The 1031372-nt window shown below is 40.0% G+C and overlaps 8 protein-coding genes, 2 long non-coding RNA genes, 2 other non-coding genes and 13 pseudogenes across 47 annotated transcripts; 11 read left to right on the plus strand and 14 right to left on the minus strand.

The window, feature by feature from the left end:
* Positions 1 to 1725: 1725 nt before the first annotated feature.
* On the plus strand, positions 1726 to 1832 carry LOC147823774 (U6 spliceosomal RNA). The gene has a single exon (XR_015443341.1). It is a non-coding gene; the product is annotated as a U6 spliceosomal RNA (small nuclear RNA).
* Positions 1833 to 20912: 19080 nt separating this feature from the next.
* LOC147823775 (small ribosomal subunit protein eS1 pseudogene) lies at positions 20913 to 32028 on the minus strand (annotated as a pseudogene).
* A 100186-nt stretch (positions 32029 to 132214) lies between these two features.
* Positions 132215 to 161661, minus strand: Tbx4 (T-box transcription factor 4). Of its 3 annotated transcripts, XM_087191451.1 has the most exons (10): positions 161472 to 161661; positions 157727 to 157915; positions 156904 to 156998; positions 149371 to 149490; positions 148424 to 148571; positions 138713 to 138865; positions 137697 to 137785; positions 137359 to 137594; positions 134662 to 135086; positions 132215 to 134511 (listed from the first exon to the last, which is right to left on the minus strand). In XM_087191451.1, exons 2-10 carry the CDS (start codon positions 157910 to 157912, stop codon positions 134467 to 134469), a joined length of 1497 nt encoding a protein of 498 aa, XP_087047577.1. In that variant the 5' UTR covers positions 157913 to 157915; positions 161472 to 161661; the 3' UTR covers positions 132215 to 134466. The 3 variants fall into 3 exon arrangements, with proteins under 3 accessions (XP_087047577.1, XP_004870436.1, XP_087047576.1); XM_004870379.3 differs by having other exon boundaries at positions 132216 to 135086; positions 161472 to 161660; XM_087191450.1 differs by having other exon boundaries at positions 132217 to 135083; positions 161472 to 161660.
* A 32847-nt stretch (positions 161662 to 194508) lies between these two features.
* LOC147823776 (uncharacterized) lies at positions 194509 to 196309 on the plus strand. The gene is made up of 2 exons (XR_015443267.1): positions 194509 to 195126; positions 195219 to 196309. It is a non-coding gene; the product is annotated as an uncharacterized LOC147823776 (long non-coding RNA).
* Positions 196310 to 196433: 124 nt separating this feature from the next.
* Tbx2 (T-box transcription factor 2) lies at positions 196434 to 206811 on the minus strand. 2 transcript variants are annotated; one of them, XM_087191882.1, is made up of 8 exons: positions 206680 to 206811; positions 204709 to 204822; positions 203405 to 203672; positions 202303 to 202449; positions 201100 to 201176; positions 200835 to 200998; positions 199792 to 200420; positions 196434 to 197519 (listed from the first exon to the last, which is right to left on the minus strand). In XM_087191882.1, the coding sequence occupies exons 2-8, from the start codon at positions 204729 to 204731 to the stop codon at positions 197067 to 197069; spliced, it is 1761 nt and encodes a 586-aa protein (XP_087048008.1). In that variant the 5' UTR covers positions 204732 to 204822; positions 206680 to 206811; the 3' UTR covers positions 196434 to 197066. The 2 variants fall into 2 exon arrangements, with proteins under 2 accessions (XP_087048008.1, XP_021104347.2); XM_021248688.2 differs by lacking the exon at positions 206680 to 206811 and having other exon boundaries at positions 204709 to 205218.
* On the plus strand, positions 204954 to 261779 carry LOC110346838 (uncharacterized). 15 transcript variants are annotated; one of them, XR_015443258.1, is made up of 6 exons: positions 224256 to 225855; positions 225984 to 227218; positions 229707 to 229854; positions 243523 to 243590; positions 258808 to 258962; positions 260240 to 261779. XR_015443258.1 is itself a non-coding variant. In XM_087191885.1 (5 exons), exons 1-5 carry the CDS (start codon positions 205061 to 205063, stop codon positions 260275 to 260277), a joined length of 414 nt encoding a protein of 137 aa, XP_087048011.1. In that variant the 5' UTR covers positions 204965 to 205060; the 3' UTR covers positions 260278 to 261779. The 15 variants fall into 15 exon arrangements, 3 of the variants coding, with proteins under 3 accessions (XP_087048010.1, XP_087048011.1, XP_087048012.1); XM_087191885.1 differs by lacking the exons at positions 224256 to 225855; positions 258808 to 258962 and adding an exon at positions 204965 to 205067 and having other exon boundaries at positions 225984 to 226197; positions 229707 to 229793; XM_087191886.1 differs by lacking the exons at positions 224256 to 225855; positions 258808 to 258962; positions 260240 to 261779 and adding exons at positions 204969 to 205067; positions 248676 to 254265 and having other exon boundaries at positions 225984 to 226197; positions 229707 to 229793.
* LOC110346836 (uncharacterized) lies at positions 207714 to 211768 on the minus strand. The gene is made up of 2 exons (XM_021248689.2): positions 209221 to 211768; positions 207714 to 209133 (listed from the first exon to the last, which is right to left on the minus strand). Exon 2 carries the CDS (start codon positions 209063 to 209065, stop codon positions 207893 to 207895), a length of 1173 nt encoding a protein of 390 aa, XP_021104348.2. The 5' UTR covers positions 209066 to 209133; positions 209221 to 211768; the 3' UTR covers positions 207714 to 207892.
* Positions 211908 to 795760, minus strand: Bcas3 (BCAS3 microtubule associated cell migration factor). Of its 15 annotated transcripts, none has more exons than XM_021248678.2 (27): positions 795645 to 795760; positions 793776 to 793863; positions 789268 to 789322; positions 782383 to 782458; positions 777688 to 777794; positions 754268 to 754349; positions 715753 to 715825; positions 677822 to 677929; positions 672316 to 672392; positions 658173 to 658249; positions 649266 to 649349; positions 641799 to 641969; positions 627218 to 627311; positions 598103 to 598236; positions 575065 to 575329; positions 553377 to 553527; positions 543625 to 543669; positions 535041 to 535165; positions 532612 to 532777; positions 530746 to 530846; positions 501678 to 501778; positions 498990 to 499186; positions 493083 to 493180; positions 233378 to 233545; positions 224193 to 224258; positions 215740 to 215872; positions 211908 to 212759 (listed from the first exon to the last, which is right to left on the minus strand). In XM_021248678.2, exons 2-27 carry the CDS (start codon positions 793856 to 793858, stop codon positions 212723 to 212725), a joined length of 2874 nt encoding a protein of 957 aa, XP_021104337.1. In that variant the 5' UTR covers positions 793859 to 793863; positions 795645 to 795760; the 3' UTR covers positions 211908 to 212722. The 15 variants fall into 15 exon arrangements, 14 of the variants coding, with proteins under 14 accessions (XP_021104337.1, XP_021104336.1, XP_012923105.1 ...); XM_021248677.2 differs by lacking the exon at positions 795645 to 795760 and adding an exon at positions 795173 to 795377; XM_013067651.3 differs by lacking the exons at positions 215740 to 215872; positions 795645 to 795760 and adding exons at positions 215910 to 216000; positions 795173 to 795375.
* LOC147823777 (target of rapamycin complex 2 subunit MAPKAP1 pseudogene) lies at positions 233372 to 316929 on the minus strand (annotated as a pseudogene). The gene is made up of 2 exons (XR_015443253.1): positions 308465 to 316929; positions 233372 to 233545 (listed from the first exon to the last, which is right to left on the minus strand). The product of XR_015443253.1 is annotated as a target of rapamycin complex 2 subunit MAPKAP1 pseudogene (transcript).
* LOC106008208 (RNA-binding protein 7 pseudogene) lies at positions 338681 to 339457 on the minus strand (annotated as a pseudogene).
* LOC147823778 (uncharacterized) lies at positions 373369 to 444316 on the plus strand. Its single transcript, XR_015443268.1, has 3 exons — positions 373369 to 373445; positions 374049 to 374133; positions 443515 to 444316. It is a non-coding gene; the product is annotated as an uncharacterized LOC147823778 (long non-coding RNA).
* Positions 378258 to 417008, minus strand: LOC147823779 (large ribosomal subunit protein eL15 pseudogene; annotated as a pseudogene). The gene has a single exon (XR_015443266.1). The product of XR_015443266.1 is annotated as a large ribosomal subunit protein eL15 pseudogene (transcript).
* LOC147823780 (ubiquitin carboxyl-terminal hydrolase CYLD pseudogene) lies at positions 606787 to 611147 on the plus strand (annotated as a pseudogene).
* Positions 624113 to 624780, plus strand: LOC106008209 (small ribosomal subunit protein eS8 pseudogene; annotated as a pseudogene).
* LOC106008210 (transmembrane protein 265) lies at positions 739891 to 744291 on the plus strand. Its single transcript, XM_021248733.1, is given in 3 exon segments — positions 739891 to 739991; positions 743948 to 743993; positions 743995 to 744291. Coding segments are annotated over 3 exon segments (444 nt in total).
* Positions 795761 to 804264: 8504 nt separating the features above from the next.
* Ppm1d (protein phosphatase, Mg2+/Mn2+ dependent 1D) lies at positions 804265 to 848790 on the minus strand. 2 transcript variants are annotated; one of them, XM_004870386.3, is made up of 6 exons: positions 847751 to 848790; positions 830082 to 830310; positions 822026 to 822150; positions 809406 to 809596; positions 808233 to 808475; positions 804265 to 805964 (listed from the first exon to the last, which is right to left on the minus strand). In XM_004870386.3, exons 1-6 carry the CDS (start codon positions 848208 to 848210, stop codon positions 805407 to 805409), a joined length of 1806 nt encoding a protein of 601 aa, XP_004870443.1. In that variant the 5' UTR covers positions 848211 to 848790; the 3' UTR covers positions 804265 to 805406. The 2 variants fall into 2 exon arrangements, with proteins under 2 accessions (XP_004870443.1, XP_087047578.1); XM_087191452.1 differs by having other exon boundaries at positions 830082 to 830307; positions 847751 to 848436.
* On the plus strand, positions 831641 to 832367 carry LOC106008211 (ubiquitin-conjugating enzyme E2 N pseudogene; annotated as a pseudogene).
* Positions 848791 to 878229: 29439 nt separating the features above from the next.
* Positions 878230 to 879329, minus strand: LOC101718112 (pre-mRNA-splicing factor 38A pseudogene; annotated as a pseudogene).
* Positions 879330 to 888446: 9117 nt separating this feature from the next.
* On the minus strand, positions 888447 to 888565 carry LOC147823781 (small nucleolar RNA SNORA70; annotated as a pseudogene).
* A 27986-nt stretch (positions 888566 to 916551) lies between these two features.
* On the plus strand, positions 916552 to 977195 carry Appbp2 (amyloid beta precursor protein binding protein 2). 2 transcript variants are annotated; one of them, XM_004870387.4, is made up of 13 exons: positions 916552 to 916984; positions 935269 to 935357; positions 940559 to 940710; positions 944473 to 944596; positions 957002 to 957170; positions 960790 to 960879; positions 962793 to 962860; positions 962939 to 963044; positions 963834 to 963958; positions 966941 to 967026; positions 968840 to 969030; positions 970007 to 970172; positions 972605 to 977195. In XM_004870387.4, the coding sequence occupies exons 1-13, from the start codon at positions 916847 to 916849 to the stop codon at positions 972856 to 972858; spliced, it is 1758 nt and encodes a 585-aa protein (XP_004870444.1). In that variant the 5' UTR covers positions 916552 to 916846; the 3' UTR covers positions 972859 to 977195. The 2 variants fall into 2 exon arrangements, with proteins under 2 accessions (XP_004870444.1, XP_021104327.1); XM_021248668.2 differs by lacking the exons at positions 940559 to 940710; positions 944473 to 944596 and having other exon boundaries at positions 916604 to 916984.
* On the plus strand, positions 917555 to 927368 carry LOC106008212 (ubiquitin-conjugating enzyme E2 Q1-like; annotated as a pseudogene).
* On the plus strand, positions 932967 to 935258 carry LOC110346850 (ATP synthase F(0) complex subunit k, mitochondrial pseudogene; annotated as a pseudogene).
* Positions 977196 to 982302: 5107 nt separating the features above from the next.
* LOC147823782 (T-complex protein 1 subunit alpha pseudogene) lies at positions 982303 to 990817 on the minus strand (annotated as a pseudogene).
* A 27363-nt stretch (positions 990818 to 1018180) lies between these two features.
* LOC101718802 (isopentenyl-diphosphate Delta-isomerase 1 pseudogene) lies at positions 1018181 to 1018710 on the minus strand (annotated as a pseudogene).
* A 7776-nt stretch (positions 1018711 to 1026486) lies between these two features.
* Positions 1026487 to 1026559, minus strand: Trnak-cuu (transfer RNA lysine (anticodon CUU)). Its single transcript has one exon. It is a non-coding gene; the product is annotated as a tRNA-Lys (tRNA).
* Between the last annotated feature and the right edge of the window lie 4813 nt (positions 1026560 to 1031372).

Raw genomic sequence — 1031372 nt, forward strand, 5'->3', positions numbered from 1 at the left:
GAATGTAAAATATTACAGCCACTTTGGCAAATATTTTGCCAATTTCTTAATAATCTAAACATGTTTTTACCATGCAATCCAACATTTGCACTCCTGGGCCTTTATCAGAAAAATGGCAACTTAGGTACAATGTGTGATATACCAACACATAGAATACTACTCAGTAATAAAAAGGAATAAAGTATTGATACACACAACTTGGATGGACTTCAATAACAAATGCTGAGTGGAGTGGAAAACTAATCTCAAAGGTCATATACTGTAATGGTTGATTTGGGGTGTCAATTTGACAGGATTAAGGGCTACTCAGCTAGTAAAGCATTATTTAGTCTCAGTGTTTTAGTAGGCCTCAGGTTTCTCTTCTGCCCAAAGGGAAACTCAGGTACTGTTTTTAATTATGAAATTCTTCAAGTGTGTCTGCAAGAGAGTTTCTAGATGAGACTGCGTTTACCCTGGATATGGGTTTGCCTTCCCTCCACACGATGGTTTTACTAAAACTACCATCTGTGGTCTTACAGAACTCCTTATGTGGAATACCAGATGGAAGTCCACACAGCGCTGCTTCTGGCTAAAGTGTGACAGTAGGCTCCTGTTCACAGAATTCACGGGTCTGCCAGGTTGCCATCATCCTGAAGCAGCTAGCTTGATTGAATGGTGGAACAACTATTTGTAGAATCAGTTAAGTATTTGTAGAAGCAGTTACAGTACCAGCTAGGTGACAATACTTTCCAAGATAGGGGCAAAGTTCTTGAGAAGGCCACAAGTGCTCTGAATTGATGTCCAATATATTGTAGTGTTTCTCCCACTGCCAGGATTCTTGGGTCCAGACTTCAAGGATAAACATGGTAGTCGTACCACACCTCATTCCCCTAGGGACCCAGCAGTAAATTTTGCTTCTTTTCCCCCTGATTTTATGCTCTGCTGACCTGAAGGTGTTAGTTCCAGAAGGAAGGATATTTTCACCAGGAGATACAACAATGCTCCCATTGAACTGGATGTTAAGACTGATTCCTAGCCGCTTTGACCTCCTCATGCCTCTGAATCGGGAGATTAAGAGAATACCGTAATGGTGTTAGCAGGGATGATTGATCTGGACTACCAAGAGGAACTGGGTTACTACTCCACAATGGATGTAAGGAAGAGTATTCTGTATACCGCAATCTCTTAAGGAAGCTTTTTAGTATTACCATCCCCTGTGATTCACGTCAATGGGAAATTACAATTCAACCCAGGCAGGACTTGAGAAGCTCTGATAGTTCAGGAGTGAAGGTTTGGATCACTCCACCATGTAAAGAACTGAGGTGCTTGCTGCAGGTAAAGGAAATATTGAAAGGGTTGTAGAAGGTAAAATACTAGCTAACTCCACTTGATCAGTTACAAAAATGAGGACTGTATTTCGTCCTTATTATGTTAAGAATATATATATATAAAACCTCTGGGGGTTTTCCCACTTTTAGTCCTTGTATTGAAGTTTTTGGTTGGTTGATTGATTGGTTGGTTGGTTTTGTTTAGTTTTTGCAGTACTAGGGATTAAACCTAGGAAGCACTGAATTACATCCTCAGTCCTTTTTTTTTTTTTTTTTTTGGTACCAGGGATTGAACTCGGGTCCTTATTATTTTGTTAAATTCTGAGACAGGATCTCATTAAGTTGCCCAGGCTGGCTTCGAACTTGCAATCCTCCTGTTTTAGCTTTCCAAGTGGCTGGAATTAAAAACAGAATTCTTGTGCTCACTTCGGCAGCACATATACTAAAATTGGAATGATACAGAGAAGATTAGCATGGCCCCTGCACAAGAATGACATGCAAATTCATGAAGCATTCCATATTTTAAAAAAAACAAAACAACAGCCTGGGATTTAGCTCAGTGGTTTCGCCACCTGCTGCACAAGTGCAAGGACCTGAGTTCGATCCCTGGTACCAAAAAACAAAAACAAAAACAAAAACCAACAGAATTCTTAATGCTGCCTGCCTCACAAGCATAGTACCAAAACAAAACAAAACAAAACTAAACAAAGCAAACCAGAATTCTTGAATGGTTAAATGTTGGTATTTAAAACATTCCAGAATTTGTGCTTTAAATATTTTGGATAAAACCTGCAATCCTCCTGCCTCAGTTTACTGAGTAGCTGAAATTACAGGAGGGCACCACTATACCTGGCAGAGATGTTTTTAACTTTATTGGTATTTAAGTGTTGAATATTTTACAGCATAGTATTAAGTTATGGGATGTCAGGAGAGAGGTAAACATAACTTAAGGACTTAAGGACTTTACCTCCTCTTCTGAGGAAGGAATTAGTGCATTTTTGGTTGTACACAGGATACAATGGACCCTTGACTTACAAACTCAATTGACTCATGAGGGCTGGTTGTAACTCAAGTTGGCCAGTTGAAGGCCCGGGCTCTTCTACACAGCCTTCAAAATCTCTCTCCTGAACATAGGCAGATCTCAGTGTCCTTAGAGAGACACTGGCCCAGGATTTCTCAGTTAACCCCACACAGGAAAGGTTGTTGTAATGTTCCTTCCAGAACTCTTTAAGGGTTGAATCTGTATCTGAGTCCCTCTGGAAGCACAAGTGGCTGGCATTCAGGTCATAACTCAAGACTTTGGTAGTAAGTTAAAACTAAAATTTTAGTCATAACCCAAGTTGTTTGTTTGTCAGGCCGGTCATAACTCAAGGGTCCACTGTAGTCATATCACATATGAAACTATGATCTTGTTATGGTCTTTATCCAGAGTGTAACTATAATTTAAGGAAATGCACATGGGTGCCCATTTGACAAAATGGTGAATTTGTTGTGTCAATTTGCCTGGTTTAAGAGATACTCAGATACAGTGATGCCTTGGTACTCATTGTTAATTGATTCTGTGAGATGTGACAAAAATAAAAATGGACAAATACCAAATTGTTTTGGCAGAAAAGGGTAGTGAGTCATAAAGCAATCAACACTGACAAGGTTGAGCTTGTGTGTTGAATACAAACAAATGAAGAATGCCAGGACAAAAGTTTCATATCATTTTTGATGGCTTCAAAGTAATAGAGTACCAAGGTACAGCTGGAGCTGATAAGGCATTGTTCTTCGTGTCTCAGGAGACACTGAGCCCATCTTTTCTGCTGGAAGAGAAACCCAGGTGGAATTGCTTGAAATTAGAATGACTAGGCTGCCCCAGGTGAGTCTTGAGGGTTTTTCCCAGGTAGATTGGACTGAGTGAGGAAGATCTGCCCTTTTTGTAGACGGACACCATGCAGTTGGCTGGAAGTCCACAGAGAGGAGGAAGGGCAAATCCTCTCTTCTTGGAGCCAGAACACCTTTCTCCTCCTACCCTTGGACATCAGAACTCCAATTTGTGTGGCTTTTAAATTCTGGGACACCAGAGGCCTCCCACACGCTCTTGGGGCTTCAGCCTTAGACTGAGAAGTATACTGTCAGCTTCCTTAACTCTGAGCCTTTCAGGGTTGAATTGAGCCATCCTACCAACTTTGGCTGTTTTCTAGCTTACAGATGGCCTATAGTGGGGCTTCTCAGCCTTCATGATCTAGTGAGCCAATTTCCTTAATGGAAATTGTATTTTTGTGTATATTCTATTGGTTCAGTTTTCCTGGGGAACCTTGACTAAGACATGCTATGTGATTCTACTGATATAACATCCATGAAATAGCAAAATTATAGAGGTAGAAATAACTAGTGATCTTCAGAGTTAAGAAATGGTGGCAAGGAGGAAGTGTGCATGGCTATAAAAAGATAGCTTAAGGGAGATCTTTACAGTAATAGAGTACTTCTGTGTCTTTATTGTATTGATAGTTGTTACTTGAATCTGTACTTAGGACAAAATATCATAGGACAATGCACATACTTTATAACAATGTCAGTTTCCTGGTTGTGATGTTCGTGATCAGCTGAGCCCTTGCATCTGAGCCTGTGGCAAGGCAGCACATCATGGCGGAACCACAGGGTGGAGCAAACCACTCACCTCATAGCCAAGAGAGAGGCATGAGCTCCCCATAGTCACCTCTGATGGTGTGCCTCAAATGACCGGAAGACCTCCCAGTTAGGCTCCACCTCCTGAAAACTCCAACCACCTTCCACCAGCACCAAGCTGGGGTGAACCCTTTACTACATGGGTTTTTGTGGGAATTCCAGATCCAAACAATAGCAATTTTGTACTATGATTTCATAAATATCATCAACTGGGATACACAGGATCTCTGTATACTAATTTTGTAATTTTCTTCAATCTGTAATTATTTTCTAAGTTGTTTTTTGTTTTGTTTTGGTACCAGGGATCAAACTCGGGTCCTTGTGCTTGTGAGGCAGGCGGAGCAACCACTGAGCTAAATCCTCGGCCCTTATTTTCTAAGTTTTAAAAAATTCAAGCAAAAAGAAAAATCATGGTATCATGATAAGTACAGAAAAAGCGTTTGGAAAATGCACCATCCTTTTACTTTGCACAAACAAGCTGAAAAAGAGCATCTATGAAAAAGCTACAGTCAACAACATGCTTAATTATAATAAAAAATGAAATGCTTTCTCCTAATAAAAGAAACAAAATGAGGATATCTATTGCCATCACTTCTGTTCAACGCTGTATTGAAAGTCCAGTGCGATTCAGGGAGAAAAAATTACGACATATGAGAAAGTGGTAAGTAAATCTATTTTTATTGACATGACTACCTAGAATAGAAAATCATAATCTACCAGAAAAGCTATTAAAACTAATTAGTGTGTTTAAAAAGGCATTAGCAAATATCAATGTACAAAAATAAATATTTTTATGTAACAATATTTCTTTTAGTATTGCTCCTCTGGTAATGAAATCTGTTTAATTGTCTAAAAAGGTTCTTTCCCATTCCTTTTTTTTTTCGTACCAAGGATTGAACTTGGGACCTTGTGTTTGTGAGGCAGGCGTGGTGCCACTGAGCTAAATCCCTGGCCCTTTCACATTAATTTTTGAAGGATGTTTTCACTGAGTATAGAAGTCTAGGTTGGAGTTTCTTTAATGACTTTGAAAATAATCTCCTGTCTCCTGACTTCCATCAGTTTTGTTGAAATACCATGTGTCCTTTCTTCTAACAAATTTAAGTTTTTCCCTCTGTTTTTCAGAATTTTTACCATGGTGTTTCTAGTGTGCTTTTATTTTTGTTTTTCCTGGGGATGTGGCATTTTTTGAATATGTGACTTGACAGCTTTTGTGAGTTTCAGAAAATTCTTAGGCATCATCTCTTCAAATACCACTTCTGCATATTCATATTCTCCTATCCTTCTGGGACTCTAAAATTAGTCTCAAAATTTTGTGCACAACTTATTGCATGTTCACTGGAAAAACTAACTCAAAGTACCCTTGTCTTTCTGTAGTTATATTATGGCATTAGTGTGTTACGTATCATAAAGGAAATAATTCCTGCTAGACTCAGTGGTACCTGATTGTAATCTCAGCCACTGCAAGTTTGATGTCAGCATGAGCAACTTGGCAAGATCTTGTTTTGAAATAAACACTTTTAAAAAGAGATAGGGATGTAGGTCACTGCTAGAGCACTCGCTTAGTGTGTGTGAGGTCCTTGGTTTGATCCCAGCACTGCATATAAAGAAATAAGGGCATTATAGTTTCTGAATAGCTTTCAAAGAATAAAATTTCATTATTTGATTTTTATCTTATGAATTAAACTGATGCTTTTGCTTTTTTTTAAAGACAGCATCAGTCTCAAATACTGCTTAGGTACTTTAACTGTATTGTATAAGCGTTAACTTCTATTCACCCACACTTATGGAAAAAGTCTGTATCCTTCATTTATTACTAACAGCCAGGGATATATGGTTATGGACGCATATTTCTGTTTCAGCTTTTGTTTGAGCAGCTTCCAAAACATCCTCCTTTAGGTTTTCGGAATCTGTGCCAAGTTCAGCTCAGATTAAGTTTCTTTGTTAGGATTGCTTTTTAAAGCATCTGGATCAGAAATCATATGCTTCTGCTGCATAGCAAGGAAACATTTGGAAATCATCAGAGACATCATAATAAAGGATGAATAGTATTGTATGTTTTTTCGTAGGGTAGGTAAAGGCTACAACAAAAAAAATAAATTTATCAAGAATTTAGAAAATGCTAGGCTGACATTGTTAAAACATTTTAAGCAGTCAGTGGCTTACTTTGAAAATGATATTATTTTACATATATTGTTTCTAAAGCTATCATGAAATTTCTCTGAGTAAAACTAGAGATTTTTTTCCTTTTACCTATTTTTACTCTCTCTCTCTCTCTCTCTCTCTCACACACACACACACACACACACACACACACACACTGGTTTAAAAGGCATGTAAGATTGAAAACTTCTGACAGCATCATCATTTTCATTTTGTTCCTAAATTTGAAGCAGAAACTTAAATGATTCTTCATAGCATTTCAACAAACTGCACCCATTTGAGTAGAAAGGTTGTCTTAGGTTTGGTTTAGATTTCCCTGGACAAAAATAATCCATCTACTTTAACAAAAATATTTCCATTTTTATTTTTTTAAATCTCCAAGGAAAGCATTGTGTCATTGTGTCACATTCCTAAGTGGGCCAGAATTTCAATGAGTCTCAGAACTTTGGTACCTGTAAAATAAACCCACACCTATGGTTTTGAGGATTTTCAGTAGTTTCCAAAATGATTGATGAATTCTGAAGAGATTATTTTATTATCCCATACATAGCCATGAGAAGGTACATTTAGGTTGTGGTCTAGAATCCCCATGATTTACTGGATAAGCTCTGAACTGTGGAATCAAAAGAAAATAATTCTTTTTTTGGTTAGAGGGTGACCTTTGTCATTTTCTCTTCTGTTTTACAGTTAAATTTAGAAATAATTTTCTCCTTCATGTTCTCTTAAAAATGTTAGTGTAAGCCTATGAAATTATCATGGTATATCTATATATATATTATATATATATCTTCTTGGGGCTATATAAGGGGTAATCAAATGGCCTTTTCAAAATTTCATCAATTGTGAAATCATCAACTGATGTTTGAGTGCTAATTAAAATGTCTAGAAAGGTGTGTGTGTGTCTGTGTGTGTGCATGTAGGCATGCATGTGTGCTAATGCACATGTGGGTGTGAATCAGATCCTTCATCTTATTGGAGCTCTTTTTCTAAAATTGCTGTTTATTTTTCTTCATCTAACTAACAGACAGTATTCGAGGAAAGAAAGGTAGACAGATCCTTCTGGGAGGAAGGAAATGTGCTTTTAGCCTACCTTATCTCCACCTTAAAGAATAGCTAAAATGTGATGTCTGAGATAAATGTAGCAATGAAGTTTTTATTGATTGATATAAATATGTATGGCTTTGTTCAGTTGAATCCTGCTGCTAGGAGTTACTGGCGTATGTAATACATTATCTTATTACACTCATTTTATGGAAGCTGATCCTGATGGGACAGTGGAAGGAGAGCTTACTCCAGCTTTCTGGAAAAGCAATTAATCCTGCTGCTTATGTAGCAGCCATGTCTTGGATCGTAGTGGTGTGCTGGCACCCTTTCTCTTTTTATTGAAACAAAAATGCAGCTGCTGACCAGAAGTGCAGCTCTACAAGTGGGCCTTTCATCATGTTGGGGAGAGATTCATATCCAGGGTTGACATCATTTTGGTTATGGCCTTTTCATTATTAAAGCTTGGAATTTCAAGTTTGTTTATTAAAGATTTAAAGCTATGGGTTAAATCACCACATTGAAATCCACTTATTTTCCTATATGACCATAAGTGGATAAAGTGTGCTGGAAAATGTATTTTTCAGATTTTCCCACCAGGTGAATTATTTTAATTGTGAAATACATTGTATCAAAAAGAAACGGATGCTTATTTTTCCCTCGAATCTTTAGCATTCTTCTAAGTAACTTTCACATCCTTCAGTTTTTAATAATTGCATCTAGCAAGTGTTTTATTTTTAAAAATTTTTTTTGAGTACTTTTGTTTTTTATTTGAGTAATGAAAATGCTCTGGAAGTAGACAGATGTGATGATTGCAAAGCATTATGAACATACTAAAAACAATGAACTTCACACTTACAAATTACTAAAGTAGTGAATATTATTATAATTGTATCTCAATGAAAAATTTTATATGCTGTCATGAACATCACAATATAAAATCTAGAGTTATAATGTTTCACTAGACACAGTTTTGAGATATAACAAACTACAATCATCTTTGAAGAGTCTTTTTAATTAAGATACATCCAGTAAAAAATTGTGCATTGTAAGAAAACTTTTCACAAACACATACAATTGAAACTACGCTTCTGAAATAAATGTTTGTATTTCTTTGAAAAACGTAATGACAATTTTATATTTTTCAAAGTTATTAGTAAAATTGTACTTAGGAAACATACTGCTAACTCATAGCATTAAATGAAAATGGTTCACCTTCTTTGTAAAAGTGATTTAGAGAACCATGAGAATGTTGCATGAAACATTTCTTTTGAAAAATCCCCTACATTGTGAAACTATCATTCTATATTCTATCATTCATATATTCATATACATATTCATATATATATAACTCATGTTCAAAGATTGAAACAGAATATATAGAAAGCAAAATTCACTGACAAATTTGAAAGCATATTTTTTATATATTCCACTACTATTGTCACAAATTTTTAGATTCAATTTCATGTTAGGCATTTTGTGACTAATAAAAAGTATGTGACTTGAAATGTCAAAAAAGTAGTGCTTATAAAATATGTGATAAAATATTTATCTCTTTTAATATTACATGAAGCTACATTTTACCAAATTATGAAACTATATAGGGCAGTTTTAAACAATATTCAGAGACTCTGTTTTCTATTTTTTCAACTTCTGTTTCAGCTTCATTTCCAACTTCAGCTTTGTTTTCATCTTCCTCTGTATCTCTCCTATCTTTCTCATCTCTTCTTCCATGTTCTTTTACATCTTCTTTGTCTTTTCCTTCATCTTTTTCTTTTTCCTTTCCATCTTCTTCTGCATTTCCACCTTCATCTTCCTGCCCATGTCTTTTTTTCATATTTCTTTTCTTTATCTCCTTTCTCTTTTCCATCTTTATCCTTTTTTCCATCTTCCGTCTCTTTCCCACCTCCTTTCTCTTTTTCATCATCTTTGTTTTCATCACCTCCTTTTTCTTTTCCATGTTTTCCCTCTTTTTTCCCTTCTCCCTCTTCATCCTCTTGATCTCTTTTTTCATTTTGATGATCTTCCCTTTCTCCATCTTCTCCTTTCTTGTTTCTATCTTTGTCTTCTTTTCCCTCTTGACCTTGTGTTTCATCTTCTCCTTTCTCTTCTTTACTTTGATCTTCCTTGTTTTTCTGATCTTTTACATCTTGTTTTTCTTCTGCCGTCACTGCTTCTTTCTTTTCTCCTCCCTCTTTTCCAGTGTCATCATTTTTTTCGTCTTTTATTTCCCCGATTTCTTTTTTAAGAGCTAGTGCCTCTATAATTTTTTTTTCTCCATTTTCAGCATTTTTATTGTTGCAGTCCTCTTTAACAACTTCTTGCTTGATTTCAGCTAGTATTTTCGCATTTGAATCTATGTTTCTTTCTGTCATACCATTTTTCATCTTCGCTTTAGCAAACAGTCTAGCTGATCTTCTCTTTGGCTCTTGCCTTATGTCACCTTGACCTGCAGCAGAGGCGAATTTTTCCCTTTTCTAAGACAGTTTGAAGTCTGTGCCGCCTAATGGCACAATATTACCATTTCATAGGCATCTGGCATGACAAGAAATGGAGGAGGGGATAAAAACAAAAAGAGGGAGGAAGCATGAAAGCAAGGAAGAAAGGAAGGGCGAGGGGGAGGTAGAGAGAGAGGAAAGAGGGAGGAAAGAAGGAAGGAAGGAAGAGAGGGAGGGAGGGAGGGAAGACTGGAGAAAGCTATGGCTTTCGCTCTCCCAAAACGAGACAGTGGCCGGAGAAAAGCCTCTAGCAAGTGTTTTAGAGCTGTTGACTCTTACATGTTAGTAAAAATAGTGATCAAGACTTTTACTTAGTCCTTGTGGCAACTTTACTATGTATTTCGCCTGTTTTTCGTCAGTCTCTAAAATGGATGATTCTTTAAGACACATGGCATTCACTAGTGTTTACAAAGATTTTTAACTTTCGGAATAGTCTTGTGTTCAGAGACTCTCTTCATTTGTAATCCAACCTTTTTCATGACAATTCATCCTTTATTGCAAACACAAAAATTAGCAGAATGTTTTTATATCCATGCTTTAATGTAAATTCTATTTTAAATAGCAGAATTAACATTGTATAGTCAGTAAAAACATTTATAAAAACATTAACAAAGCAAAAAGTTTATAATTTAACATTTCTAGAGTTTAGGACATTTTTGGCTTTTGCTTTTCCATTAAACCATTATCTATTGAACTTCACTTTTCACCTCTAGAAAAATTATTGTAATAAAGACCATTGAGTATATATACAATAGCTTTTATTTTCATGTCCAGTACATTCTGCAAATGTATTAGTAGGTAATAATTGAATTTTTTGTTGTTAACATTTGTTTTGTTATTGAAGATGATGCCACTGAGTACTCTCCCATTCAATTCAATTCTGGTACCAACTACTTGGAGTTATCATGAGACTCTGTGGGTTTAGAACAAAGTCCTTCACTGCCCGAATTTGGATTACCAGTCAGAAGTTTGGGATGTTACTAGCCAACTACAAACTGGGGCTTCCCATGACTCCTTTATGTTCCACAGTTTGCCAGGTGACTCACAGAACTCGAGAAAGCACTATATTTGAAGTTATTATTATTATTATTCTTTTTGGTACCAGGGATCGGACTCGGGTCCTTGTGCTTGGAAGGCAGGTGGCAGAACCACTGAGCTAAATCCCCGGCCCCTTAAGTTATTATTTTTATGAAGGATGCAAAAGAGCAGTCAGATAAAGAGCTAGACACAACACAGTGAGAAAGAGTCCTGCTCACAGGAGCTTTTGTCCCTGTGTGGCAGGATGTGCCATTAGTGGGCCCATATATTTACCACCCAGGAAGCTGAGCCTATTACCCTGAGTTCCGGTGTCAATATGTGGGCATGACTGGATAAATCATTGGCCCCTTGACGGAACTCTGTGGCACTCTCCCCGCCCTGCAGATTTGGGTGGTCCAAAGCTTCAGCTTTTTTTTTTTTTTTTTTTTTTTTTTTTTTGGTGCCAGGTATCAAACTTGGGACCTTGCGCTTTTGAGGTAGGCGCCAGAACCACTGAGCTAAATCCCTGGCCCGAGCTTCAGCTTTTTAATCAAGTGATAGTCTTTCTGATGAGCAGCCCTCATGCTGAACTGCGTACGGCCCTGCCTCTGTCACCGGTAGCGTAACATAGATACTCCTATCACAAGAAACCCCATTAAACCACTGTTGTCTTTTTTTTTGTTTTGTTTTGCTTTGGTACCAGGGATCAAACTCGGGTCCTTGAGCTTCCGCAGCAGGCGGCGAAACCACTGAGCTAAATTCCCGGCCCTAAACCACTATTGTCTTTGGCAGTGATTATAATTACAAATATTTGCTACCATTTTTGAAGGAAAGACAAAGAAATACTATGTTTAGAAAGATAAGTAGAGTTTTACATTCAGCGGTAATCAGTAAATCAATGGAGGTTACATTGGATAAGTCTCTTGTTGTTGCAGTTTTTTCTTTCAATATCTACATTTAAAGGAGATCTAAAGATCCATAATAACTAGTTCCTTCTTTTGAGTCAACTTATATTTTTAAAAACCTTAGGCTTAAAGGAAATACCAAACACTATTCAGGGTGCTTGAAACATGCAGTTTCTACCCACTGAAAATGGCCATTTAGCATTAGCCAGTTTGTCCTTATGATGTCTGCTTCACTGAAGTTTGCATATCCAGACACGAGTTTATTTCTCAGCCACACCTTGCTAGCACCAGTGCTTCAGTTGGGATTTGAATGGCCCCAAAGGTCCATATGTTAAGGCTAGGTCTCCAGGACGCTGCTGCCTGGAGGTAGAGGAACCTTTGAGTGCTGGGTCCTAGTGGAAGGTCCTGAGGTCCTAAGGGGGACCGTGGACTCTGGCCCGTTCCTTTTTGTCTTTGCTTCCTGGGGTTGAGATGAGCAGTTTTACTCCATCACATTCTCCTGCCATGATGTGAGCCTCATTATGAGCCCAAAGAAAAGGGACCAGTTGATCATACACTGGAAATTCCACTACTGTGAACCAAAATAACCCTCTCTCTTTATAAGTAATTGTCTCAGGTATTTAGTGACAGGAAGCTGACTAACAAAGCCAGAAGTACAAATCTAAGTACTGATCTTTCCACCAACCTGTGCTCAAAGTGCTGATCAATAATATAATTAAAATTGCAGAAATGTGGAGTTGGGGATATAGCTCAGTGGTAAAGTTCTTGTCTAGCATGCATGAGGCACTGGGTTAAATCCCCAGCACCATAATTAATAAATAAATAAATAAATAAATATTTCTTCAAAAGACTTTGATGCTCAAGTGATGTTTAACTTTTATATATACCATTACCAGATCTTATTTACCTTTGTTAATGTTACTCCAGATGGCACAACAGATTTCCTAATTAATCATGAATCTTACATACATAGAAACTAAGCAATCATGCTGTTCTTCGTTACTATGAGAACTAATAATATTAAAAATTTTAAGTAGAAAATGTGACATTGGTGAAATTATTGTTGTATTTTGAGATAATGTAGACCAATATTTGAAGACAACCTATGATTTTAGGGGGGAAATCAATTTAAGATAACCTAAAAAATGTTTATTTTTCTAGATGTCTTTTAAAACATTAAGAATAAAGTATACTCATTATTTATATATAAAAACTATAAATCATGGGCCGGGAATTTAGCTCAGTGGTTCTGCTGCCTGCCTCGCAAGTGCAGGGTCCCGGGTTCAATCCCCAGTACCAAAGAAACAAAACAAAACTATAAATCATGAATTAGATAAAATTATATAATTAATAATATAATTATTACACAATGTAATTATATAATATATCATAATATATTATAAAATTCATTATATAATTATAATGAATATAATTTTATATAATTCATATAATTATAAAATTTATAATTTATATTTATATAATTATATAATTTTATATAATGTTATACTTGGTGTTATGATTGTGTGTTTACCTACATATGTACTTGGATGTGTGTGTGTATGTGTGTGTGCACAGGTTCATGTGTGCACTTGGGGAGTAGGAAGAGAAAGAAAAAGGAAAGGATGAAGGAAAAATGAGATTCAGTAATAAGCAGAAAAAATAGACTTACATAATAAATTGGACTATAAAGGTAAAAAAATTGAACTATGAGGTAAAAAAAACTTTTTTAAAAGCAGATAAATGTCACTAGAATTTCACAATCAGTTATTTATTGAGCACATACTATGCAATTAGCGTTGTACCAATAAGGGAACGTCAGCCTTGCTTTCAAAGAATGTAAAATCCAGTAGCGGTGACCGAATGCTACATAAGAAAGTAGAAAAATAAGTCACATGGTGTTGGTAGGGAATGAGTTAACTTTTTAAAGAGGAAGAATTTGCATAGCATTATTCCCCAAATAAGGTCTTCATTGTTTTCACTAGGAAATTCTAACTTCTTTGCTAAAGGGTATAGTGGACCATAGCCCCTTGTACAGAGAAGCAGGTCTATTTTAATGCTATAGTTGTTATACTTTTCTAGAATGTAACTGCTAAAGGTTTAAAATTGTGTTTTTGAACGCTTCCAGTAACTGCTCCAAAAGCAGATAAAGTTAAGCTGCTTTAATTCAAACCTTAATGTTAGGCTGGAATGTCTCCTTCTTCGTTTTCCCTTGCCCTTTGTGCATAGAAAAAGAAAAGATATTAACAAAGGTGATAAAGAGAATCCTTTAAATAATCAATGAAGATAAATTTGCAAGAAATAATTTCTCATGTTATTCCTATACTATTAAAATTATTTCGGATAACATCAAATTTTGGTATGAAGACTAAAATTAACGTCTACTTGGTGAATGGATTGTTTCTGAAACTGTATAGATCAAGATTGTTTTACAATAGAGAAGTCATTTGTGGTCAATAGGGTATAAAATGTGGCCTGAGATGCCAAAGTATAATGAAATTAAATTTATGTCACTCTCATTTTGCTTTCTGTTCTATGAAGTAATCATCAATCTACTATGTCACTCGAGGTTGCCTAACAGCTGGTGTTGATAAAAGACACTAGTCTTAATATATTGTAAGGATGGTTATAATAAACCTTGTACAATATGCTGAAAATTTTTATGGTCAATTCATAACGAACATGTGAACTTGTCAAAAAATCAATACTTTAGTGAAGGACAAATTTGGGTGGGTCATTTTTAAGATGATAGTTTTTAGATTATTCTACCATTTTTAAAAAACAGCTATTTTTACCTAGCTATTTTGCCCTATTACATTAGTAAACAAATGTAAAATTTATTACTAGGCATCTTTTCCCAATCTGATAGAGTCTAGATGTTTAAAAAAATTAGGTCTGATGATATTAATTTTCTGGTAACTAATGTTGTACAACATTGCTAAATGACAGTCCATCTGTCAAATTAATGTCATGACATCCCACTTGTTATTTTAATACGTTATGAGGATGAAATGTGTTTTTTAGATATGTTTTACATTTGCACTAAGTAATGGAAAGTACAATATATTATGTGCCTGTGCCCTGAGGAGAGTTTTTAACAAAAATAATTGAAGGTAGTAAATCTTACTGCCTTTCCCTGTGCATTGGCCCTTCCACAATATACCTTCTGAATTGGATCTTCTAAACTTAGCAAGCCTCCTAGATAGAGATAAACGGTGAGCACTATTGTGTGCATTCTAGAATGAAACCCACAATACTTGCCAAAATTTTCTTTGCCCTGGAATGTTGATTTAATAAACATTCTCTATGATCACTTTTATGGTGTTTGATGCTCTTTCCTAAGATTGAAATGTGCTCTTGAATGATGTTGTTATTGAACACAAGTTTTTCAAATAATTAGGAACATCTACAAGCTAATCTCCAGTTTTAATTTGATTGTATATTTGGTTAGTGTTTTGCTTAAAAGAGTGTAGAGGGGGTGCATGATTTATAATGTGTTTGGTTATTTGTTTAAATTGTCATAGGCAGCAATGATAAAATTTGGTGCAGAGGAATAATGCAGTTCATGTTTGATATATAACTTATTATATTTCATTATGCCTTCAATAATTTGAGGATGACTTGCTCTAAGACACCTTAGCAAATAGTGTTGCTCATAGTGATTTGTTTTCATGTGTAAACATTCCGCACAGTTATTTATTACACAGTATCTTTTCAAAAATGATCACAGAGTTTCCTAGCTTTTGTGTAACATTATCCAGAGCATTTCCAAGCCTGTGTTTAAATGTGACAATATATGGTGAAAAGTGGATTTTTAAACTATTTAAATCGAATACTTTTCAACAAGAAATGATGTGAATGTAAGCTAATCCAATGTATATGAATGTACCCAAGCTTGCAATATTGGTTTATCCATTAATTTTCTTAGCACAGGTGTTTGTTTAGTGGGAAGTCATCTCACAAAGTGATGATAGATATATTTTATTCAGAGCTGGTTATACAAGCCCAACATCTTGTACATTTTAGGCTCAAAACTGTTGGGTTAGGAGCTATTGCCTGCAAAGCTTAAAAATCACCGTTGAAGAAAAATTATTCATGATGTTTCAATAAAAGAAATATTTTCTAAAGCTTTCAATGAACAAATTAGAACATTAAAAATCCAGGTAGGAAGGAATTTTATTATAAAATTCTTGTTGAATAGCTTTAGACCAGATTTTTTTTCTAAAATATAAATCTTTTACTGACTTTCCACACTTAAAAATTAACACATTTTTCACAAAAATTAGACAATACAGAAATCTCAAAAGTGGAAATTCCACCTATAATCTATCTCTCAGAGAAAAAACATTGTTAACATCCCACTGTACGTCCTTTAAAGATTTCTTTTACAAAATGCTTTTCAAATTTAATTATACTTAAGCATAGTACTTTGCAAACCACCTTTTCTTCACTTAATGAATATTTTCCCATGGTCCCATGTCAATATATGAAGATCACAGTAATTTTTAATGATGACATAATATTCTTTTGTTTGGTACCAGGGATCAAACTCAGAGTCCTTGTGCTTGCACAGCAGGTGGGGAAACCACTGAGCTAAATCCCCGGCCCAATGACATAATATTCTGATCATAGTTAAATCATGTGATAGGTAAAGCACAATTTATTTGATTAATTTCTCTATTAATGAACATTTAGGTCTTTTCAAATTTGGAGCTATTATTTAAAAAAAAAAGACCCTGAGGCAGGAGAATTGCCATGAGTTCAAGGCCAGCCTGGACTACATAGTAAGCTCATGGCCAACATGAGCTTCAAAGCAAGACCCTGTCTCAAAAAACCAAAAAAATTTAAAAATAATTTTTAAAACCATTGTATTGGTTTAATGATTTCCTTGGGGTAAATTTCTAAAACTTCAAACTGCTGGACTTAAGTGTTGAACTATTTAAAATTTTTGTATGTCTTGCCAAATTGCTCTTTGAATTAATACTGATCAATATACAAATTTACAGTGCCATCAACAGTGTATGAGATATTTTATCCTGCATATATCTGTTTTAATATTTGTGCATTAGTTATAAAAAACATTATATTTTATTAAGTTACAAATCTTCTTTTACTGAGGGGCTAGGACATCTTAAACATCTATTGACAATTTTAGTTTTTTTCATTTGTGTAATTACCAGAAAATGCATGCCTTTCACCCATTTTTCTATATGAGTATTCATCTTTTTCTTATTAATTTCTAAGAGCCTTTTATATAGTGAAGATACTATTTTTGTGTATCATACATTGAAGTTTATCTTTTAATCTAGTTTGTGTTATATGGTTAATTTTCAGTCAATTATACAGAAAATTTTTGAGTCTGTTTATTGAGACTTTCTAGTTTTAGTGAATGCCAAGAAATGTCTTCCTCACATAAGATTATGAAAATGATATTCTTTATTTTGGTCTACTGCTTTGATAATTTTCCTCCATTTATTTCTTTTTATTAATTTTAATTGACATATACAACAAATGGCACACATCAAAAGTGTATAATTTGATAGGTTTTGACATATTTATAAATCCATGACAAAATCAAGATGTCAAACACATCTATTAGCTCAAAAAGTCATTTTATGCATTTTTGTAGTCCCTCTCTCATCTCTTTTCCCCCAAATAATCACTAATAAGCTTTCTTTCACTGTAGATTAGTTTACATTTTGTAGTATTTTATGTGACTGGAATAATGCAATCTCACGGGAGGCTGAGATAGGAGAATTGCAAGTGGAGGGCAGCCTGGGTAATTTAGCAAGACTCTGTCTTAAAAATAAAGTAAAATGGGATAGGGATGTAGCTCAGCACTCTCTGAGGTCAATCTCCAGTGTTTCCAAGAAAACAAATTGTCCCTATATCTGTGGGTCTATTTCTGAACTCTCTCTTCTGTTTTTGCTTACTTTACCTTTATAATACTACATGTTTATTACTGCAGGGTTTTTAGTTTTGAGTTTGGGTAGTGTTCTTTATCAAAGTTGCATTGACCATTCTAGGTTCTTTGCATGTCCATATGACTTTTGGGATCAGCTTTTCTATTTGGAGTAAAAAAAATCATAAGAATTCTTATGAAGATCACATCGAGAAGAGATCTTAAGTATGTTGAGTCATCTAATACATGAAATAGCTCCATTATTTGGGTATTTAATTTCTTCCAGTAATGTTTCATAGCTTTTAGGGTTCAGGTTTTGCCCATCTTTTGTCCCATTTATTCCTAAACATTTCATATTTTATGCTGTTTAAATGTATTTGTTTTCTTTGTTGTTAATTGTATTAGTAAGATTTCCCATTGATTAACACAATACCCAACACCCATAACTTAAGGAGGAGAGGCTTACTTTGGCTCACATTTTAAGGAAATTCATTCCATGGTCAGCTGGCTCCAAAACAGAAACATCATGGTGGAAAGGCCTGGTAGAGCAAAGCTGTTTAGTTCATAGTGGCCAGGGAGCAGAGCAGGGGAAGAGTGCCAGAGAGGAAGGGGCAAAGGACCAGACATAGAGTTCAAGGCCACAGCTCCATGACCCATACAGATACACCCAGAAGTGTGCTCCAACAATCACCTGGGAAGATCTCAAAGCCAATCCAATTGACACTCCATCCTAATTGCCACATTAATATAAAGAAATATAATTGATTTTTGTATGTTGCTTTTGTATCCTATAACCTTGAGGAACTCACTTATTAGTTTTAATACAGTTGTGTATAGTATGTTGGCTATTCTACATATGTGTTCACATCATTTGTGAATAAATTCTTTATTTCCACCTGGATGCTTTTAAATTTCATTTTCTTCTTTCATTGCACTGTCTAAAACCACCAGTACAATGTTGAATAAACATGGTGAGAGGAAACAAATTTCCCTTATTTTTGATAAATAGAGATAAATAATACAGTCCTTCATCATTATGATGGTAGGTATACATTTTTTGTAATCAACTCAACATTTTCTTCTATTCTTATTTTCTTGGATTTTTTTCATGAGAAATGTATATTGGATTTTTATCAATTACTTTTTCTGTGTCTATGAGATGATCATATAATTCTTTTTCAGTTTGTTAACATGATGATTACACTGATTTATTTTTTAATATTAAACCAACCTTGCATTCCTGGAATAAACTCGATGTATTATTATTTCCACATGTTGGATTTTATTTGCTAAAATTTCATTTAGAATATTTATATCTATGTTCATGAGGAACATTAGTCTGTAATTTTCTTTTCTTGTGATATCTTTGATGGCACTGGTGCCAAGGCAATGCCACCCTCATAGAAGAACTTGGAAAATACTCCTCTATACTTTCCTGGAAGAATGTATGTCAAATTGATATTATTTTTTTCTTCAAATTTAGGTTAAATTCACACACATTGGCTCATTCTTCTGTGTAAGCTTTCAATGGTGTTTTTAATCTCCTGGAAATCTGTTTGTATCTTTTTTATGGATTCCATTTGTTTCCTATGTTGGGATTCCATCATGTTCCTCAGCTCCTCTATTTTTTTTATCTGTGTCCACTCTAGATTTATTAACTATGTCTTGGACTATGGGCACAATGTCTGCTGTTATGTGAGAAATTATTTCTGATTTCATTTTTTCCAGATCCTCTTTTGTTGCCAGTTCAGTGAGTCCAGGTATCAGAGTGTTCCATCTTGTTTCCCTTTGGGGTTGGTTTAGGTGATCTGGAAGTCTGGGGGGACTTTTGCTTTTTAAATTCTTTTATTGGTACATTTTAGGTACACAGTACATTTACATCTATCACTGGGTGCTTGTATCTTTACATGATGAATCTTGGTTCTTATTTTTTTCCCCATTACCTGTGCACCCTTCACCCCCTCCACCCTTCCCTATTTACGTAGATTTTGTTTCCATTTTTTTCTTTTCTCATAATTTTTCCTTTCCCCTTCCCCTCCCACTTCCCCTACCCCTTTGGACCTTTTCCTATTTCAAATTATCACATTTTAATCATTTTAATCCTTATTTACACTTTCAGTTTCTCATACTAGAGATACTATTCGGTATTTACACATGTGTGTCCTATTCATTTCACTTAAGAGTATGGCCTCAATATGCATCCATTTAGCTATAAATGTCTCTAGTTTCTCATTCTTTATGACTGAGTAGTACTCCATTTTATAAAAAAAAACACCACATCTTCTTTATCCAGTTTCCAGTTGATGGGCACTTGGGCCGTTTCCAAGCTTTAGCTATTACAAACTGTGCCACTGTAAACATGTGCGCACATATATCTCTGTGATATGATTCTTTTAATTCCTTGGGGAAGATACCCAGGAGGGGAATAGCTGGGTCAAATGGGACCTCTAGCCCTAGTTCTTTGAGGTATCTATCTCCTTACTGATTTCCACAGTGGTTGCACCATTCTGCACTCCCACCAACAATGGAGAAGGGTTCCTTTCTCCCCGCCAGTATTTGTTATTGGTTGATTGTTGATAGCAGCCATTCTTTGTGGGGTGAGGTGGAATCTCTGTTGTTTTCATCTGCATCTCTCAAATGACCAGTGATGTTGAACATTCTTTCATATATTTATTTGCTGCTTTTACTTCTTTGTCTGAGAAATGTCTGTTCATTTCAGATGCCCATTTTTGAATTGGGTCTTTGAATTTGGGGCATCTGATTTTTTTCATTTCTTTATATATTCTAGATAGTAGACCTTTGTCTGAGGAACAGCTAGTAAAAATTTTTCCCCACATTGTAGGTTGTCTCTTAGCTCTGTTGGTGGTTTTTCTTGCAATGCAGAAGCTTTTTAATAAGGTGAGATCCCAGTTGTTGATTCTTTGTGCTAGTTCCTGTGCTACTGAGGTTTTGTTCATAAAGTCTTTTCCTATGCCAATGTCTTCAAGAGTTCTACCTAACTTATCTTCCAGCAAGTTTAGTGTTTCTGACTTAATATTTAGATCTTTAATCCACTTTGATCTTAGTTTAGTGCATGGTGATAAGTATGGGTCTAGTTTTAATCTGTGGCAGGTTGAAATCCAGTTTTTCCAACACCATTTATTAGATAGGCTATTGGAAGTCTGGTTTTGAGACTTGTTTATGTGTCTTCTCATTTCAGTGGCGGGGGGGGGTGTTGCTGCTGGTGCCCACACTGCTCACTTTCTCTGTGCTGTGGGTGGGGGATGGAACAGCAGCCCGGAAGCCTCCTCCTGGGCGCTGGGAGTGGCTCACCTCTTCTGTGCTGTGGGGGATAGTATGGCGGCCCCAGAAGCCTGGGAGCGGCTCACTTCCTCTGCCAGGATTTTATTTATAACTATTAAAACTATGGATTTTAAATAGACTCTTTGGGTGATGCTTCATGTCTATCAGCTCCTGCAACTTTACAACTGGTCGCATCTCTAGTAACTATTTTAGAGCTACTACCTTCATCATGAGGCTCCAGGAGTTTTCCCAGTTCAAACTTGGGCTTCAGCACTTTTGCTTTTCTAACCAAGACATCATGAAGAGGTTACATAGACTGGCAAGCTTTTTCTATGTCTTTCCCAACACTGTCTGGAATCAATTTATTGACCACTTCCATTAGATCTTTATCTGCACCTCTCAGGTCATGATTTCCATCATTTTCTTCCAGATTTAGTGGACCTGTTAGAGTGTAAGAGGTCTTCTGTAATTTTTATCTGATTGTTGCATTTTCAGTAAAACCAACACTAACAAACAGACCAAATAATTGTCAATATGAGCTTCAATCATGGTCTGCCATGTTTTGACCTTGGAACACATTCTGTCACAGGTAAGATCCATGCCATGGAAGTTAGCCAGGCAGTTTTTGCCCTGAATATCTTCAGTAATTGGCTTGGATTTTCTTTCTTTCTTTCTTTCTTTCTTTTTTTTGTACCAGGATCAAATTCAGGACCTTGCGCTTGCAAGGCAGGTGCAGTGCCACTGAGCTGAATCCCCAGCCCTAGCTTGAATTTTCTAAATGCAATGTCATCATTCTGCAGGGCAGCAAGGTTCACTTCAAACGCACGACCTTTGAGCCCATCAGATGCAATTTTAGCTCTTTGAGTCCTTGTGACTAGTGTTTTTTCAATATTCCTTATGTTGAACATAGCTAGTGCCTTTGAGTCATACCATTCTTTCTTAGAAAATGGATCGACCACTTTTTGGCTCCATTTTGCTGCCTTTCGTAAAGCACTTGTTATTACAAAAGACTTGTGCCATGGTGCTCCTCAAAGAGTCAAAAGGGCCAATGTCTTTTGTTTGCTTATTTCTTTGTTTGAGACAGGGTCTCAGTCTGTAGTTCAAGCTGGCCTTCAGTAGCCCAAGCTTGCCTCAAACTGGTGATGATCTGTCTGCCTCAGCCTCCCAAGTGCTGGGATTACAGGCAGGATCCACAATGCCTGGCTTCAATATCAGGGTTTTTTTGTTGGGTTTTTTTGGTACTGGGGATTGAACTCGGGACCTTGCGCTTGCAAAGCAGGCACTGGAACCATTGAGCTAAATCCCTGGCCCTTCAGTATCAGTTTTTAAGCTAGTACTAATCATAACCCCTTAAATTGATTTAGTGACCAAGGGATGGATGGTAATTGCAGGTTGAGAAAGACCACGCAAGGAAAATAGAAATATGAATAGCATAGTTACGTCTTCAAGATCTTACATTTAATAGCAGAGGTATTCGCATAAACAGAATATAATAAACTGTGGGAGGGCACAGGCACTGGGGTAGTAGGGCTGGGGAAGGGAGAAAAGGAGTCACAGATGTCGTAACCGTGAGAGGAGAATAAGGGCTCAAAGTTGGAAGTAGAGAGTAGTTGGGAGATGAAGCTAGAGGGATAGGACCCAAGTCAGCAGGGCTTTTCTGAGGAAGTTGGTCTTCATCCTGCAGGTGATGAGAAGCCATCAGAAGGCTGTGAGAAGTGACACAAGCAGAGTGGTTATTTTGGAGGGATCACTCTGGGTACTGAGTAAAGGACAGTTGAGAGAGGCACAAGACTGGGGACGGAAGACCCTGGTAAGGAACAAGGAAAGCCTGAACTAAATCAGCAACAGTGATCGTTTTGAGATGAAATGAAAGCATTAGTTGTTGAATAATTGGTTTAGGGTAGGAAATAATGATGAGGGTAGAAGAGATTACGATGTGATCACTCCCATCCATTCGTGTAGCCATCTGAGTCAAAAAAACTTGTAAGTGGGCCGGGGATTTAGCTCAGTGGTTTCGCTGCCTGGTGTGCAAGCGCAAGGGCCTGAGTTCGATCCCCGGTACCAAAAAAAAACACCTTGTTAGGGGCCCGGGGATTTAGGAGCTCCTGGGTGCTGGAGATCCAGCGGTGGCCAAACAAACAGCCATTCTGACCCCTGTGAAGCCAACAAGCACTGGGACATCGCCTGCACATTGTCCCGTACATGGACACGCGAGAATGATTCCACAAACAGACACAAATGTTGTGATAACTACTATGAAGAAAAGGAAGAGAGTCCCCTGAAAAAGGAGAGCAATCTAAACTGTCTCCCAGTTAGAAGATAAAGAAAGGCAGTTAGGGGCTGGGAATTTACCTCAGGGACACCGAGCCTGCCTTGTAAGTGCAAGGACATGAGTTCAATCCCCAGTACCAAAAAGAAAGAAAAGAAGAGAGAGAGAGAGAGAGAGAGAGAGAGAGAGAGAGAGAGAGAGAGAGAGAGAGAGAGAGAGAGAGAGAGAGAGAGAGAGAGAGCAGTTAGTTTAGGCCAGGAGAAGAGGCTGCCAGGCAGATAGCTGACAGGGAAGACAGGCAATGTGGAGGAGCAGCATGTTTGACGTCTGAGACCGGAAAGAGCATAACATGTTCAGAATCCAAAGGGAGCCAGACTTGCTGGAGCTCAGTGAGATGTGGGGAGAATACCGAAAAACGAGGTTGGCAAGGCATCGAGGACCAGATGATGAAAAGTATTGTTAGGATTTTTAAATTTTCTTCTAAGAGCAATGGAGAGCAATTGAAGAATTTTAGTGGGAAGAGTATCAACATTAGATTTAAATTTTAAAAGATCAATGTGATTGCCATTTGGAGAGTATTGCCATTTAGATTCGATTGATTCAGATTTAGATTTAGATTGATTAGATTTAGATTGCCATTTAGAGTAAATTCAAGGATGCTAACAGTGGAAGCATGGAAGTTTCTGCAGTGGTATGAGTGAGAAAAGATATTTTAAAAAATGAAATGAGCCAGGCCCAGTGCCTATAATCCCAGGACTTTGGGAGGCTGAGGCAGGAGGATGGTAGGTTTGAGTCCCACTTGGGCAACTTAGCAAAACCTTATCTCAAAAAATAAAAAAGGATAGGGATGTAGCCTGGTGTGAGGGCCCTGGATTCAACCCAGTACCACAAAATACATACACATGTACATACATACATACATACACAGCCTGGGGGCTGGGGATGTAGATCAGTGGTACAGTGCCTATCTGGCAGGCATCCGTGAGGCCTTGGGTTCAATCCCTAGCACCACACATAAGAAAAATAGTTATAATTTAAAATACTTAATAACAAACCTTTGATTAGAAGTGATGTCAGAATAGCTGTATAGAAGTGAATAGAGCCAATATCTATTTGAGAAATAGCATTAACAGTACTTAATGACGAATAAAATGTGTGGGAAAATTAGAAGAATTACAGTTCCTTGGTTGCAAGATATAAAAGCCAAGTCTATCTGACTCAAAACATGAATTTTGAAGATATGGATATTAGACAACTCAAATAATTGAAAGTTTAGACAGCTAGGCTTAGAAAAGACAGAAACTGGATCCACAGGGGCTGCCAATCTGGAATGGAAGGGGAGGGAGGGAGGATGTTCTGTAGGAAGGAAAGAAGTTTAATGTTAAGTTGGGCAGGGAGGGCAGAGCATACAAAATACTGCCTAGACTTAGAGGTTCCTGGGAAGTTAAGGTTGATCATTTTGATATTAGAAGAACAGGGCCTGGGGTTTGGCTCAGTGGTTCCGCTGCCTGCCTTGCAAGCGCAGGGTCCTGAGTTTGATCCCCAGTACCAAAAAAGAAGGAGGAGGAGGAGGAGAAGAAGAAGAGAGGAAGAGGAAGAAGAAGAAGAACAACAACAACAACAAAGAAAAGTTCTGGGAAAAAGCACTTTGAATAGCTGAGTTTAAACAAGATGGTTGGCTTTTGATTTATCAACGCAATAAGAGTAAAAGTCTTAGACTGCAGAAGGAACCTGTATTTGCAGCTGGGAGCCCCATCATCTTTCATAAAGAGAGAATAAGGTATCCTGGCTTAGAGTCCTCAAGTCTGCACAAAATTTAGTAAAGGAAATTTCTGGCCCCCGCCCCAAAAGTTAAGGCAGTGTTAGGGTGGGAGTTTGAGTTTGGGATAGGCAAAGAAGCACCAGATACACATTATATGGGGAGACCAGGGATAGCTCCCTTTCACAGAGAATAGAGATTTCATACTTGAAATCACAAATGTTTGAGCCAGGAGCAATGGCACACACTTATAATCAGCTACTTGGGAGAATCGGGAGATCAAAGCCAGCCTGGGCAATTCATCAAAACCCTGTCAAAAAATAAAAAGGACTGAAGATGTAGCTCAATGGTAGAGTGCCCCGGGTTCAATACCCAGTGCAAGGCAGGGAGACCCACAAATATTTAGTAACCTTTAAGAGCTAAGAGCGCCTAAACGATGGAAACATTTGCTCAAGGACTCATGCTCCTTAAAGACTTTCTAGCTTAAAAGAAATTAAATTGTCAGGGACACTCTTCTACAAGCAGAAAAGAAACAATTTTTGTTTTTTTTGTGCTGGGGACCAAAATCAGACCTTACACAATGGGCAAGCAATCTATCACTGACTGATATCCCCAGTCCCTGGGAGCCAACTTCTAACCATTTGCATTTATAGTTCGCTTTAACTCTCAAAGTCTGAAAAACAGTTTCTTTAGTTCTCCCGCTATCAAAACCACTAACTTCAGCTTCCCAGTGACCTCAGTCCAGACAGTATTTTTATTTTCTCTTTCCTTCCTACCCAATATCCTCCCTTCCTCCCTGTCTCCCGCTCTCTTTCTCTCCCCTCCCTTCTCTGATCCAAGTGAGCAATGCAGTAGAACCTGAGGTCTGAACCATCTAGTGCTCCTTAGGGATATTCCTTTGCTAAGGATGACTTTCAGACCTTGGGACCTGCTGTGTGCAGCCAGAGATTTGTGCATCTGATTATCCACTCAGGGACCGTGAAGGGGGGAATGGTATTAGTACTCAGGTCAGAAATCTAGCTATTCCAATTTCTAGAGAACGAACTCAGTGTGGGAAACTCTGTGGTCTTTAAGAAATTGGAATTTGTCTCTAATGAAGTGATGACTGTATCTTTGAATCGCTCTTAAGAAATAGCTCTGCTATCTGGATATAGCTCCAGAAGGTACATTCATACAGGAGATAAATCTGGGTAAATGGGAATCACTCTAATAAACAGATCTTTTAACAACATCTCAGGGACAGGACTAATGTGGAAATATTTATCCTTCCTGCTTTAGAGACCATGATCTTTCTTTCCTTTTTTTTTTTTTTTTGGTACCAGGGCTCTAACTCAGGATGTTGCACTTGCGAGGCAGGCAGCAGAACCACTGAGCTAAATCCCCGACAGGAGACCATGAGCAGGAGACCATGAGCAGGAGACCATGATCTTTTTATCTTCAATCACTTATCAGTGTAACACTTGGAAGTCACTTTAGGTGCTTTCTTAAATTGTAGCTTCTCTTCCTATCTATAGTTGGAATCTAACCATGCTTCAGTCTGCCCTCTTTACTTACTTACTGTTGACTCTTGTCCCTGATCATATCCCAGTGGCCTTCTGCTGTAGATTGGAACTCTACCTGGTTAATACCACTGTTGGTGCATTTGTTGTCATTGTTGCTCTGCTGTTACCTTGCTCTGTCCCCTGTCACTTGACCATGCCATTTGCTTGATCTTACTGCAACCCGTTTGTCCACACCCTAGTGAAATTCACCTGGTGTCTACCAGTATTTGCAGGCAGGCAGCAGAGTGAACCCTACACTGGTTGATAACTTTCCACTGGTTTTGGAGGTCATCATTGCAATTTAACCAATGAATGCCTTTTTTAAGGCTGTCATGCCTAAAAAATATAATAAGCACTGGGTAGGAGGACAATGCAATGAAAAATCTTGGTTCTTGCCTTTTGTGCAGTTTACGGTGTAGTGAGGGAAAGTGGAGTATATTCGATTAAATACATTGTTAGTTTAAGTAGGAAAACAAGCCCAAGGAACACATAGTTGTACAGAGAGACAAGTATTAGGAGGATTAGGAGGCCTTCACAAAGGAGTTGGGCTAAAACAGGAGGATTGCAAGTTCAAGCCCAGCCTGGGTATTCAGTGACTGAGCAAGACCTCGTCTGAAAATAAAAAATAAAAAAGGGCCTGGGGATGTACGTCATTGTGAAGAGTTCAGTCCTCAGTACTGAAAAACAAGAAGAGCAAACATTTACATATTATCATATATCAGGTGCTTTACATTTCAAAATACATTATTAAAATTTAATCTATAACTGTAGAGGGGAGTGTGTAAAGCTTAACTTGTAAATTCTTTCTCATCTGTAAAAGGGAAGGGTTGGACTAATATTATCTCATTCTCAAATTGATCAGAAAAAGGTCTAAATTAGACTAATTGGAGAAGTAGGCCCTCTGACTTCACAGAAGTGTCTAGAAATAAGATCTTCCATGTTTATTCTCTGTGCTATAAGTTATAGTTACTCTACCTGCCTGCCATTATCAACCTATACTTGTATTTTTATAAATCTCAACAAGCAGTAGAGGACTTTTTCCCATTCAAGGAAGATCAGTATTTTGAAAGCACTGCTATGGGCACAAAAAGAAAGGAAGCGCTACTTTCCCAAGCTGGGAACACAGGACAGCAGCCCTAGGCCCTTGGGCAGTGGTAACAAGAGCAAGAATTTAGTATTTTATAACAGCATGCAAGCTTGTAATCTCCATTTATGTATGTAGAAATACAAGAGACCTAGACAATTTGTCTAATGCTTATAGAAATTTATTTTGAACAATGGATTAAATAGAAATCAGCTAATACATTTGATCAGATGAAAGTAGAAGAAACTTGCATGTAGATAGATAAGTAAGAGGTAGAATGTATGGCTCCATTAATTGTGGTTAATTTCACATTTCTGTCGCCTGCCTGTAACTGTAAGTAAACTGTCATTTTATGACCAGGGCCAGCCCTGCCATTTGCTGGGCTGTGAATCTCTGAGGTATATAAATGAATGCTGGCCAGTTATGGAGATCTCTCTGGGACCACTTATATGAAATGACTAATAGGGTTAAATTAAAAAAAAATGAAGTCCAGTGAATTTTCCCAGAAGTTATGTATAAACCTTCATTAGGTACACTTTCCATTTTGAATTCTTGTGTTTGCGCCAATAGGTTGGTGAAGCCAGCATCACATACTGTACTATACTCAGTACTTAAATGGTTGGTATTGCAATAGTTCATATTTTTGGCTGGGTATCGAGCAATATCTTTCAAGCCAAGTGAGAATAATGAAGTGCTTTTGTAGTTAAAACCACCAATTTTAATAAGACACTAACTAGAATCATGTGATGCTTTGACACCTATCTCCAGTTTTTTATTGCATGTAAAGGTTTATTTATCTTTGATGGCTTTTTTAAAGTCTTCAGATCTGAGCAGCTTTGCAAAGAGAGACAATATTAATACACACGTAGAATGCATAGCTAGAAAGCCAGTTCAGAAAAAGAGTGATGTGAATGAGAATGAACAGAAGCCTGATTGGCATCTTGACATTTGCTTTGCTGTTGCTCATTCCAAGAAAGCGATGCGTGCATAATGTCTTTAGAAGGGTAATGAATTGAGAAAATTGTCTTCTGGTAAAATCCTGAATTTCAGTGTAATCATGCTGGGGATAGAGCAGGCCTGCAATCATGACAGAAACTTTAGGTTTCCTAGGATGGAGATCCAGGAGACAAGGAGCAGAGAAAAGGATGCAATGTCTTTGGGAGCCAGCTGTCTCTGTCCAGCCCTTCTTTGCTTTCTCCCTCACCAGTTACACTGAAAGGAAAAACATCGATACTAGTGGAAAATAAAGTCCTCAAAACCTACATAAACTCAAACTTTCTAAACCAAGGCAGTGATTTCAGAACAATTTTAAGAGTTTTAATAAAGGAAAATAGGCCACCAAACCAGGAATTTTTAGATCGAAAAAATCCTCAGTGTTGATGCAAGGTATGGCTGCGGGGATTTGAGAAACTGACTCCCTGTGGAGTCACAGGCTCTGAAGTGTTCTCTCCCCGGCATTCCCTTTGAATGCTGTACATTTTTTCTTTTCCTGAAATTGCTGGCACAATTTCAGCTTTGGCAATTGGGACTAATTATATTCTCTTGTTCACTGCAATTAGAAAACTTTGTTTCGTTTTAAAACACAAAATTTATGTTTATCCAGAATTACTATACTCCTACTATGAGCCAATTTGCTGTCACTGGGTTTAAATCAAAATCTATGAGTCACGTAATTTTAGTTCGAATACAAATTCCACAACTAAAACTTAATTTCTCAAAAGATGGTGATGCCAATCAGTTCTCAGCTTCTAGAATTTAAGAGATAGAAAATTCACCAGATGTGGCTACAGCTTGCTTGAAAACAGTTGAGGATTTCAATTCATTTTGTTTTACCTTTACATTTGTCCAAGTTAAAAGGAAAAACAGGAGACAGATAAACACAAATTCTCATCCAGTTTGGCACTTACTACTAGCCAAGTGACACTGGGCAGATGATTTAACCTTGTGAAACCTCAATTGTTGTTTGTTTGTTTGCTTGTTTATTTTTGATGCGGGGGGTGGGGGGTGGACACATGCTAAGCACACACTCTACCTCGGAGCTGCGTCCTGACCCTGCGACCTCAGTTTTCAAGCTTGCATGATGGGGATAAGTATACCTATTCCGTATTCCTCATAGGCTAATTGTGAGGACCAAAGCAAACAAAGTGATTTTGTGTAAAAAATAAACAAGAGTTCAAATGAAAAGGATGACTCCCGTGTATAAAAGTTTATATAACTATTAAATAATTAGTATCAGAATTTTCAAACATAAATCTGATAGTGCTGTTTCCCTGCTTGTTAACTTCCAGGGATTTATGTTCAAAACACTTTCATGGCATGAAAGAAAAAAATCAGCGAGGGCTGGGGATTTAGCTCAGTGGCACCGCACCTGCCTCGCAAGCACAAGATCCTGAGCTCAATCCCCGGTACCCCACTCCCCAAAAAGAGAAAGAAATAAAAAGAGAAATTGGTGAATTTTACAGCTTACCTTGCGCCTCTTTTACTATCCCCACACATCTGTCAGCCGCACTGACCGAAATGCTCTGCAGCTGGCAAACCACACTCTTCCTCATTGCCAAGCCTTGGCCTGTTCCCTTCCCTGTCTGCCTGCCAGGCATATTCTCTTTACCTGTGAAGACTCAGATGGAAGGTCATAGAGAGTAGTGTTTAAGAGTGGTGGTGGTGGGGGTGGGGGGGGGGCCGGGGATTTAGCTCAGTGGTTTCGCCGCCTGCTGCGCAAGCGCAAAGACCCGACCCAGTTCAATCCCCGGTACAACTCCCCCCCCAAAAAGAGTGGTTGGGAGCTGGGTATGGTGCCTCTTATTCTAGCATTTGGAAGGCTGAGCCAGGAAGATCTCAAGTTTGAGGCCAGCCTGGCCTACAAGTGAGACACTTTGTAAAAAATAAAAAAATAAAAAATTTTAAAGAGTGGTTGGAGTAAAGCAGAGATTAGTTTAATTTCTGCACTGCTTCTTGCTAACTAATGTGGCATTGGAGAAATTTATTTCTCTATATTTCTGTTTCTTTATCTACCTTTCTTGCACTTACCAAGACAGGTGCCACTGAGCTACATCCCTAGCCCCTGTTTCTTTTTCTAAAAAGTGGAAGCATGAGATTTAGCTCATAAAATTGTGAAGCTTATATGAAATAAATAAAAATAGATTATAATGTCTGATACATAGTAAGTAATCAATGAGTGGGAGCTATTTTTATTACTAATTTTATTTTTTTCCCATTAACTTTATTGGTACATTTTAGGTATAAAATACAGTTACATTCATCATTGGGATCTTGTACCATTACATGAGTCTCTTGGATCTTATTTTTTTTCCCCTTCCCTTGCCCTCCCTTCACCCCCTCCACCCTTCCCTATTTGCAAAGACCTTGTTACCATTTTTTTCCTCTTTTCATATTTTTCCCTTTCCCTTTTTTCCCTTCCCCTACCCCTCCCAATTCCCCTGCTCTTTTAGACCTTTTCTTCCTGTTACACAATATCAGTTATACATTTTTAAAATTACAATATTAAGATCTAGGAGACATTACCACAGATTTTACAGAATTTAAAAGGATATAGAAAGCATATTACAAAAATCTTTTTTGAAATAAATTTGACAACTTCTAAGAAGTAATTTAGAAGACAAATTAATGAAACTAGCTCTGCAGGAAATATAAAATTTGAATAGCACCTATTAAAGAAAGTATATTCCTAGCTTGAAAACCTACCTATATGACAACAGCAGGCTCATAAACATTTTAACTGATAAATTATATCAAACAATTAAAGCAGAAAAAAGAAGGAACACTTCTCCCCTCATTTTAGGAACTCAACATTGTGCTAATCCTAAAACTGGATAAAGATAATAGAAGAAAAAGTATGAACATAGATAGAAATTTGTTTAACAAAACAAACTATTAGAAGTCAGATCTGGCAGGATGTAGAAAGTTTTATTATAGAGATGGCAGTGTCGGTTCATTATTGGAAGATCCACCCCCAAAAGTAATCATTTTAACAGAGGAAAGGAGAAAGCCATATGATCCTGTCACTAGTTGGAGAAAGAGTATTGGACTAAATTCTACAGCTGTTCATGGTAAAAGCTATCAGGAGACTAGGAGTAGAACAGAACCTTCTCAACAGATCAAAGTTTATTTCTAATTTTAGATATTTCCTTTTCTGTGAAAACTTTCCTTGTACCTCAGACACAGTTTTCCTTTAGCTTCATAGCATGTTGTCTCTCACTCTAGTGGCACTGTGGGAACACGTACTTGGCGTTTGAAATGACACGTCTGTTCATTTATTGATTGCTTGATTGACTGATGATCTTTAGTATGCGTTACAGTAACTTTAGAAAAGTGTTTAACCATAAATGCATATGATAATGGGTAATTATGAAGTGAAATGCATGACACCCTATGTTGGATAATTGTATTTTAAAGTGATTAATCTGGAAACTGTGTTTCCCAGAATCCCTTTCCCTGCAGGCCCTGCCTGAGAGCAGCCCGCGTGAGATTTAGGCAGAGCGGAGGCCCGCAGCCGTCACTCCCAGAAGGTGTGGAGACAGGTGCCTGCTTCTCTGCCCCACAGTAGCTCTTCTCCTCGGCCAGTGTCCCCCTCATGACCGATGTTTGGTTGTAGAGCTCCCCATAGACTTGTCCCCAAGTTGTCCCTATGTCTCTGTTCAGCAGCCCGAAGTGTGTGGCTCCTCAGGCAGATGGACTGGTGACTCCTCCAGTCGGCCACTTCTCTCTTGAGGAGCTTCACTTCCCCACCTCCTCCAGCAATCTTCTAAAGTCTGATTCCCATAATGAGTCCCTTGTCCTAAATCCAAAGTGGTTCACTTCCTTGATTAACAGGATGAAATACACCGCTATCCAGGGCAAGGAGTAGAATATCACCAGTGCCCCGGACATCCCTGTGGGCCCTTGTCTAATCACACTCCTCTCAAAAGTGGTGACCATGATATGGCTGCTATAGTTCCACTCTCTTGTTTTTCCATTTATTTTGTCACACACACACCTATATGTATACATTTCTAAAGTATACAGTTATATTTCATTTGTTTTCAAATTTTATACAAATGGAATTACAGTATACCATGCTTGTACCATGCTTCTTTCTTTCATTTTGGGGGTTAGGGGACTGAGACAGGGTCTTACTGTGTACCCGAGGCTGGCCTCAAACTTGTGCTCCTCCTGCCTCAGCCTCCCCAGAGCTGAGATTACATGGTGTGCCACCATGTCTGACTCTTGTTTTTATTTTTTTGATTGATAAAAATTAATGTCTTGGGCCGGGATTTACCTCAGTGGTTCTGCTGCCTGCCTCACAAGCACAAGGTCCTGAGTTTGATCCCTGGTACCCCTCCCCGCCCCCAAAATTAATGTCTTAACCTAGAAAGCCTTTGTAGATTTGTTTAGGCTTTTAGCTCTATGGCAGTATAATTAATATATAAAAAGTTGCAAACTTTTTCTTTTTTTTGGCACCAGGAATTGAACTCTGGACCTTGCACTCGCGAGGCAGGCGGTGGAACCACTGAGCTAAATCCCTGGCCTACAAACATTTAATGTATACATTTTGGTAGTTTTGGACATAAATCTGTCATGTGTAGATGCATACATCTGTGATATCAGCATTAAGTTTTTCAAGATTCATTCATGTTGCTATGGATAGACTACTTCACTAATTTTCACAATTATGTATTCTATTTACTTCTTTCTTTGGAAATTGTTGGTTTATGCCTCTCTTTGCCATCTGATTAACAGGAGGCCTGTTGTACCTGTCTTTGCTGGCTCCTCCCATTTCAACCCAGTGCTCAGCTAGCTCAGGCAGGCTCTCAGCACTGAACTGCAATCCCACAGTGCTCGCTTTCCTTCTCTGCAGTCACTGTTTCTCATCTTTTCCATTAGCCATAAAGCTTTAACTCTCTTGTTTTTCTCTCACTTTTCAAAAATGAAGAAATATTACCAGATATAAACTCTTTTGACTTTGTGCTACCAAACCTAACTTATCCTTACACCCAAATATATACTATTTTTCTTTCCTCTTATAGTGAAAAACATGCCTTTGTATTACCCACGTTTAATGGTCCTACATGAGCAATGAGTTCCATTCCTGCTACTTCTCAGGACCTTTACTGACCATCTTCCCTCTTGCCTTTACATTTTACCTCTCCTTGTGGAATTTAAACTTAAGTCTCTTCTGTATTATGAATATGTGTTTACCTCTCCCCCGACCCTGGTTGTGTCTTCACTTACTGTTTTCTTCTCTTTCACAGTCGAATTCTTGGAAGAGAGAGCTCATCCAATCTTTTTGTTACTTCAACTGCTACTTCTCAGCCCACGAAGCCCACTGACGGGTGCCGATAGCAGACAGAACACTGATAGCCAATATGCTACTGCCTAGCACAGACACACATGGATTTTTCTTTACCTCATTAGAGAGTTATAGCCTTATTCCAGGGTTACTTATTACAGTGATCACATACTTTACTTAATTGTTGTGTAAACCAATATATAACTGTTACATGAAATGCAAATAGGAAAAAGAAAATGTTTTTGTTTTGTTTTGTGGTACTGGGGATTGAACCCAGGGCTTCTGCACTGAGCCACATCACAAGCCTTATTATTTATTTATTTTTGTACCAGGGATTGAACTCAGGACCTTGTGCTTTTGAGGCAGGCATGGTTCCACTGAGCTCAATCCCCAGCCCAAGCCTTCTTTATTTTTTATTTTGAGACAGGGTCTCATTAAGACACTAAATTGCCCAGGCTGGTCTCAAACTTCTGATCCTCCTGCCTCAGCCTCCCAGAGAGTTGAGCTTAGTGGTGTGCTCAGCTGAAAATGGCTATTTCTATGGAAATTAAGTTAAATAATTTGGAAAGATTTTGAAAAAGAAAATGGCTTTGTGTTCCTTATCAGGGAAAGGGGAAAATGGCAATTAAGATGTATTATGTACATGTACCGGATCCACATAAGGAATGTAAACATTATGTACTACACATGTACTAATAAAAATAAAATGTAAATTTAACAATTACACACAATTCAATTTCATTGAATTGTACTGAGCAACAAAAGATTGGGGAAAATTATAAATTCCTAGGGTTTTGTACTTGGATTGCTTCCTGAGCACCATTAAGTTCTTATTTACTTTAAATAAACTAAGACAGGGACTCATAGGGCACTTATGGATAAGCTTTATACAAGAAAACTGAGGCTGAGCTAGGCTGATGGCACACACCTGTAAACCCAGCACTCGGGAAACTGAGGCATGAGAATTGCCTCAAATGTGAGGACAGCCACAGTGAGTTCAAGTCCAACCTGAACTAACCTGTCACAAAAAAATAAAACAAACAAATCAAAAGAAAAGAAAACTGGGGCCAGGGATTTAGCTCAGTGGCACTGCGCCTGCCTTGCAGGCATAAGGTCCAGAGTTTGATCCCTGGTACCAAAAAAAAAAGAAAAAGAATAGGAAACTGAGACTGAATATCAATAAACGGATCATCCTCAAAGGAAGGTTTAGGCCCCATCTCAAAAGATCAGCAAGTGAGCTGGGCATGGTGGCACACACCCATAATCCCAGCTCTCTGGGGGGCCCAGTCCTGCCTGGCAACTTAGAAAGCCATGTCTGTAAATAAACAAGTAAATAAATAAATAAATAAATAAGAGTCTGGGGGTGTAGTTCAGTGTTACAGGATTCAATCTTTGGTACCACCACCACGGAAAAAAAAAAAAGCAAATAAATTTGTAGTTATATTTTTGAGGTCAAAATATGTTTAAAAATGTAAATTTTAAAAACATTATCTCCCGTTTCATTACTTTTTCACTGAACTATTGACCAGTTCCCCAGGCCCACTCACAATACATTACATAAGAGAGTTTCTACCAGCCTCTTTCCAGGTCATCTATAACTTGTGTTCATAGCTCTAAGTTATATTCTTGTACTTTTCAGTTTTCCCTTTACTTGACCTCCGGGGAACATCTGACACATTGAGCAGTGTCTGAAATACTCCTTCCTTGAGCTCCAGGCTGCCATGCACTCTCGACGCTGCCCTCCCTCGGGCTCACTTTTCAGCCTCCCTTGTGCTCATATTTTTTCTGCACAACCCTTAAAGATGGGCGTGTCCCAGGGTTTGTCAGGGCCCTTATGTTCTTTGCACTGTAGACACACACCGTAGGCGGTGTGATTTTCTGCTCTCACTCATGACTCTCAAATTCATAGTTCCAAGCCCACCTTTGTCCCAAGACACAGACTTGTACATCCAGCCACCTCCATGATGTCTTCGTCTGAGTCCTCTGCTGCCTCTCCAACACAGCACAGCAAAAAGTGCACACGTCTTCTCTTCCCCTGGGGGTGACCACCCCCAGGATGGGTGACCATCCTCCCCAACTCTTCCCTGTTCCTCTTCTCTCACTTACGATAAATGTTCAAGTCCTGTTGCTTCTATCCCCTGAGCATTTCTCAAATCCATGTTCTCCCCATCTCAACTCCCATCATCTTCTCCTAGATTTTTGCAATAATTTTTATTAACAGTCTCCCTATCTCCAGTCACTTCTTCCTAATCCCTTCTGCAAGCAGAGTTGCCTATCTCCTCTTCAGGATTTGCACAACTCAATGAGTCTAGATTCTTTAACATGGCTTATTCCCCCTCCTATTTTCTGCCTTCTGCCAGGCTCCAGAGATTCCCCCAAACACTGAACCACACTGAACTTCTTTCTCCTCCTGCTCCTTTGCCCTCCATCTGTAACAATCCTGTATTCAACTCTGAAGTCTCAGCTTTAAAATACTTTCCTCAGGAATGTTTACCCTGATTGCTACACTAGCTAGGTTCTCCCTGAACTACGTTTCCATTACAGCTCCTCTTTACTACAATTCCTTGTTTAATATTTGACTTCCTAACTGGATGAAGTCTCTCTGAGAGTGTGTCCCATTCAGCATCAGATCCCCAGCCCAAAGCCTCCCAAGTAGGAGGGACTAATAAATACTTAGGGAGCAAATGAGTGGAAGCACAGCTCCACAGCAGTTAGCACTTGATAACTGTTTTTTGTTGGATGGAGGCTTAAAAACAAGTACATCACAACTAGAGAGTGGCCTGCAGCAAGCTCTTTGCCAAGGAGGATGTTATTCCAGCACATGGAATTGTCTCTAGGATGCCTTCGGAACATGTGATATGTTCTTCTAAATACCGTGCAGAGTGGCACATAGTCACATTTTGAGACTAGATCTTAGCTTGGAAGTGGGCAAACTCATTAGGAGCCAAGATGGATGTTTAAATTGGGTAATTCTATCAGAAGTGAAAAATAATGTATGACTGGAAATTAGTAAGTCTGGCTTTTTTGTATGCCTCATAAACTGGGTCATAGGGCAATTCAAATGGAGAAATTCCAAAAAAGTGTGGCTACGGCAGGAATGTTAGAATGTGTGCATAGCTTCCCAAGGGCATTTCTTCACAAGGGGCTCTGCTCATTTAGATGGATGCAGTCAGGGATTGTTTCAGAAATTCTTGTTTCATTTGGACACACTTTCTTCTTCTTTTTTTTTTGTATATCCTTTTATTGGTGCATTTTAGGTATACAATATAATGACATTCATCATTGGAAATTTGCACCTTTACATAGTCTCTCTTGGTTCTTATTTTTCCCCCTTCCCCTGCCCTCCCTTCAACCCCTCCACCCCTCCCTATTTACAAAGACTTTGTTTCCATTTTTTCATTTTCTCATATTAATTCCATTCCCTTCTTTCCTTTCCCCTACCCCTCCCACTTCCCCTTCCCCTTTGCCCCTTTTCTTCCTATTTCACATTATCTATTGTACCTTTTAGTCCTTATTTACACTTGCAGTTTCTTACACTAGAGAAACTACTTCATATTTACACGTGTGTCCTATTTATTTCACTTAAGAGTATCACCTCAATGTGTATCCATTTAGCAAATATATCTCTAATTTCTCATTTTTTATGGCCGACTAGTACTCCATCTTATTAAAAAACCACATTTTCTTTATCCAGTCTCCAGTTGATGGGCACTTGGGCTGCTTCCAAGTTTTAGCTATTACAAACTGTGTTGCTATTAACATGGGTGCACATATATCACTGTGGTACGATTCTTTTAATTCTTTGGGGAAGATCCCCAGCAGGGGAATAGCTGAGTCAAATGGGACTTCCAGTCCTAGTTCTTTGAGGTATCTCCATACTAATTTCCACAGTGGTTGCCCCAGTCTACACTCCCACCAGCAGTGGAGAAGGGTTCCTCTTTCCCCACAGCCCTGCCAGCATTTGTTATTGGTTGATTTCTTGATAGCAGCCATTCTTTCTGGAGTGAGGTGGAATCTCAGTGTTGTTTTCATTTGCATCTCTTGATTGACCAGTGATGTTGAACATTTTTTCATATGTTTATTTGCCATTTCTACTTCTTTATGTGAGAAATGTCTGTTCATTTCAGATGCCCATTTTTGGATTGGGTCTTTAAATTTGGGAGGTCTGATTTTTTTTAAGTTCTTTATAGATTCAAGATAGTAGACCTTTGTCTGAAGGACCGCTGGTGAAAATTTTTTCCCATACTGTGGGTTATCTCTTCACTCTGTTGGTGGTTTCTCTTGCTGTGCAGAAGCTTTTTAATAAGAAGAGATCCCACTTGTTAATTGTTTGTGCTAGTTCACAGGCAACTGAGGTTTTGTTCAGAAAGTCTTTTCCTACACCAATGTCTTCAAGAGTTCTACCTAACCTCTGTTCCAGCCAGTTCAGCGATTGTTTTAATATTTAGATCTTTAATCCATTTAGATTTTAGTTTAGTGCATGGTGAGAGATATACGCCTAGTTTTAATCTTTGGCAAGTTGAAAGCCAATTTTTCCAGCACCATTTATTAAAGGGGCTATCTTTCCTCCAGTGAGGTGGCTCCTTTGTCAAAGATGAGGTGGCTGAGTGTGTCTGGAGTTGTTTCTGCATCTTCTAATCTGTTCCACTGGTCTTCAGGTCTGTTTCTTTGCCAATACCATGCTGTTTTTATCACAGTAGCTTTGTAGTATAGTTTCAAGTTGGGGGTTGTGATACCCCCTGCCATGTCTCTGTTACCTAGAATTGCTTTTGCTATTCTGGGTCTCTTCTTGTTCCAAATGAATTTTTGGATTGTTTTCTCAAGGTCTGTGAAGTATGCTGCTGGGATTTCAACTGGGATTGCATTGAATCTATATAGCAATTTTGGAAGTATGGCCATTTTCACTATGTTGATCCTTTCTACTCAGGAGCAAGGGATGTCTTTCCATTTTCTGATATCCTCTTCAATCTCTTTTTTCAAAGTGCTGTAGTTTTCAGAAAAGATTTCTTTTCTTAGGTTGATTCCTAGGTATTTCAGTTTTTTGGATGGTATTGTGAAAGGAATTGTTTGCCCTATTTCTCTCTCAGTGACTCTGTTGTTCGTGTAGAGGAAAGCTGTTGATTTTTGTGTTGACCTTGTATCCAGCTACTTGACTGAATTTGGTTATTAAGTCTAGAAGACTTTTGGTGGAGTTCTTGGGGTCTTTGATATAGAGTATCATGTCATCTGCAAATAATGACAGTTTGACTTCTTCATTTCCTATCTTTATTCCTTTTACTTCTTTCTCTTGTCTAATTGCTGTGGCTAATGTTTCCAAAGCTGTATTGAACAGGAGTGGTGATAGTGGACATCCTTGTCTTGTTCCTGATTTTAGTGTGAAGGATTTCAGTTTTTGACCATTTAGTATGATATTGCCTGTTGGTTTTTCATAGATGGCTTTTATCAGATTGAAGTAGAGACAGTCTATTCCAATTTTTGTAGGGTTTTTATTATAAATGCATGTTGTATTTTGTCAAATGCTTTTTCTGCATCTATTAAGATGTTCATATGGTTTTTGTCCTTGGCTCTGTTGATATAGTGTATTATATTGATTGATTTGTGTATGTTGAACCATCCCTGCATCCCTGGGATGAATCCCACTTGGTCAGGGTGTATGATCTTCTTGATGATCTTCTGGATTCTATTTGCCAGTATCTTAGTAAGGATTTTTGCATCTATGTTCATTAGTGAGATTGGGCTATAGTTCTCTTTTTCGGATGGGTCTTTCTCTGCTTTGGGGATCAAGGTGATGCTTGCTTCCAGGAATGAATTCAGGAGTATTGCTTCCCTTTCAATTTTGTTGAAGAGTTTAAACAGTAGTGGCAGTAGTTCCTCTCTAACTGTCTTATAGAATTCAGTGGTGAAGCCATCAGGACCCAGGCTTTTCTTGGTTGGTAAGTTTTTAATTACATGTTCAATTTCATTGATATTGGGTTGTTTAGAATTTTTAGATCTTCTTCATTCAACTTTGGTAATTCATACATGTCTAGGAATCTGTCCATTTCTTCTGTGTTTTCCATCTTATTAGCATATAGTTTCTCGAAGTAGGTATTGATGATCCTCTGGATTTCTGCTGGGTCTGTTGTAATTTCACCCTTTTCATTCCTAATTGCATGGATTTGGGCCATTTCTTTCCTTTTTCTGATAAGGCTGGCTAAAGGTATGTCAATTTTGTTTATTCTTTGAAAAAACCAACTCTTGGCTTCATTGATTTTTTGTGTGTTATTTTCTTAGTCTCTATTGCATTGATTTCTGCCCTGATCTTTATAATTTCCTCCCTTGCATGAGCTTTGGGTTTTTCCTCCTCTTCTTTTTCTAGAAGCTTGAGGTTCAGCATCAGGTTGTTTAATTGGGCTCGCTCTGTTTTCCTAATATGAGTATTCACTGCTATGAATTTCCCTCATAAGACTGCTTTCATTGTTTCCCATAGATTCTGATATGTTGTATTATTATTGTTATTTATTTGAAGGAACTGTCTGATTTCTTCTTTAATTTCCTCTGTGACTCATTGGTTATTCAGAAGTGTGTTGTTCAATTTCCATGTGTTTATGAAGTTTTTGAGGTTTCTTTTGCTATTGATCTCCAATTTCATCCCACTATGGTCTGATAATATACAGGGGATAACTTCAATTCCTTTGCACTTAACTAAATATGTTCTATGAGCAAGTATGTGGTCTATTTTGGAGAATGACCCGTGTGCAGCTGAAAAGAATGTGTATTCTGATTTTGTGGGGTGAAACACTCTGTAAACATCTGTTAAGTTCATTTGTTCAAGAGTTTGATTGAGTTCTAGTATTTCATTGCTTTTTTTTGTCTAGTTGATCTATCTATTTCTGACAGTGGGGTATTGAGGTCCCCCACTACTATTGTATTAGTGCTTATATGGTTTTTCATGTCCATTACTATTTGTTTTATATAGTTGAGTGTACTAGTGTTTGGTGCATAGATATTTATGATTGTCATCTCTTCCTCTTGGATTGTTCCCTTTACAAGGACATAGTGTCCTTCTTTGTCTCTCTTAATCAGTGTGGGTTTGAAATCCACTGCAAAGAGGATAGCTACTCCTGCTTTTTTTCGGGTTCCTGTCACATGGAGTATTGTTTTCCACCCTTTAACTTTCAGTCTATGAGTTTCTTTTTGAATTAAGTGTGTTTCTTGTATGCAGCATATTGTTGGATCTTGCTTCTTGACCCATTCTGCCATTCTATTCTTTTTGATTGGTGAGTTGAGACCTTTAACATAGATGGTTATAACTGACATGTATTGAGTTATCATTGTCATGACCTTTTCTTTTTGTTTGATTCTCCCCCTTTGCTTTTAATTTCTTGTCATGCTTGGCAGATTCATTCTGCTGGGCTTCCTGGGATTGTGATCCTCATTGTCTTTTCCTAGGATTTTGTCTAAAATTTTTTGGAGTGCTGGTTTGGTATTCCTGAAGTTACTAAGGTGCTCTTTGTCATGAAAGTATCTTATTTCTCCATCAATTTTGAAAGATAGTTTTGCAGGGTACATCAATCTAGGTTGGAGATTGTTTTCCTTTAGGGCTTGAAATACATCACTCCAACCTCTGCTTGCCTTGAGGGTTTGCCTTTAGAAGTCTGCTGTGATTTTGATGGACTTTCCTTTGTATGTGATTTGTTTCTTTTCTCTAACTGCTTGTAGAATTTTGTTCTTCTGTTGGGTTTCTGGAATCTTAACAATTATATGCCTATGTGTAGATTTTTTTTGGTCAAGGCTAGTTGGAGCCCTATATGCCTCGTTTATCTGTATGTCAAGTTCCTTTCCCCTGCTTGGGAAGTTTTCTGCCATCACTTCTGTGAACAGTTTTTTTATGTCATCTGCACTGTCTCCTGTTTCTTCATTGACTCCGATTAGTCTTATGTTATTCTTCTTTGCATTGTCTAGCAGCTGCTGGATTGATTTCTCATGGTCCCTTAAAATTTTAAAGAATTTTTTCTTTTCCTGGTCACTAATTGCAATCTTTTCTTCTATATCGGAAATTCTGTATTCACATTGGCTCATTCTATTACATAGACTTTCAGTGGAGTTTTTAATCTCCTGGAAATCTGTTTGTATCTGTTTTGTGGATTCCATTTGTTTCATATGTTGGGATTCCATCATGTTCCTCAGCTTTCTACTTTTTATCTCTGTCCTCTCTAGATTTATTAATCATGTCTTGCACTATGGGTACAATCTCTGCTCTTATGTGAGAAATTATTTCTGATTTAATTTTTTCCAGATCCTCTTTTGTTGTTAGTTCAAGGAGTCCAGGTGGTTGAGTATCAGAGTGTTCCATCTCATTTCCCTTTGGTGTTGCTGTAAGTGATCTGGAAGTCTTGTTCTGAGGCTTGTTTAGGTGTTTTCTCATTTCACAGGTGGGGAGGCAGTCGTGCTGGGGCCTGCACTGCTCACCTCCTCTGTGCTGGGAGCTGTGCCATGCTGACCCGGAAGCCTCCTCAGCGTTGGGAGCTGAGGCACACCCACTTGGAAGCCTCCTCCATGCTGGGAGCCGTGGCACGCCTATCTGGAAGCCTCCTCTGGGCTGGGAGCTGTGACACACCTACCCGGAAGCCTCCTCTGGGCTGGGAGTTGTGGCACACCTACCCAGAAGCCTCCTCTGTGCTGGGAGCTGTTTCTGCACACACTTTCTATGCAAAGGTGAACTTTTATAAAAACTTCAGGAATAGCATAATACAGTAGACAGAGCCCATGAGTTAGAAGTAAATGTTATTTATTATCATTACAGTGAACACTTAATGTGCACAGCACTTAGAAATTCATCACCACAATTTGGCTACATGTCTCCACAGAGCAAAGTTATGTTAGCCCACCAACTTCAAACACCTCCCTAAGTAAAAATGTTATGAAATATAGACTAATCCTTTGCCAACTAAGATAGCTCTCCAGAGTACCTGCCACTGTGAAGTAGAGTTGGCTCAGTTTTTTAAAGTTCATGAGTGTGTCCAAGGCTCCCTCCTCAGACCCTGGTCGGCCTTCAGACCTTGGTCAGCAATCTCAAAATATGTATGATTGACCACAAGGAAAATTATGGTTGGGAACAGAACTGAAGAAATAAATCTATCTTTCTTAGTAAGAGCAACAATAGTAGATCTCATTTAGATGCCCTGCTATGTGCCAGAAATTGTGCTAAGCATAGCACTTAATATGCAAGTGTTACTTTTCTATCCTGAAACCAAAGCAAAGAGTAGTGACCTGATTCGCCTGTTATTGCACAGCTTGCAATTGGAAGATCTAAACTGAGAACTCAGTGTCTACACAATTTCATGTTCTTTCTCTTTCATTCTGAGTACTGGATGAGCTGGAACTGAGCCACCTGCATAAACAAAGGTGGGAGAGTTCAGATCCCGCATCTGTCACTGATTCATTTCCTGGCCCATCCTCTCCACAGTGTCTTCCTTCAGTTTTATCTTCTTCAAAAGAGCATCGGAGTTTTCTGTTATCTTTCTCTCAACCTTTTACTATACTGTTGAGTGTTTTCTGGCTGCGTTCACAGCTTCCTTTGAGACTCCCTCCTAACATCAATGCCCAAAAGTTGTTGTTGAGGCTCAGGTTCCACCTGTCCCCAGATGACCTGCCCAGTGGAAACTAATCTTTGTCTCATGTAGAATTACACAACACCAAGATTTCCTTATGGGTATTTTTTTCCTTGCTGCCTGATACCTGAGTCTGAAGTGGGAAAGGATAAGCTGGTGGCAGTGGTGTAGGACAGGATTGAAGGCCATTTCCAGTTACTAAGTCTGATGTCCATACCTTGTCCAAGTATGGACTCTGGTTAGGGTCTGGACCTTGCAACCAGACCATTAATCTCCCAGGAAGGAGCAGAGCATCAAAACACAAGCCTGTAATGCCAGCTACTCAGGAGGTTGAGGCATGAGGATCCCAGATTTGAAGCCAGCCTGGGAAAATTAGCAAGATCCTGTCTCAGAATAACAGGGCTGGGATGGGGCTGAAGCTCAGTGGTAGAGCACTTGCCTAGCATGTGGGAGGCCCTGGGTTCAAATCCCAGGACAACAAAACAAAACAACTCCTAGGGAATATGCCCATATCCCCATCTTGTGTATACATAAAAGAAATGAAACTTAATTAAGAGGGATATTTTCAAGGATATAAGGAGGAGAAAGAAAATATGTAATGAGGAGAATTAGTAGGAGCCTTAAACTGCTGTTCCAACAGGTCTCTCTCCATCTATCTATATATTTATCCAACATCTTGCTTAGAACAGAATATACAATATTATTAGTCTGCTAATACTCATTTTACAAGGGCTCTAGAAAGCAATTTAGTAGCAGGAACTATCGTTTTCACCAAATAAACTAGGGAAAGAAATTACAACAGGGCTTGTACAATGATGTTTAGACGTCTTGACTCCTAATTAGCTGTTTACTAAAAATAAATTGATTTCTAGGGAAGTTTGTTATCTGATACATATTTTTTCTTTCTTAAAACTTTAAGCATAGAAACTAAACTTCAGGATATGACAATGATTTTTTAAAAAGCTAAAGTTTACCAAAAAGGAAATCAAAGAAGAGAAGCATGCACAAAATGTTGAAGATAATTAGTAATGTTCATAATTGCTTTAATCTTACATCAGTGTCTTTTGAACTTAATCATGACTCACAGTAAAAAAAACATTTATCTTAAGAGTCAAAGTAGTGCTGGGTATTTAGTGCTCAGTGGTTCTGCTGCCTGCCCCACAAGCGCAAGGACCCAAGTTCAATCCCCAGTACCCACCCCCCCAAAAAGTCAAAGTAGTTATGTACACTGTCCATAATGGAGCTTTTATACTTTATGGTAGGACCTGATAAATGGGTCAAAATTCATAATTTGAAAATTTCTACTTTAAATTGTCCACAGCTTTAAAAAGTATAAGCTAATGATGACACAGGCTAAACCAAGCCAACTTTAGTAAGAGAGATATGTAACAATCCTCTTTTTCTCACTGACAAATATGTACATTTTCTTTGAAAGAAATCTAGTGTACTTGGATAGATATTCTAATATTCTTCTGGGAATGTAGAACATTTTGTTTACCATCTATGAATCATACAAGAAATATCTTTTCTGAATCTTTTATCAATTTTTAAACAAAGGAAGTGGTACAAATGGTATTCTAATTTCTTTGGGGGGGGGGGTACCAGGGATCGAACTCGGGACCTAATGCTTGCAAGGCAGGCCCTGGTACCACTGAGCTAAATCCCCAGCCCCTAATTCCATTTTTTAAAAACAACTTTTTCAAAAGAAGGAAGTTGTATGTGTTCAATATTTCTAGAACGCCAAAGAGTGTTTGCACAGGTTATTCTTATTTCATTGTAATAGTATGAAAGCAAAGCAGTATTTGTTGTTTGTTTTAAAATCAACTAGTGTGAATTTTAAATAGCAAATGTCTGCTTTCTCAAAGCATTTATATCAAAGTCATCTGACCTTTTGTACATGGTCTATCACAAGTGGGCTGCAGCTGGCTGCTTTACAAGCTAGTATTTGGATTCTTTTAATGACTTCAGTGACAGATTCCTCTCCACTATCTGGCCTTCATCATTGTGCTACACACTGAACATAGCTTTAGAATAATTACTTAAAGCTTCCTCAATTAGTAATTGCAAGATAGCTGTCATCAAACATGTGTTGTGGACCTGCCAAGTATCTGGCAGAACTGGAATGTGCAACAGATTAAATACAAACATTGTTTCCTCATCTTGAAGGAAATACGTTGCTGTTGTAGCTAATGGAAAAATCAGAAATGTTTCCATTTTCTTGGTTTAAAAAATACACATACAACAGAGCAAATCTCACAGTAAAATATGTGCCTTTAAAATATCCCATTTAGGAGATGGATAACATAGCTTTATTTTCATCAGAGTGAAACTTTAGCATTAGTTTTGAGACTTGAAATACAAAAATCACAAGGGATTGGTAGCTTTTGAATAAGTAGCACAGTTGGCATAATGCATTTTACTGTCTGGAAAGCCCATTTAAAATTCACTCTTCTTTTTAGCAATATTGTGTCATATATTAGAAAATGCATCAGGAGGTGTAGAAGGCGTGGGATTTGGTTTTAGCTCAGCTGTTAAGTGATAATGTAGCTGTAGGTGATTCTATTGACTTTTCTAGGCCTCGTTCAATTTCCTAATTTTAAAAATGAAGCTGTTGAACCACATGGTTTCTAAATCCCTAAACATCCTAGAAATAGTTTTGAAATAGTTATTTAGTATATGAAGGTTAACAAAGAAGAATTATCCACTTTCCCTTCCATATTAATTAGTGGGAATCTAGTGACATATAAGTAGAAAATAAAGCAGTATTTCTGAATACCAGGAAGTTGTATAAACATTTTTTTAAAAATTCCTGACCTGTATTAGAAACAAATAGAAAAGAGGTTTTTAAAAATCCTGTTATTGGGCTGGGGATTTAACTCAGTGGTTCTACTGCCTGCCTCGCAAGCGCAAGGTCCTGAGTTAGATCCCCGGTACCAAAAAAAAAAATAAAATAAAATAAAAAATAAAAGTCCTGTTATCTAGGAAAAGCTTGTGATCACTATTCTACAAGAATAAATCATGCAGAAAAATGCATTAACAAAGACTGAAGAGTAATAAAATAAAACAGTGTGCTCATCCACTCATATCAGTGAAAAGAGGCAATGTGTTTTGTACAATTGAATTGAGCAAAAAATATACTTACTTGGGAAGACTGGAGCTACCAGAGGGAGGGGATGGTCACCACCTGGAGCTGAGAAGTTTCTCCTTCGTGTAATCACAATGATGACATCATCCACAAGAGGCAGAACATAGTAAAGCATGTATCTTTCATTCCACAAGGGGGTGTGTTTTATGTAGAAACTACTTGGGATAGTGTTTTTATTCTGAGTCTAATGATGTGCTTTTAAAATGCTTTTCTTGTTTCTGCCTTGTTTGTACATCACTTAGAATCTTGCCTCTGGGTTTAACTATCAAACTGTCTGATGTGGATGCAGATAGATATACATGTTCCCAAATTGGTTACATATGCCAAGATTTTCAGTATCACCCTCAATAAACACACTTCTGGGTGTATTCTTGACCCTGGTCCCAATGAGAACTCCTAATGTGTTCCCTCTCAGCAAGAATATTAGCATCTTCTGCGGTTTTTCTACTGTGATTATGGTTTAAAAAATTAAATAGACTCCAGAGAAATGATATCCTTGACCTAGTGTGGTATTTGCATGTGATGTAGAACTGAACGAGGTCTGTGACAAAAATATTAGAATTATTTGATACAGGAGTTGAAGAATAATTGGTAAAAAAGTTCACTAGCTTTAACCTCTAAGAATTTACCTAGGACTTTCCAAATACCTAGGATTCTGTCACATATATATATATATATATATATATATATATATATATATATACACACACACACACACACACATATATATATGTATATATCATATGTATATATCATATATAGTATATATGATATATACTATATATGTGATATATATATGATATATACATATATATAATATTCAACTGAGCCCCCTCTCAAATAATTATTCTCAAATGAGTTCCAAGATTAATTTCAAAGAATCTAGGTTAGTGGTGTTTGATTTCTAATTCTTTATATTTCCTCCTACATGTTTGCTTCCGATGCAGCTGTAAACTGAATATCTGTGGTAGTGTATTGGCCATGTATTCATTGTCTCGCTCACTTGTCAAATACTTATTGAATGCCTTTATTGCTCAGGCATTCTGTTAAGCACCGATGTTTCAAAAATGGAATACACTGTCTCTTAAGAGTAATATTTTTTATTTTGCTTTATGTGGTGCTGGAAATTGAACTAAGAGCCTCATGCATGCTAGGCTAGTGTTCTACCACCTTAGCCCTGCTTACGTGTAATATTAGTGAGAGTAATATAGTTCACATTCAGCACAGTAAATGAAATTAACTTTTTATTTTAAAGTTCTTTATTTTGAATTATTTTCTCTACCGTTTTCTATTATTGATTTGAAGTTGTTTCATTTATTTTCTGCTCTCCTGTCTTCAATACAGTTTAAGCTAAGAGTTATTTATAACTTAAATACCACATCTTGACAGAAAAATCCAGTAAATGCATTTAAGCATTTTACAAGTTTTAATTGTTATTTCATTCTATGTTTTGCTTTAAAATAACTTTATATTTTTCTTGTAGGCTTGGATCCTAGAGTGCTAGTAGAATGGAAGGAAATGGTCTCTGTCAACAGGTCTTTGGGGAATGTTATTTCTTTAGAGAGGATTATAATAGGATGAGCTCAGAGATCGGGGACAGTACACACTGCAGAAACAAATATAATTATTAATAGAACGCATAATGGGGGCTTAACTGTATCCACCATAGTCCTCATTTGCCCCTCTGGGGGCCTGCCTGTCTTGTTAGGCTGTCCCTGTTGAAACACATAGCAAAACCAGTGATCAAATGCTTACCTAAGCTAGAGAGCAGCTCAGGCGTTTACCTTTAACAGTCTTCCTGCTCAGGGCATAAAAATGGCACCTTAAAATGAATAAAACCATTCTGTGTGCTGAGAGAATGACACTGCTAAACGGAGAGGTAATTCTTCTTCAAACTAAAAATGCCTCTTTCTCTTTCACTCAAATTGAGTTATCAAAACTTTCATTATTATGCTCAAGCCAATAAAAGGAGGATGGAATGAAATGTTCTTAAGTAAAACATGTCCATACTTAACACTGTTACAAGTTATAAATGGTTGGTTATCTTTTCTTAAAGATGTATTTCTTGTAGTTTTTGTTTCTTAGTGTATATTTGTAATACATAAAATTACATTTGATTTGAGGAATTGATATATATGTATATTTTTTCTTTTCTTGATCATTTTTGATCCCTAATTCCCCTCTGGCCCCTTCCCGCCCCTCTTCCTTCCCCTGTAATTATCTTATTAAGTTGCTATTCACTATAGTGCTTAGTGCTTTAAATTTCCAAGTACTACAGAAAATTAACACATTAACTCTTACTATACTTTCTATAGTTTGTTAGTGCTGTTGCTAAGATTTCTAAGTCTAAGGAGAAATTTCAATGAGTGTACACTGGGCTACAGGGACTGTAACAGGTTTAAGGTATTCTAAGTAAGTCATTCCTACTCTGTAGGTGAGATACACACTTCCGGAACAAAGGGAATAATTCAAGTTTGAACAGGATTACATGCCTAAATGGGCAATCACGGCTATAGATCAGAGCAGAGAGGTGGAAAACCAGATCCGCAGTCAATCTTTGAGCAAAGGGCTATTTTGCTCCTTAAGGAGTGAGAAGTGCCTGTGTGGAGCTCAGTATAGAGCCCGGACCTATGGGTTGTGAGGCCATGGGTTCAAGCCCCGCAGCCAGAACGAAACGAAAAGGAATCTGAAGCATTAATGGAGTTTGATTTCCTATGACACCTACCTCAGTCATTGCTCTGAGGTCAAGGCAGGCAGAGCAATTGCTGTTCCTCTTCAGCCAACTCTGAACGCACGGCTAACACGCCATCCTTGCACTCAAAGGCAGCTACTTCAGCAAACAGGATGGGTGCAACCCGGTTTGTCAGATTTTCCCCAAACAAGAGATTAAAAAAACTTCCATTCCCCAGGTGCAGATCTTAAGTTAGAGAAGTGACTGGGAATTTGGTGGATGGTGTGGATGGGTGGGAGGGTGGGGAGCTAGAAGGAAAAGAGCTTGGGACAAATGCTGTGCAGATTTCGACATGAGTTCCAGGCCCCTTAACTTTTTTTAGATAAATTAACTCATTCAGGAGATAGCCAATGCATTCTTTTGACATAGGGTAAGGGTGTAAACATACTGAATTTATTTCGGGAAGAAGTAACTGATTGATCCAAACAGTACCTCCAAATTTATTCAGTAATGTCAAAAGTCACAACTTCTTTTTATCACTTTGGATTCACAAAACTGCATCAGAGGAGGATGTATGCTTGAGTGTGATTGCTCCCAGATGCGCATTTTTCTTCCATCAAGAACCTGAAATAATACTGAAAAGGAAACTTGTATTCTTGTGGGCTTTAGTGGCAGCCTTCCAGGATGATTTCCCACTGCATGTTATGCTGAACCTGTAAAACAATAAGAATATATCCCCACACCAGTCATTTTCTCTCTGGCATCTGAAACTCGGGTTCTTCTGTTGACAGGACAACAAGTTTAACCAGTAGCTTGTGTTGCTTTTTCTGGGCAAGGATGGGGGTGAAGCTGTGAAACCTGAGGAGAACGAGAGAATTTGCTGAATAATAGAAGAGTTCTAATCCGGAGAAGATGATGTTCTTATGCTTCGAAATGAGTGATGCAAATTCAAAGCACATTTGACTTGGATGAAGAGGAAGTGTACACTGGAATGGAGTCCGTACTGCCAGGGAGAGAAGTCTCCCTTCCTTCTCCTTAGGACGAGGCCCTCCCGTGCGCGTGTGTCACCGGCGGCGGCAGCAGGAGACACTGTTGCACTGTGTTTTCTTCCCAGCGTGAGAGGCCCGGGATGACATCAGAGATCATCTGCTTGTGAATATGGGGAAGGAACCCGTTTGTACTGCACAGCTTTAATGTGATGTTGATGGTAGGTGACATGATCACTGAAAACAGATGCCATATGGAGTCGCCTGGATTGATGTGCAAATCTCTGACAGCAGGAACCCAGGGTTGTCAGTTTGCCTTCATGTTTAGATCCTTTCTTGAGATCCACTCAGGAAAGGATCCTCCTCATTTCAAATGTTGCGACATGAGTCACACTGACAGAGGGATAAAGCGTTCTTCTATCTGGCCTTACCGTTCCAGAGTGTAAGCAACAGGGAGAATTTCTCTAGAGGTGAGACTTAGGAATTTTGAAATCCCCTTAACAAATTCTCTTCTTAAGTGAAGAACATTTTCTTGTTCAAAGCAGTGTTTTATCATCCTTTAAAGTGCTTCCTGTTCTTCCAGATGTGGGTGACAACTTTGGTTAATTCGGGATTTTTGTGGCATGAGGGATTATGGTTCTACATGCTCTTGTGTGAGTTTACATGCTGTCACAGTACAAAGGAAACACATGACTTTACCAGGTGTAGTAAAGGAGGGGTGGACTTAAATCAAGAAACCCCTCAGGAAGCAGCCAGAAGGGTCTCACTACCTGAACTAAGTTTGGGAGGCATGTGCAGTTTGGTTCTCACTGATCAAGCAAATCAAAGGAATGAAGTATTTATAAACTCTAGAGGGAATGGTATTCTTTAGACTCTCAAAGAACTATTTATTATGTTAGATATTAATCATCCAGGATTCTGTAAAGAAAAGCACTTGACAACAACATGAGGATTGGGGCTGTGGGTTATGTGGTGTGGTAGAAAGGCATCTGAATCCAAAGCCATAGAGACTTTATCTCAATGTTAGGGTAGATACTAATTTTATCTTCTAGATTCGTTTTAGATTGATTGGTTCTTTTACGTTTGTGTTAATAACATTTATTAGATATTTCTCTACTCTAAAAGCCAGATGTATTTTCCATTAATAATTTGGAAAATACAAGAAAAACTACCCCAGTCAGGTATGATGGCACATGCCTATAATGGAATCTACTCAGGAGGCTGAGGCAGGAGGCTCCTGAGTTTGAGGCCAGCCTGGGTAATATAGCAAGACCTGTTTCAATAAAAGAAAAGAAAACTACTCCTATTTTAGTACACAGAGACAACCACTATATTTTCCTATGCAGTTTTTTATATTCTTTAAAAATAAACCATATATACAATTTTCTATTCTGCTTCTTAAACTTCACACTATAATCACATAAAAATATATTTTGTGTTCTTCTAAATTTTCTTTTATTAGCTACAATAATCATCATCAAATTAATATACTGTGGTATTCTTGACTATTCCCTTATTGATGCTTACCACTTTTTATCATTATAAGGAACACCGCAATGAACATTTCTCTGCAAAATTGTATCCCTAGGTCTCAGTTTGTTGATCTAATTGGCCCCCAGACCAAAGTCTTATAAAAGGCTTTAGATGGAATGTGTGAGATTGTTTTCCGGGGTGGTCACTGTGGTTTCCACTCTGCAGCATGGCCTGATAGTGCTTACTTCATGGCTCCTTCGCTTGGCTCAGTTTTGAAACTCTCTTGAGTTCACGAGGCACAGTAACTTTGGAAGAAGATGCGGTGGCTTGTGGCACTTTCTTACCCCCAATGCCTCCCAGCCCAATTTCTTTGTTACGATATTAATTACAAAAAACTGTTTGTGAAAAAAAGCAGTAAAAGTAATGGGAAATAATTTGTAATTTTAAAAAATGTCTTAGTATCTATGGGGCATGGGATTATGCTATATACAATGTTTTTTCTAAAAATTGAGAATGCTTAACAAATTTTTATTTTCCCAAGATGATAGTACAGTAGCGTAGGTCAGGAAAGGGTGACAAGGTTTGATTAGGAAATCGGGAGACACATTCTCTATCTGGCTCTTTCACTAACTTGCTGTTTGACCTTGGGCAAATGACCTAACCTGTTTGGGGCTCTATTTCTTCATCAAGGAGGGCACTGGATTAAACTAGATTATTTCTGAAGTGATTCTGACTCTAAGATTCTTTGATGCTATCAGAACCATTTTTCTAGAAAAGAATTACTCTTCTAACTGCTTCTTTCAAAATCCAAGCGGAGAGTGGCCACAATATTTATTTCCAAAAATTGTCAGTGAGTTCAAATCTACATTGCTATACTGGGGTATGTTCATGTTTCTATCTGGAATGGCTTTAAAGAAATATCATGATGAGAACATAACCTTCACCTGATCCTTTTGTCAGTGAAACAAAAGCAGAATGAAAGTTATAACAAGAAATCCTTTAAAACTATAAATGCACTGCAGAATGTGCCAAATTATACCCTAAGCTTTGAACTCTAATGTTATTGGTTTCTGTGGGAATTTCACACAAATCTTGGAAATCAGAACTTGAGTCTTGTAATTGCAGCATAAAAGACACCCTATTCTAATAGATGGCATCATCTTTGTGTTTATTTCACTTTTGTATTATACTCTTTAATATGGTGCTAGCAAGGGGGAAAACATGTTATTTATAAGAGGATTTTCTTACTGAGTATTTAGTTAAATGTATTTTTTAAAATAATAGCTTTGCTCAGATAGAATTCACCTCTTTATAATGTACAATTTAGTGATGTTTAGCTTATTCAGGGTTGTACAACCATCAGTATGGATGAGTTTTTAAAGTATAAAATGAAAATGTGCAGCCAATACAACAAGTTCTTGCTTTTGCTTATTGGATTTAGTTTTATGTATAGGTTTTTTCTTTTCCATTCAAGATCTTGCTTGATTCTAAGAATTTAAATGGGGGATGTAGCTTAGTGGTAGAGCATTTGGCTAACATGCACGGGGCCCTGGGTTCAATCCCTAGGACACCTTAAAACAAAACAAAACAAAACAAAAAATTCCTTGAGAAAAATATCTGAAGGCAATAAAGGGATAGGGTTAGTAGTTGCATTTTCTCTCTAAGCCATGAAAAACAACCAAAACATGCTTATATCTCAAGAAAGGATCTGTATGAGATATATACATGCTACCCTAAGTATTTTATCAGATCAATAATGAAAGAAATCATTAGTTTTTTTTTACTTAAGCCTTTACTTTGTAACAAGATTGCTAGCAGTTTTTTCTTAACACTTATAAACAAGTTGAGTAATTTTACACTGATCATCTTTCTAGTAATATATACTACTTCTAAAGCTATAAAAATGGAATGTTACCCATTTTAAAATTAGATGAGACCTTTTATTTTTTCATACTCAGTAAGTTTTCTCATGGGACATTTTATTTTCCTTCTCATAGGAACTAGATGGGTTGTTATGAATTATTTTCACACTATCCAATTTGAGAAATTGTTACCCATTTTGCAGACAGGAAATTCGCAGTAAACCTCTTGCTAGAGAAGGGAAAGTCTAATGTTCTTTGTAGGACCTCAGCACAGGCCTGAGGGACAAGAACCTCTAAGTATTCTTGCAGATCACTTGAGATGACCTCGACTAGGCAATTTAACCCTTACGTGCCTTACTTACTTTTTCCATCCACCAAATGACAGTAAAGATGGTCTAGAGAGAAGCTCAGCCAGTCCCAGAACCCGGAAGGAACCTCCTCACCTCCATCCCAGGCTCCTAGGGCAGAGAAGCTCAGCTGGTTCCAGCACCTGGAAGCTCCCCGCCTCCATTCCAGGCTCCTAGGGCAGAGAAGCTCAGCCGGTCCCAGCCCCTGGAAGGAAGGTCCCCGCCTCCATCCCAGGCTCCTAGGGCAGAGAAGGTGAGCCGTGTGGGCGCCAGAAGCACCCCCTCCGGTGGAAATGAGAAGTAAACAAGTCTCAAAAACAGACTTCTGGATCACCTACAGCAACCCCACAGGGAAACGAGATGGAACAATCTGATACTCAACCACCTGGACTCTCTGAACTGGCAACAAAAGAGGATCTGGGAAAAATGAAATCAGAAATAATTACTCAGATAACAGTAAAGACGGTCTAGTAACATGGTTGCTGATGTCAACCGTAAGTGGTGTAACATCAAGTACTTGTATCATGCTCTGTCATTCAGGAAGACATAAACAAATTAGTATTTTTAATGTGACCTGTAAATGTTGTGTTATCTCCGTCCACATTTGGAAAATTATTGGCACTCTTAATCTAAACTGTACAGAAACACTGCGAAGGTACACATAACTGAACTCAAATTATGATGTTTTAGAAAGATTGCAAACACTGATTTTTGTTATTTTGTTCAAGTGTTGAGATACATGAGAAGCAAACATCCTGAGGAAAACAACATGAGTCATATTGAGATGATAGAGAAATTTTTAAAAAGTGAGAGTAGCAGAGATCCAATGCTTAGCTGATAGAGGAAAAAAATATCAAATTAAACACTATAAATGTCAGGCATAATTTTCATTTTTGTAAAACTGGTTGGTTATTGCTGGAAATGTGTGTTTTATCAGTGTATATATTATTAAGAAGGCAGGGCCGGGTATTAGCTCAGTGGTTCCACCTGCCTCCCAAGCACAAGGTCTGGAGTTCGATCCCCGGTACCAAAAAAAAAGAACGCAGCATCGTCCTGTAGAAAATCACCCTCTATGATCTTCTTAGTTCCTTCCATTTGCTGTCACGACACAAGGGACAGGGCAAATCCAAGGCAGAGTGGACAGGAGCTACTCTGACATTTGTCCTCAGCACCCTCATGGTCACCTCTGGTCTGCATGGCTGTCTCACAACTGGCATCCAACTTGACTCTGAAGAGAGTTCACACCATCACTCAAGTACACAAACACAACCCTCTGAAGTGTTTTTTTTTTGTTCTGTTACTACAGATATTCCTCATTTAATGACCTACCTGTTTAACGACTGTTCACATGACCTGTCCTTTTTTGTTGTCATTGTGCAGTTCTGTACATCTTGTTGATACAGCCTCAGTGTCTTTTTTTGTACAGTACACCTTGTTTATACAGTACTGTAATATTTACTGATTATACTCTATAGTACAGTACTGTAGTTTTATTTTCTGTTATACATTACAGTACTGCAGGTAAGAGTTATGCAAATAAAAACAAAGTTATCAGGATGAGGTTTCCTTTGACCATTTTGGGGGGCTGAATATTGTAATGTACATACTATGTACAATTCCTACTTAGCAGCCAACTCATTTAATGACCTAGTTTACAGGACCGGAAGTTGGCCATTAAACGAGGAGAGTCTATAACGCCGTCTGACAGAGTGTGCAGTATGGAAGTTCAGGAAGGCTCCCCGTGGTGCACGCATCTTCTACATGAAATTTCTATTGAAGTGAAACGAAAATGGGTTCCTGTAGTAATCACAGGAAACCTCAGCCAGAAACTCTTTGGAGCTAATGAGCACCTCCTTACTCCATGAAGCGGCTTGTGTGTGCGACCCGAGGGACGGGCCTTAAATTAGTTTTCCTTACTTCATCTGGGCCCATGGACGACTCTGGCTGTAGGTGGCAGCATCGCACTAAGGCATCCTTTCTAAAGCCTCCTAAGGCTCATTTGTGGGAAAGATGCTAAAAGCCCTCTGGTGCATGGAGGACTGTGTTCATTGCAAGAAAAGAGTGCAATTTGTTGCTGCTGCTGCTGCTGCTGCTGCTGCTGCTGCTGCTGCTGCTGTTGTTGTTGTTATTGTTATTAGTGAAAACTTTCCTTGACTCCGCGGGTTGCCACCTCTGAAATCCCTGTGATCAGACTTCTGCAAAGCTTTGTCGTGGTCCCCTTCTTAAGGCTGGGGAGACACAGTGAATGTGTGTTTTATTAGAGCTTCTGAGAACACCAGTTGTAGGGCCTTTGAAAACACAGATTTGTCAGCATTTCACATTAATGGGCCTTTTATTTGTTTGTTTTTCTTCCTGATTTATAGACAGCACCCCATTATAGAGGCAATATATCTTCATTTAAATAACTTCCAAGTTATTTATGACTGGCTGTGACTTTGTGGCTGGGGTATTTTACTTTGTTTTATTTTTGTTAACAGGTTCATTCTGGTGCTGGTGACAACAGTGGAGCCTAAAATAAAACTGTTTAACCGAGTTCTCTGGAGGACTGAAATAATCTGAGTCAATTTTGCATGACAGATTCCAATTTTTCAGAAAAAGCCCTTTTCCATTGCCAGCTATAGTCTAATTTCAATTTATAACAAAAGAAAAGATTACATAGTCCATAAATGTTGAAAACCCATTTATTTTGTGTCTTATTTTATTTAATCCTTGCTACAACTCAGTTATTCTTATTTTGCACCTGAAGAAGTGAGGACAAAGAGATTCAATGACTTGCTCCGGTCGTCACATTGCGGAGTAGTGGAACCAGGCTGAGACGCAGGTTTTTTAAATTGTGAGATCAGTTTCTTCAGCTGGATTACAGCTGCTTCTCTGAGGAGACAGGCCAGCAGGTCAGTCAGGAAGGCTGCAAGACTGGGCAAGTGTGTGACATGCAAACACTTGGAATGGGTGGTGAGTGCTTGTAAGACTGTTTCTTCAGTCGATATTTATTGTGTTCCCTGAATATAGTGTATTCTCTTTCCCTCCTCCTCCTTCTTTTTTTTTTTTTTTTTTTTTTGTTGCAGAGATTGAACTTGGGACCTTGCACTTGTGAGGCAGAGGCAGGTGGCGGCACCACTGAGCTAAACCCCTGGCCCTCTTTCCCTCCTTTATCTGACCAGCTCCCACAGAACCCAACTCATCTTTTGAGGCCTAGTTTAATTGTCACCCTCCTCAGTGAAATCTTCCTCTGTCTCCCTGGGTTAAATTCATATTTCCTTCTTTATACACCCACAAAACTATTCCTTCCTTTATTTATTCACTTATTTTTTTTAAAAAAATGCAACAAACAACTTCATTTAACAAACATATTTGTCAGAGAGGCACTGATGTGAAGAGAAAAACTGACTGGGAGAAATTTTATGTGAAACACCTGACAATAACCTCCTTGCAGTGCTGCCCCTGTGAGAATGCTGCTGCTGCCCAGGGGTGGATGAAAGGAGTGTACATCTCTCAGGCATTCACTGAATACTGGATCATATATGCACATACACATGGAATATGAAAAAGATCTGATGGTCAGATGAACTTCATTTCTGTTGATCTTTGGAAGAAGATAACTAAAGCAGAGACTGTATGGTTCTGGTGCATAAATCCTGCAGTGAAGCCAGCCTAGACTCCGAGAGGTGCCCGCCCTCCTCCTTTTCCCTTCTGATGTCAGATGGGTTCTGGGTGCTTTGTTGGAAAGCTGTCTGGGCAGCATGACATGCTGGTATCACTGGTGTTTGTCAGAGTGCTTGTCCAAGTAGTAGATCTGCTTGTCGGGCCCTCCAACCACACACCTGCAGAGCAGGAAGAAGGTGAACTCTAAGAGTGGCGCACATCAGGATCCAGCTGGGGCAGATGCTTCACTGAGATTGTCATTTTATTTTTTCTCTAGCTTGTACATTTATGCTTGTTAAATTGAAAGTTCTTTCATTCTCACTTTAGAGTATAAAAGTCACTAGAAGTTCTTCATGCAGCTCTGCTATCTGAATTTGCAGAGGCATCAAAAATGATAAATTAGAGCCAGATGTAGCGACACACACCTGTAGCCCCAGCTACTTGGGAGGCTGAGGCAGGAGGATTGCAAGCTCAAGTCCAGCATGGGCAACCTATTGAGACACTGTCTCAGAATAAAATTTAAAAGGGCTGGAGATGTAACTCAAAAAGGTGTGGGGAGTAAGGAGGAGTGAGATTACTAGTGGCAACAAGCTGATTATAGCAAAAAATGATAGCTCTCAGCAACAGGAAGATAGAAAAATATATAAAACATAAATAACTAAAAATACCAGTCTGGAATTAGTTGCTGTAGAGTCAAACATCTCATTTATTTCAGTGGACCTTGAGGTGGCACTGTTATTGCAGAAACAATGTAATCGATACTAAGAGTAATGATCCTGCATCATTATGATCCATAAACAATATGTTGCATTGCTTTGTGTGATTTTTTTTATACCCACTCACTGCATTTTGCTTTTTCACTCAATATTTTAAGTATATCATAAAATTTGTTATGTAATTTTAAGACATTAAAAGACTCTCACAAACGTCTTCTAACTTGGTCTCCCTCCATTTGGTATCTTACTATTTTCCAGTACAGGCTTGTTTAACTCTGTCAGCAGTGGAAAGTTGTAATAATCAAGGCAATATATGACATAAAAGATAATTCTCTAATTCCAAAATGTAGTCGATCTTCTGCATATTTTTCTGTTACAACTAGGAATGCAGAATTTAAGCCATGAAACAGAGCATTCAAAGAAAAATGTCGTTAAAAGGTACAGTTAAGGGCGGGGGATTTAGTTCAGTGGCACCACACCTACCTTGTAAGCACAAGGTCCTGAGTTCAATACCCGGGACCCAGAAAAAAGTACAGTCAGTTACAGTACTCAAAAATCTTTACTTAATTACATTTAAATTTCTGGAGAACATTGGCCATATATGTAAGCAAGCACTTTATCAAAATTAACACTATTGAGAAATGCAAGTACATTCAAACTTTAAATGGCTTGGAAATACAAGTATGTAGCTAATCCTATAGTCAAATGTATAGGCTAGACCATAAGCATATTTAGTATGTACACACGGCTGTGTGCTTGTATCTTTAGATCAGAACTTGCAACATTTGTATTCACAGAACAATCTCTAGCTTAACTATATTTGCTTGAGAAACTAATTTTATGAGCCGGGTCAGTGTGTGATGATTTTATACATTCTCTAAGTGCGCAATGCCCAATCCCAGTCTAGCTACTGTTCATGACTTGTATACTTAACTAAGGCAACCTCTTTTGACTCAGGATTCACATTTGTTCTGACCTGATGTGTGATGCATGTCTCTGATCCTCTTCATCCCTCTCCTACTTTGCCTCTTTTTTATGCTCACATTGTCAGCTACAAGGACTCACAGGAGGGCATTTGGCTGGAGTTAGTACCCTCTGGTACCTGAGTCATTACTTTGGCAGTTCATTTATGCTTCTTTCTGGCTAAATGTTCCTCATGATCTCATTCAGTAACATTATTTTCTTGGGTGGTATTTTTTTGTTGTTGATCTTATGCTTAAATGTAGGTTCTTATTTTTCTCTGAATCACTAAATCAACACAGGTGTGGTTGGTTATTAGGTCAACACAGAGGAGATAAAGAAGTTAAACCTGAACCTGTAGAAACATTTTATTTTCAGTGCTTCTAGTAATGACTTGCACATTTGTAATATCTCTTTCTGACTTCTTTTCATGGTGGGTGTTGAGACTAGAAAAACACACAGACAAACAAAAATATTGAAATAGGTAAAGGTAGATGGGGAATGCTTCCCATCAACAACTCAAGACATCAAGAATAAAGGCTTGTTTTTGAGGAAAAAAAATTCACTTAAAGGAAAAACAAAGATACCTAATAGGTCTCAGGTAGAATTAGTCACCGTAACTTTGTAATATCTTACAAAATGTGCCTCTTCTTTCAACTTTTAATTGAAATGAAACCTGGGTTATTTAGCATGCAGCTTCTTGTCAGATCAACACATTTTTTAAAAATGGGCGGAGAAGTCAATTTCAATCTTAATCTGGGATGTTTGAAACACCTTTTAGCTTTAAAATGCTGGAATGTATCCAACCTCCCAGCTCTAGAGAAAAACAGGCATTTGTTAAGGAACTTTTCAGTTTGTTTTCACTGTTAGTTTCATAGAGATAATAGTTCCTAGTGGTAATTGTTTCCGTGAAAAGAAGTTCCAGGCAATTGAAAGTATTTTTGAATAAGCTCAGTCTACAATTCATGGAGAATGTAGTATTATTCATTCTGTACTCTCTTACTCATAAGTAATATTGTTTGATCATTGTTAACATGTTAAGTACAAGACCAATGATTTTGCTGGGTAATACCTTGCACTTTCAACTGAATTCAGTGTTTACTTTGTCATCTGGTTTTAATGTGGTAGAGGCATAATACATAAAAGAGACTGTTCAGTAGACCCATCTTCTGGGTTACACCCATTAACACAAAAGTTGTAATGTTTTCTAAAATGCCTTCATTTAATTACCAGTTATGCTGAACTTTTCACAAGTTGCATCAATAGGGAGTCACTTAAATAAAAAACCAACAGCATGTGCAATAGAACAAAAGAAGGGCCCAAAAGAAGTTTCAGCCTCTAGGACAGATGGAGACTTTTCAAAAGGTACAAAGGAATAACCTTTTATCAACTTCCTACCCTCTGGAAGAGCTGTAAGGAAAATACTACAGAGGTTAGTACCATGTAAACATCAACAGAGAGCAAATATTTCAGCAGGTGTGCATGTTGCTTTTTACATTGAAAACAGTAGTCCTTTGATCGCGTCTCTGAAAAGGTTTTCTTTCCTGATGTGTTGCCGTAACTTTTCTTAAAGGTACAGCTTCTTTTTCTGGAAATTACTTGATGTGCATATTTTTGTTTTAAAAAAAACTTTCATAAGCGCAATTTGGAAAGTAATTATTGACTCTTGTGAGAATATTTATTTTGCTTTTAGAATTTCCTCTATTTAGATCTATTTACTAACTTCTGTTATTAATCATCTCATAAACTATTAAGCTTCATTGTTGTCAAAATTGTACTTTGCTTATGAGATCATATTATATAAATAATTATCACTAATCAACAAGTCTTCATAGTACGCCTACTATATGTCCAAGACTGGACTCTGTACCATGTATATAAATGTAAGAGAGGCCTGGGGATTTAGCTCAGTGGTTTCACCACCTGCTGTGCAAGCACAAGGACCCGAGTTCGATCCCCGGTACCAAAAAAATAAATAAATAAATAAATGTAAGAGAGGGTGCTGGTGCCTTCAAGGAGCTTACAGTATAGTTGAGTGTATGACAATAGCATATATTAATGTAGTATTCCAGGATTAAAGATACATGTGACCCCAACATAATAGCCAGGTAAAAAGGGTCAACAATTGGAAATATCATTCAAAAAAATACCCCAACATATCAAATCGGAAGTATAATAGTGTGTTTGGAAGGTATCCCCAACTGCAAAGTATTTTGTTTTATTTGGCACACATCCTGAGTGTGTGGTTTGCCACTGAGCTACCCCCCAGCCCCCTACCATGTTCTTGCAGGTTTCACTCTTTACCAGGTTTTGTCAGTTCCCTGAAGACACAGCCTAAGGACCAACTTCTCCGTCCCTACCACTAAGCTCCCATTCAAACCTGCTTCCTGTTCCTCTGCCTTCTCCTCCTCTTCACTTGCCCTGCACTCAGAAAAGTCTGCCTAAAACTCTGTGCTGACCTCTCCTCTGCACTTTCTCGTTACTGATGAACAAAGCCCAAGCCCTTTCACATTGGACCCGTGGCCCCATAGCTCCCTCTGATCTTCAGCACCACCCTGTCTAGAATGTTATGCTGTAATAATCCCGGTTTCTTCCTCTACTGTTCCATACGCACAGCATGCCGTTTAGTCCCTGTGCCCTGTTTTCCTTCCCTGGAATCTTTGCTGGGCTAATTCTTACTCATCTTTTAGGGCCCAATACAGGTGTTTTCTCCTCAGGTCCAGGGTTGAATTTAAGAGTCCTTTTCTCCTCCACCCTTCAACAACTTCTGCAAGTCTCAGTACTATCCATTATATTGAATTTATTTTTGTGCATTTGAAGGACATATCTTTATTTTTGCATCATTAGTGATGTGAACAGAATGTATACATTTGTAGGTTTTCTATAGTAAACATAATAGCTTGACAAGTGGGTTTTTTCCCTTTCTGTTTATTATTTTAATTTTTTTAAGTTAAAGGGCCCTTTGGCAAATCACTTGCCTCTCTCTTATAGCTTTTTTTTTTTTTCTTCTTTTTCAAAATAAAGGTAATAGGGCCAGGGATTTAGCTCAGTGGTTCCACTGCCTGCCTCGCAAGCACAAGTTCCCGAGTTCAATCCCTGGTACCAAAAAAAAAAAAAAACCAACAAAATAAAGGTAACAAAACTAGTTCACATTTTTATCCACCCGCTACACTCACGTATCAATCTGAGGCAAGTAGGTGTTATGATCAGTCATCCATATTTTACATGTAAGGAGGCTGGAGCATGAGAAGAGAGCATGCCCAATGTTGCATCGTCAGTAAGTAGGAAAGCTGGACTTCTAAGCCAGGCAGCCTGATTCTGAAATCCACAGTTTTAACAGATTCACTATGCTGATCTCAGGCGTGGGGCTGAACAAGAGGCCAGTGAGGACATTTTGTAAAGGGCAGTATGTCATGCAAATAGTGTTAAGAATGATAACATTTTTGGACCATTAGTATGCAAAGTAATTTCCACACATTAGTGAAAGAGAAACCCAGGTACGATTGTGATCTCTACTAACTGTAAGACAATGAAGACAAAAACAGTTTGTATAGCAGAAGGTGGTAGAGCCTGGGTTCAAATACAGCAGGACAGGTTTGTAGCCAGAGCACTTAACCCTGATGCCCGGCAGCCTTTCAGATATTAAATTTTATAAGCATAGATACCATACCCTTCCTAGAAGATGATTTTTTTCCCAAAAATCTTCCCATTTACATTGTATCTGAAACATGTGCTTTAATCAAAGTGAGCTTATTCTACTTGGAACCCCCAGAAAAGGTGTAATAGAGAAAAATACACCTTTCAGTATAGTAAGGAAAAACTTTCCAGATGCCCCCTTGTAAATGACCTGCTTACCTCCTTAATATGCACACTCTCTGTGAACTCATACATGTGCTATTGTCAGTATAAGAAACCAATGAAAAATTCAACTGTGACTTAGATGTCAAAATGTCCGATTCATTATCTAATTCATTGCTTCTTGAATAATAAATACCAGAAATGTATACTTTTTTGAAGAATTTCAGCGTGTGAGACAGACAAACATTTTTTGAAATCCTAAAATTATGATCTCTACATTAATGGAAATAGACACGAACTGCAAATGTACCAATGTTGGAGGAGTTAGATGAGAAAATAGGGTAATTTCATTTTAGTTCTGGTTTTTAACATTTAATTTCCTTTTATAAAAATAGTTTATACAAGTAGTTTGTGGAACATGGGAAATGTAAAAGGACTGAAAAAATGTTAGAAACCAGGGTTTCTCTTTCACTCTTCCAGACCTGTCTTCTCCAAAGGTCCTTAGAAGCACCAATGGATGGGGTTGTATCTGCTAAGAGCAAAAATGCTAAATAAATGTGCTGCATAAGAGACTCACAGGGTAAAGTTCTCCTTAGCAGCTATATACTTGGTATAAGATGGCATGTTTACCTAACAGCTTGCTATGTGCTTAACATGTGAAGTTCCTTTTCATGGCTGTTTGCTTCTGTTAGACTGTATGTGTTAAAAATAATATAAGGTCAAATTCCATAGAAAAAAGCATGTTTTTGATTGAATTTCCAGGCCCCAAATCTGGAACTAAGCCAGGAAGATCTGGGAACAGGATAGGATGCCTTACGCTCCTATGACTACTTAGTGGTGAGCATAGTTCAGAACAGTATTTCAACCGGACTAATTAGCAAGCAGTCAGCTGTGACAGAAAAGTGGACAACATATATGCTACCTCTGGAAGGGAGCTAGAAGAATATACTGGGAAAAGGTGGACATAGGTAAAATATGTGTTGGAACCACAGTAAATGAAGTTAGCTTCAGTGTATGTCTCATACTGTTTAAAAATAGAAATAAGTGTTCTTAAAACTGATCTGAGTTCAACTAAAAGAGTCCAAACCCTAAATATATGTTTCTTAGCTATGTGATCTTTGGTACAATTTATTATATGCAATGTTGCCTTTAAGCCCATTTTAGAGTATAAATTAAGACATGAGATCTGGTTTTCTCTTTTTAAAAAAACCTGTCTGATGTATCCAAATTGCGTTAGTCTAAATTTATGTTATGGAAGGATCAGTTTCCTATCTTTTAAATTTCCGTTGTAAAGTACCGGAAAACACATGTAGTCGTGCGGATCTTTTTGGAGTTAAGAATGCCATTGTATAAACCGTCTGCCCAAGAATACCAACCTTGTCACACGGATTGTGATTGAGAATGTGATTATGAAGAGGGTGACTCCTCTTATATGATTCACACAGTTACGATTTTAACCGTTGCCTGATCACCTGCCTCAATTTTTATCTGTTCGATGTTGGTTCTCATACTTCAGTCATCTGTCTGGCAAGCTTTTCTTGGCTTTTTTTTTTAGCTTAATGAGATGCAACTTACCTTTCAAGGTATAGATTAAATATTATCTCCTACAGATAATCTTTATTCACCACCCTCCATTGTTCCCAAACAGAATTATCCCGATCACTGTATGGTTCCATACAACCTGGTGCTGCTTCTGTTAACGTTCTTATCAAACTGTATCATCAATAGTTTGTATTTGTGAGTCTCTCAAATTCATTGTAAGTTGCTTGAGGGCAGGAACTGTCTTTATTCCACAGCACCCACCTGCCATGTTCAACAAATTAATATGAAGTCGTGTACATGGTTGGCACTTGACCGTTCTTTGAAATCAACAGATCTTCAAAACAGAAATTGTTCTCTGGAGAGGTGGAGATGGAGAAAGCATCTTTCCAAATATTCTGCTGCTTTGTCATTGAACTGTTTGCCCAGACTCATCACAAGGTGGGTATGAGCTCCCCTGCCCCTTAATCTGTTTCTCCATTATTTATTCAGAAAGTATGACTTGACTATCTACTGTGGTATGGCTCAAATTTTTATTAACATTAATTCATCATTTTCCTAAAATGCTGCTAAATAGTCATATCCACTACTACCATCATTTTATAGCATTTGATAGCTTACAAAACATGTTCACAGCCATCATTTCAGCAACTCTTTCCAAAATGTATGAAATGGTATCATCATTTCCATCATTATCGTCATCATCATCTTCATGTTCTCAACTTTTGGGCCTTCCTTAGATTCCCAGCTACTGCTTCTGAAGAGTGCTTTGGATTAACCATATCAAGTTATAATATTTAAGAGTGCCAGGGACCTTATAGATTATGAAGTCCTGTTCCTTCCTCTTATAGCTAAATAACTAGGATAGTCCCATACTACAGATGAGAAAATGCGATCCAGACAGGGGAAGTGACTTCTCTGTCACATAGTCTTCAAAAATGGTAGAGTCCAAACTGGAACAGAATTTATCTTCTGAAACCTAGTTCAAAGTTTTAGCTACAATAGTGCCTCTAGAACACAAAGTTTGAATGTGTTACTTTCATTTTTGAGAATTTTATTCATTTTTCAGAAGGTTCAGTTTTGTAAATCTCTGTCCCTGCCATAGTCCTCTTCCTGATTTGTATTCTTTCTTCTCCTTCTTTGTCTGCTTTCACCATCTAAAATGGAACCTGTGCACGTGTACACCAAGTAGAGCACAACTCTTTTCCATGTAATTTTCTCTCTCTGGAAGAGTTTTATGTGTCTAGCTCATTAATTTCACTTTTTTACAATTTCCTAATTGCTCAGCCTTCAAGTTTTTGTTTTCAATTCTGAGAAAGTTAGCCTTTGCCAAAGGTCTGATGAGAGACCTGCGTAATGGATTTGGTGGGCTCCATTGGCCTTGCTGAACCTGGACCAAGAACTCAGAGAATTTTAAACTGGAATGAATTCTTAGAGATACCTCGTAGTTCCTTTGTTTTACAGAGGAAAATGAACTCCAGTGAAAAGAGACTAGCCTGGGTGCAAATCCAGTGTTCTAACTATGGTTTTTCTACTATATTGTTTTTCTTGTTGTTTGGGAATGAGAAAAGATTTCTGAACAAGGGCAAGAGTGTTAGCCTAGTACGGAGAAGGGAAGCCAGAGTCTAAGGGAATGGAGTCTCCAAATTTGATCATTCTAACTGGCCAAAATTGTGTAAAAATTGAGAACACTGCAAACCAGACCTTGGAGAAGTCTTCTGAAGATCCTGGCAAACCTTTTCTCCCTATTCCAAGTTATCAAATTATTTACAAAGGTTTTTTTTCCCCCTTAAGGAACATTATCTTTAGGTGACCATTTTCTAGAACTTCGTGGAATTGTAATTTTAAATTCAAGCCCTATTAGTCCTTTCTTGGCACATTCTAGAGAAATACTGATAATGCTTCAGCCAAAACTAGCTCCACTTAAACATACCATGTGAACCCTTTGTAATTTATTAACAAAATTTGAGCATAGAGCCTGATTTTTGTAAATTTGGTTCTGCAAGACAGAGTCTTTTGCCTTGATTTAGTATACCTAGCTTCAGACTGAAACTTTCCAGACTTGAGAGTGTTCACATTTTTGTAGTTTAATTGTAAATCATATTTCATTTAGAAGATTTAAAGACAGACTGAAGACCTAAATCTTTTCAGTCGCCTTCCTAACTGGGAAAAGTCTCTCGATGAACCTGGTTAGTTTTTCCTAATGGATTAGAACAAACAGTTTGATAATGTTCAAATAGAACAAACACTAGCATAAAGAAAACAACATTTTCCTCCAAGAGTTAAATGTAAAATTAGATGTCATTACAGGGTATTGGGAAGACGTTTGAAAGCGTCTAGCCCAAGCAGGCCAAACCGCTCGACTGTAATGGGCAGCAAATCAAAACCAGAGTGGGAGGCTTGTTATTCCCTTATTTGTTTTGCTTCATTCTGCTTGATTATTTTGGCAAAGCCAAGCTGAACCAGCAATGCTCTGAAGTTCTGTAAAGTTAAGCTTTTAATTAGGTAAAAGACTCCTTTGCAGCTCTTGTCAAATGCTCATTTTGCGCTTGGAATGCTATATTCCACACTCTGGTACGTTTTGGAAAGAGCTATGGTACTCTGAGATGCTCCCTCCCATAACTACGGAAACCCTCCGTGGACTCTTCTGGGCGTGGTCTGCCTGGACTGGCTCCGTGGTAGGCACTGGAGGCATCCAAACATCTCTGGGATTTTCTGTACGTGCGCACTGCTAAAAGTTCACACTGATGAAAAGCTTTCTATTTAGAAGTTATTTGTAATTTTTGAAGTTTTAAAACCAGCACTACCTATAAATGGTAGATTTTTTTTTCTCAAAAGAGGATATTTCCTACTTTTTCACTAACGTCTCAAAATGTTTAACTGATATGCACATCTTTTTATATCTGTGGTTTTAACTTAAAAAATGGAACACAAGAAAATAGTTATCAAATAATAGCATAAAGACTGGGATTGTGTGTGTTTAAGAAGAAGTTATGTGGTCTTTAAATAAATATTTTTTGTTTCGATGAAACAATCTTTAAATAATATTCTCATATATTAGGACTTGAAAAAGTTAGAATCTGCCTTATTTTAAAGAATGTAAGGTTTAAGAAAGAAATTTTTATTAGAATTAAATGGGATATGTGTGCGTGTGCACGTGTGTGAGCGTGTGTGTGTAAACATAAATCACTTGTAGCTTTTGTTGTTGTTATAAAAGGAAATCTCCAGGGCCAGGGGTGAAGCTCAGTGTGCAGTGCCTGCCTGGCAAATGCAAGGCCCTGAGTTCGAGTCCCAATACCAAAAAAAAAAGGAAATCACCTTCCTTCTGAAATAGGAAACATGTTGTTTATGAGTTGGTAACCACAGATGGAGGACACTATTTGTTCTCAATTATAATCTGGTCTGTTTTTGACCTGGAATATTACATTTATCTACATTACATAAAATATGAGAATGAATCATATATATGTATATTTATTCAAATAGTAAATTGTCTACCGGAAATAGCTGCCCCTCACAGGGATCTTATTGTACTTATTCTTGTAAAACTGGTGTCTGAACTGATTTGTGAGCTTTGGTGTTATTTTTGTCAGTTTTTAATTTCCTGGCATGTAGATGCACTTAGTGTTTTGAGATTTATGTGATTAAGTGTGCAAAATGACAAACAAGGTTGTCTGGTGCTCATCTTCCCTCTTTAGCCAACTAATCACCTTTGGCTTCTGGGCTCTGGCAGTGAGCCCCTTACACCAGTAAGCCACATTCATCAATCTCAACATTTGATCTCCCCATGACCACATTAGAGACGAGGTTAAAATAAAAGTTACACTTTGGATTGAAGATGCCAGTTTACCATCGGGTTTCGAGTAACTTCCTTGGTTAAATCTCCCCTCAGACAGTGACACCACAGTGCTGCAAGTGCACTCACAACAGTGTGGCCAAGATTTAAAGCCTCGAGGGAGGCGAGCTGGTCCAGACTATATCCTGTCATGGCTGCGAGGTTACTTAGAATTCAGAATCTCTAGCTCTTGGAAGCAAAATGTCCACAGTGAAGACTTGAGGCCACTACAAAATCATCCTGACACCAGAACCATAGTGTTCATATCTTTCACTCGCCTTGATGCCACCAGAGGGATTTGAGGCGATTAATGGCCTAAGCTCTTCAAGGGGGTGTCTGCCCCTGGCAGGTACTAGTGTGCCAGTGTATTAGTGGTAGTAATGACTGGGATTTACGTGACACTGTCTGAAGGAAGAGCCCAAAGTGTTTTATGCTTATTACCTCCTCCTTCTGGGGCACAAGACAGAATTGTTATTTAGAGCACTCTTGGGGGAAAATTGAAGCGCTGTATTTAAAGCGCTTTTCCTAGGTCCGACAGGTACACAGCTGTCATAAGCAAAGTTCAGGTTGTTCATCTTCTGATTGCTTTTCTTCTCCCCTTATTCCTTCAATCAGAATCCCATTATTCCTTCCCTCTTCATTACTCACCAGGAATAGGAACCATCAACTTTTAATTCGCCTCGAGTATTCAACAACACAACTTCTGGGCAGTATGAAAATACATGTGTGTGTTAGCTTGAATTTGTAATACAGCATACAGGTCTCTGCTTAGGGCTTGGCATATCTTTTTAACAATAGAACAACAAATTTGTAACAGGATGACCTAACTCTGAGTCCTCAAAGATGAGGCCCAGGAGCTGTTGGATGTTCTTTGTCCAGGGGGCCCTAAGGCACCTGTATCCTGTGAATGCAAAGGCACAAATCCCTTTTATATTTGGGGCTTCAGTTTCTGGTTTTCAACCTTCATAGGGTCTTTTCCTTCATCAACCTATGTACAAAACCTCCCAACTCACGATTGTAGGACCTGACTAAGCTCTTCTTAATCCTATAGAGTTCCTCACGAAAGACAGGTTTGTCTTTGGTACTTTGTGTACATCTGAGCTTTCAAACACTCAATTCCTTTTGTTGCCATCTGCCCTAATTTGAGAGTCTGTCTTTGTTAAAAACACAATGTGATGGTGTAAATACTGAATAGTTTCGCTAGTGTGAGAAACTGAAAGTGTAAATAAGGATACACATGGATGAAATGGCCTAATAACATATTTCTCGGATTGTGTTTCCATCGTGTGTCGTATGACTGTATTGAAATTTAAATTAGGGAGAAGTTTGGCTTATGTGGAGTCTGCTAACTACCTTGAGGTTTTTTTCCAGATCATTATTTCTTCAATGTTGGTTTTGGGGACCTTTCTGAAACAAATCACATCCTCTGGTGTCTTGTTGGTGCTTGAGATGCTTTTTTAAGTTATATGGAAAAATGTTTAAGTGCTTTTCAGTTTTGTTTTGGTTGAGTTCTACTGTATTTGAATATTATTGTAGGTTTTTTTCCCTTGCATTGTTCTTCTTTGAGTGTTTTTAATTTTTTGTATGTGTGTGTGTTTGATAATAAAGTTACTTAATAAAAAAAACACAATGTGATGAAGACACGAATTTGGTTTGACTCACATTTGGCTTGAATATATTTATTGATAAAGGACCCTGCATAAGCATATTGCTAAACACAGATATTTCTCATTTTGAATTTATTATCTAAAATGTTCTTTGTAAAGAGAAGGGAAAGGGAGAGAAGGGAAACAGATACACTGCACCTAATTTTGTGCCAGTCTCTGTCTTACATGTTTTTACAGATCTACCTAATTCAAAAATCCTTTAAAATAAATACTATTTTTCTCCATTTGAATAGAGAAGAAAATTGAGAGTCACAGATGTTAAGTAACTTGAACAAGTCCCTTAGCAATAAACTAGTAAGTAGCAGAAACCAAATTCAAGCCCTAGAGTGTCTGATAATTATTAGCCAAAATATAGCTGGCAAAGCCCTTCAGACATTTTAACTGCTATTAATGAGTGTCATGGAAATAGTAGACCTCGGTCTCTTCCAAGGAGCATGCGCAGTCTATACAGAGCCAGGCCCTTGCAGATATTAAACGTAAGAAAAAATATATCTCTTCCAACACCAAAGCTGTGGCATTGAGAAAGATTTCTCAAAGACCTCACCCTAAAAGTAATCATGCAGGGCCAGGGATTTAGCTCAGTGGTGCTGCGCCTGCCTCAAAAGCACAAGGTCCAGAGTTTGATCCCTAGTACCAAAAATATATAATAATAATAATAATAATAATAATAATAATCATGCTGCTTTAACATCTGAGATCACCGTGAGGAGACCCAAAAGAAAGCGTGTGTCCTCATCTTAGGGACATGGCTGAATCAAACGAGCTTTGGATTCAGACTTTGAGGGAGAGTAAATCGTAGGAGAATGTGATGCTTTTAGTCAACATTTCAGGATCTGGGTAGACTAAAAAAAATTATCTGGAAAAGGGAATATTTCTATTGCCCATTTTACATTTCTAAGCACTAACCACTTTAGATGGAGCCCTGCTCTGCAGAGGTAGTGAAGGAAAGAAGAAACACTCCCTTTTCTAAAGAGATCTAAACATGGACAAGGGGACATTAAATAATAGATTACCTCCAACTTTTACCGTCAGTGGATTGAAATCTTATACACATTCCATTGCTTTGTAATTGTGCCTCTAAAATCTTAGAAAAGCTGCAGCAAGCAGGCCCAGTACAGACTCAAACCATAAGACACCAACAAGACACGGGCCACCTGCAGGTGAGAGGAGACCTCAGTTCCACCTCACTGGCTTCTCTGCATGGACTCCAGAGACACAACTCCCCAGGTGCCTCTGAGGATGATTGCTGAACTTCAGGAAGTCCGTAATTGCCTAGGATTGTGTCTGGCTGTTTTTCTGAATATTTCATCCTAACAAGGGAGCCATTCATATTCTCAACAGTAGGGGTCCTCAGTACCACAGTTCTTCAACTGAGGTGCTAAAAAAAATTCTCCCACCCTTGAATTATCTGGCATTGAACCTTGCTTAAGGATTTTAAATTGTTTTATGGGCACAATTGTCTATTTTTATGTCATTAATAAATGAAAAAAATGTTAGTCCTCGTTGTTTAATCTCGGCTTAAAATCTCACACTCTTTTCTAACAGCTGAAATGTGTCAAAAATGGGTTGACTCAACAGTGGAATATTTGAAAAAAACATATAAACCATTCTCTTAAAATTTAGGAATAAAAAGATCATGCGAAAACATTTAGAGACGATCTTAAAGTTTCTCATTGAGGAGAAAAACAATAATTTGGGAAAGGAGAGTGGTCAGTTCTAGTTTTCTGAAAAGTTCCAGTGTTTTTATTGTGTATTGTATTTAGAACTATGAAGCTACGAGATACTTATGAGTTTTTGTTTCACTTTGCTTTGTTTCTGTCCCAGTGGTTTTATTTAAATTTTCTGCCTAAAAACACAATTTACTAAGAAAATCTCCATTTACTCTTTCTTTTCACCAAAATTTGAGTTTCCATTTAACTCTTCCCAATTTCTTACTTTCTATATAAGCAATCATCAAATTTTATCCATTCTCCCTCCTATATATTTTTTGTGCCATTCTTCATCTCTCTAGCATCCATTATCCGAGGCTGGGCTCTTAACGTGACTATTGTAACTGTCTTCTAATCAGTTTTCCAATTTCAGTGTCATCTCCCTTTATAGCATTCATTTCATTTTTACAAAACCCCCTGTCTAAAATGCCATTTCCCTACTCAATAACATCCTGTAGTTTGTCATTACTACTGAATGAAGCATAAATTTCTTAGCATAGGCTGCATATTCCTTTATGATCTTGTCCCTGACTACTTTTTGCTTTCTTCTGCTTTAACCACAGCCCTCAAATCTATGATCCAACCATAAAGCGAACTATTAAATGCATCAAATTATTTCAACCTTTCATTTTTTTAACTTTATTATCAAATACACACACCTTTCATTTTTACATGCATTTTTCTCTCTAATATTACTGTTCTTTATTCTCTTATTTCTTGTTTACCTGAAAACACCTGTTTCTTTAAGATATAGGCTAAGTAGCCAGGCATGGTGTTGCAGGCCTGGAATACCAGCTACTGGGGGAGGGGGGTGTGGGCCTGAGGCAGGAGCATTGCAATTTCAAGGTCAGACTGGGCAACTTAGCAAGACTTTGTCTCAAAATTAAATAAAAAGGGCTGGGTATGTAGCTCAATGTTCCCTATGTTAAATCTCCAGCACTGACAAAGAAAAAAGTGTGTGTGTGTGTGTGTGTAAAACCTATAACCCCAGGAAGGGTTAACTGTTGCTTTCTTTGTGCCAATACTGTTTTGTATATTTTCTCCCACTATCATACTCCATGTATTTATGCTAGTTATTTCTCCTGCTAGACTAAAAGTGAAAGAATTTATGTGTAGGGGTAAAGGGGAGCAGAATTTTGCCCATTTGGGGACTTATGACAACATTTGGTTACATTTTTTAGTGACCCAATGAAGGGGGTGTTAATAGCAATTATTGGGGAGAGGACAGACATGCTGCTAAACATACTGGAAGGCCCAGGACAATCTTCCATAACAAAGAAGTATCCAGTCAAAATGTCAGTAATGCTAAGTTAAGAAACTCTGGGCAAAATTATAAACTTGCATCTTTTAAAAACTTTGGATCCTTAGGAGCTAAAATGATATCAAGCAAAAATTAGGCATTAGATAAATACTGATCAAATGAGTGCAAAATTTCATAGGATTCTCTGAGGGGAACCTATCCAAAGACAGAAAAATAAGAATCCTTGGGACAATAGCCAGAAGTCTAATTCAATCACACTCAAATATTTGAAATTCAAAAATTTGAAATTTATTTTAAAATTTCCTTAATAATGGATAGATATTGGATTAAAATTGTAATCTAGTTATATGCCTACTTCTCCTCCCCCCAAATTCATAAAATGTCACAAAACGTAACACCAAATTCAAGAAAAAGTTCATCAGATTAGATACTTTGAGGACTCCTGAAAGACAACATGGAGGATGGAGGGAGGAAATACTTAAAGAAATAATAGCAGAAAATTTCCCAAATCTAAAGGAAGGTAGAAACCATATTCGAAAGACCCACATCATGGGCTGACATCAGAATACCCAGGATAAAGAGAGGAAAAAACAAGTAATGTACAAGTTAATACATAACAAATTGTCATTATATGTCTCATTACTAAGATTAGGTACTGAAATTATATTGAGATGAAATAATATTTCAATATAATGAGGAGAAATTATTTTAAAGCTAAAATCTTATTCCTAGGAAAGCTAACATTGAAGTAGTGGGACAAAATTAAAACATTTTCAGACATATCAAGATTTGGAAGTTTATTACCCACAAGGTTTGTCTTTAGAGAATTACTGAAAGATATAACCCAACTCCTCCTCTCTACCCTAAAAGGAATTCAGAGAAAGACAAGAGATAAGAGACAAATGAGCAAAGAAACAAAACCTAAAATTAGTATAATTATTTTCACATACAATGAAAAATAACTAGGAAATAAAATGTCAAATAGTTTCAACGTGGGAGGCAGAAGAAGAAAATGAGAGTAGAAGGAAATGAATGCATACTTACTGAGTCTTTTGTGTTGAAAGAAAAATGTATGTGGATATATACACAAGTGATAGAAAAAAGATAGAAAAAACTTAAAAATAAGCGTAAAAAATGTAAAAGTAGGTCTGAGAGTGTAGCTCAATGGTACAGAACTTGCCTAGGATTGATAAGGCCCTGGGTTCACTTGCCAGCACTGGAAAAAAAGTAAGAGTAACCATTAGAAAAATAGAATATATTGTTTCCATGACAATAAATGAAGGGGGAAAGAGAACTAAATCAAACAACAAAGGACATGGGCTGGGGAATGTAGCTCAGTGGTGCCATGCTTGCCTGGCAAGCACAAGGTCCTGAGTTTGTTCCCCAGTACCAGAAAAAAAACAAAAACAAAGGACAATAAATGAAAAAGAAATAAATTAATAAATATGAAGTATAAAAGAAGATGGCTAGATTAAACCTGAGTACAGTAGAGGTTACAATAAATGTAATTACTTGTAGGTTAAATTCTTCAATTAAAGCACAAAAAATCCAATTGGATTTTTTTTTCAAAATATTTGTCACATGCTATATGAGGCATTTATAATACAAAAGGATGAAGAAAAATCTAAATGAAATGGAAAAATAGATCCCATGTAAATGCTTTTAAAAAGAGAAAAGAAAGCATATATAGCAGTATTAATTTCAGACAAGATATAGTTTCAGTCTAAGAGGGGAAGAGCAGTAAAAGGGATAAACAAGTAGTTTTCATTTCAATAAAAAGTACAATCCATTAAGAAAAAACAAGAATTTGGAAATTTTATGTGCTAGAACATAGTTTTAAAATAGACAATCTTAAATAAAAATTTATAGAAATACAAAAAATTGGTAAGTCCACAATTAGAGTGGAAAATTCTGACAGCCTTCTCTCAGAAATCAGATAACCAAGCACACATACATAAAGATATAAAAGATTTAAATTAACAATCAAGCAAGCCTGTTGTAAAAGATACACATAAAACATTATACCCAATGATGACAAAATACATTTATTGTCAACCAGGCATGCAAGATACTCAAAATTTAACCATGTATTAAATTACAAGGGAAATTTTAAGTAATATGGAAAAACAGAAAATTTATGTGACATGAATACCTGACCACAATGCAATAAAATTAGTGGTTAGTTGACAGTAAAAGCATACCCACAAAAATCTCTCTACAAAGAAAACAATTAAATATCCTTAATGCTAGTGTATGAAATTATGAACTATTGGAAATGTAAACCAATAAAAACAACATATCAAAATCTAGTGGATGGAGAAAAAGTGATATTTGAAAGAAACTTTAGAATTTTATTAGAAAAAAGATTTTAGAAAGATTAAAATTGAACTGATAAAGCATTTGACTTAGAGAACTAGAAAAAAACCCCAATAAAGTCCCAAAATGAAGAATTAATCAATCAAGATGACAGCAGCAATTAATGGAAAAACCAACCTATTAGATTGAATTAATAGAACCAAAAATCAGATTCTTAAAAAACAGCAATAAAATACACAAAGCTCTTGCAAATCTGGTCAAGATGAAAGAAAGCACAGATAAACACATGAGAAGAGATTTAAATTTGTACCTACATACCAATAAATTTGAAAACCTAAATCAAGTGGAAGACTTTCTAAAGAATAAACCTTAACAATCTATTCCACAAAATAAGTAATTTAATATAAAAATAATAAAAGAAATTTAAGAGTGAGAAGTCTTTCTCTAAAAAGACTTCAAACTTAGCTTTTTACAGATGAATTCTATAAGCCCTTGAGGAATAACTGTTTCTATTGATAGATAAAATAATCCAGGTCATAGAGAGTAAGTTAAAGCTTTTAACCCAGCTTCATGGGCTGAAGTCAAATCTATAAAAGGGGAGCCCACATTTAGATACAAATATCATTTATGAAAAATTCAAAGTATTCAGAACCAAGACTGAGAATGTAACTCAGGGATAAAGAATTGCCTAGCATTCAAGAAGCCCTGGGTTCCATCCCCAGCACCAGAAAAAAAATAAAACTTAAAAAAAATATTTGGCAAAGGCATTCACAAATCGAACTCGGTGATGTACTAACAAATGCATTATGTCCAACTATGATATAGTTCAGGAATGCAAAGATGATTCAATTATCAGATTAACAGAGAAAAAGATAATTTTAACAGTATCCACTTCTAAAAATAAATTTTAATAAAAGTCAGCATACATTCATCATTAAACAAACAAAAAAGTCTCCAACCATTTTCAGTAAATTGGGAAAAGCAAACTTCCTTAACTTGGTAAAGTTTATCAGAAATCTATAGCAAATGTATACACATTCCCTTCAAAATCTGCAGCAAGATAGATGCCCACTATACTGCTTAATACTATAATGAAAGCCAATTCAATATGAAAAGGAAAAGAAATGGGGATAATAAATATGGGAAACAGAGACAAAAATGTTATTGTTTGCAGGTCATATGACAGTATAATTACAAAAATCAATAACTCTAGGAACTAATTAGAGAAATTTTGCAAGGTAGTTGCTGTGGTTTCTGTCCCCAAAGTTCATGTGGTGAACACTCACCTCCCAATGCATCAGTGTTGGCGGTGAGACTTCTAGGAGGTATCAGATCAGGAGGACTCTGCTCCCACAAGTGAATTAATACCATTGTTGTAGGAGTGGTTTCCTTATGGAAAGATGGATTTGGCCCCATTCTCCTCTCTCTTTTACCCATGGGATGCCCCACATCATGTCATGACACAGCAAGAAGGCCTTCACCAGGGCCGGGGGATTTAGCTCAGTGTTCTGGCACCTGCCTTGCAAGCACAAGGTCCCAAGTTCGTTTCCCGGTAGCCCCCCCCCCCCAAAAAAGGCCTTCACCAGAAATGGCCTCTGATCTCCAACTTTCCAGCCTCCAGGGCCATGAGTCAAATAAGTACTGGTTCATTATAAATTATGTAACCTGTGATAATCTATTCATAGCAGTATAAAACGGACCAAGTCAGTAGCTAAAGATCAATATGCAGAAAAACCAATGGATTTCTTGTAGCCAATGATTACATGAAATATATACATCTCTAGAAATAAACCCAACAAGAAATGTGCATTACCTATAGGAAGTAAACTACTGAACTTCAGTGAAAGCCATAAAAGACGAATCAATGGAGAAAAATACCATGTTTTCATATTGGAAGACCCAACACTGTAAAGATGTCAGTTCTCAAATTACTCATAAGTCTATTGCAATCTCAAAGAAAATCCCAGTAAGTATTTCCATGGATTTAAAAGTTGATTCTTAATTGTTTATTGAAAAGAGACCGAATGAGACCATAAAAGAACTACTTGATAAAGAGACTGAGGGGAAATTGTCTTACCAGATCTAAAAACTTACCATGAAGCTATGATAATAAAAACATCAAATAAAAGAATAAAAATTTTATACTATATACTCTCAGGCAACAATGGAATTAAACTAGAATCAATAACAGAAAGATAGCTGGAAAATACCCAATTACTTGGAGATTAAACAACACATTTCTAAGTAACAAAAGGCCAAAGAAGAAATCTGAAGAGAAATTTTTTTTGGGGTACTGGGAATCAAACTCAGGACATTATACTTGTGAGGCAGGCAACTGAGCTAAATCCTCAGCCCAGAGAAATTTAAAATATTTTTAACTAAATGAAATTGAACACATAACTTATCAAAATTTGTGGAATGCAGTGAAAGAAATACTTCATGAGAAATTTATAACAGTAAAGGTATATATTGGAAAAGAAGAAATGACTGAAATCAATTTTCTAAGCTTCCACTTTAGGAAACTAGAAAAAGAAGAGCAAAGGAAATACAAAATAAGCCAAAATAAAGAAAAAATAAAAATTAGAACACATCTGAGGGCAGTGGCAGACACCTGTAATCCAGCTACTCAGGAGGCAAAGGCAGTAGGATCAGGAGTTCAAGTCTGGCCTTGTAACCTAGTGAGTCTCACAATGAAAAGTAATAAAGGCTTGGGTGTAATTCAGTGGTAGAGCACCCCTGCGTTTGAGAGAGAGAGAGAGAGAGAGAGAGATCAATTGAAAACAGGAAATCAATGGAGAAAATGAAAATCTGGCCAGACTAACAAAGAAAAAAGAGAAAAGATACAAATTATTAGTATCAGAAATGAAACAGGGAACACCACTACAGAACTGTGGACCTTACAAAGAAAAGAAAGGAATACTATGAACACTTCTAAGGCAACAGATTTGATAACCTAGACAAAATTCCTTGAAAGACACAATCTGAAAAAGCTCATACAAGAAATAGACAATCTGACTATGCCTATATCTATTAAATAAACTGAATCAATAACTTTCCAAAATACAAAACACACAAGGCTCAAGTAGGTTCATGGGTGAATTCTTCTAAACAATTACTGTATTAGTCACCTTTCCATTAGTGTAAAAAATGCCTGAGATAAATCAACCTAAAAGGAGGAAAGAGTTACTTCGACCCTCAAATTTGGAGGTTTCTTTCCATGGCTGGTTGGCTCCATTGCTTCTGGGATTGTGGCAAGGCACTAAATGATCATGGAAGTGTGTGGCAAAGGAAGCTCATTTACCTCAAGGCCAGAATTGAAAGAAAGGAAAAGGAAAAGGCTGGAGTCCCATTGTCTCCTTCCGGGGCCCACCCCTAATGGCCTAAGGCCTCCCATTAAGCTCTTGCCTCTTAAAGTTTCTACATCTCCCAACAGTACCAAGCTTGTTTACCTTTCTTTGGGGGAAAACTTTATCCAAAATCATAGCATTTTCAGAAGGTAAAAGCAGAGGAGTTATTTCCTGTGTCATTTCAAGAGACCAGTGTATCTTAATATCAACACCTGAGCATGACATTACAAGGAAAGAAAAATATAAAACAATATTTCTCATGAATATTGATGCAAAAGTTCTCAATAAAATATTAGCAAATTCAATCCAACAATGCATAAGAAAGAATTATATAATTAAGTGGGAATTATTCCAGGTAGGTAAGGCCTAGAATTCATATTATATAATCCATCACATCAACAATCTAAAGAAGAAAAATTACATGATCATCAATAGATGCAGGAAAAGCAGTTTTGGAAATATAACTTCCCTTTATGATAACAGAACTCTCAGTAAATTAGGCATAAAGACGAATTTCTTCAACTTAATAAAAATATATACAAAACTTTACAGTTAGCATCTTATTAAGGGTGAGAAATTAAACATTTTCTCACTAAGACTGGAACAAGAATGTCTTCTCTCACCACCACCACTGCTTTTCAACATCAGACTAGAAGTCCTAGCTGGTGCAGTAAGACAAGAAAAGGAAATAAAAGATATAAAGATTGAAAAGGAAAAAATAAAGCTATCTTTGTTCACGAAGAAAATTTATATATGACAAATAAGGAATGATTTTAAATGTAGAAAATATGAAAGAATCAACCCAAAAAATCCCAGCACTAACAAGTAATTATAGCAAGGTTGTGGATTTAAAGGTAATATACAGGGGCTGGGGATGTAGCTTAGTGGTGCCGTGCCTCCCTGGTAAATGCAAGGTCCTGAGTTTGATTCTTGGTACCAGAAAAAAAAGGTAATATACAAAAGTTAATTGCTTTCTTATATACTAGCAATGAACAAGAGGAATTTGCATTTAAAATGCAATAGCATTTCTATTAGTGTTCCTCAAAATTGAATACTTAGGTGTAAGTCTAACAAACTATGTACCAGATCTACAAAACTCTAATGAAAGAAATCAAAGAACTAAAATGGAGAGATATTCTATGTTCATGGATAGGAAGGTCAATACTGCCAAGAGGCAGGTTCTCCACATGTTCTGTAGATTCAATACAATACCAACTTGATTCCCAGCAAGTTATTTTGTGAATACTTATAAACTGATTCTAAAATTCTTATTGAGAGACAAGCCCAGAATGGCCTATATGATATTGAAAGGGGGGAACAAAGTTGGATGACTGACACTACTCAAGTTCAAGACATATTATGAAGTCATATAATCAAGACAATGCAGTACTGGCAAAGAATAGACAAATAGGCAAATGGATCAGAATAGAAAGATCAGAAATAGGCCAACATAGACATAGCCAACTGATCTTTGATGAAGAAGCAAAGGCAACACAATGCAAAAAACATCTTTTTTTTTTTTTTTGGTACCAGGGATCGAAAGAAAACATCTTTTCAATAGATGGTGCTGGAACAACTGGACATCCATATGTAGAAAAATCTATATAGAGACCTTATACCATTTACAAAAGTTAATTCAAAATTGTTCATAGTCTTAACTTTAAAGCATTTAGTTCCTAGAAGGTATTATAGTGGAAATCTAGAGGACCTTGGGTTTGGCAATTTTTTAAATATGATATACCACAATGGAGTCCTACTCTGCCATAAAGAAAGATAAACTTGAAGCATTTGTGGGTAAATGGATGCAACTTGAGAACATAATGTTAAGTTAGACATACAAACTTTAAATATCATATGGTTTCTCTAAATACGGTTTTTCTTATATGAGAAATTCTCTGTCTCTCTCTCACCCACAAAATAGAAGATAAATAAGAAGTAGGGAGAAGTTCAAATAATTCCCCAAATTACCTATTCCATTGTTTCAAAAAAACATGTTAATGTATATCTTAATTTTTTTTCATTTATACTACTAGTTTCACTTAGTTCATTGAAAAGAAAGTTTTGTGCCATTATGTTTGTTTCGTCTTTGTAAGAGAAATTTTTGTCTATGTCTTGGACTCTGACATACTACCACTTTGAAGATAATGATACGCAGTGTATTAACTATTGTCACCCTCTTATTATTTTGTTTTGAAAGTGTTTTAGTTACTTTTCTGTTGTTGCTGAGACAAAATACCCAACACCCAAAGTTAAAGAGGGAAAGGTTTATTTGGCTTACAGTTGCTAGAGGTCTTTCTGCCCCCTTTATTCTGCAGATTACCTAGAGCGGGCAGCACTCACACCCTCAATCTTAGTCCCCTTGAGCCTAGCATTGCACCATGAATCAATTCCAGAAAAAGCTCCACCTATAACCGCATGAGGCTTCGGGGGAAATCAAGACACAAGCCATAACAAAAATTTTGTTTTATTTTTCATAAAATAAAAATATTAAAAAATAAAAAATTAAATATGACACCAAAAGCATGATCAATGGAAGAATAAGGTAGTCTTCATTAAAATTAATTTTTTCTGTTCTGTGAAAGACACTGGCAAGAGAAGAAACTCAAGCCATAGAGGAAAATATTTGCTGAAGACATGTCTGATAAAGGACTTTAATCCAAAGTATATAAAGAACTTCTAAATTCAACATAAGAAAGCAAACAACCACATTTTAAAAATAGCCCAAAAACTTTAAAAGACACTTCACCAGAGAAGATATGCAGATGAAAAACAAGCATATAAAAAGATGTTCCACGTACTATATCATCTAGGAAGTGTAAATTTAAACAACAATGAGATAAGTTACTCACTTGCTAAAAAGGCCAAAGTCCAGACCCTGACAATACCAAATACTAGGAATACAAAATGGTATAGCCACTTTGGAGGATGCTTTGGTAGTTTATTACAAAATTAAACAAGTTCTGACCATGAGCTCTTTGATATTTACCCAAATGCGTTGCAAACTTTTGTCTATGCAAAACCTACAGGTGAATATTTATAGCACCTTTTTTTAAATCTTGGGAGCAACCATGATACCCTTCAGGAGGCGAATAGATAAACTGTTATATATCTATACAATGAAATGTCATTTGGTGCTAAAAAAGAAAAAAAAAAAGTGAGCTACCAATGCATGAGAAGTCATGAGTAAATTGAAATGCACATTACTATGTGAAAGAAGCCACTCTGAGTCCAACTACATGACATCCTGGAAAAGGTAAAACTACTGTAAAACAATCTCAGTGGTTGCCTGTGATGAAGGGGGTGGGAGAGATGAAGAGGTGCAGGACAGGGGATTTTAGGACAGTGAAACTACTCTGTAGGATTCTATAATTGTCCTTATACATTTGTCCAAACTCACAGAATGTACAATACCGACATGTAAACTGTGGGCTTTGGGTGATAGCGTTATGTCAGTGTAGGTTCGTCAATTGGAACAAAGGTACCATGGTGGGGGGGTGGCTTTTCACACGCCCACTCTCTTCAGTCTATTTCTTCTGTTCCTTGATTTCATTCCAAATAAATTCTGACACCTGGGGCCAGGGATTTAGCTCAGTGGTTCTGCCACTTGCCTCACAAGTGCAAGATCCAGAGTTCGATCCCCAGTACCAAAAAAAAAAATTCTGACACCTTTATGCGTTAATATATATATGAGGGTGTTTAGGGCAGCATTGTTTATAGTACTGCTAGCAAAAGCTAAAAGAAATACTATAAATATTTATGGAGCAAAGTAGACTATGATTCTACAGATTCATACAATGCAGTCCAGTGTATGAGCAAAATTAATCAGCAAATATACACATATATTAGATATAAATATGTAGAAAAATGGTCAGGAAGAATATACCAAGCTATTAGCATATTATATGCAAAAGGAGTAGAATTAGGGATAGGGATGGAAAAGGACTTTCAATATTTGTGCTATCTACTTAGGTATTTTTTTACAATTTCAAAGAATATAATTCTTTTATAAATAATCTAAAGTTACATGTTTGAAAAATTCCCCTTATTTTGAAAGCAGTACATATTATTTTGGAAAATTCACAGAAGGAAAATAGGGAAGTAAAAATTAACCTGAACCTAAAAATAGCTACATTAATATTCTGATGCCTAGCTTACCATTTTTTTCACATGTATGGATTTAAAAAATAAAAATAAAAGAGTACTGTATATTATGATCATCTTCCCTCACATGAAAATATTTGTGTGCAGTATCCTTTTGAAAAGGATATATAGGACTGAGGATGTAGCCCTATGAGAGAACACTTGCCTAGTATGTTCAAGCCTGTAGGTTTGACCGCCAGCAACACATGAAAGAAAAAAAGAAAGAAAGAAAGAAAGAAAGAAGATACATATTTATTCACTTGTTTAATAAGTACTGGAAATACAATTGGGAGTAAAAGTATAATATATTTAACCATCCTCTGTTATTATATTTTTAGATTTTTCCAGTATTTCACCATTAGACTTTGTGTTGAAATACCTGTATAACTAAGTTCTTATTGTGATTATTTCCCTAGATTCCTAAGTTAGTAGAATTATTGATTCATTGGAGACAGCGTGAATTCTTTAGGCCTTTGCTATTTATTTCCAAAAGTATTTCAAAAAACTACTCCTTAATATCCATAAGTAGTGTGTGAGAGTTCCAGTTTGCCAATGCCCTGACCAACATGGGGTATTATATTTTTTAAACTTGAATTTGATAAATAAAACCTGGCACTTTCATTCATATTTATTAATTCTTTGATTAAGCATGAAGTTTAAATTAGGAATATTAACCCTTTGACAGTGTGTGACAAATACACATAAACTTTCTAGCCCTTAAAGTAGAAGCTTAGATTACATTTGATTGTCTTTAGGGATTATTGTTATATTAGTTACTTAAATATGTTAGTAAGCATGTACCTATATTACATATTTTGTGTGTGTATATGAACTATGTTGCTGTACATACCCAAAATAACATTATTATTTTGGCTTGGGATTTGCTCACATATTTTCTTATAGAAAAATTAATTTATTTTTATTCAGTTAATGATGTTAAAAAATTAAAATGTTCTCTGCAAAACTCCATTCTTTGAGAGAAAGCTTTCATTATGAGAGATTAAAATCTGCTTTAGAGTTTTACATGGATTAAGTTTTAAATTAGCAGAAGAATAACAATATGAATCAATTTGATCAAAGAAAAAGTGTCACTAATTATTTAAACAAGACACTTACAACAGGGATTTAAAGGCAAAGAAGCGGATTTCCCTTGCATGTGGATCAAATCAGAAGTATCCCATAATTGACTCTTTACAAGATCCTGCTTTAGTATAATGGACTAGATATTAAAGCTCTAAGTATTTAAAGCTAGTTTCCGTCTTTCTCTAAATGGAGGCCCGCCACTAAGAGCTATTTTACAAGTCTGACACATTAGCTGCATTGCAGGGAAATACACTTCTAGGGTCCGGAATTTCAAGTGCTTTCAATAGTTAAATGGTGTGAAATGGGTAACATTGAACCTGTGAGAAGCAATGAGCGTCTTAAAAAATAAATTCCAGATGGGAAAGTTGATGGGAAGGGATATAGATACTGTAATGGCCCTTTTCAATAAATTACTTCCAAAAAGAGCTCATATTCTTTTTTATTTTTAGCCAACTTATTTGTGCATGACTTTGAAAAAATGTACTCCCCCCCTCCCCCATTATTTGACATGGTTCAGGAACAAAGGAGGTTTTGTAAACTATTGCTGTCACATCAAACACAGGAATAGAATATAAGGAGTATTTTATAACTTTCTTACAGCAGTAAAGTCAAAAGGGTCAAGTGAAGACCACAGATCTTCCTTAGTGTTAGAGTAGACTACATAACCTCTTACTTTAGCATTCCCAATACAGGGGGATTCTGATGCCTACCACGATGGTAATTATTCAAGGAAATATGATGTGTCTTAATGCACCCAAATGTTTTGATCTCACAGCATTTAGTAGTCCACAGACAAAGTAACCCTGAAGAAGCATTATAGTGCACTGAAAAAAGTTTTAATGTTTGGCAAGATATTGCTTCAAATCCCAAATCAGCCCTTAGTACATGTGTGACCTGGATCAGGTTACGAAGTGTCTCAGGGCCTCAGTTTCCTCATTTGAGAACTAACTTTTAAGCCCTCAACAATCCTAGCTATTACTATTCATAATACATCCTTCTTGAATTAAGTTTCTGGTCATTTCTCTTCCCAATAATCACAGTATTAGGCTAAGAGGTACCAAAATAGAGGCCCCCTTCTGATACTCCCAAAACTAGCTGTTGTATGGAATACGAAGTATTGGGAAATATATAACTGCTTCCACCATCACTTATAACCAAGAGAACAGAGCCGAAGCATACCCTGGGCGTGGGCCTGTTAGGTCGCACTGTCCTGTTACCAGCCAACAGCATGACCAACTGCTCCAAAAGGCCCGCAGCGTTCCTGGCACCTGGGTGAGGATCTCACTGGCCCGCATGAAGCAGGGAGAGCGCACCGTGCAGCCCTGCCGCTACCCTGGCAGGAGCTCCTCGGAAGTGAAAGGTGCTGAAAGAGTCAGGATAGCAATCTGGCCCTGCCTCTACTTAAAGTTCTGTGTTTTCACTATCAACTCCACTTTTATGGTTTAGGTCTTGGCTTTAGTAAACTCCAGATTGAATAGACGCCTCAAATATACATCTGAGACCAGCATTTAGCCTTAAATAGCAGTCAAGTTGCCTGCAGATGCATTTTTTTGAAATAGGGCATAGAAAGAGTTTTGTTGTTTTTTTTAAAATGTCAGGCATCAAGCAGCCTCACAAATCATTTTTACGTGGCTTCCTGAACCTTTGTTTTTAGCAAATCCCTTAACGGGGGATTGACTCATTTGTGTATTTCTTCAAAGAAAGGGTTTTGCAGGTAGCTCTTCATGTGGCCTCCTGCCTTCTAGGATATGGGAGAGAGAGTTTTAAAAGCGTAGGTATGTTTATTTTGGGGAAGTCACTGTTTGGTACCTGCAGCCATTAGCTCAATAACTAAACTGCTAGCAATCGTGGGGGTAAAGTGTCTGTCTATATAGTCCTGTAAACCTAGCTACAGGTTTGGATCTCAGGACTAAACTGCAGGCGAGGTTGTGATGTTTCAGGATCCCACAGCGCTATTAATAAACCGACTTGGTCCTAAATTAACCTGAGACCTGATTGTGTCGTACTTTATAAACAGGAATTCTACCATACAACATCTCCTTCGAAAGCAAAACCATTTAAACACCATGAAATTATTTTTGTCCCTTCATGTTGAGCTTTTGGAATAAAAATATATATGAAATTTAGATGGCGTGTGCCTCTAACAAAGTTAAAACATAAGCAAATCTACTTAGCCAAAAACCCAAATTTATTCTCATTTTATTAGGCAGGTGGTGTACATATTAGATGATTTCCCTCTCAGGTTTTACATTTATTTCATATGTTTTTCTCCAAAGAACAGGAGTTATTCTGTCAAAAGTGGGGAGGTGAAACCTCGGTTAAGGGAATACTGCAAATTCTACCCTTTCAGCAGAAGTAATTTATAGTTTCATAATATTCCAGAGTTTCTCTTTGTCTTTTATATGACAATTTACGGCCAAGGTATTTTCATGTTTCCCTTACTCCTTGCTACAAGCCTGAACAAATAAACCGTGTGCATGTAGGGTCTGCTATTTCCCAGGTATCATTCTTTCTTTTCTTCCCTTGACCTCATGTGACATAAGTTGAATTTCTGCATTGCATTATTTTAATCCAGAAGGCGCATGTGAAACTTAGCTGGTGAGAATGAGCTTTTGTGTTAGTTTGTCTGAAACTATGCCTTAAAGGAATCCAACAGCTAAAATCTAATATTCTAACTATAGAAAAAGTATTCCTCGCTGCACAGAGAAAGTGTGTATCTTTGACTTTGTTTTAGACATTTGCCCTTGAGTTTTAAAAAATGTATTATGGTATGCATGAAATTGTTTTTAAAAATAACGTGGCCAACATTTTACCCACTGCCAGACTCAAAAAGTTAAACATGAACAATAAAAGTGAGGCCCCTTTCTTTGTCCCCCTCTGATTCATATCTTCCTTCCAATCTGGTGTTTATCATTTTCAGGGATTTATGTACGTTTCGTTATATCTGTGCATATTCCTCACCAATGATAGTATTTGTATCCATTTTCAAGACTTTGTGCACAAGTTGTTATGCCGTGTGTATTCTTAGGAAATTTGCATTTTTCCCCCCTGAATATTTTGCATCTGAGATTTGCCCACATTGATACATGTAGTGCTGACTCATTAACACACCGATGTGCCACAATCTATTTTATGTTTCCTGTGGATGAACGTTTTAGCCTGTCTACTACTTTTTGCTACTATTATCATTGCTCCTATGAAAGTTCTTGTGCCTCTCTCTCTGAGCACATGTACTAAAAGTGGAACTGGTACAAATGATAGAGTAACTGCATATTCACTTCTTCTATTGATTATCAATTTAGTCTCCAAAATGGTTGAACCAAATCACACACCCATCACCAGGTCCTGGTTCCTTATCTCCACCAACACTTGGCATTACACGACTTTTCAACTTTTGTTAATCTTATGGATGTAAAATATCTGTTTATAGTGAGGTTTAATATCTATTCACTTACTGACCACTCATATTTAATCTTCTTATAAAATATAAGTTTATATCTTTTGTGCCTTTGGAGGATTATCTTTTTCATATACACAAGTATTTGTAGAAATTCTTTGTATATCCTGCACTTAGCGTTTGTTAGTTTTCAAATATTTTTCCAGGTTTCTTTCCACCTTTTCTATGGTGTGTCATGTGATAAACTTTCAAAGTAGTTAAGTTTACCTGTCTTCTTTCCATTTGTGCTTGTTGTGTCTTAATTATTATAGCTTTATACTCTTAATTTTTGGTGGGACGAATTTTCCTGCTTTGTTTTTCTTCAAAATTATATCCTTAGATTTTGAAAGTGCACTTATTCCTAGCTTTTCTAGTAATGTTACTTTACTTGGAATATCAGTTTCTAGCTATCTAATGCTTTGCACATTTGGGCTGAGTATATCTTTTCTGAGTTCACACCGTAACGAACTTCTGTCCCTGCCTCTGCTCCTCCCCACCCTATTTCCATTACACCCTCTCTTCTACCCTTTTCAATTTTTAGGAAAGTGTAAAAAACTACATTAATCTCTATATAAATTGCCAAATAGTCAGTGACTCTATAAAAAGCCAAGAATTATAAAGTCTCAATGCCAAAAGGAATCAAAGAAATCATGATTTAAATCCCCCATAAGTGAAAAGAAAATGAAAGAAATTTTAACTAAGTCAGATTTCCCTAAACAATAGAAAATTAACACATAAACAAATACAAATAGCATACATTTTAGAAACAGACAGGGTTAATTTGGGGTTTGTTTTGTTTTGTTTTTTTCAACATGTGTTAGGCAAGAATGCTTCCACTGACCTGCATCCCAAGCCCTATTTGTTTCTTTTTTTTTTTTTTTTTTTTTTTGGTACCGGGGATTGAACTCGGGTCCTTGTGCTTGCGCAGCAGGTGGCGAAACCACTGAGCTAAATCCCCGGCCCCTATATTTGTTTCATTTTAAGGCAGGGTCTCCCTAAGTTGCCCTGTGCTCAAATTTGCAAACCTCCTGCCTCAGCCTCCCTAGTAGCTGGGATTATAGGTATGCACCACCAAGAACTGCTAGACAATTCTTATCAGCTACATTATTCACCCTCTCCAAAGTTTGATTTCCTCACCTATAAAATTATCTCACAAGATTTTTGTGAGCACTAAATATTAAATATATTGAAATACAATAGGGTTACCACCACCATCACCCCCAGGCTTGAGCATGATGGTAAGCCCAATGCTGTGGAAATAGAGTCTTAGGGGATTTGAGAAACTTCCTAGAAGTTGAAACTTGAAGATTACGTAGCAGTTAGGAGTAGAGAAGGGCCAAGGAACATTCTAGGACAGAAACAGTGTGTGTTTGGGAACAGAGTTTAGGTTGGTTATTCTACAGTGGCCGTAACTGTCGTTTGATGGCCAGTGAAGAAAAAGACTTCCTATATAGGTTCGGCACTGCAGTGATGAGAAGGAGCAAAGAGGCTGTCTTTCTTTCTCTTGCTGGCCTGGCCTCAGCTCCCTGACCCTCCATGTCTCCCATGGCTGTGCCTCGCCCAGTCACTGGGAGCCCTGAGATGAAGCCAACCCAGGGCTGCTCTGAGTCCCGGGTTCCCTTGGCCCCTCCCTCGAGCACCCTCTCCAGGGACGCTTGCACCAGACTCACTTGCCAGCTGCTGTGCACACAGCATCCACTGCTCCGTTCCATGGTGTGTTTCTCCATGGAGGCGTCTGGAGTCCCCCACATCACTGTGTCTCTGTAGATCCGAGCCTTCTCTCCCACACTGAGAGCGAGGAGCCATGGAGAAAGTGCAATTTGCCGCCTTTCTCTGCACTGAGGTCTGTCCCTTCACTTTCCCAGTGGGTCCCAATTCGCCCTTCAGATTCTTCCTGGGTCCTGGGGATCCACTTCCCTCTTTCTTTTCTTCTCAAGTTGCATTCCAATGTCTACATTCTGAATCTTAGAGAGGCTGACTTGCTGCTGTCTCCCACTCTGCCCTCTTCCTGGAAGTCGGAGACTGTCTTTCTTACTAAGTTTTGGACTTGAATTTCTCATTAAGCATTCCAGTTGGTTGTGGGTGCATAAGAGCATAAGCAGTATGATGCAGTGTATCTCATAGTATGGTCCATGGACCCCTGAAATTTTCTAAGATCTTTTCAGGAGGTCCTCAAGCCCAAAGCTCTTTCCTTAATACTGCTAAGATATTCTTTCCCTGTTTGTGTTTGCTATTTTGACATTTGCATTGATAGTTGAAAAGCAATGGTAGGTTAAACTGTTCTCCCTCAACTACATTAGAAGTCACTGTATTCCTCACCACCACAGACTCAGAGTAAAAGCAAAAAGGAAACAACTAATAAAAACAGCCAGTTTCACTGGTAAATATCCTGGATGAAGAAGTAACAATTATTCATTTTATTAAATCTCAATTCTTAGTACAGGACCTTTTAATTGTCAGTGTGACAAAGGTGAGAAATACACATGAAACACTTGTGCTACACACCAAAGGGCAATGCTGTCTCCAAGGAAAGCGTTGCGCAGTTGTTTGAGTTGTGAGTTGACCTAGATGCTTGCTTTCTTTTTCCTTCTTTCTTTTTCTCTTTTTCTATTGCTGGGGATCAAACTCAGGGCCTCATGTGTGCTAGGCAAACCTTTTTGTTTATTTATATATTTTTATGTTGAGACAGGGCCTCACCAAGTTGCATAGGCTGGTCTTGAACTTGCAATCCTCCTGCCTCAGCCTCCCTAGCATTACCAGCGTACTCCACCATGCCAGGCAACATAGCAGCTTTCTTCACAGAACTTTATTTTTACTTGAAAAATAACTGACAGACAAGTTGTGTTTACCCAGATTTGACAGACATTTTCTTAGTGATGAAAGACAGAGCTCATCACTTCAACCACTAATACATTACTTGTTGTCAATGGTGAAATTGCCACCTCCATGCAAAAATACAATTTTGGGAAACCTTGAGACATTTTTTAAATGACATCAGTGGTGGTATTAACAAATATGATGTTTTATATTGTATACTGGAATGTGTCAACATTTGGGAAGATCTGCATAATTTAGTGAACCAATATTTCCAATTGCCAGTTAATGATGTTAAAAAAGCATTCATAGGTAGATAACCCACTCAAGGTACATGAAAGTCCAATGATTTTAATGTAAATGAGTATAAAAGTTCATTGATAAAACTTCAGTCTATACACTATAACTTACCTTTAAGAAACTACTGCTTGTCAATTTTTTGGTGTGGAATTTTAAAAATAGCCATAATTATCTCAAGAAAAACAATAAACAACCAAACAAACATCTCACAACAGATCTAATGCAGAAGCAGATATCAAAATTCTATGAAGCTAAACATTAAGGAAATTTGCAAAAATAGATAATATCTGTTTCCACTCTTCTTGATATTTTTGTTTTGAAAATATGGTTTTTTTAATTTTTATTTTTTATTAGTTTGGTACATGTTTGCAGTACATTATGGAAGAATATTTTTTGGTACTGGGGATCGAACTCGGGTCCTTGCACTTGTGAGGCAGGCAGCGGAACCACTGAGCTAAATCCCCGGCCCTGCAGTACATTATGGATGCATTTCTCGTGGGGAGCTGGTGCATGTACATAACACATCTTCATTCTCTCTTCATCCACCTCTCTTTCTTCCCCTCCTCCCCCATCTCTTGGTCCCTCTTCATTTGAAAAAGATCAATCTCCCTATTTCCTATAATCTATCTTTTGTTTTGCTCTTTGTTTATATTTTAGGTTTCTCATATCAGAGAAACCATGCAATAGTTAAACTGGTGCATCTGATTTATTTCACTTAATATTACAGTCTCAAGGTACATTCATTTTCCTACAAATGACTCAAAATTTATCCTTCTTTATGGCAAAATAGTATTCTATTGTGCGTAAATACCACATTTTTTTTATCCAGTCATCTGTTGATGAACATACAGGTCTCTTCCAAGACTTAGCTATTATGAATTGTGCTGCAGGAAACATGGGCATGCATGAATCACTGTAATATGATGTCTTGAACTCTTTTGGGCAAATATCTAGAAGGGGGATATCTGGGTTGTATGGAATTTCTAGTTTTAGTTTTTTGAGAAATCGCTACATTGATTTCCACAGTGGTTTTACTATTTTACATGAAAATAAAGTTTTAAAAATAAATACATTAACATATAGAAGCTTATTGTTAGGGTTTATTGTTTTTAATTTCTTTCTCAATTTTAGTGTCTTGCAATTCACATACATAAGAACTCTTTGGAGTCCTTAATACTTTTTATGAGTAAAGGTCCTGAGGCTAAAACTTTCGCTAGTGTTTATGCAGAAGGAGAAGAAACTTTAGGATCTAAAGAAGAAAGTAATAGAATTAACAGTGGGGTTGGGCCAGGGATTTAGTTCAATGGTGCTGTGCCTGCCTCAAAAGTCCAAGGTCCTGTGTTCGATCCCTGGTACCAATAAAACAAACAAACAAAAAACCAGCGAGATTAAAATAAGACATAAGGTGGAAGATACTAGACACCTGAGCTGTGAATGAGTATGGTTGATGGATTGTGCTGAAATACAGCAGGACTATGATGCATCAAAAGGTAGCACAGTTGGGCCAGGGATTTAGCTCGGTGGTTCGGTCACTTGCCTTGCAAGCGCAAGGACCCGAGTTCAATCCCTGGTACCAAAAAAAAAAGGTAGCACAGTACTTGGCAAAGAAACAGACCCAAGGATGAGCGGAATAGATTAGAAGATGCAGAAAAAACTCCAGACATACTCAGCCACCTCATCTTTGACAAAGGAGCCAAACACCCTCACCAGAGGAAAGATAGCTTCTTTAATAAATGGTGCTGGAAAAATTGGGTTTCACCCTGCCAAAGATTAAAACTAGACCCATTTCTTTCACCATGTACTAAACTAAAATTGAAGTGGATCAGAGATCTAAATATTAAAACAGAAACACTAAATTTGCTGGAAGATAAGTAGAACTCTTGAAGACATTGTCATAGGAAAAGACTTTATGAACAAAACCTCAATAGCATGGGAACTAGCACAGAGAATCAACAACTGGGATCTCATCTTATTAAAAAGCTTCTTCACAGCAAGAGAAACTACCAACAGGGCTAAGAGACAACCTACAATGTGGGAAAAATTTTTAGCAGCTGTTCCTCAGACAAAGGTCTACTATCTAGAATATATAAAGAACTTTAAAAAATCAGATCCCCCAAATATAAAGACCCAATTAAAAAATAGGCATCTGAAGTGAAGACATTTCTCAGACAAAGAAGTAAAAGCAGCAAATAAACACATGAAAAAAATGTTCAACATCACTGGTCATTCGAGAGATGCAGATGAAAACAACACTGAGATTCCACCTCAACCCAGAAAGAATGGCTGCTATCAAGAAATCAACCAATAACAAATGCTGGCGGGGGTGTGGGGAGAAAGGAATCCTTCTCCATTGTTGGTGGGAGTGCAGACTGGTGCGACCACTGTGGAAATCAGTATGGAGACACCTCAGAGAACTAGGACTAGGGGTCCCATTTGACCCAGCTATTCCCCTGCTGGGGATCTTCCCAAAAGAATTAAAAGAATCTTACCACAGCGATATATGCACACCCATGTTTATAGCGACACAGCTGGTAATAGCTAAAGCTTGGAAACAGCCCAATTGCCCATCAACTGGAGACTGGATAAAGAAAATGTGGGGAGTTTTTGTAAAATGGAGTACTACTCAGCCATAAAGAATGAGAAACTAGAGTCATTTATAGCTAAATGGGTGCACATTGAGGCCATACTCTTGAGTGAAATAAATAGGACACACATAGTTTCTCTAAATACCAAATAGTTTCTCTGGTGTGAGAAACTGAAAGTGTAAATCAGAATCAAAATGTATAATAGATAATGTGAAACAGGAAGAAAAGGTCCAAAGGGGAGGAGGAAGTGAGAGGAGTAGGGGAAAGGAAAGAAGGAAAAGGAAAAAATATGAGAAAAGGAAAAAATGGATACAAAGTCTTTGTAAATAAGGAGGGGTGGAAGGGTTGAAGGGAGGGCAGGGGAATAGGGAAAAAATAAGAACCAAGATACATCATGTAAAGGTGCAAATTCCCAATGATGAATGTCATCATATTGTACACCTAAAATGTACTAATAAGCTTAATGAAGAAAAAAAAAAAAGGTAGCACTGTATAGTGAAAAAAATCACTGGTGTCAGAACTGATTTCTCCTTGTAACTCCACCATGAAACAACAGTTATTTCAAGTCAAGTAACTAAAAGTCACTTCCTTTTAGGGTTGCCAGATTTAGCAAATAAAAATGTAGGACACTCATTAAATTTGAATTTCAGATAAACAAATTATTAGTTAGTATAGGTATGTCTCAAATAGTGCATGGGATTCAAATTTAACTAGGTGTCCTGTATTTTATCTGGCAGGCCTACTTCCTTTTCCAAGTCTTAATTTCCTTCTAAGTAAAGTCAAGGTGTAGGGTAAACTCCTGCATGTTTACCCCTGCTTTGATGCTGAGTGGGGATGGTAACAAAAGAGGCATTAAGAAAATACAGTGTGAGCCAGGGATGTAGCTCAGTGGTGCCATCCCTGCCTGGCAAGTGCAAGGTCCTGAGTTCAATCCCTGACACACACACACAAAAAAAAAGAAAGAAAGAAAAGAAAAGAAAATACAGTGTGCTTGTGTATATGTGTTGATACAAAGTTGCAAATGATCCATTTTAAGAAGGATTATCATTTACTTTGAGATTGTTCTTCCTACATCTTTGGCATCATATACCTTCCTCTGTGAGATAATAGGTAGTATTTTTCTAGTATCTTTTTAAGCAAAATGTATTGTTAATCCTTACAATTGTGATAAAATTTTATTTGTACGTAAATCCAAAAGATCGGAAACCAGCGCACCAGATGGTATGGACATTTTTCTCTTAGCTTTCACTTTCTGCAGACTGCCTTTGCAAACCAGAAGAGATGAGGGGCGTGCAGGCCCTTTCACCAGACGCTCTGTGTACTCTAACATGATTTCTTTCTAGGCTGTTTTCCCTCAGTATGTAATACGGAGAGAAAAGCTCCGGCTCCTCTCTCCCGCACTGTTAGTGACTGGGAGAGTAAATGAAGTCATGTCTGGAAAGTGCGTTGAGCTCTTCAGAGAAGGAGCTAGAAGAGGAGGGAGGTGCAGTGGCCCTGATTTTTGGGTAACAGTTGAATTTTTAGGATGAACTGAAAAGCTGAAAGTATGTTTCAAGTATTGTTTTTGATTTGTACATCTTCAGCTTGATCCTTAACAACACGTTTGCTATGATTTCAGGAAGTTTGTGATCTTAGTTCAGTGTTGACATTTTACATCCTTCCCAGGACTCTAAGTACTCTTTAAGGAATGTGTGGTTAATGTAGTAGAGAGAAAAATCCAAAATCACACTGCATCAGAGAAGGCAAAGAGTCCAGCATTTTTTTATGGGCTTCCAATACTGGCTTTAATAAGCGTGACTCGTTCTTCTGGAAACACCTGTCAATTTAAAACATACAAGGGCAAAACCAGAATCATCAAGGTCGATCAAATAGCTAAGTCAGACATCATTTCCATTCTCCAAAAGATTGTAATTGTGTGTTTATTTTTCCATGCAATTTCCAAAACCAACCTTTCACCAAATATCAAAGCTAACTATGATGCATCACGGGCAGAGAATTCTTGGTCCAGAGCCCCAAAGATTACCTGACTTGATTATTCCACATCGTCTGTATTCTCCACCAAAATAGACTTCTTTTTCAAGAGAATCCAATTTCCAATGGGTTTATTCTAGAAAAACAGCGAAAAGCTAATAAAAGCTCAGAGGCTGGTCCAAGGAAAGCATTGTGGCTGCTACATGTTTGGAGTCCCGGTCCAGTGGAGAGGTTTGGAATAGCTGCCAATTCCTCTAGTGAATTTGCTGTTCTTTGGGATGTGGTATGGGGCACCTTGTAGACTCCTCATAGATTCTAAACCAGGAATAAATTATCCACGACCGCTTTCCTGTATTGTCAAAAGTTGGACTGATTGAAATACTGGAGTTGTTCACAGTCTTTATCTTTGGAAACAAAGTGTCTCCTCCAACTCACTTTTCTTCACCCCAGTTAGACCTGTGTTCATATTTTGTGGCACATCTGAGACAAACATACCTTAAATGCTTGGAGTAATGCCTGCCACCCCACCATTCATTCTCTACCATAGTATCCATAGTATTTCATACCAGGGGTTTTCAAGCATGTTACCAAAGAGATATAACTTACAATCATTATCCAACTGCTTACAGTCGTTGAACTGATTCTTCTGGTATCTGCAGCTAAGTAACCTCAGCAAGCATCAGATGAACTTTCCTTTTGCTTTTTTTAAATGATCTTTCCTTTCTCTCACTACCTGGTATTTATAGGATCTGTGAATCTAGGCTTGGTGTAAGCTCTTATTTTATTTTACTTCTTTGTGTTGCACAGGATTGAACCGAGGGCCTTGTGTATGTTAAGTAAGCGCTATAACCCCTGAGCTATAACCCCTCTGCTTAATTTCTTCTGTCAGACTTGGCCTTCATAGCTACATATATTGTACAGTAGATTTTGTACCTCATTTATTTATATATTGAATGATTTGATCAGGAATTTCTTCTTTCTTTCCTGCTGTTTCAAAATCCACCTTATTATCCTCCCGCTGAACTATATTCACTGCATATAAGGAGTTCCTACAAAATTGGCTGTCTGAACAGTTAAAATGAGCAAGATTGTGGGGGGGCTACATTTAGGGCTTAGTATATCCCGACACTGCAATGAGTACCAGATTTCTTTGGCTGTTTCTCAACATTTTAGAAAAATCGGTTACGCTCCCACTAGGTGAGATGTTCCACATGATAAGAATTATAAAGCTAACAGTTATGAAGCATTATGAACTGCAAGGAGCAAAGTAGATATCAAGTAGGAAATAATACACATCACTGTGTAAAAAGTTTCACTGAGGCTCAGATTCGTGCCACCACGAGATGCCTCACTCCTAGCATATTGTACACGTGGGATCCCAACGTGAGAGAGTAACTGGACCACAAGTGCCAAACAGAAGTTTTTATGTTTGGTGAACTCAACCTATTAGGTTATGAAGGCTCTGAATCACTCAAAAAAACCAACTCTCAAAATAGGTTCGGAGATCCTATCTCTCTGCTGCTAACGTAAATTTGCCAGATCTGGCCTATGGACCATAGATCAAATTGATAACCATCATCATTCAAAACAAGAAAAAGCAGAAGGCCAGGCATGGTGGGCCACACCTATAATCCCAGCTACTCAGGAGCCTGAGACAGGAAGGTCACAAGTTTGGGGCCAACCTGGGCAATTTAGTGAGACCTTGTCTCAAAATAAAATGTTAAAAAGGCCTGAGGATAGAGCTCAGCACTCTCTGTTAGTACCTCAAACAAAACCAAACAACAAACATATTTATTAGGAATACCACGTGATGGTAATTATGTATATGCTATTCAATTCTATTCTCTTTTTTTTTGGTATGAGGGATCGAACCCAGGACCTTGTACTTGTGAGGCAGGCTCGGTGCCACTGAGCTAAATCCCTGGTCCTATTCTTTTTTTTCTTTTTAAGTGGGTGAGATGCACTTCATTTATGGTGTCCCTTTTTTTCCATTTTCCTAATCCCACAACACAGTTCAGTCTCTTCCTGTTCTGAATCTCCATGGCATCTTATTTGCTCTTTTCTGATGAGATGTATTAGGTCTTGCTCTGCAAGACATTGGCAATCACAACCTGGCTGGACCTGCTAGACTGTGAACTCTTTGAAGGTGCAGTCAGTGTTTTGAACAAACTTGTTTCCTCCACCAAGTTTTGCAAGTTTGTTGAATGAATAAATATATGAATAAGGACATATACACAGGTAAAGTGACCAAAAGAATACAGTCCATGTTTATTCCTGTTTGAAAAAGCATTTGGCTTTTTCAAACCTGAAGAAGTTTCATCAGAATGCTTGAGACGTTAGTGCTTGAGTAAACAAATAAACTAAAATGATGAACTTTGCTCTACATGGAATTATCTCATAAAAGAAGGCCAGAAAGGAGCTGGAGAGAACCCTTCATGGCATTTTAGTGTGCTTGGCTTTGGGGAGAATGAGATGAAAAGGTAAATCGTGGTTGGGGACTGTTAAGAGCTTGCCTGCTCAGAATCATACCATGTTGGAAACAAACCATCCCGCCCAAACTCTTCCTGTTACAGATGGAGAAACTGGCAGTCAAGGGAGTGTCTTCATCCAAACCACTAAGCCAAATGGTGGGGTACCTCCTGGACTGAACAGTTTACAAATAAAGCAGTAAATGAAACAACATGTTAAAACCTTTCTGAAGAGTAACTGGGTTGGAATCCCTGCCTTTAAATCACTGGTGATATAGTAGCATTTAATCTGTGACAAAGTCGGCACTAAAACAAAACAAACAAAAACTAGACCTATAGGCTGTGCTTTTGCTGTTCTATTCTTCTTCTTCTTCCTCTTCTTCTTCTTCCTCTTCCCTTCCTTTCCCCTTCCCCTTCCCCTTCCAGTCCTTCCCCTCCTTCTCCTCCTTCTTCGTACCAGGATAAATCCCTGATATGCTGTTCTAGTCTTAAAACAACTCTGCAAATTATGATATTTTGTCCCCATTTTAAAGATAAGGAAATTTTCTGCAGCAAAATTAAGGAATTTGCTCAAGTTATTGAGAAAATTTGAGTTTAAAACTAGTCCTGCAGCCTTAGAAATCTTCTAATCTAAACTGTTTCTCTTTACACAAATAAGAACATTGAATCCCAGAGACGGAAAATAGATCTTCTAAGGCCATAGTATTAGTAAGCAGAAAATCTCAAATTAGAATCCAGTTGGATGGTGCTTTTTTTCTTATCATCTTAGCATTCTTCATGATCTGAGGAATCTTTAGCTACAACTAGAGAAAAAATGACCAAGATAGATCATATGCTATACAACAAGTCTCAATAAGTGTAGAAGGACAAAAATAACACAAAGTATGTTCTAATACAATGAAATGAAATTGAAAATCAATATCACAAAGAAATTTAGGGAACTCGCAAATATAAGGAAATAAAAATACTAGTAAATAACCAATGGACCAAAGAAGAAATCAGAATGGAAATTAGAAAATAGTTTAAGGTGAATGAACATGAAAATACAATATACTAAATCCTGTGGAATGCAGATAGAGTAATTCTTAAAGAGAAATTTATACCTATAAATGCCTATATTTTTAAAAAAATCTCTAAGTCATAACCTAACCTTTTACTTTAATACACTCAAAAAATGAAGAGCAAATTAAGCCTAAAGCAAGCAAAAGGAAGGAAATAATGATTACAGTAAAATTCATGTAATAAATTGGAAAATAGAAAGAATTAAAAGAAAATTGGATTTTTTAAAAGTTCAATGAAATTAGCAAATTTTTTAGCTAGATTGGCCAAGGAAAAGAGAGATGATTCAAATTACTAAAGTCAGAAATGAGAAAGGGGGTTATAAAATAATGCTATGAAGAATTGTGTGTCATTAAATTAGATAACCTAAATGAAATGGAAAAATTCCTGGAAACACACAAGTTACCAAAACTGACTCAATAAGAAACAGACAACCTGAATAAACCTATAACAAAGAGATTGAATTAGTAATCAAACTACTACACAGAACCAGAGAATTAATTCTCCAGATAATTTAATTCTTCACTGGAGAATTAAAACCAATTATTCACCAACCTTTCTTGAAAAGAAGAAGAAGGGGGAGAGGAGAAGAAGTGGACAGAAGCAAGCCTATCTCTGTGTGCTAATGACAACCTCTGTACAAAAGTCTAAAGCATCCACTAAGAAATTTTTGGAACTAATAAATGAGTTCAGCAAGGTTTCACAATATACAATATACAAAAATCAATTGCACTTCCAAACACTTGCAATAAACAACTTGAAAATAAAAATGTTTAGAAATCCCCCTGTAACATAAAAATTCACAGGGGCTGGGGTGCGGCTCAGTGGTACAATGTTTGCCTAGCGTGGGTAGGACTTGGGTTTGATCCCCAGAACCATAAAAAAATAAAATGAACTAGTAATTCAAAAAGAATGAAATATGTAGAAATGAATTTAACAAAAGAAGTGTAAAATTTGCACTCTGGAGCCACAAAAAACGAATGAAAGAAATTTAAAAGATCTAGATAAATGGAGAAACATGTCATGTTCAAGGAACAGAAGATGTATTGTAATGCTAAGAAGGCAAAACTCCCCAAATTGTGACCTACAGGCCCAGCACAGTCCCTATCAGAATCCTACCTGGCTCCTTGGTAGAAATCAACAAAGGTGCCGGGGATTTTACTCAGCAGCGCCACACCTGCCTGGCAAGCACAAAGTCCTGAGTTCAATTCACGGTACAGGAAAAAAAAAGTCAACAAACTGATTCTAAAATTCATGCAGAAATTTATTAGAACCTGAAATAGCCAAAACAATTGCGAAAAAGAACAAACTCAAAAGACTCACACTTTCCAATTCCAAAACTTACTAAAAAGCACCATTAATCAAGGCAGTATGCTACTGGCATAAAAGTAGACATATAGATTAATGGAATAGAATTGAAAGTCCCAAAATAAATTCTTATCAACTAATTTTTGACAAAGGTGGCAGGACCATCCATTGGAGAAAGAATTGTACTTCAACAAATGGAGATGAGACAACTGAATAGCCATATGCAAAAGAATAAAGCTGTGCTTCTACTACCTCATACTATATACACAAATTAACTCAAAACAGATCAAAAACCAAAATTTAAGAGCTAAAGCTACAGGATTCTTAGAAGAAAGCATAGAATGAATTTTCATGGGCTCAGATTTGGCAATGGATTCCTAGATATGACATCAAAAGCACATAGTACCAAAGAAAAAATAGGTAAATTGGACTTCATCAAAACTAAAAGCCTTTGTGCTTCAAAGAATGCTGCCAAGAAAGTGAAAAGATAACACACAGGATGGGGGAATATACTTGCAATCATATTTGCAATAAGGGATTTGTATCTAGAATATATAAAGAACTCTAATAACTCAATAATAAAAAGATAAATAACCCCATTTTAAAGTGGGTAAATGATCTGAATAGAGATTTTGACAAAGAAGATATACAAATGGCCAATAAGCACATAAAATGTTGTTCAACATCATTAGTCACTAGGGAAATGCAAATCAAGCCATAATGAGATACCACTTCATGCCCTACCAAGATGGCTAGAATCAAAAAAGTCAGATGTCTCAGTCTTAGGTTGTTGTGGTTGTGGATAAACTGGGACTCTTATACACTGCTAGTGGAAATGTGAAATGGGGCAGCCACTTTGGCAAGCCATGGAGGCTCTTCAGTTAACAGACGCTCTACCTATTCCATTCTTAGGTACCTGTACAAGAGAAGTGAAAATGTAAGTCAACACAAAAATGTATACTTGGCTGGGGATATTGCTCAGTGATCAAGTACTTATTTAGCATGCACAAGGCCCTGAGTTCCATCTCCAGAACAAAAAAAATTAATTTTTAAAAAAATCGATAAAGTTGTACTTGAATATTTATAATATTCATAATAGTTAAAATATGGAAACAACCCAGTGTCTGTTAGCTGATAAATAGCTAAACAAATGTAATATATGCTTAACATTGAATATTATTTGACTGTAAAAAGGATGAAGTACTAATTACATAGTACAACATGGATGACTCTGGAAAACATTATGCTTGGTGAAAAAACTCAGCCACAGAAAACTACATGTTGTATGATTTCATTTCCATGAGATGCCCAAATGGGCAAATTTAGAAATAAGAAAGCAGATTAGTAGTTGCCTGTGGTTAGGAAATGTAAGGGACAAGGACGGTGATAGCCAAAGGGTAAGGGGCTTAGTTTTGCTTTTGTTTCCCTGGTACCGGGAACTCAGGACCTTGTGCTCGCCAGGTAGGTGCGGCACCACTGAGCCACATCCCTGGCCCAAGGGGCTTTTTTTGGTTGTTACTGGGGATCGAACTCCGGTCCTTGCCTTGCACAGCAGGCGGTGAAACCACTGAGCTAAATCCCCGGCCCTAAGGGGGTTATTTTTGAAGTAACAAAAATTGCTAAAACTGATTGTGATGAATGCTGCACAACTCTGTGAAGATAGTAATAATCATTGATTTGTACATTTTAAATGCGTGAATTGTATGACATGTGAATTATATCTCAGTGAATCTGTTAAAAATACATGTGACAGACAGGATTATAATGAAAGTAACTAGTTATTACAAAGCCAAAAAATAAAAAGGATGCAGCAAATAAAACATCTCCAAAGATGAGATAGAGACACACGGAAAGGGGAGATGGAGAGGAAGGAAAGCAGGATAGGAGGAAGGACAGAAAGAGGAAAGGAAGGAGGCAGGGAGAGAAGAAGGAAGGAAGGGAGGGAGGGAGGGAATAAAGATTTAAATTTAAATAAGATTTAATGAGATACAAATCAAAGCTCACTAAATCAAGGCTGGCTGGAATCCAATCACCTAACAGAAGTTTCCATCCCATGTGTAGGGATCTTTCTACATCGTAAGAGCTTCCTCAGTCAGTTTCAAATCCTGTTGTTTCTTCATGCTTCTCTTAAAATGTGAAGATTTGATAGTGATGACAATGAGAGAAGAAAATGCCTTCCTGTGTAGTGGGGGCAGGGATAAAATTCACAAAGGCTTATTATGAGCCTACTGTGTGCTTTTGTATTAGACTTTGTAGGGAAAAGAAAGATGAATAAAACTGTCAACCTTGCTTATAAGGAAGGGGCTTACAGACTCTAGGAGAAATTTGGTAGACCAAGTGAACAGCATTTGGGCTAGAGAGATGAAGGGGAAGAGACTATCTAGCCTGAAGTTTCCTGGTCAGTTTTCTTGTTTCACAAGGTCAAAAAATTGAAAAACTCTAATCCAACTGTTACATTCACTGTCAGGTCTGGGAGGAAGACTTGCCAACAAAGGCAGAGGTCTGCTGCATGCATTGTGGTTTCTCCTCACCTCCCCCACTGTTTATCTCCCTTTCCTGTTGATCTCCCTGCATCTAAAAGGACAGCTCAGAACAGAGTTCTTCCTGACGCTGATGCTATCTAGCCTTGTCTGCAAGCTCAATCACAGGCTACCCCTTGGAGCCACAAATGGGCTACTTGTTGCATACAAGGTTTCTCTTGCCCCCTTGTTTTTTTTTTAATAGAGCCAATAATGTTCTGGCTGACTCTGCCTTAACTCTGGGATGACCCTGAACCTCAGTAGTTTTTATTAGCTGTGTGTTTGGTTCTGGGATCCTCTCTCTAGCTATTGTCATTATTAAGACTATTCGTGTCTCCGTGTCTCCATCGAATCTCTCCCAAATCCCAGCTGTTATCTGGCCTGGGTATGTGTGTGTCTACGAAGTGAGTACATTCTTGTCTGAAGTATGTCCTGGCTGTCTCTGATAGTAGCCACTGCTGACCTAACTTTACTAGGTACTCAGATTGATATGATTAAGATTAATGAGGTCTATGCTCAGTCATGAACCTACTCAAGGATAAACTTATAAATCCAACGGGTTCTGAAGATGACTAGTTACTACCTACCTTTCAGCCTTTATGGGATTTGAGGGATGATTTATAACTACTTTCCCCTCCTACGATATCATTAGGAAGATCTCAGGAAAGGTCATGTTTTTGCAACCCACAGATTATTGTTCATAAAGGTATAATAATTCATAAATTATATTTATATGTATGCACAGATTCTACTAGTAAATCCTGGGTCAATAAAGGCATTGGCATGAAGACAGAGAGCACTTACTCAGATTGAAAATTCTGTCATGCTCTTGGTTACTATGAGAAATTCCTTTCTGTATTTTCTTCTGTGTCCGCTGAGATGTTCGCATAAGATCATCTACAAGAAAGAGAAAATTATACCAATGTCAAGATAAAGGTGGGGGGCCGAGGATTTAGCTCACTGGTTCTGCCGCTTGCCTTGCAAGTGCAAGAGTTTGATCCTGGGTACCAAAAAGATAAAGCTGGGAAAGGTTTGTAAGGATTTTAATTATTTAGCAGTTCCTTGTTGTTATTTATCTGGTCATTCTGGAAAGCTGTTTTCCAGCTAGATGCTTGCCATTTAAGTACATTTTTTCCCAACAGTTTAACCTGTGCAATTTTCCTGGCTTCTTAAACAGTTATAAGTCGGTCTTCTTTTGATGATCCAGAGCTGTCACTGTCAATGTGAGGGCTTCGCCACAGGGTGGAAGAACACAGGTTCTGAAGTCGGTGGACCTTGACTAATACCGGCTCCTCTTTGATAGTTACAGGACCCTGAGCAAATTTCTTCATGTTTCTTAGCTCCAGTTTCTCATCTGTAAAACGGGAATGGTAGACTCAAACTTAACAGTGTTGAGGATTATGTGATATAATGCAGTTGTTTTTAAAGTACTTTTCATACCATACCACGCTCCTAGGGCAGAGAAGCTGAGCCAGTCCCAGCACCTGGAAAGAAGCTCTCCGGCCGCCATTCTAAAGTACTTTTCATCCCAAAATTGTTTTTACAAATGCGATCTTATGTAGAGCCTCATTGTGAACAAATAAAAATGGAAATCTTGAGTTTTTAAAATCATTTCATGTAGCACAGAGCCTGCCATTTAACAGATGCTATTTAAATTATAGCAGTTATTTGTACTGCCATCATTTCATGTGGAGCTTTATTCACTAATTGTTCTTATATCTTCTTATCCTTTCAGGACTGGAGATTGAACCCAGGGCTTCCCACATTCTAGGCAAGTGCTCTGCCACTGAGTTACATCTCAACACTTTTTATTTTGAGATAGGATCTCAGGAAGTTGCCCAGGCTGGCCACAAACTGCAGTCCTCCTGCCTCAGCCTTTCCAGTAGCTGGGATTATAGGCAAGCACCACCAGGTCCAGATCTTATATTTGCTTTTTAATGTGGTTTTCTGCCTTACTACCAAACTGTCATCTGTTTCTTTTCAGTATAATCAGTGTACTGCTCACAAAAACCCTTCTCCCATGTTTTAGTTTGCTATTTCTCTCTAATCCTCTTTGGTCTTAGAAAACAGACAATCATGATTTAGGATTATATGTAAAATAAAAGTTCTACATGAGTTTTACTCACTGTGTGAGTAAAATACCCAATTAAAATACCCAATTATAGTTTTTCAACCTTACAGTGGTATGATACATCCTCATTAGAAACTGTGCTTCAAATTTGAACTTTGATCTCCACATGCTGCCGATAAGCAGTGTGATACTGTCAGTCATGTGACCATGAAGGGAGAGAAACAGTAATCTACACAGTAATGGGTTGCCCAAGTTCTTGAGATACAAGCAGTCAATACATTGCAGGAGATGTTCAACACTGTATTATAAAATAGGCTTGGTTAGATGATTTTGCCCAACAGTCAACTAATATAAGTATCCTGAGTACTTTAGGTTGGTTAGGTTAGATTGTGATGTTTGGTAGGTTAGGTATATTAAATGCACTTTCAACCTAAGATATTTTCAACTTACAATGGGTTTATTGGGACATAACCTTGTTATTAAGAAACATCTCTACATGATCACATAATTTGGACTCAGATGTTGTAACACAACTAGTTGGTCAGAGATCTTTTTGGAAAACTATGTGGTGCAGTCAAAAGAATAAGAGTTTTGAAGTCAGACAGACCTATGTCTAAATTTTAACTCTTCTACTTGCTAACTGTGTGACCTTGGGCAAGCTACCTAATATGTCTGAACCCCAGATTCCTCATCTATAAAATAGAGAAAATAAATCTATATCATAGATTAAATGATTACAATGATTAAGTGAAGAAATACAGTGGACCCTTGATTTACCAACTCAATTCATTCTTGAGGGCTGGTTGTAACTCAAGTTGATTGTAAGTCAAGACTATTTTTCCCATAAGAAATAATGGAAATACCGATAATGTGTTCCAAACCTACCAAAGCACCCCTTAACTAACCTCTTTATAATAAAAAAAGGTTGTATAGTATGTGCAATTTACCAGAAACACCAATAATTTTCCTAGTGTATTCACCAAAACATTATAAAATCTGCCTAGTTTACCAGAAACAACAGTTTCATACTGTACTCACCATTCAAGTTGATATCTTTGGCTTGCAGGAAGGGAGGATGAAATGGAAGTTGGTTTTTGTTTGGAAGGAGAGTCTTCTTCTATAAGAACATCAGAAATCTGGCTCTATGTCTTTCTTTCCTTGGGAGAGTCTGTCTGGCTCACTAGGTCTCAACCTTTTAAGAATTTAAAACTGGCTAAAGTTGTCTGTTTCTGCCTTTTCTTTAATACTGTTCTGTTGTATGACATGACATTGTCATTAAGCAAGTGAATGCAATGATTAGCTTTTTCTCTGTATGGGTGGGTTTTCTTTATAAATGTTTGTATCTCTGTCCAGTTTTTCAGGATTCCCTTTATTTCAGAAGAACTTTGCTGCACTGATTGTTGATACTGCCTCTCCTCTTCAGAAAGCTCCTCAGCTGCCATTCTCTGCTGCTCAGCCAGAAGTTGCTGAAGTTCCTCTGTAGACAGTTTCTGAGTAGTGTTCCTCCACCAGTTCCTCAACATCACCACAGTCTACCTGGAACCCTATGGACTCTGCTATAGTGACAATGTCATCAACCACAGGGTTAATTGAAGGCTCAGAATCCTCTACACAGCCTTCAAAGTCTCTCTCCTATATAATTTTAGGCCACACTTTCTTCCAGGCAGATCTCAGTGTCCTTAAAGAGATACTGGCCCAGGATTTCTCAATTAACCCCATATGGGAAAGGATGTTGTAATATTCCGTCCAGAACTTTTTAAGGGTTAAATCTGTATCTGTGACCATCTGGAAGCACTTCAGGAATAGTTCCTTGGTGTATAGCTTCTTAAAGTTAGCTGTACATACTGGCCCATAGGCTGCAGTAGAGGAGTTATAGTAAGTGGGAGGAACTCAACTGAGAGCCATGGGATTTCTTCAGCCAATTCTTCATCCAAATTTCATGGGTGAGAAGGAGCATTGTCCACTATAAGGAGAGACTTACATGGTAACCTTTGTCCTCTAGATAGTTCTTAATAGTAGGACAGAAAGCCTTCCTGATCTACTCAAGAAAAGTACTCTTGTTACCCAGACTTTTGCATTAGATCTCCACATGAATCCTGGGCTATTCTTCATGACTTTATGTTTTCTGAACACTCTAGGGGTCTCAGAGTGATAAACCAAGAGAGGCTTTATCTTGAGGTTAGCACTTGCATTGGTACATAGCAATAAGGTTAGCCTATCCTTCATAGGCTTGTGGCCTGCCATTTTCTTCTCTTCCTGGGTAATGTATATTCTCCTGGGCATTTTCTTCCAGAAAAAGTCAGTTTCATTACAGTTGAAAACTTTATGGAAGAAAAAGCCATTTCTCTGTGTCATCATTTCAAAGTGGTGTATGTAATTTTCAGCAGCCCTTTTATCAGCACTGGCCGCTTCACCATCCCTAGTTACACAATGAAACGCAATTCTCGCTTTAAAATTGTGAAACCACCCCATATTAGTATGAAATGTCTCACCATTATCACTTATTTATAGATTATCTTTTATGAGATCTGCATTTATATCCCTAACTTTTTCACAAATTATAGACTCAGACTATAACCTGGCATCTGCCTGTCATTTATCCACACTAATATGTAATAGCCTTTCTACCTCATCTAACACTGTCGATCATGACTTACTAATTTGAGTAACACCTTTAGCAACACTAGCTTCCTTATACAGATCTTTTCTCTATAAGATTGTCAAGGTGGTGAATTTCAACATGCTCTACCTATTAGCAAGATTGGTCACATGACAGCCACTCATATTTCTCCACAATTTCCTTCTTCTTTTCTATTCTGATTGCTTTCTTTACCTTCCCTTCTTTTCTTAGCTTCTTTTCTAGCTTTTTGGGGGCCATTCTGATAGCAGTAATCATAGCAATTATAAAAATCACTAACCAAAATCACATCCACAAACATGTACATCTGGACTCAAACTGACGCTTATGTATGCTTACATACACTTTTCTGGCATTGCAAGTCTTTGTTTACAACCACGTAAGTGGCTGACATTTAGGTCATAACTCAAGACTTTGGTTGTAGGTTAAAACTAAAATTCTACTCATAACCCAAGTTGCTCATATGTGAGGCTGGTCGTAACTCGAGGGTCCACTGTAAATATAAAATACATCATGGAATCTTAGACACATAGCAGGTGATAGGAAGAAGCTTTGTTCTCTTTTTTTACATTGCCTACATTTTTTATTGCTCCCTGGCTTTTGTTATGTTTCTGGATAAATTAAATTTCTTACTGGCTCAAGTGAGATAAGTGACCTAATAGAATAAAGTATGGTCTATATTAGGAAAGGAGTAGCAGGGAGACCAGAAGATAGACAGACCATGAGAAGCTGAGAGATGGGGTATGGCTATAATTTCCCACCTGTAAAGGAAAAAAATGAAGAAAAAATAATCCCAAGATGTTAAGCCAACTTTGTAAAAGCCACAGCATAAAAAGCCAACAACACAACATTATTAGACTATAGGCTGCTGCAAGTGTGGTGCTATTCTGAGCTGTTTTTCTTGTCTAGCAATTTTTGACATCAAAACCTTGATTGTCGTTTTGAGCTGGAATCCATTTGGTTCCAGGATCATCACTAGTTAAGAATTTTGTCTGTTTGAACTCAAGACATCATAAAGACTTTTTAAAGGATCTGACTAATCCTTTTAATGGATAGACAAGATGTGCAATGATTAATTGTATATTACAGAATAAACTATTTTATCAAACAGTTCACTTAAACAAATCTATAAACACAACTATTATAATAAACAACACAGTTCTGATATTTGCTGCCAATCATTTTATATGGAGTTACTGGTGGGATGTCTCTCTCCTGGCACTGTTCAAACCCTTCTCTTCCTCATCTGGCAGACACTGCTGAACTTCTGCTTCCTCTGCCATCTTATGTTCCTCACTGGTCTACTTTATCCAAATGCTTTCCACTAATTGCAGAAAATTGTTAGCTTCTCTGTCTACAATGGCTCAAAGTTTTGTCTTTAACTACTGTCCTTTTGAAGTGTATTTCCCTGGCACAAGCCCCCCTGCCACCATCTGCTCCTGAACAGGGCCACTTCAAGCTGCACACACGAAGGTTCACTTTCTTCCACTGTGTCGCCTGCAAAGTACAAGCCTTGACCACCCAGTCACCATCCCGCACAGCTTTGATAGCTCTTGCTGTCACCCACTTGTTTGTGTTCACTCCCTTTTGCTGATTTTTTTTTTTAAAGAAAAGAATAATTTCCAGGTTGGAATCATGTGCAGAAGTCTTCTCCATTGGTAGAAGAAGGGTAGATGTAATGTCACACCACACCTTCCATTGAGACGATAGCAAATGAGTTGTATCATTTAACTATTTCATATCTAAGCAAATTGGACTGATGTGTGGAAAAGTTTTTCTTCATTTGTTTTTAATGCTGTTTTGTGCTATTATTTTCCAGTGAAATTCTGATCATGGACCTAAAGGTTTTATAAGATAATCTCTGAGAAAAAAAAAATTACTGAAGTTAAACTTGGGGCCCGGGGATTTAGCTCAGTGGTTTCGCTGCCTGCTGCGCAAGCGCAAGGACCCAAGTTTGATCCCCAGTACCAAAAAAATAAATAAATAAATAAAGTTAAACTTGGAGAAAGTAAAAAGAAAGAGATATTAAGTTAGAAACTCAGTTTAATTCCTATTTCAAATGCATGCCTGGTTGGAAGGGTAGCTCTGTGGTACAATGTTTGCATAGTCTGCACAAGCCCTGAGTTTGAGCCCCTGCACCACAAGACAGAAACAGCAACAACAAAGCTTAAAGTGCTCATTTGAGCCTTGCTGTTACCGATGCCAACCTACTTTTTGGGGTTCACAGTGTTAATAAACGGGATACAATTCCTTTAAATAGTGAACCCTTTTCTTGGTACCGGGGATCGAACTTGGGACCTTGCGCTTGCAAGGCAGGCAGCGGAACCAGAGCTAAATCTCCACGCCCCCCATGAACCATTTTTTTAAAGATATAAGAGCAGTCATTCAAATTAAGACCCTATAAGATAATGAGACTCCACGATCACCAGCAGCCATTTCTTCTAGCGCTGTGAAATCTATGAACCAGCAAAAAGACCATCAAACTTAGTATCAGGACATGGCTCAACCCTTGACTTTTCATTCACTATCTATATGTCTTTGGCTAAGTCACATAACCTCTCTGAGCCACATAGGGGTGCTGTGATTAAATGATGGGAACATAAACTGAAAAGCACATTGCAAATAAAATTTTATTTTGAAGTCCTCAATTTCCGTTCTCCTCTCCCTTAGGTTCCCTCAGATAGAAGCCCCCCCAGAGCCCTTCCTCACTGTTCCTGCTCTCACTTCAAGACAGCAGAGTCCCACTGTCACCTAACACTCATCTAGCAGGTATCTAGCACTCTCTATATGTTAACTCATTTAATCATCAAAACAATCCTCCAAGGATTCCATCCAGGCTGCCTGACTCAAAGTCCACACTCTGTTGGAGCTATGTCAGTTAGAGGTAAGCAATCAATGCTTGTCACTCTGCTGCCACAAAGGAAAAAGCTTTCAATAAGGGCTTTTTAGGAAGATGTGAACTCAGCTCCAGTCAAAAGCCATGATTAAATCCAAGAAAAGCCTTGGATGCCTCCCAAATGGTCCCTATTTACAGTCGTGGGAGGGACTCAGAAGAAGGTGGTGGCCAGTCCCAGAAAGACTGTGGCTCCATACAGTGAGTGCCTCTCGGGGCCACTTGGCAGGTTTGAGACAGCTGGAGCCAGGAGGACAGCAGCGCAGGGCAGCACTAGATAGCTCTGAACCTGACAGAGCCACCACAGGCTGGCTCTGCAGACAGCCCAGGCCCAACTCTGCACATCTCCAGATGGGTCTGCATCTGAACAGCCTCTTTTAACCAAGACAGAGCAAGGCTTGGGGAGGTCGGAGAAGAGAGCCAGAGGCCCCAAAGCAAAGAAAGCTGGACAGGAAGTTTCCTTGCATGGCAGGGGCCAGGAGCGGCAAGCAGAAAGCACCACCCCCACTAGCACTTGACATTCTATAAAGTGCAAAGATCGTGTCAGCATTTCCATTTTAAACCCCTAATTTCATAGGTTTACAGCTCAAGTTATAAAAATTCACTCTGGGCTGAAGTTTGGCATCCAGTCTCTTAGCCGTTTTCAAGCTGTATGCTCAAAAATAGAGACGTTTCTAGTTTCGGATATTTCGGGGACTTCTATAAAACCACCCCCAAAGCTTTGTTTGGTAAAAATGGGTTTCTATATTGTTGGTGGATGATGCAGCCTTTGCTTTTGCCTCAGTGAATTCTCAGAAAACGTGCTTTGAAAAAGCAATATTGCTCCGCCAGAGATACGGATTCCCTCCACTTTGATCTGGGGCAGGGGAAACGAGCAGAATGTAATGTTATAGCACATTCAGAGCGAGCAGCACGGTCATGTGACCCTCCGTGCTCACCACCAGGGCCTGGAGCTGTTGCTCTAAAACACATCTGGATTTCCAACCAGAGGGATCCTGGAGAGAGCTGGACTCAGCAATTGATTTAGATTTTTACAGGTTATCTTACCTTGACCAGTATAAATTGGAACCTCCATTTCCTTTGTTTATAAAGTGAAGATAATTAAACTCCCTTTACAGGTTTGGTGTAAACAGAAAGATCATATATATCAATACCGCCCAACATACAATAGGCTGGACTTTTTTGGTAGCGATTTACAGGTAACTCAGAGAAGCGAAGGTATCTATTGAGCTTATCAGTGGGAAGTTCTTGCCTCTTTAAGATTTCCACTCCTGGGCCGGGGATTTAGCTCAGTGGTTTTGTCGCCTGCTGCGCAAGCTCAAGGATCCAAGTTCGATTCCCGGTACCAAAAAAAAAAAAAAAAAAAGATTCCCACTCCTTCTGTACTTCCTAATACCTCCACTGGCCACTGAGCCCAGCAAAAGTATTCAAAATTAGGTTCACTGAAAATAGCTCCCAGAGGGCAGCTCCCAAGAGTGACATTATGAGCCCAGTGGATAAGAAATCAGACAAGTGATAGGAGTGCTTGCATCTACAGACATGGCAGGGGCCTGGGAGAGATGACTGTACTCAGGAGACCCAGTGTCCTAACCCAGCCGGCCTGATCGCACCAAGTTTGTAGCGTCTCAAGAACTGCAGCTTCAGCCATTCATTGGAAAGAAACAGTGGCCTAAGCTCAGGCTTAGGTCCAGGTGAGGGACGGGCAGAGCAGGCTCTGGGCCTTCACCATGTGGGACTTTCCCTTCCCCCGTAGGAGGTGCCTCTGGTCCCAAACAGGCCGGGACATTTTGGGGGTCAAGGCTGATCTCAGAGGAAAAAGGGGTCATCTGGCTGTAATGCCTAGTTTGGGATCAGGGAGAGAAATCTACGGTTTAGGAGCCCAACCCCAAGCCACCAACAGGATTTCTATCCTTGGAGACTAGGATTGTCAGCAAAGGGATTTTCAGAAATTTCTTCTTCATTGATAGAGGTACCACGGAAATTTCCAAGGAATGTTTCGAGGCCAGTCAAACCTGAGCTTTAGCTTTTGAAGTGTCAACAGCAAACTGCAGATCTACCAACAGTTCATTTTACCTACTACTGTCTAAAATCCTTTCATCCGCTGCAAATTCCATTCTGGAGAGTCACTAAGGCAAAGTGAAAGTATTTGGTGAGTACTGACTGATTAGGCAGGAAGTTAGGAAAGTTTCTATTAAAGTCAGTGCATTTCTAAACCTGTACTACTATTTTCATTGATGTTTTAAAAATCTTGCATTAAAAGGAATATGTAAATGTTTATATTAGGTGAAAGACTAATAAGATAAATACCTATATACCCAAAACATAAGCTAAGGAAAATATCACTCATGCCACCAAAGAGCCCTGTGCCTTCTTCCTCATTTCAGGTTTTCCTTCCTCTTCTCCGGAGAGAACTCTATCCTGAATATCATGTTCATTACTCTTTCTCTTTAGCATGTGGCTCACCTATGTAAGTATGTATCCCTGACCTATACTGCTCAGGTTTTTTTGTTGTTGTGAGCTTCATAAAAATGGTTTATTGTAGGTATACTTCTGCATCTTCCTTCTTTCATTCTACATGTTTGCAATATGTTGACAGGCACAGCCATAATGCATTCATTTTCATAGATGCATAATATTCTATTGTTTGACTATACTAAAATTTATTTGAACATTGTCTTCCAGATAGATATTTGCATTCATTCCAATGTTTTGTTATTGTAAATGATACTGCTTTGAACATCACTGTGCCTTCCCCCTTGGGGAACATGCAAAAATTTCTCCAAACATTTCTTTCTGCTGGATCATAGAGTTCTCACTTCTTCAGCTTCCCAAGTAATGCCAAATTTTTTTCCAAGTGATTGTTTATAATCACTGTCAGTATGTCCTGTGTTTGTTCTGGTTGTTCCATATCCTTTTGAATTCTTGGACTTGACACTTTTGAGTTCTGGCAATCTAGTTAACATGAAATGGTAATTGTGACTTTGATTTGCACTTTCTTGATTTCCAATGAGGTTGGTTGAACTTTTTTTATATGTTTATCAGTAAATCCTATTTCTTTTTCTGTGAAGTGCATTTTCAAGTCTTTTGCCTGGTAATCTGGGGTGTGTGTGTGTGTGTGTGTGTGTGTGTTTTGTTTGTGTGTTTTGGTACTAGAGATTGAACCCAGGGCTTTTGGACTGAGCTACCTCCCAGCCTTTTTTATTTATTGATTGATTGATTGATTGAGACAGGGTCTCACTGAGTCGCTAAATTGTATATGATGGGCTCGACCTTGCAATCCCTCTGCCTCAGCCTCCCAGAATGCTAGGATTACATGCATATGCCTAGCTTTTGGCCTTGTTTTTATGGAATTGTCTTTTTCTTATTAATTTGCAGAAGTTCCTTATATATGCTATATCTTTGTCAGTTAATGAGTTGCATTTATATTACTGACTTGTCTTTTCACTTATTTATGCTGAATTTTGATACGCAGGAGTTTTAATGTAGTTTGTTATTACTCTCTTCATTGTTTTCATACATAATCATTTCACAAAGGAGGAAAAATAAGGTAGGATTTACTTTACTCTTAGTAAGTGGCTCCCCTAGTCCCTCTCAGATAGTGTTAGTTGGGAAGAATCTGGAGTTGATTCAGTTTATTTTACACATATTTTTTTTCCAAAGCAGGAGTCTGTCTCCAGAGGCCCCCAAAAGTCCAGGCTTTTGTTGATAACTTTCACCTGTTCTGGGGGACTTCTGCTTAGTGTCAAACAGCCACCAGAGTCTCAAAAAGACTTTTTGTTCCCAAGAGTCAAGAAAAAATTGTGAAAAGGAACCTTTAGCCTTATTTAGGGCTCACAATCATGCAGAAATATGGAGCTGAACAAAGCTGGCATCCAAACCAAACCTCAATCCTGATCCACTATACCAGTTCTCAGATCCCCAGTCTCCTTGTCTAGTAAATGAAAATAATTGCACCTGCCTTTCTCCCTTGTGAAAATCAATCAGATGATGCAGGTGAAGCACCTACATGGCCCGTGGCTCTCAGCAAGCGTCTGTCCCCTTCACCCAAGAAGGGGTTGTCCCTGTGCCCCAGTCAGCCCACCCAGCCCCTGCAGTCTTGCCCTAAACTCTCTGCTCTCCCCACCTCACATCTGCTCACTTGGCCTATGTGAAGATGACAGTAGAGACGTAGTTGCTGGACGGACTTATGATTCTTCTCCTTAAATCCTCAGGAGTCTGCACACCATGCCCTTAGCCACCCTAATTCAGTTCATTCTCCACGTTCCATATATTCCTCAAGTGAAAAGCCAATGTTATGTTTTACTGGCACAAAATCTTAGGGAGAATCACTTAGGACAAAATACAATTGGACATTCTGATTGTCATTGTTAATCACAAAATTTCACTCACAAATTCCCCTTTGGCACTCTCTCCTTCCCGCCCTCTCCTGCTCTTCCTGTCACAAACAATGTACAGCCAAACTCAACACCGCATCTTGCATAGGTATCTGTAGGCTATGACAGTCTGATCGGAGGAGCCAGCTATGATCAGGATGAGCCAGAAGATTTTGGTTCAGAGCCTCCAATTCCATCTTCAGTGTTCTTTATTGCAGAATTTAAAAGGATCCGAAATACCTTGCCTCTTGGTCATGCCTTCATCAATTGACCTCAGGCTGGCTGGCTCTGGGATTCCTGCTCTTGATGAAGTAATTGACTCCTCAAATTCTACGCTGCTCATTCTTTCTTTAACCAGATTTATTTTTCAGTAAACATACCAACTGGAGACCTCAAATATTCCTTTATGAGGAAAGATGCCTCATATTCTTTCTCACTTGATCATTTACATTGGCTCACTTATCAGTTTCACATCCCTAATCACTTTTAACAAATTCTTCATTCATTCCTTTAATCAGCAAATGTTGAGGGTTAAGTTTTACTTTTAAAAACGTACTCTTACAGGGCACTTGCCTAGCATGGGTGAGGCCTTGGTTTCGATCCCCAGCACTGCAAATGAAATGAAATAGTGTTCTTAAATTTATTATGGCGTAAGTCATTGTTGTAATTTTTAGTAAATCGCAGCATGTTGATTTGTGTTCATGTCGGTGTGCGCATTGCTTTTATTTTACAGATGGATGGATAGATAGATATTCAGATACTTCTCTTTCTACTTTCATTAATATCAAAGCTCTCTCCTGACAGTGAACTCCAACAGTCCTTGCATAGACCTACCTGCCCTACAATGCCTTGTTACACAATTCCGATTCTGTGCCGCTCCCAGCCACCCCGCTCTGAGGGAGGGAGGACACTTCCTTTTATTGCCTTCATCCTTCCTTTCCTCCATCATCATTCACACAAGGCAGTGATGGACAGTACACTTTTATGGGAGACCTAGGAGGGCTAACTCCATAGCAAACAACGCAGAGTCAAATGTGACATGTCACTGTCCTAAAGTCCCGAGGCCATCTGCATTACAGAGAATTTTTTCCCAGAAAGAAAGGAACTTCACTCTGATTCTGGATTCCTGTCATCCCCCTAGGACCCCTCTTCCCTGGGCCCTCCGGTAGCCTGGCCTGTCCATCTTGGGGGCCTCCCATCTCTTTCACACCCAATCTCTGCAGAAAACCAAGTCCTTTCACTTCACTCCATAGAGAAATCCAGCTGTCTGCCACATCTAGGCTATGCCTCTCTCAGCCAAGAAGCTCCACTGAAGTATTTTCCCGAACAAAATTATCTACCCTGAAAATCAATTTTGCAGTTTCCCTATAGCTGAAAGGTCTAAAGTCAGTTTTCTTTTTAAACAGCATTTTTGTGTTTCCCACTACACACGTGGGGACCACATCTCATTTCCCATCACTCATAGTGACTTGCACATGAGAGGCTCTCATTTTGCTCTTCCAGTCTTTAGGTCTTAACAAAGGCACTTGCATTTCAGAAGTATGTGAAAGGAGAGGGAGGAAAAGGAAGGAGACAGCTGACTGTGAGGTGAAATCATCAGGCTCTGCTGAGAACACAGAAAAGGCACTTTCTTTGGCAGGAAGGAGTTGAAGTTTGAATGCATCAAGCTTGAGGTATTATCAGGTAACAATAACAGAAAGTAACAGGAATACAGATGTTGGTCCTCAAAAAAGAAGAGCTTGGGCTGGGGATTTAGCTCAGTGGTTCCTCCGTCTGCCTCGCAAGTGCAAGGTCCTGAGTTCCATCCCCGGTACCAAAAAAAAAAGAGAGAGAGAGAGAAAAGAGCTTGTCTCTTGGAGTTGGGCATCATTGGTGAGGCTATAAGAGAAGTAGCTTGGAATGCCAAGGAAAAGAAAAAAACAATGGCGAGAGATAAGATGAAAAATATGAGTCAGTGTGCTCCTGGAGATAACAGAACAAATGGGAACAGATGCAATAATTAAATTCATATAAAAGGAAATGTAAGAATAAAACGCTAGGAGGTTTTCAGTAAAAGTCAGAGTCAGGACAAGATCTATTATTACACTTATTTATCATTGTGGTCAAAGTCAGTTTCATTCAACACAAAATAGAAAGTAACCAAATAATGAAGGAGAGTAAGAAGGAAAGGAGAAAGGAGAGATGTTGAAATATCCATATCAGCAAATGATAAAACTAACTAGAAAATCCAAGAGAACAATTGGAGCCCAGAGAGTGGTAGTTGCCATTTACAAAATGAAAACTGCTTTCGTACTACATCTCAGAAAGAACCACTTAGAGGGCCGGGGATTTAGCTCAGTGGTTTCGGCACCTGCCTTGCAAGCACAAGGACCCAAGTTCGATCCCCGGTACCAAAAAAAAAAAAAGAGAGAGAGAACCACTTAGAAAGCACAAATGGAAATGTATTAAAATAAATACCATGAAAAGGATATACGATAAATAAATAAATAGATAGATAAATAAATAAATAAATACCACAAGCAATAAAAACACAAAGAAGGGCTGGGGATTTAGCTCAGTGGTTTTGCCACCTCCCACACAAGTGCAAGGACCTGAATTCGATCCCTGGTACAAAAAAATCAAAAAAAACAAAAAAAACACAAAGAAGGAGTTCACTCAGGTTGGAGATGCCCAGGAAGGACTTAAGGAAACTGCTCTCCGCTGGCCCATGTTCTAAGTGGTGATTGTGCCCCAGGTTTTGCTGTGGCTGCTGAGTCCCTCACTGAATAATGAGCTCCTAGACTATAGGACATTGTCTTCCCTCTGTTCCTCAGACAAAACAGACTAGACAGCTAAGTACAGAGGGAGAGGGCTGACACGACCTGATTCATCCTGTTTTGTGCATTTTTCTCAATTTAACTGAAACATTAGAGACTTGACAAAAAGAAACAATCACTTCGTGAACTAATGAGAAAATATCCCTAAATGGACATTTTTAATGTAATCTTCTCCCAGCCTAAGACCTAACAGTTCCACAAGACAAGATTTAGCGATCACGTTCCTGTTATGTTTTTTTCTTTTACTCAACTAAGCACATTTTATTAAAAGACTATAAAAATATATGGTGGTGCACACCTATAATCCCAGCACTTGGGAGGCTGAGGCAAGAAGATTGCTGTGAGTTTACAAAAAGTCTGTAAAAATGAATCCACTGGCATAACCAAAAGAACCAAAATTCTTAAACTAGGGTCAAGGAAAAGAGAAAGCAAACTCTTTCTAACCAGTTACTTCTCTCCTGTCATATCTCTCTCCTCATCTTCTTCCTGGCAGAACAGAGAATATATTAATATATCTCTGAATCCAGGGTGATGTATAATCACTTGAATTTAAGACTAATCTAAATCACCAATGTCTTTTGCCCCATGGGAGACTCAGCCTAGATCCCTGTCTCACTTAGAACAGAGGCGTTTGAGAAATAAAAATGCTTAGGAAATTCAAATAATAGGGATATAATAGAATGTGTTGTGATTATAATTTCCTTTTCTCTGAGGATAATTAAAGTTGAGCACCTTCATAGAAGACTTCTAAGTTTGACAATATTCTGACCTTGATAACCTGAGATTGCTCTTGGCCAAAACCTACTGAAAAATGGATAAAATATAGCAACTTTCATTTACATATGGAGCTGAGTTTGCAAGAAAGTAAGAGAAATCCTTAAAGACCAAAGGAACTACCTGGGATTAGAGGACCTACATTATTTATCAAGAGGCTTAAACTAGGTGGTGCGTGCCTGCAATCCCAGCTACTTGGGAGGCTGAGGCAGGAGAATCATGAATTTGGGTCCAGCCTAAACAACTAAGCAACTTAGGGAGAACCTGTCTCAAAATTTAAAAAAAAAAAAAGCCTGAAGATGTAGCCCAGGAGAAAGCCCTGAGTTCAATCCCTAGTACCACAAAATTAATAAATAAGTTATGTTTAAAATAGTATGCCTTTTCAAAGTGCAGCATGCACATAACAATGTACTCAAATCATAGGAGTAGCACGATGAATTGTCATGAAACGAACACACCTGTATCTCTAGTACCCACTCCACAAGCCCCTCTGGTGACCCATTCAGTCCCTAACCACACCTCCAAGAGAGACCCTCTATCCAACTTCAAACAGCATCAGATTATTTTTTGTGTAGCTGGATTTTGTATGGTGGAAACACACAATATGTACTCATTTATGCCTGGTTCTTTTGCTTAACATTCTATTTGTAAAATTTAGCTATGCTTTTACATTTAGTTACAATTCATTCTCATTGATATACAATGAACCAGTATATGACTATACCACATTTTTCTTATCCTTTCTACTGCAGATAGACATTTGGGTTGTTCCCACTTTGGGGTCATACTAAATAATGCTCTGGTAGCATGCTACGTGCCTTTTTGTTAGCATAGCTATGCATTTGGGGGTGGATATGTACCTTAGAGGCAAGTTGCCTGGCCACAGGGTATGTTCCTATGTACCTAAAAAACGTAGTTGTAAAGAATACACATTTTCCCCAGCAACACATGGAACTTTTCCCAAAATAGACCATATCTTAAGCCATAGAGCGTGCTTAAGTGAATACAAAAGAATTGAAATAATCCTCTACATACTGTTAGATCATAGAAATGAAGCTAGAAATAAATCAACAGCAAAGGAAGCCACGGAAACTACACAAACACGAAGATATTAAATAATACATTATTGAATAATCAATAGATCATAGAAGAGACCAAAAAAGAAATTAAAGTGTTCCTAGAATCAAATGAAAACAGCAGCACAACCTAACAAAACCCATCGGACACAGTGAAAATATTTCTAAGAGGGAAGTTTCTGGTTGTGACTAAAAAGATTAGAGTGATCCCAAATAAATAACCTCATGATGCATCTCAAGGTCCTGAAAAATAAGAACAATCCAAATTTAAAACTGGCAGAGGAATGAAATGAGAAAGATCAGAGTAGAAATTAATACTAAAAAACCCCCACAATATAAAGGACCCATGAATCAAAGAGTTGGTTGTTTGGAAGGATGGAAAGGGGACCCAGCAAAGGGCTAGAGGGGAGGGGAAGGGAAGGGTCAAGATGTGATATGTCCATGTACCAGTTCCCCCACAATGAATGTGTTTACTATGTATCGCAAACATATACTGATAAAAAAGGGAAAAAAGAAAAACAAAACCAAGAAGTGTATATAGTTGTAAAATACTGACAATTTAGTAGATATTGCCAGACAGTTTTCCAAAGTGGTTGTACCAATTTATATTCCCACCAGCTGTATATGAAATTTCTACTGGCACTCAGTATTGTATTTTTCATCTTAGCTATTGTCATGGGCATATAATAGCAGTGTACTGTGGTCACAATTTGCCTCTTCTTGATGGCTGTTGAAGATGATTGCCTTTTCATGCTTCTGACAAGTTGGGTACCCTCTGTTGCAAACAGCCCATACAAGTCTTTTGCTCATTTTTCTTTTGGGTTGTCCACCGTTTTCTTTCTTTTTTCTTCCTTTTTGTTTGTTTGTTGGTTGGTTGGTTGGTTGGTTGATTTTGAGACAGAGTCTCACTATGTAGTCCAGGCTGGTCTCGAACTCATGGCAATCCTCCTACCTCAGCCTCCTGAGTGCTGGGATTACAGGCATGCACCACCATGCACAGCTCACTTTTTTCTTATTGATTTATTCATTCTGAATTCAAGTCCACACATATAAAAAAAGAAAACTAATATCTTCTATTCTGCACTTGGCTTTTCATTATCTTGCTCGTATCTTTTGATACATATAAGTTTATAATTCAATAAAAACCAAACTGTCCATTTGTCCTAGTTACTTTTCTTGTTGCTGAGACAAAAATATTCAACAAGTTAAAAGAGGAAAGATTTCTTTCAGCTCACAATTTACAGGGGTTTCAGTCCATAGTCAGTTGGCTCCAAGGCAGGGTGGCATGGCAGAGGGACATTGCAGAGGAGAAACAGTTCATGGTGTGGCAGACAGAGGCAGCAAGTAGCAAGAAGCAAGGAGCCTGCCTGCCTTTTCCTTTTATCCCACCCAGACTACCAAGCTTTTGGGTGGTACCACCCAGAATTGTGCTAATTCCAATCAGTGGACTAATTTAGTATCACACACCCTTAATCCCAGTATCATACACCCAGATCCAGCCAGCTCCAAAAAGCCCCACCTATGAGGCCATGAGGCCTTGGGGGGACACCTAGGTATGAGCCATAACACCATTCCTTTTATTATGGTTAGTGTTTTTTGTGTCTCGGCTTAGCCCAAGGAGATACTCTTTCAAGTTTTCTTTTAAACATTCTACTCTTTTGTGTTTCCTATTTAGATAACAATCAATCTGGAATTTATTTTTGGATGTGGTATGAGTCAGGGATCAAACTTCATTTTGTTGCACATGGATATCAATTGACCCAGCTCTATCCTCTTCTACTGCCATACCACCTGTATGTATGAGTCCATTCCACTCTCTGTTCTGTTCAACTACTTTGCACTAGTGCCACGATTGCTATAGATTTATGATAAGTCTTTTTATCATGTTGTGTAAGTCCTCTAGTTTTATTCTTCTCTAGGATTGCCAGGGGCTTGAATTTTAAGTGATATATAAGGATGGGAAAGTAGAGGAATTCAGCTCAGGAATGGCTGAACACCCCCCCCCCCCAAAACCAAAACCAAACCAAAACCTTCTAGAACAAAAAACAAAACAAAACAAAAATCTTTGTCTTCCACTGGGTTTGGGGTCTGAATTTATCCTTTTTGAATAGTCTAATCTCTAAGCTAAAAAAAGCAAAATAAAGGCTGGGTGTGGTGCCACACACCTGTCATCCCAGCAGTCTGGGACTCTCAGGCAAGAGGACCCAAGTTCAAGCCCTGAGGACAACTTAGTGACTTAGCAAGGCTTGTCTCAAAATAAAAAATAAACGGCCAGGGATGTAGTTCAGTGTGAAGCCTCTAGGTTCAATCCTTAGTACTATAAAATAAATAAAAGAAAATGAATAAATAAATAATTTTAAATTAATGTTTTAAAGCAAACAAAACTGTTCTGAAGGAATCTAACAGGCGATAAAGGCTGGATTAAAATAAGTGCTTACAAAATTATAAAATAGTAGAAAGAAAAAGTCTGGTGTAAATATCAGTAAATCCTATAAATGGCAGGCTTAGTCACCCTCTCCAAGAATCTCAGATAACAGAATTATCATCTCGAGATTATTTTAAAGTATGTTTAAGATAATTAAATATATAAAAAGAAGAAAGCATGAACATCAAAGAAAGTAATATTTTTAAAGACTACATTGACTTAAAAAGGAATTTTTAAAAGAGGAATCAAACAGAATTTTAAAGAATGAAATAATATTCCTTTAAATTGAAAGTAGTCATTGATTCCATGAAAGTAGAAGGGCTTAGTTAAATAAATGACTGGCTTTAACCATAAAGGCACAACCACAACCCCTAATTAATGGAAGCTTTTGACTGCAGGCATCAAGCAACTGGCTATCTTTGGTTGTGACAGGCTCAGTACCAGCGGACATGAAATAAGCAGGGAATGTTTAATGGGCTGAACATCCCTTCCCACACTTCCCTAGGATATTTGTCTCTCTTAAACATTACAAGTGCATTTTTAATAAAACACCACAGAACAGGTAATGCTCAAAAATGATCCAGCAAAACAAAAGCTCAGAGAGCTTCCTAGTGACTAAGCAGTTAGTATTGGAGAGGTTTTTAATGCCACATAAGGAAAATGAGCCCCACCTCGCCTGGTTGAGGATTAGGCTGCATTGCAGACACCTGACTGACATGATTGTCCATATTTAATTTCAGCACTTTCCCCCATCTGGCTTGTGCGATCAGCACAGGTTCTGGAGTCAGACCTGAGTTCACACTGGTTCCATCACTGACTGCTATGTCTGGCCCAGAACGGGCTCTCAACCCTGAGGCCTCCCTTCTCCTCCCACCCGGAACCCTCTGCAGGGGCTCAGGATGAGATCACTGCACTTCTGCCCCTCCAAGTCCTGAGGCCCCCATGAAAGAACAAGGCAGCCACTAGGCACAAACAACAGTACCTGGCACTGCGCTAGACGTTTTGCGTTCATCAGATACATCCCTGAGATCTCGGGAACAACCCTGAGGGATCTACACATATTACTTTCCCCACTCCCACTCTTTAAATGAACAAACTGAGACTGGTTTTTTTTGGGGGGGGGAGTTGCCCAAGAACATGGCAGATTATGCCCACTAAATTATGCCAGAATTGAGATGTGAACACCTATCTGTTCTCAGTTCTTTCCATTACTCTAAGTTGCCTGCCCAGTGGCTTATTATGTATTTTCTAAGTTCACCTCCCTTCTGAAAAGACAATTCATTTGTATAAAGTTTTGAACACTGGCAAGTAAAGCCAAGGGCTCAGCTGATTTTCTTCTCAGTGGCTCTGTGGTCTTCGTGGCAGCCTTACTTCTGGGGCAGCTTGGGCTGCTCCCTCCAGGCTGAGCTGCTGTGGGTGAGTAGCAGCCTGCTCTTGGCCAGGACCAGCTTTATGGATGCTGCCTTCGAAGCCAAGGCGGCCATCCGAGAGGGTGGAAGAAATCAGTAAAAGGCGGGATTCAGGGGAGCCATCCCAGGTAGACTTGTGTTTTTATGCACATTTGTGGAGCGAGTTGGGTGTACTCCTAAGGGCAGGGAAGGCGCACAAGTGAAGTTCAGTTCTTTGTGTAAACAAGGGAGAGAGCATGCGTCTGAGTGTAATTCTGACTGCATCAAGGTCATTTTAGAGCTGGTGGAGCTCTATTTGTCTTAGGAAATCTCGAAAACGTTTATAGGAATTTGGAAAATATTTTGGACCAGCAGGAAAGATAAAATCCCTGCACACAAAGTACAGGCGTGGGCCCAGAGACTGAACAGACAGACTGCTGTAAAACCCCTGTTTAATAAGGCATTAAAATGCCATCGACCTGGGCACATTAAAAAAAAAAAAAGGAGCTATGAAAACAAATACCATTCAAATAATTAGGATCTTATGCCTGAGGCCAGCCTTGATGCCAAGCAGGGACTTCCCTGCAGGAATCGGAGCTGAGCCTGATCCCAAAAGGAAGAATCTGGGTAAGACAAAGGCAGCTCTGGGCTGGGGCTTTTCTCAGCCCCCATCCCAGCCACCTCTCAGGGCTGAAGGCAGGGCATTTGAAATCGTTTCCCTACCCAATATTTTTGGTCACTGCCCCGTGCAGTAGCTTAAGTTGGGGGGGGGGGGGGGTTCCCAGGCTCCAGAGGCGATTGCCCTGCCTGCTTCGGGAAGAGCAGAAGGCACGGACTGTAAGGGTGGGCACTTGTCCCTTTCAGTTCCATAAAGGACAAGGAGGCATTTGAAAGCCCACTCTACTGAGTAAATAGGTGCTGAATTGGGGTGAGGGCTGGAAAGTGAATATTTGTTTATGAACATAGCTCGGAGGGGAAAAAAGATGTCTTTTCACTGGCTGCAGCAAACACAGAAGCTGCTGCAGAGCCATTTCCTGCCCCCATAGCTTCTGAAGTGGAGGCCAGGCGCACAGCAGCACCTCCCCTCATTGCCCCCAGGGTAGTTTCCAAAAGCTCAGCCCCAGAAGTTTGAAAAAGAAAGAACTTGTCCTCTTATTATTTCTGGAATGATAATTTGTGGCCACCAGTATTGTGCATGGTTGTAGTTTAGCAGGTTTAATTGACAGCGCTAATTGAATATGAAACCAGATTGTGTCTCAGGTGCAATTTCAGAGGACCTTCTACTTTTTGCCTTCTTGTTCTCTCTTTTTAAAATTCTCCAATGAATTTGTGTCAGTGACCAGGAACTTTCCTTAAGGAATCCCGTAGAGAAACGTGTGACTATCTGAATGTGTTTCTCATATTTGAATTCTTCTTCTTCCTCTTCTTGTGGATTTCCTTCTCTTCCAAGACACCATAATCACCAGCAAAATTTAAAAACGAGAGCATGGAGAAAAGGAGAGAGGACGAGAAAGACAGAGAAAAAAGAATAAAGAAACTAATTAAAATCTATGGATTTTCTGGAGCTAATTTGAATTTGGACAGTTGGTTTCATTTTGCAATACAAAAGAAAAATTCAGGCCGTAGGGCCTAAGACTTTCATTAAATTCAGCTGAGTTCTAATAATATCGCGGTTTATTAGAAGCGTGAAAAATGTCATTGCCCAGGCCGTTTTGAAGCAGCAGCTTCACCTCTCGGCTATGACTCACGCTTCCTCCATGGCCGCCTGGGCTGTAAAGTTGTGGGCAGGATATCTAAGGTCCAGTGAACAGGCTCCTTAAATTTTTCTTGCCATTTGGCTAGGATTGTGTCCCAATTAGGAGTCTTGCCATACAGAGCAGTAGCTGGACAGCAAAAAGGGAAAGAGGGGCTGGGTTCTTAGGGCTGTTAGAACTTAGTCCCCGGCAGGAGTCTGCTGGAGGAAATGAAAGGATCAACAGCACAAGAGGAGCACTGTGGCTGATTGTGCCCGAGCACAGCTATGGGCTTTTCTGCTGCTATGGAAATTGACTTCCTCAAAGGCTGAGCATGCAGGCAGCACAAGGATAATGATAAGGCGTGTGACGATGCTAAACCTCTGCTTCTCCCCACTGACAAGATTGGTCAGTACCTCGGCACCCATTCCCCTCCTTCGACTTTAAAGGCAAGGGTGTTTTTCCATCAAAATGCAGACACGAGCATGAACTGGCACTAATTGGACTGAAAGCTCAATAGTTGCAACCTCTTTCATTTCTTACTGTTTTTAATAAGCATCTCATTTGGTCTATGGACCAAGCCTAGAAAACTGGCAGCACAGATATTACTCATCCCTTTTTATAACTCAGGAAACCAAGGCCAAAAATGACTGAGGGAACTGCCCATAGCCTCTGACAAGATAGTGGCAAAGCTGGACCTTTCTTTCAACTGTAGATTTAGTCCCAGGACCTCCGAGTTTGGCGGTGGACTTTGAATGAGAGAGCAAACCCTCAAGCTGTCCCTTCCTCAGACTGTTCCCTCAGCGTCTTTGAATGTTGCCCCGCATCCTGGATGAGCCCCAAATCCCTGGAAATGGGAGGTTCAGGGGATGGAAAGACCAAACAGGATTCTTCCCAGCACGGCCCTCCTGCCGCCTGCAGTTGGCATTGTTCACTCCACTGCACACAGATCTAGGCTTTGGCATCTGGTGAAGGAGGCTTAACTGTGAGACAGGAGAAGCAATAAAGTCCTGAAAACCAATAAATAGAATTTCCCAGAAAAAAAAAAGTCTCACATCTTTTAAGCATTGAAAATGAAACCTGTGCAGAGTGGGATTGCATTCTAGAGCAGGGTGACGACTGGAACCGAGTGCACATTTGTCTGTATCATCTCGTTGCTATGGCCTTGCAGCGGGAGTGGGGCAGTATTTTATGACCCTTAGTTCACATGCAGGGAGCTGGAGGGTCACGGAGGTTTGGCATCCATCTAATAAGTGGTAGTGTCCCTAGGGTGAGCCTGTGACTCAGAAGATGAGCTGCAGAAGTGATCTACTTTCTTACCACACCCACGGTGGCAGCCACACCGAGCTGAAAGGGACACTAGTGAAAGTAGTGCTCTTATTCTTGAGTAGCCTCATTTCTTCTGCCTGGGAGCTCCTGGCCTCCACATGTCCAAACAGCCATCACTCCATGAGTGACACGTTGGTGCTGCTCACACAGCCTAAAGCTCTGGGTAGGCAGCTGAGACTCATGGGTTGGCCAGCATGGCAGACACTACCAGGCCTGATGGAAGACAGAAGTGTGCGGATGAAAGAGAGCTTTAGCAGGTGGAATCTATCATTTGGCAAGTATTTGGGATGAGTTAGTAGAGAGTGGAAGGAGTTAGTACCAAGCCCAGATTTCTGACTTGAGCAACTGGATGTTGGACAGTGGTGCCATTTAAAAAAACAGAGAGCACAAGGGAGGAGTGGAGGGAGATTGAACAGGGTGAGATGAGGGGCCTAACATGTCCTAAGCTGAAATGTCCAGGAGGTGGTGTCAAGGGAGGGAAGTGAGATTAGAGTTGAGGTTCATGGGCCCATGTTGGAGAGAAGAGCCATGGGAACAGAGGGTATCATGTAGGGAGTGCACCCACTGAGAGAAAAGGCTGAAGTCACAACCCACACCCCACAGCAGTACTGAAGGTCTGGGCAGAAGAGGAGGTGTCTGGGAAGGACAGCTGGAGAGTCAGAAGGAAATAAAACTAAAAAGTAAACTGGGTACCGTGGCCTAGCACCTGCTCTCTGTTCATTTGAGCCCCCTGCAACCACTTCCTGCAGTTACTGCTGTTAACTTTGGGGCACAATTTCTTTAAGACTGTAATCTTCTTCTTCTTCTTCAGGGAGTTCTACAATCATAACTTAGTTTTCTTTTTTCTTTAATTATATCTTCTAAATACAGAAGTGACACATGCCTATTGTAATAAAATAAAAAAACAGATGTATGAGGTAACCATCATAAATGGTTCCTTCTAAATCTTCCCCTAACACACACACACACACAAACACACACACACACCCTATATACACTGTACCATACACACCTATTCTAGTATATGTGCTGCTGAAGTGAGCACTACCATACACACCTAAACATGGGCCCCTAGTTTTTTTGTTTTGTTTTTGTATTGCATATAAATGAGAGATCATACTAAGAAAAATTTTTGCATAAAATGCATCATGGATATATATATATATAATAGCTATATATATTAATAATATAATGTATATATAATTGTTATTTAATGATCTATCATTTGGCTACAACAAATTTTTTCTTGTTTTCATTTCAAATGTTCTTGAAATCATACTCAATATTATAATTCCCTTTTTCACTTAATTTTAAATCAATCCCCATTTCAGTAAAGACTCTTCAAACATAATTTAAGTGTCTGCATTATATTTCAGAATATGAGTACATCACAATTTACAAATGTACTTTCTGCCAATTTGGGGCTATGAACACCACAATGAACACTATAGAGTATGTGACTACTTATCCTAATTGTCAGCTTCATTGGAATAAGGAACACCTAGCAGTAGATCCATAGAGCATACTAGGGTAGAATGGATGTGTCTGGGTAGGTCATGGAGGCATGACTTTGGGTACTTTATATGAGCCCTCATCTACTCCTGGTACTGTTCCTCTGCTCTGTTCCCTAGCTACCATGAGCTGAATAGCTTTGCTCTACCATGCCCTTCCACAATGACCTTCCTTCCTTGGAGCCTGCTGTTCTTGAACTGAATCTCCTAAAATGTGAGCCAAATTAAACCTTTCCTCCTTTAAGTTGTGAGTGTCAGGTATTATGTCTCAGCACTAGAAAAGCTGACTAATATAGATAATTAGTACCAGGAGTTGGGTTGTTGCTGTGACTATACCTGACCAAGTGGTTTAGAAGCCTTTGGAACTGGTTTCCTGGAGGAATTTGGAAAGGTTTGGAGATATGGGAGAAACCTTAGAAGGCTGTAAGTAGAGCCTGGTGGGTGATTCTGGCCAGAGCTCAGAAGAACAGAATGCTAATGGGAAGACTGACAGTAAAAGCCAGGCTCAGGAGATTTTAATTGGGAACAAGAACTCCATTGGCACTTCATAGAGACTATGTCTGTTACACTTTGGCAGAAAGTTTGTCTGTATTTTGCCCCTGTCCTGAGAGTTTGCAGGAGACTAAGATCAGAAGTGGACTAATAAAATTGGTAGGAGAAATTTCAAGACAGCCCAACATTCAAGCTGTGGAATAGGTACTACTGGCTGCTTTTAACTAGTTTTATAATGACAATCAGGGGCAAAAAGCAGAGCAGAAAATTTTGAAAAACTCAAATTTTGACCCAGAAGGAAACATGTATAAAGTTGAGGCCAAAGAACATATGGCTGCTAAAAAGATCATTACCATTAAAAAGAAAGCAAGTATTATTTTTTTTTTTTGATACCGGGGATCGAACTCAGGTCCTTGCGCTTGTGCAGCAGGTGGCAAAACCACTGAGCTAAATCAAGTATTTTTTTATAGGCACAAGAAGAAAGATGACTTGAGGACATCTCAGGAATCAACAAGACCCCACACATTGAAGGCTAAAAAGTACAAAAGTATAAACATTTCAATTGAGAAGAGAGTTCCTGGGACTCCTGCTTGAAAAGAGTGTCCTAGGGAATTGGTTCCCCAGGATTCATTTCCCCATGCTCAACCATCCGGGGACTCAGAGGCCACTGCAGCCATAGCTCAAGGACCTGGCTACTGCTTCCACTGACAGCAGATCTTGGCATGGTCCACATGATGCTAGTTTTACTGGAATCCAAAATTCAAGAGACTCTGAAAAATGTTAGAACTGTTGAGACTTTGGGGAAGGGATTATATCCCAGCTATACATGGGATAGTTAGGCAGAATTATGAACTAGCTATTATCTTTATTTGGAGATAATTATGGTTTAAGAAGATATTTGGGGATGTGAAGTCATCAAGGGGTGGATTGTGAACATTAATCTTGATTGTAATCTTCATGGATTACAAAAAAACCTAGCAGATTAGTAGACCACCCTCCTATGTCTGGGTGGATCATGGAGGTGTGGCTTTGGGGACTGTATATGGCCCCTCACCCTTTCCTTTCTGGCACCCTGCTCTGCTTCCCAGCTGTCATGAACCGAGCAGCTTTGCTCCACCCTTCCACCGTAACCTTCCTACATTGGAGCCTACCAACCAAAAATTGAATCTCCTGAAGTGTGAGGTAAATTAGACCTTTTCTCCTGTAAGTTATATGTATAGACATTGAGTATTGTATCTCAGGAACAGGAAAGCTGACTAATACAGAGCATTAAGCTATGTCCACATTTCTGATTATTTTCTTTGGGATACAAACACTTTTAGAGTCTTTGTCCATGCTACCAAATTGCTTTTTCCAGAAGAGTTGCTCCCACCAGCAATGATTGAGAGAGGCCCCCACATCATTTCTTCATTGTTCACTAATCTATTAGACAAAAGTTGTATGATATCACTTTAATTTGCATTTGAGATTATTAGTGAGTTTAGGTTCTTTCTGGTTTGTCATCCATTCCTAACTCCTCTTTTAAGAACTATTTGGGTTCCACTGCCTGCCTCGCAAGCATAAGGACTCAAGTTCGATCCCCGGTACTGAAAAAAAGAACTGTCTTTGGGCTGGGGATTTAGCTCAGTGGTTTCACCGCCTGCTGCGCAAGCGCAAAGACCCGAGTTCGATCCCCGGTACCAAAAAAAAACAACACGCAAAAAAAAGAACTGTCTGGTCACATGCACCACCTCCATGCCCCCACCCCCCACCCCGTCCCAGGTCTCCAAGTTTCATTCCTCTGCGTCAGCCCTCGCTCACCTCCAGCCAGCCCAGCTCTGAGCCCACCTGCCCTGGGTGTTTATGCTCCACCCTTGGCTCCTAAATGGCCCTTTCCCTTCTGACTCTGCAGCCCCTGCCATTGCTCACAAGCCTCCCCCTTTTCCTCTATAGTCACCGGATGCTCTCTCATGGTTTCTGTATCCGTGGGTACCCCTTGCTCTGCCTCCCAGAAGCCCCCACACCAGAGGGCAAAACCACCATGTAGGAACCTAGAATTTTCTAGCAGGCTGGCAGAGACTGCTGTCTGTCTATGACTGGTGCTGACAGGAGAGGCCCTTGTCTCTGATCTGGGCTGAAAGTTGGGGGGGAGGGGCACCGAGGGGGCCTAACCTGGTGGGACTGCACAACCCTCTCATCTTTTCCTTCCCCACGTCCTCTCCTCCCCATTATTCAAACTCAAGATTTAATTTTCACAAACAATACAATTTGGTGGTTTGGGGTTTCTGTAAGAGAATTTCTGTGATCCTCCGAGCCCTGGGGTCTGTTTTCCCCTGTTGGAGAAGAGGGAGACTGGATGCTCTACAGACCTCATCAGGCTGTGGTAATAGGCAGGCACTGTGTGAGCAGCACACTGCAAAGCTGGTCCTCCTTAGTGAGATTTCACAGAAATCCCACTGGAGATTTTTTGGCCCCTGCCTTGTCTACTTTCCTTCATAATGATGAATGGCTGAAAAGAAAACTATCTAATCTCCAAACTGCTGACTTTTTCCCCCCTATTCTTTCTTCAAGGAGAGAAGGAAGAACACAGTCACATAAAACAGAGTCCTTCATCGCCTGCTTCTCAGGAGACGGTTCTTTCCCTTTTCATCCTAGGCCTGTTTCTGATCTGTGATGGGCTTGCACTGAAAGCTCCAGCCTGGTCCTTCTAATCAGCTGCGACAGACGCCGCAGTTGCTTGGGCTGCCCATCCGAATTGAATTGATTACCCGGCCCCTCTGCCATTTTGTTCTGTGCACAATTGCTTAATAGCTGTCACCTTGGGTTTCAGTCCTGGCTGGCTTCAGGCTGACTGGTTCCCATTACTCAGGATGGCCAGTGCAAGTTCATCACCTTTACAGGATGTCCCTGATTGATTCCGTATGCCTTGGAGACCTGCAGTACATTTGCATACGGGCAGCTGGGGGATGGAACAAGAATCGCATGGCCAGAGGACCTACCAGGTTTTCCCGCAGGGCTCGCCAGGTTTGACTCATTACCAGGACTTCTTGTCAGGAGTCTGGCCTCTGCTGACATAAGTGCTAATGAATTTGTAAATTTGTTTAAAAATACAAAACAATCCAGGCTGCTCTAACCTTTGCTGTCGCCACCTACCGCCCAGGTGGGGGCAGTGAGCAGAAACTGCACTTTTTCCTGCCTGAGCTTGTGCAGGTCTTTGAAGCAACTTACCCCCGTCTCGCCCCCTTTCCGGGTCCCAGGAGCAGGAGAACCAGGCTTGGAGGGAGACGTCTTTCAAGTGAAATCCTTTGCACTGGGAACTACTTCAATTAGACAGCAGGGGGAATGTTAACATGCCCTCCGGCCTTTTAAGTGGGTTTTAATTTTATGTTGTAAGATAAGACATTGCAAGGCTGGGCTGCTGCTCCTCCAGCAGGCTCCATTAGTGGGGCGAGCTGAGGCCTCTTGACCCTCTGAGGCCCAGCTGAGGCTGGAAGTTGGTTTGGTTTTTTAACAATTTGTCAGTCTGACCCAGCTTTGCTTTTTCTTTTCTCTTGTTATTTTGGCTCTTCTGTTGCTGAGAGCTGTTGGGTCAGTAGGCAAGCTGCCCCTAGAGGCCTGTCCCTGGGCTGGGAGCAGAGCCCTGGCGACCGCCTGCCTGTGGCCATGCAGCTGAATGGTAATCGGCTCTTTTCCTCTTTCCAGGCAGGGCACAGTGGCAGCAGACACTTGTCACGTGGCAGGCTTCTGGGCCGATGATGTATGACCTGCTGGTGCTACTGAATGGTGCCCTTTGTTCCCGGAGATCCCATGTGCCCCCTTTTTATGAAGTTGTTGATTCAGAGGGGCAGGAAAGCTCCACAAATCCCACTGCAGGCCTAGCTCTTGCCATGCCCAGGTGAGGCAGCGCAGGGACTGCATGTTTCCCAGAAAGCTGGTAGGAAGCTGTGGGCTCTCTCATGCCAAAATACCCCTTTAGGCACAGCTTTCTTTACCTTAGACTAAGCCAACTCACTGGAGAGCACCCAGAAAAAGACATCTAACCTTCTGCCCAAGTTCTAGGAGGTATGAAGTCTCCCAGACAGGGCACTAAGGTATGCAGTATTCCCCACAGGTTACCAGCTGCAAAAAAGGAGCCCCCTTCCCTGTTCGCTGGACCAAGAAGCCCAAGGTGGGAGCCAGCAGCTCAGGGAGGAAGGAACTTGGCCTCTATTTGCAGGACGAAATCCAGCCAGAGACCCCAGAGCCAGGTGGGAAGACTCCGACAACAGGAGATAGGGCTGACTTCTTAGCCAGCAGGAAATCTCTGCGTCCTGAGAGGATGAGGATTAAAAGGCACCCTTCCCCTGGCCTCTCTTCTCCTGGCTTCCAGACTTGGGTGAGCAGCCAGGAGGGCACTGGGCAAGAGGAAAAGGTACAAGCAAGGGGCACTGGCAGCATCTTGCTATACCTGCTTCTCTCTCATGCAGTGAGGTGAACCCAGAGTGGATTTCAGCTCATTCTTTCTCTCTCCATCTTGTGGCCCAGCTTCGGGGACCTAGCAAAGGACTGGACAAGAAAAGGGCTTTGCCAGGATTTGACTCAGCCTTTCTGGCATGGAGACAGCTGATGGACCTTCATATCTAGCTGCTCCAGGAAGCCTCAGGCTCTGGCTCTGGTGCTGACCCAGTCTTAAGTTCCTTCTCCAAAGCAGCTGCACAAATCCCACCAAGAATTCTCTACCTGTGAGACCACTTCCCCCAAACTGCTGGGTTTTGTGTTGACTGCTAATAGGTAACAGATTCTTATCACCTGAAAATAAGACCTAGCTGAGAAAGATTCAGCCTTCAAAAGTAGAGATCAAAAATGCCAGCCCCAGGGCCTGGGATTTAGCTCAGTGGTTCCGGCACCTGCCTTGCAAGCACAAGGTCCCGAGTTCGATCCCCAGTACCAAAAAACAAAAAATGCCGGCCCCAATCAGCCTATTCCTGCCTTACCTGCCATCACTGTTCTGGCTTGGTAGCTACTCTGTAAGGCAGTCTTTCCCAACTAGGTCTTATTTTCAGAAACATGGTATCGTGAGCTCAAAGGTACACTGCTGACTGATCCTCAATTACTTCATTCTGAACTCAGAGGCTCTGTGGCACAAATGTTCATAGACACTGAGGGCCCCACCTGGCACTTGAATAAAAATACAAGCAAAAGGGGAGACAGACACCATTGCCAGGCCAAGAAATGACAAGCCAGTAATAAAGAGCATCCACACACGTCACAGTTGTAAGGTGGCTTTATGTTCGAATATGTAAAATAAAATGTCCATGCTATATAACAAAACACTTGAAGTTCCATATCACCTGTTAGCTAATGTGTTTTCTAATAAAGCTTTATCTGGAGTGTGTGTTTATATAATATATATGCTTTATCTAAACCGTTCTTATTTTTTAATATCAAACATGTAATAAAAATTTAAATAGATGTCTTTCCAAATACCCCCACCAGCATTCGTTTTTATTAAGTTTATTCATTTGTAAAAAGCAAAGCTGAATTTGACATGTGGCCCGCATTTGTGAGATAGATATATATATATTTATTCATTTATTTATTTATTTATATAATATATAAATAGCTATTCAGCATGCAAAGAGTTTAGTGATTTCCCAAATTTAATGTAGAGTTCACCCCAGCCACCCTGACAGTCTGGTGATGTCTGATGCTAGAGGACAGGAGGGCTGAGGAACAAGAGGTCAGCCCCAGGAGAAAAATGATCTCTGCTCCTCTGAGCACACTGGCTGAATTTACTGCAAAAAATCAATTTTTAAAACATTCTCTTTGGCACGTCTCGCTTCATGGGCATGGGTTTTCTGGGAGTGGAACAGACCCAGGGGAGACTGGCTGTGACAGAACTCCCAGGGGTGCTGCCAGGCAAGGTTCCCGTCAGGACCACTGGCTGCGGGTGCAGAGGGTACTGGACAGGCCAAGTTGTGTATCCCAGAGAGAGATGGCATGTTGGGGACCCAGAGGGGAGGGCTCTGTACTTTACCACAAAGCCTGAATGATGCCAGAGATGCTACTGGTTGCATTTTCCCTACTCATGAAGGAAAAAGGAAGAAAATATTTTAAAATACCCATGAGGTGGCATCTAGCACTTGACCCTCTCTGAAAGTCACCCCTCAGACCTTACAGCTCCTGGATCAAGCTCCAGGCCACCGACTGAGCCGTCAGCTCAAATCTGAGAGCACTCTCGAACTCGGAGGCACAGGGAGTCTCAGAGACTCTCCAAAGCCATAGGAGGGGTCCTGCGCTTTCCTTGTGTGTAGAAGGCCAGAACCCCAAGGTGTGCACGGAGGCCTCCCACCCAGGCGGAGGGAATCTCTCCCTGAGGCCGAGAGACTTCAACTTCTGGCCCCTGAGTGAATCCAACTGTGTTATGAAAACCTCTAAATAACTCCAATGAATCCTCCACTCCTATCCTGAGCCTGGGCAGGTCAAGAGATGCCAGGTAACAGAGGTCCCAGGTCCTGCAGCCAAAATGACTTCTTAGATGATTGGGGTTTCTCTTGTCCTGGCCTCAGCTATGTGTCAGAAGGTAGATCCACACACATGCATTTGCACACACACACACACCCTTTGAAATACCTTCCTGGGTTTCTTGGTGTTGCGGGCCACCCACCGAGGTTAACACTGATTGACAGGTCCTGGGGCTGTCGGGGAGACATGGCAGTCATCCGTCAGTCCAGTTCTCCACAGTCCCCACTCCTGAATGATACTGTAAGGAAGATTCCCGGGTCAAGGAGAAGCCCTGAGAGTACAGAAACTCATTGGCAGCGTTCAGGTGTGGAGAGGACGGCTTCCTCTCACAGCCCAGGGGGAGGCCGCGCTCTCTGGGGAAAGAGGCCGTGGGACCCCGCTCCCGGACCTGAGACTGTGACAGCTGATTGTAGACACTGAAGTGGGCGTTTCCTGGTGGCTGGGAGCTCTGAGCGGAGATGGTGGGCAGCCGAGGCATCACAGTGGTGGCCGTGAAGTGCGTGGGGAAGGGCTGGTAAGGCACAGTCTCCATGGTCTGAACGCTGTAGCTGGTGTACGGCGAGACCGACGTCCACATGTTACAGCTCAGCGGGGGTGGGGGCAAGTCGTCCACCCCAGACACCCCGGCAATCTCGGGCCCAGAGCCTGAGTACATACAGGCTTCTCTGGGAGTCACCTCGCTGCAGTAGGAGGGGCTCAGCATCTGTTGGTCGTAGGGAGGGGGAGAACGGAAGTAGTGATCCTCTGCCACGGAAGAGGGAGCTTCCAGGTAGGATCGCTTGCAGGGTAACTCCAGGTGGCGGGCACTGTCTGCTGGAAGACAGGAAATATTCAGGAAGAGTCATTTTCACCAGCCTTGGGCCCAGAGCACCCCAATGGACGGCCTTGTGTTGCCCTGTTGCTCCCGGAACCATTTTAATCAGCTACAGCCTTTACAGGTGGCAGCAGTGAGGAAGTGGCCAGATTATGGACCCTACTCTAAGGCCAAGGGGGACACCACATCACTAGACACCGAGTGACGTGCTGAGCCAGGCTGCACGGAGCTCTGATCCTTTGTCAGCCTGACTTGCAGGGTGGTAAGAGGCCTGTTGTGCACTGGATTCTCAGGCCAGGCTGGCCCTGGCCAAGGAAAGTGGAAGCAACTGCCAGGCCAAACCAGGCCAGGAGATGAAGTGTCTGAAGCAGACAGACAATTAGAGCCATGATGTCTCTGCCTCAATCTTTGCTCCTGGGGAGGGCTGAGGTTAGCTGGAGGCAAGTTTCTGTTGTTTTTGAAAGAGGAAGTTAACCCTACCATGTTCAATGAAGACCCATCAGACAGTTATTACACAGATCCCAACACAACTGTGTCCAAATAATCAAGAAATGGAGTCGAGTTGAGCATGGTGGCACATACCTGTAATCTCAGCGCTTGAGAGGCTCAGGTAGGACAACTACAAGTTTGAGCCCAACCTGGGCAACTTAGTAAGACCTTGTTTACAAAAGAAGAAGAAAACAGGCTGGAGGGAAGCTAGGGATGTAGTTCAATAGGAAGGCCTTGGGTTCAATCCCCCCCATATAGCAAAAAGCGGAAAAAGAAAAAAAAAAGAAAGAAAGAAAAGAAAAGGAGCTGATAAGTGAAAAGGGTGATTTTTTTTAGTCTAAGTTGATAGTCTGGAGAAAGATGGCATCAGGTGCCACAAATCATATCTGAGGCTCTTTCAGCATCTTCAATTATGAGGCCTTCACTCTGGAGTGCCACACCCTCCCCTGGGATCCAGGGATGGCCCAGCCCTCGGGCTAGAGGAGCAGCCCACTCAACAAATTGCAGAACACTTGTCCCTGGCTTATCTTGGCCCCCTGCCTTCTGTTTTCTCCAGGGATTCATTCTGGGAGCTGTGTAAGTACACAGGGCAGGGCGGCTTGGGCGAGATAGAGCCAAGTTCAAAGCCTTTACTCGCCTCGCCCTTTGGGCATGGGGTGGGGGGCCGCTCACCTGCCAGGGAAACTCACTGCTCTCCCTCCTTTCTCCTTGCACTCAGCTCTCGGACTTGGCAGGTGGCCTAGTCACTCTAGGTCAGGAATGAGCAAAGGGCCAGAGAGTAACTGTCTTAGGCTCTGCAGCCCACACAGTCTGTGTTACAAGTACTCGGCTCTGCTGCTGTCCCATGAAAGCAGCCATAGGCAATGTGTAAATACATGACATGGCTGTGTTCCAGGGAAACTTATTTATGGATGCTAACCTTTCAAATTTCACACAGTGTTCTCATATCATGAAATAACCTTCTCTTGGCTTTTTTCAACTACGTAAAAACTATTTTGATCAGGCAGCAGCCTCGCTCTGGTCCAAGGGCTGCAGTGTGCTGACCCCTGGGCAAGGTCACTGAGTTCTAATGGGGCTTACGCAGAGAATAGTTGGAGCTCTGCCCATGTGGTTCCTAGGAACAGGGCTCAAAGAACATTCTGGATTATAAGGAAAAGTCCCTAGACTCGTTCCCAAGAGAACGTCAGTGGCCTGGTGAGGTCTTCCGGCGAGGCAACACTAGTCATCCCCATAGTACACATGGAGAAACCGAGGCCTCGCAGCAGAACATGCGGGGTTTTGGTTCCCAGTCCATGGCTCTTCACAAAGCAGCCCAGTGTGCAGAGTGCTGTTGTCCATCTTCCTGGTCCCTAGTCTGCTTCTGAAATAGCTCACTTCAGCCCCTAAACAGTCCATGCAGTTAGACAAAGGCGGAGAGCGCGCACACGGGCCTGTCGGTCTCCCTGCTCTGTGGCTGAGGCTGCTTTGATAAGTAAAGTGCCAACCCAAGACTGTGTGGGCCAGGAAGCCCCAGCTTCCTCCTGAGCTTCTAGGTAGAGCCCAGCTGGCTTTGTGTCTTCTTCCCACCCCACAGCATCTCCCAAAGCAGTGACAGCAAAGCAACACCCGGAACTCAGGGCAGGGGCCCAGCATGGGGTCGCCTTCTGGGCAGGTTCCAACGGTCACTTAAAGAACAGCATTCCTGCATGGGGAAAGGTGGCCCTGGGCCCACCCATGGCCCCCACCCTCAGACTGGCTCCCTGGTGGAGCCCCCGGCCCTTGCGGGGTTCTGGACCTGGGTACCTCGTCTCTTCAGGCAGTGATAGAAGAGGCCAGAGTCCCGCTGGGGCGGGAAGGAGTTGAGGGGCAGGTCCTGTGGCTCAGCTGCCGTGAACTGCATGTGCGCCCCGTTTTCATACTGATAGTGCTGCAGGGCCTGGTGGGCGCCGTGCAGGGGGCTGACGTCGGGCTTGGCGGACAGCTGGCCGGAGACGAGCCTCTGCCTCATGATGCTTTTGGAAATCACGGGATACTCCTTGCTGGAGGGGTGGAGAGCACAGGTGCAGAAACGGGAAGAGAGTGAAGATGCTTTGAGGGCTACCCAGTCTGTCCACCCTTCCCCGGGGCGGGGGCAGTCCCACCTCTGCAGCCGGGCCACACGCAGGTCACTGTCGTCACTGCCCCGGAACCCCTTGGCGAAAGGATTGTTCTCAATTTTCAGCTGTGTGATCTGTCAGGAGGGGACACACAGTAAAGCTGCTGGGAGGAGAGGACCAGGCTGCCTGTGCACCCCCCGCCCCCCAGTCCAGACACACTGAGCACTCAGGGGAGGCTGGGGAAGGGGCAGCCCTAGGACAGCGGGGGCTCGCGCTCAGTCCTCCTTGGCCTTGCTGCCCATGCCTGTCTGGTCACTGACTACCCTCGATTATGCTTGTTCCAGTCCCAGAGTCTGCCTCCTGCACCGTCCACCTCTCCTGCGGCCCGGATACAGCTTCCTGCCATGTCACCACACCTAGTACAACTGCCATCAGGTTCTGAGGGGCTATTCTAAATGCAAATTTGACTTTGTCACTTTTCTGCCTAAAATCCACCACAGCTGATGGCCCTGCCCACCTATCCAGTCCCAAAGTGCACATGGTGAAAAACATCCTGACAAAGAGGGCAGAAGCAAGGTAGAGAGGCAGCGGGAGGGCCCCTGAGGACCCCGAGGGGATGGCTGGGGCTGGAAAGGATGAAGAGCGGGGCAGGGGTGAGTGACATCCAGGCACCTGCCAACTAACAGCACCAGGGACTCCTCTCCTCCTTCTCTGCCCTGCTCTCCAGGCCCAGAATCTGCCTCTGCCGGCACCCACAGGAAGCGTAAAGAAAGGGGCCTAGCACTCAGACAAGGCAGGCTGCAGGCTCCCAGGCTTCACAGCTGCTGGCTGTGGGCTTTGGCCTTCCCTGGGCTCCTAGTTTGGCTCGGTGGCTCTGGGCACCAGGAACCGGCCTTTCTGCCTTCTGCACCTTACCCATCTCCCCAAATGCAAAGACTGTGTCTTGTCTCTGCTCATCACTCGTTGGTTGGGCTCACTGCTCTGGGGGACATGGCAGGCTGGGAAGCCCCACAACTCTGCAGTAGCGGCAGGCACTCGGGGAGCAGGGGGTGCACTTGTACCTTGTGATTCTGGTAGGAGGTCACAGAGATGAAGGAGGTTTCTGGGAACACGTGAGTGCAGAAGGCTGTGTTTTTGGAGCCGAAGGCGTTGTTCTCATCGGCTTTAACAATGTGGAGCCGGGGCTGGTACTTGTGCATGGAGTTGAGGATGATCTGGAAGGGAAGGTTGTCGTACTGAGCTCCAGGCCCCCACCATCTGCTCCTTGACTGAGTATAGCTGGCCCCGGGCTGGTTTCCTCCCCCTAAAAGCCTAGGCCCCAGGCCTAACCACCAGGCCTGAGCCCAGAAAGGTCTGAAGCTCCCAAGTGAATAACCAGTCACCTGGACCCCAGCTCTGGCCTCGCAGTTCCACGGAGCCCCAGAGCTCCCTGCTGTGACTGATGTTCACCCTGGGTATGAACACCTCAGGAAGAAGTCCTCAGTTTCAAAGCCCAGTGAGTGAAGCATAGTATAGTTGCAGCACTTCTGAGTTGGAGGCAGAAGTTCAGGATGCTGCTGACTCACTGTGTGACCTTCAGACAAGTCACCCAACTTCTCTGAGCCTCATATTCAAGTGTTTAAAGGCATCATAGTCTGTAACTTACTTCCCTCAAGTGTCCCCCTCCAGGGTGACCTGTCTTTCCTAGAAATGCCTACTATGAGTGCCGGGCTGCTTCTTCTCCCATCTGTCAGAGCCCAAGGCTTTGCAGGACGGGGAGGGGACAATCAGAGGACAAGGCCCAACTCTGTTTTCAGAGTGTCCCTCATTCTCCGCACTGGGTGTGGGGAGACCAGCTGCAGCTGCTCTGGGACCGACCAAGCAGCTCCATCCTGCAGGGAGGGTCGGCACAGGCCATAGTACAAAGTGGGAGGCCAGTGACGTTTTGAAAATAATGCCAGAGAAGGCTGGAAGCTCGGGCACCCCAGGGCCACAGGAGGGGAAGCAGGTAACCCCAGCTGGACAATGCTTACTTAGAGAGGCTCGGCCACTGGAGCCCGGGGAGTAACACACGGTAGTTGTTGCTGCAAACTTGATTGGTTTCTTTCGCTGTGCCCCACGGTAGCGGCTCCAACATGTGCCATTAAAATGTATTTTTTATCGTTGACATTTGCCAGACGCCCTCCCCATTGGAGGCAGGACCAGGAATGTGGAGCATTTTATCAGCGCCTCTGCATCTCTTAACCCTTTTGTTTCTGTCCTGGCTAGGGTTGCCCTTGCCCTTGGGTCCTATCCCCTCTGAGTTACTTCCTCCCTGCCTAAGGGTGCCCCTTCCTTGGGTTGGCCTTGCTGGCTCCCACCCTTCCTGGTTCCCAGGGGCCAGGCCCCCTGCTGCAGCTGAGTAAGAGATTTAACCCTTCTGTCACCAGAGTGTAAGAGAAAGGCCAGAGTCTGCCTCTTCCATGGCAGGCTTGGCTAAAGCCTGAGGCCAGGAAGGCTCTGCTCTCAATGTGCCCTGTGGGCAGGAACACCCCAGCGAGCAGGCTCAGCTAAAGACGAGAGTGGTCTGGTGGTCTGGTGGCCTGGGAACTGGCCGAGGCCTCTGCTCTTCCCTGGCTCCTCCATTGGCTCGGTGGCTCCAGCCAGCAACCACCAGTCTTCTGTCCTCTGTCGCCACTTGGTGACAAGCTCTGGGCCCTCTTGGGCAAGTAAAGAGCTTCCCAAACCGCAAGCCAGGTCCTGTAGCTGAGGGGCACTGCCCGTGCTGGGGCCTCTCAGAGGAGAAACTCAGAGCAAGACATCCTACCCTGGGAGGCCTCAGCCCATGTTCTTGTCCAGAAACCACAAAAATTGCCACAGGGAGAGGAGCTCATCTTGGGCAGCTCCTCCTAACCCCTGTAAGTCCTCTGTCACCCTGTAGGGTGTACCAAGCCACAGGAGCCCACAAAGAGCCTCAGTTCCCTGAAGACCTAGCAATTACACATCCAAGAGGGGCCCAGATCGCTGCCTCCTAGAGGGTTTTAGCACACCCTACTGTCCTGATTTTTCTTTCCCATCCTCTCACTTTCTAGGCCTGTCCTCTCTTCCGGGAAGGCCCAGCCCTTCTAGGAAACTTTCCCAGGACCTAGGGCCGGCTCTGAACTCTCAGTTCTGAAACTTCCTCCCTGTGCATTGTCTACTTGGCTGCTTCCTCTTTCTTCCAATTTCTTTCAATTTTTATTCTTTTCATTAGTGCACATTTGTGGTAAATGTGATCACATCCCTCATGGGGAGTTGGTACATGTACATAACACATCCTAACTCTTCTATTTCTCCTTTGCCTTCAGTTAAATGATAAAATCCTCCAGAGAAAAAGGTCCCTATCTTTCATTCCTTTTGCTACTCCAGGCTCCTTGGCCCTAAGACGGGATCTACTAAGTATGGGGTGGGGCTTGAGAGTGGGAAGATTTGGGCCATGACTACAAACCCCCTGTGGGAACCTCGATGAACTCCTCCTCTCTGGTCTTTACTATGCTCACTTGAGACAAGATAATCTCTGAGGCATTTTTCAAGCCAAAGATCAAGATGAAACACATGCGAAGAGAGTCTTTCTGTGGCCACTCACGCTGCCCTCCTCTGATGCAGGACCAGGCCCTGGTCCCTCTGGCTCTCCTGGGATGACAGCACAATGAGGGGACAGAACAGTGGTGACAGAATCCCAGCCCACAAGCATTGACACCCAGCGAGGCTGTGTAGGACCCTCGGGACAGCTGGACAGTCCTTGTCCAGTCAGATGGCAAGGCATCATCGCTGGCTCCCCTTCCCCTAACTGTCACCCACCTCCAAGTCCATGCAGTGACAAGGTCCCACGGGTCTATGAACAAAAGCCTCTCCTTCCCCTCCGCACACCCTGCCCAGGTCCCCACCTCTGGCTGGGCTCCCCTTGTCGTCTCTGGCTACTTCCTCAAACCAGGCCACTCTCTTGCTTAGAATCTTCTGGGCCACCCAGGAAAATGGCACATTGCTTTCGAGCAGGCCCTTTGTCGCCCCTCCTCTTGCCTCTGTGTCCTCCAATGCCACCCCTGCCCTCCAGTACTCAGTAAATGCCTTATATTCAGAATGCCACCTTTAATGGTTTCCTCCTGCCCCTTGGAGTAGGCCAAAGGCCTGATAACTGGGATGAAGACCGCCAAACATACCTTCTAGGGGAGAAAGGCAGACTGGCTGGCAGAGAGAGCTGGGAAGGGAGAAACTGCCAGGAGAAACCATGAGGAGAGTGTAGGCTTGGCCACGGAGAAGTGAAGAGGAGTCCAGAGGCTTCTGTGCGTTGCTGTGTCCTGAGCAAGCTCTTTCCCTCCGGCCACTGAGGTCCCCACTGGAAAGTGGGGCCTCTGACAAAGTGGTCCCCAATATCCTTCCCAACTCTGAGAGTCAGGAACCTGGACCGGCGTCTAGAACAAAGCCTTACTGGTTGAACCAACGCAAATGTAAACTTGAACCTCAGTCCCATCAGCCTGGGAGAACAGAAAACCAACTGGGTGACTGGCTTTTCACAGAATTTCCTCACACACCACATTCAACTTCTTTGCCAAGCTTCACACTTACATTTGCTGCAGAGCACACTGGGCCAAACGGGCCTGCCACGTCAACAGCCCTGCTCCATGACTGGTCCCGTCATCATCATTGTTTCACAGAAATGGGATTCATTATGTTCTGGCCATAGTTCAAAAGCCCGTTCTATTTTAACGATGGCAATAGCACCAAACATCCAACTCCTCAAGTGCTCGTCATAGCGTGCTTGGCCACAGAGGCCGAGATTCATCTCCATTGGCAACACAGAACACTGGGGCGTGGAAAGGCAGACCATAAAGGCCATCCTAGTCCAGCCCCCTAATTTTACAGATGCGAAGCAGAAGGCTTAGAGTGGGAACGTGACTTGCCCAAGGAGCCATGGCTGGTTAGACACGGTCTGAACGAGTCCAAATGGCCTTTGAGAGAGCAGGTGCTGCTCAGCCAGCTCAGGAACTAGTGACAAGGTCCTAACCACACAGTGTAGTGGACGTGGACCCAACAGGCCCTACTGTCTGCCACAGAACACAGCCTATCTGGATGCCACACAAACGTGCGGCTGATGTCCAAAGTGGGCTAATGTCCATTTTGGTGTATATGAAAACCAGATTTTTATTTAAAAAAAAAAACATATTTACCCTGCATTATAATTTTATCTTCTAAAGACTTTCCGTCATCCTTCTTAACTTCCCTCACCCCATAAAGAGGTTAGGTCAGAGACAAGTTCTGCAGCTTAAAGAGAAAAGAAAGAAAAAACAAACAACAGCAACAACAATTACAACAACAACAACAAAACCTCTGAGACTCAGAGAGGTACAGGACTGGTCTAAGAAAAATCTATACCAGAACCAAGGCAGGTGGCCCTTTAGCCCACTCAGGAGACTTGTCTGATAGGTCTTGGGTCTCACTCCCAGGGCAGCAGCAACCCAGGGTTCCTCCCACAAGGCCTGAAACCAGAGAATGCAATGCCAGCCAGGGTTCACAGAGTACATACTATGTGCCAGGCCCTGAGCTAGGTGTTTTATATACATCTTCATAATTAATCTTTCTAATATCTTTACAAAGTAGGCATCATTGTTCTCCTCATTTTAACAGACAAGGGACTGAGCACCAGAAGGAGAGGGCATTTTCCCAACAGCAGACAGGAGATCTGAGGCAAGGCTAGAATCAGTATTAATTTCCAAGTTTGTGCTCCTCCCTTTACTTGCCTGGGGAGAGCAGGCCTGATCTGGATTTCTAGGGCATCTGTAGCTTCCCAAAAAAACATCAAGAGCTTGGCACATTGTCAGGGCTCAGCAAATGAGAGGGGAAAAAAAAAGAGAAAAAGGGAGAGACACTGCTGTGGGTCACCACTGGCAAGTTAATACCACAAAGTTTAGAAGAACATCTGCCTCCAGCAGAAAAAGGGCCACCCTCTTCGGCAATTTGCTTATTCACTTGCTGTCTACCAGCACCCACTGGTTTTCAGACACGGTCCTAGGCTCTCACATATGATGGTGAGTAAAAACCTCATAGTGCACTATCTAGTGAGGAAGGCACACATTCATCCAAAAAATCAAGCAAAAAGAAGTGGTGAGAAAGTGGCTGGAAGAAAGACCACACTCACAAGGGCAATGCACAAGATGACCACCCACCAGGAAATGGGCAGGGCCTTAAGAAAGATTCCTGGAGGGCCAGGGATTTAGCTCAGTAGTTTTGCCACCTGCTGCTCAAGTGCAAGGACCCAAGTTTGATCCCCAGTACAAAACAACAACAACAACAAAAATTCCTGGATACACCTGATGGACGAAAAGGTAGCTGCAGCACAGAGAGGGGAGGTCCTATCACTCCTCCTGAAGTAAATTTTAAAGGAATTCCAATAAAAATACAAAGAAGTTTCTTTTAAGACCACAAGCTGATTCTAAAATTCGTGTGAAAAATGGACTAAACCAGCCAAGAAAAATCTGAGGAAGAAGAACAAGTAGGATGAGCCTTCCAGACATATTATAAAGTCTCCACAGTCAAGGACAGGAACTGAGCAGACACAAGTTCACATGGTGCTCATCCATGCAGAAATATGGGGTCCCATGCTGGGGTCAAGGGACTCTTCAATTATTGCTGCTGGGACAACTAGAGAGCTCTCTAGAAAAGAGAAAAGAGTTGGCTTCATGTATCAAATGCCAGGGTGGTTCCCAAAAGGATCAATAGTTTAAATGTAAAAATAAATCCACAAAGTACTAGAAGAAAATTGCCTTCTAAAAAAGGAGTGGATACAGACTTTTGATTACTCAAAATCCAGAGTGTAAGAAATGTGTAAGTTCAATCAGAAATTTCTGTGTGGGAGCAATACTATAACCCAAACCAAATGACAAACTAGGAAAATGTTCAACTCATATACACATAGAAGCTAAATCTTCCTAATTTGTAAAAGCTTCCAAAGTTCATGAGATCAAAAATCTAAAAGAAAAATGAGCAAAGGATAACAGCAATTCACAAAAGAGGAAACACATAGGAGAAGATGCTTAACCTCATTCATAATAAAGGAATTAAAACTAAAACTAATAAGTAAAACTAATGTTAACATTTCCCTATCAAACTGGCAAAAATCTACAGGACTGCCCTCCTACCCTGCAGAACAGAGCAGAGCTTGCTGGGAGCACATATTGGTAAAACTACCATAGAGAACAATTTGGTGATATTTTCAAATTCTCAAATCGAAATACACTTTAACAGGTATTGCTCAGATATCCCCAGCACAGTGCAAAATGACATATGTCCAAGCTTAATCAAAAGAGGAAAAAACTTAACAAGACACTTAATTCCTTCAATCAGAACTGGCTACATAATTTATAGAACAATATGTGATAAATTGTATGCAATCATACAAAAGGAAGATGCACGCTTTCTATGAATGTAATGATCTCCAAGATATGTCAAGGTGCAAAGAAGCATTTATATAATCCATCATCAAAGAGAGAATTTGAGGTTATATATTCTATGTGTGGGAAAAAATGCTGAAAACAACAGTGGTTATCTGTGCTGACGGATGCAAGAAACCGGCTGGATGGGAAATGAGTAGAGAGACTTGTCACACTGAAGACATTTTTATTTATTCAGTGATTTATTTTTAAACCCTGTGATTATATTTCCTATTTAAAAATTAATTTTAGTTGGGCACAGAGGTGCACACCTATGATCTCAGCTACTTGAGATCTGAGGCTGAGGTAGGAGGACTGTAAATTCAAGACCAGCCTCGGCAACTTAGTGAGACAGTCTCCATGTAAAAATTCTTAAAAGCAGCTGCACACATGTGTGTGTGTGTGCGCACGCACACACACGTGCAATCACGCACATGCACTGGGGATGTGTATCAGTGGTATAGCACCTGCCTAGCATGCTTGAGGCCATGAGTTCAATCCCAGTACCCCACACACACACACACACACACACACACACACATGCACGCACGCATGCACGCACGCACGGAAAGAAAAGACAGGAAAAAGAAAAAAATTAAAGCTACAAACAAGTATCAAATTACAACTCTGTTAAAGTGCTTGGATGAGAAAGTGCACAGTGCTCTGACAGCATAGGACAGAGACCCTGCGTTTTCTCCCTGTGAAGTTGCATCTGAACTTAGATCTGAACTCAGGAGTAATTAGGTGAAGAGGGAAGGAAGATCACCCCAAGCCCTTGTGGCAGCAGCAATCTGGGCAGAATCCAGGCCTGACTTAGGAGCATCTAGCCGCATTGTTTCAGGGGCCCATTCTGAGGTTCAGCTGCCACGCAGGACCCGATGCCAGGCCCACGTCTTCACGTGCACCCTGGTCAATGAAGAAGCAGGCTTCGTGATGAGGGAGTTTGGGAAGAGAGGGAAACTAGGAAAATACACACCATCCCAAACTGGGATTTTCTCCTGGAGGCTTTCTGTGCAGGTGGCTTTGCAGCCAGCCTTGGGGATGAGGAAACAGGGTGAGCTGGACTCGAGAGTATCTAAGCTTGGAGGACACTGAGTCCAGCTGGAAGACCTCAGGATGATACCACAAGCACTCAGAGTGGTTCTCGACTTCACCACAATGGTCACAGTCCCAGCTCACACCTGGGTCTGACTTTTCCCAAGGAGAGATCCTAGCCCTTCGGTGGGGGCACAGTAGGCTGACAAGGGGTGGCAGGGAAACTCCCAAAGTCCACCTGGCTAGAGAAAGTTCCTTGAGGCCAGGAAGCTTTTAGGGAAAACTGAAAAGGAGGAAGGTGACTTTTTTACCCTTCAGTAGGGCTCACCTTCTTCACTGGCACAGGCCAAGGAGCAAAAGGCCACGGTCCCAGTGAGCTGCCTTGCCCTGACTTGGACAGGAAGCTAGTTCACCCTCCATAGCCCTTGTCTGCATGGCCAGAAACTGCTCCCTCTTCAGTGATGTTCCAGATAGCTGAAGATAACACAACTGGGTCCAGAAAGAAAGGAAATGGGGCCATGACAGTGCATTGCTAAGAAACAGGAGATGTGGGCTGGGTCCGGGTCTGAGCACCTGCTTCCTTTCTGCTAGCTCCCGGGACAGTCTCCTCCTCTCCCTGAGCTTGCAGCCCACAAATTGCACATGCTGGCTAAGTGTGGGGTGAAGGGAGAAGCGAGACTCCCTAATCTCATCCCTCAGGGGAGAAAGCGGAAATGGACAAAATCCCTGTGCCAAGAAGAGGTGAACCAAGGCAGGCAGGGCAAGTGCACCCCCAGCCTGTCAGGCAGCCCCACTGACGCAGACTTAAGAGTGGGTGCAGGTTTATCAACAACCCCTCTTAGAACCGACAAAGAGGCACAGAGGTGGGAAACCCTGGTACAGGGCAGCAAAGCTGAGAGTGGCCCTATTTCCTAAAGAAGGCCCAGCTTTTCAACCCTTGGGCCCACCACCACCATTTCCACAGGTGTTGAGGTGACCAAGAAGTCCTCTGAGGTACCCTGCAGCTGGGAATCCTGACAACAGCCAAAGCATCCAGAATCCTGTCAGAGCCTTGATCTCTAGGTCCTTCTGGCCACTGAAAGAGTCAGCTCCTGCTGAGCTCCAGACTCACCCCACAGTCTGTCCTGTGCAGTCTGTGGGTGTCTGACTTTAGTTGTGTCTAGGTTCCCCACTGCCACCCTGGAGGCCCTCCCTATACTTTCAAGACTAGTGCCACAGCCTGGCCCAACAGAGAAAGTCCAGCAGGGGTCAAGAACAGATAAACAGAAGTTAATTAGGCTGATGTTATCATCACTGCTTATTTAGGCATCATCAATGACTGAGAGCCGGCCACTACGAGAAATGAAAACCAGGGAGCTGCTGCTTACCAGCTACCTACCAATTACATTGAAATGAAGCATTTTCTAAGAGGAACTATTGTTCACAGAATCCTTCTTTGCACATGGCTCCCCAGAGGCAGAACTGGGGCACAGAAGAGGGAGCTGCACACACCCCGCCACCCGCACCCTGAGTGTCATGTGTGCAGCAGTGTCGAGCATCCGGCAGCCTTCACCACCCGTTATTCCACCTCACCCCTGCCTGGGCTTCCAGAGTAACCACAGGAGTCCAGACAGGCAGGACCTGAGCCCTGACAAAAAGTACCAGCTCCCAGGCTTCTGTTTGCCACACACTTGAACTAAAAATTTCCACATAAAATCTGGACCTGCCAGGGCCAGAGAGAGAAAGAATGAGCTTGGGGCGTCAACAGTAGCATCCTTGGGGCTTCAGAATCCCCTTCCTGAGAACCAGATCCCAGGCAGCCAGGAGCTGACCCAGCAGCCAGAGTGAGGCTTAGCCCTCCGGAGGCTGTGTGGCTGTCAGGCCAGCAGCTGGTCCGCACCAGAGAGGGGCTTCCCAGTCCATTCTCAGGAGGCTTGTTCTTCGTCCTTCTCTTGCAAGAACAGACTTTAGAAAACTGAAGCTGGGAGATTTGGCCCCTCAAATCATAATCATCATTATAGTTACTATTTATTTAGAGCCTCCCATCTGCAGAGTGCTTCTTGCATATTCTCTCATTTAAGTTTCACTAGCATGCAAAGTACATATAGTCGTCTCCATTTTCCAGACAAGGAAACTAAAGCTCAAAGGGGCTCAGACGCTGGTGCCCAGGGAGTGGGAGTGGAGTGTTTCAGCTGTCTGGCCACAAACTGGTCCCCACGTGCCAAGACCTGTGGCCGGACCGAGAATGGACCCTCCCCATCCCTGTCCCTACCTGTCCCACCCCTAGCACTGATCCAGGACTGGGCTCCAAACATGAGGCTTCCCCATTCTTACATGGCCAAAGGGGTCCAGGTGGTTGTTTGTCAGCTTCAGCTTCTGGAAAGAGACCAGCTGCCGCATCCAGTGGGCCCCCGTGGCAGGAGAATCCGGGTGGACATAAAGCCGTCCTGGCATAGCTGGCTCGGCCTTTCCAGCCACCATCCTGTCAACAGAGCAGACAGAGCAGCAGTAGTTGATTACATTAGGGGACTGGGAAGCCCAAATTCCCTGCATCCTCCGAGAGCACATCCCCATTGACCAGGAGGAAAAAGAGAGCTGCTGCCCTTCACGCCTTCAATTGAGGAGGTGGGGTAGGAGGGAGGACAGGGGACAGTGTTCTAAGGGGGAAGGAGTGGTTCAGAGCCTTTTCTACTTCACTGCAGCAGTGACCATTTACTTGAAAGACTGAGGCTATTCACAAAGATCCTGGGAGATTTAGATATTGTGTGTTTTTTTGATTGATGGTTCTGGGCATAAAACTCAGGGCCTCGTACATGGTAAGCAAACACTCTACCACTGAGCTACATCCCCAGCCCCTACATTTATAACTTCGCAATGTTATAAATTGTATTAATTGGAGGGAGCTTCTCAAAGGATCTAGAAAACTTTTAAATTGCTTGCCTCACAAACAATGGTCAGAAATGAACTGAGTTCTAACCTGGCTCAGAGGAAGAATAGAAACGTGACCCTTGCCAGGAACTGGCCACCAAATCCTGCCTCCTCTGCCCCATCTCTACAGGCCCTGACCCCACCATGGAGCCTTGGCTCTGGTCAGCTGCCCTCCCCATGAGCCAGTACTGCTCTGAGCTCCAGGGGCAGACAGGGTGCTGAGGAGCAGGTGTGCGGACCCTGGCCGACCCTCCTCTCCCTCTGCAGACCCCGGTACAGGCAGCAGATCTGAGGACTTAACTTGGGCCAGGGGAAGGGGACAGCTGAGGAAAGGCAGGTCCCAGGCCTCTTACCATTTGTTGTCACAGAACTTGTAGCGATGGTCATCTGCAGGGACGATGTCAATCAGCAGGATGTACTTGGTCTTGGGGTTCATGCCTGTGACTTTTACCTTGTAGCTGGGAAACATCCTCCTGGTGGAGCCAAGGGGTTGGGCAGAGCATGGATAGCACCGGAAGAGATGGCACAGAGTGAGTGAAGAACAGACTTTTAGCAAGAGACCCTGGCCCTCTTGACAGCTGTGTGACTTCTCCCTTTGCCCTTGCTGCTCTGCAGAGGGCTTGCCTAGCTGCTTTCTCCAAGCCCCGGCAGCCATCAGTCTGTCCAGGAAGACAGTATACATAATGTGCCCCTAACCCTCAAAGGGTGGGGCCTCCTGTCTGTGAACCAGTGAAGCACAGAGACAGGCCCTGGTCGGGATGTGTGGGAGAGGATCTCAACACCAACCTCGCCACCTTAATTTCCCTCCTGTCCGTACACAGCTAAAGCACTGGGGCACCACTACGGGGTGCCAGCGCAGATGACCTGGAAGCCCCTGTCAGCCGCTTCCATAATCAATGAGATGCCGCCTCTGGGTCAGGTCTGGTGGAACCCTCTGGGCCTTAAACCAACACCCAGAAACCGGAGGAAGCAGCTGAAAACCCTGCTAGGTCTAGACTCTTCCGGTGTGTTTAGCAGAGGTCCTTCTCACTGTGAATGTCTTCCCTGGCCTATGTGCTCCCTAACTGGGAATCCAGAAAGTTGGTCCAGGAGCCTCATGTACAAGAGTGTGGATTCTGAAGCCAACCTACCATGATCCACAGCCCGGCCCCACCACTGATGCCCCTGAGGCCTTAAGCAAATTGCTCCTAGATTTCTGGGTGGGTTACAAGAGTTGATTTATGACTATTACCACCAATCCCTGCTGGGCTTCATCACCGCCAGTCAGTGCTACGACCTACTTCTATGAAAATGGATTCACAGAAAAAGAGAGCTTTCCAATTCCTGCAGCCCATGCTGAGGCTGTCCAAGACCCTGAGGCTCAAGGAACATTCTAGAGAAGGACTTCCCCAGGCCCCTCAGCACACACACAGCAGCATGTACACATCCTGCGGGGCACAGCTCCCTCCCCTGGTCACCAGGTCCCTGACACTGGGCTTCACCAGAAGGGAACAGACAGAGCTTCCTCACATTCCCTCTCCATGCTCCCTGCCCCTTCTCACTTATCTTCCCCAGAAGTGATTCTCAAGAGAGAGGCAGGATCCAAACCTAACTGAAAACACTTAGGGAAATGGGAACCAGCACCCTTGAGCTGGTAGGTCCTCTGCCTCTCCAACCCAAGACAGTATGGGGAGCCTCCTGAGAAGTTGCCCTAGACATCTCTAACAGATGAGCATCTCTGTTTTGTGAACAAGTGTCCTAGCTTACCTGGGTAGGGCAGGGTTTCCAGAAAGGATCAAGGCCTCCGTAAGCAGGCAGACCCTACAGCAAGCCCCCAGGACCCTGAGCGGGAGGTTTCCACTCCACCCCAGCAGGGCCCAGCCCAGCCTATGCTGTGGCTCTTGCTGGGGGAGAGGCGTAGCACATTGCAGGGGCAAGCGCTCAGGCGCATGCACAAGAGCACAAGGTGCGAGTGCGCATGTGTCCATGTGTACGTGCCTGCAGGGTGGGGGGCAGTTCTAGCCGCAAGTCTAGGGACTTATAAACCGTGTGGAAGAATTTGTCTCAGATGTCAACTGAAAGCATTTTCAAATGTCCACCCCACCCCCTCTTCAAAGAAGGGGGAAGTGAGAGGGCTCAAGAACCCACTCCTTCCTACTTCTTACCAGCCCCCTGCCCGGCCTGGTGCCACAGCTAGACCCTGTGCCACCCTCTGTCCTGGCCCTGCTTCGAATCTGGTGGCTCTAAAGCTGAAGGGGGAGGGCAGCATCTGCCTCCTCTCCCTTCTTCCTGAGGGAAGGCCAAGAATCCTGTCCCCTCCTGGCCACCATTTTGTAACTGCAACAGAAATGGCCACAAAATGGGGCAGTGTTGACTGTGCTTTGGCTAGCCTGGCACCAGAGGCCTACTCTTAGACTGTTTCTCCTGTAATCACCCCAGAGGGCAACAGCAGAGGGCAGCCATGGCTTCCTTCCAGGGCCAGGGTCTACACAGGCCGCCAGGAGGAAATGGCTGACTGCCACTTCGTCCGTCTTAAAAGGACTCTGTCCTCCTCCTCTCTATTATACTTTGCCTCCGCAGCTCAGGAGGCTGCGTGTTTTGTAGAAGCCCTTTGAGGAGCCTGTACTCAGCTGGAAACTGGTATCCAGTGATCTGGCCCTTCCCAGAAGATGACCATGAACCAGATTGCTGATGGATAAGAGTCTCAGAGAGGCCCTGATGCTAGGACATTTCCCCACCTAGGAGGCGCCAGGAGGATGAAGGGCTGGCCCAGGCTGGAGGGGGAGCTGTTCACGAGGGCAAGGCACGCTTCCATCCGAGCCATGGGCATCTGCCCTTGGTTACCCAAAAGGCTGAAGCTGGAGGCCAAAGGCCTGGCTTGGGGGTGTTTGCCAGGTTAGCGCGGCTCAGGAAGGAGGAGGGCTGCCCGCTCGCTCGGGAGCTGCCACTTCCTCTGGGCTCTAGAGGCAAAGTGAAGGGCTTCGCTGCTGAAATGTATGAAACCATGGAATGAGCCCTAAGTTATGGCTCTGATTTATGATATAAAATGTACCTGAAAACCAACGCCCTATGGGAAAGGGACCCCTCCGCGGGCTGGGGCGGGGGCCGAGGCTGTCCCTGGCCCGGCTGGCCCGTCCTGGCCCGTCCTGGCCCGCGCTCTCCCCGCGCCCGGCCAGCGTCCCCAGAGCCTTCTCACAGCGCCCGAGCCCCCTCTCCGCCCATCGGGCAGAACCCCAGACAGATGGGGGCTCCCCAGCACCCCACACGCAGAAACAGCCCCTCCAGGGGATAAACAAGCCGCCCTCGCAGACGCCCGCCCTGGAGCAGATGAAAGGTGGGGTCTCTCTGGTCCTGAACCGGGCTCCGAAAGAGTGCGTGCGGGGCTGGAGCCTTTATCTGCCTCAAACTCGGAAATGGTTTTCGAATGAACTGCTAAGTTAAGCTTCCTCCGGGGCTCGGAGGCTTGCGGGGCCCGGGCGAGGGTTTAGGGGGATCTTGATTGGGGCCACAAATCTGTAAACGCGAAGTTACTGCTGAGAGGGGAAGGTGGCGCTGGCTGGGCTCGGGGCGGCGGCTCCGGGTCAAAGTGGCTGTCACATTCGAGGTGCTGGCCCTCTCGGCCCCCTGCCCATGCCAGGGGAGAGGGCAGAGAACAGCAGACCTAGGGGCCCCAAGCCCCAGCCCCGCGCATCCCCGACTTCCCTAGGAGTTAGGGCTCCAGGAGTAACTACTTTGCCTTCCCCTAAATACAAGCGCAAAACCAAATCGCAGGGGTGAGAAGCTGGAAAGCAGTGTTCAGAGGGTCCGCAGTGGTGATTGGGGGGACGCACAGAGCCCTTCTGGGGGCTCCCAATGTTTTCTCCCTTTACCTGGACGTGTGTTCGTTTTGTGAAAATCTATACAGAGCTGCACGCTGAAGATTTCTGCACTCTTCTGCAGAAATATTCTACTTCAATAAAATGTACATTAAAAATCACATATGGTTACACCCACATGCCTTCGTGTCCAGAATCTAAAGGGGAAAAAAAATGGGCTGCAGGGAATAGGCAGGGGTCCTCTGGAAGCCCCACCCAACTTCTATCCCTAATGTCCGGGGTCTTCCGAAAAGCCAGAGCCAGCAACCGAGGCTGAGGTTAGGGTGGGGCTGCCGGGGCTGCCCAACCTGGAGCCAGATGATCCTGAGAGTCCCGCTTCACACATGCGCGTGCGCACATTTTTAAGAAATATTTTCCCTGAGGGAGGGGCAGGGTGAGGGTGTGTGGAATGGCTGTTGTTTGGGAAGGTCAGTTTCTTCTCTTAGATTTTTTTTTTTTAAGGCACTTCCTTCTGATGGACTTTTGCTTTCAGAAAATACTTTAAGAAGAGATCAAAGCACTCTCTCCCCAACCCACTTTCCCAGTGTCTTCAGCCCTTACTTCTCTTATCATCCACGCCACTGGGCTCTGACGCTCTGTATACAGAGCAAGGGCAATTGGCTTTGAAGCCCCGGATTAAGCCTGGCCAAATCCTTGCCTCAGAATAACAAACAATACAGGTTCAACAGGAGTTCTCATCGGTAGTTCATTTTTCAAACGCAAATTCACTGTCACTAACACAAGCAACATTGAACTCAACAGGCTCTGAAGGCTGAGAGTGGAGATTTATCTGGTGGCAAAACCATGACCTAGGAGTAGGGCAGTCAGACAGTTAGGAAATTTTCATCTTTGGGAGGTTTATATTTGAATTTTTGTAGCGCTCACTTTTATCTGTGTTTGAAAGAAAATCCAGTTTCTCACATGTATCAAGCTTGGCAGGGATATAAAGAGGCCAAGACAGAGGTCTGCTCTCCGCAGGAGCCCTAAGGGTATGGAGGCCTGGAAGAGACAGAGATTGCCCGGGGAGGGGCTCGCCACCACCCCTCTTCAACACCTGACGCAGGGGGTCCTGAGTGTTTAGAAATTAGTGTTTCACCCTGTGCTTGGCATTTATTCGTTAGATGCAATTGGGAAGTCAATTGCTATCCAATGAAGGGGACTCTTCTGTCCTTTGGCCTTCAGTCTTTCAAGGATGTAGTGGGCACAGGCAGGAGGTTTATGACCCAGGAACTCAAACTGGTTTGAAAATACTCTAAGTGCCCTTTCTGCAGGGCCCATCCTCCCACAGCCAGACAGCAATACTCATGTCCCCCACCCGCCAAGGTCTCTAACCCAGGTTGAACAGTGCTCTGTAAAAATTTAGGGTCTTGTTCTGGGGGTGAGGTACATCATCTGCTTGGCTTGTGTGGACTTGGCAATTGCCTAACTTTCCTTCTCTGGGGTTTGGTTTATGTTCTCTTGGTTCCCTTCCAGCCCTGGCAGTCAAGGAATCTATGATTCAAGGTTCAGGAGAAAGGTCCAGGCTATCTGCTGAGAAATGAAAGTCTTCAAGGAAAAGAGACACAGGGAGAGCACTGGATGGAATGCTGAGGAGCTACAAGCCCGCACAAAGCAAGCTGCATCCAGGGGCCGCCCTCGCACAGTGATCAGAGCAGTGAAAGTGGTCTCTGAAGATGGACACAGTAGTGCACACCTGTAATCCCAGCTACGTGGGAGGCTGAGGCTGGAGGACTGCAAATTCAAGGTCAGCCTGGGGAACTGAGTGAGACTGTCTCAAAATAAAATAAAAAGAATATAACTTAGTGGTATCATGCCCCTGGGTTCCATACCCAGTACTGAAAGAGAAAAAAAAAAGTGGCCCTATAAAAGACAGTGAAGAGCCAGATGTGGTGGTACACGCCTATAATCTCAGCACTGTGGGAGGCCGGGGCAGGAAAATTGCAAATCAGAGCCCAGCTTGGGCAATTTAACAATTTAGGAATACTCTGGCTAGAAATAAAAAGGTCCAGGGGTGTAGTCTAGTGAGATGGCCCTGAGTTCGATTCCCAGTAACACCATACCACACACACATACACATGCACACACACAGAGTAAGCAGCTATGCAAGAGGAAACTGGGTCTATGAGAACCATGGGGGATTGGGGTGCGGATGAGGCTAGCAGCTCTAAGAACCAGACCGTGTGCAAGGGTAACTTCCTGCCAAAAAAGTGAGAGAGCTGTAATTGGCCAGCATCATCACAGCTGTTTTTAAACTATTAACATCACTACCTGAGACCCAACTCTGAGCCTCCTAGGACCGGGTACAAACATCTGCCTGAAGCCACTCACCTCTGAAGTGTGCAAGTGGATGTACTGGTAGTGAGGAGGAAAAAGAACCCACACAGGTGGAGGAAAACCCCTAGGGAGAACCGCAAATGCCTTTTGTTTAAAATGGCCCAGCCAGCCAAGCTCAGAGAACATATGGCCATTTATTTTCAAGAGACAAGGTTACTTCTGCTGCCTAAAAATGGAAATTCTTTCTTCTTTCCTTCTCTCTATCCCATCAGACATGAAGAAGAAGGAGGAGGAGGAGGAGGAGGAGGAGGAGGAGGAGGAGGAAGAAAATGTCCCCTCTGCGCACCTGTAATCTACTTGATGATTTACCCCACACCTTTCACAGTCACCAAAAAGGAAGGCTGGCGGGCACATCTAGGCTTACCTGAGGCCGTGGAGTTACAGGCAGTGCAACAACTTTCTAGTGCACTCAGCCCGAAAGAGGTGGGGCAGGGCTTGTGACACCTGGCCCTCTTCCTCCTCCGACTGCTCCTTATGGACCCATGACCAACCCCTCTACTGCATCCTCCTTCCCCAACCCAAAATGCTGCCAACCAGGCCCTGAAGCCAACCTGCTTCCTCCCCTGCTAGGGGTCCTGCAAAGGACCTTGCCTTCTCCCTGACTGAGGCACGAGGGTGGTCCTGTGCCCAGAGCTCCACCCTCCACAAAGGAAACTGTACTGCCCGCCAGTGAGCACAGACAGGAAGGACCACAGCACCCCTACACTGCACAGCTTTTGTTTCTTTTTAATGGTGCTGTGCTAAGTGCTCTATGACGACTGTACAAAGTAGTTTTGCAGATGTAGTGGGGTGGGGGGCAGAGACCTTTAAGTCCCTTGTCCGAAGGTTACACAGATGGAAATAGCTGAGTAGGAACTGGAATGCTCTCCCCATCCATGGTCCGACTGCAGACCATGGAGGGTTCACCATCTTATTTCCCCCAAACCTCAATTTCGGACCCACAGACAAAGGGACATTTTCCCACCTAAGCTGTCCCTGGAGACCAAACTCAAGTGTGTGTTTGTGGAAGGGGCCCAGTGGGAGAGGAGAGTGTTCCTAAACCTGGACCTTCCCCTGTCTACAGCAACCTCCCTTCACCTGGCCACCACTCTCCTGGCTGGTCCTGCCCCACCCGGTGAATCTCTGTCATCCCCTGTCTGCCTCTTCCTCCTCACCTCCTGTTCTCTCCCACAGACACCAGCACATGTTAAAGATGTTTCCACTTTATAAATCATCCCTCTCTGGCAGCCACCCGAGAGCTGCTCCCCGAGCAAGGCAAACTCGGTGCCCCATGGGACCTTCCCGTTGGAAGGAGCAGCACCCCTAGGAGCAGACTTGGAGTTTGCATTGCTGGGGAAGAGAGGTTACTGGGAATAAAAAATCATAGTTTCCCGTTTTCTGAGGGGTATCTCCTGGCTCCCACGCCAAGCAAAGAGCGAAGGACAAAGCAGCCCTACAGGGGGCCAAAAGTGCTGGCCCAGGCAGGCGGGGACCGCCGTCGTTTGCATGTCATTTGCATGTTACTGCCCCTCCTCTCCAGCCTCGCGGTCGACCCCCTGAGGAGTACGCTTCGGCCCTGAGCAGCCTGGTCCCAAGCTGGGGGATGTGGATCTGAGACCCAAGTGGCAGCCAAACTCGCGCAGGCCCCCAGGCCCGAAAACAAAAACCGAGAGGACTGCTCGGGAGTCCCCTGGAGCTGGTGCCCTCGCTCCCACCGCCCGCGTAATCTCCCGCGCTGACCTGCCCGCCTTGGTAATGATCATCTCGGTGCCCGCCTCGTGGAACTTCTTCCAGAGCTCCTTCTCGTGCAGCCCCACCTTGATGTTCTCGATGGTCTGGGGGTGGGAGGGAAGGAGGGGGGCTCCTGTCTGCCTGGTCCGCGGCTCCACGCGGAGCCCGCGAAGGGAGAATGCGGACCCAAAGAAGCCCGCAGACCACGCCAGCCCAGGAGCCTGCGCCTCTAGATTCCGTTTCACAAAATGATGTTGAACCAATGGTGAATTTTAAAAATTTAGTCAGTGGTTCAAAGTCCTGCAGGGGACCCACAGTGACCGTGCCGGCGTAGACCACGCACCCCTACACAAACATCACCACTTCCCGTAGCCACAGGCCTGCGGGCCGACCCGCGGACCTGGGAGAAGCCAGGGCGGATCCACACACGGGAGTCACTCGTCGTGGGGATCACTGGGGTGACAGGGCTGTCTCGGGAGGCCTCGAAGCCCGGCAGCGCCTGTGCGCACCCTGGCGCGGTGCGGTCGGCTCACCGCGAGGCTCGGGGCTCTCGCCTCTGCCCTCGGGGGCCCTCCGAGCTGGGTGCTGGGCTCCGGCTCGCTCCCCTGCTGCAGGGCTCCCCCCCCCCCCCGGCTGCCCGAGCAGCCCCGTGCTCCAGGTGGAGAAGGGCCCGGAAGCAGAGGGCAGAGCTGTGCCCGTGGAGAAAGAAGGGGCAGAGCGTGCGGACTCTGCGGGTCCCGGGAGGCAGCGCAGCCCGCATCAGCCGGGCGTCTGGCGCCGGGAGACAGACCGACGCCCGCCGAGGACCACCGCGGGGATGGCGCAGCCCTACCTGCTCGGCGGCGGTGGCGGCGGAGACGTCGGTGCCTGGGGCCGGGGGGCTACCGAGCGCGGCTCCGCTGAGGCCCGGCGCTGCCAGCGCGGGCTCGGGGGCGGGGGCGGCGCTGCCCTCGCCGAGCGCTGGGCCCGGGGCCCGGAAGGCCTCCTCGCTCTCCGACAGGCCCTTGTCCTGCAGCATCTCCTGCGGGCACAGCACCAGGGGGTTACTCGCCCAGACGCGCACTGGCCGGAGGCCCCTCGGCCCTCCCAAGGAGCTGGGGGTTTCGCACGCGGGGCGTGGACCCCGCCCCCTTCCAGCCCGGAGTGGGGTGCGTGCTGGGAGGGCAGGACCCTCGCCTCCTCCCTGTGGCTCTGGACCTGGGAGGGTCTGCCTCCCCTGGGTGTGGGGCTGTGTGACTGGGGAAAGGACCGCCCTCTCAGCACAGCCCCAGCTGTACCCCCAGTCCCTCCCTCCTGCTGGGCTCCAGGGGCCTGGGTCTCCTTGTTCCTTCCGGGATAACTGGGGTCCAGGCCTCACTTTTGGCCTGGGGCAGCCAGGACCCTTCCTGGGCTGGGGTAAGAGGCAAGGCAGGCGAGGGAGGGCCTGGGCTTACGCAGTTCCACACCTGCAGAGAGAGCGAGAGCTGGGCGGCCCTTTCACCTCTGCTCACTCGTCTGCCCTCAGATGGCACTGGGTTCCTGAACCAAAGGCTTCACTCCTGCGCATTTCCACTGGGGCACACACATCCTCACAGGAGGACACAGCATCCACACGCAGCCTCCTCCTCACCTCACCTCGGGCCCTAAACTCTGCCAGGGCCCTCCCAGCCTGTCCGCACACTCACACCCACTGGCTCACCCTCTCACTTTAGTTCCAGAGGGCTCTCCTTGGGGCCAAAGGACCCAGACCCTTCCTGGATGGGGACAGGCGAGTAGCACGGGTCCAGCTCCCAGGCACAGCGTAGTTTTGCCTCAGCTCTATAGCCCCAAGTGCCTGGGCCTATTTTCCCACCCACCCTTATAACTGCTCCCAGCCTGCAGCTGGTCCTGGGATACCAGGAAAAAAGCTCAGCTTGCAAAGACCAGCATCCCCCCAGGAGGGGTGCAGCCTGCACTATCCCTGCTTTCCTTCCTCCCTGCCTGGTTGTCCATGCTCTGAATCTGGCCAAGTTCAGGTGGGCTCTCTGTGTGTCTGACTGCCTGTCTGTTGTGTGGGGCAGTGTCTCCGCTTTCTTCTACTCTTTTTCTGTTCTCTCCTGGATCTCCCCAGACTCCCCATCCTGGGTTTAAGTTAGGCTCCCAGGGCCGGCAAAGTAAACAAGCCAAGTGCAACCAGGAGATAAAAAGGGGCCGGGGCCAGCTGGGGCTGGGAAAAGCCCATAAAGATAAGCCTGACAGCCCAGAGAGTCCTCGGCCACAGCCAGCAGGGAACAGGGCTCCCGCCGGGACAAGGCTGTCCCCAGCACCCATCTTAGGCCACATGCGGGTTGTGGGCAAAGCACGGTTCCCACTCGATGTGGGCCCCGGGATGGAGGCTCCTAGGTGCGGCGGCTCGAGGGGCGGGGCGGGGACCTGGCTACCAAGTCCTCTGCCAGGCACTTGCCGCACCCGGAGCCGCACTGGGGAGCCGGTCGGCTCGCACCCCACACTCAGCCCTGCTGAGTGCAGAGCACAACCACGGACACAGGCCCTCTGCGCGCACTGGCGACGGAGGTTACGCTCCGCTCCCCTTCCCCTCCTCGGAGCTGGCCTCCTCTTCCAGGCGTCGGAGCCACACGCTAACCTCGAGACAACTAACTTTCTCCGAAGATCCCCGCCAGTGTCCTTTCCCCCAGCCCGACCCTGAGCGGCGGTCCCCGCAGTTCCCTCGGACCCCGAGCCCCGCGCGCTCCTTGGGGTCCCGCACCCCGCCGCGGGCCGGACTGGAGCTCTGCGCCGCACCCTTCCGTTGGCCCTCCGCGGCCGCGGCCGTGGGCTCCGCTCCTTCCGAACTGGGGTTTGTGGCTTTCGACTGCCTCATTTTCCAAGGACGGCAACATTTTTCTTTTCACTTTTAGATTACTTAGTAATATTTTTCTCACAGTGGGAAAATTGTTGCTATTTTTACTAGTTTTAATATTTGCCCCCATTATCAGAGCAGTATCAGTTCAAGTAACGTTAACTGTATTTACCCTCGCATGTGAATTGTCAGTGCTTTTTATCTTTAATAATGTGTGGTTAAAGCACTGGTTAGATTCATTAATTTATCAGTATTAAATATGTTGTCGTTGCTTTCCTGTAACCGCTTCAGCCTTCCAGGGAACCCTGGCCCATTAGTAATAGTGTTGCCAATATCTAGGTAATCGGATTCCAATAGGTCGGGCTAATCCTTCCTTATTTTAATTTTACTCTGTATCCCAAAAATGTTTCCGTTTCTAGCTCTTCATTGTCCTTAGACTTTGTCACATCTTTTGAATAACATGTTATTTTCCATAACTTGTAATAGCGTTGTTCTCAATATTCATATTAATTTTGTCAATCCTTATATTTCTTATTATCGTACTACAATTTGTTTTATTAGGATTGCTCCTAATACTCTAGGTAATATTCTTCATCACATCGTTACAGTATCTTGTTACTTTGTCATTATTTGTAATGTTACAGATCTTAATTCGCTCCTTATTTTTCATCACATCATTACTGCTTGTTACTTTGTCATAATTTGTAATATTGCTGTGGTTCTTAATAGTCTGATTATTTTTCATCACATTGAAACAATATTTCTTATTGCTCGACCATTATTTATAATGTTGTTGTGACTATTAATACCTTGGTCATAAATTGTCATATTACTCCAACAATTCTTATCACTGTGTATTTATATTGCTATTGCTCCTGAGATTTTGCTCTGTTTTAATACTTCACTATGGTGTCAATAATACATTATGCGATAGTAGTCTAGCAAAACTAATAGTATTTTCCTTAATAGTATTTTTCATAGTTCATCTTTTCCTACAATTTGCTTCTTCGAGTTGCCTGTAGTTTAGTACTTTGTTACATTATTATCATGTTATACAATTGCTATTCATTTTAATATACTACTCTTACATTGTTTCTATATCTAGTTACTTTGTTTTTAATCCTTATAAGCTATGATTACTATTTTCACTGGATTTTGAAAGTGACTATTATTGTATTATTTTGAAGTGCAAGTGTTGTGTCAGTAATGCTGTTTAGCCCTGTTTCTTTGGTAATTGCTCACATTCTGATAATCCTGATCATCGATCATTATTTATACATAATGTTCTTTGATTTAATTTTGACAAGCCTGTTGTATCAAAGACTCTGAAGCCCAGTGTTCTGATCACTCACATTTCTGCATCAATTTTCACTGCCAGTCCCCGGCCTTCTTTCTTTTCTTATTCGGCAAATATCAATTTCAAGGACATCACTCCTCCTGTCACAGCTTAACCTTGTTTCTAGGGTGCGGCCTCTGCCCTGTCTGTGCTCTGGAGTCTGAGACGCAGTTCGCCCCGCTACCCGGAAAGGAGGACTTGAGCCTCTCAGCCTCGGGGTGTCTGTCCAGCGAGGACTCCGCACCCGACCCGAGGCTCTCACCTTCCTGCAGCCTTGACCGCCCCGATGTTCTCACCCCGGCCGGCCGCATCACTGGTTCCTTTTCAGCTCGTCCTGCTCCACTCTGCAGCCTTAACCCGGGTCTGGGTGGCCCCAACCCCCGCAGGTCGGGCTTACCCCATCCGGCTGGAACCAGCACTCACCTAACTGCGCTGCCACATGCGGAGGCGCCTGCGGCCCGAGGTCCACTGCAGGCTCGGGACCGAGGAGCGCGGGGCAGAGCGGGCTCCTACTCTGGGCCGTGGGTCAGGGACTCGCAGCCCGCCGCGCCCTCGGGGCCGGACGCATCTCCGCTACGGAGCGGGCCCGTGGTCTCCGAGGCTGCACTTCGGGGCCGCAGCTCTCTCCTCCTTCCTCCCTCCCTCCCTCTCGCCCCCCCCCGGCTCTGACGTCGCCGCTGTCAATCAGTCCGCGCCCGCCGCCCCCGGGCAGGGGGGCTCCAGGGTCCCCGGCTCTGCGGCTCTCCCCCATCCCAAACCCCGAGCGGGCCGTCAGCTCCTCCACCGCGCGGCCTGGGGCCCTCCCCACGGCCCTGGGACCCCGCCGACCGGGTAGGGGCCGGGGGTCCGCATGGTTTAGATTAGAGAGCGAGGCGAGGGCGTGCGGCCCGGCTGCACCCGGGGGTGGACGGCAAGGACTGTTCTCCCGGCGCCTCCAGCCGCCGGCCCGCCGCGGCCCACTCCCGGGCAGCCGCCCACGGACCCCTCCGCTCGCCAACCCTCCCTGCCCCGCGCACCGTGGATTCTGCCCCATTTCCCGGGGTCGCGGGCGCACGAAGGCCTCGCAGCCCCACACGCCCTCGATCCACCGCGCCCACCCCGGCCTCACACCTGCAGGCTCCGGCCACCGGGCACGGCCCCTCCGTCCCCTGCCTCTTCTCTTCCCGGCCCAGGGCCGCGGGCGCCCGACCCAGCCTGGCGCGCCTCGGAGCCTGCGGCCGGCCGAGGTCACGGAGGAGGGCAGGGAGGAGGCCTCGTGGCCGGGCCTGGAGCGGCGGCGCCGGCGAGGTGCTGGGCCAGTCTCCGAGTAGAGGCCTAGGCCCGGTTGAAGGTGCCAGGCTTGGCAGAGCCTCTTGGGGAAACTGCAGCGAGGGCCAGGACTCCGCCAGCAGGTCCCTGATCCTACACAGCTGAGGACGAAGCCCAGCGCCAGCTACTGCAGACTAGGAAGCGGGAAAGGGAAAGAGCCCTGCTCTGAGCCAGCAGCCTCCGTGCCTCAGAAAGGAGCCCAGCTCGGCCGCCTGCCTGCTGCCCTCTGGGCCCTCTTGGCTCTACCTATTCCTTTCTTCTGTCTGTACCGCCGCACCCGCCCCTGAGCTTCCACAGGCGGACAGACCCACGGCGACCTCAGCCCATGCCCAGCCTCCCAGTTTGTCACACACTGGGGACATTGAGGCAATGATACACCTGCGCACCCATCCTCAAAGGCCCCAGAATCAACCAGGATCCCTAGATTGTCCCTCAGTTCTCAGCGTGTGCAACATCCCTCCCTCCACTAGGGTCCCCAGCCTCCCCAGTCAGCCATTTCTCCAGATTCTGAGCACAAAATCATATTGTGGGTAAAGGCACGGGTCTGTGCTTTTTTCTAACACTAGGAAGCATCCATACCTTCCTCCCCGGTCCGCACTCAAAGGAGGAGCCAAGACACCGCTCAGAAAAGTCAGCTTCTGCTCTCACGGCTCCAGAATCCCTATCACCCCCAGCAGCACCAGCTCTCTTCACCCCATCTTCCTTTCATGATTACTGGCTCTCGGAGAGTCCCCTAAGAGTGGAGAATCAAAGTCTTCCCAATCCTGTCTCGTCCTGGAATGGAGAGAGGAAGCCCTGGTGTTTCAGAACATGCCTTGGCAGTCACATTTCCTGTCAGGGAGAACTGGGTGACAGTCCCCAGCTTCTGCTCCCATGCCCCCTCCTGTGCTCCTCAACAGCCTGTAGTGAGATCCCTGGAAACTAAATGGTGGATGGGCCAGCAACCAACTGCGGTAGAGAACCGTGAGCAGGGAGGGCAGTGAATGAATCGCTAGGTCCTGGGGGAAGACCAGAATTAGACTAGACTCCCGAAAGAGTTTGTTGACAGTCACTGGAGGACCAGTAATGACACCATGTAGTGTAGCTCTAAAAAACAAAACAAAACAAAAAAACACAATGAGACAGGAGCCTTCCTATAAGCTCAAGTCTTTCCAGACTCACAGGAGACATTTTAAATTACTATCAACTGGTTCGTGATGATGTGAAGAAATGAGATATGGAGAAGGCAGGCAAGGTTCTGGCAGTGAAAAGGAAGTGGCAAAGCAGCCAGTAAGAGAAAGGTGAAGTACACATATTCTCCATTACACGAAGGGAATAGCTCATCTCATTAATACGTTCTTCACATTTTGACATCTCTGAAATTAAGACGCTTCTTATAACCAATGGTGTGTCAGTTTAACTAGCTGTGTTTTCTTCTTCTTAGTGGTACATAAAATAATAGGGTAGCTTATAATTGGAGAAGTATAGTATTTCTGATACATGGCCTGTTTAGAAAAGATCCACCCCCCAAAAAAACTTCTTTGAGGAATTCAATGTACAAAAACTCCCCTCAACTAGCTAAATAAAGGATGCAATGACCAAGCATCTATCATATTGATTTGGGTCAGCTTAAGGGAAAGTCCTTCGGTTTGGTGTCAGGTTGGCCTTGGTTTGGAAACCAGGCTTTGAATCCTGGTCCGCTGTTTAGCAGCTGTATGACCTTAGGCAAGTCCCTTACCACCTACACAAATGGGGCTAATCACACCACCCTAATGTGAGAGCTGTCAAAGCTGCATTAAGGGCCTGGCGTGTGAGGGGTGGTTAATGAAGGTATTAACTAGCCCCAAGTATTTTTAAATTAATTTGATTCCCCTCCCTCACCTAAAAAGGCTTGAGGTGCTTCATAACCAAAATAAGCTAATGAGAAAAAAACCCAAACAAACAGAAAGATAGATTAGGTTCTGGGCAAAGGAGAAAGCATATATGCTATTACTAAGTGCCAATGACATTGCTGTAACTGAGAGCAAATCTGGCCTACCAGCAGCAGGGGAAATGGTGTTTCTTCATTTTGGAAATCCTGAAGCAATAATTCCTTGGTGAAGGCTTGGGGAATAAACTTTCCCTGGCCCTTACTTTTTTTTTGTGGTACCAGGGATCAAACTTGGGACCTTGCGCTTTCGAGGTAGGTGGTGGAACCACTGAGCTAAATCCCCGGCCCGCTGGACCTTACTTTTGAAAGTAGTTTGTTGTATAAATTTTTATGCTTGTATCTTACATCTCCGGTCTTTTCATTTTTACAAAGTGGTCTTGCAACTTCTATCTCAGTTGAGCCTGTATTGACTCCATTTTAGAATACTATGGATTTATTCATCCAAAGAAATACTTATCAAGTGCACATTATGTTCCAGACACATAAATAAGAGGAAAGGCCAACTAACCATTCTATTGGTTAGCCAACTGATGGGCTACCTGGAAATTCAGTAACAATGATCTGTAGGTTCTGTAGGTTCACTGATTGATCACCTGAATAATGATTCCCGAGGGACCAGGGCTACAGGGTAAGCAGAGGAAGACCAGCCAGCTCAGCCAGGTGGCTCTTCTGGAGCCCAGGGTGGATGTGACTGAGAATGTCTGCCTAGCTGCCACCATAGTATGCTGAGAAGCAATTTAAAAAAATTTTTAAAAAGCTTTTTGGATCATTTAATAAATGCCAATGCCAAGCCCCAATATGGATCAACTGAGTCAGAATCTCTAAGAGCAGAGCCAAGGTGGAGACCACTGCTCTGAGCCAAGCATGGAAATCAGGGCTCTCCCTTTCTGGTCTCTCCGCAGCTGGGCTTCTCACATGACCCCGTGTTGGCCAATGACACCTTAGCGGAAGACTTGGGGGAGGAAGGCTGTGGGAAATGTTTTTGCTTTTTTGATAAAGAGGATGATGCCGTCTTCCGTTCTCCTCAGGGTGAAATCCTTGGCATTCTTACCCTCTAGTGGCCTTATGGGAAGATGAAAGCTAATATGCTAAGGATAGCGGAAAGGAAGAGCTGAGGTTCCTTGTGACACCAGTGAGCCGGTTCCAACTGCTTTTTGTAGTGTGAAAAAAATTAACCCTCTTCCTTTACGTCACTGTTAGTCTGGATCTGCTGCTTGCTGCAAAATACACTCCTAAGACTTATGCACAGTTTTAGGTAGTTTATGATGTCCCTGAGGGTCTGCATGTCCATCAAAGCCAGGAAACAAAACCCTCCCTAGCCTCTCCCCAGCTATTTTGTTCTTTGCGTGCTATGTCCAAAGCCTGGGATCCTTCTCAACCCTCTAGAAGGGAAAGGACAGCTGAGGCCGTCGGGGATTACCTGTCCCTGTGGCTTCATTGTCACTCAGTCGCCCCAAATCTTGGTTCCAGGTTCCCGACCCACATCCCACTGGGATCAGCCAGCTGGCGGCTGGGGCTGGAGTGGGGACAGAGAGCCGGCCACTCAGGGAGGCTGGGGCCTTACCAAGGGCTGGGCGTAGGTGCGGCAGCTGCTCCTGCAGGTGCTTCCTTCACACCACAGAGGGCTGCCCCCTGACCTCTCAGCGGGCCTCCCGGCTTTGGCTTTCTCCCACCAGGGAGAATTAGGAAACTTCCAGTCAGAAAGAACTGAGGACTGGGCTGCCCAGATGTCTGGAGGAGACAGGCTGGGGAGCCCCGTCGGGACTGAGGGCACAGTGACTTCAACAGCACAGGTGGGTCCTCCCGCAAGAGTAAGGAGAGGATTCCCAATCGAGGTGTGCAGAGCCTGGGCTGGCCAGCGATCTGGGTCTCCCCTTCCAGAGTCCTCCCGGGTGGTGGGACAGCCCGTTTACTCCCATTGTGCTATGTGCTCTTGAACCCGTCCTTCCTTCCATTTCCTCCCAAAACACGTCTCTGAAACACATGCTTGTTGTACCATCTGTCTGTGGAAAGTACATCTGCTAGAGTTGGCTTGGATGGCGCATACCTGTAATCCCAGCATGGAGGGAAGCTGAGGCAGGAGGATCATGAGTTTAGAGTCTTGGCTAGCTGACCTGAGAGACCCTGTCTCAAGATAGTAAATAATAAATAAATAAATACATACATACATAAATACATGGGCCGGAGATGTAGCTCAGTGGTAGAGTGCCCATCGATTTCATCCCCAGGACAGGAAAAAATATCCTAAATGAGAGAATTACTTAATTACCCAACCCCACCTTTTTTCCCTCTAGCTGTTCTTCCTAACCACGAAGAACCCAAAATTGGCTTTTAATTTGGCTCATCCCTGGATGAAGGACTGGAACAAATTAGAATTCAAAAACAAGAGAGCATGTGGGCTCTAAATCCTTGGGTTCAAATCTTGCAATCTGAACTGAGCCGTGCATGGTGGTGTCCACCTGTTGTCCCAGCCTAGAAAGGGTAAGGTGGGAGGCCTGCTTGAGCTCAGGAAGGCAAGGCAAGCCTGGGCCACAGCACGAGACCCCATCTCAAAAAAGAAATACTCAGGTGTTTGCAGAGAGACTTCAGGGCAAGATCAGTTTTAGCCTGTTTCCTCATCTGTCAAATGAATGTAACCGTGATGGCCACCTCACAGGGGAGCAGAAGGATGAAGCAACATAGAAGCCTTCAGGGACTCACAAAGAGCCATCATTTATTGAGCAACTACAATGTAACTGGAAGGATTTTAAGAACTTTACCGCTTTATCTTAGTTCAACTTCATCGCCCTATCAGATGAGTACTGTCATACACCCAATTTACAAACAGAGAAATTGAGGTCAGATAATTTGCCAAAGGTCATACAACCCAGGATATGAATTCAGGATTTGAAGCCAATTAGTCTGGATCTTCAGCATCCACACTTTTAAATATACTGCCCTATGGTCACTTAACCTAAGTGGATTTTATTTATTAAACAGAGACCACTCAGGGGGGTAAGACAAGGATCACTAGTTCAAGGCCAGCCTGGGCAACATGGTAAGACTGTCTAAATAAATAAACTAAGCCAGGTATGGTGGTGCACACCTGTAATCCCAGCATTTGGGGAGGCTGAGGCCAAGGGTCACAAGTCTAAGCTCAGCCTGGGCAACTTAGGAAGACCCTGTCTCAAATTAAAAAGGGCTGGAGATGTAGCTCAGTGCAAAGGCCCTGGGTTCAATTCCCAGTACTGTAGAAAAGAAAGACAGATTAATAGATAGGTAAGTAAATAACAGTACCTCTTTCACAGTGTTGTTTTAAGAGTAACAGAGTGCCCAGACAGGCACAGTGGAGTGGCACATGCCTGTAGTCTCTGTTACTCAGGAAGCTGAGGCAGGAGGATCACTTGAGCCTATGTTTTGGGGCCAGCCTGGGAAGCATACTGAGACAATATCTTTTGAAAAGAGAAAAAGTAACGCAGTGCCCAACACATAGCAACGCTCCAATACTAGTATCGTTATTGCAAAGAGGACTAGCCCAAGGTCTCATAGTAAGAAAAGAGGTCACTGGACCCATAGGACTCTAGAGTCCAAGGTTTTAAATTTAGTGGCTACATTTTTAACACTGGAGATTTAACCCGGGGCATGACACATGCTAGATTTTCTTCAAATTAAAAAAAATACAAAGTAAAATATCCACCCAGAGACCAAAGACTTAATCATCTCTGTCTTCAGACTCCCAAAAGACAGCCAACTCCAGCATCCTTCACTGTCTCAAGAACAGGATGCTCTCTCCCACTAACTGACCTCACCCTTGTCACCCATGCTCCATGGGCTGCGGGCATGCTGTTGACAGAAGGAAAGCATTGTGCACACACATTCTACTGCAGGTGTTTCATGTGCAGCGATGGTACTGATGGCCTATTGTAGCTGAGAACCCAGCCTTGGCCCCCCAAAATGACAATTCTTGACTATACCAAATATAAATGAGGATGAGGAAAAATATGCTTTCACCTGGAATAAACTCCTCTGTAACAGGACACTAGCAAAAACCCCTCCACTTGCTCCTGCTCCATACCCCATGCCCTTGGACATGAACCCACTACCCGGAGGCAATCCAGGCCTGGATATGTAGGGATACACTGTAAGGTTTGTATACTGGGCTTAGAACATCTCTCTTGCCCTTTCTGAGTCTGATTTGTTATTGGGAAGGTGCCAAACATGAAGCCTAATAACTCATAGTAACAATGCTGAATGTTCGCCAAATGAATCTCCAACAAAAGGCACATCCATGATGTTTTCCACTCCTTCACTACATTGCAGAGCTCTTCTCTCAGTTTGTACCAATCTCAAACCTCTTTTCCACTCACAGGAGACACGTCCCAGAGTTTTCTGGAAAAACCAACATCCCTCCTTTCTCCACTGCTCCAAACCTACCCAGCAGTCTTGGGCTCCACTCGCCTAGAGCAGCTTTATTTGCTTCATTCATGCTTGTTATAATCCCTGACTGTAAGGGTTAAGTAGAGTAGAAAAAAGAAGAGAAAGTGGCTTTATGTGGGCATCAGTGGGAAGATTTGGAAGAAATTGGAGAAAGGATCTTGCTTAGTGCTTAGTGACCAAAACCTTGCTGTAGCAGATTCCATGATGGAAAGATGCTGAACTGGAGGCCTAGGGAAAACTGTCCTTGTCTCCAAGATCCATAAACTTCCTCCATCTGGATAATGTTTGGAAAGTGCCTCCTAACATCCAGCTTCAACCCCTCTTGCTGCATTTGATCCTCTCTCTAAGGAATGAGAGCTTGCTAAGGCTCTGTTAACTTCTCAGACCTCCACAGTAAGAGTTTCCATTCCCTAATTCAGTCTCCAACACTGGGTGGATGGAGCTGTCCAAGGATTGCTATGTCCTGGAGCGAGGCCAACTTGTGCGTTCTTGCGAGGTAGGCCCGGTGCTGTGGCTTCTCCAGGAGACTCAACAGGCCCTAGTAGGGGTGAGCAGGAAGAAGTCGCTGGCCCAACTCCACCTCCTTGCATTTTCTGAGGTTCTTCTTTGAACACATTCCTGTATTGTATTTATTGGGCCCCATTTAAACTCCGCCATGACCTGGACCCGTTTATTTGGTAACTGTTACTCACTCTCCTCTGGCATCCTATTTCCTCCAAGCTAGTTGGAGGTTTTCCTGTCTTTTCTCCTGGGCCAGTAAAGGCTGGTTCTCAATTCTGTTCTGTCTAGGGATTCCTTCCTCCCACCCTTGCCTTTCCTAGCCAGCCGAAGATGGATTCTTCAGATTGCCTTGGTTGGTTAAGTGTGAGGTAAGATGACCAAGCACCAGCCACACCACCAGGAGCTCCCTGAGTAGCTACTAGGGCTGTCCTTCAGTTCAAAGGAGCTACACTTCACCAATCACAGCTCGGATCGGCCTGGAACCCCGCCCCTCTACGCCATCTTGGATTCAGAGTGGCAAGACCTCAAATCACGGAGGGGGAAAGAGCGAGGGTGGGGTCGAGACCACGTGGCCATCAGGCCAGTGCCTTCCCGCCACCTGCACCTGGTAGCCTGGCCCCTGTCGAGCTGCAGCTGCAGCTCCCAGACACCACCCCTGCCCGTCGCCAGGGGATTAGTGTCCGTCTGTCGGTTGGGACAGCCTCGGCGGGGGTTGTCCTGGCCCAGACAAGGGCCTCCACTTCATCCTTCCCCAGGACTCCCTCCCTCCGAGACCAGCATGGGCAGGGGGATTGTGTGTGTGGGGGGGGGGGGTTGGCTGCCTGGGGTGCTGATCCCTCCCAGAGCTGAGGTGTGGGGTGACCAGAATCCCCCTCCCTGCCAAGCCTGAGCCACATGTGCTGGGAAGTTCATTTCCCCTTGTTTTGCAGAACGGGCTCTAGGATTGACCCCAGGAGTGACCCCAGTGTCAGGAGGCATTAATGATCTCCATACGGGCAATAAACAGGCAGACCGGCTGGCTTGGTGTGGAGGTGCCCTGGAATGGGGCTGCCTTATTAGCCTCGCATTGGCTCATGGGTAGAGGCTTAATTAGCAAGGGCTCCCTTTCTCGGCTCTCCCTGCCCCCAAGCGTCCCGCCCTTGAGCTCCAGGGACCGTGGCTAGAGACACTGGAGGCTTCTGGCTGGTTCCTCTGCTCTTTGTGGGCTTTCTCAAGAGGAGGAAGTCAGCTCAGCCATTTGCCCACTTCTAGCAAAACCTCTTAAGTCAATCCTGATAAAGTCTATCTTGTTTTTAAAGCCTCTGAAGGCCAAGTCCAGTAGCATTCTGAGTCAGCTCATGTTTTTGCCTACGAGACCCAGGATCAAGATGATCTTCCTGTTATTTAAGTTAAATCCCTCCAGACCATTCAAGTTTGAGCTGGTTGAGCCCCATTTCCCCAAACGCAAAGGAAGATAACTGGTTACCACCGTATACCCTCAAAACAAGCTTTAGCAACCACCTAGATTATTACAAAGCACAATCTGATTTATCACAGCTCTTTCTCCAAACACATTTCCATTCAGAAAGTTACTCATTTTTAGCCCTGTGACTTAACCTCTTTGGGTTTCAGTTTCCTTATCTGTATGGTTCATTTAGGAGGAGCCAAACACTTCTGCTAGGTCCTGTGCTAAGCACTAGGGAAATGAAGCTTAGGAAAAGTCAGGCCTTACTTTAGGGGAGGTTCCCAGGCTAGTGTAGGAGACAGAGTTGTAAACAAGTGCAGTAATAAAACATGCTCCTGGCTACTATCTAAGCCCGTACTGAGTTCGATGAGAGTAGAAAAAGGATTTACCCAAGTTACCCTGGCTTGTTGAGGAAGGTTCCGTGAGAGATGTCCATCTCTGAAAGATGAATGTGCATGGGATCCCATGAGAAGGAAACTGTGGGGAGGGCCTCTGTTAGGGTTTATATGCAGACGTCCCCCAAGAGCCTTATGTGCTCACATGAAGGACTTTGGGAAGCTGATTGGATCATGGGGGCTCAGGGCTGACTTGCTGTTAGGGGGTGGTGTCTGGTTGGAAGAGTGGAGTATCTGGGGCGTGACTGAAGGGTTTATCTCCCTTCCGGCTCCTTCCTCTCTCTGCTTCCTGTCTGTGATGCCCTGAGCAACTCTTCTCTGTCCTGCCTTGGAGCCCAGCCTACTATGGACTGAAAGTGAGCCAAAATAAACCTTTCCTCCTCTCAGTTGTGGGTTCCCAGAAGTGTGTCTCAGCCACAAGGAAAGTGATTAAGACAGCCTCCTAGGAGAAGGGAAGAATGTATAGAGAGGCATACTGAAGAACTGTGGCACTAGAGTGGTGGAAAATGAAGCCATGTAGAAAGGTAAACCATATTAAGACCTTGAAGGGAAATGGGAAGTCATAAGGGGTTTTTAGTCAGGGATAGGTTTGGACTGACCAGATCTGCATTTTAAAAGATAATTGGTGGTACAGTGAGTATATTTGTGGATGGAGACTGGCAGGAAGGAATTATGAGGGCAGGGAAATTATCAGAAAGAAATTTAGAACAAGTAGAATATGGAAAAGCCAGGAGTTAATGATGATTTTGGACAGAAGTGTGCTGGATATTTCTAATTTTGTAAACCCAGAGTCCATTTCCCCTGTTCAAGTTCAGAATCCCAGTTTAGTTTTAGAGGAAAGGATCATTCCCAATGGGTACAGTTTGGTGGGGCCATATGATAGTTAACCTTGAGCATCAACCTGATTAGATTGGAAAAATGCCTAGCAAATTAGTAAAGAACTCTTCTGGGTGTTTCTGTGAGGGTGTTTCCAGAAATGATTGGCATGTAGGACATCAAATTGATGGGGAGACCCACCCTGAATGTGAGCGGCACTCTCCCACAGTGTGGGGGCCTGGATGGAACAAAAAGGGAAGAAGGAGGAAGCCGGCAGACACATCCAGCCACTCTGCTTCTGACTGCCATGAGTCGACTAACTTTCCTCTGCCATGCCCTTGTGCATTGCGGCCAGCTGGCCATGGACTGAAACCTCTGAAACCATGAGCCAAGATAAATTTTTCCTCCCTTAAGTTATTATTCTTGGGCGTTATGTCACAGCAACAAGAAGCTAACAGACCATCTATGAAGGAATTCTTCCCACCCCCAGTGAAGGCTATGTGGCTCTAGTTAGCCTAGTCAGATGCTGTCTTCCTGAAATTCTAATCTTGAAGACAGTGGCAAGAAGAAAGAAGGAACAGAAGTTGAATAATCCTCAGCTTCCTTACCTGTACACTACATGGTAGGTAACAAATACTACATGCTGGATAGCACCGCTGGGAAAACTGGATATCTAGATGAAAAAAGAATGACTTTGGGCTGCAGGTGGAAGGTACTCACTTGTAACCCCAGCTACTTGGGAGGCTGATGCAGGGGAATCACGTTTAAGGCCAGCCAGATCAATTTAGCAAAAATAACATGAATAGACCTGGAGGACATAATGTGTGTGAAAAAAGCCAGGCACAGAAAGATACTCTATGATCTCATTTATAGTGAAATCTAAACTAGTTGCATTCATAGAAGCAGAGAGCCGAATGGTGGTTACCAGGAGTGGGAAGGAGAGAGAAAATAGAGAGATGCTGGTCAGGGGGTAAAAAGGTTCAGTTATGCAAAATGAGTAAGTCCTGGCAATCAAATGTAAAACACGATGCCTGTACTCTACTGTACACTGGGTATCTGCTGAGGATTCGTCTCTCTCTCTCTCTCACACACACACACACACACACACACACACAGTAACTGTGTAGGTGGTGAAGATATTAATTAGCTTTACTATGTGATTATTTCACAATAATTAATATATATATATATATTCATCAAGTCATACACCTTTTTTTTTTTTTTTTGGTACCAGGGATCGAACTCGGGACCTTGAGCTTTCGAGGCAGGTGGTGGAACCACTAAGCTAAATCCCTGGGCCCATATACCTTTAATATATTCAATTTTAAAAGAGAGAGCTATGCAGGAGACTGAGGCAGGAGGATCCCAAGTTCCAGGCCAGCCTGGGCAACATGGCAAGACTGTCTCAAAATAACATTTTTAAAAGGGGGCCAGAGATGTAGCTCAGCATTTCCTGGGTTCAACCTCCAGTACCTAATTAAATACATACATGACTTTTTACTCTCTCTCTCCCTCTCTCTCTTTCTCTCTCTGGACCTGGCTGAGCAGGAAGAGCCACCAATGAAGCTGACATCTACCATGGGACCCAAAGGTGTGGCACAAGGATGCAAGAGCCTGTACATCTCCCTAAAACTGCAGATGGAGCTGTACAGGCTTCTGCCCAGAGGAACCAACTCTACCTTCAACCAAGTCGTGCTGAAGAGGTTGCTTGTGAGTCGCACCACCTGGCAGCCTCTGTTCCTTTCCCTGATGGTTCAGAGGATGAACTTCCTGGCCAGGAAACAGCCAGGCAGTGGTCCTGGGGCGGGACGGTTCAGGTGGTGCTAGCCAAAGGAGTGCACTGTGTGTGCCCGCAGCAGCATCCTCCGTCCTGCTCCCTGGTCTGGCCGAGGCTGAGCGGAAACAGGCATTTCAGCCAAGCCCGGAGCCCGCAGCACCCCACCAACCCCATGTCCACCTGCCAGCTGGAGTGCACCAGAGGCCACCAACCAGCAGTGGGTACAGAAATTAACCCTGGCTTTTACCCTGGCATTAAAAGATTTTAGATGCTAGAAAAATAGTAAAACAAACTTTTAATTTTAGAATAAATTTATAGGAAATACACAAAGATAGCACATAGACCTTCCATACACTAACACCCCGTTTCTCCTTTTGTTAACATCTAATATTAACACCTGTTATCATAACTAAAGTTCATATTTTTTTCAGTTTGCCTTCGTTCTCACTGAGTGCCCTTCTTTTTTGTTCCACAATCCCATCTGGGACACCACACTCCGTGGAGTCATAGTGTCTCCTAGGTTCCTCTGCCCGTGACAGTTCCTCAGACTTTCCGTTTCTGATGATCTTGACAGCTTTTAGGAGTGCTGGCTTAGGTGTTTTGCAGAACAAATGTAAGTTGGGGTTGGCTTGATGTTTTTCTTGTGACTAAGTGAAGCATCTTTCTCGTCACATTGCATCAAAGGTCTGAGGCTAACTTTGATCACCTGACTGAGGTCGAGGTTGCCAGGTTTCCAACATAAAGCCAACTCTTCTGATCCTTTTGGTTCTGGAGCAGTTGGAAGCAAACCACTCTACACAGCCCACACAGGAGTGAGAGTCCTTTTCCTTCTGAGAACGGTCTCTACATAAATATTTGAAATTCTTCCTCACAGATTTGTCTGGTCTCCCTCATTAATTAGTACATGTGCTTTGTCATTTATTTATACCAGTATAACCTCATGCATGTTTATTTTATACTTTGAGTTAAAGCCAATATTGTGTTACTGTGTTATTCCAGATTGTTCCAGCTTTGAGTTTTAAGAGCTCTTTCACTGGCTCCTGTGGTTTTGACGTAACATTATCACCCACCTTTTACAGGAAGGAGCAACATTGAAGTGAGAGAAGTCAAATAACAACCCAAAGGTTGCACACTGCTAGCAAATGGGGTTTCCCTTTAACTTCTGGGCAGCAAATGTGACCACTACATTCACCTCCTCTTTTTAAAAAACCCTCACTCACACATGCACACACACACACACACACACACACACACACACACACACAGATCATAGCCGAAGATCATAGATTAAAATAAATTAGAAAGGTTCTAAACTCCTAAGTCCTAAAAGTGTGTGTACATCTAGTTTGTCCCACAAATCCTTGTTGTTAGATATTTTCTTTGTTCCAATCAATCTTTATTGTTGGACATTTTGGTTATTCCAAGTTTTTGCTAATTTATAGAATATAGAGAAGAAATAATTAGCTACAAAAAGTTAGAAAATAAGAAATATATTTAAAACAGATGGGCAGAAATGCCTAAAGACATCTAAAGGTTGCAAAACCACTTTACAGGGAATTAAAAATACAAACACTTGGGGCCGGGGATTTGGCTCAATGGTTCCGTCACCTGCCTCGAAAGCGCAAGGTCCGGAGTTCAATCCCCAGTACCACACACAAAAAAACCAAAAAACAAAAAACACATTCGATATGGTGATTTACATAAAAATACAAACACTTTCAAAACAGCAGCTGCAGGGTCCGGGATTTAGCTCAGTGGTTTCACCGCCTGCTGTGCGAGCGCAAGGACCCAGGTTTGATCTCCAGTACCAAAAAAACAAACAAAAACAGCAGCTGCAAATATTAGTTTCCGTCACTGCACGGGGCCACGCTGATGAAGGACTGCTTGTGGCCAGGTGTGGCGCCCACACACTTCAGCCCCTCTCCCTGCTCCCAGCGCCATAGCAGGTGACAGGTGATCCACCTCCCACCCCTTCTGTCCGGGAGTCTCAAAAGAAAGAAGCATCCTCCGGTACAAAGCTCCATCTGCTGCCCAGCATCACTCTGCCACTGACCCCGTTGTGTGCAGGCCCCTGGAACTAGAGTGTGAGCCCCACGGGTGACATGTCTATCCTCGAGGCTCAGAGTCCCCTTCTTCCCCTCTTCCCCGAGACTCCTGTGTCCACGCTCCACATGCACAGTGACACTCCACTGGTGGTTGCTGCCTGACCTTTGTACTTTCTGCCCCTCATCCCAACCTCCATCTTCCTTGACCTCCACAACAACCTGTGAAGGAAGCAAGGAACCTGTGCCTGATGTGCAGAGGGGGAAACTGAGGCACAGAGGCTAAATGAGCAAATTAGAAGCAGAGTCAGCCTCTCTGTAAACCTAGCACTTCTTCCTACACGCTGGCTGCCTCTGGTCCCTGCTCTGGCCTCCTCCATGGAAACACCCATTCAAGACCTTGCCAGCCTCTCCAGGCTTGGGGTGGTATGTGGAGCACCTCTGGCTCTGCCGACAGAGGCAAGCACAAGAGAATCGAGAGGACCCGAGCTTCTCCCCTCTGATGGCAACATCAAGGCCACATCCCGAGCAGGCATGAGGAAAAACCAATGCTGCGACTGACACCTGGCGCCCACGAGGACAGCACCAGAGAGCCGAGAGATGGGATTCTTAAGCTTGACACATTGGCAGTTTGGGTGCGACGATTCTGTGTTGTTGAGGGGCCACCCTGTGCCTTGTAGGACCTTGAGCAGCCACACTGCTCTCTACCCACTAGATACCAAAAACAGGCCCTGTCCCAACCTGTGAAAACCAAAAACATCTCCAAACATTGTCCAATGTCCTTTGAGGGCCAAAATCACCCCTGCTAGAACCACTGGTCTGGATTTGCCAGGACAGAGTCTGCCTGCATTGCGTTCTTTTCCAGAAATCCCATGCATTCAACAGGTACTGTGACCTGATTTGTATAGAGTTATTCCTTGGTATCTGTGGGAATTAGTTCCAGGACCCCCACGGATACCAAAGTCCACAGAAGCTCAGGTCTCTTACATAGAATGGTGCATAGAACCCACATGTATTCTGTCATATACTTCAATCATCTCTAGATTTCTTATAATACCTAACACAAAATGCCATGCAAACAGTTGTTATATTGTATTGTTTAGGGAATAAATAATAAGGAAGAAGTCTACCTATTTAATACAGATTCAATTTTTTTCCAAATATTTTTAATTTGCTATTACTTGAATCCACAGGTGAGGAACCCATGGATACAGATAACCCACTACATCTGTCAAGTACTTTTTCATATGGATCAACTCACAAATTCTTTTTCTTTTTTTTTTGTTTTTTGGTACTGGGGATCGAACTCTGGTCCTTCCGCTTTCAAGGTAGGCGGTGGAACCACTGAGCTAAATCCCCAGCCCAACTCACAAATTCTTTATCAGGCATGATGTCCAGATTAAAATATGATCCCATGGCACGTACACAGAAAGGACAGGGCTTTCTGCTAAGGGGAAGGGCAGCAGCAAAGGCCCAAACTTCTGCCCTCTAGTAAAGCCTGGCAGAAGCCAAAGCGTTCCTCAACCAGCCTTAGGAAGGGGTCTAGCTGCTGTCACTGGGGTGTTCTCTGGCTGAGACACAATTCTCTCACACCAGCTCTCATCTTCCTGGCACCTAGGTTTGCCTATGAAAACAAAATGGCCACCTGCAGAGTAGCAGGTGCCATGCTGACCACATCTGTCTGGTTCCCCAGTGAGCAGAAGACAATTTCCCCACCCACTCACCCACCCTCCCAGTCCCATGCTCTGCATGAGGAATGTGTTCACTGGGGTTTCTAGTTTAGCTTTTCAAGGGTTTTGGGTCAGGAGGAGCATAAAACACAGGTTACTCGGAGGATTTGTACCTGTGCCCAAGTTACAGAACCACATAATAAAACTTTGAGAGATAGAGGGATGAGGAAAGAGGGAGCTGTTTTCTTTCTTCAGGATGAAGTCAAGGTCAGAAGCTTCTCCTGAGGAGGAGAGATTTAACTAGATTGGGCAACTTCTGGTAGCCAGCGAGAGAGAGGAAAGAGTTGGTGAGGCTTGCTGACCGGAGGGGGGTGGGAGGATGAAGTGTCACACCCCTTCTAGTTCACAGTCCTCTCTTTGGCTCCGGACAGCGATTCTCACCCAAGCCCAAGATGGAGATCCCGCCAAACACTTCCTGACTCAGCAGGTCCGCAGGGCCCCAGCAAGCACCTTGGGCGAGCTGGGAAACACTGAGGAGGCAAATTCATACTCTGCCCTTGGCATAACCTTTTCCTCCCAGCTCCTTTCTCTTTTTGAGAATTTGTCAAATTTGCTACAGCCCTGGGCCTTAACCCCAGTGCCAACCACATGTTCGGACTTGGTCCTCAATTCATATTTATTGACAAAGAAATTTTCAAATGGACCCCCAGCAAGCAAAATACATGTCCTTTTTAAATATGCTTTGTTTCTGGGGGGACAGGGTCTTGTGACGGATACTGGCCTCAAACTTTCAATTCTCCTACCACAGCCTACAAAGGGCTGAGATTACAGGTGTGCACCATCATGTCATCCTGAAAAAAAAATTTTTTTTCTGGTACCAGGGATCGAACTCAGGTCCTTGTGCTTGCAAGCCAGGTGGCGGAACCATCGAGCTAAATCCCCGGCCCCCCAAATTTTTAATTTTTTATCTTCTAGGCTTTATTGATGATTCAGAGTACTGGCTTTCCTTTTGGCATTTTTATACATGTCGATAAAAACCTTTATTCTTTAGAGCAGTTTTAGGGTGACAGCAAAATTGAGAGAAAGGTACAGAGATTTCGCTTAGACCCCTGGTCCCACATATCCACAGCCTCCCCCACTCCCAATGTCTCCTGCCAAAGTAAAACATTTCTTACACTGGCATCGATATTTATTGCAGGACAGAATGGAATATTTAGGCTCCACGGTTTTAGAAAATTTTCTTCTTTTTCATCACCTTTACACGTAATTATTGCCATCCATTTCAAGTATCAGTTGGAAGAGTTCTGATGAAAGTATACATTTGTGTAGCCATGACCACAGTCAAGATACAGAATATTTCCATCACCCTCAAGTGTCCCCTCCTGTCCCTTTGCAGACAGTCTGCACTCTCCAAAGCCCCAAGCAACCGCTGATCTTCCTGCCAGTGTGGACTAATTTGTATGTTCTAGAATTACATGTAGACAGGACCATGTCGTACATATCCTTCTACGCCTGGCTTCTTTCGGTCAGCATACAGATTTTAAGATTCATTTATACTCTTAGGTAGATCAGTCCTTCTTACTGCTGAGTAGTATTCCATTATATGGGTATACCGTCCCATTTTTTTTGTTCACTAGCCTGTTGATGGGGATTTGGATAATTGCCAGGTTTTGGCTATTGTGAATAAAGCTTCTATAGACATTCATGTATAAGTCTTCGTGTGGACCTATGTTTTCATTTCTCACAGAACCTTCTAGCACTTGGGCAGAGGTAGCCATGACTGGGGACATCAGAAAAACTCTTCTCTCATCTATTATGTCAATAAACATGTATTAGGACTACAACCTGCCAGGCTGGTGCCCCAGGCTGGGAAACCAGAACAAAGAGGGCTCTCAGATCCCAGCAGGGTACTCAGCCTGGCTTCGGGGGCCCGGCCAGCCAGGGAGGCAACAGAGGCATCAAAAATCTCTAGCTCATGCTCTGCCAAGCTGGCCTCATTTCCAATGCAGGTGTGTGAGGGAAGGTTCTTAATGGCTCAGAGGAAAAGACTTTTTTAACTTAATTATCATATTTTTTTCCACTTAACACCAAAGTAAATTTCTCTCAAAGTGGGAGTTTTCATTGGGAGGAGAGAGGAATGTGGGTCATAGATAGACCTTTCCAGGGAGAGAAAGCCGGGCCAGGCTCTGACAAACAAGAAGAAAGGTGTATTCAGTTCCTAGGACCACAGTAACAAATTGTCACAAATTTGGTGCTTAAAACAACAGAAATGTATTCTCACAGTAGAGCTACATCTCTCTGCAGAATTCGGAGAAGAATCTTCCCTTCCCTATTTGGCTTCTGGAGGCTCCAGAAGTCCTTTGGCTTGTGGCAGCATATTGCTCATCTCTGCCTCAGTTTCTCCATGGCCTTCCTTGTGTGTGTGTCTCTGTCTTGTATGTATTTATTTATTTATTTATTTATTTTGGTACCAGGGATTGAACTCAGGACCTTCTGCTTGCAAGGCAGGTGCCAGAACCACTGAGCTAAATCCCTGGCCCTGTTTTTATTTATTTTATTTTATTTTTTTTATTTATTTATTTATTTATTTATTTATTTGAGCTAAGGTCTTACTGAGTTGTCTAGGCTGGCCTTGAACTCTTGCTTCTTCTTCAGCCTCCTGAGTAGCTGGGATCACAGCTATGCACCACCACACCTGGCTGTGTCCTTTAAAGACACCAGTCATTGGAGTTTTACTTATTTTTTATCCAGGATGATGTCATCTTGAGGTCCTTAAACAATTGCCTCTACAAAGTCCCTATTTCCAAATAAGGTCACATTCGCAGGTACTATGAGTCAGGATTTGAATATATCTTTTCAAGGAGACAATTCAACCCACTACAGAAGGTAAATTACTATATGTGTGGGAAAACTCTAGGCTTGAGGTTAATAAAATCCAATGTTGGGGTTGGGGAGGTAGCTCAATGGTAAAGCGTTTTCCTAGCCTGCATGAGGTACTGAGAATCATTCCTAGCACCATTTAAAAGGTGCGGGGGAGGCCGGGGATTTAGCTCAGTGGTTTCGATGCCGGCTGCGTAAGCACAAGGACCGGAGTTCGATCCCTGGCACCAAAAAAAAAAAAAAAAAGAGAGAGAGTTCACATTATGAAGAGTTTGCTGTGTGCCAGGATCTGTCCTAAACACCAGACGTAGATATCCCATTTAATCCTCTCAGTGGTTCTGAGGCTGGATAATCATAAGTTCTGTTTTGACAAAGCAGGAAAGCGTGGCACCAGGAGCTTTGTTCCTGTGTCCCATGGCACAGTTGCTCTGCTGCATGTGCTTTAACTTTGTTCTTGTACTGGAGGCTTAGATCCCACAGGTGATGGTGTTGAAGCAGACTGTGGACTTTGTTTTTTTTGTACTAGAAATTGAGTTCAGGGCCTTCATACTGAACCATAAGTCCCAGCTCTTTTTTATTTTTATTTTGAGACAAGGTCTTGCCAAATGGCTAAATTGCCCAGATTGGGCTCAAACTTGTGATCTTCCTGCTTCAGCCTCCCAGAGTGCTAGGATTACAGGTTGTGTCAGAGCTGACTCAATGTCAATGGCATGTCCTTGAACCTCCAAATCTGAGCTAAAGAAACCTCTTTTGTTTATAAAGTTCACCTGCCTCAGGCATTTCATTACAATAATTAAAAAAACAGATTCATCAAACAGCCAACTAAGCAGGCCAACCCTGGAACCACACATCATTTTTCCTGCAGCAGGTATGAAAGAGAAGTGCAAGTGCGGGTGTTACCCCTAAATTACCCCTAAGTTCTCAGAGGCTTTGGATGACTTCCCAGGGGTGGGCACTCAGAGCCTAGGGCTGGGGCAGCCTTTGAAGAAGATGTTCTAGGGTACCAGGCAGGGTCCAAAACAATCCTGAGAAGCTGAGGCAGCACCTCCGTTGGAGATACACTTCAAGAGTAGGGTAGAAGGCGGGGCAGCTGAGGAGCTGTGGGAACGAGGGTGCTCAGGGTGAGGCCGGCCTGCACTGGGGGGCTACCAGGGCAGCCCCATCTGTCTAGGGCAGAGCCAGGCAAGGCCAGGCACCCACCTTCTTGGCCTGCAATCTAGGAACAGACTATGGCAAAGCACAATTCTGACAGCACCACAAAGTGCCAGGTAAGAGGTCAATGGGCTCAGTGCAGTGGTGCCCGCCCATAATCCCAGCTGCTCAGGAGGCGGAGGCAGAGCCCTCAAATTAGGGCCCAGCCTGGGCAACTCAGCAAGACCCAGTCTTAAAATAAAATTGAAGAAAGGCCAAGAATTAACTCAGGAGCTCCCTAGGTTCAATTCCCAGTTCTACTACCACCAAAAAATAACAGGAAGGAAGCAGTGGGCTGAGGGCCCCTCCCAGTTCAGCCAGTCTTCCCTCTTCCTTCCAGAAGGTTTTATCCTCTTCTCTCCATTCTTAGTCAATCAGCCCATTTTCTCTGGCTAATCAATTTTGAAACCCATCTTTTACCCAGATCAGCCCAAGAAAAGTGGAGGCCTGCATCTGTCTGACCCCTTCTTTTTTTTTTTTTTTTTTGGTACCAGGAATCGAACTCGGGGCTTTGCATTTGTGAGGCAGGCGGCAGAGCCACTGAGCTAAATCCCCAGCCCAGTCTGACCCTTGCTTTACCAGAGTATAGATGGATTATTTGGTAATGGCCTGTGCGCAGTTCTGAAAAGCAGCAAGCATGATTGATTAGCAGGAATATTCATGTAAGAAAGGACATTTGGGCTGCGGGTGCAATTCAGGGGCATAGTGCTCCTTGGGAAAGAACCAATATTTACTGATCACTTATTGCTAGGCCCCAAGCTAAGTGGGTTTTTTTTTTTGGTTTTTTTTTTAGGAACTGTCTTTTTATTTCAGCTACTGTACAAGGTGGGATTATTATCTACTTCAAAGTAAGGTTCATATAGGTCACAGTCTATCTGCTTCTTATCCTCAACCCTCAGTACTGAGGAAAAAAAATCAAGTGGGGCTGGGGATTTAGCTCAGTGGCTTGGCCGCCTGCAGTGCAAGCGCAAGGACCCGAGTTCGATCCCCGGTACCAAAAAAAAAAAAAAATCAAGGGAGGCCGAAGTCATGCATTTTCACCGGCAATTGGATGTCTAGGCTGGCAGATGGAAGTCTATCAGTAAAGCTTTTGATCATAGTCTATTGAAATCTTTATAAATAATGTGGGAAAATGTGAAGAAGGCCGTGACAACTTAACATTCTAGGAGCACAAGGAGGATCAGTGGAAGTTGGTTGGTCACACGCTAAGAATGTCACTTAGCAAACAGGCCAATGCAAAATGGCACACGGAGGACCCACAGGGTTTGACTTCAGGTGTGTGGAAGGTGACTTGGAAATCACAAAGCTAAGGGAGATAAGAAGTATGTAGGATAACAGAGTGGAGACCCAAAGTGATTTCGGCTGACTAGAAACACACAGGTAGAAAGCCCAGCACGTGGTCCCCACATGCCACTCTGCAGCCTTTTCACTGCCCAAATGCATCTGGCAGGGGTGCAGGACCAAGTGGGGACTAAAATTCAGCCTGCACTCCACGCAGGAGGACTGGGAGCCTTTTAAATGTTCTCACTGAGTGTATTTTATGAATTTGTATCAATGCTCACCCATCGCTTCTTCAAAATTGAAGCAAAATATATAGAACAAAATGTGTCAGTGACTATTTTAAAATGTATACTTTCTTCTAATCTACTTTCTGTTTCTATGAATGTGCCTAATGTAGATGTTTCATATGAAGGAAATCATGCAATATCTGTTCCTTTATGCCTAGCTTATTTCACTTAGCATACTGTCCTCGTTTTACCCATGTGGCAGCATGTTTCAGAACATGATGCCTTTTAAGGCTGAATAGTATTCCACTGTGGGAAGGAACTACATTGTCTTCATGCACTCACCTGTTGATGGACACTTTGAGCTGCAATGAATACTGCGTGCAAGTGTCTCTTTGGGGTGTATATAGTAAGAGTGGAGTTTCTGGGTCATGTTGTAATTCTATGTTTAGCCTTTTGAGAAACTGACAAACTGTTTTCCATGACAGCCACGCCATTTTACATGCCTAGCAGAATGTTTGGAAGTTCTAATCTCCATATCCTTGTCAATACTTGGACTAATTTTCCTTTTTTAAAAAAATTGTAGCCACTTTAAGTGTTACGTGCGAAGGGGTATCTTACTGTAGTTTTGATTTGTATTCCCCTAATTACTGATAATGTCAGATTATTTGAAACCTTCTTTGGATAAATGTCTTTTCAAGGTCCTTTGCCCATTTGTAATTGGGTTGTCTTTTGCTATTGAGTTGTAGGAGTTCTTTATATACCCTTATCAGATATCGGATTAGCAAAACTTTTCCATTCTGGGGGCTGTCTTTTTACTTTATTAATAGCACCTTTTGATGCACAGAACTGGATTGTGTGGAGTGCAATCTATCTATTTTGTCTTTTGTCATATATGCTGTTGGGATCATATTTAAGAAACCAATGTCAAATCTGAGGTCACAGGGCCGGGGATTTAGCTCAGTGGTTTTGGCCGCCTGCTGTGCAAGTGCAAGGACCTGAGTTCGATCCCCGGTAGCAAAAAAAAAAAAAAAAAAAAAATCTGAGGTCATGGAGTTTCTTCTATGATTTCTTCAAGGAATTTAATGACTTTAGTTCTTAAGTTTAGGCCTTGGCCCATTTTTGGTTAATTTTTGTGTATCATGTAAGTAAGGGTCCAACTTCATTTTTCTGCACACAGTTTTGCCGGCATCATTGAATGGCCTTAGAAATTTTGTTTAAAAGAAAAATCTTGTTTGTGTTACTGATTTAGTGTGGCAACTGGACAACTGGAGCCAATGGCTTCAAAGACTCTTTCACCCATGGAGAAGCCAGGGTAAAGAATCTTGTCCAGGAGTCCGGCCACCCTCTTCTTCCAAGGGATCTTCCAACAGCTGCTGCAAAGGATGGTGGGAAGGACATGGTGGTCAACAGGAATTACTTCCTCAAGTGATGTTTTAATGCAGCACTTTAAAAGGAGGCAGGGTGATGATCTGGGATGAGACAACAGACCTGGGTTTCCGTTCCAGCCGTGTCTCCAGCCCTATGGCCCTAGCAAATTACCCTATCTTTCTGAGCCATGGTTTATTGGTCTGTACGATGGGAAGGCTACACCAGCTAGAGCTGGCCATGTGCGATCTGTCTGCCCTGCCCCTGTTCTAGCAGTTACATACTGTAGCTCCGTCCCATCCTTTTGCTGCAAGGGTGGGCACAAGATCTAGCGTGGGAATTCTGCTGCAGATAAATGACCCTCACAGGGGCTGATCAGTCACCCAGGTGGTCGGGACAATGCATGAAGAGCAGGCCTCTCTTCCCCTGGGATTCTATCTGGGCCTAGGCTGCTTGGAATTTTTCCTCCTGTGTAGGGAGAATGTGTCTGAGAGCTGAGCTAATATAAAGGCAATTCAGGTTAAGAGGTGGAGGTAATGAGAGACAGCCCAGATTTATTTGGTTCCCTGGATCTAGCTATGCCTAAAGCCCGATCCTGCTTTCATCATTTACACAGAAGAACACATTCTCTTTTTTTTTTAACCTAGTTTGAGCTGGCCTTCTATTGTTAGGAATCCAGAGGTCCTGACCAACATGTCTTTCTGCAGGACAGTTGTGTGCATTAAAAGTCCTACTGGTACTCAGCAGCACTGTGAGTGACACCAGCAACCCTGGTTTTGTGGTGTAACCATTAGTGACGGTAGTGGCAGATGGGAGAGTTGTGTGTAGCCCCATGAGGGAGGTAGACCTGTGAACCAAGCGGGCCACTCAGAGTGCTGGGATGTGCTCACTGGGATTGATCCAAGGAAAGCATCAGAGACATTCTCTCTCTCTCTCCCTTTCTTTCTTTCTCTCTCTCTCTCTCTCTCTCTCTCTCTCTCTCTCTCTCTCGCCTACTGGCGACTGAACCCAGGCCCTTCATACTGAGCTACATCCCCTATTCTTTTTATTTTTTTCTTGAGACAAGGTCTGTCTATAAGAATCTCCTCCTCCCCCACAGAGAGTCACTAAATTGCCCTGTCTGCAGTACTCAAACTTTTGATCCTCCTGCTTCAGCCTTCCAACGTGCTAGGACTGCTGGTGTGCACCGCCATGCCCAGCTGAGCTGCTCTCTCTCCTAAGCTTGCGCTGGGTGTCTGCTGTGGTAACTGGAGGATTCCTGACTAATGTGTCCAGAGGCCAGTGGAGATGAGACCGTGAAGGACCCACTGGGTCCGCTGTGCAGCAGGGACAATCTGCCCCTTGTTCTTGGCGTTAGGAAAGGCCAGCAGCCATTCCTGTCGGGCAGTTCTCACTCCAGTGTCCAAGGCAGACTGAGTCCCAGGAGGAGATGCAAGGCTGATGTGCACTTGCCTGTCCCCTGCAACTGCCACCATCCAAATCCTGCAGCTAAACCACTTCGTTGTCTACAGACACTGTCCAGGCCAATTGATGGCCCTGTGGGAATGGTCGCCTGGCTCATAAACACTCCCCTCACCCTGACTGCTTTCAGAGAGGAAGTCCAGTTCCCCTTCTTTCCGGCTGGGGAGGGAGAGAGCATGGCCTGGCCAGGCCAGGCCTCCTAGCAGATCTGATGAGTGAAGAAATGTCCAGTCAGGAGGTCTTGGTGACACTTGGTCCCCTCCCTGTGGCCTCAGGCCATGTCCTACCTTGTGCACCCAGCACAGCACCCTACATTTCTTCATTCATGTGTTATTCAGCAAAGGTTTATTGAGCACATACTATGTGCCAAGCATTGTTCTGTGGGCAGTGATACAATAATGAACAAAACAAAGCCCAAAGCTCACATTCTAGTGAGTGGAAACAATAAACAAAATAAGTTAGTAAGGCAGTCACAGCATGTCAGATATTAACAACAAAACAATAAGAGAGGGACTGGGGAGGGTGAAAGCAGATGGATTATTAGTTTACATCAAATGGCTAAGGGTGGCTTCTCCAAGAAAAGTGGGGGAGTGAGGAGAAGCATTTCTGGCGTGCTCAAGAAGCAGCAAGATGCTACTGGTGGGAAGGTAGAGCAGTACCACTGCCCTGAAAAACAGTTTGGTGGTTCCTCAAAGTTAGTTACAGCCGGACATGGTGGTGCACAGCTGTAATCTTAGCTACTTGGGAGGCTGAGGCAGGAGGATGGCAAGTCCAAGGCCAGCCTGAGCACTTTGCAAGACCCTAGCTCAAAATAAAAACTAAACATGGGGGAGGGGACTGGGGATGTAACTCAACGGCAGTGTGCTTACCTCGAATTTCAAAGCCCTAGGTTTGATTCTCAGACGTGAGAAGGAGGAGAAAGAGGAGGAAGGGGAGGAAGGAAGAGGAGGAGGAGGGGAGGGAGAGACAGGAGGAGAAGCTGGTTACCATTTGACCCAGCAATTTCACTCTAGACCTATACTTAAGAAAAATGAAAATAAATGTTCACCCAAAGACTTGTACGTTATTCATAATACTCAAAATGTAGAAACAACTCAAATATCCATTAATTAATGCTGGATAAATACGACGTGGTATATCCATACAATGAAATATCATTCGGCCATAAAAAGGATTAGAGTGCTGAAACATGTCACAACGTTCAGTGAAAGAAGCCACTGACGGGAAAACACAGTGGTCCCATGTATTCGAACAGATGCCCAGAACAGGCAAAGCCAGAGAGATAGAAAGTAGATCTGTGGTTGTCAAGGGCTGGGGCAGGAGCAGGGGCTGTTCCAAGGTTACTTTTGCAGGTGACAAAAATGTTTTGGAATTAGATAGTAGTGATGGATATGAAATCTTGTACATATACTAAAAAACACTAACATATGTAGCCTGGTGCTGTGGCACACAGCTACAGTTCCAGCTACTCAGAAGGCTGAATCAGGTAGACTGTTGAGCCCAGGAGTTTGAGACCTGCCTTGGCAACATAGTGAGACCTAAAAAACCAAACAAAACACTGCAGTGTACACTTTAAAGGTGTAAATTTTGACCCAACTACTCAGGAGGGTGGGGCAAGAGGAATGCATGTTCAAGTCCAGCCTGGGAGCAAGTGAGGAAACCAGCTGTTTTCTCAGGTGGGAGGGTGTAGGGCGGAGACATGACCCCCAGAGAGGGTGTGAGGCTTAGAAGCAGCCAGCCTAGTCCCACCCCGCCCCCATCAGTGCTTCCGCTTCCGGTTTGGGAACTAGGGCTCAAGAGAGGCTGGTGTCCCCAGCCACCTGCACCCTCCTGGGCCTGGCCTCTGCTTACCTTGAGTAGGGCCCACACTGCTCTAAGCTGGGGACGGTCTCCTCTCCCCCACAACCCCAGTGTCCTGTCCCTGGACCTTGGGGATGCTCCCCCAGCGGCCCAGGATACCTCCTCCCGGAAGTCCTCCACCTCTCTGGCCACACTGCTCAAATGTGCACTGAGCATCTGCTCTGGGCTGTCCCTGCCCCAATCTGTGGCCCAAAGAGCTGGCAGCAGCGGAGAGGGACATACCAGGCATCCGGAGCCCAAGGCTGGAGGGAGGGCCCGATGAGGCCCGCCAAAGGGGAGGACATTTGGGGAGACAGGGCAGAAGGGCGCCGAAGACCGTACAGAAGACCCTTACTCCCGCCTCCCTGAGGACTTCCGGGTCTGGGTGGTGTTTAGCTGCGGGCGTGCGTGGGACAGAGGGGACCCGCCGGGGTCAGCCTAGCCTCCTCCTAGTAGTCCAGCCAGGTCCTCCGGGAGCGATCAGAGGACACAGGGCGCTGCCAAGTCCTCACTTTGGGAGCGACTAGAGCAGACGTATTTCCCCTTGCCCTCTGCAGACTAAAGAGACAGGAGTCCTACTTTACAGATAAGGAAACTTGCCGCTCAAGGGGACAACGTCACAGAGCTAAGGCGCAGCTGGGATTTGAACCTAGGTCCCTGTGCTGCACAAAGTCCAGGCTGGTGTTCACTTCCCTGGGCGTTACAGCCAGACAGCAGGACCGAGCCCGGGCGCAGAGAGCTGGCCGGATGCTCAGTCCCGGAGGTTGCAGCCAGGCCGCCTCGAACCCCAGGCCCGAGGCAGCTGCGGTGCGAGGGGCGGGGGCTCCAGGTCTGGACGACCCTAGAGCCCCACCTAGTGGTAGGAGGAAGCCACTGCCCGCGCGGCTCCCCCGACTCACGGGCGACACAGATCCAGCCGGGACACCGGCGACCTTCCAGCAGGACGCCCCTGGGCCCTGCTTCCTAGGACAGGGAGGGGGCCCCACCCGCCCGTGCGTACTGACGTTCATTGGCCTCAGGCTCTCTGCGGCAGATCAGAGGCTCTGGGGTTCACACAGGCTCCTCGGCCACCCCAAGTCTAGGCCAGATTCCTAGGGCTCAGGAACTTGGCAGCCAGTCACGCAAGAAGGCAGTGTCCCAGTGGCCGGCGCCTGGCCCCCACGGTAGGTGGAGTCACCTCCCTGTGACAGGTTGCAACCTTGGTGTCTGCCCTGGGTCTGGGGAATTTGTCCCATCCCTAACTGCCCCCCCCCCCCGCCCCACTCAGGTCTCCATCCTCAGGCTTCCTCAGCTTCACTCACCAAAGGGGCAGCACCTCCTCAGGAGGGACAGGGCTGGGAGCTGAGGTTGTCCCCTCCATTTCAAAGAAGTGCTGGGAGCAGGGTAAAGTGACTTGTCCTGCGTCACACAGTCACTGACTGCTAACTACAAAACAGCACCAATTCTGGGAGAAGCTTCCTGAAGGAGCCAGTGGGCCGCTTTTGAAGGAGGGCAGGAAAAGCCTCTTGGCAGAGGAAAGAGAAAGCCCTGAGCAAGGTCTGCAAGACTCACCTGGAGCAGGACAGTGGGTGCAGCTGGGCTGGGGGCCGAGTGTTCGGGACTCACCCAGGTGCTGCTCCCAGGCTAAGGAGGCTGGACTCCACCTGCCAGCACGGGACGCCTCTGGAGGGCTTTAAATGTGGCAGCCATGAGTCCCAGCTGCACCTCAGGATGGTCCTGTGGTCACAGGGAAGGTGGGAGGGCAGGAGGGGCTTGTCCTGCCTGAAGATGGGAGCAAAGGTGTTTCTGGGACCCAGAGGCTGGCAGACCCCTGGGGAGCAGGCGTGCATGGCCAGAAGCTTGTCCTGCAGAGGGAAGGCCTCGAAGAGATACACACCTGGGAGGAGGAGCCGGGCCCAAGGCTGGTACTGATGGCCAAGCCCTCAGCTCTCTACCGAAGACTCCAAATGAGCTGGGAGCAGGGACCAGAGTTCAGGGCCTGGGCAGGGGTATTCCGGGAGGGCCCAAGTGTGGCCCTGCTTTATTCACTCAGCAAATACTTTCTGTACCCCTGCCTGTGTTAAGGAATTTTAGGTCTGGGGACGAGTAATGAGGAAAACAGAGGCCAGCTCATCCCCACCCCTTGAGGGAACCAGGGATCTGAAAGAAGACAGAGACCTGAAATAAATATATCTCCTCCCAAGACGCACATGGCAGTGCATAGGAGTGGGGAGGGAAAAGACTTAGCCAAGCAAACTAAGGGGAAGGGAGAACCTCAGCCCCAGAGTGAGGAGCTGGTTACCAGCCTGGTTTCTCCATGGAAAACATGTCTACGGCATGTGTCTTCATGCAGGCAAATCTCCATATGCTCACATGCTGTGGACACGTGTGCATGTGTCCATGTGTGTGTATTTGAGTGCATTTCTCTGTGCGCACATCTCTGTGTGTCTGGCTGTACGCATATCCATGTTTGCATGTGGAGAGGTGTGTGTGCCCCTTGGGGGAATTTGTAACAGCTGTAGAGCAGGAACAATTGGGACCCTAGGAGAGCCCAGGCTTGGGGTCAGCCAGATACTGGTGTGACTTTGTGATCTGCTTTTTAAAAATAAATTTTATTAGTACATATTCGCAATACCCAAGAAGGGCTTCCCTGACCAGGAATCACACCTGGGCCCTGGTGGTGAGCACCAAATCCTAACCATTAGACCACCAGGGAACTAATGTGGGACAGGGCCAAGCCTTGGCTTTTCTCCTGTGTGAAACAGAAACAACCATACCAAGTGCCCAGGGCTGAGAAGAAAATAAAATGAAATGCACCTCAGTAGCAGAGTGCTTGCCTGGCATGGGCCAGACCCTGGGTTCTATCCACAGCACTGGGGGAAGAAGAAAAAGAAGAAGAAGATGGGGGAGGAAGAGGAGGAGAAGCAAGAGAAGAAGGAGAAGGAGAAATATGTTTGGCACACAGTGTTCCAGAGCTCCTCTGGATAGGCTGTGTCACAGATGTCAAGGGGCCAGAAGACATCCTGTTCTTTTTTTGGTACCAGGGATTGAACTTAGGACCTTGTATTTTCGAGGCAGGCGGTGGAACCACTGAGCTAAATCCCCGGCCCTAAAAGCACCTTTTGTGTTTTCTTCTGGGATGGTTAGGGACTTAAAAGCCAGTTTCCCTGAAAACCATAACTTTTCACCTGGGCCTACAAATACCCAAAAGATACTAAAAGTTCTTGACCTTCATTGGTATTTTTTTGTTACTGTAAATCTTTAGGACAAATCCTTCCTCAGCTCTGCGTCTGAGTATTTTGATCATTTAGGTAATGTTCATCTAACAGTCAGCAAAACAAGGTTGTAACATCCTGAATCTACACGATCGATCCCCTTCAAGACAGAGGTTAAGGGATTTCTAGGAACGTTCAACTACAGCCAGAAGTCTCAGCCATTGTCCTAGACATGGATTCTGGGAAAAGCAGAGCTCCACATGACTGAAATCCCAGGACCACAATCATTTCATGAGAATGGAGCTGCCCCTCAAGCCTGAAGTTTCTGAAACTGTGAAACCAGGACTGAGGTAATGATCCACCGACCCAGCCCACATCGAACCCTGAGGCGGCCAGTCTGGCTCCTCCATCAGGATGTTGTGCCCCTCTGGCTGCTCAACCTGGAGTCCTTTCCTATTGTTCTTACTCTCCTTTTTTAAGGGCCAGCCTAATCTTTGTCAGCTGCCCCAGGGAGAGGCCCTTACCATTTTCTAATGAAAGCTTTCTTTTGTAAATCTGTGCTTTAGTTTTAATTTCCACTATTACAAAAGCAAGGACCACATTTTTTGAGAAAGAAATAATGGTGGGAACCTGGGCCATGCCCTGAGCTAAGCCTGAGGCCCCTCAGCTGCCCCTGCTCTTACTGCCTGGGGACCCAGCGGGTCCCACTAGGCTCCCAGGAAGCCCAGAGCTGCCCCTCCCCGGGTCTCACCTATCGGTTCTGGTCTGCTGCCCTCCCATGGACACAGCTCCTGGCCAGGACTTCGGTGCTCGGTGCTCGGCGCTGACTGCAGACGGCCCCACTCGACCCCTTTGCTCCCCACCCTAGGCGACACTGACTCCCACCGTCATCACTTCATCAGCCAATGTCAAATGTCATCCAGGGCAGGAATTGTGAAAGAGCTCTGTCCTTCATGTACTGGAGGGCCCTGGGCACCTCAGTTCATCTCCCTGAGCCTCAGGCTCTGTGAAATGGGGATCATAATCTCTGTGCCTCGATGAGAGCCCACAGGTGAAAGTGCTTTGAATGCCACTCAGGTAAGGAAGGAGCCCATGGAGTATCGGGGACACCCTTAAACAGAGGTGCCTCAGTACGCTGCTCCACACATAACCCTTTCTTTTCGGAGGAGTCACACACAGCCAACAAACTGTGGCACTAGATGCCAAAGTCCCCAGTGTGTGGGGTGCGCCCAGGTGGAAGGTGGAGCAGTGAGCAGCCTCATCCCAAGGGAGGAGGCTGGAGCCGGCCAGTTCCCTGAGGGTTTCAGGATCTGGAATGCAATTTCCTAATTGGGAATTCATCCAGGCCACCAGCCCTACCCCCACCCCAAGAATCTCGGCGACAGCCAAGATCCCAAGGCCTGAGGCTGGGGCTCAGGTTCTCCGACAAGGAATGGGAGCATAGTCCTTGCCTCCTGTCACAAGTAGTTGAGGCTGGGGGGCGGGGGTCAGTGGAAACTGGGTCGAAGCCGACTGGTCATTCAGGAATCAGTTTGGTTTTAGTCCATACCACTTGTTTGGTTGAAGAGTATTCTGGGGCCCAGAGAAGAAAGTCACGTTGTCCAACGTCTCACAGCTAGAGGCAGTTTGACCTTGGAGGTATCTCCTACCAAGCAGCTGCTTCAACACTAGATGACCAGACAGATAAAAATTAAACTGAAGTTTTGGTCCAATCTCTGTTACACCGGAAGGGAAAAAATGCTGACAGAGAAGCTCAAGGAAGACACCTGACTGGGCTCAAACTGGCTGGTGTTTGTGTCCAGGAGGAAGTGACCCTAGTGTCAGCCTGGCTGCTTTCTGGCTGAGTGCCCTAAGCAAATGCGTGTAGGGTTCATTTCTGGGGTGGCTGAGCTCATCTGGGCACAGCGAGGTCCTCTGGAATCAGCGTCCGAGCCCCGTCCTCGACTCCACCTCCGACATTCATTCCCCTGTCATTCCCCTGTACCAGGCCTCCACCCCAGCCCCCAAAGTGACTTGGAACTTCGGTAGTTTTTAATCCAAGGAGATGTTCTCGGCTAACCCTCAGGCCTCTCCTTCTTCACCAGCTTCCCGCAGTCTCCCCCCGGCCTCTGGCACTCGCCCCCCCCCCCCGCAGGAGCCCAGGCCGGCCTCCACCCTGCAGAATGCGGAGCTGAGGTGGAGAAGCACTGCGTGCAGCCTCAACCTCTCTCGCATTCCCCAAGCCCGCAGGCCACTGGGCCGGCACCCGCGGGTCCCAGCCCGCAGCCCTGCTCCTGCGAGGCCAGGAAGGAGAGAGCGGAATCGCGATGACCCGGCCTCACCAGGCACACAGAAGCGTAGTTTGCAGCCGCCTCGCAGGTGGAGAGATCGCATGGCAGCGCGGCCGCAAGGGCACGGCCCCATTCTGAGCCTCGGAGCGTCTGGTCCAGGCGTCTGCAGCCTGGTATGGTCTCTGGGTCTGGATCTCCGTCCGTCGACGGCTGACTCGGTACCCATCTCCCGGTGGCTCCCTCGTCCACCTCCCCTCCGGCCCGGACGCGCTAGCCGCATACGGCCCGGCCCCTGGCCTGCAGCGCCATCTCGCGGGCACGAGAGGAGTTGCCGCGGCCTGAGCCCCGGGTGGGCTGCGGGCGGCGCGAGGAGCGGCTCGAAAAGGCCACCCGTGGCCAGGTCCTTCGAGAGCGGGATCCGAGCGCCCGGCCCCAACCAACGGGGTGGAGCAGGGAGCCCATGGAATCCGAGGCCAAAAGTCTTAGCGTGCCCCACCTCCTTCAGGGCCCGCCCTGCACCCCGAGGGCGCCCCCCTTTGCTCCCGACCCTCAGCGCCGAGAGGTCGTCCTCCCAATTGCTGCTTATTCCTTGAAGCACCGAGCTCTCAGCCCCTCGCCCTCCCCAACTGAGGATCCGAACTTAGGGTCAAGCACCACGAAGCGGGAGGGGGGAGTGGAATTGGATTTGGGGTCCTTCCCCAAGACAGGCGCCGAGTCTAAACCTCGGTGCCAGGGAGCCCCTGCCCCTCTAGGAACCTGGGAAGTCGGGGGTCGGCGCCCCAGCGCGCTCCCGCGCGGCTGTACAGGGGCGGGGGCGGAGGGACCCTAGTGCTGTGCCCTCTCCAGTGCTCGCCTCCCCGCGATTAACCGAGGAGGGAGGTTCCATGGATCTGGGGTCCCAGCAGGTAAGCTACCAGGCGACTCAGCCCACGCCCACACCCGTCTCCGAGTCCCCCGTGAATCACCCGCCCCGTCCAGCCCCGCACGGTCCCCTTTCAGACCCAACGAACGCTCCCAGCCCAGCGTCCCAGGGCGCTGCGCCAGGTCACCAGGGGGCCTCCGCGACCCCTCGGTCCCCACGGCGCTCACAGCTTTGCGTCTAGGGGTCCTGGAGGGTTAAGAAGGCCTGGGGGCACCGGAGGGAGCAGCGGGTACGCGGAGCGCCCGGACTAATTGGCCACCCTTGGGACAAAGAGAGCTGGGAGGCTGGGGAGGCGGGTGGTTTAACTGGGCCTGGGAGTGGCCTGGCCTTTGTCTGAGACCGGGCGCCGCCGCCGGCCGCGGCCTCAGGCAGCAGCGGGGGCCTCGCTCAGCGCCGGTGCGCGACTCCGAGACGGGACCCGGCGGTGGGGACCCGTCACATCAGCGGCGCCCGGAGCCCTGAAATCCCACCCACCCCACTCGGGTTGCTGCGGCAACCAGCGGAAAGCCCAGCCACCAGGCCACGCCGCCTGCGGCCGCCCCCCCCCCCCCCGCTTGATGGCTGCTGCCCCCTGGCGTTGGCGGCCGGCGCCCAGGCCCCGGGGACGCGCGTTCTGCTCCGCGCCCTTCCCAGCTCCGCGGAAAGGGAGACACCGCCGGAACCGGGCGCCCCTGCGCTCCGAATGCTAGAGACGCTTTAGCCCGGAGCGCCCTCGAATAAATACACTCTGAGGGTGTAAGTGTGGAGGGATCTACTGGGGCTGAGAAAAGGGCTTCCAGTCCCCGCCTGGCCCCTGGGCCTCCCTTTCCTCCACCCTCTAGCAGGTCAGAGACTGGGAAGCCGCCGAAGCTGGAACCCACCTTGGGGGTTGGCAAGGTCTCCTGCGGCCCCTCAGGGGCACTGGCCGCGCCCTGCCCTCCCCCACACACCCTGCCAAATTCACCCTGGCCTGGGCCAACTCCCTTCCCGGGAGAGGTGGGCGTGCATGGTTCTCTTTCCTTGCAAGTGTGTCCTTGTCGGCCAAGAAGAAGGCCGAAACTGTCAACTCCACCTCTGCCTTCACCCCTCATGTCACTGTCCTCGATGTGCGTGGGTGAGCTGGAAACTAGCGCCCACCCCAGGCGGGTACCCTGCTCGGCTAGGGCGTCAGGATCCCTGAGACGTAAACAGGTGAGAACTGGGAAGGAGATGGGGCGCAAAGTGACGGAGGAGCCCAGGGGACGTTGAAGGAGTGACCGCACATCTCCCACCCCTGCCGCTAGGATTTCGGGTTTAGGACACCTGCCACCCGGGAGAAGGGAAGATGCCGCTCTCGGACCTCACAGGCCGTCCTTGCAGGAATGGGTCGCAGGGAAGGACCAGCCTAATGAGGAGACTGACGGTGGAAACTCCAGGGAAAGCCCCAATTATTACACAGAGGAAACTGAGACAGAAAGGAATGATGTTGTTGCAGTGTTGGGAACAGAACTCAGAGCCTTACTCAAGACAGGCAAGCGCTGCACCACTGAGCTATACGCCCAAGGGAAAAGGTTGTTGCCCCACACTACTCACACTCCAAGAGAGATTTAAACGAGTTACAAGGAAGAATTCTTAGGCTTGACTTTGCCCCTCCATTCAAAAGCCCTGTCACTGACAAACTTTCTTTTTGAGGTCCAGAAAGCAGAGACGGGAAAGAATTCTGGGGCCCGCGGCCAATCCCTCCTCGAGGGCAGAGGGACCAAGAGCACCCATTTTCCAAGCCCACCCACCCAGAAGCGTTGAAAGGGGGTGCATTTCCTCTGTGGCGCCGCAGAACGGGAGTCGGCGATGAGGGGTCCCTCGCGCTTCGCCTGGCTCCAGGGCGCAGCTCCAGACGCCGAGGGGCAGGAGGGGTGGCGAGTGACCAGCAGGGGGCGCCCCAGCCCCAGCCTGGACGCGGCCCCCGCTGGGGACGCGGGGGGCGCGAGAGGCTCGGCGCCCCCTGACCCAGCCTGAGCCCCGTTCCCATGCAGGCCGGCCTCGCATCCCGAACGCGGCTGAGCCGAGCCACAGCCCCGGAACGCAGCTGCCGCCCCCCTAGGGGGCGCCCAGCCTCGGGTCCCACCTCATGCGCGTGCAGCGCCCCAGCCCCGCGCAACCCACAGAGCGCACAGCGCCGTTCACTTCGCATGGTAGCGTTTTATTATTTTCTCGCATTTTTGTCGTTGCGTTCTCGCTTCGGAGCGAAAAGTGAAAACCTGAGGTGGAGCCCGCGGGCCGGGCCAGCAAAGCCCGGGTGGAGGGGCTGAGGGGCCGGCGGGGTGGCTCCTCCTGCGGGGCTGGGGGCTGGGGGGGCGGCTCCCCCGGCCAAGGACCCCCACCCCGCCCTGTACAATACAGATGCTCATGGAGGATGAAAAAAATTAAATGCTATGAGTTAATCTCTAAATATATGTACACAGCAATGTACACCTTTGAATAAATTAATACCAATTTGCATATTCTGGGAATCTTAAAGCTTATTTACACAAATTACCATTTATTTTATAAATATCTTTTTTCCCCTGGGGACTCAAGGCAGAAGAGCCACTTCCTCCGCTGGCCAGGAGTTCGAGGGGCGCCTGTCTGGGGGCGAGAGGTGGGGGAACTAAAAGGACAGCCCCCCCCCCCACCGCCAGCTCCAGTCTACACTGACTTGGGTCTTTTCCCGCTCCAGCCCCCTCCCCCCAATTTCTCAGGAGGTCCAGGCCCAAGGCCAGGGGCCCGGGACTCACTCCGAAGCTCCCACCGCTGGCCGGAGCACCTTCGGGCTTCTGAAAGGACCTGGGGCTGGGGTGAGGCTTCCCACACAGCGCAGAAGACTGGAGATCCCACTGGTGTCACCTTGATGGATGCTGGAGCAGGTCTGGACCGAGTCCACTGGCTCCAAAGCGACTGTGTTCCAGGTAGCCTGATTCCTGGTTGAGGCCCGGGGAAGTGCCCCGGACGCCCGCTTGCCAGAAGAGGCTCTATTCTGGCTGCTGCAGCCCGCTGTTCTCCTTTATTTAAATAAATACCCATTCTGTGCTGTACACGTTCCAAGCAGTAGGGGCAGGCAGCCCTGGAGGCCTGCATGGCAGCGAGCAGCGAGCAGCGAGCAGCGGGGCAGCCCCTCACTTGGGCGACTCCCTGCCTGGCGAGAGGGCTCGCTGGCTCTCCAGCCCGCTCACCAGTCTCTGGATGTTCTGCAGTTCACTGGCTGCCTCCTTGGCGGAGACGCTGGGTGACAGGGCACCTCTCGATGGACCCCCGACTTTTCGGAGAGGCAGCTCGGGCAGGGGGCTGGGTTCCCGGCTGTTGCCACCTGCAGCCTTGGAGCCCTCCGCCGCCAGCCCAGTAGTGAGGAGACCGGGGCTAGGCGGGATGGTGACCGGGATCTGGTAGGGGCTGAAGCGCAGGCGGGGCCGGGCACTGCCCAGGAAGGGGCTCCGGGATAGGGAGCCTGCGGCAGCCGCGGCTGCAGCCGCAGCACTAGTGGCCGGCAAAGCGGAGGCGGCTGCGGCAGCTGCTGCCATGTAGGTGTAGGGGTATGGGAAGAGGCCTCCGAAGGTGGGCATTGGGATTCCCTGGAAGGAACAGAACAAAACAAGGGTTAGACACCTGAGGGAGGAGTTTCTGAGGGTGGCCTGTAGGCTACAGCTGGTAAACCTTGTCCCACTGTTTCAGGACAGAAAACCAGAACTCCAGTAACTAAAACCACAGGCAGCAGAGGAAGACATGAGCCAGTGTGCGCACACCCAAACCCAGTTAGGGTGCACATCACCCAAGGCGTGACGAAAAGGCCAGGTGCCATCAAGCTCTGTGCTGGCTGTCACAGCAGGTGTGAGGGGAAGAACATGGCAGGTGGCTGAACTGGCACAGGCAAAGGCCTAGAGGAGGACCGGGCAGGCAGAGCGCCAGGGGGGTGGCGTCTTAGGAGGTTCTGGTCATTTGCAACAGTGTCTTTCCTATTCTAGAAGAGCTGGGGGAGTTCAGTCTGAGGGAGGAGCCGGGTAAACTCTCCTGCCTGCTCACCTGCTCGAGCGTGGTCTCTTGCCTGGGCCAGGAGTAGGGCACAAGGGGCAGGGGTTTATAAATGGGCCTGAATGTTCCACAAGTAACTGGCAGGTTAGGGAAGAATGCAGTCTTTGCCTGTGGATAGCAGAGCTGGCCAGGAAACCCTGGACAAACACCCCTGAGCTCCCTAGGGCCGAGGGCCGACTTTTGGATTATCTGACCTTTGAGATAATGGCTCACTCTCTAGAGTGTAGGGGGAGTGGGGGAAGCACCTAGATGAGGGAGAAAACACGCTTCCTGAGAGGGTCAAGGCCCACAGAGCATTTCAGATCTGGTATCTTGGTTGGGAAGAGGTTTCAGATCTGCAAGGATCTGCTCTACCTGCTAGCACCAGCCTGGGAACTAACCCACCACCAGTTCTACCAACAGATGCCTCCTGAGCTGGGTACTCTCACGCTGGCCTTGCACCTGCTCACCAGGCTGTGTGCAGGAGCCCCGGCTTCCCTGGTGACCTCTATAATGCCCATGACCATCTCCAGAATTCGTTTATGGAGGAGGCATTCGCGTGCGCACACACACACACACTCAAGCACAGTCAAGGGGGCAGATGAACCTTCCAGACCCCAGACCAGATTCTCCAGGGCCTTCCACAGGATGCTGGTGCCTCAAACACTCCACACACCCAGATGCTGAGCTGGGTTGAAAACTTATTTCAGAGCCCCCACCCCCTGTCCCACTTCAAAAATATTTGCTCCTGAACCAAAGGCGCTTTCTCAGACCTGAACTCCTATTTTCCTTCCCTTCAGATAAGATCTCAAGGGTTCAATTTGCCAGAAACCTCAGAGGGAAGAAAATGAATGAAGAGATTCCAAATCTTTCCATAAGGAATATTCCACCCAAGTAACCAAAGAGGCCGCTTCCCCATCGGATCAAGTCCTTATTGTGCTGCTGGCCACATTTTCATAAACTCTCCCCTGGGAGGTCAGTTTCAAGGGGGCCCTGGGGGAACTGAGCCCGCTCCTTTCCTGAGATGTGGCTGGGAGTATTGGGAGGACTTGAGGTGGGGGAAAGACTGAGCCTGTCCTTCGTCAGGACAGAGGACTCCTTAGAGAGCTTGAAATAGGCTAGAAATATCTGGGAGGTGGATCCTTTTGGTTGTCAAATATCCAGAAAATAATGCAAATTTTCCTTTTCTCTTTGTCCAGCCAACTTAACCTTTCCAAACTGACATTGAGACAAAAATTATCTTCCTTCCCAAAACAAATTTCTTGAGGCCAGAAGCATAGACTACACAAAAGCCAGGGGCAACCCCAAGAGTCCCCACACACACACTTAGGGTGGAACCCAGGGCCTGTTATTGTGCTGAACAAGTGCTCTCCCACTGAGCTACATCCCCAGTCCTTTTTATTTTTTATTGTGAGACAGGGTCATGCTAAGCCACTAAATTGCCTAGGCTGGCCTCGAACTTCTTATTCTCCTGCCTCCGTCTCTGGAATAGCTGAGAGTACAGGAGTACACCACCTTCTATGGCTCAAGACTCTTATTAATGGGTTCCCACACTCCTTACTGGGGCTCTAGGGAAAGAAACAGGCCCAGAGACGGTCAGACACTTCACCAACGGTCACACAGTAGCCAGAACCTAGGCCAACAGCTTTAATCTCTCAGAACCTGGTTGTCTTTGAGACTGACCAGATAAGTGTCCACGGATTCTCCCAGAACTGTGATCTGGGCTCCTGGAGGGTCCAGGCACCTAAGACACCTGCAAGCCCTCTGCCCTCCTCAGCCCCCCCCCCCATCACCTTGGTTCCCTCCTTTGGGCTGCCTCCTGCTCCCCAGCCTTACCTGAGATGCCAGCATGTGCTGGGAGAGGTGGAATGGGAAGGGCGCGGTGCTTGCTGCGCTGGCTGCGGGACCCAGCCCGCCTGCGTCCAGCCCTGCGGTGGCCGGCCCGGCGCCTCCTCCACTGCCACCTCCTGCTGTCACCGAGGCCAGCAGGTGACCCATGCCCATGGCAGAGAAAGCGCCGGGGCCCATGGTGAACTGTCCTGGGTGTAGGAAGAGCGGCTGGCCGGCTCCTAGGGGCCCAAAGAACTGCTGGCCGTGCAGGTGGCTGGAGAAGGCCAGGCCCGGCAGATGTCCGGCGCCCAGGGGGGATGAACTGTCTGTCTGCACCACCAGTGGCGCCAGGCCGGGCTCCTTGCCCTCAGCTCCCTCCTTGCGCCCGTCATCCTTCCGCCGGGCTTCGGCGCGCTCCTTCTCCAGGCTCCTCAGGCCAAAAAGGCCGTCCCCGCTGCTCTCCCCCGGTTCCTTGCCTCTCTCGGGACTGCGTCGCTCCCGGGTGCGCTCCGGGTCTGTCAAACGAGGGGGGCTGGCGCTGTCCCGAGCTGGGCTGCGGCCCAGGGCCACCCTGGCGCGCTCCTCACCCAGCCGCTCGGGCTCAGGGTCGCTGTCTGCGGCGCACGTCTTTTCCGCTGTGGGGAGAGGACGCGCGGGGAAAAGGTCAGTTCTCGGGGAGGTCCAGTCAGATGCGCCTCTACAGTGGGACGCGGGGCAGCCCGCAGTCAGCTAATCCAAGACCTCATGTTTACAGTGGAAGACATTTAGGAAAACCTTACTGCCAGTGGAGAGGAAACCTAATTGCCAGAGTTGCACAGCCTGCAAGCCAAGCTCGGAATCCAGCCCGATGCTCTGGCCACCAGAAACCAGTCAGTCACACAGCAGACGGAGCCCCAGGTTGGAACCCTTCCCCCCCACACACAATTCACGCTTCTCCCCAGGGCTTGAAAATTAGCTGGGCTGAGCAAAGGACCAGGTTGGTGCCCTCAGGGGACGCCCTCCTGCTTGCCTGCTCCCTCTCCTCACCCCACCAACAATCCGACCCTCACCTCGGGCCCGGTGCAGGCGCAGGGGACTGGGCACTGCGCCCGGGGAAGGTGGGGGCTCCCGAGCAGGGGGAGGGTCGCAAGACGAGGCGTCAGACTCAGCACCATCGCGCTCCGGCTTACAGTGCTCCTCATACAAGCGCAGAGTGGGCAGCGTCAGCTGCTTCCTGGAGATGAGCAGAGGGAGCCAGTCAGCAGAGAGCACACACACCCTCCTCTGGCCTCCTGCAGCCGGGCACCCGCCACAGGCCGTCGGACTCTTCCTCACCTTTTCTCCCGGCGGCCATTCCCGGTGTCCCGGAAGCCCTTGGCAAACGGATTGTTGTCGATCTTCAGCTGTGTAATCTGTGGGGACCGAGAAGGCACCACTAGGTCAGGACCTGGCTCTTCCAGCCAGCCAGGGGCACCCCGAGGTCAGCAGCTGCCCGGCTGCTGTGTGGAGACCCAGGATTTGGTGACTCCCTGCCATGGTGACACCCTGAGGTGAGGCCGGCAGGCAGGTATCGAGGAAAGACACAGTTCAACAAATAATCCCTTAACACGCACACACAGGCCCAAAGCCGTGCTCAGAGTCGAAATCGGCCCAACCGAGCAAACAAGCCAGTGTGGTCTCGCAGGTTAAACTGCTCCGAGCCCGAGCAGGCACGCATGGACTCAGCAGCGCACACGCAAGTCTGCAGGTGCAGGCAGAGCCAAATCCTCACACCCCGGTCCACGCACCCACACATAAATACAGGGAAAAAACCACACACAGACCCAAACGAATTCACATGCTTCCACCCAGATCCGAGGCACCCTAAATGGTGCAGGCCTGCCAGGAAACACCCTGGTTCACGGAGACACAAGGACCTGCACAGACCCTCTTTCACTGGGCAGCAGGGCTCAGGGCCACAGGCCTAGTGGGGACCGTGCTCTGCTCCACTAGGAGAGAGTAGAAAAGCAGCAAGTAGAAAGCCCTTGAAATCGAAGGAAAATTCTCAGCATCTCCCAAAGGGTCTGGGTCCTGGACTGACTCGGAGTACTACCCAGGGGGTGCTTTGGGGGGCTGTGCCACCTGTCCCACCCTCTGGCTCCCTCAGGAGAATGAAATCGGGGCCCTGAGTTCTTAGCTCCGGCACAGCTTGGGCAGGCTGCCTGGGATGTCCTCTTTTCCTTTAAATTCCCATCCCTGAGCCAAGAAATAAACGAATAAAATGTAAAAATGTCAGCGCTGGTCAGAATCTCTGTTTATTGCTAGGTAAACATCTCCACCCGAGAACTAGCGAACTAGTGCCCAGCTGTTCGAGTGCCCTCGGGAGTGTGCCCACGTGTGGGTCTGAGAGAGGGTGTGGGGTTTTTCTGGGTGCAGCTCTTATGGATGAAAGACTCAGAGCTCAGGGATGGGCAGAGAGCACGGGAGCACAGAGGTGAACGTGTGTTGGGTTGGACCTTGCGCCATCTGGGGGCCGAGCCCACCACCCACCCAGCGCACCTTGTCATTCTGGTAGGCCGTGACCGCGATGAAGTCGGTCTCCGGGAACACATAGGTTCGGAAAGTGCTGTAGGGCAGCTTCAGGATGTCGTTGGCTCGCACGATGTGAAAGCGGGGCTGGTACTTGTGCATGGAGTTCAGGATGGTCTGGGGGGGGGCGGTGTGGGTCAGGCAGCAGCCCCCAGCCCTTGCTGGAGAGCAGACTTTTTCCTCCGCCTTTCTCTCCACCCCTTCTCTCTTGGTTCTGACTTTCACCCCTTTCTCTCCTCTTTTCTGCTTTTTCTCACTTGTATTTCTTTTTCTTCTATTTTCTCACGCTTTTCTTTCCTACAGCTTCTCTTTCTCCATTAAAATTTCCCCAGTTGGAAACAGAAATAAAATAAAGCAGAAAAAGAACCCAATTTCACTCTTCACCTTTCTTCCTCTTGGCATTGCTAAGCCCCAGAAATCGCACGGAGAGGACTCCTGGAGGGAGGGTACCGGCTGCCCTACCTCGGGACTGGCAGCTCCCCTTGCCCCACCCAACCTGGCCCTTCCCACCATTTTCTGGGACCTTGGCTCAGGCAGAAATGGAGAGGCCCCCACACTCTCTCCTCCCTGGTTGGCAACTTTCCTGTGAGGGGAGGGAAAGATCTCAGGGAGGCTGTAGGGGGGCTAAGTTCATATTTAAATCCCCTAGTCTTGGGGAAGGGTGAGAGTCACATGGAGGTCTTGGGCAGGTTTTTCAAGGTCAGCACCTCCGGGTCAAGAGTGGGGTGACCTCCCCAGGACCAATGTTGCTCAAGCCAGTCCCCACAGCACCTGCCTCTGGCTTGATGCTAGGAGAGGCACTCAAGGCCTTACCGGAATTGAGATTGTGAGAAGCTCGACCTTATCTGCCACCATCCAGCCCTTCCCCAGGCTGGTAGAGCAGAGCCCGGTAGAGCTGGTAGAGTCTCAGGCTCAGCCAGCCCAGGGCACAGGGCAGTGGCACAGGCAGGGTGCCCTGGGGGTTTGGCCAGTACTCCCGATGGATGTGGAATCCTGCTGCCCTCCTCTAACCACCTAGCTGTGGAGGGACGGCTCAGTTTCTCAACCCTCTCCCTGCACCCCCGGGACTCACGAAACCATGCTTGTCGGAGATATTGTTGGTCAGCTTTAGCTTGTGGAAGGCCACAGGCTTGGCCATCCACTGCTCCCCGGTGGCTGGGCTGTCCGGGTGGATGTACATGCGTTTGGGCATCTCTGGATCGGCCTTGCCTGCCACCATCCAGCGGGAGTTGTGGAATTTATAGCGGCAGTCATCAGCGGCTACAATGTCCATCAGCAGGATGTACTTGGCCTTCTTGTCCAGGCCACTGACTCGTACCTTGAAGGGGGGGAACATCCGCCTCGGAGGGAAAGAAGGGGGAGATGCCGCTGGGACAGGGCTCTTCGTGTTGGAGGACCCCTATTCTCACTGACCTCTACCCCAACTGTATGCAAAACAGCCTGGCGGGTCTCCATTTGCCTGTACTGTTGTCTGGCTGCCCTGTCTCTCGGGAGACCCAATCTATGGCAGCTACTCCAGGGAGATCCCATTTCTGCTGGTCAGACCCCTTCTCATAAGGCCTGCCCTTGTCCTTGGGCTCAGACCTGGGGACCCACTTCCTGATCTGAGATGAAAGCCACATCCAAGAAAGAAATCTAGGCCCTCTAGAAATACACTGATTTCTACTGAATCTCCCTGAAATTCGTTGAAAGTACACAGCAGGTACAGCACTCTCGGAAATAAATTTAGAAGGCGTTTGCTTTGGGGGCCAGGGTACAGCCCTGGTCAGGGAACTGACTCTGCAGCTCAGGGGAAGAGGGTGCGACTGAGGCCTGCATTCTTAATGGCTAAGTGGAAGGGCTGGGGATGGTGGCTTCCTTCTGGCTCCCAGGCCTGGGGCAGCGAATGGGTCCCTTGGGCCGAGCTCCCGGCCAGGACAAGACTCCCAGCCATCTGGCTGAGGGCTCACTCGGCTTGCTGCTGGGATCGGAGCTGGGGCCTGAGGCTAGTGGACTCTCAAGGTCGGGCCAGGGAGTCGGTAAACGCTGCACCTCCCTGGAGCTACAAATCGACCCACAGGCATAGAAGCCAGACCGCTGAGCTGAGGAGACCAGCAAGGCCGGCCGAGGGCGACTCTTTGGCTTTGAGACCCAGAACGGCTGGGGCTATTCTTTAGGAGTACGTTTTCGTTTTACTTCACTAAGGGATTTGTTCGCGTTATTTTTTTTTTCTTTTAAAATTCGCCCGGGTGGCAAACTAGAAACGCAAGTTGGTTGTCTGCGGAGCGCCGCGTGGCGCGTGGGCTCGGCGGGTGGGTGCTGTCGGATCCCCGGGCCCGCCCGCTGCCCGCTGCCCGCTGCCCGCTGCCCGCCGCCCCCAGGGCCCGGCCGCCCTACCTCCCGGACTTGGTGATGACCATCTCCGTGCCCAGCTTGTGGAACTGGTCCCACAGCTCCTTGGCCTCCAGCGTCACCTTCGGGTCGTCCTCCACCTCGTCCTCGGGCTCCAGGCTTTTGAGGGAGCGCAGATGCGCGGCGGGCGGGTGAGGGCCGAGAGCCGAGACGTGCAGCCCCGCCTCGGCCGCCGCAGCTGCAGCCGCCGCCGCCGCCGCCGCCGCCCCCGCCAGGCTCGGGTCGGGCAGGGGCTTGGCCAGCGCGCCGGGCGGCAGCGCGAGCGCCGGGAAGAAGGAGGGCTGTGCCGCCGCCAGGAAAGCGGACATGGGGAAGTCGGCCGGCCGCGGCGCGTGGAATGGGTGGTAAGCCATGGCGCTGGCTGCCAGCGCCGGCTCTCTCATCGGGACATCCGGCCCAGGCGCCTGGGGGCCGGGGCCGGGGGCGCGCGGCTCGGACCCCCGGCCCGGGCGGCGGCGCGCGCGGAAGACGGACGGCCCGGGCGGCGGGCGCGGCGGAGGCTCCTCCCGGCTCCCCGTCCCGCGCTCCGCAAGGGGCGCGGGGCTCTGATGCGGGGGCGGAGGGGCTCTGCTCGGGGCTGGGCTGGGCTGACCCGCTCCGGCGCCGGGGACCACGCGCGACTGGTTAGATCTTGTCGTGATCTCTGGAAAACTGTGACTATCTCACATGCCCTGCCCTGCTCCGATCCCCTGCGCTAACGAGCCAGGCCCCCCTTGATTGCTGATTTTACGCTTTTTGGACCAATTGTGGGTCTCCGGGGGCGGGGTTTTGACAGCTCAGGCCAAGCTCCGGCCGGGAGGGGGGGCCGGGGAGAAGGTGTCGGAAGCCTCAGCAGTAAGAAAACATGTCAACGGAATAAAATATTAACCAATGACGGCCCGACGGGCCTGAGACCCCTCCCCCTGGCCGGGCCCCCACCCCGCGCCCGCGCCCGCGCCCGCGCCCGCGGCTGCTAGCGCCGGGACTTGGAAGCGTGGAGGGCCGACCTGACCCGCCGAAAGGGCCGAGGCGGGGGGCGCCAGGGCCGAGGGCCTCAGGGAAGGACCCCTAGCCGCGTGCCGGCCCCAAGTGCAAAGCACTGACACGTCCCTGAGAGGAGAGGGGGCGCCCTCCTTCTCCCGCGCCCGGAAGCCCGGCTGCTCCGGCCGGCGCCCCAGCCTGGCCTCCGACTCGGCTCCTGGTCGCCGCCCGGGTCCCCGCACTCCACAGGGAGGCTGCGGGCGCAGGAAAGCGAGGCCAGTGGGCGGGCAAGTCGGGAGGCTCCGGAGGCTGAGGTCCCGGAGCGGAACCCAGGTGGCGGGAGCTGGTGAGTGGAGCCGTGGCACAGCCCTCGTGGGGCCCGCGAGGGCGGGAGGGACGCGGCCTTGCGCCGGGCAAACGCAGGGTCCCTCTGGCCCGCGGCTCGTCCCACAGGAAGACCCCGGAGGTATCCGGCGTTGCCGACCACCCCTGGACTCAGCCCGAGGTCGGTCCGTGTCAGCCCCCGGCGTCCGGGACGCAGGCGCTCCGGCCGGGAAGGTGAGCGCACCTTCGCCTGCGCCCAAGGCGGCCCCGCGCGGGCTGATCACAGCCGCCAGATCCTCCACCCGCGACCGAACGAATTTTCGTTTTCGCCGCATCCGGTACTGGGATCGCAAGTCTCCCTTTTACCAAACACTGGCATCCTGCCTCGGCTCCCAGCCGCTTTTCTAGTTTCTTTCCGTCTTTGAGGAGCGCTGGTCTCCCAAGTTCAGGAGTGCGGAAGTCGAAGTGTCTGAACGTCTGTGGTTGAAATCCCCCCTCCGCAATCAGTGCTCTCCCGTCTCGTCTTCCAGCAGCCCCAGGACCTCAACCCACGCCGCGGTGTGTGTGTGTGTGTGTGTGTGTGTGTGTGTGTGTGTGTGTGTTTCGAGCCCAGTGTGTGCAACGAAAGCCACAACTCCAGGTGTGCCCCGAGAGAGTAAAGCGACCACACACCTGCCTCAAATCGGACTCCGGCGGGCGGTCTCTTGGGCTGACTCCCGAGGGTCGTGTTCTGGAGGACAATTCAAGCCTGCCCTGGCCACGGGTGACACTCCCACCCGCGCAGCCAATCTGTGGTGTAGCCCGCCTGGGCCGGATGCCCGCTCCCACGTCCAGCGGTGACCCTCACAGCCTTCTGCGCCAGCCGGTGTAGGGACCCAGTTGTTAAAGGCCGATCGCTCCCCCGGGTGCGGGGTTGGGACCGGCAAGAGCGATTTGGCCTCTGCGGCCTTTCCCCCCACTTTTTCTTAGCCAGTTCCATGGCCTTTGTAATTCCCCATCGCCATGCACACGTGGGGGCCGGCCCCAGAGGGTTCTTCACGACCTCGCTCCTCTCAGTACCCTGTGTGCTCAGAGTGAGTCTTGCCCCCCACGCAGAACAGTCCACGCACCCAGGGAGCGATCCGCTGTAGCTTTGCATAGCCTTCAACTTGGAGGGGATGTGGCCCCCCGGGGAGGGAGGTGTGTGGCCGCGCTTGGATGGTCGGTGAGGCGACCAAGTGATAGCCAAGTGCTCAGGTGCGGGCCTGAGAATCCCTGAATACATTTGCAAAGTCGCATGTGTGTGTGCACGCGCGTGTGGATGTGTGCTTTCGTGCTGGTAAGGATGCGTGTGCATCTAAGCGTGTGCATTTTGGACATTTCCCCGGGTAGAGTCTGCAGCTGGCCCAAGAGATGGAAGACCCTGGAGTTGCAAACACGCAGGCCTGAGTTGTTTGCCCAAGAAACCCAAGGGCGATAGCGTAGTGGCTGCGTTTGGGATCCGCCACCCCACCTACAAAACCGCGGCCCTGCCCCGCGGCGTCACAAGCTTCGTCCCGGCCTGGGATCCCACCATCTGCCCCGCCCCGCCGTCCTGCAGTCGCCCCAGGTCGGGCCGCAGCGGCTCTCAAGGTTCTGTGCTGACCCCCGCCCCATCTCGAGCTTGGAGATTCAAGGCAGTCCCTGAGCGCCGCCACGAGGCTCCCAGCACCCGCCCCTCCCCCGCCTGGGCCCCTCCCTTCCCAGGAACTGACGCCCCGGGGGAGTCCCCGGGGCCGAGTGTGCGTGTCTCTTTAAGAGGCCCCGGGGGGCGCCTCGCGGGCCGCCCGGGGCTGGAGGGGGAAGACACGGGCGGGGGCGGCTGGCGCCAGGCGGCCGAGGCTCCACAACAAAGCTCCGGCCCCTGTCACTTCGCATCGCCCGGGCCCCGCAGACGGGCGGGGGACGCGCGGGCGGCCCCTCCCTCTGGGGCGGTCGGGCGCGGGCGTCGGAGCGGCCTCCGGCTGGGCCCGTCGCGCGTGGTCCCTGTCAGGAGGGGACAGCCCGCGCGGGACGGGGCTGCAGTCCCGAGCCTGCCCGTCTGTCCTTCGGCTCTGTAACCTCTTGCAGGGGCCAGGGACACTGCTGGGCCCTCCACAGGGTTGATCCTCAGAGCGGCAGCGTCCCCGCTGGTGTCCCCGCTGTGTGACGGGTGTGGGTTTGCGTGAGCCCGCGTGGCGTGGCTGGCGGGTGCGCTCAGCGCGTGTGGCCGAGGGGACGGACGTGCCTGCGAGTGACCCGGCGCCGGCCTGAGCCTGGCCCTGAGCTTCCGGCGGCAATGCACGTGCCAAGGCTGAGCTCGGTGACTCGAGTGGCCCTGTGTGGGTGACCAGCTGTGGGTGCCACTGGGCGCGTCTCGACGTGGGGGGGGGGACACGCCCGCGACAGAGCTGCTTCCTACCCGGCTTCTCTGCTGGACCCGCGCCTCCCAGAGTCTTGGCGCCAGCCAGCCCGGTTTAGCGGCCCGGCGGGGCTCCCCCGCGGTCCGGAGTCTGGCCGGGGTGTGGGCCGCGGCCTCGGTGACCCCAGCCCGCAGTGGCCTGGCCTGTCCCGTCCTCTTACACAAATTGTGGCTGACAGGCGCGCAGTTTCTCTGGAGCCGCCGCCCGCCGGTCGCCTCCCCCCCGCCCCAATTACACCGCGCAGGGTCGGACCAATGGGCTTGGGTGGGCGGCCCGACCCCCTCCTGGCCGCGGTCTTGGGCCGGGACTGGCCGGACCACTTCTTCCAGTTGGGTCTGGCCGCCTTCTCCCAGGACGATGCAAGGCGAGGGCCAGTCTGGCTGCGATGGGCCGGGATAGACTCGGCTCTCAGGGGCGTCGCTCTGCACCTGAGAGGTCCTGAACAAGCGGGGGAAACCAGGCCGCGAATCCCTGCCCCACTTTGGGCGACTTCCCAGAGTTTGGGGTACCCATAACCCTGGGACCTGCAGACTACTCACTGCTCTGGGCCGCGGTTTCGCGGGTCGAGGTTGTCCACTTAGGAGGCGGGGGACTGCAAAAGTGAAGTGCGCGTCTTGAACCTGCGTGTGCATGGACATGCGCAGCAGAAGATAGGGGTGCAGGTGTCTAGGATCGCAGGACCATGAACTGGCATTCTGCTGAGTGGCTAGAGAGAGGGGGTAAAGCTCAGGAAAGACCCTCTAGCACCGGCCCACCTGCGACAGAGGGGCGGGGTTGGTCTGCCAGCACTCACCAGGAAGTTGATTTGCTTTGGGATTCTCTGGAGCAGCTTTGGGGAAACAGTTTGGGCGCCAGCTGAGCCGCCCCAGACCCTCCTATGCCCCAGCCCAGTGATCTGCCTGGCCTGGCGTGTCATCCTCAGCACCTCCAAATCACCCTTTGCTCTTCTGACCTGCAGCTTCCCCTTAGCCTGCTTAAGCTGTCACTCTGCTCCTGTTCCCCACTCCTCTCTTTTATAGACAGGCACCCTGAAGCCCAATGGTGCGTTCTTTCACTCAAGGTCAGGTGGCTACTGGTGGCAGAGCTCACCTGGGGCCCTGGGACCTTAGGAGGATCACACCTAGATCCACTCCTTAGAAGATGATGCCACTGCTGCTGGCTACAGAGCCATGGGTGAGGGAGGCCACAGGGACACTCCAGGGCCCCCACCCTCTGCTGGGCTCCTGCTTTGAATACAAGATGTACAGGAAGCGCTCTTGCTTTGTCTCTAGGGCATACAGGTGCAGGTCTGCAGGAGCCACTGCTTCCCAGTTACACAGCAGCAAGGCAACAGCTTCAAAGCTAGCCAGGGACCAGGCGGGGAGTTGGAAGGGGTACAGCACAAGGATCAGCGGGGTGAGTCCCGTGGGAGCCCAGGACAGAGTTCAGCTCAGATTTTGGGCCCTTCTAAGGGGACTGGTTGGGGTGTGTGAGGCAGCAAGGTATAGAGGGGGCCAGCTGCCTGTGTCACTCCATGACCTTGGGCAAGGCCTTGCTCTTCTCTGAGATTCAGACTTGTCATCTGCTTAACAGGGACCCAAGAGCATTCTCAGGTCCCTTCTAGTTTACGAAGTCTCTGACCTTCCAAAATAAAAAATTAGCCTGGAGAAACCAGCCCCAGTCGTGGCTGTTGGCCTGGCCTCCACGCCTGCAGGGGAGCTGGCCCCGGTGTGGTGCTTGTGTCTGAACCTGCCTGGGAACCACTGGGCCTTTTCTTACCTCAAGCCCAGACAGTGGTGTTGCTTTTGAGTTGCCAGCCCAGCTCCCACCAGCCTCTGCAGATCATGAAGATACCTTCCCTCTGTGGGACTGAGAGGGCGTCCACAGTACTCTGCCCACTGAGCAAGTGGTGCTTTGAGAATCGGGGAGGTCACGTGGCTCCCTCAAGGTCACCAGGTCTGGCTGCATTTAGATTCATGTTCCGATGACCTTCTAGGTAATGCTGTCATGAGGTCTGCTTGGATGTGGGGGGAGGTGGATATGTCCTGGATCTTATCTGTGGGGGCCAGGGCCAGTGGGGCCAACTGCCTGGGGGCCCAGCTCTCACTTCCAGCTGATTACAGGTTATGGCAGGGTCTATAACCTTCCCAATTAGCCTGGGGCCAGGCCCAGGGCCTTTCTGATAACCTGAGTTCTAGTGGCAGCCGCCCTGGGGCCAGCTTATCTGGGCTCTCTGATCCTCACCCTTCCCCCACATACTCAAAGAAGTGCCCTGACTGCTGAGCAGATGAATAACCAGATTGTCCTGCAAGCTCAGCCAGCAAGTCCAGCCCTACACCCACCACTTTCCCTCACTGGAGGAGGCCACAGCTGTTTTACCCCCACTGGAGTGGAAAGGTTGGCTGGGGAGGACGCCTGACTCTAAGCTGCCCGTCGCTTCCCTGGGTGGGTGCAGAGGGGCTCGTGGTCCTGGGAGCTTCTGGACCCATCCCCAGGGAGCCCAGCCACGTACAGTACTTACTGGCAGCCTGGTGGCACCCACCCCCTTGGCCCCCCTTTTGACTGAAATGCTGCTCTAGCTGGGGGTGAGGGCAGTGCCAGGCACATCAGTTTCCAGTGCAGCCAAAATGGGGACAAGATACTGCTCCTGTGGCCACTGTCACCGGCTGGTCCACCCTGTTCCCCGAACGCCTCACTGTGGCATGGGGTTTCTTGCCCCAGGCCAGAAGGACCAGCTTCTCAGCCCTCGAAGCTAGTGTGACTCAGGTCCTTTCTCCCCACGTGCCCAACCCTGTGGAGGGGACTAAGAGTAAATCTCTCCTCAGGCACCCGGGGTGGGATGCCGGGCGTGAAGCGGGCAGAGCCCAGCTGGACGGCCTGCCTCTCTGTGAACTCAAGCCCTCTTCTGCTGTTCCATTAAACTTCTCCCCAAACCGCAGCTTCTGGCTCAGTGGGTTTCCTTCAACCCTTCAAGGCCTCCTGGGATATCTGGAGTATGGCCCAGGAAAGGGGAGACTAGGACCACCACTAATCTCCTTTCTGTTGAACGCACCCCTTTGCTCTCCTCGTCTTTTTGTTGCCATTCACTTAGGCCCAGACTGGGAGGAGGGAGGAGCAAAACAGGAACTTGTCATCCGGGGTGCCAGCCATGTCCCGTGACACACCCACCTTCACCTGACTGCCCTCGCACCTTCTGAGCTTGAAAAGAGGCTTCCCACAGGAACCCACCAAACTTCGGGCGCCAGACGTGAAGGCCCCCAGTAGGGAGAGTCCAAGCCCAGCACGCCCAGACTTCACCTGCTCTGGTAACAGGCAAGCAGCTTGGCAAATGGACTTAAATCAGGCCTCACCCAAACTGGAGAGCAAATATTCTCCTCGCCTTCCCTACTCCCCACAGGCTCCCCCTGTGTGTTGCACATGTCAGGGTGTGCTGGGAGCTGGGCCATGGTCAGGCCCACAGGACTCTGCTTGGTATCTGGAGAGGACCTTGACCCCAGCAACTGAGGGATGGACACCAATTGCAGCGTGATTTATTGGACAAGACGTGCACTTTTCAACAGGGCCTCAGTGACCAGTTTCCTTCACTGAACAGTACAGGACCAGGGTAAGAGGGCTTAAAGATAAGAAAGACAAATTCTTCCCATGAGCCATTGGGGAAAGCAAGGAGGAAGGGGAAGGTTTCCCTGTCTTCCTCCCTCCTTCCCTGTTATTGTGGGCCTCAGTTCACCCCATGCTGGAGGGGGGCGGAGCAAGGGAAGCTGGGGGCAGTGTGTATCACAGCCTGGAGTGGGCTGGGGCTGAGACTATCCATTCAAGGCCAAAATGCCTGGCTGGACCATCCTCCCTGTCCCCACCAGGCTCCAAGATCTGGTGGTCACTGTTCCAGGCCCCCTGTGGGGACAGTTAGAAAGTACAAAAGCAAGTCCAATGCTGGACATCATGTGCAAACAGAGAAGGGGACTGAGCTGCTGCAGTCTCTCTTGGCCACAGCTGCCACTGACAGCAGCAGAGGTCAGGGTGTATCAAGGTCAGGGGCTTTGGAGAAGGGCCTCCTCTTGATCCAGGTAGGATGGGTGGCTGTTGTCACTAAGCTTGGGGAAGGTGGTTGATGAAAGAGGAGCAGAGACTGAGGGCAGGGTCGGAGGGGGGCTTCTCCTCCCTCCAGGGGGCATAGGCCAGCCAGTCGGAAGCAGGTAGCTGGCACCTACGGGAAGCCGGTGGGGAAGACGCTGAGGGGCTGGCTCTCGTTGGTGGGGAGCGGAGATCGGTAGCCATCAAAGTTTCTTGGTATGCTGCCGCTGGTGGAGCCTGAGCTATTACTCAGAGTCTCGATGCTTCCCTCTCGCTGAAGCTCTGCAAGACAGAAGGGAGGGCCAGGGCTGGTCAAAGCGGGGGTGGATTGTGGAGGCACACCCTGGGCCAGGCTGCTCGCTTTGAGACACTGTTCTGGGTCCATTTACATCCTTCTGCAGGAGGGCTCCCACCTGTTCCCCAGATTGGCCAGGTGGCAGCTCAGGTCACAGGGAGGCTCAGCTGGGGGACGGAGAGGTCCCCCTGGCTGGCAGACTTGAGTGTTAGGCCTTGGTCTTTCCCTCACTGCGAGGAGACCCTTGAGGCAGGAAGTACGGCCTTCTTGATGATCTGTCTGCAGACACAGATGTTCATGGGGTGCAGTGCCTGCATACCTAGCGTGTTCAGCCAAAATGTTCCCTAACTCCAGTGTCTGCTGACTTGAATCTGTAGGTGAGGCAGGTGGGGAGAAGCCAGGACAGGCGATGGACCACAGCTTCCATGTCTGACCAGTCCCTATGCCCCTCTCCTGCCCCGCCTGCCCCTGGGGCTTCTGCAGCTTAGCCACACAATTGGCATGCTGGTCAAGAGTTGGCTTATCCTTGGAATACTGGAAAGTATTGTGCTTTCTGTTTTGTGTGGTGCCTGCTCCATGGAGAGAGGGCCCCTACTTGCCTGAGTGCTGCCTTTCTCCCTTCCCCTTAGCTCCCAAGTCACCTGGAGCCCCTCAGAATGGACATGCTCAGACTCAACCCATAAGGCTGGCAGGAAGCACCTCTTTCCTTGCCTTCCCTGGGCTGTACATCCACACTGCCATTTGGAAATGGCAGCTGGGCCCATCTTATTCAGCTATGGGGTACCTTAAACTGCCTACCATCTCTTTACTCAAGGCAGGAATGGGGCAGGGGCTTGGGAAGAGGATTCTCTGCTTGCTGAATGCAAAGAGGAAAGAAGCCCTTCTTGGCTTTGTGAAGGTGACCAGGCCCCATTCCCTGTCAGCCCCTCATTATGGCTATGAGATGTGGATGCACATGTGCCTGGCAGTCTCCCCAAGCCAAGATGTGACCTGCAGTGTAGCCTTCCCCAGCATATTCCTGTGACTGTGGTGGGGCAGTTTGTGTGTGTGTGTGTGTGTGTGTGTGTGTGTGTGTGTGTTCCTGTCTTCCTCAAGAGTGTAGGACCTCAGAGCAGGCACTTGAAACAGCAAGGTGTGCCCAATGTAGCACTCATCTGGTCTGGCTTGAGGCTGATCTCCCGCCCACCATACACATGCAGCCTAGCTGGCTTTGGTTACAGAATGAGTGGGTCATGGTCTTCACTCCGGGGCTGGCCATCACCAGCCAGTCAGGAACAAACCACTGACCCTGTCACCCTGCAGGCCACCCCCAAAGCACTACGGCTGTCTAGCAGCTGTGCCGCACAATGGAGCGGGGAAAGGAGGAAGCCTGGGCCAGGTTTGAGGGGCCCTCGGGCTGTAACAGTCACATCTGGGGACGGGCCAGGCTGGAGGAACATGCCAGGACACCAGAGGCTCGAAGCAGATTGCGGCAGTGGGAAGAGGGGGACTGCACACAGGCTGAAGGCCTGGCTGTGGTCCCTGATCTCCAAGAGACTCTGGCTGCCCCGTGGGCATCAGTCCTGGGGAAATCAAGAGATGTCTAGGTATGCTCAGAAAACAAGGCAGGAGGCTGAGGCAAAGGGTCCTTCCTTCCTCCTCATTCTTCAATGTCACTCTCGTTTGGGGTACGGGCCATTGAGCTGTGAGACAGAGAAGATGGGAAAGCAGAGTAGACCCTGGCTGTTTAGTATGGAAGTTTCAGACTGTAAGACAGCGCCTCCATTCACTACTTTCCCCACAAGCAAGCCAAGGAGTTTGGGGGAGATCAGAGGCCCTTGCCTTCCTGCGCAGCCATCCTGGCACTAGGGGGCGCTGACAGCAGGGCGAGGAGGACAGGAGAGGACCACTGCAGTAGCAAGGAAAGCAGAGGGCTTTCTCAGGATCTGGGCACCAGGCATGAGCGAGAAAGACCCAGATGAAGGAGCAGGAAAGGCTACCAGTATGGGGAAGGGTGACGCCTTTCCAGAGCAGAGAGACAGCCCCAACAGTCTTGATGTGAAATGCAACACATCCACACTGCCAAAGAAGCTGAGGAAACCAGATCTGGAACCAAGCGTGGCACCCCACCGCCCCTTGGCATAGCTCTCCAGCAACACCCCCAGCAGCCTCAGTGACCCCAGCACTCGAGTCTGAGCGGAACACCCCATGTCAGTGCGGGGACGCTTGACAAGGGGGCTTACAGGGGGAATGTGCTATTCCTGAGGGCCAGCTCCATTCGGCCTGAGCTGCCTTGGTCGTGTTTCTTCTTCTCTTAGGCCTGGGTAAGATGGAGGCTGGAAGGCTTCTCTTTGCCTCCGGCTCCCAGGGTAACCAAGGCCCTGCTGACTCTGCCTGTTCACCTCCCGCTGCCACCTGGGCCTCCCGATCTCCAGTCCCCACCCTCCCCCCACCCCTCCCCCAGCAAGAACTGTCTTTCTCCAGCGCACACCTCATCTTGCTGTTCCTCTCCTTAAAGACTGTCAACAACTCCGCAGGTCCACAGATAAGGTCTGAACAACCCAGCACTGGCAAACAGCCTCCCACAGCCTGCCTCCCAGCCCGCTGCATTAGCACGCCCCCTTGTTCTGTCCCAGGAACCAGTCAGGAAACTGTGCAGATGGCGGTAGGTTCTCTGGGGCCCCAACGCCTGCCGATCTTGCATGGGTGTCCACGCCTCCACAAGCTCGTCCTCTTCCCTGGGAGAGCCTGCCCGGCCGCACCAAGCTCCATGTTAACTCAGCCAGGCCCTCAAAACTACCAGGTGTTCCTCCTCCTCCACACCTGGAGAGGCTCTGGGTTTTTTGGGGGGGTTCTGTGCCCAATCTCTGTATCCCCAGTGGCAATCAGAAGGCCTGGAAAATAGCTAGTGCTCCGAATTCGCTTCCGGAATGATGAATGACGATGTGGTAAGGGGCACAGAGTAATAAAAAAGAACCAGGAGCCTACTTTTCTCTGTGTCTTCTGTGAAGTCCCCTCCTCGCTTCTTCCCCCGGAAGAGGAAGAGTGAGAATGTGCGGAAGTAGCCGTGGAGGAGGGGTGCACGCAGGATTCCCCTCTGAGTCATCCCAGCCGCCCAGCCCTAGGAGCAAGCGGCAAATGGAAATGTGTGGCCTTACCTTCCTCCATCCCGAACGCATGCTTTGTTACTGTTGGGTTGCTCACGGACGCTGGGCTGTTGGCATTGTTTTTTTTTTCCTTTTTTTTTCCCTTTTGGAAAGAAAAGCATTGAGGAATCTTTTTGGAAAAGATATGGACAATGACTGAGAAGTACACTGATCTCTGCAAGCAGGTGGAGGGGGTGTAAGGAGGCATTGGGGTGTCACACGGGGAGGAGGGGACGCTTGCAGTGGGACTCTGCAGTCAAGGAAGACAGTGACATGCACATGTAAGGAGCTGGGGACTGACCAGTCTTGGGGAGCCCGGACACGGAACCGTTGAACCCCTTCAGTGTGGGACTGGGGGAGGAAAAGTCACACCCTGTGAGCACGAGAACAGCTTTGGAAGAGGGAGAGAGAGATGGGGCCTCTGGCCCATGCAGTGCGAATGGGGCCCCATGCAGGTAGGTTGCCGGGAGAGGAGACAGGTGACACAGTTTTCAGGGACACCTGGGACCTTCTGACTCAGTGGCCCGGCTCTGGCTGCCACCCTCCTCCCCACCACTCCCAAGCCCCCCAGCTCTGAGAAGCTGTCCTGTGGTGGAGGTGGACATGTGGGGAAGGCCCACCCGAAGCCTGCCGGAGTCTAGGAGAGAATGCTGGGGGCGCTGGCCCTAGAGAAGTCCCCAGAAACCTCCCCTTAGAGATCTGGAGATTCTGGCAGTGGAGAAAAGTTAGCGCTAAGGCAGCTTGTGCTCGAGGGCCACTGAGTGGGCCAGGGAATGAGGAACTGGAAGCCCAGGGAAGTGGCTGGACCCAGACATAAGAAAATCTAATTGTGACCTCACATTCTCCAGGACTTGGTGCTCTTGGGAGACAGAGAGCAAAGCCAAGGATGAAGAAGCAGCACTGGTCCTGGGTTGCACACCACCGAAGAGGGATGCGGTGGTGCTGGCACAGGCCGCAGGATTCCAACACCCCAGGCACCATAAGCCCGGCCCCAGTGCCCACCTCTGGCTATTCTGTGTCCACCTGCTCCCTGCTGCTTCTTAGTGAAAAATGCTCTGTGCCATACGCTGGGATGGGCAGGCCACAGGGACTAGGGGACCAGGAAAGGGGCAGTAGCCAAAAGGTAGGAGGCTTCCCTCTGTTCTTTTGAAATAAAGAGATGAGAAGGTTTGATCCTCATGTTGTTCCCACTCCATATAGAGTCTGTCGAACCTCAAAGGTCGTTGAGGGGCAGAGACAGGTGGCTGGCCTTGTTAGGGAGAAGTGACTGGTTCCTGCAGAGTGTATGGGGAGAGACAGGCAGGGGCTGTGTGAGGAGGACGGCCATGACCGACTGCTCACAGCAGAAGCCCCTGCCCCTCAGTGCACGGTGGCCAAGGCGTGAGCAGCAGAGGGCCGGCTCCTGGGGCCTGAGGAGCATAGTGCTGGGGATGCACAGATGAAGGCCCCTTTTCACACACCAGCCACTTTACAGAACAAACATGCTCTCTGGTTCCCCTGTTCCCTGGGGAGGAGGGTGAACCACCGAGCACACTGCGCCTGAGGGAGAACTGGGGCAGGCTGGGAACGCTCAAGTGAGTGGGTGACCCTGACAGAGGACCAGAAGTGAAGCCCTACCTGGGGCTGGGTGTTCTCTGGGTCTGGCCAGTCTGGGACCTTGAGGGGGGCTCTTTTGGCTCCTGGTAGAGAGCCCAAGTCTTGTGGAGACCCCATCTCAGGGACCAGATGAAGGCCTGTTTCCAGGGCCCAAGGGGTCAGTGAGGGCAGTGCTGCATGTGGGAAGAGGGTGCCTGGAGCACTGGCTCAGCCTCAGGGCAGCCCTGCCACTTCCGCCACCACCAAAGGAGCAGCACCTACTGCCGGGCCCCTCTGGTTTCCTCCAAGGCTCCAGCCAGCCTTGCTTTATACAGGAGCGGCAAGGTGCTGCTCATTAAAGGGATTAGCCCTGGCTTTTATTGGGCCCTGGCTACAGCCATACACTCCAGTCCTAAGCAAACCACCCAAGCAGCCCTGAGGGGGTGGGATTAGACCTGGTGGGGGAGAGAGTCCTCCTTTGCCCCATGGCTCTGCCCACTTCCAGGGAGGGGACTGTACTAGCCTCAGCCTGAGAAGGCAGGTGGGTATGGGCCTGTGCAGGTTGGAGGTGGCCTAGGGAAGCAGCTGAGAGCACAAGCTCTGGCAACTTGCTCTCTGGGAGTCTTTGGGCAAATTACTCAAATCTCTGTGCTTCGGGTCCCTGAATATGAGGATAACAATGTCTGTTTCATAGCCTGGTTGTAAGAATGAAATTAAATACTGCATGTAGAGCACATCACAAAGTGCTTAAAGCTTCCAGTCAGCAAATGCGAGTTACTATTATTGTTGCAATTGAATTAGTCATTGTGATTATCCACAGGACTTCTGGGTCCCCCTCTAGCCTTCCCCCAGCAGGTGTCTCGCCATCCAGGCCCCTGCCAGCTCCACCTCCACTGGAGCCTGGGATTCTTTTTTTTAATCAAGAAATGGCCCAGGGAGGTAGATGGGAGATGCGTGTTTACAGCTTTTCATTTCCCTCCTTGCCTCTTTGCTAACACCCTCTTCCAAGATGGAAAATAAATTTCTAGCCCTGTTGACGTGCATTGATTTTTCCCTCCCGCATCTACCTCCCAGTTCTCCCCCATTAGCAAGGCCTGTGGTTAAGACCCTTGCCTGGGGTGGGTTTGATGGCAGCCCAGGGAAGGGGATGGCCACACAGCACAGCCAGCCACATGGCTGGCCTTGCCCAGTGCCTGGGTCAGAGGAGGTTTGCAAGAAACAGAACAGCTTCAGTTCCCTTCTGCTTGAGGGTTCTTGGGTGAGGAGTCAGGTGCTGTGTGTGGGGGAGGGTCCTCTTATTAAAGGTGGGAACCTTCAGTATTTTCCCTTAATGGGCTCTGCAATGAAGAAACCAGGGGACCACAGGACTGTCACAAGTGCAGCAAACTGGTTCAAATGGAGTCTGTCCCAAGCAAGCAATTTTGTCAGCAAGAGGCCTGCAAACAGGGCCAGGGACCAGCTATGCAAAATGGCATTTGAGAGAGGCTAGTGGGTGAGGAAGCTTGAAGGTGTCTCATGGGGCTAAGGAGGGCTGGCAGCTTCCTGAGGCTGGAAGCTAGAGAGCTGGCCCAGATGCCAACTAGGAGGTGGCCTTGGCAGACTTGGCTAGGGGCTACTTGTCTTACAAGTAGGCTGAGAGCCGCTACTCTTCTAGTGTGGCTGGTGAGGCGGGACCCATTCAGCGAGACCTACATGGAGTTGGCTGAGATTGCCTTTAAAACCTGATGGCGGCACTGTCGAGACCACACTTTGGGCAGGAGCCAACCTCAGCCCCCAGGGCGCTTTTTAGGAGGTTAAGAGTGCCGCTGTTACAGAAGGCAGCCTGTAGGAATGCCTTGCTTCTCCCCACACTCGGCATACCCATCTCGGGCCGCCTGGCTCCCCTACACCTTCCCTGCCGCCCCTCTCTGGCACCTTTAGGCTGCACAGCTCACACAGGTGCCAAGAGACCAGGGGGCCTCCTTGTCCATCCTAGTGGGGTCTTGGAGGCTGGGGGCTGAAGCCAGTGGAGACAGGTATCACCCTTTTTCTCTAGCAGGGCCTCCTGTCCCTTTGCCAGGCATGCTTGAGGAAGGGGGAGTGGGGAGAAGCTTCTGGAAGCTGAGAGGCCCAGGATGAAAAGGTTCTTCCTTTTCAGATCATAGGAATCCTGGTTTGGGCAGCTGGAACCAGGCCACAGATGAGAAGCAAGGCTATCTCTGGGCTCTTCTTATCTCTGGGGCTTAACACCTATGCCTGAGTCCAGACCCCTGGCTGGCTGACGCCACAGACTTCTGGTGTCTTACCACATAGACCGCCTGGGCTCCAGAGCCCTCTTGCCTGGGGGCAGCAAGTAGCTCCTTCCTGGCCAGTCTCTTTCAACTCAAAGGGCTCCCACACAAATTTTTTTTCCTCCTTGCCGAGGTTTTGTTTCTGACTCTCTCAAGTACAGAAACCAGAATATCATGACCGAAGGAGGCCAAGCTCCCGTGGCCCATCCTGCCTCCACTCTCAGCTGCCAACAGTGAGGGTAAATCTCGGTACTCTTGATTTAGGAAGCCTGGAACTGCTTTCCTTGGCCTAAGAGTCTCAGCAGGGTTTGGGGGAGACCTGAGGCCTAGGAGAAGTCAGATGCTCCCAGGCATTCGAGGCTCCCTGGAAGGTAAAAGTGATTACCAATACCTGGAAAGATGATGGACAAGCAGAAAGCCTCTTGGTGCCTTCACTTCCAGCCCGAGGAATGGGGCAAGAGGCACCTTCCTCTCATCCCCTCTACCCTCTGGCAGCCAAAAAGGAAAGGTTTCCAGGCCTCTGGGAGTCCAGTTCCTGACAGCAGGCCAGTGTGGCATTAACACCACGAGGTAGGCTAGATCTCTGAATCCTTGGTGGGCCCAGTAGGGACAGAGGAATGATGCCAAGAGAAGTGCATGTTAGAATACAGGGAGAGGGAGAAGGCTGAGGAATGAGGAGGACACAGGAGGGGGCTTCTCTCAGAGTCCTGCCCCCCATTCACCAGGCCTGTCCTTATGGCCTCCACCCCTACAATTCTGTGTGTGTGTGTATGTGATGTACTGGGGGCAGGGCTCCCAGCATGGCCTGGATTCTCCTTCACAATCTGAACACCAGTGACAGCGAGTGGGGTCTGAGCCTGAGGAGGCACTGGTCCGGGTGGGGACTGGAGCCTTTTGCCAGGTGCCCCCAACAACAGCTGCACCAAAGCCAGACAGGGAAAGACTTGAACCAAAGGGCTGCTATACTTCACTTCCAAGAAACCCTGTCAGCCTCAAAGAAGAGGGCAGCAGGATTACCCACCCAGACCACCCTGACTGGCAGCCCATGCCCAGTGACCCCCTCATGCCCACCACACTAGTATAACTAAATGCGGACCAAGGCAGAGCATCCTGTCAAGCATACTTGACGTGGGAGCAGAAAGGCTGAGCTCACTGGCTCACACTTCCTGGTCTGAGGTATTTGGTGACTAGGCCTCAGTTCTGCCCTGGACTGAGCCAAGAGGGGGAGGAGGAAGAGGAAGATAATGCTGTGGACCCAGCTGTCACAGACGTGCTGAAGGATCTGGGCAAGTCACTTTGCTTCTCCTCTGTTTTTCAGGAGGGGAAGGTGTTTTCTAGAGACTTCACTGGGCGTGTGCAGCTCTCATGAGGAAAGGACAGGAAGGGGCCCTAACCAGCCCAACACTGGCCAGAGACCACTAGAAGAATCGGTGTCCGTAGCAGGCTGAGGCCCCAGGGGCAATACGCATTGTAGGGGTGGGGTGGGGCCTGAAGTGCCCTTTCTAGCTCCAGGTCCTTGGCACAACACTGGGGGCAGAGCCTCAGCAGATCCATTTACAGTCCACTCAGAGCGAAGAGGCAAGCGGACATGACTTGGGGTCAGAGGAGGCCTGAGCGCTATGGCAGGCTGGAGGAGTCTCAGGAACTGGCATGTGTGCCCATTTGGCATGGCTCTGCGGAGGAGACTGGTCTTGGAAACGCTCCCTGGGAACCAGGTGCCTGGCAGCTGGCCTGGACCCACCCATTTCCTGAAGCCCAGCCTTGAGGCTTGGAAGCCCCTGCCCCAGCTCGCAGGCAGGGGACTTCCCAAGCTGGCCTCCAGCCTTATGAGATAACACAGGACCCGCAGACGACAGGACAGACGCTGCACTTTGAACGCTGCTGGCCGGCAGGGCCAGAGCCACATCTGGTTCTCATTCAGATGTCCAAATGTAATTAAATTCTCTGCGACGCAGCGGAAGAGTTTGGTAAGATGTGGCTTTCCCCCTGCTCCATCAAGGTTAAGAAATCAGTCCCTCATTCCACCAGCAGATTCACTCTTCCCTGCCACTGGCCTGTCCTAGTCTGTGAGGTCCATGCCTATGCTCTTACCTGTTCTCTAGAGCTTCTGAGGCTGGGCCAGTGTGGGAGATGGAGCTTCCCACCCCCTCCCACCTACCCACCCGAGGCCATGCGAGCCGGTAAACTGGGGGTTGGGTGGCCAAGGGACTTTGTGTCCCCACTTCTCCTCCCCAGCATTGATGGGGCAGCCGCTGTGCCCAGGCTCACCTCAGACTCGTGTCACACTAGGAAGCACTTAAGAGTTGATTCTAGAGGAGTTGGGACAAGAAGCCCTCACTGAGGGCCAGGGATTTAGCTCAGTGGTTCTGCCGCCTGCCTAGAAATTGCAAGGTCCTGAGTACGATCCCCAGGACCAAAAGGAAAAAAAACCAAGGAGCCTTCACTGCCCTGGCACCACAGCCAGTGAGGTGAGGTGATTTCCCCACACTTCTTACCTCCCACTTGTGGCCCCAGGGTGGATGGGGCTGCCTGTAAATTCCCTCCTCCGCCCATGCAGGACTCAGTCTGACAGACAAGGGCAAGAGTGGCATCTGAGCCTCGCAAGGACTCCCTCAGACTCCTCGGAATCTCACAGGACTGCTCATCATTTCTGCCCTGCAAGGGCTCTGAACAGGTTAAGGGACAGCAGGATCCAGGACCCCACCTGCTTAACGGGAGGGACACTGGCTAACTACAGGCTTCCGGGCCTCTCCTCCTGGGCCTCCTGCTCTGGACTTCCCTGTAGTCAAGCAGAACATTCCAGAGATGGCTGCTTTTTCCAGCTTCCCTTCCCACCTGAGTATCTTCAGTTTATGGTTTCTTTTTACTTAGGGATTTATGACTTTCATGGTAATGGGTTCCATTCTATTTCCTCTATGTCTATTTTCCTAATCATTGTGGTACAGACTTTATGAGAGTTTCTTAATAAGTGGGGGTATTTTTCCTTTTGAAATAAACTGTCCTGTGAGTTAATGACTTAATGTGGGTGTAGATGCTACCCAGAGACAAATGGGGGCTGGGGAGGGGCTGACCAGGGTGGGGGTAGGGCAGAGTATTCTAGATTATATAAAGTCGCGCTGAGGTCCCTGTAAGACCCTTGGGCAGCTCCTGTGTTAGAGTCCCACTGCTCACAAACATCCCAACCAGAGAACGAGAGCCACATACCAGTGACTATGACATTTGTGTGCCAAAGAATGCTTGCCGGTATGCACATGCGCACGCGCGCACACACACACACACACACACACTCACACATACAAGAGTTGGTATGAGCCAACCAATCACAATATCATTGACCTGGCTCTAAATAAGAATTTTTTTTGCATTTGTTTCCAAATGAAAACTTGAGTTTAGTAATGGATTTAATTTCTGGGAGGCATTTAGTGTTAGGGCCATGTATCTGGTCACGTTTACATCAATAAGGTTTTAAGGAAATTAAATGAGTTCTTGGTCCAGTTGTCTTGAGCATGTATAGCAAAAGGAACAGTGTTGGGGCGAGATCTCTATTACCCCTTGAGGGTGCCCACTTGTGCTTTCGAGCCCTGTGCTGTGGTGGGGACAGGATGGCGATGCCACTGAACAGCTGTGGTGCCACTGTCCACATGAGACAGAGGGGCTGCTGCTGGCTGTGCCTTTGTGCTTGTGCACAGACTGGCTGCTGGTGCCGGGCCGCTATTCATTATTCAATTCAGCTAGTTCAGACGAGCCTTTCCATTTGCTCCTCCAGGAGGAATAACAAATCTAGAAATGCAATTCCACTTTGGTGTATTAAGATATTGATTTGCCTGTCGAGGAGAAGTGCATTTGTTCTGTCAGCCCTCCCGTGGGGAGGAAGGGGTTAACCAAATGTTTATCACAAGGCTGGCTTCAGAGTTGAAAGTAATGTGATCAGTAATGAATTTTGTGTTACATTAGGTTGTATAAATGGACAGACAAGCGCAGACAACAAGTGGCCAGGAGTCGGGGCTAATCTAATGATGTAAAAATAGAGACAGCACCAATTATACTAGGGGCCAGCTCCAGGCTCCTGCAGGGACTGCAAATGAATAGGTACAAATCAAATTACTCACTAATAGACGCACTACAAGAGGGGCAGTCAATGGTAAATGCATTAGAGCCTAGTGACCTCTCTGCTCTGCACAGCAGAGTCCGAAAATTTGACTTCCATCTTCAGAGTGGGGGGCAGGGAGTGGCGTCCTCAAAGAAACTCTTGTTGGGTGAAGGATGGCAACTATTCCCCATCCCAAACCAGTGCCTGGCAGAAGGGACCTCCTGTCTGAGCTGACCTCTTGCTCCTACTCCAGTGGCCCCTGCAGCTCAAGCACCAGGGGCTAGGAGGGTACCCACTTGAGGGTCAAAAAGAACGGTGGGACCAAGCCTTCTGTGTAGGCAAAAACAAGAGATTACATACCCAAACACTTCACAGCCATGTGTCTCTCAGGGGTGATGGGTTCTACTGCTACTTCAAGGGCTGTGTCTGTATTGAAAATAAAACATTTCTTTAAGGAGAATCACACAATGGACCTTAATGTGTGCAGCAAGAACTGAGATCGAGCTGAGTAGCTGTCCAAATCTGGTTTGACTCCTGAGTGCTTTGCAGGGGGTGACTCTAGTCTGTTCCAAGGCACACCTCAGCCAGGCTCTACAGACTTCTCGCTAGCCTACCCGAGTGTCAGTCTCCCCGCTCCTACTCCTTCCAGTCATTGACTGAGTTCCTATATTCCTGTCTGCCACATGGGGCTATGGCAGGGAAGGATGTGGCAGGCAAGCCAGTCTCTTGGGGGGCCCCTCAGCATTTCTTCCTCCTCTTAGAGTCAAGACTACGTGGCAGTGAGGCCGGGCTACTTAGAGAAGGATCATGAAGACGTGCTCAAATGCACGATCTGTGTGCTCACAGGCAGCTCTGGGTGGCTTAGGGATGAATAAAGCATGAAACCAAAGAAGCTCCCAAGCCTTCCAAGGACCAGCCTTGGTGGGGACTGGGGGGCTTGGCTCACACTCTCCTAACCCACCCTAAGGGGTCACACACATCAAAGTGGAGATGTGCATTGGCCCTGGCCAACTGGGGCTTGGAGATGATGAGAAGATGCCCGTAAATGAGCATGGGGGTGGGGACAGAGAATGGAAAAAGCCGTCCTGAACAAATGAAGCAACTGGATGGCGAGTCTCCCCGAACCCAATTAAGTGCAGAGAGGGGTGGAACTGCAAGCTATCGTGCTACAGGAAAACATGTTGGGGGAAACTGGGTAGGTCTGGTGCTGAGGGATTCTGCCAGCAAACTTAAAGACATCTTAGGCAGTGGGCCTGCAGGTCCCTGGGGTAGGGGTGGGACAGATGAGGGCTGGGCCCGAAGAAATCTCCTAAGATTCTTCCAACCTCCTAACAGAGGTTGGGCAGCTGTTTCTGGTGTGGGCACTTCCAAATGTCTCCACTGTTCAATGCAGTCAGGTTGGCATGGCTTGGCTTTCTTGTTCTCTTCGGTAACTAAGATGCAAGGTTCCGGTTCCTAACTAGTCAGAGAGTCATTTCCAACTTTCCCTTTCTGTGTGTGTGCATGTCCCCTCTTCCTGCAGCCATCACATCTAGAGGGGTCTGCACACCTCCCTCTGGCTTCTGAGAAGGTGGGGCACAAGGGAAAGGTGGGTATTTAACCACCCGTGACTATGCCCTATGTTGGTCAGATCTCTCACCTCGAAGAAGGGCCAGTGATTAAAGGTGAATTCCCTGGCAGACGAGGAGGCACTGAGAACAATCCTCCCTCTGGTTAACCATTCACCTGTGCTAAAGCTTCCAGAGGAGGGGCCTGGCTCTCGGGTCCCACAGCCCTCCCCCACCCTCTGCCCAAGCCTGTACATTTCCCACTGTCACTCTTACTCCCATTTTGGGGCAACATCTGGAAAGGGACTCTGAAGGGCCACCAGGGAAGTCACACTGGCACTTCATGTCGACAAGATCGGGGCAGCTGGGCTACAGAGTTTCAAGTAGCCTTTAGGCAACTGGAGCTTCTCAGGACTAAACTCCTATTGGAGCTCTGCCTGTGTATGGGTCTTCCAGAGGGGAGAAGCAGAGAGGAGGTGAGGTGAAAGAGAAAGCAATCTATCTAGAATCCGATCCGAAACCACCTGGCCCCAAACTAACAAACATGTCTTTTAAGCATAACAATGATTCCCGTTGCTTTGACTGGCTTTCATTTACTTTTCAGGGGCCACGTGGTCATTCAACAAACGGTCCCAGTGGCAAGCTGGGGATAGAAGCTCGAGAGGAAGAGACCCACGGTTCTGGAACCACGGCTTGCCCGTTCTTCTCCAGCTGGTGAGGGATGTAGCAGAAGCCTATGGACAGCCTGGCTGCTGCCACCAGGCAGAGTGCACGGGGCCACTGAGGGAGTCATTGGGAGAAGAAGCCCAAGGCATTCTGTAAGTGCTGCAGGAGAAAAAAATCCTGCCTACATTCCCTGGATGATGGTGGTGATGGCAGAAAAACCTGGTCTTGAGGGGACAGTGGCCATTTTAGGAGCAGCAGGCAAATAGAGAAGCCCAGAGTCTCGCAAGAAAGTCAGACCAGGCCAGAAGCTTTGTGTGCCTGGAGCCTGGAGAAAGTGAGAGTCGAGTCAGGATCACCCTCTTCCTCTCCAGAGGGGGAAGCCAGAGAGGTGAGATTCAAGGCTGGGTCTCTCAAGCTTCCATAGCAGGCATCATGGAGAAGAGATTCTCTGTAACCTTCCTCAGCTCTGGGTGCCTGGAGTGAACACCATTTCAAAGCAGAAAGGTGTGGCAAGTGGAAGAAGATGCCACAGACAGATCAAAGTGGCTTGGTTGTTGTGCACAGCAGGTTTTGTGACCCACGGAGCTACTCGCCACGCTGGCCCCAGGGAGGCAGCAGGTTCAGCCCAAGAGCCCACTGGCCTTGCTTAGATGGGAGCAGGGTGGCTGCCTCAGCACCAGAGAGGGGCCCACCTTCCACTTAAAAACCTTAGTGTTGGGAAAGGGACTTCAGAGACTCAGACAGCGCCTTGCTGGCTGCCTGTGACATGGCCTTGCAGGGAAACACATCTCTGGGGTGCGAGTGGATGGGGCAAAGCTCTGTCTGAGCTGGAGATTTTTCATCTGTGGGATGGGAAAACTGTAATGACTGCTACAGCCTCAGAAATGTCTGCAAAGTCCAGGGTGGGCAAGGAGCTTTCTGGTGCACACCGATGATCTGATCATCTGCTTTGAACTCGGCGGGGCTGACCAGTGAGTAGAGGCGGCTGAAAGATCAGAGAATGGGCGCACCACCCTGGAGGTGCCTGCAGTTCCCGCCACCTGATTGGGTGGCACCTTGTGATGGGAAGCGGCTAATACAGCACCTACTAGAGATGCCCAAAAATGTTCCCAGCGCTCAGCAGTGGGACAAGCAGGAGCCCCAAGGCCCCTGAAGTTGCTACTAATCCTAGAGGTAGGGCAGGGTGTCCAACACGCTGAGTGACCTGGTTTAGGGTACACATCTGATCAACTCCAGCTGCAAAAGCTCCCATTTATTGAAGGTTTAGTCTCTATAGTCCTGAAATGAAGGATATTAGTAATGTAGAGCTTTAAGATCATCTTTTACAAAGCATAGCCAATCAACAGGTACTCGCTAATTAACTTACTAAACCTTCTATCATGATTCAAAAACTGTGCATAAAGCTCAAGATATGCTTTTCGTGTTAAAAAGGAAAACATGCACAGTCCTTTCCATAAATAAAAGTAGATCCTAACAGAAGTCTTTGGAAGAGCTTTAGTTGAAAATAATTGTAATGCCTTTTTGGCTTGGTAATTAACATACAGACAGGAAAACTCAAAGGATTTAGCAGAATAAGCTAGAGCATTTGCTTTTAAACTACAGATCATAATTCATCAAAGTATTATAAAATCAATTTAGTGGCTCATGACTACATTTTAAAAAAATGAAATAAAATAGAAAGTATTAGAATGCTTTGCCTGTAATATTGTGCTGTGAAGGTCTGAATATCTGGGTGAACTGAATTAGGAAGTAAAATATATTTATGACAGAAGAGGCAAAGGGTGAGCCTACAGTGTGCTGGCCAAGAAGAAGCGCTTCTGGTCTAGGGCAGGGACTGGTAAGGACAGGGTGGGCAGAAAAAGACAGAGTCTTGAAAGCCTGTCAGCTTTACAATTGAACAGGACTGTGAAGGAGAAAGGCACCCTAAGCCCAGGACTGGGGAGCAACAATTACTGGAAGGCCAGTCCCCCTTGGCCTGGACAGCTGACTTCATGAACTTTGGGAGTCAAAAGCAGCAGCCTGCAACAGAGATGTGTCCAGAATACTTGAACCGGGTGACTGGGACCTGTGCGTGAAGCCTGGGCTTTTGATATGACACGTGGGAGAAGGCAGAAAAGAGATAAGGTTTAATGAGTGACGGAAACAGTTAAAGTTTAGAGACAATGTACTTAATGTGTACCCAGGTGTTTATTTGAAAACTTTTTTTTTGGTACTAAGTTATATCTTTACCTAGACAGAAAGCAACTGGAATGTCAATGTTTCATTTATTTTTTAAAAATCTTTTTCTAGAAGAAGCAATATTGAAAGGAATGTCTGCTGAGCAGGGATTAGTCAAGTTATTTTGAGGGGGATGGTGGGGACAGGAAGGGGTTCTGGGAGACAGCATTCCAGGCAAAAGGAAAAGTGCACACAGAGGCCTGGTGGGCAGAGAGAGGGTGCATGTGCTCAGAGCCCCTGGGGTTCAGCTGGGCTGGGGCCGGCAGAGAACGGCGGGAGATGGGTCAGGGGAGAGGGCAGAGGCTGTTCCTGAAGGGCTTTCTACACACAGAGATGGGTGAACTAGAAGAAGGAAAAGGTCAGAGGAGCTCACTTTCCGGAAACGTGGACTTATTGGTAGATAACTGGACAAATGTTTCTGGAGATCAGGAGAGGAGCCAACATGAAAATTATTTAGAAACCTTCAGTTCAGGCATAGTAACTGGAGCCATGGAGGCAGAGGCTGCCATATACTGAGGGCGATGAGAAGGGGCTGAGATAGGACCTTGAGAAATCCACTTAAGGATGACACAGAAGGGAAACCCAGGAAAGGGACTGAAAAGTAGCCAGAGGCAGAAGAAAACCAGGAGCTTGTGGTAAAGCAGGCGCCACAGGGAGAGCACTTCCAGACACAGGGAGGGGCTGACAGGGCCAGTGTGGAGGTGACCCAATGTCCAGTAATGACCCTGGAGAGACAGCTGTGGCCGGCCAAGCTGGGACTGCAGGGACTGCTCCTTCTCTGCTGTGGGAGACCAGGGGACAGTTGACGCAGGGACGTTTAGGATCTGAGTGGCCGGAAGCTGAGAGATTTCTCGAATGATGCCTACCATTTCTCTCTGAGAGCAGATGAGATGGTGGGGTATGTGACTTGAGAACAGGGAAGCTTGAAATACTATTTATGTGGAAGAAAGTGATTGACCTCGAGATGAGGGACCGAGCACAGGAATATACTAAAAGAGCAAAATAGGAAAAATGTATCAAAAATGAGACATGCAGGGCCGGGGATTTAGCTCAGTGGTTTCGCCGCCTGCTGCGCAAGCACAAGGACCCGAGTTCGATCCCCGGTACCAAAAACAAAACAAAACAAACAAACAAAAAAATGAGATATGCACTCTTGATGGACCAGAGATCTGGGGAATCCCTCCAAGAATGGAAATTCAGTAGCCCCAAAGCCAGAGCAACAAGCAGGGGCTGCAGCAGCACTTCCAGCCCCGGGCGGAGCTTAGCACACACAGTTGCCAGCATCTGCCATGGGCTGGACTCTGTCCTAGGCTCCGTTTCTCTGCAAAGATGGTGGAAACTGAGAAAAGGAGGGGGGCGCTAGGAAACAGAGAACACAGCTCAGTGGCAGGTGACCACCTATTTGCAGAAGTACTAATCTGCACAATTTGTGATTTTTTTTCAGCAACCCAGGGGTACAAGCAGAGCTGGACCAACCTCAAACTGGAGTTTTACTGAAGGAGACAATGGAAGGGTACCAGGGGCAAAGAGTGTAAGGACTCGAACAAGAAAGCAACTCAGCCAGTTATATTAGAGCTGGACTTGCAAAATATGTATGTGAGCTCATCAGACTCCTTGCTCAGCAGCTATCACAGGGAACTGAACTAATACCTGCTTAGTTAACCATGTTTTAAAACAGACCTTCTCAAGTTTTACTATGCACAGGGCAAGGTGGGGGGCTTGTTAAAATGCAGAGGCTGGGCAGAGGGTGTGGCTCAGTGGAGCAGTGCTTGCCTAGTATGTCCAGGGTCCTGAGTTCAGTCCTCAGCACTGAAGGAAACCCCCCCCCCCAAATTCTGATGTTAATAGAGTAGGGCTGGATGGGGCCTGAGACCCTGCATTTTTCTCTTCTCTCTCTCTCCCTCTCTCTTTCTCTCCCTCTCCCCACTTTGCTATGGTAGGGATTTAACCCAGGATTTCACACATGCCAAGCACATGGTCTACCACTGAGCTACACCCCCGATCAATTCTGTATTTCTAATCAGCACTTGAGTAATGATGTTGCTGGTCTGCAGACCGCTGTCTTCTAAAAAGTGAATTTATTTTTAATTAACAAAAATGTGTGTATTCATTGTGTACAACATGATGTTTTAAAGTATGCATACATTGTGGAATGGCTAAATTGAACTGATTAACACATGCATTACCTCATACTTACCTCTTCTTTTGCGGTGAGGACACTTACAATCCACTGGCTTAGCCATTTTCAAGAATACGGTACATGTTACTAAGTACTGTCACGTTGCTACAGCATAGAATTCGAATTTATTCATCTTATCTAACCAACATCCTTTGCCCTCCCTCCCCTCTGAATAGTAGGGGTTTTTTGGTACTGGGGATCGAACTCAGGATCTTGTGCTTGGCAAGTAGGTGTGACGCCACTGAGCTAAATCCCTGGTCCTGAATAGTAGGTTTTTAAAGATTTTGCTTTTTACTTCTGAGGCGAGCTCATTTGTCCTCCAGTACAGGTTAGCAGTGAGGCACTGGCAGGCTGACTGCTACCTTTTCCGGAACTCAGCTCGCTGTCTGACGTGTTGGTAGCGTGAAAGTAGCAATAATAGGAGTTTTCATACTCCAGAAGTCCACAAATCAGGGCTTTCCATCTTCCCTTGGGGGGGGCTGCTTATTAAATGTTTAGTGACAGAGTACTTGCTCGCCCTATGTAACAGTGAGAGTGAGCCGGGTATACGATGGGCTTCAGTGGCACGGCTCGTGAGGCAAGTTTCGGGTCAGCCTCACTCATGCTTAGGTAAACTGAGAGCAGCCTGGTTGCTTTCTCGTGTGACATGCCTGCTGGAAGGGAGTGGCAGCTGACTTATCTCTGTGCATCAGAGCACCCAACAGAGGCAAACACTCAGTGTCACTCTGTTTGTCCTGTGAGCCACAAGAGGGGCAGGGTTGTGGGAAGAAAGATGGGAACAGAGGGTGAGATGGGCGAAGGGTGACTTGCTGGAAATTTTCCCCCATACGGCCCTGTACTTCCCTGGCTATGATTCTCACCAACAGAGAAGGAAACTGGTTAACTTCCATAATACCTACTTTATTCACTGGCCTTTAAAAATGGAGGCAGATTTAAAAAATCATTTAATACGATTTAAGAACCCCTTTTGGTGACAGTTTGAGGAAGAAAATGAAATCTCTGCTGAAAAAAGGGGAGTCTCCTATTTTCTGACCTGTGGGTCATGCAGTTTTAATTTCCTCTTTCTTTTTTTAAAAAATTCTTTTTAATTTCACAAACTTCCTTAAGGCCAACAAAGACTCTCCTGAGTCTCTCAGCTGTCTGGCAGATGAATCACTGCCAGTTTTGCTCAGGTTACTACTGTCCATGCCAGGCCGGAGCTCCACAACTCCGCTGAATGCACCTTCAAAACTGCCTGCCGGACACCACTGAGGTGACCTGGGGGCATCTGAGAAGGTGGCTGCAGAGGAAGCTGATCCAGAGCCTCTCTGGCCCTTGGAAGAGGGAGGCTCCTGGGAGTGAGTCCAGCAACACCAGACTCTGATTCTTACGAGCTGCAGCTGGCTGGGGCCCGCAATGTGCAGGGGAAGGCTAATGCTACTGGCAAGGTTCGGAAAGGGAGAAGCTTCTGTCCCTTAAGTCAGCCCCTCAGGAGACTGGCTCACAGCCCGGAAGTGACCCAGCTGCTCCTCGATTCTGCATCCAGGTTGGAGGGGAATGGCTTGAAGATGTATTATCCTTGAAGATGTATTATCAGTGGGGGGATAGGGCAGGTGAGGTCCTGCTGTGTCTGTGCATGTGTGCGCACAGCGGTGTGACACATAAGCTTGTTGTCACTTCTGACACCCACATCTTTCTTTCCAGGAAGAAGGGGGCTCAGAGGGGGCCAGTTCTCAGTGATGTCTGTCTCCTAGGGCCTGATAAGGTGCTGCTCCATCTCTAGACAAACTCTTCTCTTCCTGCCTTGTATCCATCTATTCCATTCTGTTCATTTGCCAGTGACACACAGACATTCAGGGCAAGCCAAGAAGCCAACCAACTATCAGTAGCACTGGCCTGGGGCTGGGGAAGAACAGAGGGAAAGCTGAGTATCAGGCCCAAACATCTAAAGACCTGGAGGATCCACAGCCCAGTGAGATGATGTCAGGTACTTTAAGCCCGAATCCAAGTGCTCTGACTCTAAATCTTGCTGGTCCTGGTTAGGATCTGCTCCACAGTTTTAAGTTTCTCCTTCCTGGGCTCTTCTTTCCAGGCAGGCATGCGGGGATGCAGCAATTCATAACAAAGAATAATAGTCTCAAAAGGAATCAGGCAAGCAGGAGCGGAAAGGCTCTTAGGCAGGGACTGCTCAACACGATAAAAAGTCCCCACTGACCTCAGAGAGCTGGGACAAGGCTTGTTGGGGCAGGCAGACATGCAGACTGGAGTAGTTATCTTGAGCACAGATGGAGAGTGCAGAAATGTTTTGGAGAAATGAGAGGCAGCCTGTATTATAGTCATGTGGAGATGGAAGGATTCTGGTCTCTTCTGAGTGTAGGGTGTGTGTGTGTTTGTTTGTGTGTGCATGAGCACGCTTGGTACAGGGCTCACTCCTAATCATGTAAGGATGTCTTCCGATCACCTAAGCACGCAGGAAGCCACTTGAGACCCCATATGCTGGACTCTCTCAGGGCAGGACTCTGGAGCAAAACGCAGTGTATAAAAAAGGCTGGGGCTGAGCCAGCCCTGGCTGCTTCAAGCCTGCTCCCTCCGGGGCTGGCGGGTCCACTGACACCTGTCCATTTATACAGTCTTGAGCAAGACTGAAGAAGGTGCGCTGCCTTAGTACTCGGTGCCCAGCACTGCTGAGGAACTTGGGCCTGCGTTTCCCTGGAGGTGTCCTTGGGAGAGACACAATACAATTGCATTTCTCATTGCATTTTTTGTATGCATTGTTCCAAGTGGGAGGGTACGGTTCCCCTGGGACTTCCAATACCACAAAGCTTCTAAAATGGACCGCAATCAGAATACTAAGAAACAGATGCTAAACACACACACACCCTCAGCCTGCCAAGGATGCTGTAAACCAGCAGGTACCATCATAACCAAGTCAGCCTAGACGTCCAATGACATTTTACCTGTTCCTGATCCCACGACGTCCCGGCTTGGTGACTCAGCCATGGCATCAGCCAGCCGCTCCCGGAGGCCCTCCTCTGTGTGCTCCATGGAGGACATGTGCCGAAGCCCGAAGCCCTCAGGCCAGCTCCCACACACCTCCAGCAAGGTCACGCTCCGGTCAAAGGTACCTGTGGCACACAGGGACAGCTGGCATTGAGTCCAGGCCTATAGAGGGCAGGCTGTTCTTTGTCTGCCCACCACCCATGCTCCTCCATGCACAGGGCGCCAGGAAACAGGAGTGTGCAGGCCTCCAGAATGGCCTCTATGTCACCGAGCTGAGTGGATTTAAAGCTGTGTCTGAGGACTGATAGGGCTCCTCTAGTCTTCAGGGTCTCCTGCAAGAACTGGGATGAGGGAAGGGGACCCAAGCCCTTCTACTTTTTCCTACTTGATACTATGGGCCTCCACCTAAAATTTTATTTGAAGAAGGTGTTGCATTCCTTAAAATTTAAAAACACAACTTGTAAACCATTGTATCCTATAACCTATACTTAATTTCCTCACTTTATACTTGACATTCTAAGAGGATATGGTCCAAGAATAAACTCAGGTTTGTGGCAGACTTAGAGCAAGAACTCAGACTTGCTGAGGCCTTCATCTAGAACTCGTTCTACCCCACTGCAGAGCGTCTCCTGGCTGCCCAGGGACATGGGCACCACTTCAGGGACTCCAGTAATGTGGTTGGGTGATAGCATCTCCAGCAAGGACCCTTCCTTAATCCAAAGCTGCACCCCAATTCCAAAGAGTACATGGTGTTCTGCTAAATGCCAAGATTAGATTTTACATGTAAGATCACTTCAAAGCCCCGAATTTAAATTATTTACTTTATTCTACAGCAAGTCTTCTGTGAAAGCTTATTTCATCCACTCACCCTTGGAAGGAGATTATAGTTATGCTCTGTTGCTTTAAGCACATACCATTTCCCCAGTGATTAGGTAACTGAATCCACTACATTTATTGGGCTTGGTTCCTGCCAGCACCAGGAAGATGAGGAAAAAATGCAAATGCCAATGTTTCCCAAAGTTAAAAGTACACGAGACACACACTCTTTATCAGGCCTTGCTTCTCCTCTTTGATCAGCCGTCAGAAACTATCTTCCCTCAGCGGGCAGGACTGCAGAGTGTCAGTGCACACTCTCCGCCACTGACAGGTGGTAATAGAGAGGGTGCGAGCCCCAGTCCCGGCGGGCGGCCCTGCCTCTTGATAATGGCCAAAGCGTTGTGGTGATAACCGTTAGTAAACACGCAGACAGCCAGTGGCTCCATACATCAGCAAAGTGGGCCAGATAATCCTAAACTCTCCTGACCAGACAAAGGCCCTTGGCCAGCCCGCTGGGATTTATATGTGTGGCAAGGGTCGCTACTGGCTCCTGAATTTCATCAGGCAAGTCTGGCTTTGATTTATCTCTTACCTAATTGTAGGGTAGATTCCTGGCCCTGGCAGATGGGCAGCATCCACACGTGCAGCTCCCTAAGAAGGAGCCCACGTTGGGTGTGCATGTTTGGGGACATGCTTGTCAGGGAGGGCTCCAGCACAGGGAGCTGCCCTATTCCCCCTTCTCTCTCCACTGAGTAGGGTTGGGATGTGGGTCTGGGAGTGAGTCACTGGGAACTGGGGTGGGGTGCTGAGTGTTAGCTGATCGGGCTGGGGTTGAGCTAGAAAATGTAAAGCCCAGAGCCAACACTCAACCAACATTAGCGAAAGCTGCTGGAGGCTTGGCTCCTTGAGGTCACAGACTAAGCACAGAACCTAGGCTTTTTGGTTATGTGCCTACTTATAAGCAAGTCCCTCTAACTCCTTTTTCTTTCTTTCTTTCTTTCTTTCTTTCTTTCTTTCTTTGATATAATGTATTTTAATCATTGCTTCTTTTGCAAAGAAAATCTAAAAACAATAATAGCTTTTTAAATACAAGGAGATTTCTTGCTTACATAATAGTGGTTTTTTCCCCATTAAGTTTACTGGTACATTTTAGGTATAAAATACAGTTACATTCATCATTGGGATCTTGTACCATTACATGAGCATCTTGGTTCTTATTTTTTCCCCCTTCCCCTGCCCTCCCTTCCCTATTTGCAAAGACTTTGTTTTCATCTTTTTCCTTTTCTCATATTTTTTCTTTTTCCTTCTTTCCCCTACCCCTCCCACTTCCCCTGCTCCTTTAGACCTTTTTTTCCTATTACACAATATCAATTATACATTTTTAAATTAAAATATCAAGATCTAGGAGACATTACCACAGATTTTACAGAATTTAAAAGGATATAGAAAGCACATTACAAAAATCTTTTTTTTTTTTTTGGTACCGGGGATCAAACTTGGGTCCTTGTGCTTGCACAGCAGGCGGCAAAACCACTGAGCTAAATCCCCAGCCCCTACAAAAATCTTTTTTGAAATAAATTTGATAACTTCTAAGAAGTACCTTGGAAGACAAGTTATTGAAACTCTGGAGGAAATATAAAATTTGAATAGCACCTATTAAAGGAAGTATATTCCTAGCTTGAAAACCTACCCATATGACAAAAACAGGCTCACATACATTTTAACTGATAAATTATATCAAACATTTAAAGCAGAAAAAAGAAGGAACACTTCTCCCCCCATTTTAGGAACACAACATTGTGCTAATACTAAAACTGGATAAAGATAATAGAAGAAAAACATATGAACAGAGATAAAAATTTGCTTAACAAAACCAACTATTAGAAGTCAGATCTGGCAGTATGTAGAAAGTGGTTTTGTTATAGGGATGGCAGTGTTGGTTCAGCATTGGAAGATCCACCCCCAAAAGTCATCATTTTAACAGAGGAAAGGAAAAAGCCATATGATCCTGTCACTAGTTGGAGAAAAAGTATTGGACTAAATTCTACAGCTGTTCATGGTAAAAGCTATCAGGAGACTAGAAGTAGAACAGAACCTTCTCAACAGATCAAAGAGGTGTACTCCATACTTCCAGCAAAAATGCTTTATATGAATGGAGAAGATACGATACTTTCTCCCTAAGGTGGGGAACAAGGGCAGATATGCGTACTCTTTATCTGTCCATTAAACTTTGAAGCATAGGCCCAAACCACAATAGTCTGGTGATAAAAAGAAACAATTAGCAGAGGATTGGCAAGGTAGAAGTATATATTTATATGCAGATGAAATGATTATCTACAGAGAAAATACTAAGAAATCTCTAGGAGCCCCTAGAACTTGTATTTGAATTTTAGCAGGATTAGAAAACACAAGGTACATATAAAAATTCAGGTCTATGTATACTTGCTATAAATGAAGAATGAATATTGAAATTTAAAAGTTATGTAGGATTACAAAGGACCTAGAAAAGTAAGACGAAAAAGAAAAAAAAGTGTTTGAAGACATTTAGTACCTAATTTTAAGACTTCCTCTAAAGCTACAGTAATCAAGGCAGTGTTGGTGTAAGGAAAGACATATAGATCATTGGAATAAAACAGAGACTCTAGAAATAGAACCACACATATATGGGCCACTGAGTTTTGAAAGATTATTTAACATTAACATTTTATAGAACATAAACTCAACTTAAGAGCAGAGGAAAAGATAGTGTTTTCAGCAAATGGCACTAGAACACCTGGTATCCGTATAGAAAAAATTAACCTCAACCATTTATTTCCATACATAAAAATAACTTGAAAGGATCTATGAACCTACACATGAAAGACTAAAACTATAAAACTTTAAGAAGAAATTATAAGGGAAAATGTTTATGAATTTAGGGTAGGCAAGAATTTCCTAGGATATAAAAAACATGATGTATAAAAGAAAAAATTGATAAATGAGATTTCATCAAAATTTAGAACTTTAAAAGATATTGTTAAGAAAATGAAAAGCAGCCCTTAAACAGACCATATTTATACTGCATATAACCTATGACCAGAATATATAAAGAATTCTTACAGCTCATTAATAGACAACCCAATTAAAAAGTAGACACAAGAAGATGATAAATAGCCAGTATAGCACAAGGAAAGGTGTGCAACTCTAGAATCAGAAAAATATTAATCAGTACAATAACAAGACTGAATTATACACTCATTAGGGAGATGAAGTTAAAAGTTTTAAAAGAAAAAATGTCAGCTTAGGTGTGAACCAGTTAGAACTTTCTAATACTGCTAATGTGAATGTAAAATGATAAAACCATTTTGGAAAACAATACAGAAATTTCTTGTATTACTGTTAAGAACCAACAGCCCTGTTCTGAAGTTTTTACTTGAGAGGAATGAAAACACATGTTCACAATAGATTTGTACATACAAGTTGAGTGTCCCTTATCTGAAATTCTTGGGACCAGAGTGTTTCAGATTTTTGTTTGAAGTCCACTTGATCTTCAAAGAGGATCACTACTCCTGCTTTTTTTTTCGGGTTCCTGTCACATGGAATATTGTTTTCCACCCTTTAACTTTCAGACTATGAGTTTCTTTTTGAATTAAATGTATTTCTTATATGCAGCATATTGTTGGATCTTGCTTCTTGACCCATTCTGCCAGTCTTTTGCTTGTGATTGGTGAATTGAGACCACTAACATTGATGGTTATAACTGATATATATTGACTTATCATTGTCATGACTTTTTCTTTTTGTTGGGTTCTCCCCCTTTGCATTTAATTTCTTGTCACACCTGATGGATTCATTCTTCTGGGCTTCCTGGGGTTGTGATCCTCATTGTCTTTTCCTAGGATATTGTCTAAAATTTTTTGGAGTGCTGGTTTGGTATTCATGAAGTTCCTAAAGTGTTCTTTGTCATGAAAGTATCTTATTTCTCCAACAATTCTGAAAGATAATTTTCACAGTTCATCAATCTGGGTTGGAGGCTGTTTCCTTTTAGGGCTTGAAATACATCACTCCAAGCTCTTCTTGCCTTGAGGGTTTGCATTGAGAAGTCTGCTGTGATTCTGATGGGCTTTCATTTGTATGATTTGTTTCTTTTTTCTAGTTGCTTGCAGAACTTTGTTCTTCTGTTGGGTTTCTGGAATCTTAACAATTATATGCCTATGTGTAGATTTTTTTTGATCAAGGCTAGTTGGAGTTCTATATGCCTCACTTATCTGTATTTCAAGTTCTTTTCCCCTGCTTGGGATGTTTTCTGCCATTACTTCTGTGGACAGTTTTTTTATGTCATCTGCACTCTCTCCTGTTTCTTCATTGACTCTGATCAATCTTATGTTATTCTTCTTTGCATTGTCTAGCAGCTGCTGGATTGATTCCTTGTGGTCCCTTAAAATTTTAAAGCAATTTTTCTTTTCCTGGTCACTAATTGCAATCTTATCTTTTATATCTGAAATTCTGTCCTCACATTGGCTCATTCTGCTGCATAGACTTTCAATGGAGTTTTTAATCTCCTGGAAATCTGTTTGCATCTGTTTTATGGATTCCATTTGTTTCCTATGTTGGGATTCCATTGTGTTTCTGAGCTCCTCTCTAGATTTATTAGGGCTGGGGATTTAGCTCAGTGGTTCTTGTGCCTGCCGCGCAAGTGCAAGGTCCCGAGTTTGATCCCTGGTACCAAAAAAAAGAAAACAGCTATCTCTAGATTTATTAATCATGTCTTGCACTATGAGCACAATCTGTGCTATTATCTGAGAAATTATTTCTCATTTCACTTTTTCCAGATCCTTTTTTGTTGCCAGTTCAGGGAGTCCAGGTGGTTGAGTATCAGAGTGTCCCATCTCATTTCCCTTTGAGTTTGCTGTAGGTGATCTGGAAGTCTGGTTTTGAGACTTGTTTACGTGTCTTCTCATTTTGATGGGGGGGGGTGCTGCTGGTGCCTGCGCGGCTCACCTCCTGTGTGCTGGTGGGGGTGCTTACATAATAGTTAAGCCTTTTTAAAAATTTATATATTAATTGGTACATTTTAGGTATACAATACATTTACATTTATCACTGGGTGCTTGTACCTGAACATGATGTATCTTAGTTCTTATTTTTTCCATTACCTATGCGCCCTTCACCCCCACCACCCTTCCTTATTTACACAGACTTTGTTTCCATTTTTTTTTTCCTTTCTCATAATTTTTCCTTTCCCTTCTTCCCTTTCCCCTTTAGTTAAGTATTTTTTTGCTAAAGAAGCATCTAACAATGTAAGACTCATTTAAGTTTACAGAGGTTCCATTTTCATTTACCATATTGCAACTTCTAAGAAAAATCTATATATCACTATTGCTGAAGACAAATGAGTAATAGTCATGCAGCATACATTTGTACACATCTTTCTGCACAAAACACTATTTCTCCCATGAAAGGAAAGGGTGTGAGGTTTCACCCACAGACTGCATCCAACTTAAAGTCCAGGATATTTCCTGGAACCCAGTTCTTTCCATTAAGACCGGACATGGCTTCCCAAGGCCTTGTGGTCTATAAGTGAAAATACAAGTGTCTGTACCATCTAAGTTACTGTGATGGAGCTCCCATTCAAAGATACAAATGTCTACATGACACTAAAAATAATACTTCTGTGAGTTAGGAAATGTCTTTGCTGAACTTATAAATATGTTTCCGAATGCAATTTTCCTACCCATTATCACTGTGACTCATAATTGTACCTTTAGGAATTTTCTGCTTTTTCCTGTATTCTCCTTGTCTTCATCTTAAATTGGGAAGCATGGGAGCATTCTTAGGAGGATCTCTGATTTGTGCCATTTGCAGCATTTGAGAATATTGTAATTCTTAGTATGGACTTTTGTGAATAGGCTTATGCTATCTTGGACAAATGGTCAGCTGGAAAACAATGTATTTGATTGCTTGCTTATGTGTTCATTTTATCTAGCTCTTTCTAGATCATTCTATACACAATAACTACATTCAAACTTCTTCAAGTCTTAATTCTCAAGTCTGCTTCATTTTCTTGTCTGTCCTTCTTCCACACTACTGTTTGAATATTTTAATGGTGAAAACTTTAAGATCATTTGATATTGAATACGAGGCATGTCAGAACGGCACACCACACCAAGTTAGGAGAATTGTTGATTCTCTGAAGATACTTTGTAGGCCCTTCATTTAAAAAAAAAAGGTCATTGTCCAGTCATTTTCCAAAATGACAAACATAAAAGGAAAGAGGAGAGGGATGCTGTATGTATTCTCCAGGCCTTTTGGAAAACATATTTGTTCTTTTACGCATATATATGCGAATCTTGTTATGTTGCTATTAATTCCTTTTCCTGAGTCCACACATTCATCTCTTTACCTCAGCATCTTTCATTTTGTAAACATTTCTCCATGTGTTTGTGTCTTTACTTGGCTTGCTCTGTGTCTTTCCTCTTCTTCTCTTGAAGTCACTCTAACTCCTTTTTTTTTTTGGTACCAGGGATCCAACTTGGGTCCTTGCGCTTTCGCAGCAGGCGGCAAAACCACTGACTGAGCTAAATCCCCGGTTCTAACTCCGTTTTCTATCTCTGAAGTAGAAGCAACAACTCTTGTCCTGTCTCAAAGGAGCAAGAGACTGAGCAAGGTTCTCCAGCACTCTGTGCTTTCTGCCAGTGTCCCCGCTGTCTGACCTGACAAGACTGAGAGCTACAGCCTTGTTTCCCTGAAGGGTCTGCCCGGGACATAGTGATGTCAGAAGAGAGGATGACAGGAACACCTGGGTCCCTTCTCTCTGGACACTCAGCTTCCTTGCAGACTCTCAGGTTTCAGAGGCTGGAAAGCAGTGAGGGGGTGAGCGCCGTCTCCCTTCACCCCAGCAGGATGCCTGCCTCTGAAAGGCACTCAGTCGGTATTTTGTGTGCCACGTTTAGGGGTCAGGGAAGGGGAGCTGGCAGCAGGACAAAGAGGGGTATCAGAAACCAAATGAGGAAGAAGCAGAAAGCTTTAGGAAAATGTTATAGTAAGAAAGGTTCTGCTACGAGGGCAGGCCTAGTCAATGACAGATGGTAAAGGCCAGACAAGTGTGTAGTACTGTGTAGTATTTTAATGGACAGAATAACAGTATACAGGAGAAAAGGATTGTGAGCTAGTGTAACAGTCGAGAATGGAAATAGATCTGGGCTTAAAGATTCTGTGACACATATTACCTGCCTGACTCAAGGCAGGAAGCCGAACATGGAGAAACAATATGACCTCAGAGGGCTGCTGTAAGGACCACGTTAGATAAACATAAAAGCACCTCGCGCACAGTAAGTGCTGTGGACGTAACAGGTGTGCACATGTACATGATAATCATAACAAGGGTGTCTACCTTTATAGCTTGTGAGGCCACGTGGTGAATCTCGAGTATCACAGCGATCCCAAGTGGTAGTACAGGTACCACCTTCATTTATGGGGGAGCAGCTGGGAGCTCAGAGAGATTAAGGGACATGTTCAAAGTCTCTTAAGTGACAGATCTAGAACACAGGCTTTTAATTCTTAGCTTGGAGCTCATTCTATCAGCTCCCACACCACTTCCCTTGCTGGCACATGCAGTGAACTGTTATGTGGAGAAATTGCCTCTTTCTTTCCTAACTTATTTTGAGAATTCTTGTCACCTTCAACCAGTGCCTTTCAAAAATTTTTCTACTCTCACCCAGCCCAAGTCCCTTGCAGTATCATAGTCACAAAGATGAGTCACCCCATCTACTGGATGGCACACAGAAGAAAACATATTGCTAGAGAGTCTAGCATCTCTCAGCATGGGCACGGCTAGGAAGTGGAAGAAACCAAAAGTGATCAGCCAAGGGTAACTTGATCATTTCTGCTGTCCTGAGAAGTCACAGAGATGAAACAGTCAGCGGTCCTGCTCACTCTGCTAGAAGGGAGCTCTGCAATACCCTCTTCCTGTCCTTACCTTCCACCCGTGGCAGCCCCTCAGCAGAAGAGAGCATGGAACATGGGGTCTCCCAGATCTGCAGTGAGGGTAGAGCTGCAGGTGCACATGGATCAGCAGGTGCTGCAGTAACGGGGCCAAGCCCTGGGAGGGTGAGATCACCTCCGGGCTTTTAGGAAACTTGTCAGCGCTGACAGCACAGCCCTCGATCATGTGGCTGGCCCAGAGAAGCTCCCTCAGATGGGGGCCCTTTGCGCGCCTTTCCATGGAAACATCCATTTGAGGGGAAGAAGGTGCTCAGCTCATACAAGCTGTTTGCAAAGCACAGGGTCCACAGGCTTAGCAACAAAGATCTTTTGCTGCAGCAACACTCTGCTGTTTATGAAGCCCTCTCACGTTTACTATTTCAGTTAACGCACACATTCATCAAATATTAATTAGTGTCCACTCTGATATGAGTCAAACATTGCAGTGAGGTATGGGGAAACTGTAAGGGAGAGAGAGAAAGGGAGGGGAGGAGGGGAGCGGGCGGGAAGGGGGGAGGGGGAGAGAAAGAAAAATAGGGGGGAGAGAGAGAGAGAGAGAGAGAGAGATTGATTCTGGTCCTTCGTAAAACTCCAGGAAGAAGCAGGCAGCAATTAGCACCATTTTACAGATTTGTACTTTACTGAGTTTAAGAGAGGAAAGATAACTGTTTTTAAATGTAACAGTTTTCCCATGATACCTCCAGGAAATCCTTCCCTTCAGGGTTGTCTCCTACCTGCTATTCCTTGAATACTGTTTTCCAAGACCTAGTTCCAGTCTGACCTGCTCATTGAAACCTTTCGCAACCAACTACCCAAAGTGAGACAGATGCTGTGCCACAGACTCTGACAGTACAACAGGTTCTTTACCTTTTGGAGTGAAGTTGATGGAAGCTATGAATTCACCCACAAAAACGTGTGCTGTGCGTATACAAAATTAGGCAAGCATTTCCAGAGTGCAGGTTAATAATCTGAGGTTATTCCCACAGCCTTATTCCCATACTGCTTAACAGGGTTCCCATGATGTGCTTTCCAAACTAGTTTAGTAGCTCCTGAAGGCTTGGATTTCTTCATAATGAAAAGAAGCATAAGACTCTCTACATCATCATCACTCAAAACAGATTTCTTTGTTCATTATGATCATCTGAGAAAATTGACAGTCACTTTGGAGTCAACATAATTTTTGTGGGGTACCAGAGACTGGACATCTAGGGCCAGGGTACATAGAAATAGAATTAAAATTAAATAAGAGGAACAAAGAAGATGGTAAGTGAGCAGAAAACAAATTCACAGTTTCACTCTACTGCTGTCTATGCACTTATTTTAGATCAGGAGATCCCGGGAACTGGATAAAACAACCTGCCTGGAATGGCACAGAGCGCTGGTCTCTTACAGGTGAGCATCCTGAACCCTGCTTCCCAGCTTGGCAGCTCCCCAGAGGAGGGGTGGGGCAGATTCTTGGGTTTCACAGAGCCATTAAAGGCATGCTGTGACAGCTGGTGAGCTGGCAGCTGCCGGGCAGGCTTGGGGAGCACATGCTCTGCCATTGTGTGCTGTTGTCAGAGAGGCCGGGAAGCTCATGGGTGGCAGTGGGGTGGGCCAAGTGGGATGCTCCCCTGTACTGATAGTGTCTAATCACACCTTTGCTGTGTAGGAGTCCATGGCACAGCCTCTGCTTTGCATCAATTACGCAGACAGCATTTGGACCCCGCTGATCAGATTTCTAGCCACCAGGGAGCCCGGATGCTAAAAGCAAAGGCTACATTAAACAATGCTCTTCAAAACATAAGCCCTTCTAGGTGAGCCTGTTGTAATAATGATGTCGATGACAACTAAGTAAAGATCCTGGACATCATAAAGGCAGCCACTGGAGAATATCCTTACCTAGCCCATCCAATTATTAACCAAACTGAGCTGAGGATTGGTGCCATGGGAACCTGGACTTCTTCCACTCCAGGTTGGTCCACATGAGCACAGGCTGAGGACCTTAGCTTTATGCAAAGCAGTAGACAGTTTTATATGGTAACTTGACTGGGCTGGAGGATGCCCAGATAGCTGGCAAAACATTATTTCTGAGTATGTCTGTAAGGGTGACTCAGAGGACACTGGCGCTTAAATCAGTAGACTGAGTAGAGATGATTTTCCCTCACCACTGTGAGGGTCTGAATAGAAAAAAAAGCTGGGAGAAGGGAAGATTTGTTCTCTCTCTCTTTGAGCTGGGACATTATCTTCTGCTGCCCTTGGAAACTGGTGCTTCTGGTTCTTAGGACTTTGGGCCCAAACTGTGCCTTACTCTGTTAGCAGCCTTGGTTCTCAGGCCTTTGGACTTGGATCAGGACTTACTACTCCACCAGTGACCCCAGTTACTCAGACTTTAGCCTTTAATGGCTACACCACTGGCTTTCCTGGTTCTCCAGCATGTGGGCGGGAGGCAGGACTTTGCAGTTCCATAGTCAGGTGAACAAATTCCCAGAATCAGTCAACCAACCAACCAAACAACGTCTGTGTCTTTCTTCCTCCCCTGCCCCACCTCCTATTGGTTGTTTCTCTGAAGAGCCCTGACTAATATACTCCATCACTGAGTATGTCTGCAAGGGCATTTCATTACATCAATATACACAATGTCATAGTAACAGATTGGCTCACTGTAGGAAAGCAGGTTCGCTGAGATATGAGGATGCCATCTTTCTCTCTCAATCTTTTAGGTTGCTTCCCAAAATAACTACAGCCATGAACTGCATAATGATATTCTGGTCAATGATAGGTTGCATTAAGGGTAGTGGTCCCATGAGATTATAATGGAGCCGAGAAATCTGTACCATTTGTGATGTTCAGCGTCAGAATATCACAATGCAACACACCACTTATGTATTTGTGGCGATGCTGGGTATAAACAAACCTACTGCACTGCCACTTGTACAAAAGTCTAGCGCATACATTTAAGTATAGTGTATAATATTGATACTGATAATAAATGATTAAGTTACTGGCTTACATAGTCACTATGCTTATTATTACTTTAGGGTGTGATCCTACTTCAAAAACATGCTATAACGCCGTATGTCATGGTATGCAGACAGCGGCCTCATAAGTCTCACATTTACTGTGTCTTGTGATGGGAAGCCATGTCCACTGACTGACCTATATCATCTAGGTTGGTGGAAGTACACCTTACGATGTTCACACAACTAAATTCCCTAACAATGCATTCCTCAGAATATATTCCTGTTGTTAAGTGACAAATGACTACAACTCTATATTCACAGACAGATGTGGCACATGGCAAAAGGGCAGGGACTCCAGTTTGCCAAACTTGTGACCATCAGTAAACCACATGTCCCATATTCATCTATTTGGCTGTGAACTTAAGTTTGGGCACTGGGCTATTTTTAAGGTGATAGTACTCCAGTGTGGAAGGGAACTGAGCAAAGAGAAAGGTAAAGGTACTAGCACAGCAAAGAAATGCCTGAGCAAATGGAAACATGCCAGGGGATGCTGATGTCCCAGGTGTGGTGCTGACATGCACATCTGTTCAATATAGACTGCAAATCAACACATCCAGTTATAACTGGATTTCTCCATTAACTTTTCTTGGTGGTATGGGCAAGCCACTGCTCCTTTCTGGGTCTTTCTACCTGAGAAATAAATGAGTGACTCCCATTTGAGGGGTTCACATTGGCCCTAATGGTTTCAATGTAATTAACAATAATACACTGACAGAGTAATGGTAAAGTGATGTTTGAGGTATCCTAGGGTAAAAGCTACCAAATTTCATTTTCCATGAACCAGACAGCATAATCAAGCACTAATACTGTAAGTCTTGTTTTTACCAAATTAAGCCATATGATAAGCAGAAAACCTGGGTCCCAAAACCAATCTCTGTTATTTTCTCATCGTATGACTTGGGGGAAGTCATTTCCCTGCTTTAGATCTGCAGTGGGTTGGTGTCCCCCATAAAATATCTCAAGTTGCAGACTCCAAATGTGACCTTATTTGGAAATAGGGTCTTCACAGGCATAATTTAAGGATCTGGAGATGAGACCATTCTGGATTTAGGATGGCGCCCAGATCCAATGACTGGTGTTCTTATGAGAGAGCAGGAGGGGAGATCACAGGCAGAGGGCAGAAAGCTGTGAAGACAGACCACAGAGTAACACCAAGAGCCACCAGAAGGCAGAAGGCAGTATTCTTCCCTAAAGCCTCTGCGGGGAGTGTGACCCTGCTAACACCTTGCTCTTGAATTTTTGGCCTCTAGAAATAATGAGAGAATTTCTGTTATTTTTAAATCACCAATAATTTTATGGTACTTTGTTACAGCCACCCTTGGAAAGTAATAAACCTATAAAATAGGGAAATGAATATTTGCCTTCCGGGGTTATTCTGAGTATCAGATCAGATACTATATGTAAGAGTATGTTAAATAAAAATTATGGAAGGGCATTATTTTGGACTGAACTCTAGCATTAGGCCTCAAGAGATCTGATCAGATCAAAATGGAGTCACTCATGCTAAATATCACATAATCAAACCAAATTGTTAAGGAAGCAGATAGATCTCATAACAGGAGGCTCCAGTCGCCTGAATCAGCTTGCTAAGGGAGCCCCTCTTTATCCCTTACAGAAAAGCAACCTGATATTAACCAGTCAGTGCTCCCCACCCTGTTCGGTTTCCTTGTTCCCACTTTACAAACCCACTGTTTGCTCTCTCCCAATGGGAACGCTCATTCCATTTTGTAGAATAGAGACTTTCTCCCATTCATAAATTGTAAATAAAAGGCAATTACATTTAAATAAATTTATTATAATTTGGCATATTGACAGCTGCTTTGTAAAACTGCACAGGGCCATTCAAACATACAGGATTATCCCTTGGCTCTGTGCACAGCTCTTCCTAGGAGCTGGGATACTCTGTAAAGGTTCAGAAAGTGATGGACAAAACCTTGGAACAGGAAAACAGCCAGAGGAGCAACGTTGGGGTTGGAGGCAGCTATATCAGCTCCTAGCGCCACTGAGATTGGTTATGTGTCAACTGCACAGCAGGGGCCTTTGATGGGGCATCAAAGCATACAGGTGGGTAGTGTACCCCACTTCTTGAGGATGCCTGTGGGAGCCCAGCAGAGTAGAAATGGCCTCTTAGCTCTGATAAAGGCCCTTACACCCCAATCATCTCCCGACATCTGAGGAAGGTGAAAGGACTTTTCAGTTCCCCCAATTCTTTAATAAAGAAACAGAATCATATTCAACATGGTAAAGTCAGAATCATACAGACCACTGCTGACAGGAATATCACTGGTATCCGCCATCTAGAAGGCCATTTGGCAATATGTATTAAGAGTTAAAATAAACCCAACTAGCCGGGTGTGGTGGTGAACACGTAATCCCAGCACTCAGGAGGCTGAAGCAGGAGAATGGCCATGAGTTTGAGGCCAGCCTGGACTATCCAGTGAGACCCTGTCTCAAAAAACCAAAACCAAACAAATGCAAACAAAAACACCCAACTACTGAACTAAGAATGCCATTTCCAGAACTTAGCCAAGGAAAGTAACTAGGAAGCCAAGAAACCTTCACACATAAAGATGCTTACTGCTATGGAACATAGATAGATAGCCTTAAAAGAAGGTACCCGTTAAGTAAATTTTATGTCATGCCAGCAACAGAGTATTAGGTAGTCAGGAAGAATGCTGTTTATAGAAGGAAAACTTCTTTCATTGTTACTGCTTTTTCTGGAGCTTGAACCTAGGGCCCTGCATGTACTAAGCATTCAGTCCACAGGGAAAATTCTTTACACAATGCTAAATTTTTAAAAAGACTAAAATATATAGCTAGTATTATTGAGCAACATAAAAAGTGCAAAGAAAACCATTCCAAATGATTCATGAAAAAATGTGAACCACGGTTGCCTCTGGTTATAGGGGACCTTTCTGTTACTTTATACTTTTCTATACATTTCCTATAATGTTGTAATCAATAAAAAGAGAAGGCAGCCGGGTGTGGCCAGCTTGAACAACATAGCGAGACTCTGCCTCAAAAAAAAAGAGAGAGAGAGAAAAGGAAACAATAAAATGGACCTTGAGAGCAACATGCATGCTGGGAAGCTGGTGGGAAGCACTGGAGGGAAGGGCTTACTCTGACTCTGCTGAGGGGGAGCCCGGTCCAGCCTGGGTGTGGCCTGACCCTTGGCAGGGAGGTGAGCCTATAGCTCTTCGGCCCATGTTTGACTATTCTCCCAGTGGCCCTGGCTGGCTGCACGCAATGATGACTCATCCCTGTGTCCATATGATATATTTCTCTTTAGCCTGTATCAGGAATGTGCACCAACTTGTGTGTGAAAAATGGTGGAAACAATTCTACCTCTGTACCAATTTCATACTTCAGATCAGAGGGTGACGGGGAAAAACTTCAGAGGGGTTGATTTTTCAAGTCTTTTACTTGTCTCCTTTGTCCCTCATTGCCTACTGTCCTTTGGATAAACATGACACAGCTTCCTAGGAGACACTTTTTCATGATGGTCAAGGAAAGTTTGAGTCCTCCACACATCCTGAGGTCACTGAGCAGGGCCCCACTGTCTGCCTCAGAGCCTGGAGATCAGTCACTACCATGCCCCGGAAGGAGAATCCTGGTGCTCTGCACTCAGCCCCAGAGTGGCTTCAGAAGATGAGAGTGATTTCAGAGATGGGGAGATGATTGCATTTTCCAGACTGGACCAGACACCTCCATTCCTCTGCTTTGGACCAGGCACAGTGATGATTTCTACCTCACCAAGCAGGAAGCAAAGAAGCACTCTGTAATGAGACTGCAGTAGAAATACTTCCTCCAGGATGCTGTGGCCTGCTTCTGAGGGTGAAGCAGAAATATCCGCACAACACCATGGTGTCAGATGCCTATAGCAAGGCTCAGAATAAACTGCAGGATAAACTGTATCTTCGGAAGCCTAACAATTCCTTGAATGGAAAAACTTCACGGAACTCTATCTCTCAAGACAGCAAGACACAAACTGGCCTTCCTAGGACGGTTCTGATTCCATGTAATTGGGTCTGGGGTCAGATCAGATAGCAGGAAAGATGAGAGAGCTAGCGTTGCTGAGCATCAACTGTGTGCCATGAGGCTGATGCTATCCTTCCCAATTTACAGATCTAAAACTGAGGCACAGAGATGTAAATAAAACATCTGGTCAAGATGACATCAAAGATGCAGCCAGGATTCTGACTCTAGGTTCATCTGGTTCTAAAGCCTGTCCTTTGCCCACTAAAACTCATGCAAAAATGTGATTTTGAAGCATGGGTGCAGGACCCCTGAGGAGGTTGTCAGCTGTCTTCCTATTCCAGCATCCCACGCCCAGCCCAGTGCTGGGATCAAAGCCAGGGCCTTGGGGATGCTGGGCAAACGCTCTACCTGGGAGCCACACCCCAGCCCCCTTTCCAAAACTGTAATGGAGTTCTTGGAGTTGGGCAGCAGGGGGAGAGGGAAGCAGCCGAACTAAAACCCTGTGACTTCTGTGCTCTACAAGCAAGGCAAATACAATGCTCTCAACTGAGGAGAACCTTGACGTCTGAAACCTGGGGCCAAGAAGACGTGTGCTTTTATTAATCAAAGATGTTTCAAAGAACATCAGATTTATCGTGACTGGATTCAGATGTGAAACCCAGTATACACATAGACATGAGAGGCTCGTCCTTCAGGATTATTTTTGACCCTTTACTCTCCCCTCTGAGAATCTGCTCTTCCTCAGTCTGAGACTCTGCTTCCTGATGGCTGAGTTGTCAGGAATTTCAAAGGCCGGGGAGGAGTCAGTGTTATTTGCTCCTCTAAGATCCTGGGGCAGCAGCTCTGGAAAGGGGAGGGAGGAACCAATCTGTCCCACAGGGGAGGATCCTAGATGTGCCTAGGGGAGGTGCTAGAGCTGGTGGGTTTGATGCCTGACCGTTTTTCGGTTCCATTAGACTACAGGCCAGCATTTCCGTTTGTAGTGTGGCCAGCCCACCATATCCTCCTGCCATCTAAACCTATCAACTCTCACTCCAAGGGGCAAATCGGAACCAGATTTTCAGCAGCGGGGGTCTTGTGATGAACAGCTGGGGCTGGCCCGCCCTGGACACAGGGGATGGTGTGTCTTTCAGGGCCCACCCACCGAAGCTGTGCAGCAAAGATGAGGCCTCAGGGTCACTCACTGCACAGCAAGACAGAGGCAGCACTGTTTGGACAGTGGAGGGAGCGCTCCTGAGCCTGGGGTGGCCTAGGCAGGGCGGGTATGAGCATGTCCCCTCTCAGGCAGTGAGGAGACCCCACGGGGTGGAGATGTGCAGAACACTTCACATAAGCCTTTTGTTTTGGATCCAGGATCCCAGGAACTTTTATCACAGGTAGAACTGATGCTGTCAGCTCCATTTTACAGACAAAGACACTGAGGCTATGGGGGGGTGTCAAATCATTTGCCTCTGTCATCTTCTTTTCTCACTTCACAGGGCAGTTGTGGAACCACCTGTGAGGTCTCAGTGGACACAGTTACATGCTACAGAAACAGTACCAGGGCGCCTGAGGAGGGCACAGAGGTAGAATCATGGGCTTGCTCAGGCCCTCATTTCGCTGGGGCTTCCTTGACCTGCAGCTTCATTTCCTGGTTTTGCAGCTTATGGGGATGGCATGGGGCTCACTTTGCTATGACTCGAAATTATCACACCAGGTGTGTTTGGGGCTCCTTCCACACCCCAAACAGTGGGTGCCTGGGAACTGTCATTTCCTGCCTTAACATGTCAGAGCACTTTGGCTGGTCACACTGACTCAGCTACCCAGGCGTGGCAACCAGGAAGGATGTAGGGAAAAGTTGAGAAGCTGCAGGCACACACAGCGTGAGCAATGAGGCGTAGAAATCTTAACAATGACAATAATCCCTTGCTGCACACTGCTTTCCTCTCCGGAAGGTGCTTTCACAGGCCTCTGCTCCCAAAATTCTCACGACACCCCTAGAGAGGGAGAAAGGGTAACTGTTATCAGGCTCCAGCTCACAGCAGGGAAGTGAGGTGAAGGGCAGAGCCTGGGTTGGAGAACCAGTCTTGCGCTCTCCATCTTTGCTAGTCAGCTTGTGCTCTACCTTTGGCTGCTGTGGCAGTGCCTGGCGTCTTGTTAGAAACCAGCCACAGGCCCTGCCCAGGCCTGCTGCATCACAATATGCAATTCATAAGATGCCCAGGGCCCCTTGCACATACTCAGGCTGGAGGATCAACTCTTATACTGTATGTCCCCTAATCAGTCTGTCCCCTAAAGTATTTGTTAGCTGTTGGTTGGTTCCTTAGATATACCTGGTTCTATCTACTCTTGTGAAAAAAGAAAATTGAGGGCCTGGGAAGGGATGGGACGTGGCCTGTGACAGAAGCAGGAGCAGACAGAACTGTGGTCTTGCAAACCAGTCTTGGACCCATTACTTCTGCTTATTTATCCAGCCCAGCCAACATTCAGCTGGCATCTCCCTTTGCTTCCTCTCTACCGAATGAGTTCAAGACTCAAGCTGCCCCACAGCTGGCCTCAGTTCCAGCCTTGTGTTAAGTGTTAACACAAGTTCCAGGGACAGGGTTAACACTCTATTAAGGCAGATTTCTAGAGAAATTCAGACCACCTGCGAATGGTCCAGGAGTCAAGTGGGAGTGTGGGGGCACCAGGGGCCTCCTCTACACAGCTGCACGAGGACAGGCCGAGGCCTTACTCCCCTGAGAGAGGGCTGGGGAATTCTAGCTCACCTAGTCAGGAGCCTCTGCTTAGGGCTTATAAAAAGCCCACTTCATTAGTAAGTGTGAAAAATGCCCCAATAACTGTGTTAATCTGGCTCTGACTTCCCTTTAACTCACTCATCTCACTGTGTGCCAAGTTTGGTGCCTGTGGGTAAAGAGATTCCTAGGCCACGGTTGGAGCCTGGGGCCAGGGTCCCTCTCCTTTCCCTCACTCCTACTCTACTGAGGCCAAGACGTTAGAAGAGCTTCCTCTTACCCTTTCCTTGCGTAAGAAATGCCAATTCCTCGCAGGATGAGGAAGCAACATATTTTGCTTCTGCTACACTCAGGCAAAGAGCAGATTTATAGAGTTTAGCCCAGAATGCCTGGGTTTGTGTGTGCACAGAAAGTTATCTTTTTATCTTTGGACCTAAAGTACACAGTGGATTAAAGGAAGATCAAATTCATTTATAAAGACAAGAAGGATGAATAAAAGCCAAGGCACCAAGGGGTCCTCAGGAGGGGCCTGGAGACCTCATGTTACTATGTCAGACACAAACCTGTCATTTAACCTTGAATTAGGGTTACAGCTGAACAAAGGAATAAACTTCTCATTCTGGTTCATCTGAGTTGTAGAGATGTCTTTAGAGTTGAAAAGCTACAAAAATAGCTTTCTCGTATCCCTTAAACTGCTTTTTAAATAAAAAGTAAATAAGTAAAAGCAGTGTTTGTTGTAGAAATATCTTCCAGCCAGCTCCATGAACTTGCAAATTCACCAAAACCTTCCTAGGAAAGTCATTAGCCCCCACTAGGTGAGATCTAGGGTCCTCTGAAGCAGGAGGTGGCTTTGCTGGTCTCAGGATCCAGAAAGGGTAGATGAACCCCCCACCCCTCTACTGTGCCTGCCCTTGGAGCTACCCTGAGGGCCAGTAGTAGCTGCTTATACCCTTTGAATCTAGGTGTAATCTCTTCTCTTCATTTGGCACCTTCTTATATCTTACTCTTTTTTTTTTTTTAATGGAGACAGAATCTTGCTATGTAGCTCAAGCTGCCCTTGAGCTTATAACACTCTTGCCTCTTACACAGAAAGATGGGGGTAGAGGCAGATCCTCTCAAGCAATGAGTTGATTATAAGGCCACTGAGCCTCCTATTGGTAGGAGGAACACTGGGCAAAGAGGAGGAAACTGTGTGCTGATTCTAGCTAAGTTAGGTCCTAGCCAGGCAACCTTGTGGAAATACCTGATTTCACAGAACCTCTGTTTTCTCCACTGTGTAAGATGGATAATAATGCTAGTTATTCAAGCAATAATATATGTGCAGAATCTTTAAGATTATCTGAGTAATCCCGATTTCAAGTTATACTACCAAGCTACACTGATAAAACTAGCATGGTAGCAGCACAAAAACAGATGCGAAGATCAGTGGAACAGAATAGAAGATGAAGAAACAAATCCCAGGCACATTAAGTCTGATCTTCAACAAGGGCCCAAAATAAACATTGGAGGAAAGACAGCTTCTTTAATAAATGGTGCTGGGAAAACTGGTTATACACATGCAGAAGACTGAATCCAGGCCTGTATCTATCACAGTGCACCCAAATAAAATCAAAACGAATTAAAGACACAAATATTAAAAAGCCTCTATACAGCAAGGGAAACTCAATATAATGAATATACCACCTACAGAATGGGCAAAAAATTTTGCCACCTACTCCCTGTACAGAAAACTAGTATCTAGAATTTACAAAGAACTATAAAAAAAAATCAGACCCCCAAAATAAAAGACCGGATCAAAAAATGAGCAACTGAAATGAATACACTTCTCAGAAGTACAAATGGCCAATAAATGCACAGAAAAATGCTCAACATCTTTGTCCATCAGAGAAATACAAATTTAAACAACACAGATTCCATCTTACCCTACAAAAAATGGCTATCATCAAAAAACAAACAGTAACAAGTGCTGGCAAGACTGCAGGGGGGAAAGGTACCCTTCTATGCTGTTGGTGGGAAAATAAACTGCTACAACCATTATGGAGATCAGTATGAAGATTCCTCAAGAAACTAAAACTAGAAATTCCATTCAAACTAGCTATTTCCCTTTTTGGTATCTTCTCAAAGGAATTAAAGACATCATTTCATAGTAATACATGCATATCCGTATTTATAGCAGCCCAATTCTTAATAGCTAAAGCTTGGAAGTGGCTTATATATCCATCAACAGATGAATGGATAAAGGAAACATGCTATTTATACACAATGGAGTACTACACCGCCATAAAGAATGACAAATTTGAGTCACTTGTAGGAAAATGGATACATCTTGGGACCAAAATGTTAAGTGAAATAAATCAGATGCACAAACTTAAATATTACATGACTTCTCTTATTAATGAGAAACCCAAAATATAAATAATTTTTTAAAAACTAAAGACAGGTAATAGGAAATTGAGAGAGAGCTCTTTTGCAAATGGGGAGGAGATATGGGGTGGGGGAAGAAATAAAAAGAATTAAGATATATTAAGTAATGTACCTTACATTGGTTGAATCAAAGAACAACCCTTCACTGTATAACATTTTAATCAGAAGATGAGATCATGGGACTAAAAAGGAACTGGCAAAAGCATTTCTCAGTCACCCTCCTACCTCCCTGCAGCAGCATCCTTAAACATCTTATTCTAAAAAAAGCCCAAGTGGGCCGGGGATTTAGTTCAGTGGTTCTGCTGCCTGCCTTGCGAGCGCAAGGTCCAGAGTTCGATCCCTGGTACCAAAAAAAAGAAAAAGAAAGAAAGAAAAAAAAAGAAGCCCAAGTTGTGGCAAATTGTACCTCTCCTTTCTTAAGGCTGAATATTTCACTATCACTATCTCACAGTTTCTTTATTTGTCCACTGACAGACACATAGTTTGTTTCCATATCTTGGCAACTGTGAACATCACAGCAATGGACATGGGAGTGCAGCTACCACAGGATGTGATGTGGTGTTTTCATCTTCTTAGGGTATATCTTAAATATATACAATAAAATTTATTCTAAAAATAAAACAACCCTCCCCCCAAGAAAAAGTCCTATGCTGCCTAGGGACACTTTGGACTTTTCTACTCAGTAGGTCCCTTCACTCTGAAAATTTGTTATTAAAAAAAATTTTTTTTTGAGACAAGGTCTTGCCATGTGGTTCAGGCCGGCCTTGACCTCACTATGTAGCCCAGGCTGGCCATGAACTCCAAGCAGTCCTCCTGCTAGCCGTCTAAGTGCTGGGATTACAGGTGTACACTACCACACCCAGCCTCACGCTGCAATTTTATTTATTTATTTATTTTTGGTACTGGGGATCAAACTTGGGACCTTGGGCTCACAAGGCAGGAGGCGGAACCACTGAGCTAAATCCACGGCCCCTGAAAATTTAAAGTATATATAATTTATGTTTCCATTTATCTTAAAAAGACAATGTCCTGAACAACTGTTTAGGAGAGATTATTTATATTGACCATTAATAAGTGATAAAATGCTTGAATTTCACAAAATTGCAATTTCACACAAGGGGGAACAGATCCTCTAAACTACTTCAATGCCTAGTAAGTACTTTCAGTAGAGATAAAGGCCTTATGTATGAATTTACTCTTGAGAGGAGATGTACAGGCAGACTTTATTTCACTGACTGCTGGGGACAGTGAGCACTTTTAGGTCTTAAACATATAAGCAAGTTGAGCCAGTTCTTTCTGTGGCAAAACTCCAAAAATGTCTTCTTTGTCTACATATGGGAGCTCTTCCACACTTCTTAACAGTCAGCTTTTAAACACATGGTGTTTTTTTTAAAATGCTGGATTACATTCAGGTCCACTGTTCACAAAGTGGGGTGGGCAGTCAGACTGCCTACACCAGCGGGCAATGAGGGGCTTCAGGCTAAATGCTTTCAGAGAAGTAGAGCAGGACCAATACTTGGTCTAAAGGCAGGATCTCCATTGGATTCCTGAATACTCAGCTCTCAGAGCCTCTCCTTTAGGTCAGCAGGTTAGCATTTCCATCCTGACAGTTGAGGGACTCATGACACAGCAACAGTGGGTCCTGACCAAGGGGACTCCCAGGAACCTCAGGTCAGAAGGTGTCTGTGTGTACAGCGCTGGTGTAACCCGTGTAGTTCCCAAGATCCCCCAGGCTATTACAAAATGAGCTCTGGTCTGGAGCATCATGCCCAGGCCTCCCAAGTGGGAAGCGTCACCCCAGATACTTTCTGAACAAGCAGATTCTTGGACCTTTCTCCTGGGTAGTCTGAAGTAGTACTTCTGATAGGGTCAGATTCTTACCTAGGGATTTTGAGATCCACTGCTCTAGGGCAGCAGGTCATCAAATTCAGTCTTAATCTCTAGCTGAGATTAGAAAAGCACGTGACTGTGCCCTCATGATCATGGCAGCTGAGCTATAACAACATGGTCCATGTGGGCAACCCGATGCTATAAAGGAAAGCTCCCAGCTGGGTACGGTGCTGCACACCTGCAATCCCAGCCGCTTGGGAGGCTGAGGCAGAAAGATCACAAGCTTGAGGCCAACCTAGCAACCTAGTGAGGCCCTGCCTAACTTGACTAGCATGTATAAGGGCCTAGGTTTGATCACCAATACCACCAGAAAAAAGAGTAAGAGAAAAGCTGATTTCATTGGGAAACTGCTGACTACTTCATCCTTCCTGTTTCCCAGTTCCCTCTACTTTCCTTCCTCTCCCCTTCTCTGACTGTGCCCTCACTCTACTCCATCTTCGCTCAGATTCTGGTGCTTCCGAGGGATCTACCCTTAGCCCTCTTCTCTTCTTTCTCAGCTTTTCCGGAGGGGGTTCATTTATTCCAGTAGGTACAAATACCATGTCTGTGTGATTGACTTCTAAAATTGTATCTTTAATTCAGTTTCCTCCTGGGCTCCAAGTGCATCTGTGTACAGCCAAACGCCTTCACAGGATGTCCTACTGGCTCATCCAACGGTACAACTCCAGTATAAACTCGTTACCTTACTTCTCCAAAACTCATTATCTTCCTTCCCTGCCTGCTGAGCGGCAATAACTCTTCTCAGCTGCCCCAGCTAGACCTTCCCATTCCTCACCCGGACATCGGCTAATGAGTAAGGACTGTGGAGTTTAGCTTTCTAAGCCTTCGTGAATCTGCCTCCTACTCTTCATAGCCCCTGGGCTCAGACTCCCACCAGTTGTGGCTGGGATCATTCCAACGACCTTTACACTGGCCTTCTAGTTGCTTAATATATGGGTTCCCTTCAGTTCATCCTTCCTAGTGCTCCCAGAGTGACCTTTTCTACAGTGCAGATCTGAGTGTCTTCCTCAGAACGAAGCCCAGCCTTCCTTGCACAACTATCTACCATCTGACCCCTCCCAGGTCTCCTGACTCTGCCCCACGTGGGGCCTTGACACTAACTTTGCAAGTGCAATGCTCCCCTCTGGCCAAGTCCTACTCATCTTTGAGGATGGGGTCACCTGGAGAAGTCTGCCGCTGCTGGGTCCTCCTCCTCCTCTTCCTTTGTTTTTCTTTTAAATCTCTGTGTATCCGAGGCATAGCACATTGCCTCACTTCCTGGCACCCAGGAGGAGGAAGGCAAGGAAGAAATCAACATCATTTAATCTGGAGAAGAGAGTAAAACAGCTATGATGCTAGTATTCAAATATCCAAAGAGATATTTTATGGAAAATAGACGTGCGTGCATGCGTGTGTGTGTGTGTGTGTGTGTGTGGCTTTGAGGGATAAAAAGACACGGAGGGAAAAGGAAAGGGTCTGGCATATTTCAGGCCAGGCCAGTGTGAGAAGTGGTGGCACATGGCTGACGAGCTGCCTGCTGCAGAATCGGAACTCACTCCCAAGCTCCAGCTCCTCTGTGGGTCTTCCTGAGAAATGGCTCCATTGCTCTCCCCACCCCACCATGGTGCCTGCACACCTCTGGCCATTGATACGATACATAGAGGATTGTGGCACCTACACCAGTGTCACCTTCTCAACTGCTTCTTCCAACTGCTAGGAGAGTGTGACCCTCAGGGGCATGGCCAAATCAGCACCGTTGGCCTTAATACTCACCACTCCTACACACACCAGTGACTTTCGCCTTTATTTTAGCAACCCATTTACCTGGATCTTCACACAGTACAATTGGTACACCTAGTATAAGCTTAGAGATCCCAAATTTTTACCAGGAAACTTCCTATTTGTCTCACTTCCTTATTCTTATTAACACTGTTCTGTGGCCACACTGAGCCTGCCAGCCCCTGGAGCCTGCGTATCGACTGGTCACTCCTCTTCACTGCCCACCCCGTGTTCAGGATGCACAGGTCTGATCGACCCCTCATGGGCCTGTCCTCCACTCCTGTTGTGCCAGGCCCTCCAGGAGCTTCCATATGAGCTTCCATCCAACCTTCCAGCTCCTCTGCTCCTGCACCTGGGCTGCTGAGCTATGCTGGAGAAAACCATGCACTGGTGTCAACTGGCACCATGACAAATTTATCAGCCAGACCCTCTTTGCTCCTCCAACTGTATTCAGTTCCTCTCTTTGTTGCTGGCCAGTTCCCTCCTGTATTTCCCCTCTTCTCAAGCTCCCCAAACCTGTCACTCCTCTCTCCTCATTCTTGGCAGGTGACCTGCCAACTCACTGCCTCTGGGAGTTCTTTTCTAGTTCTTTTCTTTTAAAGATTCAGAAGTCCATGCATCTTAAAAGCCACCCAGTGTAGGAGTGACAAGCACAGAACACAGCCCCTGAAGAGCTGCCCAGCAGCCAGTGAGGCATAGCAGGAGTGGAGTGTCCGCTGATGAGAAAGCAAGAGTGGCAGGGTGGCTGGGAACGAGAGAAGAGCTCTTCCCGTCTTTCATTTCCCACTGAATATATTCTGCAGTGTTTTTGATTTTGCCCTTGTCATTTCTACTCTTCATCAGAGAGCTGGTGCCATGGTGAGGCTGAGTGGCATTCTGAGATGGAAGGAGAAGGTTACAGTGGGCAAGGCCCTGCCCCAGGTGGGGGGTTGCAATTCACGTTGCCCTGTGCTTACTCCAAATGAGGAGGGACAGAGCAGCTATCGTTCCTGAGAGAGGTAGGTGGGCACGCGCGCGCGTGTATGTGTGTGTGTGTGTGTGTGTGTGTGTGTGTGTGTGTGTGTATCAGAGCCGAGCTCAGAAAATCCTGTCTGTGGTGGCAAACAAGAGGCTACAGTGACATCTCCACTCTTTGCCATGGCTGCCAAGTTTCTTGGCCCCTGCCCACTTTTCCAGACTCATCTTCCTCCGCTCTTGGCAAATCATATGGATCCTCCTTCTGTTTGTTCAAAGTACGGTGCTTCCTTTAGCCTCTGGGCCTTCACAGCTTTGCCTTGCTTATTCTGTGATCATAGCTTAGATAGAATTTCCTCCAGGAAGCCGTCTCTGATCCTCTCCTAGTTTGGGTCAGTGCCCCTAACCTACCCTGTTCAGAACATCAAACACTCCACTGTTGCCTCTGCTGTGTTTGCTTCCTCTTCTAGAGTGTAAGTCCCTCGAGGGCAGACAGGTCATCTGTTCCCTATGGCAGCCTTAAAGCTTAGGATCTGCCTTTTTAAAATCTACTTATTGGTCCCAGAGAATTAAGGTTGTCAGAGTACACAGAGAGATGATGTCCTCTTAGCCCCAAGCAGCTGGGGCTAAGAGGGATTCTGCCCTGGATCACCGGCCTCAGGTTTCAGAATGTGTGGCTCTAGCCCTCAGCACAGGTTTCTCTTTTTTTTGGGGGGGGGCGCAGTTTACCGGAGATCGAACTCAGGTCCTTGCACTTTCGAGGCAGGCGGCAGAACCACTGAGCTAAATCCCCAGCCCCAAGGTTTCTCAATCAAGAGGCCCATGTCTCTGGCAAAGGAGAAGCAACTGGCAAGAAGTTGGCCACTTAAGACCAAGGGAGTTAAGGTTGGAGGATGACTTGAGCAGTGTCCTCTAAGCCCAGAGGGTTTGCATGTTGCATTACGGTTCAGTGAGGCTGCTCTTAGGCCCTCTCACTAGCAGGCTCTCTCAGATTGGAGTTCTGTGCCAGTCTGCCTGCACCTCTGCGTGCTCCTGGGCTCCTGGCCCTAGTTACCCTGCTCACTGACCTTCCTCCTGACTCTCGCCTGACTTAGTCTGCCCAGAACTTCTTGCCAACCGCTCTTCATCTGGCAGATATGGAAGCCTGCGCCCAGCCAGGCCCCAGTCCTGCCAGGACAACCTGACCTCACCAACCAGGCACCACACACAGCACTGGACTTCGTAGAAGGAGAAGCAAGGAGGGGTGAGGGCAGGAGAGGGTACCCCATGGAGGCTGAATTGAGCACAGAACACTGATACAGATTTGCTTTTCTCTTTCTAGGCAAAATGCCCAACTGGCACTGTTTTCAGAAAAATTAAGCTGCTTTTGACTTAGAGGATAATCACAAGTTCCTGGAGGATAATATTGAGAAGGGAATCTGTCAGGAGAGGATCTGATCACACTCAGATCTCACGCACAGCATGGCAGTGGGATATTAGTTATCTTGCCATCCTGTTGTTTGGCACAAACCCTTGGATATACAGTGGTACCTCAGTTCACAAAATCAGTTTGTCTTATGATTTTAGGGAAGATGGCTGTGTTTGTGTTTGTGTGGGGAAGATGTCTGTGGCTGTGTCTGTCACCCAATGTGGGGTTTGTGAACAGAAGCAAAATTTTGCCAAATGCTTTTGTTTGCGAACTGAATTGTTAGCGAATAAAAGTATTTTGAACAGAGGTACCATTGTACTTCCTCCACCATTACTTCTTTTTTTTTTTTTTGGTACCGGAGATCGAACTCGGGTCCTTGTGCTTGCACAGCAGGCGGCGAAACCACTGAGCTAAATCCCCGGCCGCTCAACCAGTACTTCTTAACTAGGGCTACACCAACTAGGGAGCTTTTCAAATATATGGAGCTGTGGGGCCTACTCAGGCCACAGTCAGAATTTCTGGGGGATAAGATTGGGGCCTGGGTATCTGGCTGTTCTCGGGGAGGTTCATGGCGGAGAGAGCTGACAGAGGCATTTGGCATCAACCTTCCACTAACTGCTGATCCTCTCTGCTTTGGCCCAACACCCTAGTTCATGACTTCCATCATGGCCAACCACGTGCATATATCTGGTTATTGCATTTCTGCCAATTGTTGCTGTGACCTAAGGATGTTCTTAGACTCAAAAGTTCCTTAAAATTAAAATGCCAGCCAGGTGTGGTGGTGCACACCTGTAATCCCAGCACTCAGGAGCCTGAGGCAGGAGGATTGTCAAGAGTTCCAAGGCCAGCCTGGGCTACTAATAGTGAGTTCAAGACCAGCCTGAATTACATAATGAGACCCTGTCTGAAAAACAAACGAACAAACAAAACAACAACAACAAAGCAAAACAAAAATGCCATATTATTTCCATTTAAGACTCATCAAAGTCATTTCTGAAAAGGAAAGTCCATTTATGTCCTATTACTAGCTGCAAAGTTTAAGATATTCTGGGGTTCACAAAGAATGACTATTTATATCTAGATGGGTCTCAGAGGGCTGAGAGTAGGTAAACAATCGTCTCTTGTTTGGAGGGAACATGATGCAGAGCTGTGGCTCTGGATCAAGCATGTTTCTCACTGCAGCTTTTCACCAGCATACTTTACAGGTTCTACAGAAGGGCTGCTGGACCCTAGAGGAAGCAGCATGATGTTGTGTGCAAAGGACTGGACTTGGAGTCAGAAAACCTGAGTCCACCACCAGTGAGCTGAGTGTCACTGAACAACACTCTGCCTCTGCAAGCTTCAGTGTCCTCCTGTGTAAAGTGGGCATAATGCTATTGACCTCCCTTAAAAGGCTGTTGGAAGAACAAAATAAAATAGAAAGTGTACATGCACTCAGGCTCTGTGGAGATTCTAAAGTGATGCACTTTTGGGAAATATGAGGCTCTGTTTTAAGGACACTGCCTACTCAGCAGCTGTCTCCTGTAGTGGCTGATTTCTCTCCCTCCTCTCTCAGGCCCTGCAGTGGAGTCAGTGTTCTTGGTTTTTATAGAAGCAGACTTTTCTTCTCCAGTTCATAAAACCCTCGACTCTGATCCCTGTGTCATAAGATTATCCTCCTACACCCCCCACCCCCCGTTACGGCCTAGTCCCTGTGCCCGCTCACACACCCTCAGCCCAACCCCACCCCATATCTCTTAAAGATTTGAGGCGCTGGTCACTGCCACTCTGTAATAGCATCTCAACACTAATCCTGCCATAAGCCATACTGACAACAGCCTGGCCTCTTCATCCCCAAAATTCCTCACTTCGCTGCTCTTCCCTTTGCCACTCCTTTCACTGCGGCAGCCCTACCCTTATATAAATTACCGACAGTATAGGCCGACCCTCTGATTCTCAGCCCACACTGGTACCACACCACCTCTTGCCTTTCTGGTTCTCTGCCCGAGTTCAACCTCAATCGTCTTCAGGGATCTATAATCTAACCCATCGATCCTGCCTACTTTTCCCTGTACCTCTCCCCTGCGGTCCTCTCTTCCCACCCTACTCGATTGTTACAATCAGTCCCTTGCATGGACTCTCAGCCCTTGCTTCTCTTTCCATGCTATACTTGCCTGGGAAACCACAACCTTGATAAATCCAACACTCCACCCATTCCCTATCCCCATACAACTACTCATGGGTGGGGAAAAGGACACTATTTTAACTGGTCTTATCTTAAACCTGATGAGCTCTAACTTCAAAAGACCATTAGGACCCTTAGTGTCCTCTGGTTCCATAGCCTTAGGCCATTCTTAGATGATTACTTCCTATTTTCTCCTCTATACTCAAATTCCCAATAGCTTCTCCACTATTTTCACTTTCAGCTAAGGGCTTAGAATACTGTACTACTTTACCAAGAAAAGTAAGCAACCAAAAGGGGATTTCAAGTCCTCCTCACTCACATCTGCCTTCCTTCTGCCAAGGTCAGTTCTTCCATCTATGCTCTAGACCCCAGCCCCTCTTGCTATCAACCTGCTAATATTTTTTTCCCCATTAATAAAAGAAAGAAAAAGCGGGCCAGGGATTTAGCTCAGTGGTTTCGCCGCCTGCTGCGCAAGTGAAAGGACCCGAGTTCCATCCCCAGCACCAAAAAAAAAAAAAAAGAATAAAGAATAAAGAAAAAGCCAGGTATAATGATGCATACCTATAATCCCAGCACTCTGGGAGGGTGAGGCAGGGGGACTGTAAGTTTGAGTCCATCCTGGCCAATTCAACAACTTAGTGAGACTCTGTCTCAATATTTAAAAAAAAAAAAAAGGAGGAGGCTGGGAATATGGCTCAGTGCAAAGGCCCTAGTTCAATCCCCAATACTATTGAAAGAAAGCAAGAAAGAACCCCTTTGACCCATTTCTTCCTCCTCTAACTACTACCCCATTTCTTCCCTTCCCTTAATCAAAACCCCTTGAAGAAGATGTTTGGGTTTGTCATCTACCATTTCTTTCTTCCTTTCTTTCTCTGAATCCCCTCCAATCAGGTTTTTGCCTTCATTCTCTCCTGAAACTGCTATTCTATGACCTCCTCATTATTACCCTCACCCCAATTTCTCATTTATTGTCTAACCCAATCAGTCAACAGGTCAAGGCTGACCATATTTAGCTTCCAAGATCAGACAAGATAAAGCACATTCCAGGTGGTATGGCCACGGACTCAACCTTTAAATGCTGAGATTCCCAAGTTTCTGTGCCAAGCCTTGGTCTGGTCAAGAAAGAATTACAATGTCAAGGAAAGTCCCACTTTGAGCTCCATAAGCCCTCCCTCCCAATGTAACTTTAAGCCCCCGGAATCCAAAGTGAATCAGTGCCTGGTGTTCTCACTCACTGAACCAAAATGCTCCCTTCATTGGCTTTTTGGGGGTGACCTGGGCATGGGAGAGAGGTGGACTCAAGTGACAAAGTAGCAAAATAGAACAAGGCCAAGGGCCAAATGCCATTGTCAGATCGGTATCCAGGCTGAGACCTGTAGAAGATGACTTGCCTTCTGCCACTGCCACAGAACAACCTTGCCAGGGGGCCACACATCACCAGTTGTGTAATAGAGTCCAAAAGAACTTGAGATAATGGGAGAACCAGATGGGGTTTTGCAACTTTTTTTTTTTTTTTTGAAACGAAGATGTTAAGCTTTGTTTCACTGTGAAATGGAGTATGAAGAGGGATGTTACTACCATGAAGAGAAACAAGAGTTCATTTTATTATTATTAATATTTTTGGTTTTCGTAAGGGCACCAGACAGGCTTCTCATTTTGGGAATGGATAAAATTTGCTTTAAGATACTGAGAAAAATAACTTCTCAGTGTCACAGGGGAAAATGTATTCTTCCTGGGAAGTTGAAGGCTGAGGACAGCAGGAGCTACTGCTGTCCCACAGGCCTGGTTTGCCAGTCTCAGTGGTGATGGGTGGCTCCTGCCCCCAGGAAGGGCTTTCTCCTTCCAGGCTGGGCTTAGCCTGAGTCACAATAGCTCCCAAAGCCCCTACCTCCACCCCGCAAACAATGCCAGAAAACATCTGCTACCCTAACCCTCCACTTCCCAAAAGAAATGATTAAAAAGTTAAAGAAACACTTCCATATGGAAGAATCCAGTCCCAACAGGTCACCACAAAGATACTTCAAACACAATAAAACAGGAAGAGCTGAAAAAAGCAGAGACATTCACAGAACCCACACAATCTTTTATATAAGCGGGGAAGAAAAAGAAAAAAAGGCACTCTGGGTAACTTTACACAGTTCAGAACACTATTTGGCAGTTAAGTATGCCCTTAATCTGCTCACTTTGCTTATTATAGTAAAGGTTTAGCAGAATTTGAGACTGGTGGCCAAAAATACAGCAATAGTCTCTATTACTAAAGTGAACTTACCAAGTGATTAACTTCTTCCACTGAAATATTTCAAAGTTGAAAGTGTTCCTGTCCTGGGACAGAGACTGGCCACAGAGAAGACACGGACATTTAAAATCAGAACCACCTGAGTGGATTTATGGTTATCCATCCAACAAACATTTAATGGGCACCTGAAGTAAGCTGGATCCAGTATGAGTCACAGAGATACAACATTAAAGGTGACATTGAACCCACCTTTGAGGTCCTTACAACATGGGGGGGGGTGACAACAACAATGTACTTCCGAGGTCAGAGTTCAGACCACATGTGGTAGGAGAGGCACACACAAAGTACACAGGCATTATCACACAGATCTGGCTGCTTCAGGCTTACATCTGCCACTGCTGTGTGCTACTGGGCAAGGTCCCCTACCCCACTGAGCCTTGGTTTCCTCAACTATAAAACTGGGAAAGGACTCTCTTCCTCGATGGGTTGGTGTAAGGATGCATGGAAATATTCATAGGTGTGTCACAAATTGTTGGTACCCAAGACATTTTGTCACTGAAGCACTGTACAGTGCTATAAGGTTTTCAGCTATGAACCTTGTGAGATTTTGGGGGACACATGAGAAAATGGACAAAGAAGGGGACCTGTAAGGAGTGAGAGCAAAGGAAAAAGCAATACCAGCTAAAACCTTCCAACACTCAGTTTCAGGGTACTAGCAAGAGTCATTTTCTTTGGAGAATAACAAAAACAGAGTCAGGCAGATATAAGGCTGAGGAAGCCTGTCAGGAGCTTGGCAGATAGATGACTGGGAGTACTTTGTTGCTCCAGGGGGAAGACCTGTGGGCAAAGCTGAGCCTCCCTTCCAGGAGACTGCAGGCTGACTTCTCCAGCTACCTCCCTTGGGCCTTGAATTGCTTCCTGAGGCGAGGACCCCAGCTAATGGTTTATTTACAACAGGAAGAAGCAATTACCTTGGAGAACACTGAGTCATATACCCCACCATTAGCCAGCACACCAGCGCTCTCTACCAACAACCCCCAAGATATATGAACCAGCAATGGGTTCATTTAAAGACACTGCCATTTCTTACTTCCCCATCTCACTCAGGTGAGGGATTTTATATAAAGTAAGAGAAGGTGAGCCTGGGCAGCCACACTAGGCTTTGAGTTCAGTGAGTTTACCAAACTTGCCTTTGGTTCTGCTTATGCAATTTTGGTGTAAACTTGGGCAAGACCCTCATCTTCGCTGGGCAAAACAACATGATATATTTATGCCCTCTAATCTAGCTTTCCCAAAAGAATGTTGTCAGTGACGTGAAAACACAAAAATGGACCCAGCAAACCCTTGTGGATGAATGAATGAAACTGAGCATGAATGAGTACAGAGTACAAAGGATGGTGATGGTGGGAAGCGGCGCTTGGGATGAACCCACTGCACCTTCCAAACTAGAAAGTCAGAGTGCCTGATGTTATGGTGGCTGAGTTCAGAATGGTCATAGGAGCGTTAGATTTCTAGAAGAGCCACAGAGAACACGAGGGAAACTGGACCCTGTACGGGAGGAGGCTGACAATGAGAAAGCAGCCTCCAAAAAGACAGGCTGTCCTGATGCTTAATATCTAGGAACTAGAGGCAGAAGAGGTGCAAAAAGCTTAATAGTATTTGTAGTTCAAATTAAAGTGTTCAAAGCCCCGTTATAGAGCAGAGTAATGTATGCAATGACATCTGGGACTGTAATCAGCAAAGCGCTTTCAAGAGCTGCCAAAGCAAACAGCCAAATAACAAATCCACTTTACAGATCATCAATCCGGTCCTGGACTTGCCAAGGTAAATAGTAAAAGGCTGAAGTTTGCTTTGCAAACCAGGGAGCTGGGAGTTTAGCAAGGCCTTGATCCAGAGCAGCACCACTGGGGCAGGGCCTCCTGGGCTTCAGGAGCGAGGGGGAAGCCAACAGGTCTCTATCTGGTCAGAAGCACAGAGGGGCCCGGGGGTGAGGGTTAGGGCTCCCTGAGGTGGGATTCTGGCAGCCCTGGGGTGGGGTTTGAAGACAGCCATCAATCAGGTAGGCGGCCACAGCTGCCAGCCGAGGTGGGGCCTCGCAGGTGCCTGCCCACCAGCCCAGACTCTGGGTGATTTGCTCTCCTGGTCAGTCTGGAGTTTGTGGATTTCTGAGGAAAAAATACAACTCAGACTTGCTTTTTTCCCTTGATTCCAGTCTCTGTGAAAGGCAATTAATTCTCCTGGCCAGAAAGGCATTTTTCAGAGAAGGCAGTCAACATCTTGAGGAGAAGCTGCAGCCCTGGGGACTGGATGCTCTCCAGGTACATCAGCAGCACAAGGACCGACACCCTGCTGCTTCTGAGTCTGAGGCACCCCTGAAGGATCAGGGGCCAAGAGGCACCCTGGGGTCATGGCTGAGACGGGAGAAAGGGCTCCAGATCCAGCAGCCAGAAAATGGAGGTCTGGGGTGACAGGGTACATCTTGAGAGATTAGGTGCCTCAGCTGAGGACACCTGTAAATCAGCCTGGCCAGAGGGGCAAGTCCTGCTCCCCAAACCTGGGAGAAATCACTGCTTTGAATTTGCAGAGCACACACAAGGCCTTAGCACAGCAATGGAAGCAGACTTGACTAAAACAGGAGAGGAAAAGGAATGGAAATGGCTGAAAATGATGCCAGGCTCAAAGTAGGACAGTGCTGGACCAGGAGAAACCCTTCAGCCTGCTCCTGGAGCCCCAAGCCCTCAGAGCTTTCCTGTTGGTGGCTGAGGTCCTGTGTTGGGTGCAGGTCCAGGTTCTCTCCATCCAGAGACCAACTTCTGCTCAGCGAGCACAGTTTGTAGTACAGGGCACTGGGCCAAGGTCCTAAAATGGGGCAAGCATTTCCTGGGCACTTAATACCTACTAGCTGCTGTGACACTTCATTTTTCCAAACACCGTAATTCACTACTTCATGAGGCTCTTTTGTCCTCTTCTGACTTACTGTGTGTCAATGACTAAATTCATTATTATCCTTATAATATAGTTCTGTAACACAGGTTTGTATTGTTCCATTTTATAGATGAGGAAAGTGAGGCTCAGAGGAGTCATGTAACTTGTCTAAAGTCATCTAGCTCACTCTCGTCTCCTACAAGCTTTTGTGTTACCTCTAAGGAGTGAAATATTGATCCCCACATCCTCTTTCTCTCAACAGCTTTCAAGGGAGATAGTGTTGACGTGAGCCAGGAAGCTCTTTGTTGATGTTCCTACTGTATCATGATTCTCTGTTTACACAACTGTCTCCCTCACTAGACTGTGAGCATCTGGAGGGCTGAGTCATGTCTGCTTACCTTTTTACATTTCTAGGGTGTCTACTGAAGGCTCACCCAATTGTATGTTGAATGAATATATATGAATGAATGAATATGAATGAATGAATTGGAGAACACGTGTATGAATGTTGACTCATCTCAACCAGGGAAACAAAGAACCAGAAAGGTTCAAGAACTTGATAAAGCTGTACTGCTAGTACAGTGGACAAAACAGAGGTGCTCAGGCTCAGGGAGGCAGCAGGGGCTGGCATACACTGTGTAGCATGCACAGGATAGGGTTGGGGTGCCAGGGTGTGGGCTGAGAGGAAGTTATCTACTGGTAATGATGACATGGGGGCCGGCCTGCTTTACAAAATGACCCCATTTTGTACTAGACCTGCCTTGAGGTCATGGTCAGCTATTTCCTGATGAGAATGGGTGCTATTATAAGATCAGGGAAGAGATCAGCCACTGGGCCCAAATCCCTCTGAAGGCGAAGGTTTCCAAGACCTACAGCCACAGCCATGGTGGCTGACAAGCTCTGAGGGCCACCTGCTCCCTGTGAGGTATCAAAGCTCATCTCTAGGATGGTGAAGGGAGGAGAGAGGCTGCTGGTAGCAGAACAGGAAGTTCACGGCCTAGAGGACTCCTTGTCTGAGGGTGGGACATATCTCAGGGCCACTGTCATAGTGAGACACTGTTCTAGGTGAGTCACCACACATATCTGTTCAGACTGCTGCCTTCTTTTGCCCTTCAAAGCCCCAAAGTGAACTCATCTGGCTGCTTGTCCTCAGAGCCTCCCCGAGACAGGAGGCTTAAAGCAGCAGCTTTCCCTCCAGACAGCAGCCAGCGGCTCAGCCTCAGAGTCTGGTGGGCTGGGCGGGAACTCCACACTTGTCTGAGGCAGCCTCACCCTGCTCATGGGAGGTCAGGACCCACATGCCAAGCCAGACACACATATGGAAAAGATTAGCTCAAACATGCAAGAGACAGAGCAGCACAGGATGATACATGGAAAAGGCTGGCATGGTACAAACCAAAAAAAGGACACCACCCAAACCCATCACTGGTTCAATTACAGGGAGATAAAGCCCTTGTCAGCCTCGGCAATGGGCTGAACATTCGGAAGGGCAGTCACTTCAGGCCAAAAAGGACAAGTTGTCCACCTGCCATATGGCCATATATCCACAGTGACAAGCCCACACTGGACTAAAATGACAATAAAATGTGTTCTTCCTTCGTGGGTTCATTTCACCAGCATTCTCTTTCCATTACCCTTAGGTGTGGAATTTAAGAAGGGTTATAGTATTTGGACCTTTTACTTGAGGTTAAAGTTGCTTTAAGCCAATCTGCGCTTATACCAGGTGACCTTTTCCTGTCCAAGTGGATAGTCAGGTACTCTAAAAGGGGGGCGCGGATCTCTGGCTGCTTTCTCACACTCACCATACTCCCATGGGAATTCCACTAGCTCCAGTGTTCATACCCTGTTTGAAGCTTGTTCACAGAATGGGATATCCTCGCTGAAACAAGGCAGTAGGCCCTACAAAAGGGCAAATTCTCTGAAGATCAGCAGGAACCCTTGGAAACTGCCCAACCAAGAAGCCCACCTCTTGATGCCAGCCTTCACAGTCCCCGCCGACCCACCCTTTGTGGTGAAGGTGCTAGGACTGATACCATCTCCTGTCTATTACTCTTGTTTACAAGAAAATTGGAAGCTCTGAAAGTCAGGAAAGAGCCTCCTAGGCTTCTCTTGCCTCAACAACATGTAGCACTTGCAGTGGGAGTTCAATAAGGAGTTGTATTTTGCTCAATAATCAACAGGTGCTAAACATGGGTTGTGCCTGGTACTGTGCTAAGCCACCCTGTCAGGACTCAGAACATAACCCTAACCCAGACAGGCATGGAAGCCGATCCGGACTCACCAGGGAAATGGCAGAATTGTCTCACCATGATCACAGGATGTCAAAGCTGGTGGAGACTATACAGCATCAGCTGCTGCTTCTGCACATGAGGAAAGTGAGTCTGAGAGAGAGGAGGACATTTATCCCAGGTCAGGCTGTGAGCAGAGTAATAATCCTGGGATTAAAAGTCAGGTCTCCTTCCACCCAGGCCTGTGCTGCCCAAATCTTCTGTGTGTCCCCCGTGTGCTCTGTAGCATTTGCTGCCAAGGGCTGACCAGGCAGGCTGGAGGAGACGCTTGTGGGCCTGAGGCTGTGGAGGTCTGAGATGCCACTGGGTCTTGGGGAGGCAGTGTGAATTTGGGTTCCATCATCAGCTTTGCCAACTGGCCACAGATCACATACTGGCTTCCTCCATAAAACTTTCCTCTGGAAGAACAGCTTGCTGCTCAGCACATTTGCAGACCCTGGCCAATTCAGGAGTGAATTCAGGAAAAAGAAAGTAACTAGAGCCTTTTCCCCAGCCTGCGAAAAGAAACTAGAAATTTCAGGAAAGCTCTTCATTGAATTGATGGTTTTTCAACTTGGAAGAGACCTCAAGGAATCAAGACTAAATCCTGTACCGCATTAATTGTTTACTTGGCAATTTCTCCCACTTACAATAAGCTTCGGTAGGCAAGGACTAATTAATTTTCTACTTCCAGTGCATAACTGTGCCTAATAAAAAGAAATTCTCAATAAATTCTCTTAAAACAAATACTCTGAACTTGAAAATCAGGGATGAATTCCTGGAAGAGTTAACATGTGAGCTGGTCTCGTGGTCACAAAAGTGAGTGTGGAGGAGGAGGAGAGGATGTCAGGGGCACAAAACCATTTTCTCCTCCTCCAGAGGGTCACCTGGAGGAGCCATTCCGTAGTCAGTAGCTATTTCTGCCCCTTCCCTTTTGTTCCATTTAAAAAGTGCTATTTCTGATTAGAAAAGTGCTGCTGGACCCCTGACTGCTGATGTTTTAGTATTTGGGGGTGGGACCTTTGGCAATGAGTAGAGTTGAGGGTGGAACCTTCCTGACAGAATTAGTGCCCTTGTAAAGGGAGAGTTTGCTCCCTCCCCCTGGCTCTCCGGAATGTGATGACCCAGCATGGAGTCACAGCCACCTGTAAATCAGGGACCAGGTCCTCACCAGACACCAGATCTGCTGGCACCTTGATCTTGGCCTTCCAGCTTCCAGAATCATGAGAAATAAATTTCTGTTGTTTAAGTCCCCCAGTCTATGGAATTGTTATGATAGCCTGAACTGAGTATGATAATGATAATTGTAAAATACTCTACTCACTATCAATTGAGTTTGAGTTTTATGTTTACACTAGCACCTAGGTTCTTCCTCCTGTAGTGTCCTATCATATACACTGCTTTTCAGCTGTTTTTTTAAACTTGAAAATGTTCTTAAATGTTCTTTTTCATAGCTACATTCCATAACATGTACATACCAACATTTATTATTACCCTCTCCTCTGATGACTGAAATTATGTTCTTTTTTCCCTTTGCCATTAGAAGTTAAATGTCCTTTATCTGAAATACTTGGAATATGAAATGTTTCAGATTTTGAAGTTTTTTTGAACAATGAGATATTTGCATTAACTTCACTTATTGGGGACCCTAATCTACTAATCTGAAATCTGAAACTCTTGAAGCATCAGCAGATTTTGGAGCATTTCTGATTTTAGATTTTTAGACTAGGGATGTACAACCTGTACATTACTGCTTTTATCTACCTTAACATTTTTGTCTATATATTTTTTGGAATAATTTCCTAGGGAATAAATTGTTGGGTCAAAAAGAATAAACTATTAGTAATAATCATTACTACAAATTGCCTTCCAAAAGTTGTGTGCCACTTTATACTCTCACCAATAGCATAATAAAATTTAAATAAAGTCACATCTACTGCTGAGATGCTGTGAAGTGAATGTGGCCTTTGCAAGGATTCTCTGGTCAGATCTGCCTCAGTTTATGTCTACTTCACTACCTCACCTCTAAAGAACACACAGCTAGTTGCCTGTCATTTAACTTGGAAGACAATCTCATCATATTCCTATAAAATCATGAAGATTTTTATTTAATACATTTTTTTCCCTGTATTGGGGATTGAACCCAGGACCTTTGCACTGAGCTACATCTCCAGCCTTTTTTAAAAATTAAGTTTATTGGTACATTTTAGGTATACAATATGATGACATTCATCATTGGGAATTTGTACCTTTACATGATATATCTTGAGTCTTATTTTTTCCCCCTTCCCCTGCCCTCTCATCAACCCCTCCACCCCTCCTTATTTACAAAAACTTTGTTTCCATTTTTTCCTTTTCTTGTATCTACTCCTTTCCCTTCTTTCCTTTCCCCTACGCCTCCCACTTCCCCTTGCCCTTTGGACCTTTTCTTCCTATTTCATATTATTTATTATACATTTTGATCCTTATTTACTTTCAGTTTCTCACACCAGTGGAACTATTCGTTATTAAAACTAGACCTATATCTCTCACCATGTACTAAACTAAAATTGAAATGGATCAAAGATCTAAGTATTAAAACAGAAACACTAAACTGGCTGGAAGAGAGGTTAGGGAGAACTCTTGAAGACATTGGTGTAGGAACAGATTTCATGAACAAAACCTCAGTCGCACGTGAACTACCACAAGGAATCAACAGCTGGGATCTCATCTTATTATTTTTTTTTTTTTGGTACTGGGGATCGAACCTGGGTCCTTGTGCTTGCGCAGCAGGCGGTGAAACCACTGAGGCAAATCCCCGGGCCCTCATCTTATTAAAAAGCTTCTGCACAGCAAGAGAAACCACCAACAGAGCTAAGAGACAACCTACAATGTGGGAAAAAATTTTTACCAGCTGTTCCTCAGACAAAGGTCTACTATCTAAAATGTATAAAGAACTTAAAAAAATCAGACCTCCCAAATTTAAAGACCCAATCCAAAAATGGGCATCTGAAATGAACAGACATTTCTCAAAGAGGCAGAAATAGCAAATAAACATATGAAAAAATGTTCAACATCACTGGTCATTCAAGAGATGCAAATGAAAACAACACTGAGATTCCACCTCACCCCAGAAAGAATGGCTGCTATCAAGAAATCAACCAATAACAAATGCTGGTGGGGCTGTGGGGAAAGAGGAACCCTGCTCCACTGCTGGTGGGAGTGTAGACTGGTGCAAACACTGTGGAAATCAGTATGGAGATACCTCAAAGAACTAGGACCAGGGGTCCCATTTGACCCCGCTATTCCCCTGCTGCATATCTTCCAAAAAAATTAAAAGAATCATACCACAGGGATATATGTGCACCCATGTTTATAGCAGTACATTTTGTAATAGCTAAAACTTGGAAACACCCCAAGTGCCCGTCAATTGGAAACTGGATAAAGAAGATGTGTGGTTTTTCTTTTTTTATATAAATGGAGTACTACTCAGCCATAAAGAATGAGAAACTAGAGTCATTTATAGCTAAATGGATGCACGCTGAGGCCATACTTCTAAGTGCAATAAATAAGACACACATGTGTAAATACCAAATAGCTTCTCTGGTGTGAGAAACAAAGTGTAAAAAAGGATCCAGCTTTTTAAATTTTTTTTCTTTTAGAGACAGGGTCTTCCTAAGTCACTAAGTTGCCCAGGCTGGGCTCAAATTTGCAATCCTCTTGCTTCAGCCTCTAATCTCGGCCCACAGTGCTGCAATTACTACAGGGATGCACCATTACACTTGGCTCTTAATATATTAATAGCTAAATGTTTATAATCCCCTTAAAGGGCAAGATGGTATCTAATCATCTCTTTATTATCTCCCCTTCATCTTATCCGATCTGTCCCAAGGAAACTCCTGGTCCAAACATCTCTTAGGTCTCTCTATAGAGTCAATGTCTTGAGATCTCCCCTGGAAACTCAATGTGTCCAAGCCTCTTTCTGCGTATGACTGGCAACTTTCAGCGAATGAAATAAAATGAATAAAGTAAGTTAGAAAACTGGGGACCATCCTTAATGTCTCTACTCAATCAAAGCTCTACTGAATCCATCTTCTAATATCACTCCTATCTGTCCACTTTGATTTGCTACTGATACCGTTCATCATCTTCTACTGGATTTCTGAAACAGTCTCCTGTCTGCCACACCGTCACCAGAGTGACCTTCAAAACTCACATACCATCCTTTGCTGAAAACATGTCCCTCGTTGCTTTTTGCTTAAGACTAAGAGCCAGGTGAGCAGTGAGGCCCCACAGTTCCAGCCCACTGGATTCCCCTCTTCAGTCCTGAACTGCAGCACACAGGGTCCCCCTCAGCCTGTTGACCATTTCTTTTACCTCCCCCTCCCCTATCATCTTTGCTGACTTAACTCACCCATTAGGGGCTCAGCTTCCCTGTGACCTCCTTAGGGAAACTCCCTTTCAGATGCTCTCAGACCACAGAGAATTTTTTCCTTCATAATCTTCACATAAATTGTAATTTGGTTTATTAAGAATTTTTGAATAAAGTCTTTTTTCCTCTTTAACTCCACAAGCTCCACTGCATCCAAGCAGAGTGCATTTATAGTAACCAGAATAGCATTTCATAGATATCTGATGGATGCTGAACTCATGAATGGTGAATGTTCAGGAATGTACAACAATGTGATTTTCCTTTTTTTTTCTGTGAAGGCTTCCTTGCTGGATATTTTAGCCAGATTTAATCTGGATCTAGATATGGTGAACATTTAGTGGGAGAGGCATTCAGTGTGACTGGGTTGGGATGAGAGTCCTAGGGCCCACCCTATCCTGTTTATCCTGTCACAGGAGAAATGGAGACACACCTTTCAAAAACACCTCCTTAAAAGAGGCCCTGCTTTGTGGAGCTGGCCCATCTCTCCCTTTTGAATCGTTGGCAGGCTGGTTACTCCTCGAATCCAGCCAATCATTCTTTGAAAAGAAACCCGTCACTTTAAGATTTGAGTCCTTGCTTGGGCCATATATCAATGTTCCCTGCTGCAGGGGCTACGCTGCCTGCTGCTCAAATTTGTCCCATTAGACACAGCCCCATGGCGGTGGAATTCAGTGTGAAATGTGCCTGCCACTGACCAAGAGCTGACTGGTGTGGAAAGCCCTCAGGGAGAGCCAGCACAGGTCTCCTCAGATGGCTCAGCAGTGCCTGTCTCTGAGGCAGAGGGGCACCCGTTCAGTCCCCATGGGGCCTGAGAGCATTTCAGGTTAGGGCACCAAGTATGTGTGGGACAGGGTGGAATCTGAGTCAGCCCCACAGATAGGAAAAAGTCAAGGTGCTGTTTGGATGGTGGGCTGCTACTTGCGATGGTCTCTGTAGCTATGCAAGTACTCCTGAAATGTGACTGGGATACAGCCTGGGGCTTGCGCTGCACTTTGCCAGAGGAGTCAGCCATTCAGAAGCTGCCAACCAGTAAACTCAGTTGGCAGTGTGGGTGGTGGAGAGGGGCTTCAAAGGCAAGGGCAAAGTTGGGATTAGTGGAAATGGATTCTAAGATAAGAATTTTTGGCATCTCTAACAAAAAATTTCCTTTGCAATAACTCTCTTACTCTCTCTCTTTTTTTTTTTTTTTGGTACTGGGGATGGAACTCAGGACCTTGTGCTTTCAAGGCAAGTGGTGGCTCCACTGAGCTAAATCCCCGGCTCACCTCTCTTACTCTTTAAATATTTTTTATTTTTCCTTGAGCAGTTCAAGGTTTCTTCCAGAAACTCTTGAAATTCTTAGAACATCAGACTTTTGAACACAAAGAAATTTTACAGATCATGCAGTCTATACCCTCATTTCAAAAACGAGGCAAAGGAGAAGAGACAGGAGCTAAGATTTGGCCAAGATCAAACAACTAGTAACTGGTAATGTTAGACATCAAGCCTGGTTCTCGCCTTACTTCCTTTTGGAGTCTTCTTCAGTTTGATCTTTCAACACACAGTCAACTCTGAGTCAGAACCGATAAATACTCAGAGTCAGAACATTCTGGAACTGGGAGATAGATCTTTGTTCTATTTTCCCTTTGTGATCAATTCACATTTCCGCTACGGGCTTCAGCCTTGCCACTGTGTACAATGCAGATGGATTACTTTTATCTGTATTCCTTCATTGATCTAAACATTTACTGAGTATGTAGCATGTGTGCAGCACTGGGGACACACAGAAAAAGAAAGGAAGAACCTGAGCCACAGAAGAGTTTTCAGCCTGGTGGGAGGGAGCCCATATTACCCTGCGTGCCCAGCGCTCCAGCAGAGACCCTGAGAAGGCAGAGGAAGCAGAGTAGGGAGTAGAAGAATTCCAGCCGGAACTTAGAGTGAGCGACCCCCTACACCTCACAGACACCAACAGTTCCCATCTTGCTTCTTCCCCACCTTTTATGAGCCATCCCGTGCTTCCCGGAAGAACGGGTAAATATGAAGGGAAAGCTGTCTGGGAAAGAGGAGAATCAACAAAGTAGAACACTGGACAGTTTCTGCCCCGAGTGCCCATCAGGCCCCTTGCTTTCTAGGGACCAGTGACGAAGAGTCTCTGGGTCCTTGGAGGAAGAGGGCCCATTAAAAGAAACAGAAACGCACATTTTGATGAGAAGCCATGCGGAGGGAGGAGCTGGGGAGCTTGGTCACCAGTTTCCTACCCAAATGCGTCTCCCGTGTGCACCTCCAAGGTCAGACTTTTAAGACCATCTAAGATACTTCTCAGAGGAGCTTCAGTAATCAACTAACTTTCTCTTCCAAACCAATCCTCCCAAGAAGGAAGGATTAATGTTACTGCTTCACTTTACAGGGGAGAAACCACACCCTGGTAGGTGAGAGCCACTCCTGTGATGGCCAGGCTCTCTAGGAAGGATCAGAGCTGAGATTGGAACCCAGGGCTAGAAGCCTCACGTGCCAATCACCCACTGCTGTACTTAGCTGAACGGTGTCACTGAGTGCTCCGTATAAATTCATATTTAACTACTGAGGTTCAAGAGGAAAAGAATCATCGGAGTGGGTTATAAATGAGTCCTTCCCCTGGGGAAGTTTGGTCTCTATAGACAAAAGTCTTCTCATTTTTAAAAGACTCCCCTTTGTGAAATGAACAATCTGGCCCGTGGTCATCAGCTGTCTAAAAGACTGCTGGGTTACAGTGAATTCCCCCATGTGATGCTAAGTCCATGTGACTATTATCCGTTCTCTCTTTTTTTTTTTTCAAAGCTGACTTCTTAGCAGCTCAATCAAATTAATTGTGGCACTTTCAAAAGGCATCAAAATAGCCACAACTCTCCTTGAAAAGAAGGCAGGCGCCTTGTTTTCAGAAAAAAAAGATATAAAGTCCTCACCCTAAGGTCCTCAAACAGATATTCATTCCATGACAAATCCCCCCTTTCTCTCAGAGCTGCCTTTTTTTTTTTTTAAAGTAGGGCTTAAAAATATCAATACCAATGAGAGAATGAGAGGATACTTCTAGCTTACTTCTGGCCAAATTCTATTTTCAGCTTCAAGTAACTGGAAGTTCTTTATGGTCAAGGACAAAACAAAAAAAAACAACCAAAAAACAACCAAGAGGCTGGAAAAACCTCATTAGAAAACCAACTAACACAACTCACTTGTTTGAAATGAAGTGGAGGCAGGAAAAAGGAAAGAAGAGTGGGAGGGAGGGTGAGGCCATGTTCTTGGCGAAGCTTCAGATCTGAAGAAATGTCACAGTCAGAAAATGGTCTAGTTACAATCTCAGTTCTAAGAGGATGGCCCAGGGTCTGGTGAGATGCATGCAACCCAATGGGCAACACTGCTTCTCACTGCGTGTGCTAAGAAAGAATCCTTTCTGAGGGTGGAAAATGTTCAGTTTGGCAGCTCCTCCAAAACAGTCTTCTCAACTAGCATCTTCTACAGAGAACCTCACATTTGATCTTACCTCATAATACAACCAAGGGAAATATGTGGGGATAGGTGTTAGCCACAGAGTAAGAAACTAAGAGAGATCAGAGAGATCAAATGACTTGCCTACAGTCACACAGACTGAAAGGTCTCTATTCCAGCCCTCCAGGTCTTTACGGCTTTTCTTTCTTGTTTCCCAGCCAAAGCAATGAGAGCACTAGTCTGTAGGGAACAGGGAAAGGGGACGTTACTAGAACCTCTGCAGTAAGTCCTAGTCTCCTGCGACCCATGGCAGCACGAGGCGAATTAACTTATTATACAGGAAAGGTAGAAAACTGAGACTTTGAGAAGAAGCTCAGCTTTGGGCCTGATCGGTGCTGCTCTGAGCGGCAAAGACAAAGCCCCAGTTTACCCCACCTTTGATCCAGTACATCGGGAGAAACAGATGTAACAAATGACCTGCAGAGAGTTCAGTACATCGGGAGAAACAAAGTGTAACAATCCAAGAACAATGAGGAACTGAATAGATGTTTGTTCCTCCCAGGATGTCTTCAACTGGTGTAATCTCATCCTGGAGCATCACAGCATCACCGGATCACTGTGGTCTCAGTTGTGACCGGAGGCCAAAATGGAATTATGTCTCGGAATTCCATAGCTGGGCTGTAGGCAGGAGAACTAGGCTAACCAAGTGATTTTTCCCTAAAATTATGTAGCATTGCTCCCGACACTAGTTCAGCCTGATTCTCAGAATCTAGAGCAGCCACAGGACCAGTCTTCCTAGGGCTTGCTCCAGTGTGAAGAATCCCTGCTGACAAGGACCAAAGGTCATCCCTAGTGACAGTCAAGAAAGCAAGGCTTGGGCCGGGGATTTAGCCCAGTGGTTCTGTCGCCTGCCTTGCAAGCGCAAGGACCCGAGTTCAATCCCAGGTACCAAAAAAGAAAAAAAAAAAAAAAAAAAGCAAGGCTTCCTAAAGGTAAAGGATTGGGTATAGAGTTCCCAGTGGCCTTCAGGGCTACTCAGATGGCCCACAGGAACTACAGCCTCCTACCACCCTAGGTCTAATGGCCTCTTTTCAGGGGTCACTGGCCACCTGCCAGCTCTGCTTTTTGGCTCACATCTTTCTTCCTGGCCCAAGACGACAACCAAGCTCCATGGTCAGGAGTTTCCTTGGGAAGCCAGGGGATGGATGGTTAAGGAAAGTGGGGTAGGAGGGCTGTGAGTCCAACTCTTAGTCAAAAATAACAAGCATCTTTCTTCTGCTACTGCCATGTTCTTCCTTGGATTAACAAAGTGCTACTCTATTTCATGTCATGTCTATGGGGATTGGGTGCTAGAGGGAACCTGAGAACCTATTTTAAACAAATGAAGAGCTGGGTGTGGTGGTGCATGCCTGTAAAACCCGCACATGGGAGGCTGAGGTAGGAGGATTGCCATGATTTTCAGGCTAGCCTGGGCTACATACCTTATCTCAAAAAAAAAAAAAAAAAAAAAAAAGAATTTGGAGGTATATATTTGATTTTTATTTTATTTTTTGGAGATATATTTTAAATTATGTTTGTAAAGTTCAAGAAAAAAGGAGAGGATGGGAGAGCAAAAGATTAAGGATTCAGGAGACATGAGTTCTAGTCTCAGCTTTAGTGTTTATTAATTGCACGACATAAAAAATTCTCTAGATCACATTTTTAAAAAATCTATAAAATGAACTAATAATTATAATCCCTGTCTAAATCATAGCATGTTTTAAGGATTATCTGAGATAATATATAGAAAAACCCTTTGTAAATGTTTAAGCATTATACACATGTGATGTAGTTTATTAGGACTGAAGAGCTGATTACATATGTTTCAGGCAGATCAAAGAAACCCTCTTTGTCAACTAAGAAAACATGAAACATCCACAGCAAATAATAAAAAGTCTAATTGTACCTGCTGGGTCCAGTTGTCCTGTAATAAGAAAAGCAGGAGAGAAATGTACTGAAAAATGTTGCAGTTTTTTCACCAATATGCCCAGCTAAGAGGTGAGGGAACAAATGAGGCACTCAAGTCTTTTTGTTTCATAGTGAAGCTGTCTAGGAACAGTAAGAAAAGCTGGAGTAAATAAGGCTTGGTTCAAATTCCATTGGAAATTTGTATAACAAATGAATAGGAAAAATGACTGTTCTCTGAAAAATTGTGAATTTATGAAGAAGTGGAACTTTAAAATCTACCTTCAGAGATGCATACTACTTTTTCTTCTATGTCATTGTAGCTATTTAGCCTGACTGAAAGCTAAAAGAGATATAGTCCTGCAATAGAGAGGAAAAAGAAATCACTTTAGCCAATGTCAAAATGACAAGCCATCAAAAAATTGTGGTTTATTCAGAAAAAGATCTTTTAAACAGACCTAGCTGGCCTGGCAAACTTTTGAATTTAATCTTCTGATATACTCTAATAACAAAAGGCCTCTACAGCATATCAAGCAAATTTATAAGAACATGATCAATACATTTGACATATTATTTAATTACAATCTTTAGTGACATAGACAATATGAAAACCTAGCATCAACATTAGGACAGTAGAATAAATAAATAGATATAATTATTCCTTATATTAATCCCAGAAGAATGGTAGATTGTCAAGCTTAGATTGCAGATCTGAGTTCTAAAGTTTCCTAAATATGATAGAGTTTGATGTAGTGGGTGTCATATCACTAATATCATACCCTGTTAGGAGGATAAAAAGCTCTGTGAGGGTTTCAAGTTCAAATGTTCAGAATTGCCCTAAGTTCTCTGTCACTAGTATCCCCAGACCCTGGTTCGCTAGTGGTATCTGCACACAGGGAAGCTGCTGGGAGAGGCCTCTAATGAAGGCAGAGGGAGAAGTGGGAACTGGGAATAACTTCACATTCTCTGAATCATGGGATCACAGACTTAGATTTGGAAAGGTTTTGGAGATCTAGTCCTCACCCAGCATTTTACAGAGCAGGAAAATGAGGATCAGAGAAGAAAGAGGACATGCGCAACGTCACATGGCTTCCTGGCAGACATGGGTCAGACCTAAAGTTTCATGATGTTCAGTACAAAGCTCTTTCTATGTCATTCTGGGAGCAAAAGCAATTGCTGAGGTGGTCAGCTAGAATATAGCCAATGTAACTACGGCTATTATCATACCAACAGGAAGGAATGCACTCTCCAGCAAGGGCCAAGAGAAATTATAGTTAACATTTAACATTATGGGACCAACTTCAAAGACACTGCAGCTGGACTCTAATAGTGGGAGATGAAACTGCTAACACTAGCAGAAAGTTGCAGGTGGACAACTTTGGCTGGAAATAACACTCGTCCTCAGAGCAGGAGTGCTCTTCAGAAACCCCAGCAGTGGGCTGCCGCCTCACCACAGGGTGGGGAAAACATGGAAATTAGCCTGTAGTCTGTGGTCCAACATCTTAAGCTGTGTCTCCCTTGTTAGTGCTAGAGAACATTTACAAATGTCCACATGTGTCATGTGGGGGAGGGTGTGGCTGCAGATGACAATTGGGGAGGAAGAGGGTATTGTTTGGAGGGGCTTTGGGAAAGACAGGATGGTAGGAAGATGTGGAACAGAGGCCTCTCTCTTAAAAGCCTAGCAATGTAATGCATAAATCAGTCAAATACTGGCAGGAAAACAGCTAAATAAAACAAGTATAATGTGCAGCTGCCCCTCAGTATCCACAGGGCACTGGTTCCAGGTCCCCCTGCAGATATCAAAACCTGTGATGTTCAAAGCCCTTACATAAACCTGAGCACTGCATTACCCTATGCAATCCTCCCATACGCTTAAAGTCATCTCTAGATGATTTCTCATACCCAACATAATATGAATGCGATGGGAATAGTCATTAAAGTACATTGCTTAGGGAATAACCAAAAGAAAAAGAAAATAGTCTCTACATGTTCTATACGATACCTTTTTTTTTTTCTTTCCTATTTTTCATCTACAGTTCACTGAATCCACGGATAGGGAACCAGTTGATGTGGAGGGCCAATTGCACACATATATTAAATTTAGAGAAGACACTATTCTGTAGAAACCTAAAATTTTTAGGGCCTGGGATTTAGCTCAGTGGTTTCGCTCCCTGTTGCACAAGTGCGAGGACCCGAGTTCAATCCCCGGTACCAAAGGAAAAAAAAAAAAAAAGAAGGAAACCTAAAATTTTTAAGAAAAAAAAGCAGTGAAAGCTACACTCATCCCAGAGCTTCATAGGCCTTCCCAAACTCTCAGCATGTCACCAGGGGCTGATGCGAAAGGAATTTTGAATCATGCAGTAGCAGTTTCACAAATGGACTGGCAAAGGCTGGAGTTAGCTTCTTTGACAAATCGAGTGAACACATGAGGAATTCCTTAGGGGGAAAACAGCTACACATAATTTAAGTTGAAACTGTTAATGTAATAAACCTAAATGGCAAAATTGTTGCACATTACTCGCAGGAACCTGGCACAGGGCAGTCTTGCCTGTCAGCCCGAGCAGATGTTTGCCTAAGAAGGGGCCACGCCATTCTGCTAGCGTGGCTTAGATCTTCTTCCTGTTTCTTTTCTACTTCTTCCCTCTTCCTCTCCCTCTTTTAAAATTGAGCACAAGTGTCACACACTCTTAAAAACAGCCCTATGACCATTCTTTCTGCTGGTCTAAGAACGACATCTTCAAAATACATCTCCTATTCAGTATATATTTACAGAGCACCTGCTCTACATTAGACCCTATTCTCGGCATGACGATAAAATCCCGAAGAAACCCAGTGAAGGAGGCAGGCAGGTGGACAGGGGAGGCAGACTGAAGAAGGTAGTGCAAAGGTGTTGCCACCTGGTGTGACACTTGAAGGAGAAGCTGGTGGCATCTGCCGGAGGGAGGGAAGAAGGGATGAGGTGAAGGGCAGGGCAGGGGACATCTCAGGGGCCAGTACAAGCAAAGGCATCGGGGTGCGAAACGGGGCCCCAGTCAGAGCCAGGACCCATGGGGGTTGGGCTGAGGGCTGAAACTGCAGCCTCCTCAAGGTCAGGGAGAAGGCTGCGTGGGCGTTTGTTGGCCTGCAGCCCTGCTCTGTCATTCACCGGTGACACCATGCTGGCTCTTCCATGGGCTCTGCTCTTTGGGAAGCCACAGCTTGAGGTGAGAGCACAGCCTGAGGCTGAGGGTTTGACGGGCTCCACACAGGGAGTGCAGGCCAAGCGGTGTGGAGTGCAGAAGGGCAGCCACTGGAATGCTTGGGAGAGGATTAAAGGCATCTTCTGAGTAAGCCCATCCTCAGATGGGAGAAGAAGAGTTCCAACAACATCAGACAAATGCAGTTATTGCTAATAGCTTTCAAATTTGGAATTCCCTCTGGTGGCTCAAATCAGCACTTCTCACAAAGGAAACCTGGACAAGTATGATCTGCAAAGAGCATTATCCACTCCCTGTGTACAATTTATTGGCCCAGAATATCAGGTTAGCAAGCTAAAATAATTAAACATCAGGCCAGCTGTTTCAGGCAATTAGGTAACATTTTTTTATGTAGGAGACCACACAACAGGGAGGAGAGAATAGGGAGATAAGACCCGTGTTTTGATTTACTAAAGTCTCTGCTGCAGATAAAGCCCAGCTTTTTGGAACCCTTCAGGCAATTACTATTTCAGGCTTGGCAAGAACTCGAGTCCGAAAGTAACTATTGGGCTTGTCTTGGCAACTCTCAAAGTCACTGTAGTTGTAAGGTTGTCCCAGGCGGCGGTAAAGGGGAGAGTCAGTGGCAAGAGGAAGCCAGGCGCTGTAGAGCCATTAGCTGCAGGCCTGGAGCTCAGAGGAGGCCAAATTTGGTCCTCCCACACTTTCTTAGAGAGGGAGTGTGGTCAGATGGTGAAGGCCCAAGCCTGCTCGCTGGGATTCTGTGGTTCCTTTCCTGGCATCTGTTCTCGTCAGGCCTGTGGGCACTGCTCACCCTCCCTGCCTTAACATCTTTTCCTGTAAAAGAAGGGGACTAACAGCTCTGATGTTTGGGGGAGCAGAAGAAAAATGTGTGACTGGCACGGTGCCAAATGGTGTTGTCTTGGTGTAACAGGTGGGTTGGGAAAAACGGGCATCAGAAGATGGCGACTTTAATCTCTTCCCTGTCTCGAAGTGACAGGACCACTCTTAAGTCATTTACCCTGAGTGGGCCTCAGTTTCCATAGCATTAAACCCTGGAGTTAGACTAGACTAGATGATCTCTAAGGACCCTTCTGGTTCTGACATTCTCCTATTCTATGACGCCAAACAAGATAAATTGGTGGGCTGAAAGCAGGCAAGATTTTCTTTGAATGGAAAAGAGAAAAAGCCCGTGTGCTGCCAGCTGACTTCCCTCACAGGATTCTGGAGCCAGCACTAAGTATGGGGCTGGGTGAGTGGGGCCGCGTAAGGAGACAGCGGGCCCGCGTGTGGTCACGGGCTACCCTGTCGTGCAACTTCTCTTGCCTGAGCTCTTCCACTTAATTGAGAGCTTGCCTTCCCAGTTGTGTATTTTTATCCTGTGCTCTGGAACCCAAACCCTCAGGTTTGTAGCCAGAGGCTGCTGCTTGTTTTGTCGTTAACTGCCTCAGTACTGGGGCACTCAACCCTGCCAGTGGGCAAGAAGTCCTCACCCAGATGCAAGCAGGACTCCAGGGAGGATGCCGAGCTGCACCATCCTCCAGCTTTGGAAATAAATCCCCCACAATGCCTGGCCCACACAAATCCCAGTTCAGCCAGGCCTCTCCTGTGGGGTTATTCTGGTAACAAAATGCTTGAGATCAGCAATTCTTTTCTACTCTTACCCACTCTCAGAGAGGAGCCAACTGGGCTATTCCTTAGGCTCCACTTTCTGTGTCTGAAATGTGGTTGAAAACTAATATTCCAGATGTTTCCTCATATTTTAAGTAGAACCGCAGATTAAGCTTCCTATAGGAAGACAGTAGGGCACAATAGAAGGAGGACGGTCTTTGGAGTCAGATAGATGGGAGTTGAAGTTGTGGCTCGGCCTTTATAGTCCTAGGGCTCTGAGAAAGTACTAATTGTTTGAACCGAGTTTCCTCTTCTAGTGAAATACCATATCCACTCTTCTACCTGAAACCAAAGACTGTTTTGTTCGTCATCATGTAGGCTAAGCCTAACACGGAGTAGGCTTCTCAGTTAGTGCCACTGAGTCTGTGGTTATAAACCTCTCAGGATTTTTTTTTTTTTGGTACAGGGGATCGAACTCGGGTCCTTGTGCTTGCAGGGCAGGCGGTGGAACCACTGAGCTAAATTCCGGGCTAAACCTCTCAAGATTTTGAGAAGACAAAAACTAACAACGATGTGAAGTGTCTCAGCTTGTATGTTGTACATGGAAAGTGCTTGTTCACTGGTCTGCAGTGCTCGGAGGCATATTTTTCCTACCTGTGTGAAGTAGGTGCTCAAAGAGCGTTACAAAAGAGGCTGCCTTGTGGAAGAAAAGGTGCCCGTTTAGAAAGCACTTTGATTTGGGGGGTATTTTCTAAAATACTCAGTGCTGAGCCTGAAGCTATCGCTGAGGCTCTTCCTCTGGCAATGAAAAAAGAGGCCAGTCAGATATAAAAGCACCAAAGTCACTGATGATGGTAGGAGGTCCTTCAGTAAAGCAATGACTTCCTGGCCTAAGGGTCTTCCAAAGACATTCACAAAGCTAGATGCGGGCATAGAAACCAGATTCTCGAGGGCCCCTGGTACACTAGACTATTGTTCCAGGACAGAAGCAACTCAGATCAAAATGGTGAGTGGGATTTTCCTTGCATTGGCCACAATACATATGTTTGTTCAAGAAAAAAAGTTGGAGCAAGAAGGCATGAATGTCTGCTGCTAAAGAAAAGCCTGTCTGTGCCAGCCACAGTGGTGAGATTGTTTGGGGAGTTCATCCTGAAGTCCAATTACCCCAAGAGCATGACCAAGGCCAGTGTCAATTTGTGGTGTGCCAACCTCTCTGGCCACTTCAGTACCAGCTGTGAATTAGGCAGGGTATCTGTCACTTGGGAGAACCAGCACCCACTAGACTTGGCAGGCCATCTGGGCCAATACCACCTTTCTCCTTGCTCTCTTCCACTTCTCTGGACAGACCTGTCCAATGGACTCCTCCACAGATAGCAAATAACCACAACATGCAGATCCGGGACACACTTCGTTGAGAGCTGGCTTCCCTGTTACCTTCGGGGTGAATCAGGGAGAACAGTGTGATTTGGCAAGGGCCAGCACTTCTTAATGATGACCTAGGAGCAAAAGATCACAAGATTCCCTCCCTGCTTTGTTTCTGACAGAACACCCACAAACCACAACAGCCGGCAGAAGGACGAGCTTCCGAGGTCGAGATGTGAAGTGACCCATTTTCCTTACACTTGACATAAAAATGTGTTTTTAAAACACAGGATATATCAAATTCTCTCTGTCCTATATTTTAGGGAAATTTAAAAACAACAATTTAGCTTACAAGTTCTTCAAGCAGTCTAGAAATTCATACATATTATTTTCTCCAAACAGTGAATAACATGTCCTAATATGGATTTTAAAAACAAATATCTAAAAATTTCACAGACCAAACAGCCTGAATAGAGAGTGCAATTCTGGACTGTGAAGGATATAACTCTCTCAACCACAACAAGAGCCAATCTTGGAGAGTTGCCACCCTATAGAATCTCTAATCTTTGTTGGGGTCATTACAATTTTCAGTAAAAGTTAATTTGAATCAGTGTTTCAGGGTAAATCTACATGTGCTCATATGAAAAGCAAGTTAGGTTCTCTGTATATTATGATCTCAAATAAGAGAAAAAGGAAGGATATACGTACATCACAATTACATACATTGATAAATATATGTAAAAATAATACCCAATACTTACATGGTATTTACCGCTAGTTACATTTTTTTATGAGGGAGGCAGGCAATATTTTAAGTGTTTTACACATATTAACTCACTGAACTTTCACAACAACCTTAAGGTGTACATATACTATTTCATGGATGAAGAAACTGAGGCACAGAGAAGTTAAGTAACTTGTCTAACGTGACCTAACCGTTAAGAGGCAGAGCTAGTGTATCCAGTCTATGTAAGGAACTCCAAAAACTCAAAAGCAAAAGTGAAATCAAAATGCAATTTAAAAATGGGCCAATGATCTCAGTAGATGTTTCAAAAATATACAAATGACCAAAAAGTACATGAAAAATGCTCACCATCCCTAATCATCAGGGAAATGCAAATCAAAATCACAATGACAGTATCAATCTTACCACAGTTTGAAAGGCTGCTACTAAAAAGACAAAAAAATAAATGCTGGTGAGAACATGAAAAAAGGGGAAGTCATATACACTATGGGAATGTAGGGTAGTGCAGCCATTATGGAAAACAGTATGAAGGTTCCTCGAAAACCTAAAACTAGGATAACCCCGTGATCCAGCAATCCTACTACTAGGTGCATGTAGCCAAAGGACATGCTAGCATTATATCAAAGAGATACCTACCCTCTCACGTTTATTGCAGCCCTGTTCACAATAACCAAGATAAAGAATCAATCAAATTGTCCATTGATGGATGAATGGATAAAGAACACGTGGCATTCATACATAATAGAATATTACTCAGCCTTAAGAAAGAATGAAACCCTGTTACTTGTGGCCACATGGCTGGAGCTGGAGGACATGGTGTTAAGTGAAATAAGCTAGGCTTAGAAAGGCAAATACCACATGCTTTCCCTTATTTGAGGAAGTTAAAAATGATCTCATAAAAAAGGATAGAATAAAAGTCATTAGAGACTAGGAAGAGGAAGGAGGAGGGGAAGAGAAAAGGGGTTGATAACATGTACCCCAATTAGATAGGAAGAAGTAGTTCTAGTGTTCTATGGCACAATAAGGTAATTAGAGCCTACACTTACGAAACACTTCAGAATAACCGGAAAAGAGGTCAAAGGCTCCCAACACATAGAAATTACAAATATTTCAGGAGATGGAAATGCTAATTACCCTGATTTGATCATTACGCATTGTATACATGTACGCAATTACCATATTTTACCCCATAAATATGTACAAATATTACATGTCATTTTAAAAAAAACGGCAGAGCTATGATTTTTTGTTGTTGGTGGTGGTACCGGGGATCGAACTCGGGCCCTTGTGCTTGTGCAGCAGGCGACAAAACCACTGAGCTAAATCCCTGGCCCTTGATTTTTTTATTTTTATTTTTTTAGAGACAGGTCTTACTATATAGTTGAGGCTGGCCTTGAACTCACGGCGATCCTCCTGCCTCAGCCTCTCAAGTGCTGGGATTACAGGCATGCCCCACTATGCCTGGCCAGAACTAGGATTTAATGTCAAAGTGGGCTGCTGCAGTGTCCAGTTCTCATCCACTGGGTTAACCTGCAAGTTGTGTCCTAGAAGATACGGCCACCTAGAACATAGCATTGCCCCTTCTACAGTCTACCCATCCCCGGCTGCTTCTCCCCAGGCATAAAGGTTAACGGACTTGACAGCCCGCTCCCCATCAGGGTACTCACCACCCTAGCAATCTGTTTATATGCTGGTCTTTGCAACTAGATTGGGAGCTCCTGTGAGCAGGGCCTGGAGGTCTATTCCTCTTCCAGTCACTCACACCTCTAATTTTTGGTTCATATTAATACCTGGGCTTGGAGGGAAATATTAGTTCCTGAGAGGTAATTCACATGCAGGCTAGAAAGAGATTGAGAGCTCTTTAGATGGTCTCATTCCAGATTATTCAAAGAATTCTTCCAAATAGGATAGTGGACAACCAAATGGAAGCTCATCTGTATGACAGCATAGCAGGGAAAAAAAGATTGGAAAGAGGGAAGAGAAGAAGAGACGTGATATTTTTTGATCCATTCACCTGGCAAACCCACAGCAGTTCCCACTGATTCATTAAGCTCTGAAATCTTTTATTTATTATTACTAACCATATGGAAGACAGTGGCTAAATTCCTGATACATGGCTGAGACATGGCTTCCATATTAAGGAAACACAAGGTGGTAACCTAAATATTACAGCTTCTAATAGAAAACTGCTTTAAGCATAAGCCTTCCCCTTCTTTGGACACCTACAGCCCTAACCACTGAGCTCCTCCCTCAGCTAGTGTTCCAGCTTCCTTAAACACACTGTGTGCGACTCCTCTTCTCACAGAGGTGTCTCCGTGCATGGGAAGCTCCCGGTCATGTTGTCCAGACCTTCATGGTCAACCCGCAGACCTACACACAGGTCACCACTTTCCCACAGCCGCTGCTTCACAGTCCCTAAGCAACTGGCATCAGCACTTCAGCTCAGGTCTTGTTAGAGCGCGCTCTCCCTGGGAAGGAGGATGCACTTCAGGGATGGGAGCAGCACCTGTGTGTTCCTCAGAGAGGCAAAGGAATCAGATTCTTTCATTCATGATGATGCTGGGAAGTAGAAGGTAAGAGGGGCAGAGAAGGGCTGGGGCCATATTGTCGCAACAATTTCTCTAATACCCATGTCGGGCTCATAGTTATGCCTCTCTGAGTGGTTCCCCGCTACCTCGTTTACAAAAGGGGAGTTTGATCCTCCGGTGCTCTCCTCAGCCCACACCAGTTCTTCCAAAACATTTGCACTACTCCTGCTCTACCCCTCATTATCCCAGAATGAATGGGAAGGAGGAGATTCTAGTTTTCATTGCCATCTTGAAAATTCTGAGACATGTTTGCAAATCAGTAGAAAATGATCTAATTCCCTTATAAACATCCTCACACAGTCTAGAGTTCTTTCTTCCCTGACACTAAACCCAAGGCTGAAAAAAGCATTACTCCTTGTGACAGGGGTGGGGAGGGATTAACCTTTGTTTTGACTCAAGAATCATGGACTCTAAAGGAAAGAGGATTCCATGCCGAAAACACTCAGGGATGAGACAAGCAGGTCCTCAGAGTCTGCCGGAGGCCCCATGGCTGGACAGCGGAGACACACATAATACTTCCCCAACCTACTTATACTTTGGTACATAAACTTTAGAAGTATAATGCTGGCAGATTCCAGTGCATAAAAAAGTAGCTGCAAAAACTCAAACCATAAATAATGCCAAGTAATAAAGGAGGTGAATGTTTCTGTTATTAGATTCTTTCATTGTATAAATCTGTTTAATAAGCTGGCTCCGAATCACTGATAGAAAACAGACTTAGTATGGTGTTACAGACCAAGCCGTTCTAAAAGGCCAGCTTGGGAACTCGTGCCAAGTTACGTTTCTCTGTTCTTAACCAATGCAACTTAAAATGCAATTGTTGTTTCCTTGTTCAGAAATGGAAAATGTCCTAGGAGGCTGTTTGCAGGGAGAAAGCACAGTCCTCCTCTCAAACAGCACTCCCTCCCGCCCTCCCCGACCCCTTCCAAGGCACTTTACTGTATTTATAGATCATGCTGCCTTTTGTCTTACTCAGAGAGGGGCTGGGGTTTGGTGGAGTGCTATTTCTCAACATTTATATGTGTGTGTTTAGAAAAATCCCTCCAAATATCCTCCTTTGACCCAAGACCCAAGACCCATAGCAACCACTGGCTACAGAAATTCAATGAAGACTAGACGGGGCGGAGAGGGGAGTGTGGGGGATGGGGGTGGTGGAACCAAGGTCTCTGGGGTCACATTCATCTTCCCACACTATGGTTTCTAACAGCTTGTTGATGTTTTGCTGGGGTTGGTTACTATCATCATGATGGGCTGTAAAATGAAACGCTATAAACGAGCCGAAGGCTGGAGTAGAAATATTTGCCAAACGGCATAAACAACAACACCAGGAGTGCCCACATTCTCAGCCACACTATTAGGGCTTGGCCAGTTGCACCCACACTGTTTACAGCACAGTGAAGCACGAACTAACTCCACTGCCAGGCCCGTCTAGTTTCTGAACCAAATTCCCAGGTCCCTTGTTAGGAGGCCCACACACAGCTCTCTTATAAGGGCTTAGTAAATAGATAAAAGGTAATTAGATGAAATAGCTTATTTATCTGCTCAATTTAATTAGTGCTTGGAAAATTTAAGGCTCAACAATATAAAGGTGCATTATTTGGAGTTGCTCATATGACAGTATTTGTGTCACATCTGTAAGTAAATATTAGATGTTTTTCTATGCTCTGCATTTTATATAGTCACATGAATGTGGCTTATAGAAGGTACTGCAAACAATTAGCTAAAAGTTTGAATTAAATACTTTTAATTTGGTTATTTTCTGAGTTGCCATTATGTTCTTACTGAAGAGTTCTTGGGAAAAAGTAATCCAATATGGAACATTTGGACATGAAATTAGCTGGACACCCCCCCCCAAGTTTCTCAGAATTAGTTTATTTCTGAATACATACTAATTTATTTTGGCAAAATACCATTGAGGAAGATCAGGATTATTCCTATTTTATGCAAGTAGACAGATACCAAACACAGAAGATGAAGTTCAAAAGGGGCTGCTTACTTCTTAGCCAGAGGCTAAAGAGAGGCAATTCCACACTTATTAGACTTGCAGCTGTGGCAAGAGCCACAGAAGGAAGAAAGCAAGCATTAGAGTCTTCCCTGAGCTTCTCTCAAGGAACTTCAGTAAAATCCTAGAGAACCCTTTGAAAGTAGAAGGAAAACGAGGACACTTGCAGGTGGTACTCCGTTCCAAAAAACTGGCAGCAACACTTCCCTCTGTGGGGTGGTTCAAGAGAAAGCTCACAGCTGAGGCAGAAAGACGGAAATCACTCAGGACTGGCTGAGGGGACCAACATTCATTCAGCAGGTGCCAGCTCAAGCCCGGCACTGTGCTGGTGCTCACTCCGTCCATCCTTTTCTAATCCCCTGGCATGTTGGGGAAGATGTAGACGGAAAGTGCAGGGTGATGACTCTGATTAATTCTGGCAGACATGTGACATAATCGCAGAAGCCAGGGACACTAGCACGCAGGCTCTCAGTACAAATTGGCCAAGAAACCCAGAACTATTCCTTGAAAGATTTGACTCCAGGAAAATCAGAGTTAGAAATAATAATTTTACTTAAGCCTGGGGCAAAAAAAAAAAATCCAGTTACATTAGGGAATGATTAATGACAGTGAAGATAAAAAATACCTCTTATTTTTAAAGAAATAAAGAAAAGAGCTTCTTGAAATTAATATTTGGAGATATTTAGTATGTTCTTTTTTTTTTTATTTTTGAGACAGGGTCTCGCTATGTAGTCCAGGTTGGCCTCAAACTGTGACCCTCCTGCATCAGTCTCCCAAGTGCTGGGATTATAGGCATGCGCCACCATGCCAGGCTTATTCCAATTCTTAAAGTGAACTTTGATTTCATTTAAAACAAAACAAAGTCTGCTATTCTCTAACAGCTATATTTAAGCCTAAAGTCTGGCTAAAAAAAGTTACAACTAAGCCACTTCTATAGTGCTGAAGTACTTTAATTGTAAGCAAAGTGTCCACAGGGCAGAATGGAGGATAAGCCTCAGTGCCAGATTCAGTGAACCCAGAAGGAAGCCTGTAGACCCGGAGGATTAGCTCGTTTCACTGCACAGTGACCTCCAACCAGCAGACTCAGACAGGGAAAAGAACAAGATATGCAGCCATCAGTGTTGGTGGCCTTCTGTGTGCTAGTGGCTCTTTTGGTGGTTTGTTTTTTTTTGGTACCGGGGGTTCAACTTGGGACCTTGAGCGGCAGGCGACGGAACCACTGAGCTAAATCCCCGCCCCTTTGAATCCAGTTTTGCCAATCTTTCAAAGCCAGTGTCACGCGACAGACAAGTGGAAGTCAAAGTAAAGGTAAGAAGACCAGATAACTGCAATAATGAGCCAATGAACCAGGTAGTGGTGACAGGCAAAAGGACAAATTGGAGAAGGACTCAAAGGGAGAAAAATTAGAAGGAGCCGATGATCTATTTGTAGGAAGAAGTGATGAAGGAGGAATCCGTGGTGGTGGCAGCAGTGAGGATGCCTCCCATGTTTCTAGTTTTGTTGATGGGTGGGCCATGGCATTACCAGTTCAGATGGGGATTCAGATCATAACAACAAATGGAACTGCTAAGAGCAGGGAATGGTTAGGCCAAGTGCCAGGCACAGAACTTGGTGCTGCAGCCATGAGGTGAATTTTCAGCCTGTGCTTTTCTGGAGCTCACAACCCGGAACGAGGTCAGAGATGTTAGCAGAAAGCTACAGCACAGTGTGATAAGTACCCAACAGAGGGAAAGAAACGGGGGTGAACACCCCTGCTGCCTTAAGCCGTATAGAACCTGAAATGGGCATGAAAGAGAGAATGCATACTGATTTGTACCTGTGCCCTCTTCCTGTGGCCTGGCCACCACTCCCCACTGTACCCACGCCCCTATAAAGAAGTCAGGAACAGTAATGAGCAATGACAGCAGGAGGCGAAAGCACCAAAGTCCAATGAACAACAGGTGGTAAGGCTGTCAATTCAAATCACCATCTTGGAGGCTGAGCAGAGTCTAGATCAGTACTCGGCCTCCACTCACCCTCAGCACTGATTGCTTAGCAGAGCCCATGTGTTCCTTCTCACCCACGGGATGTTTCTCTGGCAGTTCAGATGTTCCAGGCTGCTGCTATGTCCCCAAACATAGGCCCTTGTTTACATTCTTTCCCCACTCTCACAGACGAGGGACTCTTTTTTCCTTATTTTAGGCAGCTCCAAAGATGCCCACAGACTTGGCCTCCTGCAGCTGTGTGCAGTGTTGGCTCCCCACCAATGCTCTCTCTGTCTCAATAAGATGACATTTCAATAGTATCTGAGAAATCAATACTCTTCCAGCTTTGCTGTATCAGCAAGCTTCTGAGTGTACAGCGCAATGGCTGTGTGGTTGCAGATCCATCTCAGAGGTTCCAGCATTAGGTGCGTCTCTGCTGTCAAAGGCCAGTCTGAAAGGCAGGCCAGGGAGCACATCACAAGTTGGGCCACCTCTACATCCTTTGCTTTAAATGTCTTAGAACCATGGATGCTGAGAAGGAGACTTCCAGGCAGTCTTTTTTCTTAAAGTCCTTATTTCATAGAAGAGCAAATTAAGAAGTAATCCAGGCCCTGGGTCCCTTAAGTCTATGGCCAGAACTATTCCATCTCATTGGCTTTCTCTACAAAGCTTGAACTACTATTGGATTCTCCTAAGGGAACACACACACACACACACACAGGCGATAGCTAATCCTCTAAAAGAAGGATCAGATAGAGAAAGGTGGTCTTTTCTCTGAAAATTGGAAAAAAAACCCCATGAATTCTAGAATCCTGTTACTCATCAAGATAATATATCTTAATTTTCTTACCAATAAAATGGGAATAAGGATAAGAACCTTGTGGTTCAAATAAGATAGCTTAGGTCTCCAGGTAAGGAGATTATCTGCTACAGCTCGGATTGCTGGATGTCCCCCAAAGCCTTGGTCCCCACTGTAGTGCTTTTGGGAGGTGGTGAGACTTCAGGAGGAGAAGCGTTGCAGGTCCATAGGTCCTGGTAGCATAACCTTGAAGGGCACTGTGAAACAGAAGTTCCCTCTCTTCCTCTTTGCTCCCTGGCTCCCAAGGAAATCAGTTTTGCTCCACACACATTCCCACCATGATAGGCTGCTGCAGATCCACAGCAACAGGGTCAACCTGAACATGGACTGGAAGGAAACCTACACAACTAAGATCCAGAATAAATCTTTTCTCTTTAGAAGTTGATTACCTCAGGTTTTGCTATAGTGATGGACAGCTGACTGATGGTCTATCTAAAATTATTGTAAAAAGATTCTATACCTTAATTTCCAGTTTTCAATTCATAATAAAGGATATTCTATTTATTACTCAAGAGTCTAAAAATGACCATACTAAGAAAGCACAGAAATTTGCATTTCATTATTGAAATGGTGTGGTTAGCATGTTAAAGATTCTATTAGATGGTACCAATTTTCACATTAAGTAGACATGAGTTATTGCTGAATACTGGAAGCTGTCTCTGGAGAATAAGACATCATAGCCACGTAAATGGCAAAGTCAGGTCCCGTGGTATGTCTTGATGTGACATTAAAAGAGAAGATGAAAAAAGTCAAGTTATACACCAGAGAGCACAGGAGAGGCCTGGGAAAGGGGTAGGAGGGAATTCTGGCTCTTTCTCCTAACAGGGTACAGATGGGATAGGACAGTGGGAATGAGCTGGCTAGTGGTACAGAATATCTGAAGTTTGTTTTGTTTTGAACATTAGCTGACAGCACTAGACTTTCAGCCAGGTGTGGTGTGAGGCTGAGGCGGAGACTGCAAGTTTGAACCTAGTCTAACCAACTTGGTGGCTTGGCAATACCCTGTCTCAACATAGAAAATCAAAAGGGCTGAGGATGGAGCTCAGTATGAAGGTCTTAGGTTCAATCCCCAGTACAAAAACAAAAAGCAAAAATCTTTGTCCATCAAGACACTGGGTCTTTGCAACATGGGAATAAGAGTCCAAAAGTGGCTCTGAGTCACCTAATTCAGGGATGATCTGACTTCTTTTTCATTTACTACTTAAAAATCCCTTATATTGAAGGCATACATAAATTTTTTAAAAGGCTGGAAATATTGCAGATTTTTCTTTACACTGTAAAGGAATTATTTCCTTCTGCTGAAAGGGCCTTTAAATTGTAATCCCATTCAGAGGTTACTAACCTGGATTCCACAGGTCTCCAAGGGATACATGAAGAGAGTTCAGGTGGTCTGTGGATTTGGATGGAAAACAAATCACACCTCTACCTGAAATTTAGCATTTATCCCAATGACGAATGTAGGAAAAAAACAGTAGCTAGCATCTCTTGTGACTGTCACCAATAAAGCTCAGTATGTTTACTGCAATTATTATTATTACAACTATTATTGTTGCAATTTAAACTAGCAATTTCGATAAGCTTTTTCCATAAGAAGCCAGATGGCAAATATTTTAGACTTTGAGGGCCAAAGCTAACTATTTACCTCTACTCTTGTAATGTGAAAGCATTCATAGACAATATGTAAATGAATGAGCATGGCTGTTTTTCAATAAAACTTTATTTATAAAACCAGTCTGAGGGCTTTAGTTTGCTGATACCCACTGTACACACATCAGGACTTTGAAAGTACAGTAGAGACTAGTTCTGGTGATTAAATACATTAAATAAGTACACATATTTCTATATTATAAATGTGTATTTAAAATATTTTAATAATTATGTTCCTATACATCTTATTCATTTCAAATTATTATGAGAAAGGGTCCATGGGCTCTGTCGGATTGCCGGTAGTCTAACGCACAAAGATAAAGACACCTTGTCATAGAAATATGTGTTTGTTTACAAATGACCTTTGGGCAGAGGCTAGAAGTGATGAGGAAAAGGAAACCTGGAGAAACAAAATTAGAGTGGTAAAACATTGCCCGTTGAAGTTAATCAGATAGAAAATAAAAATGGCAGTTGGGGCCGGGGATTTAGCTCAGTGGTTCCGCCACCTGCCTCGAAAGCGTATGATCCCGAGTTCGATCCCCAGTACCAAAAAAAAAAAAAAAGGCAGTTGACAGAAAACAAACCAAGAAACATTCTCTTCCCCATTTTCAGCGGCTTCCTCAATGTACCATGTTCTACATTTTGTAATTTCTTCTCTCATTTTTTTAAGTCATCACTCAACTATCCTTATCTTCCCTTCCCACGCCATTACTTATGGTGCCACATATTTTTCTGAAAGTTTACAATAAAGGTTGTTACATAAGCACAGTGTGCTTACAGAGCCCACATTAAAACTGGCCATACTGATGACTTCTGTCCCTGAGTGTCACCTGAATGATGTCCTCTGCTAGGCACAGGGAAAACGTTTTCTCTTTGAAGGGGCAGGGACGAGGTGCAGGGAAGGAGGGTGAGCAGGGGGACCAGATGCTTCTCTGTCCCCAGTCAAGGTCAAAGTGATACGAAAATATCCTCAAGGTCTTGGACTGGAGAACCAATGGGACTCTATGTAGCAAATCACATCCTTCTTATAGAAGACCGGCTGTTCTGTCCTGTAAGTATAGCTGCCTTTACTTCTAATAATGTAATAGTGAAATATAATGTGAGGAGAAAGTACCTTCTGCCTAGTACTGTGCTAAAGAGTTCTGGGTTACATTTACAATTTTAATAAACTGATTTGTCAAAACTGTCAGAATCAAGGGAGATCATCTGGACACCAGATGAACAAAAATATCTGTAATTATAAGTTGTCCATTTTCCCCTTTCATCTACTATATATGTATCTGTGAGTGGCTGCATATTTTCATGCACGTACATACACATAAATTTTAAATCATTTTTTAAAAAACCTGTCATAGGAGAATTCAGGGAAGTAAAAAATACAGTTCTCCTGAGAGAGGACTAGGTCTTGAAGACTAAGCTGTACTTCCCATCTTAGGACCAACATCCCTTTCCTGAACTGTGCTGTCAGAGCCAAAACACTTCAGTTTCATTACCACCGGACACTTCCTAATCCTTGCTGATCTCTTGCTATGTGACCATGGGAAAGTAACGTACCCTCTCTGGATCTCTGATATCTGTGTCCAAAACAAACATTTTGATACATGTACATGTTAACTACCCTACACATTTTGACACATGTTAACTGCCCTACATAAGTGGCAATTAATGAGATTTTTCAGAACCCCAAATCTTCTGAAAAATGTTTATAGAATTGCCATTTGTTGTCATGAATTAATTCAAATACCTTATCCCATGTTTACTCAGAATCCCATCTTTTCCAATGTAAGTTTTCAGTTACGACCCGTAACTACTTTCAACTGGAAAGCAGGCAGCATTTGAGGCCACTGAACTCTGTTGCCAGAGAAGCAGTTAGAAGGATGGATGGAAAGATGGAGGGTGAAGCCTGAGACACAGAAACTGAGCACCAGTGCCGCCTCATTGGTTAGTACTGAGGGAGGGGGGCTGGGCTGGGGTCTCTCTTGGAAGTAATTTGGAACTGCAGTAGGCTAGTCATCAACGATCATTTTCATCATTATTCTCAGGGTAGAAAATCCGAGCCACATAATGACTTCACATAGACAATGAAGATGCTGAAGATGGACACAAAGGTTGTGGCATTTGGAACCCTTTCCCCGCACTGTTCATTTTATTTCCTATTTATTTTAAGATCAATAAGAAATGTAGTCTTCTTTAGATGAAGTTAGCTAGGGAGCTTCGAAGGGGCAGGTGAAAGGGCGATAGCTGACTTGAAACCTGATATTCTAAATGAGCCCTGCTGGGTTAAGGGCTGCAGCGAGGGTCTCTCTGGAAATGTTCCAGCCTGGCTACATACCCAGCCATGAGGTGTGCTGGGAAGCACAATTTGCTCAAGTATTTTGGTGATGTCCAGGCCTGTGTCTTTGGTGAATGAGAAGTATCTGCCATTCTAAGCAAGACTTGTGGACTTTCCAAATCAGAACTGGACACAGATGCAGAATGAGAATTCTGTGTGTGACTCTGGAAGTCTGCTGGAACAGGTCCCTTAACTTGCTGGGGAGGAAGGTAAGGTCCAGAGAAGATGGTGACTTGAGAGAGCCATGGAGAAAGCTCAAAGGGTTCCCAAGTTAGCCTCTCACCTGCTGGTGCATTTTGCTCTGACAAAATGCCCATCGGTGATGATTCTTCGATGCTATTCTCCCTAGATAATTGGGAAAGCCTTTGGAAGGGAAGAAATCCCTTAAAAGTAGGACGTGCTACTAATAATGGGTGGAATAACAATATTCTGAGAGCCTAGCCATGAGGCAGAAGTTATTCTGAGTGAACACAAACATTGACACCTTTTCTAGATTCCCCATTTCACACTCTCCATCAGCCTTGTCTGGCCTTTAACTCTGCCCACACCCTCCTGGGAACCCACAGCATACTGACCGACTGACCTCCTTTCTAGCAAAACACCTGGGCTTCACTTTCTCCTAGCCCTGCTCTTTTGCTAATCCCCACAGGGGTCCGGGTCTCTGCCGACTGCTGCTTTAATCATTTGCTAATTTGTTTAAACATCTGGTCAAATTTTGGAAATAATCTCACCAGGAGGAGTTATGCTAAGTTTCTTTGGATGTTGAGGGTTCCCACCTGCCCTTGGGTGTGCCTACCTCCAATAAATCAGTAGGCAGTCTAAGCCAATAAAGAAGAACCCAGTAAGTATGACTTTGGCCTCTATTTCTCTTGGTTCTTCTTTAAACTCCTTCAACTTGCTATATTCCAAAGTAAACATACCTTCTCTCTTCCATCTCACCGTGTTTCCATACAAATGGTTCTGCTTCAGGCCAGGGATTTAGCTCAGTGGTGGCACGCAAGGTCCTGAGTTCGATCCCAGGTACAGGAAAAAAAAAAAGGTTTTGCTTTCCACTCAGTTGTCAAGTTAGAACTTGAGTATCATCCTAGACTCCTAGCTGCATCATATCCTGCATCCCATATGCTGGCCCTAATGGGGGTTGCAACTTTTCTTTCAGGCTTTGATACCTCTTCTCCATTTCTACTACCACCTCCTCACTGCAGGCAGTACTTGGTTTTCCTGGACCCAGTCTCACTTTATTTGGTCCATTTCCCCCCCTGTAGCCCAAGTGGTTTTTCTGAAACACATATCTGTCATATCACCTGGATTACAATTCCAAGGAGTCCCCTAAAACCTTCAGACTCTCTACCACAATACTAAACTCCTCGTGATCAGCCTCTAATTTCTCCTATATCATCTCCTTCAACTCCAAGCATGTATGCCCTGCATCATGGACGTCCTGAACTAAATTAAGCTCCCTATTTATGTTCTATCCTCTCCTGTCTATGCATCTGTGCATGCTGTTCCCTTTTCATTGCTGTCTGTATTAGAAACAGTCTCTACCATAAAAATGTAAAGAACTGGGCAAAGGAGACTTCACCTAGAAGGTACCATCTTGGCTCAGAGTGGCAGCAATGTCATAGAAAGGACCTCCTTCCACAGAGACAGCACTCATCTGACAGAACTCTCTCAGGCTGCACTCTGCCTTGGGGATAATGCTGAGCATGATTAGTCTCAGAGACTGAGGTTCTCTACTCAGTCCTCCCCCCAGGAGCCAGACTGCTCTTTGGCAGAAGTCTCCATCACCAACACCTTCTTGCCACCATCACCTGCTCCTTATAAACCACTTGGCTTGAGAATTCTAGGAAAGAAAAGGGTAGCTGGCTCTGCTGCTTAGGAATTTAGCAGTCATTCCAGATGTTGTGACCCACTTAAAGAGAGTTCCTCGTCTGGACTGCCCATCGCAGACAGCTTATTAGGGGCATAACCTCCAAAGGTTTACAGATAAGTCACAAGGGAAACACATTCCCCAGTCAAGGCTTCCTCACCCAGCAGGGGCTATTTAGAAGGTGGAATTCTCAGCTTGCCTACCCTGAAAAGTGACTCTAAGACCTTCCGGTCGGCCATAGTCTTGAATAGTGATGTTATCAAAGGCTTTGGTCGTGTGGATGGAGGCAATCTTTATGGTCTGGTTTACTGAGGTGGCTGAATGCTTAACTGGCTTGCTGTACTATAGCACCAGAGGATCAGACAGTACTGGCATAGGAGCAAAGGTCTCAGTTTCCCAAGTGAAACTGCCTTATTTTGTTGAGAAAAGACTGATCTTCTTCAAAAGACAAGCTGCATCAAAGCGAAAAATCCCAGAGACTGGGGTTGGCTGATGGCCCCTGCCTTACTGTGTGTCAATGCTGTTTTAAGAATCCTGAAAATAAGAGATAAGGGGAATGGAACAGAAACATGCTCAATGGAATCTGCCATTGGTGCCACCCAGAATGGGCCTGAGAGTCATCCTGTTATTGAAGGTCTTTCAAAGCCAGTTTGCCCACCAACACCTGAAGCAGTTCATTAAAACAGCACTAGACAAAAGCTCTACTTCTTATCCCTCCTCAAGCTTCCTGAACCCAAATGACCAGTGTGGAATTTTTTAATAACAAAAGGAATTCCAAATACCATCCTGTGGCTAGCATAACTCTGCTTGTTCCTCGTATGGCTTATTCAAAGGTTTAAAGATACTTAGCATGGGTGGGTCTTGTCAGGCTGGTGGGAAGTTCTGACCTGTGAACATGGGGACATCACAGTACTTCTACATACCCATGGGGCCAGAAAAAAACATGTTCCATTTTAGGTTCTCTTTTCAAATGTGATGACCAACTCTATTATGAATTTAACAGTGCTAGTTGGGCTCTTTATATATACTTATTGTTTTTTAAAATAAGAACTTAGTTTCGGTGACTGGAACATATGACAATGAAATGCTCGAATGTATTACTTGACTACTTTGGCCACCGACAGAACAGCCTACTTTGAAGTAAAATGAGGTGCTACTTCTAGCGGGTCTCTTGAGCCCTGCTGTACACAAAGAGCTGAACAAATGATTATTCACTCTCCCGCATCTTCCCTCACCAATGCCACAGTCTTCTCTCTTTGGACTTGACCAGTGCTGATCCTTGATCACGTAGCAATAACACAAGAGCTGTGATTTAATGTCTTAAAAATGCCTGGTTCTACATACCTTTCACTTCCAAGTGACAGAATAAGACCTTGTTCTGCCTTCCACTGCAGGAGTTTTCTGGCCTCTAGTTTTCTCATCTTAAAAATGAGCTAAAAGGGTGAAATGAGTAATTTTTTCCCCCTTCATTTCAACATGCGTGAGATATGCAGCAACAAAGGGAATGATTTTTAAACTGAGATCAGCAAGGTAAAAAATGAAAGAAGTTAACAGAATCTCCTGGGTTAGGGGGAAGAAGAGTTTTCTTGGGCTCTAAATGTGATTTCCAACCTACAGGATTTCTAAAGTTCCTTTTAAATACGAAACGACAACTATCACCAAACTCCTAACCCTATCATTCCTGTTTGTTCCCCAGGAAGGTTAGGGCCACATCTCTTTCAGGATTACATTAGTCATTTTTACTGACATGCTGCTGGTCTCTGAGCTTGCTCACAGAATCTGAGTTCATAGAAACTTCTCCAGTTGCCAATTTTCAGCAGTAATTGGCATTTATGCTTTGAGAAAAAAAATTTTATATACATATCAAATAATACATTTGTCAAGAATAGCTCCCTCACAAATGACCTTTCTTTTGGCTTAATGAACACTCCTTGTTGCTTAAGTTTATGTGATTTAACTGCAGATTTTTAAAGTTGAAGGGTTCAACTTTGCAAATATTCTATATGATTGATGAAAAGCAGACATCCCAGGTAGGTTTTTAAAAAAATGAAATTCACATACTTTGTTACTTGTATGATATCATATAAGGGATAGTTTCCAAGCTATGGCAACTTGTTCATCAAGTACAAACACAGGGTGGGGCAAGCTTTATAGGACCCTCTGTGTTCTTCCAACCTGGTCTTAACCTGCCCAATCCACTAGCATGACCCCTCATTTTTCTTCAAATCAAACTAGGGGACTATGCTCTCTTAATTCTTTGCAAGCCTACTTGAAAAAGAGAAAAATACAAGAACTGCTGTGAAAACATTTAGTGGCAAGGGAGGAAAGTGGGGATGGGGTTGGAACTTATCTAAGGAAAACACTGGGGTGATCCTGGAGCCCTATTCCTGCAGGAGTGGGTGGGTGCCAAGTTCTGCGTTTCTCCGAAATGATCCCAGCAGCTGCAGCACGTTATATGTGGCAACTCTTCTAGGATCTCAAAGAGGTTTCAGAGTCACGCTGGCAGCTGCCTCCTGTCGCCTCACTCTATAATGATTGAACCGCTTGTTCCTTTTATAGAGTTGTTCTCTCCTAATAAAACACTAAATGCTGGTCTGAGCAACTGTTCCAGGATCACTAGATGCAATCTTCCCTCCCTCTTGCTCCTCACCCTACATGCCTGATATTTTCTATCACAATGGGCCCCTGTATAAATGGCTGTCACTGATACATGGCCAGGGCACGCACACAGGCTTCAAAGTGTGCACACACAAACACCACACACAAGTTCCACTGAGCTCCTTTTAACCAAACCTGAACTCCACATCCATTTCCAGCTATTTTAAGAGCTGCTACTTTAAAACTGGGCAACAGTCCTAAACACATGAAAGCATACACGAAGCACAAACTGCCATAAACGAAGAACCGCAATTCATTGTGTCAGGAGTCTGCAGAGGTGATACCTTCAAGCTGTTTGTCAGAATAAAAAGCTGTGACTTGTCAGCTTTTGGATGGGAAGCACTGCAAAACAAGCCATCTTTTCCTGGCAAATACGAACCACATTTGTAAGGTGTGAACTCTTTTCATACTTCAAAATGCAGATGGAAACAACACCATACCAGTGCAGGAACAGGCTCAAAAAGGGTTCCTAGCTCATCTCCAATCTCAGCATCTTTCTTCAAGTCATAATCTGGGAGCTACGGCAAGAAGGCCAACGTCCTTTCCCACATCAAGAACAGCGACACTGAAAAATGATCCTTATTTTTAAGAGTTCATGCTCAGTTTATGCCCAATCTATCTTTTTATAACTCCATTTAAGACTGTAAACTTCTCAAGAGTGGGGAGCCTGGGTTACTCAGCTTTTTTTTTTTTTAATTACTGGCAGTTAGTAAAGTGTCTGGTAGGCCAGTAGTCGCTGGTTAAATGTTTGCTGAACAAATGGAACCCTATAAACAAAATGGACTTGGCTTGTGGGTTCTTGGCTAAAACAGGAAAACTAAAAGTCCCTCCATATTCGTTCCTCAGATTTTGAGGTTTTTTGCTGAGCTTTTAGTGAGGAGTCCAACCCTCTTGAAAAAACTGTTTTTAGAAACTGCCATTTGACTATAAGGGAAAAACACAGAAAGAAGCTTCAGGCTCTAATGAATTAGGAGCACCAAAATTCTCTGTAGCATTTATCTTAAGGTTATTATGTAAGTATAAATTAATATACTGTAATTGGTGATTTAATATTTTAGCTCACATTGTTTTTTATTAAGTGCTGAGTATTTTGTTTGAGCTGATTTATTTTTCTATTATTGAATTTTAAAAATGCATAAGCAGAGAGAGAGAATGGCATTAAAGAACTCCATACGCTCATCATTAGCTTTAACAATTATCAATTTATAGCCACCACTCTGATTTCATGTATATAAACTCATTTAAGTTTACTGACAGACATTTGCATTGTGCTCCCCAATTAATTTATAATTAACTACCAAATTCTTAGTTTTGAGAAACCTCCCACTCGGAAGGTGGAAGTTTTGAGCCAAGATATGACATCTGACACGGGTACGGCTGCCTAGAATACGTCTTCATTAAAGTCAGATGAGGGAGACAAGCTTGGTCTCAGCCTCCAAAAGAACACAAAGTTTGCATTTTTCTTTTAAGTATAAAAGTAGAACTTTTTCTGTCATCACAATCCCTCCTCTGCTCCCTACCTACGCACACATACACATCTACACACATGCGCACACAGAGTAAATACCCTCGTTTCTGAAAAATTTGATGAAGAGTATGCTCCCACTTTCTGGTCATCAGCACTCACGTGGGTTTCCCGGTTTCTCTGACACTTTGAAAGCAAGGATACGGGGCAAAATAAACACTCAAACAAACTGATTCTAAGGAACAGACCTTTGTACCTCTTTTTGTTTTTTATGGCTTAAGGTGGTGCAAAAATGTTACTTACTCCCTAAACAGTTATTAGTCTCTGTAATGTAACACAGCAGATACTTTCTAAATCCTTTTAGCCTTCTCCCCCTTACTGGAAAGATCATCATGTTTTTTGTATTTCAAAGTGGATTTAATAAAGAAAAGGAGTGCTGTTAAAGTAATACGTGAGGCTTTGACATTAAGCAGCGCAACCCTGCGGAGTCGGCAAGAACAGGGTCTCTAATCTCCAGTGATTTATAGAGGCTCTTCCTTCATCTCTGTACTTGGGGAGGGCCAAAAAGTTTAGAGACAGCCTGGCGTCCTTCTTACTCCACACCACTAACTCCTGCTGGCCAGTCTGCCTGCTAAAACTTTTAACCCTGTAGCTGCCACTTGCAGCACACACAGTAAAGCCTGTTTATTTGCTTCTAGAAGACAGAGTGATTTCATATTTTGGTAATGTATAGGGAGGTAAACATCTATGTCTGATGTTGAGACACTGTAAGCAAAGAGCAGAAAAGGAAGCTAAAAATCGTATTGGGCTCACTTGGAGATGTTCGGAAGAGAAGCCCTTTTTTAGGAGTGAGCATTTACTGGCTCAGCACCCCACTGCACCCTCACCACTCTGAGGGAAGCAGCTGAGTCGCTAGCACATTGTCTCCCGTGTAACACTTTCTGCTTGGGAATAGAAGCGAAGGTCAAAGTCAAAGCTCCACAATTTGATCAGAAGGATCAGACAACATGAGGAATCTGAAACAAGTTGTTCTAACAAGTGAACTAAGGGTAGGAAGGAAGATGCACTTGTACTGGGCCCTGGCAGGGAGGAAATGTGCCGTGGAGGCAGCGGGGCCTGTGCGGTCACTCTAGAACAGGGAAGACTGAAGGGCTGATGCCATGAAGCTGAAATTGGTAACTGTAAACATTTTTTGGTTGACAGATAAATATTATGAGCATGTTTCTCACTCTTCACCTCTATCTTCCAAAATGAAAATCTTCTGGGCCAAGGCTCCCTTTAACACCAAAGTACCTGCAAAACACCAGCCACCATCTGGGCCTAACCAGACCCGATGGTTCCCCCAACGCTGAGGACTATGCCTGTTGTGAGGACTGGCACTTGGAAATCACAGCTTCCTATGAGGCAGGTCTGCCTTACAAACTGTCAGAGAAACATCTCGTCCCTCTGGTTGACCGTATTTTGTGGTTGCTGCAGACCAGTCTCTGTTAGTCAAACAATGAGCTACCAGGAGTGAAAGACTTACCTTAGTTAAGGTTTTGGGTGGACCTGCTCTGATCTTAAAAGATCACAGCACCACATCTGCCAACAATCTAAAGTAGATGTACACGTCCATCTAAGGCCAGGGCAATCTGTAGCAGAGATGGCCCTGGGACAAAGCTCGTATATTCCATGAACTTGGGCCTCACTGCCCAGTCTACTTCCAACAAGGCAAAATACAAAGCCCTACTTTAAGGACTTTCTGGATTCAAATACACAAGTCAAGACAACTGACAAAGATTGATACTGCACACCTTAGGGCTGGCACAGAGCAAGCCAAGGCCACAAAATTCAGAACTGATAAGTAACAACAGCAAGCAAAGTCTTTTTTGCTATCCATAGCCCATGTAGTTTCTTTAAGAAGCTGACTGAGTGCCTCATTTGATGATGGGTCTAGAAAGGGAACTGAGGCAGAGACAAGCAACTTGCTCAAGAGCCCACAACCAGCTGGTGAGAGCCTAGTCAGTACCAGAGGCCAAGAGTTGTGACTCACAGTCTGTTACTTCCGGAGGAAGGGTGACAGTGGTTACCCAGGTAGAGCTGCAGAGATATAAGACTTAAGTTCAAGTTCTTCCATATCTGTAGGATCTTTGGTGAAGCGCTTTCTTTCTAAGCATCAGCTTACTACAGTACTTCTCTTAAAATAGGAGTAACAATTAAACTATCTAATGCTATGAAGATTATATGGGAGAGGAACAAAAGCATTAAGAATAGTACCTGGACAGTACAGAGTGAATAAATGTCAGTATTTTATTGTTTTTATGACTTTTTTCTGCAAAGATTCATGTGCTGGTCCCTGTTGAGTGAAGGAACTAACATGTGGCCCTCGAGCTGACTACGCTGCTCTGACTCAGGGCTGTCTGGCAGATAGTCTTCCCCTAGGCAGCCACCGCCATATGTTTTCTGATTTCTGCCCCAGCGTACGCCACACTCCCTTGAAATTATCTCTCCGGAGATCTGCTCCCCCATGAGTTAGAGCTCTTTAGGGCTCAAGACCAGAGCATAGTCCTAGCTGCATCTCGAGTGTGTGGCTCAGGAGGTGGTCCCTTAATGTCTACTCAATGAATAAATGAATGTAGTTTGAAGGGCTTAGAAAGCATTCTTTGTCTTTACTTGCTATGGCCAGGATTTCTATAACATAACTTGTCTAAATATGTGCCTTCTTACTCTGGTAGGGCAGAGTTTGGAGATTAAACATATTTAGAGCCCAACCTTCTCTGAAGGTTACACACTAAAGGAGCCCTCTGGCCGCCCCAGGAAACTCTCACAAGGGTGTGAAGTGAGTAGTTAACTCACTCTCCTAACAGCATTCCCACAGATCCTGGCACACTGTTAGCAGTCTCTGTTGTGTGAAAATCCCTATTATATCATGTTCTTTTTTGGTCCCACATCAAGCAGCAGCATGCTAATGGGAGAAAATCTGGAGAAATCCTATCTAGGTCCAGTTGTCAATGGCCTTTAGGGCCATCAACACTAAGTCACTTTCATACCCTGCTGCCATCTTCCAGGTTCCACTATGCAGAGGCCTTTCCATGAGTTAGCCTTCCCCAGTATGTGCAGCAACCCACATTAACACATACACACACACACACACACACACACACACACACACAATTGCTGTTTCATATGGTCACAGTGACTCTGCAAATTCAGAAAACTTACAGGCAGGGGGAAATGGACATACTCCCTCCTATGCAGGCTCCTCAAGGGTTAATTGCAAAGACCCATCCTTTGAATATTGCAAAGCAATCCTGGAGAAAGATGTGTGCAGGGTCCAGCTGCTTTGTAGAAGTCTGTCGATTTGCACTACACACAAGGAACTAACTCCCCACCAGTTATTTCCTTTCTGAAATGTTTCGGGTTCCCCGTAACAAAGTGTTAGGATACTCTCCTAACCAAAGCCCAGTGCTGGTTAGATCTAAGGTTTCACAAGGTAGACTCCAATATTCACTTAGTGTTATTATTAATTTATTTTTAAAGACCAGCTTCCCAAGTCTTGAATGTCAAAAAGCAATCGATGCAGGTCTAGGACTTACTACAGTAAAGCAAATTCACTCTAAGAAGGGACCAGAAGAAGGTGGGATGCTATGAGAAGCAGGAGTCCTCGCTGTAGGCTCTTTACATTTGGGAACTGCAGAGCCCAGCTCCTAGCTCCTAGCCTCTTCTCTCTGGGATAAACAAGCCTTATCGGCCACCCACAGTACTTCAGTTAGTAAAAGGCTTAGGAATGTAAATCACACTGGAGTGAAGTGTGATTCTAATTTGCACTTAATCAAAGCCAATTAGAGGTACATTATTTACACAAAGCCCATGCATCTCAATTATGCCCAGCACAACCCAAGACAGTTTTGAGTTCAGACCTTAATTCTGCTTAATTAGAGAAGTAAACATTTTCACTGTGTCAATCCTCTACTCTGGGCTACAGCCTATGGGTAAACTGAACCAAACACGCAGAGCTTTTCACTTTAGGGCCAAGAAACTGTAACTGACACCTGTTGAAAATGTGCAGAAAACAAAGATAAGTATTCAGACCTGGGGACTCCCCTAGGTGGACCAAGTAGCTAGCATTCCCCCTCTCTTTTATACACACTTACTAGCACCTACTGTGCCATGCACTAAATTTGACTATTTGTTTCCTTTTCCCTTTTTGCATTGTAGCAAGGAGTAACAACATAACCTCGGTGGATGGACAAAATAAAGGACCCCAGTTCAGCTCTTCTGGAAGATACTTTTTCTGTGCTGGAAGTTTCAGGGTAGCTGTTCTGAATCACTAGGGGGCAGAAGAGGCTCCAAGTCACCAAGTCACCTGTCAGCAGGTAGGCCATGAGACAGCAGCATAGTCTGAGTAGAGACTGAGGACATGAATTTAGGACAACAAAGCTTTGGGAAGCCTAAGACGCTTGAGAACTTTACTCACCCATCCACTGAACAAATAGGTGCCATGAGTTAGCTAGGTGCTGGAAAGGCTTCTGCTGTCCCTTCCGAGGTGGCTTTGGGTCACTCTTCGGTGCCCTGCCTGCCTGGGCAATTCTCCTCATTTACTGATGAGTGAGCACTGTCTCAGCAGAGACCCCAACAGGTCTGCCGAGGACTTTTCCTTTCTACCTTTGCAACAATTGGCATGGCCTCAGAGGAGGGGCAAAAAGGCCCTGGCAGGGTGAAAACTCAGTTACAGTGAAACCTAAATGCCAAGGACTGAACTGCTAATTGCAATGAGCCCTGAAGCAGCAGTAGAGGTCAACAAGTCTTCAGATCCTAATACCAAAGGTGCAATTAAAGCTGCCCAGGGAGTTAGTTCAAGTTCTCACTGCTTAAAACTCAATTTACTTTCCCAACCACATGTTGGTACAAATGCCCTCTAACTTTACTTGGCTAAGCCTTCGTCACCTCTCCCTCCTCCCAAGTAAGAACAGAGGGGGAGAATGAAAATATATAAAGTGCCTGCTATGGGGTGGGTGCTTACATGTCTAATGGATCAACTGCAGAAACCAAGACTAACTGGATTCAGGAGTACTTGTGCAACATGAACAATCAGACTTACATTAAGACATAAATAAAATGGTTAAGAACTAGACAGCACCACTGACTGAATGTCCTACTGCCTGACTGCTTTCAAAACATAAAGAAGGCCGAGGATGTAGCTCAGTGGCACTGCGCCTGCCCTGCAAGCGCAAGGTCCTGAGTTCGATCCCCAGTACCAAAAAAACAAAACCAAAAACAAAACATAAAGAAACAGCTTTGCAAGCACAAGGTCCCGGGTTCAATCCCCCCCAGTACCAAACAGAATAACAAAAAACAAAAACATAAAGAAACAAAATACAGTGAAATAACCATCACAACTTCTAGTATTACAACATCAGAGAATCACAGTATGACTTAGATACAGGATAGCATATCTGCTTTTGTTTTAATTTTAAAAGGGAAAAATCATATATATATATATATATATATATATATATTCCCATCTGTTAAGTCATTTAATGACACATATAAGATCTGTGCATTTCACTACATGAAAATTTACCTCAATAAAAGTGTCTACAAATGCATATTCTAGGTAGATAAAGTGATGATATAATTTGGCCAACCCATTAAACTAGGGTGGAAATGAAAATAACACTCTCCAGTTCCGGAGAGTTCTGGGAGGGTCTGGTCCACTGTACCCTTTGTAGATTGCCTTCCTTCCTTCTCAGCCAAGCCAGCTCCTTTATTTTACTATCAAGAACCAATCCAAACATAACACTTTCTTTAACTTGGGCACTCATCATTTCCTTGGAGCCTCCATAGGTCAAGCTAAGGAATTTTCCCTTGCTGACACAGGAAGTCACATCTGCCAAGGAGTAAACCAACTTTCTAAAAGACTTTGCCTTTGAACTCTTTCAGCACAATAAAACATGAACTGAGGTCTCTGTCCACGAATACTATCCAATGTCCTGCACATTTTTCCAGCTATCCAACTCTTAAAAGCTACTAGTCCAGACCTTTCAGGTGAACCTCTCACTGAAGGAGCTTCCCCTCCTTCATCAGCTCTAATCAAGGCTTAGGCAAGCCTTCCCATCAGCAAGGCATTCCCCAAGAAGCAATAAAAGAAAGCTTACATTTATAAGGTTGGCTTTTTCATACAAATTTTATTTCAACCCTGAGACCAATAATGGAGAAAAACAACAAAAACATCCATGAATGTGTTTGTTAAATAATTTTATCAAATGATTCCTTACACTTTAAAAAGTACTTTTTCAGGCCGGGGATTTAGCTCAGTGGTTTTGCTGCCTGCTGTGCAAGCGCAAGGACCCGAGTTCGATCCCCGGTACCAAAAAAAAAGAACTTTTTCATATATGAAATTCATTTAAGTAGATATGAACAAAAATTCAAGAGGCAGGTACATAGTAACTGATGGGTTTGAACATGTTACAGTAGTCAATGAGATCTTCCAAACTCAAATTCTGTGTCCCTTTCTCTATACGAGACGGCCCAAACTGAAATAGTTGTTGAGGAAAAAAGTTCCTGTACATCTATTATATGCACAACATTTTTGTAAAAAAAGAAGTAATGGAGAAGAAGGTGAAGGTTTACTATGATAATATTTTTTTACACAAGATAAATGGGAAAGCTACTCTAAGTATGATATAAATCCTAGAAACCAATAAAATTACTGATAAACATAAAATTCTAAAATAATGTATGGCAAAAATACCACAAACATGTTATTAGATACTGAGATACTTGAAAAATATACCTATCAAATAAGGAGGAAATTTACTCAATTATAGAAAGCTCCTCCAAATCAATGAAGACCAATAATCCAATAAAAAAATAGGAAAAGAAACATAAACAGAGAATGGAATAAATAAATGAAAAAATACAGCATTCAGATATGTGAAAAGACATGCAATGTCAATCTAAGAGAAATGCAAATTAAAACTACAATGAGGCCCAGGGAATTAGCTCAGTGGTTTTGCCGCCTGCTGCGCAAGTGCAAGGACCTGAGTTCGATCCCCAGTACCAAAAAAAAAAACCTCCAAAACCCAAAAAACTACAATGAAATAATACCCTGAATCTATCTACTGGCAGTGACTGAAAATCTGATAGCACACTATAATGGCAAAGTGTAGAGAAATAAACACTGTAATAAATTGTTTATGTGAATATAATTTAACATAGCAATGATGATCGGAAATATGACACTATATAATAACATTCTAAAAAATACTGAGGTCACATATCTTTTGACTTGGGAATGCTACTTCTAGAACTAATTGTACAATTGTGTTCAATTGTGTTATTATAAAAGTAAACAAATGCCGAAAGATGTAAAATATTTATTTTAGCACCATTTATGACAACAAAAGATTAAAAACCATCTACATGCCTAACAATAGAGGTTGCTAAGTAAATTTTGGAAAAGTACATTGTTTCTAAAAATAAAAAGGAAATTCTATAAATACTAAAAAAGGAGAAATGTTCAAGATATACTGACATATGGAAAGAGTATATATAGTAAGGTGTTCTTTTGGTGTAAAGAGAAAAAGGATTTCAGGATACCTTCAGAATGATATGCAGGAAACTGGCAACAATGCTTGGGGGAGAGACAGGCAGTGTGGGTATCTTTTCACCATGCACCATTTTATGCCCAATTTTGTTGTTAAGCATATGGTATATAATATTATCCAAATGTCAAAAAGCTGAGATGCCATGGGAATAAAGTGAGCCTATGAGTTGGGAGTTGCTTGATAAAGGCTTCCACATGTTAAAGGACAGGATGTGGCCAAATGGCTCCATCTCTGCTGCCCAAATGAGCAAGCATGAGTGAGTGCTAGCAGAGCCCTCAGCTCTGGTGCTACCTACTTAAGAACTAATCTCTTGTGAGAATATACTTGGAGGGGTTACCTCTTGCTGGGCACATACATGCACAACAGTACCAGTTTTTCAAGTGAATATACCCTTTGTTTCAAGTAACGATAAGTTTTATACCCATCATTTCATCAGAGATATACAACCGCATTCTGAGGTAATTACCAATATTCTTTCCTGCTACACAGATCTGTACACTAAGGCTCAGAAAACTGAAGTTACTCACCCAAGATATAAAATCTTTATGCACCAGATTGGTGACTCAACTAAAGACCCTGACTCCTAATTGGATATTTTTTCTACCAAGTTACATGCCTCTCATTCCATTCCTTTTCAGAGACAAATGTGCTAACTCCTCTGCAAGCTGGGTCCAGTGACACCCAAAAGCCCCTGGGGCTTAAAGAAATTATACAACTATCTTTGAGGTAGATGGTTGCTTATCCTATGTCTGTACCTATCACACAGAGAATGTCAAGTGCTTGGAACATGCTCAAAATCCCACTTTTTTTTTTGTTCTTTGATAAAGAGTACACCTGTTTATTAAGAGGAAAAAAAGAAATGTACACTCTTGTTCTTCGTTTGCTTTAAGAAATTTGATCAAGTTGCAAGGAAATGTCTGGCATGGCTATGTGCACCCTCGGGCAGGGTCGTCAGGCAGTGAAGATGGCCAGGCAGCCTGTGGCTCCCTGGGGCTGGTCTGGGCCTGGGCATCACTACTCAAAGCAACTGTGGTCCATGTCACATCCCCTGCACAACAGCCTAGGCACCCGCACCCGCACACCTTCCCCAAGAGCACCCCAGCCCTGGGCTCTGAACCTCCCCTAGGTACTGCAGGACTCGGGGTGGGCTCTGGGGCCACCTGGGCCTGGCAGGCAGGCTCTGAGCTGCAGTGGCAGATGGAGGATGGAGGCCAGTGTTACTGCTGCCCTGATTTCTTCTCCTTCTAGAAGCTGAAGCTTGTACGTCTGTTCAGTTTTTTTTGTTTGTTTGTTTCTGAGCAAAATAGTCATCCCGGGCAGTGCCTGCTCAGGATTCCAGGATGTAGTTAACCTTGAGCACAATTTCATTGATGGCAGCAGCATCAGATTCCAAGTAGAGGTGTTTACAGTCGTGATTGCTTAGATACGTGAGTTTAAATATTGTGGGACTGGGGCTTTTTTCTTCAGCAAGGTCACAGGCACAGAGCAGGTCAGAATTGATTGAGATGGGTTTCTGCTTAATCCAAAACTTAGTGCTGGCTTTCTGATTTGTAATGGAGTCTATCTCAACTTTGTCTCTAGAATACCTAACTGCATGTCGGTTGTGAAGTGGAGTCTGTGGATCATGCTGACTTTGAATGACTTGTAATGGTGGCTGCTGAGCATATCCTGTACTGTAGCTATGTCCATTTGCAAATCCTCCTCACAAACTCCATGTGACCTTGAGCTGTTCTTGTGGACCAGGCAGAACTCCCACATGCTCTGGCTCTCCAGTGTGCTCTCCAGGTTGACGTCGACATTGGGCTTGCTCTGCTTCTGCAGGCAGTACTGGGGGCCTGAAATTTTCTGGAAAATCCCACTCTTCTTAATGCAATGCATATATATTTTTTCATTCAGAAGTGGAAATAGTAGTAGAGTGTATATTTAGCATGCATGAAGCCTTGGATTCAATCCCCAGCACCACATTAAAATTTTTTTAAAAATGAAGAAAAACCACTTATGTAGTGGTGGGTTGTTGGGGAGAGCACTGAACCAGAAATAAGAAAATAATGGTACTAATAACTTTGGCATAATACTTCTTCTCTTTAGGTATCAGGGTCCTCAAGTGCAAAGTGTACGTGTGTTGTAGGGTATAGGACTATAAGGGTTCTGAGGTCTCTTACAACTCTATTCTTTGTTCATTTATTTATTTATTTTTGTTTTGTTCTGTTTTTTGAGGCAGAGTCTCACTATGTAGTTCAGGCTGGCCTTGAACTCACTATGTAGTCCAGGTTGGCATCAAACTCATGTTGATCCTCCTGCCTCAGCCTCCAGAGTGCTGGTATTATAGGCATGTGCCACCATGCCTGGTCTTCTACTCTCTGTTTAACTAGAGGATTTCTTGAGTTCTGCACTCAGTGGGGAGAGAATTAATGAGGGATGAACATTTAAGCAGATGAAAGTACTCAGCTCTGGAGTCACGCTAAATAAAGGGTTAAGGGAGAGAAACACTGAGAGAGGGAGAAAGCGAGCCAAAGGAGGCCTAGCAAAACTTGCACTGCCACACTCGTCCAGGGAGCCTGGAGCAGCCAAGCCTGACTTGGCTTGTGGTTACCTGCCTGGCATTTCTTTTTTACTCAAGCAGAGGGACCAGCGCCACCTCACCAAGGAGGCCCCATGGCTTGGCTCACTATTTTAAACATGGTTTGTGGTCTACACCAAGATGGACCGAACAACTCCGTGTCCTCCAAGAGATTAAGACTGAATGTAACATATGCTTATCCCAATGGGACTGATGGAGACTAATGAACAGGCACTGTGCCACATCAAAATCAGACCCATGGTTTTTCTAAAAGTATCCTCTGCTAAGGCCCAAGGGAAAAGTTTACAAAATACAAATTGGCTTGTGAATCTCTTGGCCACCAAGGCTAGCCATGGGAGAAGAAACAGAATGGTAAGGAATGGAGTGGAACTCCCTGCCTGCTCTGCTCTCATACCTGCCCACAAAGGGAAAAAATGAATGAGGAAAAGCAAAGAAATAAGCAAAAATTCTGTTCTGTTAGGTATGTCAATCTTAGGTTGCCTTAATAAAACATCCACAGAATTATTGAGAGAAACTAATCTACCATACCTTTTACCCAATTAAAGGGTAATTCACTAGCTTTTAGTGTATAAGAGAACTATGTAACCATGCTACAGTCTATTTTAGAACATTTTGATTACTAAAAAAAAAAAATGTATACCTTAACAGTCACTTCTCAAACTCCCTACACTACTAGCCCTAGCAATTACTAATCTACTTTCTGTCTCTACAGACTTGTCTATTCTGGACCTTTCATATAAATGGAACCATCCAATATGTGGTTCTTTCTGAATAGCTTGCAAAAAATGTTTGCCTATTCTATGGGCATGTTTACTTTCTAAATGCTGGGCTTTGAAATCCAAAAGTTTCCAATTTTGATGATATCCAATTTATTTTGTTCTTTTTTTGTTTGTGTTTTTGTCACATGTAAGAGAACAGTCACAAGATTTACACCTATATTTTCATACGAGAATTCTGTGGTTTTAGCTTTTATGTTTAGGCTTCAATCAATAAACATTTTGGGGTATGTGTGCTGAGGATAGATCTCAGGGCATACTAAGTATGTACTCTACCTCTAGATTATACACAAAGCCCTGAACTAATTTTTGTGTATGGTATGAGGATCAAACTTTATTCTTTTGTGGGTAGATACACACTTGTCACATCACCACTGTTGAAAAGACAAGGGAAAGGGCAAACTGGAGCCCATGAAACCAAATTAGAATCCACGTTTCTCAGTGGCATTAGCCTTGAGCTGATGCCCTACAGCATGAAGTGGCATTGGTTTTCATGGGTTCCAGATTGTCTATTCTTTTGCCAAATAATTGTCTTGGCAACCTTAGTGATGTTAAGGCCTCCAACTCTGTTCCTTTTCAAGATGTTTTGGCTATTCTGCCTCCCTTAAATTCACATATGAATTTTAGGACTAACTGGTTAAGTTTTTGCAAGGAAGGCAGCTTGGACTTTGACAGGGATAATGCAGAAACTGTAAATCAGTTTGGAGAGTACTGCCAGTTTAACAAAATTGTCTTCTGATCTGTGAAAAGAGGATATCTTTCCACTTTATTTAGGTTTGCTAGAATCTCGTCAGTTTTGTAGTTTTTCCCCTCCACCCCTCACTGCTTGGGATCAAACCCAGTGTCTTGCGCATGCTAGGCTATCACTGAACTGTATTTCTTCCCTTTTTTGTTGTTGTTTATTTCGAGACAGAATTTTGCTAAATGGTCCAGGATGGCCTTGAACTTGCAACCTTCATGCTTCAGCCTTCCAAGTAGCTGGGACCACAGGCATATACTACTACACTAAGCTTATTTTGTAGTTCTAGAGTATAAAGTTCCTCCTAAGTATTTTATCGTTTTTGATTCTATTGCAAATGGAATTTTCTTCAATTTTTTTGTATTTGCTCATTGACTCTATATAAAAGTATGTGATTTTTGCAGTATACAGATGTTATAACTTGTAATCTTGTACAGTGAGTTCCTTTTATAAAATAATATACCTAAGGTTATCAAAAACAACCAAGTATTATGGTAGCATACTACAGTACCAACTGAGCTCAGATGGAACTAAATTTCTGAGAATTCTTTTTCCTGTACGATTATGAGTCGGGGTTGGCAATAAGAAAATCTTGTGTGAGATATGGAAGACAGAGGTGCAGCAGCAGTGATTATACCGGGAAGGTTAAATGGAGAGCACACTGCACTGCAGCAGCTTGTGCACACATTGCTGATGTGCTGGCCAACCTGCCAGGCCTGCGAATCCCTCCAACTCTTACCAGATAGCCTTTTTCAGAGTCTCTGAGTCCTGAACTAGGTGCATGTGCTGCTCTGTAGTGAAGAATACCAGCCTGCTGCAGGTCAGTCTTCTAATTTAACAAGGTTAATAGCATTGGAAATACAAGGGTTCCCATGGGTTCCAGTTAGTCCTTTCCTCTGCTTCACACTGAGCTTTCTTCCCATTTTCATCCCCAATCTACATTAAAGACCAATGAGAGACTCAAAGGTAACAGATTATTATTATTATTATTATTATTGGCAGCACCGGGGATTGAACCCAGAGCCTCACACATGCCAGGCTAACAGTCAGTCTCTGAACTATGTTTCAGCCCAAAGGCAAGAGAATTTGTTAATAGCTTCCACAATCACATAATGTCATGTATAGTTCTACTTATATAATGAGGTCTCTATTCCATATACGTACACAGGTTCTGATAAAAAACTAAGTTTTTATGTTATAAATGGAATTGTTTTTTAAATTTCAACTTTAGAGCCTGCTGCAGACAGGTAGGTTTGCAGACACCGTACCAAGGTCGCGAGTCACGCGGAACACACCGAATCCACTGGACACCCCCCCGCCCGGCCTCTTCTCTGTACAGCCACCTGGTTCCACACTACAAAGACGCAGAGGACACTGGACCACCAGACCACTGTACTGGGTAAGTTGGAGTCATCTTCACCTCCCATCAGGACCGGGACTATCTTCAGGGGAAGGGCAGCTGGAACCTGCAATACAACCCTGCAGAGTTCAACCCTACGGGAGGACAGGGAGCTCAACTTGGGACTTGCAGCCAGAAATCTGCCTGAACCTCACGGGTCTGCGACTAGCTTGCTGAGACTCACTGACTTATATCTGCACACTGCAACCCACGTTGTCTATCGTGACAGCAGAGACATACCCTGAAAGAGGCCCTTCATCTTCACTGTTATTTTTTATTCCCAAAATTAGTATTATTAGTTTGGTTTTTTTTCTCTTTTCTTTTCTTTTGCTCCTCTTATCTTTAATTTTTTTCCTACTCTTTGCAAATATTTGTTTTTCTCTCCTTTTTTTCTTTTCTTTTCTTCTTTCTTTTCTCTTTCCGTTCTCTCTCTCTTACACTCACTCTCTTGCTCTCCCACATTGTTCATCTTCCCTTTTTCTCCCTGTTTTGGTCCTCATTCATAGTTCTTCTTTATTTTCCTATTATTCTCCTTTTCCTTCTCACCTGTGTCCTCTGGCCACACTGCTAACCTTCCCCTATCCTTCTTCCCACCTGCCCCTCCCTCCCCAACCTCTTCTAACTCCCCATCCCAAAGGGTAAAGTTGTTATATTGAAAAGTTTATTCACTATATGTTGGGTTGGTCCTCGATCTTGATTTAATTCACACAGCTAAAGGTGATAGATTAATAACTACCACAAAATGTCATTTTCGAAGATGTACTTGATGCAATGGTGTTGCTGATTGTATCACTTGGGCTAAGGTGTTGGTATCAATCTAGTCAATGAGCCTTCCTAGTTATAAGGAAAATGAGATAGCCTTAGAGTCATTAGAGACTCAAAACTTAAAGACCAACTATATCTGGAAGACACCTCTGAGAAGCAATCATTCCATAAGGGTTCTAATTACAAGCAACAAAGATACCTACAATAAGCAATTTCAAACTATCAACCCAGGAGTTAAACCAAGGACAGTACCAAAAACAAAAATGAGAAGACATTTAAGCAAGGCACAAACTCAGACTTCCACCCCACCAAGGGTAAATCCTGGGGGAAATGAGATGGAAAAGTCCCATAACCAACCACCTGGATACCCTGAACTGATAGCACAGGAAGTAACAAAACAGATGAACGAGGTTCTAGAAAAATTCAAAGCAGAAATAATCTCCCAGATATCTACAGAGATGGTGAGCAGAGTGAAAGACATGATTAGAGGATCTAGAACAGAAACAGATAAAAAAATAGATGAGCTCAGAAACATGCTGGAAGCCATGGATACCCAGCATAAGAAAGAAATGGAAGCCATGATCGCCCAACATAAGAAAGAAATGGAATCCATGAAACAGATTCAAACAGATATTCAGGAGATCAAAAACTCCACTGAAAGTATCCACAGCAGATTAAGGGAATCTGAAGATAGAATATCAGATATAGAAGACAGGATCGTGGTTAGAGACCATGAAAATAGAGATTTCTTAAAAATAACAAGGGACCACGAGAAATCAATCCAACAACTGCTAGACGATGCAAAGAAGAATAACATAAGACTGATAGGAGTCCATGAAAAAACAGGAGAAAGCACAATTGACATAAAAAAACTGTTCACAGAAGTAATAGTGGAAAACTTCTCAGACAGAGGTAGAGAACTGGACATACAGATAAGTGAGGCATATAGAACTCCAACTAACCATGATAAAAAAAAAACTACATCTAGACATACAATAGTCAAGATCCCAGAAACCCAACAGAAAAAAACAAAATCCTACAAGCAGTTAGAGAAAAGAAACAAATCACCTACAAAGGAAAGCCCATCAGAATCACAGCAGACTTCTCAACCAAACCCTCAAATCAAGGAGAGCCTGGAGTGAAGTATTTCAAGCCCTAAAAGAAAATAACTTCCAACCTAGACTGTTGTATCCTGCAAAATTATCTTTCAAAATCGATGGGGAAATTAGACACTTCCATGGCAAAGAACACCTGAGAAATTTCGTGAACACCAAACCAGCACTACAAGCAATTCTAAACAATATCCTAGAAAAAAGCAATGAAGGTCACAACTCCATGAGGCCCAACAGAGGGAAGCCACCAGGCAAGGTAAGACACTAAAGGGAAAGGGGGAAAAAATAAGAAATAAAAGAGCCAACAAAAGTAAAACATCATGACAAGGATAAATCAATATCTATCAATTATAACCCTCAATGTTAATGGTCTCAATTCACCAATCAAAAGAAATAGACTGGCAGAATGGATTAAAAAGGAAAATGCAACAATATGCTGTATACAAGAAATGCACCTAACTCAAAAAGAAACTCATAGACGAAAGTAAAAGGATGGAAAACAGTTCTCCACGCCACAGGAACCCAGAAGAAAGCAGGGGTAGCAATCTTATTTGCAGACAAAGTAGATTTCAAACCAAAACTAATTAAGAGAGACAAAGATGGTCACTATGTCCTTGTGAAGGGAACAATCCAAGAGGAAGAGATGACAATCCTAAATATATATGCACCAAATATGAATGCCCCCAACTACACAAAACAAATATTAATAGACATGAAAAACCAAATAAACACTAACACAATTGTAGTGGGAGACCTCAATACCCCACTATCACAAATAGACAGATCATCTAGACAAAAAGTTAACAAGGAAATTCTAGAACTGAGCCAAGCTTTTGAACAAATGGGACTTAATAGATGTTTACAGAGTGTTTCACCCCACAAAATTGGAATACACATTCTTTTCGGCTGCACATGGGTCATTCTCCAGAATAGACTACATGCTAGCTCACAGGACATGTCTAAGTAAATGTAAAAGAATTGAAGTTACCCCCTGTATTTTATCAGACCATAGTGCAAAAAAATTGGAGATCAATAACATAAGAAACCGCAAAACCCCAACAAACATATGGAAACTGAATAACACCCTCTTGAACAACCAATGGGTCACAGAAGTAATTAAAGAAGAAATTAAACAGTTTCTACAAGTAAATGAAAATGCCAGTACAACATACAGGAATCTATGGGACACAATGAAAGCAGTTCTACGCGGGAAATTCATTGCAGTGAATGCCCATATTTGGAAAACAGAGAAAACTCAGATAAATAACCTAATGCAGAACCTCAAGCTCCTAGAAAAAGAAGAGCATAACGAATCCAAAGCTCGTATAAGAGAGGAAATTATAAAGATCAGGGCAGAAATCAATGCAATGGAGACTAAGAGAACAATACAAAAAAAAATCAATGAATCAAAGAGTTGGTTTTTTGAAAGAATAAATAAAATCGATAAACCTTTAGCCAACCTTATCAAAAAAAGGAAAGAAAAGGCACAAATACATGCAATTAAGAATGAAAAAGGTGAAGTCACAACAGATTCAACAGAAATCCAGAGGATCATCAATACCTACTTTGAGAACCTCTACTCCAATAAAATGGAAAACACAGAAGAAATGGGCAGATTCCTAGATACATACGAATTGCCAAAGTTAAATGAAGAAGATATAGAAATTCTAAACACCCCAATTACAATGAGTGAAATTGAAAATGTAATAAAATATTTACCAACAAAGAAAAGCCCAGGTCCTGATGGCTTCACTGCTGAATTTTACAAGACTTTTAAAGAAGAACTAACACCATTACTCTTCAAACTCATCAAGGAAATTGAAAGGGAAGCAATACTTCCAAATTCATTCCTGGAAGCAAGTGTCACTTTGATTCCAAAACCAGGGAAAGACCCAACCCAAAAAGAGAACTACAGGCCAATCTCCCTAATGAACATAGATGCAAAAGTCCTCAACAAGATACTGGCAAACAGAATACAGAGGGTCATCAAGAACATCATACACCCTGACCAAGTCGGATTTATCCTGGGGATGCAAGGATGGTTCAACATTCATAAATCAATAAATGTAATACACTATATTAACAGAGTCAAGGACAAAAACCATATGATCATCTCAATAGATGCAGAAAAAGCATTCGACAAAATCCAGCACCCATTCATGATAAAAACCTTACAGAAAATTGGAAGAGAAGGTCTTTATCTTAACCTGATTAAGGCTATCTATGAAAAACCAACAGCCAACATCATACTAAATGGTCAAAAACTGAAAACTTGCATGCTAAAATCAGGAACAAGACAAGGATGCCCACTATCACCACTGTTGTTCAATATAGTTCTGGAAACATTAGCCACAGCAATTAGAAAAGGGAAAGAAATAAAAGGAATAATGATAGGAAAAGAAGAAGTTAAACTGTCATTATTTGCTGACGATATGATACTTTACATAGAAGACCCAAAAAACTCCACCAGAAGACTTCTGGACTTAATTGACAGATTCAGTAGAGTAGCTGGATACAAGGTCAACACTCAAAAAACTATAGCCTTCTTATACACAAATAAGAGACTCACTGAGAGAGAAATTAGGGAAACAATTCCTTTCACAATAGCATCCAAAAATATGAAATATCTAGGAATCAATCTAACAAAGGAAGCAAAAGACCTCTACACTGAAAACTACAGCACTCTGAAAAAACAGATCGAAGAGGATACAAGAAAATGGAAAGACATCCCTTGCTCCTGGGTAGGAAGAACTAATATAGTGAAAATGGCCATACTTCCAAAACTCCTATATAGATTCAATGCAATGCCAATTGAAATTCCAACAATAAACTTCACAGAACTGGAGAAAACAATCCAAAAATTCATTTGGAACAAGAAGAGACCTAGAATAGCTAAAGCAATTCTAAAGCAACAGAGACATGGCTGGGGGTATCACAATCCCCAACTTGAAAATATACTACAAAGCTACTGTGATAAAATCAGCATGGTACTGGCAAAGGAACAGACTTGAGGATCAGTGGAATAGATCAGAAGATGCAGAAACAACTCCAGACATGCTCAGCCACCTCATCTTTGACAAAGGAGCCAACCACCATCATTGGAGAAAAGATAGCCTATTTAATAAATGGTGTTGGAAAAACTGGATTTCAACCTGCCAAAGATTAAAACTAGACCCATACCTATCACCATGCACTAAACTAAGATCGAAGTGGATTAAAGATACAAATATTAAGACAGAAACACTAAACTTGCTGGAAGATAAGTTAGGTAGAACTCGAAGACATTGGCATAGGAAAAGACTTCATGAACAAAACCTCACCAGCACGGGAACTAGCAGAAAGAATCAACAACTGGGATCTCATCTTATTAAAAAGCTTCTGCATTGCAAAATAAACCACCAACAGAGCTAACAGACAACCTACAATGTGGGAGAAAAATTTTAGCAGCTGTACCTCAGACAAAGGACTACTATCTAGAATAGATAAAGAATTGAAAAAAATCAGACCCCGGAAATTCAAAGACCCAATTCAAAAATGGGCATCTGAATTGAACAGACATTTCTCAGACAAAGAAGTAAAAGCAGCAAATGAATATATGAAAAAATGTTCAACATCACTGGTCATTCGAGAGATGCAGATGAAAACAACACTGAGATTCCACCTCACCCCAGAAAGAATGGCTGCTATCAAGAAATCAACAAATAACAAATGCTGGTGGGGATGTGGGGAGAAAGGAACCCTTCTCCATTGTTGGTGGGAGTGCAGACTGGTGCAACCACTGTGGAAATCAGTATGGAGACACCTCAAAGAACTAGGACTAGAGGACCCATTTGACCCAGCTATTCCCCTGCTGGGTACCTTCCCAAAAGAATTAGAAGAATCATACCACAGGGATATATGTGCACCCATGTTCATAGCGGCACAGTTTGTAATAGCTAAAGCTTGGAAACAGCCCAAGTGCCCATCAACTGGAAACTGGATAAAGAAGATGTGGTTTTTTTAATAAAATGGAGTACTACTCAGCCATACAGAACGAAAAACTAGAGTCATTTATAGCTAAATGGATGCATATTGAGGCCATACTCCTAAGTGAAATAAATAGGACACGCATGTGTAAATACCGAATAGTTTCTCTAGTGTGAGAAACTGATAGTGTAAACAAGGGTTAAAATGATTAAAATGAATAACGGATAATTTGAAATAGGAAAAAAGGTCCAAAGATGAAGGGGTGAAGGGAGGGGAAGGGGAAAGTAAAAGAGGGAAAGGAAAAACTATGAGAAAAGAAAACAAAATGGAAATGAAATCTATGTAAATAGGGAAGGGCGGAGGGGGTGAAGGGCTCACAGGTAATGGGGAAAAAAATAAGAACCAAGATATATCATGTACAGGTACAAGCACCCAATGATAAATGTAAATGAATTGTATACCTAAAATGTACCAATAAAAGAACTAAAAACATAAATAAATAAATTTCAACTTTAGATTGCTGATAGCATAACAGCATTCAATTTTTACATACTGATTTCATGTTCTCTTTGTTAAACTTTATTATTTACAGTAGCTTTTTAAAAGTAGACTTCATAGGTTTTTTTGTTACATTATTTTAATAGGGATGGCACTAACTCGGTTTCTCTGTGGTATGACCAGAGTCTCTGTTAGATGATTCCCTTGAACACTGATGTTTGCCAGTGGTTACGTGAAGAAAGTTTTTCCCCAATATGAGTCCTTCAATGTTCACAGAGGCTTGCAAACTTGTGAAAGGCTTTCCCTCATCTCTGACTCTAGCTGCAATTTTCCTTGTGTGCATCCTTTGATGGTACCAGAGGGAGGAGCTGAGGCTGAAGGCCTTTCCACATTCATTACATTTATAGGGCTTATCTCCAGTGTGAATGTTGGAGCACTATATGAGGTTTGTGCTTTGTGAAAAGATTTACCCACATTCCATGCATTTGTAGGGCTTCTCTTCATTGTGAATCCAATTAATAGGATATTCTTCAGTGGACATCTTTGCTTCATTCCTGACATTAGGAAAGCATTCAATTTTCCTGCATTATGTATGATTTTTTTTTTTGGTACCAGGGATCGAACTCGTATCCTTGCGCTTGCGAAACAGGTGGCGAAACCACTGAGCTAAATCCCCGGCCCTCCATTACGTATGATGTTTGCTTCATGTGTTTTACAGAAGGGAGTTCAAATAGCTATTTAAAACATTTTCAAAGATTTAAAAGAAAACACAACCACAATGAAGATAGGAAATGGGAGATACATAAACTTTCAAAAATGGAAAATTCGCTGGATAGAGCTGGCAACAGATTGAACATTACAGAGACCTATAAACTTGAATATACAGTAAATAAACTATGCAAGCCAGGTGTGGCGGCACACGCCTGTAATCCCAGGTATTGGGATATACTGGGAAGTTGATGCAGGAGGATCACAAGTTTGAGGCCAGCCCAGGCAGCTTAGCAAAACACTGTCTCAAAAGTAAAATAAACCAGCCCAGGGATGTAGATCAGTGATAGAACGCTTGCCTAACATGTTCGGGGGCCTGGGTTCAATCCGCAACAATGAAAAAGAAAAGTATTCAAACTGAAACATGGTGAGAAATAAAACTTAGAAAAATAAGAACAGAGGGCTGGGGATTTAGCTCAGTGGTTTTGCCGCTTGCTGCGCTAGCGCAAGGACCCGATTTCAATCACCTCGAGAAAAAAAAGAAAAGAAAAAGAAGAACAGAGCCACAGTGAACTGAGAATAATATTAAGGATCTAAAGCATGAAACTTGAGTCCTAGAGGACGGGTTAGGTATAACAAATACTTGAAACAAAATAATGACCAGCAAAAATTCAAATTTGACGAAAATTATAAAGTTACAAACCCAAGAAATTTAATAAGCTATTATATAGGGTAGACATAAATAAAACCATTCCAGAGCACATCATCATCAAAATATTGACTAGATGAGGAGGATCTTAAAGGAAGACAGAGGTAAAAAGACATATTACGTACACACAAAGAATAACTGCTGACTTCTTGTCGGAATCAATACAAGCGCCAGAATGACATCTGTAAACTGCTATACATTTTTTAAAATGTTATATCCTTTAAAGTAAAAGCAAAATAGACATTTTTGGAGGCGCAAAAGCTGACAATTCTAGCTAGGATACTGGCATTTCAAATAATATTAAAGGAAATCTTGAGGCTGAAGGAAAATTAGGAAAAATCAAAACTCAAATGTATACAAAGGAATGAAGAACATTGGGAATGGACGCTCCAATAGCTTCCATGAAAGTGAGGCCAAACAGTAAAGGGAAAGTTTTTTTGAAATTAAATAACTAATTTATGTAATGTAGTGTACTGTACTGTTTTGTATTGTAATCAGTTCAGGGTCTTTTACTGAACGACATCCCTAGCCCACTTTTAAAAATTAAGTTTTGAGACAAGGTCTCACTAAATTAATTACTAAGTTGCCCAGACTGGGGTTGAACTTGCAGACCTCCTGCCTCAGGCTCCCAGAGTGCTGAGGTTATAGGCATGCGCCACTGTGCCTGGTTGTGAAGGGAAATCTTTTTTTTTAAAATTCTTTTATTGGTACATTTTAGGTGTACAATACGTTTACATTTATCATTGGATGCTTGTACCTGTACATGATGTATCTCGGTTATTTTTTCCCCCCTTATTTATTTCCCCATTTCCACACCTGTGCATGTGAAGGGAAATCTTAAATGATGGGGGTACTTTTAGTTATAAAAGAAAACAACCCCAGACTGTACCAGATATTAAGAGATAAGGCAGAACTGATTTAAATCCTAATCACAAAATTCTGAAAAATAATATAGTATTGTTTTAAAATTAATGTGCACCATGTTCATAGCAGCACAGTTTGTAATAGCTAAAACTTTTTTTTTTTTGGTACCAGGGATTGAACTTGGGACCTTGTGCTCACAAGGCAGGCGCTGGAACCACTGAGCTAAATCCCTGGCCCTTGTAATAGCTAAAACTTGGAAACAGCCCAATTGCCCATCAACTGGAGATTGGATAAGGAAAATGTGTTTTAAAAAAAATAAAATGGAGTATTTATTACTCAGCCATAAAAAATGAGAAATTAGAGACATTTATAGCTAAATGGATGCATATTGAGGTGATACTCTTAAGTGAAATAAATAGGACAGACATATGTAAATCTTGAATAGTTTCTCTGGTGCAAGAAACTGAAAATAATATAGTACTTTTTAAATTAACTGCTCAACAAGACTATAATTCTTTTTTCCTATGTTTTTGGCTATACGCTTATTGATTAATGATTAACTCTGCATACAATACAAATCTGAAACTATAGGACTAGAAGAAAATATAGGGGAGAAGCTTCATGACATTGGATTTAAAATTATTTCGTAGATATAACATGAAAAATAGTCAAAAAAGCAAAAATATACACACAGGACTACATGGAAAAATAGTGAAAGGGCAACCTACAGAATGGGATAAAATATTTGCAAACCTTATATCTGATAAGGAGTTAGCATCCGAAAATATATAAAGAATTGTTACTACTCACCAACAATCTAAAAGCCAAATAATTTGATTTTAAAATAAGCAAGGGATTTGAATAAACGTTTATTCAAAGAACATAAGTAATTGGCCAACAGACATATGTAAAGATACTCAACATCATGAATTATCAGGAAAATGCAAATCAAAACTACAATCGCTTTACAAACATTAGGATAGCCAATACAGAAAACAAACAAAATACAGAAAACAAACAAAATCCAGAAAACAAAAAGCGCTGACAAGGATGTAGAGAAGTTGGCATGCTTATGTACTACTGCTGGAAATATAAAATGCTGCAGCTTTTATTGAAAACAATATGAAGGTTTCTCAAAAAATCAGAAATAGAACTATATATAATTCACCAATCCCTCTTTTGGGTACATAGCCAAAAAAATTAAAAACAGAATTTTAAAGAGATATTTACATATCCATTTCAGCATTATTCACAACAGCCAAGATACAGAAGCAACCCAAATGTTCATTCATGGATAAATGTCTAAAAAATGTCATACATACATACAGTGGAATATTATTCAGCTTTATAAAAGAGAGAGATCTTGGGGCCGGGGATTTAGCTCAGTGTTTTCGCCGCCTGCTGCGCAAACTCAAGGACCCGAGTTCGATCCCTGGTACCAAAAAAACCCCCCAAAAAACAAAAAAACCCAAAAAACCAAAGAGAGAGATCTTGTCATGTGCTCCAATATGGATGAACCTTGAGGACATTATGCTAAGTGAAATTAGCCAGTTGCAAAAAGACAAATACAACATTATTCCACTGATATATGGTATCTGGAGTCAAATTCATAGAAACCCAAGTAGAACATGATTACCACTGACTGGGGTAGAGGGAAGGAGAAACAGGGAGTTGTTCAATGATTATAGAGTTTCAGTTATACAAGATGAAAATATTCTGGGGATCTGTTGCACAATAGTATGTTTACCTACTATTGTACATTTAAAAAGAGCTAAGATGGTAAATTATATGTTATGTGTTTTATACAATAAAAATACTTTGAATCTGGTAAAGGAAGACAAAAGAAAGGTGAAAATATGCTAGTGGTGGGAGTTGGTGGTGTTGATGCAAAAAATGAAGGAAAGATAGAAACTATCATTTACCATATAATTCTGCCTTTCCAACTGGACTGAGGGCTATACCTGAGAGTGTCATATTCATTTTCAAGTCTGAGTAGTCAAGAGAATCCCTAGTTCACAGAAAATACTGAATGAGTAAATGAATGAGAAGTGCATAACAAAAGAAGCAGAAGTACAAAGAATACAAAGAGCACTCAAGATCAAATATGACTGCAGATAATGAATGTCGGGTGAATGACAGCTTATCTGTGGCCTCAATGACATCTACGAGTGAGTAACAATTTCTCTCAAGGAACAAAATGTAGGACACGATATTAAATATTCAGGAGCTACATGACCCAGTTTTTTTTTGTGGGGGAGCAGGAGCAGGGTATGGATTTTCAGTTAGCTCTGAGAACATGCAGATCTAGATAGGACAGCTTCCTCGACACAGAGCACAGAGGAGAATAAAACAAGAGAGCCAAGTGTTTTTTTCCCTGATGGTCATGTTTCAGGTCAAATGGTCCTTTCTCACATAGCCCTTCCTGGCTCTGCTCTGGAAAATTCCACGTTTCACCTCCTTGCCACCTTCCCAAGTTCTGTATAAGACCATAAGCCTGTGGCCATCTCATGCTTCTTGCCAAGGATCACACTTTTTGATGACAGAGTATTCATTCATTTATTCACTCACTCATTCACTCCTTCACCCAACTGTGGCGAAACATTAGGAATTAAAGGATAAATAAGAGAGGGTTCAACACTGCAGTCATTGGTAAAGCGTCTGAATATTTTTGGGGGACCAGACAACCATTTGTTTATTTCCAAAGACACTTAGTTACCAATCACTCTGGAAATGTAAAAATTAACTTTCCTATCGTAAAAAGAGAAAGAAGAAAGAACCTTGCACTTGGAATTCTGGCTCTATAAGGAAAACATGAAGGGTCCCCTTTTGAATGTATCTCTGGCTGGAGATAATTCATGTTTGGCAGTAGATGAGTATGCGTGTGTGAGGACATTGTTTATTCTAGCCCTTGTGCAATTTACAAATTGAAACAAATAATAGTGGAGACATTTGCAACTATGGAAAAAGGGTGTTTACAAAGTGAAAGAAAATAGACTAAATAGGCTTAGATTACAGAAAATTCTAACATGGCATGGGATGGACTACATGACAGCAGAAGGTGCAAAGGGCTATGAGTCAGCCTTACTGTAGCAATTAGATCTTTAAAAAGATTTCCTAATTATGTGTCAGTTTCAGAAAACAGCATCTACATGTAAGGTCATCTCGGTAAACCCTGAGGACACAAGTCAGGAAAATTTTCCTAAGCCTCTTGTTTCATCTCTCCACTCCTAGATACAGCTTCTCAGATACCTGAGTCTTAACTGAACGTTAAATCATTCAAGCCTGAGGTGCTTCTCACACTTTCCTTTGGAAACTCATTCTCCTTTCCTGAACCTTTTCTCAGATGAAATTTCTCAGGTGAGATTTCTTGTGAGAAGTATGTTGGAAAGAAGACTGTCCTGTAAATATCCACACATTGCCATTTTCTTTGTCCACTACGGTGTGTGTGAGTGTGTGTGTGTGTGTGTGTGTGTGTGTTCTTCTTTGTAGCCATCTGTCTCCTTTACCTCTGCATAGGCTTCTTAGCATAGAATGTCATGTCTAACTTCCCAAGAGTAAAAGTGAGGTCAAATACTAAAACAGGATCTTGTATTAACATGGTTGTTGCAGAAGTGTTTATATGAAAAGCACCAAATTGTTTGTGAATGATCAAAAGAAGTGTGCCTAGAATAGGTATCATTTTAATGAAAGTATAGAAATGAATCTTGACTACAAAAGCTTTCAAATGGATTTTGTATTTTTATGAAAACAATAATCAAATAGCCATTCTTGTTAGTGACAAGGAAGTGACAAATTTTAGCATCCATGGAAGGTGACAGTAGGCTTTCACAAGATAAAGACCCTCATCGTTTTAGGAGGGAAAAGAATATTCCCCAGCTCAGTTAGCAAGAGAAGGTGTAAGTTCACAAGTATGTGACATAAAAAGGGTATAGTCAAAGGTCTTATTAGGATGAAGGTGAAGACCATGTTTGTTTAATTTTTCTTACACAGGGGCCAGGACAGCATCACACACCCAAACACTGGCAAATATACTACTCAGTAGAAAAAAGAGGGCAGTCGTTTTATATAGTAAGATCCTGGTGTTTCTTTATGACATGAGCTAGTTTCATTGAGTTTAGGCATGAATTGGCAAACTTTACTTAAAGTCAACATGAACTGTAGCAAGATAAGACTTACAGAAGCAGAAATTTGCTCTAAAATATTTTCCAAAGGGAATGTTGATTAGTCTCTTTTATTCCTTGTACACAAAATAAAAGAATGGAACAATTATTGAATACCTGTTATGTACCAGGCACTATACTTAATGATATACAAGACTTCATGTAACCCCTACAATATCCCAGTGAAGTAACTAATGTTAAATATCTTACATATAGTTAAACACCTCATAAAAATGAAAATAATATTGATAAATAGTGGAATTGAATCCTGGCATGTCTGCTTCCAAAGACCATATTCTTCCTTATACAAGGCACTTTCTATCAAACTTCTAATATCCCTTTTATATTTAAAAAATCTGACTATAATAACTACTTAGCTCTTTTTTTTTGGTTCAGATTTTTAAAAAATGTTTTAAATTTAAAAGAAATAAAGTATTACAGATCTAGCAGAAATACGTGTGCTTTTCTCTAGTAGTCCTATTTCTCCTGCTTTTCCAGTATGAAATCAGTCTTACCCCTCTGCAATCTATTTTTCTCTCAACATGTTTTTAAGTTTCATCCATGCTACTACATATAGGTCTAGTTCATTCATTTTTACTGCTATACAATAAATATGATAATTCTAATCTATTCTTTTGTTCATCTGCCATGAACATTATTAAATGAATCTTCTTATATACATAAGACAAGATTTTCTGTGTTCCTCACACCTAGGGGTAAAACTGCAAGACTAGAAAAACAGCAATGACTGACATTTAAATAATGCTTATTTTGTACTGACTATTACTCTAAGCACTTTATGTACATTTACTAATTTAATCTTTATAATAACCTTATGAGGATTCTGTTATTATCCTCATTTTCCAGATGGGGAGTAGTCTGGCTCTAAAATCTATGCAATTTTACCAGACATTGAAAATTACCTTCCAAAGGGGTTGCATCAATTCCATAGTTCTACAGAGTGTAAGTTTCCACATCCTTGCCAGTCCTTAGGGTCAGTGTTAAATTTCTGTCATCCTAATATGACATACTAGTTTTTCCTGTATGGTTAATCATTTGGCCCTAGCACAACTCACTGAATAGTCCATCTCTCAGCATTCGTTTGTAATATGTCACCTATGATGTTTCCAGATATATATGGATTTCGTTACACTCTGTCTCTCTAACAATACCATCCTGCCTTAATTACCATAGCTTTATATAAAACTCAGTGGAAAAAGCCCATATTGGAGATTCTCTCTTTCTAATTCTTATTCTTGTTTCTTGTTCCTATTTCATTGCCTTGGCCAGAACTTCCAGTACAATGTTGAAGAGAAGCAATATTAGTGAGTATCCTTGTCTTGTTCCTCTTAGCTTTTGCTTCATTAGGTTAAACCTCCCTAAATCGTAAGGTATAGCTAATTTAAACAATAAAGTTAAACCAATTCCTGTATATGTAACCATCAATTTGTGCACTAGAAATCATGAAGATGGTCACATCAAACAGCACATGATTTACTGTTTTTGCTTTTGAAACCTGGGGGGAAAACATGTAGAAAAGAAATAAACAGCTTTTTTTTTTTTTAAATGAATGTAATAACAGAAAAGTAATGAGGTTGGAAAACAGATGTGGACAAAGGGAAAGCTCATGCTACAGTGTGGCCCACACAATCTGGAAAGGAATGATAAAAAACTTTACAAGCTGTTTTGAGGCTTGAATTAAAAGGAGTAATCAAGCAAGGCTGACTTATAAAGGGTCAGGAGGTAGCATCCTGCAGCAGAGAATAAGCAGAACTCCTTTTCCTTAGCTGTCCCCTGCCCAGCTAAGTCTGGGAAGAAAGATTTTTCTTGGGTAGCAGCATTTCTGAACATAGTCTTGATTCAGTGTTTAATAACTGCCATCTAACCTCCTTTCCCTGCCCACCCGCTCCCCAGGGAGGTACTTCCCTAATGGTTTTTGCCCCTTTTTAGTCTGGTTTTAGTCTCTGGCTCTTTATATTTTGACGGGGGCACCTCAGTCTATTTCTATGACTTCCAGGCAAAATGTGTCAAATTAGATAAATGTGTTCAGTGCTGGTTTGGGAGCACACTCAGTCTTTAAATGATTTCTTCCCACACCCTCTTCACCATGTCTGCCTCCTAGGGTCAGTTAGAATGTGTATAAAATTCCAACTAAATCCCCACACAGTGTTGTTGTTGCTTAACTGTAACAGTACACATGTGGTAGAGCAACATCAAGATGTAAATGCAGCACACTGGTAAGCAGAAGATAAAGCCTGATCCTGTTTCCAAGGAGATTACTCAAAGATAATTTTCTTCTGCTTCTATGGGCACTGTTATTAGTACTATTTTATGGCAGAATTGTCAGACACTCATCAGTTTACCAAACTATGTTAGTCTGTACAAAGTGTCTCCCAAAGTAGTACTGTGAGAAATCAGTCTGCTGCAGTTGTCTGCCTCGGCTTCTGAAAGCTTTCAAACTCAACTACTGAAGTCCAGCCAGCATCTAATTTTACCCATAAGTTCTAGGAGAGAGTAAAGCCGGTGGGAAGATTACAGAGTTCCTTGAAGCTCTGACCTACAACAGGAAGAGAGTTGTCAGCCTTCATGTCTCTCACCCTAAATCCCAAAGAAAACAACAGTGGCAGGGCATTTTATAACACGTTCCCGTTGTAAAATTGCATATTTCAGAAACATGATGCTGGCTCCCTCATTTTCCATAGACCTCGTGTCGGTATAAACAGATGACCTTAAATTGAGTATTTTTACTTAAGCTTTTCAATTCCAATTTGTCTAATGTACTTGGGTTTCTTTGGATTTTCTTATAAAACTGTGGCCATCTACTGTTTTCAAATTGGCCAACGCCTCTACACATTCAGCTCTGATCACTGAATTAATGTCCTGGGATTCTCTGGTAATGTTAGTATGAAATACCACAGTGATTTCAGAGCTCCCCAGGCATTCTGAGCTTTCTCTAAACAGGGAGAAAACAGGGGTTTGAAGTTAAGTTTTGGCTTTGGTATTTGGTAACTGTTTAAACCTTGAGCAAGTTACTGAATTTCTCCAGTACTTATCTGTAAAATGGGTGTAACAATACCTATCTTAATGAACTGCTGTGAGGATTAGTGCCAATCTATGTTAAACAAACTGTACAATGCTTAACTAGTGGCCATTATTACTATCAACAGAAAGCACATCTACAGTTCTACTGTAAGATGTCTCAAAGTGACATTCCTTAGGCAAAGATGACCTCAGGTACCCCTAAAAGCACTAAGAAAGTCAGCCAACGAGAGCAGAAATGATAGCAAGTGGAAAAAAAAAAAAAAAGAAGAAGAAGAAATGATAGCAAGTGTCTGGTGTCTAGGGAGATCTCCATTATGTCCTGGGCCAGTGACAGACAACTGCCCACTCTAAGGCCCTGGAACCAGAACATGAGCCTCTACTTGCAAGTAGGCCGATGGAAAAGGGGGGTGGGCAAAGGAACCAGGAACCAGCTCTCATGTCTGGAAAACCTAAATGGGTTCACTACAATTTTTTTTTTTGTACCAGGGACTGAACTTGGGAACTTGAGCTTGTGAGGCAGGCTGGGGTACCCTCACTACTGAGCTAAATCTCCAGCCCCTTCATTACAATTCTTATGTTAACCAACTTGCTTTCTGGAGTCACAGCTCATTAGGTACCAATAACCTAAGAAAGGACCATGACTTAGACAAACTCAGCTTCTCCAGTGTTAAACAGGTCATCTGATGATATTCTCAGCCACTCTAGATAGGAACTGGAAATTACTGTGCTATCAGAGTTGGATTCTAATAAGAAAGAACAAAGCACAAACTATTTATTTCAAAGTTTTCCAATTCCCTTGAGAGGAAGAGAGATCAACACAGATTAGTTCTCTGAGATCTGTTTACTCTCCGCAGGCTCTTTCAAAATAATAAAGTAATAATAGTAACAACTGTACTAGTCTTACCTAACTCCATACCACTCTTCAGCACTGTACTAGAAGGAAACAATTTTCAAAGGGCTGGGATACTGAAAACCTCTTTCAGTAACCAATGGAGAATAACAACTTTAGTTCTGGCATCCAAACAAGCTGTTTAGAAGAAGAGAGAGGCTGTATAGACTTAGAACCTTGGGTTTAAGAAGGAAACTCATCTTTTAATCAGAAACGAAAAAAGCATCCCCAAGAGCTCAAGGCTCACTGCAATATCTGTCAGTTGAGAATGGATTAATAAAATTAAGAGGGATGGTGAAATCTTATCTTGGGGGAATTACAAATACAAACCTATATGTTAGAATAGGATGGGGAACGGTCAATTGTCAATATTAGCCAGTGTTCTGTGGTTCTTTCCCAAGTGACACCTGGCCTCCCAAATATATTACAGAGGTATATTCTAGACCCAATTATAGGATACGAACTTGCTAAGATTTATTATCAAAAAATTCCACTCTTTAGAAAACCATGGCATACGGAGTGAACATTAGTCTACTTATTTAATCCATTTTGTATTAAGAGCAAGGGAATATACAGGAGGACACTGCTGGAAGGAGGGCTCTTCAGAGGAAGGGGCCATTGTGCACAAAAATATAAAGGTGGGAAGGTAAAAAGCATGCTCAAGAGAATAAACAATTCAATTTGGTATGTACAGAGTTCATCTAAGGAAGAAGTAGGAGGTGAGGTAGAAAAGGTCAGTTTGAACCAAAGTGAAAATGAGAAGGGAAACTTCTGTTTATTGGATTCCTACTGATGCTAGGCACTGTGCTTGACCCATTTCATTTAATACCTGAAAGACTGATTTGGGGTTTGTTTGTCAGTTATGTGTGCACTGATGAAGAAATAGGCTGAGGACCACACATTTATTTCAGAGAAGAGTCATGCTTTGAATTATATTATTGATTCCAATCCCACTACACAATGCTACCTTAAACAAGATATTGAATGAATTTGCATTTCTATTATTTGAAAGTGGCAACATATCATGAAAGTTTTTGAGAAGAACAATTTTTTGACATGATCAAAACTTTTGCTCCTTTAGGATAATGACTTTTGGGGGCAATGGACATATTTCAGTTGAGAGGTGAGATGGCAAAAAAAGGTCTTGAAGAAATCACTTAGGACATGGATTGAATGTCTGAATTCTGATCTTTATTAGCAACTGATTTTTAGAGTTTCTCTAAACCTTGTCAGTAAAATGGAAATGACAATGTCTATCTCACAAGATTAGATTTAAAAGGAAAGAATGTGGATGGGAATGCTCTGTAACTATAAAGTAAAGCATAATATAAAATATTCAATCTTGGCTGGGGATTTAGCTCAATGGTTCTGCTGCCTGCCTCGCAAGCGCAAGGTCCCGAGTTTGATCCCTGGTATAAAAAAAAAAAAATTAAATCTTTTTTTTTTTAAGGTACTGGTGATTGAACTAGGCCTTTGCACTGAGATATCCCCAGCCCTTTTGAAATTTTTGTTTTTGTTTTTGTTTTTTTAAATTTTGAGACAGGATCTTGCTATGTCACTAAGTTGCCCCAGCTGACCCAAACTTGCAATCCTCCTCCTGCCTCAGCTTCCCAGAGTGCTGGGATTTCAGGCATGTGCCACTACATTTGGCCTGAATCCAAAAATTTTGATTTTGGTAAAGAAAATATCTCACAGAGAGCCTGAGTTCACCCCCAGCAATTCCAGAGCGAGCGACACATTTATGTCCAATTCTAAGGTCCACCCTTCGTTGGTAGGATGCAGGGCCTAGGCTTGAGTCTGAGATTTGGGTTCTTGTACCATGGAATACAAGTAGCCCAAAAGCTCTCAGATTCCATTTAAAATGATTATTTTTGTGTGTCCCTGTCTCCAGTTAACCTTCTGTATCCCACCCCTCTTCTAGCCTTGTGACTCAATTGTTTTAAAGGTAAGAAGTAAGCATCAGCCTTGAACATACAACATTCCATGGACAAAGGAATCTAAACCAAACAGAAAAGAAACTGCTTCTTGGCTTAAAGATGGAAGGACGATGACCTTTGTAGTCTGGTCCAGGTCAGGGTCACTTTGAAGGTTAAAAAAGGAAACCTCAGTTACATAAAATCACTGCCCATTTATCCTATGACTACCAACAGAAGTTGGCAACATATACTCACTGTGAAAGGATTTTTAAAGTGTCAGAAAATAAACAGCATATAATTATGACTAGAGTTTTGGAAAATAACTTCTAAGTTTGACCAGATTCAATTTTCAGGGGGTAAAAGGGATGGTGTAGTCTTTCCCATTCTTAAAATCCAGGAGTAAACTTGCATGCAGTAGGTTGGCACAAAAACCATCAAGGCCCCAAACCTCCTTAAGAATCAAACTCCATCCACTTAATAAAATAATAAGGTATCACTCACTGAACATCTAAACAAATCGCCAGGCTTTTACCACAAATAGCTCAGGGAAAAGAAAGCTGTGGTAAGGTTCTCCACATGAGAAATCCTTTAGTCTCCAAACCCTACACACAATATAGCTAAATGAAAGGAGTACATAAAAAGCTTCCAAAGAATGAGTGCTCTGATGGAAAAGCTTCACTCATACAGACATGGCACTTTAGCCAACTACCTAGATAGAGCCAAGAGGCCAAGTCTACTCTGATTTCAGGGCTCACACTGACTGAAGGATATGCACACTGTGGTTCCAGAGAAGGACAGAAAGACTTAAGGGGACTGAAGATGCTCAAAAGTCTCTGCCCCATTGGTAGTCACTGCCAGTTTCCTGTGATGCTTTCAAGACACTGTCAAATGAAGAAGATACATAGGAAACTGAAATGTGGACTATAAAGATGATATATTCTGGAGATCCTGAGGAGGTTTTTTAGGAAAGAAATTTAAGCACACTCATCCCAATTCTCTTCTTACCTTATTAGTGACCTTGAGGCCAGGAGTTACCTCTTGAGCTTTGGTTCTGCTCTTGGGCAAATCAGGAATAAGATAAGCTGGAATAGTATTTTTGACAAGCACCACAGAAGGAAAAACTCTGATATTTTCATCTGACTTTGGGTGGCGCTGAGGATAGAGACTGTTCCAATCTCTGGTAGCTCCAAAAAGAGCAACCTATGAAACTTCTATGAGTCATTGTATCTTGTCTGTGACAATACACACATCTTTGAAAATGTGTCTTAGTGCCTTCAGAACAAACTGAGATTAATAAAACCTAAGGCCCAAAGAGGAAGGTACCAGGAAAAGGAAAGTGAGATGATATAAAACAGGGCTGTTTCAATGTAGCCAAGCAATATCAGAATTTAACAACTTATAAGAAAAACAGCCCAAATGTTCTCATCGGAGATTGGGTGAAATTTAGAATTGATTTTTCTGGGTAAATAATGGTTTTGCTATTGTAGTACTAGTATTAGTAAGTATGAAAGACCTTTCCAGCAACTAAATACTATCATCATTGGCTATTTATAGCCGTATAAATTTCCTAATCTGAAACTTGATCAAACACTTTATTTATTTTTTTCCTTTATTAAAAAGTAACGGTACCAATGTTGTGATTAATATTTTAAAAGGATCCAAATTTTTCAAGGAATGAATTTTATAAACAATTCTGTCACGGAAGAGAAATAGTATCTTGATACATAAAAGTTTTAAGATTTAAAAATTTTAAAAGCAGAAAAATGTTAACATTAAATTCTTTCCGATATTCAAACAAAAATCAAGTTGTACAATCTCCGTGATCAAATGTGTCCTTAGGTAGTTAGAAAATGTTAAAAATTTCTAAAGTTTGATGGAGAGAGACAGCACACAAAGACTTCATGAACCTTTTTTCACCAAAAAGAATACTTTCAGTAAAACATTTTACCATTTTATCTGAGTATGCATTGATATTTTTGTTCCTCCTGAAAAAGGGACTTTACATTAATACTGTAATTTTCCATGTAAAAATATACATGTACAGATATTTCACATACAGATACTTAACTTCCCGAGTGGATAGTCATACATCAGACACGATTTAATGAAAAATTTCTCAAATTTTAGAATGAAATAGCATGTGTAGATTTATATTTGTATAGAGTAAAGCTACAAAGAACATCACATAGAACTTATACTTAAATTCTCTACGTTATCCAAAATGATTTATTCCCTAACAACCAATAACTTTCTGAAACTGGTAATAAAACAAGTCATTGAAAAATTATATATTCTAATTTATTAACAAAATACAGATAGCCATCTGAGACTAGACTATCAACTATTATATACATCACAACTGGATTTACTTAACACGAAATTTCCTGCAGTACAAAAAACTAAAATATTTGCTTTATAATACAACCAGGTCCGATCAAAGTATACAGGTATGTACAGATTTTAAAAATTTGTTACAGTAAAAGATACATTACCATTATAGCATTATAGCATGTGTCTTTTACTGTAAATTTTTTTTTCAAAATTTAAACATTGCATTTAAAAAAATCATACCTGGCATACAATCCACCTTTCTGAAGCTTTCTTTCTTTTTTTGGTACTGGGGATCGAACTCAGGTTCTTGCACTCGTGCAGCAGGCGGCAAAACCACTGAGCTAAATCCCCAGCCCTTTCTGAAGCTGTCTAAATGATTAGGAACTGTGGCATTTTCTTTTACATAAAACCCTTTCCTCTTCTTAAAACTCTGAGGTGAAAGGTTATTAATGAAATAAAACAGGAACCACAATTCTTCTCATTTCTGTATTAAACAGTAGCTGTAAGTTTTTTTAAAAAATGCGGCAATTTAAAAAGATGCTCTGTACAGTTTTTCAAAATATTGTCAGCTCAACTTAGTCAAAAAAGCCTCAAAAAACCCCATGAAACAATGTCCTTTTAATATTTGCTAGTGTTGAGATGAGTGTCATTTTCCATCTCTAGTACTGTCCCTTCTGTTACCATAATCATGGCTCGAGCCATCAGGATTCCTATCTTTACAGAGGAAATCTCTGCTTCCTCTGTAATGGTGGCCAGAACCATGCTCAGTGTAACGCTGTTCTCAGGTATAACGTCTATCTGCTAGGTAGGGATGAGAGCTGCAATTTTACACTGTGATGATCATGGTGTATTCTGCCCCTACTGGGAGCTTGAAGACTGGTTAAAAGTGTGATTATGTGATTGAACTGATGGTGAAAATCCTGATCGATCCACAGGCGCAGAACCAAATTTCCCACAATATGGCATCTGTCTCAAAACATTGTTCATCACTGCTTGTCTCTAATAATTTTCTGGAGAAGAGAATGATCTCTAAATTATCAGTGATGATCTGTGTCATGTTATCCACAGTCCTTTCATATCTGCTGTTAGGTGATATGGAGGTAGGGCTCGAAACTGACATCCTGTGAGGCATGACTACTTCCTGATCTAAACTGAACTTTGATGGGCCTTCCAAAAAGTTTGATTCCATTAAGCAGATTCATTGCATGAGGAACAGATAATTCATGTTTAAAATTCACAATGCAAATTGCTGTGGTTTACCATCCTTATCTTTTGGAATTTTTACCTTTATTACTGGCCCAGCGTGGTGGAACAGCTTGAAAAGCAGCTCCTCTGTCACTTTAGTTTCAAGGTTGCCCACAAAGAGGGTGCAATCTACCTCCATAGCCACTGCCCTCCCCCCCATGAAACACTTAGGAAAAGAGGAAAACTGACTTGACTATAAGGCAAAGGAGAGGTAAGAGCTCAAAGGAACAACAAATGAGGTATCAGCTAAGACAGTAATTTTAATTTCTAAACCAATGAGCCTTATATTAAGAAAGAAATGTGCTTGCCATAGTGGCTTAGCAGCCTGAGAGCAAGTTTTCTTGAGGGGCGCATTCTGTAAGGCCCTGCTGCGTTGAGCCAACAGCAGCCCAGCAGGGTTAAATCTCTTCAAGGCTTTAAACAAAAAACATCCACTTAACTTTTATAGAGGATTGTTCTCTAATAATACTCAAGGAAGGAGGCTGGCTCTCATGTTTTTTCCCTCAGGGTTGTCTCCATGCTGACTAAGGAACAAGGTCACTAGTGGGGTTTTAAATAGGATCCCACTGGGCCTGAGGTAGAAGAAAAGCTAAAGGATTTATGTCTTATAGGTATTATTACCTTAAGGCTCTTTCCCTCCAATGTTCCTTTTATATGTAAATTAGACAAGAGCTTTATTCAATGACCAAGTTATGCTGGCAAGGCTAAGCCAAGTCACCTTATCTTCTGAACCTCAGTCTTCGCATACGGAAACTGAGACTGAACTATATAATACAGACTTACTCAAGCATCTCTACAGTCTCTTCCAACTAAAAAGGTAAAACAAAATTAGGAAAGTAAAGTAAAACAACAACAATAATACCTCTGAACCTCTGCTCCTCAGCTGGACTCTGATGACAGGACTTGACAAAGCACTGGCCCAGGGTATTGGTGTCGTCATTCCCTTCACTCTCCCCTCTTGTGGTCCTGGCCTGATGGGCCTACTAAGGACAGACTCACACCATACAGCCTAAGGCCTGATTCCTGAGGGTGGCTCCTCAGGAAGCAAATGGAGAAATAAGAGTTGTAATAATGACAATGCGAATGGTAGTATAATGCTAATGGTACCATCATTCATGGTAACAGATAACACTGTTGAGCCTTTATTACATGCCAGGTACAATTAAATAATCAGTCCTTATAACAACTCTATGAAGTAGACACAGAAATCTCCACTTCACAGATGAAGGAACTAAGGCTGAGACAGAAGCAGTTAGGCAAGGAGTATGAGCAAATGGCACAGCAACAGATCACTGGCTGGTCATCCACAGGGAAGACCCCCCAGCAGTGCAGCTGGTCCCTATGGGCAGAAGAGAGCTCCTCAGACACAAGGCTTAACCCAGTGAGGTAGAAGCCAGCAGGGTTAGCAAACTGTGGAGAAACACAGACTCCATGGCTGGTTCTACCACTGAAGGAATAGGAGCGAGTCAGTTTCCTTGTCCATTGGACAAGGGCAAAGCATGAGATAACCTTTAAGGCCCTCTTCACCCCAACACTCTACATGAGGGACCGTGTTCCGTAAGGATTCAGCAACTGCTTAATTCTCAGGCCTTTTTTTTTTTTAATTCTTCATTTCTATTTTTAAAAAAATTGCATGTTCCCGTGGCCCCGGAATGCCTGCCTCCAGCCCCTCTGGAGCCCTGGGTTATGTGAAAGCGGCCGTGCCAAGCCGGTCCATGGGCGGGGCTGAATCTTCCTGGCTGGCTTGTGACATGTTCCTGACGTACTGTGTGGTCAAGGAGCTGGAACTGGGGGGGGCTGAACAAGGGCCAAGCCTTGCACTTCAGCTTCCTGACCTGGCAGCCATTCAGAGAGACCCTGCTAAGTGCTATTTCCTAAATACACTCTCTTTTCATAACAATCTTACCACATTGCTTTCCTTTACAAGCGCTCTTAAAAAAGGGAACTGGACTCCTTCTGGTTAATCTGCACAGACTACATTTGGAAACCATCAGAAACTGAACTCTAAACAAAACGTTATTAATGTGTTGTAATCTGCCCTCTATGTTGCAGATGAAAAGAAAATGTTTTATAGTTTCAGAGCATACATTTTAATTGCCTTTTAAGAGTGCATATACTTTTAGTACTTCATGTTATAAAACTGTAGTATCTGTTTCTTGATAACTGTTGAGTGATCTCAGCTATTTTTATTAGTTTTTTTCTTATCCTTTTCTCCCTTTCTCTCCTAAACTGCCACCCATGAAAAGTTCCTTTAGATCAACCTTGATATAAAGCTCACATATTTGGGATCTTCAGTATAAATAGCTTCTTTACAACCTCCACCTCACTATAAAACACGTGTCCCTGAAAATGAGTTCTATAAACAAAGATGGAGTGGGGGCTTTGTCTAATAACCCAGTATAGCTGGGAACCTAGAAGTCTAGCTTTTTCTCAGTTGCTATTGCTTTTTTATGGGGGCCAGATGACCTGCAGAGATCTGATGCTCTTGCTACTTTTCTCAACTGTACAGCCCTGTCCCAAGAGACTAATATATCAGTCATCAACCCGGAGGTTTTAAGGGCAGAGTCTTGGATGCACCAGGATCCAGTCTTCCCTCCCCCCTCCCCCCAGCAATGAATCCCAAGTTCATTAGAATCAGGCCTGGAGTTAACAGACTCTCCGCCAGCTTGTCCCTTGGCTGACAAATCCCTGGAAGGCCAGGTCACTCGAGAGAGTCTGTAGTGGTTAAAGCCTCCACTGTCTCACCTATGTGGACTAATAGTGCCCAGCTCTTTCTTACACCAGTGATGAAAGACTGGCTCACAGGAAGTGAAGGGTCTTTCTGGGCTAAGGATTTCTCTGGGGAGGGCCAGGGGGATGAAGGTATCTGATTATTGAAATTGTTAGCAAGGAGGAAACAGTGAAATTGGACATTGGTCTCCTGGGTGGTCTATGGTATTAGGTGCTCCCACTGATAGGAAGTACCACAATGGCAGCACAAATGATACAACCTTTCTGAGATTATTTAGCACTGAAACTGTTCAAAACCCAGATCCACAAAATCCGTGCAGATGATCTGCTTTACTATTCATTTTCAAGTAACAAAGTGGAAGCCGAAATGGGCTAATAACTTGCCCACAGCCTCATGGTCTGTAAGTATCCATGCCTCGACTTTGAAGACTGGTTTTTAGGTCTCTATACTGGCTCTTCATCACACCTACAACTTGTACATCAGTTAATCATCCACAAAATGCCCTTTAGCGCTCTGAAAATGGGAGGCTGTCCCTGTAATATCAGTTTATTTTCAGTGATAACCATCTTCCTTATCTCAAACATGAACTCAAATGTCTCTCACACTGTCTCCTATGCTTCCCTATAGCCTCCATGACTCACTGGTATTGTAGCTTGATACAGCACAGAGAGGTGCTCAGTTGCAATCCTAGATTCCTAGGCATTCTTTTAGGAAAAGCCATTCTCCTATTTCTCTTCTCAACCCAGACAATGTCTCAAGAAGTTTTCCAGGGGCCTATCAGGCCCTATTTTCACAATATATCAGAATGCACATGGTTTATAAATACTTGTTTATAAATCTTATGTTTAAAATGATTAGACTTTGTATTCTAAGTTAGATTTTCTTCCCTATCTTCCTTTTAGTAACCCTTTATTTCACATATGTGCTGAGGAGGACAAATGTACAAGAAACACTGCGGTCTTGTGTTTGTCAAACCACACACAATCATTAAGGCGAAGCTCTCCCTTGGGCCCAGGGTGTGGACTTTCCCTAAACTTCCCCCTAAAAGCCCCAAGGAAAGGCCCTTTTTCCCTATAGAAAAGCAAGGCCATTTCATAATCTTTTCTGGAAGGGCTACTGTTACTTACTATCTTGTTTTTGATCCTTTTCAATCCTACCTCATTCACTCTCTGATTCATAAACTTTGGGGCAGGTGACATTTTAATACCCTAGAAAATCATCTCAAAGAAAAGCTTTAAAAGCTTCAGACACGACTGGGTCATCATATTTTTATATTTTATGAGTTGATCAAATAGATATAGAAATTCTTTCTCCCTTTTGACAAATAATAGTTTGAAGGTAGGAATTATAAAAATATTGGGTAAAAGAGCAGCTACCTAAACATTCTTGAAAATAAATTTTGGTGCCATCAATTTACAAACTGTTATAAAGAATTCTCTTCTGAGATTTCTGAAACAATGCAGAAAGAATTTTTCCTTTGACTAGTTGAGGGAAAACTTGCATCCCGTAAGTTTGGGATTCGCTGTTTCTCCTACAAGAGTTTCTTTGGCCAGCTACAAAATTCTATGCTGGGAGACGAGAGCCCATCTCTGCTGCTGATACTGCTCTCCTTTTGATTTCAGCAATACCGTTTTTTGGGTGTGTTTCATGACCTTTTGTGCTAGCAAATATGTTTTTGGAGGATTAAAATTAACTTTTCTCATCCTAGTTTAAGGAGTGCTCTGGGAAAACACACACACACACACACACACACACACACACACACAACAAAAACAAAAAAAAACAAGGGATAGGCCAGAGTCAAATACCAGTCTAGCACTGCTGATATTACTTTCAAGATCTTTATTTTAAGAACAAATTTTTTCCAGGCATGGTGGTACCCGCCTATAATCCCAGTATTTGGGAGGCTGAGGCAGGAGGATTGCCAAGAGTTCCAGGCCAGCCTAGACTACATAGTGAGTCCCAGGCCAGCCTGGGCTACATAGTGAGTTCAAGGCCAGCTTGATTTACACAGCAATACCCTGTCTCAAAAAAAAAAAAGAGAGCGAGCGAGAACAAAGTTTTGTTGGTTATTAGAGAAGTAGGAAAGGTATATATTAATATAAACAAGGTACTCTTTATGATCAAAGAAGAATGAAGGTTTATGTTTTGTTTTGGTTTTTGGTTTTTTGAGATAGGGTCTTACTATGTAGTTCAGGCTGGCCTTGACTCATTATGTAGTCCAGGCTGGCCTCGAACTTGCAATCCTCCTGCCTCAGCCTTCAAAGTACTGGGATTACAGGCATGTACCACCAAGACTGGCTTAAAAATGAAGTTTTATGTTCCCAGTATTTGCCAAGTATACTACTTAAAGCTACTAGTAATGGCCAGATGTGTCAAAAGTGAATATACTGCTTCAAATTTCTTGATGCATAGATCTAAAATAGTCACTTGCCTTAAGTTCCTAAAATGAATCACATAGGATATTCCATGTAGGCTTGGTATCATATGTGACAGGAGTCTTAAAATGAGGCTATCAGGATCGGTCATCTGCCTGCGCAAAGCTGGCTAGTTAAATTCCCACAGTGACACACTTGTGGAATGACCATTCAGGACTGAGATCACTGCTACTTCCTCCCTGCTGAGGAAGCACAAACCAGGAAAATTCTCACCACATGCCCTCTGCTCTCTGATCTTATATCTTAGTCTTCCTTCCAAGCCTGAGGCTCCGTGGGAATTCTTGCCAGGCTGAGGCTAGATCCTCAACCTCTAGGATCTTTATAAGTTGTTTTCTTTGAAAGATCCTGGGAAATAGGCTGTAGTCATCATAGGAATGGCCCTTTAGAGTTCTTTTTTAAAAATGAAGTATCAACTACAACTCAAAATGTAATCCTTTTACCCAGGGACAAGGAACATAGAGAGAAATTATGGTAAATCATTCCATCCAACTCAGAAGCAAAATTAGGCCTTTCTTTAAGTGCTCTATTCTTCAGTCCCACCTACAAAAAAATGGATCAGAAGTGTTTCCCTCTGAAGCCTTGATTATGGAAAAGATCCGAGAAGTGCCCAGAAAGGAAAAAAGCTGTTCAAAAGAAGCTAACTCAAAAGAGATTTCCAAGTCAACATCCAAACTAAAGAGACGTGGAGAAATTCAGGAAAGCATCCTAACAAAACATCCCAACAAAGTACCCTAACTCCATTTTGCAAACCCACAATTGGTAGGAGCAAAGTTCCAATGTGACAGCCTTTTAAAGCAGCAAGTTGCAACCACAAGTGTGGTTGCTCTTCCAACACTATTTTCTTTGGGAAAATTATATGGGTGGATATAATTGAGCAAGCCCAAGAGGACTGTAGTTTACAAGTCCAGAGGCCTGGGAAGTAAGATACATAGAACCTAAGGCCGAGTGTGGGGGTGCAGGCTTGCAATCCTAGCACTTGCTTGCCTCCTGCTGAGGCAGGAAGACTGCCATGAGTTCAAGGCCAGCCTGGGCTACATAGTGAGTTCAAGGCCACCCTGAACTATATAGCCAGACCCTGTCTCAAAAAAAAAAAAAAAAAAATGCATGGAACCTAGAGTGGTTCCTGATGGTGGACGGGAGAAATCTAAGCTTACTGCACAAAGTAGCTAAAATCTCCAGCTACGGATCAGGTAGAGTATGTTGCTCTATATTTGTAAAACTGCTCAATAAAATTTTACTGCCAAGGCAAAAGGAGAAACATCTGCTCTAGTCAAGAGCAGCTGTGGTCAGCAATAAGGCAGCTGGCACATGGTCAATGCTGCTCTTGCTGGTAGGTGGTATTGTGGTCACCAGTAATTACTTTGGAGAATTTCATGGAGTCAAGGATAACTAAATGGACAAAGAACATTTTATTTTACTTTCTATCTTTAGTTCTGAAGCAGGAATCATGACATTTGTATAGAAATCAGAAGCCCAATGCAGTCTCTATTTTTTACAGCAGAAGTTTCTGCCTCAAACACTAGAAATCCATAATATAATTACTTTAAATAATATGTGCTTAACAAATGACCTTTTTACTCATTGTTTCTGACTGAACAGTTCCTGTAGATTGCATTAATTTTGTTTTGTTTTGTTTTTGGTACTGGGGATCAAACTTGGGACCCTGCACTTGCAAGGCAGGCAACAGAACCACTGAGCTAAATCCCCGGCCCTGCATTAGTTTTTAAATATTTCCCCTGTGAAAGATGTTATAGATGTTCTTTATACCATAAAGAAAATATGAAAATTATATTTAGCAAATCAATAAATGGTGCAAGTTGTTTCTTTATTTTTTTGTACCGGGGATCAAACTCCAGACCTTGTGCCTGCTGAGGCAGGCGGTGGAACCACTGAGCTAAATCCCCGGCCCAATGGTGCAAGTTTTTAAAAACTTTAGCTTCAAATTTGCACAGTATCTTCAAGGTTAATTCTACAGTGTGTGGGGAATGGAACGTAAATAAAAATCTGCTTAACGTATTCAGTTGTGATCATTTTCATGAAATGATGAATGTCAGAAAGTAGCAGTTAAATTAATATATACTGTACTTAAAAAATTAAACACTTGGGAAATAACCTTTTCAGCCACTGGAAATGACAAAGTATAAGGCATTTCAATCAAGTTAATTTCAGTATCAAAGCAATGCATTTGTCCCACCAGAAACGATACAAAAAAAAAAAAAAAACAAATTAAGCAAAATGGGTCTCCGAATGATGGGATAACATTAGGTTAAAGGAAAACTTCATGAGTGCTTGTCAATTAGGTTATTCCACACACACATTCTTAAAGGTGAAACTAGACATATTCATTTTAAATCATGCCAAGGCTGAATGATGTTGCATTAAAATGAAAGCATGGGCTGGGAGTAGAGCTCAGTGGCAGAAAGCTTGCCTAGCGCGCCGGAGGCCCAGGATTGATCTCCAACACACAAAGCAAAACAAAACCAAACACAAATGTCATAAAAGGAAAGTATGGCCTGCATTTGAAAAAAGAAAAGAGAATTCTCTTTTTGTTTTGTTTTGAGATGGGATCTTGCTATGTTGTTCAGGCTGGCCTTGAACTCCTAGGTTCAAGAGGTCCTGAACCTTCTGCCTCAGCCTCTCAGTAGCGGGAACTGCACCTGCTCAGAAATTCTCGTGTCAACCAAAACAGCTAAGCTGCAGTGCCTGATGAAATTCAGAGACACAGGCTCCCTGAGGCCATGCCAGGGAATCCACATCCAGAGTTTTTGCTCTGCTATCCCTAGGCTGCCCGGAATACTGAGGCTTCTAGAACACTTCTGGGGAGTTTGGGAAGTAGAAGGAGAGACCCAGGCGAACAAGTTCAATCCTCTGCTTCTTCTTTTTCTTTCTTTTTTTTTTTTGAGGTACTAGGATAGAACCTAGAGCTTCATGCATGCTAGGCAAGTGCTCTACCACTAAGCTACATCCTGCCCTCAATTCCAACCTATTTTAAATCTACTCCTGACTTGCCACCTCTAGAATGCCACCTTAGATGGCTCAGTTCTCCGGCTCTCCCCAGATAGAGAGAAGTGCTTGTCAGTGTGTGAGGCAGGCCATATCTGGGCACCGGAACACTATAGCCTTCTCCTTCACTGTGGGGCCATGGGTGGACACCTCAAGCCCGCAGAGTATCAGTGTTTTCTCCTGTCAGAGCAGGCAGACGCCCAAGTTTAACTTTGTTCTGACTCTACAAGGAACGTTCTCTGGATGCCGAAGAGCCACCCAGCTCCACGGCCCTCAGGACTTTGCAGAGGGCAAGAATTGTTGCAAAACAGTCTCCTGTTGACTATACTACCATGAAACAGAAGTACTAACTTGAGGTATTCTCTTAGGAACTGCTTTTCTACGAGAGCCCAACTTCTCACGGTTGTTATGTTAAACCCTACCCTTTGAAGCCACTGCCTGTTAGGCGGAGAAGGACTTTCTATAACTTGATCTTGTACATATAAAATTTTCTACCAGAGAGAAAAACTGATTGATACCAGATTGTTTGGGAACAGCTTTTTCACTTCTTGAAATAAGAGAATTTGAGCTGGGCATGGTGGCACACACCTATAATCCCAGCTCTCAGGAGGATGAGCCAGGAGGAGTCCAAGTTTATGGCCAGCCTGGACTACACAATGAGTTCAAGGCCAGACTTACTGTACAGTGAGATCCTGTCTCAAAACAGAACAAAACACAAAGTAAAACAAAAAATAAGAAATTTTATATTGGTCAATAATATTTGATTAAATACTTCCTAAAATTAAGAGTGTATTTCATAGTACTTATAAAGACCCATAGTGAAACCACTATGCAATTATAGTTAAATCTTAAAAAACTTGCTCTTTCTCTATATATTCCATTTGTTAATATGTAGAATAAACGGAACATATGAGCTTGGCAATTTTAATACTAAAGTAAAACAAAGCTCTGAATTTTACCTACTGTTATACTTTTATGTCATGTAGTTTTGTTAACTTCTAGTCACCTTGTTTCCAAACACATGCCTTTCCTCACATTATTTCCTTACACTAAATAGATTGTCATTATTATTATTTTTAATCTATCAGAAACCCATTTCTTTATCCTTTACAGATGCCATCTTCTAAAAGATTGGTAAAATTACTCTAGCAAAGAAACTGTGTGCCCACTAATAATGACACTGTAAAGTAGTGGTTACATCTGCGTAATGAAATGATGGGTGATTTTAATTTCCTTCTTTTTGCCATGGTATTTTTCTTAGTGTTCCACTAATAAATGTTTTCTTGAGTAAGAAAAAAAAGGTTTAAAAATGCTTAAATTGACACACTAGTTTTTAAAGTTCAAAATAATTATCATGCTACAGCTCATCCCAGCTATGTAAAACAGAAGTTATTACTATATTTTCCTTGGTATCTCTCGTAGTGACTTCCTCTAAAATGTCTATTTCAGGAACAGAACAGTCCTATGTGAAAGAACTTAGGAAAATGAAAATGCCAAAGGTCAGGATAATAGTACTTGCTCTAGATTCAATCAAACAGTGCTCATGTCTAAGTTTTCCTAAACTGGCTCTATATTTTCTTCAGATATAACTTTGGAAAAGTCCCATTAAATGTGACAAACTGAATCAAAGCTAGAATTCATGGATCTCTGAATTTACATTTGGGCCTCCGTTTCTGGTGTGTTGTTTTATTTGTTTGTTTGAGACAAGGTCTGTTTAAAATTTCCCAGGCTGGCTTCAAACTTGCAATCCTCCTGCCTCGGTCTCCCAAATGCTGGGATTACAGACATGCACCACCATGCCTAATTATTTAAAGTAGTTTATCATTGATATGATATACCTTGGTGTGGTGGCCCACACTGGTAATCCCAATTGGGAAGCTGAGATAGGAGGACCACATTGAAGCCCAGCCTGGTGACTGAGGGGACCCTGTCTCAAAACGAAAAGGGCTGGAGGTATAGCTCAATGGTAAAGTGTTCCTGGGTTCAGACCCAGGGTTGGTGTACAGGGTTGGTGTGGGGGGGGGGGGGTGCTGGTATTAGCAAATAACATAAGCAACAAAATGAACCCATGGAATAAGAGAAATGTTTGCAAACTATCTCTTTAGCAAAAGGTAAATATCTAAAATATGTAAGAAACACCTACAACTCAAGAGAACAAGAAAACAAAAAGCCCTCATTTAAAAATGAACAAAGGGGGCCGGGGATTTAGCTCAGTGGTTCCGTTGCCTGCCTCGAAAGCACAAGGACCCGAGTTTGATCCCCGGTACCAAAAAACAAAAAACAAAAACAAAGATGAACAAAGGAACTGAACATTCTTTTCAAAGAAGACATAAAAATGGCCAAGAGGTAACATGAAAAAACAGTTCTACATCACTAAGCATCAAGGAAATGCAAATCAAAGCAATAGTAAGATATCACCTGTTAGGATGGCCATTATCAAAAAAAAGGTAACAAAACAAATGTCAATTGAGGACATGTAGAACGGTGAACTCTTGAACACTGTTGGTGGGAATATAATTGGTACAGCCTCCATACCTAAATTTTCCATACCTAAAAATTAAAAATAAGACAACCTTACGATCCAGCAAGCCCACTTCTGGGCATATAGCCAAAAGGAATTGAAATTTGGGTTCCAGGTTCACTTTAGCATTAGTCACAGTAATCAAGACAAGGAAGCAAGTTAAATGTTCATCAGTGGATAGGTGGATACAGAAAGTGTGGTATATAGAAACAAAGAAATATTATTCACCCTAAAAAGAAAGAAACCTCGCTGTTTATGACAAGAAGAATGAAACCAGGTGGACACTATGCTAAGTGAAAAAGCCAGTTACGGAAAGGTAAATACTACATGATACTACTTATGTAATAAATCCAAAACAACCAGACTCCTAGATGAAGGAAGCAGAATGGTGATTACCAGGGGCTGGGGCAGAGGAAAACAGCGAGGTATTAATCAAAGAGTACAAAAAAAAAAAAAAAATCAAAGAGTACAGAGGTTTAGTTATAAGAGATGGGTAACTTCTGTAGATCTACTATAAAACATGGTGCCTTAGCTAAAAATACTGTATTGTATATTTAAAATTTTTTGAGAAGGATACATCTTATAGTTCCCTGTCCAATGTATACAGTAAAGAGGGCAGGAAGAAATTGTTGGAGGTTTTGGATAGATTTATGGCATAGATTTTTGGTGATGGTTTCATGGGTATAGACTTATCTCCAAACTCATTAGGTATAATGTTATGAATGTCAATCATACCTCAATAGTGGTGGGGGTTTTGTTTTGTTTTAAAGATTCTAAGCTGGGCATGGCAGCACATTCTTGTGATCCAGTTCTCTGAGAGGCTGAGGCAGGAGCATCCAAGTTTCAGCTCAGCCTGGACAATGTAGTGACTTAGTGAGACCCTGTCTCAACGTAAAAATTAAAAAAGGATTGGGGATGTAGCTCAGTTTACAGGCTCTGGGTTCAATCCCCAGTACTGAAAAAAAGAACTTTATGTGGAAGAAACCAACATTAACTCATGAAGAAGGGAAGAAGTCTATAATCTATACACAACTATGATCACTATTCTTTCAACTCAACGCTGGCTCAGAAAAAGTGAAATTAAATGTAACCAAAAAGCAGGCTGTCTGAAAAAGAGACTCTGAATGTGAACTTTTCCTTAGCCTCTAAATTCCAGACTCTCTGTACCTCAAAGATTGTAACTATGTGGCCTGTCACCGCTTTTTGCAAATTTACATTCAGTGATGTCCTTAGAACTGGAGAAAGGGTTTGGGAATCACAGGCTAATCAGTGAGGAAGCTCTCATTGTGTGAAAACACCTAGTATGATGAGAAAAGGGCCAGTCTCAGCAACACATACCACATACGGGCTTGTTCTAAAACTGACAGGAAAGTTTCTAGAACATCACTATTCGTGTCTTTATGTATTTTAAAGTACAGCGATTTGGCAAAGGCTAACCAGGGCACATCTAAAGGTCTCTGTTAGGTCAGATTCTGATTTTTACACTGTCTTCCTCATATAGTTGGGTTCTTTCACTTGGATAGGAAGAGCCATTTCTGGTCCTAAATATACGTATCACTAGGAAATGATTCCCCTTTCATAAAAAAAAAACTGAAAAAAAGTTTTATTCAGAAAACTTTTATCTGCGTGCTAAACTGGCTAGTAGGGGAAAAGTATAGGTAAAAATATTTTTAACTAGGTTTATCTCTGAGCTATTATTTTATTAGGCTTATTTTACTTTTATATCTCTTCCATTATTAGCATAGAATTGGCTAAGATGTTATGAGTATGTTTTAAATGATGGCATGAAACAAGAAGTAGAGAACCACAGAGCCAAAGGGAGATACAGGTACTGGGTGATCAGACAGGCTCATGCCCTGGCTTTGCCATTTGTTAAGCTACACACCAACCTCCATGTTGGCATAGTAACACCTCCCTCACTGTTGTCTGGAGTCCCATTCAAACAGTCAAGTCTCCAGTATCAAATGCACTGATTCACTGTGCCTACTGTACTTTGGGCCTCCTATCCAAGATAGTCAAATTGAGTTGTAATTGCTAGCTGAAATCTTTTGAAGGGTGAGGAATGGAGAGTGAGAACTGAGGAGGAAAAAACAGAGGATTTCTCATGGCAAAATGCCTTTCATGCCCTAACAAAGGAAAATTCCCAAGTCAGAATGGCATATTGAAATCTAATCAAATGCCCAAACTACTTTTACCTTTGACTTTATCAAAATCATTTAAAAAATAATAATCCTTTTAAGAGCGTTGATTTTTTTTTTTTGAATGAAAGGTTTAAGATATATTTCAGGGTTTTTTGTTTTGTTTTGTTTTTGGGACAGGGGCTCACTATGTAGTTCAGATTGGCCTTGAACTCATCCTGCCTCAGCCTTCCAAGTCCTGGGATTAGAGGTGTGCACCACCATGCCCAACACTTTAGTTTGTTTGAAATCAACTTAAAAGAAATGGACCCTTTAGTTTTAGGCTTCAGTGACATATTTAGATGAATTTTAATGAATAATATAAAATCTGATTTGAACTTCTTAGGGTATATATGCTAATGCTAATGTCTTTTTTTTTCTTTTTTTTAAAGACAGGTCTCTCTCTGAATTACACAGGCTCTGTATTACCCAAACTCCTGGGCTCAAGTGATCTCCCCACCTCAGCTTCCCTGGTAGCTGAGAATACATGTGTGTTTCACCATGCCCAGTGAAAGCCAGTGAGTCTTAAATAAGCAGCAGCTCCAACTTGTTTCTTTTTATAGTGTAGTGAAAAGAAGATGGACTTGAGTCAGAGGAACCTGGCTTCAAAGCCTGTCCCTAGCACTTATCTTCTGATAGGCTCAGCTTTTTATCTATGCAAGAAAAATACTATTCTGTCTGGCAGGATTGTAAGGATAAGAAATTGCACATAAAAAGTGCCTACAAGATTGCCTATCAGTGGCTCCTGCTGTATTTGTTGCTGTCTGCGGTGACATGGTTACAGACGCCAAACACCCAGAAGATGATTTTACCTACACCACAATAACTGCCCCCACAAACCACCCCTCCAGAATATTTTATATACACATATTTAAAACTCAAGTACAGGACCTTTAGGACTCTGAACTTCCAACACCACAGTTATGACTTCACATACCTGAGTGTTCTCCTAAAAAAATATATTCACATTTAAAAGGTCAAGTTGTAAAGCCATTTGATTAAAATAGTAATAAAAGAGTAAACATTAACTCACAATTTCTCCTTTGGTCTTTAGTATTCCAAGTGGTATCACCCCCAGAATAAGTTGCACCTTAAGATATTTTAGGATTATCTTGATTAAAATCTTTGAGTTCTCAATTTTAAGCAGGAAAAAGCTAATCTCTGAAAGCCAAGTTTAATACTTTTAGCATGATCTAGATCTTAACAGTTGCATGTTATCCTCTGCTACTCCTGAAACAGTAACGCATTGAAACATGATCACCCAGAGCAAATGAAGTCCTCTTTTTATATCTCAGAGCACTGATAAAATGAAAATGATTAACATCAGAAAGAACAAATGCTCATCACTAGACCAACACATTTCCAGAAGCATCGTAAGTTTCAGAAAGTTTGTCGCTAAAATTTTAACAGGCTCCCCAAAGGTCTCAGAGCTATCTGCTAAAGGCTGTGCAAACTGAATAAAACAAAAACAAAACCCCCAAATCTGCAGAGTTGCAGTCAGCATTTCAAACCTAGGCTTTCCTCTTGGGTAGACAACTGTCTTTGGTAGTACCAACCCTGGAGCTCAGGTCTCTCCAATTCCAGATGCAGAAAATCTGTCTTAATCTAAGTTAACAATGTTGGTGCCAAGTAACTCTCAGTATCCATGCCTTAATGACCTGCTATTTTATTTTCCTGCTTTCACATTGCAAAAACAGGTGGACTACATCAGCACCAGAGAACTGAACACCTCAACCCATCTTCTGTACAGATGAGCAACCTACATGAGGACAGGCTGCACACTCCTATTGCTAAAAATAGCCACCAGAGAGTTTAAAAACCTTAACTTTCCAAGCATATGGGCTTCTTACTTGCTTGTCTGGACTATCTGCAATATCCATTTTGAGTTCTGCTATTTCTAGCCATGAAGCCATCACAGGGCCCTGGGAGGAAATCTGGCTTCCACCTTTGGGACACACGTTTCAGTGCTTATGTCTGACTGACCCTGCCAATCACTCCTCCCAGAAGCCACAAGCCTGGCTTACAATAACAGAGTATATCAAAGAGGACAGGAAAGAAAACAAGGCAGTGGCAAGGTCAGCAGAGGATAAGAATATGGTGAAGACAGCCTGTAGAAGCCAGCAAAGTGACAGCCATATACTAAGTAGATCAAATGTTTCTCCGCAAAGCCAGTGTCTTAAAGGCTCTCTCTCCGCCACCATAAAATCACACTCAGAAGTGATAACTATGAGGGTAGACTGTCTTGTTATAATGAAATCAGTCAAAAAGACATACTCTTCTTCACAGGAATGAATTGGAACCCATATATTTAAACCAATTCAGAGTGGTGATCATTCTGACTGTATCTTATCTAGTAATCACCCATGTGAAGTAATTCTCCTCCCATAACTATCTAACCCAGGAATAGTGGTGATCCACTGCAGTCCAGCTTTCTGCTGCCATATAAAAATATGTGCTCAATACATTCTGCATTATGATCACAAAGTGAACAAATTTAAAAGGAAGAGAGAGTAGTATAGAGAAGTCGGAGTCAAAAGTCAGCCTGGGTGTGAAGTTTGACTCTATCACTTAGGATCTGTGTGGATTTAAGAAAGTTACATAGGGCCAGGGATTTAGCTCAGTGGTTCTGGCGCCTGCCTTGCAAGTGCAAGGTCCTGAGTTCGATCTCCAGTACCAAAAAAAAAAAGAAAGTTACATAGTTTCTCTGAGACTATTTTCTTAGAGACTTATTTTGAGACACAACTATCCCCATATAAGGCAAACTGTCAATATATGTTAATTAAAGATAATCAGGTAAAAGAGAAAGACCACTTTCAAACCCAAGACCTCACACAGGCTACCAAGTGCTTTCCCAGTAAACTACATCCCCAGCCCAAGAAAGGTAACTTTTAATTTCTTGCTTCACCAAATACCACTCTTACGCCTGTCAAAACAAGCCTTCTGCACAGCCTCAATCTACGTTTTCAGCCGTCGCTCACTACTTCCCTATACACTTGTATCCAATTTTCCAGCCTCAGTCCCGTTGTTGGAACTGCTTCCCCTACATAAAATCACCTTTAGACGAATTTTTAAAGATCCAATCCCACCTTTCATCAAAGGCAGCTCAAAAGACACCTTCTTGGGCCAGGGATTTAGCTCAGTGGTTCCGGCACCTGCCTTGCAAGCTCAAGGTCCTGAGTTCAATCCCTGGTACCGGAAAAAAAAAAAAAAAGATACCTTCTCAAAACCCCTTCTTTATCTTCTCCACCATTCCACTACGTTACTCATAATATTTTGTTAGCTTTGCATATTGGCTATATTATACTATCTATGTGTATACAAACAGAATATCTAGCATGGGGCTTTCTCCATAGTAGCACTTAATAAATGTAGTTAATGGAATAAACAAGTAGCAATTTTTCTCTCTCCAGTATAAGAGGTAAGAAAAAGAGTGACTTGCCTCTGCCCTCCCACTTTCCTACAGAACACCAGGAAAGCATCCCTGCCTCATTAACTCTGGCAGGGCAGGACGCAGATGTTGGCAGGAGTCCGGGCTATGATAGTTGGCACTGTTCTCTTTGCACCCAAGGAGTTAAGTAAAGTCCCGGGGAGATAAAAATCTCTGATTTTATTGTTCAGTGAGGCTGCCTGACAAACGAAGATCCAGCTGCAATTGGAACATTCCAGGCTCCTAAGGCGCCAAGTTTTACTAACTATAATTTAACTGGTCCTACTGCTGCTGTCCAAACTCTTGTTTGGATAATCAGCCTTTGTTTGAATATGTTCACAAACAGCACAGGCTAGCATTAGCCTCTGGGTATGTCATGTGAGCTGATTACCCTGTGGCTCCCAGTAGCAGCAACTCATACACAGAGGAGGATTATTTTCCTGGTATTACTGTTACACTAACATATAATCAGCCCCCCCGCCCCCAGTCTGCATATCTCATCCACAGCCTCCCCCAATCTTCTTCCCTGGTCTTCTTTTCCTTCTTTCTTCTCCTCTTTCTTCTTCTTTTTTTTTGCTAAAGAACTCAAAAGTCTTCTTTCCAAGTTCACACGAAGTTTAAAGGTGAAAAGGTCAGGAAAGTTTCATGGCTGTGGCTGTTTAGAAAGAGGTAGGACTAGCTGGGGTCTCGAGCTCTGCATGCACTAACGGCTCAAAACTTACATTTCACTGTACTTCTGCAGTGCACAGTGGCCTTGACACAATGTTTGGAATGAAATTAAGCCCTTGTTAATAAATTTTAACATAATAGAACACTAACTCCACCTGCCAAACAATCGTATTTATGAATAGGCAACTCAAGTGGCTCATTCATTTGTTGAAAACTCCAAATTCTCTAAATTGTACATTTAAACTGAGGGACAATCATTTTGGATCTGCCCAGCCTGCTTGCCTGCAAGTCACTGGCTATAACGAGACAAGAAAGATTCTGGAAACTCTGCACCTATCCTGTTCTTCAGCCTTTGCCTGATCAAAGAGCCAAAACTGAGTTAAGACATCGAAAGTGCTTAGGACAGAGCCTGGCTGAAAGAAAATGCTAAATAATATTTGCTATTCTTATTTTTGAAGTCACAGGCATAGTTTTAATTATCAAAGGAAAAGCTGCTGGCCTGGCTGGTAAAGGCCACGGCTCAGGACAGCAGAATGATCAGCCACAGGACCATGGGCTGATGACATGCCAGGACAGGAAACAGAAGTGGGAGCTCTAAGGTGGTCTGTAGCTAGGTGTCGACTGGCTCCCAGGCACTCCTGCATGGCCACAGGGAGCCCAGCAGAGGAGGAAGCTCTTTTCTGGGGAGCTGTCAGTTTTGTAACTGAAAACAGTTCTGAAATTTCTCCTGGAAGGTTCAGAATTTCACCTTACCATTGTTATGTAAGGTTTAGTACTGAATCTGCAAGGTCGTAGGTGAGACGACAGGGAGAAATCAGACAATTTCAGAGCTGGATCCAGTCAGAGAGAGGGACAAGGGAACCAAGAGAATCCCTTCTAGGTCAACATTTAAAACTGCTCAGCAGAAGTACAGGAATCTAGCAGTTGAGAGAACAAGGAAGAAAAAAGAAGGAACTGAACTCTAGTACGTACTCCACAGGAAATGTTCAGGAAGTGTGTTCGAATGGCTGCAGGGCTTATCAATGACCTCCTTCGTGGTATTCCTGCTCCATACATTTTGGGACAGGGGAAGAGAGTTTCTGCTGTGAATTTCCTTAACTTCTACTAGTCATAGGCTTAGATCTACACTCATCATAACATTAATGAATGACATCTTCTCCTACCTTAAATCATGCTGCAACTTAGGTCCTTATTTTTTCTTCCCTGATGTGGGTACGGCATGAAAAATAAAATCCAAATCCACTATTAACCATACTCAATTGGCTGGGGATTTAGCTCAGTGGTTTCGCCGCCTGCTGGGCAAGCGCAAAGACCTGAGTTCGATCCCCGGTACCAAAAAAACAAAAACAAAACCAATACTCAATTCACTTTAATTAGAATTATGGAATGCTGCAGCTGGAAGAGCTCTTAAAGAAAGCTCAAATAAACTAGACTAGGAAAGTGCCTCAGGGGCCAGAACTGGAGCCAGACAGGGCTTTTCCCTGTATCCTCCATTAACCAAAGCATCTCCACTTCTATCTGTTTTAGATATTGGTGTCCTACATAAAATTTTACTAGACAGAAGGCTCCGCTATTGGGAGGGGACAAATTAGAAGGGAAGTTGCAAACCACAGCCCAATCTTTTCATTTTAAAGTAAAAGAAATGTGGGACAGAAAGCCTGTGACTTGTCCAAGATCCCTCAGTGATGTAGGAAGGGTTAAGGTAAGAATTCCTCTGCAGCCAGCTGGTTCAGTATTTGCTTTAACTCTACACCTTCTAGGGAAGCCTTCCATTTACTGTGTTCTCACCAGAAGACTGCAACTGAAATAGAAACACTTCCTAGAAATATTTAACTCACACAATAAGTCATATTAACAATCATTTTTAGATCTGGACAATCCCAAGACAAGCCTGGGTGATGGCCATCTTTAGTTGTAAAATCACTCTGCAAAAGCCATTAGCCACACAGTGCTCTGGGAAGCTCAGATTTTCCTAGGAAATCTGTAAAAGCCTGGGGTCAAAACTCTTTCCTGGGGCTCAAAGGTGTGAAGCTTCCGAAAAGAAACTTGGGCATTTAGAACCTCCCCAATCAGCTCTAATCTTCACCACCTCTTTTCCATTATCCCCTAAGAGTGTTGCTAGATAATATGAAGAGGGGAGGAAAAAGTATTTTTAGAGCCTTCGTAAGTGGCAACAAAGTTTATCACACTGCTACTCAAATTAGTCACACAGGTTAGGCCCAAGGGACAGCAGTCTGGCTACAGATCATTGCAAAGGAATGACTTCTTCGAGGCCTAAAACAAACACTTAGGCACATGGTTCCATCTGGAAATACAGTCAGATAGAAGCAAATCCCATGAAATTCTCAAGGAACATAATTTTGTATCTTAGAATTCTAGCTCAAAGCTAGCTGCAGTGATCTGCTATATAGATACATGATTGTAAAATAATAAAGAAAACAGTAGCTTTAATAATTTTAATAATTAATAACAATAGCTTATATAATAATTATTAATTACTAATAGCTCTTTCTTTCTTTCCTTCTTCCTTTCTTTCTTCCTTCCTTCCTTCCTTCCTTCTTTTGGTTTTTGAGACAGGTTTTCACTATGTAGTCCAGGCTGGCTTTCAAATGCACAGCAGTCCTCCCACACATGGCTAATAGCTATTATTTCTAATAGGCATAGTCACAGGGACTTAAGAGGTGACTAAAGCAGCAATAGAAAAGACAGATCAATTGAGACTAAAATAGTACTTGCAAAGAATTTTCCACAATTTTGATTCTTAAACTCTTTTTTTGTTTTGTTTTGTTTTTTGTACTGGGGATCGAACTCAGGACCTTGCGCTTGTGCGGCAGGCGCCGGAACCACTGAGCTAAATTCCCAGAGATTCTTGAACTCTTAAGAAAGAGAACATTGGTGCTGGATTCTCAGGACGAAACTCAGAAATTTAGATTTTTTTCTTTGGATTTCTTTATGCACAAGGGTTTTCAGGGCAGGACTAGAACATGGACCTGAAAGACGTTATAGTCTAAGAAATTTCCATAGATATGAGAGTCCTACTTAAGGCTTTGTTTCTCTGTATATGAAAGAAAAATAATATCCTACCCTGCCAGATTGTAATTTTTGAGAAAAATTACCCCAACCCCCTTTCCTTAAAGTGTACTGAATTATAAAATGTTACTGTCAGTAGCTACAGTTACATATAACACATGTCTATCCAAAATTAATTGCTTTTAAAATATATGGGAAAAGAAACACCCTGTACATGAACAACACATAGCTAGAACTTTGGGGAATGTTTTTTAACCCACCTTCTCATTCCTCTTCAAAGCAGGAGATCTTAATACCCAGCATGGTTTTGCATTATAGATTTGGAACTCAAGAAAGGCATGGGTTAGAAACAGCTTTGCCAGGCATACAACTTTGAACAAACACCTGAAAACTTACCAAACCTGTTTCTTATCCGAGCAATGAGGATAAAAGAAAGTAACAAAAATACAACTTCTCCCAATGTTTTTGGGTTACTGCAGTGTTTCTGAGGGGCATGTAATAGTGGGACAGGAAGACCTATTTTGCCTAACAATATCTGGGGGAAAAGATAACTAAACAGACAAATAGCCATATATTAAAACCAATTATATATATGTATATGTATATATGACGATAATGTAATATTAACACTAATTTAAAGATAAAACCCTAGCTTCAAGAATTAAGCTGATAGCAGGCCAGGTTGGGGCTTTGGACGGGGGACTGGGCAAAAGAAATGCAGTAAGCATTTCGTCTCTATTACTAGACCTACTTACATGAAGAAGTTGTGGGAGAATTTAGAATTTGGACTGGGGCTGCCTAGGAGAAAAATTACTGTATTTAGACACAGAAAAGTGGACTGTAACTTTAAATGGTGATACCTTTCCCTTAACATAACCTGGGAAAATACTGTACTTACTGAACCCATTATTTTAGTAGTTTTAAGTCCTTTAAAAATATATGATAAATCATGATTTTCCATTATGGCAGCATTTCTAGTTAAAGGTTTCAATGTGTCTACAGTCTCCTTCATAATTTCTCAACATATTTGGATTAAAAAATCTCAAAGGAAAATAATAAAGGATTTTCCTATCACTGAAAGAGTTCAAAGCTTCAATTAAGAGCCTGGTGAACTGGTCCCCCAGAAAGGAGTTAGACTTGCCAAAGAATCGAGACGACCTTACTGCTATTGTCTGTAAGATGCAAACCCCTGCAAGGTGGGAAAGCTAAAAGGGTTGTCTCCAAACTGAAAGAGATTCTACGGCTACATCTGCAGCTAACCCTTTGACTCCGCTGCTCTGAGGCTTCACTCTCAAACACTGTAGCAGGAAAAGCGCTGTTAAGCCCACTGAATCACAATCACCTGCTTTTCCCTTTACGGAGGCCTAGATGCACATTTGCAAACCCCCTTTCTATGCATGACCTGAGTGTCAACTTTACACAAAACCAAGGAAGAGGAAAATCATTACAGAAAATGTAAACAGTACAGAAAGTTGATTCCTAGGTATAGGCTTCTAATTCTAGAAACTGCCCTTCAGAGTATCAAGAACATTTCCGAGCTCTGAGCAATGTGTTCCAACCTGATGGACTGGTATAACTTGACAGGATCTGTGCCTGACTTCTGGTTTCTTGGAGAACATACAGGACTGGCTCTCCTTTCTACTTACCTATCTTACCTTATTCCAGGGTACACACAAATTCCTCCCAAAAGCTGAAGCCCTTTTCTGTTGTAATCTTCCACAATTGTTAGGGATCTCTGTCTTTGGTCTTAGGGACATATTTAGCTTACAAAAACATTAGCAATTAATGAGGCCAAATTAATTATCTTAATCTTGGTCCCAGAAAAGATTTCAGAGGACTCTTGAAATCTCCAGGCATATGCAACGTTGTGCATGCCAGAGTGCCTGTACTTTACTTTTTGTCTGCAGTAATGGGGATTCAACTCAGGGCCTCAAACATGTTAGGCAAGCACTTTACAACTAAACTACATCCCCAGCCCTTATTTATTTTTTTATTTTGAGACAGAATTTTACTAAGTTGCCCAGGATGGACTTGAACTTGCAATCCTCCTTCCTCAGCCTTCCAAATAGCTGGGATTAGAAAGCCATGCCACCCTCCGGCTGTCTGTACATTTTTTCTGGAGAGGATTCCTAAATTTCACTAGCTCCTCAGAGCAATCTGTGACCTTTCTAGAGCAGTCTGCAAGGACTCACTCAAGTAGTTCCTTTATTTCTAGACAAGAAAATGACCACTCCATCCTGGTTAAATATGTAAAATTAGCTCAACAATGGAATAGCTAGAACCTCTATGAAAAGGGCATTAGCACCAAGATAAAGAAAAAAAAGTCATACACATGAATAAATACCGAATAGTTTCTCTGGTGTGAGAAACTGAAAGTGTAAATAAGGACGAAATGTATAATAGGTCATGTGAAATAGGAAGAAAAGGGGCAAAGGGGAAGGAAGTGGGAGGGCTAGGGGAAAGGATAGAAGGGAATGGGATTAATATGAGGAAATGGAAAAACAGGAACAAAATCTTTGTAAACAGGGAGGACTGGAGGGGTTGAAGGGAGGGCTGGGCAAGGGTGAAAAATAAGAACCAAGAGAGACTATGTAAAGGTGCAAATTTCCAATGACGAATGTCATTATAGTGTATACCTAAAATGTACCATTGATTAGAATGAATAATTAGAATGAATAATGAATAATGCAAAATAGGAAGAAAAGGTCCAAAGGGGTAGGGGTAGTGGGAGGGGCAGGGGAAAGGAAAGAAGGGAAAGGAAAAATGATGAGAAATGGAAAAAATGGAAATAAAGTCTTTGTAAATAGGGAAGGGTGGAGGGGGTGAAGGGAGGGCTGGGAATGGGGAAAAAATAAGAACCAAGATGGATTATGTAAAGGTACAATTCCCAATGAGAAATGTAATTGTGTTGTATACCTACAATGTATTGATAAAAGAATTTAATACAAAAAAAAAAAAAAAGGAAAAAAAGTCATACACCTGGATCTAACTTGGATCTTCTGTCTCAGTCCTCATCATCCTATCCACTGAGAGTACAGCCGGGAAGACTCAGCAGGGCATGTTTTATGGTATATGTACTCTAGTTACCTGAATTTCTGGTCCCCAGAACTAAAGGGAACAAATTAAAAAGGAAAGAGGAAAGAGATATTATCAGGTATAGGTGAGGCAACGAGAGCAGTAAGAACAAACACTCTCACTGAGCCGCAGTCCCCTCATGTGTAAATTTGATACAGTCGCAATTATCTCGTAGGGTTGCTGGGAGAATTAAATGAGGTATTTCATGTAAAGCTATGGGCATCCAGCATACACCAAGTGGAAAATAAAATGTTTCTCTGTCTCAAAAGATAAAAGCATTTTAGGAATCAGGCTGTATTTCTGAACACAGAGCAATATAAATCTGAATTAGCATGTGATGGGGAAAAAGCTGAACATTAATTTATAAAGGTAGGTATAATCACATATTCTGAGAATAATATAGTTTGTCTCCAGAACACCATTTGAAAACAGATTCTCTGAATTATCACTTATAATTAAGCCCCAGTCCCCTCTCCATCCTTGCTTGTACCCATTTAAAATAAAAACAAATATGCTCTTCATCACTGCACTAGATCAAGCTAAGCTTTGAGGTAGAAAAAAAGAAGCTGGGAGAATAAACTTGATTAAGGATGCATCAAATACAAGCACACCTAAGTGTTTCTGGATTGTGGGGATAAGACGCTGTGGGCTTACTGCTTCTTGATCCAGAGAGATTTAAGGATCTGTTTTCAATTAGATGCTTTAAGCTGGTAAAACTACATCCACAAGACACACTTACAGAAGAATTTAAAACTAAGATAATTAAGATACTGAATAAATTGATGAATTCCATTCCTTTCCTGTCTCCTTTGTCCCCATTTGCTATTCATTTGAAAAAAGACAAAAGGCCTTATAAGTTTATGAATTGACTAATGGCAGCAAAATTTTAAAAGCTCATCTAGAAGGCTCCTGACAAACTGGACACAGACACCGTGAATTTCTGGGGAAGAAGTATACAAGTTCATGACCTTTGACACAGTAGGCACTGGGTAAAGCTAACAAGTGTAAAAGGTATACGTTAGAAGCAACTGGAATTAGATCAGCGCTGGGAATTCAGAAGGCCACTTACTAAGTGAAAAAGAGTAACTTTTATTTAGTACATTATCTGTGTTCTTCGAAGGTTATTAGACCCAAATATAAAGGCAGGCATGGCCCAGAATCAAAAAAGGAGAGTGAGTTTATTTCACTTAAAAAAAAAAAAAAAAGCCAGACAAATATTCCATATCCGCAAGGATGACCTTGCTACTGGTGATTACTTTATTTCTATATAACTACTGACAAATCTCATGGCCAACTGAAAACTAAATTTACTTGTATTATCTTCTAGCATCTCAAAAACATCTGTTAGTGGTAGCTATGGATATCAGCATGGAATGACTTTCAAGTTTAATCCTAATGCTTTTCTCAATGTGTTTGTAAAACCGAAGGCAGAATGTGAATGAGTTCTAAGTGTTCTAGCTCTAAGCTGTTCATCATGGCAGCCACTAGCAACATGGGGCCACTGAATGTTTGAAATATGGATTGTTTGATTAGAAATGTGCTGGAAATATAAAATATACAGCAAGACTGAGCATGAAAACAATGTAAAATATTCTGTTAATGATTTCTACATGCACAAATCTTGACATGGAAACATTTTAGACACAGTGCATTAAACAAAATATATTCTTAATTTTCATTTCACCTATTAGCTTTTCTTTTTTTTTTAAACAAAGAAACTGAAGGTACAAAGATGTTTAGGAACATGCCCAGGGTCACAGAGATAGGAAGTGATGGAACCAAGATTCAGATCCCAACTAACCAACTGGTTTCAGAGATACATGAAACCCCGCAGTCTTCAAAGCTCCATGCTTTCCAGTCTAACTTTTCAAACCTCATCACCTTCTTGGTTGTTCTTTTTTTTGGTACCGGGGATCGAACTCGGGTCCTTGTGCTTGTGCAGCAGGTGGCGAAACCACTGAGCTAAATCCCCGGCCCCTCATCACCTTCTTGTATCCTTGTCACTCACACCTTGTCCTACAGGCGAACCAAGTCACCTGCATTTCCCCATTTATTTATTGTATTTTTAGAGCACTGTTCTCTTGCGGGGAACAACTTAGCTTTCTTATTTCCACACAGTGAAACTCAGCTCCAATGGTACTTCTCCCAATAAGCCTTTCCTGAACTTCAGGAAGAAACTGATTCCCCTCCCTCTAAATATCCCCATCACTTCGCGTGCACTTTATAGCATCACTTGTGGTACCTACCACAGCAATGGACATAATAGGTACTCAAAAAATTCTTCTATAAATGCATTGGTAAATTGTAAAAGCTGCTTTGAGTGCAGATGGACTATCAAATCAATATGAAACAGATGCTTTCCTACTCTCAATTAGAAGTGGCTAAAAGAACTGAAGAATGTCAACTTCACCCACTTCCTTCTATTCAAATCCAACCACTTGATGATCCTTAGCCAACTTCCTTCAGTCATGATCATGCTGTGGTCGGGTTGTAGCCACATTGCCTGATATCTGCAGATACAACTACACTCAACACAAGAACTCGAGAGTAGAAAATCAGCTGCTTTGAAAACACACAAGCTGAAACTTGGAATTACATGTGCCACTCACCAGAGGCCCTCAGAAATGCAAGCATAAATCTTTCTAAGAAAGCAAGATTTCCTCCTTTCAAGTGTATACTAGCTGCTTTTATTTTACTTTACTATTTTTTTGGTACCGGGGATAGAACTTGGGACCTTGTGCGAGGCAGGAGGCGGAACCACTGAGCTAAATCCCTGGCCCACTTTAGTATTTTCTTTAATTTTATTTTATAGATAGGATTTCACTATGTAGCCCAGGCTGGCCTCAAACTCAAGATCCTCTGGCATCAGCCTACCAGGCAGTTGTGATTAAAATGAGCTTGGCTAATTTTAAATTTGTAAAAAGCTTCCCGCCATATAAAGATACTTCATAGTTGTTGGTGCTCAGAAACCCTTATGCGAATGTATGCTTTGACGATCCGAACTGGAGAAACAAGCTTAGAATCAAGCCTTCGCCGATCTGTCCTGCTCCTTCTTGTGATGTCTCTCCTGAAGTGCAGAAGGGCTCTTTGAAGCTCCTTCATCTTCCTAACGACCAGATCCTCCAAGGGGGGGGAACCCAACTATCTAATCTTATTGCTGAAACTACACTAGCCAAGAAAAAATAAGGGGGTGGGGATTAGCTCAGTGGCACTGGGGCTCCCTTGCAAGCCCAAGGTCCTCAGTTCTATCCCTGGTATGGGGGGAAAAAATTAAATCCATGATACAGAGGAAGAAACTGAAAAATCAAACACTACACAGACAGCAGAGGAACTTTGTCCCGGGACACAGTCTCTTCTCCAAGGTCATTTATCTCTCTATCATTTACTACTGGTATCCCTCTAAAGTTGAACACAGGCTCCCTACTGCCCTGTCCCTAGAAGACTGTATTTAAGCTTCAACCATCTGGCTCCTTCATATTCTAAAGGACTCCGTATACATGTGCCTGTTAATAAATTTGTGTGCTTTTTCCTCCTCTGGCAATTCACCCACTTCAGTTTAGTTCAGAAGATCAAAATGACAACTCTTTAGAGGGAAAGTCTGTATATTCCTAAGGAATCCTTTACAATGACCATGGTTAGAGACAACTTTTACTTGGACACTGGCAGGTGGTAAATAAAGTAGGGAAAAGCATTGGCACAAAGAGAGAAAGCACCCAGGGCAGATAGGAGAGTGACTAGCTCAGACAGATACCAAGCTCTCCAGGACCTGACTAGAGGTGTCTCTACTAACTCTTTGCATCTTTTGATTATTTATTTAAAAACCAGCTCTCCATCCTGTAACATATTGAAAGTAAGATTAGTATCAGCAGGAAATGAATTCCACAATTACAAAGGAAATGGAAAGATCACATTGGTGTTCTTCAAACTCCCCACCCCACCTCTTATATGCTAGGCAAATGTCCCCAGCCCACTGTGTTGTTCAAATGTGGAAAATTTTGTTTTGTTTCGTTTTTTTGAGACAGGGGCTCACTACATTATGTAGTTCAGGTTGGCACTGAGCTCACTCACTATGTAACCCCAGGCTGGCCTTGAACTTGAAGTGATCCGCTTGTCTCGGCCTCCCAAGGGCTGGGATTACACGTATGTGCCACCATACTCAGCTAAATGTGGAGAATTAAACTAGTAAATTTGGGAACAATCACACTGGGAAAAGCGAAAAGCTTGCTATGGTGGGATACCACCACTGAGAGAAACCTGGAGGGTCAGTCTCAATGCTACCAACCACATATAATCCCCCTCTTTTGGAAGAACAGCAAACATGAAAGCAGAGGAAATCTATCAAGGAAGCTCAACGAGGCAAAAGGAAACTTCAAAGCAAAAATCCTTTAAGGTCCATCAGACACAGGCATCAACCTGGAGTCACAGAGTGGCCCTGGCCTGCCTTGTCCAAGACCACTGGTAACTGAACAAAAATTCAAAAAAAATTCCTACTCACATATGATATGAATCACCCAATCAGCAAAGGAACAGAATAAAGTAACCAGGTTAACAACACAGATTTGGGGCAAGAGCTATCAGGGGAATCAACAAAACATCTGTACCTCAGGCACAATATAGCCAAGCAATTGAAAATAAAAAAGAGGAACGCTACTATCTCTTTTTCTTCTTTAACAGACTTACAGGATTTTGGACCAGAAGATACCTGCCAGACCATCTACTTCAACTGTCTCATTTTGCAGAGAAAACCGAGGTTTAAACAAAGGAAGAATTCATCTCAAGACCAATCGAAGTAGTTTATTAGGCCGAAGTTTCTTGATTTTAGTATGTAATGAGAACACAGGTTCTCAAAATGAAATTTAAACTTCGACAAACCTAGGAATGCTTTTCCAATCAGAAGTCTGTGCTAAGTTCTTATTCTTATCATCTCTTTACAGCTCCCCACTATTTGCTTGTGTCTTGGTTTATCTCCTCTATACTTTTATCTACGTCAGTAGGACCCCTGACAAATTCCACAAAACTAAGCACTCTGAACTCATGGGAGGATTATATACAGATAATCCTTGAGCACATGGCATGTTTACTCTTTTTTGTTTTTTGGGCACCAGGGATGGAACTCGGGTCCTTGTGCTTTTGAGACAGACAGTGCAACCACTGAGCTAAATCCCCAGGTGGCATGTTTATTCTTAACAGTAATAGTAATATCAGGCTCTGTTAACCAACTACTTAACTACTGTCAGGTACTGCGATATAATGCATTATCTTGATCCTTAATAAACTTATGAGCTAAGTTATACTTTTCACCATAATGAGGAAATTGAAGCAGAGGGCTTATACTTTTCTCCATTATAATCTCTTGTAGCTCATATTCCTGCAGCCTTCTTTATACAGAGCCTTGTGGAGGACCCTAAACATGGGCACAAACACAATCACACTGTTCCCAGAGCAGCCCAGTAACAGTAGCTTTAGCAAAGGTACCAAGTTCTAAGAAAGAGATGGGCAAACAGGCTTGGGCCTCCCAGGAATCTGTTCCAGAATATTTCCTAGAGGTGTACTGGCTTCCCCTGCCCTTGATAATAAGATTTATCTCTCAATAGCTAAAGTCATGCCTGTGCTGGTGACAAGAAGTTAAGAATCTTAAATCTCTGAAGGGCAGATGATAACCCAGTACTATCAATTTGGTTTAGGAAGAGGAGGTTGTGAAATGGCCTTAAGTGTCTGATAGGAGATTTTTCTCAGGCAGCCTGAAAACACTGTGGAGGGTGATAATGATAAAAGCCAATTCTAAGTAGGTAGAGCTTGAAGTGAATGAAACCTCCCTCTCTGACAGTAAAAGGAAGTATTCTTAGATCTCCTTTAAAAAGAGCCAGGCAAACTACTGTTTCCATAACCCTGACAAGGGAAAATGATGGGGAGCAACTGTTCCAGCAGCTGAAGTCTGCACTAATCTTTCTATACACTGGGATTTGACTTCATTTTCTAGATGGAACACACACATCCTTCCTTCCAGAGGCCCCTTTTGATTAGACCAAGCTTTGTGTTACACCAATCACTTTGCTATTTGGGCTGCCATTTTCTTTCTTCATTCTCACCACTGCTTGCCCTTTGGACACCTTGTTGTCTTTGGGCACAAGAGCTGTACTGTTGCCACAAACAGGAGATTAACATAGTATTGTTTTGTCACCTCATTTCATTACCTCATTTTTGTAAAGAGAATTCTATGAAGAGTGGATATCCGGTCTCTTTCATCCTAAGATTTAAAGTTTTAAATTACTGGTTATGCACTCTACTTTGTTGAACCTAAAGATCAGATAAAAGAATCAAAATGGAAGTAGCATTAACTCACTCTGCTTTAACTCTTGAAATGTATTCCATAAGGTCAAAGAAAATCCCATTGCACCATGAAATATTTTTTAAAAATTGTATATACATCGAAAAGGTAGTTTTCCTCATCTATGTGTCTACTAGCCCTAAATGAAAGTCTAAAACGTGTGTAAACTAGAAAACAGGGGCTTGGGCGTGACATTCTGCCAACAGATTCCTGTAACTCCATCAAATAAGGAAACTTTAGTTTTAATGACACAGTAGGATTTTTCCTGAAAGGTTCTGGGAATGGCAGAGTTATACCCAGTTAGCCCCCTTTTCCTGCCCCATAACCTGCCTTGTTTTTCTGCCCCCAACAGGATGGGAAGAAGACGTCCTTAGAAGACCTTTCCTTTTTTATATTACACAATCTCATCTCTGGAATTCAAGTCCTAGTACTGCTCAGCCCAAATAAGAAGTGCTTGTCACCAGGAAGGCGGCCATCTAAACAAGCAGCAGCTGGATGAGAAAAGAGGGCATGTCAGCCCAGAGCAACACAGAGGGTTTCTCACGGCAGCTATTTGCAACCCTCCAAGGAGCTACAGCGGCTGCCCATTAAAACCCTGTTAAAACACTTCTGATGTTGTCAGCAGCAGAAAGCTGAAATAGCACAGTGAGCGCTGAGATGCTATCTGCCTCAAGCAATTCAGAGGTACTGTCAATACTATGAGCAAGAAGGTACAAGATAAGTAACAACCTAATTTCTACATCAAAATTTCATAAATTCCCTGAGCTGGCAACACTAGTAATGTGGGCACACACAGACTAAATCAATGGGCCACCATGGGGAGAAAAGATCTTTGTGTTGAGATCTTCCCCCAAAGCCCTGAACCTGCACATTGTATGACCTCTAAACTCTGAAGGAAATATGTCTAGGAATTGCTGGAATGTTTCTCTCCAGGGCACTGCTGGGCACCACTTGAGGCATGGCATTTCTGAACAGGGGTCTTTTTCCAGAAACAGCATGTTTGAAGACAATGTGTTTTAGCATCTTCTACGCATCTCTATCCCCTAGAGGAGTCCAATCTTATTGAAAAGGCTACAGAACCTTCTTGGTTTTGCACTTTATTACTGTTTCAAAATTCCTATACAATTTTTAGTTACAGGGCTCAATGCTAATTCTAGAGAGACTTGCTTTGTCAGCCAAGAGAAAATGGAGGAAGATGTCCTACAACTCTTAGATTCAAGTGACACTGTATCTATGTTGAAAACAATAGGATATACAGGCTAATTCTAATATTTCAAAAGCATAGATCCTAGTATCATTCCCTTTACAGTAGTAGCTCTTTCTTTTAGTTCTGCTATGTCTATCATGGACCATTAAGTAGGGTGACTATCATGCAAACTGGCACACTTTTGGGGGTAAAATGAGTTTCAACTGGCACACAAATGAAGCCAGGAACCTAAGTAAATTGGGACCTAAAATAGCCCTAGCTAAGTCCCTGTCCTTACAGCAAATTAAGACCTGAAAAGTTATGCGACAATACAGGAAATGAATAAATGGCTATTTTATCACAAAAGCAATGGCAAGATGGAATGAAGTTGTTCAGCTCATAATACTACAAATATGAGGCTATTTGAACCAGTGTTCAACTGGCCCAGTCCTCACTCTCCTTAGTGAGAGGAAGAGAGCCATTATCAAAATAATTATACTGTGGTTGTCATTGTATCTTTGCATACAGGACCACAGAAAGGAACATACTTCTGTGGAATATAACTGATACCAAGAACATGCAAGTTTCAGAGTGCTTTTCTCTTGGGCTGGGATATAGCCCAAGGGTAGAGCACTTGCTGAGTGTCCATAAGGCCCTGGGCTTGATCCCTAGCACAGCAAAAAATGTTCTTTTCTCCAGCTCCAAGGACAGACAGACTGGGGTTTGGGAATCTTCTACTTCGATGGAAGAATTTAAGGTAATGCCAATGATTTAAGAGGGAACCCTCAGGTCTGAAGTCTTTCAGCTAGGGCATTGCCTAATCTTCTTGGTGCTAATCACCATGATAATCACCATGATAACAGACACACACTGGTCTACACATACAGGGAGAGAATTTAAGACTGAGAGAATCACAGCAACCAACTTCATGAAGAGCAAGTAACGAGGTGCTCAACTTTCACCTCTCAAATCCAACAGCCAGCATTTCTTCCTTCAATCATCTCAGTTCACTTTATTCTGGGTGGGTCAAGACTGTGATACTATAATAGGTCTGTGAATACAGCAATATTAAATGGAGAACTATTTGGAGAAGATCAGATACTTCCAAGAACACTGGTGGTAACTGGTCCACCTAAATTACTGGTGACCAGTTTTAGCAGTATTCATTCAAAAGCATCAAGGCCTCTCAGAGGAGCAATCAAGTCAGCCAGCAAGATGATTTTAGAGAAGTCTATAATATAGTTTATTTCATGCTTAATGCTAGGAATATTTTAAATTGCTTTGAGAAAGGGAAGGGGAAAAACTTAAGAGTAGAGGCAAAGCAGTATAGTATAGTAGGCTACATGGTCAAGAAAAAATATTTCTCCAGCAAATCAACAAGTCAGAGGAATTTGCCTCATGATATCAGGTCTGTAAAAATCAAATAAAAATGGATAAAAATGAGGAATTTTGGAGTGTGCCTAGGTCCTGGGAATATGCCCTTCATTTATTTGCCTGTTCTTTAAATAGCTCCATGTAACCAAAACAGGAGGTGGGGAGGAGCATTTGCACTCTTGGTTCCTGTTTATCTTTTTCAAGAAAGGTTTTCTATAATTTACGTTACTGGAGCAAGCCAAACTAAGCCACACTGATTTTGGGGCTACAATATTCCTACCAAATGCTTCCAAACCATTGTAAGGACTGGAAATCATCCAGGTGGAAAAACAGTCTGTTCTTTCCAAGAATTTAGATTTTCACTATCATAAAAGTAGAGGACACTGTTAAAACTAGAATTAACTTCGAAATATACATGGGGTAAACAACTTTGCACTTAGGACCTCAAATTTAGAGAATCTATAAGAAAATATATGGGTTCATGCAAGTTAACATTTAAATTCTGTACTTTAACGGAACGATGTATTTGAAAGTGATCTCACTTCACATAAAAGGAACGAAAATTGAATCAGTTCACAGTGATACACACTAGGATGGTTATATGTTTAATTAGGTAACCCCTTTTTGAGCTCTACATTTTTGCTTTTGTTTTTTATTTAAACTTCTGCTTTGGACAGAGCCAACTGATGGAAGAAAGTGATGCTTCCCTTCAATACCTTGAATATACTCGACTTAAGGAAAATCTGACAAAATGGTGATGTAAATCCCAGCAGGAGCTTGTTCTTAACCTCATCTTAGCCGGCCCGGAGGTCCACTTGTCTTAGGCCACGCCCAGTCTCTATCTACCTCATGATACACAAAGTATTCTCAAAGAGCAGAACAGGGAGAACCAACATAAACGTATATTTTATATTTTAGAAAAATGGACTTAGACATTGCATTCTGAAGAGCAGTATGAGAGAAGAGAAAGGAAAAGTAAGGAACAGAAATTCCACTAAGAGAAAAGTTTTCAAATCTAGCTATACACCAGAATCAGCTGGGGAATTTGCAAAACATCCATGCCTAGGCTTCCACCTCAACTGCTCTGAGTGTAAGCTGGGTGGGGAATTTTTAAAAGTCTCTAAGGGATTCAAATGTGGCGTCAAGGTTGAGCGCTACTGCACCAAGAATTGGTGTTCACAATGAATGGAGCCTGGATACCATGAACTGACAGGTAGCACAGTAAGGAGGTAAGTACAAAACAGACGGAAACTGGGAGAGATCAATTTTCCACAGTTTTTCTAACAATTTTAATCTGAGCTCAAGTAGCCTAAAAATATGTCAAAATAGACTCCTCTTGATTTTAGAGTCTGCAGCACGATAGTTGCTGGTTCTAATCTATGGAGGTTTTTACATCTAAATGCTGCCCACTATAGATTCTAAAAAGGAAGTCAGGAATCTTACGATTTTGGTGTGTCAGAAAATATGAAACTAAAGAAGAGAGGGATTCAGTGGTTTTGCTGCCTGCTGCGCAAGTGCAAGGACCCGAGTTTGATCCCCGGTACCAAAAAAAATAAGAAGAAGAAGAAGAAGAGAGGGAGATGGCACAGTAGCCTGTAGTCCCAGCCATTTCAGAGGCAGAGGCCAGATCACTTGAGTCTAGGAGTCGGAGATCCAGCCTAGGGAACCTAGCAAGACTCTGAGTCAAAACAATTAAAAAAAAATTTTTTTTAAAGGAGGGAGAGAGAAAGAGAAAGAGACAGAGAGAGGTAAAAACTCAAATTTCCAGATTCTCCATTTTCAGATTTTCTCATTCAAGGAACAACTGAGCAAATTGTTATTTTATTTTGCCCTATGCTGCTAGTGACTCCTAAAACTTTTCTCCAACTACTGGGTTTCAAAACAGATTTGCTTCTCTCTAAAAAGAGTTAAAGCATTAGACATAGCTGAAAAACATTTTTTTGAGACAGAATCTTGCTATGTAGTTCAGACTGGCCTTGAACTCACTGTGTAGCCCAAAGCTGCCTTGAACTTAGAATGATCCTCCTCCCGAGTACTAGGATTACAGGTGTGCGCCACCATGCCCAGCCAGATGAAATGTATTTTTGTGTGTTTTTTTCCTTTGGAGTCAAGGTCTCTTTGTAATCCAAGCTGGCCTTGAACTGACAGTGATCTTCCTGCCTCAGCCTCCTGAGTTGCTGGGATTACAGGTATGCACCATTATGCCTGACTAGATAAAATGTGTTCTTGTCCTCCATTTCCAGGAAGCTAGCTTTCTGAACAGAAAAGAATTAGATCAAGCAAGGAGTAGATTAGGAAAAAAACTAAAGTAATGAACAATGTGTGAAATTAACCCTCGTTAGTCATATTTTCTGCTTATCTGTTCCAGTTATCAAGAAATTATGATCAGTTCCTTAAATTCTATCTGTCTAGTGGTGTTCTTAAGAGGTATCATGCAGGTTGGTCTTTTACTTGAGGGCAGTCTGTGCTTTAAGTACATGCAAGTGAAAATTTTTCTGAGATGAGACCAATAACAAACAACATTACTGAACACTGCTTACTACCTGAATAGTAAACTCTTAGCCAGCCAGAACATATGCTTTTCAATCATTATCTTTCAGGATTTTCCAGAAAGACCACTGGCTTGTGTATCTGCTAATTCCAAATAGCAATTCCATCCAAATATTCCTGTAGTAGGAATGAGCTTTGACTGTAGCCATGCAAGGAGTCCCATGAGGCCGGGTAGGGTCTCTAGCTCACTGTGAAATGGAGCCATCACCTGCAGTGGGTATTCTTCTTATCTTTCACTTCAGAAGCCATTTGGATGCCAAAATTCCTCACGAATCTTCACTTTGCACTACATTACTACAGACAAGTACGAAAGGGCAGAAGGCAGAGGTGAGTATCTCATTCAGTTCTTGTCTGGCTGCCTCTCTCATGGTCACCTGCTGGGAGTTGACTTGGTATTCATGATGTACTAAATCACACCCAGAAAATTCTAAATCTGTCAGTTCTAATGCAGTCTCTGCCATAAGCGTGTATCTGTCCATCTGCTTGTACATTCATCCTCCATTTTTCCCTCATTACTTTTAAAAACAATTGTAAGGGTTTTTAGGAGGTGGGCAACATAGTGAGACTCTGTTTCAAGAAAAAAAAAGGTCAAGAAGAAATAAGGGCTACATGAGGTAGGATGGTTATGGCACTATTTTGCTTTAAGTTTCCTGGCAACTAAACTAATCGCCAACTTCTCCTCATGCCTTACTTTTACCATATGGGTTACAATTTTACAAGAAAAGAAAACACATACATGCTAGTGTGTTAGCTTCTAAGGAATACAAAAAAGTATGACATGGGTCTCACCTCATTGAAGTTACTAATTCCATTTTTATCCCATTTAAAAACATAACAGCACTTGCATTAACGGTCAGGGAAAGATTTTGAAAGGAAGAACTCGAAGGATATAAAAGACAGACGTGAATTTTCTGAAGGAGGCCCATAGAAACAAAGCTAAGCAAATGCTACTGCCTAAGAACGGAATATCCACAATGGCTATTTCATTTTCTATTTTGATTTAAAGGAAATGCTAAAAAATACACATTGGAAATTAGAGCCACAGAGTCTAAAAACTGTCTTATAGTTAAGGCTGGCACGATCTCACTGCTTAAAGACAGAAATGATAATCAATCTGATCAGACTACACATACATATTTACATTTTATATATTTATATATTATATATACACAAATATATTTTCAGTACACTATGCAATATAATTTATGTTCAAGTATATCCATAAACTTCTACTCCTAACCTTTCCTTTTGCTAATTTAGCAGATATTAAGCAGGTCTTTGAAGATATACATACATCTTTTCTACAGACAAATGATTTGTTTTATTAATATATAATCTTATTTTAAAACTATCTCAGCTTCAAAGAGGATATCTTAATAGAATAGACCTTTTCATAGGTAAGCATTTATATAATCTTTAAGTAGCTATAAGTTGAGGATATAAATCTGTCAAGTCTAGAATATTCCTATTGTGTTTTTACAAACGATGCAAAACAATAGTGTACCAGTTCTTTCGAACATTAGCTGCTTTGTTCCTCCTCTTAGCCTTACAAAAAAGATTATTTGCAACCCTTCACATCCTTACAGAATATTCAGACTCTTCAATGAAATGAGTTTCCCACATTGTGGAAACACCCACAGAGTGAACTGCGACAGTGAATGAACAGGATTATAGTCAGAGCTTTGACGATATTAACTTTATGTGAAGGCCTTGCTCGGGTGGGCAGTTTTTTCTCCAAATCTATGCCTGGATATTTTTACCCAGTAAACATACTCTGGACCTTCAGATGAGCTGTTCGGTAATTATTTGGAGTCATAACATTTTATATGTGGGAACAGAGTGGTATAAGTCAAAGATAGTTCACAGGCTGAAATGTCAGAGGCATTTCTTTTCTTTCTTTTTTTTTTTTTTTCATGGAGAAATGACCAGGATGCAAAGATAAGATCCCCAGGCTGCATAATTCCTACTAGACCAACATACATCTGCAAAACTGACCTCAGGACAGTCTACTTGGCTTATGTGGCCACTCTGCTGTTGTACACAGTGTTCTTTTCAGCCAACAGCTCTTAGGTGGTGCAATACTCACTTTAAATCACCTTTCAAACAGCTACTCATTCATGGGAAGCCTGCTGAAAGGGCTCAAGTTGGGCATTAGAAAATCTGCAGCTCGAGACATGGCAAAAGAGGTCAAAAGGAGCAGGAGGAGAGCGGTTTTTAAAGAGGCGGGAAAGTCTCCCAATGTTTAAACCTTCATTTGAATAGTTTTCCGAGTCACAAATGCAATCAGTATGGAAGCACGACACCTAGGTGGCCAACTGGCCAGACAACAACTACTGGAAAGTGAAGGGAAGCTGAACTTTGCTGTCATTCCCTTTCTTCTGAGTAAGTGAGAAAGCCCCTGCAACCGCCTTTTCTCCTTTCCCCCATCTACAGTTGGAACCCGGCTCAGGGAGGGCTGTGTGCAGTGATGGCTCTGGCTCTTGGCTGCAGCAGGTATCAGTTAAGTTTGGCCTCAAACATATGGAGACGGAATCCTTCTGGTTCTGCTGAATGAGGTTTACACGTTCCATCATTTGCTCATGCCAACCTGTACCTACCTGTAAAGAATACAAGGCCTGGGGAAACCCATGAGATGGCATAGAGAAGGTGCTAGTTGCTGAAAAGGTCCTTCCCTTGCTCCTATCACTCACAGCCAGGGAAATACCTTGAGATCCCATTTATCATGAAAGTAACTCTACCAAGCAGTCCACTATTATTGTCATCACAGATGCTATGCCTAGAAGCTAGTCATACAGCAATTTCAGTGATGAGCCCCAGATGAGAATTACATGAATCAGACTTTTGCTGATAGTATCTTACTCTTGGCCACTAGTCATGAATTGAAGAAATTCAGAACACTTAACTTTTTATTTTATTTTTTTTTTGGTACCGGGGATCGAACTCAGGACCTTGCACTTGCAAGGCAGGTGCCAAAACCACTGAGCTAAATCCCCGGCCCCAGAACACTCAACTTCTTAATGCTGGCGCTATCATCTAAAACTAGATTCTAATATTTATTCCCTTAGGAATTCTGGATATAACTTAGTAAATTATACTGGTAAATTTCCTAATGGTTCCAAAGTGAGGCCTCAAGAGTTTACAAATCACTCTCTCACAAACACTACAAATGTCCGAATTATAAAACAGGATCAAATCTACCAGATTTCTTTACTTCCTAGGAGTTTGAAGGATAGGAAAACATTAACTCTACCACAGTGATGATGTGAGCACAAATCACGTCAGTAGGTGCCAATAATTCTGATGAGATATGGGGAAATTTTAATATTCTATACTTTCATAAAATATGATGGTTTCCCTCTGTGACCGATGGAACCAACACCCAACCCTGTGAATTTCATGTCTCTGGAGAAAGCACTCTCCGGGTCTGTCTTGCATGGGCTGAAGGCTGGATCATATTTAGCTGGGTTTCTGTTCAGCCTCTTTAGGAAGCAGTGGCAGAAGCTCTGCTACAAAACGTCCAGGGAAGCCACCTAGAAGGGTGGGTCATCTTCGTAAATGGACAGGAAACAAGAAAACATGAATATTAGGCAGATGACAGATCCCTTAACTGGCCTTCAAGATACAGGCCGTTCTATTAAACACAGGGCCATTATGCTGGCCGGCCATCCACTTTAAACCCCAGAGTGATTAAAATGCTGGCAGGAAATGAAAGCTCTCTATTGAGGGTCCTTCCCTGAGGTCCTAATTTCAAACCAAATTTTACAGCACCGCACAGGAACAAAGGAAGCCCAGTCTTCCAAGTCTTCTTTTTGTCACTTGGACAAAGACACCCCTCACACTCCTCGGGGAACAACAGCCTCTGTACAGCCATAGCCACGCCAAGAATGGGCACAAACCATACCGAAACACATTTTAAAAATACATTTTACACTGCCCTTGACATTTCAGATAAATAGAAACCACTGCACTGCAATTCCAAATATTCCATCCTTTCCCTCCACCCCTTGCCTTTGTAATGAGAATTTTCCTATTTTCCCAGTCTACTTGATCTTTGACATTTTGGCCTCTGTGAATGGAGGACATAGCAGTCAAACAAATTAATTATTCAGATAATTGCATTTTATTAAAATAATCACTCTAGCTGAGACAATCACGTTTTTTTTTAACCAACAGAAGACAGCAAGGATGCCTACAAATCTTTGTAAACTGAAGCAGCTCTCGCGGCATCCATACACCATAGCACACTATAAAAGCAGGGAAAATGCTATCAGAACAGGACTCTTTTCTTCACTAGCTGTTGTTTCAGGGTGGCCTTCCCCTCCCCTTCTTTTTCTTCTTCTTTAGCAAAAACAGCTTTTATGTTTTTACTGAACCACTTCAGATTCACTCTTCCACACAGTGGATGTTTACTCGGATTTGGCAGGCTGAGAACAGCTGGTTGTTTCCTAAGGAAGGCAACATGAGACCATATGTTTCAACATTAAGCAATTTTGAACCAGAGGTAGTACTGGGAGAGTCCTTTGTTGAAACTGTACATTAAATACCCACAGGATCGGAGCTATAAGAGATACAGCTTTCCTTCTTCAACATTTTTGTTTTTTAGCACTTTCCTCTCAGTAACAAAACCACTCCACACCACTTCTATCATAGCTGTGCATGGGGTTGCAGGGAGCACTAGGTTGCTCATGTTGCCTCTGCTGCACGGGCAGCTCTAGTTTAAACAGGAAAAGACAGCAAAAGCAGACTTTTTCTTTGTAATTCTGTTTGCAAACAAAATGTGCCTGAGGTTTTCTCTGGGGATCATCAACCACATGGATACCTGCTTTTCCCATAAAAGCAGGGACCCAAAAGATTTATACGAGGGACTCAGAGACAACAGCATTTGGGGTGACCCAGCACTCTGTTTCTCTCTCTTTGAATGCCCTCAAATTAACCTGGGCTAATGAGACTGAAGTTAAAGTCAAGCTGAGGATAAGAAATGCCCAGCAAGAAAGAAAAACCCTCAATCTTTTAATGAAATTTACTAACACGTTTCTGTTATTTGGCGCTTCGGTAATAATCACTAAATAATGTTAGAAAATGAAACTATGGGTAGATTTAAAGTCAGGCTGGGTCAGGGCATTTGCAAGGCTTCAGCAGAACATCAGGAGGAGAATTCTCTGGTCCCTGGGAGTAGAGTCCAGCTTGGGAGAAAAAACAAGAAATACAGTGAAAACACGTATCTGTAAGGAGGTAAAATAGTAACTGAAATACCAAGTGCAGGAAAGTGGAATTAGGAAGTCATGATACTTTCTCATCCTAACTTTAAAGTTTAAAGTTAAGTTAAAATCAATAAATTGTTATAGATAACTTTCTGAAAGATTAGATGAGAGTCATCTAATCAAATATAATGGGTAAGAAGCAGATTGTAGTAAAATTATTTCTGCTCAAGGAGAGGTTTTTTGGTTTTGTTGTTTTCTAGTACTGAGGATTGAACCCAGAGCCTTTTGGACTGAGCTACATCCCCAGCTTTTTTTTCTCCCCCAAGACAGGATCTTGCTAAATTACTAAATTGCCCAGGCTGGGCTTGAAATTGCATGCCTCAGCCTCCCAGAATACTGGGATGACAGGTGTGCACAGCCAGCCCAGCTTGACAGAGGCATTTCTTTGGACTTCTTTTTGAGTTCCCAAATGTTCCATTCTTTTTAAAGTTCTGCATGTATGGCTAGATATAATTTTCGAAGAGGATTTAAAGAATGACTATTAGCATTACAGTACACTTTAACTTAAAAAGATGATGAATGTTCCTTTCTAAATTTTTTAATTTTTTTTAGGTTCTTACATAAACTTAAGACTAACAGTTCCTTTCCCCCTCTGGTTGAAATTCAAGGATCACACCAATAATTTTACAAAGCTAGTTTTTGGCTATGTTGCTGAAAATTATTCCTTCCAAACACTTCTCACCAGGAAAGACACAAATATGACTTAATTTAAGTCTCTCAGTTTTAAAAACAAACTTTGAAAAATGGACTTTGCCTGCTAAATTTCCTTGATCCCTGGGAGAAGGCACATTTTCACCTCCTCTGGGTTCTGCAGCAACACAAGAGATTGCTTGGGCAAGGGGGCCAGGGAGCAGTTCTAGCCATGCTTTTAAGACGCCAACTAGCACATGAGAAATACTTGGATTTTCACTGCGGTTTTGTTGGCAAAAGCAAAAACTTGTAAGCAACATCCACAGGGAAGCCATGTAATGGACTACCATGGGCACAAGCTCCGTGATCAAGAGCATGGGCCTGGGAGCAAAGCAGGTTGGCATTTACTGTTTTGGAAACCTTGGATATACAGTATTTGTAATTCCTTAATGTAGTTTCTTCACCTGTCAGAAAAAAATAATGACAGTACCTACACTCCAAAGTTATGGTGAAGATTAAATGAATTAATACATGCCTGTGCCTGTACATGCTGACCATTCTTATTAGTAAGGTGCAGGGAGTAAGAATAAGGTGGATCTGTGAGTGCAACAGGTACAATATGGACCCGATGACCAATGCTTAGTCTGGCGAGAACAGCTGAGGTGAGAGGGTGAGGGCAGAGAAGGAAAACTGGAATTTCTGCTCTTTATATTGTAGATAGAAGGTTAAAGCTGATGAAAGTTTAAGGGACACCTCTACTATCCTGGGCACACTGTAAGAGTTATATGCAGAAAACACAAAAAAGCACGAAGAACAAATATTAATACTGTATATTCAAATCAGGAGGTACTAGAAATATATTTTTCTTTTGTGGCTTACATGTCAATTGTTCTATCAATCCTTCTGTTCTTTCAAAATGAAATTATTTTGGATCTACACAAAATTCTTCACATTAAGAAACAAAATGAAGCAAAAACCTTGATAGAATCAAAGTAAACCCTGGTACATGAGGAAACCCTTCCCCCCAATTTTCTACCATAAAAATGTAGCTTAAGTTAATACTACAGTTACTCATAGTGCCACAAAGAAACTATACCACAATTTCACATAATACAAACTAAGATAGAAGTATAGCCTTACTTATTATAAAACAAAGTTATTCCTCACACTAAAGAAGAAGAAGCATCCGTTTTGTTTTGTTTTGTTTTGTTTTTTGGCTATGATGCTGGCCACTGAATCTAGGCCCTGCACCCCAAAGAAGTACCCTCACAGCTCTGACATTAAACGTGGAGAACACTATAGACATGATAAATAAAGAAACCCCAAATTGCTGTGTGCATGTGAGCTGTTTACGTGGCCAGTTATACTCCAGTGTATGTGTCACAGTATACAACATAACCAGAGTTGATATATCGATTTTAGGCTACAAATCGATTTAAGATCCTGTTTTAAAGGCAATGATTTGACTCTGTTTAGTTAGGCTCTGGCCAGCTATATGAATTATCCTGTGCATCTTGAGTTTTGCAGGATTCACTCACTCATTCATTCATTCAACAAACATTTAGCAAGTGCCTATAATAAGGGTGCTAGAGAGAAAGGACCCACACAAACTTTTACTGGTAAAAACTTGTGTTCTGGATAAACAAAAACCTACAGAAGTAAAAGAGAGCTAGAATTTAGAATATGTTAATTGCTCATCTCAGCAGACTCTTTGGATAGGAAAAAAGTTCCAAGCCTACTGGTGTGATGGTTTGGGCAGCTAAAAGAGCTTTGAGAAAATAAAATATCTTCTTAACTGAAGGGAAAGGCTTTTTGGTTGTTTGCCTTATCTCTGATCCTGAAATAATAGTTCACGATCTAAGAATACAAAGGCTATTTATCTATTCAGTACTTGAGTATAACTAGGTATACTACTCCACATGCCTACAAGGCTTAGGAAATTTTAAATCAGCCATTTTAACACTAGGCAGAGTGGGAAAAGCATGCCGGGCAAGGGCCTACAGAACATAAAAGCAGCATATTCTCTGATGAGTAGCTCTTTCTCCCACTCCCTTTACTCTAGACTGATGGCAGGGCTAGGAGGCACTCTGGCATGTGGTAGTAATCACAAAGACCAATTTGTTCTGAGTACGTCAAGGTCAATGACATTATGGCAGAGGAGCCTGTCTTGAGCACTGGAAGTCTGCAATAGTTCCTGGATGTCACACAGGATCACCTATGGTGTTTGTTTGCCATTTCCTTCATACTAGGCCTCTCAACAACTATCTTTTCTTGTTGAAGGAAAAATGGAAATACCTCATTCTGGTGGTCTTCTGTTGGTCAACAAATAAATGCTATTGATGGTGACAATGTGGGAGGCCCACCAGAAGTCCAGCTGGATTTGTTGAAATAAAACAATTTTTCCTTCCTAAAATACACTTTATCAGGAAACTGGTCCCTGGCTGGAGTCAACTAAGCATATGTATGCTCTATTTGTCAGAAGGGGAGGAGGAAAAATGTTACTTTTCTTTTCCCCCTGACAAAAAACAATACTTCTTGTATTTCCCAGATAAATCAGTTCCAAATAAAGTTTATTTTATTTATTTATTTTTTTAAAGAGAGCTTTGAGACTTTGCTTCAAGGGTAATGCAATTGCATATGTAATAGTACTTGTTAAATAATTTCCTCTAAGTGTGGACCAAATATTAGCTTTTGATTTCAGATGGAATCAGAATTCCTAATTTTTTATCATGTCACTGTTTAATTAACTAATTAATTTTGATGGTACTGAGGACGGAACCAAGGCCTCCCGCACACTAGGCAAGTACTCTACTACCAAGCTCTTTAACTTTTCTTAAATTTTAAAAAATGTCTAATAAGTTCTAAGACTTTTTTTCCCATTCTCAGTCAATGTAAAGACTAAGCAATATAATGGAAATTAGATTTAAAGAAAAAAAACCTGGCACTGTGTTTTCAAAGGCAATTACACTTTAGAAATATTCAATGAAAGGGCTATAAATTCTGTTTTTAAGAAAGTTACAGTGATGAAGCAACAACAAATTTTGTTATTTTTAACATGGGTATTTTAGTTTAAAAAGATTCCACTCAATGTTTCCCAAATTCAATTTTTCACATAAATGCTCAGTCTAATATGAATGTGGGAAAAAAAAGGCAAATCCAAACATGGAATATTATTTTCAAAAAATAGTGATCTAAATGTAAAGGTCCGTAAAATGAGATATCTAGATTTTTCTGAACTCGTTCACATGACCTTCATTCTATTTTTAGAAATGCAGCAATTCCCCTTTGAATATAGAGCAATACCTTGTAGGAGAGTTTGGTTTAGCACAAATAAACTTGAGGAAAGTGTTGACTTAAAAATAAAACACTGGAAGAGAAGGGAGGGTTTTGCTCCCTCTGTGAAAATTTCCGGAAAAATTGTAAACAAAGGCAGGTTTGGCTTAGAGACCGAGTGACTCTGCTGAGCTGGGGAGGATGAAGAGTACATCAAACCTCCCAGAGTGAGGAAATGTTTGTAAAACAGTTAGTAAATCACAGGCAACTCGGGTCACCATGCAGAACAACCCGAGGGACATGCTGCCAAAAGCCCAGCTGTGGAAGAAGGGGGCCAGGCGAGGCTTCACAGCTTGAACCCCATTTTCAATGATCTCTTGGTTCCATTCTCCACCCTTTCCCTTTGGTCTCTTCAGAGCTCGGAGGGCTGTGGGATTGATGAGCTGGGAGCCACAGGGCAGTGCTGACTGTCCCCTATCGAGGGCCAAGGTGAGCCGAAAACACTCTTGGCAGTGACACTGATGGAGCCTCGGGTCCTAGGGAGAAGGCTGAGAGTTCCAGCTGGAAAGAAAAGAACCACACTCACCCTGGAAAAAAAAGTTTATAAAGAAGAGCAGAGGGTGAAATACATAGCTGGAAGTTTCCACGAATTTTAAATTATCTTTTAAAAATGCTATAATGACCACTATTCTCCCTACCTACTCTACAATACTTTTGTTAATTATTCTCTTCCTGATTTTATAGAAACAGCAATGTGGAAACCGTTAAGTTCTTCATAAAGTGTTTTTATGCCATCCTTTGTTCCCCAGAAGTCAGGAAGATAAAAATAAAATTAAATTAAAAGTAGTAATGAAGAACTGCTAGATAAGAGAGGGTGCATGCCGAGACTTCCTTTCAGCTATCCGGGAAGAATGTTTCTCCTGACAAGACTAACATTAGTTGTCTTGTTCAATCTTCTTTCTACTCTAAAAGTGTGTTTAAAAAAACTGCATCTTCTTTCTCTGCAATAAACTCAATTTGCCCACACAAAGACTGTTACTAGTCCTCACTTAAACTAGGGTATGGGTGAAGGATAATTAACATTCTTACAATAAGAACTATGGTGATAAATGAAAATGTGTATTTAAAAATATTAAACAACAAGAAGGTAGAGCAGACCAAAGCCTGTAATTCTTGATTACAACGAGCTGAGACAAAGATGGACAAACTAGAGGGAGGAAGAAATTATCTTGAAATTATGAAGAAAAAACACTTTTAGTTTTAGGAGCTACCAAAACATTTTATTTTGAAGAGAAGGGTAATAAACATAGGCATTTGCAAACTTCTCCAGCAATCACACACAATTTAATATTAGTCCCAATTCACAACAGAGGGAAACCACTTTAGTCACAATGCAGATACTGTAAATACAAACCTGTTTAGACAAAATTCAGTACCTTGATTGCCCAAACTGAAATAGGACAGATACGTAAGTGTAACCTTCACTGCAGAAAAGCTACTAACTCAGTAACTAAGTTATGCGGGTTGTCGTTTCTACTGCTAACAGATTACTTCTATTCCTGTTGAATATTTAGACCATCTGAGGGCAACAAGATACACATTTGAGTTGATTTTCCAGGTTGGCATTGAGTCTTAGCTCACCTACACATTCTCGTGGTGATGTCATGTAATTCTCAGCTTTTCTTTGTAAAAACTCAACTTGGTTCATCCAGAGATGAAACACGATTTTGGGACCAATGGCATCATATTCTAACCAATGGCACAATTACCCCAGACAGCTTCTATAGAAGAAAAACAAGGAAATGTGGAAGGGAAATACATTTGCTAACTAAAAATAATTAAATAAGTTTTTTAAAATTGGGAGGTTATTGAAAGAAATTTTTGTTGTTGTTAAAAGCTCTAATAAATGCTTTGAATAATGTTTCAAGGCAGTTGAGAAAAGCATGGACACAGAGCTGGGATGAAATCCTGATTTTAACCTTATTAGTGGTGTTAGATTGCAGATGTCATCAGCTTTGTCATCTGCAAAATGAAGATGAACGCTAGTGTGGTGGAAGCCACCTGTAATCTCAGCACTCTGGAAGGATGAGACAGGTGGATTGGAAGTTTGAGACTAGTATGAGTGATATGGTGAGACCCTGTCTAAAAATAAAAACAGGATGGGGATGTAGCTCGATGCAAAGGCCCTGGGTTCAATTCCAGTACTGCAAAAGGGAGGGAGGGAGTAGAAAATCACTACCTACTAGGATTGTTGACAGAACTAAATATGATACTACTGAAAGTGTGTGGAATGGTGTCTGGCATAGGAAAAGTACTAAAAATGTTAGCTCCCCTTTTCCTATCTTTCCTCCTCCTTGGAGAGTACACAAAAGGCTTCCTTTAAATGTCCACAGATTTTTCAGCTGACCATGGGATGTACTTTGTGACAGGAACAACACCACTCTCTGTCACCACTGATTGAAACCTAAGCAAACTTTCCAGGCTTCAAGGTTCTCACCTCCTCTAGCACCACATTCCTCACAGTCGAAGTCAGAAGGACTCAAAGAAGGCAGCATCCTCCCTGACATAAATGGACATGACTCAAACTTTGGATACTTAGCGATTTAAACATATTGCTCACAGCTCATGTTTCCAGCTCCAAGAATTCCTCTTGGATCCTTCTGGAGTGGCAACGGATGGTTTCCACACCACATTCTTTGCCCCCTTACTCAGCTCGCAAGCCTGATGAAATCAAAACAAATTTAGAACACACACACACACACACACACACACACACACACACACACACACCAGTGCTCCTGTGAGGTGGACAAGAGAGTGATTAATATGGGATGGAAGTATAATTATTATTCACAGGCCTGCTCATTCTGACTTCGCTCCTACTGGATACTTGTGAAAGTCAGGTAGTCTGCATTTCAGAAGAAATACTGCTCTCATTGTCTGATTTTGGATTTGGGTTTAAATTTATTTACTTAAACACTTAATGCTTTTAAAAAACAAGATCTCATAATTTTAATGGAACTAAAAGACAACTGAATAATGACCTATTATATTTTTTTTTCATCATTTGTCTTCTTTTGCTCTGTCTAGCAGATGGGTAAATACTACTTTCTGAGTAAGAATTAAAGATAAACACCTGTCCTCCTAAAAATAACTCAGAGCTCATAACTTGGCTTTATAATCCTATGTAAAAGGCTCATGAGCTGAGGATGATGACAATGCCTGTAATCCCAGCACTCAGGAGGCTGAGGCAGGAGGGTTACCACAACTTTGAGGCCATCCTGGGCTATATAGTGAGTTCAAGGCCAGCCTGAACCAGATAGTGAGACCCAGACTCCAAAGAAAAGGGCTTGTTTTTATTTTTTATCATTTTCTGATGGAGATTTTTGGGCTGAGGCAAGGAAAGAAAAAGGTATCCTATCAAAAAAGTGCATTTTCCAATTCTATTTGAAAGGTATGCCATTGGTTATTAGGCTCAGACAGGTAAACTGTACTTGCCTCTATGGGCATGACAAAAAAAGAAAACCCAAATAACAGCTGAAACAGACACAAAATAATAGTGAAAAAACATTAAAACAAGACAGCCAGCCAGGTAAACAACTGAGGACACCTTTCCACCACCCTGGTTGCAAGTCTAAAGCAATCTGCTTCAATCTGAAAGCCTCTCCACCAAGAACTTCTGAGTGCAAAGAATCAGGGTCCAGGACCTGATGTTCTACACCAGCTTTGCCATTTATTTACCCCATAGGCTTGCACAAGTTGAGTATTTTTTTGTAACTCAGCTCCTCCATAATGAAATAAAGATCACAATCTCTCTTTCATTCGTTATAGCTATAACATAATAAACATGATGATGTTTTTTCAATAGTAAGTGCCATACTCACCTTGTTGTTACTACTATCAAACGGCATATTATTCTGGTCAGTAAGGAGAGAACAACAGGCTGACCAATTCATTTTATTAATCTGCTTCTCACTCATTTGGACCACTATGACTTCCTCCAACGTCTCAAGCAAGCTATCTTGGGAACTAATAAAACTTATCACTAAGTCAGCAGTATGTTCTAATTTTTGTTTATTCACTTTTCTTTTTTTGAAGAGAGGGCAGAAATGAAGGTGCTCAACTTCAAACTGGCTTAGACAGAATGCTGAAGTTGGTTTTGCTCAATTTTTGCCAAGCATGTTTCTATTTAAAATCATCTTTTTGTATTATTCTGGAAGAGAAGTTAACTTATCTCATCCAAAATTGGTGTTTCCAATTTCCTTATATAACAAAGCTTGAATGTTAAGAAGGAAGTAGGCCAAAACTAAAGAACCAAGAAAGATCAAAAGGCAAGAGACTTATAACCTGTAAGGTCAAGAGGTTCTGACCTCAGGGGCCCCGAAGTAAGGTGGATATCTAGAAAGATGTTTTCAGACAGTTTTAGGCAAACTAATTCTGTGGGGCTTTTTGAAAAGAGATAGATAGGATCTAATGCTTAGAACATTACTGGCATGAATACACTTACAAAGATCACAGGGATCTTACCAAAATTAAGCTGTCACCATTGTTAAAGAAGGGAAGTACAGTATTAGTAATTCACTACCCTTTGAGTTCAGGAACACTGAAAGTACTTCTTTTGATTTGTTTAGCATAGTTATATTCCAGTTCTAAATCTTTTACAAGGTGCAGTCCAGCCATAAATTAGAAGGAAAAATGTGATTAGACTATAACAACGAATCACACATACCTAAAGAATGGTGTTGATCACATCCTAAATTTGGTTGGAATAGGTACTATTTACTTTTAAACTAAGGGAGGGGGAATTGTAGTGGTTAAAACATCAAGTTGTCATTAATGGAAAGCCACATGCTGGGTTCCTACATCTGTTTTTCCAATGTCTGACAGTGGAGCTGTTGGACCTGTGGCAGTGTGGAGAGGAAAGAGCAAAGCAGGCTGGCAGCAGACATATTCTATATGGAGAGCAGATATAAGCGCATGCACTTTGTGGTTGTGCAGGTTATACATATAGCTAAATAGAGGGAGATGGGAGGCATGGAAGATACATCTTCCTGGTAAATCCCAGCAAGACCACAAGTGCATTATAGCTCGGAAAGGCTAAGAAACATAAAAATAAGAGTAAGAGCTGCTGTAACTAGGTTCAGGAAGGACAGACTCTACTGGATATACTCCCCCCCACACACTATGGATTCCAAGCCTGATAAAATGTTTGCTTCAGCCTTTTATTTTAGTGATCAGTGTACAGTAAGATATAATAGAAGTTTTGGAGTTTGTAAATACATATTAAAGGCATTAGTCTTCAGGGAATTATCAATGATTTCTAAGTACCATTATCTTAAAAGCTTTAGAAACATGTACCTTTCAAACTTCCAATTATGTTAAACTAATCTGCATCAAAGGAAACATTTAGACTCAGAATCAGGAAATTAAACCTAGTTCTTAAATTCTGAGTACATCTCTCAGCCTCTGTCTTAGTTTTTACACTTAAAGTTTGTAGATAAATGCAAAGAAAGTATTTGAGACAAATTGAACAATGTATTAAAATAAAATAAATTTATTAAAAGTAAATGCATAGAAATTACCAAAGGGCCAGGGCAGGAAGATGGTAGGAAGAAAACAAAAACTAGTTAGAAACATCTCTGCCTACTCTCACTAGCCTGCAAAATTACTGATCTATTGTGTGAATTGAATAAATAAAAAGTGCCCCCATTCTGAAAAAATTTGGAATATAGTGGTTGTAGCTACTATAGAGGAAATTATTTGAATGACTAAATTATTTGAAAGTCAGTATTTCCTACACTTTAATTACAGCATCCACTAGGTACTCGTATTTATCAGACTCAGTGAATACAAATATGAGTAAGACCCAGTTTTCTTGCCTCTCAAAAGGTTAAAATCTAGGAGAACATATATAGACTCTCAGAACCAACACCCAATACACTCATCCTGACCAAAACATAATCTAGAAATCATCATAATTTCTAATAAAACACTGATACTTGTGCAACAATTGCTTTGCTGCTATATGGCCACAGAACAAAGTAAAGTGGGAAGTAAATATAATTGCACGGTATATCTAAGCATATGAAAAATCAGTAAATAGATTTGATAATGCAGGTCCTCCTACAGTTTGGCTCATTACTATTGCTCCCCAGTTCACAGAGTATTGGTCCTCTGTATGGAGTGGGAAGATGAATACCTGATTTCAGGGTCCACGTCATCTTCTTGCTGCACATTTTACCTTGCTGATCTCCAGTACTCTAGCAGTATGATGAGAGGGGGGTCTCTGAAATGATCGCTACAGTTCCTTCTAGTTTTGACAGTCTATGAGTGAAGGTAAGATGTTTACTTCAGACAGATCATTACAAGAAGCAAAATGCATTATTTAACTTTTATGTCAGAGAAGCACATTCTCTAAGACAACATCTCAATTTTGGCACAAGAGGCTAATTTACGTCTCTTTCTGGATTCTGATATCATGAGCTCATCCTACACCTATAAGTGTATTCATTATGTAAGCCTTCCTTTAAGCAAATATGAGTCTAGAGAGGAGGGAAGTGCTGCCTGCCATTCAATTTGGCTTTGGCAGAACTCTCCATTATTAGGAAGAGGCTGCCTATTTCTAGATAATGAAAACAAATTTTTCATCATCACAGTGGTGTCTTTTCTTTCACTATGTCACTCTGGAAGAGTTTGAAAGTCACTGACTCCCCACCTCTGCCTCTTGTGGCATCAACAAGTTATAAAAATAATACTTTGCCTCATGGTATGCAACCTTAAGATGAACTCAAGAAAATGGTATTTGTTATTCCATTGGCTATATTAGATGTGCAATAACGATGTATTACAAAGCAAATCAAATTACAAAAACGAACCCTATCCTTCAGATAAAATTCTGGGAGTGAGCCAACATCACAATTATTATCTTCTCTAGCATTGAATGTTCTACATAAGTGTTTGGGAGATGTAAACAGGACATAAATCTGAGCTTGGTTCTTCAATCTGTCTACAAATAACCATGACATTATATATAAACTATACTTTGGAGCATATATGCTTTCTGTTTAAGCAGTTAAGAAGTGTATTAGACACTATGATAAACAGAAAAAACGGAGCGTGAATACCGATAAATGCAAGCCTTCCGCCTCGGAAAGTCTTCACTTATTTGATTAAGTTAGGTGAAAAACAGAGCAGTCATGCTTATAGCCTTTCTTCCTTTTCCCTTTCCTCTCCTCTTTTCATTTCTAATGCGAATCGGAAGTCTATGTGGAGCAGTCTGGCTAGCCCCAGTCTAACCTCCCCATCTGGAAGGGGACTAACCAGCCTTGGGGCTACTTCCAACCCTTCCCAGCTGTTGGGTTGGGGTTTTTTGTTTTTGTGGGCTTGAGAAAGCATATTTATATAAATGATTGCCATATCCTTTGCCAGCTGTTGACCCTACTCTTGTCCCGGTTGGGGCATGGTTTTCATTTTTAGCGGCCACAGACTGGAACTGACCCTGATAGAGTTAGCACGCTATGCAAACAGCTTTACGCACTATTCCTGTGACAGTTCAGACAATGGATGCACAGTGCAGTCCAGGGGACCGGTGTTTCCCTTTGGGCAAATGTCACAGAATCCAAAGCTGGAAGTATCAGTTGGAAAAATAAATTCTGAGATTCACTATGTTATAGAATAGCTTTTCTTCAGTAGTTCAGACTACATTCATTTCAGCTAGGGTCAGAGCAAGAATGTATCGCCTGCAACAAACGAGATTTTACAAGCATAAACCTGAAGAGTTCTCTAGGTAGATGTGTGGTTTTTATCATTAGGAGACAGGTAAACAGAAGTTATATTTTTAGCTTTAAGAGCACATATACATGTTTCTGATGTGGCTGTCCATAAAGAACAAAATTTAGATCCTTATGCCTGAACAAGACAAAAGATAGAGGTCAGTCTGGGTTTCATTATTACTACAGCCTACACTCACTCACTCCTAAGGATATCCAATGAGTTCATTCCTTATACTCATTACCAACCAGAATAAATCTATGTTTAATCTGTGGATAACTGTATTAATAGTGAATGAGCAAATTTAGAAACAGTTGGAGGTGGAGGGGCCTACAATGATAGGAGAAATGAGCTCAACAAATACTCCATCAAGGAAGATTCAGCCTCAACAACCTAGATGTTATTTGCAGTTAAATGGAATAAGAGAATAAATAGCACATTTTCACAACTTTCATATATTGTATCAATTCCACAAGTATAAATGACATGTGAGAATGAAGAAATGTAATGAAAAACAAGTTGATTAATAACACTTAAAGGGACATAGCTACTTAAGCCAAAGATTTATAATATATGACAATCCACAGGGCCTTTCAGTTATTGCCACAGCTTTCCAGAGTCTAATTGTCAAAGGGAAAGCAGCACGATGGCTTGCCGAAAAGAAGGCCTGTGTTGGGCTCTTTCCTTCTCTGTCGCCAAGCCAAGCCTGAGGCTGACTGGCTATGGCAGACGGAGACTCCCATACATAACTGTAATTAAAATGTGATCCCCATCTTAGAGGTCAGAGCAGAACAGCTGACAAAGAGGGGAGCTGTAAGATGGAAAGTGAAGATATTTCCTGACACAGACATTTTCTTTCGATCTTTGAAAAACAATCCAAAAGGAAATTTAGCTTATGAACTTAAGAGTCCCATACTTAGTATATCTTTAAAACCCCTTGCCAGCCTGAGGTCTGGAATTGCTTTAAAGACAGCTCAGAATTTCAGACAGCTTTCATTTGAAATGAAATTTTCATCAAGGGGAATTGACTGATGGGATCTTGCAGGCCTCTGTGAACTCAGAATAACTAATGACAAAATATGTGGAGCTAAATGGCAATATTTTCTTTTTCTGATTCAATGTGTTTGCAATAGTGAGGAAAAGAAAATAAAGCCCTTTGTTCCTTACACCAGAACCTAGCTTAAAATTTCCCACCACTGAGTAAAGCTAATGGCACAATCTCCAGATTATTTTTCTTACAAGCAAAATATAAAAAAATTCAACATGATAGTTGCTTAAATTTGATTATTGATATATTGGAGCTCTTTTCTAGCATCATATTTTTGTAAGATCTTTTTTGCCTTTTATTGCACTTATAGTATTCTTTAATAATTTTTTCTCAGTATGTTTGGAAGCTATAGTTTGTATTTCTATTAGTGGTTTATCCTTAAATTTTTCTCATATACTTTAACTATAAATTTCCATAGGTCACTCAGTAACTAAATATCTGTCCTAAACATGCTTTAGCTGCAACTGAATATCCCCACATCATCTTTACCATGATTGTCTGGGATTTAGTAAATTATAAAATGAAAGGTATTGCTATTCTATTAACATTATTAAACCATTTAAAGTTAATTACCAACATAATTCTGTATCTTGCATATTACTCCTTCCATTTATATTCACATTTTCATGGTAAAGTACATCTTTAAAAGATTTCCACCTGGGCGTGGTGGTGTACAAGTTTAGTTCCAGCTAATTAGAGAGGGTAAGGTGGGAAACTGCATGAATCCAGAAGTTGGAGACCAGCTTGCCCAACATACAATGTGTGTATTGCTCCAAACACACACACACATGCACACACAAACATGGAAAACAAAATTTTAGCTAGGTATAGTATTATAAGAATTATTTTCACTCATCATTTTGGCATCCCACTCCCTCTGACATCCACTGCCATCAAAGAGAACCCTATCTTCAGGCTAATTTTCATACTTAGGTGAGTAATACGTCTTTTCTCTATGCTAACTTTAAAAGAAATCAGTGATCTTCAATTCCACTACAAAATATATACATACAAATTTATTTTCTGTATTCTGCTCAACACTCAAGCCATACTTTCAATATGAGGACTAACCCTGTTCAATTTTGGAAAATTCTTTATTATGTGACTATCACCTCATTCTGTTTTCTTATTTTGGAACTATTACATAGATTGACACTCTAAAATCCATGTTTCTGAACTACTCTCTCATATTTTTTACATCTGTGGTAAAAAAACCTTTTGACAAGTCATTTGGAAATATATATCAAAAGCCTTAATAATAGGCATACGCATTGGTCCATTAATTTTACTTCTAGAAATTTATCTGGAGGAAGTAATAATATCAATGGAACAAATGTAAAAGGAATTAATTGTTTACAAAAGTAAAAAAACCAGAAACACAAAACCAAACCAACAATAGCAAAACCAAACAAAAGCAAAGGAACAAACAAAATATCTATTAATAAGTATCTGGTTAAATAAATTACACAATTCTACACAGTCACTTAAAATGTATACACATGTATATATACACAAAAGAGATGAAAGGTAATACCAAAATATTATTCCTAAAACTATGTTAATAGTGACACACATTTATTTTTATGGTATTAAAATTTTTTTTTTAAATACAGACTCTTTGTTTGTGTGTGTTTGTTTTGAGACAGGGTCTCATTATGTAGTTCAGGCTGACCTTGAACTCACTATGTAGCACAGGCTGGCCTCGAACTCAGGGCAATCCTCCTGCCTCAGCCTCCTGAGTCCTGGGATTACAGGCTTGCGCTTCAGATAATATTATGTGATTGAGTTTTTGTGGGGTTTTTTGGTACCGGGGATCGAACTCAGGTCCTTGAGCTTGCAGGGCAGGTGGTGGAACTACTGAGCTAAGTCCCCGGCCCATGATTGAGTTTTTTAAATGAAAAAAAATCTCTCTCTTGAAAATGACTAAGAAGAGACACCCATTGTCTCTATTTTCACTTGTCTAGTAATTTCAACTTGCTTTATAATTCGTGATAGTGTGGCATTTGTCTCTACTTCTCTACTCAATCTGCTCTTACTTAGGCCTCAAGTGGCGTGTTAGTTACTAAATCCAATGGCTAATTCCGTTCTCATCTTTGATCCATCTTCCAAATATGTATTTTAAGAGATGGGGTCCCATTGTATTGCACAGGCTGGCCTTAAACTCGCAGGCTCAAGCAATCTTCCTGAGTTGCTGGTACTACAGGCGCATGCCACCGTGCCCAGCACACTCTTATTTCTAATGACACTTCTCATTGAAACTCAGTCCCTTATGACTTCTGGTGGTAGCGTTCATTTTGGGTTCAGTTCTTGCCTCTTTGACAGTTCCTTTAGAACTAATCAGCCTTTGTAGGTCTGCAATATTTGGCTGATTTTAATGGTGTTGCTTTTGACTCACTATTTCTCACTCTACGTATGTTCCCTTTCACCTTCTATATTATATGTTGATAACTCCCCAATTTTTACTTAGGACTAAGGTGATCTAGCTTTAGCCATCTTAGAGGAACATCAAAGTCAACGTTAATAAAATGAAGCTCCCCAGTAAACTGCTTCTTTGACTTTCTCTCTTTCATTTAACTAGCAAAGACAAAAACCTGGGATTTATATTAAACTCTTCCTCTTCCTCATGCCTGATACCCAATCACCAATCTTGACAATTTTTACTCACAGACGTTTCTCACCTTTTACTCCTCTCCATTCTTCTTTCAATTCCATTAACCCCTGCCCTAGGTCAGGTCAACACTTTAAGTGGTTTCCCTGACACCAGTCTTAACCTTTCTTCAGATCTGCCCTCCCTACAGCTACCAAGTTGCATTGAAAATGCAAGCCCATGTCACTACAGTTCTGCTTAAAACTTTTCTCTATTCTTCATAGGCTAAAGTCCAAGCTCCTTAACTAATACCCAAACTGCTCCACATTCACCCCTTACAACTCCCTATACTCTGACTTTATGTCATGGCAAAGTCCTCCCCACTCCCATGAGTCCTTTGAATACGTCACACCTTTTCTTGCCACTGTACCCTCAATTATGCTTATCTTCTCTATTGGGATTACTACTGATCTTATGGTGGCTTTTACTTCTTAGAAAGCTTTCTGTAAATATTCTCTACCTTTCTCAACTCCACGCACAGAGACTGTACCCTTTGGAATGTGTTATTCTTTACAGATTAATAGTATTTGAAATGCAAATAATTTTAAATCTAAAGCTTAGGTTCAACATATTTCAAATTTGAGGGGCACTGGGGGTATAATGCAGGGGTAGAATGCTTGCCTTGCATGTCTCAAACCCTAGGTTCTATCCTGAGCACCATGCATGCATTGACTCCCCTCCTCCAAATTTATATCCTTCACTTTCCTTCAAACCCACTGAACTCAATACTGCGCTCTGACAAGTCTGCATTATGGACCTTTTTTACTGATACTTTGCATCCATAATGTACTCATTAAATGCTTATTTGTAAGTTAAAATCTACTACTAAGATTTTGGGTGAAAGAAAGAGAAGTACCAGTAACATTTTTTTTTTTTTTTTTTTTGGTACCGGGGATCGAACTTGGGTCCTTGTGCTTGCAAAGCAGGCAGTGGAACCACTGAGCTTAAATCCCCAGCCCTTTTTTTTTTTTAAACAGGATCTCACTCTATAGGCTGGCCTTGAACTCACTATGTAGCCCAGGCTGGCCTCAAACTTGGAGTGAGTGATTCTCCTGTCTCAGCTTCCCAAGTGCCAATTTTTTTTTTTTAATTGCAATACTGAGAATTGAACCAAGGGCCTTGACAATGAGCTATATCCCCAAACCTTTATTTTTATTTTCTATTTTGAGAATAAGTCTTACTAAGTTGAGCAGTTGCCCAGGTTGGGCTCAAAGTTGCAATCCTCCTGCCTCAGCCTTCCAGAGTGCTGGATCATGGGCATGTGTCACCATGCCCAATAATTTTTAAAGGTATATGAAATCTCCTTCTAGTAGTCAAATGAGCCAAGATTTAAAGGAAGAACTTTGGAATGAAAGACTTAAAACACACTTAGTTCTTAGGCTTGTGCCCTATACCAGGATTTAAAATGAGATTGTGCAGAAATTCTCTTGTGAGGAAATTACACAGAGAACATTTGTTAAAAGAAGTCCCTTTATATTTAGACAATTGTCACTGATGAAATGACATCATAAGAGGTGATACTTTTGCTGCAGAGTACAGACAAGAGGTTTCAGATATCAGGGAAGCAACTAATAGATCCTTAAACATCAACAGCAAACGTTGCTAGTTTAAGAGTAGGAAATAGTTTAACAGCAGGAATAGTAAGGAAAAACACTATCTCATAAAAACACTATCTTTATGACAAATCCTCATAACCTAAAGTTCCATTGTGCATTGGTTATTTAGTTTTTGAATGTGCGGGGAAAATTCTTAAAAGTGTAAAAGTACAGAAAATAGTAGCTGCATTTATACAGTGGGAGATGAGTGTTAAAATTAGAAATGTTTTTAAATCTTACAAAAAGTTAACAATGCTTCATGGAAAGGTTTTTTTTTCTTCTTCTTTTCTTTTCCTAATACTGAAGATTGAACTTAGGGAGTTGGCAATGAATTATATCCCCAACCCTTCACCCTTTTCTTTAATTTTTTTTCTTTTTAAATTTTGAAACAGGGTTTTTGCAAGAAGGTAAATTGCTCAGGTTGGGTTTGAACTTGTGATCCTCCTGCCTCCACCTCCCAGAGTGCAGAAAACAATATATTAATGATAAATTAAATAAATAAAATGCAGACCAGAAAGGGAAAATTTGGCAAAATTGACTTGGCATTTTACATAAATAGGACAAAATCTATTAAAAAGAAAAAAGAAAACAATAGCAACAACAACAAAACCACAAACCTTAACTGCTAATCTTAAATTAATAGCATGATCCCATCTACTCTTAACCTCAAAGTCTTTGACCTCCTGACCCATAGCCAATGGCCCTGTTCAGAAACATGTTGCCACCAGAGTAAATAAAAAGAGAACATAATGTGCTGAAATTGTTACAGCTAATGACAAGTGACACACACTTTATACTGCCAATGAGCAGAATTATCAATAAATAATCCTAAACATGTTTGCCAATAATTATAGTTTCCTGTCCTGTTTCTTCAAATTCCATTAATTTATTATGGGAGAAATTATTCTTTTCAGCTCTAGGTATTTTAAGGAGAAAAAAATTTGAAGTATAGTATACAAAACTAAGAGAAGAACAAGGACAGCAAGGTTGGTGATCAGTAACTCATATCCATGCTCTCTCTTTTATTGGCTTGGTTTACACTAAAGGCCGGATGATAAGAGATTCTCACAGATATACCAGAAATCTAGTGCAGAACACGGGTCAGGGACATGAAGTCCAGAGACAGCAAATGCTAAATGGCTGATATTCAGAGTATTCTGAGTGAGTTCTGAAGATCTCTTTGTGAAGGGTCTATCCTGATGCCCTTGATAACAGCTAAAATCTGAAGAATTGGTTAGTGTGGGCAAGTTGATTCTATAAAAATCAAAATGTAGATATCCATAGTACTTCAATGTTTTTGAAAGTTTAAATAAATAAGGTTTTCTTCATCTTCTCCCCACCCAAATGTATACTGTATAAAACATTTCTGGAAAAATAGTTAAATGAGCAAACACAACAAATTTTTGAGCATGAGTAAGACCATAAACTGAGAAAGCCGACAAAAATACTCTAGTGTGACAAAGTATGAATTACAAACAGAAAGACTCTGAGGGAAGCAATATAAATCTGCATGTGTGTGCTGATAAAGAGGCAAGATATAGTACAGGGACAGATAACTAATTTTAACTTAAAAAACTTTAACAGTCAGGTGAAATGTTATTTTACAGAATGTACATGGATCTATAAATGAGCTATGGTGCATTAAACATTAATTAAATGCATCAGGAAGAGGAAGGGCACTGTATTTTTTAAGGCACTTGGGCATTAGGTCAAAAAGTAAAAATTATATTTTCCTTTCCATCCTAGTCTCATACTTGTCCCCAGGGAATACATCTCAGTAAATGATGAGATGAAACAGAATTGTGCATCAATAATTGTCAATTGTGTATTTTCTTATAATTTGGTGTTTCTAACTTTAAGATGAGATTTTAAAAATGAAAGATTTTAACCATAAAGTTGTAATAAAGTCAAACAAAAGCATATAAAATAAAAACAATTCACAATTCTTAGTGACATTACAATACGTTTAACTGTAAAAGCTAACCAATTTTTGACTCAAAACTTTTTATTTTTACAAAATACTTCCCATGCTAAAGTTGCTCAAGAGTAAATGATGCTGTGACATGCTTTTAATTGATTCGTTTTACACTCAGAGGGAGGATAAGAGTGATTTGTGAAAAGATTTTTTTTCTGTCCTGCACACATCTCTCATTTGTCTATCTTAATTCAATTAAAGGAAATAAGGACAGTTTGACCGATGAATGAACCATATTTTAACCGAGGACACTTCTATTTAAACCAGAGTGCATCAACCACTGTAATTGTCAGTTAGTTACTTCCGATCTCCAACTTTTGTTTTGAGAGGTCACAGCATGGTCATGGATGAGAATATATTGGAATATGGATAAGTATTTAAACCATCAGCCCATTAGCAATTCAAAGGGAGGAAAATTTTAATTATTACTGCCTTATCAGAGATAGCCCGTAACTTTTGCTGAGGTAAGGCTCATAAATGCAATTAAAATTAAACTGTTATTACTTTTAAGTTGGAAAAGTATGCACAAGTTTTACGCTGGGCCTTGAAGTTTTTGTCATTGTTGGTTTACTTAGCTTTATAGTAGCCTTAACTTACCTTCAATTGAGCTCACCCATTTTAAGTGTTGAGTTTGATGACTTTTTATGTGCATATAGTATGCAATCACCACAAGATACATGATATTTCTATCACCCCAAAACGTTCTCTTAAACCTCTCTGAAGTTAATCTCTTTCTCCAGTGCTGGCTTCAGGAAATCACTGATTGGCACTGTACCTCTCTAGCACTGCTTTTTCTACAATTCCTATATAAATGAAATCAAACATTTTATAGTCTTGGATATCATTTTTTCACTTAGTGTAATGCTTCTCAAATTAATCCATATTGCTGTGTATATCAGTAGTTCATTCTCTTTTATTGCTAAGTAGGGATGTAACATAATTTGTTTATCCTTTCATCAACTGATGGACATTTGGTTTTCAGTTTTCTTTTGGCTATTATGAATGAGCCCACAATGAACATTCGAGTTCAAGCTTTGTGTAAATATACAGTGTTGTTTCTCCTGGGTAAATATCTAAAAGTGGAATGACTGGATGATATCCTAAATGTATTAGAAAGCACCCAACTGTTTTAAAAAGGGAACATACCACTTTGCATTCCTAGCAATGTGTTAAGAGTTTCCTAGATTCTCTGTGTGCTCACCAACCCTTGATAATGTTGGCCTTTTTTTGTTGTTGTTGTTAGCCTTTTTAATTTTAGCCATTCTACTGGTACCTAGCTTCATTTCCCAAATGACTAATGAGAAAGCATCACTTCACGTACTTTTTAATTTTAAAATCTTCTGTAATGCTCACTTTTAATTGAGCTGTTTCTCATTACTGAGAAATGACTTCTTTCCATATTTTGCACAAAATTCCTTTGTTGAATACAGTCAATCCTTGTTATTTGAGGTACTTAGGTTATGCAAGTCATAGTGAATACTGGGTTAGGGTCCTCCAACACTCTGGCCATAAAACATTTGTCAACTAAAACGTCATTTACATTACATAGATCAATTTCCAGTATCTTCTTATCAGCATTGAACACAAGCCAATCAATAGCACTGAAAACCTATTCTTCCACATAACATTTTCCTTATAACCCTTACAGCTATTATTTTAAAAATTCTTCCACATTTGTAGAAGTACCTTGCCTTCAAGTTTAACATTTTCACACCACATTGCCTCAAGCCAGTGAGCACTAGTTGAGAAGAGCCTAGCATTTTCCTGACCCTAGGTAACAAGACTATACTTTTCTTTGGCTTTCAGCCTCTCCACAATACTGTCCACCACACTTTTAACAAATCAGTTTTTATTTCATTAACCCATTAATTTAGCTCCTTTTGTATCTTTTCCACAGTCATCAAATACCTTATATTGCCCTAACATTTCCCAAGCATCTTAATGCACAGAGTGGTGAATTTTTGTTTTGTTGTTTTATTAGCCTTAAATTAATAGCCAAGAACACTACGATGTTTGTCTATACAAAGCTTTTATTAACACAGTGTTTCCTTATAAGATACAGCTTTCTCACAGTTAGGAACACCAGAAAGCAACCACTGTTATGCTATTGGGACCTTTTGTTGTTTATTTGTTTGTTTGTTTTTGAGATAGGGTGTCTCTGTGTAGTTCAGGTTTGCCCTGAACTCACTGTATACCCCAGGCTGGCCTCAAATTCACGGTGATCCTCCTGCCTCAGCCTCCTGGGTGCTAGGATTATAGGTATGTACCACCATGTCCAACTTCTGTTGGGCTATTTTAAACATCTTGTAAAAGTCATACAGAAAAATACAACAAATATGTTTATGTGTCCATTGTACAATATTTACCTTGAAGACTAAGATAAATTAAAACAATATATTTAATTTAAAATTATATACATTAAAATTATCAAATAAAAATATATTTATTTTGAACTACAGGGATAAGAATAAATATTTTTTACTAATGCAAAACAACAAAGAGTTGAAAATCCATTTGCCTAACTAACACACTTAAGACCAGATTTAAGCCTTTGTTCTAATAAGCTCTTTTTTTTTGGTACCAGGGATCCAACTCACGTGGATCCCCTTCCATCGCCACACAGCCTATTTCCCAGTTTTTGCAGAGCTACCCATTCCCCATGGGGAATGCATTTGTTGAGTATTATAAACATATACTAGGGCTGGAGATTTAGCTCAGTGGTTCTGGCGCCTGCCTTGCAAGCGCAAGGTCCTGAGTTTGATCCCCGGTACCAAAACAACAACAACAACAACAAAAAACATATACTGATAAAAAGGAGAAATAGCATTTAATACTTAGGAGTAACAGTAAGAGGACCCTGAAAGAAAGTTCTTCTATCAACAAAATATCAAATGTATGATTCCATGTATATAAAATGTTTGGCAATTGTCCAGAATGACAACTATAGAGAGACAAAATCAGCTCCATGGTTGGTCAGGGTTGAGGAGCTGGAGCAGGGATTCACAGTTGGGAGCAAGGGAGCTTATGGGAATGGAGGGTATTAGAAATGTTCTAAAACTCTACTGTGTTTGTCACACAACTTCATGAATTTATTTAAAAACTATTTAATTATACACTTAACAACAGGTTGATTATAGGGATATACATCATTGTACCTAAATAAAGCTGTTAAAATAATCAACAAGGAATAAGGTTAGGGAGATAGGGATGAAGTAAGTATGGCAATGAAGACATATGATGGGCAATGAGGGTTATTATGGTATTATTTATCCTTTTCTCCATATTTATAATGCTTCAAAATAAAGTTACAAAGGGAGGGGCCTCTCACAAGCTCATAATCCATACTTCCCGCTAATAAACAAGCTAAAAGTACAGCTGTAACCTGCTTAGACGCCTCTCAGAAATTTTAAGACGCTTACAAAATTTAAAATGACGGTGCATTAGGGGAGAACATTTCAAGTCTCAAAAGCAAAGCAAGATTACAGATTTTTCATGTTACAAATGAATACTAAGCAACTACAAAGTTTCTATCTTCTGCTATAATCTTATGCACTTCGGAGCAGACAACGAAAAACGTGCATTTCCTTTGATTTTTAGAGATAATTCTTATTACCCAGAATGTGTTTATGAAGATGAGCAGAGTGACAGGAACAGAATCACGCCATCACAACATTAACTGCCAGAAAATACTTTCCAAAATCTACTCCTCGTGTTTACTAACAGCTGGGAGGAAGAAATATAGGAAAATGATGGTGAACTTCAATATATCCAAGACAGGGAGGCTTTCTGTAAGAGAAATGGGTAATGAAAACAATAATAACGTTTAACATTTTTAACCTAACAAAAGACACTTCACTGAGTCCTTTGTCAAGGATCAAGCTCAGAAGATACAATATATAAGGTAATGTACTTATATTCTGGGAACTTATAAATTTAACAAATAAGAAACAGACCATCTGCCAAATAAAAAATGAACAACAAATGTCACCCAGGTGTAACAGTGTGTACCTTTAGTCTCAGCTAGTCGGGAGGCTGAAGCAGGAGGATGCTGTTAGCCCAGGAGTTCAAGACAAGCCTGGTCAGCATAGCAAGACTCCATGTTAAAGGGGGACTCAGGCAAATGACAATAAAAACTTCTTGCCTAAGATTGGCAAATGAGTAAAAAAAAAAGTCAGTACCACCAGATTTTGGTGAAGTTGTACGAGCAATAATAAAATTTTTGTTCAAGGGAATATAGACAAGTTCGTTTCTGAAAATTTGTTTGGAAAAACATATATACATTTAAAATTTCAGATTTATCTCACGGCAATTTCATATCTTGCTCTGGTCTGTTTAGAATGCTACATGTGCTACAGATAGACTTGTGAGTGTGAAGCCTTACCATACGTGAATTTGGGCACATATGCACTGTCATTAATGAACTAAAAATTTTAGTCAAATTTGCCGTTATTTGCTGACAATTATTCCAACAGCTAGGGATCAATGACAAAAGGTAAGACCCTGTCCTCATGCAACTTAAATTCTATGCTCTGGCTGGCTCTACATGGTCATCTTCTTTCCCTGTCATCCCAAGGGCTACATTGCTGGGATAACTTTATTCTCTGCCTAAAGCACAAAGCCTACTGCAGACAATGCCATGTGCCATCTGTGAGGTCTGCCTGCAGGTTTCTGTCTCACTGTACAGACACACCGCAAGGACCCATGCTCTCTGACAAAGGCAGAAAGTGTTAACTATCACTTGCTATCAGGCCTTGAGCTGTTTTCTCACACTTCTAGGGCAGCCCTGTTCTCCAGCTGACCTGACAGTTAACTCTAAAGTACTCTGCGGGCAACTCTCACTGCTTCTCTCACATCCCCTGACCACACGAAGTCAAAATTTAAGCCACATTATTTCTACCTAATGGCTCCCAATTTAAAATATATTGGCTCAATATTTACTTGTTTATTGCAGTTTCTTGGCTGGATAGTTTAATCTCTTATCCATAACCATAATCATTTTCAGTCTTTGTTTACCTTCCAAAATTAAAAAAAAAATGAAATAATACAGCATATTCTCAGACTCCTCATTAGAAAGAGAAAAGAGAATATTGGATAGCTCATGGGATTAATATAAAAATGTACAAGGGCTTCTCTGAGCTTTTAATCGGCCCTTCACAAGTCCCCTACACTAATGACTTAATGATGTTCGGCAAAACAGAGAGCTCTCAATCTGGCCCTCAGACTCCAAAATATCTCAATACTGAGAATTAATTACATAGCAAATCTGTGTATGTGTCTTTAAAAGAACTCACAATCCTAGAGAGCTACTGCTTGAGGATGTATTTTTATGAAGTATCACAGAATACAAAGAGCTCTTCATGACATATGATGAGGTTTAATTAAAGTTTTTAAAGTGAGTCCTTCCAGATGATGATGCCAATAGGGCAGGTGCCAAAAAAAAAAAAAAGGAAAAAAACCCTGACATTTCACCTTCAGTTTTCTAGTAAGGACAGACATCCCCTCCTGCCCTGCAGAGTTCAAATGGTTGTTATTGTGTTAATGACCACACTGCAGACAGATCGTGTCTTTCTGCTTTTCTTTCTTGTAAAATAATTTCCCTAAAGCCAATGATGGGCAAAATGCCACTAATACCACCATAAAGCCCTACAGTGCTTGAAGGGAGAGACAAGAGATAGAGGGTTAGGAGGTAATCAAGCTTACAGATTAAGCCTCACTAAAGCTACAAGATGAGCACTGCTCTTGGTGTTTGTTAACTCTTCTACCACTGAACACTCCTCCCTCCATGTGATGGCACCTGACACTGGTCTTTTCATCAATGGGCCTCAAAGGCCACCCTGCTTTCATTTTAAGAACAGTGTCTCCACACCGGGGATCTTTACTGGTGTTAGCGCTGGCAGGCAACAAGTCCTGCCTTTCCACATAACATTAAAATTCTCCACACCTGCAGACAATGTAATGATTCTACCTATGTACTGACATCTGTGAGGGTGGAGTACTGTAGGCACTATATTTTAGATTTAAGGAGACAGCCATTTTCTGTGACAATAGGTGTCTGGAATAGAAACAACAAAATAAATTTTAAGGGCAAATAAAAACGAGTTTGATTAAAAGTCAGTAACTGTGTCTAGCTGGGCATTTTCTGGGTAGTTGGGTAGTTTTGGAAGGGTTGATTTAAAAAAAAATAAAATAAATATGCTACAGTTTGGCTGACGGGCTCGATTTAGCTAGTAATGGCATCTAAATCATGTAGTACATTAAACAGAATCCAATTAACTCCCTCCTGTTTCTTGAATGCACAGAGCTCAGAAAACAATCACATCATTTCAAAGAATGTAACAACCATAGGACATCTGCAATAAACGGATGCTTATTATTGCTTACAGTTTCAGCCTGTTCTTGTAGGGGATCTAAGCTTCATTCATTAGCTGCATTTTTTGACAACTTGAAGAGCTATACCCAGGTTGCTAAATTTGGGATACTAATTCCAGAGAGATGTTAGAGTTTAAGCCATGAAAAACATCCTACCTCTAGTTGATAAATTATACTCCTTTACCTCATTACTAACTTTAAAAATTATGTAAATTACCCAGATGAACAAAAACAATTTTGTATTGTAATAAATTTGTATTTTAACATTGTTAAATGAATTAGATAACAACGAATTAGATAACAATGACTATAGCTTCCCAATCATAGCTTGAGACAGATAAATCTGTACTTTATTGATGGCAGCAGCAGATAGCCCTAATCACTAAACGCCAGCACAGTCGGGTTTCAGTAGGATAATGACCCATCTCTACATTCATAACAACGATCTCATTCATCATAATTCACATCAGAAAAAAAGAAAAGAAGAACCCTAGTCAAGCTAATGGAGGAAATGTGTGAAAAGTGATTGGATGGGTAAAACTCTGTATGCAGCTGAAGAGCCCTAATTGATTATATTGTGCTGCAACTAAGCCTTCTGCCTTTTACATCAGATCTTTATTTAACTATATTTCAATTGATTTTCACTGATAGCCTTCTTTTTTATGTCTCAGGCTTAAAGTACTGAACCAATAAAAGGATAAAAGATTTTGCAATACAGATTTCAAAATATAACATCCAAGCAATCTTCCATGGAATAAAATAGCAGATTAGGGATGCATAGCCCACCAAACCAGAAGCTGTGAATTCAGAAAGGTAAGAGTTGGATTTAAGTCTGTATTTGAAGAGTCCTAAGCAAAATACCAACCCAAACATTCAAAGATAAAGTTCGTATTATGATAGAATGTATAGATGTTGCACAAAAGATTAGCAGCTGTAATACACATTTTTATGTAACATACCTCTACTGTTTCGTCCAGAATCAAAATTCTATGGATTTAGCTCTCTCATTAAACAGTAATGGGTTCAGAAGCAAATCTGGTACAATAAGTAGTCACTAACTACTGGACCTACTAGATTCATTGATACTAAGCCAAACATCTCAAAATAGCAAGGTTGAACAGAATTTAGAATGAAAGTAAAATCAACCAACCTTGAGAATTTAACAGTTTGGCTAACAGACAAGAAGCTGTACATATTGAAAGTGTATAATTTACAAGTTTAGACTTACCATCAGAGCCATCACAGCCAAAGATTTCATTATGCCCCTCTGTTATTTATTTAGGCTCTCATTCTGCCTCTATACTGAGGAAACTAGTCATTCCTTTCTATTACAATAGATTAGCTAGCAGCCTCTAGTGCAATTGAATTGTATGCATTCCCTTGGTCTACCTCCTTAATTATTTGAGACGAATTCATATCACTTGTCTTTTTTTTAATTAAAAAAACCTTTTTTTGTACCAGGGATCGAACTGGGGACCTTGTGCTGGTGAGGCAGGCAGCAGAACAACTGAGCTAAATCCCCGGCCCCTCACTCATATTATTGTACTTACAAAAATGCATTCCCAGGCTGGGGATGTAGCTCAGTGGTACAGTACTTACCTAGCATAGACAAGGCATCGGGATGAAGCACCAGTACAACAAAAAATAAACACAAAACTTCATTTATTTTTATTGCTGAGTAATATTCCATTTAACCATTTACCTACTGATAGATATTTGGATTACGTCCACTTCATGACTACTACAAATACAGGTGACATCCAACTTCCATATATAATTCCTTATATGAACAAATGCTTTTGTTTCTCTTGGTTAAATACTTAAAAGAGTGTAATGGCTGGGTCATATGATAGGTGCATGTTTAATGTTTAAGAAACTGCTGAGATCACAACCCCAGGAAGTCCAGCGGAGTGAATCCATTGGCCATGACAAGAAAATTAAACACAAAGGGGGAGAATCCAACAAAAAGAAAAAGTCATGACAATGATAAGTCAATACGTATCAGTTACAACCATCAATGTTAATGGTCATAGTTCATCAAGCAAAAGAAACAGACTGGCAGAATGGGTCAAGAAGCAAGATCCAACAATATGCTGCATACAAGAAACACACTTAATTCAAAAAGAAACTCATAGACTGAAAGTTAAAGGATGGAATACAATACTCTGACAGGAACCCCCCAAAAAGCAGGAGTAGCTATCCTCTTTGCAGATCAAGTGGATTTCAAACCAACACTGATTAAGAGACACAAAGAAGGACACTACGTCCTTATAAAGGGAATAATCCAAGAAGAAGAGATGACAATCATAAATATATATGCATCAAACACTAGCATGCCCAACTATACAAAAGAAATACTAACAGACTTGAAAAATCAAATAAACACTAATACAATAGTACTGGGGGACCTTAATACCCCAATGGTACAAATAGATCAACTAGACAAAATACAAGCAAGGAAATACTAGAACTCAATCAAACTCTTGAACAAATGAACTTAACAGATGTTTACAGACGGTTTCACCCTGCAAAATCAGAATACACATTCTTTTCAACTGCACACGGATTGTTCTCCAAAACAGAACACATACTCACTCACAGCACATGTTCAAGTAAGTACAAAGGAAGTGAAGTTATCCCCTGTATACTGTGTCAGACCATAGTGCGATGAAATTGGAGATCAATAGCAAAAGAAACCACAAGAATTTCAAAAACACATGAAAATTGAACAACATTCACTTATGAATAATAAATGGGTCACAGAGGAAATTAAAGAAGAAATCAGACAGTTCCTACAATTAAATGACAATGCCAATACAACATATCGGAAGCTATGGAACACAATGAAAGCAGTCTTACGAGGGAATTCGTGGCATTGAATACTTATTAGGAAAACAGAGCGAGCCCAATTAAACAACCTGATGCTGAACCTTAAGCTTCTAGAAAAAGAAAAGCAGGACAAACCCAAAGCTCATACAAGGAAGGAAATTATAAAGATCACAGAAGAAATCAATGCAATGGAGACTAAGAGAACGATACAAAAAAATCAATGAAACCAAGAGTTGGTTCTTTGAAAGAATAAACAAAATTGACAAACCCTTAGCCAACCTTATCAGAAAAAGGAAAGAAAAGGCCCAAATCCATGCAATTAGGAATGAAAAGGATGGAATTACAACGGACCCAGCAGAAATCCAGAGGATCATCAATACCTACTTCGAGAACCTATACAGCAATAAGATGGAAAACAAAGAAGAAATGGACAGATTCCTAGATAAGTATGAATTACTGAAGTTGAACGAAGAAGACCTAAAAACTCTAAACACCTCACTATCAATCAATGAAATTGAAAACGTAATTAAAAACTTACCAACCAAGAAAAGCCTGGGTCCTGATGGCTTCACTGCTGAATTCTACAAGACATTTAGAGAGGAACTACTGCCACTACTGTTTAAACTCTTCAATGAAACTAAAAGAGAAGCAATACTCCCAAATTCATTCCTGGAAGCAAGCATCACCTTGATCCCCAAAGCAGAGAAAGACCCAATCGAAAAAGATAACTATAGACTAATCTCATTAATGAACATAGATGCAAAAATCCTTAATAAGAATACTGGCAAATAGAATGCAGGAGATCATTAAGAAGATCATACAGCCTGATCAAGTGGGATTCATCCCAGGGATACAGGGGTGGTTCAACATATGCAAATCAATCAATGTAATACACTATATCAATAGAGCCAAGGACAAAAACCATATGATCATCTCAACAGATGCAGAAAAAGCATTTGACAAAATCCAACACCCATTTATGATAAAAACCCTACAAAAAACTGGAATAGATGGTCTCCACCTCAATCTGATAAAAGCCATCTAGGAAAAACCAACAGCCAATATTATACTAAATGGCCAAAAACGAAATCCTTCACACTAAAATCAGGAACAAGATAAGGATGTCCACTATCACCACTCCTGTTCAATATAGTTTTGGAAACATTAGCCACAACAATTAGACAAGAGAAAGAAATAAAAGGAATAAAGATAGGAAACAAAGAAGTCAAATTGTCATTATTTGCAGATGACATGATACTCTACATAGAAGACCCAAGAACTCCACCAAAAGTCTTCTAGACTTAACCAAATTCAGTAAAGTAGCTGGATACAAGGTCAACACACAAAAATCAATAGCTTTCCTCTACACAAACAACAGACTCATTGAGAAAGAGGGCAAACAATTCCTTTCACAATAGCATCCAAAAAACGGATATACCTAGGAATCAACCTAACAAAACAAAGAACTCTTCTCTGAAAACCAAAGCACTCTGAAAAGAGAGACTGAAGATGATATCAGAAAATGGAAAGACATCCCTTGTTCCTGGGTAGGAAGAATCAACATAGTGAAAATGGCCATACTTCCAAAACTGCTATATAGATTCAATGCAATCCCAATTGAAACCCCAGCAGCATACTTCACAGACCTTGAGAAAGCAATCCAAAAATTCATTTGGGACAAGAAGAGACCTAGAATAGCAAAAGCAATTCTAGGCAACAGAGACATGTTAGGGGGTATCACAACCCCCATGTTGATACTCTACTACAAAGCTACTGTGATTAAAAACAGCATGGTACTGGCAAAGAAACAGACCTGAGGAACAGTGGAACAGATTAGAAGATGCAGAAACAACACCAGACATACTCAGGCACCTCATCTTTGACAAAGGACCCAAACATCCTCACTGGAGGAAAGACAGCTTCTTTAATAAATGGTGCTGGACAAACTGGGTTTCAACTTGCCAAAGATTAAAACTAGACCTCTATCTCTCACCATGCACTAATCTAAAATTAAAATGGATTAAAGATCTAAATATTAAAACAGAAATGCTGAACTGACTGGAACAGAGGTTAGGTAGAACTCTTGAAAACATTGGTGTAGGAAGATTTTATGAACAAAACTTCAGCTGCTCGTGAACTAGCACAATCAACGAGCGGCCGGGCCAGGGATTTAGCTCAGTGGTTTCGCCGCCTGCTGGACAAGTGCAAAGACCTAAGTTCAATGCCTGGTACCAAAAAAACAAAACAAAACAAAAACAATCAACAAGTGGGATCTCTTCTTACTAAAAAGCTTCTGCACAGCAAGAGAAACCACCAACAGAGTGAAGAGACAACTTATAATGTGGGAAAAAAATTTTACCTGCTGTTCTTCAGACAAAAGTCTACTATCTAGAATCTATAAAGAACATAAAACAATCAGACCTTCCAAATTGAAAGACCCAATCCAAAAATGGGCATCTGAAAGGAACAGACATTTCTCAGACAAAGAAGTAGAAATAGCAAATAAACATATGAAAAAATGTTCAACATCACTGGTCATTTGAGAGATGCAGATGAAAACAACGCTGAGATTCCACCTCACCCCAGAAAGAATGGCTGCTATCATGAAATCAACCAATAACAAATGCTGGCGGGGGTGTGGGGAAAGAGGAACCCTGCTCCACTGCTGGTGGGAGTGCAGACTGGTGCAACCACTGTGGAAATCAGTATGGACATACCTCAAAGAACTAGGACTGGCAGTCCCACTTGACCCAGCTATTCCCCTGCTGGGTATCTTCCCCAAAGAATTAAAAGAATCATATCACAGTGATATATGTGCACCCATGTTCATAGCAGCACAATTTGTAAGAGCTAAAACTTGGAAGCAGCCCAACTGCCTATCAACTGGAGACTGGATAAAGAAAATGTGGGTTTTCTAAAAAAATAAAATGGAGTACTACTCAGCCATAAAAAATGAGAAATTAGATGCATTTATAGCTAAATGGATGCACATTGAGGTGATACTCTTAAGTGAAATAAATAGGACACACATGTGTAAATACCAAATAGTTTCTCTAGTGTGAGAAAGTGAAAGTGTAAATAAGGACTAAAAGGTACAACAGATAATGTAAAATAGGAAGAAAAGGTGCAAAGAGGGAGGGGAAGTGGGAGGGGTAGGAGAAAGGAAAGAAGGGAATCGAATTAATATGAGAAAATGAAAGCTGGGGACTTAGCTCAGTGGTTTCACCGCCTGGCTCGCAAGAGCAAGGTCCCAAGTTCAATCCCTGGTCCTCCCTCCAAAAAAAAAAAAAAGAAAAAATGGAAACAAAGTTTATAAATAGGGAAGGATGGAGGGGTTGAAGGGAGGGTAGGGGAAGGGGAAAAAATAAGAACCAAGAGAGATTATGTAAAGGTGCAAATTTCCAATGATGAATGTCATTATATTGTATACCTAAAATGTACCAATAAAATTAATTTTTAAAAAAAGAAACTGCTGAGGTGGGAGTATAGCTTAGAGGTAGAGCATGTGCTTATTAGCATGTGTGAGGTCCTGGGTTCAATCCTCAGCACCAAAAAACAAAACAAAACAAAATTTTTTAAAAAAACAAACCTGTCAAACTGTATTTCAAAATTTATAATTCAATTTTTTTTTTTTTGAGACAGGGTCTTGCTATGTAGTTCAGGGGCTGACCTCGAACTTGTGGCAATCCTCCTGTCTCAGCCTTAGGGTTAGGTTATTTTCAATAACACTGTATGAGAATTCCAGTTGCTGAATGTCCTCGACACCATTTGGTATAATCAGTACCTTTAGTTTTAGAGAATCTAATAAATTTGTAGTGATATCTCATTGTGGTTTTAATTTGCAATTCCCTAAATATTAATGGTCTTGTACATTTTTGCATGTGCTCATTTGACATGTTACTTCGTCAGTGAAATCTGTTCAAATAATTTGTCCATTTGTAAAGTAAAATATTGAAAGTATCATCAAGTTTAATGCACAATTTTCAACCTATCAAAAAGAAAAAAAATCACTACCAACATGGGAAAGGGAATTTGGCTTTTCAAGGACTGTATTTGTTTTTAACTTTTGCTGTAATGAAATAAAACTAAAAATTGTGGCACTGAGTAAAAATAAAAGAAAAATAGGGATACACCTAACATTCTCTTTGTCAATATCTTTCTTCAGTTTATATTCCCCCTTTTTGAAGACTATAAAAATCAGAATCTCTTGTATAAGTTTAAGCCATATAATTCGTGAAATCAGAGTTGGGTCATACCTTATTATAAACATACAAACATCAGCAATCCTGCTACTGGATATATATCTAAAAGAAATGAAATTAGTATGTCGAAGAGATATCTGTACTCTCATACTCACTGCAGTGCTATTCACAATAGCTAAGTTACGGAATCAATCTAAATAGATAGATAGATAGATAGATAGATAGATAGATAGATAGATAGATAGATAGATAGATGGATGTACATATGTATACATATATTCATTCAGTCTAGTCATTTGCAACAACGTGAATGAACCTGGAGAACATTGCCCTAAGTGAAATAAGCCAGACACAGAAGTATAAATACAACATGATCTCACTGACACATGAAATCTAAAACTATCATGCTCACAGAGAAGATAGTGGTTACCACAGGCTGACAGGTTAGGAAAGGAGATGTAGGTGAAAGGACACAGTTTCAATTATGTGGAATACATTTTTTTCTGAGATCTATTGGACAGCATGGTGACCACCTTTTACAATAATATACAGTCATGCCTTGGTACTTCACTGCTTTCAAACTCATCACATTTGGTACCCAATACATTGTGATGCAAAAATTTTGTCCCATTACTTGTTTTTGTTTGGTATTTGACACATGAGCTAGAACTTATTGGTGTTGATTGCCTTGTGCCCTGCTACCTTTCCAGCCAAAATGATTTGTTTGGTGCTTGTCACTTTTTGATACTTCTCCCACCTCCCAGAACAGATTAACGATGAGTACTGAGTTACTACTGAGCAACTTCAAAATTGCTAATAAATGTCAAATGTTCTCAGGAGACCCATAAAAATATGCTTTCACCATAATTAAAGATGTGTAGGGCCGGGAATTTAGCTCAGTGGTTCCGGCACCTGCCTTGCAAGCACAAGGTCCCGAGTTCAATCCCCGGTACCATAAAAAAAGAAAAAGATGTGTGACATTTCATTAACAGTGTTGAATCAGGGCCAGGGATTTAGCTCAGTGGTTCCACCACCTACCTCGCAAGTGCAAGGTCCCAAGTTTGATTCCCGGTACCAAAAAACAAACAAACAAACAAACAAAATAGTGTTGAATCATTAGAATTGACAGTCTTGATTTTTATGAAATCAGATGTTTTCTCTCCCTCCCTTTTCTTTCTTTCTTCTTTCTCCTCCCCTTTCCTCTTCCTCCTTCCTACTCTCTCTCATTTTGTTGCAGTGCTGGGGATTGAACCCAGGGCCTTGTGTACGCTAGGCACTAAGTGCTCTACCATGGAGCTATACCAACAGGCCCAATTTATCCTTTTGAAAAATGATCATGTAGTTGTGTTGAAATCAAGAAACTAAAGTTTCACTGATTTTCTCCAGTTTTTCCATTTTTATTTAAATAATTTCTATCTTGATGCTTATTCTAGATTCTAGATTTTCTTTTAATATGGTGCTGGAGATTGGACACTGGACCTCACATACAGAAACCATGAGCTCTACTAAAGAACTACATCAACTATAATAGCTCCTTATTCTAGCTCTAAGATGTGAGTTGGGATTACCGAACTCTTTCTTCTTTTCTAATATAAGCATTTATTGCTTAAAATTTCCTCTTAAGTACTGCATTAGCGTTCCCACAAATTTTGACTGTTTTGTCTTGATTTGCATGTAGTTCAAAAAATTATAAATTCCTCCTTTATTTCTCCGTGGAAGCCTGAGTTATTTAGAAGTGTTAGGTTCCAAATATTTGGGGAGTTTTACAAATATTTTGTGGTTACTGATTAATATTTTAATTCCATTTTTATCAGAGAACACATTGTATGATTTAAATCCTTTAAATATACTAGGGCTTGCTTTATGGCTCAGGGTATGGATTGTTGTAGAACTACTTTGTGTGCACTTGAGAAGGAAGTGGTTCTGCTATTGGAAGTGAAGTCTATTATTGCTGCTTTTTAATAAATGCCAATCAGCATAGGCTGGTTATCATAGTTCTATCTTTGTACTTGATAATTCTTTGTCTACTCTTTTCACAATTACTGAAAAAAGGATGTTGAAATCTCCAACTATAATTGTGTGTTTACCTAGTTCTGTGTGTACTTCTATCAGTTTTGTTTCATGTATTTTGAAGCTCTGTAACCAGGGACACAAACATTTAGAACTGATATGTTATCTTCATTACCTGACCCCTTTATCATTATGAAGCATCCCTTTATTCTGTGATAATATTGTTTTAAAGTTTACTTGGCCTTTATATATAGCCATCACTGCTCTTTTAAAAAATAATATTATCCTATTTTTGTCTTTTCATTTAAATGGGTTTCTTGTAGGAAACATATAGTTGGCTACTGTTATTTTTACACAATTTGACAAGTCTTCTCTTTTAGTCAGTTGATGATTGATTGACTGACTGATTGAGAAGGGGTATCACTATGCTGCCCAGGCTGGACTTGAACTTCTAGGCTCAAGTGATCCTCCCAGTTTAACTTCCCAAGTAGCTGTTACTATAGATATGTACCACCTCACTTGATTTAATTTGGTATTTAGATCATTTGCATTTAATATTATTTTTGAAATGGCTGTTTTTTCTGTTTTCTAGTTGTCTATATGTACTTTGTTCCCATTTTCCTTTTATCTCCATGCTTTTTTTGGACCAAATGAATATTTTTAGGATTCCATTTTATTTCATTTACTGACTATTACCTATATCTGTTATTTTAGTGGTTGCTCTTGCATTTATAGCTTTTATTTATAACTTATCCAAGTATTCCTTTAGTATTACGCTACATATACTATAAGAATCTTACAACATTTTTCTCTTTATTATTGGTTAAAATCAATTTAATTATGATGTGCCTTGGTTTTGGGGTTTTTTTTTCCAGTACCAGGGATCGAACTTGGGACCTTGCACTGGCAAGGCAGGTAGCGGAACCACTGAGCTAAATCCCTGGCCCTGCCTTGCTTCTTTTAAGAAGTGTTAGGCAGAACTGGAGGAAGTCAAAAGTAATTGTGTCCCATTACTGAGACAAAAAGCTTCTACCTGCTTGAAGGTAAATTATGAGAATTTTCTTTTCTTTTTCTTTTTTTGGTACTGGGAATCAAACTCAGGACCTTGCACTTGCAAGGCAGGTGCGGTGCCACTGAGCAATATCCCCGGCCCGAGAATTTTTTTTTCTTTTTTGGTACTGGGCATTGAACTCAGGACCTTGCGCTTGCGAGGCAGGCGCTGGAACCACTGAGCTAAATCCCTGGCCCTGAGAATTTTCTATTCTTGATGGGGTGACAGAAATTATACTCAGCCTGTGTGAGTTCCAGTAAATGTTCCCTTTAATCTTCTGAAGTGGTACAGTGGACCCTAAAGTTACAACCGCCCTGACCTATGAACAACTTGGGTTATGACCAGAATTTTAGTTTTTAACTCATGACCAAAGTCTTGAGTTAAAACCCAAATGATGGGCACTTGCACTTCCAAATGGTCTCAGATACAGATTTAACCCTTAAAGAGTTCTGGAAGAAACATTACAAAATCCTTTCCTGTGTGAGGTTAATTGAGAAATCCTGGGCAAATGTCTCTCTAAAGCACTGAGATCTATCTGCCTGGAATAAAGTGTGGCCTAAAATCATACAGGAGAGAGACTCTGAAGGCTGTGTAGAGGAGCTTGACCAACTTGAGTTACAACCAGCCCTCGGGAATGTATTGAGTTCTTAAGTCAAGGGTCCACTGTACTTTCCTGGGCCTTGGATAATTTCCTACATGCTGATCAGTGCTCAGCTGAAGGCTTGTAGTATCTGTTCTGCAGATCTCTAGAGCACACTATAAGCCTGTCTCTGTCTCTCTCCATTTCTTTCCTCTGGGGTACCCCAAGCTTATTTTGTCCATTCAAGAAGACAGCTGTACTCCACTTGGATTTCCCTTTTCCAATTATGTGTTGGCTAAGAGCAGGGACCACTGCAGTGCTTGCTTTGTTTCCCATGTCTCAGGGATCACTGTCTTTAACTGTTTTGCAAATCATTATATCAGGTAAGTAATCAGCTTATTTGTTTCAGGTGAAGGGGAAGTGTCTCCATTTATTGGAGCCTTGTAAAATTCTATGTAAGGAGTACCCAATTAAGTTTAATGAATATAATTTACTTTTAGAAAATTCACATCAGGGGCCAGGGATTTAGCTCAGTGGTTTCGCTGCCTGCTGTGCAAGCACAAGGACCCAAGTTCGATCCCCAGTACCAAAAATTAAAAAAAAAGAAAATTCAAATCGGCTTATATAAATCTAAAGGAGCAAGACTCCCACCCCCACCCCTAGTATTGGAGATTAAATCCAGGGCCTCCTCCCTGAGCTACATCTCCAGGTTTTGTTTTTGTTTTGTATGCTGAGATAGGGTCTTCCTGAATTGTTTCTTCTGGGTTTGAACTCACAATCCTCCTGCCTCAGCCTCACACAGTACTGGGATTACAGGCATGCACCACCCCTCCTGGCTGAAAAATATATATATTTTTTGAAAAATCTATTTTAAATGAAAAGTAAAGATGATCCATTAATACTTTTAGCTTAGACAACTCTAGTATGTTGTCTTACCACCAACAAATCACCTGCTACTCAAGTGTACTTTTAACAGGTGTTTAACAAATGAAAAAGCATATTGATTTTTTAGATTTTGTGTTTATTTATGAAGGTTGGCATGAAGACCTTCTAAAGCACACTAAAGAATTCCTAAGCAAATGAACTGTATCACATAGCACAGTTAAGTTATCCATGTTCAAAAAATCCCAAACCAAGTTGTGATGTTTCTGTGTAAAGGGCTGAACACATGGATGTTATCTTCATGCTATATTTTGTTTGACTGTCCCAAACTGCTTATTAGATATGAATTTTACAAACATTACTTAGGATGGAGCTGGAGAGCATTTCACCTTCTACAAGCTGCGCAGTAAGAACCACCACAGCATGGTGGAACTTGTGGTCCTTTCCAAGGACCCAACTCTTGCAGGTTCAGCTCAGAGATTTGCATGTGCATGTGTGTGTACTGATCTGGTAATCCACTGGGTATCAGGATTACTTCTGATGGCTTTATGGAATAGATCAATAATAATAACTTCAAAGAATCTGTGTGTGGAATCTTCAACAAACCAGTAAGAATTCGGGATTCTTTAAGCCCCGCAGTGGAATCCAGCTAGCTCTTCAACTACCAGATTGAAAGCTTTAAGTGACCTTTAGCTGATTAACACCATAGTGGACAGGCTTTCTGTAAGTTGCATCCATGGGAGCTGGGTGTGGGCATCACAGTGCACATGAATCCTGTATGTGGCATAAGCTTGTATGGCGTGTATCCCAGTCTACATGCTTTATCCAGCCAGGTGGGGAGGAAAGCCCTATGGAGTACTGGTGGGACTGCCAGCAGCATACTCTCAGAAGAAAGTGTATCACATCTGACTGGTTCCCCCCAACTCCTGGATATACAGTATGTACCCATCTTGGCTTACCTGATGGCTGGTGCCAGACAGAAAGGAAGAATCTTACTGTATTTTTTTTTAAACCTTTAACCTTAAAATGATCTGTATTTTGTTTCAAGTAAAATAGTCTTTTTACTTTAATTTTATTTATTTATTTATTTATTTTACTGGGGATCAAACTCAGTGCAGCATGCATTCTAAACAAGTGCTCCACCACTGAGCTATATCCCTAGCCCAAGTGAAACACTTTAATACACCTTTAAAAATTGGCTTTTTAGGGGCTGGGGATTTACCTCAGTAGTTCCGCCACCTGCCTCACAAGCAGAAGGACCCAAGTTTGATCCCCGGTACAAAAAAAAAAAAAAAAAAAAAGGCTTTTTAGCAAAATAGGCAAAATAACATATGGTGCTGTTTGAGCATATGAACAAAATACATATTAGAACTGTTGATAAAACATGTTTTATGATGCTGTGGTATTAATGATGATCATAAAATATATTCCAATTTTAAATAATGTGTTAGCTCAGGGCTCAGTGGAGATACCTGTATATTGTTCCTCAAAACAGATGATTTTGGGTGATTAGATTAGGAACAGAATTCTGTCTAATCTTAGCATAGAGCGCTGTATTTATCCATGCTTGTATCTTGAGAGGTATGATTTCTTCACTTGTGGGCATTAGGTAACTATACAAAATGGCCAGAAATCGGTATGTGCTACTCTAAAACTTGAGCATCCTACATTACTCCCAGACATGACTGAAGTGAACATAAGCCATTCCACAACTGTACTATATTGTAATTGTAATATAAGGTATAAGCAGCTATATTCACAATGACTATAAGCCCCCAGAAGCTAATGAACTGAGACTGACCTTGATCACTGACTCAGATCCTGCAGCACAGGGCAGTACCTGCTCCTGCTCCCACATTTGCCAACCTCTGCTACAGCGGTAATCAATTTGCTGTCTTGATCTCTCAAGCATATCATACATTTTTTTGATCTACCATTAAGCCTCAAACTTGTGGCCTAATTAAATTACTGAGGAAAAAAACACTGGAATTTTGGACTTGGGCAGGAGGGAAAATTAGAGATAAATATTTGAAAAGAGTGAGAAAATTAAGACCTAATCTCTACACATTCAAAGTCATTGTTAAGAAGAAATTAACTTTCATTTGACTGATTTTTTTATATAAATGCAACCCATCCCGCAGCACAGTAATTAAATCCCAAATACAAAATGCAGAAGGAAGCAATGGAAAAAGCTCAAAGAACAAGACAGGTCTGTATGATCATTGTAGACAGATATAAAGTCGGTGTCAAAGAGTCATCAAAAAGATCTTCCAGTGCGGGGGAGTAATAGAGGGGAAAGGGCAGAAAAAAGCCTTGAGTTAGTGAAATGCAAAAGAGAATGACAGAGGGAGACAGATGGGAAAAAAGAAAAGCCAAGCCTGACCTAGCAAATGAAATAAGCTAATATTGAATTTTGTCAGTGGGCATAAATTTTGTTTCTAAAGAGTGATAAAACCCAATGCAGAAACAAAATTATTCCTATCATAAGGAGGTGGGCAGTACTACATTATGTCAAAGAGGAGGAAAAGTAACCATACAGCTACAGCAAATTTTTAAAAGGCTATATAGCAGCGAGGAAAGTGTACAAGTGTCTACTATGATAAAAAATAGACATGGAAAACAAAGATGAGACTAGAAAGAGTAAGGAAAATAAGTACTAATCATGAAAGCATTAACAAAAATAAAGTAAATCACAGAACTTTCCTTTGCAATATCCATCTAAACACTGTTCCCTGATCTAATGTATCCCCTATAAGCCCCAGTCCTCATAGACAGGGTTCTCCCCACCACCTCTGGGCTCTCACAGAATATTTATGCAAGACTTCTCTGTGGCATTTACTGAAGTTTGCTGTGTGGTCTAGATACACACACACACACACACACACACACACACACACACACACACCGTGCACATACACCATACATGTTGTAAACTGTATTAAACTGTAAACTGCTTAAGTGAGGGGACTGTCTTTATAGTACTGTACCTAGGACCTACTGCCCAAGGCATAGCAGGAGGCTGCATGGATACCTTACAGATACCACGTCAGAAGCCTGGAAATACTGATGGTGAGATTTCATTTAACTGTCAAAGATCTAAGTGTTTACAGGTCAGGTAGAGACCACAGTTCAGGCAACAAACTGATAGTCAAAACCATCTAAACTTGAATTTTAGATCTGGCAATATCTTGGGTCATCTTTAAGTTTGCAAGTTAGTTTTCTGAGCTTTACCTTCTGTTAAGGAAGTAGGATTACTAAGGACTCTATGAGGGTTACAATTCTTTTGGGGGAGGGTGCTGGGGAATGAACACAGGGCTTTCACACTACACTACTTTAAATTTTTTTCCATTATTACAATTCTAATCGTATGATTCTTGTTTCCTTGAAAGCAAAGCATTAGACCATTAATTTTCAATTACTCATACACCACCTTATAATATTTCTTCCTCTTTTTGGTAATTCAAATGCCTTTGTGCCTCATCTTTCCTAACTAAAACTCCTTGAGTTGAGGAAAAACCAGTTTTCTCATCTCCAACACTGCAAGGACCAAAATAAGGATTCAAGGAACATTTACATATTTCATAAAGTGAATGTATTCTTCACGAAAATGCCCACAGGACTATATGCTGGTGTTAGTCAGCCTTGGTTGTATCTTCCTCTTAACCAGTAGTTGGGAGAAGACTGTGACAAACAGCAGTTGGATAAGCTACTTTATAAGACTTGAGGACGTCAAGGCTTTTGCGATTGATAATTTGCCAAAATGAGTTCCCAGGAAAGGCATTTTGTTTTGCAAAGACTAAACTAGCCACAATAGGGAAAAGTTTATTATGCTCCTTAGTTTCCTTCATTCATCAAGAAGCTCAAATAGCAATTACCTACTTTGGCTATAATCATTGGCATCCTAAGAATTATGCGGTGTCACATGGTTGAAAGACAGGATTTGGATTTATAAACCTCAGCTTGACTCCCAGCTCTATCAGTTAGTCTCCATGCTAAAATCACTTAACATCTCTAAGCCTCCGTTTACAACCTATAAAATATAATATTCCTTACTCTTTGAGTTCTTTCAAGTATTACTTGAGGTGATGTCAAATGAGGAGTTCTTATAACTTACAACATGTAAGAATAATATTGTTTTTGTGGCTGGGGATGTAGCTCAGTGGTGCTGCATCTGCCTGGCAAGTGCAATGTCCTGAGTTCGATCCCCAGTACCAGAGGAAAAAAAGAAGAATACTGTTTTTAGATCATCAAACACCCTCACATTGTAGGACATTACTCAAAGCGTGTGTGGCTGAGCTAAATACTAGTGGGCACTCAGTCATTTAGTAGAGAGGATCTGGTTGTTTAGATGAATTTGCTCTGATGCATTTGGGTCCCAAGGCTCCCTTTTCTTTGGGAGTAAAGTGTCCCAAAGTATACCTGGCCTTAACAGAGCTTACTTTGAAACACAGCAGATAAATGAAGAAACTATTGGGTAAGGAAAGGGGCACAGAGTAAGAATGGTGGGGTAGAAACTGTCATTGCATGCATTCTCGCAGGCAAGCCAGCTCAGCATTTTGCTTCGATAGACACCACCTTGGACACCCCACTAGGGATCATCATCTTGCGATCTGAATGCCCGCAGAGGGAGTGTTTGGTTCAACTTTCCCAGAATAGGCCAGGAAATTGCTCTAACTAGCAGAGAACAGCCTGGGGTTAACAGAAAATTCTTATTTATGAGGTACTGGGGATTGGACCCAGGGCATCACACATGGTTATGCAGGTGCTCAACCACTGAACTATATCCTTAGCTCTTTTTAATTTTCATTTTCTGAAAGGATCTCACTAAGTTGCCCAAGCTGGCCTTGAACTTGCGGTCTTTCTGCTTCAGCCTCCCTACTAGCTGGAATTACAAGTGTACGCCACTGCACCCAGCCCAGAACATTTTCATTAATGAAGAGGTATCTTATCTATCATACATGGGTATTAACCCTTAAGGAACTAGAAAATTATGAACTGTGCTTAATCCAAACCTATACTGAACATTACTTAATATTTCTTTAATGAGTTATAAGACAGTTCAACATTATGTCACTGTTTTAAAATCCCAATATACATGTTTCATGGTACTGTTATTGCCTTCTATTAATGGTTTTACATATTTCCCAGTACAGAAGTCCCTTGAAAAAGTCCTATAATTATCATAGATTTCACTGCCTAACAATACAGCTTATTTGAGGTTTTGCTTGTTTGCTTGTTGTTTTGACTCCCAGGTAAATGGAATATTACCACTTCTTAACCTACATTCCAGAAAGGACCTTTAATCTAAATTAAATTAAGACTGTAGACAACTCTGCATAGGAAAGACATGTTCTAACTGTACCTTCAAGCCTAAAAAAGCAACATTTACTTTGGTAAATCAATTCTATGTACTACTAAATCACACAATAGGTGCCCCAAAACTTGTTAAATGAATGTCAATAAAATGTTGCTTTAATCTTTTCCAAAGTATGACTAAACTTAGGGAATTATATATAAAATTTGAAGAAAGTATTTATGCATGTTTATAATTTTTAAGGAAAAAATTCTAACATCTCACTGGTTCCTTTGAATGTCCCAAAAAATAAGAAAAGGCAGAAACATTAAGAACGTAAACAATACCCTCTTGTTTCTCATATTCCATTAGGAGTGGTGCCTCGGGTTCCAGCCTTGGCAAGAGATGTTGCTCCTCCCTAAGGAGGGCACTGCGACATGGAGTCAGTTTCAGAAAGAGAAATATATCCCTGAGCTGGTTTACTTATTATTTGTCTTCCCAACAACAAAAAGCTGAAAACTGCAAAAATCCTATCAGAGAAGTCTGCTAAAATAAATGCAGAGTCCAAAAAACTCAGTGAACCATGCCAATAAGATTTATGACTGGGATCATCCTGGTCTTGCTGCTGTACAACAGACTGTAGTGTGGAACTTTTGACAGGCTATCTCCAAATAAAAGACAGTGTGTGTATCTGTCCCTTTTCTATATCTATGAGAAAATTCCTTCTGTGGAGGTAAAATCATCTGAAACATCCATTTATTGGGAATAAAAAGAAACCTGTCTGGCAAAAACATTTCTATAATTCTATTTGTGAGCTTTTCCTCTCCTGAGAAATGATTCCCTACCTACCAACATCCTACAGTGAATCAGAATCTCAATGCATTTCCTCTTCCTACAAGAGCCATGCATACTCCTGTAAGATCCAGGGCTCCAGAGGCATTTCAATCACTGACTATTTAACTTACCCAGGATATTTTCCAATAATAGTTCTTCAATTTTTTACCCAAGAAAATAATGGTACAGGACCAGAATATGTACTATACATTTAGGGAAGTAAAACCACTCACATGCAGATCAAACTTTAGATGCTATCAACCAAATCTATACCCAGTCTATACATGTATAGCTGCTCTCTACATTATGCTGGATAAGGCACACAAATTTAGGATTTCTTAGTAGAAGGAGTAAATTTAGTTATGCCATTAAATGTGTGTTTTTCTCCCTCTGAGAGAGTAATATAATTTAATTCTGTCCACCACAGCAGATCATTGGTGCTCATCTTTGTCTAGCAATCATGTTTGTAAAGGCCAGAAAAGGTCTGGATAGTTTTTCAGCACAAGCTACTAGTTAAGTATCAGCTGAGGAGGATGAGTTCAACCAACCAGACAGGAGTTCAAGCACCATGAACTGGATTTTCAGAGGCTGATGCATGTGTTGGAGAGGAGGGTGACAGACAACCCTCAGCCAGGGATCACTCTTGCCCTCTCTGACAGCTCCTTTTCCAAATGGATTCCACAACTGCTGGTTAGACTGTCTAAAAGGAGGACATCGTCTACCTTTTCATTCAAAATGTGTGAACTGAGACAAAATGAAAGAAAAAACCCTGATATAATCACTGATCAATTAACGCTTAAGCTCACAGGCACATTCTGTGTCACTGTTTCTGCCTTTTAAAGAATAAACTGAAAAACACTATGCTCTACGGTAATGAAATAAGGACAACTGCTTTAAATTAAATGCAACAAGTGGACTTTGTAACATGATCAAAATCCACCCCAGGTCTTTTCTAAACTCCAATTGTAACTATAATTCCTCTTGAACAATATTTGATGAGAAATATTTAACACTTTTCATGTATTTCCTGTAATTACACATTTATAAAGAAACCGTGGATGTACTTGACAGCTAAACCAAAATGTTTCAAAGTGCTCTTAGACTGCAACTCTTTTTGCTAAAATACAGTATACTAAAAATGAAATAACTTTTCCATTTTAATGTGGTTATGAGCTTCCTGCTAGGGAGCAACCTAATTGAGACTTTTGATGTTAACTTTTTTAAAGACTTGCTATCCTTCATCATCTGTAGAGTATTTTTACTACAGATTTCTTGCAGTCTTTTCAAAGTTGACAAAGGGAAGGGGGGATGAGGTAGGAAAAGGAAGGCTACTTTATCAAAGTCAATGGAAATACAAGGTATTAATTATGCTAAATGAAGAAATATGGGCATTTGGTTACATCTGTGGGTCAGAAATATTTTAATCTGTCCCTGCCAGCCAGCTGCCTTTTTCTGACTCCCCTCCCATTTTGATCAGCTGCAGGAACACATCAAAGCTCCAAAAGTGAGGAAAGCAGCCACAGTAAGATTGTCCCCACCAGAACCCCCCTTCAAGGTTACACTTTTACCTAGAGCGACCACACTGTTATCTACTGCAATCAGTAATAAGGCCATGCCCTTTTCATAGTTTGGCGGCATAGTTGGTAGGTAAACCCTCAGCCCACAGCAATTTAAAAGAAGGAGGTGGGCTAGTAAATGGAAAATAAAAAATTTGTGATATATTGAAAAGAAAACACTGTTTTCAGTTGTTCCTGGTCAAAGCAGAGTTGGAGCACACAGACACAGCTGACTTTCAAGCTCTGCTAAGTCTAAGTCTGCCAAGCATGCTGTGCAGGAGTACAGTGACCGGGAGAGAAACACACTTGTCTGCTATGATCCACAAACAAGTTTTTTGGGTTATTTTTTGGTACCCGGGATTGAACTCGGGTCCTTGCGCTTGCGCAGCAGGCCGTGAAACCACTGAGCTAAATCCCCGACCCACAAACAAGTTTTATTAAAGCAATGCATGGAGACTGAACATTAAGCCTGGAGGAAGCCAACAGCAATCGGTTACATGCGACACAGTCACTGTATGACCAGCGAAGGGACTTTTTACAAGGTCATGTAGAAATTTTTAAAAATCTACTCAGAATATTTTTAAAGTATTTTTGGGGGTCAAGGAATCAGATAATATATTCAGAAGTCAGATCACTACAGCATGCGAGAATTCCACAAAAATATAACCACCCAGCTTTAGATGACAAAAAGCAACATTTAGTGAATGGTATTTCCCTGCATTTAATATAAATCTTTCTACCTAGTAGCATATAAAATTTTGGATAAATGTGTTTATAGATGATTCCATTTTCAATATATTATTCTTGTTTAAGTCAAAGATCACTACCACATATTTTCTTCTATTCAACTGCAGAAATTCTTACAGGGATTTTAATGTAACTTATGGGCACTAATTTATACAAACTAATCTAATCTAATACACAAGTAAACAGGATTCATCTGTTCTAGGACTGAGTTTGAGACTTCTTAATGGCAATTGTTTTCAACAGAAATTACTCAGAATGAAGCACAAATAAACCAGATCTGCCCCGAACATTACATCACATTTTATATAGAAAGGAACATGTTCTAGGCAAAAATAAAACAAAACATAAAACAAAGAACACACAAGTCAAGTGAAAAGACAAAGGGCTTCCCCCTACAGGCCTCTGAAAAGAAGCAGGATGAAGGGCTTTTCACGACTGCTGAGGCATTCCAACCTAATCAAACATTTGAACTACAATATAATTCTCCCACTACTCAAGGATGTTACAAACGTTCAAGACTTCTCTGTATGTATTACAGAGCTACGTGCAGTTTTTATATTCCTAACAATTCAATAAAAACACACACATAATGGTTTTAAGTCAGAATTAAAGGATTTGTAAACATGTTCACCTGAAATTGCCTCACAATTTTACTCCTCGTTTTATGTACCATTTCTTATGGGGGTGGGTGGGTGGACGTTTTACTTTTGTTGATACTTAATTTTTGTCAGAGGTTACATCCACTCACATAAGGAATGTAAAACTAAACCAAACACAACCTCTCAAAGCTGATACTGGGTATACTTTCTCTGATATCAAATTATAACAACATTTAATTTTGAAAATAAGTAGAGGTAAACATATTGATTTTCTGTTCCTATGTATAATTCTTATTGAGTAATCAAAGGCTAAAAAATAATTCCTCACTGAGACAGTAAAGACTATAGCTCTACTCTTAGGCTTTAAAAGACAAAATTTATGAATATATATGAATTCATAAGTGTGGCTTGAAATTAGAAAAATTATGGTTACATATATTTTCATCTTTTGATGTTGAATCATGTCAAGAAAATATACAAGCTGACATAATTTTCCTTTACAAAGAAGAAAATAGATACATGTCTGACAATAAAATGTGAACTTCATATCAAATTGCTGAGCTTTTAGTACTTGTGTTATTAGCTAGCACTTGTATTTCAGTTAGTATTTAAAAAATTTTAAGACCCTCATTTTAAACAAATATAGTCAGACTAGCCTGGCTTTTCTTCTGATATCTAAACAGAATTTCTTCATTGGAGCTGCCTTACTGCTTCATAGATTATTGCTTTCCCTCTTTAAACAAATAACAGTATCAGTTAACTGGCTCTTTGTGCAACTTGAATTTTATTGTTAAGGCATGAGTGTTGAAATTATTTAAAAGCCTGGATGAAGATTGCCTGATATTTGATACAATATTAATGCAATCTGTCTAATCTCAAAGATTCACTACCAAAATTCCTAACAATTTTAATAGCTACATGAATTCAGTAAAACACTTTTGAAAAAGGTACCAGCCATGTTAAGTCTAATTTGATTTTAAGAATGACTCAGAGATTTAGTTTAACTATATTAAAGCAGTTGATGGTGGGTTAAAGCAAAAAACAAATACCAACCACAAAATGTCATGCACATATTCTATCACTCTAAAACACTTGAGAAAAATCTGGCATAAAGGTACAAGCACTAACATCACAAAACATTTGATGGCTCATATAAAGAATAAGAAATGATCTCCCAGATGTTTGCAAGACAAAAAAATAAATCTTTTATAAAAAAATAAACCAGAGTACAAACAAAATATCCAGGATTAAATAAAACTTTAGATGATTAAAATCGACTAGCATTTTATAATATTAATGGTGATGGTTCATCAGAGTCTTATTTCCATGTTTTAACAGCTCCCATTAAAAATGAAAAAAAAAAGTTGCATGCAGGAAGGAGAAGCAAATGGAAAACTAAAGTCATGCATGGTAAAGAATAGGGAGACAGAAGACAGAAGACGTATCAGTTCAGCCAGAAATATACTGAGTAAGGAAATAAGGTAGTTAAAGAAAAGTTGCAATCTAAGGAGAAAACACTTTTAGGAAATGGCAAAATTAAAACAGAAGTAGATATGTAAAATAGATGAATGACGACAAGGTCTTCCTGCACCAAGGGAGTTGTTTAGGAGAAACAGTGTCCGTTTGTGGCCAGCGATAATACTTTCCATTCAATAGAGTTTGCAGCTTGCTGATTCATATGATTGCAGGCTGGCGCCCTGCTGGCGAGCCTCTCCACTGAAATTAAATCCACTCTCTTCAGTTATAAATTATAATGCTCTATAAACAACACTCCCATTGGGAATGGGGGAGTGAGAGAGAGAGAGAGGGAGAGGGAGAGAGGGGGAGAGAGAGAGAGAGAGAGAGAGAGAGAGAGAGAGAGAGAGAGAGAGAGAGAGAGAGAGAGAGAGACTGCAAAAAGAGGGAGGGAGGGAGGAAAAGAGCCAGAGAGGGAGAGCATTTCTGCATAGTCCACTCACTGTTTAATGTTCTGCTCTTCTGCACCAAACAAGGGGAGTAAGTCCTGCACAGATAGCACTCCTGCTGTAATTCATACACTGTTTGATGTAGTGCCCAGAAAGGAAAGTGGGGATAGTAATGGGAGGCTAAGAGGAAAAGCACTTAGAAATCAATGAGTATGCAAGAAGAAGAAAAGAGAGAATAGATTTCATACATGGATTTTTCAAATATATTATTGAATATATCTTTGGAGTCCCTGGGGAGAATCAAAATGAAATAAAGTTCTTGGATTCTACTTGGATAAATTAGATCTACACACTGTATATCTTTTGATATCCAAATCAATCAGAGATATTCTCCCCAAGAAGCCCTAGTAAAACAAAGAAACAGGAAAGCAAAGTTAAAAGTAATCATTCCCAAACGGCCTCAGACAGGGAGTCCAAAGCAAAGAGAAAGTTCACATTACCCACAGATGAACACATTTGTTGTTTTTTATGAACACCTTTTTCAGAATTCAGTGCTAAATTTAGAAGAGAGTGATGTCTCAGTTGTTTAAATGCTGTAGAATTTGTTTGTAAAGAAGGTGGTTTTAGGAGTTATTTTATGCTCCCATCACAAGGTAGAAATGATTATTATTATTATATGCCAATTAGTATCCCAAGGACTTGCATCCACAGGTTATTTATCAACTACAACGGGACATAGTTCCACCTTAAAAAGAGCCTCTGAAATTTCTTACTAAATGATGATACTGAAAACAAAAATAAAAGGGGAGGCAGGGGCAACTCCAACCTGTTCAAATTCAGGTGTGAATGTGGTTTAGGAAAGGTAATAAAGTATAAAACAAAATGAAAGGTGCCATTCCAGGCAGGGAAGTCAGGGAAAAGAATCCTCCAGAAACCCACACTTTCACTTCTCTACCTGATCCTAAGTTTTCCCACAAAGAAACAAGATAAAAGAAACACCACCTCTCTCCTGAAGCCACAGAACGAAGAGGGAATGCAAAGGTGACTGAAATTCCAGGTTTAGACCAAAAGTAATTGTACCAGGCTAAATTCCAAACCCTAAAGAAGACTTTAAAATTAATACATTGACCCAAACCTTAATCAGAGAATTAGGCTTAGTAACAACTTGGATTGTTTTTCCTTAGTGTGTCTGGCTGGATGTCTCTCTGCTTTTGGTTGTGGTGCATACCAAGTAAATTATTTGCTGATAGGTAAATCTCAGCAAATGCTTTTCTTCCTTTGAATGCCTGGTGAGCTTGTTTGGAAAAGTCATTTAAGTCACTTAAAACAATCCCATGAAAAGTAAAACTCAATTCTGAAATAAGAGTATAACTTAGAGCTTAAAAATAAATTAAATAAAGGAAACATTAAAAGATAAATGGAGCAGGATGCTCTGCGGCTGAGGTAATCTGAGTGGAGAGGGAAGAAGGAGGGTTACATTAATAAATGATTAAAAGGCCTTAACAAGGGCCTATCAGGTTGACCAGGAAAGCATTCCTCTTCTCTGCTCCTCCCTGAGACCACCTTTTTTACATTTGTTCTCAATGCAGATCAATATGGTTTTCATTTGCTGATTTCCATAATGCCACATGTGATCTGCCAGCCTGACATAATGAAGGTAGAAAGAGCTGAAGTCATTTGAACATTCTCGCTTGCATGACTGTCGCCAGTTCACCAAATGCCTGTTATCTGAGAGCCAATATCTTTCTCTTGCTTATTGACAAATACCAGAGAGGTTTACTAATTCGGTCTTGGGTGGCAAATTTAAGTCAAACTTCAAACTAAATATTACTTTTCTTCTGCAGCTCCTCCCATCACTCTAACTTGTAATTTAAGCTTGGTTAAATAAAGAAGAACAAAATTTAAGTGTGAATTATCCATTTTTGAACACAAATGCTCTCTTTTGTTGATAAAGCAATAAATCACAAAGAATAAAGCACAAATACTTTATGTTGGTTCCAAAGCTACAGGACATTTTATAGCCCCAGCACAAGTTCTCCTCTGATATATCATTTTAGTTAGACCACGATTACTTGTCTCTGATAATGTTCCTGAAGATTCATATCACACTTGACAGTTGTTAACGTTTTCTCTTTTCTAGAGTTTCTTTGATAAATGCTACGGTACGGAGAAATTCACACACATACATGACAACATCTCAGTCTTTTTTTCATTAAATAGTAGAATGGGCTTGTCCAGGTCACCTCACGCAAGAGCCTTCTATGATGCTCGAAATGGATTATTAAAATTTTTCTACTGCTTACTGACCACCTTTGCATACTGAAAAGAATTTCAAGAAAAAGTGCAGACGAGGAATACAGTGAACCCTCAAGTTACGACTGGCCTGACATACAAAGAACTTGGGTTAATTAGGTAATGGAAGATTCACCTGCCTCTTGTTATCTATAGCATGTACCCAGGTAAACATCCAGATCTCAGCTGTACTGACTTACAACCAGCTTGAGTTACACCCAGCCCTTGGAAACCTATCAAGTTTGTAAGTCAAGGGTCCACTGTACATTTCTGAAATGATTTATCTTTTGCAAGCCAAAACAAAAACCAAAAAACAAAAACAGGTGCACTGAATCAAAATGATTCTTCAAAGTTTTTTTCTTGTTTTGTTGTTGTTGTTGAGACAGAGTTTTGCTTAGTTGCCAAGTTGATCCTCCTGCCTCAGCCTTCCTGAGTGCTCAAACTATAGGCATGTGCCAGCACACTCAGCTTCAACTTTGTATCTAAAAATTAAAAATATATTTAATCCCAGTGCCTTCATTTATAATAAATTTTATTTCTTTTTACATTAGATACATTTAATGAATATTCTACTGATTAAATGAAGTCATGCTTTAACCTCTGAAGAACGTAAAAGCCTGTGGTGGCAGTTTTGTTCTAAAACTATGAAAACCAAATCACAGAAATTTACCCAAAAAACCTCCCAGTGTTCTCCCAAAAAGGCAAACATGTCCTGGTAGGATCAGCACACAAAGTTTTAAAAAGCTACATCTCCAAATACTGCATTTGCTCTAACTCTCAGATCTCAATCTTTGCAGAATTATGGCTTTTTTCTTTCCTCCCCTTGCTTCTTTTTCTTCTCTTCCTCTTCCCTCCCTCTTTTCAGCTAAGGGCCTGCTGGTTCAAAACAAAAGTGTAGGAAGCCAGTGTAACAAGTATCTAAGGAAAGGTCCTGCAAGAGACCAGAGTGGCGCTAGGGAGACGAACATCGCGTTAACTTCCTCCGCCTGGCTTCCCCTCTCCAAGTGAATGGACTGTTGTCTCACTGACAATGAAAGGGAACCAAGACAAGGAGACATTTAAGCAGGCTGCTTTCAGAACAGATACTGTCCAGTGTTTTGGGTTTTGCTGTTGTTAATTCTTTCAGAAAATAGTAGCAGATTCTACCCCCAAAATGGGAAATAAAAAGTTCACATATTACCATATCACTAAAAGCTCTGGTTATGAATGCTGTTGAGTTCTGATATAAAAGTTGATAATGAGGTAAACAGCAAAGTGTAGCAAAACAAAAAACAGGGTAGGGAATATAAATATTCTAAAGGCTTAAAGTGAAAATAATGTATTTCAGGGACCTTTCTCTGGGGCTCAGACGTTTGGATTATATAACCCAACAAGCTAAATTAAGAAAACTGGAGATGTTACATTACATTGGGGTTTGGTGAGGCTGGAGGAACTATTCAGATAGCATCTTAAACACACTGCTTCATCTCTTTCTCTCTGACATTTGCAGTAAAAACAATTATTAAAATAGTAAAAAACAGAAAAGGTAATCTTGCCCCGATATGAACCAAGAAGCAGGCAGGAATGACTTATCAGTCTAGTGCAACTAGCGGTAGACTACCCTACAGGAGACTTGGCTAGTAACAGTTTTGCTTTACTTGACCTTTAATTACCACACTGAAAGACAAGTCAGACTAACACTGCCCCACATCAACACATTATGGTAACAATAGGTTAGTTTCAATAGTTGAAAAGACTATCATAAAAGGTGGTATTACAATCAGAACAGACTTCTAAAGTGAGGTAAAGGGAGGAAGGGCAGGCGAAGTCCAGTTCTTTGCAGAAGTTATCTGAAGACAGAGTTCAAGTGCAACTGACAGGCAGGAGAAAAAAAGATGAAGGTTCTTTTGAGCTCTAATATACTCAGGAGGACAAGAAAAATTGTGTTAGTATAGGATGGTAGAAACTATGTTTTAAATAAAGTAAGTAGGAAAGGTATTATCTCGTGTGAAGTCCAGACAGTACAAAAATAAGAGTTCAACAATAAATGTTCTCTTACAGAATAAAATAAAATCTTTGGGAGGCTATAGTTTCGTTGTCCTCTTTGGAACAGTGACCCCACTGAAATGAGCCCATCATTCACTGCTTTGCAGAGATGAAGAAGGAAAATAACAAGGAACCCACAGCATGGGGAGATTGTGCTTTGTTTTTTTTGTGAAATATAACTTCAAAAGTTTGTCTTCATAACAAAGCAACAAAACGATGATCTCCTCCCAATTCGAATGCATGCATCACTTCCTGGGCAGTATTCTTAGATCTGCAGTCGGCTTCCACTCCTAACCTGAGCAGTATGTTCTTCATAGTTTTAGCCTCTTCTGAAAAATCACCTTAGTCGGCCTGCTCTATACCTCTGCCTAGAACACTGCTTTTCCTGGGTACAGGACAAGAATCCTACATCTATATTTCTTACAGCCAACGTGGGTGCATTTTAGGAACATTCCCCAAGCTTACAGGAGCACTGTGAGTGTGGAAACCCAGAAGTCTTACCCAGTGGTATCTGCATCCACAACAGCACTGGCAAGAGGACCTGCATATTGTAGTCATTTAAGACACTGATGTGAAAGACTGGAACGGTTGGACACAAGGAGAGGGTGTGCACTAGTCCTTGACATGTTTTTTTAAAAGGATAGTAATAAAATAAGCGTAGAGAAACAGAGAGGAGGAAGTAGTAGCAACAGGAGTAGGAGCAGCAGTAGTTGTTGTCACTGTTGTTTTAAATGAGTTGGAAGTGTAGGTGAGAGCGAGTTGTCTAGATGTGGAGACACCAAAATCTGCAGCTCAGTCACAGAAATCAGCATTTGAAATTTACTCCCCTACCACTAGGCTCCTAGAGAACTCTGAATCACTGCAAAAGAAGGTTTGAACAAGGGTAGAAAACCATGATCATGAATAAAGGAAGGATTTATAGTCACGTTTAGCAAGTGAGAAATGAAATGATGAGGTAAGGACCTTATTAGCAATGCTAAGGTCAAGCCCAGGTCAGGATGGGTTAAGACAGAAAAGCCCTGTCACAAGCTCCAGAAGCAGCCTGTTTGGTTTTAGACATTTTAAATTTGGCCTCAGTTTCCTTAACTCTAAACATAGCAGCAACCACAATCTAATTATTAGAAGTTATACAAAAGCAAATCAAAGTGTGATCAATCAGTGAGAGTTACTGAAGAGCGCTGTCAAACATCTGTTGAAGAAAGATACATAGGACAGACTATATTATTTCTTGATCTCTTATAAGGTCACAGTGGTGGCAAATTTCTATTTCTAGAACATATAGGGCTCTGTCACACATCTTGTGTAATCGTTCCCACTTTTCAGTCCACGTGGGTGGTGGTTATTATTTTTAATGTATTCCGACTTCAGTCACTCATAAATAAGCTTACCTATTCCAATGACCACAATAAATGATGAGAAATAGCACACTGACCCATAAGCAGCAAAGACCCAGAAGGCAACACTTAAAACATAAACTGCCAACAGTAACCTGATCAGGTTTCATAAATCAGGGCAGCAATGGCCCTAAAGAGTGGGAAGGAGAGCTCCAGTAATTGCAGCCTTCTGTCTGGGAGCATACTGTAAAAATAGCCAGGGTAAGCAATCCTCCTGACCAATCAATAGACTCCTATTAACCTCCTGGCCAATTACAGGATGATTGGCTAAGCAAACAAAGAATTATTGGCTGTTTAGTTGGGACTTTATTCTGGCCCCACTCTTCCCCTGTTTCTCATTCTGTTCCGCCTCTCCTCCCCACCCCCTTTCCTGTTAGGAAAAAACATCTGCAAACACCTGATATTCATCTAAGTCCCTGCAGTTGTACAGTCTTGTTAAATTGTTACCACCTTTTCCACAAGCAGTTTTGGCAATTAACCTCATGGCCAGAGACTTCAAAGAAAACAACTGTTGAGTTTAACCTCTCGGAGCTACCATAGATTCTTTTATGATTTTTCCTGAAACACTTTCATCCGCAGACAAAAAATGCAGACTGATAAAATTAATGTTTATTTTAATATTTGCTTAATTTATTAAGAAGACAAACGCCTGAGACATTCACCATAACAGGGTGTACTCCCTTCTCAAAGTCTCCACAAAGTGGGGTTTTATTTTAATTTACATTCCCAACACATGTGTGCTTCTCTGCTCTTCCACAAATCCTACATTTGCTGGAATCCAAGGATTTGATACATTTGACCCGCTTTTGCCCTTGTTCACAAATCTCTCATATGTTTCTCAAAACTGTTTAAAAGTTCAGAATGAAAAATGCATGTAAAATTAATACTAAGAACCAAAGTTGCCATTAAAAATCTATTTTCATTTTATATTTTTACCCTTGCAGATATACTTTTTACATTAAAAGCAGGGCTAATCCCCAACTCTCATGAGAATAAACTACTAGCAATAAAGATTAAAATATATGACTGAGCAAGCAGTACAATTCTTCTCGAGTAATCTTGTGGCCTGAGTATTTCAGTGCAATTCATGCTATATCACCAGCTTTTTACAGCTGTGCATAATAATAATGGGCCTGATCTTACCAGCTGAAGGCAGGTTTGTGGAGGTGTGTTAACTCCTTCAGGCCACAAAGTTCATTTAGAATTTTAATAAAAGTGATTAAATATTTAGTATATCCTGAGAACTACTGATTTCTCCTCTTTCTGGCAAGGTTAGGCCTTATAAAATTGCCACTAATACTTCTACCACTCTTTGTGAAACCCGAAGAACTCTGCAAACTAAAAGTTTACAGTATTTGCTTTGCCTTTCTAGAAGTATCACAGGGTTGAAATAACAAATTTGTAACAAACATAATGAAGCTTTTGTTTGATATTTACAGTTACTAATATCTTCACGTTATAATTAATTCCACAAAAGTTACAAATAGCTTTTCTGGAAGAAGACACTTGACGGTACAGTCCTGGATGAGCTGATGATTTTGTTGAGGGCCTGGATTTAACCAAGTAACACATTTTAGCCAACAGCACCAGCCCCACAAGTCTAGAAGGAAGGAAACGCAGTTCCAACATATTTTGGAGTGAGACAGAATGGGAATAGATGGCCACTTTTCCTTTTGTTCTTGTGTGGGGGAACACAAATAATTTTACTATCTTGTAGGGATCTTGTAAGGTTAAAATGGAGTTGATGATATAATGCAAAAGGTCTAAACTGTTTTAGCTAGCCTGAGCTGTTTCAAAAATCAGGAAATATCTATAAAAAATGTGAATTTCCTGTCTCTCTTGGCTAAATGGACAGTCTGGCAAGGCAGAGCCCATGTTTCTGCAGTGGCAAAGTGGAATGGAGCACCAGCAGCAACATTAACACAGGTGATGGGCTAGAGCCCCCACCACTTACACCTGAGCAACACAGCATCGCAGTGACTGAACCCTCCATGAAATGGCTTAATGTGGTATTTGGAACAGTGTCTGGCACATAATGTCTGGGACATAATAAGTACTCAATAAAAGGCATTATAGGAAGGACACCAAGTGAAATTAGTTCACTTTAAATTTGAGGCAAGTGACATAAATGTATTAGCTAAAAGTTTTATCAGGCAGAGACTATATCAAGCTCTGGAAATAACAAAAACTTTTATGTGAAATCTGTGAGATACATATATGCAGTTTTGTAAACCTTCTGGGAGTTCCTACTTACCTAAAATTTCTATAGCACTTACTTTTTAGAATCCTTCTTGTGGAATTTAGCACATACTATACCTTGTATTGGTATGCATTCCTAAGCAACTTATAAACTGAAGCATACTGGAGAATATAAAAATGTCCGTATTCAGGCAATTGAGAAAATGGCCATTCTGAAACATGGAAACAGGTAAGTGATACTAAGGAGGAATAATTGTTGATAAAGAGAAATTTAATAGATTTACTTTGACATAAGAAACAGTCATCAGGAAAACAGTGAAATGTATGTGGCTTGAAATATTTTCATTTTCTTCAATAAGTGAAAGCTCTCCTCTGAAATACACATTAAATCACAAATTTGCATAACTACTGTACTCAAACATAGTTTAAAGATCAGCCTCGACTGAGCATAAAGCATACACTCTGAACTTGTAAAATCCAAATTAGGGACTTGCTTAGGTGAGCACGCACAACCCCATCTTTTCATAGTGTTTGTGAAGACTTTAAGAAACCGAAGAGCATCTTCAGTGGAAAAGAAATGCCTAGAATTCAAATCTGCCACATCAATTCAAGACGCTTTCGTTTGCATCTTCATTTTCGCTCTTTTTTCAAAGCCACAAACCATAGTACCAATTTATTAGGACATTTTACACACACACACACACACACACACACACACACACACACACACACACACCTGAGGGGTAGTAAGCAGAAACACTCCTAAGAGGTCAGCGATTTTAAACAATATGAAACTGAAAGCAAGTGTCACAGAGTGGTTCAAACTGGTACATAAGTGACCTTGTGCTAGTACTGTGCCAGCCATAGGGGGCAATCATACAAAGGGGGATGAGTCCTCTGATAGAGGAGGGGAAGGAATGCAGAGAAAAGAATAAAAACATGTCTTGCCTGTGGTCCCACCACTTGGGAGGCTGAGACAGGAGGATCACCAATTCTATGCCAGACCGGGCTACACAGCAAGTTCAAGGCCAGCCTGGACTTGCTGTGAAATTGTCTTACATCTCCCTCCCCAGTCCCACCCATCCCCACCCTCCCACCCCCATGCCAAAACAAAACAAACAAGGATTTAAAAAGTATCCTCCAAGAAGATGAAAGGTAATCTTAGATTCCAAGAGTCTCTTGGAAGTAGCCAGGGAAGGCTTGATGGATTCTGCAAACAAGTGGGCCTGGGTTAAAATTTGTGAGGGAAGAAAAAAATAAAATATGTACATGAAGTTCAAATCAAACCCAAACCCCATCCACTCCTGTTAAAGAGATCTTTCATAATCAACAGAACTCTCCAGAGAGGAAAATGATTTCTGGTCATACTCACTGCAAGATTTAGATTATTTCCTTTTAATTTTTATATTCCTGGTCAAGTTCAGTCAAAGGAGGAGGGATATTTGTGCTGAACGTTTAAGCACAATTTCTAGAAGGAACATTAAATGACACAAGGGCCTGGCGCTATGCTGTACAGTTCAATGAACTCCTGCACAGATCAGCAAGATGGTTGGAAATGCCTCTCTCCGTCTGTTTTTCATCTCCAATGTCTGTGTACTCAGTAGAGTGTGAAGAGAGCTTCTCTTCTCCTCCCAACATTCTCCCCATGGTCCTCCCCCCACCCCCTCTCTCTCCATAGCCCCTGCAGCAGAGAACAGGAACTAGAGCAAATGCTTTTGTGAATTAAGAGATCTTGTGAGCGTAAATTTGGTCAGGCTGCTCCTTTCTGCAGGCCAGACCCCGCTGCTGCCCCAGGATGTGAACTGTCAGTTTGCATAGCTGGTGATGAGTTGCAGAACCATCAGCAAAGGTGAAGACGGCAGAAACAAGAAAGATTCAAGACTGGTGGAAATCATTTCACAAGGAAAATTTCAGCCATCAGTGGGAGGAAGCTTTGAAAAATGCTGCCATTTCCGAGTCAGAATGAAGGAAAAATTAAATTACTGCCGGTGAGGCGAGCCAAAGTTGCATCTCCCTCCAGGGAGAGTTTTGATAATGGTAAACATTTGACAGCTGGCCTAGAGTTGTTATCTTGTTCTAACAGTTGTTATGGTCTAAATGAATATTTCTGATAAGGAAACAGAAAGAACATTTAAAACACTTTTGTATTTTTCTGTTTCAAACCTTACCGGGGTGAGACAAGCAGGTTTAGAGCAATTTGTCACCGAGGGCCCCCTCAAAATCCTACAATGATCCTGGTCCAGGAATCTTACCAGTATCATTATTTCAGTTAATCTATATGAAGAAATTCTTTGATGGAAATCAACTTACTAAGAAAATGTCTTTAAACTGAAAAAAATCAGACCCCCCAAATTCAAAGACCCAATTCAAAAATGGGCATCTGAAATGAACAGACATTTCTCAAAGAAGTAAAAGCAGCAAATAAATATATGAAAAAATGTTCAACGTCACTGGTCATTCGAGAGATGCAGATGAAAACAATGCTGAGATTCCACCTCACCCCAGAAAGAATGGCTGCTATCAAGAAATCAATCAATAACAAATGCTGGCGTGGGTGTGGGGAGAAAGGAACCCTTCTCCATTGTTGGTGGGAGTGTAGACTGATGCAACCACTGTGGAAATCAGTATGGAGATACCTCAAAGAACTAGGGCTAGAGGTCCCATTTGACCCAGCTATTCCCCTCCTGATATCTTCCCCATAGAATTAAAAGAATCATACCACAGCGATATTTGTGCACCCATATTTATAGCGGCACAGTTTGTAATAGCTAAAGCTTGGAAACAGCCCAAATGCCCATCAACTGGAAACTGGATAAAGAAAATGTGGTTTTTTAATAAAATGGAGTACTACTCAGCCATAAAGAATGAGAAACTAGAGTCATTTATAGCTAAATGGATGGATATTGAGGCCATACTCTTTAAGTGAAATAAATAGGACACACATGTATAAATACAGAATAGTTTCTTGTGTGAGAAACTGAAAGTGTAAATAAGGATTAAAAGGATTAATAATGAATAACTGATACTTTGAGATAGGAAAGGGTCCAAAGGTGTAAGGGTGGTGGGAGGGGAAGGGGAAAGGAAAGAAGGGAAAGGAAAAATTATGAGAAAAGAAAACAAAATGGAAATGAAGTCTATGTAAATAGGGAAGGGTGGAGGGGGTGAAGGGCGCACAGGTAATCGGGGGGGAAAAAAAAACCCAAGATACATCATGTACAGGTACAAGCACCCAATGATAAATGTAAACATATTGTATACCTAAAATGTACCAATAAAAGAATTTAAGAAAAGGAAAAAGAAAAGAAAATGTCTTTAACCTTTGGCTTCATCAGCTACCATAAAACCAATTCTAATACCTGACTCAAAGAAGTCAAGAAAATAAAGGGTTAATGAAAGCAATCTTAAATGATAGGCCCAAGAATATGCACAGAAATACTGTGTTGTTAAATGAATAGGTTTGTTTTCTTTTAAGCTACTGAGTCAATTATAAAATTCTAAACTTACACAGATTTTATTATTTTATAAAACTATTAGGTCAAACATTTCAGAGAGGCAACAGAGATCAAGTAGCCAACATTTTAAACCTAATAAGGACTGCTTACTGGGTGTCTGAGAGTTTTGCAACACCAGAAGATGTAGAATGCCTGAAGGGATGTTGCATTATAAAACACTTGCTCAATTCCTATATATAGCATAAGAAAACAAGTCTGAGTTATTGTCTGAAGCGTTCCAGGTCTTCACAGGCACTGGGTCTGTCATAGTATCTAGACATACGTGCAGAAGGCTCAGAGCAGATGGGAGGGAGTCCCTGGCCTTATATGGATTTGCTGATTGTTGTGTCTTCCCAGAGAGAAGCCAAGTCCTCAGAATACCGTGACCCTCTCAATCTACCTAAAAAAAGAATATTGACACTCCCAAATTCACCGTCTCTTACATTCCACTAGACAAGAGTTGTCCACTGGCAAAAGACAGGGACAATGACAAAAAGCAAATAAGAGAAAGGAGCTGGAAAACTATGCTCTTGGGGAATGAAAAATAACTTTAAACTTATTTTCTAGGGAAAAAAATCTGAGCATTACTTGCCTAAGATATAATTGGCATAAAGTTATGGGATTTTACTATTTAATATTCTGAAAAAAACTTCACTGAGCATCTACTTGGTGCTACCCATAGAGGATTCAGTCTCTATTCAAAACAGCAGTGGGACACGAGGCCAACCAAGTCACCCGACCTGGTCAGGAGCTATCCTGTCTTTCTGTGACTTAATACTTTAGAATCCACTTGCAATCATTGTCTTGACCAAAGGAAAACTTTGTCCAAAATCTTTCCCTCTATTTTTCTTTAAAAACCAAAATCAGAAGACCTACCTTAACTCTGCATTTGTGGGAAGAATTTCATTATTTTTTCCCCCAGGGACCCTGACCTGCCTTAATATGAGAGTATATAAATTGATATTAAAGTATGGTATTTTGAGAATGTTTCAAAGTAAGGTCAAACTGGTGTTTAAAAGCCCTACTAGTGCAGGCTAAAATAACAGTCTGGCTGAGCAGTCTGAAGTGCAGCTGACTCCAATTACTAAGTACATCCTAGTGATGTTTTTCACTAAAAAGAACAATGCAAGCGAGTCTTTGAGTTCAAAAATAAAGTCAAAGAGACCTTACTCCTGAGCTAAGTGGGATAAATTATCCCAATACTGTAGTCATATAGGCGGCTGACAGTTAACTTCACCTTTTACCAATGAAAAGAGTTGATTTCTTTCTTCAATAAACAGAAAAAGAGATGAGAAAAATTCTAAAAGAGAATAAATTCTAGATGAAAATGCTTCTTTTGACAAAAATAAAATTTTTAAGAAACGTATGAGAATTTATATGTAATGTAAATACTATAAAATGATGGAAAAGTACTTACAAATAAATTGGGTTTTTTTGTTTTGTTTTGGTACCGGGGATCAAACTCAGGAGGCAGAACCACTGAGCTAAATCCCTGGCCCACAAATAAATTTTTAAAAACATCTTATTGTAGGGAATTTCACACACCAAAATCGATAAATATAGACAATGCATCCATCACAAACTCCAACCGCCATCAAGTCAGGCCAATCTGGCATTGTCCACACCCTCTTCTTCCCTCTTTCTATATTTTGAAGCAAATCTCAAATGTCATCAAATCCACTTTTGTCAACACAGTATATGAAAAAACACAGACCTTCCAAGCATGTTATTCTATACTGACTGGCTTCACCTGCATTCCTGAGTTAAATTTTTTTCCTAATGATAAGCCCTCCTCCACCACCGTTTTCACTAGAATTAACTTCTACTCTCAGGGAACTATACAAATCTAGTTAAGTAGGAAGCACTTATGAGGTACACAGGATTTTTGTTTTTACATGAGAGCTGATGACTTCCGTGTACCCTTCCATATTTTTATTCCTCTATGCAAACATCCGCTCTGAAAAGTGCTCCTCTATTACCAAAACTGGGGTCACATCAACCAACACCAAGGAAGGCAACATACTAGAGTAATTAAGACATCAGCTTCAATCATGCAGATCTGAATTTAAATCTGGCCCTCCCAATTAGTAACTATGTGTCCTTGGTCAAACTACTTAACCTTTCTGAGTCCCTGTCTCTTCATCTTTAAAACTAAACTAATCACTACATCACAGAATTGTTAGGAAGATTAAATGTGATAATATATACAAAGTGCATAGCCAAGGGCCTTAATAGTAAACGTAGTTCTTTTTTAAAAAATCAACCAAGAGTCTTACAAGTAATACATATCAATGATGAGAAAATATACGTAAATGGGAAAAAAGAGGAAATAAAGGACAGGGATAAAAATACTCTAACAACTCTCGCCCTCAACTAACTTCTAAGAAGTTGAATATCTGTATGACAACAAGAACTTTATTGAACTCATAATCTAAAACATGGGTGATTTAATCTCTGTATAGTTGTTTAAAATATTTAAGCAATCCACTACCCCACACTACAATGTAAAGAACTCTGATTGAAGAACGTAATGTTTAAACTGGGTATGGTGGTGCATGTCTATAATCCTAGCACTCAGAAATCTGAAGTAGGAGGATCTCACATTTGACATCAGCCTGGGAAACATAATGAGTTCAAGGCTGACATAGACATAGCCTGAGACCCTGTGTCAAAACAAACAAACAAGTATGTAATATTTATATAGCAGGATAAGTACTCTGGATAACAAAGAATGAACGCTCATTCCAAATGAGCCAGCCCTGTCAACTTGTAAAGGTGAAAGAGGGTAAAGAACTATGATAATGCTGATAGGAAAACGTAGCTGTGACAATGGGCTGATCTTACCAGCTTCATGCCTACACCATTTCAGTATTATGTATGGTTCAGAAAAAACCCACTCCAATGAACAAAGGGAACAGGAGGACATGCCTTTTGCTTACTTAACACCCATCAGGACACCTGCAGATCAGGATAACATGTATCTTAAATCATTCACTGTCAAACCACTACATTATAATCTACAGTATAATGGTGATGGTGAAACTTTCAGAATAACAAACAGCAGGCTGTGGCACATGAGCCACAGGTTCGTCACCCTTATCTACAATGTGCCCAATAGCATAGAGCCATTTCACAAGGAAAAAGAACTGATAAAAGTTTTATGCCAAAATTGTCTACATATTTAGTAATTTAAAAATCATAAACTAGAGGGCTGGGGATTTAGCTTAGTGGTTCTACCACCTGCCTTGCAAGCACAAGGTCCTGAGTTCGATCCCTGATACCAAAAAAAAAAAAAAATCACAAACCAGAAATTGTTCAAAGCTTGTACAATGAAAGTATACTTTTCTCTTTCATTCCAAAGTTATAGAAAGGTTATACTAAGATAGATAGTCAAAGGGCAGAGAACTATTTCTGTAGCACAAAAAAAAAATTAGAAAGCTTAACAGCTTTTATGCGGCTTCCCAAATTGGGCCTCAGCTGTGGTGATTACTTGGTAAATGTCTGACTGTCATAAATTCTTAATGGAGCCACTTTCTTTAGTCTTCCCACTTCTATTGAATCCTGCTGCTACAATAATCTTCCCTACCTCAAAACCTTCAGTTTTTGTTCCATGTTTCATGTTTTCCTCCAGCACTTTCCTTTCACAGCCTGGTCCTAACTTTCCTTGACAGCTGGATCTTCCACAACTTCCCCTTACATATCCTATGCTATACATTCAAAGCAGACTCCGGTTCTTTCCCAAATTAGTCCAGCATGTGCATGCCTTGGTGCCTTTGTTTCTTGCCAAAAGGAGTCTTTTTTCTCAATCTTCACCTTTCAGCATTGCACCTATTCCTCAAACTCTAGCTCAAATGGCATTTTTACCCCAGAAAACTGTCTGATCATCCATTAAGGCTAATTATCCCCTCCTCTGTGTCCCGAGAGAACTCCATCTGCCTTGTTCTTTGGTCACTAGGGTTTTATTGATATCAACTGAAGTCCAAGTTTCTGGGGGCAAGAGGCCATGACTTCTTCAGTTTTTGGGAAGCAAACAAGGAACATAGTACCTTAAATTACACTGAGCTATGCTGCATCTATATGAGATTTAGGAAACCATCAAAAATTATCATTTTCTGATAGGCAGTCCACACAGGGAATCCTTTGAAGGAAATTTCTTAGCCTTACCAACTCATGGTCAATGTGGTTTCTGCTACAGACAAAGCCTGCACTGAGTTCATGTGACATGAGCCCAGAATACAAAGAGAGCAGCCAGCCTCTCTCGACAGCATAAGAAACTGAAGAAGGAAGACACATGTGTAAGAGGAAACACCAAACCACAAGTATGGAAAATAAGTATCTGTGAACCTCTTTCGGCCAAATCCCGACATTTTTAACCTTCTCACACTACCTTTTAAAAGGAGTAAACCGGGAAATAGGGAAGGGAATAATATCTTTACCCTTATTATTTTTTAAAGATCTCCAAGTTCTTAGATTAATCATTTATAACTGTAAGAATAAAATATAATCTTGAAACATGTGATTGTATCCATAATGAAGAACTTAAACCATTTGCAATACAAGTTAAGTACAAGGGAAACAAAATTCAATTATTATTGAAAATCCAAGAATCAAAAATTCATGACTCCATTATACTTGGGGTCTTGTTTTGCTAGATCTAACAGGTATAATGAATGTATATACAGTAGGTCCCCAACTTGTGAATATTCAAGTTGCAAACTTTCAGAGATACTCATGGACCTCGCATTATGAATATTCCCAGATGCAAACAAATTGTGGAAGTAGCTCATGTGTCTCCTGGACATTGTCATAATTGTGCTGCAGTGTGCTTACTGTACCGAGCAATAGTGTACAGCAGTACAGTGCTCAATCAGAGCCCAGGACGTCCAGAAGCAAGAGCAAAAGCAGTGGTGATGTGGAAGGGACTGCTAGGAAGTGCAAAACAATATACATTGTATATTTGTGCCAAGGTGTACAAGACTGCTTTGTCTGACTTACAAACGAATCTGACTTATGAACCTACTTATGTAGTTCATAAGTAACGTAGTTCATAACATAGTTCAACTTATGACGAGTTCCATAAGTTGGGGGCTTACTAGAAGCAAAAACATAAAGTAGGTTTAAATACAACTTGTCCAAGGTTAGAGTTAATTTAGAATGGCACAAAATAAAATAATTTTCTCCTTTTTAAGAACGTACTGCTGCTGAAAGCATGTCAACTTATAATTTTTATCTCTATAATTTAAATCTTACAGGTACCAACAGAATATCCTAAGATATGGAATCTTCTGAAAACACTCCAAAAAAGATACCCAAAAAAGAAAAACTTGTACTATTCTGCTGAATATCTAAATGCATATGGACCCAGAGGCAAAAAATACATGTTACAGTAAAAAATGCTAGGATTTCAATAAAGCAAAAGTCTCTTATTCGAACAATATGTCTTAAACACCTAAAACAATTATGTTGGTTACATTATCCATTACCCCTCAGTGTCTCAATACTGCCTCCTAAATGGATCATTTATATTCTAAGAACAACCAACTCAACAGAAAAATGAAAAACTGCTTACCAAAAGATGTTTAAAAATGTTGAAGAAACTCTAGAATGTAAGTTTTCCACCAAAAGAGTAATTTGGTCCATGTACAAGTCACACAACCAAGTAGTTTTAAAACATGTACCAGATAAGGAGACAGCTTCACACTTTCAATATGTATTCAACACTGGTAATTTATTCAATCTGAAACTGGGGTCTCTGGTCCCTAAAATGCTTTCTAGGTTCAACTTAAGTTTGTAATTTTGTTAAAGCTAAGATTTATAAAGTTGTGCTACTAATATGATAGCCACTTGCTACATTTAAACTATGAAAATTAAATAAATTCAGTTGCTAAACTTCCAGTGCTCAAAAAGCTACACGACTACCACAGTCATTACAGGTACAGCACATCTCTGTAAGTACAGAAAGTTCTATTGTACAGGGCCATTCCAGAGATTACCAGTCTCATGTTTTGGTGTCACTGCCCCAAGTTTTTAACTCTAATAAATTTTGTGTTACTATTTGTTTCTTTTTTGTAAGAATCCTTTTGGTTTATGTCTTGTACTCTGAGTAACTACTTTGAAGATAAGTATACACAGTATATTAACAAAAAAGACAACGTGGCATCAACAAATATAGCATATGATAGAATTAGTTGCACTAGCAACCACTGTGGAAAACAAAACCACTCTAACAATGCCGCTAATAGCTGCTAATAGTAAACCAAGTGTTATGGCTTGTGTCTAGCTGTCCCCCAAAGCCTCACGTGATTTTAGCTTGGGCTTTTTTAGAGGTGACTGGATCTAGACTGTGTGAGGCTGGAAATGATTCATGGTGCAATGCTAGGCCCAAGGGCACTAGGATTAAGGGTGTGAGTGCTACCTACCCTCAGTAGCCTGGATAAGATAAAAAAGGGGTAGGGTAGAAAGATGCTGTTAAATTCTCCCTTGTTGCTTTTGCTATCATGAGGGTGCCATGAACTGTTTCTCCTCTGCCATGTGCCACCCTGCCTTGGAGCCAGATGATTACAGACTGAAACCTCTACAAACTGTGAGCTAAAGAAACACTTTCCCTTTTAACTTTGGGTGTCGGGTATTTTATCTCAGGAATGAGAGAAAAGTAAGTAATATACCAAGTTTTTAAAAAACAGCTTTACTGAGATCTATTTGAAGTATATAATTCAATGTGTATCAAGTGTCTTAATGCCCAATACAACACTGAGACAGACAGAGAAAGGCAGCGACAGAAACACACAGGAGGTTTCACATGTCACAGGAGGAAAGAGTTTGGACTAGACCTTATGGTTTGCAAGTGTTTTCTGTAAGATCCAGATAGTAAAAAAAATCTTTAGGCCATGTGGTCTCTGTTACAACTACCCAACTCTGTCATCAGAGAGAGCAGCCACAGATAACACATGAATGAGTGAATGAATGAATGAATGAATAAATGAATGATCATGACTGTTATTAAATGTTAATGTTATTAAAATGTTACTGATAAGCACTAAAATTTGAATTTCACTGAATTTTCAGGTTTTGCCAAATACTATTCCTTTTTTTTTATCATTTAAAAATGTGAAAACTCTCAAGTCTGTGAGCTCCATAAAAACAGGTGGCAGTAGTCATCTGCCAAGCCCTGCTCAGCGCAGAGGACCTCAAGGCGGTAAGACATCAGGTCAGATCAAAAACAGAGAGAACACTTCCCACCAGAGCTCTGGAAGTATTGACTATCTTCTAGCTATTTCTTGCTAAAGAACAAAAGCATGCGGGCTTAAATTCTGTCATTAACTTGTTTGTAATACTTACACTGCGATGGTGTGCTAACTCAAAGGAATAAAAAGATTATTTCAGGGCACTGTGGTGAAATGACATTTACCTAATGCCGATATAAATTTTGTGTTAGTTACTGGGCACTTGACACTGATGTAATCTGATTAGTGTGGCAAAATCAGCCTTAAACGAGCTCCCCAGAACAGAGTACGTCATTGAATTAAAAGAAATGGGCCTGAGTGACAAAAAGTAGCAGCTATTGAGAAATCCTTTGTAATCATCTGTTTCATTGAAGACAACACCACCTTATATTATTATGAGAAGTCGGAAGGACAGCACTGACACATAGTAGGTTGGGTTCTCAGTGTTCCTGAGAACCAGTTTGATTTCAGGTCAGATTATGGAGACTTCATGTAGACATAAATTTAATTTGAAACTATTTTCAAGAGAGGAGTTTGGTAACATGAACTCAAACTGTGGATAAAATATACTGCTTTTACTAAATTCTTATAATGGCTTATTTAAAAACATCTATGAGGGCCAGGGATTTAGCTCAGTGGTTCTGCCGCCTGCCTCGCAAGCGCAAGGTCCTAAGTTCAATCCCCAGTACCAAAAAAAAAAATGTCTATGAGAAAAGTAGAGAACTGATCTATATAAACAGTTCTTTTAAAAATTTGCCTTATTGTGATTCTAATTTCTTCTTTTTTCTTTTTTTTTTTTTTTGGCAAAAGCCATATATGGTGTTCCAACATAATTAAAGCCATTTAAAATCTAAGAGATGGTCCTTGGTAACGTTGATGTGGTCCTTTATGAATAGATTTTCTGATCTTTAACTTTTCTTAGGGACAATACACTGATATCAATATGGGGATTAAATAACCTGTTTGTAAATGTAATTACATAACTATATAGTATATACACAATTAATATTAGCTATCTTTAACTTGAAATGCCATAATTAGTATTTCTGTTTGTTTCTAAAATGCCCCACCAGGGCCAGGCACAGTGGCACACGCCTGTAATCCCAGCACTTGGGAGGATGAGGCAGGAGCGTTGTCTAAAGTTCGAGGCCAGTCTGGGCTATCTAGTGAGTTCAAAGCCAGCCTGAACTGCATAGGGAGACCCTGCCTCAACCCCCCTGCCCAAGAGTAATAGTAAAACACCCCACCATTACAGTTCTCCCAACTTATATTTATCATCCTAGAACTAAAAGTATCCAGAAATTGTCCAGTAGTTTGATATTCTCATTTTATAAATTAACTGGATTTAATGGATTAACTGACTAAAATCGCAGCAGGGAGAAGAATAAACTTGTTATCAAGAGTGAGAGCTTTGCCTGCGAAGAGTTTGGGGGAGAGTAGATGGAAAGAGGATAGTTAATTGGTACAGGGTACAGTAGAATGGGAAGAATAATGTCTAATGTTCTGTAGTATACTAGGATAATACTGTGCAAATAGTTAATGATTGACAACTACTCCAATCTGACCATCACACATTACATTCATGTACTGAAATATCACACTGTATCCCACAAACATGCATTACTGTATGTCAGTTTAAAATATATGTTGAATAAGCTTAAAGATTAAACTCTTCCCCAAGTGCAAAGGCAAAGTCAATTACTCCATGGATCTTGGGAATACATATGTGAAAATCACCTTCTAGGTACGTCTACAATATACTTTCTTAAAGGACTACATAGAGAGAAAGTAAAGACAGTAATTATTCAAGATTCTAAGCTGCCACAGGCCAATGAGTGTCAGAGAAATCACCCTTCAGTTCATTCACTTCAAGAGACTAAGGAAATAACCTATTTCCTTTTCCTTTATTTCTATCTGGTTTTTCTGATCCAGTTCTGATCTGGTTCCCAGATCCTCAAAGAAAGATTCAGATACCCATGAAATCTTAATATGCATGTTTGACGCCAGGAAAAATAGAGAACAGAATGCTAGTATTTCATGCTGGGAAGTACTTGAGAGGGGATTTGGTTTAGTCTTAAAAATTACTAAGTCTTTCGTCCCCAGTTAACAGAAATAATCTTAACTGGACAAATTTGCATGGAATTCTACTATCCTGGAGCATGCTCCCCAGTAATTCTAGAAACTTGGTGATTAGTCCAGCAGTCTCAATTTTCATATCTTGGCAGATGAGCTGTAAGAAGCTTTGGCTTTTCCTACAGACCTTGTACTTGACATCATTTACCCTAGACCCAGACCCCAAATGACATTGTCATTGTACTTGGGGAAGAGTTTAATCTTTAGGAGAGACACAATCTCTACTGAAATGATACGAGTATGAAAGGTCTTACCCAGCCCTTCTTTCCATGTGTGCTCTTTAAGCTTTAGTCTCAGATGTTCATCAGAATGGAGTAATTTCTATTTGAAGCTGAGAAACAGTACTTATCACCTGTTGTTGTTCTGTTTTGCTTTGCTTGAGACAGAGGTAAAAGTTCTAAAGGATTAACTTGAAATACTTCTCCTCTCACTGATGATTCTTTTTTTTTTTTTTTTTTTTTTTTTCTTTTTGAGACAAGATCTCACTATGTAATTCAGGCTGGTCTTGAATTCACCATGTAGCCCAGGCTGGTCTTGAACTCAGGTCCATCTTCCTGCCTCAGCCTCAGAGTGCTGGGATTATAGGCACACACCACCACACCTGGCTTACTAATGATTCTTTTTAATAGCTTGTCCATTCAACTGGATTTAAATTTTTCTCTAGCATTGAATATCTGACCAAGTTTTCTAAGTACAGTGAGACTTCCTCCACAAAAAGGAATCCAGATGATTGGATCAGGATCTGCCTCTGGAATTCAAATCCTTCAGTAGATCAAGTGATAAATCATGGGTGGTAGCATTTATGAACTTTGCTTGGATTCTTTGATATTTTCCTGTTAGTCCATATATATCTGGTAAGGAGCTTCTCATTCATGGGGCAATGGGGAGGTGGCTTTTCTTTATTTATCTTGTCTTTCCTCATCTCTACTTTGCCTCCTTGGCATTTAACAAAGTATGCAGCACACAAAGTATGCAGGTGCATACACAGTGGTTTGCTCTTCTTCACCAGAATGCTTCTTAGCTTCCAAGGCACTTTAAACTTCCTTCAAGTATTCTAAATGCGATATACTGACCATGCAATGTAGTTCAGAGATTCACTGTATATGCCTATCACAACTAATCTATACCCTTAGCATTTATTCCAACATTAGGGAACATTTCGAGAAAAAATAGACTTCTCATTAAGGTTGATGAGTGCAGTGATAGTGGTTTACATGCCCAAAGATGGAGAAACTACTGCCTTGAGAGATGCCCAAGGACCAAGTGCAGGTAATGATGCTGTACTTATCTGCAGCTCCCACATATACTCAAGTAATTCAGAAATAGTGTCTTTAGTTATGGACATAAAATTAGAGGTGAAACTTTGACCTAGTCATGATTAAAATTACCAAATGGATGGGAATTTATTTTTTCCTCTGGCATTCTGTCTTGCAAAAATAAGAAGAGAGGGTGATTATATGTACCTAACATCAAATTTAGTAAAAAATTACTAGAAAAAACCCAGAAGTGTAATTTAATGATCTGAGAAATTAGGCAAAAGTGTCAAGTCTGAAGAATTTAAAAATGGTTATAGGTCAAAGCATTAAAAACTTCTTTGGGGATGGAGTAACTATAAGGGGAACATGGTGTGGTATCTGCCAGGGGTTAATTGCAACCCTGCATGAAAAGCAGTTAACAAGTGAGAATTAGAACACCCAGGAGGAAAAGAAAAATGTTTCCAGTGCCATGAGAAATAAACAACAAAGAAGAAATATTTCCTTTGGCTACCACGGCCTTCTTTTCAAAAGCTCAGAGGAGCTACAGGGAATGCCAAGGACTGGTTTTCTCTCAACTCCCTCTGAAACATTTGTCTTCATTACCACTCTTTTTAATCAGGGCTCCTTCATGAGTGTTTCTGCTCAGCCCCTCAGGGGCAGCTCTGGTCTGTGATAAATCAGAATCCACACCGCAAGTCACTAATCAGCACTCTCCGGGAAAGAAAAACAGAGAAGTGCAGACCACTGCAGGCTGAAAAGGACAGGAGGCTCACAGGACTCAGAAGAAAGGCCTTGATGGAGAAATAAGTGCAGGAGGTGGATGGGGATCCCAGTGTTGGGATTTACTTTAGAATCTCGAACACGACTTGTTCACACTTGAGAGATCAGAATCTAATTTTGATTCAACAGTATAAAATTATTAATTTGTTTCATGAATTGTAATTCATATCCTCATCTTAACAATTTTTATACCTAATTCACAACATAAGTCCAGGGCAGAGGAATAGGAGATAAAATAATTTGAATGATCAAAGTCAGGAACTCCCCTCCTCCACTGTTGTCTCAGTGATGTCATTATGAAATAGAACATTAGTGAGTAAAAACTCTCTAGTGTCTGTAGAATGGCTTATTTTTCCTAATGGAATTAGAACAATAAAATTATAAACATACAGTTTTGTTGTTTCTTTTAGCATTTTTCTGTGGTACAGGGGGTTGAACCCAGGGCCTTCACACTGAACTACGATCCCAGCCTACTCTTATTTATTTATTTATTTATTTGGTATGCAGGATTGAACTCAGGACCTTGTGCTTGTGAGGCAGGTGTGGTGCCACTGAGCTAAATCCCCAGCCCTCTCCTTTTTTATTTTGAGGTGGGGTCTTGCTAAGTTGCTTAGGCTAGGCTCAAATTCACAATCCTCCTGTCTCAGCCTCCCAGGTGCTAGGATCACAAGCATGTGCCACCATACCTGGCTCATATCGTATTTTTTTTTCCATTAGAACACATCTCAAAAATAACCTGTGGAAACAATAAACACATTTTTAAAAGGTCAACATAGCTGGTTAGTAGCAGAGTTCACCCTAGACCCTAGGATTCTACATATTTTATACAACTATAGATCTCATACATGAGTTAAATACATAAATGTATGAATTACAGAGGTAGCAATGAAGAGAACAGAACTTAAGAAATGTGGCTGGCTGCTAGTCTTATGTCTACAACTAACTGATTTACCTAGGCAAAATAATTTTATAGTCTGAGTCTCAATTTCTTAATCCATAGAATAATTTATATATTTCTTATATAGTATTGAGCTGCTAAAATTCCCCATTAATTCAAGATACTTTAAAATTATTATGAACCGTTTTTCCTGAGGAAATTAATGGGGTAAAGAGCTAAGAGATTTCGTATAAAGGAAATTAACTTTTCATGGAAGACAGACCCAGACTATGGCAAATACTTACAGGATCCTTGGACACAAACTCTGATAGGAAGTTACCCCCGAGATACAAAGGGACCACAGGAAGCTATGCAAATGAAGAAGTTAAGAATGACTCCATGACATTCAAACTCAATGCCTTTTCTAACGCAAAATTTACAATCTTCTTTATATCTATCTGCCTATAAAAAAAAGTATGTGTGGACTCCAGAGAAAAATCACAGGTAATCCTTAGCCAAATACAGAATGCTGCATGAAATCATCATACCCTGCCTAAAAGCCAAGAGTGACTGCTGCTGGAGTTCATTGGCTTATTACTGCTTTACATCTGTGAAAGTTGATGGCATGCAAATGCCGTCTCACCACGTGCCCCTGTCTGCTACACCAAAGAGCCTCAGTCAAGGCAGTGTCACGTGCTGATAAGCAACATTAGTATTCGCCCCACTCCAATATTATTAAAGATAAATATAAAATATATCAAGGGAACGAGCATCCTTCAAAGTGAGGAACACTTTCTGACTCTAGATTAAACAATTAATCGCCTGCTTTTCCTGTTTCAACCGGAACCTTGGACTGTCACAGCTTTGGGATGAAAACGCTCTAGAGGACAGGAGAAACATTTCTTGATGCTAACTTTAGAAGCTGGGATCCAACCTGCTTGGAGCCCAATGAAACTACAAAGAAGGTCAATTTTACTAGAGGGACGGTGCTTATACAGGAGATGCAGAAGAAGTATGGCTTAAATCTCTATTCAAAACATTTGAAGCCTAGCGTGGTGGCACACAGCTTGGGAGGCTGAGGCAGGATGATCGCCATGAGTTTAAGGCCAGCCTGAGCTACACAGCAAGACCCTGTCTCAAAAACACAAATAACCTTCCATCAAACAAAAACAATAACCAAAAAAATTCGAACTTACGCTGTAAATGGGATAAAATCATGAGAACAGGAGTGATGTGATAAAAGCAGCATTTTAGGAAGAAGTTTCTATCAGCATTATGGAAGATAAACTGGGGGAGAGGCAGTCTAGAGACTAATGGTTGTGAGGCCAATTTGGGTGCTTCTGCAGTGCTCCAGGCAAGAGGTAATTAGGAATCAGTTTGTGGTTACTCTGATGAATGGGGTCCTTGGGTTATATTGATTGTTCTTTTGATATAAGAGAGAATGATGATATGGAAATTGTACAGATTAGTTTTCTCTTAATCAACTGGAAACATATTTTGTTTCTCAGTTTTTAAGGAGCTCTGGGATTTAAAATTGAGAGAAATACTTGTGCAATTATAAAGTATTAATAAGCATTTGAAAGAGCTTCACATAAAAAAGTATTTACAGTAAATTAAAAATTAGTCACATAAACTGAGCAAAGGTGAATGTGGGCATTTCAGCTGTCTCCCAAATACGTGATCACAACAACTGGACAGATGCCACTGGAGCATCACCCATATGCTCCATCTTGGGACTGCCAGCTGTCTGAGTCACAGGAACGGTGTCGGTGTGGGCGATGATGCCGTAGAAGACAGCATTGCCTTTGCAAACCCCAACCAACAAAATGAGAAACAGTGCTAGGCTACAGAAAAGTGTTGGCAGCCTGAGAAGTACAGATAAGGATTTGTTTATTGAAACTTTGCAATTAAGCCATATATGATTTAATGATCTTCTATGAGAAACAATTTGTCTGGCTTCTGTAAACTTTGAAAGAGGTTCAATGAAAGAAATAAATCCAATTGTAGTTTCTAAAAAATGGACAAGCAAAGACAGACAAGTGATAGATGAATCAAAGGTGTGAAAGGACGGGCTATAACTGAGCACTGGCACCTCCCAAAACAGGACGCTCCACGTCTCCGCTTCGCCAACATTACGCACAAGAGCAGCACGGCCCCCTTCAATGTTTTCAAAGTGCTTTCTATATCTGGGACGCCCTAGAATTTGAAAATCAGACATATTCTCATTCCTGACAAATACCGACCCACCGGTAGGGCTGAGAGACACATGGCAACCAGAGCAAATTGTCAAATCCAATCATTATGAAATGTCCATCTTCCAAATAGTAAAACCTTTGCTCAGTGCCATGTTTTCCTTCTCAGAGCTATAAAAAGGTGGTTAGAGTTGAGAAGGTAGCTCATGTAGTCATGTTAAAAACGTAAAGGGGAATGATGATGGTAGAATGTTTTACTAAACAACAACAACAAAATAATCCATCAAATATGTTTTCCTCTACTTCAAAGAAATTCTTAATTTTTAACACTCTTCTTTTGAGGAAAGTTCTTTGGCCCTCCACCTCACTTTAATTTCCTTTCTTATTCTACACCCTCAGGTCACTTGCCCAGTGTGCCACTGGCTAGGCTACATACAAAGTTCACAGCTATTTGCCTGATCTCATGATCCTCTATCAAAACAGCACTTTCAAAAGTGTTTCCTGTCCGGCTCTGCACTTGCATGAGCGTTTCCTTGGCTAGATCAGCTGCCAAATTAAATCCCTTTGGTAGAAAACCTGAGAAAACTCAATATAGTCCCGTCCCTCTCTCCACCTTCGGCCTGACTTCCGGAAGTGACTTAGGAAGTACTCTAATAGTTACCAAATTTTTGAGAACTGATTTAGCTTTTCTATGGTAACCATGTGTTTACAAGAGACGGAATCACTAATCATCACTTGACCTTGTGACAGACCAAAAGTTGCTGATTTTTTTTCCTGAAAAAATAATTTTTTTTAAAAAACCAGCTAGCACAATGATGTAAATGCAAAATCACGTTGTGAGACAACTGCAGACATGCTGGTTTCCAGATGTTTGACAAGACAGTGAAGAAACAATACAATGGACGGCTAACAGTTTCTGTCACAAACTCTGCTGGGTTACTTGCTTTCTCTCGCCCCCCAATACTTTCTACAAGTGCTACATTTTATATAGTTGTCAAATGATTTAGGACAGAGAAGAACTAAAGGTACATCTATCACCTGTCAAATTCTGTCTTTAAAAACACAGAAAATGTTCCCAATCTATCATTATTACTACATTCAGCACTAACTGCCATGTGAACTTAAACGTGTATTTACTGGTGCTCCACTCCTCTTTTAGACATGCTTATGCAACAATCAAATGAAGTCAGGAACCTGGATGGAGCTCTGCACATTCTACTCAATAGCCCTGCAGATCAGCCATAGATAAAATCTGATTTAAGTCAAAACATAATATAGCTCAGGCTGTTTTTACTCCATGGACTTCATTTTTATGTACCCATCCTTGACTCACACTATTACTGGTGGAAGGCTTCCAAAAGAAAACCAGATTTAGTTGTCAGATTTACAGTATCAAGGAATCTGAAATGAATGAGTTCTTTAAAAGAAAAGCCAAACTTTGGGTAATTACATTCATATTCCTTAATCACATTTTCTGACCTCAATGGGAATTGTGGTGTTTCTTTGTTGAGTATCTTCTCCAAAGCCACACAAATGTGGTACAGATCTTTCCTTCAAAGAGCTATCTAACAAAAGGACTTCCTCTTGGCAAGACATTATTTTCAAGTGCATACTCTTTAAGTTATCTTTTTCAGAGACCTAGAAGCAGTGTGTGTGTGCGTGTGTGCATTTTTATATCATTCTTCTCACTTTATAGTCCCCTTTCTCTCACCAAAAAAAAAAAGGAAAAGAAAGAGAAAAAAGGAAAAAAGTGGTCATCTGAGAAACATTAGCTTAACAACAATGCTAGACATTACAACTTAAATATCCCTTATCTGAAATAAGAGCTACTTCTAGCTTTAGTTTTTCAGATTGTGAAATATTTACATAGACTCTGTTGATTAAGAATCCTAATCAAGAATACAAAATGCTCCAGGGCTGGGGATTTAGCTCAGTGGTTTTACCGCCTGCTGCGCAAGCGCAAGGACCCGAGTTTGATCCCCAGTACCAAAAAAAAAGAATCCAAAATGCTCCAAAAACCAAAACCTTTTGCGTATCATGTTGGTAGATTTCAGACTTTCAGATTAGGGATGATCAACCTATTTTGAAGTTTGGTAATTTTTATCTCTTTCCCACCTTTAGACACATAGGGAATTGCACTTCCCAACCTCTCTTTAAGGTTCTAGTCCAACAATCTTCAACAGAATGTTTTATGACGACAGAAATGTTCTATAACTTGTGCTGCCCAATACAATAATGTAGCTAGCTCGACTGAAGAAATGAATTACAAGTTTACACAGTAAAGTGCATCTAGTAGCTCTTATATTTGTACAGCTGAATTCTAGCCCATGAGCTGTGAATAGAAATGACCACTGAGAAACCTTCTGTGTCCCCTTTCCCCTGCCACAGTCATTTGCAATAATTCAACCAAGGTCCCTTGTCAACCAAGGTCCCTGCGTGGAGATAACACAGAGCAGATACCCTACAGCCTGTGGTGGAAAATACTTAGAAATAGTTTCGCCAAAAAAGTCACTAAAAGTACAAGAAAGAAAATACATCAAGTCTTGATCTTTGTGAAGACCCTATGGGTCAAGCATTACCCATGAAAACATCAGGAAGTTCCTATGACACATGTACAGGTGGTAGAGGAATAAGAGCAGAAAATGTAGTTGCTCCAGCAGACTGAGCTAACCTTTAAAGGTGTATCATAATATAAAACGTAAGTGCTTGTGTAAAACTCTGAGTGTTTTACTACCTGCTTGGAAAACTAACACAAAAATAATTCTTAATATATTTTATATTTTTGTTACCATGTAAGGAACACATGCCTGAATCCAAAGTAGGAGTGACATATTTGTTTGTAATGTTTCCCACAAAAAGAAAAATCCCCTAGTCATGAAAGAGTTAAGAGAGACCAAAATTAGACACAGTTCATGTTAAAGGTTAGAAGAATAATCAGTCACTTGAAAAACACTACATAAACATTTTTCCGGATGCAATTTTCAGTCCAAGGATACATTTCCCAGTAGAAATCAGCAGCTAAAAAGGAAATCATTTCGTCTCCATAAGTGCCAAATTGTATCCTGATTTTTCCTGGTCTGGCTCAACTTTCAAAACTAGTGGTTCGACTTCTGCAATCTTTCACCCAATGACTATATAAACACATCTTTACAAGACAGACATAATCCTTGGGTGGGCCAATTTATGTAGGATTATGAAAATACTTAAAATACAAAATCGTATAATGACTGTTGTCCTTTGTTTTTCACTAAAAGGAAAAGAAAAATCCATTTAATACAGAGGTTCATGTGAAGATAAGACAACACACGTATATTGCTTTCTTTTTTTCCACTATCTTAGTAAACAGTGCTGACAACTGAGCAAATTGTTGCCTCATATTTTGGCAACGTGATAGGCATATTAAGAATTTGCAAATATATTTCTGATGTGCCTACATGCTACATGGTGCACCACACAATTGGAATGAATTCAACTGCTCACAACAGGCAAGGAAAAATTCTCACCCTTGGAAGTATTTTGGATCTTCTGAATTCGGTCAGAGGTTATGGAAACATTAGTTTTAAGGATAAAGTAATCTTAAATAAGAATCAAAAGATTTCATTCAAAATTTATTACTGCCTCCAACTCGTGTTTATCTTATCTTATTCAGAATTTCCCATAACAAGATTCTAGCAGAATCTCAATCCCATACCTAGGAGAAATCATAAATTTTAAATCTTCACAGAAAGGTAAACTCTGTTTTTTCACTTCTTCCTTGAAATTTGAGAGCTTTCGTAGTCGACTACAAAAGGCATTGTGAAAAGCCTATGTTCAGCATTTAGCATTTGGAGGGGAAGAATTTTAACTTTTCCTCCAATGGATAAAGTTATGTAAAAGAAGACATTCTGTGAGTCTTTGGAGAGTGCAGAATAAATCATAGCTGTAAGATCTGGAAAAGTTTGGCTGAGCGTTAAGAGATTTTCACATCTGTGTCTATACATTCCTGTCCTGGGAATAATGTATCTCAAAAACCATTCATGAAAAAAGGCTGTAAAGTATTCCATCCTTCAGTAGGCAAAATTTAAAGTTGCATTTGCAAACATTTCATTTTCATCATATATTTTTGAGAATTATACCAAATATCCATAAAACTGTGCTGATAAAAATGACTTCTGTAAATATAACTAGAGCAATACAAAGCAAAAATTTAAAATAGCTTAATAAACTTTTTACAACTTATAGCATAACTCTATGAATAATTTTCTGATGCCTAGAAGAGATTCATTCTTGCTCCTGAGAAAACAAATTGATGTCATCAAAGCAACTAAGGAATGCATACAGAATAATTCACATTTCCTTTCATGTCCTAAGAGAGGCTGGTGAATGTTACACTTCTTTAATTCACAACATTTTAACTGAGTACCAGGACATATTAGGAATGCATTTTCCCGTTCGACTGAATAGCTCTGCCCAAACCAGCATGAAGTATTTAATTAAATATATTCATTTAAATGTAATGGATTTGAGGCTGGCCTGGACAACACAGTGAAACACAATCTTAGATGAAAAAAGAAAAATAATGGAACCAAAACTTTCAAAGGTGTCTGACAAAATCAGAAATTCTTTGGTTCTTCTGAAAAGAATATACATCTACATATGTAGACATTCAAAATAAAAACTAAAGGCTATTTAAATCTAGCTTTTTAGTTCAAATATTTTGCATTCCTTTCTGATTTAAAACACTCTCCCATGAAAGCCACCATTATTTATAAGTGAAGAAAGAAAAGGGAATTTGTCTTAGCTCTCCGCACTCCTCACTTTGCCATTGTCACCTGTATCTGTTTCCAGGAAGCCAATATTCATTAGGGTTAATCTGCCTACTAAATGAATAAACAAAGGATTTCTCTGTCACTCAGAGGCCAGGTGAGCTGATAGCATCTTCTCACACAGAAAATCATCTGTACCATACTGTTCAGGAAATTACCTGCTGCAATCCCACACCTGGGATCGTTTGGCAGGCAGATCTGTAATGTTGAGTAATATATGGAAAATGAACTATAGCCATTTTTTTCAAAGGACTGAAAATCCTCCATATATTAGAACCAAAGAACATTTTAATGTAACTAACTGAATAATTCACTGAGGAAAACTAGTGGAGAAAAGCCAAGAATGTTTGCCACACCCCTCCCCACCAAAAAACCCAACAGGGGATTGATTATATAAGAACTGATGCCAAAATATCAATACACTGTGAGGTCTGAAGAAGTTAATACAAAAAGACCAATATGCCCATGGACCTCCAAGATCTAGAAAAGAACAGTCTATAATAGCATGCAGTTAACAAACTTAAGGAGGATGTATTGTTATGTTGTAATCCTTGTTTAATAGATTGATAAATTCAAACCAAGTAAAGCTACATGACTGTGGTGACTAAAGATCCCAGAAAAACATTTCAAGAACAATTATTTGTTAATATATTAAAATGATAAGATCAACCTATGTTTCATCTTGTACAGCAGAATCCTGGGTCTTAGAAATAAATTTTCTAGCCAAATAATCTAATAGAAAACTTCTGATGTTAACTAAACATAAAACAAAGTAAAAAAAAAATGAAGTCAAAGACATCTGATCTCTCTCCAAATTGGGGAGGGGGAGGTATCCTAAATATTGTTTTAAACAACATCTGACAGACTAAAAAGTACATTGTATAAGAGAACTGGAAGACTGATTTGATTACACATGACACTGTTGCAACAAGGCTCATTTACAAAACATGAGAGCAAACAGTGATTAGGGATTATTCCCTTCTGCCAATCATGCTCAGTTCTACAGGAGGTCCTGGGTGTTACAGAGAATGAAGTAAGACTGAATCTGTCCATCTAGATGCCGAGGAGAATCAACTAAAATGCTGCCGATGACACGTGAACCATCAAGTTGCCGACACAGGTGCTAATTCCCTATTCAATGTCTATTCAGTGTGTTTGCAGGGGAAAAGAGCCAAACTACTGGGCAGATTACATAGCATTCTCTAGAGGGACTAGAAACTGGAGAATGAAAAGACGAAAAGGGTTAGTCAACATTTAATGAGTGCTTACTGTATGTCAAAGCCCCACATGAAAAGGACTGGGTTTGCTCAAGAGTGATAAAAAACAGATAACCGTCTTCATATATAGTATATGTCATCATTATTACTTTTGAAGGCAGAAGTTTTTAGCGTCATGGAGGTTTCCTGGTTGTTTTTAGACTGAATGTGCCAGATCTATACCAGATACCAGACAACTGTTGAGAGGTGTGTCCATTTGAAGGAACTAGCATAATCAACTGGGGGGCACTGCAGATGAGGACAAGCAGGTCATCTGTGCACTGCACCTTAGGAAATGCAGAGAAGGGAGACACAAAAAGGACTTACCCAAAATACGGGATCTTGTCATAGGTTTTCTGAGCTGAGCCTCTTAAACATAAATCAAAGTAAATGCAAACTGTACGTGAATTTCAATAGCCATCAACTTACATTGCTGTACTGACAACAAATGCTAAATAGATGAATGTCACATTTACATATTCTTAAACTTATTTCTGCTGAGTTTGTTGTTATTTGTAGGAAAATTCACCTTGTCAGTTCAAGGAAATGCATATGATTTCCCTTTTAAGACCCTAAAAAAACATATGGGAGCAAGATAATGTTTGTCCTGACCTGCCAAAATCCTGTGGAGAGCATCTCGAATCCACATCACATTCCTGAGCACTAATGCTCACACTGGGGGCTTGTGCATTAGCAGATGTGTGAAAATGCATGTACTCAGAGAACTCCCCATGGCTTCACATCTTACAAAGGAGCTCCTCTGCAGCAGCGATTCCAGCCAAGAGCTAAATGGCATTTCAAAGTTAAGTGTACCTTCGTTTAAGCTAGTGTCTGGACTGAAAAAATTCAGCTGAAGGGTTTGTGACCTGGCTCAAAACCAAGAGGAGCATAAGTGAACATCAGGCAGACTTTCTGTATTCTACTTCTAATCCTCAAGTCGAATTAGGGGCTTGGGTAACTTTTTCTGTACTCAGGTAACCATTTCTAGCAACTATTTAAACTGTATCACTGGGAGATTCATACGTGTGATTTTAGTTGTAAATAAAATTGGGGAAAGAGTATCTTCAATACTGTCCCGAGTTCATTATTTTGGCCATGTCAAAGAATATATTGAAAATATTAAGGAAACTGAACTATCTTTGCATACTTTCTTTTACAATTTCTTCTGTAGAAATAGTTTTGAGCCTTATAAAAGCAACACAAGCTCACTAAAGAAAACACTGGAACAAATTTTTAAAAATTATAATTATGTATAGCTGGGTGTGGTAGTGCATGCCTGTGATCCCAGCCCTCGGGAGGCTGAGGCAGGAGGATCACTGCAAGTTTGAAGCCACCCTGCATTACATAGTGAGACCTTGCCTCAAAAATAAATAAATAAAATCTCACAACTCCTTTGATTTCTTTTGAGTCTATTACTCATGGATATCTATATCTAAACACTATACAAAGTCGAATCTATCTATAACTATGTATAATTTTTTACAAAACTTCCTTATACCTCTTCCTTTCTTCCCTCCCCCCTTCCTTCCTGACAGGGTCTTGCTATGTAGTGCAGGCTGGCCTCAAACTTGCACTCTTGCCTCAGCTTCCCAAGTACCTGGATTACAGCTGTACACCACCACACCCAGCTCCTTGTACAGTTCTGTGCTATTCTAATCATATTATAATGCAAAACAGTGGTCACAATCATTGTCCCCTAATACTAGGGACTGAACCCAGGGTCTTGAGCATGTTAGCCAAGCATCCTACCATTGAGCTATATCCCCAGCTCTGGTCACAATCTTAAATACAGAAAAGTATTAAACAAGGAAGGGGAAAAAAGGACACCTAGACATGTTAAAAGCTATATTTTGGGTCGGGGATTTAGCTCAGTGGTGCCGCCACCTGCCTTGCAAGTGCAAGGTTCTGAGTTCGATTCCTGGTTCAAAAAAAAAAGCTATATTTTACTCTGTAATAAGCCCTAGTAGTTATGAATACCTACACATGAAATAATATTGACCATGAATACGACAACAAGAGAAATATAAGGAAAAACAGAAATATTAGCAGCATGAGATTTTACTTTTCATGTTAAGCCCATGACAAGTTGTGTGCACATGTACCCACACATACAAAGAAATTGATAATTGTAAGAGTGTGCATGTGTATGTGTGTGTGTGTGCCCTGGGTACTACAGATTGAAGGCACGTCTGACCAGGTAAAATTCTTTTTGAGGAGTTATTCTTTACTGGAAAGGAAAGAAATGGGTCTGCATTCAATGTCCATTTTAAAACAGACTTCATGGATCATTTTTTCTTGTTTAAATTTCTATTTAGTTTAAATTGCTATTTAGAGTTAGAAAATGTTAGGGATTTGTCTGGTGAGTCTTTAGATATTCACTGCACTACATTTAAAAATTGTTTTGTAAGTTTGAAATTTTTCACAATAAAATGGTATAAAGTTGTTATCTTAGCAATTTTTGCTTACTTATATTTTCGGGTGCATTGAAGAATAATTTCATGAAGATTCTAAATTCATTTGTATTTTTAATTGGCATTGCACAAAAGTCCTGAAATAATTTGTAAATATCTGCAATTTTTAAATACCTAGTCTCCATATTCAGAACATGATTTATAAGTGAAAAACTCTAAAGATTAAACTTCTAATTGGTTTTTATGTGTTTATAGGAATAGTATGAATGTTTTGCATATTTACCAAATATTTTATCAACTAAGAAGTTCTTGAAAAATTGATGCTCTTACATTTTCTAAGTCAAATAATTATATTGCTTATGAATTATGGTTTTCTAGTTGTATATCATCTTTTTGTTTACTATTGCATTATCTGAAATAACCAGAGTAATTGTATAATAATGGTCATAGTATGTCTGCCTACACATGATTTTAGGAAGAATCCCCAAAATATTTCCCATTAAGTAGGATGCTGGGTTTTTTTGTTTAAGATAGCTATTTTTTATTATGTTAAGAATATAACTTTCTATTCTTAGTTATTTCAGAATTACTCACATGACAAATGCTAGCTTTCATCAAATGCTCTTTTGGCATTGAGATTATCATGTTTTCTAATTGGACCAAATACTATATATATGAGGACAGATTTTATAACATGGAATAAATCACATTTTGTTACAGTAGATACTTCTTTTGTTATAACATTCAGTTTGGTTTATCAGTATTTTCTTTGGGATTTCTGAATCTAAACTCCTAAGTAGAACTGATGCATGGAATAGACAATAAGAAAAGAGGGAGAAATCTTTTACAAAAGGGAAGGGGAAAAATAGAAAGAAGGGAAAGGAGGGAGGTGAAAAAAGAATTAAGATGTGTACATGTACCAGCTCCCCATGAGGAATGTAATCATTATGCACTGCAAGTGAGTACTAATAAAAAAACAAAGTGTGATAAAAAGATTGATGCATGGCTCTCTTTTCTGCAGGTTATGTTAGAATTTGCTCATTCATTTTTAAAAGCCTTGGATAGTGAGCATTTAAAAAACAGCCCTCAGTAGGTGTTAAAAAGTTCCTCAATGCCAATGCTATTTATTTATTGTGAAACAGGCAAAGGCCTCAGCCCGCAAGCACAAAGGTGAGATAATGGCTTCCACATCACTTAACTGTCAGCCTTACTTAGTATGAAGTGTTGTGTCTAGAGACTCCCAAGCACACATCATTTAAGAGTGTACAGAATATTAAAGTCATGAACATCCAGGGTCTGTCAACATTTTGGAACTTCAATGCCGTAATGACTGCTTGTGGTGTTAATATGAAATAAAAAACAAGAAAAACAGGTTAGAAAGAAAAAAGCCAAACAGTACATATGTATTTCAAATAGCAGCAGCACAGTCCTGAGAAGCTAGTCCCTATAAGAGTCGAACATTTCTACACATCAAGCTTTGTCTATGGTAGTAAAAGCCAAATGAGAGGTAAAGGACAGTCTGAAGAGACAAGGTCCCTGACACCCCCACGAGGGTGGCATTTCATAAGGCTACATAGGGAGGCAGGAGTTTTATCCTCACCTGCCTAGTAACCAGAGCCCCTCCAACCACACACATGTGCAGCATCAGTGCAGAATATGCAGCCTGGGGCTAAGAATGGCGCTTGGTGATAGAGCACCTGCCCGGCACGCACAAGGCTCTGCATTCAACCCCCACTACTGCACAAAGGTGAACAGGGGAGTCTGGACTTCCCCCTGCAGGAGGCAGTAAAAAGGCACCTTCTGCCCTTTGGAATGCTAGGTGGAAAAGGCCTGGGGAGAGTCCCCTTTGAACTCTGCCTGCCTTGTCCAGCAGTGATGATGACACCCCTAGGACACCGTCCCTGGAAACCAGGTGGGGACAGAACACACATCTCTGCCAGAAATAACCTGAATTGGAGCTGTGATAGTGGTGTCAGAGAAAGGTAGCTACAACAGAAAACTTTTTTTTAATTTTTTTGAGACAGGGTCTTGCTGTGTAGTTCAGGCTGGCCTTGAACTCACTGTGTAGCCCAGGCTGGCTTCGAACTTGCAGTGATCTTCCTGCCTCAGCCCTCTGGAGTGCTGGGATTATAGGCATGTGCCACCATGCCTGGCTTCAGAAAGCTTTTAAAGATCCAAATCATAGGAAAGTGCCCAAGATTCAACTGATGACCCGATATACCTCAAACAAGGAAGATATCAAACCCTATGAAAAAGAGACAATCAATAGATACAAACACCAAGATGACAGAGTTACTAAAATTATCTCACAACGATTTAAAAACAGCCATGGTAAAACAGGTACAATGGGCAATTGTGAAAATGATAGAAATACAAAACAATAAAAATGAAAACAATATAAACTATGAACTTTGGGTGACAATGTATTGATTTTGGTTTCATTAGTTGTAACAAATGATTGATACGTTGAATAACTTGGGTGGACCTTGAAGGCATTATCGTCAGCTAAAAATCAGGCAATATAAAAAAGTCAAAGTCACATGGTATGATTTCATTTATTTAGTATTCTCAAAATGACAAAAATGTGGAGATGAAGAACAGATGAGTGGTCATCAGGGGTTAGAGAGGAGCTGGTAAGAGAATCGGACACGGCTTTAAAGGGGGTGACAAAGGTATCCATAGTGATGAAAATGCATTTCTTGATTGTGCTGGTGGCTTCATGAATCTACACATTTGCTAAAAGGATGAAGTCTATGTACACTTTAGACCAATAGCATTCTTTTTCACTTTTGTAAAACATGGATCTATTGAATACGGTGCTAACAGCAGGCAGGAGCAGAGACCTTCTTGATTACTTTTCTGCCTACTCTAATTAGAAAGATGATTCAACCTAAGAACACCATGATTTCTTTATCTACAGGAGTAAAAACATCAGTTTTTAAGTGTAAACAGCCACTTGGTAAGAGGTGGTATGGTGTCACTGAAACAGCCTGAGCCAGACATTGAGAATTTGAATGACAGTGCTTTCTTTAGTTACTAAATGTGCGATACTGTGAAGGAAGGGAGGGAGCAGCATCTCTCTCTCAAGGCCTTAACTCCCTGTGAGAGAGTGTCAGAGTATATCAGAAGGGACACACCTTACTGCTTGGAGTCCTCCCAACTCAGGTGAGGTATTACCTTTCTTGGAAGGTCCCAGTGATTCCTCTGAGGGCTGGAAAGGCATTTCCACAGCACCACTGCCTCCTGAACTAAACTTTATATGAGACTAATTAATTAAAATAGAGGGCTGATTATGTAATTTATGGAACATACAAACAGTAAGACAATACAGACATTAAAAACTGGCGTGGAGCAAAGGTTTACCTTTAGATGACTGGAATTTCCTTTCTTTTCATTCTTTTTTATATATTCTATTTTGACATTTTTTTTGTTGCTACATATGTATATATACTAACTATAGCTTATCTGCAAAAACCGATACATAAATATGAAAGCTTAATATTCCTCATAAATGCAATTTTAAATCAGTGAGAATAGGAAAACTCCAAAATATAATGGTCAATGGTAAATTAATATTTTCTTCAATGTTCAACCTCAGTCGTCATTAAATAAATAAATATCCAGTGATACCTCAGTTACCAAACGCCTCTAAACTTGAACTTACCACTACTCGAACAGCAAAGTTAAAAAACAAAAACATCTGCTTGGTGTTTATAAGTTTGCTCAACAGTTAAACCGAAAATCTGACTTAAATAAACCATGTAGGTGCAGAGAATGGGTCAGGGGTCGCACTCACACTGACAGAAAAGGCGGACACTTCAGTCTCTGCGCCACTCTAGCCCTAACAACATATAGTGCTTGTGTAATTTTGGGGCCTCAGAACCAATTATTTGGTTTTCCATTATTTCTTATGGGAAAAATCTGGAACAAATGCAGTTCAACAACCGAGGTATCACTGTATATTAAAACTACTTTTCTCAAAATAAAATGTGTGTATTCTTTTTTGTTTGTTTGTGGTAATCTATATACAAATTTGCCATCTTAACCATTTTTTTTTTTCCAGTACCAGGGATCAAACTTGGACCTTGTGCTTGCGAGGCAGGCACAGTGCCACTGAGCTAAATCCCCGGCCCCTTAACCATTTTTTAAGAATAGAAATCAGTGGTGATAATGACATTCACAACGTTGTGAAACTGTCATCTTTATTCCCCAAATTCTTTAAACACTGCAGAGACTCTATAAACATTAAATATTCCCTATTCCTGTTTGCCCCAACCCCAGTAATTTCTAATTTATTATCTGTCTGCACAAATTTGCCTACTATATGTATTTTTATACAAATGGAATCCTATAATGTTTTTCCTTTCCTTTCTAATTTGGAACAAGGTTTCCAAAGTTCATCTATACTACAGGATGTATCAGACGCTCACTCTTTTTATGGCTGAATAATGTTTTATAGTATGGAGAATGCAAATTTTGTTTTTCTATTCATCTGTTGATAGATATTCAGGCTGTTTCTACATTTTGGCTGTTATCAATAATGCTGCAATGAACACAGTTATACAAGTTACTTCTTTCAATTATTTCAGTTATTTACCTAAGAGCTGAGTTGTTGGTTCATGTAGGAATTCTATATTTAGTTTTTGAGGAATCACCAAAGTGATGTCCACAGTATTAACATCATTTTATGTGCCCACCAGAATGCAAGAGAGATAATTACTGTTTTTATTCTACCAAACTGAAATACTACTTTAAAAAATGCAAGACTAAGAGAAGAAAATGGGCAATGTCAAACTAAATTGAATGGAGCAGAAACTGGTATAGCCCGATTAAGGACAAGGTGGCAATACGTAAGTATAAAATAACTTCTGAAATACATATTCTGGTCTCAGAATGTCAGCTGTTAGGAATTTATCCTATACAAAGAATTGAAGATGACCATAAAGAATTATATGGATAAAAAAAATTGTAAGAACCTAAAAATTTAATGATAGAAATCTAGACAAATAAATGATTCATCCATCCACCATTAAAATGTCTTTTTAAAACTATTAATGACTTAAAGGAAAAGTGCTGACGAATGAGGCAAGTTTCACAATGTTAGTAGGCTGTTAAGAAAATATTTTATACATAGTATGGATAGTTATATTTGTGGAATGAAATAGATTATTCAGTTTTATTTCCTGTGCTTTTCTGTATTTTCTAAAACTTCCAGAATGAAAACATGAACACACACAAACACAAACACACACACAATTAGGACAACTTTTAAAGCTAAAACACCAGTGTGTGACAAAGAACTCAACCAAACTGGTCTACTTCCTCCCTTTCCCAAAAAGTCCTGAAACTAAAGCTCCGCCACCCTCCAACTCCACCCTCCCTCCCAAACCAAGAGGTGTAAGAATTCTGTAGGTTTTTCCTCTACTGTCAGCATACTCACAGCCTTTCACGGGTCTGGTTTTCTAGCCACACTCCACTTAATTTTTATTGAAAACCTCACAAATAAAACTAGGTTCCTCCCAAGTTTTTCTGTGATCATTTGGTTTAAAAGAATTAAAGTCTAAGGAAAGCAAAGTCCAGGTTTTGGGCTAAACAACCTGGGTGGAAAAGTAGGCTGGGACAAGGCAGTTTTCCAAAGTGCTATGCCTGGCAGCAGGGTAGTTTTCAATGAACATAAGTAGAAAATATTTAAATAGCACCCAATTTACTTTTTATTTTCATAAAAGGAGATAAATGAAAGAGATGGAGGTGCAGATATGGTTCCATTAAAAGCCACAGCTGAGCCACAGTGAGCAGTGAGCAAACCCATAGAGATTACTTGAAATATGTATTATACAGCTTGTGATGCTAAAGAGCTTCACAACTTTCTCAGTTCTCAGCGATTCTTGGCTTTAGGCCACAACCTGGGACACTAGCAGGGGACACTACTTGCTTGAACCAGGAAATTCTTGTGTTTTTTGGGTTTTTTTAAAAAATAATTTTATTGGTACATTTTAGGTATACAATATAATGACATTCATCATTGGAAATTTGCACCTTTTCATAATCTCTCTTGGTTCTTATTTTCTCCCCATTCTCCTGGCCTGCCTTTGTAGTGGTTATTTGTGGACCCATGAGAAGCTTAAGTGTAGGGTCTTACTTTCCAGAATGTTCTGCACCACAGCTAGGCAAAGTCACTCTGGCAGGCAAAGCATAACATACAAGTTTTAAATATATTTTTCAATGGAGAGAAGAAATATTTTTCATTTCTTTCTTTTTTGAGATATCTTGGGTAAACAAGGTAGCTTGCTTATAATAACTTGTTTAGAATAAAGTCTTCTGTTGATGGACAGTAGACCAGGGGTACTGCAGAGAATCTCTAACAAGTAATACTGAAGTTGGAGCTCATGGTGCCAATGTGGATCATACATAAATGAGACTACTAGTTGATCCAATAAATGGTAAGTATGAGATTACAGATTTAAGAGGCATCCATCTTAATATCCCCAAGCTTTCCTCAGAGAGTAATTATCAATGTTGGAAAGCATTTGTCTTATGTTCTACAATGAAATAAATGTTCTAAACCAAGATAGTGGTATTTCCTTACAATTGAAAATTTTTGGCAGTCATCCAAGAAAAAGTTCTGGAGATCTGGGGTCTTTTCTACATACTTAAAACAAAAGCAGAAAAGTGTCTTTGTTACTCCTTATTCAACATCTTCCCTCCTAGAAACCTGGAATAGAGCTCTCAGCATCTTTGCTGACATGAATGTGTGGGTGGGGAGATGGAGCGGGAGAGAGGACATCAAGCCCACCCAACTCTTGGAATTTCTACAGAAAAGACAAAACTTTCCAAATGAAATAGTCATTTTGGTAAATGAAACCATTTGTAACTTCAGAGAAGTTTTTTTTCTTTCATTCCAAAGTATCAGAAGAAAAATCCACACTGTGCTGTAGAAGGCTATAAAGCTTTGGTTTAGAGAAGGGTCAACAAGAGCTAAAACCACTAATGTCATATTTGAAGGAGCAAGAGTGGAGGGTAGTGATGCCTCAACACTTCCAGGATCCCAATGAAAGGTCTCACTGAGGCTAAAAATGATCTGCCAAACTTACACTAAAAACAAAGTGAACATCTTTTGTGCATATGGTACTGTTAGGAAAATACCGACTCCCTTACAGACATGAAACAGAATTACCAAAATAAGAAGACAGACAGTGGGCAGTAGAGACAGAAAGAGAAGACAAACCAAAAGAGAAAAAAGCATTTTTTAAAAAAGAACATAAACAGAGATAGAAAAAAAGAGAGAGAGAACAAAGATCAAGACAAAACAAATATAAACAGCCAGTTTGACAATATTAGGAGAGTGATCTGTTGTTCTGGTAAAATAAATGGCTTCATTTCATTACTTATTTTAGACTGGGAGAATGTTTTCACATTTAAAAACAAAGAGTAAGTCAAATACATTTGGACAGTATTTTGAGACTCTTTCTTAAGGAGAAAAGGAGGTTTGGGAGTTAATTTTTGTTCCTCAGGGAAAACCAAAATCCAATTTCAAATCACTACAGGTTCCTGGAGTAAAAAAAAAAGTCAACATATTCCTTAGTAAACCACAATGATTTTGATATTGTAGATCTCAAATGTCTCCTGAAACTCTCATATGCTCAGAGGTGGGGTTTTTAGAATTTTTTTTTTTTTTTTTTTTGGTACCGGGGATCAAACTCAGGACCTTGTGCTTGCAAGGCAGGAAGTGAAACCATGGAGCTAAATCCCTGCTGTTGTTAGAATATTTATTAGTGGATTAATCCATTGGTGAGTTCATAGTTGAATTCGGTGGGGTCCTTTGGAGGATGTAGGTTGTTATGGGTGTGCCGTTAGAGGATTTTTCTCTGCCTCTAGCTCTTCCTGTTCCTCTTGGCTTCCTAGATGCCACAGATTAAGCAGCTTTCCTCCACTAAGCCCTTCTGTAGTGCCATTTCTGCCTCAGAAACAACCCACCATAGACTGAACCCTCAGAAACCATCAGCCAAATAAATCTCAACCCCTGTAAATTGCTGGTATCAAATATATTGTCCTAGTGACTGGAAAGCTAACTAATACAGAGATTATTTTCCCTTAAAGGACTCTCAGGTACCTCAGACTACTGCACATGTATCCAAATGATATAGGATCAATACTTGTAGAATGACAAAGGTGTGTGAACACTCATTACAACACACTTATTACGGGAGTTAATTGAGAATCAGGAGACATACTGTCATACTGGCACCATCTAATAATGAAAGAATTGGGTAGTAGGGATGAAGGGAAGATGGTAATTTCAGGGATATAATGTCTTAACTGAAATATCAGAATCTAATCTGTTGTTTTTGATATATAACCTCACATTAAATCACACAGTAATTAAGAACATAGGCTCTAGAATAATACTGTCTGAGATTCATCCAAAGATCTATCACATTTCTAAGTCTGTTTTCTCAACTCTGAAGTGGAACAAAAGTACAATCTACCTTTGTAGGATGGTCGTGAGAAAGAAACTTAACACATACATGCATAACAAATAGAAAAAATTTGGGACATAGTAAAAGCAATTATTATTATGGGAAGAAGGTAAGAAGAATATTTAGGGTCCTTCATATACTTGAACTGTGGTCAGAACTGTACAAATGTTAAATCTACTAATTTTCACAACGTGGGAGACAGGTGTTTTTATACTCTTGTTATAGACAAAAATCAAGGTCACATACCTAATCAGCTATAGAAATAGTCATCAAACAGATATTTGACAACAAAGATCATATACTTATATTACATATCTGTCCATTCTAAAAATGCATTTATTAAAAATATTTGAGAGGGCCAGGAATTTAGCTCAGTGGCGCTCCGCCTGCTTCTCAAGTGCAAGGTCCTGAGTTCCATCCCTGGTACCAAAAAAAAAATTTTTTTTTTTGAAATTAAAAGCTACAATAAATGATGTTTATGACTAAGAAATTCAAAAGACACTGCCAAATCAAAAGGCAGCACACTAAATTTTTCTGAACCACAGCTTCATCTGAAAAATGAAAAGAATAACAATACTTTCAACTCAGGGTTTTTTTGTTGGTTTTTTTTTTTGGTACCGGGGATCGAACTTGGGACCTTGCGCTTGCACAGCAGGCGGCAAAACCATTGAGCTAAATCCCCGGCCCCAACTCAGGAGTTTTTATTGAGGACTGAAGGAGATAAATGCATGTGAAATGCTTAGTGTAATAACCAACAAAATGTTGTCACTCATTACATGTGATTTAAATATGCAACTAAGGATTTAAGAAAGATATTAAATATCTTATTTATTTTTAATTCTATAGCTTTCTGAGAAAATAACTTTTCTGAAAAAATGTATCATTTTACATTAATTTGCATGGTAACAACCTGAAAATAATTTCACCTCACCTAAGGACATCTAATTTGAATATAGCTATTTTTATAAATGTTCATGGTACTATATTCAGAAGTTTCCACAGTCTTTTATTCTTGAAACTATATATGTTAAAGCAAACTACCAGGAAAATTACAGGATCAATTATAAGAGCAGGTAAAGTTATCTCCACAGAGCCTCTTGATTTATTAGTATTTTGATCATGTCAACCAAATAGTTACAATTTATAGATGAAAAATGAAGTCATAAAATTAACCAGTTACAGGCTTTATAGTCCCCAAACATTAATTTGCAAGAAATGAAAAGTTAATACATCCATATTTCAGGTATACTTTCACATAAGAGCTCTTCATAAAATTTACTAAAATGTCAAATCTTGTTATATATTCAGAAAAGTATTTCTAATTACACTATACAACAAAACAAAAACAATAATAATTTTAAAATCTGAAAACACAGATGAGGGGTTTGAACAGCTCTTGTAAGTTTCAAAGTGGGTAAGAGCTCTTAGATCTTTATAGTAATAAATATTATAGTGTAGTGGTCCTTTGGGAATCCTCACTCATATGTTATTCCATGATTGAAGATCAAGGTGTCAACTCCATTTAGAATCAGTGCATGCCTTGGATTATTCTAAGCTTTAACACTTATTTTAAAGAAGCAATAAATATTTCTAAGGGAAATCTAATCATTCTGTCTCTTGTTGCCCCATCCCCTAATCCTGGAATACAGAAAGAATTCTGAGTTTCAAACATTGGTATTCTTTTAGTTTGCATTTTCCCATAAGTAGATGGAAAAGAAATGTGACCTTGGGCAATCACTATTTTTTAGTCAAAGGCCCTTTCCAGCTGGAGAAACCATTACCTGATTGACAGTAGCTTTCCTAGCTGAAAATACCTGTTTAGTACTGAAGGGGTAAGTCTCTCTATGACCTGTATGGAAGCCTAGGTGAGCCATGAATAAGAGTCTATAATCAACAAAACCTCATCAAAGAGGTTTTGTCCCATGATATTTTATTTTTATTTTTTGCAATATTAGAGATTGAACCCAGGGCCTTAAGACATGTTAGGTGTAAGTGCTATACCACTGAGCTACATCCCTAGCCCTTTCCAATTTTATTTTGAGACAGGGTGGCAGTAAGCTACCCAGGGTGGTCTTCAACTTCTGATCCTCTTGCTTTAGCCTCTAAAATACCTGGGATTACAGGTATGCTTTACTATAAACAGCTTGCCAATGGCATTTTAAAACAGAGATGCCATTCAAGAATGGAACTGATACATTTTGTGACTTTCATGATGAATGTAGTATATGATATTAAGGATGAATATTTCAGGAGACTGAGGGAGGAGGATCGCTTGAGCCCAGAAGTTGGAGACCAATAATACTCTGCTCCTTAAAAAGAATAGAAAAAAAAGATAATTCCTAGGCCACATACATATGTGTTGTATGAATAAACTATAACTGATGTTTACATGAATAAACTGATGGTTATAGGAATAAATCAAGTTAGACTGTCTTGGCTGAGATGCTGGTCAAGGTCCTGGAAAAAGTGAAGATTTCTTGCTGTCACCTACTACTTATGTGACAATACACAAATTACATAATATCCTTTAGCCTTGGTCTCTTCCTTTATTAAAAAAATCCTGAAAAATCTATTACGTGTTAAAAACAGAGTTTTATTTATGTTTTGCATAGATAATATATTTATCTTTTACAGATTACACTGAATGGTCTTCCTACTTCTTTCCCTAGACTCTCAGTTTCTTTCAAGGAGGTAATTACTGTTTCCAGTCAAATGCAAAACTTTGGTTTCAATGTTTCATGCTGAAATGCTGAATTCATTAACTTTTATTCAGTGCTTATAATGTGTCAGAACCATTTAGGGAGCTACAGGGAATACAAAGATGAGCTCACAGTTAGAATGGAAAATGATACTCAAGAAACTTTACTATGAGTGAAAAACATAATAGTAAATGTTCCACAACGAGGAGAAAATAATTTAATCAAGAGAATAAATTGAAATTAGAGTAAAAAGAAGAACTGGTTTCACTGCAAAGGGCAAGGTTAAGGCACCATAGTTAGTTCTGTGGCTTAGGCCCTTAGATTTAGGAATTGGGTTCTTCCTGTGGCAATAAAAACTCCTGAGGTATTCACTCATGGATCAGAATTTTTGACACAGGACAAGAGTATGGAATGGTTTGTTGTGTCATCCTTAGGCAGAGAAAAAGAAAGGTGGAAGAATTCAATTCTTTGTGATACAAACATTCTTTATTTGACAACTATTTAAACTTATTTAAAGAAGAGATTATTTAGCCAGGCATAGTGGCATATCCCTGTAATCCCATATACTTAGGGAAGCTGAGTCAGGAGGGTCACAAGTCTGAGTCCCACCTGGGCAATTTAGGCAGACTTCCAAATACACACACATATTTATATTTATATTTTTGTATTTATGTAAAGGGTTGGGGATATAGCTCAGTATAAAGGCCTGGACTCCCAGTATCCCTCATAACCGCCCCACACCCTGAGAAATCACAATGCCCCCCAATAAAGTACAACTGTAATTGTAATGACTTAATAATTTTGCTAATTCTTAAAAAAATTTTTTTGGCTAAATGGACTTGATTCAGATGTCTATGTGTCAACATCCTGGGTCCAAGATGGGGTAGTTTAAAAGACAGCCCCAAATTCTCTAAAATGGTATGTCTGAAAGTTAGCTGAGCATGACCAGAAGAAAAAAACACATTTATTACTTCTATTAGATGTTTTCCAGTGTTGACCGTAGGTTCCAGAAAGTAGAAACTTGTTATACTTAATGCTTTACAAAGATAACCTTAAAGTTTTCCATGCTAAGCCTATTAGACCAAGCACAATTGATCAAGAGTTATTAGTTCCTTTGTTTTTACTATCTCTATGGTAAAACTGATCTGAAAAGAGAAACATTCTGCTTAAACATATGCAGCTTTAAAAGAATGACATAGAAGATAATTTGAAATACTCCATAAAATATTTTAATTTATCACACAGTTTTGTATAGGCCCAAATAAATTGACCAGTGATAGAAGATAGCATTATTGGTCAAAAAGCTTTATCCCTGCCAGATATGGTGGTGCACGCCTGTCCCAGCACTCAGGAAAAGGAGGCAGGAGGGATTTCCAGGAGTTTGAGGCCAGCCTGGGATACATAGCAAGTTCAAAGCCAGCCTGAACTGCACAGTGAGAGCCTGTCTCAAAACAAAAAGGCAAAACAAAACAAAACAAAACAAAACACCAAAAACCAGAAAGCATTACCCCAGTTTAAGTAATATACAGATAAATACACAGTATTATCAACTTTAAATCACTTTATGGTATAAAGGCTGATGTTTTATCAGGAATCAACAATGCAACTAATACTAATTATTTGCTCTGTGCTACGCAAAAGCAGGCATGGGGAAATACAGAGGCTATATAAGTTCTCAAAGACCCCTTTATTACAAGGCATTACTCTCTCCCCTTCCAAGGCATCCTACGTAAAGAGTATTCCAATACTCTACTGTAATGATAACAACTAGAGGTTGTGAAGCCAGGGACAAAGCAGTCAGCATCCACACCTACTATCAATACATTTTATGCTTCCACTCTTACAACGTTTACAGGGCAAAGTAATTCCAATAATAATGCACCTAACCACAGTGATATATACAGAAACATAAGAACTGCTACCAATGTCACCTCCTGGTACTCACTCCTAAACGTGGATCATGGGTGCCATAAAATCTGCTTACCCAATTCAATTTGCAGCATACCACTTAGCTGCAAGAATAGGTCAAACTCAAGTATGTTGTTATTTAAAAGCTTCACTTAAAATATAGTCATTTGGGTCAATGAAAAAAAATTCTAGTTTGATACTGGAAAAATCACTATCACAAGCTGTAGAACATTACATAAAAAAATATGCAAGACACCATAATTGTTCAAAGGTGCTATTTAAACTTCAGCACCCAAAATCCTAAAGATACAATGTTCTTGTCGTATAATACCACTCCATTCTGTGAGAATTATGAAAGCCTCTTAAATACCATGAAGAATACAAAGAAGGACAAAGCCTCTATTTTTCTCCTTTCCATGCACAAATTAGCCCCAGTGTCCTGAATATAAGCATTTTCTGTAACAACAAGCTACCTTTATAGTGTCCAAACAATTATAGGTTCAGGTCAAGAACTCCAAACCATATTGATTACATCTCTATGGAAGAAGGACCCTCCAGCGCTGTTTGTAGCCACTATAACAGGAATAGCTTTTAAGTATCTGTGACACTAAGAATTTTCTGTCCTATCAATGCCAGAAATAGAAAGTCAATGACCAGTCAGGCCTGTCAGTTGTTGCCTGAAGCAATAAGGACAAGCTGGGAATTCATCATGCTGCAACTTCATCTGCCAGCTGCATTCACACATTTTCACCACCTGAATGGTTGATTCTCTTGAACTCCCGCATGGCTCATTTCAGCAGACAGTGTTTGGAAATGAGTATTTGATCAGGCAGGATAGAAAGAGATGTGGACTTATCTGAGGTGTCACCATAATGCACTTTGAGTAATTCTAAGTATCAGGAGCGAGGTGTCCTAGGTCTTGGTCTTTCAGTATTTCTGAAATGGACTAATGACTCTAATTAAATGAGATAAGACACATGAAAACACTGGGCACAGTGATTGGACACTTGCTCTTCAAACACTCATTTCCAACAGATCTTCCCTCTCGCTACTGACAATGTCTTGAAAATGTGTCATAGAACTTCTGACTATTTTGAGACAGGGATCTCATACTGCCAAGGAAACTTAGAAATCATCTGGTTACTTTTCCAATTTGTAGCCACCTAAATGTGAAATCTAAGAAAGAAGCATCAGAAGCTTATTACAATTGCTTATGTCTGCACTGCAATGGTCCATCACACGCTCATGTGTAGTTTCCTTTGAATTCATCCTACTTGGAGTAAATGAGTTCTTAGAAATTTGAGTTTATACCTTTCAGTAATTTTGAAAGATTTGCAAATTTTCACATATTTTGCCTTTTTCTCCTGTTTTCTTCCATGAGCAACAAGTAGACAGTTTCTATTGACCTCCACATAATTCTCAGACACAGTTTTATTTAATTATTTTTTCTCTTTTGAACCCTTTTCCACTGCTGGTGGGAGTATAGACTGGTGTAACCACTGTGGAAATCAGTTTGGAGATTTCTCAAAAAACTAAAACTAGAGGTTCCATTTGACCTAGCTATAACTCTTCTTGGTATCTTCCTGAAAGAATTAAAAGCATCATACCATAGCAATATATGCACAACCCATGTTTATAGCAGCACAGTTTGTAATAGCTAAAACTTGGAAACAGCTCAAATGCACATCAAATGATGAGTGAATAAAGAAGTTTTTATATACAATGGAGTATTACTCTGCTGTAAAGAAGGATGAGCTTCAGGCATTTATAGCTAAATGGATGCACCTTGAGACCATACTCCTAAGTGAAATAAATCGGACACACATATTTAAATACCACATTGTTTCTCTGGTGTGAGAAATCGAAAGTGAAAATAAGGACTGAGATGTATAATGGATGTTGGGAAATGGGAAGAAAGTGTTCAAATGGGAAGGGGAACGAGGGAGGAGGGACGGAGAAAGGAAGGAAGGGACAAGAAAAAAACGTGAAAATAGAAGGAAAAAATGGAAACAAAGCTTTTGTATGTAGGGAGGAGAGGGGGCTTGAGGGGGGAATTGGAAAAAAATAAAACAAACATACCCATTTAAAAAATTATTTTTTTTCAACTTGTTTTGATAAATCTCTACTTGTTTTTGAGTCCTTGATCCTTTCCTGTACTCAGTCTTAGTATGGGCACAGTGATGGTGAACCTTTTAGAGCTTTCAATGATATAAACAGCTGGTTGCAGCACGCGTGCCATAGGTTTGCCACCACCACTGTAGCCTACTATTTCAGATGTTTTTTAACTGTAAGTTAGCATCTTTTTCAGATTTTGTCATATTTTCCTCATTACAATATTGGAAACTTCCTAAATATGATATATAAAACAAACCCTACAATACTATGCTTAATAGTGAAATATCAGCCCTTCACCCTGGAGTTGAGTAGAAGGCAAGAAGGCTCAAAATCATCATTTCTATTCAACGCTTCTATGGAACTCTAGGCAAGTATAATAAGGGAAAAATGGAATAGAAACTATAAAGATTGGAAAGAAATAAAATTAACTGTATTTGTAGATGGCTTAGGTACATAGTAGGAAGTCTAAAGGACTCTATTGGAATTAATAAATGAACTTAGACAGTTTTTGGATACGAGTTGAATAAACAAAAAGTATTTCATTCTATATTCTATGAAGGAAAAAATTGAAAAATGAAATAAAATATGGTATACACATTAGTATAAAAACACCATATAGTAGAAATTGGTAATTTTAAGAAACACGTTTAAGATTTTTACAATAAAATTTACCAAATATTAGTAGAAAAGAAAGACATCTAAATAAGTGGATGGTTATAAAAGTTTACGTATTTGAGGATTTTATACTTTTATTTTGTTTCTTGTGTTTGTTTTTCTTAAGGGACATATTCTCACTATGCCACCCAGGCTTGCCTTAAACTTCTAGGCTGCATGGGCATCTGCCCTCAGCCCCCCAGGTAGCCAGTACTAGAGGTGTGTGCCATTATATACAACTGCATTAATATCCTACAGATGTCATTTCTCCCAAACTTGATCTACTGATTCGATAAAATCCCAATCAAATGTTCCCGGAATTTCCATAGAAATGAATAAGCTGATTTCTTAGCATATATGTATATGTCAGTAGGAGCATATATGCATCAGTGATTCTCAGTGATTTTTAATTAGGACCTCTTTGTAGTTTTAAAAAAATCTAAGACCCCCAAAGAGCTTTGGTTTATGTGCATTATTTATGCCAACACTTGACATTTATGTATTAACAAATTTAAAAATAAGTCTTTATATATTTAAACAAATAGCATTTTTTAAAAGTAAAAGCATTTTAAAATCCAAAAGTAAAAGTAACTTGTTAACTCTTGGGGGAAAGAGACAACAGCTGGATTTACAGATCTACTTCTTACACATTCAATTTACTGTGATACGTTGTTTAGTTGAAGCATATGAAAAAAAAGTTGGCCTCACATACATAGTTATAAAAGATCAAAGTATACTGATAGCATTTTTTTTTCATTCTGGAGATTTTTTTTGTTTACCTGACACTGTTACCAACAAACACTGGTAGATGTTTGTTATACATGATTGCATTCATAGTGAGCAGTTGGTACATGTTCATAACACATCCTGATGGTTTTTAATTCCCCTTGCACTCCCTTCCCTCCCCACTGCATCTCTGGTTCCTCTTCCCATATGCAGAAGATCTATCTCCCCATTTTGTATTCCTTTATATTTCTCTTTATTTATAATTTAGGCTTCTCATATAAGAGAAATCATGTGATATTTGTGCCTGTATCTGATTTATTCCGCTTAAAATTATGGTCTCAAGGTGCAGCCATTTTCCTACAAATGACTCAGCTTTATGGCTAAGTTGTACTCCATTGTATAAATATACAACATTCTCTGTATCCATTCTGTTGATGGACACGTAGACTACTTCCAAGATTTAGCTTTCACGAGGTGTACTGCTATAATCATGGACACACATGTAATACTGCAATGATGTCTTTTGCTATTTTGGGAAGATACTTAGAAGGGGAATAGTTGGGTTGAATGGAATTTCTAGTTTTAGTTTTTTGAGAACGCTCTATGCTAATTTCCATAGTGGTTATATTAGTTTATATTCTCACCAACAATCTAGACAGGTACTTTGTTCCCTGCAGCCTCGCCAGCATTTGTTATTATTTGATTTACTGATGAGACATTCTTTCTGAAGGTGGAATCTCCATGTTATTTTAATTTCTATTTCTCTCACAGCCAATGATGTCGAACATATTTTCATTTATTTATTTATTTATTTATTTATTTATTTATTTATTTATTTGGTACTGGGGATCGAACTCGGGTCCTCGCTCTTGCACAGCAGGAGGCAAAACTACTGAGCTAAATCCCCAGCCCTGAACATGTTTTCATGTATTTATTTGTACCTTCTCTTTTGAGAAGTATCTATTCATTTCAATTTCCCATTTTTAAAATTGGGTCTATTAATTTTGGAGGTCTGATTTTTTCAAGTTACTTATATATTTTGGATATTAGTCCTCTGTCTAAGGAGTGCTGGAAAAACTTTTTTCCTATCCTTTAGGTTGTCTTTTTCACTGTTTCCTTGCTATGCAGAAGCCTTTTAATTTATTATAGTCCCATCTGTTGACTCTTGATGTTACTTCTTGCACAACAGGTTCTGTTCAAAGAAGCCTTTACCAATGCCCGTATCTTCAAATGCTTTACCTATTTTATCTTCCAGCAGACTAAGTGTTCTTATCTTAATATCCAAGCCTTTGATCCATTTTGATTTTAGTTTTGGTGAGAGATGGGACTAGATTCAATCTTCTGCACATGGATAGCCAAGTTCCTCCAGCACCATTTGTTGAAGAGGCTATCTTTCCTCCCATATATGTTTTTGCCCCCTTTTCAAAGATCAGATGACTGAATGTGGCTGGAGTTGTTTCTGCATCCTCTATTCTGTTCCACTGATCCACATGTCTGTTTTTATGCCAGTACCATGCTGTTTGTATCACTGTAGCTTTATAAATTAACTTGAAATCCTGGATTGTGAGACCTTCTGCTTTGCTCTTATAACTTCAGGATTGCTTTTGCTACTTTGGGTCTCTTCTGGTTCCATGTGAATTTAAGGATTGTTCTCTCTAGTTCTGTGAAGAATGTTGTTGGTATTTTGATTGGGATTGCATTGATTGTATATATCAGTTTTGGAAGTACTGTATATCAGTATCATTTTGACTATATTGGCTCTGCCTATTAGGAATAGGGGTATCTTTTCATTTTCTGATGTCTTCTTCAATCTCCTTTTTCAAAGTACTGTATTTTTTGTTATAGAGGTGTTTCACATCCTTCATTAGGGTAATTCCTAAGTAAGTTTTCTTGAGGCCACTGTGAATAGTATTTTTTCTAATTTCTTTTTTGGTGGATACATTATTGGGTTGCAGAAAAATTATTGATTTTCCTTTGTTGATTCTGTATCCTGCTACACTGCTGATCTTGATGATTAGTTCTGTAATTTATTGGTGAAATTTTGGGGGTCTTCTATGTAAAAGATCACATCATCTGTGCATAACATTAATTTGACTTCTTCCTTTCCTGTACACATCCCTTATTTCCTTCTCTTTCGTGAATGCTCTGGTTAAAATTCTGAGTAATGTATTGAACGGAAGTGGTGATAGTGGACACACTTGTCATATGTTCCTGATTTTAGAGGAAAGGCTTTCAGTTTTTCCCCATTTCATATGATGTTGCCAATGACCTTGATTTTTATCAGGTTAAGTTCCCTCTATACCATATCTATGTGACTGTACCTATTTTCTTTAGTTTTTTTTTTTTTTAAATTACAAACATGTTGTCAATGCATTTTCTGTCTATGCAGGTGATCATGTGATTTTTGTCCTTGCTTCTGTTTATGTGGTGTATTATGTATTTTGACCTGCATAGGTTGAATCAACCTTGCATCCCTGGGATAAAATTTACTTGGTCATGATGTATGATTTTTTTTTTTTTTTTTTGGTACCAGGGATTGAACTTGGGTCCTTGCGCTTGCGCAGCAGGCGGCGAAACCACTGAGCTAAATCCTGGGCCCATGATGTATGATCTTTTTAATGATTTCTTGCAGTCTGTATTTTTGTATCTATGTTCATTAAAGAGATTGGTCTGTAGTTTTCACTGGGACTTTGAGTCTTTTTAGTTGGGTCTTTAGTAGTATCTTTAGTTGTACTGTTGTAGCTGCCTTGATGTCCTGAATTTACTCAAAATGTTTACCTTTCATGGTCATTTTGACTTTGAGGAAGTTATGGGAGTCATGTGGTACCAAATCCAGTGAATAAAGTGGGTTAGCACACACTGTAATGTTTTTACAAAGTCGTTACATGCAACAACTAAATTAATCTCAAAATCACTAAGGTGAGAAAAGGAAGAAAGATATGAAAGTGTGTGTATGAAATCATTCCAATCATATGAAGATCAATACAAGCAAAACTAATTTGTGATGACAAAAGTGGTTAACAGTTTTAACTGGAAGGAATATGGGGAAACTTTCCGGGTTGATGAAAATACTGTGTTCTGTATTGTAGTCTGGGAGGTACTCACATGGGTATGCTAACATATGTGCATTTTGCTATATATAAAATATTCTGTAATTCTTAAAATGTGTTCAAAATTGATGGCAAGTACAGAGTTATCAAATTTTTGTGGGGGGGGGAGGTTACCAGGGATCGAACTTGGGACCTTGCAGTTGCATGGCAGACACTGGAACCACTGAGCTAAAATCCCTGGCCCTATCAATTTTTAAACTGAAAGGAATTCTAGAAACAATCTACTTCAACTCCTTCATTTTAAGGAAAAATCCATTGTTTGTTTATTTTTTTTCTTTTTTGTGACACAGAGTCTCTCCATGTTACCTAGACTGGTCTCAAATTCCAGGGCTCAAGCAGTCTTCCTACTTCAGCCTCCCATGTAGCCAAGAATTCAGGTACCCACCACTTAGCCTGGCAAATGCATTGGGTTTTGAGGCAATTCTCCAAAAAGGGAGTTATAGGCAAAGCAGAGACTACAACCAATGATTCATGTTAGTGGTCCTTAATCTTTCCATTAAATCAAGCTTCTAGAGCAAGGCTTTTCTCTGGAACAGATATTTTTACTTTGATTATTTACTTTAGCTTTTCTGTGACAGTTCTCACCTATATCCAAGAGAATATCGGGAGCTCTGATTCTGACTAGGTGTCTGGGTGAGGTCTGAGGCTGTCTTTAATTGCCCACTGGGCTTACTGTTCGACGGGGATGGCTCTTTATTTGCTTTTAAGTTTACAGATGGCACCTATAAACATAAGCCTCATAGGCTCTTGGACACAATTTAAAATAGCATGGCACTAACAGTTTGACACTCATGTCACTAAGACAAATGGAATTCCCGGCTCAGACGTAAACAATTTCTAATACTACCCCCAACACTGTCCACGTACCACCACAGTCTCAGCAACATGTTATATAAACAGGCCAGACTCATGTTAGAGATGTAGTAATAAAGGTTCAAAAAAGAAAACTGGGTCTGTTGATCAAAAAATCCTGTGTGGGGCTGGGGGTTTGGCTCAGTAGTTCTGCCACCTGGCTTGCAGGCACAAGGTCCTGAGTTCGATCCCCAGTACCAAAAAAAAAAATCCTGTGTAAATATGTGGTAGTCTAGCAGAACAACAGTGGGAGGAATTTATCAATCCCTTCTCCAAATTGCTATGAAAGACTTAAAAGTCATGTCAAGGTCTTGGGGCATGCAATATACAAAGTATCTGGAAGGTTTTAATGGACACAAACTTATACAGAGGAGCAATACATCATCAGAAGAAACTTTTCCACTAGTTTCATCTATTTGTCATTTCTGCATCTTCATTTGGGATAATAGTTCTTTCTTCATTGTGCTGAGCTAAATTTTTCCTGATTGGTAACTTGACTTTATTTTTATAACAGTGTATTAGAAAGAAGAATGACAAGAATATGTAAATCAGTAGAGCCCAAGGAGCAGAACAACACCCAGCGCCCAGGAGGAGCCTTCTGGGCCACTGTACCACTGTCTCCAGCACTAAGGAGCAGAGCCACCCCCAGTGCCAAAGAGGTGAGCCCCTTGGGTGCTGGCAGCATACACCCCCTTCCCCACCCCCACTGCTTTTGAAATGAGAAGACAAGTAAACAAGTCTCAAAACGAGACTTCCAGATCACCTAAAACAACCCCAAAGGTAAACTAGATGCAGCAAATGGACTCCCTGAACTGGCAACAAAAGAGGATCTGGAAAAAATGAAATCAGAAATGATTTCTCAAATAACAGCAGAGATTGTGCCCATAGTGCGAGACATGATTAATAAATCTAAAGGACACAGATTAAAAAAATGGAGGAGCTGAGGAACATGATGGAATCCCGACATAGGAAACAAATGGAATCCATAAAACACATGCAAACAGATTTCCAGAACATTAAAAACTCCACTGAAAGTTTACATGGCAGAATGAACCACTGTGAGGACAGAATTTCAGATAGAGAAGATAGGATTGCAATTAGTAACCATGAAAAGAAAAATTTCTTTAAAATTGTAAGGGACCATGAGAAATCAATCCAGCAGCTGCTAGATGATGCAAAGAAGAATAACATAAGACTGATCAGAGACAATGAAGAAAGACGAGAGAGTGCAGATGACATAAAAAAACTGTTCACAGAAGTGATGGCAGAAAACTTCCCAAGGAGGGGAAAAGAACTTGACATACAAATAAGTGAGGCATATAGGACTTCAACTAGCCTTGATCAAAAAAAAAAAAATCTACACATAGGCATGTAATAGTTAAGATTCCGGAAACCCAACAGAAGAACAAAATTCTACAAGCAGTTAGAGAAATGAAACAAATCACATACAAAGGAAAGACAATCAGAATCACAGCAGACTTCTCAATGCAAACTCTCAAGGCAAGAAGAGCCCAAGAGACGTATTTCAAGTCATAAAGGAAAACAGCCTCCAACCCAGACAGATGCACCCTGCAAAACTATCTTTCAAAATTGATGGAGAAATAAGATACTTTCATGACAAAGAGCACCTGAGGAACTTCAGGAATACCAAACCAGCACTCCAAAAAGTTTTAGACAACATCCTAAGAAAAGATAACAAGGATCACAACCCCAGGAAGCCCAGCAGAATGAAGCCATCAGGCACAACAAGAAATTAAATGCAAAAGGGGAGAATCCCACAACAAAAAAAGTCATGACAACAATAAGTCAATATGTATCAGTTATAACCATCAATGTTAATGGTCTCGATTCACCAATCAAAAGAAACAGACTGGCAGAATGGGTTAAGAAGCAAGATCCAACAATATGCTGCATAAAAGAAACACACTTAATTCAAAAAAAACCCTCACAGACTGAAAGTTAAAGGGTGGAAAACAATACTCCATGTGACAGGAACCCCCAAAAAAGGACTAGCTATCCTCTTTGCAGATCAAGTAGATTTCAAACCAACACTGATTAAGAGAGGCAAAGAAGGACACTACATCCTGTAAAGGGCACAATCGAAGAGGAAGAGATGACAATCATAAATATATATGCACCAAACACTAGTGCACCCAACTATATAAAACAAATACTAATGGACAAGAAAAATCAAATAAACACTAATACAATAGTATTGGGGGACTTCAATACCCCACTGTCACAAATAGATCAACTAGACAAAAAATAAGCAATGAAATACTAGAACTCAGTCAAACTCTTGAACAAATGAACTTAACAGATGTTTACAGACTGTTCCACCCCACAAAATCAGAATACATATTCTTTTCGACTGCACACAGGTTGTTCACCGAAATAGACCACATACTCATTCACAGAACATGTTCAAGAAAGTGCAAAGGAATTGAAGCTATCCCTTGCATATTATCAGACCATAGTGCAATAAATGAGGAGATCAGCAGCAAAAGAAATCACAAGAATTTCATAAACACAAGGAAATTGAACAGCACACTTCTGTTCTTTTTTTTTTTGGTACTGGGGATCGAACTCGGGTCTTTGCGCTTGTGCAGCAGGCAGTGAAACCACTGAGCTAAATCCCCAGCCCTACTTTTGAATAACTAATAGGTCACAGAGGAAATCAAAGAAGAAATCAGACAGTTCCTACAATTAAATGACAATGCCAATACAACATATCGGAAGCCATAGGACACAATGAAAGTAGTCTTACGAGGGAGTTCAAAACAGTGAATACTTATATTAGGAAAACAGAGCAAGCCCAATTAAACAACCGATGCTGAACCTCATGCTTTTAGAAAAAGAAGAGCAGGACAAACCCAAAGCTCATACAAGGGAGGAAATTATAAAGATCACAGCAGAAATCAATTCAATGGAGACTAAGAGAACGATACAAAAAAATCAATGCAGCCAAGAGTTGGTTTTTGAAAGAATAAACAAAATTGACAAACCCTTAGCTAACCTTATCAGAAAAAGGAAAAAAAAGCCCCAAATCCATGCAATTAGGAATGAAAAGGATGGAATTACAATGGACCCAGCAGAAATTCAGAGGATCATCAATATCTACTTCGAGAAACTATACGCCAATAAGATGGAAAACAAAGAAGAAATGGACAGATTCCTAGATATGTATGAATTACCAAAGTTGAATGAAGAAGACCTAAAAACTCTAAACACCCCACTATCCATCAATGAAATTGAAAACGTAATTAAAAACTTACCAACTAAGAAAAGCCCAGGTCCTGATGGTTTCACTGCTGAATTCTACAAGACATTTAGAGAAGAACTACTGCCACTACTGTTTAAACTCTTCAATGAAACTAAAAGGGAAGCAATAGTTCCAAATTCATTCCCGGAAGCAAGTATCACCTTGATCCCCAAAGCAGAGAAAGACCCAACCGAAAAAGAGAACTATAGGCCAATCTCACTAATGAACATAGAGCAAAAATCCTTAATAAGATACTGGCAAACAGAATGCAGAAGATCATCAAGAAGATCATACACCCTGACCAAGTGGGATTCATTCCAGATATGCAGGGGTGGTTCAATATATGCAAATCAATGTAATACACTATATCAATAGAGCCAAGGACGAAAACCATATGATCATCTCAACAGATGCAGAAAAAGCATTTGACAAAATCCAACATGCATTTAAACACACATTTATGATAAAAACCCTGCAAAAATTTAGAACAGACAGTCTCTACCTCAATCTGATAAAAGCAATCTATGAAAATCCAACAGCCAATGTCATACTAAATGGTCAAAAACAAAATCCTTCACACTAAAATTAGGAGCAAGACAAGGATGTCCACTATCACCACTCCTGTTCAATACAGTTTTGGAAACATTAGCCACAACAATTAGACAAGAGAAAGAAATAAAAGGAATAAAAATAGGAAACAAGTCAAATTGTCATTATTTGCAGATGACATGATACTCTACACAGAAGACCCAAGAACTCCACCAAAAGTCTTCTAGACTTAATAACCAAATTCAGTAAAGTAGCTGGATACAAAGTCAACACACAAAAATCTAGCTTTCTTCTACACAAACAACAGAGTCACTGAGAGGGAAAGAGGAGAAACAATTGCTTTCACAATAGCATCCCAAAAACTGATATACCTAGGAATCAATCTAACAAAACAAAGCAAAGACCTCTACTCTGAAAGCTATAGCACTCTGAAAAGAGAGATTGAAGATGATATCAGAAAATGGAAAGACATCCCTTGCTCCTGGGTAAGAAGAATCAACATAGTGAAAATGGCCATTCTTCCAAAACTGCTATATAGATTCAATGCAATCCCAATTGACATCCCAGCAGCATACTTCACAAACCTTGAGAAAACAATCCAAAAATTCATTTGGAACAAGAAGAGACCTAGAATAGCAAAAGCAATTCTAGGCAACACAGATAAGGGAGGGGGTCTCACAACTCCCAACTTGAAACTATACTACAAAGCTACTGTGATGAAAACAGTATGGTACTGGCAAAGAAATAGACCTGAGGACCAGTGGAACAGATTAGAAGATGCAAAAACAACTCCAGACACACTCAGTCACCTCATCTTCAACAAAGGAGCCAAACACCCTCACTGGAGGAAAGATAGCCTCTTTAACAAATGGTGCTGGACAAATTGGGTTTCAACTTGCCAAAGATTAAAACTAGACCTCTATCTCTCACCATGCACTAAACTAAAATCAAAATGGATTAAAGATCTAAATATTAAAACAGAAATGTTGAACCAGCTGGCACAGAGGTTAGGTAAAACTCTTGAAGACATTGGTATAGGAAAAGATTTTATGAACAAAACCCCAGTTGCCCATGAACTAGAACAAATAATCAAAGTGGGATCTCTTCTTACTAAAAAGCTTCTGCACAGCAAGAGAAACCACCAACAGTATGAAGAGACAACCCACAATGTGACAACCCAGCGGTCCCTCAGACAAAGGTCCTCTATTTCAAATCCATAAAGAACTTAAAAAAATCAGATCTGCCAAATTTAAAGACCCAATCCAAAACTGGGCATCTGAAATGAACAGATATTTCTCAGACAAAGAAGTAGAAAAAGCAAATAAACATATGAAAAAATGTTCAACATCACTGGTCATTCAAGAGATGCAGATAAAAACAATGCTGAGATTCCACCTCACCCCAGAAAGAATGGCTGCTATCATGAAATCAACCAATAACAAATGCTGCCAGGGCTGTGGGGAAAGAGGAACTCTGCTCCACTGCTGGTGGGAGTGTAGACTGGTGCAACCACTGTGGAAATCAGTATGGACATACCTCAAAGAACTAGGACTGGAAGTCCCATTTGACCCAGCTATTCCCCTGCTGGGTATCTTCACCACAGGATTAAAAGAATCATACCACAGCAATATATATGCATCCATGTTCATAGCAGCACAATTTGTAATAGCTAAAACTTGGAAGCAGCTCAATTACCCATCAACTGAAGACTGGATAAAGAAAATGTGTTTTTTAAAAAATAAAATGGAGCACTACTCAGCCATAAAAAATGAGAAGTTAGATACATTATAGCTAAATGGATGCACCTTGAGGCGATACTCAAGTGAAATAAATAGGACACATGTGTAAATACTGAATAGTTTCTCTAGTGTGAGAAACTGAAAGTGTAAATAAGGACTAAAAGGTATAATAGATAACGTGAAATAGGAAGAAGAGGGGCAAAGGGGAAGGGGAAGGGGAAGTGGGAGGGGTAGGGGAAAGGAAAGAAGGGAATGGAATTAATATGAGAAAATGAAAAACTGGAAGCAAAGTTTTTGTAAATGGGGAGGGATGGAGGGGTTGAAAGGAGGGCCGGGGAAGGGGGAAAAAATAAGAACCAAGACAGATTAAGTAAAGGTACAAATTTCCAATGATGAATGCTGTTATACTGTATACCTGAAATGTACCAATAAAATTAATTTTTAAAAAAAGAAAAGAGATGTGACTATTTATATCCTTATAAGCAAATCAAGGTTTTTTCCTATGTTCTTAATCTCTAAAATTTACTGTTGATTCTATATAGATAATAGGTGTTCTGTGCAAAATATTACAGCTGACTTAATACACACACTATGCCCTACCTTTTTTTTTTTTTTTTGGTACCGGAGATCGAACTCAGGACCTTGAGCTTGCCAGGCAGGTGGCCAAACCATTGAGCTAAATCCCCAGCCTTCAAGACTATGATTTTAAATGCCATGGCTTTTGTAATTTTTCCTAGTTTGGGGACCACTGAGGACACAGCCTCACCATGGTAGACTGAATGATATCCCTTTACAAATCTCTTTACTTCTTAGCACCAGCACCTACATGTCTCTGATGGCTTTAAAATATGCTGGCTAAGTCTATCTACCTCAGGTGAGATTGACAACTGTAAATATAGTAAAATAGAATCCTCAGGAATACTTTTCCCTTAGTGCATTGGGAAAATCTCCATAAGGTAAAAGCACACACACTGTTTAAGAAATTCCCTCCCACACAGACCTGACTGCAAGATTAAAATGAACACTGGTCAATCAATAATCTTCTTGCCACTTACCCTATCATTTTTCTCTAAAATGTATTATTTGTTTCTGGGAATCAAACCTAAGGCCTCATACACACTAAGGATGAGTTCTATCCCTTGGCCACACCCACAATCCCAAATTGGTTTTGGTGTCTGAAGTACCAAGTGTAAAATATAAAAGTAGGTGCCAAATGACCATTTTAAAATGAATCAAATAAAACCACTATGGGATTTTAAGTTTACAGTTTTTGTCAGAAAACAACTTTGATATCAGCAAAAAACTAGGTGCTCAAAAACGATCTACTAAATTGGATAAATTTTTATTTCTGATAAATAATTTCAATAATACAACAAAAATATTATTTCTTGCGTTAAAAACAACAACAAATGGGCTGGGGATTTAGCTCAGTGGTTCCACCGCCTGCCCTGGTACCAAATAAAACAAACAAACAACAAATAATCAGGTCTGCAACTTTGTCCTTATTTATTGAAATGCTTTTCCATCAAGATCAGCCCTGAAGGATTCCTTTTACTTATCTGTCACAACAATCCTCTCTCCTAACATCTTTCTCCTAAATGTACATAAACTCTGCTTTCACTACTTATAAAACTTATTTACAAAATTTTTACTTCAATACAGTTCATAAAGATGTCTCTTCTTCAGGTAAACCAGTGATAAATTCGTCCTTTAAAAGAGGGAGATAGATCTTTCGCAAAGGAGAAGAGAGGAAAGGTGTTACATACATGTACCAACATGGTGAGTGCAAACATCATGTACTGTAAATATGTGCTAATAAAAATCAAAATTTAAGGAAGAAAACTAAATGTGACCTTTAATCTCAGTTGCTTTTAGTCCTTTGTTGGTAAACTTCAATCTCCACAGTAAAACTACAAACCAGGACAAACTCAGGGTAAACTAGATATTTACAGACTCTGATTTGATGACCCAATAGCAAGTCAGAGTGCTATTAAGTTATCTAAAAAAGGTACACTCCACACCTCTCTGAACAAAAACATCAGTCAATCTGGGAAACAAAGGTCAAATAAGACACATGCAGCTATCTTTCTGCCCCCCTCTAGCGCCCACCACGGGCCACATTGAGAACTGAACCCAGGACTTTCACACTGAACTATATTCCATTGTTTAAAAAAATTGAGACAAAGTCTCACTATGTCACTTAAGTGCCCAGGTTGGGATCAAACTCATGAAGCTCCTGCCTCAGCTTCCCACAGTGCTGAAATTATAGGTGTGTACCAGTGTATGTGAATTTGTTCTGCCTTTGCTTTAGAAGTCCTATACCTTTTAAAAATAAGAATATATGTTATAAGGTACAATGACTTCTCAGACAAATAACAAAAAGAATGTTTGGTATGGGGGGTGTTAAGAAACCAATCCAATGGTTTGTCTAAAACTATCATTATGATTCGAAGACACTGTTTTTAATTAGACATGAAACAAATTGAGCAGCTGTCTCAAGGTCCATTTATTCTGGGTAGCCTTTAGATAAAATCCTATGTACTATCCATTTTCATAATGGTCTTCTCCTTAGCCAAGAGTAGAATATCTCACAATAATCGAACCCCTAAATTTTAGGTAGCATAGTATTTTTATACAACCAAAGTTAAGATGAAACAGATGTTGTAATAACCAGGTATGATAGTGCACACCTATACTCCTAGCAATCCAGAGGCTGAGGCAAGAGGATTGCCACAAATTCAAGGACAACCTAGGAATACACAGTAAGTTCAAGGCCACCCTGAACTACATAGTGAGAACCTATCTTCAAAAAAAAACCAAACCAAAAAACAACTCGAACAAAAACAAAAAATCCAGATGTTATAGTTGTAAGAATAATAACATGTACTCCTCAAGCATGTACAGACCTTCTGAAAAACCAACATGAATGTATTTAAATAGAGATAGTAAGGAGATAGTCCATGTTACCTAAATACCTAGAACTTACCCTGTGCTTAAATCACTGAAGTTAGTAAATAAAAAGTACATATTTTAGAGAATGTGCTTCTATGTGAAAGAGTGAGATGAAGATTACTATATGATCAAGAAATTCTGAAAAAAATTTGTTTTTGTCAAAATGGTACAATGCCTGAGTAATTTCTTGGTTTCAACAGACTAATACTGACAGATTAACACACAGATACCTAAAATATAAACTCCAGTCCCAAATTTAAATAAAGTATTTTCACTGTAAGAAATGTTCTATCAAAAGCTGTAAGTACATCACATTAAATTTTATCTATGTACCTCCGAAAAGTAATTAGATTAAAAATGATTATACCAGAAACAGGTGACCCAAAGGAAAGTATGCCATTGAACAATTAAAAGCACAATGCAGAAAGCTGTACGAAATGCTGGAGGGTAATATAAAATAATGAGGCTCAACAAAGGAGACACCATGCTGGTGATTATCTCTAAACAACAAGCAATCAAAGTCTAAGATAAGCATCTTTCTAGTATACTGGAGACTCCAATGTATAATGTTTTTAACACTTCCTGGTTTAAGAGCTATTGTAAAATTTATTAGACTCTTTTAAATATAAGAATCTAAAATAGAATTTTTACCATAAATTTATTTCCATAAAGAAGCCAAATCATTCTGGCTCAAATGTTAAACATCAGCAGGGACATACTTCTATAAATAACAGTCATCCTATTAGAAAACGTATATGGAGGTTCCACAACAAAACATTATTCATTCAAAAAATGTGCTGGACAACATATACTCCTCATTCAAAAGGGGTCCAAACCATCTGAGAGGTACTTGAAGAAATAATTATTCAGGGAAGTTCAAGTATTCATCCATGGAGTGTCTTTAGCTCAAAGCTAAAGAAAGCTGTGCACATGTTTCATTTTTCTGCCTGTCTCTCAGAAAGGAACCCTGGTTTTGAGAAGGGAAAATAGGCTTAGAAGAAGTAATAGAGCTTAGCCACCAAGAATTCCTTTGTCTACTCAAAAGGTTGGCACTTTCAGGCAGAGGCTCAAGACCTCAGAGCAATATCTTAGTCACTCCAAGGATGTTATCTCTAATATAAACAGACTGAGGGCAAAAATCTAATTTGCTACTCAAAAATCAACTTTAAAATTCTTTTTGCAGCAGAGTTAAAGAAAAATATGGATGCAACACTTCACTGAAGTTTCTCCTCCTGAACAACTCTATAGAGAACTAAAATGTTACATGATAATATGGAATCCTGCTTCAAACAATAGGACTGAATATGCCAACTTCTAAAACCATGTGGCAACTGTTTTGGCAATATGCATTCCGGGTAACTAGTCACTTGACAATAAAACATTAATAATATAGTAGTTTAAGAATGTTTTAAAAGGCCATCAAGACCTACTCTTGGAATCTTGAATAAAAGACTTCAGGTTTAAAATATGCAATAATTCTGCTGCCAGCATCATAAGCACAAGGACCTGAGTTCGATACCTGGTACCAAAAAAAAAAAAAAAAAAGGCAACATTTCCAGGAAAGTAAATAACTGCTGACCAGCACACTTTGTTAGCACTCACAGATTGAGACTATCAAAAATTACCCATTTAAATTACTTATCTCAATATCCCTTTCAGTGCAGGGAAGCAAGGTTACAGATTACTCATTTCTGGGTTTCTTTCTACTAGACAACCATATTTGCCAAGTTAAAGCAGAGAAATAAGAATGAATCCTCTAAAGAAGTCATCTACAGTAAAAATTACTGTGCAGCCCTGGGAAGGGGAAGCTCAGCAAGACACAAAGCACAATCCACTGACCAACAGATGAGAAAGCTACGAAAATGTACAAGCTATGTTAGTTTTGAAACTTAAAAATAAATACTGAGAGAGAGTCAGAAGCAGAAGGTTTGGTCATTTAAAAGAGACCTTCACAAATCAGTTCTGTGACAGTTTCCATTTTCTTTCACAGTTTAAGCCTCAATCAAATCAGCAGTCTCCAGGGATTCTGAAATCACTACAGATTAAAATCCTCTCTGACTTAACTGTTTAAATAATGCTGAGTATTTAATAATTCTACTTGTGAGAGACTTTTTGGACAAAAATCTTGCTGAATGCTACTGTCAGATGTTCTGCAGCTGTACCATAATGCAAGGCATCACTGTCTTTATTTTTTCTACCATCCATCTTAAAGACGAGAAAATATATTATTAGCAGCAGCTCTATTATTTAGCAAGCTTCGCTGAAAACACTGTTAAGGTAGCAACCATCATGTACAAAGGCACAGGTCTCCTTCCAGGAGATACATATGATACATATTCATAGTTTGATTCCAAGAATAGAAAATTAATAATTGTGATGGATAATTTAGAAATTGTGAATGTCTAAACTTTATACTTTTAATAATCAAACCATTCAAGCTAAAGCATTTGGACCTTCTCTACATCCACAGATCAACAGGTTTGATACTCAACAGGTTGAGTAAATTGAATCCATATATTGTATTTATGTTCTCTGTCAAAGTTGCTTCTCTACATTTCAGTGATCAAAGGAAAACAGTCATCAACCCTGTAGCCTTCAATACTATGTTCATTACATTTAATCAAGTGCCAACTCCACTGCGTCGTTTACCAGGCTTAAGAATGTTTAAATGCACAGCACTGTCTGGTAACAAATACGAGCATAGTAGTGCATTAAAATACAACCCCCAAACAAAATAACAACCCAGAAAGGAAGGCAAATGATATCACCTTCTGTGGTGTGCAAGAAAATAAACTTAAAAATGCACAGAAATGCACAACAAACATTTGGTAGGAGATTTTCTACCTGAGGCAGCATCAATCACTGTGGAAACTCCCCTTCGATCAGAGACTGGACGGGATGACCCTGGCATGCTGACTGGGTCTGAGCGGACTGGTTGGATCCTGCAATGCAATTTAATTTAAATCACATATGTTACTGGCATGAAAACTATAGCTTGCTACCACAGACTTTAAATCAGGCATGTTGGAATACCCAATCCATTAAAGAACCATTCATTCTAAAACCAGACAAAAAGGGAACTGCAGTCCCTAATTCTTGCACACAGTTAAAGCACTACATTTTCTTCACTTCAGACTCCTTCTAACTTATTTCTTAATGTTTTTCAATATATTTTTAAGTAAGGGATTGAAAAGCTGACATTAATTTGAAGAGAAAAAATAAGTGGAATAGGACAGGAAACTATAATGAAAACAATTGGAATTTGCAAGGAATATATATGAAGAGTTCTGAGACTTCAAATTAATAAATGGCATTACAGCTAGTAATTAAGTGGATAAAGGCAGCAATGTCTGATTCAAAATTTTAAGAAATTTCCTTATAATCATCAGTGCAAGTTGTTTTATATATGACAGTAAGTATAGGACAACAAAGCTGTGTTGTGGGTACAAGGATTTACTGAGGATCTCTAATAACTGAGTAACCCAATAAAACTACCAATTAGCATGTGATTCAGTTCAGACCTCAGCAAAACTGCAATTTACAACATATACACAATTTCAAGTAGCTTAAGAGCAATTAACATACAAATACCAAGGATCTCTTTCCAGCTGAATTAGAATAAATACTGTACTACGAACATAAAAATATGTGTATGATTACAATGTCTTGGCATCCAAGGCAATTTATAGAAAAAAAAACTTGTTAGAAATATATATCTCATGCATTTTGGGTGATTAATTCACACAATAAGTGTTTACTGAATATTCACTGTATATAACATTATTTGGGGAACAAGCAGAAACAAAACATGAAATACAAGGTCCATATGCAAACATATGACATAGCACATGGAAATTCATGAACTGTTGCTGAAGAAAATTAAAGTTCAGAATAAGAAGATAACATAAAATTTAAGACCTCAGAATAAAGGGGAGGATACAGTCATACAGTGCATAATTATTTATGGGTCAACAACAGACTGGTGGGCAGGTAAGATTATATTGCCTGGTAATGTAGCCATCCTAATTTGTGTGAGTATACAACATGATGCTCACACAATGACAAATTTACCAAATGACTGATTTCTTGTTAAGTATCACATGACCATCTATGTATGGTCCATATCAGATCTTATAGATCTGGAATGGGAAGTGTGTCTGTATATAGTACAACTAGTCCTCCATATCTGTAGTTTCAGATTCTGTGGATGAAACCAAAAGTGGACCAAAAATTATTATTATTATTATTATTATTATTATTTTTTGGTAATGGAGATCGAACTCAGGACCTTGTGCTTGCCAGGCAGGCACGGTGCCAATGAGCTAAATCCCTGGTCCTGGACCAAAAATATTTAAAAAAACACAAATCAGTATCTCTTTTGAACATGTGTAGACATTTTTCTTGTCATTATTCTCTAACCATACAACATTTTATATAGTATTTACATCATATTAGGTATTATAAGTAATCTACAGATTATTTAGAAGATGTTCCAAAGTTATACACAAATACTACACTACAATAAAAGGACTAGAGCAATCCCCTGTGAGCAGAACCACTGTAATAGGAGATGTATAGATGATGAAGAGCAAGAAGTGTCCTTTAGGCATAAGGTTAGTACAAGCACAGCCTTAAGTTCGGGACTGAGGATGAGAAATGCAGGGGACTTTAAAGGCATGATTTGGCTGAAGTATAGATTTCATACATATTACTGGTGGGGAAAAAGAATTTGATAAGAAACATGAAAGAGATTCTAGAAGTCTAAAATGCCAAGTACCAACTGCAGACAAAGATTTTTGAATGTATGTTGGTTGTGGGAAAGAAATGGGAACAAGAAGTAGGATGATGCTCTTCACCTAGTATAAGATGTCAAAAATACTGATACACAAATATTAGCCATAGCTATAGAGTACTATCCAATACTCCGCTTCAGTTTGTTTTCCTAAAGTGGTCATGCTAATCCCATCATATTGTGGCAATGATTAGTTAGCTCTGGGATGGGCAAGCCTAACCAAATGGGGCAGTAAGAAAAGGATAGCCTGGGCCAGGGATTTAGCTCAGTGGTTCTGCCCCCTGTCTTGTAAGCGCAAGGACCTGGTACCAAACAAACAAACAAAAAAAAGAATAGCTCTGGCTTCTGGAAAAAAAGTTTTTTTATTCAGAACAACAAGAAGCTAGCCTGTTAAATGTGTTCATCAAAAGTAAAGCTCCCTTCTGATTTAAACTGCTTATGTGGACTAATGTAGTTCCTACTGTTAATTTATACTGGGGTTTCAAAATAATCCAGAGTTGTAATAGGAATAAAGATTGGCCAAGAATTGATGTGCTGAAGATGGACTGGTATCAAATATATAGGGTTTTTTTCTATTCTTTTTTGGGGGGCGGGGGCGGGTACTGCAGATCAAACTTGTGTTTGCAAGGCTAGGAGGCTACCACTGAGCTAAATTTCCAGCCCTTCTATTATTCTTTTTAATGTTAGGAGAGGAATGGAAGGGAGGGGAAGGAGAAATAGAGTTTAGATGTCTTATGTACCTGTACCAACTTCCCACATGAATGTAACCATTACGTACTGCAAACTTGTATAATAGAAAATTTTACAATAAAATTCTTTGATAATTAAAAAATAAACTGGTAGAATGATGGAAACATTCTGGAATTAGATAGTAGGGGTGGATGTACAATACTGGGGATATACTAAAAACTAATATATTGTCATCCCCTCCCTCTTTTGATGCTGGGAATCAATCCAAGAGCCTCAACCATGGAGGTACACACTCAAAACCTATATGGTACACTAAAATTGGTGAGTTTTAAGTTACGTGAATTATAGTTAAAATACAACAAAATACACTGTTACCAATTTTTGAAGAGTGGAAAGAAAGGAGTGTATATTCAGCTTCTTTTACATTGCATGTTTTCATTGAACTGCACATTATATTGTATTCATTGAATTGTATATATTGTATTTCATTAAGTTTTTGTTTGTTTGTTTGTTCATTTTTGAGACAAGGTCTTACTACCTAGTTAGGCTGGCCTTGAATTCACTAGATACCCCAGGCTGGTCTTGAACTTGTGGTGGTCCTCCCTGCCTCAGTCTCCCGAATGCTGAGATTACAGGTGTGAGCTACCACATGCAGCCTCATTGAGCTTTTCTTACATTATAAATCACTGCTCTGCGTGAAGAGCTGCCATGAGGTTAAGTCACACTCAATTCCTATACAGATGATAGGCAACAAAATATGCGGCTATTCCCACTTAGGATAGGATGTAGGTAGGTATACTACTGTGCAATACATATTTTCAGTGATACTTTATGGGGCACAGGGCATTAACTACGGATCAGTTCAGACAAAAACTGAAACAAGTACCTGACAATTTAAAGGATAAGGTCAATGTTCTGCTATAGTGCCACTGTGCACAGACCTGAAGGCATGTGCATGTCCTATAGAAGAGAAACTGGAATAAAGCCATAGCTAACAATGTGCAGAATTTAAATAAATGTATTTCTAATTGGATGCTGACTGGAAAATGGTACTAAATGGGGCAATTAAAATTGATATGAATCACAGGCAAATTTCTCATAATTGTCCTATTATGGGCTTACAATCTTAACCAATATTTTAACCAAGCCTATCTGATCAAATTTTGACATATAAATTACAAAAGCAATTAAAATTAATTTATAAACATTCTGCCCAACGTAGCTGTTTGTAATATCCAATGAATAGGACAATATTTTAATCAAACATAAATAACTTAAAGTCATATAAATGAAAAAATACTGGGAGCTCTTTCATACAAGAAAAAGGGAAATCCCTGAGGAAAGTTCTGAAGAATGTTGGAAATATGGCTACACCCAAGAAGCACATTAGAAAGATTCTAGAAAAGTTTTAGAAAGATTTTAGAAAACAGACTATATCTAAGGTGAAGAGTAACGGAGAAAGCTGGAGGTCTGAGGGCAGTCACCAAGAAAAATAGTGACAGGGTTTCATGCATTTACAGGGGAAGAGAATAAATAGGTTACATAGCTGTAAAGACAATAAATGGGTCACGTACTTCAAAAGCTTTATTATTAACATTTAAGTAACTAAATGACTGTTGAAACATGAATAACTACATTGCATTACCAAATTAAAAAGGGCTGTCTGGATGTGACTCCCTGTGGATGGCTTGACTACCTAACCTAGACCACACCTTACAAATACCAACACTGAAACTGGTCTAGCACCCACAGTACTATGTCATTGTTGTCTGATTTCTTGGGGAAAAGGTGCCATTTCTAGAAAGTTGAAAATAATATGTTGGACAAAAAAAGCAAAAATATGAGGAATAAGAAAAACACAAAACAAACTAAAACTGTATCCCAAAATGGACACTAAATAAGAACTTAAAACAAGTTCCTTTTTAGGAACAATTATTTAAGAAGATACACTGTTGGGGAGAGATGTAAAAAGAGAGATAAGTTAGAAGCATACTGTAAGACATATAGTTTCTAGGGTGCCAACAGTGGGACTAGGTTAGGTTTTGAATATATTTTGGAATTGAATTATCCTAACTTGAAGAATTAGATGTGGCAGATAAAGCAGATGTCAAGAAAAACCCCTAGATTCCAGCTTGAGGGTCAGGTGGTTTGAGGAATCAATTAAAGTGATGAGAAAGGACAGAGGAACAATAGGACTATAGTGTGAGAGAAGAGTTACAATTCAGACATGATAGGTACTGGATGATTTAGACACCATTGAGAAGAAAAATAAAATAAGCAACTGGCTATATTCAAGATATGGCTCCCAGAATCCAGTCAAGTAACTGGCAAGTCTTCAACAAATAAAAAAGATCAACAAACAAACAAAACAGGCCTTGCAACAACTTTGGTTTTATTATGTAATTTTCTTGTTGTTGCTGACAAAGGGATAGATAAAAACATATTTCCAAAATGTGATTGGAATATATATTTGCCTATTACTTTAGAGACATGAAAGAAGGTCGGATGGCTGGTTTATATTCATATGTAGACACTTGGGTGGGGGGTGCTGGGGATCAAACTCGGGGCTTTGGGCATATTAGGCAAGTGTTATACCATGGAGCTACATACCCAGTCCTAGAATATTTTTTTAAGGGAAGACAAGGAAAAGTAGATTATACTACATTAGACTGAGCCCTTCATTATTGCCTGCAAATTAACTTGTTGGTGTATCAAATTAAATGGCTAAGCAAACATGAACCTGCAAAAGTGAAAAAAAAAATCTTAATTGTATTATGATTCTGGCAAGTAAATATCAGAGAATATATATTATGAAAATATTATAAATGACAAATTATAAATGAATATGTAATAACACTTTCTCATACAAACTTTTTAAAAAATAATTTAAGAGAAAGAAGAAGCAAGATTACACGAAAGTCACAGATGAGATTTAACTGTAAGGTGATGTTAACTTCAAAAAGATAAGGAAAAGAAGACATAATAAATTTGAAGCATGTAGCACAAACTGGGATGGCTTTCAAAACGGCATTAGATTTAGAGCAGATGCCTATAATCACAGCTCTCTGGGAGGCTGAGGCAGGGGATTGAAAGTTCGAGCCCACACTGGGCTAAAGTTTAGAGACAATGAATTACACACAGTACACGTAGTTGGTAACATGATATTGTGTCAAAGGGTGAAATGTAAATATTATATGGGAAGTTCATTTCAAATGAATATATCAATCCAATCGTGTTATTCAAATAACTCTTCAGTTCATATTTCCTACCTGAGACTGTTGAGATCAAGATCATCTGTATCAAAATCCAAAAGAGGCTGTGGAGTATCACTGGGACCATGAGACTGCAACACAGATGAACTGGATGATATGACTGTGGTTTGGCCTGAAGGGTGGATGATTTTGAACTGAAACTGTGGACCCATCCACAGACGTCTGTGGGGTCCAGTGTGTGTTACAATTTCGACCTGGAAAAGTTAGAATCATGATTTAAATGTACTATGACTTTCTTAACCTTTCATAATCCCCCATCCCATCTTTTAGCATGCATGTTCTCCATGAAGTATATACTAATAAAATGTGAGAAAGTCAAAGTATCCACAATTAAAAGATGTTCATAATCACAGACTACAATCACTGTATCACTCTCATATAAATATACATACATACACATGCACATTAATATACAACACCAAAATCAAGTGAGTAAAAGGACCGGCTGCCTGCCTCATACAACTAGCATCTGTTCTCTAAGTACCTTTTTCATTTATCCAAGACAGTACTTACTATATTGTGAGCATGTACTTAACACTATACCTATTAATCCCCACAGATTAAAAGTAATTCTTTCACTGAGGATCAAGCTCATGAAAAACCTCAATTTGTTCTTGAACTATCCAAGGGAAGAAAAGGTCTGAAGTAATTTTTAACACCGAAAGCCAGTTTCCTTCACAATACAGTATTATAATAATTATATTGTATTCAATATCTCCAAAAATCTACTTTTAAACGAAGAAACTATTATTTTTCCTCAAAGTAGATTGTTTTGTTCTCAATATTTTCACAATGGGTGCAAACTTTGACACAGAATTTTATGTCTAGCAAAGCAGCAATACAAAATTGCTTTATAAATTTTATGCTTGATGGAAGGGGCTGGAAATGTTTCCAATATTATATTAAACACTATATTTTTTAAAAAGGACATAGTAGAGGAATATTGGGTGAAATCTGAAAATGGACACATTTCATGATTTTACAAATAAGCAATTTAAATAGGAGAAGAAATATATAAGCCTTTGGTGGAAAACTACTGTATTTCTTACTGTCCTTGCTGTATCTGTATCTGTGCACTTTCTGGAATTGACTTCCCATGTGCCTCAAGTCTTTGCTCTGATTCTTTTATATTTAATCACATTTCTCTGATGGCAGCAATTAATTCTTAACAAAACATAACTGAAACGGTTCACAGAGTGTAGCTCTGTGTTTGAGTCTGAAAGGGCAAAAGCATCACGGTCTTGGAACAATATTCACATTCCCACTAATCACAGGGAGAAAAACACTAAGATTGAGGACAGTGATTTCTGATTCAAGTAGTTGTATTCAGCAATGTAAATTAGGCCACAGATAAAGCGTTCTGTGTATTTTAAGCTCAAAACCATCAGTGTCACAGAGCCGAGAGGTAAACAGATGCCTGTGCAATTTCACTGAGGTGATGGCCAGATGTTCCTATATTCCTCTCCTGTTGTGTGCAGGACAAACATATTGTATATACTTTCACACTGACAGCACATATTACCTCTCCTTCTAATTGAAAAGCTGAAGTGAAGGACAGTAGATTCTTTGCCAGGAAAATTTTGGGTAAAATTTTAATTTTGGAAAAAGCACAAAAAAGGATGAGTCTCCATCTGACAGGATCTGAAGCTTCATTCAAGGAGCTTCCCATGAATATTTGTGGTGTGATAAAATAAAAACATGCTAGAAACTCTTTTCATTCTCCAATTTCCAGATCCACTTCAGTTTTTCAGGCTAGCCTCCCTAAGAAGACAATGAAACTACAAAGGGTCTCCACTTTTTCCTAGGCACCTGTCTGAGGAAAAGCTGCCAGATTGGTAATCTGAGACAGGTCATTAACTTCACCAAATGATGTCAGACTTGAGGCAGACATAACAGTATTTGTAATGAAGTCATTTTTAATCTCACCATTTTGAAATCTGCCCAAATATCTTTTATTTCAAAGCTCTTAGATGAAGACAGATTAACCTGACAAGGTGAGGAACAGTCAGTTAAAGCTGTTGTTACAGGACTGGTTTAGAGACCACTCACTGGAAGCAGCATTCTGTGCACTTAGGAAACTCAGTCATGCACTATCAGAACTTGTGCTCAGTGCAATGTTGAACTTCTATAATGAAAGTATGAGCCAGCCCATCCTCAGAAAATGTTAGTTCCAAAAGGCAAATCCCAATATTGCTGAATGGCTCCAACTTTTTTTGTTGTTTTTTGGTACAGGGGATCGAACTCGGGACCTTGAGCCTACAAGGCAGGCAGTGGAACAACTGAGCTAAATCCCCGGCCAGCTCCAATGTTTTAGCAAGGAAAAATCTTACTTTAAAACTGATGAAAATATATTCTAAAAAGAGTCTGCTGTCTAAAATCCAACATCTCAAGGACTTTAAATGGGTTGTTTCAAAGAGATGCACATTTTATGCCCACTATATTAAAGCTAATAAGATATATATGAATAAAACATATTTACATAATATATGTATGTGTAATATACATGTGTATACTTGCAACAATATTTCTGAGAAAGTCTTAATATAGAAAGATAATTGATTAATCTTGATGATTCAACCAAAAGTTATCAGTTCTCCCCCATTTTCCTCTAAGAAAAAGAATAAAAACTGATATAGGGACTGTGTTTTCTTTTACATTAATATCCCAAATACATTAGAATATTACCTGTGAAAGCCACTCTTCATCTTCCTGTCCACTATGGTCAGAGCCTAAGCTGTCATAGGACCCATGTCGAGTAATGGGCCCAGGACTTCCAGGGGGTACCACTACAGGAGAAATAAAATGGATTTAAACCACTTTAATTCATGCAATAGACAAATGTATGTGAACACCTCAAATACTGTGCTAATTTATAAGATAAAATATGACACTAAAGAACAGAGGCAATTCACACGATTAATGAACAAATATAACTAAAGTCCTCATGCACGTAAGAAAAGTTTCCAACAGCATACTTCAAACACTATCTGCAAGACTAGCCAGGCATGGTGGTGCATTCCTATAGTCACAGATACTTGGGAAGCTACAATTACCAGCAACACTTGAGTCTAGGAGCTGGAGAACATCCTGGACAAAGTAGCAAGACTCTATCTCAAAAACAGACAAACCCTAGAGGAATTTAGTAAAGGCATCTTACCACTATAAAATAAAAAATTGCATGTTAACACCAAAAGAACATGAAGAAGCAGTTGACAAATCTATTCACTGAGGAGATTAAAAGACCATTCAAGAGTTTCATGTGAATGATAGGCATAAAATGATATTTAACTAAAAGACACTTTCAGTTGCTAAAAAATTTTCATTTGTCCAAATAAATATGTCACTTTCTTGGATATTTCAACAGTGTCCCTGATCTTAAGTGGTATTATACAAACATCCTGCTTTCTTATATAGAGAGGACCTTTGCTTAGTGAAAGTAATAAAATGATTAGTCAAATGTTATCTCATCAAAATCTTAGCATCCTCTTTGGAAGGTATACACCATCTATCATCTATCTAACTATCCTTACCTACTTACCTATCTCTAAGAAATATTTTATTTTTTAGAGTAGTCTTAGGTTCACAACATAAGAAAGTACATAGATTCCCTATATACTCCTATTTCCCATTTTCATACTCACAAGAAATCAAGAATTAAGAGTAATGGAGGAACAGAGAAAAGGAAAAGTGGCAGGTGAAAGGGAATAGGAAACAAAAATAAATAAGTGAAATAGAAAAGAATGAGAAAAAGAAAACAATATCATTTCTACAGTGGTGAGATATTTGTATATATGTCTACATTCACATTCCTAAAATGAAAGATGATGTGGAACATTTAAAAAAATAATAATACACATTCCCAGAAAGAGCTAGCTACACACTTCCATGAACAGTAGAGGAGAATGTCAATCTTAATGCACCCTTGCCAGAACAAGGTATATAGAAGAACTACATCTTAATGAAATAGATACAAATGAAATGGACAAAAAATTTAAATTTTAAAAGACATATGTTCACAAAAAGATCACCTTAACATGCTACAGGAAGAGAAATGGGACCTAACTGAGGCAATTACTTGACAGAAATGTATACACACAGTATAGTGTCGGAGTGTAAGATTTGCAGTGATTAAAACTGTTACCAGTAAGTTCCTCAATTGGCACAAAACACAAGTGAACACAAAAGCATACACCTAAATTCTTGTGATGGTGAGTGCTTTCATAAAGAAAAGAATACCATAATAATTATCAATTACTATTTAAGCATTCTTTTGGAAATAATGTTGTTAACTGATGTTTTCAAAAAGCAGAGTGGTCTACAAAGTATTCATCACCCGTATAATAAATATATCAGATATCAAATTCTTAATACCAACAGATGAGGATCCTTCAAATTCCCACCTTTAATCAAAAAGTTGCATATGGACCAAAACCTAGAAGTTAGGGTATGCTTTGGAAAGTAGACAAAGGCAGAGATGATTTTAAAGAACTGAGGGAGTAAGTTAAGAAGATATCTGAGGCCAAGTCTTATTAAGGGAAGATTAAGTACAAGGACTTTGAGATGAAGTAAAAAGAGAATGTTTTAGTAAGAGCCTGGAGGCCACCGTAGCTGGGTGGGGTAGGCCAGGTAGTGAGAAGATGAAAGGGAAGGAAGAAGGATCAGCAGCCTTTAAAGGACTTTTTGGGGGGGATGGGGGTGTTATAAAGCTACAGCAACATGGCACTGAAAAGCTTTAAGTCGGTATGAGAAACAATGCCCTTGTGTACGTAACTATCACCTAATGTGAATGTCTCCAAGTGTGTATGTTGTATGCTGCAATATCCTAAGCCTAGTCTAGTACTTGTCATAGAATAAGCACCTAATAAGTAGTAACTGGATGGATGGAGTCTTGCATTTTGAATTAGGTAATGATACCAGAATGGAAGGATGCTTATTGATCTATCATCAAAATGTGTATAATAGGATGTTTGGAAATAGCTTCAAAATAACTCAAGGGCATAGAATGGGTTGGAGAGCACAATTACAGACAGAGCAAGACTAGTCATGAGTTGATCTTTGTTGAAATTGGCTCATAGGTAAATAGAGGTTTATTACACTATTGTTGTATGGTTTTGTGTATGTTTGGAATTTCCCACAATGAAAGGGGAGGAGGAAAAGGAGGGGTAAGGAAAAGAATACTTTCTGTCTTCATCTGCTTTCCAAAGGAAGTAGTAAATATACCAAAATATACATCTAAGAAACAGTACCATAAATCTGAACCTCATACTCCTAGAGATTGTAAGAAGGGATTCCATGCCTTCTATTCACGAGTTTTCTAATTAAGAATGCTTTGAAGCCATCAGAAGACGGATGTTATAAAAACATCCTGGAGGTAAAATACTTTTCAACACTAAAATTTCCCCCAATCCAGGTAGAAAGAACACTCTTTGCTCACCACCTTGAAAAAATAAGTGAAAACTTCGAATCTGGGATTTAAAAAAAAAAAAAACCCAGCAAAAGAAAAGTAGAATAGCAGAGCTTGCATGCTCGCTAACTACCCAATTAGTAACAGTGGCACAGTCAAAAGTAGAGAAGAGAGGGTCCCCAGGGAGGGGTAGGGAACAACTGCTGTAAAAATGACAGTCTCAGCCTTGAGCAGGGTTCTGGGAAGCGCCAAGTGATACCTCGTAGTAGGTGGTTTGGACATAGTGGGTCTGTACTGCCCAGTCTGTGACAACACAGGTGAGAAGAATGTGTACAAGAGTAACAAAGAGATAGTCCAAAGAAGTGACAGGATTTAAAGTAGGGACAAGAACAAATGCTGCAGAGACCTACTTGACCCTATCACCAATAATCTGAGTGGGAATCGGGTTGTCTCTGTGGTGGCAATGATAAAATGTCCCCAACTCTTTATGTCATCGTTGTATATTCTACTAAGAAACTTTACAAGGGGTTACAGTTGTCAGAGATTAATTCTCCCATACTTTTATTTATTTTTTGGTACCGGGGATCGAACTCAGGTCCTTGTGCTTGCACAGCAGGTGGCAAAACCACTGAGCTAAATCCCCAGCCCTCTCCCATACTTTTAATAAAGTAGTTATAAAAGTGAACATGTCTAAGAATCTATTTAAAGAAAAATAAAGTTCTATATCTTGCAAACCCAAATACAATGAACCACGATACATATCAGCTACCTAAGGAAAAATATTCAGTATTTTTATGAACATCTATCAACTATATTTAGATAATTAAATGTTTACAATAAAAGGATATGGAGTTTTGGGATATAAATTTCGCCATGTTCTATTCCTGCCTTTAGTAATTTAAAACACCACAGACCCACCTAGTTAGAAAAAATATACTATTTGTTTTTGAATATAACTTCAAAAATTACTGCTGAGTGTAGTGGTGCACACTTATAACCCCAGAACTCTGTGAGGCTGAGGCAGGAGAGTCACAAGTTTAAGCCCAGCCTGAACAACTTAGTGACTTAGCATGATGCTATCTCAAACTATAAAGGGGTGGTGATGTAGCTCAGGGGGGAGCCCCTGGGTTCAATCTCCATTATGAGGGGTTTTAAGAAACAAACAAAACAAAAAACCTCTCTTCAAACAGACATTTGATAAGTATAGATCAACAAGCAGGGGCAGGAGGAGTAGATCAGTATGAGGTCACTATGAACCAGACTGTTTATACTGTGCTCTCAGGAAAGCAGATGATGCTTACAGCGAATAAATAAGAGCTTTAAAAAAACCACCAAGTGTATTCTCCTGTCTTACAGTGATATATGGGTGTAGGTGTGTGTTTGTGTTTCCACGTATATATTTTCATATGTGTTTATGTGTAAAGAAAACAAAAACAAATCTACTTCAGGACCGACCTTTGCAAATTATTCCTGTTAATACAATATGAAAATACTTCCAAAATCAGTAGAGAAATATAAAGGACATTTTGAAAAAAATTAAATGATCTTCATAGTGATATTCCTACATCTGAATTCCATGTAACAAAATTTCTAAATAGTTAATCCATAATATAACTTTGCAAATGTATTAAAAATTTGGGGGGGGGGGGCGAGACCGAGGGCGGCGCAGCCGAAGCGCTGGTGGAGAAGCGCGCGGCCGAGAGCCTGGAAGGAGGGAAAGGAGGAAGAGGGGGGCAGGCAGGCTGGCGGGCGCGGAGGTCGGGGACTGAAGCAGCAGAGGCAGGCGAGAACCCGGCCGCCGCTCCGCGCTGTTGCTGCGCGGGCTTCTGGAGGGGCGGCCGCTCAGCCGTCTGAGGGGAAGCGGCACCGGCGGCGCTGGCGCTGTTGCCTGGGGGCGGGGGACCGGAGCGGCGAGAAGAGGGTCGCTGCAGAGCGTCTTCCCCGCCGCGCTCTCCGGCCCAGTGAGCTCCTCCCGGGGTCTCCCTGGCCTCAGGGGCCCCGCTCCCCGCCCCGCGCGGTATGTCTTGATTCCGAGCGGCGGGTTTCATGGGGCTCCTTAGGATTATGATGCCGCCCAAGTTGCAGCTGCTGGCGGTGGTGGCTTTCGCGGTGGCGATGCTCTTGCTGCTGAACCAGGTCCAGAAGCTGGAGAAGTCCCTGTCGAAGCTGGAGCAAAAACTGGCATTAGGAAACGAAATTGAGGTCGGCGTCAGAGTCGGCGTCAGCGTTGGCGTCCGGGTCCCCATCCCCGTCCCAGCCTGCTCTCCCGAGTCCGCGGCGGCTGTGCGTGACCGGATCTCCTGCGCCTTCAGGCCGTCCACGACAACCAGATCCTCATCGTCATTGGCGAGGCCGGGTCCGGGAAGACCACACAGATCACCCAGTACCTGGCCGAGGCTGGCTACACATCCCGGGGCAAGATCGGCTGCACCCAGCCCCGGCGCTTGGCCACCATGTCCGTGGCCAAGCGGGTGTCTGGGGAGTTCGGCTGCTGCCTGGGGCAGGAGGTGGGCTACACCATCCGTTTCGAGGACTGTACCAGCCCCAAGACCATCATCAAGTACATGATGGATGGCATGCTGCTGCGCGAGTGCCTGATCGACCCCGACCTGACACAGTGTACCATCATCATGCTGGACGAGGTGCACGAACGGACGATCCACACCGACGTGCTCTTCCGGCTGCTGAAGAAGGTGATATCCTGGTCTTCCTGACCGGGCAGGAAGAGATCGACATGGCCTGCGAGATCCTGTATGAGAGGATGAAGTCGATGGGCCCCAACATCCCCGAGCTGATCATCCTGCCTGTGTACTCCGCCCTGCCCAGCGAGACGCAGACCCGCATCTTCGACCCGGCCCCGCCGGGCATCTGGAAGGTCGTGATTGTCACCAACATCACGGAGACCTCGCTGACCATTGACGGCATCTACTACGTGGCGGACCCCGGCTTCATGAAGCAGAAGGTCTACAACTCCAAGACGGGCATCGACCAGCTGGTGGTGACGCCTATCTCCCAGGGCCGATGGCATCGGTTATGAAGAGGAAGGTGGCCCAGAAGCTTGCTGCTCAGAAGGCTTTGACAGGCGCGTTCCCAAAAGTGTGCATCATGGCTCTGGGGTGGAACTCAGGACCTTGTGCTTGTGAGGCAGGTGCAGCACAACTGAGCTACATGGCCAGCCTTGCAGTGCTTTCTCTGAAGCTTTGCTTATTGTATCCCAGGGCGTTGTGGTTCTTGGAGAATAAAAATTGCCCCTGCCTTCTGATCTGAAGTATCTACTGGTCCCATGGTCTCCGTCCTGGGTTCGAATTCCCTTTGAAACCGTGAAGTCATCACAGTGGGGATGTCTATGAAGCCCGAATCTGATGGAGAGGAGTGAGTTCTGAAACATGGAACCCTTACGGAGTTCAGAGCAAATGGCAACACTGTGGAAGAACTCCCCTTCAGATGTGCTCTCCTGCCTCCACCCCACCTGGTCTTGATTTTGCTTGGAAGCAGCGCAGCCAAGGGGAGGAAGACTCACTCTGGGTTTCAGGTGGAGGGGGAAGAGCTCCAGTTGCCAGGGCTGGACCACTACTTCTGATAGAGCAGTGCTAAACAGTAAGACAGGCCCTGGCCTTGCCTCCATTTTTTTCTCCACAGAATGTTTTGTTTTGGAAATGTTAAGTTTATGTGGCTGGGCTCCTGCCCAGTGTATCAAACTGGTGTGTGGCTGTTTGAACTGTGTGACCTTCCAGGAATGTTCTGTTAAGCCCTGCCCTCTCACAAGAAGGTTCTGTTAAGCTCTGGACCCTGTCAGAAATGTTCTGTAACACCCCACCCCACCCCCGCTTCAATGAGCATGCTCACCTACCCTGTGGCTCCCTATATAAGGAGGCTCTCATTTCTGGTAGAGTGCTCAGACTCCTCTACCAAAAGGCTTATCTCTACCTCTTCAACTGACCATCAGATTCTCAAGTCTTCAAAGAATGAGAGCTGTGACCCGGAGTTGTCACACTAAGCAATAAAGCTCAGCTGTGCCTCAGAGCTGTGTTTCAGAGCCACCACACTGAGTTGTAACACTTGGCTGTAGCACAGAGCTGCTCCTCTCTGCTGCAACACTTCTGAGCATCCCAAGACCAAGCCCTAACTTCCATGGGAAGCTCTTCCCCACCCCACCCAATGGCTGGTGCAGGCCCAAGACCACACGTTGGCACTGCTATGGAGAAGAGGCCCTGCGAAAAGCCACTGTCACCTTTTAAGGGAAAGAGAGTCAGGCCTGGGCACTGATGGGCAGCCCTGAGAAAGGTTTCCTCCACTATGATGTCATACAGAAAGGGTGGGGTGTGGCAGAATGTGGGCGAGCACTGTTACCAAGGCACTTGCCACACAGGTGGCTGCCAGAAAGGTTCTAGCAGACCTTGGGTCAGCACCCTACTGGCCTAGATCTGTGTGCCTGACCCTTGCCCTGCCATGGTTTCGCTTTATTTCTGGGCTACACTGTTGCTGTACTGGCAACAGATGTGCCTGCCCATGCTGGCTGTCCCACAGCCAGGCTGGGCCCCATACCGAGTTCACCTAAACTCTGCGCCCCTGGCAGCTAATAAGCTCTCTTCCCTCGATTCTGATCTCCCGCTCGAATCACTCACTGCTCTTACTCCCCCAGAAGAGCCTGGGGGCTTTGTTTACCCGGATTCCTCGGTGCCCACCAAGATGTTGTCTCCACCTCAGAGGTTTGCAGGACAGCTGTCCCCACAGCTGGAAAAGGTTGCCACCCCACCTCAAGGTCTGCGTGCCAAGCTACGTTGGCAAGAGAGGCTCCTAAAACTGCTTCTGAGGTCTGCAGCTGTTCACACAAGGCCCGCCGAGGTGACGCTTCCACCACCAAACCTGACTCTGGGCACAGTTGGACCTCTGGACCCACAGCTTAACAGAACTCCACAGTGGACTGCAGAAGCTAGAGTTCCTCCAACTGCACAGAAGCCCTCCTCCCAGCCTGCAGACCCAGCTGAGTCTGTCACTCAACCTCCAGTGCCTCCGGAGACGGGAACTCTCTTCCCTGTGTCCCTCAGAACAGCCCTGGCCAACCCGAGGGCACAGCTCACCAAGGGAAATTCACGCAGCGGCCTGAGCCCAGCAAAGAGGCCTGGGTTCCGGGCACGGAGGAGCCTCAAGGACTCCCCTCCAGGAGGCTTCCCATCAGCACCAGGGAACCTGAGTGTGTCTGCTGCAGACTCTGCCTCGGGCTCGGCCTCGGCCCCCACACACATCATCTCCCCAGGGCTGCCGTCCCTGGGGGTCGGGTTAGAAACACAGCTGAATTACTTGCTGCAGCCTCTCATCCCTGATGACAGCGTGAGATGGCTCATCGTCCAGCTCATGAGCATTTTGAAAACGGACTGCGCTGAGCTCCCCGTGTCCCCCGCCTGTGCCAAGCTCATCTCCAAGTCTCGCCACCTGCTCATGCTTCTGACTGAGCAGCAGGAGGCCACGGTGTCCCAGGCCCAGCGGGAGCAGCAGCAGCTGTATTCTGACCCCGTGGTCACGGAGGGGACAGAAGCCCATGGCAAGCAGAAGGGACAGCAGACGCCTCGGATGTTCAGAGAACATGTTCTTAAAAACATGTACATCTACAAGTGGATCATCGGGGCATTAGCAGCCCTGCTTATGATAATGATACTTGTCATCATCGCCCTCTGCGTCAGGAAGAGAAGAGCCAGAGTGGAAGATCCAGAGCCCGGGTGGAACTCCAGTGAAGAGGCCGAGCCTACAGGATCAGCCAGTTACAGGGAGAGTGATGATGAGCTAGCGGAGCTGCTCACCTACTGACCTCGTCCTGCGAGTGACCAGCAAAGCTTATTTTTCCCTCGTCAATAAAGATGTTCTCATCTCCTATTAAAAAAAAAAAAAGAAACTGGGCATCCTTGTCTTGTTCCTGATTTTAGTGTGAAGGATTTCAGTTTTTGACCATTTAGTATGATATTGGCTCTTGGTTTTTCGTAGATGGCTTCTATCAGTTTGAGGTCGAGACCATCTATTCCAATTTTTTGTAGGGTTTTTATCATAAATGCGTGTTGGATTTTGTCAAAAAAAAAATTTAGGGAGATTTCATTTTTGTTTTTGTACTAGGAATTGAACCCAGGGCCATCACACTGAATTATATCCCCAGCCCTTTTTTAAAAAATAATTTTGTTTTATTTTCTTTCACTGTCTAAGTTACTAAGTTGCCAGGCTAGGCTCAAACTTGTGATTCTCCTGCCTCAGCCTCCCAGAGTGCTGCAATTCTACATGTGTACCAGTATACCACCATTCCTTGTGAGGAATAGGGTTTGGGTTTTTTTTTTTTAACTTAAAGGTGTTTCCTGTAACAGAAGGATTAATGCATACAAAAATATTTAAATATGGTACTTACGAGTTTAAATGAAAAGTGTTGTTATGCTATGCAAATAATAATTACTAAATTAAAGAGTCATAAACATTGTATTAACAGACATAAAAACTGACATTCCTGGGCCGGGGATTTAGCTCAGTGGTTTCGCTGCCTGCTGCGCAAGCGCAAGGACCCGAGTTCAATCCCCGGTACCAAAACAAACAAAAAAACCTGACATTCCTAATTTTTTTAAAAATCCACCTCTTTAAAACTAGTTAATGTAGGTTAGAATATATCTCTTTGAACCAAGGTTCCAAGAAGGAATTATTACTTGTCCTGGAGAAATTTGAACTTCTTGCCATATTAATTTTTTTCTCCAGAAAGTGAGAATATAACTGCAATTTCATGTATCAAATCCTTTCTAAAATACCCTCAAAGAAACAGCTAGCTCTCAAAAACTTAAAGTACATTTGCAATAAATCTAGACTTCTACATTGAACACAAGGATAAATTTTTATTACCTATATATTGAATATACTTTATATTGGAGCAGGTAATTAATTACTCTTCTTACTGGGCCAGGCATGGATTTTTAGCTCTGCATAAAAAAAAAAAAAATCAAATGTTCTAAAACTGACCAATATGAGATGTAGGCTTTGCTTTAAGATAGAAAAAAATGAAAAGAAAAATTATTTGTGGGCCGGGGATTTAGCTCAGTGGTTCCGCTGCCTGCCTTGCAAGCACAAGGACCAGAGTTTGATCCCTGGTACCAAAAAAAAAAAAAAAAAAGAAAAGAAAAATTATTTGCATTTATCACTGATTTAAAGCAATGAAAAAAGAATTGCCAATGCATATGAAGTTAAAAGACTAAGCACACACAGGTTATAAGCATCCTCTTTATATAAACTAACATAAAGCATAATGCTAAACATTGAGTGGTGTTTATTTACAAAACCAATTAAGGAAAAATCCATTTGGTACTATTAATGCTTTTGTTCTATTCTAGTTAAAAATCATCTTAGCTGTGGCTCCGGAAGGGTTGGGAGACACAACTAATCAACTACATTTAGCATTTTTGGACTAGAGATGTTTCAAAGGCATCCCACCCCTGCAATTACTTGCAATATTATTGATATTAGGAAAATCTGCTTCCCAAACAAGATTTAAAAAGCTGACCCAAATGGTACCTGGTTTTTATTTGTGACAGAGCACCCTAGCTGTCTACTTTAAGCTTATGTTGAAAACCTAAAATATGTTCATAGGTTGCATAAAAGATTAACTTCATTTATAAATTATAATTTCAAATTCATACTTGTCTTTATAAATGAAGAATCAAAGATGGACACAAGCACTCTTCTGTGGAGAGTAAACAGGACGACAGTGGCAACCGAGTTTTATTTTGTTTTGCTTTTCCATGCTCTCTACCATATCCCCACCCTTACTCTGCAAACAATAAAACTGCTACCATGCTAAAATCTTTAGTGGAGACCAGAGAGGTAAATAATGTTATGCCAACATTTTTTAGGCAATTAGGTTATTTACGGGAACAACACTACTTTTTCTAGTAACAGTGAAATTTGCGAGTTAAATGACATCATGCAGGCTCAGAGTTCACCCAAAGGCCAACAGTGATAAACTTTCATCCAAGGACAAACCTCAATATATTTTTGGTTCTTATTAAAAACAGCATTTATATAGCAACTATATAATAAGAGAGGGCTCTTTACCAAACTCTGTTTCTGATCAGAAAGCACTCAGGATGTAAGGAGGAAATTCTGCTGGTGAATGTAGTTTCTTAGTGCAGAAACCAAATTTGCTTTTTAAAAAGAAAGACTAAAAACAAATAATCCAAAAGCAAAATGATCAAAGCAGTTGCCAGTGAATAAGCAAATCACAAAAGAGGAAATACAGCAACCAACAAGTATATTCAAACATGAATAATCATGGATTTATAAATTTGAACAAGTTTTCATTCCATACCTAAGTGGCAAAAATTAAATGTTAGTGACAAAAAAAGGGAGACTTTTGAGTTAAAAATACACATAAGTCCCCTATTAAATTCATATTCTGGTTACAAACACTATAATTTAAATGTTAAGGAATTCACTGAATTTCACATAGAGTAGTTATGCATCATTGATCTGGTTCTTAGCAGCCATTCCTAACAGCAGTGCAACAACTAAAGTGTTACAATACATAAGGAACAAGCTTTCCCTACGTTATATATTAAATGGATCAATGATCTTCCTTGCACCCTGAACCTGTGGTACCACAGATGTTCTCTAATTAATTATTAAAGTTTTCTAACAGTCAGTCATTGTACATCTCTGGTTTCACATTCCTCTTATTCCACATTCTCAGAAGAAAAGTCATGGTCAATATATAATTAGAAAAATGGCATATCTTCATTGTCTATGAGATAACAGATTTCCCTAAATAACTGACAACTCTGGATACATCTTATTCCCCTCCCCAGTCACCTTTGCTGAATTCCCAAAGTATTACAACATTCCCACAGGAGACATAAACTGAGGAGCTTTCACTTATTATTCCTACTATCCAAAAGGTCATCTGACATTTAATATCTAGACAAGTTATACCTGATGAGGCTCACAATTTAGTTTTATTCTCAGCATGACCACACATATCTCATAAAATGAAGAAAAGAATATAGTACAGCAGAGAAATGAAAATAAACAAATCAAACTGAAATTAATGGCATGAAAGAAAAGCTGACCTTGCTGCATATTCAGTCACACCCCCACTGTATTAAGTTTAGTGATGTTCTTAAAAAGAGAAAGTGCTACTTCTCATGTGCTTATGCAACTCTCTCCATATATATCCACTTGTTACTTGTGTACTTACACAAATATCAAATAGAAGGCCAGCTTTATCTCAACTGCTCAAACATATGGCAGAGAGTGTTTCTGTTGAAGGGAATGACTGCTTGCTGGAAGCAAGAAGCTTTCAAGTCTAAACTTTGCATAGTATCATGAACTATACTTCAATAGTAGCGGTGGTATTCTCACAGCAAGTTAAGCAAACCTGCATGTTAAATGCTCCAATTCAAATTCAAAGAATGCTCTAAAACATAGTGTCCTTTATAAAAGACAAAGATAAGCAGCGGGCAAGCATAGAGAAACTTTTGTGAATGTTAGAAAGGAAAAGAATCAGTTTTTGGTCATTAATCTATGTTGAGTCATCAAGGTCTGTTACAATAAACCTTGACCAAAACAAATAAACAAGTAAAAATAAATGGTAGGGTGTTGTCTGCAATGTAGAAATCATCTTTTAAAGAGTTAATGAAGCTTCATCCATACTTCACTTATATCATCTATACCATACGAGAAAGTCCAAATCATTCATTACACAGCAGGAAAAACTACAGATTTTCTCTTGCCTAAGCAAAAGAAGAAAAACTATCTTGCCATGGAGAGATAACAGTTTTAAGATATGGAAGACACCAATATTTTCAACCTTTACACAGGACCATGTACATAGGGACTCTTTCCAAACACTAAGGATCCATCATGGTTCTTGAACTTAAAATAAAACAAAATTCACAAAACCAAAAGGACTGGTTTCGAATGAAACCAGAACACTTATAACAAGCATGGTAAGCTTCTATCTTTCCAAAAAATAAGAGAACATTTTCCAAGGTTTAATCTTTCTCTCCTGCCCTACAGTGACAAACTACTGAAAAGAATTAGCTTTACAAATGGTTGCTACTGCCTCATCTATGTACTATATTTATGTATTACTATATTTATGCGGTTCTTAAAAGATCATTATAAAAAGATTCCTGCTGAAGTAGGTGGTTTTCTTGTAACACACTGTCATCCCACACACTGAAAAAAGGTTTTAAGAAAGTAGAAGGAATAAGAAGGGTAGAGTTTTATGAATTATTGAGGTTAGGTAACATAACTATTACCAATTACATAATAACTATACAATTTACTGTTTTTGTGTATGTTCAAACATAAGAATTTTCTAAAAACAGTTTTATAAATATTTGAAAAAACTAAACAATTATTTCATGATCTGCAGACTGACACAGTCATCTTGAATATTTTTTGGCTAGGATATGAGATGTGAAGTGTTTAGGGCTACTTTGTGATCCTAAACTGAAGTAAATTATACTAATATTTGTCTAAAATAATGTTTCCTTCATACAAGTATTATGTGCCATCCAAATTAATACTATTAATTTCATTTTTATGTGGCATTTGATTTCTATTCTTTGCAATAAATTGAGATGGTCCTTCTTTTTCTACCCTTCTCAATTTTGTCCCTCTCTCCTTTCTTCTATTTCATTTTCACATTTTCTCACTCATTCATGTCTTCCTTTCTTCGTGCCTTTAAAAAATGTTTTTAAAAATTAACTGTTAATATAAAATGGATATGTTAATCATAAACTTCAAAGTGTATGAAGTAAAAAGTGAAAGTCATTTTCCTACTCCTTACTCAATGAAATAGTGTTTGCAGTAAGAATCTCATGAAATTCTTCTGGGACTGCAGATGTTTTAATGTTAAGAAACATACATTTTTAGGAATAAGTTTCAGAGTCTTAAGACAACTAAATGTTGAAGCAAAACAAAAACACTTGTACATAGTAGCCTTTCAGGATAAACTGGATACAAGAAAAATCTTACTCCTTATAAAATTACTAGGAGAACAAAGACATTCAAAGCCAAAGGGTCTAAAAGAAAATTTTAATTGACAATGACAAATAAAAACTGCTATGTAAAATTTCTTTTCAATAGTTTTTTAGCCGGGAATGGTGACATACACCTCTAATCCCAGCACTTGGGAGGCTAAGGCAGAAGGATCACTCGGAGTTCAAGGCCAGCCTGGGCTACACCGTGAGTTCAAGGACAGCCTGAACTACACAGTGAGATCCTGTCTCAAAAAAAAAAAAAAATTGGTTTGTAAGTGCACAGAAAAGTATAGGGCCATTCTTATGCACATGACCTATTACGATCAGAAGATATGTGATCTAATGTACATTCTTTCTTTTCTCTGTTGTAGGTTCAAAGATCTTTGGCTGAGCTACCTGATAGAAAGATTTTTCAAAGGGAGACAAGCATTTATAAGCATTTACAAGCAACAGCTATCTTTAGCCAGTTTTTCTTTTCCAGCCAAGCTATTAGATGAAGCTTGTTGGATTAATAATCTCATTTACTCTAACAATGACCCTATAAGAGGGGTGTTATTGATTCTCATTTTAAATATCAGAGAGAAAAGTTCAGAGAGCTTAAGTTATTTGCCCAGAGTCACCTAGTTAGCAACTAATACAGAATTCAAATTCATGACTGAAGACTCCACAGAAAATATTCTTAACTTTAAGTAAAATTGGCTCAATTCATCACTTCATTGACTACTAAATATAATCTTCTCGCATTTTAGTATACACATATATATCCTGACCGAGAGACTACATAAAGTAATCAAACAATGGTGAAAAATCACATTGACCAGAAGCACATCACAAGAAAGATATAGCCATTCAAGGAAATTTCACTTGTACCAAAAGCAATGAACAAAGTATTTTGGCCTACTACTACTTTACATCCTCTATAACAGCCAAGTACAATTAAATTATTTCCTTTTAGAAAATATTGCTTTGTGGAATTCACAGTTACAGGTATATATGGCATAACCACTAAGAAGACAGCAGAGCACCCAAAAGAAGAGGACAGTAGCCCCTCAAAATTCCCTATAAAATCTCAGGTCAGATGCCAGAATTCATACTACATGGGGTGCTTATGGAGACTCTTGATGTGGTCATAATATACCAAGAAAGCAAAATGCAAGAAGCTGATAGGATAAAGCCAAAGAAGGAAAAATACTGTTTCTCATCTTTGCACCACGTTCCACAAAAATCACATGGTCAAAAGTCTCCCATCATATGAGAACAAGGAGAATAGATTCAAATTGTAAAGCAACAATCTATGTCATTCACCACCTCCTTACGCCTTGATCATTGGGTTGGTTACCTTCAGTAAGGAAGATAATGAAAAAAAAAACATTTTTGAGAGAGAGACAGACAGATTGACACTGACTCAGTAATGATGAAAGCATATACACCATCAAAGCAAAACTAAACCATTTGACAAACGAAACAGACTGAATTCAAGAAAAAACAATATATTCAATATGTAGCCTTGAGGTAGGGATTTAGCTCAGTGGTTCCAATGCCTGCCTTGTAAGCACAAGGTCCTGAGTTCGATCCCAGGTACCAAAAAAAAACTATAGGAAAGCCAAGGTGACACGCGCATGAACTTTATTCAGTTTTGGGGATGAAACACAGGGCCTCCCACATGTTTTCACACACTCTACCATAGTGCTATACTGGCAGCCCCAAAGCTTTAATTTGAAGGAAGAAAGAATTTCTCCTAGGTATCTCTAAAAGAAAAAGTACAAATAATATTACTTTAAAATGTTTATGGAGCATACTTTTCTGCAAAGAATAGCAGTTTCTTTTATTTCCACTATAGCATTATAATCAGGAATTACTAGAAAAACTATGAAAAATCCTTAAAAAATACAAAGGAATAAGAGAAAAAAGACAATGACCATGAATTCTAAGGTGCTTATTTCCTTGAACATGCCTTGATTCTGAATTTTCATAAATTTCAGGACAAATTATGAGATTCCAGGACAGGAAACACCCAAAATCTGAAAGATGAAAGAACTTTTAATCCCTTGTTTATAAAGACAAGGAAATAGAGGTGTAGAAATTAAAGACTCATTCAAGGAAACTATTCCTGTCTAGATATCCTGTTTCCTAAGTAAAGGCCCTGCCATATACCTATATACGACTGTCTATCTACCTACCTACCTACTTACCTATATAGAGAGATATCACGGGGCAGTCATAGATTTCTAAAGGTATTTGAGAAATAATACAAATATGCAAATACAAGCTAGAGAAATAAACATACAAATGACAACTGAGCAGAAGAGCTGAACTGAAGTTTCACTAGATATTGTGTGGATTTAAAAAACTACTACATAGTCAGAAAAGCTTCAAACAGTTTTTATATAGCAAAACAATTTTAAATTATTTAAAGGAGAATAACTAAGAGCAGCTGTTCTATTAAGGGCACAAAGGTGTAGGTACACATATGAGCAACACTATTATGAAGAAGAGATTTTGCTTTAGCAAAATCCATATTTATATGATTACATTTCCTATAGTTGAGAGTAGCTATAATTAATGGATTTTCCTCCTTCTCTTAATGCAGCCATTTGTCAATTCAAATACAGAATGCCCAATCAATTTTGATGTACTTAGTAAGCAATTTGTCAAACAGTGCTATAATCCAGTTAATATATTAATTCTTGTCATGGAGAGAGTACTAACAACTATAGTATTGGGTTTTCCATAACTGGTGTGAGTCAAATATACGCTTTGACTCAGTGGTCACAGTTGTGGAGATAACACCTTTGTGTCCCACATCTGAGAGGATGCAGTACTTCATCATGTAAGAGGAAAACTACTTTGCTGTAATGGAAAAGGTAGCTGCAAATTTACTGTAATGATCTGTGTATACTAAAATCCTGTGTCTCAGATAGTTTTAATAAAATAAGCATGATGGTATAGGCGACAATAAACACAGAATGAATAAGTAAGCTACTAAGAGGAAGACCACGTTTAATAACATACAGTATACATTTGAAATTTTTTAAAAACACATTTTGTTTGGGGCAGTACTGGGATTGAACCCAGAGCTTTCACACTGAGCCATGTCCTCATTCCTTTTTTTATTTTTTTATTTTTTTATTTTTGAGACAAAGTCTCATTGCATTGTAAAGTTGCTTACACTGGGCTCAAACTTGCAATCCTCCTGCCTTCGCCCCTCAGAGTGCTGGGATTACAGGTGTGGGCCACCAACACGAGGCTAAAAAATAATTCATAAAATAAATCTTACACTGCATCGAAGAATTTTAATACTTGAGTTAAAATAACATGTAAGTTAAAATTTTAATTTATACTCTCAAAATTTTTTCCTTTGGCTTACAAGGTTCTCCTTTAGCAGACACCATCTAAAGCTCTGAGTATGATAGTGTTCTTACTATTTATACTTATATTTCATCCCTTAATCATTATTTGTCTCCATCTTTTCCCATGCCTACCTATACATTGCAAGTTGGAAACAGGACCACATGCAGAACTTTTTTGCAAACAGTCCAAATTTATACCACGAATCTGGACTCTAGTGTCAAAGGAACAGTCAAATCCCTTTCCAAACTCCTCAGTGGTAAACTTGGTTACTAGAAGTTGGGGCAGAATAGAGGCCCAGAAGACAAGACTTTAACATGTCACAAATAACCTTGAAAGCTTCCCTGAGTATATTTAACAACCACTTTCCAAAGATAATGAGGTCTCTCCATTCACTATACCATATTTAAGATTTTCTATAGTTTTCTATTAGGAAACCCAAAATCAGAGTTGGAGACAATCCATTTCTGGAAAACAAGACTGAAAATCATCATGGCAAATTTTGTTGAATTAGAACAATGAGAAAGAATGAAGAGAAATGGAATATTACATTCATTTTCCAGACATGAATCTCCCACTGGCCCATTTATGAACCATGTAAGAGCATGGAAAAAATAATTTGCCAGACTGATTTGGCACAAGGCTCTGTATTTATTCAAAAACCTGCCACATATACTATCCTCCAGACTCCCAGACATCCCATTGTTTCATGTCTGCTGAGAAAGGTGCCCTATGTGTCAGAAAAGAACACTGAATATTTTTCAATGACCCAGGGGGCAGAGGTCACTTATTATAAATGGATAATGAGACCTAATGCAGTGCTCTGAGTATGGACAAAGAAAGGGTCTATCCACAGCCCCTGGTGGATTGGTCATTCAGGCTTTTATTTCCTCTGCACACTTAATGGAGTCAAACAATTGACAGAAATTCTATAGAGAAGGCCGAAACTGAGAGAAATAACTGTATTCTAACTCAGAGAGACAGATACAAATAGTGACCCTGAAATGGCGCCAGAATTCCTGTTACCACTAACATAACAGACAGTTATAGTATTCCCCCCAAATTCCCATTTAGTCATTTATTAACAATTAACCTCACTGATGGAAGTGATGGCACATCAAACCACAAGCTTCTGCCAATATCAACCCATTACATTTCTGCAGGTAAGCAGACAGACCGTTCTATTTCAGCTCCTTATTTTCAAAGATAAAGACAGATATCCCTGTACACTAGATCCCTATTACTACTCAATTACCTCAAAGTACACTCAGTAATAGAAGTATGTGTATGTGTGAACCTTAAAGTCAGATGGAATATAGTAATTAACATCAGAAGCAGAGGCACTGGTGATCTATAAACTTTTTTTTATAAACTTTTAACCAATAGATTATTTTCCTTTACTCTATCATAATGTCTTTTTTTTTTGGTACTGGAGATCAAACTTGGGTCCTTGAGTTGCACAGCAGGCGGCGAAACCACTGAGCTAAATCCCTGGCCCCTATCATAATGTCTTATCCCCCTAAAATCTGCCAGTCTAGTGCAGTAAGTATTATTAGCCCCCATGAAAAAAAAATGCCTACTCTTAACAGTACCTGAAAAATAGCAGGTAATAAAGTACTCTGAAACAAGATGAAGATACTGGTGTCATACAGAATTTTTAACAGACAGTAGAAAGAGGAAGAAAAGGGGATCAGAAGAGCAGTAGCTCTTTCTAGGCATTTTCCTTTTGCTTCATTTCAATTTTAGGAACAATTATGACAAGAAGGAGGCATCAAATATTCACTTCAGAATAAGGTACAGATCATTAGGTCTTTAATGGAAAGGACTTCTGATGTTGAAACATCTGAATATCAAAAATGACCCCAAAAACCCTCAATAAAGTATTCTATAAACTATGTAAAGACATGCAAAGATGAATCTCATACACAGAAAAGATAATCTAATCTAAAATTTCAAACAAAATATTTATAAAGCTTATAGATTGTCATTACTACTTTCATTTATTATTTCACAGTGTGTCACAGAATAAGGAAACTTTAGTTTCAGAATGTTCTCAAGTTATATAACATACATGTAGCTAAAATCATAATCCATGGGTCTCAAAATTGTAGTTTTTTGTTTGTCTGGGTTTTTTTGGTACCAGAGATCGAACTCAGGACCTTGCGCTTGTGAGGCAGGCAACAGCACCACTGAGCTAAATCCCCGGCCCTCAAAACTATAGTTTATTGGACTAAAAAACTATGGAAAGACATATATCAATTGGTAAGTATAAAGGAGTGAAATAATCAAATAGAATTCAGTTATAAGTAGTTTCTTCAGTAGCTTGGAGAGTCAAACATGGACAGAGCACTATGACACACCCTATGGCCAACAATGGACTATAAATACTCTTTAAACCCTACACTACAAGTTTCCTCTATGAGAGAAAAACATTTCTCTCTTCCCCTTCCACCTCTACCCCATCTTGGGCAAATATTTATTACAGACAATGCAAGGAAATATTGTTGAGTACCTCCACCATATTTGGTACATACCACAATAGCAATGTAATCCAGGATGTTAGGTTAAATCTAATGTGACATTTGAAAGAGAGTAGCTCAGAAGAAAATTGCTGCACATTTAATTGCTTTTCCATAGCACTGACAATGTCCATCAGAGAGAAGACCAATGTGTTTCTAAATGTGTGCATCATTTTTCTTTTTGTAAAGAGGAGGTACTGTCATTTGGAACTAGCAACAAGCATCAAGTACATTATTCCTGGACTACAAAACCAGTGAAATAATAATAGAATGGTAAAATATTCTAAAAATGACTTCAATCTATACTCAGACATGTGACTTAGTGTTAAAACAAAAATATTGACTTTTCCTAGTTTCACAGTCGTATTTGGTAAGCCAGCAGTACAAAATTTAATTGAAAGTCAAGTTAACTAGAATCCAGTTTGAACTACTGCTGACTTCTGATTTTAGTACCTCTATATGTAAGACAAAATTCAGCATTCGTTTTAAGTACTACCTACTTCATTGTACATAAAAAGAGTAAAATAAAAACACCAGTGGCATTCAAGGATGAGGAAAATAATAAAATTTTTAAAAGGCAGTCAAATCAACAGGCAGCCCAGCTATGCAAAAGAACTGCCCCAAGAAACTTAGCCCCAGTAATCCCCAGTTTTGGGGACTGAACCCAAGGCCTCTGTACTGAGGCATGGGCCCTAGCCCTTTTTTTCATTTTGAGACAGGATCTTGCTGAGTTGCTAAGTTGTCCAAGATGGGCTCAACCTTTGGGTCCTCCTGCCTCAGCCTCTGAGTGCTGGAATCACAGGCGTGTACCACCAAGCCCGGTTCTTAGCACTTTTTAGCATAAAAATATGATTTTTTAAAAGTAACAAAACTATTTCGAAGTCAGGTTCTAATCAAGACTTGTTAGAATGAATAATTCTATTCCTGCTCCTGATACCACTCTCTGTAATCATTTCTCCTAAATCAATTGGTTTTACTTCTTATCTGCTACCTTCTATCATGCCATGCTTGCTAAGAATCCATAATAGCTCACACATCAAAACATGTATAGGGCCAGGGATTTAGCACAGTGGCACGACACCTGCCTCGCAAAGGCAAGGTCCTGAGTTCAATCCCTGGTACCAAAAAAACCCACCACCAACAAAATACCCATGTATATAGGCCAGGCATGGTGGCTCATGCCTGTAATCCTAGCACTCGGAAGGCTGAGGCAGGAAGATTGCTGGGAGTTCGAGGCCAGCCTAATCTACATAGTGAATTCAAAGCCAGTCTGAACTACACAATGAGACCCTGTCTCAAAAAGAGAAAACAAAATGTATATAATGAGAAAGGAAATGGAAGTTATTAAAAAGGACCCCAGGAGAACTTCTGGAAACAAAACACCTGATATTGGAAATGGAAGATGTGAGCAAAGCATACAAGAATTAGTACATTTAAAAATAAAGATACAAAAGCAAACAGAGAGGAAAGTAAGAATGAGGGAGAATGAATACTAATTCAGTGAGCAAGGCAATTATCCAGTGGTCAACATAAATATAACTGGAGTCAAAGGACAGAAGGGGAGAAACAGAAGAAATACTTAAAAGTAGAACTGGACGAAAAATGTAAAATTTGAAGAAAACTATAAACCCACAGAACCACGAATGTCACAATCCCAACTGGAAGAAAACCACACTATTGTTTCATTGGTTTTTCTGTATTGTTTTATCTTTCCAATTTCATCAGTTTGAATTCTGATCTTTATTATTTATTTTCCTTCTTTTGCTTTAATTTGCTCTACTTTTCCCTGTCTCTCAGTGTGGAAACTGAGGTCATGGACTTCAGACCCTTCTCTTGTCTAAAATAGGCAGTTAGTTCTGGAAATTGGTGTTGCATCCTGATGTAATGTCATTCTACAATTTTTTTTCTTTAAATTTTTGTAATGATTATTGAAGCATAAGAAGTTGTGAAATAGTACAGTGATATACTGATATACTGTGGACCCATCATCTTTTGCAGAACTAGGAAACCGCCATTGATATAATCCAAAAATTTTATGCATACATCAGCAATTTTATATATAGTTTTATAACAAATTCATTTTTTGTGAGGGGTTGGCTCAGTCTTATCACATGTGCAGATCTGTGTAACCTGCACCACAGTAAAGATACGAAATTGTTCCATCTCCACAATTCTATCTTGAAAAGGCACATGCCACCTTCCTTCCCACTCCCAATATAAATCTTGGTCACTACTAATCTGCACTCAGAATTTTGTGATGGCATTTGGCACAATTTTCTCGAGAGTCAAAGTGGTTCATGTGTAAACAGCTAAACCTACCATTTAAAAGTTTAATATTCTAAGATATGCATATGTTCTAGTATCAACTTCACTCAATTTAAAATAATTTTGAACCTCCTGTGAACCATAGATTAAGATTTCTCCTGTGAACCATGGATTCACTTGGGATCCCATATCCAGTGATTGTTTTAGATAAAGTCCCAAATCTGACACCCGCTCCCCTACAAAACTAGTTAATGTAAGCAACTTAAAAATACTACTGTGGCCACACCTGCCTCACAAGCGCAAGGTCCGGAGTTCAATCTCTGGTACCAAAAAAAAAAAAAAAAAAAACCAACTACTGTGGCCAAATTATCTGAAAGAAAAGAAGGACAGTATATTTTTCTTCTAAATAAAGTTTTCTCAAATCAACTCTATAAGTTCTGCTTTTAATTTACAATTTGGAAGATCGAGAGAAAGAAAAAGTTATTATGTACTTTGGGTTCACATTCAAAACTGATTGATATTTATTAGTCTGTTCAAAGGTTTAACTTTGTTTTTGGCAATGGACTATACTACAGTAAAACGCCTTTATTTAAAAAGGTAATTATAGTATGTAACTTTTATTTTCAAAGTAAAATATAGTGTTAACATAAAAATTATGAATCTTTTTATAAACTATTCCACTAAAATTTTATATCCAAGGGAAACTTGAACTATAGATTCTTGACTTTTACTTTCACTGAGTTAAACAGCAACATTAGATTACTATCATGAATTTAGTTTTCATATATAAATTACCTAATCAACTAGGTTGAGCCATACAAAAATTGCAGATATTAGACTTTTTATCTTACTAAAAATAGCAATTTTGTATCATTTAATAGAACAAGAAGAAAGTCATCTCCACCTCTATTGTAATTTCTGTATTGACCATTCCACCATGATCTCGTTTGACAAAAAACTACTCGATAAACATCAGTATTCCTCAATTTTGGTCATTCTATTCAACTATCATACAAAGAGATAATTATACAAAGGAATAGTTAGCTGCTGTAGTTAAGAATACAGAATGTGGCAGCACCCGGAAGGAAGCTCCCCCACTGCCATCCCAGGCTCCTAGGGCCAAGAAAGTGAGCCGGTCCCAGCACCCGGAAGGAAGCTCCCTGCCTCCATTCCAGGCTCCTAGGGCAGTGAAGCTGATCCGGTCCCAGCACCTGGAAGGAAGCTCCCCCGCTGCCATCCCAAGCTCCTAGGGCACAGAAGGTGAGCCGCGTGAGTGTCAGAAGCACCCCCGCCCCCTGTGGAAATGAGAAGACACATAAACAAGCCTCAAAAACAGACTTCCAGATCACCTACAGCAATCCCAAAGGGAAACGAGATGGAACAATCTGATACTCAACCACCTGGACTCTCTGAACTGGCAACAAAAGAGGATCTGGGAAAAATGAAATCAGAAATCATTACTCAGATAACAGCAAAGATTTTGCTCATGGTGCAAGACATGATTAATAAATCTAGAGAGGACAGATTGAAAAATAGAGGATCTGAGGAACATGATGGAATCCCAACATAGGAAACAAATGGAATCCATAAAACAGATACTAACAGATTTCCAAGAGATTAAAAACTCCATTGAAAGTCTGCACAGCAGAATGAACCAATGTGAGGATAGAATTTCACTTATAGAAGATAAGATTGCAATTAGTGAGGAGGAAAGGAAAAATTGCTTTAAAATTGTAAGGGAAAATGAGAAATCAATCCAGCAGCTGCTAGATGATGCAAAGAAGAATAACATAAGACTGATTGGAGTCAATGAAGAAAGAGGAGAGAGTGCAGATGACATAAAAAAAACTGTTCACAGAAGTGATGGCAGAAAACTTCCCAAGGAGGGGGAAAGAACTTGACATACAGATAAGTGAGGCATATAGGACTCCAGCTAGCCTTAATCAAAAAAATCTACACATAGGCATATAATAGTTAGGATTCCAGAAATCCAACAGAAGAATAAAATTCTACAAGCAGCTAGAGAAAAGAAACAAATCACATACAAAGGAAAGCCCATCAGAATCACAGCGGACTTCTCAATGCAAACCCTCAAGGCAAGAAGAGCTTGGAGTGATGTATTTCAAGCCCTAAAGGAAAACGGCCTCCAACCCAGATTGATGTACCCTGCAAAACTATCTTTCAAAATGGATGGAGAAATAAGATACTTTCATGATAAAGAGCACCTCAGGAACTTCATGAATACCAAACCAGCACTCTGAAAAATTTTAGACAATACCCTAGGAAAAGACAATGAGCATCACAACCCCAGGAAACCCAGCAGAATGAATCCATTGGGCATGACAAATTAAATGCAAAGGGGGAGAATCCAACAAAAAGAAAAAGTCATAACAAGGCTTTTAAAACTTTTGACTTCATCTCCCTAGTGAGTGTATAATTCAATCTTATTATTGTACTGATTAGTATTTTTGATTCTAGAATTGCACACCATTCCTTGTGCTATACTGGCTATTTATCATCTTCTTATGTCTACATTTTAATTGAGTTGTCTATTAATGAGCTCTAAGAATTCTTTATATATTCTGCTCATAGGTTATATGTACTGTAAATATGGTCTGTTTAAGGACTACTTTTCATTTTAATGATGTCATTTAAAGTTCTAAATGTTGATGGAATCTCATTTATCAATTCTTTTTCTTTTATACATCATGTTTTTTGTATCCTAGGTAGTTCTTGCCTACCCTGAATTCATATTTTCCCTTATAATTTGTTCTTAAAGTTTTATACTTTTAGGCTTTCTTATTTAGGTTCATAGATCCCTTCAAGTTATTTTCATGTATGGAAAAAAAGGGTTGAGGTTAATTTTTTATATATGGATACCAGGTGTTCTAGTGCCGTTTGCTGAAGACACTATCTCTTCCTTGGCTCTTGAATTGAGTTTATATTCTATAAAATGCTAATGTTAAATAATCTTTCAAAACTCAGTAGACCATATATGTGTGGTTCTATTTCTAGATTCTCTGTTTTATTCAAATGATCTATATGTCTTTCCTTACACCAACACTGCCTTGATTACTGTAGCTTTAGAAGAAGTCCTAAAATTAGGTACTAAACGTCTTCCAACACTGTTTTTGTTTTTGTTTTTGGCTTTTCTGGGTCCTTTGTACTCCTACATAACTTTTAAATTTCAATATCCAGTTCTTCATTTATAGCAAGTATACACAGACCTGAATTTTTATATATACCTTGTGTTTTCTAATCCTGCTAAATTCAAGTACAAGTTCTAGGGGCTCCTAGAGATTTCTTAGTATTTTCTCTGCAGATGATCATTTCATCTACATATAAAGATTTTGCTTCTGCTGTGCCAATCCTATCCTAGTTGTGTCATTTTATTGCCAGACTATTTTGGTTTAGACCTATGTTTCAAAGTCTAATGGACAGATGAAGAGTAGGCATATCTGCCCTTGTTCCCCAACTTTAGGGAGAAAGCATTGTATCGTCTCCATTCATAGAAGGAGTTTTTGTTGGAAGTATGGAGTACATGTCTTTGATCTGTTGAGCAGGTTCTGTTCTACTTCTAGTCTCCTGATAGCTTTTACCATGAACGGCTGTAGAATTTAGTCCAATACTCTTTCTCCAACTAGTGACAGGATCATATGGCTTTCTCCTTTCCTCTGTTAAAATGATTACTTTTGGGGTGGATCTTCCAATGCTGAACCAACACTGCCATCCCTATAATAAAACCACTTTCTACATACTGCCAGATCTGACTTCTAAGAGTTTGTTTTGCTAAACAAATTTCTATCTATGTTCATACTTTTTCTTCTATTATCTTTATCTAGTTTTAGGATTAGCACAATGTTGATTTCCTAAAATGAGGGGAGAAGTGTTCCTTCTTTTTACTGCTTTAAATGTTTGATATAATTTATCAGTTAAAATGTTTATGAGCCTGCTGTTGTCATATAGATAGGTTTCCAAGCTAGGAATATACTTTCTTTAATAGGTGCTATTCAAATTTTATATTTCCTCCAGAGTTAGTTTCATTAATTTGTCTTCTAAGTTACTTCTTAGAAGTTGTCAAATTTATTTCAAAAAAGATTTTTGTAATATGCTTTCTATATCCTTTTAAATTCTTTAAAATCTGTGGTAATGTCTCCTAGATCTTAATATTGTAATTTAAAAAATGTATAGCTGATATTGTGTAACAGGAAGAAAAGGTCTAAAAGAGCAGGAGAATTGGGAGGGGTAGAGGAAAGGAAAAAAGGGAAAGGAAAAAATATGAGAAGAGGAAAAAAATGGAAACAAGGTCTTTGCAAATAGGGAAGGGTGGAGGGGGTGAAGGGAGGGCAAGGGAAGGGGAAAAAAAATAAGAACCAAGAGACTCATGTAATGGTACAAGATCCCAATGATGAATGTAACTATTTTATACCTAAAATGTACCAATAAAGTTAATGGGGGGGGGGGAGAATACAGAATGTGGAGTTTTTTACTTATTTCACTTTAAAGGTGAGTAGAAGTCTTCAGTGTTTTGGATACTTTTCCCATTCCTTCTCCCATCAGCCACCCTTTTGCCATATATGCAGAACTCTGTTTATGAACAAGCAATGTATTTATTATGAAGACAGGACTGGAAGGGGGAACAGGGATTCCTTGTTAAACATCCTGCTTGCCTATTCTCTTCTCCTTGAGACAAAGTCTCTTTCCTATTTCCATTTACATCATTCTTTGTCTACTATTATTACAATTTCCGGAGTTTGTAAAAGTTGGCTTCACTTGATCCAATATCCAAATACAAGAAAGGAAAATGCATGCAACATTTGTAAAGTTTGCATTAGAGTTCTGGAACATAAAAATAATTTTTAAAAGGTACTTATCATGGTCCTCAAGTTGGAAATTAATAGACGATTTTCTTTCTTTTATTTTTTGTTTGTCTCTTTGTTTTTTGTTTTGGGCAATGCTGAGGATCAAACCAAGGGCTTTCCTACGCTAGGCAAGCACTGTACCAATGAGTGACATTCCTAGTCAAGAGATGATTTAAATATGGGTGGGTAAAACAAAGCAAAAACAAAAAAATAAAACTTTGATATCAGGTCTGGTATACTTGTTTTTAAAGAAATAGAATACCTTTCTGAGTGAATACTTTTCAATGAGGGGACAAGGAAAGAAAGCTAGACAATAATGAAGTCTTCTGACTGATGTTATAACTTGCAGATCAGCAGGTAAAGTATTGCTTTAACCAGTGGTATTCCAGGATATTATTCCTCTGACCCAAATGTCCACATTTGCATTACCTAATAGCCTCAGTTATGTAATATACTGGCATATCCAGGACTCTCACTCAAATTCCTTCTCTTAATTAAAGCTTCTTGCTTGTTCTGGGATCACCCAGCCTCGACTCCCTTTCTCTGACCCTCCTGCTGCAATGCTGCCAGGAGTTGGCTTTCTAAAATATAATTCTGTATGGTCAGGAATGGAGCTCAGTAGTAGAACACTTGGCATGTGGAAGGCCCTGGCCCTGGCTTCCAGTGCCTGTACCTCCAAATTACTTAATTAAACCAAATAGAATCCAATTCTAGTGGTGAAAATATCTGATGGCTTAGTACTACTGACAGCAGTGGTTCTTAAACTATGTACCTAGGGATTTTTGTTAAAAGAACAAAGCTACTTAAAATCAAGTAGTATGAACCACTTTAATCACCAGGAAAAATATTAAGACATACAGAGGTTTGGGGGGGGGGCTTAATAGCTTCTTAAATAGTTTGAACTTGTTACTGTTTCTCTACTAAACAGACAGAGGAGGTACCAAAATAACAAAACAAAGAACAATATAAACTCTGAGTCAACTATACTTAACGCAACAATTAGTTATTTTTGCCACTTTTGAAAGGTAATGGACAATGTACCCATGATTTTTTAATATCATGTATTATGTCATGGTTTTCTCAGTTCTTATGTAAATTAACTATATGCTTTAGCTCTAAACCTATACACTTAGTTCTAAAAGCTATGAATTTTTATATAATCTGCTTCTTGAACAAATTTAAAAACCACTAACATTTAGCACTCTGTGATGCCTTTGGCAAGTTAAGGCACTGCTCCTATAGTTCCCTACGTGTACTTATTAAAGATCTGTCTCCTGAACTTGAGAGCAATATATTATTCATGTTTAAATTTCGAGTTCCTGACACAAAATAGGCACTTGTTGAACATGTATTACAAGAAGCACCAGGTTAAGCACTGTGTAGGACTGCCAACTATTTATTATAGCTGTGGAGTTTCATAACTGTAGAGCAAAGCCCATAATATTTTTCAGATTCTAGCATAATATGTAACACATTATAAAAATGAAACAAAATATTTCTAGCTCTATATTAATTCATACTTTATAATATACTAGGCAACATAATAAGTTGAATACAAGAAAACTCTATTAAAAACATGTCAATGTTGATTTCTAGGAAGCTTTTTAAAAACATGCAGTATTCAAGAGCCATCAAGTTAAATTAGGATTCAGTCCATTCTAAAAAATTGAATTATAATTGTAAAGAATTTTTAATTCTATGAACACAAACTGGATAATAAATATTAAATTGTCTTTTCATGCTTCCCATGTGAAAAAAAAAAGTGTGGGGGGGCCTATATACCTAGCTTGATGAACCGTGTTCAGTCTCTATAAAGGTTAGAGTTTAGACAGGAAAGTAAGTAAACAAAAGACTAGCTCAGGGGTAATCACTTGCTAGCATGCTTGAGGCCCTGGGATCGAAGTCCAGCATGGCCAGCAGGGGGTTAGGGGGTGGGGTTGGGGGGTAAAATGTAAAGGAGTTGAATCATTACTTCATTATTTCAAGTAAAATTCTACAAAAAGAAAAACCTACTGAGAGTTTTCACAGTGAAAAGTGCTTAATTTTTTTCCTCTAAGAGACAGATTCAAAGCTTTATGAAATGGTTTATTATATCCCAGTAGTTTTGAGTTGTGAGGTTTTTTTGTGTGTGCCCACCAAATTTTCCCCATCAATCTACCTGTTGTCATTAGAGACATACTTCACATGCCCTAAGGTGTGGATTATAGTTCAATATCTTAACTTGCCTCAGTCAGATTATCAAGGACTATGCGTACAGACCAGTGGTAATGTGCACATATGCTTTAAAAGTCAGCACTTGAAGACAAAATCTGAAAAGCCCATAGAGAAAAAAACCCAATCAGAACAACTTACCACCAGCGAGCAGGAATTGATAATACTGTACTGCATCTGCAGCGAGGAGAAGAGGGTGGTTTGCATTAAATGGTGGTTGCAATTCGTTCCATTGAGGCGTTCTATGAAATCAGCAGAAGAATGTTAATATTTAAAGTTTAATAGATGAGATGTAAATCACCACAACTGTCATCACTTACAGACACAGATAAAAACTCACTGTTTTTCTGTTCATTAAAATGAACTTGTAATCATTAAAATGAACATGCTGAAACACAAGGTCATCTATTTACAAAAAAAAAAAGTGGCCATGTGTCACACAATGAACACACGTGGAGCCAATATTACCTTAACAGCAATAGTCTCCTATTAGATAGACAAGATGTTGAAAAGACAAAATAGAAAGTGTAGAATTCAAATGCCACAGCTAAGTGGTTCTATTTATATAATTTTTAAATCAGTGTTACACCTCTCTATTCAAAGAACATGTGTATATTTTAAAATGAAATGAGGCAGGTAAAAATGGTAAAAATAAAACACAGCTGTGTAAATGGATGATATATTCCACATCTAATTAGCATATGATTTCCAAAATAAGCCACTATTTCAATAATGATACTGCAGTAATTATAATTAGATCTGCCCAATTCATTCTAAGCTTGATAAATCAGATATTGATCATATCAGTCCAGCACAGTAAAGTAGTAGTAAAGTATGCTGGAGCCTCCAAAAATCAATACAAGAATATTTTAAAATGTCAAAAGGAGGAGGATCATTTTCATATCCATTTTTGTCTGTTTTCTTCCATACATGTCAGAAGCAATTTTTTGTCTCCTGGACAATGCACTATATTGAACAGGTTTTATTCCAGGTTTCATTTCTCCCTCTCTGTGATATGTTACAAAGATTCTAATCATTATGCACTTTTGAAATGGCTTTTAATTCTTTATAAACATTTCTATAGTGCTTAACCATTGTATCTTGGAGAATCACTTTAAAGGAAACCTTCAAATCTATTTATATTAGTTTCTATTCCCCTTAAAGGAAATCTCAGTGCTACTTACTATTCAGTGAGCATGTGACTACAAATAGGGGAAGCACAAGTCCAAGATAACACAAACATGCAAAGAGACAGTGGAATTATGAAGGAATTCTGTAATATATATACCTAAGACAATTAAAAACAAATGCAAATTTCGTTCACCACAGTTCACAGCAACATTATTAATGATAGTTAAAAAGTGTACATGTCCACCAACTAATGAATGGATAAACAAAATGTGGTATATCCATATAATGGAGTATAACTTGGTTATGAAAAGTAAGTTCTGATGGGCCTTCTGAAAACACAGATGGACCTTCTGAAAATAGGCTAAGAAGCCACACACAAAAGGTAGCAGATTATACAATTCCATTATTATGTAATTACTAGAGCAGGCAAATCTACAGGGACAGAATGTAAACTGCTGGATGATTACAGCTGAAAGGTGAGGGGAAGATGGAGAGTGATTGATACAGGATTCCAAGTGGTGATGAATACTATTAGAGTAATGGGTACACTACTATGAAAAGTCACGTACAGTGGTTGAGTTTCACTGTATGTAAATTATGTGTTCAACGATAAAGAACTATATAGTTTTGCTAAATGAAAGAAGCCAGACAAAAAAGAGTGCATATATATGATTCCATTTATATAAAATTCTGTGACAAAGAAGGGCAAAAGGAGAGATCATAATGTTTGCAAACATACATCCAAGAGTGATGAATATATTTATAATTTCAATTGTGATGACTTCACAGCTATAACCATTTGCCAAAACTATCAAATGGGACATGTTTAATCATTCAGACTTGTTTGAAGAAAAGAAAGAAAAAAGAAGGCACTACCTAACCAGCGCCCAGCTGGCTCGAGGGGATGTCACCATTTCCAGTGGAGTGTCGTCACTAATCTTGGGGGCAGTGCTGAGGGGTCGGGGCTCCATCATGTGTTCCACCAAGGTGCCATAGCAACTGATAATGTAGAGAGATTCAACAACAACCTGTTTGGACTGATCTACAAACAGAGAAACAAGATCTGTATGTGCAGTGATGGCATAAAAAAACACAACAAGGTATTTTCCTTATTTTTTTAAACAAATTACTGATTTTGTCATTGTACTCCTCAGGCTGCTGAGAAGAAATGAAAAGATGGAAACTTTGTCATACTGTGCCTGATCCTTGCCTAAAGGTTGCTTTTAATTAAGTAGATGCTGATGGATGTAAAAATCTCTATGCTATCACAGTACTTCAAATGATAAACAATTATTTCAAGAATGATATAAATGTGCTCAAAATTCTAATAGAGTAGACAATATTTTATACTTTTCCATTTGTCTACTATGTAATTTGTCCCAATTATGGAAAATGAATTATATTGGGGGGACAAGAAAGGACTAACTGAAAAAGAGTACTCTATGCACTAAGATTTAGTGACACTGGATAAACAAACTGAACTACACGAGAGGCTATTTGTACGCCTGCATCAGTCTAACACCTCAGCTACTTTTTCTCAGAAAACAAATTTAAAACCTCAATTACTGGATCAAAACAAACAAAACTCATAATGTGTCAATACATAGGCTCACCACTTGAAACAAATCTACCACTATGATGGGCATGTTAATAATAAAGGAAGCTATACATGTGTTGTATGGGAGGTAGATGGGAATTCTCTGTACATCTGTCTCAATTTTGCTGCAAACCTGAAAGCTCTAGAAGAGATAAAGTGTTTTAAAAACATCCATACACCTGCATCCTCCTCACTCAACTTCTTCTTTTCTTTCAACTGGATCACTGGCTCCCACAGTAAATGAAGGTCAGCTATACTTTGAGAAGTCAGGTGGTAAATATGGATCTAATCAAATGACTTTATAAGAAATACACATGTACTCACTGGCAAAACAGGTTTAGTGCTCAATCTCAGGTTTTACAGTAAACCAAGGGGCATTTAAGAAATCACTCATGAATGCTGGATGGGTCATCTTATCTCTGTGTCAGGAGAATCAATTACAGCTGATTTGAGAAAATGGCTAATGACCAGCCAGTGGGACATAAAGGAGTAGCAAGTTAAAAGGGTAATTAGAACAGAAGAGAGAAGCATTTGAAACTGAGCTTCACAGAAGGTTTTAACTAGTAACAAAAGTCTTTTCGATAGCATCATTAAACCCAAGGAGGTAACAAAAAAATAAAGATGAGATAAGGAAATGGAAGGCTTACATACTTTACAGTATTCTATCCCACTTAGGTAGGAACCTGTTGTTCCTGAGATCCTGTTACTAGAGAAAGGGTCACTGAATGGCAGTAACAAGGGAAGAGGCTGATGTCTGCCAGTATTAAGCGTAAAGCGGAGCCATTTTGCCAAGAACAATACAGGCTGTAGAACTCGCCAAAAGTGCTCTAGAGGCAACCCAATTCGTGACCTAATTTAACACTAAAATAGTAAGGAAAAATCCTAACGTTCAAAATTACATACTTTGTCAATGAATGTAGGCATTCTCTCCTATACATAGGTAATAAGGAATCACATACTAAAACATTAATTATACAAACATTATAGGTATTGACTATAGTGATTAAAGCAAGGATTAAAAACATAATAACTGCCGGGGATTTAGCTCAGTGGTTTCGCTGCCTGCTGCGCAAGCGCGATGACCCGAGTTCGATCCCCGGTACCAAAAAAAAAACAAAAACATAATAACTGTCAATTCAAAGGAGCAACATTAACAACAAAAGTTCACTTAATTCTCAGTGACAAGCTTTTCCATCATGTTAAAAAAAAAACCACACAGCACAGCTGTTACTGTTTTGTTTTAAGATTTAGCATGAGAAAACATGGCTTCAAACTAATTTCATTATCTAAAGTACTTAACAGAGTTTTTAGCTCAGCTATTTACATTTGCTGATCTCAAGTTCCTCATCTCTAAAGTGGGGATAACCAGGATTTTCCTCCCCATACTTTGAGGACAATGGTATGAAATTAGCTCGTAAAAATGTAAAAGTTATAGAATGAAATGATATGGAGTTAATTAATAGCATTGAGATCATCTATACACTGTCATCAAGAAAACAAAACAAGACAAAATCAGTCAGTGGGAAATTCATGTTTATGTGAGAGGATAATTTTTCTTCTTGACTAAGCTTGAGTAGTTGAGGACACATTAATTGAATGGACATTTTTTTTTCTATTAATAAAAACTAAAAAGGCTATTTGGTACAAGCTCTTCATTAAGAAGCAAAAATTACAAATGACAAGTTTGAACTTCAGAAAAAATACATACCTTTTTCTCTTTTCAGACCTGCATTATTTGCAAACCATGACCTGGATGTTCCAAATGTAGCAGCCACACAAAATTCTCCGCCTACTGATTTGCTGGGTGAAATTTGCGGAGGTGGTTTAACTTTGCTTAAAAAAAAAATAAAAGGACAGTAAAAAAATTACCATGATGAAATGGCAATCTTCTAGAGAATGATTTTCCTTTCAGTTCCACTTCTAAGTATTTAAATGCTACAATAAAACATGCATTTTGTCATAATAAATGGTGGTGTGAGATTATGTTCTGCAGCAAAATTGACATTAGTCAAAGTTCCAACATCTGGACAAGAGAATCTATATAAGACCAATAAAAAAATTCTTAGGTGCAGAGGGGTGCATCTATAGTTACATCTACTCAGGAGGCTGAGGAAGGGTAAGTAACATCACTTGAGCACTGGAGCCCAGGACTTCAATCCACCCTGGTCAACATAACAAGACCCCATCTCAAAACAAAACAAAAACACTTTTTGAAGTATTTATTGGTGAAATCTAAGTTACTTCTTTTCAGGTGGAAAACATTTCTATGGAGATTTTTAAATGGAGCAAAAAAATACCAGCATTAAACATCTCCCAATAATAAAAGGATTATCATTTAACTTTGATTTATAAGACATGGGACTAACAATACAATGAACGGAGACAGCATGTATGAAAATGAGATGATCTAGAATGAAACTTTGAAAATGTTCTCAGTACAATGCTATGTAGTTAGACAATCTAGAAAAAGATCTAATGACCTACTGAAATTATATTCAGTGGTCGTACAGTCCTTTTTCTTCCTGGATTTGTGGAAATGTATTTTTGTTTGGGGAAAAGGCCAAGGTAGATATTAAAACTGATAGCCTCTCTAACATGAATCTCTTCTGTTTTTTCTACATCTGAGGACACATTTAGAACTGTTGATGTTTCAAATGACTTTCATTAAAAAGGACTTGCTTTCCTATTTATTCTCCAACAAAAATTTTCATAACCTCAAATACTAATGTTTCATCTCCTTTCAAATACTATTGCTCCTTATCTTTTTAGACTTTTAAATTTTATTTTATTTTATTTGGTTTGTTTTGAGACAGAGTCTGGCTACATAGTTCAGGCTGGCCTTGGACTCACTATACAGCCCAAGGTGGCCTTGAACTCATGACAATGCTCTTGATTCAGTCCCTCAAGTGCTGAGATTGTAGGCATGCACCATCACACCTGACTCAGTCATAGCAATTTTTATCAAACACCTAGATAAATTACTCGCTGTAATTCAGGGACCAGAAAAGCAGGCTTAGTGTGCACTGGTAAGGATCACAGCCTTGATGGGATACAATGAATGCTACATCTCTGATGTTCCAGCTCTGCAGGTAAGGCTGCAATGTAAAACAACATCATTTTTACCATGTATGTGTGTGTGTGCATGTGTGTAGTTTGGGGACTGAATCCAGGATCTCATACATACTAGTCAAGCACTTTACCACTGAATGGCATCCCCAGACTTTTTTTTTTTTTTTTTAATCCTGATACAGGGTCTTCCTAAATTGCCCAAGCTGGGATCCAACTTCTAATACTTCTGTCTCAGCCTCCTAAGTGGAAGGGATTACAGGTAAGCACCATCACACTCTGATTTCTACCTTCTTCTGCTCACTTGACTTTATCCCTTTATCTTTTAATAGAATATGCTGGGATGGAAAGAGGTTTCTAGAGTCAGGGAGAAACCTCAATTTAAATCCCGATGCTGCCATTTATTAGGTATGCAATTTTTGGTAAACTTGTTTAACCTCTCAGAACTCAGATTACTAATATGTAAAATACAAATGGTAATGCTTACCTTGTAGGGTTATCTTAAATATTATGTTATCTCTGTTTCTAAATTCTTGTCCCTAGTTAGTAATAACACCTAGTAACTTCTGAGATTTATAGGCAAATAAATACTGATCAGGTCCCATCCCAGACATACTAAGCCAAACATTTGAGGTTTGAAGCCCATCAAGCTTCAAGGGTTTTTTAACAAACCCTCCAGGAGATTCTGGTGTATGGTCAAGATTGAGAACAACTGCGTTAGATTTAAAAAGTATGGGCCAGGGATTTAGCTCAGTGGTTCCGCCACCTGCCTCTCAAGTGCAAAGTCCTAAGTTCCATTCCCGGTACCAAAAAAAAAAGTAAACCTCCCAGGGAGGCAGTTTCTCACATCATTGTATGCAACAAACATTACTGTTCCGTCTACATAGCTGACAGCTTTCACCTAGTTTTTTAAAAAATCAGATTTTTGCTTTGGTAATCTAGTTTCCCAGTTCCTATGAAAATTCAAATAGTCTCTCAGGTATCTTATTTCTGAAGGCTTCTGTTTTGACATCTTCCCTCCAAGAAGAATTAAAAGTCTGGATCAGAGGCTACATGATTGGTCCAACTGGTCTCCCTCTTTGAGCAAAAGCCACGGCAATACACATTGCTATATATGAAAAAGCATCTTCTTTCCACCATTGACATTTACTAAACACTTGATATCGTTTCCCAAACAAATCACAATCAGGCCTAAAATATCAACACAGTCACAGCAAGACTTCCAGTGAGAGGGGAATAAAGGCACAGTCTTTTTAAGTTTCTGTAGAAAAAGAAATGTGGTTCTCCATTTTCCCTTTTTCACAGTTGCATCTGTCCCAACTGCAGTAACCTACTTCCAGAAAGGGAGACTCCCTCCACACTTCACCTGAACAAACGTGCACATGCTCCTGCTACACAGGTCTCTGGAATCAGAACTGTTCTTTCAGTTTAGGATGCTCTCTGTCGCATTACCTTACAGTGTTTGTTTTCCTTGAAAGTTTTTTTTTCATCACTGAATTGCAATTATTGAGCAGACAAATTCCTATAACTAACATCTGTGGTTCCATTGGTCATTTTTAATCCCTAGAGGTTTTCAGAGGCTGGGGAAGAACAGGAAAGAAGAAACCATTCCAAAAAATTTTGAAAGGTGTTTGCAATTGTGTGAGTATGTGCTTTTACTGGCATTACCATCTGGGAACAATGATACTTCAATGTAGCTTTCACAGAGACAAATTCAAAGCTCTTTGTAAATTACTAGATGTGATTTTTGTTGTTGTCTTTAAATCAAGTGGTAAAAAGTGAGTATGCCATTATTGAGAGAAAATATGGTTCCTTTAAAGTATGGCTATAAAAAGACTTTACAATAATTGGCACCTGGCTAGATGGCTATCACGTAACCATAGAGAAGAGAAAAATGGTTAAGACTTCATTACGTCTTTGGACACTCAAAGATATATTCTATATGCTTATTAGCTTATAGTGTAATCAGCCCATGTCAAAAGCTAAAATATGTTAAACTTCTATAAGTTACACAAGATTTAACTGTGAAACACAGAAGTAAAAAAGCATCAATGCAATGTCATTTTGCACAAGCTCACTATCCCCTACAGAATACATAAGAGTTCCTGGTAAAAGTATGCTTAATTTATGTAAAGAACTGTCACTTTTATTCTTACATTTCATCATTTCTTCTTTTTTCTCTGATAGAGCTTTAATCAATGTCCTCAGGTTTAATAAGGAATGAAGAGTTTACACCCCTCAAAATAACTTGCTATCCACTACATGTCATAGTGCTGTATAATAGGGGTGCAGCATACTGGATAAATACATTCACATCTAATTATTTCTGTCATCAATCTACATCTGGAATGATTTGGATATTTAGACAAAATAGAAACAAGAATATGTGCATGCATATATAAGACTTACAGAGGAATAAAAAAGAAATAATCTAATAAAAGAATTTTATTAATAAAATATTTTTTATGTGATATACCCAAAGTGAGAAATTTCAAGTTTCAATTTGTCCTTTATCCTGTTCTAAAAAGACAGTGTCCAGGAATGTTTGGTTGAACCAGAATGGCTTTTCTATTAATATATGTGACATACTATGTATGAACTTTTCCACAATGACACAGAATATTTCTATTGCAAAACGTCCTTTCTTTGACAGAAAGAAAACATTGAAAAACGATATACATGTGAATGGAACAGAAAAGTGCTATCCTTGAATAATTTTTTTTTTCTGGTACTGGGGATTGAACTCAAGACCTTGCACTTACGAGGCAGGCACAGCACCACTGAGCTAAATCCCCAGGCCAGAAAAGTTCTATCCTTGTAAACTGTGCAGAATTACAGGTTGGGGACACAGTCCTTAGAGGAAGCACTCAATACTAACCTTCTCTTTCTTGCTCTTATCATCTCTCCTGTGACAGAGGCTGTAACAAATCCTATTAGAGAGCATGAACTTAGAAAGAATTCCTTTGGGTGTTTCAAGGCCCTCTCTTTATTTATTCATTTATTAAACTGATAATATAATGATATAAAAGTGATTATTTTAATTTATACCGGTGCCACGAAGTTTAACTGGATTATGTGGACTCATTCATTTTTCAAAATGGTCATAGATGAGAACATGACACATTGATAATCCTGATAGACCCTCCTGCTTCTTTGCTCCCTTTCATGTTTCATAAATAACCTCGTACTCAATTTTCTTTGTAAATTTGGTTTCATTTTGGGCAAAACATAAAAGAAAAATGGAATGAATCTCACATTCACCATAGCAGGAAAAATAACGATGATCACAAAACATCATATTTACTAAGTCGAATACAAAAATTAATATGAGAAAACAGACTTTAAAACAAAAATAAGGTGTTAAATTAAAAATCAAGAGCTAAACTGTCATTTTTTTCTGAGAAAAGACTTAATACTCAAACAACAGAATGTGAATTACTGCCAACAGAAGTGTAGAGATATTAACATCCCTAGGACTTCAAAAATATTTATATAGGCTATTGAAGTTCCCTTCTTTCTCCTTTTGTCTTTTACTGCATTATGTTATCCAGTCAGATCAACATATTGAATTTCTCTTGCCTGTTTTTTCTCCACACTCAACTGCAAACAGAAAAAAACCAAACAAACCCTGATATCTTCTTAAAACATACAGGACAATGATCTCCATCTGGATAATTCTACTATGTACCACAGGATAGGATATATGTAATGTAAATGTGGATGACATGATAAGCAGTAATGCAGCCTGGTGCCTTGGTGGGAAGAACATGAACATGGAAGGAACTAACATGAGATAGAAGCACCAATTCATTCCTTTTCAAAAACATTAGTGAACAGTCAATATTTCAGTTTAAATGTAACACACAATATCAACTTAAGAATTATAAGATGTATAATGGTTAAATTATTTTCTTTATATTCTTCTATGATTAAACTCTTAAAAGGCATTTAGAAGTTTTCTCTCATTCTCAATTTTGTTTTCTAAAATAAGACCTTGGTGGGCCAGGGATTTAGCTCAGTGGTTTCGCCGTCTGCTGCGCAAGCACAAGAGCCCGTGTTCAATCCCCGGTACCAAAAAGTAAAAAAATAAATAAAATAAAATAAGACATTGGAGAGAGAAATGGAAATATTTTATGCTAAATAATGAAAATACTAATAATTTTCATAAAATTATTCTATTTTGTACAAACTATTCCTAAAGCTTTAACAGATTTACATAAAATTAATAAGAAAAGATTTGACTCTCCACATAAATCTTACCATTTAGAAAAACTGTAAAATTTTAAAATAGTTTCCAGAAGATTTATATGAACTATTTATATTATAATCAAGTAATCTTAGAGAATGCTAATTAAAGCTTTAAAAATAATTTGATACATAAATTTTAACTTTTCTTTAAATTTAACCTTTAATAATACAACAACAATGTTGAGAGGACATTTTCATACAGACTATTTCCTATCCTTCTGTTAAGTGCATATGGGTATTTTTCAAAAGCTATTTACATAATACTACATCCACATTGGTAACACTGAAATCAAAACTGCTAAAATTCACTGGTTGTTTCTCTTAAATGTCTATAGTTAATTAAGTATGTTCATGTGTAATTCTTTTATATTTCATGTGGACCTTCAATATCAAAGGATAAGATAGAGCAGTGATGGTGAACCTTTTAGAGCTTTCAATGTTAACAAACGGCCAGCTGTGGCACGCGTGCCATAGGTTCGCCACCACTGATCTAGAGACTATAAAATACTGGGAAAGTCTAAACTGACTAGAGTGTCCAACGGCCTGCACAGTTTACTTTCTAACAAATTCTTTTCATGTCAAAGAGAACAACACTATTTTAAAACTGTCTTATCTGAGGTTGCATGAATTTACAGAACTAAACCCCATTAGTGAAGAATAAAGAATGAATAGAAACTGTGACATACCAAAAGCAAAATCTTAACTAAGTACAAATGCTGCAACTTGCAATTTATTTTTAAAAAGAAATTTACATTTTAAGAGAAATTATAAATTTCATTTATAAAATAAATTTCATCTAAAATATATAGATTATCCTACAACTGAAGTGCTATAAATGTTTATTTAGCATAGCTTTTTATTTCAGAACAGTAAATAAAAACATTCTCAAGTTGAATGGAAAAATATCAAAAACTATTAAAACAAAGGAGCTCTTATAAAAAACATGGAAGAAGTTGTCAAATTTATATTCATTTTGCTGTCTTAATTTGAGGTTTCATTAAGATCTTAATGGAAAAAACATGCACTCTTGGAAATGTAACGTATTTTAAAGGAGGACCTTTTAGTCTAGAATAAGTGACTAAAAACGAGTTTCTTGTGAGCTAACGATGGCATCAAACAAACCACAAAGCAGTCTTCTAAAAGACAGGCAATGATTTAAAAGTCTACTATATTTCATATATCCCTTTCTTTAATCTGGCTCTTTTAATCTTGTTTCAACCTCAAATCATTTCTGGTTGACAAGTGCTTTTGCTTAAATGTGAGGAGCACATAAGCTGTTGGGGGAGTGGACTTTTCTTATTTAACATGCAACATTTGTTACATCTTTAGTTCTATGTGAAAACTTCAATCTTTATTAACATACTAAAATTCTGTTCTTTGTACTTAGAATGAAGAATTTATCCTAATGGAATTTAATTCTAAGTTTATTATACAAAGAAATTTTGTCATATGCTGAATGTAGCATTTAAAATTCACTGTTCACTCTAAGTTTTTAACTAAGGTCCATGTGTCTTACTTTTGAAAAGAAATCTGGTTAACAAAAAGAATAAAGATAGACTTTCAGAAGATTTATACTCATGAGTGCACTGAAACTGTTAAAAACAGTTTTGCATACTCTGGCCTAATTATGATGCTGCATTTCAAGGAGGAATATGTTATAGCTATTTATATCACCTTTTCTTATATGATTATGAAAACTTCAGAATTTCCACAGGCATTTGAACACTGAAAATAGGCTGAGCTGAATAACAATTAATTTAAAAGAGCTATTTAAACTTCTTTTCATCCACAAGAAAAAAAATGTTGCTTCTAGTACAAGATGAAACAAACAACAATTCCTAGTCATTGTTATGAGAACTACACATATGTGCAGAAGTCTTTTAGATTTTCTAATTTAGTAAAACTTCTATACATTTCTCAAAAATTCCTTTTTTGCTTATATGCTCCTAAAAGCAAATAATACAATCTAATTTAAAGCATGTTTTCAAACACGGTATTTATTCCTTAAACTGGGTGAGAGGCACTACTAGTAGTAATGAGTGGTTAACTATGTGTCAGGCATGGTTATTGTATTCTGAAATGTGTGTGTATATCAATTCATTTAATCCTCACAATGAACTAACAAGGTAGATGTTACTACTAATTTCATTTAATAAATAAGAAAAGCAAGAAATAAAAAAGTTTTTAAAAATTACCCAAGATCATATAACTTTGGGATTTAAGACACAGGTAGTCTGATTCTGGAGCCCTGACTCCTAACTATTAAAACACTTTATATCAAGTTATTAATGGATTATAATTCACATTTTAAATGAAAGTATAAAATATATTCAATTTCTTTCTTATGGTCATCATGCCTAAGACTGACAATGCTACATTCTATGTACTTCTAAGAATTTACTAAATAATTAAGTTATGGTGAGCAGGGACACAATAATAAATCATTTATGAGTTATTTTATGAAATACTATATATATTTCCTCATCATGTAGTTCCTTAAATAACTAAACTGTTCAAAACAGAACTCAGTGTTGTCCCTTTAGGACCAAATAAAATACAGTAAAACTTCATACGACATTTTTGTTATACATAAAGTATATTTATATTTCAAAATAAATTAACTCTTCTACATTAAACCTGATATGTAAGGAATTTCTATCACTAAAATATTCAAACTCTAAACACAGGTGTCAGCCTTGTCTTAAACACCAGCATTATGAGAGAATTAATTCTTGCATCTTCCTTTTTTAAAACATATATTTTGATTTTTAAAAATTTTTCAAGGAATGAAGTAAAATTAAGAAAACTACTTTTTCAAAAGCTTAAAGATCAACATTCATATCTTATCTACAATTATCCAATAAGTTGGTGCATCTATCTGTGATTAGGCCATGCAACTGAAAACAAAACTACAACACAGTTAACTTTTTGAGAGTACAGCAAATGAATTAGGCATGCGGGACTGAACGGGAACTCACCATGGAGCTTTTATGGAAAAACACCCCGCTCCAAAGAGATAAGGCCTTCATGGAAAAGGGGGGAAAATGCACAAAAAATTAGAGGAAAACTCATTTAACATTAACAAATACATGATGTCATACTGTTCTAGAGTATGTAGCAAAATAACTCAAGTTAGTTTCATTTGTAGTTAGTAATCATTTGCAATTCTGTTATATATACTGTGTGATGTGTGTGGTATAAGACCCTTAATTTTCACAGAGTTAGCAAGTTTTTCTATTTCTCCCCCTTTTCTGGAATACCCCTGTAATATTTTTAACTTTAAAAAAAACAACTCACTGTTTCAGCCTTTAAAAACAAAGTAAAAAATTAAATGGAATAATCAGATGGAGAAGAGCACCCAATGTGTGATTCTGTGGCAAAAATGTTTAAAACTAGCTAAAGATGACTGAATAAAAGCCTTGATATAATGTTGTTTGCTGTTCACTAGTGGCAGTCTCACAACCGTACAAAGTAAGCACATATTTTTCAAGCTGCTTGTTTCTAGTAAGTTGAACTGCATACTGTGGACCAAAGGAGTAAACACTAAGTGTACGTAGCAGGATTTTTCTCTATCTGTGGTCATATCCCAGGAAGTTAGCATGTCTCTTAATTGTGGCCCAATACCTTAACCTCCTCTACCTGGTCTGCACTGGGCTAGGTTGACTAAAGCTACAATTTCATGTCTTAAATACAACTGGGAACTTCAATGGTACACACGTTTTTACTCAAAATTCTATTCCTGGTTTTTAAGACATGCTATGCATATCTGCACACAAATAAGACTCAGTAACTTAATTATATCCAAAATGAAATTTTACTATAACATATGACATTTGGAAGACAACAAACGATGGGGAAAAGCACACTGGTAAAAGCACACTGGTATTTCCTTGTTTAAATTTGAAACTTAGAACATTCGAAAGAAAAATCCTGCTAATTGGCAACAATTTCTCCAATAAATTGAGCATATTTGACTACAAATTAAAACTTGAACAAAATGTTTTAACAACAATGAACACAATTCTGAGCCTAAAGTAGAGAGGATACAAAGAAGGTACACAAACATAAAAGATAACTAGAAGAAAGCAAAATAGAAGGAAAAGTGAGATATTACAAAGAAAACTTTAAAGATTGTATCAATGCAAAGCAAGGATAGTTCTGTCACAGGCAATGGTAAGAACACAACCAGGGGGCTGTGGATGTAGCTCAGAGTGACAGCGTTTGCCTAGCATGTGCAAGGCTCTGGGGTCAGCTGCAGAACTCTGTGTGTGTGCGTGCATGTGTATGTGTGTATAGGCAGACAGACAGACACACATACAGATACACTCTCAAATAAAAACACAGCCAGGAATATGACATCATTGTTCACATTAAAAATAGTGGATTCAAAAATTTTTTGACTGTCACCCATACACAAACATTTTAAGGTGCATATGAAAATTTTAAGGTGTATATGAAAATACACAAGGTTGAAACAATAATACTTTTTATTAAATGAATAATGAATGCTTTTTATATGTAATAAACTCTACTCCATTCTATTTCCACGTCAAGTTTTTGTTACAATGGAGATAAGTGGATGTTCTAACACAGCAGGTTTGGCTGAAGTGTGAGAGTCTGTATTTCCGAAAGGCTGTTAGGCAATGCCATTGCCGCTGGTCTGGAGAACCAGTAACAGAACTGCATTTTAGTCTATTCTATTTCATTAAAGAAAAAAACATTGGTCACAATCTATCTGATTTTAAAATTTACTAATTATATTGGGGGGAAAGTGTTGCTACAGCCCATCCTGCACTTTGAAAAATACAGATTTAACTAACCAAGACTACTTGAGGTGTCCAATCTCCCAATAGCAAGTGTAATGATCTCATGCAGAAATGATCAGAAAATGAAAGGTTCAAGGCATTTCTAAATCCCCTGAAATACCTCCAACTTGAACAGGTTTCTGTTGGCACATGGTAGCCAGCTTCTTTGATTTTACTTCTTTAAGCAAGACATCTGAATACCAAAAAGTGTAAATGATTCTGACAGAAATGCTTGCAATCTGGAACACCTAGGCCTCTGTTGCTTTTTAATGTATAGTGTACCTGCATGGGACAGTCTCCCACCGTATCTCGCAGAACACAGCTAATTCACTGTCAAGAATTTGAAAATGTTAAGCCAGGCAGTGATGACACAGGGCTGAAATCCCAGTACTCTGGAAGCTGAGGCAGGAAGATAGTGTGTTCAAGGCCAGGCTGATCAACCTGGTACTGTGTATAAAATGGAAGCATGTCATCCCAACAAATGGCACCAAGAAAAAAAAATCTAGATTTTCCTTGCCAGGCAATAACAACATGTTACCAATTAAGGAGATTTCTCTAGTCATTTCCTTGCCCCACAATGCCAAAATAAAATATAAATCGCCAGACACTAGAATAAACAGGCCTACAGTAAATAAGAGCCCTGTCAATTTTAAAGACAATAAGGGTCACTACTCACAACATAACCCATTTGTATTAGTTAAAAGTTACCCTACTTCAAAGAAGGATCCAAGGGCCAATATAGTTCAAGAAAAAGGAAAAGGGCTGGGATGACGGGGTTTAGTGTGTAGATGTGGCATACATCCAACCTATATTCACCCACTTCTTGCCTAGCCCTACAAACTGGACCTCTGCCACATACATGTGAAAGAAAATCTACCAACTCCAAAGAAGTATAGTGACTGACGTAATTATGGACTTTGTAAAGTTAGTGTCAGCTGTTCTTTTGAAATAAGCTTATTTAATCTTTCCTTGGTGGCAAAAGAATGAAAATATGAAGTCACAAAGTACAAGTCCATGATCCAGCTGTCTTCACCTATGACTTTCCTCTCCCTCTTCAAAAGTCCACAGCTGTACTTTTGTACTGAAATGGGATGGGGGTGAGGAGAACAGAAAAGACAGCTTTTGTCAGAGTGCATTGAGTTATAGATAATATTAACATATGCAACTCAAATTACTAATTTGGATCTGAGGTTTTGTGTTTTCCAATCACTATTAAACTTCAGCAAGCTTAATCCAGCCATATAAAATTTTTTCACTATTTCATAATTATGTTTGTTTTGAGCTAAACTCTAATTGAAAAACCTTAGGAAAAACTAGTCAAGAAACAAAAAAGCCAGCAACAATTATTAGACAATTCTTTAGAGGCCACTTTGAAATGACCTAGCCATTAGTGTTCAAAGGAATTCTCATGGAATTTTTAAGAAGATGGGAAAGAACTATGTTTTATACTAGGTAAGTCATTAAACTCTGACATGTTGAATACCACATAACAGCACAAGGATTTTGGTTCTACTCACAGAAAACACAGTAAGTGTAGGTTTTATTAATGTGAAAAAAGTAAGACCTTATCTCATGTGAACATTCTTAAACCCTTATCTATACCGTGCCTCTCATGATAAAAGGTTAATGATTCTATTAACACGATCATCTTTGGAGTAAAAGAAATACCTGCATTCTGAGAGAAGAATTCTATAAATATACCCTATAAATCCTGTTTTTCAGCTGATCCTGTTCTGAGAAGGAACATTACAGAGCAGACATCAGAATGAACCCAAACAAATAATAAATACAAAAGCTACACAACATTACATGTGAAATACTTAGGTGAAGCTATATTGCTTTAAAAATAAATTCTAAAAACTCTAATACCTTCTACATTTTGTGTGTCTTCTCTTAAGCAGCAACTGAAGAAAACTCACATTTCCTATAAGCATATGAGAAAATTAATCCTCATGTCATTTTTAAGTTTTAATTTTTTCATTAATTAAATTTCAATTACTCCTTACCAGAGAAATCTATGTTGGTTCTCAATCTACTGATCTACAGGGTAAACTGAAGCTGAAACAGACAATTGTCTAATTTGAAACATACTTGTCATGCCAATTTAAATTACAAACTCAAGATGTAAAAGATTTTCATTAGAAAATACTAGATAATGTTTGAATTCTGCCACATGCAACAGAAAAGAGACTAGCATAGCATAAATAATGTCAAACTTCTGCAGGATGTCATGCCTGCTGACTTCTAATACTAATACTGACTTCTGTAGTAGATTTCATTTTTTAAAAATCCCTAGACTCACATTAAGATGCAATCAACTATGGTATGGTTTCAGTACTCTACTTAGCACAAAACCTGGAAACTCAAACTATTGTTAAAAAAATCATAAATGTACACATAAGTATATATATTCTAATGAATATACACTGTCCATTATATCTGGAACCAAACACTCAGAATATAGTGATCAAGAACAGTTACATAAGATAGAGATGAAAGATGTGGGATTTATTATCCGCTCATCTATCTGGTGGTTCTTTCTTTAGAACTTTGCCTATAAGGATTAGGGCTATCATTTAAATAAGCCAAGAAGAACATAATTGAATTAAAATAAGGAATGAACCTTCTTCAAGGCTATTATGTGCTAATGTTATTTACTTAAATAACAAGATCTGATAACAGATTTGTTTTGTAAATATCAACTGGAAACATTCAAACAAATCCTATTAATTGCTTCCATTTCTAAAGAAAAAGCAAATATCTATGTTTGCTAAGTGGGGCTTGTGTTCAGAACTAGCTCAGGGGTTGCTCAATAGTGAGTGAGGCTTAGAAATGAAGCAGTGGGATCAAAGAACTGGTGAGGACTCATACATACTAAGGTCAAAAGATGACGGATGGATGGAGGGAGGAAGGGAAGGAGAAAGGAAGAGAAGCAAGGAAGGAGGGAAGGAGGGAGGGAGAAGGGAGGGATAGACAATTTCAGATTAAGAAATTTACATAAAACACAATGATGATAGGAGGAAGAATTAGGAGGCGAAGCAAGGGCTTCTCATTCTTAATTCAATATTTTTCTACTATACTGTCTGCTATATTTCTACAGAATGGGGCCTCAGGTTCCTAACACCTACTCCTAATTACTCATAAAGAAATGAATTAATATAAAAGTGAGGAGAGGAAGAGGGAGTGGGAAACTACATATATTTGAGTAAAAGAGGACCTATGAAATAATCATAGTATGTTTACTTCCAAAAACGTTCAACTAGTTTAGAGCAGGGATTTAACTTTAATTCTCAGTTTTTATATTTTCTATTTCCATGAAACATTCCAACCTCTTTCTGACATTCACTGTTGTCTGCTGTGCCCACAAAATAATGTGCACAGTATATAACAGTGGAGTACCACTCAGCTGTAAGGAAAGATAAATTTCGGTCCTTTGTAGGAAAGTGAATGGGTCTTGAAACCATAATGCTAAGTGAATAAATCCAACACAGAGGTTAAATATAAGTGGTTTCTGCTGCATGAGAAATGTAAAATATAAATAATTTTAAAAGGAAAAGAAAGAAGAGATGGTAGAAAACAGGGAGGTAGACGTTTTGGAGACAGGAAGGGGGATTTGGAGAGGAGGAGGAGGGCAGTGAATAGGGAAAAGGGAGATTACAAATGATCATGATGCAATATGTATGTGTACTCCATAAAAGTGAACGTACTGCAAAATATATTAATTTTAAAAACTAATGTGTATGTAAAAATAAGTTTAGACCTAAAACAATATAACTAAGTACACTGATGAAAGTTTTTGTTGTGTACATTATTATGCCAAAAGTATTTTCCAAAAACTTTATCCTCATTTCATTCATTAATTCAATCAAATACCTATGAAATATTGCTTAAAAATTCCTACCACAAAAACCTAAAGTCCAAGACATGGAGCAATCCTTTAGTACCAAATTGCACTTTAAATAGATAAGAAGAGCTATTCTTCCTTTTGTATGACAAAAACACGATAATGTAGTAAGCTGGGCTTTCCAATCCAACTGTCTCTGACAGATAATAGATTCTATTTGAATGGGTAATTGTTGAAGCCACATAATTTCTAGCACTTCCTTTGCCTTCACCCATGTACATCATCAGACGTAAGCAGCAGCTGTTGCCAACACAGGCCTTCTTTCCTCCAAGAGCTGCTTCAAGATGCTGACCAAGAAGGTATAAATACATCTGTCTTTCGCCAGTTGGAGTCTCACTGGCCTCATGTATGTCTTGGAGTGAGACAGATGGTCCCTGACACTGCACAGACTTTCAGGGATGCATATTTGTAAAAAGAAGATGGATGTTAAATATGGTAAGCACACATTTGTCCCCTGAAGGTTTAAGTCGAGGCTTCTCTCTCAATTTGGATATTTGAATACTGGATTGTAGGCAATTCTTAGAAATCTCTGCCATAGAAATATAAGATGTTATGGTTATGGGCCGGGGATTTAGCTCAGTGGCACTGCGCCTGCCCTGCAAGTGCAAGGTCCTGAGTTCAATCCCCAGTACCAAAAAAACCCAAAACAAAACAAAACAAAACAAAAGAAGATGTTATGGTTATGAAAAAAGAAGCAAAATTTTAAAAACCAAAAAATTACATTCTGAAAACCCTTTGTGCAGTTATGATAAGGAAAGTCAAATATTAATTTGAAACACTTCGGCAAGTGGCATAAATGTACAAAGTCTTGAAATCCAGCAGTGGTCAAATATAAATTATAATCATTATCATCAAATAATTCATCAGTCACTATACTCTGTATTACTAGGAAGTCATAAAAAGAATAGGTGGGAAGGGAAAAAAAGAACAGTAGGTTGCATAATTTGTGGTACACTGAAGCTCTGTAACAAGTATTAATTACAGATAACAATTATTTTAAATTTAAAAACCAACTAATAATACTCATTTTAAGATCTCTTATGATAATTCTACTGTGGTTAGGTAAGAGAATATTCTTGCCTTCAGATATTATACATTGAAGAATGTAGAAAAAAGGGATAATAAGTCTGCAACATATATCAAAGTAAGTAGGAAAAGTAGGGCATACACAATGAGAGAATCTGAATAATAAAGCAATTCAACTAAAATTGCTAAGATACAGGATATAGAAATTCTTTTTACTAGTCTTGCAACATTTTTTTTTTTTGGTACCAGGGATCAAACTCGGGTCCTTGCACTTGCGCAGCAGGCGGTGAAACCACTGAGCTAAATCCCCGGCCCCTTGTAACCTTTTTATAAGCCTGAAATTATTTCAAAAAATTTTAAGCCAAATAGGACCAGTATGAATTATTCTTATAATGATAAAAGGAAATTTTTGTTTTGTTTTGTTTTTTGAGACAGGGTCTCACTTTGTAGTTCACACTAGACCTGAACTCACTATGTATCCCAGGCTGGCCTTGAACTCACAGTGATCCTCCTGCCTCAGTCTCCTGAGTACCGGGATCACAGGCATGTGCCACCACACCAATCTTGATAAAAGGAATTTTAAAACTTGGCAGAAATGATGTAATTTGAAAACTGAGATACAAAGCCTACTCGGTAATATATTACAAATATCTTACACTAATTCTAATTTCAAAGCGCTTAAATTCATAACACTTTATTCATTAGTAATTATTCAATTATATATGAGGGAACATAGTATGTATTCTCCAGAAAGCTGAGAACTTCTAGCAAGGTTTTTAAAAGAAAAGGAAATAGAATTTATCTAAGTTCATAAATTCTGGCAACACAGGAGAATAACAGATGATTAACAGTTCTATCCATCTTAGTGCCGTGCAAAAGCAGATAGCAAAATAGAGGGAACAAATAAAAGACTTTTTCTCCTTCTTATGGAAAATTTCTAATATAGTCAACAAATCTGCCCACAAATATTCTGAGTTACATTCTAACATCCTTTAATGCATAAAACTACATCATAATCTCCGAGCCATCTAGAGAAAATTATGAGAGCTAATTCTTTGCATTACAAGACAGCATAGCTCTTCTGTTTAAAATAACACAACAACAAATAAACACAAGAGAAACAAAATATGAGAGTATGCTTTCATGTCTCCAGGTAACTTTTAAACTATCTTGTTATAGTCCCCTCACTCTAAATGCAGAATTAAGTACTTTGAAGATGCTTTCACTTAGGCTCAGGAAAGACATGCAAAAATTTGTATTTTGTAGAACCGTACAATGCTGAGATGAATTGAGAAGACATAATTATGTCAGCAAGTGAAAAAAATACCTTAAAATTCTGATTTAATATTTAGTCTCATTTGTGTTTGATTCTAGATCCAGAGAATGCAATATCATACCATGAAAAGATGAGTTAACTAGGAAAATAAGGATATAGCTTTTTGACTATTCATAGCCACTTCTGTAACTGTTAAACAAGACATGTCAAAATTCTATTTAAAAGCATATGTTCACTGAACACAATAAGTTAAATGAAAACTTTACAGGCCAAATGAACCTGCACCAATCTTTCCTTTAGTTTCCCTTAATATGTCACAAACCCAATTTTATTCCTGCATACAGCAATAAGATCACTTTATATGCTAACATCACTACACGCTACACCTAAGTATCAGGGTTCATTTCTGTTACAATGATACTATAGCCCAAAGGACTCATTCCTGTGAACACTGAGAACTTCTCACAGAAATGACTTCTCTAAACACTTTAACAACAGCAAGAAAATGTTAAGAAATATTGATGTAGCGACAAAATAATTTAATCTGTTCTTTTTACTGAAAATACCCTGAGGTCTCTTTGAGGGCAACAGCAGTTTTCTTCTTACTTTGTGTGTGTGCGTGTGTGTGTGTGACAGAGTCTCACTATGTAGCCCAGACTGGCCTTGAACTCACAGTGATCCTCCTGCCTCAGCCTCCCAAGTGCTGGGATTATAGGCGTGCAGCACCAAGCCCATCTTCTTATTATTTAACATAGAATTTTAATACAGAAGTTTTTCCATTTCAAATTGATTAGTCTTTAGAGTTTCTCACTGAGGACAATCAATAATTTGCCTATTTTAGGGCCGGGGATTTAGCTCAGTGGTTTCGCCGCCTGCTGCGCAAGCGCAAGGACCCAAGTTCAATCCCCGGTACGAAAAAAAAAATTATAATTTGCCTATTTTAAAGTACCAAATGCATTTTCAGTATTACTATGCAATGAGTCCCTAATGATAACAACAGATATGTGTTTATTGTCAGAAGCCCAAAGAAATAATTTGATATTCCTAATAGGTATAAACACTTTAAATAGCTAAAATAAGGGTGAAGAAATTAAATGACTACTTAAAAGCCCAAATCTAGGGCCGAGGATTTAGCTCAGTGTTTCCGCCGCCTGCCTCGCAAGCACAAGGACCTGAGTTCGATCCCCGGTACCAAATTAAAAAAAAGCCCAAATCTTAGAACACTATAGCTTTTAAAAACTGTTTCATCACCCTGTCTTGACATTGAAAGATTATATGTAAATTAAATTTCATATACATGATTTTCAAAAAGTGCTGGAAACATAGATGCATGTGCTCTCCTTATTAGGTATGTCAAAAATTAGGAATGGTTTTAAATCTCAATCATGTCTGCAAAAACAAAGAAAATCAAATTGTACTATGAGGCAGTGCTATAAGGCAGCAAGTCAAAACTGTGTCCATGGGTCTGGTTTTTATTAGCCAATCCTCGTTTTCACAACTTGTTGCCACTTTGTTTTTTCCATGGCTGTGTGTGTACATGGATGTGTGTGAGGATGTTTGTGCACGTCCTATACTTTGTACTTAATCTGCTGCCATGACATCTCATAGGGGCTGGAAATGAAGAACATAATCAAAACCACACAAAGACAAAGTATTTTTATTTTTATTCTTTCAACCCTCTGAAACAGCTGTGACACAGCATTGAGTTTGGGGCCTTACCCTGTCCTTTTGGTGATGGTCCCCAATGTCATTGGCTGCTTGATCTGTGCCAGCGGCATCACGACCATCAAGCTGGGGAGAGGAGAGAGGCGGGGATTGCCAGGGTTGTTGTTGGTAAAATTATTGTAAGAGTCTTGGCTGTTCAGTTTCCCTATAATGAGAAAACAAAGAAAAGCATCACTGATGGAAACTTCCCAGCCTCCAGTAGGGCTTTCACTGACTCCAGTAATAACTGAAGAAAGGTATCAAAGGCAGAATTCTTAAGAAGAGAATTAAATTACATGGGGTGGGAACAAATCAAAGTGCAGAGACTGCCATCTTAGGGGATGGCAAAGGAATTCCCTGTCTTTCTATAGACAATGAGATGTACTACCCTTCTTAGATCACTGCATCCAACAAAACGTAATCCTCTTGCCTACACTTTGCAAATTTCTAGGGGCTTAAAGCCACATTAGCGTGTAACAGGGAGTAGGTCGAATTTGTAAATCAATGTAGGGAGTACAGTCAGACCTCCCTATCTATGGATTCCACATCTATGGACTCAAGAAACTGTGGGTTGAAAATATTTTGAGGGAAAAACAAAAGCAAGTTCCAGGAAGAAAATCTTAAATTTGCCATACATTGAGGACTACTCTGAATCTACGTGAAGCAATGTGTAGGCATATCCTGTTACAGCCTCCTACAGTTTTATAGATCCTCGGCTTTTCTCCAGCATTGTTTCAATATGGTTAGGCATCTATTTTGTTCATAGGCTTATGATGGGTGGACCTATACTGAGCACTCCTCGTTCTTGTCATTATTCCCTAAATGATAAAGTATAACAACTACTTACATAGCATTTATATTATATTAGGTCTTCTAACTATTCTAGAAATGAGTTTATGAGAAGATATACATAGACTATATGCAGATACTACACCAATTTATATAAGGGACTTGAGCACTGGTATTTATACACAATGGAGCATTACTCTGCTATCAAGAAAGATAAACTTGATGCGTGCAGATTCCTACAGAAGGATTGGGTACCTGTGTCACGGGGCTGCTATGGACGGCACGGGTGCCATGGCAGCCTCAGAGGTTCACGTGCACACAGCACACAGCACACACGCACACAGAGACATGAGACATAAGCGGAGACACCTGGGAACCAAGTGCTCTGTGCAGTGATTCCATTCTTATTTTTACCGAAGCCTTTGCAGTATTATGTCTCGTATTTATTTTGGTAGAAATGACAGGTTTTGTGAATCAAATTCACAAACCTCAGCTTGTTACAAATCATTATTTAAAGAGTGTGGATTTAAGATACTTGAAAGGATATATTCTATATATTTTCTTATTCCATACGTTGTAATTATTTTTAACAAAAGGTACTACTTTTATATATGGAATTTGAAGAAAATCAGGGTTATTTATATGGTTTTGTATAAGATGTATAATAATTTTTGACAGGAAAAAGGAAATTTTTGATGAAACAATAATATAAATTTTAAATATATATATTAAAAAAGATAAACTGGAAGCATTCATAGGTAAATGGATACAAATTGAGACCATAATATTAGGTGAAATAAGTCAAATGCACAAGCTTATCACATGGTTTATTTTATATGAGGAAAAAAGTGTGTGTATATTATATATGTGTGCGTGTGTGTGTGTGTAGAAAAAGGGAGAAAGAGAGAGGTAGAAGATAAACAGGAAGTAGGGAGATTCTTTTTCAAATTGATAAGAGATGGAGAGATGGAAGAGAGAGGGGAGGAGACCAAAGAATTGAAGGGGGAAAATGATGAAAACAGATCATTTACAAATGGGAGGGGCTCAAGACTTGGAAGGAGCAGGGAGCGTGGATAAGGCCAGGGGATGGAAAAAAGAATTAAGATATATTATGTCCATGTACCAACCACCAACTCCCATGATGACTGTAATCAGTATGTACTGTAAACATCTACTAATAAAAACAGTATTATCTTCTAACCCAAGAAGCTGGGACTCCTTTCCACTTTCTTAGGTATTCTGTAACTTGCTTCAACGTTGTTTTGTATTTTTCAGGTCACAACTTCTTTTTCATAAGCTCCAAAGTCTCATGTTGCCCGGAGTGGCAATGAACACCATTCTCAGCTTCTTTGATTAATTTATTACTAAGAATTTTACACTTTTTAATGAAATACAGAAATTGAATTATTTTCTTATTTCACTTTTCAGACTGTAAATTGACCTTACATCCTACAACTTCGCTGAACTTGTTTCTTAGCTCTACTAACTTCTGGTGGGTTCCACTGGATTTTCTATATATGAGATTATGTCATCTTAGAAAAGGAAATTGCTTTACTTCTTCCTTTTCAATATGAATGACTTCTATTTCTTCTATCACCTAAGTGCTAGAATTTCCAACACATTTTTGTACAGACAAGGGAAGAATAACAGTCATTTATTTTTACTTCAGTTTTGCATATGTGATTGGCTGAGATTTACTGTGCTCACTATTTCGAATACAGATGTACAACTTTCCTTTTTTGTTGTTTTCAGATGTCCAATATTTCTATCACCACTTTTAAAGTAGTTATCAATTCTCTACTAGCTGCTTTCCCACCTTCATAAAAAAAAAGTCCATTCTCTATGTATGAACCTATTTCTAGATTCCATTAATTTGTGTCTATTCGTTCACCAATCTCACTTTGTTTTCTTGAATTCTGTAGCTTTCTAATGAGTCTTATTAATTCATGGGCTCACAGAGAAACTTTATGAAGTTTACATCATTGTCCATGTTACAAAATGTAGCCTGGGCTACACAGTGAGTTCAAGGCCAGCCTCAACTACATAGCAAGATCCTATCTCAAAAAAAAAAACCAGAAAAAGAAAGTTTATATGGGTAACAAATGAAGTCATAATTGGTATCTAACTTCTGAAAGACATTCACTTTTAAATCAGCATGGTTCCACCAAACAGTATCTAATGGTATTGCTGGAGACAATGAAAGGCTAGAATCTCATTTTTTTAAAACAGCTAATATGATGATGGTATACTACTTCAGAAGTAGGATAATGACTTAACCAAATCTCCTTCCTTGGGCACAAATCTATCTTCTTATAATACTGGATGGAATAAACAAGCTAAATGCTGACAGGGGTCTCTTTTTCAAAATAAGGAGAACACAAGAAATTCATGCAAATAAATAAATTCATATATCCCCTAATCACCAATTTCCAATACAGAATATACACTAATGTTAACAGAAGTGATTTAAACCTATTGCTAGGATTAAAATAACAGAATTTATAATGTAAACAAGATGGTTTAGGCTGTTTAATAAATTAGATAATATTACAATTATAAAATGCAGAACCTTATAGAAGAGATGAATGAGAATTCCATTAGAATATTTTGTGGACAAATAAAAGAAAAACTTTTTATAGTTAAGTCAAAGTTGCTTATTATCACACTCTCAAGGCCACTGTCAATGAAAATAATTGTAATATTCACCTTTAGACAACTATGCTAATACAGGGTTCAATAGTAAATAGGTCATAAGCTAATAAAATCCACTCAACAAATATTTGTTGAGTGCTGCAGCCTAAGATAACATGCTGTGAGGAACTATATTCCCACTTATCACAAAGCCTACAGTTTAACATGCATGAAACAGGAATGATTAAGTGCTAATTGTATAGGACTAAAGATAAATATATGGGAACAATTATTTGGAAACAGGCTGAAAGACCACATGGGGATACTACCTAGTTAGATTAGAGGAGAGGAATATTCAAGGCATGAAGGAGAATATGAAGGGAAAGGGTGTAAAGGGATATTGACATGTGAGCAGAAGTGAGGATGATGATACAAAGCAATTGGAAAATATTATTTTCGTTTTACGAGGCCTTTCAATCGAGATAGAGGCGAACTGTGGTAAGTCTGTTAGCAAGGAAGGACTACATACGTTGATGTCAATGAACTTTATAAATAACATCAGGAGGGTTAGGGATATAGCTCATTGGTAAAGCACTTGCCTATCATGGTTAAAGCCCTGGGTTTGACCCCCACATGCAGGATAAAAAATAAAATAAAATAAAATCAGTTGAAATGAGAAATTCCAAATGTTGTGGCTTAACTAGCCATGATGAAAAGGGGCTCACTGTCTCACTAGGATACAGGACAACCTCAGAACAGCATGTAATGTACTTGAGACCTATCTTTCTCAAACTACTTTTGTATTTTCAAGAATCACACAAGTTTGTGTAGCCTTCTACTCTTGTAACCTGTATATATGATATAAGTTGTGTAGAGTTTATGTTCATATTCAGGTTTGTAGGAGTAATTTTTCTCTTATACATTACTATATTGGGCAAGTAGTTTATAAACATAACTTTAATGAAAGATGTGTCCTACAAAAACAATCTATAGGGCCAGGGATTTAGCTCAGTGGTTCTGGTGCCTGCCTTGCAAGTGCAAGGTCCTGAGTTCAATCCCTGGTACCAAAAAAAAAAAAAAAAAAAAAGAAAAGAAAACAAAAACAATCTGTAGCTTTCTATCTCCAATATCAAATTATCTGAATGAGAAATAAAGGAAGAAATCTAATTTATAATAGCTATCCAAAAAAACCCTCTAGGAATAGATTTAACTAAAGAGGTGAAAGATTTCTATAATTAAAACTATAAAACATTGAAAAAATTAAAAAGAACACCAGGGACTTAGCTCAGTGGTTCCGCCGCCTGCTTTGTAACCACAAGGTCCTGAGTTTGATCCCCGGTATAAAAAAAATAAAAAATTAAAAGGAACACACAAAGGCCAAGTGTGACGGTCCATTCATGTAATCCCAACACTGGGGAGGTTGAGGCAGGAGGGTCCCAAGTGTGAGTCCTGCTTGGCCAAATCAGTGAGACTCTGTCTCATAATAAAAAATTTTTAATTGGTGCTAGAGATGTAGCTCAGTGCAAAGGCCCTGAGTTCAATCCCCAGTACCAAAGGGAAAAAAAAGAGATATACAAAAATGGAAAGTCATCCCATATTCATTGACTGAAATATTGTTACAATGCCCACACAACCCAAAGTGACCTACAGATTCAATGCAATCCAAATCAAAATACCAATAATATCCTTCATACAGTTTAGAAAAACCTATACTAATATTGGTATAGAAACACAAAAAATACCAAATAGCCAAAGCCATATAGAGCAAAGCAGAAGAATTACACTGGTGAGAATGTGGAGGAAAGGAACCTGTACACTGCTGGTGGGAATCTAAATTAGTACGGCCATTATGAAAAACAACACAGAAGTTTTTCAAAAAATGTAACATGCTGTAAACATGAATCAAAAAGAAAAACAAAGAAAGAAAGAAAATGGGGGAAGGGAATCCAGAGATGGATGGAGGGAAGAGGAATAAAAAGAATCAAGATAAGTACATGTAGCTACTCCATAAGATGAATGTAAGCAGTAGGTACTTACTACAAGTATTTACTAATAAATTTTTTAAAAATTAAAAATGGAAATCTGTAAATAGGGAGGGATGGAGGGGTTGTAGGGAGGGCAGGGGAAGGGGGAAAAATAAGAACCAAGAGAGATTATGCAAAGGTGCAAATTTTCAATGATGAATGTCATTATATTGTATACCTAAAATGTGCCAATAAAATAAAATTTAAAAAGAAAACTACTACATGATCCAGCAAGCCCACTACTGGGTATATATTCAAAGGAAATGAAACATGTCAAAGAAACATCTTTGCTCTCATGTTTATTGCTGTAGAATTTACAATGGTCATAAATGGAAACAATCATAAGTGTCCATTAACTGATGAATGGATAAAGAAAATATAGTACATCAACACAATGGAATACAATTTAGCCATAAAAAGAATGAAATCCTGTCATTTGCAACAACTTGGATGTAACTGAAGATCATTACATTAAGTGAAATAAGCCAGGCACGGATAATAAGTGGTCCCATGATCTCATTCACGTGTGGAATCCAAAAAGGTGATCTAATAGAAGTGGAGTGTAGAATGGTAGTGAGTGGAATAGTGGTTACTAAAAGCTGAGCAGTGTACAGGGCTGGGAGGAATGGGGAGTTTGCCAAATGGGTACTAAGTTATAGTTAACAGTGGAGCACCCTGGTGTGCTAATGGACAGCTGGATGACTACAAAAAAACAATAATGAACTTTGTATGTCACAAGCTAGAAGAAATAATTTGAACATTTTCACTATAAAGAAATGATAAATGTTTGAGTAGATAGACATGTGTAACCTGCTTTACAAATTACACAATTCATACATGTATCAAAATTAACACATAGTGTTCCATATAAATGTATAATCTTTGTTTTATGTATCAGTTAAAAATAAGTTTAAACTGGGGGGGGACACACCAGGAATTGAGCTCAGGACCTTGCGCTTGGGAGGCAGGCATGGAGCCACTGAGCTAAATCCCCGGTCCAAAATACGTTCAAATTAAAAAATAAGTACTTTAATAAAACAGTCACTAAGGATGAAGTTCAGCGAGTCAAACCCTTGGTAGGGTTAGAGTTAGTCTTCAGTAGGGTAATTTCATTTGAGAGACAGTCAAATGTAAAAGCTAAGGAAAGGGACTTTCAAGCTAATGACAAAGAATAAAGACTTAAAGACTGAGACTAAAGAAAAGCCACTAACAAGATGAGACACTGCAAGTAAGTCCAAGGGACTTTGAAAGAGTTCATAATAAGGCGGTGCAGAAACATATTAACAAAGTATGAAAAACATACAAAGTTCTGAAAAATGTTTCAGGAACAAAGAGGAAGGAGTCACTTTTATTGTTTCAAAGAACAATTTAAAAAGTGAGATAAAAATATTTAAATTTTTAGAATAAAGGAATGATACTATATTTTCTTAGTTTGCTTTTATAATAGAACATGAAGGATTTAAAAAAGTAGAAATGTATGAAATAACATCAGGAGTTGGTAAAATGAGGGAACTAGCTTAGACAAGAAATCTCAATAGCTAACACATTACGATCAACAGTTCAATAAATGTTTCATGAATGAAGGAAATACATTCTTCTGACAACCAGGAGGTAAAGAAAAATGTATCCCTGTGATATAAAAAATAGGTTTAGAGGGGACCCAAAGTACTTTAAAAGATGGTCAAATGACTTGGGTCTGTGGCTTTCACTGTCCTGCTCGGTCTCAAGCCGATTAGCCCAAGGAGCCTCAACTTGATACCTTTAAGAACAGATATTTAGACATTTTACTCTGGTTAAACCAAACCTAAATTTCCATGTCAGGATGTTTCAATATACTTCAAACTCATAGAATAATAAGCTTCAGCGGGAAGAAACCTGTAGTATCCATGTTGGACCTGGATTAAGTCTTTCCCTATCATCCTTTGTGCTGCCTCTAAGGAATATATTTAGCAATAATAATAAAGTGAAAATTTTCTGAGATCTATACAGAGTGATTATACAACTGTGTCACCTTCACTAACCTTTCTGTCTATACCGCTCCTTTTCATTACCATATGAGTACAATGAAAAGAGCAGAGGTTGTTTAATTGCCTTTTTAATGGTGCTTCATGAAGCCCTAAGATACATAAAATATTTCACAGACCATTATACTTACAAATTCCAGTTGGGACAAGATCTGTAAGTGACAAATGCCATGAGAATGGATATTCTCACAGAGTTTCTGGCACAACTAGACAGAGGAAGTCTCAAAAATCTCATGAGAAAATAAGCTCTTCTAAGACTCTCATCCCAGTTTTTTGGGGCTTACTGTGTATAGATAAACTTGCATAAGCCTTCGGGCTTTGGAGTTTTTATCCAAATCCACTAGAGCCTTGATCCTTTAGCGGGTTACCAGTCCCACCATCGATGGGCTTGTCCGGGGGCAAAAATCCCAAGTTCCAATAAGATGGTTTCTCAATAAATTAAAACAGAAATCCTATTTGAGAATAGAAAATCATAGAAAAATAAGAACTTTTAAAACATCCCTTCATGTTTAAATCTACGATAGCTTTTGTTTTTGCTCTGTTTTCAGTTGTGTGTTTATTGTTGTTACTGTTTTCAGTGTTACAATGCAAAGTACGAAGCCAGGATAGCTCACTTTGGGGTTCAACCAGACTTTCTATGTTTACTGTGAACAAGTTTGCATCACTGTAAATGGAATTGAGAAAACAGCCCCAGATACTCTTCTTTCAACCCTGCTACCTCTGGGATAAGGAACAATTGCAGGTACCTGGTACTCTGTGGAACTGGTACCGTCAACCTCCTCAAGTATCACTGTCTGCATATGGGAGACTGATGTGGTATGATTTGTTTACTAAAAGTTTTGTTAACTACAAAATGCCACTTTATGCATTGTCCAAAATTACGTTTTCCCAGACATTTTCTACTATAAAAATACAAAGGAAAAATGAGTTGAAGATAAAAGTGAACAGAGAAAATAACAATGGGCTTTGTTGCTGCACTGGAGGAACAGCTTGTCAGGTCAGCTTTGCAGAGGGGCATATTCCCAAACCAGTCATCATTAACAGACTCACTTCCACAGGAAAAAAAGAAAAGGAAAAAAGACAGAGTCTGAAAACTCCGGACAAAAGAAATCCCTGCAGACAAAGTAAAAACAAATTAAAAGACCCATTATAAAACACAGATGCTACAAGGAAAATAAACTTTCCAAGATTTACTGGGCTTTGACAAAGTTGGACATTTGTGGAAAAGACATCAGCAGCAACTCCCAGGTAATGTGGCTGGAAAGCTAGACTCCTTTCTTTTTTTATCTTTACTCTCTGTGCAGAAGCTGCCAGGTTGGTATTCTTAGCTTCTGAATGCAGTGATGTGAGAACATGTGAATGTGGCAAACTGCCAATTGCAAGAAATTTCTAAAGTAAGCAAGACCCTAAAATTGTTGAACATTTCAGATTATGCTAAATCTTAGTTATTATCAGTGTACTGTGTATATATATGTATTTTTCATCAATGCAAACAAGACAAAAATAAGTTAGGGTGAAATTATATGCTTTCTTTCAACCTCTAAAACATTTCACTACTTTATATTGTGAACCAAAGGGAATATTATCTCCTCAAAACATATTAAGCACTCAAAGGATAACAGTTACAGATCAAAAAGTCCAAGAAAAAATTTTACAGGCTTCTAGAAGCACAAGTTGCAGACTGTCGCCAATGAGGGTCAAAGGAAGTTTCTTTAAGAAAGGAATGTGTGAAAAACTAAGAACTCCAATAATGTCCGCCAAATTAAGCATTTGGAGGATAAAGAAGAACTGTCCTTTTGTTGTCCTTTGGGACTTGGAGATAAACAGGTACTGATTCATTTGCAAAAGAGCAAAAGGAAAGGAGGCAGTGTTATTGGTGCCCCATGGGAGCCTGCTATTACCAGGTCGTCCTCTCCTCTGACTTTAACCATTCTTATCGTGGACTCAAACCTTACTCAGGCACATGAATTTTCAAGGTTGATGATAGAAACCTTCATAAAATTCAGTATACTTAAATCTTTTGAATTGTCCCAAATTCTGTCCTCATCATCTCTCACACACTTTCCCAAAGGTCCACTATAGTTCTAGGATATAAAACACCCAGTCAGTGTCTCTGGTCTGTTTTGAACTCTTGCAGTTGAAAGTAACACCGAAACGTGATGTCAGTTGAGATCCCTGACACCCCAAAAAAAGACAAATCTACAGAAATGGCCCTATTCCCCAAATTTTCTATTATCTTTGTCCTCTTTCCAGTGTTTTCCCTACCTCTAAAATGTCATAAAGATGTTCTGTTCCCCACATCGTATCTTTCCTAAAGAAAAACCTGAGTAAAGAGTTCTGCAGAGTTTTTTGTATGCATTTTGCATTCCATTGAAGACCAAAACATTCAGTCTGCTTTTAATATCCTGCTGTAGAATTGAGAGGAATAAAAATCCAAACTTTACCAAGGAGTTTACGTTAATTCCTTGGTTGAAAAGTTGACTTCTTGACTCTTTCAAAGGAGTACAATGGAAGCCTGTGTCGAAACAATCACTGAAAATGTGGACTCTGAAACTTTAAAAGCTGCTTAGTTCTTGCTTCCCATCTAATTTAACATTAAAGCTTTTTCAACCTAACTCTCAATAATTACTTAATCAAAGTCAAAATCCTTTTAGAATATACAAACAGTATCCTATGCAAATGGGAATTTCCTACATGTGGGTTGCTTTTGGTTGGGAATGGGAGCCTCTCTCTCCCTTTCCCTTCCGCTTTCCTAGATGAGAATGACAAGTTTCCCAGCTGCAGTTCCAGGACTTTCACCCTCCTTTTTGACCTTTTCTCAGGCATGTTCCAGTATAATCTGTAATCTACTGAAGTAGGAAAAGGAAACAGCAGCGCCCTGGTGAGAAACAGTGCCTTCTGACCCACATACCAAGCTGGGCGGAAGCAATGCTTGTTCACAGGAGCCAAGGAGAATAGAACACACAATTAAAAGAAAATGAATTTTATAAGTGTGTGGACACACAAACACACAGAGACATATTTTAAAAGACTATTAACACAACTAACAATTTAGGAAATGTGATTAAAGACAAAATGTTCAAGGATAATTCCAACATGATTTTTCTTACAACTTTCTTTTGGAGGCAATAAATGATAATGTAAAAACATTGCAACATTTTATGCATTTCAAGGAAAAACACTTGTTGCTTTTTCCAAGTAAGCAGATCAAGTCACCATATACACCATTACTGGTACTTTGGACAAGCGTGAAAAGGTAGAAAAGTTAAAGAAATTCCCACAAAATGGACTTCAAAACAAGAATCCAATTTTTTTCAAGATAAGAATTGAGGTTACTAATACTATTATAATTAATTCTTACAATAGCAAACAAAGCCTACATAATGTTTTGTACTACTGTTTATTAAATGCCATTAGAATTAAAACTGCACTTTGAAGGGAATGATACTGTATTAATTATTAACTAATTATTTATGGTCACATTTACTTTATATATAAATAATTTAATGAATCATTTGCTAAAAGGTTTTCCTTTTTTATTCTTAATACATTCTTACCTGTTCATTATTATTCTTAATGTGGAGGCTATCATAATATGTAATTTTAAGTATTTTCCTTTATTTAAAGCTAAAATAAACTCAATTTAGAAAATTCATACATAAAAATAAAAAATCATAAAGAAATAATTACTATTGCTAAAATCATAAGTAGAGTAAGTTTAGCATATATTTCTCCAAAAAGGCACTAATGTAACTAGAACAAAGAATGTCAAACTGTTATGTGGAAAAAAGTGAGAAAAGGAGATGAAATCAAGAGTTAAAGACAATGTTCATAAGATTTAAAATACAAAGGAGGAAAAGCAACAGAAGTAGCTAAAAAGACTTCTACTGAAATACAAAAATCTGCCTAAAAATATTATACAATTTAATCTGAATCACAGTCAATTCAATTTATAAACTGAATGAATAAAATCTCCCTAAAAGTGGGAAGTTTGTTACTTTATTATTCCTAGGGTACTCCATGGTTCTAGGATGAATAAAATTTATTAGGAGGTAGTGTTCTTGATATTTTAAAGTTTTAGCAATTATAACTCGTTTTAAGTATTAGGATTATAGTTTTATACATGTTCAACAATGAAAAATAAAAAACTGTAAACAAGACTGTCCTTACACAAATAAATATATATGAATAGATGATAATCTATTTAACACTAGAGGGGACAAAACAAATTCTTTGTAAAATAAAAAATAATAAAAAGATGGTGGGCCTTTTACCTTGATATGTAAACTGTCAAATTAAAACACATGTTTCCAACTCCTCTGAAAGAAGCTCAAATATAGTGGCGGAACTAACTAAAGACTTTAACCCTACTGAAAAAAAATCAGAATTAAAAGCATAATCTAAGATCCCTTAGACCAAATATGGAATAAGATGGGCTGCCCAAAGTATAACGTCTCATGAAAATTATTTTTAACAGTACTCTATACACAACTTTCTGACACTTATCTCATAATAAATTTTGTATCATATCAGCAGACCTAACAGAAGCATTCCACTTTTCAAAGAAAAAAATATAGAATCCTATCTGCCTGATTAAACAAATAAAACTTTGGTAAACAGGAGAACATGTAGCAGTATGGAGAGTTGGCTCAGAAATTTTTTAAACTCTGCTGGGCCGGGGATTTGGCTCAGTGGTTTTGCCGCCTGCTGCACAAGCGCAAGGACTGGAGTTCGATCCCCGGTACCAAAAAAACAAAAAAAACAAAAAAACAAAAAACTCTGTAATAAGATGAAGCATTTAACTAATTGCAATATATAAAGTGTATTTTCTTAGGACATGGAGAACTAAAAAATGATTTAACATTTGAAGAACTTGTCTTTTTCAATTACATTGAACATTGTGGACTTTAAGAATGATTAAATATTAAAACCACGGTATCTCCCTGAAGAACAAGCATCACAGTAAAGTGTAAGAAACTCTCCTAATAAGCAAATAGATATAAACCAAAATAGCAAAGACTCTCTTCTCCCGCAGCCTCCAGCTCCTCCAGTTGTCCCTCCCCACCCCACCCCAACAGAAGCCTTCCTTCTTATTACCCATGACTGTTAAGAATATTTTTTGGCTCTATTTCAGCATCATGACTCAGGTCATGAGAAGTGTCAAAGATGCATTTCCTTCAGATGGGAAAAAGCAACAGAATTTAACAACCATGCAAAGATGGGAGTATAGTGCAAAAGGGCCAAATCAGCATTTTTGACAACAGGAATAAAAAAAACTCTTTTATAGTCACATATATTTTATTTCCAGTTTCAAAACACTTATATCTTTCCATCAAAATATGCTTACATATTCTGCACAAGAAAAAGTAGAAACCAATATTCAATTGTGCTGCCTAAATTATTCAAAGACTTATGAAAAGAATTGATAACAATAAAGAATTTAACCTTGGCACATTATATGAACACTAATAATTCATTCAAGTCCTGGTCTTCTAACTTTACTTTTCCAAAAGCATACCTGTAAATTTATCCACATACATAAAAATTTCTTCTGTGGAAAAGCTTTCATCATAAAACCCACAAAGCGGTGTGATACCATGAAAAAAATGACTCCTGTTTCCCTGTGATTCTCTGCTAGCTCTATCACTTCATATTTTCCCTCATCCATGATTTTATCAAATGTAGACACATTTCAGTTCCCTCCAAAATTTGACTGGAATGACATAGCACTGAAAATTTAGTAAATATTCCCTCTCAGAAATTGCTCTTCACATCAAAAATGGAATAGCCTATCTCTACTGAAGATGCCAAGAACAAATGCCACATTAATTCCTCTGTCCATTCCGAAATACTTTTTCTCTAGTGCCTCCTTATAACTTCAATATTCTCACCTGCAAAAACAAATCACCCAATGTGAATAACTCTTTCAATGAACCTTAAATCCTTTTCCCTTCCTCACCTTCCTCCAAATTCAAAATGCCATTTACTCTATTATTCTAAGAACCATCAGAGTTTCTATTTCTCAATACACAGAAACATGGTATAGCACTGATCTGTCTTTTTAACATTTGGTAGATTACAACTATCAACAGCAAACTTCTAACTCCTGCTCAGATTTTAAACCTCAAGACCATTTATGTCTGTTACACTTAAGAATGATAATTCCTAGGGCCAAGGATATAGCTCAGTGGCACTGCGCCTGCCTGGCAAGCGCAAGGTCTTGAAAACTCAAGAGAAAAAATGATAATTTCTAAATCTATTTATTTGTCTCTATCATCAAGACACTGGTTGCCCTCCTGCTTCTCCTCCTCTAATTTTTTTCAAAACCAAGTACTGAAAAAATATTTCAGATCACCTTTTGATGAGTACATAAAGGTAAACATTCAATCCCTTATACCACATTGGTTATTAATACATAGTTTTTACTTTTTTTCTCCAATAACTAAAAATTTCATTTTCAAGTTTCCATAGAAATATTTCTATTTCACTGGGATCAGACCATAATTCTTAACTATTCTCCTTCCTGAAAAGACAACATTAATATACAAGTGGATTCTTCAAATCCCTGTAACTCCTTCGACTCCCTGAAAACCAACTTTTAAGTTTACTGCCAAAAAGTCTTCACTACTCCAGCATCATCCTATACAGAAAAGAGAAAGATTCCTTTATGAGGAAACTGATGAAGCTAAGTGAAAAGATAGTAACTATTACATGCGCAGACCTACCTATGGGCCCTATTATGTTGGTATTGCCCTTTCTACATTTAAAGAGCTCCCAATCAATTCCTTACTACTGAGTTCTTGATTAGATGAACAAAAATGAGCTAATAATAAAATTAAAAATAAGAATGATCAGTCAAGAATTCCCAGACACTGACGTCAGTACTGTAGCTTAATCAGTCTGATGAAGCTTTATCATTAATACTTCTTGAATCTACCTAGGTTAAGTACAAATGTAAAATCAGAGCTGAGAACCACTATTCTAATATGAAACAAAAATATCAAACAAACTGTAAACAAGGAATTTGGAGGAAATAAAGAATACAAGGAGCAAAAGCGTATTTAAAAAACTCTCTCTCAAAGAACTAAATAATATGGACATCTTTAAAACAAGAAAAAGAGCCTGGCATGGTGATGAGCAGGAGCATCACAAGTTGGTGCCCAGTCTGAGCAACTTAGATGTATCTCAAGAACCTGTATGAAAATAAGAAAATTTAAAACAGCTGGAGTTGTAGCTCAGTACAAAGATCCTGGGTTCAATCTCCAGTATGCAAAATAAATAGGTAGACAAACAGACAAACAATTAAGCAAAGGAAGTACTATTAAAAGAAACATTCAAATAAAAGCATATTAAAAACATTTCAGAAATGAAATTGCAACAAGATTGGAAGTTATAGAAATACCCTCATAAAATAAAAACTTTTTAACAAAAAGTTAGAAGTCCAATATAGTAGATCTATTATTTAACTAAAAGGATTTCCAGAAAGTGGGGAGCAAAAAAAACAGCTAAAAAATTTTACGAAAAGTTGAAAGAAGAGGCCTTTGGGAAATGACAGCATGGACAGGGATGGCAGAGCAAGAAAATCCCTTGTATTTCATTAGAAAATGATGGTATTTGATTTCTATAATGAATATATATATTTGTTTGATAAAAAATAAAATTTGCTTTAAAAAACAAATCACAACAATCAATGCCACACAATGTTAACAGAAAAGGAAAGAGATTATGGGCCATAATAATGATTCAGTGACTCAACATGGAATTTCATCACTTTGGTAGCATAGTATTCAGATTAAAAAATCCTTGAATTGCAATATACAGAAAAACAAAGAAATACCTTTTAGAACACATTGAAACTACTTATCCTATTATTATAACTGAAAGATTTGCTTCTATTCCACTATCTAAATACATTTATAGGAACTAGGTATTTAGATGGAATACTCAAAGAAGATACTAATTAGTAGTAATATATTACCAAAGGCCAATTCTCTAAGAAGACTTTAAGAAATAAATCACGGAAAACATAATAAAAAGAAAGAGGGATTATTATAAGATCTGATAAGACATCAACATTCACAGTATTCCCACATTCATACTAGCTTGCCTTTATTGCAATTATAGAAAAGCTGAGAAAATATTGCCCTCTAGAGGCTTGTCTCATTAACCATTTAAAACCAAAACTATTTTGAAGTGATGTGCATAAATTTACTAATGTAAGAAAATACATAGAAAGTACATATACATATTTCATAAAAATATTTCACGAGGGGCCAGGGATTTAGTTCAGTGGTTTCGCTGTCTGCTGCGCAAGCACAAGAACCCGAGTTCAATCCCCAGCACCAAAAAGAAAAACAACAAAAAAATATTTCATGAGAAGCAAAAAGCAAAATAAAAAATAATATTCTGGCTTAGCTTCAAGTGCTAAGTACATTAATAGACATTTATTTTAAAGCCAAATTTACAGAGAAAAATTATAGCATTCACAAAAGGAAATACAAGCAAAACATAAAATATCTGAATAGTATAATTAATAAAGCACTTGTAGAAGTTTAAAAGTATACTTTAGAATTACTGTAATGTAAAAGTGTAATTTATAGGTATTATAACATTTGGAATTTTTAAAGAGTTTCCACAGGTTAGTTGATTTTCTCCCCAAACAATGGTACCTGTACTACCTTCTCAATTTTGCTATGAAACTAAAGCTCTTCTAAAAATTAAAATCTATTTGAAAACAATAGTTATACTATTTTTTCTAAGAGACAGTTTCTCCAATTAGTGATTTTAAAAAGAAAATATCTTGTTTTCATGAAAGCCACTCTTTTCCTTACACTTTCCATATAAAGAACTCTTCTGCTATCTCTGAGAAACTACCAACAAACGTCATGAAAAATATTTAAAATACATCTGATTTTGGTGTGCACTCAATGTCAAAATTTTTTAAAGGATAATAGAAGGATTAAAAGGAAAACAAATTCACCAAGAAAATGTTGCATTCTAAAATAACTGGAAATAAGACTGCATCCGAGCTAAGACAATAAAATCCATAAAATCAGCAAAAACCTAGGTACTAAACTATGCTAAAAGAAGATTTTCCCCCATTTAACATTTTATACTATTTATATATTCTATGTCATATGAGGCATAAAATTTAAAGCAGAGCTACAGTGCACATGATTGATTTTCCTTGGCAAAAATTAAAACATACTCATGGAAACTTCAGTCCACAAGTAAACAATAATGTGAAAAGAGAAGTCAAGAAACATCACATTATTATTGATTCTTGCAAGTAGGTGAAATCATATAAGGCTGCAATATGTGGTTGCTTTCTATTTACAATTATGATGTGGTCTGTATCTAGAAAACTCCCGATCAACAAAAATAAATAATTACAATAAACCATCAAATGAAGGCTATAAACAGTTTCAGAGTGGGAAAATGAATACTGGGCACAGACGCTAAAAAAAAAGTGATATTGCCAATTCCCCTTCTTACTAAAATCTCCTCAAATGATGCCTCCACTAGTCCACCAAAACTGTTAGAACAAAAGTCACGTATCTCCTACATGAAAAATTTAATGCTGTCATTTTTTTACTTCTTACCTGCACTGGCCTATCAGTAGAATCTAACACATTCATTATTCCCTTCTCCTTCACACACACACTCCCAAATTTTATTTACTTGGCCTCTAAGACTTCTCATACATGCTTTTCCATTGTTGGAGAGCCCCAGGGTCAGTTCCAGGGCACCTCTCATTTATAATCCCGCATCAGGCCATCTCATCCTGCTTTCAGTTTTAACTATGGTCTATGCCTTCCAAACATTTGTCTCCATATAAATGAATGCTTTCCAGTGAATCTGAGGCACAGATAACTGACATTACTAGGCGCCAAAGATACAATTATTTAACATGTCAAAAACTCCTCTTCCTGTCCCCATCCACAAATCTGCTTTACCTATAGCATTCTTTACTTCAGTTGATGGCAACCCCACTCTTCTAGTTACTCAGGTAAAAAGCCTTACTAGTCACCTTGACTCATCTGTTCTTTCACACTTGATCATAAATGAACCAGAAACACTGGTGGTCCTACTATAAAAAAGAAATCAAGTATCCAGTGACTTTGGCCAACCTCACTATAAACAACCTGCTCCAAACCTCATCTTCTCTTGCCTGGATTGTTCCAATATTCTACTAAGTGGTTTCACTAGGTTTCTACCTTGTCCACTTAGAGACTACGCTTTCTCCATACAGATGTCCACTTGAATCGTGTCAAAAACTGTTTTATCACTTCAACCTTATTCTCCAAACCCTCCATAGCCTTCCCTTCTCCCTAAGTCAAAGGCTGACACAACCTGGCCACATTACCCGCTCTGAGCTCATCACCTGTTAAGCATCTTACTGTTTTTTTGCCTCCTTGCTTTTTTTTGAAAATTCCTGGCATATTCCCACCAGTATCTGCATCATTTTCTTTCTCACTTCCATTTTCTGCTGAAATGTCATCATTTCGGTAAAGGCCTACAAAAAGGATACTAATTTGAAATAGCCATCCTCTCCAGGCATTTCCTATTCTATTTCCACTCTTTCCTTTTCTCCATGGCTGCATAGAAACAGGGACATTTTCCATTTTTGTTCACTTTTGTATTCGTAGAGCTCAAAACAATGCCTAGACATAACACAGTAATTCATAGTTGCTCAACAAATGATTGTATCTTACATATATTAAAATGAAACCTGGAATCATTACAAATGAAAATTTCTTCTTTCTGGCAAGTAATGATTTAAATCACACTTGTCTTTCTTTCTTTCTTTTTTTTGCTACCAGGGATCAAACTCGAGACCTTGTGCTTGAGAGACAGGTGGTGGAACCACTGAGCTAAATCCCCGGCCCTCCATTTGTTTTTCTTAAAATAACATTTAAAGATGGTAAAAGCCTTAGAGTCTACATTTTACCAACTAATATGTAAAGTGCCAAGATAAAAACAAAAAAGCCTCTGTCATTATGGAAGTCAATATAATATGAGGTGCGGACATGAATAATTCCCGTATTACATAGGATAGAAGTATGTACAGATATCCATACTGAGGTTTACACATTTACAACATCAAGACAAGACTTAAGGGATTAAGTGATATTTTAGCTAGTTGAGTAGGCATTCTAAAGAGTAAAAATTATTTCAAGAAAAGTGCACATACAGGAAAGAAAAAATGAACATATGTGGCATATTCATAGAAAAGTACAGAAATCTAGGTATAGTGGAACAAAAAGACAGAAATAAGATGGGACATTCTCTAACATTCTAGCAGCACAGTGAGACACAATAATTTTAAGTACAAAACTAGTAGATCCTATGGTTAACAGAGGAGATATCTGTGGTATGACAGGAAAAATGACTGGGTCATGATCCGAAATTTATAACCATTGTTGCATCACAGTGGATTTGTGGATTCCTTTTCTGAATAATAGGCATAAATGCATGGAATATAATGTGTATAATTAAAATGAAAATGATTATATTAAAACAGCTAAAATGTAGTATAGTGATATTCAGAAGAAATTCAATTTAATATTACAATTGTATGTAATAATTTGAAGGCAATGATAAGTATAAACAATATTTGAAGAAATATTCAGTAATTCAAGACATATATATATTTCATATACACTGTGATAGGAAAACATCTGTATTTTCTATTGGTAACAATGTCATAAGTACTGCTAACATTATTACATATGTTTTCTATACTCATACTGAAAAGTAATGCTTACTTTTGGTCAAAGGGTAGTGAATATACAGATTGAATTGTTTTTCCTGTCTCTGTCCATGAATTTCAATTTAAGAAGTCCTCATCTACACTAAGGTCCTGGCAACAAGCTAGGAAATGAAAGAGATATTTAGAAAGAATATATTTCAAATAAATAAACATCCTCTGGGAAAAGGCAAATAGATAAAATAATCCTAACCTAAACTGGATTGCCTCCAAAAAGTAAAAAGGAAACACCCCTATATCAATTGTTATTTAACAGTTTCCTTTACTTTGCTAAAAAGAGCACAGACAACAACAGTATTACCGCCAAAACATGATTCATTTTCAAGATGACTCCCTCCCTGTTTAAAGGTTTACTCACACAAACTGGTAAATATTTCATTTTTAGAACTAACCAACAACAATGCCCATTTTGTTTTGACATGTAAGACACAGAAAGAAAATGAAGAAAAATGACTGTCACTTTAATGTCTCTGCTTCCAAAATCTACACACATGATGGTGAAATTCTGAGAGTAACATTTTAACACATGTGTTACTGGGGGGGGGATGTCTCCTGAAATTCCTGCCATATAGAAGAAAATTAAAATTCTAAGTACTGTCAAAGAATGTGGAATCTTTTTGAAATTTCTATAAAATAATGAAAACAATGCAATCAATAAAGCTAGAAGGAGTATACTTTGATTTGGAAATCTAGAATTACTCTTCAACTATTGTCCTTTTACAAATGATACAATCTTTCATTGGTTGGTACTTTGCAACCTTCACCAAAATATACTCAAAGGTATTTGTATATAGTCATTTAATGTCTGTCTTTCTCTTGAAGTAAAAGACTTAGGAGGACAAGAATAACCTTAATTTTTTGTGCACACTCTGCCCAAAGCCTAGAACAAAAGCTGTTATGTGGTTTGCTGAATGAAAAAGGAAGAATGGGAGAAAAAAAGACATGTAAGAGAATATTCCCTGATGATATACAAACAGAAGGACTACAAATCCTTCTTAATTTATCACTATCTCTCTTTTTATTTCGAGACAGAAGCTCAATAAATTACCCAAGCCAGTCTTGAACTTGTCATCCTCCTACCTTAGCAACCTAAGTACAGGGGATTACAAGCGTGTGCCGCAATGCTCGGCACAATACCTCAATCTTGAAAACCTAAAATGGTTATCAACAAGAAGAATATGGAAAAAGAGTAATCAAATGCCCACATTTTAAGGCATTCTGATGAGACTGAAATGGTATAATCGCTCTGATATTACTTACAAAGATTAAGATTAACAATGTAATGACTGAGAATTTCCATTCAAAGATAAGTATACATTTATACCAAGAAACAGTAGAAAAATTTTCATTGCATCATTAGAAAAACTCCAAACTAGAAACCACACAAATGTACATGAACAATATTAGAAAAGATAAATGAATGGAAGCAGATCTCCACAAAGGAATAAGAAAAGAATTTTAAACACAGCCTCAAAAAACAAGGCAGGTTAGAAATACTTAAAACTGTTTTGTATACTGCCTAAAATAATTTTTCACCACACAGAACAATTATCAAAGCAAACAACAGAAATAAATGAACTAAATCTACTTGTAATATCATGAATGAATCTTATGAATATAATATCCAAAAAGTAAATGTACTAGAATATAAATATTCTATAATTCTATTTATATAAATATGAAAAACAACATTTAGGATACTTCCTTAGAAATAGAACTATTTATAAAAAATAAGAAAGTGAGGGCCGGGGATTTAGCTCAGTGGTTCCATCGCCTGCCCCACAAGCACAAGAATCCGAGTTTGATCCCCAGTACCAAAAAAAAAAAGAAAGTGAATACCATAAAAACCTGAATCATAGTTTAACATTATAGAGAAGGGGTACAGAAAAGAGATTTTGATAAGATTCCACTGACTGACCAGTATAGTGGTTATGTAATTATTTGCTCTATAATAGAGATAAAATAAAAGATGTATCTCAGATAAATTCCTGAGATACATCTTTACTTCTTTTTCCTGTAACGTACCAGCATAAATCCCACAGAGGGTACTTTAAAATAAAATAAAATGACTGCTCTATCTAAAGTATACATGACTAATGACTATTCTTTTGCAACAATGAGTATTTCTTAATAAACTATAGTACTGGCCCATTCCAGACAGAATATTCTAGAAGACATATGTGGAAATGTAGATCAGTTCTCTAAAGTTATGAAAGTAGTTCAAATTATATAAGCATGATACCAAAACTTATATCCTTAGTTAGGGAGCATGGTAAAGATTATCGTTACTATAATGGCTCGCGTTCATTAATGATTTAATAAATAAGAATGTTTTAAATGAGTTTAAGATCTTGTCATTCTATGAACAGATTGCAAAAATTTTTATTTTACCTTAGCTCCCTAAAACTAAAAATGCAGTCAAGGAAGGTTGAAGGGAGCAGTGGAGAGAGAGAAATTAAGTTTACCATGCAGGGGTGAGCCAGAAGGGCTGCTCGATAGACCTGGAACAGGGCTACAACGACCTCCTTGCTTAGACGTCAGCTCTTGTTCAATCTCTTCCAGCCCAGCACTTTTCTGGAAACGGCTCATGCGATTCACTACTCGTGGTGACATATGAGTACGAACACAAGGCTGGCCACCATAAGGGTTGATGGGGAAAACATGCGAGGTACCCCGGAGGGTACTGACCACAACCCAGCGACAGTCATGGCTGAAGCAGATGTCCTGAACCTAGAGATGAGACAAGATACAAAAATAGCTGAAATTATGTGGATTTTGCTAAGGGTATAACACATCACCAAATAGTAATAGAAATGATTGTCTCATTCTGAAATCTCCCTAAGAATAGGTTAGTAAATGAAAAAATTTGTTTTATCGGTAGGAGTTTCACAATGAATGTCAATCAAAACTCCACGTCGGGAATCTATAAAGTTTAGAGAAGGGAATTCTGTTCCTTCCTGCATGGAGTGCCAAGTCAGAAAACAGGATCTAGGCATCCGATTTCTTATATAGAGTTGTAACAAAAATGATGAGTCAGGCTTATTTTCCTAAAAGATTTTCTAACAAGCATAGAATGATAAAAACTTAAGTCATATAATACAGTGAAAGTTGTTAATTCAATCATTTACTCAAATACTAATTAGACACCATGCTAAACACTAGGAATGAAAATCCACGTTATTGCAGTTTAATAGGAAGCTAAGACATAAGAAATTTATTCAGAGATAATATATAGGAAGTGAAATAACTTTCAAGTATACAGGCACAGTGGCCACAAAAAGGAAGGAAACTATAGACTCTGCTTCTATAAACAGGTGTTCACTTCTCACTAGAAGATAATGACTTAGCGCATAAGGAATAATTACACAGAAAAATTCTTAGAATACCCCTGGACCAAGAAATTTAGCTATCTTTTTGTCATTGTTTATTTATTTTATTTTTGTTTTGTTTTGAGTTTGACACAGGGTCTCAGGGAGCTGCCTTGGCAGCCCATGCATGATCTTGTGTCCTGCTGCCTCAGTCTCCAGAGTTGATAGCATTACACAGATGTGTCACCACGCTCAGCCTGGAATTCGGTTTTAAGTATGATAAGAAACCCATTCTAATTTGAATCTATTTAGATATTCCATTTTAGAAACAAATATAAGGTAGAAATGGTAGGTAAGTTCTTCAGGATGTCAGAAGCTCCACAGAAGTCACCAAAAAGTTTGGGTTTTATTTGAGAAGTAGTGGAATGAGATTTCAATTTTGGAAAAATTGTTCTGCAAGCAAAATGTAGAGGAGAAGAATAGTGGTAGGGATGTGGGTAGCTATAGGAAAGTTAGGTAGGAATTCTCTTACATATTCAGGGATAAACACCCTGAACAGCGATGGGAGACCGAAGAAAGAATAAAAACACTCTAAACATATACCCAGCAACAACCATGATAACGACAAAGATGATATTCTATATCTGCAGAGATTGGCAAAGTTTTTCAATCAGGTGCCACTGGATTTTGCGTAATATACCATCTCTACTGTCTAATGTGCCCATGCAACGCTGCCCTTGTCCTGCCATTACAAACAGAAAATATAAAAATGAATGAATACAGTCATGTTCTGAGGTCTGGGAGACTTTACAAAAGCAATTAGCTCCTCACAGACCTGATCTAGGGAAAATTAATCACTAATTTGTTTTAGATTTATACACTGAATTAAGTTCTTTGATATTTGAAGTAGTAATTTTAATTTACTATCTCTATCTTAGTATCAATCTAAAGGTAAACACTTGAGCAAAAATATCTCCATTTATTTTTTCATAAAATGAAAGTCAAGTAAAATTTGCTATTGCTCTAAAGTGGGGTGTGTGTGCTGGGAACCCAACCCAGGGTCTCATGCCTACTTAGCATGCACTCTACCACCAACTACATCCATCATCCTGTTCTAAGCATTGTACACATAGCTTCTAAAAAGGAAGGCTGTCCACAAGTATTTTAGAAGGTTTCCTACATTGACGTATATAAAATTTCTATCACACAACTGTCAAATAGTGCTTTATAAACAAAAAAGGAGGTTGAGGCAGAGGCAAAGGGAAATCCATAAAAGGAAAATCATAGAGGTATAAGGATATCTAAAGAGTAGAATTTCACATGAAAACTATGTATCTGTGTGTATAAACATATATGAGTGTCAGGTGTATTAACTTTCATTATAACAACATGAATTAAGTAAAATTCCTCAAGCAGAGAAAAGCATTCCAATATATCAGATTTTTAAGTAAGTCTAAACTCAAGATTAAAATCTTAATATATCAGATATTTACTATGAATAAAAGGTGTATGTGTTCATCGAAGTACAAATTTGGAAAGGGATCTGAAACCTCTTGAATAAAAATTTTTATCTTATATAGCAAGACAAGGTAACTTCACTGTGATTCTACTGCTATAAAAACATTACCAATACACGGATAAACTAAAAGTTCAGCCACGTGCCTACTCTTCTAGATTACCGTCACAGATCAAAATGATACGTTAATGTTAAAATGAAACTCTACATGAAAGCTGACAAATTTACCAACAATTCCAGCATTTCACATAAAAAGTTGTTCCACGATTACTTTAACCTCTGCAGTTTGCTTATAACAATTTTCAGTTTAACAGACTTTTAAAAATGGTTTAAAGATCCTATCAAAAGAAAGAGTGAAGAGGCCAGGGATTTAGCTCAGTGGTGCTGCCGCCTGCCTCGCAAGCACAAGGTCCTGAGTTCAATCCCCGGTACCAAAAAAAAAAAGAAAGAAAGAGTGAAAATGGTAGTAAAGAAAGGAGAGGTGCAAAAGAAAAGTATGAGCAGCAGAAGCTAGAAAAGAGATATACAGTAACAGAAATTTTTAATATCATAATATCAAATGTACTTCTGCCTGAGAGAATCAAATATATAAAGAAAAACATCATTAGGCTTATTTAGTAATTTATAATCCATCCACATTGTTTTCCAAAATCTTTTTCCGGAACATTTGTATCAATGAAAAGGTGTTTCCTTCTCTCATTTTAAGACTACATGTGATATGAGGTGGCATTCACAATCAGTATCAAGGCAGAGAAGACAGAATTCCACCTACTGCTACTCAGAAAACTGCTATTAAAGAAGTGACTTTGCTGCATGACCTTGAAGACATGTCAGCATATATGAATGAGCAGAGAAGGGGTGCTAAAGATGTTAGCTGTCAGGCGAACTACAGAAACTAAATCCTTTACATAACATTACAGAGGATAACAAGTCACCTACCCAGAGAATGACAACAGATACATCTGTTGGTATTAACGAGTTAGCCGGGTGGTTTTTCATATACTATTAAAAGCCATGGTATTTCTAACTAACATTTTCTCATCAAAAAACAGGACAGCTCCACGTATCTCATGTTTAACTGCGTATTTGGATAACATCAAGGGGCCATCACAGATGATTGACGTATACCTTTTCAGTTTGCACTTAGAAGTTGGCACTCTGTGTGGTACTTTGCGATACATATGGATGAAATTGCCTAATAACATATTTCTCAGATTATATTTCCATCATGTGTCACATGACTGTATTGAAATTTAAATAAAAAAATAATCTGGCCTATGTAGAATCTACTAGTTAATTAGAATTTTTTCTCCAAACCACTATTTGTTCAGTATTAGTTTTGAAAATCTTTCTAAAACAAATCACATCTTCTGATGTCTTCTTAATGCTTGCGATTTTTTTTTAATTATATGGAAAAATGTTTAAGTACTTTTCGCTTTTGCTTTGGTTGAGTTCTATTATATTTGAATATTATTATAGTTTTTTTTCCCTTGCACTGCTTTTCTTTGAATAATTTTAATTTTTGTATATGTGTATGTTTAGTGAATGATAATAAAGTTATACATTAATTTAAAAAAACAGGAGAGCTCTATGGGAGTGTCTCACTGATTCAGTTGTACAGTAGTAGTAAATGTCATGGAAAATAACATTTACCATGTATAGATTAGGCACTTATGATAAACAGGAGATAAACTATAGGATCCTGTCACTGTCTAAAACCCTATTCTCAAAATTAGGAAACAAACATATTTCTATCCCTATTTTTGAAAACACTATTACTTTGTAACACAGGAACTAAGCAGTTTTGGGTAGCAAAGGATACAGCGTATGTGCTTCCAGCAGGCCACATTTCAAAATGCTACTGAACTGAAGCAGGGGGTGTCTGTGGGCACCAAACCAGTGTGGATTTCTTTAAGGACTGAGATTGGCACACTTGAACTGAGGTTGGCAGACTTTTTCTATAGACAGTCAAATAGTAAAAATTTAGGCTCTGCAGGCAAGGAAGCAAAACCAAAGGTATTATATGTCGGTAATGAAAAGAGAAAAAATATATGAAAAATTTCACTAATGAAATTCAAAAATATAATGAATTTGCTGTAATATTTTTGTAACATAAGCCTTCTGTTGAGAAGAACGAAACTCATTTTTGGAGGATAATATTTTGTGTAACAGAGGTTCAAAGTTAATGTTATTACATTGCAAAATTCATCTATTAGAACCATTTCAGGTGGATACTACTGAATATAATAAACAGTCAGGGGGCCATAGACCATAGTTTGCCAAATCATATTATACTATCTACATTGTGGTCAAGAAAGAATGCCAAGTAGAAAAAGCCTCATAAACCTAACATCAGAATTAACAAAGGGTATGATATTCTCAGATTTAAAATTAGTATTGACATGGTATAGAACAATCAACATAGCACAATGAAAAAAATACATATCCTTGCTAAAGCTAAAAGAAGAATCCACACATGACATGGGTTAAGAACATGAGATTAACATAATAAACATAATTTAAAAATTCAGGTGCAGACATTTGGTTTCATTTGGTATTCAAAATGAATACAGCTACATTCAATACAATAACACATAATTATTTCAGAAATGTATCTAAATGTGAAAAAAATACATGCACATAAATCCAAACTACCCAGAGACAACTATTTCTCAATATCTTGAAATACATCTAAGCATCTCTAAATGCATAAATGGATTTATATTATCCATGTAAACATATAATAAAATACACACATGTGCCTCCATACATAATTTTATATCAGATTACATTAAAATAGCCTATTTGATATGCAAAGCAATCTAAGAATATTAGTATAAAAGGCTGTGAAAACATAGGGAAATAGTGCTATAAATACAAAGCCTTACACATTACTATATGCTTTCCCTAGAGGTGGTATATAATAGTAAATATATCTATGCTTAGTTACCTATATGACCACGGGAGAGTAAGCTAACAACTCTGAAGTTCTGTATTTGCAAAAATAAAAACCATAATAAAGCTGGGGATTTAGCTCAGTGGTTCAGCAAACACAAGGACCTGAGTTCGATCCCTGGTACCAAAAAAAAAAAAAAAAAACCATAATAAAGAAATCTCATAGGGTTATTAGGTCTAATGAATTAATATGTAGAAGACTTAAAAATAATGCCTAGCACTTAATAAGCCATATATATATAGTTGTCATTTTATCATAAAAATATATTCCAACTGTTCAAATATTTCGGTTTTCACTTCTAGTAACAGGGACTAAACCACTACCATCTGTCTACCAGATTACTCCATTAATATACACCTAACATAGTCCATGCACCTAAAAGCAACACAAGACAGAGTAGATAAATTATACTTCAACATTAAAATCTTTTGTGCATCAAAGGAACTACCTAGAATGTCAAACCACAAAACTGGAGGTATTTGTAAGACATCTGATAAAGATCTAGTAACTAAATAATTTACAATTCAACAATATAAAGAACTCAATTAAAAGTTACCAAATTATTGACACCAGGAAAATGTAAATCAAAACCTCAGAAACAGCACTTCTTACCCATAAGTACGGTTAAAAGAAAAAAGAAAAAAATAAGTGCTCATGAGGGATGCATACAAATTAGAACCCTTATATATTTCTTGGGGGATATGTACACGGTGCAAGCACTTAGAAAATGTTTCAAAATGTTAATCATTCTCAGCACTCTAGGAGGCTGAGACAGAAGGATCACAAGTTCACATCCAACCTGGGCAACTAAACAAGAACTTGTCTCAACATTTTAAAAAGGAGGGGTGGGACTGGAGTGGTATACCTCAGTATAAGACCCTAGGTTCAATCCCTAATATCAATACCAATAAAAAAAATAGATCAGAGTTATCATGTGCCCCAGCAGTTTCACTTCTAGTTGCCCAAAAGAAAAAAAAAATCTACTCACATGAAAATCTATACGTTAACAGTCTCTATTCTTAAGAGCCAAAAACTGAAAGCAATGCAAATGTCCATCAACTGATGAATTGATCAGCAAACTATGGTACATCCACACAATGGAATATTATTCAACCACAAAGAGAAAGGTGGACTAAAATTGAAACATTATGCATAGTAAAAGATGCCACAGACATAAGGCTAAAATCATATGATTCTATGTACAGAATAAGCAAGTCTACAGATACAAAACATTGATTAGCAATTGCCAAGGGCCAGCAGGAGGGAATGAGTGTTTACTAATAAGGACCAGGTTTATTCTGGAGTGATGAAAACAGTCTGCAAAGAGATAGCTGTGTTTGATGTACAACTCTGAAAATATACCTGTGTTATTTTTTTTTTCCATACCAGGAATCAAACTCAGGACCTTGTGCTTGCCAGGCAAGTGCGGGTGCCACTGAGCTACATCCCTGGCAACTCTGAGAATACATTAAAAATAACTAAACTGTACACTATAAAATGGTGAACTTTATGTATATGAATTATGTCTCAATAAAGCTGGAATTTTTTAAAAGGAACACAAATTAGCTGTAGTGCTGAAAGAGAAATCCAATAGTCTCTTTTCATAGGCTGAGGTTTCAATTCATAGCCCCTGAACTCTTAAGAGATGCCTCTGACATCCTAAGCCCGAAGAAAAGATAAGCAGCTATTAGGAAGACTAAACTAGTGTGTTAACCATGCCCATTTCGGCTTCCAACACATCTGGGGTTAAGTTAAACAAGATTTGAATACGATATGGATAAATGATACAACCAGGTGTTCTTATTAAGTTTCCCTCCATTGAGCATAAAAGTGTGACAGACAAAGGAGAAACCAAGTAAAATCTCATTGGGACTTACCATCATTAAGCGTGTTTAAATAGAAAGATGTCCCAATTTTTATCTAACAGACACAAATTAAAAATTAGAGTTTTGCTGAGGATTTAGCTCAGTGGTTCCGGCGCCTGCCTCACGAGCGCAAGGTCCTGAGTTCGATCCCCGGTAACTCCCCCCCCCCCAAAATTAGAGTATTTAACTGTTTTGAAAATTTATATTATGTGGTTTAGTATTTAAATGTTTCCTGTATTATTTATCATATTTATAACATCTTACACTCATTTCTCATTGTAGTGATATAAAATGGTATGATCAAAAACCAATTAGGCTCTAGAAATCTAATGTATTAGCTTCTTAACATTTACAACATTCACACAATTTTCATTTATATAACTGTTTTGGGCAATGTGAATGATTTTTTAAAAATATTTCACTGGTTTTAGAATTAAATTTAAGCAAGAAATATCTAATAAAGCAGGCATATATCCACATGGAAAATAAAATTCTAAAATATTTTAGAAATTCCAACCTTTATCAAAACTTAAAACCCCTACGTTGAATTCATAAGAGGATAAACTCAAAATATATAACAGAGAAATGAAGTAACAGAATGATCTCTTACTACTTTTTCAGCATCCAAAATGCAATAATGACCATCTTATACAATTCCAAATTAACGCTGCAAATTTACCCCAAAACCACAATCAACAACCTGGATCAATAACAGCAATAAAATTGTGGGCTATTCTAACCTCCTAAATCTTGAAGTTTGATTCTCAGACTTCAGTGTGATTAAAAAGAAAGTAAAGTGGGGCGTGGTGGCACACACCGCAGCACTCAGGGTGGCTGACAGGGAGGACTGCAAGTTCAGGGTCAGGCTGGACAATTCAGTGACTTAGGGAGAACCCGTCTCCAAAAAGAAGAAGGGAGGAGGAGGGGGGAGAGGGGAGAAACAACTAGATGATTTGTAAGAAATGCAGATCCTGTGCCTCCACCCTCAGAACTGTGATTTAGCAGGTGGAGAGGGTAGGTTGTGGAATGATAAGTAAGAAATCTCTATTTCAGAACACTCATACTTCCCTTAATATTGATCCAAACACTGCAATGTTATGGTTATAAAATAAACTGACCAGTAATGGCATTCCCTCCAACTCCACACCAAACCTCAGAAATTATGGGAAAAAAATTTTTAAATAAGGTGATAGCAAATGGTAGCCTAGCACAAAAGTAAAACAGAGAAGAGGAGGAATAATTTTTTTTAAGGTAAGGAAAATATTCTTTTGTTTTGTTTCATTTTGTTGTTTTGATACAGGGTCTCACGATGTAATTCAGGCTACCAATGCACTTACTATGTAACCCAGGCTGGCCTTGAACTCAGAGTGATCCTCCTGCCTCAGCCTCCCAAGAGCTGGGATTACAGGCATTCACCACCACACTGGGCCTAATAAGGAAAATATTCTATATCCTCTAAAAAATTTATTTAATTGATACATAAAAACCATAAAAATTATACATATTAATGGTATATGATTTGAGATCTTGAGACAAGTACACACTGTGTAATGCTGAAATCAGGTCAAACGCTGCTCCATATCTCGATTGTGACAGAGATGTAATTACTGACAGAAAATCCAACGCTCATCTCTAATGCCCATTCCCTCACCTAATAGCACTCCTTCACAGAACCTCTCTACAGACTCCAATGTGCTCGCCATTCTCTCTCACAGTGAGTACCAACAGAGTTGTGATCAGTCTGGTCTGACAAAAGCAAGAAGTGGCTGGCAGATTCTAGGAAAGCGCCAAGTTTCCTAATAAAATAACCAGCCCTGATGATACCTTCATTTCTCATCCTATCGCCTTGAATTCAGAAATGATGCCCAAGAAAATGGCTTTTTTCTTTTTTGGTACCGAGGATAGAACTCTGGACCTTGCGCTTGCAAAGCAGCCGCCAGAACCACTGAGTTAAATCCCTGGCCCCAAGAAAATGGCATTTTAAAGTAGCCTTGAAGAAGGGGCAAAAAAAAAAAATCGAAGGCATCATTGAGCAATTGTATTGAAGACTTCTTGTATCATGACAAAAATAAAAGCTGTTTTAACACTCATTGTTAAATGCAGTTTTTTTACTCAGAAACATATGCATAATGATTCAAATAATGCCTCCCTCTTCAACCCTAATAAAAAAAACCACAAAGCTGACAGTGTTTTAATAAAAAAATCTCAAACCAAGATTTCTTACAGAAATGGCAACTGATCACAAGTAGCAAAAAACTAACTCATCACAACTGCCACATAGCAAAAACTAAGCCGAAAAGGTCCAAGCCAACATATGAGGTTACAGTTAACAAAAATACACAGAAATAGAAAAAGGAAAGTATGTGTGTAAGAATTAAATACAAGATTCAGAAACATCCCTGTCACATACTTCAAAAACTTTAATCTTTCAAAATCATTAAAGGGGCCGGGGATTTAGCTCAGTGGTTCCGCAGCCTGCCTCACAACCGCAAGGAGCCGAGTTCAATCCCTGGCACCAAAAAAAAAAACAAAACCCAAAATCATTAAAAACACTTTCAGTAAAATGTTGGGTCTCAGCCAGACATGGTAGTGCACACCAGTAATCAAAGCATCTGGAGACTGAACCAGAAGGATCGCTTCGAGTTCAAGGCCAGCTTGGGCTTTATAGTGAGTTCAAGGCCAGCCTGAACTACACAGAGAGACTCTGTCTAAAAAAAAGCAAACGAAAGCAAAGGTAAGCTAAGCTAAGCTAAGCTAAGCTAAGCTACGCAAAAAGGCATTTTAGGAACTGACACATCTGTTCCTCCTTTATTCTTTTTTTTTTTTCCAAAGGAATGAGAAAGAATGAAATCTTAAAGTATGAATCTTAGTGTCTAACATAATTTGTCAACCCTAAAATATCCGTAAAGAGTTGTCAACTAATAGGAACTTGCTGTTGATAAAGGAGTTAATATATGCAGAGCAAATAAAACAGTAACTGGCCTATTTTAAATGATCTAATTGTTGGCTAGTAGTGCATCAGTGAAATGGGGATACTGCTATGTAAGACAAAGAGTTCAAAATATTCTTCGCAATTAAGAATAGCAATGTGCCCTCTCCAGTACACAGAAGGGTTATGTTCTTACCTTATAATAGAAACGCATGGAGATTTTAATCCCGAACAGACTTTCTACCAGAGCTTAAAATAATCTAGTTTGTAAATTACTTTCAGTGTCCCTAAACTGGATGTGACATGGCCATTCCAATAGTGAAAAGACAAGGGGAAAAAGATAAAATGAGTAGTAGAAAAACATGGAAGGAAGGAGAAAAAGGTAGGAAGATCTAAAGGGAAGATGATTACAAGATGGGAAAGATCGAGGTTTGAATTCAAGCTCTCACACTTCTGATGAGTCTGAAGCTGGAGATACAAATACCTTTGCCTACAAGAATATCTTTAGGTTTAAGTAAAATACTTGCCAATAATGTATTTTTTTAAAGTGCCCACAAAGTCAGTAGTAAAGAAAGTTCTTTTGACTCCCTTAGATAAGCTTTTCTTCCTCAAAGAAACAAAATCATACAGAGTATATGTTCCTTGACAATAAATAATGCAATCACAGCCGGGGATTTAGCTCAGTGGTTCCGCTGCCGGACTCGCAAGCGCAATGACCTGAGCTCGATCCCCGGTACTTAAAAAAAAAGCAATCACACAAATTAGTAAGAGAAAAATGGCAGGAAAAATATCTAAATATGAGTGGTAATTAAACAACACATTAAATAATCCTCAAGTCAAAGAAAAATGCTTAATGAGAGTTAAAAATAAACAATAAAAATTAAAATATAATATCAAAATATGTGAGAGGACATTAATATAATACTGATGAAAAAATTATTCTTATTAAAAAAACCAAAAAAACAAAAAAATTATTCTTCTAGGTACTTAAATTGAAAATAAGAATCAAATATTGTAAATTTCTACTCCCAAAAAATCTGAAGGAAAAGAACAAGAACAAGAAGACTGAAATAGCAAACAAACCAAAAAGAAGAAAATAATAAAGACTAGAGCAGAAATTAATGAAAGATAAAACAAGAGAAAAAGCTATAAAACAAACAAAAATCTTCAAAAATACATAAGTCACTTGTTATCAGGAAGGCTATAGGATATCACTAAAAATCCAGATTTTTTAAAGCAGATAACAAATAAAACAATACTATGAATAACTCCACTTAAATAAATTCAACAACAGAAAAAACAGACCAACTCTTCAAAACCAAAAGCTAACAGATTCAACTAAGATGAAATAAGTCATCTCAAAAGCCATACAGCTAATGACTTTCTCTTTTATTAATTAAAAGAGAAAAGAGGACTTCATAATTGGTTTTATGGGGCCACTCTACCCTGATAATGTAAAACTATAAAACTTAGAAAAATACATAGGAGATAAACATTCAGAATTCAGAGAGAAGCAAACAGTTCTTTAGCTTACTACCAAGAGCATCATCCACTTAAAAATTTGACAGATTGGATCTCATTAAACTAAAAAATTTTAGCTCTTTAACCCCATGTCAGGTAGATGGCAGAAAAATACTGCAAAGCATTTATCTTACAAAGAAGTAGTATCTATAAAAGGTTCTAGTCAAAATTAAAGACATTGACTCTGTATAAATTCTAAAACTAAGCATGTAGCTACATGCTTGGTACCTAGGCCAGAGAAATGATAACTATTCACATATCTATTACAGACCACTGAAAATATTCTAGATACCCTTTACAGGTGAATGTACCACCACGGGAGGAGGCAGGTCCGGTCATAAAAGAGCAACGTGGGAAACTATTCAGTACTTTGAAAGTAATGTTAAATACACAAACCTACACATGCCAAAACTGCACAAGACAATGCATACACCACACAAATGAGTATAAATTTGGTGTGATCTAGCAAGCAGCGGTGGACCTATCAAGGGCAACATCCTGGTTTATGAGATATTACACTGGAAGTGTGTAAAGTGTGACCATTGAGGGAAAATGGGTAAAGTATACACAGGATATTTCAGTATTATTTCTTACAGTACAAGTGAAACAATAATCATCTCAATTTTTAAAAATTTAAAAAGAAAACAGTGACTGTGAGGCCTTAGTAATAGCGCAGATCAGAAGACTCTAAGGGCCTGTCTCTCGCTGCAGCCTCCCTGATGTTCACTGGAATGAGAATGAGAGCTGCCCAGAAATGACAGACTACAGAGTTGTCTTTGTGGTCAGTGTTGGGGAAAAGGAGGGAAGGGGGGCTGGGGAGACAGAAAGAATCAGTGTCCTGCTATGCCCGGACATGAATTGGAGGCTGGGAAGTAACAATACTGCTCATGGCAGGGAAGTGGCACCAACACAGGTACACCAGTCATGGATCTAAGGGCCCAGTGAGAAAAAAGGCCGAAGTTCCAAGCTGACCCTACCGCAGTCACAAGTTTGCCTTCCATGCAACCTAGATAGGGAATAACATCGTTGAATGGCCAAGCTGTCACAGGAACAAATGACAATGCTCTCATTGAAAGCATTATTGCATGTTTTCACAGAAGGAAATATATGCTAGACTGGGGCATAAAAGATTAAGTGTCTTAGTTCAATTCGTGTACTTCTGTCACTTTTGTTGATGTATGCATGAGTATTAATTGCTTACCTGTTTGTACTTAAACACTTGTGTCAGAGGATATCGTTGGCCATCTATATTGAGATGACAGTGGGACAAGTTCACAACAGACCACCTACCAGGCTTCCAGTTCCCTCCCATGTCATATAACAGAAACAACACAGAATTCCAGGAAGAAATGTTTAGGTAAGGCTTAATGGCTGCCTAAGTACTAAGAGGTATTATCCAAGTACAATATCGCCACCTGCCTGATGAAGCAACCAAGTACACTCCCTTTTTCAGAGAAGGCAGCTCCTGACTAACTTGCTATGTTCTAATCAACTGAACAACTGTCCCACGGAGGTCTCTGACTTTCCAGATCCACTTTGGGATGGCTCTACATGAATACAAGAACAAACAAGGTGCGAAAGACCATAACAACAACTGCAAAAGAAACTGAAACGGTATATTCCAAAGTGCAGCCTGCCTGGCATCTTGGGGTTTATGCCTACATTATCTCCTACTCCACTGCCTGGGGCAATGCCACTGACTCAACAGGCCCTCTATTCACACAGCTCCCATTAAATACCTAGGCCTGGTTCACTGGCAACTTAGATAAGAGGAAATATAATGCTATCCACAGGGCTGTGGCAGCTTTCTGACCCTAACAACAGAAGCCTAACTGAAGTAAGGAGCAACCAGCACAGGGGAATAATGGAAAGCTATCAGTCCCACTTTAATCCTGGATAGGCAAACAATGCCAATGAGTCACTATGTCCATTCACTTAGGTACTGTATGTAGATGCTCTGTTAAATAAAATGGATGAATGAGTTCAAGGGCATTTATGTGGCCATAAAGGCCCAAGTCATGTCCAAAGGCAAAAGTAGGGAGAGCAACAGGCCAAGAAAATGGAGTTACATACAGTTCAATTGGGCAAAGCCTCAAGCCACAGAGGAAGATCAAGGCTTGAAATTCCCTGGCATTTCCCCTGCTGGATTTTGAACTTCTTTGGTACCAGTGACTCATGTATTCTTTCCCATTTCTCCCTTTTATAAGGGAGAATGTCTGTCTCATGAATGTCCTAATATATTTTAGTAGCAGATAAACTCAGTTGTAATTTCACAAGTCCACAGATGGAAACAAAGTTTGTTTTAGGTTAGTTCATCATAGTTGGATGATTTAGACGATGAGACTGGAGATTCTGAGATGGTATTTTCAAGACATTTTGAAGTTACGCTGTGATTGGTTCAGACTTTTAGGTATGTTGGTATGGGGTAAAGGTATTTCACACAAGGCAAACACATATATTCTGGGGAATATGGACTGAAGTGAAGGGAATGGTAGTCCCTAAAAAGACACTGCCACAACCTCTACAGGACTGGCTTTTCAGCAAATGCTCATATGTAATAGAGTTATAGACAAGGAACATACACTGGATGCTCTGGGTTGCTACTAAAAGTAATCACGTGTACCCTTATTAGAAACATAGGAGGAGAAGGACACAATGTGACCACAAAGACAGAAACTGGGTGAAGTGGCCATAAGCCAAGGAATGCTGATAGTCTCCTAAAGCTGGAAATGGCAAACAAAAGATTTTTCCATAGAACCTCCAAAGGGACCAGTACAAGAAATGAATAGACGAAAGGAAAGAAGTCCAAACAGAGCACAGCCTTGTTTACAGCTTGATTTTGAACATCTGCGAGAGTAAATTTCTAATATTTTAAGTCACAAATTCATGGCAATTTGTTATAACAACCACAGGAAAGCAACTGTGGACACATCTCAAATGATGTGAGTTTTAAATCTGTGGGCATGATACCCAAGACTAATATTGCTGGGTTCTATGGAAAGTTTATATTAAGATTTGGAAACACTAATCTATTTTCCAGAGTGGCTATACCATTTTACATTTCCAATAGCAAGGTCTGATGTATGAGAAATCTATTTCCTTCACTCGCTAACAACTGAAGAATTCTTAAAAGGAATTGTGCATACAAGACAACTTGTGTCTTTTGTTTCTCTTAATGGTTTCTTTCAAAGAGTAGATGTGTTTCATTTTGATGAGCTACAACTTATCAGGTTTTCTTTAATGGATTTTGCTATTAGTGTCACATTTTCGATAATCTATTCATAACTGAAGGGACAAAGCTTTGTCCTATGTTTCCTCATAGAAGTTTTATAGCTATGTTTTACATTTAAGTGTATAACCCAATACGAGTTAATCTGTTGAAAAAACTAACCTTTCTTTACTTTGCATCTATGCATCTTTGTCAAAAATCAACTGTTACCTGGTTGATCTTGGCAGTGAAAAAAAAAAAAATCAACTGTCCACATGTATGACAAAGTTCTTAAAGTCTTTATTGATTAATGTGCATTTAATAAGTTTTGCTACCAGGTAATATCTATTCTACTTTGTTCTCACTTTTCAGGTTATTTTGCTTATTATAAGTCTTTTATATTTTCAAATCAATGTTAGAGTTAGATAATTTCTATGGGGAAAAATCTTGCTGGGATTCTGATGGTGAGTACACTGAATTTACAGATCAAGTTGGAGAGAACTGACATCATAATTGCATTAGGTATTCCAGCACAAGAAAATAGCTGAACTTCCACACTTATTTACTTTCAAGCAATATTTTCTAGTTTTTAGTGTATGAGTCTGGCACATAGTAATGTTAGTATTTTATATTTTTTGAAACTTTTAAACAATCAATTTTTATTAATATGTGGAAGTTCAGTTGATTTTTACATATTGATCTACATCCTGAATGTGATTTAAAGCATTCATTATTTCTGTTTTTTATGGAATCACAGAGATACTCCATACAATCCTGTCAACTTTGAATAAAGATGGTTTTATTTTTTCCTTTCGGTCCTGATAGCTGTTCCTTCCATGTTCTCATGCATTTTCTGCAGCTATTAGGATTCACTGCCTTGGCAGGTCTCATGTGTTTTCTACTCTGTCTTCAGAATCTATAACGTTGGTCTCCCTGGACTCTTAATATCATCTCATTAACTTGGGGATATTACAAGGTTCTACTTGGGCTTCTGCTTCCTGTACCATAAACTGTAAATTCTTTCAAGACACTACATTGAGGTAATCACAGTCCTCTTCTTGCTTCCCATCTCTCAAAAATAGCCATCCTTCAAAGTTGCTATAAAGTATCTAGAACAAGCACTATTTAATGATTAGTTGTTTCAAGGAGGAAAGTAAGTAAATCTCCTCTTACTCTACACTAACCAAAAGTGTAGGTAATGACAAGATCCTTTATTTGGCACTCACTGTGGTAGGTGCTAAATATTTTACACCTAATATTGATCATAAGATCAATAAACCCTATGAACTAGGTATAGGCCCCATTATATAGATGAACAACTTAAAAAAAATTAATTAGCAGGTCAGGGATTTAACTCAGTGGTTTCGCCGCCTGCAGCGCAAGCTCAAGGACCCGAGTTCGATCCCCGGTACCAAAAAAAAAAAAAATTAATTAGCTTCCTTTGGTTATATAATCATTAATCAGTATACAAGTATAGATGGAAGCTGGGAAAACAGGAATGAGAACTGACTGTAAATGAATGAGGGGTTAAGAGTTATGAATACTTTGCGAAATCAGATACTATTGATGGTTTGCTTCACTCTGAGAACATATTAAAAACTTCCGAACTGCACACTTAAAAATGAATTTTAAGGCCAGGTATGATGGTGCATGCCTGTAATTCCATCATCCCAGGAACCTGAGGCAGGAGGACTGCCATGAGTTTGAGGCCAGCCTGGGCTACATAGTGAGTTCATGGCCACCCTGAATTACATAGCTAAGATTCTGTTCATGAAAAAAAACAAAAAAGAAAAGAAATGAATTTTACAGTTATCAATTATATCAATAAAAATAATAGTTTTGAAAAAAAATAAACAAAATCACATGACCACAAGCTACACAAAGGGTGGTCAGGTTTTAAAAATAATAGAAAGTCCAGTTAAATTTGAGTATGAGTGGGCCGGGGATTTAGCTCAGTGGGACTGCGCCTGCCTTGCAAGCGCAAGGTCCTGAGTTCAATCCCCGGTACCTAAAAAAAAAAAATTGAATATAAGCATAACTAGTTAGTATTTGTAACCTATTCACAGTAAAAATTTTGGTTTTATCTCAAATGACCATCAAATAGTGATGGTAATACTAAACAAATAGATTCCTTTATCCTTGACAATTCAAGGGACTAATCGTACTGTTTTGCAGGACTACTTTCATATGGTCAAGAACTACTATCTGATGCACAAATGTCTCAAAATCATTTTCATTATTTACCAAAATTAGCATGTTAAATACAAAAGTGAAAAGTCTACCTGAGTAAAATACCTATCAGATTTATGTGTAATAGCCAGGCATGGTGGTGCACACTTGCAATCCCAGTGCTCTGAAAAACTAAGGAAGAAGGATCCCAAGTTCAAATCCAGTCTGGGCAATTTAGCCAGTCCTGGTCTCAAAGTTATAAAATAAAGCGGCAGGGGTGGGGTGGGGGTGGTGGGGGTGGTGTTGGTAAGTCAGTCCAGGATTCAATCCGTAGTATGAGAAATAAAAAAGATTTATATGTTCTTTCGAAACAAGGTCTAGTTTTCTTACTGCATATGTGCTTTATGAAGAAAATTATTGTCAGATGCAGAGGATATCCCAAGTCAAATACCACAAAACAACTTAATTCAACATAATTAAATCCACATACTTTTTCCCTCTGTCTGATTAAAGTACCCTCAGACTTCTTGGAAGAATTCAGAATAATATGATTTTGAAGAATTTGAAGATGGCTAGATGATCATGTGCCATACATATTTAATGATTAGTGTTAAATTTTATCACATCAAAATAATTTTAAGTATAATTTTATAAAAATTAATTTTATGGCCACAAAATGAGATCCTTAGATATTGATACCTGTTTGGAAATTCCAAGTTACACTGTGTTTCCTAGACCAAAATCATTTTAATACGTTCGATCTGTTTTGTCTACCTGTAAAATATGAATACCACTGTCAGAAATAAACTAGTAGACTAAGGCACTGAAATAAACTAGTATGCAAGGCACTGTTCCAAAGATGAGGGACATCAAGAAAGTTAAGCAAGATTTCTATTTCCAAAATGAACTTGCAGATATATTAAATGGTATATAATGCTAACAAAAACCAAATATCAAAAAGAGATACTGAATGTTTAAAATATTCAAATAGCTGGGCATGATGGTGCATTCCTGTAATCCCAGCACTTAGGAGGCTGAGGCACAAGGATTGCCACAAGTTTAAGGTCAGCCTGGGCTACAGAGTGAGTGCAAGGCCAGCCTGAACCACATAGCAAGACTCTGCCTCAGAATTAATTAATTAAATAAATATTCAAACATGAAATAGTTATAGATGAGGTAGAGTATACCAACAACAGAACAGATAGGACAGGGTTTAATAAAGCATAAAGTAAATATTAAATCTTTACCTAAAATGTCCATCTAATTTAAAACTAAAAGAAACAAAAATGAATCATAACTAAACATTAAGCAACTTAGTTGTGACGTGAAGTGAGGAATGTTCCAAAGTGATTGAGATATGTCAAAAGAGACAGATGTTCCCTTAATAAGTTCTCACTGGTCAGATTTGGGACATTCTGAGGAAGAAAATTAACAATTATTAAACAAATAGAACACATTTTAACAAACAGAAATCTATGAGCTGAAAATTTTATGACATAAGTCAAACTCATAGGTGACCTGATGGGATGCAATGAGAACAGTAACATTCTTGCCAAATATCCTAAGTCTAGTCATGAGAAAATACCAGACAAATACTGAGGCATGTTCTACAAAGTACATAGGCTACAATATTTAAAACTGCTGAAATCATAAATGGCAAACAAATGATGAACGACTCCATAATGAAGAATGACAACAGTTTCCTGAACTAGATCCTTTTGCTGGTTATTGGGACAAATGGTGAAACTTAAATGGGGTATGAATGTCAGGTGGCATAAATTTATGGATTTGTATTTTGATGGTTATTTTAGGGTTCAGAAGAAGAGTTTTATCATTTGTAGTAAATACATTTTCAAACATTAAGGATAACAATTTTGACAGCCAACTTTTAAATGATTCAGGGGGAAAAAAGGAGCCATCTGGATCTGCTGAAGAGCTTAAGAACATGAGAATCCAAGGTATATTTTATTTTTTAAAAGAAACCCCAGTATTATTCAAAAGGGACAAATAGCCCATCAAACTACAAACAAGAGGGCCAGGGATTTAGCTCAGTGGTTCCGCCACCTGCCTCGCAAGCGCAAGGTCCAGAGTTTGATCCCTAGTACCAAAAAACAAAAACAAAACAAAACAAAAGTATCCAGAGCCCTAAGACGCTACATATCTTCAAATTCTAACTCTCTTAGCTTTATTTATTATTCTTTCCTTGGACTTTACCTTCCTAGAATATCGATGTCAGAACTTGTGACCATGACCCTTCTGAGTTTTGGTGGCCTTGAGAGATCACAAAAACAAAGAACAAAAACAAGAAACCCAGCTCTGTGTCTCTCAGCCCCACTCTAGCAGGGACTAGTCTGCCTAAATATTCCCTGTTCCTGGTTTAGCAGTTGGCAAAAAAAAAAAAAAAAATACAAATAAGAACTTTAGTGGAGCAAAAGATAACTGGCACTTTAAAAATTATTAATTCTACTAGATAAGGAGAGGATATATACAGTGAAATTCTTAACGTGAATCAGTGTCTAAGTGTAGGTTATGATCCAAATGATACACTTCTAACCAGAAATCTGAGAAATCAATTTTATTAATCTTAGCAAATTATAATGTACATATAGGCATTTTGTGAAAGAGATATAATAAAGTCTTTACACAGAATTGTGTAAAACTTACATTTAAAAAATAAAATACATTTTTTCAAAAGTTTTATGTATTACTTGTAAAATCAAAAAGATGCTAAAAATAGAGCAAAATGATAGAGACAAAGAAAAAGAAAATAAAAGATAAGAGATCACTATTACAACTGCACAAATGGCACAGAGTGTCTAGCCAAGTGATAAGATAGAAAAACAAAACTGAAAAAAAGTAAAAAACTGTGACTTTCCATAAAACATTCCACAAAGAAAATTCACTGAAAAACTATTTGATCTCATAAGAGTCTACCAAAGTAAGAAGATAGAAATTTGGAATAAAATAATCAACAGTTTAGCTATACTACAATGACTATGTAGTAATTCCTACATGAAAAACTTCTATAATGTAGGAATGTCAGTTCTAACTATAAAAATGTAATTTCAATGGAATGCCTTCCCCCAAAAAACTCCACATGATTTCTTATATAACTCCAAAAAGCCTAAAGACAATAGCTAGGAAAATGCTAGAAAATGAATGGTAAATCATGTTATAAAGCTAAAATAAACAAAACTGCATAATGCTGTTAAAGGGTTTTATTTTTACATTCTTTTAGAGACATTTCCAAACATCTACAAAATAGTACAATGTACCACATTATACGGACATCACCAATCTTCAATAATTATTAACATATTGAAAATCTTACGAATCTTGTCACTTTTTTGACAGAAAATTTTAACACAGATTAAAAATATCATATGATTTGACCTCTTAACACTTTGGGTTGTATGCCTAACGTATAAAGATTTTTTTAAAACAACATAACTACAATATAATTATACACCCAGCAGGTTAATAATACTTAATAAATATCATGTAATACCCAGATCCTGGGTAATATTTTCCAAGTGTCTCAAAAATGTCTCTTCATTTTTTGTTTAACTTAGGGTACAAAGTTCACAAATCCATTCACATGACATGTTTCACATATCTCTTGTAATCAACAGGACCATCCTTCCTTTTGTGTCATTTGTTGTATTACCTCGTCAAACCTCCTCTACTGCTAGATTATTTTACTTTAAATTCCAGATTATCTTTGTATCACAATACTGTTTCACTAAAAGATAAAGAAAAATTCTTTAATTATTTAATAAGCCAAAAAAAATCTCTCTCAGCACTGTGGGAGGCTGAGGAATGAGGATGAACTTCAAGTCCATCCTGAGCAATTCAGCAAAACACTGTCTCAAAATAAAAATAATAATAAAATAAAAATTTTAAAGTTGGGAATGTAGCTCAGGGACCTGGGTTTAAATCCCATTACAAAATAAATAAATAAATAAATAACCACTTATATGAAAAATATCTTTTAAATCTGGGTTTATATGAGAAAGGATGCAAGTGAAGTCTACACTTTGCACTTAGATAATATTCTCCAATATCTCCTTTAATCTGTAACAGTATACCTTTCCCCCACTACAAATCAACTTTTATTTTCCCATTACAATTACTTGTTAAAGAAATTAGGTCACTTTTGGGGATTGAGGCTTGAGACAAGGTCTTGCTATGTACTTCAGGCTGGTCTTAAACTTACATGTAGCCCAGGCTGACCTTGAACTTGTGGCAGTCCTCCTGCCTCAGCCTCCCAAGTGCTGGAATTACGGGTGTGAGCCACCACCTAGATCACATTTATACTGTAGAACTTCCTACATTTTAGAATTGGCTATTTGCATTCTGATGGTGTTGTTTAACTTGTCACAAATTTATGTATTTTCTGTAGAGTGCTAATTATATTTAGAAGCTGAACTAGATATAGGTTTAATTTAAAGGGCTGGACAGAGTAATTCATTGATGATGTATATACCCTCTTACATCATATTAATAAGCACACAATATATGACTGTTTCACCTGAGTAAGGCTAAGATTCATCAGCTAAAAACTAACACAGATGATTATTGAATAGGTCCATAATTGAAAACAATTATTTTCTAATGTTTATTTTTTTATGTTGGAATTCAACAGAAAAATGTCCTCTCATTAACCATGTGGTTGTATTATTAACTTGATAGAAGAAAAGCAGGATAAATGGTAGATATTTTATCAATATTCACAATAATAACAGGCTACCCAATTTTTTGTTATATATCATTTTGAACTCACTGATTTCTATATACAGTATTTAAGATGTTTCATTTTATTACAGTCACTTGCTTTGGTGGAAATTGAAGAGAAACAGTACTTTAGACTGTTGAGAAAGGATGGACAATCCTATAAATAGTATAGGGTCAACAGGCTATCACCTACAGTGACAAACATATGGTGGTGTACTGTAAATACATCAAAAGCAGCTCAGTGAAACAAGCTTTTTGGGATTTTAGGCTATTAAGATAATGTACAGTATCTATACAATGTGATAGTAAAAATATTAAGTACACATTAAACAAAGAATGTACTTAAATCATTTAACATGGTGCACAATATATCACTCAGTAAATTGGGGGGAATGCATGTTTGTGTAGTTGTGTGTATAGACATTTAAAAACTGGTTCTCTGGGGAAAAAATAGCCCAGCCCTGATATGCAGTGTTTGTCAATTTTCCTGATCAAATATACCCAGCACAGGTGATTTTAAACTACCAAAGTGATATCACTAAATGAAGTGGTGGAAAAGAGATGCATACAATCAGGTTTCAATAGCCATTGTGGCTGGGTGTGGTGGTGCACGCCTGTAATCTCAGCACTCAGGAGGCTGAGGCCAGCCTCGGCTACATAGTGAGTTAAAGGCCATCCTGAATTACAAAGGGAGACCCTGTCTCAAAAACAAACATACATACATACAAATAATCAACAGTCATTGTGAACTCCTGATGGTGTTATCTATATGCCCATATTTATTATAAAACTGAATTATTTTTGTGTATTTGTGAATGTGTGTATATGTGTATACATATATGTATGTGTATATGTGTGAATGTGTGTATATATGTATGCGTGTACATATACGTGAATATGGATATGTTAATATGTGTGTAAATATCTGTGTGTGTACACATATGTGAATGTGTGTGTGTGTGTGTATATGTATAAAATCAAAATGTTAAGTTTGGAGAGATTCTTAGTTGAATGAAAGAAGTTTTCTCTGGAGCAAGAAATAGTATTAGTTTGGCAAGACCAGGATAAAATGAACTCCTGTTTTAACAAAAATCACTGAATTTTAATTATAAGGTGTTAATCTATTGTTTATGTATTTATTGGGTCAAATGGGACATTTTTAAAATTTAATCTAACCCACTGTCAGAGAACAATACTTTCTGACAAACACTGAGTTCCAATGTGATATAAATAACCAACCAGATTAGATATCATATTACACAAAAGAAATCAACCTTCTGAAAAATTAACAACTTACTTTGGCTTCAGTTTCACCCCTGTGAAGAGTGTACAGATGGTGGATAGCACTTTGTGATGAGGACCAAGGATGGGTCAGAATTTGGAAGACATGAAAGTCATGGCCAAGGGTATCTGTTGTGACTAACAGCATTCCTGGAAGACAAAAAACAAAAGGCAAAAATAAAAATGACTGGATATGTGGATGGAGTATTTTTTTAAACTACACATTTTAAAATATTAATCAAAAAATTACTAAGGATATAAAATTTTCAAAATAAAAAAGTTAAGTCTAAATATATTTTTCCTGTCAGTACCAATTTAGTGCCACAGCATTAAACCAGCAAAATACAAATAACAGATGTGAAAGTATTATGATATTTTCCTATCATAATTGTTGAGAGATGTTATATGTCTCAAGTTACAATGTTCATCATAATTGTTTTGTTTTGTTTTGTTTTTTTGAGATAGGTCTTGCTATATAGTTATTGAACTCACTACATAGCCCTGGGTGGCCTCAAACTCACGGCGATCCTCCTGCTGCATGTAATTTTTTTAAATGAATGTGAAAATGATGTCATTCCACAGAATCAAAACTTAGTCCCAATTTTTGTAATTTTTCCCAACTTGAATTCTTTTTTTTTATTAATTATATTGGTACATTTAAGGTATACAATATAATGACATTCATCATTGGAAATTTTCACCTTTACATAATCCATCTTGGTTCTTATTTTTTCCCCATTCCCCTGCCCTGCCTTCAACCCCTCCACCCCTCTCTATCTACAAAGACTTCATTTCCATTTTTTCTTTTTCTCATATTAATTCCATTCCCTTCTTTCCTTTCCCCTACCCCTCCCACTTCCCCTTCCCCTTTGCCCCTTTTCTTCCTATTTCACATTATCTATTATACCTTTTAGTCCTTAGTTACACTTGCAGTTTCTCACACTAGAGAACCCAACTTGAATTCTAAGTGCCAGTTTATCAACTGGTCAAATCACTAATCTCCCCCACTTAATTCACCAGCTTAAAATTTGTCTCTACTAAGGTGAGTGTGGTATCACACACTTGTAAGCCAGTTTACTCAGGAGGCTGACACACTCAAACTCAGAGGTTCTAGTCCAGCCTCAACAAATAGTCAGACCTTGTCTCAAAAAATAAAATGAAATTTATATCTGTGCTACCGTGATATGTATTGAAACTGCTTATACAGTGCCTTTCCCAGTGTTGGTTCTTCATTTTGATGTCATCCAAGGTCATTAAGATATTTGGTTTTCTTACAGAAGTTTCATGATTTTGCTTTTAGTTTTTGTTTTCAATTCACAGTTCTTAAATTAGTGATGGTGAACTTTTTAAGAGACTGAGTACCCAAACTGCAACTCAAAACCCTCTGATTTATCACAAAGTGCCAACACTGAAATTAAACCTGAACACAGGTTTTGGTTTAGAAAAAACAACTCATACATTAAGAAAAAAACATAACAACAGAACTTTCAATGATACAAACAGCCTGCTGCTGCACGCGTGCTAGGCTCGCCACCACTGTCATAAACTGACCCAAGAAATAACACACTTATCAAATTTCCATTCGAAATGAACATAGCTTACAATGAGCCATATTTCTGGGAATGAGATTTGTTTGGTAGATCCATTTGGATATTTAAAACAGTATTCGTAGAGGCATGTTCAGCATGAGAGAAGACCTGGACTCAATCCCCAAAACCAAGAGTAAATATAAACCATTCAATACAAACTAACAAAGCCATTGCTGCTTTTCCCCCATTGGTTAATCTTTTATTAAATGTTTTCAGTGATAAGTAGATACAGAAAGTTTATATCTTAATACCATAAGATGTTTTGATACATGTATATGCTATATAATGTTTGAATCCACTTAAACATACCCATCTTCTCAAACATTTATTATTTCTCTATGGTGAAAACTTGCAAAATCTAGCTTTTATAAGTAGGCAGTACATTATTGTTATCACAAATATGATGAATGCTTACTTTTTAAAATTTTACTAATAGTAAAAAATTACTGAAAATAAAAGACACACTGCCATTAATCCCCCTGAAAATATTCCTCCTCCTTTGAAACACATTTATCCCATCATTCTTGCCATTTTCTGAAAGTCGTCTTTCATTAGCATGTTTAGTTGCACTGTCTTGGCTGCCTTGATGTCCTGAATCAGTTCAAAATGTTCACCTTTCATGATCATTTTGACTTTGGTGAAAAGACAGAAGTTGCACAGTGCAAGATCCAGTGAATAATTTGGATGAGGACACAGCATAATGTTCTTAATTAACAGAAACTGCCATACCAGAATCAATCATTATCATAAGAGGATGAAACTACCCATTTCTCAGGCTGTTTTCTGTTTACATAGTTTCTTAAATGCTGAAGTAAGCCCTGATAACAATCAGAGTTCTAGCTCCCATAATTCCATCAAAGTCAAAAACACAATCTACTTCACCTTGATGTTGGATCTGGAATGATGCACTATTTTCATTCAAGAACTGGCTGATATTCATTGAGAAGCTTGGTCTTACAATCATAAACACAAATCTGTTTCTCTATTTTAACATTTAGAGGTTTTAGTGACACCTGTTTTTTCCTTTAGGACAGTAATAATGTGTTTTTCCTCACTCTGAAGTCTATTTTGTCTAATTAACAAAACTATTCCAAACTTGTTTTGATTGGTATATGTATTTGCCTTTTTTATTTCCTATCTATCAATATGATTTGGGTCTTTTTTTTAGCATGACTTTTATTGTTGTTTTTTTTGGTACTGGGGATTGAACTCGGGTCCTTGTGCTTGTGCAGGAGGCAGCGAAACCACTGAGCTAAATCTCCAGCCTCTAATTGGTGTTTTTAGTACATTCACATTTAGTATACTTATGACAGGGTATGATTTATGTCCACTATTTTATCATTTTTTATGCTTGTTTTTGTTTATTTCTTGCCATTTGTATTTATTTATTTATTCATTTGGGTCTATACCTCTTTAATTACATATTAATTGTAATTATAACTGTGATTAATTAATTGTAATCTCACTAGAGATTATAAAACACACACCTAACTTTGTGTGTTTGTTCCTTTGCATTTTGTGCAAATTTTATACTTTTCTATAAAAAGGACCACTTGCTAGCTTAGTCTTCTTTTCCATAGTGGAATCACATTAACTGTTGCCAAACTTTTCTTTCTTGTAGCAGAAGTCAACTTTTTATTTTGAGGACAAAATACTTGATATACTCAAAGGAGGAAAGGTTTGTTTGGGCTCACAGTTTCAGAGATTTCAGCCCACAGTTGGCTGGCCTCATGCCAGAAACATCCTATCAGAAGTGCAAGGCAGAGGAAAGGTATGAACCTCATGGCAGGAAGGAAGCACAACCGAGAAGAGCCAGAAAAATGATATACAGTACCTTTCAAAGTCACAACTCCAATAAGCCATTTCTATTTCCGCCTACCAGGCCCCACCTACTAATAGCACGTTGAACAATGAATTTATTAATGGATTAGTCCACTGATGGATGAGCTTAGTGTTCCGTGATCTAATTACCATCCTAAACCCCCACCTCTGAACCCATGAGCCTTTTGGTGAATATTTTAGATGAAACTATAACATTTATTGAGAAAAAAGGCATGAAAGAATATTAAGCATTTATGTAGAGACAAGGTAGTCCTTTAGGGAAAAGATGAAATGTTGAAACTGCTTTCTTTGGTTAAGATACAGTTCTAGTTACTACATTAAACTATCAGATGTTAGTGTCTTAGCTATTGCAAAGAGAACTCAGTTTAGATGATGAATAGGGGCATTTATTATAAATAATTTAATAACCTCGATTCCCATTATGCACCTAGTAATGGTCATTTGGTCACTGACACACTTTACATTCTTTCCTTATTGTTATTCCAACAATAAATCTCTAAAGTTGGTCATAAGTACCTTTTGTCTTTATAGACAGTATTTTTCCATTCCTTCCTCCACCATTTTTTAGGGTTAACAGCTTTATTTACCTTATACAGCACCTACTTCCTTACAGTCTCAATTAATTTTGCCATTAAAGTGCTGGAAATTTTCTGAATCATGACAACATTCATTAAAAGAAATTGGAAGTATTATCATGAACATGGTGGTCACGAATAAAATGTTTCTCTTACAAAACCCAGAATGGAAGCCCCTTGTGTCAACCTGGTAGGCGGAATAACTTACAGATTCTAGTTCTCATCTAACACCAAGCTGGGTGGGACTTCCACTGCCACCCAGGGAAGAGCTATTCGAAAGAGTTCAGCAAACATGCAGTGGCTGACAGCTTTCTGGGCGACGATGGGGACTGTCATTTGCACAAATCCAATCTGTGGAGCCACCCCCCTCTGCTGCTTTTTACCCCATCCTCCTTCACCAACAAAAGCCCTGAAAGTCATAAGAATAAAAAAGTGGGTTTCCATTACCCCAACACTAACAATGTTCAGTACAAACGACAACAATAAACACAAACACTTGCTTAGTTAACAAGAGCTCTCAGAGCTCAATGAAAAAAACCCTCAAATCTTATGGTAAATGCTGTTGTCTCTATCCATGTGCTGGATAACCTGGAACTGTTTGCAGAACCTTTGGGTTCAGAAGCCTGGAGGTGGTTGGCTCTCAGCTTCTGCCGCCATCCTCCACTCTTTTATACCAAGTTATGAGTAACCACAACATCCTACTGTCTGCTGATTCCACCTCCTTGCAAAAAATGTGATTCTCAACACTTGTCAAATTGTTTAATAGAAACACTCATCAGTTAATAAGGTGAACTGTCATTTATAATACATTTATATTTCTAGTGTACTAAGGACAAACTTCACAATATTTCTTTCAAAATTATATCAACATTAATTCAGAATAACCATTCTAATAAAAGGCTCAATTTGCAAAATAACTGTTTCATATATGAATGATAATCACAGATGAATACATATCAATATGGCTTTTCAAACTGGCGTTAATCTGCATAGGTGTTATTGTGTAGAACCAATTCAAATTTTAGGCAAAACAATCCACTGAAAAATTATGTCTACTATCATCTGTGTATTGTATCTCAAACGTTTTCTTTTCCAACTTGGCCATAAAAATGAGGCTTCTAAAACCCACTAATAGATTTACTTTTTTCCACAAAATGTTCAAAATAATATTTAAAAACCTCAAAAAGCAGGAAAGAGGAGGGGAAAGACAAGGATGAAAAATGAATTAAGATACATTGCATGTATCAACTCCCCGTGATGAATGTAATCATTATGTACTGAAAACATGTACTAATAAAAATAAAAATTTTAAAAAGGAAAAAAAGGGGAAGAAACAGCTAGTACAGAACTGCATAATCATGTGCTTTCTTTTAATTTACAATTGCCTCTTACGTACACATTCTATTGAGGAAATAGTACGCCGCTTTTCTCCCCAGAAAATGAGTTTAAAGGCACATATACATAAAAGCAAAAATTCAAACAGAGCAGACAGTGGCTTGAGAACTATTTATGCAGCATCAGAAGACTAAACCAGACTCTGGCCTGGCCATAAACTAAACCCACGCCCCAAACAAGGTGCCAAGCCACAAAAAGCATTTGCGTCATCTGGGAATACAAGGAAAAGAAGGACTTCTAATTATAGGGCCTGGAAGCGGAAGCCTAGAGTGATTAGCTGTTTAGGCGCTGCTGTATGTTTATCTGGAGGCTTCCTCTCCCTCACTCTCAGCCTCAAGTTTGATAGATGAGTATCAATGTTAGAGGGTGGGGACTGAAGCTGCTGATGGCACACAGTGTTCCCCAAAATTGGAGGTAGCTGGAGAATGAACATTAAGGCTTTTGTGGGCTCATAAGAACATAAGTCTTTTCAACTGGGCGTCAGCTGGTTAGACCAAAAAGCAAAATTAAAGAGGACCAAGGTTGCACTGGGCCTATGCTATAAAATCTTGGAAACATGAGGAGGTTTGTCTTTTTCCCATATACTATTTATAACACCTATCTAATTGTATGGTTCTTTATCATGTGCCCACATGTGAATTGGAAGACAAATTACCAGTTATTCACACTCTCTTCCAAAAAGAGGCATGAACACTGATATGCTGGGTTAAACAGAAATATTTACGGAAATTCAGATTGTATCACTCCTAGAAGAATTTAACATTTTAGTTTAATTCTTCTAGTGTGATGCTGTCCAGTCAATACTTGCACAAATGAAAACCTACAAATTATCTATAAAAGTTTCCAATCAAATTCATAAACACAAGAACAAATAAAATCTCACTACTGAGAGAAATCTTTAAGCTAGTCAAGTTACATAAAACCTATTATATTATAGCCTATTCATGTCTGAATAATATAACTTTGAAGCAGAATACAGGTACTGAAAAACAATAGACCAAAGTCTGTTGATTTCTTAAGTAGCTTAAAGTAGCACATTTCTTGAGCTGCTTTAAGATGTTGATAGTTCTATTCATCAATGTATTCTTTCACCTGAGGAGCCCAGGATCTAATAAATCTTATACAAATATATTTTATTTTATATTTTTGTGCCACTAGGTATCAAATTCAGGGCTAGGCTAGCCAGCACACTACCACTGAGCTAAAACCCTCAGCCTCCAGAATACAGTAAATGTTTTTTTGGGGGGGTACTGGGGATCGAACTTGGGTCCTTGTGCTTGCACAGGAGGCAGCGAAACCACAAGCATACAGTAAATCTTTATCAAACCTGCTACATAATATCCTGTTAAAGGCATTAAATACTATGAAATAAAACAAAGGTGGTGATTTATTTGATCATTTCCTAAAGTCGCAATATATACACACCAACAAAAGTTAAAACAAAATAGGTAATAAATATTCCATGTAGTCAGTATGGAGATACCTCAAAGAAATAGGACTAGAGGTCCCATTTGACCCAGCTATTCCCCTGCTGGGGATCTTCCCAAAAGAATTAAAAGAATCATACCACAGTGATATATGTGCACCCATGTTCATAGCGGCACAGTTTGTAATAGCTAAAGCTTGGAAGCAGCCCAAGTGCCCATCAACTGGAAACTGGATAAAGAAAATGTGTTTTTTTTATAAAATGGAGTACTACTCAGCCATAAAGAATGAAAAACTAGTCATTTATAGCTAAATGAATGCATATCGAGGCCATACTCTTAAGTGAAATAAATAGGACACACGTGTAAATACCAAATAGTTTCACTAGTGTGAGAAACTGATAGTGCAAACAAGGGTTAAAATGATTAAAATGAATAATTGATAATTTGAAATAGGGAAAAAGGTCCAAAGACGAAGGACTGAAGGGAGGGGAAGGGGAAAGGAAAAGTGGGAAAGGAAAAACTATGAGAAAAGAAAAAAAATGGAAATGAAATTTATGTAAACAGGGAAGGGTGGAGGGGGTGAAGGGCGCACAGGTAACGGGGAAAAAAAAAAAGAACCAAGATATATCATGTACAGGTACAAACACCCAATGATAAATGTAAACGAATTGTATACCTAAAATGTACCAATAAAAGAACTTAAAAAAACAACAACAATTTGCTGGCAACATGTGACCTGATACTTTCTTCCTGATAAACGCTGCTGCTCCCAGCTGGCTGCACAGTCATGAAGGGTAAACAAGCAGTGCTCCAAAGGGGACTGTCCTATACAGGCTATCTTCTTCAGGTTCACCTCTTTGCAGATCCTGAAATCAAGATTTCAATAGCTCAACGTTGCTGGTATCAGGTTGACCCTCAAGTAGAAGAAATTTGTTATACAACTTTCTAGAGTAGGCCCAGGGACACCATAGCCACATAAAATCCTCAGATGTACTTCACAGTGCAAAACAGCAAAAAAACTCGAGGAGCAGAGCCCCCCCACAGTGCGGAGGAGGTGAGCTGCGTGGGCGCCAGCAGCACCACTCTCCCCCACCCCGGTGGCTGCACTGAGACAGTATTTGGATCCACAGCACAGAGGTGCAGGGGGTCATAAAGGACACCGTTCTGAGCTCCAGAAGACAGAGCAGAAGTGAGCATCAGAGAGAGGGCCTCTCTCAAGCTCCTTGATGAAAATGGAAGCCCATTGGAAAAGTGAAGAAAATATCTGCAATAAAGCCACCCCAGACCACTGTAGTTGCACAATGAATCAGGCAGGATGGTGTGTGACTGCAGTCCCAGCACGCTGGACAGCTGAGGTTAGAAGGTCACATGGTGGAGTCCAGCTTGACCAATTTGGTGAGTTAGTGAGACCCTTAGTGAGTATCTGGAGTAAAATGTCTGAGGATATAGTTCACTGAGGAGATGCAGAGTACAAGCCCCAGTAATGCAAAAGTGAAAAACTAACAGATAGATGAGAAATAGAAAAAAATATTCATAGATACTTAGATAAAAATAACAAAATAAGTGGCCACTGATTTATTTAGTATGAAAAAAAAATGGCTGTCACGGGCGGGGAGACAGGGGGAGAGTCCCCACAGTCCCGGGCCTGAATCTCCCGACGACGCAGAAGGTTGTGGAAGAATCAGATAGAGACTGAAAGCATAGAAGCAAAGTCGTACTTTTACTGAGCAAGCATGCAAGAGTACAGCTGCCTTCTCACAGAGAGACAGGCAGGGGTGCCTGAAACAGAGCCACCGTTGCAGGGGGGCTCAAGATGCTGGTTTTGTAGTAGTTGGGGGCCTATCCTGCCTCTAGGCTGAGGGCTCCCCTACTTGATTGGTTAATGATTAACTTAGCTCATTACTAGGGACAACAAGGAAGGATCTTTTCAGGGGCCTTTTACATCTTAGGGCCAAGGTTCTTTTTCCTTTTGATCTTAGCAAACCAAGCTTTGCAGGGTACAGCATGAAGAGGAGGTGTATGCTCAGTAGACTGTCAGCTTTTTATTGGTGGTTAAGCCTGTTCTGCCAGCTATCTGAAGTCCTTTGGTGGGGGGGCTCATCTCTCCCTGCCTAGGGGTCTCTATCCCTACAGGGCTATAGGCTTTTCTATTACATGGAGACTCAGGTTATGGAACCCCAAGACATGAGGTCACTTCCTTGGCAACATCTCCAAACAGAACTTGGAACCCTTGCTAACGGGTGTCACAATCTTGGAACTGCTGTCTCCCAAGCTCACTTGGCCAGAGACGGTCAACAGCGAATATGCTGAACTGCTTCTCCACTTCGAGAGGCCACAGCCTCAAGACCCCAGGTAGAGAAAGTATCTGTGAAAGATTAAGAAGATGGCTGACTCCATCCAGATGCTGCAGGCCATGCTGCAGCACCACACAACTGTCACAGACACCCCAGGGATGGTCTCCCCAGGAGTGACCACCAGTGACCTACCAAAATCAAGGTACCCCAGTGAAGTCTCCCTAAGCACAAATACCAATGGCACAGAAACTGGGAAGAGCGTGGGGCAAGTATCACCAGGCCCAGAAACACCCAGTACCTCTGGGCAGGCCTCTCCAGAGCCTGGCACAGAAAACCTAGAGAGTCAAAGTCCAGGGAGGGAGACCAAAATCACAGCCACCGGCCCCAGAGAGACACTGAGAAGCCTGGTGTACATCCGTCCAGGCCTGGCCGGCACTATTGGAAACAACTTCACAAAGAGCCTTGCAGGATTCCGGCCAGTGTGGTCCCTGTAGACAGTCAGGCCGCTCTCGTTCTCTGAGCTCTGCCTGCCTGTTTCCCTGGGCAGCCAACCCGTCTATGGTCCCTTCTTCCTAAGCACCTCCACCACCTACATCTCTACCCGATCAGCCCTGATTTTGGGAAGGGACATCATGACAAGATCACTTGAGAATTCCATCCCCTTTGAGGGCCTGTGTGATAAAGATCAAGATGTGTGGTGTTTAGACAATAAACATCTTTTCACCACACACTGGGTAGAGGAGGGAGGAGACCTGGACACTGTGTCACCTCAGTTGGAATTAGAAGAGGCCATTAGGGTTTCTAAGCTAAAGAAAGATTCTGACCTCTTAATTCATTCATCACCTTGTTTACCAGAACATCCTAAAGTGCCTTGTCCAGGAGTAGAGAAATCCATCCACCACAGAGCTGCAGGCTGCTGGAGAAAGCTGTATTTATGTGAATGGCCACACTTTTCAGGCCAAACGCTTCAGCAGGAGAACTCACTGTGCTGTCTGCACAGACTGTGTAGGGGGACTTGGCCACCAGATGTATAAGTGCACAGACTGTAAACTCCCAGTTCACAAGAAGTGCCACAAACTTATAACAAGTGAATGTGGGCAGTGTTCTTTACCATCAGAGACCACGATGCCAGTCGATCCATCATCCATGGCTTCAGACCCTGCACACACAGCGATCCCACATAACCTTTCAACTCATGAGGCTTTAGAACAAGCTGATGAAGAGAATGAGGCAAGGAACACCGGGGAAAGTGGCAAAGCTTCATCTGGCTTAGGTGTTGAGGACTTTGATTTGCTCCAAGTGATTGGCAGAGGAAGTTATGGGAAAGTACTGTTAGTCCAACAGAAAGAATCAAATTGTATGTATGCTGTGAAAGCAGTGAAAAAGGATTTTCTAAACAAATACCCAAAAGAACGACTGGGTTGCCATCCTCACAGGGGCTTTGGTGATATTCAGGAGCATCCATTCTTTCAAAATGTGGACTGGGACATGACGGAACAAAAGCAGGTGGTGCCTCCATTTAAACCAAATATCTCAGGTAGCAGGTTTGGCTGCACGGGAGCCCGCACGTCGGAGGAAGAAGGTCGTGGTCAAGATTTCACTGATGGAGTATATCAACAGAAACAGCTTTTTCGGTGTGATGAAGATTATGGAGTATTCGTTGCATCAGACAAGCTAGAAATCATAGAAGATGATGACAATGGACCAGAAAGTGATTATGCAGGTCCAGTGGACACAATGCAGGTTGAACTTCCCCCTACGGAAATAAACTCCAGAGTTTCTTTGAAGGTTGGAAAAACTATAGAATCTGGAACAGTTACATTCTGTGATGTTTTGCCAGGAAAAGTGAGCTTAGGATATTTTGTTGGTGTGGACATGGATAACCCTATTGGCAACTGGGATGGAAAGTTTGATGGAGTACAGCTTTGTAGTTTTGCAAGTGTTGAAAGTACAATTCTCTTGTACATCAATGATATCATCCCAGATAGTATGACACTGCAAAGGAGACCTCCCAAACTTGCCTTTATGTCACGAGGTGTTGGGGACAAAGGTTCATCCAGCCATAATAAACCAAAGGCTACAGAATCTACCTCCGACCCTGGAAATAGAAATAGATCTGAATTATTTTATACCTTAAATGGATCACATGGCCTGGAAGTGGGCTCACTGGCTGAAGTGAAGGAGAATCCTCCTTTTTATGGGGTCATCCGCTGGATTGGTCAGCCACCGGGGCTCAATGAAGTTCTAGCTGGACTGGAACTGGAGAACAAATGCACAGGCTGCACAGATGGAACCTTCAGGGTCACTCGATATTTCACCTGTGCCCCGAAGACGGCGCTGTTCGTGAAACTGAAGAGCTGCTGGCCAGACTCTAGGTTTGCATTCCTGCAGCCTGTCTCCAAGCAGATTGAGCGCTGCAACTCCTTAGAATTTGGAGGCTATTTAAGTGAAGTGGTAGAAGAAAACACTCCACCAAAAATGGAAAAAGAAGGTTTGGAGATAATGATTGGAAAGAAGAAAGGGATCCAGGGTCATTACAATTCTTGTTACTTAGATTCAACCTTATTTTGCTTATTTGCTTTTAGTTCTGTTCTGGACACTGTATTACTTAGACCCAAAGAAAAGAATGATGTAGAGTATTACAGTGAAACACAAGAACTACTGAGGACAGAAATTGTTAATCCTCTGAGAATATATGGATATGGATGTGCCACAAAAATTATGAAACTGAGGAAAATACTTGAAAAAGTTGAACCTGCATCAGGATTTACCTGTGAAGAAAAAGATCCTGAAGAATTCTTAAATATCCTGTTTCACCACACTTTAAGGGTAGAACCATTGTTAAAAATAAGATCAGCAGGTCAAAAAGTACAAGATTGTTACTTCCATCAAATTTTTATTGAAAAAAATGAAAAAGTTGGAGTTCCTACAATTCAACATTTATTAGAATGGTCGTTTATCTACAGTAACCTGAAATTTGCAGAGGCACCATCATGTCGGATTATTCAGATGCCTCGATTTGGAAAAGACTTTAAATTATTTTTTAAAATTTTTCCTTCTTTGGAATTAAATATAACAGATTTACTTGAAGATACTCCCAGACAGTGCCGGATCTGCGGAGGGCTCTCCATGTATGAGTGAAGAGAGCGGTATGATGATCCAGACATCTCAGCTGGAAAGATCAAGCACTTTTGTAAAACCTGCAACACTCAAGTCCACCTTCATCCCAAGAGGTTGAATCATAAATATAACCCAGTGTCACTCCCCAAAGATTTGCCTGACTGGGACTGGAGACACGGCTGCATACCCTGCCAGAAGATGGAGTTGTTTGCTGTTCTCTGCATAGAAACAAGCCGTTACGTTGCATTTGTGAAGTATGGGAAGGACGATTCTGCCTGGCTCTGCTTTGACAGTATGGCTGACCGGGATGGTGGCCAGGATGGCTTCAACATTCCCCAGGTGACCCCCTGCCCGGAAGTGGCCGAGTACCTGAAGATGTCTCCTGAGGACCTACACTCCTTGGACTCCAGGAGAATCCAAGGCTGTGCTCGCAGACTTCTTTGCAATGCATATATGTGCATGTACCAGAGTCCAACCATGAGCTTATACAAGTAGTGGGTCATCCTAAGAGGAGAAGAGACTGAACACAAAATCTCAGTGTTGCAATTGCCCAGAGCTGGCAGTTCTGTTCCACACCCATTGCTGTCAATGGGTATCTCTGTGTGGTGGCAATTCAGAAAAGGATTCCTATACTTCAAAACCAACTGCTTCTGTGCTACTGAAGTATTTAATAAGCATTTTGCACTCTAGAAAGTATGTTTGTGTTGGTTTTTTAAGAAGTCTAAATGAAGTTAATTAATACCTGAAGCTTTAAGTTAACTGCACTAATTATATGATATTTTTGGAAGCATAAAATTTTAACTGTGACAGTTTAAAACCTTTTTTAGTCCACTGAAAATATAAATAAATGTTTCTTCTGGAAAAAAAACAAAAAAAAACCCCCTCAAATATTTCTGAGCGATTCGGTTTGGACAACTCTGATCCTGAATTTACTAACGAACCTGTCCAGTTGACCCCAGATGATAATGATGTCGTGAGGGAGCTTGACAGATATGAATTTGCAGGTTTTGAGTATATCAATCATCTTATGATGTATGAAGAAGGGGTCTGATCCCCATTTTTCAACTATGCATTTTCCTTAAGTTCCTATTTAATGCTTGGAAAAACTTGTTAGCAGCCTAGATAGAATTAACCATTTCAGAGATGTCAGGAAGCTAATTTTAATTTATTGTTTTGAAGCTATATTTAGATGTAATACTTGATTCTTATAGTCTGTAGTAGAGAATATGGAACTTTTTGTTCATAGATTAGATTTTTATGAACTGATTTAAATAACAATGAGGCAATCACTTTTAACCACACTTGTATGTACATTCCATTTGTTGAGTGGGACATAATGCCTAATATTTTCTCTTTTCACTTATGATACAAGAAAACAATTTGTCTTTTCAGTAAAATATCTTACCTATGTTAGTTTCTCTCCAACTACACTTTTGAAACTGACCACCTTTTGGTGTCAATTTATGTAATCTTTAGGAAAATCCAAAAAAATACCAACAATTGTGAATAAAAACACACATACTTGTATCTTTTTTATATGAAGAAAATACAATATATGACTACAAGCTTTGGAAAGGTAATAGTTCTCATGAAATGGGACATCTGAAAAAGATTAAAAGATAATTTATTAAATGTTTATAGGGCTGGGGATTTGGCTCAGTGGTTTTGCTGCCTGCTGTGCAAGCACAAGGACCCGAGTTTGATCCCTGGTACCAAAAAAAAAAAATGTTTATAAATTTTAAATTGTTCTAAATTTAAAACTAGATCATTAAAATTAAATTAAACTAAGATTGTACCATTATAACTTATTTATATTTAGATGATGATGGTTACCTTCCACATCCTTGGCATAAAAATGATACTAAAACAGAAGGATGATATATAGCATCCTAATTTTACTTAATGATCTAGTTTTAAATTCAGAATGATTTAAAATTTGTAAACATTTAAGAAATTATCTTTTTTTTTTTTTCGTACCAGGGATTGAACTCAGGTCCTTGTGCTTCCACAGCAGGTGGTGAAGCCACCGAGCTAAATCCCCAGCCCTAAGAAATTATCTTTTACCCATTTTTAGATGCCCCAAAGCTTGTACTCATGTATTGTCTTTTCTTCATATAATTTAGTTTGAAACTAATGAAAACATCAAAGGAAAATGTTTACAGACATTCTCCTGTTCATTTCTAAGGCATGTACGTTTCTCTTAATGCCTGGAACTTGTTTTAAAACAAAAAGCAGAATTTATTCACAACATAAATTTATAGAGAATTCTAACATGTCAGATATATGTTTAGGATCTTGCTTTTAAGTGTTGTTCTTTTCCATACGGCATTTCAGAGTGTAGAATAATCACCCAGGGTGTTTGCTTACCATATTTATTATTGAGCCCACATTAGAACTCTTTTGGACTTTTGAACCTCATTTTGAGAAAACTTTCTTCAAGATATTCTTTTGTCCTCCAGTTAAATAGTAGAAAGTGTGTTTAAGATGTTACAAGCAGAAATTTACAACTTTATGAACATTTTTGAACAAATTTTACATGAATGACTTCATTAGATACCTTCTTTGTTCCCCTCAACAAAATCTTATCAGTTTTCTGCCAATGATATCCAAATGATGAGCATTTTTCTTTGTTGAGGTTTTCATCATAATTCAGGGTGGTCTTTTGCTTTTCAGTTTTTTAAGTAATAAGATTAACTGTACATTTTATAGAGAACTGCATTAAAAATATGTTTTCAATTATTTCTGTAGTATTTAAGTGTTATGTCAGTTCTTTTCACGTCATACAGAAATTGTCCCAAAATACTCTTTAGGGGAATAACTCACTTTATAGTCCGAATGGATGACATTCTGGTGTTCTAAAAAAATTTATTTTGCATAATCCTGTAGTCAGATCATTTTATGCATATGCAGCTTGGGTTAAATTTCAAGTACTGTGTTCAGCACTGGTATATTTACTGTATACATTTGTTTTGTTTTGATTTCTGTCATGTAGAACACTGTCTTGGTCATTATAATGTAATCTGTGTTGTGTTCTTTTTTCATGTAACAGCCTTTAAAAAACATTTAATGTAAATTCAAAACAAAAAAAACAAAAAGAAAAAAACCAAATCCTTAACTTATATTTTGACCTTAACATGTAGCAAGTACATACATTTGGAAACTTTTGATCATTATCCATATTTTGCCATGTATGAAATCTTGATGTAATGCAATTATCATTATATTAAAAAACAGTAATATGGGCCGGGGATTTAGCTCAATGGTTCCACCGCCTGCCTTGTAAGCGCAAAGACCTGAGTTCGATCCCCAGTATCAAAAAAAAAAAAAAAAAAAAGTAATGTGTCAGAAAATAAATAAATAAATAAATATTCCATGCAGAAAAGTCTAAAAAGTTGTTAACTCTTTCCTAACTCAAATATTTATATCCATTCTCCTGCACTTTTAGCAGCTACAAGTGTCTTAATGCTTTTTTATTTAATTATTTTATTTCTCTTAAATCATGAAATTTCACAGTTAGGAAAACATCTTTGACCACATCCAATGTGTTTCAATATTAAGTACTATAGTATTCATTTTCAATAGATTTATGTATGAAATAGGTATTTGGAAAGGTATTGGATGTTTACATATGCTTATTTTTCCAAGGGGTTGAATATATTTTTGGTCATATGTAAGAATACTTTCTAAAACTTTCTTAATCTTTATTAATGTATAATTTACATACAATAAGTGGATTCATTTTCACTGTCTGGTCTGTTGAGTCTAACAAATGTATACCTCAGAAACATTACCTTGTGTCTACTTGCAGTGCAACCCCTCCCGATTTACCTGGTCACAACTACTGACAGGCTTTTTGCCATAGAGATTAATGCTGCCTACTTTAGAATTTAACAAGTATTTCCTGAACCCATGTGCTTCAAATAACATTAGCTCTGTCATTTACTTGTATTAGTGGATACTAGTCAATTGCAGTGGACTCTTGACTTACAAACTCAATTTGTTTAGAAGGGCTGCCTGTAACTCAAGTTGGTCAACTGAAGGCTCAGGCTCCTCTACACGACCTTCAAAGTCTCTCTCCTGTACACAGGCAGATCTCAGGGTCCTGAGAGAGACACTGGCCCAGGATTTCTCAATTAACCCCACAGAGGAAAGGATGCTGGCTGTAATGTTCCTTCCAGCACTCTTTAAGGGTTAAATTTATATATTTCTTTCGAGATATATATATATATATAAAATTCATTAAGTTTACTGGTACATTTAAGGTATATATTATGATTGCATTTACCATTGGGAATTTATACTTGCACATGATATATCTTGGTTCTTATATTTTTCCCATTCCCCTGCCCTCCTTTCAACCCCTCCACCCTTCCCTATTTACAAAGACTTTTTCCATTTTTTCCTTCTTTTCTCATTTTTTCTTTCCCTTCTTTACTTTTGCCCACCCCTCTCCCTAGCTCCCCTTTCCCTTTGAACATTTTCTTCCTATTTCACAATATCAATTATACATTTTGGTCCTCATTTACACTTTCAGTTTCTCACACCAGAGAAACAATTCAGTATTTACACATGTGTCCTATTTATTTCACTTAAGAGTATAGTCACAAGGCCCATCCATTTAGCTATAAATGTCTCTAGTTTATCATTCTTTATGTGTGAGTAGTACTACATTTTATTTTTTTTAAAAAAAAAATATCTTCTTTATCCAATCTCCAGTTAATGGACATTTGGGCTGTTTCCAAGATTTAACTATTACAAACTGTGCCACTATTAACATGGCTGTGCATATATCGCTGTGGTAAGATTCTTTTAATTCTTTTAGGAAGATCCCCAGCAGGGAAATAGCTGGGTCAAATGGGACCTCTAGCCCTAGTTCTTTGAGGTATCTCCATACTGATTTCCACAGTGGTTGCACCAGCCTGCACTCCCACCAACAGTGGAAAAGGGTTCCTTTTTCTCCACAACCCCACCAGCATTTGTTATTGGTTGATTTCTTTTTTTTTTTTGTACCGGGGATCAAACTCGGGTCCTTATGCCTGCGAGGCAGATGACAGAACCACTGGGCTAAATCCCCGGCCCATTGGTTGATTTCTTGATAGGAGCCTTTCTTTCTGGAGTGAGGTGGAATCTCAAAGTTGTTTTCATTTGCATCTCTTGGATGACCAGTGAAGTTGAACATTTTTTCTATGGTTATTTGCTATTTCTGCTTCTTTGACTGAGAAATGTCTGTTCATTTCAGATGTCCATTTTTGAATTGGGTCTTTAAATTTGGGAGGTCGGATTTTTAAAAATTCTTTATATATTCTAGATAGTAGACCTTTGTCTGAGGAACAGCTGGTAAAAATTTTTTCCCACATTGTGAGTTGTCTCTTCACTCTGTTGGTGGTTTCTCTTGCTGTGCAGAAGCTTTTTAATAAGATGAGATCCTAGTTGTTGATTCTTTGTGATATTTCCTGTGTGATCAGGGTTTTGTTCATGAAGTCTTTTCCTACCCCAATGTCTTCAAGAGTTCTACCTAATCTCTCTTCCAGCAGATTTAGTGTTTCTGTTTTAATATTTAGGTCTTTGATCCATTTTGATTTTAGTTTACTGCATGGTGAGAGACATGGGTCTAGTATTAATCTTTGGCAAGTTGAAACCCAATTTGTCCAGCACCATTTATTAAAGAGGCTATCCTTCCTCCAGTGAGGGTATTTGGCTCCTTTGTTAAAGATTAGGTGGATGAGTATGTCTGCAGTTGTTTCTGCATCTTCTAATCTGTCCCACTGATCCTTGGATCTGTTTCTTTGCCAGTACCATGCTGTTTTTATCACAGTAGCTTTGTAGTATAGTTTCAAGTCTGGGATTGTGATACCCTCTACCTTGTCTTTGTTGCCTAGAATTGCTTTTGCTATTCTAGGTCTCTTCTGGTTCCAAATGAATTTTTGGATTGTTTTCTCTAGTTCTGTGAAATATGCTATTGGAATTTCAATTAGGATTGCACTGAATCTATATAGCAGTTTTGGAAGTATGGCCATTTTCACTATATTGGTTCTTCCTACTCAGGAGCAAGGGATGTCTTTCCATTTTCTGATATCCTCTTTGATCTCTTCTTTCAGAGTGCTGTACTTTTCAGAGTAGAGGTCTTTGATTTCTTTCATTAGATTGATTCCTAGGTATTTCATTTTTTGGAAGCTATTATGAAAGGAGTTGTTTCTCCAGTTCCTCTCTCAGTGAGTCTGTTGTCCGTATACAGGAAGGCTATTGATATTTGTGTGTTATAAGGGTTAAATTTGTATTTGAGACCATAAGGAAGCACAAGTGGCTGGTATTCAGGTCATAACTCAAGGGATCATAAGTTAAAACTAAAATTCAGGTCATAATCCAGGTTGTTCACATGTCAGGCCAGTCATAACTTCAGGGTCTACTGTATGTAGATATTATCACAATTTATATATCCATTCCTTAGTTTGTTCTAGTTTTTTAATACTATGACTCAAACTGCTATGAAGATTTAATTACTAGTCTCTGTATGAATCTTTTTATATCTATTCAGTACTTATTTAGAGGTAGGATAACTGGGTCATATATTAAATGTTTAATTTTATAAGAAACTGCCTAACCGGGGATTGAACTCAGGACCTGTGCTTGCAAGGCAGGCATGGTCCCACTGAGCTAAATCCCTGGCCCTAAAATATTTTTTAAAGTGGCTGTATCACCTTACATTTTACAAGCTTTGAAAGTTCACCAACACTTAGTATTGTCCATCTTTTTACATTTCAATAACTTCAATGGATATTTTTGTGATTTCTCATGGTTTTAATTTGCCATATTCCTTGGTGATCAGTGATGAAGGGGTCCAAACATATCATTCTCTGTCTCAAAGTCAAAAGGATATAACCCTATGCTTTCCTTTTTAAATTTCATGGTTTTGGCTTTTATATTAGGTCAACTATACATTTCAAGTTAATTTTTCTGTATGTTGTGCTCGAAGTGTAAGTTCATTTTTTTCCAAGAAGGATACACCAATTGTCCCGGCACCAATTTGTGGAGAACACTATACTTGCCCTATTAAGTTTCTTGACCCTTTTCTAACAAATCAAGTGACTATTTCTGGACTCTAGTCCATTCCATTCATCCATGTCTATATTTAAACTCCAAAAATTATTTATTACTGCAACTTTAGACTAAGAAAATAAAATTACATAGTATAATCCTTCAAGATTTACTCATTTTTTTCAGGATCAATTCAGTGATTTTGGCTCCTTTGAATGTGGAGGATAAGGAAGTACGTTTACAAATATTAATTTTATTCATAACTTAATTCAGGAAAACAAGTGATACAATTTCTCAATTTTGTACCTTAAAGGGATCTGTGAAACAGCATGGTTGATTTCAATCAATGGATGTGATAACTGAAGCCGGGAGACAGTAAGAAGTATAGATTTTTAAGACTAAGTATAAAAACATTTGTTATCTGTAATCAGGTACCAACACAATACTATATAGGTACTCAAGTTTATATTTCTAAAACTTTAAGATTACACTTATTAATTCTGATTACTAATAAATATATATGTCTTCCACTTTCTTAGCATTTTAGATATCATCCTTTTCTAGGCTTTAGATACAAAGAAAAATTATCATACTTTCCATTCATCCACATTAAGGAGTCCGTACATGAAGGAGCCTTCTCTTATTGTTTTTATATTTTCCCTCTGAGCCTTCATTTCTGCACCCCCTTGCCATCCCCCACTAGTTCCTACCTAGGAACCTACCCTATTCTAAACAACAAATTTCCTTTGAAATGTATGCATCCTTAAGAAATGTTTGGACTGTTCTCAGAGTAATGTTCAAAATATTTAATGTATGGCCAAAAAGAAAAAAAGACCAATCTGAATGAGAATAGTGAAAACAAGCCCTATGCTGGAAGGGGACCAGGGGATTATATAGAAGAAGCAAGATGAAGGGACAAGTATTAAAAAATCCCTCAACCAGTAGGTTGTGAGTCCTAGACACTGTACCTGCTATATTCAATGGTAAGCTATGCTTGAAAATTTCCCTTAATTCTCAAACAATTACAGTGGCACAATCAACATAGAACAACAACATTAACAACAAAATCCTAAGTATTCAGGGAGTAATCCATAACATCAGTAAAGGACACCACTTTATAAGATGATGAAACTAATACCAACCCATAAGGGAAACACTTCTTTCTAAGGAAAAAGATAAATCCTTCAAGTTGCCTTTGCATTGTTAATGATACAGTATTGGTAACTAGTAGTGACAAACCAAAAGCTATATCTTGAAAAAAATCTCCCCAATTATTCTGTAAAATATTCTGTAAAAATCCGTGAGGCATTACAGATGTTAAGAAAAATCAAGACAAGGTATTTTTCTGGTGCCTTGCTGTGATGAACTAAAACAACTTTTGTGCCAAAAAAACTTCAATTTAAACTTCTTTAACAATTAACCCCAAACCACCATCACCTTTCAATATACAACATTTAAGTAACCAGAAGAATTTCAATTCTGTTAAAGATGCAGTCAAGCATCCATAAGGGTACATGTTTAATCTGTTTTACTAGCAACTCAACATTCATTTTCCTCTTATTAATGGATGGAAAAGCAACTTCCCTGCCAAGGAGGGGTAATTACTAGAAATGTAGATGTGTGGCAATTCACAGCTCAAAGCAGCTCAGCTGGCAGAAGTAATGCCTCTAGAAAACAGATCAATCATTTACTGATTTAAAAACATCAGGTCTTATTTTAAAATATTATACATATTGCAGAGTAAGGATTTCCTCCTCCTGACTCTGATTTCTAATTAAAAATATTTATTTTTTTGATGTTTGAGGCAATATAATTAATAACATGCCCATCTACTATTGCTTTTCTAATTAAATGTCATTCAAAGGATATTTTAATTAATATTTCAATCATAATTAACTGCAATATGTATCTGCTCTTAGTATAATCTGCCATAAAGGATCATGCTCGTGATTTAGAGACAATTCTTATCCAAACCACAATTTAGAAATTGGATGGTTTTACCTAACAAAGGAATAATTATGTTAAAAATGTTCTATCTCTGCTGCACTAGTTTTTGATACTTATGAAAAATCTAATGGAATTAATGTGATCATTTAATGTAAATTTTTCTCTGTTTTTTTGTTTTTTGGGGGTTTTTTTGGTACCAGGGATCGAACTCGGGTCCCTGCATTTGCACAGCAGGCGGTGAAACCATTGAGCTAAATCCCTGGCCCACCTGTAAATTTTTCTCTGTATGAAGCATGTGAACAATGAAAGGATACTCTGGGGTTAGTGCAAAATTAGGAAGTAGGGGAAACAGCAACAAAACTAGTATTTTCTGAGGTCAAAGTATATGTTACGCATTAACTAAATATTATTATTATCCCTCATGTTTCTAATGCAGAACTGGGCGTGAGACAAGCAGATTAAATAACCTGCCCACTTAAGTAGAAAAGTCAGGGAAGAAGGAGGGCATGGCATTTTAGGGTTCATTCAGGAAGTCTTTTAAATGATATTTAAGATGGAACTCAAGTGATAAATAAGACTTGGCCAGGAAAAAGATATAAATAAAGCATAAATGATTTAATAGAGTTAAAAGATATTTAGAATAGGACTTGGATGTAGCTCACTAGCAAACAAAAACAAAATATGCCCAGGAAAGCCAGGCATGATGGAGCAAGCCTGTAATTCCAGCACTCAAGAAGCTGAGGCGAGAGGATTGCCATGAGTTTGAGGTCAGCCTGGACTACATAGTGAGTTCAAGGCCAGTCTGAACTATACAGTGAGGACCTGTCTCAAAAAAAGAAAAAAAAATATGCCTAGGATGCACAAGGCCCTAGGTTTGATCACCAGCATGGTGACGAAAAAGAAAAAAGGGGCTGGGGGACATAGTATGGCTAGACATTGGGAGGAAAATGTGGGCGAGCAGATGGGAAAAATGAGCTGCCATCAGACTAGAACAGGTTAGGACAATATATTAGGGCAATAAAGAAACTGTTGAAGATGAAAATGTCATTAAAATTTAATGCTTACCAAATATTTTATTATCTTAAAGTGGAAGTAAATGTGACCTGTAACACAAGATACGTATGTAAATATTTAAGACTCTAAAATCAGGGTGTCAAGTGGTTGTTTTTACAAGACTGAGGGTCACAGAATGATTCTCAATTTCACTGTGAAGGACTGACAGTTTGTGCGCCCTCTACATTCACACACTGAGGACCTCTGAGGGTGTAATCATGGTTAAATGAAGCCACAGGGTTAGGGCCCAGATATCACTGGCTCCCTATCTCTCCGCCCATCCCACAAGTACACACAGAGAAAAGGTCACACAAGGACACAGCAAGAAGGTAGCTGCCTTGCAAATAGGAAGAAGCACTCCCCAGAACCAAACTGTCTAGAACACTGATCTTAGAATAATGTGGAACAAAACTGTCTGCTATTTAAGCCACCTGGTTTACACTAAGATATGTTTATTGTCTAAACTGACTGTCCAAAACAAAGCACATTCTATATGTGCAAAAAAGACCAGTGAGAAAGGAAAGTGATAGATTCAATTTGTAAAATCACAAGAGACTATGGGTCTTGCTCCCTGATGAAAACAAACTGGAAAAACAACAAAATCATAAGTTTTTAAAAATCTACTTGAAAGTTCAGTAGAAAAGAAAGTAAAAGTAGCTGACCTCACCTCTGACAGAAAGAAGAAACCTGCACAATAGGTGAGCATATGGGCTGGGGATTTAGCTCAATGGCACTGTGCCTGCCTTGTAAGCACAAGGTCCAGAGTTCAATCCCCGGTACCACCAAAAAAAAAAAAAAAAAAAAAAAGGTGAGCATAAGGAAAACTCAGTACATTTTTAAAAACTTGCACTGGTCTCAATATGATATCACAAAGAATACAGCTCTTAAAATGGTACATCTCTGCACTTAGCTAACCAATAGGTTCAAGGTTAATAACGCCAAAACCTTGACAGAGGAGAGTTGGCAGTTGTTGAAAGAAGCAAAAAACTCAAATCAAAATATCATAGTTGAAATATTTTTCAAAATTATAGACAAAATACAGATGTTCCCAGAAAGACAAAAACACAAAAATAATTCACCTTGATAGAAAAACACAGAAATAGCCTATATAACTGTCTTATTTAGATGGAATGTACGAAAGAAATTCAACTGAGGAAGGACTGCATTGAAAAGATGATGCAGTAGCAATCAGATATCCACAGGAGAGAAAAGGAACAGCAAGCAAAATCTAACATGATTTACAACAATCAACTTAAAATGGATTACAGATTTAAATATAACTGTAAAAATGAAAAAAGAGTGCACAGAAGAAAATCTTCAGGCCCCAGATTGGTGAACATTTCTTAATCAAAAACTTGAGCCATAAAAGACAAAATTAGATTTAATGAAAAGTTAAAGAAATATCTCTAAGATGAACATGGTAAGAGGAGAGAAAGACATTTCTCACTAGAAGAAAAAACATGCAAATCTGACAGAGGACCTCTATCTAGAATATATACAATTTTTTAAAGTGCTGGTGAGCAGACAAACCATGTCTAAAGCATTAAAAAAAAGTATGACAACACGTTTCACTTACTGATAAAGACATAACATTATAAAAAAGAAATGAACAAAAAATCTAGGGTTGGCACTACAGTAACTGAAATGAAAAAAATTCACTAGAAGGGCTCAAACAGAACTGAACTGACAGAGGAGGGAATCAATGAACTTGAAGACAGGTCAGGCAAGATAATCCAGGTTGCCAAAAAAAATAAAAGAAGAATGAAGAAAACTGAATAGAGCCTCTGAGACCTGTGAATACCATGAAGGGAATGCCTATTTACAAGGAACTGAGGTCTCAAAAGAGAAGTAGAAAGGAGAAAAAATAATGTTTTAAGAAATAATGGCTATAAGGGCCAGAGATTTAGCTCAGTGGCACCACGCCAGCCTCGCAAGCTCAAGGTCCTAAGTTCAATCCCTGGTACTGCCAAAAAGAAAAAAAGAAATAACGGCTATGATGGGCATGCTGGCTCACATCTGTAACCCTGGCACTCTGGGGTTGGACTCAAAAGTACAAGTCAACCTGGGCAATTTAGTGACTTCGTGACAGACCCTGCCTGAAAATAAAAAGTGAATAAAAAAGAGTTAGGGAGATAATTCAACATGAAAATGTGAAGGCCCTGGATTCAATCCCCACTGAAGAGAAGAAGAGAGGAAGAAAGGAAGGGTAGAAAAGAAGAAAGGAGAAAAGGAGGGGAAAATCCCAAATTTTATTTAATATAAAAACCATGTAAGGCCATGAATACTATGTATGATAGAACAATAGCAGATCCTGTCAAGAAGTATAAAATGTACAATGCATGAGAGGACCCTGGTGTACATGGCGGGTGATGGGTGAGAAGGACAGTGATGGAGGTTCATCCACTGTGTTAACAAATGTTCCCCTGCGGCACAGGAAGTCAATGGTGAAAGAAACTGGGCATGTGAAGGGAAAGTAGCTATTTGGGAACTCTGTGCTTTTTTTTTTATCAATTTAGCTGTAGCCTCTAAACTGCTGTAAAAAAATAAAATTTATTAATTCAACCCCTCAAAAAGTTCTGAAGAAATATTACCCATTTTTGACTCTAAATAACTAAAAGCAACAGATTTTCACCACCCATACTGAACCTACCAAAACTGAAGAAGACTAATCTGGCACTTTAAACAATCATAAATACTATAATTAAAATATTTGTTTTAATTCTGGACTGTGAGTCACAGCTAATAAACAAGAATGAGAATTTGAAAAACAAACTGAATGCAGCTGCTGAAGTCTAAGTTTCACAACTCTATTTACTGGCATCCCTTAATTTCTTTTCTGAATAGGTCCCACATAGGATAGAACTTCATGCGCCCAGTCAAGTAAGGAGAAGTCATTTTCTTCTTACTCCACTTTGCAGTGTTACTCCATTGTGTACATTTACTGGCTCTATGTTTTGTTTTGTTGTTTGGGGTTTTTTTTTTTAACATTTTCAAGGAGGTAGCCACAAGTCTTATTTATTCTTGAATTTTGTTGTCCATGACATTTTTATAATACTGTCATCTAAAAATACATCTTTTTTTAAAATAAAAACAGTGAAATAAATTTATGTGCACTACATTCTTTAGTATAATCGTAATATATACAGGTAAATGGGCTTATGGAAGACCAGCTTTAAAAACAAAAACACACAAGGCTGGGTGTGGTGGCGCATACCTATAATCTCAGCACTCAGGTTGAGGTAGGAGGATTGCCATGAGTTTGAGGTCAGCCTGGGCTACATAGTGAGCTCAAAGCCACCCTGAACTACAAAGGGAGACCCTGTCTCAAAAAAAAAAAAAAAACAGAAAAACAAAAACAAAAACACACAATCCATCTTTATATGCTTTCTGTTTCTTTTAAATGAAGTTCCCTAAACTTGTAAAATGTATTCTAACAAACACTATTGTTATTATCAGCCATATTATATGCAGCACAAAGATGTCATTTACAAAGAGTAGAGAATTATTCGAGGATTAACACAGTTAAAACTTCTTGATATAAATAAACTCAGGAATGTGTGCAGGCGCATGTATGGGTAAAGAAAAACTGAAGTATGTTATTTGAGGATCTCTAAGTTACACTTCAAAAAAGGAAAATTTAAATAAAAACTCATCTACTGCATTAAGGCCCGCTTAACTTATATACCTTTGTACAAAGTACCAATTAATAATAAGTTGAGAATCTAACAAACAGATTACAGGTCTCTGCAATGGGCATCTCTCGGGAAAACTGGCACAACTGGCACAACTGGCACAAGCGCCACAAGACTGAGGACAAAAGAAAGCCCTACCACAAGAAGTGGAAGTATGAGTTGTGTCGTCCTGCTGCCAACACTAAGATTGGCCTCCACCGCGTACACACGGTCCAAGTGCAAGCAGGCAACAAGAAGTACCGTGCCCTGAGACTGGATGTGGGGAACTTCTCCTGGGGCTCTGAGAGTTGTACTTGAAAAACAAGGATCATCGATGTTGTCTACAACGCATCCAGTAATGAGCTGGTCCACACCAAGACCCTGGTGAAGAACTGCACTGTACTCATTGACAGCACGCCATACTGGCAGTGGTACAAATCCCACTATGCACTGCCCCTGGGCCGCAAAAAGGGTGCCAAGCCGACTCCTGAGGAGGAAGAGATTTTTAAACAAGAAACCATCAAAGAAAATTCAAAAGAAGTATGATGAAAGGAAAAAGAATGCCAAAATCAGCAGACCTCTGGAGGAGCAGTTCCAACAGGGCAAGCTTCTTGCCTGCGTTGCAATCAAGACCGGGCCAGTGTGGCCAAGCCGATGGCTATGTGCTAGAGGGCAAGGAGCTGGAGTTCTATCTGAGGAAAATCAAGGCCTGGAAAGGCAAATATAAGTCCTTTCTCCTGGTGTAGCTCATGTAATAAAGGTGTTTATTGTTTTATGTTTAAAAAAAAACCCCAAAACAGATTACAGGCAGTGCAGAAAAAAAATCAAAGATAAATAATATCTGATGCTTAACTGGGAGGAACACAGGTTCGCGACGGAAAGAAGCATTTAAACAAATGATTGTCACAAACCAAATTACATCATGCTTATAAACAGAAAAACATATCAATATTGATATTTTAAATCTTATCAAATAAACACAAGTGTAGAAGGTCAAATACATCAAACAGCAAAATGCAGATAAAAAATGAAACCATTTTTAAAAGAAAACTGCTGACAATGATAGAGATGACTATGACAATCTTTATATTATTTAATATGTAGTTTCCAACATCAGAAGCACACTAACTGCAGCTCAACGAAATATACGCTGTAAAGATTTGATGTAATAGTGGGATATAAAAATGAGCCATACTAGTTATGCCAAGTAACATGCTGCAAGTGATATAACTTTAAGAAAAGTTCTTCAAATTTAACTTAATTCCTACAACATTCAAGGAGTTTCAATAAATCTGTATTTATTTATTCACTCAATCATATAGATCACTAGAAAAATCTTTCTCCCTTCAACAAAAATGATTAACCTATTAGAAGGGAAATTGTTCTAAGTTCTCTATATTATTCTCTTGCCATCATTCTTTATTTTAAAAAATGAACAAAAAGGGGAAAAGATAGGTCTTTCCATCAGTTTTAAGTAATACAATCATTTCTGAATAACAAGCTAAAAATGGCAGGCTCCTTAGAAACATCAACTAAATGGATAAAATCTGAAGACTATAAATTTATAAAGACTATCAGTTTTATCTTTCAGATAGAAATAAATTATTTAAAAAATAATTCATTTTCCACCACTGGAAGTATTATACCTACACTGCTTACTAAGAAAATTGGTAAATAATGAAAAAGCATTAGGGATTTATCCTATCTATTGTAGTGTATAGAGCTGTAGTTCATTCCTGGTTAAGAGAATTCTTTCTTTATAGATTAGATTTAATAAATGTAGGTAACATAACAGAACTAGAAAAATTATCTTTCTGCAACATTCAATTAAGTTAAAAAATTTCAAAACTGAGGTCAAAATAATATTCCACAAAATGCTTGCTAATCTACACAATAAATTCCCCTCTCACATATTTAGATATTTGACATTCTCTACCTTATCCATATGACCAAACATAGTTTCACAAGGGATAAAACCTGATACAATGTGTCTCCTATTGAGATAAATATTGGACACAGCAATAACTATGAAATTTAAAAATTAAAAAAAACCCTCCTTAGTCTGAATGGTTTTCAGCATTTCTAGATCTAACTTACAATTAATGAAAATCCAGGGGAATATAGGAATTACAGAAATCATTATATATGAAAAAAATCTTAAAAATACAGAACTTGATAAGACAATTATTCAGGACATTACAAAAAGAAAATAGAAAGGTAAAAGTTATATGTTATACTAAATGGAATTTAAAGATATATATATATAATGTAAAGAGCGAACCTTGATTACACTTTGGTTTGAAGTACAGAACACATTTTTGAAAAATTTTAAATTATGGGATGGATACTGGAATATATAAAGTGCTGATTTTCTGGCCTATAAGATAATATTTGGTTATATAGGGGGAGTCATACTCTAAGGAAATACATGGTTAATTAGAACTGGATGAAATGTTAAATGTATATAAAATATTCAAATGTTTCAGGCAAACATTTATATTTGAGACAAATATAAATGTGAACACATGTTTAGGTGGTGTGGCAATACATGGATGACTAGTACACTACCTCTTTAGGCTTAATTTGGTGTTTGAAACTTTACATAATAAAAAGGTTAGTGAAAATATGACATTCCACATTGCTGGAACATTAGTCCTTCTCAAATACCTTAAGAACAGCCAGAAAGGGGATGAGGATTTAGCTCAGTGGTGCTGCGCCTGTCTCAAGCTCAGGGTCCTGAGTTCATTCCCCAGTACCAAAAAAAAAAAAGAACAACCAGAAAACCTAACATCAAAAGACAGGGAAAAATAAAAGTAAATTAGCACAGAAAATGTTCTAAGTTATAGAAGACCTTCAAGTTCAAAGAAAACGCCATTAATATATATTAATATTCTAGTTTGGAACATCAAAAAGTTCTTGGCATAATTATAATCCAAAAATTAATCCAACTTAACAGCACTGTATACCTACTGCTGCTATTCAACTACCACACTATTGAGGGTGAAGCAGAGGGGTGCTGAAGTATATTATGAATTCATTCATTCAATAGCATTTGCTGAGCATGACCAACATCTCTGACATACACAGTCACATGAAGAAAAGTCAGATTCCACACTTCCTATTTTGGTCAAAATACATTGCTAGAAGCCCCTAAAATAAACGGCAAAGCAAAAGAACACTTACCACTTGTATTAAAAGCCATGCAGCACACTGGCTTCTCATGGGCAGGGAAATGAGCCATGATGCCATCACCGTCAGAGTCTTCGCTCACAATCACCTGCAGAAAAAGATTAAAGACAGGAGCTAAAGACTGTACACGGATATACTGTAATGCCTCTGACCAAAGAACAAGCTTCCACTATACTGGAAGAGTATTCTTATTGATGTAAGGTGAGCATTTCACTTGAGCAGTGAGAAAATATACACCCTTAACAGAAAATCATCTAAATTCTAAAAATAGTCTGTTGACTTGGCTGTAAGTGATACAATTACTTATTCAATTACATGTTAAGGGGGGAAAATCAAATGTAATCAAATATTACTTTATTCAAGGAGAGTTTTACTGTGTAATATACTGGAAAAATCACAAATTTTTCCCCATTACTGAACTAGAACATGAACACAGGAGAAAATATAACTTAAGTTAAACTCAAATGGAATAAAGTATAAGAATTGTGAGATTTATCACTTAGTTTACAGATAACCAAAAGGAGTTCTTTGAAAATACTGTATTACCCAAGTTATAAAGGTAGAACAATGCTAGGAGAGGTAGGTTTGATGTCCAATAGAATTTCTTTCTTTCATTTATTTGCCTTAATTTTATAGGTATATTTAAATAAAAGTTACATTTCATAGAATTTGCCCATTGTTTCTGTACAGAACAACCATTTCTTTAAAACGTTTTTATTTACCTAACGTCCAAGAAAAAAAATCTGTTACAATACTGGATCACGACATTCAGCTATCAAGACCATTTTCCTTTCCTACAATGAGCACTGGGAATGATAAGTTTTGCTCCATATACCATATTTGAACTTCATGAATTTCAATATATTCTATTTTCACTCAATTCAAAATACTTTCTAAGAAATAGAATGGTGGACACAAAAACAAACACATACAACTAGAGCCACTTTTTCTACACAGTGACGTCAAACTGTACACCGAAGGAAAGACAACCTCTTCAACAAATGGTGCTGGGAAAACTGGATATCCATGTGTAGAAAACTGAAACTAGATCCTTAATTCTCTCCCTGTACAAAATCAACTCTAAATTAATCAAAGACCTAGGTATATGATGTGAAACTTTTAAACTCCTAGAAGAAAAGAGGAGAAACAACTGAAGTCATAGGCACAAAGACTTCCTTAGTAAGATTCCAACAGAACAGGAAATAACAGCAAGAATCAACAAATGAGGGCGGGGAATTTAGCTCAGTGGTTACACTGCCTGTCTTGAAAGCGCAAGGACCCGAGTTCGATCCCCGGTACCAAAAAACAAAAAGCAAAAAAAAAAAGAATCAACAAATGAGACAACATCAAATTTAAAGAATCTTCTCCATAGCAAAGGAACAATCAACAGAGAGAACAGCCTACTGAATGAAAGGAAATCTTTACTACCCACTCTTCCAACAGAGAATTAACATCCAGAATATATAAAATATTCAAAAAACAATACTAAAAATAGGGTCAATCAATAAATGAGGAAACTGAAGAGACACTGTTCAAAAGATATACAAATGGCCAATAAAAATATGGGGAAAATGTTCAAACTCTAGTCACCAGAGAGATGCAAATCAAAACTACATTCAGATTCCATCTCACCCCAATCAAAAATGGCTATCATAAGGGCCGGTGATTTAGCTCAGTGTTTCTGCCACCTGCCTTGCAAGCACAAGGTCCCAAGTTTGAACCCCGGCACCCCACCAAAAAAAATGGCTATTATCAAGAATACAAAAAAAAGATCTAGTGTGGTGGCACACACCTGTAATCCCAGCACTTGGGAAGTTGAGGCAGGAGGACTGCTGCAAGTTCAAGGCCAGCCTGTGCTACATAGTGAGTTCAAGGACAGCCTGAACCACATAGCAAGATCCTGCCTGAAGGAAAAAAAAATACAAAAAGCAATTAAGGACTAGTGAGGATGGAGGGGAAAAGGTACCCTTCTACACTGTTGGTGAGAATGTAAAACAGTACAGCCATTATGGAAATCAAAATAGAAAGTCCTCAAAAAACTAAAAATAGAGAAGAGAGCTACTATTTGATCCAGCTATACCACTCCTCAGAATATGCCCTAAAGAATTAAATTCAGCACACTGGAGACATCTGCAAACCCATGTTTACTGCAGCACAATTCACAATAGCTAAACTATAGAAACAGCCTGGATGCCCACCAAGAGGTGAATGAATAAAGAAAATGGGGTATAGATACACAATGGAATATTATTCAGCCACTGAGAAGAATTAAATCTTGTCATTTGTTAAAAAAAAAAATAGATGAAACTGGCGACCACTGCGTTAAGTGAAAAGAGCCAGACTGAGAGAGTCAAATGTTACGTATCTTCTCTCATGTGAGAAAACTAAGGGAAAGAAGAGAGGAGCACAAGGAAGTGAAGAGGAAGGGAGTGAAGGAAATATGACATGAAGATAGACAGGTGACTATTAGGGCGGAGGAAAGGATGAAGAACGTGTGGAAGGAGAAAGGAGAAATAATGAGAGAGGAATGATTAAAATAGGTTATACGTGTGTACAAATATGCCAAAATATAGCAGTGCTTCTTTATTTGATGGAAAAAATGAAGACAGAAGCCATCCAGCAAAAAAATCACACACATCTTGGTCCATAGCAAAACTTCATACTATAAAATATTCTGATTCTTCTTTTCATGAAACTGATAAACATAGATACTTATAGAAGGATCCTCTCAACAGAATCATAACCTTGCCTAAAGCATTAAACCATTAATCAAACTATTAATACAGAAATATCCCAATATAATTTTCCCAAGATAATATAATCTTCACTCGCCACTAACCTAAGCAGGGTAAACCTCTAATTATGTATTAACAACTTCACAAAATTAATAAAAGCAAAGGACTTTATTATAAAACACCTCAGAAGCCATTAAATTATTATAAATAACACTTGAAAAGAAACAGCTCAGGTTTATGTCATCATTCGGAAGTATTTTATTTTGATTACTGTTTTTGCCACATTGCCAACTTCAATTATATATGTGTATAAAAGGCAAATGAAACCACTTAACTTATCCTAGTCAAGAAATGCTTTTAAATAAAACATGAACGCAGCACACATAAAAATGGACACAAAGTCAATCAAATCCATTCCTCTTTAATGCAGTTACCACACAATGATCCCATCACCATAAAATCAAATTAATCAATACACCAACAGAAATATGGCTCATCAGATATTATACACTACCACGGTGAACATGAAAATATTCCTTTTAAAAGCACACTGGGTTTAAACAGGAAAAGTCAATGTGATGCTAACTTTAGCTCCCGAGGTCATTATGGAAAAGGAAAAACATTACAGCTAAGGTAGAACACCAATGGAAAAGGATAAAAATGATAAATCTATGACACTGACTACTAGAGTCTTTTAAAAACAATACAGTGTAACCTAAAAATAAGTACACCAATTGAACTATTTATCAGAGACAAGGTCTTAGTGACAAAAGCCAGATTCATGTTGACAAAAGGGATAGTATTATATTTCAGAAATCCTGTTGCTTGAAACATATACTTTTAAAATTTACATGGGTTGGGGATTTAGCTCAGTGGTTCTACCACCTGCCTCGAAAGTGTAAGATCCCAAGTTTAATCCCTGGTACCAAAAAAAAAAAAAAAAAAAAGAACAGAAAATTTACATAGCAACATACTTTTATTTTAAAACTATCTCTTTCCTATCTTGGAATTTTTTAATCAAGTTAAAAATTTCAGAATATATCAATAAGTGAGAAGTTATGGTTCAAAAAGAACAGAACTTTTCATGTTAAACATTTGAGGTTTTATTTAATTTTTTAAAAGCTACCATTTCTGTGATTCTTCCTTCATAAATATCTTTGTTCAAGTGTTTTCTATGCATTTATATAGAAAAATTAACTTCTGCAATTCCACAACCTATAATCCATTTCTATATGCTGGGTCTCATTCTGTCTCCCAGGTTAGCTCTCAACTCCAAGGCCCAAGCAATGAGACCCTGTCTCAGCCTCTGTGTAGCTGGGATTACCAACACGTACCTCCATGCCCAACTGTTTTTTTAGTTCTAGGGATCAGATTCAGGACTTTGGCCATGCTTGGTAGGTATTCTACCACTGAGCTACTTCCCCAGCCCATGATTTCCTTATTTTTTTTTTATTAAGTCATAAAAAAGTAATGAAGAGCATGAACAAAAAAATTAAACTACGTTGAAAACATAAGGCTTCATGTGCTTTTTAGATAAATACTTTAAAGTTTTTCTATAATCCTATACCTCAATATGATAAATGTATTTAATCAAAAATATTTAGATAACAGGTTCTATTTTTCAAATGACTACAAATCTGTCAACAAATACTAGATATGCAACAGTCTTAGTCAATGTTGAGGAGTAATAAATGTGGGTTACCATGTAGATGAATTAATTAGGAATAAAAAATCAACATATAACACTAAAGGTTTACATATTTAAATCCAAATTAGAAAAAGAACATAGGTATCTATCCACATCAGCTAACACACACACACACACACACACACACACACACACACGCACAAATCATAGTTAACCAAAAACTCTGCTAACACTTCATTAAAACAATACAAGCCTGTACTATATTCGTTTAAACACAAAGCTAAGATGAAAAGAACAGGAATTTACTAATATTCAGGTTCTAAATAAAATATAACAGTTCTCAAACTCTTTAATGAAATTCAAAGGGAAGCAATACTCTCAAATTCATTCCTGGAAGCAAGCATTATCTTGATTCCAAAACCAGAGAAGGATCCAACCAAAAACAGAACTACAGGCCAATCTCCCTAATGAACACAGACCCAAAAATCCTCAATAAGATACTGGCAAACAGAATGCAGCAAATCATCAAGAAAGTTATACACCATAACCAAACAGGATTCATCCCAGGGATGCAAGGATGGCTCAACATACACAAATCATTAAATATAATACACTATATTAATAGAGCCAAGAACAAAAACCATATGATCATCTCCAAAGTCACAGAAAAGGTATTTAACAAAGTCCGACACCGATTCATGATAAAAAAAAACTCTACAGGAAATTTGAATAGATGGTCTATCTCAATCAAATAAAAGTCATCGATGACAAATGAACAGCCAACATCATAAAATGGGCAAAAAAATGAAAGCTTCCACTCCAAAATCAGGAACAAGACAAGGACAACTGTCACCACTTCCACGGTCACCACTCTTGCTCAATACAATTCTGGAAACATTATCCAGGACAAAGACAAAACAAAGAAAATAAATTAGACAATTAAACAAGACAAATAAAAGGAATAAGGATAGAAAAAGAAGTTAAATTATCATTATTTGTGGATGACATGATAATCTACATAGAAAACCCCAGAAATTCCACCAAAAGACTTCTAGACTTCATAACCAAATTCAGTAGCATAACTGGATACAAAGCCAACACTCAAAAATCAATAGTCTTGCACCAAGGATTTAGCTCAGTGGTGCCACCACCTGCCTCACAATCACAAGATCCTGAGTTTGATCCCCAGTACCAAAAAATATCAATAGTCTTCCTGTACAGGAGTAACAAACTCACCAAGAGAGGAATTAGGAAAATAACACCTTTCACAGTAGCATCCAAAAAAATGAAATACCTAGGACTCAATCTAATGAATGAAGTAAAGACCTCTACATTGAAAACTACAGTACTCTTTCAGAAAGAGATTGAAGGACTGGGGATTTAGCTCAGTGGTTTCACCACCTGCTGCGCAAGCGCAAGGACGCGAGTTCAATCCCCGGTACCAAAAAAAGAAAAGAAAAGGAAGGAAGGAAGGAAGGAATAAAGAAAAAAAATGGAAAGATATCCTTTGCTCTTGGGGAGGAAAAACCAATACAGTGAAAATTTCCATACTTCCAAAATTGTTATACAGATTTAACGCAATTCTGGGCAATATTCCAACAGCATATCTCACACAAAAAGAAAAAACAATCCTAAAATTCATTTGAAACCAGAAGAAACCTAGACTAGCAAAGGCAATTCTAGGCAACAAAGGCAAGGTAGAGGTCATCACATTCCTGACTTTAAATTATACTACACAGTTACTGTGATAAAAACAGCATGATAGCGACAAAAAAAAAAAAAAAACCAGACCCGAGAATCGATGGAACAGACTAGAAGATGCAGAAACAACTCCAAACATACTCAGCCACTTTATCTTTGACAAAGGAGCCAAACACCTTCACTGAAAGAAAGATAACTTCATTCATAAATGGTACTGAAAAAATTGGGTTTCAACTTGCCAAAGATTAAAACTAGATCCATGTCTCTTACCATGCACTAAATTAAAATTGAAATGGATCAACTAAACAGTAAAACAGAAACACTAAATCTTTGGAAGACAGATTAGGCAAAATTTGAAGACACTGTTGTATGCAAAGACTTTATGAAAAAAACCCAATTGCAAAGAATCAACAACTAAGATCTCATTTTATTAAAAAGCTTTTGCACAGCAAGAGAAACCACCAACAAAGTGAAAAGACAACCCACAAACTTTTTACCAGCTGTTTCACTGACAAAGAACTACTATCTAGAATATATAAAGAACTCCAAAAAAATCAGACTCCCTAAATTTATTTATTTTTTTAAAAATTCTTTTATTGGTACATTTTAGGTATACAATACATTTACATTTCTTATTGGGAACTTGTACCTTTACATGATGCACGTTGGTTCTTATTTTTTCTCCATTCCCAGCCCTCCCTTCACTCCCTCCACCCCTTTCCCTATTTACAAAGACTTTGTTTCCATTTTTTTCATTTCTCATAATTTTTCCTTTCCATTCTTTCCTTTCCCATGCCCCTCCCACTTTCTCTACCCCTTTGGACCTTTTCTTCCTATTTCGCATTATCAATTATTCATTCTAATCATTGTTACATTTTAGATATACAATATAATGACATTCATCATTGGAAATTTGCACCTTTACATAATCTCTCTCGGTTCTTATTTTTCCCCCTTCCCCTACCCTCCCTTCAACCCCTCCATCCCTCCCTATTTACAAAGACTTTGTTTCCATTTTTCCAGTTTCTCATATAATTCCATTCCCTTCTTTCCTTTCCCCACCCCTCCCACTTCCCCTTCCCCTTTGCCCCTTTTCTTCCTATTTCACATTATTTATTATACCTTTTAGTCCTTATTTACACTTTCAGTTTCTCACACTAGAGAAACTATTCGGTATTTATACATGTGTGTCCTATTTAGTTCACGTAGTATCACCTCAATGTGCATCCATTTAGCTATGAATGTCTCTAATTTCTCATTTTTTTATGGCTGAGTAAGTACTCCATTTCATTAAAAAGCCCACATTTTCTTTATCCAGTCTCCAGTCAATGGGCATTTGGGCTGTTTCCAAGTTTTAGCTATTACAAATTGTGCTGCTATGAACATGGGTGCACATATATCACTGTGGTATGATTCTTTTAATTCTTTTGGGAAGATACCCAGCAGGGGAATAGCTGGGTCAAATGGGACTGCCAGTCCTAGTTCTTTGAGGTATCTCCATACTGATTTCCACAGTGCTTGCACCAGTCTACACTCCCACCAGCAGTGGAGCAGGGTTCCTCTTTCCCCACAGCCCCGGCAGCATTTGTTATTGGTTGATTTCATGATAGCAGCCATTCTTTCTGGACTGAGGTGGAATCTCAGTGTTGTTTTCATCTGCATCTCTCGAATGACCAGTGATGTTGAGCATTTTTTCATGTATTTATTTGCTATTTCTACTTCTTTGTCTGAGAAATGTCTGTTCATTTCAGATGCCCATTTTCAGATTGGCAGGCTCCCTAAATTTAAAGACCCAGACCAAAAATAGGCATCTGAAATGAATAGACATTTCTCAGATGAAGTAGAAGCAATAAATATAAGAAAAAATGTTCAACATCACTGATCATCCAGGAGATTCAAAAAACGCTGAGATTCCATCTCACTCCAGAAAGAAAGGCTATTATCAAGAAATCAACCAATAACAAATGATGGAAGGGCTGTAGGGAAAAAGAACCCTTCTCCACTGCTGGTGGGAGTGTAGACTTGTGCATCCTCTGTGGAAATCAGTGTGGAGATTCCTCAAAAACTTAAAACTAGAGGTTCTATTTGACCCAGCTACTCCTCTTCTAGGTATCTTCCCAAAAGAATTAAAAGCACTGTACCACAGTGATGTATGTACACCCATGTTTATAGTGGCACAGTTTGTAATAGCTAAATCTTGGAAACAACCCAAATGCTCATCAACTGATGAACAGATAAAGAAGATGTGTGTTTTTTTATGCAACGGAATATTACTCTGCCATAAAGAAAAATAAACTTTAGACATTTCTAGGTAAATGGATGCACCTTGAGACCATACTTTAAATGAAATAAATCAATCACATATGTATAAATACCGCATTGTTTCCCTGGTGTGAGAAACTGAAAGTGTAAATAAGGACCAAAATGTATGATAGATATTGTGAAACAGGAAGAAAATGTTCAAATAGGTAGGGGAACTGGGGAGGGGAGCAAGGAAAGGAAGGAATGGAAAGGAAAAAAGATGAGAAAAGAAGGAAAAAATGGAAACAAAGCTTTTCTAAGTAAGGAGGGGAAGGGGGGGTAGGTGAGTGGGAAAAAAATATGAATCAAGATATATCATGTATAGGTATAAATTCCCTATGATGAATGTGATCATTATGTACACCTAAAATGCACCAATAAACTTAATTATAAATAAATAAATTATAAGTCAAATTTAAAAATCCAGAATTTCAATCAATTTCTATTTTAATTACAACAAAATCCACTCTTTTTTTGTTTTTGTTTTTGATTTAGTGTTTTTTGTTTTGTTTTTTTCTTTTTGAGACAGGGTATCATTATAAAGCCCAGGCTGGCCTAAAACTCCCAGAGATCCTCCTGCCTTGTCCACCCATTGAAAGTTCACTCTTTCTCAAAGGGTCAAATGATCTTAGTACAAGACTTAAGACATGAGTAGCTGCCAAACGTAGTATTTTATCAGGATGCTAACGTTTATCTAGTGGAAGATTTTCTCAAAGGATATCCAATATTAAAGATTAATACTTAAAGATGCATAGTTTCTAAGCATTTTGTTCTGAATGCATAGGTACATATTTTACATAAAAACTATTTAATAAATGCTGCTCTATTCTTATCTTAGTATAGAAATTGGTTTTAGATTGTATTTCTTATAGTAAAGATCACAAAATACCAGATTTTAAAAAATTCCTTTCAGAAATATATTTGAAAACTGAATACTATGATACAGAAGAAAACAATGTTTATGAGTTCATGGGAGTGAGGAGTAAAACAGGACATCTCTTGCCCAAAGTATGTTACAAACAAGATTAAAATGAGAGCCGGGGATTTAGCTCAGTGGTTCCGCTCCCTGCCTTGCAAGTGTGAGGACCCGAGTTCGATCACCAGTTCCAAAAAAAGAGAAAAAAGATTAAAATGAAATCATGAAACAATTTCCTTGTTTATACTCTCTTCTGAATGTTTCTAAACTTGTATTTAAAATACAACTGTTTTGCCCAGCACACAGGAGGTGTGCCACTCCCAGCACCTAGGAGGAAGCTTCCAGGCTGAAGTACCACCCCCTGCCCCAGTGCACTGGAGGTGACCTGCATAGGTGCCAGCAACAACCACCCCATCAAAATGAGAAGACACGTAAACAAGTCTCAAAACCAGACTTCCAGATCACCTAAAGCAACCCCAAAGGGAAACAAGATGGAACACTCTTGATACTTAACCACGTGGATTCCCTGAACTGGCAACAAAAGAGGATGTGGAAAAAATAAAATCAGAAATAATTTCTCAGATAACAGCAGAGATTGTGCCCATAGTCCAAGATATGATTAATAAATCTAGAGAAGACACAGATAAAAAAAAAACAGAGGAACATGATGGAATCCCAACATAGGAAGCAAATGGAATCCATAAAACAGATACAAACAGATTTCCAGGAGATTAAAAACTCCATTGAAAGCTTAGGCACCAGAACGAGCCAATGTGAGGTCAGAATTTCAAACACAGAAGATAAGACTGCAATTAGTGACCAGGAAAAGAAAAATTGCTTTAAAATAGCAAGGGACCACGAGAAATCAATCCAGCAGCTACTAGACGATGCAAAGAAGAATAACATAAGACTGACTGGAATCAATGAAGAAATAGGAGACTGTGCAGATGACATAAAAAAACTGTTCACAGAAGTGATGGCAGAAAACTTCCCAAGCGGGGGGGAAAAAGAACTTGACATTCAGATAAGGGAGGCATATAGGACTCCAACTAGCCTTGATCAAAAAAAAAATCTACACATAGGCATATAATTGTTAAGATTCCAGAAACCCAACCGAAGAACAAAATTCTACAAGCAGAGAAAAGAAACAAATCACATACAAAGGAAAGCCCATCAGAATCACATGAGACTTCTCAATACAAAGGCTAGAAGAGCTTGGAGTGACGTATTTCAAGCCCTAAAGGAAAATGACTTCCAACCCAGACTGATGTACCCTGCAAAACTATCTTTCAAAATTGATGGTGAAGTGGGATGCTTTCATGACAAAGAGCACCTTAGGAACTTCTTGAATACCAAACCAGCACTCCAAAAAATTTTAGACAATATCCTAGGAAAAGACAACAAAGATCACAACCTCAGGAAGCCCAGCAGAATTAACCCATTGGGAGCGACAAGAAATTAAACGCAAAGAGGGAGAATCCAACAAAAAGAAAAAGTCATGACAATGATAAGTCAATACGTATCTGTACTGGCTATTTATTATCTTCTTATGTCTACTTTTTAACTGGGTTGTCTATTAATGAGCTGTAAGAGTTCTTTATATATTCTGGTCATAGGTTATATGTATTATAAATATGGTCTGTTTAAGGACTACTTTTCATTTTCTTAATGATGTCATTTAAAGTTCTAAATTTTGATGGAATCTCATTTATCAATTTCTTTCTTTTATACACATTTTGTGTATCCTAGGAAATTCTTGCCTACCCTAAATATATGAACATTTTCCCTTATAATTTCTTCTTAAAGTTTTATAGTTTTAAAAAAATAAAATAAAAAGTTTTATAGTTTTAGTCTTTCATATTTAGGTTCATAGATCCTTTCAAGTTATTTTTATGTATGGAAATAAAGGGTTGAGGTTAATTTTTTACATACGGATACCAGGTGTTCTAGTACCATTTGTTGAAAACACTATCTTTTCCTCTGCTCTTGAGTTGAGTTTATGTTCTATAAAATGTTAATGTTAAATAATCTTTCAAAACTCAGTGGACCATATATGTGTGGTTCTATTTCTACATTATCTGTTTTATTCCATTCATCTATATGTCTTTCCTTACACCAACACTGCCTTGATTACTGTAGCTTTAGAAGAAGTCTTAAAATTAGGTACTAAACGTCTTCCAACACTATTTTTGTTTTTGTTTTTGTTTTTAACTTTTCTAGGTCCTTTGTACTCCTACATAACTTGTAAATTTCAATATCCAATTCTTCATTTATAGCAAGTATACACAGACCTGAATTTTTATATATACCTTGTGTTTTCTAATCCTGCTAAATTCAAGTACAAGTTCTAGGGGCTCCTAGAGATTTCTTGTATTTTCTCTGTAGATGATCATTTCATCTACATATAAAGATTTTGCTTCTGTCGTGCCAATCCTATCCTAGTTGTGTCATTTTATTGCCACACTATTTTGGTTTGGGCCTAGGTTTCAAAGTTTAATGGACAGATGAAGAGTAGGCATATCTGCCCTTGTTCCCCACCTTAGGGAGAAAGCATTGCATCTTCTCCATTCATATAAGGCATTGTTGCTGGAAGTATGGAGTACATGGCTTGTCTGTTGAGAAGGTTCTGTTCTACTTCTAGTCTCCTGATACCTTTTACCATGAACAGCTGTAGAATTTAGTCCAATACTTTTTCTGCAACTAGTGACAGGATCATATGGCTTTTTCCTTTCCTCTGTTAAAATGTTACTTATAGGGGTGGACCTTCCAATGCTGAACCAACACTGCCATCCCTATAATAAAACCACTTTCTACATACTGCCAGATCTGACTTCTAATAGTTTGTTTTGCTAAACAAATTTTTCTTTTTTTGGTACTGGGGATCGAACTCAGGAACTTGTACTTGGCGAGGCAGGCGGCTGAACCACTGAGCTAAATCCCCAGCCCGTTAAACAAAATTTTATCTATGTTCATACTTTTTTTCTTCTATTATCTTTATCCAGTTTTAGTATTAGCACAATGCTGACTTCCTAAAACGAAGGGAGAAGTGTTCCTTCTTTCTTTTGCTTTAAATGTTTGATATAATTTATCATTTAAAATGTGTATGAGCCTATTGTTGTCATATAGGTAGGTTTTCAAGCTAGGAATATACTTTCTTTAATAGGTGCTATTCAAATTTTATATTGTCTACAGAGTCAGTTTCATTAATTTGTCTTCCAAGGTACTTCTTAGAAGTTATCAAATTTATTTCAAGAAAGATTTTTATAATATGCTTTCTATATCCTTTTAAATTCTGTAAAATCTGTGGTAATGTTCTCTAAATTTTGATATTGTAATTTTTAAAATGTATAATTGATATTGTGTAATAGGAAGAAAAGGTCTAAAGGAGTAGAGGAAGTGGGAGGGGTAGGGGAAAGGAAAGAAGGGAAAAGAAAAAATACGAGAAAAGAAAAAAAAATGGAAACAAAGTCTTTGCAAATAGGGAAGGGTGGAGGAGGTGAAGGGAGGGCAGGGGAAGGGGAAAAGAAATAAGAACCAAGATACATCATGTAAAGATACAAGATCCCAATGATGAATGTAACTGTATTTTATACCTAAAATGTACCAATAAACTTAATGGAAAAAAAAACAAAAAGCAAAAAAACAACATGTATGCCATAGGTTTGCTACTACTGTATTAGACATTTTGTCATTGTTAGCTTCATTGTTTCTTTCCAGGGTATCCTTGAGAATTTTTTGGAGTGCTGGTTTGGTGGTCATAAATTTCTTTAGGTGATCTTTATCAACATCAAGATCTTGTTTCTCCATCAAATTTGAGAAATAGTTTTGTAGGATATTTCGGCCTGGGTTAGAACTTGTTTTCTTTTAGGGCTTGAAAATTTTCATTCAAAATTCTACTGACCTTATGGTCTGTGCTTGAAAGGCAGGCGCCGGAACCACTGAGCTAAATCCCCAGCCCCGAGAAGTCTGCTTTAATTCTTATTGTATTTTCTTCATAAGTGGTGTGTTGCTTTTCTTTAACTATTTATAAAATTCTGTTCTTGTGCTGGACTTCCAGGATTTTGACTATGATATGTCGTGCAGAGATCCTTTTTCTGATCATGGGTATCTGGGGTTCTATATGACTCAGTTACATGTATGTTAAATTCTTTTACCTTATTTGTAAAGTTTTTGCCTATTATTTCAATAAAGAAGTCTTTTAATGCCAAAAAGAATAGTAAAATAAAATACAACTGTTTTATCTGATGATAAAGGATTTTATTACAAGGTATTACTATGTGTTTTCTGATAAACTACTATAAAATTTCATGTATTATTTTTATATTCATAAATTGTTATACAATTTGATATTAGCCACTAAATTATGTCACTTGCAGCCTACTCAATTCAATTTTTTTTTTGGTACCAGGGATTAAACTTGGGACCTTGCACTTGCAGGGCCGGCGGCAGAACCACTGAGCTAAAACCCCAGCCCTCAATTTTTAAACAATTCCCCCAAATATGTAAGGTCCTATTGGTTACTTCTATGTACAAGCCTCTGCCTTTAAAAATAAATTTACCCTATTGACCTCACATGATGATGTATGCCTGTAATTTCTGCATTCTGAGAGGCTGAGGCAGGAAGACCACAAGTCTGAGGCAGCCTGGGCAACTGAGATTCTGTTTCAAAAAATTTAAAAAGGACTGGGAATGTGGTCTAGTCAGAAGGCCCTGGTATAGTCCCTACCACTGAAAATAAATATGTACATAAGCAAGCAAAAAAAAAATCTTCAGAATTAGATTGTACCATGGTTTATAAAAAATAGTATAATGAACCAAATAGAAAAGTTGTAAAATAAATTTATGAAAGAAATGTCCATGGAAAGCTGAGGAAGGGGGATCACTGTGAGTTCGAGGGTAGCATAAACTACACAGCAAGACTCTGTCCCAAAAAAATGAGAGAGAGAGCGAGAGAGAAATGTTCGGATAAAGATATAAAACTGTACATTTAGGTTTGATTCCTTAATATTGTTTGAAATAACAGGCCTAACATGATACTAATTATTTCTTGAAAAAAAATCTGACCTGAAATAGCATCAGTTTCTATAATTCCAAATTATTAATCTCCTAAGCCAGTGGTGGTGAACCTTTTAGAGCTTTCAATGATACAAACAGCCCACTGCGGCACATGTGCCATAGGTTCACCACCACTGGCCTAAACGAAATACTTTCTGGTAGATCTTCATCTTAGTTAATACTTGTAGGTAACACAAATTTCATGCGCAAAGGTCTTACCTGGCCCAATCCAACTGTTTCAGTGTCAATAACTGTGATGATGCCTGGGACCAGAGGACTCCGCCGAGAGTTACTATGGACAGTAACATCATCTTCTGTCACACCTGAGGGCACGGTGCCTGTCAGCTGCGTCACCACTTTCCCAACCATTGTCAGGCCACTTTTCAGTGTCTGTACAGTGAAAGATAAAAGACATGACTGGACATCAACATATGGAGTCTAAATAGAAATACACATTTTATTAATTATAGTAAATTCTTAATTCCTTTATAATCTTTCATACAGCAGTTGTCATAAATATTCAGTCTTTTAACATGATCTTAAATTTTATTTAGAAAATCAGTATTATTAAAGGGAATGGTATCAATGAAGCTACAGAGTCAGTATGGTGGCAATAAAGCCATAATTAAATGATTCTAATTATAATTAAAGATCTCTACTTCACAGAGGGGAGCAACTATATTTTTTATAAAAAGCATTTATTTTATTCCTTCCTTTTAGTGTTTCTAAAATACATAATACAATGAGAAGGAGAAATTATGTGATATTCTGTTCTTTTGAAATGTTATATATGTCATTTTATATCTATTTTCTAGCATGAAAAGGATGGAGATACTGATAGAATAGCTATGTGGAAAAAGCCTATGCTTCCTAAATAAATTTAGAATATGCTGTTCTATAATATTATACACTAAGATTTGGGATGTGGAAAATATAGTCTATGTCCAAGATTCTAATTACTAACTGAAGTATCATATATAAAATTAGCTAGGCCAGAGATTTAGCTCAGTGGCAGCATGACTGCCTTGCAAGCACAAGGTCCTAACTTCCATCCCTACTACTGGGAAAAAAAAAATAGCTAAGAGGTTTCTTTTCCTTTCACTAGCAGTAAACAAATGTAGTACTGTAAAATATTATTTCAATTAAAAGTAAATTAGGATCTTTCATAATTACATTTTAATTCTATTTCTTTAAAGCAAATAGGTAAAACTCGTGTATTTTTCTTGTAAGCAAGCTGTCTGATTATCCTCATATTGTTAATAAAAATATTTTTAAAGTAACAAGGTTACGTTTCATTAGAAAGAAAGCTAAAATAATGTCTGAAAGGTCTAGCTATTTGATCCAGAATAGGCAGCTTACATTACAAAGGCATATTAAAAAGTGAATACTGAATAATGTATGCACATTTTTCAATTCTCACACTGAGAAAAATTTTTATTAAAATACTTCATATTAATCTCAAATAAGGTGACTTCTAAAATAATTATGGAGAAGATATTCTCACCTATATTCTGGCATATGCTATAGCTAAATTTTAAAATATAAATTATTTTATACACAGTATTTCAAATTATAATGTATAAATGGTACACAAAAACGTTTGTGAAAGCAAAAATGTATTTTACGCAACGATTATACAAGTATTAAAAAAAGGAAAAGAATTTTCCAATAACACAATAGTAACATATTTTATTGCAGTTATGTTTCAAGGTACGTGGCTCAAGGATCTTACCATAACTACCTCTACAGATTTCCTCATTTTTATAAAAAACAAAAAATATAATTTAAATGGCACTTTATGTAAGCAATGACAGCCAGAACTCAAACCAGAACTACCGTCTGTCTGCAGAACATGATTCTTGACCACTATCTTAACCTATTTTGCCCTGTAACCTGTCCTTACAATCTACTTGGTGGCCTCACATTCTTGAATACAAAACACAGATGTCTTATGGGATGAAGTGATACAGGAAAAATTTAGAACCTTAACAATGTACCCTAATAAATACTTAAAATGACCAAGAAAGCCATCTGCTAAATTCAAGCAAAGATATAACCTAGAGCAGACGGAAAACAAGAAAAAACCCACAAATCAATCATAACTGTTTTGTTTAGTGCTAAAAACTCTAACAGCAATGATTATGGAACACATTAGTGTTCCTCAATTAGCAGCCAAACGTTTATTTCAATAATTCACAAGAAATGACTTACACTAACTCTGTGACAGTGTTGTCAAGTAAACCCCTGAAAGACCAAGAGAATCAGGCGCCATGGCCTATTGATGTCAACAGCTGGCCAGGAAGCCTGATTAACCTCTGAGATGCCTCAGCTGATGTACGCACTCCATTAATGTTAATGGAGATGCTCCCACTTAGAAGTAGCGATCCCTTTATCAAAGGAATGCCTTTTAGTTTTAAAGTCTTTGGCTGTATATCCTCCACATTTGCCCCTGAGCCTATTACTTCATGCTCTTATATCAATGAATAGGAATAAAACTAAAAGAACTGGAGCACATAAAAAGTGGAAAGTAATGTACCAAGTCAAACCACAAGGTAACTATAAAAGTTCACATAAAAAAACAAGGGAAAGGATCCACAAAGTGGAAAACAGTAGTATAATTCACAGTCAAAGGCTCATATTACAAAGAGTTTTAGACATCTTGAGGGAAAAAAAACTATGAATACTGATATAGCTCTCTTACTAGTGAGCAAAACAGTCCAAAATTTAGATCACCAAACATGTATGACTATGTCAAATGAAGCCCATGTTCTGTATAACTATATAAAACACAACTAAATTTTTTAAAAGTAGGACAAAAAGTGCAATTTGTATATTAAGTTATAAGTTAGTATTCCTTATAGCTAATTAACAATGGGGTAGAAAGAAGCAGTAGGAAGAGTGTTGAAAGTTTTCTGCATTAATAAAAATCATTGGCTTTAGGATAAATTTGCTGCCATATTAGAACCATATCTATGGCCACTAGTGTCCAGAAGTAATCTATATCATGTTGTTATTTAACAGTTCTCACATACCACATTTAGAAATCTGAATTACCTCACAGTAATTTGTCTTCCCACTTCATTTCAGTAGGTAGGGTATGTACGTATATACCTGATAATTTCCTCAATATATATATACAAAACATAATGATGGCCAACCATAGATTAGGAATAGAGAAATATAACTGGACAAATAGAGATGATAAATTAGACTGAGTTTCCTCACAATCTGAAGAATCTAAATTCAAAAGTTCATTAAGTCCCTGGGTGATGTTTACAAGAGGACCTGAGAACAAATCTGTAGCTATAAGACAGTTGAGCACTAGACTATAACAAAACTGTGGAAGAAATCTATTATGACCTGGAAGTCAAATAAGTGTGGGACATACTCTGTTCAGTACAAGCAAATTTGCCAAAGGGTCCCTAGTCCTCTTTCATCTTCCTTATGGCATACCAGTTGTCCCCACTATCCATTAGTGCTAATGGTGCTGCTCTCACAAAACTGTTGGTTGTCATTAAGAAGTTACGAGATAGGGCTGGGGATTTAGCTCACTGGTTCTGCTGCCTGCCTCACAAGCACAAGTCCCGAGTTCAATCCTCAATACAAAAAAAAAAGGAGTTACCAGATAACAAGAAAAAACATGGGCATTTTTATTAAATCAACTGACCACACTGAGATTAAAATGCATGAAGACAGTTATGAAGGAACTAGAAAATATGGATCGAACTTGGGACCTTGCAGTTGTGAGGCAGGTGGTGGCACCACTGAGCTAAATCCCCGGGCACTGGACCAAGATTTTATAAATCTATCAAAATAATCTCATGTGAACAATTTCAAGATTAAACTTTTTCCTTTACTTCTACCATGGAAAATCCACCACTTGTATACTCTTTGAAAGGAAAGTCAAATCTGCTATTATGAAAATCAAAGAGAAAAATCTAAAAGTATGAAGATTAATTTTAAGTGTTATCTGGAAACTGAGAAAATGTAAAAAAGATTACTCCCTCTAAGGAGCTCCCAGGACATATGTAATTAATATATTTATCCTCACAATTGTATGGTGAGACAAAAAATTAATAGTTAGTCCCTCTATGTAACAAAGTAGGTAAATAACCTCTCTGTAGTCACAGAGGAAGCTATCATCAGAAGGAAAAAAAGTAATGATTACTCTTTCAGGTAATATGATTAAACAATGAAGTTCACGTCCCATCTCAAACACTATCATATTACCTGAAATAATAAAAATGATAAATAATTAGAAAAATGTATTTTCTATAATGACAGATTAGGTAAATTAAACTCTTTTGAAACAAGAGAGTATTTTTGTAAATACTGCTTGAAGGTTCTGAAAAAGTGTAGTTACCACATTACCCTGGGTAAACATTCCTAGTACTGCAGGGGAAAAAATAAATCAAATCCAAGGGGAATCCAGATGCTCCAGTTGTGTATTTAGACCTGGAAATATCCTTGATTGATGCAAAGAGACTAAGTGATGCTTTGGATAGATTTCTGGAACCAGGTCTTATACCAAAATCAACAATTTGGAAGGGATCTACCTGGTGAAATTCCTGCCATGCTTTAAATTGGTACATAAAGACATAGAAAATAGAAGACTGAACCTCTTCTAGTGTGCAATGAGCACAGTTACTACAGGTGAAGGTCATTTAAATAACTTAAATAATCTCAATTCCCAAAACTGAATTAAGATGAGCTAAGACTGTAAACTCCAATATTATCAGAAACTGAAACTGCTTCTCAAAATTCTGGCAAGAGATCAAAAATAAAAACCAACAGAACGAACCACAGAAACACAGCCAAAAGGAAACCAGACATTGGAGTTATCAGAAACAGACTTTAATACAACCAGTTTAATGGGCCAGGTATGATTATTTGAGAAAAATGGAAACCAGAGAACCAGAATATATATATTCGATTTTTTCCAACAGTTTTTGTTCATCTTTTGAGATTAGCATATAATTTTGTGCTGTTCAATGTGGCAAATTATACTCATTCCCTTTGAGTAATCAGTCAGCCTTATATTGTGGAATTATCTCAAGCGCTTTGTGATACATCATATTTGCTATATATTGCTTCATGTTTTTCTGTTGGTATTTTTTATAAATTTTCACATCTGTATTCATAAGTTAGACAAGATCAACTCAGTTTTCCTTTTTATAACACTTATCAGTTTTCATTATCAGTTTTTATTATCACTTATCAGTTTTCATTATCACTTTTCAGTTTTCAGTAACTCAGCATCAAAAATCAAAACTAGGGATAATCTGACTTCATATTCTCTGAAGGAGTCTGTAATACTGCCATTGTTTATTCTTAAATTTAGATCAAATTCTCTACAAAAGGTTTGTAGGTCTAAAGATACCTTTGGGGGATTTAAAAAAATGAACTTTATACTCCCTGAAACAGTGTACAACATGATGAATTTTCACAACTCAACACATGAATGGGAGTATAATACATAATGTAATAGCAACCGGACAAAGTATACATTTAGAATTATAAAAATTGAAGAAGTAATTTTGGTGTAGTTACCATGCAAAACTAGAAATATTCTATTCCCTAGAAGGCCAATTTATCAATGAAAAACTGTTTTCAAAGATATTTAATGATATTTTAGTTAAATATAATAATAACTTACCAGGTCAGGGTAGAACATATGATTGGAAGTGTCTCTACAAATTAAACTGCCCATGTATACAAACACAGGCTATCAAGAAGTGGGTGGCTTTAATGTTCATTGCTCTATTGTTTTCATCATTTTTCAGGTTTACAACCATGAACATGAATTAACATTAAAACCAGAGGGGAAAAGCCAGGTGTGGTGGCACATTCCTGTAATCCCAAAGTGAGAGACTAAGTCAGGAGTTTAACACCAGCCTGGGCTCCATTGCGTGATAGTGTCAACTGGGAGCTGGGCATGGTGGCACACACCTCTAATCCCAACACTCTGGGAAACTGAGGCAGGCACATCACAATTTCAAGTCTTACCTGGGCAACTTAGTGACTCAGTGAAATCCTGTCTCAAAATTTTAAAAATGGGCTAGCGATGTCACTCAGTATGAAGGTCCTGGGTTTAATCCTCAGTACAACAAAAAGAAAAAAACAAACAAAAATTTTTAAAGGCCCAGGGATACAGATCAGTGCAAAGGCCCTGGATTCAATTCCAAGTCCCATAAAAAAAAAAAATTAAATATTACCTACTTTATTCAAAAGCAAATGGAAGATTTTATATATTGCCAAAGCTAATAATGAATTATAACCACCCATTTGATGATCAGCGGTCTTTGGGAAATTGATTAGATTAAGGTGTTGCATTAAACATAATTTCTTAGAGTCTAAATGTAGAAGACTTCAACATATGTCTCACAGTTCCCAATATTGAGATGCAGGAACACAGGAAGTTCAAACTTGTTATTTTAAAGTCATATTAATTTTAGCCTTGTTTCCAACATTTCTACAGTGAAACACTTACTGAGTGAAGCTGATCACTTTCCTTTTATGTAAGCACAACAAACACATAGTAATACCAAAGAAGAACCAAAAAGTTATCTTTCACTATGTAACTGAGAATTACTCAAAAATGTTAATACTATGAGCTTCTCTGACTCACATATGTGAGACAAGTCTAAAAGGAGCCTAACACATGAGGAAAAAACTCACTGTTAAAAGTTACAGATAAACTAACACAATACAACTGAAAATGCTGCCTAATTACTCTTAGATTACGCTTTGCTGAAATAATCATCTTTATTTTTGCATATACAATGAAGAAAAGTAAACATTCTTACAAAGGTTTCTAAAATATATAGTTCTATAAGGGTAAAGACATTATTTCCCTTTTGAGTGAAAAGTGTGTAATTCTTCTCTCATCAAACCAAGGAACACATTCTAAAGCACATCATGTAAGCATTTGTGATCAATCCTGAAGTATTTTTGTGTTTGTTTTACATAAAACAGTGTGACCTTTGATTCTCTCTCTGTGGTTTACTTTAAACTGTTGTTCTTTTCTGAATAGTTGTGCTTTCGATTACATGCTGTCATTTGGATTCATTCTGTCATCCCTATTATTAGAATTGTTTTGTTGTATACTTCACAATTCAAAAGGATAGTGGTTATAAGAATACCTTATAATCAGCATAAAGTTTACCAGGCTTCATCAAAATTAACCCTCAGACACAAAAAAGAACTCACTTGGCAAACATGAAGGGGGCTGCCCCTTGATATGAAAGAATCTTTGAATGTGCCAGGGGATTGACTCAACTTTTCATAAAGAATGATAGTTTTTTTTATGTCAAGAAGACGCAAAAATGTTCAAAGACATACAGGATGTCAGTGAAGGTAGAATGATACAAACTACAGAAAAAAATCCAGAAGTTGCTATTTAGAACATGGGAAGCTTCTTTCAAATGTGGCATTAATCAGTTCCCCTGCTTTAATCCAATTAAGAGACTTAAGTACAAACTCTACAATCATTACAATAGAAAATTTATTAACCCTAAAAGATTAAATACCAAATCAATCACCAATTCTCATGAATGACAAAAAATTTACTTCTTAAAGATTATTCTACATTTATGAGTGAAAATGGAAGGGAATTTCAATACAATTCAAGAAGGGAAATTTCAGTATGATATAAGCACAACTCCCAAAGACCACTGAAGTACTCACTTTAGCAGCACTAATGACTGTGGCAGTGTAGGACTGAATGTTGTCTCCACAGGCTCCACCACGGGACTGATGACATCGAATCAGCTAGGGGGAGAAGAGAGAGGGAACCAGAAGGTCATTTTCTATTCAGCTGTTTAAGTCTTCAGGCTATTAGATGGAGCTTATTTACCATGCATGATGGCCATGGATAGGAATGTTTGCATGAGTGTCTCTCAGACAAACAGCTCAAAGCCCTGCTGAGACACTTTTGCTCCTTTTTTATAATCTACTGGTGCCATTCAGGCAGTTTCATGATCAACTACATTTCTAATTACAGGAAGAAAAGTTTTTAAGAATTCATAAACTCTGAAATGGTAAGGATTTGGGATCTGGCGGCTGTTCTACAAATAAATTTTAAAAACATAATCAAGGGACTTAGACATGACTTCCTAACATTAAATATTTGACATGCTAGCAAATTGGATGTTTTGTCCTCCTAATGTCTCCACAAAGATTATAAAAGGAAACATAAAAAAATAAACAAAAGATTTTGCTGTATTTGCATTTTCAATTGTGTTAGTGGAAAAATGGCACAAATTACACATCAATCAACTATGACACATATACTAGCTGTCCAGAGAGCTTACTGTTTATGCCACTAGAAATAAAAACATGGGTTGGAAGCTGAATGGGGTGGTACACTCCTGTCATCCCAGCACTCTGGGGCTGAAGCAAGAGGACAGCCAGTTTGAGCCCAGCCTGGGCAAATCAGCAAGATCTTATCTCAAAGTAAAAGACTGAAAAAGTGTGGGGGATGTAGCTCAGGGTGACAGTCCTAGGTTCAATTCCCAGTACCACAAAAAAGTATGGGGATGGGGGCTGGAGTCAGTGACAGAGCACTTGTCTACCATGTGTGATGCCCTGGGTTTGAGTCTCAAAACAAAAGAAAAATTTTAAAAATAAAAAGAAACTAAAGACATGTCCTTATTCACATCTGATGTAAATAAATCAACTGGCCAACTTTCAAAGTGAATCAATACTTTGATATGCATGATTATCTCAGATGCTATGCAATAAACCTAGATTAAATTCTTCACTGATTATATACTTGTCACATCATTATTCACATTTGCATATTTAAAATTGTTTTTAAATTTAAAAATATGAATTTTCAAAAGCCTCAGGCGTTCACAACAAAATTTACTTATAAAAGTGCTTTACATAACCTAAAACTAGGTCATCTGATGTACCTTTTATTTTTAATTCAAAAATTTTTTGATCACTCACATTGTTTTTTAAAAATCCTCCAAGCAATATTAATAAACTAGAAAGGAAGATTTTTAAAAGTCTGATAAGTTACATCAAACTATTTTTTAGGCAGCCCCTGCTATGTCACACAGAATAATCAAGGTGAGTGATTAGTCACTGTGGTTTCTATAGAGTAAAATAAGGAATTGGAAAAGTGATGAGTTTAGCTAATAAAAATAATCTCATTTATTCATCTAAAAATACACATTCAGAGAAGTATGATAATTATCCCTCTGCTGCCTCCTGCTGCACAAGCAAAGAAAGACGGTATTTTGGAAAAGCGATTCCCTACTTCAGGTTAATTAAAATATTCACAAATGTGTAAAAACTCTTACCTTTTCAATTTGACCACAATTGAGTCAACATTTCTACATTAAAATTTTGGTCTCTAAAACACAGACTGATATGGAAATTGATGATAACTTGGCTTAATAAAATTAAAGATGTGTAAAACTGTGTCAAATGTTCTAATTTAAAGGAATTAACAAAAAAGTAATATACCAAAGAGCATACATACTATTACTGTGTGACCTCTCCTAAAAGAAAAGGGAAATATAAATGAATTATGTAAAATATACTAAATTATATAACTGTAAATAAAATATAAAAATTAGAAGAAATGTTACCCAATTCCAAAATGAAGGAAGGAAGAAAGAAAAGGATAAAGAGCAAACTGAAGAAAATAACCTATGAGATAGTACTTGATGGCGCATCTTCAGTTTCACATGGCAATGACAGAAGTACAACTGAAAACATTTCTGACCTCTTTACTTTGTTTGACTTCTGTAGTGGTATGGACAAGCAATTCTGCAACTGTTTTTTTTTGTATTAATAGATGTGCTGATGTCAGGACATCACTGAGCAAAAGAGACATGAATATGAAATGGAGAAGACAAGAAAGAACCTTTTGGAAGTATCAGTGTGAATTCATGATTTCTAAAACACACATATGTGTATATGTATAGGTATGCAAGTATATGTGTGTATTTTCCCATATGTCTTTGCATGCATGTACTATTTATTTTCTAGCACTGTCCATCAAAAACAGCTAGAAGCAAAGACTTGAGTACACTTACCAGACAAAGCTTACCCTTTAAACAACACACCTGATTAAAAGGAATCAGCAGAGCTGGGTGTGGTGGCACACACCTGTAATCCTAGCACTTGAGATGCTGAGGCAGGAGGATTGCTGAATTAGAAGCCAGCCTGGGCTACATAAGAAGTCCAAGGCCAGCCTGAACTACACAGCAAGACTTTGTCTCAGAAAGGGGGGGGGAGGGCAGCATAGCCAGAAGTAACAGATTCAAGGCTGACACAGGTTGAGTACAAGATGAGTGTAGATATAGCCTATGCCACCAAGTAAGGAAATAAGTTTCCCCCGTTGTTTGGATTGTTTTAAATGAGAATATGCCACAAGGTCACAGAAACCAGCCAGAAAAGTGTTCCAATGGCCAACTCTGGGACAATTTGAAAACCCAAATAATGACATTCTAGTTCAATTGTGGACTGAACAATCACTATTTTAAGCTTTTTAAAAATGGTGATCATTCTGAGTTTTTCAGATATATTCACTTCCTTATATTTAGGTTATGTATTTCTAGCTCAAAAACTACATGCATAATCTTCAGTACTAGTCATTATACACAACTGTCCTTTTGGGGGGATGTTCACTTTGTTAGGAAAATCCAAAATAAAAATCATTCTATTAAAAAAAAAAAAGCTGGGCATGGTGGTACACACATGTAGTTCCGGCACTGGGGAGGATGGCAGGGGTGTTCACTTAAGGCCAGGAGCTTGAGACCCAGCCTGAGTTACACAGTGAGACCCTTCCTCAAAAGCAAAAGACAACACAAACAACAGAATAAGTCTGAGGATGGTACTGGGAAGTTCTATTCTTCCAAAGTAGCAATGATGGAAAAAGTAAGATTGGGGAATATTATGTAATTTTAAAAGATTAAAGGGCCATTCCAAAAAATCCAATATGTTATCCTAGATGGAATCAATCCTGTGCTATAGAGGGAAAAAAATCTACGAAAGATACTACAGGGTTAACTGACATAACTGGAATATGGATAATAAAGTATTTCAACAATATTGGTTGATCAAGTCTAGGAGTATAGCTCAGTTGTAAAGCCCTTGCTTAGCATCCATAACGTCCTGGGTTCAATCACCAACACCACAAAACAAACAAACAAACAAAGAACAAAAACTAAGTTTTAAACCAGGTATGGTGGTGTGGGCCTTTAATCAAAGCACTTGGAAGGCTGAGACAGTAGAAACTGAGTTTGAGACCAGCCTGGGCTAGACAGAGTATTTCTCCCAAAATAAGACCTAACTGGAAAATAAGCCCTAGCATGATTTTTCAGGATGCTCGTAATTTAAGCCCTATTTCAAAAATAAGCCCCAGTTAAGATCATTAGCCAGATGCATTTAGTACAACCATCACAACACACAACAGATGTACTGAGTTATAAAATAATATTAATATATAATTAAATGTAAATAACATTATTGATACTGATGCATAAATTATAATGAAATATTCATAAATATCCAAGTGGGTGCCTTTGGACGAGAAGTAAATGTTTATGTAAACAGATGAGCTTGCTGAATGACCAACTGGAGTAGAGACACAGCACATGAATAACACACACACTTGCTAATGAACTAACGTGGCTGTCTAATATGAATCTTCATAATTCATTACATCATGTGTTGTAATGGACATACTTAATGCACTCATGTGAAATTAAAAGATATTTTCTGAATTTTGGTGCTTGCAATTTTTTGTTGCTTTTGTGTGGACCATCATTCTTCTTTTTCACACACACAGCCCCCTTTTTAAGCAAAACATTTATTGGTACATTTTAGATATAAATAATGATAACACTCATTGTAGGGAGTTCGCACCTGTACATGATGTGTCCTGCCTCTTTTTCTCCCATTCCCTCCACCCCGCAACCTTCCCATATACAAAAGCTCTGTTTTTATTTTTCCTTCTATTTTCATTTTTTTCTTGTTACCTTTCCTTCCTTTTGCCCTCCCTTGTCCCCTTTCCCATTTGAACATCTTCCCATTTCTATTACACATTTTAATCCTTATTTCAAGTTTCTTAAACCCCTTTTTTCTTTAAAAAAAGCGATTTTTTGGTTTACAATATTTTACTCTAAATGAATTTATGTCAGCTGTCAATGAAAGAATGTCACTAATACACTGTGGGCACCTTTTGCAATGTAAATCCATGCCCCTCCCCTTTTACAGGGTGAATTTCAACCTAGCAATTATTACAACAAATGTTATAGTCTAGAGCTCAAACACATTTTAGCGATTTTGAAACTGAATTGAGTGCAAACCAAATAAAATTTACATCCTAACAAACATTTCCACCTAGGACTGTGGGGACACTTAAGCCTTCCTCATGGATCTCAGGGCTTTTACCTCAGGTGCTTCTCTGTCATCAGTTATCTTCAGCTTCATTTTCAGTCTCCTTCTTGTGGCTCTGGGGCTGCCTGGGGTTCTTTCTGTGCTGATGTGGTTCTGGCAGCAGCAGTGGCAGCTGCAGCCACAGCCTTTTCCTTCTTGTGTTTTTTGTGTTTCTTACCCTTTTTCTTCCCGCCTCCTTTTTGATCCAAATTCCTGGTTGGTGATAGGGCTTGGCACTGGGCTTTTAGCCTTCTCCACCAGCACCACTGGTGACCAGTCTGTAGAGGGTGGCTGAGAATGGACACGGATGGAGGTGCTGGAAGCATTTTAGCTGCTGGCTCAGGAGATCCAGAGACAGACCGAGAGGAGGAAACCCTTCTTACAGACTGTGGACTTGGTGAGGCAGCCATTTGGGTCTTTTTAGGTCCTGGAGCTCTGAAGACTCTTCTGATGGGCCTGGTACTTGGAGATGGGGGCTGCCTTCTTTGGGAGTGAGGCCCATGTTCCTCTTTTCCTTTTCACAATTTTTTCCGGAGAAGGTTTTTTAGGTTCTGGCATGGGTTCAGGTTTGGGAAGTTTGAGGATGTCACTAGTAGATGTGGCCTCTTGTACTGAAGGTTCTTTTACTTTCACAGAAGGGCCAGGGGGCTCTGGAGTTTTTTCTTTGTTTGCTGGAGCCGGGGAAGGGCTCTGGCTCTTGGTTCTGTAACAGGGAGATTGAGAATGCGCTTTCTCTTTCTCCTGACGGGAAGCTCATCCTCTAAGAGAAGGAGATCTGGGTTTGCGTCTTCTTGGGCTTCGAGACCTCTCCTTTTTTCCTTTGCTGCTTTTTCTTCCTTATCCCTCTTATCTTTGTCTTCATCTTGCTGTTTCATGGATGCCAATTTTTCTTGTTCAATCGGTCTGTTTTATTTCTTCTTTCTTTAGTTCTACGAAAGCAGAGAGGATTCCAGCAATGTTTTCTTGTGCACTTAACAGCAGGAGCCACAGTTCTCCCATAAATTCTTCAGCATTTACCCCATTCAAAAACCCACTCAGGTTGATTTGCATCATTTTGGAATCTGGATTCTCCACTGGTTGAATATAAACTCAATCACAACATCACCTTCAAATCCGAGAATTTCTGTTACTCGTTTTGTTATCCAAGGCTTTATAACCTCCAAAGTTACTTTGCTCACGTCCACCTTTTTTTCTAGGCAATCTGCAAATTTCAGCTGCCTCAGTAGTTTCTTCTGTTTGTTGCTGAACTAACTGTCCTGGTCTTGAACCAATTATCCTGTTCTGCACTTGGTCCACAGAAGAACCCCACAACCATCTTGCGGCCTTGCTTGGACCATCATTCTTTTTTTTAAATATCTTTATTGGTACGTTTTAGTTATACAATACATTTACATTTATCACTGGGTGCTTGTACCTGAACATGCTGTATCTTAGTTCTTATTTTTCCCCATAACCTCTGCACCCTTGACCCCCTCCACTCTTCCCTATTTACACAGACTTTGTTTCCATTTTTTCCTTTTCTCATAATTTTTCCTTTCCCTTCTTCCCTTTCCCCTTCCCCTCCCGCCACCCCTACACCTTTGGACCTTTTCCTATTTCAAATTATCAATTATTCATTTTAATCATTTTCATCCCTCTTAACTGTCATCATTTTTGTTGCCTCTTCTGTCTGTTATGTGTACAGTTAACATTTGATTTAATGGAAATTTTGTGAAGCCCGGTCTGCAAGAGGTCGTGACTTAGAGGAAGAATTCATAAGATAACATCACTGAGAGTTATGCTGCCGATGAACTACAAGCAGGCTACATGGACAAAAAGTGCACATTTAAGGAGGGGCTCTATTGCCCTTTGACATGAGAGATTGGGGCCATGGTTTTACAGGGGGTAAAGTTGCAAGAAATTCAGGTCAGAATGTGAGGTTTGGAGAGTTATGATGATGTCCCAGAGAAGATGACATGATTACATTTGAATAAATGCAAACTTTTGTACATGAATAAATGTAGACTGTTGTACATGAAAAAAAGTAAGACATCCCCTGAAAATAAGCTCCACTACATACTTTGGAGCAAAAATTAATATAAGAGCTGGTCTTATTTTCAGGGAAATGCAGTATTGAGTTCAAGGCCAGCCTGAACTACAGAGCAAGACTGTGTCTCAAGGAACCAAAAAAAAAAAAAAAAGGCTGATCAGTACCTACAGGTAATGACATGTGCAAACTTACTCTGACAGGATTCAGAAGATAAACTGTTTAAAGGACACGTAAGTATGCTTTGTGCTATTTCTACTATAATTAATCTTGTACCTTTTCCAAGGTAAAAGTGCAGTTAAAAAAAAAAGAAATATTAAAAAGTAAACTACATCAAGGTACCTGGCTTCTTACTTAAGATTTTATACTCAAATAAAAATGGATAAATAGATAAAAATATTTTATAATCAAACAGCATTTTCACTGAAAAAGACTTACTGCAAAATTTAAGTCAATTTAGCAATCACACACTTGGCCTAACACCTGAGAAAACTGAAAACTGGTAATGAATAGTTCTTATGAAAATATTACATAATGATCTTTATTTGGGGATGTCTGCAATCCCAGCTGCTCAAGTAACTGAGACAGAAGAATCACTAGTTCAAGGCCAGCCTAGGCAGCACAGCAAGACCCCATTTCAAATGGGAAGGGTGAGGTCTTTCTACATGATGGCACAAGCATTCAATGGGCAAACTCCTCTGAATGCCACTACATCACCTGATGTCTGTGTGTGACACCAGATATTACAAACATATGTGCAAGAACACCTAGCACATATCCAGGTTATGTATTTACGGAGTTCTTGCCCCTCAAAAACATTATGTAATCCAAAATGGGCAGTTCCTCATGTGAAAATACATCTACAAGAGGCAAGGGACAATTTATACATTTTCTTCTTGGATGTTTCCATCACTCAAGGGGAATACACTACAGACATAAACGTAAGAAGATACCACTGTATATCTTCCACAAGAGCTTGTCTTGTTTGAAAGGAGTAATTACAAAGGAGCTATTTTTATGAGAAATACTAGAAAAATCAAGAGACCAAAGAAGATGGAACATAAATAGAACACTCAGTAAAATGTAAAATATCGTAATTGTTGCAGACAGATTTTTGGAGAAGACATTAAGGAATTCACCTAGAAAAATGACTTTCCCTAGTCATTTCTTGATTTTGTACATTTCATAGGCTAGAGATTTACTGGTTCTGTGGCTTCACAAAATACTTAACTTACCACATCCAGATTTTGTCAAAAATTATTTCATATTATTTCATAATAACCTCAAGATACAATAAACTTGTAACCAATAAAAATGACACAATCTTTGAAGTCTGCACTATTTTTTTTTTCATTTTCTTTTTTTTTTCTCTGTCTGCCTTTTTGATTGGATTGAACCCAGAGCCTTTGCCCTGGACTTATCCCCAGCCCATTTTGTATTTCATAATCGGATCCTGCTAAGTTGTTCAAGGTAGGCTTGGATTTGAGATTATGCCTCAGTTCTTTTTTAGATTTTATTCTACATCCACATGGAGAATGCTGACATAAAAATTACTTTATGTTTTCTTATATAAAATTTTAATTTATGTTTTGCATTGAATTGTACATAAGTAATCTCTTACTACATAAACATAATACCATTTACTATAAAAATCTTGGAATCAATTTGATAAATAACTGGAAAATATGAAAAAGGAAGTGAAGATCTGTTACTTAATTATTAAAACAAATAGCTGCACCCTTTTGTTGATCTATTTGTTAGCATACATGGCCAAAGAAATAGTTTCACAGGCCAGGTTTCCAATCTATCAATGAAGCTAGAAGTTACTCCTGTCTCCTGATTTCTACCTTCACAGAAACTGCTGCTGCTATTTCAACACTACTGCTATTGTAATCTCAGTGTTGTACTTTTAATATTATTGGAGTAAAGTTCTTTATATAGAAGAAAGCCAATTTAAAAATTAGGTTCTACTGAGTCTTGGTTTAAGGACAACTATCAAAAATTTATAAATTCTTAGGAATCCAAATATTGATTGCACAATGAAAACCAAAGCAAACTAGCAAGGTAAACATTCATTATCAGTAATCACCAATGGAATAAACATATCTCCTATGGAAAATCCTTAAACACTTGCTCCATTACAAATAACCCAAAAATGGGCTACATCTTACCTTATTTTCTGCATAAGCAAGCCAACGGCTCCCAAGAGCAATAGGATTCATGTTTGGCCCGGGACAAGGATAACAACCTAAAAATTTCAAACAGTAGTATTGAGAAATTCCTTAATAATTTTTTGTTCATGCATGCATCCAATGTTGCTGTCAGAAAAACAGAAAAGCCAAATGCTTATTATTTTTTTCAATTCTCATATGAAATTCCCATACTACTAGTCATTATTTTAATAGCCAAATGAGGTACATTTTTTTCTCTACTTAAGTGTCTTTTCAGTATTTACTCTGCTCCATTAATGAAACAAATCTGGAAAAAACAGGAACCACGTTTTTACAATAAGCAGCCATCTCACACTGCTGTGCCTGAAAAAGGGAATGAAGTTAATAGGACCACTTTAAGTTCTGAACCTAAAGAGCATAAATAAAAAAGGAATTTTAAAAGAGCCAAAAGAAAGGACACGACAGGCTTAGGAAGTTAAGGACAAAAGATAAATAAGGCTACCAAAGTTATGGGCTGGAGATTTAGCTCAGTGGTTTCGCCGCCTGCTGTGCAAGCACAAGGACCTGAGTTCAGTCCCTGGTACCAAAAAAAAAAAAAAAAGACTATCAAAGTTACACCTAAAAGAAAGTGACAATACTATGCTAGTGGGGAAAAAAAACAATACAAAGGTGTGAGCCAATGAAAAAACAAGCAATCCTCAAAGGGGGCCTCTATAAAAGATCTTGAGGAACTACATTAACACTGCATATTTACGTTCAGCACTCAATGGCAGTCTTCTTTCCATGTCAGCCAATAACACTCACTTGCTCTGCGACAAGTAATTCATTTTCAATCCCTATGCAACTTAACCAGGGGGATATGTAAACTCAAGGAATTGTATCCTTTTGTTCAGTGCTAAATCTCCACTACCTTGAACAATGTCTGAAACATAGCACTGAATAATATGTTCAAGCCAGTGGAGCATGCATATAATCCCTGCACTCAGGAAGCTGAGGCAGGAGGATCTCTATGAGTTAAAGGCCAGCCTAGGGGACATAGTGAGGACAAGGCCAGCCTGAACTACAAAGCAAGCCTCTGTCTCAAAACACCTAAAAATAAAAATACATAAATACATTTGAATAAGTTAGACAACACACCAAAACTGATCAAAAGCATATTCATGACATGTTATGTACATGTACCAACTCTCCACAATGAAATAATTGTATTACAATCACGTACTAATAAAAATTTTTATAAACATGAGAAAAAATGACAAAATAGTCCTTTACAACTATTTTTTCAAATACCAAATAGTATGCTCAGCTAAGTGCTAGTTCTTTCATTATAAAGTTGTTGTAGAATAGAAATCTTTCTTCAATTCTCTGAATTCAGGACACTTTTTCAGTGGCATTTGATTATCATTCTATGTTCCTGTTGCTATACTCACAAGCATCAAAGAGGCCCACAATACTATTGCTTCTACTATAAATCAATTTTCATCTGAGTTCCCTAAATTACCATCTATTTTCAATTTTTATTTTGAAGATAATGAACTAAATAGGACTTGAACACAAAATAAAAATTTTCTCGAGGTCTGCCCACACCCTACCGAGGTCCCCAGTCACGCGGAACACACGCCAAATCAGCCCGCTGCAGACAGGCAGGTCTGTGCATGCCCTACCAAGGTCCTGAGTCACACGGAAGACACCGAATCACCCCGCTGCAGACAGGCAGCCACCTGATTCCACACTACAAAGGTGCAGAGGACACCAGACCACCAGACCAAGGTACTGAGTCCCACTGTTCCCGGCCCGGAGGTAGGGGCTTCTGAGCCGTCGTCCCACTGCTCCTGGTCCAGAGGAAGGGGCTTCCCGGTCACCATCCCTCCCGCTGCTCCCAGCCCAGAGGAAAGGGCTTTGGGGCCACCTTCTGTCCCGCTGCTCCTGGCCCAGAGGAAGGGGTTTCCCGGCCACCATCCCTTCTGCTGCTCCCAGCCCACAGGAAAGGGCTTTTGGGTCACCATCCCTACCACTGCTCCCAGCGCCCCTGTCCCACCTCACCTAGCTCAGAGGAGGTAATCCGTGCAGGCGCTAACAGCCCCCCCGCCCCAGTCGAAATGAGAAAACACGTAAATAAGTCTCAAAACCAGACTTCCAGATCACCTACAGCAACCCCAAAGGGAAATGAGATGGAACACTCTGATACTCAACCACCTGGACCCACTCAATTGGCAACAAAAGGGGATCTGGAAAAAATGAAATCAGAAATAATTTCTCAGGTAACAGGAGAAATTGTGCCCCTAGTGCAAGACATGATTAATAAATCTAGAGAGGAGCTGAGGAACATGATGGAATCCCAACATAAGAAACAAATGGAATCCATAAAACAGATGCAAATAGATTTCCAGGACATGAAAAACTCCATTGAAAGTCTACACAGCAGAATGAGCCAATGTGAGGACAGAATTTCAGATATAGAAGATAAGATTGCAATTAGTGACCAAGAAAAGAAAAATTGCTTCAAAATTATAAGGGAACATGAGAAATCAATCCAGCAGCTGCTAGATGATGCAAAAAAGAATAACATAAGACTGATTGGGCTCAATGACGAAACAGGAGAGAGTGCAGATGACATAAAAAATCTCTTCACAGAAATAATGACAGAAAACTTCCCAAGCAGGGGAAAACAGCTTGACATACATATAAGTGAGGAATATAGGACTCCAAGTAGCCTTGATCAAAAAAAATCTACACATAGGCATATAATTGTTAAGATTCCAGAAACACAACAGAAGAACAAAGTTCTCCAAGCAGTCAGAGAAAAGAAACAAATCACATACAAAGGAAAGCCCATCAGAATCACAGCAGACTTCTCAACACAAACCATCAAGGCAAGAAGAGCTTGGAGTGACATATTCCAAGCTCTAAAAGAAAACAGCCTCCAACCCAGATTGATGTACCCTGCAAAACTATCTTTCAAAATGGATGGAGAAACAAGATACTTTCATGACAAAGAGCACCTTAGGAACTTCGTGAATACCAAACCAGCACTCCAAAGAATTTTACACAATAGCCTAGGAACAGACATTGAGGATCACAACCCCAGGAAGCGAAGCAGAATGAACCCAACTGGCATGACAAGAAATTAAATGTAAAGGGGGAGAACCCAACAAAAAGAAAAAGTCATGGCAATGAAAAGTCAATATGTTTCAGTTATAACCATCAACGTTAATGGTCTCAATTCACCAATCAAAAGAAACAGACTGGCAGAATGGGTCAAGAAGCAAAATCCAACAATATGCTGCATACAAGAAACACACTTAATTCAAAAGGAAACTCATAGACTGAAAGTTAAAGGGTGGAAAACAATACTGCATGCAACAGGAACCCGAAAAAAAGCAGGACTAGCTATCCTCTTGGCAGATCAAGTAGATTTCAAACCAACACTGATCAAGAGAGATGAAGAAGGACACTACATCCTTGTAAAGAGAACAATCCAAGAGGAAGAGATGACAATCATAAATATCTATGCACCAAACACTAGTGCACCCAACTATATAAAACAAATACTAACAGACATGAAAAGTCATATATGCACTAACACAATTGTAGTGGGGGACCTCAACACCCCACTGTCACAAATAGATAGATCAACTACACTAAAAGTAAGTAATGAAATACTAGAACTCAATCGAACTCTTGAACAAATGAACTTAACACATGTTTACAGAGTCTTCCACCCCACAAAATCAGAATACACATTCTTCTCAGGTGCACATGGGTCATTCTCAAAAATAGACCACATACTCACACACAGAACATGTTTAAGAAAGTGCAAAGGAATTGAAGTTATTGCCTGTATATTATCAGACCATAGTGTGTTGAAATTGGAGATCCATAGCAAAAGAAACTCAAAAAATTTCATAAACACGTGGAAATTGAACAACACACTTCTGAATAACCAATGGGTCACAGAGGAAATTAAAGAAGAAATCAGACAGTTCCTTCAATTAAATGCCAATGACAATACAACATATCGGAATCTATGGGACACAATGAAAGCAGTCTTATGAGGGAAATTCCTAGCAGTGAATACGCATATTAGGAAAACAGAATGAGCCCAATTAAACAACCTGATGCTGAACCTCAAGCTTCTAGAAAAAGAAGAGCAGGACAACCCCAAAGCTCATACAAGGGAGGAAATTATAAAGATCAGAGGAGAAATCAATGCAATGGAGACTAAGAGAACAATACAAAAAAATCAATGAAGCCAAGAGGTGGTTCTTGGAAAGAATCAACAAAATTGACAAACCTTTAGCCAACCTTGTCAGAAAAAGGAAAGAAAAGGCCCAAATCCATGCAATTAGGAATGAAAAGGGTGAAACTACAACAGACCCAGCAGAAATACAGAGGATCATCAATACCTACTTCCAGAACCTATACGCCAATAAGATGGACAACACAGAAGAAATGGACAGATTCCTAGATACATATGAATTACCAAAGTTGAATGAAGAAGACCTAAAAATTCTGAACAACCCAATATCAACCAATGAAATTGAAAATGTAATTAAAAACTTATCAACTAAGAAAAGCCCGGGCCCTGATGGCTTCACTACTGAATTCTACAAGACATTTAGAGAGGAACTGCTGCCACTACTGTTTAAACTCTTCAATGAAATTGAAAGGGAAGCAATACTCACTCCCAAATTCATTCCTGGAAGCAAGCATCACCTTGATCCCCAAAGCAGAGAAAGACCCAACTGAAAAAGAGAACTATAGGCCAATCTCACTAATGAACACAGATGCAAAAATCCTTAATAAGATACTGGCAAATAGAATGCAGAAGATCATCAAGAAGATCATACAGCCTGATCAAGTGGGATTCATCCCAGGGATGCAGAGATGGTTCAATATATGAAAATCAATTAATGTAATACACTATATCAATAGAGCCAAGGACAAAAACCATATGATTATCTCCATAGACGCAGAAAAAGCATTTGACAAAATCCAACATGCATTTATGTTAAAAACTCTACAAAAAATTGGAATAGATGGTCTCTACCTCAAACTGATAGAAGCCATCTATGAAAAACCAACAGCCAATATCATACGAAATGGTCACAAACTGAAATCCTTCACACTAAAATCAGGAACAAGACAAGGATGTCCACTATCACCACTCTTGTTCAATATAGTTCTGGAAACATTAGCCACGGCAATTAGACAAGAGAAAGAAATAAAAGGAATAAAGATAGGAAATGAAGAAGTCAAACTGTCATTATTTGCAAATGACATGATACTCTATATAGAAGACCCCAAGAACTCCACCAAAAGTCTTCTAGACTTAATAACCAAATTCAGTCAAGTAGCTGGTTACAAGGTCAACACACAAAAATCAATAGCTTTCCTCTACACGAATGACAGACTCACTGAGAGAGAAATAGGGCAAATAATTCCTTTCACAATAGCATCCAAAAAACTGAAATACCTAGGAATCATCCTAATGAAAGAAATCAAAGACCTCTTCTCTGAAAACTATGGCACTCTGAAAAGAGAGATTGAAGATGATATCAGAAAATGGACAGACATCCCCTGCTCCTGGGTAGGAAGGATTAATATAGTGAAAATGGCCATACTTCCAAAACTGCTATATAGATTTAATGCAATTTCAATTGAGATCCCAGCAGCATACTTCATAGACTTCGAGAAAACAATCCAAAAATTCATTTGGAGCAAGAAGAGACCCAGAATAGCAAAAGCAATTCTAGGTAACAGAGACATGGCAGGGGGTATCACAATCCCCAACCTGCAACTCTACTACAAAGCTACTGTGATTAAAAAAAAAAAAAAAAAAAAAAGCATGGTACTGGCAAAGAAACAGACCTGAGGACCAGTGGAACAGATTACAAGATGCAGAAACAACACACTCAGCCATCTCATCTTTGACAAAGGAGCCAAACACCCTCACTGGAGGAAAGATAGCCTCTTTAATAAATGGTGCTGGAAAATTTGGGCTTCAACTTGCCAAAGATTAAAACTAGACCTGTATCTCTCACCATGCACTAAACTAAAATCTAAATGGATTAAAGATCTAAATATTAAAATAGAAACGCTGAACCAGTTGGAACAGAGGTTAGGTAGAACCCTTGAAGACATCGGTGTAGGAAAAGATTTTATGAACAAAACCTCAGTTGCCTGTGAACTAGCACAAACAATCAACAAATGGGATCTCTTCTTATTAAAAGGCTTCTGCACAGCAAGAGAAACCACCAGCAGTGTGAAGAGACAACCCACAATGTGGGAAGAAATCTTCACCTGCTCTTCCTCAGACAAAGGTCTACTATCTCGAATCTATAAAGAACTTAAAAAGATCAGACCTCCCAAATTTAAAGACCCAATCCAAAAATGGGCATCTGAAATGAAGAGACATGTCTCAGACAAAGAAGTAGAAATAGCAAATCAATACATGAAAAAATGTTCAACATCACTGGTCATTCGAGAGATGCAAATGAAAACAACGCTGAGATTCCACCTCACTCCAGAAAGAATGGCTGCTATCATGAAATCAACCAATAACAAATGCTGCCGGGGCTGTGGGGAAAGAGGAACCCTGCTCCACTGCTGGCGGGAGTGCAGACTGGTGCAAGCACTGTGGAAATCAGTATGGAGATACCTCAAAGAACTAGGACTGGAAGTCCCATTTGACCCCACTATTCCACTGCTGGGGATCTTCCCCAAAGAATTTAAAAGAATCATACCACAGTGATATATGTGCGCCCATGTTCATAGCAGCACAGTTTGTAATAGCTAAAAGTTGGAAACAGCCCAAATGCCCATCAACTGGGGACTGGATAAAGAAAATGTGGGTTTTTTATAAAATGGAGTACTACTCACCCATAAAAAATGAGAAATTAGAGACATTTATAGCTAAGTGGATGCACATTGAGGTGATACTCTTAAGTGAAATACATAGGACACACGTGTAAATACCGAATAGTTTCTCTGGTGTGAGAAACTGAAAGTGTAAATAAGGACTAAAAGGTATAATAGATAATGTGAAATAGGAAGAAAAGGGGCAAAGGGGAAGGAAGTGGGAGGGCTAGGGGAAAGGATAGAAGGGAATAGGATTAATATGAGAAAATGGAAAAATAGGAACAAAATCTTTGTAAATAGGGAGGACTGGAGGGGTTGAAGGAAGGGCTGGGCAAGGGTGAAAAATAAGAACCAAGAGAGGCTATGTAAAGGTGCAAATTTCCAATGATGAATGTCATTATATTGTATACCTAAAATGTACCAATGATTAGAATGAATAATCAATAATGTAAAATAGGAAGAAAAGGTCCAAAGGGATAGGGGTAGTGGGAGGGGTAGGGGAAAGGAAAGAAGGGAAAGGAAAAATGATGAGAAATGGAAAAAATGGAAATAAAGTCTTTGTAAATAGGGAAGGGTGGAGGGCGTGAAGGGAGGGCTAGGAATGGGGAAAAAATAAGAACCAAGATGCATTATGTAAAGGTACAATTCCCAATGAGAAATGTAATTGTGTTGTATACCTACAATGTACCAATAAAAGAATTTAATACAAAAAAAATAATTTTTCTCATTTTCTTGCTCATTAAAAAAAATTAATTCTCCAAAGTTTGAAAAGGTGTGCTCTTAATGCTTTGGGATTTGGGGAACTTGAACTCTGGGTAACTGTGTTATTACCATGTCCACTGAAGGCATATTATTGTGGTATATATAAGAAAAAGACATTAAAAATATATGTATGAAGAACACACTCTAATATACTCTAATATATATTGCGCAGTACTTACATAATAGATTCCTATTGAGTAAAATAATATTATTCAGAGGTGGGGAAATGAATGTTAATATGGTCTACAAAAAAGATTTTCCTATATAAAATCTGTAAGCAAGAAGAGAACCAAATACCTATGAGTGGTATCACAGTAGAGGTGTGTTTCTAATTTCTTGAATTAACTTTAAATGTCAATATGATCTCTCAATTCTGATAACTACCTCAACCACTATTAGAGGCTATTAAGTACACAAGAGAAAACATAGTTTATAATGCTTAATTTCACTATTTGAGTCCATATTTTTAGAAACTCAGAAGACCTCAAGAACTGTAGTATGCTAGAATGCGTGCAAATTGTTTCCTGTTCACCGAAACAATATTTTACAACTAGAATAAGCAGAGTATCAACAGCTCAGCATTATCCCAACTGTATAAGCATGACTCCTTTACCTCTACCTCCATCTAAACAAGGAAATAAGTGAAGGAGGTCAGGCAAGGAAGCCTCTGTAATGCTAAGATGAATTCTAACATGTTTACAATGTCGCTGAACAAAGTAAGAAGAGAGAACTGAATATTAAAAGAACTCAGGTTTCCCCATTTAAATGAGGTAAAATTCATGAACACCACACGAGAATTTTACATGGCTTCCTCCTAGAATCTGGGTCATAATGGAGAGATAATTTGAACTCATTTCCAAAAACTCATTGAGACACTGCCTTATTTTTCCTTGTAAAGAGAAATTTAAGATATTTTTTAAAACCAGGTACCTACATTTATGATCAATTAATCTTTGACAGAGGAACCAAAACATGTCAATAGAAAAAGAATATTCAGTTCAACAAATAACAGAACAAGTGGATATGTACATGGAAAAGAATCTGGACCCCTACCTCATACCACATTTAAAAAATTAACCTGAAATCTATCAAAGACTTAAAATGAAAAGCTAAACTGATTAAACTCTTAGAAAAAACACAGTAAATTTTCATGACCTTGGATTAAGCAACAGTTGTTTATGACACCAAAAGTACAAGTGACAAAACAAAACATTAAGTTGCACTCTAAAAACACTAAAAATTTTGAAAATTGCGTGAGATGATTCATGCCTGTAATCCCAGCAGTTTGGACACTGAGGCAGGAGGACTTCAAGTTCAAGGCCAGCCTGGGTTATGCAATGAGTAGAAAGTTGGCCTGGAACCACATAGTAAGATCTTGTATCAAAAGCAAAAAGTAAATTAATTAATTAATTTAAAATAAAAACCTAAAAATTTTGTACTCAAAAGAATACAAATGAAAGGAAAGAAAAGGAAAGGACAACATACAGAATGGTGGGAAATGTCTGCAAACCATGTATCTGATGAGTGATTCTGCTTTAGAATATAAAAAGAACTATTAAAACTCAATACTGAAAAGACAAATAAGGTATATACACAAATCACATTACTCAGTGTCATTACCCATCAGGGAAACATACATAATTACAAGAATCTGTAAACAAATGTTCAAGTTCAAAACCTATGTCTGCAAAAAACTTGTGTACTAGCGTTCATGTAAAACTACCCATATAGTCTAAAAGTATAAACAAAGCAAATATCTGTGAAAGGATGAGTACATAAAATGTAGTAAATCCATACAATGTAATGTTTCTCAAAAAGAAAAAGAAACGAAGAACTGAAAGAGGCCATGAAATAGATGAATGCTAATTATATCTATGATTAGTGAAAGGCATCAGTCATGTATGACATCTCCGAAGTACCATGAATGCACTACACAGGAAATGCTAAATATCACTGAATATTTCTTAACTATCATACTGTTCATTAGTGACCTTTTAAAGGTTTCATGAGCTTTGAGATAACTTATTTTATTTTTATTTTTCATGTAAATGAAACACAGGAATTACGGAGAACTGCCAATCTAAGGCTCAACAGGTGAGAATTACACGCAAAGAAAGGAAGAGTCAAATGTAGTTCACTCCACACATACTCAGTGTGTATCCACTAAGAATCAACTATCTGGCCAGTCCCTAAAAATATCACAGAGGCCTCATACATCTGATGCAGAACCCAAATGGTTAGGGTTAAGTCTTAACTTTTAACTCGCACTGCCCGTAGGTCTCATGTACACTCACCACTGTCTACTTGTGAATGTTATAAATGGGATTCTTAGCATAGAAAGTAAAGTTCCTCATTGAAAAATTTAAAAAGAAAAAAACCTTTGCATTTGAAAGCTCTTTTAAATTTATTTGTTTGTTACATTGGTTATTCATCATCACAAATGAAGAACACATATACTAATACCATTAAGACTATAAGAAATATTTTTTCCTCCTCAAAGTAAAACCAGAGACCAAGGGAAAGAGACTGTGTACTGAGCACTCTTTGGTCTCCCTGGAGACTTCATATCTACCTTTCAATTTAAAGACACTTAAAATGACTACTAATGACATCTATCAGTCTTTGTCTTTTGTTTTCCTAATCATACCTGGGTTTTGGATTTCCACATCAGACAGCTGCTCAAAGCCAACTTTTCTGTACAATCAAATACAAAGGTGTCTCATTTCTCATCATATTGGATGTGTTCTGTTAACAGTTCTCCATCAGCTCTCTACCTGTTCCATCCACCCTCTGGCACAAACTCCCATGATGCTTGCTGTGATGGACACAGCTGTCTCTACTTATTTTACAGTACCTTCATTGTATTCATACACAACTAAGGCATTCACCTAAGAGCTTTTCAGACTCTTTTAGAAGTTAAATGCTTGCACAATCAAAACAACATCCTCATTAAGTGAAGATCTTTTCATTCTACAAGGGATGTGAACTTGGTACCAATCACTAGGAGAAAAACTATGTAGTAGAGGTAAATGAGCTACCACAAAAGCTGTCTCAGCATATCTAGCCCCACCAGCTGTCTGTCCCGAATCCCTGCATGTGACTAACAGGCAAAACTGGCTTACACTTATGTGATAACAGAAACCTAAACACAGAGAAATGTGTATAAGTTATATGTAGTTTCAGACTAGCTGGAAGGAATGGGGGGATACGATATTATTGCTCTTAGCAACCTTAAAGTAAATGCATAAATCTGATCCCTAAGGTTTTCAAGTTCTATAGAATTATTTGAAAAGAAGAATGACATGCTTAATGGAACTGTGAAATGAAAACGATTACTATTATTGCGAGGGGTATTTGTAATGAAGTTAGGGAGGGGTGAAGTGAAATGTCACAATAAGTACTATTCAGAGTAGGAAGAAAAATCATAAATTTTTGTTGTTGCTGCTGTTTTCTGAACTCCTTTTTATATAAAGTATATCTTTTAGAATATTCTTAAGTAATATACACTTTAGTTTTTATGCAATCCACATAAAATAAGAGATTGCAAGGTATCTCAATCCAAGGAAGCCATTGTACAAACAGCACTCTAAGAGAATGAGACTCCTCATGAATCAGGAAATACTAAAACTTCATTATTGTAGACCACAAACCACATGACTAGGATTTAGTTATAAGCTCCATGCCACTTGTAAAATGAGTGCACTTGAGTGTACCTCCACAAACACGGTTGAGACTTCCAGATCTTTTCTTCCTATCATGAAGAACTCACAGAATTAAGAGACTAATACTTGTTTGAACTATTTAGTAGGTAAGGTAAACCAAAGATGTCTTAAAAAGACATTAAGAGTAGGGCTGGGGATTTAGCTCAGTGGTTCTGCTGCCTGCCTCACAAGCACAAGGACCCAAATTTGATCCCCGATACCAAAAAAAAAAAAAAAAAGACATTAAGAAAAAGAGAAAGAAGATAAAGAATTAAAATGAAACTGATAATACTATTAGTAGAAACACTCATGTACAGAATAGCATACATGTTATGTTAAATGCTATTAAGCCAAATTGTGTCCATTTTCATCAATAAATGAGTATGATGAAAAGGATCTTTTAATCTCAATGTACCAAAATTATTAAAGACCTCTCAAATCCAACTTAAGACTAATATAAAAACTGGCTCATTTTCAAATTTTTATTCATAATAAAGCTATTGTTGCCTTTTAAATTTTGAAACTGTACATTAAAAGAATTTTTAGAAATACAAATTTTTATACCCACCAAAAAAACTACAATATAAATATGTGCTAAAAGATAAATGTCACCATCACTAACTTACTAACTTGTTTGTCACTTCAGCTAACTATATTTGCCATTTATTACAAAGAAACATGAGCATTCCAACAGAACCTAATATTTAAACAGAGCTAAAATTTCAGAATGTACTTTACCAATTATTTAAACTACTGTAACAAATAATTATTTTGGATTTTCTCTCCAATTTACCACTCAAGTGAGGCAGTATAACATCTTTATTTTTTAAAGGAAAATTAAAACAAAACCAAAAGATAGCTCTGTGGCCCTGACCTGACAGTAAAATCCACTATCATGAAACACAGACTGTTAAGTATACACTTAAAATGGAGTCACAGGAGGTGCAGAAGCCTTGAAACAAGTATTTCCAATGAATAATAAATACCATAAAACTACTGTTAAAATGGGATGAAAGCAGCTCAGAAAAATCTGGCACCCGGATCTAGCTGAAATATCTGTCCACTGTTCTGACTGACTCTCTATAACCTATCTAACTGGAATAAATGGATAGAACCATTACGTGGTTCTATTTTCCTATTTAATCAGAAATATAACAAATATATTAATGTATAATAACTGCACATCTCAGAAAAAAGATTATAAATATAAAGATATGTGCTTGTCTTATTTTTCTTCATGGTCTACAAAATGTTAAACAATGTACTATAATGAATTGTGATGTATGGTGTATATAATTATATCCAATATATACTGTAGTAATTGTATCAAAGAAAGAACATTTATACATACAAAATGGCTACTGCAGGGTGCTTAATACATCATAGATACTCTGTAAATATCTGTGTAAGAAGACATGTTATTTCAGGAGCTACAACAAATGCAACCGAGATTCCCTGCTCATTTCAAAATTGAGATCAATTAAATTATTTCTTCAGAATGTACACATCAGACTCTCTGGGAAAACTCAACTAAAGCTTCCATGGTCAGTTGCAGAAGATGAAAAGGAATGCAAAATGGAAAATGTGGGCTTCAAAAAAACATACATGTATTAAACAAAATTCTGTCCCGATGGCCTTAGGACTACAGAGTGGCCCTGCTGATTCCTGCAGAAGTTCCAGCCTACTAAGCTGTCTGACACGATATACTACTTGCAAAGTCCAACAACTCCATAAGCAAATACATATCTAAGAAGTTATTTGGGTTCTCTCCCATTCTCACTTTTTCTTTTTTCTTTTGGTACTGGGGATCGAACTCAGAACCTTACGCTTGCGGGGCAGATGCAGTGCCACTGAGCTAAATCCCTGTCCCCTTTCTTCTTTTTTTTAAAAATTTAATCCCATTCCTCCCCTCAAGCCCCCTCCCCTCCCTATGTACAGAAGCTCTGTTTCCATTTTTTCCTGCTATTTTCACTTTTTTCTTGTCACTGCCTTCCTTTCTCCCTCCCTCCTCCCTTGTTCCCCTTCCCATATGAACACTTTCTTCCCATTTCCCAACATCCATTATACATCTCAGTCCTTATTTCCATGTTCAGTTTCTCACACCCGAGAAACAATGCAGTATTTAAACACGTGTGTCCGATTTATTTCACTTAAGAGTATGGTCTCAAGATCTATCCATTTCACTCCCCACCCCGCTTCTCCTTCCCTTCTAGATACAATTTCATACATGTAATTTCACATCATATCAAATATATTAATTCCGTGTGCTTAAGCACATAATTTCGGACTAGATTCTGTGCTTACTTTTGAATTGGGGAGCAGGAAAATTTATTACAGTGGAGCAAAAACAGGGGAAGAAGTAGATGGGAAATATTTCTTTGAGTTTCAAAATCCTCAAATAGGATAATACAGTTACTTCCTCAAGTGTGACGCTTAGGGGCCTTGGATTTAGCTCGGTGGCATCACGCCTGCCTCGCAAGCACAAGGTCCTGAGTTCTATCCCCATACCAAAAAAAAGTATGGGACGTAAATAGGTAGTTTAACAAGTGCTTTCAAAAAATAATGGATATATGAAATTAATCACAATTAAGCAAAGAGAGTATGTGAGAAGAAACTGAGGCAATATAGAATATGTATAATAATACATTGGCAAGGTGAAATTACCTATCATACAATTACTGAACAAGAACATCCACAAAAATCATAGGAAGATCATAATTCAAATGAAATACCGATGACATGATTATAACTAGTTTGCTGACTGTATCAAGTAGTATAAACTCAAAAGTATATGACATCCTATAAAATTTGATACATACTTGTAACAAAAAATTTTCTTGCAAAAGTACAGCTATCAAAGGCAGCAATTTTCTCCTGTAACACTACGACGAGAATCCTAAAATTGGAGGGAAAAAAAGGAAAAACAAGTGAAAATAAAATTCTATGAATCCTTAACTCATAAATAAGTTAAATCATCTAGATTTAAAAATAAAACATTTCTTATAACTATTTAAGGTAGAAATTATCTGCCTTTTAAAGTCCAAAGTATAAGATGACTAGAAATGATGACTAGATGATGTTGATGACTAGAAAATGTTACTGAAGAAAAGCTATCACGTCATAAAATGTTTTTCTCTTAATAAAGTTTCACTTCCCTTCATTTTAAATACATAAATTTGTGACTGAATAGTATCAACAAAGAATTCACTATTCACTGCTTCAGTTATGGAATTAAATAAATTGGATTTATATAATCTATCACTTTTAAGTGCTAAATTTCACAACACACAAAGAAATCTAAGACAAATGTGACTCAGTGTAAATAAGTCAGTTCTGATTCACTCAATTTATTAAAGTTTAACTAGAATCTTTTTTCTTTTTTTCTTCTTTTTTCCCTTTTTTTGGTACCTGGGATCGAACCCAGGACCTTGTGCTTGCACAGCTGGCGGCAGAACGACTGAGCTAAATCCCCTGCCCAGAATTTAACTAGAATCTTAATACAAATTATCAAGTTTAAAAATTATTTCTAAAAATCTAATAAAAGATTTATAATTGAAAGAAATAATATATTATTTTTTCAAAATTAGGTACAGGTAAATATTAAGACACATACTAATAATTACTGGGGAAAACCAAAATTTAGTATTTAAAATGCATGGTTTATTAATTTGTTCATTTGTTAACAGTTATATTTGATGATACAAGAAACTTTTAATGAATAATTCCCATTACATCTTTATGATTATCTGTTGCTCACCCCCTGCCAGGTTTGTTAAAGAGCTCTCTGTTTTTACTGGGTTGTTATTACTTAAAAATACTCAATAGTGGTCCAAGGATTTAGCTCAGTGGTTCTGGTGCCCGCCTTGCAAGTGCAAGGTCCTGAGTTTGATCCCCAGTACCAAAAAAAAAAGTAAACTTCAACCGTGTTCTGTTACTATAATAATGCCTCAAGCCATCTTACACACTGCACCTTGATAGAAATAAAAAGCATTTCCATATGTAAATATTATTTACCAAGGTCTGTACTATTTCTTTGCACAAATTGTTAATCATCTAAAAAGATCAAATAATTCAGGTGTGGTGGTACACACCTGTAATTCCAGCACTAAAGAGGCTGAAGCAAGAGGATCACCTCAAGTTCTAGGCCAGCGTGGACTACATAGTGAGTTCAAGCCCAGCCTAAACTATATTGAGAGATCCTGCCTCAAAAACAAAACAAAAAACGACAACAACAAAACCAAACAACCCACAACCTCTGGGAAGTATAAAAATACATGTATGTGTTAGCTTAAATTTGTAATACAGCATATGGGTCTCTGCTTAGGGCTTGGCATATCTTTTTAAACGACAGAACAACAAATTTGTAACAGGATGACCTAACTCTGAGTCCTCAAAGGTGAGGCCCAGGAGCTGTTGGATGTTCTTTGTCCAGAGGGCCCTAAAGCACCTGTATTCTGTGAATGCAAAGGCACAAATCCCCTTTATATTTGGGGCATCAGTTTCTCATTTTCAACCTTCATAGGGTCTTTTCCTTCACTGATCCATGTACAAAACCTCACAACTCACATACAATTATAGGAGCTGACAAAGCTCTTTTTAATCCTATAGAGTTCCTCACAGAAGACAGATTTGCCTTTGGTACTTTGTGTACAGCTGAGCTTTCAAACATCCACTTCCTTCTGTTGGCATCTACCCTAATTTGAGAGTCTGTCTTTGTTAAAAAAAACACAATGTGATAAAGACAAGAATTTGGTTTCTGACCCTGTCTCAAAAACTGAAAAAAAAAAAAAAAAGAAATTTTGGTCACTGATGAACACATGAAGCTGAAATTGAGGCCTGGTATGTAGCAATAAATGAACACATATTTGGTTTATGAATCCTGAATACAGCTCACTAAAACAAGATCTGAAAACTGACTGATATACAGTAAGAGAACTTCAAAACCAATGCACCCATGGAGAGAACAGTGTATGCTCAGTGGTAGGAAAATCACAAAACTCTTAATTTAAGAAAACTGGGGTGGGTACATGGAGGGAATATACAGTCAGGATGAAAAGATTTGGATGGATACATGAGAGCTAATACATGTGCACATGTAGATGTGTAGCTCATTCTATAGGAAGGGAGAGTCTACAAATTGAAAGTAGCAGAAGTAACAAAATGGAAGATTTCTTCTGAGTGCTCCTAATTCTTCTACATGCTCCAAACAAGTCCAGCATACTTCAAATTATTTCCATACATATAATGTGCTTTATTTTATCTAGGTGTATTTAAATTATCTTTAATTTTCCTATGTTGCTATGTTATATTACTATGTTACTATGATATATCCAGGAATAGTCTTCTTCTTTCTTATGCTACTTGGTGTTCCTGGGGACCATGAGTACATAAATTTATGTTCTTTGTAAAATGTGTGTAATTTTTACAAATTATTTTTATATAATGTTTTCTCACTTATCTTCTTAAATTTTCTGATATTGTCTAATAGTTCCATGAGGCTCTGGTCTATTTGTCTATTTTTTTTATCTCTACTCTTCAAACTGTATAATTTTACTGATCTATTTTGAAGATCCTATTTCTTGAGATTTTCATCAGTACAATCATGAAAGTGTGTTTGGTATATACAACCAATTATCAATATGTCTGGACATCAGGGAGATTAACCCTTTGGTTCGTTTACTGGGTCTATTTGAAAATATCTTGTTATAGGCGATTTAAATTTATTTACATTAACGAACATGATTAATACATGGTCTCAGCTCCCCTTCGCCACGTGGAATGTTTTGCCTTTCTGGGGGGAAGATTTCTAACCCCTCCCCTAATTTCCTTTCTTGGACTATTTTAATTCTTTGTTTAATCATTTGTTACCATTTCACTTTCACCTACAGTACTTTGTGTTCTTCTTTTTTTCTATTCCTAATTTGAATTTTAATTGTGTCTACATCAAAATATCTGATATTTACAAGCTATTCTCTTATTATACCCACCTTCTTACATGTACACCTCGCTTATCACAACTTTTGCTGTATTCCAGTCATTTTAAATGAGCTATTAAGTCCATCCTACATTCAAGGTTGGGGAAATTAAATCCTGGTGCTTGAAAGAACGAATATCAAAGAATCTAAAAATATTTCTATACCAACATAATTGCTTCATATAAATTTTTAAATTACTCAATTGTTGATATTCCTCCAACATTCAGAAAGTATATACTTTCCCTCAAAACCCCTCATCACCTTATAGCAAAAGCAGAGTCTCATCATCTATATCAGATCCAAGTACAGATGAGGATCCTTTAGTATAATTCCTTAAATAAGGCTCCTCAAATACTCTCAATGTGAATATTGTTAATTAAGATGACAAGTTATCTGCCTAAACAATGCAACAGATCCATACATACAAGGGTGGGAGAGACCCAGAATAACTGCTAACTTTGGGTTTTTTGAGACAAGGTCTCACTATGCAGTTCAGGCTGGCCTTGAACTCATTATGTAGCCCAGGCTGGCCTCGAACTTACAGCAATCCTCCTGTCTCAGTCCCCCAAGTGCTGGGATTACAGGCATGCACCACCATGCCTGGCAAAAATGATTTATTTAGAGGGCTTAAGACACAGAGAGACCAATCTTTCAAATCAGCTACCTTGTTTCAAGAAGGGTTATTTCATATCTATCCTTTATTACACTTATTTATTTGAAGACAACTTTCCCCCTTAAAATTGTCTTCCCCATTAACAGAAGTTGTTTTCATGATCACATCTATTCCTGCACATGTTCCCATCCTCTGGTAACTTCATTTAAACTATTGGGTCTCTAATGGTTTAAGCTGCTGTATCATCTAGAAAAAAAAAGAACCACAATTTCTTTTCTTTTCTTCAACATAATCTGTGTCAGACCATCTCTTGCACAGGTTCTTCAACAAGTTCTGCTGGTCTCATATTTGAAATTTCAAGTTATATTATTTGCTCTTGCATAGTTATGAACTAACCATGCATTACAGGTGACTTTATAATTGTTTTTATTAATCTATATGCTTTTTGCAGAATGAGAAAATTCAGATATAGATGACCACAATCTCTGGTGAATCAAATTTTTTTACTTAGCTCCTAAAGCTTCGCTTCAGACATACTTTGCTATTAATTTTTCAATGATACATAATTACAGATTTGATTTCCTCTCTAATTTAAGGTAACAAAAAAAGTAAGTACTTGGGAAATTTAAAACAAGTAATATAAGCGTGCTCTAAAAAATCTCTGTACTTCCTTCACAATATGTTATGATTTCTTTTTTTGCTAAATAATACATAATCTAGTTCACAACAGGACAAAGAAAAGTTTTCTGGGTTAAATGAATTATTTATGGGATCAAACTATCCAATAATGTTGTTTACCATTTATATGTGATTGTGATAAACTTGATGTGCTACCCTAGCACTACTATGGTGTTTCTGCTGTTTCCTTCAACCTTAATGTTGTTGAACTTAAATTCAAATACTTCTAACAAGTGATTATCCTTGTTTACTTTGCATTGTTAGTACATCTTTTGGAAGCATCTCTAAAATCTAACCTGAGAATATCATGTTTCCCTTGAATTTATTGATATAGCAGAAAGTATTTCACTTGCTATATTTTCTCTGTTGCTTTTGGATGACAGCAGATTTATACTTTATATTCAAGACTGGTGATCAAGGCATTAATAATCATCATAGGGCTTCAGTTTTTCAAATATAAAATGAAAGGACTGCATAATAAGAGTTTGAAGGTTCCTTTCTTTTCTTACATTCTGTGGTTAATTTGTCATTATCATTAGAAGTCAAGGATCAGTTCAGCCTAGATTTGAATATTAACGCCTAATTTTAAAGGAGGAAAATCAATCTGCCTGTTTTAGCTGCATTATGAAGTGTAAAGCAGTTTTTAAAAAAAGCTAAAGAATATTTTACATTTAGAAACAGATTTTTCAAAAGTTTTAGTGAGTCCTCCCACCAAAATCACAGTCCTCATAGTAAACCAATAAATATACAAATATACAGAAGCATATCCATTGATATATAAAAGGTTTCACAAGAAAATTAAACTTTCTATGTTTTCTCAGATACTTTCAATTCTTTTTCATTTTGTTTTTAACATTCTGGTTATATCCACTACAATGAATTAATAATTCCCCAGTGAGTCAAGACTGGAAGTCTGAACACATTTATCAAGAAAACTTACAGCAGCTTTTCCAATGGACATATTTGGAAGGATTTTCCTTGAGATTATTTTTTAATAAATTTAAGTCATGAATTTACTAGATTACTAAATTACTACGCCCAGGAGGTATAAATGCTTACCGCTTGTTGCAGTGAAGATCGTAAATAGGTGTTTTAAACTGAATAGACTTGACCATCTCCCCAGTACGAAGTGAATACAGATCCACACAGCAATAAGAAGGGCTTGTGCTAAAAGAAAAAAGAAAGGTATTATTTTAAAATAGGAAGGCTAGGATGTAGCTCAGTGATAGAGTGCTGGCCTTGGATTTGATCCCAACACCATGGATATATTACATAATACACACACACACACACACACATATATATATATATATATATACACACACACACATACACACACACACACACATATATAATATAATATATATATATCTAATAAACCATGGTTTTTAGTGCAATACTAAAATCCCTTATTGGGCCAGGGATTTAGCTCAGTTGTTTCACCACCTGCCGTGCAAGCACAAGGACCCGAGTTCGATCCCCGGTACCAAATAAAAAATAAAAAAATAAAAAATAAATAAAATCCCTTATTAACATGATATTAGCAAGCTGATTCAGACTTTACCAAAAATAGGACGTAATACATCCCATTCAATTTAATGTAGGAAACCAAAATTAAGGGAATAGAAAAATACATATATGTCATTCAGAAAATATACTATGCAGAAAAAAATTGCCTGTGTGATTATCTCAACAGATTCATAAAAGTATTTAATAAATTTTAAAACCCACTCAGGACAAAAAAAATTCCTTAATTTGGTAAAGAGTAATATTAAAACTAACCAAATTAGCAAAAATATATATAATTATACAATACTGAAAGATTTTACCCTAAAGAAAGACTCACTTTAAACATCATGACCGAACATAGTAGGGCACATTCTGTTACATAAGTCAAGAAAAGTAATTACTACAAGGAAAAAATAAAACCACCATTATTTGCTGAAAATCCAATTATACAAAGCCCAATAATACAACACACTCAGTAAACAAACTCTATAGTCGATTAATCAAGGTCACCAGATTCTAGATTAATATACAAATATTATCTGTATTTCTAATAAAAAATAAAATTAGAAAGTGAAATTTTAATATACACAATGGCATTAAAAATAAAAAGCTTTTAACATCTTGGATTAAATGTAAAGAAATGTTTTAATACAGTTATTCAATACAGAATAAAATGGTCCAAGTATTCAAGAAGCTGAGGTAGAAGGATCTAAAGTTAAGAGTCCAGCCTCGGCTAGACCCTGTCTTAAAATAAACAACAGCAAAAGTTTTCTTTAAAAGCTAAATAAAATACCACAGCCTGAAAGTTTCTCTAAGGAGATTTTAAAGCCTCATCAAAAAATTTATCAGATGATGGGCCAGGGGTTTAGCTCAGTGGTTCCACCGCCTGCCTCGCAAGCAGAAGGTACCGAGTTCGATCCCCAGTACCAAAAAAAAAAATTATCAGATGAGAACTAAATCTAAAGAGTATGAGAAATGAAAAATGATATGTATGGAATTGCATTCAACACAACAAGAATTATTACAAAGCTATGAGAATTAATACAATGTGCTCTTCGAACAAAGATTAACAATTCAATTTATCCCTCTAAAGAAAGTAGGAAAATAAAGACTTAAAAATGTAAGACATGAAACTAAAAGAAAACATAGGGGAAAAAACTAGAATTTTGAGCAAGGATTTTGTGGATGAGATATCAAAAGCAAAAATACACAAATAGGATGACATCAAATCAAAAGGCTTCTGTACAGCAAAGCAAAGGAAACAATCCACAGAACAAGGAGACAACCAACAATATGCAAGGAAAAACACTACAAACCACAGAGCTGATACACACAATATATAAGGAACTCAAAAAGTTCAACAGAAAAAACACACAACTTAAAAATATAAGTGTTAAAACTAAAGGTATTTCCCAAAAGATAAACAGATGGACAACAACCATTTTAAAAAGTTCAATATCACTAATCAGCAGAGAAATGAAAATTGAAACAATGAGAAATAGCATCACCCTACTGAAGAATGGTTATTATTAAAAAGATTACACACACACAAAAAAAGACTACATAACTCAAGTAGTGGTGAGGATATACAGAAAAGAAATTCTTGTACCCTGTTGGTAGGAATCTAAATTAGTACGTCCATTATAGAAAAAAGTATGGAGGTTAATTTAAAAATTTTTTAAATGTGAATCAAATTAAACCTCTCCTCCTTTAAAAAATTAAAAATAGATCTAGCATATGATCTAGCAATCCCTTGACTGGGTATATATCTAAAGGGAACAAAATGAGTATGGGGGAGATACCTGCACTTTCATGCTTATTGCAGCACTAGTCATAGCAGCTCAGAAATGGAAACAAAGTATCCATCACCTGATGAATGAATTTAAAAAGTGACATATCTGTACAATGGACTTATACTGAGACCTTTAAAAAAATGAAGTCCTGTCATTAGCAACAGCACAGATGGAACTGGAAGCAGCTTGTTAAGTGACATAAACCAAGCACAGGAAGATAAGTACTCCTAGGACCTCACTCATATGTGCAAACCAAAAAAGTTGATCTCATTAACACTGAAAGAGGAATGGTGTCTACCAAAGCTGGAATCATAGGATGTAGTGAGGCATAAAGAAAGCTTGAGATGGGTATTAAATTACTGTTAGATAGCAGCAGGCTCTGGTGTGGCACTGCACCATAGGGTAACTCCAGATAACAATAATGCGCTGTACATTTCAAATAGATTGTATTTTAAACTTTTCACTATGAGAGTATGATAAATGTTCCAGGAAATGCACAATGTATGCAAGCATCACACTTCCCCATAAATGTGTACACTTTCAAGATTTTTTTTTAAATGGAGGAAAAGAAGAGCAAATTAAAACCAAGGAAGATAGAATGAGAATTTAAAATGTAACTAGAAAAAAAATAGTAAGCAAGAAGAAAAAAATCAAAACTAAACCTTGAAAATATAAAAAATATTTTATTTTCAAAAATCAATTGATATTTTTGAAAATGGCAAATAACTGCTACCTCTAGTCCAAGTGTTCAAGAAAAATAACAAAGACAAGTATAAAGAAGGAAACAGGGAATGTGGCACAAATAAATCCCTTAACATGCACAAACTGGCAAGTCTTGAAAAACACACTTGTTTGGCCAACTGATTTTCATCAGTGGTATAATATAATTAAATGATAAGACAGTCTTTGTATCAAAAGATGCCAAAAGAATAATAGTATGCAAACATTAACTAAAAATCTTCCATAGGAGAGGTATGGTGACACATGCCTATAACCTCAGCACTGAGGAAGCTGCCCCGAGTTTGAGGTCAGCCTGGGCTAGTTAGTTCAAAGCCAACCTCAACACAAGAGTGGACCTTGGTCTCAAAAAAACAACACACACACAAAAAATCATAGATCTAAAACTAGAGTAGCCAAAATTATACAGTATCTAGAACAAAATAAAGCACAAAAATTTCTACTACTTATTTCTGAAACAGAAGAGAACATATGAAAATATATATATGAGAAGTAATCAAAACATACAATGAAGGTTTAAATTTTTTCAATATTACAGTAAAAGACACATTCCCATTAATCCCCCTCAGAATGTTCTCCCTTTCTTCAAACACACTTGTCCCATCTTTCTTGGCACTTTCAGAAGCAATTCTGGAAGTCCTCTTACATGTCTTTACAAGGCGTGATCACAAATACAATGAATGCTGCTCCCACATGCCATCCAACAGATATGCAGGCTCGTAAAAACATCACAGTGTGTCCTCATCCACCTTATTCACCAGATCTGGCACCGTGAGGCTTCCAGCTCCTTCCCAAAGTCAAAATGACCAGGAAAAGTAAAGATTTTGATTCAGGATACTGAGGAAACCATGATAGCACGACTAAAGAGACTCATGAAAGAAGACTTCCAGAACAGCTTGAGAGAGTGACAAGAAAGAAGGGAGATGGGGTAAGTGTTCTCAGACAGAAGGGAGTTATTCTGAGGAGCATTAATGGAAATGTGTCTTTTACTTTAATAAGTTTTTAAAAACATTCACCATATTTTTTATCCCACCTCATAGAACAGATTTAAGAGAAATCAAACTTTATACTTTTATTCTTTAACACAGAAATGAGAAAATGAAAAGGCAAATTTTCATTCCTATATTGTAAGGGAAAATTACAAAATATATATATATGTTATAGAGGAGAAATGACAAAAACTTCATATAACTCAAATAATAATGATACATTCAACCCTTAAAATTTTCATAATATTTAAAAACATACTTCACCAAGAAAGATATGGAGATGGTAACTAAGCACATGAAATATTCAACATATTGAGAAATAACAGTTAAAACCAATATGGGATATATTACTATATCACTTATACAAGAAAAAAATTTTTAAAACTGGTAATATAAAGTATAAGAAAGAATGGAAAGTAATTCAAACTCTCTTGATCACTGCTGGGAATGAAAAATTACTTTGAAAAATGGATTACCAGTTTCTTTAAAAAGTAAACTTACCCTCCCCGTGGGATATGACTATCTACTTTATTATTAATAATAAAGACTAGAAACAAATATTCATCAATAGAGAATCCATAGAGAAATATTGATCCAGTGGAATAATCCCCAGCAATTAAAAAGAACAATTAATCCATAAAACAACCTAAATGAATATCAAATCCATGTTGCAGAAGCCAGGAAAGGCCATTCGTGTGTAAAAGTCTACATACTGAATGAGTCCTTCTATATAATAAGGCTAACAATGGCAAACCTGTAATAATAACAATAATAATAATAATAATAGATTGGTAGTTGGTAGAGGATAGGGATGGAGGACACAGAATACAAAGTGGCATGAGAAACTTTTCAGGGTGATGAAAATGTTGCTATGTCATCAATATGTAAGAATATACAAAACTATAAAAATGAAGATGTGAAGCCAATTTGTAAAAGCCCGAACACGTCTCTAAAATTAAAAAAAAAAAATTATTTTCTAAGTGTTCTAAAAATTAATCCAGAACACTGCTGATAAAGGAATGAGTTCATAATGAATGCTAAGATTTTGCTTCAATAAGAAGGGGGAAAACAGCTTGTCACCTTCAATTAGGTACTCATTAGGGTTACCACATACTGGATCCTCAAATTCTGCTCACTCCACTGTGCTCCATCATCCATACAATGTCCCAACTTTGATCACTCCTTCGAAACTGCTTTCATAGGCAGAAAAATGTTATGAAGGTGCAGTTTATCACTAACTGAACAAGATCTGGCAAAACAAATATATATCGAGAAACATCCTCTCATTCAATGAGTAACAAGGAAAGATAATTCACAAATTCACACATTCATAAAGCAGACAGCACACTTCCTGCCAGTAACACAATTGTGCGCACGCCTGACATATCCTTTTGTTCTTGTTTTCTCTCCTGAAAAGCCTTGACCATGGAACACTGTAAGACAATCTTAATTTTCCTCATGGCCGACTGATGAGAAAGCTTTCCATAAAATAGTCAGTATGCGTGGCTTGTAATGTGCTTTACTAAAATATACAGATACGAAACAAGCTTTTAGTTTTGACTTTATTATGTATCACACAAATGGTGTAGAAAAGAGTGTCACAAGAAAGTTGTATAATGCAGTGTTCATGGATTTCTATAAAACTCAAGTGAATTAGTATTTTTAAAGTCTGCATCTGGCATGAAACATAAAGCTGTAATTTCACACTAAAGATAATGCTGATAATTTAAAGCACAAAAATTTCTCCATAATTATTTTGAGAGCCAAGTTTAAAATTAAAAACAAATGTCAGGGGTTGTAGGAAAAACAGAAACAATGAAAGTTTTATTATTAAACAATAATTTTAAAATATGTGAATTGTGCATGGGCTGTGTCTTCCTATACATAAAATCAAAATGTACAGTAAAGGTATGTTGTACTTTTTATGATAAAAATAAAACAAAACTAAATGCAAATTTTCATTAAATTACCTTTATTGTGTTTATAGTGTACTACCAAGTAGGAAATATTTTTTATTTAAACAAATGTTACCTATGCTACATCTGATCTATACCCATAAAGGGAGTTACTGATATTTTGTAAGGCCAAAGCCCTAATTTTTACATGTTACAATGGCCAAAAGAAGGGAATTTACTGTTGAGTGTGGTAGGACATCCTAATCCCAGGAGTCTGAGGTAGGAATATTACAAGTTCAAGCCAAGCCTGGCAATTTAGCAATATCAGCCATAAAATTATTGTCTAAACTTTTTTCAAGGGCTGGACATGTAGCTCAGAGTATTTTTGTTTTAATACGTAGGTATTTGATCCATCTTGATTTTATTTTAGTGCATGGTGAACAATATGGATCTAGATTCAATTTCTGCATGTGAATAACCAGTTTTCCCAGCACCATTTGTTGAAGAGGCTGTCTTTCCTCCAGCATGTTTTTATCCTATTTGTCAAAGATCAGATGTCTGAATGTTCCTCGATTGTTTCTGCGTCTGCTATTATGTTCCACTGATCCTCGTGCCTGCTTTTGTGTCAGTACTATGCTTTTTATTTTCCACTGTAGCTTTATAATATAGCTTGAGATCCAGGACTGTGATGCCTCCTGCTTTGCTCCTGTAGCTCAGGATTGCTTTTCCTATTCTGGTTCTCTTCTGGTTCCATATAAATATTAGGATTTTTTTTTTTTTTAGTTTTGTGAAGAATGCTGTTGGTATTTTGATGAGGATCTATCAGTTTGGGTAATGTGGTCACTTTGACAATGTTGGTTCTGTTTATCCAGGAACAGGGATGTCTCTCCATTTTCTGGTGTTTTTTATCTCCTGTTTCAGAGTTCTATAGTTTTCAATATAAACGTTTTTTGCTTGCTTGGTTAAGTTAAAACCAAGGTATATAATTTTATTTATATCATAAATGGTATTTTCTTCATTTCTTTCTTAGTGAGTTCATTATTGGTGTAATGAGGTTGGGAGTACAGTTCAGTGGTAGAGTGCTTGCCTAGCATGCTGAAGGCCCTGGGTTTGATTCCTAGCAAGAAAGAGAGAGAGAGGGGAAGAGGGAAAGGGAGGGAGAGGATCTTCGGTGAATGCTCATATATACACTAGGGGGAAAAGTCAGTGACATATTTTAAGCCAATTTCTTAAAGAGCATACTCCAGGCCCGGGGATTTAGCTCAGTGGTTCCACCACCTGCCTCACAAGCACAAGGTCCCAAGTTCGATCCCCAGTACCAAAAAAAAAGAACATAGTCCATGCTAGGGATTCAGATCAGCAGTAGGAGCCATATTTAGCATGTGCAATGCCCTGGGTTCAATCCAGAGCACCAAACATACAAAAAAAGCAAAAAATAAAATTGAAAAACTATACTGATACAATATAAAACAACATAACAATAGATTTTTTTTAAAAAGACAAAGCTCAGCCCAAAGAATGCAAAATCTAAATTAGGAAAATATTAGTAGGAAAAAACCCTGTGTTTTGAAGGAAGGCCAGGATAGAAATAAAGAGGAATCTATTTTCAGTACAATGGTAGAATCCAAGGATATAAAATAAAGAACAGGAAATTAACACCAGAGCAGAGATATGGGGTGTCAGAGAAATTAAATGAGCTCAGGGTGATGAAAATAAAGAGAAATAATGGAAAGAGCAAAAACCCACCCCATATGGTACGGAGGATCACATCCCACAGACTATATGGACTTTTGCAAAACAGAGGAAAAGGATTAAGAAATAGTTACAGTCAGGTTTCAAAATAGGAAATGGAAAAAAAATTTTTCTAACACATTTTGAATTTTCTCTCAATAGAGGCAGATCGTTATCTTGTTGCAAAACATTAACCTCCAAGTATTAAGGACTCAAGCCACTATATATGACAGATTATGAAATAGTATCCTTACATTAGTAATGATTACAAATCTATTTATTTTGATAGTATGGTTAACATCAAAAATCGTAAATCTGAAATTCCACTGAAAGCAATGACCTCTTAATCTATCTCATTTTACTTTATTTTTCTATGGTGTTAGGGATCCAATCCAGGACATTACACATGCTAGCCAAGTGCTCTACCACTACCAAAATCTATATCCACCACATAATTTTATTACTGAATCATACTCATCAACAAATTACTTACAGTGTAGAAATGTATACATGAAAACACAAGAGAGGGCCAGGAATTTAGCTCAGTGGGTCCGGCGCCTGCCTTGCAAGTGCAAGGTCCCAAGTTCAATCCCTGGTACCAAAAAAAAAAAAAAAAAAAAAAACAAGAGGGCACTGGCAGTTATTCATAGAAATATGTGCTAGAGGGCCAGGGATTTAGCTCAGTGGTATTGGGCCTGCCTCGCAAGCAAAAGGTCCTGAGTTTAATAAATATGTATTAGAATTATTTTTAAAAACCTAAAACACACACAAATCTGAATTGTACACCTTAGTGAATTTTAATGAGGTGGATATACTCCTAAAAATCTACACAGATAGCAAAATACATTTCCAGGGCCGGGGATTTAGCTCAGTGGTTTCGCCGCCTGCTGCGCAAGCCCAAGGACCTGAGTTCGATCCCCGGTACCAAAAAAAAAAAAACATTTCCAGACCCTTGGAAGCCCTCATCATGGCACATTCCATTCACTAGTCCCCATGGTCCCCAAAAGGCCATCAGGAGAGACTGTCTCTACTAGCCTAATTATAGAGGCAGCCCTATGAGGAAGCCTCTTGCTGAGGAAGTGCAGGAACTGGAACTTGAACTTGGCTATGGCCAGCAAGACACCAAGGCCCTCAATACAATCCTAAGAAAAGGAATCCAAATTAGATTAGAAGCAGAAAGCCAGGTACGGTGGCACATGCCTGTAATCCCAGCACTCAGGCTGACTCGGGAAGGATACTGTGAGTTCAAGGCTAGTCTGTCTCAAAAACAAAAACAAAACAAAATCAGAAGTGGAGTACCCTTGGAAATCATGAGATAATAAATGGAAATCGTGAGATAATAAATGTCTATTTATAATGTTAAATTTTACCCAACTTGCCAAGCAACAATACATACCTAACCATTCTCTTTCCTTTACATACAATGATCTTTAGATTCACCACTATCCCAGTTGAAGACCCAGAATGGCTTTTTAAGGCTATACAATAATAGGTACTTCTGCCATTACACTACTTCAGATGATATAAAGATGCTTTTTCAAGGACTTTATTTGAAAAGAAGACTAAATTTCAGCAGTGTAACAAAGTTACAATTTTATTTCTACCTGCTATATTAATCATTTCATCTAATTTTTTTCAATTAACTACTTAAAGTAGCATATGGAAATTTATTAAATATTTATACAAATAAATCATTTTAAGCTTTGTAATATAATTTATTCTGAAATAAATCTTAATAGGGCTTCTTCAAATTCTTCTATAAAATAATAGGGCTTATATTATTCAAATTCTTCTATGAAATAATAAAATTTCTGCCATCCTACCTAACTTTTACAGCAACAATAGACTGTTTCCAAAATGATAAAATGGACAGGCTACTGAGCATTAAGCAATTTTTTTTTTTGAGAAGGGTCTCATGATGTAGTTCAGACTGGCCTCGCTGGCCTCCAACTCAAGGCCATCTTCCGGCCCCAACCTCATGAGTACTGGGGCTATAGATCTACGCTACCATGCCCGGATCATTATTTTACTTTTTAGTCACTTTCTTTATTCACACTCTGATGCTGTGGGTCAAACTTACAGCCTCCAGCATACTAGCCAAGCATGGTTTCACTAATGTACACTCCCAGCCAGGAATCTTCAAAGAAAATTATTTAATTTTTCATAAATCATATCAGCAATTTGTTCTTAATGAACTGAGGTTAACCAGTTTAAAAGATTTGATCAAATGTATACAACCACATTATTTGGTTGAGTGATCATGAGATCTCTGGACCAACAACTTCAGAATTTTTCTATATACAAATATGTACTATTATACATGTTGTAAACGTGGAGAAATATTCCGGCTGTTTCAGATTCAACAATTACTGCTTAAAGAAAAATGAGACCTAGGCAAAGGAATTACTAAAGTCTACAAAGTCAATTTGCAAAAAATAAGAATTTTTAAAGATTTTTAGTTACATACACTTAAGTATTCATGTGTAATTGCATGTTTCTATGGAAGGACCAGAATCCATTTTCTATGTCAAAAAGAATGTAGAACAAGCTAGGTGTTTTTAGCTTTTTCTAAAAACCAAGTATAATGCTGAACACTTCAGTATTTTACTATAATGTATGAAGGTAAAGTGACAGTAACCTCATATATGTCCATGAAATTTAAATACCTCCTGAAAAGAAGTTTTAGATATATGCAAAAAGATCTTTTATGTTTGATTGAAAACAAGAACAACAATATTAAATTTAATTCCTAAACTCAACAAAATATTTAAATTTTGTTTCTCACTACTTTTAATTACTTAGAACAGCATTTTCCCTATACATGTATTTTATTAGAATCATAGCCATTTCTTAACCTGGACAATGTTTTCAGAAAGAGTTTTGTTGTTTTTTTAATAAAATACCATGAATATTAAAAATGATGAATACCATCTCTTTAAAGCAATGTGAAATATGGCTTTTATGATTTCAAAATTCTAAACATTAATACCATTTTCCGATACAAAGGCTTTTATTATTTTCATTCATGATACTTAACAGATTGAAACAAAATTAGGAAAAGCGGAACAAAGTACTTGAGAAAGTGACATTTTCCAAGAATGTGAGGGTATAAGTGAAACACAAAATAGCAAAGACATTTAAAATCTACCACAAATTGTAAGAAGCATGGAAACACTTATTTTTAAATAAGAAAAAGCTGCACAACCTTCAACATGTGTTACTAAATCTAATCCTTTAAATATAAGAGGAAAATTTTTGATAGTATTACACTATTTGTATTCTTATTCAACTCCTAAAGAACCAAAGCCAGTTGGTCTTTCTTTTCTTTATTAACTAGTTAAATAGAAAAACAAAGAAAATGGAAACTTAACCATATTAAAAACTAAATTTGGGGCTAGGGATTTAGCTCAGTGGTTTCACCACCTGCTACGCAAGTACAAGGACCTGAGTTCGATCCCCAGTACCAAAATAAATAAATAAATAAAATAAAAATTTTTAAAAAACTAAATTTGTGATTACCCTAGTTAATAACTTTTTATTCTGCATTTTTCTGCTACATAATTTTGAATAAACACTAAGTAAACCTTTCAATAATCCCACAACTTAGAAAGTAGTATGAATAATTTTTTCACATGAAGAGGAAGCAGGCAAGGACTAAGAAATATTTAAACAAACAAAATAGCAGGTAACACTAGAATTGTGGTCAGAATCAGATATTCTTCTTAAATAGTAATATCATATACTACATAAGAGATAGCTGAAGATCATCATACATCATACTGATCAAGATAAATTTCTATTATTCACAATTTTTATAAAGATGTATTAGAAATATTCTTTACTGTCAAGAGTCAAATTATTAGAGGTCCTAGGCATCTCTACTCGAAGTATCTGAAATCAAAATGTTCCAAAATCTGATACTTTCTGAGCACCAACATGATGCCAGAAGTGGAAAACTCCACATGTAACCATCAAAACACACACAAAAAATTTGTTGTAAGTGTATAAGAATTACCTTTAGGCTATATGTATGAGGTAGGTATGAAACATAAATGAATTTTTTATATTATTTTATTGGTACATTTTAGGTATACAATATAATAACATTCATCATTGGAAATTTGCACCTTTACATAATCTCTCTTGGTTCTTATTTTTCCCCCTTCCTCTGCCCTCCCTTCAACCCCTCCATCCCTCCCTATTTACAAAGACTTTGTTTCCATTTTTTCATTTTCTCATATTAATTCCATTCTCTTTTCTTTCCTTTCCCACTTCCCCTTCCCCTTTGCCCCTTTTCTTCCTATTTCACATTATCTATTGTACCTTTTAGTCCTTATTTACACTTTGTTTCTCACACTAGAGAAACTATTTGGTATTTACACGTGTGTCCTATTTATTTCACTTAAGAGTATCGCCTCAATGTGCATCCATTTAGCTATAAATGTCTCTAATTTCTCATTTTTTATGGCTGAGTACTACTCCATTTTATAAAAAAACCACATTTTCTTTATCCAGTCTCCAGTTGATTGGCATTTGGGCTGCTTCCAAGTTTTAGCTATTACAAACATGCTGCTATGAACATGGGTATACATATATCACTGTGGTATGATTCTTTTAATTCTTTGGGAAGATACCCAGCAGGGGAATAGCTGGGTCAAATGGGACTTCCAGTCCTAGTTCTTTGAGGTATCTCCATACTGATTTCCACAGTGCTTGTACCAGTCTACATTCCCACTAGCAGTGAAGCAGGGTTCCTCTTTCCCCACAGCCCTGCCAGCATTTGTTATTGGTTGATTTCATGAGAGCAGCCATTCTTTCTGGAGTGAGGTAGAATCTCAGCGTTGTTTTCATTTGCATCTCTTGAATGACCAGTGATGTTGAGCATTTTTTCATATGGTTATTTGCTATTTCTACTTCTTTGTCTGAGAAATGTCTGTTCCTTTCAGATGCCCATTTTCATATTGGGTCTTTAAATTTGGGAGGTCTGATTTTTTTAAGTTCTTTATAGATTCGAGATAGTAGACCTTTGTCTGAGGAATAGCAGGTGAAGATTTTTTTCCCACATTGTGGGTTGTCTCTTCACACTGTTGGTGGTTTCTCTTGCTGTGCAGACGGCTTTTTAATAAGAAGAGACCCCACTTGTTGACTGTTTGTGCTAGTTCACGGGCAACTGAGGTTTTGTTCATAAAATCTTTTCCTACACCAATGTCTTCAAGAGTTCTACCTAACTGTTCCAGCCGATTCAGCATTTCTATTTTAATATTTAGTTCTTAAACCATTTTGATTTTAGTTCAGTGCATGATGAGAGAAAATTAATTTTGCATTTAGACACAAATGCTATCTGTATGCTACTTCTTTATGTGTATGCAAATATTCCAAAATACACACATACAAAAATCCAAAATCAGATCCACTTCCAATCCCAAGTATTTGGGCTAAGAGATATTCAGCCTATTATTGGGGTTTTCTTTTTCTTTTTAAAGAGAAAGTAAGTTTAAATGTAAAAATGTATTCTACAATGTAAATAAAATGCAAATGAAACTCTAATTATGAATGAGACATTACAGGGAACAGGAATGGTCTGTCAATACAATATCCATGTATATATGATTTCTACTATTCCTACACAATCTTCCTTCACTGAAAATCATGTATAAATACAGTACTGATTAATACAATGATTTAACTTTGACTTAAGAATTTGTCAAAAAAGATAATAAGAAACGGAGACAGATTTTTGCAAAAGGGAAGGGGACAAAGATTGAGAGACGGGGAAGGAAAGTAAAAAGAATTAAGACGTGTTGGCATATGTGCCAACTTCCCACCACAAATGTGATCATTATATACTGCAAACACATACTTTAAAATGTTTTAAAAAGTGTCAGTTAGAGAGGTCAGTAAACCAGGTGTAAAATTCCATCAATAATTTACTTTCTTCTTTCTACTTCTTCCTGTAGGTCATATCTCTCCTACTATCTGAATATGTTTTTGGAGTTCTTGTATTTCTGTTGTGTGGCCTTCCATAATAAATACTATCATCTTTAATTTTTTAAATTTTAAATTAAACTTTTAAAATTTAAAACTGCAAAATACTTGCTTATAATTTTCAACTGATGCCTAGCAACATTATTCAAGTAATTTTCCTTATTGCTGAGCTAGGTTTTCCATTTCATATCAATTGGTATGACTTTTTTTATGTGTGATGACATGTCAGGTCCTTTCCACTTTCATTAATCACTCATGCTGCTTTTTCTGTCTTCCCCTAGTCATGATGTGTGTGCGTGCGTGCGTGCGCGTGTGCGTGTGTGTGTGGTGACGGTGGCACTAGAGACTGAACTCATTGCCTCCATACTGAGCTACATCCAGGCCTATCTAATTTTTTAAATTTTGAGTCAAGGTCTTGCTCAGTTTGCCATCCTCGTACCTCAGCCTTCCAGAAGACTGGGATTACAGCAATGCACTACCTAACTTATTACCTTTTATTGACCATAAGATCAGTTATGGCCCTTCTTTTATGCCAAATCTTGGTGATTTGTGTCTTGTTTTCTGTGATTGTTCTCATTAAAGTGTTCATAATTTCAATGACGCTTTCAAAGAACTCATTTTTCACTTAACTGAAATTTGAAGAAATGCCTTAAAATTTGATTAAATTTATAATAAAGTAGGAGGTATGGTAATCTGGTAAATATGAAAGGACTTAATTAGGTTATTTATCTGAGTTTTCTCTCTTTTCCTAATATGGGCGTTCACTGCTATGAATTTCCCACGTAGAATTGCTTTCATTGTGTCCCACAGATTCCTGTATGTTGTAGTGGCATTTTCATTTATTTGTAGAAACTGTTTAATTTCTTCTTTAATTTCTTCTGTGACCCATTGGTTGTTCAGGAGGGTGTTATTCAGTTTCCATTGTGTTTGTAAGGGTTTTGCGGTTTCTTATGTTATTGATCTCCAATTTTATTGCACTATGGTCTGATAAAATACAGGGAGTAACTTCAACTGTTTTACATTTACTTAGACATGTCCTATGAGTTAGCATGTGGTCTATTCTGGAGAATGACCCATGTGCAGCCGAAAAGAATGTGTATTCTGGTTTTGTGGGGTGGAACACTCTGTGGGGAGAAAGGAACCCTTCTCCATTGCTGGTGGGAGGGTAGACTGGTGCAACCACTGTGGAAGTCAGTATGGGATACCTCAAAGAACTAGGACTAGAGGTCCCATGTGACCCAGCTATTCCCCTGCTGGGGATCTTCCCAAAATAATTAAAAGAATCATACCACAGCGATATATGTGCACCCATGTTTATAGTGGCACAGTTTGTAATAGCTAAAGCTTGGAAGCAGCCCAAGTGCCCAGCAATTGGAAACTGGATAAAGAAGATGTGGTTTTTTTATAAAATGGAGTACTACTCAGCCATAAAGAACGACAAACTAGAGTCATTTATAGCTAAATGGATGCATATTGAGGCCATACTCTTAAGTGAAATAAATAGGACACACGTGTAAATACCGAATAGTTTCTCTACTGTGAGAAACTGACAGTGTAAACAAGGGTTAAAATGATTAAAATGAATAACTGATAATCTGAAATAGGAAAAAAGGTTCAAAGACAAAGGGGTGAAGGGAGGGGAATGGGAATGGAAAGGAGGGAAAGGAAAAACTATAAGAAAAGAAAAGAAAATGGAAATGATGTCTATGTAAATAGGGAAGGGTGGAGGGGGTGAAGAGCACAGGTAATGGGGAAAAAATAAGAACCAAGATACGTCATGTACAGGTACAAACACCCAATGATAAATGTAAACGAACTGTATACCTAAAATGTACCAATAAAAGAACTTAGGGAAAAAAAAAGGACTTAAACATGGCTATAAATGTTTAGAAGAGCTGATTTATTATCTTTTCTTACATCTATTTATTAAATATACATATGTTAATATGAATCTTACTGTCCAAATCTAAACTTTCTACTAGATAAAAGGTTTGCATACAATCACTGATAATACAACAAAAGAACAAATCTCCAAAATATTACCAAATCTCATTTCCTAACAACACAAATTACAAGTGTGTCAGCCTTTCAAGAATCTCCCCTAAATTAATATATAGAATCAGTCTTCATCAAACAAATAAATTGAAAATGGTGAAGAAGAATTAGCACATTTAAAAACCTTTCAATTAATTTTTTTGTTCATTTGTTTTTTGGGTTGCTTTTTGTGCAGGCTATCTTTGAAATCACTGTGTAGCCCAGGCCGGCCTCAAACTCACAGCAACCCTCCTGCCTCAGCCTCCCAAGTGCTGGGATTACAAGTGTGCCACCATGCCTGGCTCAATTAATTTTAAAAAGAATAGTGAGGTATGAGTAAAATATACTCACCCTACTTACTATTTAACATAACATTATCTAACATTTAGTATAAAACTATAATTTGATTATTTTAACTAAGACCCTAGTACACAGAAAACATTTTAGTTTTTCTGTTCAATTCAAAGCTATTTATAGGACATGACTGCTGGGTATTTAGCTCAGCGGTTCCACTGCCTACCTCGAAAGCGCAAGGTCCCAAGTTCGATCCCCAATACCAAAAAAAAAAGCACTTATAGGATATGACAATTCCATTTAAAACCATTACATATGGAATCATAATACAGCATACATGTAAGATACATGTAAATAACACTGATGAACAATATTGATGAAAAATTCTCAACATTTCCAAAAGCAATCACAATGATGTTCAAACAATACAATAAGTTTGTTCCAGCAAATAACTGTCCATTAATCCTACCAGGATGGTTTCCATGTTTCTATTTCTTATGCAGAGATATTAAAACATTCTTAATGTTGAAATGGACTCAGCAATTCTTATGCAGGGATATTAAAATATTCTTGATGTTAAAATGGACTAATCAGCAAATCTAGTTTCTTTCATCTGTACATTTCTCAGATTTACAAATCTTTTCACTAAAAAGAACTCCCAGGGCCAGGGCTTTAGCTCAGTGGCACCATACCTGCCTCATAAGTGCAAGGTCCTGAGTTCGATCCCCAGTACCAAAAAAAAAAAAAAAGCACTCCCAAAAGGCAGAGACTAAGTCTTAGTAACTACTGTATGTTGAACACAATATTGTTAAAATAATGATGTAAAAGGAATTAAATGGATTAATTAGTTGTTAATATTAAGTACTTGTTAAAAGAATTAGTTATTTCAGTACTATTATGGTGGTTACATGTCATTACATATTTGTCCAACCCAACAAGTCCTAATCCTAACGTGAACGCAATACAAACTTTGGGTGATAAAGATATGCCAATGTAGGTTCATCAATTTTAACCAATCTACCACTCTAGTGGAGAACATTCATAATAGCAGGATACTGATAGCACATGCTTGGAGTCAGGAAATACCTAGGAAATCTCTGTAACTTCCATTCAATTTTGCTGTCACCCTAAAACTGACTTTAAATAAATTTTTTAATCTATTTAAAAGTCTGTGTAAAAAAGGAATTGATGAACAGCTTAACTGAAGAGAAATACTCAGGAAAATTTCATTTCTGAAACAAATATCCTATAGAGTTTGATGTTCTCCTTTTTAAAATTCTTGTTTCTCTAATAAGTCCTATGTCTGTTGCTACCTATATTTCTGTCAAGAGAATCACAAATATTGTGCATTTGCTAAATACCAGACATTGATATAACAACTTTATATATATTATCTCATTTAACACATTAACCCCACAATGTAAGTAAAATACAGAAAAAGATCTTTAAACATCTGATTCATCCTTCAACATAAAAAGAGAAAGACTATACTCTTTAATATGCAGCAATAAAATACTGTGGAAATATTTCTACCAATTGGAAAGATTTTAATTGCTAAATATATAATATTTAAATTTCTGATATTCATTTGCTATTAATTAAAAATCAACTTATAGATCTACAACAGATCTTCCTTAGAAGATTAAAGTTCTAACCCTCACTTAGCATCTGGTTTCCAAATAACCAAAGAGAAAACTAACTCATCTGCCTCTGGTATTCAAATAGTAGATATTATGTATAGCCATAATTAGAATATAAATGGTATATATATTATTTTGAACCTATAATTTGAGGTGTTAAAAGCTTACTTTATAAATTCTGTGGAGAAGGGAATGAACTTATATTGATAATAGCAGGAAATTTCTGATAGAGTATAAAGTAAGGGAAACCACTGGTAGATACAAAACAAGGCAAATCAGTTAAGTTCAAAATTAAACATTAAATTTTTTGCTTAAATGATGAAGAAATATATCATAGGAGCTTAAGATGTAACTCAGTAGTAGAACTCTTCCCTACCATGTGCAAGGTCCTGTTTTTAATTCCCATCATCACAATAAGAATAAGAATAAGACATTGTGAAGTTCCCTTTAAAATCTCTGTATAAGGGCAGAAATGTAGCTTAATGGTAGAGTGCTTGCCTGGCATAGGTGATGCCCTGCATTTGATCCTCAACACCACACACATAAAAATTAATTAGCTAAAACACTGTATAGTTAATTTTGTACCATATTATAAATCAACATTGAAAATTAATCAAATATACAAAGAAATATGAGTTCAACATGGTAGAAAACAATTTCCATAAAAAGTTTATAATTGTTTATCACTTATGATAAACGAGACAAAACTATATATATAACCACAGTTAATCAGAAAACACAGGAGAGTTGAAATGAGAATACTGAAATCTTGCTCAATTTACAAAAGATGTTCATTATACCAACTTCTGCCAAGCACAAAGAGGCCAAAACACTTCATATGGGAAGCTATGGCTGCTTTTATTATTCCACTATCATCTTAAAATTTACAATCTACAGTATGCCTGCTCATATTACCCTGCTGTCTCTTAAAATTTAGAATTTATCAATATGTTTGATATTTGAGTACACATATGAAATCAATAGAAACCACTTTATTATACATGTTTTTAAAAAAGCATACACAAGACACTGAGAAATGAAATGAAGCTAAAATAGATCATCCTTGAAATCTACTTCTCAAAGTTAATAAATAACAAGTTATAACACCAAAATAATTTTTAGAAAAGAATACATGCAAAACTGGTTTACTTGTCTATTAATTTCTTCTTTAAATACCTAAAACAAATTCTGGTTATCTTCTAAATGGTGACAACAATTATTAAAAATATATATTTCAAAACAGCTAAGAGTAGATTTTAAATGTTCTCCCAACAAATAAATGATAAATAGTTGAGATGAAGGACATCTTAATTAGCCTGAGTAGATAATTTCACCATGCATCACTTTTTATCTTCAAAAATATACACTATTATTTGTCAATTAAAATAAAACAACAATACTTAATATAGTAATAGAAAAGATAAGCATTTGCTCATTGTTTTAGTGAACAAGGAAATATCCCATTATAAATTAATGTTTCTAATTTGACTTATTTTTTAAATCATTATTCTTTTTTGATTCTTAGTTTGTTGTTTCTTTTTTAAAAAATCATTATTCTTATACCATGAAGAACATTTGCTTTAAAATTGGGGAGAATATTTACAAGCAGTTTACTTAAGTATTTTTACGTTGTATATTTTAGTATAAAGCCTATCAATATAATTCTTCTTTCCTAAGATATCAAAATGAGAACAAAAAGAGGAAGAGATTTTAAATATTTCTCTTAAATATAATCTTAAGAGTGAAATATAAATTAAACTGCATCAAAATGTCTGAAGGTATAAATAAGGTATAAAAATTAGTAGTCTTCAAGTTTATCAATATTATTACTAGAAATGATCACTTTTCATAGTGGACACAGATGTAAAATATTTTCTAATATTTATTTTCTTGAAAAAGAATTGAAGTAGGAGGTAGAATTGAAGAGAAAATCAAGAAGAGTCAAATGACATAGCAAAATGATGTAAAATAAATGTTACTAGTAGAGAAAATGATTAAAATTTTGAAATACAGTAAAAGTGAAAATATATCAGTGCTTTACCACTGAATAAAATATAAACAAATTTGTGACAAAATTTTGAAACTTAGTAACTGAAGGGAACAGCCTTCATTCACAACAAAACTACTACGTATATGCATGCTCAGATGCAGAAGTATTAAATACACAAAACACAAAATATTAAGGTTTCACTGCAATAATTAATGATCACAACTTAATCACAGCAAGATGTGAATTTCTGAAACAACCTTGAAAGAAATTTAATATTTCATTCTGAAGAATTCTCATTGTTGCTTAGGATAAAAAAAAAACCCTCACAGAATCCTATCTTTAAAAACTATAGTTATCCTTATAGATAGCTAAATAAACGACTGCCAAGACAGTATCTACCCACAAGAAATCACGATCTTATTTGCATTACAAAACAATAATGCTATTAGTATTTTTCAAGAATTGGCTAAAAAGTACTCCGAGAAGAGTAGTAAAGGACTGGAACTGGAGACGCGATTTAGCATAGGCACAGTGGCACCAGGGCAGATGATTTGAAAGCCAGGTTCTCTCAGAATATATAAACTGAATGACCGATGTACTTATCCTATATGGAGTACAGAATCACTGCTTTTAAGGACAGGATAAAAAACAGGTGGGTTACATAGAACAACTTTTTATTTCAAAAATTTGTACAAGAGGGCAGAAATTTTATGACAGATAAATGTATGATGTAAAGTTTCAGAGGGATTAAAAGGAGATGTCTTGGATTGTAGTCCAAGTCAGATAGCTAATACTAGAAACTGGAAATCCTCATTTCTACCTCCAGGGTAAGCAATGTAACGTATATTAGGGTGATACTATGTGAGTCGTTAGCATTCATTTTGAAAAGCAACCCCCTTTAAGACCCAAATTTGCCTTTAAAAATGAGAATGATTCTTCTTAATTATAAAGAATAACTTGTTCACATTTTGAACCTAAATTTTAAATTAGAGGAGAAACTTTAAAAAAAAAATACTACTTCAGGCAAGCCTCAGTTCACTGGATCTATGTCACATTGATTTATAACAGTTATTTCTTAGGAGGGAAAAAAGAACACACAGATGCAAACAATTACTCTATTTTTGTAGGCAACAAGTGAGGTGGGTGGTAACTGAGAAATTTTTTTTAAATCCTGTCACAATATTCTGCTTTTTCTTAAGAAACCCTCCTCACACAACAAACGTTTGCCACATCAGAGAATTTCCAGGGCCTGAAGCAGCACTTTGATTCCAGACCGCTGCAGGCATTAACAGGAGGTAATTAGGGTAAAAAGTTCAGCCACAGTTCCATGTCTAGAGTCCTGCCAGAAATAAATTTCCTCTCTATTCACTGGTTTCTACTGTACCCTCCCTACGACTCATATTGAAAACACATTTATCTTTGTAGAGTTTGTTCCTCTTCTAATTAACTTTATGGCATTTATAGCGTTTAATAATTTAAAATACTCCAAATCGCCACAGATTTATCTTTAATAGAGGAGGGGGGTATTATCGTTCTTCCCACAGCGCCATTTAGTTTGACAAGTGATTTGGGGATGTATGTACTGCAGCTGTTTTCATCCTGCTCTCTGCTCATCATAAATGTACATTTAATTTCCTTGTTTGAGAGAGGAAATAAAATTGACAAATGTACTCAGAATGTTCTTTTCACATTTTTCAAGAAAAGTGGAAGACTAATCAGAAAATTAAGTTTATAACCGGAAATAATTACTTTACATATATTAGTAGCTTTCATTTTTTCCACACAGAGAAATATGAACTGTTACATCTAAGTAATTGATGAAAATATAAATATACTACAAGTTTGAAGTGTTTATAGGTTTTTTAAAAAACTACAAAAGGGCACTCAAAATATAAACCCCTGTCCTGCATCCCTCACCCAACATAATGCACCCACATCCACACATGGAGGTCCTACTATGCCGATTATCTCTTTTTTTTTTTTTTTTTTTTTTTTTTTTTGGTACCGGGGATTACACTCGGGGCACCGTGCACTTGAGAGGCAGGCGGCAGAACCACTGTGCTAAATGCCCAGCCCTATCTCACTTTTTTAACCTTCTCCATAAATAGTGTTTAAAAAAAATAATGTTATTAAAATCTTAAAAGAGAATAATTATTTTTACAGTAACTGTTTTCTAACAGGAATAAAAATCAGATACAATAAACACTCAAATGACTTTCCTTTAAAAAAAGAAGTTTAAGAAAAAAGTAAATCTTGCCTCTAGTTGTGATAGCCACTATTTTGAGCTCATAAAGTTTATTTTGAAATAACAATAATCTGTTTATAAGCATGAAACAATATTATAAATGGTTCATAATTTTTAAAGTTTTTCAGCAAAGTACAACCAAAAAAGTTTTACATTTCTTTTCAATTTTTCTTCTAATATTTGGTAGTCAGTAGCCTAAAGTATAATCAACAGCTTTACACACAGAACTGAAGTTGTTTTGTTTTGTTTTGTTTTGGTACCAGAGATTGAAGAACTGAAGTTTTTTTTAATATGGCCCTCTATACCATAGTCCAGCACAGAATAACCCAGGAACATTCAGCATTACAAAATTTTCTTCTACCATTTCACTTACATGGCATTTTCCTACAAAGTGAGTATTCAGGACTTCCTATCTGCCCTTTTCCCCTTCATGATCTGACTGACATCAAGGATGTGTGCCGCCTTCCAGGGAATTTTCCAACTAGAGTTGTATATCAAAATCATCTTTTATACTTACAGCTAGATTTATATATCTCAAACAGCAAAAAAACACTATCTTACAGAGTGTGATAACTGAAATACTAGAAAAAGAAATAAACAAAGCTTTGTTTTGTTTGTTTTTTCAGTACTGGGACTGAACTCAGGACCTTACGCTTGCCAGGCAGGCACTGCTGAGCTACATCCCAGGCTCTTAAACAAAGCTTTGTATATGCAAATAACTGCAAAAATGCACACAAAAAAATAACACTTATGACTTCAAAGTCCAATTTTTTTTTTTTTTTTTTGGTACCAGGGATCAAACTCGGGGCCTTGCACTTTCGAGGCAGGTGGCAGAACCACAAGCTAAATCCCTGGCCCCAGAGTCCAATTTTTTAGGCAACCTTGTAGTCATCAACACAGGAAATGACACACATTTAAACTACACTTTTTTAGTGAAAATTCCATATACTAACGATAAACAAAAGTTCACAGAATAATAGAAAGTACTTGGAATTATCTAACAAAGCATAACTTGTGACCCAGTTTGTCTATAAACAAAACTAAAATGAACATCAAAAACAATTGACAGAAATGTTCACATCAGCATGTCCATGACTGACAAATACCCCTGCTCTGTGCAGCATTTTCTAATAACCTTTGTTTCTATTTTACATAAATTTATCATCATACTATGTTGTACTTATTCGTTGCTGCTCTCTACATGTTAGAATGTCAGTTCTACTAGTACCATCCTTTTTCTCCATTGATCAGAGTTCCACAACCTTGACCCTTCTGACATTATGAACTGGAGAATACTTAGCTATCAAAGGCTAATCTGCACATTATAGGATGCTTAGGAGCTTCTTTGATTGTGTAACAGCAACTCCCCACACCATGTTATAACAACCAAAATTGTCCCCAGATATCGCCAAATGTCCACTGGAAACATCCTCCTCTTCTTTCCTTCAACTAGGCGTGGGACCACAGGCCTATAATTCTAGCAATTGGGAGGTTGAGTCAGGAGGATCACAAGTCCAAAGCAAGCCTAGACAAAGCAAGACTGTCTCAAAAATAAAACAAAAGGGATGCAAGTGCAGCTCAGTGGTAGAGTGCTTACCTAGCATGTGGGGGACCATGAGTTTAAGCCTCAGTACTGGGGTGAAAAGAATAAGCCTTTGATCACTACTATAAGATTAACTGACACAAAATATGAACCTATAAACATGTCTTCTTATAGCCAAGCTTGGTGGCATATGGCTGAATGCCAGCATTCTGGGAGGCTGAGGCAGGAGGATCTCAAACTCAAATCCAGCCTGACAACTCAGTGATTTAGTGAGATCCTGTCTAAAAATAAAAAATAAAAAGGCTTAGGGATACAACTCAGAGTGAAGGCCCTTGGTTCAATCTCCAGTACCGAATGAATGAATGAATGAATGAAGTCCCTTCTTAGAATAAAGGTAGGGAAAACATTCAAACCAAGCAGTTCTTTGAGATTCAAGTGGCAAGTTAAGTGATCTATAGCAAACATTTTAAAATCATACACATGCTTAGCCTAATAGCAGACAAGGATTCCTTACATTTTATTGAAGCTATGCTGTAATCTACTGAGTAAATTACATCCATATAGCTTTTGACAATAACAGATTTATACCTTAAAGCTAATTACATTTATCAAATATTAATACTCTGACACAAGAAAAGCATCCAGGAACAGAATTCGTGAGATTTAGCAAGCTCTTATTCTAGATAAATACCATGTAGCTTTATCAACAGTAGATCTTGCCTGGCCTGGCAGCACATGCCTTTAATCCCAGCTATTCAAAAAACCAAGAGGGGAAGATCAGTTGAGCCCATGAGTTCAAGACCAGCCTGGGCAACATGGTGAGATCTCAACAACAAAAACCACAACCAAAAGATCTTTTTTTAAATGGCTAGAAAATAAGTAACTTGAAAACTGTCATGGTTCTCCATAATGAATTACTTAATTGTTCACTTCAGTTTTGTCTTTAAGGTAATCAAAATACAAGAGTGATCTCTTTCCAGCTTATCCACAGTGCACATTTCCTGTTCCATCAGAAGTAGAGTGAGCATGCCTGTATGGAATTCCACAAAGTCAGAATCTATGCAGATGTTCTTTCCTTTTGGTTTTCCTTTAATTTGCAAATCGTGTAATCTAAGCCTTAAGTTGAGTGAACCAACATTTAAACCAGTATAGCAATATCAGCCAAAAACTCAATCTGTTTTCTATTTATATGTCAAGACTGCATCCTCTTTGGTGGCTGAAAAAAACTGTTGTTTTGAAATGATTACACAGTGAAACTGCAAACCCTTTAGAGTAGTTTTATGAACTGGTTCTAGTAGAAGGAAAGCATTGCTTTTAAAAGGCCTCTACTTTAAACTGTACTACAGCAAAAGAAAAAACAACTTTGAACTAATGACTTTTATATTTTTAATTATCTACTTGTCACCTTAAGCTATAGGTTAGCAAAGTATTTCCAAAAACCTTTATTACAAAGTGAAGATTTTAGAGCTATTCAAAGAGACTAACTGTATAGAAACATGCTTCTGCTGAGGAAGGGGCACGGAGAATGCATTACAACAGGGCATGAGAAAACCATTGTGGGTGAAGGAAATGCTCATTATCTTGATTGGAGTGATGGTTTCATGGGTATATACAGACGTCAGCAGCTATCAAACTGTACACTTTATGTATGTGCAGTTAATCATGTTTCAATTAGACTTCAATAAAGATATATGTGAGTTGTGTGTGTGTGTGTGTGTGTGTATAGCTTTATATATGAGCTTCTTTAGGGAGTATAAACAAATTACAATTTTCCAATGAAGGCAAACAAACCAGGATAGAGTCCTCAGTTAGGGCATAAGGAATGATAAATCTGTAGCACAAGCCCCAGATGAGGCGGGCACAGCCACATGTCTCAAACACTCATAGATTAACACACCTCCAAATAAATATCTATATAAATACACACAAAAAGAATTTTATTAGTATTCTTTGGCGACACATCATATCTTTCTGATTCTAATAAAATAATATGAGGTGCACCTAATATGTACCAGACTGTAGTAAAAACGTGGAAACATTTCCTCATTTCATACTCATAAAAAAAGCATCATGGTGATTACACATTAGGACCACTTTTCTAATAACAAAATTGAGCCTAAGAACTGTCAAGTAATTTAGTTTATATACCTACTAATTCACATCTAGGTCTGCATAACTTCAACACTACTGTTCTTTCCATTATTCTATATTTCCACCCATGGAGTCAAGAACATACATAAATATTGCAGAGTACCAAACTGAGGTTAAATCTATATATGAATAAAATTATAAAACACAAAATCAGATCCTGATTTCTTAAACATGTTGCTCTAGGCAGAGTTTCTGTGAGATTAACCCTACAAAAACTGCCGCAGAGGGCCGGGGATTTAGCTCAGTGGTTTTGCCACCTGCTACGCAAGCGCCAAGGACCTGAGTTTAATCCCTGGTACCAAAAAAAAAAAAAAAAGCTGCCGCAGAATGGCCAGTATCATCCAAGATATCACTGCACCAAGATCTGTTTCATAGGCCTCTTTCCTGGACTATGTAATAAAAGAATCCTCTACTGCTAGTGATCTTTATGATAGATACTTAGGAGCTCCTGTAAGAGAGTCAAGAATCAAGAACTGGAGGCAGCTCTCTGATAATAGACCTCTTCATAATGCTGCTACACAAATCATATACTGTAGTAAAATGGCTAGAGAGATGGTCCCATTTTAAGAAATTTGTGACCAGTTTGTGCTTAACGAATTTAGAATCGATAATACAGAAGCAAATCTACCACAGATAACTTAGTTTACCTTACCAGGGATTATGGTCTGAATGTGTCTCCAAAACTTTTTATGTTGGACTTAATCACTGACATGACAGTTTAAGAGGTGTGGTCTTCATGGGGTGATCAAGTCATGAGAACAGGGCCCTCCAAAATGGGACCAGCAACCTTATCATGAAGGTCAAAGGGAACATTTTAGGCCCTTCTTGCCCTTCTATAACATAACAGAGAGTTTAAGATGGAGTTGGGGAAGCAGAGACTGAGACCAGGCCCGCACTAAACTCCAACTATGCTATTACCTTTACCTCTGAATTCCCAGCCTGTAGAACTATGAGAAATAAATTACCTAGTGTGTAGTATTTTGTTATAGGAGCAGGAACAACTAAAACACCAACATTGGGGGGGGGGCGTACTGGGGATTGAACTTGGGACCTTGTGCTTGTGAAGCAGGTGACTGCACCACTGAGCTAAATCCCCGGCCCAAACATCAACATTTTCTGGCCAAAAATAAAATAAAATAAAAACTTCCAGAGCTGAACAGACGCTGAGATCAGTGACAGCAAACAACAGCCTATCTTAAGCTCTAAACTCTTTCCATTTATGACCAATATAAAAAAGACAAGCAAGGCATGGTGGCATGTGCCTGTAGTCACAGCTACTCAGAAAGCTGAGATGGGAGGATGACTTGAGCCCAACAATTCAAGGCCTCGTGGACAACACAGAGAGACCTCATCTCAAAAAAAAAGAGCACAGTGGGATATATATTATATATTTTTTTAATGTGCATGAAGTAGCACCAATATTCACTGTTAATGAAACTATGTCACAATTCATTAATAAGAGAAAGCAAGCAAGGTGCACATAAGTATAACCACCCTACCTATTTTTACAAATGCTTCTGAATGTTAATACGGCCCCCCAACTTATATATCTTCCAAAAACAAAACACACCAAAAATGGAAGTAAATTAAATCACCCCTAAATAACAATATAGCATGCCTCTGAGAGATTTTTTTAAAAACCTTAAATACCACTTATTGAGCTGGGCAGGGGTAGGATTATAAATATTCAAAACTGACCAGGCCTGCTTCTGAACTGAGGAGGGGCTGTTTAGTAAATGGAGAGTGGCATGGCCCAAGGGGGAACAGAGCACAGAATGAATCCCCTAGGCTTTATTCCCTGAAGAAAAAGGTCTCACCCTGAGTACAAAAATGCTGAAAGCAGGTCCAAGCTCTATTAAACCAAAGTCCTGGGTACCAGCGAATCGAAAGGAAGGAGACAAGAACATATGCAGAGGCGGAGTACAAGCCAAAAGGAAGCACACCAATCAGAAATGGGATGTATCCTTTGGAAGCTTAGTGATAAAGAAGAAAGCAACTGAAGGCAAGGGTCTTACCAGAAAATCCAAGAGCAAGTGAAGCCTCTGCCCCATAGTATCTTTGTTAAAGACCCCTAAGATTTAATATACCTTAAGAAAAAGATACACTCCCACTAGAAAACTAGGTGAAGCACCCACATCCCTTCAACCATAAACTTAACCACTATCAAACTGACTGCTATGGCTGTTCCAGAAAAATCACACAGAATTTACCATGAATAAATAACATTCACACAAAGCTATCAAAAGGAAAAACAGGATTTTATTCATAATGAGAATTTACCCCTAAAAATACACAAAATAAAAAACTAAAACATAGTTCAGTATAATTTCATGTATGCCTACTTAATGACTAGAATTTATTCCTGAGAACTCATTAAGGTAAGATTTTAAATGAAAAATCACTTCCACTGCTTTTCGTGAGAATTGTAATGATGTGTCCCAACTCATATTTTCTCAGAAAAATTTATATTAATGGAATATTTTAAAAAGGAGCTTGTGAGGCCAGGAATTTAGCTCAGTGGCGCCGCGCCTGCCTTATAAGCACAAGGTCTTGAGTTCAATCCCCGGTACCAAAAAAAAATAAATAACCCACAATTGAGTCATGTAACAACTGCACAGACTCAAAAAAATAAAGAAAAAATAAAAAAGGGGGACCAGGGATTTAGCTCAGTGGTTTCACCGCCTGCTGCGCAAGTGCAAGGACCCAAGTTCGATCCCCAGTACCCAAAAAAAAAAGGAGTTTGTACAATAAGTAGTAATTTGAAAGTAAATATACATTATACTTAAATTATAAAATAATGAAAGTTTATCATGCTAGTCAAAGTAGGAAAAAAACTTGATTGCTCATAGTTGATAGAGGAGTGCAAGGGTGTCACTGTTGAAAGGTGCTAAGTCACATGATCCACTTTCAGGTGGACAGTTAAAATCAGAATCAGACACGCCTGGTGACAATTTTATCTTCCTTGACATCCTGATCCTAAAATTAACACACACACACACACACACACACACACACACACACACACAGAGGACATAAAGGAAAAAGTCCTACACAGAAAAGCACAAGATGGTAGACTGCTTTCTTACAGTATGATAGTATTAATACACACTATTGGTTTCATTCTTCATTTAGTATATTTCATACATTTACATTTCTTGACCACCATGACCACTTCTTGAGACACAATTTTCTAGAACATACACTTGAAACAGCCATCTCTACTGAAAACTCAGTTCCCTTATTCTATGTCAACTTTTAATCAACTATATAAGTTCATCTTTTGCTTAATGATTAACACTTCTTTGCTTTATTTCTCTTTTACTGATACTATTTTCCTGAACATTTTTTTCATCCTTTCTGGGACTCATTATTCCCTTGATTTCAAAGCACCTCAAGCTTAAAACAAAATTAAAGCTAAACTCAAAAAGTACTCTAAAACATATGGAAGCAGTGACTGAAAACAACAATTAGAATGTGACAGTGCTACCACTTCAACCCATTAACGTGGCATACAGAACTAAAGGAAACATTTCTATCTTACGATAAATATGGGTATATGGTTCCTGTACCTATTGTCAAATGACAAACCACTAGAAATCATACTGGATCAGAACAACCTCCTCTTTATTTCTCACATTTTGCGGACCACATGATGGGTGGTTCTTCAACGTTCATTCCTCACATTCACAGAGCTATATTCTACCTCTGGGTTACCTGGGGGCTGGCTTCAGTATGGAGAGGGTCCATGTGGCCACTCACCCTCACATAAAAATGATCACAGCGCTAAACAAGAAAGCCCCAATGTGATAATATTTATTTAGCTTCCGCTGCTGGTATATTTTTGGTAATTATTCATTAAAGCAAGTCTCACAAAAAAGCTCAGATTCAAGTGGAAGGAGAACACACAAAAACATGAATTTGCAAGTGAGATTCCCTGAAAGGTGCTACTATAACGACTGAAAACAGTACATATCTCAAAGTTGTATGATATATTCCCTGACTAGAAAATGGTTTTGATTAAATTGATGCTGTAGTCACGGTTTGCAAGGGAGTATAATATTCAACCAAAAACAGGGCCAGGTATTTAGCTCAGTAGCACAGTGCCTTCCTTGCAAGTGCAAGTTCCTGAGTTTGATCCCCGGTAACAGAAAAAATATATTTTTTTTAATATATTTTTTAATATATATATATTTTTTTCCAACCAAAAAGTCAAATGCAGGTGAGAGAAATCTATCCTCACTAGAGACCCGAAGAATCCAGCCAAGGGCCTGGATCCCAAGGCAATGTCCTCCACGAGTCCAACGGCAATGACTTACACTAATTTCTATCAAAGATCTGCATGGGGAAGGCCCAACAGCCAGTGGCGGAAGCTAGAAAGTCTGCGCCAGTGGGGTAAAGGGTATCTGTGCCAGCAGGCTGAGGGATCTGCACTGGAGCCAGGAAGCGACACTCAAGGTGAAGACCAGAGCTCCCTGGAAGAGAACAGCAGCCATCCCCGGGGACAGCGAGGACCAAGAACAGCAGAGTTCGAACCAGGAAAACAGCCATAGCAAGCTTCTCCAGGAAAATCAACAGCATACAATCTTCCCCTCCCGTTCTGCTTTTATGCCATTGGCAACAATTCTCAGATGGGTCTTCCACGCCCTGAACCACGCTGACTCAATTCGGCCTGGTGTTCCCACTCAAGCTGATCGTTAGTTAATCCACCACAATGGGCAATGGTGTCTTTGCTTCAAACAACCCATAGAAACAGTAATTCTTAATTTATATTTTTAACCATATTTTATGCAAAAACTATTGTGCCAAGAAAAGGGCATAAAAAGTAGTATGGCTTTTCACAAGTTAGTATCTAAGATAAATTGTTACTAAATAAGTAATGACAGATACAGCTTAGTAATGCAGAAACAATATTATGAATCAGAATTTCACACTGAGAATGGTCTAATAATAGAAATATTTTTTTTCACTTTTCAGAATGGTTCTGCAGTTTGAACTGCAGTTTTCTTTTTTTTTTTTTTTCCATTAAATTTATTGGTATAGGGCCAGGGATTTAGCTCAGCGGTTCCGCTGCCTACTGTGCAAGCCCAAGGACCCGAGTTCAATCTCCGGTACAAAAAAAAACAAGTTTATTGGTATAATAGAAATATTATGAAGGGTTAACTGAAAGATTTTAAAAACAGAAAAGTACAAATAAAAACTATAATGAGGGCTGGGGGTGTACTTCTGTGGTAAAGTTCTTGCCTAGCATGCAAGAGGCCCCAGACTTGATCCTGAGCACTGCAACAACAACAAAAACCCTGAACAAAACACCAACCACTACACATTAATTAGAACAGCAATACACTGTGCCTCTGAGAAAGTAGAGAAACTGGAAATTTCATGTACCAGGGGTCAGAAATGTACAAAATCAATAGTCACAGAAAGTACATCACTGGTTATCTGAGAGAAAGGAGCTGAAAGAGGCTGGAGGGAAAAAACAGACATGAGGAAACATTTGGGGGTGATGAACATATTATTACCTTGTTTGTGTGAGGGTTTCATAGGTACACATGTCAATCATATTAATCATATACTTTAAATATTTATGGTGCACCATATGTCAATTATGTATCAAAGCAGTTAAAAGTGTGTACACACATACTTCACAGTCTGTTGCTACAATGACTCTGAATTGAGAATCATTGAGAACTGATTTCAGTACATGAAGAAACTGCATTCATAAGTAAAATTCACAGAACTTTAAGTCTTTGATGTTACAACTTACAGCAACTAAATACCAAGTCCACTCATTCAATTAAATGAAAAAAACAGGAGGAACCACGTTCTCTGTGACTCAGTTTGACAACATTTTCAGGCCTAAGTGTGTTTCTCCCTGGTCTTTGTCCAGTCTGCACCTTTCTCCACACTTAACACTCTCAACCCTTCCTTTCCTCCCCATTCCATCAAGGTACCTGAGATGGACGTGAGCCTTTTGAGAGCTGGGGCAGAATGTTACATTTTGGATCAAATACTCAAATATGTCCCCCAAAAGCCTCGACTACTCAAAGGTGAACTTTGTTTTGTCTCCATTTCTCTTCCTCCCCCTGGCCCCCATTTTCTGGCTGCCATGACAGGAGCATCTCTCCTCTAGCAGGCTTTTCTGCTATGATGTTTCAGCCTTGGAACAAAACAACTATGGACTGAACCTGAGACCATGATCCAAAATAAACTTCTTTGAGTTGTGGTGTCCAGTATTTTGTCCCAGAAATAGAAAAGCTGAAGAGTGCAGTACTTCTGTTTAACACGTTCATTTATTAGTATTTTTACTAGCACTAACATTTCTTTTTAAATGCTTTAATTTTAGCCAGGCATGGTGGCACATGCCTATAATCTCAGCACGTCGGAGACTGAGGCAGGCAGACTGCTGCAAGTCTGAGGCCATGCTGGACTACACAGTGAGTTCAAGTTCAGCCTGAATGATACAGCAAACCCTGTCTCAATCAATCAATCAAGCTTTAACTTTAGACTGGTATTGTACTGATTACAAGGTTACAAAAATAATTTACCAAACCTATTTCTCGGTTTTATCACAAAATTTAGCAAAATGAAATTGTGCTGCCACTACAAATACATGCTGCATTTTCTACATCCTGCTCCTTGCCTTGGGAGAATCACATACACTGTATCACTGGTCTCTCTGAACCTTTAAAATCCACCCCTGGCTTCTGGCTGTGTTTACCTCCTGGAAGATGTAGAGAAATGAAAAGTTTGAACGACACTGGATAATGAAGGTTGAGGTGAATCTTTCTACCGGAGGGCAGAGCTGCTGTTGATAACCTTCCACACAGCTCTCTCCACCAGTTTTACTAATGCTCTCTCCCCTGACTTAGAATTTCAGCTCTGAAACATTTCATTTTATTTAAACTCTTCTCACTTTACCTAATCTGAGTGCATTATCTGATTCCAGCCAAGACTATAACAGCCCAGATTTTTAGGAATGCACATATCATAAAACAGTAGGAAAGTTCTTAAAGCAAGGTTCCTTTTTTGCGTCACTAGTATATAATCATTTTAATAGGCCATTTAAGCCTAGCACTTAGGTGTGTGCAGTTCAAAAACTATCTTTTTAGAGACAGATGTGGTGGTGGGTCAGCACTCAGGAGGCTGAGGCAGGACGATCGCTGTGAGTTCAAGACCAGCCTGAACTATACAGTGAGACTCTGCCTCAAAAACAAAACAACCTATCTTTTACATAATTAAATGCACAGATATATTTCCTATGGGTACAGTTTACATAATAGTATATGTATCAGTTTACACTAATAGACTACTCTTGCCTCCCACTAAGATTTGCCCAGAGTATGTTTTTAAACTGTATTTGGTATAAGTCAAATATCTAATGTGTTGGCTCCCTACCTTATCCCAACTTAAAAACTAACAATTTGCCTTAAGTGGTCAAATAAACTTGAGTCATGATAAATGTTACATATATATATAATCTTTTTGTTTACTAAAGGAAGTATTACCATTTTAACATTTATAAAGAATATCCCTGGGACTGGGGATTTAGCTCAGTGGTTCAGGCGCCTGCCTTGTAAGCTCAAGGTCCCGAGTTCGATCCCCAGTACCAAAAAAAAAAATCCCTAAGACATGAGGAAAACTTATTAAGATAGTAACATTATCTCATTTAGTTTACCTCCATAATCAGATGAACAAGGATCACATCTAAATGCACTGAGCTTTTGGTAGTTCTAAGATAATAAAGGTTGACTGTGTCTTCTCCAAAATGCTTAATACTATAAGCACTTCCAATTCAGAATTTTTCAGATTTTAGAATATATCCTTAGGTTTTACAAGACGAACATCCCTAATCTAAAAATCTGAAATTGAAACTTCTCTGAAGTCTGATTTCTTGGGATTTTTTTTCTTTCAGTACTCACAATCGAATGCAGTGCCTTCACACTCAGCTACATACCCAGACCCTTTTTTTATTTCTTGACATAGGTCTCATTAAGTCACTAAGTTCTCCAGGCTAGGCTCAAACTTACAATCCCCCTGTTTCAGCCTCCTAGAATGCCAGGATTACAGGCATGCAACATCATGCATAGGTCAAAGTCTGAAAATTTTGAGCACCATTTCAATGCTCAATTTGTACTAAATCAAACAACCTAGGAATCATTTATTACTGGATTCTCTAATATGATGACTCATCTCATTAAAGACCTCTGTGCCCATGTGGCAGCTCTCAGCATAAATGCTACACCAAAGATGTACAAGCCTAGTCTTTGAGTAATATGAAGAGTCACAAAGTCATGACAGAGAGCTAGAAGAAAACCCAGAATACCCGCAAAATGCTTGAAAAATACAAAAGGAGAGGAAAAGTGAAAGACTAGGTGCTGGAATTTCATGCCATAGAACCAAAGGAAAAGCCCTTGTCTATCAGCAGCAAAAACTGGTAGAATGTCATATATCTTACCTTGGGGCCTGCAAAATAATACTGATCTAAACTGTGATTCCCCCAAGTCTCATAAAATACAACAGGATAAAAATCAATCAAAATCGAAAATCCCAGGTGAGGATGAGACAGGAGAATTTTAAATTTGAGGCCAGCCTATGCAGCCTTTCAAGACCCTGTCTCAAAATTAAATTTTAAAAAGGGCTGGGAGTATAGCTCAGTGCTACAATGCTTGACCAGCATGCACAAACCTGGGTTCAACCCCAAGCACTGAAGAGGAAGAAAGGAAAGAAGGGAGGGAGGGAGGGAGGGGAGAAGAAAGGAAAATGAAAAGTAAGGGGGGAAAAAAAGCAGACCAAAGCAAGAGAAAAGAAAGGAGAGAGGGCGGGGGAGTTAGCTCAGTGGTTTCCCCACGTGCTGCGCAAGCGCAAGGACCCGAGTTCGATCCCCAGTACCAAAAAAAAAAAAGAAAGGAGGGAAGAGATTGTGTACAAGGACTCTGGGACACTTCAGGACAAAAAGTCACTTAGCTATTATCCCAAGCAATTTCCTTCTACTTCTAAGCAATATAACTGTAACTTTTCACAAAAGTTGAAATAACGTTGCAATGGCAGTATCACTTCCAGACTGTGACACTGTGCTTAACTCTACTAACTACAGCTTTAGGGCAGCAATGGCGAGCCTTTTAAAGAGCTTTCAATGATAACAACCTGCCCACTGCTGCACTCTTGACATAGGTTCACCGCCACTGCTTTAGGGTATTCACACTCAAATATGTATCAATGGATATTTATTTACTTACACTGAGGCTTAAACCTAGGACCTATGCACATCAGGCAAGCACTCTACCCTGAGGTACTTATCCCACCACAAGGGGACATTTTTGGCAGTTGTAACAAAATGAGAAAAATATTAATACAGGGAATTAACTGTATTGTATTTAATGAACAGTCCTTAAGTCTGAAATTAAATTCTCACTATCAGACAGTTATTACAATTAGTTTTTTTCAAGGTAAATGTATGGTGATAAGTGACGGTCATTTATGTTTTTTTAAATAAGTCCTTGTTTAGCAAAAAAAAAATTTTATTTTGCTGATTCTTAAAATCCAAACACTAGAGTACCAACAGAAAGGTCATTTTATGACTTCTATCAATATTTATATTTTACTACTTATTTATCCATTCATTCTGTTCATTTCATTCATTTGTTCTTTCATTCATTTTGAGACAGACTGTCGTCTTGCTGTTTCCCAGGTTGTCCTGGAACTTGATGCCCTCCTGCCTCAACCTCCTGAGTAGCTGAAATTAAAGGAATGCACTACCACGCCCAGCTCCATTCCCACAGTTATTGTGCAAAGCCTAGCAGTTGCTCAAGTCTTAACATTTTTCAGATGTTGTGCTCCTCTGCTGAGTTCCAGAGCAGATAGCTTTAATTCTTAGTCACAAACACTCATCATTCTTAAGTGTATTTATTCTAGTTTCTGGCCCACTATAACTTTATAACTGACTTTGGAATTCCTTTTTATTATTCTTTATTTACTCCAATCAATACTTCTCAATCATTAAGATCCAACCTATAGGGCCAGGGATTTAGCTTAGTGGTTTCGCCAGCTCCTGCACAAGCGCAAGGACCTGAGTTCGATCCTTGGTACAAAATAAAAAAAGATCCAGCCTATAGTGCTTCTCCATGAAGCCTGCTTCTTATCTCTCTCTTCTCTGAATTCCTACTATACATGTTACTTCATTACTGTTTTTGTATATGCTGTGCTTTTTTGTTTCGAGTTGCATCTTACATCCTTGGAGAAAGCAACTGAGTTATCATGGTTTGAGATCCTTATCCCACCTCTGGTATAGCACTTGCTACACAGTAAATTCTCAAAGGCCGTCTTCCACTCAAATACACATTTACACTTGAAAATATTTGCCTCACAGTACATGAATAGTCTTAGGAGGTGTGATAATTCATTGTGGCGTCAACTTGAGTAAGTAAGGCCTAGGGCATAGTTTAGCACAGTTCTGGGTGTGTGTGGGTGACTGGCTTTTTGAAGATGGAAGACCCACTGCAGCTGTGGGGAGCAACAACTAATAGGCTTGTAGCCTGGCTGGAACAAAAAGAGAAAGGAGTCCCACTTTTTGTGAGGAGCTCTTTGGAGGAGGTCCAGTCTTCACCATCACCTTTGGACATCCATCTCCACTCTTCATTCTTCTGGTACAGAAGCTTCTGCTTCCTAATACAGATTCACTAGGGACTCTGCAGTGAGTTCCAGGCCTTTGATCTTTGACTGGATCCTCTGGCACTCCTGCATGCAGACAGTCCTTTTTGCATTCTTCTACCCCTGACTCTGCAGATGGCCATTGTAAATCTACCTTGTAATTTATATTTATATTTTATAATTTCTAAAAATCTGTTCCTCCAGTGAACCTTAATGGATACAAGAGGCTACAATCAAAACTCTGTGATGCCAGGTGTGGTGACACATGCCTGTAATCCCAGCCATCAGGAGGCTGAGGCAGGAAGATCACTGTGAGTTTGAGGCCAGCTGGGCTACACAGCAAGTTCAAGGCCAGTCTGAACTACATAGTGAGACCCTGTCTCAAAAAACTAAACAAACAAAAAAAGACCCCATGATCTAAACATGTTATATCACTAAATATTCTTCCCTTAGCCACTCACAATGGCACATGCCTGCTATCCCAACTACTAGGGAGGCTGAGGCAGGAGGATCACAAGTTCATGGCCAGTCTGGGCAACTTAGCAAGAACATTCCCAAAAGGAAATTTTAAAAAGAGCAAGGGATGGGGCTGGGGATTTAGCTCAGTGGTTCCGCCGCCTGCCTCGAAAGCACAAGAACCGGAGTTTGATCCCCGGTACCAAAAAAAAATAGAGTAAGGGATGTAGCACAGTACTACATGAGTTCAATCACCAGTACTAGGGAGAAAAAAAGAAAAGAAAACTTGCCTTTTCCAAAACTCAATGATCTACAGTATATATTATAAACTGCAAGCACGCAGCAGAAACTGTCAGTTCCCAACCTAACATTCATTTCGATCATCTTCCTTACCAATAAAACTTTTGATCATTTTCCTACTTTTCTTGCAGTCCAAGTCCAAGTCTAGGAGATCCAATAATTGAAAAGGTAGTAGCCATTTGTGATCATTAGGAAAAGTGTTTACACGAAAAGGACGTCATAGCTAGAGAAAACACAGGTAACTAGTGAATTCATCAAAACGTTTCACTGGCTCTGAAATGCCTATCCACACGTTTCTCATTCTATGACGTATGCAGGCATTGCAATGTTCCCAGAAGCTAACATAATCCTTAACACGAATTAGGGGGTGGGGGTGTCACTAAAATCTGATAACTAATTCATTATAAGAAGCTGGGAAGAATAATGAATACTGCTATTTAATACATGAAGAAAACAGAGACAACAAAGAACCTCATGACAAATAACTATTTGTCCTCTTAGTCCAAAGACCCTTCATTGTTATATATGTAGCTTACATAGAATTCAGGACAATGACTGCTTGTGTTTGAATCCATAGCTCTCCACTGTGTGAATTCAGTATCTCCATTTTTCTAAACTGTAATGAAGAAATGAAGCCAGCTATGGTGACGTACACCTGTAATTCTAGCACTCAGGAGGCCGAGGCAAGAGGATCACCATGAGTTCGAGACCAGACTGAGCAACATGGTAAGTTCAAGGCCAGCCTGAACTATATAAGGTAGCAAGAACCTGTCTCAAAAAAATAAAATTCAAACATATAAACTAAAAATAATTTTTCTCAATGACATTAACCATTTATTTAAAGACTTCCTTTATCTCCGACTATCACAAAGTGTATTAAAAAAAATAGTGAGCAGGATGAAAACTCAAAGTACGTATTACTTCCTTTTTCTTCTCTCTTATGGAAGTTGCCTTATGCTTACAAAGATTTCAGAACATCAAAGTTTCACCTGTAGAATACAACTATAAATTTGAAATAGGTAGTTCTTTGTATTTTTAAAATTTCCTTACCTTGAAGATCCAGTGCTCTTACAAACTCCAAGAAGGGGTCTTTTTTCAGCAAAGTTATCACACTTTTGAGCACCTATTAGGGAGCACAAAACAGAATATAAATTGAAGAATATTTTTATATACCTCTCTTTATTTCATGCTTTCAAAATATTTACAGTGGGATACAGGGGTACTGATCAGTAGCATGTGCAAGGCCCTGGGTTTAATTCCCAGCACTGCCAAAAAATTACTTTTTTTCCTAGTGTGTATGTATATATACATATACATATATATATATACAATATTTAAAGCAGAAATGATAGAAAAAGTTGAAGAATGAAAGGGAATCTATTATAAACATTAAAGATGCATTTAATTTCTTTTTTTAACAGTACTAGAGATTGAGCCCAAGGCCTTGCACATGCTAGGCAAATGCTCTTTCCTTCACTGAGCTAAATCCCTAGGCATTTTTTATTTTATTTAGATGCAAGGTTTTGCTAAGTTGCCCAAGCTTTCCTAGAATTTGTGACCCTTCTGCCTCAACCTCCAAAGAAAATTTTTCTTAAAATCTGCACCAATTTCTTTCTTATACTATATTCTCCATCAGATAAAAGAAAACACCTTACTCTGCCATACTACCTAAAACTGGTATGATCTTGATATCCAAACTAACAGTAATTCAGGACAGGAAATTATAAGCCAATCTCATCCATATACATAAATACAAAAATCCTAACACTATATTAGCAAATTAAATGGAAATATAATAGAAAAATAAAATCTCATAACAAAATTAGGTTTAGCCAAATAGCAGTCACAGTTTCACAAGAGAGCTAGGGATGTGCTTCACTGGTAGTGTATTTGCAAGATGCCATCCCGAGCACTTACTAATGTAACTCATTATACTGATATTTCAGTCAATGCAAAAAAGCATTCAAATAAGTTCTATACCTAATCTCTGTAAGAAAACAAGACTATAAAATCTACAACAAATAACACAGATAATAAGATTCAAAGCATTTCCCTTCTAATCATTACTGACCACAAGAACAATGCAGTGTTGCTGCTCCAATTCAACCTTATGACAGAAGTCCCAGTCAAAATAATAATAACAATAAAAATGATGATGAAGGGGTTTGGGATTTAGCTCAGTGTTTCCACCGCCTGCCTTGCAAGTGTAAGGTCCTGAGTTCGATCCCCAGCCCCAAAAAACCCCCAAAAAACAACAAAAATGATGATGACGATGATAAATGAACTCAACAATATTACTGAATATGAAACCAAGATACCACCACTGAGGGAAAAAAAAGTATAGTGACAGCTGGGCATGGTGGTGCACGCCTGTAATCTCAGCTCCTGAGAGGCTGAAGCAGGAGGATCAGCACAAGTCTGAGGGTTGCCTGAGCTCAAAGTGACTTCAAGGCCAGCCTGAACTACACAGTGAGACCCTGTCTCAAAAAAATAAAATAAAGTGACAAAACACAAATGGCTCTAAACCATAAAAAAGTTCAATCTCATAATATGAGAAATTCATTAAAACTATATTAATAATGGTGCCAAAGGAGTTTAGTACCTATTGATTTTTTTCAAGCTAAACAAACTTGAAAAGCTGACAAGAAGGAAACGTGGACCTATCTGCTTCTTCTAGAAAACTCCAATGTAAAAGATTCCCTGCATACACCAGGAGAAAAGTAATATTTTCGTCATAAACCAACTCTTATCTTCCCAGATCTATTCCACCTAGTATATAAGAACTAAGGCCTAACCACTTTTTTTCAGACTTCATTTTGCTGTAAGGACTCTAATGCACACATACAGTTTTATTATATATACAACAGCATGCATCCGTCCTATTAATCTGTTTTACATCATTTTAATTCTTATGCCCAGCCAGAGACCCTACAATATTTAATTATAGTTTTAAGATTCTTTATATTTTTGTAATAAAAAATATTAACCAATAAACCATTATTATCTAGGACATGGCTCAAAATAATCTGAACGGAAGAGAATGGGCACTACAGAAACAAAATTACCCATGATCATTATACTATCCATAATACTTTTGAATAAGTTCAAATTGTTCAACTTAAATATCTAACTATATTGACATACATTTAATCGAAGAGCTTCTTTAAAAATCCAAAGTTTGGGCCGGGGATTTAGCTCAGTGGTTTTGTCACCTGCTGTGTAAGCTCAAGGACCGGAGTTCGATCCCCGGTACCAAAAAAAAAAATCCAAAGTTTGATGAAATTCTTTCATCATGAGTCAGACATGGTGGCATATCATGTTACTCAAAATTATAAATTCAAATACTTTGTAATCCAAAAATATTACTGCTGGGATTTTATCCTATACATATATTTGAACATGAGATAACTTCTATAGAAGATTATTCACTACAGCATTGTTCATAATACCAAATGAAGAGAAAACTTCAGATGTATAACAGAAAATTTCCTACAACTCCAAAGGAAAAAAAAAAGAAGTGGTCAATGTAAACATGGAATGAGAAAGAAGATATAAACTGGGAAAAGGAATACATACGACAATAGAAAGATCAGATTAATATCTCTTGTATAAACGGAAAAAAGGATTTGCATATATACATATATATACAAACTCTCTTGATTAAAAAAATCAAATTCAGATTTAAGCTAGCAGGCTGAAAACATTTGCTTCATTTTGACCCTTCTAAATAATCTAGGAAAATAATATTTAATTAACCAGGACTTAAAAATCTATAAAATAACCTCAAATTTTGGAAATAGACAAGTGATGACTAGTATAGCAACCCTAAGTAAAAGTTTGAGGCAATGGTAGAATGAAAAAAAGCCCTGAGATTCAAGCTACTTTATACCACAGAACTTTTAAAAGGTACAATAAGTGATAGTCCCAGGTTCACTTGGCATTGGATGTGAAAGGGGATGAAGCTAAAATAAAGAGGACAGGTTGTTACAGGCTATTTGAAAAACACTTAGATCGTAAGATCTTTAGCCTCTGAGAGAACACACTTTCTCCATTCCCAGCGGAAGACTGAAAGGCTTTTCTCTAGAGAGAGTAAGACAGAAGAACACTGAGTACAGGTGAATAGAAAACAAAAAAAAAAATCAAGAGGATTAAATGACAACATTAATACTTAATATTGAAGCAGCCTTTCCCTCTCCTCAATGTCTCTTTTCCCATTTTGCTTCCACAGTACTAACACCAGAACTTTATCCTTTAAGTGAGAGCTGAAAGTCTTCTCTGGGGAACTGAACAAGTCCATGAGGCAAGATGAAAATACACTACCTTGTAGAGGACTCCGAGAAACAGCACAACCAAAGCATCCCACCGCCCACTAAAAGATGACAAACACACAGATCTTTCAAACAGCTTCTATTTCAAACTGACAACTCTATGCAAACAGCCAAGGATTAACAGTTATCTAGAGAAATGTTGATCCAGGAAGAATACAAAGGAAAAAATTATTTTCATGATGAGAAGATGTTGCAGGTGTGGAACAACATAAAACATAACGAAAAATGAATAAGAATTAGAATGAGTAAGCATTATATAAAAATTGAACCTAAGCACCAGAAGTAAATTAAGGAAAATGTCCCAAATAGAAGAGCAAAAGCACAAAAGAAAGGAAAAGAATGTTAGTATATACAAGCAAGAAATTTTACAAGAGCAAAGACCTGGCTCAAACATCCAACACATAGATAACAGGAGTTTCCAAAAGAGGAAATAGTGACAAGAAAATTGTCCAAGAAATAATTTTTACAATTTCCCCCAAACAAAAAGGTATGAAGTTAGGAGGACTTTCAGCTTCTAGTACAGTGTATTAAACAGACCAGTGTTGCAGTACACAACTTCAGGGCAGTAGAAATAAAGAGGCTTCGGCAACCCTTCAGGGGAAAAGCAGTTCTTTATGGCATCTGGAATCCAAAGAATTGCTCTAAGTATAAAATGATATAAATGTAACATCATAAAAACTGATATCTAATATTATAAAGGCTAAATATATATTAGCCCTGAACAAATGAAATCATTTCTCCCTGACAAAAATAAAGTTAAAAACTCAAGAATAAATCTAACAAAGCATGTTTAGGACTTGTATAAAGAAAACTATAAAATGATGATGAAAGAGATAAAAGACAATCTAAATTAATGATGATATAACAGTGATATAGGCAGTCCTTGGTATCCACAGTTCCACAACCATCAATTCAACCAATGAAGATTGGATATATTTTTTAAAAGAAATACAGGAGAGGGCTGGGGATGTAGCTCAGTGGTAGAGTGCTTGCCTAGCATGCTCAAGGCCCTGGGTTCAATCCTAAGCACTGAAAACAATAGTATAACAGAGAACATGTATAGGTTATGTGCAAATACTATGGTGTTTCATATAAGGAACTTGTGTATCCCTGAATTTTTATCTCCATGGAGAAATGGGAGGCCTCAGACCAATTCTTTATAGAACAGAAGGGACAACATTGTAAGATTTAATGTAACTTCTACCAACACCCCAGCAAGATTTTCCATAAACATAGACATAATTATTCTAAAAAATATACAGGGCTAGAGGTGTAGCTCAGTGGTGGAAGGCTTGCCTAGCATGTACAAGGCACTGGATTTGAACCCCACCATGAATACATAAAATAGAGACATTTAATGGAGCTAGATTAGCTAAGACAGGCAAAATAGCGGAGTAGCAACGAGAAGTGCTTGGTGTAAGTGTCCTGTGGACTTCGGTTGCTGTCTCCACAGCAGCAGTGATTGCTGAGCGAAGAGCGCCTAGGGTAGTTGCCCAAGACACCAAATATCAAAATCTTCCGCAGCCGCTCCCACCAGGATTTATCCCAGAAGATCACTGCTGCTTGGGCCTGGAGCTGGGAAAGGTGACTAAGAAATTTAGCAATCAGGAGACGTGTGGAAATTGGCGAAAAGGTGTGGAGGATGTTTACACTGTTCAGAGTGGTTGTGGTGAAATCAATGACCATCTAATGGAGCTTTTGATCATGATTAATGCCTGCAAGACTGCCTCAGCCAGCTGGTCACTGCAGTCATCAAAAAATGACTATCTTGGGGCCAGGGATTTAGCTCAGTGGTTTCACCGCCTGCTGCGCAAGCACAAGGACCTGAGTTCGATCCCTAGTACCAAAAAAAAAAAATGACTATCTTATTTCTGACAAAATTATAAAAGCAATTGAATGAAAAAATAATAATCAACAAAGAGTGTTGGACCACTGGAAATTCATAGGAAAAACTTAACTTCAACATAAACTTCACACTTACCTGAACTTAACACAAAACTCACCATAGAAATAAACGTATGTAAAACTATGCAACTTTTGGGAAAAAACATAGGAAAAACCTGAAGGATATAAAGTTTATAAAAGAAGCATCAGACATGATACCAAAAGGTGTGATCTATAAGAGGAAAGATTTCACAAACTGAACTTAATTAAAATTAAAAAGAATTGCTTAGGCTGGAGACTCTGGTAGAGTGCTTGTCTAGCGAGCAAGAGGCCCTGAGTTTGAGCTCCAGCATGGAAAACAGCACCAACAAAAGAACTAAAAAAGATTTGCTCTGTGCAAGATCCTGTTAAGTCAATGAAAACACAAACAATACCCACACTCAAAAAAATACTTTGAAACAACATATCTGACATAAAAAATAAATAATCTCAAAACTCAACAGTAAAAAATAATTCAGTAGGGGGCCCAGGATTTAGCTCAGCAATTCTGCCACCTGCCTTGCAACTGCAAGGTCCTGAGTTTGAACACTGGTACCAAAAAAAAAAAAATTCAGTAGGAGATGGCAAAGGACATGACATTTCACTTTTTTTTTTTAGGTACTGGGGATCGAACTCGGGTCCTTGCGCTTACACAGCAGGTGGCGTACATTTCACTTTTTAAAAAGTATAAAAACAGCGTATGAAAACAATGTTCAACCATGTGTGGTAATCCATGCCTATAATCCCAGCATTTGGGAGGCAGAGGCAGGAGGATCACTGTGAGTTTGAGGCCAGCCTGAACTACATAGTGAGTTCGAGGCCAGCCTGGGCTACATAGCAACACCCTTTCTTAAAAACAAACAAACAAAAGAAAGTTCAAGGGCAGCAAGGGTGACTTGGCAAATCCCTATGTGAAAATAAAAGTAATCATAAGGAAGCCAGATGTGGTGGTATATGCCTATAATCCCAGCACTTGGGAAGCTGAGGTAGGAGGATCACCCTGAGTTTGAGGCCACCATGGACTACATAGGGAGACCTCATCCCAAATTAAAAATGAAAGAAGGAAGGAAGGAGAGAGAGGGAATGGTAATAATAAGGGCTCAGGATGTATTTTGTGTCCCTAGGATTAATCCCCAGTACAAAAAGAAAAGGTCTAATGAAATATCACAGAATACCTATCAGAAGAGCAGGAAAAAAAGTATCCTGACAGCATCAAATGCTGGCAAGGTCAAGCTATGGTGGTGTGTTCCTACAGCCCCTGCTTGGCCAGGGGAGGGAGGAAGACTATTTAACTGCAGGAGTTCTATTCCAGTCTAGGAAACACAATGAAACCCTGTACCAAAGATAATAATTTTAAAATATCCAGGTATGGCATTGTATATATGTAACACCTACTCAGGAAGCTGAGTCAAGAGGTCTGTGAGTTGGAGACCAGCGTGGTCAACACTGGCAGGATTCCATCTCGAGTAATACTTAGCAACAACAAGAATGCTGCCAAGGATGGACAGAAACTAGCTCTCTCATACTCTGCTGGTGGAAATCTAAAATAGTACAATCCTTCGGGAAGTGGTTAGTAGCTTATTTAAAAAAACCAACTAAACTATCCCAACCATCACATTCCTAGGCACTGTCCCCGAGAAATAGAGTGTGAGTGTGAGTGTGTGGTGCTGGGAACCAAAACCTTCACACAGAGCTACATCCCAGCTCCCCCCGCTTTTTTGGCCAAGTCTTGCTAATTCACTAAACTGACCAGAATGGGCTTGAACTTGTGGCCCTCCTGCCTCCACCTCCCAGAGTGCTGAGATTACAGGTGTGCTCCACCACACGTGACTTAAAATTATTTTAGAATAAATTTTTAGAAGGAAGATGGCATAACTCACTTCTAGGATTGATTTTAAAGTGTTTTGTGCAATATTAAATTATTTATGTTTCAGTATTTTAAAAAATACAATGTCAAGGGCCAGGGATTTAGCTCAGTGGTTTTGCCGCCTGCTGCGCAAGCTCAAAGACCCAAGTTCGATCCCCGGTACCAAAAACAAACAAACAAAAAAAAAATACAATGTCAAAAAAATGAGAAAAGCCAAAGTCTAGGAGAAGAATCTCATAAAAAGATCATTAGCCAAAACAGACAAAGAACTCCTAAAATTCAACAAAAAGAAAACAACCTAATCTAAAAATGGGGAAAAAATATAAACAGTCATCTCACTAAAGAACACATACGGGCCCGGGCATGTAGCTCAGTAGTGCAGCACCTGCCTGGAAGCACAAGGCCCTGAGTTCAAGTCCCAGTACCAAAAAAGAAAAAAGACCAAAAAAGAAAGAAAGAAAGAAACACATGTGTATAGCAAACTGGCATATGAAAAGATGTTCCACATCACATGACATTATGAAACTGCAAATAAAACAATCAGATATTACTGCACAGCCATTACAATGGCCAAATTCCAGAACACATACAATACCAACAACCTGGTGAAGATGCAGAATGACATAACTCTCACTCATTCCTGGTAGAAATGTGAAATGGTGATGGTCATAATAGAAGACAGCATGGCAGTGCATTACAAAACTGAACATGTTCTCACTGTAATGCTGAAATCAATCTCTTGGTATTTTTCCAAATGAGTTGAAGACTTATATCCACACACACAGGTGTTTATAGGAGCTTTATTTACAACTGTCAAAACACAAATGCAACCAAGATGTCTTCCTGCATATGAATGGATAAACTGATACATACAAAGGAACATTATTCCACACTAACAAGAAGTGAGCTATCAAACAATGAAAAGGCATGGAGGAAAGTTAAGTGCACAGTACTCAGTGAAAGAGACCAATCTGAAAAGGCTATAAAACATTCCGGAAAAGGCAAAACTAGGGAGACAGTAAAAATATTAGTGATTGCCAAGAGTTTGGGAACTAGTAAGCACTGAGTATTTTTAAGACAGTGAAAATATTCTATTTGATGCTCTAATGATGGGTACATGTCAAAATACATTTGTGAAAAAACATCCAATTCATAAGTATGACTCCTGATGTAGATTACAGACTGGATAATGATGTGTCAGTGAAGGATCATGCATTGTAAGCACTAAACTACAAGATGTGAGCAGTAAGGGAGGTTGTACCTTTGTGGGATCTTAAAATCAAAAACAAAAGAAAAGGCCTGGTGTAGTGACACACACTTGTAATCTCAACTACTTGGTAGGCTGAAGTAGGAGGGCAAATTCAAGGAGGTGAAGCCTATCTCAAAATAAAATGAAAAGGGCTAGCTACGTAGCTCAGCACAAGAGAACTTTCCTAGCATGCTTTCAGCCTTGGATTCAATACCCTGTGTAGAGAGATGCATATACACTCACAAACACACATGTGTGCACACATGCACGCAAGAAAGAAATCCTGACAGATGTAACAAGGTGGATGAACCATAAGAATATTATGCTAAGTGAAATAAGCTAATACTGTATAATTCCACTTACATAAGGTATCTAAAGTGGTTAAGATCATTGAAAAAGAAAGCGGAATAATGATTTCCACAGGATTGCCAGAAGGGAGAAATAAAGAGCTGTCCAGTGGGTATAGAGTTTCAGTTATGCAAGATAAAAGTGTTCTAGGGATCTGTTGCAAAACAATGTAATAATACATATCAATGCATACTGAATGGTATACTTTAAAAGGATGAAGGTAGGTAAATTTTATTTTGTACTATTTTTACCAAGATGTCTAAAAAAATTTTAAGGCACATATAGGTTGTGTATGTGTGTGTGTGTGTGTGTGTGTGTGTGCATAGAAAGGTAAACAGATATTTTAGTGTACATAAAATACTAAATGCATAAATATGCAACAAAGAGAAACATTAATTTCAAGATAGGGATGTACCTCTTAGGATTTTAGGGAACAGATAAGATTTGGGAAGTGTAGCCAGGGGACTTCAGGACTTTTTTTTTGGTACTGGGGATCGAACTCGGGACCTTGCACTTGCAAGGCAGGCGGTGGCACCACTGAACTAAATCTCTGGTCTTTCATTTCCTTTCTTAAACTGGGTAGTAAAAAGCATTTGTAATATTAACAATCCATCTTAACAAATCTCTCCAAAACTAATGAGGTTTAACCCAAAGGAGGAGGGTTAATGGCTACATGTTCAGATTGTATCTTGATATGATATACTTTTTAACTGTGATTAAAATGAGGACTAAAAATTAAGACAAGTTTTCTCACTCCTTAGACACTAGTCTAAATTATCAGCACCAGAAAGATAAAGATCAAAACTGAAAATGCAATCTACAATTACATTTGTTCACATTCAGTATCAAAACACCAATTGTTCTATTTATCTATCTGTTAAATTTGAATAAAATAAAAAGAATGTTTGTTCAAACACAATTTATTATGGATTATGTGTTGCTACCATTGTGATGAATCAGATTTTACCATTAATATAATTTTTGATCCAACCACAAGTTAAAAATTAACAAGTGCAAAGTCCACAATATTTATGTTCCAAATTAATTATAACTGAACTTCATCTATACAAGCCCAATTATTCATTCCTATATATTTCACTTTCACTTCTAAGAATATCCATTTCTTCTATTTGCTGATCTTTCCACAGTCTCAAGGCTTGCACCTATTTGTAAAATACCTGATATTTTGACGAATGAAACATCAAATTTTGAAAATGCAAAGAATATAGACAAGACAAGAATGATTGCTTTGCTCTTCCAAAAATCTGAACTGAAGAACTCCATTAGTTTCCACTGACCTCATTGGGTATATCAGTCCAGCAGACTTTGCCTTATGTTAGCAACAGCACACTTACTCAAGAGTGTTACTGTTCACAGGTATCAGAGAAGCAAAAGTCATAAAGAACAAAACAGAATCCCTAACTTAACAATATTGGCCAGGTATGGTGGCACACACCTGTAATCCCAGCACTTGGGGAGCTAAGGCAGGAGAATCACCATAGTTCGAGGCCAGCCTGGGCTACATATAGTAAGTTCAAGGCCAGCCTGAATTACACAGTAAGACTCTGTCTCAAAAAAAAAAACCAAAAAGAAAAAAAAAAAGAACAATGTTACTCCCAAAGTACTTAGTACAAAATTCAACCAAGTCTAAAAGACCAGAGTCTACAATAAACAAATATTACACATCTTACACATGTATAAGAGGTATGCCCCTACAATGAAAAATACTGTAATTTCAGAGTTGCAATGTAACAAAAATTTAACTGTCATTTAAATAATGTTAGTGTAGTCTGAATACAATTCTTAGTGTGTTAGTATAAAAAAACTACAATCTCATAAACATTGTATTATCTGTTTTCATGTAGTATAAATAATAGCCTGTACTCTTCATGATGCCTAATGGAGTCATCACCCTCCCATAAAGTAATCCTCCAAATTGCACCGGATTAACTTTTTATATATAAAATTCTGTGTTTATTTGCATGTACAATAGAGAGAATGACGTTATACACACCTGTTCTACAGTATTTAACAGAATGCACCATGATTGAAATGAAAAGCGGCTAGCCAAATCCATCAAATATAAAAACTATTGCAATCCTGTTGCAAAGTCCTTTTGTTAAACTCTTTTTATTCTAAATCCTTTTAATTCTGTCCTATAACACTAAAACGTTTATAAAAAGCTTAAAATCCTAATAAATCACACAATTAAAGTAATGAAAATGGGCTTGCCCATCAAGTCACCAACTCCCACACCACTCAACAAAATTCAAAAGTTTGCTTGTCAGAAAATGTTAAATAATATCCCTCACCACATACACCATTGTAAACTCACTTAAACTGAAGAGTTTTAGCTCATAAATCAGCTCTAAAGATTTCAAGACATCAAACTGAAACAGCTTCTACCTGGGTCCAAAAGCAGATCCACAGGCAAATAAAAATCCAAATGATAATGAAATATTCCAATTCTACTATTTTGATGTTAGGACAATGTCCTGACTATAAAGGCTTTACACAAAATATATCTATATCAATAAATTTTTACTGAGAAAATCTTTTCCAGAGGATTTCACTAAACAACTATATTTTATTTAAATATTCAGTTAAACAATTTCAAAGTGTCACATTTCATTTTTATTATCCTGAAATTATTTCCTTTAGAATAGATTTGATTCTATCCATTTGTCCTTGGGGAGTCTTGCTTATATACTCTGTCAATGTGCATTTTCAAGATGTAGTCAAATTTTACAGTTCTAAATTTTACCCAGAATGTTTAACTCTACCATTAATAAAGTTAGTGCATAATTTTCAGACTGTCAGGTTGTTTTGCAAGCTGTAAAATTCTATTTTCTTACCACACTTCTATACATAATCTCCATTATGAATTAAATAATCCAGTTGTCTATTTCTCATCTAAACAAGAAAAGTTGGCACATGCCTGTAATCCCACCCACTCAGGAGGCAAAGGCAGGAAGATTGCAAGTTCGTGGCCAGCCTGGGCAACTTAGCCAGACTTTACCTCAAAATAAAATGGGCTGGGTATACTGCTCAGTGCTACACAGCTTGTCTAGTATATGCAAGGTCCTAGCATCCACAAGTTTGTAATCCCCAAATTCAGAGGCTGCAGGGACCATCAACCAAGCATTAAAAAAAAGAGAGAGAGAAACAGAACATAAATCTTACAATGCTGAATTGTTTAACCTAAATATGATCACAAAACAATGTTTGTCATTTGCCTCAAATCCCCAAAATCTATGTACACATTCTTTTTTATTTTTTGTTTGCTTGTTTATTTGTTTTTTGACACGGGCTCTCGCTATGTCAAGTTCAGGCTGTCCTTGAACTATGTAGCTCAAGCTGGCCTTGAACTGTGGTGGTCCTCCTGCCTCAGCCTCCCAGAGTGCTGGGATTACAGGTGGGCACCACCATGCCCAGCTCTATGTACACATTTTGGCCCTCATAGTCACTTCAAATACTTCATTAATTGTTGAGGATCAAACCCAGTGTCTCCAGTCTGCTAAGCACAAGCTCTCTTCCACTGAGTTACACTCCAGACCAACACATTAATTTTTTTAACATTATTGTGCACGAGGTTATCTGGTACCTCTAGTCACTTTGATGGTCAGGGTTACTGTCACAGATTAATCAGCAGACTTTAAAAAGCACCATATAAATCCCACTCTAGCTTACAGAGGAATAATCTGACCCCAAGAAGTTTAATAATTTGTCCAGATCCTTGAGGTACTAAATGCCATGCCTTCACCTTAAAGCCAGCCCATAGTTCTTTCCTGTTATCCTTGCTCATTGAAAATGCTACCTTCAAAAAATAAATTTAAATGATCAAGTCCTCTGCTGAAAATTATCAACAAAATTATTAATAAAAGATAATGTACTCAATTTCTTTCTTTTTCGCTCCTCTCACCTATAAAATGGGCATGAAGATCACATATAATTATTGTGCAGATAATAAATAAAGATAACACATGCAAAGGAACACGGTGCTAAAACAGGTAAGAATGGAAACTTTAAGCAACTGTTACTGTTTCTTGCAACCCCAATACAGTGAACCCATTCACCTACTTTTATACTGAAAAAAATAATCACAATGCTCACATTGCAGGCAACTGCCTTGCTCTTTTTATCCTGGTGCCGGTATGTCTTCGATGTCTCTCTACACTGCACCACACTGGAGTTGCCAAGCTCACTCCTGCACCAGCTATACTGCACTTCATCCTCTGCTAGTTACAGCTGCTGATCTCCTCGGGATCTGTACGCTTTTTTATGTCTCTAATAAAATATCTCCTAATTAGAAAGGCATTTCTGTACCTATCCCTCTCTATCTTCACACCCTGATTCATCTCTTCATAGCACCTACCCAAACTTCATATTGTATGCATTATATTGTTGATCTACTTCTACACTCAGCACATTCAAATCTTAACTCTCTGACACAAAGAATTGTGAGGATGTTCATAAAAGCTTTATTCATAATACCTCAAAATCATGTTCAAGCCCAATTCCATCAAAGTACAACTATAATATATTCATTCAGTAAAATATTACTCAGCAAAATAGGAAGTAGGGAGGTGAGTTCAAATACTTCCCCAAATTACATATTATTTTAAAAGCATTACAATATATATGTTAATTTGTTTCATTTATATTAATAGTTTATCTTACTTTGTTGAAAAGAAAGTTTGTGTTACTATCTGTTTGTTTCTTTTGTGTAAGAATCTTTTTGGTTTATGCCTTGTAATGAATAATTTGAAGATGATACACAGTGTAATAACTATTATTCTCTTATTATTTGGTAATGAAAATTTATTTTTTCATCAAATAAAAAAGAATACTACTCAGCAATAAAAAGGAAAGATACTGGTGGATGTAACAACATAAAAATTAGAGAAAACTATTCTTTCTGAAGTGAAAAAAGTCAGAATAAAAGCCAGTTAAAGAGACAAGGGTGAATGAGAAAGGGTATTACAGAACTTCTTGGAGTAGTTAAAATGCCATCTTCATAGAGATAAATATGAATTACAAAGGAGTTTGCATTTGTCAAAACTCAAACTATAGGCTGGGCATGGTGGCACATGTCTGTATTCTCAGCATCTGGGAGGCTGAGGCAAGAGGATCGCTGTGAGTTCAAGACCAGCCTAGGCTACATAGCGAATTCAAGGCCAGCCTGAACTGCATAGAGAGACCTTATCTCAAACAATAACAACAATAAAAACACTCAAATTGTAGTACATAAAACTTTATATTTATATACTATAAATTAAGGTTGTATTAAAAATTTTTAACTAGGGCTGGGGATTTAGCTCAGTGGTTCCGCCACCTGCTTTGCAAGCGCAAGGTTCTGAGTTCAATCCCTGGCACCAAAAAAAAAAAAAAAATTTTAAACTAGTAGAGCTAGGCTAATCCCAGCACTTGGGAGGCTGAAACAGGAGGATCACTGTGAATTTAAGGCCAGCCTGGGCTACATATTGAAACCCTATCTCAAAAAACAAGACTGAAAAATAAATAAATAAATAAATAAATAAATAAATAAATAAAATAAAAATGAATCAAAGATCTAAATATTAAAACAAAAACAATCTGTAAAAAATTTTAAACAATTGTAATATGTTTACATCGGTTATCATCAATGGGTTAAGTTCTCTGTAAGTAAAGCTGTTTTCTTATAGATGTTCTTAGTACACAATTAAATTAAGGGCCAAAGATTCCATATAGCTGTTACGCTCATTATTGCTGATTTCCTGGTGTACTAAATGTGTTCATGCCTTCCGGGTGTACAGGTTTTCAAAGATGTAAAATTAGAGTTGCTTATGGTGATAAGCTTTTTTTTCTTTTAGACTCAGATATCTGCCTTTCTCTTTTCTTTTTCTTTTTTTTGGTACTGGGGATTGAACTCGGGTCCTTGCACAGCAGACGGCGAAACCACTGAGCTAAATCTCCAGCCCATCTGCCTTTCTCTTGGGCTCCTGCTACTTGTGATAAGAGGTGTATGTCAAATTGCATGAGGTCACCAGTCAAATGATAGTTTAAAAAAAAAAAAACCTTATGTGATGTGTACATGTGCGTCACTACTTAGAAATGCTCAGGCACAATGTCACACAAGTCCTTGAGACATCTTATTAGGGGATAACAAATGAGGTAAGAGCTTCTTTGTGTACTAGGTGGAGATGATTGACTACAAAAGCTATTCTATACTAAGATAGACATTTAAATGTGTTTCAAAGATAAGATCATGATTATCATGCTGAAATACTATGTGTGGCTCTTGAACTCAAGTTTTCTCTGTAAAATTTTATAATTGTTGTCTGTTAACATTCTGCAGGGATTCAACTTCTAAAACAACCATAATTGGTAAGAAAAAACAGTCCTCTGGCTATATTTTATATTTCAAAGTGCTTGATACCTAGATGAGATTGTAATAGTTAAGCTCAACACGCCCACTGCAATACTGACGTAACTGATCTTCTCCTCTGGGTGTTCAACAACTGAAGTTTGGAGACCAGAACTAGAAAGGTACATGGGATCAGAGGACAGGCAATATTTTGGCCCTGGCCCTCCAAGGTAAATGAGGACCTAGGATATAAGGGAACCTTTTCTAACAGGATCCTACAACTTTGGTGAGTCACCCAACCTCCTGAGCAAGGAGATTGCTGGACCCCAGAGGACAGGAATCAACAAGTATACAATGTACCAAAAAAAAGAGGGTCACCAAAGAGGGAAAAGTCTTCCATGACATCACAGAAAGCAACACGGTCAAGCAAGACTTTGACCCATGCAGGCAGCTGACACTGACAGAGGTGCTCAGAGGCTCTGGACATGCTTCCAAAAATAAAACAAAGAAGACTTAACTGAACATGACAGACAGTAAGAGGTTAATTTTGCTTAATATGGGTCACATTTTAACTTGGTCTTAAGCACCCACCAGAAATGTATAGCCAAAAGATGTATGAAAACAATTATCATAGTAATAAAAGCTAGATATAAAAAGGGGCTCTAACCACCAACACCTTCTGGCAGTTTCTAGCTGCACTGGTAGCTAACCACTGTTACAGTTCAGTGAGACTAAAAAATTATGGTAGAAGCTATGAAAGCTCAACAAGAGTCTTTAAATCCCTTAGTTAAAATTGTCCTTCAAGAATAAAGATAGGAGGGGCCAGGGATTTAGCTCAGTGGTTCCACCGCCTGCCTCGCAAGCGCAAGGTCCCGAGTTCGATCCCCTGTACCAAAAAAAAAAAAAAGAATAAAGATAGGAAATGAAGAAGTTAAACTGCCATTATTTGCAGATGACATGATACTCTATATAGAAGACCCCAAAAACGCTACCACTTTTAGACTTAATAACCAAATTCAGTAGAGTAGCAGGATACAAGGTCAACACACAAAAATCAATAGCCTTCTTATACACAAATAACAGACTCACTGAGAGAGAAATTGGGGAAACAATTCCTTTCACAACAGCATCCAAAAAATGAAATATCTAGGAATCAATCTAATAAAGGAAGTAAAAGATGTCTACATTGAAAACTTTAGCACTCTGAAAAAAGAGATCGAAGAGGATATCAAAAGATGGAAAGGCATCATTTTTCTTGGGTAGGAAGAACCAATATAGTGAAAATGGCCATACTTCCAAAACTGCTATATAGATTCAATGCAATCCCAATTGAAATTCCAACAGCATATTTCACAGAACTAGAGAAAATAATCCAAAAATTCATTTGGAACAGGAGGGACCTAGAATAGCAAAAGCAATTCTAGGCAACAAAGACAAGGCAGGAGGTATCACAATCCCATCTTGAAACTATACTACAAAGCTACTGTGATTAAAACAGCATGGTACTGGTAAAGAAACAGACCCAAAGATCAATGGAACAAATTAAAAGATGGAGAAACAACTCCAAGCATATTCAGTCACCTCATCTTTGACAAAAAAGACAAACACTCTCACTGGAGGAAAGATAGCTTCTTTAATAAATGGTGCCAGAAAAACTGGGTTTCCGCAAGGACCTAAGTTCGGTCCCCGGTACAAAAAAACAAACAAACTGGGTTTCAACTTGCACAACATTAAAACTAGACCCATATCTTTCACCATGTACTAACCTAAAATCAAAATGCATCAAAGATCTAAATATTGGGGCCGGGGATTTAGCTCAGAGGCACTGTGCCTGCCTCACAAGCACAAGGTCCCAAGTTCGATCCCCCGTACCAGAAAAAAAAATCTAAATATTACAACAGAAACACTAAACCTGCTGAAAGATAGGTTATGTAGAATTCTTGAAGATACTGGTGCAAGTAAAGACTTTATGAACAAAACCTCAGTCGCACGGGAGCTAGCACAAAGAATCAACAACTAGGATCTCATCTTATTAAAAAGCTTCTGCACAGCAAGAGAAACCACCAACAGAGTAAAGAGACAACCCAAAATGTGTGAAAAAATTTTTACCAGCTGTTCCTCAGACAAAGGTCTACTATCCAGAATCTATAAAGAACTTTAAAAAATCTGACCCCCCCAAATTTAAAAACTCAATCCAAAAATGGTCATCTGAAATGAACAGACATTTCTCAAAGTAGAAATTGCAAATAAACATATGAAAAAATGTTCAACTTCACTGGTCATCCAAGAGATGCAAATGAAAACAACTTTGAGATTCCACCTCACCCCAGAAAGAATGGCTGCTATCATGAAATCAACCAATAACAAATGCTGCCAGGGCTGTGGGGAAAGAGGAACCCTGCTCCACCGCTGGTAGGAGTGTAGACTGGTGCAACCACTGTGGAAACCAGTGTGGAGATTCCTCAAAAATCTAGAATTAGAGGTCCCATTTGACCCAGTTATTCCCCTGCTGGGGATCTTCCCAAAAGAATTAAAAGAATCATACCACAGTGACATATGTGCACCCATGTTTATGGCAGCACAGTCTGTAATAGCTAAACCTTGGAAACAGCCCAAATGCCCATCAACTGGTGACTAGACAAAGATGTGGTTTTTAAAAAAAACAGAGTACTACTCACCCATGAAGAATGATAAACTAGAGACATTTATAGCTAAAATGGATGGGCCTTGAGACCATAATCTTAAATGAAATAAATAGGATACACATGTGTAAATACTGAATTGTTTCTCTGGTGTGAAAACTGAAAGTGTAAATGAGGACCAAAATGTATAATTAATATTGTGAAATAGGAAAAAAATGTTCAAAGGGAGAGGAGAACGAAGAGGGGGGCAAAAGTAAAGAAGGGAAAGAAAACAATGAGAAAAGGAGAAATGGAAACAAAGCTTTTATAAGTAGGGAGGGGTGGAGGGGTGGAAAGGAGGGAAGGAGGGAAGGGGAATGGGAAAAAACAAGAACCAAGAGATATCATGTACAGGTACAAATTCCCAATGATAAATGCGATCCTAATATATACCTAAAATGTACTAATAAACTTAATGAATAGAAAAAAATAAAGAAACTGAAACTTCAAGAAAAAAGAAATGGGAATGTTGTATCTTGAATATCTCAAAATTTAACACACAGAAAGTGGAATGAACCATGGCCTATTTTATGGAGGATATAGCGAGTATGTGAATTTCATATTTCCCTGCTGGCATTTAGGGCAGCTGGTTTGGTAGATTACACTAAGCCACGAACAGAAGAAAGGTGAGCGTTTAAAATTGTTCTCTAGTGAGTCTTAATTTTCCTTGTCTCTGGTGTAATCACTTTTCTGTATTCTCTCTCTTCATAAATATTGTGGTTAGAATGTTGACAAAGTTATAGTTCAGCTGTTTACTAAGTATCATTTGAAGCCACTATGTCTCCTCCCTAATTTCTCTGCACAATGCTGAAAAGTTATAAAAGTGAGTTGGGAAAAATTAGATCAACAAAATATTTATCCCAGGAGTAGAAGACAAGACACATGAGTTCAGACACGTAAGACAAAATTTATATAGTCTACAAAAGAGAGGTCTCAAAGGTAGGATATTCATGACATGATCTATAAATATCATCAAGGTAACAAAGTAAATAAAGCAAATTATTTATACTCACAAAAGATAATAGACAAGAATGACTGTCTGGACCTAAGTGAGGCAAAATTTACAATAGGATATAAAAAGAGAAAGTTTTAGCTGGAAGCAAAACCAAGTAATAAAACTAACAGAAGTTCAAATCCATTATAGATTTGTGATAAAATTCAATTTCTTAAAAACTACAGAAATAAGGGGCCGGGGATGTAGCTCAGTGGCACTATGCCTGCCTGGCATAGTCCTGAGTTCAATCCCCAGTACTGGGGGGAAAGAACAAACTACACAAATAAGAGAAATATGTATACAATTTTTTTAAAAGATGAGTATTAAATATTCAGTGTAAAAATTTAACAAAATAAAATTGTCCTTCAAAACCACCAAATTCTCCATCTTCTTACAGCTAAAACTGGAGGGACTTATGACAAGAAATAGCACAGTTATAACCTCCACAAGTAGAGAGGTCTAAGAGCCAACTGTTTACAATCGCTACTCCTGTCCCTTAAGAGCAGGGTCTGGACATGGCTCTTTCTCCAAACTGCCCTTTAATTCTAGTGATCATACTTTGATTATACATGCTTTAATTTCTTGGAAAGTTTGTTTATTCTTCCCTAGAGGCTGCCAAACTCCAAGCGATCAAGCAGACAGAACCTACAACAAATGTGTCAGACTCCTTTTACTGAGATCCACTAGATGGAACTTGGTAAGGGAGTTCATAACTGCTAAACTACAACATGACTTCTAATCCAGGCCCATTAGATTGGCTGTCTGGAGAAGCCCCTGACTGTGATCACCCTCAGCTCGAAGCAGCTAGATGGAAACTATGCCCAATCTCCCCTAACCACAGTCAGGGATACCTCTTCAGAGGGGGAATATTAGAGACAGCTAAAATAGGTAGAAATGTTATAGAGGGTTAGCCCCTCAAGGGAGTCAATGCAGAAAATGAGAACACATCAGAACTGCGGCTGGAGGCCCACATAAATAAGATTGAAGTCACAATGGCCAGAAATACATACTTCCCTAAGGGACAAATGCAAGCTTAAAATTATTGATATCACCCTTTTGAGATTTCTTGTATAAATAAACCATTATCTCATTAGGGGTAGGCCATCCTCTCCCACCCACTAAGACTAAGACTACTAAGACTTAAAACAAAACTAAGACTATAGATTATCCACCAAGATTAATGATATCATCCATATGCCCTTGCTACTACTGGATCAGTATTAGCCAAGTGGCCATACTTGTAATCTTATTGGTTGATTATACTTTTGACCCACATCGTACCCACTTTGTGACTTTGCTCTACAAAACTTTCTCAGAGAAGGAAGCTCATTGGCAACCCATTCAGGACCCCTCCTGTCTCTGAGGAACTATTCCTTTTCACTATTCCTATTCCCCAATAAATTTTCCTGTCCTTAAAAAAAACTGAATAAAAATAAATACATAAAAATTTTAAACTAGTAAGAAATATATGTTCAACCCAAGGACAATGACGAATGCCTGTAATCCCAGAACTTGGGAGGGTGAGGCAAGAGGGTCACAAGTTTGAGTCCTGCGTATTCTGAGACTCTATTTCAAGGGCTGAGGATATAGCTCAGTATGTAGACTTGGGTTCAATCCCCAGTACTGGGAAAAATATATATATTCAGTGGTAAAGGATATACTGTATATGACAATAACAGTGATGAGACAAAAAGCTTTTATCCCCCCCAGTCTTGGGGATTGAGCCCATAGCCTTGACACTGAGCTACATCCCCACCTTTTTCTATTTTTGGAGGGGTGGGGAGCGGGCAACTCTTGCTAAGTGACTTCACTAAGGTCCCCAGGCTGGGCTCAAACATGCACTCTTTTTCTGCCTCAGCCTCCCAGAGTGCTGGAATTACAGGCAAGCATCACTAAGGCCAGCTAACTTTTTCTTATTTTTAATCTGAAAAGTAACAAAAAGTAATCTAGGTGGAGGATATACAAGTGTTTTTATCCCATTCTACCTTTCTGGAGATTTGATATTTTGGAAAATTAAGGGTTGGCAAACCAGGCATAGTAGCATACTCCTATAATCTCAGGTACTTGGATACTGAGGCAGGAGTATTGTAAATTCAATGCAAGACTTGGCAACTTAGAGAGAACCTGTCTCAAAATAAAACTTAAAAAGAGCTGGGGATGTAACCCTTTGTAACCCTTGGGTTCAATCTCTAGTCACACCAAAAGAAGAGGGGGGAGGAGACAGCAGGGGAAGAAAAGGAGGAAAAATAAACTACTAGACCAGGCGTGTGGCTCAGTGGTAGAGTGTTTGACTAACATGTGCAAGGTCCAAGGCTTGATCTTCGGCATCAAAAGCAATTAAAATTTTATATTATAAGGTCTATTTTCTGCACCAACAAATCTCCATGTGTAAGAAGTTACCTAAAAGCCAGATGCCTGCAATCCCAGCACTCTGGGAAGGTGAGGCAGGTGGACAGCAAGTTCAAGGCTATCCTGGACAACTTGGCAAGATCATATCTCAAAAAAAAGGTATTGGCAATGTAGCTTAATGCAAAGCCCTGGGTTCACTCCCCAGTACAAAAGAAAAAGGTTACCTAAAGTACTGATATAAGAAAATTTTAAACATTTGAATTTTTATTGTTTTTACTGGAATTTTTATTTTATTTGTTCATTTACTTATTTGGGAGTGCTTGGAATTGAATCCAAGGCCTCCTAGATGCTTAGCACATGCTCTACCACTGAGCTACACTCCCAATACCATAGGCATTTTTCAGAAAATACTGAAATATATATCATGTTCCAATAACTGTATCAGAGCCTTGTCAAATTTCTCATTCTGCAAGGTATAAAAATTAACAAGAATATTTTTCAAACAGAATCATGCCATCCTTGCAGAAAAACTCATGCTGAGTGGTGGTACTATGGTTAGAATCAAGGCCCATTCAGAGAACAGAGTGAGGAAGACACATCTGGTTCCTGCTGTCAGGCCACTGCATTGTACAGTAGACCTTTGACTTACAAACTCAATTCATTCACGAGGGCTGGTTGTAACTCAAGTTGGTCAATTGAAGGCTCAGGCTCCTCTACACAGCCTTCAACATCTCTCTCTTGTATAATTTTAGGCCACACTTTCTTCCAGGCAGATCTCAGTGTCCTTAGAGAGACACTGGCCCAGGATTTCTTGACCCCACACAGGAAAGGATGTTGTAATGTTCCTTCCAAAACTCTTTAAGGGTTAAATTTGTATCTGAGACCATCTGGAGGCATCAGCAGCCAGCATTCAGGTCATAACTCAAGATTCTGGTTGTAAGTTAAAACTAAAATTCCAGTCGTAACCCAAATTGTTCATATGTCAGGGCAGTCCTAACTTGAAAGTCCACTGTATTGAGCTTCAAAAAGCAGCACAAGGGCCAAGAGAGAAGTGGAAAGGCCCCAGTAGGAGACTCTGTACTTCATAGAAGAAAGACAACTAAACATGAGTAAAGAGTGACTAAGAAGCCCAGGGATAAAACATCACTATATGCAGCCTTTGTGTAAATGGGCTGATAGGAGCATGAGAAGCACCAGAATAATTCAGCCAGGTTCTCAGACCCTTTTTTTTTTTTGAGACAGGGTCTCGCTATGTAGTTCAGGCTGGCCTCCAACTCGAAGTGATCCTTCTGCCTCAGTCTCTATAAAATTAAATAAAAATATAATCTGTTCAGTGGAGTGAAATGAATTTGAGGAATGAAGAAAGAGATAAATGGAAAAAATTAGAAACTCCATGCAAGAAACATATAAGCATTGGGTTGTGGGCTTACTGAATTCTAAGCTATAGCACCGAAGGCATAATTGAAAAAAGAAAAAAGATTAAACCAGACTTCAGGAAAACAGAGGATGAAAGGAAAAGTCACGAGCAGAAATTTTTTTTCTTTTGTGTGTGTGCGCGCCTGCGCACGTGTGCACACATGTGTGCACCCTTCTGGGGTTGAAACCAAGGCTATGTGCACGCCAAGGACACATTCTGCCACTGAGCTATACCCCTCAGCTCCCAGAATGAATATATTTAGAAATAATATATTCAATAAATGATTTGTATTTATATGGGTTTTTTTAAAACTCTCTGAACTCAATAATTGTTGCCAAACAAATGAAAAGAAATTTCACCAAAGAGGACATGAAGATTTCAAATAAATATATGAAGATATGTGAAAGGAGTAGTACTGGAGAACCCCATGGCATAAACATGTAATCTTCAAAAGATGAAATAGCTCTTGTTGTTTTTGCTGCTTCCTGTTGCCATGGTCTGCTGCCCCTCTGTCACCCTGCCTTGGAACCAGCTGATTATGGACTGAAACTTCTACTAACTAAAAGCCAAATAAACCTTTCCCCCTTTAACTTTGGGTGTCGGGTATTCTGTCTCAGCAACAAGAGAAAAAGTCACTAACACAGAAATTTGGTACCAGAGAAGTGGTACCAAAGTGGTGTGACACCACCTGACCATGTGGCTCAAGAGCCTTTGGACCTGGCTTATGGGAAGGGGAAGAGCAGAAGAAGTAGAGCTGGAATGCCTTAGGCTGTTCTGTAGGGGAGATTCTGGGCAGAGCTCAGAAGACCAGAAAGCTAGTAGAGACCAGGCTCAGGAGGTTTCTGCTGGGAAAAACTGCATTGGCTGCTAGACTCCAGACAATGTGTGTTGTGCCATGGCAAAAAGTTTGTCTGCATTTTACTCAAGTCGAGAGACTTTGCCTGAGACTGAGATTAAGGGTGATGGACTAATTAATCTCACAGAAGAAATTTCAAGGCAGTCTAATGTTGAGGCCGTGGCATGGCTACTGCTGGGGGTTTTTAGCCAGATCTATGTTGAGAATCAAGAGCAAAGGGCCCACCAGAATGATTCTAAATGTTTTGAGTTTGGCCAGAAAGGAAGCTCTTGTAAAGCTGTGGACTGCAAAGATGGAGCAGAGGAGATCTTGATTGCTGAGAAGGAACAAAAGAATAGAAAAGATGGCCTGAGGCCATCACAAGGAACAGCAGAACTCCACCCTTGGCAGCCTCCAAATTGCAAAAGAGAAAGTCTTTGTTTTGTGAAGAAAGCCTCAGAGAACTATGTTCGAGAATGGTGGCAGCCTAGAGAATTTGTTCCTCGAGATTGAGTTCAGAGTGCTCAGCGATCCAGGCACTTGACCCTATAGCCAAGAGAGAAGGAAGCTTGGCTACTGCTCCAGCTGGCAGCAAACATGGGTGTCAACCACAAGGTGCTGATTCTAGGCGCATGCAAAATCCAAGAGTTGTGGGGTCAGAAAGGCTTCTCCCAGATTTCAGAAGAAGGCCTGGAGAGGCCAGGCAGGGTGCTCCTGAGAAGGCAGTGTGTGAAACTGTAAGTGTGAAGCCGAAGCTGCAGTGGAGACCCCAGAAGTTTGGATAGGCCGGGAATGTGGATCATCTAAGAAAAACTGCAAGCCAGGAGCAGAGCTGTCCCAAGAGAGAAGCCATGGGAGCTACAACCACCAGCAGGGTCGCAGGGGTGGAGCCATCCAAGCCCTTTGGAGTTCACTACTTAACACAGATTGCCAGGATGCTGGAAGTGGAACTGTGGGATTTAACATTTGCCCTACTGGATTTTGGACTTGCTCTGGTCCCGTTCCTTTGTATCCCCGTTTGTAACTTCTGGAATGGAAATGCCTCTCTTGCGCCATTGAATGTTGGAAGTGTTTAACTTTCCTTTCATTTCTTTTCTTTTTCATTTTCTTTTCATTTTCATTAGCTTGTAGCTAAGAGTCTGCCTTAAATCTCAGAGGAGACTTTGGACTTGGACTTTTCAGCAATGCTGAAATTGTCAGGACTTTGGCAACTTTTAGAGATGGACTAAATGCCTTTTGCACAAAGAGATGTGCATGAGTGTGGAATGTTATAGCTTTTGTTTAGATGTCCCCTCAAAGCCTCACTCCAATGAGGTGGGGCCATTTGAGGGGTGGCTAAATCTAGAGTGTGTAATTGGTTCGTGGTGCAATGCTAGGCCCAAGAGCACTAGGATTAAGTGCATGAGTGCTACCTGCCCTCAGTAGTCTGAATAAGATAAAAGAGCCAGGAAGACACTGTTAAATTCTCTTGTTGCTTTTGCTGCAGCCATGAACTGTTGCCCTCCTGCCATCCTGCCTAGGAGCCAGCCAATTATGGACTGAAACCTCTACGAACCATAAGCCAAATAAACCCTTTCCCCTTTAAAAAAAAAAAAAATTTTTTAAAGCCGAAATAACTACAAATACTTCAAGTGAGAGAAAAGAAAAAACATTCCAAAAGAGATTTAGGATACTGGGAGATTTCCCAGGCAACAGTGTCTTCCAAGGGGACACTATCAAAAGGTTTCAGGATTTGGAATGGGTAGTAGAGAGGGTGGGAGAGATTAATAGAGAAGGAAGGTTTTAAAAATGATTGCCACATGGAGAGAAGATGAGGATGAAAAATGACCTGTGGAGATTGGGCTTCTTGTGGTGATTCAGACAAACGAAGATAAAGACCTTAAGAAAGTTAATAGCCATGGTTTTATAACCATGGTAGCAATGCTTTCTTTTTTGTTTGTTTTTTTTTGTTTTTGTTTTTTAGAAATGCTTTCTTGAGCACAGAGTGGTAGGAAACTGGTGATGTGAGAGACACCATGAGTAATGCAGCCACTTCCTCCCTCCTGCCAGATGGTGTGGAGGTCATGTGGCTCCCTTCTTGACACTTGGTGATCTTAACAGTTTTATGAATGAAAATTTCAAGAATAATATTAATAACAACAATGTAGCAGTTTACCTCATTGGTCTTCATGACATTTATACAAGATAGGCTAAAGAAAGACATTATTTAGATTTGAAAAGTATAATACCAGATAAAACATGTTAATGACTAATCTGAAATCATACTACAGGGGTTTCTCAAAACTATGAGGAAAAACACCAAGAGCAGATATTAACTCCATCTATGCAGTCATTCTGGTTACAGAAAACACCCATAGACACACACACACATTCACACACACATACACAGCACTCTTAAAAATGAAAAACTAGGCTCGGGATTTAGTTCATCGGTAGAGCAATTGCCTAGGAACCCCTAGGTTCCCTTCACAAAACCACAAAATTAAACAAGTAAATAATGCAAACCTGAGTTACCACTATCAAATTTATAATATTATCAGGGTCTGACATTTAACTTCTCCAAGGATACATTAAATTTTTAAAGCTATACTACAAATACAATCCAATTTCAAATTTATTTCAATGTGTACTAGTGGTTGCCCTAACCAATCTCAAGGCAAATAATCGAAAAACATGAATAAATCAAAATTTTCAATGTCTGCATCCAGTCATAATGATGTAATGAGGAGCAGATTTGCCTTCCTGACAGAAAAATCTATGAAACAAGTGAAAGGTCTGAAAAAGTAGTTTTCAGACTTACAACAAAAGACAACCCAAGACAGTGATTCTTGAGCCCAGGAAAGCAACTATCCATTCACTTAAGTACTGTCCGTGATTACTTTACCCAACAATGGCAGGCGTGAATAGTAGTTACAAATACTACATAACCAGGCCAAGGATTTAGCTCAATGGCACCTTGCAAGCATAAGGTCCTGAGTTCAATCCCCTGTATCAGAAAAAAAAAAAATAAACAAATACTATATAACCCAAAATCTTAAATATTTATTATCTGGCACTTTAATAAAACGTCTGATGATCCATGCTCTACAAGAACCACTATTCAACACATACCTAACAAATTTTGAAAAGGTGCTGAGAGAATCAAATTATTGCCCAGAATTTTAACTGTGATCCAGATCAAAGCCCCAAAACACTTTTTTTTTTTGGCGGGGGGTGGGGGGGAGCGGTATGGCGTTGAACCCAGGGCCTTTACACTGAGTTACATCCCCGGCCCTTTTATGTTTTTTATTTTGAGGAAAGGTTTCCCTAAGTCGCTAAATTGCCCAGGCTGGGTCCTAACTTGTGATTCTCCTGCCTCATCCTATCAGAGTGCTGGAATGATAGATATGGACCACCACGCCTGGCTTCAAAAATATTCAAAGGAAAACCAGTTAATAGCACAGAACAACATAACATACACAATAACTGGCATTAAAATAAAACATTCAAGGTATACAAAGCAGGGAAACGGGACTCAATAAAGATAAAAAATCAATCAAGGGAATCGAAATAGATAACAACATTAAAATTATTATGATAAACACAGTCCCTTCATTCACAAAGGTGCTCATAGGTTACAAACCCATGGAAAGACAGCGTTATTATTCTATATACACAAATGATAAATGAAAAAGGTACACAGATGAAAAATAGCCTGGTACGGTAGGGCATCCATGTAGTATCAGCTACTTGAGAGGCTGAGGCATGAGGATTGCAAATTCAAGACAAGTGTGGGGGAATTAGCAAGACCTTGTTTCAAAATTTAAAAAATAAAAAGGGTCAGAGATTTAGCTCAGTGGCACCACACCTGCCTTACAAGCTCAAGGTCCTGAGTTTGATCCCCACTGCCAAAAAAAAAAAAAAAAAAGATTAGGCCAGGGATTTAGCTCAGTGGTTTCACCACCTGTTGCATAAGCGCAAGGACCCAAGTTCGATCCCTGCAACCAAAAAAAAAAAAAAAAAGATTAGTAAAAGCACAAAGAGAAAAGACTATAAATTAGACCATCCAGTGAATTATACAACACCCAAAGAGTAAAATTACATGTAGAAGGGAAAAGTTTAAATCGCTCTGTAAAAAAAAACAATAAAAAGCATAATAAGACAAGCTACATACCAGAAAAGAATTAGCAGAAAACTGACAAAAGACTACAATCAAAATACACAAAGAACTTTGTTGTTGAGTGGTGCTGGAGACTACACTGTATTGCATGATAAGCATATGCCCTACCCTGAGCTATACCCCTAGCCCAACAAACAGCTCTAAAACTCAACAATAAGAAAACCACCAGATTCTAAAATGGGCAAAACCCTGACAGTCTCCTCCCTAAAGAGTAAGTATCAAATAAGCATATGAAAATGACTCTCAGAAATCTTGGACAGATGACCAACTCTTGGGTCCTTAATCTGTTACTCATTAAAAATGTGATTTGTATTTTGTTTTGAAGCAGTTGGGGGTCTTAAAAGCCATTTTTGGTTAAACAACAGTGACTCTTCATTTTATAAAATTTTGAGTCAAATACCTTCTTGGCTCTACATATAAGCATGTTAGTCATTTAGAGAGGGTCTATCTAAAAGGTACCAAAACAAAGTTGATTAGGCCTAAATTTATGGAACCTATCTCATCCCCATTCTTGACTAAGGCCACCAAGATAAGAGATTTAGAGAGACTTTCAGCTATGCCCAGAAATCTCCACTGCCCTAACCCTACTGGTCTCCTTGGATTCCAGCAGAGCCTGAGACTGAGACTGCCCCAAGCAGAAACAATAGCACCTGAAGAGATGGTGGCTGGCCACTCAGCCCCATCCCTGGGCTTAGCTCGGAGCCTGGCTCAGCTCCATCTCCACCTGAGCCAAATCAAACCTGAGGTAGGAGTCGAAACTCAAGAGTTCCTGAAGACGAGGAGAAGGCAGTGGAGAGTGATGAACAACATGGAAGCTGCTCATTTGCCATCCCCGATTTGCTGCTGCTGGCTCTGCCTCCACGGCTTGGCAGCTACCAGCATTATCTGTGGCTGCACTTGCCTGGGAGTTATGGCTCTTGTGTTTGCCATCAAGACAGAAGAGCGCGGTAAGACAGGCTGATTCAAGGAGGCAGTGGGCTGGAAGGCCCAGTCTTGGAAGCTCATCCTGGCTAGCTTTGCTGTCTGGCTTGCTGTCATCTTAGGCCCTGTGCTGCTGTGGCTGCTTTCTTACGCCATCACTCAGGCTGAGTGACCCTGGGTAGCCTCTGCTGAGAGTCAGCTGAGACATGCTGGATCCAACTGTACAACACTGCTCAGTTATGGTGACACCAGTGGTCCTTCTTCGCTGGAAGGATGGAACCTCTCTCAATGGCTTTTGCAAGAGCCCTTCTAGCCTTTTATATTAGGAGAGCAGCAGCTTGAGGCAGAGGAGGGGCGATCAGCCAGCTCTGTTTCAGTGCCCTCCACCTTCTGTCTACCCTGCTCCACTCTGTCCTAGGGGCCTCCAGAGGCAGGGGTTGAAGACCAGGCCTAATTTTATGAGAATGTGTTTTCTAATAAAAGCCTCTTTTGGTGTTTAAAAAAAAACAAAATAAAACAATAGCACATGAAGATCAAATGTCCCCTGAACCAGAAGGACTTCACCCAGAGCCACTTTCCAATAGCTGAAGTGACCTAATGATCAAGCTGCCTCTAGGCTGCCCCAACAAAAGTATATAACCTGGCCGGTGTCCTTTTTGAACAAGCCAGTCAGAATCAGAGTGTCCCCTCCAGCCACTCAAGCTGGAGTGGCTTTTTATTCCCCCTTACTTTCTAACTCTGCCTAATAAATCTGCCTAGGCCTCACACTGACTTGGTCTAAAATGTTTTTCTCATCACATGAGTCAGGAAGCTACTCAGTGAGTGAGCTCAGGTCCCCATCTCCTTTTAGGGGGACCTCCTCAGACCACAAATCACAAAAAATGTTCTCTATCGTATGTCATGACACTGCAAATTAAAATAATAAGATACCACTGCACAGCTATTAGAATGGTCATCTACCAGAACATGGACCACACCAAATGCCTGGAGGAGATGTGGAGCAACAGAACTGTGTTTAGAAATTAATAAGAGAAAGACATCAGGAAAATCTCCCTAAAAATTGATAACAAAATAGTGTCCTTCTACATAAACCATGCATCAAGACAATAATCACCAGAAAACCAAAAAAAATGTGTGGAACTGAATGAAAATAAAAACACAAACTATAAAAGAATATAAAAACCTCAAATAGAACCTCATCAAAATTAAAAACTTTTGCACTTCAAAGCCTGTTAAAGGAGGCCATAGGAAGATCCAAATATTTGTACATATTTTACAGATGTCTGGCAAAGAACTTGCCTCTAGAACTTATACTTCACTGGTCAGCTTTTAACTGTGGGAAGAAATATCTCACATATACAATTTAAAGGAGAAAGTGATTATTTTGGCTCACGGTTTCAGAGGTTTCAGTCCATGGTCAGCTGGCTCCAAGCCAGAAATAACATGGCAGAAGAGTGTGTAGGAGGAAAGGTACCTACATCATGGTAACCAGGGAGCAGAGAACAGGAGAAGAACTAGAGGAAGGGGCCAGCAGCCAGACATATTTCCCAGTCACATCTTCATGACACACCAAGATAACAGAAATGTACTTCACTCATCGCCTAGGCATACCTTAAGCCAATCAAGGTGACAGTCAAGATTAAGCATCACTGCTGGGGGTGTGGGGAGAAAAGAACCCTTCTCCATTGTTGGTGGGGGTGCAGACTGGTGCAACCACTATGGAAGTCAGTATGGAGACACCTCAAAGAACTAGGGCCAGAGGTCCCATTTGACCCAGCTATTCCCCTGCTGGGGATCTTCCCAAAAGAATTAAAAGAATCATACCACAGCGATATATGTGCACCCATGTTTATAGCAGCAGTTTGTAATAGCTAAAGCTTGGAAACAGCCCAAGTGCCCATCAACTGGAGACTGGATAAAGAAGATGTGGTTTTTTTATGAAATGGAGTACTACTCAGGCATAATGAAAGAGAAACTAGAGACATTTATAGCTAAATGGATGCATATTGAGGCCATACTCTTCAGTGAAATAAATAGGACACACGTGTAAATACCAAAGAGTTTCTCTGGTGTGAGAAACTGAAAGTGTAAATAAGGATTAAAATGATTAAAAAGAATAATTGATAATTTGAAATAAGAAGGAAAGGTCCAAAGGGGTAGGGGAAGTGGGAGGGGAAGGAGAAAGGAAAGAAGGGAAAGGAAAAATTATAAGAAAAGGAAAAAATGGGGCCAGGAATTTAGCTCAGTGGTGTTGCCGCCTGCCTCGCAAGCACAAGGACCCAAGTTTGATCCCTGGTACCAAAAAAAAAAAAAAAAAAAAGTAAAGGAAAAAATGGAAACAAAGTCTTTGTAAATAGGGAAGGGAGCACAGGGAATGGGGTAAAAATAAGAACCAAGGTACATCATGTACAGGTACAAAGCACCCAATGATAAATGTAAACGTATTGTATACCTAAAATGTACCAATAAAAGAATTTAAGCAAAAAAAAAAAAAAAAAAAAAAAGATTAAGCATCACATCTTCAAAACTCTTACAATCCAATAAAACAAAACACTCTATTAAACATAAGCAAAATATTTCAAAAGACCCTTCTACATACTGAAGTGGCAAATAAGTATAAAAAAGGTGAACATCACTACTCACTAGGGAAACTTAAAACATTGCTGGTGGACATACAAAATGTTAGAATGATATTGGAATCCAATCTACCAATATCTTATAAAGTTAAACACACCTACAAGACTCTGCAATCTCACTTCTAAATACTGACCCAAGAGAAATAAATACATTTAGTATTTAGAGCAGTTTATGCATAAGAGCAAAACTGGAAACAACCCAAATGTTTATTTCTTCATGAAAGGAATTATGGTATTATCCCAAACAATGGATTACTTACTCAGAAATTTTTTTTTTTTTTTTTTTTTTTGGTATCAGGGATTGAACTCAGGACCTTGCACTTGCGAGGCAGACACAATGCCACAAAGCTAAATCCCCAGCCCACTCAGAAATTGTTTTTAAAAAGGAATTCAAAGTTGATATATACAACATAGATACTCTCAAAAGCATGGTATGAATTTTTTAAAACTCTAGGTGTAAAAGAATGCTATAGGGCTGGGGATTTAGCTCAGTGGTTCTGCTGCCTGCCTCGCAAGTACAAGGTCCCAAGTTTGATCCCTGGTACCAAAAAAAGCCAAAACAAAACAAAGAATGCTATAGCCAGGCATGGTGGCACACACTTGTGATCCCAGAACTCTGGAAGGCTGAGGCAGGAGAATCCAAGGTTGGAGCCCAGACTTTGTAACATAGCAATTTAGCAAAACCCTGTCTCAAAATAAAAATAATTTTTTTTGAGACAAGATCTTGCTGTGCAGTTCAGGCTGGCCTTGAACTCACAGCAATCCTCCGGCCTCAGCCTCCCGAGTGCTGGGATCACAGCGTGTACCACCACACCCAGCTAATCATTTTTTAAATTGCTGCAGGTATCCCTCACTGTGAAGGCACTCAATTCTATTCTCTGTACTGCCAAAAAAAAATAAAAACAAACAAAACAAAAGAAAACACACGTGTATATATACATTTAGTTTTAATTCACCAGGGACTTAGCTCAGTGGTTCTGCCGCCTGCCTCGCAAGGGTAAGGACCCAAGTTCAAACCCTGGTACAAAAAAAAAAACACAAACAAACATTTAGTTTTAATTCTAAAAAGAAACACTAGTGACATAAATGAGTACAACCAAGAGTGTAGAGAGGTGAGGGCACAAGAAGCCTTTACTAGGGCCAGGGATTTAGCTCAGAGGCACTGCGCCCTGCCTTGAAAGCGCAAGGTCCTGAGTTAGATCCCCGTTACCAAAAAAAAAAAGCCTTTACTGTTGGCACAAGCTTCAAACCCTAGGCAACCATTAATCTTTCTGTCTCTGTGGAATGCATATTCAAAATATTTCATACAAAAGGAATAAATAATATGTAGTCTTTTATTATGTCTGGCTTCTTTCACTTAACACATCATTTTAAAGGTTCATCATGTTGTACCATGTGTCAGAATTTTGTTTCTGTCTCTGGTCAAATAATATTCCATTGTATGGACATACTATATTTTATCAGTTGACAGACACTTGGGATATTTCTACTGTTTTACTGTTGTATAATGCTGCTATAAAAACCCTCACACAAGAGAGTTTTTGTATGTTTTTGTATGGACATGTTTTCATTTCTCTGAATTTCACACCTAGGAACAGAAAGAATGTTTAGCATTTTAAAGACCTGCCAAGCTGGTTTTCAAGGGACTACATTAGTTTTACATTCCCATGGACCATGTATGAGGTTTCCAACTTTTCTGATCCTCCCACCACTTGTTTTTATCTCTTGATTACTGTAACTATCCTGGTAGACAGGAAGTTGACAAGCTGATTTTCTTTTGCAGTATAATGAAGAGGCTCCAATTTTTTTTTTCTTTTGGTTCATCTGACCGTGGTGCTGGGGATAAACCCTAGGCCTCAAGCATCCTAGGCCTGTACAGCACTTTACCACTGAGCTATACCCCCAGGCAGAGGTATTTTGTTCGTGGTAATGGTTACACAACTGTGTCGATCTGTCCACCCATCAAATGGTATAGTTAAAATTCAAGAATTTTAGCTGGGAGTGATTGTGCACACCTGTAATCTCAGTACCCTGGGGGGCTAAGGCAGGAGGATTGAGTGTGAGCCCAGCCTGGGCAACTCAAGTGACTTCTTACTGAGACTCTGACTCAAAAGGGCTGGGAATGCAGCTCAGAGAAAAGGCCCTGGGTTCAATACCTAGTACTGAGAGAGAATATGGATGGGTGGGGAGGATGGAAGAGAGTAAGGAAGGAAGGGAAAGAGAAATTGAACATAGAATTTTACTGTATGTAAATTATTTTTCAATAAAGCTGAATTTTTAATTGCTTATTTTAAATTATGTATTACTTAATACATTTTGAATTTTCATTTTCTTTCACATCTAAGAATCTGTTACCATAAATGAACATAGACTTCCAAGACCACGAACTTTTCCATTCACTAAGACACTAATATTCTTCTCCACAGCTCTACACTAAAAGTATTTAAGCTACAATGATAATAATCAGCATCTCCATTACAAGTCTGTTTATTTGGGTCAGAATCATTAAGCTCACATGTAATTTAGTTGCTTCATGTTACACCTTTTTTTCTAAATCTGATTTGAGATATCTTATGTACTTACATTAGTTTATTCAAAGTCACATAAAAGAGAATCAATATTTCCATTAAAGACTGATTTTTTTTAAGTTGATTTAATTAAAAGCAAACAAAAGTTAGATGGACTATTATCTTTCTCCCAACAGTTTAAATTTTAAATGTCACAGTGTAGAAAATGGTTTTTCTATATATTGGTTCCCATGTTAACTATTTTCACTGTTCTTTACCTTTAGACTAAACAACCAAGGTCTCCAAATACTATTAAGACATTCAGATAACTAAGTGTAAAATGAAAAAAGAAGATTAAAAATACTAATTGTTACATATTCTAATAAATACACAAGTGTATGGTTTCTGCCATAAGAAATTCAGCCTAGAAATACCTGGGTTTGGCAAAAGTGTTCCCTGTAGCAATAGAAAAACCATATTTATGGGGAATTGTGAGGCCAGGGTGAGGTAAGAGTCACAATACAAATTTCCGCTCCACCACTTATCAAGTGTGTGGCTGATTATGCCAGTCACATAATCCCTCCGAGCCTCAAGTCTCCTACCTTGTAAATCAGAATAATGGTACTACTCACTTGCAGAAGTGTGGTAACAATGTACATTATATAATCAACTGAGAATGTCATCTGAAAAATATCATCCAGCATTACAATTCATGTAATTTATAAACTTCCTTCCTCTCATCTCTGTTCAGTATACTTCCTCTCTCTGTAGCCCACATAGGAAAAGTCCTTAATTAAAGGGTTCAGACACATGACTTGTCAGAGCCAATGTCATGACATCACCAAAAACTAAAAATGCAGTGCCTCAAAAGCAGACACTAGAAACACATCCTCTGACCAAAAACAACAAAGTTCAAGAGGAATAAAACATGTATGCTCAAGTTACAATTTACCTAAATCACTGTACTTGGCAAAATATAAAAATCTAGTCCCTAGAAGAAAGGCCTGAATGAACAAACTAGGTGTTATGAAAGAAATATGCAACAGATGATGTAAACTGAAAAGTAATTAGAGCAGAAAACATTAAGGAAGCCCTAAATCTTACAGTTTTAGCTATTTAAAATGTCAATAAGCTTGTGTTTTCTTCTTTGCAATACACTGGTGATGACAGTAAGCAAATGTCAGTTGGCCTACTTTTGAAAGTTTGCTGCTGTTTTGGCTGAACAGGGGTGTGTGTGTGTGTGCGTGTGTGTGTGTGTGTGTCAGTGTGTGTCTATGTCTTTGTGTTTTACAGGATTCACACCTATTTAACCAGTCATTAAAATGTTACATCAAAAAAATTACAGCAAGCACTTCTAGAGAACTCTGTCATAAATCCTGACTTCATAGAAAATCAAATACTTCTCTGAACATGGTAAAAACCACATTTAAGTCATGTGAAGAATGAAATATGTACTGGTACCTCTAAAAAATGCTGGGCATCAGCATGTAAAAAGTGTACTCCATGAATCTACCCCTCCAAAAAAGTAAATTATGAATAATAAACTAAAAACTCTGAATTTGTTCTGTCCATGTTTGTTTCAAGAAAAGTAACTAGTCATTCATATCAAAAGAATGAAGGAAAGGAAAGGAAAGGAGAAGGGAAGGAACGGGAAGGTAAAGAAAGAAAGGAAGAAAAAGAAAGAAAGCAAGCAGCAATTACTTTTTTTGCCTGCATAGGTGGACTCTGCAACAAATACCAAGCAACAGAAAACTGTTGCCACTGGCATTCCAAAGCCGGAAGAAAAGGCAATCTAAAGTTTTTTTAAACTTCTTAATATTTTTTCCTGTACCTTTGTTTGCCCCACACACCTTTTTTTTTATTTTCTTAACATTTTCAGATGTTAAATTGTGAATTCCTTGGGCCAGGGATTTAGCTCAGTGGCACTACACCTGCCTCACAAGCATAAGGTCCTGAGTTCAATCCCCAGTACAAAAAAAAAAAATTATGAATTCCTTGTATAGCGTAATTGAAAATAATAGCAATTTTCAAGCACTAAGAGACACAAATAATCGAGAAAATAAACCAAATTGTTCCCCAGTATATTGAGATGAGCGCCATAAGTACTTCAGAAATCACATCTTCAGACAATCCTTCTATGGTCAGAATGAAAGCAATGGACTTATTTGAATTTGTATGTACCTAGTATTGAACCATGCAGCAATTCTGCTACACTCATTACTCCTAACAGTTTATAGATGCTGTTATGTTTCTAAATTCATCATCATACAACCAATGAATAAAGAAAATTTTACATTTTAATATTTATATGGTTTTTTTTCTTTTTCTTGCCTTATTTAAATGGCTAGACCCTGCACTAAAGCTGTGGTGACAGAAGCCATCCTGCACTCAGCAGGACAGCATTCCATGCATCCTCATTTAATATGATGGTTTTTAGATTTTTTTTAATGCATAATCTTTATCACATTCAGGAAATTTCTTTCTCTAGTTTACTAAAACTTTTTTATAAATAGCTATGAAATTTGGTCAAAGATTTTTTTCTATTTCTGTTGAGATGATCACATGAGTTTTCTTCATTCTAATATGGTAAATTACATTGACTTTCAAATGTTAACCATCCTTGTTTTTCCTGGAATAAATTTCACTCAAAATGATGAGTAATTCATTTTATGTTTACTGGATTCTAATTGCTAACTGATGTTTATATGTAAATCATACCAAGGAATAAAGGAAGAGAAGAAAAGGAGGAGAGGGAGTGTAAAGGAGGGCAAAAGGAGTTAGGAATGAGAAACTGAAGATAAGAAAAACATGATCACCAAAAAGAATTATTCAATAGAAGAGTAACAATGAGACAATCTCCACAAAAGAAGAGTAAGTTTTCTTTTTTAAATTAACTAGTGCAAGAGGTGTAACACTGAAATAATAGGTGTTAAAAAAAGGGAAAATAAAGAAAGCCTAGGGGAAAAATTCCACAACATCAACTGAAAACAATTTTTCAAAACCATTTAACTTGCATTTCCACTTTAAAGGGGACCAGAACAAAGTATGAGTCAAGGCACAACACTGCAAAATTTCAGAACATGGGGAACAAAGGCAACATTCTATGAGCTCCCACAAGCTACATACAAAGAAAAAGATGTCAAAATGGCTTTAACTCTCCCACGTAACTCTAAACTAATGCCTTCTAAATTGTGAACTAAAATTATTAGAAACAAGTAGTTGTTATCCAGGCCAAATTATCCATCAAGAGTTAAAGAATAAAGACATCTTCAGACAGTCAAGATCTCCCACATGCTTTTCCAGGAAGCTACTAAAGAACTCTTCCACCAAAAAGAAGGAATAAAGCACAATGGGAGAAAGAGCGCTGGGATATTGCTGTTTTCTATTACAAATTTTATGGGATCTGTTTTATTACATTTAATAAAAATAAATCAAAAAATTTACCCAATATGATAAAAGCTACATACAATTAATTTTTAAGTCATAACATTTACCCATGTAAAATGATACTTTAAACAATTTTATATAAGCATATTATATGGAGAAATCTTTTAATAAATAGCAAAGTAAATTAAAGATTCTTTTACATAAAATTATACTAGCAGTATTAACTTTTCATAGTTTGATACTTTCATGGAGCATTTTTGCCACAAGTAAAAGAAAAGTTGAACATTAATAAAAAGGTAAAAATCTGCCTTTGTGAATTATACACACAAAAAAAAGAGTCCTTTAGTAGTAAACTTCTTGATGCCAGTCCTCCAAAAATAAAGCTCATTATTGTGAAGACTTTATCAGAAGGTCTAGAACCTTCTTTGTCAAAATTTTTCACCAAATTGCAAATACAACAGAAATCAAATGATGGAGAAAGAATTCAAGCAAAGGGGCATACCTGGGAGGATGGAGGGAAGGCAAAGAAAGAGAGTGCATGTGAGGGAGAGAGGGAGACAGCTATGGAGCTGAAATCCATATGTCATATAACTGAATAGCAAGGGAGAAACACAAGACTGCAGGATGCTGTTGCCTTGTTACTCCTACACTTCCCATTTCATTTAAGCTGATTTAATCACTAAATTAATCCCTAAAATTACTTAAGTACAATCACACTGTCCTAAGTTTTAGTAAATATCATTCTCACCAATTTAGAGAATGAACTGCTGTAACCCTTAGGTGATTTTCCAAATTAATCTTTTGAAATATAATAGAATTAAAATATTTTAACATCTTTTTTAAAAGGTTTCAAAGTATTCAAATGTAATTAATATGATTATACTTTTGGTGTATATGCAAAATATTCTTGAGAAAAAACATTCAAGGTAATGAGAAAACACAACCTTTTCAAAGTTCAAAGTATAGAGTTATTTATATCCAAACAGCAGATTTAACATAAACATACATTTGGACTTTTCTACACAAATATAAAGCATACATACTATTTAAACACAACATTAAGAAGTATTCACTAGTAAAGCAGATTTGTAAGGCTAACCCCCCAAAATCCACTTCTGACATAGCTGAAGACACAGACAGCAGTCACCTACAACCAAGATAATAGTGAAAACCAAGCTCTCCAAGTCAGTAAGTATCACTGAGATGAGGGGCAAAGCATGTGAACAGAGACTTGGGGAATACCCACAGAAGAAAGCCAAGCCAGAAGCATAACAAAGCCAGCACAGTCAGCAAAGAAGGGATCTGGGAAGAACGATCCCATGAAAACCAAGAGAGAAGAGGGCTTGCAGAAAGAGCTAGCAAAAGCAGAGGCTAAACTGAGATCAAAGAGGATGGAGATAAATCAAAACCACAGCAGAAAGTGAATAGCCATATTGAATTGGTTAAGATTACCTATTTCCATCTCAACTGACAGAACTAAGAGTTTATCTTGGGAGGAGGAGGGGAAGGGGAATGGACACTTGGAGGAAAACAGACTTTAGTTATCATTCTTACTGTCTAGTCCAGGACAACAAAAGAAACTCTGAATGATTTGTTTTTTCTTCAGGGCTTTACTCACCAAACTGTGGAGTAGGTAAGATTCTAGCTGCTCGAATTGGGCCATGTCGAACAGAGAAGAGCTCCTGTGCTTCTCCACTAATCTGCATACAAGAAGACAAAAAAAAATTCAGTAAAGTAGAATGTAGGTCACAACGCTATTAGAGGCAAACAAGACACCTAAATTTTATCTCAATTTGCCTTAAAAATACATACACACAAGCACCCACATTCATTTTAGGCTTGGCATACACATCAAGTATATTCATAGCTTAAATTATCAAGTATTGTAGAAAAATAAGAGCCCATATTCTATAAGAACTGGAAAAATGCAGTCTGTCTTAGAAGTCTATTAATTCTCATTTTACTAAATGTAAAAATTTGTATAATTCCTGCATGACTGCTTTCCACTTCAGAGTGAAACAACTATGACACTATTCTGGAAACTGCAACTGACATACTGTAGCAACTTTCACCAGTTACAACTGGTCATGTTTCTGGAACAATGTTTTAGCTTTGAGTAAATCATTTAACTCTATAAGCCTATGTTCTTTTTCACTTATAAAATAAGGAAAAGCTGGTAAAATGACCTCCAAGGTATCTCTAATTTCAATATTCTGTGAACAAAGTTATATGTAAGAAAATTCAGATATCATTTTTACTGTACAAAAAAATCAAATGCTATCTGAAGGTCCATTCGAGTGATATTAGATTTCTCAAATATAAAGAGTACAGTATTCTATTAATCCAAATGGTAAAGGGGTATGCTAGTATGTATCCAGTGTGAAAACACTGCTTTTCACTGATGACTGATATTTAGAGCAGATTATATTAAAGAACATTCTTGCAGATGTACTGCAAGTGGTCGTGTGGCTCTCAATACATTTTCATAATTATCTAGCATTTTTATGGAGTATATAATATCAGAGAAAATGGCATGTATTATAAAACTAGTTCTAAATACCCAAGAACTTGTAATAAATATAATAAATATAGAAGTTCAATAGAAGAAACACACTTTGATATTTTTAATAGGCCTGTCCAATAAGTGGTTTAAAATATCAAAAATATATGCATTATAAAAAGCCTATAAATCTTCCCATATTAAATTATACATCTGCAGAAGTACCTTTTAGAGGAACTGCTTTTTAAGATCTTTCAGCTTTTCTTCTATCTCAATTTAAAAGCTTCAAACTGTAAATTTTTTCTCTCCTATAAATATTCATCTCATCTATGATAATTATTACAAATTATTGCTGTGCCAGCAAACCCTTGCATAGCAGGTGAGATGCAGAGCATGCACAGCCTCCAAGGGTCAACTGTGCAACAACAGCACCACCTACCACCAAGGAAACGTGTAAAAGCTACAAAGTGCAGCCCACTAGGAGAACTCATCTATTCTAAAAATTCCCTTGTGACCTTGCATTTTCAAAATGAAACTCATCACCATCATATAGTGCAGCTCTTAAGCCTACCTTTTATTGTCACAGAATAGAATTTGAAATTGAGACCTTATTAAATGGTTACTGTGTTCAATTTGCCACTTCATATATTACCTAAAATTTAGCTTACACTATCCTTGATTTTTTTTTTTTTTTTTGGTACTGGGGATCGAACTCAGTTCCTTGCACTTGCAAGGCAGGAGGCAGAACCACTGAGCTAAATCCCCGGCCCTATCCTTGATTTTTAAGCATATGATAAAAAGTGATACACAATGTAATCCACTGATGTGTTTTTGGCTAGTCCCACATTTCCAATTCTTGAAATTTTATCAACAGACAAAAGAATAAATGGCATGATGACTAAGTCATTTATATTTTGATAATCAATTGTTTGCTAAGGAAGAGACAATAATCCTAATAACATACATAATATTTCTATTAATAAGAAAATAAAAATAAGTTTTAAAATAATACTGTAGAGTTTACATTGAAACTGTAATTCCACGTAATAAAAAGCACTTCTCATTTATGTAACAAATTAAGAGTATTCTAACACAAAATCTACTATTCTATACTATTATTTCCATGTGCCGGAGGTCTGGTATTTAACTTTGAGTTCTATCAAATAAAACCTTAATGTTAAAAAAAAAAAAATTTTAGGGCCAGGGATTTAGCTCAGTGGTTTCTTCGATCCCCAGTACTCAAAAAAAAAAAAAGTTTAATTGTGTTTAACAGAGTTTCTGTACTCAAACATACTAAATAGTAATTTTTTAAAACCAAATCTACTTTGGCAAACTCACAATATGACAGAAGTTTACCATCCCTGTATTTAATACACAAGAGCTTAGTTTGACATAGAAAAACATTTTGAAACCTAAACACAATATGGTTTTCAGAAAAAAAAATGTTCAAAACAAACCTACATGCTTTATTCTATCCTTCTATTAGAAATCCTTCTTTATAGGTAAAGCGTAAAAAAAAATGTGATACAGAGGGAGGAAAAAAAACCCTTGGAATTGTTTATAAAATGTTATCTACACATTTACTGTCCATTTTTTTTAATTCTTTGAAGTTAAGATCGTAGAATCTTTATGACAAAGGGATTTACAGATATCTGTGAATAAAGTCATGACTGTACAACACACTGGAATTAGAAGTGTGACTCTAAATTATCCTACATGAGTCATAAACACCAACCTTCCTAGGAAAGAACTCACCAAACAGTATGCGAACATTCTACATTAGCATACCACTTCAGAACAGACACATACAGGCAGGATGTGTTGTGCGCATTTTAGAAAGGACAAACAGAACATTCTGGGAGGCTGAGGCGGGAGGATCACAACTTTGAGCCCAGCTTGGACAACTCAAGAGACATAGTGACACCCTGTCTAAAAATCAAAAATAAGGCTGTAACTCAATGTGAAGTCCCTGAGTTTAATTTCTAGTACAAAAAAAGAAACAAAGGAGGAGGAGGAAGAGGAGAAGGAAGACAGGACACACAGAGCATGGTCATGTCCTTAGAGACTCTGCATTAGCTACCACTCTAAAGGGTCTCTAATAATCTCATCTAGTACGCTCACTGGTAATACTGCTTTCACAGAAAAGGCTGTCAAATGTGACTTTTAAGTTTCTTAAGAACAGCTCAGATTTTATAGGTCCTGAAAATTACAGAGCTATAAGTTCACTTTTAAACCCACAATAACAATAAATGCAAGAATAGAACTTCAAGGAAGAAGTGTACCGAGCAGTGCTCCAACTTCCTGGCAACTGCGGTAACATGGGGAGAGGAGCAAACAGGGAGCTCCAAGAGCTCCTCGTGGTGTCTGCCTTTGTTCTTGCTGGCATTTTAATTTCTGATGACAGACTTTTGTTGTTTGGAGCATAAACCGGACGTACCAGCTTGGAGGCACAATAAGGAGAACAAAGCATGATTTGTTCACACTGTAGGAAAAAAAATCTTTTCCAACCATAGAAAATAGCTTTCGCATGGTGAAAATATGCAAATTACACACCAAACCAAAAAAAGTGGTGGAGAAACACAAGTTTAGAACCTCACAACTTAATCTAAGGCAAAAGGAAATTACAGCAGCCCAGACAAGAATACACACAGAAAAAAGGCTATAAAAATTCCGAGAGAGCTGTATAAGTGCTTACCTCTAGAGAATTCTAAAAGCACAAGGCCAGCCAGTCCAAAGAAACAAACTTGTTTCTGAAATCCTAATGTCTGACCAACTACAAAATGGAAAATTCAATCAAATACAAGGATAAAAAATAATACTTTAGGGCCAGGGATGTAGCTCAGTGGTTCAGCCACCTGCCTCGCAAGCGCAAGGTCCAGAGTTTGATCCCAGTACTAAAAAATAAATAAATAAATAATACTGACAACAGTACACATTCCTAATGCCATCTTCCCCTAAAGACACTGGTAAAATGGAGGACTGTGGCTGGTAAACCTTACAGAGATACATTTGAAGAAGCACAGATCGGGGCTGGGGGTGGGGCTCAGTAGTAAGGTACTTGCCTAACATGTGCAAGGCACTTAATTCAATCCTCAGCACCTCCTCCCTCAAAAAAAAAGCACAAATCACTAGTTGTAAATATAGTTCTGGGAATATAGTTCTTCAATGTTAAGCCACCTGTTACCAGCATATAGATAACAAAACAGAACTGCAAAAAATCAGAAGGGCTTTCCTAGTAAAAAAAAATTCCAATTTAAAAGTAACATTAACCACAATACTGACGTCTGATAGTTTACGTAAGTTTTACTTGTTGAAGCCAGGCATGGTGGTACACACCAGTGATTAAGCTCTCTGGGAGGCTGAGGCAAGAGTGTCACAAGTCCAAGCCCACTGTGGGCAACTTAATGATTTAGCAAGACCCTATCTGAAAATAAAAGAGCTAGCTCAGTGGGAAGGTCCTGGCTTCGATCACCAGCCCCACCAAAAAGCAGCTTTACTTGACTCAGTGTAAATGTGATCATATAGTATGCACTGTTATGCATTGTATTATGCCACTGAAATTTACGTTGTTCCATGGGATTACAGGGTTGTGGGTTTTTTTGGGGGGGTTGATTTTTGAGACAAGGCAGTTCAGGGTGTCCTTAACTCGAAATGTAGCCCAGGCTGGCCTCAAACTTGCAGTGATCCTTCTGCCTCAGCCTCCTGAGTACTGGGATTACAGGCATGGCCACCACATCTGGCATTTTACAAGGGGGCAGGGGTTAACTTCTGTTGCTATACAGACTTCATTCTACTATTGATGGACCTCTGGGTTGTTTCTAGGTTTTAGTTAAGGTAATCAAGAAAAATTGTGAAAGATTTTGAAATGGGATAATGTGATATGTGTGCTTTAATGGATTACCAAGAGTTCTCTAGAGGGCCCCTGGAGGTTATCTGATTCCCGAGGGATTTGCTTTTTTCTTTGACAGATACATCACAATACTCTGAGTTGTAGAAAACTGATAGTAATGCAGTTTATTCTTGAACACAGAAATGCAAAAGATTTTTCTGGGAAAAATACAACCGAATTCCACTCTATAGAAAAGATGATCCCAAGCCAGAAGCAGGGGCACGTGCCTGTAGTTCCAGCTTCCTGAGAGTCTGAGGCAGAAGAATGCATGTTAGAAGCAAGCCTGGGCAACTTAGCAAGATTCTCTCTCAAAAATTAAAGTGTGGGGATGTAGCTCAGTGGTGCTTCCCAAGCATGTGTGAAGCCCTGTGTTCAATCTCCACTAGTGCAAAAAAAGGGGGGGGTATTGTTGGGGGGTTGATCCCAACCAGTTTTGGGGGTTTTTTGTTTTCCTTTTTGGCAGTGCTGGGGGCTGAACCCAGCTAGTACAGAAAGGCAAGTGCTCTACCACTGAGCTACATCCCCAGCCCGAGCAGTATATTTTAATCCCAAAAGAATATTTATGAAGTTTGTATCTGATATAGTTCATTCAGCATTGCTAATTGCCCTTCAGAAAAATTTGTAAAAATTCAGATGTCCATCTTCTAAACAACAGATACACCTCAACAAATTTAAAAGAATGTTAACCGTACAATAACTGTGATCAAATTAATAACAGGAAGATAGCTGGAAATTAACAAAATACTCAAAGATTAAACCACACAATTCTTAGTAATACACAGGGCAAACAAGAAACATTCAGAAGAAGAGTATAATATTTTAACTAAATGAAAATTAAAATTCAACTATCATCAAAATCTGTGGGATTTTGACGTGAAAGCAGTGAGTGCACAGAGAGAACCCAGGGCACTGAATGCTAAAATTCAAAATCCACCGGCCGAAACAAGCAAACTGGCCTCAAAGCAAGCAGAAGCAAATAAATATGGAGAAGTCAATAAAAATTGAAAACATGAAATCAATAGAGAAAAATCAATGCAAAAAAGCTGGTTCTTTATAAAGATCCATAAAAATCATTAAAACTCCAGCCAGGTTAAGAAAGAAATTATAAAAACAAATGAGAGGGAAAATGAAAAGAATACTAAACAAGTTTTCATCCTCATTTGATAACCTAGAGGAAATGGACCAATTCCTTGAGAGACAAAAGCTGCCAAAATTCACATAACAAGAAACAAAGAAAAATCTTTCACCTGTAACTTGTTTTTGGTACAGAGGATTGAACCCAGGGCCTCACATATATTCAGCTCAAGCTACACTCACTCCTGACAGTAATCCTCACAGGCCTATATCCATGAAAGATGTTGAATCAGCAACTGACAACCTTCCAAAACAGAAAGCACTGAGCCCAGATGAGTTTGCTGCTAAATTCTGCCAAACATTTAAGAAAGAAATAATACAAATTCTCTATGATCCCTTCCAGAAAATACCTGAGCGAATTCTTCCTAACTCACCCTATGAGCCCTGCAAAACAAAACAAAACAAAAAAAGGGCCAGGGACTTAGCTCAGTGGCACTGTGCCTGCCTAGCAAGCGCAAGGTGCTGAGTTCAATTCCCAGTACAAAAAAAAACTAAAACTAAAACCAAAAAAAAGCCATTATATGAAAACTCCAGCCAGACATGGAGGCTGGGAATATAGCTCAGTACAGAGGCCATGGATTCAATCAGAAAGAAGAAAAATGGGAGGGAGGGAGAGAAGGTGGGAGAGAGAAACGAAGCTTTCACCATAAGTTCGAAAATAAGGAAATGATTTTCCTTCTCATTACTACTTTTTAAAAGTATCCTAGCTTGCCAGGTGTGGTGGTGCACACCTGTAATCTCAATACTTGGGAGGCTGAGGCAGGAGGATTGCCCCGAGTTTGAGGCCAGTCTGGGCTATATAGTGAGTTCAAGACTAGCCTGGACTACACAGCAAGACCCTGTCTCAAAAAACTAAACGAAAAAAAAGAAATACAAGTTGAGCATCTCTAATTCAAAAATCCCCACCCGCTGTGCAAGCACAAGGAACCGAGTTCAATCCCCATACCAAGAAAAAAAAGCCTTTCTAATTCAAAAATCCAAAAATCTTCAAAATCTGAAACTTTCTGAGTTCTCACAGGATATCACAAGTCTCCTGTTTCAATGTACACAGGCGCTGTTTCATACACAATATTATTTAAAATATTGTAAAATACTATTTTTGATCTATGTGCACATGGAAAACAAAGGAATTTTGTAGCCAGCATGGCGGCACATGCCTGTAATTCTGGGAGGCTGAGGCAAGAAGATAACAAGTTCCAGTTCAACCAAGCTAACTTCACAACTTATCAAGACCCTGACTCAAACAAAAAATAAAATAAAAACAGACCTGGGGATATAAAGCACACTATGAAGTCCCTGGGATGAATTCCCAGTACCAGAAAACAAAAAGCAAACAATGCAAATTGTTCATGTCAAAGTTCTCTGGATAAATCCTAGACAAGTTCTAGAGCACAAAAGCAGCTAATATGTGCAACCCTGGAAGTTTTATTACTCCCAGAATCATGCCCTGTGGCAACAATGCAAAGCAGATACAGTACACCAGGTTACAGGTTACAAATTCAATTTATTTTAGTAGCTATACAAATTTGCTACATCTGAGTTTGGCTTTGAAATAAGGGAAATAACATCTATTCCAACAAAGCAAATGTTACAATGTGTATTCAAAAGTACCTGTAACATCTAATTGGCACTAAATAAATGATAAACCAAGGAAATGCTTGTTGAATGAATAAATGACCATATCTCTATCGGTGTCATTATTCTGCATTAATGATATTTAGCATGACACATCTCTGCCTCTGGTCCCCTCACAGCCTGTTATTGATTCTGGACAGGCACCCATGTGTAATATCCCATATCAGAGAACCGGTACAGCTCAATTCTAACTCAGTTCTTGAGCCCACTGGATTATTGCTTCCTATGCTTTGTAGCCCTGAAGAAAAGCACTACTTAGTACCAAGGTGGTAAACTCCACCTCATTTGTGTGGTAGTTTGTTTTGTTTTGTTTTTTTCCAGTACTGGGAATCAAACTCAGGACCTTGCACTTGCAAGGCAGGTGCGGAGCCACTGAGCTACATCCCCAGCCCTGTGTGGTAGTTTTTTAATCACATTCATCTTCATAGTCCTGACGGAGATCAAGCCAGCCTCTGCTCTGTCTTTTATGTATTTATGTTTTTACCTACAACATGTTTTCTTTCCTATCAGTTATCTAAAAATAGTCCACTTGAATATACAAATGCAGTTATCATTCTTATCAGTTTTGCATGTATTAACCATAAGCACAAAAGAAGTTCCTTAAAAAGACCATTTCGCTAGTTTTATTTTTTATTAGCACATGTTTGTAGTACAGAGTGATCACACTCCTTGTGGGGAGTTGGTACACGTACATAGCACATCTTCATTCTTTTTTTCATTCCTTGCCACTCCCTTCCTCTCCCCTCTATCCATATCTTGATCCCCTTCCTTTTTTTTAAATACGTGTTTGCAGTGCATGATGTTCTCATTCCTTGTGTGCAGTTGGTGCATGTACATAACACATCTCAATTCCTTTTTTCAGCCCCTTTCCCTCCCTCCATCTCTTGATCTCCTGACCCTCTGAGAGAGATTTATCTCTCTACTTCCTGTTATCTGTCTTTTATTTTGTTTCTTATTTATAATTTGGGTTTTCATATACGAGAAACCATGAGATATTTAAGCTTGTGTGTCTGATTTATTTCACTTAACATTATGGTCTTAAAGTGCATCCATTTCCCTACAAATGACTCAAGTTTAGCCTTCTTATGACAGAATAATACTCCATTGTAATAAAGTACTACATTTTAATGAAATACTACATTTTATTAACCATTCATCTGTTGACAGACATATAGGCCACATCCAAGATTTAGCTATTATGAACTGTGCTGCTGTAAACATGGGTAGACATGTATCACTGTAATATAATGTCTTCAGCTCCAATAAAAATTTTTTACTAAGGAAAAAAGGTACTTGAGTTATTTATAATGTGTCAAAAGTGGCTCACAGGGGCCGGGGATTTAGCTCAGTGGTTTCACCGCCTGCTGCGCAAGTGCAAGGACCCCGAGTTCGATCCCTGATACCAAAAAAAAAAAAAAAGTGCCTCATTAACTCTAATAATATTTTTTCAGTTCTAAGGATTGAACCCCAGGTCTTATAGCTAAGTGTTCTGAATGATCCTCATTCATATATATACTTTTTTTTTTCTTTTGAGACAGGGTCTCACTGTGCAGTCCAGGCTGACACTAAGCTCACTATGTACCCCAGCCCTTCAACTTGCAATGATTGGCCTGCCTCAGCCTCCTGAGTGCTGGAATTATAGTTATGTGGCACGATGCCTGGCTCCCATAATTTATTTTTCTTTCTCCCCCCTCCCCACTGGGGATTGAACTCAGGACCTTGTGTTTGCCAGGCAGTTGAAGTGCCACTGAGCTACATCCCCAGCCTCCATGATTTATTTTTAATTAGGGAGAAATTGTACAAATACAAAGAAGTAGCTATAGCGTAACTCTGATAGAGTGCTTGCCTAACATGCAGGAAGCCCTCCCTGGGTTTGATCCCTAGCACTGCAAAAACAAAATTTAAAAACAGAAGCAACAGAGACTTCATCCAGCAGCATCTAAGCATGTATTAAAAATATACAGCAACCAGGTATTGTGGAGCATATATATAACCCCAGCACTCTGGCAGGAGGATTGTGGGTTCAAGCCCTGTCAGCTACAGAGCAAGATCCTGTCCAAAACAAAACACCTACAAAGCAAGATCGATCTCTCCTTGGATGTCAATTTAATGACATACAGTGGGCCCTCCACATCCACAGGTTCCTAATCCTGGAATCTGACTAGCTATGGTTTCAACCAACAATGGATCAAAAAATACTCATGAAAAAGCGGGGCATGGTGGCACAGGACTATAATCCCAACACTTGAGAGGCTAAGGCAGGAAGATCACAAGTTTGTGGCCAGCCTGGACTGTACTGCAAGATTCTGTTTCAAAAAAATTTCTTTTTCAGAAAAAAAAAAAAAAAATCACAACTTTACTGAATATGTAGTCCTTTTTCCTCATCATTATTCCCTAAATAATACATATAATAACTATTTACATAGAATTTACATTGTACTCGGTATTATAAGTAATCCAGAGATTATTTAAAGTATATGGGGTCTAGTTTTAATCTTTGGCAAGCTGAAGCCCAATTTTTCTAGCACCATTTATTAAATAGGCTATCTTTCCTCCAGTGAGGGTGTTTGGCTCCTTTGTCAAAGATGAGATGGCTGAGTGTGTCTGGTGTTGTTTCTGCATCTTCTAATCTGTTCCACTGGTCCTCAAGTCTGTTTCTTTGCCAGTACCATGCTGTTTTTATCACAGTAGCTTTGCAGTAGAGTTGCAGGTTGGGGATTGTGATACCCCCTGCCATGTCTCTGTTACCTAGAATTGCTTTTGCTATTCTGGGTCTCTTCTTGTTCCAAATGAATTTTTGGATTGTTTTCTCAAGGTCCATGAAGTATGCTGCTGGGATCTCAATTGGAATTGCATTGAATCTATATAGCAGTTTTGGAAGTATGGCCATTTTCACTATATTAATCCTTCCTACCCAGGAGCAGGGGATGTCTGTCCATTTTCTTATATCATCTTCAATCTCTCTTTTCAGAGTGCCATAGTTTTCAGAAAAGAGGTCTTTGATTTCTTTCGTTAGGTTGATTCCTAGGTATTTCAGTTTTTTGGATGCTATTGTGAAAGGAATTATCTGCCCTGTTTCTCTCTCAGTGAGTCTGTCATTTGTGTAGAGGAAAGCTATTGATTTTTCTGTGTTGACCTTGTAACCAGCTACTTGACTGAATTTGGTTATTAAGTCTAGAAGACTTTTGGTGGAGTTCTTGGGGTCTTTGATATACAGTATCATGTCATTTGCAAATAATGGCAATTTGACTTCTTCATTACCTATCTTTATTCCTTTTATTTCTTTCTCTTGTCTAATTTCCGTGGCCAATGTTTCCAGAACTATATTGAACAAGAGTGGTGATAGTGGACATCCTTGTCTTGTTCCTGATTTTAGTGTGAAGGATTTCAGTTTTTGACCATTTAGTATGATACTGGCTGTTGGAAAATGTGGTTTTTTTATAAAATGGAGTACTACTCAGCCCTAAAATATGAGAAATTACAGACATTTATAGCTAAGTGGATGCACATTGAGGCAATACTCTTAAGTGAAATAAATAGGACACACATGAATAAATACTGAATAGTTTCTCTGGTGTGAGAAACTGAAAGTGTAAATGGGGACTAAAATGTATAATAGGTAATGTGAAATAGGAAGAAAAGGGGCAAAGGGGAAGGAAGTGGGAGGGCTAGGGAAAAGGATAGAAGGGAATGGAATTAATATGAGAAAATGGAAAAATAGGATCAAAATCTTTGTAAATAGGGAGGAATGGAGGGGTTGAAGGGGGGGTGGGGCAAGGGTGAAAAATAAGAACCAAGAGAGACTACGTAAAGATGTAAATTTCCAACAATGAATGTAATTATATTGTATACCTAAAATGTACCAATGATTAGAATGAATAATGGATAATGCAAAATAGGAAGAAAAGGTCCAAAGGGGTAGGGGAAGTGGGAGGGGCAGGGGAAAGGAAAGAAGGGAAAGGAAAAATGATGAGAAAAGGAAAAAATGGAAATGAAGTCTTTGTAAATAGGGAAGGGTGGAGGGGGTAAAGGGAGGGCTAGGAATGGGAAAATAAGAACCAAGATGGATTATGTAAAGGTACAATTCCCAATGAGAAATGTAATTGTGTTGCATACCTACAATGTACCAATAAAAGAATTTAATAAAAAATAATAATAATAATAAAGTATATGGGGTATGCGTAGGTTATATGCAAATACTACACGACTTGATACAAGTGACTTAAGCATCTAGGGATTTGGGTTTATGTTGAGGGTGGGGATAGTGTTGTATCTGGAAGCCAAACCTTCATGAGTTGTGAGAAACGGTTTTATTTTGGTTTTTTTCATTTGTTTGTTTGTTTTGGCACCAGAGATTGAACTCAGGACTCGGGACCTTGCGCTGAGGCAGGTGGCAGAACCACTGAGCTAAATCCCCAGGCGGTTTTATTTTGATTTTATAAACAAAAAAAAAAAAGACTAAGGGCTGGGGATTTAGCTCAGTGGCGCTGCACCTGCCTCACAAGCACAAGGGTCCTGAGTTCGATCCCTGGTACCCAAAAAAAAACTGCCCAAAATTCTGTAGTCTCAAATGGCTTCAGAATTTCCTGATACACTACTTAATAGTTCTTAAATTCAGCCATATTTTCTCTACCAACTCACTGCCAACATTTTAATTTATGTATATTTTATGTTTCAACAATTTCAAAATCCTGATAGCACAGTTTAAGGAATATATTTCTAATGGAAAAGAGTAGTAAGTTCTTTTAAAAGCCCCTCAGAATTAGAGGGAAGAAGGGAACAAGTTTTGTTTTATTTTGGCCTGCTTAACCACAAATGATTCAGTTAATGCCAGAGTGTCAGTATCTCTGTAGCCTAACTCTCTGTATCATCAAGGAAAAAAATGCAAACCACAAAAACCACGTAGAATGCATATTTGTGAGGACTAACAACTTATAGAACAGATATTTGCTAACCACATAAAGGAGACTGCAACCCAGTCTGTATTTTGGTCTTGACACTAAATACAAAATACAAAACTTAAAGCAAGAAAGAAGTGAGTTTCAAGAACAATATGAAAACCACAGAACACAAATAATGAATGGAACTTGTAATCATATTTCCATACTTCCAACTTTTTGCACACATAGAAAGAAGTATTTTAAAGCAACTTTAACCTTTTCCCTTCACCCGGATTTTCTAAAGGAAGATCAAAGAAATGCAGCTTGGACTCACACATTCCTTCAGCTATGCAACGCTGATTTAGACATTACACTTCAAAACCCCAGCCATGACTTCAGCCCCCACCAATCCAAGTATCATTCCAGTCCTTTGAAGCTGCTCTAATGGTATCTTCCATTTGCAACTAACACTTCTGTAGTCAAAAGCTCTTACTTGGGGTAGATGTTAATGTAAAAGCACTCAGACTACACTGACACACACGCCGGGAGGCAGACTGGAAGGTGTTCAGAAGTCAGTGTGACACCATTATGGAGAGTGTTGGTGTAGCAGCTGTCATAAACACTTCATAATCACTCAGACACAGACTAGACTGCCCTCAATTCATTATTTTATTACATGTTGAATAGGATGAATCTAAAATATACATTAAGCAAAAGAAGACAGACAAAAGATTACATACCATGTGCATCAGTTTATATTTAAGTCTACTCCACAAAAAACTGATATGTGGTCAGAGGGGCAACTATTTTTCACTGTGGGAAGTAGAAACATTGGAGAACTCAAGAGTAAGAAAGAAAACTATTTTTTTGCCAGTGGTGGTTTCATTTACTTTTACATACATGTGCACATACAGGCACACATATATACATTACATACACACAAGTGCACAAGGAAAAAAATTAAGTTCTATACTTGAGATTTGTGCACATTATAGTATATATGTCTTTTTTTTTTTTTTTGGTACTGGGGATCGAACTTGGGTCCTTGCACTTGCACAGCAGGCATGTCTTTTTTTTTTTTTAATCTATCATAAACAAACTGCGGTACTCCATAAAATGGAATATTCTGTAATGCTAAAAAGCTACAGGCAATCAATCCATGAAAGACAATTCCCAATACTACACAAACACATGTACACAGACTCCCAGAAAATACTGGAATTCTGAGGCTGTGAAAATCATCTTTAAGAAATTCTCCTGTTCAGAAACACACAGGAAAAGACCAGGTAAAGACGCAGGCACAGGGAAGAAAGACAGCCATGTGAGAGACTGGTGTCACGCAAATGTCAGCCACTATAGACAGCAAGTGCAGCTCTGTTCGCAAATAATATATTTCTGTTGTTTAAAATTATCCAATTCATTCCCTTTCTCCTATGCCTAAAATTCAAAACATTAAAATGAGTATGAGCAAAATTTAGAAAACAAAAACACTAGTCAAATTCCTTTGTAAAGTCCCATAAAAATTAGTACTTAACACTATTCTTAAAAGAACAGTAAGATAAATGATGATTATGATGAACCTGAAATATTGTGCAGAAAAACAGGTTTATAATATACCATATTCTTTCATTTTAATATTTAGAAATTCCAGAGATATTTTAATTTTACTTTAAAACAGTTCTTATTAATGTACTTAGATCTGGATATACACTGTCAATTCTTGATATTCTTAACTGCTCACAATTACTTTTCCCATTAAAAAAATATATATATATATGCACACATGTTCCTCAGAATTACTTTACAGCAACAGCACTCAGCCTGGGATGGTTTACAACCATGGGACTCTCGGCAATGTGGGGAGTCATTTCTGACCATTACACTTGATGAGGTGTCCCCCTTATCTAGTAGATAGAGGCTACAGGGCCAGCAGTGTAGCTCAGAGGTAGAGCACTTGCCTAGTAGATAAAGGCTACAGACCTTCTAACTACTTCTGCATCTATGTTCTACAATGTACATGACAGTGTCTAATAACAAAGAATCATCTGGTTGAAAACATCAATAGTGCCGTTAACTCACAAACATACATTAATTTGCATTTGCCTCTTTTTATGCCTTATAATTTCAGAAAATTTCCCACTTAAAATATTAACCCCTCCAGGCTTGGTGGCACACCCTACAATGCCCACACTCTGGGAGGATGAGATAGTAGGATCACTAGTTTGGGCCAGACTTGGTAACTTAGTGCCTTACCAAGACCATGTTTCCAAATTTTAAAAACACCCATAGGCAGGGGATACAGCTCCGTGGCAGAGCACCCTTGGTTCAATCTCCAGTACTGCCCCCGCAAAAAACAAAAGAAAAATCTCTGAAGACAGAAGGCAGAACAGCAGTTATCCAGGGATACAAAGAAAATAGAGTTGTCAGGAAGTGGTGAGAGTTGTGAGGTTTCTAACCATGTGATGGTTATGTTATATACATATATAGAAATCCAACCTATACATTTATGATCTGTATACGTTACTGAATGTTATGTTCAATAAAAGTTATCAAAAAATAAAAATTGGGGGCCAGGGATTTAGTTCAGTGGTTCCGCCGCCTGCCCCGCAAGCACAAGGACCTGAGTTCAATCCCCAGTACCAAAAAATAAAATAAAATAAAATAAAATAAAATAAAATAAAAATTTGGGGCCAGGGATTTAGCTCAGTGGTTCTAATGCCTACCTCGCAAGCACAAGGTCCCGAGTTCAATTCCTAGTACCAAAAATTAAAAATGGAAATAAATAAATAAAAAATAAACATTTGCATTGCAGAGACTCATAATTTAGCATGTTCCAAATAATATATTATTTTAAGGTGAAAAATTTCAAACAACATTCTAATTTAGAATAAATTTCAATTAATGTAACATCTACCACCTATGTCAAATCAGTAAAAATTATATAATGCCACTATAAGAATAAAAGATAACACTCTGAGAGGATGAGGCAAGAGAGTCCCAAGTTCTAGCCCAGCCTGGGCAACTTACCTACATAGCAAGACCCTGTCTCAAAATAAAAAACTGGGCTGAGGATGTAGCTCAGTGCAAAGGCCCTGGGTTCATTCCCAATACCGCAAAAAAGAAAAAAGTTTTGTCCACTAATATAGGTGGATTCTACAAGTTATTTCAATATTATTCTTCATTTCTTTTATTCATCCCATGACACAACAATGCTTCCACTAGAGATGACTAAAGAGTCATTCATCTCTTATTTTTCCAGTAAAAAGAGAATGGAACCAACAAAATAAGTAATTTTTTGACTGGGCTCCAAATGTTTTCTGCTTACCAGTATAGTCAAATCCCTAACACTGTTATTATTTCCGAATGAAACCTATAAAAATTGTTTCCTGGCTAACAATTTTAACATGGCAAGATCTACTGGTACTCAACTTCTAATAAATAATAGACTGATTGGTATTTACCTCAAATATGCCCTTGCATGTTTGTTCTAAAGCTTTTAGTGACTAAAAGCTACACTAAAAGCTTTAGGGCAAAAATTGCCTGAAACAGCTTCACTTTTTATAGACCAGTGTGTCAGCGACACCTAGTGTCACATATTGGAAGTACATACATATAAAGCTCCAAGAAAACAAAAGTTAACCACCTCCCTCCTCTCCATACTGGAGGCTGAACACAGATCCTTCACACTGAGTTCCATCCCCAGCCTTTCTTTCTTTCTTTTTTTTTTTTTTAATTCTTTTTTGAGACAGAGTTTCACTAACTTGCTAAATTTCCCAAGCCGGGAAAATCTTCCTGCCTCAGCTTCTCCACCAGCTGGGATTACAGACATATGGCAGCATGCCTGGCTACAAATGTTAACTTTTGAAGTTAAAATATACTGTTTCATACAATGGCCATCCACCAAGTGCTGTAATGAATATATTTTCATGATTTTGCTTAAAATATTAGCCAGGAATGGTAGCGAATGCCTGTAATCTCAGCACTCAGGAAGCGTAGGCAAGAGGATCATGAACTCCAAGGCCAATCTGGGCTACACAGTGAGAATGAGTTCAGCCTGGACTACACAGTGAGACCCAGTTCAATACATAAATACACACCACACAGACACGCTGTTTCAAAAGTAGATATAAAACCTAAGCAGACATTAAACCTTATGAAAAATCAGCTGTACAAATGTACTATCCTGGATTTTAAATAAGAACCCTTTATTACACATAAGAAAACACTACACGGTGCCTTTTGGCTTCATATAATTTTTAACATAATTTAACCATAAATTGAATGATCAAATTCCATTTCTTCTGAAATGATGCCATCTCACCTACCAGGCAACACCAGTCCTCGGCCCAAAACCTTGACTGTTTTTGATAACATCTTCTTTTCTAAATGTCTTATCACTTACCAAGGTTTTCTGTAATCCTCTTACAACAAATTTACTTTAGGGTCTCAACATCTAACATTTAGACAACAGTGGACCAGAACATAGTGGCACAAACCTATCATCCCAGTATGCTGCGAGTCTGAGGCAGGAGGTTTGCAAGTTCCAGCCCAGCCTGGGCAACTTAGCAACACCCTATCTAAAAATAAAAAATAAAGCCAGGCATGATGGAGCATGCCTATAATCCCAGCACTTGGGAGCCTGAGGCAGGAGGATCACAGCAAGTTCAAGGACAGCCTGGGCTACACAGTGAGACCCTGTCTCAAAAAAATAAATAAATAAATAAATAATAAAACAAGGGCTGAAGATTCAGCTCAGTGCAAAAGCCCTGGGTTCAATCCCTGGTACCAAAATAAAAAATTAGTCAAGTGAAACTGTCTCTTAGCTGACCTCATAATGATTCTATTTCTCTGTATTTTCTATTCATAACACTGGAAATCCATGTTTATTTTATTTTTGGTACCGGGGATCAAACTCAGGTCCTTGTGCTTGCAAGGCAGGCAGTGGAACCACTGAGCTAAATCCCTGGCCCTCCATGTTTATTAAAGACAGTTTTTAGAATATATCTGTCAGTGATAGAGCACTTGCCTAGCATGTGAGGCCCTGGTTCAATCCCTAGCATCACAAAAAGAAAAAAGAAATCTGTTACTAAAAGATATTCAAAGAGCCCACACTGACTAAAAGACTAAGGTGAACTTCTCATCCTACAACTCACCTTTCCTCCCAGAAAATTCAAACTCTTAGGGATGGATGTAGCTCAGAAGCAGAGCCATGTTCACCATATGAAAGACTCTGGGTTCAATTCCTAGCACCCAAGTAAAAGTAATAATGACAACAAATTATTGTACAATGTCTAAAATACACTCATTGGCATAAATAATGCCTCCTCCAACTGGATGTCCTTTCCAAACCATTTTTTAATAAAGAACCAATTACTTTAAAAAATTATTTTTTTGAGACAGGGTCTCACTATGTAGCCCAGCCTGGCCTCAAATTTGCAGCAATCCTCCTGCTTCACCCTCCTGAGTGCTGGGATTACAGGTGTGCACCACCACGCCCTGCTCTTTAAAAATTATTTTAATTTCAATCTAGCCCCAACATTTCTGCAAACTACAAAAACATGCTTACATGCTACACAGCGGCAAATGACAACAGGCTTCCAAAAGAATACTCACAGTTCTGTACTTATCTTTGTTGCAATCAGTAACTGCTCGTTTTAAAACTCAAACTCATTGGGGCCCAGGATTTAGCTCAGTGGTTCCGGTGCCTGCCGCACAAGCACAAAGTCCGGAGTTCGATCCCCCGGTACAAAACAAAAAAAACTTCCCGTGCAATTGAGGTTTTATTCATAAAGTCTTTGCCTACACCTATGTCTTCAAGAGTTTTACCTATCATTCTGCAGATTGTTTTAATATTTAGATCTTTGATCCATTTTGATTTTAGTTTAGTACATAGTGGGAGAAATGGGTCTAGTTTTAGTCTTTGGCATGTGGAAAGTCAGTTTTTCCAGCAAAATTTATTAAAGAGGCTATCTTTCTTCAGAGGTGTTTGACCCCTTTGTCAAAGACAAGGTGGCTGAGTGTGTCTGGAGTTGTTTCTGCAACTTCTAAGCTGTTGCACTGATCCTCCAGTCAGTGTTTTTGCCAGTACCATGCTGGTTTTGTTTATTTGTTTTAATCATAGTAGCTTTGTAGTATAATTTCAAGTCAGGGTTTATGATGCCGCCTGCCTTGCCTTTGTTGCCCAGAATTGTTTTTGCTATTCTAGGTCTCTTCTGGTTCCAAATGAATTTTACGATTGTTTTCTGTAATTCTGTGAGATATCCTATTGGTATTTTGATCAGGATTGCATTAAATTTGTGTAACAATTTTCAAAGTATGGCCATTTTCACTATGTTGATTCTTCCTACCCAAGAGCAAGTGATATCTTTTCATTTTCTGATATCCTCTTTGATCTCCATTTTCAAGAGTACTGTAGTTGTCAATGTAAAGGTCTTTTACTTCCCTTGTTAGATCGATTCCTAAGTATTTCATATTTTGATACCATTGTGAAATGTGTGGTTTCCCTAATTTCTCTCTCAGTTAGTTATTCGTGTACAGGAATGCTATTGATTTTTTAGTGTTGACTTTGTATCCAACTATCGAATGAATTTTCTCCCCTGTTGGCAGGAGTGCAGACCACTGCAATCATTGTAGAAATCAGTGTGGAGATTCCTCAAAAAACTAAAACTAGAGGTTCCATTTAAGCCAGTTATTCCCCTTCTTGGTATCTTCCCAAAAGAATTAAAAGCATCATACCAGGGACCGGGGATTTAGCTCAGTGGTTCCACTGCCTGCCTCCCAAGCACAAGGTCCCGAGTTTGATCCCCAGTACCAAAAAAAAAAAGCATCATACCACGGTGATATATGCACACCCATGTTTATGAAGGCACAGTTTATAATACCTAAATCTTGGAAATAGCCCAAATGCCCATCAACCGATGCATGATAAAGAAGTGGGCTTTTTTAATGCAGTGGAGTACTACTCAGCCATAAAGAAGGATAAACTTGAGACATTTCTAGGTAAATGGGTGCACCTTGAGACCATATTCTTAAGCAAAATAAATTGAACACACATGTTTAAATATCACATTGTTTCTCTGGTGTGAGAAACTTAAAGTGTAAATAAGGACCAAAATGTATAATAGATATTGTGAAATTGGAAAAAAATGCACAAGTAGGAACGGGAACTGGGGAAGAGGTAGGGGGAGTGGAAGGAAGGGGAAAGAAAAAAACAAGAGGATAAGGAAAAATAGAAACAAAGCTTTGAAAATAAGGAGGGGAAGAGGGGTTGAAGGCAGTGGAGGAGAATGGGAAAAGAAAAAAGAATCAAGATATACCATGTACAGGTACAAATTCTATATGATGAATGTGATCATCATATGTATCTAAAATGTACCAATAAACAATTAATTTTTTTTTTGGTACCGGGGATCAAACTCAGGACCTTGCACTTGCAAGGCAGGCTACGGAACACTGAGCTAAATCCCCAGCCCCCAAAATTAATTTTTTTAAAAAGACTAACTGCATTCCAACCCCATAAATCACCAATTCCACTTATAGATATTTATCTAAAAGGAAGTAATGCATACGTTTACAAAAAGACTTCCACACCGAAGTTATATTCATAGTAGCCAAAGGACAGAAATCAGTAAGAGAAACATACTCATACACTGAAGAACTATAGCAATTAAAAGAACGAGCATCATGGATGATTCTCAGAAACATTACGCTGAGCAGAAAAGCCTTGCAAAACAAGAGAACACACTGTATACGAAGATGTAGCAATTTCTAGAATGGGTGAAACTCCTCTGCAATGGCAGAAACACCCATGGGGACAGTGGGTGCTTCTGGACAAGGCGGAAGCAAAATTAACTGGGAAAGTTCTTCTGAGTGACGCTCAAGTCCAATGTCTCCTCAGCGACTGGGTTATCCAGGTATGCGTACTTATCAAAAGTCAGAAAATTTACACCTAACAGTTGTATACCACCGGGCATAGGGGACCCATGCCTGAAACCCCAGCTACACAGGAAGCCGAGGCAGGAAGACTGCAGGTTCAAGACCAGCCTGGGCTACATAGTGAGACCGTCTCTAAATAAATAATACCATCAAGGTGCAAGGTGAAATAAAGGCCTTTAAATTACTCAGAGATAAATTCAATATAACTCTAAAACTATTAATAGTAATACCTCTACTTATAACCAGAACAAGTGGGCAGTTAAAGCCTCCTGAGTGCCACCAAAGGAATGTGCTCAATCCAGTAAACGCCCCAGTCCCATGGTGCAACCTTCTTGTTAAAGCTATAGCTTCCTCTTTGCCTTCAATTCTGCCAGCAAACAACAGATGAAGCAAATCACTGTCTCTAGAAGAAAATTAGAACAAGACCCTGCTCTCCCTAAAAAATGAAAGAAAATGAACCCCCACACTCAAAAGGTTGAGGCAGGAGGAACACCACTGAATTCAAGGCCAGCTTGGACTACTCAGTGAGTTCAAGGCCAGCCTGAGCTACAAAGCAAGACACTGTCTCAACCTCTTTCCTCCAGAAAAAGAAAATGAAAATTTTACATTTACAAAATCTTTTCCTCTAATCCCAACCTCAAAAAAGAACATTTATCTTTGTAGGTTAATAAAAAAACCACAGCGAGATCTTAAATCCTGTCTCTGCCTGTGACCATACTTCAATAACAGATAGCACTGCAGAGCCTTGAAAAACCCCAAGGAAAGGCAAAAGAAAGGGCTGAGGATTTAATTTGGAGGTAGAGCAACCATGGGTTCAACCCCCAGTACCCCACAAATAAATAATAAATAATTTTAAAAACAAAGTGTTTTCAGCAATAGAGAACTAGTCACCAGATAAATCCAATGATTACACAGCTATAGAAGTCAATGAAGGAGCCGGGGATTTAGTTCAGTGTTTCCACCACCTGCCTCCAAAGCGTGAGGACCTGAGTTCGATCCCAGGTACCAAAAAAAAGTCAATGAAGCAGGATGTGATGGCACGTAACTGTAATTTCAGCACTCTAGGAGACTGAAGCAGAAGAATCACAAATTCAAGGCCAGTCTAGATAACTTATTAAGAACCCAACTCAAACATTTACCAGAAAAGGGGGAGGTGGGGGTAAAGTCAGGGATGTAACATGAATGTAACATGAATGCCCTGAGTTCAAATCCCAGTACCAGGGAAAAAGGGGGAAAAAAGTCAATGAAGCACTTCTCTGAATTATGACATTATAATGTAAAAACAGCAAGGTTTAGAACAAGGATGAAAGAAATATATTTTTACATGTTTTTATTTACATAAAATATGGCTCTAAAAATACATAACCTAGAAATCTTGCTTGCCTCAAGACAGGGCAAGTGAAGAACAAGGGTGGAAGGGAGTTTCTTTACTTTTCTGTACCTCTTAACTTTGTATCATGAGAACTTTTTTAACTGATTTAAAATCATGCTAGGTGCAGTGGCGCACTCCTGTACCTGCAACACTCAGGAGGCTAAGGCAGAAGGATTGCTTAAATTTGAGGCCAGCCTGGGCTACATAGTGAGTTCAAGGACAACTTGAACTATGTAGTGAGACCCTGTCTCAAAAAAATAAAAATCAATACTGTATTATGTTAATGGTTGTTAATGTAAAAAGAAAAACCTCTAAGCAAGCATAATGGTAAACAAGGCATAGTGGTACTAACCAGGAGGATTACAAATTCTAAATCAGCCTGGGCTATATCACATACTGAGACCTTGTCTCAAAAATCATAATAAAACAAAAACTTTCCATATGCCTCACTTTGCTCTTCTATAAACTGGGGAAAAAAACAATCATTACTTAGGAGATATTGGCAGGCAGGCAGTTAGCCAATAGCAAGCCTGAGGAACAAAGGAGAATCCAAAATAGCAGAGTTAAGGAGAAAACAGAGACCTCGGCATGTAACACATTTATAATCACTTGTTAGGCCTCAGACCCAAAGTGACGTCACAGAGCACAAGGGTATTGTGCGCCTTCCAATCCCTGTGTGCCAGAGCTGATGCCCACTGGTATCAGAAAAGGGAACATTATTTAAAGATTCTCCCTCCTTGGGCTAAGATTTGATTTAGATTAGCACTTTTTATTCTGTAAACTTCCTTCCTAAATTTTAAGGCCCCCAGGCCGGGCATGGTGGCACATGCCTGTAATCCTCACACTCAAGAGGTTGAGGCAAATTTAAGGCCAGAGTGGGCTACACAGTGAGTCCAAGGCCAGCCAGAAGTACACAGGGAAACCTTGTCCCAAAAAAATTAAAAAAAAAAAAAAAAGATTAAGGCTTCCAAACAAATAAAGAAAAAAAATAAAGAATAAAGCCCCTGACAGAACCCTGACCATCTGAAAAAAACAAGAAAGATATTTTTGAGACATTAACATTCCAAAATGACCTCTAAGAAAAATATCTGTAAGCATCAAAATGACCATAGTTCTCTTAACCCCAGGAATAACGCTTCTTTTTTTTTTGTTTTTTAAGACAGGGTCTCACTATGTAGACTAGGTTGGCCTTGAACACAAGGCAATCCTTCTGCCTCAGCCTCCCAAGTGCTGACTACAGGCATGTGCCACCACTCCTGGCGGCCCAGGAGTCACTCTTGTAAACAAAAAAGGTATCCAAACTCACTGCCCATCTTCTCACTTGAAGGCATAACTCTTCATCTGCTTTACAATGAAGTCTACCTATAGTTCTGCATGGGCACCTACCATAAATGTCTGGCTTGAAATCTTTCATCAAGGCACAAAGAACCGAAGATCAAGGAGCAAGGGGCCAGTTCCTCAGGGGTATGTGATCTGCACAATTTCTGACCCACTTTCTACCCAGTGAGAGTACCTTTGCTTTGTCACTTGCCGCTCCTTCCCCGTGCCTTGCACTGTGTTGTACAATAGCAGTCTCTTAGGAACTGCTGGTAAAATGAGTAGACGGGACCACAGCCGTGTGGAAGCATCTCCAGGCTTCACACAAGCTGCCATGCTGGAAGTATTTTGGGGGTTCGATCACATTTATACTTACAGGGATGCTCCAGACCTGCATTCCATCACTGTAGCCAATCATAACCAACAATGGTGGTTCATTCCCAGTGCTATGTATTTCATGAAATTCCAGATTTCTTGATGTATCTATGTTAGAATTAAATAACAAAGAGAAAAATGTAAAACACAGCATCAATCAAGAAAACAACTGTGCTGCCAGGCATGATGGTACATGTCTATAGTCCCATCTACTTGGGAGGCTGAGGCAGGAAGATCATAAATTCAAGCCTAGCCTGGGCAATTTAGCGACTTAATGAGAAGCTATCTCAAAATAAAATATTTTTAAAAGGGCTGGGGATGTACTTTAGTTCAAAGACCCTCGGGTTCAATCCCTAGTACCACCAGGGAGGGGAAAAAAATCCCACAGTTAAGACATGGTAGGCCATGCCTGTAATTCCAAATTCAAGGCCAGCCTGGGCAATTTAGTAGGACACTATCTCAAAATAAAAAGGGCAGGGGATGTAGCTCATCACTCCCACAACAGAGGCTTGAGATGTAGCTCAGTGCTAGTGCTCTTGCCAAGCATATATGAGGCCTGGTACCACTAAATAAACAAATATCAATATGAGAAAGACATCAAGTTATTAGAAAAATAGGGAAGACACACATAGAAGACCTTCATTAAGAAAGATAGTCAAAGGATAAACAGGAAACACACCTTAACATCACTTGTAATCAAAGAAGTGCTAATTAAAACCACTGACACATGTGCCTCAGAAGCTGTTTATTCAGCTGAGCATGGTAGTACATGCTTGTAACTACTCAGCACTATGGAAAGCTGAGTCAGGAGGACAGAAAATTCAAGACCAGCCTGGGCAACTCAGTGACTTAGACCTTGTCTCAAACTAAAAAATAAAAAGGGCTGGGGATGCAGCTCAGTGTGAAGACCAGGGGTTCAATCCTCAGTGGCAAAAACAAAAGGAAGGAGGAGGAAGAGGAGAAGGAAGAAGAGCAGCAGCAGCAGCTTATTCACTGCTGAATGTAAATCAACAGGAGCACTTTAGAAAACAATTTAGGGCCAGGTGTGGTGGCACAAGACTACAGTCCTTGCGCTGCAGGCTAAGGCAGGAGGATCTCAAATTCAAAGCCAGCCTGGAATGCATGCTTGGAATATATGAGGAGATTCTGTCTCAAAAATCCAAAAACCAAACAGAAAAAAAAAGGTTTAGTAATATGTATTCTGGTTAAAGATGCACATACATTTTGACCAAATAGTTCCACTCCAGGTATACACTCATTAGAAATCTGGGCACATATACACCAAGAGATAGGCACAAAAATATTTATAGCGGAATTATCTGTGAACAGCCAAAGATACAAATAACCCAAATGTCCACCAACAGGAGAATGGCCAAACAATATGGTACACTGACACAATGAAACACTATTCAACACAGAAAAAGTGAATTACTACTATACATTATAACACAAATGAATTTGACAGACATAATAAAAAGCCAGACACAAAAAACTACTATATTAAATCTTTTTATTTTTAGACAGGATCTCACTGTCAACCAGGCTGGCCTCAAACTCACAATCCTTCCAGTCTCCCAAACAGAGGGATTCCAGGCTTGCACCACCATGCCCAGCCATACTGAGTAAGTCTACTTACATAAAATTCAGAAGCAACTAGGTAGCAATCTTCTATTTTTTAGGTGATAATTATATAGGCATCTGATTTATAAAACCTCATTCGCTGATCTATACTTTCGTTTTATGTAATTTACCATATATTCTTTTTTTTTTTTTTTTTTTTTTTTTTTGGCACTGGGGATCGAACTTGGGTCCTTGCTCTCACGGGGCAGGTGGCGGAACCACTGAGCTAAATCCCCAACCCGTAATTTACCATATATTCTTGCACAATACATGTTTTTAAACTTGATAAATCAAAACAGTCCATATCCTCCTCCTCCTCTTCTCTCTTTCCAGCAGCCAAGTTTCTTGAGTGGTTTGTACTGTCGTGTCATTTTTCATCTCACATTCACCTCAAAGCCATTTTATAATGGTTTCTACTTGCAGCCCTCCTCCCAAGTGACTTTTACTCTGGTCACCAATAATCTCCAAGTTATCAAACCCAACTGATATTTTTCAAGCACATCTTATTAGATTACTTAGCAGCTACAACCGAAGCACACCATTCCTTCCTTAAAATGCTTTCCCTTGATTTTCCAGGGCTAAGCCCCTCCTGTTATCCGATCTCTCTAGTCACTCCTCCCCTCATTTTCTCTGCTAGCTCCTTTCTTTCCTACCTAGCTTCAAAATGTTGTTGCTTTGCAGTGTGGCAGATCTGAACTCAGGGCTTTATGCATGCCAGGCAAGCGCTCTACCACTGAGCTATACCCTCCGCTCCTGATGCTGGAGTTATTCACAACTAATTGGTAAACTCTCTTCTCATCACCATATATCTCCTCCCACCCATTACTTTAGGGTCTGCTGGTGACTTCTTCAACACAGGTTTTAAATGGCTCACGAGCTCAAATTCCACTCCAACATGATTTCCTCCTTAAACTGGATGCTCCTGCAGAGTTCCTTATTTTGTGAGCTGCATCATTATCTATGCCATCCACAGTGCCAGGGAACATGTTCCTCCTCCACCAGGACAGTGCATCATTACCAATCTCTGTCTTCATGAACAGCTTTCTTCGCAGGTCTTACACCACCACCCCATGCCAGCCACATCAACTCCAAAAGCCTGAATGGCTCCTGCATCCACTCCTCATGCCAAACTCCATACACAGTCAAAGTGCTCTGTTCATTTTAATTATTTTGGTGCTAGGAATTGAATTCATGGCCTCATGCATGGGAACCAAGCACTCTATCACTAAGCTACAGCCCTAGCCACATTTTGCACTTCTGAAATTATCTTTTGGGAGGAGATTTTTAAAAAAGAATTAAGATATATTATGTGCATGTACCATCTCCTCACAATGAATCCAATCGTTATGTACTGCAAACATGTACTAATAAAAAAAAAAAGACAATTTGTTCTTTGTTTATGCAGTACTAGGGATTGGATGCAGGGCCTCTGCACTGGGCTATATCCCCGGCCCTTCCATTCTGTTTTTGAGATGGGCTCTCACTAAACTTCCCAAGCAGGTATTAACTTGGGATCCCTCTGCCTCAGTCTCACAAGTGCTAGGAGCACACGTAGGCATGACCACACCTGGCATAGTTTATTTTTAACTTCTGATCCATGCTTTTCAAAATCATTTTCACCATCTTTATGTGTTGGTTTATCCAGAACACATTTATTTATTTATTGGGCAATTTAGCAAAATTTTTAAAAAAACAAAAAAAGGGGCTGGGGATTTAGCTCAGTGATTCCGCCTCCTGCCTCATAACTGCAAGGTCCTGAGTTCAATCTCCGGTACCAAAAAAAAAAAAAGGCCTGGGGATATAGCTAAGCACAAAGGCCTTGGGTTCAATCCCCAGCACCACAAAAAAAAAAAAAAAGAAAAAGAAAATCCTCCACAAATCAAGCATCAAACATGTATTCCCAGGAAGGAAATTTTATAAAGTAAATTAAGAGCAACCATTAGATAGTTATCACTAAATAAAAATTACAGGCAGTCATTATTTTGGACTAAGGTCCTACACTACACCCCAACATATCAGACTATAAACCAAAGTGGTATCACTCGTAAAAAGTTTCACAATACCGAAACAAAATTGTCATCTGATCTTCTCAGAAAGCAGGGGAAGTGACAGACAAATTTCCCAAACAGGCCAGTTTCCAATGGACATCTTAATAAAGTTCTCCTGATTTAATTCTTATCAACAAAAATGTAACCTAACGTAACCTAATGTTAACCAATTGTAACTCCAATCAACTGTTCTTCTTTTTCTTTTCTTTTCCTTTTTTTTTTTGAGACAGACTCTCAAAGACTTGAATTTATGTAATCCAGGCTGGCCTTGAACTTGCAGCAATACTCCTGGCTCAGCTTCCTGGCTCAATTGCTTTTCTTTCTTTTTTTTTGGTACCAAGGATTAAACTCAGGACCTTGCATTTTCGAGGCAGCCACTGGCACCACTGAGCTAAATTCCCTGCCCTCAATTGTTTTTCTATTACTCTGTTTCCCTATTCCCACTTAACAAGGAAAGTAATTTTAAAACAATCAATTTTTTTGTTGTTGCTTGTTCTTTCTTTAGGTCTTTTTTTGCCTATAAAGTCAAGCTCCTCTGCTAAGCTCATAGGAGTATTTGTCCTACTTTATGGAATGAAGTATTATCTTACATTAGTATTCAAAATAAAGCCAAATAAAATCTTTAAATTGTTGTAGCCCAGCAAAGTGGAACACACCTGTAATCCCAGCACTGTGGGAGGCTGAGGCAAGAGGATCTCAAGTTCCAGCACAGCCTGGGCAACCTAACAATTTAGCAAGACTGTCTCAAAATTTTAAAATACATAAATACATAAAAGGCCTAGAGACACAGCTTAGTGTGAAAGCCCTGAGTTCAATCCCCAGTGCTACACGAAAAGGGGGGGGGGGGATAAAATTTTAACTCACTAGAGCTTAAAGTTTAAGACTACACACTATTATACTTACTTTCAAACCCGTACAGTATTAATTCTAAAGAAATTTCTGTTACATTACCTTTTCATGAAAAATGAATTTATTTTGAAAATTAAAAATAACATTTATTTCACATGTTCAAAATGTTAAAAGCATACCATTTAAATCTGCATTTTCAAATCTGACCCAAACAATTTTCTCCTTTTCTTCGGTTAGAGGTGATCCACTGTAAGCCTGCATAATAAACAGAAATGTTTGAATAAAATATTTTACATCTCCATTATTACTGGCTCAAAACAAAGTGAAGCCAATTCTATGCCTCTCCAACTTCACTGACCCCAAATCTTGGTAAATAGCACACTTTAGAACATTATTTCTCCCAAAGAATGTTTATCTAGAATCTGACTGCTTTGGTTTAAAAAGTTTTTAAACTATAAAAAAACTGCAGACTAAACAAAAATTGAAGTGGATTAAAGATCTAAATAAACACACTAAAACAGAAACACTAAACTTGCTGGAAGACAAGCTAGGTAGAACTCTTGAAGACACTGGCATAGGAAAGAACTTTATGAACAAATCCTCAGTAGCATGGGAAGGAGCAGTAAGAATCAACAACTGTGATCTCATCTTATTAAAAAGGTTCTGCACTGCAAGCGAAACCACCAACAGAGCTAAGAGACAACCTACAATGTGGGAAAAAAATTTTACCAGCTGTTCCTCAGACAAAGGTCTACTATCCAGAATATATAAAGAGCTCAAAAAAATCAGACCCCCCCAAATATAAAGACCCAATTCAAAACTGGGCATCTGAAATGAACAGACATTTCTCAAAGAAGTAAAAGCAGCAAATAAACATATGAAAAAATGTTCAACATCACTGGTTGTTTGAGAGATGCAGATGAAAACAATGCTGAGATTCCACCTAACCCCAGAATGAATGGCTGCTATCATGAAATCAACCAATAACAAATGCTGGTGGGGCTGTGGGGAGAAAGGAATCCTTCTTCATTGGTGGTAGGAGTGCAGACTGGTGCAACCACTATGGAAATCAGTATGGAGATACCTCAAAGAATTAGGATTGGAAGTCCCATTTGACCCAGCTATTCCCCTGCTGGGTATCTTCTCCAAATTATTAAAAGAATTAAAAGAATCATACTACAGTGATATATGCGCACCCATTTTTATAGCAGCACAGTTTCTAATAGGTAAATCTTGGAAACAGCCTAATTGCCCATCAACAGGAGACTGGATAAAGAAGATGTGGGTTGTTTTATAAAATGGAGTACTACTTAGCCATAAAGAATGAAAAACTAGAGATATTTATAGCTAAGTGGATGCACATAGAGGCCATACTCTTAAGTGAAATAAATAGGACACATGTGTAAATACCAAATAGTTTCTCTGGTGTAAAAAACTAAAAGTATAAAGAAGAATTCAAATGTATAATTGATATTGTGAAATAGGGAGAAAATGTTTAAAGGAACAGGTGAAGTGGGAGGGGAAGGGGAAAGGAAAGAAGAGAAAAGAAAAAATATGAGAAAAGAAAAAACATGGAAACAAAGTCTTTGTAAATAGGGAAGGGTGGAGGGGGTGAAGGGAGAGAAGGGGAATGGGGAAAAAATAAGAACCAAGATACATCATGTAAAGGTACAAGATCCCAATGATGAATGTAACTGTACTGTATACCTAAAATGTACCAATAAACTAAATGGAAAAGTAAAAACTGCAGAAACCCAAAATACAATGATCAAAATCCACTATAAAGCACAAATAAAATTTAAAAGGCATACCAAAAAATTAAATTACCACCTGCATTAGTAAACAAATAAGGCTTTAAAAAAAAAAAGCAAAATTGATAACTTAACCTATTTAGTTCCTAGGTGTTTCTAATCAGGCAATTATACATTACCTACACTTCTCAAGATTATTACTGTTGTAATATGGTATTTGGCTTCCTACAAGCCTACAAGAGCCACACAGATAAGTATTAAGGGCTGCAGTAGCCCTCAGTATTCAAAAAGGAGTCATCTTTCCATTAAGTGCTTTTTTTAATTTAAAAAATTTAAAAGATTGTATAGAGCCAGGATCACTGGCTCATAGCTGTGGCCACAGCTACCTGGTAGGCTAAGGCAGAAGGATTACTCAAGCCCAGAGGTTCAAAGCCAGTGTGAGCAACATAGCAAAACAAACAAACAAAAGAATATATATATTATATTTAAAACCAATTAGAATACCAACAAAACAGCTGCAACAACTGTTTTTTTTTTTTTGGTACCGGGGATTGAACTCCGGTCCTTGCGTTTTCGAGGCAGGCGCTGGAACCCTGAGCTAAGGAACCCTGAGCTAAAACCCCCGCCCCAGCTGCAACTTCTTTGCAATTATAAAGTGGCATTCAGTTTGATGCATAGTATTTATTATAAATGGTATCCAAAACAAGCTGGCATGGTGGCATAGGCCTGTAACCCCAGGACGACAGGAGACAGATGCAGGAAGATCACAAGTTGCAGCCCAGATTGGAAAACTCAGTGAGACCCTGCCTCAAAATTAAAAAATAAAGGCTGGGGAGATGGCTCATTGCAAAGGTCTTGGAATCAACAGCCAATACTGCAAAAAATAAAACAAAATCAATTTTTTTAAACTGCTGTTGGATATAACTTTGGGGAGGTGCAGTTTCAGACAGGGTCTCACTATGTAGTTCAGGCTGCCCTGGCACTATGTACCCCAGAACTCACAGTGATCCTCCTGCCTCAGCCTCCTGAATGCTAGGATTAAAGGCGTGTGCCACCACACCCAGTAATCTCATATAATTTATAGTACAACCGGCTATAAATTTTCAGGCCAATTTACGTAACCACACTGTACCACACTAATTACTGAAGATCAAAAATACTGCTAAGACAGTGGTTCTGCTGCCTGCCTCACAAGTGCAAGGTCCCAAGTTCAAACCTCAGTACCAAAAAAAAAAAAAAAACACTAAGACACGCTTACCTCAATATTGGGTTTACTATCCAAAATATTTTATACATCCATAGGATTTCAACTGTATTTTTTAAACAAGAGGCCAAGGATATAGCTCAGGTGCAGAGCATGGGTGTAATCCTCAGCACCAAAAGATAAAAGCAAGTGAGATGTGTATACAGCAGTTAATTTCTTTGTAGACAAGGAAAACCTGTACACTGGAGCCAAGTGACTGACTTTATCTTCATCCTCACTTCATCCTCACCTTCCTAAGTCTTGCTCTTTTCATTCTCAAAAACTCATTTTTAAAAATTAATCTCAGTCAAGGTAGTGGCACATGCCTGTAATCCCAGCAGTCAGGAGGCTGAGGCAGGCCAGCCATGGCTCCATAGTGAGTTCAAGGCCAGCCTGAACTATATGGTGAGACCTTGTCTCAATAAACAAAATACAATAAATAAGCAAATGTTAATAAACTTATTTGAGGGCTGGAGCTATAGCTAAGAGGTAGAGCACTTGTCTGCCGTTTCTGAGGCCCTGGTTTTAATACCAAGCACTGCAAAAAAAAATTTTTTAAGAAATAAACTTATTTTAGAATAATTTTAATTATCAAATATAGCACAGTGTTCTTACACTCCTCATCTGGTATATGTTTATGTTTTATGTATGTATTTATATTATGTTACATGTAATTAATAATACCTTAATGTTAGTTATCTAATCAACTTTTTTTTTCCCAGTATCAGGAATGAAACTCAGGACCTTGCACTTGTCAGGCAGGCCTGGCACCACTGAGCTATATCCCCGGCCCTAACTGACTCTTACATTATCATAACTGGTGAATTACTATTACTTAAACCCCACACCTTACTTGGATTCCAGATTTTTCCACCAATGTTCAACCTAAGCTACTGCAATGCACTTAGGGTAACTGCCTTTGTTCCTTCATCAGGTTTCTCTCTAACCTGACAAAGCAGTAACTTTTTCAAATGTTTCATTTGAAGAATGAAGGCTGAGGCAGGTGACGGAACCACTGACTAAATCCCCAGCCAAATGGTGTTTTTATTAACAATTTTTGAGGAAATTCTGTGGAGATGACTGAGGCATTTGCCAGCTGCTTCTTGACTGCCATCCAGCAGGTCTGCACAGAGGCAAGAGATCTCACAGATCTCACCACTGAGCCTCTCAGCTCCTTATGACCTCCATTTGCGTACGTTTAGATTCACTCTGTGTGGCACCACGTTACTCAGTGCCCACCCTGCTTTTGCTTGATTTTTTTCTCCCAGTATGGGGGCTCAACCCTAGGCTTCCCATATGGTAGGCAATGCTCTACCACTGAGCTACACCCCTAGGCCTCATTTGCTGTCTTTAAGGAGTTCCCTATATTGCCACACAAAATTATTATTTTTCTTCTCTCTCTCTCTCTCTCTCTCTCTCTCTCTCTCTCTCTCTCTCTCTCTCTCTCTCTCTCTCCCCCCCCTCCCTCCTTCCTTTTGTCCTTATCACATTTCCATTCAATTTATCAAGGTTGGGGTGTGTGTGTGTGTGTGTGTGTGTGTGTGTGTGTGCATGCGTGTGTGTGTGTATCTGTGTGTCTGAAAAATCAAACCTACATCCTCAGCCCTTTTTGTTTTTTAAGTTGCCCAGGCCTTGAACTGGCCCAGCTTTCAGCTCAAGATCTTCCCGCTTCAGCCTCCTGAGTGGCACTGAGGGAACCTGAAACTGGAGGATCAAGAGTCTGAACACAGACTGGGCAACTTAGCAAGACCCTGTCTCAAAAAAAAAAAAAAAAATTGGGGATGTGAGTCAGTGCAAAGGCTCTGGATTCAGTCCCCAGTACCACAGAAAAGAGGGGAGAGGGGAATACAGGGGAGAGCGGGAAGGGGAGGGAAAGAGAAGAGAGAGGGGAGGGGGAGGGGAGAGGGGAACAGAGGGGAGGGGGAGGGGAGGGGAGAAAGGGAAAGGGAAAGCAAGGCAGGGCAGGGCAGGGCAGGGCAGGGCAGGGCAGGGCAGGGCAGGGCAGGGCACTAAGTAGCTCCTCAACCTAGCTCAGAGCCAGACCCACAGTGAGTCCTCAAGCAAAGGTTTCATGCCTCAACTTTGCCTTTCTACAGTAACTAAAATAATGACTTGCATAGAAGGGACAAACAATATAAATTTGTTGAATAAATACTCTACTTCTTAGATCCATGCCCACAATTTTACTTCCATAGTTTCTACTCTGATCCAATCTTCATGGCCAGTACATAGATTAACCTATTACCTCCCCTCTAATGTATTATCTCCATAGAAATTAATCTTTAATTTGCAATGTTTTTACCCTGTCAGTTTTAGCAGCCACTCTATTCTCCATGTAACAGAAATTACTCAGCCTGATAGTCTGCCCCACTCCTGAACTCTCCAACTGTTCACCTCAAGCTTCTGACCACAGTCTTCTCCTCCAGCCAATAACAACTGCTTGCTACCCATGGTTCCTAGTCACACAAAAAGTATCTTTGCAAAAATTTGATAAAGAGGCTCTCCCAGGGTAAATTTTTAAAATGTAAAATAAGACTTCCTTGGAAGTGTAGCCTCAGGGCAGTGCCCCTGCTTAACAGAACAACAATGCGTTTCAGCCCCCATCCCTCTCCCCGCCTAACGCTCTTTGCCACAGAATCCCACTGCCTACTACATCCAGCCAGCCAGTTTCCTTCAAAATCAAATATCCAACCTTTCTCTCCATTTCAGTTAATGCTACTTCAGGCGTCTCTGAGAACTTCATTTCTTTCTCTGCATCCCCTTACCAATTAAATATTCAGTTTGCTATGTGGGTAACACTCATTTGTTGCTATTAATAATCTGTGATTGCTCCGAGCAATTTGATTTGTCAGCCAACTGCCTGAGAAAGGGGAGCATTTCTCTTTCCTTACATGTGCCGCAGACCTTGTTGCTGTGGCCTATTTTCTTCACTGGCTGAATATAATGAAGGAATAATAAAACATAATAACACAACATTCCTTAGTACTTTCCCTTACCTCAGGAATACATTTTGTTCAATACAACTAAAATTTTATTTTCTAGGATCCTCTCACAACACTAAAGTACTGGGGCTGGGGATTTAGCTCAGTGGTTCCAGCGCCTGCCTTGCAAGCGCAAGGTCCCAAGTTCGATCCCTGGTACCAAAAAAAAAAAATACTAAAGTACTGGCCTGGCAAGGCAGCGCATTCCTGTAATCCCAGAACTCTGGGAGGCTGAGGCAAGAGGACTGCAAGTCACAGCCTACCCTGGGCAACTTAATAAAAAAATAATAAATTTTAAAAGCCTGGGGATATGGCTCAGTGTGAAGGCCCTGGGTTCAAATCCTAGTACTGAAGAAAAAAAACCTGCAGTACTGGATTTATAAGTGTCCTTTTAGAGCAGACAGTTAAAAACACATGGCAAGGGCATGGTGGTGCACGCCTGTAATCCCAGCAATGGGAAGGCTGAGACAGGAGGATCCCCATGAGGTCAAGGCCAGCCTGAACTATATAGTGAGACCTCATCTCTAAAAAAAACCCCCAAAAAACTGAAAAACCACCATAGCAGTCAGAAGATTGACATCACAAGGAGAAAATAATAATCACCTGACACTTGTACTATAAATATAAGTTACTAGATATTACATTGACTATCACTGTATCAGACTCTCTGGGAGAGAAGTGTAGACATTGTTAATTATTATTTTCAAAAATATGCTAAATGATAACTTATGTTAAATTTCAGAAAAAGCTATACCTTACCCCTAGATGTCTCTTAACTTGGACCAAAACAAATAAAGATTTTGGAGACAGAATCCAGCTAGAGTCCCACATCCCAACTCTCATCTAGCGACTCGCTTTCATTCCTATTAGAAGAGCAAGTCCTAAGCAGTCATACTCACACCACTGTCATCACAAAACTGTGGCCCATCTATACAGTAACAAACATAGTTCCACCCTACCCATGCTCAGGATGCTAAAACATCGAAAGACTTTCTGAAGTTGCTCACACTAATGTGAAGTTCTGGAAACAGAACACTTCCCTGGCCAGAGTTAAAACTACTATTTTTGCAATCACACATCGTCACTTACCTGTGGCACAACATCCTGCAGAAAAGTCACAACACTTTCCATGTAGGACTGCTCTCTGGAAAAGGGTAAAATGGATAAAATTTGTCATCACAGCTTATGACGTGGGAAAGCTCTACTGATGAGCCCTAACAAAGTCATTCATATAAAAACAAGAAAAAAGGCAAATCTTATCACCTGATAATTCTGCCTGCCCACTTTCTAAGTTTTAGCATATTAAAATATTATTTATTTTAAAAAATCATGTTTTCCTAATTTGCTAGAGGTAACATCCACCTCATATGCGAAAGCATGAATACAGTAGACCTAGCTAAGGCAGCACCTTACTCTTGAGCCAGACTAGTAGAACACCCTACTGGAGCAAGAAAAACTGTGGCTAATGATCCTATATTTAGTAGCTTTCTCTTTAAACTGGTTGTGAACTGAGTCCCTGACCTGTATATTGCAAAATCAGTCTGTATTTTTGCTGCAGGAGCAAGTACTACAACAAAAATTTTAAAAGTCCTTACAGAACTTTTGGCACACACAAAGCACAGAAAAACATTAAACTTTATAAAAGCGAGGAAAGTTAACATTGTCAAGGACACTAAGTGAAGTTTTTGGTTTTGATTTTTTTTTCAGTACTGGAAATTGAACTCAGGGTCTCACATATGGTAGTCAAGAGCTCTACTACTGAGACACATAAATATTGATACAGATTGTGAGACAGTCTTCCTATGTAGTCCAGGTTGGTCTTAAACTCGCTATGTAGCCCTAGTGGGCCACAAACTTGCCATCCTCCTGCCTCAGCCTCCCAAGTCCTGAGATCATAGTCATGTGACAACATGTCCACCTCTGGAGATATTTTAAATGTGGCGGCACACATCTGTAATTCCAGCTGCTTGGGAGGTGATTCAGGAAGAGTATAACTTCCAGGCCAGCCTGGGTAGCATGGAACCTGTCTCAAAAAAAAAAAAAAAAAAAAAATGGGTGGGGGATATAGCTCAATGGTAAATGGCCCATGGGTTTAATCTTCAGTACTGCAGTAGCTAGACATAGATCAGACAGAGGATGTAGCATGCCCATGGGTTGGAACTAGGGGAAATATTTTACATGGGAAGTATATGGATGTCATCGAGTAACAATTTCTTCAAAACACTAAATCGGGCTCGGGATTTAGCTGTGGTTCCAGCACCTGCCTTGCAAGCACAAGGTCCTGAGTTCCATCCCCGGTACCCAAAAAAAAAAAAGAAAAGAAAAAACAAAACACTAAATCAGCTGGGCATGATGGCACATACCTTTAATCCCAGCACTCTGCAAGGGTCAGGCAGAAGGATCACAAATTCTAGCCTAGATTGGGCAATTTAGGAAGACTATCTCAAAATAAAAAATAAAAGGGCTAAAGATGTAACTCAGTGAGCAAAAATACATGTAACATACTAAATTTATTTTACGGAAGATGAGAAAAAATTATACTTTTAGAAAACAATGCCAATAATCCCAGCACTCAGAAGGCTGAGGCAGGAGGATCGTCATGAATTGGAGGCCACCCTGAGCTACATAGTGAGTTTTAAGACCAGCCAGAACTACACAGTAAGACCCTGTCTCAAAAAAAAAAGAAAAAGAAAAAAAAGCAAATAATGTTGTTCTAAATCTTAGAACAAACAATATGTCTTAGCAATATGCTTTTGAGACTGATAACATTTGGTTAAGCATAAAAACAAACAACAGGGCTGGGGATTTAGCTCAGTGGCACTGCACCTGCCTCTCAAGTGCAAGATCCTGAGTTTGATCCCCATTACTGCAAAAAAAAAAAAAAAAAAAAAAAAGAGTAGTGTAGGAACTAGGGATAACTTTGGCAGAACACATGTTTTAGCATGTGTGAACCCCTGGGTTCAACAAACAGCAACAAAAAAAGAAGGGAGAAGAGAGAGAGATTAGAACCTGACTTCCATTTTTTTTGCCATTCTAACTTAGTCTGCTTCACCTTTACACAACCTCAATTCCTAGAATACAAGTTTCTCTTTGAATCAAGACCTTTACACCATGCTTTCTGCTCAATACCTTCCCATACACTTTCTTTCAAAGTAATATCTTAGTTGGGTCTGGTGGTGTACACCTGTAAGAGGCTGAGGCAGGAGGATCACAGTAGGGCTTCATAGTGAGTTCAGGGCCAGCCTGAACTACGTATGAGACCCTGTTTCAAAAAAAAAAAAAAGTCGTACTTCCAGCTTAGCTATTGCTTCTCTGAGAGAACATTCCTGACAACCTTATCCATAATCATCCATCATTCTCCACCATGACACTGGGCACAGATGACATCCTGTAACTATTCATTTACTTGTGTATTTACTATTTCCCCCCACTAGAATATAAGCTTTAATATAGGAAAGAATCCATTTCTCATACATGCCTTTTATCTCCAGAACCTGTTGGCCAGTACTTAGGCATGTAGTAAATGCTCAAGCATTATTTGTTAAAAGAACACTGAATGAGGGCCGGGGATTTAGCTCAGTGGTTTCGCCACCAGCCTTGCAAGCAGAAGGACTCGAGTTCGATCCCCGGTACCAAAAAAAGAAAAAAAATACCTTAGCTTTCCTATATTTGCTCACTGTATTCCCTTTGCCTAAAATGTGCCTTTGATTCTAAGAGCCCAAATACTACTTATCCTAGAGTTACCTTAAAACATTTTGATCCCACTACTAAAATACTCCCCCTAAATTCTCATGCTATTTTGCTGGCATCTTTTTTTCTTACTGATTACACTAGCCTGGTGTGGTGGTACATGCCTGCAATCCCAGCACTTGGGAGGCTGAGGCAGGAGGATCACTGAAAATTTGAGGGCAGCCTAAACTACATAGTGAGTTCAAAGTCAGCCTGAATTGTGAGAACTTGTTTCAAAAAATAAAAAACTTACACTAATTTCAAGCATATATTTCTTTAAGCCATGTTGGATTATAAACTCCTACAAAATATAAATATCCTTTGTCAAAGAATGCCTAAAATATAAAGCAGGCATGGTGGCACATGCCTTTAATCCCACCACTTTAGAAGGCTAAGGCGGGAGGATTATAAATTCCAGCCCAGCCTGGGCAATTTAAGGCTGGGAATGGAGCTCAGTGGGTTCAATCCTCAGTACAAAAAAAAAAAAAATTCTGACTAAAACCTAGAGTGTGGTATACATTTTAAATCATAATCTAGTGATCATACATATACACGAGTATAACTTTGTGCATAACTTTGTGCATATCACAAAACAATGTTAACTGAACTACCTGTATTTTCTGACCATATACGGTAGTGCTTGTAGTGCTGCACATCAAACCCAGGGCCTTGAGCACACTGGGAAAGTACCCTACATTTCATTTTTTAAAATACTGATCCTGACAAACTAACTGGATGTATCATACCACTAATTTTCTTGCCTTGGGGGAACTAGAGATTGAACCCAGGGCCTTTGCACTAACTACATCTTCAACCCATGTATATGTGTGTGTGTGTGTGTATATATATATACAGTTTCTCTAAGTTGCTAAATTGCCCAGGCTGGGCTGGAACTTGTGATCCTGTTGCTTCAGCCTCCTAGAGTGCTAAGATTATACACGTGTGCTACCACTGTAGGCAGATCCACTAATTTCTAAAACCTGGAGTTTGAAAGAAATACTGCTCTTCAAGATTTGACAGTGTTCTTCAGTTACTTTTAAATATATGAATACATCAACCTAATTGTCTTTGTTACTTTTCTCTCATTGCTGAGACAAAATACCCAACACCCAAAGTTAAAGAGGGGAAGTTTTATTTAACTCAGTTTGTAGAGGTTTCAGTCCATAATCTGCGGGCTCCAAGGTAGAGTGGCACATGACAGAGGGGCATCTCAAAGCAGAAACAGTTCGTGGTGCCCACAAGGTAGCAAAAGCAACAAGAGAGACCTTAACAGCATCTTTCTCTCCCTTTTATCTTATTCAGACTACTTATAGCAGATACACTCACACCCTTAATCGCAGTGCCCTCAGCTCTAGCACTGCACCATGAATCAATCACATACTCTAGATTCAGCCACCTCTAAAAACTCACCACCTAAGACCTAAGACCACATGAGGGTTTTTGGCGGGGCGGGGGGGGGGGTCTTTTTGTTTTATTGAAACAGGGTCTCCCTATGTATCCCAGGCTGGCCTTGAACTCGCAGCAATCCTCCTGCCTCAGCCTCACAAGTGCTGGGATTACAGGTGTGTGCCACCATGCCCAGCAAGGGGAGACATCTAAACACAAGCCATAAGCTCTCCAATTGTTCCTTTTATTTGGCCTTGACAAAGATATTCAACCTGTAAACCCAAAATTAATTTTTTGGTACCGGGGATCAAACTCAGGACCTTGCGCTTTCGAGGCAGGCAGCAGAACCACTAAGCTAAATCCCCAGGCCCCCAAAATTAAATTTTTATAAACTAAGCATATTCAAAAAGAAAATGTGAATGTTACTTATTTTTCTAAGTAATGATTGCATCAGCTACTGGGCTTATCTGAAACATGCTTACGTGACAGCCTGAGGGCGAACCACAACTCCACCAGTACATCGACTGGGTCTTCTAGGAGAATCTGTAGCCATAGCTTCACTCATAAAACCTGTTTCCAGAACAAAAACACAGAAATGGTTACTCAATGGAGATCCTTTGAGGAAAGATTCCCAGAAATTTCTATTACACTAGAAAAGCAACAAAAGAAGTAGATTTTTTAAATTCCAAATTATCTGCTGGGCATGGTGGTGCACACCTGTAATCCCAGCACTCAGGAGTCTGAGGCAGGAGGATCACTGCAAATTCAAGGCCACTCCACAGTACATTCGTGGCCAAACTGAACTACAAAGCAAAACTCTATCTCCCAAAAAAAATTTTTTTCAAATTATCATGAGAGTTTTTTATCTAAACCTTGGAACCACAAAACCAGTTAAGACTTGCTAGACTCTTTTGTTCTAACAAAAACTAGAAAGAGAACAAGATCATAACAGGCAAGTGTAACACGGGATCAGAAAAATAAACGTGCAAAAGCCTTTGTGAGCCAAATTTTAAAATTTTACTTAAATTTCTGCTGAGATAGTTACATTACATATGGTAGAATATTTCAAGACCAATGGAATAGTGACATGATATCACTCTAGCTTATAAAACCTTTTGAGAATCTACAAATAAAACTGCATGGCCACAATTAAACTATATTTGTAATCTCTGGCTATTATAACTTAATCAGGCTACACAAGTATGTAATAGAAACTTACAAGGTGTGCGAAGCCCCTTATCCTTTCCAATCCCATCCCTAAATCCTGAGCCCTGAAGGAGCCTCTGAATCACTGAGAAGAGCACAGAGACTACCTGGGGAAGGTTAAAAGAGGTCCAACAGCAATATTAAAGATCTCCACAGGACTCATGAAAGCCCACAGCCCGGATCTAACCCTGAAAGAACCTGAAAGCATCACTTCTAAATAGGGAGCACCCTATCACCTTGTATTAAAACTCCCAAGCTGATGAGCCCCACTTTCTACAACCAAAACACCTTTTGCCCAACTAGCCCAGCTACCCCTTAAGGGGTACCCTTCACCTCCAGCCCCCCGAGCCCTCTCATTTCCATTCCACCCTTTCTCTCCCGAATCAGTCTACGCAGCCCTGTCTAAGGGTTCTGTCACCTGAGGGCAACCCTCAGCAACTCCTCAGACCTCGCGTCCCTGAAAGACGCTGCCACAACATTGCCCACTCGGTCTCCAACGCGGAGCCACCGCTGACCCCGGCCGCCCTCTGGCCCCCTGCCCTTCTCCCCTCCCCCGCCATCTCGACATCTCTACCCCGTCGAACTACTGCCAGCCAAGCCCTGTCCCCTCTCGCTGCCTGCCCCTCGCCTCCTCTAAGGCTCCCCAAAGCTAAAGACCCGCCAGTCCTCTCACCGGCCGGTCCGCCGGTAAACGCTGTTCTTCAGCTCAGGGCTCACTGTTTGGAGTCTCCCTCGTGATTGACGGCTACCACTTCCTACCACGCCTCAGCGGAACCACCCCGCCGGCCAATCCCAAAAGCGAACTGTCCGGGGCCGGGCACCGCCCTTGGAGGTCAGCTTCGCCAACCAGCAAGTAGAAAAGAGGCGGACCCGCCTCCTGGATTTACCCAATCCGCTGGGGCTGGAGGGTAAACACAACAGTATGTAAATTCGGTTGAAGCTGCTGTGTCAAATGGAGAATTACGAATAAGTCTATTTTATGTGCAGACAAAACCTTCGTGGCTTTTTTTTTTTCCCAAAAAAAAAGCAACACGAGGGCCAGGGATTTAGCTCAGTGGTTTCGTCGCCTCCTGCGCAAGCGCAAAGACCTGAGTTCGATCCCCGATACCAAAAAAAAAAAAAGCAACACGCCCGAGGCTCCTCACCCAAGCGTCTCAGATTTGGACCAGAGGACGGGGAGACTCGGTCTGTTTACATCGAATTCTCGCGACAGCTGGTTCGAAGCCCAAAGCACGTGGACATGGCAGCTGCCAATCACTTGGCTCTGGCCACTCGCTCATCCCGAGCCCGCCTTTGGCCACGCCCCCCGCGGTGTTTACCTTCCGGAGCCTGGCGGGCCAGCCCGTGGTCAGCCCGGAGCAGAGCAGGTGGTGACCTAAGAGGCGCGGAGGTAATCTTGTCAATTGAGCCCCTTTGGAGAACGGCGCCTGACTCCTTACCTCAGTTTTCCATCTCCCTTATCTTAATCAAGATCTCACCATTGTCATTTCCTCGATTACATTTATACAATAAATCAATTGATTTATTGAACGATCAGCGGTCTTTCGTTTACTTTAGTACCTCGTATGTATTAGCGAATGTAATGCTAACGATAATTCCACGAAGATGTAGCTTATTAATAGTAATGGCTTTTGTAAAGAATTGGCCGATACAGCACTACTCATAAGGTCTTAGCACAAAGGAAGAGGGACGTTTAGTAGAAAAAAATACCTCCCCGAAAATACGCCCTCGGGATGGAGCTATATATAGAAGTATTATAGATATAGAGATTGAGAGAGTACACGTACAAGTAACTATAGCCAAACAACCCTTTGCTTCACACACAAATAACTAGCCCAAAATATCACCCCTTCGCTTTAGGCACTCAATCAGTTGGCACCGATTAAATAGAATATTCATAGTGTGCCGTTTATCAGACTAACGTTTTGAATTTTAGCTAACAAAAGATATGGAATGTTGGTGGTGCATGTCTTTAATCCCATTTACTCTTGAGGTTGAGGCAGAAGGATTGCAAATTCAAGACCAGCCTGGGAAATTTAGCAAAATCCTGTTTCAAAATAAAAAAATAAATAAAGGGGCTAAGAATGGAAGAAAATTCCTGGTATAGCCTCAGTACACAAAAATAAATATACAAACGAGCCGGGGATTTAGCTCAGTGGTTTCACCACCTGCTGCAGAAGCACAAGGACCCGAGTTCAATCCCTGGTACCAAAATAAAATAAAAATAAATGAATGAATAAAAACTAGAAAGAAAGAAAAGAGAACAAGTTCCATTTTTTCTACTCTGAGTCTATAGATCGGTGGCAGAGTGCATCTTAAGCATGCGTGAGCCCTGGTTTGAGTAACTAGCACCACTAGAGTAAAAACTGGCCTTCCTACATTAAACTCACTGAAGAAGGAATCTTTTCAGTATTCTATGTTGAGTTTTTTATATATTTGGATAAGAGCTCTGTTTGTTTGTTTGTTTGTTTGTTTGAGGCAGGGTCTCCCTTTTGTAGTTCAAACTGACTCTGAACTCACTATGTAGACCCGGCTGGCCTCAAACTCCTAAAGATCCTCCTGCCTCAGTCTCCCAAGTGCTGGGATTACAGGCATGCGCCAACACGCCCAGCTGTCTTTTCAGTATTCTAAATTCCTTTGACTTGTGTTGCTGTCCATCACTGACTAATTTGTTGTCTCAAATGTGGTTTTGTTTTTGTTTTTTGCGATACTGGAGATTAAGCCCAGGGCTCTTGCACTGAGCTGCATCCCGAGACATTTTTTCATTTTTATTTTGAACCAGGGTCTTGTTCAATTGCTAAATTGCCCAAACTGAGCTCCACCTTTCCACCCTTGTGCCTTAGCCTCCCAAGGGGCTGGGATTACGGACATGAACCAGCTTGTGGAATGAGGTTAATGGAAAAATAAACCAATACTGCTTAAGTAAAGTAAACTAGTTTGGAGAGGTAAACCATGGCCAGATGTAGTGTGTCTTCCATAGAATTATGAAGAGTTTCGTGTTTATTCTAGGGTGGAACCTATTGGAAGAATTTCCACTAAAAGTGTCACAATAATCTTTACCTTTGGGTGGGGGGGGGTCTACTGGGAGTTGAACCCAGAGCTTCACACATACTAAGCAAGCACTCTATCACTCAACTATATCTCCAATATTTACATTTAAAAGATTTATTTCTGTCTAGGGAGAATACATTGTTGTGAAGGCAGTAACAAATAGAAGCACTGGGTGAAATGGGAGACCTTTCAGTAGCCCAGTGATGAGATCTAGAACTGAACATAGAATTGAAGCATTAAGATGATGAAAAGTGGCCAGATCTGGTGCTGCATGAATGTCTATAAACCCAGCCCTCAGGAGGCTGAGGGAAGAGGATCGCCAGGAGTCCAAGGCCAGGCTGGGCTACATAGTGAGTTCAAGGCCACAACCTGGAATACATAGTGAGACCCTATCTCAAAAAGAAAAAAATGATGAAAAATATTGATTTCAGAATATAGATATGTATATAATTTCAGACTATATATTTTAAGACATAATTGAAAGAATGTGATAGTTGTTGAATGTGGGATGGAGGGAAAGAATCAAGGATAATTCTTCTCTTTGGGGCTTGATCAACTGAGTGGTGCTATTTTTAAAATAATAATTTACCTTTTTTGTTGTTGTTGTTGTTGTTTTTGTTTTGTACTGGGGATCAAAGTTGGGACCTTGTGCCTACAAGGCTGCTGGTGGCACCACTGAGCTGAATCCCTGGCCTGTTGTTTTGTTTTTTGAGACAGAGTTAGTATATAGCCCTGGCTGGCCTGGAACTCACTATCTAGCCCAGGCTGGCCTTAAACTTGCTGCACTCCTCCTGCCATGACCTCCCTAGTGTTGGGATTGAACACATGTGACACCACATCTGGCTTTTATTGACTTTTTAAAATCATTTGTTAGCCAGGTGTGCTGGTGCATGCTTATAATCTCAGCACTCAAGAAGTTAAGGTATGGCAACTTGCAGGCCAGCTTGGGCTACATAGCAAGTTTAAAGCCAGCCTGTACTACATAGTGAGACCCTACCTCAAAAAAACAAAAAAGAAAAGAAATTTTTTTTTGGTACTGGGGATCAAACTCAGAACTGACCTTGCGCTTGCAAGGCAAGCGCCGGAATGACTGAGCTAAATCCCCAGCCCAAGAAATTTTGATACCACTTAGCTACATTCTCAGCCCTATTTTATTTGATTCTGAGACAAGATCTTCCTAAATTGCCCAGGCAGACTCAAATTGCAATCCTCCTGCCTCAGCCTCACAGAGAGCTGGGGTTACAGGTAGTGCCACATCGCCCGTGGGTGCCTTGCCTTCATCACTCACTGCGGAGGTCATGTAGTTAAGCAGTACACTCCCATTAGCTTTGTCCAGGTAACACCTTGCCTGTAATGCTCACAATGGTAACACTTATCTAAGTTGTTTATCAGGAACTTGGAGGTAGCTCAAATAGGTTGAAACCACCAACTCTCCACTAGGACCTACGCAAGTGTCCAGTGGATGAGCATTTGACATCACAGGGCCAAAGACGCCATCCTCAAAGCACGCAGGTGCATTCAATTTCAGAACACATATCTTTTCAGGAGGCGGGGGCAGTACTGGCAATTGAACCCAAGGCCTTCACACTGAGCTATATGCCCCAGCCCTTTTCTTGTATATTATTTTGAGACAGGGTCTCACTAAGTGTTAAATTCTCCAGACTGGCTTGAGGTTGATATCCTCCTGCCTCAGCTAGGATTACAGGCATACAACAACATGCCTGCCTTGAATGTGTTTTATGAAGAGCCACAATGTCTGATTAAACATGTGCAGGCCACTCGTTACTTCTAATCATCTTTTACTAGACCTCAGATCACCCTGGGATTTTTTTTTTGTTTTGGGGGGGTTTTTTGGCAAAAAATAATATCAAACTCGGACTTTGCACTTGCAAGGCAGACAGAGGAACCACTGAGCTAAATCCCGGCCCTTTCTTTTTTATTCTCATAAATAATCTTGAACCCTATCTTCAGGGAGCCTTGTTTGAGACTTGGGTCTCATACTGCCTCAAATTGGGCCAGTTTTTTGGGTTTTTTTTGTACCGGGGATCGAACTCTGGTCCTTGCGCCTGCGCAATAGGTGTTGAAACCACTGAGCTAAATCCCCAGCCTTAGGCCACTTTTTAAATACTCTCTTTGGCAAAATTCAATGAGTGGCATAATGCAACGTAGGCAAAATGGGCCACTTTCTATAATGCTACCAACCACTTTTGTTTTTCAGTATTGAGGACTGAACCAGGACCTTCACACTGAACTGTATCACTAGCCCTTCTCAAATTTCCCTTCATCCCTAAATTGCCCAAACTGGGTTCGAATTTGTGATTCTCTGGCCTCAGCCTCCCAGAATGCTGCAATTACAGGTGTGCACTAGCACGCTCAATTTACCAACCAGTTCTAGTCACTAGATTTCCTTATCCACAGAGACATTATGAGGTTCTCCCATAACATTTTAAATAAAGATAAACCTGTGGTTGTTGGTTTGGGTTTTTTTTTTGGGGGGGGGACGCTGTTTTTGCTTTTTGGTACTGGAGATTAAATGCAAGGTCTTCCAAACAAGCTATATCCCCAGCCCTTTATTTTTTTGAGACAGGATCTCATTAAGTTGCTAAATTATCAAGGTGAGGCTCGAACTTGTGATTCTCCTGCCTCAGCCTCCCAGAGTATTGGGATCACCAGCATGAGCTAAAACACTCACCTGGTTTTGGGGTTGTTTTTTTTTTTTGAGACAATGTCTGGCTGTGTGGTCCAGGCTGAACTTGAACTCGCTATGTAACCCAGATTGGCCTCCAAAACTTGATCCTACTGCCTCAGCCTCCTGAGTGCTGGGTTTACAAGTCTGCATCACCAAACCTGACTTCCATGTGTATTTTAGTGTGTTTTTTGTTGTTGTTTAGGCAGTACTGGGGATTAAACCTAATGTCTTCAAACTGAACTACATCTTCAGTCCTTCCTTTTTAAAATTTTTGGGACAGAGCCTTACTAAGACCCTACATTTCTCAGGCTTGGCTTGAACTTGCAATCCTCATGACTCAGACTGCCAGAGTACTGCCACCATGGTGTATGCCACCATTCTAGGCTCTTTCTTTTAGCCTTAAGCAAGACATTGCTTCACTTACCTTACCCACCAAAAACACTTGGATTTCAGCAGTGCCAGCGTCATCTATTTTCACTATAGGTACAATAATTTTCAGTAAAGTAAAAGAAAATCAGGCTGGCTATACAGCTGTAAATCCAGCTCCCTAGGGGGCTGAGGCATGAAGACCACTTGAACCTAGTTCTACACGGGCTTGGGCAAGAAAAAGAAAATAGCATCAAAGAAAGAGAGGATAAGAGGAGAAACAAATGAAAAATTTAAAACTAAATCCTAACAGAAACAAAATCCTAACAAAAAGAAAAAGAGCTAAAAGGAAAGAGAACAATATGCTGCTGTACTGAAAAAAGGGATAATGACTAAAAACCTCTTAAGCTTGGTGAAACACAAAAACCTACAGATTCAAGCTCAGCAGACTATAAACCAGAAAAAAAAAACACAAAGAAATTCACACTCAGATACATCATAACCAAATTGTTAAATACTGAAGAAAAAAAATCTTGAAAGCAGCCACAGGAAAAAATAATGCACATTAGATGACCTACAGGAGAATGAATGAATTAGATAGCTACAGAATTTGCCTCAGATTTTCCTCATGGAAATCATAAGGATATTTTCTTTTGCTTTATATTTTGTTTTGTTTTGTTTGGGATAAGATCTAACTATATAGTTCAGCTTGGCCATGAACTCATATAACCCAGGCTGGCCTCAAATTCTGAGATGCACCTGCCTCAGCCTCCAGAATGCTGCGATTATAGGTATGCGCCACCACATCTGAAAGAAGGATATTTTTCAAAAATTTAAAAGAAACAGTATCAGAAGGGAACTTTGACTATTAGGAACTAAGAACAGAAATGGTAAACACCTGGATCAGCAAAATAGCTTCTCCAAACTTGCATGGTAGGTGCACACCTGTAACCCCAGTACTAGCCTGGCTAATACAGGAGAATTTAAAGCTGAGGAAAGCCTGGGCTACATAGCAATTTCAAGGCCAGTGTGGTCTATAGAGTGAGACTTCATTTCAAAAATCAAAACAGGGCTGGGGATTTAGCTCAGTGGTTCCAGCGCTTGCCTTGAAAGCGTAAGGTCCCAAGTTCAATCCCCGGTACCAAAAAAAAAAAAAAAGAAAGAAAGAAAAAGAAAAAAAAATCAAAACAACTGCCTGTCTCTCAAGAGCAAGGTCCCGAGTTCAATCGCTGGTACCAAAAAAAAAAAAAAAAAAAAAAAAAAAAATCAAAACAAGCTGAGCATGGAGGCCAACTCTGAAAGGCCAAGCCAGGAGGATCACAAGTTCAAGCCCAAACTGGGCAACTTAGCAAGATCATATCTTAAACAGTAAAGAAAACATAAAAGGCTGAGAATGGGGGTGAGTGCAAAAGTGGAAAATGAGAAGAGAACTGAGCCAAAGTAACCTATTAAGGATTAAAAGGAAATAAGTAACAGAAAAGAACAAACAAGAGCCAGGCGTGGTGGCACATGCCTGTAGTGCCAGCACTGGGGAGGCTGAGGCAGGAGGATCACAGAGAGTTCGAGGCCAGCCTGGGGTACATAGTGAGTTCAGGGCCAGCCTGAACTACAAAGTGAGACCCTGTTTCAAAAAGCAACTAAAGAAAAAAATAATGTCCCCCCAAAATGAGGAATAAAAAGTAGAATGAAAAAAAGTCTAAAATAATACTCTTCTGTATTTCCGAATGAGTGTTAACTTTTTTTTCCCAGGATCTGCAGTCTTGGGATCCAGAAAAACAGTTTTCTCCACCTGGGTTTATAGCCTGTGAGTTTTCGAGGTACCCTGCCCCCAAGGCCCTTCTATCCATACAGACTGTGACAGTTGTCCAAGTCACGGTATGTCCTTGCTCACACTGATAGGAAAAGCAATAGAACCACAAGACTCTACTGGATGCAGGCAGCAGGGCTGTTTAAGCTGAGGACTGAATACCAGCACTTTCAGATCCAAGTTGCTTCTGAAAACCACACTTGCTGGCCCTGGGTTCTCACATGTCGGGCACAGCCCCATGTCCTTTCTGGCCTGAACTGGAACCTCTCAGGGGCTCTTTTATCTAGCCCACATTCTCTCTGTGGCTGTCTCACCTAATCACTCTGGTAGGTTAGCACTGGAGACCCTGAATTGTTGTGGCTCAGCCTTAAACAATTAACCTCTTCCCCAAATGGCTCCTGATTAAACTCTCTCCCAATGATGGACACTGCCCTGGATTTCTATTCCAACTCTAGCCTTATGAAGGAGTCACTTTTGGAGCAAAACCCCACTGTTTGTAGTTTACAATAGCTTTTGGCTTTTCTTGGGGTTAGCACTGCTTGCCTGGTCCATTACTTCTCCCTGGAGGTAACAGCCCTCTGGGGATCACTCTCTCTGCTCTCCAGGACGCTAGCCTCACCCACAATCAGGCAGGTCAGCTGATTGCCCTCTGCTGCCCTGTGCCAAGGGAAACCAGAGTGGACTGAGTTGGTGGGTGGCCACAGGGAGGGCATGGAATCAGTGAGCACAAAGTTAGCTGGTGGTGAATATGCAGCTTTTGCCCATCTGCTGGTGTGGATTCTGTCCATTGGGGTTGTTTTTTTTGGAGGGGGGGGTGTTTTTGAAAAAAGTTATCACTTTGTTGCCCAGGATGAGCTCAAACTCGAAACTCCTGCTCAGCTTCCCAAGTAGCTGGGATTACAGACATTTGCCACCACATCCAACTACCAATTAACTCTGATCTCTTTATGTTTTTAAAACATTTGGGGGCCAGGATTTAGCTCAGTGGTTTCATCACCTGCTGCGCAAGCGCAAGGACCAGAGCTCGATCCCCAGTACCAAAAAAAACACAACATTTGTAGGGCTGGGGATTTAGCTCAGTGGTTTCACCACCTGCTGCACAAATCCAAGGACCCAGCTTCAATCCCTGGTACCCCCCACAAAAATTTGTTGTTTTTAGTACATGTTTGCAGTACACAATGGTTACATGCATCTTGGGGAGTTGGTACACGTATGAATTAACTCTTTAGTCTCTCAATGAGATTTCATGTTTGAAATTAATAAACATTTTCTCCTTATAGAATACAATTTACTACAGCAAAATTATATAGTTTTATTTTTGGTTTTTTCCTATATTAATAAAGCCATGTGTACTTGTAATTCTAACTCTTGGAGGCTGAGGCAGGTGGATCACAAGTTTGAGCTCAACCTGGGCAATTTAGCAACTTAGGGAGACCTTGTCTCATAAAACAAAGTAATAACTTAAAAAGGGCTGAGGATGTGTGAAGGCCCTTGGTTCAATTCCCAGTACCACCTCCTCAAAAAAAGGAAATTTAAAAAAGGAAGGTCAAAGTATTTTACATTGTTATATTACCAAAGCATATTTTTTTTTTTTGAATTTTTTTTTTTTTGAGACAGGGTCTTGCTATGTAGTTCAGGCTGGACTTAAACACTACATAGCCTAGCCCAGGCTGGCTTCAAACTCAGGTAATCCTCCTGCCTCACCCTCTCAAGTGCTGGGATTACAATGCCATTCATTTTTAATCACTATTTTACCAAATACCCATAAATCATAACTGACTTAATCATATTCTTGGATATTTGGCCTGTTCTGTATATTCTATATTTAAATTAAAAATTCAGAGTGCAAGAATGAGTGTTATGTATTTTATTACTCTAAAGCATGTTCCTAGCACAATACACTATATACCATTAAAATAAATCACCACTACCAAAAATCCAGCAACATGAATTATTCACTGATTTATTACATGAACAAACATACTCATATAATTGATGAAAACCATACAACATAAAATAATTTAAGAAATGTTGGGAATTAGCAGCACCATCTGTTATTGAAATAGCAAGAAAAACTTCACGTATTTTAAGCAAACACTAGAAGAAGGTTACTACTTTACAACCTAATAATGCCACTGGTCTGGGATGACTGAGAAGGGCACTATTTTAAGCAAACACACCTTCTATGCCAAAGATTCAGTGAGTATATCTGGGTGATGTTTTAGAAAACTGCTACTGAAGAAAGAGATACTGCATAGTATTTTAATTGGAACACAGAGGGTAACATCCAACTACTTTAGCGTGGCCCAACACTTCTATGAAAAATGTAGCTCTGAATTATGAAATTAGAAATAAAAAATAAAAGTAATTTTTAAAAGACCCTAGGAGTCTCTAGGAAACATTAAGTTGGACACAAGTCACTATGAAAATACATCACTTTTCCAGTCTGCTTAATAATTTATTTTAAAAAGGTGGTGTTTTCATCACGTATGACTTATACAAAAATGTGAATAAGCATTTTAGAAAGTTTAAATGTATTTCTAAAATCTAATAGATTCTTTTGATTTTTTTAAACATTTAGCCCTGTTTTCACAATTATTGTATATCAGAGTATGAGACTTAGTTGTGTGAAAGATACAAATTTACACACATTTTACAGCAACTTATACCCTAACATCTACAAAATTCACATTTATCATACAAGCAAGTACAAGGCCAGAATAAAACTGTTAAATTCCAAAAGGTCAAATTGTATATTCTTTATTTTGTCCCCTTAAAAAAAAGTTCAACTCCGCACCAAATTTATTTATGTTTTGTTTTTTCGAGACAGGGTCTCGCAATGCAGTTCAGGCTGGCCTCGAACTCACAGCAATCCTCCTGCCTCAGCCTCCCCAGTGCTAGGATTACAGACGTGTGCCACCCCACCTGGCGACGGCACCAAATTTAAAAAGCCCTCAAATTCTAACACGGAAAAACTTCATTGCCAGATACATTTCAGCAAACACAAACAGTTTTCCTGTGCTGATGTAGTAAAGGATTGCCAATTTTCTTCTGGCCCCTAAGTCTGCGTCGCATGGTAAGTTTCACAGAGTTCTTCCGCTGGGAGGTTGTGGGGAGGCTTGCAGGCTGAGTGCTGCTGCTTCGACTTAGGCCATTTCGTCTATGCTTCTTCATAAGTGGGCTGGAGTTGGATTCTTCTAATGTCCTTTTAAAGCTTGCTGGAGGGGTTCTTTCAACTTCTTGGGCCTTCATTTGACCAGGAGTAGACATCTTTAAGTTTTTTTGGTCCAACATAGTAGTTGTTGAATTTGTTGGCACAAGGCCAACTGACAGGGTATTGTTCAAAGAATCATGTATCCTCAGAGTTAGGGCTTTAGTGCAATTTTCTTCAAGTGGCTCTGGATCTTTTGAGGATATGACTACAGCCTGGACACTCCCTCGAGTTATCTCAGTTGGGATCTCTAAAAAATTCTCTGGGAAGGCATTACTTCGAACAAGGGTAGGTATGTGGTCTTTAGAGTTCAGCCTGGGCCATGGATCCTCTTCCAGTGACTAAAAAACAAGAAGTAAAACAAATTATTCTAAGCTCCTTAAGAAGGCACGAAGATGTCAAAAACATGATATGCATTCACTCATTTGTTCACTGTGTATTTTCTGAACTATTTGAAAGGATCTATGGGGGCAACCTGGATGAGACGAAAGTAACATAAAGGTAATATGACACTGAACCCTGCATTCGGGATAATAAAGGAAATAAAATAATCAATCCAAAATCAGTTAAAATTCATGTGGTCACAAATACTTCCTGTTTATGGTAGGTAACCAAAAATAAAGATACAAGAGCTGATTTAAAAATATGGTGAGTTTAAATTTTTAAAAACTTATTATAGTAAAAGACACAAAATACCCTCTCCCTACCCCACTTCAAACATGCCTATCTCATCATTCTCGCCACCTTCTTTCCTTTTTTTTTCCTGTTTTTATGTTTGAGATAGGGTCTGGTTATGCAGCCCAGGCTGGCCTTGAACTCATGGCAATTCTCCTGCCTCACCCTCTCCAGTGCTGAGATTATAGGCATGCACCACTATGCTCAGCTACTTGCCACTTTCTGAAGCAGTTCTTGAAATTTTCTTTTATGAGTGTCTTTATGAGGTATGATAAAAAATGTATTGAACGGTGCTACCTGACACCATCCAATGGAAAGGTAGGCTTGTAAAAAATATAGGCCCGGGGATTTAGCTCAGTGGTTTCGCTGCCTGCTGCACAAGCGCAAGGGCCCGAGTTCGATCCCTGGTATGAAAAAAAAAAAAAAAATTATGGTATGTCTTCATCGACCTTATTCTCTGTATCTGGCACCATGCAAATTCTGACACTTCTCTGAAGTCAAAATGACCAAGAAAAGTAAATGTTTTGAATCAATTCAGGATACTGAAGCAGCCAAACTATGCACATCTAAAGACACAAAAGAGGACTTCCAGAGGCAGGCGTGGTGGCTCATGCCTATAATTTTAGCACTTGGGAAGCTGAAGTAGGAGGATCAGCAGTTGAGGCCAGCCTGAGATATTTAATGAGTTCAAGGCTGGCCTGAACTACATAGCTAGACCTTGTATTTCAACCCCCAACCCACCTCAAAAGAATTGTTTCAGCTGGGGATTTAGCTCAGTGGCACCATGCCTGGCTGCCTCTCAAGCACAAGGTCCTGAATTTGATCCCCAGTACCAAAAAAAAAACAAACAAAAAACTGCTTCAGAAAGTGGCAAGAATGATGGGGAAAGTGTTCAAAATGAGAAGAAGTCTCCTCCCCAAATGGGAGTATTCTGAGGGGAGTTAATAAAAGTCTTTCACTGTTAAAAAATTTTTCTGCTGGGCATGGTGGTGCATGCTTGTAATCCTACCATGCGGGAGGCTGAGTTTCGGGCCAGCCTGAACTACATAGTGAGACCCTGTCTCAAAAAAAAGCATGTAGTTATCATTACTATGGATTTTGGTAGTAGGAAAAAATATATAAATGAAAATAAAACCAAATATTTTATTTGAGTTCTTAAATAATCAGAAAATGGGAAATGTGGTACCCATTTAAATTTGCTTCTCTGCCTATCTTTTTTTTTGGTACCAGGGATCAAACTCAGCACCTTGCATGTGCAAGGCAGGTGCGGTGTCAATGAGCTAAATCCCTGGCCCCTTCTCTGCCTATCTTAAACTCATTCACATTAACAGGGATAAGGAATTGGAATAAAATTTCTTATCCATGTTAATAAACAAGTAGGGCTAAGGTCTATGATATCATACAGAACCCTGTTTAGACAGTTTAATCTAAGTTCAAATATTTAATCCAGTTCTAATATTCATAAAATGGAATCACAGAATCAGTACTATTGGAGTTGAGAGGTTTAAATGAAATATTACAAATGAAAGTGTTTCATCAACTTCTAAATGCTTTGTAAATATTTACAGCATTGGCAGGGAATTGATAAAATTCCAAACATTAATATTCCTCAGAGGCCACAATCACTTTTCTATTAAATGCTACACACTCGACATTCAGATTAGTACTGATATAAAGAAGGCTGACAGTAAGTTATATAACAAAGACCCATTACTTTCTTGAACTTAGTTCAAAGCCAAAATCCTGTTTTATCAAGAATCTAAAGGGCGGGGGATTTAGCTCAGTGGCACCATGCCTGCTTGTAAGTGCAAGGTCCCAAGTTCGATCCCCAGTACCAAAAAAAAAAAAAAAAAAAAGAATCTAAAAATTATTTTTCAGCAACATTAACCAAAGAAATTCTGTCTATTAAACATAACTTAAAAAGGGAAAGCCACCTTGACTGGTGGTGTAGAGCACGGGGAAGGATTTGTTACACAGGTTTCTTGACTATTGTAGGAAGGGCCGTCAGTCAGGTTCAGATAGAGCTCATCTTCATTGGTGAAGTCTCCCTGGTTGTCCACTCCTGGTGAGATGCAGATTACTATAGCACTGGTGTTATCTGCTCGAAGCATACGCTGCCTCCAGCGGCCTAGTGCTCGATTCACAAGCATTTTGGCACAAGACTGGTCATGTTCACCCTATTATTTAAAAAACAGGAGAACATTAATTCACAAGGGCTTATGGTTAAATTTCACTCATGCATCCTTATCTTCTTAACCAAGAAACAGTATTCCTGTTACTTTATGATTCCAGGCATGTTAGTAAATGCCTGTAATCCCAGCACTCTGGAGGCACAAAAACAAGTTCAAGCCCAGCTTGGACATCCCATCTCCAAAAACACTCAAAAAACAAAAAGGTGGGGGAGGTTGGGGTATAGCTCAGTGCAAATGCCCTAGGTTCAATCTCCAGTATGAGGAAAAATGAATAAATGAATGAACAAATGAACATAATTCACAAATAAGACTATTGGGAATGTTTAGAAACTAATTGCAAAGGCCAATTTCCTCTTAATATGACAACTTCTGATGCTGGGCATTGTGACATTCACCTACAATCTCAGCTACTTGGGAGGCTGAGGCAGAAGGGTCACAACTTCTAGGCCAGCCTGGGAGATTGAGTGACTTAGGAAGATGTCTCAAAATAAAAAACCTGGTGATGTAGCTCAAAGCAAAGGTCCTAGGTTCAATCCTCAGCACAAAAAAAAAAAAAAAAAAAAAAAGAGGTGGGCAGGGCACCAAAAAAGAAAAGGATAGGAGAGCAGGTGTGGTAACATATGCCTTTAATCCCAGCTACATGAGAAGCTAAGGCAGGAGGATTTAAAGTTTGAGGCAAGCCTTGGCAACTTAGTGAGACCCTATCTTCAAAACAAAAACTAGAAGGGGCTGAAGTTATAGCTCTCTGTCAAGAGTACCCCTAGGTTCAATCCCTAGTACAGTAGAGAAGGGAAGAAGAGGGGAGGGGAAAGGAGGGGAGGGACGGAATGTAAAGGGCTGGGAATGTAGCTCAGCTGTAAAGCACCCTTGGGTTCCAAGCCCAGTATTAACAAAAATGATTGAGTCACTGCTCACCGTCAAGTATTTTTTCTCCTCTTGGTCCTGGCACATTGAAACAGCATCTTGAGGTGGAATCATATTCCAAAGCCCATCACTCCCCAGGATAATATACTTGTGCTTCTGGGGATCAAGAATGTGGACACTCGTGTCTGGCTCCGGAGACACCACAAACTCACCACTGAAGAAATCATAGCTCCACAGATCACCTGGGGAGTGGGAACAGAAGCAGAAAGTATTACTTCCAAGCTAACAGCATTGCAACAGACTGAAAAAGAAAATCTTCATGTTAATTTCCACAGATGCAGAAAAGGATTCGAGAATATTTTTCAATCTTTTTTTTTAGCACAGTACATGTCTGGAGTACATAATGATTACATTCCTCATGGGGAGCTGGTACATGTATAAAACACATCTTAACTCTCTTTGTCCCCTTCCCCTCTCCCTCCACCTCTTGGTCCCCCATCCCTTTTGCAAAAGATGTGTCTGTTTCCTATTAGCTTTTATTTTGCTCTTTACATTTTGGGTTTTTCATGTAAGAAAATATGTGCTATTTGCCAGGTGTGGTGGTATATGCCTGTAATCCTACCACTCGGGAGGCTGAGGCAGGAGGATCACTGATTTTGAGGCCAGCCTAGGCTACATAATGAGTTCAAGGCCAGCCTGAAGTACACAGTGAGACTCTGTCTCGAAAAACAAAAACAAACAAGAAAGAAAGAAAGAAAGAAAGAAAGAAAGAAAGAAAGAAAGAAAGAAAGAAAGAAAGAAAGAAAGAGAAAGAAGAGATATTTAAGTTCATTTGTCTGATTTACTTCACTTAGTATTAATGGTCTCAAGGTGCACCCAGTTTCCTACAAATGACTTAAGTTTATTCTTCTTTATGACACAGTAATACACCATTGTGTATAAATACTACTTTCTAAATCCATTCATCTTTTGATGGAATATGGACAACTTCCAAGATTTAGCTACTATAAATTGTGCTAGAATAAACATAGGTAGGCATGCATCCCTGTAATATGATGTCTTTAACTCTTTCAGAAAGCTATCTAGGAGACTATTGGAATTATTATTTTTAGTTTTTGCATTTGAAAATATTAAAAATTTATTCATGACTGGGCTGGAGATTTAGCTCAATAGTGCCACTGCCTGCCTCACAAGCGCAAGGTCCCGAGTTTGATCCCTGGTACCAAAAAAAAAAAAAAATTATTCATGATTAAAAACATCTCCACAAACAAAGAATAAAAGGAAACTTTAGGAGGAGTGCATTGAGATAAGGTCTCATTTTGTAGTTCAGGCTGGCCTTGAACTCTGAGTGGTGATGTGGTGATTCTCCTGCCTTAGCCTCCCCCCAGTGCTAGGATTACAGGCATGTGCCACCACACCCCACAGGAACTGTCTTAACCTAATGAAGAGTGTACATCGGAAATCTGTAGCAGGGGCTGGGGGCATAAATCAGTGGTAGAATGCTTGCCTACCATGTTTGAGTTCCCAGCAACACACACACACACACACACACACACACACACACACACACACACACACACACACGATTCTGCAGCAAACACCTTCCCTTAATTTAGAGATAAAGTGTTTAAAGTATTCCCCTTTTAAAAAAGGAAAAAGAAAACTACGCCTTGTATCATCATTTCTCTTCCATTACTAGGCCAGAGATACTTCCCAACATAGTAAAATGACAAAAAATAAGATAGATGAATTGGAAAGGAAGAAACAAAGCTATCATTATTTGCAGTTTTCTTTCCTTTCTTTTGGGATGGGGTGGGGGGGAACTAGGGATTGGATCCAGGGCAGTCTCCATGCTAGGCAAGCACTCAACCACTAAGCTACATTTCCAGCCCTTTAAAAAAATTTTTTTTATTTTATTGATTTATTTATTTTCCAGTACCAGGAATTGAACTCAGGACCTTGCACTTGCCAGGCAGGGGTGGTGCCACTGAGCTAAATCCCTGGCCCAGGACAGCCCTTTTTTAAATTTAATTTTAAGACAGGGTCTTGCTAAATTACCCTGGCTGGTCTCAAACTTTCAATACTCCTGTCTCAACTCCCCCAGTAGCTGGGATTACGTGTGTACTACACCTGATTTCACCTAATTTCATTTTTACATGGAAAACCAAAAAGAAATTAGCAAAGTTTAGCAAGATTATTAAATACAAACCCAATATATAGAAGTCAACTGTATTTCTATATAATTACAAAAGATAGAAAATAAAAAATTTTAAACAATGAACCAGATTAAGGTACTTAGAAATAAGTTCAACAAAAGTGATATAAACCCCTCAATGGAGAGATTATAGAAATAGATTCTATCACATTAAAAAGATTACTTTAAAAACTGTAAAAACAAGCCCATTCACAGAGGAAGACTTTAAATATTATAACGGTGCTAATTCTTCCCCCAAGTAACTGTAAAGTCAAAATCAATGTCATTCTACTCAAAACCCCAGAAGAACTTTTGTAGAATTTGATAAACTGACTCTAAAACATACAGGGAAAGACAAAGACCCAAAATTAACCAAGATTATTTTTTAAAAGTTTTTGAGATGTTGTCTTGCTCTGCCATGCAGTCTAGGATGGTCTCAAACTCTTTTGTGAATAAAAGGAAGTTCTTTGTCTTTTCCTTTCCTTTAACTTCCCCATTGGCTCCCATCAGAAATACTAGCCAATTCAAATATGCTCAAAGTCCAAAAGAAGAAAAATTCAAATCAACCACTCTACCCTAAAATAGCAAAATTCACTGCCAGCTAGGCCTCTTCAAAGAGGCAATTCAACTGTTAGAGCACCCAGAGAAAATGTGAGCACTAAAAACCAATTACAATCCACACAGGTTTACAATGATATTTAACTCTTTAGACCAGCAAAACAAAGCTGCCCGGTTGATAAAAATGAACATGGAGACTGCTAAGATAATATTAAGATAAATATTAAGGTAGCAATTATAGAGTTCATAAATGATGCCCAAAACTTTCAAAAGCACCTTTCCCCTATTTCTTGGATAATACTGTTATTCCAAATAAGAATAATTTATATAGAAGCAGAGTCCCTAGTATGTGTAAACTAAGATTTAGGTATAAAAAAAATTTCAATTTTCACTCTAAGGCAGATTAGATGACCTTGAAGAAGAATTATAATTTCCTGCACTTAAATCAACATTTATATCTATGAGAGACGTACTAAGGACTGAACCCAGGGCCTTGTACTGAACTACATGCTTAGTCCTTTTTATGTATTTATTCATTGATACAAAGTCTTGCTAAATTGCCCATGCTGGTATTGAACTTGCAATCCTCCTGTCTCTGTCTTCTGAGTATTTTGAGATTACAGCGAGTCCCAAACTTATGAACATATGAGTTATGAACTTTCACATGTGTACTAAGACGCACTTTGTTGGCTTATGAATGAATCTGACTTATGAACAATTCTCCTGGAACAAAACTTGGTTGTAAGTCAGGGACTTACTGTATAGGCTTGTACCACTGCTCCCAGCTCATCCGTATCTTTTTTTTTTTTTAGTACTGGGGATCGAACTTGGGACCTTGCGCTTGCAAGGCAGGCAGCGGAACTGAGCTAAATCCCTGGCACTCATAAATATCTTTTAAAGTAAATTACATATTTGGACAGGTAACATCTACACATGTACGAAACCCAAAAGGTATGAAAGGTATTCAGTGCAAACTCTCCCTTTCCATCCTTATTCCTCCCAGTTCCTCCATACAGAGAACAGCATTATTCTTTCCCTGCTGGAGATATCTATGCATACATAAGCATTTATGTACATCACTTTGGGGGGGGGGTTACTTGGGTCCTTGCGCCTGCGCAGCAGGCAGCGAAACCACTGAGCTAAATCCCCGGTCCCTATGTACATCACTTTTGTCAGACAATATTCTCAAGCTTGTTTTTGTTTTGTTTCTTTTTTTGGTACCAGGGATTGAACTCCAGACCTTGCCCTTTCGAGGCAGGCAGCAGCGGAACCTCTGAGCTAAATCCCTGGCCCTCAAGCCTGTAAAAAATACTTTTACTGACAACTCTCAAATCACTGGTCTCCAATATCTTGCCAATCTCTAATTCTTTTCTTTCTCACTAAAACCTCAAAATATTTCCAGAAGAAGGGCTTTTTCCTGCCCTGGCACTGGGGATTGTTTGTTTGTTTGTTTGTTTGTTTTGAAACAAGATGTTACTTGTAGTTCATGCTGGCCTCAAACTTGTGGTGATCCTCCCACCTCAGCCTCATGAGTGCTGGGAATACAGCCCTGCGCCACCACACCTGGCTTTACTAGATATACTTTAACTTGTATCTACTATAATTTGTTTTGAGGCTCAAATTGCTTTATATTTGCTATTAAAAGTTCCTAGAGGGCCAGGGATTTAGCTCAGTGGTTCTGTCGCCTGCCTCGAAAGCGCAAGGTCCTGAGTTCAATGCCCAGTACCAAAAATAATAAAAAAAAGTTCCTAGAAGCCAGGTGTGGTGATGCACACCTATAATCCCTGAATTTGGGAGGCTGAAGCAGGACTACCATCAGTTCAAGCCCAGGCTGGGCTATACAGTGAAACCTTGTCTCAAAAAACAAACAAACAAAAATAAAACTTCCTAGAATCAACTTTCAACAAACTCGTTGGATTCATAGTGAGTTCCCTTATTTTACCAAATCAAGGAGTCTACGGGGCTTTATCCAAGATCAAATAACTAGTGTCATAATTAGGTTAAGTCTAGTGTTTGGTCACTAAAACAGAATCGCGAACATCATTTCTGTGGTTCCTGAAGGAGTGTTGGACACAGCGGACATGGTTGCCTGCTCAAAGGCTATTTTTTCATTTTTTCCCTGTAGAGGGTGCTGAAGTGACACCAGAGAAGAGGAAGCCTTTCCTCAGACTCCAGCACACCTGCTTGCCCCTGTGGTACCTTGGCAGCCAACAATTCACAGGACATGCAGAACATTCCAGCACTCTATTTTGTATGTGGCTTCCCATGAAGTTTCCCAACAACTTTTCACTCCTCTAGTCTACTCTCAAACCTGCAATCAAGATCGTCTCTTTAAAACACAAATGTAGCTTGGATGGTGGTGATGGTCTCACAACCAGGTAAATGAATTCTGTATCACTGAACTATATACATACTTCATTGGCTATGTAGCCTAGGCTGGCCTCAAACTCATGGCAACTTGCCTGCCTCAGCCTCCTGAGTGCTGGAATTACAGGCATGCACCACCATGCCTGGCTACATTTTTTTTTCTTTTGAGGCAGGGTCTTGCTATGTTGCCCAGGCTAGCCTAGAATCCAGGGCTCAATCTCCCAGTACTGTAAAGAAAGGAAAGAAACAACAAATAAAAGAGGGAAAAAAAGGAAAGAAGGAAGAAAACAGCTCTCTCTTGGAAACACTGCTAACATTCTGTACTTAAGCCTCGTACCTTATACTCCTATCACATTTCTTTTTGGTACTGTGGATCGAACTCAGGTCCTTGCGCTTGCGCAGTAGGCGGCAAGACCACAGCGATAAATCCCCGGCCACATTTCTTATTATTAGTGTTAGCCTATCACCCTTTGTTTTACAGAGGATTTACATTTATTAAAGGTAGGAAAAGAAGTCCACTTACCTATTACCTTTTCAAAATATTTGAATAATTTCAAATGTATGAAGAGTTACAGAGTCAAGTGTGTACACCTGTAATCTCGAAACTCTGGAAGGCTGAAGCAAGAGAATCACAAGTTTGAGCCCAACCTGGGCAATTCAGTGAGAGTGAGACCTTGTCTCAAAATAAAAAGTAAAAAAAAGAGCGGGGATGCAGTTCAGTGCAAAATCCCTGGGGTTCAATCCCCCATAGTGCAAAAGAAAAAACAAAAACAATAACAATAACAACCCTGTTGCATGGGAATTTCTCTACTGCCATTCTTTCAACTGAGCAGTCTATGGAGAAATATTTTAATATCTTTCTGCCTAAGAACTTTTAATATCTGAATAATACAGAAAACAGCAGCCTATCCACTCTGTTTCTTTCTCCAGGTAGTTAATATGAAATAAGCTAAAGAAGATCTCTCCAAATCCACACCAACCCACTAATCAATACAAAAGGTATTCTGCAAGGAACTCATGCTGCCAGTACCTAGTCTCTATCTCCTCACTTTCATACCACCCCAATCAAAACCAACAGCATATACAATAAATGATCTGGTAGCAGTTCATAAGAAATATAAGATGGAATCTGAGCTTAATTAGCCACCAATGCAATATGACTATTGAAAGTTAATCACAGTCAGAACGCCAGGATTCCTAGCAGGAAATAATACAGGACTATCACTTATTCAAAATGCTTAGAACCAAAAATGTTTCAATTTTGAATTTTGGAATACATGCATATACATAATGGGTTACCTTAAGGTTGGGACTCAAGGCTACACACAAAATTTACTTCACAAATAGCCTAAAGGTAATTTTCTACAATAGTGTTAGTAAGCCTGTATCGTGACTGTGACCCATAACAATGGGTCAAGCGTAGAATTTTCCACTTGTGCCATACTTCTGGTGCTCAAGAAATTTCAAATACTGCAGCATTTCAGATTTTGAATTTTTGGATTAGGGATGCCCAACCTGTATTTCCAATGTATTTCAAACTGGTGGGATCACACGTTACAGATTGTCTGAACTCTGAAACCACATTTATTTATTTCCCCATTAACTTTATTGGTACATTTTAGGTATACAATACAGTTACATTCATCATTGGGATCTTGTACCATTACATGAGTCTCTTGGTTCTTATTCCCCCTTCCCTTGCCCTCCCTTCACCCCCTCCACCCTTCCCTATTTACAAAGACCTTGTTTCCATTTTTTTCTTCTCATATTTTTTCCTTTCCCTTTTTTCCCTTTCCCTACCCCTCCCAATTCCCCTGCTCTTTTAGACCTTTTCTTCCTGTTACACAATATCAGTTATACATTTTTAAAATTACAATATTAAGATCTAGGAGACATTACCACAGATTTTACAGAATTTAAAAGGATACAGAAAGCATATTACAAAAATCTTTTTTGAAATAAATTTGACAACTTCTAAGAAGTAACTTAGAAGACAAATTAATGAAACTAACTCTGCAGGAAATATAAAATTTGAATAGCACCTATTAAAGAAAGTATATTCCTAGCTTGAAAACCTACCTATATGACAACAACAGGCTCATAAACATTTCAACTGATAAATTATATCAAACAATTAAAGCAGGAAAAAGAAGGAACACTTTTCCCCTCATTTTAGGAACTCAACATTGTGCTAATCCTAAAACTGGATAAAGATAATAGAAGAAAAAAAATGAACAAAGACAGAAATTTGTGAAACCACATTTATTGAGGAACCATGTATAAGAACATGACAAAAACAGTCAGGCATCATGTAACAACATTTCAGCCAATGACAGATCACCTATATGGCAGTGGTCCCGCAAGATAATAATGGAGCTGAAAATTCTTATCACCTAATGGCATCGTAGCCATCTGTCATAGCACAATGCATTACTCACAAGTTGGTGGTCATGCTGGTATAAACAAAGCTAATGAGCTGCCAGTCATTCCCAAGTATAGCACATACACATACTATTATATACAGTGTAGAACAATAAATGACTATGCTACTAGTTTATGTGTTTACTATAATTTTTTTTTTGGTACTGGGAATCAAACTCAGGACCTTGCACTTGCCAGACAGGCACAGTGCCACTGAGCTAAATCCTAGGGGCCCATAAAATTTTTATCATTACTTGAGAGTGTACTCATTTTTCTTTGTTAAAAAAATAAAGTTTACTGTAAGTTTGCCACGTTACTCAGCAGCAGCCTCATACACCTCTTGGTTACCACATCTCGATTCCATCCAGGGACTACATCAAGTAGTTTGTATAAGTATACTCTACAATGGCTGCACAACAATGAAATCACCTAAGGATACACTTTGCGAAACACAGTCACATCTTTAAGCAACACACACCTATATAGTGAAGAATCTAAAATCAGTACTCTAGGGCCGGGGATTTAGCTCAGTGGTTTCGCCACCTGCTGCACAAGCGCAAGGAACCGAGTTTGATCCCTGGTACCAAAAATAAATGAATAAATAAATAAAATAAAATCAGTACTCTAGCCTACAGGAAAGACCAGAGAAACATGTTAACCAATTTTTAATTGTCACTATGCAACAGACAAATAAGTACACTGCTCCATTTTTGTTTAGCACACAAAATGAGGGCCAATATCTGAAATATGTGAAGTAACAAGGAGGCAAACTTTCAACTCACAATACAATTATCAATTACAGCTGTTTAGTAACATAAGAGTTTGAAATATTAAGATTACCGAAGATACTCAAGCAGGGATTTAATTACTTGTCTGGACTGCTCTAGACTGAAATATCACTTGACTTGGGTAAAATTATCTGAACTGGAAAAATCTGATTTTCCTGCTACCTCTCTCCTAGTCCTCTTTTTATCTTCCTCTACAATCACTTAAGAATCTTAAAACTTACCTTTAGTAATATCAATTGCTTTCCTCTCATGCCCCCTTTCTATGGTCACTAATGTTACAAATAGCTGTAGTCAATCTGAAATTTATCCTCTACCTGAAATGTAAGCAGCAACAGCTTACTATTACCTTTCTATCTCTTTTTCATTGCCAACAACTGGAAGATCAATTGTTTCACATGCTATATTATAAATCACTGGGTCACTTAAGACAACCTCCTAGTCCTACTTCCACAATAACAAATCTATAAAATAAGTCAAGTGCTTAGAATCTTACAACAAGCTTCTTAATGATACCCTTGCCTCCTTTGTGTATGTGCGTATGTATGGTACGGAGGATTGAACTCAGGGACTTAGTACTGAATTATATCCCTACCCCTTTTATTAGTTTTTGTTTTCTTTTGAGACAGGGTCTTGCTGAGTTGTCCACGCTGGGCTCATATCTGTGATCCTCATCCCTCAGCCTCCCAGAGTACTGAGATGGAGAGGGCCAGGGCCCAGCTTTGTCTCCAATTTTATTTCTCCATACTCTTGGCTACAGAGGAGACAAAATGACCCTTTAAAAACGAACTGGACTGTGTCATTGCCCTACATCAATAAATATTAACAATAGTAACAGCTAACATTTATAGGGCACTTACTATGTGCCAGGCACAATTTAAACACTTTACACATATAAAGTAATTCAATAATCACAACAGTATGAGGTAGATACTGACTGTGGACAGAATGTTTGTCCCCTCTCCAAACTCATGTTGAAATTTAATGGCCTGGGCCGGGGATTTAGCTCAGTGGTTCCTCTGCCTGCCTCGCAAGTGCAAGGTCCTGAGTTCAATCCCAGGTGAAAAAAGAAAAGACAAGACAAGACAAGGCGGAAGAAAAGAAGGAAGGAAGGAAGGAAGGAAGGAAGGAAGGAAGAAAGAAAGAAAGAAAGAAAGAAAGAAAGAAAGAAAGAAAGAAAGAAAGAAAGAAAGAAAGAAAGAGAAAGAAATTTAATGGCCACTGCCAACAGAAGCAAACAGTGGGACATTTGAAAGGTGATTAGGAGCCTGTAATCTCAACATTCAAGGGGGCTGAGACAAGAGGATCCAAGTTTGAGTCCTGAATGGGCAATTTAGTTAGATTCTACCACAAAATAAAAAGGGGTAAGGAGGTAACACAGTGTGAAGGCCTGAGTTCGGTCCCTAATACTGGAGGCAAGGAAGAGAGAAAGAGGACATCCTCAGGGTGGGACTGGTACTTTTTTTCTCCCCCACCCCTTGAGTACTAGGGATTGAATTTGGTGCCCATAAGTGTTTTTTCTTTCTTTCTTTCTTGTGATGGAGGTCACACTATGTTGCCCAGGCTCGTCTGCAGGTTTAAGCAATCCATTCACCTAGGCCTCTCAAGCAGCTGGGACTATAGGCATGCGCCACAGGCACAACTGCCTCCAAAAGCTTTTCTTTCCCCTTTTTCTTTTTGAGACAAGGCCTCACTGTGTAGCTCAGGCTGGCCTTGAACTCAGTGTATAGCCCAGGCTGGCCTCAAACTTGGAGCAATCCTCCTGCCTCAGCATCCCAAGTGCTGGGATTATAGGCATACACCACCAAACCCCACTGTCCAAAAGCATTTTTTTTTTTTTTACCATAGTCTAAAAGTCAGACCTCATAGGATTTAGTTCCTGGTCAGCTATAATGTCTTCACCATATACCTTACTTTGGCCTACACGTTCCTTCTACTTCTGGTAAGTGTCCTCATCTCCACCCTCATTTTAAGGTTTCACCTCCACTCACACTGGATAATTCCTATACTTCAAAAAGACTAAGCACTGTGCTTCCTAGTTAGGATTCTGTGCTTGCAATTTCCAGCTCAGGTTAATTTAGGCCAAAAAGGCTACTTAGAAAAAAATCAAGGTCGGTGATTTAGCTCAGTGTGCCAACACCTGGCTCAAAAGGTCCCAAGTTTGATCCCCAGTACAAAAAAAAAAAAAAAAAAAAAAAAAATATCAGGTTACTCATAGAAATAAACAAGAAGCTAGAGAACCAGGCATGCAAACAAGACTTCCAGGCAACCAAGAAAACCCAACCACATCAGCAGGGTACTGTCAAAGGACACCAATGTCACTAGGAGGAAGTAATTATTTTTCTTTAGTTCTGGGGATCAAACCCAAGGGCTCATGGATGCCAGGCAAGTGCCCTACCACTCTACCACACTGTCAGCACCCCTTCCCTTTTTTTTTTTTTTTTTTTTGAGGCAGGGTCTTGACTTGCTATGCAGTTCAGGCTGGGCTTGAACTCACTATGTAGGCCAAACTAGCCTGGAATTCACAATGATCTTCCCGCCTCAGCTTCCCAAGTGCTGGGATTACTGCCATGTGTTATCACACCTGCTTCTCCACCCTTAATTTTCAAAAAAAAGTTTTGTTCTTACTAGATTCAAAACTGTAGTACAAAGGATCTGGTTGCCACAATGGCATTATATACCAGATCTTTTGCTGTTTTCTAAAAGGATCTTGACTAGGAATATTTACACTAAGACTGCAAATAGTATGGAAGAAAACCAGTGTTATTTAGTAGGAAGATAGAATATATACTCTGCACTCCCCTAGCCAAACAAATACTACTGTAACTGCCTAAGGACCCTTGCATAGTTGTGGTTCTGCCTTGATTAATTGCCTAGGCTGGGCTCAAATTTGGAATTCTCCTGCCTTAAAAATACTGGGATTATAGGCATGTGCCACCACACACAGCTTCATCTCTCTTTTTTTTTTTGGTACTGGGGATCGAACTTGGGACCTTGCACTTGCAAGGCAGGTGGCAGAACCATCATCTCTTCTAAAGTAGTTCTCCCCTGCTACACTCTATCCTTTCCATCAATTATTAGCACACCACCTATTTAATTTCTTTATGGCACTTTTCACAGTGCCTTTTTATTATCTGTTATTTCCCACTAGGTTGTAGACTTCATGAAGATTAGATATGTGTGCATATGACCATCAAAGATAAATAATGGTAGGCAGCATGATCTTTTTAAAAGGCAAATTATCTGATGTTACTCTGTAGTTGAATATCCTACAATGCTTCCCACAACAATTAGATCAGGTGTAAATATCTACTACAGCATGGCCCATATCTACTTTAGTGACTCCAGCTTTTTTTGTTTTACTGCTGCTGCTTTTGATTTTTGAGGCAGGGGTCTCACCACGCTCCCGGCTGACTCAGAACTTGAGATCTTCTTGTTTCTGCCTTCATAGTATAGGAACTACAGGCACAGGCCACTAAACCACCTTAACTCCAGCCAGCCTTTGGACAGTTCCTAGTACAAGTCAAGATCTCCCACTTGAGTACATGGGTGGTATATTTTTCTACAGACCCTCATTTTTTTTTTTAAGAGATCAGGGTCTCACTATGTAGTTCAGGTTGGCCTTGAACTCACTATGTAGCCCAGGATGGCCTCAAACTTGCAGCAATCTTCCTGCCCCAGCCTCTGGAGTAGCTGGGATTACAGGTATGTACCACCAAACCCAGGCAAACTTATTTTTTTCTTGCTTATTTCCTCAATTATAAGACTTTACCCCACGAGGCCAGAAGAAAATCTGCATTATAAATCTATTATAATGCCTAATACCAATTCAGACTCAAATATCTACTAAAAGAAAAAGAGGACAAATTGGTGTTTTCTCAGATAATTTTTTTTTAAGAAAAACTACCCCTCTCATCTAGCCAAGGCAAGATATTTCTATAATTTTCTAAACCTCTATCCAAAAACAGACCAGAAAAAACTTTTTGTTATGGACAATTTACTTTTGCAGCTAAAGAAAAAGAAGATCTTTGAACACTCTTAGGAGGAATATTAAGGAGTGAAATAGGAAAGGGTATTTAAAAGTAATTTCAAGAGTAACATTAACCCTAGGCATAGACATATGTCTCTAAGCATAAGTGGAAGCTTCAAAGACACTGAACATGACGACTTAGGATCAATGCCTTAACTTTCCCCTCAATTAGGTTTTTAAAAAGTAAGATACAATATTGTTACATCATTACTATAACCACGTACCAATTAATAATTGAGTACTCAGTCCATTTTTATTTTATATCATACACTGCAGAAAATCGAACATGACTTCACCATAAGCAAGTCCTACTTACCAAGTGCTCTGGCCACTGCCAGAAAAGGAATCTGGTCAATAACTGTGCTCCTTCTCACAGGTCCACTATGAGAGAGCCGAGGCCTCTTCCAAACAACACGGTTCACTCCAGACTTGTTCATCACACTAAAAAATAAATAGGTTCACATAAATATTCTAAGATATTTCCCGGTGTTCAATAAGGAGTAAAATAAGATTATATCATCATAACATAAGGACATCTTACAAGGATGCATAAGCCACAGTTCTGTTCAGAAAGGAAAAAGAAAACAGGGCAAAAAGCAAACAAACAAAACCAAACAAACCCAGGGCAGGATTAAACCAAAGATGGTGGCACACACCTGTAATCCCAGCACTCTGGGAGGCTGAGCCAGGAGGATGCTAAATTCAAGCCCATCCCAGGAAACTTAGCAGGACCCTGTCTCAAAATTTAAAAGGGGTAGGGGGTTGCTGGGAATGGTGCTCAGTGCAAATGCCCTGGGTTCAATACTTAGTACCATCACCACCAATAAAAAGGTTAAGTTACGTGAGGAGAATTCAGAGAGTCAACTAACCTCAGCCAGCCAAAACTAAGTAGAAACAATGTAAAGAAAACTGAATAGACATCATGTCAAAGAGATGTCTTAATGACTCAGGTAACTAAAGTAAGTAAGATGTCTTTTTTTTTTGGTACCAGGGATTGAACTTGGGACCTTGCACTTGTGTGGCAGGCGCCGAAACCACCGAGCTAAATCCCCAGCCCCTAAGGAAGATGTCTTAATGACTCAAATAACTAAGGAGAGGAAAAGAGCACCTATAAATCAAAAGATATTAAATAGTAATAAAATTTAATATTTTTATACTTAAGAATCAATAGGATATAACTCAAGAGAACTATCTATATACATATTTAAATATTTGTAATTTGAAGTGTGACACTAGACTTTGGGAAGAATATCAGCTATCAGCTATACAGAGATATATCTGGGAGTTAGAGAGTAAGAATATCCTCCCACGATATAAGAAAATGGGAAGACATCCCTTGTTCCTGGGTAGGAAGAACCAATATAGTGAAAATGGCCATACTTCCAAAACTACTATATAGATTTAATCCAATGCTGATTAGAAATTCCAACAATATACTTCACAGAACTAGAGAAAACAATCCAAAAATTCATTTGGAACCAGAAGAGATCGAGAACAGCAAAAGCAATTCTAGGCAACAGAGACATGGCTGGGGGTATCACAATCCCCAACTTGAAACTATACTACAAAGCTACTACAAAGCTACAGCACAGTACTGGCAAAGAAACAGACTCGAGAATCAGTGGAATAGATTAGAAGATGCAGAAACAACTTCAGACATACTCAGCCACCTCATCTTTGACAAAGGAGCCAACCACCCTCACTGGCGGAAAGAGCCTATTTAATAAATGGTGTTGGAAAAACTGGATTTCAACCTGCCAAAGATTAAAACTAAACCCATACCTATCACCATGCACTAAACTAAGATTGAAGTGGATTAAAGATCTAAATATTAAAACAGAAACACTAAACTTGCTGGAAGATAAGTTAGGTAGAACTCTTGGAGACATTGCCATAGGAAAAGACTTTATGAACAAAACCTCAGTAGCACGGGAACTAGCACAAAGAATCAACTGGGATCTCATCTTATTAAAAAGCTTCTGTGCTGCAAGAGAAACCACCAACAGAGCTAACAGACAACCTACAATGTGGGAAAAAATTTTTAGAAGCTGTACCTCAGACAAAGGTCTATTACCTAGAATATATAAAGAATTGAAAAAAAATCAGACCCCCCCCCCAAATTCAAAGACCCAATTCAAAAATGGGCATCTGAAATGAACAGACATTTCTCAGACAAAGAAGTAAAAGCAGCAAATAAATATATGAAAAAATGTTCAACGTCACTGGTCATTTGAGAGATGCAGATGAAAACAACACTGAGATTCCACCTCACCCCAGAAAGAATGGCTGCTACCAAGAAATCAATCAATAACAAATGCTGGCGGGGGTGTGGGGAGAAAGGAATCCTTCTCCATTGTTGGTGGGAGTGCAGACTGGTGCAACCACTGTGGAAATCAGTATGGAGATACCTCAAAGAACTAGGGCTAGAGGTCCCATTTGACTCAGCTATTCCCCTGCTGGGTATCTTCCCCAAAGAATTAAAAGAATCATACCACAGCAATACCATGCTCATAGCGGCACAGTTTGCAATAGCTAAAGCTTGGAAACAGCCCAAGTGCCCATCAACTGGAAACTGGATAAAGAAGATGTGGTTTTTTTGATAAAATGGAGTACTACTCAGCCATACAGAACGAGAAACTAGAGACATTTATAGCTAAATGGATGCATATTGAGGCGATACTCTTAAATGAAATAAATAGGACAAGCATGTGTAAATACCGATTAGTTTCTCTAGTGTGAGAAACTGATAGTGTAAACAAAGGTTAAAATGATTAAAATGAATAATTGATAATTTGAAATAGGAAAAAAGGTACAAATGTTTAGGGGTGGTGCGAGAGGAAAGGGAAAGAGGGGAAAGGAAAAAATTATGAAAAAAAGAATAAAATGGAAACAAAATCTATATAAATAGGGAAAGGTGGAGGGGGTGAAGGGTGCACAGGTAATGGGGAAAAAAATAAGAACCAAGATACATCATGTACAGGTACGAGCACCCAATGATAAATGTAGACGTACTGTATACCTAAAATGTACCAATAAAAGAATTTAAAGAAAAAATCCTCCTAAAAATCTGCAATAGGAGTAACAGAAATCTGTAATTAACACACTCGAAGGTACCTAACTCTTGAAAATACAGTTAATCCTTGGGCAGGGGATTTAGCTCAGTGGTTCCACTGCCTGCCTCGAAAGCGCAAGGTCCTGAGTTTGATCCCCAGTACCAAAAAAAAAGGAAAAAAGAAAATATGGTTAATTCTTTAGATAAAAAAACTCAAAATGTAACAGAGATTTTTCAATCTATTTCTTGTAAATATTGTAAATGGAGCTAGGGAAATGAGAAATTAATTTTTATACATTTAATTTTTATTTAAATGTAGCAGTCTCATGTGGCTATTGGTTACCCTATAGGACAATAAAGGAATGAAATGAGTATGGAATGATCCAAAAATGTTACAGAAGTTACTGTAGAACAGTAATTCCAGAAAAGTGCTTAGATACCATCCTTCTTGGGAACTAGTTTAATTCTCAGTTCTTTTGGTACGGGGGATCGAACTTGGGACTCCTGCGCTTTCGAGGTAGGTGGCAGCACCACTGAGCTAAACCCCCGGCCCAATTCTCAGTTCTTATTCTATTATTATTATTGGTACTGGGGATTGAATCCAGGGCCTTCACAATGAGCTACACCAAAGAAGGTTGCATGTAAATGTATAATCTTCCTGCCTCAGGCCCCCAGAATGCTGAGATTATAGGCATGCGCCATGATGCCCAGATTAATTCTCAGTTCTGAAAGCAACATCTAAGTCATAACAAGAGTTATAGTAACAAAGGCATTTTGCTATATTATGCTTTCTTCAATGCTGATCCTCAAGAAGAAAACAGCAGAGTGAAGTGACTCTGCCATTCAGTAGTCTATGAAACATGAGAATAAGGATAAGAAGGGTTTCTATTTTGCCTTCATGCCATCTTAAATCCCTATTGTTCTTTCTTAAACCTGCTCCCTAAAAGGCAATGCTTAGTAATATTTAAGTAATTACTGTAGCTGCTTCTAATACAAGAGAGCTACTAGGAGCTCTTGATACTCAATATTTAAGGATATTTTAGTTCCTATGTTTCTGAGGAACTAAAAGACAAATAATGGTACCAGTTAAACATAAACATTTATTCAGGGCTGGGGATTTAGTTCAGTGGTTCCGCTGCCTGCCTCAAAAGTGGAAGGACCAGAGTTTGATCCCTGGTACCAAAAAAAAAAAAAAAAAAGCAAAATAATCCCACACATAGTGGTACATGCCTGTAATTCCAAGTTCAAGTCCAGCCCAGGCAGTATAGTGACTTAGGCCTTATTTCTATATCATACACAGGGCTAGGGATGTAGCTCAGTTCAAAGAGCCTAGCTTCAATCTTCAGTAGAAAGGCGGGGGGGAAGAGGAGAGAATGAGTGAGTTGTAAAAGATGCTGCTTTTCCTGCACTTGCTGTTGCTGTCCTGTACAATTAAAAGGCATATAAAAAGGAACAGCCTGACATGAAGAAAGCTGACAGAGCAGCAACAGAAGGCTGGAAAAACAGAGTGCTGGCCAATTGCCTAGGCTGGGACACAGGGAGGTGAGGAAATAACTTACCATAAAATGGCTTGATTTTTGCAAAAAGACACCTGCTCCCAAATGGCAAAGAGCAGCTGTCCAACTGTCCAGATGGTATTTTCATGATAATGCCAAAACCATAAATGCTTTATTATTAAAGTTTATTAAAATCAAGGAAAATATAACTTTAAATTTTAAGTTGAACAAGAAATAAGCTGTAGCCAAAAGTTATTTTTTAAAAAAGACTGATGAGAGGTAACAGACCTACCAATATTTAAAAAGTATGATAATGGGGCTAGGGAGGTAGTTCAGTGGCAGAGCTTGCCTGGAATATCTGCCAGGTCCTGGGTTCAATTTCTACCATTGCCAAACAGAGAAAAAAATCATAATGATGTCACAGTTTTAAAAATTATGGTACTAGTAAATGACAAGTAAAAATAACACAAAAAAGACCCAAGCATGGGCCGAGGATTTAGCTCAGTGGTTTCGCCACCTGCTGCGCAAGTGCAAGGACCCAAGTTCGATCCTCGGTACCAAAAAAAAAAAAAAAGACCCAAGCATATACAGGAATTCTATTTATAATTACAAAGCCCATTTTGCACGGCTCCCAGTAGAGGTCTCAGATATAAGCTTACCATCACTTGTAGGATTAAGTAGACTAGAACCTGAACTCAACACTGCAGGATATAGGACAGGAAGTACAGTGGCCAGCATGGCCACTTCAGGAATATTGTCTTCATCAGGGCCAGCCTGGGCTACATAGGGACTTCAAGGCCAGCCTAACCTACATAGCGAGACACTGTCTCAAACAAACAAACAAACCAAAAAGGAATACTGTCTTCAAGTGATCCTTAAAATATCTGGGAGCCATTTTCTAGTCCTCCAAATGACTGCTCAGGTGTAAATAAACAAGGCCACATGGTCTAACAGCAAATATGTTTCATATGCCACAGGTATCAGCATCTTGTAAACAGCCCATGGCTGTAGCTGCCTGGTCCCTACACAAGTCAAACTTCATGCATAGAAGGAAACCAAGGTTTTTGGTTCAAATAGAAATTTATACTCTATTCAAACTGTTCCCTTCACAGACGTAGTTCCATTCAAGGCTCATTATACAATAAGCACTGTAGCCCCACAAAAGAGCTGACATTCTCTGTTTATGTGACCCACAGAAACAGCACAAGAACAGGGCAGACTCAAGTCCCTCTTCCCACTAAAGGATTTTATACCTGGTCAGCATTTTAATCAGGAAGGAAAAGATGTATAAATGTTCAAGTGGTTATTGTAACCATCTAGGAAAAAATATTAACTTGTATCCCTACCACACTGCTTAGATTTTGAAATTTCAAAAGAATTGAAGATTAAAATATAAAACATGTAGGGCCGGGAATTTAGCTCAGTGGTTTTGTTGCCTGCTGCACAAGCGCAAGGACCTGAGTTTGATTCCCGATACCAAAAAAAAAATATATATATATATATATATAAAACGTGGTTTAGGAGCCAGGCACAGTGGCATATGTCTGCAAAAGCATGTTGTGCAGTGGAACAGTGCCTGCCTAGCATGCCTGAGGCCTACAGTTCAATTCCAAGTAACAGATAGACAGACAAGACACACACACACACACACACACGCACACGATTAGGGATCAAGTCCCCAAGACTTTTTCAGGGGTGTTCAAACTTAACTTTTTGTTCATATAATATTAAGACCAGGCGTATATAGTAGTTTTTAAGAGGCTAAACAACAAATATAATAAAATGTGTCAATATTTAAGAGATCTGCATAACTCAGTGAACCAGTATTTTCCAAATGATAAATGTGTATGTTACACAATCATACATAAGGCTTCCAACCACATGATGTTGGAAAAGGCAAAATTATGGAGATAATAAAAACATCAGTACTTGCCAGGTATAAGGAAGAGAAGGATGGGCAAACACAGATCATTTTTAGGACAGTGAAACTATTCTGCATGATACTATAATGGTGCAGACATATCTTCACATATTTTTATAAATACTCAGAATGAACCTTAAACTATGGAAATTGGGCGAAAACAATGTTATCAATTATAACAAATGTAAAACTCTGGTGCAGGATGTTGATACTGGGGAAAGCTGTGCTTGGAGGAGGAAGGCAGGGAGTATTTGGAAACTGCTATGTTTCCTCTTCAATTCTGTGAATCTAAAAGTGTTTTTAAAAATATCGTCTAGCTTAAAAAAAAAAATCAGTTAGGCTGGGTACAATGGTGCATGCCTGTAACTCCAGATACTCGGGAGGCTGACAGGAAGATAACAAGAATGAGGCCAGCCTGGGCAACATAGCAAGATACCATCTCAAAATAAAATATAAAAAGGGGCCAAGGATTTAGCTCAGTGGTTCCGCCGCCTGCCTCACAAGTGCAAGGTCCTGAGTTTGATCCCTGGTACCCCCCCCCAAATACATAAAAATAAATAAAATAAAATATAAAAAGGACTGGGGATGTAGCTCAATGCCAGACTGGCTTCTTGGTTCAATCCCATGTACTGCACAAAATAAAAAATAAAATCTATTAATTTTAATACATTTTATTAGTACTACTAATTTTACAAAATATTGGGAAGACTTTTTTTTCCTGGTACCAGGAATCAAACTCAGGATCTTGCGCTTACCAGGCAGGCAGGCTGAGCTTAATCCTTGGCCTGAGAAGACTTATTTTTTAAAACTCATGTGTGACAACCCACTTTCCTGTCCCCTCCTGTCTCTCTCAGAAGGTTTCCTCTCAATAAGATTTCCTACTCTTTTTTTTTTTTTAAGTACTGGGGATCGAACTCAGGACCTGGTGCCACTGAGCTAAATCCCTGGCCCAAAATTTCCTCTTAAAAAAAAAAAAAAATTAAAATAAAAGAATAAAACTCACGCATGGCCAGGTGCAGTGGCACATACCTGTAATCCTAGCTACTCAGGAGGCTGAGGCAAGAGGATCACAAGTTCAAGAGAGACCAGGTAACTTACCAAGATCTGTCTCAAAAAATTTTAAAAGACTAGAATTGTAGCTCAGTGGTACAGCTTCCTCAAAGCAAAGAAGGCTCTACATTCAATCCCCAATACAACAAATAAATAAATAAGAGACAATGACTCAATGATTTTTAAAAATTCATGCATAATTTTTTTGGGGTGAGGCAGTACTGCAGATTGTACCCAGGTCTTCGCATATTGCTAGGCAAGTGCTCTACCACTGAGCTACATCCCCAGCACTTTCTAAAAATTTTATTTTGAGACAGGGTTGCTAAGTTGCCCAGGCTGACATCAAACTTTCAATCCTCCTGCCTCACCCTCGCAGAGTGCTGGGATTTTAAGAATGAACCATCACTCCTGGCTTATGTGAAAGGTTTTCAATAAAATTTGTATGAGGCTGGGCCTGGTGGCTCATGCTTATAATTCCAGCACTCTGGGAGCCTGAGGGAGGAGGATTACAAATTCAAGCCCAATGTGGGCAACTTAACAATTTAACAATACCCTGCCCCAAAATTTAAAAAATGAAAAGAATAAAAGGCTAGGGATGTACTTTAGTGCAAAGAACCTGGGTTCACTCCATAGTATACAAAAAATCTTACATGTATTGTTAGTTGACTTGATATATTATTTTCCTTTTGGAGGTATTATGAGAAATAAAAATCAATTCAAAATGAGGTAAATATGACTACAATGGAGTTTTGCATCAGGCAAACTAAAATCCATTTTACAAAAAAATCAACTTAATTAAGAGGGAGAAGTAGCTAAATAGAACAAGAGAAAAACAAAAAAGCAGAATCATTACCTCCCACCAAGTCCTTCAATTCGTTCTCTTTCCTTGGGAAGTTCTGGCTTATGGTCCTGTGTCACCTCCACAGCTCTGATGAAATCATCCTTCGGGTCATCCTGAATTCCAAGGACCACCCCTGAGTCACCCACATGAGCTACATACATCTTCATGCCCCGTATGATGACCACACTGGCTGTTGTCCCTGACGTGCTGGGAAGACCTGTCATAGTCTTTGGCCATTCTGCTGCAATGAGAAACAAAATATTTTATTCTTCCAGATATAGACATTAATACAATATTAGGATATAAACAGCGAGTAGCTTGAATTACCATTTTAAATATATTCTGGAAATTACTCAGTGATTTCTATTGATTAATTAACACATTAATAGATTTTATAAACAATGCAACTACAATAAAACTGCCAAAACAGTCAAAGAGAAATTTATTACAGGACATACTATTTCCATATAACTCTTAGTCTTAACTACAATTAAAAACAATGGTTTGGTTTGGTTTTTATACTAAGACATGAACACAGGGCTCTACCACTTAACTACACTCCTAGTTAAACAGTTTTGATACTACGTAGTCAGCCATTTAGCATCTGTTTATTAATCTTTGAAGACTTTCCAAAAGTCTACTTGTTTTTGAAGTAACTTTTTTTTTTTTGGTACCGGAGATCAAACTCTGGTCCTTGCGCTTGCGCAACAGGTGGCGAAACCACTGAGCTAAATACCCGGCCCAAAGTAACTATTTTTGAATAGTCAAAAACTAAAAATAACATTTATTGAGCACTATATATGACATTCTGTATTGAGAGTTTTACATGTATTATCTCAGTATTTGTCAGAAACCAATGAGACAAGATTATTCCCATTATTTTCATCTTGCAGATGGGGAATCAATACTAAAAACTTGCTTCAGCTGGGTATGCTCATGCATATCTGTAATCTTAGCACTCCAGGAGGCTGAGGCAGGAGGACAACAAGTTCAGCCTAGCATGGGCAACTTAGCAAGAATCTGTCTCAAAATGAAAAACAAAAAAGGTGGCTAGGGAGGTCCTAGCTCAGTGTGAAAGCTCTAGGTTCAATCCCTGGAAACACATACACACAGACTACACCAGAGGACCTAAGAGGCTTGCTGGAAGGCCACAGATAAACAAAAACAAATAATTACAGAGAAAGTATGGAGTGCAGTGCAAAGCTTCTGGGTTCAATCTTCAGTAATGTGCATTCAAGGCCAGCCTGGGCTACAGAGTGAATTCAAGGCCAGCCTGAACTGTATAGCAAGACTGTCTCAAAAAACCAAAATGAAAAAAAAAACCAAAAACCCAAAATGACAAAGGACCTGAATAGATATTTTGCCAAAGACATACAAATGGGGCCGGGAATTTAGCTCAGTGGTTCCGCACCTGCCTTGCAAGCGCAAGGTCCCGAGTTCAATCCCTGGTACCAAAAAATAATAATAATAATTTTTTTTTTTAAAGTTTATGGGACATTTCCCGAGGGGCCTTGGCGACGGCGGCGGCGGGCGCGGCGACGTCCCCCGGAAGTGGAGCCCAGGACTTCCACTCGTGCTTGAGGCGAGCGGAGCCGGAGACTCAACCAGAGGCCTAAGACGGGATCTGACAAGATGGTTGGGCTGCCCCGCAGGATCATCAAGGAAACTCAGCGTTTGCTGGCAGAACCAGTTCCTGGCATTAAAGCGGAACCAGATGAGAGCAACGCTCGTTATTTTCATGTGGTCCTTGCTGGCCCCCAGGATTCCCTTTGAGGGAGGGACTTTTAAACTTGAACTGTTTCTTCCGAAGAATACCAAATGGCAGCACCTAAAGTACGTTTCATGACCAAAATTTATCATCCTAATGTAGACAAGTTGGGAAGAATATGTTTAGATATTTTGAAAGATAAATGGTCCCCAGCACTGCAGATCCGCACAGTTCTGCTCTCAATCCAGGCTTTGTTAAGTGCTCCTAATCCAGACGACCCATTAGCAAACGACGTAGCGGAGCAGTGGAAGACCTTCAATGAAGCCCAAGCCACAGAAACAGCTAGAACATGGACTAGGTTATATGCCATGAATAATATTGAAGTCGATCCGATCATCAAGTTTGTGTCACTTCTCCTGTTCTGCCAAGACTTCTTCCTTTTTTGTTTGCATTTAATGGACATGGTCTTAGAAACATTACAGAATAAAAGCCCAGACATTTTCAGTCCTTTGGTGATTAAATGCACGTTAGAAAATCTATGTCTTGTCCTGATTCACTGTCGTAAACCATGAGCAGAGGCTAAAAGTATCAACGGGATTGTCGTGAAACGTTTAAAAGCAGTGGCCCTCTGCTTTTATTCATTTTCCCCATCATGGTTTAAGTATAAAGCACTGTGAATGAAGGTAGTTGTCAGGGTTAGCTGCAGGGGTATGGGAATTCTTTATTTTATTTTTTGAGGGGAAAAGCAGTTTCAAAATTTTATGGACTCCTTTCCCCCTCTTTTATGGTGATCTAATTGCATTGGTTAAAAAGCAGCTAACCAATTCTCTAGAATACGCTCTCTAGCCAAGTCTAACTTTATTTAGATGATATAGATGGACAAGCTGATTGAACCAAAATGGGAACATTAACAAACATCACAGCCCTCACTAATATCATTTTGACTTTGCTGTCAAGTGTAGATTCCCCACTTCAAAAAAAAGCTTGTGACCATTTTGTATGGCTTGTCTGGAAACTTCTGTAAATCTTATGTTTCAGTAAAATATTTTTTGTTATTCTAAAAAAAAAAAAGTTTATGGGCTGGGGATTTAGCTCAGTGGTTCTGGCCCCTGCCTCAAAAGCACAAGGTACCAAGTTCAATCCCTGGTACCAACAAAACAAAACAAAACAAAACACATACAAATGACCAACAAATAAATGAACTGATGCTCAGCATCACTAATAAGGGAAATTTGAATCAAATCTACACTGAGTCATCATCTCACACCTGTTAGGATAGCTGCCATTAAAAGACAAGAGGTGGGCTGGGCGTGGTGGCGCTTTCCTGTGATCCCAGCAGTTGGAAGGCTGAGGCAAGAGGATCACTGTGAGTTCAAGGCCAGCCTGGGCTACACAGTGAGACCTTGTCTCAAAGAACCAAGAGAAAATAAGACAAAAGCTGGGTGTGGTGGCACAGGTCTGTAACCCTAGCACTTGGAAGGCTGAGGCAGGAGGGCTGCCACAAATTTGAGGCCAGCCTGGGCTACACAGTCAGCTCCTGGCAAACCTGAACTACAAAGCAAGATCTTGTTTCAAAAAAGCAAAACAGGGCCGGGGATTTAGCTCAGTGGTGCCGGCGCCTGCCTCACGAGCACAAGGTCCTGAGTTCGATCTCTGGTACCAAAACAAAACAAAACAAAACAAGAGGTAGTTTAAGTGTTGTTGGCAGGAATGTAAATTGGTACAGCCAAGACAGAAAACAGAATAAAAATTAATTAAAAATAAATACAAAATTAAAAATTGAACTACCATATGACTCAAGAATCCCATTCCTAGGTATATACCCAAAGAAAGTAAAATCAGTATCTTGAATAGATCTGTACCTCCATGTTCCTTGCTGCATTGTTTACAACAGCCAAGATACCAAATCAACCTAAGTGATGACAGATGGATGGAGGTTGAGCTTCCCCAATCCAACAGTTTGGACTGTGAAACTCTCCAAAATCTGTAACTTTTTGAGCACCAATATGACGCCTGAAGTACAAAATTCCATACCTGACCTATGAGACAGGCGGTCATCAAAATGCAGGTGCAGGAGGACTGCATGTTTGAATCCCGCCCAGGCAACTTAGTGAGACCTGGCCTCAAAATAGAAAACAAAAAAATCCCAGCCTAGGAAACTTAGCACCTTATGGAGACCCTGTCTCAAAATAGAAAATAAAAAGGGACCCCTCCTCAGTCATCATTCAACCAACCAATCAATCAATCAATGTTGGAGATGTAGCTCAGTGGTAGAGTGGCCCTGGGTTCAATTCCCAGTACCACCACCACACCCTTGCCCCCCTCCAAAAAGAAAACCAGATACAGTACAGGGCTGGGATTATAGCTCAGTTGGTAGAGTCTACACCTATCACATACAAGGCTCTGGGTTCAATCCTTAGCACTGCAAAACAGAACAGGCAGATACAGCTGAGACTGCAGCTCAGCAGTAGAGCACGGCTCAGGAAGGACAAGGCCTGGGTTCAATGTCCAAAGCATACATGTGCACACAAAGCAAGCACCCAAAAAATTACCTTCAGATTATGTATATATCATATGTATGAAACATATATGAATTCTGTGTTTAGACTTGGGCTCCACCCCCAAGATACTCATGTCTCTGCAAATACCCCAAAATCTGAAAAAAACCCAAAAAAATGTTGGTCCTACTCAACCTCTATATACAGTGGAATACATTCAGTCAAAAAAGGGGGAAATCTTGCCATTTCCAAGAAGGATGAATTTGGAGGGCATTATGCTATAAAATAAATGAGGCACAGAAAATCAAATACTATACGGCCTCACATATGGAATCTTAAAAAGTTAAACACATAGAAGCAGAAATTAAAAGTTGTCAGGGAGTAGGGATTGCTAGGGATTGGGGCTGGGAGAAATGGGAGATGGCCAAAGGATATGAACCTTCAGCTGTAAGGTAGCAAGTTCTCAGGATCTGATGTACACCACAGTGACTATATACTGTGCTGAACAGTGTAACTGAACTCAAATGTTCTCACTACATGTTTTGCTAACCATGTGAGGTGATGGATGTAATTGACTATTGTATCATTTTATCACACATACATATACCAAATCATCTCATGATATACTTTAAAAATATACCTATAACTAAAAACAAAATCTCTTCTTCAGAAGAAACCATTAAAAGAATGAAAAGACTATTTTTCAGAATGGAAGGATACGCACAAAATGGTCCTACAAATCGGACTGTTCCAAGAAAGGGAGGTGGGCTGGGCACAAAGGGTCAAAGCCTTACACCAAAGAAGAAACTCAAACAAAAAACATGCAAAGGTGTTCAATTTCTTTAATCACTGGGGAAATACTAATTAAAACCCACAATTAGATACTACTACATGATTATCAGATTGCACAAATTATAGTTTTGACAATATCAACTGTGGTTAAAAATATGAAATAACATACTATCACCATCTACTGTGAGAATATAAAAGTAACATTTCAGAAACATTTAGGAATTACTTATGAAAGGTGAAGATATGCATACTCTCGGACTACCCTCTAGGTATACACCATATATTAATGTACATATTCAAAAATATACTTGACTGCTCATGAAGGCTAAAAATGGGCACCCCACTCAAATAGCCTTCACCATGGAGAATGGACTACACTACATATAATGTGTAAGAACCTTGTAAGAACTGTGAAATAAAGGAATATGTACCATATGAATTTCTTCAAAAACAAGTTATAATTAGAAAAGTGGTAAAACTACTCAGAAAAACAAGCAAATCACTGTAGAGCTGTCATAAAAGCTGGGCTAGTGATTACTCCTTGATCTATGAGAGCAGAAAGGACATACAGGTATGTCTGAAGTATAGGCAACGTTCCCTTTCCTAACTGGATAGCATTTACTTTATACTTACTCATTAAAATGTACATGTATGAATGTTTTATGACTTAGATGTATGACATGTTGTAGTTCATAACTTTTTAAATTAAAAAAAAGAATTAAGGTGTGTTATATATAGGCATCAACTCCCCACATGGAATGTGATCATTACATACTGCAAACATGTATCAATAAAATTTTTTTTAAAAAAGCAATGTGAAAAAGGCATCAATTTTGTCAGCACAGAGCAGACTAGAGACAGCTCCTTTACCCTTCCAGTTCTCCAGTTTGGTTACAGAAGGCATTCCTAGAACCTCAGCCTAGAGTATACTGTTTATTTCTGTAGCCCTTTCAATTATTTTATCCCTTAACTATCAACAAAACCCTTTCTTTTGCATCAGGTGGATTGTTTTCTGTAGCTAAGAATCTAGAAAAAGACCAAAAAATCGACTATCACAATAAATGTTAATGAGGTGATACCTCAGAAAGGTTTTCTCAAGCATATTCAGAAAATGAAATTTCCCTGTAGCATTCAAGTAATTTGGTCATTAAAATAAATAACCTAGAGCCAGGAATTTAGCTTAGTGGTTTCGTCGCCTGCTGTGCAAGCGCAAAGACCCGAGTTCGATCCCTGGTACCAAAATAAATAAATAAATAAATAAATAAATAAATAAATAAATAACCGAAACTAGTACCTAGAATATATAAAGAACTCAAAAAAACCAGACGCCCCCCAAATTTAAAGACCAAATCCAAAAATGGGCATGTGAAATAAAGATACTGCTCCGATGAAGAAGTAGAAATGGCAAATAAATAAATATACAAAAAAATGTTCAGTATTACTGGTCATTCGAGAGATGCAAATGAAAACAATGCTGAGATTCCATCTCACTCCAGATAGAATGGCTGCTATCAAGAAATCAACCAACAGAGGCTGGAGATTTAGCTCAGTGGTGCTGTGCCTGCCTAGCAAGCGCAAGGTCCTGTGTTTGATTTCTGGTACCCCCCCTCAAAAAAAACAAAGAAAACAAGAAATCAACCAATTAAAAATGCTGGAGGGGGCTGGGGATTTAGCTCAGTGGTTCTGTCACCTGCTTCACAAGCGCAAGGACCTGAGTTCAATCCCCAGTACCAAAAAAATAAAATAAAAGATAAAAATGCAGGAGGGGCTTTGGGGAAAAAAGGAACCCTTCTCCATTGTTGGTGGGTGTGTAGACTGGTGCAACCACTATAGCAATTAGTGTGGAGATTCCTAAAAAAACTAAAACTGGGGTCCCACTTGACCCACCTATTCCTCTCTTTGGTATCTTCCCAAAAGAATGAAAAGCATCATATCATAACAATATATGCACACTCGTGTTTATAGCAGCACAGTTTGTAATACCTAAACCTTGGAAACAGCCCAAATGCTCATCAACCGATGAATGGATAAAGATGTAGGTTTTTTATAATCAAATACTACTCTGCTATAAAGAAGGATAAGCTTGATACATTTATAGCTAAATGGATGCACCTTGACACCATACTCTTAAGTGAAATAAATAGGACACACATGTAAATATCGAATTATTTCTCTGGTGTGAGAAACTGATAGTGTAAATAAGGACAAAAATGTATGATACTGGGAAATGGGAGGAAAATGTTCAAATGAGAAGGGGAACATGGGAGGGGGAAAGAACAAGAGAAATCAGAAGAGGAAGAGGGGTTGAAGGGAGGGGAGAGGAATGGGGAAAAAAAAGCAGCAGCAAGATACATTGTACAGGTAAAAATTCCCTATGACGAATGTTATCATTATGTATATATAAAATTTACCAATAAAAATAAAGGTCAATACTTAAAAAAAAAACTGAAACAAAACTGTAAGGAGAAGAAAACAAAACAAAACAAAAAAATCCAAAGACACACTATTATGTAAACCACATTTTTGGTCAAAAGCACATATAACCTGTACAAAGAGGTATTTTGCAATAGCCTAAAAATAGTGAAATTCATTTGAAATATAACCTTGACCGTGTTACAATTTGTCTCAGATGTAGGTCTGAATTCATCCTTGTAAAGTAGTATAATACTTTTTAATAATTGGGACCTTGGGCTGGGGATTTAGCTCAGTGGTTCTGGCGCCTGCCTTGCAAGCCCAAGGTCCTGAGTTCGATCCCCAGTACCAAAAATAATAATAATAATAATAATTGGGACCTTAAGTGTCCCTCTATTTTTTTCAAACATTCTCTTAATTTTTGCCAATGAACATTCTAAACAACTTACAAAATTAAAAAACCCTCCACAGATCTTCAACTAGCACTAAATTTACATTATCTTAAGGATCTGATAGCATTATAATATTCTTTCTTAATTACAGTACTGTTTTCTACTTCATAATTTAAACATTTATTTATATTTGGTCATTTGTTTATTTACTTAATACCCAGGGTCTTCCCACTGAGCTGCATCCCCAGCTCTTTTTTTTCTTTTTCTTTTTTTTTTGGTACCGGGGATTGAACTTGGGTCTTTACGCTTTTGAGGCAGGCGGCAGAACCACTGAGCTAAATCCCAGCCCATCCCCAGCTCTTTTTTCCTTTTCATTTTGAGACAGGGACTTGCTAAATTCCCCGGGCTGGGTTCAAAGTTGCCATCTTCCAGTCTCAGCTTCCCTGAGGGCTGGGTTACATGTATGTGCCATCATGTCTGGGTAACCTTTACTTTGTTAAATGAGTAAATATTAGTATTGGGATCAAACCTATCAACAGCCACTGCACTCCAGTGTGTGCAACACAGCAAGACCCCATCTCTGGAGACAGAAACACACTAGGTAGTCTAAGTTGGCTCTGAACACATGATCACTTGCCTTTGTCTCTCAAGTTCTGAGATAACAGGCTTGCACCACTCTATCAGATAAAATTCAACACTTCCTGGTTACCTTACTACATTTTACCATTATCTATAGATCTTGTGTTTGTTTTTTGTGGTGGCAGGGATCACTCAGGGCCTTGCACAAACAAGGCAAAGGCTTACCACTGAGCTACACCAGCCCACTCAAAGAATTTCTTTTTCTTGTGCCAATAGTGAGTCAAACACCAACAAGGTATCCTATCACTCCCTAATATTTATAGTATCTAATTCCTTGGGATTCCCCTTCCAAAGCAACCGCTGTCTTAAAGCCATTTTCTATTACTGTAACAGAATATCTAAGATGAGTAATTTATAAAGAACAGGTGTTTATTTTGGCTCCTGATTCTGAAGGCTAGGAAGCCCAAGACAGGATGGCCACATCTGGTGGGCTTCTGGTGAGAATCATGATTTAAGGCAGAAACAAGAAGAGCAAAATAGTGGTACAGGGAAGAGTGAAAAGAGGACTGAATTTCCACCATAATTAACCCATCCTCCCATGAAAAGCATTAATAAATTCACGAGGGCTCCACTCCCATGACTGAAAACCTTCCACTGGGCCCCACTTCCTAATATTGCTACACTAGGAATCTAAGGTTCCAACACAGGAATTTTAGAGGTCACACTCAAATCATGGCGACCAACAAAATCAGGAAATTAACACTTAGGCTATGTAACCACCTAACCCTCAGGCCCCATTCAAATTCTAATTATCTTAGTAATATGCTTTTATAAATAGCAAAGCTAGAACTCAAGATCTCTTGTTATATTTAGTTATCATACCCTCTCTCTTCTTTTTTAGTGCTAGTGATCAAACCAATAGACTTATACATTCCAGGTAAGTGCTATACCATGGAGCCACATCTCCAGACTTTGCTTGTATTTTGTTTTATTACTGGCTTTTTGAAACAGAGTCTCTCACTGGTAATACAGGAGGCCCTGAACTCACTATGTAGCCAGGCTGGTCTTGAACTTGCAATTCTGCCTCAACCTCCCAAGCAGCTGAGATTATAGGATTACATCACTAAACCCAGCCTTACCATGTCTCTTTAGCCTCTTGAATCTAGAACAATTCCTCAGTGTTTCCTTGGTGCCTATTTTTTTGGCTGGGGTAGGGGGGGTGTTGAGAAAGTCTAAGTAGTTCAGGCTGGCCTTGAACTCATGGTGATCCTCTGGCCTCAGCCTCCTAGGTGCTGGGATTATAGGCATGCACCACCCTGCCCAACCTTCTTGGTGCTTTTAAGGAAAACTATGTCAGCCATTTCAAGAATCTCTCAATTTCCATTTATTGGTATTCAGGGTACTATGCATTTTGGAAAAGACAATCACAAAAGCACTAACTATGATCTCCTACAGGCAGTATAGAATAATTTTCCCATTAAAACTACTTAGATTTTGATTACTTGATCAAGCAGGGTCTACCAGGTTTCTTGACTGTCAAGTTAATCTTTTGCCCTTTTAATTAAGTATTTCGTGGGCAGGTATTCTGACAATGTAAATATCCTTTTACTAGGCTGAATGGTATCCCTCATCCCCAAACGAAAAAACAGATCCACCCAAAACCTATGCATGTGACCTTTTTAGAAAAAGGGTGTACACAGATATAAATAGGTTAAGAATCTTAAAAAGAGATCATCCTGGACTAGAGAGTGGGCACTAATTCCACAGACAAATATCCTTTAAAAAATAGGAGAAAGGGATAAGACACAGAAGGGGTGACACAAATAACTAATTTTCATTTAACAATCATCATACAACTGTTTTATTGCTGTTTTGCAACACAGTATCACTATATAATCAAGGCTGGCCTTGAACTTCCTATAGCCCTGTCTGACCTAGAGCTGTCAATCCTCCTGCCTCAGCCTGCGAAGTGCTGAGATTATAGGAATGTGTCACCACACCAAATGACATATAACTCTTTCTGAAGAAATGATGTAATGAAGAGGTTAAAATCCTTCACATGAAAAACTGGAAACCAAGTAAAGATGCAGGTTTGAAATTCTACAATTTAAAAGATTTCTTCAAATTCAGCCCACACACTTATGTTACTTTCTATTGTAAATTAATCAAACTTATCTGCCAAACCTAGAATCAACAATTTAACACTATCTTCTTCATAATTCTTTTGGTCATATCCTTTAAAAATGAATGCTTTAGGGCCAGGGATTTAGCTCAGTGGTTTCGGTGCCTGCTGCGGAGGCACAAGGACTCGAGTTCGATCCCCAGTTCGATCCCCGGTACCAAAAGAAAAAAAAAAAAAAAAATGAATGCTCTATCTTCTATCTAAGTAAACAGACTAGTATGTATTTCATCTTCCTTTTCTTCTTTTTTTGGGGGGGGAGGTGGCCCTGGGAGGTTGGACTCAGGGCCTTTACACTGAGCTATACCCCTGCCTCATCCTTTTCTTTATTATTTTGAGACATGGTCATGGTGGTCATGTTAAGTTGCTAAATTGCCCAGGCTGGGCTAGAATTTGTGATCCTCCTTCCTCAGCCTCACAGAATTACAGGCATGTACCACCATGTCCAGCTCTACACTTTATTTTTTTATTAATAAATTTTATTTAATTTTATTCCTTCTCCCCTCAAGCCCCCTCCCCTCCCTATGTACAGAGGCTTTGTTTCCACTTTTTCCTTCTATTTTCACTTTTTTCTTGTCCCTTCCTTCCTATCTCCCTTCCTCCTCCCTTGTTCCCCTTCCCATATGAACACTTCCTTCCCATTTCCCAACATCCATTATACATTTCAGTCCTTATTTCCACTTTTGGTTTCTCACACCAGAGAAATAATGAGGTATTTAAATATGTGTATCCAGGGCCAGAGATTTAGCTCAATGGCTCTGCACCTGCCTTGCAAGCACAAAGTCTTGAGTTCGATCCCCAGTACCAAAACACCAAAAAAAATGTGTATCTGATTGATTTCACTTAAGAGTATGGTCTCAAGGTCTATCCATTTAGCTATAAATGTCTGAAGCTCATCCTTCTTTATGATGGAGTAGTGCTCCATTGTATAAAAAAAACACATCTTCTTTATCCACTCGTCAGTTGATGGGCATTTGGGCTCTTTCCAAGATTTAGCTATTGCAAACTGTGCTGCTATAAACATGGGTGTCCATACATCACTGCAGTATGACGCTTTCAATTCTTTTGGGAAGATACCAAGAAGAGGTATAGCTGGGTCAAATGGAACCTCTAGTTTTAGTTCTTTGAGAAATCTCTACACTGATTTCCACAATGGTTGTACCAGTCTACACTCCCACCAACAGTGGAGAAGGGTTCCTTTTTCCTCACAGCCTCTACAGTCTACACAAACTTCAAAACATTTCTTAGAAGGCAAGAATAAAAGAGCAGTAAACCAATATATGTGAATATACCTAAACTAGGCATGTACTATAATGTACAATAAAGTAATAAAAACTAAAGAAAAATAAAATTTTTTAAAAAGACATTTATATATTCTCTCATTCTATGCTATATAGTTCACAAACTTGATTCTTTCCACGATTCTGGTTGCAAACCAAATCAAAATGTTGACCTTATGGGGAAATGTGATTCAGTTTTCATCCAGTTCGGTTTGCAATCAGAATGGTGGAGAGAAGTGAGTTCATGAACCGAGGTACCACTGTATTCATCAAATTTACCTACTTTGGGATAAAAATAAGTCATTGTTTAAAATTTCCTTTGTAGGGCCGGGGATTTAGCTCAGTGGTTGTGCCACCTGCCTCGAAAGCACAAGGACCCGAGTTGGATCTCCGGTACCAAAAAAAAAAATTCCTTTGTAAATTTTGGAGGTGTACACAAGCACTAAACAGTTCAAGTTTACTATTAATTAAGTTATGAAAGGCTTAGAAAGACAGAAAAGGTAGTTTTTATTTATTTGGGGGGCGGGTACTAGAGATCAAACTCAGGACCTCATGCTTGCTTGCCAGGCAGGCACTGTGCCACTGAGCTACATCCTGGCCCTGTTTCATTTTTCTTGGACAGGGCCTCACTATGTAGTTCAGGCTGGCCTTGAACTCACAGTGATCCTCCTGCCTCAGTCTCCTAAGTGCTGGGATTATAGGCATATACCACCACACTAGGCAAAAGGGTGCTTTTTTGTTCTTGTTTTCCTTCTTTTGGTTATTCTTTTTTTTTTTTTTTGGTTCCGGGGATTGAACTCAGGACCTTGCGGTTGGGAGGCAGGCGCCGGAAGCACTGAGCTAAATCCCCAGCCCTCTTTTGGTATTTGAGATAGTGTCTCACCATGTACTCTACATTGGCCTTGAACTAGCTACACAGGCCAGGCTGGCTTCTAACTTGCAATCTTCCTGCCTCAGCCTCCCAAGTGCTAGAATTATAGGAATGTGCTACCATGCCCAGCTGAGAAGGTCATGCTTGGCTGAGAAGGTATTATTTTAAAATATAAGAAAGCCCTTCAGATGTAGCAGGAAGGCTATTATTTTTTTAAAAGGAATATAAGTGTTAGCAAGGGTACGGTGAAAACAGAACCCTCTTATACTTGGTGGTGGAAACGTAAACTGCTGCAGCTGCTGTGGACAGTTAGGCAATTCCTCAAAAAAGTTAAACACGGAACTACCATATGATTCAACAATTCTGACAATTCCACTTCTACATTTATAACCAAAAGAACTGAAAACAAGGACACAAACATTTATATACCTCACAACAGCCAAAAAGTAGAAAAAAACAAATGTGTATCAATAAATGAGTGGATAAACAAATGTGGTCTACATAACATAGAATACCAGTATTATTCAGCCTTAAAATAGGAGAAGAGGCAGGCTCAGTAATATACTCCCACAGTCCCAGCTACTCAGGAGGCTGAGGCAGGAGGACTACATGAGTCTGGAAGCTGGAGGTCAGCCTAGACAACATAGCAAGACCCTATCTTAAAAAAGAAAAAGGAAAAAAAAGGGGAAGAAATTCTTTTTCTTTTTTTTTTTTTTTTGGTACCGGGGATCGAACTTGGGACCTTGCGCTTGCGAGGCAGGCAGTGGAATCACTGAGCTAAATCCCTGGCCTGAAGAAATTCTAACATATACAACATGTATGAACCCTGAAGACTCATAGAAGGACAAAGACTTTGAATCCACTTATATGGGGTACCGGGAAGTCAAGTTCATAGGGACCTAATGTAGAATGGAGGTTAGTGGGGAGGGGAGAGGAGGAACCAAAAGAGTTGGAGTTTAGTGAGCACTAAGTAATGAGCACAAAGTTTGGGTTTGGGAGGATGAACAGCTCTGGAAATGGTCAGTGGTGATGGTTGCTCCAACACTGAATGTTACTGAATGCCACTGGATTTTACACTCAATGAGCCAGCCATGGTGGCACATGCCTTTAATCCCAGCACTGCAGAGGCCAAGGTAGGAGAAGCGCAAATTCAAGGCCAGTCTGAACTACGTATCAAGACCCTGTCTCAAACAACAAAACAAAAAGTAATTTCATGTTATGTGTACTTTACTACAATTTTTAAAAGAAAAAAATTTAATTTAAAAAAATGTAAAGAAGCCAATTTATTCATCTTACCACACTCACCAGAAAATTCACCTAGGAGGGAAGGGACAAGAAAAAAAGTGAAAATAGAAGGAAAAAATGGAAACAAAGCTTTTGTACATAGGGAGGGGAGGGGGCTTGAGGGGGGGGAATGGGATAAAATAAAATTTTAAAAATTCAACTAAACTCAACTGGTTGCTGAGCACTACTTTGGGCAAATTAATTATATGGTCAATCCTAAAGGAATTAATTACAGGCTAGTGATATACTCAGTTATATGGCCATTTGCTTAGCAAATACAGGCCCTGGGTTTGATCCCCAGCACAATCAATCAATCAATCAATAAATCACAAAGCTAGGAATGGTGACACACAGCTGTAATCCTAGCACTCAAGAGGCTGAGATAGGATTGCTGCAAGTTCAAGGCCATCCTGAACTATGTAGTGAGAGACCTTCTCTCAAAAAACTGAAATAAATTTTAAAAATACAAATCTCAATAATATTTGCTATTTTGGGGGGGGAAATTTGTGAAAAAAATGTATCACATATGAGTGTGTTGTTTTGAAATAAAATATTTAAAAATTTCTTAATAGTGACACAGTTTGTAATAGCTAAAACTTGGAAACAGCCCAATTGCCCATCAACTGGAGACTGGATAGAAGTGTGGTTTTTTTTATAAAATGAAGTGCTATTCTGCAGAATGAGAAACTACAGTCATTTATAGCTAAATGGGTGCACATTGAGGCCATACTCTTAAGTGAAATAAATAGGATACACAAAGTTTCTCTGGTGTGAGAAACTGAAAGTGTAGAAAGTGTAAATAAGGATCAAAATGTATCATAGATAATGTGAAATAGGAAGAAAAGGTCCAAAGAGGAAGGGGAAGTGGGAGGGATAAGGGAAAGGAAAGGGAAAGGAACAAATATGAGAAAAGGAAAAAATGGAAACAAAGTCTTTATAAATAGAGAGGGGTGGAGGGATTAAAGGAAGGGCAGGGGAATGGGGAAAAAAGTAAGAACCAAGATATATCATGTAAAGGTATAAATTCCCAGTGATGAATGTCATCATATTGTATACCTAAAATGTACCAATAAACTTAATAAATAAAAAATAATTTCTTTCTTTTTTTGGTACCGGGGATCAAACTCGGGTCCTTGCGTTTACGCAGCAGGTGGCGAAACCACTGAGCTAAATCCCCCGCCCAAAAAAGAATTTATTATAGTATATATATCACACAATGTGTATGTGAGTCCTGGAGATTGAACTCAGGCTTGCACAAGCAATGTCTCACTAAACTGCCCAAGCTGACCTCAAACTTTGAATCCGTCTCAGCCTCTCTGGTAGCTAAGATTACAGGCATGCACCACCACGCCTGGCTTCACTAGTAAATACTGACAGATGAAGCCCATATAAACATAAGCTCTTTGGGGATCCTTAGTAATTTAAGGGTATAAGAGTTTGGGGTAGTGGCTCAGTGGTAAAGCACATGCCTAGCATGTGCCAGGCCTTGGGTTCAATGTCCAACACCAAAGATAATAAAAAGAGTACAAGCTAGTTGTGGTAATACGCGCTTGTGAACCAGCCACTCAGAAGGCTGACTCAGGAGGACTGCAAGCCCCAGGCAAGTCTGGGCAACTCAGTGAAGTCCTATTTCTAAAAGAAATACAAAGGGCTGGAGATGTAGCTCAGCCCTCTCTGGGTTCAATCCCCAGGACTGAGGGGGAAGGGAAGTACAAAAGTCTCTGAAAGCTAAAGTTTGAGAGCTGCTGCTAACCCAATGAGCATTACAAAAGTAGAACCAAGGATGCTCAATTCCAAAAGAAATTGAAGTCCTCACAGAAGAAAACACTGACTTAGAGTCTATATAATGAACATATATACATAATATATACTGTATATATTTATATATGAGGGGTTTTTTAAGGGGGGCAGGAATCCAAGAAAATGGATTCTTTCAATATGCCCTGGGAAAATGTAATTATGAAATTAAAAACATGAATAACAAGTCAGGCATGGTAGCATGTGCTTGTAATTGCAGCACTGAGGAGGCTGAGGCAAGAGGATCACAGGTTTGAGGCCAGCCTGAGTTACACAGAAAGACCCTGTCTCAGCGAAAGGGAGGGAAGGGAAAGGAGAGCAAAGAGGAAAAGTCAGTCAGTGAAGGAGTTGGATTTAGCTCTGAGTAGGGCTTGTGCTTAGCATGTGAGAGGTCCTAGGTTCAATGGGGGCAGGGCTCAAGAAACAGATCAAATCGTTAAGGTTTTTAAAATCTGTAATATTCAAGCATAGGCCAAATTCACATTGCTCCAAATGTACTGCAAAACAGGCTCTAAGTAGCTCTTTTGTCTAATCTCCCTCACCTTGTCGCCTTGCTGTCCACGTCTAATTCCTCAGCAGTAAGTGATGTATTTCTAGAACATACTACAGTGCTTTCAGCTCTATGCTGCCCACACAAAAACAAAATAAATCCATAATAGGGGCCCCTGGGATGGGAGGGAACCGCCTCCAAAAGGCCTAGTGGTTGGTCTCTGAGTCAGTCAAGTATTTCTTGGCAGAAAGCCAAGCAAATGGAAAACACGTTGAAAGGAGCTAGTCTACAACTCTGACAATACCGTTCTAAAAATGTTCTGTTTCATAAATCTATAATACTCGTTTCTCTATGTCTCTGTCCTTTTGTTGACAATAAACCAACTTTATAATGCTACCATAAACAAAGGGACTTTTTAATGACAGAAAAGTATCACTTCTTTTTCCCTAGCAAAGATGTGTGCCATTTATTCACAGTAATAAGCAACTATAATCCCCCATGATAAGTTGTGTGCATACTGGATGCTTTAAAAAACATTTAAAAGTTGGATGAAACTACAACTACACTAAATTTTTAGGTAAGGTCTCTAATTCCTTTTAGCATACAGTAACCCCTTACCTTTGCTACTGAGGTAGACATTTACTACTTCTAAGAGCTCGTAACAAGGAACTGTTGAGAACTTCGTATCTGAAAGCAATTAGCTACAACACCTAACACTAACGTGCGTGCGCACACACACACCTCTCTAACTTGAGGCCAGTTTAAGAAGCAACATGTACTGCATTTTTATTTTTCATAAACAGGACAAGCTTACGATCTTAAAACATCACAACAGAATTCCCTCCAAGGCTTTAAGTTGTCGGATGATCACATTTCAGCCCTTCTAAATTAGCTCACGCTACTCCGAAGAGCCTCCCGGGTCCGTTTGGAGAATTGACACCACCAGTGGGAGGCAACCGAGAGAGAAAGACAAGTCCATCAGGAGCAAAATGGTGACAGATTCTAAGGAAAAACTCCAATTTTTGCTAGTTCCCGCTTCCCTCACCAGACACAAGCAGGAACTTCAATTTATCTTTTTTTTGGTCAAAACCTCGCGCCGGCTTTCAAACACTTTTCCTCTCTCTGCCATCATAGCGAACCTCCTGGGGGAGAGCACTGGTTCCCCAGCTCCTCGGAGGGCGGAACCGAGGCGAGGAGCAGCTGTGGGGAGGGAGCCAGTACCCGATCCACTTTGTGTGCGCCGACCTCCACCCGCAGAGCGCGGCTCCTCCGCCCGCCCGCCGAGCAGCCGGCGCTTGCATCACTTTCCTCTGCGCGCGCGATGCGACCGGGCCCCCGCGGTCCTCACGCCGTAAACACCCCCCGAGACACAGCCCGAAAGGCGAGCCGGGGAACTTACCCAGTTTCTTCCACATGGCGAGGTGACACGCGAGGAACCCCTTGCGGATGGCAGCGCAGACCTTCGCCGGCTCGGACGAGGTGAAGCCCTTCTGCTTCTTGATGAAACCCCATAAGTGCTCCCGAGCGAACTGTGCCGCCTCGCGCCCACCGTGCCCGTCGCACACGGCGAAGAAGGCCACGGAGGAGCGGTGGCGGCAGCAGCGGCCGGCCGGCGAGGCCCCAGCGTCCGGCGCAGGGTCGCGGGCGTCCCGGGCTGGGCCTGTCCCTGAGACTTCGCCACCGGGAACAGCGGACGACGACGGCTGTGGAGGCGACGGCTGCGACAGCGCCCGCCGCGGCGATGGCTTTTCTTCAGCCGTCGGCTCGGGCTCCACCACGATCTGAGTAACGTCCTCCATGTACTTCCTCCCGCCCTGGTCGGAGAAGACGCTCACTCCCAGCGAGTACAGCCCCGCCATGGCCGGCTGGCCGGGATCCCGCCGGTCTCACGCAGCCCGCCGAATCGTCGCAGCCCGACGCTCGCCGGCCAACTATTGTTTATCTTCGACGTCGCGGAGAGGGAGGAGGGGGCGGTCCCGGAGGGGGGGCGCGCGAAGTCTGGACTTGTCCGCGAGAGCTGGGCAGGAGCGCCGGGCTGGAGGAGTCTGGCAGCTGCGCCTGCGCACTGCACTCCCCCCGCCCGCCGCGCCCACCACACAAATCAGGCGTTCTCCCCGGCTGGCGTCACTCGGCTCCGTGGAGCCGACCAATCAGGAGTCGAGGGGAGCGCTCCCGCCCTCCCTCCAGCCTTCGCCCCTCCTCGCAACGGCCGCGCTCCCTCCTCCGGTCTCAGGCTCTGGGCCCGCGCTCGACCCCTTTCAGTTTCTTGCTTGTCGCGGGCTTCTGCGCTCTACGGTATTTCTCACTTGCTGAACTCTCACCGAGCGCCTTAGGCTGTCGCCTTTTTCCCCGGCCACCGGGGTCGTAGTGCTGTCTCCTGCCCTTCCCGTCTCGCAGTCCGCCTTGCGGGGCAACCGCTGTCGGCGCGGCCCTCCCTCGAGTGTGGACTAGGCGGGCTTTTGACCTTCCTCTCTTTGAACTGAGAAGGCGGGAAACTTCCCTTCGAAGGCCGTTTGCGAACAGCTGGAAACAGTGTGACTCCCGGGAACTGGCTTTGGGTGGGACGCCTTCGACTGCGAGTCGAGGAGGGAGCCCGGACAATTTAGTTTTGAGCAAAACGGGAAATTTTCACCTTCAGCTGCGCGGTCCCTGCTCACATCACTAAGATACCCGATTTAGGAAGGCTGAGTTTCATTCTTAATAGATCTCAGCTTTGTTAGGCTGAGCACTCTCCCGACTAACCCTGGGTGCAGCTTTTTATTCCTGCAAGTTGCCCCTTGAAAATCAGAGAAAATTCCTCCGAGATTTGGTTTCTGTCCTCTGCCGGGTAGGTCACGACGAAGGCGCTCTGGTCTTTGCCCGATGCCCACGGAGTTGAGATTAGCCTCCGAGTGAGCAGATGAGTGTTCTCAGCACTAGGCTTTTGTAATGAATCAATTTAAAATTCACTTTTTCTGTTTTATTAATGGCTTCATCACCAACTCCTATATGTTCTTTCCCTGTGCAACTTGATTTTCAAGTGAAACTACCAAGTGGGAGTGGGGAAAATGTACAAACAAGTGGGGGGCACAAACGCATATAGGAAAAAAACTATACCTATACTTAAGTGAGAGACTGGTATCCAATCTCCCATGCGAGACCTTGTAGTGGTCCCTATGTCTGTCACTACAGCCCGACTCAAGTGTCCTTACTGTCTTTAATATTTCGGTAATGTTTTGTGTGTGTGTGTGTGTGTGTGTGAGAGAGAGAGAGAGAGAGAGAGAGAGAGAGAGAGAGAGAGAGAGAGAGAGAGAGAGAGCTTGTACGCAGTTCAGGCTGACCTTGAGCTCGCGTGCCCCGCCTGGATAATTTTTTTTTTTTTCTTTTTTTTGGTACCAGGGATCGAACTCGGGTCCTTGTGCTTGCGAGGCAGGCGCGGAACCACTGATCTAAATCCGGGGCCCTTGGATAATTTTTTTAAACAGGTAAATTGTTGGGTCATATCAAGACACACACACACACAAAAAACCCCACTAAAACAAAAAATAAGCACGTCAAAGCATACTGTGGTGGGGTTTTTTTGTTTGAGGCTTTTTGTTTTGTAAGCTAGGGGTTGAACCTAGGGCCTCACAAATGCTGGAAAGCCCCACCACCAGTGAAATACCTCTCCAACCCTTTTTAAGTTTTGAGACAAGTTGTAAATTGATCAAGGCGGCCTTGAATTTGTAATCTTCCTGCTTCGGCTTCCCAAGTAGTTTGGAGTTTCAGATGTGCACTACCACATCAGGCTCTATGATACACAGCACTGATCATTTCCTGACTTCACCAAAATAATGTTTGAAAATATGTATTTGTGCAAAAATCAGATTAAGAAACTAGAAAATCTAAATAGATCAACTAAATAACAATGAAAATGTAGCTAAAAGTATCCCCTCTCCAAAATACACTAGAACAAATAGTTCCAGGATGCTAAAATGCTTGGGGGGAAAAAAAATCCCAGCTTGTTTTGACAAGTGATCACAACCCTATAATCAAAACCTAACAATTGTAATACTGAGACCTACATGCCACATTTTATAACTGAATAAACAAATACTTAATGAAGTTTTAGCAATTGTAATTCAGGAGCCTCCAAACCATAAGACCTGGAAGAGAGAACAGTTTAGCTAGCTGCCCTGTATTATTCAGTTGAAACAGTTTCCCCACCTTTGACTAGAGATTGCTCAAAGGTAATTCCATCAGGCTTTAGAATCCTCTTGCCTGGATCACACCCAGTGCCTCCCGGTCACCCATCTTTGCCCATCTCCACACGGCTCTCCCCTGTCACATTGCTTCCATATCCCACTCCCCACCAAGCATCCTGACCATTTCAACATCTTAACAGCCATTTCCCCTTTATCCTTATACTCTTCCCTAAATGTTTTCATCAACTTCCTGTTCCAATTGAAACCTGTTTTGGAGGCTATTTTTTTCTTGTCACAAACTTTCTTTTTTCCCTCTAATGTGGATTGGATCCAAAGCTCCTGCACTGAGCTACATTCTCAGCCTTTTTTTAAATTTTTGAGACAGGGTCACTAAGGGTAACTAATAAGTCACTAAGTTGCTTGAACTTGAGAACCTCCTGCCTCAGCCTTCCAAATGGCTGGGGTTACAGTTGTGTGTCATTCTACCTGGCAAGAACTTGAGTTTCTCAAGAAGGAAGGAAGGGAAGTGATCTGGTGGAAACAGGAGGAGCAGGCCATACATTAATAATACTTGTCGCCAGTTGTTAAGGTGGGAGGATTGCAAGTTCAAGCCCAGCCTAGGCAGTTTAGTGAGAGCCAATTAAAAGGGCTGGGATGTAGCACAGAACTCCCTGGGTTCAATCCCTAATACTGAAAAAAAAAATCTTTTAAAGTGAATGTGAATTGGTACTTCTCCAGGATGCTATCACCTACAGATCCCTGGTCACTCTCTCATTTATTCACAGTTTACACTCTTTTTTTTGTTTTTTTGGTGGTGGTGGTGGTGGTGGTGGTGGTGGTGGTGGTGGTGGTGGTGGTGGTAGTGGTGGTAATGGAGGATTTGAACCCGAGGCCTTCAGTCTCACCTCATTTTTTTAAAATGTTTTATCCTAAGGTAGGCTCTCACTGAATTGCCCAGGCTGGGCTCCAACTTGCAATCCCCCTGCCCCAGCCTCCCAGAGTGTTGGGATTACAGGCATGTGCCACCCACTCCCAATTTGCTATCTTTTTCCAGTATTCTTGTCCCTTCTCAGCCAATTTGTTTTTTAAAATGTTATCCACATTTTGCATTTGACAGCTATGCTTCACAGTTCCTCATCCTTCTCTTCATGGTGACATGGCCTTGCTACTATCAAAAATCAACCCCTGGATTTGTGTTCTAGATACTTTTTCCTCTCTTCAAGAACTTTGCATCAACAATTAGCCTTTCACCATTTGTGTTAAAACATCATCTGGTTTCTATCTTACACACATGTACACACACAAACACTCATACACACACTACCTTGGCTTTTCATAATACCTCATTTCTCTGTCACAGTAAAAAATTTTGAAAGGCTTCTATCTAGATGCTATTTCCAATTCCTTCTTTATAGTTTCTTTCTTTTTTTTTCTGAGACAGGGTCTGGCCGTATAGTCCTATCGGGCCTTGAATACTCTCTGTAATCTTGCCTCAGCCTCCTAGGTGCTGGGATTACAAGTATGCACCATGATGCCTGGCCCCTACTTTATAGTTTCTATAAACCCGTTTCTGTCAGGCAACCAACTCCATCTGGCCACCAAACCTGCTTTTATGACATAACCAGACCTGTTTCCAAAGCTAGGGATAAGTCTGCTACTGACTTCTGTTCTGGCTAGAGTAGCAGGTGGACCATTGCTCCCTTCTTGAAACTTAATAACATATCCAATCATTGTTTCCTTCTTGAAACTTCTAGTTTTGTTTTGTTTTTTGTTACTGGGGTTGAATCCAGGGCTTTTCACTGAGATACTTCCCCAACCTTTTATTTTTTTATTCTGAAACAGGATCTCACTAAGTCACTGAATTGCCCAGGCTGGGCTCCAACTTGCAATCCTCTGGCCCCATCTCCCAGACTGCTGGGATCATAGGTGTGTGTCACCATGCCCACCTGCTTTTAGCTCTTATCTCCTAAGAGATCATACTTTCCTGGCTTTCTTCCTGCCTTAGTGACTGACCACCTTTCTCATCTTACTTTGCTGATGTCTTTTTTCCCAGACCTCAGATAATTGGGCGTGCCCTCCTGACTTTGTCCTGGGCCCTTTTCTCTGTCCAACCAGTCTCCCTCATATTACTATGTGGGACCACAGCTCTGAAAATTATCTGCTGAAGACTCCCAAATGTATGTTCTGCTCCTGAACTTTACCCTGAATATCAGCTGTAAACAGCTCCATACTTCACAGTTCCAAAGAGATCCCTAATGTACATTTCATCTTAACATGGCTTAAACACTTGATTTCTCCCCCCATCTCCCCCTTCCTCAGTCTTTACCATATCAGTAAGTGGGGTCACCATCCACCATACTAGTCAAGCTGAAAGAAATAGGAGTCAGTCTTTATTCTCCTCATTCCTCCACTCTCCTTCCCCTTGCTGAGCAATAACCGTCCTCATTTATCAGTGAATGCTTGCGACCACATTTTCAAAATCCATCCTGAACCCACCACTTCCCACCACTTCCCACCACTTCCCTACCCCTACCCCGGACCAAACAGTGTGACCTTTGACGTGGACTACTACACTCAGTCTCCTCGCAAATTTGCTTCTTTCCCTGTTGGCCCTCCTCAATCTTTTCTCCTACTAGCTACTATAGAGATCTTTGGAAAACCACAAATTAGATCAAATCATTAATTCCTTTCACACACTCCATATGTGACTTCCTGTCACATTTAGAATCATATGCAATGCTGGGAGTGTAGCTCAGGCAGAGCACTTGCCTCACAGGTGCAAGGCCCTGGGTTTGCTCTCAGCACCACAAGAAGTACTTTGCAAGCTCCCTATGAAAACCTACATCATCTGTTTTGTCCCTAAATGTTTGTCAAATACCATTTCATCACACTTTCCCCTTTAGCCACTCTAATCTTCCTTCTGGCCCTTGAATATTTAAAGCTGTTATGAGGCTTCGTGCTTCCTGCCCAAGCCACTCTTTTCTGAATGATCTTCCCATCCCCAGCCACTTCACAACACGATTGTTATCATATTCAGGTTTTAGATATTTTGATCTAAAGTAGCTGTCCAATATCTGTCTATCATTATAACCTCCTTTTAATTCTCTGCAGAAGACTTCTCACTATCTGATCTTTTAAATTTATTTTCCAATCAGAATACAAACACCATGAAAACAAGAAACTTGTCTTGTTCATTAAGCCTGGAATAAAGGCTTGTTAAGTTAACAGATTACTTAGCAAAAAATGTGTAAAATTGGTATGAAGAAAACTATAAAACTTTATTAGGCTGGGCATGGTGGCGCATGCCTGTAATCCCAGCACTCTGGGGGGCTGAGGCAGGAGGATCACCATGAGTTCCAGGCCAGCCTGAACTACACAATAAGACCTTGTCTCAAAAACAACCAAAAAATCTTTTATTAATGAAAAACAGCTCTAAATAAGTGGAAAAACAAGTCATGTTTCTAGATGAGGGGAAATTCAATTTGTCTCAAATTAATCTACAAATATATTAGAATTTAACCCAAAATTTCAATTGGATTATTTTTAATCTGATTAGTTGACTCTAGAATTTATCTGGAAGAGAAAATGGATAAAGGTAGCCAAGATAGCCAGATATGGTGGCACACGCCTGTAATCTCAAACTCTTGGAAGGCTGAGGCAGGAATATCACCATAAAATTGAGGCCAGCTTGGGCTACATAGTGAGTTCAAGGCCAGCCTGAACCACACAGTAAGACCTTGTCTCAAAAAAAAAAAAAAGAAAGAGAGAACAATAACCAAGATGTTAGTGAAAAAGAGGATAGTTTGTTGCTCTACAGATATCAGAATATTATATAGACTTGGCATTGACAGAAAATGACCAAATGATCAACAGACTAGAACAGGTAGGCCAGAAATGGATCCATGTATATATGTGAGGGAATATATATATGCAATGGATGTGGCATTTCAAATAATTGGAGAAAGGAAGGATTATTGACTAACTGATGTTAGAGAACTGGCTATTCATTTGTTGGCACAAATAATATCCTTAAGGAGAGGGAAAAAAATGTCAAATCCTTAACTCATAGCACATCTAAAATAAAATGTTATGTGGACTAAAGAACTAAAATTAAGGGGGAAAATGTAACAGTGCACTGTTACAATTGCAATGAAATATTTTTCTCTTACTAGATTGGCAAAAAAAAAACCTGTTTGATAATATACAGGGCCGGGAAAGGTGTGGTAGACAAGCACTCTCATTAGTGAGAATACTATTTGCTATTTCTATGTCAGTGTATGTCCACTTAAACTACATGTACATCCTTTGACCTAGAAATTCCACTGCTAGGAATTTAATCATACAAGTGTGTTTGCCAAAGGTGCATACCAGTATACACAAAGACTTTCACAGCAGCATTGTTTATAATAGTAAATTAATACTTTTTAAATACTAGAAGGAGGGGCCAAGGCTTTAGCTCAGTGGTTCTGACACCTGGCTCACAAGCGCAAGGTCCTGAGTTCGATCCCCAGTACAAAAAAAAACCAAAAAAACTAGAAGGCAATATGCTGTAAAATATGTTTTGAAACTACTTAGGAAGCTAGAGATGGTGGCGCACACCTGCAATCTCAGCACTCTGGGAGGCTGAAGGAGAATTGAGGCCAGCCTGGACTACATAGTGAGCTCAAGCCTAGCATGGACTACTACATAGCTAGAGCCTATCTAGAAAATCATAGAAAAACCAAAAGAGTACTGCATGGAGGTACATGCCAGTAATCCCAGCATTTGGGAGGCAGAAGCAGGAGGATTGCAAGTTCAAGTCCCAACTAGGCAACTTAGTGTGACCTTATCTCAAAATGAATAGATTGAACATATAGATAGGCATGAAGGCCCTGAGTTCAATCCCCAATTGGACAGAGAGACAGACAGACAGACAGACAGAGAGAGACAGACAGGGACCGAAACAGAGACCTCTTGGAGGTAGGGGTGTAGCTCAGTGGTAGAGTTGTCTTTTGATCCCTAGCACCACAAAAAAGAAAAAGAAAGAAAAAAAATTAAAACCTCTTGAACTTTCCTTTGTTATATTTCCAGGGCCTTTATGCCTAAAATGTTCTTTTCTTTTCTGAGATCAGTTAAATATGACTAAAATATTGTGTTTTATTCTAATATTTTTATGCTTAAAATGTGTTCTTCCATTCAATAATATGTAGAATTACTTTGGCATGCAGTGAATTTGAATTTCTTTCAAATAGGTATGTTTCCCAATGTCTTTTGTAAAAATGTCCATTTTTGTAAATTGATGATACACCTATTATTATTATTATTACTGTTATTGTTTTGGTTTTTTGGGGACAGGGTCTCACTTGGTAGCCCAGGCTGGCTTCAGACTTGCAGTGATCCTCCTGCCTCAGCCTCCCCAGTGCTGGATTTACAGGTGTGCACCACCACACTCTGCTTACTCCCTTTATTAGAGAGTGTATTTTTCTATACCTTCAGATCTATTTCAGGACTAACTATTCTCATCCACTGATTTGTTGATTTGGGAGTCAAGTATTGGTTTTTGGGGGGCTAGCGGGAATCGAACTCAAGACCTTGTGCTTTGCAAGGCAGGCAGCAGCACCACTGAGCTAAAGCCTTGGCCCCTCCTTCTAGTATTTAAAAAAATATTAATTTACTATTATAAACAATGCTACTGTGAAAGTCTTTGTGTATACTGGTATGCACCTTTGGCAAACAAGTATTGCTTTTAAATTGCTTTTAATAATATTTTATTTCATTATGATCTTTTATGCTTTTATTGGTGTTCAAAAATTCAAATGTTCACTAGAAAAATTAATTTTAGAAGCAAAATATGAATATAATTCATTTTGCTATTGTTTCTTCCCATAGCTAAAAAAGATCAATGACATCTGCTAAGTAGTAGTCCATTGTTTATCTGTTAGAACCCTCTGTACTTATAACTGGGAGATAGTGTGTCTCAAGAGGTTAAATTTGGTAAGCCTGCTATTACTTGACTCTGTTATTTTTGTAGCTCAGTATTTAACAAAATAATAAGTCTAATCTGACTATCACTGTCACATTCATTGTGTGAGAATGTAAATTGGTGGGAGACACAAAATTAGAACTACTGTTGCCAGAGTCCCAAAGGTATGAAACCTGTGTGTGCTCTTAATTAGCCGTGGAAATTCAGTCTGTCGTGTTTTCTACAGATAACTGGTTAATGAGTCATTAACTTGCAAAGAATATACATACCTTTTATCTTCAGATAGCTCTACTTATACACTTAGCCCTTTTTTCTAAAGAGATCTGGCCTCTTAAATTTATTATTCTTTCTTAATGAAACATTCCTTTTTTCTCATTATGTAAAAAGTTAAATAAAAGTTATTCACTTAAATAAGTTGGAAAAAAGATTTTTTTCTTGAAATTAATTACTACATGTTTTAATTTTTCTCAACAGTACTATATATTATACTTCATGAGACAGGGTCTCGCTATGCAGTTCAGGCTGGCGTTGAACTCACTATGGAGCCCAGGCTGACCTCAAACCCACAGCAGTCCTCCTGCCTCAGCCTCCCAGAGTCCTCAGATCTAGGCCTGTGCCACCATGCCTGGCTTATTTACTATTCTTCTGTAGGATAAGGTTCTAAGCCCCAAATAGTGTGCCCTTCAGATTTCGAAACAAAATTGGAGAAGATCCCCTTTAAAAGAGAAACCAGTAAAATTTAAACATTGATTAGTATTTAGATTTTGGCAAGATAATTCTGGTTTCTGAACTAGTACAGGAACAGATTATTCTAAAATATTCACTGCCCCTTCTGTGCTGAGCTGTAAGGCGTGTTTTGCCCCCACATGTTTTGTCTCCATCCAATTTGTGAGACTTGAATGAACTGAATTTTTGGGGGGTGGTGAGGGTAGTAGTGGTACTGGAGATTGAACCCATGGTCATCACACTGAACTACATCCCCAGGCCTTTTTTTTTTTGGTTTTGCTTGTTTGTTTGTTTGTTTTTGGAGACAGGGTCTTGCTATATAGTTCAGGCTGGCCTTGAACTCACTATGTAGCCCAGGCTGACCTCAAACTTGTGGCGATTCTCCTGCCTCGGCCTCCCAAGCACTGGGATTACAGGCGTGTGCTACCATGCCTGGCTTTACTTTTGAGACAAGGTCTCGATAAATTGCTAAATTGTCCAGACTGTGCTCAAACTTTTAATCCTTCTGCCTCATCCTCCTGGAGTCCTGGGATTACAGGTGTGCACCATCACATCTGGCTGCCCATCTTTTGACATAGGGCCAAGTCTTTTACTGTGGATGAGTCTCCTGTCTGGAGTTCAGCATCCTCTTTTCTTCCATAAACCACAAACCATGTACTCTGTCATTTATGGCTTTCAGTTTTGATATCTTTATAGTGGGACAAGAACTTAAAAACAAATACAAAGTGCTCTCCGTACAGAATCCTCTGGGTTTTATGACTACCCCACCCCACCATCAATCTTTCAGAGGCACAGTAGTCTCACCCATACCTAATAAACAGTGATTTTTAAAGAAATCAATTTGCACTATTGAGTCATTGCAAAAGTTTTTATAGAAGTTATCTTTCCTTCATATTTCATCATGTTATAGAACATTTAATTAAATGCATAATTAAATAACCAGAACAAACAGGTTTGTGAACAAGTATTGACTCAACATGTGGGAGGAACAGTGTATGGATGTAACAGAGCTGCAGTTTATTATCAAGAGTTCACTGAGTTTCAGTATCTTTCTTAGGGGCAATGGAGAGCATTGATTATTCAGATATACACACACATACATTTTTCAGTGCACCCAGAGCCTTCGTGCTGAACTATATTCCAAGCCCTTTTAATTTTATTTATTATTTACTTATTTATTTTTTGAGGCAGGATCTCCCTATGTGTTCAGGCTAACCTTGAGCTCACTATGTACCCCAGGCTGGCCTTAAACTCCCAGTGATTCTTCTGGCTCAGCCTCCCAAGTGCTGGGATTATAGGTGTGTGCCACCATGCTTGGCCCTTTATTTATTTTATTTTATTTTATTTTATTTTTGGTTTTTTGATACAGGGTCTCACTATGTAACCCAGGTTGGCCTCAAACTTGCAGCGATCCTCCTGCTTCTGCCTTTAAAAATTGAGACAGGCCCTGCTAAGTCACTAAATTGCCCAGGCTAGGCATGAACTTAAAATTCTTCTGCCTCAGCCTCCCAGAGTTTTGGGATTACAGGCATGTACCACCGTGTCCAACTCAGGTATATCATTTAAGTGGTATGCCAGTATACATCATTGTTTTATTGAATTACTCTTGGATGGCCTTTAATGAAAAATGAGGTGAAGTCCTGGGACTCACAGATAATGACTGAGACCATCTTTGTTAAGAGAATAATATAGGTGACTCTGCCTACTTACATACAATTAACTAAAAATTACTGAAATTATGTTTGGAAAAGCTAGTGAATTTTTTTTTTTTTTCCTGTCTAGCATCCATTCATCCTTCCAGTAAGGCCAAGTGATTGGGTAGAACTGGTAGCAGCCCCAGCCCTGGATGAGAACTCAGACTGGGTTAGGCTAATCAACATACTGTATTCCATCTCCATGGCTTTAGTGACAAGTTCATTAATGAATCCATAACCTAATTAGAAGCCAGTGAGATATGAGAACACTTGCTGGGGCTTCTGGGAGAGAAAAACTTATCAATGGTAACAGAGCTATGGAAAGAGCTTTCTCAGGACTTGGTGTTCTCTGAATGGAAATGTGAGGTTATGACTGCTGCAGCCATTCTGTTGCCAAAGGAAACTAGCGTGAAGATGAAGCTAATACTTAGAGGAAAAGGTTGGGACAGCGAGGTCCTAGTGACGTTATTTGAGCTTGAATAAAGTCATGACCATGACCACCCCTGGACTTAGCAGCAGGCTTTTCAGTTTCCTTTTCTAAAGAAACCACCTCGCCTTTTTTTTCCACCGGTAACGTAAAGAATCTTCACTGACACAGACAGAAATCTGTTCTACTCCTCAGGCGACTAGAGATGGTCTAAAACTAGTAAATAGGGTAGGGTCTTGTTTGTTTGGTTTCACAAATACCCTACGTTCTTTTGTGTTGCCACACTGCTTTCATCCAGTGTGGTCTGTTCTGAGGTTTCTGTTTCTTTATGTTCTCTTCTGATATATCCTCATGTGTGCTTATTTACTAATTTAGGACACAGTTTTGGTTTTGGGGGAGTTTTTGGTACTGGGAATAAAACTCAGGACTTCACACTTGCAAGGAGGCATGGCACTGCTGAGCTACATCCCGGCTCTAGCACAGTTTTTATATGTTGAGACTTTATTTATTAATTGGCTTTTTGTGGCGGGAAATTATTTTTATGTGTTCACTGATTTTCTACACCCAGAAAACCCCATTACATCATGGCCCTTCCCTCAAAGACAGTTGTGTTTAGGCATCAGGAAAGTGGTATTAGAAAGAGGGGGAAAGTTAAATATTCAGCTTGTTTGTTTTAAAAACCTTGGTTTTGGTATGCCAAAGTAATAATTCATCACAGCTAGGTTTCTTTTTTCTTGGTTTTTGTTGTTCAATGAAGTCGATAGAAATTTTACAAATCTACAAGAAGACATATGCAAGGATGTTCATTGTACTATAGTTTAAAATATCAAAAATTGGAAACATCTCCATAATGGAATAGATTTTTTAAAGTGTTACATTCAGGGCTGGGGATTTAGCTCAGTGTTTTCACCGCCTGCCTCACAAGCACAAGGTCCTGAGTTCAATCCCTGGTACCAAAATAATAATAATAATAATAATAATAAAGTGTTACATTCATATAACTATGATAGCAGTTAGAAGGAATGTTCATTTAGGAATAGCGTACCAGACACTGGCTGACCTAACAACCATTCCTAAGTCCTTTCTCCATTTGCCCCCCTCCTTATGGAGGCTGCAAAGGCTAACGAGTCCCTTTCCTAAACTCCGCTGTACAGGAGTCGTGGGAAAGTGATGAGTCAGGAGAGATAAATGGTTGCTGATAGTGGATTCTAGAGATAAAGGCAGCTGGCACTGCCTTTTCCCCTACAAAACATTATGAAAGTAAAGCCAGAACTACAGAGATTCTGGCCCTGACATTATTGAGCCATGGAAAAAATGCCAACAACAATTTACCATTAGAGTGTTTGTTATGTGAAAAGGGAGAGGGGCTTCCTCTGTTTAAATCACTCTTGGTTTTTATATCATTCTCGAAGCATTCCTAACTTGTACACCGGGTCAACATGGAAACATGTCAAAAACAATGTTACCAGATATTGAATGAAAAATGTTAAATGTAGGAGCAGAGGGTACAGCTCAGTGGTAGAACATGTACTGCTTAGCTTGTGTGAATCCCTGGTTCAATCTGAAAGAGAAATAGAAAAGAAGGGAAGAAGGAAGGAAGGAAGGAATGAAGGAAGGAAAAGAAAGAAAGAGAGAGAGAAAGAAAAAGAAAGAAAGAAAGAGAAAGGAGAAAGAGAGAAAGGAGAAAGAGAAAAAGGAGAAAATAATAAATGAAAACACAAATTGACATAGCCTGATATATTATTTATATGAATTTCCTACACACTCAAGCCAATACTTTATATTGCTAAAGTAATGTAATTAGTATAATATGTATACAATATGACTTAATATGTATAAAATGTAAAACTTATACTGGAAAGATAACAAATACCATCACTGTTACCTTTGGGGAGAGGGTAACAAGACCCTGGAGTGCAGAGCAAGAGGTAAAGGAGTGTCAAATTTTATATTTTTATTTAAAATATGGTAAAAAAAAATGACAAAAATGTTAGTCTTCAATCCTTGGTAATGAAGACACACATATTCTTTTTATTATTCTCTATACTTCCTGTGTTAAAAAAATTCTCAAAGAGAAAATCTGATGATTCTACAGGCTGTATGGGGACAAGAGCTAGCAGAAAAATCAAGAGGTGACATAGTAACACTATACTTGACACGCAGGCTCCAACCGTAGCTGATCCTGCATCTGGCCTCTGGGCAAGACAGGCCTGGAGGAGTCCACTGAGCACCCCCAGATGTTCTGGGGCCCAGGGGGTGCAAGTAATGTGCTTCATTTTCTTGAGCCAATGTGAAGGGGCAGGCACCAGCCTTGAAGTCTTTGTTCAGTATGGTGAGGCAACAGGAGAGTGGAAATAGTGCTTCTGGGATGTGGGAAATGCACCCAAAGAGCCACAAAATCCCCACAGGGGCCAGCGTGTCCTGAGAACCATGGGAGAAGCAACCTCATCAGATGCCAGAGCAGAGCAATGATAACTTCTTGACGTTCATTGCTTTCATCACTCAAGTAAAGTGCCACATGAGAGCCTCTGACAGGAATCTGCCTATGTACATTATTTGAAAAAACTTTCAACTTCTTTTTTTTTTCTAAGTTCTTTTATTGGTACATTTTAGGTATACAATTTGTTTACATTTATCATTGGGTGTTCGTACCTGTACATGATGTATCTTGGTTCTTACTTTTTCCCCATTACCTGTACCCTTCCCTATTTACACAGACATCATTTCCATTTTTTTTTCTTTTCTCATAGTTTTTCCTTTCCCTCCTTTCCTTTCCCCTTCCCCTCCCTTCACCCCTTCGTCTTTGGACCTTTTTTCCTATTTCAAATTATCAATTATTCATTTTAATTATTTTAACCCTTGTTTACACTATCAGTTTCTCACACTAGAGAAACTATTTGGTATTTACACATGTGTGTCCTATTTATTTCACTTAAGAGTATGGCCTCGATATGCATCCATTTAGCTATAAATGACTCCAGTTTGTCGTTCTTTATGGCTGAGTAGTACTCCATTTTATCAAAAAAACCCACATCTTCTTTATCCAGTTTCCAGTTGATGGGCACTTGGGCTGTTTCCAAGCTTTAGCTATTACAAACTGTGCCGCTATAAACATGGGTGCACATATATTGCTGTGGTATGATTCTTTTAATTCTTTTGGGAAGATCCCCAGCAGGGGAATAGCTGGGTCAAATGGGACCTCCAGCCCTAGTTCTTTGAGGTATCTCCATACTGATTTCCACAGTGGTTGCACCAGTCTGCACTCCCACCAACAATGGAGAAGGGTTCCTTTCTCCCCACACCCCTGCCAGCATTTGTTATTGGTAGATTTCTTTTCTTTTTTTTTTTCAATCCACTTTCCATTTAACTTTATTTTGTTTTGTTTTTTTGGTACCAGGGATCGAACTCGGGTCCTTGTGCTTGTGAGGCAGGCAGGGGAACCACTGAGCTAAATCCCCGGCCTCTGTAGATTTCTTGATAGCAGCCATTCTTTCTGGGGTGAGGTGGAATCTCAGTGTTGTTTTCATCTGCATCTCTTGAATGACCAGTGATGTTGAACATTTTTTCATATATTTGTTTGCAGCTTTTACTTCTTTGTCTGAGAAATGTCTGTTCATTTCAGATGCCCATTTTTGAATTGGGTCTTTGAATTTGGGTGTCTGATTTTTTTCAATTCTTTGTATATTCTAGATAGTAGTCCTTTGTCTGAGGTACAGCTGCTAAAAATTTTTTCCCACATTGTAGGTTGTCTGTTAGCTCTGTTGGTGGTTTCTCTTGCAGTGCAGAAGCTTTTTAATAAGATGAGATCCCAGTTGTTGATTCTTTCTGCTAGTTCCCATGCTACTGAGGTTTTGTTCATAAAGTCTTTTCCTATGCCAGTGTCTTCAAGAGTTCTACCTAACTTATCTTCCAGCAAGTTTAGTGTTTCTGTTTTAATATTTAGATCTTTAATCCACTTCAATCTTAGTTTAGTGCATGGTGATAGGTATGGGTTTAGTTTTAATCTTTGGCAGGTTGAAACCCAAAAACTTTCAACTTCTTAAGATTAATTTTTCAGGGGCCAGGGAAGTGGCTCAGTGGTGCTGCACCTGCCTGACAAGTGCAAGGTCCTGAGTTTGATTCCTGGTAACAGAAAAAAAAGATTAATTTTTCATTAATTTGCTAAAGTGGGGATAGTAAGTATAAATGTATACTTCTTACAGACCTGATTTTGGGTACCTAGTACATATAGTACTTGAGTCTACCCAGGGTATTTTTAAAAGGGTTTAGATGAAAACTATGTCATGTGCCCTGTAAATCTTTCTTTTCTTTTTCCTTTTTCTCTTCTTTTCTCACCTTTCCTCTCCTCTCTTCTCTTTTCTCTTCTCTCTCCCCAATTCTAAGTATTCTTGAGTTTTGTTTTGTTTTTTGTTTGTTTGAGTCAGGGTTTGGCTGGCCTTGAGCCCACTACATAGCCCAGGCCCGGTAATTCTCTTGCCTCATAACAAATGTGGACCACCAAGCCCAGCTTTGGAGAGGATTTAAATGATCCTGAGAGTGTCAAGAAGCTTCAGGATTGAACACAATAATTACTAGGAAATAAGACATCCTTCCTAGAGGAGTATAGTAATTTGCTAAACATGAATTCTGTAATGGCAGTGTAGGTAGATCTGTCATGTTGTCAGACAGAGGTATAGAAATGAGCGCACTCTTCCATTATCCATTTTCAGTTGTAGGTATGGGCATCCGTCTCTGTGATTGGTGGGTGATGGATCTGGAAACCCTTGAGGAATAGCGTCCTCTAGGGCCCATAGGTGGTGAGAAACTCCTCTGGGTACACGGGAGGCAGGCACAACACAAAGCTTGTGGGGGATTTACAAGTGTCTCAGCAGAATCCCCACAGTCCCCAAGTGTTCCTAATCCTATAGAATGGTGAGGTTGGACCAGGCACAGCTGGACATTTTAGGTGGGTTCACACCTAAAGCTTGAGACCACTCTCCAGGACAGCATCTGTTCCCAAGCTGTTCTACATGTGACAGGGAAATTGAGAGGGGACATAGAACACTAATAAACCAGAGCTATTTGGTTGGAGCATTAGCCATGAATACAAGAGAAACACTCGCCATGCATGGTGGTGCATGCCTGTGATCCCAGCATTCAGGAGGCTGAGGCAGGAGGATTGTCACAAGCCTGAGGCCACCCTGGGTTACATAGTGAGTCCCTGTCTCAAAAAACCAAGGATGGTGGGCCGGGGATTTAGCTCAGTGGTTCTGCCACCTGCCTTGAAAGTGGAAGTTCCCAAGTTCAATCCCCGGTACCAAAAAAAAAAACAAAAAAACCCAAGGATGGGGGGAAGAAGAATACTCTATGGGGATAGTTGTCTGAAAGAGTTTAAATGTCAGTGCTATCTGCTATGATATATATCCCTTCCTGCTGAGTTACCTCTGCTAAGCTTCTCGGGAGTAGAGGGAGTGGCCTTAGCAATGGATTTGTTTCTCCTCATTTCTAAAGTGGAGATTTGTTTTGTGCTGGGGATTGAACCCAGGACCTCACACGTGTGAAGCATGTGCTCTATACCAGGGACTGCACTCCCATCCTCAATGGGGAATTGAATTGAAGGCAATGATTGGAAGGGAATGACCCATTTGTAGAGGCAGATACCATTAAAAATTGGTGGGCAATGACTGGGATGTTGGGGCTTGGACTGGAAAATAAAATGTGCCACTTTCTAAATCTATAGAAAGGGTAATCTCAGATAAAATCCAGGATGTTCATGGAATATTCAGTTACCAATTCCTTCATTCTTTGGGAGTCAGGGGTTCCAAGGTTGATCCCTGAGCCAGGCACAGTTTCCTAAGTTCGGTTCAAGGCACGTGTGTCATATGGAACTGCCTCAGAACACTTCTGGTACATTCTATTGGCCAGATCTTAGTTATTGGCCACACCCAACTCACAGGAGGCTGAGAAATGAGTTCTTTTTTTCTGAGTAGACCATGTGTTCAGATAAAAAGTATTACTTGCAGTCCCAGCTATGTGGGAGGCTGAGGTACAAGGTTCATAAATTTGAGGCCAGCCTGGGCAACTTAGCAAAACACTGTCTCAAAAAATAAAAAAAAAAATTTTAAAAAGGAAATGGGCATGATGGTGCATGCCTGTAATCTTAGCATTCTGGAAGGCTAAAGCAGGAGGATCACAAGTTTGACCCCATCTTGGGCAACTTACCAATTTAGCAAGACACTGTCTCAAAATACAAAATGAAAAAGGGCTGGGGACATAGCTCAGTGTGAAGGCACTAGGTTTAATCCCCGGTACCATAAAAATAAACAAATAAAATAAAAAGTCTGAGGATGTAGTTCAGTGCTCCCTGGGTTCAATCCCCAATAACACACACACACACACACACACACACACACACACACACACACGCCACAAACAAACAAACAAACAAACAGAAAAAAATTCTCTATTACTATAGAAGCCCAAGCTGGGTATGGTCATATATGTTTATAATTGCAGCACTCTGGGAGGCTGAGGGAGGAGGACCTGAAGTCCGAACCCAGCCTGAGCAACTTAGACTTACTTAATAAGACCCTGTCTCAAAAAATTTAAAAAAGGGCTAGGATGTAGCTCAGTGGCTAGGCCCTGGGTTCAATCCCAGTACAAAGAATAAGAAAGGGAGGAGGAGGAGGAGGAGGAGGAGGAGGAGGAGGAGGAGGAGGAGGAAAAAGAGGAAGGGAAAGAAGAGGCAGAGAGGGAAAGAGAAGGGGAGTGTGACAGTCAGCAATCTATGCATAACCTCCTAAGATAGTATAAGAGAAAGAGGATTTGTCACACAAATATAGAGGTATATTATGGAGCCAGAGGGCATGAAGCCTACCCAGGTCTAATGAGGACCTTGAACAGGGGTTTGTCAGCAACCAAGGAAGTTGCTCTTTTATGTACCTAAGACCTTAAAGGGTCTATGCCTTTCCGCACAGACCAGACTCTTACTTGTCCGTCAATGCACATTCCCCCAGCAAATATTTAATAAGCACTTACAATAGTCTGGACTGTTTCAGGCACTGGAAATAGAGAGGGGACCAAACAAAGACACATATCCAAGACCCTCACAGCTACATAGCCTTTCAATTTCAAGGACTCATCACATTTATATTTCCTGTTTCTATTTCTCAACTCAATTCCAATTCCACAGGAAAAAGCAGAGATTTTTTTTTTTTGAGACAGGATCTCCACTATGCAGTCCAGGCCAACTGTGATTTCACTATCCTATTCTTGTGCCTCAGTCTCCAGAGTGCTGGGATAGAAAGCAGAAATCTAGGGCCGGGGATTTAGCTCAGTGGTTCTGGCACCTGCCTCGCAAGCACAAGGTCCCAAGTTCAATTCCTGGTACCAAAAAAAAAAAGGAAAGAAAGAAAGCAGAAGTCTTAAAAAAAAAACTCTATTTCAAGTTACCTCACATGTGTGAGACCCTGGGTTTGATCCCCAGTACCGCCAAAGTTCCAAGCTAGAGCTGTCCTGCCTCCTGACCTAGTATTGGGTCAGCAGAAGGCAAACTAAGCTTCAGGTGCAGTGAGAGGTTTTCTTATTAATCCTCTCGAGAGACTGCTGCTACCTCTAGGAATTCAGCACACAGGAACATCACCATTTGAAGACTTACAAATAGACTTTACTGAGATGAAACCCAGTTTTAGACACAAATATCTATTGGTTGTAGTCTGTACTTATTCAGGATGGGCCAAAGCCAAACCAACCAGGACAGAAAAAGCCTGGGAGGTTGTTCAGCTCCTCCTCAGAGAAGTCATTCCCTGATATGGACTTGCTTTGTCAATTGGAAGTGACAATGGGTCTGCATTCATGGCTGAGGCTGACCAAGGGCTCTCTGATATGCTAAACATTAAATGGAATCTGCACACAGCCTATCAGCCACAAAGTTCTGGCAGAGTAGAACGCATGAATCAAACACTTAAAACCATCTTGACCAAGTATTGCCAAGAAACAGGGGCAGAGTGGCCAGACATATTACCTCTGGTCCTGCTCAAAGTCAGGTACACATGCAGACCCTTGAGTTATTCCCCATGTGAGATTATATTTGGGAGACCTTCCCCAATCATTAGATATTTTAGGGGAGAGGTTAGACAACTAGGAGATAATTATATAGCCTTACAGTTGCAAACATTAGGTAAAATCTTTTCACAAATTAATGAAACTATCTTAGAAAGAACCCCCAACTCTATGGGGAACCCAGCACATCCCTTTCAACCAGAATATTCAGTTTGGGTTAAAGATTGGAAAAAGATACCTTTCCAGCCTATTTGACTAGGGCCATATACTGTTGTGCTTGCTACCCCCACTGTTGTTAAAGTTACAGGTATTATCCTGTGGGTACATCATACCTGATTTAAAAGGCTCTCCCTGCAGAGGTCCTGGATACCTGGACTACGCACCTGGACCCCAAGAATCCCCTCAGGACTTGACTTAGATGAAAGATCTCGGGGCTCAACCTTGCCTCAGAGACAGCACCAGCAGATAACAGCCCTGCTGTAGTCACACTGGGAGCTGACTAGTCTGTGCACGGCTGAAGCCTGAGGACACTGTTCACAGGATGTAGCTGGAGTCTACAAAACCACTGTGCCTTGGGCTTACTAACAGTAGAAAAGGGGGGAACTTGTATCTTTCTTGGAGAAGAGTGCTGTCTCTAGGTAAACAAATCAGAGGTCATTCGTCAAGTTGTAAAAGGTCTCTGAGACAGAGCTGCCAGGTTCCAGGAACAATTCCAAACTAGTGGATTTTGGAGTTTCTCCTGGGATAACTGGACAACATGATTTGCCCCTCTACTTAGAACCCTGGTCCCCATCTTCCTATTGCTAATGATTGGTACTTGTGTGTTCAGGTGCCTCACAGAATTCCCACAAGAATGAGTTCAGGCTCTCACAAGACAGTCAGTATAACAATTACTGGTGAGAGCCCACCTAAACTATGACCCTGTAGCTGCTAGTGATGCCCTATGAGGCCACTCCTAAATAGAGGCATCAAAGGGGGGAAATGATAGAGAAGTGTTATACAATAAGACAGGCCTTTGCCTTGCCTCCACTTTTTTCCCACAGAATGTTTTGTTTTGGAAATGTAAGTTTGTGCTGCTTGGCTCCTGCCCAATGTATCAAAATGGTTTGTGACAATTTGAACTGTGTGACCTTCCAGGAATGTTCTGTTAAGCTCCACCCCCTCTCAGGAATGTTCTGTAACTCTGCCCACCTGCTTCAGTGAGCATGCTCACATAGCATGTGTTTCAGGAATGTTCTATAACTCTGCCCCTCCTGCTTCAGTGAGCATGCTCACCTACTCATAGATCCTTATATAAGGAGGCTCTTATTTCTGGTAGAGTGCTCAGACTCCTCTGAGCCTGCCAGGCCTCACGGACATAATAGTTTTTTTCCACCTCTTCCAATGACTATTGGTTTCTCGAGTCTTCAAATTACAAGACATGTGTTCCAGAGCTGCCACACTGAGCTGTAAAGCTCAGCTGTACCTCAGAGCTGTAGCACTTGGCTGCAACACTGAGTTGTAACACTCAGCTATGCCTCTGAGGTGTGGCACTTAGCTGTGACACTGAGATGTAACATTTGGCTATACTGAGCTACTCTGCTCTGCTGCAACAGTGACACAATATATCAACCATGTAGAAAGAAAGAGTAAAAGTTAGTGTCCACTGGGATAAATGAAGTAGAAAACCAACACTGCAAACAAGATGTTAATCTGAAGAGAACAGACTGAGAGACCAAAAGTAGGCAGAAGGAAACAAAACAGAAGGAAACAAGATGTGTAAGCAAGTTTGGAAGACATGTGAGGACTAAATCCAGAAGAAGGGCAGTTCTCTGTCTAGACTCGTTCATCCAGTAGTTCTGTGATGTCATCAGAACCCATCTCTTCATCCACATCCACTGTAGCAATCAACATGACACGGTTTTCCATGCAAATGGAAAGAAAGAATACCTTCTTCTGGCTCTTTCTCAAGTGAAGAAGAATCTTAGAAGTTTTCAGCAAGCCTCTCCTTGTGTCTGACAGAACTGGGTTAAATGTAACGTTATTTGTGTGTGTGTGTGTGTGTGTGTGTGTGTGTGTGTGTGCTAGTAATAGAATCCAGGGATTCATGCCTTCTAGGTAAACATTGACACTAAGTTATATCCCCAGCCCACACCAAGTTAATTTCAGACCATTAGTTCTGAGCCACGGGCAACTTTCCTCCCAAAGAGACATTTTTTTAAAGATTATTTAACATTAATATTTTAATAGTAACATTTTATAGAACATAAACTCAATTCAAGAGCAGAGGAAAAGATAGTGTTTTCAGCAAATGGCACTAGAACAACTGGTAGCCTTATGTAAAAATTTAACCTCAACCCTTTATTTCCATACATAAAAATAACTTGAAAGGATCTATGAACCTAAATATGAAAGACTAAAACTATAAAACTTTAAGAAGATATTATAAGGGAAAATGTTTATGAATTTGGAGTAGGCAAGAATTTCCTAGGATATAAAAAAACATGATGTATGAAAGAAAAAATTTGGTAAATGAGATTCCATCAAAATTTGGAACTTTAAATGAGATCATTAAGAAAATGAAAAGTAGTCCTTAAACAGACCATATTTATAATGCATATATCTTATGACCAGAATATATAAAGAACACTTACAGCTTATTAATAGACAACCCAATTAAAAAGTAGACACAAGAAGTTGATAAATAGCCAGTACAGCACAAGGAAGGGTGTGCAACACTAGAATTAGAAAAATCAGTACAATAACAAGATTGAATTATACACTCATTAGGGAGATGAAGTTAAAAGTTTTAAAAGAAAAAATGTCAGCTTAGGTGTAAACCAGTTAGAACTTACTAATACTGCTAATGTGAATGTAAAATGATAAAACCATTTTGGAAAACAATATAGAAATTTCTTGTATGACTGCTAAGAACCAACAGCCCTGTTCTTAAATTTTTACTTAAGAGGAATGAAAACACATGTTCACAATAGATTTGTACATACAAGTTGTGTATCCCTTATCTGAAATTCTTGGGACCAGAGTGTTTCAGATTTTCATTTGAAATCCACTTGATCTTCAAAGAGGATCGCTACTCTTGCTTTTTTTTTCAGGTTCCTATCACATGGAGTATTGTTTTCCACCCTTTAACTTTCAGTCTATGAGTTTCTTTTTGAATTAAATGTGTTTCTTGTATGCAGCATCCAAAGAGACATTTGATAATAACTGAAGTCATTTTTGGTTGCCACCACTGGCAGAGAGGGAGTGCTAGTAGCACCTAGTTGGTAGAAGCCAGAGTGTATGTTGGGGGAATGAGATGGGCCCTGAGAAGAGCCTGCTATCTAGAGCTGTGCTTCTCAGTTTCAGCGTGAGGAATCATCTGGGGACCTTGCAGTCCCTGGGGGACCTATTGAACCAAACTCATTATGTCTGGTTGGGACCCAAGATCTGCATTTCTGAGTGATGCCAACGCTTCTACTACTGAAACAGGCCCCAGTCTGAATAGTGACGACCTGTGGCTACTGTGGCTCCCAAACTCGAGTATGTGTCAGAGTCGCGATGGGCTTGATAAAGCAGACTGCTGGGCCCCACAAAGACAGTTTTTTGTTTGTTTGTTTGTTTGGTACCAAGGATGGAACTCGGGTCCTTGCGCTTGCACAGCAGGTGGCAAAACCACTGAGCTAAATCCCTGGCCCATAGGGACAGTTTTTGATCCAGCAAGTCTGAGATGGGGCTTGAGAATGTTCATTTCCGACAATCTCCAGCGGATGCTGAGGCTACTAGTCCACGGCTCACACTGAGAACCACTGGCTTTGAGTCTAGTTGGAGAAAATCACCTTAGAAGAGAACTCCATTCCTGAGAAACTAAAGAAAGAGCAAGGATGGACAGAGCTGCAGAGAAGCTTGTGAATTTAATGGGAGGGAGGATCAGTCTGCATCTCTGTGAAGTAGGAATGAAATCAGCAGGAAGAGCAAGTGTGAGAGTGCTGGGATAGGAAAGTAGACATGTCCAGTGAAGGCTTGTTGACATTTAATTAGCTCTCTTATAACACCACACAGAAAGTCAACTTTTTGTTCTATTTTTTGAGACAGGATCTCACTGTGTAGTTCATTTTCAGGCTGGTCTTGAACTCACTGTGTAGCCCAGGCTGATGTTGAATTCATGGCAATCCTCCTGCCTCCAGAGCGCTGGGATTATAGGTATGTGTCACCATACTTGACTTGATTTGTTATATATTAAAAGGATGTTTTGCAATTAATCATGCAGGTAAGTTGGCCAGAAAGTTGTGTGGTAGAGTGGAAGAATTATGAAAATTTCCTTTGGATGTTAACTAGTAATTCTTGCTTGAAAATGTCCAACCTTTGATTTTGTTAACTATTCCCTTTGATAGATACTTGGGGATTCTATTGATTTTTTTTTCTTTTTTCAGTTCAGGGGGATGATCCCAGGGCCTAGCACATGCCAGGCAAGCGCTTTATAGCTCAGCTACATCCCTGGGCCTTACTGAGCCATTTCTGTGGGCATGGCATGATTTTAAGCACTTTATCTGTATGAACTTTGTTGATTTTCACAATATCTCAAGTTGGATGCTATCATTATTCTCATCTTGTAGATGAGAAAATTTGCCCTTGAAAAAGATAAATAATTTGTTCAGGGTCACACAGAAGCAAGGAGAGTTTGAAGACAAGCAGTGTAACTCCAGGCTTATGATCTCAACCACTTTAGGCTCTTCAGGGCTCTGGGTATGAATTAGCTTCTGAGTGCATGTCCAGTAAACTGATCCATTGAGGTAAACAGTCATTTGTATAACCATATCTTAGGAGTCCAGGTTCTAGCATTTGATTTCAGGAAAAGTTCTTTCTGTCCTTGCTCAGATTTCAAGAAGACAATCTTTTTTTTTGGAACCAGGGATTGAACTTGGGACCTTGCACTTTCGAGGCAGGCACTGGAACCACTGAGCTAAATCCCTGGCCCCAAGAAGTCAATCTTACAGGAACCATTTGGAATGGGCACCTATTCATCAGAGCATATATTCTTCTTTACACCAACTCTCAGTATACTCCTTTTTATTTTTATTTTATTTATTGTTTTTGGTACTGGGGATCGAACTCAGGTCCTTGGGCTTGCTCAGGAGGTGGCAAAACCACTGAGCTAAGTCCCCAGCCCCAAGAAGTCAATCTTAACAGGGACCATTTGGATTGGGCACCTATTCATCAGAGCATATATACTACTTTACACCAACTCTCAATATGCTCCTTTTTAGATGGCCAAGTAATTATTCTTATTTAACTGGACTGTTATGAAAGTTAAATAGCAAAGTTTGTGTGGACTAAAAATTATAATAACGATCATTAGTTGTTGAATGGCTATTATGTGCAAGATATGTGTGCTTTACATGCAGTAGCCTTAACATAACAGCTCTTCGGTAGTTGGGTGTGGTGGTGCACACCTATAATTCCAGCACTTGGGAGGCTGAGGCAGGAGGATTACTGTGAGTTCAAGGCCAGCCTGGGCTACATAGTGAGTTCAAGGCCAACCTGACCTACACAGTGAGACCTTGACTCAAAACAAACTAACAAAAATACAACAGCTCTTCAAAGGTGAATACTAATACCTCCATTTAACGAATAAGTATCTGAAGTTAAAAGTTTGTTGAAGGGGCCAGGCACAGTGCCACATTCCTCTAGTCCCAGCTACCAGGAGGAGGATCATTTGAACTTGGGGGTTCAAGGCTAACCTGGACAACATAGCAAGACACTGTCTCAAAAGAAAAAAAATTGTTGGCAGTCAAGAAAATTTTCCTAGTTTTGAAACTTTACTTATTTTTACAGTGCTGGTGACCAAACGCAAGACCTCACCTCTACTAGGCCAGTGCTCTACCACTGAGCAACACCCCAGACTCCCCAACTATAGTATGATATAATTATTTTGAAACAAGGAAAGAAAGCCAGGCATGGTAGCACATGGCTATAATCCTAGCACTCTGGGAGGCTGAGGCAGGAGGATGGCAAATTTAAACTCAGCCTAGGTAATTTATTTTATTTTCAGCATATACAAAATTAAATGTAAACATAACAACTAACACTATGAAACTTTTAGAAGAAAGCATAGACATAAATCTTCATGGCCTTAAGATAGGCAGTATTTTCTGGATTATGATACACAAGTACAAACAACAAAATAAAGACTAGATAAATTAGACCTCATCAAAATGAAAAACAATACCATCAAGAATATGAAAAGGCTACCTATTTAATGAGAAAATGATTGTACATCATATGTCTGATAAGGAACTAGTACCTAGAATCTAGAAAGAACTACTACAACTGAAGAATACAAAGACAACCCAGTATGGACCTGCATACACTACTGGTGGGAACGTTACTCTTGTGCTGTAGAAAATAGTTTGTTTTGTTTTGTTTTCGAAAAACATTTATTGGTACAATTTAGATATACATAATGATCACATTCATCATAGGGAATTTGTACCTGTACATGATGTATCTTGCTACTGCTTTTGCCCCCCTACACGCCCCTACCTTATGTACAAAAGCTTTGTTTCCATTTTTTTCCTTTGATTTTCTCTCTTTTTTTTCTTGTCCTTTCCTTCCTTTCCCCCTCCCCCTGCCCTTACTCCCCTTCTCATTTGAACATTTTCTTCCCATTTCCCAATGTCTATTGTGGATTTCAGTCCTAGTTTCTACCTCTGGTTTCTCACACCAGAGAAACAATGCAGTATTTACACACGTGTGTCTGATTTATTTCACTTAAGAGTATGGTCTCAGGGTGTACCCATTTAGTTATAAATGTCTCAAGATCATCCTTCTTTATAGCAGAGTAGTATTCCATTATATTTTTTAAAACCCCACATCTTCTTTATCCATTTGTCAGTTGATGGGCATTTGGGCTGTTTCCAAGGTTTAGCTGTTAGGAATTATGCTGCTATAAACACAAGTGTGCATATATTGCTGTGTATGATGCTTTCAATTCTTTTGGAATGATAAAAAGAATAGCTGGGTCAAATGGAACTCTACTTTTAGAGGTTTTGTTGTTGTTGTTGTTGTTGTTGTTGTTTGGTACTGGGGATTGAACTCAAGACCTTGTGCTTAGAAGGCAGGCGCTGCACCACTGAGCTAAATCCCCAGCCCTAGTTTTAGTTTTTTGAGGAATCTCTGCACTCATTTTCACAGTGCTTGCACCAGTCTGCACTCCCACCAACAATGGAGAAGGGTTCCTTTTTACTCACACCCCCTCCAACATTTGTTATTGGTTGATTTCTTGATAACAGACATTGTTTCTGGGGTGAGGTGGAATCTCAGCATTGTTTTAATTTGCATCTCTCAAATGATCATGATGTTGAACATTTTTTCATATATCTATTCACTCTTTCTACTTCTTCATCTGAGAAACGTCTATTCATTTCAGGTGCCCATTTTTGGATTAGGTCTTTAAATTTGGGGGGGTGTGGGTTTTTTTTAGTTCTTTATATGTTCTAGATATTAGTCCTTTGTCTGAGGAACAGCTGGCAAATAATTTTTCCCACACTGTTGGTTGTCTCTTTACTCTGTTGGTGGTTTCTCTTGCTGTGCAAAAGCTTTTCAGTAAGATGAGATCCCAGTTGTTGATTCTTTGTGAAAGTTCTTGTGCTACTGAAATTTTGTTCGTAAAGTCTTTCCCTATACCACTGCCTTTGAGAGTTCTACCCATTCTATCTTCCAGCAGATTAAGTGTCTCTGTTTGTTTGGGTTTTTGTACCAGGAAATGAACTCCGGTCCTTGCACTTTTGGGGCAGGTGGTGGAACTACTGAGCTAAATTCCCAGACCCCTCTGTTTTAATATTTAGATCTTTGATCCATTTTGAGTTTAGTTTGGTGAATGGTGAAAAATATGGGTCTAGTTTTAATCTTTGGCAAATGGAAAGTCAGTTTTTCCAGCACCATTTATTAAAGAGGCTATCTTTCCTCCCATGTATGTTTTTGGCCCTTTTTCAAATATCAAATAGTTGAATGTGCCTGGGGTTGTGTTTGTATCCTCTATTCTGTTCCATTGGGCCACATGTCAGTTTTTATGGGAGGACCATGCTGTTTTTATCACTGAAGCTTTGTAATATAACTTAAAATCTAGGATTGTCATGTCTCCTGCTTCGTTGTTGTTGCCCAGGATTGCTTTTGCTACTCTAGGACTCTTCTGGTTCCATATGAATTTTAGGTTTGTTTTCTCCAGTTCTGTGAAAAAGGATGTTGGTATTTTGATTGGGACTGCATTAAATCTGTTTATCAGGGTTTTTTTATTCATATGGTTTCTAAGTTTATTTCAATGCTCTCCTTATTTTTCCACCCTCAGTACTGGGGACCAAACCTAGGAATGTGCTCCCATTGAGCTACGATTCCAATCTTTTTTTTTGGTACCAGGAATCAAACTCGGATCCTTGTGCTTGCACAGCAGGCAGGAAAACCACTGAGCTAAATCCCTAGCCCTACAGCTCCAATCTTTAAAATTTCCTCCAGCTAATTTTCTCAGCCCTGTCTTTTATTTTCTATGCATGTTTTTTGAGATAGGGTCTTACATAGTTCAGGTTGGCTCTGAACTCATGATCCTCCTGCCTCAGCCTCCTATGTGCTGAGATTATAGGATTGTGCCACCATGCTTGGGAGTTTTTGTTTTTAAAACAGTTTTAAGCTGTTTCCCAGGATGGGTTGGAACTCCTGGACTCAAGGGATCCTGCCTCAAGCCTCCCATATAGCTGGGTTATGTGTGTACCACCATAGCTGGCTATGTTTTGTGGTTTGTAATAATGCTTTCTTTTCTCTACTTCTTGTTATTTAAGCTCCAACAATCTTTTTTTCTTTTGAGACAGGGTGTCACTATGTAGTCCAGGCTGGAATTCATGGCAATCCTCCTGCCTAAGCCTCTTGAGTGCTGGGATTACAGGTGTGTGCCACCATGCCCAGCAAGCTCCACAAATCTATTTTCTCTTTTATTCTGGTATGGAGAATAGGCAATGATTGGGCATCCATGGGTGATTATTCTTTCTGATCAATGCTTATTTAAAGTCAGGTTAGTCTACTGAAGAATAACAGAAAGGTTAAAAGAACAAACTTCAAGTTAGGTTTTTATATTGGAACCCTCTCAAAAAACTCAGTGTTTCCTCTGACTTGTAACACACCTCTATTTATTTCTCAGTCCTCAGAGTTCGTGTGTCACCTAGGGCAATGCTTTTAAAGCACTCTATTTCAACAGCGAAAGATCCGAATGTAATTTGCATCAGTTCTTTCCTAAGTTTGTTTCAGTACAACGTACATACACATGTGTGTGTACAATGTCAGAAATGGTCCTTCACCAAATTTGTCATTTATCAGAATTATCTGAAAAGATATTCAACACGGCCCGGTTACTTTTTAAGTAGACTGTTTTGTGGGGTTCTTTGTTTTATTTTTTTGAGACAAGGTCTTGCTGTGAAGAGCTCAGGGTGGCCTTGAACTCACTATGTAGTCCAGGCTGGCCTCAAACTTGTGGTGACCCTCCTGTCTCAGCCTACTGAATGCTAGGACTACAGGTGCACCACCACACCTGGCAACTTTGTTCTAATTAAAGAATAAGACCACTCTGCTTCCTGCTATAGGTTGGTCATTCTGCCCATTTTTAGTCCACAGGTTTTGTGGGTTTCTTTTTTTTAACCCTTAGAGACAGTGTCTTGCTATGTAATTCAGATGGCCTTGAACTCACTATGCAGTCCAGGCTGTCTTGACTTGTGGCAATCCTCCTGCCTCGGCCTTCTGAGTGCTGGGATTACACAGGTGTGTACTACCATGCTTGGCTTTTTAGTCCGGTTTTTACCACATCTAAATATGCTTTGAATTTTATGTTCAAGCTGGCTTATTCTTTTCTTTGTGGATTTTTTACTTTAAAATATATTTTAATATTAAAATTTTATTTTAACAACATACTGATGACTTAGTTGGTCCATGGGTCATTTAGCCAAAGACATTTCCTTCCACTTACATCACCTTAATAAAGAAATGCTAGGAGTACGTAACAGACTTAAGCAGAGATGCTTACATTTAATTTTTTTTTTTTTTGGTACCGGGGATCAAACTCGGAACCTTGTGCTTTTGAAGCAGGTGGCAGAGCCACTGAGCTAAATCCCCAGTCCACTTACATTTAATTTTAAAACAATCTCAAAGTGTATTGTAAGTCATAATAGCATTTATGGACAACTTTATTAATGCAGGCATTAGGAGACGCACTGAAGAAGGTGAAAATGCATAAGATTTTTAAAAACTGCTTTAATGTTGCTACAAAAGTTCTTCCATTCACTAGCAAGGAATAGAAATGTTTATCCTGTGACCAGATACGATGTCTCTAGAAAACCTGGATCTTACAAGGCTGCAGGTCTTTGCAGTTCCTTCTGGTACTACAGTTGTAGGAAGTCATTCAATCACTTCCCCCTTCTTAAGAGGACAGGTAAAAGCAACTTTTCTAGCAAACATCCTAATACTTTTATTAGTGCCCATAGGGACTTTTAAAGTTACTTGTATGCTTTTGTGTCCTTAGACTCTTGGCTTCTTTGACCTACTGTTGCCCAATTCGCCTCTCTTAGTTCATTGTAGTCTGAAGAGGTGACTTGTACTGGTCTCCAGTGCTGGTGATGCCCATGGCACTATTCTTATGTTCTCCTTGTATCTATCTACACATTCTCCCTGGGCAACTTCATCAACATCTTTCACAATTACTGAAACATTAACAATCCTGGCCTAGACCACTGTGTTGAACTCTAGTCTCTATATCCAACCATCTGGGATTTACCTAGCTATACCATACATCATCATTGTCTCAAAAGAAACCCTAAAGTGAATGCATCGTTTTCATTACTGCCTTGGCCCTTGTTCCCTGCCCCTCTAAAAGCTGTCTCCCTACTGTACTGTATTTTTCTTTGTGACTAGCTCTATTGTCTGGCAGTTTGGTCCAAGCATGAATAGCTCTTAATGCTTCCACATAGATACCCTCATATCCACAGGAGGCCATTTAGACTAAAACCAAATTCATGACACATTCCCTCTCCGGCTCTGCTTCTGGCTTTTCTTTGACCTTTCAGGAGACTTTGAGTGGCTCCTGTGTCTGTGACTAGGGTGATGACCCGGGGACTTGGAGCAGGATCTGTGGCGTCGATCTCGGGACCTGGTTCTGTGGCGTCTTGGGCTCTTGCTCCACCTTTCTCTGCGGGGTGAAGGACTTCTTCTTTTGGGAGTCCGACTCCTACTCCTCCTTTAGCACAGTGTGGGAGAATGACGGGGCTTGTCCAAGTCTCGGTATCTTCTCCAGCGATGATCAGGTGACGGGACTCTTTCCAGCTTCTCATCTTCTTCCTCTTTCTCTTCACTAGACTCCACATCCTCCATATCTTCTTCTAGAGCACTAACTTGAGGCTCCAGTCGCTCAGCTTCTTCTAGCAAGTAGCGTTTCTGTAGCTGGGGCAGAATTATATCACAGACTCTCTCACACTGTGCAGCAGTTCATCGATAAACTCATCTACGTGCATCAGTTCAAATTCTCCATTTCGGTTCTGGCTCTTGATTTTCCAATAGTCGTTGTACAAAGGTTCCAAGTACTTGAAGCAATCAATTGCAGTGCCGGTCAGCCTCATGTAAAGTGAGCCCAACATGCGGGCATACTTGAAATCTTCATTTTTTATAAACTCTACGATGATATCTTTCTCAGGTTGAATTTGAAACATCTTCAAGATCAAGCACAGAAAGGGAGTTGGTTTTATGTTTCCACCATAAACACCACCCACAAACCTTAACTCCATGGCTTTATCAACTACGAGTTCAGCCGTAAGTCCAAAGCACTCTTCTTTCCAGTACTTGGATTCATAGATTCGCGTCCGAATGATCTTCTCCACCAGATACTGGGGGTTGGTGCCACGGATGCTATGTGCATCCTTCACTGTACGGTTCGCCATTTTAGAACTCCAGTTCTATGTATTTCCATCGGATCCTTTATGAGTCGCCTCTGGTCAGTGAAACACAAGGAAAAGAATGGAGAAAGGTGGAGGAAATCAATAAATCGGCCCAGCAACCACCTTGGAAGCGGGAAGCTCAGCGTCTAGAACTTCTGGGAACCGCGCGCCAATCTAAAGGATGTTGGCCCTGGTGCTGGCGGAAGTACATAATGCGCCTCTGTGTATCAGTTTTTTTGTTGTTTCTGCCTATCCAGGAATAGGGGATATCTTTCCATTTTCTGATGTCCTCTTTGATCTCCTTTTTCACAGTACTGTAGTTTTATTACACGGGTCTTTCACTTCCTTGGTTGGGTTAATTCCTAAGCATTTAATTTTTCTTGGTGCTATTGTGAATGGTATTGTTTTTCCTAATTTCTCTCTCAGTGAGTTGATTATTGGTATTCAGGAACGCTGTTTCTTTTGTGTGTTGAGTTTGTATCCTTCTGTGTTGCAAATTTGCTTGTTACTTTTAACAATCTTTTGGTGGAATTTTTTGGTCTTCTCTGTAGAAGATCACGTCATCTGCAAATAAAGATAATTTGACTTCTTCCTTTCTTATACATATCCTTTTTATTTTTTTCTTGCCTAATTGCTCTTGCTAATATTTCAAGTACTATTTTGAACAGGACCTACCATTTTTTATCTTCCATCTTTCTTTTTAGATCTCCCATGCCCTAGCTTTTACTACTACTATTTTTAGATCATACAGAGATCTACAGCCCCCTGATCCTTCTGTGTTTTTCCAACTTATTAACACCATGGTAGCCGCTCTGGTCTGACCTCCCTCTCCTCTCTCTCAACTCTGACCTTATAGTTTATCACCTCAGTTGCTGTCTCAGGAGCACTTTCACCTCCATTTCACCCCTTTCTTCTATCAACCTGGACATCAAAATGTCATTCCCAGAACAAATCCCGTGCTGTCTTGTCTGCCCCATGCCAAGAGAGATAAAGAATGCTAAAGAACAAGTAGAAGAAAGAGACCATGTTGCTCCCCCTTTTAATCCACCTCATCCTGAGGTATTACTTAATCGTGTTTTACTAAATTGATTTTCAACTGGATTTCTGTTTTGACCAAAAGTGTCCTAACAAAGCCGGCCTGGTAGTACTCACTGGTAGTCCCTGCCACTTGCTAGGCTGACAGGAGGATGGCTTGAGCCCAGGAGTTCAAGCCCGGCCTGAGCAATATAGTGCACTCCATCTCTAAGGGAGGGTTTGGGGGGCTTAACTAATATTTCTGTTTCTTATTATGCTGTTTATATTTTTCTTTTGTGTTTCAAAATAGAGTCACAGGTCCAAATTTTCCAATCTCTATTCATATTTCAGTGAGAAGGGGTCTAGATCAGGGATCAGCAAACCCTATCCCATAAGCTATATCTGGCTGGCCATCTGGTGTTTTACAACTCACAAGAAAAGAACAGTTTTTATAATTTAAAAAATGGATATTTTTTGAGACAAGCTCTCACTATGTAGTCAGGCTGACTTTGAACTCATTGCACAGCCCAGGCTGGCCTCGAACTTGCTGTGATCCTCCTACCTCAGTCTCCTGCACATGCCTGGCAAGATTTTGTATTTTTAAGTGATTACATTTTAATAAGAAAAACTTTTGGGGTTAGCATTTCTTTCTTTTTTTTTTTTTTTTTTTGGTACAGGGGATCGAACTCAGGACCTTGAGGTTTCGAGGCAGGTGTGGTGCCACTGAGTGAAATCCCCAGCCCCATGGTGGAAGCAGTTCTGGGGATCAAACTCAGGGCCTCACACATGCTAGGCAAGCACTCTAACGTTGAGCTATGTACCCAGCCCAAGGATCTCTGGTTTGTTTCCACCCTTCCTTAGCCCCTTTTCTCCCTGCTTTTCTTCACAGCCCTAGCAGAACATAAGGCAGATTTTTCACAAGTGAGAGGAAAGAAAAGGCCACTGAGCTCTTCACTTTCACCCTATAGATTAAAATCTCGAGTACAGAAGTTATGACCTGAGGAGCTGGAGATGTGGCTCAGCTCAGTGGTCCAGTGCTTGACCAGCATGCAGGAGTCGCTGGGTTTCATTCCTGGCACCACAAAAAACAAAAACAAAGTAGAAGTTGTGGCCCATCCCTGGGCTATGATCCCTTTTGTGCCCACACAGGATCAAACTATTATATCATTTACCTCACTTGCCCCCCTAATTTGTCCAAAGGGGTATTTCTGTTCTTCCTACACCCCTCAGGAATAGGTTCTCCTACCTCAACTGAAGACAACACATTAAAGCCCGGTAGGGATGGATGGGAGGTATCCTCAAAACAAATAAACAAATATATTCCTTAACCTGCCCCCAAACTATTGTTCTCACCAAACCCCTCACACCAGAAGAGCAACAGTAGAGAAAGGGGCACGGGTCTGCTCCCATCAATGAACGAGGCTTCACACACAGGGACACCTGGGGGACAGCGGTGTCCTTAAGGAGTTCTCACATCTGGACCTGTCTTCCTCTTCCTCTGCGAGGTCAGAATATTGGAAACTTTTCCCAGACTACCGTTCTCGGGATTGTGACTTAGTTTCCCCAAGCCTCAGTTTTCTCTCCTGTCATAGGAGCCAATTTTTGTTCCATGTTATCCTGCTCTGGTCTGAGAGTGAGAAGTGATCTAATGCAGTCACTTTCAATGGAAGAGATGAGTTCTTTCCTCCTCCCTCATCCCATTGCCCTCCTTCTCCCTGAGTCCAGCCGTGTCAGTCCCCTGAGCTTCTGTAGCTTAAAGAGGCAATGATGTCTTTCCACTGTGGGAGAATATACTTGTGATCGATTGTTGTAGAGTAAATTGCTCAAAAATTAGTAGATTAGGGCCGGGGATTTAGCTCAGTGGTTTTGCCGCCTGCTTTGCAAGTGCAAAGACCCAAGTTCGATCCCCGGTACCAAAAAAACCCAAAACAACAACAACAGAAAAAAAACCCAAAAAAAACCAGAGTCCTGGGACAGATCTGTTGGTGGAAATATGTACCATGTCTTGATCCTTTTTACTTCCCCTTCCCTCTCCCTCTCATCCCCCATCAGCAGATTCCCTTCCCATCTCCATAAAGACTATCCTCTGGTTTCCTTTCATCTTTTGCTGTGCACTTCAAATTATACTCTTGGTTTCTCATGCAAGAGAAGCCATGCAGTACTTAACCTTCTGTGTCTGATTTATTTCACTTGGCACTGTGAACTCAAGCTGCACCCGTTTTCCTACAAATGAATCGAATCAAACATTGTCTCTCACAGTTTCTGTGGGACAAGAACTGAGGAGAAACTTCTCCGGCCAACTCAGTTCAAGGTCTGCTCATGTGGTTGCAGTCAAGGCGTTCGTCAGGGCCAGAATCAGCGGAAGGCTCCACCGGAACCGGAGGATCTACTTCCCAGGTGGCGCAATCGCAGGGCTAGTGAGATGGGGCTGGTCTGCGGAGAGGCCTTGTCCCTTTCCGCCTGGGCCTCCTCACAGGGCCGCCGCAGTCTCGGCCAACAGGTGCGACCGGCTGGCCTCAGTGCGCGGCGGCCGTGGAGTCTACACTGACGCCTCCCACGCTGCCGGCCTCAGCGGTCACACGCTGTCCCCCCATTTTACCCTGTACTAGGTCAACTCTACTCAATACATGAAGAGATTACACAAGGGATGAAGACCGGGGTGCGAGGACCTTCAGGTGACATCCAGAGGAAGAGAGAGACTACAGTGGCACTCAAAAATGGGAATTGTGGTCCTGGAAAAAATATATAGTATTATTCTCTTAATATAAATATCAAAAACTTTAAAATCTAAGCAACATTGTTCAGGAATGTATAAAACCTACAGAAAAGTTGGGTGAGTAGTATAATAAATACTCATGTCCTTCATTTAGATTCACCAGGTTTGTTTGTTTTTTAAAGACAAGATCTTGTTGGGGCCTGGGATTTAGCTCAGTGTTTCCACCACCTGCCTTTCACAAGAGGAAGGTCCTGAGTTTGATTCCTGGTACCAAAAAAAAAAAAAAAAAAAAAGACAAGATCTTGTTATGTAGTTGAGACTGCCTTGAACTCACTATGTAGCCCACCTGGCCTCAAACTTACAGCAAGTCTCCTGCCTCAGCCTCCTGAGTGCTGGAATTACAGGCATTCGCTACCACACCTGGCTAGATTCACCAGTTATTAATGTCTTACCATATCTATCTATTTATCTATATTTTTTGCTGTATGACTTGAGTAACATCCATTTTCTCAAAGTTGTTGGTGAGTACATACATGTTCCTTATATTCTGAGTCTCTATTTTTACATATTTTATGAGTATTATTTCTACTCAAAACTTAACATGCATAAGGCCCTTGGTTCAATACATAGCACTACATTAAAAAAAAAAAGTCTGAGGGCTAGGGATATACCTCAGTGGCACCGCACCTGCCTGGCAAGTGCAAGGTCCTGAGTTCAATTTCCGTACCATTTTTAAAAAGTCTGAATAGTAATGTACAAAATAATGTCCAAGTATTTAAATATATGTAAGAAAAAATGTCAAGGCAAAGGCTTAAATTCTGATTGTGGCTTTGAGGATGAGTGAGATTTTCTGGTAGTAGTAGTTCTTCTTTTGGTAACTTTATAAATAGAATGAATTTATTTATGCATTTATTTGTTTGTTTATTTCATTTGTTGAGATAGGGTCTCACTACTGAATTGAGGCTGGCTTTAAACGATGAAGCCCAGGCTAGTCTCAAACTCTGGAGCGCCTCCTGCCTCAGTCTCCCCAGTACTGGAATTATAGATGTGCACCACCGCGTCCAGCAACTAATAGAAATTTTTTTGTATTTTTAGAAATAATTTATTAAAGAGACAAGGAGTGAGCATGTTACTCAGTGGTAGAGTGCTTGCCTAGCATTTGCAAGGTCCTCAGTTTGATCTCCAGTGCTGCAAGAAACAAAACAAAACAAAAACCAAACAAAAATCAAAATAGAAGTAGGAGGGCTGGGGATTTAGGTCAGTAGTTCTGGCACCTGCCTCACAAGTGCAAGGTCCCGAGTTCGATCCCCAGTACCAAAAAAAAAAAAAAGTAGGAATCCTCATCATTAAAATTAAGATGCCGCTGGGGCTGGGGATTTAGTTCAGTGGTTTTGCCGCCTGCTGCGCAAGCGCAAGGACCCGAGTTCAATCCCCGGTACCAAAGAAAAAAAAAATTAAGATGCTGCTATACCATCAACTAGGGCAATTTATTCACTTAATAGGTGCAATATTTGACTCTGAGCTTACTGGCACTTCAGACAAAAGAAAAACAACAGAAAGGAAATAAAGGCGTCCTTGGTAAATTGGAATTCACAGGTCTAACGAGGCAAGGGTAGGACATTTCTGAAGAAGGAATTGCATGAATAACAAGACAGTGCCTTTTAAGAAAATGACCACTTGCCGGGGATTTAGCTCAGTGGTTCTGCTACCTGCCTCGAAAGTACAAGGTCCCGAGTTCCATCCCCTGGACCAAAAAAAAAAAAAAGAAAATGACCACTAATTTAAGGTGGTGAGAGCTTTGATTTTGAAAGGAGAGAAAGGAATTTCAAATGTATAAAGCCAGGCATGGTGGCACATGCCTGTAATCCCAGCACTTGGGAGGCTGAGGCAGGAGCATTGGCGTAATAAATACAAGGCCAGTCTGGGCTACATAAATGAGTTGAAGGCCAGCCTGAACTACACAGTGAGACCCTGTCTCACAAAACAGAACAAAAAAAGTAGGCTGAAACCAAATTGTCTCAGGGATGGAGCTGAATCCTGAGATGCTAGGATGAGGTCTCAACTTTCATATCCTCAGGGCAGAAAACAGATTATGCAGTTTTAAACAGAATATGGTGGCACATACCTGTCATCCTAGCACTTGGGAGGCTGAGGCAGGAGGATCACTACAAATTTGAGATCAGCCTGGGCTACTTAGCAAGACCCTGTTTAAAACAAAACCCAATCAACCAAACCAAAAAAGATTATACAGTCTCAAGAGAGAAATTAATCCTTCCCATAGTCAACTCAGCTCTTTCTCAAATGAGGTCATGGAGACTAGATTTTCCCTTGGCCTCTGAATGCTCCCACAGTAGACCTCTGAATAACCTCTCCCTGCCTCAGTCCCTGACATCAAAGTCCACATAGCTAGCTGGGCATCTGAGAGCTTCGTGCTGGGGGAACAGCTTTTCATCAGAATGAGTCCTGGTGTGACAAGCAGGCCTTAGTCCCTTCGCTCCTTAAACTTCTGTCCTTCATTGCTGTAGGATGTGCCAAGGGGGTCAGAACTGACACAGTAGCTCCACAGCACTAGCTACCCAGGTCATTATCTATTTCTCCCCTCCCTCCATCGGTACTACCCCCCATCCAGTGCCCTCACTACCTCTACCTACCCTAAGGCAGGATTCAGACTTGGACATTTTCTACTTTGTTCAAAAATCATGCTGACATCAATAGTTGAAGCAGATTCCACACCTGTATAAAAAGTCACTTCTGCTTGGCTCATCCTTCCCTCCTTCCATTAGATAAATGGCTGGTCATACACTGACACAGGCTGGCTAGATGGCCTCTGTTACAGACTACATTTTATTTTAAGCACAAGTCCAAGAAAAGATTACCAATCCTTTATTGGCAAAGGGATTTATTAGTTAGCAAATGTACCTCACATTAAGTATCCATTTCCACTTAGCTCTTGGGTGTTTTTGTTTGTTTGTTTTTGTTTTATTTTTAGACAGGGTCTCCCTATATAGTCCGAGTTGGCCTTGAACTCACTATGTAGCCCAGGCTGACCTCAAACTCATGGCGATCCTCCTGCCTCAGCCTCCTGAGTGCTGGGATTACAAGTGTGCATTACCACACCCAGCCTTCTTGGGTTCTATTTGAAGCTGAAATAGATGATAAATAAGTGAACAGATTATCCAGATAAATTCATACCTGCTATGAAGAAGATGAATAAATCAAGGTGATCAATGTGCGTGTGTGTGTGTGTGTGTGTGTGTGTGTGTGTGTGTGTGTGTGGTGGCTGCTTTAGGTAGTCAGACGCTTTGAGGAAGTGACAGCTGAACTGAGGTTTGAATGACAAGAGTTGAATGACAAGAAGGTGCCAGCCACCTGACCTGAAGTTAGAGAAGCAAAGTTCCTGACAGAGGGAAGGGCTACTGCAAAGGGCCTAGGACAGGGGTGGGCTGATTTGTCTGGGACACAGAGAGCACGCCAAGTCTGGCAACAGCATATTGAAGATGAAAGAGGGAAAAAATGGGAATGGATGTCACCCTACTTAACCCAATAATAGGGGGGGATTTCTGAGTTCAATCTCTAGTACTAAAAAAAAAAGGTTAAAGACAATACTTTTTTTTTCAGTACTGGGGGGCATTGAACCCAGGACTTTCAGATGAGCTACATCCCTATCTCTCTTTAATTTTTTTTTTTTTGAGACAGGGTCCCAAATTGCCCAGGCTGGGCTCAAACTTGCAATCCTCTTGCCTCATTTTCCCAAAGTACTGGGATTATAAATTTGTGCCTGTTTTTAAATTACCAAGAGAATAAATGAACCTCAGGATACTTTGTTTCTCACTTGTCTACTAAGGAATACAGACTGGGTTCACTTGAAAGCAGAGCCTGAGACAGGAATGGAGTGAAGGTTACTGGAAGGTGACTGGGGAGAAGCTGAGCAGAGAGAAATGGGCCAAGGTGAAAAATCACACAAATGTCACAACCTGGGTTGTTGTTGTGGGCAACACAGGGACTCCTGAATAACTATGAAATCAGGGCAACCCAAAAAGTCTTTCTGAAGGACAGGAAGCTGAAGCCTCACCCATTCCCATCTACCCTGGAGTAGAGGTTGCCTGGTTGCTGTACTTGCCTTGGTTCTAGCGGACTTGCTAAGGGTCTCTGGGCAGAATACCCGAGATCCTTGCATATATTCACAATCAGTGTCAGGGGCAGCTGCCTCTGAGCACCTATGAACGGTCCCCCACAATCATGTCTGGTGTGTGTGTATGTGTCGGGAGTTTTGCTAGGTTGCCCAGGCTGGGCTTACTCTTGCAATCCTCCTGACTCAGCCTCCTAGAGTGCTGGGATTACAGGTATGTGCCACTATTTTCTACTACAACTTCGTGTGTGTGTGTGTGTGTGTGTGTGTGTGTGTGTGTGGTGAGTACTGAACCCAGAGCTTCTGGCATGCTCTCCATGTTCTCTGCCACACCTCTCCCCACCTCGTAGCTTCTGATGGATATTTATTTGTGTTCACAGCAGTGAAATTCAAACACACAGATAGGGAGAAATGTTCTCTTCCACCAAACCAAGGATAGAGCAACACAAGAAACAGAAAAGGGCTGTGAGGGGTCTCTGTAAAGGTGCAGTCACAGATACTCTGAAGCTCCAAGTATTTGCCCAAGTTTCAGGTAACCTTTCTCTTTAAATTCATAAATTGGATTCAGTTTTGCCCTGACATTTCTCACAGAAATTTCAAGGATCGTGTCAGTAAGTGTTCTGTGTTTAAGATTTCTTGGTTTACAGCTACAAATTCCATATGATGAATATGATCATTATGTAGATCTAAAATGCACCAATGAAATCAATTAAATTTTTGGGGGGAGTACCTGGGATTGAACTCAGGACCTTGTGCTTGTGAGGCAGGCACCTGCACCACTGAGCTAAATTCCCAGCTGAAAATTAATTTTAGCTTTGCTGAAAAGCTTTTCAGAGTTTTTAATCACCGTCTCCTTTTTGGGACAGGAAGGTAGGTTTATTGGTGAGCATGATTAAAGAGGGTACACCAGCATGGAAGCCTTCCTGAGGGGAGGACCCACCCTCGTCCAGGGGACTATCAACAGGGAGGTGTCTGACCACACAGCCATCAGGAATGGGCCACTTGTCAGCCACCATGTCTTCAAATATATCTGCACTAAACCTGGTCAAGCTCTGCTTCTTTAAGATGTGGATCTTCCTGCCGCGGGGGAACTTGAACTTGTACCTGCTTAAGGCCACAGCTACATGCTCCTTGTTCTGAAACGTGGTATGAATGGACAAGGGGACTTGGCCAATATGATTCCCGGCCACCGTGCCCTAGGACTTCCCAAAGTCACCCCGCATACCTCTCTAGAGCCTAGACTAGGAGCAGCCCCAGATCAGAGAGACAAACACCGGGTGGAAAAGGCTGTCTCCCTCGGTCCTAGGGGTAGCTCATGCCAGCAACCGGCTGCTACGCTAGAGGCATCGCTGCACACAGCGCCCCCCTGAGGAAAAGAAACTCTGACGGCTTAATTGGCTGCAGATAATTGCTGCTCTTAGGGGTGGGGAGAAAGGTGTGTGTGTGTGTGTGTGTGTGTGTGTGTGTGTGTGTTCCCAGTAATAAGGCACCTATTGAGTTTTCGTATGACGTATGGGATTTTGGTTGAGTGATTTTTCTGCTGGGGATTAAGTATTCCATGTGGATGGATAATAAGCACACTAATTACTAACTTCGCATCACTGCTTAGCATCTGAACCATTGTTTCACATATTTTCCCCAAATATTCTGCCATTATGGAAGCTAACAATTTGGACGGCGTGATAAGATGAATTGGAACAAAGAACATTTTCATCTTAATGAAGATATCGTGATTAATTTGGAGTTAGAGAAGCAGAAAAGGTGGTGGGGTCGTCACATTTTGCCTGATTTCCATAACCAAGGGGCTCCAATTGGCGGGAACTCCTGGGCACCCTTTAGTAATTAATCACCCAGGGACTGCTGTGGCTCCTTGTTACGATGCTAATGGTACTAGTTCTGGCCACCAGAGGGCGTTTCCAAAATAGAATGCAGAAAATTAGGCTGCAAAACGTGCTCTTGCCTAACCCAGGAATGATACAAAATTAGAAAGTTGATATCTAGCTTCAGAGAGGGGTGTCCTTTATGAAAAAACCATCCTCTTTAAAATGCTGTTAGTAGAGAAGAAAGATACTACATATTGTCAGGATGTAAGAGATTTCTGTTGTCACCCCTGAGAGAGCTACAGATTCAGGTGTCACCTGGGCTCGCAGTGGAATTTTAAATATAGCAGTAGCAGAGGACGGGGTAGGAAATCAGAATGTGAGGGAGAAGGGGGGTCTAATAGGAAGAAGGCTGCATTGTCGTAAGTAAAAGGGACATACGAAAAATCCTTTATGGGGCCGGGGATTTAGCTCAGTGGTTCCGGCGCCTGCCTCTCAAGCGCAAGGACCCGAGTTCAATCCCTGGTACCAAAAAAAAAAAAAAAAAATCCTTTACTTAGATACAACAGTCTTGAAAAATAGAGAGGCTGTCTGGAACCCAGGAGTCAAATTGCTCGAATATGAAGTAGCTGGTTGTCCCCCAGAGAAGGCCAAAGTCCAGCGAAATGTTAAAAGATACCCCATGAAAGCACCAGGAATAAAGAGCAGGGCTGGATCCGGGGTGAGGTGAATGAGGCATTCATGTGCCCGAAGGGTCCTGCACATGCAGGTGTGTATAAAATACAACTAATTTTTTTGAGACGGTGTCTTGCTATGGAGTTTAGGCCGGCTTTGAACTCACAGCAATCCTCCTGCCTCAGCCTCCCAAGTGCTGGGATTACAGGCTTATACCACCACACCTGGTTTAAAATATAACATTTTACAATTCAATTTTTTTTCAATCAAACCCAGCCTCGTACTTACTAGACAAGCATTCTACCCCCAGCCCCTTATCTATTTTCTTAATATTTTTTCCTTTACAATTCATAAAAGAGATTTTTAATTGAAGAATCAAAATTTTACCAACCTTCATTTCTGACATTCCACGGCGATGTCCCCACCCTCCACCTGTTTTCCCAAAGCAACGAGAGAATCAGAACTAATTCTAGGTTGTGAAGAAGCAAGCTCTTCTGGGAGAAAGAACAACAAAATCTGATGATGATCTGGAGGATTAGGAAATAGACATTAGTATTTGAAATTTTATATCCCACCCCCACACAAAGAAAGACATGGTACTTACAGCGTGCTTAGGGTGTTCCTGTGCATCTGAGGGAAGCAGCAGTGTTGAGATCCGTGAAGCGGAAACCAGAAAGCACCACAAAAGGTCGCTTCTGATGCTGGCCTGGGTGCTGGGCTGATGGTGGAAAGCTCGATCTTCGAGAACCGCAAGAAGGCGCTGGTGAAGAGGAAGTTTTTCAGACCTCAAACTCGTTGATTTCATATCTCATTATAGAAAATCCAGCGCAAGAATTGGAAAAGCGTGTTATGAAAATAATTGTAAGTGCTGGTAGTATCCTAGGCTCTGTGGCAAATTATCACAAGTTTCTTTAAACAACAGGAATGGATCCTCTTACAGTGCTGGAGAGTGAAAGTCCACAACTAGGGGGTCAACAGGGCCATGCTCTCAAAGGTTGTGGGAGAACATTCTTCCTTTCCTTTCCTTCCGCTCCCCTCCCTTTCCTTTCTTCTCGGAGGCTGGGGTGCCCAACGTCAGGTGCCGGCAGGTGGTGTCAGGTGCGGGCTTACAGACCCCGGCCTCTCCCAGTACCCTCATTCGGCAGGGAGCTGAGAGGGTGTGCAGGCCCTTCCTGGCCTCTCTGCACCTCCTGGTAGTTGCTGGGAATCGGGCACTCCTTGTTTTGTAGAAACGTGACTCTGACCTGTTTCTATCGTCGCATGGTGTTCTCGCGGTGTCTCTATGTCTCTGTCTAAATTTACTCTTCTTACTGTGACAACGGCCCCCGGAGAAGGGCCTAGAACCACCTCACCTTGACTCTATTACATTTGGTTCTAAGTTAGGTAACATTTTGTATACTGGGAGATAGGATTGCAACATATCTTTTGGGGAGTACAATGCAACCTTAACATTCCTTAGAAGTAGAGAAAAAGTATAGTAGCTCAGTGCTAATGTAAACAACTTCATTAATACTGTTAGGTAAACAGTGATGACCCAGTAAAGAACATAGTGGGGTGGCTGGGGGTGCAGAGGGGGTGTGAGAATGGCTGAGTAGTGGCTACAGCAACAGAGGCTCAGAGCTGGCGAGGGTGTCGAGTCCTAGCTGAGTAGGGAGGGTTCCCAGGCTCGGGCAGGGGACTGCAGGGTGTAGGAACTTGCTGTGATTATTCTCAGAGCTCAGGAACTTGGGTGGCTCAGGAGGGGCAGATAGGGATCAGACCTATCAAATATATAATTTATATACTATAAAATGCACGCATTTTAAGGGTACAGCTGAATGTATTTTAGCAAACGTATACATACTGGTGACCCCATACCACAGCCACCCTAAAAATGTTCCCCTATTCTCCTGCGAAGCCAGGCCCCACTCCCAGCTGCAGGGACCTATTAATCTGCTTTCTGTCATTACACCTTATATTTGACTTTTCTGTAGTTTTACTAAGTATATGCTCTTTGTGTCTGACTTCTTTAACTTATTGTAATAAATTTGTATTGATACTTTTTTTTTTCTGGACTGAGGTTGAACAGAGGGCCTTTCCAACAAGCTTCATAACCTAGCCTTTTATTTTTCTTTTTAATTTTTAATTTTATTTTTTATTTTTGGGGGTACCAAGGATTGAACTCAGGTCCTCGTGCTTGCAAGGCAGGCAGCGGAACCATGGAGCTAAATCCCCAGCACCCTTTATTTTTTATTTTGGGACATGGTCTCAAGTTGCTAAGTTGCCAAGGTTGGAGTGGAACTTGGGATCCTCCTGCCTCAGCCTCCTAGAGTGCTGGGATTATAGTTGTACACCACCATACCCATCTTTATCAGTACCTTGTTGCATTTGATTTCCCTGTAGCATCGTATTGTATGTATATACCACAATTTTTTTTTTATTTGAACACTCAGGTTATTTCCAGGTTTGGCTATTTTGAATAAAGTAGCTGTATTTGAGTACTACTCAGTGTGGACATATACTTTTGTTTGTCTTTGATAAATACTTAGGAAGGGAATGGCTGGGTTAGATGGGGTCTTAGTTATTTTTTCGTTGTGGGGACAAAATACATGACACCCACAAGTTAAAGGAGGAAGGTTTATTTGAGCTCACAGTTTGGAGCAGTTTCAGTCTATAGTTGGCTGGCTCTAAGGCAGGGTGGCACAGCAGGGGGACACACAGAAGAAAACAGTTCATGGCAGGGCGGGCAGGAAGCAGAGGAACTTCCTTCTTCTTTCCCTTTTTATTTTATCCAGGCTACAAGCCCATTGGTTATTGTCACACACACCCAGGGTGGGTCTTCCCTTGTCAGTAAATTCACCATCCACACCCAGAACTATGCTAAACCAATCAGTGTGCTAATCCAATATCACAAACCCATGATCCAGTCACCTCCACCAATCCCCACCTATGAGCCCATGGGGGTCTGGGGGGACACCTACATATAAACCATAGTAGAAGACAGGTGTAGGGTTATCTTTAGAAAAAATAGCCACACTGTAGGGCTGGGGATTTAGCCCAGTGGTTCTGCTGCCTGCCTTGAAAATGCAAGGACCTGAGTTCAATCCCTGATACCCACCCCCCCAAAATAGCCACACTGTTTTTTAAGGTGGCTGCACCATTTTGCATTCCTGCCAGTAGTATACGTGAGTTCTAGTTGCCCCATATCTTGCCGACACTTGGTATTATCAATCTTTGCAACTTGAGCCATTTCATTGGGTATGTGCTTATATCTCATTTTAGTTTCATTTGGATCTCCTGGATGACCAATGACATTAAACTTCTTTTCATGTATTTTTATTATTTTATTTTATTGGGGGCTTAGTGTCTCCTATGTAGTTCAGGCTGGCCTTGAACTCATTATGTAGCCTACACTGACCTCGAACTCATGACAATCCTCCTGCCTCAGCCTCCTGAGCACTGGGATTACAGGTGTGTGCCACCACCCCCTCCCATCTAGCTGTTTTAATTAGTGCTTATAAACACTATTGTGTTTAGACTTAGTAGTGCACACCTGAAATCCCACACTGTGGGAGCTAAGGCAGGAGGATCAAAGTTCAAATTCAGCCTCAGCGACTTAATGACTCAGCAAAACCCTGGGGCGGGGGGTGGGGTGGGGGGTGGTGGTGTTGGAGATGTTACTAAGTGTGAGGCCTACTTTCAGTCTCCAGCACCACAAACCAACAGAAACAAACAATAGTCACTTACCCAAGGAGGGGTTGGCAACTTTGTTACTTCTGTCCATAAGTCATCCACCACTCTACAGGTAACCTCTGATAAACTCATTTACTCTCCCAACCATTCTTCAGGTTGTCAGGACCCTCTTTATTTGGAGGGAGACATTTCCTTTATGTCTTTCCTGGAAATGCATGGAACATCTGGATATAATCCTTCTTTAGGTACACACACACACACACACACACACATTTGAATATTTTCTTTTTTTCTTCCTTCTTTTCTTCTTCCCTCCCTCACTCCCTCCCTTCCTTTCTTCCTTCCTTGAGCGATGGGGATAGAACCCAGGACTGTCACAATGAGCTACATCCCCAGCCTTTTTTAATTTTTAATTTTTTTTTTTTTTTTGAGAGAGAGACAGTGTTGCTAAATGGCCCAGGTTGGGCTTGAATTTGTAACCCTCTTGCCTCAGCCTCCCAGAGTGCGGGGATCAGAGGTGTGCACCACCACGCCTGGGTTTGTGTTTGTTCCCTCTTTCTCCCTCCCTCCCCCTTCCTCTAAATGAGTTTATTAGGGGTTACTACACAGCGGTGGATGACTTATCGGCAGAATTATTGTAGTTGCCAACCCCTCCTTAGGTAAGCTACTATTGTTTATTTCCGTTTGTTTGCCGTGATGGGATCCAGTCCAGGGCCTCATGTGTGCTAAGGAAGTGCTCTATCACTGAGCAGCACCCTAGCCCTTTCAATTTCTTGACGGTGTCTTGCAAAGAACAGAAGTCTTTAATTGTTTGATTGTTTGTATGTTTGTTTTCTTAAAGACAGGGTCTCACTCCGTAGTCCAGGCTGGCCTTGAATTTGCATCCTCCTGCCTCTGCCTCCCGAGTGTTGGAACTACAGGGGTTGGCCACCATGCACAGCTAGCAGCTAGAAGGTTTTAATTTTGAAGTTCTATCTATCTATCTATCATCTATCATCTATTTAGTGCTGGGGTTGATCCCAGGGCCTTACACAAGCTAAGCAGGCGCTCTACCACTGAGCTACATTCCCAGCTCCCATGTTTTCTTTTAAAACTTGTGCTAGCTCTTTGAACAATGAATAAGTTGGGAAAAATTTTTTCAGTCAATCCAGGAACGCAAACAAAAGATGAGGTTCACCTGGAAAACAGGAAGTACAACTCTAAGGATGACTGGCACCAGATGCAGCAGGAGAAGCAGTGACTGTAGCCTACACAGCACCAAAGAGGAGATAAATGTAGGGAACACAAAACCCAAAATCTGCTTGGAGTGATGCCTGCAATAAATTTATGGAATCAGGTCCTCTATGAGCACGGCACATCCTATGATGTCTTCAGTATTGGGGTGCCAGGAAATAGAAGCCAAAGACCAATTGGAAATTCAGAGGTTTTAACATACGGCACGCACACTAAAGGGAGGGAAGGAAAAGATGTCGTGAACCATTTGTTACTGGCCTTGGCTGTCTGGCTTCAGTACTTCTTTGGGTGTAACTCGCTTTGTTTATTCTTGGTGGACTCGCACTCAGAAAATGAACAGAGGACAAGACAATGCAGGCCCAAGAAGCAGGCATCACCACAGATGTCTCATCACAAGAGAGACATTGTCCCTGCTGTGGCAATGATTCTGCCACTGCAGCCCCTCTGGTGAATGAATTCTGACCATCGCTTCATCTTTTCATCATTTGTGCAATATTCAAACCCTGGGACAGGAGCATTTGTTTGGTCTTGTCTTCTGGCTGCTGGGAAGGAGACAAGAAAGAAGGATTTGCCCCTTTGGTTCCTGGGTTTCTGTAGTAGGAGGTGAACTACCACCTCTCACCCTGAAAGAGGTCAGAAGGCGGAAGGTTGAATAACAGACTGCAAAACAAACAAACAAACAGAACAAAACAAGGCTGAGGAGGAAACTCAGCGGTACAGTCCTGGCTTAGCACGTGTGAGACCCTGGTTTCAATCCCCAAAACCTGAAAAAAGAAAAAAAAAACTGTTGTGGGTTTTAGGAATAACCACTTCTCACTGACAACCCCCACCCCCTTCCAAAGACACAAAACAACATGTTACTGGGAGAAATGAAAAGTTTCTATAAAGGGTAATCTTTTCTCTCAGGCCATATGTCATACTTCCTGTCGTGGACCTTCTCCCAATTGAATTTTAATTTCACACGTGGTGTGCTCTGAATATCTGGGCTTGGTTGATAAAGAAATTGTTCCTCTTCATCTCTGTTCTCTTGCCCCAAAAGGCAATTTCTGCAGTGGTCAATGCTTAACATCCAGCCTGTGGATTTAGATTGCTACCACATTATGGAAAATCACAATTGTTTGGAAAATGAAATTTTGTGGAAAAGGAGATTTTGCTGGAACATTTTCTTGGGTCTTTCTCGAACTCAGGAACAATGCAGAATCGGGCTGAAACATCATGGAAAGAGCTACAGAAATCGCTAATTTCTAGCAGAAGATGGCTGGGGATTTGGTTGTGCAAGAAAGAAAAGATAAGCACTCTCCAGCTACAGTCCTATAAAAGAATTGGGAAAAGGGAAGGTTGGAGATTTTATTTTATTTTTTATTTTTTTGGTACCGGGGATCGAACTCGGGTCCTTGTGCTTATGAGGAAGGTTAGGGATTTTAATGCCTTTTGTGGGGAGAAAAAGAAGGGAGATTCATTTTAGGAACATCAATTTCTCTTAAAACATTAGAGAAGGCTTCTACTGCAAAATTTTAAATATTATGGCTTTTCAAAATAAATGGCATAGTGTTATTTGGGTAGTATCATCTAATAAAGTAGATTTAAAAATGTAGGTGAGTATAGGATACAGAAGCCGTGGCTCCTCACAATGTGGGTGATCCGGCTGATGAATAAAAAGTGAATGTTCTGACCCATTTCAGAGGCTTAGAGGCCCGGATCAAAGAGGCATTCATGCGGCCCCGGAGGAGGCAACCACTTGTCACACTCGCCCTGGGCCAGCAACAGGGAGGCCAGCCCAGAGGGTGGGAGGGCCTGTTGGACGTTACTTAGATCTCTCTCTGGGGACATCTGAAGAGTACACTGTGTTCCTGGAGGACCTGATAGAAAATGGTCCGCATAAGATAAATCCTGAAAGACCTGACTATTGGATTTCAAGTCTGAGAAGATAACAGAAAATATTAAAAACATAAAACAGTACACATAGAATTTAAAACTACTTTTTTAAGCCAAAAGAAAAAAAATCAATAAATGAAGACAAACTGCAAATGACAAACCAGGAAAAATATTTCGCACCACCTAAGAAAGATTAGTATTCTTAAGATATATTAGAAGCAAACAGTCAATATATATTTGGAGCCAGCAACTCCCTAGGAGTCAAAAAAGGGAGAAATATAAATAAGATGCTCACAAAAAATAACAAACAAATAGCCAATAACATGAGAAGTTTTTCAACTTCACAAATAGTTTTAAAATGTGAATGAATATGGCAGTAAGAAAAGGTTTTCACTCACAAGACAGGCAGCGTTGGAAAAGACCAATAGTACCCAGCAATTTTCTAGGTAATAGAAATTGGGCAATTGTGTGCTGATGGTGGAAATACAAATTCCTGTAGCTTTTTTGTAGGATATATGACAATGCCTGTCAACATGTGCAGTGTGTAGTCCTAGATGTTCATCAGTGGAGAAATGCATTAAAAATGTGGTATGTATACACAAAGGAGTATTATTTAGTCAGAAAGAAGAATAAAATCATGTCATTTGTAGGACAATGGATAGAATTAGAGATCATTGAGTTAAGTGAAATAACTCAGACTCAGAAAGACAATTATCACATGTTTTCTCTCATATGTAGAATTTAAAAAAAAATGAATATGAAGAGAACCAGACATGGTGATGCACACCTGCAATTCCAGCATTTTCAAGGCCAGCCTAAGCTACATAGTGAGTTCAAGACTAGCCTAAACTGCATAGTGAGACTATCTCAAAAATAAATAAACAAGTAAATAAATAAAATTTAAATTATCCTATCACCTAGTGACCTCATGGTTTCTTAGTTTGTGTAAATATAATCTTTGATGTACACACAATAACAAAATCACCTAGTGATGCATTTCTCATCATGCATCCCCTCCATAAAGTGATGCATGACTGTATTCATATGATGAGAAAAAATACATATAAAAATTGTTCACTTGCCAGGGATTTAGCTCAGTGGTTTCGCCGCCTGCCTTGCAAGCGCAAGGACCCAAGTTTGATCCCTGGTACCAAAAAAATAAAATAAAATAAATAAATAAAATAAAAATTGTTCACTGTAGCATTAGGAATAAAAACCCATGTTATTTATCCAAATGGCCAATCAATAGGGATATGGTTAAATAAATTAATAAACATTTATTCAATGCAAGACTGGAGTCATTAAAATAATGTCGATATTGGGCCTGGGATTTAGCTCAGTGGTTTTGCCGCCTGCTGTGCAAGTGCAAGGACCCGAGTTCGATTCCCAGTACCAAAAAAAAAAAAGTCGGTATCTTTTTACTGCATGCAGTTCAATAAATTATCACAAACCAATTACACCTGTATCAGCCCTGATGCCCCATCACACACCTCCCGGTCACAACCATCCCTTCAGAGGTAACCATTTCTATCATTATAGGTGGATTCTGCCTCTTACGAGCTTTATATAAATGTAATCATACAGTGTATTTTCTTTCGTGTCTGGCTCCTGTGATCATTATTGCTGGTTAAATATATTCTTGCTGAATATACTACACTTTTTCTATTCTACAACTGAGTTTTTTCTAGTTTGGAGCTATTATGAATGATGCTTCTGTGAACATTTCTTTCTATTTTGGAGTACTGTGGACTGAACCCAGGGATTTGAGTGTGCTAGGCAAGCACTCCATTACTGAGCTACAAGGTGTGATTGTAATATTTGATGAATGTTTAAATTTAAAACAAATTATTACAGTAAAAGGCACATTGCACTCTACCACTGAGTTATATCGCCAACCCTATTTGTCATTTTATTTTATTTTATTTTTGAGACAGGGTCTCACTATGTAGTTCAGGCTGGCCTTGAACTCATTATGTAGCCTACCTGGCCTCAAAGTGGAGATCCTCCTGCCTCAGCCTACTGACTGCTGGGACTCCAGGCATGTGCTATCACACCCAGCTCCCTATTTGTCATTTAAAAACACTCCACCAATATCCTCTGTCTCTGTCTCTCCAAAATGGGGATTTGCTATGTTACCCAAATGGCCTTAAACTTCTGGCCTCGAGCAATCCTTCACCTCAGCCTCCCAAGTAGCTGGGATGAGTCATATGCCACCATGCCAGATGGTATTAATAATAATAATAATAATAATATAATAATAATAATATTTTTAAGATGGTCATGGTAGTGTAGGCCTCCAATCCCAGCACTCTAGGAGGCTAAGGCAGGAGGATTGCAAGTTTCAGCCTAGCCTGGACAATTTAGTAACTTAGTGAGACCCTATCTCAAAATAAAAGATTCAAAAAGAGCTAGGTTTGTAACTCAGTGCAAAAGGCCTGGGTTCAGTCCTCAGTACCCGCCCCCCCAGCACATAATATTTTTAGTTTTTTTCTGTATCCCACTGATCTATAATTTTATTTATTTATTTATTTTGGTACTGGGGATCGAACTCAGGACCTCATGCTTGCCAGGCAGGAGCTGAGCTACATCCTGGGACCTGATTTATAATTTTTTTTTTTGGTACTGGGGATCGAACTTGGGTCCTTAATAAAGGGGTAGAAAGATACTGTTTGTTTGTTTGTTTTTTGGTACCGGGGATCTAACTTGGGTCCCTGCGCTTGTGAGGCAGGCGGAGGAACCACTGAGCTAAATCCCCAGCCCCATGATTTATAATTTTAAAAAAGAAAATCCTTCCCAGCTACTCAGGGGGGTGAGGTAGGAGAATAAGTTTGAGACTGGTCTGGGCAATTTAATGGGATCCTGTCTCAAAACAAAAATTAATAAAGAGCTGGGAAAGCAGCTTGGTGGTAGAATGGTTGCCTAGCGTGCACCAAGGACTTGGATTCAACTCTCAGTACACCACCACCACCAAAAAAAGGCAGGGAAGGGTAGGGTGGAAATAAGGAGCAGTTGAAACATAGGTTTGGAGTAGATTGTGAAGGACTTTAAGAACCATATTATAAAATGAAGATTTTATAAGCTGGGCAATAATGAATCACCAGAAGACTTTAATCAGGGAGGTGAAATGGTTTATTGAATAGCAGTGACCATGTAAAAGTAAGCCAGCAGTTCTTTCCAGCTGATGGCTTTCCAGCTGATGAATACCACCACTGGCAGCAGAGACTGGCTTCACCTTCCCCATCTGCCCAGTGCGGTGCCGCTGAGCTAAATCCCTGGCCCTATAATTCATTTAGTTATTTTTTTACCTTGGTTCTTGGGCTCAAACCCAGGGTCTTGCACATGTAAACCACGTGTTATTTTTGTTTGTTTGTTTTGTTTGGTGTTTTTGGTACTGGGGATCGAACTTGGGATCTTGCGCTTGCGAGGCAGGCGGCAGAACCACTGAGCTAAAGCCCCGGCATAAACCACGTGTTATACACTTCGCTACACCTCTAACCCAGGAATTTCATTTTTTTAAAATTTCATTTTTCTGTAAGAATGCCTGAGTGTGTGAATCACAAGATCTGGATTCAGGCTGGTAACCAAGGCTCTATTTGGCATCAGACCTAAGTTAAACTATTGTTTACTATCGTCTGTTTATACTGATGGAATTATATTACTTCAATTCCCATCCTTCTTTTTTTTTTTCCTTTGAGGTAAGGTCTTACTAAGTGGCCCAACTGGGATTGAACTTGCAATGCTCCTGCCTCAGCCTCCTGAGTTCTGGGATTACAGGCATGCACCACTACACCCAGCTTCAATTTCCCACTTATTCAATATTTTGGGGCCTGTTTCATACTGATCAGAATTCATTCATTTCTTTAATTACTCTATTCTGATTGCCTTGATATTCTAAATCAACTCAAACTGTTTACCTTTCATAGTTATTTTGACTTGGGGAAGAGCCAGAATTTGTACAGTACCAGATCTGGTGAATAAAAGGGATGAGGACACATTTTTTTCTTTTCTCTTCTCTTCTCCTCCCCTCCTCTCCCCCCCCCCCCCCCCCTCAACTGGGTCTTGCTATGTAGCCCAGGCTGGCCTTGAACTGATGGTACTCCTCCTGCCTCAGACTCCTGAGTGCTGGGATAACAGTGCCACCATGCCTGGCTGAGTGCGAAATTTAATGTCTTTTGGAAGCTGCCTTTCTGTTAGATGGCCCTTGGCAGCAGCATTCACTGTATTTCTTATCACATGTTGTAAGGACACTCATGAAAGAGGGCTTCCAGAACTGCTTCAGAAAGTGGCAAGAACAATGGGCTAAGTGTGTTCTAAGTAAAGGGAAGCATTTTGAGAAGGATTAATGGCTATGTGTCTTTTACTGTAATGAATTTTTAATTTAAACATTCATACTGAAAGTGTGTGCATGCCTGTAATCCCAGAACTCAGGAGGCTGAGGCAGGAGGACTGCAATAAATTCAAAGGCTGTCTGAGCTACATAGCCAGTTCAAGGCTAACTTGAACTACAAAGCAAGATCCTGTTGGGGAGATTTAGCTCAGTAGCACTGCACCTGTCTTGCAAGCACAAGGTCCTGAGTTTGATCCCCCATACTGCAAAAAAAAAAAAAAAAAAAAATCCAGTCTCAGCCAAACAACCAATGACAAAAACCCAAACAACAACAAAATAGTCATTGCATTTTTTTCTTTACATATTTTGATCACACCTCATACTGCATTTCTAGAAAAAGATGGAAAAGTCGAAGAATATTCAGGAATGAATGGAATCAGCAGTTTCAGAGAATAGGGGAATGGTCCTATTTTCTTCTTATAATTCTATATTCTGTGTTTGTGTGTTTAACAAGATATATTTTTTTCAGTACCGGGGATCGAACTCGGGACCTTGCGCTTTCGAGGAAGGCACTGGAATCACTAAGCTAAATCCCCAGCCCAACAAGATATATTTGACTAGACTGAGTATGTAGCTCAGTGGTAGAGCACTTACCTAGCATTTGCAAGATTCTGGATTCCATCCCAGCAACACAAAAACAAACAAATAAGAAGTAAATAACAAGATAAATTGAATTAAAGAAAATATATTACTAAAAATAATTTCACTTCTTTTTTCTTGCTCTTAAATTCATATTCTATAATGACCTGAATCAGCTGATGAAAAAAATTCTGAAAAAGAAATTATGGCTAGCATCTGAATTTATTGAGTCCATATGCCAGCAAACATTTTCCTAATATTTAACTTAATCATTTGTTACTTTACCAAGTAGAAAAATTAGCTTTTAATGTTTGTAAAAGGATATTAGCTATCTTGTTTAGTCACTGAGTCAATTTTTAATACAGTACCCCAAATAGAATTATTTATTTTGTTATTAGTATTTTTCTCAGTAAATCTACTTCTATCAATGCATGTCTGCAGTACATGATGATTACATTCATTGTGGGGAGTTGGCCCGTGTACATGACACATCTTTTTACTTCTCCTTCCCCTTCCTCCCCTTCCCTGTTATTAGTACTGTATTTAGGGTGACACATTCACCTACTTTTTTTCCCACATACTCTATAAAGAGTCAAATAGTTCCACAACTTGTAGTGATCATTAACTGTGATGTGTCAACTTGACTGGATTAGGAAACATCCAGCAGATCAGTAGAGCACAGTTCTGGGTGTGTCCGTGAGTGGCTGGAATGCAGGCAGCAACCCGAGCATGGGTGACTCACCCTGTTAGGGGTGGCCTGGATCAGCAAGCTTGAGGCCTGGATGGAATTTTTTACAAAGGGAAAAAAGGAGGGCTTTATTCCATTTTTGGAGCACTCCAGTTCTGTGGATGTAAGCCTCCAGTTTACTCAGCCTTCCACCGCAGAGCCTCACCAGCCATTCCTCAGTGAGCTCTGGGCCTTCGTCCTTGGCCTGGCTCTGCATCCTCCATCCCTCTTGTTCTGTGGGTTCCAGATTCTTGGGCTGAGCAGCTACTGACCCTCTGGCTTGCCAGCACCCAGACGGCATTGTAGACTCTCCCATCTCTGCTCCTGTAAGTTTACCTAATAAATCCCCTTGCACAACTAAACATATATTTTTCCTCTAGAGAACTCTAACCAATAGAGTTATATTATGTAAGATGGCAGTCATCCTTTCTATTTTCTATCCTCAAACTATTTCAGATTGGAAATTTTTTCCTTTACAATCATTCACCCAGTCTATGCACTAGTGAATAGTTTCCTAACAGCACTCTTCCTATTGAGGAGTTTCATGCCTTTTTAATTTGTTTGTACATTGAATGAAATACTTCCCAAGAGGCAACCAATTTCCCCTAGCTTAGGTGGTTCTTTTGGAATTTCCCTCCATATCTAAAATAACACACAGCTATGGCTGGGAGTGTTGCATGCCTGTAATCCCACCACTCGGGAAGCTGAGGCAGGAGGATTGCTGTGAGTTCGAGGCCAGCCTGTGCTACATAGTGAATTCAAGGTTGGCCTGAACTATATAGGGAGACTCTGTCTCAAAAAACAAAACAAAACAAAACAAACCTCCAAAAACATACAAAGGACACATCTTAATGTTATGAACATGTACCAACTCTCCACAATGAATGTAATCATTATGTACTGCAAATATGTACTAATAAAAATTTGAAAAAAAAGATGTGGTTATAGTTTACTTTTGTCATCTCCTACCATGTAGGTTGAAAATAATTTTCTCTTAAAGGAATTTCCTGAGTCCATACAGTAACAAATATTTCCACAGCAGTGTTGCTATTGAGAAATTTGATGTCATTTTACAAAGAATTCTTATTATTCTCTGTCCTCAGTGTACTAAAATTTTACAGTGATGAGCCTTAGAGGAGGCCTATTTTCACCCATTTTGTTTGGCACCTGGTGGGCTCTTTTTGTTTGGATGTTCATATAGCTGTGTCTTTGGTTTGGAAAAATTCCCCTCAATTATTTTCTTTTTTTTCTCCTCCTTCTGTTTTTCTCTATTATCTTTTCTGGAGCTTGTAATACTTTAAAATATTTTTCTTCCTGGCCTACCCCACCTCATTTTCCCATCTTTTTATTATTTATTTATTTATTTTTGGTACCGGAAATCAAACTCAGGGCTTCGTGCTTGCCAGGTAGGCGTGGTGCCACTGAGCTAAATCCCTGGCCCTTCCTCAACTTTTTTTTTTTTTTTGATCCAAAAAATGTTTATTTCTCAACTTTTTTTTTTTTGTACCAGTGATTGAACTTGGGTCCTTGCTCTTGCGCAGCAGGTGGTGAAACCTCAGAGCTAAACCCCCGGCCTTTCCTCAACTTTTTAATTTAAGGTTTTCTTCAATGTTCTGAGGGATAGCCTCAACTTTGTATTTTTGTATTCCAAAATCACTACTGAGACTTTCGTTTCTGTTATCAATGCATGGGTGTGTGTGCTTGTGTGTGTGTGTGTGTGTGTGTGTGTGTGTCTAGGGCTAGAGATTGAACTCTGATACTCAAGCACTGAGCTACACCCTGGCTCCCATGAACATATTCTCAATTTCCAAGAGCTCTTTTGCTCTCTAATACAGTTCAAATGTTTCCTCTTCAAACTTTGCATCTACTCTTGTTTAATAGATGAAACATCTCTGAAGACATGAATAAGAGTTTGGTTTGGGTTTTTTCTCCCTTGACATACATGTTTCCTCCAAGTTGCTTTTCTTCCATTTGTGTTGACCACGGAACTTTCTATTAGATGCTTTCATCTGCCCTCTGGTGATGCTCGCGTTAACTTCGGAGCCCCAGGGTCCATACGTGGGTGGAGCTCGTTAACCGTGTCCTGCTCCACAGGGAAGCTTGGTGCAGCAGCTTCGCTGAGGAAGCCTTGAGGGCTCCTGCTTTAGCTCTATTGGGGAGTTTGGACTCCCAGGAAAGCCTCTTCTTCTGCTGAAAGGAACAAAACTGGTCGTCAGCATTTGGGGAGCTGAGGTGGGAAGAAGGCCGAGGGTGAGAGGGACGTCTCAGCGGGAATGTCAGGGAAAGTAGCAGTCGGTGTACCTGTTTTTCCTCTGGGAACCCTAGTGCTGAACCCTGTGTCTCCCATCCCAGAGACTATGTTTTACTTTCTCTGAAGAACAAATGTCTATTCCTCTGCTAGGATGGGGAAGCAGAGATGCCTGGCGGATGAGGGGAGCTGGGCACCAGGTAACCTAATATTCCCTAATCAAATTTGCAGTCTGCCCTTCTGTTTTCAGTCCCTCTTCCCACTCCCCGTCCCAAATTCCAGAGATATTGTGTACCGCCAATTCTTCAGTCTTTTATGGGTTCTGTGAAACAGATCAAATTGAGCCTCTATTTTCTCCATTGTTGGAATAAATTTGTGCTTTCCTAGGTCTATTAAAGTCAGTTAAAGCTCACTCACTCACATTCCAATTGCCAAAATTTTATTGTTGTCTTCATCCTTTTTTCTTTATTCTCATTGATTTATGTTTTATTTTAAAAATACCCTTATTGTTATAATGAAGTTTTGGCAAGGAGGGAAGTTTTTGGCAGAAAAATACTGTTGTTCAAGCCAGCATTTTTTATTAGAAGTCTGGAATACTTTAAATATTATTTTATAAAAAATTAATACAAAGCAGATGTTAAGTTGGCCAAGGTGGTGAATATTCTATTTCCTCTCTCTCTAGCTCACTGATGAAATCATTAAAAATTTGTTAACAGAGCCTGGCACAGTGGCACATTTCTGTAATCCCAACTACTCAGAAGGCTGAGGCAGGAGGATTACAGGTTTGTGGCCTGTGTAGGCAGTTTAGGGAGATGGTATCTCAACAAAAAAAACCCAAAACAAAAAAGGGCTGGATGTATCTCAGTGGTGGACAACTTGCTTAGTGTGTGTAAGACTCTGTGTGAAGTACTGGATTCATTCCCCAGTACCACGAGAGAGAAAAAAAGAGAGAACAGAAAAGATTTGTAACATAAAAAGTTGTTTTGCTTCTGGAAACTAATGAGGGACTCCTTTCACACCTCAGTCTTCAAGTCAAGTTGAATCAGATGAAAAATGAAAGTTTGATCTGGGCATAGTACCGTAAATTTGCAATCCCAGCCCTGGGATGCTGAGGCAGGAGGATCATGAGTTCAAGCCCACCCTGGACTATACAGTAAGACTCTGCCTCCAAAAAAAAATAAACACAACAAACACTATGAAGGTTTGGGGGAGAGGAACAACTATATCAACAGTTTCTTAAAGTTTGGGATTATCTCACTTTGTCCTTTGCTTAAGAGATTTTTACAAACTGCCTCTATTTGAAAAAATATAAACTGATAATATCTACATTTTAGGTTATTACAAGAGGAGCCAGTAATCTAAGCAGTCTCAGTAAACCTGATACTTAGACATCGAGGGGTATCTATATAAGTCCTACCTGTTCAATTGGACAAGTGTTTACTGAGCACCTGCTATGTGCTGGGTACTGTTCTAGATACTGCAGGCAGCACTGCACAAAACATAACAATCCCATCTACCTTGGAATTTACAGTCCAGAAGGAGGAGATGCAGTAACAATAAAAACAATAATTACAAATCTGTGTGATGTGTGAGAAGGTGATATGTGCTATTGGGGGGGGGAATGAAGCAGAGAAAGGAGAGGATTAGGAATAAGGGCTTGGAGGGCGGTTACAATGTTATTTAGGGTGTTCAGGAAAGGCCTCACTGAAAAAGTATCATTTAGTTAATCTGGGAGGAGAGTGCTCAAGGCACAGGGCTCAGAAGAGCAAGGTGACCACCGTGGCTGGAACAGAATGGAGAAGAGCAGTAGGAAGTCAGCTCAGAGAGGGCAGCTGGGGTGGGGATTTCAGATCATGTGGAGTCCTTTCAGTCACCTGATGGACTTTTGTGTTTACTTGGAGTGAAATGGGGAGGCCACTGCAATACGTGGAGCAGAGGAAAGACAAAGCTGAAAGCAGTGAGACCATTTGAAGAGGCAATTTCAGTCATCCTGATGAGAGACAATGGTGGCCTGAACCAAGGTGGTAAGAAGTACAGAATTAAGCCATGCGTGGTGGTGCACACCTGTGATCCCAGTACTCAGGAGGCTGAGCCAGGAGGATTGCCTTGAGTTCGAGGCCAGCCTGGGCTACACTCCACCACTGAGCTACACCCTCACCCCTCTGAGTTTTGAGGAAATACAAACCATCTATCGAGAGAGACTTTATTTTCCCCTTGAGGAAGTTCTGTAGCAAAATGAAAAATGAATTACAATAAAAACCTCAAAAGAGTCGAGGCATGATATATAAGAAACCATGGTGGGCAAAGAAATAGGCAACAATTACAGTTGTAGAAATAGCTGTCATAGTGATTTCGAAGTTTATGCAAATTTTCAGAAAAGAGCCTTAAAATAGAAGAGACATAGTAAGAAAAGTTAACAATCTTGAACTAACTCACAATACAAATGGAAGTGAAGTATAAGGCAAGGAAAAAATAAAATCTTGCTAAAGTATCCTCTGGAGCAAAATTATAGATTATTTTCCCCAATTCTGGAGATTGAACCCAGGGGAGCTCTATCATAGAGCTACACCCTCAGCCCTTTTTATTTGCTGAGGGTTCGAGGTCAACTGAGTTACATAGTGAGTTCTATGCCAGCTTGAACTACATAGTGAGACCCTGTCTCAGCAATTCTGCTTCAGCTGGGACTACAGGCATGTGCCATATCTAGCTGTGAAATTTAGCTCAGCATGTGAAATTTAGCAAGACTGTCTCAAATTTAAAAATAATTAGCAAATTCAGAAAAATAGCAGGATACAAAATTAGCACACAAAAATCAATAGTGTTCCCATATACCAAGAATGAAACTACTGAGAAAAAAATTAGGAAAATAATCCCATTCAATATAGCTTCAAAAAAATTTCAATACTTCAAAATTAACCTAACCAAGGAAGCAAAAGACTTCTATAACAAAAATTATAGTACTCTGAAAAAAGGAGATCAAAGAGAACGTTAGAAAATGGAAAGACATCCCCTGTTCCTGAATAGGCAGAAGCAATATTGTCAAAATGGCCATTTATTATCAAAATGAATATATAGGTTTAACATTATCCCAATCAAAATATCAACAGCATTCTCCACAGAACTAGAAAAAACTATCCTAAAATTTATATAGAACCAGAAGAGACCAGAATAGCAAAAGCAATCCTGGGCAACAAGAGCAAAGGGAAAGGCATTACAATCTCAGACTTCAAGTTATATTACAAAGCTACAGTAATGAAAATAATGTGATATTGGCACAAAAACACACACATAGATCAATGGAACAGAATAGAGGGTGTGGAGACGGTAGAGGCTGCGGCACATTCACCCATCTGATCTTGTAAAAGGGGCCAAAAACATATGCTGGAGAAAAAAATAGCTTGCTTAACAAATAGTGTTTGGAAAACTGGTTATTCACATGCAGAAGATTGAATCTAAACCTGTATCTCTCACACCATACTAAAATAAAATCAAAATAGTCAAAGACCTAGATATTAAAACAGAAACAATCTGCTCAGACACATAGAAAGCATTCTGTTGTTCTGAGCAATTTGTGGGTAACTGTATTAGTCACCTTTCCATTGCTAGGACAAAATACCTGACACCCACAATTTAAAGGAGGAGAGCTTTGTTTGGCTCATAATTTCAGCCCGTGGTTGGCTGGCTCAAGGTAGAAACATCATGGTGGAAGGCGACCAGAAGTAATTTCAAAGGTCACACACTCAGGACCCACTTCCGCCAAGCAGGCCCCACCTTCTAATGGCTCATTCTGCTACAAACTCTTGGTGGGTTAACCCACTGATGAGGCTGGTGCACTCACGATCCAATCCCTTCTTCAAGAATCTCTTATCCTGGTCAGGCTGGTGACTGAGATTAACCAGCACAGCTGCTCAAGGCAATTCAGAGATGCTGGTTACCCCAGATACTGAAGAGAGCCATTCTATCACTCCCATGTTGTACTGGGGGCCCTGTGACAATTCAAACTGCCCATCATCCTGGAGGACCTGTGATGGTTGAAGCACATCAGACAGCGATTCCCATTTCAGTTTCTTAGTGCTTTTCTGGATCCTTCCTATGAAAGTAGAATTTATGAACTCTGCCTCCTTAAATATTTTTTCCCTCCATTCTTACTCTAGGATCTATGTGGGGTGAAGGTGGTCGTGGTGAGGGAACAGGCATCTCCTCCATAATCAGATTCCTATACTTTCTAATCTGGGCATTCTTTCCTTTTCTCTTTTCCTTTCCAGGGAAATGGCTGGTCTACAGATGAGGAAGCTCTATTCATCAAGTCAGTGCCCAATCTACTCTGTTGTCTGTCCATATGAGCGCTTTCTTTTTCCCTTCAGAGCCTAGATTTTTAAAATGCAGAAACAAAGAAAAGGCTCCTTGTTTCTCTTCTCTGCGCCTCTCTCTTAAAACAAATGAGCAAAGAACCACACGAGCTCCTGCCTCCCTGGGTAGGGGGAAGGGCTGCAGATTAACCTCAGTTCACACTTCAAAACTGGCATCTTAGCACACACACAGCTGTAGAAATATTCTTCCACATATGTTTACTTGAGCATGGGAGGAAACATCTATAAATCAGGTGGGAATTTGCATGTTTTAAGGCATTAAAATGTTGCCTAAACATTTTTCTGACATGTGAGACTTTCTCTTTCAACTCTTTATATTTAGTATCCTTTTCTTATTGGACTAGCTTATCACTCTACTGTGAATGTTTTGTGAAATATAAAAATATTTTAATACCACTTCATTCCCATTAGGATGGCTATTACATTTTTATTTTAATGTGGGGGGATGACATATATATACATATGGATCTTTTTGTTTGTTCGTTTGTTGAGACACAGTCCTGCTTTGTAAGTCAATTCAGGCTGGCCCTGAACTCATTATGTAGCTCAGGTTGCCCTCACACTTGAAACAATCCTGCTTCAGCCTTCCAAGTGCTGGGATTAGAGGAGTATGCCACCAGCCTGGTGACTATTTTATTTTTATTTTTAAAATTAACTTTATTGGTACTCTTGATATACATTATGATCACATTCATAAGGAATTTGTACCTGTACATAATATATCTTGATTCTTTTTTTTCGTTACTCCCCTTATATTTTTAAAAATGGAAAAAAACAAACATTGGCCAGGAGGTAGAGAAACTGGAACTTTAGTGTGTTACTTGTGGGAATGTAAAATGGGGCAGATGCTATGGAAAATAGTTTGGCAGTTCCTCAAAAGTTAAACATAGAATTACCATATGGTCTAGCAATTCTACTTCTGGGTAGGCAAAGAGATAGGGATGCAAAGAGATACTGTACACTTATGTTCATAGCAATGTTGTTCACATTTGCCAAAAAGTAAGAACAACCCACACGTTCATCAACAGATGAACAGATAAACAAAATGTGGTATGTACATACAATGGAATATTATTAAGCCTTAAAAAGGAATGCAAGTCTGATACATGCTACAACATGGATGAACACTGAAATAAAAAATAAGCCAGACTATAAAGGACAAATGTTATATTTATTCCACAATATTAGTTACCTAGATCAGGCAAAGTTCAAGACAGTTGACAGGGCCTAGGGATGGACAGGAGAATGGAGAGTCACAGTTTTTGGGTTTTTTGTTGTTGCTGTTTTTGAGACAGGGTCTTGCTATGCAGTTCAGGCTGGCCTTGAACTATGTAACCCAGGCTGTCTGAACTCATGGTGATTCTCCTCCCTCAGCTTCCCAAGTGCTGGGATTATGAACCTGTGCTACCAACCCTGGCAGGGAGTTACTGTTTAGTAGGCACAGAATATTTTGAGGATGAAAATGTTTTGGAAATGGATAATGTTGATGGTTGCACAACACTGTGTACTTAATGCCAATGAACTGTACATTTAAGAGTGGTTTAAACAGGGGCTGGGAGTGTAGTTGAGTAGCTCAGTGGTAGAGCACTTGCCTAGCATGTATGAGGCCCTGGGTTTGATCCCCAGAACTGGAAAAAAAAAAAGGAAAATAAAATTTATGATATATATACCACAATTTTTTATCAAAGAAAAAATATTTTTCCCCTAAACATGTTTTTGAAATTTTGCAGCATGTGTAGGTAAGTGGGAATTGAACCAGCACCTTTGCACTGAACTACATCTCTATCTTCTAATGTTTTATTTTGAGACAGTTTTGCTAAGTTGCTAAATTGCACAGGCTAGGCTCAAATTTGTAATTCTCCTGCCTCAGCCTCCTCGAGTACTGGGACAGAAAGCACCCAGCTTGAAAGTTTGGGTTTTAAAGGAAGTAGATACTTTGCAATGCAGAAAACAATGTGGTTTATCTCTCTTAAAGTAAGAGAGACTTTTTTTTTTTTCAGAACTGAGGATTGAGCCCAGCGCCTTTGCACTAAGCTACATCCCCAGCCCTTCTAAATTTTTTGATTAGGGTCTAAGTTGCTAAGTTGCCCAGGCTGAGCTTGGTATTATGATCATCCTGCCTCAGCCTCCCAAAGTAGTGGGATTACAGGCCTGTGCCACAAGGCTTAACTATATCTTTTAAGTTAAAAAAACCCTGTATTATTTGAATTTTTTTTTTTTTGGTACTGGGGATCGAACTTGGGTCCTTGCGCTTGCGCAGCAGGCAGTGAAACCAATCATTTGAATATTTTAACTAGAATGCTTAGCAGGGGGTTGGAGGTATATGGGATCACTGAGGATAATTTACCTCATTTAGATGGCACAATAGTTATTATTAAATGATTACATCACATTGCCTAGAGTAACCTTGTTTCTATTTTCTATTGTTTTTAAAGTCATAATTTTTCATTATCATGAAGCACTGTAAATGTGATTTATGATTTTGTGTTATATATATATATATATTTTTTTTTTGTACTGGGGATCAAACTCGGGTTCTTGCGCTTGCGCAGCAGGCGGCAAAACCACTGCGCTAAATCCCCAGCCCTGTTATATATATTCTAATAAGAAGAATACTTCCCCCCAATTTTCACCAGGTGTGAGGAAAAGGTGAAAATGAAAATGAACCCACTTCTAATATTTTAAGTAAATGTGTTCCAGTGTTATTTTCCTGTGAACTTCATTGTGACTAAAAATATTTTGGGAACAGACCTATATTGGAACTGTAAACCAAGACATTATCTTACATGTAATATTCTGTGTAAATCTTATCACAACATTTCTTGCACTGAATTGTTGTTATTGGTTACCTGTTTATCCTTCCAAAAATCAGTCCTTAAGCCTTTATTCCATACACTGGATTGGCATGGACATTGCAAAATTATAAACCACTCTGTCCTTTTATACTAGTGACTTCAGATTGTCAGGTAAGTAGAATGTTCCAAATGGGCAGGGAAAGTTCCAGTTGGGGTTCCTCAAAATAAGGAGTAGTGAAAGATAGGCTATCATTTCCCACTGCTTTCTGGCCAAATGGGGTGGTGTATATGTTAATGAAGGTAACAGTGGTCAATGACAGTAGAAAGAACCTAGCAGGTGGCAGTCTTGATTAACAGGATGCGATGTCCAGCAAACGGTGAAAACAAGATGCACAGTAACTATGCACTTGGGGAGGAATCTCTTTTGAGCTTTCTGCAGATGGAGATGATCAGAGATGAAAATTAGGCTGGATTTCTTATTTGTATTGTTTCACCAGGTGACCAGATCTTGTTGACAAAGGCTTGCTTTGACTTTTGGTGGTTGCAGGTTCCATGGATCATTATCAAATTACCCGGTCATTTTGCATATGTGATACTCAGTGCAGCAGGTATGCCTGGAAGGCCCTATTTATGAGACATGTATTACTTATGTGGCTGCTAGTCTGTAGTTGATGGGAGTTGAATGCAGTATGTGGCGTTAGGCTTGAAGGGCTCTGAAAGACTTCACACTTAGGACAAAAATCATTGTCTCCATTTCTGTGGCTAGGTAGTTTTTTGTTGTTGTTCCTGTTATTGGGTTTGTGTGTACGTGTGTGTTTTCAATCCAAGGCCTTTACATTGAGGTACATCCCCCACCCCCACTCTACTTTTAAAATCTTTGAGACTGGGTCTTGCTAAAGTGTTAAATTGCCCAGACTGGGCTCAAAGTTGCAATCCTCCTGCTGCATCCTGGCAGGGAGCTGGAATTACAAGTGTGCAGCACCACAACCCGATCAGTTCATTCTTATACACAGTGTAACAGTCATTGTCAGAAAGTTAGGAAAAGTCCAGCACAGACCGTGAATTGTATCACTTTCATGAATGAACTCATATGTTTAGTAACACAGAGCCTTGAGAGGAAGAGTTTTATTATGGAATCTAAGGCGATGGGTTCCCAGGAACTTTAGGGAATTGACAGCAGTATTGCAGCTATGCACTGTGGCATAACAAACCATCTCTTTGTGGTTCTGGGGGTTGAGAATTCAGATAGAGCTTAGCAGGAATGCTTGTCTCAGCTCCATGACTCTTGGGCCCTCATCTGGGAAGACTCACAGTGACTCAAATGTTGGAATTTTCTAGAGGTTCTTTACACAAAACATCCGGTGGCTGGGCTGGGAATGGTTGATTAGAGTGCTCACATGTAGCCTTCCATATGGCTTAGGATTTCTCGGTGTATGGTGGCCTCAGGACAGTTTATTTTTTCATATGGTACCCTTATGGATCCAAGAGTGAGTCTTCCTGAGAACAAGGTAGACGCTGCATGACCTTTTCTGATTGGGCCTCAGCACTGTCGCTTCTGCTGCACTCCATTGGTCAACACAGTCACAATCCACTCAGATTCAAGGGGAAGTACTTAGACGCCACTTCTTAATGATGTTCTTTCAAATTGTACTTTATGATGTACAAATTGTACTTTAAAAGCTGTCACAATGGGTATCATAGCCTCTTAGGATTCCCAGGAATCTGTCTGGACCAGTTTCTTGTCTTAGATACCTCTGTATCCTACAAGACCTGCTGCCAAACTTGAGGCTACCAAAAGTCAAGGCTTAAAGGGAATTTGGTGAACTGCATAAGTAACCTTGTGACACAGAGAATCTTTGTCCACCACAATGTGTAGGTAGCCATGGCAGTTTGGCAGGCCTTTTCACTATTTTTTACAGCTGGGAATACAAAATTCTAGATCTTGTGGTTCCACCAGTCTTGGATTACTGTTATCTTCTTCTTTTTTTTTTTTTTTTGGTACTGTGGATGGAACTCGGGTCCTTGTGCTTGCACAGCAGGCGGCGAAACCACTGAGCTAAATCCCCAGCCCTACTGCTATCTTCTTTCTCTCTATTGGAGATCGAATTCAGAGCCTTCACACTGAGCTACATTCCCAGCCCCCTTCTTCTTCTTCTTTTTTTTTAAATTTTGAGACAGGGTCTTGCTAAGTTGCTAGGTTCCCCGGGCTGAGCTAGAACTTGTGATCCTCCTGCCTCAGACTCCAGGGTGTTGGAATTACAGGTGTGTACCACCATGGCTGACTCTTTTTTTTTTTTTCTTTTAGGGAAGGGTCTTGTTGTCTAGCTGGTCTTGAACTCTTGGACTCAAGTGATCCTCTGGCTTCAACCTCTGGAGTAGCTGGTAGTAGAGCACATGCCACCATGCCTGGCTTGTCATCTTCTTTCTGACACATCTTCTCCACCATCCCCAAAATGAAGTCCAAGGCCCTTAGCATCACATACAAGTCTCTTTTGGAATTGCCTTGACCACTTAGAACTCAGATTCTAGGGCCGGGGATTTAGGTCAGTGGTTCCGCCGCCTGCCTTGCAGGTGCAGGGTCCTGAGTTCGACCCCTGGTACCAAAAAAAAAAAAGAACTCAGATTCTATGCTATAGTACAAAATATAAGCAGCAGCAGAGCATAATTATTGGGGTTAAATCTCCACTTTAGTAGGCCTAATTAATTTCTTGGAATGCAAAAGAAGACTTTTCTTTCTTCAGTTGGGCATAGTCCACAACAAAAATGGCCTAGCTTCCAGTTTTCTATATTTGGCTAGTTTCTTTTTTTTTTTCCTAGCGGTACTGGGGACTGAATTTGGGGTTGCTCAACCACTAAGCTACAGCCCCACTTCTTTTATTTTGAGACAGTCTGGCTAAGTTGCCCTGCTGGCCTCATGCTTGAGATCCTCCTGCCCAGCCTCCTGAGCTGCTCCATCACAGCTGGCTCAGCCAGTTCTTGAGAACACAAGTGTGCAGTGGATTCTAATTCAGGAGCCAATGATCCCCTTTGACCCTTGACTTTCTGTACAGATGCCAGCCCAATGGTCTTGACTCCTTTTACCCTCACGATGAATTGTTTTCTCAGGGTCTTATCCTTTTTGATAGTTGGTCTGTCTCCTATTGGCCAAGGCCGCTGAGTCTATCTCATACATTTTAATAACTCACTCTCAAATTAGTGAAGAAGGGAGCAGTAATCCCTTTCTTTCATCTGGCCCCCGCTGTGTCTAGACATATTTTAAAATATTTTTTGTTTGTTTGTGATGCTGAAGATTGAACCTAGGGCTTTGAACAGGTTAGGCAAACACTACCACTGAGCTACATCCTCAGCCCCATCTTTAAATGTCTAATTCTGTGACTGGCATCTAAGATCATATATCAGTATGTGTGCCTGACACAATTTCACCTGTTTACAGCACCAGAATCCAGGTGTTGATTCTGCAAAAGTGTCTGAAAACATCTATATTTATTTTCAGGGGATTCATGGATCCTTGAAGTATGGGTGCTGGATAAAATATAGGTGCCTGATTAAAAATCTGAATTTCACTGGGCATAGTGGCACATGCCTAGAATTCCAGTACTTGGGAGACTGAGCCATGAGCATTGCATCAAGTTAAAGGCTAGCCTGAATTATATAACGAGACCTTGTCTCCAAAAACAAAACAAAAAATCTGAATTTCAGGTAAACCATGTATACTTTTTTTTTTTGGTACTGGGGATCATACCCATGGTTGCTCTACCATTGTGTTCAGGTGGTGGTGCACACCTGTAATCAATCTATCACTCTGAGCAATTTAGTAAGACCCTGTCTCAAAGTAAAAAAGAAAAAGATCTGGGGATGTACTCAGTAATAGAACACCCTGGGTTTGATCCCCAGTACTGAATAAATAAGTAAATAAAGTTATTTGTCTGAAATTAAAATGTAATTAGGCATTTGCATTTTTTCTTGCTAAAATAAGCAACCCCATCTTTAGGCCAACCACAACTTTTCTAGGTTTATGGATTGTAGAGTAAGAACAGGTGAAGACAAAGTGTATTTTTTTTAAAAGAGCTGCTCAAACAATTAACAATGAAATAACAGGGCAAAGGATAAACTGAAAGAATCCCTTCCCTTCCAATACCTTTAGGGCTAAATATCAGGATATTATTACTGTTGTCTTCAAGATTTACACTGTAATAGAGCGACTATGAGATTTACATGTCACGGACCATTATGGCTGTAATTTTTTTGTTAAATTCCTAGAACAGAAGGATGTTGCACCAAGTTCTTGAAATCAGACTTAGAAAATTAAATTACGTAACTAGCAGATGTTCAGACTGATGAAGGAAAGCGCTGAAGCAAGTACTGTACTTCCAATTGTTCCACAAGCAAGCTGGGACTCTAACCGTGGCAGAAAACTGAAATCTTCATTTCTATCGTTAAGCCCTCATGGAGTCACCATTTAGACTTTTTAATGTTACCCCTAATGTTACCCACAGTTAGCCTGTGACAGGCTAAGTCCCTAACAAATTTCTTCTTACAGCAGATTTTTTTCCTCTTTATTTTGTAAATTTTATTTGGCTTTTAAAAAATCAGGGTGAAAAAGTTGCAACAGTGCGAAGGACCATCGGGACCCCTAGTTCCTGGACTGCGGGTTCTCAACTCGGGTTGGTGGCCTCAGTCTAAGGAAGGAATCCTAGTGAATTCACTAATTCCCTGAATGCACATTTTTCAGCGTGTGAATAACTGTGCACTTTTGTGGGGGAAAGGATCCAAAGTTTTACCTGAAGCTCAAATGCCGTTAAGAAATCCCAACGCAGGACCTGCAGAAGGACTCGAGTGACTCAGAATGGAGGGCCAGACCCCTGTAATAACTGCACCCAAGTCCCGGGTTCCTTACAAAAGTACAAACCGAGTGGGAGAAATCGTGCCCCCTCTAACCAAGTTTTCCGCCTGCCGCATTCCTTCCTTCCAACGCGTTGGCGTGCGCTGACGTCATGACGCCGCACGCGCAGCCCCGCCCCTGCAGAGCTCGGTGCTGGGACGGAACCTGGGCTCCTCTCAAACCCGGAATGTGAGGGTTCGGCTTGGACGTGTGCTGCTCCCCATCCCCCTCTTGGCCCGGGCCTGAGTCCGCTGTCCCCCAGCTCGTCCCCGAAAAGCCAGGGCGGCCGTGCCCTCTGCCGTGGACCCGGGGGGCTGTCGCCGCCCCTCCGAATCCTCCGGGCCGTAGAGGAGTTCGCTACGGAGGGAGGCGGGGGCATTCGGGAGGCGGCGGAGGAGGAGGCTGAGGAGGAGGGAAGGAAGATGGCGGCCGTGGAGCTAGAGTGGATCCCAGAGACTCTCTACAACACCGCCATCTCCGCTGTCGTGGACAACTACATCCGCTCCCGCCGAGACATCCGCTCCTTGCCCGAGAACATCCAATTCGATGTTTACTACAAGGTACGGACCGGGGCCTGCTCGCCGCTCCCCTGCCGCAACCCCTGGGGCCGCACCCCCTTCCACGTCTGCGAACCCCGCGTTCGACCCCTCACCCCTCTTAGCAGGATCGCCTGCGAGATGTCTGGCGCGGGGACCTCGTTACCAGTACAGCACCACTAGATTGCCCCATCCGCTGTCTCCCAAGCTTTGGGGCCTGATAGTCTTCCTGATCAGCCTTGCTCCTTTTGGTGTTCCTTTCTGCAGTGGCCCCCTAGGCTAGGCCTTTTGCGTGGACTTCCTCTGTTTCATCCGTGTCCCACCGGGTGTTTCCCTTCTCTGTCTTTGGGATATTTTCTGCCCTCCCCTCTCAATGAAGTCTAAGCATCAGCTGGACTTTTTGCTCTCCTCCTCCCCCCACCCCTTCCTACTTTCTCATTTCGTTGCCCTCTTTACCCTTGTTTTTTGGTTTGGGGATTTTTTTTTTTAAAACTATATCTGCTTTGTTTCCTTCGTTGCGCCTTTCTCTTCCCAATCGGAAGGGAATTACGGATTATTGGAAATGGTCTGTGTGCTTTATTAGCAAATCTTTAAAGCTTTGTTGGGTTTTTTTTGGGGGGGGGTTGTTTACACTTGGTGTTGAATTGGGGATTTTATTAATATGAGAATGTTGTCCCACTCTTTGAAAAGGAAGGGGTGACATTTCCTGAAAGAAAAAAATACTTTAGAAATTTAAATCATGTTCATGTATTTGAAAATTGCAATCTTATAGCATTCCTGAATTGCTCCCCCTCAAAAATCTGAACAAAAAGTCTTCAAGTCACTCACCATGGAGTTTCAAGGGTAAGTGACCTTAGATAGGGACAATTTTTGCAGTGTTTCTGAGAGGGAGGAGAACTTCATGGACTGAACTCGAAGCCTCCTTTTTTCTCTCTCCCCACATTTGGATGTGAATACTGGATCTATTATTCAGTCATTCTTGCCTTGAATCAGCGTGGATAACTACTCTTCAGTAGCCACCCTGCAAAATGTGACCCGGAGTAGGATTTATTATCTTTTAGATCTTAAATATTTCCTCTTAATTTACAAGTTGGTTAGAACAGTGTAAACTGATATTTAACAGATGTGTATATTTTTTTATATATATGGTGTTTTATGGCAGTTGTTTTATTAGGAAGATTGCCGGATTTCTCCACCCTCAGAATATTTTCAGAATTAGCAGCTGGCATACTGCATTCTATTAAATCCAGCTGCTTTGCACCAATTCTAACAGTTACAATATTTTTCCTCTACATATTTGGAGATTCATTTTGGCCATGTATATTATTATTATGATGGATTTAGAGAAAAACCTCCTCTCCCAAATCCCGTTGATAGAGTTACTTTTGTGTATAGGTAAGGAAACTTATGTATATTTAAGACTAATTAGATTTGTCTTTTTCAACCTGGGAAACTGCAGCTTTGTGTGTGCTATTGCTTGTCTGTTTTATTAAATCCTATGTAATCTGGTATACTTTTTAGAGGAAATCACTAGGAATTTAATCTGTCAAAGTACTTTTCCTACTTAAATCTCCTAAAAATATTTGGATATCTTCTAGTAACTTTAACTTCTATTTGGAGCTTTTCCTTTGAAGATTATTATTAGTGAGTATGAACAGATGGTGCTTTTGTCACATTTTCTGTCTCACAGTTCACAAAATTTTAATATTTCTTCATATTAGTACATTTTTACTCCCTAATAATTCTATACTTATTTTGAATTTGGCCTGTGTAAGATGAAAAGGTATTTGATATGTGCCCAGAACTGTTAAGTGTTTTATCTATCTTATCTTCTGCAAGCCTTTAGGTTAAACTGTGGAGTATAGCCCTGTTCTATAGGTGATAATGTTAGGTAAGGTAGTCAAGGTCTCAAGCCTAGTATTTAGTTCCCGAGTACCTTGGTTTTTTGCTTAGAAAGATTTTGTGTCTAGAAGTAGTAGATTTTTTTGAATAGTAGATTATTTTAATGAAAGCTAGTATACAACTAATTTTTTTTTTTTCGGTACCAGGGATCGAACTTGGGTCCTTGCACTTGCGAAGCAGGTGGCAGAACCACTGAGCTAAATCCCCGGCCCACAACTAATTTTTTATTAGCTGCTGTAGTAGATAGAGCGAAAGTCAATCCTAGAACTCGATTTTTAATGGAGCTATAGCAAGGAAAATGTAAACACTATACCAGCGCATAAAAATAAGATGCTTTTTGCCTGGGCATGATGGTACCCACCTGTAATACCAGTTACTCCTCAGTCTGAGGCAGAAGATCAGAAGTTCAAGCCCAGTCTGTACAATTTAGGGAGACCCTGTCACAAAAATAAATTTTAAACAACCCCTGGGATGTAGGTCTGTGGGAATGCCCTGGGTTCAATCCCTACTACCACAAAAACAAAAACAAAACCCTTTTTAAGCCACACAGCAGTATAAATACTCATTCCCTGCCCAACTTTTGAACATTTTTGGAGGCACACTGTTTAGAGTTTCTCCTTTTCTCCACTTCAGAGCCAAGGAGAAACTCACAATCAGCTCTTTTCTACAGTCCCAATTTCCATCAGTAGGCATAATTGTAGACAAAAGTGTAGTAGTTATGGAATCAAAAATCCCCCCCCCCCCCCATTCTTCTTGACTGATGTGGTGCTGTGTAACTGTTTTGGTTAGTACCTTCAGCTAGAGGCACAGTCTTATGTAAAGCATTGGGACAGGAGCTGTGGAATGAATTGGAGGTAAAAGAATAGGACTGTTGACTGCTTCCTAAAAAAGGATGAGAGAGATAGGTTAAATAGAAAGAGCAAAGTATGAAGTGGTTTTTTTCCTTAAAGAATGGAAACCATGGCTGGAAGTGGTGCATGCCTGTAATCTCCGCACTTTGGAGGCTGAGGGAGGAGAATTGCTCTGAGTTTGAGGCCAGACTGGGCTATATAGCAAGACCATGTCTCAAACAAAAGAATGGAAACCATTAGAATATATATTTGGCAGAATGGGAGAAGTCAAAACAGAGTGAGAGGTTAAATATTCCAGTTCAGCAGGAAATAAGTTCTAGCACAGAGTCCTGAGCAGTAACATTAATGAGTCTTGCCCCTTTTTGATCTTTTCCTCCTTCACTGTGTATAAATTAAGTACATAATTATCTCAAAGTGGAGACAGGGAAAGAACACTTTCTCTGAGATGAGAAGGAAATCTAAGTTATCAATATAGGTGATCTGCAAAGAGTGTCGGAATTAAGTGAAATCGTCTGAGGGTAAGATGTAGGAGTAGGAATGGTAGTTCTTGTCTACAAAGAGTACTTCAGTTGGAAATGGCTATTGAGGGTATGGGAAGGGAAGCTGAATAAAAAATACAGAAAAGAATTGACAAGTGGTAGCTAGATGGTTCAGCAGTAACCAGTACCCTACAAAATGACGGCTTTGGTTCTGAATATTTTTTTTTCTCTAAGATCCTGAACCATTTTAGATAAGGTGAATTGAAAAAATTGTTCAACTGTATATATAGTGAAAGGAAATACATTGAGAGGTTCTTTAAAGAACAAAGATTATATGGTCTTTTAATTTTAACTGCTAAATTGTCTCTTTTGTTCCATAAAGTTACATTTTGGCTAGGGGAAGTGTTTTAGCAATATGTTCTATTTGTTTTCACAGTTATTTTTGTTTTTATTTTTTAAGACAGGGTCTCACTGTATTTCTCAGACTGGCCTTCAACTGAGCTCAGGTCCCAGAGTAGCTGGAACTATACAGGCACTCACCACAGTGGTTGGCTATCAGTCTTTGGCTTGATGAGTTGGGTTTTTGGTTTTGTTTTTTTTTTTAATTGTATGTCTCATGCTGAAAATCCTACTAATAAATGCTTGATTTAAGATGAATTTTTTTCTTTTTCTGTATAAGTGTGTGTTACATAGCTAACTATATACAACCTCAACTAATACTCTGATAATCTTTTAAAATTTGTTGGTAATAAATTGGAAGAAATTTGTAACATATAGTATTTGACAACCAAAGAGTTAATATTCTTCTCATATAGAGAGCCTAATAAGATGAGAACTCAAACTTAATGGGGAAAGGGATTTAAAAGAACATAAATAGCCAGCCATAGCATGTATCTGTATGGGAAGGTAATATGTTTTAAACACATCCAGCCATCTCAGTTTCTGTAAATTTGTCACAATTTGAATTAGAATCTCAGAATTTTACTTAGTATAGGAAACTGATTAAATATTAAGTTCAAATAGAGGCATTAATTACCAAATAAAAATGAACCAAGGAAATGTTAAAGCGCAGTGTTTAGGAGAGTTGTACATTTTAAGACAGTCAAGTTTAAGGCTGAGGCAGGACTGAAAATTGGAATCAGCCTAGGTAACTTTCTGATTTAATGAGACCATGTCTCTAAAAAGGGGCTGAAAAGCTAGGTCAGGGTGAAGGCCTTGGCTTCAGTCCCCAGTACTGACCCCAAAAAAGGAAAGTCAACTCTGTTAGAAGGCTACATACTAAAATAGTGTAGCACTGACACAAGAACAACAAAGGGAATTGGATTTATCAAAGGTAGTAGTCCAGAAGGAAACCAAAGCATATTGAAGCATTCACTATGTGGTAAAATTATGAGACAATATTATATTTCAAGTCAGTGGGGGAATCTTAACAAATGTATGATTAATCGGTCTAATTTGGGAAACCACTATACCATGCCATATACCAAAATTTATTCCACATGAATTAAAGATTTAAATATGGTTATTGAAATCCTGGAAGGAGTGGAATAAATTATTGGGTAAGTATCTTACAGGGCAAAATGAAGTTTCTTCTTTAAAGAAATTATTATTATTATTATTATTATTTTTTTTTTTTTGGTTCTGGGGATCGAACTTGGGACCTTTCACTTGGGAGGCAGGTGGTCCCTGGCGTAAGAAATTTTTAAACCAGGTACATGGTGCACAGCTATAATCCCAAGCTTTGGGAGGCTGAGGGCGGATGATTGCAAGTTTGACCCAGCCTGGGCAATTTAATGAGGCCCTGACTCAAAATAAAAAGGCTGGAGAGGACGAAGGGGGCATCAGGAACTACAGACCGTGGAGGCGGAGGCGGCCGGAGGCTCCAGGCCCACTGGCTGCGGAGTGGAGCAGAGCAGCAGATGCAGCAGCCGCAGGGGCAGCAGCTGAGGGGCCAGGAGGTGGCCCAGGGGCAGTGCCGGGGCCCTGCCTAAGGCGAGAGCTGAAGCTGCTTGAGTCCATCTTTCAATGCAGCCACGAGCACCTGCCTTGACCAGCTCAGCTGCAAGTTCCTGCTGGTTGGGGTCGCAGGGGCAGGGGCAGGGGCCAGGGGCCAGGGCTGCACCTGGACCACATCTCCCCACTCAGGAATCCCTTCCGCATCCATTGCAACATCACGGGAGTCGTACCCTGCTGTGCCCCCTATCTGGTCGGTGGAGTCTGATGACCCTAATCTGGCTGCTGTCTTGGAGAGGCTGGGGGACATAAAGAAAGGGAATACTCAGCTTTTGCAGCATCTGAAGAGGATCATCTCTGATCTGTATAAACTCTACAGCATCCCTCAGCATCCGGATGTGGAGATGCTGGATCAGCCCTGGCCAGCAGATCAGTGCACACAGGAGGAGGTATCTTCAGAAGATTAAGATGAGGAGATGCCTGAGGACACAGAAGACCCAGACCACTATGAAATGAAAGGAAGAACCAGCTGAGGGAAAGAAGTCTGAAGATGATGGCATTGGAAAAGAAAACTTGGCCATTCTTTTTTTTTTGGTACCGGGGATCGGACTTGGGTCCTTGAAACCACTGAGCTAAATCCCCAGCTGGCAATTCTTGAGAAAATTAAAAAGAACCAGAGGCAAGATGACTTAAATGATGCAGTGTCTGGTTCAGGGCAGGCCACTGACCAGCTGATGAAGGAGCTCAGGGGTATATGCTGATCCCAGAGTTTCAAAGGTGGAAACTGTGCCATTGAACTCGTGAATGATAGTCTGTGTGACTGGAATGTCAAACTCCTCAAAGTTGACCAGGACAGTGCTTTCCACAGTGACCTCCAGATCCTCAAAGAGAAGGAAGGAGCTGAGTTCATCCTGCTTAACTTCTCTTTTAAAGATAACTTTCCCTTTGACCCACTGTGCATCAGGGTTGTGTCTCCAGTCCTCTCCCAAGGGTATGTTCTGTGCCACCTGCATGGAACTTCTAACCAAGCAGGGCTGGAGCAGTGCATACTCCATAGAGTCCGTGACCATGCAGATCAGTGCCACGCTGGTGAAGGGGAAAGCGCAAGTGCAGTTTGGAACCAACAAATCTCAGTACAGTCTGATGAGAGCACAGCAGTCCTACAAGTTATTGGTGCAGACCCGCGAAAAAAACGGCTGGTACACACCCGAGAAGGAAGGTGGCCCAACCCGATTGCCCCCCTCCTCCCCAGCACCACTGGACCAATTACGTTTGAATGCTGTATTTGGATCTCAAGCTGTCTCTGTGGTTCCCTCCCTCTTTTCCCCAGACATGATACCTCTGCCTATTGCAGGACAATGATGGGTATTCTAAACACTAAGGAAAAAAAACAAAACACACAAACTGTCTCAAGTTCTCCAGACTGACTACAGATTGACCAACCACGTGTTAGACCCTCGCTAGCAGGCGTTCTTATAAAGAAACTCAAGCCTCCTCCTAGGCTGGAAACTCAGCCGTGCTCCAGACTAGTGCCTCCTTACCTGTGCTATGGATTTTTAATTTATTTTCTCATTTGATGTACACTGCTTTTTTTGGTTACAGTGTATGATGGATGTGTATGATAAGTATCTTTGGGAAAACAATTACAGTTTGTTAATTTGAAAAAAAAGGCTGGGGATATAGCTCAGTGAGAAGGCCCCTAAAACAAACAAAAAACATTTTAAAATTACAGTATAAAAATACAATTAGGAGGGCTGGGGATTTAGCTCAGTGGCACCAAGCCTGCCTGGCAAGCTCAAGGTTCTGAGTTAGATTCCCAGTACACATGCCCCAAAAATACAATTAGAAATTATTGAGCCTCAGATAAACCTCATTGGCTATGTATACTGCTACTGTGCAAAGCTTATGAATTATAAAAATATTTAAGAGGTGAAAACCTCTGTTACTTATCTTGCCAACACTGTAATGGTGTCTTGGCACAGAGAAAGCTTTTCTAAGTATGGAATCAAAAACCTGGAGGAAAAAGGAAGTTAATACTTTTGAGTATATTAAAATGAGGGAAAAGTTAGGGAAAAAGGGGAAAATTAAACAGTCTCTTTGACTATGCAAATGTTATTTGACTTATAAAAGACAAGTTTCCTAGCCACACATGGTGGTGCACGCCTGCAGTCCCAGCACTGGAGAGGCTAAGGATTGCCACGAGTTCGAGGCCAGTCTGAACTACATAGTGAAACAAACAAAAAAAAAGTGGCAAGTTTCCCAATATAGAAAGAAAATCTGAACAACCAGACTGCCTTTATAAGAGGAAATATGAATGGTCAGAAAGCATCAAAGGATGGACAACTGAAATGCTAATTGAAATTGTAGTATTAAGCCAAGGCAATCACGAAGAAGAAAGAAAATCTGCAGGACTTATATCACCACCAAATACCTAGCAATAATAATTGAGATAATATAGTGATGATGTTGGCACATGGATAAGACAGAAGAGACCAGTGCAAAACAAAACAAACAGTCCAGAAAATAAAAAGACTGACATATAAACTCTTAAGATAATAGAGACAGGCAGTACCATGGGGAAAGGAAAGTCAAAGTGGGATTGGCCACACTTAGTATCTATATATGAGGGGGAAAAGTATAGTATCTTTTTTTTTGGTACTGGGAAGCAAACTCAGGACCTTGTGCTTGTGAGGCAGGCGGCAGAACCACTGAGCTAAATCCCCGGCCCAAAATATAGTATCTTGATCTTATCCCTCACCATATACAAAAATCATTTCTAGCTGGATTGATTTGGTGCTAGGGTAGAACCCAGTGATGATCTCTCTACCTATCAGCTATCCCACTAGCCCTTATTTTTTTATTTTGAAGCAAGGTCTTGCTAAGTTGCCCAGTCTGGCCTTGAACTTTTGATCCTCCTGCCTCAGCCTCCCAAATAGCTTGGATTAGAGGTGTGCACCACTGGGTCTGGCTAAAATAATGACACCCCCCCCCCCGGCAGGTGGCAGAACCACTAAGCTAAATCCCCTGGGTTTTGGTGTGTTTTTTTGAGACAAAGTCTCACTGTGTAGTTGAAGCTGGCCTTGAACTCACTATGACTATGTAGACAGGTTGACCTTGAATTTATGGAGATTCTCCTGCCTCAGCCTCCCAAGTGCTGGGATTACAAGAGTGTGCCACCATGCCTGGTTTAAAATACAGTTTCTTAAAAAATTTTTCATTGTATCAAGAAGGATTGATTAAACAGGATACAAAATCAGTTAAATATAAAGAAAGCTTGGTAAATTGGGCTATATTAAGATCTTGAATGTTCATCAAAATGTGTTCATCAAAAGATATTAGTTGGAGTGAAAATGTTAAGTTACAGAATGGGAGGAAATATTTGCAATAAATATATCTGACAAAGGACTTATCCTGCATCTGAAGTACTACAAATTAATAGCAAAGAATAATATTTTTTTTGTTTCATGGTTAAAGAATTTTAGTGGGTATCCAGAAAGAATATTTAGAGGCCAGACACTTAGCAAATGACTTAGCATCATTTTGTCTTTAGGGAAATGTTCTTTCACTATACAGCCATCAGAATGTCTACATGAAAAAGAAAATAGTGTTAGCAAACATGTGGAATAATGGAAATTTGTACCCTACAATGTTAGTGGAAGCATAGTTGATAACACCAATTTAGAAAATCAGCATTACATACTAAAACTTAAAAAAATATATATATATACACACACACAGTCTGCCAAAAAAGATATACACACTGCAGGAAAAGAAAAACTTGTATAAATATTTTAATACTAAATTTATTGAGACATCATGAGATTAATACAAGTTACTTTTGGCCTATACAGTTACAAGAGGTGCTTAAAGAGGTGGCCATTAGCTTCCAGACATTTATTAGTATGGCAAACTGCTGTTTGGGTAGTGGTGGTCATTGAGAGTGCTACACATGCATTTTCAAATTTTTCTCTAAGGGTCAGCAGTGTAATGGGTTTTTTGCAATATAGGACATCCTGTAGGGTCCCCTACATGAGGCTAACACCATCTGTTGAAAAAGCATCATACTGTTTTTCTTTTCCTGAAGTGTATACATTCTTTTGGTGCACATGCTCTTCCCCCTCTGTCTCTCTCTACCTCCCTCCCTCCACCCCCTCCCCCCTCTGTATATATACATATATACATATATAATTATGTGTATATTCCACTTTAAGATATATACGCATAAATTTTTATAGCATTACTCATAATAACCAACAAGTGGAAATTGTACAAATGTCCATCAATAGGAGAATTAATAGATTGTCGTGTAGTGATACAATGGAATATTACACAATGAAAATAAGTGAATGATGACTGGTAAAACAATATGGATGAATTTTGACAAATAATATTAAGTAAAACAAACCAGGCACAGTACAGTAGGTCCCCTTCATTCAAAGTTTTACTTTCTGTGGTTTCAGTTACCTGTGGTCAACCATGTCTGAAACTACTAAATATAAAATCTCCAAAATAAACCTTTCAAAAGTTTTAAATCTTGTACTGTTCTGAATAGTGTGATGAAATCCCCCCATGTCCAATCCATTCCAGTCCATTAAATGTTGAGTCATTTTGTAGCCATCTGAGTTATCGCATCGACTGTCAGTGCTCTCATTCACCTAACCCTGGCTCCAACACAGGGAGTAGAAGAGGAGGCTCCAGGGTGTTAACACGTGGCGGGATAGATGAATTCATAATGTGTGGTAATGCTGCAGAGCATATGAGAAAAACAAAACTTTACATACAGGGTTCGCTACTGTCTGCAGATTCAAGCATCCATTGGGGTCTTGTAACATCCCCTGTGGATGAGGGAACTATTTTTTTTTTGTTGGTACCAGGGATGGAACTCTGGTCCTTTCGCTTGCAAGGCAGGCAGCAGAACCGCTGAGCTAAATCCCCGGCCTGAGGGAACTACTGTATATGCCTGAGACTCACTTTCTTCACAACTGGGTCATGCATGACACCTTCAAGGCCAAAAGAACTACCTAATGGTTCTGTTTATTAAGTAGTTAGCGTCAAGCAATTTAATATTTACGTCCTAAAAACTTAAGATTTGTTTAAAAATGCATGAAAATTTAAAAGTAGTATTACTTATTCTTAACCACGATTACTAATTGGATGTTTGTGATTGTTGGCACAGTACAACATCTTAAGTCCTTGGAATTAAATTGAACACTATTACCTTCATTTCCTGTTCTGTATTCATATTTATACATTACTTTTGGGGGAAGGGTTGGCACTGGGGCCAACCAATCTAGGCCTTCGTACTTAGCTACATCGTCAGCCCTTTTTAATTCTGAGTCAGGGTCTTGCCCAGGCTGGGATCCTCGCCTTAGCTTTCCAGAGTTCTGGGATTATGGGAATTGCACATTATAGTACTTTTTTTTTTAATTATCTTTTTTTCCCCCATTGTTTATTGGTACATTTTAGGTATAAAATAGTTACATTCATCATTGGGATCTTGTACCATTACATGACTATCTTGGTTCTTATTTTTTTCCCCTTCTCTTGCCCTCCCTTCACCCCCTCCACCCTTTCCTATTTGTAAAGACTTTGTTTCCATTTTTTTTCCTTTTCTCATATTGTTTCTTTTCCCTTCTTTCCTCTCCCCTACCCCTCCCACTTTCCCTAACATTATAGTACTTTTTATCGCAGCAAGCACTGAAAACACAGCTTCATATGTGTAAGGTATCATTGAAAGTAGAATAGCAGTCTAGCAGTGTAATAATGCAGATGTTGAATATTGTTTCTCTCATTTAAAATATTCTGTGTGGGGCCAGGGATTTAGCTCAGTGGTTTTGCCACCTGCTGCTCAAGCACAAGGACCCAAGTTCGATCCCTGGTACCTAAATAAATAAATAAAAAAAATGTCCTGTGTGTCCCATGTTACATTGGTGCACAATTGGAAGTTGTGGGTGTATAACTTACTATTTGGTGTATATAAGTTTAAAAGCAGGCAAAATTAAATTGTTTGAAATTAGGAGAGGTTATCTCTGGGTAATAGTGACTCTGCAGGTCTAAGGGAGGAGGCTTCTGGGATTCTGATAATACTCTTTCATGATCTGGATGCTGGTTACAGTGTTTACTTTGTGAAAATCTGTCATTTTACATTTAAAATATGAATTGCATATCTTATGTGGGTTATATTTCAAGACAAAGTTTTAAAAGTAACATCTGGTTTCATATTAGATTGTCAGAGTTTAAAATTCAGATTATTCATACTCACTAAACCACAGTACCATTTAAAGAATTTTCCTACAGTTTGTTGAGGGTGCAGAAAATTCTACTGAAGTTTGTTCAGTACACTATTTATGATGGCAAAAAATGGAAAACAATTGTATACTTATCAGTCAGGAACTGCAGTTACAAAGAATGAGAATTCTCTACACACTGGAGTAGAGATGCCAGAGAATAGAGCAGGTGGGGAAAATAATGAATAGCAGAATGCAGTGTGTGTGTGTGTGTGTGTGTGTGTGTGTGTGTGTGTGTTTTAAGTTGGGGAATATATGTTTCTCTGTAGGAATTGAAAAAACTTAGAGGAATGGAACAGAATTTAATGGTGTTTAGTCAAGGATTAGGATTATAGTCACTTTGAACATGCACATTCTATATATTTTTCTAATGCTTATACTTTTATGGCCATGTATTACTTTGGTAAGCAGAAAAACTATATACTGAAAAAAGTAAGATACATTTTAAAAAAATAAGATATTTTGGGAGTGGTAGTGTAGCTCAGTGGCAGAGTGCTAGCTTCGCCTCACAAGGTGCCCCAGTACTGGAAAAAAAATGAATAAGATATCTGGGACACAAGATGTATTAAGAGGGGAATAGCCTACTAAATCAGTGGTGGCAAACCTTTTGGAGGTGAATGCCCAAACTGCAACCCAAAACCCACGTACTTACTGCAAAGTGCCAATACTGCAATTAAATCTGAATACTGAGGTTTAGTTCAGAAAAAAATAACTCGTACATTAATATCTTGTCTTAAAAGAAAAATAACACAGTTGCCATAGGTTTGCCACCACTGGCCTAAATATTGATAACTTTAAAAAGAATATTTCATCAGTGTGAATGAGAAATCCAAGGGATTGTTTAAAATGAAAACTAGCTAGCCAGATCAAGAAATACAAGAGAAAGCTCATATTCTCAAAATTAGGGAAAGGGAAAATAACATGGATATGATAGAAGGAGAAAAATAGCTTGTTTAGTGCTGTGTGAATCAGTCTGAAATAGTGTTTGGGGAAAATTTTTATTTACTGAAATTTTGTTTCTAGGAAAACACAGGTGCCTAAGAGAAAATTTCCGGATTAGAGCATAAGAAGTGAATTACCTCGGCCTGATGGCACATGCTTGTAATCCCAGCACTCTGAGGCAGGAGGATGGAAGGTTTGAGGCCAACCTTGGCAGTTTAGTGACTTAGGCCCTCTGAGTCAAAATAAAAAGTCTAGGAATGTAGTCTAGTTGGAAGGCCCTAGGGTCAATTCACAGCACCACAAAAATCAATCTGTCTTTTGTTTTGGAGACTATGTGGTTCACACTGGCCTTGAACTCACTGTGGAACCCAGGCTGGGTAATCCGCCTGCCTCAGCCTTCTGAGTGCGAGGATGACAAGTGTGCACCACCATCCTAGCTAGTCAAGTCTATTTTGTAAGTCAAAATAAGACATTTATCAAAATAAAATGTTACTTTATTTTTTAGAGGTAAAGGATACATTTGCAAGACATTTTTAAAATCTTTTATTAAAAAAAAGCATACAATAATAGAATGAAATAATAAACCCTGTTTGTCCAGCGCTCACCTATAAAAGGTTCTCACTGTGTAGCCCACGCTGGTGTTGAACACACAATCCTGCCCCAGCCTCCTGAGTGTGGGGATATATCTCTTAAGTCTCTGTAGGTTCGCTTTACATCTCTGTTGGATGGATTATGGGGATATTATAGTTGATTTCATATTAGGAAGTGGGGCGAGGTTAGAGGTGATGTTTTTGTGTTCAGCTTATTTGTTGAACTAGCTTCCTTTGTCCTGCAGTCTAGATTTCAGTGATCAATAATAAAACATTTCATAATCATCCCTTAACACCTGGGTGTTTTTGCATTTGTTTTTGTGGGGACTTCTTTGGTTTCAGACCAGCTTTGTTTGTTTGTGTTTTGGGTTTTTTTTTGGTACTGGGGATCGAACTCGGGACCTTGCACTTGCGAGGCAGGTGGCGGAACCACTGAGCTAAATCCCTGGCCCACAGACCAGCTTTTCATGCCAGTTTCTGGGTTTAGTGTCTATAAATGAGCATTATGTAGATAGTATGAATTTTGACTACATCCTCAACATGGGTCCTAGCCTGTAGGTTTCAGCTTTTCACGGAAGACTTTTTGCTGAGATTGTGGGAGAATTCTGGATGTTTTACTCCCCACTTTGGGCAGGTATTTATCTCTGAAGATAATGTAACCACTGAGCTAAATCCCCAGCCTCTTGCCACTTTTAAATGAACTCTCCATTAGCTTGGTGGTAGATAATTTGATTTTTCCTTATTTTCTGTGAGGTACTAACAGCTAAAAGTAGTCAAGATAGCCCATTAAAAGCTTCATTATTCTGTAGATAAAGAATGTAAACTAAGAACTAAAATAAATCATATCTTAAAAATTAAGTGTGAGAGGGCTGGGGATTTAGCTCAGTGGAGCTGCTGCCTGCCTCGCAAGCGCAGGGTCCTGAATTCGATCCCCGGTACCAAAAAAAAAAATTAAGTATGAGAATTATAGAACCTAGAGCCTTAATCAGTTTCTTCTTCTCTGAGATCTGCTTCATAAGATGTATACTAGGCTGGGGATTTAGCTCAGTGGTTTCGCCGCCTGCTGCACAAGCGCAAGGACCCAAGTTCGATCCTCAGTAAAAAAAAAAATATATATATATATATTTTTTAATTGGTGCATTTTAGGTATACAATATAATAACATTCATCTTTGGAAATTTGCACCTTTACATAATCTCTTGGTTCTTATTTTTCCCCCTTCCCCTGCCCTCCCTTCAACCCCTCCATCCCTCCCTATTTACAAAGACTTTGTTTCCATTTTTTCATTTTCTCATATTCCATTCCCTTCTTTCCCTTCCCCTTCTCCCTTGCAAGATGTATACTTTGAAAGGGATTAATCTTTAGCTGTTGTTTTCTATGAAAAGGTTTTAAATTGTCCATTTTATACTTTTTCTTATATCTTGTTACATTATCTTTAAGAAACGTGATAGTGTAAGAATGAAAATGTAGGGACAGACTGCTGGGGCCAGATACCTGCTTTACCATTTTCTAATTGTATGATTTTAAACCGACTATTGAACTCTGTATGCGTCAAGTTTCCTTACCCATAAGAAGATAGGCTGACTGATTTATGAAAAATACTATGTACAGTACTTTGCTCATATAAAATCTATAAGGATTAAATGATATTTTATTTGAACTGGTGTCCGGCAGTTCCTTTGGTTCATAGAGATTATAAATTTGCATGTTTCCCCACCTGCTGCACAAGAAGAAGGACCCAAGTTCGATCCCCGGTAACAAAAAAAAAAAAATAAATAAATAAATACATTTGCATGTTTAGGATAAGTTTGGTAAGGTAAGGATGAAATCAGTGAATCACTACCCTCTCTTCCCTCAGCGCCCCCCTCCATACTGGGTTCTAACCCAGGGCCTCACACTAGGCAAGTGTTCAGGCACTGAACCCCAATCCCCTCTTTGTTTAAATATAAACCCATTTTGTTCAAGAGATGCAGATGAAAACAACACTGAGATTCCACCTTACTCCAGAAAGAATGGCTGCTATCAAGAAATCAACAAATAACAAATGCTGGCGGGGATGTGGAGAGAAAGGAATCCTTCTCCATTGTTGGTGGGAGTGCAGACTGGTGCAACCACTGTGGAAGTCAGTATGGAGATACCTCAAAGAACTAGGGCTAGAGGTCCCATTTGACCCACTTATTCCCCTGATGAGTATCTTCCCAAAGAATTAAAGGAATCACACCACAGTGATTTATGTGCACCCATGTTTACAGTGGCACAGTTTGTAATAGCTAAAGCCTGGAAACAGCCCAAGTGCCCATCAACTGAAAACTGGATAAAGAAGATGTGGTTTTTTGATAAAATGGAGTACTACTCAGCCATAAAGAATGAAAAACTAGAGACATTTATAGCTAAATGGATACATATTGAGGCCATACTCAAATAAATAGAACACACATGTGTAAATACCAAATCATTTCTCTAGTGTGAGAAACTGAAAATGTAAATAAGGATTAAAATGATTAAAATGAATAATTGATAATTTGAAATAGGAAAAGGTCCAAAGGTGTAGGGGTGGTGGGAGGGGAAGGGGAAAGGGAAGAAGGGAAAGGAAAAATTATGAGAAAAAAAAAATGGAAATGAAATCTATGTAAATAGGGAAGGGCACACAGGTAATGGGGAAAATAAGAACTAGGATACATCATGTACAGGTACAAGCACCCAATGATAAATGTAAACATACTGTATACCTAAAATGTACCAATGAAAGAATTAAAAAATATATATATAAACCCATTTTGGGCTGAGATTTAGCTCAGTGGTGCCGCCACCTGCCTCCCAAGTGCAAGGTCCTGAGTTCAATTCCAGGTACCCCCCAAAAAAGACATATATATATATATAATTTATGCCCATTTTTACCTAGAAATATTAAACATCTCAGTACAGAAAATGCTGACATTTGTTTTGTTACAGGGCATATTTTCAAATCTCATTTAGTATGACATACAGTTTTCAGTTATTAAAGGTATATTTTGCATTTAAGAATACATAAAATTGGTGGCTCTGGTGAGATTGAAATCTTGGCAGGTACAGAAGCTGACGCCCAGTACCAGTTCACTGGCATCAAAAAATATTTCAACTCTTACGCTCTCACAGGTAGAATGAATTGTGTACTGGCCACATATAGAGGCATTGGTCTGATGATCTTGTATTTCAAATTAAGGTCTAAAAAAACAAAAATGCTAGCTGTGAAAACAACAGAAGTGTGCTGGGAATCAAACCCAGGGCATTGTGCATGCTAGGATTTTACAGTATCTGACTTCATCTGTGAAGTTCCTGCGCCTGGAAGAGCTGTCACTCATCATGTAATATTCAGTTTGTACAATAAATTATGAACCTGGAAAAAAAAAGAATACATAAAATTGAATTTGATTGTTTTTATTCAACTATTGAGTACAGGCAAAATTGTTATGTAACTTGTTTTCATTTTTTCTAACTTATAAAAGAGCCTTAAGTTTAGTAATGATAAGTCAGTTATTTTTGTAAGAAGCTAAGTTTTTAATCTCAGTGTTTTTGGAGTATGTGTGTATATTTATCTTGATATCTGTAAATCAGCTCCAAATCAAAAGTTTATCACATTGTTTAGCTCACAAATAGAAACTCGGTTATAAATTCTTGACTTTATTTTCCTTATGTTGTTCTGTATTTGGTTAATAGACAAGTGAATATGACAGTGATTAATAGTAATGAATTTTACTGTGCACATTCCCAGAAACTCTTTATTTTTTGTAGCTAAAAAACAAACCTTTCCAGGAATAGCAAATCTTTCCTTGTGAAGGCTTTAATATTAATATAATATGCAACCATTATATGAAGATAACATTTCTGCCTGCCCTTTCTAAGCATGTCTTTTTAAGCAGTCTTCAGGGATTTTTTGCAGCAGCCTTTATGGATTTGCATTAATATATGCACCTTACTTGATCTAGCCTCTCTTATGACTAATGCTTTATGCTAGGAGTGTGCTGAATTTGTAGTATGTTTTCCATGAACAAAGTTGACTGATTCATTTGGAGAATGGACTCTAGACCTTGACCAGTTTTTGAAACCCCCGTTCTCATCAGCTGAGCTAAGTGTTAAGTATATAGACCATAAAGTGAATTAATATATCAGAATTCTTCCTAAGGTACTGTATTACATATGTAGCATATGTAAATCTAAGACACTATTATTTATGGCATATCTAAATTCAAAAGCATTTGTTGAAATTAAGGCAGGGGAGAAAAGGGCAGTAGTAGTTGTCTCATTTTAACCATGTGCTGCATGTATTTAACATAAATGTTTAACGCATTTATTAAAATATTCTTCTGGGCTGGGGATTTAGCTCAGTGGTTTTGCCACCTGTGTGCAAGTGCAAGGACCTGAGTTCGATCCCCGGTACCAAAATAAATAAATAAAATATTCTTCAGGGTAACAATTCTAAAAGGTGAGGATGTACAAATGATTACGACATGATTAGAAATCCTGCCATCCTTTATTGCTGTAGATGTGCAGTACTGTTAGGGTACTTATGAAGTATCATGTCTAGAAGCGATTTACAGTTCTTATGGTTTGAAGAAGCGCCATTGGAGTATATTGACCAGCTGTGCTTTCTGGACAATGTCTTTGTTTTTATTTTTGTTTCATTTACTTATTTTGTAATGCTAAGGATCAAATTCAGGGCCTCAGACATGTTAGGCAAGCACTCTAACCCTGAGCCTCATCCCAGTCCCTTATTTTGATATGTTTACATTAACTGTCCAGTTTTATTTAAGGAAAAAGGTTATGATTTTAAGTTTCCTTTTTTATTTTCAGTTTCTTGACTAAGCATATAATTATATTGGGCTTTATGTGATATACCAAGTTCTAGGTACCATTCTAAGTGTTTTATAAGTATTAAGTTTTAACAGTTATGTACAACTATTTTATATTCATGTTACATTTCTTGTAAGCATCTTTCTTGATATTATGTAATCAAACTGACTGACTCATATTCATTAAAACTATTCATTAAATCCATTAATTCTGTTCATCAAATAAAGTAGAAATTAAATTAAAAAAAAATTTAATTGCTCATTTATTTTTAACAGGCCAGTACAGTACAATACTTATAATAGTATATCTGTTATACAAATATTTACTTACAATATGTTACATATACAAAATGCTAGTTTCAAAAGCTATACTAGTCTCAAACGCTAGTTTAACTCCCCTTAAGAAAGAAGAAAAACTTTTAAAAATGGAGGGATGGTTATAAATTGAAAAATAATTTTTCATTTTTTATTTCAGCTTTACCAGCAGGGACGATTATGTCAATTGGGCAGTGAATTTTGTGAATTGGAAGTTTTTGCTAAAGTATTGAGAGCTTTGGATAAAAGGTAAGATCTTTTATTTATTTATTTTTTATTCATTAAGTTTATTGGTACATTTTAGGTATACATTATAATCGTATTCAAACTGTGCCGCTATAAACATGTGCGTACATACATCGCTGTGGTATGATGTTTTTAATTCTTTTGGGAAGATACCAAGAAGGGTAATAGCTGGGTCAGATGGAACCTCTAGTTTCAGTTTTTTGAGGAATCTCCACAATGATTTCCACAGTGGTTACAAAAGGTAAGTTCTTTTTAAAAACTGGTAAAATATACACAACATTTTTAAGTGTACAATTCAGTAACATTAAATACATTTACCTTGTTATGCAGCAATACAGTATCCACTTACAGAATGTTTTTATCATTCCACACAAAAACTGTGCCCATTAAATGATAACTTCCCATTTCCTCCTCCCCTAGTGCTGTAACCGCCATTCTGTTTGTCTGTGTGAGTTTGAATACTCTAGGTATATCCCATAGAAGTGTAATCCTATAATATTTGTCCATTTGTGTTGGTTTTATTTCATTTATCATAATGTTTTTACTGAAATTTTTTCACTTAACTCTGTGTTTTGTTTTTTTTTTGGTACCGGGCATCAAACTCAGGTCCTTGTGCTTGCGCAGCAGGCGGCGAAACCACTGAGCTAAATCCCCGACCCATCATTTATCATAATGTTTTTAAGGCTAAGCTATGTGATAACATCTCAGAATTTCTTTCTTTTCTTTTTTTTCTATTGTGCTGGGAATTGAACCCAGGGCTTTGTGCATGGTAGGCGAGGTCTGTACCATTGAACTCATACCATACCTGCCCTTGTTCCTGTATAAAGCTAGATAATCCACTGTATGTATATGCTACATTTTGTTTATCCGTCTATCAGTGGATATTTGAGGCATTTCCACCATTTGGCTAATATAAATAAATAATACTTCTGTCAATATAGGTGTACAAAGTACTCTTTGAATCACTGCTTTCAGTATTTTTGGGGGGTTATATATACCAAACAGCTGGATCATGTGTTAATTCTGTTTTAAAGTTTTTGAGAAACTACCATAATATTTTCCATAAACTCATTTTAAAGTAGCATTTAGTTTTTACTATTTCTTACATAATTGGAAAGTATTTCTTAAATATGATCATTTCAGAAAGCTAAGAATAGAATAATCTTGCCTTTATAACTACAGTGCCAATATAAATCTATAAAATTGCTTCGTTGAACTTGTTTTTTCCATATATCTGGTATTATTTTACTCTACATTATGTTAATTTACTTGCAGTTGTTACCAGAACCCCAGAAGCTCTGTCATGCTTTTTCCAGTTATTACTTCCCCTGCTCCTGGGTTGGGGCATTTTGCTTGTTTTAGATAATTAGGCTTATATAGTATATACTCTTTTTAGTCACTAGTTCCCCTCCTGACAAGGTTCATTTTGCTTGTTTTAGATGAATTCATATGCTGTATGCCCTTTTGTGTACATTTTTTTGTTTTGTTTGTTTGCTCAGTATTATGTTTCTGAGAATCACCTTTGTTGGACTTCGTTCATTCTCATCTCTGTATATGTACAGTGCTCCGTTCCATACCATTATTCATTCTGTTATTGTTGAACACTTGAGTTGTTTCATTTTTACCTGTTATGAACAGTGCTAACCATAGGTGTGGGGGCACATGCCTATAATTCCAGCACTTAGGCTGAGGCAGGATGATTGCAAGGTCCAGGCCATCCAGGACTGTGTAGCAAGATCCTGTCTCCAAAAATAAAAAACAAAACAATAAACAAGTAAATAGTGCTACTGTGATTACCCTTATATGTGTCTTTTGGTGAACAAACATATGTTGTATATTTATTAGATATACCTAGAAGTACAATTTGAAAACATTTTTAAGAGTTAATACTGGAAGAGTACCAGCTAACATGATACAGAGAGTGTAGGAAAAGTATTGTCACAGTAATTGTGGAGTCCAAATAAAGCTTTGTGACAAAAAGGATAGAATTTGTTCATCCTGCTCCTCCTCCTTTGGAAAGTCAGTACTCTGGCAGGTGAGCTTTTTGAATTCAAGAAAGGGAGACTGAATTCATCTTGCCCATTGTAAGTATTGTGAAGTAGGAGAAGAGATGATCTGACCTCTGATTGTACTCTTTTGCATTCTTCCCTAAATTTGCCTTCACTGCCATTCCTTTTTCATAAGCCACATTTCTAAAAGAATAAGAATATGCTTTCACAGAATACTTCTAATCTCTAATATGAATATTGTCAAGTTGTTTCATTTGTTCAGCAAATTAAATAAATATTTGTTGAATGTCTACTACTGTATGTGCTAGGTACAGTTCTAGATGCCAGGAATACAGCAGTGGATATGAACTTTAAGGTCCTTTCTTCATGGAGACTGTATTTTTATAGAGGGATAATAAGATAAATAGATGAGTAAATAAAATGAATTTAGCATTCAAGGATGACTGACATGTGGCCTATATACTAAGAAAACAGAAAAACCTCTTGGTTGCTTAATTAAAATTAGTGACGTATAGGAGTGACGTACTCCAATAATCCCAGCACTTGGGAGTCTGAGGCAGGAAGATCTCTGCAAATTGGAGGCCAACCTGGGCTACATGGTGAATTCAAGGCCCTGCATAGCAAGACTTTGTCTCAAAAAACCCAAAAATAAATAAATAAGTCTTAAAAATAGGAAAGAAGATCTCAATTTTGGCAAAGGAAAATTATAGAAAAGCTTTTTAAAAATACTGTTTAAATAAAGGTTAGCTTTCTAAGATTTGAATGACTGCAGTTCTGAATATAGCCATTGTAATAGGTTTTTTGTTTTGTTTTGGTTTTTGTTACCAATGATTGAACTTGTGTCCTTGTGCTTGCACAGCAGGCAGCAAAACCACTGAGCTAAATCCCCAGCCCTGTAATAGGTTTAGTGGAAAATACCTCTTTCATCTCTTAGGTTATTTTTCATAAGTCCAAAGCCTTGGTAAGTGTTATTTGTGAGACTAAAAGGAAATAACTTGATCTTTTTTCCCTTTATCCAAAGCAATGCCTCTGTTATTTACAGTTTTGTTTTTTAAAGATTTCTTTATGAGTTATAGTTCACATATAATAAAATTTGCCATCTTAAATTGTAACACCCAGTAGCTTTTAGTATATTCACAAGACTTCACGACCATCACTATCTTTTTTTTTTTTTTTTTTGGTACCGGGAATCGAACTCAGATCCTTGCATTTGCAAGGCAGGCGGCAGAACCACTGAGCTAAATCCCCGGCCCTCCATCACTATCTTAATTCCAAAACATTTCCTTGCCCCAAAAGGAAACCAGTAACAGTCACCCTTATTTCCTGTCATCCTTGGATCCTGGCTGACCATTAATATTTCTGTCTCTTGGGCCGGGGATTTAGCTCAGTGGTTCTGCTGCCTGCCTTGCAAGCACAAGGTCCTGAGTTCAATCCCTGGTACCAAAAAAATTTATGTCTCTGGATTTGCCTATTCTAGATATTTTATATAAATGCAGCCATACCAGATATAGTCTTTTTATTGACTCTTCTGCTTAACATAACATTTTAAGATGTTTATGTCCACACTACTTTTTTTTTTTTTGAGACAGATCTCACTGTGTAGTTCAGGGTGGCGTTGAGCTCATGGTGATCCTCCTGCCTCAGCCTCCTGAGTTCTGGGATTATAGGCATGTGCCACCACGCCTGGTCTACTTTCTTTTGTATGGTTGGATAATTTTCCATTGTGAGGATAATACTCTTTTACTAATCTAGTCATCTGTTGATGAATATTTGGGTTGTTTTTACTTGTTTCTCTCTCTTTCTCTCTCTCTTTCAACACAGTACCTCACTCTATCCCCAACCCTTTTCATTTTTGAGACAGTCATGCTAAATTGTTCAGTCTGGCCTCAATCTTGGGATCCTCCTGTCTCAGCTTCCTGAGTAGCTGAGCTTAAAGGCATGCATCACCCTGTTCACTTTGCCAGCACTTTAAAAATAAATTATACCCATTCTGTTGGGTACTAAGTGGTATCTTACTATGATTTTGATTTACATTTCCCTAATCACTAATGATATTAAGCATAATATCTTGTGTTTATTGCCTTTGATACATCTTCTTTGGATATTCCTGCCTCGGCCTCCAGAGTAGCTGGGATTACAGACTTCCACCACTGTACCTGGCTGCCTGTTTTAATTGGGTTGTCTTTATTGTTGAGTTATAATTGATTTTTCAGAGCTGATTTTAAAAGTTAGCTTCGTCTTTTGTTGCTATCAAGTTGCATACTGTGTGCATTTCCTGAGTGTTACAGAATCATTCAGTGATGAACTGAGTAAAGATAATCAGGCTTTAAGGGGCCAGGGATGTAGCTCAGTGGTTTCGCTGCCTGCTGTGCAAGCGCAAGGACCCGAGTTCGATCCCCTGTACCAAAAGAAAAAGATAATCAGGCTTTTTTTTTGTACTGGGGATTAAACTCAGGGCCTTTGCACTGAGGTACATCCCAATGGTTTTTTATTTTTTATTATTTTAAAAAATATTTTATTCTTTTATTGGTACATTTTAGGTATACAGTACATTTACATTTATCATTGGGTGCTTGTACCTGTACATGGTGTATCTTGGTTTATTTTTTTTTCCCCATTACTGTGTGCCCTTCACCCCCTCCACCCTTCCCTATTTACATAGATTTCATTTCCATTTTTTTCTTATCTCATAATTTCTCCTTTCCCTTCTTTCCTTTTCCCTTCCCCTCCCACCACCCCTACACCTTTAGACCTTTTTCTATTTCAAATTATCAGTTATTCATTTTAATCCTTATTTACACTTTCAGTTTCTCACACTAGAGAAACTATTCGGTATTTACACGTGTGTCCTATTTATTTCACTTAAGAGGATGGCCTCAGTATGCATCCATTTAGCTATAAATATCTCTAATTTCTCGTTCTTCTTTATTTTTGAGACAGGGCCTTGCTGGGCTTGAATTTCAGATCCTCCTTCCTCAGCCTCCTAAAGTGCTGGCATTACAAGCATACACCACTGTGCCATTTCAGGGTAACTTTGGAATTACCATAGCCTCATAACTCACAGGGCAAACACTTTCTTTATCTCATTCCATCTTGAAGAATAATGGTAGTACAGTATTCTTTTACAGAGAAATCAGCTTTCTAAAAGGACAAAAATAAGATGTCTCTGTCAAATAATCCTTCCTTCTCTTTCAGACATTTGCTTCATCATTGTTTTCAGGCTTTGATGGATCATGGTGTTAAAGTTGCTTCAGTCCTGGCCTACTCATTCAGTAGACGGTGCTCTTACATAGCAGAATCAGATGCGGCAGTAAAGGAAAAAGCAATTCAAGTTGGCTTTGTTCTAGGTATGTAACAGTAAAAATATGGGAGAGTTTTACCCTGTGCAGACTCAGAATTAAACCTTCTAACAGTAAAGGATTCTTCTGGGAGTTTCCCAAAGTCTGCACAGGGAGGTCATGAAGAAAATATCAGAAGAAAGGCGTGTGATGTATTGGACATTTAAGCCTGTGCCGAGCACTACAGTAGGTATTTAAATGGTGTCTTCCTAAATCCTCCTTCCCTTCCAGTGAAGTGGTGGTATTAATACCATTTCACATATGAGGAAATAGACTCAGAGAAGTTGAGTAAATAAATCCATCATATAGCTAGTAGTGAGCTGAGTTTAAAATCTTGTGACTGTATAACTACAAAGCACATATCTTTCTACCATGTCATGCTGTGACCCAGATCCTTTGGGGGCCTTAGTTTTCTCATGGCTAAAATGAGGATTATTCTGAATTTTTTCATGGAGACGTTATGAGGATAATGAAAACATGAAAGCTTTATATGCTACACATACAGAAAAATATTGTTTATTGCTTATGTAACATATGGTTTTCACAAATGTATATAGATCTGTATATTTCAGGGAGTTATTTTTAAAGTTCTTGCTAACTTCTTGATTTAAAATTTTTTTTTTTATTTTTAAATTACTGTACAGTCACAAGAAGTTGTAAAAGGGCTACCTAGAGTCCTGTGAAACATTTCTCCAGCTTTCCCCAGTGGTGACATCTTAAATAATTGTAGGACAATATAAAAACCAGAATATTTAGATTGGTATTTAGATTAGACCTTATTAGTTATCACCAGTTTTTGCATGCATTTATTTGTGTGTGTATGTGTTTCTATGCAGTTGGTTTCATATATTCATAACCTGCACCACTACCAGGATAAGAGTATTATTTTTAGCCTCACATTAATGTGTGCATGTGCATGTTTTCTCTCACATGTGTGCACATGGTTTACAGACAGAATTTCATGATCATTTCCTTCAGTCTTAGAACATTGTTTTGTAGTGGTCTCCTATTTGCTGTTGCAACTTCAGAACATTTGCGTGTGTGTGTGTGTGTGTGTGTGTGTGTGTGTCTGTGTGTATGGTTGTGTGTCAGTATGGATCAAACCAAGAGGCACTCTACCACTGAACTACATCTCTAGCTCCTTTTTAGTTTTTAGACAGGGTCTTGCTAAATTGCCCAGACAGGACTTGAACTTCTGGTCCTCCTGCCTGAGTCTCCCAGAGTGCTGGGATTATAAGCATGTGCTACCACATCCAAGTCTTTAAGACCATTCTTTTCTGAAAAGACTTCTTAGCATTTATCCTTTAATAGCCTCATGAACTATACATTACAACAAAGAATTGCCTAAAGAATGTCTCTGAAAATTGAAAATTGGTTAATTTCTCCCATGCAAGTACTAACCAGGCCCAACCCTGCTTAGCTTCCAAGATCAGATGAGATTGGGCACGTTCAGGGTGGTATGGCCATAGACTGAATTTGGTTAATAGGAAAGATGAACAACAACAACGAAAAGCCAGTGTGGTGGTACACACATGTAATCCCAGTACTTGGGAGGCGGAGACAGGAGGCTCGCAGCGAGTTTGATGTCTGCCTGAACTACATAGGAGACTCTGTCTCAAAAAAAAAAAAAAAAAAAAAAAAGGATGGCATCCCTGTAGCTGTAGATGGTCATGTAAAAATCTGTGTGGGAGAAATTTAGTACCAAGGCAAATAAGAAATAGGAAAGCTAGTGTACCTTGAGGTTTTCTGTCACCTCTATATATACTTATACCAACCTGGCCACTGTAATGAGATAGAAATCTCAGATAGATACAGATCCCAGCAAATTCAGTTATATCGTCAGTTTTAATATCTTAAAATTATCTACAAAATGAAAAAAATTTATTCTAGAAACATACAGTGATAATTTTTAAAGTAACAACCTTATTGAGATATAATTCATATAGTACACAATTGGCCTATATAAAGTATACATTTCAGTGGGGTTTTTTTTGGTACCAGGGATTGAACTCGGGTCCTTGCGCTTGTGCAGCAGGCAGTGAAACCACTGAGCTAAATCCCCGGCCCCTCAGTGGTTTTTAGTATGTTTGTAGAATTATTCAAACATTACCACAGTTAAGCTTTAGAGCCTTGTCATCATCCCCAAAAGAAATTCACACTCATTGGCAGTCATTCCTCATTTCCCCCGACCCTAGGCAATTGTCAGTTTGCTTTGTTTCTGTAGACTTTGCCTACTCTAGACATTTCATAATAACAGACTCAGAAAATAATATGGACTCTGTGACTAGCTTGTTCCATTTAGCATAACATCTTCAAGGTCTATCTGTATCATAGTATGGAAGTGGAGTTTAATACAACAAATTTTTTTTTTTTGGTACTGGAGATTGAACTCGGGTCCTTGCACTTGAGCAGCAGGTGGCAAAACCACTGAGATCAATCCCCGGCCCAACAAATTTTTTTGTAATACAACAAATTTTTATCCAAGAGCAGAGACTCCAAAAACCAAAAAGGGAAAACTAGGGTATTGTGAACAGTACCACCTCCAGGACTCTCATGCTAGGTTGGTACCACTGCCTGTGAGCTCTGAAAAGGGGCCCCATCGTAGGGAGCCTGAGAGTTAGTGACTGGCTAGCTGTTCTGATGTTGCTGACAGGATGCTGTGAAACTGGCTTTGCAAAACTGCCCTTGGAATTGACTATTGCTTACTGGAATGAACTGCCCCTGCCGGTGTAAAGAAACATACCCTAGGGTGTTCCTGTCTGCAGTAGGAAGGAGTGTTCCTTGCTCTTCTCTTGTCTTGCAATCCCTCTCTAGCGCTTCCTGTTGGTGGAGCCTAACAGACAGAGAGCTGGCTAAGGAGAAAAGTGGTTTGCAGAACGTTGTCTCAGCATCAAAGAACAGTCAAGAGGGGTAGATTTGAAGTCAAGAGACAGCCTAATAACCATTACATCATGCAATATGTTCTTAGTACAAATAACCTTATAATTTTAGTCTTTTTGTGAGGGCCCTAGATTGTTCTAAAGCATAATTCTCTCCTGTTAATAAAATATTTGTTTGATTACATGTAGCTTTAATTAAACACAAAACACAAGTCTAAGCAAAATGCAGTATTTTTTTGACTCAAACATTATTTAGGGGGAGGGCTTTAGACAGGGCCTCTCTATGTAGTTCAAGCCCTTGAACTCACAGTGATCCTCCTGCCTCAGCTCAGAGTGCGGGGATGACAGGTGTGTACCACCACATCCAGCTGACTTAGACATTGACATTATGACACACCATATTATTTGTACTATTGAGAAAAAAATATTGCCACTTAGTAGAAAATACTATCAGTTTTATGAGCTCATAAATCTCTAATTTCAGATTTTAAAATATAAAAAAATGTGCTTTAGGATTAAAAAAACACAGTATATTACTTTGTTTTCTGGTTATTTTAGGCCGTAGACTATCCTTAGAGGGTTAAAACTCTTCCTTATGTAAGGTCTCATCCTAATTCCTCTAATTCAGAACTTTTTAATAAACATCTCACAATTGATATTTTAAAATTTTTCATTTATTTGTGGTGCTGGAGATTGAATCTAGGACCTCACTCGTGCTATGCATGTGTTCCACCACTGAAGTGACATTCTCAGCTTCAGTCCTCTAACGTCAGGCTAAGCACAAAACGGATATTATGCAGTTTTTTAGTTTAGATAATATTCACTATAAATACGGCATTTTAGCTTTTGGCAATTTACTAAATAAAAGTTACTGGTTTTTCTTGTTCTTCAGGTGGCTTCCTTTCGGATGCAGGCTGGTACAGTGATGCTGAGAAAGTTTTTCTGTCCTGCCTTCAGTTGTGTACTCTACATGATGAGATGCTTCATTGGTTTCGCGCAGTAGAGTGCTGTGTGAGGTATCTTGAAACAGAGCCTACAATTATATCCTTACTCGCTTTTGTAGTTTTAGCTCATCTACTTGTACTCCAACATTTGAGTAAATCTCAAAGATAATACTTATGTGTCATAGTTTCAGTAGCCTAGCCTCTTCTTCCTACCTCCAAAATACAGTTAAATCTTTTTGCTTTTTCATAGAGTCTATGTGTTCATTTATTCAATAGATGTTTATTAAATGCTTATGTGCTAGTAACTCTGAGGCAGTGGATGCTAAAAAAGGTGAAGAAATTTACTTTTTCCTTGGATATAGTTTGTACTCTTTTTATTTACATTTCCATTAATTGTGCACAAAATTAGTATTTTACTTATAAATGTTTTCCTTAAAGATATGTTTATTTATTTATTTATTTAGTAGAAGTACTTAAAGGAAAGGCAAGCAGATCTAGAAATACCTCAGCTTTTATTGTCCTTATTTTTCCTGCATATGTGACATGTAGCTCTAGATATTTTGATACAGGGTTTTTCTCTCTTCTCCCCATTTTGATTTGGACAGCTTTCCTTTCTCCCTGGCTGCCTGCTTGCCTTCCTTAGTTTTTTGTGAGGCAGTCTCTCTGTGTTGCCTCTTTCACTCAGGTTGATCTCAAACTTAAAATTCTCATATCTCTGCCTCATAAGATGTGTGCTATTGCACTCTAATGATCCAGCATTTTCTTTGTTTGTTTTTTCTTTTGTTTTTTGAGACAGGGTCTAACTGTGGTTCAGTCTGGCCTTGAACTCACTATGTAGCTTAGGCTGGCCTCAAACTCAGCAATCCTCCTGCCTCAGCCTCCCAAGTGCTAGGGTCAAAGCGTTGCACCACCATACCTTGCAGATATTTTAGAGACAATTTAGTTAAATGCAAACCCTTTCAGAGATAAAATATGTATTCTTCTATAAAATCTTTTTTGACTTAAGCTAAAATTGAGTAAAGCTATCTTTTCTTCCTGTGTTTCAGATTTTTGTGGATTTCATTTGCCCTTTTTTATGCAAGGCTTATCTGAAACATTCAAATCCTAAAGATAAATTTATAATGTTTTAGAAATACTGAATGATAAATTATAGGATTGTATGCAGAAACTATAAAGGGATTAGTATCTGGCCCTATAAATTGTTGTACTGATGGAAATAATCCATCTTCTGCTTACAAGATTTTGGGGTGGGAGGATATCTGGGTATTAAACCCAAGGCCTTTCCACAGAGGTACATCCTTAACCCTTTTTCCTTTTTATTTATTTATTTTCTTTTGAGTCACGGTCTTAGGAGTTTGCTAAATTGCCCAGGCAGGGATCCTCCTACCAGCCAACCAGAGTGCTGGAATTATAAACATATGCTGCTGTACCCAGCATAGCCTGTTTTATATGGGATTTGAGAGTTGAAATGGTTCTGTGTACATGAACTAGTTTATTTGGAACAGAAAAGCCACTAGCATTTTATTTTCATATGTGTTTGATTTTCATTCACTGAAATCAGATGATTTATTTTGCCCAGATACTTGTTTCTTCTAATTTTAAGGCTGCTATATAAATTTTGCTTTAGCCTAACCTAGAGGGTTAGTTTTCTTAAGACCAGGGCTCTTTTCTCTCTTTCCTTGTTTGTCTTCTTTAGCAATACAGTGGTACTTTGGTTCACAAACTTACTTCTTTCCAGGATTCTAGTTGTAACTGAATTGCAAGCATATGCTCATATCACTGTAGCTCATATCATTGGGTTTACAAGTGTGCTAGGCAAGAAGGGAAGGGCAAAAGGCTCATGGCAGCTGAGTCTGCTTTTTCTTTTCTTTTTTAAAACCAGGGAAAAAAACCTTCCCAGAAGGCTGTTTGCCTGTTTTTTATACCATGACACGTTCTGTATATCCTTCAACTCATGTGAGATGTTCTAGGGAACAAAACTTTTATTTTTTATTCATGTTTTTGGGGAACAAAACTTTTATTTATTTATTTTTTTGATACTAGGGATCGAACTCAGGACCTTGGGCTTGCCAGGCAGGCACAGTGCTGCTGAGCTACATCCCCAGCCCGGGAACAAAACTTTTTAAACTGTCCACATAGTATTGATGCCTTGCATGAACTCTGAGGTCTCCATAAAGAAAGAAATGGAAGAGAATATTGAGATAATACAGTGAATAATAACCCAGATGTCTTTGGGATTTGCACATGTATACTTGCCAAATTCTTAGTGTTAGAGATGTAGTTAGTATAATTTATATTTTTGTTACCTACTTAGTATTATTTGAAAAGTGACTAATATTTTCAGCTTAGCTTTTTGCTTTTTTTTGGTACCGGGGATCGAATTCGGGTCCTTGCACTTGCGCAGCAGGCGGTGAAACCACTGGGCTAAATCCCCGGCCCAAGCTTAGCATTTTTTTAGGCAGAAGGAAATTTAGGGTTCTAATTCATCATGTGTTTAGTTAAATTGGAAAAGAACCATTTTGCAGAGTAGATACTAATGAAATCCTTTGGCCAATCCCAGGGGCTTTGAGCTTGATGGAAATGTGTTCTTCTGTTCAGTATTATAAAGGCAGTTTCTAATCTCGGGCTGGCATTGAAAGGGAGTAAATGTCAGAGAGCCTAATTGGCCTCCTGTGGTTAAACCTGGTACCCTTTTTTAGTCCTTTTTTATTCCTTATAGACTGTTGTGTTTCCCTTTACTCACTTTCTGTTTAATAATTTTTGTTTTTTCTGCATACAGATGTCTGTTGCAAAACAAATTCAGAAAATACAAAATTCAGAAATTACAAATTCAGAAAATTCAAAAAACAATTCAGAAAATACAAAAATTCAGAAAATACAAAAAAACCACGAAGAGGAAAATAAATATTGTCCCTAACCTCTTGCCTAGAAATAACTACAATTACTATGTAGTGTAGTTGTCCCTCAGTATCCATGAATGCGTGGTCCTAGGACTCCGGTGAACACTGAAACCGGCAGATGCTCATGCCCCTTATGTAAGATGGCATAACATTGGCGTGTAACTGAGGCACATCCTTTCTATACTTCTGAACAATACCTAGTACAGTGTAAATGCCTTGTAAATAGTTGTTATACTATATTGTTTAGGAAATGTACCTATTTCTGTGAAGTCCTATTCCCTCTTCCCTCCAAATATTTTCCATCCATGAAACACTCAAATATAGAGGACTGACTGTAGTAGTGCAGTTTCTTGGAAGATAACCGAAAAGCTCCTCCTTAACCCCCTTTCCAGCTTTTTCTCTGGGGTTAATCAGTCCGTGAGCATGATTTGTCAGAGGTCATCTAAGAGCAGAGATTGCCTTTGGGTTTGTGGGGATGAGACAGATCAAACTTACTTTTAAATCCTTTTCTAGCTGGGTGTGTTAGCGCATACCTGTGATCCCAAGGCTGAAGCAGTTCGAGCCCAGCTGGAGCAATTTAGTGACTTAACAAGACCCTGTCCCCAAAATATAAAAAAGGGCTGGGGCTGTAGCTCAGTGTGAAGGCCCTGGGTTCACTCACCATTACTGCCAAACAAAAGAAAAATCCTTTTCTATTATTTATTTTTAGACCATGGACATGTATTACTTCAATACTTTTTTTGTTAATATTTTTAAATGAAAAAAAGAATTTCATGAACTGTTGGAAGAAAGACTTGAATCTGGATTGGGAGAGAACCCTGAGTCCTGGGTGGTTTGAATTTTCTGAAATCCAAAGATAAATAAAAGACTATAACAATATCTCAATTGCTGAGAGAAAATACTATACCTCACCAACTTTTAGAACAAAAGAAAGAATTTTCAATTATACTAAAACTCAGTATACTTCCGTGTATCTTATCTGAGGAGAAAACTCAAGGAGTTTCTCTAACCAAATAATAGTTCAATAATAACAAGTCTCAAGAAGGGGGAAGATGGTATAGAAACAGTGGTAAATAATAAATATTGTAGTATATGCCTTCCATGTAAATGGAGTAGGAAGAGAGTGAAGAACTAATTAGGAGTTTTAAATAAATTTTAAGTATGAATGTTTTTCAAACTGGAGATGAAAGAAAAATTTTCCAAATAACATAAAACTCTGAAATTCTCCAAAACACGTTCTTAAACATTAAGATAAAGTTGAGTGTTTTTTTTCTCACTGATAATCATTGCTTAATAAAGAGAGTTGCCTTGCAAAGTCTCCCATTTTATGTGATGTTCATTCAGATTCATTATTTTAAACAACAAAGAACTATTTGGGGAAGAAATGTTAAACTGAAACTTAGGTCATTGGTAATGTCAAGAAGCTCATAGAGGCCATGTGGCAAAATTTTTGTTTTAAAAAATGAAATGGGGGCCTAGGCATGGTTGCAAAGCAGTAGGACTTATCATTTTTCCAAAGAGGGAAAAAAAATGTAATGAAGTTTAACAGATTTGGAATTATTCTAGAGGACATGACCTTATCAGTGCTGGATATCTTTGCTTTTTTTGTTTTGTTTTGTTTTGTTTTTGAGACAGGGTCTCCCTGTGTAGCTCTGGCGGGACTTGAACTCACTATGTAAACCATGCTGGCCTCAAACTCACAGAGATCCTCCTGCCTCCACCTCCTGAGTGCTGGGATTACAGGTGTGCATCAGCACATCCAACTCCACTAACTGGATTTTAAAGATTACTTCAGAAAGTGATCCCGTGAGGGCTGGGCTTGGTGGCTCACACGTGCAGTCCTAGCACTCTGGGAGACTGAAGGTAGGGCATTGCAAGTTCAAGCCTTTCCTGGGCAACTTAGCAACTTAGTAAGACCCTGTCTCAAAAAGTTTAAAAGAAAATGATACAGTCAGTGGTTCATTTGTAGAGATCATGAATGTTTCTACTTGCCATAGAGGAATGAAAAAGTATAATAGTCCTAATGCTTTGCAGATAGTTGCTGGTAGCTTTGGAAAAGTTTGTGTTTTGTTTTTGTTTTTGTTGTTGCAGTACTGGGGATCAAATCCAGAACTTAATGTGTGCTAAACAAGTGCTCTACTACTAAATCCCCAGCCCCTTTAAATTTTTATTTTAGTTTGAAACAGGATATTGCTAAATTGTCCAGGCTGGGTTCAAACTTTCTATCCTCCTTCATCCTCTCTAGTAGCTGGAGTTACAGGTATGTCTTCCCCCCTCCTTAGCTAGAAAAAAATTTTGCTTATATCATCCATAGGAGCAAAATTACTAATTTTCAGACAAGTAAAAGTTTCACTCTGGAAGTTTTTATCTGAAACTAACTCGAGATGACTCCAGAGGTAGTTATGATGATCATGTATATATAAGAAGCATATCAGTGGGGCCAAGGTGGCATCAGGCCTCATGGCCTCCAGCCCTGCATGGAGTGCCTGGAGACTGCGGCAAAGTTCCAGATAAACTTGCCAGGCGTAGTTGCAGTGAGTTGTGAAATTGTACTGATCTCACCGAACACTTCGCGTTTTACCAATCCCCAGAATACTTCAGTCGTGAGAACTTGGTCCTGTTACTTTTGTGAGCTATATTAAATTTTTCATGGGCCTTATAGCAATTATAAAAACTACCTGAAACGAAGCATCATAGATGGGTAAATTGTGGAGTCACTTTTGGTGCCCCATCCCCAAAGAAGCCCAAAGGGAAAGAGTGCATGTTAGCAGTTGTAAGATTTAAAAACAGAGTCAAATATTGAATGGTGAACTGTGGATTTAGCAAGCAGGACCTAAAGGACAAGACCCTTGCCCTGGCAAGTATAGCCCATAAGACACAGCACTGTGTGGGTTTAAACTAATCAGAAGTAAGTTTAAACTTATCTCTGAGACCTGTGAGAAAGAAATCATTGCTTGAACAAAGTTGAGCTCTGTCACCAAGCAAGAGGAGGCAGAAATACTTAGTTTGGGAGTTAGCAATGTCTGCTACATTTCGCAGTGATTTCCTCCCCAGCATATAACCATGCCAAACTGACAAAAGAGAGAAGGAAGACACAAAACAACTAGAAACAAGACTCAGAACAATACTGCTAACCTTACAGAAATAAAAATCCTGGTGCCAGGGATTTAGCTCAGTGGTGCCGCCTTCTGCCTCACAAGCACAAAGTCCTGGGTTCGATCCCCAGTACCAAAAAAAAAATACTATAAGCATTTGTGCATCAACAAATTATATAATGTAGTCATAATGAATAAATTCCTAGAAATGTACAAACTATTTAAATGGTCCAAGAAATTGAAACTCTCAACTGAACTATAACTAGTAGAGACAGAATAAATAATCAAAAACCTGGGCTGGGGATTTAGCTCAGTGGTTCCTCCACCTGCCTTGAAAGCGCAAGGTCCTGTGTTCGATCCCTGGTACCAAAAAAACCCCCTAACAGTCAAGGACTAGAAGAATTTACTGATTAAAAATCGCCCAAACATTTAAAGAAGAATTAGCACCAATCCTTCTTAAATTCTTCCAGGAAGTTGAAGAAGAATACATCTCAAGTCATTTTAGGAGGCCAGCATTACACTGATAGGAAGGCCCAAAAAAGACATCACAAGATAATTATAGGCCAATAAATCCTGAGCAAAATACTAACAAAGCAATTTCAATAGAATATTAAAAAGAATTTTTACCATAACCAAGTGAGATTTATTCCAGGAATGCAAGGGTAATTGAACATAAGAAAATCAGTCAATATAATATATCACATTAATGGAATGAAGGGAGAGAAAACATGATCATTTCCATTGCCACAGAAAAGGCATTTGACAAAATAAATATCCTTTTGTGATTAAAAAACATTCAGGAAACTAGGAGTACAAAGGAACTTTCTCGGTATGATAAAGAGCATTTATGAAATACCTACATTTTTAGTCAATGGTGTCAGATTGGATGTTTTTCTCAGTATAGGAACAAGATACAGATGCTTATTCCCATTAGTGATATTCAACATTATTTTGCAAGTTTTAGCCAAAGTAAACAAAAGAAACAAGAGGCATCCATATTGGAATAGAAAAAATAAAAGTACTCACCAAAATAAAATTTCACATCAAAGGACATTATCGAGAAACCAAATTATTGGTTAGATAAGGGTCTGGTATGTAGAATGTATCAGGAACTACTATTCAACAGTAAAATAACCCATTTTCAAAAATGAGTGAGGGACTTGAATAGATGTTTTTCTAAAAATATGTGTAAGTGATCAGTAATATATGAAAAGGTATTCAATATCATTCATTAGGGAAGTAAAACACAGTGAGATGCTAGTTCACACATACTAGGATTCTTACAATAAAACATTGGGGTTGAAGATGTACCCTTGGTTTGATGCCCAGCACTAACAGAAAACATGTATTAACAAAGATGTGGAGAAGTTGGAAATCTTGTACACTGTTGGTGTGAATGTAAAATGACGGAGCTGCTGAGAAACAATTTGGCAGTTATTCAAAAAGCTAAACATAGAATTACATGGAACCCAACAATTTCATTCCAAGGTACAGGCCTGGAAAAATTGAAAGGAGAAACTTGAGGATGTGTATGCCAGTGCTTACGTGAACCAAAAGGTGGAAACAAGACAAGTATCTATCAGCATAGGAATACATTAAGCAGTTGTGTGTGTGTGTGTGTGTGTGTGTGAAATTATTCAGCCAGTTCTAATATATACTGCAAAATGAATGAGCCTGGAAAATATCCAAAGTGAGTTGAAAGACACACAAAAGGATAACTGGTATGATTCCACTTATGAAATATCTAGGGAAATTCAGAGAAAGTACATTAAAGGTTACCAGGGAATAAAGGAGAATGAGAAGCTCTTGCTTAATGGTTAGTTTCTTGGGATGATGAAAATGTTTTGGAAACGGATGGTGCTGATGGTTATATAACATGATGAATATAATTAATGTCACTAAATTCTACACTTAAAAATGGTTCATGTAGGGCCGGGGATTTAGCTCAGTGGCACCGCACCTGCCTCGCAAGCACAAGGTCCTGAGTTCCATCCCCGGTACTGCAAAAACAAAAACAAAAAAAATGGTTCGTATGAGCTGGACATGGTGGCTCATGCCTGTAATCCCAGCACTTGAGGGGTTGAGATAGGAGGATCGACATGAGTTGAGGCCAGCCTGGGCTACATAGTGAGTTCAAGGCCAGCCTGAACTATATAGCAAGATCCTGTCTCAAAAAACAAAACAAAAAGATGGCAAATATTACATATATCTCCCCACAGTGGAAAACATTAAACCCATATCAGTTTCTTTTCATTATTCAGTCCTCTCCTTTCTGTCCTTTATTTTCAGAAATTTTTTGTTCCATGCTAGGGATTGAATCCAGGGCCTCACACATTTTAAGTACTTGTACCACTGAGTATATCCCCAGCCATTTATTTCCAACAATTTTAACTAGTTCTTCAAAAATTTTAACGAATTCTTAGAAAAAGACACTTGTATGAAAGATTTTTTCCCTAGCTTTGTTTTCAGTATATTTATTATTGTCACTTGTCTGATGTAGATTAACTAGACATCTTGCTTAATCTTATAGTAAATATATTCATAATGTTCTTGATTTCTAAATTTGTGTATTTCCCATTTCAAATGATGAAGAGTTTGATTAATTAAGTGGTAATTGCTGTTTAGAGTAGCTGTTTATCAGGTAAAATGCTACACTTCCATGGTAGCCCCATGGAGGAACCTTGACAACCTGCCTTTTTATTAAGCTAAATGTTGAGATAAAATTAGACCACCAGTTGGACAAAAAATTTCTTAGATCTTGCATCCTTCTTAGTGTCAGCCCAGATGGACACACAGACCCTGAAGGGTGTCCATATGTTTACTTTGCCCTTGTTTCAATAGACAACCAGCAGGGACTTGACAAAATATCAAGCTGTGCCTTTCTGGCATAAAATGTTTGGTTACCTCATCATATGCCGATTACTAAATACTTTCCAGAAATTGTTGTTTTAGGGAGTCCTTGTGATGAAGGTCATTGGGAACACAATTCTTAGCATTGTACAAATGAGAAGTGAGCCCTAGTCTTTCATTCTCTAATTTTACAACTTTGGCTTAGTTTCTCCTTTTTCTCATTCATATCTCTATTACTAATACTAATCCTTTTTTTTCTCTCAAAGATTATTTTTTCCCAGATTCTCAGAATATCTTCTGTCCTAGTTGTTTTGCTTCCACTCTTGCCTGTGGTGTGATCTGTTCTTCACTTTGCAGTTAGGCCAGTCTTTACTTAGAGCTGCACTCTCACACATGGTAGCCTTTAACCATATGTGACTATTTAATTTTAAATTAAAGTTCAATTAATTAAAATTTCAAAATCAATCTTCAGTTACCCTAGGCATATTTCTTTTTTTCTTTTTTTGGTACTGGGGATCAAACTTGGGACCTTGTGCTGGCAAGGCAGCTGGTGGAACCACTGAGCTAAATCCCCGGCCCTACCCTAGGCATATTTCTAATGCTCAGTAGCCACTTGTGGATACCAAATGGAGCAGCACAAATAGAGAATATTTCTAACATCTCAGGAAATTCTATTAACATTGTTCTAGATGTCAAATCAAAACTTTGCATTTATTGTTATAACAAAATCTTTCTATGGTCTTTCTTATTTTTCTTTTTCATAATCCTTTATTGAGAATGTGGTATAGCCCAGATATGGTGGCACACAACTGTAATCCCAGCACCCAGGAGGTTGAGGCGGTAGGATTGCTGCAAGTTCAAAGCCAGCCTAAACTACATAGTGAGACCCTGTCTCAAAAAAAATAAAAGAATATACTACATGCATTGGCCACCTTTCTATTTTTTTGGCTACACTGTACTTTACCCCTCTAAGAGTCTTTGCACTTGATTTTCTTTCTATTTGGAACAATGCCACCACCACCCAATTTTTTTTTTTTTTGGTACCGGGGATCAAACTCGGGTCCTTAATGCTTGCACAGAAAGCAGCAAAACCACTGAGCTAAATCACTGGCCCTACCACCCAATTTTACCATCTTCATAACATCCTTAAATGAAATTCTTACTTATTTGTGTGTTTTTCTATTTACCCTGCCACCTTTCTTCCTACTAGAATGTAAGTGTCTTATGGCCATAGATTCTTTTTTGCACTTCGCTCTTGTACCTAAAAATCTGACCAGAACATAATAGGTAACCAATTAATACTTGACTATGACAGTCTCTCAAAAAATCATTTGAACTTTTTTTAAAAACTGATTTTTTTCCCCTGTATTTTGTTTTGGTTTTCCTATGGTTGGTTTTTTTTTGTGGGGGTGGGGTTTGAGATGGCCTAGCTATGTGTTTAGGGTGACCTTGAATAGCAATTTGACAGCAAATTGACATTGTTTATCAGTACATTGTTAGCATGAAAAGTTACCTGTGTGCCAAAACATAATTTTTTGTCCTTCCATTTCTACTTTAAAATATAAATCCAGGCCCAGGGATTTAGCTCAGTAGTTTCGCCGCCTGCTGCACAAGTGCAAGGACCCTAGTTCGATCCCTGGTACCAAAAATATATATATATATATAAAAATCCAAACTGGGAGTAGTGTTACCCATCAGTAATCCCAACTATTTGGTAGGCTGAGGCAGGAGGATCATAAGCTCAAGGTCAGCCTGGGCATGATAGTGAAATCCTACTCAAAAAATAAAAAGGGCTGAAGTGGTAACACACTAAAGGCTCTTAGTTGAATCTCCAGAACCACAGAATGAATAAACAAATAAATATGAATCCAGTCACCTCACCATTTTTTTTTTTTTTTTTTGGTACCGGGGATCGAACTTGGGTCCTTGCGCTTGTGCAGCAGGCGGCGAAACCACTGAGCTAAATCCCTGGCCTTATTTTTTACATGCATTTTAGATTTAATTTGGATTTAATATTATGATTTTCCAGAAGTTTGGATTGACCTTAGTGTATTATTTTGTTTGAGGATTTTATTCTTTTCAAAAAGCAGATAACTGTGATGGATGTTGGGAAGAGGATATACAATGTATTGTATAATATTCACTACCTTATTGATTGCTCCTTTCTAATCCATGGTCTTTAGTTTCTTTTGAAGTTACTGTGTTTTCCTCGACTATAAAAGGAGTAATCATGATTGTTTGAATTTTTTCTCCTTTTCAGTAATTAACAATAGTTTTGGTGTAGCTAGAAAAATTTTTTTTTAAGTTTCTCTTGATTTTATACTCCTAAAGAATACTTCCCAACCTCTCCGTACTTTTTTTTGTGCGTGTGTGTGTGTGTGTAATGCTGGGGATTGAACTTAGGGCTTTGGGCATGGTAGACAAGCATTCTACCACTGACCTACACCACAAGCCAACTTAGTTTTCTTTTTTTTGTGGGGGAGATACCGGGCATCAAACTTGGGACCTTGCGCTTGCAAGGCAGGCAGTGGAACCACTTAGTTTTCTTTTAAATGTCTTATACCTCTTTCGCAAGCTAAGCATTTTCAGAAAATTGTAGTGACCTGATACATGAACATAATGTTCAAGTCAAAATTATTTGTCCAGTCCTAATGCTGTTCTCCTTTATTTAGCATATTTTTTATTAGTTCATATTGGCTGTACAGATTAATAGGTTGTATTTGTCAGATTCACATGTGTACATACCATACTTTGATCATTTTCATTGCTCTTCTTGCCCTGCCCTCCCCATACTTTCACATTTTGGAGAGGCATTCAGTGCATATATTTTCTTTTTCAGTGCATATATTTTGATCATATCTGTTACCCACCTTACAGCCCCCCCGTCTCTTCTTATTCCCATCATATTCTGTCTTGAATAGTGTATATCGATATAATCTATTGCTATCTAGCTTTTACTCTGATCCAAAGTATTTTACTATTGAGTATCATTAAATTGTTAGCATGGTTGTACAGTTATTTTTTGTAAAGAACTGTGGTTTTTTTTTTTCTGCCACAGAAAATAAGTTATAAGAGAAATAGCTACTATATTTTCAGTGAAAAATCAGCCAAAGAAGTATTTATGAAGCATCATAAAATCAGTGGTAGCATGATGTGGTTGCACATGTCTGTAATCCCATCCACTAAGAGGGGAAGCAGGAGGATCACAAGCTCAAGGAAGCAACATAGTAAGACCCTGTCTAAAAAACAGAAACAAGAAACCCAAGGAAATCTTACACAAAAATAAGAATAGAAGGTAGACTAAAACTGTTACTTTGGGGTTTGGAACAAAAAAGGTTAATTATTTTCTTAGATGTAGCATATACTGAGTACACAAAGGATACAAAATATTTTCAGAAGACAGGTTCAAAACTGGATGAGATTAATCATGGGATGCTTTCTTGGAAGAATATGTGCTATACTTTCTTATGGGAATTTACCCACCTATTTGGGCCAGACAATTTTTTCTGATGCTGCTTCATTTGTTGCAATATTATGTTAAGTCATTTAGATGCTACCTAGTGATTTTCAGTTGTAATGTGCTCCATTATGCTTGAACTATCAGGAATAGAGGATTGTTTGTTGTTTTGTAGGTTGCTTCATGTACGAAATGGAAACTGCAAATATCATTTGGGTGAAGAAACATTTAAGTTAGCACAGACATACATGGATAAACTGTCAAAACATGGCCAGCAAGCAAATAAGGCTGCACTCTATGGAGAACTGTGTGCCCTCCTGTTTGCAAAAAGTCACTATGACGAGGTAAGTGTTTTGAAGTACATTTCCTCATGTCCACCAAGTACCTATAAAACAGGATGAGCCAGGTATGTTGGTGCACACCTGTAATCTTAGCACTCAGGAAGCAGAGGCAGGAGAATCACCATGAGTTAGATGCCAGCCTGGGCTACAATAGTGAATTCAAGGCCACTGTGCTCTGAACTATGTAGAGAGATCTTGTCTCAAACCAGTAAACAAAAAAAAAAAGAAAGAAAGAAAACCCCAGAAAATAAATTAAATAGTCTTCTATTATATGTCTTCTAAATTTCATTTTCACTTACTTGGTTTACTTTAAGCTGTACACATTTGTGGCTAGATGTGTTAGCACATGTGTGTGATCCCAGCACTCAGTAGGCTGAGAGAGGGGATTGCCAGGAGTTCAAGGCCAGCCTGGACTACAAAGTGAGACCTTATCTCAAAAAAACAAAAAAGTTGTGCACATTTGTAATGAAATACTTAAATTCAGATAAAAGTATTTGTAACATGGATTTTAAATATATATGTGTGTATGTTATAGGGTCTTTTTTAACTAGACCTGTTTTCTAGTTGTTTTTTGTTTGTTTGTTTTGTGTTTTATTTTTTGAGACAGAGTCTCACTATGTAACCCAGGTTGGCCTCAAACTCACAGCGATCCTCCTGTGTCAGCCTCCTGAGTGCTGAGATAACAAGTCTGCGCCACCGTGCTCTTGTAACTGGCTCTTGGACCAGTTGTTTCTCTGCCTAAACTGTTTTGATGGTTATACTCTGTTAATAGATGCTTCTGATTAGCTTTATAGTTCTGGATAAACTCTCCTAACCTGAAAAGCATTCATTTCAGTGGGAAGCTGGATTGTATTTATACTTTACTTCATTGGCTTCCTTCCATTGCCATATGAAAAAGATAACTCCACTCCTGGCTTTTTACTGTTAAATTGGTGCTTTAGTCATAAATACAAAATTGACAAGTGATCTGTATGTGCTTTAACTCCTTTGCTTGGTTGCTTTTATTTATGGAAGAATCAGTATCATCATTATTTCATGCTATCAGCTAGGTATCATTTAGTTTTTGTATTTTAAAATTATCCCTATCTTGATTTTTTTCCCATTCCATTTCTAACATATTTCCATATTTAAAGGAAAATTACAATTAGAGTAAAACTAGAAAATTCTAGAATAGATGCAAGATGTTTGTGATGCTAGAATCACCCTTTTAATATCTGTATAAGAATGCATCAAACAGCATGTAAAAATCTAAAATTCTTATCAGCCTGCCTACTTTTTTTAGGAAGTTTATATTCTGCTGGGTTTTGGGGGTTTTTGTTTTGTTTTGTTTTGGTACCGGGGATCGAACTTGGGACCTTGTGCTTTTGAGGCAGGCAGTGGCACCACTGAGCTAAATCCCTGGCCCTGTTCTGCTTATTTTTCTTTCTTTTTTTTTCGGTACCGGGCATTGAACTCGGGACCTTGCGCTTGCGAGGCAGGCACTGGAACCACTGAGGTAAATCCCTGGCCCTGTTCTGCTTATTTTTGATTTTGAGTTCCTGTGTCTGCTGAACTTGTTCTGTTGGTGGATAGTTTTGCAGGTCCTTATGTGCAGTGTGTGTAGTTGTTTATCAATTTAGATGTAGAACTTGGTCCCTTTAATTTTTACACACCAAAAACAACCCCATTCAACGTAGAAGACTTTTGTGCAGATAGCTGGCTTCACAAAAATAAATAAGTAAACATCAGATTTAGTGACACTTGTCGCACAAGTTCTCTGGATGCCTACCATCTTTTCCTGTCTCTACATAGGAATTAATCTTAGCCATCTCTCAGTCTTTCGTCATTTCTTTTCAACCCTCCTACTGTTCTAAAGAATTTCTGTTATTGCATAAAATAGTTCATATATTGCCACTGGTTTTTTTTGTTTTGTATTGTTTTTGGGGTTTTTTTCTTTTTTTGGTACCAAGGATCTAACACAGGACCTTGTGCTTTCGAGGCAAGCAGCAGCACCACTGGGCTAAATCCCTGGCTATAGTTACACTTCATTGTATGTGCACTTTGATGACGTCCCACTGTAGTTTAGCACATCACCTGGGCCAGTATAAATCTTGGAACAGAGACAGAAACATCATGAGAAGCACAGCTGGCTCTTAGACCTTTCTCCCAGAAATGACCCATTTTACTCCTGCTCATATTTTAATTGACCGAAGGAAATCATGACTCCAAGCATGGCTGGCGGGGGGCCCGTATCTAGGGACTGAACCCAGCCAAATGCTCTACTTTTGGACACCCCCCCTCCCCTGTATTGGGGATCAAACTCAGTACCTTGCGCTTGCCAGTCAGGTGTGGTGCCACTAAGCTACATCCCGAGCCCCTAGATGCTCTCCTCCTGAGCTGAGCTATACCCCTGGCCTCATATTTGTCCTTAATTTGGAAGGAAAATGTATTTTCCCAAAATGAGAATGGGGTAGGACAATAAATATTTTAAAACAGTATTATGATCTACCAGGTTCTAAAGACTGCATCTTATTACTTGGGAACAAAATAAGCTTATTTAGTATCTTATAAACACAAACCTAAATCTCAGTGTGATTGTAGCTTTTATTTCATTTTTATACCACAGTTACTTCTAAATAGCTATCTCTTAAGTGAACTGGAAAAAAAAGAAACTTACACAAGAGAACAAATGATTGTTTTTGGTACCAGGGATCGAACTCAGGACCTTGTGCTTGCCAGGCAAGTGTGGTGCCACTGAGCTACATCCCTGGCATCAGATGATTGTTTTCTAATGTGTTTTCTCCTTCTCCTTTGTAATGCCTTCACGAAATTGTTTCTCTATAGCAGTGACTACTTCTCCTGCTTTTCTTCTCCTGCTAATGACTAGTATAGAAGGATTTCTCTTTTTTTAATATTTGAGTCAGGGTCTTGCTTAATTTCCCAGGCTGGTCTCAACGTTCCATTCCTCCCACCTCAGTCTCCTGGGTAGCTGGGATTATAAGCATGTGCCACCACACCCATGCTGTTTTTTGTTTTGTTTCCCATTACATACCTAGATGCTGCCTCATTGCCTGCCACTTAATTTCTCTGCACCTCAGTTCCCTGTAATAATGGTACATATTTCATGGAACTATTGTTTCAGTTAAGTGTGTTAATGCATATGGAGTGCTTAGAACAATAGCACAAACTAAGTATTCAAAAGGTGATTAAATTAGAAAATATTATTAAGGGTTACATACAGTAAGGGGAGAAAAATACAGGAAAGCTAGACTAGGGCTGAAACCTGAAAGACAAGTTAGGCGAGTGAAGGGGTTAGAGGAAAGGGGAATGTATTGTAAAACAGATGGAATGTTATGTGCAAAGGCTTCTGGGACATAGAGAACAAGCCTGTCATTTCCTGGATATGTCACACACCTGCAAATGCCATTTCTGAAATGTTTTAGATACTAAGAGTGAAAGTAATTTAACAAATTCATACTAACAAGAAAATTTAGGCTCAGAAAATTCTATGTGTACATATTTTGTGTGTGTTCTTATTTAAGTACTTGAAAACTCACTTCATTCATGAGAAATTCTTGTTCATTTTGTGAATACTGTCAATTTGATTTTATAACAGTTTTGTTTCTTCTTAAATTTATTTTAGGCATACAAATGGTGCATTGAGGCAATGAGAGAAATTACAGCAGGCTTACCAGTAAAAGTTGTGGTGGATGTCCTAAGGCAAGCTTCTAAGGTGAATACAATGTTAAAATTATTAAACAAATTACAGAACTTGACAGGCTTTAAATTTGTTGTAACCCAGTTAATATATACTACATACACAAGCAAGCTCAACTTTCTGTTGTGCTCAGTTTTAGAAGCACGATTTCTAACCCAAATTGTCTGACCTACGTAATTAATTTTAATTTTCCTTTACCAAGATAACCTGTAAAATACTTCATTTGTTTAATTGATTTAGATCGCTGAAATACAGGTCATTTTGGTATTATTCTGGTACTATTTGGTACTAATTTGGTACTATTCTGGCTTGAGGCTTTTTTCTTAAACTTGTATAGTAACCTGAATTCCTTAGGCCAAAGCTGTGTGGGCTCTGGTCACTTCTCTGGAAGAATAGCCTAGTGTTAATAGTATTGTAGTCTCACAGCATGACCGCTTGCAGTACGTGACCTACTGGAAAATCTTTCTTTGATTTTTCTCTAGTTCATCGTATTTTTTAAATAAATGCATTAAGGCTTTGAAGCCATTAAAAGCATTGAAAAATTATTACTTTGGCTGAACATGGTGTTGCATGCCCGTAATCCCGGGTACATACTTAGGAAGCTGAGGCAGGAGGATCACTAGTTTTGAAGCCAGGCTGGGAAATACAGTAAGACTCTATCTCACAAAAAGAGCTTTGGTGTCCTAAAGCTTAAAAGCATTAACGTACTTTCTGCATCTACTCTTTCCATATACTCAAGTTTCTCAAATTTAAGTATTCCATTTTAGTTGGTCTTACTAGTGGAAATTCAGTTAGAAAAAAAAGATTATAAAATTGTAGATTTAAAGACTCCAATATTTATGTAAAATATTGAATCAGTCATTTTAGAACAAGTAAACAGAAGCATAAATATTCAGGTTATCAGCACTGGAAAAGGGATATTGCTGTTTTTTAATTAATTCAAAACATTGAATATTCATGTACTATGAAGACAGCATAATATGCAAGATTTACATTTCTGTGTACAAACAATACTTAGAATTTTAAAACCTGGTTATCCACACGGTTCAAAATATTGTAAAACAATAAAATTCTGGGCTTTTGTTGGAGGGGGTTGAGACAGTCTCACTATGTAATTCAGGCTGGCCTTGAACTCACTGTGTAGCACAGAGTGGCCTGAACTCCCAGTGATCCTCCTAACTCAGCCCTCCAAGTGCTGGGATGACAGGTGTGCACGACCATGCCCAGCATCTGGGCATGAACCCAGACATGGTGGTGCAGGCCTGTCATCCCAGCACTTGAGAGATGAGGCAGGAGGATTGCCAAGAATTTGAGGCCAGCCTGGGCTACATAGCAAGACCCTGTCTCAAAATACCAAAAAAAGCTGGTGACGTGGTACACGCCTATATTCCCAGCACTCAGAAAATTACTAATTGAGTAGATGGACAACCACTCTAAACATCCCCAGTCTTGGCTGATCTCATGAACTGAGCAGGGTTGGTCCTGGTTATCAATTGGATGGGAAACCATCTGGAGTATCAGGCAGTACAGGCTTAGAAAAAATATTTTATTAAAGAAGAAAATGAAAAAAATCTTCATAAGCCACTCTAGAACCAGGGTAACTACCTTAGAAAATACTATAGAAAACCCTTCTGCAACCATTTTATTTTACTAACAAGGATAGTGTACTAGTTTTGTGAAGTAACTTTATTATAATAGGTTTATACTGAGAGTGACTGTCAAAATACTAAACTTTATGATTTTCCTAACTTGTATAAAAGTGTTTATAAAATTTTCAGGTACTTGGAAGGAAAGAAATTATAAGAATTTTTCTATTTATGTTTGAAGATTTCATTTTATTAACTATTATAGTCAGATATATAAACTGTACTTGTTGCGGCATACTAATGAATTGAGTTTTTTTTAACAGTTTTTCACTTTGTCTGTAGGCTTGTGTAGTAAAACGTGAATTTAAGAAGGCAGAACAGTTAATTAAACATGCAGTGTATTTGGCACGGTAGGTGATTGTTACTAAAAATACCATTTTAAATTGTCGGTCTACTTTATATTCTAATAGTTTTGTATCTTTTTATAGGGATCATTTTGGATCTAAACACCCAAAATATTCTGATACATTGCTAGATTATGGGTTCTACTTACTCAATGTAGATAATATCTGTCAGTCTGTTGCAATTTATCAGGTATGTTAATGGTTACCCTTTTCTTCCTTTCACCCTAAACTGATTTGTTGACCTGTATTTGTTTGTAATATATAAACCACTAAAAATAACTCTTTGAACCCTTCCCCCTCCTATAGGACACACCATCATTTTACTAAGTATTACTTAGAAGGTTTAAAAAAGTGTTAAGAATTAAAGAGAATCAGTCAAGAAAGGAATGACTGGATTGTGGGCTCATATTTAAGAATAATTTTCTATCTTTCATTTGCCAAGATGATGGGTTGTTTTTGTGGTTGATGTAACAATATTGGTATAGCTGCCTTTTATCGACCAGAGCTGACAGCAATAATTTTAGGCCCTATAATAGTCATTCTCAGATCAGTGATGATTGTACCATGGCTGTAGACAATGTAGTCTTGATTTTACAGTTTATTTTTGGAGAAGGACATAGAGAAGAACACTGATGTGACTCTAAAGAGATAGGAATGATTATTATTAAGCCATTGTCTTTTTAATTCCTACTCAGTCTTCACAAAATCTGGTCTTATGGGGGGCCAGGCATTTAGCTCAGTGGTTCTGCCACCTGCCTTGCGAGCGCAAGGTCCCGAGTTTGATCCCTGGTACCAAAAAAAGACCCAGCGCAAAATCTGGTCTTGTGGATGACTCATCTTCTGTGACTTAAATATAGCAGGACTCTCTTGCTTGAAAACTTTGGGTTTGGGTATAGGAATTACTAGAATGTTTAGTTTAAATGAATTGATATTTTCTAAAGGTTTACAGTATTATTAAATACTTTTATGATTCTTTCAGGCAGCCCTTGACATTCGACAGTCAGTGTTTGGTGGCAAAAATATCCATGTAGCAACAGCTCATGAAGACTTGGCTTACTCTTCTTATGTTCACCAGTACAGCTCTGGGAAATTTGACAATGCACTGTAAGCTCCATGTTCTTTTTCAGTGTAGGAATAAATGCTAGTTTTGTTTGTTTGTTTGTTTGTTTTTCTCTCATACAATAGTATGTAATGTACTTTATATATCAAATTTGTCTTGGGCCAGGGATTTAGCTCAGTGGTTCTGGCGCCTGCCTCGCAAGCTGAGGACCTAAGTTCGATCCCTGGTACCAAAAAAAAAGAATTTGTCTTTCTAGAGCTTTTTAAGAGGATGCCTAAATACATGTCATACTAATTTATAAGTTATTCACTTAGACATGTAGTTTAATATTGAGACTTGTGTATTTCTGTATAGAATATAACTCATTCATTAATTTTTCTTTTAGTAATACAATGACTTCTGGCTAAATGGCAGACTTAAAAATCTCAAAACAGCTGGAAGTGGAGGTACATGCCTATAATCCCAGTACTGTGAGGAGGCTGAAGCAGGAGGACTCGAGTTTGAGCCCAGCCTGGACAACTTCATGAGACCCTGTCTCAAAACATTAAAAAAATAGGCTGGGGGTGTAGCGTAGTGCAGAGTCCCTGGATTTAACCCACTACTGTTAAAAAAATAAAAAGAACCTAAAAACTTCTTGCACAAAACATGGAACAATATAAACCATTATCTCTTTTATGTGTAGGTGTGCTTCTAAGAGTAAGGAGAAATCCCTGACAGCAAATAACAGACATTGAAATCCAAAGGCAGGAACTGTAGTATAAGCAGTCTGGGATGGTAGGAAAAGCTTAGAGGTTTTTATAACCTTGATTGTGCCATAATAATACTAGGTTTATGAGACATTCAGCCTATAGGAAAGAGGCTGTGTGTTGGAACCCTCACACAAGGCCAAGATCCAGGCATGCCTGTAGGAGAGAAGGCAGACTGAGGGATGGAAAAGTGTCCATTGGCAGAGATGACAGGGAACCTTGTTCATCTGAGCTTGAGCTCACAATTCATCAAAAAAGGTGCCTCAAAGAAGAATGTATAACTACAAAACTCTACTGCTCTGGAGTTTGGGGTCATGTCTGCCGGAGCCCACAAACTGCGAAAAATCTGAAAGAACACTGTGGAACTAATTGCTAGTTCTCCTGCAAAACTCTTGGACGTAATTAACCATCAGCTTTAAACCATAGAGGCATCTCACAGATGTAGTGTTACCTAAAATGAATTTACCATCAAAAATTACAAAATGCATAAGGAAACATTTCTTCTGTGAGGGAAAGCAGATTTGGTGAATAGGATTGGAGCCCTAAGAACTTGAGTTAACCCAATTTATTCAGAATACTACAAAGAATATATTGGTTGTTTTGTTTTGTTTTGGTACTGGGGATCGAACTCAGGACCTTGCACTTGCAAGGCAGGCGGTGGAACCACTGAGCTAAATCCCCGGCCCTACAAAGAATATATTGTTGATTAAAGATATAAAATGGATTGACAAGCTGTGGTCTGCAGGTAAATTCAGGATTTACTAGAACATAGTCGTGCTCATTCATTCATCTCTTTTCTATTGCTGCTATTATGCCACCATAGCAGAGTTAAATTATTGCACCAGAGAATGTATGGCCAATGCAGCCTGAAATATTTACTGTCTAGCTCTTTACAGAAATAATTTGCCGACTCGGCTGTAAGAGAAAAAATCAGTAATATTTGCAGGGAAAAATAGACAGATTTTACCTCTTATTTTATTTATTTACTTAGCAGTACTGGGATTGCACTAAGGCCAGGTACATGGTATACTATAGTATAGTGCTATACTATCCACTGAACCCCCCCGCCCCCAGCCCTTTTTAAATTTTAATTTGAAACAGAGTCTTCTTAAAATTCTGAGGCTGGCTTCAAACTTGTGATCATTCTGCCTCTGCCTCATGTGTTAGGAACCACCACACCTGGCTTGCTGGTTGACTGACTGATTGATTAAGTTGGGGCCTAGCTGTCTTGCCCAAGCCGGCCTTGAATTCCTTGGCTCAAGTGATCCTCCTGTATCCACCTCCAAAATGCTAGATCTACAGGTGTGCCACTATACCTGGATTAGATTTTAAAATATTGAATTATATATGCTACAACATCGTTGAGCACTTGAAAACTTGGTGCTGAGGATATGTGTGAGGTGTCTAGAATAGATAAGGTCATAGAAGTAAATAGATATTACTTAGGCTAGAGACTTAGAGGAAAGCAGGGTGTGGTGGCTAATGGGCCTCAGTTTATTGTTTTGTTTTGGTTTTTTTGGTATGGGAATTGAACTCAGGGGCTCTCACTTGCCAGGCAGATGGTGTGCTGTTGAGCTACATCCCTGGCCCCTCAGTTTCTTTTTGAAGTGATGAAAATATCCTAAAATTGATTGTGGTGGTGGCTGTATAGCTGTGAATATACTAAAAAACATTGAATTCTTATACTTTCAATAGGTAAATTGTATGGTATGTGTTTTTTTGGTTTTTTGTGGGGTTTTTTGCAGTACCAGAGAATTGCATCTTTATAAGGCCTGTTACAAAAAATAAAACAAATACCATAGCTAGAAGTGGAAAATAGTCCTTAACGTTAAGACTCAGTAGACAAGCTAAAGAGCAGATCATTACAACCAAAGAGAGAAGTAATGAATTTGAAGGAATATTTGAGAAAATTTAGAATTAGCTATAAGATGAGGATAGGAGGCTGAAAGTTGTTTGAAACAAATTGACAGATAAAAGACAAACTTACCATATATCTGGTGAAATGGCCCATAAATGAAGAGCCAGACATGCCAAGTCAGTATACTGCTGTGAAGAAGAAAGTAGGCTCGGGCCGGGGATTTAGCTCAGTGGTGCCGCCGCCTGCCTCACAAGCGCAAGGTCCCAAGTTCGATCCCCGGTACCAAAAAAAAAAAAAAAAATGATTCTTACATAGTTTTAGAAGTCTTTTCTATCAGTATCGTATGTTAAACTGTGATTTTTTAGATGCTCAATGATATGTAACTAGAAAGAAATGCCAGACTGTATCTATCTGTGTTGCAGATTTCATGCTGAAAGAGCTATTGGTATCATCACCCACATTCTACCTGAAGATCATCTTCTTTTGGCTTCTTCAAAGAGGGTGAAAGGTACCCTTTGTGATCTAGTCTCAGATAACTTGAAATTAATGATACATGGCAGAAAATAGGGGTATTTATTTTCTCAGACATCGTGAGATTAAACTGTATACATTTATGTATTGGTTACTTAAGCAGTAACCAATTCTCTCAGCTCCACTTAAGGGTTTCCAGTGATTCTTAAAGAAAGATTGCTTACTTTTCTCCTATAATGTTGTCAATATGCCTTACTTTTTTTTTCTTTTTTCTTTCATGCATATATTAATTTCTTCTGACACATGAAGAAATTAACACAAATGATTGCATAGTAGCATGAGTAGGAAACTAAAGATACACTTCTGGTTTTAGGTTTATAGCAAAGGATTCTTAAATTGAGCTTCAGATCAGGTTACCCTGTGTGTTTCAAGCTTCTTGCCAAATATTGTCTTTAATTTTTCTTATAATCATCCCCAGTGCTCTTTGATTTGATGTGTTTTGGTCATATGATTGGTTCACCCTTGTAGATCCAAGCATGTTGGATAAATTTTACCTTAATTCTGGGTGGAGTGCTTTCTCCCTGTATGTTGACAATTAAGTTACACAAATAATACATGATTGATTGCAAAAAAAAAAGGTTATATAAGGGCCGGGGATTTATCTCAGTGGTTCCGGCACCTGCCTTGCAAGCGCAAGGTCCCAAGTTTGATCCTTGGTACCGGAAAAAAAAAAAACAAGAAAGTTATATAGAAAAGAGAAAAAATAAAGCAAATTACTCAAACTTGTATCAGTTTTGAATCAACATTTTGGTGAATATTATTTTAGACTTTTTGAAAATAAGATAACTATAAATGAGTAAAATTTTTGTTAGTTTTTTAACTTTTTTTTTTACTAATATATCATGAACATTTTTCCATTTCAATACATGTAGGTAATTACCCTTTTTCTTAATGTATTTAACCTAATCTCTATTATTGAACCTTTGTTTTCTTTCCTAACCTTTAAAAATACTTCATGCTTTTTAATGCTTTAAAACTCCTACAATGATGTAAATATCTTTTTAATCTGCCTTTGTGCACATTGACAATTTTCCAGGAAATGAAACTGCCTGGTAAAAGAATATGTATATTCTTTTTTTTTTTTAAGAATATGTATATTCTTAAGAATTGAGATGAAATTTGCAAGTCTTGAATGTAGCTTAGATATTAAAATGTCTTCCGTCCTGATTTTGTAGATGAAGTGAGTAGGAGGAAACCAGTTCTTTTAGTTGTGTTTGGTTAAAGGTTATGTTTTATAAAGGGTGGTTTCAAAATTTTCAGAAGTGCTTAGGTACTCCTTGACACAATTTCATAACTTTAAAAATTTTGTTTCTTCCTGACATTCACTTTAAAAAACATTCTCTTTAGCAAAGTAGAGCAGTCTGTTAAAATAGGAGCTAATGTTCTGAAAAACAATTTGATATATATCGTTTTTCTTAAATTTAAATTCATTATACTGTACTAAATAGAATGACTCTACCAAAAGTATACTGTTTATTAAAGTAGAATATTGTGGGGCATGGTACCACATGCCTGTCATTCCAGCACTTGGGAGGCTGAGGCAGGAGAATCACCATGAGTTTGAGGCCAGCCTGGGCAATATAGTGAGTTCAAGGCCAAACTTGAACTATGTAGTGAGACCCTGTCTCAAAGAACTAAAAAATAAAATGAAGTAGAATATTTTGATCTTGACCATTTCTAAACCATAATCATATATTCAATAAATATTTACATTTAATTTTCAACTAGATGTTCTGATTGGCTTGGTAAATGGCTTTAAAGTATACTAATTAGTTGCTTTCTTTATTCAGCACTTATTTTAGAGGAGATTGCAATTGATTGTCACAATAAGGAAACCGAACAGAGGCTGCTTCAAGAAGCTCATGATTTGCACCTGTCTTCACTCCAGCTAGCTAAAAAGGCTTTTGGGGAATTTAATGTACAGACTGCAAAACACTATGGTAACCTTGGAAGACTTTATCAGTCAATGAGAAAATTCAAGGTAGAAACATGTTTTACATTTTTCTCTTGCTAAATAAATCACAAATCATAAACTTTTAGTAATCTTAAATAATAATAAAGTATGCGTTCATTGTATTCCTACCTTATTCCACAAAGGAAGTGAGAAAACAGCTAGTATAAAGCAACATAAAGTACACATAAAATTAGAGAATAAAGACCATGAGAAGATAAGAGACTGTCAAATCAGTAAGGCTAATATGATTGTTATGTTTGGATTCCAGACATAGTTCTTTTTTTTTTGTACCAGGGATCGAACTTGGGACCTTAGGCTTGCAAGGCAGGCAGTGGAACCACTGAGCTAAATTCCTAGCATCCAAACATACTTCTTAGCTAAGTATGGAGAGCTAGCTCTTGGCAGAATGCTTAGTGCATAGTAGGTATGGAAAAAATATCAGATATTAGTAGTAGGAATTAATTGTATGCTGATTAATAAAGTATTAGTGTAGCAATGAAATTACTTACATTAAATCTCTTAGAATTATGGGTTATAAATCCTTACTGTTGTCCATTTTGGGGCCCTAATAAGGGAAGAATGAAAATGCCAAAAATACTCATTTTGTCCTTCAGCCTGAATTTATTTTGTTAGTATGAAAGTACCAAATCTACAAAAAATAAAGTGTATTTCTATAGAAATTTATACCTTAACCAAGGACCAGTTAAAATTTTGGAATATGTTAATGAAAAGAAATAATTTTATTTTAGAATGTCTTCATTTCTTCTAACAATCTTAATTTTTCCTGTTAACTTCTAACACTTATTACTCAAATAAGTTTTCATGTTGCTTTTGGTTTAGGACACTGTAACTGTCATCAGCTTACAATAGTATGTTCTTTACCTATTACCTTATGGCATTCATAAGCTCTCTTTGACATTTAGAAGACTTGCTCATTGGGTAAACATTGTTCACATAAGAAAAAGTATAATTTAGTGATTGATTTGGTGTAATTATTTTTTAGGAAGCTGAAGAAATGCACATCAAAGCAATTCAAATTAAAGAGCAACTTCTTGGTCAAGAAGATTATGAAGTAGCCCTTTCAGTGGGACATCTGGCTTCTTTATATAATTATGACATGAATCAGTATGAAAATGCTGAGAAACTTTATTTGCGATCTATAGCAATTGGTATGTTTTCTTTACATTTTCTTAGTCAATTGATTATAGAAATCAGCATGTCTTATATGTTGTGTAAGGGAAATGTTCTAATGAGACATAAATGAGTTTAGATCTGCAAAGTATATCCAGAAACCATAAAAAAATCATCTGGAGCAGTTTTTGTAAAGGTGATTTTTTTTTTTTTTTTTTTTTTTTGTTACCGGGGATCGAACTTGGGTCCTCGTGCTTGCAAGGCAGGCGGCAGAACCACTGAGCTAAATCCCCAGCCCTAAAGGTGCTTTTTTGATGTTGAAGTTAGTAGTAGTAAGAGGTGTGGCACTAGGTGTCAAGTGTAGGTAAAAGTAGTTATTTTCAACTATTTGTACAATTACTATTCTTACCTTCCTCCTTCTTTCTCCTGACTTTAACATAAATTAAGTTTTCTTGACCTTTTTTTGCACAATACTGCAGATCGAACCCAATATACATTCCCAGATTGCCCCCCCTCCTAAATTTTGTGGCAGGATCTCAGTAAGTTGCCCAGGCTGGACTTGAACTTGCAGTCCTCCTACCTCAGCCTCACAGGTTGCTGGAATTACAGGTGTACACCACTACACCTGGTCTATGTCTGACTTTTTTTTAGTGAATGTTAATTGTAAAATACCTTTGTGGTATTACATATCACTGTCACTTGTTAATTTCCAGTTCTCTGTAGTATTTTATTGGATTAGTAAGATACTGTGGCCATCATCTTAAGAGTGTCTGTTAAGCCTTTTGCCTGTTTTTATAGTGAATGGCTTTATCATTTGCTAGTTGATTTATAGAAATTCTTTATATACTATAGATATGGTAAGTCCTTTGTTGGTTACATGTGTTGCAGATATTTTCTCTCATTCTGCTGCTTATTTCCTAATAGTGTCTTTTTTAAAGAACAGTAATCCTTAATTTCAATGTAATTAAATGCATTGTTTTTTTTTTCTTTTGTGGTTAGCACTTTTTGTATTCATTTTGAGAAATCTTTTTCTGTCCCAAAGTCATGAAGATATTCTTCTAGGAGTTCATCTTTTTGAAATTTTAACCAGTCACATTTAGATTTACAATCCTAAAATTGATTTTTGTTTATGGTGTAAGGTAGGAATCACATTTCATTTTTTTCCATATGAATATACAGTTGACCAAGGACCATTTTTTAAAAGACTTTTTTTTTCCCTTTCTTGTATTTGTCATAAACCATGTATCCATATGTGAGTGTCTCCCATTAGCCATAATATGCTGACTCACTTAGTCAATCCTAAATGCACATAATTTCAAAATTGCTAACCCATATGTCTGTGAAAAATCTACTGCTTAGAGTCCCATATTGTTTACAGTAATCTTTGTCTTTAGCCTGAAAGTTGTATATATCCAGAACATGTTATTCAGAAGTACCATAGTTGGGCTGGGGATTTAGCTCAGTGGTTCCGGCACCTGCCTTGCAAGCGCAAGGTCCCGAGTTCGATCCCCAGTACCAAAAAAAAAAAAAAAAAAAGTACCATAGTTGAAATTATCTCCTTGCCTCCTCGCCCTTCCATGTGGTTTTGTTGTCTCTGAAGAAACAATTAGATTCATTTATTTATGTGTATATTATATTTTGCCTTCTCCATCTTTATTATTTTTTGAGTATGAAATATTAATATTTTCAAATTCATAACTGGAGGGCCGGGGATTCAGCTCAGTGGTTTCACCGCCTGCTGCGCAAGTGCAAGGACCCGAGTTTGATCCCCAGTACAAAAAAAAAAATTCATAACTGGAGCCAGGTATGGTGGCACACAACTGTAATCCAAGCACTTGGGAGGCTGAGGCAGGAGGATTGCTATGAGTTTAAGGTCACCCTGAACTACATAGCAAGATTCTCTCTCAAAAAACAAACAAACAAAAAATTCACAACTGGCTGGGTGTAGGGGCACACACTGTAATCCTGGCACTTATTGAGGCTGATGCAGGAGGATTGGCACAAGTTCAAGACCAGCCTGACCTACATAGTGAATAGTGACTTCAAGGCCAGCCTGAATCTCAGAAAGAAACAAGAAAAGTCATAGGTTCCCTTAAAACCATGAAATTTTATAGTTCTATTTTAGTGAAGCCCAAATTTAAAGTCTTAGAGATAGCTCCTGGGTGTGAGTGGGTTGAGAGGTGCTGATACAAGAATCTCTTCTCTTATGGAGAATAAACCTGAGCCAGCCTGTTTAAAAAATCAAACTTGTGTTTGTGTTGAAAAAAATACTGCTTGTAGCCAGGCGTAGTGGCACACACCTGTAATCCCAGTGCTTGGGAGGCTGAGGCAAGATGATCACTGTGAGTTTGAAGCCAGCCTGAACCACATAGCGAGACCCTATCCCAAAAAACAAATCAAAAAAACTAACAAAAAATGCTGCTTGTTACTTCATTATTTGAACTTTCATTTTTCCTGTGGTTACTTTCAGGGAAGAAACTTTTTGGTGAAGGCTACAGTGGACTAGAATATGATTACCGAGGTCTCATTAAACTTTACAACTCCGTTGGAAATTATGAGAAAGTGTTTGAATATCACAATGTTCTGTCTAACTGGAACCGGTTGCGAGATCGGCAGTATTCAGTGACCGATGCTCTTGAGGACGTCAACACCAGCCCCCAGTCCACTGAAGAAGTGGTGCAGTCCTTCCTAATATCTCAGAATGTCGAGGGACCAAGCTGCTGAGGGATGGCCTCAGTTAACCAATTACCTTTTCCCATATTCCAGGGAATTCATACTGTGAAATCAAAACCATGTTGTTTGTGAGGGCTGGAATTTGCATTGAAACACTGGTCCAGTCCATTAAGACCCTATTTTGGGTAATGCCTATCTTGCAGAGTGTCCGTAGAATAAGCATATATTCAGTTATATTCAGCATGTACCGCATGTATAAGTAGTCTGGCCCACATTTTCAGCCTAGTAGAACAAACAACAGGAGAATCTTTTTTTCTTTTTAAAAAAATAATTCATTTTGCAGTAAGCCTGAAAGAAAAATAAGAACCCCTAAATAAAACTATTTAAGAGTTTAAAAGAGTTGCATTCTTATTATGTAAGGATGATTTTAACAACTTTTTAACATATAATTCTTCCATGTGGAGGTATTCAATACTGTATTGTAAAGAAATTTTATGGGGAAAATCTTTATATGCAGTACAGAAGAGTTAACACAAGTACTAATAAAAGAGGACCTCCTAATGTATGTTTGGCCCCCACTTAGAAAAATGGATCTGACCACTCAGGAGCTGTGTTACAGGGAGGCCTGTCAGGGTCATCTGAGCTGGACCAGTGTGATCTGTAAGTAAAAGAACATCTGTTTGTTTTTGGTACAACAATGCAAGATGCTCTAATAGCATTTGCTCACAGGACCAGGAAGAACTTAAAAAAGGACCAGCCTAATGTAAAAGGTGGTTATTTGGACCAGAGGCTTTAGATTATTATTTTAGCCCTTGCATATATCTTTATCAATAGAATGATTTCACTTAGATATATAATGAAAAGTGATAATGCAAAAAATGATGTTCATATAATGGATACCAAGCTAGGGAAATTTGGCAGTCCCAGTGGCATATCTTTAGTCATGGCACACAGATGGCAATGCCATAAGCCAGTGTATAAATATCTGCTGCAGGCACCATCCTCGTTTTCAATGTTATCCTAATCATAAATGCCCTTAGTAGGTATATTGTCTGGAGTCGAAAAATAGGTCATGTCTGGATGGGAATTTTAGATCAGTGTATGGTTTGGGGGAATTATAGAAAATAAATGCCCAAAAATAAGTCTTCTTAGAGAATCCTTCATTTTTATGATAAATAATAGTAACACTGAGTCATTGTATTTGAAGTCCGGGAATCAAATGGAAAAATCCTGTAATGATATGTTTGATTCACTAATTTGTTTATTTGGTTTTGATAATTCTTTTTTAAGCCAGTGGGTTATTTAATGTTGAGGTAATGTTCAAATTGGATAAGTTGTGACTCATAGCAAACCAAGAAACTAAAAGGTCTTTTGCTGTTACCTCAATTCTTATGACAGTGGCCCGTCTGGTGCCTCTAGAGTTAAGAATCTGAGTTTCTCCCCTATTTTCAGGGGTTCATGACTTGGCTGTTAGAGATTCTGCTCCTGGCTAATGCTTGGAGTAATCTGTGGGTGAATGGATGTGTGTTGAATTTTGGTTTTCTTTTAACATGAACATTGGATGAATGTCACATGGAGTACCAGAAGAGTTATGGGAGATTTCAAATTTTAAACACTCTTTGAACTTCCCAACTTTAACCCTGTTTGGAACTGCTGTTTGCAGTCTTTGAGGAGTTAGTGCTTTTAGGTCCCCAGGAGCTGATTTATTGGGGACTCTACCTAAAGAAATGAAGCTAGTCCACACCCTACGATGATAACTTTGTGATTTTGAAACCCGAGTTTATTCCTCAGATTGAATTATTTTCTTTTTAAATTCAGGAAGGAATAAATTGGGACCCCTGCAGTTTATGAAGCTTGTCCCCCTCCCAGATAGTCTAATGCCAAGAGCCACCCTTTATTAATTACCAAGTAGTAGTCTGTGTGACCAGGGACTAACATTTTTAAGTTACTTAGCTCTCCTCATGGGCCTATATATTTAATACCTCCAAAGATATTTTCAGGGTAGGCTTTGTATACTCTATTGGTATTTAGAATCCTGTGGTATGTTTGTGGTATAGGAATGTCATGGTAAAATTGTTTTTAATAAATATTTTGAAACTTATGTTTCCACATGAAGTTTTTTATTTTATTTTATTTTTTTACTTTTTGGTTTTGTGCACATACAGCATTTCCTAGGATAAAATCAAGCAAATGACTTAAGGCCTCATCCTCCCTAACGTGGTTTGAACCCAGCTTAACTCACACTCTGATAAAGTAACACAATATTTAGACACTTAGCATCACGGGGTGATGTGAGGTAGCAGCCAGTTATTCTTCTGTTTTCAAATATCATTATTGGCACTTCTCCTTTCACCACTGCTTTAGTGTAGTTCCTATATATCCATAAATGTTGTTATAATGCCTACACTCTAGCTTAAAACATTTCTGTCTTAAAAAAAACAGAACAACTTTGCTGTCTTATGTTAGACTCTGACTCATAGCATTATTATTTCTGAATCTAATGAATGATGCCCTAGTGTAAGTACAGGATTTATTCCTTTAGTGAGGATGTTTGGAGTAAGTTAGATGAATGCCACATGATTTATGACTTAAAAAAAAACAAACTCAAAGGATAAAATTTACCTCACAATAACCAGAAGCTTGTACAGATTTTTTTTTACATAGGTGAATGGGTTGTGTGTTAGGAAATCCTGGCCAACATAAAACAATTTTTCTGGAGGTTTAGTTAGTGAAATAATGTTAAATGCAGGCCTTCAGTCTCATCCTTCCCTGACTTCTCTTCTACCCAGTCTTTTTCCTAAATTTTGGTGCTACTCAAATTGGGGGCATCAGGGAGCTCTCGCTCGTGTCCGGTGGGTGGTCAATCACTCTCGGATTCTGTGTAGTGGAGCCAGTTGAGTTTTTCACAGCATAATCTTCATGGGCCCCCAAAGCTGACTTTGCCAAGAGGATTAGAACTCTTCTTAACCATCAACTCTCTGTTCTTTGGTTAAAAATGAACTCACTACTGCTTTGTAGCAACCCCTGTCCAGGTGTTCTTGCATTGTGATGAAGACCTTTGTTCCTAGCCTGTTAGGAAGAGTTCATAATCTTGTGACAATTAAGTACAGAAAACTGAGCACAGTGGCACACATCTACAGTCTCAGCCACTCGGGAGGCTGAGGCGGGAGGATCACTGGAGCCCACAAGTTCAAGACCAATGTGGGCAACATAGGGAGACCCTCATCTCAAAAAAAAGTATAGCCCATGCAGTCTTAAAAATAATGAGAGTGCCAGCCATTTGGCTGCTCTTTATAGTGCAAGCAGAAAGCCGACCAGTAAACACATGCCTAAAATATGACTGAAGCTTTTGGCCAAAACTACAAATTGATAAGATGATAGTAATTACTAAGTAACAGCAGTTATTAACTCCCACTTATTTTTTTATTTTCCCCAGCATTCCTAACCTTGTTGCTTCCAAACTTCTTTTTCTGTATGGCAAAGTTACTACTGGAAAAATACTTTTAAGTACTAATCCTTTGAAGAGTTCTACTTTTGCTTTAAAAAGTTGAATGCGTATTCCACCTCAAGTTACTAGGAATTTTTTTTTAAATATGACATTCAGATTAATCTCCAGCTTGAACACTAGTAGTCCACAAATCTCAGGAATGTTTTAGGCAGAAAACTGGTTTTATCTTGATGATCTGAAGGAGTGTGCTTTTGGATGTATTAAATAATACTATTCTTACTTGCAATCCTAGGTATCTAGCATGAGTGGCCTTAGTGAGTTTGTTGAAATGCACATGTTTTTCAAAAGTAAAATTAAAGATTAAATATATATGCTATATATAGTTATCTAGAAAACTTGGTTTATGGTGCACAGTTAAGTGTTGGATCACTAAAATAACCATTGCAGGTACCATTTGTGTAACATTACTCATTTCTGTATATTCCTTTTATGGGAAGATATGTTGCCATGGTAACTAAAACTTTTCAATTTAGTTCTACTTTTATGATGTGAATGAATGCTACATTTTATTAAATATTACCAGGTCAGTACTATTTTTCTACTTTATTAAGCAACAGGGGGATTTTAGTTTAATAGGCTCCAAATAAAAAGCTCTTAATGGGATAATTAAAAACAAATCACTAAAATTCTTTACATGAAAATCCCCACTACTAGTGCCACAGTAATTTCTATAGAAATGTCTAAGGTCATTAATAGATTTTTGAAGACAGCTCATTGTGTCAAATGACCTTTCATACCATTCTCACCAACTTGTAGTGGCCACCATTATTTGTAACTATTAAACCATACTAAGTATGTTTGTAACCAGCATTGTGATATATTCTGTACTTGTATTGCTAAAAATGAATTACTGATCTAATAAATAGTGTTCCTGCATTCATAGTGTATCTGTTTCCAATTTAGTTGCAATTGCTTTGGGTTGGGACTCTGGATTAAACTTTACAGACTGTTTTTATTAGCGTGAGAAGAACTGTTGGAACCAGAGCAGAAGTGCCCTTGTTCAGGAAAATGAAGATGTGTGGCAGAGGCGCATGTGGTGAGCGCGTCTGGAGCAGGTGCTCGGGAAAGCACTGTGGGAACAACCACACTTGCAGGAGGAGGGCAGGAGGAGTTCTCGGTCTTCAAGAAAGCCGAAGTCCCGCTCTTTTCCCCCAGGCTTCCAGCTCTGCAGACTGAAGGTGGTGGTGAGAGAGGGGCCTGTGAAGTCCTGCTGGAGTAGTGGAGGGAGCCCTAGATTTGGGTGTCAGGTCCAGCTCTGCCTCTGAACTGTTGGCATCCAGGTTATGTCATTACCCTCACACGGGTTGGGGGGAGGTTTTTAAAAATCTCTACCATGAAACAGCATAAATCTTAAACATTGATAAGACAGTTGCAGGAAATGAAGGCGCCTTTTAAAAGATTATATGCCGTGCCTGCCTCATAAGCACAAGGTCCTGAGTTCAATCCCCGGTACGGAAAAATAAAGAGGATAAATGTTTTAGACAAAAATCTCACCTTCATTGGCTTCATTGCCTGTACCTTCAGCAATACTAAGTCTTTAGGTTTTACATCTCCAAAACTTTGAACATGCTGTTCCCTCTCTTATGTTGAATGTCATTTCCTGCGTAGTCTTCAAGCAAAGGTCAAGGGAAGCCTTAAAGTTTGAATCTCCACTTCTTGGTACTAATGTATTTTATTTAGATCTTTGTTAAAGCAGTTACCATAGTCAGGTAGCTTATCATATTAAGACGTTCCAAGATTGGGGATGTAGCTCAGTGGCAGTGTTTGGCTCGTACATGAGCAGCCCTGGGTTCCATTCCCCAACACCACCACACACACAAAAAAGCCTCCATCTTATAAACTGATTGGTCATTGATTTAATAAACTTAATATTGAGTTTATCCTGTGACAGATACTGTCCCAGTGTGTTGGTTGCCAGGCCTGGTGGTGTATTCCTGCAGTCCCAGTGACGAGAGGCTGAGCCAGGAGGATGGAAAGTTTGAGGCCAGCCTGGACAGCATAGTGAGACCCTGTCTCAAAAAAAAATTTCTTTTTTTTTTTTTTTCAGTTTAAGAGGAAAATTGTACTGAGAGAAAGCTGCTGTCTAAGAGACAGAAGGGACTAGAAAGTGGGTTGCCCCCTCAAAAAATTTTTTAATTGTGTTAGCAAACCACACCCAGGTACTTTAAACATTTATTCCTGTAGTTACAAAATTCAAGACGGAGCTGAGATCCTCAGCACCTAAAAATCAAAACAAAAACCATCTATTAGAATAGTTGTTCCAGGCCTGGGAGTATATCTTAATACTGTAGTAGAGCACTACCATGCAAAGGACCCTGTACCCTGCCCCCCAAAAGAATGGCTATCTCAGCTGGCCTGTAATCCCAGCACTCGGGAGGCTGAGGCAGGAGGATTGCCAAAAGTTCAAGGCCAGCCTGGGCTACAAAGTGAGTTTAGGGCCAGCCTGAACTGCAAAGGGAAACCCTGACTCCAAAAAAAAGAGCCAAAACAACAACAACAAAAAAGAATGGCTATTTTTTTTTTTTTTTTTTTTTGGTACCAGGGATCGGACTCGGGTCCTTGCACCTGCGCAGCAGGCGGTGAAACCACTGAGCTAAATCCTCAGCCCAAGAATGGCTATCTTGAAACAACCATTGGCAAGGGGGTAGAGAAATTGTTAACACTTTTTCACTATTGGTAGGAATGTGAAAATGCATACTTGCTATGGAAAATAGTATGGAGGATCTTTAAAAAATTACCATATGATGGAGCAATTCTTCTGGGTATATCCAAAAGAATTCAAAGGATTTTATGTAATCTCAGGACTATGGGAGATTGAGGCAGGAGAAATCACAAATTTGAGTTCAGCCTGGGCAACTGACAGCAATTTAGCAAGACCCTGTCTAAAAATAAAAATGGGATGGAGTTGTAGCTCAGTGCAGAGGCCCTGGGTCCAATCCCCAGTATCACAAATAAAACGAACTTAAAAGGGTTCAAACTGATACCTACATACCCATGTTTATAACATTATTCACAATAGCCGAAGGTGGAAGCAACCCAAAGTTTATCTGGATGAACAGATAAAATGTAGCATATAGTGAGAATGAAATACTCTGCTTTAAGGAAAGAATTCTGACATCTGCTACAACATGGGTGAACCTTGAGGATATTATACTAAGCAAAATAAGCCAGAGACAATTACTTATGTGAAGTATCTAGAGTAGTCAAAGTCACAGAGGAGAAAGAATGGTGAGTAGGAGGTGGAGAACAAAAAGAGCAATGGTTGCTTAATAGGCATTCTGTTTTGCATGATGAAAAAGTATGCACAACAATGAACACAACACTAGTGACTTACTCCCTTAAAAATAAACTGGGTGTGGCACACACCTGTAATCCCAGCACTGAGGCAGGAGGATTGCCTTGAATTCAAGGCCAGCCTGGGCTACATAGTGAGTTCAAGGCCAGCCTGAATTACAGAGCAGGAAAAGAAGAAAAAGGTGAGAGGATTCTATTAGAGCAAGGACTTCAGAGTAAGTGACTTTTACTACCTTGGGCCCTGAGTCTACACCTTTTTTGAGTCTGGCTCATCCTCATCAACCTCTCTCCTGGGTTCTAAAGATGAATTAAGGCTGGTGATGTAGCTCAGTAGTAGACCCATTGCTGAGCATGTGATATGCACGGCCTAAGGTTCCGTCCCCAGCACTGGAAAAGGGAAAAACATGAAGGCAGTGCCTAGATCCGATGTAGGCCGGTTATCTGTGCTAGATCCTTTCTTGCACAAGGGAAGGGGATACTCAAAACTTGAGTTATAGCAAACACAGGATGATGTGCATGTGTTGATAGATGAACCCACACCTGCCAAGACGGCCCCAAAGGCTCAGTTGGTTCCAAGAACCATAGCTTTACTTAGGGTTGGGTAAGAAGTGGGCTAAGCTTGCTCTTCAGTTTCAGGTCAGGTCTGTGGAGACAGGTTAAATTGTCTTTTTGGAAACTTGGTCCTCACAACAGAGAAGTCACTTCTAAGTTAGTACTCTTTGACAGAAGCCACTAAGAAAGGGAGGAGTATCCGAATAAGAAGTTGGTAGGGATGGCCTAAAAAAGCCAACCAAACATTTCTGGGAAGCTACTCAGAATTTTTCTAACAGGTGGTGGCACACACCTGTCATCCCAGCACTCTGGAGGCTGAGGCAGGAGCATCACCCCAAGTTCAAGGCCAGCCTGGGCTACATAGTACAAGGCCAGCCTGAGCTGCATAGCGAGACCCTGTATCAAAAAAACAATTAAACAAAGCCCCAGATAAATTCAAACAGGTGGAGGGAGACTTTACCTGAACAAAGAAGGCTTATTCTGAGTGCTTGGGTCAGAGTTTGCTGATGAGGTGCTCTTCATGCACGGGACAGGCGATTTCTGCGGCGAGGCAGGGGGAGCAGCTGGGCCAAGTATTGTGTTTGGTGTGACCCGTGTGGTCATAGTCCTCGTCTTAACAGTAACCCAGGAGGTGGGCGTTGTCCCCATCTGACAGGGAAACTCAGACACAACACAGTTAAGTGACTTGTCTTAAATCACACAGAGGCAAAGATGTGAATCAACTGCAGAGAATCTGAAGTGTGGACCACCAAATGCAGCAGGCCCAGACCCCTGAGTTAAGAGCATGAAGAATCAAGTTAGATGCTACCAAAATGGGTTAAAAGGGAAAATTTCTCTTTCCACCATTTTTGCCTTTCACCTCCCTCTGGTTCCTTTGTGCTCTTAAAAGAGGTTCAGCAACTTAGTGACTCAACAAGACAATGCCTCAAAATAATAACAAATTTTTGCCTTACAAGCGCATGGTCCTGAGTTTAATTCCCGGTTCTAAAAAAATTAAAATAATTTTTTTAAAGGGCTGGGGATGTAGCTTAGTGCAACAGCATGGGGTTCAATTCCCAGTACCACAAAACAAAATGAAGTATAAAAAGATACAAACCAGCTAGGAATGGTGTCACTTTCCTGTAATCCCAGCACTCAGGAGGCTGAAGCAGGAGGATCTCAAAATTCAAGGCAGGTAGTGAGACCTTGTCTCAAAACTAAAAAGAACTGGGGATATAGCTTAGTGGTAGAGCACCCCCCAGGTTCAATTCCCAGTACCAAAAAACAAAACTTGTAACCTTGTCACCAACAGATAACTATTTAATATTTTCCCCATTTTCTTTTTTTCTGAATGTATATTTTTTCACATTTTATTCATGTCCCATATACGTTTTGATATCTAGCTTTCTTCCCATTGCCTTCCCTTTTTTCCATACTGTTCAAATACATATGATAAGTAATATTTTTAATGGCTACATAGCCCCTGTGTGGACGGGCCAATAATCTAATAAATGCTCTCGCTGCCTAACAAATTTCTGCAGAATTCAATGTCTGAAACAACAGATGTGTGTTAACTAACTCCTGTGGGCCTGGACTTTAGGAACAGCTCAGCTCAGCTGGGTGATTCTGAGGGAGACGGCAGAGAGATGGCAGCAAGATGATACCCAGAGCCTCAGTCACCCCAAGGCTGCCCTGGGGCTGCTGTGTATCTTCGTCCAGTGGCAGCTGACCTTCCCCTGGAGGAGGGATCCACAGAGAAAGCAAGCGAAGGTCGCAGCTCAGTTGATGCCCCGCCCCAGGAAGCCACCCGCTCTGGTTTCCATGTGTTCCTTAGAGGTGGGTCTCTAAGAACTGCGTGCGAAGGGATGCAGAATGAAGCCGCGTCTCCTGACTCGAGAATTTGGAGATGTGGATGTTTGTAAAGAGATGCTCAGTTGCTCAGTAGCCCAAGCTGGCTTCCAACTCCTAGGTTTTTAAGGTCTTCCGAGCTAGCATGGTGGTGCACAGCTGTAATCCCAGCACTCAGAAGGCAGAGGCAGGAAGATTGCTGTGAGTTCGAAGCCAGCCTGGGCTACTGACGGGACCCGCCGTCACTAGTCGAACAATACCTGAGAGGAGGGGTGAGGATGAAAGAAAAAACACACTTCAAAAGAAAAAAGACATAGTCATCCGGGCTCCTAAGACCGAACTACGAGTTTATTTTTCTCTTCCCTTTTCATACAACCCCCGAGTTTGTTACAGGTGGATTTGGTTGTTACAGCTGAGTTTGGTTGTTACATTATGACCCTTATCCAGGGACACCTGCTTCCCTGCTTTCCAGTCCCTTGGCAATTCCCCACCTTCATGGGCCTTCCTGTTTCTCGGGCCTACAGAACGTTCATCACATTCCAGGGCAATCTCTGAAGGTAAACATCCAATTTAGGTAAGGATGCGGTTCCTCATAACATAGTCTCCATACAATGGAGGGTAAGATTCAAAATGGAGTCTCCTTAGCTACCACCGCTCCCCACAGGCTACATAGCCAAACTCTGTCTCAAAGAAAAAACCAAAAAGCCACAAACAAAAAAATGACTTAAAAAATATATAACCACAATGCAATCACCACATCTATAAAAATTAACAAGTAGAGGGGCCTGGGATTTAGCTCAGTGGTCCACTGCCTGCCTCACAAGTGCAAGGTCCCAAGTTCGAACTCCAGTACCAAAAAAAAAATTTAACAAGTATCTTTTTATATTATCAAATACTTAATCTGTTTTCAATTTTTTTCTTCTTCTTTTTTTCCGGTTCCTAGGGTCGAACTCAGGACCTCATGCTTGCAGGCAGGCACTGTGCCGCTGAGCTACATCCCTGCCTGTGTTCCAAATTTTCATGATTGTTTCATAAATGTTTTTGTGTAAATCTAATCAGGATGCAAGTATGTTCCTTATTTGATACTATCTTCAGTCTCTTCTGATCTCTAGCTTCACTCTTCTGTTTTCTCTTTACTTTTCATATTTTATTTATTACTGCATGTTTACAGTGCATACTCATGCACCTTGTGTGGAGCTGGTGCCTGTATATAACACATCTTCATTCCTTTTTTGTCCCCTCCCTTCCTGTACTCCTCCTCCCTGCATCTCTTGATCCCTTTCCCATTTGAGAAAGATCTACCTCTCTATTTCTTTTTATTTATCTTTTATTTTGCTATTTATACTTTTGATCTCTCATATAAGAGGAACCATGCAGTATTTAAGCTTATGTGTCTGATTTATTTCACTTAACATTATGGTCTCAAGGTGCATCCCTTTTCCTACAATTGACTCCAGATTCCTTCTTTATGACACAGTAGTACTCCATTGTGTGTAAATACCACTTTATACATTTATCTGTTGATAGACATATAGGTTGCTTCTGAGATTTAGCTATTATGAATTGTACTGCTATAAAAATGGCTATGCCTATATCATTGTAATATGATGTCTTTAACTTTCTCAGAAAAATAGAAGGGGAATAACTGGATCAAATGGAGTTTCTAGATTTAGTTTTTTTGGCTTTTGGTACCGAGAATCAAACTCAAGGACTTACACTTGCCAGGCAGGCACTATGCCGCTGAGCTACATCCCCGGCCCTCTAGATTTAGTTTTTTGAGGAATCTCCATACTGATTTTCATAGTGGTTGTACTAGTTTACATTCCCACCAACAATGGAAAAGGGATCCTCCTCATCCCTTGGCCTCCCCACCATTTGTTATTAGTTGATTTGTTGATGATGGTAGCCATTCTGTCCAGAGTAAGACCAAATCTCAGTGTTGTTTTAATTTGCATTTCTCTAAAGGCCAGAAATGTTGAGCACTTCTTCATGTATTTATTGGCCATTGTACTTCTTCTGTGAAGTGTCTATTCATTTCACTTGCCCATTTTTTGATTGGGTCTTTTATTTTGGGGCATCTAATATTTTCAAGTTCTTTGTATATTCTAGATATATCTGAGAAACAGCTGGCAAAAAATTTTCTTACTTTGTAGGATTTCTCTTCACTTGGTTGTTTCCTTTACTATGCAGAAACTTTCTAATTTGACATGATCCCATTTGTTGATTCTTGGTACTATTTTCTATGCAACTGGGGTTCTGTTCAGAAAGTCCTTGCCTATGCCTATGGCTTCAAGAGTTTTACCTTTTTGTCTTCCAGCAGGTTAAATGTTTCTGTTTGTTGTAGTTACTTTTCTCATTGCTGAGACAAAATACCCAACAGCCAAAATTAAAGTAGGAATGGTTTATTGTAGCTCACAGTTTAGTGAGGTTTCAGTTCATAGTCAGCTGGCTCCAAGGCAGGGTGGCATGGCAGAGGGGCATCCCAGAGGAGAAACAGTTTATGGCAGGCAGAAGACAAAAAAGGCAGCAAGCCCCGAAGTAGTGAAACAGCAAGAGATGAAAGTAGCCCTCTTTCTGCACCTTATATTCTGTCTAGGCTATAGGCCCTTAAGGCTGGTAGTACTCACACTCAGAGTGGGCCTCCCCGTTATCCACACCCAGAACTATGCCAAATCAATCAGTGGACTAATTTAGTAATCACACACCCTTAATCTCAGCATCACACATTTGAGATCCAGCCACCTCTGAAAAGCCCCACCTATGATTGCATGAGGCTTTAGGGAGACATCCCGATATAAGCCATAACGCTGTTTTAACATTTAGTTCTTTGATCCATTCTGGTTTTAGTTTAGAACACAGTGAGAGATATGGGTCTTTTAGATTCAATCTTCTGCATGTGTATAGTCAGTTTTCCCAACACCATTTATTGAAGAGGCTTTCTTCCTGTTTATGTTTTTAGCCCACTTGTCAAAAATCAAATAGTCGAATATGCTTGGGGTTATTTCTGTATCATTTATTCTGTTCCATGGATCTACATATCTGTTTTTGTACCAGTACTATGCTGTTTTTCTTTTTTTTTTTTTTGGTACCGGCGATCGAACTCGGGTCCTTGTGCTTGCGCAGCAGGCGGCGAAACCACTGAGCTAAATCCCAGGCCTGTACTTATGCTGTTTTTATCACAGTGGCTTTGTAATATTACTTCAAGTTTGGGATTGTGATGCCTCCCACTTTGTTCTTGTTACCCAGCATTGCTTTTGCTATTCTGGGTCTCTTCTGTGTCTGTATGAATTTTAGGATTGTTTTCTCCAGTTTTATGAAGAATGATGTTGGTATTTTGATTGGGATTGCATTGTATATCAATTTTGGAAGTATGGGTATTTTGATTATACTGGTTCTGCATATCTAGGAATGCAGCATAGCTTTCCATTTTCTGATGTCCTATCTGATTTCCTTTTTCAGAGTGTTGTAGTTTTAATTGTAGAGGTCTTTCACCTCCTTAATTAGGTTAATTCCTAAGTTCAGTGGTACCTAGGTTCACGAACTTAACTCTTTCCATGATTCTGTTGCAAACTGAATTAGATGGGAACCAAATCAAATTCAATGTTGATCTTATTGGGAAATTTGATTCAGTTCATCTCCAACTTGGTTTGTGACTAGAATTGTGGAAAGAATTAAGTTTGTGGACCAAGGTACCACTGTACTTAATCTTTTTTTTTTTTTTTGGTACTGGGGATTGAACTCGGGACCTTGCGCTTGCAAGGCAGGCGCCAGAACCACTGAGCTAAATCCCCGGCCCCTACTTGATCTTTCTTGGCGCTACTATGAATGGTATTTTTTTCTTAATTTCTTTCTCAGTGGGTTTATTATTATTGTAGAGGAATGCTATTGATTTTTGTGCAGTGATTTTTGTATCTTGCTACATATAAATTTGGTTATTAATTCTGAGTCTTTAGGTAGAGTTTTTCAGATCATCTACGTACAGGGTCATGTCATCTGCAAATAATGATAATTTGATTTCTTTCTTTTTTATACATTATCCCTTTTATTTTTTTTTTCTGGTCTAATTGCTCTTGCTAATGTTTTGAGTGCTATATTAAACAGGCACAGTGATAGTGGACAGCCTGTCTTGTTTCTGATTTTAAATAATTATAGAAAAAAGTTTAAAAAGTTCCCCCATATCACACATACACACACGTATATATGTATTATATAGTATTGCTACTACATAACAACACAAATAAATTTCAGATGATCATTCAAATGTAAGTACCAAAACCTGAGAAGTGCTAGAAGGAAACACAGGAGAATTTTAAATATTCTCTGAATGAAAAAGGTTTTTCCAAGCCATAAAAGGAAAGACTGAAGCCAGGTATGGTGGAGCATTCCTGTAATCCCAGCAATCTGGCCGGCTGAGGCAGAAAGACTGCAAATTTGAGCACCACCCAGGCAATTTAAGCCTTAGTGAGACTCTATCTCAAAAATAAGGAGGGCTAGAGATGTAGTTCAGTACAAATGCCCTGGATTCAAGTCCCATTATTGGGGAGGGGGCGATGATTTAACTATATAAAAATAGAAAATGGATACCAAAAAAAAGAAAATGGAGGAGGAGGAAGAATAGAAAAATCATAAAAATCAAAATACAGGCATGGCGCTACATTTCTGTAATCCCAGTGTTGGGAAAGAGGGGAGACAGACAGACAAAATAATGAGATGAAGGCTTCAGTAAACTTTCTGGCAAATCCTGACAAGAACGAGTTAAACCTTTGCTGGAAGGAGCAATTGGGAGAGAGCTGATAAACAGAGCCTGGCCCCTGCCAGGTGCCCCAGCTAGAGAGTTAGTTGCCCCTCCCCAAGTCTAGTAAAGTACAAAGGAGACAAAATGGGGATGGAGCTACATACCAGAAAACTCACCTAGTCTATAAAATATATACTCACACCTAAACAAACACACACACACACATATTTCCACTATATTGGCACACTAGTCCCTTTTAATTGCTAACTCTCCCTTGTATGTAAGGTCCTTTTTAACAAACCTATAAATTCTAAAGATAAAGCCCAGTCAGGACAAAGAGAACCAAATGAAGCTTGCTTTGGAGTTTAGACGTAGGGAGTAGGGAATAGCACCTGTGTTAAGGGTCTTGGGTCCTGTGATCCATCTATGGCAGGCCAGGGAACCAATCAGATTGTGACAAATTCCAGGTAGGGGGAAGGGCCCTGGCACCCCATAAAAGCAGCTGGGAACAAAGGGCCCAGGTCCTGCATCTTTCCAGAGCCCCCTACCCTGATTTGGGTAGCTACCTATCTCCTCCTTTTTACCCCTTTCCAATAAAGTGCTGGATAAAATATCCTCCTTTCCTTAAATTTTGTATCTTTAACCCTTTACTGGTAAGGACTTTAAGATCTCAGTAAACAGCTCCGATGGGGAGAGCAGCGGAGCTGGAACTGCAGTGCACACCCCCGACTCTGACACCAGACCTCTGGGAGGCTAAAACAGGAGAATTGCAAATTGCCCACCTAGGCAATTTAGGGAGACCCTTTCTCAAAATAAAAAATAAAAAAGGAGGGGCCTAGAGATGTAGCCCATTGCAAAGGTTCCAGGTTCCATCCCCAGTACCAAAATAAGAGAGAGAGAGCAACGGACCAACAGACAGACACTGGAGTGCAGAGACCTGGGTGGTCAGCATGGTGACTCAGCCGTGCCTGCCCCTAAGCCTCCTTCCTTCTCTGATGAGGAAGAGTTTCCTCAGGCCTGGTGGAAAATCTAATGAGAATGAACGCAGAGCAATCAGCCCTCTCTCTGAACGTTGCCATGGAAACTGTGTGTGACTCCGGGGGCCGGGGGTGGGAGTGGCACAGGCAGGGTTCAGTCACACTTGTGGCTGAGAGCGGCTTCGCTTTAAAATGTTAGGGAGCCAGGCACGGTAGCACCTGTCGACTCCATGCCATGTGCGATTCATCCGAGAGATAAAGTCCAGGTCCTTGTGTGCAGCGGGCCAAGAACTGCAAGTATAAAAAAAAATGTGCCTGCCTCACAAGTGCAAGGTCCCGAGTTCAATCCCTGGTACTGAAAAAAAAAAAAGAAAAAAGCAGCTGCATTTATTGGTCATCCCCAGGGCACCTTGGTACTCACGACTCTCTCAGAATCCACTGTTTCAGTCGTGTACATGACACATGGTCCCTGAACTTCTATTGAAGTTCAATTTCCTGAGTCTCTCTTATTCTTATTTCTTTTTTTCTTTTTTTGGTACTGGGGATTGAACTCGGGTCCTTCTGCTTGTGAGGCAGGCGGCGGAACCACTGAGCTAAATCCCCGGGCAGATTATTATTTCTGCTTCTCTTAGTATGATGGAAGGAGGAGTGGCCCTGGAGAATCACCCAGATTCAAGTGAATGGAGGGGGAGTGGTCTCCCAGCCCCAACTGTGCTACCTGTACTAGTCCCAGTTACTTGAGAGGCTGAGGCAGGAGGATGCTGCTGAACCCAGGAGTTTGAGGCCAGCCAGGACAATGTAGAGACCCTGTCTCAAAAAGCAGATAACTTGTTAGGGACGGGACACCTTATTCTCCAGGAGAGAGACCTTCCTTGAAGGCCACCTGACCTGGCCATGAGTTTGGCATATTCTCTAGGGTAAGTCTTACCCTAAGGCAGCACAGGCGAGCCAAGGCCCCCCATTTCCAGGTAGCCTCCCCTAACCGCCTGTTTCTGGTATCCCAAGTCCATCCTCACAGAGCTATACTTTGGGTAGAGATATCTTAACCTTTTTGTTTTCTGAGACAAGGTCTCACTATGTAGTTCAAGCTGGCTTGGCCTCGAACTCATGGCAATCCTGTTCACCAGAAACAAACATCAAGGTGAATACAACGTTCCGAATTTTAAAAATGCAAAAAATAGTTGATATAAGACAAATAAACAGACATATGACTGTATCTTGTGCAAACAAAACAAGAACCGACTGGTTGAAATGACACCTGCCCCAGCGACACTGGGGACAGTCAGTATGGAAACAAATGCACGGCTCTTGTTAACTAAGAAAATAAACAATCCTAGAAGCGATACATTTAGCCTTGAGGGTTATTTATAGTCTGTGAAAAGAGCCCAAAATCTCTGCCCTTGCCAGCCACAGTGGCACAGAAAGTAAACCCAGCACTCTGAGAGGCCGAGGCAAGAGGGTCCCAAGTTTGAGCCCAGCCTGGGCAACTCAGTGTACTTAGAGAGACCCTGCCTCAGAACTTTAAAAGAATTAAAAAGTGAAAAGGATGCCGAATCTCCTGCCTCAGCCACCGAGTACTGGGATCACAGGTGTGCGCCAAGAGGGCCCATTGCAGGTATTTGTCCCGCTGACAAAAAGCCGATTGACACAGAAAGTGTGCTTGATAAATGTGTGAAAAGCAAGCATAAGGACAGAGTAGCGAAGGGACGGCGACGAGGAGCTTAGAGGACCTCAGAAGCCCTTGCGATGACTTCAACTTTTGCTTTGGGTCGAGTGAGCAGCTGCGGGAAGGTCTTGAGCTGAGTAAAGACAAGTGATCTGCTTCTGGGAATTCTAAGATCCTACCGAATGTGAGAAAAGCGGTAAGAGGGCTCTCAAATCAGCGTCACCTGCGGTCCGCTGCACCTGCCAAGGCTGACAGGAAGTCCCAGCCCCTTCTCTTGGTCTCCACTGTTTTGCATGCGCCCCACCCTGGCTGCAGCAACGCTGTACCGCCCCACGGCTCCTCTAGGTGGCAGTGCTGTCTCGCGCACCGGGGACGCCGCTCTATTTTGGTTTATTCGCAGGGCTGCTGGTCCTTTCCGAGTAGAGAAAAGCAGATAGCCCCTAGTCCTCACCCCTGTCCTGCCTGCCCCTCTCCGGTGAGGCCTCCCCGCTTGGCATAGCTGCCGGGGACCAGCCAGGCTACCGAGGTGGGCCCAGGCCTAAGCGCTCATCTCTGCCACTTCCAGGAATGGCCGGTGTAAGGAGATGGAGCCGGCTCTCCCTTCCCTGTTTGAGCTTCCTCGACCAGACGGATACTCATGCGGTTTTTGTTTTGTTTTGTTGGTTCTTTTTACTTCACAGAAACAAGCTGTCAGCCTGCTGTACTTTAACGTGTGAATACTAGGCACAAGACATTGCATCTAAAATTGTTATAAATTAAATAAAAGGGAAATCACATCAGTCATCAAGGGCTCCAGAATGAACAGCATCTTCATAACCTCCACGTTTATCATCTTTATTTTCTGGGTGTAATTTAATCAGATCATCAATGCAAAGAACGGTAATTGCAGCTTCTGTTGCAAATTTCAAGCTCTTCACTTTAACTATGGTTGGTTCAAACAGTCCTGCTTGCTTGTTGTCTCTTGGTTTACCATTGATCAAATCAAGACCAATCCATTTTAGATTTTTACGCTCTGGGTGAACTTGAACCTCATTATGAAAAGCCCTTAACTTTGCAACCAGATCTGTGGAGTCTTGGGCAGTGTTCACTGCCAGTGTGTTAGGAATGACAAGAATCGATCTTGCAAAGTGCAACAGCAAGCTGCTCTCAAGATCCCATGCTGGTGGCAGAGTTTTCAAGGTGTATGGAAAGGGCTGCTTCTACAGCACCCCCACATGGAACCACTGATTTGGACTCCAAAGCTCTCTTCACCACACAAAGTGCATCATGTAAAGAGCGCTCCATCTCATCCACATGAAATCATTGGCCCCACGTGAGAGAATCAATGCAGATGTATGGGCCTTAGTATTTTTGATTAAGATCAATTCATCATCACAGATTCTCTCTTGTACCACCTCTTCTGCTTGTCCCAACATTGTAGCTTTGAAAGTTTCATGGGCTGAGGATTTAGCTCAGTGATTCTGGCGCCTGCCTCATAAGCGCAAGGTCCCAAGTTTGATCCCCGGTACCAAAAAAAAAAAAAAAGTTTCTCCACCTTCCAAATTGGCCAAGGTTGAGAGGATAGTTGCTCCAGAAGCTTTAGCAATGCATTTAGGGTCCCTTTTCAAGACTCTTCTAACTGCCATAGCACCCGCCTCCGCGAAATACTTCAGACACATGTCATCAGTTCCACCAGTGGTCAGGATAACACTGGTATGTGCAAAACCCTGGGTTTGAGTCCCAGCACATTAGAAAATTTCTAACACCAAGTAGACTACAGTCAGGAACAGAGACACACGGACGGCCTGCTTTTAGCACGCAGGATCCCAATGTGACCACAGGCTTGAAAGACCAATCTAGGGACACCATCGCCGCCCCTCCTTTGGTCCCATTTTGGTCTCATGCACTTCCGGGCACTTTGCACAGTTACAGTGGAGGTCTCCAGTGCGCATGTCACACCAGCTCCTTCCAGGGTGACCCCAGAGGGGAAGCCCAGATGATTCGCGCCAGCTGCAACATTTGTCACTCTCCCCGACTCCAGCCCACCACCCCCATGGTGCTGTCCCAAGGCAGACACCCCGCAGCTCCTGTTACCTCCCCCAGAGCCCTGTGCCGCCACGCACCCTCTGTAATGTCTACTCAGAGGTCTGTCCCTCCCCAGACCCTGGTGGTCCCTGGCATGGGTGACCACATTCTGCTCATCTGTGCATAGGTGAGGCATCTGCCACCTAGAAGAGGGCTGGAGAAACATTCTGAAACAAACAAAAATGAGCAAATATCCCGATGCAGTGGACACACCTGTAATCCCAGCTACTCAGGAAGCTGAGGCAGAAGGATCACAAGTTTGAGGCCAGTCTGGGCTACAGAGTGAGTTCAAGACCAGCCTGAATTACATAGTGAGACCCTGTCTCAAAAGCAATTTTTAAAAATTAAAATTAAAAAAGGGTTGGTGATGTAGCTTAATGTGAATGCCTTGGGTTCAATTCTCAGTGACTCCCCAAAAAGGGGTGCTAGATGTAGCTCTGGGGTACAGGGTCCCTAGGTTCAATCCCCAGTATGGGGGTGGGGAGGAGCGAATGGGGACTGTTAGCCAAGTAAAGTAGAACCATCTTAAGGATGTTCATTTCCCACTCTGTTATTTATAATCAAGACCTGAGCGCCCTTTTCATTTTCTTCTTTCCCTTCATGAGTCCCACCCCCCAGAGGCTGACAGGTTGAAGCTGCCCAAGTACTCAGGGTGTCCAGGCAAGCTGGCCTCTGTCCCTGTGGGTGCTCCTACGGTCAGGTCTCTGGGCTTTCTGGGGCCTCCTTAATCCTCTTGAATTTTGATTTTTGCGGAAGTTTCCTTGAAGAACCTGAAAGAGAGGTCAGAGAAGGACCCAATAACATCACAAATAGTAAAAGAATCTCAAAAGCATATGGAGGATATGAAGCTGGGAGTGGTGGCCCACGCCTGTAATCCTAGCACTGCGGAGGCTGAGGCAGGAGGGTTGTGGCAAGTTCAAGACCAGCCTGGACTACACAGTGAGTTCAAGACCAGCCTGAATTACATAGTGAGACCCTGTCTCAAAAAAAAAAAAAAAAAGTATATGGAGGGAGCAGAGAGAAGAAAATCAAATCTTATTTCCAACTATATCCTCTCCTCTCTTCTTGCTGAAATCCTGGGAGATAGGGAGGTTGTATTATCACCCCAAATTTACAGATGAGGACTCCCAAACTGGCACAGAGTAAGGAAGCAAAATGCGCAATGCCTCATGGCGAGTTAGAGGCACAGTCAGGGCCAGACCCGAGTTTTCCTGACTTCTGGGTTTGTGCTCTGATTCTTTTCATTCCTTCCTCGAGCCGCATAGCCTGATTCCCAATACTTCGCTACTGGGCTGTTCGAAAACACTATTGCCAAGTTTGGGGTTTTTGGGTACCAGGGATCGAACTCAGGACCTTGCACTTGCAAGGCAGGTGGCAGCACTACTGAGCTAAATCCCCAGCTCCATTGCCAAGTTTTAATCTAGAACTGACATGACCTGATGTGATGGCACATGCTTGAAATCTCAGCACTCGGGCAGCTGAAGGAGGAGGATCACGAATTTGAGGCCAGCCTGGGCTGCATAGGGAGACCTTGTCTCAAATAAAACCCAAAACCAAACCAAAACAAAACAAAACAGGACGTAGGAACATAGTGGCAAAGAAACACCATGCAAGTTACTTTTCATTGCAGGGTGATTTGGTGAATAATCTTAACCCACTCATTGTGGGTTTCCTGGGAATTATGAGCTTTCTCACATGACAGTAGGGATGAAGACAACCTCATCTCTAACCGCCCCCCCCCCTTTAATTCCCCAAGACTTTCAAACTGAAAGGTAAAGAAACAAGCGAAAAGATGCCGAAAGGAACCAACCAGAAAAAAACAGGAGGTGGAATGTACACCTGTGAGACAAGGGGATGACTTTGTTAGGCGAAAAGATTTAAAAGACATAACCAGGTGAAACTCATGGTTTGAGAATAGTTAGTGATCTCTGAAATTTGAACATGGACTATTTAATCCAAGTAGTACATGCAGTGCAAATGTTGACCTGGAAAGGTCAGTACCACTGACTAAAAAAGCAAGTCAAATCAAAATCGCATATGCAACATAGTCTCGTTTTGGTTAAAAGACATGTAATGCATTAAAAAATGTGGGAAGTGTTGACAATGGTGATGACAAGGTGATGTTTGTATTTTCTTGTTTTGGGCCATCTGTATTTAGTGCTCTATGTATATAATAGTATAAATGTTCATTGCATGAAAACCAAACCTCTCAGCCCACGGTCCAAGGCTTCTTTCCTCCCTATTGTGCCCTTGCCCTGTGTCTCTGCATCTGCTCTTCCATCACCACAGGCCCTGTCTGCTCATCACCCCTAGCCTCTGCACCTTTCTTCCCGCTCCTCTGCCCTCCTCCATCTGCCTCCTCAGCCCTTCCTGTAAACCCGTCTCCAACCCACCTCCTGCAGACAGCCTGTCTGGATGAACACACCCTTAGCCCTGTGGCTTACAGGGCTCATCCATACCAGGGGAGCGATAATGACCGCTTCATTCGGATGCTGCAGGGGTCGGGTGAGATAAAGACGCAGAGCACCTGGCAGAAGCCAGCCGTGGCACTGCACACCTGTAATCCCAGCAACTGGAGGGGCTGAGCAGGAGGATCGAAAGTTTGAGCCCAGCCTGGACAATTTAGCAAGAGCCAGTCTAATGAAATAAGGGCAGAGGAGGTAGCTCGGGAAGAAGGCCCTGGGTTCAAATCCCAGTTTGAACAAAAAGTATCTGGCACCTGACAGAGAAAGAGTTTGGCCCAGAACTCATCAGATTCATGGCTGCTTGGCGTGCGTGACTTTTCTTTCTTAGGATCTGGGGCGGGGGTACTGCAGATGCACTGAGCTACATCCCGGGCCTTTTTAACTTCAATCTGAGACAGCATCTCACCAAGGTGTCCAGGCTGGCCTGAGCCTCCCGCCTTGGTCTCCTGTGCAGCGTGCCCCACTCATCTTAACTCTGCTTAACTGGCCTTCCTGGTGTGAAGTCCTGTTGCAGCTCTGACTTCCTCCATTTAAATTGTAGGCACAGGGCCAGGCATGCCCAGTCCATGCCTACTGCCACTGACCTGTTTTCTCTCTTGCTTGCCCTTGGGTCCGCGTGGGCCTGGGGAACAGCTGGCTAAGGTCACCCTGGATTCACCCCAGCCAGCCAGGGCTTCAGAGGAGCCTCAGGGTCCACTACAGGACTACAGCCTTGGGCCACCCGCTTACCTTTTCCTTCCCCAGCAGTTAGCAGGGACCACTGACTGCGCCCAGAAGCCTGCTCCAGAAGAGAGGTGGACAGGCTTACGGGGGCCTCTGAGGGCTGCACGTTGGCTGGGACCCTGCTCCCCACAGCCTCTGCAGAGGCCTGAGCAGCTGGGAAGGCGACCTGGCACTTCCTTTGCCCTACTCTCACCCCAGCCGGTAGGGGGCGCCCTGCTGCTGCTCTTCTGACCTCCACTTGCAATCCACTTCCACCACAATCCGCCTCTTCCCGCGTCTAGGCCTCTTCCCGCGTCTAGGCCTCTTCCCGCGTCTAGGCCTCTTCCCGCGTCTAGTCCTACGGGGAAGAACCCTGCTTTAACCTAACTGAAAAATGCAAGATTCCAAACCGCGTGTTCTGAGACTTCTGCTGGGGAGAAACCACACTGAACACTGGGAAACACTAAATGTCAGCCCTAGAGGCCTCTGGGTGACAGTGATTTTTCTTTCTTCCTTATTCTACTTCCGTGGACACTTTCAACATTCCATAATGAATACACCGGGGAGGAGCTAAAACTAGAAAAGAGAAAGTGGAGAAGGGGAAGGAAAGGACCGAAGGAAAAATGCTGGATGCAGGGGAGGAGGAAGGGAGGGAAAGGTCCTTGTCAGACTCAGGGTGGAGTCTGCCCCGGAGAACCCTGACTCCGCCTCGCCCCGCCCCGCGCCGGGCGCGGGCCACTGTGGGCCTTACCTCGCGGGACCGGACCGGTCCTGGCCAGAGGCCTGCATCTTGGACAGCCTCTCCTGCATGCCCTGGAGGTTGCCGTGCAGCCCCCAGGCATCGCACAGCTTGGGCAGACTGCCCTGCCGGGCCACCAAGGCTCCGCCCCGTGAGTCCACGTTCTCTGGGGAAGAACACCTGCAACACAACGGCCCACAGTCGGTCAGGATCGGTCAGGAAGGCGAGGCCCGACCGACCGAGCGCAGCTTTGCACTTGCTGCCAAACTGCTAGCGCAGAAAGCATGGGGCGAGAATCACAGATGGGAGGAGAGAGGACCCGGGGGCACGGAGGCCAGGCTGCCAGCTGTCTCTTCCAGGACTGCAGGATTGTCCTTCATTTTTTCTTTTCTTTTCTTTACTTATTTATTTGTATGTTGAGAATTGAACACAAAGCTTCACGCATGCTAGGCAAGTGGTCTACCACTGAGCCACACCCCCAGCTGGGCTGTCTTGTATGTTTTTTTTTGGTTTTTTGGAGACAAGATCTTACTACTTAGCCCAGGCTGACCTTCCTGCCTCAGCCTCCCCAGGGCTGAGATTACAGCCATGTGTCATCACACTTGACTTGGGTTCTCTTTTATTTTAAGCTCGTGCCTTCCATCTTTTGGGGGGGTGATAGCATCTGCTTTGTTTGTAATGAAACAATGGTACTTGTTTAAAGGCCCTAATTTAGCAAAATTTAAATTAAAGCTGGGCTTGGTGGTGGACACATGTAATCCCAGCACTCGGGAGGCTGAGGCAGGAGCATCACAAATTTGCAAATTCAAACCCGACCTGGGCAATTTAGTGATTCAGCAAGACCCTGTCTCAAAAAGTAAAAAAAAAATAAAAAGGACTGAGGATGTAGCTCAGTGCAAAGACACTGGTTCAACCGCTGACAACAATAAATAAATAAGTAAATAGAAAGCTTGGAGATAGTTTGAAATTTTTATGTCCAGTGAAATCCGGAAATCCAAGAATCATGAAAATAAAAACTTCATACTTAGAAATGAATCACTAGAGCCAGACGCAAAGATGCACACCATGGTCCCAGGTAAGGCTGAGGAAGGATCATTGCTTGAGCCTAGGAGTTTGGGGCCAGCCTGGGCAACACAGTGAGAACATGGCCCTTAGAAAAGATGGACCTGCCAGGCGTGGTGGTGCACAACTGTAATCCCAGCACTTGGTAGGCTGAGGCAGGAGGATCACCATGAGTTTGAGCCCATCTTGGGATACACAGTGAGTTCAAGGCCAGCTGATCTGCATAGTGAGACCCTGCCTCAAAAAAAAAAGAAAGAAAGAAAAGGAAAAAGATGGGCCTGAGGTGTAGCTCAGTTAAGAGTGCTTGCCTAACATGTGTGAGGCCCCAGGGCTCAATCCCCAATGTTGCAGAATGAACAACAACAGAAGGAATCACTGAAATGACCCAACCATTCCTTCTTCAGAGGAAGAAGCAGAAATGCAGAGAGGGAAAGGGGAGCTTGGTCAGAGCAGGGCTTTTATCTGAGGCAAATGGAATTCGAATGTGGGCCAGGTTGCTTGAGCACCCTGAATGTGGGATCTTAACAGAGGACCACGCTTCTCACTGCCATGCAGGGTTGTGACTGAGAATTACACCAAGGAGCATAAAGTGCCCGGTACACAGAAGGCTTTTACAACTCTTCCCTAGGATTACTGTTTTGGATCAGTGGTTCTCAAGTGTGTTTTGCAAACCCTTGGGAGCCCCCTGGAGAATGGGGTCCGTCTGAGGTGCAGAAGACAGAACAATGGATCCTAATGAAGCCTGGCGAGAAGAGCTCATTGGTGCAGCTCTGAGGACACCGACTGTCAAGGCCACCTGAGTCACATTCTGGGAAGGCAGAACAGTGGTGACAGTGACAAGGTCAGAGTCTGCCCGAGCTTTTGGGGAGGGAGGAAGGGAGGAAGACTAGGGGAGCACGGAGGACCTTTAGGACAGCATAACCATGGGGCAGGACACCGTCATGGTGGGTCCACACCATCCAACATTTGTCAAAAGACAGAACGGACAAGACAGCCTGAACGTTAATGATGGGCTTCAGCTAATAATAATGTATCGACATTGGCTCATCAGTGGTAACAAATGGACCTGCTAATAACTGGGGAAGCACAGGTTGGGGGGATGGATAGGGGAGCTCTGTACATTCCACTCAATCTTCCTATCAACCTAACACTGATTTTTCATTTTGCTTTTTTGTTTGTTTTTGGTACCAGGGGTCGAACTCAGGACCTTGCACTTTCGAGGCAGGCAGCGGCACCACTGAGCTAAATCCCCAGCTGTTTGTTTGAGATACACTCTCCCTATGTAGCCCAGGCTGGGCTCAAACTCATGATCCTCCTGCCTCGGCCTCTGAATGCTGGGATCGTAGATGTGTGCTTCTACACCTGGCAACCTAAAACTGCTTAAGTCTATTTAATCCCAGCTCTCTGGGAGGCTGAAGCAGGAAGATCTTAAATTCAAACCCAGCCTTAGCAGTGCAACAATTTAGCAAGAACTTGTTTCAAAATAAAAAATTGGTACGGGGATTTAGCTCAGTGGTTCCACTGCCTGCCTTGCAAGCACAAGGTCCGGAGTTTGATCTCTAGTACCAAAAATTAAAATAAAAACCAAAGTGGGTTTTTTTTGAGGGGAGAGTGCAGCTCAGGATGAAGGCCCTGGGTTCAAACCTCAGTACAAAAAAAAAATTGACACTTGTTAAGCTTTGATGTATTATCAAAGAAAAATATTCACAATTATCTAGAAACACTAATAAAATACTCTCATTTCTGAGTATGGATCTGTGTGAGGCTGGGTTTTCTTTATGTATTCCTTTTTGTTTGTTTGTTTTTTTAAGAAAGGGTCTTACTATGCAGTTCAGGCTGGCCTTGAGCTCACTGAGACCCTCCTGCCTCAGACTCCCAAGTGCTAGGATTACAGGCGTGCACCACCATGCCAGGCTTCCTTTATGTACTTCAACCAAGGGAATATTCCAGAAGACACTGACTGCAGGCGCTGCTATGAGAATCCAGCTGCCTTCTAATAAGCCAGAACTAAAGAGATTTGCAAAAATGTAAAATGCAACTACTCTTCTATTTTCTTTTTTTGTTTTGGAAAATATAGTTATTTTTTCATAAAATATGTTAAGATGTAATGGGCTCCTTGATTTTTAAACAAATTGGAAAACATATTAAAATTATCTTTCTTCAGTTCTCATTTTGACTAGGGTAAACGTGAATAGCCATAACCCACATAAACAGATGTCTTTGGGCTTCTCAGGGATGTTGAGGATACACATGGCCCGACACCAAAGCATGTGACAGCCCCCATTTCGGAACACAACCGAGCCAGGCTCTGCTGACAGAACCCGGAGACCCCCAGGCAGGGCGGCCCCAACCGTTCCCGCCGTGGCCCCTCCGGGCCACCGTCTCATGACCGCTGCAGCCTCGGATTCCCCACTTAAGCCACATCTCCCCTGGAGCCCTGGGTTCCCTCGCCAAGGTTGACCCTGGCGTGGCGGCCACCGGACTGTTCCTTGCAGGCGGCCGAGCCTCGCCTCGCTCTCTCTCGCCACCTAGCGGCGGCCGCGGTACAGGACGGGGCTACGCTGGCTCTGGCGGGCTCTGGCGGCTGGCTGCGAGGCCGGGTGCATTTGGACGAGGTCCCTTTGTGTCCCATGACTCATTTTAATCTGTCCTCTGTGACATCACGTTTAGCATGATGGGGTTTAAAATTGCCACTTACTGTATCCAAACTGGAAGGTTTGCTCTTTGAGCATTGATTCAGGATTATTTTGCAGCTATTAAAAATAATGTTAGAAAAAAAATAATAATTATGTTGGCAAGGGGGAGATATAAGGAGCCCTGTGTACAGTTTTATTGGGAGCAGTAGTTGGTAAGCAGTATTTCAAAATATTAAGCGTACTTTGTCTAGGGATTCATGTTAAGGAGAGAAGATGATGACAATAATGATCTATTCAATTGTTTTTGAGACAAGGTCTCACTTTTTAGCCCAGGTTGGCCTCAGACTCGAGGTGATCCTCCTGCCTCGGCCTCATGAGTACTGGGATCACAGGGATGCGCCACCACACCCGGCTAATAGTGGTATTTTAGAAGCAACTGAAATGTGGTATTTTTATAAAGGCATTAAAATTTTACTTTTTTTTTTTTTGTATCAGGGATCAAACTCAGGACCTTGCACTTGCGAGGCAGGCAGCGGAACCACTGAGCTAAATCCCCAGCCCTAAAATTCTACTTTACATCTCTACTTACTCACATGGAAATAGGTACTAAATCAGCATATGCAGTGTTAAGGTTTGGGTCTGTGATGTCCCAAAAGCTCTTGTGTCCTGAGATGGGACTACTGGGGAGTGATTCCATGATTAGTGCTCTAACCCATTAGCCCATTGCTAAGAGTCTTATTGGGAGGTGATGGAAACAGGAAGTTGAGCCTAGCGAAGGAAACAGGAAGTTGGGCCTAGTGAAGGAGACAGATTGTGGGGCTGTCACCTTGGGGTCTGTACCCAGTCCCCAGCCCCTCATCTATGATGCTTTCCCCCCCCTCTGCTTCCCAGTTGCCATGAGGTGGGTGGCTTTCCCCACTGCACACTTCCACCCAATGTCCTGCCTCATTTTGGGCCCTATGACACTGGCCACCAGGCCTGGCCATCCCATTTTTGGATATGCATTGAAAGGAGTCTCGAAGGATACACTTCAACATATTGAGGGTGATTTTTCACTGTCTTTGTATATTGTCTGCATTTTAAGAAAATAATATGCTTTGCTTTTACAGTCTGAAGAGAATCTGTTTTTTAAAGCTACTCATAAGATTAAATAACATAATTTAAAACATTATATAACACTATTTAAAAAACAGGATGCAAGCCGGGTGTGGTGGTGCACATCTACAGTCCCAGCTACTGGGGAGGCTGAGGCAGTAGGATCACAAGTTTGAGGACAGCCTGGGTAACTTAGTGAGATTTAGTCTCAAAATACAAAAGAACCTGGGTGTGCACACCTGTAATCCTAGCATTTGGGAGGCTGAGGCAGGAGGATTGCTTGAGTTTGAAGCCAGACTTGGCTACGTAGCGAGGCCCTCTCTCAACAAACCAAAAAATTAATAAATAAAAAAAGGCTGAGTGTGTAGTTCAGCGTTCCCTGGGTTTAACCTTCCAGTACCACAAAAACAACAGAACAAAACAATCCCAGCATACAAGAGTATATGTACAACTCGCGAGTGGACATGAATATAGACTGAGACTGGGAGAAAATAGTGAACAAAAAGAAGCAAGGAATTGAATATATATACAAATCTATGTGTATGTGTGGTGTGGACGTCCCAGCCTGTCTCTCAGCCCGCCCACCCCTTCTTTCCAGTCCTGGAGCCTCGGCAAGCCTGGGTTCTGGATCTCTTCCCTATTCCTATAATGGTTTCATTGTCAGCCCTGGAGCGCAGCCTGAAGAGACAATTGGAGCTCACAGAAGCAAGGAATAGTGGTTCAAACACAGCAAAACAAAACCCCATTGCCTGTGAGGCGCATTCTTCACAGTTCAGGCAGCATAAAATGACTGGATGGGGCAACTCGGCTTATTCAACACAGTTCTTCTCTGCAATACTTATTTTCTAAACCACTCCCCCCAAACAAAACCCTACCCGTGTTCTCGGGCACCTGGCAGGTATGCGGGTGTGGGCTGCGGGGTGTTCCTGTGCCCACCTCCAGGTGGCAGCTTGGTGTGCTCCTTGTGGCAGAAACTGGTTTCCTAACATCCTGTCCACCCCACCCCTCGGGTCCACACGATAGCACTTGGAGGTTGTTAGACATCCTGAATTAACTGAACGTGGAAAATGACTCAGTGACTACACCTTACACTTTCCCTTGTAGATCTGAAGATCTGTCCACCTGTCTCTGGGTTAAACAGTGACAAAGAAATGTTTTATTCACTCAAATACCTTTCCTATATCCCTTTGTTCTACCACCCCCCTTTTCTTTTGGTCCTGGGGATTGAACCCAGGCCTTTAGATTGAGCTTTTTATCTGGCATATTTTATTTTATTTAATTTTTTATTGTAAGACCAGGCCTCACTAAGTTTCTAAATTGCCCAGACTGGGCTCAAACTTGCACTCCTCCTGTCTCAGCCTCTCAGAGTGCTGATAGGAATGCACCACCACGCCTGGCTGCCTCTTAATCTTTTTTTTTTTTTTTTTGTACCAGGGATCAAACTCGGGTCCTTGTGCTTGCGCAGCAGGCGGCAAAACCACTGAGCTAAATCCCCGGCCCTGCCTTGTAGGGGACAGGGGAAGGGGACGTTACCAGAACCTCTGCAGTGAGTCCTGGTCTCCTGCGAGCCACGGCAGCACACGGCGAATTACAGGAAAGGTAGAAAAATGAGGCCGAGAAGAAGCTGAGCTTTGGGTCTGATCAGTGCTGCTCTGGGCAGCAAAGACAAAGCCCCCAGCTTACCACACCTTTTATTCAGTACATCGGGAGAAACAAATGTAACAAATGACTTGCAGAGAGTTCAACAGTTCACATTGGGATAAACAAGGTGTAACGGAAGGCTTGCAGAGAGTTCAGTACATCTCCGGCAAACAAGATGTTAATCAGTCCAAGAACAATGAGGAACTGAGCAGATGTTTGTTCTCCCAGGATGTTTCTTGTCCTGGAGAATCACAGCATTACTGGATCACTGAAGTCTCAGTTGTGACCGGAGGCCAAACTGGAGTTATTCTGTAGCTGGGCTGTAGGCAAGAGAACTAGGCTAACCAAATGATTTTTTCCTAGAATTATGTAGCATTGCTCCCAACACTGCCTCTTAGTCTTGCTGGAAACAATTCAGTTATCCAATCAAAAGTGTATCAAGACCCCCAAAAAGGGAGGCCACTGAGATGCCCATCACAGCTGTGGTGTTGGATCTGCGGAGCAGGCCAACAGCTCAGGCTGAGGACCAAGGCATCCCCACTCCAGGGCCACCAGGGTCTGAATTCCTGCCTAGGACTGAGTCTCTGTGTGATTCGCTGGTGAGCTTGAGGGAGTTGACAAACCTTGGGAACTGGCCAGCGAAGAATAGGGGAGGAGTCAGCAGAGAGGTCTGTAGTACCAAAGACCGGAGGAAGCAGTGACCTGAAGGTGTCACGGAAGGGTGTGGACCTTCTCAGCAGTGGTTTCGAGGGTCAGAGGTGTCCCGATGATATAGGAAAAATATAAACCCCAACCTGTCAGATGTCAGATGTGGCGAGTTTGTGGTCTCACAACATCAGGGAATGAAGTCACAAACCAAAGGAGGAAGTTAGGAGAGTTTTATTGGAAATAAGGAGAAGGAGAACAGCGTCTGGATTTCCAGGAGGGTAATTTATATAACAAAATCACACTGTTGGTACAACACAGGTCAAACTACAATTAACCTCTCGGATTACAAGTACAGTCGCTTAGCTAATACTGATTCAACAGGGAAAGGAGTCACATACTGAGGGAACATGGAAAGAACAAAAGTTTTGTGGGGAAGGGAGGGGAGGAAGGGCCCGGATGTTCCGGTCTGATGCCAATCTATAGGGCCCACTGGACCAGGTGGTTTGATTACAGTAAAATCTCAAATTGTAGTTTATCTCTAGGGTGGCCCACAGGCATAACTATTGTGTCTCCAGCTTGAGGCCTGGTTCTCTTCAGGCCTCCCCCAGCCACAATCCCAATGTCTTTATTTTTTGTGTGTGTTGACTTCTTTGAGCACCTGATCCCTCTCTGACCAAATATGAATTTCTGTCTAATTTAGCTGTCTATTCAAACCAAAAACTGACGTCATACTAAAAGGACAAAAACTGAAAGCTTTCACTCTAAAGCCAGGAACAAGACAAGAATGTCATGTCACCACTCTTATTCAACGTAGTTCCGGAAACATTAGCCAGAGCAATTAGACAAGAGAAAGAAATAAAAGGGAATAAGGATAGGAAAGGAAGAAGTTAAATTATCATTATCTGCAGATGACATGATACTCTACATAGAAGACCCCAAAAGCTCCACAAAAGACTTCTAGATTTGATAACCAAATTCAATAGCATAGCTGGATACAAAGTCAACACTCCAAAGTCAATAGCATTCCTGTACACAAATAACAAACTCACTGACAGAGAAATTAGGGAACAACACCTTTCATAATAGAATCCAGAAAAAAATGAAATACCTAGGAATACAACAAAGGAAGTAAAAGACCTCTACCTCTACATTGAAAACTACAGTACTCTGAAAAAGGAGATCAAAGAGCATATCAGAAAATGGAAAGATATCCCTTGTTCTTGGGTAGGAAGACCCAATATAGAGAAAATGGCCATACTTCCAAAATTGTTATAAAGATTTAATGTAATCTCAATCAAAATACCAATAGTATATCTCACAGAATTAGATAAAACAATCTTAAAGTTCATTTGAAAACAGGAGAGACCTAGAATAGCAAAGGCAATTCTGGGCAAAAGGCAAAGTGGCCAGAGATGTAGCTCAGCAGTGCCTGCTTGGCAAGCACAAGGCCTTGAGTTTGATTCCCAGTGCAAAAAAAAAAAAAAAAAAAAAAAAAAAAAGTCAAAGGGAAAGCAGGGGGTACCAGAATCCCTGACTTGAAATTATACTACAAAGCTACTATGATAAAAACAGCATGAAAAACAAAGCATGGTACTGGCAAAAAAAAAAACCAGACCCGAGGAACTGACTAAAAGATGCAGAAACAACTCCAGACATACTCAGTCACTTTATCTTTGACAAAGGAACCAAACAACTTCTCTGGAAGACAGATAGCCTCTTTAATAATTAGTCCCAGAAAAACTGGCTTTCCATATGCCAAAGATTGAAATTTGACCCATATCTTTTACCATGCACTAACCTAAAGTCAAAATGGATTAAAGATCTAATATTTTCTTTGGTGCCAGGGATCAAACTTGGGGCCTTGCACTTGCAAGGCAGGTGGCAGAGCCACTGAGCTAAATCCCCGGCCCTAAAGATCTAAATATTAAAACAGAAACATTTAATTTGCTGGAAGAAAGAATAGGTAGAACTCTCAAAGACATTGATATAGGCAAAGACTTTATGAACAAAACCCTGATTGCACAGGAATTATCACAAAGAATCAACAACTGGGATCTTATCTTACTAAAAAACTTTTGCACAGCAAGAGAAACCACCAACAGAATGAAGCGACAACCCACAGTGTAGGAAAAAAAAATTTTTCCAGCTATTCCTCAGACAAAGGACCACCATCTAGAAAATACAAAGAACTCAAAAACACTAGACCCCCAAATTTAAAGACCCAATCCAAAAATGGGCATCTGAAATGATAGACACTTCTCAGATGAAGAAGTAGAAAGAGCAAATAAGTATAGGAAAAAATGTTTAATATTACTGGTCATTCAAGAGATGCAAATTAAAACAATGCTGAGATTCCATCTCACTCCAGAAAGAATGGCTATTATCAAGAAATCAACCAATAAAGGCTGGAGGGGCTGTGGGGAAAAAGAAACCCTTCTTCATGGTTGGCGGGAGTGTAGACTGGTGCAACCACTGTGGAGATTCCTCAAAAAACTAAAACTAGAGGTTCCATTTGACCGAGCTATTCCTCTTCTTGGTATCTTCCCAAAAGAATTGAAAGCATCATACTACAGTGACATATGCACACCCATGTTTATAGAGGCACAATTCGTAATAGCTAAATCTTGAAAACAGCCCAAGTGTCCATCAACTGACAAGTGGATAAAGAAGATTTTTAAAAAATATACAATGTAGTCCTGCTGTGCCATTAAGAAGGATGAGCTTGAGACATTTCTAGCTAAATGGATGCCACTTGAGATCAAACTCTTAAGTGAAATCAATTGGACACACATGTTTAAATACTGCATTGTTGTCGGGAGCAATGCTACATAATTTTAGGGAAAAATCATTTGATTAGGCCTAGTTCTCCTGCCTACAGGCCAGCTATGGCATTTCGAGAGCTAATTCCATTTTGGCCCCCGGTCACAACTGAGACCTCAATGATCCGGTGATGCTGTGATGCTCCAGGATGAGATTACGCCAGCTGAAGACATCCTGGGAGGAACAAAATCTTCATCTACTCAGTTCCTCATTGATCTAGGAATTCCCCTGCTCTCCAGTCATTTGTTACATCTGTTTCTCCCGATGTACTGGATAAAAGGTGGGGTAACCTGGGGGCTTTCGTCTTTGCCGCCCAGAGCAGCACCAATCAGGCCCAAAGCTCAGCTTCTTCTCAAAGTCTCAGTTTTCTACCTTTCCTGTATAATAAGTTAATTTGCCTTCTGTTGCCGTGGCTCACAGGAGACTAGGACTTACTCCAGAGGTTCTAGTAATGTCTCCTTTCCCTCTTCCCTACACATTGTTTCTGGTGTGAGAAACCGGAAGTGGAAAAAAGGACTAAAATGTTTAATAGATACTGGGAAATGGGAAGAAAATGTTCAAATGAGAAAGGGAACAAGGGAGGAGAGAGGAAGAAAGGAAGGAAGGGACAATAAAAAAAGTAAAAATAAGAGGAAAAAATGGAAACAAAGCTTTTGCATTTAGGGAGGGGAGGGGGCTTGAGGGGAAGGGGGAATGGGAAAAGAAGTGGGGACACATCATGTACAGGTGCGAATTCCCTATGATGAGTGTTACCATTATGTATATCTAAAATGTACCAATAAATGTTTTGCTTAAAAAATAATTTAGTTGTCTATAATCATGGAAACCCCCAGAGTGTCTTAGTTACTTTTCTTGTTGCCGAGATAAAATACCCAATATCCACAGTTAAAGGAGGAAAGGTTTATTGTAGCTCACAGTTTATAGAGGTTTCAGTTCATAACCGGCTGGCTCCAAGGCAGGGTGGCATGGCAGAGGGGCATCCCAGAGCAGGCAAACAGGAGGCAGTGAGCAGCAAGCGACCACAGCAGCCCTCTTTCTGTCCCTTATTGGGGGCGGGGGGTGCCTTTTTTCTTTTGGTACTGGGGATTGAACTTGGGTCCTTCCACTTGCGCAGCAGGCAGCGAAAGCACTGAGCTAAATCCCCAGCCTTTCTGTCCCTTATATTCTAGGAGGCTACCCCCCCCACCCCGCCCAGGGCAAGTAACACGCATCCAGAGTGGGGCAGCCTTAATCCTAGCCTCACACCATGGATCAATCCTCATCACATCCTTGACCCCAGCATCACACACTCTAGATCCAGCTACCTCTGAAAAGCCCCACCTACCCATGAGGCTTTGAGAGGACATCTAGACCCAAGCCATAACACAGAGGCACTGAGAAGCACCAGAGACAGGGCTTCTCTGGAGAGAAAAGGCAGAGGAAGGAGGGAAGGCCGTCTCCAGCCCAACTTATCATACCCAGGCCCAACCCAAGCACCTAGAGACCAAGCAGAGGCCAGGAGGCCCCTTGGCCACACACAGGGAGGTGGAGGTACCGTGTCCCAGGCCAAAGCCTACATCCAGCCCTGAGCAGTGGACAGGAGGCTCCTCCTGCGCTAATCCCTGGTCAGCATCTGGGTCAAGGGTCTCTCCTGATGGGCTGCAGGCTCGAGGGCCCCGCTCCCCAGGGGGTGGACACAGGTGTGTCCACGTGCACAGGACATGAGGATCTCTCTTCATCTCTTGCTGCTCTCAAAATATCTCTCAAAAGGTTTTTAATACATTTCCCCACACACACTCTTTTTTTTTTGGTACCGGGGATCGAACTTGGGACCTTGCGCTTGCAAGACAGGCGCCGGAACCACTGAGCTAAATCCCCGGCTCCCCGTCCCCCACTCTTATCTGAAATTTACTGTGGTTTTCCATTTAATGGAGTTCAGGTTAAAACAATTTTTTTTCTTTTATTTTTGTAGCAATGTTTTACTTTGGGCTTCACGTGCTCTAAAAATATCTTCTCAGGGTATCAAAATAACACCGCAAAATGGCAACTTCAGAATTTCAGAGCAGTGTTTCTAAATAGTCTAATGATATGCAAGTGTCTGTGATCCTGTCATATTGCTGGGCCTAATGATTTTCACTTCCTTGTTTTAGTAGGTTTTCTTCCTAGGACGGGGAGTCAGGCAGATGAGAAGTAGAGAATCACAATTAATAAATGCTGGAGCTGGGAATAATTTTGGAGAGACAGAGAGAGAGAGAGAGAGAGAGAGAGAGAGAGAGAGAGAGAGAGATCCTGAATTTTACAATTTCTCAGTGAAAGACTCCTCTCTTTTAGGGTACTGTATTTGTACACCCCCCTCCCTTCAGGCCCAGATTTCGTGGCACTGGGGGCAGAGCTAATATTACAGTTTTCCAGACTAAGAACTTTCTTTTTTTTTTTTTTTTTTGGTATCAGGGATCGTACTTGGGTCCTTGAGCTTGCACAGCAGACAGTGAAACCACTGAGCTAAATCCCCAGCCCTCCCCCTCCCCTCCCCCTCCCCCCCCCCTCCTGCTCCTCCACCTTTTTTTCCCTTTTGAGTCAGGGTAGTTCAGGCTATGTAGTTCAAGGTGGCCTTGAACTTATGGTGATCCTCCTGCTTCAGCCTCCCAAGGACTGGGATTAGTGGTGTGCAACACCACACCTGGATTCTCAAGCAAATTTGGAAAACACTGATGTGGTGTGTTTGAGTCCTGATTGTCCCTTGTTACACCATCTAGTATTGTGCTAAAGCTGCCTCTAACAGGTTCGGCAAAGCTGATTATTAAATTTTCAGCAAGTTTACCAGCTATATGTTAAATACATCCATTATTAAATATTAAATGATATTGAGGGTGGGGGATTTAGCTCAGTGGTTTCACCACCTGCTGTGCAACCTCAAGGACCTGAGTTCAATCCCCAGTAACAACAACAACAAAAAATGATATTGAAAGCAGGGATTTGAATAGATACTTGTATATCAATGTTAATAGCAGCATTGTTCATAATAAACTAAAGGTGGAAACAACCCAATTGTCCTTTAACTAATAAATGGACAAACAAAATGTTAGGCATATGCATGCAACAGAATATAACTCAGACATAAAAACAAATGATGGTTTGATCATAGGCACTGTAAAAAAGAAAAAAATTCTGACATATGCTACAATGTGGATGAATCTTAAAAACATAAGTGAAATAAGCCAGACACAAAAGAACCAATACTGTATGCTCTCATTCCTATGAAATATCTAGAACAGGCAAATTTACCAGGACAGGAACCCCTTGCACTCTGAGAGACTGAGACAGGGAGGTTGCAAGTTAGAGTTCAATCTGGGCAATTTAGCAACTTAGTGAGATCCTGTCTCAAACATAAACAATTAAAAAAAGGGTTGGGAATGTAGATCAGTGCAGAGGCCCTGGGTTCAATCCCCAGTACTGAACAAAAAAGTACTAGGTTTGAAGGGTGGGCTCCTGAGGAAAGGGCACAAAGTTCTGCTTGGGCTGATAAGAAAGTCCTGGAAATAGAGAGTGGTGGGGATTACTCAGCATTGTGAGTATATTGAATGCCACTGAATTATACAGCATGCTTAAAAATGGTTAAGATGGCAAATTTTGTTGCGTATGTTTTATCATAGTAAGTTGAATTCTGTTTAAAATTAAATATAAATTCACAATGAAATACATTATATTGAAAGTGAAGCTTTAATAAATACTAAAAACTCAGCAATTCCTAATTCTTTTTCTTCATTTTACAACTATCTTTGCTCCTAAGGTTCTGCCTGCTATCCGGTCTGGTGGGAACCACGTCTCAGGGCCCAGGCTCCGCTCCTCTTCGCAACTGTGCCTTTGTCATCTGAGCAGAGGCTGCTGTGGCAGTATTTACACACAGAAACCCGCAACAGTATGAATCAGAGTCCTCTCCTCCCCGACACACTAGTTAAGCACTTACTAGCACACCACTGACCCTGAGCCACCATTTCCTCAGTAGCACAAAGGAAATAACAAAACGTACCACACAAGAGCTTCTCTGAGGGTTAAATAAGACAACTCAGGGTAAAAGGGCCATGTTGTACTTCCCATGTGTGTTTGGTGAGTCTTCTTCCCTTTCACTATGGACCATGGCTCTTTGAGGGCAGAATCCTGTTTAGCAGCCTCAATAAATATTTGTTGAATTGAGTAAGTGATTGAATGCATAGATATGCACCAATGCAGAAAACATTTTCTTTTTTTTTTTTTCAATACTAGGGATTGAACTCAGGGCCTTCATTCCCAGCCTTGTTTTACTTATTTTTTTAAATTCTGATGTAGGGTCTCATTGAATTGTTAAATTGCTTAGATGGGCCTCAAACTTGTGATTTCCTGCCTCAGCCTGCCAGAGCACTGGGATAACAAGAAAATATTATTATCCTAACAGCTGGCGCCAAAATTACTTTTTTTTTTTTTGGTACCGGGGATCAAACTCAGGTCCTTGTGCTTGTGTAGCAGGTGGCAAAACCACTGAGCTAAATCCCCAGCCCTACCAAAATTACTTTTAAGGAAAGAAAATTTAAAAAGCTGCTGGGGCAGAAGGTGAGTCCTGAGGGTATATAGCAAGAATCTTATTGACATGCATGATGTTACATGCCTATAATCCTAGCACTTGAGGGGCTGAGGCAGGGGGATCTTCGTGAGTTTGAGGCCAGCCTGGGTTACACAGTCCAAGGCCAGCCTGAACTACACAGTGAGACTCTGTCTCTCTCCCTCTCTCTCTCTCTCTCTCTCTCTCTCTCTCTCTCACACACACACACACACACACACACACACACACACACACACACGCACACAAAGAGTCTTATCACCAAAAAGAGACTGCTAAACTGCTTTGAAAGGGAAAAGGAGAATCGGGCCTTTTGTTTTTGATCTAGGAAAGGTTGTTGCCAGGGAGAAGTGGAAGATAGAATAGGGATCTGCAGAAATAAAAGCTAAGAAAATAGACAGGAGAGAGGCTGAGGGTAAACTGGGCTTGGGTTAAATGGAGGTTACGGTCCCAATAAAGCATTCTTAAAGACAGAGTGACCAAAAGCATCAGTATGGATTGTATTTGCTGGAAGGTACCAGATGCAACTGTTTATTATAACACAATATATTCCAGTGAAATTTCTGGTCTACTGGAGACCTGAACATGTGTTTGTTTGGGAATAGGATGAATTAAAAAGAAGCTAAATGCTGGAGGGGCTGTGGGAAAAAGGAACCCTTCTCTACTTTTGGTGGGAGTGTAGACTGGTGCAACCACTGTGGAAATCAGTGTGGCGATTCCTCAAAAAAAAGCTGGGCTGGGCCAGGGATTTAGCTCAGTGGTTTCGCCACCTGGTGTGCAAGCCCAAGGACCCAAGTCAGATCCCTGGTACCAAAAAATAAAAAATAAAAGGAAAACTGGTAAAATCCAGACAGTCTGGAGTTTAGTTAGTAATATACCTACCCTGATGTCTGCCTTGACAAGTGTATCATGGCAATAACTTTAACAATGAGATGAAGTTGTGTAAGGAAGATACAGAAACTTTCTATACAATTTTTGTAACTTTGCCATGAATCTGAAATTATTTCAAAGTAAAAAATTTTAGTGCTAAGGATGTAGCTCAGACGTAGGGTGCTTGCCTCACATGCACAAAGCCCTGGATATGATCCCTTCCCCTTTTAACAATTTGAGTTATAGTCAGGTGTGGTGACATATGCCTGTAATCCCAGCACTCTGGGAGGCTGATACAGGAGGTATATTAGTTACTTTTCTCATTGCTGAAACAAAATACCCGACACTCAAAGCTAAAGAAGGAGAGGTTTGCCGTCACCTGCCTTGCAAGCACAAGGTCCCAAGTTCGACCCCTGGTACAAATAAATAAATAAATAGATAGATAGATAGATAGATAGATAGATAGATAGATAGATAAAAATAAAAGAGGAGAGGTTTATTTAGCTCACAGTTTTTAGAGGTTTCAGGCCATAATTGGCTGGCTCCAAGGCAGGGTGGCATTGAAGAGAAACAAGCAAAGCAACAAGGGATGACCACAGCTCTTTCTATCCCCTATATCTTATCTAGACTACTCAGGACAGGCAGCACTCACACCCTTAATCCTGGTACCCTTGCTCCTAGCATTGCACCATGAATCAGTTCAGAGTCACACACTCTAGATCCAGCCACCTCTGAAAAAGCCCCACCTATGACTGCATGAGGCTTTGGAAGGACATCTAGACACAAGCCATAACAACTACCATGCCTGACTCATGTGTTGTGTTTTAAGCCACTAAATTTGTGGTGATTTGTTATTGAAACAGAAAACTGGAACACTGTGTCTTAAAGGACATTGTATCTTTTTCTCTTTGCTCCTTTTGATTTCTCAGTGGTTACTTCCTTGGAGAAGCCAACTGCCCTGTTGATTTTTTCATTACAGATATTATGTTTTTTACCTCTAGAAGGTTAGTTTAGTTTTTTTATCTTCCATTTCTTTTCTCATTATGTTCAGGTTTTTCTTAAGTATCTAAATACAGTTATAATTTGCAGTTTTATTTTTCTTAACTGATAATTACATTATTTCTGTCATTTCTGGGTCTATTTCTATTGATTGATTTTTTTCCTTTTTCCTCCTGCTTCTTGGCATATATAGTATTTTTTTTTTCTTTTTGGCTTTTTGATATGGGGGTGGTCTCACTATGTTGTTTAGGCTGACCTGAACTCATGATGTAGCCCAGGCTGGGAATTTATAGCGATCCTCCCACCTCAGCTTTCTGAGTGCTGGGATTATAGGTGTGCAGCACCATGCCAGATTAGTAATTTTTTATTAGATGCTAGGTTGTTAAATTGTTGAGTGTATTTTGTAGTTCGTTCTATCTATCTATCTATCTACCTATCTATCTATCTATCTACCTTTCTCTTTTTTTGAGACAGGGTCTCCTTAGGTCACTGAATTGCCTGAGCTAGCCTTGAACTTTCCATCCTCCTGCTTCAGTCTCCCAGAGTGCTGTAATTACAGGCATTTTAGTACATTTTTAATTAGTACATAGTGATTACATTCCTTGTGTGCAGTTGGTACATGTACATAACAAACACATTTAATTCTTTTTTCCATCTCCTTCCCTTCCTCTCCTCTCTCTCCATCTCTTGCTGTAGTCTTCTCTCTTTTTCTGGTACTGGGGATCGAACTCCAGACCTTGCACTTGCAAGGCAGGTGGCAGCACCATTGAGCTAGATCCCCGGCCCAATGTAGGCTTTGTTTACCAGTTAACTCATTTTCAGAACTATTTTGATGTTTGAGTATTTATTTACTTACAGCACTACAGATCAAACCCAGGTGCTCATGTATGCTACCTAAGCACTCGTCCACTGAGCGCCCACTTTCCACCCCAGCCCAGTTTGATATTTTTGAGAATAATTTTTAAGCTCTTATAAGCACATCTTCCATATACTTTACTCTTAGCCTAGTTTAGAGCAGTTAGTTAGCTGTTAGGTTGGATTCTCCCATGATCTCTCCTGAACTTATTGAGCTGCCGTTGAGGTATTTCTACTCAAATTGGTCAAATTTGAATGTTTTCCATCCCACTCTGACCTCTGGGAATTGCTCAGCTATGTCTTTATTTGCTCTTTGTTCAGCCTCCTGGAATTTAACTCTATATAGGGGTGCATTCATATTTAGCAAAGACCCAAGACCTTATGTAGATTTTTGTAGCTCTTTTTGGAATTCAGTGTAGCAACTTCCAACTATTTTAGGTTCCATGACCTCCAATCACTGTGCCCTCAACTTGATGAGACTGCATGCTCTGATTTTATGATCCAGGACAATTGCAGAACTTGCCTCATTTGTTTTCCTTCTTACAGTGATGTCAGTTCTGCACTGCCTATTGCCCAGTAGGGCAACTAACTAAGGACAATTGTTTTATATATTTTTATTTAGCACCCTAGTTGCATATGGCAGAAGAATAAATATGGCCTCTTTTTTTTGGTACTGGGGATCAAACTCGAGTCCTTGTGCTTTCGAGGCAGGTGGCAGAACCACTGAGCTAAATCCCCATTCCCAAATATGGCCTTTTTAAATTCCATCATAGTCAGAAACAAACATGCTTTGTTTCTTTGGGATTTGGTTTTAAAAAGCCAGTCTTTGAGAAACAGATCAACTTAACAAAATAGAATTTATAAACCTAAAAGTTCCTCAACTCAGGTGACTGTACTAAGAATACTGTTAACCAGGGAGACCTTCTGGGGGTCAACAAGCTGGTCCAGATTATATTTCACACTCTAATTTTCTTTCTCTCTTCTTTCTTTCTTTCTTTCTTTCTTTCTTTCTTTCTTTCTTTCTTTCTTTCTTTCTTTCTTTCTTTCTTCCTTCCTTCCTTCCTTCTTCCTTCCTTCCTTTCTTTCTTTCTTTCTTTCTTTCTTTCTCTTTTCTTCTTCTTTTTGCTTTCTGTTTTTTGAAACAGGCTTTCCCTATGTAGTTCAAGCTGGCTTTGAACTCACTGTGTAGCCCAGGCTGGCCTCAAACTCTCAGCAATCCTCCTGCCTCAGCCTCTTGAGTGCTGGGATTACAGGTGTGTGCCACCATGTCCTGCTCACACTCCAATTTCTTAAACAAAAGGGTCACTCAATAAATATTTGTTGTGTAAGTGAATTACTGAATGAAACTATTTAAATTTAAGCATGTTCTTTCTAGGATCTGAAAGAAAGGCCTGACTGATTTTGTTTTTTCCTAAGAATTTATCAACTCCTTGATCTATGAATCTACTGCCCACAAAGTTATCTAATCATACTCATCAAGAGGAACAAGACTGATTTATCAAAGAATAGGCGGTCACTATGTGTGTGGTGAAAGCTTGCCAATGTTCTCACTGAAGAAAAATAACTCACAAAGCAGTACTGTGTTTCAGTTCATATTTTTTCCTCTAACACATAGTATAAATATAGGGTTGCCCCCCACCTGGTACTGGGAATCAAACTCAGGACCTTGTACATGCCAGGCAGTAAATATAGGTTTTAAGCATGATTCTGGAACCAGATTGCCTGGGTACAAATCCCAGTTCAACATTAACTAATGTATGACTTTGAGCAAGTTATTTAAACTTGTTAGACCTCAATTTTCTTTATTTGTAAAAAGGAGATGATAATAATAACATACTTCAAAGGCTATTGTATGGATTAACTACTTTAATAATATATGTAAAATCCCTTAAACAAGTGTCTTACATGTATAAGATTTTTTGGGGGGGCGGCTACTGGGGATTGAACTCAGGACCTTGTGCTTGTGAGGCAGGCACCGACATGTATAAGATCTTAATAAGTGCTAGCAATTATTGTTCAATTGTTTAGGACTATTTGGTTTGACTATATATCTCTTATAAAACAAACTCTTTAAATGTCTTTGGTATGGCTATGTTTTTGTTTGTTTTGTTTTTTGGGTTTTTTATTTTTGGTACTGGGAATTGAACTCGGGACCTTGCACTTATGAGACAGGCGCTGGAACCACTGAGCTAAATCCCTGGGCCCTAAGTACTTCTTTTTAGTTGTTAACACCTCTATTGTAGGCCTAAGGATTTCAGAATAATTGTCTTTGAAAGAATAAAATTGTATACATGATGGTTATGAATAAATTTATTAACCAGCCATCATATATCTTTTTTTTTTTGATACTGCGGATCGAACTCAGGACTTTGCACTTGCGAGGCAGGCCGTGGAACCACTGAGCTAAGTTCCCAGCCCATCACATATCTTTTGAAGGTACCAAAGTTTCTAAAACAAGACTTTTCATAGGGATTATTCCTTGCTTGTTTGGGGATTGTGACACTAGCTACTGGTAAAAAGACCCACCTTTTATTTAAGTGTCCTTTTCAAACTGGAAACACGAGAAGGTTGCTTCTCAGCAGCCACTGTTTTTAGAATTGGTGCTCTAAGGGCACAGTACTGGAGCTTCCAGGGAGCTAATCCCACTCTCTTGTTGTAAGGAGGCTGGGTGTATCTTCGCCTACAATTTCTCTATAAACCTAAGGAAGATTCAAGATGTCTTAGTATGGTGGGCAATTCAAGGAGCACTAAAAAGCTGAGTTTAAGTGTGCCTAAATTTTTCCTCACAAAGAGGAATTTATTCTAGAACTATCTCTTTGAGGAAATGGCATATGTCTTCTCAGAGTCTCTTGTAGACATTTCGTAGACATCTAGGCCTTGTCACTGAAGCAAACACAAAGTTCTAGCCAGGCTCTAGGGACGGGGAAATAACCTCAAGAAATATATATGTGGGGCCGGGATTTAGCTCAGTGGATTAACCGCCTGCTGCGCAAGTGCAAGGACACGAGTTTGATCCCTGGTACCAAAAAAAAAAAAGAAAGAAAGAAAAAAAGAAATATATATGTGTGCATATTCACAGAAATATTTATGTGTGTGTGTGTATGAAAAAAATAGTTTTTGGGCTGGGCATTTAGCTCAGTAGTTCTGGTGCCTGCCTCACAAGCGCAAGGTCCTGAGTTCTATCCCCGGTACCAAAAAAAGAAAAATAGTTTTTTTCCACCTTGAACCATTGAAAGTAAGTTTCATATGTCATGGTCTCTTTCCTGTGAGTAAACCCAGTGTACATTTACTAAGATCAGGTATTCAAGTCAAAAGTCACTGTATAGAAGGGACTGCACCGGAGGCACTGGTTCACACTTGGACTTGATCTAGATGATAAGCTTTAGACCTTAAGCCCACATCTAATGCTACAACAGGAGTTTTGGAGGATGGGTAAACATGTATTGCATCTTGCATGTCCAGAAGGCAAACCATCAGCAATATTTCTAGAGATTATTTCCTCTCCCCTTGAACCTGGACAGAACTGTGCAACTGCTTTAATGACTAGAATGCAGCAGCAGGGACACTGGGTCACATTTGCAACTGGGATTCAGGTGTGGTGGTGCATGCCTATGATCCCAGCACTCGAGAGGCTGAGGCAGAGGCCAGCCTGGCCTACAGAGTGAGTTCAAGGCCAGTCTGAACTACATAGTGAGACCCTGTCTCAAAAAGACAAACAAACCAAACAAAAAAGAATCATTTGTGGCTGTTTCATAAAAGGTGTTACCCTTAGGAATGTAGGGGTGAGGAAGGAGGGAAGCACAGTAGGTCCAGCTGACAGTACCAGCTAAGGTCTTTTTGACGAGGCGCATCAAACACGAGAGTGGCCAAACCTTCAGAGGACTCCAGTCCCTTGCTTTGGAGTTATTGCAGTGAATGGTAACTGGAGCAGAAGAGAGCTACTCTACTCAGTCTCGCCCAGATTGCAGATCCATAAATCCGTAAATGTAGTCATTGTGTCATGCCACCGAATTTTTGAGGTAATTTCTTGTGCAGCAGTGATAACTCAGGATCACATACAGTAGCATCAATGTACTCATTTGTGTAAAAGACCAAGATTTCTAGAATGTGATTTTGATTTATGCTTTAGCATTTTAAAAGAATGAAAGATTAGTGATGGAGTACTGAGGATGGACAAAATACTGCTTGTTTATCCACCAGGTTTCCCCTTTGGAGAGACAACGGCTAGGATGTAAGATCCTTATGTTACTTTTTGCACGATGCAACATTCATCATTGCACGTTTAATAAATGCACATGCAAAACATGTGCATTTATTAATAAATGCAAAACATTCAGGACATTTAATAAATGCACATGGTCACCTGTGAAGTAAAACTTAACTCTGCCCAAGTTTACTTTTGTTCCATACCCATAGAAACTAGATGATTTATGGGCTGGGGATGTAGCTCAGTGGCGCTGTGCCTCCCTGGCAAGCACAAGGTCCTGAATTTTTTTTGGTGCTGGGGATCTAACTCGGGTCCTTGTGCTTGTGCAGCAGGTGGCAAAACCACTGAGCTAAATCCCGGCCCTCAAGGTCCTGAATTTGATTCCCGGTACTGGAAAAAACAAAAACCAAAAAACAAAACAGGCTGATTTAGGATAATCTAGCATCTTTTTCCAGAAAGATTGTCCGTGAAGCTAGTATGTGGGGTGAACTAATAGCTAGGAAAGTGTTTGTCTCAGTGAGGTGATTTGTATCCTTTTCCTATAGATTTTCAGGGAATAATTATATCTACTGGCTTCTTCCTTAGATTCCTATTGAATTAATTGAATTGCTAATGTTATGCGCAAAACTTTGGGCCTCACTGTTCTCTTCTGTGTGATATCCTGGCTGAAGTTTATACATAGGAAGAGACCAACTCTTAACCCTTAATTATACTTTTTAGTTTTTTGAGACAGGGTCTCAAATGTAATATTATGTAATAATGTGTAACTCAAGCTGGCCTTGAACTCTATGTAGCCCAGGCTGGCCTCCAACTCAGGGTGATCCTCTTGCCTCAGCTTCCTGAGTGCTGGGATTACAAGCATGTGCCACGATGCCTGGGTTTAACCCTTAATTATCATACTTTAACCTAAGTCATTCATTGGGGGGGCAGGTTAAATTAATTTTTATTTGTCCTCATTTTACAGTAATGTCCTAGAAATATCTTTTACAAACAAAAGCACATATATGGGGTGTGTGATACAAAATTGTGTCCGTCATTTTCTCCACACAAATACTGGTTATAGGGTATCAACGTATCATATGAATTATCCTAAAAGGAGACCAACTTTAGAACAAACAAAAACCATTCTAAGTTTACTAAGTGGTCAAAATTTTTATAATCACTTAACTACACATTCACGTTCTCTATTTTCTCAGTCAACAAACTGAGTCAAATGTTTGTTTGTTTATTTATTTGAACTGGCAATTGAACTCAGGGCCTTCACACCAAGCTATATCCCCAGCCCTTTTTTATTTTCAGACAGGGTCTCGCTAGGTCACTGTGTTGCCGAGGCTGGGCTTGAATTTATGATCCTTCTGCTTCAGCTTCCCAGAGTGCTGGGATTACAGACATGTAGTATCATGCCTAACTAGTTATCCCATCGTTTAAAGAAAACATTCTACAATAATTTGAAATCATGTATATTTATCTTAATTTTACCAGTGACTGCTTTTTTCAGAAATTCTAGTTCTTCTTTTGACATAAAATAATAGCTTTAAATTTCATTGGGGTCTAGATTTTAAATTACATTCTTCCTAATAAACAAAATGTAGTCAATTTCAATTCTTATAGATTCAATTCTTCTGAAGCAACTTCTCTCATAGGATTTTCTAATTCATCTTTCAAATACCTCGGTGCTGCTCCAATGGCATCATTTTCTTCAGGTGCACCTGGATTCTTTAATGGGTGATTACAACTACAAGTATTGGTAAAACAACCAGGAAAGGTAATTTTAGCATCTGATCTCTGCTGTAGCAGGAGCTTATTTACAGTGTTGAAGAAAAAGACACTAAAAGCTTGATGTAATAATCCTTATTCAATGTTTCCATTCAGGTGACAATTCTTGGTTTTAGCTGCAATTTCATTGTTACTTTCATCAATAGGAATACGTATCTCTGCCAAGAGTTAAACCTGTTTCTCCTCAACATAGTATTTATTTTATGGTATTTGTTAGAAAATGTGTGATCACGTCCTAGAATACTCAGGCCCGGGATGCAAATGGGCTGTGGTACCTCATTCAGTTTTGGTGTTTACAGTCCTCACAACCTGTCAAGTGTAACTATTATGGCTTGTGTTTAGATGTTCGTGTCCACCCCCCCAACCCCCCCCACCCCCGCAAAGCCTCATGCAGATGAAGTGAGACTTTCTTCCTCGGACGTAGATGAATCTGGAATATGTGATACTGGGATTAGGGGCATGTGATTATTAAACCACTACACGTGAGTAATCCCAGTAGTCTGAATGTGATAAAGAGGCAGAAAGACATGGTGAGTCCCTTTTGTTGCCTTTGGTACTATGTGTGCGCCATGTTCTTTCTCCTCTGCAAGGCCTGTTTGTCATCCTTGTTTTGGAGCCAGCCGACTATGGACTGAGACTTCTATGAACTGTAAGCCAAATAAACCCCTTCCCTTTCTACTTTGGGTGTTGGGTATTTTGTCTCAGCAGTGAGAGAAAAGCAACTAATACAGTTATTCATTGGTAGCTCGGAGATCATAGTAAAACCGAAATCCAACAAAACACAACGAGTCTCTTAAGTCTACTTGAAAGCATTCCTCAACTCCTATAATTCTTACCAAGTGTTAAAAGTAGGAAATATTACCTTGCTTGTTAATAATGGATTTTAAAATTTTCAGTTGTTTAAGTAGTAGCTAGCATTTATTTTGTTGGTACAAAAGGCATTCCTGATGAGGGTGAGCTTCTTATCTTTTTGAGTTCTGTTTTTTATTGTTTTTTTTTTTAAATAGCAACAGCAGTTTATTGTCTTGGGGCCGGAAATCCAAAATGCAGGTGCAGACAGTTAGCCTCCTTCTGAAGGAAAGCCTGGCCCATGCCTCGCTTGGTTACTTGTTTTTTAGCAAAACATTTATTGGTACATTTTGATTGAATTTATTTAATTTTGTTTGTTTGTTTGTTTATTTGTTACTGGGGATCAAACTCAGGACCTTGCACTTGTGAGGCAGGCACCGGAACCACTGAGCTAAATCCCCGGCCCTAAATTTATTTAATTTTTAAAGATAAATTTTATCCCATTCCCCCCTCAAGCCCCCTCCCCTCCCTATGTACAAAAGCTTTGTTTCCATTTTTTTCTTTTATTCTCAATATTTTTTCTTTTCCCTTCCTTCCTATCTCCCTCCCTCCTCCCTTGTTCCCCTCCCCATTTGAACACTTTCTTCCCATTTCCCAAACATCCATTATACATCTCAGTGCTTATTTCCACTTTTGGTTTCTCACACTAGAGAAACAATGTAGGTTTTTTTGTTTTTTTGTTTTTGTACCGGGGATCGAACTCGGGTCCTTGTTCTTGCAAGGCAGGCAGCAGAACCACTGAGCTAAGTCCCTGGCCCACAATCTAGTATTTAAACATACATGTCCAATTTATTTCACTTAGTAGTATGGTCTCAAGATGTATCCATTTAGCTATAAATGTCTGAAGCTCATCCTTCTTTATGGCAGAGTAGTACTCCACCGTATAAAAAAACCACATCTTTATCCACTTGTCAGTTGATGGGCATTTAGGCTCTTTCCAAGATTTAGCTATTACACATTGTGCTGCTATAAACATGAGTGTGCATATATTGCTGTGGTTAATGGTACATTTTAGATATACACAAAGATAACACCCATCATAGGGAATTCGCACCTGTACATGATGTGTCCTGTCTCCTCTTCTTGTCCTGTTCCCCACTCCCTGGAAGCCCCCTCCCCTCCCTGTATGCAAAAGCTCTGTTTCCACTTTTTCCTTCTATTTTTACTTTTTTTTCTTGTCCCTTCCTTCCTTTCTCCCTCTCTCCTCCCTTGTTCCCCTTCTCATTTGAACATTTTCTTTCATTTCCCAGTATCTAGTATACATTTTAGTCTTTCTTTCCACTTTTGTTTAAAAAACCGCCCAGATCTTCCTTATCCATTTGTCAGTTGATTGCATTTGGGCTGTTTTCAAGATTTAGCTATTACAAACTGTGCCTCTACAAACGTGGGTGTGCATATATCGCTGTGGTATGACATTTGTATTTCTTTTTTTTTGGTTTTTTTTGGTACCGGGGATCGAACTCAGGTCCTTGCGCTTGCGAGGCAGGTGATGGAACCACTGGGCTAAATCCCCAGCCCCTGATGTTTGTATTTCTTTTGGCAAGATATCAAGAAGAGGAATAGCTGGGTCAAATGGAACCTCCAATTTTAGTTTTTTGAGGAATCTCCACATTGATTTCCACAGTGGTTGCACCAGTCTACACTCCCACCAGCCATGAAGAAGGGTTTCTTTTTCCCTACAGCCTCTCCAGCATTTGTTATTGGTTGATTTCTTAATAATAGCCATTCTTTCTGGGGTGAGATGAAATCTCAGCATTGTTTTAATTTGCATCTCTCGAGTGACCAGTGATGTTGAACATTTTTTCATGCACTTATTTATTTGCTCTTTCTACTTCTTCATCTGAGAAGTGTCTATCATTTCAGATGCCCATTTTTGGATTGGGTCTTTAAATTTGGGGGTCTGGTGTTTTTGAGTTCTTTATATTTTCTAGATTGTAGTTCTTTGTCTGAGGAATAGCTGGAAAAAATTTTTTTCCCACACTATGGATTGTCTCTTCATTCTGTTGGTGGTTTCTCTTGCTGTGCAAAAGCTTTTTAATAAGATAAGATCCCAGTTGTTGATTCTTTGTGATAATTCCTGTGCAATCAGGGTTTTGTTCATAAAGTCTTTGCCTACATTAATGTCTTTGAGAGTTTTACCTATTCTTTCTTCCAGCAAATTAAGTGTTTCTGTTTTAATATTTAGATCTTTAATCCATTTTGATTTTAGTTTAGTGCATGGTGAAAGCTATGGGTCTAATTTCAATTTTTGGCATGTGGAAAGCCAGTTTTTCAGGATCATTTATTAAAGAGGCTCTCTGTCTTCCAGTGAATGTGTTTGTCTCCTTTGTCCAAGATAAGGTGGCTGAGTATGTCTGGAGTTGTTTGTGCATCTTTCAATGTGTTCCATTAATCTTGGGGTCTGTTTTGTTTGTTTGTTTGTTGTTGTTGTTTTGGCCAGTACCATGCTATTTTTATCACAGTGGTCTTGTAGTATAATTTCAAGTCAAGGATTGTGATGCCCTCTGGCTTGCCTTTGTTGCCCAGAATTGCCTTTACTATCCTAGGTCTCTCCTGGCTTCAAATGAACTTTAGGATTGTTTTTTCTAATTCTGTGAGATATGCTGTTGGAATTTTGATCACAATTGCATTAAATGGGTATAACTATCTTGGATATAGGGCCATTTTCACTATATTGGTTCTTCCTACCAAGAACAGGTGAGATCTTTCCATTTTCTGATAGCCTCTTTGATCTCCTTTTTCAGAGTACTGTACTTTTCAATGTAGAGGTCTTTTACTTCCTTTGTTGGATTCCTAGGTATTTCATTTTTTTCTGGATTCTATTATGAAAGGTGTTGTTCCCTAATTTCTCTGTCAGTGAGTTTGTTATTTGTGTACAGGAATGCTATTGATTTTGGAGAGTTGACTGTATATCCAGCTATGGTACTGAATTTGGTCAGTAAATGTAGAACCCTTTTGGTAGAGCTTTTGGGGTTTTCTATGTAGGGTATCATGTCATCCACAAATAATGATAATTTAACTTCAGCCATGTGCAGACCTAATAACTTATAGATTAAAATCAATTTGGTTGCTGGTATATATAAACTGTATATATAAACAAATATATACAGTTTGTTTAACTCAAATATATTATTTTAAAGACTAAAACATTAGAGTTTTAATCCCCAGAGACAAACAATTATCAAACATGCCTATCAAACTTTAAAGCAAAACTTCTAAAACAGAAAGGGTGAGTACAGCTAGTTCCACAAGCTCAATTAGATCTTGTTATTTTCATTAAAATTTTTTTTTTAAATCCACCCTTGGAAAGTAAATATATTCCATCAGAACTCCATTAGCACAAGGACAAATCTACAGACATGCCCTAGAGACAAGTGTTGTAAAAAGATGTACTAACTATAAGGTAAAATGGCTCAATATAATTAACAATGTGAGGAAAAAGTTTTGCTTGTGATTTAACAGATAACAGAGAAACGTGGCTGCCATCCAGGAAGCTTGGATTTCCTTTCATCCAGGGTAAAGTATGGACGAGTAGAAATTTGACCTCAGCACAGGAAAGAAAGAGTCTATGTTTAAAGTTACACAAAAATGTTCAAAGTGGTATTTGTATCTATAATCCTTATGTTTTTCTTTATGGCACAGTAACCTGGAGAAAAAACTCCTCTGGTTATAGTAACTGTGTACTTGGTCACTGTGTAAAAACTGGAGAAGTTTGTGGTCAGATACTATTGGTTATGGGGAGAATGCCTAGAGTATGGATACAGGTTAATCTAATTGAGACATGGGCCTACTCCCCTACATCTTATTTGTTGCATAACTTAGTTGATCATCTGATCCATCAGACTAAAAGGATGCTAGGCCTTATTATTACAGGAGTAGTCTCATCTCAGACCTGGTTGGCCCAAAGTTAAAACTTTGTTAACTCTGAGGTCCATTCACATGGCTGGAGAACACATAGATTCCCTCCTACCCAAATATCCGATTTGTCAGGGTCATATTACATGGAATGGATTTCATAAAGATGCACCTCCACCATGGAATATATGTAGGGGCCAATTAGGAAGATATGGAAAATTGGGACCGTATGAGTTTATAGATTGGGGACCATGGAGAAATTTTATAGGAAGAAAGGACAATAATACAGTCTGGTATAAATTAAACTGGACTAACCTTGATAATGTGATTTAAAAAATCTGTCCCTACTAAGGAAATAAGTTGGATAGAAGAAGGTTTTAAACCCCTTCTCAGTTTTTACATTATGGGAAGCTTGGGCCTGTCCAGAAAACATTATGGAAATTGGCTCTTCCCTATATTGAAGGAAGCTTATGGACTAGTAATGATTTAAAAATCAGCCTTTGGCAAAACTATATTGTGTGTGTTGTTTTTTTTGGTACTGGGGATTGAACTTGGGACCTTGTGTTTTCGAGGCAGGCACTGGAACCACTGAGCTAAATCCCTGGCCCTGGCAAAACTATACTGTTAACAGAGTACTATTGGCCTGTTCGAGCTTCCATGTGTATCTATAACCCATATGTTTTCATGTATGGAAATATACAATGGGATACTAATACTTTTACCTGTCAAAAATGCACCTTGCATCATTATATTCCCTTTGGATCTGTACAAAATAAGTCTCAATGATCCTAGGGTGTATGCCAGGAGTATGGGTTCCTCTTAATCTAACTGAACCATGGTCATATATGCTTATTGCTCCTTTGTTGCAACCCCTGCTTGATCATCTCATACATACAACAAAGAGAATGCTGGGACTGATTGTTGCTGGCATAGTCTGTTTGGTGGTATTGATTTCAAGTGTCGCTGTTTCCTCTGTTGCCTTGGCCCACTCTGTTCAAACAGCTCATTTCACAGATAATTGGACTGAGACTCCTAATGAGGCCTGGAGAATACAACATTCTTTAGATGCTAGGCTGCAATCCCAAAGAAGTGTGCTTGAGACTACTGTTCTCTGGATGGGGGATCAGATTAAAAGTTTATAGCTACAACAAAGCCTCAAATGTCATTATAATATTACTCGATTTTGCATTTCTCCTTTGCCTTATAATCGGTTTAGTCACCTGTGGGAACATGTTAAAAAACACATACAAGGAGCTGTGCACAAAAATATAACTATGGATCTAGATGCTCTCCAAAAAGTTTTATTTATGTCCCAATAGACTGCTAATTTTGATGACCAGATTCAAAACTGGGACAAATTTTCTGATATACTTGATCAGCTTAATCCTGTTAATTACCTCAAGGGTCATTTCTGGTTTTATATTGCAGTGCTAATAGTAATTGCATTATGTTTTCTTGCTCTTGTCTTAGTCTGCTACAGAGGAGCTCAAACCAAACAATGTCTGAAGACATTGGAACCACAGGTCATGATGATCCAACTTCTACAAGCAAATAAAAACAAAGGGGGATCTGTCAAGAGCCACTCTACATAATTTTTTGGGGAAAATCATTTCATAATTAAAGTATGACTATAGGTGTCTAAGGCCCAATGTCACCTTTCAGGCAAGCCAGCTATGGCATGCAGAAACATAACTCTGTTTTGCCTCCAGTCACAGGTTGACTGGGCTCAGTGGTCCCAAGATACTGTGATGCTTAAGGGCAAGAGTACATCAGCTGGAGACATCTAGGTTCTTCAAGAACCGAGTAGTAATAAAAAATAAAAGATTTCACTTGGGGGAAGGACGACTTCTTTAGTACCCTGCTACCCCATCTTACCTATTGTAAGAATGCTCTCCTTACCACCCTCATCAACATAATATCCTCAGCAACCTAAGATCCTCATCAACATAGGATTACCACTGCCCGCTAAGTCAATGGATGCTCCCTCCAATTGTTGTGTGTACCCAATAAATAATGGCTAGCTTGGAGAGTCTTTGTCTTTGCCCACTCTGAGGCACTGACCTCCTGCCACACCCCATGTACTTTGAAATTATGCAAATCTCTTTTGTCTTTCTTTAGCCCACACTGTCCCCCTTTCTAGGCAGTTGGAAGATTGATCACCCTCTGATAGAAATCCACTTTGTATGCAAATAGAATAGCTCCCCCTGTTTTTTCAAGGTTCCTGTCACATGGAGTATTTTTTTCCATCCTTTGACCTTCAGTTATGAATTTCTTTTTTATGTTTTGTTGGGTTTTTTTTTGGTACTAGGGATTGAACTTGGGACCTTTCGCTTGTGAGGCAGGCAGTGGAACCACTGAGCTAAATCCTCAGCCCCATGAATTTCTTTTTAAATTAAATGTGTTTCTTGAATGCAGCATATTGTTGGATCTTGTTTCTTTCTTTCTTTTTGTACCAGGGCTTATACTCAGGATCTTGGGCTTGTGAGGCAGGTGCAGTGCCACTGAGCTAAATCTTGTTTGGATTTTGTTTCTTGATCCATTCTGCCAGTCTGTTTCTTTTGATTAAATTGAGACCATTAACATTGATGGTTATAACTGATATGTATCAACTTATACCTGTCATGTTATTTTCCTGTTGTTGGCTCCATTTTTTTCTCTTTGTTTAATTTCTTGCCTTGCCTGGTGGATTCATTCTGTTGGGGTTCATGGAATTGTAATCTGTGGGTGACTGCAATATTGATTGCCCCTAAGTAGGCTGTAAGCAGTGAAGGCTGTAAAGAGTTAACCCCACAATTTGCTTGTTTATAGAAGTGAATCCAGCCAAAGCCTATGTGCCAAAGTCAGAGTAACTCACACCAAAATTCCGTTCCCACAACTAAAACCTTAACTAGATGGACAATGTCCTAATTACAACCATATATTTTGTCTATTCTGTTCCTAATTTCAGAATGCTTTGTCTTGTCTTTTACAAGCCTGGCTTGCATTAATTTCCATAGAAACTGCATAACTGTGCATCCTCACATGTAGTTCTTCCCTTGCACATAGCTTGCCTTTACCCCGATTACCCTAATAAAAATCAGTGGTTTGGACTGGCCAGCACCTTTTTCAGTTGCACCAGCACTGGCTGTCCTGGAAACCCACTTTTTGTCTCTGTTAGTTCCGTCTTTTAGTTTTTTTCCCTCAGGCCTGTGTTGTACACTGGGCAGGAAACTAGAGCCTACTGCAGAGATTTCCAGTAACATTTCAGGGGTTCACAGTAATTGCCACCCAATATGGGGCTTGAACCCATGGCCCTGAGATTAAGAGTCTTATGCTCTACTGACTGAGCTAGCTGGGCTTGTTATCTCCTTCTAGAATATCCTTCAGAACACTTTGGAGTGCTGGTTTGGTGGTCATGAATTTCTTCAGGTGTTCTTTGTCATGGAAGTATCTCATTTCTTCATCAATTTTGAAAGATAGTTTTGTGGGGTATATCAATCTGGGTTGGAGGTAGTTTTCCTTTAGGGCTTGAAATACTTCAAGCTCTCCTTGAGAGTTTGTGTTGAGAAGTCTGCTGTGATTCTGATGGGCTTTCTTTTATAGGTGATTTGTTTCTTTTGTCTAATAGCTTTTATTATTCTGTTTTTGTGCTGAATTTCTGGAATTTTGACTATTATATACCTGGGGAAAATTTTTTTTGATCATGGTTATATGCCTAACTTATCTGTATGTCAAATTCTTTTTCCCTATTTGGGCAGTTTTCTGCCATTATTTCTGTGTATAGGTTTCTTTTATGTCCTTTATGCTATTTCCTGCTTTTTCATTGACTTTGATCAATCTTATGTTATTCTTCTTCACATCGTCTAGCAGCTGCTGAATTGATTTCTTGTGGTCCCTTGCTATTTTTAAGAAATCTCTCTTCATGATTGCTAACTGCAATCCTGTTTTCTCTATCTGATATTCTGTTGTCACATTGGCTCATTCTGGTGTGTATACTTTCAATGGAGTTTTTAATCTCCTGGATATCTGTTTGAATCTGTTGCATGGATTCCATTTCTTTCCTATGCTGGGCATTCAAGGTTTCAATCATTTTCCTGAGCTCCTCTATTTTTTTTTTTTTGCACCAGGGATCAAACTCAGGACCTTGCGCTTTCGAGGCAGGTGCCAGAATCACTGAGCTAAATCTCCAGCCCCTCTATTTTTTAAAAAAATCTGTATCTGCTCTAGAGTCACTAAGCATGTCTTTTATTTTCATCACCATCTCTGTAGGTATCTGAGAAATTATTTCTGCTTTGATTTTTTTTCTGGAGCCTCACTCATCTGCTTTATTACTTTCACTGTTACCATTTCAGAGAGTCCATGTGGGTGGCTTTCAGGTTGTTCACCTCCTTGCCCCCTGGGTTTGCTTTTGTTGAGCTGAAAGTCTGGGGAGGGTTTGCATCTTGTGTAAGTGTTATCTCATTTTCTATTTTTTTAAATTTTTAAAATATTTTTTGAGGCAGGGTCTCCCTTTGTAGTTCAGGTTGGTCCTTAACTCACCTTGTAGCCCAGGCTGGCCTTGAACTCACAGTGATCCTCCTCCTGAGTGCTGGGACTACAGGTGTGCACCACCACACCTGGCTTCTATTTTTTTGATGATACCTTTTTTTTTTTTGTACCAGGAATCAAACTTGGGTCCTTGCACTTGCACAGCAGGCGGCAAAACCACTGAGCTAAATCCCCAGCCCTGGCTTCTATTTTTTAAAAAAGTTTAATTTCTAGGTTGATGGTTGTAGATTGCTTATGGTGAGTAGCTTTATTGCTAGTATTCAGAACCCTTAGGAAATAACTACTTGTCAGAGGTATCTTCCAAGTTTAATTGGCTTTTGAGTTTTGAGCCTGTTGCAAGATCCTACTGCTTTTCTTTTTTTTTTTGTACCAGAGATTGAACTCAGGACCACACACTTGCCAGGTTGGCACAGTGTTGCTGAGCTACATCCCCAGGCTCCTACCTCTTTAATTTATTGGGGATGAGAAGTTTCTAACTACTTGGTCCAGCCACCAGTTCTTTGGCACTGGCATATAGTTTTTTGGTTTGTTTTAAAAGACTCTTAGGCAATCTCAGTCGTGGTATACCAGGAAGAACAACTGATTAGCACAATTATGTTGCCTTGGCTAAAGTAGTACAATCAGCAATAACAATAGTATAAATACAGCCTAGAAAATGACAAACTGTGTTAACTATTGTTTTGCCACTTTTAACTGTATGGACTGGATTTGTTGTTATATAACAAAATCTAAAACGAACCAGAAAATTGTATCCAGTAAATAAGCCCTTAATATGGTGATTTTACTCTTAGGGGAGAAGACTAGAAAGGGGTTTAGAGGGGAAAAATAGAGAAATAGAAGAGGAAGAGATTAGAAGCAAGCCTGGAGGGGCCAGGGATTTAGCTCAGTGGTTCCAGTGCCTGCCTTGCAAGCTCAAGGATCCAAGTTTGATTCCCTGGTACCAAACAAAACAAAACAAAACAAAACAAGAAGCAAGCCTGGAGGACAAATGAAGATTGTACTAACTTTGGGAAACTTGTTAAGAAGACAGGAGGGAAAGAGAAAGGAAGAAACAAAAGAAAAGAGCAGAACAATAAAAAAACTAGAAACTGTGTTTACACAATAAGAAAAAAAGAACAGGAACAGAAAAGCAAAAAGAAAACAAAGAAAAAGTCCAATTCGAAGCATTTCTCTGCTGTCACTGGTAGATGATGTGGGTAGATAGAATCCAGAGCCAAATTGATTAATCCCAGCAAGCTAGCCATAGCTTTATGGTGGGGTAATGGATAATTCCGGCCTGCCTGCACCTTTAGTTCCACTCAAGTTCAGGCTGGTTTCTGACTATGAGGCTGAAACTGGATTTTTTGAGCCTACAATAGTCCATGTGCCTCCTGCCCACTTGAACTCAGCTTCCTGCCAACTTGAACTCCACCCCCTGACCTCCTGCTGACTTGAACTCAGCACCCTTACTGAGACACCAGGAGCGACTAGATAAGAATCAGCCATGACTGTTCTGATTCTTAGCTCAGTTGGCCCCTCTCTAAGATGGCTACTGGCCAGTTGCCCTCTCCTAGGTGACCTCTGAACCCGAATAACTCACCACCCTCTGCAGTCTGCTGTGTCCACTGCTCCATTCCACTAGTGAGTTTCTCTGTGGGGGCCTCTGGGGTTGCCAGTAGTCACCATGTGTCTGCAGCTTCAACCCACTGTTCCCACTCAGTGAGTCCAGTCTCTGGGAGAAAGTGCTGCTTTCTTCATTAAAGTCTGTCTTCACTCTCCCTGTGGACTTACTTCTAGATTCAGATCCTTCCTGGGTCCCAGAGACCCACTTCCCTCCTCCTTTGCCTCAATTCCTTTTTTGTTCTGAGTTCTGTTTTATGTCCCCGTGCCTTTATTCACACTTTTCTTTTTTCTTGGCATGCCTTCCCTCATTATTTTGTTTTCCTACCTCACTGACTTTGTCTTCTCAATCTTCTTGCTAGTTCCCCACCTCCTGAACATTTTTTTTTTTTTTTGAGACAAAGTCATGCTATATAGCCCAGACTTGCTTTGAACACCTGATCTTTGTGTTATCAGAATCTCCTGGCTATGTCAAAATGTTATTGGGTGGCTCCTTCTAAAAGTGGCTTGCCAATTAAATGTTACCAGGTTCTGGGTTCCTTGCCTCTCCTTCTGGAGTTAAATTCCAAGTTCTTGACTTGAAGAAAGAATTGAATGAAATGAGAAAAAAGCAGTCACAAAGTTTATTTGAAAAGTAAAAGTGAAGCGTTATAGAGAAATTGGCTCTGCAGAGTGAGTTTGGGCCCAGTAAACAAACATACAAACAAAAGCAAGATAAAAGAAAACATTCGGAATAGCATCCCATTTTCCATAGAATAAGAACCAAAATGTTTAAGCAAGATTTGCCCCCATCTACCTCCCTTACTGCTACATTCACAGTTGCTTCCTTCCTGGTGTTCACACTTGCCAGAGGCGCTCTTGTTTAGGATCTAGAATAATCTTCCCTTGGTTATCCACAAGAATTGTTTCGTGGTCTCTTTCAGATTTGAGGCTAAACATCACTTTTTTTTTGCTCCTTTCTGACCATTCTAAATGTAACCTTCATCTCAGAACTTCCTGTCTCCTCCTCCTGCAATTTTTCCCAACAGAACTACTGACATTATTTTACGTTTTGGTCCTCATTTCCTTGTTAGAATGTATATTCAGTGAGAGTGCAGGAGTTATTACTTGTATTCTTTCTGTATCTTTAGTTGCCTAGAACACAGTAGACACTTTGGATTTGTTGGCATGAATGAATGGCTTATTTCTTCTTTATCCTCTAAGACATACATCCCTCAGGCTTCCCTCTCTTATTCCACTGCTTCAGTTTGGACTAAACCTTCTTCCTAGTCTGGGTTCCCATAACATCCTGTATTTATCTTGTTCATGGTAGTTCCCAGAGATTTTTTAAAAAATTCTTTGTGTTCTTTAAGGTCTAATGTGGAAAAAGAGCTTTACAAATATTATAATGAGCTATTTCCAATATTTATACTAAATGTTAGGGCAATGGGAAAATGCTAAATAGGTATGAGACTTGCCAACTTCCTCATCTACGTGAATTTCCTTCCTCTAAGAAACTCACATCTGATTCTCTCAAGGCTCCCCTCCATTAGAATACCAGTGATTGAACAGAGTTGCCAAAAAACTCTCATCCAATTCTCCTTTATAGTTTTTACATCCATTTGGAAGAAAACATGCCTGTAATCCCAGTACTTGGGAGGCTAAACACAAGAGGATCTCCACAAGTGTGAGAGCAGCCTGAACTACATAGTGAGTTCAAGGCTAGCCTGAACTATACAGCAAGACCCTGTCTCAAAAAAACCAAAAACCATATATAGGCACACCTGTCTCAAAAATTTGAATATCAGGATATTCTTCAGTATTAGAATAGTTATTAATCAAAAAAGAAGCAGAGTCTATAAATGGAGAATTAGAAAAATAGCAGAGTAGTAGTTCAGTGAAAGATGGGCAACAGAAGGATCACACTGATAGGTAAGAAAAAAAGCGTGGATCATTTGGGCCTATGAGTTTGAGACCAGCCTGGGTGAGACTCCATCTCAAAAATAAATAAATGAAATCAGTTTTGAGCTGGCCAGAAAATGTAC

This window comes from Heterocephalus glaber, unplaced genomic scaffold, assembly GCF_053883595.1.
Source record: "Heterocephalus glaber isolate CG9 unplaced genomic scaffold, H.glaber_assembly_v1.0 deba00001564, whole genome shotgun sequence".
In the NCBI taxonomy this organism is placed as follows: domain Eukaryota; kingdom Metazoa; phylum Chordata; class Mammalia; order Rodentia; family Bathyergidae; genus Heterocephalus; species Heterocephalus glaber.

Coding starts and splice junctions, on each gene's coding strand:
- Ppm1d (XM_004870386.3), bottom strand. CDS start 848,210: ATGGCGGGGCTGTACTCGCTGGGAGTGAGCGTCTTCTCCGACCAGGGC. Junction 830,311..847,750: donor CGCCATGTGGAAGAAACTGG/GTAAGTTCCCCG, acceptor TTCTCATTGCAG/CAGAATGGCCAAAGACTATG. Junction 809,597..822,025: donor GGCAGTGGCCAGAGCACTTG/GTAAGTAGGACT, acceptor CCCACTCCCCAG/GTGATCTGTGGAGCTATGAT.
- LOC110346838 (XM_087191884.1), top strand. Junction 226,198..243,522: donor GAAGAAGCCCAAGGCATTCT/GTAAGTGCTGCA, acceptor CACTTATTTTAG/ATCAGGAGATCCCGGGAACT. Junction 243,591..243,849: donor AGAGCGCTGGTCTCTTACAG/GTGAGCATCCTG, acceptor TTTGCTGTGTAG/GAGTCCATGGCACAGCCTCT.
- Appbp2 (XM_004870387.4), top strand. CDS start 916,847: ATGGCGGCCGTGGAGCTAGAGTGGATCCCAGAGACTCTCTACAACACC. Junction 963,959..966,940: donor GGGAAATTTGACAATGCACT/GTAAGCTCCATG, acceptor TCTGTGTTGCAG/ATTTCATGCTGAAAGAGCTA. Junction 969,031..970,006: donor AGTCAATGAGAAAATTCAAG/GTAGAAACATGT, acceptor ATTATTTTTTAG/GAAGCTGAAGAAATGCACAT.
- Bcas3 (XM_021248678.2), bottom strand. CDS start 793,858: ATGAGTGAAGCTATGGCTACAGATTCTCCTAGAAGACCCAGTCGATGT. Junction 777,795..782,382: donor TGAAAATGCAGATTTAAATG/GTATGCTTTTAA, acceptor ATTCTAACATAG/ATACATCAAGAAATCTGGAA. Junction 212,760..215,739: donor CACAGAAGACACAGAGAAAA/GTAGGCTCCTGG, acceptor TCTGTCTTGCAG/AGCTTCAGCGAGAGGGAAGC.
- LOC110346836 (XM_021248689.2), bottom strand. CDS start 209,065: ATGTCCATGCACACGCAGGTTCAAGACGCGCACTTCACTTTTGCAGTC.
- Tbx4 (XM_004870379.3), bottom strand. CDS start 157,912: ATGCTGCAGGACAAGGGCCTGTCGGAGAGCGAGGAGGCCTTCCGGGCC. Junction 156,999..157,726: donor CCGCCACCGCCGCCGAGCAG/GTAGGGCTGCGC, acceptor TCCCACCCCCAG/ACCATCGAGAACATCAAGGT. Junction 138,866..148,423: donor ACCTGGACCCCTTTGGCCAT/GTAAGAATGGGG, acceptor CTTCCCTTCCAG/ATCATCCTCAACTCCATGCA.
- Tbx2 (XM_021248688.2), bottom strand. CDS start 205,106: ATGAGAGAGCCGGCGCTGGCAGCCAGCGCCATGGCTTACCACCCATTC. Junction 203,673..204,708: donor GTCATCACCAAGTCCGGGAG/GTAGGGCGGCCG, acceptor TTTCCCTCCGAG/GCGGATGTTCCCCCCCTTCA. Junction 197,520..199,791: donor AGCACATGCTGGCATCTCAG/GTAAGGCTGGGG, acceptor TGTTCCTTCCAG/GGAATCCCAATGCCCACCTT.